The following is a 976,012-nucleotide window of genomic DNA, read 5'->3' as shown; positions in this document are numbered from 1 at the left end:
GGGGGTTTCACTTCTTTCTTTTTTTATAATCCATCTTCTTTACTCTTTAGTAAAGAAGTACTCTTTAGTAGCCTTTTGGTGATTATTTAAAAGTACCAAAGTAATTTTATTTTATTTTTATTTTTTGGTTATGCTGCTCTAAACAAGATATAAACCGTGATACCTAAATAAATAGGTACCCCCCAGATTTATAAACAATAATTTCAAATTTTGAAATTCATTGTTTTTTAGAAATAAATTTTTACTAACTCCATATAGTTGTAGTTATTTTTGGTTAATGTTTTTAACATTCTTTGTTGGAGTTCAATCAACTTATGAGATTATTCTAAGAGAAAAAAAGTTATCTTTCTTTTACTCTCTAATTTTGAGACATTACTTAAGAACCACAATTTTTTATTTTTTATTTCAAGTCTTCATACAATATACAATATAAACTAAAACAAATTATCTTAATAACTAAAAAAAATCAGAAGACACAACTGCTTGCAAGCGTCGCCGGAGTGGGGACCACTGCTACTTTCAAATAATTACAAATTAAATTTAATCTTTAAATCCCTTAAAGCAAACGAACCAACTTAAATAATAATAATTATACATAATAATAATATTGATACTGATTAATATGATAATTAATAATACCTAGTATCTCTAGTACCTTAGAGATAATATTAGAAACATCTTAATTTTTACCTAAAGTAGTACTCGTATGACAAAAATAAGTTACTAATTCCTTTGTATTTAACAAATCAATCTATTAATACAGGACATCCAAAATAAATCCAAACTCTCAAACATGATCGAATTCTGCCTGAACAACATTACTAAGCACTAGTAAAAAAAAAAGTAAAGTAAAGTAATCGCCTATTTTTTCAGGCGGGGCTTAACGTCCAACTACCAATTAGGTGTCGTGGACGGAGGCGTCTAGCAAACATACTTTACTATTTCTCATTTTTAAACATTAAATAAAATCCAAGGCCTATGACCGGGAATCGAACCCAGTACCACAATACATTTTAGCTTCGCAGGTCTGAATTCTGCCTGAACAACATTACTAAGCACTATATTTTATTAAACTAATAATTGTATTACGCATTTAACAACTTCGCTCGAAGTTCATAGGCCTCTTTACAATAATTTATCAAGCTGATCCAGTCAGCTCCATTAAGAAGATCTACCATTTCTTCAACTAATACATTGTTTTCCCTGAACCATTTACTTTTAATATCGCTATAACGCGGACATGCAACCAAGAAGTGATGTAGCGACTCTACTTCATTTAGATGACAAAGGGAGCATACATTATTTGTATTTAATTTAAAAGCCGTCTGGTTCAACCTTAGAGTGCCACTCCTAATCTTCATAATAAGCCTTACACTTTCTAAGGGGAGGCTACTATTTAAATAGCTCTTAGTACCCAAATCAAATTGCAGCGCTCCATAATGATCATAAAACTCTAAATTATTTAGATCCAAAACAAGTTTTTTCTTAAACTTATTTTTTAAAATTTTGCGTATTTCCACAAATACAGTTCCCCACTCATGTATATTCTCTATAGATAGCATCTTACCCATATTTAAGTTATTAATCATGATATTAATTTCATTAAACCACGATAGGTTATTTTCAATAATATTTATTGCCAGTTTTTTAGTAAGAACCACAATATATACATTTTATTTTAAATCTTACCATCAATCCAGAGTTCAGAATTTAAATTGTGGTAGTTTCCTCAATTCATTTAAACTTCTTCAAATAAATGTTCACAGGGTGCCTATTTTACTAATATTTTACACTTACCTCTGGTATAATTGTGACAAAAATTAAAAAAAAAAAAATGTTCTAGGGAGAGGCTTCATTTTTATCAATATTTTTGTGGGAATATGGTAGGTATAATGATTTGAAAGAATTAAATGATATGAGAATCAATCGTTCACTTTGTACTTTACGGATTTAATGGTGGCAACCCAAGCAAAATGGCCAAAATTGACGCCAAGCTAGAAAATATTTAAGGAAAATGCAAAGAATTATTCCTTTAAAAGTGTAAATCATACTTAAAATTTAGTAACCACAGTTTTTTTTAAGAGCGCAACTTTGCGTTTGTTCTTTTTTACCTTTAGGTAGTGCAAAAAAAAAAAGAAAAGAAAACATTAAAATCCCAATTCTTTTTGAACTGAAACACATTTTTCGACATCTTCAAGTCTACAATACGGTTTTAGTAGCTTAAAAATTAGAAGAGTGGTTTTTGTCCACTAAATAATTAGAAAAATGGGTAAAAGTAAGCTTGCTGCTGAGAGAAATAACTGAATATTTCCGTCCACCTGGGATCAACGCTCTTGTAGAAAAGAATTCTGCTCCATGAGGTTCAAGAAGAAGATGAAAATATTCGCAAAATGCTTACTACAAGCGAACTCAGAATTAATACAATAAATACGAATAAAATAAAAGATGGTAAACAAAGGATTTGTTAAAAATTATAATCAATAATACAATAAATCACACCATTTATTTAAAACTATGCATTAAAAAAAAGAAAAAAAAGAAAATGGATTACCATTCCTTATTTTTAAGATACAAATTACATACTATTCAACAGTACTGTTATTTATTTCATTTGCTTTAATTTTTTTAGTGTTTTTCATTCAAACTTTTAAAATATTAATTAATTGGATGAAACCATGCATCGCCCCAAAAAATTCAATATTTTTTTGCTGTTATAAGTTTGTTTTTTTTAAATATGTTTTAAGTTTAGCCTAGAATTCATTTCTTAATTTTTAGATAACCAAAAACGTATAAAAATTATCACAACCAGCGCTAGAAATAAAATTAACATTACAAAATATTTATTTAAAAAAAAAATCCATCTTCACATCAACAAATAAGCTTACATTGGAACTCAACAAAAATTTGTGATGCTATTGAGTATGATAATGAAAAAAATGTACAAGAGTGTTCTATTAACAAAGCTGTGCAGATTATTTAGAGATTTTTAAGACTGCAAAATGTAAGTTTTGGTTTCTGCGAATACTAAAATAGATATAATTTGATCCATTATTAAGTAATTACTTCTTTTTAAATGAGCATCATGACGAAGAAGAAAACTAAAGCTAACTATAGAAATATTTCTATTTTATTCTTCGCAATAGATTTTCTTAGTAATCTGAAACAAGGATAAAATAAACTAATAAACTTAACGTGCTAATAAAAAGAAAAAAGTTTCATTTTGTGAATGAAAATGATTTTCAATTTTGATATGTAGCAACAGAAACTAGTCCTCTAGATTCAGGTTTATGTAGAAAATTTGATTTTCACTTAACCACTTTTATTGTTTTATTATTTATTATTGTTTTATTTATTATTTTTTGGATTTAATTGAAACTAAAAGAGGTAGGACATGATTTTTCTTTGACGGTTTCTCCTCTTATTGTAACTAAATAGTTCATAACAGTGATGTAATTTTGCAAAACTGAAGTGTACTGTACATAATTCATATGAGGTAAAATAAAATTCTCCACTCAAACCTGATGAAACTATCTTCTAGAAAAGAAAGAATCCTGTATAAGTAAAAAAAGCAAACTAGCATGCCTTCTCTTTAGAAATCTTGATTAGAATGTAGTCTCGATTAAGTTAGTAAATTTGGCAACGGTTATGTTTTTAAGTAAAATGACTGAGGACGTTTAAAGTGCAAGAACATCCATTTTATTTCAACGGTTACTAAAATTGGTATTACAAGAGATAATGTCTCCTCGTTTCTGACAACTCATTAGAGCCCGTCCAATTAATTTCTCTTACCATTTTACAATAAGTCCTCAACAAATATACAGGAAAAACCGTTGGCTCTCATTGTCAACAAAAGTTTGTACAACAATCTCTACATTGTAACAAGCAATCTAAAGGGCGATGAAGGCTGAAAAAATACTGTTACTTGAAAAAAAAAAACAAACCTTTTTTACAGTAAAAATATGTATTCAGCACCTACTATTATTATTATTATCCAATCAGACATTTAGATGCCTTCCCAAGAATTTAAAAAAAAAAGTCTGCTTTCATGGTTTCTGCTTCTAGAACTATCAATTTTTATAATTTTCTTTTCTTTAGTATAAATGAGTTTTGATTTTTTAGTTGGCACCATATGCTTACAAATCTATAATGATTTTATTTATTAATCGTAACTTTAGTTTCTTTTAATTATTTTATAGAAATATTTTTCTGTACAAGCTCAATGTATTGTTCATCATATTGTCAACGTTAAAAAATTAAATCTAAGTGATTTACTAAGTTGCTTTTTCTTTTCTTTTTTTTAAATACACTTCTAATGGTTTGAATTTCTGTTCTTCCGTCAATGAATGAGAGATTGAAACATTCAACTTAAGTATTAAACAAGAAAATTATTAAATTACTAAATAAATACATTGGTCGATACTTAAAAAAAAAAAAATCGTAGCTTAAAATAGTCCCCAGAAAAATTGAAAAAAATATTGCTTGAAAGATAACATATCAAAAATATAAATTAATTATACTTAAAATGATAAATTAATTATTATTAACAAAAAGAAAATAATTGTATTAATTTATTCCAAATGATATGTAAGAAATAGGTCTTTTTTTATATTCTCTATAAACAGAATGTTCTAATTTTTACAATTAAACTGACTTTAATGAATTTGAAACAATGTCAATGGCTGAGTTTGAACCATTGTTTCATCGAAAATAATAATAATTTAGGAAATATTTTTTTTATTCCGATTTTGGGAAATTTCTTTAATAATAATTTTTCTATATTTTTTATTATATTCTTCAAAGATGGAAGCACACTATATCTTTCACATTGCTTAGAGAGAGAGAAATATCTTCCTCACTTTTTCGTACAGTAGTATTTATTTTATATATTATTAACAATATATAACATTTATTCCTAAAATGAATTACTAAAAACATGCTCATTTCTTTAAAACTAAGTTAAAGAAAATATTTTTCATTTTTTGATTTGGCACTTATTTATTCAAATAAAGAATTTGTTTTCTTAGTTTCTTTGTTTCATAAAATTGAATTTAAAAATTTTACTACCGTTATAAACAAATATTCCAATAATATTGACGATTTAAGAAATCAATTTTGAGGATTGCAATACTTAAAAATTGACTTACATTTTTTTATTTTTATAAATTATGTGTAAAAGGTGAATAAAAAACAAAAGAAAAACACAAAACCTCTGGATTAAGTAGGCCGATTCGAATTATTTTAGTTGACTTGGACATTTTTCTTTCTTAAAGCAAAAACGTTTGGTAGTAAAAAAACTCATGTTAGTGAGGAGTTCAAGAAATAGAAATCGTCTCTTAAGGACTTCATCTAACTCCATTCTTATCTTCGGAGGACCCTGTTAAGTTGACTATCCAAAATGCTAGGTTCTGTTAACCAATTCGTTCGGAAGTATAGGTAAGTGATAAAAAGATGAATGGGTCCTAATTGTGAGAATAATGGGAAGCAGGATTTTGTATCGTGTACATGGTGGACGAATTCAATAATAGAATGAGTTTACGGCAGGGGTCGGCAACCTATTTTAAGTAGAGAGCCATTTCTCCTTAAATAATTTTAATAAATCTTACCAAGAGCCGCAAGGATGATAGTGTAAAAACCTCTGAAGATCATTTGTATTCACAAATTATTATTTTATGATATTCAATAACATTTAAATGTTTTATATATAGGCATGCAGCCTGAAACCTCCTTTTAAATATATTTGTATAAAACAATTTAAATTGTAAATAAACATTTTCAAATTCAATTCAAATTCAATATATTTATTTTCACATATTGCAAAGTAAATAAACGAATAAATAATAACTAAACCTGTGTTTGAATGAAAATGGCGGCAGTCAGATATATTACGTACTGTATTTTAATATAATTCTATACAATTTCAAATCTATCACATTTAAAATTCTTTTTTAAAAAATATCTTTACTTTAATAAATGAAAGTTTCATTTGTTTCAATAAAATTGAAATATACAATTTATTTTAAACAGGCTGAAGAGTCACAAAATTTGGATAAAAGAGCCGCATGCGGCTCGCGAGCCGCGGGTTGCCGACCCCTGGTCTACGGTATCCAAAAAGTCTTCAGTCAGGAAAAGGAATATAGAACTCTTTAGCCACGGTAAAGGCAAACCTCTAGTAAAAGTGCACTCTTAAGTTAAAAAGTCACTGGTCGGATCTGGAATGATCTTCACCTTTGGCGACCATTTGACAAAACCTCACTTTATATAAAGCTAAAAGTTTCAAGACCCACAATTTAAGAGAAGAAAGTAGATTCAGAGAAAGAGAGAAGACTATTTTGGACTTTAGAATTAATGAAGTAACCGTAATAATAGTGATTTTTAGCTTTTATTATTCTTTTTGATAAAGGTGTAGAGAGAGTTCATGTACATTCTCAAAAAATTCTGAATTAGCATTTATACAATTCGGGTTACCACGTATTGAATTGAATTAGAATATTTTAAAAATGTTTTGCAATCTTTTACATGATCCACTATTTTTTTTTTAATTTTATGAAAAATCTATGGTTAGTGCACAATACAGTTCAGGACAATGTTCTCTCTTTACAGACAACACTGATCATCATCAGACCGTGAGATTATCCGCTATTAATGAACGATGTTAACTTTATTAAACAAAAATTTACGTTTTCACAAAATTTATTGTACTTTATAACCTTCCCTCCTCTGAGAATGGATAAGTCTTTGGCACTATATAACGCATGGGAGTAAAGTTTTTGTTCTCAAAAGGAGAAGTCAAGTAACAGACTGGAATCGAAGAATTGGTATGTTTTGATAGTGTTTAATTTTAATGTGCAAATAATTAGTCACTTTCCGTTCTAATCCCGCACATTTAAGCTGTTCCCAATTTAACATTTCAACTTTGATCTAAGTGAAAACGCCATTTAAAAAAGGCTTTTTTTTAATCAAAAGAGAAACAGAGTGAGGTTGTGAGAAACAAACTGCTGCAGAAAATCGACTTTGATTGGAACCTTTTTTGCTGGAAATACCCTGAAATGTCGAATTAAGATATGTGTTAGAACCAATCAAATCTTTTTTACAAAAAGATTCAAGATCCGACCAGTAATTGATTGGATATTATTTTCAAGGGATCTAAGTTTTGGTCAGTTTAGAAAGTACAACGCCTCCATTTCCTACAATAGTTAGGTTATCGTCAGGGCTAAAAAGAAAATCAAAAAATTGCTCTGAGAATTAGCAATATCGTCATTACTCGGAACATTGTTCACAATTCAACTAATACTTAAATAATATGAAAACTATTTCATAGCTTTGGGTGGCATCTGTAACTAACTAATAACTAATATTAATTCTAGCGGCATATATTGCTACAAATTATAATACGAATTCTAAACTTAAAACTATTGACAATAATATTCATTCCTAATTTTAATTGTGATTTAGAATCACAGTTTCTAAGATTTGGAATTATAATTTAGAATAGTGATTACTACTTTTGCAATAACTTTTACTGTCTTATTAAGCAATTAAATTTATGGCAAGTTTTAAGTAAATAATTTGTAAAACCCAGATCTCTTCCTTATTTTGTTTTGTAGCTTTGACGATAAACTAAATTATAGTTCGAAACGTTGGTTTAAAAAATGTTGTTCTTTTTTAACTCACCGAAACTCAAGATTCCTAAAAAAAAAAAAATAATCTCTCTATTTAGTAGAAGAAATCTCATACACAACTCGCAAGAGTTATGTTCATCGGTCATTATCAATTTGTCACTTATTACATTTGACCACATTAAATTTTAATTACAAATTTGAATGTGGTTTCCAAATGAGTCGATATTTTGAGTTGGAAACACTCTATATGGAATAGATATTTATCATTTTAACTGAGATCTAAAGTACTCTAGTTTTGCCTCAGGAAAAAAAAAAATATATTCACGTTTATCCTATTAAAATTTTTAAAAACGAAATTGAAGCAAAGATCCTTAATCTTTAGCACTAAGTCTCAAGAGACATTTTAAAAAAAACATTCAGCTACCAATGTTTTAAAATTATAATGCTTGATTTAAACTTACAAATTTTTCCTGTATCTGCTTCTTTATTTTTGTTTTTGGGTTTAAGTTATGATGGAATAAAGCTCAACATTAAAGAAACAAAATTTAAAGACGTATTCACGTCAAAATAATAATAGAAAAAAAAAACCTGTCATTATATCAGGCAATTTACAAGCACTTGGTAACAATGACAAAAAAAACTTGTTTCATTATTTTAATTTCAATGTTCTTTTTTTGTTATTAGGATTTTTTTTTTTTATAAAACTAAGTTAAAAATTAATAATGATTACCATCTAATAATATCGAAATATTAAAAAATACGGACCTGTTTTTGTAAAATAAAAATTATTGTACAAAAATCATATTACTAAATAGAACAAATCACAACCATACATAATTTCCACTTTTTCTTTAATAATAGATTTTTTTATAATAATTATTTTTTTATTTCTTTTACTTTAATATAAGAAAATGCATCAATTACACTTTATTTAACAATTTATATCTCAATAAATTTGCTTCTAGTTACAACTTTATTTGCATACAAAGGGTAAAGGAAATGTGCCCATAATTCTTCATCGAAAGAAATAATTGCTTATACTTTATTTTAAATGAAACTTTTTTAAATTACCTTCCAATTTTTAGCTCCAACTGGAGATACATCTCAGTTTTTCAGGATTTCAATTGTTCAATTATTTAAATGTGGAAAGTATGTTTAAAAGATTTTTAAAAAAATATAGCTCCTTAACATAAAAAAATTAATAATTAAAGGTTAAACCAATTAAATAAACGTAGAACTGATTTAAATGTTATAGCGCGCAGGAAGATGCAAATTCAGAATATTGGGCTGTTTCCATATATGCAAGCTTCTACTCCTTTAAACATCAACTGTAGGAGTCTTTCCCACAACCAGCATTATCTTCTGCAAGAATCTTGTAACGCTTACTGAAAACGTAAAACAGAACAAAAATATAAATATTTAAACAAATTCTAATAACAATGCAATTAGATGAATTCTTCAAAGTAAAAGTAAAACTGGCATTAATACAACTTAGTAAGATATGCATACAAAGTAAGAGGTTATCTAATTATTATCCGAAACAAGAAATTATAAAGTAGATCCCACTATTAAATATTTCAAAAATAATGAAAGAATGACTCACAATATGTGAGTAAAAAAACTGCAGTAAAATTTTGTTGGAATAAAAGGAAACGAAAGGGCAGACTACTTATCAACTGCCTGTGAAGGGCGAAACAATGGGAGTAAAGATGCCATTCACGAATGTAGTTATAATAAATATATGGTCCCTCCAGAACAAAGGAAAAAATAGAACACATACAAATCTTTCAGAATCTATGATTAAAAATTGCATGGGTTCAGGCTTGATCGAAGAATCACGTAAAAATGTAACCTACATTTAAAGATTGAACAGGACATGTCTAAAAGATCTTATTGGCGAAACGCATGAACACTTTTAGACTCTAGATTCACTAGGAGTTTAAGTTTGGAACAATATTTAAAAGAAACTATTCACTAAGTAAGAAGAATTAGAAGAAGACCACACAGCACTAACAGTCCGTCAGCTGTAAGAAGCTCGTAGGAAAAGAAAATATAAGGAAAGCTGGATTTGAACCCAGAATCTTCGCTTGTGAATCTAGGACACTAATACTGAGCTAATCCCTTCCTTACTTATGATTGTCAATTTTAAATAATTCATTTGTTAATAGCCGAAAACAATTATTACTGTCAGTTAAGTACTACTCAACTAAAACAAAACAAAAAGTCAAATAGCAAAAAAATAAATAAAACAAAAGAAAAACTACCTTATTACTTGGTCTTACACACATCATGCTTTTTTGCAGGGTTTGAGTTACACCCGCTTAAAAAAAGAAACAAAAAATACAAAAAATAAAATCAACATTAAATAAAGAGTTCAGAAACTAACAAAATTAAATAAATAATAATTGTTAAAAAAAAAATCAATAAAAAAGAAGCAAAAATTTAATAACATTCTAACTACACAAAAATTAAACATTATTTACTCACCAACACAATTCATGAAACATTTAGGCTTATTTTTCCAAGCAATAAAAACTCCGTACACTGGTATACTTGTCAATATCATCAGACATCCAATTCCTATAATAATAATAAATAACAATAAAAAAAAAGAAAGCATTGATAAACAATTAAAAGAGTTTAGGCGTTTAGAAGAAGGCTTAATCGAACACAGGTTGTTGCCAATTGACACATTAGCTAAAACCTGAGAAGTAAAATATTATAGGTTATAGTTTATACAATTGGCTTCTTTTGTTTCAGCAATGGCGCCAATTCGCGAAGAAATGGACATCATAGCTAGGCTCTTCCCTTATTAATGATTTTTAAATAAATAGCTTATTGTATAATAAAAAAGATTTCAAGCACGAGAAATTTATCACTTAGAACGAGGCAATTTTCTGTAATTTATAAAAGTTAAAAAAGAGAATTTAATTATAAAATGGTTGATAAAATGAAATTAGTTAATAATTAGTTTAATAGTTTAACCTTAACTCACCTGTATCAACTGGTTTTCCAATCATAGGAAATATAGTGACAAATACTGTAGCAATAATGTAAAGTATTGGAAATATTAAATTAACTTTAATAGGCCTCGGCAGCTGTGGCTGTAGCCATCTCAGACAAGGAAGGCACAATACCGCTACACCTATACTCAACTAGAATAGAAGTAAAAAATATTGATAAGTAAAACGATAGATAAAAGTATTAAAAATTATTCACTTAATTATTTTTATAAAAATATGAAAATCCTTACCCATGTAGCAAATCCTACGTAGTCTATAAGTGTATAGATATCAGATACAATCAGGTACAACATTGACAAAAGTGACTACAAAAAGTAAAAATATATTAATTTCAATATTGTATGTAATAATTATTGTATTGCTGCTTCAGAATCATAGAATACCAATAAGACGATAGGATGATAGTTAAGTGGCTTTATAGATTTAAGTATCTTTATTATGTTAGTGATTTTTCCTTTAAGTTGGGAAAAATGTGGTTCTAACTATTAAAATTGGTTGCAAGTTATGCAATAGCAACAGCTAGATAAATATTTATGCATGAATAAAGAGAAACAAATTATTTTAGCAGAAAACAACGTAATACTTTTTAAATGTAAAAGAGATTGTACGGAACGTTGAATTGAACCTGTATTAATTTTAAATTTAAATCAGAAATAAACAAATAAACTTTTACTTTGAAGTAGGAAATCTTATTCTATAAATAAATCATACGATCTGTATTAATTATTAAATATTAATTAAATAGTAGTCTATTCAACCAAACTTACAATGCACAATACTGCAGGAGTAGGTGTTAACCTATTGATTTGTATCATTGTTAAAATTTCTGGCATCTGTCCTTCACAAGCACCAGCATAGAATAAACTGTAAATAGAAAAATTGAATTTGAAAAGGACCAAATTTTAAATTAGTTCATTTAATAAAAAAAAAAATTTAAAGTATTTTACCGAGATGATGTTAATAGAATACCATTTACAGCGCCGAATGTTGACAAAGCTACAAAAACAGGAATTGTCCAAGCCATTGCTCCAAACAATCTGTTAGCATAAGTCTGTAAAATTGAAAATTTTGAACAGATTTAAGAGTATATGTCTTAACAATTTTTGAAGTAAAGAATATTTAGGAAAAATTCTTGATTTCCGATGATCTACAAATATGGTGCTACAGTTCTCTAATTTGTTTGTTCAAATAAGGTCCACAGGGGCCACATTTCTGTGAATAATTCTGACGATTCTTCTTGTTAGAATTATAAATAAAAACCGTGCTTTTTTTAAAGCTGTTTATTGTCACTTATAGAATATTTCTTTTCTAATTGAATCGTATTCCCACTGACATCTAATTTCATTCTATTCAAGAAAATGGGACTTATATAGATACTTCTTAATTTACTAAGATATCCTCTGATTAACCCATCGACCTTATCTGAGACTGACAATTATTGTGAGAGCATTTTACAACTATTATAATGTAACTATTGAAATTAATAACACAATTACTTACCACTGCCACAGCTTCTGATTCTAAAACTTCTTCAGGCGAAAGAACTGTATAAAAAGCAACATTTGTCATGGTATAAACAATGGTAACTAGTGTACAAGAAATAGCAATCGCCCTAGGAAGATTTCTGCCAAAATAAACAATAAGAAAATCAAATTAATTGTTTCTTTCGTATTTTTCTTTTCAATTTTTGTACTATAAAATTGAAGAATAGAAAAAAAAAAAACTAAATTACAACAAATTACCTTATGGGATCCTTCAGTTCTTCAATTATAAAATTTAAGTAGTTCCTAAAATTAAAATAAATTGATAAATAATTTAGGAAGAAGATATTTAATTATTTTGGAAATATGTTTAAAGCATTTCTTCTAACCAGCCGTTATAAGCAAATAGTCCAGAATAAAATGAAAGCGCTATAGAAGTAACTTCTGTTTTTGTATTATCGAATGTAAAGTATTTTGTTTTACCTGAAATTGAATAAAATAATATGTTTTAAAAATAAGAATTCAAAAGATTTTAATAAAATACATATATTCCTCGGTCAGCGAAAAATTTTATTGTTCCCACCAAAAAAACCGATTGTAACTTTTATACTATTATTAAAGAACAAAACCATCAAACATTTTCTTCAGTATGAATCCATATGCTGTAACTTATCAGAGAGCGGTCAATTATTTTTATGATACTTTGTGTGAAGTATATGAATGTTCTAATTATTATCATTTATAGAATAATTTATAAACGCACTTGACCTGCTGTACATTTTACGGGCATTTCTTGAAAAAATATTTATTATTATTTTCTACCTAAACAAATTTCGAAGCTTTTTTTTGAAAATGAATTCTGTGGTGCACCTTATAGACCCTTTTAAAATCCGTCTTTGCATAACAGAACGTAAATTTAGTAAGAACAAAAATTAGAACAGTGAAATTTAAATTTAAAACTTCTCTTTACATGATTGCAAAACATAATGCAAAATATCAAGATATTTAGGTATTTTTTTTTATTAGTGATTCAGGTATTCTTAAAAATCTCTATTTTTAGTTTTAGTCCTATTTGAAGTTTCTGAAACTTTCTCACTGAGACTTGCGAGTGGTGTCTTGTTTTTGTTTTGTTGTTATTAATATTGAGCCGATGTATTCTCAAATTTGTGTTCTTCCAGCGTTTACTTGATGTCAACAAATTACTTAATGGGCCCCTTGCTTTCATGATTCCCAAGCATTTTTATACAAAAGTTAGCTGACATTATTTATGTCACGAATATTGTCAGCAAGCATATTTAATTAGGTTTTTTTTTCTGGTTTACTTTTGTACTAGGCGATTTTGATAAAGTACCTATTTAATATTTCACATTTTCTTATATACCTACCAATAATTCTGGCAAATCGAATAACAAAGTTTATGGTTTTGTAATTTAATGTGATTGATTACGCAATATTGAAAGGTAATGTATTTGTTCAGTTTCACTCTGTGATCGGATTAATCCAAGCGTTGTTCACTAACTGCACAAGTGGATTTATTTATATACTGTGGAAATGACAAATAGCATAAGCGTTTCTTACTATTTTAGGAGGATCGAAACATGAGTCAAAGGGACTTTGACTTTAAATAGATTTATCTTAAATTAAATTTAAACTAACAACTTCTTTTTAGGCTTGAAGGTAATGGTTGGTGCAATTTTATGAAAAATGCACAAATTGATCTGATGATGCAAAGTCGAACTTTCAGTTTACAGTTTTTTCTCTCTGTCTCAGTTATAATTTTTAATATCAATAAAGTTTAGAATCGTGTTTGATAATGATCACCATTTTAAAGCAAAAAATGTAAAAGCCATGGAATAAGTAAGAGAAATGGAATTGAAAAGGAATAAAATGACACTTTTAAGAATTTATTAAATAAATATAAACAAAAACAAAATAAAGAAATCTAAAATAAATTTCTTTATAAGTATTATATACCTAATAAATTGCTATTAGCATTCTGAGAACAATTTGAAAATCCTATCAGAGAACCTGGAAATTGTGAACATTCCACTTTTTCAGAACCGAACGATGGTTGATCATAGGATGGTTGCTGATAGTTTGGTATTTGAAAAGATGGATAATGTTGAGCAAATTGTTGCGGTTGTTGCAATCCAGCAATGGGTTGGTAAGGATTTACTCTAGACTGATAAGGATCCGCTGGTCTAAACGCATCAGCAAACTGTTGATGGTGGAAGTAAGAAGGATATGGTTGGTAAACTTGATCAGCCGTTGGTCTTTGCGGTGCTTGTGGTTGTGATTGTTTTTCAGATTTGTCTTTAGGAAATTCTAATTTTATGTCAGCTTTTGCATCGGCCAAACTGATAACATAACCATTTTTAGTTTTTCTTACTTTGACATCATCACCAATAACTCTGACTGTAAACTGATGATCATTTCCTTCTACAGGTGATTGTATTTTAATTGTTACATGTCGTTCTTTTGGTTCAGTTTTAACTCGTTCTACTTGATTGGATTCAGTGAATGTTTCCTCTAGCGATTCTTTATAAGAAGCGTTTCTTTTATCCACAGTTAACAACTTGGTGGCCTGCAGTAAAGCTTTCAGATCAGGATCCGTGGAACCGTTACCTTCAACCTTAATCTTCACCGGAACTTTTACATCTTTCAACACTTCAGTTAAACTATTAACATCTGGTGCGTGTGGAGATTTATGGCTGACCGGTATTATATAGATCATTGGTTTGGGCGCTGGACGAACTCGTTGCTGTGGTATTACCGGATCTGGAGTTGGTGGAGGTACAGTGATTGACACTGGAGTGGTTGTTGTAGATGTGGTTGTACTTGAGGACGCTTGAAATCTTTTCTGGCCTTCTCTTGTTGCAGCATCCACTAAGCCTCTAAAAATGAATCCAAGTGTTCGTTTAGAACGATGATCATCCTGGCCGAACACACCAAAGCACAAAGATAACACCAACACCGTCACGTACACTACACACTTCATGACTGGTGCCGGCCGACCAAGTCTACTATATATTACACGGCAATTACATAAAGCATAAATGGTATATGTACGTATGTGAAAGAGTGTTGTTGTCGCATGGCCGACATTAAGAACTACTATTAGTGATGCAACCTTCTACCGGATATCCAGGATAATTCAAAATTGTTAGGCCCCTCCATTTTTTTTGTATTATTTTTATTTTTTTGCAACACCTCTTCACATAGTTATCCCTTCCGGAGATAACTGTTGCAAGTCTTTATAATAACAGTATAATTTATAATGGAATAAGCTGGTGTAGAATATTTGGTAGTGCAACGCTACCTAAAAATTTTGAAACAATTCCTTGAATCTCTCCGTTAAGTTAATTGTAAACAATTCTAAATTAACAAATCTTTAAATGTGGTAAAGTGTGGATTTTCAAAATAGTGGTCTGGATTGTATCGCTGATATTATCCAACTTAGCACTGAGTGAATAATGAAAATACCGTTGAAATCAGATTCTACACACCAAACTTCAAATGAATTCAAATCAAAATATATACTCTTTCGGATTGGATTCCCCATCTACTTCTTATGCACAGTATTTCAACTTTTACACCATATTCCCTATGTTTTACTTTTCGTGTACTTATGAATGATGTCTCAATATATGTAAAAACAAAATAAATCGTAAAACCAGATAAAATAAATACCCAAAATTATAAATGAAATCTGAAATACACAAAAACTAATTTAACCTGTTTACTAAGATATATTCTTTACCTAGATACAGTTGGTACATTCCCGTTGAAATGATGACAAATAGAGCCGCAAGTTTAGCGTAAGTAAATGCATCTTGAACTTTGGTTGCCCAGCTTACATCCCAACAGTTAACAAAGGTTAGTAACACTGAAAGTAAAAGAATGAAAATATTTTAGATTTTTCTTTTTTTAAAAGAACATTATTCCTTGTATCTCAATTATTATTAATTAAAAGTATTGTGATGATGCAATTAGTAATATCACATTGAATGCTTTATCAGCTCAAGCAACTCTATTTTGATTTTCTTTGTCATTATTTAGGTTTCCATATACGAGGGTCGTTTGAAAAGTCCGTGCAAAGTCAGAGAGATAGCACCACTGGCGCGTATCGAGGTTATGTTTAGTTAATAGCATCTCTTGGAAGAACACACACCAAGTTTCAGCCAGATCGGTCTATTTCTTTGTGTTTGGCATTCGTTTGAATCGAGGAAGTCGAGTGATTTTCAAAAAATGGACGAAAAAGAATTTCGTGTGTTGATTAAACACTACTTTATGAAAGGCAAAACGCCTGAGGAGACTAAAGAGAAGCTTGATAAACATTATGGTGACTCTGGACCTTCGATTAGAACAGTTTATAAGTGGTTTCAAAATTTTCGGAGTGGCCATATGGGCACAAGTGAGTACTCCAGAAATCATTGATAAAATCCATGATATGGTGATGGATGACAGAAGAGTGAAGGTGCGTGAGATTGCTAGTGCTGTGGGCAACTCGAATGAACGGGTACATAATATTTTGCATCAACATTTGGACATGACAAAGCTATCCGCAAGATAGATGGGTGCCGCGATTGCTCACGCTTGACCAAAAACGAAATCGTGTGAAGTGTTGCAAGGACGGTTTGCAGCTGTCCCAGAAGAATCCGCAGGACTTTAAGCGTCGTTTCGTCACTGTGGATGAAACATGGATACATCACTACACTCCTGAGACCAAAGAACAATCTAAACAATGGGTTACCAAGGGGGAATCTGCGCCAAAAAAGGCGAAGACCGTTCCTTCGGCCGGAAAGATTATGGCGACTGTCTTTTGGGATTCGCAAGGAATAATCCTCATCTACTATCTGGAAAAGGGTAAAACTATTACAGGTGCATATTATTCATCGTTATTGGACCGTTTGAAAACCGAGCTGCAAGAAAAACGCCCACGATTGGCCCTCAAAAAAGTCCTTTTCCATCACGACAACGCACCAGCTCACACCTCAGCAGTTGTGGTCGCAAAATTAATGGAAATAGGGTTCCAACTCGTTTCACATCCCCCCTATTCTCCAGACTTGGCTCCCTCGGACTACTATTTGTTCCCCAATATGAAGAAATGGCTGGCGGGAAAAAGATTTTATTCAAACCGGGAGGTGATTGCAGAAACGAATGGCTATTTTTCAGACTTGGACAAATCCTATTATTCGGAAGGGATCAACAAACTAGAGCAACGTTGGACGAAGTGTATAAGCCTAAAAGGAGACTATGTTGAAAAATAAAAAAGGTTTACCCCAAAAAATTAAGTAGTTTTTATTTTTGCACGGACTTTTCAAACGACCCTCGTATTTCACAGTTGTTGTTAATATGTGCAGTAATAAGGTTGGTCTGTCTCAAGGTATATGAGCAAATATAATAACACAGGATTAAAATTGTCTTTCATGGAGTATTTTTCGAAACCCGAAAACACAAATGATAATTGGATTTCAAACTCTTTCTAAAAAGAAAATTTAGGAAAAGCTACATCATTATCAATAAAAGATAAAGAAAATTTAATAGAATTATCATGTGAAATTAATTAAGAAGATTTGAGACAAATATAATAATCCTAAAGAGGAACTTTGTAAATTAATTTAAGAGAAAAATATGTAAGCAATTTTTAATTGTTTAAATAAGTGTTAAAACTAAGATCTTACAGTGAACATGAACTCCTTTGTAGCAGATACATTGTATCTTTATGTATAAAGATAATAATAATAAAATAAGACTCGAAATAACAAATTTCACGAAATACCATCATTTTTACGAAGCGGTACAATTTAGAATGATGTACTACCAAGTGGTACGCGAGCCAAAAAAAGGTTGGGAAACGCTGGATTAGATTATAGACCAATTATACTCTTTAGGAGCGAATTAATTGTTCGGTTTTTCTACGGAGATGCTTAATCTATTAAAATTGAACAAATAGTCACTTCATAACAGAATACAAAGAAAGACAAAAGAATAAACCGAGTACAGTGAGGATTTTTGAAGCTTTGATACCGCTAGGTTTCACATAGGCAATGGTGAAATGGAATTAGGAGAAGGCATACCTCAGCCGAAATTAGCATACTGGAACTAGTGCGAAGGAAGTGTAAATAAATATTTATGGTGAATATAGATTTTAAATTAGAAACATACGAGGATTATTGAAATCAAATCTAACCTTAGCTCTTGTCTCTTAATATTATTATAGTGAATTTGAACGGCTAAATTGTATAAACAAATTAAATAGACACTTTTTGTATGTAAGAGTTTTTAGAAATGATGAACAAAAGTTAGTTAACCAACATTTCTATTAATCAAGTCAAGTTTCACGAAGTACAATAATTATTTAAATGGTAATAGCTACTGGATTTAATCTTAACAATTAAACTAGAAATTTTGCAATGATGGTTGATTAAAATTGTATGAAAAAGAGCTTTTTCTTTTTTTACAGCTGGAAATAAATAAGCTGAGATTTGAGAAATAAATTAAGCTGTCAGTTACAAATGACAACTCAAGATGATTACCTTATTTATAAGAATGTCTCCTTGAGAATGTTCAAATTAATGAAAGCCAAATTTGTCTCCATTTGCTATTTCATTAGGGTAAAAGTTTACCATTTTATTTTAGGGAATATAATTAAAGTTCTAAGACCAACTGGGTCTTTACTAATTATTTTAAGTTAGAAAAGAAAATGGAAAACCAAATCTAGAACATTCAATTAGTTCACCCATTGGGGCCAATTATAAGAGCATTAAACGTTGTACTGAAAGACCATGATTGGAAGTGTGTGACCAAGTTATTACTTCTTGTTATGAAAGGATTCAATTATCAAAAAAAAGCTCTTGGGAGTACGAAAAATAAATTGAATCCGTTTTGACAAGGCTTGTTCTGGAATTGGACTTTCTTATTAACTGTACCTTCTTGAGGTTATTCAAGGTAATTTGACCGTACTGACGCGATTAATACCAGAAAGTAAGAATTCCATTTGAAGAATATTTTAACGTACACGTCTGAAAGGAAGTCTTGAACGTTTTTCACCAACTATCATTACTAAAACACGCAATTTTTTTCCCTGCTAAAATAGTCTTGAAATAAATATAGCACTTGGAAAGTGGGAATACAATTAACAGCAAAAAGATAGCAGAAAACTTTGGGAATAGAGAAGGCTTTGGCAATTGAACGGTGAACTGACAAGCAAGATGAAAATATTCCAATTATTTTGTTGCGACAAAGCCGTGAACGGAAGGAATTTAAATTCAGAGTTGGGAAATCCCTAAGAATGTATACAGCCCAAAAGCTTAATATAATCTATTACAGCCAAAAGCATCCACGCTGTAGAAGTCCGGTGTTTGAACCATCTCAGAGAAACAAGTTCACAAATATTAAGCTTAAAAAAGGTCATCAGGATCAACGAGATGCTGCAGATTATGCCAAAAAAAGACGTAGTCCAGAGAACGCTAGCATAAAATTTCTGTGTTAATTCCAACTATGAAACATGGAGCGAGAATTATGGTCGAAATAAATGCTTAAGCTGCAAACTATTCTTCAGGAAAATAAGAGGATATCTAAGACATAACTAGTTTTAGGAATCCCAGGAAATAATGTTGGCTGGTGTGAATACAGTACACGGTTCTGTAGGGATAGAGACCAATGAAGATCTGCCATCCCTAATGCAGAAAATTTAAAGGACTCGCCTCTTGAAAAATAAATAAAAAAATAAAATTAAAGAAAGGGAACCATTTTGCGTCATAGTATAAGAAGAACTCGGAACTTGACGTCATACGTCAAAAACAGCCATTTTATTATGACGCCACGCTATTAAGAAGTAAGTAATCAATAGAACAGAGATTCATCAGTAACACGTGGTTGCAATTGGCTGATGTCTGAGAGGCGTTATCAGTGAGATTTTTAAAATGGAAATTCAAATTAAGGCACTTTCTATTTTGTCTTAAGACTTATCTTGTGTCATTGCACAACTGAAGATAAAAATGATAGCAAAAAATTGTCCACTGTACTTGCATAATCACCTCTTCACTTAAAAAAAAAAAAGCAATATGAAATTTTATATAACTTTTAATGATTTTACTTTTTTGTTCAGTCTCGCACTCCTGCAATTAGTAATGCTATCATTATCAATGGGTGGGTGGCCCTTTCTTAAGTTTTAATCAATAAACACAATGAATATCAAATCAAATAAATCACATTTTTCAAAAATTAAAAAGCAGAAGGTGATCATTTTTAAGCCGGTATTAACTAACTTAAGGAATCACATAAATCCAGGTCCGTTTCTTGAAAAGCTTCATCAAGTTTTGAAAGAATGGTCTTACAAAGAATGTAGCTAAATACCCCCCCAAAAATAGCTAATGATAAATTTAAAGAAGCGTAGAGCTTAAATCACTTTAAGATTTAGTAACAAATCAAGAACGTTGGAATCCAACGATTCCAGACTAAAAAAGGAATATTATGAGATACAATTCTAGAAGAATGATTAAAAAAAGGCAATCCTAAAGATTGCAGATTTAGGAGAAGTTCTAGGCTAAAGCTGTAAGTGTACACAGATGACAATTTGTTATAAATTTGTCCTAATATTTAAGTTTTAACAAATTAATTGTATCAAGTGAGACTGGCACTTCAGACTAAGAGTTATTCAAAAAGAACTTGTAACCTTCAGCTTCGACAAAAAAAACTTCAAAATCAATTTTCCAGAAGAATGTTCAGTTTATAAAAGTTTAAAGATTACGAGGCTCGTTTGAAAAGTCCGTGCAAAGTCAGAGAGATAGCACCACTGGCGCGTATCGAGGTTATGTTTAGTTAGTAGCATCTCTTGGAAGAACACACACCAAGTTTCAGCCAGATCGGTCTATTTCTTTGTGTTTGGCATTCGTTTGAATCGAGGAAGTCGAGTGATTTTCAAAAAATGGACGAAAAACAATTTCGTGTGTTGATTAAACACTACTTTATGAAAGGCAAAACGCCTCAGGAGACTAAAGAGAAGCTTGATAAACATTATGGTGACTCTGGACCTTCGATTAGAACAGTTTATAAGTGGTTTCAAAATTTTCGGAGTGGCCATATAGGCACAAGTGACGCTGAACGTTCTGGACGCCCTATTGAGGTTACTACTCCAGAAATCATTGATAAAATCCATGATATGGTGATGGATGACAGAAGAGTGAAGGTGCGTGAGATTGATAGTGCTGTGGGCATCTCGAATGAACGGGCACATAATATTTTGCATCAACATTTGGACATGACAAAGCTATCCGCAAGATGGGTGCCGCGATTGCTCACGCTTGACCAAAAACGAAATCGTGTGAAGTGTTGCAAGGACGGTTTGCAGCTGTTCCAGAAGAATCCGCAGGACTTTAAGCGTCGTTTCGTCACTGTGGATGAAACATGGATACATCACTACACTCCTGAGACCAAAGAACAATCTAAACAAAGGGGAATCTGCGCCAAAAAAGGCGAAGACCGTTTCTTCGGCCGGAAAGATTATGGCGACTGTCTTTTGGGATTCGCAAGGAATAATCCTCATCTACTATCTGGAAAAGGGTAAAACTATTACAGGTGCATATTATTCATCGTTATTGGACCGTTTGAAAACCGAGCTGCAAGAAAAATGGCCCACAAAAAAGTCCTTTTCCATCACGACAACGCACCAGCTCACACCTCAGCAGTTGTGGTCGCAAAATTAATAGAAATAGGGTTCCAACTCGTTTCACATCCCCCCCCTATTCTCCAGACTTGGCTCCCTCGGACTACTATTTGTTCCCCAATATGAAGAAATGGCTGGCGGGAAAAAGATTTTATTCAAACGAGGAGGTGATTGCAGAAACGAATGGCTATTTTTCAGACTTGGACAAATCCTATTATTCGGAAGGGATCAACAAACTAGAGCAGAGTTGGACGAAGTGTATAAGCCTAAAAGGAGACTATGTTGAAAAATAAAAAAGGTTTACCCCAAAAAATTAAGTAGTTTTTATTTTTGCACGGACTTTTCAAACGACCCTCTTATGTATGTTAGGGTTAACATTATTGTTGTTCCCGAGTAGACCTTGAAATTAAGAATAAATTTCAGTTGCAGATAAAATATTTTCATTTGTTTTATGATTCATTTAGGAAAAGCTGCCTTTATGTACCAAACAGATTTTTAAATTAAGTGAAATAAATAAAATACAAAACAGTCTATAAATGAAATTGATTTAGTTGTAATAAAACTAAATGAATAAAAAAACAATTTTGAAAGACAATTCATTCGATGTAATATAATTTGTAATTTTATTTTGATCAGTCCTTTATTCTTGTTTATACGTTGTATTACCATCTTAGATACTACTACTAAGGATTGTCAAGATTTTATTAGTCGGCTGCTGAAACTGAACAAAGCTGAGGATATTGACTTTCTTTTTAAGTAATTTCATTTAACTAGATGTTCACAAAATCATATTGGATTTACACATGTTACAATAGATAGCCCAAGCGTACAAGGAAATCAACTGATACGTTCCTGATAAGTTCTGGTGAATTAATAGAATGAAATATACTATTTGTTTTCAATATTAAACCAATTCACTGTTTATATTCGCCTATTTGCTCAAGCAATTACATTTTAATAAGTTGAAATCTTTTAGAGGAATTATACAGATGCTGAATGGACCTCTTTTTTGCTATATTGGATGACCATAAGGTGAGGGAATTTTAGCCACAATACGAATGTATTTCTTAATTTTCAATATTAAAGTTATACACTTTTTTTTTCAGCTTTCTTAAATCGTTTAGAGAATGGCGTTTGGAAATTAATGATAATATTTAGAGATTTTGAGGATCTAGAAAACATTCTTGTTTGTCTGCAACGATTCCATTTCATGATAACCTTGCAATTATTGAAACTATATGTAATTGCCTAGTTTCTGATGTTTTTGTAAGGATAATGTTTTCTTAAATAAATTATTTGCATGAAATGATCAATGTAAACTCATTTACTGTAATATTACTCTTATTTAATCTTTATATTTTGTGGTTGTACAACAGTTTATTAAGTCTAATTGGCTTAGCCTTTGTATTAGTTAATGTAAATACATAAATAAAAATCCGTGACTGGAGAAAATTTGGCCCTTGTAAGTATTTCAGTGTGTAAATGTTCAACCCAAGTTAATATACTTATTAAAAGCACCAATAAATGGTAAAACCTATGCAGTTGTAGTTGAGAAAATTAATGATTTTTAGTTACTGATAGAGCCGTAATGAAATAAGTCTTCACAAAATTTATTAAAGCAGATTTTAACGTTAACTTCAATTGTTTTCATAGGAAAGGAAAAAACAAACTTTTATCAGTAATTGTCTCTCTCAGCGAATAAATCGCCCAATCTTGAAAAAGACTCCACTTTGTAAATTAATATTGTCTAATTAGCTAAAAAAAAAATCATTTGCTATGATAGGTACATACATTACATTCATTCTTTTAAGTGTGTAAATTTCAAAGAGGCATTTGCTCCAATTTTTAAAGTTATCTGGAATTTAGCCTTATGAAAGTTAATCGTCAGTTTCCTACGAATTGTCACACACATACTTGTGCAGTAGTGCATGCCAACTCATATTAGCCTAAATCATGATAATTGCTTAGAAATAGAACAAATGTGTTTGTACATACATGAGATTTTTCTACTATTTTTTTGACAGCATTTATTGTAGAGTTTTTAGTAAGATGAATCTTTAAAATAAAAACAATAAATTCATTCTAAACGTATGGTGGGTAAACCTACGAACAAAAAACAAAAACAAACAAACTACCAACTTGTTTTTACAAATGGGGACAATTCTCACTCACACTTTAAGTTCAGAAAGTGTCTCCTTTACCACACTTACTTTTCCTTGTCATTTTCATCGAACCGTGATAAGTTGGAGAGTGCTAACTTTTATATGAGGTTACCTCTACTCTATTATTTTATTATTTTGTTGAAACTGTACACTTCACTTTCAGACAAAAAATTATTACTATCAGTTTAAAGATTATCTTAAAAATTGATTTAGGTAGAGAATTGGGCTTTATTTATAATATTACTTATAGTCAATCATTTTTCAACTCGTACTTCAACGAATGCGCTTCAAAAAAAGGTCATGAGACATAACGTGGCACTCTATTTCTTGTATTCTCCAAGAGTTAAACGAAATTTTTAAGGATAACTTTATTATTTATTTAATCATCAAATATTCTGCTACCATTGATTCCTCTGGTGATAATGCAGGCTGAAGGAACAGCAAGATGATCAAGATTTTCGAGAATAGTAAAATCTAAACGTAGTAATGCTTACACCAAGATCTCCTCTTGCAAGAACGCGAGTTACTTCTGAGCTATTATAAAATTTAAATTTTGTCTAAGAATGTCAATATTGCAAAGGTTTGATTGAATTCGTATTAGGTTTGATTAACTTTGAAGGAAGGATTTCAATCAAAAATTAAGCAATTATATTGCTATCCTTGAACGAGTTAAGTCTTTTTAAAATTCTACTGGATATTTCTTACAACTAGATGTAAAGAAAGTACTAAAATTATTCTTTGGATGCACACTTAGTACCTGTTAGTAGAGTTGATATAGCAGATTTTGCAGGCCTTTTTGAAGGAAGATACAATTAGATAGTAACTGATTCATGTACGAACTTTACAGAATATTATGCATTTTGAGCAATCAAAGACATTTTTCCAACAGCATAGTGACAGAAATCGAGCCTTGGTTCAATAATAAAAAAAAATTAAAAAAAAAATTCAGAAAAAAAAGAAGTTTTACACACAAACGATCAACACCGTTTTAACCTGGCATAAATTTAATAGCACAAAAAGTAGATCAAATTTATTTACAGACTTTGCAGCCAATCTTTTGAAGATGAGCAGATGTTTTATTCTCATAATGAAACAGTCATCATACAGGAAGGTTTATTTTCAGGACTGTTCTTAGGATGCAGGGACCACGATATATGTAGCTTTTAAAATCAAACGATATAGGTTGTAGCCTATGTGAGATAGCTTATTAAGTTCTATAATACAAAAAAAATAGGTGAAGAATCGAGTACATCGTTCCTAAGGCAAGATGAGATAAAAAACAAAAATAGGATGTGATTGCTTTAAAATAATATTGAACCGTAATAATGATTTTTTTTTTTTAATATATGAGAGCTGTATCACTGTTTTTCAATGAATGCTGCGAAACGATATGATAGATGCTTCTAGTTTTATAGATTTCTAAGTCACATTAGAATAGGGTTACCAACTGCCCTTTTTTGGAAAGGACAGTCCTTTTTTAACACCTGGTTGTTCTTGCCCTTTCTTAAATTTAGGAAAGGACGCCTTTTGTTTTTTTTTCAGATATTATTCGCACAAATCTAATTTATTTTATCGTATTTTTGATTTAAGTTCTGACTTCCGAGACTTCTTCATTTGGCGTGTTGTTTTTCTGTTCTAACTGAACTGAATAGGTCAACAGGTTATTGATGTAACGATGAACAAAATGCAAAAAAATGGTACTGGATTTGGTGATTCTGATTAATTATGTTCTTATGGTAGGTGAATTCCTTTCATAGTGCCGACGCTGTTTTGAGGCCTACTTTTTTGCAATTAATCACAGATTTCTCCATCAATTTTTAAAATAACCCCTATGCATTGTATACCTTTCGAGAGGTGATTGTATCTAGATGTTTTTCATGAATAGTGCACGTTTTAAACTTATATAATATTTTTGAGAAAAATGAAGTCAAAGTTTTTGGAAAAAAATATAAACTTGCTATTTCTTATGTTTGGTCCACAAAGTGAAATACTTAATATTATTATTTTGAAATATAAATTAACTTACTTAGAAGGAAAATTTAACCTTCTTTCTAATGAGATTATTGAAATTGCTATAGCTTTAATAGTTTGAGAAATATAGACAAATGTTTGCTAAAAAGTAGTAATACCTTGAAAAAACATAAAATTAAAAATATCTATAAAACGGAGCCGAAACGAGCCATAGTTTATATGGAATTTTCTGTTGCAAATGATGCCCAGAATCGCCTCTCGAAGTAACGGTAGTCTTATGCTGAACACCCTGTATATTCCCTTGCCCCAAAATCCTATCGACGGCCCTGAATGTACCTAATATTTTTTGGGTGTCCTTTTTTTGGAACTTTATAGAGTTGGCAACCCTACATTAGAATTAATATTCGTCTACAGCGACAGACCATCTCCCAAGGCTATGTATCTACTCCAGAGTTATTTTAGCTAGGTCATATCAAGGACAGAGAAATCTGTTGAAAGAATTGCCAGAAAACCCTGGAAGAGTAATTTGAGAAATGAGAAAAGGGTGCATACTCAATAGACGGTACGAAGGATGTTGAAATGGGAAGTGGTAGAAGAAATACTGAACACGGGAAGCTACTTGGCTAAGGGCGTCTGAGGGGACATTATGATATCCTAGAACAACGCGCTAAGAAAAAAAACAAATCGTTTAACAAGGAAAATTAAATTACCAGCATGGAGTTGCTTTATTTTGAAAGCTAAAAGCTTGTTTTTAAAGTAAACTTAAAAAATAATAAAATAAAGATTAAATATAGTTCAAATAATAATAAAAAAATATACTTACATATACAAGTAACAGCTAACATCCTTTCCGCAGAATCTGGTGGGTCACAATCAGGATAGAAAGGTTTCAGCACGTAAACAGCAAATGTTAAAGCGACAATCGCTTGTGAACATGGTCGAACAATCATACATTCAACCCAGAGTCTAATAAAAGCTAAAAATGGCCCAAACGTTTCCATAATGTAAGCATAATCGGCACCTGATTTTGATATCATACATCCTAATTCTGCATAACAATAAGCACCAACCTGTAAAGAGGGTGGTAAAGAAATGACAAAAAAAATGAAAATAAAAGGTTTGGGATTTTAATGGTAGTCACATTAAGTTATTTATTATTTATTTAAATACTATTTATATGATGAACAATAAAAATATGATCGTATTTCAAGTTTATAAACTATTTGAATAAATACTCTGTAAAAATAATTCAGATTCTAATTGTTCATACTTGTTTCAATTTTAGGTGAAGCTTTTTTGGATAAACAATTAAGATGGTTTGAAGCCAAAGCAAGTACATCTTCATAACGTATGTTAGGAGGATAAGATACGTTCAATATTCTACATGAATTTAATAAATTTACCAAGTTTAGGGGCAATTATAGCAGCAATTTAGACATGGTCTCAAAAAAATGTATAAAATTCACACTGAAAAGTGATATTTCTCGGATGAATTAATTTTGTTTTCCCAAGTTATGGGTAGGTGCCATTTTTTTTTAAAGATATTTTTCTAAAAACCATTTTTTTTGAACTCAGATAAAAATAGATATTTTTAGTGAAATACATTAACTTCGTAAAATTGGACATAAGCTATGTTGTGTTTTGTACAGTATTATCAATTTTCCACCAGAGTGTAGCGAAAACAAATTAGATTAAAAATAACCGAAGCTTAACATAATGTTCACTAGTTATTCATTAAATAAAATTACACTTGACTCGATTTTATTAATAACATTAAATTCTATTACTTAGTTTATAATAGAATTAGTTGCTTATAAATAGATATGACTCAGTAAATCTATCCTTTTAGGAAAATCAATTATATAGATTGATTGCTTATTCATTTGACTGAAAAATAAATCAAGAAATCATAGAATTAATTAATATGAGAATAAAGAAATTATTAATGCTCCTACACGTACCGAATCATTAATTTAGTGTTAATATATTTTATCGAGGCAACGACAAAATAATTGATTTTAAATGTATTAATAAAAAATAAAAATGAATTTACGTAGAATATGTATTTTTACATTGATCAATGGAAAATTGTTTTATTACCTTCCGCATCACATTTTTTCCATTTATCCATTATTATTTTACGTGTAAATTAGAAATCTATGGCCCTAAATTTATGGATAGTGATTCTCATAAACGTTATTAGATCTACCAGCTTCATTTTAGAATTATCCTGTTTGAAGTCCTTAACTACCGAAATTGATGTATGCTTATATGGGAGGACTTACCATAGAAAAAACCCCTGAGGAGAGCCACACAATCAACGCTACATTCACTGAGCCAGTCTCCCTAAGGACACCAGTTGGTGATACGAAAATTCCAGAACCAATTATACTTCCAACAATAACCGTTATACCATTAACTAAGCTCATTTTCGCTTTTAATTTCACTTCACCACCACCATCGACCGCATCTTGGGCCAATGGCAGGCTGGCCTCGTCGCTTTTGTCTCGGCTGGATTTCCTTACTGACATTCTGGAACATAAGTAAAACAAAATACTATAGTAAGTAAAATATTAATTAGTTTCAATGTAGTAAAATAAATATTTCAGGTTTTACGCAAACCTTAAATGAAATAGAATAAGCTCTTTTAAATCTTAAAAAATTTCTTGTTCAGTTCTAACAACTGGCTTAAAGCCCACGTGAAAGACGCCAAAGTATTATTTTCAATTGAATACTTTCTCACTTTAGAATTATACGTTTTTACCCTAAACACGATCCAAAATTTCGGTATTTGGGGACGTTAAGTGAGTAGCTTGAACGCTCATCTTAAATTAACCAGCTGGGCCAATGACCGCTCAGCCTTCTTCAAGGGTTTTAAGCAGATGAAGCTTGATTGTGACAAGATCTGCTGCAATTGGATTGTGATGTAAGAACATTTTTTACTAGGAATTCATTTTGTATCAAGATTTAGTAAGTTCAAATAAACATGGAATTTTGAAATGTGTTCGAACACACAAAAGTGAGTTAAGATGATGAATTTTCAATTGTAGAATCTAAATTCTGTTTATGATGGATCGTTTAGCTGTAAGGCATTGTTAAAGTTTGTAGGTCAATGTCAATGAAAGAAGATTAAACCACGTTTATACTGTTCATACTATAATAAAATAGTTTAGAGCATTTTTTAAAGTAGTTTTTAACAAAGATTATGTTCCTCCAGTTGTGCTGTATGAATATTAGTAATCCATTAGTTCTCTTGCCTGACACTGTGCAAGAAAACGCGCTGAAACCGCCGAAGATTTATTACTATTTAATTCAAGTTAATTTGCCAAATTTGGGAAAAATGAAAGAGAGATTATTGCTGATTTCAGTAATAATTTTTTGTAAAGCTTTGAACCAAGAAACTAGGTCATCTTCAGGGTTTATTAGCAATTATAATATTTTTTTTACATTTTTAACAGCAAAGGTCTGTGTGCCTCTGTCCAAGGTCGAAGGCTTGGGCAAACAAATTATGACTGAAATCGGCAATAACCTTTCTTTTGTTTTAGGATTAATGAATCAGACACCAAAAACTATGAACAACAATGTAAGGGTAAAGATTTATTTGACAGTGTTAATCTTAAAGTTATAAACAAGGAGAATGTAAAGATGCAATTAAATGCAACGGACAAGCTCCAATAAGTGTGCGTAGAATGACTCCTCTGTCAGGGTAGCGACGAATGGAGCCATGTTCTTTTCAGTAGAAAAACGGCACATTTTTAAGTTATATTTCCCAAATACTCTTTGTAGTTAGTAACTACTAGTAGTAATCGCCTATCATTTCAGGCAGGGCTTAACGTCCAACTACCATTTACTAGGTGGCGTGGTCGGAGGCGACTAGCAAACGTACTTTACTAACATATTTCTCATTTAACCATTAAATAAAATCCAAGGCCAAGACCGGGAATCGAACTCAGTACCACAATGAATATTAGCTTTGCAGGTCTTTGTAGTTAGTAACTACAAGTACATTATAACTTTTTATAAGTTATATTATATTATACAAGTACATTATAACTTTTTATAAAAAACATTTTCACAGGAAAAATCTATTTTAAGGCAGTTCTATGAAGGCTTCCCTGGAAAAGGAAATATAAGTTTAATCCATGGATTTATCACTTATACAATATCAAAAAGATTGAAATGAACTGTTAAAATTTCGTGTTAGAATGAAAATGGGAGTAACGGAAAGTGCACATTTCTTGAAGGTTCTTTTTCACAATTTTGCTAAATTATCTCGAAAATAAATTTACTACTTATACTAACAGTTTTAATTGAAAATTTTCCGTAATAATGAAGTTTAGTAGGATTTGTGGGTAATAAAGTATTTGGGCTCCCAGCTAACGTGCTCTGTATTCTACGATTTTACTAGCTACTAATGTTATTAGAAATAATATATACGAGTATATTGCTAAAATTCTGATAAAATATGAAGAAAATTTGTCTCTTACAATTATGAGAAATATAGTACGAGAAAAGGGAAAATTTTGAATGCATCACACAAAATGTTTCTTCAACTTGACCCATCAAGAAAAAGAAATATTAAATAGATGTTATAAGATCAAAAAATAAATACTTGCAATATTTCTTTTTTGTTTACGACAGAAGTAGGATGTCCAAAATATTTGTAGCAAGTTTATAATTACATATTACCCTTCTTTATGATAGTAACGAAACTAGGCGAGTGTAATAATAGATCAACTTTAGATAATCACATCATTAAACCTGAATTTCTCCAATATTTTACACCTGAATTCATTTCTAATGTTTATATGAGTGATTCATGAGGTAAACTGATTTTAAAATTAATAATTGCATTTACAATCAGAGGCTGATGAAATTTTTCCAACATTTACATCAGTACTTACTGTATGCTTTTGTATTTCATTTAACCTTCAATTGAATGGGCAATAGTGTGCAAGCCATCAGTTAGAGTTAGGAGAGACATGATGTTTGTTTAAACATTAAAAATCTGGTGTGGTAAAATTCATGCAATAAAACAATATTAAGTGATGATGAAAAAGAAAATTGCCTGCAACAGAACTTAAAAAAAACAAAACGCAATCATCTTTTCCCCAAAACTGCTCTTAAAATATACAGTGTATTCATTTTAAGACGACTCAAATGCATTTCATGCTTAAACGTTTAATTTGAGCAAAAAATAGTAGAGGAAAAATTTGTTGCCCGTCACATCTAGTTTCAGAATATGCGACTTGATTTTAGATTGCTGCCCGCATACGCGGCTGACGCGCGACCAAAAGTGAGGGTTTGCGGTTGACCCCCCTTTTCATATACACGGTTTTAAAGAGTATAAAAAGTTATGAAAGAAACCGGAAACCGCAATTCGATATCTTTAAATTAAAGGTGCTAAGCCATTTCAAAATCTGGGTATTTTTAATCATATTTCAATTTTTTTAACTTGTTATCAAAGAGAAAGAAGAGCACGGATAGGTCATTTTTATGTATTTTTTCATCCCCTTTCTGCTAAAAATATTGCCAAGGCAGTAAAGCTAATATTTTTCTTTATATTGGGAAATAAGTCGTTTTCCGAGTGATTTTTCTAAGAAAAATCAAATGTTAAGAGCTTTAGATGTTCTCAAGCATACACAAAATGGCTAAAAATTAATTTTACATCTGTTACAAACAAGAAGGTTTAATAATTATTTGGTAATTTTGGGAGAGTTGCGTTTAATTACCAAAAAAATTGGAAACCTCCTGCCACATATTTAAGTGATCAATATCTTTCATGTAAAGGATCAAACTTATTCCTTAATTTATCAAATAATGAACTTTATGCAGCTTGTGCAGCATGTACGGTGCCTCCACTGGCTCGCAAGCCAGGTTAGCGAGGAGATTATCAACTGCTCTCTGTATCTGAGGAGGCACCTTTGAAGGCACAGTACTTGCTTCACAAGTTGAGTAAAGTGTATTATTTGATAAATACCAATAAATTATTTGAAACTAGAGGCGACGGGCAACAAATTTTTCCTCTACCATTTTTTTGCTCAGATTAACCGTTTAAGCATGAAATGCATTTGAGCCGTCTTAAAATCAACACCCTGTATATACATATATATTTTTTAAATTTAAAGTAGTAGAGTTTTTTGAAGCAATGAGTTGCCAATATCATTTGATCTAAGAAAATCTTTTGAGAATATTTCAGAAGCATCATGAAAAAGTGAGAAAATCCATTAAGTAAAAAGTGGTGTCTCCGTTCCGAGATATTCATTGCTAAGAAAATGTCATATCTCAAGAAGATGCGCCCAAAAACTACAAATTGTAAAGATACCACGTCGGCCAAGCGGATAGAGACCCTCAAAGATGTATTGTAGTACTGAAAATAAAGAGCCAGTCTGTACTTTTTTTGATAGATTAAGAAAAATATATTTTTTAATTCATTTCACAAATAATACGTAAATCTGATATCAAGAAATCATTACAAAAATTGACCACCAATCACTTGTAGTCAACAGTTTACGAACAAAGAAACAAAAAATTTGATCTTCCCAAATTATTTTCTATTATAACAATGTGAAAACTATATATATAAAAAAAAAAGAACAACTAACTTAAGTAATAATGGGACAAGCGTGTAATTATTGGCATTGGCAAAGGTACTGCATCTAGAGTTACTGAACCTCGGACATGTATTTCCTGTTGTCATTACGAAACTGAAATATTTCAACAGTTTTGCTGACTACAACAATATCTTATTAGTTACTAATTTTATTAGGTCATAAACAATAATAAAATAGAAATTATCTATTAAGACATAGAAAATATAATATATATACTTTTTTTTTTTTTAATTATTTTTAATCCATTTGACATAAATTGTAGTAACAAAAGTTATAATCATTTAAATTGCTCTCTTTTAACAGCAAACCTTTCAGCTTCTGAAATAATTTTTATGCTAAATTGAAATGACTAAAACAAGTTTACACAGTAAAGCAATAAAACAAAAACTTAAAAACCCTTGCGGTAAAGATACATTTTCTAGTTAATACAATTCTTTAAAACAATGACATTTCATTTGATTACAGTCATTAATATGCATTTTTCAACTGAATTACAAAGACTCATTTATTTTAATTATTTATTCTTATTTTTGTTTAGGCTTCTAGCCCGTACAAAAAGAGTTGGATATATAATTGAGTACAAAATACATTCATTCAAATAATAGTGAATATAGAAATAAAGAATAATGAAGCACATTTTATGTGTACAAAACAAAACAAAAGCAAGTATAAGAAGAACAGAACAAGACAGCACAGAATGTCAAAATTAAGAATAAGTGAAATTTAGAATTTTAAATTGTATTAATTTGCTAGGTTAACCTAACAAATCAGACAAATTCTCTCTACAAAATACATTCTTACAAGTCTTAATAAATACTTAGGATTAGAGTAATGTATATAAATAAAGAAAAAATCGAGAGCAATGGGGAATAATGTTCTAAATTAAATTAGCTTATCAGTTTCAGATGATGAGTCAATCGAGTTCTCTTCTCAAGTGCGGATACCATAAAGTAATAAAGGTTATACAATTTATTCGCATCATCGGCAGAGCTGTATGATAAGAGCGAGTCAAGATCCTCAGAACTACCGCGCAGATAAGACTGTAAATACTTTGCTCTAAGGTCCTTTGTAAAAAGGAAAAATGAACAATAAAATGTGACAAAATCATCCGAGATATTATCGAAACAAGTTGGGCGCAATAATTTTCCGAGTGCAATTTGTACTTTGCCCCTATTTATATAAAAAGTGGGGGAACTTGCCCACTGGAAAGCCTAAGTTGACAGTACAATCTGTAACAACTTTCATGTCCACACAATTGTTTAAATAATACTCACCTTCACCAAAGTTACCAATATTTCTATATAAAAAAAAAAAAATAAATAAAACGTGAGTTTAATCCACATCCAGACATCGCCAATGGTTATACTATATCTTGCATACCAGACTATTAAAGCTAGCGTTCAAAACATTCGCATCCTGCCTTTTCCAAACGTCTAGTGCACCTACAGTATGAAGACAAATTCTAACGTAGAGACACCCAGTTGAAAGATATATGTTTATACAAAAACTTTCATTAACTTTACAGCTTGCTGCTCGTAATTGGAGATGCAACTACTTCGGTTTAGCAAAGTATATGGTTCCTAAATCTACAACTGTAGATATTATATCTACACTATATCTACAACTCTAAACATTACCTTCTAATTAAAAGAGAAAAAAGAAAAAGGAAAACCTAGAATGGAATTAAAACTTTTACGTTAAGTTTACTGATTGTAAACTTTTACATTGGAAAAAGCCAACTGGATTAATGCAGTCTTCAATCCTAATGATTAATCTTTTGCATAAATTGCATTGGCGATGTAAGAAAACTCAATATTCACTGGACTGTGTCCAAATCGAAGTAGGTTATTGTGATTTAAGGAGTATACAATAAGTAAGTTAAGCATTAATTTTGTTATATTTGTTACTAGCTCTTACTGAAGTCAGAAAAAGTTTTGTTCTTGTGTGAAATTGTTGGTGAATTAGTTTTCACAAGAAAAGCCAAACGTTACCTTCCTTATTTTCCATTTTCACTAACTTTCTTTTCTTATTTCTTTCTCACAAAACGACTTCACTAACACTTTTTCTCTTTTCTGTAAGCGTTTTATGTGAGAGAAAATTAATGTTTGTTTTTACGAGTCAATAAGGTAATAAACAGTTTACATATTTTTACAAATAAGGCAGAAAAAAAAGACACTTACCAATTGAAGGCTAGCACTTATTACCCACATTCATATTGGTGTAATATCATCAGTGTGTATGGGGATATCTAAAACCATGAACTTTAAATTCATTATTCCCGAAAGCCTCTTTAAAATAGTCCTAAGAAGGCCAATACAGTGGCTACGTAATATTTTATCAATTCCAAGACTTCTTTTAGTGCCATCAGTGTGGACAAAGTAAACTTCATTTTAAAAAAAAACTTTCTTCTCTCTTCTTCAACAGAAAATCAATCTTTAACTTCATACTGTTATAAAGCCGGGTGTTCCAGAAGCTAGCTTGTAGATACCTAGCTAGTGGATCTCTGCTATGGACATCTGAATAGCACCAGCAACACCGTTAAGTCCAGCTTAGTTGGCGTTTAGTGTTAGAGCATTTTCCATTCAGAATTTTAAGGGAAAACTTAAAGTAATAGCTTCTTTTACAAGGCGAGGCTTAACGTACAATTACCTATTGATGTCCTACATGAGAGCGAAATTCAAACTTTACTACTTTTATTTGTTTTATTGCTTGTAAGAAATGATACATTTCTATAGCAAGAGTTTGGCCTCTGCTAGTAATAACAATTATAAAAGTATGTAAAAGTATGAAATACAAAATCAAAATCACCCCTCGTTACAATTATTTCTTGAAAAACAAAGAAAAATAATGAAAACTGATATATTTACAAAAAATAACAAATTTGATTCTGATAGGAGTTTAATTATTATTCGGCGGCGGAATCCCTTTACAGCTGTTAAATACAATTCTTACAAATCTATACCTCTCTTCTAAAGTACCAGAAATGAAATGGAACAAACTGTTTAATTTTTCTTTGCTGTCAATATCAAGTAGGTTAGTGTAAACCTCAGTGTTATTGGAGCTTATGTAACCTATTTAACAATCTTTTCCTTAGTGAATTATAGAAAGAACATTCCAGCATGAAGTGATTGATATTGTCTCTTTTTCTTTCAGCACAAGTAAAACTAACCCTTTCATGGTCAAATACATGGTTTATTCCTTTCTGAAAAATCCTAGGATACTTAGTACTGACTACCCTAATCTGAGCTATCAGTCTGATTTTTGAAATATTACACTTGAGATTAACATATGACTTGCCATTGACCATAGGACATATCAATCTATAATTAGTATTAAATGAAGAATTGAGTACATCTCTAACGTCTTTAGATAAACAGTTGTTATAAAATTTAGAGTTGAGATTTTTCAGGTTACAAAATAGAAATTCAACACTCTGTAGCTCCCAGACATTCTCTGTCCCTATAGAGTAAAGCATATCTTTAATGAAACTCACCCAATTTCAAACTTTACTATTAACGTTTTTTTTTTTTTTTCTGTAACAAATACAAAGTAGCTACAGTCTAGATTCGAACGGGGGATCTCCCACTCACGAAGCCACGCCCATAACCACTAGCTTAACATCCTCCCCTGAACACTGTTAAGACTAATGATCGTACTATACGCGAAGTAGCATGCAGAAAGAAACAAAGCAAGAATAAGTCAACTTATTATGTGCACCAAACTGATGAATCACATCTGAATATGGATGGAAATCAAGAACTGGTCCAAATTTAAGAAAGAAATAAAAGATTGCTACGTAGGATAAATCAGCAATTAATAGTTCTAGATTCTCATGAGAATCAGTATTCTCCTCAGAAACATTATCCTGCCTTCAAACACAGAATGTAGTCGCTCTTTTATCCTAAAACGCAACAAATTGTTTTGAATAAGAGATGTCCAAATAACCGCTTACTTGGTTCACAAAATGATATTACGAGGGTCGTTTGAAAAGTCCGTGCAAAGTCAGAGAGATAGCACCACTGGCGCGTATCAAGGTTATATTTAGTTAGTAGCATCTCTTGGAAGAACACACACCAAGTTTCAGCCAGATCGGTCTATTTCTTTGTGTTTGGCATTCGTTTGAATCGAGGAAGTCGAGTGATTTTCAAAAAAATGGACGAAAAAGAATTTCGTGTGTTGATTAAACACTACTTTATGAAAGGCAAAACGCCTCAGGAGACTAAAGAGAAGTTTGATAAACATTATGGTGACTCTGCACCTTCGATTAGAACAGTTTATAAGTGGTTTCAAAATTTTCGGAGTGGCCATATGGGCACAAGTGACGCTTGAACGTTCTGGACGCCCTGTTGAGGTTACTACTCCAGAAATCATTGATAAAATCCATGATATGGTGATGGATGACAGAAGAGTGAAGGTGCGTGAGATTGCTAGTGCTGTGGGCATCTCGAATGAACGGGTACATAATATTTTGCATCAGCATTTTTTCATGACAAAGCTATCCGCAAGATGGGTGCCGCGATTGCTCACGCTTGACCAAAAACGAAATCGTGTGAAGTGTTGCAAGGACGGTTTGCAGCTGTCCCAGAAGAATCCGCAGGACTTTAAGCGTCGTTTCGTCACTGTGGATGAAACATGGATACATCACTACACTCCTGAGACCAAAGAACAATCTAAACAATGGGTTACCAAAGGGGAATCTGCGCCAAAAAAGGCGAAGACCGTTCCTTCGGCCGGAAAGATTATGGCGACTGCCTTTTGGGATTCGCAAGGAATAATCCTCATCGACTATCTGGAAAAGGGTAAAACTATTACAGTGCATATTATTCATCGTTATTGGACTGTTTGAAAACCGAGCTGCAAGAAAAACGCCCACGATTGGCCCACAAAAAAAGTCCTTTTCCATCACGACAACGCACCAGCTCAATCCTCAGCAGTTGTGGTCGCAAAATTAATGGAAATAGGGTTCCAACTCGTTTCACCTCCCCCCTATTCTCCAGAACTTGGCTCTCTCGGACTACTATTTGTTCCCCAATATGAAGAAATGGCTGGCGGGAAAAAGATTTTATTCAAACGAGGAGGTGATTGCAGAAACGAATGGCTATTTTTCAGACTTGGACAAATCCTATTATTCGGAAGGGATCAACAAACTAGAGCAGCGTTGGACGAAGTGTATAAGCCTAAAACGAGACTATGTTGAAAAATAAAAAAGGTTTACCCCAAAAAATTAAGTAGTTTTTATTTTTGCACGGACTTTTCAAACGACCCTCGTACTTACCTTCATTACCGCTGATATATTGTTGTAAAAATATGTGAAGCTGAAATCACGATGAAATTCATTTCACGTCATGTTATCATTTATGGAAGTTTAGCTTGCTAAATATCATCACCGACTATCACTCATTAGAATTAGCAAAAACATAATCAATTTGACCGTTACTTTAACATTGACTCGTTATGATAAAATATCAGCGGTCGTAAAGTACAAGTATTTTATCACCTTTTTTTTGTAATAGCTTGTTGTGAATTTCATAATTGCAATAAAATAATCAAATGTGAGTTATATCTTAACTGTTGCTCCATAAAAGGTAGCTCTTCTCCTCCAAAGATTTTAGTTATTTATAACTAAAATGAAGATTTGCGATAAATTTTGTAATAGAGAATAATTAAAGTACTATTATTCGTAAATTGAATAATTTCTATATCTGAATTCTACTGAGTAGATAATTTGCTAGCGGAGTTTGAAGATATTAAAAGAATCAGCTTCTTTACCAGTTCAAGTAAAGAAGGGCGATAATGAGCCAGTTTATACAATTCTTTAAGCTAACTGGTGAAGTTAAAATATTTATTGTATAATTAATTATACAATTACTTGAAAAGACACGACATTCTATTACTGCTATTGTCAAAGTCAAAACATCTTTCTAAATACTTCTGTCTAATTGAGTAGAATGCTGAACAGATAAACAATATATCTATTAAATCTTCATACACTTTCAAATCATAAAATTAACAGAAAAGTTTTGGATTGATTATATACTTATTGTTACTGATATTTAATGAAATATTGTATTGACCTAACTGCAATCTCAATTATATAGATAATTTAAATATTTACATTATTGGAATATTTCTCTTACCCTGTGTAAGTAATATTTAACAATATTTAAGTATAAGCTATGTATACTTAAGAACACGCGTCTCTAATCTGATCAGCGGCTGTAGCATATAAGCGTCTAGATTACTAGGGTTATAGCCAAAGGGGAGGTTGTTGTCAAGGGAAGAAGATCAGACTGGTGTGGAATTTTCTATATTGATTTGCAACTAGATTGGGAACACTTAGTTCATTAAAGAGGGTGGAGACCTAGTTAGGAAGGATCCATAACTGACCAGGGATTTTAGATTATGTACAAAATAAAATAAGCGAGAGTTTAGAAGTTGTCTGCCTGAATTGTGCTTCTTTTTTTTACTTGCAATAAGTCCTGAGTAGGAATTAAGAAAACAAATATTCTAAAAAATATGTATAAATATTTTCTATGATATTAAGGTGTACAGTCATCTATGCAAAGATTAGTTTGAAGTACCGTTAGTGAAATGCAACGTTGTCAAAATATTTGAAGTTTAAGCCGTTTCCAACATGATAAAGTAATGTCCTAGCATGTTGTTTACTTTTATAACATTAATAAATTTGTCAGCTTTCCAAGGAAAACATAGTCCTTGATTTTATCATCTACTCGGTAAGCTGGCAAAACAATGAAACCGAAACTTTGGTAAAATCTTCAGTAATTGAGTCTTAGTTTCAGCAAAAAAGATAAAACAAACTAAGGGTAGTTTAATTATTCAATTTCAGAAAAAAAAAAAAACTTTTTTGTTGAATCTAAAAACTTCATACCAAGAAAGTAGTTTTAATAAATTTCATGAAGAGCACAATTTTTCCATTGACCTAAGGCGAAGTAACAAGTGGAAAAAACGAGACAGTTTGGGTCAATATTTATTCTACATTTATGGAGATGGTCTGGCATTCTTCATTGTAGCACGTGACTAAAACTTTTTTTTAACGCAAAAAAAGTGAAAAAGATAAAACAGCAATCACCCTTAGTTTCCTTAATGAATTTGCAATCAAAACGCGATAATAAGTGATCCCGGAAATCTCTGCATTATTTTCAACAAACTATAACTCTATTAACAATGTTAATGAGGCCCGATATAAGTTTTTTTATTTTAATATAGAAATTTAAAATTTGATAAAAATATATTTAAAATGAAAGAGAAATACAAACAATAAATTATGCGATTACAGAAATACCTTGCAGTTTTCTCCTACCTTTATTACAATTTTTTTAACCCATATTTACGTGTTTAATTGAAGAAGAAGGAACCCAATGCAATTAATGATACCAATGAAATTTTCTGACCCTGTCAATGCCCTTTATTACTCAACTACACTTTCTAATAGGGCAAAGAGTTACTAATATACCGTAATGAAGTCACATTTGATAAAAACTTTAAGAAAATAGAATTTAAAACTTTCTACTCAAAACTGTAGCACCAATTTCTTAAGATACAATCATCGCGTTAGCGCTATAAGTAACAGTGATAACCGAGTAACAAATGGTAAGGTAACGAGTGGAGAAGTTACCGCAGTGGTAACACTCCCAAATATTAGATGGTTAGTCATTCTCTTCACTGGAGAGGAGATCACGAGGCCACTGTCTTTTAAGACGTCCTGTCCGGGTTATCAGGAAGTGTACTAGAAGAAAGATTTTTGAGCTAGAGGATTTATACTGAGATTGCAGGCTGAAGTGGAGTTTTTTGTATCTTGTTTTCAGCAACTTGTGTGACAAAAGGAATGTTAAGGTCAGTGTGTATAGTCAGGTTGGAGACATAAAATGGAGCGTGTACAATAGTTCGAAGTATTTTAGATTGAAGAGATAGATTGAACCCCACAGCTCTATTCCATACGCCCAGATGGGTTTCAAAATAGAAGTATAAATCAGTCTTTTTGTTGTCTAGAGAGAGTTTTGATCTATCGTCTAAGAGTCTTTTAAGTAGTTGATAGTGTCTGTTTAGTTCTGTGTTCTTTTAAGTCTAGTGTGGGGGGTTCCAAAAAACTGTTCGGTCTAAGTAAAGCCGAGTGGAAAAGTTACCCCAGTGGCAACACTCCAAAACATTAGATGGTTAGTCACTCTCTTCACTTGAGAGGAGATCACGAGGCCACTGTCTCGTAAGGCGTCTTATACGGGTTATCAGGAAGAGTTCTAGAAGAAATATTTTGAGCTAGAAGATTTATATGAGATTGCAGGTTGAAATGGAGTTTTCTGTATCGTGTTTTCAGCAACTTGGATGACAAAAGGAATGTTAAGGTCAGTGTGTATAGTTCAGGTTGGGAGACATAAAATGGATCCTTTACAATAGTTCGAAGTATTTTAGATTGAAGAGATTGAATCCTTTGGAGATTAGAGAGTTTGTTTGAACCCCACAGCTCTATTCCATACACCCAGATGGGTTTCAAAATAGAAGAATAAATCAGTCTTTTTGTTGTCCAGAGAGAGTTTTGATCTATCGTCTAAGAGTCTTTTAAGTAGTGGATAGTGTCTGTTTAGTTCTGTGTTCTTTTAAGTCTAGTGTGGGGGGTTCCAAGAAAGTCTTCGGTCTAAGTAAAGCTCAAGGTAGCCGGCAACGTTCACTACTGGTAGAGGTGTTAGGTTATAGATGACGGGCGGAAGAGTAATGCGACGAAGAGTGGAGGTGATGTTTTGCGACTTAGTTTCATTAAGCTTACTAGCCCATCTCTTGAACTACTGTTCTAATGAAAGATACAATTAAAATCCGAAGATAGAAAGAATTTTTTAAGAACAAAAGATGCAGATAAAATCTTTGTTGATCCAGAATCATTAGGAACCTCAAAAGTGAATTTTGGTTAAAATTAGATATATAAATAAATAAATAATAACAAAAATTGTAGGTGAATCATCAGATCTTTATTTAATTAATCTTTTATTAAAGACTTCTTTCAATTAGTAGTTCTTCACAAAAATCTGTCACATTCTATCATACAAACTTTCTGTGTGTACGGATTAAAAAAATTTAATAGTCAATTCAGTTAATTTTGTTAATAAAATGATATTGACAGAACGTTTTAGATTTTGAAGTAAGACATTACCGTATTGTGTAAGATCAAAATAAAAGCTAAAAATTTAATAATTTTAATTAACTATAATTCTTTTGAATGTGTTGCAATTCGGACGCAGTACTTAAAGCTCCCTAAAATACTGATCAGAATTGAACGTAGACTTTCAATAAATAAACTAATTTCGAAACTAAAAACACGGCCAGAAATAGAAATTAAAAATGAATAGACACTCACCTTATAGTCTATGTGTAGGCTCCCTCAATATATAGAAAACGGACACTTCTCCGTCACATCATCTTATCTGCAAATAATAATAAAATATAAAATATTATCTGCTATCGTAACAATAATAAAAAAGAGCAAAAAAATGAAAAGATTGTAATTGTTAAAAACTATACAAAAAAAATAGGTGACGTATTTCATTACCAAAAAAAAAAAAACCTTTAAAAAATTGGTCAATTTTAGGAGAAAGAAAACTGAAAAAATGAAAAAACATTTTCTGGTAAACAGCAAAATTAAAAGAAAACTTTCACTTCTCCAAAAAAAAGCACTGCACTAAATCAAATCATTTAATAGAAATGGGTAATAATTACTTTTTAAGTCAAATAAAAATCACGCTATAACTGATAACAATAAAAAAAGAAGAAGGTGATTTTGAACTGATAATGAAAATTTCGACATATCGTATAATTTAGCGAAAACATTAGATAAAAAGTAACATCAGATCAGAACAATTAATGTATGGCATAATGTGGATTTCAATTTAAGTACCTTATTTTTTTTTGCTTATAAATACTACAGATTGTTGATCAATTTGATTAAACTGATTGCGAAAGGCAATCTGATTGAAGAAAAGAGGACTATATTTTTATTAATTTTTATTTTTATTTTATGCATTTTTACGGGAATGTAATAAGATTGACTTATCTTTTCAATTATTTCAAGGATTCTCTTAGCAATTATCATTAACTTCCTTCAAGTGGCCAATAATTTTTTTTATTAATATCCATATATTTGGACACTTCAAATCTATTTTCTTAGGATCATTAAAATTTGGTTTTATTGTAAACAGTAACGATGCTAATCCCTTCCCTGATCTGCTACAGTAAATCGAAACTAATTGACAATTTTTTAAAAAATATCAAAAGACTCTACGGCAGTGTTTCCCAACCTTTTTTGTGTCATGCCCCACCTTAACCTTTATAAAATTTTTATGCCCCCCCATGTAACATATATAATTTTTAACGTTAAAAAATTGATTCGTTCACTTAAGAAACATAAATGATAGGTTCTAGGAAGAAATCACTCTGAAATAGTTAACAAAACACAGTAAGTAAAATTTCAAAACATATAATGAAAAACTGAAATTCAAATTTCAAATATTTTAATACAGATTTTTCTATATTAATTTATTATTTTAATTTAGTGAGATCCTTGCGCTTGATGCTTGCTGCACAGAGATTTTATATAAGGTTCCAATTTGGTTAGCTGCAGTCTCAAGTCTCCACGTTGTGTTATATCCAGCCGATTTCTTTTTTTTACCAGTAAATCATTTACAGCACCAAATCCACATTCAGCTAAAAATGAAGATGGAAACGGTAGCAATAGTTTTCTTGCACATTTGGTTGAATTTAGGTATTTGATTTCTGTTTCCTCACAAAGCCATGCCATCGCTCCTTTTATATTAAATAAAGTTTTAACTGACTCATCATTTTGCAATTCTGCGAGTTCTTCTTGATACTGCATATTTGATATGCAGCGATGGGCCAATCAAGTGCCAACAACTGCGCTGTTTAGCGAGTTTTTAAAACGTCCGGAGTTCCCCGCGGCAGACTGCACGCTCCGCGGTGAACCCCGGACGAAGTTTACTTGACGACGCCAATCACCCAGTTGATATTTTGGTCTCGTCAAACGGAATTATACCTAATAATTATTTACCGCAATTATTTAAGAATTTGCTTTTTTTTGTTAAATTTGGCACCGATATCTAGCATTGCATTTAAATGGCCCGGAGCGAAAGGGTTAAAGTCGTGTCGAGTCCATTTTCGAATTGCCCCCCTTAACTATCAAATTGCCCCCCTGGGGGGCGTGGGCCCCACGTTGGGAAACACCGCTCTACGGAGTACATTCATAAAATACATACCAGTACATCTAAACCATATGCTGTAGTTTTAACCAACTACGAATTCTCTTTTCAAATAAAACCTTCTTTGTTTTTTGTTTACCAATAACGAATAATCCATTTTAAAACAATTACATTTTTTTTTCAATCTAACATTTTTGTATAAAATATGGGTGGGTTAACAGTGCATAATAATATTGTTGATTCGTTTAAAACATGGTAACAAGCATGTTTTTTATCAAATTATTTCTGAACGTATTCTAATTTACATCTATCAGAAGTTGATTCGTTTTGAGCTGAGATTTTGTCGTAATGTTTCTGTGATACACTGTAATCGAGGAGATTTATAAAGTCCTAATTAATAGAATAATCATTACGAACTGAGTGATGTAGGTTATACATTCTTAAATAAAAATAAATTTGGTGTTCCGATCGTAATCTATCTCCATGCAACCCTAGCGATCGGTAAAGTTAAGCCGCAACAACATCTTAAAGAAAGTGAAAACTTAAAATGGTGTACAATGGTCACTACAATCTCTCTTTACAAAACGAATAGTAAATATAAGTGAAAACTTATAAAGGGTCTTCTTTCTACAATCTCTCCTTAAATAATAAAAGGAAAAGTAAATATAAGAAATTCTCCTTAAACTTATGAACTGGTAAATAATATTTTAAAAAGGTTCAACAAAAATATTAATAGTTTTAGAGAGAGTTTAACTAAGTGAAGTATGAAGTAAATGCCCTCTGACAAAATCAATAAATTGCAAGCTGTATTGTCATTCCACAACCCTTTTGAATTTGTTAGCGAAAAAAGAAACCGGTTTGAGATGGGTTGGTTTGTTTCGCAACCACTTAAACAATCTAGGGTGACTATGAATGAGAATGATGCTAGCCGTTCATTTGCCAAAAGTAAGTAAACTAAATTTCGCAAACAATCAACAAAAGATTCTGTATTTTTTAAGCACTCTAAATATTTACATCATTTTAATGAAAATTTAACAAAATTTAATTAGTTTAACAACTAAAACTTATAACAAGTTTTAGAAAACTTGCTTTAAAAAAGCCTTTTACCACAAACTGCGCTTTCAAATTGTATCCAACGCAGTAACGAGGCTAAAGATATTTTTGCAGTCTTTTCAGGCTTTAATTCTACTAGAATACAGTGTCTCGATCATAATCCCTTCAGATAGAGGTATGTATTACATTGCTGACAAACCGTCGGTTCCACACCAGTGATAAGGCGTAAAACAATAGAGTTTTCCTCTAATACGAGCAATTAATAGAAGAATAACCCCTACATAGGAATGAACTACTATCTAAGTCAAGCTTTAGTCATCAGGAGAATCAAGTCTAACAATGTACATAGATAACTTTTTTTTCAGTAACTATCGTTTCGTGTCACTGTGGCCATCAGTTACTCAGTTACCATAAACATAGGATGGTAACTTCCTTCCAAACACTTTTTTGGAAACTCGATACAGTTCTGTGACTTGTGTATAGTTTAGTGCCAATGAATAGTACACTTTACTGGTACACTTTTTTTAAAAAATTCTTAAAAATTTTGATTTTCACAAACTAATTAATTTAAATTTTATTGTGGTGTATAAACTTTTTTTTTAGTTTAGTAGTTAATATGTGAATCGTCATACTTATGTTACTTTCTAACAAAATAGAATTTAGTTTATGTTTGAATAGTTTTAAGTTCCCATTCAAAATAAATTAAGGAACGTACTTAATTTGCCAGTTAATCACCTTCCAAATTTTTTTTATAAGTTTAAGAAAGACTAAAGCCTACTTCTTATTTCAAAAAATCTGAATAAAAGGTCATAACTTTTCTAAATTAGTGTATATCAGAATAACTAGTTGAACTTTAAAGTTTTGAAGAGACTCAATACACCAGCAAAATTGATTTAAGGTAGGATTTTAGTGACTGCGCTGTAATGCAGTCATTTGGAAATATTCAATACATTTTTATCATGTATTTCATAATTTATTGAATTTTGTTTATAATTATACAATTCTGATAGAAGACAACAACAAAAATCAGTGTTAGGAATGTTATTTCTTTCGTCTCCATAGCAATCAAAATGATAATAATTGAACAAACAAAAATTAATTCAATGTTTGCTAAAAGACTTAACAAGCATTTCCGTGTGAAGTAATAATTTTCTTCAATGAAGCAAGCAATGATGAAAATTATGATTGAATGAACAGAAAGTGCGACACTTAATTCACCATATAAAGAGTTTATGATTAAAGAATTAAAGCAAAGAAAGAGAATGTTTGAATAATAGTGACGAGAATACTGTATCAGACTTGTTACAAGATTATGCTTTATATTGTTACATTTACTGACGCTGTCAATAGATTTTATTAAATTTTAATTTTCTATTGGTTGTGAACCATGTCGATAGTGTTCTTTTTAGTTAATAAATATACAAATGGTTGTGAACCATGTCGATAGTGTTCTTTTTAGTTAATAAATATACAAATGGTTGTGAACCATGTCGATAGTGTTCTTTTTAGTTAATAAATATACAAATGGTTGTGAACTATGTCGATAGTGTTCTTTTTAGTTAATAAATATACAAATGGTTGTGAACCATATCGATAGTGTTCTTTTTAGTTAATAAATATACAAAAACTCTATGAACTTAATATTAAAGCGACATGTCACAAAAATGCTGACAGATTGTCTACAAACTACATTATTATTATTAATTTTTAAATAGAATAACAAATTCACAGCAGTTGGGACACAAACCAATTGACAGATTCTCTTGCCATAAAATATGGTTATTAGGTTTACAAGGCCAAGATTTTACCAGAATAATAAAATTAATAATAAGATTATTTAATTTACTTCCATAAGACGAAAGAAAATACATTTACAAGACATGGGCAGAAGTCCTTCTGCCAAAAGTTAGTGTACCTACCATACCAGGACAACGCGACTTCACACTTCTTATTAAACTTTTTACTGCTTCAAATAAAAGTGAATTGCATCCATCGTGCAGTTAATAATTTCTATTTTTGGAAAAATTCCAAAGAAATCATGAACTTATTCTATAAATTAGGATTTCTGATTAACTCATTATTCTCAAAGAAAATTTTAACATATTCTTATAGCATTTTTAAGATTCCGTAGATTGAAGATTAAGAGGTACTCTACAATATCAGTGCGAGCTGATGGTACCTTACAAATATCAAACAGTTTCCTGCAGTATTACAATTCGTTTAACCTTCATTTAAACAATCACCTCATTCAGAAAACTTAGCAATTCGGAAACCTCAAAATAACCTTAATCCAAATTCAATTTAAGCGGCCAAGGAAAAAGCAAAAATTTATCTTTTAACCAAAACACAGATAAAGTTTCAATTGTAAAACGTAAAACTAAACACAGAAATAATATGCTCTGCATATTAACTGCATCTTTATATTTTAATTTAGAGTAATTGAGTTAATATATTGTCTGAAGGTAATTGATTAGTATATTGTTCATTATAATTGTAAAAATTATTCTCTCTTAATCTCTAGGATTTCATTTTTATTTTCCTACTTAGTTATTTACTGAATAATTTGTTTTAACAGTGTGCATTTTTTTTTAAATGTATAAAATGGGCACTGACCGTAAATAAGTTGGTTAACCACAATTGTCCCAAAAGAATTCGTCAAAAAAACAAAGAAGTATTGACCAAACAAATAGAAGACACTTCTAGAGAAGTGAAGTTGAGAGATCTGTAATTATAGTCAATCTCTGCAGAATCACTAAGATGTTTACATTAATTATTTTCTAACAGCAAACTCTCTAAGAAAATGTTAAGTTCTTCAGTTTTCACAGTCAAACATTCTCCAAGATTTGAAAAAGTTGACGATTCTAGATCATGTTCCAAGGAACGGAGTTCCTGCCAAAAAAAGCTGAGCCTAGTTTGGGAAATCTTTCATTACCGATGGTTTGTGGAGCTTTTATTTGTATATATAAAAAAAAAAATGTGGACTCCCCAATTAGAGGGGAAAGAAAATTTCCTCCATGGAGGCAGAAAAGGCTACTCCAAAAGCCTTTTGTTAGTTCAAGAGATCACAAAAACCTTTATGCAATCTCAATATTCTTTGTAGTACCAAAAAATCACAGAAGCATTTTATTTAGACTAAATTGAATCAAATTACATCCAAATATTGTCGATACATATTACTCGAAAAATAGTTAAGAAGTAACTTTTTTTAAACTTTATTTATTTATTTAAAACAAAATCAATGTAAGGGCGATCTGAGGCTTACATTCAGTTTATCAGATTATTTTAAGCAAAAACATTTTTTTTTCTACTAATGATCCAAAAATATTTAAACTCTATGTGAGAATAAGAAATAGTGCACAGTTCTCAGGAAGTGAACAATCAGACCTGCATTGTATTTGCATCTCACTTTATGTTTTGAATACAACTCTAGGTCTCCGACCTTACTTCTATTTACTTTTCTTCTATTTATTTATTTATTTATTTTTAATTGAATAATTTGTTATCTAGAGAGCTGTTCATTGACGGTGCTTATATTAAATAAAATGTGTGATTGGAAACCAAAAATAAGTTAAAAGTTCTCTGACAAATTGTGTGACTTATTGCAACAGCAACGTTCCACTTTATTTTTTTTTAAGTTAAATTATTTCAAAAATTTACTGTTTAATTATTTTTTTTTACTAATTTTAGTGGAAAAAAAAACACTTAATCTGTTTCTACTTTATTCTATTTAAATACAAAATTTATTTTATTCTGGTGATGTTTCAAAATGTTGAAGATGAAGTAAACGTCTGTATATTTTTTTCCGGAATATATTTCTGTTTTCAATAGATCTAAAGTTAATTATACCCACACAAAATAGTTTAAATAGATATGATAAAATTGTTAGGCAACAGACGGAAAAATTACTTTTAGTTCATTTTTCACCACTCATTCACTTTGAATGTTTATCTTTAAACACGAAAATTTTATTCCATTATACTTCACTTGTATATTACGAGGGTCGTTTGAAAAGTCCGTGCAAAGTCAGAGAGATAGCACCACTGGCGCGTATCGAGGTTATGTTTAGTTAGTAGCATCTCTTGGAAGGACACCCACCAAGTTTCAGCCAGATCGGTCTATTTCTTTGTGTTTGGCATTCGTTTGAATCGAGGAAGTCGAGTGATTTTCAAAAAATGGACGAAAAAGAATTTCGTGTGTTGATTAAACACTACTTTATGAAAGGCAAAACGCCTCAGGAGACTAAAGAGAAGCTTGATAAACATTATGGTGACTCTGCACCTTCGATTAGAACAGTTTATAAGTGGTTTCAAAATTTTCGGAGTGGCCATATGGGCACAAGTGACGCTGAACGTTCTGGACGCCCTGTTGAGGTTACTACTCCAGAAATCATTGATAAAATCCATGATATGGTGATGGATGACAGAAGAGTGAAGGTGCGTGAGATTGCTAGTGCTGTGGGCATCTCGAATGAACGGGTACATAATATTTTGCATCAACATTTGGAAATGACAAAGCAATCCGCAAGATGGGTGCCGCGATTGCTCACGCTTGACCAAAAACGAAATCGTGTGAAGTGTTGCAAGGACGGTTTGCAGCTGTTCCAGAAGAATCCGCAGGACTTTAAGCGTCGTTTCGTCACTGTGGATGAAACATGGATATATTACTACACTCCTGAGACCAAAGAACAATCTAAACAATGGGTTACCAAGGGGGAATCTGCGCCAAAAAAGGCGAAGACCGTTCCTTCGGCCGGAAAGATTATGGCGACTGTCTTTTGGGATTCGTAAGGAATAATCCTCATCGACTATCTGGAAAAGGGTAAAACTATTACAGGTGCATATTATTCATCGTTATTGGACCGTTTGAAAACCGAGCTGCAAGAAAAACGCCCACGATTGGCCCACAAAAAAGTCCTTTTCCATCACGATAACGCACCAGCTCACACCTCAGCAGTTGTGGTCGCAAAATTAATGGAAATAGGGTTCCAACTCGTTTCACATCCCCCCTATTCTCCAGACTTGGCTCCCTCGGACTACTATTTGTTCCCCAATATGAAAAAATGGCTGGCGGGAAAAAGATTTTATTCAAACGAGGAGGTGATTGCAGAAACGAATGGCTATTTTTCAGACTTGGACAAATCCTATTATTCGGAAGGGATCAACAAACTAGAGCAGCGTTGGACGAAGTGTATAAGCCTAAAAGGAGACTATGTTGAAAAATAAAAAAGGTTTACCCCAAAAAATTAAGTAGTTTTTATTTTTGCACGGACTTTTCAAACGACCCTCGTATGTGTATAAATAAACCCTTCATATCAAAAAATTTGCAGTAATAATTCCTAAAATTTGCAGTAAGAGAAAGAGATGTGCTTATTTTTATTATATTTAATTTACTTGAAGCATACGTTTAATAAAAAAAAAAACTTATTTATATCCAAGAATTATGAGATCAAAGCGTCTGCTTCGCATGAACCATTTTTTTTATAATTTCCCCCCTTGAAGGAGCACACTTGAATAAGCATTATTTTAAAGCTTAAGCTTAGCTAGACTGGAAGGTTTTTTGGCTAAAGTAATCATTCATTTCGTGTATCCTTTGTACTTCAACATGGCTGATTATCAACCACGTGTTTTAGTACCTTATTGACAAATTAAAGCTGAAATATTTGAAATTAAAAAATTAATTGCATTTTATTTCATTTCATCTCTATTAAAGAATTGTAATGGATTTTCAGTAAAATTTAATGAATTTTTTTTTTATTGTTAAATTTTATTACAGAAATATTTTTCTTCATGTTAAATTTATTGAGAGATGACTAGCTTTCTCTGCCAGGAAGAAAAGCTAATTCTATGCAGGTTTTATTCTTTTTCATTAACCCTTAGCGCACATCCGTTTGGGCTATTTGTTTTGTCGTTTCAGAGGCAAATCAATCATCGGCAGTAATGTAAGCGTAGAATCACTCATTTTTTTAAAAAATAAAATGTGTGTAAGATTTTTTGACAACATCTTCGCTTTTTGGTATTTCTCGATGGGGTTTAAAAGTGTTTTAAAGTTGTTTTAAAAATGAACGGAATGAATAGTATGAATGAATAGTACGGAATGAAAAGAAAATAAATTTTGTCTAAGGAATGAAGAAGTTTATTTAAATTCAATTTGTATCAGTAACCGAATGGCTGCAATAAGTGAGTATTTACGCTGATTTGAATAAACTATTTTTTCTTTTATTATTATTTCCGAGATTTTTTAGAATACTTGTAAGTATTAACAATTTATTACTTGTCATGTTTGTGACCAGCGGTTCTCAACCTGTGGGTCGAACGACCAAAACACAGGGGGTCGCCTAAAGCCTACAAGTTATGAATGAAAACATGATTCTTATAAAAAATTTCAAAATGATAATATTCTAACGGTTTTTTGGATTGAATAAGAAGAAAAGTACTATTTTATTATAAATTTTACTCCTCATTAATATTACAGATCATGCTCGAAATGGCCTCCACCATTAGAGATGCATAGACATACTCTTTCCTGCCAATTGTCCCTTACTGCCGAAGAAATAGATTCGGCTTTAACCGAGTTACAGGCATCTATTATTCTCTGCTTTAGTTCATCTACAGATGCAATTCCGGCTTGATTCTGACACACCTAGATTTAGAAATGCTTTTAGGTAAGCAGAAATAAGGAAAGAAAGAAAAAAGTTATGAATAATCACCTTGTTTTTCAGGTATCTCCAAAGGAAATAGTCCTTAGGTGTCAAGTCCTGTGAGAGAGGTGGCCACTGAATCGTAACCCTGTGTCGATACATACCATCAGGCATGTAAAGAGATATCTCGATAGGCAATTTGATGGGCGTGTTGCATGTGATGGGACCTTGGGACACCTTGTATAATTAAATATTGTTTTTGCGATTAATCACTATGTTTAAATTATGTTTGATTTGTAGCAATGAGAATACATAATGCATATCAGGTATTTACATTCCGAATCATAACTTTAGCAAAATTACAGTTATGAAGTAGCTACCAAAATTATTTTTTGATTTGGAGTCACCGCAACATGAGGAACTGTATTGCGGGGTCACGGCATTTGAAAGGTTGAGAACCACTACTGTTTGAGACAAATTCTTTGATAGTATGTCACCGAATTAGAAAATTTGTGGGAGATAGTATAGCAAAGTACCTAGAACTTTTAAATTTTGGAGCAGAAGTTTCTGCAAAAAAAAGGGGCATAGGTGTCTCGCAAGTGATGTCAATGAGTAATGAAAGAAATTTTCTTATTTGAAATACATCAAAACAACCACCACTCTGCTAAGAATTTGGAAAAAAAACAGGCATCTCCTGGCCAGATCATGCAACCGAATCTCCCCAAATAAAAGTGCAATAAATTCTTTTGTGGTCCACCATACAACTTTAAAACTCTTCTTTAACTTATATTACAGAAACATGGAGCAGTCAACTGTCATCAGAAGGTGGATATGGTAGAAACCAAACAGCTACTCATCAAAAAAATATACCTTAACTGATCAGTGGATTGTTTTTTAATGCTTTTTTGTAGTCAAAGATTTGTACAGAAGTTTTTTTTTAATCCAAACGAAAAAATTCATAGTGAAGGAGGTTAAGAAGTATGTCAACATCTGTTTGTTTGTTTTTTTCTGAGTGCTGCCAAACTCCGGAGGGGATTCTCTATTCAGACTATTTTTACTGATAATAGTCAGTGTGCTGTAAGGGGATCTTAGGAAAGGAAATCTAAAGGTAGGCACGACTAAAACCTAGGATCTCCTGCACTGGAGTTCGCTGCTTCCTCAAGTATTTAATGAAATTAATTAGTGCAAAAAAACTAGCCAATTTAGATCTTTGTCATCTAATAATTAGAATTAGATTCTAATTCAGTATTAGGTCTTGAATTTACCGCCGTTTTTAGTTATGCCGTTTGAGATACAACTTCACTTAATTCTCTTAATCTACTATCGTAAGAAAAAGTATAATAATGTGCAGAATTTTGATTTTGAAAATTTGTGAGTTAGAACCTTGAGAATGAAGTAAAAGAAAGTCACCAGATTTTTTTGGGTTGTTTTTCCCCCTCGTGAATGATTTTACAAAAAAGGAAAATCGAATTACTAAACGTAAATAAGTTCCTACTTAATTAAAATCATTTTTTCTAGAAGTACATATTTAAATGCTTGAAACATCTTGGATACTTCTAGAACACTTTGTACAACCAGTAAATTGCGAAGATTGTCCTATTAGAAGAGACTAACTTAATATTAGAACTAAAAGCATCAATTTTCATCCATAACAATGTAATTAAAAAAATAGATAAAATGTCTACGCCTTAAGAAGATGGTTGCAAGAATAAAACCTGATTGGGAAAATTTATTTTTCAAATATATTTCCTCATCAAAAATCAAAGAATTGTAATATTTTAAATCAAAGAGTGTTTCTTAAAATGAAATTAAAATAAAAATAAACCATTTGTATAATAGCGTGGGTACTTAACTTTGATTTATAAAACATTCAGGTACACGCCCACGTACTACTTACAACAAATTAAAAAAAATGGTTGAATTTTCAAACAAACAAAAAAATCAGTGCTAAAGTAATTGTTTTTTAATCTGTTAAACAAAAAAAAAAAAACAATAAAATAAATAGTTTAACGTAATATATAAAATGGAATAGGGTGAGATTATTAATATGATGCTCACCGCTTGATGTTGTCCTAACGCTGGGTATTGTGCGAACTGGCCGCAGAACACAAGAGTTCAGGATTATTAAAGGGAGTGAAGGCTCTGAGATGGTTGCCATGGTGACCAGCATGGAGAAGGGAGCTAACTGATCCATATTTCCACACAGTGCCAGAGAATGCCAAAGGAGTACCTCTCTCCCATCTAGTCCTAGAATTGGACCAGGAAAATTTGTGGGCTTTTTTTTTTATTTTCCTTTAATTTTTCATTCATACAATGAGTTCATCTACTTCAAAACCACTTCAAAGAAAATGAAAAATAATGATAGCAATTGAATTTGAATAGTGGATGGTTTGGGCTAAATTGATTGGTGACCTCTAAATAAAAAACCAAACTATGACGGTTTTTGTAAGTAATTGGTTTGAAATAATAATTTCAATTTTTTTTTTTTTTAAATAATGAAATATGGCCCACACAGTTTCTTTGGATTCTAATTATTCTTAATGGAAGTTTTCTATATTTATAAATTGTTCATAATATGGTCCTTTAATGACCAGTGTTAATTTAATTTTATTTAAAACTCAATTGAAATCTAATAATTAGAACCTAATTAGATTTCCTAGAGGATATGGAATAGGTAAAGAGAACATGCAATATACATATCTCTCATTGTAATTAGTTTGACGTCTGTACTGCTCTAATTATTGGTCTTAACTACAAATATTGTGGTACACGCATGAATTTCTTGTAGCGCAATCATTGCAACATAATGATGGGGATTCAGATCAAAATTTCTGATTAAGATATATTGGTCTAGTATCTTCTAACTTCCTTTCCTTGAACATGAATCAAACTTATATAAATATGATAGATTTATCATACGGAATCAGTTCTGCACTTTAAGTGAAAAGCGATGAAATTATTTTCCACATTTTTTTAACGGAGAAAAACTGCATTGTGACCAAAATAGTACAATTAAGGCCCTTTCTGATGCCGAGTATGACCATGATTAGACTACTCACCCAGCTTCTCTACTGGAGGGGTGATGATCAAAGAAGAGTGGGGCGCAGGCAGACAGGGATAACCACTTCAAATTGCTAACAAACATAACCTCCCACAAGTGATGGAAACCACGGCTCTCTAGTACAAGTTCTAGGAAGAGAATAACCGGCAATTCCATCACACACACACATAATCACACCCATCCCCACAAACGCCGTTCTCGGATATTTCAAAGATGATACTCCAAATTTGGGAGACTTCTGGGGGAAAATGGCAAATATGTTGTTGTATATGTAGGTTTTTAGAAATAGTAAAGTATGTATTATTCGGCGCTCTGCAGCTACGCCAGAGAAATAGTAACATATTTGAGGCGGAAAACTAGGTAATATTGTTTTTTATTGTTAAATAAATCAGTTACATAACAATTGTCCTTCAAACCTTTTATTCTACAACATGGATGCTAAGTAAAAGTTCTTGTGATAGCGGTATACTGAACTATATTTTCTTATTTTCAATCAATCATTGTCCATGCACTGGTTGCCTTCCACATAGAACAGAAGGACAAACAAAATAAATTCTCACAAATATAACAAAACAAATGTGAGAATGTCATTAGAGCCTTATTAGGGATAATTTGTGGTACCAATTCATGAAAATAGGCAAAATTATTTTCAATTTAAAAGTATATGGTAGAACTACAAGAGGTATGTTTCAATATAGAAATAAAAAAATTAAAAATTATTACAATGAATCAAAGCGGAAATTCAGAAACGTTATACTACGAAAAGAGAATAGTAAACATAGGTAAAAGAGAATAAAAAAGATGGTGACCTACTAATTGTTTATTACTAACCGTTTTAATAATTCTATAGGAATTCCCTAAATGATAAAAAGTAAAAAAAAAGAATATCGCCGTTTTGACCTTGCGAAGAATCTAACTTGAATAACTAAAATAAAATAATGAATAAATATAATAAGATCGCTCACACAAATTTATTTTACTGTAATCCTCACGATTCTCTTCAATCTTTGCATTAATACTGTATGTTGTTAGATGACTTCGTAAAAAAAGTTCAGTATAATAAAAGGACTTTTGAATTTCAGGCTGACGATTCGAAAATGCTAAAAAGGAGTCGTTCAATAGATTCATACGTCTGGAATTTTAGCAACATAATCCATTCATTTATCCTACATAGTTCAGTGACACCGTACCATTCAATAAAGGTGGCCCACTCTCTCCAAATGTTTGCCTTAAAGAAAATTTCATGGAAAAATTTTCCAAAGTTATGGCTACAGTTATAGAAGGTTATAAGAGTAGTTAATATATGTAATTGTTACAATACAAAACAAAAATAACAACTGTAGTGCTTTTCAAGAAAACTAAGTATATGTTGAGCTGGAGAAGAATGCTAGAAGTGTTACGAGGATGGATTTGCTAGTCAGTAACAATTCGAGGGCAATCAGCTGAGATTGTAAAACTTTTCTTTTAAGCTCAAAAATCAATTTTTTTTTTTTTGTAGTTCTCTTTTCGTTCAATACAACTTACTGAACATTTTTCAAATGAGTGAATTTCATCTCTGAGGGACTATTTTGGAAGGAATAATTTTCAACAACGGCTGCTATAGTCTCAACATTTGGTGCAAAGATGACACTTCCCCTTAATTTCTTTAGTTTTGGGAATAATCTGAAGTCAGTGGCTAATCTAGTGAAGTTCTTACTTAAAATCCCTCAGCTTCCGTTTACCTAAACACCTATGTGGGCATATGAATTGGTCCACAAGTATTTTTTAAAATTTTACAACGATTTAGGTCGAAACATTTTTGAGGATTATTCTATAAAAAAAATTTTTAGAAATAAAATTATATTCTTCAAGGAATTTGCACATTACAAAATTTATAAATTACAATTTTTGTACGTAACATTTTTGTTACATAAATAATGTTTAATTAATTTTTTTAGGCACATAATACAGACTTAAAAATTCTCATATCACATTTCTTTATAATCGAATTTCATAAAATAATTACATTGATTGTGATTATTTCAATTACTACCAAAAGTAACTACATAAACATTATAATGGCTAACTAAAAATCTTATAAAACAAATAATAGGTTCAAAGAAATTAATTAATAATAAATATATTCACAAGCAACTAAATTACTTATGAAGTTTTATACAAAGGTAAAATTAACTAGTTCAAATGTGAATTAAAAAACTTTGAAAAAATTTCTTCAGCTTATCATAAAACTATGAAAAATCAAGAAAACTAAAAGAGAAAAATCCATTAAATAATTCTAATTTTTTAAACTATCAATTCATGTATTGTACAATCCTTACATAATGATTGAAATGTGCATTTATAATATATACACATCTATAAATGTATAGATATTTATAAATGTATCTTTACATAAATATATCTTATTATGTATTTGGACACGCACGAGGTCTGTTCAAAAAGTATCACGAATTTTGAATTTCCGCGGGTTACGAATATTCGATTTTCTATTTTTTATGGCGTTATGTTGCTACTCATGTCTCTCACTTATGCCGACAAGTTCGGCCATTTTTAATTTCAGTTAATTTTTGACAGCTGCTTTGCTTGCGCGTGTTTTGGCTCGTCTTCAATTTTTGCCTATTCCAAAAAATGGATCAAAGAATCTGTATCAAATTTTGTGTGAAAAACAAAATTAAGTGATATATGGTGAATCTACCTTGGACCGAAGCAACGTTTATCGGTAGTACAAAATGTTCTCGGAGGGACGCTCGAGCACGTCAACAACAGACGAAAACATTGATGAAGTGAAGTAAATAGTATTGGCCAATCGTCGAATCATCGTTAGAGAAGTTGCTGAGGACCTAAACATATCGATTGGCTTGTGCCATTCGATTTTTACCAATGATTTGGGCATGAGACGGGTCTACCCGCGAAATTCGTACCAAAATCGCTCAATTTCGAGGCGAATTTTTGGCCAAAACCAAACACACTAATGATGCCGCAGCCACCGTATTCCCCACATCTGGTCCCCCTGTGACTTTTTCTTGTTGCCGAAACTGAAGAGGCCCATGAAAGGACGACGCTACAGCTACGATTGAGGAGATAAAGACGGCATCGAAGGAGGAGCTGTACAAGATCACAAAAAATTATTTTTTGAAGTGCTTCGAGGATTGGAAAAAAGGTTGGCACAAGTGTATAATATCTGATGGGGATTACTTTGAAGGGGACAAAATAGATATTCATGAATAAATAAATAATTTTTGAAAAAAACACAAAATTCGCGATACTTTTTGAACAGACCTCGTACACATAAATAAAGGGGCAATTTTCATTTATTTTCAAATTCCTACATTTTCATTATCGAATGAATTTCATGAAGAAAACTGAGAAATACGTTGGAAATTATTGTTTGACAACGCAAAACATAATTTTCTTTTTAGTTCCTCCGCTGAGGACATTAGTGCCAAAATATAATTATTAGTACGTTTTGAAAAAAACAATATACACCATAGCTTTGAAAGTGGAAACCTATTCATCATGTGATTTCTGCTGTAAAATCTCTGAACAGTAAACATTCAGATTGTATCACAATAAAGTTGTAGAAAGTATTCTATCTCTAAATACATTTTTTGTTTATATATTTTCAACATCAATTTTGAAATAATTAATAATAAAACAATTTTAGTGTGGTTTAAGATCAAATATTTCTATAAGTAATGGTTCAACCTGACTTGGATTTACATCCAAATAGACTCTCACATATTCATCATTCAACTGTCTCAATTCTGACATTTTCCAAATTAAATGATCATAAAGTTCTTTTGCATCTCTATAACAGTAAATACTTTCCAAATATCTTTGGAGTAGCTCGTAGTATGTACCCTGGAATTAGATAAACCAAAAATTAATTTAATGAGATGAAGATTTTTAATTATTTTATAGGCTAAAAATGTAATTGTTATATTAACGATTAGGTGTCATGGATGGGTTAAATATAAATATACCTAAATCTTTAATTATTCTTACAAAAAGTAACCTGAAATTTCAGCTGATCAAAATTAATTTTATTTATATATAACTCTTTGGGGGAAAACCCTGCGACTTTTTCTGGATTTTTCTAGAACTAAATAATTCGTAAAATTATTAATAATTAAAATTAATTGTATTCAAGCATTAAAATGTAAACATTTGTAAACTAAGGATGATATTTATACGCCTGATGTTGAGTAATGATATTTAAGCAATAAAATGTAAACATTTGTTAACTAAGGATGATATTTATACGCCTGATGTTGAGTAATGATATTTAAGCAATTAAAATGTAAACAGTTGGAAACTAAGAATGATATTTACACGCCTGATGTTGAGTAATGATATTTAATCAATAAAAATGTAAAAAGTGTGGAAACTAAGGATGATATTTATACGCCTGTTGTTGAGTAATGATATTTAAGCAATTAAAATGTAAACAGTTGGAAACTAGGATGATATTTACACGCCTGATGTTGAGTAATGATATTTAAGCAATTAAAATGTAAAAAGTTTGGAAACTAAGGATGATATTTATACGCCTGATGTTGAGTAATGATATTTAAGCAATTAAAATGTAAAAAGTTTGAAAACTAAGGATGATATTAATACGCCTGATGTTGAGTAATGATATTTAAGCAATTAAAATGTAAACATTTGTAAACTAAGGATGATATTTATACGCCTGATGTTGAGTAATGATATTAAAGCAATTAAAATGTAAAAAGTTTGGAAACTAAGAATATACTTTACTCACCTGATGTTGAGCAATGATCACTTTATCTTCAAGATGATTTCTGGTAGGATCAAATAATGCTATAGCTATTAGTAAACAAATTACTGCAGTATCTCTGGATGCTCTAGTATCAAAACTTCTAAGAAATGCTTCATGCGTTTCATATATATTTCCTCTAGCTTCTTTTAAAACTTCAACTTTTATTTGAGACATTCTGTCTTCTGTATGGGGTATCTACAGCAGAAAATAATATCAGAACATTGATCACACTTACATTATACAGTTATTAAATAGAATAGTCTTATTTTCATATACTGCTCCCAACGAGATACACCAAATGTGTACTTTAAAGTCGAATTATAAATCAAAGAGCCTAAAAAGATGATAACTTAGAATTTTATTTTTCATTTTAATTTTTGACTAATTTTTTTTTTGCATTTTTTGGTGATTTAGTCCAATTTGTGTGATCGCAATAATCACAACAAAAAGCTGGGAAACAAAAAAGAACCAATCATAATTTATTTTAGAGTTTTAATTTCTTAATAAATTATTTTTAAAGCTGTGATCTTAAATTACCTTCTTTTTTATTATAATAAAAATATTGATACTACAAAACAAAAAAGTGTCCAATTCAATTTGTCAATAATAGCTATCAAATTCCCCCATATTACCTAATATTAAAAATAAAAATAAATTAATTACAGATAAAACAAGTAAAATAAACACAGGTGGCTAACTCCACTTAACTGGAATGTTATTTTTAATATTATTAATACTAAATACATTACTGATCATATTTTAATTTCTCTTTATTTTAGATTTGATATCTTTTTTTTTTATTATTATTAAAGCGAAATATCTTTTCAAAACGAGGTGAACAAAGAATTTAAAATAAAAAAATTAGATAATATCTAGAGTGAATCACTCAAATAACTTTCTCTTTCTGCCATTTAAATTTATAACATTTTTCAAATCTATTGTTTCAATATTTATGGTTATAAATCAATCATTTATCAGAAAAATGTTTAATTAATCATTAAAAAATGATTGATTCAATTAAAATCAACCTACCTTCCAAGAATTTCTATCCGCATCAAATGTTGCTACACTTCTTAAAATCATCATTTGTGTACATCCTTGTTTTAATAATGATAATTGATCCTCTTGGCACAATGTTCTGAAAGCATTAATTCTTTTGCACATTTTGATTAATCTTCTTATTGCTAATGCTGTTAAATTTATAACATCTAGCAAATTTTTTGAACCACAACTCTGCAACAAATCCGTTTATATAGAAATACATAGGGATTTACTTGGACAATTAATGATCTAAAATTAACTTTTTATTTCTTTCTTAAACTAACCTTAAATTCTTCTCCTAATAAATTGCTAATTTCTTGATCTACCGGTGCGTCTAAAGCTTTGTTAGCAATGACTAAATCTTCTAATAATGTTCTATGTGCCGAATTTAAAGGAATACAACCATCAATTTTGCCTAATAGCCTAAATAATAAGATTTAAAGAAAAAATTGAATTAAGAATTCAGTATAAGCCACAAAATATGTGATAAAAAATAAATATACTAGGGACTTACCATGGAGAAGTTGGACTATTTAAATTTAAACCAAAAGATGGCGAAACAGCTGGTGTTAAATAAACGTTTGGTTGTAAGAAACATGACATAATGCAAGCACAATCACTATTCTGTGATAAAGGTTCCGTTTGTATACCACAATCAACGGTATCCACAGTTGTTTGTGTACCTTCATTAACAGTAGTATTATTTCCAGTAGGAGAATTAACTTTTTTCGTAGTGCTATTAAAACAGCCTAGTTTAGCTTTATTCGCTTCAATTTTACGTCTTTTTCTTTCTTTATCCGCTTCAGTCATTATTAACTCACGTTTCATTCCCACAACGTAACATTTGGCTAGACGACATCGCTGACAGAAGCGTCTTGTAATACTGGTTATCTGACAGGATTCTTTAAATGGGCAACGCAATTCCTAAAATCATAAATGGTTTTTAGTTTTTTTCAAAATCAATAAAAACTGACTAAGAATACATCATTACTTACATACTATCGGTCTATTCTATACACAACACTGGAGCAATTTTTTGTAAAGAAGAAATTCCATAAAATATTCCCAATAAAAACACAAATTTTAATCTTTAAATTGGCGGATAGTAGCTATTCTTTCCAAGGCCAAATATTTCCTTTAATTTCCCTGACTTTAGCTGTCACGAAGTGGTTGCAGGTACCAATAAACATGTTTTATAGTTAGGACACTAGTCTAGGATGATCTGCTACCTTGATTTGGCCTATCTAAGAGCACTGTGATGGCCGAAGGCTTACACCCGCGATTTCTGACAAATCAGGTGACCTTACAAGTCAGGGGATCACTAATTTCAACCATTTTTTTTTTAAATCTTTTTTTGGTGAATGTACAGCGAAAAATATCAGAAACGAGTCCGAGCGTTCGCTCTAGGGATCCATCCAGCTGCCGGTTCTCAGATTTTCTCATTCTAGGAGCTTTTTTCAGGTCATTGTCCGGTGATGTCTACTGAGAGAACGGCAGGTTTACTGAAAAAAAGCTCTGGGCGCCAATGAAATCATATGTTTATGCGCCATATAAAAAAATAATAATAATAATTTAACATTTAATTATTATAACGTTCTGATAAATCGTATTAATTTTCTCTTTGACAATGGAATCAAAATTTACACGAACCGAGCAATAATTCTCTTAAATATCTGAGCACAAACAAGAGTATGTTTGTTCTAGCCGAGAGTTGGGATTGGTAATTAGATGCTCTTCGATCGAAGAGGATGTTTTGAAACAAAAAATCAAGAATAGAAGCGAGGGTCTAGAATAACACAACCATTTCATTTCATTAGTCCAATCTGGCGCAAAAGTTGAATTTATCTTTTCTGTTTGTTTAATTTTTATTACTTTTCCGAATATGGAATAATAGATACAGACTCCAATAGTTTTCCAAGTTAATGGAAGCTACCCACAATTTTAAAGCAACTGAATAAATTTTCGGGTTAAAAAAAAATGGATGATCAGTAGCGGCAGCGAATAGTGCAACCTATTTAAACTAACAAAATAATCACAAAAACCAGGTTTTTTAGTCGTTCATTAAAAGTTACCGGATATAAATTTGTTCATGACAAGACAGAATTTTTTTTTGAGTTCAGCATTAAAAATTAAAGCATTCGATTCAAGTATAGCTAATTTGCGATGGAGCCCGTACATTAAAAGTAGCCAAATTTAAAACTAGATTTCTTTTCCTAAGCCCAACTTGAGAGTAAGTTGGCTGGAGCTTGCAAAACGGAGGGGTTTCTTCTACAAGTTCTACAAGGGGTAAAAACTCTTTGGAAGGGTTCCTGGACACACTACTTATCGTGAGTCTAATCTAATTTTTACAGCTTCGATAAAGGTTTTCTAAATATTAAATTCCTTTTAATAGTTTGTACCATCTGAAAGATTTTAGTCGGCGGAAAGATGACTACCTCTTAAGAGCAAATTACTGCTGGAAAACAGGATTTTATTTGAAATCAAGGTTATAGTGCTCAACATACTAGCAGTGGTTTCAAATATTATTAAATATGTAAAACTCTTATATATAGGCAATTAGTTGTAATATAATATAAATAAGTTATATGTTACTGGGACAGAGAAAACATGCACTTTGGATGTGGGCTTCATTATGCCTAATCCAGATTTGTCTGTATATTTGACAAATTAACAATATTAAGCCTTAGAATGCATTGACGCTTGAATTTTACGAAATTAAAAAAGAGCGTGACTGGAAAAAGAAATTGTATATGGTAGTGAACAATTTCACTAAAACTATTATTTTAAATTTAAGAAAAAAGCTCATTCTGCTTACCTAAAGAAGCGACAGAACCTTTTTTTTTATTATTCTTAATAAATAATAAAATACCTTATCTTTTAGAGCGTTTCTTCGAAAAAATGCTTTACAAGATTCACAAGTTACTGCATTAAAGTTATACCCAAGAGCAACATCACCACAAACTGCGCAAGTTTTGTTATCACTGCATTTGAATATATCACTAGGAACTGCATCCATAACTGACTCAGTTAATCTAAGTTTACAATAACAATATAAAAAAGCAAGTAAATTATTAGGCAATAAATAAAGAAGATAAATACAAGTTAAGAGCGCTATCAGTTCTGCAGATTATCATGTATGATAACAATCTTAAAATAAAATCATTTCTGATAACTATCTTGAATTAAATAGTAATCATTAAATTTTCCAAATGTTGATACAAATTTAGTAATGAATTTGATTACTTTCATTCTATTTCAAGACGGGTGCCTTAAGACCTGGGCTCCTTCATTCGATTTGGTCAATACCGTAATGAAGCTAACTATACATAGAAACATAACTATCACGTATATGTAAATGAAACATTCATATACTTGAAAATAAAGTGTATACATACTGTATGCTGTGCACTACTACTGTAGTTACTGCTAGAACTTCTCCAATGTCGATTCATTCCCCAACTCAAGAAATGATTATAACAGAAATAAAAAGTGTAAACCACCTATCATTGGGCACTAAATTATTCACTTATTTAAAGATTTTGACAACAAATCGTGTGTTAAATTATAAATTAAAATATATCCCTCCTGTATTAAACATTTTCAACTCGGAGCAACAAGTTTTTTATCACACAAGGTCAAACTCAAATCATAATAAATACTAACATCAGCTGGTCTTGTGTCATATATAATTTTTTTTGGATTATCGATAATATCGAGAGTTGGAATAACAACTTTCGCATTTATTTTAACAGTTTTTATTTTGATAACTTCTGAATCCTAAATACTCCTCCTTTTCTAACTCTATCTTATCCTATCTCTCTATTATTAGCTTTTAATTACTATTATTTAGAAAACTTAAGAATCGAAATAAAAGTTTCGATATTTCACGCCTTGAGCAGTCCCATCTGGATATTGTTCTTTATGTATGTATGTACATACTTTAAAATAACTTTTTTTGCTTGACGTTAATGAAAAGAACATATATTACATCATGGTACTCTTTTAGGCTTTTCTTGGTTAACAATTAACGGAATCTCAAAACAAGTTTCGTTCTTATCCCAATCATTTTTAAATTATCTAAAGGATTATGAAATTATGAAAACCGTTTCTTCTTACCCAGATTTCCGCAGTCGTCCCGCAAAGCTACGATTTTATAATTTATTACATGTTTTTAAAGAGAAAATTGATTAAAGTATGTTAGCTATCCGTCTCCGTTGGATTACAGGATAGAACACGTTCACGTAAAAAGAATGTCCTAAATTTTGCCATAATTGAATCAATGAAAATATGGTTAGATCCGCATTGCAGGATAATGTAGTTGATTTTACCCATCGGAGATTGCTGGTTTATTGTGTCACTGACCGGTTTCAGACTTTCATCCATCATTAGAGGTTGATAGAGGATTCGACTTCACTTATGCTTCCGTCTTCACATTACACTTGTTGAGTCAACCTCTTGATGCATGAAAGTCCACAACGAGTAAGTGATACAAAAAAACAAGCTTCGACGGATAAAGTTGATATATGCTGTTCACCTGGTGCTTTCACATAAACGCTGTAATTTAAATATTACCCCTGAATTCTTAGTCATCAAGTAATTCAGCTACTGCCACTTCTTTAAGGAGTATAAGCAACCGAGAGAAATCAACTTGCAAAGTTACCAGCAAAAGTATTCGTAAGATATCTTCTTCAAAATTAAAATTACATAACTTCTTATCTAAATATTGTTCTAATATTATATGGAAAACAGCGCCCTGTTAATCGCATATAATATGTACATTTATTGATACTAACAAAAGTGTTTTAATAACAATATCTAAATAAAATTGGACATAATTTTTGTTTCTAGCAAGAGTTACTAAGTGTAAAGCTATAGATTTAATTTTAGATAGAAACATAAATATTTTCTAGTATATGTGAAAACGTTTTTTTGAATAATATGATCAGTATTTGAGATGTCCAGATACATTTTTCAAATTAAAGTTTGCAAACATATCGAAGGATAAGGAAAGTGACGATAAAATATTCTGTACAAAATAATATTTGTTTTTGCTAGAAACCTGATTAAAATTGGTATAACATAAAAGTGTAAAATGTTACAATAAAATTTTTACATTAACACTTTTTTGCTACTAGTTTCTTTACTGTGATAACATTAAATTAGGAAGAGATTCTAATTATGTTATTCTAAAGTCTTAGGAATAGCGTAGAAGGTAAAGCATAGATGCAAGTGCATTCAGCATTAATTAGGTGTAATGAAATAAACTATTCATATTGATTCATCCGGAGCAAGAAAAAATGATGGCAAATCTGGGTAAAAAAAAATAAATTTCTTTTCCCAACTGAAATAAATGTTCCAAGATCCGCTAATCTGTAAGAATTCTGAAGTGCAACAATACAGAATGCAACGAAAGAATAACCTTGATTTAATGTATTCCTTTTAAATAAGGTCATTTAGAAGAAGTAAAAAATTAATATTTAAGGAAATAAATAAAAGAAGAAAAAAAAGGTAAACTTGTTCCAAAAATTCTTACTAATAATGCAATAAATAACTAATGTAATAATTGCTATTATATAAATTAAAGTAATAGGCTGTTAACCTAATTGTTTTGCTGACCTATTTTATTTTGTTCAGAAATATGCTAAGGTAAGTAAATTTTCTAAAACACAATATAACAAGTTAGTTTTAAACTTCCTTTAGTAATGTCAGTTCTGTTTTTGATGTGCTATTGTGAAGTGAAATTATTCTAACCAATTGAAAGACTTCAATTCAAATAAGGTACTTTTTTTTAACAAATAATAATAAGGCATCAATTTTCATGAATATTTGATTTAAAAAACAATAGTTCTTTTTCAAACAAAAAGTGTTTTAGGTTCATCTTTGTACACACATAGGGAGGGCATCTATTATCTATGTATATCTAGGGGAATATATCTATTATCATTTAAAAAGTGAATTTTACCTTAATAATTATTTAGTTACTAATTATTCCTTTCTGTTTGTAACATTTGAGAGCAAAAACGTTTTACTACAGTTATTCTAGAACAAACAACAGCAGTTATTTTTAAAGCATCTGGCATTCAATACATTATCACAATATTTTCAACCTTTAGAATAAAAAAAAAAATAAATGTTTCTAACCGTATAAGAAAAAACAAACTCATCCGAAATCCTGCTTACGAAACTACAGACTCATTAACAGCAATTTGTTGTAGCAAAACGGGTTCGAATCCAGCTGCTGGCCGTTACATTTCCTCTTTCTGTGAGGTTCTTACAGCCTACTGTCCAGTAATGGATAATATTAACTGTAACGAGAGAACCCTCGTCGAAGAAGTGTATGAAGGAATCTGAGCCAATAACCTCATATGTTGATGTGTTTTAGATTAAAAAATAAAATAAAATAAATGAAGTTCCTAATCAAAAATATGATATATAGAAAAAGATGTTACCCATTGAAAAATTAATCCTTAAAAAAAAATGTTCCAGCTTAAATAAATATTAGAAAAAAATAACACAAAAAATTTTGAGTTGCTGAAAAGAAAATTTATGAGAAAAGCTGACGGTTTGATTGTACATATCTTTTGTTGTAAACATTGAATCACAATTATTTCAATCTCTTCAAACTCTTCTCCTAAATCTGAATATCTATTCATTAAGAAAAGTACAGCATTCTTGTATTTCGAAAATAATTACATCAAATATATTTTCTAGATGGACTGGAGGTGGTTACTGGTGATAAGTACAATTTACTTTCAACAAGTACACTCTATTCAGGAAATTACAACTCAAATTAATACAAAAAAAATAATTCATTATTTACCAGATAGATTTTTAAGTATGTCTTTAGATCCATTTACTATACTAGCGGCTGGACCCTTAACGTAAGTAATGAAATCATATAATGTACTTTACTAAATAATAACGGTTGGTGGTTGGCAGTAAAACAAAATGGAAATTGCAAAAAAATAAATATTTTTATTCGACTATATTTATGAGTAGCTAGGTTTTAATGTTTAGTGAAAACATTTAATTAAATACCTATATCTACTTTTTTAAATTTCTTTCGTTTAAAAAATTTGGGTGTATTTGATTCCCTGCTCTAGATTTTCAGTAATGTTCATATATTTTTTCTGATACTACTATCTTACAATCTGCTTTACAGATTTTCTAATTCATGTATTTATGCATATAAATAAATCATTTTAATTTTTATCCGTGGAAAATGCTTTTTGTAGGCAAAATTCTTTGAAAATGGCTCAAGGATTGTCACCATGTTTAGTAAGAATTGGTGGTAAAGGTACAAATATTTTACAATTTGGTAAAGAATTTATGAAGGACAACAATACTATATCTGGTAAAAATTTACTTACTTTTTATAAAACATTTAATACTTTTACTGAATCATTAGAGAAAAGAAAAAAATAATTGTCTCTATTTATAAACAATTATTTTTAGAATCACAATGGGACTCTGTTTACAAATTTATCAAAGACGCCGGAATGGATTTAATTTTGAGTTTAAATCCGACACATAAAGTGCAAGGAGTTTGGAATTCACAGAATTCTTTAGAATTGATTTCTTATTCAGCTGAGAAAGATTTTGATTTAGCTTGGCAACTTGGATACGGTAAACTTTAGATTTATTACCAAAATTAGACGTATCTTTTAATACTGAACTCTAGCATATTTGAGTGTATTCTTTGACATTATTTTATTTATTTTAATTAAGAAAAAATCATGCAAACAGTTTTTCTCTCAATAGATATTCAAAGTACAAACGCATCAGGAACAGAAGTAGGCCGTAATTTAGTCAGGTTGAGAAAAATTTTGGATGGATTTCCTAAATATGAAAGAAAAGTAATATTCGGACCGGATATTACATGGATTGATGGTGTTTATCAAATGCCGTTTCTTAAAGATATGTTAGAAGAAGCTGGTGCAATGATTTCTTCATTAATTATACAACCGTAAGTTGACAGCAAATTATAATTTTACTTGTGTGGACTAGCTGAATGGTTAGAGCAAAGATTCCCAAGCGATCCTTAGTTGTAGTCTATCTGCTTGCCTCTAGATTATCTCTTTTTAAAAAGATCTCAAATAAAAGAAGTAGATTTATTAAGTTGGCATTGTTATTTCTAAATAAACACGTTGGACTTTAATATTCATATATTCGCTATAACAGAATAAAAAAGCTTGACGCCACAACTGCTTCACTACTGTCCTATTATGATAATTGTTCCCTAAGAAATGAATTACAAAATAATCAGAATAACATATGTGTATTACGCACAAGATTAATGAAACCTCAAATTCACAACCTCTAGCCTAAGGCATTATTCATAAAGCATAATCATGGATGTGTTGTTGCATCCTCACGGGCAAAGTAACCCTTCTAAGTACTTGAATATTGGGCTTCCCTTGTGTAGAATACATTTTTCTATTTTTAATATTCCTTTAATGGTAGCGAATAACCTGTCTGGTGGTATGAGCAGCTTTATTTCACCTAAAAATGATTCCACATTCGCAGCCCTCGGTCACATGATCTTTTTAACTAGATGATAATTGTGGTTATGCTCAATATGAAACATTATGGTTAGTTACTAAGGCTAACAAAAAAAAATTAATCCTGTAAATGACAGATCCTCCAAAGCCTTCTGTCCAAGGGCTGAATGCGTATTAATTTAGACTTAGTTGCAATGAAATCAATTATTTTTCAGTGACTTTCGCGAAGAAAATGAAGATTCAGCTATAAAAATAAATGCCATCATGTCAGAAATGGATAACGTATGGAACAAAGATAATTCAAAGACAAGTATTGCTGGTGCTAAAAAACCAATATGGTTAGGTGAGTTTTGGTTAAGAATTCAGATTCCATTATCTAATTTTTACTAATATGTTAAAATTAAACTAGCAATCTTTAAGCTAGTATTAACTAGAAACAATGATTGAAATAGAATCAAATTTCTTTTAGCTGAACCTACGCCAAGTAAAGGAACATTCTCTGATGCAATGATACTGATGAAAAGATTAGGTTCTGCAGCAAAATCTGGTTGTCAAGTATTTTTTAGGCAACCAGGAGTTACTGCACTTAAAACTCCAACGCCTGTAAGCATAAAAAAAAATTTTTAAATACTTTATTTATTTGTATAAATAATTATACTTACTTATTATTGTAGGAATTCTGGGCTTCCATGTTGTACAAATCTTTAGTAGGACGTGGAGTATTAGAAACAAAAATAATTTCTAATGATGGAAATGATTTACACATATTTTCGCATTGCATTTCAAACATTTCTCAGCATAAGACTATCATAGATGAAGGTAATTATGTTTTGAATAGAGCTGAGATCTATTTCTATTTAGTAATAGCGAAACCCATATCTATTTTTCAGTAAAAGTAATTTGGCTCATAGATTTGTTGTTCAAGCGGCTTTAATATCAATTTTCTGGGCAAAAATTTATAATGAGAATAATCATTTTAGTTCTTTTATGGCATAGAAAATGAGAATCATAAATGAACCATCTTAAATTATTTCTGTATTTTTTTGTTTTATTTACTGCTATTCTCCCAAGTAGAATATAATAGGGGAATCATTGTTTAGATTAATATATTTTTATTCAAAAATACTTGCACTGCATAAGCAGGAACTATACTCTTCCTTGAACCCATAGTTTGGGATTGAGAACAAGACAAGAGCTTTTGCAGAGGAGGTTCACTTTAGTTTTAGTACCATAACAAACAGTTATTCAACTAAATTAAAACAATGCTTCATATTAAGCTGACTTTTTTACACGTACTCGGCAGAAAACTAATGATAACTTTAAAATTATCAATTTATTTGTGTTTTGATGCACTATTTTGCAGATATGGACTACGATAAAACTGCCGTAACGGTGTTTGGTATAAATGAATCACCAGATCATATTAAAATAAATTTAAAAGCCAGCAACAAAGATGAAGAGATACATTTGTACGCACTGACTTCTGGGAAACAGAAGAAAGTCCACGAATATCCTGAGTGAGTTTAATTTTTAGCAAAAGTAATTTTATAGTAGGTGTTTTATTGCCAATAATTAATTTTTTGTTTTCCAATAATTATTGAGCTCTGAAGTTCAGAATAAACTTCTTTTTTTTTCTCAATAACATCTGCATCATCTATTGATGAAATAATTGCCATAACGAAATCCTTTTAATGTGAGTTATATTAAAACTAATCAACAAAAATTAGTGGTAATATTTACCGAACTCTCAGGCACCAGTCTTACAAATAGTTAAATAATGTTTTGATAAAGTGCCTTCTCTTATTTCTCTCTTTGCAGTTTCAAATAATCCTATGGCTGCAAACTTTGTAACTTTCCTGTTAAAAATAATAGACCATTTTTCCACACGCATCATGACTTATGTACGTGTCGTTTCTAAGAGAAATATACTGTTATCCCTTTGATTCTGCGTGACCCTTAATTTTTTTTTCTGCAAATAGTACCCTGTTGTTATGCCCTTAACTAAACAATCCTTTAATAATAATTAAAGCAATTTTTTTTTAATGAACAAATGCATTTTTTTTCTTCCTAATAAATTATTTTGTTGCAGGCCAACAATGTTAAATGGCCAACAATTGAGAATGACTTCAACTGGAGATTTTCCTTCATTTTCTCCAATAATTCGAAAACCTGGCAAAGATACCATCATCTCAATTCCACCTTTATCTATATTCTTTTTAGTCATGCCAAATATTAAAGCTAGAACATGTACTTCCATACCTTTAATCACAATCGCTCCAGGAATGGAAAATTTGACTAATAATATAAAATTTATATCTAGTGACTCAGAAAGAACTATTTCATTAGAAAAATCTCTTGAAGAGTCTGTTGAAAAGAGTGGTAATGAAAAACGTTCAATAGTAAGTCTTCGAAAGAGGCAAATAAATGATCCACCTTTAAGTAGATTGGATGAAATAACAGAAAAATACCGATCCCTGACTAGATCTTTATTGGCTAGATTTCCCAGAAGGTCCAGGGAAAATCAAAGAAGAAGAGACGAATTGAACAAACAAGATGATCTGCCAGTAAAATATATAACCTTCAATGACAACAGTTGGTTAAATAAATTAAAGGAGACAATAAGTAGCATCAAATTATTAGAGAATAAAAAGGAAGATGCTAGTCAGACATCAGAAGAAAATAGAGCTAAAATAGAAAAATATGCTCCTCTTAAAAGTGCGATTACTGGCACTGGCCATATTCTAAAAGAAGACGATGATAGAATCAATCTAAGATCGAAAAGATCCTCGACTGTAAATCCAGAAATGTACACCACTGAAACCACCAAAGAACAAAAACCAACAACAGGCACAATAGAGATATCGAATTTACCAGACAATGTGATCAACACACTAAAGCAAGTGCAGGTCACTTTCACTAATATGAATGACCCAAAAATATTAGGGGAAATTAATGAAAATAGTGAACCAAAACGTATTAGTGTAAGGCACATTGTTGAAAATAAGCCATTTGAAAAATATTTAGATCAATCAAATACTAATGGTGAAGAAATGTCACAAGCAATTTCTAAAATTGAAATTAAAGAGGATGAAAATACCAAAAATATTGAAACGGTTTTAACAGCTCTAACAGAATCACAAACACCAAATGATGGAACAATTTTAGAACAAGATTCTAGTGCAGAAGAAAATAAAATGAATTCTAGAACATCTGGTGTCCACAACATGGAAGACAAAACAAAAACAATGGATCATATTCAAAAAGTAACACAAGAGATGACAAACGATGGCTCTATACCAGAAGTGATGATGGGGACACCAAAAGAGAAGGTTATAAATAATATTATGATGGATATAATCAAACAAGAAAATAATGAAGAAGTACCAATTATCACTGGCGTGGTAAACGATGAAAATATGAAAACACAAAAAACAAGAAGTTTACCAGTTAGTACTAACAGTAATATTGAAAAAGTTATCATACCGATTGAGGAACAAGGCATGATTGTGTTAGTCGAAGAAAACTTGTCTAACGCTTCTTTAATTGAACTTAAACAGCTTCTAAATTCTAAAGAACAAAGTGAAGGATTAACGCTGGATTCAACATCAAATCCTTATGAATTAGAAGAAGAAATTTCAGCAACAAGTAAAGATGAAATAAAAGCAAAGGTTCCCAGGCAAATAACAGAAGCTGATACAGTAATGTTTGATGACAGCTTAAAATCTGATAAAACAGTAGAAAGTCTTCCCGGATATACAACTGAAGAAGATGTTACCATTAGAAAAGTTGTACCTATTGTAAATTCTACTTTAACCACAGAAACACCTAAAGAAAATCAAAATAGTATAGGGCTAAAAATTCCACTTCTTTCAAAAGATATAAAAATTACAACAGATAACTTATTAGAAGCGGGGAAAGAAAGAATTGAAGCCATTAAGGAAAAGTTGAAAGAAACTCAACAAAAATTAATAAGTATACCGGATGCGGCAACGTTAAACGAAAATCTTAGAAATACAATAAAAAAACGGGAAGAAGAATTGCGTGAACTTTTTAAAAAATTTGATAAAAGAGAAACCAATTTTTCACCATATGAAGGTGCGAGAGGTATTCAGTTTGTAACTTCTGTGCCAGTAAATAGTGAAATGTTATCTGGACATCAATTAGATCCAATAAAGAATAGGCCAAGACGTCTTTCTCAACCAGCTAAAATACACAAACCTGAATATTATGAAGGAAATTTGAGATCTTATCAAAAACCATCAAATCAATATGTAAATCCGCAACATACACCACATAAGCACTACACAGAACCACAAAACATGGAATGTGATAGATGTTCATTAACAAAACCAGAGAATCAATATTTATTTCCACTAGATTCCAAAACTCAAGGCATTGTTTACAATAATAAGATATATCCTGCAAAACTGTTTGGTATGGTTGATGTTTCTGCCCAATCGGAGCCTGCCAACGATGTAAAATACAATGAAAATACAGGTAATTACAAAACAAGAACAGAAGTGCAATATGTTGAAAAGCTTCCAGTGGGGTCGGACACTGACAGATATTCTGCTGATTTCGTGGATGATTATGTTGACCCAGAAGCTGAATATCCTACTGAATATATCTCCGCCGACCAAACTAAGAAAATGACATCTAATTCTCCACAGAAGGAGGTTAATGAGCAGCAACAACCCTACATTCCGGTTGTAATATTAACTCAAAGAGATAAACAGTATCTTCCAAGGACGAAATCAGAGAGGCAAAGAAGATCCATTGAGCTAAACAAGTTTTTCTCCAATTTGCTAGGTATAAATAAGGACGGAGAAATGAACACTAATAAACGTCAACGAAGAAATGCAATGATCAATTCTATAAATGACTTAAAATACAGGTATAAAATGAAAAACAAATTCGATAAAGAATTAAATGAAGCCATGGAACAGAAAAACACTTCACAAGACCAACTAGCAGAAAAGTATTGGAAAAAGGATAAGGGAGAAAAATCAAACGATGATTTAAACATTGGGACATGTAAAGAGATCGGATCTTCAAGTGAAAGCATAATTTTAGAAGATAACAAAATGATTTCGCCACAGAGGGAAGCAAAATTTGAAAAACAAGTATCCGAGAGACATGTTCAAGAAGTGGAAACCACGCAACGTTCGCCAGAAGACAACCAAAAAGAATCAAAAGAAGATGGTACTAAAAGTCATGATATATTTGCTGTGATTAAAGATAAAATAAAAAATGTCATGGGCTATTTTCAACGAATTTTTGAATGGAATAGTGAATAATATTTAAATGTATTTATTAATTGCGTATTATATTTTTTTTAATATAAAGATCATTTCTGTTTTTGTAAACAAATATTTGTAAAAGTAACTTACAATGAAATAAATTTACTTTTTTATTTTCACTTTTTTATCCCTTAAAAAGTAGCTAAACTTTTTTTTCTGTTCCTGCACTATTTCCAGGAACATTGTTAACAACTGTGTGAATACTGTTAATTTTTTAAAATAGATTTAGAAATTTCAGTACATAGTAAATATAGTAATAAAACGTGAGTACAGCTATGAGATGGTACTTCACAAACAAGGGAAAATATAATGTCCAGCTGTTGCATAATTCTCTACAGGATTAAGTGCTATTAAATTTTATTTGTTAATTCTTAACTCTTTGAATTTAGCTGATTTGTGGTCGAAATTGAATAAGTATTACAAGGTACGTAGTTCCTGCTGCTAATGCCTGCGAAACAATGTATTGATCAGAAGTAGAAATTAACTTATACGATTGCAAAGTTTACCAATGTTAGTATTTACAGATGTTATGAGTTGTGTGCTTAGAGTAAATAGGCCGCAAGCTGAAAATCTCATACTACGATTGGACGTGTTTTGCAGAAACAAATTTAACTGAAAAAGAAAATTCATATCAAGTACCTAGTAAATATTTTCATAATTTTTAGTAATAATTTCACATTTTAATATAATTGGACATATTCAGGTAAAATAATCCCTCATTCTGTCAGAGGGGTTCTGTCTTGTAAACGATTTACGGGCAAGGAAATGTGAAATTCGATAGAAGGCAATATTATTGCTAGGGGAAAAGACTTCAGCGTAAAGCTGGTTTGGACCAATACTAACTTGATGAACAACAGTTTGACTGTAATTTTGCAATAGCAAGTGTTACAGACTCAACTAGAACCTTGCTTATTTTTCTATTTATCTGTATTATTTTGCAGATATCACATTTCTTTTGCCCTAAACTTCAGGGCTTTTCTTAGTTTTTAATTTTTTTCTAATGCGTTTTAAATTTGCCATATACATTAGAAAACCTTAATTGCGTTTGGAAACCTGCGTCCTAAGTCGAGTGCTTCAACTCTAAGCCAAGCCCAATATAATTTTTTTAATAAATATTAAATTTTAAAGAAATATTTTTAATAAAAGAAATTTATGACCCTATTCTTGATTAAACTCTTTCAGATAGAGTAAATTTTATTCTGAAACATTATCTTTATAGGAATATTTATATTCGTCGAACAAAATTTAAAAAACTCGCGATAATGTGTATGAAAATCGCTTGTACCTCTTCTTTGATGACATTATCAAAAGATCTTCTGTTTACTGAAGTCACAAGTGATCTCGTTTTAGTTGCCTGAAAAAAAAAAGTTAAGTTTCAATCACTATTTGTCAAAAACAATTGATAAAAAAGGAGATAATACTAGGAAACTTACTTCCTGGCTTGTTTTACAAGAGACAACCGTAGTAACAAGAAATCTGACCAAATAAAATGTTGTCCACATGATTGTATTAGCAGTTTGAACTCCAGAAGTTTTCTTTACATTAATAAAAGAAGCAAATAAGGCAAAATAAACGTTCAAAAGTATTTTAATAAAACAACCGGCAACAGAGCACAATAGTTGTAATTGATACATGTCATTTAAATCTTCTATAAGATCACATAACTTTTTATTACATTCATGAGCTAGTTCTATTTTTCGAATGGTTAAACGTTCTTTTACACTCCATTTTTTGTGGCTAAAAAAAAAATTTAGATGAGTGTTTATTATGGCTCTTTAATTTTTGTGTTTTGAAAAAATTTCATTTCCATTGAATTTACTTCATTTAAATTCGTAATCACGATAACCATATAATTCTGTTTACTATTATACAATTTTACAAACGCACACCCAAATTTCTAAAATCTATCAGGGGCTTTCACTATCAAATTGATAAAATCTTATAAAAAAAAAATTCAAACCATAACAGCGTAAACTTCTTTTCGTAGAAATAAAATATTTGTTACCTTATATGATTAAATGCATTAAACATTTCATTCTGTGTGGAATGCCTCTGAAGAAAATCATTGATAGCTTTGAATCTAATATGAAGACAGAGGGCCCAATTCAAAAACTGAATTTCAACCGAATAATTTGAAGCATCACAAAAAAGTAATAATGTACTCCAAACTTGTGGCCAAAATTTTCCTTGCGAATAAACTGTACAAAGATAAATAGTAAACACTGGAACGCTCAATATACTAAAATACATTGTAAGCGTTAATGATATAAATAGATTCAATTTTGGTCTCAATTTCATAAATGGAACTAATCCTCTATCAATGTCAGTTAAATGTGAAATAAATACTGGAAGTTTATCAGTTACATATATCAAGCCGACCCACAAAGAACCTAAGCACATAAATATATTTATCAAAGGATTTATAACTCTCATTGCAATTATCTGTGCAGAAGTTTGATTTCTAATAAAATTAACATAAGTGCTCACATTTGAAACAGCCTTTGGTACGACTACCGGATTAACAGCGGAGATTTTTGTTTCTACAACAACCCAAGGAGTAGCTACACCATGAACAATTACACACGCAAAAAGAAACCAAGAATACATCAGTTTATACTTTGAAAGTTTCAAATGTGTTACAGGTTTATAATAAAAATATAAAGGCATAGTTCCAAATATAACTGAAAGATAAAATAATGGCTTAAATGAATCATACAGACTATGTAAAAGCATATCTTAAAATGAAAGTACAAACGTTCCCAAATATTTCGGCTTTATTAAATGAAGCCCTCGTTATTTCCAACAATGATGTCTAATAGCGTTATTATTGCAACAAAAGACACCAATAAGTATAAAAAAAACAGCCAATTTTCATAGAATAAAGAGATGTATTTGTTTATTATTACAATAAAAAGCTCCTAAGAATAAATAATTTACACCGCTCCTTCATTAATTCTATCAAATACACAAATTTAAATAATTTCTTTGCACCGTTCTGAATTTAGACCGTTCTCGAATAATTATTAAGTAAAATAGTTTAAAAGTAAACCATTATTATTTAAGGCAAACTTAAGACATTGAGTTGTGGTCAGAAAAATCTAACCTGGGTTTCTAGGGAAAACTCAGATTTTTCACATCAGTAGAACTAAAATTGTCAGAGTCCTAATTCTTAAATTTTTTTCAACCCCCATATTTTTTGAACAAATTTTTATAATTATATTAATTCTAATATTATTCAGTTTGTAATGTTTATAGATTTTGGAGGAATGTTTCATAATGTTAAGAATATTAGATAAAATAAAGCAGTTTTCAAGAAAATAATAAGTGGTAAACATCAGATCAAATACGTGTTTGGTACCTGTTCGTTGAACTCAGCAACCAATTTAGAGATTTCTACAATAAAGATACGGCTATAGGCGCACCAAGGTTGGTTTTAAAGTTTCTAAATCTCCTTAGAATATATGTGCAAAAATTGACGTTTTCCAATATTAAAAATTAATGTAATTGTATGCTTACATTATTTAGCTCTAAAATAAAATTAATGGCTTAACTCTCCTACATTCTGCATAGAAATATGAATCCACCTATTTTATCTGCATTTTATTCAAAGTTCTCTAATCTAAAAATTAAACTAAGTTTAAATTACATTCCTTGTGGCTTAGACAGTCAGACTTTACCACTGCTACCTAGGAATTTTTCGTGGCGCCCTCAAGATGAGCAAATCTTCATCCCTATCTGTTTGATTAAATGAAAGAGTCTGAACAGTAACTGTTTGGTGTTGCTTGAAGACACTGAGTTTTTTTTTAGTCTGAAAACTCTTTTGTTATGCATGCACTTCACATTTAATGAAATCCGCAAAAAGGTTAGTTTCTTTTTCTTGCTATACGTATGATGCATTCGTTTACTCTGTCTGCCAGGGTCCTGTCGAGAGACTTATACTGCTCGTGATAGTAAACTCAACAGACGGACTATCATGAACTTCAGTTTTCACCCGCCATTGCTACAATTTTGTTGTGCTATTCCGTCGTTCAGTTGGTTGCACTATTGTTGCATTTTATTAGCTGTAAATGGCTCAGGTTCATGGCGAGGATGTTGGACATGATGATAGCCGTCACATCACGCTTTTGTCCCAAAATACCTTACCCAGAAATATGTACAAAATAAATAGAGGCTACTGCACATTCACTGCCTTCGTAGGTCTGTAAAGCTGCATATTCACCTAGAATTCTACTACTCTAGGTTTGTTTTCCTGCCCTTATCTACTAAGAATATACACCATGATTGCAGTACAATGAGTTCTATGTTTTCTTAGGCTTTCACCATACATTAGCGCCTTACCTCCATGCTGCCTCATCTGCAATCCTGAAGACGCCTAAGAACCTCCCAGAATCATGAGTTTAATGCATTTGTTTATGATTATTTTGAAGATAATAATAATCTTCGATATTATCGAATCTATATTGTAAACATATTCTCAAAAGCAATTGTCTTATTTGAAAGAACCATTTCGTACTCAGAATGCAACTTTTTAATAATCACTCCCTCCACAAAAAAAACTTTTGTTTGTTCATATTTACCTCCAAGTCAGAAAACGCCACAACTACCTCTAAATGGTACAACGTACCCCGGACGTTTTAGCACTGCTGTTAATTATTGTAAATACTAGAAAAGTATTCTTATTGGCAGCACACAAAACTCATCCTTGAGGTGCCAGATATATGTCCAGGTGTAACTTTTTCAAGGAGTTTTTTAAAACTCCACCGAAAAACAAAAAATCCACTTTCTGGCATTTTATTTTCCACCGTGTACGATCATAAGTGTATTCTTTCAAATTTCTACATTAGTTAACGCATTCTTTTAAATATTGGGCTCGTGCTAAATTTCCAACATTTGAGTTTTTGCAGGAAAAACATGTTTCCAAGATCCATTGGGTACGAACTTAGAATAATTAAAACTGTTTCTACAGTTTGTTCGAATAGCACCGCACGAAAGTTTTTGTTCGCGCTTACCATTTCCGGCTGTTACCAGTAACAGCTGCAGGAAACCGCTGAATAAAAATTATTAAATTAAAAGAAATAAAGTAGAATTAACTAAACATTGGTTAGCGTACTGGACTCCCACACGGAGGTCCTAGGTTCAAATCCAGCTGCTGACCCTTAGATTTTCTCTTCCTAGGAGCTTCTTACAGCTGACTGTCCGGTTATGGACAGTGTTGTCTTTAACGAGAGAACACTGTCCGGAGGCCGGCAGTGCACTGAAAAAAGCTCCGGGCGCCAATAACCTGAGATGTTGACGCGCCTTAAATCATTAAAAAAAAAAAAAAAAATTCTTTTGCCTTTCTGATATAAGAAGACGTTTAGCCCGAACAATTTTTAAAAATTTCTTGAACAAAAATTTATAGAACTTATTCAACAAAACTCTTTGCAGTTTTATTACCATCTGAACTGCATGATGCACAACAAAACTGCATTGCTTTATGAAGACCGAAACTCCCACTATGTGTACAAAATAAAGACGAAGAGGTTACTTACTAAATCCCACTAAGTCATTTTATATATATAAAAGGAATCCTAATTCTAGAAATGTTTATAAGATTTGAGGTAGCTTAAATTCACTTCTGGTTTGAAAACTCTTAATAAATTATTAACAAAAAGTTGTTCATTAAAAAAAAAAAAAAATAATACAAAAAAATTAAAAAGGAAAAAATACATGTATTAATTTAATGTGGATAATTGTGTAATTCGCTACAAATATTTTGTAGTTTTAAAAAACACTATTGTTTTAACTTTTTAGTAGACGATACAAATTACAAATATACAGATAAATTTACATTATAAGAAATACATAACATAATAAAAAAAAATGAAACAAAAAAAAAATACAATCTAAAAAAAGTATTCAGCAAACATATAAGTGGAGGAAACAAGAGTGTAACTGAAATAGTAATTTGTAAATTATAAAAGAAAAAAAATAATATTTATATAGGTACGACTTTTTTTTTCTTTTTTTTTTTTTTTAAATAAAAAAAAGGGAGTTTATAATGTGGTAGGCAAATGATTTGTTTTCCAAATGATAGTAATGTAGGTGACACCACCAATCAGGGATTGAGTCGTCGTTTACCATCACTTGTCAGTCTAAAATTAATTTAGCAATGATGGATTTTTTTTTTTTTTACTTCTGTGAACAGAAAAATTATATAAAAAATTTGTAAATTATTTTTTGGAAAAACTAAAATAATTTAAATCAATTTATGTGTGATGGTATACTCGCCTCATCTACCTTGGCTTTCTTCCCTTTGTTTTTGTTTGTGGTTGAATTAGCTTGTGCAAGCTTACGCTTCTTATCGTCAACCTAAAAGAAATTGATTTCATAATTTTTCTTTATTTATTTTATGTTTTCAATTTCTTTTTCTTTTTTTTTATTTAAATTTGAATTTACATAGTTCTATTAAATAATTTTAAGCCATTTTGTTTTTTAAGTATGCGCCTTACATTATTCCTTTCTGGACTCTCTTCTAAATCCTCCATTTCTTCTTCATCTAATTCATCTTCCAAATCTTCTTCGTCATCATCGTCACCTACTAATTCACCAGCTTTTTTTTTTTTTTTTAAAAAAAAAAAAAAAGAAAGAAAAAGTTATTAAAATTAAAATAAAACAATAAATATAGTATAGTTACCAATAGAGATTGGCATTTATACTGTTAAAACAAGTGCAAGCAGAAATACTAATCTAGACAGCCTACACTAAGGGCTTAACGACAACTTTAAAATTAGAAGTATTGTTTACTTTGAATAAATCTGCAAGTACGGATACACCACGCAACTTTCTTTACTTAAAAGATTGATTTTTACTAGTTGGAAGCAGCTGTTACATTTACACAAAGTCCATCGTAAAAAAATGATACTGTTGAAGAAACTCACTACAATAGTTCTGGATCAAAGATTCAACCGAAGTGAAGGTAAAACTTGTTATAACTTTGTCATAATTTGAATCAAGGAATTAGAACGAAATTTTAGTCTTGGATTCTTCTTACAGAGAAATTCGAGAGCTCCAATTACACATATTTATTAAAACTAATAAACAACTACATGTAATAAAATTATGTCTAAATTATTATAATTGGATGAATTCACTTTGAGCTATTGTACTTTTATAATCAAATAATAAGTAAAGAATTTTCTCTTAAAATTTGGTAAACCACAACACTTCACTAGCACGCAATTGAAAAAATTACAATTTTACCACCAGATCATTGGGCGATGGAAAAAGTGAAGAGAAAGGAGTATCTTCTTATGCTCCTAAGAAGCGACCAAAGATCGATCTTACAGGGTGCTTAGAGAATGATCATTCCCAATGTGCCAGCATTAAAAATATTGTATTTATTGATTGAATTATTGGTTATTGATATGATGCACAATTTTTACGAATAACGAAAACAAACAAAATTAAAATAAATGAAGGGACTGATAGTAAATTCAATTCTCAAGTTAATCGTCAACTAAAATAATATTTCTTATTATTCTTAAGACTTTGCTTCGCATTAGGCTATATTATTCATGGTTCCATGAAATATTAATCCATGGTTCTGAAAATTAAATAAAGAACCTATACAAGATTGCTTAAGTCTTTATATGTGCTTAAAGTAAAGAATAACAAGTATCTCTACAAGGACGAACTCAATTTTTTTTTATTGATTTAATGGATGATACATATAAAAAAATCTAATAATATTTATCCTTTACATTCTGATTTAGAGAAATCTGTAAATCAAAAGTGTTGCACTTAAAAATTGTTTTCTAAGCTAGCAATTTTTAACGTAATGTTTACGATTTATAACACGATGAAAAGTGTTTATAATACTAAAAACTATTCCAAGGCCTTCACAATTTTTAAATAACGATTAACGCCTTTCATTTACTTACATAATATATAATATCGTATCATGAACAATGATACGATATTTTACCGGTTCCTTAATCCCTATAATTATTTCCGAAATGAATTACTTTCAATCATATTAAGAATTGTAAAAATGGTTGTGATTCGATTTGTCAAGGAAGAATGTTTTTTCGTCACGCATTTTCAAAAACCATCACAGGTTGATTCGTTACTTTAGAGTATTTTCTGACTTCGTTGATACACTCAGTACCATAAACTTGCTGACTTATTAGTATGTGTCAGGATCACTGTGTAAGACAAATTCTCTACATCTTAAGACTAAGACAATACGTAAATATCAACAATGAAAAAATGCAGGTTATATCGAAGAAAATCCAACCAGCACTGTGGATCCAACCACCTTTTTAATACATATATTAAAAGAATTATATCTTTGTGTAGAGTAAACTAAAGTATTTACGCGTCTCTCCGCTTGGAATCAAAAGTTAACCCACATACCAATCGATCTATTTATCTGGGATCTGTAATTTACCTCCACGCCCCCTGCCGGTCTTTACGATCCCCTACTGCTCTGTATAGTCTGGCCCCCACTCTGCAAAAGGGTTAGTTCAGCAACTAAAGGAACAGAAGCAACGAAACCTGCTTTCTATCGAACTCGGAAACATTTAAATTTCGGTTTGTGTACATATACTATTTACTGTTTACGGAATAGTGTTTCTAGAACAATCTTGGTGAAGCACCCTCAAGAGTCTATAATTCACAAATCGTTCAGCATGTGAAATGAAATACTAATACTTGAATAATTAAACCAAAAGAAAATTCCTTTAAAAAAATACCTTTCAACAATGTTTTACTAAAAACTTACTGTTATGAGACGAAATGTAAACAATGCTAATTTTAATTATTTAAGAAAATAAAATTTTCCTGAGTTGGACATAAATTTTTGTCCAAATAGTAAAAAAAAAAAATTCTTTGAAACTTACTTCCAACTGTGTGATTTCCAAGCAGGTATACTGGTCCTGAACCTTTGGACAGGTGGAATGTGACGGGTGGATCTGGAAATAAGAGATCCAAAACTGCTTGGGATTGTGCCCCTCCGCCTTTCATAACTGCTATAGGAAATTTTACGTCAGATTTATAACCCATTGCTTCTACTTCCACGACATTTACTTCACCTTCTTTGGCTTCAGGACCGAGTACAATCTATTTTCGAAAAAAAAAAAAAGGAGATATTATTTCTCTAGGAATATTAATGGACTTATAAAACAAAATTAATACAATATAAATCAGATTTTATTATTAATAACGTCATTTTAATAATCAGCCGCAAATTACCCAAAATAAAATAAATCATCATTTAGGTGTTTAAAATTAACAATTATATGTGACAGAAATAAGGTTTTCTTCTAACCTGTTTCACAAGTAAAGTATGTTCACCTCGTAGACCCGGCGACTCAAACTTGTCGCTTGCTTTCATGTCTGGATCCCATACTTCTTTGTATTTGCTCTTGTCTAAAGTCAAACCTACAATTAAAAAAAAAGTACATATATATACATATATACACACGCTTGGAAACAGTTATAATGATTCACTAACAACAAAAAATACAATAGTATTAACCTAAAAAGTGTCTAAAGTAAATTAAGTAAAATTTTATACCAAGATTTTAAAATATAAATGCAGCAATCATGAAATATAAATGTTCATCTACTTGAACAATAACTGAATAAAATCTTTAACAAAACATAATATGAAACAACTTAATTTAGTTATACATAGTTATATAAATTCACCGATCGAATTATTGAGCTTGGGGCCACGGACGCATGGCGGCATACAAGCACTTGTTTTGTGTGTACAAGCCCACGCTAATAAAAACGTTCTCATAAACAAACAATTATTACGAATAAAACACGATATTAGCATGGAAACTGCAATTTTTCGTATAATTATGAGCAAAAAATAATAAATACATACACACTTCTAAGAACATTCATAAAAATGTCTCTTATTACATATAGGAGAATTCATTGCACAACTCAAGTTCATTACAGCTAATATTCAACTAATACTTATAAAAAGCTTCCTAAATAATGCAATTTAGGAAATTAAGTTAATAATCAGACATAAATATTTACCCCAAAAATAATCTTCGGTCATGATGGTTAAAAAATAAATGGATTATATCAGAAGAGCCGACCAACTCAGTACACCGGCACTAAAATGGCGTAGAAAGGCTTGAACAAGTTTGGTGGAAGAACAAAAAGGAATAGGGAGAGGGAAAAGTAGCTGTACAGTAATGTCCTTGAACGTACAGCGCAAACTCACCTAAATTTCCCTGATAAGTTCTTTTAATACATTAAAAATATTTAAAATATAAATTATTATTGAGTATTATGTGAGAATTTTATTTGGAATAAAAAGAATAATATTAGGATCAGTTGAAAATAACAGTAGCTAAACTAAATTAAGATAAATAAAATAGTGTTACCGAAGTTTGGAACAAAGAAATATTGCTTTTGAGCGTTTTAGTAGAGTATTTAATATTTCACCTCCATTGGATAGTTTAATAAAACCGTAAAACATAGTACCAATAGATAAAATTAATTTATCAATTGCTTAAAAAAAAGAAAAGATAAAAGCATTTCGTTTACTTCAGGAAGCACGCATGCGTTGTTATAATTTTCATAAATGCTTCCTTACAAAAATTCTGATGTGAACGCTGACAGCGTTCATAAATTATTACAATTAAAATTTCTTCAATTTTATTAAAAATGTGTTTAATATTGTACACAATGTGTAAAAATTCGTTACACTAATGTTTTGTGGGAATTGGAAGATCAATTTTCCGGATATTTATGAAATTATGATTTTTCTGGATGGGATGAATGTGTTTAGATCCACACACTGCATCTACAACATTGTCATAGCAAAGATCTATCACTCTCTTCCTCCGAACTTTTGAAAACAGTTCACTGTGCACTTGTGGTTTGCTCGTTAACTTCAAAATTTCTATTATACAATAGTTTTTGAAGTAATTTAAAATGATATCATTAATGAGCCGTACATTGTTCTGCGTGCCACTTCAGAAAGTTGTTGCGCTTTAGTTCCCAGAAATTCGAAGTTCCTCGGCAAATTTCTATAAGAAAACGTTTTGACATGTAGGTAGGAGAGTAAATTATATCAATTAAAGGAAACCTTTTAAATTTTCAACAGAAATGCAAAGTACAGAAAGTTCGTATAAATCAGCAGAGTTGCACTTGGGATTACGTCAAAAACCTTACCACAATTATTATCAACATCAAAACGAATACCCAAAATTTGAAGTTCCTGCTACTTTCGTTTTTTAATGGGACATTTTCACCTACAACGGCCTTTAGCTAAAACTTTATGTACACTGAACAATTATCCTTCTAGAGAATGGAATATATCCAATTAACATGCATTCTCCATGAGCCCGTTACAAAATGAAAAGGCAGTTTAAACTTTGGCATTTCTTACAGATTCTTTAGTAGCATCTTGAAACACATTATTCTGGATTTAAATATATATATAGATGTCAGCCATAGTACAATTTGTGTTTCATGCTCCACTATCTGACTGAAACGCGTCGCTATGTTTATCATTTCTCATATCTTCAGCGAATAGAAAAGTATTACAAAAACCCTGTAGAATCAGTAACAATTCAGTCTTTTTTGTGTATGTACTTGTTAATGACTCGATTATCTGTTACTATGGATTCAACTAAGTTTGTTGATATAAATAAATATACCTTCTTAAAAATTGGTTGGCCATTGACCGACTTGAGTGGGGTATAAACCCTACAAGTCTTCATGTTTTTTATTTATTTATTTAAGTTTTGACAAGCTTTGCCTGCCACCTTCAGGGACTATAAAATTAAAAGAACAAAAATTAAAACTGCTTATACAATTTCTTCAAAACCAGAGAATGGAATTTTGTTTACTATTGACATCCGATTAAATACTTGTTCACAATAATTATTTTTGTATGATTATTATTTGTTAAGGATTATTCTGATTTTGTTCGATACATTACTTTGTGTCAAGAAACTTTATTAAAACAAAAAATTAATTAATAATACACTGTACACGTCGAACATATATACATATCAACTAAATAAGAGAAATTAATAAAAATTTTGAACATGAATTGTTACTTTAAAATTATTCATTGTTCAGGCAGTTGATTCCAGTCAATAGGTTTCTTTCCATTTTGTTTCAGTAGTTCATTACATTTGGAAAAATGTTTACAACCAAACCACCCTCGTTGTGCTGATAGAGGTGATGGATGTACAGTTTTAAGCACATGATGTTTTTTCTAAAAACCATAAAAAAAACATTAAAAAATCAAGAAAATCTTTTTAGCAAAAATAAAAATAAAATAAATTAAATAAATAAATAATTCACACCTGATCAACAAAACTTGCCTTCTTTTGGGCATAACTTCCCCATAATAAAAAAACAATACCTCTATGATGGTCATTCAAATACTTAATAACAGCAGTTGTCAAATTTTCCCATCCTTGATCTTTATGGGAGTTAGGATTATTTTTTTTAACTGTCAAAACAGCATTCAAAAGCAGAACGCCTAAAATATAATATTCAAAATTTAATTAATTTAATGGATTTAACAATAATAATTCAGTGCATTTTCAGTGATTTACTTAGTAAATTTCCAAAATTGTATAATATACTACCTTGTCGAGCCCAACCGATCAGATGTCCATGCTTAGGAGCTTTAAAACCTTCAATATCAGTTTCTAGTTCTTTGTACATATTAATGAGACTGAAAATTAAAAGATATTTATTAATTTTTGTATCACACAATAGAAGATAAGGTTGAGAAAATTTATGTTTTCAGCGCATTATAGTCTCGCTTAGATTTGTAAAATATGAAGGATTGGCAATGGAGCAAAATCTTTCGTATCTTTCATTCTCGTTTTATAGTGTGTAAATCAGTATAAGAACGTATCCCAAAAATTTTTTTTTTTTGGTTGAGCCAAATTAAGATGAAGGTATGATAAACTCGCATCACTGGGCCATAATAATAGGTCCTGTGCATGGTAGATGGCGAATCTCAAAAGAATTTTTTTCTATTCAGTTTAAGACTTCATCCAAGGAATTCACACACCGATATCAAGTGCATAATTGCAAAAGCAGCACTACAAAAATGGCAGACAGATTACAGTAATGGTAATGAAGGGAGATTCTATAAAACTATGGCAGATCAGTTACCTAGACAACCATAGTTTAAAGGAACTGTCACTAATAAATGGTTTGTTACGACAATAAGCAGGCTGAGAGCGAACCACGCGGTGTGTGGATCGTATCTTCACAGGATCAACAAAAGGTCCTCTCCTCTTTGCGTACATTGCAATGAGGAGGAGGATTTCAAACATATAATAATGATATGTCCACGTTATGTACTAGAAATGAAACGAATGTTTGACGACTTATACAGTTATTTAGATGCACCATTTCGCTACGAAGACATAATATTCTCCAGCAACATTTATGTGCTTAAGTCTATAGCAGAGCTAGCAATGAAATATGAATGCATTTAAAAGTTATTGCCGATTAGAATGAATGCAAGGAAATGATTAGAGTAGGATTACGTGATTTTAATTTCGGTTAAGCTATAAGGATGGCAGGAATATAGAGTACTGATCCATCTATTAGCTGTAGTTCATGTAAATAGTTGTATATAGTAGAGGAATGAATGTATTATAAGTAAGAATGGAGAGTGAGTGTTATTCTAGGCATAAGCACCTAGACGATGCTGGCTGTATGGCGAAAGCCAATGCCAAAAAAAAAAAAAAAATAAAGGAATAGAATTTCAATTCCTTATAGTGATGATGAATTTATGATGAAAGTGGTAAGTTTGCAAACGCAAATATAAAAACAAAAGTATATGCAATTAAAGTTCTAGGCAAAAGAAAGCAACAATAGAGCGAATTCAGTCTAAGCTCCTCTACCATCAAAATATGCCAAGCAAAGATCCTAAACCTTACTTCCTAAAACCATTCAGAAGATGGATAGGCACTACCTCCCCCGTCTCACAAACTCAAACAGAATGAACCCTATTCTGTAGAGGTGTCTTATTAAATTACAATGTCTAGCAATGGAACTAAACTGGTATCCGAGAAAGATCCGTTAAAGACCCAACAGTTCTAATAGTCGATCCCGAAACGTCTTCGGACCAAGAATATGGACTGCCCATAACACATAGAGCTCATCCGAAAGCAAGAATGCTGTAAGGCAGACTAAGCCCGGAAACTCGATAGATATATCTTAAACTCTAATAGCTGGTTCCGAATTGATGAGGGAGAGTAAGGTACCCAGATTTTTACTAATCTGTTACTTCCTCGTTACCCTAAATCCTCAATAGCCACGTCACCCAGGCCAGTAAAAAAATCACCTACAATTTCGTAATTAGTAACATAATTATAAATTAAATTTTTGAAGAACAGAAACTGAAAATAAATAATTTTCGCCTTATTACAGCAGAATAGTGAGACAAAATTAATGACAAAGTTCTTTGATTTTATTCAGCACTGCTGACCTAAGCACGTTTTAAATAAAAATCCTCATTAATTCCTGGAAGATGTTATAATTCAAAATATAATAGAAATTATAGTTTCAGAACACATGTAAATTGTACACGAAGCCGCAATTTCACTTAGTGTTTTGGTTTTATTTCTGGGCACAGAACATTTAAAAGCATTAAGAAAGTGAAATTTCAGTTTTTCCTACCAACAAACATGTGTTTGCTTCCCGGCCTGCGCTCAATATCAAAATAAAACTGACTTTACTCACCTAGGTGGAGGCTGAACACCCAGCTGAACACTAAAACAAAGACCTGGAATGTTACGTACAAATGAGCAATTTTGTTTCCTTAAACAAGAATAAAGTTTCAACATGGGTTTCTAATAACATTGCTGTAATCAAGTAAGCTCCACTTTATTAAAAAAAAAAGAAAAAAGTAGATCTAATTATTCCAGAAGAACGTCCTAAGAAAAAGAAGACTTTACCATGTGCTTGTCTTGGATTATGATACGGATCTTGTCCTAGAATTACAACCTTTACTTTGTCCATAGAACATTCTCTGGTCCAACTCCACACTTGATTTGTTGGTGGATAAACCTCTCCTTTTTTCCTCTCTTCTTCCACAAAATGATTAAGCTATAAATGTGAATATCAATTTTCAAACACTGCAAATGAATTCAACTGAATAATGTGATCAATAAAATACATACCTTTTCAAAATAAGGTTTTTTGAATTCACTTTTCAGGGCTTTGTACCAACTTGGACCAATATTTGGATCTATTACACATAATTTTTTTGATAATAGTACAATTTCCTGTTTAATGTTATCTTCAAAGAAAGAACCATTACTCAAACTTGACTGAAGTGAATCAGCCTTCTTGTTGGAGGTATCTTCTGGAATAAATATTAGCAATTAATGAATGCTATCATTAAAATAATTTACTTAATCAGATTTCTGATAATGCACCTATTTTTTTATCTTTTTCTCCTTCAACTTTTTGTCTTTTAGAAGGAGAATCATTTTCATTAGCTTCTGACAATGGTCGTTTCGATTTTTTTGGAACTGTTTTAAAAAAAGATGACAACTTTTTTTGCCCACTCATCCTAATACAGTGTTTAAAGATATTAAATGTACTTCTAGTTGGTTTACAATTCAATTTCTGAAACACTGAGATAAAAGGATACAACCGGACCACAACCATTAACACATCATGAGGGACATTTTTGTTCATAAGTTTCTGATAATTCACATTCCCGCCAAGAAACTCCATCTGGCGGGTCAGTGTTGACACTTTCAATTACACTAAAGTTTGTAATACCTATATGAATAGTCGTATGACTCTATCATTCTGACTTTTTGATGTAGTCGTAAGTTTTAATTATCCTTGTATTATTTCAGAAGTAGAGGTATGAATCAACTGTTTCATTTAATGTAACAGAATTTTCTTACGTTAGAATCTAGCCCATAATTTTTAGAAAGCCTAAACTTCATTTCTCAATTCCCTTATGGATAAAGGTAACCGACGCAGAAAATGGATCAGGGGGTACACGGACGGTCATGAACATAGTACAGAGAACGAATTATCAGATTCATGTTTGAAGGGTCTACGAACATTAAAGTAGCAACTAAAGTAGGTTATTGGTCAGAGGATGCAAGCTTTTTAAGCAAAAGTGCATTCAGCGGCAACATAATGTCAAGGATACCTTTTCTCTGCGAATTGTGAATTGGTATCAAACTAACTCATACCCAGTAAAACTTTAAACTAGAAGGCTTTTGTGGCCAATCTCAAGTCGTCAACCTCGATGATTGCTTCTGCCAATTATTAAGTGCTAGTTTTATTGAGCAGCTAAGCGGATAAAGAATTTTATTCCAAAAGTATATTTTTATTATAAGAGAGAAAGAACTTTTAAAATAAAGCTTTCGTAGAATTCCAAGGAAGAACAAATGATTTTTAAAATACACACTAGAAGGAAGGCTAGTAGGGATTAATAATGACAAGCAAGAAGAGGAATTGGATATTTACTTTTTAGGTTTGGTATCCAAAGGCAAATACTTAGTATTACACAATGCGCACTTGAACACTACGTTTTAAAACGGCTACATTTCATGAAAGGCAATGACATTTTATAGGCACGAAAGAATCAGGCTTTGAAGCTGTCCTCTGTACACACCAAGAGTTCGAAGGATGCAAGCTTCTGATACTGCAAAAGCTAAAGCAAAAGAAAGAAAAAGAAATCTCTCCTTGCCTTTACATTAACACTTATAAATACAATAAGTGCAGGAACGTCTTCAAGCCTAATCTTATTAATTCACCAATACTCTAACAAAATCAAGCGTTTTACATTACTATTTGAAATTCTAAAAATGGAAGAGATTGTGAATTGAAAAAATAGAAGTTAGAAAATATTTGTTGCTTAAGGATCTATAAGTATTTTTTAGCCTAATTTAGCGCTCTTATCACACCCTATACGCTATAAACTGTGTATCAACTTATCGAATATTTATTTCACTAAGGATCCTATTTTTCTCTTTTCTGCCAGTTTTTATGTGTCAACAAGACCACAGCATAACGTAACCTCCTGCACTGCAACCCAGCAATAATAATACTACCACATCAATTCTGCGATAATCTAATCTTCCACACGACAACGACATCAGGTGGTATGTTTAAGAAACAATGTCAGATGACCAAGTAAACAGTGTGTGTCTACGTGTATTTAAACTCAATTTATTACATATTTACTTTGTATAATCTGTTCCAACTTTCGACAAATTTTGTTTTTCATTATAAAATTTACTAACGCACGATGGAAGTTACATAATTTTCTTTTTTAATTAGGAGAATGTCACTCCTATTTTTTAAAATTAAGTGCCTACTTAAAGTTACATATATCAACAGGAATACCCACACAAAAAAACAATCAATTCTTGAAGTTCCATATTCTTGGGATTTTAATTTACCTTAAGTATATTTTAAAAGAAAATATGCACATATAAGTTACAATGTATAGGATCGAATCGTACGTTACGTCCATAATATTAAGTTATGTTGACCGGTATATAAAAAATTTTAAAAGAGAAGATGCACAGGTATGTAAATTTAATTCCAATCGTTATTTTTATGAATCTTAAGGTTATATATTAAAAATAAACAGTATATAGTAACTATTCTCAAATGCAATTTTTAGGTATCTCTTTGGGAAGGAGATGGATCTCTTCACAATCTTGATCTGGATCTGGAAGTACTTGATCAAGAATTAAATCTTCCTTTTAGTTTTGTTTCTGGGCACATACACGAATTATTAATTCATGTGCCATGGACAAGGATAGCTTCAGAACCTGTAAAAATCACTATAAACACGATAGGTAAAACATTACACCATTATAAGTAAGAGTAAATTAGTTAAGTTTTACTAATGATTTTGACACTGAATAATGAGCAAACTATCTCTGTTGGTTAGTTCATTTATACATATTCGTTTGTGATTTCCAATTTTTCAATTTTTGGATTTTTTTTTTTATGTTTGAAAGTTTAAAAGGAATTTATTTTTTTTTTCGAAATGAAGGTACCTTTCTGAAACAAAAGTTAGTGATTAACCGTAGCTTGATAATGCTGGGCATTTTAACAACTTGTTGGAACTTAAGTTGAATTCACAGAAAGTCCTATGAAATGAATTCGTGGTCTTTAGAAAACGCATAACATTGATTTTTTTCTCAAATAGCTTTATTTTACCTTTCGAAAATGAGGAAAATGCTTTTGAAATTGCTATCCAAACAAGTTCCTTCTTTCTCAGAATTGCCGGTAAATAAATACAGTCATATGCCACACCTTTTCGTAGACAAGCACTTGACAGATACATTTGAAAAAGAAGTTACAGTAGAATTGTAAATTAAAAATGAGTTTTGCTACATTTCCTGTTTACTTTTTTTTTACAATTTTGAGATGTTGGCTTTCGAGACTGTTTTTATCAATGGTTTGACATAAGTTTCCAAGAAGCCTCTTTACCGTCACTTGATGGTTGCTCAGACTTAGTTCTGTAAAAGGGCTTCCTTCGCCTTCGGTTTTACATATATGTATCTCACTATTACACAGTTTCTCAAAAAAGTGAACTAAAATTCCAACTAAAACTTAGTAATGGTTTTCAAAAAAGACTCTCAATTAACTGCACGGGGTGCATCTAAAGAAACACTACAAAGTCTAAAGATTATTTTATTAGTTGTAGGAATGGATTTTAAAGTAGCCATTTAATTATAAATTTCCATTCATTCATCATTCCTCCGTTATTACAGAAGTTTTCACTGTTATAATATTATTTTACATTAATTTTAGAATGTATTATGAAACTAAAGCCACCTGGGAAAGAAAATGTAAGGAAAGAGAAAAAGAAGAGGTGCATTACTTTCACTAATTTATCTTCATTGATTACATCTATTTATTTATTAGATGATAAGTAGTGTTAATAATTTATATTTTTGAATCTGTTAAAGATCTCAGACTACGGGTGAAGAAAACGTGACTCCTCCTTCTTACATGTCTTCCCTTGTAAATAAAATAATATGCAATTTATCCGTTACTTGTAATAACTTAATATTGAAATACGTAGAAGAGGATATAGTTTTATCTATGAATATTAAGACGCTTAGTTTAAATACTGTTAACTCAAATTGGATACCAGAATTTTCAGGTAATATGACATAAAAAATAATTGTTTACTGTTATTAAGACTGAAAAGAGGGAAGTTGGAAATGTATTTCAAAGCCATTCAAACTGAATTGCTTGAATCACTAAATGGAAGAATTTAGCACGAAAAAAATTAAGGGATTAATTTCAGAAATGAAGTGGATAGTAAAAGGATTCCTAGGTAGTTTATTTCTTATCGTTGCTATTCCATTAGAAAAACTATCATATGATGTTCTCGTCGTATTTATTCGCAATTATTTTTTCTTAAATATTTTTGAGCACTTTTCAGTTTCTAGAACATTCCTTTATGCTCAAGTAAGACAGTATTCTTGTAAGTTTTTTTTTTAAATCGTCCATAGATTCATTTCCTTGTTTGTTCAATTCTTATTTGATATATTCCATTAAACAAGGCCGCAAGTACTTCTGTGATTTTTTGTGATTTGTGGATAACCATAAAGTATAATTTAGTTTAAAAAATGTGCCAACAACGTAACTGCTTCCATTCTATTGATAACATATCGTTTGGTAATTAGCTAATCCCGTCCAGTAGTTGTTTTTTTTTTTATTTTTGTCACTTATTGTATTCAATTATTTATTTTTTCTAGAAATAACGGCTGCTCATTTAATTTTAAGGAATATAATTTCGTTGACGGATGTAACTATATGCTTAGATAAGAGAAACGCTTCTGGCAGGATAGAATCTTACCTGGTTTGTATCTGTTCATTATTCATTATTAGTAAAACAGTCATAGATTTAATTTAAAAATCATTTGTTTTTACAGGAGCCATTGCTCTATAAATGTTCTTTGGTGGTGAGATTAAGTAGATCTTTTCAAAATATAAGTACAATGAGTGCAATTTCAACTAGAGTTGCTATTTATTGTGATAATGTTACTCTCAGTATTAGTGAACCGCAGGTACTGTACTTAGACATTATAGAATTATTATTATTTTTTGTGAATATATCAGAATGAATTAAATTAATTTGTAACCAGTCCAACGAATACAATTGTGCTTCATATATTGTGTTTTAATTGCATTTTAGGTTCCTATGTTGCTGCGGTTAGCTTTGTTAACAAAAATGGCAATGAACCAACCAAAATCTTCCATTAGTGGTTCATTACTCAGTTATGAAACATCTTCAGATAGTCAATCAGGTGATATTTCAATCGTTTTAACGTCAATAAGAAATTAAAACCATTCAGTCTTAAGAAAACTATCTGTAATTTAATTTTCAACCTCAAATTTATGATATTTTGCTTTTGGTTTGAAACCGATGGTGATGTCCCAAGAATAAAAAATAGGTTCATGTCCACTGTTGTTTCGACGGTTCTCCAAAAATATGTCATCTTCATTGTACTAGTTTCGTGAATCTTCTCCGAAACGATCTCAACTGTTCTGCTTTTTCTCTGGTCATAATGAAATACTCCTTCCTTTTTACGTGTGGCTCAGTTTGTTAATCTTAAGTTCTAAAAAAAAAAATGCAGGTGAAAATGATGAAAAATATGAATCTTGGACTTCATGGATGTGGGGTTTTGTACCATACATTCTCCCTACAGCCGCAGATGGTACACTGTTTGATGTTGAAGAAGAATTGAAAACTATGCATTTAGGAAGCTACATTAAGAATTTCACTTTGGATCTAAAAGTATATAATTTACACAACAAAATGTATCTTATAAGTAATTCAAAATAAATATTACATTTTTATTTTCTACAGCTTGTAGAAGATGGTCGTTCTTGGGAGAGTTTTATGAAAATAAAATTAGAGGGTTGTTTTATGGAAATGTCCAGTAATACTAATGACTGGATGAATATTCAGCTTGGTATCTCAATGGCTACTGTACAACCATTACCACAATATGATATTGTAAGTTCTGTAAGTAAAGTTAAAAACCAACAATTTAAATCAGGGGTGGCAAACCTGCGACCCATTTCCTAGAAATTTTTATAAAGGAGATATAAGTTGATAAAGTTCGGCGTTCATGTATCGAATTGCTGTACCTACTTTCCTATTGGTACAATCTCTAAAAACATATAGGCAAATGTGGTAATCCTTAATCTCTACAATTGTGCACAATTGCAGCTTTCTAGCTGCATTTATAAAGGAGATATAAGGTGATAAAATTTAAGAATTTTACATTTCCTTTATATTTCGATTTGCTGTACTCCAGTCCTAATAGTAAATTAAATTTTCTAAACATAAATTACGCTCGAACTTAATAAATGAAAAGCTGCAATATCAATTACATAGTGTAAATACGCGCATTGAGATCGACTTGCAAGAGCTGGATGAAAGTGTTGAGAAATAAATATCTCACTAAATAAATTAATTAAATATTTTTCGACCAGCTCATAATTGTCATTATTATATAATCTATGTTTTTATGTATGAATAATAAAACAATTGTAATTATTAATTCGGTTTTGAATTTTTTCTTTAAAAAGTTTTATATGTGTACATATTTTTTAAGCGGCCCGCAGGCTTATAAGGAATTTCCAAATTGGCCCTCAAGATTATTTGGGTTGGCTACTCCTGATTTAAAGTATATATTATATTATTATTTTTAATTCTCTTGGTTATCTTATAATTTAATATCTTTTTTTAAGGAAAACTATCTTACATGTGGACAATTGAGACCAAGTTTTATTAATGGTACTTTGTTTGATAACCCTGACAAAGGATTACCCCAAAGAAACTGGTCATCGCACATGTCGGCTTTAACAGGTAATTTTTAAACTATTTTCTTCGATTTTTTTTTCTTAGAAATTGAAATTACATAGCTGGAATTGTTGCGAGTAATAATTTATAGGCCTCTAAAATTTTTCCATTTACTAAATGTTTACCTTAATGTTTTAAATAACATTTTTAAATCAAAAAAGCATTTTAAATGAGAACCCTTAAACTAATTTGAAGCTAATTATTTGAATTTGAATGCTTTGAAATGATGAATTTTATAATTAGCTTAAAATTTAAACAAAGTTACTGTTACTAGCAATAAAATATTAGGAAACTAAGAATTAAATAATAATAATAATAATATAAGTCTTTATTTACATTTTTATTACACTGGTTTTTCAATATTAAAAATTTATTAAGTATATACTTAATTCAACAAGACATACTCATGGTCATTGACCGTCTGAGGGGTTGTTGTATTAAAAAACAAAAAACAAAAATAAAATAAAATAATTGTACTGAGATATGACAAAGAAATAGAAATAAAAAACCTAATGAATAACCAAAAGAAAGTAAAATAAACTAATCCAATAAAATATAATCAAAATAATCATCTTAATAATTAAATTCTGATACTAAAAAGAACCTGTACTTCCACGCATGAATACAATAATTTATTAGACCAGCCCAATCTTTTCCATCCAAAAATGAAATAAATTCGGCATGGTCTAATGTTGTCTTATTTAAAAATTTTATTCTAAATTCAGATAAAATTGGGCAGGAAGCTACAAAATGAAAGACATCTTCAACCTCATTTTTGTTACATAAAGAGCATAATGCTACCGGCTGATTAAACATTTACTTATTCAAATACAGCAGCTCACCCCGCACTTTTATTAGCCAACCAATATGGTTAGCCGGCAGATTGCCGTAAACAAATTTATTGCCTGGCTGTAGCTGCTTGAATAAGGTATATCTGCTGCTGTTTAATGCTTTTACCTTAAACTCTTCAGCTGTAATTGCTCTTAATTTTCCTATAATATCTGAGGTGGATACATCGCCATTCAGTAGATCTTCTATTACAACATTACATTTTGTACACAATACCTGGCACTCTTTGTACCAAAATATTTTCTTTTTTATAATTTCTCTAGTTAGCATATAAGGATACCTGGAATGTGGTAATTTGAGACACTTTTTTATGTAATTCAAATGCAATTTGAAAGTATGCAGAAATATTAAACTCAGATTTGTTTCCAAATAAATGTTAAAATCTGGAGTATGTCTAGGTAATCCGAAACACTTCTTTACAAAAATTTTTAGAAGAATCTCTACACTGTCATATACACCTGCGCGCTATAACACAGGATTGCACGCGAAATTGCCTTGAATACACTCAACTTAGACCCAAAAGGTTTTTTTTTATGCGTTATTAATTTGTTAAAAGTATTCAAAGCAAATTTCGCGCACTCCACTTTTTCTTTAAAATGCTGTTCTAAAGACAGTTTCGATGACAGCGTGACACCCAAGTATTTGTAGGTATTAAGAACCTCGATTGCTTCATTTTTATAGTGCCACTTTTCTCTTCTAGCTATCCTTCCCCCATTTCTGAAAACTAAAATTTTGGATTTTTTTAAATTAACAACCAAGTTCCACAAATCGCAGTAATCAGAAAGGCAGTTTATCATTTTCTGAAGAGAATACCTACTCGAGGCCAGTAACACCAAGTCATCTGCATATCCCAAAACTTTAATTGTGCTGCCCTGAATTTTAATTCCACCCTCAAGGTTGTCATAAATGTCGTTAATAAACAAGGAAAACAATAATGGACTCAACAAACATCCTTGTTTCAGACCCATCAATGTCTCAAAAGGTTCTGATAAGTTATTCTGGCACCATACCTGAGCCGAGCTACTCTCATGCATATTTTTTAAGACCCTTATCATCCTTGTGGACAGTCCTAAGTTAAACAACTTGAAATACAGAGCATATCGGTCAACACGATCAAATGCAGCAGCCAAGTCAATGAAAAAAGCAAAGACCTTCTGCTTTTTCACACTTAAATTGATTTTAATAATGCTCATCAGGTTATAAAGGTTGTCAACCGTTGAGTAGGATTTACGGAAACCCGCCTGAAATTCTCCCAAAAGACTTTGTTCATTAACCCATAATGTGATTCTGTCCAAAATGAGACCAGTAAACAATTTGCCTACAGTATTAGAAAAAGAAATCCCTCTATAATTTGACACCTCATCAGTTGGCCCTCTTTTATGAATTGGGAACAAAATAGAATTTTTAAAACATTCAGGTATTTTGCCCGTACGATATATTTCGTTAAAACATTCCAATAATTAATTCTAAGAATTAAATAAATGTAATTTGTTGTACATTTTCTATAATTTTTTTTTTTTACCTGGAATTTTTAAAAATTTTTTTTTTAATTCCAGAAAATGTTCTGCTTGAACGTTCGCCAGCAATAGCTGTTGATTTTTTGTCAACTATTGAAATTCCTGCAGATAGTTGGGCAGACAATTTTTTAAGGTTAGTCACTTTTTTTAAAAAAATTATTTTTCTTTAATTAGGGCATATGCAGCATATGTGGTAATTGGCGCCTTGAGCATTCTCAGCGATCAAATCGCTCTCAGAAAGTATTCTGTCTACTACACTCTACTATTTTAAGGGAACTCCGTTTGGGTATCCAGTAAAAACCCATCGAAAAAATGTATTCAGAAATCAAATATCTGATATTAAATTAGAACTTTTTGTCATTTTTTTCATTTTTCATTACGCAGAGCACTCCCTTCACTAATTCACTCATTTAAACCACTTCGTTAAACATTTTTTGTTTTGGGCTCCGGATACCTCAAAACGGATATAACTTGGTTAGCATTTCTTAATAATTTTCTTTTTTTAAAAGATTAATTTAAAGTTAACTTATATTTTGAAGTGAACCAAGGGAAAAAGTTCTACTAAGGTACATAGTTGGTCCTTTAGATATAAATGTCACTACTGGACTACTTCATCGAATAGAAGTAATAACTAAATCTACTGAATCATATGATTACCCACAGTACTCATCTTATACCAGTAAGTACAATTCACAAAATTCAATTTATATGATAAATTTCAGGATTTTAATCTTTCAGGAAGTAAATTTCATTTTACAGGTATTTTAAAAGAAGATTCAAGTAACAGTGGCAATGAGGGAAAATATTTTACAGAGACTTATATTCCTCAACATGTTACGCAATTTACTATCAGTGAAGCTAATGTTCGAATTTTTTCTGCATCTTCTCCATTGGGTATGTCTTCAAAAAAATCAAAGGTATGTTGTTTAAACATTTGTTTTCAAATGTTTCTAGTTTTTTGTTTTTAACTTCTTGCTGTTTTCATTGCATCAAATGATTATTTTTAATAATTCTTACCCCTTGCAAATTATTTATACTGTAGATATTTTCGTTTTTGAGTTTTTATCGTGAAAAGCTTTTTCGTTTAATTTGATATTTCTCCGAATCGTACAGTGTTACCTATTATCTAATATTTGTTGAATTTTTGTTACCACCGTCTTGAATCTCTTTCTTTGTTTAGTAGTAACATACCATTTATATGGATAAAAAGGTATAGGTTTTGTTTTGAAATTCTATTCATGAATATTGATTTTGATTGATTGGAGAGGTCCTAGGAAAACTCAAGTAATAAAAGTCTTTTTTTTTGAGTCTATATTAAAGCCAACTTTCATGTAATAAAAACTCTAAAGCTATGGTAGTTCCAATTTTCCACACATGCGCAGTTGTGCTTTATCATTTCGTGCTAATGAATTCATTTAAAAATTTCTTTAAGTAATTTTTTTTCTGATGTGATAACATTAAAATTTCATATTTTGATGCCTCGCTGCCTACTCCAGTTCTCAGTCCCTACTGGAGTCCCTCTGCCTGCCAGTATCCTCATTCGGTTTTACTTTTAATGAGACCCACCCTTAACTCGAACTCGTAAGTACTGGAACCCAATCACAGTTCAATTTTATGTTTTTCCATTGGCATCGTTGATCTCCATATTTTCAAAATAAGCACCAACCATTTTCTTTTTAGCAATATTTCTGTAAATTTAAAATTACATTGCATTCAAATCTATAATTCTACAGTTTTTAGTTAACTGCCTCTCACTTCTATGGAATACTTAAATAAAATAATGAAAGGTTTATCATTAATTTTTACTATTATTTATTTATTTTTTTATTTTATTTATTTATTTTTACAGAAAACTTTGCAAGCAGAGGTAATAAAAATTCTTAGCACAAAACAACAGCCTTATCTGTTATTAAGGTTGAAATGTCTTGATGGAACATATACTAAACCTTTATCACCTGAAAAAATGCTTGGGTTGACCTTGAGATCATCCGAAAATCGAGAATTGGTGTTGGATTCTATGACTAAACTGTCCGCTGCTGTAAGTCTAATTGCCTAAACTAGCGTACAAAATTCATCTGATATTTTTCAAAAAACATTAATTGTAATAATCCTGTTATGTTTCTTAAAATAACAAATAATATGATTTTTTTTCATTACTTCAGGCTCTGAAATTAAGTGCAGCAGTTCTAGTTGGAGAAACGGAAATGATAGATTTGATCGATCTACATAAGATTTCTCTTTCATTTTCTTACAACTGCCTATTTCATACAGAGCCGGATATGGTGTCTATGCACTGTGTATCACAAATAGGTACCATTTATTTTAATAAATATTTATTTTGTTTTTATTTTCAATTAATTGTGAAATTATATTATTTATTCTGTTTTTTAGGAGAACTTAACTTTAACAGCACATTTTCAAAACTGTTACTTGGCATAAATATTCTTACCTCTTTAAGTTCAAAACCTCAAACTGAAAATCCTCTTAGTAATTCAACTTTAGTTCAAGATTCAATGAATACTTTAGGTAACTTTGTTTTTTCGTGACAATTTATTTGAGTTAATAACCTTTTTCGTAAACACAACCCCATTGGTACTGTCCCTTCTCTATACCTTTTTTAAATGATTCATTTTTACTAACTTAACCTCCTTTTTTCTTGTAGTATTTTGTAACAAATTATTGTTATTTTAGGTGTACCATTTTTAAAAGTTACAATCAGTGGTGTACGCCTAATGTTTGTACAAAGCAAAGTCAATGAAAGCTTAAAAATTCGGATAGGGAATATTAATGGTAATACTTATTTTATGGGTGAAAAGTCGAAACCAAAAGTTTTAATATTCACTGCTGGTTCTACAGGTTCTATGAATGTGTTTGAAGGTAATAATTTACCCCATTTCTATCAAATTATGAAGGTAACTTAATTTTACTTTTTTTATCCTACCGTTTAAAAATAAATAAATATTTTACAGTTGTTTTGCAAAGGCCATTAACAAAAGAAAGTGTAACACCATTTTTAGTATATGTAAAGCTTCGTCAATTCCATGTAAATTTAGAACAATCACTGTTTGATTGGTTGACCTACAGACCGGGGCCGAACGTATCTCGTACAATTCATCGCTGGGATTCCACAGGGTAAGTTCTATACATTTTTTTACTTTTTTTTTATTTAATAAGAAAAGTTTATGTTAAATAACTATGAAAATGAATTAATTTTTAGTTCAGCTGTAAGTAGAAAAATATCTTCAAGCAGTTTAAGCAGTCTTAGTAAAAAACCTACTGAAACAATAGAGAAATGTATTGAAAATGATCCTATCAGTGCCCCAGAAGCAGCTGCTATACCTTTTAAGGATTTAGTAAGTTGTTTTGTACATTTTGTCTTATTGGAAAGTTTTAATTAGAACTATTATTGCCTAAGTATATAAAACATTTATTCCTTTTTAAGGAAACTAAAACTGAATGGTTAATGAAATGGTTAGCGATAGTTGTATGCGGTGATATTACTGATTTAAGTTTAAGTTTCACAAGTACTGGAACGGTTGGTTCAGTTTTATTTATAAAGGTACCTTCAATATCAATAGCATCATCACATGGGAAATTCAGTATAGATACTGACGAACTTCCCGTACCAATGGTATGGCGTAGAAGTAAGTAAAATTAACGTTAAATATATTTATATATTTTCAGCAATTATTTGAGAAAATCTTAAATGTATGTTTGTTTGTTTGTTTTTTTTAATTAGGCGCTGTATCTTTTCCATGGTCTGTTGACATTAATGGTATAAATGGTTACAGTCTCCGCCATGGTATGAACAAGGAAATGTTTTTAGATCCATTTTCAGTAAACTGTACTGTTGCTGTTACATCTAAAATAATACCATCATTATCTATAGCAATCACAGTACATACAGATACTTCAAACATCTCTTTAGCACTTTGTAGGGAACAGGTATGGAAAAGAAAATTTACATTCAGTAATCTTATTCGCGATTTAACGCGTCAGTTTCACATTTACTTCGATCCATACGGGCTAACACTTAGGCAAAAATCATGAAAGCGTTTGATTTTTAATTTTTCTGTTATATTATTTTCAAAATTTTAACTTTCCGTTTTCTTTCGGAGAAAGAAGTGGACTATTCATTAAAGAAATGCTCCTGGATAGCTAGCCTTGTCTAAATCATTTTGTTGATTAAAATAAATAATAATTGTTGATTGCAACTAATAAAAATTTTGGGCAATTTTTTAACGGTTTAACATACTAAAATCCAACAAAATAAAGAAATTATATTTAAGGTAACATTGATTTAAAGGAATGTTCATCTACCCTTTCAATATCCTGAAAGATTTCATACGGAATACAAATTTTGGCATAATTTTAAATAAACTTATTGTTAAATGAAATGAAAAGCAACTCAGCAGTTAATTCTTAAAAATACATCTATTTCAAATAGGCTTAAAAGTCTAAATTCGATTTTTTCAGAATTCCAGTCCACAAAAAATGTTGGTTATAATTTAAGATTGTTTATTACTCGATATTGAAATTGATTCTTGATGTGTTGAATCTTTCAGATTGGTTCTTTGGCAGAATTTTTGACGGCCGCTGTTCATGTTTTAAATGTAATGTCATCAACTTCGGTTCAAAAGAAAGTTGAACAACATCAATTAGATTTCAAATTTGAAAGTAGCGATGAATCGTATAGTGCTTCTCAATCGCAACCAACTTCACAAACTATAGGTTTGTTATTCTTTATTAAAGAATAATTTTCTTAATTAGGAATCTTACTGGTTGACTAATGCTTTAATTGTTATTTTATAGAATCATCAAATGATACTCTTAAAATTTCATTTTGGCTACAATGGACACTAGCGAAATTTTCCGCAAGTTTGTATACAACTCCTTTTAAAAATGAATTGGAAACTTTAAAGCTAACATTAGAGATTGAAGATATTATATTATCTACGGATATGGATATTAATGATAAAGTTTATCAGAAGGTGAAGGTAAAATTAGGAACTGCAAATATAAGACATTATATTAGGTAATTTAATTATTTGTACCGTAATTACTTAAGCTTTTAAAGAGAAAGCTACACAATATATTTAAACATTAAACCAGATTTTAGTACAGTTTCTGATTACGTTAACTTTATTCCGATTATGTCTAGCTCCTTGAATTATTTATTAAATTCATTAACTTACTCGTATCATGTAATATTTCTTTTAAAGACACTCAGCAGAACTTCCATGGAAATATGGTTCATTTGGTGGTATTATTATGATGGGCCATGACTCTACAGGCAATGATTCAGAATTCATGGCGCTCACTCTTACTAGAGCTTTAGCTGTAAATTATCATGCAAAAATTTCCACTACCAGTTTTAGAACTGGCAAGGTATGGTTTATTTATTTTTGTTTAATGCGTAAATTACAAAATATTTCTTTACATCATTTGATTTTGGTTTTTTCTTTTCTTTTCTCTGTAGGAGAATACCCGAAATAAAACTGCAGCTGCTGGTACTTACGTTGTAGAAATTGATCTAAAGTTAGAACCACTTGATTTTGTTTTACCACCATCAGTATTAGGCAAATTTATAGCGGTCTTAGAACCACTGATCTGGCGGAATGAACCAAGTAGTACATTGCTTACTTCACCAGCACAAGAAGCTCCATTAAATCAACTAACTACTGCTGATCTTCCATTGCTTTATCTGGATATTCAACAGATTAGAGGATTTGTACCTGCATTATTGGAACGGGATGAGAATTTAAATCATGATTGCATCGTTTTATATGTTAGTAGTTTTTTGATAATATAAATCAATAATGTTTATACTTATTAAATTTTCATTTTAGTTATTATTTTGTAGCTGGAACAAATTACTATGGGACATGATAACACCAATCCAGTAAATAGAAGAATTCTACGAACGGATCTTTATAATTCTGCTCAAAGAGCAAGGGTTACATCGTTACCTGGTTCTCATCTTGAAGATAGGCAGTATCAGTTGGAATTCTCATTTCAGATTAGTACTGGTAAGTTGTTTTATACTTTTATTATTAAAAACTTTAAAAACATATTTAATATTATATCTTCTTCATTTTTGTTTACCCCAAGGAAAATGGGAAGAACTTGCACCTCATGTAACCGGCGGAGAAAGTGAAGGTCTAGTAAATCCCGCAGTCTATTGGAATTCTGGCCATGCTCCTTCGCACCACAAAGGGGCGTGTTTGACACCCCTTTTATCAACGGTTAAAGTGTCTTTGAGTTTGGCTCCACCCATTGTTACTGCAGGATTCGTAGTTTGTGGTCTTAATTTTGAGGTAGTTTTTTTTCTTCTTCAAAAGCTTACATAGGAATGAATGAATTGAATCCCAAGCATATAATTATTTTATAAATAATTTACAGATAATTTTTTAAAAATAATATCTGTTTTCTATAAAGTAGTAGTAGTAAAGTACTCGCCTATTTTTTCAGGCGGGGCTTAACGTCTAATTACCAATTAGGTGTCGTGGACGGAGGCGACTAGCAAACATACTTTACTGTAAATTTCTTTTTATTAACCATTAAATAAAATCCAAGGCCTAATGCCGGGAATCGAACCCAGTACCTCAATACATATTAGCTTCGCAGGTCTCGCCTCTAACTGCTCGGCTACCGTGACGCCCATCTGTTTTCTATAGTATTTACTATTCGCTCTTTCTTTCCAGTCAGGCGGACCTTTACATCTAAATCATCCTTCTTCTCCAATCTCTCAGCATTAATTTGCATCAAGCTCTTTCACCCCTCTTTATGCTCACATAAGCTTTTCTTTGAACCTGAATGTGACTTCCATCCGGAAAATGTACATCTACTTCTTGTTTTATCTTAATGATTACGAAATCTCTTTTGTTTCCCACAGATCCTTTTGTCTTCAGTATTTTTCCTATCCTAGATGACAACTATACTCAACATCACATTCTACAAATGCCTCCCAACAGTTTTAAGTACACTGATTACTCTGACAGCTATTCCCAAAAGCATTTACTGCAAATATATTCCGTTTCGAGCTTAACTTGAATTCACTAATCATTTTTCTTTTGCTATTTATTGATATCCTCTTAAGTTTTTAAGCGTATCGATTAAAGAACATTTAACTGTAATTCTGAAACTCTAACGTTTCCGGCCTCTATTCGTAAAGATTAATAAAAATGTTTTATTAATTCCATAATAAATTTTATAAAACATTTTTTCAGGGCTATTTAACTACTGATGTTGACATTTCTTTGAATTTACAACAGTTGATACTATTCCGCTATTTGTGGAATGAATTATTGCTAATAATTCCTGAAACAAATGAAATTCCTGTTGAACCAATAGTTGACAGTGGAATTGAGTCTGTCGAAGGAACACTTACTATACCATTGCAAAGAGGTATTACTATAAAACTGGTCTCCTGTAAAATTTGTAAATTATTAAACAATTATTCAAATCTATTTATTCATTTCCTTTTAGTTCCAAAACAAATTATATTCCCTAAGAAGACAACAAGTATATCGTTAAATAGTGGTTCATCTTCGACGGCAATCAATGCTAAAGGGTAATCTCTATAACTTTCTTAGTTTCTGTTAAATTATTAACATAAACTTATAATAAACAAACATTTCAGATCACGCCATAGAATTCAAACTGTACCAACTGATCTGTTAGTTATAGCTAAAAGTATTACTGTTAAACTTTATTCACTTAATCAAGGAAAAACAAAACCATTGTTCTACATTTGTGTTGTACAGCCATTCGCATCTATGGAAAAACAAGGAGACACCAGCGTTTATAAGGTTAGATTTCATGAATTGATAGTAAAGTAAAGTAATCGCCTATTTTTTCAGGCGGGGCTTAACGTCCAACTACCAATTAGGTGTCGTGGACGGAGGCGACTAGCAAACATACTTTACTGTAAATTTCTTTTATTAACCATTAAATAAAATCCAAGGCCTAAGACCGGGAATCGGTCTTGGAACCTAGTACCACAATACATATTAGCTTTCCAGGTCTCACCTCTAACCGCTCGGCTACCGTGGCGCCTTAAGGTCTGCATCATTTGAAAACATTTTTTAATAACTATCGTCTATTTTAGAAGACGTACTCATATAGAAGCACATTAAGATGTAAGGGAACATAACGGACCCTCTTCATGAATTGATAGTAAAGTAATAATTGATGAATAATTATTAATTAATTCAGATAGTTGAAAGAAAAGAGATGCAGGTGGACGCTTGGAAAGATTTTATATACATTTCCTGAAATAATTCCCTCCCACAAAGTAATCATTCTTAAGATGCCATATTATTCTAAGAATATTTAGATACCTGGGAAGATTCCAATTGTTATGAGGTTGACGTGACTCTTTCTAGAACTAACCCAGATTCTGGGATTGGAAACGTTGTATTTTACAGAATGACTTTCCGATGTTCTAGCACAAGAAAGTAACCTTTTTGTAGTTACCGCTTTTGAATTATGCCGGTTTACTTTCACAGAACAAAGAAATTAATATCATTAAATTCGATTGGTGATAATCCCGGTGCCAGCCTATCTCTTCCTAGGAGCTCGTACATCTCACTCAGTAGTGTCAGTAGAATGTCTGGAAGAACATTGTCCTAATCTAATTTACCTTCATTTTTAGGCTTCACTTTATGATCTCTTAGTAAAACATGGAAATGATAATTTATTTACAAATGGTCGAGTGGAACCAGAAGATTTTTCTGATACTTTGATTGAAACAAGGGAAGGAGATCGCGATCCTTATAAAGGAATACCACCAGCATTGATCAATGTAAAATCTACAACTATCGGTACAAAATTACCAACAGTTAGTACACCTATTTTTTATATATATATATAAGACAGAGCACATTAACTTTAAATGTATAACTGAATATTATTTTATACTCTTGTTAAGGTTGACATTGAAGTAGGACGTCCAATTAAAATCATATTGAATCTACTAAATATAACTTTCTTAAAAAATGTGCAAGATATGGTTTTTAATTGTCTTGGCATTCAAAGTACGAACGAGAAAATGGATGATGATAGAAGGTAAAGAAATAAATGTATTTGTTTTGAACAATTGTTAAAAAAATTAGTCCATTCCTTGGATTGTTAATTCATTTCAAATTAATGAAAATTAATACAAAAAAAGTTAAAATTATCTCCCTTAAGGGAAAGGAAAAATCAGATTCGTTTTAATGGCAATGGATCGTTATGCAGAACAAAAATATAATCCATAAAATTAAAAAATATAAAAAGTCTAAATTAAAATTGATATGAATAAAAAAAAAACACTTTATTCACAAAATTAATTTGACTAAATGAATGTAAACCTAATCTAGCCCAAAAGATGCGATTTCATTGGAGGAGAAATTAATTCCCTAAAAGTAGTAGTTATTAAATATTTGAATGGTTGAATTATAACATTTCTATTTTTATTTTTTTATTATTTATACTTCTATTTTTCTAGTTGTTTCTATTCAAAAAAAAATTATCAGCATAATTTTCCATGTCTTCAGCTTAACTAAAGCAATGAATGTCGCTAGATTGTGATAAACGCTAAAAAAAATTAATATTTAGTTTGTTTCCAATTTTTTCATTATGAAAGACTATTAATGATTTTTAGACATTTATAATATATCCTCTAGTAATTAAAAAGTACTTAGTTCTAATAGTGAATTTTCTTCTGATTTCTTAATTAAGATAATTTTTTTTACAGGTCTAAGACTACCGATGCAAAGATCGGTAGTCGTTCCAGTCATGTTTCTACTCTGAATATTGGGACTAAACAAATTATGATTGATTTTCAGATCCCAGATATAAGTAAATTACGTTAATTAATTAGTGTAATTTGTTGTTCATTCAGTAAATACAAAACATAATTTCCTTGTATCATCTTTTTTTTCAGATTCTAGAAATGCATTGTTTAGTGTAGGAGAAGTTTCAGGGCAAATTAATTTTACAAGTTCCACACATATTAAATCAAATTTTCAAATTAAATCGGTAACTATTACGTTAACAGGAATTAGTAATCATCTGATAATGAATCCATGGACGTTTACAATAAATTCTTCGTTAATGTGGGAATCATGGGCTAAGAATACTCCTATTATTACTTGTCATTTATCTTCAGACGTACTGGCTTTGGAAATTTCAAATTACTGTTTAGAATCTTTTAAACTAGTTTTTGAAGAATTCCTACCGTTATTGAATAATAGTAAAACGATGAATGATAATAAATCAGGTAATGTATTATTTATTTATAATATAAGTTAGTTAGTTGTTAAGATAACCATGATATTTTTGCATTCTCTAACTTATTTAATAGCGATATTCTTTAAATAATTTGAGAAATTGCAAACTTAAAATAATATTCGCTTCTAAAACATGAAATTGTTATTTTTAAACTTAAGGCCTTTTTGTAGCAAAAACAAAAATAGTTCTAAAACACAACCAACTAGCTCTAGTTTTTAATAAAGCTTTCATACTACAATCTCTTCTGAAACTAAATGTGACCGAAATCCACTTACCAAGTGCGTCCTGATTTCATGAATTTTTTAGTTGCGATGTTTTTCGAAAATAACTCCAAAAGATATGAGTTTTGATGAAGTTCCTATAAGCCCGAAGAAAGTACTATTTTTAAAATAATAATAATAATAATAATAATAATAATAATAATAATAATAATTTTTATGAATCTTAGTGTACTGTGTGTAAAAAATTAAGTTATAGTCTTATAGATTATTTTATAGATTACAAATTTTTGGTTTTATTCCATAGAAAGTGATTTAACATCTACAAACAATGAAAATGCTAAATATGAAGACGAAGAACAGCTTTATAAAGATGATTTGCAAGCTGGAGCTTTTCAATTTCTTAGTAGTGATAATCAACCTGAACTTCCCTCAGCTTACCAGGTTGTATTTCCCAGCTCTATACAGATGGCCTGGGCGTATCCACAACCTAGATGTATAACAAGTTTAACTGTTCTACCAGTGCCTTTTAGAGTAATTTATAAATTTATTTTTTTTCATATAAAAATAATAAATAAAATAATAATAAAAAACAACTTTTCTTTATTTTTGTTATTTAACTAGAGCCCCAGGCCAGAAGGAATTATGATGGTCTTACAGTATCTAGATACAGCAGGCTGGAAAACTTGGACTGATTTCTGTTTAAGTGAGACTGTAGTTACAGAAGTATTACTGCCTAAAAAGTTTCAAGTGGCCAGTACGTGGAGAGTTGTTATGAAATCTTTGAATCCTCCTCTCAATGTGCAGGTAAGTAAAGTACTGACTGTTAAAAATATCTTAACTCCCTTAAATGAATTTATTTTTATTCTTGAATAAGGGACAACCTATTCCTAATAGTCGTAACCATTAGACAACAGCCGTGTTCGTGGCAGAAGTGTTCGATTCAAAATTTTCGACGAAAATTTAATTGCCGTATTGCAAATATAAATATCTCTTATCAGTGAATATAATTAAACCATTTTAGACATCGACGTAGAAGATTCTAGAGGGATTAAGGTTTTATGTTGCTCGTACAAGTGCTATTTAGGTTTCCCTCATCATAAATGTTGAGAAAAAATAAAACTGTATGTAAACAAAAATTAAGAAATGTTTTTAAATGAAAAGTAATTACCTTCCAGGCTTTGGCAGCTTCATTGAGAGTAGACTCAGTGTTCAATCCCAGGCTAATTCCTCGTATTACGTTCGATTTGGATATCGATTGCTCTCAGATTGCTTTATGGGCCGGTCCAACTGGTTCTATTAAATTGCCTCCATCATTGAGAAGGTTTTGTGCAACTGATGTTGCCTTCATTGATGAATATCCATTTGCTACGGCATATTTTGAAAAGACCAGCTTGAAATTGAAAACTTGGATAGATGGTAAGTAGGTCAAATAGTTTTCAGAAAATCAAAACAAACTTTTTACTTTTTAAACCTTCTTGATGTATTATTTATTTGTTTATTTAGAAAGAATGGAAGCTGAATTAGGATGCCGACCTAGACTTGATATACTCAACTGTCGTTCTTTGCAAGAACAGTGCTGCATTCAACCTTTTCAGTTCCGTTTCAGTTTCTCTTTGGATTATGCTGAATGTGAAGAGTCAACCAAAGTCTTAGAACGAAGGATTACAATTTTTTCAGGTCCTGTAATTCTATATCTAGCTCCGCCAATTGGACATACAATTACCGCCGCAGTTACCAATTCAGTATTACTTCCTTATGTGATATGCAATGATACTTGTTTCCCAGTAAGGTAATTTAAAATTGTTGAATTGGGATTATTCTTTTTGATTTCTCTAATTTTGTACCTAGAAATTCTTGAATAACGAAATTTTGAAAAGTAGTGTCTCTTGACTAAAAAAAAGACGTGTATAGTAAACATTCTGTTGTTAGACCAGTTAACATGTCGAGGAGCTTTTTTTTTTTTTTAGCGCATCAACAGCTCAGGTTATTAGCGCTCGGAGCTTTTTTCAGTGCACTGCCGGCCTCCGGACAGTGTTCTCTCGTTACAGACAACACTGTCCATCACCGGACAGTGAGCTGTAAGAAGCTCCTAGGAAGAGAAAATCTAAGGGTTAGCAGCTGGATTCGAACCCGGGACCTCCGCGTGGGAATCGAGTACGCTAACCACATAGCTAATCCCTCCCCTGTTATTATTATTGTTATTATTATTATTATATTTTAACTATTTAGTTATCACTTTCCTTTTTTACATTCAACATACTACATTAACTTTTGGGGCTTGCAATAATTTGAACAATGTTCCAGTACATGCTATAATGCACTAAAATTATAATACTTTAATAAATTTTAATATATCGACAACCCCGAAATAAAACACCTAATTAAATACACATTAAAATATATTAGCGTGTTTAATATTAATAAATAATAAGTATGTGGTAGAGGACTGAAGAAAAATATTTATAGGAAACTATTATGAAGTATACAAGTTCCTGCTTTTTAAACAAAGAAGTTGAAAACATTTTTGCAACTTAAAGATATTCTTTCTCTTTGGCCTTCTAATATATTTTTTGTTTTTCTTCTAAAGTTTTACATATATTATATTTATTTTTTAAATTGTTTAATTCTCAATCATCAAAATGGTACCAAAACCGACGAAACCCATCACTAGTATTACTTCCTACCGACCAATCTGCTTACTACCACTTCTTTCCAAAATCCTCGAAAAGCTACTTCTTAAAAGACTTTATCCTTTGGTGTCAGAACAAAATATGATTCCGGATCATCAATTCGGATTTCGGAGACATCACTCAACTTCTCACCAGGTGCTTCGCGTTGTAGTCACTATTGCTACCTCCCTCGAGCGAAAGCAGTATTGCCCGAGTGTTTTCCTTGACGTCGCTCAGGCGTGCGACAGGGTGTGGCACGAGGGACTACTGTTTAAGCTGAGGGAGATTCTTCCTCATACTTACTACTTCATCCTCAAATCTTACTTAAAAGATCGATATTTCAGAGTCAACTGTGGAGCAGCAGACTCTGATATCCGTCTAGCTCGAGCTGGTGTTCCTCAGGGCAGTGTCCGAGGTCCTATTCTTTACTCCTTGTATACAGCAGACATACCTCAACATCCTAATACTATCCTCTCCACCTTTGCTGACGATACTGCTATCTTATCTCCACATTCCGATCCTCTTATCGCTACACGAACTCTACAAACACACATCAACCACCTACAGGACTGGCTTTTCAAATGGAGAGTCAAAACCAACGTTACGAAGTCTAAGGTTATAGTATTTACTCTCAGACGGAAAATCCTACCTCCTGTCATCTTGGACCAAACTCCTATACCAAATGTGGACAAAGTACGCTACCTTGGACTGCACCTAGACAAACGGTATACATGGAATCCCCATACTAGACTGAAAAAACAAGAAACTAACCAGCGCTACAAAACTTCTCGCCAGACTACTTGACAAACGATCGAAACTTAACCTAGATAACAAAAGACTCTTATATCTAATGTTACTGCGTAACATTTGGTCATACGGCATCGAAGTATGGGGATCGATTAAGCGTTCCAACTCACTACGCCTCTAGGCATTACAGTCAAAAATACTTCGAAAACTTCTTAACGCTCCGTTCTATGTATCTAACCTCACTATCCATAATGACCTCAAAATTCCTTTCATTACAGATCTTGCTAACACTCGTTTCTTCAAATTTCATTCCTCTACAGCAGCTCATCCTAACCCTCTCATAGAACACCTATCTTCCTCCACATTACCAGGTAATCCTCTAAGGAGATTGAAGAGAAGATGGCCTCGTGATATTCTCTCATCATGAGAGCAGTGTAGCTGAGCACGTTACTGGAGTGGCACCACTGGATGCCTTCTCCACTCATGATTTCCCGTTATTTCTTTTCTCTTTCACCATATTTGCTTGTTGCAACAACTGTTGCAGTGGTAAATTGCAATAAAAGATTAAAAAAAAAAAAAAAAAAAAATTATTTAACCAAAAATATTGTAATTTTGTAATTAATTAATTTTTCTGACTTTAGGATTGGACAGGCGCATACAAATGAAGACATTACAATCCATTGTTTGCAGTGTCATTTCTATTCATGGCGTTCGTCTATACATAAAATGAATTTAAGATTTTCAGTTAATCTAACGGAGTAAGTTTGCTAATATGATTTATTTATATCCTACAGTTTTGGCCCCTCGCCCCTCCAAAGAAAGTAAGCTCAATATTATGTTTTAGTAATAAGCATTGGAGTGGACCCGTATCCATCTGTAATGCAGGTAATGTAAAGTTAGAATTAGCTGATGAAAATGGTCGTAAAATGGTTATTATAATTGTTATAAAAAAATTGTCTCATATTATGACCCAGGTAGGTGTGCAGTTCCATTTTTTTTTTTTTTTTGTTAATAACTCAACAATTTGTACGAGTTAATAATATACTTGCCTGTATTGCAGGTTTTGATTAGTGGCGAATTAATCGTGTACAACAATCTAGATCGTGGAGTTGATGTACGATTAGTAGCAACTACCATAGCAGAACGTCAGAGATACATCACTGTGAATGCTGGCGGCCGAGCACCGAGTATAGTTCTCTCCCCGGATGCAAAGTACAATTTAAGATTGGCATTAGAGGGGCATTGGTCAGGCTTAGTACCACTGTACGCTACTTCCAACAGTTGGCTCGTGAAAAGTAAATTATTTGTTATATAAAGTTTTTTAAAGTTATTTTAATTCTACAGATGTGATGATTCTTTTTACCTACCACTTGTTCAATGAATTTTTTATTTTTAAATGTTATATTTAATTTCTTGAGTTTTTATCAGTTTGAATTCACCTAGAATTAGGACGATTGCAGTAAGTGAAAATGTTGCGAGTTTTTTATTTTTATTTTTAATATTTCATTCTGTTTTTACAGTTCCACTTCAAGATAAAAAGGATTTCCTGAGCGTATGGTGTCAGATTTTTAAAGACAAGTCAGACGATGGAAGAATAATGGTCAATAAAAGAAAAATTTGTTTTCTTTGATTTATTTCGGAGCATTGCAAGATTATTAGTTAAATCTTTTATATATGAATACTTTTTTTTCAGGTTGTTGTAAGTCCAATGTACTTGATAAAATCATTATTACCTTGTGATGCAAATGTTCTCATCAAGACTGAGGAATTCCAAAGAGAAAATTCTTTAAAAGTGCCAGGTCGAGGAGCATTGTCGAATTTATACACTCCTGGTACAACTGCACATCATCATTCGCTCACTTTTCATATTGAGTTAGTTTATTTTGTATTATTGATTTATTTATTTTTCCTTCACGCACTTTATATGTAGTTAAAAGAAGTACCTACTCTTTTCAAGTAATGAAAACCCTGTAGGTGTTATTAATTTATTATTTATTTTAATCACCCTTTAGTGGGAATTTACCATCATCTTTGCCTCATGTACCTCTGAGTTATTCGGCAATGGATGGTTGTACACCACCACCGCCTCCAATTCCGGATGTGGACACATTAATAGAAAGAGCTGAACTAACAGCTGGCCACATTTGGCCATTTTTAGGACCACAATGGGAAGGAATTACTTGGCGACTAGCTAACCAGCCAGACACAATTACTCATGTAAAGGTATTCCTTTATTCTTTCATGAAACACACAGATTTTTAATATTTTTCGAAATAAGATCTTGGAAAGATTACAGATTAACATTATTAATATTTAATACTAAATATTTTCTAGGTTAGATTTTGTGGTGACAAATTGAGAGTTGCAAATTCCCTTCTTGTTGAATTGCATCCATGGGCTTTAGTCATCAATACATTGGGATTGAGTATAGCTCTCCAATCGACTGATAAATTTCTGTGCGCTCTACCTCACTTCAGCATTCTAGCTCCTCCACCGATTGAGGTAGTTTCGTACTTTTTGTTTTACTATATATTTTTTGTTTTTAATATAGATTTTATTATTTTATTTAACACCTATTTATTTTCAGGGTATATTTCATCTTTTAATAGAATTAAACGATGGTTATCATAAGTCAAACGGGCTCCAACTGTCAGATTCCCAAGCATTTTATAAGCCACATGTAACTGGACTGATTCCTTTAACATCTCATATTCAAGTGAGAGTACAAGCACCAAATTCGGTAAGTACAATATTTGGACGTACTTAAATTAAATTAAAACAAAAACCTTCCGAAATTAATTTTTTTTTTCAAAATATCTTCGTTCTTATTTAATTTGTTCGCCTCTTAGTGAATTGTACAATTAAAATATAAGGTAGCAAATTGAAATCTATTCAGGCTTAATCTATTAAGGAACGCAGAGGTTCTTGTTGAGAGATTGCTAATATGATGAAACTACTAAGGTTATTCCATCCTTTATACTTTTTATTTTATTTCATTATTTATTTATTTTTATTCTCTTTATGTGGATGTTTTATCTTAATCAGAACATTTTTACTGAACATTAAATAAAGCAAAAAATCTTATATTTTGGAAGTTCTACTTTAAGAAAAACTATTCTTATTTAAGTATAAATGTTTGTTTCAGATCATTTTTTCTACCTTACATTCCAAAATGATGAGCGGAGTAAGACTTCTTCATGTGTCAGCATCATATGTTGTGGCAAATTTAAGTTCTTATGATTTGAGTGTGGCACCTTTTTCTGTGCGTAAAGATTCACAGAAATTGAGAATACCAAGTGAAATATTTTCATACGCGGTATCACTTCCAAAACAAACCAAAGGAGAAATAAGGTAAGTTTTTATTTAGTAATTTATATTTTTTGACCTATTAAAAAAATAAATAAACGTTTCTACAATTTAGAATTTGTAACCTCAATAATGTTCTAGAGGAGAGCCTTTAGGCGAATGGCATGAATTAGGACACGGCCCAATATCAAATCGTCGAATATATTTGATTTTTGAACATGATGGCCTAGTGAGTTCACCTATAGTAGTACCACCTGATATAATAGCAGGAATTACTTCATCGGATACAGAAGCTGAACGAGATGAAACTACTTTACTATTACCTTTGCGTGAAGGGTCCACAATAAACGCTTGTCTTTCTGTGGTTTTCCAAATTTGTGATGGTACTACATACATTACTGTGGATGATAAACCGTCTGCACTAGTGACAATCCATAACAGAACTGCCCATCTAATTATACTTGCCAGAGCTCTTTCAGAACATGGTCAGCAAGATAGAATTTAATTTTCTCTTAAGTGATCCTAATTTTTTTTGAAAGATAAAAGAAAATTCTTACAATTACTGCTTGCTGCAGGTGGGGCAGCCATAGATGAATTTGAGGACTGGGAATGGAGATTTATGTTGCCAGGATACTCTTGTGGACATTATAAGGTACCTCCTGCGCCTCCTGGTACGCCATTACCTTCCGTTGTAGTTGCAAGAGCTGATTATAGTAATAGTTAGTATCAATAAATTTATTATTATTTTTTATATATTTTTTAAATCTAGATTATCATGTTTATTATCTAAAGTTATTGATATACTTCTAATTTGGAATTACTTATATTATTATTAAATACGAATTTTGTCCAGCGGTTTAATTTAAAAAATTAGGAAGTTTTTGTTAAAAATGTATATGCGTATATATTTTATACTAAATATGAAAAAAGCACTGTGACTTTGGTTTGATACCCCTTTTATAAATATATCAGTCAAGAGTTATTTTTTATTACTAGGTTGGTCGACTGCTATTTCACTTGTTCCTTCAAATGGATCTAGAATTGTTAATCTTCCTCATAGTCAGGATTTATCAGCAACTGTCGTAAAAATAGGTTATACTACTCATCTAATTTTATCCCATGCAAATCATTCTCTAATATCAGCAAGTGATGTCCGATCAAGACTTCTATTGAATTCAACTAGTAAGTATCCTGCCTGCAGTTTTTCTTTAACCAAGTTTTCTTTAAATTGTATTCTAAACGAAAAATGTTTTTCTACTTAGAAGACCTTGTGTTAACACAACCTAAAGAGCAAGCTGTTATTTCTAATGCATATGATGTATCGCAAAAGAATGATGAGGTAATTTCTTGCCAAGACTTGGATTTATTATACAATGAGCCAGGTAATTAAAAGTTTGTAATAGAAAAAATACAATATTGCTAAAATATTGATGACTTTGTTATATCTATGAATTTTCTTTTCAGCTTTATACAAATTTAGTTTTACGTGTTTCCTCAAAGGAATCACTATAATGCTATGTACTGATCCTCCGGGAACATTCCATTGGCAAGAAGTAGCTGCATTGACTTTAGATAATGTTGGAATTACTTTTTCTCCAATAAAAGATTTGGTTCGTTTTAAAACATGGTTATTAATGAAGGTTTACTACAATTTTCTGCTTAAAATAACTTTTAATTCCTGTTGTTCAATAGAAAACTGGTGCGAAGGAAATCACTTTAAGAACTACCATCTGGGACCTTCAAGTAGATAATCAGGAGTTTCAGCAAGGTAATTACGATTTTAGTGTTGTTGTGCTGAGACAAGGAGAACTTGATAGGAGTTGTTTTACTGGTGAAGATCCATATACATTGGTGGAGACGGCTAGAAATAATGATCCTGCTTTGGATGCAACTTTGACTCTTAATTGCAACGTAAAACCAGGTAATGCAACTTAATTTTTAGCAATACTTGCTGATAAAAAGCATGCTTTGTTTATTATGATTTGATTTTTCTATGCATTTTTGGTTTACTTCGCATTATTGTGCTCTAATTAATATTTCTACATGTTCTTTTTTTTTTTAAAGAGTTGCAAGATGTATCACTGAACCTGGCACCTTTACAACTATATATTGAAGATACTTATATCTTCAAATTAAAGGATGATTTTACCAAACTGCTTCCGTTTGGTTTAATCGAAGGTGGCTGTACGCCATCTGGTGAAGATCCTTCTCCAGCTCATGAAATGACGGTACCTACGCCAAAAAGTTCACCGAAGCAAAAAGAGGTTGTGTCTGATGTGAAACCAACTCGGTGTGACCAAAGCAAACCAGATGAAGGTAAAACGCAACTTATTTTAAAGTTGGGATTAAAATCTCTTACTTCTAGTATCGGTTGTTACTAATTTAAGATTTTTGTAACTAATCTTCTTTTATTAGCAGTACTGTAAGAATGTAAGATGACTTTTCTATATTGTTATGACTGGGTTTGTTCGTGGGACCCACCAGTTCGATAACCGTGTGTTTCTACTAACTTTTCACAAATAGTCAAATAAGTTTTTGCCCCTCCACTACACCTAATTTGGTAGTTAAAGGATTAGCCCTTTATGAAAAATTGACGGTTATTTTGCTGTGAGAATAAAAATATACGATTTAATTTACTCGTAAGAATGAAATTATCAATAGAATGTTATTGAATACTGCGAGATGAAAGTAAAGGAAATTATGTTATAAATATGTTACTTACGCATCGTCTATGACAGTATTAAAATCATTATAAATTTGTGGTACGATTTTACATTGTCTTTCGAATCATCCACATGATTGGCAAACATACCCGCAAACCACATTGATAGTAGAATTAAGCATTTTACTACAGATAATATCAAGGATGGTGCTTTCATAAATCTAATACCTGGAAATCAAAATGCATCCATTTTCAAAGTTATTTGGAAATCCTAATAGAAATATTGATTTTCAAAACCAGGCTATTATGGTGGATGTCAAATGGTGATCATTTATAAAGTTTGCATTATTCATCTAGTAATATCAACCTATGTATTTTTAAACGTTTTCTCGCCAATTAAATCAGAAAGTGGTTATACGTCACCATCAATAATAAGGATAGAAGCAAGATCAGGAGGATTGTGATTGAAAACAAATAAATACTAATGCTTAATTGTCATATCATCACTTGCTTCTGGAAAATATAAATTTACCGTGCAAATTAAATAATTAATAAGATTAGTTATCCGTTTGAATAGTTGACAAAAATATATTTAACAAATCTCTTAAATTATTATTACTATTAGAAATATATTTGATTGTCTTCAGAGAAGGACGATTTGTTCAACGTGTCAGATGAAAGCGAAGCTGAAGATCAACCGGAAAATGTAACCTTGCCTTGGCGTACAGGTGCAGAAGAAAAGAAAAAACGGCGAGAAAAACTGGAAGATTTGGAAAACGAAAGTGATCAGGTTAGATAGTTATTGATACTACTTATTTATCATGGAGAAAATTTTATATTTTTCATTCAACATAAAAAAAATAAATATTCTAATTCCAGATGTTATGGACAGAAACTCCTCTTCTAATGGATGATCGTTTAGGTTTGCCAATGTATAAAGTTGGCATTCCTCACCAAGTAATTACATCAACCTACAGTTTGTCGCGACCACTTAAAATGCGTTCCTTACATATAGCAGCTTTGGAGTTACTAGTTTCAGTTCATACTTCTACTAAATTTTACATAGCATTGGATCAATCGCCATTGACATTCTCTGCCTTTGATAGAACTGATGTAGTTACTACACCGTATCGTCTGGGACATGCTATAACGTTACATTACTTTTTAGGGGCTATTTATGGCACAGGTATGCCAAATAATTTCTACTACAATGAGTTTTTTTTTATATAAATTTTAATGTAGTCTAAAATGAACGAAATGAAATATTTTTTTTTTTTTAGGATGGGCGTTGGGTTCCCTTCAATTACTTGGCGCACCAGCTGGCCTGGCAAGAAGTGTCGGACATGGCTTAAAAAGTTTTATAACAATGCCATATAAAGGTATTATGGAAGGTCCGACTGGATTTTTACTGGGTGTGCTCCATGGTTCCGCCGCACTAATGAAGCATATAACTGCTGGTAAATATTATTTATATGGTTTACTTGATGATTAAATTGTTGGATACTTATTAATAAAGTAAAATTTTTAGGTACCCTGACCAGTGTCACTAAACTAGCGGGGAGTTGGTCAAGAACATTAGACAGATTAACACTGAGTACAGAAGATCTAAAATATGCTGAACAAATGAGAAGAATGAAACCGCAAGGATTGGCCCAAGGAATCAAACAAGGACTCACAGAATTTGGTAAGTTGTTTTAAGCGAATAATTTTATATTGGTAAGTCAATGTAGTGTAAATTTTACCATCAAATTGTAAACTGGAAAAATTCATTCAAGTTAAACGGATATTTCTTGTGAATACTGGTCTATGAAAACTATTTTATCTTCTAGTAGTTATTTTCCGGCGCATCGACTGCCTTGGTCACTAGCGCCCTCTTCTAGTAGTGTACGATTTTTACAAATTTGTCTTTCTGTGGGCGTGCGTCCAATGTAATTAAAAAACATAAAACAAATCTCTGAAAGGTTAAATAATTTTTAATGACTGTACGATTTTTGAAACAAACAGGAGTTAGTTTACTTGGTGGTGTGGGTGGATTAGCACAACAGCCGCTCGAATATGCAACAGGACGAGATAGCAGTCTTGTTGGATCTCTTGGTCGAGGAATTGTAGGTGTAATGGCCAGACCGATAAGTGGAGCAGCTGAACTTGTAGCATTAACAGCACATGGTATTCTATTAGGTGCAGGTTGGGCAGATAACCATATAGTAAGTAAAACCTACCTTTCCAAAATTCTATATTTTTCTCACGCTTTAACGTAACTAAAAATCTTTCATTATACAGCCCAAGCATCAAGCTATTTGTCAAGGTGTTGATGATGGTAGAGAATCAAGGCTAAAATATTCATTGAAGATAATCGTTAATCGTCAAGAGAAAGTGATAGCAATAACTGAGGGTACTACAGGCGATTATGAACCACTTGTTGTAATCATTACTACAGCTAATTTATACATTGTGACAGCAAGTTCAGCTGAAATTGATGGTCCTTCTATAAGAAGTGTTGCTCTCAGAGATGTTGTCGCTAAAGCTGACCGTTCAGATCCTACGCTTATAAATATCAGCGTCCTAACGCCTGATGATGTTGTAAGTTGAACGTAATTATTTAATTTCTACTTAAATTATCTGGTAATTAATGTTTTTCTGCACGATTTTGTTATTAAATAAAAATTAATTTCGAATATAGTTAATATTGAGGATTGTAGATTGATTCAAATTAAAGATGAGATATTCAACGCGTGAGTTTTATAGGTTACAAAACTTTTTATAGGAAAATTTATAAGGAGGTATCACGCTATCCGAGCAGTGAGATAGCTAACCGCAAAGCTAAGATGTATTGCGGTATTCGGTTCGATTTCCGGTCTTGGTCTAGGTTTGATTTGTGATATGAAAAGTTGAAGTAAAGTTTCTTAGCCATCCATGAGATCTGATTTGTTGGTTATGACGTAAATGCCACCTGAAAAAATAATCTTATTTCAGCATATAAGGTCTCCTGAATTCTAAAAAAAATGTTTTTATTGCTACAGGAAACTAAAACTACGTGTTATGTTTAATTACCAGATAGCTACCAATTTTTGTTTTCTTTACGCGATTTTAAGTCTGATTTTCATTAAAACAATCATTCAGTATACAAATTCTATCTACAAGTCGATTAGCCATGTACATGCTAAAATAATTCTTAACTCTTTATACATTTTATCTTAACCTTCTTAAAATTTTCAGGCTGAAAAACTGTCACAAAAAAGAATAGCAGAGTATGTACGTGAATCTCAGCTTGCACTCTCCAAAGCTGGTTCAGCTAACCGATCAGATTCCATACCACCAAGTCCTCCTTCTACAGATTCGGATCCTCTAAGAATATATGTTAGCCCACAAAGAAGAGATTATTTTCTTGCTATCCTTGATTTAGCTTATAGGCATGCATCAGACAGAGGTTTTCCAATTTTTGGCATATAGTTTTTTTTAAAATGATTGGTTTAATAGAAAAGTTTTTCCAATATTCATTTTTCTTTTAAAAATAAGTGATCAAACTAAAGAGAGATAAATCTTTAAACATTTTCTTATATACCAAGCAATATGTGGACTTTGTAAATAATATTGTTTTATCTGCAATGAAATCAACAACATCTGATTGTATTTGTTACTATGTTTACTTGTTGAGATGTTATCTTTGTATTTGTACTAATTTTAATGTTTCATAATTTATCAGTATTTATTAAAAAAGAAATTACAATTCAAGTTTATTTTGAGAAAAGTTTTCTTTTTAGGCTCTCATTATTTTAAATTAACTTTTATACCGTAAATTCTATAATAATATAATTATGAATTATTTTAAAATTTTAATCAGAAATATTTAAGAAAACATCCCTTGAAATGGTTTTCTAGATATAAAATATAACAAAATTTTAATCTTTTTATTTTATTTCGTGCAATTTGAAGTGGAGATATAAGCTCTTACTTTTTAAGCATTTTTTTTAAAAAAGAAGTGTTCATTGACAGATTTAACTTAATTTTTTTTTTTGTTTTTCTTTAAACGGGCATAATATTTGAGGAAGTAATGGCACACATTTGGATTTCAGCATTTTTTTCACCTCATATTTTTAATTGTTTAGTAAAGTACAAAATTGCATATTTTAAACAAACTAAAAATTTAGCATCAAATGTAATAAAACAATAGCATTATTTATTAAGATCAAAATGTTTCACTTTAAATGAAAATAAGACTTGGTAGGTTATAATCAAATTCATATTCTAAAATCCAGTTCCACATATCAATGATTTTTTTGTTTTGAAAATATCGTATAATTTTACTAATATTAAAATGTTTTTTCTTTACATTTTGTATAAAATCAAATGTTTTTTACAACCTTAATTTTTTATTCTTCTAAAGAAAGTTATCCAGGATAAGATTCTTGTCCCAGTCTCTTAAAAATAAAGCACATTAAATTTACTTGTCATGGTAGCAACAAAGAGCTTTTTGATAAAAAAAGAAAAGAAAAAAGTGGTACAAAGAAAAACATAACGAAATGAAATTATTTTCTAATTTCCCAAAATATGTTTTTATATTATGTACTCTCGTTTACTAATCGAAAATATCTGAAGAAATATTAATTTAACGAGGCTGTGAATCCACCTATCTTTTACAAAAATGTATTAGTTTGTATAATCTAGCATGAGTACCCTAGTCAGTATTATTGTTATTTAAAAAAGTCATTATCAACTGTGTGCAATGTAAATACAAATTTTGTACATTTAATAAATCTTTTTTTTTTTAATTCTCTCTCTTGGCATCTCGTACTTTCTACCTCCATTAAAATAAATAGTAGTTCTGTAATTATGATTACTTTTTTGTATGAAGAATCAGAAGTTCGGGAATTCTAAAAGCATTAAGTTTAGAGTTAAGCCAAATTGATAGTTCAAGTGATCAAGAGCCTTAATATGTATCGTATGGTAATTAAAGGCCCACATTATTGGTTCTTTTTATTTTCTCTTGACTCTCATAAGAGGAAGTATTGCAATCACTCGATTTCTAGTTTACATCCAAAATACACGTTTTAAAATCCCTTGTACACCTAAAAGTTGGATGTTAAGGCTGTATATCTCAAAAACGAAGTCACCAGATTTCTAATTCCATATTTGGTTGAGATAAACCCTAGTTTAACCCAACAATTAGCTTTTGAATACAACCGGAATTTCAAATTTAATAGTGATTTTTTATTGGATTTTCTTAAAAAAGGCTTCATTCCTTTTAAGATACTTATTTCCCCCAAAGCGGCGAGCGAAAGTTTCTGGCAACCACCAGAATCCTTCTGACAGTCAAATAAAAAGTGAACCCAAAAAATCAAACCCCACAAGAGAGGCTAAATACCAACAATTCTCTTTAGGCAGTTCATAAAGAAGCGGGCTGGAAACACAAACGACTTGATTAGGAAGAGATTCTCTGGTAATGCTTAGTAAATTCGCCGTAACAGAAAACGAAGTATTCGAAGATGAAGTAAATAATCTAAATAAATTAATACATGCATTAAGCATAAATGAAAATACAACTTTCTGAGATTAAATTTGTTTAAAACAATAATTTGTAGACGAAGTATGTTTTATACATATACTATAAGGCAGTTGGACGTGAAGCCTCTGATAAAATAGGCATCACCTTATATGTATAAAAATGTATATAAAAGGTTTTTATTCTATAAAATATAAACCATTTTTAGGCAGTATGAAATCTTTCAACTTTTTTAAAATCGATTGGTACATTGCAATTCAAGCATGAACTAATATTATCACTTTTAAAAGACACTAAACAATGACGGCATATTAAATCATTGCATGTTAATTTGAACAACAGTGACTGACAATTACACTTGCAACACTCATATTTAAACTTTTTAATAATTGGTTTTTCTAGGAATGATGGAAGCCCACTTAAACAATGTTCTAAAAAGTCATCAATGTTTTTAACATTTTTTTGGGAGGACCCGTCTTGTGGCTGATAATTGACAAAGGAACATGACGGTTCTGTTTGGTGTGCTCTGCCTACAGTCCTTGGCACAGATTTCAAACTAGGAATGTGACTATAATTAAGTAAAAATTTATCAAGTCTTGCTTTAAGAGCTGTAGCTACAACAGGAAAGCTAATATCAGTGTACCTACGACCAGTAAATGGATCACTAGGTGGTCGACCAAAATTCTCTTCCATCTTATTGAATCTTTCTATAGTAGAAGCATCGATAACTTTACCTGATGGCAATGTCATTGGTGTTATTAATATTTCACAAGATATTGGATCTATAAATTCTTCGGGAATATCTACTTCTTGAATTTGCGATTCTCTCTCTCGACAATATCTGAAAATTGTCTTTTCTGGTTGCTGTGACTTCGTTTCTTTTGGCACTTTGGTTGGGCAAGAGATAATCTTGTGCCAAATATCAGTAACTAACTTAAATGTTTCTTTACTAACATTCTTTGAAGGTTTGCCCCAAACTTCTATTTTTCCTATAGCTACCAAAGTTGATCCTTGTGTTTGGAGAATTCTGAAAGCAACTTCGTTTACACTACACATATATTTAGATAGACGAAAAGTTTCACTGTTCGGAATTTTCCTTTGACTTCCATGAAGTACAAAGTTAACTATACTTTCATGTTCATTTAATTGCTTTCTTGCCACTACCACCCTTCTGTTACACCCTTTCTGTTTAGTGGACACTTCTATACATGATGATTTCTGCGCCCCAACTTGACAGTTAACAGTGATTTTATTGATAGTAACATTGCAAATAAATTCTATATTTATCAATACTGGGGGTTTTACGAAACGTTCTACGAGGAATCCTTTGCCTCTTTTCACAGGATCGAGAGAAATGAGATTAGTTACATCGTTACTGTCGCAAGAAGGTTTATCACAAACAATTGTTTTGGTGAGGTCTTCATTAACAAAATTAATTAGCATTACAATCACTTAACGAAACATTAAATTAAAAAATAACCAGCTGGTACAACTTACAACCTCTCAAACAATAGAAAGTAGGTTATTCTGATGGGAAGAGGTGAACATCGATAGTGCTTTGACTACAAAAAATCGAATAAATTCTTAACGGATCTGCTGTGGGAGACAAACATTGATAAGAACAATGAATTAATAACTTATACATTTAAGCACAAAATAAGTTATTATAGCTTACTTTTACTAAAAATATTATCTGTAATACAAATCCGTTGTTTTATTACCAATTGAAGAACTATAAAGGCGAATTTTACTTTTATAATTTAGTTAATATTAAGAATCTTTACTTAAAAGATGTAATTGTTTTTAATGTTTTTGTTATGTATAAAAAGTGTATAATTGGTAGCAAAATAAAGAATAATCTAAACAAATTTAATGACGTCATAATATATTTTCTCATTTTCCCATTGACTCATTTAAAAAAAAAAAAATTGCAAATAAAGCACTGTACAGGTAAGTATCTAACTAAAACTTTCATTTAATATTGTGTAATTAAAAAGACCGATGAAATAATCTTTGGTAAAAAATTAGATCCAAAAATTGCCATCAGAGAGTGGTAAAATCAGAAAAAAAAATTAGTTTAAAAAAATGCCGTCAGGGAGCAGTAAAAACAGAAAAAATAAAATAAATTAGTTTTAAGAAATGCCGCCAGAGGGCGATAAAATCAGAAAAAATTAAATAAATTAGTTTTAAAAAATGCCGTCAGAGAGCGGTAAAAACAGGAAAAATGAAATAAATTAATTTTAAAAAATAGCCGTCAGAGAGCGGTAAAAACAGGAAAAAATAAAATTAGTTCTAAATATTTGCTACCAGGTAGCACTTAATCTCTATATATACAGCTGTAAACACAATTTTCCTTCAGTACGACTTGAGTGATGCATGGGAGTAGATCGCTCTGTCGCTCGTCACTCCAAATATAATCTACTTTAGTCACACATCTCAATCATCAAACATAAAAGAGTATCATGGAATATTATGGGAGTCTTGTCTAAAACCTCTATTATAAACACGAAAGATTCACAAAATAAAAACAAAAAAAAATTAAATTCAATAATAAAAAAAATTCAAAAAATATTCGTCTCACCCTCCCGCCCTGCAAAAATCACTTACCTATATAGTCTGGCAGTACTATTGCACACTCGACAAGCAAGACACATTTTATGCATTTTTCTCAGCATAGAACAATTTATTTTATCTTACATCCGGCATCATTAATTAACACATACCTAATACCATCTAAATATAATATTTCCTAATTAAAAAAGCTCAAGCTGAATAATAATTAATAAAATCAATAAAGTTAATAAAATAATTAACTTTAGTTCTTGCTGTCACTTCTAGGTAGCAGTACAATCACTACTTTAACTAAGAAAAATCAAAATTAGTTCATATTTTCTCCACCAGGTAGCTCTAATACTCTATATATACAGCAATTTACTTTCAGTACGATCATAGTTGATGCAGGGGAGTAGATCACTTTGTTGCTCGTCTCCTTAAACATATCTACTCTAGTCACACATCTCGCTATCATCAAATATGAAAATACATATGTCTGTCTATGAGGTTGATATGTGTATCCTTCGACAATTAAAACCATATTTGCTATTTTAGGTATTGCCTATAGAAGGAGTAATTCCGAAGGACACATTTTTTTAATTATAATAAATTAAATAAAAGAAAAATATTGGATAAAAAAGAAAGAGTAATTATTGTTTGGTTCTTAGTAATATGTAATTTGAGCTAAGAATAATTTATTTTGGTGGGAAGATAATTGATTTCTTTTAATTTTTACTGAATCACAGTAAGTACGTACTTGGTGTGTATTTCTTGAAAGATTAAGTAAATACTAAAAAATGTCAGTTGAACTGCTGTGTTAGATAAAAGTTTGTGTCAAGTATTACATTCAAAGCAGCCTACGATTCGAGCCTCGTCACCCTGCCGCTAGATGGCATGGGGATTCAGTTTTGAGTAGTGGCCAATAACTTTAAGAGATTATAACCGAGCAGCAGGTTACTTGCTATGCGTTCATGTTTTACAGTCTAGAAGTAAAGTCCTGCGTAAGTTTTATATTGTACTTTATTCTTGTGTAATTAAATGTGTTTAATAAATCTGTGTTACGTTAATGTTTCGTGTTTACTCTTCACACTGTGTATCTGCTCCTGGCCTACTTATCATTTATCAGTTTGAGCCCAAACTTCTTTATTGTAATACAACAATAAACATTTAACTAAGAAGTAACAAATTACATTTTTTTAACCCTAGTTCTCTACATTAAAATTGTTCAGAATGTTCTAGATAATGTAAACATTTGTATGATACATCCTTGAGAAGCAACATAGCTAATTTAGATTTATTTCCATTTCACGCTGAACTTCAAGATAAGCCATTCATGCAAAAGAAGCGAAATTGTATTTGTACTAGATTTTCTGGTTTTGTTTTAATTAATGGAAATCTAGTTTACTGGTTAGTGTTGCAAAATAAAATTATGTTTGAAAAGCATTAACTGAAATATTACAAGATTAGGTAATTAAAAAATAATGACGCATGCTTTTTTATTATTTTATTTTTATGAGCTAGATACCTTAATGTTATTTTACTCTTTAATCTCCTTTATCTTCAATCTTTCTCTGAAACATTCATATAAGTGCCGAAATATCAATCATTCAAAAACACGAGAAAAATGTGGAAACTTAAGCCTAGTATGTGAGATAACAAGCTTATTTCCGTTTTTTAAGTCTCAAAACAGGACCGGTATTAGACATTATTAACAGAGGCACCATTACTGGAAAGAAGAGATGCAAATAATAGCGAAAAAGAGGAAACTCAGGCCTAGTTATTGCGATAAAAGACTAAATTCAGACTAAATAATTTTCAAAAACCAGATTATTGTTAGATAGTACAAAGAGATGCACCCTTATTTTGAAGTAGGAATAGCCAATATAAGGCTTATTCGAAAAAACGTAACTTCAACGTTACGTCAACCACTAAGGTAGACCATTTTCAAATAAGGGAGCTTAAATTACACAGTTATTAATAACAAACAAATAACTACTTGAAATAATAATAATAATCATTTATTTCTAAATAATAATTTAATATGGTCTCTTTAAGTGAGTACTCGTAAAAAGAAGTTATAATCAAATAACTGGTAAAGTACTTACAATAATTGTCTTTTTAATATTAATGAAAATCTAATGCAGTAAAATTTTTTAATTGATATTATGGTTATAAAATTTGAATAATACACAAGCTTTTTCGAACGTCAGTAAATGGCTGAATTTAGTAGCTAAAGTATGAATGAAATGTTGGGTACTTGCTGATTTGTGTATCCTTAGTTTTTTGATCAACCGTTATACTAAACTTTTTAAACAGTAAGTTTTTGTTAGGGAGACTGAAGATAGAATTGCAAATACAAGATCAATAATTGGTAATTTGGGGCTAATTAGTGCGATAAAAGAGCAATTTCCGGCTCTAATGTCCCAAAAGATTACCAGAGATAGATAGTACAAACGGAGGCCCCCCTTATTTGAAGATAGAATTGAAAATAAACGATCTATTTTCGTTCATACCCAGACCAGTGTTAGTAGTTTTATGAAGTAATAATGTAATTTAACAGGCGCAATTCATTCGCCCACTGCACGGTTAACAAAAATAAACGCTGTATCTTGTACATAGTTAATCACTAACCAAATAACCATGTTTCTCACGAATAACGTAAGATAATTTGAATCGTTCTTGGAAAAGGATCAAATCATTGCATACAACTACAGAATTGAATATGCAAATAAAACGATAGAAAAAGAAATTTATCATTTTTGTTGCTTTAAAATTCGTGATACTTCGCCACCTCCAAAAGCAGTATTGGATCGTGGATAGAGCTGCCACTGTCTGGTTACAATGTCAGAGTTGTTTTCTTTATAAGATTGGGACGCCAAAACCCTTGAATAAAATGGATTATCCCACTTCACTCTACAGCGTGAAGTAGCACTAATAAATGAACATTACATTTATAAAATGTAACATCCATTCAAAACGTAAATTATATTTTAAATAAATATGTTGCTCAAGTTTATTTCTTTTTTGTTTCCAGTTTATTTTAAAAAAACTCTCTCATTTATTATTTTTTACAACCAGCTTAAGTCTCCTTCTTAATCCAATAATCCAAGCTGTTGGAAAAAAGACTGTTTAGTAGAATATCTCTTAAAGTTATTTAATACACCACAAAATTCTTTCCATAACAACCTTGGTTTAAAATAAACTACAGTGATTAAATTAACATAAAAATAACTTTATGTTTTTTTGTTTCCATATTCGATTTTATTTATATTTTAGGAAGTTGTTTTTTAATTTATAAATGAAGCTTTCACTCCGGGCTACGAAAATAATTCTTTCACTTTGGTTGTTTCACCTCAGTATCCCAATCCAGTTGAACAATTTATGGACAGTATAGAGGTTTTAGTAGAGTATTGTTTAGTGAGCGAGGAAATCACTTTTCTGGGTTGAGAGAAAGTAAGGACTTAGATGAATAGGTGTTTTAGTTGTAAACATAAACACTTATCAAACGATACCAGTCTATCGATTAAATACACCGAATTATCTTAATCGAATGATTGACTAAATTAAATGTGACTTGAGATTTATCCATATACCCAATGTTTGAGTTTGAAAGGGACGGTTCTTTTGAATATCTAAGGGCCCTTTTTTTTCCAGGTAAAATTGAAGTCTGTCTAGGCATAAAAGACAGGTTAAGGACAAGGCAATCTAGGCACTGAAGAAAACGTTTCGTTCCCGAGAACTATCAAGGGAAGAAAAGCTGGCAGTTTGTAAGACTATTGTGAGGCCCTTGGTTGCATACTACAGTATAAATGGTTGCTAAAGAAAGAGGATGAGAAAGCATTGAATGTTTGGGAAATGAAGTGAATCTTTAGCCAATAATGAAGGAAGAGGATAGATTTAATGTAAGGACATACTGTGAGGAATGAGATAAAACCAGAAGCAGAATTTGGTCAGATAACTTAAAGAGGTTAAGATAGTGCGCCTAATAAGGATTCTAGAATTTCTAAGAAAATCCTGAATTAGTGCCCCACAGAGTGATTTTGAGTATTGTCTTTCATCCAAGAGTGATCTTTATATTGCTCATTTAAAAAAAGTCTGAAAATTGGGTCTTCTCTAGCATTCAGCAGCATTCAATTTTACCAATGATCTCAGGCTAGTCTGATTAGTAAAACAACAGAACTAACTATCCTTGTTCAAAAACCCTGCTATCATTTTCCAGCACCAGTTTGCTTCTTCAGAAACCATTGCAACAACATCATTTTGTGCCACAACACTCCCACATCGATTCCATCAAATGTTTTCATCCGAACGGCTAACGCTAACTTTATAATGTCTCTCAAAACTTCTAGCACCAATAAAAAGCAAATTCTAATGTCTAATATTCTCATACCGAACTGTTACACAAAAAAAAGGTTACTGTTTTCTTTCTTAGTTTTTATTTACATGAAATAGTTTCAACACATCATTATAAAATGATAGATTGAGATTTAAAAAAATATAATTAAACACTTTTATTTTGCTTTTTCTTTGGAAAAGGCAGGTTTATTATTGTTACATTGAAAAACGATAAGTACTTACACTGTGCATAACTGTGACGATCATAAACGTGAAGAGAAGGAATGCTCGCTGATGTCATATTACTCGCTGTTTTTTTTTGGTTGAAGCACACAAAGAGTAGAAAAGAAGCTTGGACTATAATATCGTAAAAGTATATGATTCCCTGGAGCACTATAGGCCACCGGAATACCAAAGGTCTTAGGTTCGACTCCTCAAGCGGTGGCTCTGTTCACTTCGGTGCATTGAAGCTCATTGGAGGTGACGATCAAGAATGTCTATGATAGAAAGTAACTCATGAGTGATGACAGTAAGTAAATGAGAATGACTGGGCTAAATAACGTAGACTTGACGCTCCATCATTAAGAAAAAAACGAAAACATTAATTTGCTTGATAACATTAAATCATTTATGTCGAAAAACTTTAAACCTTATCTCGCTTGTGAGTTAAACCAGCTGGCATACCATTCAGTATAAAACATTCACTATGTGATAACACACTGTTCCTGTGTCTCCATTATAGTGTTGAGCAAAAAAAATATTAATTCAACAAAACATCTACTTTTCTTCATAATTCAAAGGTAAGTGGCTAGAGTAAATAGTAACGAATAAACAGATTATTCAAAAGTTTAACTGTAGCTCAGGAGAATTAATTTTTTTCTTTCACTAATCTTTGGATCTATGCGGTGTTTTTCATCGAATTTTGCAAATAAATGCCTGAATAATAATATCTTTCTGGACCAATCAATTTCTAACTTTTATTTTTAAAGTACCGATTAAGTGGATAGTTCTACCAACAGTATAATATTGAAGGTTTCAAGTTCTCTATTGAGTTAGAAAGTTTAAACAAAATCAAACAACAGAAAGCAAGTGCTTTTTTTATTACTTAACACTCAATAACTTTCTTTTTTCTTGAAATGCTAACAACTTCATTTTTTTCCGAAAAATTGATTTTATAGAATTCTAGTGAATCTTTTGTTAGACTTTTAAGTAGTCGTTATAAGTTGGCCGAGAGCTGTTAAAGAAAGATACTACCTGATATTGTCTTGTGAAATCCACTTTTAAGTTACCTTGGATCTAAAAATCATATTTCTAATCCATTAAAATTTTGTACCACCAAATTCCTTCTATGCTACTATCAAATTCGAAGATTTGTCTACTAAATTTTGATAAATTCAGATGGAGAGCTTTATGAATTTAATTCAAGGAATTAAGTAACATCTGTTAAATACTAACGTAATCCAATAATTTTTTAGCACCTAATAAGAAACTTGCTTTTACATTTTGATTAAAAAAAAAATTATTTATTTAATTTCAGGATAATAAATAACTATTAAAGTGTATGAATTTTATGAGAGATCTACAAAGATTTGTGTGTTTGGGAGAAATCCCGACAAACAATTACCAATAACGAACTGACGAGATTATTTGTTAAAAATCAATTTGGTTCCCACATCTACCATTGGTGTAGCAGCTTCTAAAGACTGAGCCGATAAACCAAAATTGTTGTAAAAAGAAAATGGTGACTGCATTTACTTTTTTTTAATCTAAATTTTAATTGCTTTTGTTAATAAGTAACTCATTTTGAATGATGCACTCTTGCAATAAACGAAGCCTAAACGTTCTTGAAGTCTATCTCAATGAATGGAATTTTTGTATCCTACAACTTGCTTAGTTCTTCTATCCTGTGAGATAACTAACTGCTTTTGTAGTTTTAAGGTTACAAAGACTAGCCCACATACTATCTCCTGAACCCCTCGGGACGAATAGGCGTCGAAAGAGATAATCACATTATTTTTTCAACTGAAAACATGAGAATCAGATTTACGAATAAGAATTAAAACTGTCCGGTAGGACAGTTTTATAAGGGTTGATCCTCAAAAACTGCACGAAAAAGCGTAACGTTGAAAAACACCCAACTCTGACAATTTTTTTCTCTTTTTCTATAAAAGATAAAATTCCCAAATTTTCTTTAAAATATAGCGCAAACCCTCCTTTATAACTGTAATTTTTTTGCAACTACCCAGATCTAATAGGTATCGAGAGAAAAGTTGCTGAAAATGATCAAAAACGGCGTTTTCAGAAAATGTTCTTGTTCTTGTTCTTCTTCTTCTTCTTGTTGTTCTTGTTGTTACCTTTTTTGTAAACAACGTAGCGCCTAAACGCGCGAACCGATTTTCATGAATGAGATGTCATTCGATTCAGAATTTTATGTAGATGTGCCTTTTGGGGGTCTCGACGCTGTACATCGAATGGATGAGGAGTTAGCCCCACGTATGTAAGGCCCCCTTCAAAATTATTATTACTAATAATAACTCTGGAAATCTTAGTCCGATTGTGATGAAATTTTGCAGGAAGAAAGGGTTAGGGGTTCCCTATGTAACATTAAAGCGACGTTTTGCTCTTACACCTAATAAGGGGAAGTGTTGCATTCATTTCAAATTATCGGCGCGTCTACAGATTTTCGTGAACGAAGCGTCATTTTATTCAAATTTTAGGAGATTTTCATTTTTGAGGTCTCAACGATTTACATCTTTAGGCGGGGAGTCGCCTCCATGCGAGTAAGACCCCCTGTAAAACAATTAATACTAATAATTCTATTAATCTTAAACCGATTTTAATAAAATTTAACTCGTATGGATGGATAAAGCTTCTCTATGTGACATTATCACATGCTCTTACTCCTACTAAGAAGAATTACTGCAATCGTTCGACGTGTGAACCGATTTACATGAATGAATTACCATTCAATTCGAAATTTTATGTAGATTTTTTGAATTAAATAATCTGAAAATGAAAAAAAAAATCGAAAAAATTGAAAGCTTTTTTTGAGGTCGTTTTTTGAGATTTTCAACAAAATGGCTCTACCAATTTTCTTTGACATTAGTACAATTGTTGCTAATCTAAGTATAACTTTTCTAATATTTAAGGCATTTCTTGGAGACAGGTGGTGTCAAGTTTCCCTCCAGAGTGTCCTCATTATCTCGGTAGTATTAAGAGGAATTCAATATGAAAGTAAAATTAAGCATTCAAAGAAAATAAATTGAGCGGAAGTGCCGCTTTAGTGAATAAATTGGGTTGTTTTTAACGATTTTTTTTACATAAATTTTAAGTTTCTAGGAAATTTTAATACGAAAATTGCAAACTAATATTAATTGCGTGTCACAATCAAAGTAGTGTGAGTGTTCCTTCATTTTTTTTAATGTATCATTTTTATTTGTCGCTGAATGGAAATAAGTAATAACCATTACAATTAATATTATAATTAGGTTCGGTTATAAACAAATTGATAAATACAAAAATAATAAAAAAAATCTGTGAAATAAGAAATGCAAAAATAAATGAATGAGGACCTACGTATTTTAATTAATGATAATAGAGTAATTTATACGAGTATATATGTATGTAAACTTACATAAATGTACATAATCCGTAACGTATTTCTATAAAATATAGTCAGACTTTACCCTTTCCAATACGTGCAAAACAAACATGCACGAGTATGTTTGTTTCTAAGTCAGCAAGTTGCATCAAGTTCGAACATATCACGGCATGACTTCCCCCCACCATCACTTTTTTGGGCTTTAGACAATTGAAATCTAATCTAATTCAAACGTCTTTTAGCTTTTGTTGAAAGAGGTGCTTGGCAATTTATGCTTTTTTTCTTACTAGAAAACTTTTCTGAAGACTTCATACATCTTATTGATTTGTAAGTAGATATTTTGCATTTAATTATTCAGATTAATCTAATTCAGAAACTACCCAAACCAGAGTGTTGTATATAGTTATGTTCCTATTAATTCTTTAACTGCCGAAAAATGAGCCTAGTTCTGATTGATAATTTATATTTAATTCTGGTGCTTATTTAGAAAAACTAAATTTAAATTCTAAGTTTGAAATAATTTCGAGCTAATTGCTATTTTAAGAATCAGATTCAATATTTTTTGTTTTGTTTTTTAAATGTTGTCAATTTTTTCATTGGTCCATTTTCTGAAAGCCACTTTTTTTAGACATATTCTTTTATATCAAATTTATATTGTATTATTGTATGATAGGAGAACATTATAATCGTGTGAATTTTCGATGCAGAGTAGTAGTAAAGGTACCAAAAACAGTAACCGGAAGTACCGTTTTAATAATTAATTTTAGTAAAGTGAAAGAAAGTCGTTAATCGGTAATCACGGAAAAAGGAACACTTCCGCTTAGATAAGACAGTGACCGGAAAGTTACTCATAATTCAATTGCAGTGGGTGGTGAAAAAATTTACAAAAAACAAAATTTTTTGCCATTTAAGGAGAGAAGAGGACAATTTGAACAATTCGATCTCTTACAAAACCTCTTGCTACAATTTACAGCCTAAAGTTGCTTCAAATTTAGAATTTGCTCGGTAAATCGCCAGAAACCACAAAAGTTTTACAATAGATTTCCGCTCATTTCTTCATGTCTGGAATAAAACTTAAATATTTATTCAATCTACAAAATATGCCGGCTAATTCCACGGATATATACATGAAGTCATGGCTAGACGACTACTATCCGAATCGACCCGACGATCTAGAAAATTTAAACTTATACGACTTCTGTCGTTATTACGATTATTCCCGCGATCAATTAGAAGCCGAAAACCGAATAAAATTAAAAAATAATGTTATTTTAAGAAAGCGTGGAAAACCTTACGTTATTCAACATCCGATGTACAAAACGTTAAATACAGAACAAGACCGAAATAAATATTATCATTCCTGTAGGCGCGCGAGTACGCCTACACCCAAATGCCCAAGTGGGCGCTGTACGTAATAATAGTAAACCAATAAGAATAGAAAAAATAAAAATAAAAGGAAGTAGAAGAAAAGGGGAAGGTACTTACCCTTTGCAAGGAGCGATGTGCGTGAGGTATGTTGATAAGCGGCCTGAGAAGCGATGAGAGGAATGGAAGCTGGGGTGCGGAAGCGTGTATGTATGTTTAGGTAAGTGGGTGAGTGTGTTGAGCTCTGAGGAACGTATCGGAAGTGGGAATGAGGTAAGCGGAAGAATGAAGGGGAAAAGTGCAATAAATGCGATAGATGCGGTGGAATATGCGGGCTGCTAGATGTCAGCGGTAGTGAAGCGTAGCGGGTTGAGAGGCGTTAAGTTGCTAAAAGCGTGAGCCGAGAGGCGTCTTGAGCAAGGACTAGCAGGGAACTGCACAGACTAGAAAGGTGACCACATGGTTCAAAGGAAGTAGTGGGGCAAAGGGTTTAGAATATAGAAAAACAAATAAAGGAAATAGAAGCGGAAACAACAAGTTAATATAGAAAGTTTGAGAGGATAAAAAAGGTGTAAAATAATAACATAATAATGAGCGATAAGAAATATGTAGAAAGAAGAAAATTAAGGCGGATGTGTACATTAGTACGCGCGCGGGCGCGAGACTGAGCCGCTGGAGTCGGAAGTTAGCCAAACTGGCCGAGTGGTCTCGGTCACGACCGAACATCCCGCCCGCCCTGAAGGCTTGGCTTCAGTGAATTTGACGTGAGCGGGGAGCGGAGTCTGGCCTAGATGCGGCGGGTGACCCCTGAAGCGGTTGGCGGTAGTACGTAGCTGTTTGAACCACTGCGGAAGCGGGGGAAGGTTCCCGAAGGCCTGCGGGATAAGGTTACGGAGATTCTCCTGGCGGATGCGATCGGGATGGACCGTAGAGGGGGCTCGTCCTTGAGATGCAGTTAGAGAAGGCAACCAGTGTGGTCCTGGAGTCTTGGGTTTAGAAGCGGCGGGATCCGAGGATGGAGCGCTTAGCGGTGGGGAGTTACGGATGGTCTCGACCCTGAACACCATGTTTAACAATCTCTCACATGAGAAGCGGAGATCACTGATAACGTGCGTGAGGTGTTGCTTCGTGGACTGAGATGGAGCCTCTTTCATGTCGCCCACACTGCAGACTTGCGAGGGATATACCCGCCCGCCATTCACTGTGGCAGGGGGAGTGCACCTCATGGTTAAAGTAAGTTGCGGATGATGGAGGTGATTTCCCAGCTCGCGCAGTGAGTTTTGTGCGTACACGAAATTAGTTTTGATATCGGAACATATCGTGAAGGGTAAGCTACGTGGGGCAACAAAGCGTTGAGAGGCAGCGGTGACAGGGGAGGTGAACAGCGCGGAGGCCTTCTTGCTCAGCGAAGCTGCGAAGGTGGTGAAGCTGTGAAAAGATCCTGGATGCCCCTTGGGTAATGTGTCACTGCGCAATTGCGCGATAGACCTGGCGAAGGGGCCGGTGAGGTTGACACCGGCCACCCTGCAGGCCATAACAGCAAGGATGTGCTTAGGCGAGAGGGCACCCATAGGGGGAGTGATGGAGTGAAGCGTGGCGGGGCAGCACTGGTTGCAGTTGTTAAAGCAGCGCCAGCTACCTCTGCGCCCATCCGGTATGGCGCAGTGGCAGTGGACGAAAGCATTGGGGGCTAAGGCACCAGTGGGAAGCAGACGGTGCAGCGTAGCATCAAGAATGAGCCGGGGGCGATACTGATTCCCGGGCATTCGCATAGAATAGAGAAACGCGCAGGGTATTGGTGCATCAGTAAGAGGTCCACGTACGCGCAGCGGATCCTTGGAGTTCGAGGAGCGGTTTAATTGCAGATCTAAGCAAGGCGGAGAGGAAGGAGTATGAACCTCTAGTAATTTCTTAGCAGGATACTCTTCATGTATGACCCGGATGATATGACTTAAGGCGTTTTGTAGCTCCAAGGATGATAGCTCACCAAGGCGAGGCGTGGTGGGGTTCCTGCAGTTGAACCCGAAGCGTAAACAATACGCAGTAATGCGTTGGCGGTGGAGCAATGAAGAGAACTGGGAAATAATATTGTCCTCAGGAGAAGTGGTCACTAGAGCCACCTTGACTGGTGGCTTAGCTTCCTGATACATACACATTGCGGTTGAATCAGGTGATGCGGGGCGTCTAGGCCCATTGTCTAGAGGCTCAGAAAGCCTAGCAGGTCTGCTCGACTCCTGGGTGCATTCCTGAAGATGAGGCGGGGTAAGACTGTGCAAGGCGCTATCAATTGGATCATCTGCGGTGGATGTACACACGGAACCTGAGACAGGTTCAGCGTTTACCGTGCGGCATGGCGGAGGGCATTCTGCCCGGATGACATGGAGTAGAGGAGGTGGGCGCACAGCCTCACAGTGTGGAGAGGCACACTCAGCTCCGCTGATGCGAGATGGAGGAGGTACGGGGCGTGACTCCTTAGAGGCCGTGAGTAAAGTTGATTGCGGAGGAAAGGCGTCCTCTGCCTGAGCGGTAAGAGGCGGAAGAGATGCAGGAGACGTAATAGGCGGCTCCTCCGAGGCGGGAAGTAAAGGTGATTGCGGGGGAGAAGCGCCCTCAGCCTCAGTGTGATGAGGCGGAGGAGATAAGCATTCAACTTCACTGTTGTACAGTGAAGGAGAAGTGCACTCAACTCCGCTACTATAAGACGGAGGAGATGCGGGGGGCAGCTCCTCAAATAAGGGGAGCGAAGGAGAGACATCCTCAGCCTCAGGAATATGAGGCATAGAAGAGCACTCAGCCCTACTGATAGGAGGCGAAGGAGAAGCGTTCTCAGTTCCAGTGATGTGAAGCGGAGGAGAAGCGCACTTAACTCTGGTAATATAAGGCGGAGGAGACGGGTACTCAACCTCACTAATGTGAGGTGAAGGAGATGAGGAGTGTGACTTCTCGGCAGCGGGGCGAACAGGTGAGCGCGGAGAACCGGGGCTAGCAGCAGGGATGCCTACGGCCTCATCAGAGACCTTGAGAAGACCTGAAGGCTGCAGGTGCGCTGGAAGCGCAGGAGGGAGTGATGCAGCAAGGCGTGGCGTGGGAGAGGCTGTTGAAGCAGGGGTTGCCGACGGTGGAGAGCTGGCAGGCGTGGATGGCCGCGTAGTGACCAAGGAAGCAGAATTAGCCTTCGCAAAGATATCGATAATTTCGAGGTGTAAATTTTGCACCTGCTGGAACCCGTCTATCAAATGCCATTCCGAGAGGCCCTCAGGAGGCCGGTTCGCATCCAGATACGGCTCAACTCGCTCTCGGAAGGTGGCGAAGTCGGTCTCGACTAATCTCGTCATCGAAGCTATGAGCGTTGAGGACAGAGGAGCGACTCTGAGTCGTTGGACAAAGTACTCGAGATGGCGATCCAGGGCCAATTTAGTTGCTCTGATTAAGCGAGTGAAGGCAACCAACGATAATGCACCTGCAGTGCCTTTCCCTTTTTTAGGCGCCATAGTGGGTTTTATTAAGCGATGCGGAAGAAGTGGACTGTATATGGGCCCCGTATCCGGCCCGGAGGACCAAAATGTAGGCGCGCGAGTACGCCTACACCCAAATGCCCAAGTGGGCGCTGTACGTAATAATAGTAAACCAATAAGAATAGAAAAAATAAAAATAAAAGGAAGTAGAAGAAAAGGGGAAGGTACTTACCCTTTGCAAGGAGCGATGTGCGTGAGGTATGTTGATAAGCGGCCTGAGAAGCGATGAGAGGAAAGGAAGCTGGGGTGCGGAAGCGTGTATGTATGTTTAGGTAAGTGGGTGAGTGTGTTGAGCTCTGAGGAACGTATCGGAAGTGGGAATGAGGTAAGCGGAAGAATGAAGGGGAAAAGTGCAATAAATGCGATAGATGCGGTGGAATATGCGGGCTGCTAGATGTCAGCGGTAGTGAAGCGTAGCGGGTTGAGAGGCGTTAAGTTGCTAAAAGCGTGAGCCGAGAGGCGTCTTGAGCAAGGACTAGCAGGGAACTGCACAGACTAGAAAGGTGACCACATGGTTCAAAGGAAGTAGTGGGGCAAAGGGTTTAGAATATAGAAAAACAAATAAAGGAAATAGAAGCGGAAACAACAAGTTAATATAGAAAGTTTGAGAGGATAAAAAAGGTGTAAAATAATAACATAATAATGAGCGATAAGAAATATGTAGAAAGAAGAAAATTAAGGCGGATGTGTACATTAGTACGCGCGCGGGCGCGAGACTGAGCCGCTGGAGTCGGAAGTTAGCCAAACTGGCCGAGTGGTCTCGGTCACGACCGAACAATTCCCTTTTACTTCTTTTTAAACCGTGGCGAAATGAATCGGATATTTTAAAAGGTTTTCGGACGTACCAAGAAGCGTTTGACCATTATTCCGCGGAATTAAAAGAGGCCATGACTTACTACGATAAATTAATTATGATTGAAGAAGGAATCAAAGAACTTCAGACTAAAATTGCGGAATTCAAAGAAGAGAATTTCATTAATTTAGAAGGGGATAATATTATCCGAGAAGTGCAGGATGCAGACGTGGCGATGTTGGAAGTTTGCGCGGCGATGTATACCAGTATTGACGATCGCGATAGTAAATTTAATTTAAACGAAGATCAGAGCCGGATTTTTAATAAAATAACTCAGACACTTATCGACCAAAGTAATAATAAATGCAATAGTCAAATAAAATTATTCGTTTCTGGTGTAGGCGTTACGGGTAAATCGTATCTCTTAAAAGCGTTAAAAGTTTGGATTAACAATACATTTCCGCCTAAGAAAGACACTGTTTCAGTGGCTATAACGGCTCCGACCGGCCTGGCTGCATATAATGTAAATGGCGTCACCATTTACCGGCTTTTATCGCTCCCGGTTGAGCTTTGTGTACCTTTTGGCGTTTAATCAACCCTTATACTTAACTTTTTAAACTGTAAGTTTTTGTTAAATTAAAATAAGGCTGAAAATGAAAATGAATAACAGCATAAAACAGACGACCATTGATTTGATACATGCTGTTCGCTCTAAAAGGCGTTTCTTTCACACATACATTCGTAATGAATTCGCAATTCATTGGTCAGTACTTTGGCGTTAGTAAAAAGATATTACCTTCTTTTTTATTCACATAATTTATTAGAATGGAAAATATATATTTTTCATATTCTATAAGAACGTTAACCTTATTAAATTTCAGGAAAAAGTAAGTAACTGAAGAAGCTCAACATTATTTTTTAAATTAATTTAACATCTTATTATATAACAGAGAAAAATTATACATAATAAAAATTACATAACTTTTATTAATGGAATATCACCATAAAAAACCTAATCTGTTTCTTTTCCAAAATGTTATTATTTTAACCAAAATGTTTTCATTATTTGTTGAACATTCTGAAGTTAATTTATATATTTATATGACTGGCTATACTTTATAAAAATTGCATAAAGAAATGTAACAAAAATCTTTTTTGAATTCAACACGACAATAAGCCACTTCTGTGATGATTGATTTACGCCCTCGATATTATGTTATAAAATAAAAATAATTATGATAAATCCTATATATTCTGCTGATATCAATATTTCTCACGTTACTTTAAAAACTTTATATTGTTAATTTAGATTTAAACAACTGAAGGCACTGCTGGCATGTTATCTCGTTGTTATTTGTTACAATAATTTATCTATTCCACCTTGCAGAAATATTTGCGCAGATAACCCCTTTATTTTTCACCTTTTTTCCACCTTGGATAGTAAATAACTGTTTATTCAAGTCTTTGATATTTTTGGTTGGATTTTCATTAATCTATAGCTTATACTAAAAATAACTTGAATGTTTCAAACGTATGAGGAAGTCCCATTTTTAATTTATAAAAACACTGAAAAAGAAATTATTCTGGTTTGTTTTAGATGTTCGTTCATTGTAAGTTGTAGTTTCGTTGGCTCACTTTTTCAATTATTTTCAATTTAAAGAGAATAGTTGTTTTACCTAAATTTACTGCATATATTTGATAAATAATATTTTTATAAATTAGAAAACTCAGACCTGGATTTGCAGTGTTCTTTCTAACAAACGGTGTTCAATTTAACAATTCATCTTAGGAACTCCAGGCAAAAGGAATTCAGCGTTTATCGGGTTTACCTAAAATACAATTCATTTTATTTAAAAACAAATGATTAATTCAATGCCAAAGTTGTTTTTATTTCTCTTAAATTTTTCATCTATTTTTACAGAAACAGCAATGGCATCATTTGGGGATTTGAATCAGTCGATGCCTCCTCCTTATTCAGCGCCTCCGCCTTATTCACCGCTACAATACCAAGCCCCAACAGTACCCGTCTATCCGCAGCCATACCAACAAGAACATCACCAACCTTCTCATCAACACGAACAGTATCCACATCATCAACACAACCATCATCACCATCATCACCACCATCCACATGCTAGCCCACCGACAGGACCGTGGGTAGTCTGTAGTTGTAATGTTGTCGCGCCTACAGCACCTCCACTGGCACCTCCATTTCCACCAAACTATCAAAGGCGTAGAGTCAGAAGGACCACCGGTGGTATTTTCACCGTTGTTACTTTATTCATTTTAATTGCAGCTGGATATTTTATTTTTAAGAATGCTGAACATAGATCTCATTAATTAGTAAAGAAAACCTGAATATAATTAAACGTCAACAAGAAATATAAAAAGCAAAGATTAAATTTAATGAAATAAAACAGAAGCAACTTTAAAATCTTCTTATTAACAATTCGACAAAAAACTAAAATTTTAAATTAATAGAAGATAAAACAAGAATACCTACAAATTTCTAAACTTTTGATTATTTCAAGTGACAAAGTCCTGTACACAGTTACGAAGCAAGATGAAGTTACAAAGAACAAAATTAAAGGTAGTTCTAAAAATTCAAAATTAATGAGAAACATTGTTTTTATAAGCTGTTTAAACAAACAGATCATCTGGATGGAGAGTTTCAATTTGTAAATTAACTCGACTGTGATATCCAGAGTTGCCCAATCCTACTTACACGAATGCCGATAAAAGTTTTTGGTAATAAAATGTAATAAAGCTGCTACCAAAATAATCTAGGATAAAGATTTACTCTCGTTAGGGAAATAGTTCAGTTGTTCAATTTTATGGTTGGATTCGCAATGCTATACGAATCAAATATTTATTATAGATCGTACATAGCACGTGCTTGTATTCTTTAATTCTTTGTCGGTTTCAGATTTCCAACCTTCTTGATTGGTGCATCGGTTTTGTCTTCTATCAAATAAGAATTTAAACTTAAACTTTCACTTCCACAAATATGGAATCAGCTAACCATCTTTATCTTGCCAACCAATTAAACCTAATTAAATTTAGCTATTATTAAACAAATTCTGAAGCTTTCCTCTCTCCAAGTAAAACAAAATTTGGCTAATCTTTAGAATAGCGCCCCAGAGGCGTGGCCTGTTTATTTTTAGGGGGTGGGAAGTACAGCGCACCTACCGGGGAAAATTAAAACTACCTCCCGCCAATGTGCGGATGGTGCGAATTTCGTAGCGCTTATGTTTAGCGCGCATGCGCAGTACACATACTGCATAGCAACTGCTTTCTGTTTAATGTATTAATAGTTCCCGCGAGTGTTCTGTATGTGACCGGAGGTGCCGTTTTTTTGTAACTTTATGAGTATGAGCGTTTTAAATTTGCGGGTTGTTTTAAATTAAAGCATGATTGTAGTGTGAGTAAGAATGGAGTTCGACAAGTATACCCTCCTCAGGAAAAGGACTCCACAGAATAAGGTAGTTTCTTTTTTGTTGTTCTGTGTAATTATTGTAATGAATGGTGTGACACAAATTAAAAAATTGAGGGTGATTAGGTAGGTTAGGAGGGGGGTATGGGGGGCGAAGCCCCCCAAAAAGAAAAAATCAGGGGGTGTGGGGGGCGAAGCCCCCAATAAGAAATAAATAAAGAATTCGAAGTTATTCTGATTCGCTGTTACCATATAACCCGCTAGATTTAAGTGTAAATATAAAATAAAGAAATAGTTTTATATTTATATTTGAATATGGCGGGTTCTATAGTAACAGCGAATCAGAATCACTTCGAATTAGGCCACACCTCTGGGGAGCTATTCTAAAGATTTACCCAAAATTTTTCCAAGAATGTTCAAATTGCAAAAATAACTGCCTTTATTTACTCTCTTATTTTTTTTTTAAATATTTCTTCTTTTTTTTTGGCGGGGTTAGTTACGGTGCTTGTATTTTTTGCTTTACTTCGTAAGCTTCTTAAATAAAGGTTATTTAATGTGATAAGATATTTTCATTTTTTATTTTAATAAATTTCATTTTTTTAAAATTATATTTTGGTTACCTCATTATGAAGTAATGTAAACAATATTTAATTTATTTATTAAATTTTGTGTGTAAATAATAACTTCAATTAGATTTCTATGTAGGCTTAGAAACCATAGATGTAAGGGTGATGCTTTATATTATGACTTTATATGTTCCTCAATCCTGTATTGCTAATTATGCTAAAAAAACATTATTCTCAGAATGAAAGAGATTCACTTCAAAAAACAAATTTTTCAGATTCAACTACCTCAAGTTTTTGGAGGAATATCACGAATTATAATTTTGAATTGTAAGTAAATTTAAGTTATGTAAATATCTGTAAAGTCGTTTATTTGTAAGAATAATATTCATTAAAAGTTAAACCAAAAATGGTGACGAGTTAAACAATATTTTGTTTTTGTATTAAATGGAAGAAATGCCTTTATTATGCGGGAAATTAATTATACCGCAAAGAGAAAGGTTTTGCTTTATTAGATTTGTTGCTATACATTCTAAAAGCTTCTGGTTCAGTGAATGCATATGTTATTATAGCATTTAATAATATTAATTGTATTTATCTCTCTTTGTTAATAGCACTTTTCAATTGCATTATCACTAATTACTATTATTCTATATTTCTATTATTAAAACAAATAGAATTTATCTTTCTACGTGAAAGTCTCTAGTGACATTCAATTTTATATTAATATTTTTGTTTACTAAGTAGTCTGTGAACTGTTTTAAGCGTGTTTTTCAAGGTAAAATGTCCTGGATATATAATCTCCTGATGCATAACAAGAATTCCCTTCTCTGGCTGATGTTATGAATGTAAAGAAAATAAGATTTATTCTGAATGAATAAAATAAATATAATATTTGTAAAATCTGCCAATATAAAGACTGAAAGATGCCAAATGTGAGGAATTAAAAAAAAATTCTGTGCTAGTGTATTTGTATAAAGATATAATGAATTTGTATTATGTAGTAAAATGTAAACTTATTTGTAAAAAAATTATAAAGTGGTTATTGTAAAATTCATACAATAAATATATCTACTCTTGCAACCAGCTTTATACAATGAATTCAAAGAATAATAATAAAATATTAATATTTTTTTTTTACATTATTAAGAATTGTAAGTACAGCTTTTCACAATTACTTCATGGGAAAATGAAATTTTACTTCTTAAATGGTAAAGTATTTTCTATTAAAAGTGTGTGAATAAACTAAAACCTACACTTAGAAAAGCTGGTCTTTAATTGGTAATCTCTCTTTCCTCTTGTATCCCATGAAATAGCCTTCTCCGATCGTAAGAGAAGAATATTGGAAGAACGCAATCCTCCCAGTCTAAAGTAGGATCATTTGCTCTGTTAGTGCACCATCCGAATTCCAGAGACTCTGGGTCTCCTTTTATTGGCTATTTCGTCCACATTGAACTATCCCAATACGATCCACATTGAATTTTATGTCTTTAAATTACTTCCGTAAGTTCAGATTTACTGGGATATGTTTTATTTGCTCGTTGTGTAAGTGTAAAACCATAAGTGTTTATTGGTTTTGAATTGTAACGAGTTAGTTCTTACTGTTCATCTGATAATCACCTTTATTTCAATTATTACAATGTTTTCGTTGGTTCTTCATGTTTTTTTTCATGCCTCCCAGGCGAGAAGATTGCCACTTAATGCCGTAAATGCCAGCTTATATTGAACTTAAATAAAAATTCGTAACAACAGCTTCGCTGAAAGACGTTCTAAATTTTATCTGTAGAAAAGAAGGTTATGTAACTCTCTTATGAAAATGTAGGTTACAAAAATTCTCACTTTTTCAGACCCATATCTTATTTTTTTATTTTAATAATGAGAGTAGAATAAAAAAATGTATCTTACATTGATCTTAGAAACGAGTTGTAACTTTAGATTCTATTCGTCTCCTTTTTATCTTCTCTCTATTTTTCTTTTTATACAAAAAGAGTGAATATATTATCAAGTACCAATATTTCATCCGATTTTCAATATCAAAAGAACGAAATTTCTTCTGTAACTTTTTTTTTTGTATGTAGATATATACATTTAATATTTCATTGATTGTGAAGTAAGAAGAGAAGAACACTGATTGATGACCTCAAATGATTGATGTCAAATTGATAATATTAGATCTTATTCAAAGTGTAGGCACTGCTCAAGTTATATTCTCGATCAGTTGTAAATGTACACATTTTTTTTTTACCATAGATTCTAAACTTTAACAAATACATCTAAATAAATCGTACAAAAGTTTTTTACAAAAATTATTGATATGAATATATTTTATTAAAAATAAAGTTAGTTTATTATTTTAACTGTTTTAAAAACTTGGCTGAAATAAACAAATGTATCTTTTATAAAACAATTACAGAATTTTTCACATTTAATTTACTGGTTTTACCGAGTGATTGTATTTATATACAATTAGTAGAAAAATTTGAGAGTTGACAATGTTTTAAAAAATTCAGTGAATCCCTAAATGGTTGTCAACGAGACTTAAATTAAAATACAATACATTCCCTTCAGACACCCTGATTCCTATTATTGTCTGGCCTTGCTTTCTGAAAAAAAAGACCAGTTGTAGTTCTTCCATTTTTCTTTTAAAGAAAATTGTTCTGTTTCTAAAGATCTGTGAAAGAATTAATCTTGAACTAAAAGCAGGCAAGGTTTATAAGATTTATTCACCACTGTTTTTGAATAGTAAACGGCTCATTATGTTTTGTCACTTTATTGTTTGTTTTACAATTGATTTTCTCTTATAAACTAAAAAGTTTAGACATATACAGGTATGAATACCGAAGAAAATGAGACTGGAATTTGGATGTACAGGCCAAGACTCATTACATACGGAATGGGTAAGTTAGCGCTAAGGTTACCAGACGTCCCCGTTTTCCCCGAATTCGTACTTCTATCCCCGATTGAAAAGTGTCCACGGAATGTTCCCGCTTTCGATATCAACGTCCTTAGTCCTAAAATCATTAACTAGCAGGTAACTAGTTAGGTAAATCGTCACCACCTAGTGGGAAAGATATCACTTAATAGTTCATATGTTTTGTCACTAGATGGCGGGTGAATAATGCTCAAGAATTTTCAATTTTCTGACGCTACATTGTTCCATTTCCATTTTAGCATTATTTGGACTGTAGCCGTTACAGTAAAGAGGTACAGAACACGCAGTTGATGTTGTTTCTGTATTGTGAGAAATGCCCGGCTAGTGTGTGTCTTAAATGATTCTTTGTTAAAAGAATTTGTTTTTCTGAGAAGAGGAATCGAACAACCATACTGCCTTCTGTTCTTTGTGCTAAACATCCTTCACCATTAGTAACGGTTGAAGGACGTCTGTTACAGAACACGTGGCTTCAAAAAGACACAAAAATTCCGTGGTTTCACAAAGTGGTTGTTCTAAATTAACAACATATTTTAAAAGTGATGTTCCTGAAAGCATTGATATGGTTATTGCATTACAAACAGTGCGTTCTATGTTAACTATCATCACTAACTTTCCTATGATTTGTCAAGAATTTGCTACAAAACTAAGTTCAAGAGATGTCATATTACAAAAAATACATTCAACACAAAAATACTTATGACTTTGTGTAAGAACAAGAATATTATGTTTTATCAAGTATTAATAATTATATATATAGTGTATAATAATAGTAGTATTGAATTTAATTTGAGAAACTCAACTCTAATCACTTGACGACAACAGTAACCTTACGATCATCTGTATACATGGAGCTGCTAGAAGGTGTCCCCGGATTTCAGGTAAAATAATCTGGTAACCTTAAGTTAGCCTGGCAAAAAAATATGCGAATGATTAAGCTACAGAAAATATCTCCAATCTATTTCGAAAGGAAATATAGAAATCTGAAATTTGTAAGTTTGTGTATAACATGTAGATGAAGAATTCTTGAGGCACTGTGCTACAGAGGGCAATCAAGAGTCCCTCCTATACTTCAACTTTTACAACTCAGACATACCCTTTTTTAACATTTGCTGCTTAAACAGACGAATACAATAATCTAGGCTTCACCTTAATAAAGCATTATTATGACAGAATGTCATAATAAGGTGCTTCTAAAGAGGAAAACGATGTCTTTCATATCTGAAGCAATGACTTTCTATCCTAGGTTTCCAAGATGAATAGCTCATTCAGGATGAAAAGGACCAAGGAATATTGCCTAGGCGAAAGTCTGATCATTACAAACTCATCAACACTAAACTACAGTTAAACTTGTACACTAAAGTTATAACCATCAATTAACAGAAACTTTAACAGTCCCAATATCGTTTCTGCTGCACAAAATACTTCTTGGATCCTTCCTGATTGCATATGCCCAAATTGGATTATAATTCAATTGACTGCAGTGACTAAAATCAAACAATTACAATAAAAAAAAAATTGACTCTCATAGAACTGAAAGTCAGCCTAAATATATTTATATTCCAAAGGATTGTTTAATGTGTTGTTTTTATTTTTTAATTTGATCAGAAAAATTTCGTTTTAGTATGAATTTATATATTTTATTTTAAATTTTCAAAAGTACAGTCTTTTATAACAACATATATTCAGATTCTGGTTTAATTAGTTAGAAATTGAGAGAACAAATAAAAGAAAAGAAAATAAACAAAAAAGTACGGAACAATTTCATCAAAACAAAATAAAGTTTGTTTTTTTTTTCTTTTAAGATTATAAATTACATTAGGATTCTTGTACGATATATAAATTTATTCATATTATAATTTATTTATAGATTTCTTTTTTTTAAAATGTATTTATATAAATTTTTATTAGGCTTACAGCGCACTCAAAAATATTTTCCTAAATTTTTTCTTTTTCATTTTTTTTTGAATATATTCCTACGCTTCAAAGCGTGGTTAAAAGTTGGTAATTGAACTGTGGAGCTTTTAGGAACTTCGTTCCGTTTTGTATTTTTACTTCTTTTTTTTTTTTAATTTTATTTTATTTTCATATTATAAATAATTGAATAATGATTATCATTCAGGGGAGAAAACTACTAGTTTATCACAAGAGTCATGAAGGTTAAACTTCATTTTTTTGGGGGGGGCTTAAAAACGAAAAAACTTAAGAGTAATTTAATATATGTACAAATACTATTTACAATTTACTAAATGTAAATATTTATATACCTATGTAAATATATATGTTCTACAGAAAATTAGGCTGTAAATGTTGAAATCTTTTAGAGGTATTTGTTTTATTTACAAAATAAATACGATAAATATGCACATTTGAAATAGAGTTAGGTATTTTCTTACTTTTGGAGTTGACAATCCAGTTTTTCTTCAGACATTGTCATTTGTTTTGGGTAAAGTTACTCTCAGTTATGTTTCTACCATTTTCTATATGAATTTTAACTGAATCAGTAAAAGAAGATGCAAATCTATCAGACCAAACTTCTTTCAGAAAACAGTTGGACTTGACACAAGGCTCCTATCCATTCTAAATCCTATTTGCGGCATTTTCATGTAGAGTTTCAGATAGGCTAACTACAAAGTTGTTTGAGAGAATGTTTATTTATGGTTAGCTCGTTCGTTTCTCTCATTATTAATGAAATAAATTACAAATAATTTAATTTGGAATAACCTTTCTTGGAGGAAGTGACTGCTATATCTTGGCTTTTGGTTTATTTTTATTTTTTGGTTTAAGTGCAATCAGACAGAGCGTTCGTCTTTAAGAGAAATATTCTGTGAAAGACATTTGATTTATTCCGAAAAATGATAAGTGGGTACACGTAAAAACACTGAAATGGCAACACAATTTAGGAAGTCTATTATCCTCTTATCTTGAAAAAGTAGATAGGTCGCGTGGAAGATCAAAAAAGAAAGGAACAGGTTATGTAAGACAGCTGAATTTCCAGATTGAACAGCAATCCCAGGATTTAGTAAAGTAGGTATCCTATTAGTTGATTTGTACCAAAAATTACTGTTAACCCAATAAAGTGTTCATCTCTCTCTAATTAATATTATAAACTACGGTAAATACAAATGTGGTTACATAATTAATAACAAGTTTCGATTTCCTCAAACTATTCAGCATCGGATTTTCTTTCTTCTCAAAGGTATGTAATGCTGGTGTACAATACATTAATTAGAGTTGAACCAAAACTTATTAAACCAAAGAATTGAAGTAATCTAGCAAACAGTGAAAATGGAGAATGTTTTGAAGGGACGATGTAAAATCTATTAACTCGTTCCACACACTTATCGTTGTTATACAATCATTTTTTATACCTAAACTTTTCAACACCAAATAGCAATAGAAATGCATAAAATTCTTTTAAAAATAAACTACTTTAAGTGGCGCTAATGACCGCAGCAATCGAAGCGCCCGATCAAAAAGTTAATCTGTAAAACCAAGTGAAAATAATTTAAACATTAACTGAATATTCCATTATTTTGTTAAAAACATAACTTTCAACGAAATAGCAACAACTGTAATAGCACATTAATTGCTTTGTGTAAAAGGAAGGCTGTTAAGTGAATGGTTGGAGAGAAGAAGTATGCTGCAACTTAAGTGTTGAAACGGTTTCTATTCTAAGGATATTCTTTTCTGTTTCCAAGGTTTTTATTCTAAGGTTATTCTTTTCAGTTCCTTAATAGTGTCCTGTTGTAATGAAGGGGTATTTATGTTGTCTTGGAGAAAAATGGTATAATATATTGTTTCGTGCAACATTTCGTTATTTGTTATTTTTTCTATTGTATCAGTAAACAACTGATACCAGAAGATCGGTGTGTTAAGCAGGGTTTAAAAGGTCATAAAGTTTGAATTGAAATATTTAAGCTGGAACAACGTTTAAGATAAATTAATACCACGTCATAAAAGTTGTCATTTTTTTTTTTTTTGTCCAGTTCAACAGACATCTTAAAAGAAGAAATCAGTAATTTAATTCTCGTCTTCAGTCTAGTTAAGAGGTTACAGAAGAGTTCAGGATATGTAGCGTGAAAAAAAAAAGAGTAGATTCTTATTTGATTTTAATTCTCCACTTCTTGCGTCAAGATGATTCAGCAAGTAATAAGTATGTAGTTACGATAAACTTTACTTAATAGGAAATTAGTAATTAGTTTCTGAAAGTGAGATTTATAATTATTGGGAGCAACATTTTGTTTGTATAAGAAGTTGATCAATAACAATAATTATAAAATTATTTTCAACATTTTCAGCCAATAATTCTGTAACTTTTATTAAACATTAAACATATTGCTTTTTTTTTCTCATTTGATTCTTCATTTAATTTCTTTTTTGATCAATTTTACTTTTAGCTAAAAAGTGCACCAAATATCAGAGCTATACACAAATATATATCTAAACATTTTACATATTTTTGTATTATTAATTTTATTTTTATCCATTCTTTACACAAAATTTACACATTTAAAACATTAATATCTTCTTTTCAATTAGTTTTATTTTAATTTTTTATGTTACATAAAATAAATATATAGGCTCTATGTTTTATACAGTTTCTTTTTGTCGTTTTGTTTATGAAGAATTTAATAACTTTTGAATAATTTTTGTACATGTATACAAAAAAATACAAGAAATTACTTTGTTTTATTTTGAATTTCAATTAAATTTAAGTAGATAATTTGTTTTAGTTTTATTTTTTCTTTTATTATTATTTTTTTAAATGTTCTATTTATATTTAAATATTTCCATATTTGAAATGTGTACTCAAGAAACAACAGTAGTTTCTATTGGTTTATTAATATTTCCAATATTTAATCTAGAAGAATTCCATTTTTTACTAAAAAATACTGTTCTGCTGACTAGACATTCAATTAAAAAAAATATTAATATATATTTGGTAGCATGTAGCATTATTAAATTTTTTTAAAAAATGGTCATTATTAAACAATTTATGAATTATGATACTGCTCTTCAATTGAAAATATTATAATAAGATTTACGAAAGGATTTATCTCAAAATGATGGCAAGTTGGATTTGAAAGCCGGTAGTCCCCCGGGATCAAACCCAGGCGTGGTTGCCCTGGATTTTCTCTTCCCAAGAAGCCTTTGTAGCTCCACTGTCTGTTGCTGGACATTGCTGTTTACAACATGAGAGAACATTATCTATCTAGAGGAAGCAATGCATTGAGAAGGCTTCGGGCGCTAAAAATCTTAGATTTTGACCCATATTAAATCATTACAAAAATAATAAGTTTAATTATTGTAAAAGAATTATTAAGGACCAAATAACCAATTTTTTTCCTTTATTATTTTGGTGGGGAAATTTTTGATTATTTTTTAATTGAAAAGATAAATCAAACAATCAATTAAATAATTGATTTTCTTTTTATTTAAATTTTACAATTTTTGGTAATGACTAGAATGATGATAATTGAGAACTTAATATATCAAACTGATAACTAAATATGTCTATTTACATACTTACATTAGAAAGAAAAAATATATCTTTTGAATAAACTTTGTAATTATTTATTTGAACTGGTTCTTTTAGATGTCCATAATGTTAAAATCATTAAATTTTACTTGAACAAAATAGACTAATATGGAAATGAGAATGAACCTTCAGTTGTGTGGAAGCTAGTTGTAGAAAAGGCTGGGATATGTCAATTTCTTTTCTTTTAGAAGCGGCACTCCCTCAAGTGTAGAACATTCCGAAGTCAGAATCACGTGAAATCTTCCAAGGGTAACCTATATTACGTATTGTAAGACTATTTTGAACTTTGAAGTTCATAAAGATTTCGAAAAGCTGGAAGCAAGGGTAGTTTATGCGCTGGCTACATTGTCTCTTTAGAAGTTTCATTGGTGGAAGTTAAATATGAGGTAAATGGCACCAATTGATAACAAGAGAGTGAACAAGGATTGGTACAATTATTCTTTACCAAAAGCAAAGAACTTTGAAGTAAAACCAACAGTAGGGAGGCCCAGCTTTTGGGGTAGAAAAGGCGTTATATTGCTTTCATTGTTACCCAAGTCATCATTCACTAATCTAAAACAAATATCATGTTATCATGTATATCAAATATCATACACTAATCAAATCAAATCACTTGGATTGCTACCTTAGGCTGTCTTTTCATGACAGAACAATGCAAAACCCTATGTTGTGTCAATAACCGACCAGTACTTTGAGTAACTTAATCATCTGTGAACTGATTTTCTTTGGACCACCTAATAGGTTTACAGTTCGTCCCGTTTTGTAAGTATCCAAAATTCTACTTTACTGTACAAATTCGAATGATAACCAACAAACGAAAGAAAAAACAAAATACCACAGAGTAGTTAAAGCTTGAAAATGATCAAACGTAAAGCCTTATACAGGGTATTCATTTTAAGACGGCTCAAATGCATTTCATGCTTAAACAGTTAATCTGAGCAAAAAATGGTAGAGGAATAATTTGTTGCCCGTCACCTCTAGTTTCAGAATATGTGACTTGATTTTAGATTCCTGCCCGCATACGCGGCTGACGCGCGACCAAAAGTAAGTGTTTACAGTTGACCCCCATTTTCATATACAGTTTTAAAGAGTATAAAAAGTTATGAAAGAAACTTCAAAATTAAAGGTGCTAGGCCATTTCAAAATCTGGTATTTATAACTCATATTTCAATTTTTTAACTAGTTATCAAAGAGAAAGAAAATCAAATGTTCTCAAGCCTACACAAAATGGCTATAAAATAATTTTACAGAATATGTAATCCTCTGGCTCGTAAGCCAGGTTAGCCAGAAGGTTATCAACTCCTCTCTGAATCTGAGGAGGCACCTTTGAAGGCACACTACATGCTTCACAAGTTGAGTATTTGTTAAATTATGGAATAAGTTTGATCCATTACATGAAAGAAATTGGCCACTTAAATATGTGGCAGGTGGTTTCCAATTTTTTTTTGGTAATTAAACGCAACTCTCCCAAAATTACCAAATAATTGTTAAACCTTCTTGTTTGTAAACAGATGTAAAATTATTTTTTAGCCATTTTGTGTATGCTTGAGAACATCTAAAGCTCTTAACATTTGATTATTGCTTAGAAAAATCACTCGGAAAACTACTTATTTCTCGATATTAAGAAAAATACTACCTTTACTGCCTTGGCAATATTTTCAGTAGAAAGGGGATGAAAAAATACATAAAAAAGACCTATCTCGTGCTCTTCTTTCTCTTTGATAACAAGTTAAAAAATTGAAATATTATTAATAAATACCAGATTTTGAAATAGCCTAGCACCTTTAATTTTGAAGATATCGAATTGCGGTTTCCGGTTTCTTTCATAACTTTTTATACTCTTTTAAACTGTGTGTATGAAAATGGGGTTCAACTACGAACCCTCACTTTTGGACGAGCGTCAGCCGCGTATGCGGGCAGGAATCTAAAATCAAGTCACATATTCTGAAACTAGAGGTGACGGGCAACAAATTTTTCCTCTACCATTTTTGGCTCAGATTAACCGTTTAAGCATGAAATGCATTTGAGTCGTCTTAAAATGAACACCCTATATAAGTACATTTATATTATCATTTCCAGTCCCAAAATAAATGGACCAGCGCTGTTGAGCTGGTTCTCTAAAGCTTTCTTTAAAAGAGACAGCTTTTCTCTACTTCTGATACTCTTGTTTGCTTAGAGAAAAAAAAAAGAGAAAGAGAAAAGCCTCCGCTGATATGTAAATGGAATCTAGTGAATAGAATATTCTGTCTTGTTTGAGAAAGGCAAACATTGGCAAACTGGGAAAGGCAACAACATTTTCTATTACGGATGGTACGAGGGGGATAATAGCAACCTGTGAACGGTGACAGATTTATTCCTTGGATATAAAAACCATAATCCCTATTATTAAGAAAACAGAGAGACATGTATTTTCTTCATGTTCTTCTAAACCGTATTCTCAGCTTAAAAAAATAAACTTGAGAAATTGACAATGTTTGCTGATTTTTTTTTCTTATTTTACAAAATTCTTCTTTAATTTGCTCAAGAAAAAAAAAAAATATATGAAAGACATTTATTGTGACACTTGAAATTATTCTGAAAAGAAATATAAAAGAAAAGGACAAATATCATTTCTTGTTTTAATGGTTGGCATTATTCTGAAAAAATAACATTTCTCATTTCGAGATTACCACATCTCATTAGTAGCACTGAGTAAATCTTTTCCTTTTGGCTAAAATAAAAACATAATGTTTTCCTTCAATTTATTTGTTTACATTTGTTTGTTTGAAAAGTTTTGCCTATGAGTATCTCTACTTTAGAAAGATTAATTTTAGCAATATCAATTGGTAATTTAAGAAATCCTAAACTAAGAATATTTGAATTCAATTGAAATATGCATTATGAATCATTTGCTTAGCCAAGAGGATATCAGGAATTTCAGTTTCTTCTTCTAATCAACCTAATGGAAATAATTATTTTCACAAGGTCAGTAAGGCGTATTGATTTGGTAATAAACCTCAGCAAATTTTTTGAAATGCCAACTTTGAAATTGGAAGGACATTTTTTTTTATCAGATCAGTTATAAATCCAAGATATGAATGCGATAAGATTTATCAAATAAATATCTGAATATATCTTAATGAATTATTTTCAGTAAAGGAGAATGCAGCAAACTGAAACAGTGTAGGTATGTAGCTAACTTTTAATTAACACTGCATTGCCAATCCGAAGTCAATTTGACTCCAAAAAAAAAATAGGAATGGTCTCTGTTTCCCCACATCACATAGCTAACCCGAAATGCTCTTAGATATGCTATCTCTACTCTCTCACCATTCGATAGTCACGAGCTGAAGACCATGGAATTCTTAATTTATTTTTGCAAATTAGTTTACTTCAATTATAGGAGTCATTTCGACCCCAGATTGGTAATATAAGTAGATTTTCTGTTATTATCTTGACTCCAGATTACCAATTTGGCCTGCCCATACAGGGAAATTTACTTCTACTTCAAACCCTCTGCTGCCTTCCTTGCGAAGAATTCTGAGATTTTCCTCTTGATATTTTTGAGTGCCATAAAATTTATATTTCCATACATTTATGAAAATCGAAAGCAAGATTCATTCATGTTTAATTCTTTTTTGAGCCAAATGTTACAGCGGTATCGAACAAAGGGAAGCTCAATAAACTGGGTTGCTACACTCATCTTTACATAATGATTCAGTGAATCGAAATTTGTGTGCTAATCGTAAAACTTGAAGGTAGTCATTGGGTTTCTTTTTTAATATGATCAACATTTATTGCCTAAATGCTTGTGTGATAAATTTACATAATTTTCATAGAAAGTATCAAGGCACACAAAAAAAAAAGCCTCTTTCTAGAATTGATTTTCTGTCCGAATTGCAGCAAAAACTTGCAGCGAATTGGGTAATTTGTGATCTGTGTCAACAGCGCACAGTAATTGAAAAAATAGTGAATGTAATTAAAAAAATTGAAAATGTCCCCTGAATAGAAGGCAGTCAAATCAGGGTTCTAGAAAATACTGAGATTACTGCGATCCTAAGTTGAAGTTAATTCCTTCTGCGTGTAATGTTAAAGCCGATTTGTGGGCAGCATAATTCCTGTTCTTTCTCATCCTTTAATGCAAATTTTATTATTAAAATTGAAATCAATGTAAAAATAAATTATGGAGTCAATATGACTCCACATTGGCAATAACTGACTAAGTTCGAGCATTGGCAATGCAGTGTTAATAAGCAAATAATTCTTACCAACAAGGAAACAGAGCAAGGCTAAAATTCTATGTACTTCAAAATTTTGCTGATGACCTGACGAGAGGTGCTTTGAAATAATTGTAAATGACCTCATTTGGCACTAGCAGGATGAAATAAGGGTTGCTAAGCGGAATATGTTTCCATAACAACCCCTTTACAAGATTTCTATGTACGAGTTGGCAATTTTAAAAAACGTGCCACAACTTTTTCCATTTATAAGTACCATTATTCACGATCGGGAGTGCCCTTCATACAAATAAAAAAAAAAATAAACAGATGATAGATAAGCTATGATTGGAATTTCAATTCGTGGTTATGGTAAAATTGTATCATCACGTAGACAAAATGAGAAATAGTCTGCTAAGTGTTGAGTTTAAAGGAAAGGATATTAATGACCAGCTAACCCACACTGGTTTTTGGAGAAGGAGCAATAGAAGCTAAATCACAGTAAAATTGGAAAAAAGATCCAGAAAAAGGTTTTGAAAAAATGATAACTTAGTTTTCTTTAAATATAAAAAAAAAAAAAAAACAGTAAGTGGTTCTATCTACTGGTTCTATCTGGTAGCGTTATAGGAACATTGTGAAACATTTTAAAATAGTTGTAACATAAGGTCAGCTAAAATCCAGTTCAAGTTAAAAAAAACAAACAATTTTTTGAATAATTACAATATTAATCTTAAACTGAAAACATACTTTGTTTTTTAAATAACAAATAACAAAAACAAGAAACTTACAACGCTGGAAAAATGAAAAAACATTTCCATTTCGATTTACAAGTTCATGTCCTTTCCCAAAATTTTCTTTTCACTATGCTTATTCACATAAATTATTGGCTTCATAAATTCAGTAATTCTGAAAAAGTTTTTTTGTTTTTAATTAGTGATTTTTTTTTTATTACTTTTATTTTATTAAAAAAGAATATATTTCTGTACCCTGTGCGATAGTTTATATATTCTAGTCAAACTGTGTAAAATATCTTACATGCTATTTATTATTATTATTTTTTGTCTATTAAACAATTTTGTCATAAAATAGAGAAATATGTCAACTTATTTTTAACATTGTATTGTATTTTTTAAAAATTTATTTCTTTTATTAGCAAAAATATGTCTAATTGGATGAGTTGCTAAAGTTTTAGATCTTTAAGGGTCTCACATGCTGCTAAAATTTGGTCTGAAAATAAGTGGTCTACTTACATCTTATTGTTTATAAAGTCAAACAGCGTTATTTTAAGAAAATTTTTGTAACAGTAATAAAATCACCTAAAATAAAGGAGGAATATTCTACCAGCCTCGGATTTCAGTTAGTGTCGGTGCTTGTCTTTTTATTTATATATCGTTAAATACAATTTTTCGAAAATGTCGTTGGGTGTTGAAACTTCTATTTAATTTTATGTTTTTTGACTAGTATGTACTGTATCACAGGAATGATTCATGTCCTGCCCCTTTTAAATCAGATACTGGCATTAGATCGCATGTCGGTTCATCTTCATTGAAATGAGTAGGGGCTGGATCACCATATTGCGATTGATAAAATTCTTCACGCATCATATGATTCAACGAACCACATCTAAAATATAAAATCTGTTGAAATGGCCGACGAAAATCACGATTCAATGTGGCATAGATTACTGGATTTAATAATGAATTAGCATAGCCCAACCATAGAAATAATGAACTCAATGACGCTGGTATTGCGTCTTGATCATGGAGAAAAGGTCTTACCAATGCTAGCACAAAAAATGGTAACCAACAGACGGTAAATGCTGACATTATAATGCCGAGCGTTGTGGAAGCTTTACGCTCTTTGGCTAACTGAAAGCGTAATTTACGACTTGGTGCGGATGATTGTAATTGTAGCCTTCGTCTAGTTCTTGTGCTGGCTGCTGCATTGACAGCCGCCGCTGCTACTGACAGCATGGGGCACTGCGACTCGTTGCTCACTCGTGCTACGCCCACTACGCTACCGCTGCACTGTAACAGACAGATAAACAAACCCATTACCTATCAATAGTAACATAATAAACCAAAGATTTAAGCAGTTTTAACACACAGAAGATATAACCCACAGAAAATGTAACCTTCTAATATCTGTAAATCTTAGCCCGAGTTTCATAAACTTAAGCAGGAAGAAGTTGGTTAGAGCTTCTCTACGTGACATCCTGCTCTTACAATGATTACTACAAATGTTATTTAGTTGTTATTAACTATGTTTAATTTGTGCTCTCGTATTCTTCTGTAGCCTAAAAAATTCCTAATTTCAATAAAATTAAGTTATACATACTTTCCTATATAAAAAGTAATAGAAAGTAGAAAAAATGTAAAGTACAGATATTCCATTTTATTACGGGCCAATAAGGTGTTACGTACACGGAAGGTAGACGTGGTTTAATAAACTATTCTCGCTTCTGATTGGCTCTTCGGTCAACCTACTTTTCACACTTCCATTCTTCACTGGGATTGGCCAATTCTTTATTGTTAATTATTTCTATGAAAAATAAAAGATTTTTTTTGCTTTATGTCTGGTTTTCTATACTAATAATGTTAGGGTAGCCAGAAAGTTGGGAATAATGGTTATTTTCTTTCGAAGTAGATAAGCCTACAGACTTTTTAAAAAAAGGCAAATTAAAAAATATATTTCTTGGTGGTAGATACGTCAATTACTGAGAACACCATTTTAAATAAAATCCACACCAAAAAAAAGTGAAGGTAATCTACAAAAGGAATGGAAATCTTAATAAGTTTATTGGACGAGAAAATAACAATTAACAACTTTATGATTCAAATAATTTATGAACTACAATAATTGTTATTTTTAGAAATTCATTTACTGGATTCAACAATAATGTCTCAGCTTCATGTTTTTTTGGTGAAAATTAAGTATAATTAAGTACCTGTGGGAAGGTAATTTAAAAGTGAATTAAATATTAATTTGTTATTAAAGGAGTATCCCAGGCGAGTGCTGCTTAATTTAAGTAACTCTGTCTAAAATAGGAGGTTTTTTTTCTTTTTTTAATAAATTTTTAATTTACCACGGTAGGTCCCTTTTTTTAGTCAGCGTCCTGGCGACAGAATACCTAATGGAACACTCGCCTACTGAGGATAAAATCAGAGATATAATTAATTCCTAATGGTCCACAGAATCACCGCTTTTTTTTTTTTTTTAAGTAAAAAGTTTAAATCAATACCTTCTTGTGAATATAGAATGTGGCTGTTTCATCACAGAACTGAAAAAAAATACTGCTATTCTCTAAAATAAACTCGATTTTTTGTAGAAAAATTCATTCTTTAACATTTTACCATAAAAGCAAAATCATTCAGGAAAGGCCGGAACCATAAAAGAAAACCTCTACGTTGTTGATTGATCGGCAGATATCCTTTGACGGTGGAAGTTTTCAAGAAAAGAGCGGCTCGTCTTTTGAACTTTCTTTTATAGTCTTTCTCTTTCAATTTACATTAAATTTAAATTTCAAAAGATCTTTCTCTCTCTTAAAATTTGAAGAGAATAAGAAAATATTTAGTTATAAACACTAATTAGTTGTACTTCTAGAATATTACTGGATAAAAAAAAATCCATGAACTCTTATAAAACCAAATTTTATTTCAATCTAATAAAAAGAAACCCAAGAAACGTGGATTCGCTTCAAGACCAATAAATCTTTAAATCATTACAACAATTCGCCTAAAATAAATTTTAATTAATGTGAAAAGCATGTAATCAAATTTAGATATTCGTTTCCAAATATTTCAAGAATAAAATACATTTTGTGAGAATTCCTAAACGATTTTCTGAAGCAAAGAAAGATGAAGAATTTCCGAAGAATGTATTAAGATAGAAATTTATAGATTTTTTTCTTTTTCCACTTTTCCTTTCCTGTTTGAAAAGAAAAGAGAAAAGTCTTTTGGAAAAATTTGTAGTTTTTTTTTTAAAAATTCATTGCTAGCCATAGTATCCTAAAAATATCTGGTGTGAAAACTCCAAAACTTGCTGATACTATTGTAAATAATACTTTTTCCACAAGCTTTAAGTATACTTAAATAAATCATGAGGAAGGTAGGAATAAAATTCGTTGATTTTTCCCTTTCATTTTACTATCAATTTTCCAAAAGAAGGCTACCGTTAATGTTTTATCTTACTCCCGGTCATAAAAGTAGGTTGCAGAGACAGAAAATGAAGAAATTGGGACGAACTGGATGCCAATTCTGTAGTTTTCTTTTGTATTTCACCTTTTAATTTCCAATTCAAGGCTACCCTTTATGTTTGTTTTAGCCCTGACCTTAAAAGTAGGTTGCAGAGACAGAAAATGAAGAAATTGGGACGAACTGGATGCCAATTCTGTAATTTTTCCCTTGTATTTCACCTTTTACTTTCCAAATCAAGGCTACCCTTTATGTTTGTTTTAGCCCTGGCCTTAAAAGTAGGTTGCAGAGACAGAAAATGAAGAAATTTGGACGAACTGGATGCCAATTCTGTAGTTTTCCTTTGTATTTCACCTTTTACTTTCCAAATCAAGGCTAACCTTTATGTTTGTTTTAGACCTGGCCTTAAAGGTAGGTTGCAGAGACAGAAAATGAAGAAATTTGGACGAACTGGATGCCAATTCTGTAGTTTTCCTTTGTATTTCACCTTTTACTTTCCAAATCAAGGCTAACCTTTATGTTTGTTTTAGACCTGGCCTTAAAAGTAGGTTGCAGAGACAGAAAATGAAGAAATTTGGACGAACTGGATGCCAATTCTGTAGTTTTCCTTTGTATTTCACCTTTTACTTTCCAAGTCAAGGCTAACCTTTATGTTTGTTTTAGCCCTGACCTTAAAAGTAGGTTGCAGAGACAGAAAATGAAGAAATTTGGACAAACTGGATGCCAATTCTGTAGTTTTCCTTTGTATTTCACCTTTTACTTTCCAAATCAAGGCTAACCTTTATGTTTGTTTTAGACCTGGCCTTAAAAGTAGGTTGCAGAGACAGAAAATGAAGAAATTTGGACGAACTGGATGCCAATTCTGTAGTTTTCCTTTGTATTTCACCTTTTAATTTCCAAATGAAGGCTACCATTTATGTTTGTTTTAGCCCTGACCTTAAAAGTAGGTTGCAGAGACAGAAAGTGAAGAAATTGGGACGAACTGGATGCCAATTCTGTAGTTTTCCCTTGTATTTCACCTTTTACTTTCCAAGTCAAGGCTACCCTTTATGTTTGTTTTAGCCCTGGCCTTAAAGGTAGGTTGCAGAGACAGAAAATGAAGAAATTTGGACGAACTGGATGCCAATTCTCTATTTTTCCCTTGTATTTCACCTTTTACTTTTCAAATCAAGGCTACCCTTTATGTTTGTTTTAGCCCTGGCCTTAAAAGTAGGTTGCAGAGACAGAAAATGAAGAAATTTGGACGAACTGGATGCCAATTCTGTAGTTTTCCTTTGTATTTCACCGTTTAATTTCCAAATGAAGGCTACCCTTTATGTTTGTTTTAGCCCTGACCTTAAAAGTAGGTTGCAGAGACAGAAAATGAAGAAATTTGGACAAACTGGATGCCAATTCTGTAGTTTTCCTTTGTATTTCACCTTTTACTTTCCAAATCAAGGCTAACCTTTATGTTTGTTTTAGACCTGGCCTTAAAAGTAGGTTGCAGAGACAGAAAATGAAGAAATTTGGACGAACTGGATGCCAATTCTGTAGTTTTCCTTTGTATTTCACCTTTTAATTTCCAAATGAAGGCTACCCTTTATGTTTGTTTTAGCCCTGACCTTAAAAGTAGGTTGCAGAGACAGAAAATGAAGAAATTTGGACGAACTGGATGCCAATTCTGTAGTTTTCCTTTGTATTTCACCGTTTAATTTCCAAATCAAGGCTACCCTTTATGTTTGTTTTAGCCCTGGCCTTAAAAGTAGGTTGCAGAGACAGAAAATGAAGAAATTTGGACGAACTGGATGCCAATTCTGTAGTTTTCCTTTGTATTTCACCGTTTAATTTCCAAATGAAGGCTACCCTTTATGTTTGTTTTAGCCCTGACCTTAAAAGTAGGTTGCAGAGACAGAAAGTGAAGAAATTTGGACAAACTGGATGCCAATTCTGTAGTTTTCCTTTGTATTTCACCTTTTACTTTCCAAATCAAGGCTACCCTTTATGTTTGTTTTAGCCCTGGCCTTAAAAGTAGGTTGCAGAGACAGAAAATGAAGAAATTTGGACAAACTGGATGCCAATTCTGTAGTTTTCCTTTGTATTTCACCTTTTACTTTCCAAATCAAGGCTACCCTTTATGTTTGTTTTAGCCCTGGCCTTAAAAGTAGGTTGCAGAGACAGAAAGTGAAGAAATTTGGACAAACTGGATGCCAATTCTGTAGTTTTCCTTTGTATTTCACCTTTTACTTTCCAAATCAAGGCTACCCTTTATGTTTGTTTTAGCCCTGGCCTTAAAAGTAGGTTGCAGAGACAGAAAATGAAGAAATTTGGACAAACTGGATGCCAATTCTGTAGTTTTCCCTTGTATTTCACCTTTTACTTTCCAAGTCAAGGCTACCCTTTATGTTTGTTTTAGCCCTGGCCTTAAAGGTAGGTTGCAGAGACAGAAAATGAAGAAATTGGGACGAACTGGATGCCAATTCTGTAGTTTTCCCTTGTATTTCACCTTTTACTTTCCAAGTCAAGGCTACCCTTTATGTTTGTTTTAGCCCTGGCCTTAAAGGTAGGTTGCAGAGACAGAAAATGAAGAAATTGGGACGAACTGGATGCCAATTCTGTAGTTTTCCCTTGTATTTCACCTTTTACTTTCCAAGTCAAGGCTACCCTTTATGTTTGTTTTAGCCCTGGCTTTAAAGGTAGGTTGCAGAGACAGAAAATGAAGAAATTGGGACGAACTGGATGCCAATTCTGTAGTTTTCCTTTGTATTTCACCTTTTACTTTCCAAATCAAGGCTAACCTTTATGTTTGTTTTAGACCTGGCCTTAAAAGTAGGTTGCAGAGACAGAAAATGAAGAAATTTGGACGAACTGGATGCCAATTCTGTAGTTTTCCTTTGTATTTCACCTTTTACTTTCCAAATCAAGGCTAACCTTTATGTTTGTTTTAGACCTGGCCTTAAAAGTAGGTTGCAGAGACAGAAAATGAAGAAATTTGGACGAACTGGATGCCAATTCTGTAGTTTTCCTTTGTATTTCACCTTTTAATTTCCAAATGAAGGCTACCCTTTATGTTTGTTTTAGCCCTGACCTTAAAAGTAGGTTGCAGAGACAGAAAATGAAGAAATTTGGACGAACTGGATGCCAATTCTGTAGTTTTCCTTTGTATTTCACCGTTTAATTTCCAAATCAAGGCTACCCTTTATGTTTGTTTTTGCCCTGGCCTTAAAAGTAGGTTGCAGAGACAGAAAATGAAGAAATTTGGACGAACTGGATGCCAATTCTGTAGTTTTCCTTTGTATTTCACCGTTTAATTTCCAAATGAAGGCTACCCTTTATGTTTGTTTTAGCCCTGACCTTAAAAGTAGGTTGCAGAGACAGAAAGTGAAGAAATTTGGACAAACTGGATGCCAATTCTGTAGTTTTCCTTTGTATTTCACCTTTTACTTTCCAAATCAAGGCTACCCTTTATGTTTGTTTTAGCCCTGGCCTTAAAAGTAGGTTGCAGAGACAGAAAATGAAGAAATTTGGACAAACTGGATGCCAATTCTGTAGTTTTCCTTTGTATTTCACCTTTTACTTTCCAAATCAAGGCTACCCTTTATGTTTGTTTTAGCCCTGGCCTTAAAAGTAGGTTGCAGAGACAGAAAGTGAAGAAATTTGGACAAACTGGATGCCAATTCTGTAGTTTTCCTTTGTATTTCACCTTTTACTTTCCAAATCAAGGCTACCCTTTATGTTTGTTTTAGCCCTGGCCTTAAAAGTAGGTTGCAGAGACAGAAAATGAAGAAATTTGGACAAACTGGATGCCAATTCTGTAGTTTTCCGTTGTATTTCACCTTTTACTTTCCAAGTCAAGGCTACCCTTTATGTTTGTTTTAGCCCTGGCCTTAAAGGTAGGTTGCAGAGACAGAAAATGAAGAAATTGGGACGAACTGGATGCCAATTCTGTAGTTTTCCCTTGTATTTCACCTTTTACTTTCCAAGTCAAGGCTACCCTTTATGTTTGTTTTAGCCCTGGCCTTAAAGGTAGGTTGCAGAGACAGAAAATGAAGAAATTGGGACGAACTGGATGCCAATTCTGTAGTTTTCCCTTGTATTTCACCTTTTACTTTCCAAGTCAAGGCTACCCTTTATGTTTGTTTTAGCCCTGGCTTTAAAGGTAGGTTGCAGAGACAGAAAATGAAGAAATTGGGACGAACTGGATGCCAATTCTGTAGTTTTCCCTTGTATTTCACCTTTTACTTTCCAAGTCAAGGCTACCCTTTATGTTTGTTTTAGCCCTGGCCTTAAAGGTAGGTTGCAGAGACAGAAAATGTAGAAATTGGGACGAACTGTCAGCCTTCCAATTTAGGTCTTCTTTTGTCTTCTCTTACCAGCTTTGATAAACCCACTGGACCACTCATTTTCTGAGCACACTGTCTGTAGGAAGATTCTGATCTTCTTTAACCGTTGATTCGTTACTATTCTAATGATGCTACTTAATTCTTTATGAATGTTTTTACTTAACAGTGGACATGCTAGGGATAGAGTTACTGCTATCCGAATACTAGCGCTTTATCTTGCTTGTCGGATCCGTTTTATAGACTTGTTATTAAAATTGTAATCATTGAATATAAAAGTAGCCTGAATGTTTCCCTTTTTTAGCCCCTAAGCGTAAAACTAATTAATAATTTGAAGTTCACCCGCTGCAGGACTTTCTGGTAGAACGTTTTGGATGATGTGAGTGGAAGAGGTAAAAGAATCTTCAACTTTGTGCTCAAGTAAATCAGCGTTTTCCTTTTCTAAGCTTTAGTTTCTGTTTTATCTTTCTTTCACTTTGAACTTCGACAGAGACTTTCAAAGTAGAAGTTTTCTAATACTCCTCAATAAAATCTAAAATAAAATTCTCTCTTTTGAAATATCAAACTTTTTAGTTTTTTAATTAAATATTTATGAACTTTTTTTCAATCTGTAGTATGAGGGAGTAATTTCATTTTTTCAAACTTGGTCTCTCTTCTAAAGGGCCTTAGTTGATTATGAGCTCCTTTTACAAACAAGGCGCTCAAGCACTGCTAGAATTTCAATTTTCAAGAACATAAGATAGAGATAATTAAAGGAGATTAGTTGCGAAAAGTGAGGAAACAAATTATTCCCAAACTATGAAGCAGAATAAATAAGTAATTCGAAAATGTAACCATTTACAAATTAAGGTAACTTAACATGGAATGTATTCGTATTAATGGAAAGAAATTTGTAGATTGAATGAAATGGCAGAGTAAAACAATCGCTTCACTTTCTCCTAAATTTCATAAATCTAATTCCCTCATATCTGCAATTTTTTAAAGTTTAAATCAACTCATAAAGTCAAAAATCGAATAAATATTATTACATAATGAAAAATCAATGTCAAATAATCTTGGTTAGGAAACAACCAAGTACGTCATTAAGCTATGTTTATACCATAGCTGTCTACAGTCGTGGGAGAGCCGGTTTGGACCAACAGACGTCCCCTAGAGCACTAGAAAAAATTAAAAATGAAAAACATAGGGGGAAAATGCATACAGAACGACCGACAAAAAATTTATACACAACTGGCACCAAAAACTAAAAACACTCTCTTTATATTGAAGGAAGTGCTGGGCTCAGGAATATGAGTTAATTCATAAAATTTAATACATGGAATTTAATACATTTAAATAGGGAACATTGATCTTTACAATTGTATGAAATATTATCCTTTTGAGTGTTATAGAAGAGAAGATATGGCGTTTTGAAATTTGGTGGGCTTTACAAGACGCACAAACTTCAGATAGCAATATCTCGCTTTCTACGGTTCAGAAATCCATGGAATTTCATAATATAATAGGAAACATTGATCTTTACCATTGTATGAAATATTATCGTTTTGAGTGTTATAGAAGAGAAGATATGGCGTTTTGAAATTTGGTGGGTTTACAAGACGCACAAACTTCAGATAGCAATATCTCGCTTTCTACGGTTCAGAAATCCATGGAATTTCATAATATAATAGGGAACATTGATCTATACCATTGTATGAAATATTATCGTTTTGAGTGTTATAGATAAGAAGATATGGCGTTTTGAAATTTGGTGGGTTTACAAGACGCACAAACTTTGGATAGCAATATCTCGCTTTCTACTGTTCAGAAATCTATGGAATTTCATACAATTATAGGGAACATTGATCTATACAATTGTATGAAATATTATCCTTTTGAGTGTTATAGGAGAGAAGATATGGCGTTTAGAAATTTGGTGGGTTTACAAGACGCACAAACTTTGGATAGCAATATCTCGCTTTCTACTGTTCAGAAATCTATGGAATTTCATACAATTATAGGGAACATTGATCTATACAATTGTATGAAATATTATCCTTTTGAGTGTTATAGGAGAGAAGATATGGCGATTTGAAATTTGGTGGGTTTACAAGACATGCCCAAACTTTGAATAGCAATATCTCGCTTTCTACTGTTCAGAAATCTGTGGAATTTTATACAATTATAGGGAACATTGATCTTTACCAGTGTATGAAATATTATCGTTTTGAGTGTTATAGATGAGAAGATATGGCGTTTTGAAATTTGGTGGGTTTACAAGACATGCACAAACTTTGAATAGCAATATCTCGCTTTCTACTGTTCAGAAATCCATGGAATTTCATAATATAATAGGGAACATTGATCTATACAATTGTATGAAATATTATCCTTTTGAGTGTTATAGAAGAGAATATATAGCGTTTTGAAATTTGGTGGGCTTTACAAGACGCACAAACTTCAGATAGCAATATCTTGCTTTCTACGGTTCAGAAATCCATGGAATTTCATAATATAATAGGGAACATTGATCTTTACCATTGTATGAAATATTATCGTTTTGAGAGTTATAGAAGAGAAGATATGGCGTTTAGAAATTTGGTGGGCTTTACAAGACGCACAAACTTCAGATAGCAATATCTCGCTTTCTACGGTTCAGAAATCCATGGAATTTCATAATATAATAGGGAACATTGATCTTTACCATTGTATGAAATATTATCGTTTTGAGTGTTATAGAAGAGAAGATATGGCGTTTTGAAATTTGGTGGGTTTACAAGACGCACAAACTTCAGATAGCAATATCTCGCTTTCTACGGTTCAGAAATCCATGGAATTTTATAATATAATAGGGAACATTGATCTTTACCATTGTATGAAATATTATCGTTTTGAGAGTTATAGAAGAGAAGATATGGCGATTTGAAATTTGGTGGGTTTACAAGACGCACAAACTTCAGATAGCAATATCTCGCTTTCTACGGTTCAGAAATCCATGGAATTTCATAATATAATAGGGAACATTGATCTATACCATTGTATGAAATATTATCGTTTTGAGTGTTATAGAAGAGAAGATATGGCGTTTTGAAATTTGGTGGGTTTACAAGACGCACAAACTTCAGATAGCAATATCTCGCTTTCTACGGTTCAGAAATCCATGGAATTTCATAATATAATAGGGAACATTGATCTTTACCATTGTATGAAATATTATCGTTTTGAGTGTTATAGAAGAGAAGATATGGCGTTTTGAAATTTGGTGGGTTTACAAGACGCACAAACTTCAGATAGCAATATCTCGCTTTCTACGGTTCAGAAATCCATGGAATTTCATAATATAATAGGGAACATTGATCTTTACCATTGTATGAAATATTATCGTTTTGAGAGTTATAGAAGAGAAGATATGGCGTTTTGAAATTTGGTGGGTTTACAAGACGCACAAACTTCAGATAGCAATATCTCGCTTTCTACGGTTCAGAAATCCATGGAATTTTATAATATAATAGGGAACATTGATCTTTACCATTGTATGAAATATTATCGTTTTGAGAGTTATAGAAGAGAAGATATGGCGTTTTGAAATTTGGTGGGTTTACAAGACGCACAAACTTCAGATAGCAATATCTCGCTTTCTACGGTTCAGAAATCCATGGAATTTTATAATATAATAGGGAACATTGATCTTTACCATTGTATGAAATATTATCGTTTTGAGAGTTATAGAAGAGAAGATATGGCGTTTTGAAATTTGGTGGGCTTTACAAGACGCACAAACTTCAGATAGCAATATCTCGCTTTCTACGGTTCAGAAATCCATGGAATTTTATAATATAATAGGGAACATTGATCTTTACCATTGTATGAAATATTATCGTTTTGAGAGTTATAGAAGAGAAGATATGGCGTTTTGAAATTTGGTGGGTTTACAAGACGCACAAACTTCAGATAGCAATATCTCGCTTTCTACGGTTCAGAAATCCATGGAATTTTATAATATAATAGGGAACATTGATCTTTACCATTGTATGAAATATTATCGTTTTGAGAGTTATAGAAGAGAAGATATGGCGTTTTGAAATTTGGTGGGTTTACAAGACGCACAAACTTCAGATAGCAATATCTCGCTTTCTACGGTTCAGAAATCCATGGAATTTTATAATATAATAGGGAACATTGATCTTTACCATTGTATGAAATATTATCGTTTTGAGAGTTATAGAAGAGAAGATATGGCGTTTTGAAATTTGGTGGGTTTACAAGACGCACAAACTTCAGATAGCAATATCTCGCTTTCTACGGTTCAGAAATCCATGGAATTTCATAATATAATAGGGAACATTGATCTATACCATTGTATGAAATATTATCGTTTTGAGTGTTATAGAAGAGAAGATATGGCGTTTTGAAATTTGGTGGGTTTACAAGACGCACAAACTTCAGATAGCAATATCTCGCTTTCTACGGTTCAGAAATCCATGGAATTTCATAATATAATAGGGAACATTGATCTTTACCATTGTATGAAATATTATCGTTTTGAGTGTTATAGAAGAGAAGATATGGCGTTTTGAAATTTGGTGGGTTTACAAGACGCACAAACTTCAGATAGCAATATCTCGCTTTCTACGGTTCAGAAATCCATGGAATTTCATAATATAATAGGGAACATTGATCTTTACCATTGTATGAAATATTATCGTTTTGAGAGTTATAGAAGAGAAGATATGGCGTTTTGAAATTTGGTGGGTTTACAAGACGCACAAACTTCAGATAGCAATATCTCGCTTTCTACGGTTCAGAAATCCATGGAATTTCATAATATAATAGGGAACATTGATCTTTACCATTGTATGAAATATTATCGTTTTGAGTGTTATAGAAGAGAAGATATGGCGTTTTGAAATTTGGTGGGTTTACAAGACGCACAAACTTCAGATAGCAATATCTCGCTTTCTACGGTTCAGAAATCCATGGAATTTTATAATATAATAGGGAACATTGATCTTTACCATTGTATGAAATATTATCGTTTTGAGTGTTATAGAAGAGAAGATATGGCGTTTTGAAATTTGGTGGGTTTACAAGACGCACAAACTTCAGATAGCAATATCTCGCTTTCTACGGTTCAGAAATCCATGGAATTTCATAATATAATAGGGAACATTGATCTTTACCATTGTATGAAATATTATCGTTTTGAGTGTTATAGAAGAGAAGATATAGCGTTTAGAAATTTGGTGGGCTTTACAAGACGCACAAACTTCAGATAGCAATATCTCGCTTTCTACGGTTCAGAAACCATGGAATTTCATAATATAATAGGGAACATTGATCTTTACAATTGTATGAAATATTATCCTTTTGAGTGTTATAGAAGAGAAGATATGGCGTTTAGAAATTTGGTGGGCTTTACAAGACGCACAAACTTCAGATAGCAATATCTCGCTTTCTACGGTTCAGAAATCCATGGAATTTCATAATATAATAGGGAACATTGATCTTTACCATTGTATGAAATATTATCGTTTTGAGTGTTATAGATGAGAAGATATGGCGTTTTGAAATTTGGTGGGTTTACAAGACGCACAAACTTTGGATAGCAATATCTCGCTTTCTACTGTTCAGAAATCCATTGAATTTCATAATATAATAGGAAACATTGATCTATACAATTGTATGAAATATTATCCTTTTGAGTGTTATAGAAGAGAATATATAGCGTTTTGAAATTTGGTGGGTTTACAAGACGCACAAACTTTGGATAGCAATATCTCGTTTTCTACTGTTCAGAAATCTATGGAATTTCATAATATAATAGGGAACATTGATCTTTACAATTGTATGAAGTATTATTGTTTTGTGTGTTATAGAAGAGAAGATATCGCATTTTGAAATTTGGTAGTTTAGCAGCAACAAAATCGCATTTAGAAATATGCTTATGTGGCAATCATTTTACCGTGACTATTAAAAATCAACAAAAGAGGAGGATCTTCTTTTTAGGAAAACTGTCTCTTGTTTATGAGTTGCCTAATAAGGACCTTTCGGTGAAATATCTGCCAACCAGTTTTGCAAAAAATATTTTTTATTATAAACGAACTAAAGACTGATCGGCCTAAAGAATTCATGTTGAGCGTGCATGTTACGCTTTACTACGTCACTTGCGATGCATACTTTTATTCACAAAGTATGCCGCATTTTATCCATCCATCACTCTTTTAGCAATATACAAACCAAGCAGGCTGTTGCAAGTTTGCATAATCGATTTCTTTTAACACTTCTCCAGTAAATAAATATACGCTGAAGTAAAAACCAGTCGATATATAATAGATTACTGTTTGTTTTGTATCTGTCATTTAAGATTGAAAAATATTAGAACTAATACTTTACGTAGAGGATTTTTCTTACATTTTTTTATTTAGTAAACTAGTTCCGACATATCTCGGCCCTTCAATTTTCTGTCAGTAATGTCAACAATCTTATCACGAAGAATGAGGAGATGAGTCGCACGTATCTGCCAAATACATACTACATTATCGAAATTGATTTTCTTGTTTTTTTTTTATTTTTTCGACCTACTTAAAGCATTATTTACATCATAAATTCTTTGAAATGTCAATGATAGGCCAAATTTGGTTCAATTAAATAAATTGAATAATTAAAAACATTTTTTAAGTTTTATGAAGTGTCTTCTTTTACAGGAAGAACTTCTCTACTTCTAGACCAAAAATATGGCTTACCAACATTTTTTGAAATATCAAAAACAAATAAGTTTTCCTTATGACTGTTATAGCGTGTGCCACAAGGACATAAGTTATCTTACGGTAAATTGCAATCTTAATTATTAAGTTGTACATTAAAGCTGCAATTCAAAGATATTCATTTCTTTTTCTTCCTTAATTTTCATTGAAATAGTTCGGTCATTCATCAATTCTACAGAAATGATTTATTTCAGCTTAGTGACAGAATTGAGTTTTCTAAATTAACATTAAGAAAATAAATTGCGTATAATGGTTGAAGGAACAAATTCGTGCTGAACAATTCACTTAATGAAGGTCAGTAGTACCTATTCTGTCCAGTTACGAGCACCACAATCTGCTGACGTAAAAGAAAGGTAATTGAACGGTTTTTCAAGCTAATATTACAGGTTATTTTTAATAGTAAAGCCTTTCTATTATCTAATAGAAGTTTAATATCGATATTGAACGAATATTTGTTTAATTGTACAGTTTGTAAAACAAAAATGTTTCTTAAAAAAAATTCTGGAGCTTGGAATTGAAAAAGGTTAAAAGAATATTGATTCTTTGATGTGAGAAAGCCTTGAAGACAGTGCAGGAATGTAGAGTCAGTAAGTGTACATAATTCACGTAGAATTTTTATATAGTCGCCAATTTTAATAAAAACATTTTACTTTTTTGACCTAATTACTATGTTCCGATACATTAGTTCTGTCTTAAAATATATTGATTTTCCTTTTACTTAATGTAACTACAATATTTTTTAAAATTTACTACAATCTGTTGATCTGCTAATTTCCATCCAATGTGCTTAGCTTGGAACGCTGAATACAGGGATCCGCAACAAGTAAACTTTGAGGGCAACGAAATGTGAATACATTAATACCAGAAGGGTTAAATTTAGAATTGTGTAAATGAAAGGTAATTGATTAAATATAATTTTGAATTGTGAATATTTGTTTAAACAAGACTAACAAAAATTTCTTTTAATTTTACACGTCCTATGTCAACAATATTCAAAATAAATGCTGCCTTAGTTTCAGGTCCTCCAATCGTACTATATACTACGTGTACACTTTCAACATTGTGCTTGCCCTCAAGCAAACGTATGAATTAATTAACCATCGTACTTTATTGTTTACTAACCAAAATTAACAAGAGAAAACATACATTGTTCTCGTACTTGTTGAATAACAGTTAATTTCACTCATATTTATCTCTTGCAAAAAAAATTAGAGATTTTTATTTCCAGTTTTATTCTTAGATTTTTTAAAAAAAATAAAGCGTAATTTGTGTGGCTATTAAATAACGAGACTACTGCTGTAAAACATTTTATTTTAAATTTATCCATATTTAGTTATTATCACCTTCAATATATACCCCTCCACTATCCCTATAACGCTCCATGCCAATTTACCATTGTCCCAAAACAGTGCTGGAAGTCTTATTTCTGTCAGCTCCTGCATGACGCGTGCCGCTTTTTCTTTCCCAGCTTCAACGGACTGAAATCGTGTACCGTTCAATGCAGATTTGACTTTGGAGAACCAGATAAAAGTCACATAGAGCCAGGTTCAGGCGAATAAGGCGGATGGCCTAAAACTGGGATGTTGTACTTGGCTAGAAACTGTTCTTGACAGACAATACAGTGTGAGCTGGCGCGTTGTCTTGATGGAGAACCCATGGACTTGTTCTTCCACAAATCGGGTCGTGTTTTCCTTACTCTTTCACGGAGTTAAGCAAGCACCTCACGGTAGTAATGTTGATTAATTATAATGAATATTTTCAACCGTTTTGGACGTGGAAGGGCGACCCGGGCGGTCATCATCTCCGAGGTCTTCTCGGCCATCTTAGAAACGCTTGAACCACACAAAAACTTGCGCACGTGATAAACATTCATCGCCATAAACTTCTTTTAATAAAAGATAAGTTTCAGTAGCGGTTTTACCCAGTTTCATTTGAAATTTCACGACAATTCGTTGCTCTACTACATGTGTAGTATCATGTTTTCGGTAAAACGAAACTAACACCTCTTACACAAACGACGGTTTCGGTCAGACAGATTTCTCTACAAACACGTGAGACGCTGCAATCGAAAGAGAAGTCTTTACGCTGCACAGCTGTCGGTCGTTAGGATTTGGCACATGCATAGTTCTTCTGTGGCAGCACCAGTCTCGTTATTTAATAGCCTCACCTCGTACACCAATGGTATTTCTTTGATGTCAATTAGAGATATGGTTGGCCATCTACTTTGACCATCTCTTCCACTGTTCTTCATATCTGTTTAATTTGACTCAGGAGTCTGGTGAGTGACTCCATAAAAACGTAAGAGACCATGGATTTCTCTTCTACGAAGAATCAAACCAAGAACCACACCAGTCTCACGAACTGACCATAGTAAGAGCTATGCCGTTTCCTCATCACCAAAGCCAAGGCTATTCTCGGCCTTGTTCTTGCGATGATCGTATTTCTTCAATCAGTAATGGCTCTTTAAGAGGCACAGAAAAAAAGTTGATCCTCATTCACGTTTGTAAACGTGAGGGCAAACACACATCTATGCCGAAAAGTATGGTAAATAAAGGAAGAAATGTTTCCAAGACCTACACCCTACAAATCAGAACTAAATGAAGAAAAACGTAACTTCTAAGACGCAGGTTAATCTGAGACAATTTAGAGAGCTCTGCTTTGCGTTAGAAGAGGACAGCGTATTATGGCCAGAATTTAGAAAGAGTGGCGGTGAATGTCGATTAACTTAGAGAGAATTGTTTTAAAAACAATATTCTATTTGGAGTTTTATAAATTCAATCGAAATGCTTATTGAGTTAGCATGTTTTTACGCACAAAGCGTTGAAGGACAAACTGAACTTAGTATTGTGTTTTGCCTGAGTTCTCTCTTGTTTCCCTGGTTTTTCTTTCTAATAATATCTTGAGAAAATCGAGGCCTAATTAACTTAAACAGGACTTCAGAGATTGAAAGAATGATTCATCTTTAAGGACTTTAAGAGTTAACACACGAAAAGGTAATTTAAGGAATCGATTTATCGGACTCAAAAGGCATTTCAGTAAAATCACAATATTGATGGTAAAGTATAGAATATAAGTCACAAACGCAGTACTTCTTCTTGTAAGTTGTAAAAGAACTTTATATAAATTGGAGTATATTAAAACTAACTTTTCACCCAAATCTTATAAGCGTAGCAAGAGATCTAAGAAATTTAAACGTTCTAATATTGAAATTGCACAAACGTAGAAGACTTCAACAAGCATTTTTCTCGTATAAATAGTAAATATAGTTATCTTTAATGTCCTACATAAAACTAAAACAAAGAAATATACATTTATATTAGCGATAGAACTGTAAAAAAAAAACTAAGATCTAAAAGGCTGTGTTGCCCATCTGCAAAGTTTGCATATATAGAAAGTTATGACGATATGCATGTATAAATATCCTAAGAAGGTACGCCTAGGCTGTGATAAGGAACGTGAGAATAGGATAAGGTAATACTCCATCAGGTAAATCCTTGGAGACTGTGTACACATATGTAGAGATCATAAAAGTTGGATGTATTATGATCCTTAAGAATTGTAACCTACGTGCAGGTATTCCTGCTGGCCTAGCATATGGAAGCAGCGAAGATTCTGCTGAACTAAGTCTTTTATTTCACTTCTTTATGAGTCTTGCATTATTTTTTTTTGTAAGCAATATGTTTCATATTTTCTTTTTCCTTTATTTAGCAGCAATTTGTACTAATATTCTGCATAATGCATCTCGCAAGGTTAGAATTGTTACTAGAGTAGGTTCCACAGCAGTTTTTTTTTTTAAATAACTGAAGAAATTGTTGATCTTATTTGATATCACATTTTTTTTAAATCAGCCTAAGAAGTGTAGTAAAAATTATAAGTTTCTCAACTTAGAAATGCAATAGGATACTCTTGACGGATTGCTATTCAGCATTCAACTGTAGATGACTAGCATTTTGTAAGTGGTGCGAACTGGATGGTATTGCAACAAGTTGTAAACATTGGCCCTACTTCGTTGATTTAATTGGGAGCATCTTTTTTGTAACAATGAATTGAGGTGTTAATTTTAGAAAGAGTCACAATAAAAATGAACAATAAGCAAAAGTGAGACAATGGTTTTAAAAATATGAACCATACCTACTCATCCTCGAAACTACTCTTCTCACCTATGCTGACGATACTGCCATCTTATCTACTAACAAAGATCCATTAATAGCTCATAGAAACCTTCAGTCTCGCCTCACCTCCTTAGAAAAATGGTTCAAAAAAATGGGCTATCAAACTGAACGAAACAAAATCTCAAAACATTACCTTCACTTCTCGAAACATCACTCTTCCTCCTGTCTTTTACAATTTAATTCCTTTACCAGCAGTCAACGTAGTTCGCTACCTTGGGCTTTACCTTGACAGAAGACTTACATGGAACCCTCTCATACTCGACTTAAGAGAACAGAACTCAACAGACGCTTCTGACAACTGAAAAGACTACTCGACAACAGATCAAAACTCACTCTGATCAACAAGATACTTATATATGTAAGTATATTAAAACCAGTCTGGGCTTATGGCATCGAACTGTGGAGGTTCAACCAAACGCTTAAATCTGCAAAGGATCCCAGGCCTTGCAGTCTAAAATTCTTCGCTCTATAGTAAACGCTCCTTTCTACGTCACCAATCAAACCATTCACACAGACTTGAACATTCCTTTCGTGCAACACAAGTTGCTGAAAACACGATACAGGAAATTCCATCTTAACATTCAAACACATCACAATCCACTTGTACAACATCTATCTTCAAGAACACTTCCAGACGTCTTAAAAGACAGTGGCCTCGCGATCTCCTTTCTGATGACAAGAGTCAGTAGAATTTAGAATGTTTTTTGGAGTGTTACCCTGGGTAACTTCTCCACTCTGATATGTGTGAATGTTATTTTTTGTTATCATTGATGCTTATAACGCAAAATGCTTTGATTGTAACTAAATAAATGATTAAAAAAAAAATCTGAATAGGATTAAATCACTCGAAAAAATGCCAGTATTATGTGAAAAGCTAAGTGATCATGTTTCAACAGACTAGAAATTCATGATAGAGAGATAAATGCGGCTAAAACAGTGGATACTGGACAAGGCACATGAAAAGAAACTGTTTATCGAGAACAAATATCTATGTAACCTTATTCGACCTGATCGATAAATGTGAAAGAAAAGCCTCAGGAGGTCTGACATTAAAAGCCTAACCAGATCAGTAATCACTTCAAAAGACTTCTTTTTAGAAGAAGGTTACCTTCCAATTATGTGGTTATATTTCACTTCGAAACAGTATTACCATTGGTAAAGCTAGGTTTACGCTTTTCTACTGGTGAGCCATTGATTGTTCTGTGACTGAGACGAGACTCTTAACCACAGGGTAAGAGAATCCTTCGTATTTCCTTAAACCATTCCTTAAGAATTCTGTTTATAAAGAATTACTGAATTTATGCTAATATTATTTTCCACAAGCCATTAATTTAATTAAATAGCTCAGCTCTCAATAAAAAGATATGACTTCACTACTTCTTGTTTCATGGCTTCAAGCTGAAAAAACAAAGAGATATATTAACTCATTTTCCTAGTTGCGTAGGCGAAACATTATTCTCAAAGTTTTCCAATACTGTAGAAGAAGTAGCTGTGAATGATTCCCTTGTTTTCTTTTATATTTTGTTTGTTCTCCAAGAGATTGTTTAATAAAGTTATGAGAATTGTTAAACTTTTACTCTTCTAAGGAGAAATTACTTATAAGAGATTAGCTACTTACTTGTTTACAGATATTAGTCTATTCTATATTAAAAAGATAATATTTATATTTTCCTTTTCACAGCTGTAGATGTATAAGTTAGTTGAATTCTTTGATTAAACTCAACTAAGTAGTATCATTCAAGTGTATAATTGCTAAAGCAGCACCACAAAAATGGCAGACAGATTACAGTAATGGTAATAAAGGGAGATTCTATATTACTATGTGTAGATCAGTTACCTAGACAACCATGGTTTATAAGGGAACTGTCACTAATAAATGGGTTGTTACGACAATAAGCAGGCTGAGAGCGAACCACGCTGTGTGCGTATCGTATCTTCACAGGATCAACAAAAGGTCCTCTCTCCTCTTTGCGTGGATTGCATATGATAATGATATGTCCACGTTATGTGTTAGAAAGGAAACGAATGTTTGACGACATATACAGGTATTTAGATGCACCATTTCGCTACGAAGACATAATATTCTCCACTAACATCTATGTGCTTAAGTCTATAGCAGAGCTAGCAATGAAATATGAATGTATTTAAAAGTTATAGCCGATTAGAATGAATGCAAGAAAATGATTAGAGAAGTGTGATTTGTTCTGCGGGTTAAATAATAATCTAAACTCGATTATTAACAAAGAGCACAATTTATTTGTCCTATTACACTACGTTACACATACGTACATATTAAAATATAACCTCCCCTCTTCAATCTCGCTCCTCCAGCCCGCGCCACAGTCGCTACCCCTGACAAGAAGGATTACGTGATTTTAATTTCGGTTAAGCTATAAGGATGGCAGGAATATAGAGTACTGATCCATCCATTAGCTGTAGTTTATGTAAATAGTTGTATATAGTAGAGGGATGAATGAGTGAAGCGAATGTATGTAAGTAAGAATGGAGAGTGATATTGTAGTGATAAGCACCTAGACGATGCTGGCTGTATGGCGAAAGCCAATGCCACAAAAAAAGGCAACAAAAAAGTAGTTTGTGTAATAAGACTGGCCCTTAAGTTTAAATTAGATAAATCTTTCATTCGTTTATACCTTCACATAATAATTAAACCTATTATTCGAGGGAAGGTTGTCCATTTGCATATTTTTTTAATTAATAAATGGTAAAAATATTACTTCATTTCCAATTATTAAGTGTGTAATGATTGATATTTAGGATATTTATTTATTTATTTTTTTTTTTTTTTATTTTTTTTTTTCGGCGCATCGACGACTGTGGTCATTAGCGCCCCTAGAGCTGCGTTCTTTTCTCGAACTAGGATGGCACATGTCTCTCCACCCGATTAGCGTCCAACCAATGTCTCATCCAGTGAGGCATGGCGGAGCCCCGGGTAATCCGACCTAGGTCCACACTTCCCTTCATAAGTTATCGGCCCAGCCGACAAGAGGTAGTTTTAGGATATTTATTATCTTTTTTAATTCTACAAGATGCTGTTTGTTTAGTGTTAGAGTTTTATGTACAACACAGTCACTCTCAAGACATTATAATGAAATAGATAAAAAAGATGTCATAACTAAATGATTAGACATCTGATCTTAGTTGGGACATTTTCGTTGAAAAATTTTTTGGTTAGTAAAGAGGTTTCTGAATAACTAAAACGGAAGTTACAGATCTCAACAGCCAATGTTAGTACAATAAAATTGCAACTTTACAGATATCATTGCAAAGAGGGATTATCAGAGGATTTATCTTATCTATAATGCCCAATACTGATTTAAATCGTTAGACTATAGCAGTAATTAATCTTTTACAGTCTACTGATGCAAGCTATTAATCTTGTCAAAAATACTCCTCCAAGCAGTTGAGGCTTTAAGGGATTACACTAAATTAATTGAAAAAAAATCAAAGATCCACTTAATTGGACTATTCATCTGTACAGGAGTGTTAGTTGAGGTTAGTGAAAAAGAAGATTACAAGGTTTGGAAATGATTTACAATTTTCGAAAACTTCAAATACAATAAGGTAGTAAACATTAAAAATTATGGTCTGTAATGCACTGTTTACTTATGTTTCCTTTGTAGCCCGCTGCCTTCAACTTAGAATTAAACTGAATAAATAAAGAATACTCTTTGACAACAAGACAAAATCTTGTAAATCACTAATGGCTTTTGATATTACAGTGGCCATTTAAGGAACTACATTTAGGTGAAATTAAATTTTAATCCAAATTGCCCATAGAACTCAAACGTTTAATATACAGTACTATCCTCAAACCTATGTGGACTTACGGGGCTAGAGCTATGGGGTACAGCAAAACCTATAAACATACGGACTGTACAAGACATTTCAGTCAAAACTACTGCCGACAGATAGCTGGCGCTCCTTTCTACGGTGACTAACCTCACTCTACACAACGACCTCAACATTCCCTAAAAATTCCATACTACTCTCTCTACTAGCTCTAATCCTCTTCTACTGTCTCTCGCCTCCTCTGACTTCCCTAATACTCCTCGCCGACTGAATCGCCAGTGGCCTCGCGACTTCCTCGCAGTCTGAAGGCCTAAAGATCATATCCTGCAGAGAGTGCTACCGCTGGGCAGTTTCTTTCCTCCTGCCTTTCACGCATCCATTTATCCTTCATTCTCCCTATTTACTTATTGTACTCGTATAGTATATTGTACAGATTGTCAATAACGAAATAAATTAAAAAAAAAAAATTAATCATACAGAGAATATGTTGTCAAAATATTCATTTCATTTCACTAGGTGAGTCTGCTTATGCAATTCAGGAAGAGATTTATTTAAATCACCTAAGTAATAAACCGAATAAAGGTTGATTAAATTGTAATACTTTGAGATTCTGTTTCTTCATGTCACCTCAATTTGGTAAAACGGAGCTCATCTGAGTGTACATGTGCACTCAGTAAATGTACCTAACTTTAATCAAACACATATATATAGAAAAATATTTTTAGATTTTTCCATAAAAGATGCTTATTAATTTATTTGTACTAGAAAGTAGAAAAGCTGTTAGCAGATTTTTCTTTTTAATAAAAGACCGTTTCTTTAAACAAGAAAGAGATCTTTAAAAGAATTAAGCTATTATTGTGAAAGTAATAAGCATTAGCTCAATGGTTTAGTTAGTATATTGGACAACCTCGCGGAAATTTTGGGTTCGAATCCAGCCTTTTCTTTCAGATATTCTTTTCCTAAATATATCTTAAAAATGACATCCAGTGATGGACAGTGTTGCCAGTAACTCAGATTTTGATTGCGCTTTTAATGAAACTAAAAATACAAATCTGCACATCAGTTTATATTTAAGACAGTCTATTGCAAAAAAAAACAAACAAAAAACACAACTGTTGTGTACAAGCGAAGGAGATAAGTTTTCTTCGTCGAATAAAGAAGAAAACTTCATGTAAATCACCATAGAAACCGTGAGAATGGAGCCACTAAATGGGCTGTTTAAAGAAGGCAGACCTTACGTGCGTGAAATACGTTATACAAAAAAATAAGAAACAAAAGGCAAAGCCAAGAGATATAATCGAGAAGTAAAGGAAGCCGTAATGAAGAAGAATCCAGACTCTTCCAACCCAGGGGGCCGGAATAGAAGGAAAACAGTAGAGCAGAGATGAATAAAAAATATATAACTAAAGCGGTATAAGAAGAAATATGGTACTTCATAACAGGGGGAGAGATCTTGCTCTCGGATTTTTGTTTTTGTTTTAGGGAGGAGCCAAGAATCCTCGGCGACCCTTAAGAGTTGGTCCCTCCCTTTCAACTCTATTTCAAGTGGACAACAGTTTGTTTTTTTAAGCAAGCTTTATGTCTAAAGAACCTTCTTTCTAGGATAATTAACATTGCAACAAAAAGGGAATTATTACAGAAATGATATCTCAATTATATCAGTGGAATATTTTGGTCTGGTAGTTATTACGGTCCCAACACAGGGAGGTTAGTCAGAAGAAGCAGAAAAGCAATTACATGATACTTTTATTACAAGATCTAACTCACTAAGAAAGAGCACGGGGAAATTGAAGGCAACGTAATGGGTGGATCTTGTCTTGGACTGTTTACTTTTCAAGAATCAAGGAATAAATGGCTGACTTTACCCAAGCAATAACTGTATTCTTTATTACAATCAAGTTCTTCTGCAGTGTCCAACCCTTATCTTAAAGTTGTAATAATATCTTGAGGGTGATTATACGACAATAATAATTTGTATTCTCTGTATGTTTTTGTAGTTTTAATTTAATATTAAATTTTTGAAGATAAGGAATTGAGAAAGAACAAAAAGAAACACCGACTTATTCTCAAAAAGTACGATAAATCCAAAGTATTTCCAACTGTATTTCGCCGTAGTTGGGTCTAGCCACTAATAGATATCGCTGTAGTAGTGGAAACTGTAGCACTGCAATCCACTACTTGCGTTAGAATAGCGTTTCCCAACCTGTGGTACGCGAAAAATAATCAATATTGGCGGACATAAAAAATAAAAAAATTAAAAATTAAATCATAAAATACATTTTTTTTTTTTGCGTTTATTGTGCTACAATCAGCGCGTTAGCGCTATAAGTAACAATGATACAATGGAGTAATAAATGATAAGTAACGAGTGGAGAAGTTACCCAGTGGTAATACTCCAAAACATTAGACTGTTAGTCACTCTCTTCACTTGGGAGGAGATCACGAGGCCACTGTCTTTTAAGGCGTCTTGTCGGGTTGTCAGGAAGAGTTCTAGAAGAAAGATTTTGAGCTAGAGGATTTATACGAGATTGCAGGCTGAAGTGGAGTTTTCTGTATCTTGTTTTAACAACTTGTGTGACAAAAGGAATGTTAAGGTCAGTGTGTATAGTCAGGTTGGAGTCATAAAAAAGAGCGTGTATAATAGTTCGAAGTATTTTAGATTGTAGAGATTGAATCCTTTGGAGATTGGAGCGTTTGGTTGAACCCTACAGCTCTATTCCATACGCCCAGATGGGTTTCAAATTAGAAGTATAAATCAGTCTTTTGTTGTCCAGAGAGAGTTTTGATCTATCGTCTAAGAGTCTTTTAAGTAGTCGATAGCGTCTGTTCAGTTCTGTTCTTTTAAGTCTAGTGTGGGGGTTCCAAGAAAGTCGTCGATCTAAGTAAAGCCCAAGGTAGCGGGCAACGTTTACTATTGGTAGAGGTGTTAGGTTATAGATGATTGGAGGAAGAGTAATGCGCCGAAGAGTGAAGGTAATGTTTTGCGACTTAGTTTCATTAAGCTTTATAGCCCATTTCTTAAACCATTGCTCTAAAGAGGAGAGATGAGATTGCAGATTTCTGTGTGCAAGAACAGGATCATGATTAGTGGACAGTAAGGCGGTGTCATCTGCGTATGTGAGAAGTGTAGTGTTAGGATCTGTTGGTATGTCTGAAGTGTAAATGGAGTAGAGAATAGGACCCAGAAGGCTGCCCTGTGGAACTCCAGCGTCGATATGTTTTAGTGGGGGAATACATAAAATATTTTAATTAATAATATTATACAGTAAAGTTGTTAATAAGTACAATAATAAGGTTAGTCTGTCTCAAGATATACAAGAAAATATAATAGCACATTTAACAGGATTAAAATTAGATTTCAAACCCCTTATATAAAGAAAATTTAGGAAAAGCTGCAACATTATCAATAAAAGATAAAGAAAATTTAATAGAATTATCACCTGATAGATCTTAAATGATAACTATGTAAAAATCTGCTTAATGAGAGTGATTGTAATGAGTAAGCTCTATCCAAGCAACATTATATTTAATTGGTACTTATAGGTAGTTGAATGCTTAAAAGAAATTAATTTGGAAGATTTGGGGACAAATATAATAATCCTAAAGAAGAACTTTGTAAATTAATTAATAATTTGGAAGAGAAAAATATGTACGCAATTTTTAATTATTTAAAAAAAGTTTTAAAACTAAGAGATCTTACACTTTACAAAGTTTATAAAGAGAACATGAACTTGAACGTCTTTGTAACAGATACATTGTATCTCTATACAAATAAAGATAATAATACACTCAGAATAGCAAATTTCACGAAATACAATCATTTTTACGAAGTGGTACAATTTAGCATGATGTACTACCAAGTGGTACGCGAGCCAAAAAAAGGTTGGGAAACGCTGCGTTAGAAGGTTACAGGCTCGAGGCGACCAGAGGGATCAACGCACAAAAAAAAACTACTGTTTGGGAAATCCTAGAACTACTAAACAAGCAAGGTTTATACTAGAGCTACAAGTTGTTAAAAACTAGAACTACAGGTTGTTAAAGTAAGCCATTATTCTTTAAAGACAGGGTTAATTCTGGAGCACCTGTGCAGATTGTGTTAAGTAGAAGAGGTAATGGCCTAATTGTTTGACGGTGAGTCATCTAAACTAACTTCTAAACTGATACAGCGCTGGGCTTCTTATATTTTAGTCTTATTTAGATACTGATATTGTCTACATTTGTCGAAGTTTTCTTAAAATTCTAATGCATGTAGAGGAAGATATTGAAAGTTAAATTTATGTCGGTTTTTAAAACTACTAAAAGTTTAGATTCAAATATCTCCTAAACTAATAAGCCGCTGGGCTTCATATTTTAGTGGTGAAATTTTACCTGTAAGATCCTCCATGGCCCATCATGGCATTGGGTTTATAAATTTAGAACTCCTACGCAGAGTGCTTTAGTAAATGGTGGACATCTCCAAAACGACTTCTGGGTAAAATTTTGATCCCCTAAGAAGAGGATCTTTTGGACCATTCAATGTGAAGGCACAAAAAACTAAACCTTTAGCTACTGGTCCTTGGAAACAACATCAACCCCATGTCTTTATAAATAAATAATATCATTGCAAAAGTCTCAGCAGAGTGAATAAAGAGTCACAAAACCTCGAGATAGTAAATAAATTTCCTTTGTTATGGATGGAAGGTTCTGGAGATAATGATATTGTTATCATTTAAGGAAAACAACGCCATTGAAACGTTATTTATTAACTTCTGTTATTTTTCAGTGTTACCCAGCAGTAATAACCCACATATCATAAATAAATAACATCACCTGTATAATTTGGTTAATTGATTAAACTTTATTAGAAACACATGGGAAATTACAACATAAATATTGGTGCAATTCAATTGAATGCAACTTTATAATGATGGTAAATTGAGACTTGTCCATTGGTCAGATTCGTGGGCGGTATATATGTTCCAATTACTGTCCAATTAATCTATTTACTAAATTAATTGTTACAGAACGTTAATGCCCTGTAATGTAACAGATAAATAAATAATTTCTCCCTTTTATCGATAACAGAAATTATCTACTGTATAGTAAATACCATTTATTTATTTTATTTATTCAATCTGATTTGCAACAATTTTACACGACTGTCTCTTTCTCTTCAGTAAATTGTCTTCATATGTTTAATTATATCAGGTACAATACGAGGGTCGTTTGAAAAGTCCGTGCAAAGTCAGAGAGATAGCACCACTGGCGCGTATCGAGGTTATGTTTAGTTAGTAGCATCTCTTGGAAGAACACACACCAAGTTTCAGCCAGATCCGTCTATTTCTTTGTGTTTGGCATTCGTTTGAATCGAGGAAGTCGAGTGATTTTCAAAAAATGGACGAAAAAGAATTTCGTGTGTTGATTAAACACTACTTTATGAAAGGCAAAACGCCTCAGGAGACTAAAGAGAAGCTTGATAAACATTATGGTGACTCTGCACCTTCGATTAGAACAGTTTATAAAAGACAAAATTTTCGGAGTGGCCATATGGGCACAAGTGACGCTGAACGTTCTGGACGCCCTGTTGAGGTTACTACTCCAGAAATCATTGATAAAATCCATGATATGGTGATGGATGACAGAAGAGTGAAGGTGCGTGAGATTGCTAGTGCTGTGGGCATCTCGAACGAACGGGTACATAATATTTTGCATCAACATTTGGACATGAAAAAGCTATCCGCAAGATGGGTGCCGCGATTGCTCACGCTTGACCAAAAACGAAATCGTGTGAAGTGTTGCAAGGACGGTTTGCAGCTGTTCCAGAAGAATCCGCAGGACTTTAAGCGTCGTTTCGTCACTGTGGATGAAACATGGATACATCACTACACTCCTCAGACCAAAGAACAATCTAAACAATGGGTTACCAAGGGGGAATCTGCGCCAAAAAAGGCGAAGACCGTTCCTTCGGCCGGAAAGATTACGGCGACTGTCTTTTGGGATTCGCAAGGAATAATCCTCATCGACTATCTGGAAAAGGGTAAAACTATTACAGGTGCATATTATTCATCGTTATTGGACCGTTTGAAAACTGAGCTGCAAGAAAAACGCCCACGATTGGCCCACAAAAAAGTCCTTTTCCATCACGACAACGCATCAGCTCACACCTCAGCAGTTGTGGTCGCAAAATTAATGGAAATAGGGTTCCAACTCGTTTCACATCCCCCCTATTACCCAGGCTTGGCTCCCTCGGACTACTATTTGTTCCACAATATGAAGAAATGGCTGGCGGGAAAAAGATTTTATTCAAACGAGGAGGTGATTGCAGAAACGAATGGCTATTTTTCAGTCTTGGACAAATCCTATTACTCGGAAGGGATTAACAAACTAGAGCAGCGTTGGACGAAGTGTATAAGCCTAAAAGGAGACTATGTTGAAAAATAAAAAAGGTTTACTCCAAAAAATTAAGTAGTTTTTATTTTTGCACGGACTTTTCAAACGACCCTCGTAAATATGAGGTTTTCGGAACTTATGGGACCCTCAAATCCAGCAGTATTATTATCTTTTTTGTGAAAACTCAAATTTCAAAAATTTGACTGGAATGTAAGATTCGAATTAAAAGAAGAACAAAACATAATTGATGATTCGTTGTCCAGTCGAATTAGATGAAATTGAAAGCGACAGATTAATGATATGTTGAGGATTTTTGACTTCGAAACATAAAAATATTTATTTTAGAAGTTTAAAATATTTAACTCAGCCAAAGCTTCCAATAACTACAAGAATCCAATCCTTCCAGTCAAAAACACTCAGTAGAATCCACTAATGCTCCTTACTATGTCCCCAACTCTACCTTGCACCGAGATTTCCTTGTTCCTTATGTTTCTGAAGCTGTAAGATCCCGTTACATTAAATTCCACTCATCAAACACCTCACATCCTAATCCACTTGTATCCCTAACTTACTACTCTACCAGGAAATCCAACCCAGGCGGTTGAAGCGCAGGTGGCCACGCGATCTTCTAAATGAAGTAAGTGCCAGTGCACTATAGTGAACTGTACCTCTTTGGGAGTTTCACCAATGGGTGAATTCTCCCCTCATACTATTCATGTATTTATTCTATGTATCATTTTGTATCAGCTTCACTTGTTGCAGAAATATACTGCAGTTGTGAAAATAAAGTAAAACAAAAATGATTTAAGTTTACGTTATTATTCAAAAAAAGTTTTTTTTACATTACCCAAATATTTTGAGATATTTATGAGAGATGAAATAAGATTTTTAAAAAAATGATATCACAGGCAACCAGCCTGTTTGAATAAGGCTTTAAGAATTGATTTATTCCCCTCTGTTATTGCAATATATATTAGTTATACAAATAACAAAAAACGACATTTTTTTCAATAAGCTGAATTGTTTGTTAAAGCATTTTTAATCAGCAAGAATCAACAAGATTAGCTAAAATCATTTATTTGTAGAATCTCTTTTTTGCGATTTTTGCGATATTAATTCGGATTTTTTCCTATCTAAAAAAACGGAATAATGGAATTTCGTGCCAAGTGGAGACATTTACAGCTTAGTCTAAAAAGTAAACCAGGCTAAAATCTAGCATTAAACTGTACTTTTTATTATAGCGATCTATTTTCTACAAAACAAGAAGTTATCTAAGGCTAATAATCAGAACCATAACCTTATACACTCAACAGCAAAAAAACCGGACACTCAGATTTGGTCTCATAATTTTGTTAAATACGCTAATCTTTTTAATTTATGGTAAGAATTGGTTTATTTATAAGTTATTTACACAAAATCTGCCACAGATGACTAATTTTTATTAATTATTAACACAAAAATATAAAATAAAGAAAAAATAAGAAATTAACCCATTTTTTTTAAACTTTATTCTTCATTTTTATCAGGTTTTCTGACAAGGGATGTTCTTCTAATAGCGGGTATTTCTCCCTCTTCTACGGCGAAGGGCCCTAATCCTGTCAGGCATAGAAATTAAATTTTGGACGTACTCCACCGGCAGAGCATCCCATTCTTCACGAAGAGCAATTTGGAGCTGATTTAAGTCACTAGGAGGAGGATGACGATGTCTAACACGCCTTCCTAAATTATCCCATAAATGTTCTATGGGATTCATATCGGGAGTTCGTGCAGGCCAGTCCAGAACTGTGATTCCCACTTGCTCCAAGTATTCGGTAACAATTCTGGCGGTATGTGGGCGAGCATTATCCTGCATCAAAATGAATTGGTCACCAATAAATGGAGCCAACGGGATCACAGCCTCTAGGAGCATTTCCTCAATGTACCTCCGAGCAGTCAGAGCCCCCATTAACAATGAAAATCAGTTCAGTACGGGCGTGGAAATTGATTCCACCCCAAACCATAACTGATCTCCTTTCGAAAGGTCGTGACTCGCGAAGAGTACATTGAGCAAATCGCTCCCTTGATCGTCTCCACACTCTGTCTCGATCGTCTGAGTGGTATAGACCAATGCGAGACTCATCTGTGAATAAAACTGTTCCCCATTGCTCTACAGTCCAATGAAAATGCTGGTCAGCATATAATCGCCTAAAAAAAAACGGAATAATGGAATTTCGTGCCAAGTGGAGACATTTACAGCTTAGTCTAAAAAGTAAACCAGGCTAAAATCTAGCATTAAACTGTACTTTTTATTATAGCGATCTATTTTCTACAAAACAAGAAGTTATCTAAGACTAATAATCAGAACTATAACCTTATACACTCAACAGCAAAAAAAACCGGACACTCAGATTTGGTCTCATAATTTTGTGAAATACGCTAATCTTTTTAATTTATGGTAAGAATTGGTTTATTTATAAGTTATTTACAAAAAATCTGCCACAAACGACTAATTTTTATTAATTATTAACACAAAATTATAAAATAAAGAAAAAATGAGAAATTAACACATTTTTTTTTTTTAAACTTTATTCTTCATTTTTATCAGGTTTTCTGACAAAGGATGTTCTTCTAATAGCGGGTATTTCTCCCTCGTCTACTAAAATGAATTGGTCACCAATAAATGGAGCCAACGGGATCACAGCCTCTAGGAGCATTTCCTCAATGTACCTCCGAGCAGTCAGAGCCCCCATTAACAATGAAAATCAGTTCAGTACGGGCGTGGAAATTGATTCCACCCCAAACCATAACTGATCTCCTTTCGAAAGGTCGTGACTCGCGAAGAGTACATTGAGCAAATCGCTCCCTTGATCGTCTCCACACTCTGTCTCGATCGTCTGAGTGGTATAGACCAATGCGAGACTCATCTGTGAATAAAACTGTTCCCCATTGCTCTACAGTCCAATGAAAATGCTGGTCAGCATATAATCGCCTTTCTCTACCATGCCTTTCCAGGAGTTGGGGCCCTGTCGCGGGGCGCCTTGCTTCCAGTCCACGCTCCCTCAGTCTCCGCCGTACTGTGTCCGAGCTAACACGCGTATTTCGCGCCACTAACAGCCTGTCCCGAACCTCAGGAGCAGTTAAATGGCGGTCTCTCAATACTGAGAGCGTGATAAATCGATCGTCAACTTCAGTTGTGGCCCTTGGTCGGCCACTGCCAGCCCTCCGTTCATAACTGCCAGTCTCCCGGAAACGCCGGAGTGCATCATTAATGGCGGACTTCGCTACTCCAAGGGTTTCTGCGATAGATCGGACGCTCTGGCCTTCTCTTGCCAAGGCATCAGCTCGGGCTACGTCTACATTCGAAAGAACCATTATTCTGGACCAAAATGAAAAAAATCACGTCTATTAATGACAGAAAGGCGCGGTTAATAAATTAAAGATCTTTAAAGGTGCGAAAACCTGCTTACAGTTTAGAAGAGTTCCGTCAGGTAAAGCAGCCTCAAGACAAATAAGCCACATCTGAGTCTTATCTCATGCCCCCCTACTGATCCTGAAGGGATTAGTTCAATGGACTTAGACCCTTCCTTCTCTGTAATAACCAGATTACCCACAAAAACAAACACATCACTGATAATCAACTTTTAATATAAAAAATATTAAGTGTCCGGTTTCTTTTGCTGTTGAGTGTATAACGATAACCCTAAAGGGAAGTAGCTTACGTCAGTTCTTCCACCGACAAAACTTTGCCAGACTGAAGTCCTGAAACAATTTCCACTTTAAATCCCGAAAAAACCACCATGGGATAGCTTATTTACCCTTGCGATGACCGAACATGAATGATGAAGGCTAAGTTCAGTTTAAAAGAACTTCAATAAGTAAGCATTCATTCTGCCACAACGCTCGTTTATGGAACTCCAATGTTAAGCAATTAATACTAATTGATGAAAGTGCTGCTAAATTTATGATGGAGAAAAAACACAATCAAAATTTACGTAAAACAACCAATTTAAAACTAGAATTTTGTTTCTGTTCGTAAAACCAAAATAGTCAATGATTGTAAGATCAATTACTAAGTGTACAAATAAAGATGCCCAACATTTTTTGGGATCATACAAACTTAAATTAATTTTACTTCTGGATGAATATAATTATTTTGTTTTAGTTTTAGTAAAGGTTAATTTTTTTGAACTTTCATCGAAGATTTGTAGGGATTTTTACCATCCCCGCAAAGTAACCATTCGAAACTACTTAGATCTAAATCAAAAATCAATCATCAGTATTGTTAGATAGTTGGTTTATCTAGACCAGTAAAGCTAATATGTATTGTGATACTAGGTTCCATTCACGGTCTTAGGCCTTGGATTTTATTTAATGGTTAATAAAAGAAATTTACAGTAAAGTATGTTTGCTAGTCGCCTGTAAGCTGTAATTGGTAGTTGGACGTTAAGCACCGCCTGAAAAAATTGGCGATTACTTTACTTTTTTTAGTCAGTTAATCATCAATAAGAATTGAAAGAGTCGCTAAATTTCCAAATTTGGTGAATTAAACCAGATTAATTCTGTGTGAGAAATAAAAAGTTAATTTACTGTTTTATTTTTCCATTATCTTTTCTTTTAGAAAGGGTATGATGAGAACGTCCTGCCAAACTTTTGTAGTTCTGAACGAATCTAAACATTGCCTCTGTTAAAAGCACATTCCAATTTCCTCTTTTAGTTGCTGGCATGGATTAACTGAAAGGCAATAAACGAGAGTAAAAGTGTCACATACAAGGTTTAATTTTACTTCTTTCTAAATTACTATTGGGAATTGCACCATTAACCAAAGTATATTTAGGGTTATTAGAAGCTTTAATTATTTACATTATCATCTGATAAGAACATTTAAGTTAGAATTTTGTGATAAGATTGTAATTGTGACAAAGAAATTTCAATCTAATCACGTTTAAGCTGTACTTCAGGATTGTTTCTGGTAAGCAGTGAAACTTGGCGTTAAAAGAATTACATTTTAGCTAATTATTCATACAGTAACAGTTGTACTCAAAGGTGTAAACAATTAACAGTTAGATTTAATTGCTACCTTGGGCTCTTCATAGACAAACGACTCACGTGAAACCCACAATTGCTAATAGAACTAGAAACGTTTAATATACGAGGCATGTCCAGAAAGTAAGTGTACTGAGGCTCTCACGCCCGGAGGGATTTTTTTTTTCGACATGTTGGCTACACTACGCGACAATAGGTTTCGTGAAAAATGTCAATCCAATCTCCCGCCAAGTGCAAAATACGCGGCGTCATCCGTTATCTCGTTTGGAAGGGAAAAACTCCGGTTGAGGTTTATAACGAGGTGAAAACTGCATATGGTGGATAAAGCTATGAATCGTACGAGTGTGTTCACTAGAACCACTAGTGTGGTTCACCACTAGGTGTCGCGAGTTTAAAAACGGTCGTACGTCTGTGCTTGATGATCAGAGGAGCGGAAGGACCTTCAATTGACTGACTGACGAAATTGTGGAAAAAATCGAAAATGCGCTCCGTGAAGATCGCTCAGATTGACTGTGGATGAACTTTCTGCGATGTTTCCGCAAATCTCCAGAGCTCTGCTACAAGAAACCATCACAGAAACTCTCGGATATCGGAAACTGTCCGCGAGGTGGGTCTCGAAACAACTGACCAAAGAATCGAGTGGAGGCCGGGCAAAAGTTTTTGAAACGCTACAAACTCCATGGAGATGAATTTCTCCGCTCAATTGTTACTGGAGATGAAACTTGGGTTGCACACTACACACCTGAAACCAAAAGGCACAGTCTCAACAGTGGCGTCACACCTCTTCACCCTCCGCCAAAAAAAGTTCAAAACCACAATTTCAGCCAAGAAAATCATGGCATCCGTGTTTTTGGGACTGTCAAGGCATAATTTTAATTGAATATATGCCTCAAGGGGAGACCATCAACTCTGCAAGATACTGTGAGACCCTAAAAAAAAAAATTGCGGAGGGCGATTCCAGAACAAGAGAAGAGGCATGCTGACAAAGGGAGTCTGCCTGGTGCACGACAATGCCAGACCACACACACTATCCCCAAACCTATGTGGACTTACGGACTAGAGCTATGGGGTTCAGCCAATCCTACAAACATACGGACAGTACAAAACATTTCAGTCAAAACTACTGCCGACAGATAGTTGACGCTCCTTTCTACGGTAACTAACCCCACTCTTCACAACGACCTCAACCTCTAATTCGTACAACAAATCGCCAAGACGAAATATCCCAAGTTACATACTGCTCTCAGTACTTGCTCAATACAGTCTCTCGTCTCTACGGTTATTCCTAACAATCCTCCTCGCCGGCTGAATCGCCGATGGCCCCGAGATTTCCTTGCAGTCTGAAGATCATAAACATCATTAATATCCGGAGATAGAGTGCTACCGCTGGGTAGTTTCTCTCCTCCTGCCTTTCACGCAGCCATTTATCTTTTATACTTCCTATTTATATATTATACAGATTGTAAATAACTATTACATATTATTATTAACATAAATTTACCAATAATTAAATTAATAACGCATTTTATAACAATAAATCACTATGAATGATAATTATAATGGATAGAATTAATGAGAGAAATGAAGTAATGAAAGAATGGTTCTGTTTATATTCAGAAATTTATTTTGTTCAGAGTTCATATTGTAAAGTTTTTCTTGTCCTTTTACTAAGAAAGAACTTTACTTACACAACTAATGCCTGCCACTAGTTATTAAATAATATGTGGGTTTGATAAATAATAAAACTCGCTAAAGTTGTAAGTAATAACCTGATTTATTAACACATTACCTTTACTCACATTAACATTTACTAGCAACTAACGCTATTCATTACAGTCACCATTTACAACAGTCACAACAGTTTACTGTTACTTATTCACTACGTAACGCCACAAAACTGTTCCCCGACTGACCACTGGTCCGCACTGCACCGAATTGCACTAGTCTCTGCTACACAAACAAAGCTCTACTCACTAACTGACTAACCGCCTGACTAGCTACCACTTTGAAGCACTCCGCAACACTGACTCTCTCAAAACTAACTCATAAACTTGACTGATAACTCTAAACTCTAATAACTCTTTAAAACTGATTAACAACTCATTAAGAACTCTAAAAAACTGACTTCTCCAGCTGTGTCTGCCTCCTTTTAACTGCGTGTCTCCCTCCAACTGGGACTGCCCTCCTCCAACTCTCTGAGCATAAGTTTCCACGCCCTCCTGACGTTCATTGGCTGGAGAAAACATACTGCCACCACCTCAGCTGGGGCCGCCCTCCTCCTACTCTCTGTCTCGCTCCTACCTGTCAATCACTGGCTTGGAAAACACATATGCCACCACCCCAACTGAGGCTGGCTTTTACACAGGTCACTAACTCCTTGAACAATCTAGCCCTTTCCTTTCTAGTTCAGTTAGAGACCGGCCCCTTTTGTCTACACAGTGGTGGCCTGATACCGACTTTGGTCGCTTAACCTCTAGAACAATCTAGGCCTTTCTTCTCTGCCACAGGTAGATACCGCCCTTTTGTTTATGCAGTGGCGGCCTGTTACTGACTTTGATCGCTCAACCCCTAGAACAATCTAGGCCTTTCTTCTCTGCCCAGGTCAACTTCGTTACAATATATTTTGTTTATTATTTTTCTTGCTACGAACCATACACTCTGTCTTATCCTTAACCTTTATATCCAACCTTAAATAAAAATCCTTCAGTTTCCTTCAGTGCTAGATCTTCTCCATCCTGGGCTTAGAAACTATCTTCATCGGCCGAAAAGAATTACGTACGTACAAAGCTCAGACAGAATTAAAGTCAGAAAAAATTTAAATTAAATATTTGTTTAGAATAAAAAGATTAAATGGATTTTATTTGATAAATATTGAAACGTTAAATGTCACATAATATTATCTCTTCGTGTCGAAAATTAGATATGGCGCTTAAATCGGAAATCTAATTGATAAAAAGGTCAGGCCTCTGATAAAAAAAAAAAATAATTATAAAAGATTTTTTATAAAGTGATCAATATTCGGCTTTTCAAATTTTTATAAATATTCAGACCTTGACGATTTTCTCACTATATAGAAAAACATTATCTGTTAATTTTCATTTTCAATCAAACAAATAACTGTTTCATAAAAAACATACTAAAAAATTCATCCTCAACAATTTCATTTCCTAAGTGAACTGAAACTTTTAAAGGCAAACAACGCAGTGCAAAAATAAATAAATCACCGCAACAGAGTCAATCCAAGCATCAAAACACATTCGATTGATTCTCTCACGAAAAATAACAATCACTAATAAGATTTTATTGTTCAAAATAAATGCGCGATGCAATAGGAGTACACTAGCCTTTCAAAGACTTTCAATGGTAGCCAATGATTAGATTTTGCTATCGCTTATTTGTTAAGCTATTAATTTTCATGTATATTGCAACGAAGTTGACCTGGGCAGAAAGGCCTAGATTGTTCTAGGGGTTGAGCGACCAAAGTCGGTAACAGGCCACCACTGTGTAGACAAAAGGGCCGGTCTCTACCTGAACTAGAAAGGAAAGAGCTAGATTGTTCAAGGAGTTTAGTGACCGTAGCCTGTAACGTACCACCGCTGTGTAAAAGCCAGCTAAGAGAAAGGCCTCAGTTGGGATGGTGGCATATCTGTTTTCCCAGCCAGTGATTGACAGGTGAGAGTGAGACAGACGGAGTTAGAGAGAGACAGAATTGGAGGAGGCGGCCCTAGTTGTGAATGTGGCAGTATGTGTTTTCCAGCCAATGAGCGGTAGGTGGGAGCAAGACAGGCGGAGTTGGAGTGTGACAGAAGGTTGGAGGAGGGCGGCCCCAGTTGGGGTGGTGGCAGTGTGTGTTTTCCTCAGCCAGCGTCCAGCCGGTGGGCGTGACACAGACGGAGTGGGTCAGACGCAGTTAAAAGGAGGCAGACACAGCTGGAGAAGTCAGTTCTTAACGAGTTGTTAATCAGTTTTAATCAGTTAGTTTTGAGTGAGTCTTGGAGAGACGTCAGTTTGGAGAGACACTTTGAAAGTGACAGTTTGAGAGAGTCAGTGTTGCGGAGTGCTTCAGAGATAGCTAGTCAGGCGGTTAGTCAGTTAGTGAGTAGAGCTTTGTTTGTGTAGCAGAGACTGGTGCAATTCGGTGCAGTGCGGACCAGTGGTCAGTCGGGGAACAGTTTTGTGGCGTTACGTAGTGAGTAAGTAACAGTAAACTGTTGTGACTGTTGTAAATGGTAACTGTAATGAATAGCGTTAGTTGCTAGTAAATGTTCATGTTAGTTAATGTTAATGAGTTAATAAATCAGGTTATTACTTACAAATTTAACGAGTTTTATTATTTATCAAACCCACACATATTTAAATTAACTAGTGGCAGGCATTAGTTGTGTAAGTAAAGTTCTTTCTTAGTAAAAGGACAAGAAAAACTTTACAATATAGACTACTGGTTACGTAAAAAAAGGCTGAATCAACCAACAAGCTTCAGTAAATGTCTTAAACATTGGACTTTGTTTATTCGTAGAATACTAATTTCAAATATGTACTATTATCCAATCTTTTGATATAATTTTTAGAAAGATAGTACACAAAAGCGATGTTTTCTTGTTTCGAAAAGTATTTTCAGGAAGGCTTAGTCTTGGAGCCTCACAGAATACAATGCTACTGAATAAAAATGAATTTTGTTTTATGATTTAAAAGGTATACAATTTAGAAATCATACAAAATTGATAAGAGAATGTATTGGAATGAATATTCCAAACCCAAGTGCAAAGGGTGAAACCTATTGAATCAATTACAAATTCAGAATTGCAGAATATTAAATAATGTCTGATTCCAACAAATTGGGCACATTTTCACTGACACCTTAACAGCACACTCGTACAATTGTACTTTAATATTGAATTTGGCGTATCGTTTGAATATTTAACATTAATTACAATAACCGTCAAACTAGATATAACAAGGTCCTCCATAGAGATACATTTTTAATAATACAGTTTTCTTCAATTATATTCTTAATCTAGGGGTTCTTCCCACAGTGTTATGTATATATAATATTACTTTAAAACAAGTAATCAACTAAAGGGCTACGTTAAATTAAAGCTTTAAAATGAATGAATTATAATTACAAGTATTAGTTATTTGTTATTAACTGTGTGTAATTTTTGCTCACGTACGGCGAATTCAAGACTGAAATTTCGTTTTAACTCCGAAATTCAAATTCCAACAGTAAAAGACCAACTCCAACATTCCCTATTTCTTCCTTAATATGCGAGTGAATGTGACGATTATTCAGAATAAAGATAAATCACAAGAATAATTTGGAATAGAGTTAAAATGAAGTGTCTTCTTTAATACTAACTATGATGATGAGATACATCTTTTTATTAATCTAACAGAAAAATATTTATGGGTGATAAAAGGCCAGCAAAAGGGTCTGTGACATCTAATATATTCTAAAAAATATGATAATAGAAGTATTCATGAAATGTTGGGTACTTGCTGATTTGTGGTACCTTTTGGCGTTTAACCGAACCTTTTACTTAACTTTTTAAACTGTAAGTTTTTGTTAAGGATATTTAAATACATTCTTTGCTGATTAACTTAGTTTTAAGCAAGATTTCAAGAGAGATCAAATTAGAATGAAAGTACTTCGCAAATAACTGCTGGTACACACATTCTGTGGTTGAAAATAAATCGTTCGTTATAGAAGATAGTCGACTGCAGTTGCATTTATGATATATTTTTCTTTACTTTTACTTCCACTAATAGTTAAGAAAATATTATAAAGTGCATTTATATTATTTTGATTAATTTCTACCAGACAATTAGAGAATTGATCGTAAATCTTCTGACTCTATAGCCTTATGGGACTTTCTTAGATAAATGTTTAAATTTCTTCCAACCAAGAGCGACTATAATCTTGATAAATAACACGCAGTTATCTTTATTGATCGCTGTAAAGGATCGCTTCCTGTAAAAAAGACAGTCAAAAATTACCCATAGTTCTCCATACTTTATCTAGAAAGATGGTAAACGACTAAAAAAAAAAAAAAGAACAAAGAATCATCCAATCAAATGCAGGATAATTTCAAGTAATCGGTTACTAGTTGATTTCAAGGCAGGAAACTAGAAGAGATGGTGTTGACAATTTCGTGTAACATCCTGCGTGCAAACAAAGACAAAGGTATTAAAAACTTAATGGAAAGGATTAAGTTTGAAAATTGTTTTTCCAACAGGAAAATGTGTGTTTACATTAATAACGAATTCAAAAGATATACTTCATTCTATGATGTAAATATGATTTTAAGGCCAGACCAGTTTTAATGTGTTTTAAGCATTATCAAAATGATTATTAACGAAGAACTTGTTAGAAATGACGATGAGTTTCATTTTGCATTAATTTTAAATGCACTTGATAATTAATTAGGTTTGTTAATAAAAATATTATTGTAAAAAATTGTATTTTGCATTAATAAACCCAGCAAAAAAGGTCAACAACTTTGAGCCTGTAATGCACAATATTTGACGTAAATGATGATATACGAGGTCTGTAAATTAAGTAATGAGACTGATTTTTTAACAAATTTTTATTCAAAAAGAATTAAAATTCTATATTGTCATCTTCAAAATAACTTCCTTCTGAAGCCACACAGCGCTGGAGACGTTTCTTCCACTTCTCATAGCAGTGCTCGAACTGCGATACTGGAATAGTCTTCAGCTGGTCGGTTACAGCCGTATACTTTTGACTGTCCCAAAATGAGTTCCCTTGAGGTGATTTTTCAACCCCCATTTTCTGGAACGTGTCATTCATTACTGGTGACGAATCTTGGGTGTTTGAGTACAACCCAGAAACCAAGCGCCAGAGCATGGAGTGGGCACACTTCAACCTCTCCAAGGCCCAAAAAAAGCAAGGATGGCGAAGTCGAAGATCAAATGCATGCTGATTTGTTTTTTCCGATATCCACGGAATCGTCCACAAAGAGTTTATACCTCAAGGTCAAACGGTCAATCAACACTTTTACCGAGAGATTCTTGAAAAACTTCGAAAAAGGGTCCATTCGTGTGAGACCAAACATCAAGAACAAGTGGGTGTTGCATCACGATAATGCTCCTTGTCACACAGCAATTTCAATAAACCAGAGTTTTTGGCCAGTAAAAACATTCCTGTGGCTCCTCAGCCTCTTTATTCGCCTGACTTTTGAGTCCTTGTGACTTTTTTTCTCTTCCCGAAGTTGAAAAATCACCTCAAGGGAACTCATTTTGGGACAGTCGGAAACATTCAAACGGCTGTAACCGACCAGCTGAAGGCTATTCCAGTATAGGAGTTCGAGCACTGCTATGAGAAGTGGAAGAAACGTCTCCAGCGCTGTGTGGCTTCAGAAGGAAGTTATTTTGAATTGTAATTCTTTTTGAATAAATTTTTTTTATAAAAAATCAGTCTCATTACTTAAAAAGACCTCGTAATTGTTTCGCATAAACGTGCAATCTTCTAAACGATTGTTTACTTGTTGGCTGTAGACGAACGCAATTGTAGTTAGCAGTCTCAATTATAGACTTAGGGTACAAACTATTTTTAGCCAAATTAAACAAAGGTATTTTTATAGGATGATCATAACTTTATTTCTTACAAAGGATTTAAGAGAAGAAAACAATTTACACGAAGCGTTTATATTCTGTCCTGTCTTAACCACGCCGCCTTCATTTGTTCTACCATCCCTTGTTCTGTTTCTATAAAGGAACTTATAATCTGTTCTACCCTTTGCTTCTCTTCTTAACAAATAATTGAATCCTAATTAGGGAGGTTCCCTGAACCTCTAAAACAGTAATTAGTAGTTATGTCAGCCAGGTTGGGTTGCTTTTGCCAGTTATAACGCTATAGAAACATGGGCGTGGCTTTTCCACAGAGTACACCCTGGATGTTCGGGGAACATATATGTGAGTTCACGTACAGCAACAACCTCAACACTCTCCATCTCTAACCACCACTCTTCTAACCTTCAGATAATGTGGAACAGGCGGTGTGCAATTAATATGCCGTTCTAATTAACTGGAGACCGCTACTTGTAATGTATGGTTAATGCTTTTGACAATTTAGGCAAGCATACTGCTAGTCCGCTAACTACCTCAGGTGGAAAATAAAGAGTGTTTTATTAAAAGGGAATACATATTTTGTGATCTTTTCAAAGACAATTTTAAATTTAAAAAATGAAATAAAAATATTACATGAGCCGTTTATTATGAAATTGGGGCAAGTCCATTTTTGAAAAAAATGAAGATAATGGTAATTATAGATAAAACTTAGTATGATCTTTTTATCTGTAAACAATTTAGAGTCAAAAAAAATTCAGAATCCTAATATTTGGGAGAGGGAAGTTTTAGCTCTTAACAATATTGTAAATATGTTTAATTTGAAAATGGTGCAAGTCCATCTTAGGTTGAAATTATTTAACCGTACAGCAAAATTTAACTCCGGTTGCTGTATAGTGAAGCAAATGTGATGGTTTAACATCATGTCTGAATAATGTAGGGTGTTTTTATCTATCTTTGATTATTGGTAATCGGTGATTGTACAATATCTCATATAATTTATTATTATTTAATAATAATAAGTACACCAACATCGAGAAATCTTAGTACTATTGGCTCTGAAAAACTGTAAATTGTATAACATTCGACTTATATTATCGGCTATCAAGTAAGTTGTGTTGTTTTGTGCTGGGTGTACGAAAAAAGTATCATTATTTGAAAATTAATAACGGATTGTGGTTATAAAAAAAAAAAATGGCTGAAACCGATTACAACGGTAATTATAACTCTGATGCATCTGAAAGTGAATTTGGTAGGTAACAAAAATAAAATAAAAATACTTTTCTGGGTAATAACGCCATTTCAATGAAATCCTCATTTGCAAGTAATTTTACTATGTTTGTAGAAATAAGACCCATGACAATCGGTAATAAAAGAAGAATCTTGGAATCAGAATCTGAATACGAAGGCAATTCGGACCAAAATGATTCAAAAAAAGAAGAATAGTTGAACTATTGATTAGTATTTTGTTTTTATTGTTAAAAAAAGACTGATACGACTGAAATATTATCCATTTAAATCAACGATTGCAATAATTCATTAATTTTGAAAGTGAGGCAAGTCCATTTAGTTATAATAAAACCATTATTTTTCTTAGCCAGCACTATAAACACTATTGGATTATAAACTTACATTATCTAACACCACAAAATACAAAAAATATGTCTATTAATATTTACCAATATTTTTAAATTTATTGAAACGCAAAACCTTAAATAGCTCGAAATAACAGAAAATGGACTCGCCCCACTTTCAAAATAAACGGCACATATCGCACACCATCAATGCGATAGTATTTTTTATTTTACTATACTTAATGGTAATGATTTTGTTTCTGGTAAAACTGAAATTCACGTTGAACATACATAATACAAACAAAACAAAACTGATTCAGGTTTTGTATTCTAGAATCACTTTCCTCAAGATTGAAGTTTGCTTTTAGCTGTCTTCCACGGCAGATACAGCGTACAGTTAATCTTTTTACACATACAGACGTAAAGTAACTACTCTAATGAATTTCAGAGCGAACAGACGCACGAGTAACCGCGTTATACGAAGAATTGATTTATTGGTAAATACATTTATGAGTTTTAGCGTGAGATGGTAAATAATGTGTCGCTCGATTGGTACAAAACAAGAAGAAAAAATGGAACATTAAAATCAAACCAGTCTAGACTATCGTTGATTTATTGGTAAATACATTTATGAGTTTTAGCGTGAGATGGTAAATAATGTGTCGCTCGATTGGTACAAAACAAGAAGAAAAAATGGAACATTAAAATCTAACCAGTCTAGACTATCGTTGATTTATTGGTAAATACATTTATGAGTTTTAGCGTGAGATGGTAAATAATGTGTCGCTCGATTGGTACAAAACAAGAAGAAAAAATGGAACATTAAAATCTAACCAGTCTAGACTATCGTTGATTTATTTTTTTATCCGTCTAGTGTGTTTTACTTATTTCGTAACTTTTGTCCATAATCAGCGGTTGAATTTAAAGTAGTGATTATGAATGATTAATATATCGATAAATCTATTTTAATAAGTGATAAATGGTAATTAGTCAGAAATCGACCAGAAATATACGTAGAAGAAAATACGTTTTATTACAAAATCAATTAAATTTACGTGACTAGTCTAGTTTGACACTTAGCAACATGGCGTTGAACTAATTAAGCCATTAACCAATTACTCGCCTTTTAATTAAAGAAATTGGGATGGAATATTCAATCAACCCACTCACTACGAGGTGTGGCTATTAAATAACGAGACTGATGCTGCTACAGTAGAACTATGCATGCACCAAATCATAACGACCGACAGTTGTGCAGCGTAAAGCCTTCTCTTTCTATTGCAGCGTCTCACGTGTTTGTAGAGAAATCTGTTTGACCGGAACCGTCGTTTGTGAAAGAGGTGTTAGTTTCGTTTTGCCGAAAACATGATACTAGACATTTAGTAGAGCAACGAATTGACGTGAAATTTCACATCAAAACTTGGTAATACCGATACAGAAACTTATCTTTTATTAAAATAAGTTTATGGCGATGAATGTTAATCACGTGAGCGAGTTTTTTTGAGTGATTCAAGCGTTTCCAAGATGGCCGAGAAGACGTCGGAGATGATGACCGCCCGGGTCGCCCTTCCACGTCTAAAACAGATGAAAATATCGATTATAATTAATCAACATTACTACCGGTGTGGTGCTTTCTCAACTCCGTGAAAGAGTAAGGAAAAAACAACCCGATTTGTGGAAGAACAAGTCACGGGTTCTCCCTCAAGACAACGCGCCAGCTCACACTGCTTTCTCTGTCAAGAACAGTTTCTAGCCAAGTACAACATTCCAGTTTTAGGCCATCCGCCTTATTCGCCTAACCTGGCCCCACGTGACTTTAATCTGGTTCCTCAAAGTCAAATCTGCATTAAAAGGGACACGATTTCAGTCTGTTGAAGCTGTGAAAGAAAAAGCGGCACGCGTCATGCAGGAGCTCCCAGAAAAAGACTTCCAGCACTGTTTCGAACAATGGTGAATTCGCATGGAGCGTTGTAGGGATAGGGGAGGGGTGTATATTGAAGGTGATAATAACTAAATATGTATAAATTTAAAATAAAATGTTTTATAGCAATAGTCTCGTTATTTAATAGCCACATCTCGTATATTGGTACCAATCATTGCGGACCAAATTTTTGATGCCGCATCCCGTTTACACGTATCTATCTCTTGAATATATTCTATCGATTTTTCTATCTCCTGCTAAAAATAAATTCATTTCAATGAGCTATTATTGCTACACGCCTTCTTTAAACTCTTTTGCTTCATTACCTTCGCAAACTTCTTCAAACTTGCGACTTCCTCCATGAAAAAAAATCTTCTTTAATCCCATTATACTTATCACCTATAATCCTTCCATTCCCTGTATACATGAAAGTCTTAAACATGCTCTCCATAACATCTTCACCGAGCTGCTGGAGATTTTTTGCCTTCTTTTTCTTAATATATTCTTCTTCTTCATCCTCTAAACTTTCCTAAACAGTGTAAAAAAGATATAACGCTTCAGGATATTGGTACTTCATGTTTTATGTAAGATATGAAACTATTTTTTTTTTTTTTAAAGTTGCAACAAATTTTGTTCATACCTTAGACAATTAAATTTCGAAAAACTTGTCGCATAATTCGATGCTGTTATATTAGTCTCGTCTCCCACTAAAAGAACTAAAACCGTGGATTAGCACGAGAAGCAAAGTCTTAGTAAGATTTTTTTTCCCCGCATTTTGTAGCCCAATTCATTTAATTTGCTTGATTAAAAGCGGGTTGTTTCCCAGATCTGCTACCTTTGTGCCAAGGCTATTTTAATTGGGATCTGTTACGTAGTAGTTTACAAATTAGTTTGGATACTGAAAATGTCTTAAACTTTCAATTGCTTTTGTAGACTAATCAAGCTTCCTTGCCAGGAAGAATATCTTAATCTAAAGCATAATATTGACTAACTAAGATTTTTGCTTAATTTAATTAGTTTAAGAGAAATACCCTAGATCAGGGGTCCCCAAACTTTTAACACAAGGGGGCCAGTTCATTGTCCCTCAGACCGTTGGAGGGCCGGACTATAAAACAAACTATTCTAAAGTAAAAAATACAAAACGGGAACAAGTAGAATATTTCAAGTAAAGAATAAGTAAATTTAAATCAACAAACTGCCCAGTATTTCTGTGGGAACTATGGACCTACTTTTGGCTAATGAGATGGTCCAATCTCCGGTTTAGTTATAGTGCTTTGCCTTTCTTCCTACTTCTGGCTGTTATTTTACACTGCTTTCGGAGCCATGACGCGTCCGTCCTTCGTCATCGGAAGTAGTACTGTACATAGCGACGCAGCGCTTTGCGGCACCGCCACATATAGTGCTCCTCTCACTGACCACCAATGAAAGAGATGCTCCTTCCGGAAGTGCGGCGGAGGACGGATAAATGTCCTCAGGGGGCCGCATGTGGCCCGCGGGCTGTAGTTTGGGGATCCCTGCCCTAGATAATGGATCAGCGGGAATAAAGTTCACTTTCTCCTGATGAACAGGACACTTCTTAAGTCATTCATGAACCTGATGATCTTTATCATTTTCTGTTTCAATATCCTGCTCTCCTTCCATTCAGTAGTAGATTTCTATTGAACTATTTAGTACTAAATTCTATTACGAGGTGTGGCTATTAAATAACGAGACTATTGCTGTAAAACATTTTATTTTAAATTTATACATATTTAGTTATTATCACCTTCAATATACACACCTCCCCTATCCCTACAACGCTCCATGCGAATTTACCATTGTTCGAAACCGTGCTGGAAGTCTTTTTCTGTGAGCACCTGCATGACGCGTGCCGCTTTTTCTTCCACAGCTTCAGTGGACTGAAATCGTGTTCCTTTTAATGCAGATTTGAATTTTGGGGAACCAGATAAAAATCACATGGGGCCAGGTCAGGCGAATAAGGCGGATGGCCTAAAACTGGGATGTTGTACTTGGCTAGAAACGTCTTGACAGAAAATGCAGTGTGAACCGGCGCGTTGTCTTGATGGAGAACCCCGTGACTTGTTCTTCCACAAATCGGGACGTTTTTTTCCTTACTCTTTCACGGAGTTGAGCAAGCACCTCACGGTAGTAATGTTGATTAATTATAATCGATATTTTCATCCGTTTTAGACGTAGTAGGGCGACCCGGGCGGTCATCATCTCCGATGTCTTCTCGGCCATCCTGGAAACGCTTGAACCACTCAATAACTTGTCATCGCCATAAACTTCTTTTAGTAAAAGATAAGTTTCAGTAGCGGATTCACCAAGTTTCATGTGAAATTTCACGACAATTCGTTGCTCTACTACATCTGTAGTAGTATCATGTTTTCGGCAAAACGAAACTAACACCTCTTACACAAACGACGGTTCCGGTCAGACAGATTCCTCTACAATCACGAGAGACGCTGCAATCGAAAGAGAAGGCTTTACGCTGCACAGCTGTCGGTAGTTAGGATTTGGCGCATGCATAGTTCTACTGTAGCAGTATCAATCTCGTTATTTAATTCCCACACCTCGTATAACAGATTCATTGGAGACATTTTTGGATTCCATAACAAAATATTAAAATTAACAGTATATTTCTATTTAGTAATAACAGTAAAAAATTGAGGAATCGAACAACATCATCAACTTAATCAAGTTAACTTCTTTTTGTTAGCCAAACGTACTTTATCAAGATACTTTCTCGCTAACAAATGTGCGTGTAAATTTTGAATTTATCGCCATTTTTATAAAATAGATCACCTTACGTAAACAATGAGTGGCTATTGTATAAATTGTTTAATAATGGCGTATCTTATTCATCTAAGATCATCATAAGAAAAGAAAATAAGTTACACTTTTATGTCAGCATTTTAAATAATTGGAAATAGTTAAAAAAGTTTAAGACTGATGGTTGTTCTATTCTTTTTGTAATCTATATGTTATTTCTGTAAAGTTATTTGGTCGGATTTTCTGATATATTAATTCTTTATTTATAAAAAAAATAATTTTACCATTTGAAGTGCTCAGAGATGTGTTTAAATTTGTTTACCTCATTTTGGTAACTTCTTTATTGCACCAGCTAAATGTGAGACACAAAGAAATGATCTAATCTATCTACTGGAATATTTAGGGTAAAAAGGACGCCCTTTAATGTTGTAATTAAGGAAATCGCAGAAAAAAGGTCTGCATAAGTGATTTTCACAAGTTCTATCGTTGTATTAAGCTGACGGAATATTTCACAATAATGGAAAACGTACTCAGAGGAGGTTCAACATGTTTGTTGCAAAATTCCTGTCCTAAATTTATTACTGTAACAGAGCGTTTTTTTATCTTTATAAGAAATTACATTAAGTAAGAGATCATGATTAAAATCAAAACTAGGCAATTATAAATGTGATAATACTAAATTAGATTATCAGGTAAGCTTTTCACATGTAATTTTCTTCAGTTTTCTTTACAATTTCGTCCACAAATTATTTGTTTTTACCCACAAAACATAGGACTACAAATTTCATTGGCGAAACTCTGCTATTAAAAATAATTTAAGTAAATAATTATACGGCACAGTTGCCCCTTTTCTTTGATACTCTGTTGGGTTCTAATTTCTACAACAATCCCTTTTTGTGGCGAACCTTTTTTTAGACCAAGTCAAAGTACAGCGCGCGTCAGCTCTTCAAACAAGAGTATTAAGAATCGTTCAATTTACACTCGCATTTGCCTTTGATCTTTACAGTACATCCCTTACTTTAATTTTCACTTGTTGTTTGATGCTTAAAGTCTGCTTTTGACAATGTTTTACAGTTTGACTAAAGGTTTTCAAACAAAGTTGTCGTCAATCAAGTGTAATTTTATCGTATAATTTTGGGATTTTTTTTTTTTTTAAATTAGATACTCTCAAAAGTCTGCATTTTGAAGGCAGCAAGATGAGTAACCTCGTGAATTATTGATAAAACAGAAGTTATTTTATATTTTTGCTAACTGCCCTAAACAATGTAGTCTACGAGTAAGGTTATTTATTGTTTTTATCTAAAGGATTTTTTTATGTAATTGTTTGACAAACACCCAACAACAAATGGAATATGTGTGCAAAAATATAGCCCAGATTTGGCACAACAATATTGAAGCCCAATTACACAGTCAGTAACGTGTTAACCAATCTGATATTCTCGCAATGTGATGTTAATTATAACATTTTAATATTAAGCTGGCTAAATAAGAAAATTTACGGCAGTAAGTGATATTGTGAGCGGGAGTGTACGGGGCGAAGCCGAAATATAACTTTTCGGTTAGCCTAGGAAAACTAGCTACAGTTTTTCAGGCTGAGCTAGCTGCAATTAGGTTCTGTGCTACCGAGATTGTTGGTCGAGGAATAACTAATTCTAAGGTCGTAATTTTTTCGGACAGCCAGGCTGCTCTTCGAGCTATTAGTTCCTACCAGGTTAATTCAAGGCTGCTTTGGGACTGTCTGGGTGCTCTGAAGGAAATTAGTGACCAAAATGAGGTCTTTCTGGTTTGGGTACCTGGCCATTCAGGACATAAGGGAAACGAAGTGGTAGATTTATTGACCCGGGAAGGCTCTGCGGGACATTTCGTTGGCCCGGAGTCCTGTTTTGGGGTTTCGAAGTGTGTTAAGTCTGCGGCCATTAACTTATGGGTGCAGATCAGGTCTCAGGAGTGGTGGCTCAACACCACTGGGCACAGACAGGCGAAGGAGAGTTCATTAGGGGCTATTCGCCTAGGCTGACTGCAGAATTAATCCGTCAAGGTTGTGGGGCTATAAGTATAATTGTAGGCCTATTAACTGGGCCACTGCCAGAAAACACATGCATCGCATGAGCCTGGCAGATGATAGCCTTTTTTGTAGGTCCTGTCAGGAAGAAGAGGAAACGGCACTGCACGTGTTGTGTGCAGTGTGAGGGGCTTGTCTGGCTAAGGATGTTACTTCTCAGGGAGGAAAAACAAAGGCCTGTGAGCTTTACCCAGGAGTCGCTCTCCAGAATTAAGAGTCTGATTAAACTGGAGGGCGAACTCTAAAGCTGGGGAGCCACAATAGATCCAAAGGGGTCGCAGTGGCATAGGCCTTGAGGCCGCCCTAATTTAATCTATTCTATTCTAAGTGATATTGTCTAAACACAAATTTTTTGTTTTGCTTTTAACTTAGTTTTCTCGTGAAGGTTGTGAGAAATTTAAGCTTTCTTAAAAACTTGCTATTCTGTTTAATTTACGAAACTATCACCTGGGCAATAATTTGTCCATAAATTGAAGGTTTTAATATTGTGAAATTGAAGAAATTCTTGAAGAGAATTGCAATTTTTTTTTAAAAAGATTTTATTTTCACTGTTACACGATCTATCTTACAGAAAGACAGACACTTTGTAACTTCAGATGGAGTCGCTCTACGCGGGTAAAAAAGAAAGAAAATCAAATATCACGACTTCCCGATAACTCCACTCAATAACTTCGAAGCTGTACTAAGCTTTAAGAGACCGTACTCCATTCTATAGTATTGTAAAGTTTTTCTAAAAAAAAACTTTCCTTACACAACTAATGCCTGCCACTAGTTATTTTAATATGTGGGTTTGATTAAATAATAAAACTCGCTAAAGTTTGTAAGTAAAAACCTGATTTATTCACACATTAACATTAACTAACATTAACATTTACTAGCAACTAACGCTATTCATTACAGTCACCATTTACAACAGTCACAACAGTTTACTGTTACTTACTCACTTCGTAACGCCACAAAACTGTTCCCCGACTGACTACTGGTCCGCACTGCACCGAATTGCACTAGTCTCAGCTGCACTAAAACAGCTCTACTCATCAACTGACTAATTTCCCAACTAGCTACCACTGAAGCACTCCACAACACTGACTCTCTCTAACTATGTCTTAACACTGACTCTCCAAGACTAACTCCAAAACTAACTGATTAACAACTCGTTAAGAACTCCTTAAAACTTGCTTGAAACTCGATTAAAACTGACTTCTCCAGCTGTGTCTGCCTCCTTTTAACTACGTGCCTCCCTCCAACTGGAACTGCCCTCCTCCAACTCTCTGAGCATAAGTTTCCACGCCCTCCTGATGTTCATTGGCTGGAGAAAACATACTGCCACCACCTCAGCTGTGAGACGCCTCCTCCCATTCTCCGTCTCTCTCCAACTCCGTCTGTCTCACTCTCACCTGTCAATCACTGGCTGGGAAACACTTATGCCACCACCCCAACTGAGGCCTTTCTCTTAGCTGGCTTTTACACAGGTCACTAACTCCTTGAACAATCTAGCCCTTTCCTTTCTAGTTCAAGTAAAGACCGGCCCTTTTGTCTACCCAGTGGTGGCCTGTTACCGGCTTTAGTCGCTTAACCCCTAGAACAATCTAGGCCTTTCTTTTCTGCCACAAGTAGATACCGCCCCTTTTGTTTATGCAGTGGCGGCCTGTTACTGACTTTGGTCGTTCAACCTCTAGAACAATCTAGGCCTTTCTTCTCCGCCCAGGTCAACTTCGTTACAGTATTATAGCTGCCTAACTGAGACCAAACACCAGACTTCTACAAGAAGACAACCAGCAAAACTTTGATATGAGACCTCAAAAGGCAAACAATGAGAATACCAGACTACCTCAAAATTTTGCAATAGAATTAACAAAAAAAAAAAAAAAAAAAACACACAGAAAAGAAAAGCTAGATAATAAATAATAGATAAGTGAGGAAACTAATAGAAGAGTTTAAACAATGATTAGTGCACGATGTAAGGGGTGTACTCCACAAGAGCAGCGTACAAGAATTGCGAGGTGGCAGCTGACCCAAGTTATTGATTATGAGCCACAGCTGCCGGTCGCCCAGCAGAAATATATAGCAACAGGTGTTGTCCAAAAGGTAGATCATACAGCCACCGTTCATATATAGCTATTAGTGCCACTTTTAGATCCGGTAGAGGGTAGACAAGTCAACACTATTTAGGAGTTCCGCAAAAAACCGAACTAACAGGTTTCCGATTTTTATTTTATTAGCAGGCAATCTTATTATTTATTTTTTTTACAATAAGAGCAGTGTTATTTTTAAATTGAAAAACTCGGCTTCTTTTTTTCTATCAGAAATAATAAAAACTTAGCAGCATCTATTATCATGAATTATTTAAGGGAATCAATGTGATCTGGAAAATACTGGTTCTTTATTATCAAGAAAGCAGTGCATGCCGTTTATTATAACCTATAATTTGATACGTCAACATTTAAGCGCAATGCAAGAAGAGGTAACTTAAGTGCAAATAGCTGGATTCGAACTCGTGGTCTCCAGCAGGCTACCCACTTTAAGATATCCTCCACCTTCTCGGTTGAAAGCATCGTTAAAAGCTATGACGAACTAACTTAAGTTGCGTGAGAAATTAAATGTTTCCAGTTTGTCCACATTGTAGCCTAGAAATAGAAATGGACATGAGACGCGCTACTAGATTCTTGCGCCTTTTTAAGAGTTTTGTTCAGAAGGTTAAGCCTAAGGACTCCCTCTTGGTTATTAAATGGAGTAGGAATGATGTAAAGAACGTAGTAATACACCTGTACCCACAGAACTACCCAGCCAACTTGAAGGTGATTCGTCAGGTACGCTGTCAACAGAGTATAAGGTTGAGAAGTATACGACACATGACTTCGAAGTAAGGCACGGTTTTGCTCTTCAAGCTGACGAATCTATTCGAAGAGACAACTTTATAAACTTGCCTTTGGCGAGTATAAAAGTAATGTAATGAAACTGGTAGGTTTATAAGCAATAATAATAATAATAATGCTTTATTACATATTAAAATAATAGATGCAAAAGTAATGTATTTTTCTTATGGTAAAGCCATCTGCCGGATATAAGTAACAATATAAAAGAAGAATGTGTAATAGAAGAGAACTAAGTTTTTTTAAACTATGGGCTTAATATGGCCTAGACTTAGACGATATATACAGGGTGTGTATTTTAAGTAATGAGAATAAGTCCACAAAAAATAATTTATTAGAGATATCGCTACAAAACTTTAGTAGTCTTCAAAATATGCTCCTTGAGCATGAACACACTTCTGCAGGCGACGTTTCCACGCTTCGTACGCTCCCTGGAAGTCACCAACCGAAACATCCTGCAGAGCATGCGTGCAAGCCCTTTTGACAACATCCAGGGTCCCGTGGTGGCGCCCTTTGAGGGCGGTTTTCACTTTGGGGAAGAGGAAAATAGTCTGCTGGGGCAAGGTCGGGGCTGTAGGGAGGCTGTGGAATTGTTACGATGCCATTTTTTGTCAAGTGATCGGTAACCACGAAGCAGGTGTGAGATGGCGCATTGTCGTGGTGGAGCTTCCAATTGGCGGAAATTTCTGGTCTCACTCGGTTGACCTGTCGCTTCAATCTTTTTAACACTTCCACGTAGAAGGCACCATTTACTGTCTGTCCTTCGGGCACAAATTCCGAGTGGACAACACCGTTCTTGTCAAAGAAGACAATCAACATTGCTTTCATTCTCGACTTGGACATGCGAGCTTTCTTCTGTCGAGGCGTTTGCGGAGTGTGCCATTCGTTGCTCTGACGTTTTGTCTCGTCGTACTGAAAGAACCAACTTTCATCCCCGGTAATGAGGTTGTCAAAAAAAATGAGGGTCTTCTTCAATGCGTTCCAAAAGATCTTTTGAAACGGCCTCACGGTTTTGCTTTTGAACGTCCGTTAAAACTTTCGGCACGAGTTTGGCGCAAATCTTTCTCGTCCCAAGATCCTCACTCATGATTTTGTGCACAACCATTTTATCCATTCCTAGCTGTTCTGTATGCTACAGGGAAACCCATTCGAAATCTATAAAGCCGAATTCATACAGGGTGTGTACTACCTGTATGCCAAAACAAACTTATTTGCAGTTCATTCTAGCTAACATTTCCAATTTTACCTTCGTTTTAGAAGTTCTATTTCCAAATTAGGGTGGCTTGATAAGTAAAAAAGTAAAAGTAAAGTAAAGTAATCGCCTATTTTTCAGGCGGGGCTTAACGTCCAACTACCAATTAGGTGACAGTGGACGGAGGCGAATAGCAAACATACTTTACTTATAAATACTTATATTCTAGATTTGCTAAGGTGTTAATAAGTGAGAGACAAAACAAAGTAATTTGCTGGATATTTTAGCTTATATTTCTTAAATTTACATCCGTTGTAAAGTTCTATTTCCAAATTAGGGCGATTTGATAAGTATATTCTAGCTTTGCTAAGGTTATAAGCAGTGAGAGACAAAACAACGTCATTTGCTGAATATTCTAGCTAATTTTGCCAATTTCACCTTCGTTTTAGAAGTTCTAATCTCCAATAGAATAGAAATAGAAAAGAAATCTATTATTCTGGGACAATTGTCCCCTACGAATAAATACAGGAACAAATAGAGGCCTTAACAGTTTGGCCTGTGATTAAACAGAAAATAAATAAATAAATAAGTATTTACAAAAAGTGAAAATAAAAATAACAGCAGAAATTCGGAGGAAGCTGAATAGAAAGGAGATAACTGAATAGACGGGATTTAAAGATAGATAGGGTAGGAGCATGGCGGACAGATGATGGCAAGGAGTTCCAGAGAGAGGTAGCGCGAATTAGGAAGGACTTGTCAAAGGATGAGGTACGGTGTGAGGGAATATAGAGATCAGTTGAGCGAGATCTGGTATTAAGGGAATGTACCAAGGATTTGAAAAATATAGGAAGGCCTTTGAGACTAGATGACTGGAAAAAGGAAAGAAGCCAAAAAATATTGGCGGCGATAGACAGGAAAAAGCCACTTTAACTTCAAATTAGGGTGGCTTGATTAGTATATTCTAGCTTTGCTAAGGTTATAAGCAGTGAGATACAAAATAACAATTTGCTCGTTATTCTAGTTTATATTTCCAATTTCACCTTCGTTTTAGAAGTTCTATTTCCAAATTAGGGCGACTTGACAAGTGTATTCTAGCTTTGCTAAGGTTATAAGCAGTGAGAGACAAAATAACCTAATTTGCTGGTTATTCTAACTTATATTTCTTAAATTTACATCCGTTTTAGAATTCTATTTTCAAATAATGGCGACTTGATAAGTATAATATAGCTTTTGCTAAGGTTATAAGCAGAGAAAACATAATTTGCTGGTTATTCTAGCTTATACTCGTATTTCTTAAATTTACTTCTGTTTTAGAATTCTATTTTCAAATAATGGCGACTTGATAAGTATAATATAGCTTTTGCTAAGGTTATAAGCAGAGAAAACATAATTTGCTGGTTATTCTAGCTTATACTCGTATTTCTTAAATTTACTTCTGTTTTAGAATTCTATTTTCAAATAATGGCGACTTGATAAGTATAATATAGCTTTTGCTAAGGTTATAAGCAGAGAAAATATAATTTGCTGGTTATTCTAGCTTATACTCGTATTTCTTAAATTTACATCTGTTTTAGGATTCTATTTTCAAATTATGGCGACTTGATAAGTATAATCTAGCTTTTGCTAAGGTTATAAGCAGAGAAAATATAATTTGCTGGTTATTCTAGCTTATACTCGTATTTCTTAAATTTACATCTGTTTTAGAATTCTATTTTCAAATTATGGCGACTTGATAAGTATAATCTAGCTTTTGCTAAGGTTATAAGCAGAGAAAATATAATTTGCTGGATATTCTAGCTTATACTCGTATTTCTTAAATTTACATCTGTTTTAGAATTCTATTTTCAAATAATGGCGACTTGATAAGTATAATCTAGCTTTTGCTAAGGTTATAAGCAGAGAAAATATAATTTGCTGGTTATTCTAGCTTATACTCGTATTTCTTAAATTTACATCTGTTTTAGAATTCTATTTTCAAATTATGGCGACTTGATAAGTATAATATAGCTTTTGCTAAGGTTATAAGCAGAGAAAATATAATTTGCTGGTTATTCTAGCTTATACTCGTATTTCTTAAATTTACATCTGTTTTAGAATTCTATTTTCAAATTATGGCGACTTGATAAGTATAATCTAGCTTTTGCTAAGGTTATAAGCAGAGAAAATATAATTTGCTGGTTATTCTAGCTTATACTCGTATTTCTTAAATTTACATCTGTTTTAGAATTCTATTTTCAAATAATGGCGACTTGATAAGTATAATATAGCTTTTGCTAAGGTTATAAGCAGAGAAAATATAATTTGCTGGTTATTCTAGCTTATATTTCTTAAATTTACATCTGTTTTAGAGTTCTTTTTCCAAATTAGGGCGATTTAATAAGTATATTATAGTTTTGCTATAAATATCTGTGGTGAGAGTCAAAATAAGCTGATTTGCTGTTCATTCTAGTTTACATTTCTTAATTTATGCTACTGACAAAAAATCTTTTTGGGTACTTCAACAGCTTTCGTATTATCGTGCTATCGTTGGCATCGCAGAAATCATCTCTTTGTTGGAATTCAGAGGGCAAATCATAAAGCAAATACTGCATTTTTAAGGAAATTTCCCAGGACTTCTGGTTTACTTGTTTTACTGGGCATTTTGATTGTGATTCCGAACTTACCATACTCCTGCTACACAGTGTCTGTTTTTGTTTGTTGTTTTTTTTTGTCATAGACTTAGCCAATAATATTGCTCCATTTTCAATTAAGAAGGTGTGAAGGACATCAAAGTTATTTTGCGATAGCAAAAGACTTTAATTCTCCCCATCAGTGCAAGACCATATCTGTCAATTGCAAACTATTGTCCTACTGGACGGTTGTAATTTAATTGTTCCTGTAACCATTAATCCCCCTCTCTGCGGTTCAGCCATGTTGTAAAGTTTGGGAAAAGTCTTTGTAACTCAAAGTTTAAATAATCTCAAAATAATTGTACCGAGAATATGATAGCCATTCACAGTATAGTGCTGACAGAGATTTTTTTATTTATTTATCAACAAAGTTATAATGATCTATCTTCTCTGATGAGTGATTTTAATTTTCATAATTAAAATTTAATGCCATTAAAAAATGAAAAAACTTTTATTGAAACATTTTACAACTGCAAACAACAACAACAGATCAAATCAATTAATTAAGTTCTAATTTTGAACTGTAATATGTATTCAATTAAATTGTAATACAAAATTTTAATTAATGAAATTTATACTGTGCCCTAATAACCCACGGGCAAGAAGCACTCAGTAGCGTACTGCGCAGCTCAATTGAGGAGGAATTCCAGTGCAAAACAGAAGGCGGGCTGCTCTAATTTTTCCATATAGGCAAAACGAATAATGGAATTAAGAAGTACTTGCCACTTACTTTCATATTTAAAGTATCATTTCATAGATAAATTTAAAATTAATCTAAGAGAAACTTAAATTGTGCAACTAAAGTGTAATTACGATATGCTGAAGACAATTCTAACAATTTGTTTAAACTAATAGACATATAACTTTAAGGGAATAACCTCAATAATTCCAATAGAATTTTTCGAAGAAAGTTAAATTTAGAATGGTTCTCGATGAGTGGCATTTGCTAAACTTTACTCTAACGTACCATTCGAAATTTGAGTACTAACTTACTATGTAGGTGTTAAATTGGAAGCAGAATATCTAGGCATTTTTCTTATTTTAATTTTTTGTTTTTTTCTGGGGACTACGTATTTTAAAAGTTTTCTTTTAGGAGGGTTAATGTTAGGCTTTCTTTTTCTTGAAGAAAACAGATTAGTTGAAGTTCTTAAGATATTATCTTCACTTATTTCGTGCATTTGTTTCGTTTTCAAATCACTCTAATATCCAACTATATTATAATTATTGTTATTATTTAGAAAATATTTACTTAGGACATGCGCAGATTACAACTCAAATGACCCTGTGACCCCTAAATTGGAATTACATTCTTGTAATAAGAAACTTGTTTTAAGTCTCCAGTACGCTAGAATAATCTAATTTGTACAATTTTATTTGTCAGAACAACGTCAGCGATTGTATATTATCTTGGAAAAGAGAAGAATTCACAGAAAACGGAAATTACTTGTTTTCCCATACATACATTAAATTAGAATTAAATTGTCTTTTCTTAGACAATATTTAGATCTCTTTGGCAGAAAAGCGAGAACATTTTACTTCAAAAATTAACGTTAAATTCTATTTAAATTAAAACAGTGGAGAGTTTTCTTATTTCCTCTCCTACCACAATACTTCTATACCAATTACTAACCAAGTACGATATCTCGGACTACATCTTGACAAACGACCAACTTGGAACCCTTACATGAGAATCAAACTGATTTCAATCTGAGGTACAAAATGTTGAAAAGACTACTCGACAAACGATCAAAACGTTTTAAAAATGGCGACATGTCGATTGATGACAAACCTCGTTCTGGACGTCCATCAACTGCCCGAATCGACGAAAATGTTGAAAAATTCGAGAGCTGGTGTTCACAGACCGTCGACAGACAATTGATCAACTGTCAGAGAGTAATGGGTTATCTTGGAGCTCGGTTCAGCGAATTTTAACGGAAGATTTGGGGATGAAAAGGGTTGCTGCCAAGTTTGTTCCTCGAGTTCTGACTGACAATCAAAAAGAACATCGAGTTGAAACATGTCGTGCTTTGAAACAACAGCTTGTTGATCCAGACTTTCTGTCAAAGGTCATTACTGGTGATGAGTCATGGTGCTATGGTTATGACCCAGAAACAAAGCAACAGTCGAGCCAATGGAAGACGTCATCTTCACCCCGACCAAAAAAATGTCGTCAAGTCAAGTCAAACATCAAAACAATGCTGATTTGTTTTTTTGATGCCAAAGGCGTAGTCCATTCAGAGTTTGTCCCCCCCCCCCCAGGTCAGACCGTCAATCAAACCTTGTATTTGGAAGTTTTGAAAAGATTGCGCAATAGTGTTCGCCAAAAAAGACCCGATTTGTGGCAAACAGGAGACTGGTTCTTCCACCACGACAATGCACCTGCACACACAGCCATCTCTGTTACACAGTTTTTGGCTAAAAATGGCATGGTTCCGCTGCCCCACGCACCTTACTCGCCTGACCTGGCTCCGTGCGACTTTTTCTTATTTCCACGCATGAAAAATGGCATGAAAGGTCACCGATTTGACAACATTGAAGAGGTCAAGAAAAAAACGAAGAAGGAGCTGTCAGCCATTTCTAAAGATGAGTACAAAAAATGTTTCGAGCAGTGGAAGCACCGGTGGGACAAATGTATTAGTTGTAATGGAGAGTATTTTGAAGGGGATAAGGTTGTTCTGTAAAAAATTTGTAAATAAATAGCTTTTAAAAAATAATTCCGGTTTTTTTGGGTACCCCCTCGTATGCGTGCATGTGTATTTGTGCTATCCTTATCATTCATCTCTTTTGCTTGTTGTACTGCATACAGTTGCAAAAAAAAAAAAAAATGTATAAGGAAATATTTGTACTACGAGTATATTGCTACATTCTGACTGCCTCAGATAATAGAGAATTTACAGATATTACGTCTTTATTCTACTTACAATTATTTTAAGAATAAGCTAGTTGCAACCTTCTGCTGTGTATTTATAGAAAGGTAAACTGGATAAACAATTATTTTTTACCATTTAATTTCATTAAATATAATTGATGTATTCCAGGTAACCTCTGGCTCATTTAAAATAACTTAAAAAGTAATTATGTAGTGCAACTACGAACTCTACCTCTCTAACCAATTTAAGTAAGCACTTTAAAAACAGAAACATGCTTCCTTCCTGTGTTTATTATTTTTCTTATAATTACTTGAAAGTGTTTTTTATTTATTTAAAAGGAAATACTAATTAGAATAAGGAAAACTCTAATATCGGCTGAAGCATCCTGCAAACGGGGTCACCCATTTCTTGTACAATTTCTTGCGGTAAATTAAGTCATCTGATGAATTCATATACAGTTGCAGGCATCAAATTTTAAAGTAATAGACTTTTAAAACAACTTTGGACTTGGTTTTCACTTTTTAATTGCCAGAACCAAGAACTGGTATAGCTAAAAATAGTTATTTATTTAACAAGTGTGGAAAGTAGTACTTTTCCTCACGCGAGGCAGGGTTTGCACAGTGCAAATTTCCGAGTGTGAGGAAAATACTTTACACTAGAGTTAAATATTATATTTTTTCTGCAACCATTTATTAACTAATAAAATTAAAAATTTCATTTTTACAGTCTACAAAAAGTAATTTATTTATTATAAACATTTATTGTTATATTACAATTATTTACATTACTTACGTATTTACATTACTTATTACATTTTCTGCATTTATTGATGGAGGAGTGTTTTCTAAACAGGAATCACTAGAATCCATTTTAAATTTCTATAAGGTAACACTAAAACCTTTTTAACTGTTATAATTAAAAATATCTAATTATTTATTAAAGTATTATTTTTATTTCTATATTCCTTTCAATTTTTATTTTATTTTTTAATATTCGTTTTTTAATTATTTAAATAAAATAAATTTAAATAAGCTTATTAGAGTTTTACAGAAAATATTTATGTTAATAACAAAACTTCTTATATCAAGGAAGCACAATAAAGTTTTTCCACTCACTTGTGCGGAAAGTAACACTAATGGGAATTTCCCCCCACTAGTGTGGGAAGTTGGGCATTACACAGCTGATTTTAATTGAGTAATGAGAACTTCCCTACATGGTTGCAGAAAAAGTTTATTTAAATATAATCTGCAATAAAGACAATGCAGTTGGAATCATTTTGATGGCCTTTTTATTTTCAAAGTTATGAATAATTAAAGAAGCTGTATTTAAAAAAAAAAAAAAATATTAAGAAAAATATACATTTTTGAAAGATTTCGATTAATTAACGTTAAAATCACTTAATTTTTTATGTGTTTCGTACAGAATTTAAAAAACAAATAATTTTGGTTACTGAAACGACTAAATTGGGGAATATTTTGCATTTATTGCTATAATTTGAAATTGATTGATAGTAAATTAATTAATTAAATTAATGGCCATTAAAATGATTCCAGAGCAAAGCTACCAAGAGAGAGAGTGACATGTTTGATTTCTTCGCTCTCATCGCGCTCAATTTTTAAAGGTTAAAATGGATATTGCTGCATTTATTGGTGTAGTTTTTTTTAAAGAAACCTCTGGGGGACCAAAAGGATCTTCTACATCACAACCGATTTGTGTTGGATAAGAAATGGGACAGGATTAATGTGGTTAACATTGAAATTCGTCCTTTTCTTGATTAAAATGCCTTCAATACTGATTAGAATGTTATTAAGTGTCGAAATAGTCATTTAAAAATACGATTGAAACTTGCCATGATGCTCCCGAAGTTGTTGGAACAAGTGATGGAATTCATCAAGTTCATGTCTAGTCCTGTTTATATCATGAACACTGCAGCTCCTGCTTCTAAGCTGCTGCAAATACCAAACTTTTCAAGGAAGAATTTTCATATAGAAATAATTCCTCCATCATGTCTCGTCGAAAGGAGAAACGCGACTAAACTCGTCACTATGTGCACGCGACTCTTTACTCGCTGCTCGTCGGTCTCTTTGATCTGAAGCAACTATCATCGCCGCTTTGCTCGCCGCTCCACTATGTTTCCAGCTTTACAGGCCATCAGGTTATACAAGGTCTACTCAAGGCTAGAGTGTAACTGTTTAAAAAATCCTGAAGAAGAATTTGATAGCCAAAATAAGATCTTTCTGGTCTTTGTTCTTCGTAATTCGGGAAAATGAGACGGCAGATTGCTTGATCAAAGGGAGGGTCCTGGAGTCTATAGTGGCTTAATGCCTTGTTAGGGCAGCCTAATGGGTGGGAATAGAGGGGAGGAACTTCTGGCTAGAGGAAGGCAAAAATTACCGCTATTCGCCCAAATAAATGGCGACATCAACAAGGCCGTGATACCATTCCGATGATTACAACCTCACAAAGAGCCATTGTTGCTAAAAAAAACACATGTATCGTGTAAGCTTGGCACATAGGACAACCATGTAGGTTTCGTCAAGAGTAAGATGATGCCTTGCGGTGCTTACTCAGTCTAAGCAAAGAAGATTTGCAGAAGGATAATCCACTCCTTCAAGCTTTGCCCAAGATACTCTCATCAGACTCTTAAGTCTAATTAAATAGACAACACTGGAAGAAATGATTAGACTGGTTGTTACCATAATAGACACAATCTTGTTGCGAACATCAACCACCTTCTAAAATACTACTAACTACAGATATTCTCTGGCTAAGACACCACGCGTAAATCATAATAACACACTTCATTAAATGCAAATTTCATTCTCATCATTAATTTCTGTTTATTTGTGTTTATAATATAATGTTACTTCAATAATCTCTTAGATTACGACTATGATGTAAATGATATAACAATTATCGCGACTGTCTAAATTAACATACAAATACCTTATTTCGCATCATGCCACTTCACATCATCAAACATCATACTTCTCAACCTTTATTCTAACATCGGGTGTTTATTTAGCCAAAGAAATGGGTACTTTGTCAAAAAAAAAAGGCAATCAAACAGAAAATGGTATTAAGAATTCCTGTGATTTCGATACATTTTGTACGAGGGTCGTTTGAAAAGTCCGTGCAAAGTCAGAGAGATAGCACCACTAGCGCGTATCGAGGTTATGTTTAGTTAGTAGCATCTCTTGGAAGATCACACACCAAGTTTCAGCCAGATCGGTCTATTTCTTTGTGTTTGGCATTCGTTTGAATCGAGGAAGTCGTGATTTTCAAAAAATGGACGAAAAAGAATTTCGTGTGTTGATTAAACACTACTTTATGAAAGGCAAAACGCCTCAGGAGACTAAAGAGAAGCTTGATAAACATTATGATGATTCTGCACCTTCGATTAGAACAGTTTATAAGTGGTTTCAAAATTTTCAGAGTGGCCATATGGGCACAAGTGACGCTGAACGTTCTGGACGCCCTGTTGAGGTTACTACTCCAGAAATCGTTGATAAAATCCATGATATGGTGATGGATGACAGAAGAGTGAAGGTGCGTGAGATTGCTAGTGCTGTGGGCATCTCGAATGAACGGGTACATAATATTTTGCATCAACATTTGGACATGACAAAGCTATCCGCAAGATGGGTGCCGCGATTGCTCACGCTTGACCAAAAAAGAAATCGTGTGAAGTGTTGCAAGGACGGTTTGCAGCTGTTCCAGAAAAATCCGCAGGACTTTAAGCGTCGTTTCGTCACTGTGGATGAAACATGGATACACAAATACACTCCTGAGACCAAAGAACAATCTAAACAATGGGTTACCAAGGGGGAATCTGCGCCAAAAAAGGCGAAGACCGTTCCTTCGGCCGGAAAGATTATGGCGACTGTCTTTTGGGATTCGCAAGGAATAATCCTCATCGACTATCTGGAAAAGGGTAAAACTATTACAGGTGCATATTATTCATCGTTATTGGACCGTTTGAAAACCGAGCTGCAAGAAAAACGCCCACGATTGGCCCACAAAAAAGTCCTTTTCCATCACGACAACGCACCAGCTCACACCTCAGCAGTTGTGGTCACAAAATTAATGGAAATAGGGTTCCAACTCGTTTCACATCCCCCCTATTCTCCAGACTTGGCTCCCTCGGACTACTATTTGTTCCCCAATATGAAGAAATGGCTGGCGGGAAAAAGATTTTATTCAAACGAGAAGGTGATTGCAGAAACGAATGGCTATTTTTCAGACTTGGACAAATCCTATTATTCGGAAGGGATCAACAAACTAGAGCAGCGTTGGACGAAGTGTATAAGCCTAAAAGGAGACTATGTTGAAAAATAAAAAAGGTTTACCCCAAAAAATTAAGTAGTTTTTATTTTTGCACGGACTTTTCAAACGACCCTCGTACTTAATAAAATTGAAAAGTAAATTTTTGCATTCAGAAGGTATTAAAACATGACATGAATAAAATTCAACTTACGTTTGACGACATCAAAAAGTGCAGATAGTGCTGCACTCACGCGATCCGTTAACACGAATAAGTTATTACAATGCAGCTCCTGAGAGTATCTAAATATCTAGAATATCTAATTAACCAAAGAAAGACTCTTCGTTTAAGTTTATTGCTGGCATTAAATCTAAAAAATTATCACGATCTATATGTAAATTGTTACAGTAATTTATTACAGTTTTTTTATTACTTCTAGAAATTTTATTGCAATCGCTGATTAAGGCAAGGCTTAGTTATCATTCTAGAGTTGGAACTCATCTAATCTTAAAAGAAGTAAAATGAAATAAAACTATCATTAAAACTGCTAGATTCAATTTCTGGATCTGATTTAATCTTTAATCCCTAGATTTGTAGACATAATCCAATTCCGAAAAGAGATAAACGCTTGATATCAATTACCAAACATTTGATTGGTTTAACAAAATATTAGAGCTCGTGAAAATTGATTTAAAAATGGCCGAATAATTTTTTTTTTTTTTTTCATTTTCAGTGAAACTAACCGAATCTTGATTTTCTCTTGTTTTTTTTCAGAAATTCAGCAAGTAATCTTTTCATTTTTTTTTGTAAAACCAATCAACTTCAGCGTTGCAAGATAATCTTTAAGCAGTTATTAACAGAAAGATAAAGTTAGAGCAAATGAAATGCTTACAAATGATGATCAGAACTTTTTGCTATTAATGCTCTGGGACTTAATTACATACAGTAATTTAGCTGAAAGCACCTGCATTAGGTTAGTTTGCCCCATTTTTTGCTTTCATTTATCGCAATAACAGTGACCATAATAAACTGTTTACACCATTTGCATTTTACCTGAGGCTGAAAACAAAAAAATAAAATGGAGATTAGGTATGAGAGCCTGCGCATTAGTTAATGAACTATCATAATTTCAATTAACAAAATTTTCTTAATAAAAGACATTAAAGTGCATGCCTTATAAATCTAGACCACTGGGGTTATCAAACTCAATTAAAACACGAGCCATTTGGTGCAACAGGAAAGATTCACGCGAGCCATACCATATTTCCAAAGTTGATTAGATAGGTATGATTTATAACATCACAACGAAGAATGTTTTAGAAATCTAGACAAATTGGAAGCCAATTCGGCGTTTTGTTCTTGTATTTTACCTTTCATTTTCCAAATGAAGGCTACCCTTCATATTTATTTTAGCCCTGCCCATAAAAGTAGGTGATAGAGACAGAAATAGTAGAAATCTAGACGAACTGGAACCCAATTCGGTGTTTTCCCCTTGTATTTTACCTTCCATTTTCCAAATGAAGGCTACCCATTGTATTTATTTTAACCCTGGCCACAAAAAGTAGGTGATAAAGACAGAAATAGTAGAAATCTAGACGAACTGGAAGCCAATTCGGTGATTTTCCCTTATATTTTACATTTCATTTTCCAAATCAAGGCGACCCTTTATGTTTATTTTAGCCCTGACCATCAAAGTTGGTGACTGAGGCAGAAAATGTAGAAATCTAGACGAACTGAAGCCAATTTGATGATTTTCCCTTGTATTTTACATTTCATTTTCCAAAAGAAGGCTACCCATTGTGTGTATTTTAAGCCTGGCCATAAAAGTAGGTGACAGAGACAGAAATAGTAGAAATCTAGACGAACTGGAAGCCAATTCGGTGATTTTCCCTTGTATTTTACTTTTAATTTTCCAAAAGAAGGCTACCCATTGTGTGTATTTTAAGCCTGGCCATAAAAGTAGGTGACAGAGACAGAAATAGTAGAAATCTAGACGAACTGAAGCCAATTTGATGATTTTCCCTTGTATTTTACATTTCATTTTCCAAAAGAAGGCTACCCATTGTGTGTATTTTAAGCCTGGCCATAAAAGTAGGTGACAGAGACAGAAATAGTAGACATCTAGACGAACTGGAAGCCAATTCGGTGTATTTCCCTTGTATTCTACCCTTCATTTTCCAAATTAAGGCTACCTTTACTTGTATTTTAGCCCTGGCCGTAAAAGTAGGTGACAGAGACAGAAAAAGTAGAAATCTAGACATGGGTTGTTAAACTCATTTAAAAGGCAAGCAATTAGGTGCAACAGACAAGATTTCACGCAAGCCTCATTAAATTTACAAATTTGATTTGATAGGTTTGATCCACAACATCTCAACCCAGAAAACTCTTCCTTAAGATTTCCGCTAGTGGGATCCGTTTACATCAGAGTTCTAAACAACGCTGGAAGTAGTCGGCGTGTTTAGACAGGAACGCAGGTCTTCAGGTGAGGCACTCGGCCACGTGTATACTGGTCTTCAGTAGCTAGAGGATTAACGAGGGAATTCTGTGTGTACGATATCGCCTGGATCTCCGCTAAGCGCTATTTTCTTCATAACAATTTTATATATTTTCACTTTATTTTAGTATATCGTGGGCCTTAAAAATATACCTCTCGGGCTTACAATTTGGCACCCCTGATCTAGACGGTGAGGATTCAAGTTATGGCTAATATTTAGGACAGATTTCCAACTATTGGTAGGCCCTGATCATGAAGACATTGCAGCTAAAGAAGCTTATCTTTCTGATTCCTAACCTAAAGCCCAGTTTACCTCAGTTTACGATGTTTAGGGTACTATTGTACTTAGGTAGTCGTTCTTACGACAAGAAATTAGCAATTTGAAAAGCCGGCCAAGAAGGAAGCCATTTCCTCTTCTTACAGACACTGTCTTCAAAGTGGCTCTGGATTTATTTAACCATCTCTTTGAAAAATAAAGGCTCATTGTGAAAACCACTTTTAAGTCTAGTCAAACCCTCGCCTTTTATTATGGGTTTTGCTTTACCAATTTTACTTTTTTTACTAATAACTCCTGGATGGATAAATGAAAAGAAAGAAGTCCATACTTTGCAGGAAGTAGGCGAATACACAGTAATTACTAACCTCAATGATATCCTGGAAGAATTTTTGCAACGCTAGCTGCAGGATGGGTATATGTTTACACTTGGAAAGTATCCAGATAAAGTAATCTGCCAGAGAACGCTCTACGATGGTAATTTATTAAAGAACAGTAATACAGAACACTAATTAGGCCAGTCAAAAGAGTGTAAAAGGATTCCAGCATCCTCGGTAAGAAAAAACGACTGCGGTATATGTGACCCAATAAACCGGATCTGACTGCAGAAACATTTGAACAATGAACTAAATAAAGATGTATATTTTATATAAATAATTAAACCGAATTATCAAAGTGGATTATTTAGTTAAAAAAGAATTAATTACGTCTGTTATCAGGTCTGATAAAGTTACCAACTTTTATTTCTTCTAACTAAAGGTGCACAATAGTTAGTTCTTTGTTAATCCATAAAGTTAGAAGATTTTTTTTTGTTCTAGGGAACATTTCCACTACACTAACTGGATTATCTCCAGAACAAAACGGAATTATTCAATTTCAGTTTTTTTTCTTTTCAATTTTCCGTTCTGGCAGCAATCAAATTAAATACCAATGCTACAGTAATTTCTTTTAACAAATTACTATTTTTAAAACTAGTTTTGAACAAAAGGGAGTTGCTTTTATTCAGTTTTCGCTAGCGATATTGCTAATTTTGGATTCGCAATAAATTATTTAAAAGCGGTGCTGCCATCTGAAGATATAAACGAGAACCAAAGATGTTATTGTTTAATTTGTCGATTTCAAAAAGTGTACTTTTGTTTTACGGCACAAATATTTAGGATTTCATTACTGTGATCAATTAAAATGCAGTCCAACCGTTTCTAACCATTTCTCCGACGCCCATAGCTGTTTCGTCCGTCTTCTGGCAGGAATGTCACACATTTTAAGTGTGAAGACTTCAGAAGTTACTTAATTGGAGGGGTTGAAAATGTACCCTTAAACGGAACGGTAACAGTTTACAGGATGCAGAAGTAATTATGTTATACTTAAATTAATAAATAAGTTTTGTCCCAAACTACTCTTTGCTCGAATACTCCTCGAAGACTGAAGTTCGCCTTGCATGATCGTGAAGGGCAGCCTTCGAATTCCGTTCATCGGTATCCTTAGTAAGTCGACCATCATGATGTTCTTCGTTGGATGGCCTTCATTCAAATCTTTCAATATACGAGGGTCGTTTGAAAAGTCCGTGCAAAAATAAAAACTACTTAATTTTTTGGGGTAAACCTTTTTTATTTTTCAACATAGTCTCCTTTTAGGCTTATACACTTCGTCCAACGCTGCTCTAGTTTGTTGATCCCTTCCGAATAATAGGATTTGTCCAAGTCTGAAAAATAGCCATTCGTTTCTGCAATCACCTCCTCGTTTGAATAAAATCTTTTTCCTACCAGCCATTTCTTCATATTGGGTACACAAATAGTAGTCCGAGGGAGCCAAGTCTGGAAAATAGCGGGGGATGTGAAACGAGTTGGAACCCTATTTCCATTAATTTTGTGACCACAACTGCTGAGGTGTGAGCTGGTGCGTTGTCGTGATGGAAAAGGACTTTTTTGTGGGCCAATAGTGGGCGTTTTTCTTGCAGCTCGGTTTTCAAACGGTCCAATAACGATGAATAAGATGCACCTGTAATAGTTTTACCCTTTTCCAGATAGTCGATGAGGATTATTCCTTGCGAATCCCAAAAGACAGTCGCCATAATCTTTCCGGCCGAAGGAACGGTCTTCGCCTTTTTTGGCGCAGATTCCCCCTTGGTAACCCATTGTTTAGATTGTTCTTTGGTCTCAGGAGTGTAGTGATGTATCCATGTTTCATCCACAGTGACGAAACGACGCTTAAAGTCCTGCGGATTCTTCTGGAACAGCTGCAAACCGTCCTTGCAACACTTCACACGATTTCGTTTTTGGTCAAGCGTGAGCAATCGCGGCACCCATCTTGCGGATAGCTTTGTCAAGTCCAAATGTTGATGCAAAATATTATGTACCCGTTCATTCGAGATGCCCACAGCACTAGCAATCTCACGCACCTTCACTCTTCTGTCATCCATCACCATATCATGGATTTTATCAATGATTTCTGGAGTAGTAACCTCAACAGGGCGTCCAGAACGTTTAGCGTCACTTGTGCCCATATGGCCACTCCGAAAATTTTGAAACCACTTATAAACTGTTCTAATCGAAGGTGCAGAGTCGTATTTTGTTTACATATTGTACGTCATTACATCTTGTTACCAATAGCCAGTTGTAAATTAAATAAATAGAGTAAAAAATAATATAAGTTTGCCTTTATATAAATTCTCTTTAGCTGAATTGTGTTACAAGATTTCAAAGGGTTGCCATTCCCCGTTATCATCAAGCAGCAGTCCGAACCTTTTCTTTAATCATCAGCCTAAGTTCTTAAGTTGCCTTTTTATCATCATACAGTCCTACTTAATTCGCCTTTTAAAATCATCACGTACCTTCAAACCAGCAAATGAAGTGGTAGAACAAGCTATTTTACCTTACCAAAGGAACAAATGGTTAAAACCACGCAAGGACAAGTAACCCTATTTTTTTTTGAAAAGGACCACAATTTCTTGTCATCAAATACTGGACACTGTCAAATAATACTTTTTACCTTGGTATCTCTCTGCTTTAAAGGTTTACCTCCTCAAACAAACTAAAGCTATTTCTGATATTTATGTAACTTGTAGATAATACTTGAGTTAAAATTATACTTTTTCATTTTATATACCATTTCCATGATATAACTTAAACTTTTATCAGCGTTTTGTCTGCGTCAAATTCGTTCTTGATGATACAAATTGTAATCTACTATTTCAGTGATAAGTTAATAGCTCATCGCTTACTAATAAGTGATAAGAAGTTATTAGGGTAACTAATATTAATTTAAACGTAGAAAAGTTATGTTGTAACACCTTAAAGAGACCATATCACAATATAATAATAATTATTATTTATTTGTAGCGAAACCCATCTACACCTAAATCCCCTTTGGGCCAATATAGGTATGTACCTAAAAAAATAAAACAACAGCAACCGACCTAGAATGAAAATACAGCATGTGATTGATTGATAAAGAACTATTTTTCAATTAAGCTGTAAGGGTCAATGTTTTTGTTCAAAAATCCATCACCTAAAGTTCAGCTTTAGTAATATTTACCAAACGAAATGAAAAATAATTTCGACAGGTTATCAATTATCTCAGAAAGAATTGGACCGTTTTGTTTTTTTATAGGACCGCTTCTATAAAACAAATCTCTTATTTATCTACTAGATCAGAGGTCTTCAACCTTTTTTTTACACTTTTAGGAACCCTTCGTGCTCATGGTCTTTCTTGAAGGAACCTCATATTTATGTACCAGACAACATAGTTTATCAAAGCTTTTTTTCTACTCAAATTCCTCTAAATTATTTTCGTACCTTTATTTAATCTTAATACAAACATCTTAATAAGACAATTGTATAGTGGAGGTAGCGAATTAGGGGTCTTCAACCTTTCTACACTTTTAGGAACCCTTCGTGCTCATGGTCTTTCTTGAAGGAACCTCATATTTAAGTACCAGACAACATAGTTTATCAAAGCTTTTTTTCTACTCAAATTCCTCTAAATTATTCTCGTACCTTTATTTAATCTTAATACAAACATCTTAATAAGACAATAGTATAGTGGAGGTAGCGAATCAGGTTTTATTTTATTTATTTTCTAGAATACATTTTATGAATAAATAACTTTTAAATTTTATAATAATTAACGTATCTTGATTGGTGCATTTGAAGAAGCACGTGACTTTTACGGAATTTAAAGATTTTATTTAATCCATAAAATATTTATTTATATTTACTCTTTACAATCAACTGCCTTTTTATATCCAATTTATATTAATATTGTAATTTTTACTTAAATATTATATTAATCTAATACTTTAATAAGACAGTCCACTACCCCTGGTTCCTACTTGAAAAATTCCTTGTATAGATGATTTCCATGTTACGTGCGTTTTGGCTGAGCAAATAGTGATCACTTAAGGGAACCCCTGTCAATGTTCCAGAGAACTCTAAGGTTGTAGACCCCCCCCCGATCTAGAATTTAGATTAAGATTTATAGAAATGCCACTGCCTTTGCAATAATTTGTTAATCTCAAGTTGAAAAATACCTCTTTTACACTCTCCAGTCCTCTGTCTCTCTCTCAAAACATTCATTTCTGAACATTGATTAGTGGTTATAAACCAATTTTGGATGAATTAATTAATCTTCCGTTTTCAATTCGTCAATTACTGCTAGAGGAAATAATTTCAAATTAGTTTATCCCGTAGATTTTACTACCACAAAATGGCTAAGAAGAAGCCCAATGTTTCCTTAATTTGATTTTGAGCTCAGAAAAGAGGGTAGGCAGAATTTATAATTTTTGTCAATACACCAATCTGTTCGGCTTCCAAAATTTTAAGATACTAAGTTAGTACTAAAGGCTGAGTGTAAGGAGGTAAATTTAGGCTTTCATATAAGTTTTTGAAACTGTGTTCTGTTCACGGAAAGACAAGAAACGAACGGCTCCCAATTTCTTACTATTCCTTTTTAAATTTAGAATGATGCAATTGTTTTTTTTTGTTGGTAACAAGATACGGTTTGCTGGGCCATCTCCAAGATGACGATATTGTTTAGGCGGTGGAGAATGAAGGCTAAAAAGGGCAGAGATGTTTAATAACTTTACAATGTTCTTTCAATCTCTAAGTAGATCTTCAACAAGACAGGGTAATCATATGTAGGCAGGGCCGGATTTAGATGAAAAGAGGCCCTAGGCTATTCCACTTATGAGGCCCTTTCGCCTCCCATTTTTAAGTTTGTAAATTACATGCGAGATAATAAAATACATCACTACTGTTATATAAATATATCAATATGTTAAATGAAACATGTTGCTATTCGTACTGTTTTTTTTTATTTTTAATGATTCAAGGCGCGTCAACGTCCAAGTTTATTGGCGCCCGGAGCTTTTTTCAGTACACTGCCGGTCTCCGGACATTGTTCTCTCGTTACAGACAACACTGTCCATCACCGGGACAGTGAGCTGTAAGAAGCTCCTAGGAAGAGAAAATCTAAGGATCAGCAGCTGGATTCGAACACGGGACCTCCGCGTGGGAGTCCAGTACGCTAACCGCATGGCTAATCCCTTCCATTTTGTTATTAATACTGTTTTTATGAATAGTGTAATTTTAATTTTGCTAACAATTTGAATGTAGGCCCCTCTTGATCTTGAGGCCCTAGGCTAAAGCCTAGTTAGCCTATAGGAAAATCCGGCCCTGTAAGTAGGAACTTCAAAAGTTAGTGAAAATCAAATTTCTTTCTAAACTGAAGAGAAATATGTACATTTAAGTACCATAGATAAATGATAAATTCAATTTTGCGAGACTTGCTAAATTTATAATGAAAATAACTGCTTATTTCAGATACTTGCTTGAGCAAACCATCTATTATGCACCACTCTGGTCTATTTCCTAGCCAGAGAATGGCTAAAATTTCTACCGCTGCTGGGGCCACAATAAAAGCTGAATTCATATTTAATTTCAAGTTGAGCATTTTGTTCTCTTTTTTATTTTTTTAATTTAATAAAAAATAATATTTGAAATTTTAATTATTCCATGTAACCAATGACTTCTCTTAAATAAAAAATAAAGGAGAAAAATTTAGGCCAACAATATTTCTGCTTTAGTTAATTAAAAAACTAATTGTGCAAAATTTACTTATTACTTTTAGGAGAGATTGGATTTTATTGTTGATGTTCAGGGGCGGCTTAACCTATAGTGTAGGGTGTGCAATGCACACGGGCGCCGCGGCGCTCCCTGAGACAGCTAAGAGCATCGTCTTGGACCATCATGATACAACAATGATATGACAGAAGCGGCCAGCCAGCGCGGTGGCGGCAGTTATCAAACGCGAGCGCCCTATGGGCGGCTTCTTTTTCGAACATTTTGTTTCAACTCGAAATAAACCTTATTTCACGTATTTAAAGTTTAGAAGCGGCCAGACAGCGCGGCGGTGTCAAACGCGAGCGGCTCATTTTTCGAACATTTTGTTCAACTTAAAATCAACCTTATTTCACGTAATTAAAGTTTATACTCGCGTAAGGCGGCATTGCTATCAAAAGCACGTGCCGACGCCCGCCGGCACGCGTTTGATCAACAAGCCGACAATCATTGCGAATTCGGCTTTATTACAATGCAATAATGTTAAAAATTTCAATAGCAATTGACACACGTGGCATATTTTCAAAATAATCTTTTGTAAGTCGGCTTTTCTTTTGGTCTAATTGATATAAAAGGATTAGGTGATTAGCTTCAGCTATCACAATAATTGCGACTTTCACCCAGTCAAGATCTCAGAAGAAAGGCCGTAACTAATACCATACTGTAAGCTATGTATACCTACTTAAAAAATAGCTTGTTGGAATATGAAAAAACTTTCTTGTTACGACGGCAAAGTTAATAGTTATAGCCGCGGGGGGGGGGTCAGGTCTAGGGGCGCCAGGGTTTCATTGCACACGGGCGCTACACGAGCTAGAGCCGCCTCTGTTGATGTTGTAAGTTCTGTCGTATTTTTTGGGGGTTTTTTAGTTGTTGTAAATTAGTTTTCTGTACAGTAAAAGCTCCTTATTCGCGCTTCCTTCATTCGCGTTTTCACTATTCGCGGATTAAAAAAATGCGACCCAATTCCTATATTCGCGGATATTCGCGGAAGTACACTATGATAATAAAAGGATTCCAATAGGTATCCAACCCAATATCCTTTGTAAATGCCGTCAAATGGACTAATAAAAAAAGTAAAATAGATCTTAGTATTACAACTTTGCCTAAAGTATGTTGTTAAATGATATCGCCGAGGACTTTGACATAAGCCGCCTTCGCCGCGATCGGTGTTTTGGAGAATGTAAACGCACAGAATGAAAGCAATTGTTCGTGATCCAGCAATAGAAAAAAAATGGAAGTGGCGTTGTCATTATGGATCGAAGACCGCATCCAAAAAAGGGTGCCCCTGAGTGGTCCAATGGTCCGGGAGAAGGCAAAGTATCTTTACGCTCATTTTAAAGAACCTGATGGTAGTTGTAGTGGCAAGTTCAAACTTTGACTGCAAACAAAAGCTTTTAAAAACTGCCAAACAAGAGAAAATTACAAAATTCTTCAAACCATTGCCTAAGCCTTAAGATAATTAATCAAAATGTTCAAAAACTTCAATTAAATTGATATTTTTATATATTAGTTTTTTTTTATTTTGTCAGCTAGGAACGTATCCCCTATAATCACATATAAATTACCATTCCGTATTCACGGTTTCTGTATTCGCGGCATATTTATGGAACATATACCCCGCGAATAAAGAGCTTTTACTGTATTTAGATGACGCTACTGTCCATTTTCTATAGGCTACCTAGGCAGGCAATTTGTTTGTTGATACGGAGATACGCAGTACTTTGTTTAAAAATAGTTTATCTATACAAAGGCAAGCGTAGGTCAATAAAGGTATTTGTTCGTGTATTTTTTAAGGGCAGTAAAGTCTGCAGCATTATTACATTAGTGATTGTAGTTAATTAGGTGGTACAGATGTCAGGAGTTTAGAAGCCTTGTGTCAAGGTTTAAAGCCATATTTTTTAAGTTTTATTGTTAATTTTCAAAGTTTTAGTTTGTTGAATATAATGAAGGGTAAAACCTTTTGGGCCAGATCTTCTGTGAAACCATTGAAACGAGTCTTCCAGCTTGTTTTGCTAGAAGTTTTGTGTGTTATCAATTGCTTTGGAGAGAAGGTGATATCTTGAAAACCGTCTCCTTTAATAGATTGTCATCTAATTATCTAATTAGTACTTAACTAACAGATAATTATCTTATTTTAACAGAAATTTCTGCATTCAAAATAAGTTACTAGTTGTGCTTGGGTTCTATTTATCAAATGTAAACATAACATGGCATTTGACCTTTCACAAATTATTAATTTTCAACAAATTACAAAAAAGAAAACCATTTCTACACTGAAGCGAAGTCCGCTCTGTTTTGTTAGGCCTATCATGAAATCAGCACTGATTTTACATCAGAACTGTATCAGTCCATGAACAGACAAGACAGAAGACACACCAAACCTTTAATGATGTAAAATATTACATTGTCAATTAGCCCTGAAGATGACCTAGTCCCTAGGTCGAAAGCTCGGCATAATAAAAATATATCATGACTGAAACTGGCAGTTATTTTTTCAACCTATTAAATTTCTGACTAAAGTTAAGTTTAGTATTTCTGTTTAATGTCGAAGATTTGTTCAATGATTGTTACCTATTTCAGATATCTTTTCTTGTATTAATATCTTTATAATATCTTGTGTTTGTTTAATTCAGTAAGAATTTAGCTTTTGTTTTCTTGATTTATCTATAGAGGAAGTGGTGGTAATGTGGAACCCATCTTTGTTTTTGACTTACAATGCTATGAATTCCAAAAAATTGTATTGCTTTCTCTGGTAATTATTAGCTTTATATATTAGTCTTGCACTATTGTCTTCAAATTTACTCTCCTCCAACCACCAGATGAGCAACCTTCAATTTTATGGAAAAAGTGATAGTGGTGCCTCTGATTTGAGGTGCTGGTAATATGGAACACTTTAGTGTTTGCTTCTAAAGTTTGCAATATGGAACCCCATGAAATTTTTCTACTGCGAGTGTACTGCGGGTGATTTTTCAACTTGGTCTCACACGAATGATCCTTTTACGAAGTTTTTCAAGAACCTCTCGGTAAAAGTGTTGATTGACCGTTTGACCTTGAGATAGAAACTCTTTGTGGACGAAACTTCGAAAAAAGGGTCATTCTCGTATGAGACTAAACATCAAGAACAAGTGGGTGTTGCATCACCGATAATGCTCTTTGTCACACAGCAATTTCAATAAACCAGAGTTTTTGGCCAGTAGAAACATTCCTGTGACTCCTCAGCCATCCTTATTCGCCTGACTTGAGAGTCCTTATGACTTTTTTCTCTTCCCGAAGTTGAAAAATCACCTCAAGGGAACTCATTTTGGGACAGTCGAAAACATTCAAACGGCTGTAACTGACCAGCTGAAGGCTATTCCAGTATCGGAGTTCGAGCACTGCTATGAGGAGTGGAAGAAACGTCTCCAGCGCCGTGTGGCTTCAGAAGGAAGTTATTTTGAAGGTGACAATATAGAATTGTAATTCTTTTTGAATAAAAATATTTTTAAAAAATCAGTCTCATTACTTAATTTACAGACCTCGTATATAATGTAGAACAGGGTTCCATATTACCAGCACCCATGGAGTTCCATATTGCAAGCATCGCTATCTTGGATTTGATATGTCACCAAAAAAAAATTGGGAGACATAAGAACAGATTCACAAATGAAAATCGCTGCAATATTTCCCTTTTGAACCACTATATAGTGCGGATAACTACCACTATTTTTATAACTAAACTAAAATAACAGTTTGAACTTGCCTTCTTAAAGTTTTCAAGAATCGATAGAAACAAAATTGAAAATTTCAAAATGAACATACAGCAGCAATTGAACCAACCACCTGCTTTGCACACTAGTGCTATCTAGCGACAGTTTGAGCCGGATACTAATTAACACAAGATCACTTACCGCCAAAATATTATAGGGTACCACTTCCTCTACTATTATGTTTTAACCAAAGTGTAACCAGGACAACTTTTTGTTTAAAGTACAGTGTACTTATAAAACATTAAATAAATAATATTTTTTATTTAAGTAAACACATTTTAAAAGCTTTCCATAAAGAAAAAAGAAGGTAAGTAGTTTTTATTACGTACAAAAAACATATTTAGTTCTGTTTAATTGAGTTTGTTTTTAACTTAAGAAATGTTAAATTGCTTAATAAATGAGGAATGTTATTTAATAGAAGATTTCACATCGGCTGACAGCAAATTTTCATTGGACCTTGTCAAGAATTAAGGTGATTGGAAAATTATATTTAATATAAATGAAATAGAAGCTGAGTGCTACCAGTAAAAGCGTCTAATAACCATCTAATACGCTTTTCCCTTTTTGGGCGAAAACTTTCAAGGGTCTTAACTATTGGAACACCCTTTTAACAAAATTTCCTGTTTAAATGGTGGTGGTTCAAAGGGATTGAATTTCATGCGCCACACCTCTTGGCATCTGATACATCTTATTACTTAAACTTTAAAGTCAATTTAACCAATCAATGGATTAGATGGTAACTTTGGGCAGAAATTAATTGAATTAAATATACATATTCAACTTGATGAGGCGATTTTTTTGGTCGTGTAACGATGTTCGTTGAAAGCACATAATAAGTGTAAACAAAAAGTTTCATGCTGAGTAATTTAATCATGTTAATCGCATAACATTAACTATGTTATCAATTTTCTTCAGACAGGAATTAAAGAGGTTACGAAAACCAAATACTTTGGAAAATGTATAATACATTCTACACATTTATCTTATATTTATGTATCTGACATATGGTGTATTTATCTTAGGAAATTACCAAAAAGGGAAGCCTTTATGTTGGCCAAGTTATTCTTAAAATTTATAACATTTTATCTTTATTATTATGTGATATTTTTGATAAGTTAGTTTTACCAGCCATTTTTAACCTTTTACTATAATTTTTTCTTAACAGTTTTACTGAGTTATCTTTACTACGCGGCGCAAGTCTTCAATCTTTTATTTGCAAAACTGCTAAAAGGTTTCGAAAGAGGCAAAAAAAAAAGGTTTTTAAGGCACTTCTTCTTTGTTGATAGCATTGTATAGACTTGCTAGCTTCTGAATCACAGTCAGGAGGTCGTTCTTTCTATATTATTATGAACCACAATCGACGTATAATGTTTTGGGTATTCTATTAAATTCTGACGCGTATATGTGCATATATCAACTTTAAAATGTGTGTTTTTTTTTTTTAAATCTTCTTTAAAATACCTCTTTAAATTTGCTATCATATAGAGGCAATCCAAAAAACCTAATGATAACAAAATCGGGGGGATACAGTTTGGCGTTATAGTTTCGAATCTATCGTCTACATCCAAAATTGAATTAAACTACTGGATAGCTAAAGGATCAAAGAATTCATTACGATAAGAGAGGACAGTGACGCATCGCGCGCGGTGGAGGGGGATCGTTTTGCTTCGACCTATTTGGTCATACGACCATCGAAGTATGGGGATCTACTAAGCGTTCTAACTCCACTACGCCTCCCAGACATTACAGTCCAAAAATACTTCGAAAACTTCTTAACGCTCCCATTCTATGTATCTAACCTCACTATCCGTAATGACCTCAAAATCTCCTTTCATTACAGATCTTGCTAACACTCGTTTCTTCAAATTTCATTCCTCTACAGCAGCTCATCCTAACCCTCTCATAGAACACATGTCTTCCTCCACATTACGCCAGGTAATCCTCTAAGGAGATTGAAGAGAAGATGGCCTCGTGATCTACTCTTATCGTGAGAGCAGTATAGCAAAGCACTTCTTTACTGGAGTGGCACCACTGGGTGCCTTCTCCACTCATGATTTTCTTCTATTTCTTTTTTCTTTTACCATATTTGCTTGTTGCAACAACTGTTGCAGTGGTAAATTACAATAAAAAATTTAAAAAAATAAAAAATAAAATAGTATTCTTGAAATAAAAAAGTAAATAATAGTTATTTATTTAACAAGTGTGGAAAGTAGTACTTTTCCTCACGCGAGGCAGGGTTTGCACGCACGAGCGAGCGAAACGATGCGAGTGCAAGTGCAAATTGTCGAGTGTGAGGAAAATACTTTACACTAGAGTTAAATAATATATTTTTTCTGCAACCATTAGATTTATTAACTAAAAAAATTAAAAATTTCATCTTTACAGTCTACAAAAAGTAATTTATTTATTATAAACATTTATTGTTATATTACAATTATTTACATTACTTACGTATTTACATTACTTATTACATTTTCTGCTGTTTCTTTTATTGATGGAGGAGTGTTTTCTAAACAGGAATCACTAGAATCCATTTTAAATTTCTATAAGGTAACACTATAACCTTTTTAACTGTTATAATTAAAAATATCTAATTATTTATTAAAGTATTATTTTTATTTCTATATTCCTTTCAACTTTTATTTTATTTTTTAATATTCGTTTTTTAATTATTTAGTTACGTTAAATAAGCTTATTAAAGTTTTACAGAAAATATTTATGTTAATAACAAAACTTCTTATATCAAGGAAGCACAATAAAGTTTTTCCACACACTAGTGCGGAAAGTGACACTAATGGGAATTTTTCCCCACTAGTGTGGGAAGTTGGGCATTACACAGCTGATTTTAATTGAGTAATGAGAACTTCCCAACATGGTTGCAGAAAAAAGTATTTTTATACTTCTATGTAATTGATACTTCATGTAAAACAATTACAACAAATAACTTAATTATTTTAAATCATATGATACGGCCAGGAAACCAAAAACTGTATATATACAAAACAATTAAAATGAAATCAATCTATTTCCACTTTCTTTGAAACATCTGCTAAAGGAACACAGAGAAATTGCCAAACTCGGGAATGGAAAGACTCAATTAATGCATTACGTGATTGTTCCCAATTTAGATGTCAGTAAGCAACATTTATTTATGTCCATTGCTTAATTGGTATGTTTTTCCATGTTTTTGTTTTGATTTGATTTCGGAAAATCATTATTTTTGCTGACATGGCAGTGGATTTCCTAAAAAGTCTTTTTTCTGAAAAGGTTTTTTAAAAAGAAATTTTAAAACCTGGTTCAAAAGACTTTTCTATCTCACTTATTCTTCTTACTCTTCTCTATAGATTAGTTTGCGATATGCGATCTCAGTTCATCAGAGACCAGAGAAGGTTAAAACCATGATGCTTATAAAAAGGTTAGGATTCTCGTCCAGAACTACAAACAGTTGGCAGAATAAATCCTTTTTTTGGATTTTCAAATTTCTATTAAATGGTATTTTCAAGCTCTTTGGAAACTCTAGGGTTCCATGGATCGTGGATAGGGGTTCCGCAAGTGATCACTATTTGCTCAGCCAAAATGCACATAAAATGGAAATCATATCTATTAAAACTGTCCGGCACGAAAAAGCGTAACGTTGAAAAACACCCAACTTTGACAATTTTTTTCTCTTTTTCTATAAAAGATAAAATTCCCAAATTTTCTTTAAATTATTGGGCAAACCCTCCTTTATGACTGTAATAGTTTTGCAACAACATAGATTAAATAGATTTCGAGAAAAAAGTTGCCGAAAATGAGCAAAAACGGCATTTTCAAAAATGTTCTTGTTCTTCTTGTTACCTTTTTTGTAAACAACGTAGCGCCTAAACGCGCGAACCGATTTTCATGAATGAGGTGTCATTCGATTCGGAATTTTATGTAGATGTGCCTTTTGGGGGTCTCGATTCTGTACATTGAATGGGAGAGGAGTTAGCCCCCTTTATATAAGGCCCCCTCCAAAATTATTATTACTAATTACTCTGTAAATCTTGGTCCGATTTTGATAAAATTTGGTAGAATGATAGGGTTAGGGCTTCCCTACGTAACAATAAAGCGACGATCTGCTCTTACACTTGTTAAGGGGAAGTATAGCAATCGTTTCAAATTATCGACACGTGAATGAAGTGTCATTCGAATCGAAATTTTGTACAGATGTGCACTTTAAAAGTCTCGACGCTGTGCCTCATAAGGAGGGGAGTTTGCCCCACCCAAGTAAGGCCCTTTCTAAAACTATTATTACCAATATTTCTATAACGCTTAGTCCGATTTTGATAAAATTCAGCTCGAATAAGTGGTTAAAGCTCCTCTACGTGGCTGTGAAGTGCTATCATGCTCTTGCACCTACTAAGTAGAAGTACTGCAATCGTTTAAATTATCAATGAGTGAACCGATTTACATTAAAATTGAATTGTCGTTCGATTCAAAATCTTTGCCTCTTTGCCTTTTAGGGAGAAGTACTGTAATCGCAGTTTATTTTTCTTACTTCTCTTAAAAGGAAGTACTGAAATCGCAGTTTAATTTTGCTTTTTACGTACTAATACCTTCCTATTTTATTCAAAACGCTTTCTCAAAAAAAAAATTATTGAGGATGGCAACTATAATCATTCTTTATAAAGATCTCTCCAATGGTAGTTATGGTTCCGACTTAACACCTTATCAGGTTATAATGATAGAATTGCTTATTCCAAATTGTAAAGCAGATATGTAACTTTGCAAAATAGACAAAAAGGAAATCTATCCAAAAGGTACAAAAATCTCTTTAACAAAAACTTACAGTTTAAAATGTTAAGTATAAAGGTTGGTTAAACGCCAAAAGGTACACAAATCAGCTAGTACCCAACATTTCATTCATGCTTAGTTGATATAATTTAAGTAATTTTGCTGCATTAACTTTTCCTTCACATTTTTTAGAATTTATTAGATGTCACAGACCCTTATGCTGGCCAGTTCATTCATAATATTATTTTGTTATGTATATTATATTATGTAAATGTATATTATATCTTCGTTTGTAAATAGGTACTTTATTTTAATTCTATTCCAAATTATTCTACGGATTTATCTTTAATGTGCCCTTTATTCTGAAGTTGTACATATACATGCATGTTAAAGTAGAAAAATACCAAGTTAGAGTCGGCTACTGTTTAAATTTGAATCACGGATTTAAAAGAATATTTCAGTCTTGAATTCATCTTACCGAAATATTCGTGAGCACAATTACACACAGTTAATAACAAGTACATTATTCAACAACAATTATTCATTTCTCAATTGTAATTTAATTTAGTCCCCCTAATTTTACTTATAGCAAAATACTGGAATAATTTAGCTGTCCTATAAATATGCATTATTTTATTTTATATTACATGTAAATGAAGAAAACTATATTATTTGCGATAAAGCCAGATAATTATTACCTATTATTATAAACGTTTGACTACTACATAAAATAACAATTACTTTAATCGAAGAATGAACTTAAACCGACGATTTTTATTTAAAATAAAAGAAACAATAAATAAAATAAACAAAATCATTGATGTATGTTGATATGAGCATTTTTTAAAAAAAGTTTTTGAATTTTTTAGCCTCATATTTTTTTTTTATTTTTTATAACGTTTTCTTTTTAACCTGTAATTAACAGTTTCATTATTATAAATAACTAGATATTACAGTCAATCTACAGTGCTACTTGAACAAATATTTTGTAGATGAAAATGGCCAGCATAAGGGTCTGCGACATCTAATAAATTCTAAAAAATGTGAAGGAAAAGTTAATGCAGCAAAATTACTTAAATTATATCAACTAAGCATGAATGAAATGTTGGGTACTTGCTGATTTGTGTACATTTTTGACGTTTAACCAACCCTTATACTTAACATTTTAAACTGTAAGTTTTTGTTAAGGAGTACAAGGTATTTTTCATGTAGAAACCAGAGGTAGTAGATTGTCTTATTAAAATATTGTATTAATATAATATTTAAGTGAAAATTACTGTATTCATATAAATTGGTTATAAAAAGCAGTTGATTGTAAAAAAAATATGGAACATATCGTATATCGTATATCCTTGGAACGGCTGCATAAAAAGACAAGCTAATTTGCAAAAGTCTTCCAACCAAGACAACTGCGGGAGAAAATGTTTAATCTGATAGATTCATATTACAAAAAGCAAGATATATCTTGGGGATTTATGTCATCAAGTATGTACTGAAGGCGCCAAGGCACTTCAGTAAATTGATTTCAACAATTATTCCTGATGTAAAAAATGCTTGGCGATAGAAAACAAGGCACACCCAAGACATTGAAGGAATTTTCTATTTATTAATTTGTTATAATTTAAAATATTGTTCCTTTTGTTAATTATTCATAAAATGTATTCTAGAAAATAAATAAACTAAAACCTGATTCGCTACCTCCACTATACAATTGTCTTATTAAGATGTTTGTATTAAGATTAAATAAAGATACAAGAATAATTTTGGGGAATTTGAGTAGAAAAAAAGCTTTGATAAACTATATTATCTGCTACTTAAACATGAGGTTCCTTCAAGAAAGACCATGAGCTCTTTAGGGTCAGTTATGACGTCACCCTGCCTTTCGCCGAAAATAAAAGAGAATGTACCTTTCTCTTGAAGATACGATATCTATTGCAAAGCTATCAATGTAAATATGTAACAATAAGTTAGATCTATGGGAATATGAATTATTTAAGATTATTGGTATCTATGCGATACTCAATGTAAACTGTAATTAATATATAAGGACATGCAATTATGAATATAGAGATTAGTAAAAGTTTAGTCAGAGAGCAGTCAAGATTAGTCGAAGATTATTAGAATAGTACGTTACTAGAAGTTAGCCTGTATATACGAGTTCGTAAATGTTCTCAGTTTGTGTGTAACATATCAATAAAAGTTTTATTTGTGATTCTGCTAGTCGCGATTCTTTAATTGTCCCTAAAAGTGTAAGACATTGAAGACCCCTGGGTGTACAGGACATTTTTTCCCTCACTTCTTTATTGGAAGCAGTCAAGTTACATCTTTAGAGTTCATTTTTTCTTCTCTGCACTGGCATCTAACTTACCAACTTGTACAATTCTTTAATTTAGCTAAAGATTGATTGTTTACCAGCAGTTTTGGCATGTTGAGATCAGAAGAGTTTAAGTCACCAAAAGGATAATGAGTGCAATCCTAGATATCGTTAAATTGAAAATGCTATATCTACTAGAATTTTCAAGAGGCCAGCACAATATGGCACTTTTTGCTCCAATACCTTCGAGATTAGAACGAACACACTCTTTGTCGTAATAACCAAAATAAACCTTCTTCATAACCTTCATTTTAGCCATTCCTGTATTTTAAAGTTACTTGAAGGGGAACCAGAGGAAATTGTGTAAAATATAAAACATTAATTTAAACAATAATAAAACATTTCATATTATATTTATTTATAAATCATATAGAATTTGGTACATAATAAATATATTACTACCTCTCTTTATAGATACTTAATAAAAGACAAACACCGACTATGAGCAAATGTATGCTTATAGAGGAATGAATTGTTCGAGAATAAATGAATTGAGCAGAATAAATACAACCATATACAAACTAAATGTTTGCATATATTTTAAATACAAAGCTTTTCCACGTCTACCAACTATCTCGATCTGCTTATTATATTTTATATAGATATAACAGATGAGATAAAGATGGTGGTAATGCGAGTTCTGTTTGGAGGTGGTTTGGTGAAAATAGGTTTTGGTATGTAGGGAGTAAATTCAAGGATATTTGTTGACGGTAATCTTGCCTTAGGGTACGAAAAGAGGTGATGAAATAGAAGTGGAGGAAGCGTTTTCAACAGGTTTTTGGTATACAAGACGTGTACCTGGTATGAAACAGGAAATTGGGATATTTTCTACTCATTCTATCTCTATTTCACTATCTCTCTCTTCTGCTTCCATAAATATATATTATATTGGCAGTGATTGTATATACGTCTGGAAATACATACTGTACAATTTCAACAATAAAATGAAAATTACAATCTACTGTATTGAATTATATTATTTTCTCTCTGCGCCATTATAATGGCGAACGGTATTAGTGGTTAGAAGGGTTGCTTTTAAGTCTAAAGAGAATTCGAGAGAAGAACCGATCTTCTTCCCTCTTTTCTGCTGTTATTGGAGGATACAGATCCAGATTAGACGCTAAAACGTTAGTAGCTTATTTTGCCACACCGTTGTTCACCTAGTTAACAAAAGCATGCTGAAATATTTCTGCCAGCTTCAATTAGAAGACTTCTTCCACTCAAACTGGTAATTTGATTGCACCATGTACTTTCATAAATCTACTGGAACAAACATTTTACAATAATAAATTATCATATCCACTGGGTAGCATTCTGGGTCCTATTCTTTACTCCATTTACACTTCAGACATACCAACAGATCCTAACATTACACTTCTCACATACGCAGATGACACCGCCTTGCTGTTGATCCTGAGCTAGCTCACAGAAATCTGCAGTCACATCTCTCCTTAATAGAACAGTGGTTCAAGAGAAGGGCTATTTAAACTTAATGAAACTAAGTCGCAAAACATCACCTTCCCTCTTCGTCGTATTACTGCTCCTCCAGTCTTCTATAACCTTACACCTCTACCAGTAGTGAACGTTGCTCGGCTACCTTGGGCTTTACTTAGACCGAAGACTTTCTTGGAACTCCCACACTAGGACTTAAAAGAACAGACGCTATCGACTACTTAAAAGACTCTTAGACGATAGATCAAAACTCTCTCTGGACAACAAAAGACTGATTTATACTTCTAATTTGAAACCTATCTGGGCGTGTGGAATAGAGCTGTGGGGTTCAACCAAACGCTCCAATCTCCAAAGAATTCAATCTCTACAATCTAAAATACTTCGAACTATTGTACACGCTCCTTTTTATGTCTCCAACCTGGACTATACACACTGAACTTAACATTATCCTTTTGTCATACAAGTCGCTAAAACAAGATACAGAAAACACCACTTTAACCTGCATCTCATATAAATTCTCTTGCTCAAAAATCTTTCACCAAGAACTCTTCCTGACAACCCGGACAAGACGCCTTAAAAGACAGTGTGGCCTCGTGATCTCCTCTCAAGTGAAGAGAGAGTGGACTAATAGTGGACTAATGTTTTGGAGTGTTACCACTCGGGTAACTTCTCCACTCGTTACTTATCATTTGTTACTCGGTTATCACTGTTACTTATAGCGCTAACGCGCTGATTGTAGCATAAATAATTAATAATTATAGCACAAGAGGCCGGCTGTGCACTAAAAAAAGACTTCTAAGAGCAAATAATCTTTGACAAACGTAAATTATTTTTTAGAAAATTTCGCATACTCCGCACAGAATGTTTGTATCTAAGAAAGATTCTTTAATTTCCTTAAAATGCTCTAAAATCTAGAATACAAAGATTATTTTTAGATCATTTTAATTTTAAATTCCGAACCAATTAGTGAAGAGAAACTGTAGATCCATTGTATATCATCCAATAGTTTTTCATTAAAAAGTTATGTTCAATCATTAACAAAGTTGATAATCCTTTATTAAATTTAATAAAATTTAATTTTACTTTTTTTTATAACCTTCCAGATTTTATTATTAACCTTCCGTTTATTTAATAAAGCTAAAGGAACGAGTATAAAGTTTTTCTTTTGAAAAACTGAATAGGAAAAGTTTATTAAAGAAAAACGAAAGGCGTAGAAGAATCCTTTATCTTGGTAGAATAAAATGGATTAGCAAAATTGAAAATTCCAAATTTGTATAGGACGGGCATTTATACCAAAAAATAAGTCCACGATTTTTAATGATTCAGTATCTCAGTATCTTAAGAGATAAAAACACAGCATAAAACCAAACCTAATCCTAAAACTAAGAATTTAACAAATATTTGTGAATTATAATTGAATTTATTACAAATTAGTCTAAAAACATGCAGATTATTTTGTTATCAGTATACCATCGACTTATATACTTCCGTATAGTGGTTCACACAATTTAAAACCCTCATTACAGAACTTATTGTTTTAAATGTTGCGAGGGTGTTAGACTTATTATTATTTTTATAACAATTTTCTGTCCAGTCACATTGTCCTTAGTAAGTTTTGTGATTAATAAAGAGAACAAAGGCTTTTCAAAAGGGCAACTTCCAGCCCTGAGAGCTATAGAATCTGCTGTCAAATGCAAAGATTACATAGCGTGTATTGAATTTCACATTAATTTAATATTCAATATGGCTACTGTTTATGACATATATCCCACTATGAAGTCTGTACAATGAAATAAGTATTTCTTAAAGAAAAATTATTAAAAAAAAAAAAATATATGCGCAAACAGGGGATTTTAATTTTTAAGTGCAATATTTTGGTTCTTTAAAATCGTCACTACTGACAAGGACAGTTATTGCCTTCATATTCTTGATCTGCTTTCCAGGTGCTTGCAGTTCTTCAAATATTTACTTCTAGTTGTGCTTACAATACTTCAATACTTGTTGTCAAAGTTCGCTACTTAGAACTCTATCTGGACAAAAGATTAATCTGGATTCCCAATTCTAAATTAGGGACAAGGACTGAATCAACGATTGAAACTACTATAAGAAAGACAATCCTGCCTTATGCTAGGCAGCAAAATACCTTTCTATTTCTTCATTTTTGCAGATGCAATGAATTATATAGAGTTTAATAATTAAAAAATTTGAGGACAGCTAAGGCAACATCTCTTACGTGTTTTAAGTGAAATGGTCATATACACGTCAAACCAAATCTCTGTTACGGTGCTTCAACGTGTACACTCGTTGTGAAAAATATAAAATTGCCATTAGCTATAAAAACTAGAAATTTTAATAAAATACAATAAGAATATTATTTGGTGGGATGTTTCCATTATCTTACCAATAGATCTGCCAAGTATTTTATACGGAGGGGTGTGGAGGGAGTCAGCCAAATGATAAGTGGTTGGTACATGTATGGTCTCCGCATTAGAGATTGGGGAATTACGCACACAAATAGAAACTCTCAACTCTTGTGCAATGCCGTTTTTACCTCTTAGATAGAGGTTCAGACCTCAGTACGAGAATGATTTCATTTTGCACAGAATTCCAAAGCTCTTTTCTTCCTTGTAAAAGCTTTTGCGTCCCTAGTTAACTAGGAGCAATGCATACGTGAAGTGGTGCAAGATTTTTGAAAGAGCACAGAATGCTCTGTAATCTGTAAGCCCTTAGAGATTGCAGAAAAAGTGACTATTACGACGTAAACTTTTGGTTGTTTTGCCCAGCGTTCGACATGTATACACGTCATTGTCTGATTTTAAGGTTAAGTTTAAACCTGATGTAAAACAAAAGATTGATCTTGGTGTATGTCTGTAAATCTTTAAAATATTACCTCCTACACCACTAACCCTTGGAGTTAAGTCCAACTTTAGTCACTACGGCCTTAACTTCGTGTTACATACGACAGCTTTTCCACTTCGATGACTTCTTATTTAAGGTTATCTTCTTTAAGAGCAGAGGAAAACTCGTTTACAATGTCCAGTAAATTAAATGAATTACTGTCTCTATTGGTTATCAGTGAAACCAATAAGTTGTGCAACATCCTGCGATCCGACGACACTTAATTGGGATAGAAAGATAAAAGAGAAAGATAAAGAAAAACCACGATTTAGTTCCTCTGGTTGGCCACCAAAAGATATTGTAACGAAGTTGACCTGGGCGGAGAAGAAAGGCCTAGATTGTTCTAGAGGTTGAACGACCAAAGTCAGTAACAGGCCGCCACTGCATAAACAAAAGGGGCGGTATCTACTTGTGGCAGAAAAGAAAGGCCTAGATTGTTCTAGGGGTTAAGCGGCTAAAGCCGGTAACAGGCCACCACTGTGTAGACAAAAGGGCCGGTCTTTCTCTTAGCTAGAAAGGAAAGGGCTAGATTGTTCAAGGAGTTAGTGACCTGTGTAAAAGCCAGCTAAGAGAAAGGCCTCAGTTGGGGTGGTAGCATATGTGTTTCCCAGCCAGTGATTGACAGGTGAGAGTGAGACAGACGGAGTTGGAGAGAGACGGAGAATGGGAGGAGGCGGCTCACAGCTGAGGTGGTGGCAGTATGTTTTCTCCAGCCAATGAACGTCAGGAGGGCGTGGAAACTTATGCTCAGAGAGTTGGAGGAGGGCAGTCCCAGTTGGAGGGAGGCACCCAGTTAAAAGGAGGCAGACACAGCTGGAGAAGTTTAGTTTTCAATCTAGTTTCAATTAAGTGTTAATCGAGTTTCAAGCAAGTTTTAAGGAGTTATTAGAGTTTATAGTTATTAGTCAAGTTTATGAGTTAGTCTTGGAGAGTCAGTGTTGCGGAGTGCTTCAGTGGTAGCTAGTTGGGCAATTAGTCAGTTGATGAGTAGAGCTGTGTTAGTGCAGCTGAGACTAGTGCAATTCGGTGCAGTGCGGACCAGTGGTCAGTCGGGGAACAGTTTTGTGGCGTTACGAAGTGAGTAAGTAACAGTAAACTGTTGTGACTGTTGTAAATGGTGACTGTAATGAATAGCGTTAGTTGCTTGTAAATGTTAATGTGAGTAATGTTAACGTGTTAATAAATCAGGTTATTACTTACAACTTTAGCGAGTTTTATTAGTTAAACAAACCCACACATATTAAAATAACTAGTGGCAGGCATTAGTTGTGTGAGTAAAGTTTTTATTTGGAGAAAAACTTTACAATATCTTATTAATTTATTGAACAGAGTTATATTGAACAATAACCTTGTCCCACCATTTTGCTACAAAAAGTAGAAAATTATTTTCATTATTATTTTAATTATTTAAGGCGCGTCAACATCTGTGGTTATTGGCTCCCAGAGCTTTTGTCAGTGCACTGCCCGGCCTTCGGATTCGTGTTCTATGGGTTACAGACAACACTGTTCATCACTGAACAGGTGAGCTGTAAGAAGCTCCTAGGAAGAGAAAAATCTAAGGGACCAGCAGCTGGATTCGAACCCGAGATCTCCGAGTGGGAACACAATACGCTAATCGCATAGCTAACCTCTTTCCTGTCGAGAATTATTATTTTTTTCAACTCTCTTTTCTTTCACTTACTGCACATTTTTGCCAAAGAAGCCGCAAATGTTTGCTTAAAATTGGTAGAAGCTTAAATATGATGGTCTAGATTTTTTAAAAAAGTCCAGCTGCATCGAATCAAAGAATTTTCTTTTTCTTTTTTATCTTTTATTGAATTTACAACTGCAACGATTGTTGCAACAAGTAAATGGGAGTACATGATTAAAAAAAAATAACACGTGAAAATATACGAGTGGAGAAGGCACCCAGTAAGTGTTACTCCAATATCTTGGACATATATGTATGCTCTTATGATGACAGTAGATCGCGAGACCATCTATTCTCTTCAATCTTCTTGGAGGTTCACCTGGTATTGCGGAAGAAGATAGTTGTTCCATTAGAGGGTTGGGATGTGCTGCTGTAAAGGAGTGAAATTTGTGAAAACTAGTGTTAGCAAGATCTGTAATGAAAGGGATTTTGATGTCATTACGGATAGTGAGGTTAGACACATAGAACGGAGCGTTAAGAAGTTTTCGTAGTATTTTTGATTGTAAAGTCTGGGATGCGTAAAGAATTGGAACGTTTAGTCGATCCCCACATACTTCAATGCCGTATGACCAAATAGGTCGCAGTAACAACAGGTTTAAAAGTCTTTTATTTTGTAAGTTGAGTTTAGATCGTTTGTGAAGTAGTCTGGCGAGAAGTTTTGTAGCGTTGGTTAGTTTCTTGTCTTTTCAGTCTAGTATACTTACGGTGACCATTATTTTTGTATCTAAAAACAGGACAAGGAGCAAAAAAAAAACCTATAAAAAATATTAATACGTTTATTAACTCGAGATCGGTTATTACAAAACAATGGCCATATAATAGTATAGGTTAGTTTAGTTAGTTTTTACAAGACGTTTAGCGATCGATGTTTACACTAGTCGACTAGTCCAGGGGTCGGCAACCCGCGGCTCGCGAGTCGCATGCGGCTCTTTTATCCAAATTTTGTGGCTCTTCAGCCTGTCCAAAATATATCTTAAATTTCAATTTTATTGAAACAAATGAAAATTTCATTTATTATAGTAAAGATATTTTTTCAAAAATAATTTTAAATGCGATAGGTTTCAAATTGAATAGAATTATATTAAAATACAGTACGTAATATATAGGACTGCCGCCATTTTCATTCAAATACAGTTTTAGTTATTATTTATTTGTTTATTTACTTTGCAATATGTGAAAATAAATACATAAAACATTTAAATGTTATTGCATATTATAAAATCATAATTTGTGAATACAAATGATCTACAGAGTTTGTTTACACTATCATCCTTGCGGCTCTTGGTAAGATTTATTAAAATTATTTAAGGAGAAATGGCTCTCGACTTGAAATAGGTTGCCGACCCCTGGACTAGTCTACTCTATCGGTAAAACAAGTTGTGTTTTACGCTAAAGGTTCGTCCAAAGATAGAAAAAAATTTTCTAAACGATTATTTGCGAACTTAATTATTATACATTTACACTAAATTTTTACATTCAAAAATTAAATTTGAGTATAATTTAAATTTCATTGAAAAACAGTACAAATAAATAAAAAACACGACATTTACGCTTAAAAAAAAAAAGGACAGCGTCTTAAAAAACAGTACTGTCCTGCCAAAAACAGTACGAATGGTCACCGTAAGTATGGGGGATTCCATGTCAACCGTTTGTCCTAGGTGCAGTCCAAGGTAGCGTACTTTGTTCACAGTTGGTACAGGAGTTTGGTTCAAGATGATGGGAGGTAGGATTTTCCGTCTTAGAGTAAATACTATAAATTTTGATTTCGTAACGTTGGTTTTGTTTCGCCATTTGATAAGCCAGTCCTGTAAGTGGTTGATGTACGTTTGAAGTGTTCGTGTAGCGATAAGAGGATCGGAATGAGGAATTTTTCATTATTAAATGTGTAAATAAAGTATTATTATTATTAGAAGTTTTCGATAAACACTCGATCTATACGCTATAGCAGAATTACAATCACAGTCTACAGTCTTCCGCCTTTTGTAACCTCTCTAGTTAATGTCATGCACCTAATTTTTCGCACAGTCCTATTCTATTTATATCTGAACTTAAAAAAAATTGGCCACAGATTTTAGATAGTATATCGCGAGACCATCTATTCTCTTCAATCTTGGAGGATCACCTGGTATTGCGGAAGAAGATAGTTTTTCAATTACGGATGTTAGAATGAGCTGCTGTAGAGGAAAGAAATTTGAGAAAACGAGTGTTTTAGCAAGATCTGTAATGAAAAGAGATTTTGAGGTCATTATGGATAGTGAGGTTAGATACATACGAGGGTCGTTTGAAAAGTCCGTGCAAAGTCAGAGAGATAGCACTACTGGCGCGTATCGAGGTTATGTTTAGTTAGTAGCATCTCTTGGAAGAACACACACCAAGTTTCAGCCAGATCGGTCTATTTCTTTGTGTTTGGCATTCGTTTGAATCGAGTGATTTTCAAAAAATGGACGAAAAAGAATTTCGTGTGTTGATTAAACACTACTTTATGAAAGGCAAAACGCCTCAGGAGACTAAAGAGAAGCTTGATAAACATTATGGTGACTCTGCACCTTCGATTAGAACAGTTTATAAGTGGTTTCAAAATTTTCGGAGTGGCCATATGGGCACAAGTGACGCTGAACGTTCTGGACGTCCTGTTGAGGTTACTACTCCAGAAATCATTGATAAAATCCATGATATGGTGATGGATGACAGAAGAGTGAAGGTGTGTGAGATTGCTAGTGCTGTGGGCATCTCGAATGAACGGGTACATAATATTTTGCATCAACATTTGGACATGACAAAGCTATCCGCAAGATGGGTGCCGCGATTGCTCACGCTTGACCAAAAACGAAATCGTGTGAAGTGTTGCAAGGACGGTTTGCAGCTGTTCCAGAAGAATCCGCAGGACTTTAAGCGTCGTTTTGTCATGGTGGATGAAACATGGATACATCACTACACTCCTGAGACCAAAGAACAATCTAAACAATGGGTTACCAAGGGGGAATCTGCGCCAAAAAAGGCGAAGACCGTTCCTTCGGCCGGGAAGATTATGGCGACTGTCTTTTGGGATTCGCAAGGAATAATCCTCATTGACTATCTGGAAAAGGGTAAAACTATTACAGGTGCATATTATTCATCGTTATTGGACCGTTTGAAAACCGAGCTGCAAGAAAAACGCCCACGATTGGCCCACAAAAAAGTCCTTTTCCATCACGACAACGCACCAGCTCTCACCTCAGCAGTTGTGGTCGCAAAATTAATGGAAATAGGGTTCCAACTCGTTTCACATCCCCCCTATTCTCCAGACTTGGCTCCCTCGGACTACTATTTGTTCCCCAATATGAAGAAATGGCTGGCGGGAAAAAGATTTTATTCAAACGAGGAGGTGATTGCAGAAACGAATGGCTATTTTTCAGACTTGGACAAATCCTATTATTCGGAAGGGATCAACAAACTAGAGCAGCGTTGGACGAAGTGTATAAGCCTAAAAGGAGACTATGTTGAAAAATATAAAAGGTTTACCCCAAAAAATTAAGTAGTTTTTATTTTTGCACGGACTTTTCAAACGACCCTCGTAAAATCTATCTTTTATCAGCAAATAGAGAATGATTTGAAATAAATTCTTAAATATATGAAAAATACTTGACCAATTGCAGAATTGAATCAGAAAAAAGAGAGGAAAAGAATTCTTGTAAGTAACAATAAAAGAGAGGCATCCATGATGGTCAGGGAACGCTTGATAAGGGATGACATAAGTATTATTAGGGTTATTGGGGTGCTTAGGGATGAGAATATTGATCACTTCGGGGATGCTTTTTTTTACCATTCACTTCTTTTCTCTTCTTGAAACGTTTCCCAATGATTGCACTATGGAAATCAGAAAAATGTTCTTTTAGAGATAAGAAATTATTAGAGTGAAGAAAATAGATAAATGATTCTATTTTTAATGAAGCCCACAATTTATTTATTTATTATTATTATTATTTAATTTTTTTTACTGAGAATTTCTTGAAGAGTTAGCGCTAAAGATCCATCTTTAAAAGAACTTACCCAAACCCTATTCACTAATTTTAATTCTCCTTGTCCACTTTTGCCCTACCTTTCATGCTGTTTAAATCATTCTAAGAACGTCTGCTTCTTCATTCTTGAGCTGCCATGCTCAGAAAGTCAAACAAATGCTGAGTGATTTTTGTAAATGTGTAAAATGTAACTGTTTAATAATTAATAGTGCAGGAGTCTTTTATTGTATCTTATCGTTTATTATCTTTGAGAAAAATCTCCTGATTGACTAAAAATTTGTAAATCTAAATCCAATTTGACAAGAAACAAGATCAACTCACATTTATTACAGTAATTAAAACTGTCCAGTAGGACAGTTGTATAAGGGTTGATCGTCAAAAAGTGCACGAAAAAGCGTGACTTTGAAAAACACCCAACTTTGACAATTTTTTTTCTCTTTTCCAATAAAAGATAAAATTCCCAAATTTTCTTTAAAATATAGAGCTATTTTTATAGAGCAAATCCTCCTTTATGACTGATTTTTTTTTTTTGCAACAACAAAGATTAAATAGATTTCGAGAAATAAGTGTCTGAAAATGGGCAAAAACGGCATTTTTATAAAATGGTCTTATGTAGATGTGCATTTTGGGGGGGTCACGACGCTGTAAATAGAATGGGAAAGGAGTTAGTCCCCATGAATGTACGAGGTGTGGCTATTAAATAACGAGATTGATGCTGCTACAGAAGAACTATGCATGCGCCAGATCTTAACGACCGATAGCTGCGCTGCGTAAAGCCTTCTCTTTCGATTGCTGCGTCTCACGTGTTTGTAGAGAAAATCTGTCTGACCGGAACCGACGTTTGTGTAAGAGGTGTTAGTTTCGTTTTGCCGAAAACATGATACTACACATGTAGTAGAGCAACGAATTGTCGTGAAATTTCACATCATCAAAACTTGGTAAAACCGCTACTGAAACTTATCTTTTATAAAAAGAAGTTTATGGTGATGAATGTTTTTTTCACGTGCGCGAGTTTTTGAGTGGTTCAAGCGTTTCCAAGATGGCCGAGAAGAAGTCGGAGATGATGACCGCCCGGGGCGTCCTTCCACTTCCAAAACGGATGAAACTATCGATTATAATTAATCATCATTACTACCGTGTGGTGCTTGCTCAACTCCGTGAAAGAGTAAGAAAAAAACCACCCGATTTGTGGAAGAACAAGTCACGGGTTTTCCATCAAGACAACGCGCCAGCTCACAATGCATTGTCTGTGAAGACGCTTCTAGCCAAGTACAACATCCCAGTTTTAGGCAATCCGCCTTAAAATCTGCATTAAAAGGAACACGATTTCAGTCCGTTGAAGCTGTTAAAGAAAAAGCGGCACGCGTCATGCATGTGCTCACAGAAAAAGACTTCCAGCACTGTTTCGAACAATGGTAAATTCGCATGGAGCGTTAAGGGATAGGGGAGTGGTGTATATTGAAGGTGATAATAACTAAATATGTATACATTTAAAATAAAATGTTTTACAGCAATAGTCTCGTTATTTAATAGCCACACCTCGTATGTCTTATTTATTCACAGTGCCCAGCAAGGAATCCAACCAAGAATCTGAGACGTACCCCCGTAAAAGACTCAGCCATCCCATTATCAATAATTAAATTGACTACCCACCAAAAAAACTTAGCAACATTAGCAGTTTAAATGATCGTAATATTGGCTTGTAATAGGAAGAAGAAATCAAGACATATTTTACAAAATTGGCCAACAAAACGTTTAGCGACAGGGAAATTTATGGCTGCAGGGAACATATGTTGAACAAACTGTCGGCTAGTCTCTATGTAAGTGTAATTTTGCTAATAGTCAAGAGTTCGTGCTTTGTTACTTTCTCAGTTAAACTGAATCTAGCCATCTTAATCCGCTTTTTTAAAAAATTAATGGTTTTCTAATTGAAAGTTCTGTAGAATTTAATAGTTCATTATTAAGAACTATTGTTATTCTATAAAAAAAAGAATAACAGAATAACTTAATTCCATTAATCTCTACTTTTGTTTATTCCCTTCTTTCGGGATAAAAGACTTTTTATTTATTTAGAACTTAAATTGGATTTCTTTTAATAGAAAAGCTTTATTGGTTTTTCACTCAAATGTTAATAGCTTTTGTAAAAAGGATTAACTTAACGAAGATATGGAAAGTGGAAAAGGGGGGTATCGAGAGGTTAAGTTTTCTAAGTAGGAAAAGTGGAATTAGGTTTGATCAGTTTGTGTTGTTTTAATAGTTTTTGTTAACGAGTTTTTTTTTAAGTTTGGCCCAGTTACTGGTTTTTTTGTTGGAGAATTGAAGAAGAGAGAGAGAACGATTGGAATGGAGAGGTTGTTTTCAAACAGTGATGGGGTTCTAAAATAAAAGGTAATTGGCTTTAAGTATTGGCGAGAATCGGCTCTTGGTTTGAAGTTTACCCAAACTAGAACAAAGAAAGGCAGTTTTCTCGATTAAAAAAGGTTTATCTTTTCATTTTTTTTTTACTTTTTCTGTAAAGGTAAACATAGTGTTTATTTAGAGATTTCTCTACTTGTTTCTTTTTGAACCAGTATCTTATTCCCAAACAAATACTCCCCAAACAAGTACTTTTACAAACTTAAGAGAATGTAACAAAGTTGACATAAATAAATTCTTAACGAAAAAGAACATAAATTCAAGCTTTTCTTATATCAGAAAGTGAATCAACATTCATTATAGCTTCTTGAATCCTGGCAGAAACCATCAATGCCGAATCTTATTGTAACCAAATTAACGTAATGCATCAAGAAATTGGCAATAATGAAGCCATCTTTAGTCAATCGAAAGGGGATTCCCATTCTGTTGCATGGCAACGCTCGGCCACATATCTCACGTTTGACTCACCCGAAAATTGTTGGAGCTTGGCTATGAGACTCTGCCACACCCGCCCTACTCACCGGATCTCTCGCCTACTGATTACCATTTTTTTTTTTAGACACCTGGACCGCTATTTACAAAATAAAACATTTATTGACCCAAAGAACATTAGAAAATGCGTTTTCTGAATTTATAAATTCTAAGGATTCCAAATTCTATACAGAGGGTATGGGGAAAAGTTACCCACACGTTGGTAGAAATGTATAGAAAGTAATGGAGACTATTTTGATTAATAAAAACAGTTATAAATCATTAAATTTTAATATTTTTCTCTTTTTTTTTTTTTAATATCCTTTTATTGAGATTTACACCTGTACCTACAGGGTACAATAAGTAAATGAGATAAGTGTATAAACAAATTATATTAGTCACCCAGTTGATCACGGGGCCAACGGCGCCTCAGCCGTCTTCGAGGATTGGAGGGTAGCGTAGTTGAAGACAAGTTTGCAGCTAAAGGGTTGGGATTAAATGAGAGTTTTTTGATGAAAATTTTTATATCGAATTTTGGCTAGTTCGGAGATGAGTGGAATTTGGAGATCTGTATGGATTGTGTGGTTACTAACATAGAATGGAGCGTCTACTATGCGGTGGAGTATTTTGGATTGCAGTGTTTGTAGTCTATTGATGTTGGATTTTTTAGCTGTTCCGTAAAGTTCGAGTCCGTAAAGTCCATATTGGTGGTGAGAAGAGCTGTATAGAGTCGTCGTTTGTTCTGTAGTGTGAGTTTTGAGCGTTTGTCGAGTAGTCTGGCTAGAAGTTTTGTATCGTTTTGCTTAGTTCGGTACGTTTAAGTCTCGTATGGGGGTTCCAGGTAAGTCTCTTGTCTAGGTACATTCCAAGGTAGCGCACATGGTCGGCTGGTGGGATAGGTGCATGATGTAAGAAGACAGGTGGTGGAGTTTGACGTTTGAGGGTGAAGACTATGTATTTAGACTTAGTTGGGTTAATTTTTATTCGCCAGTTTTCTAACCAAGGTTCTATTGAGTGAAGGTGGGACTGTAGTGAGCTTACTGCGAGGATAGGGTCAGAGTGTGTGGAGAGAATGGCAGTGTCGTCAGCGAAGGTGTAAATAGAGGTATTAAGGTTAGAAGGTAAGTCGGCAGAGTAGATTGTGTAAATAAGAGGAGCTAAGACACTTCCCTGTGCCAAGGACGGGATAGATGGAAGAGTGAGTAGTGCCTTGAAGAACTTGGAAGAATCTGTCAGAGAGATAAGAGCTGATATGAGGTAATAAGTTTTCTTTTAAAACCATAATCCTGCATTATTTTCTGGACAACCCAATACATGTTGGTGATAGAAAAGTAAGAATTCCAAGTCCTAAGAATAAAGAAAAAGTACTTAATTGAAAAAAAAAAATGCTGTAAATTTAAAGAATTTTAGATTAAAATATAATAGTTCTGGCAGTCTTACTTTTGACCACAACGTGCCTTTGATGGCTTTGTCACGCCTCGTTGACAAAACCACGAATAAAATTTGAAATTTTATACCCACACAAGTGAGAATGACCAATTTGTAAGCATTTTTACTTAACTAACTTCAAAACATTTGGTTAAAACCATAGAATTAATTGATTTGTAATTCAGGTAAATCAGATAAATAGTTAGCTATTTATTGATATTACACCGGACAGTATATCCTAGATATCATTTCCAATCATCACTGTGAGATACAATTAAACGTACTAGCTTCAGGAAATTGAATTCTCTAGGAATTAACTCGCCTTTCCGGCCAACAAGGTAGATAGCAATTTCCAGTTCTAATTCCGTCTGGGTAGGAAGTCATAAATTGTAGAATGAGGTCTTATTAAATCATGATACAATAAATAATATTATTTTAAAAGAGAGAATTGAAACTTTTGTTTTGGAATCTGAAAAAAAAAAAAATAAGCCATCTTGGTTTAAGTTTCAATTTATATTCTCTTTAAGTAGCAGAATTAATTTTCTCCCAACTAGGAATTATTATTTGAAAATATGAAAATCCACAAAGCGTTCCAATTCTCTACGCCTCCAGGCATTACAGTCAAAAATACTTCGAAAACTTCTTAACGCTCCGTTCTACGAGGGTCGTTTGAAAAGTCCGTGCAAAAATAAAAACTACTTAATTTTTTGGGGTAAACCTTTTTTATTTTTCAACATAGTCTCCTTTTAGGCTTATACACTTCGTCCAACGCTGCTCTAGTTTGTTGATCCCTTCCGAATAATAGGATTTGTCCAAGTCTGAAAAATAGCCATTCGTTTCTGCAATCACCTCCTCATTTGAATAAAATCTTTTTCCCGCCAGCAATTTCTTCATATTGGGGGACAAATAGTAGTCCGAGGGAGCCAAGTCTGGAGAATAGGGGGGATGTGAAACGAGTTGGAACCCTATTTCCATTAATTTTGCGACCACAACTGCTGAGGTGAGAGCTGGTGCGTTGTCGTGATGGAAAAGGACTTTTTTGTGGGCCAATCGTGGGCGTTTTTCTTGCAGCTCGGTTTTCAAACGGTCCAATAACGATGAATAATATGCACCTGTAATAGTTTTACCCTTTTCCAGATAGTCGATGAGGATTATTCCTTGCGAATCCCAAAAGACAGTCGCCATAATCTTCCCGGCCGAAGGAACGGTCTTCGCCTTTTTTGGCGCAGATTCCCCCTTGGTAACCCATTGTTTAGATTGTTCTTTGGTCTGAGGAGTGTAGTGATGTATCCATGTTTCATCCACAGTGACGAAACGACGCTTAAAGTCCTGCGGATTCTTCTGGAACAGCTGCAAACCGTCCTTGCAACACTTCACACGATTTCGTTTTTGGTCAAGCGTGAGCAATCGCGGCACCCATCTTGCGGATAGCTTTGTCATGTCCAAATGTTGATGCAAAATATTATGTACCCGTTCATTCGAGATGCCCACAGCACTAGCAATCTCACGCACCTTCACTTTTCTGTCATCCATCACCATATCATGGATTTTATCAATGATTTCTAGAGTAGTAACCTCAACAGGGCGTCCAGAACGTTCAGCGTCACTTGTGCCCATATGGCCACTCCGAAAATTTTGAAACCACTTATAAACTGTTCTAATCGAAGGTGCAGAGTCACCATAATGTTTATCAAGCTTCTCTTTAGTCTGCTGAGGCGTTTTGCCTTTCATAAAGTAGTGTTTAATCAACACACGAAATTCTTTTTCGTCCATTTTTTGAAAATCACTCGACTTCCTCGATTCAAACGAATGCCAAACACAAAGAAATAGACCGATCTGGCTGAAACTTGGTGTGTGTTCTTCCAAGAGATGCTGCTAACTAAACATAACCTCGATACGCGCCAGTGGTGCTATCTCTCTGACTTTGCACGGACTTTTCAAACGACCCTCCTACGTAACAATGTTTGTTTTTTTAAAAATAGTGCAGTAATAAATAAAATCAAATTCTTCCTCTTACTGCATTCTCGAAGATCTGAATTCAAGAACTTTCTTTACTTCTAACTTTCATTTTGCTGCTTTACTCCTCGGCTATTTCTCCTAGATACAGTAATCTCGAAAAGTGTACAGTTATGTTCTCGAATTACACTCTGTTCGAGGTTAATAAGTCATAAAATGGATGGATTCGTACTTAATTTAATTCAATTAAAGTTCATGAGAAAATAAATATGCTCAATTTGTGCCCAAAACAGTGGAGGTAATGTTGGAACCCTGCTGGTATTATGGAACCCAATAATATTTTGGCAGCAAGTGATCTTGTGTTAACCAGTATCTGGCTCAAACTGTCGCTAGGTAGCACTAGTGTGCAAAGTGTTTGGTTCAGTTGCTATTGTATTGTTCATCTTGAAAACTTTAAGAAGGCAAGTTCAAACTGTTATTTTTTGTTTTGCTATCAAAATAGTGGTAGTTATCCGCACTATATATTGCTTCAAAGGGATGTAGTGCAGTGATTTTCATTTGTGAATCAGTTCATATGACTCCCAAATTTTTTTGGTGACATATCAAATCCAAGATAGCGATGTTTGTTTTATGGAACCCTGTTCTACACTTGCAGTAGTAAAATTGCATGATGTTCCACATTACAAGCAAATCATTTATATTTCTGGGGAAAAACAGAAAAAGAATCTAAAATGGGGCTAAAAAAGCTGCAAACATATTCATTGTACCTAAAACCACTCAAAGGCGACTTGCAATAAAAATACTAAGATGTTCCATATTACCTGCACCTCAAGTCAGAGGCGCCACTTTCACTTTTTCCATAAAATTGAAAAGGTTGCTCATCTGGTGGTTGGAGGAGAGTAAATTTGAAGACAATAGTGCAAGACTAATGTATAAAGCCAATACCAGAGAAAGCAATACCAATTGTTTGAAAAGTCTAGCATTGGTAAGTCAAAAACAAAGATGGGTTCCATATTACCACCACTTCCTGTACAGACAACTTGGCTTGAGGTAAATATATTTAGTTTCTTTAATCACAAATAAATGTTTGGTTTATGTTAATACATAAACAAATTCTAGTTTTTAGTTTATATAATGCTAAAGAAAGCATTGCGATTGGCCTGATTTTAAATTTTAAAGTTTCATCACAGTCATCTTTTTTTGTCCCAGAGTTCGAACCGTTTTTTTGTAACCATCAACCAAATGTTGTTTTATTTATCATTAAATTGCTTTATTAATCAAACCGCTTTACTTATATTTTGCTGCTTTTCACCAGGAAAATGGTTTTAATGAATTTTATATCTTATAATAAAAACATGTAGGTCTCGCTTTTAATTAAAATCTTTTTTTTTTCGAAGAAAATTCATTTTAGGTGGGCTTAAAGAGAGGAGGAAGGTTGATTAAAGGTTTTTCCACTATGGTGGCTTTTCATTAGACCTAAGTTGTATTGTGGCTTCTAAAATATTCGTACACAGAATTTGGATGCCTGTAAAATGTGGTTGAGAGTATTAAAGTGTAGTTGAGGGGGCTACCTTCTATGAACCTATAACAACTGCTTATCGATATTAACAAAACTATCGTGTAGGGAAGGTTACAAGAAATTTAGAGAGTCCCGCCTTTACCGGTGAAGTGCGTTTCACGTTACCGTGGTCTTGACCAAATAAGTGGAATAACACATTGTAAACTATCATTATAACTATTATTATTGAACAATTATGTACTACCATTAAACTATTGTTAGCATATTCATTTTAAAACTGTCCGGTAGGACAGTTGTATAAGGGTTGACCATCAAAAACTGCACGAAAAAGTGTAAAGTTGAAAAACACCCAACTTTGACAATTTTTTTCTATTTTTCTATAAAAGATAAAATTCCCAAATTTTCTTTAAATCTTACTCCAAACCATCCTTTATAACTGTAATTTTTTTGCAACCACCCAGATCTAATAGATTTCGAGAAAAAAGTTGCTAAAAATGAGCAAAAACGACTTTTTCAAAAAATGTTCTTGTTCTTGTTCTTCTTGTTCTTCTTGTTCTTCTTGTTCTTCTTCTTCTTGTTACCTTTTTTGTAAACAACGTAGCGCCTAAACGCGTGAACCGATTTTCATGAATGAGGTGTCATTCGATTCGGAATTTTATGTAGATGTGCCTTTTGGGGGTCTCGGCCCTGTACATCGAATGGGAGAGGAGTTAGCCCCCTTTATGTAAGGCCCCCTCCAAAATTATTATTACTAATTACTCTGTAAATCTTGGCCCGATTTTGATAAAATTTGGTAGGATGATAGGGTTAGGGCTCCCCTACCTAACAATAAAGCGACGATCTGCTCTTACACTTGTTAAGGGGAAGTATAGCAATCGTTTCAAATTATCGACACGTGAACCGATTTTCATGAATGAAGTGTCATTCGAATCGAAATTTTGTACAGATTTGTACTTTAAAAGTCTCGACGCTATGCCTCATAAGGAGGAAAGTTTGCCCCACCCAAATAAGGCCCTTTCTAAAACTATTATTACCAATATTTCTACAAAGCTTAGTCCGATTTTGATAAAATTTAGCACGAAGAAGTGATTAAAGCTCCTCTACGTGGCTGTGAAGTGCCATCATGCTCTTACACCTACTAAGAGGAAGTACTGCAATCGTTAAAATTATCAATGAGTGAACCGATTTACATCAATGAATTGTCGTTCGATTCAAAATCTTTGCCTTTTAGGGAGAAGTACTGTAATCGCAGTTTATTTTTCTTGCTCCTCTTAAAAGGAAGTACTGAAATCGCAGTTTAATTTTGCTATTTACGTACAAATACCTTCCTATTTTATTCAAAACGCTTTCTCAAAAAAATGGTTATTGAGGATGGTTTGGGGACCGCAACTATAACCATTCTTTAAAAAGATCTCTCCAGTGGTAGTTACGGTTCCGATTTAACACCTTATCAGGTTATAATGATAGAATAGCTTATTCCAAATTTTAAAAAAATCTGTAAAGCAGACGTAACTTTGCTAATAGACAAAAAGGAAAATCTATCCAAAAGGTACAAAAATCTCCTTAACAAAAACTTACAGTTTAAAAAGTTAAGTATAAGGGTTGATTAAACGCCAAATGTACACAAATCAGCAAGTACCCAACATTTCATTAATACTTCATTGATATTATTTAAGTAATTTTACCGCATTAATTTTCATTAATATTTTTTAAGAATTTATTAGATGTCACAGACCCTTATGCTGGCCAGTTCATTCATAATAGTTATAATTGTGATAAAATGTATATTATATCTTCGTATAAATAGGTACTTTATTTTAACTCTATTCCAAATTATTCTTCTGATTTCTCTTTAATGTGCCCTTTATTCTGAAGTTGTCACATATACATGCATGTTAAATTAGAAAAAGACAAATTTAGAGTCGGCTACTGTTTAAATTTGAATCACGGAGGATTTAAAACAATATTTCAGTCTTGAATTCGTCTTACCGAAATATTCGTGAGGACAAATAACACACAGTTAATAACAAGTAGATTATTCAACATTATTTATTCATTTCTCAATTGTAATTTAATTTAGTTCCCCTAATTTTACTTATAGTAAAATACTGGAATAATTAGCTGTCCTAAAAATATGCATATCTTATTTATTTTATATTACATATACACAACATTGTGGGAAGAACATCTAGATGGAGAATGTAATTGAAGAAAACTATATTATTTACGATAAAGCCAGATTGACTACTACATAAAATAACAATTGCTTTAATCGAAGAATGAACTTAAACCGACGATTTTTATTTAAAAATAAAAATAAATAAACAAAATCATTGATGTATGTTGGTGTAAGCAATTTTTAAAAAAGTTTATGAATTTTTTAGCCTCATATTTTTTTATTTTTTATAACGTTTTCTTTTTCACCTGTAATTAATAGTTTGATTATTATAGATAAATAGATATTACAGTCAATCTAAGTTAAATGGTGTGCTACTTGAACAAATATTTTGTAGATGAAAATGGCCAGCATAAGGGTATGTGACATCTAATAAATTCTTAAAAAATATTAATGAAAATTAATGCGGTAAAATTACTTAAATAATATCAATGAAGTATTAATGAAATGTTGGGTACTTGCTGATTTGTGTACATTTGGCGTTTAATCAACCCTTATACTTAACTTTTTAAACTGTAAGTTTTTGTTAAGGTCATAGACTTAGTTTTATTTACACACCACCTCAACAATAGGATAGTTGATTGTTTGGCTGGGATAACCTTAGGGCCCTCAAGATCTTTAGGAAATGGCTACCCCACTTTTCGCTACAGATACAATCGCAAGTAACTAATGAATGTAACATCTCAATTCGATTTCCAATTCCTATTTTTTTAGTATTACAAGGTATATCGGACAGATTCACTTAGAAGCGAAATCTTACCAACAAGGAGCCATTTCTGAGTTTATCTAAAGTATCGAAACAGAAAAATTAATCAAATAAAAGTAAAATTTTAATCTAAAATCTGTAGACAACATAAATTTTTTTTTTTTACTTTATTTATTTTCACAACTGCAGTATAATTCTGCAACAAGTGAAGCTGATATAATATGATAACAGAATAAATACATGAATAGTATGAGGGGAGAATTCACCTCATTGGTGAAACTCTCAAAGTGGTACAGTTCACTATTGTACACTGGCACTTACTTCATTTAGAAGATCGCGTGGCCACCTGCGCTTCAACCGCCTGGGAGGATTTCCTGGTAGAGTAGTAAGTTGGGATACAAGTGGATTAGGATGTGAGGTGATTGATGTGTGGAATTTAATGTAACGGGATCTTGCAGCTTCTGAAACATTAGGGAACAAGGGAAATCTCGGTGCAAGGTAGAGTTAGGGACATAGTAAGGAGCATTTGCGATTCGACGGAGAGTTTTTAACTGGAAGGATTGGATTCTATAGATATTTGAAGCTTTGGCTGAGCCCAAAAGTTCCATTCCGTAAGCCCAGGCAGGTTTCAGTATCATAGAGTAGATAAGTCGTTTATTCTGTAGTGAGAGTTTTAGATCGTTTGTCGAGAAGTCTGGAGAGAAGTTTGAATCGTCTGTTCACAGTTCTTTCCGTTTGAGTCTAGAGTGTGGATTCCAGGTTAGGCGTTTGTCCATGAAGAGTCCTAGGTATTGAACCCAATCTGTTGTGGGAAGAGGAGTGAGGTTTAGGTAAACGGGTGGAAGGATAGTTCGCCTTAGGGAGAATGTAATGTAATTACATTTGCTTTCATTGATTTTAATTCTCTATTTCTTTAGCCAAGGCTCCAGAGAGTCTATATGGGATTGAAGGGAGCGATAGGCAAGGCCCGGAGTCTTCATGAGGAGAGAGGATTGCCGTATCATCGGCATAAGTAAAAATTTAAGGAAAAAAATGAGTGCCGAACAAGAACTATGATTAGTGACCAGTTACTACAAATAACAATATTTAGAACGTTAGAGTTAAGAAATATCGGAGAAGCAAATGAAACAAACAGACAGAACAAACAAATAAAATCCAATTTTTCTGGAATGTTACCTTTAGGAATAATTCAAAAAGAATACAAAGGTTATCTCGCACTATCTCCAACTTAAATAGGAACCTTCGCTAGTATATTATTCAATAGGTCTGAGACCGTGGAGATACTGGATTATTCTCAGCCATTGATATTCCCTGAGGAATTTTGTTTATTCATGACATTTTTTTGCGAAATAACGATTTAAAAAAAATACAGTTCTGATGCTTCAATTCAGCTCTTCAGGGATTTAAAAGAATAGATCTATTTTCTTGTTTAGAGAAATTAGATAATCCAAAAAAAAAGATAAAAAGAAAGGTGAAATTTATAGGGTAGTTATAAAAAGTATCATTATATTTAGCGTTCTGATATTATCTTCAGTTTGATTAGCATCTTGCGTTTTATAAACAATTTTTGTGCAGCTCCAAATCTGAACCTTCCTTGGTCATTCTAAGCATCTTTTCTCTAACCAATATCCCCGTAGTGATCTAGAATTCACTGAAACACCTGTTTTGGGCTTTGATAATCTCTTATAATGTACTTTTGAGGTTTTCTTGTGCTGAAAAACTGACCGAAATTGCGTCTAGGGACTCAACCAGTAGCACAAACTTTTCGACCAAACTCCTTAACAATTAAAATTACCTCAAAGGGAGCAACTTGGAAACCCCTAGGATCGTTTTGCTGAACTATCTGTACAAAAAAACCATTCGACAAGAAAAATAGGCTTAACTCTTCAGATAAGATTCAATCCAGGGCACTTTGTCAGTTCATTCACGATAAAACTCTTAAAGAAAGTAAAGAGAAAAGTAATACTGCAAAAGAGTTCGCATCAAATTAAGGGAATCTAAAAAAATGTATACAAAAGGCAATACATCCCAGAAGTGACTTACAGCATTTTACTGCTTTCAGAACAATTATTGTAAACTTGAAAAGTTATTACTTCTAAATACAGTAAACTAAGGATTCAACATTGGCGAGGAATCGGTCCAAATAAAAACAACAACTCGTCCTTTTGCCAACGTTTCGACAAATATATTGCCTTCTTCAGGGCCTGGATATTACAAATACACTCTAGAACACTTTATACTAGAATGCCCTAATTATAGCCCATTCAGGAAGCGTTATTTTTCTGAGTTTATTGCCGATAAAGCCGGTATTCATTTGCTCTTAAGTATTCAAAATAGGAACCATTTAGACAAAATGTATTTTTTCATTATAGCAGCTTTAAAGTTAAGGTCATTCTGTTTAAATGAATGAAAATAAAACATAAATAATAGGAGCAATTAATTTTATTAATTATGTAAAGAAATTTTTAAGTTCATTGAAAAACTGTGGTCGTTTATTTTTGTTTTAATTTTAATTTTTAAGTTTAAGTATTGAGTAAAATTGTAATATCCAGGCCCTGAAGAAGACAAATATATGTGTCGAAACGTTGGCGAAAAAGACGAGTTGTTGTTTTTATTTGGACCGATTCCTCGCCAATCTTGAATCCTTAGTTTAATAATTTACGGTCACGAAGCATATATTCTAAACACAGTTTTGAAATAGCAATTTCAGTCGTTTCATACTCTTCAAACGGCCGTTTCAACAAATAGTTTGAATTTTAGTTAATAATATGTAACAAATTTTAAATGCTGAATCGACCCGATTTATTGTTGAAGTCTGCCCACAGAAACCTCGCTGCAAAACAATTTACTTAGAATGAATATTTATTTGCACTTTGATTTTTATTTACGATTCCATCACAATAATATTAGTTTTGAGAAGATAGAAGGAATAATTCAGTTTTATATTTGATAAAGAAAACTTGCCATCAATTTTCTTGTTAGAATGAAATTGCAAACAAAATATGTGTTGTGTTCTAACCTAGAAAAATGTTGAACATTTACTTGAACTTACATGTAACCAATAAATAAGTTTAAATTCTAATGCCATATAAAGTAGATAGAGGTTATGTTAGCCAGCACACATTGGAATAAAAGGTCCCTTTATTGACTGTACGAGAACTCTACAGGATCATCTCGTTTGATCTCAAACCCACATACACCATATCACTTTTCTTTTGATCGATCTTATCCACTTCAGTGTGCACCATTACCTACATACATTTGGAATTGGCAATTTAGCATTAAATAGCTACAGGGAATCGTATATTTCCTATTTGATAACAATTTATACGTTTGAAAGATTCTTTTCCTCAATTTTTTTACATATTAGCTAGCTGATGTTTAGACTTTAGGTTATTTGATTATCTCAATGCAAAGCGAGCAAAGAGAAAACATTCTTAAATTAATAAAGAATCTGTTTTTCCACACTACTTGATTAGTTTCTTGATGTATGTAGGTTTACAGTGCAGGAGTTATATCTTAATTTTGAGAAATACTAACTTCTTCAACATCTCGCAAAAACCGAGAGCATACTTGTTTAGATAAAATGTTTAAATCGAAACACAGGATATTTATAAGGGCTTAATGGAAGTTAGGTTGCATACTAGTTTAGATAAAATGTTTAAATCGAAACACAAGGTATTTATAAGGACTTAAAGGAAGTTAGGCTGTAAACTTGTTTAGATAAAATGTTTAAATCGAAACACAAGATATTTATAAGGGCTTAATGGAAGTTAGGCTGCAAACTTGTTTCGTTGAACTGTTTAAACCGAGACACAAGATATTTATAAGGATTTACTGGAAGCTAGGCCGCAAACTTGTTTCGATAAAAAATTGAATTCGAAACCCGAGAACTCCGTAACTCCCAACCTCACTATCACTTATAAGATTATTGATTTCTTGATAATTTTCTTCTAAATTTAAAGCATCAAAGTTCATGGTCTTATTTAATTATGTTTTTGCCTGAATGAAAGCATAGGCTCTCGACATTTTAAAACAATTATTATAATTGTCAATTGAGTGCTTGCATAATATTATAAAAGTGATTTCTAAAAGATTGACATGTTGATTTGTGCGATTTAACTGTAGTTACAAGAAGAGGCAACAGAAGTATTGGAAGTGTTTGTACAAGGCTGTTGAGGTTAGGACACACTTCAGATTTAACCTCTAAATGTTGTCCTACTCGTACCTCTATAAACATAACAGGCCTGCCTGCCTACGTCATTGATACCACAGATTTTTTATTTTGTAAGTTTTATTTATTTCTCTATATTTTCTTGGTTGTAACCCATATTTAAACAAAAGAAAGTTGAAGGTTTTTAACAAAAAGTTCAGCAGATTTTATTAGTGCTACATACTTCCAAGACAGGGGAATAGATAAAATCATTTGTGGCCCAGCTTCTCCTGTACAATTCCATTAGAACATCTTCCGTAGCAAAAGATCTGTAAGAGAAACGACAGTATCTTTATTGTTATTTTGAGGCAAGTCTATATCTTAGGTCATTTGTCCCCGGAGATTTTTCCAGTGCACTGCCAGCCTCCGTAAGGTGTTCTCTCGTTTCACTGTCCATCACCAGTGAGATGTAAGTTGCTCCTAAGAAGAGAAAATCCTTTTACGACAGTTATATTATTGACCACAGAAACCATGAATGGATTTACAAAAGAATCAGTGGCTTCAAATGAGGTTGAATGGTAGAATTACCAGAAAAAGCCGCATATTAAAGGTCAAAGAGCCGCACAATAAAAGTCAAACGATTTGATGTGGTCGCGAACAATGTTTTTGACCATCTCTGATTTATAAATATTCGAAATCATTCTAATGGTTGTTGTTTTTGTATGTAGCGCTACAGCCCAGGGTGGGCCTTGGCTTCCTTAATAATGCCTTTCCATACATCCCTATCCATGGCCTTTTCTTTCCACCTGCGGACGGAAAGTGTTCTTAGGTCCTCCTCAACATCTTGAAGCCATCTTCTTCGTGGGCGCCCTTTTCTTCTCGTGCCATATACGTCCCCGTACAACATTTGCTTGGGCATTCTATCGTCCTGCATCCTCTCCACATGGCCCAGCCACTCAATACGTCGGATTTTGATAAATTGAACGACACTGACATCCTGGTATAGCTCGCACAGCTCACTATTTTTACGAATTCTCCAGTTGCCTGACTCACTGTCTAACACAGGTCCGTATATTCTTCTTAGCATTTTCCGTTCAAATAGCCTGAGGCTGTTTTCCATTCTAATGGTAAATTTGTATTTTAAAGGGTTTTTAATATTTTTAAAGGGTGAGGACTAATGCTAATCTTGCCTTTAAGGGCCGTATCAGTAAGATATACCAATTAGTACCTTAAAGTAGGCACAATAGATCTATTAGATATCAATTTATGGGCTGCGCTGCCACTTCCAAACTAATCTAAGAAAAAACATGACCATAATCTAAATGAGAACCATTTGTTGCTAAAATAATGAACTTTAAAATGGAACTGCTTCATGCAGAAATATTTTATTTGCGATATTTGCTCTGAAGTTACTTAGTATGATTTGATCTACTGCTTTTTTAAAAAATAATTATTGCATAATTATTACACGCCTTCAGCTGCCATTTGCAAGCCTTTTGCCTTAAAACAAAAAGCCTAAGGGCTGGAATGGCCTAGTTATCTTCTGTCTCTTTAGGTGTCACATAATCGTGTGAACTTCGATATCAGAAATTATTAGATTCATTCATTTTTTTTGTGTGTTCATCTTCTAAAAAATTCTTGTTAAAGCTTCGAGCAATTTTTCTGGGCTCAAAAAAAAGAGCTTCATGAAACGTTGAATTACCCAAGATTAAAAACTTGACACGAAAGAAATATCTCCATTTACAAGAACAATTATTAGAAATAGAGAACAATTTTGATGATATGGAAATTAATTAAATGAATACATAAACGTTGAGAATGACAATAAATTTTGTATACCTAGTGTAAACAATGTACGGTGTAATATTAATTAATCTAGCGAGGCTGCTTGTTATTCGAGAATGAAATAACAGATGAAATTTAGGATGAAAACAGATGTATATATATATATATATATATATATATACATATTTATGTATGTACAGGTAAGAGTATGATGTGGAAGGTAAATGATACCTACAAATCAACAACATCCAACCATTATATGTAATATTTACACAATACTAACATGTTCTGTCTCAAACAGATCTAACCACAATAACTTTATAACCAACAATGTTAACTATTAGGACGGAAATTGGTTAGATGATATTTTAAAAAAAGGTTTTTTATGCATAACTAAAATATATTATTATTATTCAGACTGGGCAAACCAACCATACCAGAATATAGTAACAATGGGCACAACGAAACTTACAAACTATCAAGTGGGCACAACGAAACATACAAACTATCAAGTGGGCACAACGAACCATACAAACTATCAACTGCTAACCTAAATATTGTGGTTATCATTACTGTAGTGTTTCAACATTCAGTAGCAGCGGAAATAATTGTGAAATGCAACTAAACAACGCTAGCCAATTGGTAGTCATCTATTAGTTAACATTCAAGTTAAATGTTGTATAGAAGTACAAAGTTTTTAGTTCGTTTTGTTTGTCTCCTTTCTAAATTTAACCACAATAATTCATTTTAGTTTTAAACGAACAGTTTGGTCTTGATTCTTGAATGCAGAATGCATGAAGAAACCAGGGTACAAATGAACACTTCAACGGGCAATTAATGGAACAAAATTATCTTCGGCGTCGAGTCCTGTATCTATCGATGGAATAATCTAAGAATGACGATGAGAAGGTTATTGTTTAGTGAGGAGGTTACTGTTTATTGAGGAGGTTACTGTTTATTGAGGAGGTTATTATTTATTGAGGAGGTTATTGTTTATTGTGTAGGTTATTGTTTATTGAGCAGGTTATTGTTTATTGAGGAGGTTATTGATTATTGAGAAGGTTATTATTTATTGAGGAGGTTATTGTTTATTGAGGAGGTTATTGTTTATTGAGGAGGTTATTGTTTATTGAGCAGGTTATTATTTATTAAGGAGGTTATTGTTTATTGAGAAGGTTTATTGTTCGAGATCCCAACGGCTTTAAAGTAAGTCTTCCAAGAAAAGAACGTGGATTTGATGGCTCTTCACTTAAGACGGTCCTTCTAACCTGAAAACAAGATATACTTTCAAGTAAGCGTGAGTAGAGATGATTCAAAAATGTTCATCTCGTACGAAATATGTCTTTTAGTATTGTTTTGAGAATGTATCGTTTAAATATCGTGAATTAGCGCATAATTGAACTTCTTTAATTGCAGTCGATTTTCCTCCATTGCAATTATTCACTAGCTAGGTTAATGTTAAGAAATTCTGAAAATTTCAAGCCTGTAACTTTTACTTCTCATGGATAGTGCAAATGTTATTGCACGTAGTTTACATCCTTTGCACATGTTACTTCTTGACAGTGAATAAATTAAAAAGGAAATGAGTTAAAAGCAGTGATGAAACTTGAATACTGAATAAGAAAGAGGAATGAAAAGGAGTAAAGGAGAACTATAACTTCCTTGCCGTTTCCCGAGTCAGAACCTTTCTTCCTGACGACAAAAAAAGACTCGGCTGAAGGCTCTGTTGTTCTCCCAGACATGACAAACAGTAAAATAGAACGCTCTTTTAGCAATATGTTACGACAAAACAGGGAAATGTGTTTGACAACTAAGATTTATTTTATATTTAAAAAAAATGCTTAAGCATTTTTTTCTATGAACCCTAGAACTCTTTATTTTAAATAATTATCATCATTTATTCAGCTAGAATAAAACGTTACTTCTTAATTCTTCCATGTAAACCGTATACAATTTTTTATTTGGAAGCTGGTGACGTCTCCTGTGGTTCCACGTCCATCTTGTCTCACATCCTGTGGTTTTTTAATCTGGTCAAAGTTAATCTTATCCCACTATTTCCTTTGATAATTCCATTTACGCGCACTGTAATTTAATTTTGTTCTTAATTAAGTTCCGTTGGGATGATAAATGTTTTATAAGCTGATTTTCTTTTGCATTTCTCTAAGCGCCACTTACTATTACTTTTAAATCTGTTTAATTAGAAATAAACAGTTCTAGTTTTTCCATCAAGATTGCCTGTAGGTAATACTAGCATTCAACTTGTTCTAGAATAAGTAATGTAAGTACTAGTAATGTAACTATTACGGCCTTGCAACTTGTCTACTACGAGGCGTGGCTATTAAATAACGAGACTATTGCTATAAAACATTTTATTTTAAATTTATACATATTTAGTTATTATCACCTTCAATATACACCCCTCCCCTATCCCTACAACGCTCCATGCGAATTTACCATTGTTCCATAACAGTGCTGGAAGTCTTTTTCTGTCAGCACCTGCATGACGCGTGCCGCTTTTTCTTTCACAGCTTCAACGGAGACTGAAATCCGTGTTCCTTTTAATGCAGATTTGACTTTGGGAAACCAGATAAAAGTCACATGGGGGTCAGGTCAGGCGAATAAGGCGGATAGCCTAAAACTGGGATGTTGTACTTGGCTAGAAACTGTTCTTGACAGACAGGGCAGTGGTGAGCCGACGCGTTGTCTTGATGGAGAACCCATGGACTTGTTCTTGCACAAATCGGGTCGTTTTTTTTCCTCACTCTTTCACGTAGTTGAGCAAACACCTCACGGTAGTGATGTTGATTAATTAAAATCGATATTTTCATCCGTTTTGGACGTGGAAGGGCGACCTGGGCGGTCATCACCTCCGACTTCTTCTCGGCCATCTTGGAAACGCTTGAACCACTCAAAAACTTGCGCACGTGATTCAACATTCATCGCCATAAACTTCTTTTAATAAAAGATAAGTTTCAGAAGCGGTTTCACCAAGTTTCATGTGAAATTTCACTGGCAATTCGTTGCTCTACTACATGTGTAGTATATCATGTTTTCGGCAAAACGAAACTAACACCTCTTACACAAACGACGGTTCCGGTCAGACAGATTTCTCTACAAACACGTGAGACGCTGCAAAATCGAAAGAGAAGGCTTTACGCTGCACAGCTGTCGGTCGTTAGGATTTGGCGCAGGTATAGTTCTTCTGTAGCAGTATCAGTCTCGTTATTTAATAGCCCTAGGATTTTGGCTGTAAGCTGAATGCTTTTGGCAGTTTACGATTGTTTGCTCCGTGGATTACTCTATCCATTATTATGTTAAAAAGAAAAACGCTCAGGATGTCCCTTTGATTTAGCCCTCATCTTATTTATTTATTTTTTATGAAGTAGAACCATTTATTCTGAAATCTGCTTCCGCATTTCTCATTATAAAGTCATTTCACTCAAAGCGGTTTTTTAATTTCTTTCTAAATAAAGAATCAAAAGATGAAATTGGATCAAGTAAGCTGTGTCGTCCTATGGCCTCTTTCTCCCTCTAAATTGTTATTTCAATTTGTTAGTAGAAAAAAACATTTGTGCTATTTATGTTACACAATTTAAGGGAAAATTGACTATCTTCGTCCTTGAATACAGTAAATGTAATTCATGTAAATTTCTAATAAATCAAGTTTTAGTTTAGTTACTTTAGTTGCGTTAGATTTAACTTTGTTTGGATTTAGTTTAGATTTGCTATAGTACCACAATTTAGTGCGATCTACAAGGTTGTGGCAATAAGGGCCAATATTCTGCTTAGTTACTTACTACGAGGGTCGTTTGAAAAGTCCGTGCAAAAATAAAAACTACTTAATTTTTTGGGGTAAACCTTTTTTATTTTTCAACATAGTCTCCTTTTAGGCTTATACACTTCGTCCAACGCTGCTCTAGTTTGTTGATCCCTTCCGAATAATAGGATTTGTCCAAGTCTGAAAAATAGCCATTCGTTTCTGCAATCACCTCCTCGTTTGAATAAAATCTTTTCCCCGCCAGCCATTTCTTCATATTGGGGAACAAATAGTAGTCCGAGGGAGCCAAGTCTGGAGAATAGGGGGGATGTGAAACGAGTTGGAACCCTATTTTCATTAATTTTGCGACCACAACTGCTGAGGTGTGAGCTGGTGCGTTGTCGTGAAGGAAAAGGACTTTTTTGTGGGCCAATCGTGGGCGTTTTTCTTGCAGCTCGGTTTTCAAACGGTCCAATAACGATGAATAATATGCACCTGTAATAGTTTTACCCTTTTCCAGATAGTCGATGAGGATTATTCCTTGCGAATCCCAAAAGACAGTCGCCATAATCTTTCCGGCCGAAGGAACGGTCTTCGCCTTTTTTGGCGCAGATTCCCCCTTGGTAACCCATTGTTTAGATTGTTCTTTGGTCTCAGGAGTGTAGTGATGTATCCATGTTTCATCCACAGTGACGAAACGACGCTTAAAGTCCTGCGGATTCTTCTGGAACAGCTGCAAACCGTCCTTGCAACACTTCACACGATTTCGTTTTTGGTCAAGCGTGAGCAATCGCGGCACCCATCTTGCGGATAGCTTTGTCATGTCCAAATGTTGATGCAAAATATTATGTACCCGTTCATTCGAGATGCCCACAGCACTAGCAATCTCACGCACCTTCACTCTTCTGTCATCCATCACCATATCATGGATTTTATCAATGATTTCTGGAGTAGTAACCTCAACAGGGCGTTCAGAACGTTCAGCGTCACTTGTGCCCATATGGCCACTCCGAAAATTTTGAAACCACTTATAAACTGTTCTAATCGAAGGTGCAGAGTCACCATAATGTTTATCAAGCTTCTCTTTAGTCTCCTGAGGCGTTTTGCCTTTCATAAAGTAGTGTTTAATCAACACATGAAATTCTTTTTCGTCCATTTTTTGAAAATCACTCGACTTCCTCGATTCAAACGAATGCCAAACACAAAGAAATAGACCGATCTGGCTGAAACTTGGTGTGTGTTCTTCCAAGAGATGCTACTAACTAAACATAACCTCGATACGCGCCAGTGGTGCTATCTCTCTGACTTTGCACGGACTTTTCAAACGACCCTCGTATTACGCCATTTTACTGTTATTTTAGGATCAATTATGTTAAACTACTATTATGTTAGTGTTTTTCATCATACTATAAAAGAAATAATTTATGAATAGTTTTACAGGTAATATAAATTATGGAACATAACAATAAAGTTCTGGCAGAAGTATTATTTTCGCCACATGAAGAAAAACAAACAATCAACAATATGATTGATGACCTAAAGATTCCTACATGTTTGGGTTCCCTAGGCCCTACCACGATTAATTTCCTGATATACGAGAACAAATAAAACAAGTTAGGCAACAACGCAAAAATAGCTCCTAATTTTTCTTATTTTTCCTTTAAAAAAAAGTTCATACAATCGAAAAATAAATTGAAATAAATATTATAGAAGAGAGATAAACAACATTAATCGATTTATCATTCTTATTATCTTACTTATCAACCTATTTTTATTCTTTATTGTTTATTTATTATATATTTATTTCAATTTCAAGGCTGGCCAACATTAAAGCTAATTGGCACCAGTGGCATTCTCAGCGCACTGCCAGCAATTATATTGTGTTCTCTCTTTAATATTAATTAGAACGTAAGAATTTACTAATTTTCATCGTACAAATTGAGGGAAATAAGTTCATGTGCAAAGAAGTATATTTCTAAAACTGTAAACATAAGGTCAACACTGTATCTACTCTCAATCTAAGGGCAAAAAGTTAATGGCTGACAGAAGCGATATTATCAAGATATAATACATATTAAGAAATAAAAGGTGAGACAAACTGATCCTATTGGACAAACAATTGACTTTAATTAAAAACCAATGTGCGTAACTTTTAAGTCTTTTAAGTTGGGCAACAAGTTAGCGAACTAAAGTTTCTAAATTAGGTAATATAATTTCTTCCCCTGTCAAAGGTAATCATGTAATAAAGTTTTTTGTATTAATGAACTCGTATTAATGAAATTATCAGATAATTACAAGTTATTTTTTTAACTTATTAAGAGCGAAAACTAGATTAACTATAAAAAAAGAAGCTTGATTATCTAAAGATCTAAATTAGAAATCAAAATCCGAAAACAACTAATTCAAAAGTCTTTACAGTTTTAACTTACTAACAATCTTATTGGGTAAGATTGTCTCAATTTCTTTGTTTATTCAGATAATTCATAATAATTGCAATCGTCCTGTAACTTTTTCCGTGCATTCTCAAGAAAACTATTTTATGTTTTTAATAGGTAAATTAACATTTTGCTTAGCCTTATTATGTTTCTTTTACACTAGTAATAGAATACAAACTTTTATTTATTATTATTATTTTTTTTTTTAGGTATAATCTAATTAATGTAATGACATTAAGTTGTAATAACATTATTTGTAAATAACTCTAAGATATGGAATGAGTCAACCTCTATTTATATGGCATCCCCAAAAACAAATAAAGAATAATATTATTGTTATTTTTTTTTTGCGCATTAACAGCTGAGGTTATTAGCACTCGGAGCTTTTTTCAGTGCACTGCCGGTCTCCGGACAGTGTTCTCTCGTTACAGACAACACTGTCCATCATCGGACAGTGAGCTGTAAGAAGCTTCTAGGAAGAGAAAATCTAAGGGTTAGCAGCTGGATTCGAACCCGGGACCTCCGCGTGGGAATCGAGTACGCTAACCACATAGCTAATCCCTCCCCTAATAAATAACTATTGCACTCAATATTAAGTTGTAAGATTTAATTTCGCTCATCTATATATATAAAAATGAATGTGTGTCTGTTTGTTTGTACTCGATAGATTCAAAAACCATACATCCAATCGCCGTGAAAATTTGGGAAATTATTAGGTATATCCCCGGGAAGGTTTTTGCAAATTTTTTTTTAAAATCAGAGTTGGGGCTCTAGGTGCTCCCGAACAAATATCCCAAAAATATCAAAATAACATTTAATTAGTAATATTTGTTGAAAGTGTAACCATGAAAACCATGAAAAACAGTTTTTTGCAATTATTAATACGAGAATAAATTATACCGAAGATGGTGGAAAATCCATTAAACTAAAAGTACTCAACAATACTATTGATGTTGATAATCGTTGGGTAGTACCATATTCTCCATTACTACTAAAAACGTAATAACGCACACAAAAATGTTGGGTACTGCAATTCAGTGAAAGCTATAAAATATATTTGCAAATATGTGAACAAAGGAAGCGATATGGCAGTGTTTGGAGTGGAAAATACAACTGCATCTAACGATGTAGTCACCCAATATCAACAGGGACGCTACATAAGTAGCAATGAGGCCGTATGGCGTATTTTATCATTTTCCATTCATGAGCGATATCCAACAGTTGTTCATTTAGCAGAAACTGGACATCGTGTGTACTTTACATCAGAAAATGTACGTGCAAGAGCAATGTCACCACCTCCAACAACATTAACTGAATTTTTCACATTATGTAGAAATGCTACCTTTGCAAGGACACTACTGTACTCTGAAGTAGGGATAATTTTATTGTTAATTTTCATTTCGATGTATTGTATACATTTGATCATTAATAAATTATGTTTGAGGTATCAAAACTGCCTTTTTGTTAAACACAGCAACGTGTGAACGGGTACAGCTAGTTATCGATAAAATAATTAACTTTCAGAAAGATAATCTTTTAGATAGGAAGAAACTTCTTGAAAATAGAAGAATAAGACAAAAAACAAAAAAATGCAACTTTTTGTAAAGTAAAACTTAAATTACTAGAAAAGTCCGACGGAAAGAGATGAAGTAAGTTTAATAAAGAGTGGCTAGCCCCACCAGACTCCTTGCAGGTAAGATCTGTATTCTGTGATTTGGCCAGCAACTGAAAGTTCCTATCTTAACAAGTTGCTTGCCACCACTGCCTCAAGGCAGTTTCCATCTCATTACCTTATCAACTTTATATCATAATAATGAGGAACAGGATGTTCCAAGTTCCTATTTTCAATAGCAAAACAGTTTAATTAGTGAAGATAAGAATATTAATTAAGGCTTCTAAAATTAATTTTTGAAACAATGGTGGATAATTTATTAAATTTCTTCTCATTAATTAAAATAATATTTTAAAAATATTATCTTTCTTAAGATGGTTTCACAACCAGCACAATTTGAGGTCTTTAAAATATTTATAGAGTCAGATAGATACACTTTGATACATTTTTTTTTCTGGCTCCCTGTCTTTAGAGATCTGCCAGAGATGTAATTAATGTTAATTTATAATGTATTATGAATACTACAGGAGTAGATTGGGTTGGCTTGAGATTTCTATAAAGACTGAGATTGTGGGGTGAAAAATTATGGTTAAAACGTAGTCTGATCATAGTTGTAGAGTACAGGAGTAGATTGGGTTGGCTTGAGATTTCTATAAAGACTGAGATTGTGGGGTGAAAAATGATGGTTAAAACGTAGTCTGATCATAGTTGTAGAGTACAGGAGTAGATTGGGTTGGCTTGAGATTTCTATAAAGACTGAGAGGGTGGGGTGAAAAATTATGGTTAAAACGTAGTCTGATCATAGTTGTAGAGTACAGGAGTAGATTGGGTTGGCTTGAGATTTCTATAAAGACTGAGATTGTGGGGTGAAAAATGATGGTTAAAACGTAGTCTGATCATAGTTGTAGAGTACAGGAGTAGATTGGGTTGGCTTGAGATTTCTATAAAGACTGAGATGGTGGGGTGAAAAATTATGGTTAAAACATAGTCTGATCATAGTTGTAGAGTACAGGAGTAGATTGGGTTGGCTTGAGATTTCTATAAAGACTGAGATGGTGGGGTGAAAAATTATGGTTAAAACGTAGTCTGATCATAGTTGTAGAGTACAGGAGTAGATTGGGTTGGCTTGAGATTTCTATAAAGACTGAGATTGTGGGGTGAAAAATGATGGTTAAAACGTAGTCTGATCATAGTTGTAGAGTACAGGAGTAGATTGGGTTGGCTTGAGATTTCTATAAAGACTGAGATGGTGGGGTGAAAAATTATGGTTAAAACATAGTCTGATCATAGTTGTAGAGTACAGGAGTAGATTGGGTTGGCTTGAGATTTCTATAAAGACTGAGATGGTGGGGTGAAAAATTATGGTTAAAACGTAGTCTGATCATAGTTGTAGAGTACAGGAGTAGATTGGGTTGGCTTGAGATTTCTATAAAGACTGAGATGGTGGGGTGAAAAATTATGGTTGAAACGTAGTCTGATCATAATTGTACAGAACATTAGTAGATTGGGTTGGCTTGAGATTTCTATAAAGACTGAGATTGTGGGGTGAAAAATTATGGTTAAAACGTAGTCTGATCATAGTTGTAGAGTACAGGAGTAGATTGGGTTGGCTTGAGATTTCTATAAAGACTGAGATGGTGGGGTGAAAAATTATGGTTAAAACATAGTCTGATCATAGTTGTAGAGTACAGGAGTAGATTGGGTTGGCTTGAGATTTCTATAAAGACTGAGATGGTGGGGTGAAAAATTATGGTTGAAACGTAGTCTGATCATAATTGTACAGAACATTAGTAGATTGGGTTGGCTTGAGATTTCTATAAAGACTGAGATTGTGGGGTGAAAAATGATGGTTAAAACGTAGTCTGATCATAGTTGTAGAGTACAGGAGTAGATTGGGTTGGCTTGAGATTTCTATAAAGACTGAGATGGTGGGGTGAAAAATTATGGTTAAAACATAGTCTGATCATAGTTGTAGAGTACAGGAGTAGATTGGGTTGGCTTGAGATTTCTATAAAGACTGAGATGGTGGGGTGAAAAATTATGGTTAAAACGTAGTCTGATCATAGTTGTAGAGTACAGGAGTAGATTGGGTTGGCTTGAGATTTCTATAAAGACTGAGATTGTGGGGTGAAAAATGATGGTTAAAACGTAGTCTGATCATAGTTGTAGAGTACAGGAGTAGATTGGGTTGGCTTGAGATTTCTATAAAGACTGAGATGGTGGGGTGAAAAATTATGGTTAAAACATAGTCTGATCATAGTTGTAGAGTACAGGAGTAGATTGGGTTGGCTTGAGATTTCTATAAAGACTGAGATGGTGGGGTGAAAAATTATGGTTAAAACGTAGTCTGATCATAGTTGTAGAGTACAGGAGTAGATTGGGTTGGCTTGAGATTTCTATAAAGACTGAGATTGTGGGGTGAAAAATGATGGTTAAAACGTAGTCTGATCATAGTTGTAGAGTACAGGAATAGATTGGGTTGGCTTGAGATTTCTATAAAGACTGAGATGGTGGGGTGAAAAATTATGGTTGAAACGTAGTCTGATCATAATTGTACAGAACATTAGTAGATTGGGTTGGCTTGAGATTTCTATAAAGACTGAGATGGTGGGGTGAAAAATTATGGTTAAAACGTAGTCTGATCATAGTTGTAAAGTACTTTCTACTTTCTGGTATTTCAGCGTACAATGGTCTTTCTCATGCAGGAGGACCAGAAGAGCTTACTGATCGTCTGAATATTGGAGGCTTTAGTATTGAAAAAGTGAACTCCTTTTCCTACTTAGGCACTATCGTTACTATAGATCACGATGTATTCGTAGAGATCAAGAAGAGAGTGGCCCAGGCAAACAAATGTTTTTACAGGATCGGCCAACACATAAAGAGCAAACTTGCATCTTGGAATACGAAAGTAACACCTCTACAAGACGCTCATTCGGCCTGCCCTCACATACAGCGAGGACGCCAAGAACATGCTGAACACCCGAATTGAATATACAGGACTGGCGGAAGCGGATCTAGGAGGCCAAGGTCCACTGATGGGCTGTACAGCCGAAACAGCAACAGCAGCATGATTTTTCTTTTGTATTCTCGGCTGGAGTAAGTTGTAAAATTTACTTTTGACGTATTTTGATTTCTCCTCCTATTTGGACCATTTGTGGTAATAAAGTAAGCAATACGTGTGGAGTAATTCTTTATATCTGAGAGTAGTAACTCCTTAAACAGTAAATTCTCTAGGTCTCTGGGCCACTATTTAGATATTTCCTATCATTTTCTCAAATATTTCAGAGAGATCAGAAGTAAATGTTTAAAGTGCAATTTGTAACCTTTGACTTCCTTATTTTAAGACAATCTACTTTAAAAATAGACTACTGGTCCATCTAAAAGAGTTTTCAATGAATTAAACAACTTGGACAAACTAACACTGTTGAGTGCTAGTGAACACGTTTTCTTGCTAAAACAAACGTAATTTCTCATACGAAGATAAAAGGAATCCTGGAAAATGATATACCGTTTGAAAGCCCATTAGACAAGGAAACTTTTATAAAAAAAGTGCCAGCACCTAGGTCTGGGTAATGATCACATAAGGGCCTAATGAGTTTTCTTTAAAAATTTCGAATACTTTTATTTTCCCAGTATCCAGGAGGAAGATTGAGGCTGTTTGGAGAATAACTTATGCTTCGAAATGGTGTCAATTTTTAGAAAATTTATCTGTCTTTCTAACCGTGTCATCAGAATCGAATTCGGACTAAAACTTTCTGAGTAATAACATTTTTATTGCAAAAAAAAGGTAATGATTTTAGAAAAAAAAATTAAAGTGGCGTCACTCAAGAACAGTGGAAAATATGAAGTTGGCCAATATGTCTTTGAACTCCACTTTAGTTGTACTACACACAGTAGGCCAATGGGCAGTACTTACTGGTTCACCCTGTATATATAAATCCAAACAATTATTGTGCAACAAAATCTGAGCTATAAATAAGGCGGAGGAAAATTTGCAATAATAAAATAAATTAAGAATTTAATTTTATAGAATGAATTAAGTTAAAGGCGAAGATGGAGATAAACCTTCAATTTATTTTAATAAGTAAGGAAGAAAGTTTTAAAAAGGGTTAGTAAAAAAAAGGAGCTTCCGTTTTGGAGAAAGGTAGAAGGATAGAGGATGTACTCTGACAGGGGTTGGCCAGCAAAGTTGGATTAGAAGTAATCTTTTTCTCCAGTATCTAATCAATATTCAAGTCACGACTAGAATTTGTTTTGTGGCATTTGGTTAGAACGAATGAGATGCTACGAGTACAAAAGTACTTCGCACAATTCTGTAGACTGTTCTTGAATGGCCAGCCAGCCAAACTTTGCAAACTATTCTTTCCCTTACTTTATTTATTTTAAATTCTTTATTGAATCACTTGTTTTTGCTAAATGCATTTTCACTTCAACATAAATGCTAGAAAGATTTAAAATTTAAGCGATAAATGGGATATATGTTACCCCAAAATGCAGCAGTAAAGTCCAAATATCATTTCCATGCGTTTTTTTTTAGTTTAAAAAGCTCTACTGTGGCGGCGCCATGGACACGGCCGTGTGTTGTACGTGAATACGTTTACGTAACGGGTTATATTTTTTATATAAAATATTTGTATTTATGTATTTAGGATGAAATCAAGGAAACAAATAATTACTGTGTTACAATATAACTTTATTAATTATAGGTCTGTTATACGAAAAGTACGACACAAATGGCTTACAAGATATATCGAGATTTCTGGTAAACGTTAAATCAATATAGGTATTACCTAACGTTGTTAGAGAAGTTTCAATATAAGACAAATAGAACTCGCTGAGCATGAAGTCGGACAATGAACGGTTTTGTGAGACATCAACATTAAAGTCTCTAACTATCATAATTGGTGTAGTAAGATCAGGCTCGTAATCGGGTATAATTTTAGCGATGTTTTTGGAATATTTTAATAACAATTGTAACATAAAGAGTTTGATTTCTGCTGACGCTGTGCCCGGATGGATATACACACACCCGAGTACGAATTTAAAGATGCCATTGGCCTTTACGTTTACTGGACAGGCATCACCAGTTTTAGCGTCCTTCATTTCCAAATAAATTTCCGAAACGTCAATGTTAACTCTTACAATCAGTGAAGCTATTGATATTGCGATATATGGCGACTCCACCGGCTTTGCGACTTTTACCATTCGATTGTTCTTGAGAAGCTCTTTCCAACCGTATACGATCCCTGTAATTGGTTTTGGCTTTTCGACGCGTATAGGCCGACATTATATATTTTTGATAATATTTTTTTATTCTAACACCTTATTATAGTCACTGTCACTATTTTACACTAATGTTTTATACACAATCAGCTTGAGGAGAGAAGCTGCCCACCGGCAACACTCTTGCTGGAGTTTCTCGTACTACTGAAGTTGGTCACGAGGCCAACAGCGTTTCAATCGTCGTGGAGGACGATCTGGAATCGTTTTAGAGGCGAGATTTCGAACAAGAGGATTTGTACAGAATAGAAGAGAGTTAAAGAATTTTCTATATTTAGATTTAGATTCGTCAGTTACGTATGAGATTTTGAGATCGTTGTGGAGGGTAGAGTTAGAGACATAAAATGGAGAATTCGTAATCTGACGGAGAATTTTTGATTGAAAGGCCTGTATTTTTTGTGAATTGGAAAGTTTGGTTGAACCCCACAGCTCAAGTTCGTGAAGTCCAGATCGGTTTGAGTAAGCTGCTGTATATTAGTTTTTTATGCTCCAGTGGTAGTTTGGATTGACTGCCAATTAATCGTAACAGTAAACTGTTTCGTTGGTTGAATATTTTCTTAAAAGTACACACTACAGCTACAGAATCCCATTCATTGTCAACAACTTAGCTTTATCTCCCAATCGTAAGAGATTTATTAAGAATGTTCAGCCAAAGAATTATTCGAAGATCATCTAATGGAGCCGCAAAGATATAAAAAGAACATCTTGCGCTGATTATTAGATATGCACCAGTGGCTCACCACTTACTTAAGATGAAAGAAATACAGCTGGCTCAATGTCGAACAGTGTGGAATTCAAGAGTGTACATAGTCAATGATGGCGTACACTACCTTAGAGAATGTCCGCCGCAGCTTTGTACTATAAGCAGATTGAAAGTATTTGGAGTAGAAGTAATACTGAGAGACAAGTTTATAAACAATCTGTCACTGACGATTTGAGTAGGATACTGTTGTAACCAGTCTGGTAGGTTACAGAAATATAAGCTAGCGTGTGGATTGAATGTGAGGGCTTTTTTTATATTTTATTGGCCAATTGTGGAGTTAGGTCCTATGCCTAGGGCGCCTGTCTCAAAATAATATCAATACTTAAGTCATTTCTTGTGTGTCAAGGACGTAAATCACTTTAAATTGACTACTTAAGAAATGTATAAAACGATTTAACCTGGACAAATGTATAAAATAGAAGTCGATTTTCCCAATAAATTGTCGAGAAAAAGGGAAATAATGAATTTCAGCTCAAATTATGGTTGAGTACACCAGAATAGCGGCAGCTCTTTATAGGCTGAGGTCACACGCCCTTTGGCACGCCTTTTTTCTCTAACAGAATGAAAAAGTGAATTAAATAAATACTCTTTCACTAATATAAATATCTAATTAATTAAATAAATAAAAGATGCCCACGCAGGGCGTATCCCTCTTCAACAACCTTACTCCATCCTCCTCTTTGAAAAAACCAGTGGTGCGGCAAATGTTGCAAACAAATAACATGTGCACCATACAAGGTTTGCCGCCTCTGGGTAGTCCGCCTCCAGAGATTTAAGATTTTCTAGCGCATGCGCTATAGAACTGGAATTTGTGGGTGGATGCTTATTAATTATTCAATAAATTAACAAGCTCGATCTATTTTTAATTAAGCTTTATTTAAAGAATTTTTAAAAAAAGCGTCTTCTTTTTTTAACTCTAAATTTCTTTCTTTTTTTACACGTCTTTGATGTTTTAATAGAAGAAATTGATGGAGAGAGAATTTACAATTTACTACAAATTTCTTTAATTAAATATTAAATAAAATCCAAGCCCTAGACTGGGAAGCGAACCCTGAACCAATTTGCATCCAAGCATTCCAGTCCGCGCCTTTAACTGCTTGGCCTAGTGTTAAATAACATTAAAATAACAGTCCTACAACAGAGATATTTTTTGTAAGCCCAATGGATGGTTCTTTAAATTAACCAGTGCCAGCGAGGGTATTTTTCGGGACCATATTCTTGCATGCTTCTAGTAGAGGAAGTGGTGGTAATGTGGAACCCTGCTGGTATTATGGAACCCAATAATATTTAGGCAGCAAGTGATCTTGTGTTAACAGTATCCGGGCTCAAACTGTAGCTAGATAGCACTAGTGTGCAAAGCAGGCGGTTGGTTCAGTTGCTATTGTATTGTTCATCTAGTTTGTTTTTATCGATTCTTGAAAAACTTTAAGAAGGCAAGTTCAAACTGTTATTTTTGTTTTGTTATCAAAATAGTGGTAGTTATCCGCACTATATATTGGTTCAAAAGGGAAATATTGCAGCGATTTTCAATTGTGAATCAGTTCTTCTGTTCCCCAATTTTTGTTGGCGACATATCAAATCCAAGATAGCGTTGTTTGCAATATGGAACCTCATGGGTGCTGGTAATATGGAACCCTGTTCTACACTCGCAGTAGAAAAATTTCATGGGGTTCCATATTGCAAGCATTACAAGCAAATCACTTATTTTTCTGGGGAAAAATTGGCGGTGCCTCTTCCTCCACCTCGCGCGATGCGTTCTCAGTCCTCGCTTATCGTAATGAATTCTTTGATCCTTTAGCTATCCAGTGGTCTAATTTAATTTTGGATGTAGACGATAGATTCGAAACTATAATGCCAAACTGTATCCCCCGATTTTGTTATCATTAGGTTTATTGGATTGCCTCCATATGATAGCAAATTTAAAGACGTACTCACGTCAAAAAAGGTCTTTTCTGGATTCAAGCTATCTCAAAACGAATATTACTGGTGAAAAATTCTACACGATTTCAATTTCTTGTACTATAGTGATGTAAGGAGAAGTAAAATTAAGATTAAGTGCAGTTCGTGCAGTTAAGAAATAGCAGGTAAGAAAGAACGCTCTGCGTTAGGTAAAGCTCTTCCTTATGGCCGTAGAAAAACTAGGATATCACCTTAAATCGAGGCAGGACACAAAGAAAACCTGAGACAATCCAACTCAGAACCATGAGCTAGCAAGGAACGAAGAAATATGTTCTTATTTCCAGGTTTGATAGCGTTGCACTCTTTTTACTAAGAGATTTTTGGTACTTTAAGATTACGCGAGTGGGACACTAGCGAGGAAGAAAAGAAAAATCGTCTTCCTTGCATGATAAATTGCAAAGATATGTTGAGCTAACACTCCTTTCATTGGAGCCTGTCCTGGGGATCACCAAGGACTCGGTTACGTGTGGCTCTCAGAGACTGAGATCTGGAGATAACATGAAAAGAACTAGGTGATCTGTCCTGGGGAACAAACACAGCAAGACTCTGATGCCTTGGCTGTGTAAACAAAGAACTGAAGAGACTCTGTGTTTGGGCAGAAATCAGATTACTCTGATCACAGGTCAAAAACAGAAGAAAAATCTAAAATGGGGCTAAAAAAAAAAAGCTGCAAAAATATTCATTGTACCCAAAACCCACTCTACGGCGACTTGCAACAAAAATACTAAGATGTTCCATATTACCAGCACCTCAAGGCAGAGGCACCACTTTCACTTTTTCCATAAAATTGAAGGTTGCTCATCTGGTGGTTGGAGGAGAGTACATTTGAAGACAATAGTGCAAGACTAATATATAAAGCTAAAAATTACCAGAGAAAGCAATACAATTTTTTGGAATGTCTAGCATAGGTAAATCAAAAACAAAGATGGGTTCCATATCACCACCACTTCCTGTATATTTTACCAGTAATAGTAAACTAACGGGCAAATTTCTTCCTCTTGTTGTCCAAGTTCGCTTCCTGGGGCTTTAATAAATTGATCTGTAACCCAGTTCTAGGGACAAGATCTAAGAAAGACATTCCTGCCTTACGCTAGATAACAAAATGCATTATCTTTGTAGCAGTGCGACAGAATTCTTACAACTGTAAGAAACTGTTTCGGCTGTAAGAGATAAATGAACAGATTACAAAGGGAAGAAGTAGAAAGCTCACTGATTCCAGGAGGCCGTCATCTCCTCCATCAAGAAAACAAACTTAAAATAAGAACTCAGAAACCAAGTTCATTAAAAAATAACCAAGCGAGACAGTTACTGCATACTCTAGTCTAGAACGTTTACGTTACTTCTATGTCTTGCTTTCAAATCTTTAATTAATATGACATCTAACATTTATAATCAGTACATAAATTAGGTTAGCTTACTAGTAGATGTATTTGTTTGCTAAAATATAGTCTTGTGCTGTAACCTTAAAATGTATTAATTATTTACCATATTGTATTCCAGAACCAAACACATCTCTCGAATATCATATCATCTCTCCCATACCCGTTCACCAAACTTCTACAATGCTACTTAAACCTTTGTGGACTTGTGGATAGAAGTGCTCTACCAAGCGTTCTATCACCCAATACAAACATTCCCGTTCCAAAAAGCTTCGCAGGAAACGCCAACCCCTCTCTTTCATGTTTCTAATTATAACATCCTCACTGTACCTGAATATTCCTTCTGTCTGCGATCATTATTACAGGTAACCTGTGGTACCAACTTTCATTATTCCCTTTACCTTCATTATAATGTATGTAGTCAAAGAACTTTCTGCCTCTTTCATTGCTGGAAATCCTAGCCAAATATTGAGCTGAGAAATCTAAAATGGAAATAGAAGCGTAAAATAATAATTAACTTCTCTTCTAAATACCGTTATACTTATTTCTCTCTCCATTGTATTTCTTCGTCATATCATATTCCACAAACTGCTTAACCGCCCACACTTATGGAGAAACTGATTTGTGAGGTAAAAAACATGGAAAGCAATGTTCCATTTTTTTTGTAAAATATTTTGGACAAGCTCAGCATTATTGCCAAACGGAAAGCTACACTACTGTATAAATTACCTTCAAAAATCAAAATATGAATTGAAAACTAAAATGAATACTAACTGTGGTGTTCGTAGAAGTTGTACTGGTCCGATGATGCGCTCTGGCAGCTGGTGAACTTGCACAGCTGACCGCTAAACGTGATTCCGGCCCGGAACCATTCTTGTTGATCTCCAAAAAACAATGGCTGGTCTCTAAATGTGTTTGAGCTCTTCTTTCTTCTAATACAATCTTTCTGGCAGCTCGAAATATTTTGTAATAGACGAACATCATTACGGCTAATGGTATATAAAAGGACAATAGCGTTGCATAGATTTGATAGCCAAAATCTTGACAGACAAGACACTGTGTACCCGGTTGACCAGTCTCTTCGCCGTGCGTATTGCCAAGGATCAACAGCGGTGGCAGACTTATACAAGCGGCGCCTAGCCATACCACAGAAACACATGCCATCATACGTTTTGGAGTTCGCTTTACACCATACTCCAATGGTTTCGTTATGGCGTAATACCTTAAACAAAAGAAAAAGAAAAATATAAAATCAATAATTGTTGCATTAGAAACAAGACATAAATAATAAGATATCATGAGAAAAAAGTACGAACTACTTTTTGCAAGAATTGCAGTCAGTTTTTTACTCTAACATTGCTGCAAGTGCATTATTAATAATAATATTTCATTAATTTTTACGTAAATAAACAAACCAAACTAGTAGTGGATGTTTCTAACTTTGTTCTATGAATATTTAAGCACCTACTCACCATCCATTAGGGTAGGACCTGTTTTATAATCTCAGCCACATTACTAAGTGAAACTTAATGGGAAAGCTTTTATCTACGTTATATGGGACTTGTACAATCTAGGTTTTTGTTTGAATTAGTAACTATTTTTAGAATCTATTAGAACTATTAGAGTATACGAGGTGTGGCTAATAAATAACGAGACTAATGCCAAATCCTAACGACCGACAGCTGTGCAGCGTCTCACGTGTTTGTAGAGAAATCTATCTGACCGGAACTGTCGTTTGTGTAAGAGGTGTTTGTTTCGTTTTGCCGAAAACATGGATATTACACATGTAGTAGAGCAACGAATTGTCGAGAAATTTCACATGAAACTTGGTAAAACCGCTACTGAAACTTATCTTTTATTAAAAGAAGTTTATGGCGATGAATTTTTATCACTTAGGCGAGTTTTTGAGTGGTTCAAGCGTTTCGAAGATGGTCGAGAAGACGTCGGAGATGATGACCGCCCGGGTCGCTCTTCCACGTCCAAAACGGATGAAAATATCGATTGTAATTAATCAACATTACTACCGTGAGGTGCTTGCTCAACTCCGTGAAACAGTAAGGAAAAAACGACCCGATTTGTGAAAGAACAAGTAAAGGGTTCTCCATCAAGACAACGCGCCGGCTCACACTGCATTTTCTGTCAAGTACAACATCCCAGTTTTAGGCCATCCGCCTTATTCGCCTGGCCTGGCCCCATGTGACTTTTATCTGGTTCCCCAAAGTCAAATCTGCATTAAAAGGAACACGGATTTCAGTCCGTTGAAGCTGTGAAAGAAAAAGCGGCACGCGTCATGCAGGAGCTGACAGAAAAAGACTTCCAGCACGGTTCTGAACAATGGTAAATTCGCGTGGAGCGTTGTAGGGATTGGGGAGGGGTGTATATTGAAGGTGTTAATAACTAAATATGTTTAAATTTAAAATAAAATGTTTAACAGCAATAGCTAATATCATTCTAGCTAATATTTCCTACTTTATCCTTTATTTTTGAAGTTATTGTTTTACATGACGGTTCAATGTCAAAGAATGCGATATAATTTCAGTGCAAGGAGAATTAAACTTAAGAAAAAGTTCGGAAATCAATATTGATAATCTATTTTCACAAATAAAATTCAATATAATAGGGACTATTTTAAGGGAAGGGATTAGCTATGTGGTTAGCATACTGGACTCCCACGCGGAGGTCCCGGGTTCGAATCCAGCAGCTGACCCTTAGATTTTCTCTTCCTAGGAGCTTCTTACAGCTCACTGTCCGGTGATGGACAGTGTTGTCTGTAACGAGAGAACACTGTCCAAAGGCCGGCAGTGCACTGGAAAAAGCTCCGGGCGCTAATAACCTCAGTTGATGATGCGCCAAAAAAAAAAAAAAAAAAATAGGGACTATTTATAGGAAATACGAGGTGTGGCTATTAAGTAACGAGACTATTGCGAATTTACCATCGTTCGAAACTGTGCTGGAAGTCTTTTTCTGTGACGCTTTTTCTTTTACAGCTTCAAAGGACTGAAATCGTGTTCCTTTTAATGCAGATTTGACTTTGGGGAACAGATAAAAGTCACATGGGGCCAGGTCAGGCGAATAAGACGGATGGTCTAAAACTGGGACGTTGTACTTGGCTAGAAACATCTTGACAGATAATGCAGTGTGAGCCGGCTCGTTGTCTTGATGGATGGAATTTAGCAAGCACCTCACGGTAATAATGTTGATTAATTATAATCGATATTTTCATCCGTTTTGGACGTGGAAGGGCGACCCGGGCGGTCATCATCTCCGACGTCATCTCGGCCATAAAAAAAAGATAAGTTTCAGTAGCGGTTTCACCAAGTTTCATGTGAAATTTCACGACAATTCCTTGCTGTACTACATGTGTAGTACCATGTTTTCGGCAAAACACCTCTTACACGAAACGACGGTTCCGGTCAGACAGATTTCTCTACAATAACACGTGAGACGCTGCAATCGAAAGAGAAGGCTTTACGCTGCACAGCTATCCGTCCGTTAGGATTTGGCGCATGTATAGTTCTTCTGTAGCAGCATCAATCTCGTTATTTAATAGCCACATCTCGTAGAATACTTTTAACTTTAAATCTTAATACAAATAATAACAGAAATAATGTTTTGTTCTAACTATTTACAGCTGTGACAATAATGATTTTCAGAGAACAATCTAGAGGCAGCAAGTAGATTAATGAAGAAGGCAGAATGCTTAGGAAAATTAATGGAACAGATCTTCACTTTGTTTTTGCACCTGAAGGAAAATGTGATATGAGCATTAAGGCCGTCATGGAGTCAAGTTGAATCTTGTTCAGAATTGGAGAATATTAATTACAATTTAAGTGACTAAACCAAGCTTTACTTTTTACTTACCATTTTTCATTTTTTTTCGCCTTCCCAAGTTATCTTTTCAAAAAAATGATAAATAGCGTTCAGTAATGATGTAACATGACCAAAGCTGACTGCCTTAGACGTCTGTTTTTCTAACAGAAACCATATTTATACTTTTTTCGTTTTGTCATTTTAAAGATATTTAAGGCTTTGCCAAAAATTACCTTCTCAGTCGTCACAATATTTTTTTTGTTGGTAATTCACCTTTAAATATTGTCTAATTTTATTTAAGTTTTGCGAAAAATTGTTTGGTCTTAGATGAACTGATTTGTTTTTGCAAAATTTTATATATTTGCAATCCGATCTCTTCCAGCTCAGAAATGAATCTTTTCAATTAAACTATTTAGTCAGCAGGCACAAAACTCTGGATGAGCGCTTCCACAATCAGTTGAACGCTACAATCTGACTGGTGCAATTATAACCTGAGCAAATGTGATGCTTGCCACAACCTGATTATATCCTCCAGTTGTGGGGGACTCAATATGGTTCACGGACGGCTCCAGAACAGAGGAAGGGGTGGGAGCGGGAGTGTACGGGGTGAAGCCGAAATTTAGGTTTTCGGTTAGCCTAGGAAAACTAGATTACGGTTTTTCAGGCTGAGCTAGCTGCAATTAGGTTCTGTGCTGCCGACATTGTTGGACGAGGAATAACTGATTCTAAGGTCGTGATTTTCTCGGACAGCCAGGCAATAAGTTCCCACCAGGTCAATTCAAGGTTGATATGGGACTGTCTGGGTGCCCTGAAGGAAATTAGTGACCACAATAAGGTCTTTCTGGTTTGAGTACCTGGTCATTCAGGTCATAAGAGAAACGAAGTGGCAGATTTATTGGCCCGGGAAGGCTCTGCGGGACACTTCGTTGGCCCGGAGCCCTATTTTGGGATCTCTAAGTGTCTTAAGACTGCGGCCATTAAACTATGGGTGCAGACTAGGGCTCAGGAGTAGTGGCTTGCCAACACAGGGCAGGGACAGGCGAAGGAGTTCATTAAGGGCTATTCACCGAGGCTGACCTGGAGAATTAATCCGTCAAGGCAGTGGGACTATAAGGATGTTAACATGCATTGCATGGGCCTGGCAGACGATAGCCTTTGTAGGTTCTGTCACGAAGAGGAGGAAACAGTACTGCACGTGTTGTGTCAGTGTGAGGGGTTTGTCTGGCTAAGGATGTTATTTCTCGGGTAAGAAAAACCAAGGCCTGTGAGCTTTACCCCAGGAGTCGCTCTCCAGAATTAAGAGTCTGATTAAACGGACGGGTCTGGAGGGCGAGCTCTAGAGAAGGGGAGCCACAATAGATCCAAAGGGGTCGCAGTGGCGTAGGCCTTAAAGGCCGCCCCATTTGAATCTTAGCCTGATTAAAGATAAATTCCGCAAGATGACGTGTTTCTAAATGGGGCTTTTTCTAGTTTAAAATGTATTAATAATTGTGTTTTTCACATTATTTCTGTATTAATATTGTATTAGTAACTTATATTGTGTTTTTTTCCCAAGGAATCTATCGATACCAATGTTAAGATCCTAAGATGTTTTACAACCGTGGCCAGAAGTAATTGAAAGTGTTCAGATTCTAAAAAAAGGTTTTCACGCGATAAAAATCACTTTTTACACAAAAATATTTCGTACACCTTTTTCTCATCCAATTATTTAATGCAATTTCAATATAAAAATAAATTATAATTTACCTGTCTACACTGATCATACAAAGATTTAGAATTGAAGCTGTACAAGAGAGTACATCGAATGATACCCAAATATCGCACATAATTGGTCCTAGATTCCATGTGCCCATCAGTTCGTATAACAAAGCCATTGGCATGACAAGTATGGCCACACAAAGATCGCTTACAGCCAAAGATACTAGAAGGTAATTGCAAGGTCGCCGCAGTTTTTTGACTAAGCAAACGGCGACGCAAACCAATATGTTACCTGCAACAAAAAAATAAATTCAAAGTAAATATTATTTGAAGCTTTTACTTACTTAAAATTATTAAATAATGTAGAAAATAGTGAATTCAGTAAAATGGAGATAATTGATCTAAACAGCATAAAATCGTCAGTTTAATAAGACAAAATGATGAGGTTTTTGACATTTTTATGTTAACTACATGCAAGTAAAGCAACTGGCTGGCAGATGAAATAAGATAAAGCAAGGAAGGCAGTGGCAGAAATAAAAACCTTAAGTTTTTGTTTCTAACTTCATATAAAAGGAAATTATCTTACAGGATGCTGAGAAATTGGAGAACCTGCTAAACAGCAGCCATGAAAGAGACTTTTATGTTTTGATAAATATTCCATATTCGACAAAAACGAGTTAGTTGTTTATAAAAAAGTAAAAAAAATCTTGTATTTTTTAAAAGATATGTTTTTTTAAAATTTATTTTGTTATTCACAATCTGTGTACAATATACAATAAGTAAATATGAAGACTATGATGAACTGGTGCGGGAGGAGAAAAGCTACCCAGCGGTAGCACTCTCTATATGAGAGAGGAGAATGTGAGGAGGAGAATATGAGGAGGAGAGAGGAGAGATAGGAGAATAATGGCGTTTAGGCCTTCAGCCTACCAGGAAGTCGCAGGGCCACTGGCGATTCAGTTGGCGAGGAGTATTAGGGATGTCAGAGGAAGCGAGAGACTGTACAAGAGGATTAGAGCAAGTCGAGAGAGCAGTATGGAATTTTTGGTATTTAGTCTTGGCGAGTTGGTCTATGAAGGGAATGTTGAGGTCTTAGTGAAGAGAGTGATTAGTCACCATAGAAAGGAGCGTCAACTATCTGTCGGAGGAGTTTTGACTGAAATGTCTTGCACTGTCCGTATGTTTTTAGGTTTGGCTGAACCCCTCAGTCCGTAAGTCCACATAGGTTTGAGGATAGTACTGTATATTAAGCGTTTGAGTTCTATGGGCAATTTGGAGCGTTGTCCAAGTGGTCTGTAAAGAAGTTTCGCACGTTTTGTCATTGCTTGTCTTTTAAGTCTAGTGTGTGGGTTCCACGTGAGTCGTTTGTCTATGTAGAGCCCAAGGTAGCGCACCAGATCTGTGTACAAGGAAGAGGATTGCTGTTGAAGAGGACAGGAGCCCCGCCGGAGAGTAAACGTGGCATGCTAGCATTTCTGTGGATTCATTTTAATCCGCCACTTCTTTGCCCAGGATTCTATTTTATGTAAGTGTGTCCTGTAACTTGTATGAAGCTGATGAAGGATGTGTACTTGTAGCTAGCATGGCTGTGTCGTCTGCATATGTACAGAGAGAGGGTTGTACAGGTATGTCTGATGTGTATACTGTGTAGAGAACGGGGCCACGTATACTCCCCTGCGGCACTCCCGTCCCCACTGTCGAGAAAGAAGAGATTGTTGAACCAGTACTTATTTGAAAGAACCTATCTGAGAGATAGGAGCGCAGAATGAGGTAGTATGTTGAGGGAAGATGCTTTTTCAGTTAGAACAGTAATCCAGGATGCCAAATTTTGAATTACTATTTTTAACTCCTTTTGTGAGTGTTGTTATGAGCTAGATTTAACCTATGGTTTTGCTAAACCACACTTGGTTTCACAATTATTGTTTCTGTTGCACAGAACCTATTGTGTATTGATTATTTGGGCTTTTCGGTGTAATTATTGCGTAGTCTAGCATATCCGCAGTAAAGACTAGAAATAAGTTTCCTACAACCTTGAGAACTGAATTGAACGCAAGTATACGGGTATATCTGGTCGTCCCTGCGGGGATCCCAGTCTAACAACCCCAACAATCAAAACAAGAATAATACTTACCTGCAGAAATGATTGTGCAACCATTTTGGTTTTAGCGAAAAACATAGAAAAACTTTTAAGTCTTTCCAGAAGAAGTGTCAAGTCCAGTTCTCCCTGTCAGTGTATTGACAGTGAACTATTTTTTTGTTCAAAATGGACAATAAGCAGCATAGTTCATAGTTAAATTTGAAAAAGTTCTTTGGTTTAAAAGATATTTTAGCAAAGACATGATAAAATATGAAAGCCATCATAATATGTTATGTTGCTGATTTTGTTGCAAACCTGCACTAAAATAAAGTATGCAAAACCGTGACATAAGGAGAGCCTCCATCAAAACAGGACATTAAAAATAGGTCAACCTATATAGGTTGGGAAAAAAACCGTAAGAACGGATTCAACACACGTAGATTTGAACTAAATCCAGCCATCAAGGCTGCAGAAAACATATTTCCTTCTAACACCAAAGGATCATAAGGACAGTTTGCCGGAATTCCTGTCTTAAGGAAAGGATTGAAGTTGGTCACGACCTTGCAATTAGGTTAAGTCCCACTTTATTCTGTGTGGAAGTAATACTAAGACTCCTTTATATATGCCAGCATTTTGACATCAACTCCTCAACTCACGTTTATGAAAAATTAAGAATACATGAAAGTATACATTTCATCTAAGTTGCTGACTAAGGAACATAGATCTTATTACATAGCCAGCCGACTTGTTATATACAGCTTACTGAAGGGGTAGTCGACAGTTTCGTAACAATCGATAATAATGTTACTATTCATTTCTAAGATGGTTATATAATCAAATATGTGACCCAAATTCTTCTTCCCTCTAATGGATTACCAATACCTGACAGTCATATTTCATAGCATAAGTAAACTTTTTCATTGATTCTCATTTTATTATTTCACAAGTAGCAGATATTAAATTGCTCACTTATGTGATAAGACTGTGATACAAAATATATTTGAAAAGTTATTTAATCTAAATATATGCTGAAATGTGTAAATTACTCTGTGTCGAATGCTCTAAGTCTTCGAGAATTTATCTAAAGTTTATAATGTTCTTAAACGGGCTTTTCGATTTAATACCTCCATTTAGAACTTAATTTGTTTCATGGTAGTAAATTGTTGTCATATGAAATACAATTCAAGTAAATAATTATATATTTATCGTAACTAATCTAAACTTAATAACGCATCAATTCATAAGTCATTCTTTTCATTACTTTATAAATTTTATAAATCTCTAAACTCATCTTTATTTTTTTATTTTTTATTTCTTACTTTCCTTATCATTTTATTTTGTAAGATTATTATTGTTATGTGAATCATGATCTTTTTTTGTTTTGTAAATTCTTTATTGTTTTCATAACTGTTATTAACTTTTAAGTTTTATGAAATAATACTGCATAAATTACAAACTTCTGATCGATTAATCAATTAACCTCTGATTGATTATTCTTAATTAATCTAAATCAATTACTTATCTCACAGACTATATTATGAAACCTTTTTGGTAAATAAAAATATTCTGCAAGAGTTTTTAAGATTACTTTTCTCAGACTCGGCACCTTCACTCTATCAACCAACTGAAACTACCTCACGGAAAACACAGATAAATGAGGAATAAATCACATCTTCTCTATCAGCATTGAGTAGCCAAGTCGGTTCAAAAAGATGAAAAAGAAGGTTACAATAAAGTAGTATTCGCCTACTTTATAAGTGGCGATGTCAATCCGAGGTTGGGTTCAATGACACATAAAGTGAGAATTACTTTAGTGAATGCATAAGAGTAATGTTGCCTTACGTGAGATCTTGCTAATCCAGGAACGTCCTATAAAACAAGGTTCTACCAGAGTGGAATAGCAAAGGTGAAAAAGAAGCAGCTCAAATTACTTACTTCACTAACATGGAGATGTTTAGTAGATAGATTGACAAAATAATAGAGTAATACATAAATAGGTTACGTGCAGTGTAGTAAAAAATAAGTTAAATATGAGTATAAGCTAGTCCTGTATAAGTCTAGTGAGTGACCAACATCTTTAAATACGAGTGAAAGATAGTTCTATATCAGTCTAGTGAGTGACCAACATCTTTAAATACGAATGAGTATAAGATAGCCCTATATAAGTCTTGTGAGTTCCCAACATAGTTAAATGTGAGTGTAGAATGGTCCTATATAAGTCTTGTGAGTCACCAAGATGGTTAAAGAACTATTTCATGAACTGAAATAGAAAAAACAAACTTTCCATGCAAATTCAGTTAATAAACCTTGAAAAATACTGAGGAGAATATCAAGAAATAGCCAAGCTATAGAAACTGCATTTGTGTTTACAGAAATGGCCACTAGAGTTCTCCACCGGATGGAGTATAAATTAAGCTTACCGCCTATTTAATGGCGGCTCACAAGCCTATTTCTCTTATACCAATTTCAAGATTAAACAATACAAATTCCCAACTTTTTTTTATTCTGTTAACGATAATTCTGTAAAATATGAAGAAATATTCCAAAAGAAACATTTTTAATCGTATTTTTAAGGTACTTTTTTTTTTCTTGTTTTAATCGAAAGTTTATCAAATACCTATGGGAGAAATGTTGGAAAAAAAATTTTAAATTAATTATTTCATTGAAATTATTAAGTTTGAAGTAATGGCCAATCACAGCACAGTAGGGCAGCAGACGGTGGGCGGGTCATGCCCACCTCTAGTGTAGACACGCCCCATCCAATAGAAACCAGTTATGGGCTGGTCAAAGTGTACTTAACAATGGTGCTTCAATACCTTTCACTTATTTTTCTAAATCTTTTATTATTTTCTCATATTTTATTAACTTTTACTAGTTATTTTGGAAATAATATTAATCTTACATAGATATTGAGTTAAAATGCTAACAAATTATTAGAAAAAAATAAAATTCTCAATTTTCAAGAAATGTTTTATTAAGTTAAGATCATTTACGAATAGTTTTCGCCAATATTCGACAGTTTCACTTTACTTTCTCATGAAAAGAATCTCCTATGAACACTCACATGACTTTTTCTTACCAAAACTTACGAATATAATTGAATTTTATTGTAACTTAGAATTATATAATAAAAAGAAAAAAAAGGGATCAAATTAATATTGTTGAAAAAATGCGACACATTCCCTCTGAACCAAACTATTAATTAAGAACAAATTACGACATTTAAGCTTAAGTACGCCGTTAGATCAACTACAAATGAATCCGTTTGCCTAGTTCATAGTAAATTAAGAGAAAGCCTTTCTTTAAAATTGCACTTCTGGTGTATTGATTTTCTTTCTTCTTTGAAGTTTGGTTTGAAATTTAATAATTAAATACTTAGAGGTAGCCAAATCTTAAAATATATCCTCTCGTAAAATGAGAGTCACTCTCATGGTCTTCTCATTGGTCACTCTAAATGGTCTTTATGTAGGTCTAGTGAGCCACTAACACGGTTAAATGTGAGTATAAGGATGGACCTAATTTGGTATAGTGAATCGTATGCTAGTGAAGTCCCAGTATGAAAAAGGTGGCCTCGCCAAAACGTGGTCCGAACTGTTGGTTAAAAAGTCATATAGTGAGTGATTAAATCGATTTAACGATTGAAATTAAATTAATTCGGTGATGAAATTTAAAGTTCAATTAAATTCTCAGATTAAATGATAATTTTTTAGTGTGATTAAATTAGTTTGATTAACGATTAAATTTGAAATTTAGCTCACTACGATTAATTTTGCCGATTAAATTCTGATTAAAATAAAACAAAATTGATCAATTAAATTTATGATTAAGTAGAATTTTTAATCAGTGCTCATCTCTGACCAAAGCTAGAAGCATGTTAATCACCTCTGAGGGTTTAATGTGGTCTTTCATAGTGGTTCCATGGACAGAGGAATATTGGATTTTACATATACGTGGCTTAAATAATGCCTTAAATTTTTTTTATGTAAATCCATAATCATGACCTAAATATAATTCATTAAAAAAGCAAACTGCCTATACAGATGGCCTGGACTAACGGAGCCGTTATTGCTTCATGGACCCTGGCATCTCACACACTCATAAATAATTAGGGTCAGCAAGTTTTCAGAGATAATTGATGAGGAGGATCTACTGTGGGTACAGCGAACCCACAGACTAATTCTAGCTCACCGTACACGAACATTTAGAATTATACGTATACTGCATCAGATGCATTCAATTTATGAATGCAGCAAAACCGTTTTAAGATGTCCAAGCATTTGACTTCTTTGAAGCCATCCTCTGCATAAATTACAAAAATTAGAAGATACTCTTCTCAAAGTAATGTGAGTTTATCCAAGGCATCGTAAAGATAGGCGTTTGCCCCAAAACAGAACTAAGAAAATCTCTCTTTTTTTTTTTAGATCAATGCATTTCCAAAATTCTTAAAAACAGTCCATCGTGCTTACGACTATAATTAAGGGATCATATTTTCGAATGTATTAATTGAATGACTAGTGACGCCTACCTATAACGGTGACTACGATGACTGTTAATAAAAGTATGCCAATAAGGACCGCTTGAGGCTGACTGTACGGTGATCTTGGACCAGGGAACCATGTGTCTGGGACAGCTGTAGTTGTGGTTGTGGTTGTAGTCGAACTAGTACTAGCTATAGAAGCAACAGCGACAGCGGCGGCAGTGGAGACGTCAGCGGCGGAGGCGGTTTGTGTCGGGGCTAGGCTTGTGTTGGCCAGCTCCATCTAACACCGCGCCCCTTGCTCCTAACCCTTCTCACTTGTAGCCATCCTCTCTAGCCGCTCTTCTTCGTCTTCCTCTTCCTTCTTCTCTATCTTCTTCTTTCTTGTCCCTATCGCTAACACCTGTGCCTCTCCGGCTTGTGTTACCGCATGAACGCCACTCTGTTCTAGAACACAACAGAATACATTGCCATTAATCCACCAAATAAAGATGCTTTAATTGTTTAAAGCTATTATCTAAAAATGTACTGAACGTAGAATTCAATATTAAGGAAACGATGTAGAAATTCTAATTTGAAATACAGAAGACATTATTGATTTTTTTAAAATTTTCTTTTCGCGTTGCAACCAGTTACATTCTGACTTGAGACGTCAACAAAGATATTGAATAAGATTCGAAACTGAGCAGACCTCCCAACTTAACCACTTGTTTGCAACCATGTAAGGTTATAAAGGTGAAACAAGGCGCCATGATAGCCGAGCGGTTAAAGGCGGGATCTTTAAAGCTAATATGCATTGTGGTACTGGGTACGAGTCCCCTGGTCTAGGCCTTGGATTTTATTTAATGGTTAATAAAAGAAATTTACAGTAAAGTATGTTTGCTAGTCGCCTCCGTCCACGACACCTAATTAGTAGTTGGACGTAAAGTTCGCCTGATAAAATAGGCAATTACTTTACTTTACTAGAGGTAAAACTGGAGTTTATAATGGCCTTCATTTAGGTATTTTTTATTTTTTTAAAAAATGATTTAAGGCGCTTCAACATCTGAGGTAAGGGCGCTACGGTGGCCGAGCGATTAGAGGCGAGACCTGAGAAGCTAATATGTATTGTGGTTCGATTCCCGGTCTTAGGACTTGATTTTATTTAATGGTTAATAAAAGAAAATTTACAGTAAAGTATGTTTGCGAGTCGCCTCCGTCCACGACACCTAATTGGTAGTTGGACGCAGGGCCGGATTTATCTATAGGCTAACCAGGCTTCAGCCTAGGGCCTCAAGATCAAGAGGGGCCTACATTCAAATTGTTAGCCAAATTAAAATTACACTATTCTAAAAACAGTGAACACTAAAATACTGAACCGAAAATAAGGAGAAATTCTACACATATGACTAATAAACAAACATAAAAAGTAATTTACAAACTTAAAAATGGGAGGTGAAAGGGCCTCATAAGTGGACTAGCCTAGGGCCTCTTTTCATCTAAATCCAGCCCTGGTTGGACGTTAAGCCCCGCCTGAAAAAATAGGCGATTACTTTATTTTACATTTGAGATAATTGGCCCCCGGAGCTTTTTTCCAGTTCACTACCAGCCTCCGGATAGTATTCTCTCGTTACAGGCAACACTGTCCATCACCGGACAATGAGAGCTGTAAGAAGCTCCTAGGGAAGAGAAAATCTAAGAGGCCAGCATCTGGGAACGAGGGATCTCCGTGTGGGAGTCCAATACGCTAACCGCATAGCTAATCCCTTTACATTTTAGGTATTGAGCTTAGGTTTTTCCTCTCCTTTTTTCCCTGCATTCCAATCCTCCTCACCTAACTTTTCTCTTTCTTCACTAGATGGGAAGGTGAAAATGTATAATACATTTACACTTCTTTTATGTAAATATTTATTGTAATAAATATTTATTCATTCATTCAGGTTATATAGTTACTCAGGCCTTTATTTTCAAATCATGAATCGAAACTGAGTGACGCATTTAATTCAGGAAGAAATCAGCTGCCTGCTTTCCTAACTATAGGATTCAATTCCTTGAAGGACGAAGCTATCCAATGATATAAAATAAAATGTTTGATAAAATTGCCAAGTAATAAAAAGCTCCCTTTAATTTAAATCAATATTTTTGTTAAAAAAAACGATCTTGATTGCGAATAACATTTTCATATTTATTTAGAAGGTAAAACAATCAACCTTTTTTTAACCAAAATCAAACAATAAAATATGATTTACAAATTTCATTCAATAATCAGGATATTTAAAAAATGGCAGCCAGACTTGTTAGCAGAATGAAAACATTTTCATGGCAATAATAATTAATTAACTCATTTCACGTACCACTTGATCTGTAATAATTGGCTTTAAGTATCTAGTTCATAAGTAAGTTTAGGTAAATTAATTTGTAAGTTGATAGTATGGTAACATATACGCAAGAATTACATTATTATTCAGATTGGTTAGGGTCGAAGTACGTTCCAGGTGATGTAACGATAAAGGGGATTTGGAATGCATGATTGTACTTCGATCCTTGTAATAATATAAATTACATACTCGGTTATGAATACGTGCGCTAAATAATTGATTAAACTCTGTAGTTTTGTTACTTTTTATTTGATGGCTAACTTTAATAATAAATGGGCATGTCAAATATTGCAACTATTCATTTGTTCACCTGTTTGTTGAATAGAAAACTTTAATATTAGGGATAACATCAGCAAAGTATAAAACTTTGTTTTCACATAGGTAACAAATTGTTGTTTGACTTCACAACTTGAAACTTATTTTCTCAGTAAACTTGTTCTCTGAGGAGATTTGCTAAGGTTGTTTTTTTCCCATTCCTGTCTTATTTCTTTGTTGGTTTCATATTATTTATTTGTTAAAAAGAGATACTGATAGTTATCTTCTTTTTTTCTTTTTACTTTTCTTCATCCTAAAGGTAGCGTTTAGATTGTTAAGTTTAAGAAAGACAATAAAGAATGGCAGGCGCTGTGGTAGCCGAACGGTTAGAGGCGAGGCCTGCAAATCTAATATGTATTTGTGGTAATGGGTTCGATTCCCGCGGTCCAGGGCCTTGGATTTTATTTAATGTTTAATATGAGAAGTTTGTAGTAAAGTATGTTATCTAGTCGCCACAGTCCAGTTTGGAAAATGAAATGTAAAATACAAGGGAAAATCACCGAATTGGCTTCAAGTTCATCTAGATTTCTACTATTTCTGTCTTTGTCACCTACTTTTGTGGCCAGGGTTGAAATAAACACAATGGGTAGCCTTCTTTTGGAAAATAGAAGGTAAAATACAAGGGAAAATCACCGAATTGGCTTCCAGTTCGTCTAGATTTCTACTATTTCTGTCTTTGTCACCTACTTTTGTGGCCAGGGTTGAAATAAACACAATGGGTAGCCTTCTTTTGGAAAATAGAAGGTAAAATACAAGGGAAAATCACCGAATTGGCTGCCAGTTCGTCTAGATTTCTACTATTTCTGTCTTTGTCACCTACTTTTGTGGCCAGGGTTGAAATAAACACAATGGGTAGCCTTCTTTTGGAAAATAGAAGGTAAAATACAAGGGAAAATCACCGAATTGGCTTCCAGTTCGTCTAGATTTCTACTATTTCTGTCTTTGTCACCTACTTTTGTGGCCAGGGTTGAAATAAACACAATGGGTAGCCTTCTTTTGGAAAATAGAAGGTAAAATACAAGGGAAAATCACCGAATTGGCTGCCAGTTCGTCTAGATTTCTACTATTTCTGTCTTTGTCACCTACTTTTGTGGCCAGGGTTGAAATAAACACAATGGGTAGCCTTCTTTTGGAAAATAGAAGGTAAAATACAAGGGAAAATCACCGAATTGGCTTCCAGTTCGTCTAGATTTCTACTATTTCTGTCTTTGTCACCTACTTTTGTGGCCAGGGTTGAAATAAACACAATGGGTAGCCTTCTTTTGGAAAATAGAAGGTAAAATACAAGGGAAAATCACCGAATTGGCTTCCAGTTCGTCTAGATTTCTACTATTTCTGTCTTTGTCACCTACTTTTGTGGCCAGGGTTGAAATAAACACAATGGGTAGCCTTCTTTTGGAAAATAGAAGGTAAAATACAAGGGAAAATCACCGAATTGGCTTCCAGTTCGTCTAGATTTCTACTATTTCTGTCTTTGTCACCTACTTTTGTGGCCAGGGTTGAAATAAACACAATGGGTAGCCTTCTTTTGGAAAATAGAAGGTAAAATACAAGGGAAAATCACCGAATTGGCTTCCAGTTCGTCTAGATTTCTACTATTTCTGTCTTTGACATCTCCTTTTGTGGCCAGGGTTAAAATAATCACAATGGGTAGCCTTCTTTTGGAAAATAGAAGGTAAAATACAAGGGAAAATCACCGAATTGGCTTCCAGTTCGTCTAGATTTCTACTATTTCTGTCTTTGACATCTACTTTTGTGGCCAGGGTTAAAATAATCACAATGGGTAGCCTTCTTTTGGAAAATAGAAGGTAAAATACAAGGGAAAATCACCGAATTGGCTTCCAGTTCGTCTAGATTTCTACTATTTCTGTCTTTGTCACCTACTTTTGTGGCCAGGGTTGAAATAAACACAATGGGTAGCCTTCTTTTGGAAAATAGAAGGTAAAATACAAGGGAAAATCACCGAATTGGCTGCCAGTTCGTCTAGATTTCTACTATTTCTGTCTTTGTCACCTACTTTTGTGGCCAGGGTTGAAATAAACACAATGGGTAGCCTTCTTTTGGAAAATAGAAGGTAAAATACAAGGGAAAATCACCGAATTGGCTTCCAGTTCGTCTAGATTTCTACTATTTCTGTCTTTGACATCTACTTTTGTGGCCAGGGTTAAAATAATCACAATGGGTAGCCTTCTTTTGGAAAATAGAAGGTAAAATACAAGGGAAAATCACCGAATTGGCTTCCAGTTCGTCTAGATTTCTACTATTTCTGTCTTTGACATCTACTTTTGTGGCCAGGGTTAAAATAATCACAATGGGTAGCCTTCTTTTGGAAAATTAAAGGTAAAATACAAGAGAAAATCACCGAATTGGTTTCCAGTTCGTCTAGATTTCTACTATTTCTGTCTTTGTCACCTACTTTTGTGGCCAGGGTTAAAATAAACACAATGGGTAGCCTTCTTTTGGAAAATGAAATGTAAAATGCAAGGGAAAAACACCGAATAGGAGGGCGCCATGGTAGCCGAGCGGTTAGAGGCGAGACTTGCAAATCTAAATATGTATTCGTGGTACTGGGTTCGATTCCCGAGGTCTAGGGCCTTGGATTTTATTTAATATTTAATATGAGAACTTTGTAGTAAAGTATGTTATCTAGTCGCCTCAGTCCATGATACCTAATTTGGTAACTGGACGAAAAGCCAGCCTGAAAAATATTTTTAATTATTTTAAACGATACGTTCTATCGATCTAAATGAAACAAAAAATTGTTATCCTACTATTTGCTTTCCCGGTAAGGTGCAAACAATTTTGTTAAGGACACTTTATCCTGCAGCAAATAAAATTCAACAGTACAAATCTCCAAAAAAAACCACATCTTCAACATTGCCTAGGATGCCAAACTTTTATTCTCCTCATGCATCATTAATCTACATGTTTGTTCAGGAAGGACTGCAAAGTTGTAGAGCACACATGTTTACCATCTTGGGGAACGCTTTGTTTAAATTCTGTCACAACCATACATGTTTCACGTAGTCCCAGAGGTTCTGGGGTATCTCATTATATAAAGTACCCATTGATGCATTTTCTTAGTTATCCACAAGACAATTCTAGAATTAGTAATGGATTTCTTTAGCTAATAACTTCTCAGCACCAAAAACATTATTGGTATTAACTTAACTTATCTTAACTGTACACCAATAAATCCTAAATGCTGCTAAACAACCACCTGTTGTGAACATGATATCAAAGTTAAAAATAAAACTTAATTCATTTCATACTCTTTAAAATTTACAAGTTAAAATTACTGGGCCTCAATTATAACACTAGCCCAAAAATTACGAAGTTAGTTTATTACTTAGGGAAGTCTGTCAGGCATAGAACTAAGCCTAAATTGGATCATTGCCTTCTCCCCTAACATCCCAATTATCCATCCCAAGTTACTGAAGCCCTCCTGCAGAAGCCGCGTTTCAGTCTGCCTTCAAAATGGTTAGATCGGTAATTATTGTATTATACGTTTCAAAATCTGTGAATGGTTGTTGCAGCATATCTTAAAAACCAGGTTTAGGTAAGAAATTTTGCTCTGGTTTATGAAGAATCGATAATACGATAATCGTAATTTTTTTGGCTAAATCGATGAACTGGAAGTACCACATTAGCTTATCGATTTTAATTTCTTTTTCCCGGAAGTATTTTCTCAAAAATTGGTACAAACAGTTTTCTTTATTTGAAACATCATATTTCAAAGAGATACGATCAAAGAGGCGGCGCCTAGACTTCATGTTAAGTGCATTTTTAGTAAAAGCGCATCAATATTATCACCTTAATTGATTAGTGAATATTTGCAAAACAAAAATTGCAAGATTGCAGAGTGTTGATTATTTCGGAAAAGTTTCTTTTAAGTTTGCCGCCATCTTTCCACTTTGCAACGGCCCGTTCAATTAGGATTTAAAAAGGTGTTTTTGTTTTGTTTTTTTTATCATTATTTATGTTTCCATTTCAATTAAGAAAAGTATTAAAGAGATGTTTCATCACTCATTTACAAACATCTTCAAGTAGTTAACACTAAAATTAATTTTAATTACAGGAACTAAACTTCACTCCTCTTCCCGCAAGAGATTGGGTTAAGTACCTAGGACTCTTCATGGACAAACGCCTAACCTGGAATCCACAGACTAGACTTAAACGGAAAGAACTGAACAGACGATTCAAACTTCTCTCTAGACTTCTCGACAAGCGATGTAAACTCTCACTACAGAATAAACAACTTATCTACACAATGATACTGAAACCTACCTGGACTTACGGACTGAAACTTTGGGGTTCAACCAAAGCTTCCAGTATCTACAAGAATCCAATCCTTCCAGTCAAAAACATTCCGTCAAATCGCAAATGCTCCTTACTTTGTAACTAAACTCTACCTAGCACCGAGATTTCCTTGTTCCCTAATGTTTCAAAAGCTGTAGGATCCCGTTACATTAAATTCCACACATCAATCACCCCAAAACCTAGCCTGGTAATACACCCAAGACGGCTGAAGCGCAGGTGGCCACGCGATCTTCTGAAATGAAGTACGAGGGTCGTTTGAAAAGTCCGTGCAAAGTCAGAGAGATAGCACTACTGGCGCGTATCGAGGTTATGTTTAGTTAGTAGCATCTCTTGGAAGAACACACACCAAGTTTCAGCCAGATCGGTCTATTTCTTTGTGTTTGGCATTCGTTTGAATCGAGGAAGTCGAGTGATTTTCAAAAAATGGACGAAAAAGAATTTCGTGTGTTGATTAAACACTACTTTATGAAAGGCAAAACGCCTCAGGAGACTAAAGAGAAGCTTGATAAACATTATGGTGACTCTGCACCTTCGATTAGAACAGTTTATAAGTGGTTTCAAAATTTTCGGAGTGGCCATATGGGCACAAGTGACGCTGAACGTTCTGGACGCCCTGTTGAGGTTACTACTCCAGAAATCATTGATAAAATCCATGATATGGTGATGGATGACAGAAGAGTGAAGGTGCGTGAGATTGCTAGTGCTTTGGGCATCTCGAATGAACGGGTACATAATATTTTGCATCAACATTTGGACATGACAAAGCTATCCGCAAGATGGGTGCCGCGATTGCTCACGCTTGACCAAAAACGAAATCGTGTGAAGTGTTGCAAGGACTTTAAGCGTCGTTTCGTCACTGTGGATGAAACATGGATACATCACTACACTCCTGAGACCAAAGAACAATCAAAACAATGGGTTACCAAGGGGGAATCTGCGCCAAAAAAGACGAAGACCGTTCCTTCGGCCGGAAAGATTATGGCGACTGTCTTTTGGGATTCGCAAGCAATAATCCTCATCGACTATCTGGAAAAGGGTAAAACTATTACAGGTGCATATTATTCATCGTTATTGGACCGTTTGAAAACCGAGCTGCAAGAAAAACGCCCACGATTGGCCCACAAAAAAGTCCTTTTACATCACGACAACGCACCAGCTCACACCTCAGCAGTTGTGGTCGCAAAATTAATGGAAATAGGGTTCCAACTCGTTTCACATTCCCCCTATTCTCCAGACTTGGCTCCCTCGGACTACCATTTGTTCCCCAATATGAAGAAATGGCTGGCGGGAAAAAGATTTTATTCAAACGAGGAGTTGATTGCAGAAACGAATAGCTATTTTTCAGACTTGGACAAATCCTATTATTCGGAAGGGATCAACAAACTAGAGCAGCGTTGGACGAAGTGTATAAGCCTAAAAGGAGACTATGTTGAAAAATAAAAAAGGTATACCCCAAAAAATTAAGTAGTTTTTATTTTTGCACGGACTTTTCAAACGACCCTCGTAAGTGCCAGTCGACAATAGTGAACTGTACCTCTTTGGGAGTTTCACCAATGGGTGAATTCTCCCCTCATGCTATTCATGTATTTATTCTATGTATCATTTTGTATCAGCTTCACTTATTGCAGAAATATACTGCAGTTGTGAAAATAAATAAAGTAAAAATAAAAGAGAATACCAGGAACATTATTCTTGTCTACCAATTTTTTTAAAACCCAAACTTGTTCATTAACTTAAACTTAAGCTTAACCTGGTTCATCCACTTTTAATAATTTTAACCTCCCCGCCAATGTATAACTATCACATATTTCCTTCTAAAATTCTATTCACAGTATTATTTCTGTTTCATTTTTACAAATAATATATGTTATTATTTATTTTTAAATGTCTTTTAATGAACTCAAAAACTCACGCGAACAGAAAATCAAGTCATGAACTTGAATAAAGTTTTTAACCGATCATGAAAGCGTAATGTTTTTTCTTCCACCATTTTTACTCAATATGGAGTGAAAAATTACATGAAAATATATTCACAAAATTTTTACACTTCCTTTAACCAATTTAATGCATAAAATAATATTTTACGCGTATATTTATTTACAGATTAGTAAGAGAATTGTGTTGAGAGGGCGTGAAGTTTTGATACATCGATAAACACTAGAGGTGTTGATTTTGTTTGTTAGTAAATTATCCATTGAATGAAATATTTGAAAAGATGAAAAGGAAGTAAATATATAATCTGTCCTTATTTACGTGTTCATCCACTACTGACACTTAAAAATTATCTTCAGAAAATTCATTTTAGGGCTCTACTGCCAAGTATGACGGTCCAACTAAAATATCGATTAAAGTGAGCTGTTGATACATGATATACTGATGCGTATGATCCAATAACCTATGTTGAACAGTTAATTTTTGGAAAATTAAAAGGAAAATTTAATTAAAATACTTAGACCAGTGGTTCTTAACCGGTGTTAATATGGTCCAAGTGTTCCGCGAAATTTCAATTTTAAATGTATTGAAATTTAGAAACTAGGAAAGATACGAAAACTAAAAATTGTTCCTTTTTTTTAATTTGAATTTAATTTTAAGTTCTTGCTAAATACCGAATTTCAAATTATTTAATGTTAGTGTTCCGCGAGAAAAATATATACATATAATTGGGTTTCGCGTCTATGAAAAGGTTAAGAACCACTGATATAAAGGGTTGAACATTTTTTGGGTCATGAAATTCTGTAAAATTATGGCCGTTCTAAATCTCCCACTGTGAACCACGTATTCGTTTGAAATTATGTTCTCATGTACACTTTGTTTTTGTCAATTATAAACTATAGTTATTTTGCGCACAGATCTATGAATGTAGAAGATATAAAAGGTTGAAAATTTTTTGGGTCATGAAATTCCGTAAAATTATGGGCGTTCTATATCTCCCACTGTGAACCACTTATTGATATGGAATTTTGTTCTCTTATACACTTTGTTTTTCTCAATTATAAACTATAGTTACTTTGTGCACAGATCTATGAATGTAGAAGATATAATGTAGAAGATATAAAGGGTTGAAAATTTTTTGGGTCATGAAATTCTGTAAAATTATGGCCGTTCTAAATCTCCCACTGTGAACCACGTATTGATATGGAATTTTTTCCTCTTATACACTTTGTTTTTCTCAATTATAAACTATAGTTATTTTGTGCACAGATCTATAAATGTAGAAGATATAAAGGGTTGAAAATTTTTTGGGTCATGAAATTCTGTAAAATTATGGGCGTTCTATATCTCCCACTGTGAACCACGTATTCGTATGAAATTTTGTACTCTTGTACACTTTATTTTTCTCAATTATAAACTATAGTTATTTTGTGCACAGATCTATAAATGTAGAAGATATAAAGGGTTGAAAATTTTTTGGGTCATGAAATTCTGTAAAATTATGGGCGTTCTATATCTCCCACTGTGAACCACGTATTCGTATGAAATTTTGTGCTCTTATATACATTGTTTTTCTCAATTATAAACTATAATTATTTTGTGCATAGATCTATAAATATAAAGGATATAAAGGGTTAAAAAAATTTTGGGTCATGAAATTCTGTAAAATTATGGCCGTTCTATATCTCCCTCTGTGAACCACGTATTCGTATGAAATTTTGTGCTCTTATATACATTGTTTTTCTCAATTATAAACTATAGTTATTTTGTGCACAGATCTATAAATGTAGAAGATATAAAAGGTTGAAAATTTTTTGGGTCATGAAATTCTGTAAAATTATGGTCGTTCTATATCTCCCCCAGTTAATCACTTATTCGTATGAAATTTTGTTCTCTTATACACTTTGTTTTTCTCAATTATAAACTATAGTTATTTTGTGCATAGATCTATAAATGTAGAAGATATAATGGGTTGAAAATTTTTTGGGTCATGAAATTCTGTAAAATTATGGCCTTTCTATATCTCCCACTGTGAACCACGTATTCGTATGAAATTTTGTTCTCTTATACACTTTGTTTTTGTCAATTATAAACTATAAATATTTTGTGCACAGATCTATAAATGTAGAAGATATAATAGGTTGAAAATTTTTTGGGTCATGAAATTCTGTAAAATTATGGGCGTTCTATATCTCCCACTGTGAACCACGTATTCGTATGAAATTTTGTACTCTTGTACACTTTATTTTTCTCAATTATAAACTATAGTTATTTTGTGCACAGATCTATAAATGTAGAAGATATAAAGGGTTGAAAATTTTTTGGGTCATGAAATTCTGTAAAATTATGGGCGTTCTATATCTCCCACTGTGAACCACGTATTCGTATGAAATTTTGTGCTCTTATATACATTGTTTTTCTCAATTATAAACTATAATTATTTTGTGCATAGATCTATAAATATAAAGGATATAAGGGGTTAAAAAAATTTTGGGTCATGAAATTCTGTAAAATTATGGCCGTTCTATATCTCCCTCTGTGAACCACGTATTCGTATGAAATTTTGTGCTCTTATATACATTGTTTTTCTCAATTATAAACTATAGTTATTTTGTGCACAGATCTATAAATGTAGAAGATATAAAAGGTTGAAAATTTTTTGGGTCATGAAATTCTGTAAAATTATGGTCGTTCTATATCTCCCCCAGTTAATCACTTATTCGTATGAAATTTTGTTCTCTTATACACTTTGTTTTTCTCAATTATAAACTATAGTTATTTTGTGCATAGATCTATAAATGTAGAAGATATAATGGGTTGAAAATTTTTTGGGTCATGAAATTCTGTAAAATTATGGCCGTTCTATATCTCCCACTGTGAACCACGTATTCGTATGAAATTTTGTTCTCTTATACACTTTGTTTTTGTCAATTATAAACTATAAATATTTTGTGCACAGATCTATAAATGTAGAAGATATAATAGGTTGAAAATTTTTTGGGTCATGAAATTCTGTAAAATTATGGGCGTTCTATATCTCCCACTGTGAACCACGTATTCGTATAAAATTTTGTACTCTTGTACACTTTATTTTTCTCAATTATAAACTATAGTTATTTTGTGCACAGATCTATAAATGTAGAAGATATAAAGGGTTGAAAATTTTTTGGGTCATGAAATTCTGTAAAATTATGGGCGTTCTATATCTCCCACTGTGAACCACGTATTCGTATGAAATTTTGTGCTCTTATATACATTGTTTTTCTCAATTATAAACTATAATTATTTTGTGCATAGATCTATAAATATAAAGGATATAAAGGGTTAAAAAAATTTTGGGTCATGAAATTCTGTAAAATTATGGCCGTTCTATATCTCCCTCTGTGAACCACGTATTCGTATGAAATTTTGTGCTCTTATATACATTGTTTTTCTCAATTATAAACTATAGTTATTTTGTGCACAGATCTATAAATGTAGAAGATATAAAGGGTTGAAAATTTTTTGGGTCATGAAATTCTGTAAAATTATGGGCGTTCTATATCTCCCACTGTGAACCACGTATTCGTATGAAATTTTGTGCTCATATATACATTGTTTTTCTCAATTATAAACTATAATTATTTTGTGCATAGATCTATAAATATAAAGGATATAAAGGGTTAAAAAAATTTTGGGTCATGAAATTCTGTAAAATTATGGCCGTTCTATATCTCCCTCTGTGAACCACGTATTCGTATGAAATTTTGTGCTCTTATATACATTGTTTTTCTCAATTATAAACTATAGTTATTTTGTGCACAGATCTATAAATGTAGAAGATATAAAAGGTTGAAAATTTTTTGGGTCATGAAATTCTGTAAAATTATGGTCGTTCTATATCTCCCCCAGTTAATCACTTATTCGTATGAAATTTTGTTCTCTTATACACTTTGTTTTTCTCAATTATAAACTATAGTTATTTTGTGCATAGATCTATAAATGTAGAAGATATAATGGGTTGAAAATTTTTTGGGTCATGAAATTCTGTAAAATTATGGCCGTTCTATATCTCCCACTGTGAACCACGTATTCGTATGAAATTTTGTTCTCTAATACACTTTGTTTTTGTCAATTATAAACTATAAATATTTTGTGCACAGATCTATAAATGTAGAAGATATAAAAGGTTGAAAATTTTTTGGGTCATGAAATTCTGTAAAATTATGGCCGTTCTATATCTCCCACTGTGAACCACGTATTCGTATGAAATTTTGTTCTCTTGTACACTTTGTTTTTGTCAATTATAAACTATAGTTGTTTTGTGCAAAGATCTATAAATGTAGAGGATATAAAGGGTTAAAAAAATTTTGGGTCATGAAATTCTGTAAAATTATGGCCGTTCTATATCTCCCACTGTGAACCACGGATTCGTATGAAATTTTGTACTCTTGTACACTTTGTTTTTCTCAATTATAAACTATAGTTATTTTGTGCACAGATCTATAAATGTAGAAGATATAAAGGGTTGAAAATTTTTTGGCTCATGAAATTCTGTAAAATTATGGCCGTTCTATATCTCCCACTGTGAACCACGTATTCGTATGAAATTTTGTGCTCTTATATACATTGTTTTTCTCAATTATAAACTATAGTTATTTTGTGCACAGATCTATAAATGTAGAAGATATAAAAGGTTGAAAATTTTTTGGGTCATGAAATTCGGTAAAATTATGGTCGTTCTATATCTCCCCCTGTTAATCACTTATTCGTATGAAATTTTGTTCTCTTATACACTTTGTTTTTCTCAATTATAAACTATAGTTATTTTGTGCATAGATCTATAAATGTAGAAGATATAATGGGTTGAAAATTTTTTGGGTCATGAAATTCTGTAAAATTATGGCCGTTCTATATCTCCCACTGTGAACCACGTATTCGTATGAAATTTTGTTCTCTTGTACACTTTGTTTTTGTCAATTATAAACTATAGTTGTTTTGTGCAAAGATCTATAAATGTAGAAGATATAAGGGGTTGAAAATTTTTTGGGTCATGAAATTCTGTAAAATTATGGCCGTTCTATATCTCCCACCGTGACCCACGTATTCGTATGAAATTTTGTGCTCTTATATACATTGTTTTTCTCAATTATAAACTATAATTATTTTGTGCATAGATCTATAAATGTAAAGGATATAAAGGGTTAAAAAAATTTTGGGTCATGAAATTCTGTAAAATTATGGCCGTTCTATATCTCCCTCTGTGAACCACGTATTCGTATGAAATTTTGTGCTCTTATATACATTGTTTTTCTCAATTATAAACTATAGTTATTTTGTGCACAGATCTATAAATGTAGAAGATATAAAAGGTTGAAAATTTTTTGGGTCATGAAATTCTGTAAAATTATGGTCGTTCTATATCTCCCCCAGTTAATCACTTATTCGTATGAAATTTTGTTCTCTTATACACTTTGTTTTTCTCAATTATAAACTATAGTTATTTTGTGCATAGATCTATAAATGTAGAAGATATAATGGGTTGAAAATTTTTTAGGTCATGAAATTCTGTAAAATTATGGCCGTTCTATATCTCCCACTGTGAACCACGTATTCGTATGAAATTTTGTTCTCTTATACACTTTGTTTTTGTCAATTATAAACTATAAATATTTTGTGCACAGATCTATAAATGTAGAAGATATAAAAGGATGAAAATTTTTTGGGTCATGAAATTCTGTAAAATTATGGGCGTTCTATATCTCCCACTGTGAACCACATATTCGTATGAAATTTTGTTCTCTTATACACTTTGTTTTTGTCAATTATAAACTATAAATATTTTGTGCACAGATCTATAAATGTAGAAGATATAAAAGGATGAAAATTTTTTGGGTCATGAAATTCTGTAAAATTATGGGCGTTCTATATCTCCCACTGTGAACCACGTATTCGTATGAAATTTTGTGCTCTTATATACATTGTTTTTCTCAATTATAAACTACAGTTATTTTGTGCACAGATCTATAAATGTAGAAGATATAAAAGGTTGAAAATTTTTTGGGTCATGAAATTCTGTAAAATTATGGCCGTTCTATACTTATTGGTATGGAATTTTGTGCTCTTATATACATTGTTTTTCTCAATTATAGACTATAGTTATTTTGTACACAGATCTATAAATATAGAAGATATAAAGGGTTAAAAAATTATTGGGTCATGAAATTCTGTAAAATTGTTGCCGTTCTATATCTCCCTCTGTGAACCACGTATTCGTATGAAATTTTGTGCTCTTATATACATTGTTTTGCTCAATTATAAACTTTAATTATTTTGTGCATAGATCTTTAAATGTAAAGGATATAAAGGGTTAAAAAAATTTTGGGTCATGAAATTCTGTAAAATTATGGCCGTTCTATATCTCCCTCTGTGAACCACGTATTCGTATGAAATTTTGTGCTCTTATATACATTGTTTTTCTCAATTATAAACTATAGTTATTTTGTGCACAGATCTATAAATGTAGAAGATATAAAAGGTTGAAAATTTTTTGGGTCATGAAATTCGGTAAAATTATGGTCGTTCTATATCTCCCCCTGTTAATCACTTATTCGTATGAAATTATGTTCTCTTATACACTTTGTTTTTCTCAATTATAAACTATAGTTATTTTGTGCATAGATCTATAAATGTAGAAGATATAATGGGTTGAAAATTTTTTGGGTCATGAAATTCTGTAAAATTATGGCCGTTCTATATCTCCCACTGTGAACCACGTATTCGTATGAAATTTTGTACTCTTGTACACTTTGTTTTTCTCAATTATAAACTATAGTTATTTTGTGCATAGATCTATAAATGTAGAAGATATAATGGGTTGAAAATTTTTTGGGTCATGAAATTCTGTAAAATTATGGCCGTTCTATATCTCCCACTGTGAACCACGTATTCGTATGAAATTTTGTTCTCTTGTACACTTTGTTTTTGTCAATTATAAACTATAGTTGTTTTGTGCAAAGATCTATAAATGTAGAGGATATAAAGGGTTAAAAAAATTTTGGGTCATGAAATTCTGTAAAATTATGGCCGTTCTATATCTCCCACTGTGAACCACGGATTCGTATGAAATTTTGTACTCTTGTACACTTTGTTTTTCTCAATTATAAACTATAGTTATTTTGTGCACAGATCTATAAATGTAGAAGATATAAAGGGTTGAAAATTTTTTGGCTCATGAAATTCTGTAAAATTATGGCCGTTCTCTATCTCCCACTGTGAACCACGTATTCGTATGAAATTTTGTGCTCTTATATACATTGTTTTTCTCAATTATAAACTATAGTTATTTTGTGCACAGATCTATAAATGTAGAAGATATAAAAGGTTGAAAATTTTTTGGGTCATGAAATTCGGTAAAATTATGGTCGTTCTATATCTCCCCCTGTTAATCACTTATTCGTATGAAATTTTGTTCTCTTATACACTTTGTTTTTCTCAATTATAAACTATAGTTATTTTGTGCATAGATCTATAAATGTAGAAGATATAATGGGTTGAAAATTTTTTGGGTCATGAAATTCTGTAAAATTATGGCCGTTCTATATCTCCCACTGTGAACCACGTATTCGTATGAAATTTTGTTCTCTTGTACACTTTGTTTTTGTCAATTATAAACTATAGTTGTTTTGTGCAAAGATCTATAAATGTAGAGGATATAAAGGGTTAAAAAAATTTTGGGTCATGAAATTCTGTAAAATTATAGCCGTTCTATATCTCCCTCTGTGAACCACGTATTCGTATGAAATTTTGTGCTCTTATATACATTGTTTTTCTCAATTATAAACTATAGTTATTTTGTGCACAGATCTATAAATGTAGAAGATATAAAAGGTTGAAAATTTTTTGGGTCATGAAATTCTGTAAAATTATGGCCGTTCTATATCTCCCACTGTGAACCACGTATTCGTATGAAATTTTGTTCTCTTGTACACTTTGTTTTTGTCAATTATAAACTATAGTTGTTTTGTGCAAAGATCTATAAACATAGAGGATATAAAGGGTTAAAAAAATTTTGGGTCATGAAATTCTGTAAAATTATAGCCGTTCTATATCTCCCTCTGTGAACCACGTATTCGTATGAAATTTTGTGCTCTTATATACATTGTTTTTCTCAATTATAAACTATAGTTATTTTGTGCACAGATCTATAAATGTAGAAGATATAAAAGGTTGAAAATTTTTTGGGTCATGAAATTCTGTAAAATTATGGCCGTTCTATATCTCCCACTGTGAACCACGTATTCGTATGAAATTTTGTACACTTGTACACTTTGTTTTTCTCAATTATAAACTATAGTTATTTTGTGCACAGATCTATAAATGTAGAAGATATAAAGGGTTGAAAATTTTTTGGCTCATGAAATTCTGTAAAATTATGGCCGTTCTATATCTCCCACTGTGAACCACTTCTTCGTATGAAATTTTGTGCTCTTATATACATTGTTTTTCTCAATTATAAACTATAGTTATTTTGTGCATAGATCTATAAATGTAGAAGATATAAAGGGTTAAAAAATTTTTGGGTCATGAAATTCTGTAAAATTATGGCCGTTCTTTATCTCCCTCTGTGAACCACGTATTCGTATGAAATTTTGTGCACTTATATACATTGTTTTTCTCAATTATAGACTATAGTTATTTTGTACACAGATCTATAAATATAGAAGATATAATGGGTTAAAAAATTTTTGGGTCATGAAATTCTGTAAAATTGTTGCCGTTCTATATCTTCCCCTGTGAACCACTTATTCGTATGAAATTTTGATCTCTTATACACATTGTTTTTCTCAATTATAAACTATAGTTGTTTTGTGCAAAGATCTATAAATGTAGAGCATATAAAGGGTTAAAAAAATTTTGGGTCATGAAATTCTGTAAAATTATAGCCGTTCTATATCTCCCTCTGTGAACCACGTATTCGTATGAAATTTTGTGCTCTAATATACATTGTTTTTCTCAATTATAAACTAAAGTTATTTTGTGCACAGATCAATAAATGTAGAAGATATAAAAGGTGGAAAATTTTTTGGGTCATGAAATTCTGTAAAATTATGGCCGTTCTATATCTCCCACTGTGAACCACGTATTCGTATGAAATTTTGTACTCTTGTACACTTTGTTTTTCTCAATTATAAACTATAATTATTTTGTGCACAGATCTATAAATGTAGAAGATATAAAGGGTTGAAAATTTTTTGGGTCATGAAATTCTGTAAAATTATGGCCGTTCTATACTTATTGGTATGGAATTTTGTTCTCTTGTACACTTGGTTTTTCTCAATTATAAACTATAGTTATTTTGTGCACAGATCTTTAAATGTAGAAGATATAAAGGGTGAAAAAATTATTGGGTCATGAAATTCTGTAAAATTGTTGCCGTTCTATATCTTCCCCTGTGAACCACTTATTCGTATGATATTTTGTTCTCTTATACACATTGTTTTTCTCAATTATAAACTATAGTTGTTTTGTGGAAAGATCTATAAATGTAGAGGATATAAAGGGTTAAAAAAATTTTGGGTCATGAAATTCTGTAAAATTATAGCCGTTCTATATCTCCCTCTGTGAACCACGTATTCGTATGAAATTTTGTGCTCTTATATACATTGTTTTGCTCAATTATAAACTATAATTATTTTGTGCATAGATCTATAAATGTAAAGGATATAAAGGGTTAAAAAAATTTTGGGTCATGAAATTCTGTAAAATTATGGCCGTTCTATATCTCCCTCTGTGAACCACGTATTCGTATGAAATTTTGTGCTCTTATATACATTGTTTTTCTCAATTATAAACTATAGTTATTTTGTGCACAGATCTATAAATGTAGAAGATATAAAAGGTTGAAAATTTTTTGGGTCATGAAATTCTGTAAAATTATGGTCGTTCTATATCTCCCCCTGTTAATCACTTATTCGTATGAAATTATGTTCTCTTATACACTTTGTTTTTCTCAATTATAAACTATAGTTATTTTGTGCATAGATCTATAAATGTAGAAGATATAATGGGTTGAAAATTTTTTGGGTCATGAAATTCTGTAAAATTATGGCCGTTCTATATCTCCCACTGTGAACCACGTATTCGTATGAAATTTTGTACTCTTGTACACTTTGTTTTTCTCAATTATAAACTATAGTTATTTTGTGCACAGATCTATAAATGTAGAAGATATAAAAGGTTGAAAATTTTTTGGGTCATGAAATTCTGTAAAATTATGGCCGTTCTATATCTTCCCCCTGTGAACCACTTATTCGTATGAAATTTTGTTCTCTTATACACATTGTTTTTCTCAATTATAAACTATAGTTGTTTTGTGCAAAGATCTATAAATGTAGATGATATAAAGGGTTTAAAATTTTTTGGGTCATGAAATTCTGTAAAATTATGGCCGTTCTATATCTCCCTCTGTAAACCACGTATTCGTATGAAATTTTGTGCTCTTATATACATTGTTTTGCTCAATTATAAACTATAATTATTTTGTGCATAGATCTATAAATGTAAAGGATATAAAGGGTTAAAAAAATTTTGGGTCATGAAATTCTGTAAAATTATGGCCGTTCTATATCTCCCACTGTGAACCACGTATTCGTATGAAATTTTGTGCTCTTATATACATTGTTTTTCTCAATTATAAACTATAGTTATTTTGTGCACAGATCTATAAATGTAGAAGATATAAAAGGTTGAAAATTTTTTGGGTCATGAAATTCTGTAAAATTATGGTCGTTCTATATCTCCCCCTGTTAATCACTTATTCGTATGAAATTTTGTTCTCTTATACACTTTGTTTTTCTCAATTATAAACTATAGTTATTTTGTGCATAGATCTATAAATGTAGAAGATATAATGGGTTGAAAATTTTTTGGGTCATGAAATTCTGTAAAATTATGGCCGTTCTATATCTCCCACTGTGAACCACGTATTCGTATGAAATTTTGTTCTCTTGTACACTTTGTTTTTGTCAATTATAAACTATAGTTGTTTTGTGCAAAGATCTATAAATGTAGAGGATATAAAGGGTTAAAAAAATTTTGGGTCATGAAATTCTGTAAAATTATAGCCGTTCTATATCTCCCTCTGTGAACCACGTATTCGTATGAAATTTTGTGCTCTTATATACATTGTTTTTCTCAATTATAAACTATAGTTATTTTGTGCACAGATCTATAAATGTAGAAGATATAAAAGGTTGAAAATTTTTTGGGTCATGAAATTCTGTAAAATTATGGGCGTTCTATATCTCCCACTGTGAACCACGTATTCGTATGAAATTTTGTGCTCATATATACATTGTTTTTCTCAATTATAAACTATAATTATTTTGTGCATAGATCTATAAATATAAAGGATATAAAGGGTTAAAAAAATTTTGGGTCATGAAATTCTGTAAAATTATGGCCGTTCTATATCTCCCTCTGTGAACCACGTATTCGTATGAAATTTTGTGCTCTTATATACATTGTTTTTCTCAATTATAAACTATAGTTATTTTGTGCACAGATCTATAAATGTAGAAGATATAAAAGGTTGAAAATTTTTTGGGTCATGAAATTCTGTAAAATTATGGTCGTTCTATATCTCCCCCAGTTAATCACTTATTCGTATGAAATTTTGTTCTCTTATACACTTTGTTTTTCTCAATTATAAACTATAGTTATTTTGTGCATAGATCTATAAATGTAGAAGATATAATGGGTTGAAAATTTTTTGGGTCATGAAATTCTGTAAAATTATGGCCGTTCTATATCTCCCACTGTGAACCACGTATTCGTATGAAATTTTGTTCTCTAATACACTTTGTTTTTGTCAATTATAAACTATAAATATTTTGTGCACAGATCTATAAATGTAGAAGATATAAAAGGATGAAAATTTTTTGGGTCATGAAATTCTGTAAAATTATGGCCGTTCTATATCTCCCACTGTGAACCACGTATTCGTATGAAATTTTGTACTCTTGTACACTTTATTTTTCTCAATTATAAACTATAGTTATTTTGTGCACAGATCTATAAATGTAGAAGATATAAGGGGTTGAAAATTTTTTGGGTCATGAAATTCTGTAAAATTATGGCCGTTCTATATCTCCCACTGTGAACCACGTATTCGTATGAAATTTTGTTCTCTTGTACACTTTGTTTTTGTCAATTATAAACTATAGTTGTTTTGTGCAAAGATCTATAAACATAGAGGATATAAAGGGTTAAAAAAATTTTGGGTCATGAAATTCTGTAAAATTATAGCCGTTCTATATCTCCCTCTGTGAACCACGTATTCGTATGAAATTTTGTGCTCTTATATACATTGTTTTTCTCAATTATAAACTATAGTTATTTTGTGCACAGATCTATAAATGTAGAAGATATAAAAGGTTGAAAATTTTTTGGGTCATGAAATTCTGTAAAATTATGGCCGTTCTATATCTCCCACTGTGAACCACGTATTCGTATGAAATTTTGTACACTTGTACACTTTGTTTTTCTCAATTATAAACTATAGTTATTTTGTGCACAGATCTATAAATGTAGAAGATATAAAGGGTTGAAAATTTTTTGGCTCATGAAATTCTGTAAAATTATGGCCGTTCTATATCTCCCACTGTGAACCACTTCTTCGTATGAAATTTTGTGCTCTTATATACATTGTTTTTCTCAATTATAAACTATAGTTATTTTGTGCATAGATCTATAAATGTAGAAGATATAAAGGGTTAAAAAATTTTTGGGTCATGAAATTCTGTAAAATTATGGCCGTTCTTTATCTCCCTCTGTGAACCACGTATTCGTATGAAATTTTGTGCACTTATATACATTGTTTTTCTCAATTATAGACTATAGTTATTTTGTACACAGATCTATAAATATAGAAGATATAATGGGTTAAAAAATTTTTGGGTCATGAAATTCTGTAAAATTGTTGCCGTTCTATATCTTCCCCTGTGAACCACTTATTCGTATGAAATTTTGATCTCTTATACACATTGTTTTTCTCAATTATAAACTATAGTTGTTTTGTGCAAAGATCTATAAATGTAGAGCATATAAAGGGTTAAAAAAATTTTGGGTCATGAAATTCTGTAAAATTATAGCCGTTCTATATCTCCCTCTGTGAACCACGTATTCGTATGAAATTTTGTGCTCTAATATACATTGTTTTTCTCAATTATAAACTAAAGTTATTTTGTGCACAGATCAATAAATGTAGAAGATATAAAAGGTGGAAAATTTTTTGGGTCATGAAATTCTGTAAAATTATGGCCGTTCTATATCTCCCACTGTGAACCACGTATTCGTATGAAATTTTGTACTCTTGTACACTTTGTTTTTCTCAATTATAAACTATAATTATTTTGTGCACAGATCTATAAATGTAGAAGATATAAAGGGTTGAAAATTTTTTGGGTCATGAAATTCTGTAAAATTATGGCCGTTCTATACTTATTGGTATGGAATTTTGTTCTCTTGTACACTTGGTTTTTCTCAATTATAAACTATAGTTATTTTGTGCACAGATCTTTAAATGTAGAAGATATAAAGGGTGAAAAAATTATTGGGTCATGAAATTCTGTAAAATTGTTGCCGTTCTATATCTTCCCCTGTGAACCACTTATTCGTATGATATTTTGTTCTCTTATACACATTGTTTTTCTCAATTATAAACTATAGTTGTTTTGTGGAAAGATCTATAAATGTAGAGGATATAAAGGGTTAAAAAAATTTTGGGTCATGAAATTCTGTAAAATTATAGCCGTTCTATATCTCCCTCTGTGAACCACGTATTCGTATGAAATTTTGTGCTCTTATATACATTGTTTTGCTCAATTATAAACTATAATTATTTTGTGCATAGATCTATAAATGTAAAGGATATAAAGGGTTAAAAAAATTTTGGGTCATGAAATTCTGTAAAATTATGGCCGTTCTATATCTCCCTCTGTGAACCACGTATTCGTATGAAATTTTGTGCTCTTATATACATTGTTTTTCTCAATTATAAACTATAGTTATTTTGTGCACAGATCTATAAATGTAGAAGATATAAAAGGTTGAAAATTTTTTGGGTCATGAAATTCTGTAAAATTATGGTCGTTCTATATCTCCCCCTGTTAATCACTTATTCGTATGAAATTATGTTCTCTTATACACTTTGTTTTTCTCAATTATAAACTATAGTTATTTTGTGCATAGATCTATAAATGTAGAAGATATAATGGGTTGAAAATTTTTTGGGTCATGAAATTCTGTAAAATTATGGCCGTTCTATATCTCCCACTGTGAACCACGTATTCGTATGAAATTTTGTACTCTTGTACACTTTGTTTTTCTCAATTATAAACTATAGTTATTTTGTGCACAGATCTATAAATGTAGAAGATATAAAAGGTTGAAAATTTTTTGGGTCATGAAATTCTGTAAAATTATGGCCGTTCTATATCTTCCCCCTGTGAACCACTTATTCGTATGAAATTTTGTTCTCTTATACACATTGTTTTTCTCAATTATAAACTATAGTTGTTTTGTGCAAAGATCTATAAATGTAGATGATATAAAGGGTTTAAAATTTTTTGGGTCATGAAATTCTGTAAAATTATGGCCGTTCTATATCTCCCTCTGTAAACCACGTATTCGTATGAAATTTTGTGCTCTTATATACATTGTTTTGCTCAATTATAAACTATAATTATTTTGTGCATAGATCTATAAATGTAAAGGATATAAAGGGTTAAAAAAATTTTGGGTCATGAAATTCTGTAAAATTATGGCCGTTCTATATCTCCCACTGTGAACCACGTATTCGTATGAAATTTTGTGCTCTTATATACATTGTTTTTCTCAATTATAAACTATAGTTATTTTGTGCACAGATCTATAAATGTAGAAGATATAAAAGGTTGAAAATTTTTTGGGTCATGAAATTCTGTAAAATTATGGTCGTTCTATATCTCCCCCTGTTAATCACTTATTCGTATGAAATTTTGTTCTCTTATACACTTTGTTTTTCTCAATTATAAACTATAGTTATTTTGTGCATAGATCTATAAATGTAGAAGATATAATGGGTTGAAAATTTTTTGGGTCATGAAATTCTGTAAAATTATGGCCGTTCTATATCTCCCACTGTGAACCACGTATTCGTATGAAATTTTGTTCTCTTGTACACTTTGTTTTTGTCAATTATAAACTATAGTTGTTTTGTGCAAAGATCTATAAATGTAGAGGATATAAAGGGTTAAAAAAATTTTGGGTCATGAAATTCTGTAAAATTATAGCCGTTCTATATCTCCCTCTGTGAACCACGTATTCGTATGAAATTTTGTGCTCTTATATACATTGTTTTTCTCAATTATAAACTATAGTTATTTTGTGCACAGATCTATAAATGTAGAAGATATAAAAGGTTGAAAATTTTTTGGGTCATGAAATTCTGTAAAATTATGGGCGTTCTATATCTCCCACTGTGAACCACGTATTCGTATGAAATTTTGTGCTCATATATACATTGTTTTTCTCAATTATAAACTATAATTATTTTGTGCATAGATCTATAAATATAAAGGATATAAAGGGTTAAAAAAATTTTGGGTCATGAAATTCTGTAAAATTATGGCCGTTCTATATCTCCCTCTGTGAACCACGTATTCGTATGAAATTTTGTGCTCTTATATACATTGTTTTTCTCAATTATAAACTATAGTTATTTTGTGCACAGATCTATAAATGTAGAAGATATAAAAGGTTGAAAATTTTTTGGGTCATGAAATTCTGTAAAATTATGGTCGTTCTATATCTCCCCCAGTTAATCACTTATTCGTATGAAATTTTGTTCTCTTATACACTTTGTTTTTCTCAATTATAAACTATAGTTATTTTGTGCATAGATCTATAAATGTAGAAGATATAATGGGTTGAAAATTTTTTGGGTCATGAAATTCTGTAAAATTATGGCCGTTCTATATCTCCCACTGTGAACCACGTATTCGTATGAAATTTTGTTCTCTAATACACTTTGTTTTTGTCAATTATAAACTATAAATATTTTGTGCACAGATCTATAAATGTAGAAGATATAAAAGGATGAAAATTTTTTGGGTCATGAAATTCTGTAAAATTATGGGCGTTCTATATCTCCCACTGTGAACCACGTATTCGTATGAAATTTTGTACTCTTGTACACTTTATTTTTCTCAATTATAAACTATAGTTATTTTGTGCACAGATCTATAAATGTAGAAGATATAAGGGGTTGAAAATTTTTTGGGTCATGAAATTCTGTAAAATTATGGCCGTTCTATATCTCCCACCGTGACCCACGTATTCGTATGAAATTTTGTGCTCTTATATACATTGTTTTTCTCAATTATAAACTATAATTATTTTGTGCATAGATCTATAAATGTAAAGGATATAAAGGGTTAAAAAAATTTTGGGTCATGAAATTCTGTAAAATTATGGCCGTTCTATATCTCCCTCTGTGAACCACGTATTCGTATGAAATTTTGTGCTCTTATATACATTGTTTTTCTCAATTATAAACTATAGTTATTTTGTGCACAGATCTATAAATGTAGAAGATATAAAAGGTTGAAAATTTTTTGGGTCATGAAATTCTGTAAAATTATGGTCGTTCTATATCTCCCCCAGTTAATCACTTATTCGTATGAAATTTTGTTCTCTTATACACTTTGTTTTTCTCAATTATAAACTATAAATATTTTGTGCACAGATCTATAAATGTAGAAGATATAAAAGGATGAAAATTTTTTGGGTCATGAAATTCTGTAAAATTATGGGCGTTCTATATCTCCCACTGTGAACCACATATTCGTATGAAATTTTGTTCACTTATACACTTTGTTTTTGTCAATTATAAACTATAAATATTTTGTGCACAGATCTATAAATGTAGAAGATATAAAAGGATGAAAATTTTTTGGGTCATGAAATTCTGTAAAATTATGGGCGTTCTATATCTCCCACTGTGAACCACGTATTCGTATGAAATTTTGTGCTCTTATATACATTGTTTTTCTCAATTATAAACTACAGTTATTTTGTGCACAGATCTATAAATGTAGAAGATATAAAAGGTTGAAAATTTTTTGGGTCATGAAATTCTGTAAAATTATGGCCGTTCTATACTTATTGGTATGGAATTTTGTGCTCTTATATACATTGTTTTTCTCAATTATAGACTATAGTTATTTTGTACACAGATCTATAAATATAGAAGATATAAAGGGTTAAAAAATTATTGGGTCATGAAATTCTGTAAAATTGTTGCCGTTCTATATCTCCCTCTGTGAACCACGTATTCGTATGAAATTTTGTGCTCTTATATACATTGTTTTGCTCAATTATAAACTATAATTATTTTGTGCATAGATCTATAAATGTAAAGGATATAAAGGGTTAAAAAAATTTTGGGTCATGAAATTCTGTAAAATTATGGCCGTTCTATATCTCCCTCTGTGAACCACGTATTCGTATGAAATTTTGTGCTCTTATATACATTGTTTTTCTCAATTATAAACTATAGTTATTTTGTGCACAGATCTATAAATGTAGAAGATATAAAAGGTTGAAAATTTTTTGGTTCATGAAATTCTGTAAAATTATGGTCGCTCTATATCTCCCCCTGTTAATCACTTATTCGTATGAAATTATGTTCTCTTATACACTTTGTTTTTCTCAATTATAAACTATAGTTATTTTGTGCATAGATCTATAAATGTAGAAGATATAATGGGTTGAAAATTTTTTGGGTCATGAAATTCTGTAAAATTATGGCCGTTCTATATCTCCCACTGTGAACCACGTATTCGTATGAAATTTTGTACTCTTGTACACTTTGTTTTTCTCAATTATAAACTATAGTTATTTTGTGCACAGATCTATAAATGTAGAAGATAAAAAAGGTTGAAAATTTTTTGGGTCATGAAATTCTGTAAAATTATGGCCGTTCTATATCTTCCCCTGTGAACCACTTATTCGTATGAAATTTTGTTCTCTTATACACATTGTTTTTCTCAATTATAAACTATAGTTGTTTTGTGCAAAGATCTATAAATGTAGAAGATATAAAGGGTTTAAAATTTTTTGGGTCATGAAATTCTGTAAAATTATGGCTGTTCTATATCTCCCTCTGTAAACCACGTATTCGTATGAAATTTTGTGCTCTTATATACATTGTTTTGCTCAATTATAAACTATAATTATTTTGTGCATAGATCTATAAATGTAAAGGATATAAAGGGTTAAAAAAATTTTGGGTCATGAAATTCTGTAAAATTATGGCCGTTCTATATCTCCCTCTGTGAACCACGTATTCGTATGAAATTTTGTGCTCTTATATACATTGTTTTTCTCAATTATAAACTATAGTTATTTTGTGCACAGATCTATAAATGTAGAAGATATAAAAGGTTGAAAATTTTTTGGGTCATGAAATTCTGTAAAATTATGGTCGTTCTATATCTCCCCCTGTTAATCACTTATTCGTATGAAATTTTGTTCTCTTATACACTTTGTTTTTCTCAATTATAAACTATAGTTATTTTGTGCATAGATCTATAAATGTAGAAGATATAATGGGTTGAAAATTTTTTGGGTCATGAAATTCTGTAAAATTATGGCCGTTCTATATCTCCCACTGTGAACCACGTATTCGTATGAAATTTTGTTCTCTTGTACACTTTGTTTTTGTCAATTATAAACTATAGTTGTTTTGTCTATAAATGTAGAGGATATAAAGGGTTAAAAAAATTTTGGGTCATGAAATTCTGTAAAATTATAGCCGTTCTATATCTCCCTCTGTGAACCACGTATTCGTATGAAATTTTGTGCTCTTATATACATTGTTTTTCTCAATTATAAACTATAGTTATTTTGTGCACAGATCTATAAATGTAGAAGATATAAAAGGTTGAAAATTTTTTGGGTCATGAAATTCTGTAAAATTATGGCCGTTCTATATCTCCCACTGTGAACCACGGATTCGTATGAAATTTTGTACTCTTGTACACTTTGTTTTTCTCAATTATAAACTATAGTTATTTTGTGCACAGATCTATAAATGTAGAAGATATAAAGGGTTGAAAATTTTTTGGCTCATGAAATTCTGTAAAATTATGGCCGTTCTATATCTCCCACTGTGAACCACGTATTCGTATGAAATTTTGTGCTCTTATATACATTGTTTTTCTCAATTATAAACTATAGTTATTTTGTGCACAGATCTATAAATGTAGAAGATATAAAAGGTTGAAAATTTTTTGGGTCATGAAATTCGGTAAAATTATGGTCGTTCTATATCTCCCCCTGTTAATCACTTATTCGTATGAAATTTTGTTCTCTTATACACTTTGTTTTTCTCAATTATAAACTATAGTTATTTTGTGCATAGATCTATAAATGTAGAAGATATAATGGGTTGAAAATTTTTTGGGTCATGAAATTCTGTAAAATTATGGCCGTTCTATATCTCCCACTGTGAACCACGTATTCGTATGAAATTTTGTTCTCTTGTACACTTTGTTTTTGTCAATTATAAACTATAGTTGTTTTGTGCAAAGATCTATAAATGTAGAGGATATAAAGGGTTAAAAAAATTTTGGGTCATGAAATTCTGTAAAATTATAGCCGTTCTATATCTCCCTCTGTGAACCACGTATTCGTATGAAATTTTGTGCTCTTATATACATTGTTTTTCTCAATTATAAACTATAGTTATTTTGTGCACAGATCTATAAATGTAGAAGATATAAAAGGTTGAAAATTTTTTGGGTCATGAAATTCTGTAAAATTATGGCCGTTCTATATCTCCCACTGTGAACCACGGATTCGTATGAAATTTTGTACTCTTGTACACTTTGTTTTTCTCAATTATAAACTATAGTTATTTTGTGCACAGATCTATAAATGTAGAAGATATAAAGGGTTAAAAATTTTTTGGCTCATGAAATTCTGTAAAATTATGGCCGTTCTATATCTCCCACTGTGAACCACGTATTCGTATGAAATTTTGTGCTCTTATATACATTGTTTTTCTCAACTATAAACTATAGTTATTTTGTGCACAGATCTATAAATGTAGAAGATTTAAAAGGTTGAAAATTTTTTGGGTCATGAAATTCGGTAAAATTATGGTCGTTCTATATCTCCCCCTGTTAATCACTTATTCGTATGAAATTTTGTTCTCTTATACACTTTGTTTTTCTCAATTATAAACTATAGTTATTTTGTGCATAGATCTATAAATGTAGAAGAGATAATGGGTTGAAAATTTTTTTGGTCATGAAATTCTGTAAAATTATGGCCGTTCTATATCTCCCACTGTGAACCACGTATTCGTATGAAATTTTGTTCTCTTGTACACTTTGTTTTTGTCAATTATAAACTATAGTTGTTTTGTGCAAAGATCTATAAACATAGAGGATATAAAGGGTTAAAAAAATTTTGGGTCATGAAATTCTGTAAAATTATAGCCGTTCTATATCTCCCTCTGTGAACCACGTATTCGTATGAAATTTTGTGCTCTTATATACATTGTTTTTCTCAATTATAAACTATAGTTATTTTGTGCACAGATCTATAAATGTAGAAGATATAAAAGGTTGAAAATTTTTTGGGTCATGAAATTCTGTAAAATTATGGCCGTTCTATATCTCCCACTGTGAACCACGTATTCGTATGAAATTTTGTACACTTGTACACTTTGTTTTTCTCAATTATAAACTATAGTTATTTTGTGCACAGATCTATAAATGTAGAAGATATAAAGGGTTGAAAATTTTTTGGCTCATGAAATTCTGTAAAATTATGGCCGTTCTATATCTCCCACTGTGAACCACTTCTTCGTATGAAATTTTGTGCTCTTATATACATTGTTTTTCTCAATTATAAACTATAGTTATTTTGTGCATAGATCTATAAATGTAGAAGATATAAAGGGTTAAAAAATTTTTGGGTCATGAAATTCTGTAAAATTATGGCCGTTCTTTATCTCCCTCTGTGAACCACGTATTCGTATGAAATTTTGTGCACTTATATACATTGTTTTTCTCAATTATAGACTATAGTTATTTTGTACACAGATCTATAAATATAGAAGATATAATGGGTTAAAAAATTTTTGGGTCATGAAATTCTGTAAAATTGTTGCCGTTCTATATCTTCCCCTGTGAACCACTTATTCGTATGAAATTTTGATCTCTTATACACATTGTTTTTCTCAATTATAAACTATAGTTGTTTTGTGCAAAGATCTATAAATGTAGAGCATATAAAGGGTTAAAAAAATTTTGGGTCATGAAATTCTGTAAAATTATAGCCGTTCTATATCTCCCTCTGTGAACCACGTATTCGTATGAAATTTTGTGCTCTAATATACATTGTTTTTCTCAATTATAAACTATAGTTATTTTGTGCACAGATCAATAAATGTAGAAGATATAAAAGGTGGAAAATTTTTTGGGTCATGAAATTCTGTAAAATTATGGCCGTTCTATATCTCCCACTGTGAACCACGTATTCGTATGAAATTTTGTACTCTTGTACACTTTGTTTTTCTCAATTATAAACTATAATTATTTTGTGCACAGATCTATAAATGTAGAAGATATAAAGGGTTGAAAATTTTTTGGGTCATGAAATTCTGTAAAATTATGGCCGTTCTATACTTATTGGTATGGAATTTTGTTCTCTTGTACACTTGGTTTTTCTCAATTATAAACTATAGTTATTTTGTGCACAGATCTTTAAATGTAGAAGATATAAAGGGTGATAAAATTATTGGGTCATGAAATTCTGTAAAATTGTTGCCGTTCTATATCTTCCCCTGTGAACCACTTATTCGTATGAAATTTTGTTCTCTTATACACATTGTTTTTCTCAATTATAAACTATAGTTGTTTTGTGGAAAGATCTATAAATGTAGAGGATATAAAGGGTTAAAAAAATTTTGGGTCATGAAATTCTGTAAAATTATAGCCGTTCTATATCTCCCTCTGTGAACCACGTATTCGTATGAAATTTTGTGCTCTTATATACATTGTTTTGCTCAATTATAAACTATAATTATTTTGTGCATAGATCTATAAATGTAAAGGATATAAAGGGTTAAAAAAATTTTGGGTCATGAAATTCTGTAAAATTATGGCCGTTCTATATCTCCCTCTGTGAACCACGTATTCGTATGAAATTTTGTGCTCTTATATACATTGTTTTTCTCAATTATAAACTATAGTTATTTTGTGCACAGATCTATAAATGTAGAAGATATAAAAGGTTGAAAATTTTTTGGGTCATGAAATTCTGTAAAATTATGGTCGTTCTATATCTCCCCCTGTTAATCACTTATTCGTATGAAATTATGTTCTCTTATACACTTTGTTTTTCTCAATTATAAACTATAGTTATTTTGTGCATAGATCTATAAATGTAGAAGATATAATGGGTTGAAAATTTTTTGGGTCATGAAATTCTGTAAAATTATGGCCGTTCTATATCTCCCACTGTGAACCACGTATTCGTATGAAATTTTGTACTCTTGTACACTTTGTTTTTCTCAATTATAAACTATAGTTATTTTGTGCACAGATCTATAAATGTAGAAGATATAAAAGGTTGAAAATTTTTTGGGTCATGAAATTCTGTAAAATTATGGCCGTTCTATATCTTCCCCCTGTGAACCACTTATTCGTATGAAATTTTGTTCTCTTATACACATTGTTTTTCTCAATTATAAACTATAGTTGTTTTGTGCAAAGATCTATAAATGTAGAAGATATAAAGGGTTTAAAATTTTTTGGGTCATGAAATTCTGTAAAATTATGGCCGTTCTATATCTCCCTCTGTAAACCACGTATTCGTATGAAATTTTGTGCTCTTATATACATTGTTTTGCTCAATTATAAACTATAATTATTTTGTGCATAGATCTATAAATGTAAAGGATATAAAGGGTTAAAAAAATTTTGGGTCATGAAATTCTGTAAAATTATGGCCGTTCTATATCTCCCTCTGTGAACCACGTATTCGTATGAAATTTTGTGCTCTTATATACATTGTTTTTCTCAATTATAAACTATAGTTATTTTGTGCACAGATCTATAAATGTAGAAGATATAAAAGGTTGAAAATTTTTTGGGTCATGAAATTCTGTAAAATTATGGCCGTTCTATATCTCCCACTGTGAACCACGTATTCGTATGAAATTTTGTACTCTTGTACACTTTGTTTTTCTCAATTATAAACTATAGTTATTTTGTGCACAGATCTATAAATGTAGAAGATATAAAGGGTTGAAAATTTTTTGGCTCATGAAATTCTGTAAAATTATGGCCGTTCTATATCTCCCACTGTGAACCACGTATTCGTATGAAATTTTGTGCTCTTATATACATTGTTTTTCTCAATTATAAACTATAGTTATTTTGTGCACAGATCTATAAATGTAGAAGATATAAAAGGTTGAAAATTTTTTGGGTCATGAAATTCTGTAAAATTATGGTCGTTCTATATCTCCCCCTGTTAATCACTTATTCGTATGAAATTTTGTTCTCTTGTACACTTTGTTTTTGTCAATTATAAACTATAGTTGTTTTGTGCAAAGATCTATAAACATAGAGGATATAAAGGGTTAAAAAAATTTTGGGTCATGAAATTCTGTAAAATTATAGCCGTTCTATATCTCCCTCTGTGAACCACGTATTCGTATGAAATTTTGTGCTCTTATATACATTGTTTTTCTCAATTATAAACTATAGTTATTTTGTGCACAGATCTATAAATGTAGAAGATATAAAAGGTTGAAAATTTTTTGGGTCATGAAATTCTGTAAAATTATGGCCGTTCTATATCTCCCACTGTGAACCACGTATTCGTATGAAATTTTGTACACTTGTACACTTTGTTTTTCTCAATTATAAACTATAGTTATTTTGTGCACAGATCTATAAATGTAGAAGATATAAAGGGTTGAAAATTTTTTGGCTCATGAAATTCTGTAAAATTATGGCCGTTCTATATCTCCCACTGTGAACCACTTCTTCGTATGAAATTTTGTGCTCTTATATACATTGTTTTTCTCAATTATAAACTATAGTTATTTTGTGCATAGATCTATAAATGTAGAAGATATAAAGGGTTAAAAAATTTTTGGGTCATGAAATTCTGTAAAATTATGGCCGTTCTTTATCTCCCTCTGTGAACCACGTATTCGTATGAAATTTTGTGCACTTATATACATTGTTTTTCTCAATTATAGACTATAGTTATTTTGTACACAGATCTATAAATATAGAAGATATAATGGGTTAAAAAATTTTTGGGTCATGAAATTCTGTAAAATTGTTGCCGTTCTATATCTTCCCCTGTGAACCACTTATTCGTATGAAATTTTGATCTCTTATACACATTGTTTTTCTCAATTATAAACTATAGTTGTTTTGTGCAAAGATCTATAAATGTAGAGCATATAAAGGGTTAAAAAAATTTTGGGTCATGAAATTCTGTAAAATTATAGCCGTTCTATATCTCCCTCTGTGAACCACGTATTCGTATGAAATTTTGTGCTCTTATATACATTGTTTTTCTCAATTATAAACTATAGTTATTTTGTGCACAGATCAATAAATGTAGAAGATATAAAAGGTGGAAAATTTTTTGGGTCATGAAATTCTGTAAAATTATGGCCGTTCTATATCTCCCACTGTGAACCACGTATTCGTATGAAATTTTGTACTCTTGTACACTTTGTTTTTCTCAATTATAAACTATAATTATTTTGTGCACAGATCTATAAATGTAGAAGATATAAAGGGTTGAAAATTTTTTGGGTCATGAAATTCTGTAAAATTATGGCCGTTCTATACTTATTGGTATGGAATTTTGTTCTCTTGTACACTTGGTTTTTCTCAATTATAAACTATAGTTATTTTGTGCACAGATCTTTAAATGTAGAAGATATAAAGGGTGAAAAAATTATTGGGTCATGAAATTCTGTAAAATTGTTGCCGTTCTATATCTTCCCCTGTGAACCACTTATTCGTATGAAATTTTGTTCTCTTATACACATTGTTTTTCTCAATTATAAACTATAGTTGTTTTGTGGAAAGATCTATAAATGTAGAGGATATAAAGGGTTAAAAAAATTTTGGTTCATGAAATTCTGTAAAATTATAGCCGTTCTATATCTCCCTCTGTGAACCACGTATTCGTATGAAATTTTGTGCTCTTATATACATTGTTTTGCTCAATTATAAACTATAATTATTTTGTGCATAGATCTATAAATGTAAAGGATATAAAGGGTTAAAAAAATTTTGGGTCATGAAATTCTGTAAAATTATGGCCGTTCTATATCTCCCTCTGTGAACCACGTATTCGTATGAAATTTTGTGCTCTTATATACATTGTTTTTCTCAATTATAAACTATAGTTATTTTGTGCACAGATCTATAAATGTAGAAGATATAAAAGGTTGAAAATTTTTTGGGTCATGAAATTCTGTAAAATTATGGTCGTTCTATATCTCCCCCTGTTAATCACTTATTCGTATGAAATTATGTTCTCTTATACACTTTGTTTTTCTCAATTATAAACTATAGTTATTTTGTGCATAGATCTATAAATGTAGAAGATATAATGGGTTGAAAATTTTTTGGGTCATGAAATTCTGTAAAATTATGGCCGTTCTATATCTCCCACTGTGAACCACGTATTCGTATGAAATTTTGTACTCTTGTACACTTTGTTTTTCTCAATTATAAACTATAGTTATTTTGTGCACAGATCTATAAATGTAGAAGATATAAAAGGTTGAAAATTTTTTGGGTCATGAAATTCTGTAAAATTATGGCCGTTCTATATCTTCCTCCTGTGAACCACTTATTCGTATGAAATTTTGTTCTCTTATACACATTGTTTTTCTCAATTATAAACTATAGTTGTTTTGTGCAAAGATCTATAAATGTAGAAGATATAAAGGGTTTAAAATTTTTTGGGTCATGAAATTCTGTAAAATTATGGCCGTTCTATATCTCCCTCTGTAAACCACGTATTCGTATGAAATTTTGTGCTCTTATATACATTGTTTTGCTCAATTATAAACTATAATTATTTTGTGCATAGATCTATAAATGTAAAGGATATAAAGGGTTAAAAAAATTTTGGGTCATGAAATTCTGTAAAATTATGGCCGTTCTATATCTCCCTCTGTGAACCACGTATTCGTATGAAATTTTGTGCTCTTATATACATTGTTTTTCTCAATTATAAACTATAGTTATTTTGTGCACAGATCTATAAATGTAGAAGATATAAAAGGTTGAAAATTTTTTGGGTCATGAAATTCTGTAAAATTATGGTCGTTCTATATCTCCCCCTGTTAATCACTTATTCGTATGAAATTTTGTTCTCTTATACACTTTGTTTTTCTCAATTATAAACTATAGTTATTTTGTGCATAGATCTATAAATGTAGAAGATATAATGGGTTGAAAATTTTTTGGGTCATGAAATTCTGTAAAATTATGGCCGTTCTATATCTCCCACTGTGAACCACGTATTCGTATGAAATTTTGTTCTCTTGTACACTTTGTTTTTGTCAATTATAAACTATAGTTGTTTTGTGCAAAGATCTATAAATGTAGAGGATATAAAGGGTTAAAAAAATTTTGGGTCATGAAATTCTGTAAAATTATAGCCGTTCTATATCTCCCTCTGTGAACCACGTATTCGTATGAAATTTTGTGCTCTTATATACATTGTTTTTCTCAATTATAAACTATAGTTATTTTGTGCACAGATCTATAAATGTAGAAGATATAAAAGGTTGAAAATTTTTTGGGTCATGAAATTCTGTAAAATTATGGCCGTTCTATATCTCCCACTGTGAACCACGTATTCTTATGAAATTTTGTACTCTTGTACACTTTGTTTTTCTCAATTATAAACTATAGTTATTTTGTGCACAGATCTATAAATGTAGAAGATATAAAGGGTTGAAAATTTTTTGGCTCATGAAATTCTGTAAAATTATGGCCGTTCTATATCTCCCACTGTGAACCACGTATTCGTATGAAATTTTGTGCTCTTATATACATTGTTTTTCTCAATTATAAACTATAGTTATTTTGTGCACAGATCTATAAATGTAGAAGATATAAAAGGTTGAAAATTTTTTGGGTCATGAAATTCTGTAAAATTATGGTCGTTCTATATCTCTCCCTGTTAATCACTTATTCGTATGAAATTTTGTTCTCTTATACACTTTGTTTTTCTCAATTATAAACTATAGTTATTTTGTGCATAGATCTATAAATGTAGAAGAGATAATGGGTTGAAAATTTTTTTGGTCATGAAATTCTGTAAAATTATGGCCGTTCTATATCTCCAACTGTGAACCACGTATTCGTATGAAATTTTTTTCTCTTGTACACTTTGTTTTTGTCAATTATAAACTATAGTTGTTTTGTGCAAAGATCTATAAATGTAGAAGATATAAAGGGTTTAAAATTTTTTGGGTCATGAAATTCTGTAAAATTATGGCCGTTCTATATCTCCCTCTGTAAACCACGTATTCGTATGAAATTTTGTGCTCTTATATACATTGTTTTTCTCAATTATAAACTATAGTTATTTTGTGCACAGATCTATAAATGTAGAAGATATAAAAGGTTGAAAATTTTTTGGGTCATGAAATTCTGTAAAATTATGGCCGTTCTATATCTCCCACTGTGAACCACGTATTCGTATGAAATTTTGTACTCTTGTACACTTTGTTTTTCTCAATTATAAACTATAGTTATTTTGTGCACAGATCTATAAATGTAGAAGATATAAAGGGTTGAAAATTTTTTGGCTCATGAAATTCTGTAAAATTATGGCCGTTCTATATCTCCCACTGTGAACCACTTCTTCGTATGAAATTTTGTGCTCTTATATACATTGTTTTTCTCAATTATAAACTATAGTTATTTTGTGCATAGATCTATAAATGTAGAAGATATAAAGGGTTAAAAAATTTTTGGGTCATGAAATTCTGTAAAATTATGGCCGTTCTTTATCTCCCTCTGTGAACCACGTATTCGTATGAAATTTTGTGCACTTATATACATTGTTTTTCTCAATTATAGACTATAGTTGTTTTGTACACAGATCTATAAATATAGAAGATATAATGGGTTAAAAAATTTTTGGGTCATGAAATTCTGTAAAATTGTTGCCGTTCTATATCTTCCCCTGTGAACCACTTATTCGTATGAAATTTTGTTCTCTTATACACATTGTTTTTCTCAATTATAAACTATAGTTGTTTTGTGCAAAGATCTATAAATGTAGAGCATATAAAGGGTTAAAAAAATTTTGGGTCATGAAATTCTGTAAAATTATAGCCGTTCTATATCTCCCTCTGTGAACCACGTATTCGTATGAAATTTTGTGCTCTTATATACATTGTTTTTCTCAATTATAAACTATAGTTATTTTGTGCACAGATCAATAAATGTAGAAGATATAGAAGGTTGAAAATTTTTTGGGTCATGAAATTCTGTAAAATTATGGCCGTTCTATATCTCCCACTGTGAACCACGTATTCGTATGAAATTTTGTACTCTTGTACACTTTGTTTTTCTCAATTATAAACTATAGTTATTTTGTGCACAGATCTATAAATGTAGATGATATAAAAGGTTGAAAATTTTTTGGGTCATGAAATTCTGTAAAATTATGGCCGTTCTATATCTTCCCCTGTGAACCACTTATTCGTATGAAATTTTGTTCTCTTATACACATTGTTTTTCTCAATTATAAACTATAGTTGTTTTGTGCAAAGATCTATAAATGTAGAAGATATAAAGGGTTGAAAATTTTTTGGGTCATGAAATTCTGTAAAATTATGGCCGTTCTATATCTCCCACTGTGAACCACGTATTCGTATGAAATTTTGTTCTCTTGTACACTTTGTTTTTGTCAATTATAAACTATAGTTGTTTTGTGCAAAGATCTATAAATGTAGTAGATATAAAGGGTTGAAAATTTTTTGGGTCATGAAATTCTGTAAAATTATGGCCTTTCTATACTTATTGGTATGGAATTTTGTTCTCTTGTACACTTTGTTTTTCTCAATTATAAACTATAGTTATTTTGTGCACAGATCTTTAAATGTAGAAGATATAAAGGGTTAAAAAATTTTTGGGTCATGAAATTCTGTAAAATTATGGCCGTTCTATATCTCCCACTGTGAACCACGTATTCGTATGAAATTTTGTTCTCTTGTACACTTTGTTTTTGTCAATTATAAACTATAGTTGTTTTGTGCAAAGATCTATAAATGTAGAGGATATAAAGGGTTAAAAAAATTTTGGGTCATGAAATTCTGTAAAATTATAGCCGTTCTATATCTCCCTCTGTGAACCACGTATTCGTATGAAATTTTGTGCTCTTATATACATTGTTTTTCTCAATTATAAACTATAGTTATTTTGTGCACAGATCTATAAATGTAGAAGATATAAAAGGTTGAAAATTTTTTGGGTCATGAAATTCTGTAAAATTATGGCCGTTCTATATCTCCCACTGTGAACCACGTATTCTTATGAAATTTTGTACTCTTGTACACTTTGTTTTTCTCAATTATAAACTATAGTTATTTTGTGCACAGATCTATAAATGTAGAAGATATAAAGGGTTGAAAATTTTTTGGCTCATGAAATTCTGTAAAATTATGGCCGTTCTATATCTCCCACTGTGAACCACGTATTCGTATGAAATTTTGTGCTCTTATATACATTGTTTTTCTCAATTATAAACTATAGTTATTTTGTGCACAGATCTATAAATGTAGAAGATATAAAAGGTTGAAAATTTTTTGGGTCATGAAATTCTGTAAAATTATGGTCGTTCTATATCTCTCCCTGTTAATCACTTATTCGTATGAAATTTTGTTCTCTTATACACTTTGTTTTTCTCAATTATAAACTATAGTTATTTTGTGCATAGATCTATAAATGTAGAAGAGATAATGGGTTGAAAATTTTTTTGGTCATGAAATTCTGTAAAATTATGGCCGTTCTATATCTCCAACTGTGAACCACGTATTCGTATGAAATTTTTTTCTCTTGTACACTTTGTTTTTGTCAATTATAAACTATAGTTGTTTTGTGCAAAGATCTATAAATGTAGAGGATATAAAGGGTTAAAAAAATTTTGGGTCATGAAATTCTGTAAAATTATAGCCGTTCTATATCTCCCTCTGTGAACCACGTATTCGTATGAAATTTTGTGCTCTTATATACATTGTTTTTCTCAATTATAAACTATAGTTATTTTGTGCACAGATCTATAAATGTAGAAGATATAAAAGGTTGAAAATTTTTTGGGTCATGAAATTCTGTAAAATTATGGCCGTTCTATATCTCCCACTGTGAACCACGTATTCGTATGAAATTTTGTACTCTTGTACACTTTGTTTTTCTCAATTATAAACTATAGTTATTTTGTGCACAGATCTATAAATGTAGAAGATATAAAGGGTTGAAAATTTTTTGGCTCATGAAATTCTGTAAAATTATGGCCGTTCTATATCTCCCACTGTGAACCACTTCTTCGTATGAAATTTTGTGCTCTTATATACATTGTTTTTCTCAATTATAAACTATAGTTATTTTGTGCATAGATCTATAAATGTAGAAGATATAAAGGGTTAAAAAATTTTTGGGTCATGAAATTCTGTAAAATTATGGCCGTTCTTTATCTCCCTCTGTGAACCACGTATTCGTATGAAATTTTGTGCACTTATATACATTGTTTTTCTCAATTATAGACTATAGTTGTTTTGTACACAGATCTATAAATATAGAAGATATAATGGGTTAAAAAATTTTTGGGTCATGAAATTCTGTAAAATTGTTGCCGTTCTATATCTTCCCCTGTGAACCACTTATTCGTATGAAATTTTGTTCTCTTATACACATTGTTTTTCTCAATTATAAACTATAGTTGTTTTGTGCAAAGATCTATAAATGTAGAGCATATAAAGGGTTAAAAAAATTTTGGGTCATGAAATTCTGTAAAATTATAGCCGTTCTATATCTCCCTCTGTGAACCACGTATTCGTATGAAATTTTGTGCTCTTATATACATTGTTTTTCTCAATTATAAACTATAGTTATTTTGTGCACAGATCAATAAATGTAGAAGATATAGAAGGTTGAAAATTTTTTGGGTCATGAAATTCTGTAAAATTATGGCCGTTCTATATCTCCCACTGTGAACCACGTATTCGTATGAAATTTTGTACTCTTGTACACTTTGTTTTTCTCAATTATAAACTATAGTTATTTTGTGCACAGATCTATAAATGTAGATGATATAAAAGGTTGAAAATTTTTTGGGTCATGAAATTCTGTAAAATTATGGCCGTTCTATATCTTCCCCTGTGAACCACTTATTCGTATGAAATTTTGTTCTCTTATACACATTGTTTTTCTCAATTATAAACTATAGTTGTTTTGTGCAAAGATCTATAAATGTAGAAGATATAAAGGGTTGAAAATTTTTTGGGTCATGAAATTCTGTAAAATTATGGCCGTTCTATATCTCCCACTGTGAACCACGTATTCGTATGAAATTTTGTTCTCTTGTACACTTTGTTTTTGTCAATTATAAACTATAGTTGTTTTGTGCAAAGATCTATAAATGTAGTAGATATAAAGGGTTGAAAATTTTTTGGGTCATGAAATTCTGTAAAATTATGGCCTTTCTATACTTATTGGTATGGAATTTTGTTCTCTTGTACACTTTGTTTTTCTCAATTATAAACTATAGTTATTTTGTGCACAGATCTTTAAATGTAGAAGATATAAAGGGTTAAAAAATTTTTGGGTCATGAAATTCTGTAAAATTATGGCCGTTCTTTATCTCCCTCTGTGAACCACATATTCGTATGAAATTTTGTGCTCTTATATACATTGTTTTTCTCAATTATAAACTATAGTTGTTTTGTGCAAAGATCTATAAATGTAGAAGATATAAAGGGTTGAAAATTTTTTGGGTCATGAAATTCTGTAAAATTATGGCCTTTCTATATCTCCCACTGTGAACCACGTATTCGTATGAAATTTTGTTCTCTTGTACACTTTGTTTTTGTCAATTATAAACTATAGTTATTTTGTGCACAGATCTATAAATGTAGAAGATATGAAAGGTTGAATCTTTTTTGAGTCATTAAATTCTGTAAAATTATGGCCGTTCTAAATCTCCCACTGTGAACCACGTATTGATAGGAATTTTTTTCTTATATACACTTTGTTTTTCTCAATTATAAACTATAGTTATTTTGTGCAAAGATGTATAAATGTAGTAGATATAAAGGTTTGAAAATTTTTTGGGTCATGAAATTCTGTAAAATTATGGCCGTTCTATACTTATTGGTATGGAATTTTGTTCTCTTGTACACTTTGTTTTTCTCAATTATAAACTATAGTTATTTTGTGCACAGATCTATAAATGTAGAAGATATAAAGCAGTGGTTATTAACCGGTGTTCCGCGAATATGGTCCAAGTGTTCCACGAAATTTCAATTTTAAATGTATTGAAATTTAGAAACTTAGGAATGATACGAAAACAAAAAATTGTTTTCCTTGTTCCCTAATGTTTCAAAAGCTGTAGGATCCCGTTACATTAAATTCCACACATCAATCACCCCACAACCTAGCCTGGTAATACTCCCAAGACGGCTGAAGCGCAGGTGGCCACGCGATCTTCTGAAATGAAGTAAGTGCCAGTCGACAATAGTGAACTGTACCTCTTTGGGAGTTTCTCCAATGGGTGAATTCTCCCCTCATGCTATTCATGTATTTATTCTATGTATCATTTTGTATCAGCTTCACTTATTGCAGAAATATACTGCAGTTGTGAAAATAAATAAAGTAAAAATAAAAGAGAATACCAGGAACATTATTCTTGTCTGCCAATTTTTTTAAAACCCAAACTTGTTCATTAACTTAAACTTAAGCTTAACCTGGTTCATCCACTTTTAATAATTTTAACCTCCCCGCCAATGTATAACTATCACATATTTTCTTCTAAAATTCTATTCACAATATTATTTCTGTTTCTTTTTTACTAATAATATATGTTATTATTTATTTTTAAATGTCTTTTAATGAACTCAAAAACTCACGAGAACAGAAAATCAAGTCATGAACTTGAATAATGTGTTTAACCGATCATGAAAGCGTAATGTTTTTTCTTCCACCATTTTTACACAATATGGAGTGAAAAATTACATGAAAATATATTCACAAAATTTTTACACTTCTTTTAACCAATTTAATGCATAAAATAATATTTTACGCGTATATTTATTTACAGATTAGTAAGAGAATTGTGTTGAGGGGGCGTGAAGTTTTGATACATCGATAAACACTGGAGGTGTTAATTTTGTTTGTTAGTAAATTATCCATTGAATGAAATATTTGAAAAGATGAAAAGGAAGTAAATATATAATCTGTCCTTATGTACGTGTTCATCCACTACTGACACTTAAAAATTATCTTCAGAAAATTCATTTTAGTGCTCTACTGCCTAGTATGACTGTCCCACTAAAATATCGATTAAAGTGAGCTGTTGATACATGATATACTGATGCGTATGATCCAATAACTTGTGTTGAACAGTTAATTTTTGGAAAATTAAAAGGAAAATTTAATTAGAATACTTAGATAAAAGAAAATCGTTCAATTAATTTAAAAAAGATGGAAACATTCCTACTGAGCTACAAATCTCTTGCAACTAACATACGAGGTGTGGCTATTAAATAACGAGACTGATGCTGCTACAGAAGCATGCACCAAATCCTAACTATCGACAGCTGTGCAGCGTAAAGCCTTCTCTTTCGATTGCAGCGTCTCACGTGTTTTGTATAGAAATCAGTCTGACTGGAACCGTCGTTTCGTGTAAGAGGTGTTAGTTTCGTTTTGCCGAAAACATGATACTACACATGTAGTAGAGCAACGAATTGTCGTGAAATTTCACATGAAACTTGGTAAAATCGCTACTGAAACTTATCTTTTATTAAAAGAAATTTATGGTGATGAATGTTAATCACGTGCGCGAGTTTTTGAGTGGTTCAAGCGTTTCCAAGATGGCCGAGAAGACGTCGGAGATGATGACTGACAGGGGTCGCCCTTACACGTCCAAAACAGATGAAAATATCGATTATAATTAATCAACATTACTACCGTGAGGTGCGTGCTTAGCTACCGTGAAAGAGTAAGGAAAAAACCGACCCGATTTGTGGAAGAACAAGTTCTCCACCAAGACAACGCGCCGGCTCACATTTCATTGTCTATCAAGACGTTTCTAGCCAAGTACAACATTCTAGTTTTTAGGCCATCCGCCTTATTCGCCTAATGTGCCTTTTATTTGTTCCCCAAAGTCAAATATGCATTAATTGGAACACGATTTCAGTCCGTTGAAGCTGTGAAAGAAAAAGCGGCACCGTCATGCAGGTGTTGACAGAAAAAGACTTCCAGCACTGTTTCGAACAATGGTAAATTCGCATGGAGCGTTGTTGGGATAGGGGTGGGGTGTATATTGAAGGTGATAATAACTAAATATATATAAATTTAAAATAAAATGTTTTATAGAAATAGTCTCCGTTATTTAATAGCTACACCTCGTACAATGCACATGAATATGTTTGACAATTTTGGCTCTAAGGTAATAAACTAGAGATTGAGGGTGACTATTGATGAAGTTTAGCTGGTAGGTGACATTGGCTGACATGTTGTCAGTTAGACATGTCTGAGAGGAACTCCCTAGTTCCCGGTCAATGAACAGCCTGTTATACATCCCTAAGATGATCAACTATGTTTGAGAACCAGCTATCAGTTCAAGTGCTGCCTCCATTGTCTATGGCCAGGTAACTGGCAAAGCTTATCCTCCTCAGTTACTAGCATCCTCCGACATAACATTACTAAACTACTCCAATATAAAGGACAATTTGATGCTTTAATAACAGGGTAATGGCGGAAAATTTGTAATTTGTATCTTATACAAAACATTGAATTCTTATATGTAACAAACTCATTTCTGTAATTCTCACAGTCTCAAGTGAAATTATAAAAAATTGTTAAAAAAACGCGCAGAATACGAATATTGAGATGCTAAAAAATACATAAATTTTAATCTATGTAAGTCTGAAAGAATATTCACTCCGCTCATTCTTTAGTTATTTATTTAATTTGGATAAATTAATAGTTTAAATAGTTTTATGTCAATTTAAATAAACTATAATTTAATAAAAGCAAGAACAATTAAAAATTAGTATTTAATAAAATTGAACAATTTGAATTAAAACAATAACAGCTAATAAAGATGGATTTTAGACACGGAAGTGATGAGCAGAGGAAGTTATTTGTGAAATATCCAATGTTGGTAGTTGAATTCGGTTTTGTAGTTGGCACATAGTTCTGCAAAACCACTTGCTGACCACAAATCAGACTTGCACATTACTCTGCATGTCAAACATTACTTCGCTATTTCCGCTCTCATAGCCTTTCAATCTCTTCAGAATATACAACTTCAAAATACATTACTTTTCAATCAATTCATCCAGTTTCATTTGAAGTGCTTTTAACTTTTTGTTTTTTATTTTTTATTAATTTAAGGCGCGGTTATTGACGTTTCGGAGTTTTTTTTAACCATGCTTTGAAGGAAAACGATGTCCATCATTGGATAGTGGAGCTATAGAAGCAGCTCCTCGTAGGCCAACATGCGTAAGAATCTAGTACGTTATCCAATCAGTTTATCCATTCCCAAAAAGTGCTTTAATTATATTTCTTTCAAATAGGAATCCCTTCCGTGGAGTAAGGAAGTTAAATACCTCGGGTTGGTGTTAAACTCCAAACCTACTTTCACCAAACACATGAATACAGTTTGTGATAAAACAATAGGTATTATGTGCAGTCTATTTCTTCTCTTAAATCGCAACTTTAACATAGATTTTCTTAATAAAAATCTAATTTATTACCTATCTCTAGATCTGTACTCTTATATGCAGCTTCTGTGTGGTCCAATACTTGTTGCACCAACTACGGGAAGTTACAGAGTCCAAAACAAATGTTTAAGACTAGTGGGTCATATCCTAGGTGGACACCCATAGACTACATGCGTGTAGCACTTGATGTTGCCAGCGTGACTACATTTATCTATAGCGTCACAAAAAAATTGGTAACTTCCTGTAAAGAGTATTGTAGACTATAACTTGAGTTCTCTTGGTTATACAAAATACAAGCACAAAAGGCTTAAGCATATCTTGCTTTAATTAACTCTACGTAGTTAAGGTTTTTTTTTATGTTTTTTTTGCCTCAGTACATAAGTTTGAACTAAATATTTATCAATTTGGACCAAATATTAAGGTTGTGGAGTGTACTATATAGGCACTACAGCCTGAAACCTCCTTTTTGTGTATCTATTTTAAATTGTAAATAAACTTTGTCAAATTCAAATTCAAATAAGAATGAGAAATGATTGCTAATTCAGTACGCTAAAGAAATGGAAGATATTTTAATCGTGTAGATTTTCGACTTGTCACCAAAATTATACGTTTTTAGATCCTGTCAGTCCAAAATAATCTGTAGATAGTTCAGTTTTGAAAGATATATTTGTTAGAATTCGCGGAGAATAGTAGGAGAAACTCAAGGGAGTGTTAACACCAGAATTTCAGACTTTTCAAATTTAAAGTTTAGAATAAACAACTTGAGAAGCTTTACAATTATTTCAGAATTAATGAAAAAGTAAACTGAAGCTATGAAACTTCACAATTGTCTTAAACTTTACGAATTAAAAAGATAATTCTGCGTTCAGGATTTAATACTTTAACTGATAAGATTTACTTTATAATGCAATGTTTATTATTTTAAACGATCATCTCTCTACTTGCAAATGAATGAGAGAAATTAAATTTTACTATCCAGAATTTATAATTCTGGTCCAAACTCTTGAGATTTGTTGTTATCTGGAGCAGTTCTAAGTGTAATAATTCAACTTAGCAATCTCTAAATGATACAAACACCCAAGATTTTGCTTTATTTTCCTTTTTTAAGAAAAGTTCATGAATATATTTACAAAACATTTAGGCGCCACGGTAGCCGAGCGGTTAGAGGCGAAATTTGTGAAGCTAATATTTATTTATGGTACGGGAGTTCGATTCCCGGTTGGGAATTTATCCCTTGGAGGATTGGTATCCTCCATGAGACAGTGCACATTCAGAGAGAGACCCTTAAGAAGTTGTCGGGAAGATCTAAAACACGATGGTACTTACACCATGATGGTACAGGATGATACAGAGATACTCTTCAGATACTCAGTTATGATTTATCATTTATCATTATTTATTCCTTGGATTTTATCTAATGGTTAATAAAAGAAATTTACTCTGGCAACATCAAGTGCTACATGTATGTAATCTATGGGTGTCCATCGGGGATGTGTCCCGACCAGCCTTAAGCATTTGTTTTGGACTCTTTTGTAACTTCCCGTAGTTGGTGCTACAAGTATTGGACCACACAGGGGATGCATATAAGAGTACTGGACGGATCTAGAGATAATAAATTAGATTTTTATTAAGAAAATCTATGTTAAAGTTGCAGTTCAAAAGAGGAAAGAGACTGCACATAATGCCTATTGCTTTATCACAAACTGTATTCATGTGTTTGGTGAAAGTTAATTTGGAGTCTAACACCAACTCCACATATTTAACTTCCTTACTCCATGGAAGGAATTCCTATTTGAAAGAAATATAATTAAGTATGTTTGCTAGTCGCCTCCGACCACGACACCTAATGGACTGAAAAATGCCTGCCTGAAAAATGGGCAATTACTTTACTTTACTACATTACAAAACATCTAAGTCAGTTAGTTATATTGGTACTAACAGAGAAATTTCTCAGATGCCTGGAAATGCGAAACAGATAGATACTGGCGTAAAATTCAGCACATAAAAAGGCTCCAAAGCTGATGGGTATCCACCATGAGACAGTGTCCATTCAGAGAGAGTTCCTTAAGAAGTGGTCGAGATACGATGGTATTGAGATACTCCTCAGATACTCAGTTATGGTTCATAATTGATCATGATGCCTTTTTTTTCAAGAAACATTCAGACATCTAACAAAGCTAGAGGAGGACGTCTCCTTAGAACCTTCCCAAATTCTGGATTTTATTCCTCATCGGTGACCATAAGTTTTCGTCTGGTACCAGAAAGATGGGCACAATAGATTTTTGGGGTCAAACTACGTAATTTTAGCCTTTAAAAAAAGCTATAAAGATGCAAGACAATATATATTTTTTTTTTTGTAAAGCAAAACCTTTTTGATTGCCACGAACTTTCAGTTTCTAAAAAACTAAGAGGCCTTTGAAAGAATATTTAACATGATGTTACACAGTGTAAAACCTAGTAAAAAGGTATGTTGTTTATGTTAAGAACTCGTGTAAAATTAATATGAATGGATCCCTAACAATGTAATTAATAACCAACTAAGTAAGAACACTGTTGAAAGACAAGGTTGAAGACCAAAATGATCCATTGATTAGATTTCTATACAGTAACTACCACAGGTAAGAAAGTTGGCCGGGCTAAGTAGTTTCTTGTACGGTACACTGTAAAGCTAATATTTACTTAACCTAAAACCACAGCAGTGTGGAAGTCAGAAACTTTGTACAACATAACCTTATAGCCAACCCGGGTTATAGCTTGGTTAAGGCCAGTTTGAGAGACAACTTAACAAATGCAACTACATCATTAAGTGTAAAGTAAGTTCTTAGACATCTTCTTGTACAAAGTAACACATCCGCAATTCATCAAACTCTTATAGCAAATTAAACTGATCTTTAATCACATTCTAAAGACGTATAATGTTATTCGCTAGTAAGTTAGTTTAACCTTTTAATTACTCTATAAACTATTTCGTCGTGTCAGCTGATCAGATAAAGGAAATCCGTACCAACTTAACTTCAAATGCTGAACACACTGATTTTAATAAACAAATGTTAATAAAATAATAGGAAATAAAAGTAATGCGATTATGCCAAATATTCGAAATCAGGTTTTCATCGAACGTCTCTGTTTTGAGGTACACTGAATCCAAAAATGTTTTAAGGAAGTTTGGGTGAGGGATAGACTGCCCTCTACTCTCACATTATTGCAATTAACGGATTTTATTAACTGCATAATGCAGGAAAGAGTTAAATACCAATTAAAAATTAAAGAATTTTGGTTTTTTAAATTTAGTAGTTAAGTTACACCAGCGCTAGATGCACTATTAGTAACAATGGCCATAACTGACCATTACAAACTCACTAATTGAGGGGAGAAGTTACCCAGTGATAACACTCCCTAAGTCGTCTTCAGTATTAGCTACTCTCTTCAGAAGAGAGAAAATCGCGAGGCCATTGGCCGTTTTAGTCGCTTAGGAGGATGATATCTGGATGGTGATAAGATGATAAATGTCGGACAAGAGGATTGTAATGAGAGTTCAAGTAAAGAAAAGTTGTAGTCGAGAACTTACGAGGTGTGGCTATTAAATAACGAGACCGATGCTGCTACAGAAGAACTATGCATGCGCCTAATCTAACGACCGACAGCTGTGCCTTCTTTTTCGATTGCAGCGTCTCACGTGTTTGTACAGAAATCTGTCTGACCGGAACCGTCGTTTCGTGTATGAGGTGTTAGTTTCCGTTTTGCTGAAAACATGATACTACACATGTAGTAGAGCAACGAATTGTCGTGAAATTTCATATGAAACTGGGTAAAACCGCTACTGAAACTTATCTTTTATTAAAAGAAGTTTATGGCGATGAATGTTTATTACGTGCGCAAGTTTTTGAGTGGTTCAAGCGTTTCCAAGATGGCCGAGAAGACGTCGGAGAAGATGACCGCCCGGGTCGCCCTTCCACGTCCAAAACGTATGAAAATATCGATTATAATTAATCAACATTACTACCGGTGAGGTGCTTGCTCAACTCCGTGAAAGAGTAAGGAAAAAACGACCCGATTTGTGGAGAAGAACAAGTCATGGGTTCTCCATCAAGATAACTCACACTGCATTGTCAGTCAAGACGTTTCTAGCCAAGTACAACATCCCAGTGTTAGGCTATCCGCCTTATTCGCCTGACCTGGCCCCATGTGACTTTTATCTGGTTCCCCAAAGTCAAATCTGCATTAAAAGGAACACGATTTCAGTCTCCGTTGAAGCTGTGAAAGAAAAAGCGGCACGCGTCATGCAGGAGCTGACAGAAAAAGACTTCCAGCACTGTTTCTAACAATGGTAAATTTGCAAGGAGCGTTGTAGGGATAGGGGAGGGGTGTATATTTAAGGAGATAATAACTAAATATGTATAAATTTAAAATAAAATGTTTTACAGCAATAGTCTCGTTATTTAATTTTTTTTTTTTTTTTTTTTTTTTTTTTTTTTTTTTTTCACCCCCCCGCTGCTAGGCCTAGCCTGGATTCACTGGCGACCAGCATTACTTCAGAGCTAGGCCTCTGTCTTTACTCATTGGAGTATTTCCCTCGGTGTTACCCTACTTGGCAGTCGTCCAGGTCCTGCTTCTTCTGCTGAAGAAGGTCCCTGGCGTACCTAGCTGCAGTCTGCCAGTTGGCCTCACTGGCCAGCATAGCTTCGACTATAGTGTCTGGAGTCTGTTGCCCAATCACTGCCTCGAAGTGACCTCTGAGCCGCTCCCACCGACCGCAGGAGAAAAACGTGTGGGAAGCATCGTCTTTACTGCCGGGGCAGTAAAGGCATTCCTCATCCTCTACCTTTCCCACCTTTTTCAGGTATGCCCTGAAATAGCCATGCCCACTCAGGAGTTGTGTGAGGTAATAGTCCACTTCCCCATGTGGCCTCTTCGTCCATGGCTTTACCTCCTTTATTAACCTAGCGGTCCATCGACCCCGCAGATCATCTTCCCAGGAAGCCTGCCACCTCCGGAAAGTCTCATCCCTCTCCTCCCTGGAGAGAGCCTCCTTACTCCCCTCTGCCCTCCTTTCGTGGAGGATCTTGCGTTCCCTAGCAAGGAGTGCAATCGGGATCACTCCGGCAATCACGAGAACCGCTGGCTCAGACACCGTGCGATATGCAGAGGCAATCCTCAGCGCACCAAGCCGCTGCACACGAGCCATTCTCTTCCTGTAGGCCTCCTTGTTAAGAGCATCTGCCCACACCTCAGCTCCGTAAAGGAGTATCGAGTGTGTCACACTCATCAACACTCGGCGTGTGCTGCCCCGGGGGCCACCAACGTTCGCCATCAGCCTACTGAGGGACGCGACACTCTTTGCGGCCTTATCCGCTGCGCTCTGAATTTGCTTACCGAAGCTCAGCTTGCCATCAATCATCAAACCCAGATACTTGGCAGTGCTCTTCGAGGTCACAACTTCTTCCCCAACACGCCATGATATGCTCGTGGGGATCCTCTTTTTGGTCAGGAGCACAATCTCTGTTTTGGACAGTGCTAACGATAGTCCATGCTCCGTCATCCATCGATTGACGATACGCATCACCCTACTCAATTTTAGTTGGGCTTTCTCGACATCACGTGCGGCAACAAGTGCTGCCACGTCGTCTGCGTATCCAACCAAAACTGTCTCTTCTGGCATTTCCTGTCTGAGCAGGCTATCATACGCCACATTCCAGAGATCCGGGCCCAGGATCGATCCCTGCGCTGCACCTGCCGTAACTGCGGATGCTCTTGGCCCTCTCGAGGTCTGGTAAATAACTGTTCGGTTCCGCAGGTAATCACTTATTACTCGCAGAAGGTACTTCGGGACTTGAAACGTTTCCTCCAGCGCTCTCAGCACATCTACCCAACTAATTGAGTTGAAGGCGTTTTTTACGTCAAGCGTGACCAGAAGGACCACCCGACGAGAATGATGATTGTGATCCTCCGCCCTGCGTACCGCCTCAATTACTTCTTGGATCGCGCCTACTGTGGAGCGCCCAGACCTGAAACCATATTGTCTCGGCGATAGGTCCCCTGCCGCTTGCACCGCCAACACTAGTCTTTCCCTGAGGAGCTTCTCGTATAATTTGCCCGCTGTATCCAACATACATAGAGGCCGGAAGGACGACGGAAGTTCCGGTTCCCCCTTTCCCTTGCTAATGAGGACCAGCCGCGCTATCTTCCAACGGGTACTAAAAACCCCAGCTTTCAGGCAGGCATTATACATTCTCAGTAACAGACCAGGACTCTGCATTGCGACCAACTTAAGCACCTCATTAGGGATGCCGTCAGGGCCGGGCGCTTTCTTGCTTTTGAGAGAGCATACGGCTTTCTCAAGGTCCCTGTTGGTGAAAAGATGAAAATCCCCTACATCACCAAAGTCCCTATCACTCCGAACTGGGTGGGAAGGAAAGAGCGCCTCCACGACTTTTTCCATGGTGGGCACATCCATAACTAATGGAGTTCTAAATGCCCCGAGTTTTTGGGATACTATCTTATACCCCAGTCCCCATGTATCTACATCCACATCCTCTTTCAATTTTTCCCAGCAGCGCATCTTGCTTCTGCAGATAGCTCGCCTTAGTTCCCTCTTCACTGTTTTATACTCAATCAAGCGAAGATTTGCGTCTGGCCGACGTCCTGCTCGTTGAGCTCTCCTTCGCAACTTAATGCACTCCTTACGCAGCCTGGCTATTTGAGGGGTCCACCAGTAAACGGGGCGTTTGTCATGACGCGGCTTTTTCCGCGGCATAGATTTTTCGCAGGCTTCGACAATAAGGCTCATAGTTGAAGCAACAACAGCCTCGGCGCCTGCTTTCCCCTCGAGCACAGCATCCTCAGCCTGATCCACACCTCTAGCGAGCACATCGAGGAATAGCTCCATATCTATTCTCTCGAGATTCCATCTTGGAGACATCTCCTGGTTTCCCAAACTATTGGTCCTAGTCCCATCACGAATTTCAAAAGTAATAAACTGATGGTCACTTCCCGTGTAATCTTCGATTACCGCCCAATTCTCAACACGTGATGCAAAACGCGGAGACGCTAAAGAGATGTCGGGTATCGTTTCCGTATACCCAGGGCGCCGAAAGGTTGACGTGGAGCCAACATTTAGGACTAAAAGTCCTGTTCTGGCGGCCATCTCCATGGTGAGCCTACCTCTAGTATCTGAGAACGGCATACCCCATTCAACTGCCTTCGCATTAAAGTCCCCTACCACTAGTAACCTTCCGGACATACTCAGGACTTCATCTTCCAACGAGTTCAACTTTTCCTTGAAATCGTGAATGCTTTCATTAGGGGTAAAGTAACAGCTAATGAAGGTGTCTCCTTTACTCTTCACCCAGACATAACCATTTCTGCGACCATAGCACTCTATGGGGACTCTTCCAAGATCTGGAATCCAAATTGCCGCCGTGCCAAGCAAGTCGTTAAACCAGCGTTATTTAATAGCCACACCTCATACTTCAGTATTAAAAATGAACTCAAAATTGAATCAGTTTATTAAGGATCTGTTTATCTCTAATAAAATATTTGTTTACGTGGGTATAAGTGAATATATGGGACTCTCAAGCTGATACGAAAAATTTCAAGTCAAGAATGTTGGCTATCACGATTAGGAATCCTAGTGGATCATAGTGGCATGTAAAGTTCTCTTTAAACTTTTAGGCATCACTTTAATTTTACATTTTTTAAGGCTAGAACTGGGAATTGTAATAAATTCTAGTGGGCGTGGACATATTTTGTTTCTGTTAATAACTTTAAAAAATGTTTAAAGAACCATTAATTTAATTTTAATGAAAATAAGAGTATTTTTATAAAACATTTTTGTTTCTTTATTTAAGAATGTACATAAAGTACAATATGTACGTTGAATTAGCTCACATACACTGGTTTAATTTCTTGAACAGCGGTCATCCAGAGATAACAGCCGTTTTGTTGGCCCTTAAGGAGTTAGGAAGTACTGACTCTCTGGATAGCCGACATCAATGGGCTTTCAGTTGGACACGCGGCCAACAGCGGTGTCTCAAACGTCCAGGAGGGTTTGTGGAAAGATTTTTGAGGTTCAGAGGGATTGGATAAGTGGATTTGAATGAGAGGAATAGTTTGGAATGAAATTTCAGGAGGCGGAAACGAAGGGAATTTCCAAGACGTTATGGATGGTGAGGTTTGAGATGTAAAAGGGAGCATTGATGTGGTAGGTTGGATTTTGGATTGCAAGGATTGAATGCGGTTCAGGTTTGTGCGTTTGGCAGTATCCCGTATAGTTCTAAGTCCATAAAATACTTAAAATACTAAGTCCATAAAAAGAAAATAAATAAATATAAAAAAAATAAAGTGGCGCGACAATTAATTGTGATCAATAAGAGGGCGACAATATAATTCGCAAGAAGTTTGGAAACCATTATGAAATTAAACACTAGAGGAGATAAACCATCAATCATGCGCTTGACTTACGAGTTACAGACTTGTTTCTTGAACAGGCGCCAACATACAGGAAGTGAAAATAGCACTTAGGCTACACAAAACCAATTGGCACATTGAGATCTTAGGCCTATATTGATAATGACAACATTGCAGAATTATAATTTTTATTGTAATAATTACAGCGTATAGCAGAGTAAAGTAAAATAATTTTAGGTTCAGTAAAGATAAAATATTCAAAGCTACGAGTTATTGCAAGTAAAATAACATAATGGATATCTGACAATTCTTTATATACAGGGTGTTCATTTTAAGACGTCTCAAATGCCTCAAAATTTCCTCAGATACAGAGAGCAGTTGATAACCTCCTGGCTAACCTGGCTTGCGAGGAGGTACCTTTGAAGGCACAGTACATGCTTCACAAGTTGAGTAAAGTGCATTATTTGACAATTTAAGGGATAAGATTGGTCCTTTACATGAAAGATATTGATCACTTAAATATGTGGCAGGAGGTTTCCAATTTTTTTTTGGTAATTAAACGCAACTCTCCCAAAATTACCAAATAATTATTAAACCTTCTTGTTTGGAACAGATGTAAAATTAATTTTTAGCCATCTTGTGTATGCTTGAGGACATCTAAAGCTCTTAACATTTGAATTTTCTTAGAAAAATCACTCGAAAAACGACTTATTTCCCGATATTAAGAAAAATACTAGCTTTACTGCCTTGGCAATATTTTTAGTAGAAAGGGGATGAAAAAATACATAAAAATGACCTATCGCGAGCTCTTCTTTCTCTTTGATAACAAGTTAAAAAAATTGAAATATGATTAATGAATACCAGATTTTGAAATGGCCTAGGACCTTTAATTTTGAAGATATCGAATTGCGGTTTCCGGTTTCTTTCATAACATTGTATACTCTTTAAAACTGTGTATATGAAAATGGGGGTCAACTGCAAGCTCTCAATTTTGGTCGCGCGTCAGCCGCGTATGCAAGCAGGAATCTAAAATCAAGTCACATATTCTGAAACTAGAGGTGACTGGCAACAAATTTTTCCTCTACCATTTTTCGCACAGATTAATCGTTTAAGCATGAAATGCATTTGAGCCGTCTTAAAATGAACACCCTGTATAAGGAGGCAAATCATTGAATGAAATTGGTAAAAGATGGCCCCTATGAAGGCTCTTAGCCTTTCCTTTTCCTTTGTAATTGTAGCCAAATGGATGTCAAAAAAAAAACAAAATGGCTTTCAAAGTTAAGTGATCATTCCATTGGGCTTCACAATATCTGTATTTCTAGCCAGTACTACTTTCAGAGGTAACTTTGGTCCTTACTTTAGAACAAGATCAGAAGGTATCGTCTATCTTTTTGAATATAAGCTTACTGTATATCTACATAAATCATCGTTAAAAGACAGTTTTTTGTTTCTTTGTTGTTAATGGTCAGAATTAACGAAGTCTCTGATTCCACTTTTGATTTTGATTTATTTATTTCTGACGATCTATTTGATGAAAAAGATGCATCGGTCATTAGCTGTTCCCACTTGGAGACGACTCTTTTCATTATTTCTCAATCAATTAAGATGTTTACAGCGGAAAGTCAAGAGTTAGCATCTTTGTCTAAGTATATTACAGTTAATTAATCTTTATTTATCATGAAATATTGGAAGCCAGAGAGATTTGAACCCAATAATAGAAATTGTACAAATCTCACGAAAATTGAACTAAATCCATAAAATATTTTAAATTAATAAAATTAATCATACAGCGGGTTGTTGTAATTGCAATTTGTAAACTTAAAATCGATTATTAAGTTATTATTATTATTATTTTTTTAACAATCGACTTGATATAAAAATGTATAGAATTTTATACGTATTGATTGAACTGCCAAAATTAGTACGACATTTTGTAAAATAACTTGGCATATGATAAAATGCCAAGCTTGCACATTCTATCGATAAAATGAACATACGAGGGTCGTTTGAAAAGTCCGTGCAAAGATAAAAACTACTTAATTTTTTGGGGTAAACCTTTTTTATTTTTCAACATAGTCTCCTTTTAGGCTTATACACTTCGTCCAACGCTGCTGTAGTTTGTTGATCCCTTCCGAATAATAGGATTTGTCCAGGTCTGAAAAATAGCCATTCGTTTCTGCAATCACCTCCTCGTTTGAATAAAATCTTTTTCCCGCCAGCCATTTCTTCATATTGGGGAACAAATAGTAGTCCGAGGGAGCCAAGTCTGGAGAATAGGGGGGGATGTGAAACGAGTTGGAACCCTATTTCCATTAATTTTGCGACCACAACTGCTGAGGTGTGAGCTGGTGCGTTGTCGTGATGGAAAAGGACTTTTTTGTGGGCCAATCGTGGGCGTTTTTCTTGCAGCTCGGTTTTCAAACGGTCCAATAATATGCACCTGTAATAGTTTTACCCTTTTCCAGATAGTCGATGAGGATTATTCCTTGCGAATCCCAAAAGACAGACGCCATAATCTTTCCGGCCGAAGGAACGGTCTTCGCCTTTTTTGGCGCAGATTCCCCTTTGGTAACCCATTGTTTAGATTGTTCTTTGGTCTTAGGAGTGCAGTGATGTATCCATGTTTCATCCACAGTGACGAAACGACGCTTAAAGTCCTGCGGATTCTTCTGGAACAGCTGCAAACCGTCCTTGCAACACTTCACACGATTTCGTTTTTGGTCAAGCGTGAGCAATCGCGGCACCCATCTTGCGGATAGCTTTGTCATGTCCAAATGTTGATGCAAAATATTATGTACCCGTTCATTCGAGATGCCCACAGCACTAGCAATCTCACGCACCTTCACTCTTCTGTCATCCATCACCATATCATGGATTTTATCAATGATTTCTGGAGTAGTAACCTCAACAGGGCGTCCAGAACGTTCAGCGTCACTTGTGCCCATATGGCCACTCCGAAAATTTTGAAACCACTTATAAACTGTTCTAATCGAAGGTGCAGAGTCACCATAATGTTTATCAAGCTTCTCTTTAGTCTCCTGAGGCGTTTTGCCTTTCATAAAGTAGTGTTTAAACAACACACGAAATTCTTTTTCGTTCAATTTTTGAAAATCACTCGACTTCCTCGATTCAAACGAATGCCAAACACAAAGAAATAGCCCGATCTGGCTGAAACTTGGTGTGTGTTCTTCCGAGAGATGCTACTAACTAAACATAACCTCGATACGCGCCAGTAGTGCTATCTCTCTGACTTTGCACGGACTTTACAAACGACGCTCGTATTCATGGTTTGTCCTGCATATTTTAGCATCCGAGAAAAGTACAAGGACAGGGGCTTCTTTCAGTTTACCTTTTGTGTTAACTCTGTGCAGTAGAGCTGTAATGAAAACTGCATTCTGTTATCTGTTTGAATGTTTCACTTAAGAGAGGAGTTATTAAGTTGAAAAATTAATTTATGTTTTTTACTTTATTTCTTTTATAATTATTTTGGTTTTATTTACCTTTTTACTTATTTTCAAGGACTTAAAAAATACCATGAAATACCACAAAGGAGCTACTCCTTAGACCTATTTCAATGACATAAATCAAAGTGTTTTTTTCAGTTTTTTTTGTGCTTATGTTTGTATATATTTGTATTAATTTATGCTGTACCCAACTGTATTTGAGACAGGACGTGAGTCCTGTAAATCAAATAAATAAAATATTTATATTTAAAAACGTATTTTTAAAGTAAAAAAAAATATCAATAAACTTCTTTACATTTTATAAATTAGCAAAGTCACTGGGCAAATCCTATAGCTGTGATGCCATTGTTACCAGTTAGATCCAAAATGAGAACGGAAAGAGGGTATTTACGCTTAAAATGGAACCCAAATGTAGCCTGAAACCGGTTGTATATTGTGCGGACATTCGAGTATAATCGTGACAAGATCCACTTTAAATTGAGGCACATCTATTTGTGGTTTACATCAAGATTTAAACACGTACACTTTTGGTTATTATAGTGGCACTGGCTGGATTCAAAACATTATCCTCTCTAATGCTCACTGAATATTTTATCTTGCAAAAAAAAAAAGGTAACCTATTGTGGAAACTTACCCTTATAAAGCCTTTTTACACGTCTTTTTTTTTGTCTATAAATAGAGGAAAAAAAGACAACCGACAAAATTTATAAAACGTAAAAATGATAAACATAGTAATTTAGTAAAGAAGTAAAATTACTGAATTGAAAAACTTATTAATTGAATTGAAGAAATTAATTTAAGGATTTCGTAAAAACCTGTTTTCCAGCACACCCAGGTCTACCAACCTCATAAATGAAGAAAACTCCTTTTATTCATTAAAATGTATAAGAAAAGTCTTTCTTTTTAAATTCTAGGCTAATTTATAAAATTAGAATTTATATTCAGTCCGAATGTCCATTTGTTTCTTCACAGTATTATTAAGATGTAAGGCTTAAGTTTAGGAACTAAGTTTCAGCAGTTAATTTAGCGCTCTGTGCCATAGTGGATTACTCAAATATAAAGTGACATAACTTTGGATTGTGGTTAAAAACTTATTACTAAACTTACTTCATAATTTTGACGTTTTAAATTTGATTGTCAGAAAATATTTTACAAAAACCGAGCGGAACTATTTTCTCCCACTTAAACTTTCTGTTATTTCAATTATGGCAACTGTAACTTACAAATTACTTTAAACTTAAAGTTATACAAATAATTGTAATAGTTTGGTACAAAAAGGAGTTATCTACAGTTTTTTAAAATTTTAAGTAGAGACAAAAAACTAAATATGCTTTAAGATGTATTCCTTATGTTGTGTCTGCTGTAAGGATTAGTTAATATATTGTGATGGGGGTCATTTGGGGCTCAATTTGAACTTTCTAGGGCATTTTCTAAGCTTGCTATAAGCAAAAGTTATTTTGCAGCTAACTCTTTTTTGCACTAAAATCATAATTTTCAGTAAAACTTGAGTACATATTAAGTACTTTAGTCAACAGATTTCTTGTTTTAGAGCTTTTAAGTGGCATTTTGTGTCTTGTCGAAGCGAATGTTAGATATATTATTATGCCTGTCAAAAAGAAAAATAATAATATCTACCTAATATAAACAAATTAACCTAATAAAATTTTTTTGTTTGATTGATGGCGTCATCTTTTCTGTTTTTGGAGCAAAAGAAAGTTATCTGCAGTAGAAAACTCATTTTTGCTCCAAATCTAACTTAGGTTAGAGAATAAGTAATATAAGTAATAATAAACGAGTCTGCATAAAGACTCGTTTAGGCACCAAAAGATGTAGAATTGAACATATAATAGGGGGCGCCACTAAACACATTTTCTGACAAAAAAGTAGATAACTCCTTTTTGCACCAAGCTCTTCAATTGTAATAGCTATTAATGAATTTATATGAAGATGATGCCTGCTAAATCCACGCAAATCGCAAGCTTTAAAAAATGACTGAAGATTTAAAGCTAGCCCGCGGGCCGCAGTTTGGGGACCCCTGAGGACATTTATTCGCCCCCGCCGCACTTCCGGAAGGGGCATCTCTTTCATTGGTGGTCAGTGAGAGGAGCCACTACATGTGTCGGTGCCGCAAAGCGCTGCGTCGCTCATGTACAGTACTACTTCCGATGACGCGGGATGCACGCGTCACGGATCGAAAACAGCGTAAAATATCAGCAGAAGAAGGAAGAAAGGCAAAGCACTATAACTAAACCGGGACATTGACCATCTCATTAGCCAAAAAGCAGGTCCATAATTGCCACAGAAATACTGGGCAGTTCGGTGATTTAAATTTACTTGTTCTTTATTTGAAATATTCTATTTGTTCCCGTTTTTTTTTTACTTTAAAATAGTTTGTTTTATAGTCCGGCCCTCCAACAGTCTGAGGGACAGTGAACTGGCCCTCTGTGTATAAAAAGTTATGGGGACCCCTGATTTAAAGCAAGGGTGTGGCCACATTCTCCTATAATTTCCAAAAATTATGTTGAGCAACCTCTAAGCCAGTTGAAGAGAAAAATGGCCCCCCCAATGGGTGTCCAGGTTGGTGATAAATGTGGTACATAACTTTCCAATTAGCGTTCGACCTAGAAATGGGCCGGATAAAGAGGATGCCGAATACGACATTGATAAGACAAAGTATTTGGCTACGGTAGCTCCTCGGGAAAGACCTTACTTTCAAGAGATATTGAAATGAAAACCATCCAACCAAGACACTTCTTGAAGTTAGCAGAAGAGTAATCGGAAAACGTCATTGACCATAAAGTATCTAAAGGGAAAACGTTCATCAGAATTCTGAATCCAAATCTGTGTAGCCATCAAAATGAATAATTGTGCATTAAAAACAAAACGTGTTCAACAATTAGTTGATTTATGGACGTTTAAGAGAAGTGGATTTCTGTCAGAAATGGAAACGTTCTATCAGCTTGTTAGGTATAGTTCAGGGTCACCAGCAGCCAATACGTCACGCAAATGTCATCACATATTTGGGGTAGGAAAGTTTACATGGCCAAAAAATCTGTAAAAAAGCAAAATATTCCGTGCGACTTCTTCACTCTGTTTTAAAAGAGATTTATTGTATTTATATTCTTGTATTTAATTAGTAAATATCGTTGCTCATCTCCTCTCAGCCATTGGCGATAATAAAAATTTAAATTTTCATTCTATATATAATTTTGTTCTTTGTTCCATTAAAGCTAGAGAGGCAGGCAGTACCAATAAACTTGAACAAGAATGTATACAGCTTTACGAGCGAATAGAAAGTTGTACTTTGTGAAAGGTAACCTCTGTGGTCTCTAAAATAATTCACGGCGATCATAAAAGCCACGGCCCTAGCTTTGTTTTATATTTTCATCGTTGCAAAAGAATTACCAAAGTATGCTGTTTGATAAATAACAATGCGAAGTTTACAGTATTGGTCTTCTTGTAACATCAAAAAGAGATAAAATACTTCCATTTTTTTTTCTTTTTTTTATGCTTTCTGAGTTTTGGGTTAAAATAAAATGTAACTTTTTTACGAACTGATATAAAAATGTAACATTTTTTATTTAATAAAATTTACTGTAAGAAAAATTCTTGGTGTTAGCATTTTAACTTCAATGAATTTGAAACCACCAACATACCAACTATTATAACTAATCATGCTTCAAAAATTTTAATGTATTTTTAGCCAATGCTCACTCGTACTAACAATGAGTTTTGACGTGAATACGTCTTTAAATTTGCTATCATATGGAGGCAATCCAAAAAAACCTAATGATAACAGAAATCGGGGGATACAGTTTGGCATTATAGTTTCGAATCTATCGTCTACAACCAAAATTAAATTAGACCACTGGATAGCTAAAGGATCAAAGAATTCATTACGATAAGCGAGGAATGTGGACGCATCGCGCGCGGTGGAGGGGGAAGCGCCGCCATTTTGAGATCATTTTGCTGCGTATCGAGATTTGCAAATGCTATAACTTTTGACTTGGAGAAGCTACGATGTTCGTTTAAGTTTTAATCGTCAGCTGTCGTCCCAATCTATCGATTGTATATAAAACATTACTGTAAAATAGTGACAGTGAATATAATAAGGTGTTAGAATAAAAAAATATATGATGTCGGCCTATACGCGTCGAAAAGCCAAAACCAAATACAGAGATCGTATACGGTTTTGAAAGGGCTTCTCAAGAACAATCGAATGGTAATAATAAAACACCATATGACCGATTCAAGCTGTGCCGGGAACGTAAAAGAATGAATGCGGCCGAGCGGATCAACTGACGGTGTCCAGTACATCTGCAGCTGGGGCGGTTGAAATTATGCAAGTGGATGATGAAATCGCTTCTACATCGACAACGGACTGTATAGGCATAGATTGTGTTCGATCGTCGATTATGAAGACACATTGGGCAGCACTACGTTTCACTACGACGTTTGTCAACAATCGATTAGGACATAAGTGTGATGTGTGAGATCGTCTATGGTTTCTGCTCTCATTAAAGCTAACAAAAGTAAAACACTTACCACTGCTTAATAATATATAATTATTATTATTATATTATAAAAAATATAACCCGTTACGTAAACGTATTCACGCCATGTCCATGATACAGCCACAGTTTTTTTAAGTAGCCAAATTATGCCAAAAATTGAAACTTAATGGCGTCTATCAAACAACTTACACTTATTACCCCAAAATTTATATCTTTGCTAAAAAATGCTCGTCTAAATTAGTGCTACAGATAACAATATTAATAGACAAACAGCTATATTTTAAATGGTGTTTCTTATCTCATAACCAGATGGTGGATAATATGGTTGATAAACTAAGTTTTATACTATGCTTAAAACCCTACAATTTTACTGTTACATACTCTAATCTATCCTAGAATCTAGGCGCCACGGTAACCGAGTGGTTAAAGGCGAGACCTGTAAAGCTAAATTACGGTATTGTGGTACTGGGGTTCGATTCCCCGGCCTTAGGCCTTGGATTTTATTTAATGATTAATAAAAAGAAATTTACAGTAAAGTATGTTTGCTAGTCGCCTCTGTCCACTGTCACCTACTTTGGTAGTTGGACGTAAAACACGCCTGAAAAAATAGGCAATTACTTTACTATCCTGTAATCTGGACCATTCTAGTTTACTCTTACGCCACAAAATAGTCCCTTTATCTCCTTGAAAACAACTTACAATTTTAGAAGTTAATTATAAGGGTTGATTAAACGCTAAAAGGTACGCAAATCAGCAAGTACCCAATATTTCATTCTTAGTTCAGCTAGTAATTTCAGCCAGGGAAGTCCGTTCAAAAAAAAGCTTCTTTTTAACTGGTTTCTTCCACCATTATTGGGGCTTTACATCATTCCTTTCTACCATAACCTGACTATCTTCTGCAGGAAGATGTATAATCTGGAGTTAGATGTGTGGGGCAGTTTTACTTGCTCGCAGAAGGTTATCTTATCAGATCTGGTTTTTTTTTTCGGTAACAGAAGTCATTCGTTTTCGCTCGTTTCACTCCTTAAGACTTGAGAAGTCATCCTCGGGATTCGCCAAAAACTTTTTATTTATAGCAATTGCTTCAACTTTATTCAGGAGAATACTTAGGACAGTGATGGCGAACCTATGACCCGTGCAAGCTTTTTCACTGACCCACACAATTGCTAGGCAACCAATTGTTTATTTACGCGGGTTGATTTAGATTTTCTAATTGTGGTGGATAATTTATATTCTATCTGTATTTTTTTCAATCTCGCATTGACACAAAAGCAATTTAAATGCTATCTATAACCTTTAGTTGGATCATTACAGTTCTAAAACGCAAATGACGACAAAAATGCTTTTGTAGTATTTGAAATAAAAATTTTACTCATATTTTGTTTGTAAAAAAAATCGACAACCCAAAGCAAATAACCATATTTAGATTTTTCTTCAGATAAAACACACATTTGTTTAGGTTTTGTTCAGGTTATGTTTGTAAAAAGAGACTTCCGTAGCACTTGTTTCGTCCCGTTTTACCCGTTAAACCAACCGAATTTTAAAGATGTTTAGTTTTGAAGATACTCAGTTTAAAATTTTTAAACTTAACTCTTGTGCAAATGGGCATTAGTGACCCAAGAGCTAGTACTAAAAAAAAAAAAAAATAACAAAATTTGACCCAAGTCTCAAAAAGGTTCGCCATCCCTGCTGTACATAACGATGAATAATATGCACCTGTAATAGTTTTACCCTTTTACAGATAGTCGATGAGGATTATTCCTTGCGAATCCCAAAAGACAGTCACCATAATCTTACCGGCCGAAGGAACGGTCTTCGCCTTTTTTGGCGCAGATTCCCCCTTGGTAACCCATTGTTTAGATTGTTCTTTGGTCTCAGGAGTGTAGTGATGTATCCATGTTTCATCCACAGTGACGAAACGACGCTTAAAGTACTGCGGATTCTTCTGGAACAGCTGCAAACCGTCCTTGCAACACTTCACACGATTTCGTTTTTGGTCAAGCGTGAGCAATCGCGGCACCCATCTTGCGGATAGCTTTGTCATGTCCAAATGTTGATGCAAAATATTATGTACCCGTTCATTCGAGATGCCCACAGCACTAGCAATCTCACGCACCTTCACTCTTCTGTCATCCATCACCATATCATGGATTTTATCAATGATTTCTAGAGTAGTAACCTCAACAGGGCGTCCAGGACGTTCAGCGTCACTTGTGCCCGTATGGCCACTCCGAAAATTTTGAAACCACTTATAAACTGTTCTAATCGAAGGTGCAGAGTCACCATAATGTTTATCAGGTTCTCTTTAGTCTCCTGAGGCGTTTTGCCTTTCATAAAGTAGTGTTTAATCAACACACGAAATTCTTTTTCGTCCATTTTTTGAAAATCACTCGACTTCCTCGATTCAAACGAATGCCAAACACAAAGAAATAGGCCGATCTGGCTGAAACTTGGTGTGTGTTCTTCCAAGAGATGCTACTAACTAAACATAACCTCGATACGCGCCAGTGGTGCTATCTCTCTGACTTTGCACGGACTTTTCAAACGACCCTCGTATTCCTTGACAAAGGGACATTCTTTAGTCCACAGTTTACGAGTTCAGCATCAGCAATGTTATTAGCAATGGCCTTCTTAGTTTCTTGAATCAATGCCATCATTATTGGAAGAAGTTGTGCTACAGATACAGGGAAAACATTTTGGAAAATTAAAAGAAGACTTTAAAAGTACCGCTTTCTTTTGGTGACTTCTGAACTGAATTAAATGCTACAACTAAATTTTGAAAAAGAAAAAAATGATATTCTATTTAAAATATAAATATAATAGATATAAAAGCAGATAATTTTATAAAGTTATGAAGAGTACACTAAAAACAGAACAAAACAAAAGATTTAACAAATAAAATATCAAATCTTTTTTATGAAAACAAAATTAGATATTCGGCTTTAATATTTAAGAAGACTGTAAAAGATTTTGAATTTGACTTAATTATTTTGAAACTTCCTTCGCACCACAGGATATCGTCATTTTAAAATCAAATAACGCGCAAGGAAGTTACTAACGTTTAGTAATTCCGCTTCAAACTAGTTTTATCAGCTGGCATGTTTTCAAATTAGAAAAATAAAAAAAATCAAAATAAAATTGTAAACACAAACTTTTTTAAAAACTTACCCCTGAATTTAAGTAACTGTTAGATAAAAACTGAACTATTAACTAAAAATTGAAAGCTTCATTCAAGCGATATACTTGATTTTAACAGATTTATTAAGTTTTAGATGGTAATTCAATATTACGGGCGTATCAAATACCAAGGCTGTACTAGTAACTAGACAATCTCTGCAGCTGGACCGGTTAGATTGGGTTGGCAATATTGAATTTTCATTGTACTAGCATCCCTTGTACATCTGGAGAAACAGTCCAAAACTAACTTGTTCAGCCATTAATATTGTAGCTACGCTATTTACATACGTATTTTGATATAAGTAAAGGATTTGTTGAATCGTTAAATTCCTTTTAACAGTTCAAATTAGTTAGTTCATGAATTTTATAAGTTCATAGTTTTTTAGAAATTGTCTTAGATGTAATGAATTCTTTTATTCTGGGACAAAGTAAGCATTAAGTATTTAAAAAAAAGAGTAAAATAATGGTTAAATCAGGATATCAACCAATTAGTCGAATAAATAATAATATGAATGAATAAAGTTGAAGAAAACTTAAGAGGAACTAGAAATGGCTAGCTAATGGGCGAAAGAGATGATGTCAGAAGCGAGTTTTTAAAAACACAGAGAAAAACGAAGTGAAAAATGGGTTTCAAAAAGAAGTCGTATAGATGAAGATGGATTTGTCATAGATTACTGTCCATTGGGAAGGAATAGGTTATGTTGGAAATGAGCAGAGGATTTTTGAATTAGAGAAATTGGTGGATAAAGGAATTGGGATTTAATAGAGTGGATTAGACAGGCACTAAGACTATACAGGGTGATCCATTTAAAGCGCACCAATCGCTAATAACTTTTTAGGAAAGCGGTATTTCGAAAAAAACCACGTAATCATAGATCAAGAAATCTTGCATACTGGGAGCATTAAAATGATGTGTTGGTTGCTTTTATTTGATGATCAAACAAATTTATTCTGACTCACCCATAACCATTACATTACACTACATTTTTTAAAATCTTCAATTATTATTACGAGGGTCGTTTGAAAAGTCCGTGCAAAAATAAAAACTACTTAATTTTTTTGGGTAAACCTTTTTTATTTTTCAACATAGTCTCCTTTTAGGCTTATACACTTCGTCCAACGCTGCTCTAGTTTGTTGATCCCTTCCGAATAATAGGATTTGTCCAAGTCTGAAAAATAGCCATTCGTTTCTGCAATCACCTCCTCGTTTGAATAAAATCTTTTTCCCGCCAGCAATTTCTTCATATTGGGGAACAAATAGTAGTCCGAGGGAGCCAAGTCTGAAGAATAGGGGGGATGTGAAACGAGTTGGAACCATATTTCCATTAATTTTGCGACCACAACTGCTGAGGTGTGAGCTGGTGCGTTGTCGTGATGGAAAAGGACTTTTTTGTGGGCCAATCGTGGGCGTTTTTCTTGCAGCTCGGTTTTCAAACGGTCCAATAACGATGAATAATATGCACCTGTAATAGTTTTACCCTTTTCCAGATAGTCGATGAGGATTATTCCTTGCGAATCCCAAAAGACAGTCGCCATAATCTTTCCGGCCGAAGGAACGGTCTTCGCCTTTTTTGGCGCAGATTCCCCCTTGGTAACCCATTGTTTAGATTGTTCTTTGGTCTCAGGAGTGTAGTGATGTATCCATGTTTCATCCACAGTGACGAAACGACGCTTAAAGTCCTGCGGATTCTTCTGGAACAGCTGCAAACCGTCCTTGCAACACTTCACACGATTTCGTTTTTGGTCAAGCGTAAGCAATCGCGGCACCCATCTTGCGGATAGCCTTGTCATGTCCAAATGTTGATGCAAAATATTATGTACCCGTTCATTCGAGATGCCCACAGCACTAGCAATCTCACGCACCTTCACTCTTCTGTCATCCATCACCATATCATGGATTTTATCAATGATTTCTGGAGTAGTAACCTAAACAGGGCGTCCAGAACGTTCAGCGTCACTTGTGCCCATATGGCCACTCCGAAAATTTTGAAACCACTTATAAACTGTTCTAATCGAAGGTGCAGAGTCACCATAATGTTTATCAAGCTTCTCTTTAGTCTCCTGAGGCGTTTTGCCTTTCATAAAGTAGTGTTTTAATCAACACACGAAATTCTTTTTCGTCCATTTTTTGAAAATCACTCGACTTCCTCGATTCAAACGAATGCCAAACACAAAGAAATAGACCGATCTGGCTGAAACTTGGTGTGTGTTCTTCCAAGAGATGCTACTAACGAAACATAACCTCGATACGCGCCAGTGGTGCTATCTCTCTGGCTTTGCACGGACTTTTCAAACGACCCTCGTATAAATAGTGGTAAACTTAGGACAGAAGAGTGTACTTCTGACTATTAAGGATGATGTTCATTGCATCATTTCTAGAAGTGAATAGAAGTAGCAATAACATGTAAAATAGAAGTACACTGCCATTTGTATCGCTCAAATATCTAATTCCTATAGTTTTTACTTTATTATACGTGACAAGATTCTCATTTCATATTTTCTTTCGTTTCAAGGTTTTTCCTCTTGTATTTCCTTTTATTCCTGCAAATATCAATTTTTGCTAGTCCTGTGTATTTTTATTGTTTCACGAATGTTGTAATTTCTAGAAAAAAAATACATTGAAACAATAAACGTGAAACTTTTACGATATTGCTATTGTCCAAAAAACTATGGAACCAGATGTTCAAGTCATCCCAGACTAACTGCATATCACTTGTGTTTCGCTATACAGTAGTTTGTACACACGAATCCAGGAGATTTGAGTTGATGATTTGATGTGATCATTTTTTAGATCTAGCACTAATTCTGCCTTTATCGTTGGAGAAACCAGTAAGGAAAAATTCATGTCAATTGACAGTAATTAATATTGAATTTTTTAAATAGTTTTGTACTTAAATCTGTTCAATATCTTCTCCTTGATTGGAACCATGTTGTTCAAATATCCATAAAGGTCCATCTTTACCATTAAAACCGGAAACCATCTTCTACTTCCCCTAAGTAACCATAATCTCTCTCTAATTTTCTCCAACTTTGATGATGGATGTCTGCTTTATGGAAGCCTTTCAGAGATTCTCGAAGATAAAACTTTTGACAGACTTTTTTTCTGCGATTTATCTTCGGGATCTCTAAAAGTTGTTACCCTAAATTCTGCCTCCAATATACAGGGTGATCCGTTTAAAACGCACCAATCGCTAATAACTTTTTAGGAAAGCGGAATTTCTCAAAAAACTCACGAAGTAAACTATATGTTTGTTTTTTTTTTGGTCTAGTTTAAAAATTTTCTACCCCTGATGCTGAATCTTCATTTTTGGCGAAGTTACAGCCAAAAACCTGATTGGGGTTTCATAAGGACCACTGCTTTTGACAATGATTATGAAAACTACATAAATAAATTGTGAGAAATGACGTTAACCATGTTTCGATATCCCTAATATTTGTCGAGATAAATTTAAGATCAAATTTACGATTTTATCTATTCGTGAACGGTTTTCAATATTAACATTCCACCAGAAATATACGTTTTGGGAGGTCCTCTGACTGCAAAAAATGTTATTTGAGACGCAAAGAACAAAAATACGAGGGTCGTTTGAAAAGTCCGTGCAAAGTCAGAGAGATAGCACCACTGGCGCGTATCGAGGTTATGTTTCGTTAGTAGCATCTCTTGGAAGAACACACACCAAGTTTCAGCCAGATCGGTCTATTTCTTTGTGTTTGGCATTCGTTTGAATCGAGGAAGTCGAGTGATTTTCAAAAAATGGACGAAAAAGAATTTCGTGTGTTGATTAAAACACTACTTTATGAAAGGCAAAACGCCTCAGGAGACTAAAGAGAAGCTTGATAAACATTATGGTGACTCTGCACCTTCGATTAGAACAGTTTATAAGTGGTTTCAAAATTTTCGGAGTGGCCATATGGGCACAAGTGACGCTGAACGTTCTGGACGCCCTGTTTAGGTTACTACTCCAGAAATCATTGATAAAATCCATGATATGGTGATGGATGACAGAAGAGTGAAGGTGCGTGAGATTGCTAGTGCTGTGGGCATCTCGAATGAACGGGTACATAATATTTTGCATCAACATTTGGACATGACAAAGCTATCCGCAAGATGGGTGCCGCGATTGCTTACGCTTGACCAAAAACGAAATCGTGTGAAGTGTTGCAAGGACGGTTTGCAGCTGTTCCAGAAGAATCCGCAGGACTTTAAGCGTCGTTTCGTCACTGTGGTGAAACATGGATACATCACTACACTCCTGAGACCAAAGAACAATCTAAACAATGGGTTACCAAGGGGGGAATCTGCGCCAAAAAAGGCGAAGACCGTTCCTTCGGCCGGAAAGATTATGGCGACTGTCTTTTGGGATTCGCAAGGAATAATCCTCATCGACTATCTGGAAAAGGGTAAAACTATTATAGGTGCATATTATTCATCGTTATTGGACCGTTTGAAAACCGAGCTGCAAGAAAAACGCCCACGATTGGCCCACAAAAAAGTCCTTTTCCATCACGACAACGCACCAGCTCACACCTCAGCAGTTGTGGTCGCAAAATTAATGGAAATAGGGTTCCAACTCGTTTCACATCCCCCCTATTCTCCGGACTTGGCTCCCTCGGACTACTATTTCTTCCCCAATATGAAGAAATGGCTGGCGGGAAAAAGATTTTATTCAAACGAGGAGGTGATTGCAGAAACGAATGGCTATTTTTCAGACTTGGACAAATCCTATTATTCGGAAGGGATCAACAAACTAGAGCAGCGTTGGACGAAGTGTATAAGCCTAAAAGGAGACTATGTTGAAAAATAAAAAAGGTTTACCCCAAAAAATTAAGTAGTTTTTATTTTTGCACGGACTTCTCAAACGACCCTCGTACTTCAAGTCCCATATACAGGTACTATTATACCTGCAATTCAAATAAAACAGCTCAACTTTACCGTCAAAAGTAAAGCGATAAAATAACTAGAATGATTTAATAATATGTAGAGATAAAAACGTCTAATTCCACACAAGTGTTCAACTAGAACCGTCAATTTCCTCTTCAGGGCGTCAGACCAGATTGAATTACTAGTTGAGGAATGACTTCACGAACCTTAGGTACTAGTTAGTGGTTTGTAACCATCTAAATTTATTTTTTTTTAAGAAGTATTTTTACGTACAAACTTAAGTTGTTTAGCTGAACGCCATGCCATAATTCGAATTATCTGATTAGGAATAAAAATTTAAAAAAACCTACGCAAAGAAGATAAAGATTTAGTGTGAAAAACCAGAACTAAAAATAAATTTTACAGAATAAACAATGAACCAATTATTTCGATGGAACAAACTTGTTTTATATTTATTACAAAACGATTTACTTTGAAAGCGAAAAGTTCAAGGAAGTGAACTAAGTTCTATGGTTGAAAACAAAGACAAATTAAAAACAGGCAGTACTTTCTGATATTATTCGAGAGATTTGAAAAAAATTTATTACTAGAACTGAATCTGTATGCTGCCTGCCATTTTGTTTAATTAAACATCATTATTTGACGTTTTAATACAGCGTTAAACTAGAGAGCAGATTCTTTTGAGAACTAAGCAGGCAAGATATACTATATCTTTTTTTTTTATTTGTTCATTTATTTTGCGACTGTAATTAATCACAATAAGCAAAAGAGATGGGGAGAAGGACAGCGCAAATACACATGCATCATGTGCGCCAAGAGGCGTGAGTGGAGTGAACGATGACCATCCAGTGATGGAAGCCGTTTGTCCGCCAGATTGGCAAGCTTACACTGCAACTATCCTAGGAGATCCAGTGTTATATGTTGAGATGATCGCACAGGCCACCGCCGCTTTAGTCTGCGCTGTGGATTTGAAGGAAGTGCTTGTAGTAGACATGTGGGATCAGAGGGTTTGTAATGACTGTGTAGATTTGAGTGGAGTTTTGTGTATCCGAAAGTGGGGCTATTTCAGAGACGAGAGGAATGTTTAGATTAGAGTATATAGTATGATTGGAGACGTAGAAGGGAGCGTTAACTATTGTTCTTAGAATTTTTGATTGTAAGGTCTGAAGTCGGTTGTTGTTCAATTTTTTGGCGCTTACGTAGAGTTGTATTCCGTACGTCTATATTGGGACAAGTAGAGCGGTATGTAGTTTTCTTTAGTTCGTCAGGGTCAGTTTTGAACGTTTGTCGAGTAGCCTTTTCAACATTTTATACCTGAGATTGAGGTCAATTCGTTTGAGTCTCGTGTGAGGGTTCCAAGTTAGTCGTTTGTCAAGATGTAGTCCGAGATATCGTACTTGGTTAGTGATTGATATAGAAGTATTGTGGAAGGAGAGAGGAGGGAGAGTTTTCCTGTTTAGAGTGAATACTATGTATTTAGATTTCAATTCATTCACTTTGATTCTCCACTTTTGCAGCCAAGGCTCGAGAAGATTTAGGTGTGATTGGAGTGCACGGCTTGCTATTACAGGATCCAGATGAGGAGATAGAATTGCAGTGTATCGCCGGCGAATGTGAAAGTAATTGTAGTCGGGTGAGTTGGTAGGTCAGCAGTATAGAGAATATAAAGTAAGGGGGGCTAGAATGCTTCCTTGAGGAACTCCAGCGAGTATTGGAAGGATAAGAGAAGAAGAAGAAGAACCTTGTTTGACTTGGAAGAAACGGTCAGAGAGATAAAACTTAAGAATGAGATAAAAGGTAGAGGACAGTAGGCGTTTGAGTTTAGATAAGATTCTAATATGGAGGCCCTTAAGGCCCCTTTGGATCTATTGTAGCTCCACGACTTTAGAGCTCGCCCTCCAGACCCGTCCGTTTAATCAGACTCTTAATGCTGGAGAGCGACTCTTGGGTAAAGCTCACAGGGCCTTGGTTTTTCCTCCCCGAGAAGTTACATCCTTAGCCAGGACAAGCCCCTCACACTGACACAACACGTGCAGTGCCGTTTCCTCCTCTTCCTGACAGAACCTACAAAGGATATCATGTTTTTTCTGAGCCTGCAGTGGCCCAGTTAATAGGCCTACAATTGAGTTTAGCCCCCACGGCCTTGACGGATTAATTCTGCAGTCAGCCTTGGCGAATAGCCCATTATGAACTCCTTCGCCTGTCTCTGCCCTGTGGTGGCAAGCCACTACTCCTGAGACCTAGTCTGCACCCATAGTTTAAGACTGGCCGCAGTCTTAAGACACTTGGAGACCCCAAAATAGCGTTTGAGTTTATAAAGGAGTCCTGCGTGCCATACCCGGACGAATGCCTGAGATATGCCAAGAAAGACACCCGGGCAATACTGCTTTAATTCAAGGGAAGTAGCGATTACATCCACAACTCAATGTGCCTGGAGAACAGTCGAGTGGCAATTCCGAAAACCGAACTGGTGGTCAGGAATTAATATACTATAATCTAGAATAATTACGTATTAGAATTAATTAATTTTATGACCACCACCTCCTCAGCCAGTTTAATGAGGGCAGAAAACTAATAAAAACCTATTAATCTCCTGAACCTTTGATATGTTGATGTCCAGTTTTTGACAGTATGTTATCAATAAACATTAATTAAATCTTCACATAATGAAGTTGATGTACAAGTTACAAGCAATATAAAGTATTAATTACATCATAAACAAATTTATTTAGCTTTTGAGTACATTTAGTTAAATTTTATTGAGTTGTACTTAAGCTTTTCAAAGTCTATAAAGCTTTAATTAGGATTCCTTCTCATATAGGATAATCAGTTAACAAAACATCTCATAGCTTTTTTATAATCCAGTATTTATTTTTCTAGCATTGATGTTATTTATGGAATGAGTGGATAGCGCATCAAAGTTATAGTCCAGGTATTTTTATTACTCTGCAGCAGGTTAATAATGTAAAGGGCTTGATGGGTCTGTATTGTCTGGGAAAGGAAGTACACTTCGCCTCTTCAATGTTGATGACCCTTCTTATCCTAACCAGAAGCATGATGGACCCTCAATATACAACTAACTGTTACCGAACAGATGATACAAAATAAAGCTCATGTTAAGAACACAGATCAATGAACGAAAGCGAAACATCCATAAACAGCTGTTATACATCCAAGATAAAATAAGTCACAGATTGTTTCACGGAACAAACTATAAATTAGTTGACAGTCTAAAAATTCATTAGAAGTTGGGAACGTTCAATTCAATCACATTTGTATTTCCGGCAAAATTGGAAAACAACAATTTTGGCAACATGATTTCTCTTAACAAAGTTCTTGCTATTAAAGAATCTCTTAACAAAGTTCTTGCTATTAAAGAATCTCTTAACAAAGTTCTTGCTATTAAAGAATCTCTTAACAAAGTTCTTGTTATTAAAGAATCTCTTAACAAAGTTCTTGTTATTAAAGAATCTCTTAACAAAGTTCTTGCTATTAAAGAATCTCTTAACAAAGTTCTTGTTATTAAAGAATATCTTAACAAAGTTCTTGCTATTAAAGAATCTCTTAACAAAGTTCTTGTTATTAAAGAATCTCCTAACAAAGTTCTTGCTATTAAAGAATCTCTTAACAAAGTTCTTGCTATTAAAGAATCTCTTAACAAAGTTCTTGTTATTAAAGAATATCTTAACAAAGTTCTTGCTATTAAAGAATCTCTTAACAAAGTTCTTGTTATTAAAGAATCTCCTAACAAAGTTCTTGCTATTAAAGAATCTCTTAACAAAGATCTTGTTATTAAAGAATCTCTTAACAAAGTTAACATAAAGAGAAATAAGGCTGTTATTTATTTATTCTTTTAATTGATTGATTTATATTAAACATAATAAAGAAACTTAAACATCTTTAGGAAACAGAATCTAATATAGTTAAAGCCTCCAATTTAAATTAAAAATGTAAATAAGAATGTTTACAATTAGTCAAGCTGCCTTAAATGTTAATAACAATCAAATATTTAAACACATTTAGGGGAATTAGAAACAAATTTTGCCACTAATAAATAGAATGCCTGATAATAATATTGTTCAATTACATACCTTTGATTTTGTTAAGAGAGTTGGAATCACTTATCAAACAATCTGTATCTTTGATTATTGAATTTTAATTTAGTTATTTTCCATTATTTACTAACGAGAATTAAAAGATCTAATTAAAAATAAATCACTCCCATGACTTCTTCTCACAACTATTTGACAAATTATTATCAACCCAATATTTTTTTTTACTTTTAACAGAACACAAGAGACCTTACCTTAACAGAAAAATGGTACTGTTAATCTATCAACTCCAAATTTTACGGAAAAAGGTTTATAATTTAAGTTGTAGGTAGATTTGTTTATGGATTTGTTTATGTTTGTGAGCACTGTATGAAGTTTGAATAAAACCCTAGGAGCCTTTTGAGAGTAAATCATAAAATATTAAAAATTCTTTATGTTAATTGGCACTTCCAGCGTTCTAAGTATGACATTTGGACCACCTACGATTTTGAGTTGTGCTTCAGGAGTCATACAAAAACATTTGGATGCATTTTTCAAGACTACTTTTCCGGTTTTCAGGGTGAAAAATTTATTTCTACGTGAAAATACAAAATATAAAACTTAGGAAATTGTATGGTAAAAGTTGCTTGAAATAGGTGAAAGAAAGAGAACTTTTTAAATTCAAGCAGAACTTTACAGATGTTGAAAAGTGGACAAACTTTGTTTGTTTCTGCTTTAAAAAGGAGTTTTCGCCAAACTTACCAAAGCTTTGTAAGTCTGAAAATGAATAAATTAACTTTGAAAAAGAAAAAAAACTATGAACAGACCAGAATTTCATTTTCTTTGCTGTTGAAAGATTTGATAAGTTCTAAAAATAGTTTAGCTTCTAAAAAAACTGGATGGCTGACAAACGGGGATCAGAAGCGAAGTAATAAAGGTCACCACTTCTTGCTTTTTTACTTTCATCTTTCACTTTTTCTCCTGGATGAGAAACTATGGAACAAGAAAGCTGGTTGAGGGGAAACGAGTTGAGGAACGCTTTTATTACAAGACAACGTTGTATTATATGGTTGAAACAGGGTGACTGTTTTATACTTGAAGAACAGACCAGAGGTAAAGTGGAAACGGGTTGGTTGCTGTGGGTGAGAGCCCGGCCATCCCCAGTGAGAAAACGCTTAGTGTTTAAGAAAATGAAGTGTCGAGGCAATTGCCATGTCTACTCTGACTGGGGCATGCTGACAAACCTCGCCCAGTGCTGCCACCATAACTTCTACTGGAACCATCATTCCCATTCTACCGTACTCTTAGTCATTTCCTTTGCGGGAAGTAAATCTCGCCATATTCTTCTATCTTTAAACACGGACAGACCTCTTACTTCTCAGCTGACAAAAGAGGTCTGTGATTTATTAAAGAAAGAGGATCGTCGTTACCTCCTTTCCTTAGTAGAATTTATAAAAAATTGAAGAGAAATCCGATGAATCGTAGGCTTAGTTCAACTGAATCATTATCATGATCTACTCCCGCGATTTAGGGAAGTACACTGACTGCTCCAATATAACGGAAGAAGTAGAAGCCAGGTGAACAATGTTAAACCAAAGTTCAATATTTTGGTTAACTAGATAGGCAAAATTTATTATTGTAGCCGAGGTCATAAGAATACTTAATACTTAATTTCATAGGCGCCACGGTAGCCGAGCAGTTAGAGGCGAGACCTGCGAAGCTAATATGTGTTGTGGTACTGGGTTCGATTCCCCGGTCTTAGGCCTTGGATTTTATTTAATGGTTAATAAAAGAAGTTAACAGTAAAGTATGTTTGCTAGCCGCCTCCGCCCACGACACCTAATTGGTAGTTGGACGTTAAGCCCCGCCTGAAAAAATAGGCGATTACTTTACTTTTTTTTACTTAATTTCATACTTAATTCCAAGGTCGTCACATTCTAGGACTGCCACTTGTCCTTGAAGTTATTTGAAGTCTATTCAAAGTAGGGTGTGTGGAACTATTCAGAAATCCTGACGAGATTTGGACATCCAATATAAGTAGTAAAGCAAGTAAGTAAAAGTAATTGCCTATTTTTTCAGGCGGGGCTTAACGTCCAACTACCAATTAGGTGTCGTGGACGGAGGCGACTAGCAAACATACTTTACTGTAAATTTCTTTTATTAACCATTAAATAAAATCCAAGGCCTCTAGACCGGGGAATCGAACCCAGTACCACAATGCGTATTAGCTTTGCAGGTCTCGTCTCTTAACCGCTCGGCTACCGTGGCGCCTTCGACATCCAATATAAAGTCTCGTTTGATTATCCGGGCATTCAGGTTTAAAGAAGCAATCACAGCTGTTACACTTAGCCGGGAATGGTTTCTGTGCAGCTTTCCCGATAACCTGAATCCCGGCATTGCGAAATGCATTGTCAGGGTGGCCAACAAAATACTGGGAATATTTTTTTGAATAGGTGCATTTATAAATCGCAGGAATGGCTGGAGAGGGCAACTAATGGCCTGAGGCAGGCGAAAAAGTCTGTTAACTCGCCTAAACTTACTGCGGCATTAGCAAGGCCCTTTCGGCCATTAGAATGATCGTAGCCTGACAGAATGATCGCATGGGCCTGGCAGAAAACAGCCTGAACAGGGTCTGACAGAATGAAGATGAAACAACACTTCACGCTCTATGTCAGTGTAAAAAGCCTTCTTCTTGCACGAAATACTCTGGTCCAGGCTCTTATCAATTTCCACCCTCTCTACTAATCCAGCCGGAAGCCAGAAGCGTCGTTGGCCGGCTTCGCAACTAACTGCGTATGTAACGTCGGTGATAGTATTTACTGAGACATACCCCTATTGCTGTAATTGTTCTTAAGTCTTCTACTATTGGATATCTGTCGTTCACACTAGTGATTTCATTTTGTGTTACAGTCAATCTGCACTTATGGGCTGAATGTCATCGATTTTATCTGCAGTTGTAAAAATCTTAACTAAAAGTAAAGTAGTAAGTAAAGTAATCGCCTACTTTTTCAGGCCGACTTTACGTCCAACTACCAATTAGTTATCGTGGACGGAGGCGACTAGCAAACATACTTTACTGTAAATTTCTTTTATTAACCATTAAATAAAATCCAAGGCCCAAGACCGGGAATCGAACCTAGTACCACAATACATATTAGCTTCGCAGGTCTCGCAAATCTTAATTAAGGCAGAACAAAAATACTGTTCAAAACTGAAATAAGGAAATTAAAATAAGTTTTACTACTCCGGTTTACTTATAGTTTGTTATAGTTTTACTGGTCAGAGCTAGAACTTGTACAATATACTGTAAGGGCAAGAACCTTGAATGAATTTAGTAACAAATTTAAGACAAAGCGTACATAAAAATATGAGATATTTTGTACAACCAAGACTGAATTAAGATGCTTTATATTGATTGACCTACTTAAACTAAATTACCTCTAAATATAAATTACCTCAGCACAACTTATATGCTCGTAACTATGCTGACCTGTTGCATATACAGCATGTTTTAACAAGATAATCAACATTACCATCATGTTTTGAGCAAAAAAACATCAATTGGTAGCGGTTAAATCATTACATTAAAACGACACGTGTCAAGTAATTTGTTGTAGAACTTGTTTAAAATTGTCACGCGCACAAATAAAATGCAGACATAACATAAATGCACTCGCGTAAAAAAAAAACAAAATGCACTATCAAAATATTATATAATAAAAACAAAGAGAAATATCTCACCGAATTGGATTTAAAAAAAACACTGTTACTATTCTGGTGTAAATAGTTATCTAAAGGTTACAGATATAAAAATTGATAAGTGGGGGAATAATATGATAAGAATTGCTTGCTGTAAAATACGATAAATGCAGAATATCTGTTAAGAGAGTTTACAAAAGACCTGGATTGTTAATTGTAGAAGTTTAATTGTGCAAGTTTTGATAGCTATCTTTAGGGACTAACTTCAAAGTTCGATTGAGGTAATAATAATTTTGTATTGTCAATGATAAAGACTAAGATTATTAATCGTTATTATTATTATTTTAAAATGATTTAAGGCGCGTCAACAGCTGAGGTTTTTTCCAGTGCACTGCCGGCCTCCGGACAGCGTTCTCTCCTTAAACTATCCACAGCTCACAGGTCAGTGAGCTGTAAGAAAGCTCCTAGGAAGTGAAAAATCTAAGGGTCCAGCAGATGGATTCGAACCTGGGACCTCCGCGTGGGAATCCAATACGTTAACCGCATAGCTAATACTGTAATGTTAATAATGTTACAAATTATTGTTCCAACATGAATCATTCCGTTTCCGTTACAGTCATATTTCAGGCCTGAACTGAACTTTTTTGCATACGAAATACCTTAGATATCCTATTGTAACCTTACTCGTCTTTTATTTATTTGTTTCTTTATTATACAAAGTAGCATTTTACAGAAAGAGTTAGCCTTTTACTGTACTATAAGAATTAAGCTACAAAAGTAATTAAAATAAAGAAACTTATACTGAAATTAAACGTAATAAAGCTGTAGGTGAACTTAAAAAGAACAAGGGAAATGTCACTCAATAACAACGTAACTGTTCTTTTCATTTGATCATATTCGAAAGGAAGCAAAATAAGAGCTAGCTCAGGGAGACATCAACATATAATAACAAATAGGAATCTAGGCAGTACAAAATCACAAATTATTCGTTCGTATTACCGACTGAAGTGACATTGTAGATCTAGTGAGCACAGATTAGACATTACTCTTGTACGAGGGTCGTTTGAAAAGTCCGTGCAAAGTCAGAGAGATAGCACTACTGGCGCGTATCGAGGTTATGTTTAGTTAGTAGCATCTCTTGGAAGAACACACACCAAGTTTCAGCCAGATCGGTCTATTTCTTTGTGTTTGGCATTCGTTTGAATCGAGGAAGTCGAGTGATTTTCAAAAATTGGACGAAAAAGAATTTCGTGTGTTGATTAAACACTACTTTATGAAAGGCAAAACGCCTCAGGAGACTAAAGAGAAGCTTGATAAACATTATGGTGACTCTGCACCTTCGATTAGAACAGTTTATAAGTGGTTTCAAAATTTTCGGAGTGGCCATATGGGCACAAGTGACACTGAACGTTCTGGACGCCCTGTTGAGGTTACTACTCCAGAAATCATTGATAAAATCCATGATATGGTGATGGATGACAGAAGAGTGAAGGTGCGTGAGATTGCTAGTGCTGTGGGCATCTCGAATGAACGGGTACATAATATTTTGCATCAACATTTGGACATGACAAAGCTATCCGCAAGATGGGTGCCGCGATTGCTCACGCTTGACCAAAAACGAAATCGTGTGAAGTGTTGCAAGGACGGTTTGCAGCTGTTCCAGAAGAATCCGCAGGACTTTAAGCGTCGTTTCGTCACTGTGGATGAAACATGGATACATCACTTCACTCCTGAGACCAAAGAACCATCTAAACAATGGGTTACCAAGGGGGAATCTGCGCCAAAAAAGGCGAAGACCGTTCCTTCGGCCGGAAAGATTATGGCGACTGTCTTTTGGGATTCGCAAGGAATAATCCTCATCGACTATCTGGAAAAGGGTAAAACTATTACAGGTGCATATTATTCATCGTTATTGGACCGTTTGAAAACCGAGCTGCAAGAAAAACGCCCACGATTGGCCCACAAAAAAGTCCTTTTCCATCACGTCAACGCACCAGCTCACACCTCAGCAGTTGTGGTCGCAAAATTAATGGAAATATGGTTCCAACTCGTTTCACATCCCCCCTATTCTCCAGACTTGGCTCCCTCGGACTACTATTTGTTCCCCAATATGAAGAAATTGCTGGCGGGAAAAAGATTTTATTCAAACGAGGAGGTGATTGCAGAAACGAATGGCTATTTTTCAGACTTGGACAAATCCTATTATTCGGAAGGGATCAACAAACTAGAGCAGCGTTGGACGAAGTGTATAAGCCTAAAAGGAGACTATGTTGAAAAATAAAAAAGGTTTACCCCAAAAAATTAAGTAGTTTTTATTTTTGCACGGACTTTTCAAACGACCCTCGTAGCAAAGCACTACGTAGTCTCATGCATCAGTTGTACACATTAAAAATACTTGAATTTTATTTTCACATACAAGTATGTTTATTAAAGAAGTATCTGAAGAACTATTAAGGTATTTATTTTCTGGTATAAACTGTAGAAGGGACATTTTAAAAATATGTATCCCAGAGATTCCTCGCTTGATCTGCATAATTTACAAGATTCAGATAATTCTATGCTATAGGTTATTTTTTTTTTTATTATAAATCGTACATTTTTTTTAGCAGCACTAATCCTGAGTTGACTGAACACCCTGACAGCTAGATTCTGAACTTAATTTCGCGAAGATTCGTGGTGCGGCTATTAAATAACGAGACTGATGCTGCTACAGAAGAACTATGCATGCGTCAAATCCTAACGACCGACAGCTGTGCAGCGTAAAGACTTCTCTTTCGATTGCAGCGTCTCACGTGTTTGTAGAGAAATCTGTCTGACCGGAACCGTCGTATCGTGTAAGAGGTGTTTGTTTCGTTTTGCCGAAAACATGGATACTACACATGTAGTAGAGCAACGAATTGTCGTGAAATTTCACATGAAACTTGGTAAATCCGCTACTGAAACTTATCTTTTATTAAAAGAAGTTTATGGCGATGAATTTTTATCACTTGCGCGAGTTTTTGAGTGGTTCAAGCGTTTCCAAGATGGCCGAGAAGACGTCGGAGATGATGACCGCCCGGGTCGCCCTTCCACGTCCAAAACGGATGAAAATATCGATTATAATTAATCAACATTACTATCGTGTGGCGCTTGCTCAACTCCGTGAAAGAGTAAGGAAGAACAAGTCATGGGTTCTCCATCAAGACAGCGCGCCTGCTCACACTGCATTGTCTTTCTAGACGTTTCTAGCCAAGTACAACATTCCAGTGTTTTAGGCTATCCGCCTTATTCGCCTGATCTGGCCCCATGTGACTTTTATCTGGTTCCCCTAAGTCAAATCTGCATTAAAAGGAACACGATTTCAGTCCGTTGAAGCAGAAAAATCGGCACGCGTCATACAGGAGCTCATAGAAAAATACTTCCAGCTTCGAACAATGGTAAATTCGCATGGAGCGTTGTAGGGATAGGGGAGTGGTGTATATTGAAGGTGATAATAACTATAAATATGTATAAATTTAAAATAAAATGTTTTACAGCAATAGTCTCGTTATTTAATAGCCACACCTCGTACATCAATGCTGTTTTTGAAAGCGTCTTGGTTGTAGATCATCCCAGTTTTTACCCTTTTGTTAATCAGATAACACAAGTCAGAAGGATGAGAAACAAATTATTTAATATAAATGCTAAAATAACTTTCAGAACAACACCTTTGGAAGCTTTAATTTTAAATAACAAATCTCTCGTAAGAGATGCTGTCTTATAAAAATAAAACAGTTGTGATTTATGACATTGTTTATAGAATCAGAACTAATTTCATTAGGACCAAGTAAGGAAGATGTATTGATTTTAGATTACCATGAATTATCTGGAGATTGACCCAATGTAATTTGGTTCGCACTTAAAGTCAAGGTTAGGTTTGTTTGTTTATTTTTTATTCATTTTATATTTACGATGAGCGGCATTTTTCTGTATTAGGATTATGTCTTCTTATTTTAAATGAAATCTTGACATTTCATTTCACTTTGGTTTCATTATCGAGTTTTACAATGATTCCTATAGTTCGTAAGAATTGAATAATCCTGTAGCTTCTCAAATTTGATTTAATCCAAAATTTGAGCACCTTGATTCCTGATTTTCAGTACCACGATTAATGTCCTAACCATAATTTCACATTTACTCTGTTGTCAATAGCAGCCACTTTTGACGTGCTTGTTGTAGATGACACTCCTTTTCATGAACAACATTTCTATTTTTTTTTTTCTGAGTGCCAATAGACGATCTTCTGGGTTAATTTTAATAAATATAAATATAAAAATTGATGGTTCTTATAATTTAAGTTAGATTAAAGTTTAAGGGGATGTGCTCTCCAAAAATATATCAAATTTAAGGATTTTAGAGGAATAATGCTACTAGATTAGTTTAAAACTTGTTGAGCTATGTCTAAGTAAATGAAATGTTACTCTTCGGACAGACAAAAAGCCAACATTGTGCTACATATTTATTAAAATATGTATCTCCTCTTATAATGGTTATAAAACTATTAGTTATTAAAAAAAATGATTATATATTTGCTCTCTGTGACCGTATACGAGTTGTGGCTATTAAATAACGAGACCGATGCTGCTACAGAAGAACTATGCATGCGCAAAATCCTAACGACCGACAGCTGTGCTGCGTGAAGCCTTCTCTTTCGATTGCAGCGTCTCTCACGTGTTTGTAGAGAAATCTGTCTGACTGGAACCGTCGTTTCGTGTAAGAGGTGTTAGTTTCCGTTTTGCTGAAAACATGATACTACACATGTAGTAGAGCAAAGAATTGTCGTGAAATTTCACATGAAACTGGGTAAAACCGCTACTGAAACTTATCTTTTATTAAAAGAAGTTTATGGCGATGAATGTTTAGCACGTGCGCAAGATTTTGAGTGGTTCAAGCATTTCCAAGATGGCTGAGAAGACGTCGGAGATGATGACCAATCCGGGTCGCACTTCCACGTCCAAAACGGATGAAAATATCGATTATAATCAATCAACGTACTGCTGTGAGGTGCTTGGCTTAACTCCATGAAAGAGTAAGGAAAAAACGACCCTTAAGAACAAGTCATGGGTTCACCATCAAGACAACGCGCCGGCTCACACTGCATTGTCTGTCGCAAGACGTTTCTAGCCAAGTACAACATCCCAGTGTTAGGCCATCCGCCTTATTCGCCTGGCCTGGCCCCGTGTGACTTTTATCTGGTTCCCCAAAGTCAAATCTGCATTAAACGGTACACGATTTCAGTCCGTTGAAGCAGAAAAATCGGCACGCGTCATACAGGAGCTCATAGAAAAATACTTCCAGCTTCGAACAATGGTAAATTCGCATGGAGCGTTGTAGGGATAGGGGAGTGGTGTATATTGAAGGTGATAATAACTATAAATATGTATAAATTTAAAATAAAATGTTTTACAGCAATAGTCTCGTTATTTAATGGCCACACCTCGTAAAACCTCTTTGGAGAAAGGTTATTTCTGATAAGTTAGTTATATTAACTATATTCCAATGAACGAATAGAATAAATAAGATCGAATTTCGAGATTTTTATTCCAATTACGAGAAAAATGTTTAGCAAAGAAAATTGAATTCTTAAGCCCGGATTGAATCAATAAATATGTAAAAAAGAGGAAAATAATCAGAAAGCCTAAGAAAAATATTGAAAATATATACATATTTTATCGGTTTTTCTAAAAGCCCACGTTGGGTTTCATTGACGCCCACGAGTTTTCTAAATTTAATTTTATTTAACTTTGTGACTTTGTGATCAAACCAATAAAAACTTAGTCAAGTGAATTTTAATTTTGTGCAAAAATAAAACGTTGTCTGCAAGGGAATTAATTACGTTAACTTTTTAATTGAAACTTAAGTTTAAATTCTCTTAGATAATTATTTTCTATAAATAGAACTTTTAATGCTATTAAGATGGACAATTTCTTTTTGTAATAGAACGTTAGTTCAATAATATATTGCCCATTTTTTGAATTTCAAGTATCATTAAAAGAGAATTTACTGTCATATTCTTAAAACAAAATTAACTGTGACTTAATGAACTAAACTCGATCAAAATGTTCCCAAAATAGCATTCTTAGGATTCAAACTCTGGATTCATGCATTGCTTTCTTGCTATCAGAACATAAAAAAAAACATGGACAAATTTTTAATATCAGCAAATTTGTTTTGTAACATATTACACGTTTTTGGACTTTTTCATTGGTTCTGATATTTTCTTAATAACTCCTCAAGAATGTGTATCTGTAGCATTAATTAACACCTTTGTTTGGTGATCTACAGGGTGAACCAGTTAGTAATGTCCATAGGCCTACTGTATGAAGTACATCTGAAGTGGACTTCAAAGACGTATTGGCCAACTTCATATTTTCCACTGTTCTTGAGTGACGTTTTTCTAAAATCATTACTTTTTTCCAATAAAAACGTTATTACTCAGAAAGTTTTAGTCCGAATTCGGATTCTGATGACACGGTTAGAAAGACAGAGAAATTTTCTAATAATTGACACCATTTCGAAGCATAAATTATTCTCCAAACAGCCTCAATCTTCCTCCTGGATACTGGAAAAATAAAAGTAATCGAAATTTGTAAGAAAAACTCATTAGGCCCTTATGTGATCATTATCAGACCTAGGTGCTGGCACTTTTTTTTGTAAAAGTTTCCTTGTCTAATGGGCTTTCAAACGGTATATCATTTTCCAGGATTCCTTTTATCTTCGTATGAGAAATTACGTTTGTTTTGCAAGAAAACGTGTTCAGGAGCACACAATAGTGTTAGTTATCAAGTTGTTTAATTCATTGAAAACTCTTTTAGATGGGCCAGTAGTCAATTTTTAAAATAAGGAAGTCAAAGGGAAATATGAAGTTGGCCAATAAGTCATTGAACTCCACTTTAGGTGTACTACACACAGTAAGGCCTATGGACATTACTCACTGGTTCACCCTATATAGTGAGTGCATTTACGATTTGAAGCTCGCAATTTCGAAACTACCCTTATAAATATTGATTAGAAGCTCATAAATCTGTACCCATGTTGAGTAATGATTTATTTTAATTACTGTTCATTATTTTTGGTGGCTCTTATATATCTGCTTTGAACCAAGTTAAGGCAATTCTAAGTGCAATGGAATTAAATTTTAATGACTATAACATTCATAATATTGCAAGATTAAGAGGAGGTGCCGAAAATGGCCCAATACTAGTGATGCTTAACTCAGTTCTTCTGAGAAATGATATTTTAAGGAATAAGTACAAGCTCTCTCTGACTGAAGAGTGGAAGGGAGTCAAAATAAAGGAAGATCTTCCCACTAATATTAGACAGATAAGGAAGGAGTTGTTCCCATTCTTCCAGCTGCACAAAACCAGAGGAGACAAAGTTATGATTAAGTATGATAAACTTGTGGTAAATGGAAACTTTTTCAATCTGGAGGAACTGAGGAATAAGCAATATTCGATAAATAAAAGACAGCGTAGTGAGGAGAGTTCTCCATCTAAATTGGGTAAGAATAGGAAAAGCAAAAATATTTCTAATAAAGTGTCTAATATAGATAAACGTTCTAGAAGCAATAGCCTAGATACATTTTTCAGAACGAAGAATGCACTCGAGAAAGGAAAGGAAGAAGAGAGGGAGCTTCCAAATGTTTCGTATCAATGCGTGGTCAGAGAATAGCAATTACTGGATCGATCGGAGGACAACGGCATACAAATCGGACATCTAAATGGCAATCGAAATACAGAAGAAAATGAAAAATTAAAAAGTATAAAACAGGAAAATAAGATAGTGAAGAGGCAGGAAAACAAGAATGTTCTTAGAATTTGTACACAAAATGTAAGGACACTGAGGGGAGAGGAGAGATTAAAAGAATTGGAAACTGCAAGAGAAAATCTCAAGTGGGATGGACATAGATGCTTGGAGAAGAAAATGGAAAGAGCTGGCAGCGGACTGCTTCCCAGTAGGATTGGTCCCCGTGGGAAGTCTGACCATTACTCCCGTAAGGGAAGGCCTATACAAAGGGGGGAAAAAAATAATAATAATAATAATAATAAATAACAAAATTAATAAATAAATAAAAATAAAATAGATAAATAATTTAATAAATAGGAAAATAAATTAATAAGCAAAATAATAAAAAATTTAAAAATTTAAATAAAAATATAAAAAATTAAATAAAAAATTAGGGGAAAATGTTAATTATGCCAATTAAGTAAAATATTTTAAGTTTAATACTTCTTATGTAATATATTATTGATCTGAACGATAATTATTTATTTTAATTTAATATTGTACATATTATATACATATATGTTTTTTTGTATATCCTTTGTATAAATAAAGGCTTTATTATTATTATTATTTTGGTGGCTGATTCATAGTTTCAATTGGATGAAAAAATAAATGCCATTTCAGTCGTGATACATTTATTCTTCCAAGCTTTCGACCTAGGAACTAGGTCATCTTCAGGGGTAATTGACAATGTAATATTTTACATCATTAAAGGAGTTGGTGTGTCTTCTGTCTTGTCTGCTCATGAATTTAGTGTGATGGTAAATTTTGTAAATTGCATTACATTATACAAATCCATTTTAATATCATTGTTACCACAATGTAAATATGTACCACAGCCCTGAAGATGACCTAGTCCCTAGGTCGAAAGCTCGGCACAATGAAAAAGAAGTCTAGGACCACTTCTATCAAAAATGTATTTATTTATTTTTATTTACGCGTAGCAGGGAGAAAAGTAAAATGTTGGAATACATCCTCTCCTAACGTTAGTCTTGCAAAACCTGATTCCATTTTCATATTTTCAATTTTTTCTTCGGATGATAATAATATCTGCAACATTTTCTCAATGTTAGCTCAGCATCTAACAGTATTTACTATCTAATGTGCGTGGAAGTATAGCACGTTTTTTTGTGATATTGCATCTGAGTAAATAATTAATGATTGTGCAATGCTTCAGGAAAGATATTGCTAACTAAGATCCTAAAAACAGTCCTTTGTGTCAACGATCATTTATAAAATGGCATACGATCACATAAACTTCTTAACGAGTTATCTTGAGTCCAAGATCTATGTACAGAAAGTTGGGCTATGTTGGTTACAGTTCTGTAAGTAACGTTAGTCTTCTGATCAACTGCCAAACAGTTTAGTCTTGGGACTGAACATTAAGGACTTAGTGTCATAATCTGTGGAGAAAGGCAGGAAGGATTCCTTTCGTAATCCTTTTGTATTCTTAAGAACTATAATCACAGGAACAGGAAGAGAAGAACAAATAAAACTTCAAAGCAGATATTTTTTTGAATCTGATGATAAAAAATCAAAAACCCCAACGCTATAGATTAACTAAATACGGGTTTAGTTAGCTATCAGATACTAAAACCGAGTTAAGTTAAAGGTCAAGGAAGAGGTAATGTTGTGGTTATTTAACACCTTGGTATAACCTGACACTAATCTCACTAACCCTAGCTAACTAACCGTTAAACCTAACCAGCCAATAAATATTCCGTTTTCATTGGGATCTTCTAAATAAGATTGTATGAATCAGGAAAGATTTTATTTTTTTGTAAACCAAACATAATAAATTACATGTAAATTAAATGTAATCAATTACATACTCGTATATACAGGGTGTTCATTTTAAGACGGTTCAAATGCATTTCATGCTTAACCGGTTGATCTGAGCAAAAAATGGTAGAGGAAAAATTTGTTGCCCGTCACCTCTAGTTTCAGAATATATGACTTGATTTTAGATTCCTGCCCGTGTACGCGGCTGACGCGCTACCAAAAGTGAGGGTTCGCAGTTGACCCCCATTTTCATATACACCTTTTTAAAGAGTATAAAATGTTATGAAAGAAACCGGAAACTGCAATTCAATATCTTTAAAATTAAAGGTGCTAGGCTATTTCAAAATCTGGTATTTATTAATCATATTTCAATTTTTTAACTTGTTATCAAAGAGAAAGAAGAGCACGCGATAGGTCATTTTTATGTATTTTTTCATCCCCTTTCTACTAAAAATATTGCCAAGGCAGTAAAGCTAGTATTTTTCTTAATATCGAGAAATAAGTAGTTTTCCGAGTGATTTTTCTAAGAAAAATCAAATGTTAAGAGCTTTAGATGTTCTCAAGCATACACAAAATGGCTAAAAATTAATTTTTACATCTGTTACAAACAAGAAGGTTTAATAATTATTTGGTAATTTTGGGAGAGTTGCGTTTAATTACTAAAAAAAATTGGAAACCTCCTGCCACATATTTAAGTGATCAATATCTTTCATGTAAAGGACCAATCTTATCCCTTAATTTATCAAATGATGCATTTTACTCAACTTGTGAAGCATGTACTGTGCCTTCAAAGGTACCTCCTCTGGCTCGCAAGCCAGGAGCCAGGATCTACTCTCTGTATCTGAGAGTTAAGAAGGTGCATGGAGATCTTAAAGAGAGAGTAGATCTGGACAGTTTATACAAAGGAGGTTGTAAATGAAGACGATTTCTGATCGCTGTTTCTGCAGGATAGTTTTAGAAGTCGGACATAACATGAACATAACCATCATTGAACATGAACCTTATTTGTAAATGTACAGACATTATATTCTTTTTTTTCTCAGCAAATCAGCCATCTAACACCACACTTTGCACTGCAATCAACTTTAGAAAGACTATGTTTAAATCCTTTAACTTGAGGAACTATGGATGCCTACCAGAACTGCAGAACATAAACAGTCCAATTGGATGAACCAAACATAACTAAGCCGGCTCCCACCAGTGTACAGAACTAAGTTTTCAACCATCTACTTACGGTCTTTGCAGTAAGCGTCCATTCACTTTGGCGACGCGTGTTTTTTTAAAATTTGAAGATGGGAAATTCCTAACTTAACCATAGTAATTGCATTCTGCTGATCAACAGACAAAATTAAATGCAAATAACAAAAAGCTCTGGAATTGCTATTCCACCATTTATTGGCAAGCAAATGATATCTAGCAAAACTACTGTACGATATTGCTCAATGTATGATCGAGTTTTAATAGTGCTTCGAACTAAACGCAAATAGTGAACTGGAATATTTTAGTTTGTTTAATGTACGTGGGTCGTTTGAAAAGTCCGTGCAAAAATAAAAACTACTTAATTTTTTGGGGTAAACCTTTTTTATTTTTCAACATAGTCTCCTTTTAGGCTTATATACTTCGTCCAACGCTGCTCTAGTTTGTTGATCCCTTCCGAATAATAGGATTTGTCCAAGTCTGAAAAATAGCCATTCGTTTCTGCAATCACCTCCTCGTTTGAATAAAATCTTTTTCCCGCCAGCCATTTCTTCATATTGGGGAACAAATAGTAGTCCGAGGGAGCCAAGTCTGGAGAATAGGGGGGATGTGAAACGAGTTGGAACCCTATTTCCATTAATTTTCCGACCACAACTGCTGAGGTGTGAGCTGGTGCGTTGTCGTGATGGAAAAGGACTTTTTTGTGGGCCAATCGTGGGCGTTTTTCTTGCAGCTCGGTTTTCAAACGGTCCAATAACGATGAATAATATGCACCTGTAATAGTTTTACCCTTTTCCAGATAGTCGCCTTGCGAATCCCAAAAGACAGTCGCCATAATCTTTCCGGCCGAAGGAACGGTCTTCGCCTTTTTTTTGGCGCAGATTCCCCCTTGGTAACCCATTGTTTAGATTGTTCTTTGGTCTCAGGAGTGTAGTGATGTATCCATGTTTCTTCCACAGTGACGAAACGACGCTTAAAGTCCTGCGGATTCTTCTGGAACAGCTGCAAACCGTCCTTGCAATACTTCACACGATTTCGTTTTTGGTCAAGCGTGAGCAATCGCAGCACCCACCTTGCGGATAGCTTTGTCATGTCCAAATGTTGATGCAAATCATTATGTACCCGTTCATTCGAGATGCCCACAGCACTAGCAATCTCACGCAACTTCACTCTTCTGTCATCCATCACCATATCATGGATTTCTGGAGTAGTAACCTCAACAGGGCGTCCAGAACGTTCAGCGTCACTTGTGCCCATATGGCCACTCCGAAAATTTTGAAACCACTTATAAACTGTTCTAATCGAAAGTGCAGAGTCACCATAATGTTTATCAAGCTTCTCTTTAGTCTCCTGAGGCGTTTTGCCTTTCATAAAGTAGTGTTTAATCAACACACGAAATTCTTTTTCGTCCATTTTTTGAAAATCACTCGACTTCCTCGATTTAAACGAATGCCAAACACAAAGAAATAGACCGATCTGGCTGAAACTTGGTGTGTGTTCTTCCAAGAGATGCTACTAACTAAACATAACCTCGATACGCGCCAGTAGTGCTATCTCTCTGACTTTGCACGGACTTTTCAAACGACCCTCGTAATTGATACAAACAGTCTAGGTTTCATTATAATTAGCATCAATATTTCCTTTTATATCGGGTACACTTTGCTTACATACTATATTTGATTGAACAAAGTGTAATTAATTACTTGAAAATTGACAGCCAAGTATTTACTGGAACTTTCAATGAAATCGATTCACAATTCATTAATGTAACTTCGATAAGATGTTCGATAGAATGAATGTCATTAAAGTAAAACTTTAAGAAATGGGGACTTAAGTCAGTACTGCGCTCGTAATTATATGAATAATTTACAGAAATTTTTGTTGAATTGCTCTTTTAAAGTTTATAGATGATCCAACTTTGAAAAAAAAATAAATAAATAAATACCTTCTCAATTAGTCAACCAAAAGAAGGTGTCATTGAAGAGTGTAATAAATTATGTAAAAGAAAAATAAAGAATATAGCAGGGAAAAAAAGGTAATATATGAAAAAATAAAACAAATTATAAAAGATGCGTCCCGTGTCCTTCAAAATTCTGTAAAAATATAAACAACTTTATTTCCTTCACAGAAAGGAAAACCAGTTTTCTAAAACTTTGTGAAGCTCACGAAGAAAAAAGTAAAAACTTAGAAGAAAAATACAGATGAAACAAAAGCAATTAATTATTGTAATAAATATTTAAAAATATACGTGAGAGAGCGCACTAAAATATATAATATAGTATTGCAACAAGTTGCATGGAAATTGGACTTGACTGCATGGAAAAATAACAAAATGTGTAAAATGTAGATAACAGTTATTGAAATATTTACTGAATTTTCAACGAGTAATGTGAATGGTACCAATCACTCTTGGGTACAGAGTAAGTCAAGTAGAAAATATAGAATTATAACGCTTTCGATTTTATTAATTAAGGGACATATAATAGTTAACACATACTGAGGGACATGACTAATCGATTGTAATGAATATGAATGGGTAAATGACTTGAATAAAATAGGAGAGAGTTTGAGGTAAGTTAGCAAAACGAAACATTCGTTCAGTTCTACCCAGAAAAAGATATGCAAGAGCAGCGTTTCCCAACCTGTGGGTACGCGAGTTGCTGGTTGGTGGAACGCGAAAAATAATCAATAATATAATAATAATAATAATAAGCTGTCTTTATTTATAAATATACATAAGGACAGATACCCTTGGTATAAAACCATCAGGGGAGAGGGGTAATTTTTCAGAAAACAGAAAAATATAAATACATTTTTTCTTTAAAATAACTTAAAATCATTTTCTGGTCTAATATAAACCTTATGCTACAATAACACAGAACTAAATAGAAACTTAAATAAAATTAAATTCAGCCACAAGTTGTTGCCTATACTTAAGAGCCATCCTACAATATTTCAATACTAAATCCCACTTCTTTCCGTTTAAGTATTCCTCTAATTGGGCCATTGACAAAAAATCCTCATTGAAATAAATTCTTCTGAATTCTTTCAATACAGGACACGTCGCCATAAAATGAAATACAGACTCTAATTCTTTTGTATTACACATTGAACATATTTGTGGACTTTCACTATTGTACCTTTTATAATTTAAATTTAATAACTCGGCTCTTATCTTTATAATTAGGCTTATATCATTTATATTAAAACTGTTATTAAAGTAAGCTGCTTCATCTTTTAAATTATAATTTAATAGCTTATAAGTCTCACTAAATAAAGAATTCCTTGCCTTGATACCAGCTGTTTCCACAATAGTTAACCTAATTCTGTCTCTAAGTTTTACAAAGAACTTTTTCCATTCATTATAACTATTGCTTTTGAAATCATATACTAACCCGTACTCATTATTTACATTTTGAAGCTCCCGATACCAATATACACCTCTCTTGATAACTTCAAGCGCCACAAGCTTCGGATATCTGTTTTCTGTTAGATTTAAAACTTTAATTATATACTCATGATGAAGCTTTAGTGTGTAGAGGTACATTGGCGGAATCTGGGTTTCTAATATTAAGGCATAATTCGGTGTATTGTGAGGTAGTCGCAATAATTTTTTCATAAAAAAAGCAAATAACCGGTCAACCTGGTGATATTTCTTCCCACCCCACACCTGTGCCCCGTTAACACATGATAGCTCTATTCACTGCATTAAACATTTGAATTTTGGCGGAGATTGGTACATTTGTATTCAAAATAAAACTTCTCCAAACTGAGTGAATACCGGTTTTGGCTTTAATTAATTTCTCATTTAAATGTTCCGTTAAGCTTAAAGAGGATGTTAATTTGATTCCTAAATATTTGTAAGAGTTTACAACTTCTATTCTTTCTCCCTCCAACCTCCATTTTTCATTTTTGGAAGGCTTTCCGCCATTTTTGAAAACAACAACCTTAGACTTTGATAAATTAATTTTCAAATTCCATTTATTGCAGTAAGCCACCAGTTCATTTATAGACCTTTGTAACTCTAGAGGACTTGAAGCAATCAATGCCAAGTCATCAGCAAACGCAAGAAGCTTTATTTTAACTCGGTTTATTATAACTCCACCACCTAAATAATCCTCAATGTCAAAATAATCAATAATGGCGGACATAAAAATTAAATCATAAAAATATCACAGTAACGTTTTTTTCTATAATTCTTGAAAATTACTTTAATTAATAATATTATACAGTAAAGTTGTTAATATGTACAGTAATAAGGTTGGTCTGTCTCTAAGATATACGAGAAAATATAATAGCACAATAGGATGAAAAAACAGTTGCCATTTCAGTCAAGTAAAATTTATTTTGCCGAACTTTCGACCTAGGGACTAGGTCATCTTCAGGGCTAGTTTATAAAGTAATATTTTTACATTATAAGGGTGGTGTGTCTTCTGTCTTGTCTGTACATGGATTGAGTGTTGAGACAGTCCCTAGGTCGAAAGCTCGGCAAAATAAATTTTACTCGACTGAAAAAGCAATTATTTTTTCATCCTATTGGAATTATGAATCAGTCACCAAAAAGAATGAACAACAATTATAATAGCACATTTAACAGGATTAAAATTCTTTCATGAAGTATTTTCCCAAAACCCGAAAAAACAAATGATAATTGGATTCCAAATCCCTTCTATAAAGAAAATTTAGGAAAAGCTACATAATTATCAAGAAAAGATAAGGAAAATTTAATAGAATTATCACGAGACAGAACTTAAATGATAACTACGTAAATATCTGCTTAAAGAGACTGATTTTAATGAGTAAGCTCTATCCAAGCAACATTTAATTGGTACTTACAGGTAGTTGAATGCCTAAAAGAGAATTTGGGCTCATTATAATGCTTATATCGCAAATCTAATATTTCTATAATAAAACAGGGAACATTTACACTTAACTGATTTAAATAAAGTAAATAACATTTTTCTGCAACCATGTAGGGAAGTTCTCATTACTCAATTAAAATCAGCTGTGTAATGCCCAACTTCCCACACTAGTGGGGAAAAATTCCCATTAGTGTCACTTTCCTCACTGGTGAGTGGAAAAACTTTATTGTGCTTCCTTGATATAAGAAGTTTTGTTATTAAATATTTTCTGTAAAACTTTAATAAGCTTATTTAACGTAACTAAATAATTAAAAAACGAATATTAAAAAAATAAAATAAAAATTGAAAGGTATATAGAAATAAAAATAATATTTTAATAAATAATTAGATATTTTTAATTATAACAATTAAAAAGGTTATAGTGTTACCTTATAGAAATTTAAAATGGATTCTAGTGATGCCTGTTTAGAAAACACTCCTCCATCAATAAAAGAAACAGCAGAAAATGTAATAAGTAATGTAAATACGTAAGTAATGTAAATAATTGTAATATAACAATAAATGTTTATAATAAATAAATTACTTTTTGTAGACTGTAAAAATGAAATTTTTAATTTTTTTAGTTAATAAATCTAATGGTTGCAGAAAAAATATAATATTTAACTCGAGTGTAAAGTATTTTCCTCACACTCGGCAATTTGCACTTGCACTCGCCTCGCTTCCCTCGCTCGTGCGTGCAAACCCTGCCTCGCGTGAGGAAAAGTACTACTTTCCACACTTGTTAAATAAATAACTATATGTTTAATATATTTTGGAATACACAAAATTTATTACAAAATGTTGTTCAACAATATTTAGATAAATTCATTTCTTTTCAAGTCATAAAATTTTTTTTCTGAAATAAGATTGGGTGGCCCTTATGTTATTAAATTTAAAATGAATAACGTAATTTATACAACCAAACCCAAAAGATCATTGTTTAATGTGTAATAAGAACGATCCGGAAACAAAGTTCGCCTGTTTATCAGCTGCTTATACTGAAAATTTTAGAATCCTAATCCATATAAACAAATATAGAAATCCTAAAGAAGAACTTTGTAAATTAATTAATAATTTTGAAGAGAAAAATATGTACGCAATTTTTAATTATTTAATATAAATTTTAAAACTAAGATCTTACACTTTACAAAGTTTATAAAGTGAACTTGAACTCCTTTGTAACAGATACATTGTATCTCTATACAAATAAAGATAATAATTATAAAATAACGAATTTTACAAAATAAAATAATTTTTAAGAAGTGGTAGAATTTAGCACGATGTGCTACCAAATGGTAGCCAAAAAAGCTCTATATTTAGTCTAAGGTTACACAATAATGCGAATCTCCTTAAAGTTTTAAAAGAGAAGATTAAACGAAATACGAGGCGGTTTAGTTATTAGGTTCTACTGCCAAAAGTCGGCCGCCTTTGTGCCAATCTCCTGATGCAGAATTCAAGAGAAAATAGGAAAAAAAGAAAATAAGGATACAATGAAAATCCAGACATCAATAATAGAAAGAATTATACAGAGCTGATTAAACAAAAGACATTTCAATTTTACAATTACAAAAAAAAAAAAAACTCAAGTATTCATTTATTTTCTTTTGCAGAGGTTCCTTTGTTTCTTAATGAAATATCCTGGACGGAGAAGAAGGACCTATGTAACCTAAATAACCTTCTTTCTTTTTTGCTATTATTTTTCTTTGTATGTCCCCCGTAGAGCAGCCACATAAAAGACAGTAGCTCTCTCTTTCTGTGGAATTAAAGAGACTATATTCTCATTAAGCCTCTCCAAGAATGTTCAATTAATTCTATCTGATTCCTTGGTTTTTTCCTAATTCTACTTTTTATTTTTATAAATAATTAGAAAGGATGAAGTGATGATCGTGGTAATATTTGATTTTGGATAAAAATATTTAATTTATTGTACAAATGAGAGAACCGAACTTTTCATACACGTGGGTTAAAAGAGGCTTTAAAAATCACTTTTCTCAAATTTACAATATTATTATTATTATTATTATTTTGGCGCATCAACATCTAAGGTTATTGGCGCCCGGAGCTTTTTTCAGTGCACTGCCGACCTCCGGACAGTGTTCTCTTGTTACAGACAACACTGTCCATCACCGGACAGTGAGCTGTAAGAAGCTCCTAGGAAGAGAAAATCTAAGAGTCAGCAGCTGGATTCGAACCTGGGACCTCTGCGTGGAAGTCCAGTATGCTAACCTCATAGCTAATCTCTTCCCTGTTATTTCTTATTATTATTATTATTATTATTATTTGACAATCATTTCAATAATTTAGAACAGGGGTGGGCAACGTGCGGCCCTTTAACATTTTCCTGCGGCCCGCGGCACAAAACGGCAAATAACAAAAATTTAAATCGTAAAATATTTCAAATTTTATGTTAATAAAGTTTGGTAATTTTCGCTAGTACAATTATTGTCTCAGCGACCAAATCTTATATTAGTAATCCGCGCTCTTTATTTGTATGATCACTCGACTTTTTAGTACGCCATTTTTACACCGACACAAAGCGTGTTGTCGCCGTCGAAGCTACGGATTATCGCTTCTTCTCTAGTTATTTATTTTATAGTGATATATAAATGTGAATACAATCGCATTATTTTTATCTCGTCTGGCTTTTAATAGAAAAAATGATGAAGGAAGATATGAAGCAATTTCATAGAAGTAACTAATGCCGTTTTTTGTTGATTTGTTAATAAATAATAATTAATGAATAATCTGTATTATAAATAGATAAAAACAATTAATAAATAAGAACCCGAAATAAATGTAAACAAAATATATGTAATGTATATACTGTGACCCTCGGTAATAAACCAATACCCTTATGTGGCCCTGTACAGAAAAAGGTTGCCCACCCCTGATTTAGAAGATACATTCGAGACTTAGAAGAAAAGGCTACCCACCCTCTGAAATTTACTTAGGTTTACTGAATTTAGAGTACTGGATTACGTAAAAATTGAAAAACGAATTAATATTGCTAAGATATCTTTTTTATTTAATACTGATTTTTATTATAATTAAATTAACCAGTTAAGCGTGTTTGACGTGCATACTCGTCAAACCAAATCTCTGCTACGGTGCGTTCGACGTGTATACTCGTTGTGAAAAATATAAAATTGCCATTAACTATAAAAAACTCGAAATTTTAATAAAATACAATAAGAATACTTTTTGGTGGGATGTTTCCTTTATCTTACCAATAGAACTGAGGTGGGAAACAGCCAAATGATAAGTGGTTGGTACATGTTTGGTCTCCGCATTAGAGATTGGGGAATTAAGCACACAAATAGAAGCTCTGAACCCTTGTGCGAAGCCCGTTTTTACCTTAGATTAGAGGTACAGGAACTCAGTACGAGCATGATTCCATTTTGCACAGAATTCCAAAGCTCTTTTCTACCTTGTAAAAGCTCTTGCGTCCCCTAGTTAACTAGGGACAATGCATAACGTGAAGCGGTGCAAGATTTTTTGAATGAGCACAGAATGCTCTGGTAATCTGTAAGCCCCCCCAGAGAGATTGCAGAAAAAGTCGCTTGCAGTGACTATTATGACTATTGTAAACTTTTGGTTGTTTTACCCCGCGTTCGGACGTGTATACCACGTCATTGTCTGATTTTAATTTTAATTCAAAGGTAGGCAATTAATGAAATCTTCGTTTTGTTAAATAGGGTATCTACTCTGAGCTTGCAGAACAGGAGTTTCGTAAAAGTTAATATAATTTTTAAAAGGTATACAGTAAAAGCTCTTTATTCGCGGGGTATATGTTCCATAAATATGCCGCGAATACAGAAACCGTGAATACGGAATGGTAATTTATATGGGATTATAGGGGATACGTTCCTAGCTGACACAAAAAAAAAAAAAAAAATATAAAAAAATCAATTTAATTGAAGTTTTTGAACATTTTGATTAATTATCTTAAGGCTGAGGCAATGGTTTGAAGAATTTTGTAATTTCCTCTTGCTTGGCAGTTTTTAAAAGCTTTTGTTTGCAGTCAAAGTTTGAACTTGTCACTACAACTACCATCAGGTTCTTTAAAATGAGCGTAAAGATACTTTGCCTTCACCCGGACCATTGGACCACTCAGGGGCACCCTTTTTTGGATGCGGTCTTCGATCCATAATGGCAACGCCACTTCCATTTATTCTATTGCCGGATCACGAACACTTGCTTTCATTCTGTGCGTTTACATTCTCAAAAACACCGATCGCGGCGAAGGCGGCTTATGTCAAAGTCCTCGGCGATATCATTTAACAACATACTTTAGGCAAAGTTGTAATAAGATCTATTTTACTTTTTTTTATTAGTCCATTTGACGGCATTTACAAAGGATATTGGGTTGGATACCTATTGGAATCCTTTTATTATCATAGTGTACTTCCGCGAATATCCGCAAATATCGGAATTGGGTCGCATTTTTTTAATCCGCGAATAGTGAAAACGCGAATGAAGGAAGCGCGAATAAGGAGCTTTTACTGTATTGTTAACTTTATAACGGCAAATTATCACAAAGAATCGCTCATCTGAAAACATTAGACAGGTTTAGGAGTTTAGAAAATAGGTTTTAGAAGGATATTGGTTGCAAAAAGTAATTCTTCGGTTTGTTTATGGATATTTGTTTGTTTTTTAAGGGAACATCATTCTCGATTGGCAAATAAAAGATATTGTAAAGTTTTCCCAAAAAAAAAAACTTTACTTTCACAACTAATGCCTGCCACTAGTTATTTTAATATGTGGGTTTGATTAATAATAAAACTCGCTAAAGTTGTAAGTAATAACCTGATTTATTAACACGTTAACATTACTCACATTAACATTTACAAGCAACTAACGCTATTCATTACAGTCACCATTTACAACAGTCACAACAGTTTACTGTTACTTACTCACTTCGTAACGCCACAAAACTGTTCCCCGACTGACCACTGGTCCGCACTGCACCGAATTGCACTAGTCTCAGCTACACTAACACAGCTCTACTCATCAACTGACTAATTGCCCAACTAGCTACCACTGAAGCACTCCGCAACACTGACTCTCCAAGACTAACTCATAAACTTGACTATAAACTCTAATAACTCCTTAAAACTTGCTTGAAACTCGATTAACACTGACTTCTCCAGCTGTGTCGGCCTCCTTTTAACTGCGTGCCTCCCTCCAACTGGAACTGCCCTCCTCCAACTCTCTGAGCATAAGTTTCCACGCCCTCCTGATGTTCATTGGCTGGAGAAAACATACTGCCACCACCTCAGCTGTGAGCCGCCTCCTCCCATTCTCCGTCTCTCTCCAACTCCGTCTGTCTCCCTCTCACCTGTCAATCACAGGCTGGGAAACACATATGCCACCACCCCAACTGAGGCCTTTCTCTTAGCTGGCTTTTACACAGGTCACTAACTCCTTGAACAATCTAGCCCTTTCCTTTCTAGTTCAATAAAGACCGGCCCTTTTGTCTACACAGTGGTGGCCTGTTACCGGCTTTAGTCGCTTAACCCCTAGAACAATCTAGGCCTTTCTTTTCTGCCACAAGTAGATACCGCCCCTTTTGTTTATGCAGTGGCGGCCTGTTACTGACTTTGGTCGTTCAACCTCTAGGACAATCTAGGCCTTTCTTCACCGCCCAGGTCAACTTCGTTACACTGCTCCCCTCTTAGAACTGTTCGTCCCGAACAGAAGTCTCCTTCGTGATGTAGGGCAGCAATCGGTCCAAGTGTACCACCTTCATCTTGGATCTGGGCGTGCGTTGAATCCGTTACACCAGGTCGTTGAGCCGTGAGACAGTGGTGTAAGATCCTACCCAGCAACTTAGGAGGTTTTCCTTTTTTGCGGACACGCTTGTACGACCAAACTTTCCCACCTCTCTGGAAAGTTCTTCCAATGACCCGCCTGTCACACGCTGTCCTCTTCTGGTCACCATTCTGCTCCATCCTGTCACGTACCTTTTTACGCGCAGCTCTCCACCTACGGCGAAGTTCCGCAGCACAGCTATCCACGTCCAATTCGTCCGTTCCTGGGCTGCCAAATGAAAGTTCACTGGGTAGTCGAAGCTCCCTACCGAACACAACGCTGGCGGGTGTTCGGCCAGTGGTCTCGTGAACGGTCGACCTGTGCGCCATCATTATGGGAGGTGTACGTTCATCCAGGTCCTCCTGTTGTTTATTCCCCAAAAGTCTCCGTTGGCCTTCTGGGGTCCTGTCGATTCGCTCCACTATGCCATCAGAGTGAGGGTGTAGCGGCGTCGTCCTTGTCCTCCTGACGGCGAGGTTCTGGTAGACCGTCGATGCTGCAGCTGCCGTTGACGCGTCCTGATCTGCTACGTCGTGGGCCTCTGCCCACTCACTGAAGTGGTCCATCGTAAACAGGTTACAGCGCATTCTTCGTCTGCAATCAGGAGAAGGTCCTGCCATATCGCTGGCTATCCTCTTGCACGGAACTCCAACCTTGTATTGCCTCAGGGCACCATGGGTTTCGCGGCTGGGTCCCTTCCTTGCTACCCACTCGGTGCACCGACTAGCCCAGTCTGCACCATCTTCCTGGTAGCCTACCCAAGAGAACCGCTGCTTCCGCTTGGCCCATGCCCTCTTTACTCCAAAGTGACTCCCGGCGATACCTCCGTGAATTTCCTCTTCCTTTCTCGATCCTGGCAGGATTACCCGTTTCCCCTCTTCTTTGCTGTCCACCCTTTTCCGGGCTGGTTCTTCCTGACATTTGAGCACAGACACAATGTTCTCACCCTGGAGTTGTTCCTCCCTGGTCGCTTCAGTGCTACATTCCACTCCTGGTTTAACAATAGTTCCCTTACCTTGGTCTTGCTCTTCCTGTCTGCTGCAGTTTTCTATTCTTTCTTCTTCCCACGCAGCTTTCTGAACTTCTACATGGCTACGTCCTCCTTTAAACTGGTCACCTTCTAAGTCTGACCTGCTATCTGCATCATCCTTGCTGCCTTCATGTTCCTCTTGTATGTTCTTTGCTTCTTGGCCCTTGTTTGGTCCGGCCTTCATTTTTTCAGGTATGTCGCTTACTTCTCTTTTTATTTCACCTTTTATTCCGTCATGGCATGTTTTCATCTCGTTCCGCCAGTTTCTCATATCTTCTATCATTTCGTCTTTCCACTTCCTATGATCTTCTTTTATCTCCTTCATCATTGCTATTAACTCTTCCATGCTGGGCTTCTTAGTACTCACGGGCATACAACACTCGTCGGTTTTCTAGAACTTCCAGCAATTTACCCGATCTAATAAAATCAACACTTACTCGTCTAGCAGTTTTACTATATCCCACTTCTGACACCAATGTAAAGTTTTCCCAAAAAAAAAAAACTTTACTTTCACAACTAATGCCTGCCACTAGTTATTTTAATATGTGGGTTTGATTAATAATAAAACTCGCTAAAGTTGTAAGTAATAACCTGATTTATTAACACGTTAACATTACTCACATTAACATTTACAAGCAACTAACGCTATTCATTACAGTCACCATTTACAACAGTCACAACAGTTTACTGTTACTTACTCACTTCGTAACGCCACAAAACTGTTCCCCGACTGACCACTGGTCCGCACTGCACCGAATTGCACTAGTCTCAGCTACACTAACACAGCTCTACTCATCAACTGACTAATTGCCCAACTAGCTACCACTGAAGCACTCCGCAACACTGACTCTCCAAGACTAACTCATAAACTTGACTATAAACTCTAATAACTCCTTAAAACTTGCTTGAAACTCGATTAACACTGACTTCTCCAGCTGTGTCGGCCTCCTTTTAACTGCGTGCCTCCCTCCAACTGGAACTGCCCTCCTCCAACTCTCTGAGCATAAGTTTCCACGCCCTCCTGATGTTCATTGGCTGGAGAAAACATACTGCCACCACCTCAGCTGTGAGCCGCCTCCTCCCATTCTCCGTCTCTCTCCAACTCCGTCTGTCTCCCTCTCACCTGTCAATCACAGGCTGGGAAACACATATGCCACCACCCCAACTGAGGCCTTTCTCTTAGCTGGCTTTTACACAGGTCACTAACTCCTTGAACAATCTAGCCCTTTCCTTTCTAGTTCAATAAAGACCGGCCCTTTTGTCTACACAGTGGTGGCCTGTTACCGGCTTTAGTCGCTTAACCCCTAGAACAATCTAGGCCTTTCTTTTCTGCCACAAGTAGATACCGCCCCTTTTGTTTATGCAGTGGCGGCCTGTTACTGACTTTGGTCGTTCAACCTCTAGGACAATCTAGGCCTTTCTTCACCGCCCAGGTCAACTTCGTTACAATATTTTGAAACTGGACTAGTTGTACGCCTACTAGCTCAGTAGAGGAGTTTTTTGTTTTTATAGTTTTTTGTTTTTAAAAACCAGTTTACAGGAAACCACGTACACCCAAATTAGTTTTTTAAACAAAATTTGTGCACAAGAGCACATCAGAACAGATTTTTCGGTTTAAAAGCAAAATCTAATCTGCTAATCTGACGTTTGATGCAGGGATAAAAAATAAATATTGACTTTTGAGGCGCCCATAAATTTACACACAAAACATTTAAGTGGTGAAAAAAGTGCTCTCCTAGACAGGCAGAATAAAAGCATTAAATCTAGCACAAAAATGTTTAATGAACGTAGTTTTTATTATTTTTTTTTTCTTTTTAATTTATTTGCTATTCACAATCTACAAAGAATAAAATGTAATAAGTGAATACGATAAACGAACACTTCATGGCAGGATCAGCTTGAGGAGAGAAGCTGCCCACCGGCAACACTCTCGCTGGAGTTTCTTGTACTATTGAAGCTGGTCACGAGGCCAACAGCGTTTCAATCGTCGTGGAGGACGATCTGGAATCGTTTTAGAGGCGAGATTTCGAACAAGAGGATTGGTACAAAGTGGAAGAGAGTGAAAGAATTTTCTGTATGTAGATTTAGATTCGTCAGTTACGTATGAGATTTTGAGATCGTTATGGAGGGTGGAGTTAGAGACATAAAATGGAGAATTCGTAATCTGAAGGAGTATTTTGGATTGGAAGGACTGAGGATCTTTTGTGAATTAGAAAGTTTGGCTGAACCCCACAGTTCGAGTCAGTAAGTCCAGAACGGTTTGAGTACGCAGTTGTATATTACGTCTTTTATGTTCCAGTAGCAGCATAGATTGTCTGCCAATTAGTGGCAGTAGTAATTTGTTTTGTCGGTTGAGTTCTAGTGTGCGGATTCCACGTTAGTCTTTTGTCGATGTACATCCCAAGGTAGCGAACTAAATTAGCAGAAGAGGAAGAGGAATTGAGTTGGAACTTATAGGGGGACAAGAATTACGACGCAGAGTAAAAGTTATCTGTTCGCACTTTTGAGTATTGAATTTGACCCTCCACTTTTTGGCCCAGGGTTCTAGTCTGTGTAGATGAGAGGAGGCTGTAGTGGCGTCAGAGTTTTTTAATAATTAAAAACAAAAATTAATTAAAAAAAATATTATATAGGTATATATGATGCCTTCAAAATCTCCAGATATTTATAATCCAACTACCAACTAATCAATGAAACTGAATATCTTCCCCAATTTCCAAAACATCATCAAGTTCCCCGTATGGTCGTCCATATTTTCCAAGCGTTATTAATTGACTTACCAGTACTTCTACAATTGACCCAATCATCAGCCAACTAATTCTATTTTACATCAATGTAAAAGAATTCATGCTGGTAATTTATCTCTTTTGAAAAAATAAAATTTCGTTAGAACCAATTTTTCATTAAAAATCTCAAAAAAAGAGCACTAATTAAGAAAAAGTTTGATTAATACTTTAATTAAACAATTTACCAAGAAGTGGAAAAGATTTTATTTTATTTAAACCTGAAACTTTTTTTTTTAGGAGCAATTATTGAGAATTACTCAAAATGCTTTTTTTAAAAATAAAAATCAATTGAGTGAAGGTGGGACTGAAGTGAGCGTACTGCGAGGATAGGGTCAGAGGGTGTGGAGAGAATGGCAGTGTCGTCAGCGAAGGTGTAAATAGAGGTATTAAGGTTAGAAGGTAAGTCGGCAGTGTAGATTGTGTAAAGAAGAGGAGCTAAGACACTTCCCTGTGGCACACCAGCAAGGACAGGATAGATGGAAGAGTGAGTAGTGCCTTGAAGAACTTGAAAGAATCTAATAGAGAGATAAGAGCTGAGTATGAGGTAATAAGTGCTAGGAAGAATGCGGTTGAGTTTCCATAGTAGACCTTCGTGCCAGACTCGGTCGAAGGCTTGCGATACATCCAGAGGAATACTCCAGTGCAGTATTGTTTTCGTTCGAGTGAAGAAGCGATGGTGTCTACAACATGATGGGCCTGCTGGATCGTCGAGTGGCAGCTTCTGAAACCAAACTGATGGTCCGGTATAATTTCGAGAGATTCTGTAATTTCGTGGAGGCGTGGTAACAGAAGTCTCTCGAATATTTTGCCCAAGAGAGGCAGTAGGCTTATCGGTCGATAAGAAGAAGGGTAGTTGGGTTGGTTTGTTGGGCTTAGGTATCATTCGAACTGTAGAAAATTTCCAGAGTATAGGGTATTAAGTAGTTCTGAGAATAGAGTTGTAAATGGTAGTGAGGAAGACTATTGCTCTTTTGGGTAGTTGGAGTAGGATGTTGGCAGTAATTAGATCGTAACCAGGGCTCTTTTTTTTATTGAGATTAATAATGACTTGCTTGACTTGGGAGGGTGTGAACGGTTTTGGAGGCATAGAAAGAGGTGGAGGTATGTCTAAGTCCCTAATAACGTCTTGAGTATGTTGTGAGTTGTGAACGTCAGGATGCGGAATGAAGACAGTGGAAAGGTGCGTTGCAAGTAGTTCAGCTTTTTCCGAGTCACATTTAGCCCAGGAACCGTCAGTAGTACGAAGAAGAGAGGAGGTAGGTTGAAATTTTAGAATACGTCTAGTAGCAGCCCAAAGGGAGTTGCCTTCAGTAGTCAGAGATTTGGTATATTCGGTGTATTGTTTGTTGTAGTATTTGTGGAGTTCTTTTTTAAGTTGGTTTGTCAGGTGATTAAGTTGCTGTTAATGAGATGGGTATTTTGTAAGTTGCCAGAGAGATCTCGTTCGTCGTTTGTTAGTTGGGTGGCACTTACTGTTCGGTCGCGATCGGAGACGTTCGGCCAGTTCGGCTGGCTATGACTTTGCGCTGGTCGGCCCATCGCCCGCGCGCGTACTGACGTTCGCCTCCGCTGGTTGGACTTTCAGCTTTGTATATATTTTAACTTATTTTCGATGTTATTCTATGCCATTCTCACGCTGCCCAACTACCCCCTCTACCTTCTCTTAGACCATAGGGTCACCTCCTTATCTATTGAGGGAGTCCGCTACTGACCAGCTTCCTGTACGGTGCTTGGTCTGCTGTATGGGCTTTTGAGCCTGCTGGTTTTACTGTGCTTCTTACCGCTTCTCTACGCTGCTACGCTTCGCTTCCGCCTTGGTGGTATACACGTACCATCACTCGATTGCCATCCAGGGACACCACCCCAATTATTCTACGCTTCACGGGCCACTCCGTGGACCCGCTTCCGGTGCAAGGTTCGTTCTTTCCTTACGCCTTTCCTGAGATTTCCCTCTTCCCCCCGCTACGCTTATCCCCCGGCACGCATATACGAGTACAGTTACCAATTCCGCTTTCCTCAGACAAGTATATAGTTACTATTTCCGCTTTCCTTTTAGACGTAGATACATGTACTATTTCCGCTTTCCTTAGAGACGCTTATACCTCTACCATATCCGCTGTCCTGGCATTCGCCCTTATACCTCTAGCACTGCGCTTCAGGAGCTTCACTTCCGGCCGCAAGGGTAAGTGTTACTCATTCCTACCTCTGCTCTACTCTATATATATTTGCATGTATTTAATTGTGAACTACATATTTCCGATTACTGGAACCTACTACGCCACTTCCGGTTTTATCGGCTGGCGCATAGCGCCCCGCCTTACGCTCCGCTTTGGGGTGTCAACGTTCACGCGCTGACACTTACGAACAGCCAATTTTCATCAAATTTGGAAATTAAGTGCCAAATTTGATTCTTAATATTATTATACCGATAACAAGGTAGTAGAATACCCAAAAATGACAATATAGAAGTGCCTTTAATCAAATAAACCAGGTAAAAATTGGAAATTATTTATAAAGAAAGGTCAAAGTTTAAAGATCAAAGATTAAATCAACATTTGACTAATCTAATATATTAATTAACAGTTCAGTTACTTACTTGTATTTCAATAGTACGCAGCTGAGTGAGGGAAGATGTTTCTGAAAGAAAGTAAAATATTCGTCAGGAATACATTTACAGAATCATTTACATATTATGGTAATTTTCTTAAATAAAAAGAATTTTTTTTTGAAACTCAAAAAACAAATTTTAATCGAATATTTTAAAATTATTTGAACTTAATTCACACTAAATTACATTAAACACAAAAAATAGTAAAACAAATAAATTATTAAACGCAAATATAAGAGCTAGGAAATGCTATGTAAGCTAATTTAGGCAAAATTACCCATAAATACCTTCGTAAAACGCATTTCTAATATAGCATATTACGTCTAAAATGGTTCTTTAGCAATGTTGGGGGTGTGGCTAATAAATAACGAGTCTGATGTTGTAAAACATTTTATTTTAAATTAATACATATTTAGTTATTATCACCTTCAATATAGAAATAGAAATAGAAATAGAAAAGAAATTTATTATTCTGGGACAATTGTCCCCTAAGAATAAATACAGGAACAAATAGAGGCCTTAACAGTTTGGCCTGTGATTATACAGAAATTAAATAAATAAATAAGTATTTACAAAAGTGAAAATATAATAAGTGAAAATGAAAGTAAAAATAAAATAATAAAACAGCAGAAATTAAGGAAATAAATTAAAACAATTAGAATTTTGGAGGAAGCTGAATAGAAAGTAACAGAATAGACGGGATTTAAAGATGGATAGGGTAGGAGCATGGCGGACAGATGAAGGCAAGGAGTTCCAGAGAGAGGTAGCACGTATTAGGAAGGACTTGTCAAAGGATGAGGTACGGTGAGAGGGAATATAGAGATCAGATGAGCGAGATCTAGTGTTACGGGAATGGATGGAGGATTTAAACTTAAGGAGTTGAAAAATATAGGAAGGCCTTTGAGACTGGATGACTTGAAAAAGGAAAGAAGCCAAAAAATATTGGCGGCGATAGACAGGAAAAAGCCACTTCAACTCATCGTAGCAGTGTGAAATGCTAGAGTCTCTGGAAATGCTGAAAATAAATCTTATGAAGCAGTTCATGAGGCGCTTAAGCTTAGCTTCAATATCACCAGAAAGACCGCGATACACTAAACAACCATAGTCGAAATGGGGGAATATAAGAGAGGAAACTAGGAGTTGCCGGGTCTTAATTGGGAAAAAGGTGACGGGAACTATTAAACTGCTTAAGGATATGGATGGAACGACGAGAGATTTGGGAAACATGGTTTTTCCAGGATAGGTTTTGATCGAAAGTGATACCGAGGTTTTTCACAGAGGAACAATATTTTATTGGGGTATTGTAAAGGAAAAGATTAGGAAGAGGAGCCCCTCCCTCATCCCTACAACGCTCCATGCGAATTTACCATTGTTCGAAACAGTGCTGGAAGTCTTTTTCTGTGAGCTCCTGCATGACGCGTGCCGCTTTTTCTTTCACAGCTTCAACGGACTGAAATCGGTGTTCCTTTTAATGTAGATTTGACTTTGGGGAACAAGATAAAAGTCACATGGGGCAGGTCAGGCGAATAGCCTAAAACTTGGTCGTTTTTTCCTTACTCTTTCACGGAGTTGAGCAAGTACATCACGGTAGTAATGTTGATTAATTGTAATCGATATTTTCATCCGTTTTGAACGTGGAAGGGCGACCCGGGCATAATAAACATTCATCGCTCTAAACTTCTTTTAATAAAAGATAAGTTTCAGTAGCGGTTTTACCCAGTTTCACGACAATTCGTTGCTCTACTGCATGTGTAGTATCATATTTTCGGCAAAACAAAACTAACACCTCTTACACGAAACGACGGTTCCGGTCAGACAGATTTCTCTACAAACACGTGAGACGCTGCAATCGAAAGAGAAGGCTTTACGCTGCACAGCTGTCGGCCGTTAGGATTTGGCGCATGCATAGTTCTTCTGTAGCAGCATCCATCTCGTTATTTAATAGCCACACCTCGTATGCTAATTTTCTTAACGTAACGATTTACAAGAAGTGTATCAATAATAACTGCGTTGATACTTTCAAAATGGGTGCAAAAAAAATTGGTGAAAATGGCGACACAAATTTCTATTAATACTACTGCCGAACTTATACATTATTTCAAACACTGAATATTAAACATAATCCATGTCGTAAGACTGTACATTATACAGAAATGGCACGTTTAATCTGTATCCATCCTTCATCAGAATGGACCAAGGAAACTTATTCCAATAAAATTGTAGATCAATAGATGTACAGGAAATAAGAAATACGAGGGTCGTTTGAAAAGTCCGTGCAAAGTCAGAGAGATAGCACCACTGGCGCGTATCGAGGTTATGTTTAGTTAGTAGCATCTCTTGGAAGAACACACACCAAGTTTCAGCCAGATCGGTCTATTTCTTTGTGTTTGGCATTCGTTTGAATCGAGGAAGTCGAGTGATTTTCAAAAAATGGACGAAAAAGAATTTCGTGTGTTGATTAAACACTACTTTATGAAACGCAAAACGCCTCAGGAGACTAAAGAGAAGCTTGATAAACATTATGGTGACTCTGCACCTTCGATTAGAACAGTTTATAAGTGGTTTCAAAATTTTCGGAGTGGCCATATGGGCACAAGTGACGCTGAACGTTCTGGACGCCCTGTTGAGGTTACTACTCCAGAAATCATTGATAAAATCCATGATATGGTGATGGATGACAGAAGAGTGAAGGTGCGTGAGATTGCTAGTGCTGTGGGCATCTCTGCCCTCTGGTACATAATATTTTGCATCAACATTTGGACATGACAAAGCTATCCGCAAGATGGGTGCCGCGATTGCTCACGCTTGACCAAAAACGAAATCGTGTGAATTGTTTCAAGGACGGTTTGCAGCTGTTCCAGAAGAATCCGCAGGACTTCTGTGGATGAAACATGGATACATCACTACACTCCTGAGACCAAAGAACAATCTAAACAATGGGTTACCAAGGGGGAATCTGCGCCAAAAAAGGCGAAGACCGTTCCTTCGGCCGGAAAGATTATGGCGACTGTCTTTTGGGATTCGCAAGGAATAATCCTCATCGACTATCTGGAAAAGGGTAAAACTATTACAGGTGCATATTATTCATCGTTATTGGACCGTTTGAAAACCGAGCTGCAAGAAAAACGCCCACGATTGGCCCACAAAAAAGTCCTTTTCCATCACGGCAACGCACCAGCTCACACCTCAGCAGTTGTGGTCGCAAAATTAATGGAAATAGGGTTCCAACTCGTTTCACATCCCCCCTATTCTCCAGACTTGGCTCCCTCGGACTACTATTTGTTCCCCAATATGAAGAAATGGCTGGCGGGAAAAAGATTTTATTCAAACGAGGAGGTGATTGCAGAAACGAATGGCTATTTTTCAGACTTGGACAAATCCTATTATTCGGAAGGGATCAACAAACTAGAGCAGCGTTGGACGAAGTGTATAAGTCTAAAAGGAGACTATGTTGAAAAATAAAAAAGGTTTACCCCAAAAAATTAAGTAGTTTTTATTTTTGCACGGACTTTTCAAACGACCCTCGTATAAAGAAAAGTGAAAAATCCGATAGTTGAATTTCCTTCACACTATAACAGTAACAAAATTTAACTTTCCTCAATACGGCAGAAATATTTTAAAATACTGAAAATGGATTTTGTAACGTGAGACACTTGAAGTTGTCACGTCTGCCTTTGTCAAACAGCTTGTTACAGGTTATGGTGAAATCGTATCATGTTTTAACTTAAAAAAAATTAAATTCTCATCAAAAACTTTTGTTTTTTGCTATTCACAATTTTTCACAAATGAAATGTAATTAGTGAATTTGATTAAGGAAGTGTTCATGACTTTGATCAGCTTAAGAAGAAAAGCTGCTCACTGACAACAACTCTCGTTGGAGTTTCTGTTGTTACGACTGTTGAAGGAGATGATACAGCATTTCAATCGATGTGGAGAAAGGAACGTCTGGAATCGTTGTAGAAGATAAGATTTTAAACCAGAGAATTTTGTGCAGAAAGGATGAGATTCAAAGAAGATTCTGAATTTAGACTTAGTTTCTACAGTTACATTTGAGATCTTGAGATCGTTATGAAGGGTAGCGTTAGAGACATAAAATGGAGAATCCATAATCTTGATGAAATATTTTTGGATTAAAAGCACTGGAACAGTAATTACGGTGATAATTCAGAATCGAATATCTGTACGATCCAAATTACAAATATATAGGTTTCGTGACCGTAAATTATTAAACTAAGGATTGAAGATTGGTGAGGAATCGGTCCAAATAAAAACAACATCTTGTCTTTTTGCCGTTTCTGTAACTCAACCAACCCGCATAGCCACGCCCTGAAGAAGACAATATATTTGTCGAAACGTTGGCAAAAAAGACGAGTTGTTTTTATTTTACCGATTCCTCGCCAATCTTCAATCCATAGATCCATATTACTTCTCTTACAAGTTGAATAAGAAAAAGTAAAATATTTAACGAAAAGAGTTTAAAAAAAATACTGGGGCTGTGTCAAGGACACGGCCGTGTGTTGTACGTTGAATACGTTTACGTAACGGGTTATATTTTTTATATAAAATATTTTTATTTATGTATTTAGGATGAAATCAAGGAAACAAATCGACGATCGAACACAATCTATGCCTATACAGTCCGTTGTCGAAGTAGAAGCGATTTCATCATCCACTTGCATAATTTCAACCGCCCCAGCTGCAGATGTACTGGACACCGTCGTTGATCCGCTCGGCCGCGTTCATTCTTTTACGTTCCTAGGCACAGCTTGACTCGGTTATATGGTGTTTTATTATTACCATTCGATTGTTCTTGAGAAGCCCTTTCCAACCGTATACGATCTCTGTATTTGGTTTTTGGCTTTTCGACGCGTATAGGCCGACATTATATATTTTTGATAATATTTTTTTATTCTAACACCTTATTGTATTCATTGTCACTATTTTACACTAATGTTTTATATACAATCGATAGATTGTGACGACAGCTGACGATTAAAACTTAAACGAACATCGTAGCTTCTCCGAGTCAAAAGTTATACTAATTGCAAATCTCGATACGCAGCAAAATGATCTCAAAATGGCAGCGTTTCCCCCTCCACACTCCTCACTTATCGTAATGAATTCTTTGATCCTTTAGCTATCCAGTGGTATAATTTAATTTTGGATGTAGACGATAGATTCAAAACTATAATGCCAAACTGTATCCCCCGATTTTGTTATCATTAGGTTTTTTGGATTGCCACCATATGATAGCAAATTTAAAGACGTAGGTATTCACGTCAAAATTATACGAGAAACTTATTCATAATAATTTTGGAAATATCAAAAAGATAATTGAAAGCTTTTGTTTATTTTTGTCTTTTGATGGTATCGATTAGCCTAACAATTAAAACACGAGTTTTCAGCATACAATTAATTTTAAATAAAACTGCAAAATTCAACTTTGATTGCTACAAAAGAAATAAAAAAAGATTTTTAACGGCATTAAACAGCTGTAAACTAGCTAATGTGATAGAAATCTATCGATACGGCCAACTTAACTGACAAAATTTCCCCAACATTGACAAATAAAATCCAAATCAAATTGGATTAAGTCATGCGCACCTGTGGCAAATTAAATCCATTCTGAAGTTGAACTAGAGTTCTACAAGTACAATTATCTCGTCTGTTAGTAAGTGATGAGGTTGTTGAAGGTGAATGATGTTGAACACGGGTATATACGAAGGGTGTTGTGAAGTGGTGTTGTAACCCAGGTAAAGGGGGTACTTTATAAAGGGCGGAAATTACCGTACAAGAAGAGAGTCACGTTAAATGTCATTAAAGTGGTGAATGAAAAGTGATGATAGTGGGATTTCTCATTGCATTGTCAGCGCGAATAGTATTGTTTTTAGTAGTCATTTTAGATGCATCCTCCCAAGCATTTAGTATAAAGGAAATGTTCCATCATTGTGATTCTTTTTAAAAAGTTTTATGGACTCATTGTGCAAACAAAATTTTTGTATTGATGAATCCCTTTCACGGAACACAATTAAATCATTACTCTAATTTTATTCTTTTTTTGGTGATTCTTCTTGAACTCAACATAATTTAAAACATTTATTTATTTTGTTTTTCAAGATAACTGATGAACAGTCGACGAAAATTTAGCACCATCTTTTGACTGATTTTACTTCATCAAAAATGTTAGTATCCAAAAGAATCCCACCCACCTGTAAACAATAGCATTTTTAAATGCATACCCATTGCCTGTAGCTAAAAAATTTTAATCACAAATCCCTAGCATTTAATGAGCTTATATTACATTTATTATAATAAATCGCCTACATTATAAATTATATGATAACAATCTTACACCCCTCAATCCTCAAAGTGGGCACGCCATTGAGAGTTAACGCGTGGAGAACTCCTTTCACCATTTGGTGAACTTGCACACCAAAATATCTACTTAAAATTTTTTTTATTGTGCCTTATTACCTTCTTCATCTATAAATATTAATCAATCTATATTATACACAATATATCAATCTGTATTATATATATCAATCTGTATTATACAATATATATCAATCTATATAATAATCTATCAATATCTATATTAATCTATCAATATCTATTTTAATCAATTATTATTATCTCTTGTGAATATTGAAGAGGTAATTAAAAAAACACTTGTATTTGTTTCAGCTTTGTAAAAACGAAGAACATCACAATAATCAAAACGTTTTAAAAAGTGTTATACAGGGTGTTCATTTTAAGACGGCTCAAATGCATTTCAAACTTAAACGGTTGTTCTGAGCAAAAAATGGTAGATGAAAAATTTGTTGTCCGTCACCTCTAGTTTCCGAATAAGTGACTTGATTTTAGATTCCTGCCCGCATACGCGGCTGACGCGCGACCAAAAGTGAGGGTTCGCGGTTGACCTCCATTTTCATATACACAGTTTTAAAGAGGATAAAAAGTTATGAAAGAAACCGGAAACCGCAATTCGATATCTTCAAAATTAAAGGTGCTAGGCCATTTTAAAATCTGGTATTTATTAATCATATTTCAATTTTTTAACTTGTTATCAAAGAGAAAGAAGTGCACGCGATAGGTCATTTTTATGTATTTTTTCATCCTCTTTTTACTGAAAATATTGCCAAGACAGTAAAGCTAGTATTTTTCTTAATATCGGGAAATAAGTAGTTTTCCGAGTGATTTTTCTAAGAAAAATCAAATGTTAAGAGCTTTAGATGTTCTCAAACATACACAAAATGGCTAAAAAATAATTTTATATCTTGTTACAAACAAGAAGGTTTAATAATTATTTGGTAATTTTGGGAGAGTTGTGTTTAATTACCAAAAAAATTGGAAACCTCCTGCCACATATTTAAGTGATCAATATCTTTCATGTAAAGGACCAATCTTATCCCTTAAATTGTCAAATAATGCACTTTACTCAACTTGTGAAGCATGTACTGTGCCTTCAAAGGTACCTCCTCTGGCTCGCAAGCCAGGTTAGCCAGGATCTACTCTCTGTATCTGAGAGTTAAGAAGGTGCATGGAGATCTTAAAGAGAGAGTAGATCTGGACAGTTTATACAAAGGAGGTTGTAAATGAAGACGATATCCGATTGCCGTATCTGCAGGATAGTTTTAGAAGTCGGACATAACATGAACATAACCATCATTGAACACGAACCTTATTTGTAAATGTACTAGACATTATATTCTTTTTTTCTCAGCAAATCAGCCATCCAACACCACACTTTGTACGGCAATCAACTTTACGTTTATTATGGAAAGACTATGTTTAAATCCTTTAACTTTGAGGAAATATGGATGCCTACCAGAACTGCAGAACATAAACAGTCCAATTGGATGAACCAAACATAACTAAGCCGGCTCCCACCAGTGTACAGAACTAAGTTTTCAACCATCTACTTACGGTCTTTGCAGTAAGCGTCCATTCACTTTGGCGACGCGTGTTTTTTTAAAATTTGAAGATGGGAAATTCCTAACTTAACCATAGTAATTGCATGCATTCTGCTGATCAACAGACAAAATTAAATGCAAATAACAAAAAGCTCTGGAATTGCTATTCCACCATTTATTGGCAAGCAAATGATATCTAGCAAAACTACTGTACGATATTGCTCAATGTATGATCGAGTTTTAATAGTGCTTCGAACTAAACGCAAATAGTGAACTGGAATATTTTAGTTTGTTTAATGTAATTGATACAAACAGTCTAGGTTTAGTCTAGTTTATCAACTGCTCTCTGTATCTGATTATTTTAAAGTTAAATCAGAAGAAGAAAACTTAATTGACCAGATACAATGATGAACTCAGTTCTCAAACTTTAATCTAACTTATTTAAAAAGTAGAAATTCAACAATTAACGCTTAAAATCAATTAAATTTAACAGGATGTGTACGTGAATAGATAGGAATTACTGGAAGAGCATTTGGTATCATGAAAATCAGAAGGAATAAGCGGAATTATGAACTAAATTTCACCTACGCGCTCATTCTAAGGTTAAGTGCCCAATTATCTCAACCAAAATGAAAGGCAATACTCTATTGAAATGAAAATTTATTTCATTTTAACTGGAAAAGCGTATGAGAAGCACCCTTCATGAAATAAGTACACCAATTGTTGTTGAAAATGCATTAAATGCATTACTCCACTAGAGAGGACTTAATCTTCGACGGTTTACATAGATATTTATGCTATCAGAAACCAAGTGTGCTTGAGAGAGAGCAAGGTGAACATTATAAAAAAAAACTCAAGGCACATTAAGTTGAAGAACTGGTTTAAAAAACTTGAAAAATCTCTTAACCTATAGCTTACGTTAAAAATAAACACTGTAAGGAATAGATTTTCTTTTAGATTAAAGTCTAGGTTTGGTATTGTTAAGTTTTCTATGCAACTGAGAGAAACAATTAAATGGTTAGAGAAAGGGAAACCAATCTTTTGTTGAATAGTACAAAACAGTAAAAGATTTCTACTTCAAGGATAAGTCGAATAGAAAAACAGAAATGCAAGCAATCATGGGGGGAGTGTTGGTCTAGTGGGCAAGAGCTTGGCTTTGTGTGTAGAAGATCACCGATTCGAATCCCCGCGTATGGCTACTTTTTATTTGTTAGAAAAAATTGTTTATTGTAAAGTGTAAGCTTCCGCCCTTCTGCCCACGCCTGAAAAAATAGGCGATTACGTTATACTTTATTTATTACGTACATTACTTTATAAACAATTGAACTGATACTAAAATTTTGGAATTGTTAATAATTTAATCTTAGCTAGAAGAATAATAGTGGACGCACAACCATTCTTCAGTTGCTCAGTGCAAGTAAAATGGCGCAGCTCTTGGTAAAGGCGAGGAAAAGCTGGGAAACTCCTTGAATGACGCCCACCGTAACTTTTCAAACTTGTTTTCCCACAAAGAAGTTATCTAGTCTTCTTTTTTTTTGCCTCTTTTCCCTTTTCTTGTACCTCTTTTGTTATCAAGCCATCCTTGAAATGATCTTCTTTTATTCTGTTCTTTTTCCTTGTTAAAATCACTATGTACTCTAAACATCCATTTTGATTACTAAAATGAAAGTAAAAGTTTTACCACAAAGAATAAACTCACCTGTTAGGTACTTTAAAAAAAACTAATAGTGATAAAACCCTAAACCTAGAAAAAAAAAACCTCACCAACTAAGCTGAGCTAAGAAAAGTTAAGCAAGAAATGGAAATGAAGGGGTCTTCCAAAAGAGAATACTTTTCTGATTTGAGTGATGTATTATGAAAAAAATGAATTTTAAAATGAAATTAGGATCCAGTTTGGAAGTGATCAAAGAAGATTGACAGATAAATCATTTTACATCTTTAAACTTCTGTAAAAAAACGAAAACTTTCTTACTGAAATTTTTAAGGAATAAAATTGGAAAATTATGGATTTTTAGGATATCAACTCTATTATTATTATTATTTGATATTTCACGCTGTAGGATAAAACTGCCATGAACTTCGGAACAATTCAGACTTAAAAATCATCCTGGCGTCCTAGACCAGCACAGTGAAGACATTAGAAGTAACCTCTTGGAATGGGTAAGATATCAGGAAACATAAAAAATTGCTTCCTTAAGCAATTTCCTTACAAACAAAAGTACAGAACTTAAAAACAGTTCTCCGTATTAAAACTGTCCGGTAGGACAGTTGTATAAGGGTTGACCATCAAAAACTGCACGAAAAAGTGTAACGTTGAAAAACACCCAACTTTGACAATTTTTTTCTATTTTTCTATAAAAGATAAAATTCCCAAATTTTCTTTATAATATAGGGCAAATCCTCCTTTATAACTGTAATTTTTTTGCAACCACCCAGATCTAATAGGTTTTGAGAAAAAAGTTGCCGAAAATGAGCAAAAACGGCTTTTTCAAAAAATGTTCTTGTTCTTGTTCTTCTTGTTGTTGTTGTTGTTGTTGTTGTTGTTGTTGTTCTTGTTCTTGTTACCTTTTTTGTAAACAACGTAGCGCCTAAACGCGTGAACCGATTTTCATGAATGAGGTGTCATTCGATTCGGAATTTTATGTAGATGTGCCTTTTGGGGGTCTCGGCCCTGTACATCGAATGGGAGAGGAGTTAGCCCCCTTTATGTAAGGCCCCCTCCAAAATTATTATTACTAATTACTCTGTAAATCTTGGCCCGATTTTGATAAAATTTGGTAGGATGATAGGGTTAGGGCTCCCCTACCTAACAATAAAGCGACGATCTGCTCTTACACTTGTTAAGGGGAAGTATAGCAATCGTTTCAAATTATCGACACGTGAACCAATTTTCATGAATGAAGTGTCATTCGAATCGAAATTTTGTACTGATTTGTACTTTAAAAGTCTCGACGCTATGCCTCATAAGGAGGGGAGTTCGCCCCACCCAAATAAGGCCCTTTCTAAAACTATTATTACCAATATTTCTACAAAGCTTAGTCCGATTTTGATAAAATTTAGCTCAAATAAGTGGTTAAAGCTCCTCTACGTGGCTGTGAAGTGCCATCATGCTCTTACACCTACTAAGAGGAAGTACTGCAATCGTTAAAATTATCAATGAGTGAACCGATTTACATCAATGAATTGTCGTTCGATTCAAAATCTTTGCCTTTTAGGGAGAAGTACTGTAATCGCAGTTTATTTTTCTTGCTCCTCTTAAAAGGAAGTACTGAAATCGCAGTTTAATTTTGCTATTTACGTACAAATACCTTCCTATTTTATTCAAAACGCTTTCTCATAAAAATGGTTATTGAGGATGGTTTGGGGACCGCAACTATAATCATTCTTTAAAAAGATCTCTCCAGTGGTAGTTACGGTTCCGATTTAACACCTTATCAGGTTATAATGATAGAATAGCTTATTCCAAATTTTAAAAAATCTGTAAAGCAGACGTAACTTTGCAAATAGACAAAAAGGAAAATCTATCCAAAAGGTACAAAAATCTCCTTAACAAAAACTTACAGTTTTAAAAGTTAAGTATAAGGGTTGATTAAACGCCAAAAGGTACACAAATCAGCAGTTCCCAACATTTCATTAATACTTCATTGATATAATTTAAGTAATTTTACTGCATTAACTTTTCCTTCACATTTTTTAGAATTTATTAGATGTCACAGACCCTTATGCTGGCCAGTTCATTCATAATATTTTTTTATTATAATTATGATAAAATGAGTGATGAATTATTCTGAGTAGTCACATATACATGCATGTTAAAGTAGAAAAAAACAAAGTTAGAGTCGGCCACTTTTTAAATTTCAATCACGGAGGATTCAAAACAATATTTCAGTCTTAAATTCGTCTTACCGAAATATTCGTGAGCACAAATAACATACATTTAATAACAAGTAGATTATTCAACAATATTTACTCATTTCTCAATTGTAATTTAATTTAGTCCCCCTAATTTTACTTATGGTAAAATACTGGAATAATTAGCTGTCCTAAAAATATGCATATCTTTATTTTCTTTATTTTATATTACATATATATAACATTGTGGGAAGAACACCTAGATTGAGAATGTAATTGAAGAAAACTATATTATTTGCGATAAAGCCAGATTATTTATTACTTATTATTACAAACGTTTGACTACAACATAAAATAACAATTACTTTAATCGAAGAATGAACTTAAACCAATGATTTTTATTTAAAAATAAAAATAAATGCATAAAATCATTGATGTAAAAAAAGTTTATGAATTTTTTAGCCTCTTATTTTTTTTATATTTTTTATAACGTTTTCTTTTTCACCTGTGATTAATAGTTTGATTATTATAGATAAATAGATATTACAGTCAATCTAAGTTAAATGGTGTGCTACTTGAGTAAATATTTTGTAGACGAAAATGGCCAGCATAAGGGTCTGTGACATCTAATAAATTCTAAAAAATGTGAAGGAAAAGTTAATGCAGTAAAATTACTTAAATTATATCAATGAAGTATTAATGAAATGTTGGGAACTGCTGATTTGTGTACCTTTTGGCGTTTAATCAACCCTTATACTTAACTTTTAAAACTGTAAGTTTTTGTTAAGGAGTTATTGTATGGTTGCAAAAATTCTTAGTATGTCTTTACACAGACTACCCATAATTCTCCTTAACTTACTCCAAAAATTTGACACCAAAGGCATCAGTCTTATTTATAATATGGTTCCTCAATTAAGATACGAGTTACAATCTATTTGCTACACAGACTTTATCAAGAGACCCTATTTATTTTAAAGATGAATTAAAAAATATAATCTCCAAATTAACTAATAGGTAACTAAGTATTGACATTAGATCAGTATTTGATTCTAAATATACACAGAACTCTAAGCACTCTAGGATTAGGAGAGAATTATCTAAACTGTTGCTTTAAAAAGATAAGAATAATAATTCAATTATGTTTGGCCAATTAAGCAAAATTTACTTTATATTTCAATAACAGTAAATTTGAATTTGTCATCATACATCAAATCAATTTAGAACCAATCTGCCAATAAGTAATGATGTTAAAATATCTTTGATTGCTATCAACAATTATTGACAATTAATTCAATCAAAAATATTGATCAAATATTTTAACTTTGTAAGTCAGGCAATTAGATGTAGAAGTTTTATCTTGAATGTTTGGTTGGTTAATTATTACTTTTAAATATTAAATTCTTTGTTGATTTATGCTGCATATATTTAAGTCTGAATTATATATTTATGTCTAAAGTTAAGTTTAATATTTTTGTTCATTTATTAACGAAGATTCATTCAATGATTGTTTGTTACCTCTGTTCTGATATCTTTTCTTGTATTATTATTTTTATAATTCATTGTGTTTGTTTAATTCAGCAAGAATTCTGCTTTTGTTTTCTTGTTTTATCTTTTGTTTATTTATTATGGAAGATTCATTCAATGATTGTTTGTTACCTCTGTTCTGATATATTTTCTTGTATTATTATTTTTATAATTCATTGTGTTTGTTTAATTCAGCAAGAATTCTGCTTTTGTTTTCTTGATTTATCTTTTGTTTATTTACTGTCGAAGATTCATTCAATGATTGTTTGTTACCTCTGTTCTGATATCTTTTCTTGTTATTATTATTTTTATAATTTCTTGTGTACGTTTAATTCAGTAAGAATTTTGGTTTTGTTTTCTTGATTTATCTATATTATTATGAATTGCCCAAAGTGTAATCAGCTCTACTCTTTGTTTATAAAGTACCGCGTGTACTATAAAACAATAAATAAATTTTCCTTTTTACGCCGAGAAGGTTATTTTCTTCTATTTATAAACATACTAACTAAGTATATGAATTTAACAATTTCTAATGATGAAATTTCCTAATTTAGATGGCAATAAAACCGCAAAAATCTTTACTAATAACGATCATAATAACATCGCCAGTGTTGAAACATAATGTAGCGCATGAATATGTACAGTTAATATATATATATAAAGCATAGATATTTCCACAGTTTCCTAAGCCAAAGCTATAACCACTAAGCAAGCTCGCTTCAGTTTCCCAGCTCACTTAGGCTGTACGAAACCCACAACCATTTCAGAAATTCAATTCTATTTACTCAGGGAGAGAGAGAGAGAGAGAGAGAGAGAGAAAATGCCTTCAAACTTCTAGTCACTACACTGAACATACTTGATACAGCAGTGCCTTAATAAATTTAACTCAGTCATCAAGTCATCTCTATTGGCTTTTAAGTCATTCCCACTTGCAGGTGGGTCTTTGCCGGTAATATTACTTCAATGGAGTTGCTTTTATCTTCTACACTTATATTTGACAATTTCCGCCTTTCTTCATTTATTTTATTTTCTAGTGATGAATGAGAAAATGTTGGTATAATCATATTCTTCTTCTTCTTTTTGACATTACAGCCCATAAAAGGGTCCTAGCTTACTCCAATTTTTCCGGGCAACAACACAAAATGAAATATCAACGCCCCAACTACAAATTAGGTGTCCCGGATCGAGGCGGAAGCTCATACTTTACTATAAACAATTATTTTCTTACAAATAAAAAGTAGCCGTACGCGGGATTCGAACCAACGATCTCCTTCACACAAAGCCACGCTCTTGACCACTAGACCAACACATGCTCCACCTTATAATCAATTATAATTTGAATAAATAAATTATAAAATGATTATAATTACACAATTTTGTTTAATAAAATGTCGGTCTTATATCCATCCAGTACACAAAGAGCTTTCCCTAGATTAATAAACTCATTTCAAGGATTGATGCTCCACTCAACAACAACACTCAGCAAAGATATTACCTCTTTGTCGTGTCATCACTTTACTCAGACATGAGAGCCTTATTTCATGGTACAACTTTGAAGAGCACCAGCCATTTTGTTTTAGGGTATGTTTTAATGTCTTTTCCAGAGATGGGCTTTAACTTAAACACGGTGGGGTGCAAATAAAATTTATTCAGCACTGCCAAATGTTAGAATACTTCAATTAAATTTTCTGGCAGATAAGTAATTTAAAATTTTTCACGTGTTTACAGTAGAACTTTGTAATGCTAAATTTTAACCTTACAATTAATTTGACGTTGTAAGTCAATCTCCTCACATGTTATTGTTGATCAATAACTACATCTACTTGTTGCCTGGAGAAATCGCACCGGCAGTTGTCAATTTCAATGATGTTGCTAAAAAAGAAACTCTTCAGTAAAAAGGGTCATTTCCGGTTTGCTGTTTAAAACAAAAGTCGCACTCCAAGTGTTCTTAAAAGGCGTGATTTCCGGCAAAAAACTAAAAATTATACTTAACTACAACATTATCGCTGATTTTTCACCAGATTGATAGAAATTAAAATATGAGAGGAACCAGTGGAAATATAAGTGAAATAATCAGATCATCAATATTTGCAGCAAAAATAAACGCAATGGAACAATAAATCATTTTTTTTTTAAATCAAACATATTACTTACCAAGTAAAGGGATTCTTATTAAGTGGAAGAAAAATTGAAAATTAGAACGGATATGAAAGAATTGAACGATTCAATAATTTTTTACTGCAAAAATATTGTTTTAAAGATCGGCCAGAGGTGTGGAAAACGGTATAAATCAACAATCAATATCACTATACTAACAAAAAATATAAAATACTGAGAAAACAGAAAAATAAAATTGTTACCTGAGGCGATATTTTTGTTTTATTTCCGGCTGGCAATACCAACAGAATTCCATCTGGCCATCTATCATCATTCATACCCAATAGCCGTCCAAATAATAAACTGTTGTATTATTTATTTTCTGCTGATGGTGTAGGTTTCAATTCTTATGTATGGTTGCCAGGCAACCCAATTTAAATGATTTAAGCATATTGTTGCACTAGGCAAGTACGAGTATATTTAAATTTAGCTAATTTTAATTTATACACATATGCATGTGCTAACCACTCAAAAGACACTCTCTTACCGCAGATTAGGTAATTAAATGTTCTCATCACTTACAATATGTACTAAAAAGTAGTTCACTTAAAAGTTTTCAGTAAAAAAAAAAAATAACTAAAAAACGTCCAAAATTTAATTCAAATAAGGAATTTTAGATAAATATTTATTTTTTTATATACAGCGATCTTTCATCTTTATATACTGCAATCTTTTGGATTGCATTATAAAAAATTAGTTCTATAACTGGTATAAATAGCAATATTTTAGTGATAATAGTGAATGAGATATGGAAGGTTAAATTGTAGAGGTTTTCAAGTACGTTCAAATTTCAAACCATTATATCTCTCTTCTGATTTATCAGAATCCAATGATTTCTTTACCAAATTGTAGAGAAAAGATAGCTCTATAACTGATAAGAATCGCAATGTTTTAGTGGTAATAGTTAATGAGATATGGAAAGTTAAATTTTAGTGGTTTACAAATACGTTCAAGTTTCAAAGCATTATATCTCACTTCTGATTTATCAGAATCCAATGATTTCTTTACCAAATTGTAGAGAAAAGATAGCTCTATAACTGATAAGAATCGCAATGTTTTAGTTGTAATAGTTAATGAGATATGGAAGGTTAAATTGTAGAGGTTTTCAAGTACGTTCAAATTTCAAACCATTTTATCTCTCTTCCGATTCATTAAAATCCAATGATTTCTTTACCAAATTGTAGAGAAAAGATAGCTCTATAACTGATAAGAATCGCAATATTTTAGTGGTAATAGTTAATGAGATATGGAAGGTTAAATTTTAGTGGTTTTTAAATACGTTCAAGTTTCAAACCATTATATCTCACATCTGATTTATCAGAATCCAATGATTTCTTTACTAAATTGTAGAGAAAAGATATCTCTATAACTGATAAGAATCGCAATGTTTTAGTGGTAATAGTTAATGAGATATGGAAGGTTAAATTGTAGAGGTTTTCAAGTACGTTCAAATTTCAAACCATTTTATCTCTCTTCCGATTCATTAAAATCCAATGATTTCTTTACCAAATTGTAGAGAAAAGATAGCTCTATAACTGATAAGAATCGCAATGTTTTAGTGGTAATAGTTAATGAGATATGGAAGGTTAAATTTTAGTGGTTTTTAAATACGTTCAAGTTTCAAACCATTATATCTCACATCTGATTTATCAGAATCCAATGATTTCTTTACTAAATTGTAGAGAAAAGATATCTCTATAACTGATAAGAATCGCAATGTTTTAGTGGTAATAGTTAATGAGATATGGAAGGTTAAATTGTAGAGGTTTTCAAGTACGTTCAAATTTCAAACCATTTTATCTCTCTTCCGATTCATTAAAATCCAATGATTTCTTTACCAAATTGTAGAGAAAAGATAGCTCTATAACTGATAAGAATCGCAATGTTTTAGTGGTAATAGTTAATGAGATATGGAAGGTTAAATTGTAGAGGTTTTCAAGTACGTTCAAATTTCAAACCATTTTATCTCTCTTCCGATTCATTAAAATCCAATGCTTTCTTTACCAAATTGTAGAGAAAAGATAGCTCTATAACTGATAAGAATCGCAATGTTTTAGTGGTAATAGTTAATGAGATATGGAAGGTTAAATTGTAGAGGTTTTCAAGTACGTTCAAATTTCAAACCATTTTATCTCTCTTCCGATTCATTAAAATCCAATGATTTCTTTACCAAATTGTAGAGAAAAGATAGCTCTATAACTGATAAGAATCGCAATATTTTAGTGGTAATAGTTAATGAGATATGGAAGGTTAAATTTTAGTGGTTTTTAAATACGTTCAAGTTTCAAACCATTATATCTCACATCTGATTTATCAGAATCCAATGATTTCTTTACTAAATTGTAGAGAAAAGATATCTCTATAACTGATAAGAATCGCAATGTTTTAGTGGTAATAGTTAATGAGATATGGAAGGTTAAATTGTAGAGGTATTCAAATACGTTCAAAACATTTATTTGCAGCTTCAGGCAAGTAAACATGGAAGTTTTAAAGTAAAACAGGTTAATGTCCTTAAGTATTTCTCTGTTTTTGTAACAGTAAGATAACCTCTACTGTAGATGTAAAGTTAACTTCCTACTTGGTAAGTGAACTCTGAAAGTTAACAAAATATGTATGTACTCGTAGTGTGGCGGAAGGGCTGGCTGGCTGGCTGTTGTGCCCATTAGGGAGGATTTAACCATTTGCAGGCCCTACACTACCAACATGGGTTGAGTGTTTAGAAGAGGAACATATAATACTCTTTTTTCTCTCAAGTAGCGTTATTATTTTTCTTTTTTTTGTACCAAAAGAGGTACTTGAAGACTGTTTTCTCTTTTTTGGGGTTTTTGTTTTTGGGTTTTGTTTGTTGCTAAGTGATTTTTTTTTTCTTTTTTTAAACGGCTTACAGGAAGAAATATTTCGATAGCGAAATTTTCAGTTTTAGGGGAATAAATACGTTATAACAAATATTTTTATTGATCTAATTATTTAGTTTTATGAACTATTGATATAAAAAAAAACTATAGAACTATAGATAATGTAATTTTTTTTTTTTAAATTTAAGGCTCTTCAATAGGCAGTTTCAGTTTTCTAAGCCTAAAAAAACTCTGTCCGCTTAACAGGCTATCCTACAAGAACTCCGCAAAGAAGTCGTAAAGAATTAAACCATTAACCTAATCTCTTCACCGAAATGTTTGATGTGCTGAAATATGATAACTAATATTAATGAACTATTTGATTTAATAATAGAACAATATTGAAGTTCCTACTTATTGATTGATACCACAGTATCAACTCTACCAAAATTCCAGTAGGAAAACTATTTACCATTAACTGTATTTACTTAACTAGAGACGCCTGCAGATATTTACCACCAAGTAGTTGTACCATCTACGGATATACAGATTGATTCAACTCATAATCTAGCCTTCATATTATTTTTATTGAATTATCGATGGCTAACATCGAACGAAAATATCAACTCTTTTTTTATCGGAATATTGTTCAAAGATGGAGGTTTCTTTGGCCGTAAATAGCTTATTATTATTACTTATCCAATAGCTATTTAAGTTCAAGTTTGTTACACTTCAGGGATGCTAAGTTCCTGAAAGTGGTGGCTAGTCCACCGCCTCTATTGGGCCTCAGGCTACCAATTTAACTGCGAACAATAGTTACAACTCGAAGCTACAACTTACTAAGGAATATTTAATGGAGTTCATATTTGTTTCAATTTCTTGAGACAATCAAATAATGTTCAATACATTATGACGTTATAAAAGCGGAAATACTAAGAGAATATTTAGTTCTATTCGGCGGGATTTTGGGGGGGCAAAAATGTTCGTTGTAATTCACATAGCTTCCGAGGTAATAAGATTGCCGACAAAACCTGTTTTGAAATAACTTGAAAATTAAAGGAAATCACAGCGTGCGAGAACGATCACAGTAATCCGGGTGAGTTACAAAAGAACGCGAGACGTCTTCCGAATTAATGGTACCAGAGTAAAGCATTCTTGATTGATTGTTTTCATTCCAAAATACTTCATTTTGTGATGGGCCGCAGGAGACTGCTGTTTGTGATTTTTTTAATCCTTAAACATCTTTTCTTTATTGAAGATTACTTTATTGATGGTTTAATGAAGCATCTTCAAGTTTTCAAGGCGTTGTTCCATTTTGTTTTTTATACAATAACTTACTGGGCAGAAGAAAAGCACTCTGACTGTGGTAGGGTTAGGAATTAGTTTTGTAGAGTTAGGTTTCCAGTTCTGGAAGCCAGCTGTCAACAAGTTGATTCGTGAAGGGCGGTCGTTTTGAATTCAACACTGTACGATTTCTTTTACTTGGGAGCAATCTAATAAACTTCAGGAGAAGGTGCTTTTGAGAAGACAAGGGACCAGTAACACCCGATTGGCCAAAACAGATGGCACATCTCCCAGCGGTCCCACTGTAAATGCTCGCTGGCATTAGACAGAGTAACAAAGCTTACGTCTTTTTATTAAACAGATTGGCTCAATTCCAAAGTGTACCCTGCACTTGGTGGATTCAGGCCCCTATGGTGGCCAATGGTAGAAAAGTAGGAATCGATCTTTTATCTCGTCCCTTAATGATCTGAGAAACCTCTGGCCACTTGAAGACAAGAAGATAATGGTTATAAAAGACCAATTTACAGCCAAATTATTGTCAATTGTAATATTTAGGCCCAAGGTTAGATACTGGCGAAAAATGGAGCTAACACTTCTTTCATTGGCCCGTAGCCTGTCCTGATTGGATCTGGAGGGAGCATGAAAATAATTGGGTGTTGTGTCCTAGAGTTAAACACAGCAAGACTATTTTACCTTGGCTGTATAAGCAAAGAGCCAAAGGGACTCAGGAATTTGGGTAGAAATCAGATTACTCTGAACGCAGGCCTATTTACTAGGCATGGTAGGTTCAGGATGCAGTTCTGTACAAGGTGGGGCTTATTAGCTCGGAACCGTAGTGTGCAGATTGGGTCAGTGAGAGGAGCCTCTCACTTGTTGTTCGATAGCGTTGCAATCGAGGGGTGGCGCTATGAAGCCCTTGGATCTTCGAGACCAGAGGAGATAGTAGCGCAAAAAGAACTAGTCCACAACCTTCTTAGTAGGGGAGATTTCGTATACTGGATCCAAAAATAAGAGTGCTGGCACAATAAGCCTCTTGTGGTTGCGGTGCCGTGGGGCGTAGGTCCAGTCCCGTTTCTAATTTTAATGCTTACTCTACCAGTGTTAGATACATAATTTAATTCAATAAAATAGCATATTGTTATTATTTTTTGTCAGAATTCTCTCGAAAACTCACTTTGATAATGCATTTATCGGACTATTGTTTGCATGTAGTGCATATGAGGCCAAAAATGTAAGATATTTTGCTTATCTGTGGAACAAAAAATGGGGACGAGCATTCTTCTCAAAAACTATGAGCAGAAATGTATAGACGGAAATTTTGAGGTTTATTCGAGTAGATCAAAGCAATAATCGTTTACAAACTGATAAATTTGCTTTGATTTCTAAATTTTGGAACAAATTCGTAGAGAACAGTCAAAACTGTTCTAACCAAGAGCATATATCTCTTCCAAGGACATTTGTTCCCAACAAAGTCAAGTTGCAGATTTACTCAGTACATGCCAAATAAACCGGACAAATTTGGTAACAAATCTTGGCTAGCGTTCAGTGCAATAAAAGGCTTTCCATTTTTGGGAAAACGTGAAAGCAGAGAACCTATAGTTCCGTTTGGGGAGTTGGTCGCTCTGAAATTAGCCGAAATGTATACAGCTCGTGGTAGAAATATAACCGTGGAAAATCTCGGAGATGGCCTCAACCAATAGTTTTCAATATCCTAGACTTAGCCCCGGGATAAATGCATGGATTTTGTATTAAAAAAAAATACCGGAAGTGAAATTTCAAGGCAAAACTTTGTATTACCATTGCAAAAGCATGACAAATATTAGTGCACGAACAAGTGGTCGGAAAATAGCCAAATAAGATACCGTAAAGGCAATAAGACTAAAAAAATGCTGTCTAAACTGTAAAAAATACGTATGCGGGAAATGTGCAATTGAGGAGCCTACAATTAAAAAAGATTATGCAATAAAGAGTAAAATCTACGAGATTTATTTTTAAACAAAAGAAACTACGCCTTTTTCATTGTTCAATAATTATTATTAAAACTGTCCGGTAGGACAGTTGTAAAAGGGTTGATCGTCAAAAACTGTACGAAAAAGCGTAACGTTGAAAAACACCCAACTTTGTCAATTTTTTTCTCTTTTTCTATAAAAGATAAAATTCCCAAATTTCCTTTAAAATAAAGGGCAAACCCTCCTTTATAACTGCAATTTTTTTGCACCAACCTAGATCTGATAGATTTTGAGAAAAAAGATGCTGAAAATGATCAAAAACGGCTTTTTCAAAAAATGTTCTTGTTCTTGTTCTTCTTCTTCTTCTTCTTCTTGTTGTTGTTCTTGTTACCTTTTTTGTAAACAACGTAGCGCCTAAACGCGCGAACCGATTTTCATGAATGAGGTGTCATTCGATTCGGAATTTTATGTAGATGTGCCTTTTGGGGGTCTCGACGCTGTACATCGAATGGGGGAGGAGTTAGCCCCCTTTATGTAAGGCCCTCTCCAAAATTATTATTACTAATTACTCTGTAAATCTTGGCCCGATTTTGATAAAATTTGGTAGGATGATAGGGTTAGGGCTCCCCTACGTAACATTAAAGCGGCGATCAGCTCTTACACTTGTTAAGGGGAAGTATAGCAATCGTTGCAAATTATCGACACGTGAACCGATTTTTATGAATGAAGTGTCATTCGAATCGAAATTTTGTACAGATTTGCACTTTAAAAGTCTCGACGCCGAGCCTCATAAGGAGGGGAGTTTGCCCCACCCGCCCTTTCTAAAATTATTATTACCAATATTTCTATAACGCTTAGTCCGATTTTGATAAAATTCAGCTCGAATAAGTGGTTAAAGCTCGTCTACGTTGCTATGCTCTTGCACCTACTAAGAGGAAGTACTGCAATCGTTTAAATTATCAATGAGTGAACCGATTGAAATCAATGAATTGTCGTTAGATTAAAAAATCTTTGCCTCTTTGCCTAGAAGTACTGCAATCGCAGTTTATTTTTCTTACTCCTCTTAAAAGGAAGTACTGAAATCGCAGTTTAATTTTGCTATTTACGTACAAATACCTATGTTATTCAAAATATGTTATTCAAAACGCTTTTTTAAAAAAAGTTGTTATTGAGAATGGTTTGGGGGACCGCAACTATAATCATTCTTTAAAAAGATCTCTCCAGTGGTAGTTACGGTTCCGACTTACCACCTAATCAGGTTATAATGATAGAATTGCTTATTCCAAATTTAAAAAAATCTGTAAAGCAGATATGTAACTTTGCAAAATAGACAAAAAGGAAAATCTATCCAAAAGGTACAAAAATCTCTTTAACAAAAACTTACAGTTTAAAATGTTAAGTATAAGGGTTGATTAAACGCCAAAAGGTACACAAATCAGCAAGCACCCAACATTTCATTAATTCTTCATTAATATTTAAGTAATTTTACTGCATTATTTTTCATTAATATTTTTTAGAATTTATTAGATGTCACAGACCCTTATGCTGGCCACTTCATTTATAATATTTTTTTGTTATAATTATGATAAATCACACATACGTACATGCATGTTAAAGTAGAAAAAGACAAAGTTAGAGTAGGCTACTGACTTGAATTCGTCTTACCGAAATATTCGTGAGCACAAATAACACACAGTTAATAACAAGTAGATTATTCAACAACAATTATTCATTTCTCAATTGTAATTTAATTTAGTCCCCCTAATTTTACTTATAGTAAAATACTGGAATAATTAGCTGTCCTAAAAATATACATATCTTATTTACTTTATATTACATATTACATTTTTTTTTATAAAAAAAAGTTTTGAATTTTTTAGCCTCATAATTTTTTTTTATTTTTTATAACGTTTTTCTTTTTAACCTGTAATTAATAGTTTGATTATTATAAATAACTAGATATTACAGTCAATCTACAGTGCTACTTGAACATATATTTTGTAGACGAAAATGGCCAGCATAAGGGTCTGTGACATCTAATAAATTCTAAAAAATATTAATGAAAAATAATGCAGTAAAATTACTTAAATATTAATGAAGAATTAATGAAATGTTGGGTACTTGCTGATTTGTGTACCTTTTGGCGTTTAATCAACCCTTATACTTAACATTTTAAACTGTAAGTTTTTGTTAAAGAGATCTTTATTCTAAAATAAGAAATTTAAGTGACTTTAAAGTCCGGTCATTTGACCGTTCATGGTAGGAATAGTTATGCATAAATGTCGGTAAGTTTAGTGTTAAAGTATAGCTTATTAACAGTTCACAACGTTAACTTAAGAAAAAGGTAAATTGTACGAGGGTCGTTTGAAAAGTCCGTGCAAAGTCAGAGAGATAGCACTACTGGCGCGTATCGAGGTTATGTTTAATTAGTAGCATCTCTTGGAAGAACACACACCAAGTTTCAGCCAGATCGGTCTATTTCTTTGTGTTTGGCATTCGTTTGAATCGAGGAAGTCGAGTGATTTTCAAAAAATGGACGAAAAAGAATTTCGTGTGTTGATTAAACACTACTTTATGAAAGGCAAAACGGCTCAGGAGACTAAAGAGGAGCTTGATAAACATTATGGTGACTCTGCACCTTCGATTAGAACAGTTTGTAAGTGGTTTCAAAATTTTCGGAGTGGCCATATGGGCACAAGTGACGCTAAACGTTCTGGACGCCCTGTTGAGGTTACTACTCCAGAAATCATTGATAAAATCCATGATATGGTGATGGATGACAGAAGAGTGAAGGTGCGTGAGATTGCTAGTGCTGTGGGCATCTCGAATGAACGGGTACATAATATTTTGCATCAACATTTGGACATGACAAAGCTATCCGCAAGATGGGTGCCGCGATTGCTCACGCTTGACCAAAAACGAAATCGTGTGAAGTGTTGCAAGGACGGTTTGCAGCTGTTCCAGAAGAATCCGCAGGACTTTAAGCGTCGTTTCGTCACTGTGGATGAAACATGGATACATCACTACACTCCTGAGACCAAAGAACAATCTAAACAATGGGTTACCAAGGGGGAATTTGCGCCAAAAAAGGCGAAGACCGTTCCTTCGGCCGGAAAGATTATGGCGACTGTCTTTTGGGATTCGCAAGGAATAATCCTCATCGACTATCTGGAAAAGGGTAAAACTATTACAGGTGCATATTGTTCATCGTTATTGGACCGTTTGAAAACCGAGCTGCAAGAAAAACGCCCACGATTGGCCCACAAAAAAGTCCTTTTCCATCACGACAACGCACCAGCTCACACGTCAGCAGTTGTGGTCGGAAAATTAATGGAAATAGGGTTCCAACTCGTTTCACATCCCTCCTATTCTCCAGACTTGGCTCCCTCGGACTACTATTTGTTCCCCAATATGAAGAAATGGCTGGCGGGAAAAAGATTTTATTCAAACGAGGAGGTGGTGATTGCAGAAACGAATGGCTATTTTTCAGACTTGGACAAATCCTATTATTCGGAAGGGATCAACAAACTAGAGCAGCGTTGGACGAAGTGTATAAGCCTAAAAGGAGACTATGTTGAAAAAATAAAAAAGGTTTACCCCAAAAAATTAAGTAGTTTTTATTTTTGCACGGACTTTTCAAACGACCCTCGTAAAGCTCATTTTTTAAAAAACTTTTCCAACAATGTCGCAGTTAGCTGGAAAACCTAACTTTTGATTGTTGCGAAAAGAAAAAAGAATTTTTATTCATCACTTAATTTTCACTTAAATTTTCTGAGATTTTATTTTGTTTAGAGACATTAAATTAAAAGATTTACGAATCAAAGATTTGGAATAAAGGTTCACAGTATTGCAAACTGGGATAATACTCTTTTCAAATAAAGTTTTTTTATATGAATGGATTTTTTTTTAATTTTTTTACATCTTAAGCAGTAATGAACTTCTTTGGATAATGTAAATAAGTTAGGTTTTAACTTGGATACAATGGAATGAATAAAGAAAAAACTGGTTGGAGTATTTAATAACAGCTTTTGTGGGTGATTTGGTGAAGGAAAACTATTTAAAGAAATAGAGACAAAAAAGGTTGTCATAAATTAACTGATATTCGCTTTATTAATATAGCAATTTAAATCTCACAGGTCAAGGGTCATGTCAGTTTGAGATTCAGAACAAATTTTTCCCTCAAATTAATTTAACTATGCAGAGAAAAAGGGGGGGGGAATTGGTAAAAAGGAAGTAGTTTTCTCACAAATATTGGACAAAAAAGAAAGGCCCCATTTACAGAGAAAGTTTTATTAGAATCTCTACCTTTAGAGATAAGGTATATTCGAATAATAAGTTAGATGTGTACAACTTAAAATACGAACATTTATTGAGCGAATTAAGTGTTAACACTTCCTTCGACTTGATAAAGGTACCGGAAAAGATGAGAACCGCGGCCTTCGAAGATTACATTTCTTCCCATTATCCGGGCTCATATCGTTTATTTACAGATGGGTCCAAAATCTATAATAAAGTCGGAAGCGCTGTGTATGATCCGGTTCGGAACTATTTTACGATAATTAAATTAGAAGATGAGGCGTCCATCTATACAGCGGAGCTAATTGCTATTTTAACGGCTTTAAAATATATTTATTCGTTGTCGGAGAAAAAAATATACCATTATTAGTGACAGCCAGAGTGCGTTGTGTAAATTATCACATATACACAACCAGTCTACAGGAATGAATCACATTATCGCAGAGATTGTAGAAACTATTGCCATTTTTAAAGAGAAGGGAGTCTGCATTCATTTTTTGTGGGTAAGGGGTCATTGTGGTATAAAAGAGAATGAAATTGTTGATACACTTGCAAAGGAAGCCACCAATAGTGGGGGAAATGGCTAATTATAAATTACCACACACCGATATCAAGGGTATAATTGCAAAAGCAGCACTACAAAAATGGCAGACAGATTACAAATAATAGTGATAAAGGTAGATTCTATAAAACTATGGCAGATCAGTTACCTAGACAACCATGGTTTAAGGGAACTGTCACTAATAAATGGGTTGTTATGACAATAAGCAGGCTGAGAGCGAACCACGCGGTGTGCGGATCGTATCTACACAGGATCAACAAAAGGTCCTCTCCTCTTTGCGTAGATTGCAATGAGGAGGAGGATTTCAAACATGTAATAAAGATATGTCCACGTTATGTGGTAGAAAGGAAACGAATGTTTGACGATATATACAGGTATTTAGATGCACCATTTCGCTACGAAGACATTATATTCTCCACCAACATTTATGTGCTTAAGTCGATAGCAGAGCTAGCAATGAAATATGAATGTATTTAAAAGCTATAGCCGAATTAGAATGAATGGAAGAAAATGCTTAGAGAAGGATTACGTGATTTTAATTTTGGTTAAGCTATAAGGATGGCAGGAGCACAGAGTGCTGCTCCATCCATTAGCAGTAGTTTATGTAAATAGCAGTATATAGTGTAATGATGAATGTGTGAAGCGAATGTATTTGTAGGTAAGAATGGAGAGTGAGTGATATTCTAGTGATAAGCACCTAGACGATGCTGGCTGTATGGCGGAAGCCAATGCCAAAAAAAAAAAAAAAAAAAAAAAATAGTTTTTGTGTGTTGTGAGGTTAACAGAGATAGAGGCAGTTAAACAATGGACGACTCTGGGCTGGATATACGAGTAAAGTCGATATCAAGTCGGTAATAAAGACATTCTAAAAGCACGACTTAATAGTAAACCTACACCACCATTCTGCTCATCAAACCATTTAGCCATTTTTTCCATCCGTCATAATTGATCAATTAGTTTTAATAGTTTAGTTTGTAATTATCTCTCGTATTTAAGTTATGATTAATGCCAGACATTAAACTATTTTATTAATTAATCTATAGTGATTTCTAGCAGCTCTTTTTTTAGACTCTACTCTTTAGAATACAAACACCAAGCTCTTTCTTCAATTAAGGAATCGATGAAGGAACAGTTAAGCTAAGGATACCCAACTTATGCTTCTAGATCATTGCGCAGGAATCAAATGAAACTATATTTTACGAGGTGTGGCTACTAAATAACGAGACTATTGCTGTAAAACATTTTATTTTAAATTTATATAATATTTAGTTATTATCACCTTCAATATACACCCCTCCTCTATCCCTACAACGCTCCACAGTGAATTTACCATTGTTCGAAAAAGTGCTGGAAGTCTTTTTCTGTGAGCTCCTGCATGACGCGTGCCGCTTTTTCTTTCACAGCTTCATCTGGACTGAAATCGCGTTCCTTTTAATGCAGATGTGAATAATGCGCGTTGTCTTCATGGAGAACCCCGTGACTTGTTCTTCCACAAATCGGGAAGTCGTTTTTTTCCTTACTCTTTCACGGAGTTATCAAGCACCTCACGATAGTATTGTTTGATTAATTATAATCGATATTTTCATCCGTTTTGGATGTGGAAGGGCGACCTGGGCGGTCATCATCTCCGACGTCTTCTCGGCCATCTTGGAAACGCTTGAATCACTCAAAAACTTGCGCACGTGATAAACATTCATCGCCATAAACTTCTTTTAATAAAAGATAAGTACCAGTAACGGTTTTACCCAATTTCATGTGAAATTTCACGACAATTCGTTGCTCTACTACATGTGTAGTATCATGTTTTCGGGCAAAACAAAACTAACACCTCTTACACGAAACGACGGTTCCGGTCAGACAGATTTCTTTACAAACACGTGAGACGCTGCAATCGAAAGAGAGAAGGCTTTACGCTGCACAGCTGTCGGTCGTTAGGATTTGGCGCATGCATAGTTCTTCTGTAGCAGCATCAGTCAAAGTTATTTAATAGCCACACCTCGTATAATCGCCAGAATTGCTGCAGGTAATAGCTTCTTTTATGCAACTTTGAAGGTTCAAGAATTGACCACAGAAAGCAAAAGTGCCTGTGAGGCACAGATCAGATCTACGGCGACGTGCGACAATAAGCCTTCGATGTAGACTAAGGAAAATGAGAAGGGTTTTCTAATTTGAGGAATAAGTTTAGAGGGGGAAAATGCCAACAGGCACCGTCCGCCGAGGCGGGTGTGTGGGGCTTCACCCACTAAAAACCCCCTCTTTTCCAGGTGAGTTTCCTCCACGGCACCACCATAAGGTATTTCTTCGGGGAGGCACCTCGTATATTATTCGTCACCTTTTACAAACAGATAGTTCTTATCTTTCGATCCTCTCCAGATCCTTCCTCTTTACCCTTAAAATCCTCCTAATATTCAAGGCGATGACATGCCAATTTTCTTTGCGTCCTAGGATTGCCATCATCAGCGTTTCCGGGACAATAACTCCTGTAACGTCCATAATGTTTTTCCTTTCTACCTTCCACCGCACGCAGTCAAAGAGTGTGTGCTCAGCGTCGTCTCTGGGTGAGTCACCGTATATACAAGCACCATCAGGGCGTTTTCCCATGCGGGCTAAGTATACCATGAAACAGCCATGTCCTGTAAGGATTTGGGTCATGTAAAAGTCGACCTGACCGAACTTCCTTGTGGCCCATAGTAATGGATCTGCAATCAATCTGGCCGTCCATCTTCCCCGGCTCTCGTTGGCCCATCGGGCAGTCCACTCCTGTTCTACATGAGCTTTGGCTAATTCATTAGCAGTCCCTGCATCCACGCCTTCTTCCTTTCTCAATAGATAAGCTTTCTTCCTTGCGGAGGCCATTAGATCTATTGGGGTCATACCTGCCAGAACTAAGGCAGCCGGCTCCGATACTGTCCGGAATAAAAGTACTAAGATAAACAAAATGAATATAATCACTGTTTTTAATAAAAACAAAGTTAAGTAATAAAACCAATTCAAGTTATTACAAAATTACACCTGAATGCCTGAATAATTATTTTTGAATTAAATTTATTATTTGATTTACTACTTTAAAGATCCTTAGAAAATATTCTATTAACGCCATTAAATTAAATAAATAAAGTAATGAGCAAAAAATATTCAATCATAATCATAATATATTTAGTATTCAGGAGAGTAATAATCACGATTTCTAACGTAGGTAGATTAGATTATATTAACTAATATGCGTTCCTTTGATGTTATAGGTAATATAATTTTATAATACACACTATAATGTGATGAGATTATAGTTATTTTAGTATGCATGGGATTTGCAACAGCACATTCATCTCTTATGAGATAAATGCAGACAATCTACTGGTGATCTGCAGTTGAAGGATATGGTGAAGTAAATCAGAGAATAAAAGAAATAATTAGTGCTAGATAATAACATAATAATCATGTCTAAAACAAACAACATAACAAAACAAAACTAACAAACAACAAAAATATTTACTAGCATTACGCTGTAAGTTGGTCTGAGCAAGATCTCTGTCACATACGAGGGTCGTTTGAAAAGTCCGTGCAAAGTCAGAGAGATAGCACTACTGGCGCGTATTGAGGTTATGTTTAGTTAGTAGCATCTCTTGGAAGAACACACACCAAGTTTCAGCCAGATCGGTCTATTTCTTTGTGTTTGGCATTCGTTTGAATCGAGGAAGTCGAGTGATTTTCAAAAAATGGACGAAAAAGAATTTCGTGTGTTGATTAAACACTACTTTATGAAAGGCAAAACCCCTCAGGAGACTAAAGAGAAGCTTGATAAACATTATGGTGACTCTGCACCTTCGATTAGAACAGTTTATAAGTGGTTTCAAAATTTTCGGAGTGGCCATATGGGCACAAGTGACGCTGAACGTTCTGGACGCCCTGTTGAGGTTACTACTCCAGAAATCATTGATAAAATCCATGATATGGTGATGGATGACAGAAGAGTGAAGGTGCGTGAGATTGCTAGTGCTGTGGGCATCTCGAATGAACGGGTACATAATATTTTGCATCAACATTTGGATATGACAAAGCTATCCGCAAGATGGGTGCCGCGATTGCTCACGCTTGACCAAAAACGAAATCGTGTCAAGTGTTGCAAGGACGGTTTGCAGCTGTTCCAGAAGAATCCGCAGGACTTTAAGCGTCGTTTCGTCACTGTGGATGAAACATGGATACATCACTACACTCCTGAGACCAAAGAACAATCTAAACAATGGGTTACCAAGGGGGAATCTGCGCCAAAAAAGGCGAAGACCGTTCCTTCGGCCGGAAAGATTATGGCGACTGTCTTTTGGGATTCGCAAGGAATAATCCTCATCGACTATCTGGAAAAGGGTAAAACTATTCCAGGTGCATATTATTCATCGTTATTGGACCGTTTGAAAACCGAGCTGCAAGAAAAACGCCCACGATTGGCCCAAAAGGACAAAAAAGTCCTTTTCCATCATGACAACGCACCAGCTCACACCTCAGCAGTTGTGGTCGCAAAATTAATGGAAATAGGGGTCCAACTCTTCTTCTTCTTTATTTTCTAGTTTTAAGAAGATATAAATCTTATTCACTTGATTCACTTTAAGCCTATTGATTAGAAAAGATTACAAAGATTTGGCCTAACATAAGCGAGTGAAATACATCAGCTGCATGGAGCCTAAAGCAAGGCTTTAGGGATTAAATGACACGAGCATTAAGTAAGACAGATTGACTTGTTACATTAGATTGTATCGTAAATCGTCAGCAGATTTACTGACAAGACTTGTCACTCCTATTATGTGCTTTATATCTGGATAGGCTTTCATTGAAAACCGACATGCACAAGTTTGTTGACCAATAAGAGATTACTTGGCAAATTGCATCTTTAATCCTAGTTGCAGTGGTTAAGTTATAAGATTTTACGTTGTATTATTGTCGGTCCTCTCCTTTCTATTTACCCTAATTTTGATTAGAGTATCACGTTTTTGGAAGCTTCTCTGGGGTTTCTAAAATAAACTAATGCTTCCCGATGAACTGTTTTCATAGATACAACTTTGAAATCTCAAGAGATGGTCCTAATTAAGAGTAGAACCAAAAGCATAATTTATTCAGATTTATTTTAAGGACTAAAAATATGTATTTAGACTCTCTTAGGTGCTCATTAATTTCATCGTTAACTTTCGCCTTTAAATAAAATACCCAAGAGATAAGAGGAATCCTTATGCTAAGGGATTAACTATATTAGACCTGACGGCCCTAATTATTATTTGCCTTAAATAGCAGTATTACTTCTGTAAATAATTTCCATTTTGTTAAATGGAACTTTAATGATGAAAAAACATTAAAAAGTAAAAATAACTTACTGAGGTGAAGCACTTTACTTTCCTTTACTTCAATTATTAAACTTTATCACTGACGATTTTTTATTTCTTTTAAATTAACCTTTTTTCCAAATTATAAGAAGGTATACCATATAAACGAAGGAATTATGTTAGGTTACTATAAGGTTATAGATTCAATTGGATATTAACAAATATCTAATCATATATCAATCAAATATCCAATCGATAATCATTTTCCACCGTTAGAATAGTAACGGTAGTTCACCAAACATTTACATTCTTTTAGAATCAATAAATTCATTTTGGTTGATTCTTTTTCAGAAAAAAAAACATTTCAAGTAAAACTACCTATAATAACATCCACAAAAATTTAAGTAGGATAGTTTATAGAGTTTTGTTTCTAGGTTATGTTTGATTCCTAAGTTTGGGTAACATCTCTGTGCGCCGCACCCTCAGTCCTCGGAAACCCTTTATCTTCCAGCCAATTTAATTAAATCTCATGCCATTTACTAAGGGCACGATATTTTTATAAAACATCTCCACAAGGTATCCAACAGTTTGATGTGTGCGGTTCATGTGTAGATTAATAAAGGAGGAGAAGAAATATTCTGTTCCGTGGACAATATTCAGAAAGGTAAGGGTCTCAAAGTCTTTTAAATACGCAAAGTAATATCATCAATCTTGCAGGAAACATTTAGTAAAGGAATGGTCCAGCAAAATTGGTTTTGGATTAAATGAAACCAAAAAATTATATAATTTTCAAAATTCAAGAGGAATATTTACTTTTAAAGTCTGTATTAAAGTGAAAATAAAGAAGCGAATTTAAGAAAATATTGATAAAAATCAAAAGAAAATCTTATTTAATATAAAACTTGTGTTTGTGCAACTGACAGAAGGTTTTCAGACACATCAATATCAGTGTGATTACAAAGAGTTAAATCTTTTAAAGTAACTTCTTTCTTCATGTTTTTGCTCTTTTTATAAGAAGCTTTATGATATTAAAAAAAAAAACTGAAAACTTTTGCGAGCCAAAAAGCAACAAAGAATCTTTGCTCTGACTAAAATATAAATCTTTTCATTGTGCTACAAATGCTGCCATCACTTGAGATCCCCCTTTTTTTAAAAATCTGTGAATTTTTGTAGATTTTGTACAAAAATTTAGTTTAAATCTTTTATTAACTTAAAGGAGTAATTTTCTTCTTTTTTTTTTTTTTTCTGAGTTAAGTTACAACTATCAGCATTCAGCATCCGCTACCTTTATACTCAGATAAATATTCTAGGGACAATCTTTGTCCCAGAATTGTAGAAAACAATGTGGACATACTTTAGACTAGACAAAACAGTGTTCCAATTATCTTATTAAAAAAATATTTAGTGCTTCTTTCTACAACTAATTTGCTCTAATAGAGATATGTTACCTCTCTAAGTTGGCTTGCCAGATTTTTTAGTCATACATAGCTCAATTCTACTTCTGCAAAGAAATTTAATTGAAGATAAAGCAATTATGTGTAACCTGTATCTAAAATTACGTTAAAAAATTAAAACATTTATTTATTGGACTGCACCTAGGACAAATGGTTGACTTGGAATCCCTCAGACTAAACTGAAAAGACAAGAAACTATCCAACGCTCCGAAAACTTCTCGCTAGACTACTTGTGACAAACGATCGAAACTCAACCTACAAAACAGAAGACTCTGTATATCTACTGTTACTGCGACCCTATTTGGTCATACGGCACAGAAGTATGGGGGATCGACTAAGCGTTCCAACTCCACTACGCCTCCAGACATTCAGTCTGGTCCAAAAATACTTCGAAAACTTCTTAAACGCTCCGTTCTATGTATCTAACCTCAACTATCCATAATTACCTCAAAATCCCTTTTTCATTACAGATCTTGCTAAAACACTCGTTTTCTCAAATTCAACATTCCATTCTACAGCAGCTCATCCTAACCCTCTCATAGAACACCTATCTTTCTCCACATTACCAGGTAATCCTCTAGGGAGATTAGACGAGAAGATGGCCTCGTGGTCTTCTCTTATCGTGAGAGTAAAGCACGTTACTGGAGTGACACCACTGGGTGCCTTCCCCACTCGTGATTTTCACGTATTTTTTTTTATCAGGTACCAATATTTGCTTGTTGCAACAATCGTTGCAGTTGTAAATTCCAATAAAAGATTAAAAAAAAAGTATACTTTTTTTAATATGTTAATCGTTAATAAAATATGTTCAAATCATGAATTTTTATAATTTATAAAATGTAAAATATACCACATTAATTTAACCAAAAAAGATTAAACTTATCATTAAAAAAAAACAAACAATCCGAATAAATAGGAACACTAGACCAAAGCTAATAATAGAAAAGATAATTTGAAGATTAGTCGTAGTTTTTAGATATTTCTTTGTTTTTGTATTTCTTTGTATTCCTAAATAAACATGTGGCCTTATTTAATTATTATTAGTAGATTACTTGTAATAGACAACAAATTTCTAGTTACTATTAAAATAATTCCTAAATAAACATGTGGCCTTATTTAATTATTATTAGTAGATTACTTGTAATAGACAACAAATTTCTGGTTACTATTAAAATAATTCCTAAATAAACATGTGGCCTTATTTAATTATTATTAGTAGATTACTTGTAATAGACAACAAATTTCTAGTTACTATTAAAATAATTCCTAAATAAACATGTGGCCTTATTTAATTATTATTAGTAGATTACTTGTAATAGACAACAAATTTCTAGTTATTATTAAATAAATTCATTATTACTTAGATATAAAAGTGTGCTTTAAAGTCAGGAACATCTCGCAAGTATTTTCACTCGTGCGAGTTATATTTTATAGGCGCGAATAGCTTAAGATTAATTGACCATGAGCTTAGCTCCAGAGTTATCTAGTTGCTAAATTAACAGTTTATTAGATTCCATAACTACATTAAAGATCTGCAGGATAAAGCGAACTGGGGTTGATCGGTAAGGTGGACGGATGTTCATTAAAAGGATTGGATTAAATTCCACTATTGGCTGGTATAGGTACGTTATGCTTCTATAGTTTCACTAATAATTAATGATTTATCAATTGCACTGCTTGTTATATTGCAAAATTTAATATATCTTATGGTTTTCTAACCTGGTTAAGGTTCCTGTTAAGGTTGCAAATATAATCCAGGTAAGCAGAAAATATTTTCTAAGAAGAAAAATGAAATTACTTTGGGAAAAGTTGAGGCCGCTTACGGTGATATTTTCTCACATTTAATTTAAAATTCTTGAAATACACTTCTAGACCAGAAAAAAGGTTCACAGAATTCAGTACTGTTTGCTTCATGTTAATGAAGGGCCACCTAACAAGTCACTATTTACTAGCAAACATTGTAAACAAAATAAGTCAGCTGGCTTAACAAATATTAACATAATTCAACCTTGAACTAAGTTTATTGCGATTGATTTTTAAATCTGCTCATAAAAACAAAAACTAATTAGCAGCAAAAACTAGTAATTAACGCTGAAATTTTAAAATAGCAGTTATTATAGATGATATTTTAGATTTTTTAGCACAAAATAAAGAGAGAAATGTTTATTCAGCGAGTTTAGGTCACAATACAGCACTAGACATGAAATCAATAGAACTGGTCTGAGACATATTTGTAACGGTTCTAATTCAAAGATGACGATATTCACACCGTACGATTTAAATAGCCATTGTAACCTCACAATATGTGTTGAACTGATGGTGAATTTTTTTGTTTTCCATCCAATTTTGATGATACTGCCATTTAAATTTGTATCGCCATTTTGTGAATGAGATACTCTGTTTGGTTTAAATTGTAGATATTAGCTACTTTTGTATTTGTCTACCAATAATGTCAGCAATTTGAAATTGGAATTATATTGAAGGAAATAATATTAAAAATACTAAAAAAAAGAGAATTATTTAACTGCATAACTTTAAATAATTGTAATTTTTTCTTTTAATGTATCACGAATTGCTTTAAGGAAGAGACATCAAGGTAAAATGTGGATAAAATCATTAAATAACAATCATTTTCGAAAAAAAATGGATGCCTTCTTTGGATAGATAGATATTTGGTTCGTCCACAGTTTTAATGAATAAGAATATATTTTTCTCTTCCTAAGAACCTCGTAAAGTTCAGTCCCCCGGTGATGTACAGTATTGTTTAGAGCGAGAGAACACTATTCGGAGGCAGGTAGTGCTCTGGAAAAATTTCGGGCACCATACAATAAAATAAATGAAATCAAATAGTAAAATTATTTTTTTAATATGTTTGTCAAATTTATCAGAAAACGTCCAACATCAATTTTTGTAAAATGTTAAAAAGTTTTTGAGTAAAAAAGAAAAAAAGAATTAAAAAATGAAAAAGATAAAAATATAAAAAAGAAACCGATATTAAGAAGCTCTAGAAATGGTGATGAATAGGCAGCGCCACCCTCGAGTCTGCTGTTGTCATCAGATGACCTTTCTGCTATTATTCTTCTTGTAACAACTGAACCGATCTGTTAGATGAGTAGCAGTTCTCCTACCAACTTCGGGATTCAAATGTTTCGATAATGAAAAATCAGGTATGAATCCTAGGTGGCGACACTCCAGTAACGTGAATAGATGCACTATACTCTTATCAGAAGAGTAGATCACGAGGGCCATCTTCTCTTCAATCTCCTTGGAGGATTACCTGGTAATGTGGAAGAAGATAGGTGTTCAATTAAAGGATTAGGATGAAATTTTAAGAAAAGAGTTTTAGTAAGGTCGTTAATGAAAGGGATTTTGAGATTATTATGGATGGTGAGGTTACAAATGTAGAATGGAGCGTTAAGTAGTTTTCGTAGTATTTTTGATTGTAAAGTCTGGATGCGTAAAGAATTGGAACGTTTATTCGATCCCCATACTTGGATGCCGTATGACCAAATAGGTCGCAGTAATACTAGATATAAAAGTCTTTTGTTATCTAGGTTGAGTTTAGATCGTTTATCAAGTAGTTTAGCGAGAAGTTTTGTAGCGTTGGTTAGTTTCTTGTCTTTTCAGTCTAGTCTGGGGGATTCCATGTCAACCGTTTGTTCTAGGTACAGTCCAAGGTAGCATACTTTGTCCACAGTTGGTATAGGAGTTGATGAAGATGGGAGACCAGAGTTTTCTTCTTAAAGTAAATACTGTAAATTTTGATTTCGCAGCGTCAGTTTTGATTCGCCATTTGTCAATCATCACTCGGGTAATACTACTTTCGCTCGAAGAAGGTAGCAATAGTGTATACAACGGTGAAAAGTTGAGTGATGTCTCCGAAATCCGAATTGATGATCCGGAATCATATTTTGTTCTGACGTTAAAGGATAAAATCTTTTAAGAAGTAGCTTTTCGAGGATTTTGGAAAAAACTGGTAGTAACTATTCCTCACACTGCTTTACAACTCTGTACTCAGAACGACGCACTTTCCCACTCTGTGGAAATTCTCAGTCATCAAAATGATACTATTTTTTGTTTTTAATTTAAAGCTATTTAAAACAACTTCGAAGAAACGATTTCCTAAACTTATTTCCAGAAATTCATAATATTAATGGTATCTTAATTCACAATAAACAAAAACTAGATCAAGGGAGTAAAATATCTGGAGTATTTAAAATTATAGCTCATGTCACCTTAAGTTATTGTTTATCTGATTCTTGAATATTAATTAAAACAAAATCGATACATTGCAAAACTAAATAATGCAGAAACTGGGTCGTGACAAAAAAAAAATATCAGCTGATTACCTCGAAAATGTAAGTAAATTAGTGGGGGGTGTGACGTCATATAATTGAAGTATGTAAACTGTATAAAATGATATCCTGCTAGTCTGGATAGTACATGATTACTGGAATGGTGCAGTGGGGAGATTGTAGTTAACTGTAGAGTATTGTCGCACCTAAACTGCTAGGAGAAAAGCCTTTAAGAAATCAGTAGAAATGAAGTGGAGATATTTAATAATTTTCTTGTTGATTGCGCTCGCTTGCACTGTATCTGGACGCATTGTTTCTGGAAGTGAAGACTGTATTCCACTACTGGAGAAAGTGAGTTGCTGGTTTTTTTTTTTTTTTTAAAATAATTATTTCTAAAATATTATAATTAATTATTAAAGTTTTTTCCCCATATTTTGGTTAGCGGTTTATTGCTGAACAATAAAATTTGGATTCCATTAATTGTGTTCCCCTTTCTTTGTACATTCACTCACTGCTAGTAGATGGAATGTATTGATTGAGATATTGAACATTTAAGATTTTGAGTTCCATTCGGTAATATCCGTTTTTAATAATCATTCTAGTCTGCAGAAGTGGTTTTTACAAATTTATCTGTGTGAGATCAGCAAATAGTAAAAGTTCAAATTTGAGATTTCACCTTCCACCATTTCGACCACTTGGTATTTTGCCTGATCAGGATGCATTCGGTTCAGTGCATGATTACAGCCATAACTGAAAAGCCCAACAAGTCGGAAATTTATCGCAGTTTCAAGATTTAACAGTAAAACTAAAAGATATGTATCAATCAGGTAGATGCAGTAAGGATATTCCTAAAATTGTCATTTCGGCAAATGATTTAATTGATGCTTGAGGACATCTGTTAAGGATGTTCACTCTTTGCATGCAGATTCTTAGCTGACTGAAAAAGTTTAGATGTATCTTGTCTTGGACACAGGAAGAATAGTAAAATAAGTTCCTCAATATAAGATTATTTTGATCCAAGGGTTGAAAATAATATCCCTGCGGCAGTTAAAAAAAAAAAAAAAAACAACTAAAAATCTAAATAACAATAATAAGGGAATTGTTACATGGGAACGGAGTAGCTGAGTGGTTAGCGTATACTGGATTCCAACACGAAGATCGCAGGTTCGAATCCAGCTGCTGGGCCCTTAGATTTTCACATTTTAACTAGGAGCTTCTTACAGTTCGGTAATAGATGTCCTGAGGCTGGAAGTGCACTGAAATAAGCTTCGGGCGCCAATGGCTTCAGATGTTAAAAAAAAAAAATAATAATAATAATAAAAAATAAATAAGCCATTAAATGCTAACTACCTTGGATGCGCTAACAAAAATTATCTAGTAATTGGATAATGATAAATATAATTCAAGTACAAGTTCAAGCCAACGTTAAAAATTATCTAGTCTAAAGGGAAATGTATATTAAATTGGTAAAAATAAATTAATAAATTGAAATATTGAGCATTAAAGAAAGTATGTTCCCTATCTAAAGTCAAGGTGAACTATTCAAGTTGCAATTTCAAGGAAAAAGCCGCCTAGTGCATTAACATTTTCTAAGAATTCAATTACAATGCAAATAATATGAAATCCCCATTATATATTATAGTTAAAAGTTTAATTTTTCAATATCGTTTCAATCAATAAATTATTACACACTAGAATGCCGAATAGCTTCATTAATATTCAATACTCAGCTACATCCAACTGTCTAATCTTTCGCACGATTTTCTCGTGAAATAATTATTATTAGATTCTAATTTGCTTCTAAACAATTCTGCTGAACTTGAATTCTGAACCTGTTTAGACAGGAATTATTTGAGGTTAATGTGAAAACCACCAATTAATGCCTTTATTATTAGAAATATATTTCTTTAAGGATGAGTTAATATGTTTACCATATTATGTGGTTCTGTTTAAATCATTTATTAGCAAGATTTTTTTTCTTCTGTTTTTTAAAATTAATTTAATTGAATTGAATCCTGGGCAAAGAAGTGGCGGATTAAAATGAACCCACAGAAATGCCAGCATGCCACGTTTACTATCCGGCGGGGCTCCTGTCCACCTGTCCTCTTCAACAGCAATCCCGTTCCTTGTACAGGTCTGGTGCGCTACCATGAGCTCTACATAGGCGAACGACTCACGTGGAACCCACATACAAGACTTTAAAGACAAGCAATGACTAAACGTGCGAAACTTCTTTACAGACTACTTGGACGACGCTCCAAATTACCCATTGAACTCAAACGCTTAATATACAAACACTATTCTCAAAAACCTATGTGGACCTACGGAGTAGAACTGTGGGGTTCAGCCAAACCTGCAAACATAGGGACTGTACAAACATTTCAGTCAAAACTACTGCCGACAGATAGTTTGACGCTTCTTTCTATGACACTAATCTAACTCTTCACAACGACCTCAACATCCCCTTCGTACACCAACTCGCCAAGACTAAATATAAAAAATTCCATACTGCTCTCTCCACTTGCTCGAATCCTCTAGTACAGGCTCTCGCCTCCTCTGACATCCCTGACAATCCTCCTCGCCGACTGAATCGCCAGTTCTATACTGCTCTTTCTCCTTGCTCTAATCCTCTCGTACTGTCTCTCGCCACTCTGACATCCCTAACAATCCTCCTCACCAACTGAATCGCCAGAACTATACTGCTCTCTCTACTTGCTCTAATCCTCTCGTACTGTCTCTCGCCTCCTCTGACATCCCTGACAATCCTCCTCACCGACTGAATCGCCAGAACTATACTGCTCTCTCTACTTGCTCTAATCCTCTCGTACTGTCTCTCGCCTCCTCTTACATCCCTGACAATCCTCCTCGTCGACTGAATCGCCAGTACTATACTGCTCTTTCTACTTGCTCTAATCCTCTCGTACTGTCTCTCGCCTCCTCTGACATCCCTGACAATCCTCCTCGCCGAGACTGAATCGCCAGTACTATACTGCTCTCTCCACTTGCTCGAATCTTCTAGTACAGGCTCTCGCCTCCTCTGACATCCCTAACAATCCTACTCGCCGACTGAATCGCCAGTGGCCCCGCTACATCCTCGCATTTTGAAGGCCTAAAAATCATATCCTGTAGAGAGTGCTACCGCTGGGCAGTTTCTTTCCCTTTCTCGTAGCCATTCACGCACCATTTATCCTTCATTCTCCCTATATATATGTATTATATTATACAGATCGTAAATAACGAAATAAATTCAAAAAGAACAAAAGAAAAGAAAAAGATTTTGAATAATTTTCTTCCAACATTTGACATAATAAATTGCATTAAAATTGAGGAATGGCTCTTCAATTAAAGAAATATTACCAAATTGTAATAATTGTAATGTGGGTAGCAATAATTCCAATTTGGGAAAAAATTGGGATGACCATTCTTTGAATTTATTATTATTCTAAGAAACTTTACATCAAAACTGTCTGTATAGAAGAAATCAAAGAACAAAATTAGCTACAATTTTGATTATTACAGAACAAAGAAAATCGTAATTGATCAAAGTAGATGTTATTTATTCGGCTGTGTGCTCATATGTTTTGTAGATTGGAGGAACAAAGTTTTCTATCTTTTTATTAGTTTTGTTTTATTTGTTACTACCCTCTATCGATTTCGCCCAGTTTTACTACATTACAGAGGTCACTGCTTTTATGAAGAACAAGATTCTGTATGCAATTTCTGGCTGGCTTTCTTTTTATAGAGGGTTTTTGTTGGCAAATTGTTGCATATTTTTTTGGATCAGAATTATGAAAAGGTTTTCGTTGTTCCAGAAAGCCTTTCTATTCTTAACTAGAAATTTACAATAGTGGATATTTAAACCAACAATTTCACTAGCAGACCTAAATCGAAAAGAACTCATTAAATAACATATTCAAGGTTAATGGCAGGAGGAGGAGACCTGTTTGAAGAGTTTTCGAAATATTTATCTCATAAATAACTAATAACCTCTTTATAATTTGACCTCATTACAATTCCCAGTTTAATGTTCATATAGTCAATACAATAATTCTGCTCCGCCTGGAGCCTGACGTCTAGTAGCAACATCAAGAAACTTCAGATAACGCAAAACAAATTTCTTAGACACGCAACAGACTCTCCACGATGCACCAGAATTGACTCACTCCACGAGACTGCATCCATTATCCCCCGGTACACTCCTTTATCCAAAATCGTCTGCTCAAACTCCTTTCCATCCTAGACTGCCATTCCAATCCACTCTGCCGCAACATAGCCTCCTACAGATCCTTCTACAACGTACAGACACAAAAGACTAAAACATATCCTACTCTAACTCTCTACACTAGCTGCAGGTTTTTTCGTCTCCTTTTTTTCCCTGCATTCCAATCCTCCTCACCTAACTTTTCTCTTTCTTCACTAGATAAGGCAGGTTAAAATGTATAATACATTTATACTTCTGTATTTATTTTATGTATATATTTGTAGTAGTAATAAATATTTATTCATTCATTCAATACAATAATTGATGAACAGCAATTACTGTAGCTGCAAAAAAGTTGAGATTACTTTTACCTGGACGCTATTCAAAAAAGACATGTTACCTGTTCACAGTGTTAATTCATACAATGCACACATATGTGCGTCTCTAATTCCCAATAGGAATCGCACGACTACTACCCAACTATGGAATGCTTGTCAGGCTACATTCATCGGGCAACACCTTCATTTTATTCCCTGCAAGTTATTTTAAGCATGCAACCATTAGCATGTATTGAAATTTGCCTGACTAGTGATCACTAGGTAGTCTATCAAAAATCAGGAAGTTAATAAATTTGTTGTTTTCCTTACATTTAAATAATATAATGACTTTACTATTTCAACATCAATAAACTCCTGAACGTGGAATATATTGTCTGGGTTAAGTACCTAATAAAAAATTGAAGGAACATTATCGATTGGATAGAAGGCCTAAAAATAGGATGTGTACAATGATAGTAAACTTTCGATAAAGAAAATAAGACAAATAAAAGTTACAATCGATAGAATATCAATACTTTGTATCAGCTCCATAAATATTTAAGTTAAATCCTTTCAATAATTTATTAAATTTTGAGAGTTGAGTTTAGAAATATTTCTGTTTATATTATTAATATTTTTATACATTTATGATAGTTACTTGTAACATCCAAATGAGGTTTCTTGGAATTAAACTGATTGGAACTGTAACATCCATCTGAGGTTTCTTGGAATTAAACTGATTGGAACTGTAACATCCATATGAGGTTTCTTGGAATTAAACTGATTGGAACTGTAACATCCATATAAGGATTCTTGGAATTAAACTGATTGGAACTGTAACTTCCATGAGGTTTCTTGGAATTAAACTGATTGGAACTGTAACATCCATCTGAGGTTCTTGGAATTAAACTGATTGGAACTACAATACTAGATTTAAACGCATTGATCTTAACATGAGGTATACAATCTCGGGCTATCCTTCATGACAAAGCTCCAAACTGACACGACTAAATAGACGACGGTATTCTAGATAAGCCCTTATTGCATTGATATGGGCTTACTGAGTCAAACATTACGATGCAGGCCTGAAATAATCGATTTAACATTAACGGATTACAATCGTTTCAGTTGGATACTCCTTCGTCCAATCGTGAACGTTCCTTTTTTTTACGATAGTTAATTAGATTAATATGGACCACAAGATCTCGTTATTTTGGAGCAAATTTATCCACGACACTTCCATCTTATCCTCGAAGACAGACAAAGGTACCGTTGTTAACTTAACGGTGGTCATGAATGTAACATTTTCAAGTTATTATACTTTCATTTACCTTATTTACTTATTTTCAAAGTTAGCGCAGAGATGAATAATCGATAAAAAGTTGTAATATACACACATTTTATGAACAGGACAAATTAGGTGAGAGGTGTGTGACAAATTTATGTAGAAAACGTTTTCTTCAAAGGCTTACAGATAAAAGTTATCTCTATTTGTGCAGATACATTTATTTATTGTTTGCCAGTTATAGTTGGGTGTGTAACAGGACTAACAATCAACTGTAAATTAGAATTGAGGACAAATTGAACATACTATTTACTTATTTCTTATCGATTTAGGTCGATTAAATAATGTCATATCTTCTTAGTAATAAGCTAATTATTTATTTATTTCTGTATTTATCATAAAATATGCAAATCTTAAATGTAATTTATCATTTTTATAGTGCGTCGGTGCCACAAAACCGTGTTGTCCACCTTCCCGATGTTTCTGGTATGCGAACAAATGCGTCAGATAAAATTTCTCAATATGGAGAGGTGATTCAACTAATATTCCATCCACTTTTTGGGTTGGGGTTAACCCATCCAATAAATATACTTTAATTTTGTTTTAAGCATATAATGAATAAAATTATAATTTTAATTATTCATTTTGTAATTGACTGTGAAAATTAAAATTTGTATTTTACGTATTTCCAAATACATGATCAAAAATATTCTTTTTTAGATTAAAAATGTACTAATTTAATCAAAGAAATGTTATTTCTTTGTTATTGTTGTTCTTTAAGTCTAATGTTTGTTTAAAATGTAATTTTAAAAGTGACTTACAACACATCATGTGATGGTTAAACTTAATTTATTGAATAAGTATAATTAAAATTAAAGAAATGGTGTATTTCATAATAAAGATAGAATGTTATTGTATAAGACTTCCTTCAGTTAAAAGGTTATAAATCTATAACATTTTTCATAATTAAAATAGAATGTTATTGTATAAGACTTCCTTCAGTTAGAAGGTTATAAATCTATAACATTTTTCATAATTAAAATAGAATGTTATTGTATAAGACTTCCTTCAGTTAGAAGGTTATAAATCTATAACATTTTTCATAATTAAAATAGAATGTTATTGTATAAGACTTCCTTCAGTTAGAAGGTTATAAATCTATAACATTTTTCATAATTAAAATAGAATGTTATTGTATAAGACTTCCTTCAGTTAGAAGGTTATAAATCTATAACATTTTTCATAATTAAAATAGAATGTTATTGTATAAGACTTCCTTCAGTTAGAAGGTTAAAAATCTATAACATTTTTCATCATTAAAATAGAATGTTATTGTATAAGACTTCCCTCAGTTAGAAGGTTAAAAATCCATAACATTTTTTTGACTTTTCTTTACAGATATAGCTTAGTAAGAACGTAGAATGGATTTTTTTTTAATGAAAAGGATTTGTGATTAAAATTCTCTTTTGTTTTTAATCTATTCATTAAAAGGCGAATTTTTTACCTGGCTTTAGTCTGGAATTTCTATTTTGCTATAATAATAATAATAATAATAATATAGGGAAGGGATTAGCTATGTGGTTAGCATACTGGACTCCCACGCGGAGGTCCCGGGTTCGAATCCAGCAGCTGACCCTTAGATTTTCTCTTCCTAGGAGCTTCTTACAGCTCACTGTCCGGTGATGGACAGTGTTGTCTGTAACGAGAGAACACTGTCCGGAGGCCGGCAGTGCACTGGAAAAAGCTCCGGGCGCTAATGACCTCAGCTGTTGATGCGCCAAAAAAAAAAAAAAAAAAAAAAATAATAATAATAATAAAGTGTTTTATTTTGAATTAATATGTACATAATCTTATAAACAGTAAACCATATTTACACAAAAGCCTGGACAGCAGTCAATCTGCTTTACCAAATTCTATTTAAAAATTTACAATATAAAATTGCAGCCAGAACTTATCGCATAATTTCCATTACATTCTAATATATACTAAGTATTATATTCCTGTATGTTCTATTTTGCTATAGAAAAGGTATTTTGCAATAAATATCACAATAAAGGGGTTCAAGTGTCTTGTAAAGACTCCGCAGGATCACTTTCTGTCCTAGTTGTGCCAGACGTTTGTCATTGTTAAAGTGTCGTGAATGTCCCGATGAATATTTGACGTGAAGTACCTTGATTTAGACACCAATTTTTTATCTATCATCAGAATCTTCATGAAGTTTAAAGATTAGCCTTAGAATGGATCTTTTAGGAGTTAAAAGACTGTAAGATGGTCGCCTGGCGGTCTCAAAAGATAAGAATCAGGCGACATTAATTATCACGCGTATTGTAAACTAGCTATAACTAAGAGAATATTATGATTAAACAAAGAAATAAATAAAAACAAATCTTTAGCAAAATTGAAATATTAAACTAATTTTTACATACCTTGGCTTCAGAGTTGAGTAGGAAAATTTTAAGTCACAATCTTCGTTTCTGGTCCCGCTCTGATACCTAAACAGCATATTATATCACGTAAGACCCAATCTGTCGCAACAATTAAGGATAAAATGGATAAAAAGTGGCTTAACAAAAATATTATTAAGTAAATAAGTAAGTACGAGGGTCGTTTGAAAAGTCCGTGCAAAAATAAAAACTACTTAATTTTTAGGGGTAAACCTTATTTATTTTTCAACATAGTCTCCTTTTAGGCTTATACACTTCGTCCAACGCTGCTCTAGTTTGTTGATCCCTTCCGAATAATAGGATTTGTCCAAGTCTGAAAAATAGCCATTCGTTTCTGCAATCACCTCCTCCTTTGAATAAAATCTTTTTCCCGCCAGCCATTTCTTCATATTGGGGAACAAATAGTAGTCCGAGGGAGCCAAGTCTGGAGAATAGGGGGATGTGAAACGAGTTGGAACCCTATTTCCATTAATTTTGCGACCACAACTGCTGAGGTGTGAGCTGGTGCGTTGTCGTGATGGAAAAGGACATTTTTGTGAGCCAATCGTGGGCGTTTTTCTTGCAGCTCGGTTTTCAAACGGTCTAATAACGATGAATAATATGCAGCTGTAATAGTTTTACCCTTTTCCAGATAGTCGATGAGGATTATTCCTTGCGAATCCCAAAAGACAGTCGCCATAATCTTTCCGGCCGAAGGAACGGTCTTCGCCTTTTTTGGCGCAGATTCCCCCTTGGTAACCCATTGTTTAGATTGTACTTTGGTCTCAGGAGTGTAGTGATGTATCCATGTTTCATCCACAGTGACGAAACGACGCTTAAAGTCCTGCGGATTCTTCTGAAACAGCTGCAAACCGTCCTTGCAACACTTCACACGATTTCGTTTTTGGTCAAGCGTGAGCAATCGCGGCACCCATCTTGCGGATAGCTTTGTCATGTCCAAATGTTGATGCAAAATATTATGTTCCCGTTCATTCGAGATGCCCACAGCACTAGCAATCTCACGCACCTTCACTCTTCTGTCATCCATCACCATATCATGGATTTTATCAATGATTTCTGGAGTAGTAACCTCAACAGGGCGTCCAGAACGTTCAGCGTCACTTGTGCCCATATGGCCACTCCGAAAATTTTGAAACCACTTATAAACTGTTCTAATCGAAGGTGCAGAGTCACCATAATGTTTATCAAGCTTCTCTTTAGTCTCCTGAGGCGTTTTGCCTTTCATAAAGTAGTGTTTAATCAACACACGAAATTCTTTTTCGTCCATTTTTTGAAAATCACTCGACTTCCTCGATTCAAACGAATGCCAAACACAAAGAAATAGACCGATCTGGTTGAAACTTGGTGTGTGTTCTTCCAAGAGATGCTACTAACTAAACATAACCTCGATACGCGCCAGTAGTGCTATCTCTCTGACTTTGCACGGACTTTTCAAAAGACCCTCGTACATAGTCTTCACACTCAAACGTCAAACTCCATCACCTGTCTTCTTACATCATACACCTATCCCATCAGCCGACCATGTGTGGTACCTAGGAATATACCTAGACAAGAGACTTACCTGGAACCCCATACGAGACTTAAACGCACCGAACTAAACAAAATATACAAACTTCTTGCCAGACTACTCGACAAGCGCTCAAAACTCTCACTACAGAACAAACGACGACTCTATACAACTCTTATCACATCAATATGGACTTTAAGGACTCGAACTTTACGGAACAGTTAAAAAAAAAAAAATACATCAATAGACTGCAAACACTCCAATCCAAAATACTCCGCCGCATAGTAGACGCCCCATTCTATGTTACCAACCACACAATCCATACAGATCTCCAAATTCCACTCGTCTCCGATCTTGCCAAAATCCGATATAAAAATTTTCATCAAAAAACTCTCATTTCATCCCAACCCTTTAGCTGCAAACTTATCTTCAACTACGCTACTCTCCAATCCTCGAAGACGGCTGAGGCGCCGTTGGCCCCGTGACCAACTGGGTGACATCACTGGGTGACCGTCATTCGAGTCTGCCACGCTATTTATTTATGCACTTACCGCATTTACCTGTAGGTACAGGTGTAAATTTCTTTAAAAAGATAAATAAAATAATAAAAAAAAGGAAATAATAGTATCAAAAATATTTAAAATAACATTTGCTAGGTTTCGAGATGCTTGTACTTACTACGTAAGAACATTTTGACTTTCTGACGTAATAAGAGGAGAACAAAAAATAATAAAATAAATCAATCCCTCTTACATTACAAAATTCACACTCAGTCGTTTGCAAAAGCAGTAATTAGACATTAACGTCGTATCTACCAATTCAATGGATTAGCGATTTCTCCAGAGTAAAGCGTAGGATGAAAGTAATCGGACTAAGGGATTTGTGCGGGTGCGCGTGTGTAAGACAGAAAGAGAGACAGTGCGAGCGAAAGGATTCACTGCCATTCACTTCTAGTTACTGCCTTTGCAACTTCCACTTACTTACAGGATTAAAAGATCTGCAATAGAGAGTGGACAAAAGTACAGTTGAAGGCCTCCTTCTGAAGTTATAGGCTAGTCTGGATACTGGAGTGCTTCCGTATTTCTTAATATTATAGGTCAGAGTGATGTAATTACTGGAGTGTTAATAATGATGTTCGGAATTATGGGTAATGTGTTGTAATTATTTTTATTTTACAAGGTAAGTTCTGACTTAGCCTGATGAGTTCGTCTTATAATCCTGTTGAAAGGAGTAGTACATCAACTCAATCATGAAACTTCAGTGCTTTAAATTGAGCTTTATTAAGTTTTTCAGAGTTAGAAATTAGAAAAAGTGAAACAAAAAGCAGTTGTTGTGAACCAGTATGAAAGATTTTAAAATCAAACAGAGAATTTCAAATTTATTTAATTTCTAGGTGACCTCTGTGACCTTTGTGTGACAGCCAAATCAAGCAAGTTCTATCTAGAGTTCAAAGCCAGTACAACAAAGCTATGTACATTCTAATTTCATTTGGTTGAACCAACTACTGTTGTTTATTGACTGAACAGAATCGAAATCTTTGTATTACAAAGTTGCCTTGAAAGTGAACAAAAAACAAACAAAAAAATTTTACAGAATACGAGGGTCGTTTGAAAAGTCCGTGCAAAGTCAGAGAGATAGCACTACTGGCGCGTATCGAGGTTATGTTTAGTTAGTAGCATCTCTTGGAAGAACACACACCAAGTTTCATCCAGATCGGTCTATTTCTTTCAAAATTTTCGGAGTGGCCATATGGGCACAAGTGTCGCTGAACGTTCTGGACGCCCTGTTGAGGTTACTACTCCAGAAATCATTGATAAAATCCATGATATGGTGATGGATGACAGAAGAGTGAAGGTGCGTGAGATTGCTAGTGCTGTGGGCATCTCGAATGAACGGGTACATAATATTTTGCATCAACATTTGGACATGACAAAGCTATCCGCAAGATGGGTGCCGCGATTGCTCACGCTTGACCAAATACGAAATCGTGTGAAGTGTTGCAAGGACGGTTTGCAGCTGTTCCAGAAGAATCCGCAGGACTTTAAGCGTCGTTTCGTCACTTTGGATGAAACATGGATACATCACTACACTCATGAGACCAAAGAACAATCTAAACAATGGGTTACCAAGGGGGGAATCTGCGCCAAAAAAGGCGAAGACCGTTCCTTCGGCCGGAAAGATTATGGCGACTGTCTTTTGGGATTCGCAAGGAATAATCCTCATCGACTATTTGGAAAAGGGTAAAACTATTACAGGTGCATATTATTCATCGTTATTGGACCGTTTGAAAACCGAGCTGCAAGAAAAACGCCCACGATTGGCCCACAAAAAAGTCCTTTTCCATCACGACAACGCACCAGCTCACACCTCAGCAGTTGTGGTCGGAAAATTAATGGAAATAGGGTTCCAACTCGTTTCACATCCCCCCTATTCTCCAGACTTGGCTCCCTCGGACTACTATTTGTTCCCCAATATGAAGAAATGGCTGGCGGGAAAAAGATTTTATTCAAACGAGGAGGTGATTGCAGAAACGAATGGCTATTTTTCAGACTTGGACAAATCCTATTATTCGGAAGGGATCAACAAACTAGAGCAGCGTTGGACGAAGTGTATAAGCCTAAAAGGAGACTATGTTGAAAAATAAAAAAGGTTTACCCCAAAAAATTAAGTAGTTTTTATTTTTGCACGGACTTTTCAAACGACCCTCGTATAGTGAAGTTTCTACGATCTACCAGAACAGAGAAAGATTTAAAATAAGCTCTATTCAACTGAAAGCTCTCTTATTTACTCAGCTTTAAGTTGCATAATGTTCTAGAGCTTTGATGTAAACAAAAAAGTACTTTAAAGTGCAACAAAAAAATAAAAGAGTTTTTATTTTCAAAGAAAAAAAGTATAACAAAAGATAACTTTCATTGAAGAACAAAGATGATTCAACGATGCGGATAATGAACTTGATTTATAATCTTTTGAACAATTTTAGCTAAGATGAAATGTTTTATACAACAAATTGTGTTCAAAAAAGCGTAAAAGATAAGTGAAATATATATATAGAGATGAGTACTTGTTCAAGTAACAAACACACATATCTCTTTGTATCAAATATAAGAGATCTCTGTTCTGTCTTTATTTCGAGTACTTCTGAAGAGACGAAGTCTTTTCACTTGCACTAACTTTTTGATTCAATAAAGAGTACAAAACTTGAAGAGGTGTAGAATAATTTTTTACTCTTGGAATCAAGTTTACTTGAATACTTATTTCATACGGTTCAAAAAAAATAGATTTGTTAAAGGAAAAAATAAAGTTCAAAGACTGTGTCTTTTAACCAGTTAAGCGCGTTCGTCGTGTACACTCGTTGTGAAAAATATAAAATAGCCATTAACTATAAAAACTCGAAATTTTAATAAAATACAATAAGAATATTATTTGGTGGGATGTTTCCTTTTATCTTACCAATAGATCTGCGGTGGGAGCCAGCCAAATGATAAGTAGTTGGTACATGTTTGGTCTCCGCATTAGAGATTGGGGAATTACGGACACAAATAAAAGCTCTCAAACCTTGTGTGATGCCGTTTTTACCCCTAGATAGAGATTCAGAGCTCAATACGAGCATGATTTCATTTTGTTCAAAAAATTCAAAGCTCTTTTCTTCCTTGTAAAAGCTCTTGCGTCTCTAGACGTAATGCATAGAGCAACTAGAGCAATGCATACGTGAAGCGGTGCAAGATTTTGAATGAGCACAGAATGCTCTGTAATCTCAAGCCCCCCCCCCCAGAGATTGCAGAAAAAGTCGCTTGCAGTGACTATTATGACGTTGTAAACTTTTGGTTGTTTTGCCCTGCGTTCGACGTATATACACGTCATTGTCTGATTTTAATTCCGCACACTGTGGGGGATTTTTAAAAGTAAAAGTTCTGCGCTTAACTGGTTAAGAGAAATAGTTATTAAATAGTAATATGTATTTAATTTATTTGAATGAATTTCGTTTCACATTAACAACAGAATACTTCAAGTGAAATTCAACTAGTTTTGTGAAAAATATTTGTATATAAACAGTAAATAATAGATTCTTTTCTGAATCTATAAAGGTATAAAGAAGATATAAAGGTTCAGCCATTGAACTTTTCTTTTTTGAATCCAGCTCTTTTGCCACAAAATTACACATTTTCAGGTTTATGGTAAAATTAAGAATACGTCGGGCGGAATCAATCCAAACAACCCAAAAGTCGTGGCAATTCACCAGAATAGGGTTGGAAATAACTGCGTATTACTACTTACGACTTTCCTAAGATAAATTTAATTCAGTAGTTAATAAAATTTTGATTTCTGGTATGGTTCTTGAGCCCCATTCATTATTTGACTTTTTACATGAACATATAAGAGTGAGTTAATATTTAAATTATATTCTGAGTCAAAATTAATTTCAAGTATTTATCTCTTAAGTCCAATTCAAGATGTTGGTTACCGTTTTCAACCATTTGATAACTCTGTTTGCCTATGCATTTAAAGTTATCTGAATCTTTTTCAGATAATTTGGTTTTAAACTTCTTGTGCTATGTCTAAGAAATCCCTCTCTTTCTTCTGCCCAATCTTTCATATCTCTAACTGATTCATGATCAAAATATTCTTTGAAAATGGTAGTAGTTATTCAAAGAAAGATCTGAGCAGTGAACTCCTATTTCTACTCATGAATGTAGAATAATAAAACAACAACAGTTAATATTTTGTATTAACAAGGTAACTGGAATTAAAAGTAGAGATATTTTTTTTTTATTTATTTACAATATAAATAAGGAAAACTTACATGTCTGGACGCAGTGGTGAGTTTTTAGCCTGCTAACAATTACCTTAAAATCAATTAAATCGTGCAAGATGAGGTAGCAATATGCTGAGAAAGCATTTGAAAACCTTTAGTCATGTAAAACAAAGAAATTGGCGAGATAATGAACTAAATTCAAAAGCGAGTCCTCTTGAAAGCTAACAGTAAAATGAACTATTAAATATAATAACAAAATAATCAAAGAGGTCAACTGGATTTGTTTTGATATAAAGTCTAAAGAACAAAAATTAATTGATTCTCTGCAATAAAATGATGTAGGAATCGAGATAGGGCCGAATTATTGATTAGAAATTACGAGAATAGCCAGTAGAGATACTGTTAAATGAACCTAACGCATCGCGTTGCTCGTAAACAAGTGGGAACTACTACTCCACATGACTCTGCGATGATTCGTTTAACATTAGTCTTCGTAAAGTTCCTTCTTATAGGACAGAAAGGGATAAAAGGTGTCCTGGAAACCATTAAAAAGTCTACGTGAGTAATGAGAATCCATAGTTAGCGTATTTTCTTTACTCAATTTTCAACCTTCTCAAAGGCTGATTTTTTTTTAAGTTTTAAGAATTCTCAGGAAATATCCAATTTTGAAGCCCCCTTTACACCAAAAAGAAGTAGTTTTTACAAATTCCTCTCAATGTGGGTTACGTGATTGAAGGCTACAAAACTCAAATAACGGGTAGTCCAGAAAGTTTTAATTTAACATTTCGAATTGAGGCACAGCTAATAAGGCTTTTGGGAATTATCTCGGAAATTGGCTTGTTTCAAACTATGAAAAATTTAACCGCAATTTTCTCTTAAACTAATAGTTTTAATTTTACCCTTTATATTGGGAATTGGAATCAGCCAATTGGAAAGGGCACTGTAATGAATCGATTTTTTTTAAACTTGTATGAACCAATTCTGTATGTTTCAATGAGATCGCTGGTTTGAATTCTTGAGTGTAATTTGAATGAGATAAAGGCTACTCAACAATTAATTAATTCCTTTGTTAATCTAAGTGGAATTTAATTATTTCCTCCATCCAATCATCCTTTCCTATTTAAATTGTATTTCTATAAAATATAACAAGCCTGAAAACAATTAACAATCATTTTTCATTAAATACAAAATAGGGAATGTGTAAATTGATTAAAAAATTAATAGCCTAACGGTTGAATCTCTCCCTACCACTTGAACCTCAACAAATTACTAAAGTTAAATGAGTTTCTATTTTGGTCCAAAACGATTTCTATTCAATTAAAAACAATAAGATCAATGAAACCTTATTTTCTTAAAAAGTGGCTGCCAATGTTCTAGAAAATTCAACTTTTTAAGCTGATGAAGATAAGTACTTCATTTAAAACTTCAATGCGCTTATCAAAGTTCATACTTAATCTTAGCAGAAATAATCACTTAGCAATCTTTAAAATAAAAACAAATCCTTTTTATAATCTCTCGATCTTCGCAAAATAGCGTACAGTAATCGAGCTAATTTTAATGTCGGTTTTAGGAAGATACTCTAATAATGGCCAAGATCTTTCACAATTCATTGAGTTAATGATTATTTAGTGAACTGTCAAACACATTAATCATCTTTTAAGTGATACAATTCTAATTTCCATCTTAATTGATAGCATCTGTTTTAAATAATAAAATAGAAAATCATCACAGAAATTATTAAGTTTTTTTTTTTCAGTTAATACTTTAAAAGTCCGTATGAAAACTATTGGAAAAGAACTATTGGTTATAAAACTTACGTTCGAGGTTAGTTTTTTGCTTTTTCAAGTTAGAAACCCTTTTAGCACATGGCACAATGGATGCAAAGTTATAAAACAAAATGTAATTCTATTTTATTCTTCTATAAACTTTAAAGATAATGATTTCAACAATGAAAGGTTTATTGCTAGAGTGTGAACTATTTTATTTTCAAAGTAGTTGGTGTGATACTTGGTTTCAGCCATCACTTTTTGTTACTCTACACCTTAGCTGAGTAATGATCTCCTTTGGGTTTGATTAAATGTATAATATAACTGTCCAGATAATGATTTTTCGACTTGAAATTTATTGGAGGAATTTACTTTCGACTGGCGATTCGACTAGTAATCTCTTTTGTTTCTTTCCTAGCACAGAAATATTATCCTAGCAACATCCCAGTTTTCTGCATTTACACCCGTCTGTTCGGGAAAACAAAACAAAACCATATGGTCTTAAAGCTCAATAAATGCACTATTTTTCTTTAATTGGGTGACTCCTTGATTCATTAATCATTGAAAAATTACAGTAGAAAATTTAATTCTAAGGATATCTTTACAGTAGAATACAAAACTCATCGAGAACGAATTTTGTTGACATTGAAGTAAAAATTTCATTGTTTATAAGCAACGTTTTGAGGCTCTGGGTTAAGCAGATTTATAGAAAATTTAATGCTCTTTCGTTTGGAATAAGCAGATTTGTTGTAGGATAAAGGATAGAAAAGTTACGGCAGTTTTTATGGTGAAAAACGCGAATATCGATGGAAAAGTTAAAAATGCAAATATCTTGGACACTATTGAGAATCGGGCCAAAGTGAAGAGAATATTTTTTGTTGCATTTGAACTACTGAATCAGTTCCCGAAGTTTCGACCTCCGTGTACACCCTATATTACAATTAGGACATTATTCTTGAATCAAATCAAGACGCAGTGATGCACGAGACTCGGCACAGAATGAAGGGAATTGTTTTGAAGCCCATCAAAGACTGTAATGCCAAATATATATTTGACTTATTACAAACTCTAAAGGAAAAACAAGACAACGAGAACCAAATAAGGTTGTCAGAGGAAAGTAGAATGTTTTAATTAATCTAATGGCATCCATAATAATCACTCAGACTAAATCAATAAAGTAAATCCTTTAATAATCTAAAACCTACAACATCAAGTACATTTATCAAATGAAATAAATATAATTATTTGATAGATCTTTTGATCATAAAAATGAGAAATGCTACAGAAAACTTCATCTTATAGAAATTTTTAGAGGTTTCTCATTCAGGTTAGAAATTGAATGGTCTTTTGAAAGATTACACTGATTTAAGGAAAAAAAGAGTACAATTTTTACACTACTACCAACTTGTATTCAAGATTTTAGATTAGCTTTTCAGTTTTAACAATTTTTTTTAAGAAAAAGAGTGTTCAAATACACTGTATTAACCAGTTTTATAGAACTATCTAACTTAATGAAAAAGTGCCATGTTTTCTATTTAAGCTGGATTTGGTGAAAATTCAAAGCTAACAAAATGTTTACAAAACTTAAAACCAAACATGACTGACAAACAAAGAAAATATGACAAAGTCAGCTCAAAAATACTTTTGAACATGTAATTAATTGATGGTTTTTTTTTGAACTGTAGAAGCACTTTTTACATTTTTGATTTGGTTCAAACAATACTGAACTTCTAGGATTCCATCTGTGGAATTTAAGAAAGGAAAGAATACATTATTTTACTGAAACACTAAACTAAAGTACAAAAGCTACGGAGTTTACAAAAAAAGGGAACAACAACACCAACAACAACAACAACAACAATAACAAGACCAATTTTTGAAACTACTTTTTTTGCCTATTTTTGGAACCGTTTTCCTCGAAAATTAATTAATCTATGCTATTAGAAAAAATTACACTTATAAATGAGGATATTTACTATAATACGAGGGTCGTTTGAAAAGTCCGTGCAAAGTCAGAGAGATAACACCACTGGCGCGTATCGAGGTTATGTTTAGTTAGTAGCATCTCTTGGAAGAACATACACCAAGTTACAGCCAGATCGGTCTATTTCTTTGTGTTTGGCATTCGTTTAAATCGAGGAAGTCGAGTGATTTACAAAAAATGGACGAAAAAGAATTTCGTGTGTTGATTAAACACTACTTTATGAAAGGCAAAACGCCTCAGGAGACTAAAGAGAAACTTGATAAAGATTATGGTGACTCTGCACCTTCGATTAGAACAGTTTATAAGTGGTTTCAAAATTTTCGGAGGGGCCATATGGGCACAAGTGACGCTGAACGTTCTGGACGCCCTGTTGAGGTTACTAATCCAGAAATCATTGATAAAATCCATGATATGGTGATGGATGACAGAAGAGTGAAGGTGCGTGAGATTGCTAGTGCTGTGGGCATCTCGAATGAACGGGTACATAATATTTTGCATCAACATTTGGACATGACAAAGCTATCCGCAAGATGGGTGCCGCGATTGCTCACGCTTGACCAAAAACGAAATCGTGTGAAGTGTTGCAAGGACGGTTTGCAGCTGTTCCAGAAGAATCCGCAGGACTTTAAGCGTCGTTTCGTCACTGTGGATGAAACATGGATACATCACTACACTCCTGAGACTAAAGAACAATCTAAACAATGGGTTACCAAGGGGGAATCTGCGCCAAAAAAGGCGAAGACCGTTCCTTCGGCCGGAAAAATTATGGCGACTGTCTTTTGGGATTCGCAAGGAATAATCCTCATCGACTATCTGGAAAAGGGTAAAACTATTACAGGTGCATATTATTCATCGTTATTGGACCGTTTGAAAACCGAGCTGCAAGAAAAACGCCCACGATTGGCCCACAAAAAAGTTCTTTTCCATCACGACTACGCACCAGCTCACACCTCAGCAGTTGTGGTCGCAAAATTAATGGAAATAGGGTTCCAACACGTTTCACATCCCCCCTATTCTCCAGACTTGGCTCCCTCGGACTACTATTTGTTCCCCAATATGAAGAAATGGCTGGCGGGAAAAAGATTTTATTCAAACGAGGAGGTGATTGCAGAAACGAATGGCTATTTTTCAGACTTGGACAAATCCTATTATTCGGAAGGGATCAACAAACTAGAGCAGCGTTGGACGAAGTGTATAAGCCTAAAAGGAGACTATGTTGAAAAATAAAAAAAGGTTTACCCCAAAAAATTAAGTAGTTTTTATTTTTGCACGGACTTTTCAAACGACCCTCGTATAGTTTAACTGAAACAGTACACTAAAATACAAAATACGAAGTTTATAGTTTACTATTGATTTAACAACCAATTGGAATTCAATGGTTAAAACAAATTAAATAAGTATGCCCAATTTTCACTTTGAATCCAGTATACAAATTGCAACTGTAAGCCGATTGTCCAAAAACCTCAAATCAGTTAGTAGGGAAAATAGAATTGTTGAACGAGACTGGAAAAGCGTTCAATTTACTTATTTATCTCTGAATAGAAAATCCAATTTACACTTTAGGAAAAACTACTTCTATTAAAAGTTTTTTAAACATTTTAGTGTTTGTTAATGATCAGCTAATAATTACTTGCTAATAATTAATTACTTTATTATGTACTTTAGAATTATGTATATAAGCTTGGGAAAACTAAAATTTGTATACAAAACCAGGTGACTGTTCTGTCCATCGTAGAGTTAAGTTTAAGCCCAACACAATTTCTTTTTTCGTTTTGTTAAAAATTATAGAAAACTTAGTGCTTTTATGAACAAAAATACAATAAAAAAAGTCGATGTGAAACACGTGCCAAATTTTATTTAGGACATTGAAGGTTTATTAAATATTAAATGTATTAGATGTAGTAAATACACAGTAACAAAAATCTGCATTATAGCATCCCCAAAAGAAATCTTCTTAAAAGATAACTCCTAAAATAAATAATAAAATGAAAGAGTAGATCTTTGCATCAAGTAATTAGGACACTAAGTTCATCAAGTGAAGAGCTGATACGTGCATATCGGATTTCTAAGCACCATTCATCCTTATAAATAAGCTCTGTAAGCTCTTTAAAAATTCTGAAAATATTGATTCGGATTTTGTCCAGAGATTTTTATCGGCTTTCTCACGGTTTTTATTCAAGTGTTTGGCTGGTTTTCTCTCGCTGGACATTTTTGTTAAGGAGTATAGCTCACAAAATAGATGCAACAACCATTCATTTAATGAAGAATTGTTTAGGAAGTTGAGAAATGGCTAGGTTTAAGATCTTTGTAAACAGAGGAGATTCTTGTTTTCCCCTTAAGGTGGTAGGTGTCAATCTTGAGTGGCTCATGGACTAGGCTCTTCATCCCAGATTATGTTGGATAGTTATGGGGCTCGATAGAGATGGCATAAGATTGACGAATAATAAGGATAACAAGGTCTCATTTAAGGCGCCACGGTAGCCGAGCGGGTTAAGAGGCGAGACCTGCAAAGCTAACATGCATTGTGGTGGTACTGGGTTCGATTCCCGGTCTTGGCATTGGATTTTATTAAATGGTTAAATGAGAAATACGTAGTAAAGTACGTTTGCTAATCGCCTCCGTCCACGACACCTAGTAAATGGTAGTTGGACGTTAAGCCTCGCCTGAAAAAATAGGCGATTACTTTACTTTACTTACAACCACTCATTTTCAAAACTTTTTCGGAAGACTGAAATAAACTTTAAGAAATTTTCACTTCGATAACTCGCATTTTGTTTGAACTTAAACGATACATTAACTGTAGCTATACATCTAAACTCTGTTTCCATGCATGTGTCCATGGAATGCCTTTTAAAAAGTCTGCCAATAGAAACAATTTTCAAAATAACTTAAAAAATCCTGAGTAGATTATGCAGCTGGGATTTCTACTTCTGTTGCCCAAGTATAGACTTATTGCTGTTTAATTTTGTCTGACTTCATTAGATATTACGAGAACCAATCTTTGTGAGTGTTACAAGTAAATCTAGATTGCATTTCAGAACAGTAACTTACGAGGGTCGTTTGAAAAGTCCGTGCAAAGTCAGAGAGATAGCACCACTGGCGCGTATCGAGGTTATGTTTAGTTAGTAGCATCTCTTGGAAGAACACAAACCAAGTTTCAGCCAGATCGATCTATTTCTTTGTGTTTGGCATTCGTTTGAATCGAGCAAGTCGAGTGATTTTCAAAAAATGGACGAAAAAGAATTTCGTGTGTTGATTAAACACTACTTTATGAAAGGCAAAACGCCTCAGGAGACTAAAGAGAAGCTTGATAAACATTATGGTGACTCTGCACCTTCGATTAGAACAGTTTATAAGTGGTTTCAAAATTTTCGGAGTGGCCATATGGGCACAAGTGACGCTGAACGTTCTGGACGCCCTGTTGAGGTTACTACTCCAGAAATCATTGATAAAATCCATGATATGGTGATGGATGACAGAAGAGTGAAGGTGCGTGAGATTGCTAGTGCTGTGGGCATCTCGAATGAACGGGTACATAATATTTTCCATCAACATTTGGACATGACAAAGCTATCCGCAAGATGGGTGCCGCGATTGCTCACGCTTGACCAAAAACGAAATCGTGTGAAGTGTTGCAAGGACGGTTTGCATCTGTTCCAGAAGAATCCGCAGGACTTTAAGCGTCGTTTCGTCACTGTGGATGAAACATGGATACATCACTATACTCCTGAGACCAAAGAACAATCTAAACAATGGGTTACCAAGGGGGAATCTGCGCCAAAAAAGACGAAGACCGTTCCTTCGGCCGGAAAGATTATGGCGACTGTCTTTTGGGATTCGCAAGCAATAATCCTCATCGACTATCTGGAAAAGGGTAAAACTATTACAGGTGCATATTATTCATCGTTATTGGACCGTTTGAAAACCGAGCTGCAAGAAAAACGCCCACGATTGGCCCACAAAAAAGTCCTTTTCCATCACGACAACGCACCAGCTCACACCTCAGCAATTGTGGTCGCAAAATTAATGGAAATAGGGTTCCAACTCGTTTCACATCCCCCCTATTCTCCAGACTTGGCTCCCTCGGACTACTATTTGTTCCCCAATATGAAGAAATGGCTGGCGGGAAAAAGATTTTATTCAAACGAGGAGGTGATTGCAGAAACGAATGGCTATTTTTCAGACTTGGACAAATCCTATTCTTCGGAAGGGATCAACAAACTAGAGCATCGTTGGACGAAGTGTATAAGCCTAAAAGGAGACTATGTTGAAAAATAAAAAAGGTTTACCCCAAAAAATTAAGTAGTTTTTATTTTTGCACGGACTTTTGAAACGACCCTCGTATAAGACCATTCTTCTTTTTAAAATGCACTTGGCCTCCTTGTTAGGCTATTCTTGGCATATTACTAGCTTTTTTAAAATCTTGTTACACAATTTCTTTCCATGTATATTAATTAGGGTGTTTCAATTCACTATCAATCAATCAATTTCAAATTATAGCAATAAATGCAAAATATTCCCTAATTTAGACGTTTCAGTAACCAAAATTATTTGTTTTTTAAATTCTGTACGAAACACATAAAAAAATGAAGTGATTTTAACGTTAATTAATCGAAATCTTTCAAAAATGTATATTTTTCTTAATATTTGTTTTTTTTTTTTTTTTTTTTTAAATAGTTTCTTTAATTATTCATAACTTTGAAAATAAAATGGCCATCAAAATGATTCCAACTGCGTTGTCTTTATAGCAAATTATATTTAAATAAACTTTGTACAATTACATGTTTTGCTACTAATTTGAAAAGATACAAAACATTTAATAAGGATTTTTTATTAAAAATAAGCAAAACAAAAATCTTTTGATCAACGGTATCGACCTCTAAATATTAATCGATTTCGCTCTAATACGGACGAAACTTTTTGTTTTTAAATGAACTTTGATTTTCCGCCCGGCGATCTTTAAAATTTAAAAGTCAACATTTTTTGAAACACCCTAATATATATTTTGGCTAAACTCTTGGTTTCTCGTTATCCATAGATATCAGGTAAACTTTCTTGGCATTCCAGATACGATTTCTTCCTCTCAAGAGGAGTTCTAGGTACTTAAGTCGTATAAACAATTTTATTGATATCCTGGAATGTCACTTCAGACCTCTATCTCTTGGACAACTTCTTCGTCCTTGACGGATGTGGTACGTCGACGTTTCGTCAAAGACGTTTGGAAGGCATTTGGAAGACTCAGTCTTCCCAAGTCTCCACTTCTCAGTCTCTCAATCTTTAAGTAAAGTAGCTGACTGATTTTTTGTGTGTGTTAAGTTCAGGTTTCCATTCAGCGTAACCAAGTGTCTTTGATAGGGCTTTGTAGAATCTTATTTCATTACGGCGGTTGATATAGGCGATTTTAGGATCTTGGTATGTGTAAATAAAACGTCTTGTTTATAACCAATTATTCCAATTAACAACTGGTTCTTAACCAATTATATTGAACGATCAAATTGTTAATTAAAAATTTTTCCTAAACACAAAATTAATTCTAAACTAAGTAGAATTTAACCTTTATAAAATGCTAAACCCTTCTCCGACATGGTGGGTGTCTTGGATATCCCACATCGCATTTTTCTTTTTTCAACTCCTTTTATTTTAAAAATTCTTTACCATGCTCAAATTCCATGTATTCTTTTTTCTTTTAGAATGTATTGCGTTTTCAGAGAATATTATTTAGAAAATATTCACCTCATTTTGCTTCTATATTTAGTAAAAAGAACGTTCTACAAGGTATGCGCCTCGTTTCAGGAATTTTACCAAGACAGAATCTTCATCTGTCTGAGAAAGAAAACAATATGAAACAAATATTTCATATACTGGACAGCCATCTTTTTTTATTCTGTTTCAATGTAAAATAATTAATAAATAACACAAGAATGACGTATATCTTTTTACAAGCCTCATTGTTAATTTATTTGTTAAAACAGTGAGCCGATGTGGACGAGGAAATGAGAAAGAGCACAGATTCAATATTGTCAATAAAAATTCAAATGTTGTCATGACAGATAAGTACTACAAGACAAAAGGTTCATTAAAATCTTAGATAGCGAAATTTTAACAGATAAGTCACGAAGGGTTTTTTTGGAGACATAAAACGGAGTATTGGTGATTTTTTAAAGGATTTAGGACTGTAAGGATTGGAATGCTTAGCCGAACTCCAGACTTCCGTGGCTGTGAAGTTTGGTACAAAGTAAGATGTTTTTAAAGTAAGTTTAGATCGTTTGTCTAGTAATCTTGATAACCATCGTCTGTTAGTCTCCAATCTTTTCTCGTTTAAGGATACCAAGATACTCTGTCAGACTACGCAATTAATTCTGAATTTATCTTCAGGACAAAGAAGTGGTTTCAATTCTTAACAGGAAAGGAAGGACAGAAATTAGAATGTTGAAAATGTGGTTAAGTCCACACTGCCATTATGGAGGTCAGAATAATATGTTTTATTTTATCGGAATTCCGACTCAGCAAGTATATTATACGACGGAAAAATAAGCGAAGACGGAATTTCTACACAAAACAGATTAATCTAAATCAGATAATCGATAAAATCCCAAATCCTTGAAGGTTACAATAAACATGCGTGCAACATACGGATGAAATGGAATAAATTAGAATATATTCTGGATATTCTTGGAGTGAATAGGTAGGTATTAAAAAAAAAAAATCCAGATTCTGGCTTGTACCTCAGTTTGAATTAATATTTGATGTGAAAGCCTGTCACCACATGTAATCCATTCAACGTCAGTTTCTATTAGAGAAATTTTAACCCATTTATAGGAGATTGGACGCCCGCAGTTGGTTTATAAGTGGGAATCACAATCAGGGCCGTTAGTACCACATCCCAGAACTATGCAGGTATATTAAAGATTTATTATAATATATTTAAGTGAGTGGAATGATTGATGCTTTCACTAAGACTTAATATAACAGTATGTTGAGTGTAAAATGGCGATCTTTTCGTAATGTTCTTTTTTGTAATAATAATGGAGTTATTTTACTGGAGTAAGATAAAATAATTTAGTACAAATACCAAACCTAAATTTAAAATTTTTCATTACAAAAATTCTTTTGAATATATCGCAACAGTTTTTGAAAAAAATTAGCTACTTAAAGAGATTTTACCAGCTTAAATGAATAATTTAAAAATAATGTAACTGTAGATTTATTAATAAAGAAGTTTAAATCTCAATAAACTAATCAACTAGGCCTAAAATCAATTAACTAAAAGGAAATCTATCAGCTGTAATCAAATTGATACCAACATTGCCTCTACATAACTTTGTAACAGTATCACTACAAGTAATTAGGAATGCAGCTTATTACAGTGGGAACTGCATTAATTTACTATCGATTGATTTTGGTTAGAGTAAAGTTTGAGTGGTATAGAGAACTTCAAAGTACAAAGTCTGTTTTACAAGATATTGTCAGTAGCACAGCTGTGACTACAAAATTCAAAGTAACTTAACACACAGTTTATAGTATGTGTCATAATTATAATTAGGTTTGTGAAATTACAGAATTTCAATTTAATTTCATAGATGATCAGAAACAATTAAATGATTAATAAAATATACTTTTTTCATGAAACGAGGCAAATCATTACTTTTGTTCCTTAAAAAATACCTAATATGTGCTTAAAAAATTTCTATTGAGTCACAATATTAGAAGCAATACGAGGTGTGGCTATTAAATAAAGAGACTGATGCTGCTACAGAAGAACTATGCATGCGCCAAATCCTAACGACCGACAGCTGTGCAGCGTAAAGCCTTCTCTTTCGATTGCAGCGTCTCACTTGTTTGTAGAGAAATCTGCCTAATCGGAACCGTCGTTTGTGTAAGAGGTGTTAGTTTTGTTTTGCCGAAAACATGTTACAACACATGTAGTAGAGCAACGAATTGTCGTGAAATTTCACATGAAACTGGGCAAAACCGCTACTGAAACTTATCTTTTATTAAAAGAAGTTTATGGCGATGAATGTTAATCACGTGCACGAGTTTTTGAGTGATTCAAGCGTTTCCAAGATGGCCGAGAAGACGTCGGAGATGATGACCGCCCGGGTCGCCCTTCCACGTCCAAAACGGATGAAAATATCGATTATAATTAATCAAACATTACTACCGTGAGGTGCTTGCTCAACTCTGTGAAGGAGTAAGGAAAAAACGGACCCTATTTGTGGAAGAACAAGTCACGGGGTTCTCCATCAAGACAACGCGCCATCTCACACTGCATTGTCTGTCAAGACGTTTCTAGCCAAGTGCAACATCCCAGTTTTAGGCCATCCGCCTTATTCGCCTGACCTGGCGGCCCCATGTGATTTTTATCTGTTCCCTTAAGTCAAATCTGCATTAAAAGGAACACGATTTCAGTCCGTTGAAGCTGTGAAAGAAAAAGCGGCACGCGTCATGCAGGAGCTCACAGAAAAAGACTTCCAGCACTGTTTCGAACAATGGTAAATTCGCATGGAGCGTTGTAGTGATAGGGGAGGGGTGTATATTGAAGGTGATAATAACTAAATATGTTTAAATTTAAAATAAAATGTTTTATAGCAATAGTCTCGTTATTTAATAGCCACACCTCGTAAATTATTTATTTTTTTGGGGGGTGTAGGTAAAAATTAGGTTATTAACATTCTGACTGTTGACGTATTTTATAAATAGGGTTAAGAAAAAATTACATTTTTCTGCAACCATGTAGGGAAGTTCTCATTACTCAATTAAAATCAGCTGTGTAATGCCCAACTTCCCATACTAGTGGGGAAAAATTCCCATTAGTGTCACTTTCCGCACAAGTGAGTGGAAAAACTTTATTGTGCTTCCTTGATATAAGAAGTTTTGTTATTAGCATAAATATTTTCTGTAAAACTTTAATAAGCTTATTTAACGTAACTAAATAATTAAAAAACGAATATTAAAAAATAAAATAAAAATTGAAAGGAATATAGAAATAAAAATAATACTTTAATAAATAATTAGATATTTTTAATTATAACAGTTAAAAAGATTATAGTGTTACCTTATAGAAATTTAAAATGGATTCTAGTGATGCCTGTTTAGAAAACACTCCTCCATCAATAATTGTAATATAACAATAAATGTTTATAATAAATAAATTACTTTTTGTAGACTGTAAAAATGAAATTTTTAATTTTATTAGTTAATAAATGGTTGCAGAAAAAATATAATATTTAACTCTAGTGTAAAGTATTTTCCTCATACTCGGCAATTTGCACTTGCACTCGCATCGCTTCGCTCGCTCGTGCGTGCAAACCCTGCCTCGCTTGAGGAAAAGTACTACTTTCCACACTTGTTAAATAAATAACTATTTTCTATCTGCCGCGATCAGGAACGCTTTCAAATCGTATCGCGATCTGAATAGTATTCTCGCTTCTGTAAAAGTTAGAGCCATAGTCATGATTACAATCTCATAAAACAGTATTTAGTCGATTTTTAATCGCAGGAAAGTTAATGTAAACTCCAGACTGTTAGCCACACATACATATCTGTAATTAGTACATCTATTAATGCAATTGATCCCAATAAATACATACAAACAGCTGGCTAATTACATATTCGCATACTAATAACAAAATTAAGCTGTAAAGCTATTAGATATACAAATGAACGTTTTAGTAAAAGCAGGATATCCCAGATAAATGGAAAGAAATAAATTGGGATGTAGAATTCAATATTCCAGGCGTCACTTTAATTAAAATCTATCTACACGCTTACTATACATCTTAATTTGCAAAACAGTCATTCCCATTCACACTAGATAGCACCACCTGCCCTGCGTTACTTCTACCAGTCCTAAAAATAAGTGGCTTTCCATCGCCTGAGCACCTTTAATATTGGCTTTAAATCCTTCAAAATAAAAACAAGTGTTATTCCTAATTTCGCTATTTATTTTTACGGTGACTGAATTAAGCCATGAAATTATTCAGTCCTTTTACTTTATAAAACAAATTACAAGATTTGAAATTAATATTGGTTAGTGATATTGTAAGAATTGAATAATTTAATGAGGATAAATAGGACAAACTTTTGGATATTTTTATGTATTTTATAGTTGACCACCTAAGCGGCCATATTTAATATACTGAATTGCAATTTATGAGCATGTTTTGAGATCAAATATTGTAACCGTGGTAAAAATCTTCTTCAATCAGGATGAAATGAACAAATTTTAAATTATATTAGTTTTACTAACTGCAATTTCTGAAGGCTGAGGAGAAAATAATGGAACAGTTATGGACAGCTTAGAATTCCCTGGCCGTTCCTTATGCAGAAACAAAAGACTCATTGTTTCACAGGATGTATAAAGGACTAACCAAGCAGACGAAGATTAAAGTTAGTTCACTGTAGCTAGAGCTCTACTGACCGAATGGAGATCAGGAAGTGACTGAAAAAGAGAGTAATGCTTTCTGAGTATAGTTTAATTGTTTATAAATCGGAGAGGATTCTTTTATTGTCATTTATAGACCCAGAGACCTACTCTTCAGCTTCGAAACTGTTTTTATAAAAGGAAATAATGCATTCTGTATTTATTAAAGTTAATAGGTCAAAAAATTATAATTTTAATTCTAAATGTTCATTTTGAATTATTACGAGGGGGTACCCAAAAAAAACCGGAATTATTTTTTAAAAGCTATTTATTTACAAATTTTTTACAGAACAACCTTATCCCCTTCAAAATACTCTCCATTACAACTAATACATTTGTCCCACCGGTGCTTCCACTGTTCGAAACATTTTTTGTAGTCATCTTTAGAAATGGCTGACAGCTCCTTCTTCGTTTTTTTCTTGACCTCTTCAATGTTGTCAAATCGGTGACCTTTCATGCCCTTTTTCATGCGTGGAAATAAGAAAAAGTCGCACGGAGCCAGATCAGGCGAGTAAGGTGCGTGGGGCAGCGGAACCATGCCATTTTTAGCCAAAAACTGTGTAACAGAGATGGCTGTGTGTGCAGGTGCATTGTCGTGGTGGAAGAACCAGTCTCCTGTTTGCCACAAATCGGGTCTTTTTTGGGCGAACACTATTGCGCAATCTTTTCAAAACTTCCAAATACAAGGTTTGATTGACGGTCTGACCTGGGGGGACAAACTCTGAATGGACTACGCCTTTGGCATCAAAAAAGCAAATCAGCATTGTTTTGATGTTTGACTTGACGACATTTTTTTGGTCGGGGTGAAGATGACGTCTTCCATTGGCTCGACTGTTGCTTTGTTTCTGGGTCATAACCATAGTACCATGACTCATCACCAGTAATGACCTTTGACAGAAAGTCTGGATCAGTTTCAAGCTGTTGTTTCAAAGTACGACATGTTTCAACTCGATGTTCTTTTTGATTGTCAGTCAGAACTCGAGGAACAAACTTGGCAGCAACCCTTTTCATCCCCAAATCTTCCGTTAAAATTCGCTGAACCGAGCTCCAAGATAACCCACTACTCTCTGACAGTTGATCAATTGTCTGTCGACGGTCTGTGAACACCAGCTCTCGAATTTTTTCAACATTTTCGTCGATTCGGGCAGTTGATGGACGTCCAGAACGAGGTTTGTCATCAATCGACATGTCGCCATTTTTAAACCGAGTAAACCACTCGTATACTTGAGTTTTTCCCGTAGCGTCATCTTTGTAAGCTGTTTTCAACATTAAAACACTTTCAGCAGCATTTTTGCCGAGTAGAAAACAAAATTTCAGAGCTGCACGTTGTTCACTTAAACTTGCCATCATAAAAAACGAAAAAAGAACAAAACAGCGCTGGTAAAAACAATCACTGCAGATGAACAGAACAAGCCAGGCAGGACTGAACTGGCAAGGAATTGCGCTATACACGTCTAGCGGCAGAAATGCGTACTACATAAGCTCCATGCGCGGCAACGCAATTCCAGTTATTTTTGGGTACCCCCTCGTATGTTTAAGCTATTTGTTCTAAAATAACCTTTTTTGTGCATGTGTTGTTTATTTCACCTTTCTGAAATTAAGATCAATCCCAGATGTCACAAAACCTCTTTGACAAAGTCTCTAGTAATTCATTTTTGTATTATCATAAACCAAAATTCACTAAAACATTTTCGTTGCAGTGTAATTTAGCAAAATTACAAACTGTTAACGGCGATTAGGCTATACAGGGTGAACCAGTAAGTAATGTCCATTTTCTATTGTACCCTATTTTTATTAGGCCTAATAGAATTTTTGACTATAACAGATGTAAATGTAATGAATAAATAATAAAAAAAAAATATTGTATCCTATTTGAAACTAAGCAAATTAACCTTCGATTATAAAAATAGCACTTGTTTAAAATATACCCTAACATTTTTTCAAATATTTCAGTAAGATCAGAAGAAATGGTTAAAGTGCAATTAGTAACCTTTGACTTCCTTATTTTAGGCCAATCTACCTTAGAAATTGACTACTCGTCCATCTAAAAGAGTTTTCAATGAATTAAACAACTTAAGTATAATTGCGTTTAAAATTTTATATTTGGCAAAAGTGGCTTTATCAAATCCCACGTTGAATTTTATAGCTAACCAGTGTCAGCTACTTGGATGACATCGTGGAACTACTGGAATGACAGGAGACTAATATGGAAAGCATAAACTTTAAGAAAATATTATCAGGATGAATGGGAATTTTACGATCTGTTAAGAGACTTAATGGATAATGAGGATTTTAAGCAAGCGTGTATACTTGATAAACTAACACTGTTGAGTGCTCGTGAACACGTTTTCTTGCAAAACAAACGTAATTTCGTAATTACGAAGATAAAAGGAATCCAGGAAAATGATATACCGTTTGAAAGCCGATTAAGCAAGGAAACTTTTATAAAAAGTGCCAGCACCTGGGTCTGATAATGATCACATAAGGGCCTAATGAGTTTTCTTAAAAATTTCGATTACTTTTATTTTTCCAGTATCCAGGAGGAAGATTTAGGCTGTTTGGAGAATAATTTATGCTTCAAAAGGTGACAATTTTTAGACAATTTATCTGTCTTTCTAACCGTGTCAACAGAATCCGAATTCGGACTAAAACTTTCTGAGTAATAACGTTTTTATTGCAAAAAAAAAGTAATGATTTTAGAAAAACAATTTAAAGTGACGTCACTCAAGAACAGTGGGAAATATGAAGTTACAACTAAATATGAAGTAAATAATACGTCTTTGAACTCCACTTTAGATGTACTTCACACAGTAGGCCTATGGACATTACTTACTGGTTCACCCTGTTATAGACGTTACATATTTCTGCAAAATTCAGTTGCAGTTCTTGGTAAGATATTGAGCAGGTTTCCATTTTTGTATGATTAAAAACTGTACACTGCTGGTAAAGAATAAAATAAATGTCAAATGGAGTTGAAGAATATTTTGTGAGTAAGAATCTTGAGTAAAGAGAGAATCGTTTGAATTGCTTCAGATCTAGATGTTTTAGATTGCAGTTTATTGATTTGCTGTCACTTCTTCTTCCTGTCTATTGTCTTCTGAATGGATTAGATTTATTAATTGAATAATAATGTTAATAAATGATTTTAGAATTAAATTTGGAAAAAAAACATGGCATCCATTAGAGGACAGTTTTTTCAATAAACTGGAACACCTCTGGTCACTGGAATATTGCGACCAACCCATGCTGGCTGGCCCAATCATCACCCGGTGAAATGAGGTGTCAGTTAAATGTAGAATGGTTATATTTGATAAGGTGCAATGTATACAAGCGCAGGAATATGATGTTACAGAATATTAGTTGATGGAGCACACAGGGGAATTCATTTGTTCGGAGGCCAATTCTCGCTCTCACTTTGGTCCATTGACAGCCCAAGTGGGCATTGGATTCGTTTTCCCATTCAACATGTAGTTTTACTTAAAATTAAAATTATACGAGAGAGCTCACCGCTGTCACGCACATTATGACATTTAAAGCACATGAACTATGCACATTTGCTCGCATATTATTTTTTTGTGATGTTAACTACTTTTGTAAAGTAATGATGGATTCATTTATGACGAAATTCCATAAAATCCAGAATTATAGACAGCAAAGCCCCAGTTCCAATTAGTATTTTTTAGTATAGCGTCATTTCCAAATTACTTTACCGAATTACATACGTTTTCTCTCATTAGAGACCATTACCGGACAGTGTTAGAAGCATCTAGGAAAAGAAAATAAATGGGTCGGCAGCAAATCCAAGATCAGAGATTCCTTAAAAGAGTATTGTTCTTATAATTGTTCTCATTAATAGGCAATCTTGCTGTTGGTTAGTTACTTCTATTGTTTTAAATAAGATGTCTATTTCTTTTCAGCCGTTGATTTAATTAAGAAGCTTGTTTTTCAGAAAGATATTCATTATTATCGCGTGAAATTATTCACAGCATGTTGATAGACCTGTAAGTGAAGCCCCTTAGGGTAATCTAAACAGGAGTGTCTAATATTTAATACAGTATGCCAAAGCTACTACTAATTTATAATTTTAAATTTAAATTTGTTAATAATTTAATTTTTTTTAAATTTATTTGTTAAGTTGCACCAGCGCTAGATACGCCATAAGTAACAATGACAATAACTGACCACTACAAACTCCTAATTGAGGGGAGAAGTTACCCAGTGATAACACTCCCTAAATCGTCTCCAGGATTAGCTACTCTCTTCAGAAGAGAGAAAATCGCGAGGCCACTGGCTGATTTTAATCGTCTAGGAGGATGATCTGGTAGGTGATACGATGATAAATGGCGGACAAGAGGATTGTGAAATGAGAGTGCAAGTTCTGATGAAAACTTTTGCAGCGAGTTCGTGCAACCTGACATACAAAGGGGAATTTCTAGGTCTTAGTGGATAGTTAGTTTGAAACGTAAAATGGAGCATTAACGATAGTGCGGAGAATTTTAGACTGAAGAGATTGAATTCGTTGAAGATTGGAGCGTTTCGTTGAACCCCACAGTTCAATACCGTACGTCCACGCTGGTTCCAATATAGAATTGTAAACCAGTCGTTTGTTATTAAGTAAAAGATTTGAACGTTGGCTACTAGTCTTTCAAGCAGTCGATAACGCCTGTTAACTTCAGTTCGTTTAAGTCGTGTGTGCGGGTTCCAAGTCAGTCTTTTGTCCAAATAAAGCCCAAGATAACGGGCAACGTTGGCAGGAGGCATTGGAATTGAGTCATAGAAGATCGGAGGAAGAGTGATGCGATCTTCTGTGACTAAATACATTTTTAATATTAAATTATTTTGTCCATTTATTAAAACTTTTAAAGAAATTCAGAACTGCTCACATGATAAGAGTAGATCGCGGGGCCATTTTCTCTTGAATTTCTTTGGAGAATAACCTGGTTAAGTGGTAGAAGATGGATGATCGATTAAAGGATTTGGACTAGACACTGAACGAGAATGAAATATTATGGCAAATAAATTTTCGTAAGATCACTGTGATAAAAGGAATTTTGTGGACAAATTGTTGCTTCTGCGGTTAGATACTTAAAATGGAGCGTTAAGAATTTTTGAGAAGTATTCTTGTCTGTAATGACTGGACTACGTAGAAAGTTGGGACGTCAATTCTGGTTCTTTTCGACGCCGTATGACCAAAAAAGTCGCAGTAACAGTAGATATAAGAGTGTTCTGTTTTGTAGGTTAAGTTTCGATCGTTTTTCAAGTAGTCTGACGAGAAGTTTTGTAGCCTTGGTTAGTTTTTTATCTTTTCAGTCTAGTCTGTGGGATAACATTTCAACTATTAGTCCAGGTTCAGTCCAAGGTATCGTACATTGTCCACAGTTGGGACAGGCGTTTGATTGATGAAGATGAGAGATAGCAGTTTTTTTCTTAGAGTAAATACTGTTCATTTTGATTTCACAGCGTCAGTTTTGATTCGCCTTTTTGTTAAGCCAGATCTGTAAATGATTAATGTGCATTTGAAGAGCCATTATAGTGTTAAGTGAATCGGAATGAGGAGATAGAATTGCAGTATCATCAGCAAAGATCGATTATTAGTTTGTTAAATGTAAAAAATCATAAGTTTAATTTAGGACACGTAGCAGTATTGCAAAACAATGACTGCAAATTTGTCAAACACTTTATTCAGTTAGTTGTGATGGAAATTTGTAATTCCTTAATTAAATTTTGTGCAATAATAGACCATAATTGAGCAAATAAATGTATATAAATGCGCCATTTTCTGAATATGTAAGAATTTTTTATTCAAAATCAGTAACAATAAATATTTGCTAATAAAATAAATAAATATGAGAAATAAAATATAACTAAAAGGAATGAAAGTAACGGCCTGTGGATATAGATCAATTACTTCCGCCACGCTAAACCAATGGAAAATTTTCTTTCAATTTTTCCAATTTCCGCTTTTGTGAATAGCGTACTAATCTGGAAATATGCTTTTTTTAAAAAATAACTGTGATATTTCTTTTCTTCTTTCAAATGACTAAAATCTTTTTCTTAAACATATAACGGTTTTAAAAAAGTTGATTTTATCAATTTGATTTTCAATTAACGAATTACAATATTTTGGCAGGGTAATACGAGGGTCGTTTGAAAAGTCCGTGCAAAAATAAAAACTACTTAATTTTTTGGGGTAAACCTTTTTTATTTTTCAACATAGTCTCCTTTTAGGCTTATACACTTCGTCCAACGCTGCTCTAGTTTGTTGATCCCTTCCGAATAATAGGATTTGTCCAAGTCTGAAAAATAGCCATTCGTTTCTGCAATCACCTCCTCGTTTGAATATAATCTTTTTCCCGTCAGCCATTTCTTCATATTGGGGAACAAATAGTAGTCCGAGGGAGCCAAGTCTGGAGAATAGGGGGGGATGTGAAACGAGTTGGAACCCTATTACCATTAATTTTGCGATCACAATTGCTGAGGTGTGAGCTGGTGCGTTGTCGTGATGGAAAAGGACTTTTTTGTGGGCCAATCGTGGGCGTTTTTCTTGCAGCTCGGTTTTCAAACGGTCCAATAACGATGAATAATATGCACCTGTAATAGTTTTACCCTTTTCCAGATAGTCGATGAGGATTATTCCTTGCGAATTCCAAAAGACAGTCGCCATAATCTTTCCGGCCGAAGGAACGGTCTTCGCCTTTTTTGGCGCACATTCCCCCTTGGTAACCTATTGTTTAGATTGTTCTTTGGTCTCAGGAGTGTAGTGATGTATCCATGTTTCATCCACAGTGACGAAACGACGCTTAAAGTCATGCGTCGTCTGGAACAGCTGCAAACCGTCCTTGCAACACTTCACACGATTTCGATTTTGGTCAAGCGTGAGCAATCGCGGCACCCATCTTGCGGATAGCTTTGTCATGTCCAAATGTTGATGCAAAATATTATGTACCCGTTCATTCGAGATGCCCACAGCACTAGCAATCTCACGCACCTTCACTCTTCTGTCATCCATCACCATATCATGGATTTTATCAATGATTTCTGGAGTAGTAACCTCAACAGGGCGTCCAGAACGTTCAGCGTCACTTGTGCCCATATGGCCACTCCGAAAATTTAGAAACCACTTATAAACTGTTCTAATCGAAGGTGCAGAGTCACCATAATGTTTATCAAGCTTCTCTTTAGTCTCCTGAGGCGTTTTGCCTTTCATAAAGTAGTGTTTAATCAACACACGAAATTCTTTTTCGTCCATTTTTTGAAAATCACTCGACTTCCTCGATTCAAACGAATGCCAAACACAAAGAAGTAGACCGATCTGGCTGAAACTTGGTGTGTGTTCTTCCAAGAGATGCTACTAACTAAACATAACCTCGATACGCGCCAGTGGTGCTATCTCTCTGACTTTGCACGGACTTTTCAAACGACCCTCGTATTAAGGAAAGAAGCATTCATCTTGATTGGGATGCACGGTGTATCGTACTTTCTTTAAATATGCGCCAGATTATCCGTCGACTTGCTCTTCTCGTTTGCATCGTTCAAATGATTTTTCTACTCGCATTCCATGTGTAACACGTAGACACTTCCGGACTACAGCAGTGTTTTGATATAACGCGAAGAACACAGTTAACGATGTAGCTGGTGGATTCAGGGCTATTTTGTTGCACATTGTAATCTATGAATATTCAATTTAATAATGCAATCGGTAACATTGAAATTGAATCGTAAAATATTTAGTATAGCGTGTGTTGCTTTTACGTCCAAGAGATGGAACTGTTACTTTTTATTAATGTTTTTAACTGGCACTAGTATGACATCTAGGTAATATACTCGTAAAAACACGCCCGTATTCGAATGCAAGACAAAATTTCAATGCAATCAGTGAAGAACTTTTGAAATATAAGATTTTGAACGAGCGAACATTCAAATTTGTATTTATATTCAAACATTAATTAGTTAATAAATAAGTTTTCTTAATAATTATAAAATTTTTTGTAAAACGTTAAAATGTACTGAATTAGTTACTAACGTTACTATACATACAGCTAAACGCATCCCACTCTTAGCGCTCAATCTCAAGAACGATTGATTGTATGCAAAATTGCGTAGAACCAAATTTGTAGAGAATTTCATGCTCTACAACTTTTGTAATAACTTTAAATGTCATTTAGTGCACCAGAAACAAGATATTTACAAAAAAACGATTTTAGCGACCATTGACCACTGATTTCCGGGTGACGCATATTCTACGTGACATTTGAGCCAACTTATACGAGGGTCGTTTGAAAAGTCCGTGCAAAAATAAAAACTACTTAATTTTTGGGGGTAAACCTTTTTTATTTTTCAACATAGTCTCCTTTTAGGCTTATACACTTCGTCCAACGCTGCTCTAGTTTGTTGATCCCTTCCGAATAATAGGATTTGTCCAAGTCTGAAAAATAGCCATTCGTTTCTGCAATCACCTCCTCGTTTGAATAAAATCTTTTTCCCGCCAGACATTTCTTCATATTGGGGAACAAATAGTAGTCCTAGGGAGCCAAGTCTGGAGAATAGGGGGGATGTGAAACGAGTTGGAACCCTATTTCCATTAATTTTGCGACCACAACTGCTGAGGTGTGAGCTGGTGCGTTGTCGTGATGGAAAAGGACTTTTTTGTGGGCCAATCGTGGGCGTTTCTCTTGCAGCTCGGTTTTCAAATGGTCCAATAACGATGAATAATATGCACCTGTAATAGTTTTACCCTTTTCCAGATAGTCGATGTAGATTATTCCTTGCGAATCCCAAAAGACAGTCGCCATAATCTTTCCGGCCGAAGGAACGGTCTTCGCCTTTTTTGGCGCACATTCCCCCTTGGTAACCTATTGTTTAGATTGTTCTTTGGTCTCAGGAGTGTAGTGATGTATCCATGTTTCATCCACAGTGACGAAACGACGCTTAAAGTCATGCGTCGTCTGGAACAGCTGCAAACCGTCCTTGCAACACTTCACACGATTTCGATTTTGGTCAAGCGTGAGCAATCGCGGCACCCATCTTGCGGATAGCTTTGTCATGTCCAAATGTTGATGCAAAATATTATGTACCCGTTCATTCGAGATGCCCACAGCACTAGCAATCTCACGCACCTTCACTTTTCTGTCATCCATCACCATATCATGGATTTTATCAATGATTTCTGGTGTAGTAACCTCAACAGGGAGTCCAGAACGTTCAGCGTCACTTGTGCCCATATTGCCACTCCGAAAATTTTGAAACCACTTATAAACTGTTCTAATCGAAGGTGCAGAGTCACCATAATGTTTATCAAGCTTCTCTTTGGTCTCCTGAGGCGTTTTGCCTTTCATAAAGTAGTGTTTAATCAACACACGAAATTCTTTTTCGTCCATTTTTTGAAAATCACTCGACTTGCTCGATTCAAACGAATGCCAAACACAAAGAAATAGACCGATCTGGCTGAAACTTGGTGTGTGTTCTTCCAAGAGATGCTACTAACTGAACATAACCTCGATACGCGCCAGTGGTGCTATCTCTCTGACTTTGCACGGACTTTTCAAACGACCCTCGTAAAATGCCAAAAACAAAGATTTATATAAGTTTGTAAGCTAATTATCTTTTATTCCGAGGTTAAATCCTAATTTGACTGGGCTAATTTGGAATTCTAAATAAATAATGCTTTGTCCTGTCAAATTAAAATTCCATTCTAGTAGGTGCTAAACATAAATATCTCGATAAATTTTTTGTTTAAAGAAATAGATAAATAAAAGTATATCGCTATTTAACCTTCAACATGAAAGTCTGTAAACAAAAATAAAGAATACAGAAAAATTTATGAACAACTGTTGTTATTTCAGAGGACAAATTTAAAAAGCGTTCTATGAAACATTTTTTTTTTAAAGAAGATCTTTCTTGTTGGCTTGAGTCTTTATTTTCATGATAATGTTTGTAATAAAAGTCAAATCTGTTTCAAACTACTTTTTTATATTTTAGAAAATGTTTCGAGATATCTCTTTACATGTCTGATGGTGTTATATCACCGGTGGTACACATGGCAACGTATTAAATAACTGTTTGTTTTTGTAGAACACCAAATATAAAACTTTTGTTGAAAAAATGAACTGTGCCTATGAAAGTATTGTATTTACCTTAAAGAGAAATGATGAACTTTGAATTACCTGTAACAGAAAATAAGATATTAACTCAATTTATAGTAAATATTGTTACAAAATTCTGCATAATATTGTTTTAATTGCAATAATATTAAATGAGGAGTATAAATCAATTTATTTGAGAATTCTATAATGTTTGGTATACCATGAAACTGCTGTAACCTCCATTGGAGCCAGTACACGGGGCGTACAATGACATTTTAGACAGTTGCTTTTATAAGTTAACCGCAATAACATTTACACGCAAATGGATGGTTACATCTCTAAACGCTACTGGAGAAATGAGTTTTTTTTTTTTTTGTTTTCTTTTTTTGGCATTGGCTTCCGCCATACAGCCAGCATCGTCTAGGTGCTTATCACTAGAATATCACTTACTCTCCGTTCTTACCTACAAATACATTCGCTTCACACATTCATCATTCTACTATATACCGCTATTTACATAAACTACTGCTAATGGATGGAGCAGCACTCTGTGCTCCTGCCATCCTTCTCGCTTAACCAAAATTAAAATCACGTAATCCTTCTCTAAGCATTTTGTTCCATTCATTCTAATTCGGCTATAGCTTCTAAATACATTCATATTTCATTGCTAGCTCTGCTATCGACTTAAGCACATAAATGTTGGTGGAGAATATAATGTCTTCGTAGCGAAATGGTGCATCTAAATACCTGTATATATCGTCAAACATTCGTTTCCTTTCTACCACATAACGTGGACATATCATTATTACATGTTTGAAATCTTCCTCCTCATTGCAATCTACGCAAAGAGGAGAGGACCTTTTGTTGATCCTGTGTAGATACGATCCGCACACCGCGTGGTTCGCTCTCAGCCTGCTTATTGTCGTAACAACCCATTTATTAGTGCCAGTTCCCTTAAACCATGGTTGTCTAGGTAACTGATCTGCCATAGTTTTATAGAATCTACCTTTATCACCATTATTGTAATCTGTCTGCCATTTTTGTAGTGCTGCTTTTGCAATTATATCCTTGATATCGGTGTGTGGTAATTTATAATTAGCCATTTCCCCACTATTAGTGGCTTCCTTTGCAAGTGTATCAACAATTTCATTCTCTTTTATACCACAATGACCTCTTACCCACAAAAAATTAATGCAGAGAGAAATGAGTTAGGGGTGGAATAACACATTGATATACAACCCACATACATAAATGAAATTCTAAAAAAAATATTTTTAAAAGTGCTCGTCAGGTAGAAAACTTAGCGTCATACATTTGCCAATTTGAAAGAGTCAAATTAAGAAAGAAATAAAGTGAAGCAGGAATCAACTCAATATGAATTTCAGTAGAAGTGGTACAAATTTCAAAACTGAATTACAAAAATTAATCCATATACCAGAACCACTAATATTTCGTGCTTTACTTAATCCATATAACTTAAACTACTTAAACTGAATCATTTTCCATCCTTTAAATTATGGAACTGTGCCCCTTAAAAACGTTCTGGTTAGCTTCAGAACTAAATCCTAAGACTTTATCTAGAAGAACTTCACTAACACATTGAAGTAGTTTTGTATTATAGTTACACAATTTACTTTAGCTAGTGAATGTAGAACAGTATATATCGTATGTAACTATGGAAACTACTTAGCTTAAATTAATATATAATGATGTACTGGAGACTTAAAAGTAATTAACTACATGTTCTGGGAAAGTAACATTATGGCGTACAATGTACATTACCATGGCAACATAATTATGGTTAAACATGAAACTTTCTTAATGTGCATTAATAATTTAGTAAAAAATAGTTTTCAGTCGTTTATTATGAAATTTACTAACGTTATGGTAAAATAACTTGTTCCAGGATTATGTAAAAACTTCTTATTTTTACAAATTAACGAAGAAAATGCAGTATTTATGAAATACTGGTATTCAAACAATTTCAGTTTTATTTATGAAGTCTTCTGTTTAGAAAGAAGTGGCTATCTTAGATGATCTGTTCGATAATGTTCCATCATATCTAAAAAGCGTGATAATTGCAGCAACTTCAGATTTGAAATTTCTTACTGGCAACAGAATTTCCAAAGCGCCTAAATTTATGATCAAATCCAGTTAACCAGAAGTGTGACTCTGAATTCAGAGGAATTTCAACTAGTACAGCAAAGTAATTGCCTATTTTTTTCAGGCGGGCTTTACGTCCAACTACCAATTAGGTGTCGTGGACGGAGCCGATTAGCAAACATACTTTACTGTAAATTTCTTTTATTAACCATTAAATAAAATGCAAGGCCTAAGACCGGGAATCGAACCCAGTACTACAATACATATTAGCTTTGCAGGTCTCGCCTCTTAACCGTTCGGCTACCGTGGTGCCTTTATTATTATTATCATTAATCCTATTTTATACTATTATCAATACACTAACCAGTCATTCCACAGAGATACACAGGATTCGGTGATTAATGTTCAGCCTTAAACTTCCAAGTGGGTAATTAGGCATGAGACCTTTGACTCTGATGAGAACCAGAGGAGTAAAGACGCAAAAAACGACTAGTTGGTAAACTTTGGGTCCAGAAAATAAGAATTGTTTGATCTACTAGACTTTTCAAGCTGAGCGATAAAATAAGCGTCTTCTAGCTGCAGTTAAGAAACGAACCTGTGCCTCGTGTTCCAGTAGGAATTAAATGCAATGGCAGACTCCAGCAGTGCAGTTAAGGACATCAAAATTAAGTTCAAAATACTTTTGGCTAACCTAAATTCATCATCAAACTTACATGATGAACCTTCTTTTAAATTATTGTTATAAAAATAAAAAATGTTTATCACAAATGTTTTACTAATTAGTTTATAATTAAAAATGAAACGATCAAATAGAATGATTTATGAATCAAAAGAAAGGACAACAGATAAGGGAAAAGAACCTTTTTATTTTATAACAGAACAGAACCTTCCACTATTTTTGTTTGGATCTAATTAAAGGAATCATCGATTAGTTTAAAAGAAAGTGCTATTGACGGTCACTTACTAAAAGGAATTATAAATTCCATCAACGGGAACAACAAGCAGTATAAGTTAGGGGGATAGACAGAACGTTGGGCCCGGAATAAGCTCATATTGTCTTTGTCGTCAAAGTCAGAGTGTGAGGGGGGATGCCACCCCTCACTTCGCCGACAGAATGAATGGATGGGAGTAAATGCTACAGGCAGCTCTTTGATGGAATTTTAAATTTCACTTTACTAAAAGGGGACAGCATTTTGGAACAAAAGACTAATCAGCTGACGAAGAAGAACAGTCGGCTGGCTATGGATGTAAAAGAAGAGGAAGAGAAGAAGGGGTAGGTTTACTAAATTTTCTTTTATCGAAAATACGCAAAGTTGGTCTTTAAATTTCAATGACAAAGTTATAACTTTAATTGTTATTTCAAAAACTTGAAAGGGAATTACTAGACAACAATAACTATTTATTTCCTCAAAAAGAAATTAACAATATCATTAAAACCGAGAGTTTTGAGATAGCTACACGTTCGATGGAAATATAATAGATCAAAGAACATGAAATGAACACTGTCACAACTTTATCAAGAATCTGTTTGAAGATCATTTAGTCGACAGAAGATAAGGGTCCAGGACTAAAATAAAAAAATGGTTACAGGATGTACAAATCGTTTTGGGAAGCCCTTGCTCTACAGCGACTTGGAGAACATCGACAAGGAATGGAGTTTGGTAGGAGAACTGAGGTGTCCAAAGGCTTTCGAGTCTTTCATGGACGGAGATAACCTTAGAACAAGTAAGGATAATTATGAGTTTTAGAATATTTAGAAATAAATATTGATAAATAAAAGTTCAACTTAAATTAATAGGTCATTACATAGGAAGATATGGAAAGGTTATTGGCAGTAGACAAAAACAAAGTAAAGTCTAAAACTATATTGATCTAAAGAATCTTCCAGATCGCAAGTTGGAGATAATAAATAAAAAATAAGATTATCTACTGTGGGGCCTTTCTCGACATGGCTCAGGCCTTTGATCGAGACTGGCACCCAGGACTATTGTGGAAGTTAAAGAGTGCTCTTCCATCAACTTATTACTTAATTCTACTAGCATTTCTCACCGACCGCTTCTTTAAGATAAGTTGTGGATCTGCCTCTTCCGACTACTCTCTGGCACGGGCTGGTGTACCTCAAGGTAGTATTCTCGGACCGCTTCTCTATACTGTGTACACATCTGACCTACCAACAGACTCTGCACACACTGTTCTGCACTTACGCTGACGATACTGCTATTCTCTCTTCTAACTCAGACGCCACTACAGCTTCCTCACATCTACAATCTCATCTACACAAACTACAGAACCCTGGGCGAAAAAGTGGAGAGTCAAATTCAATACTCAAAAGTGCGAACAGATAACTTTTACTCTGCGTCGTAATTCTCGTCCCTCTATAAGTTTTAACTCAATTCCTCTTCCTCTTCTGCTAATTTAGTTCGCTACCTTGGGATGTACATCGACAAAAGTCTAACGTGGAATCCGCACACTAGAACTCAACCGACGAAACAAATTACTACTGCGACTAATTGGCAGACAATCTATGCTGCTACTGGAACATAAAAGACGTAATATACAACTGCATACTCAAACCGATCTGGACTTACGGACTCGAACTGTGGGGTTCAGCCAAACTTTCTAATTCACAAAAGATCCCCAGTCCTTCCAATCCAAAATACTCCGTCAGATTACGAATTCTCCATTTTATGTCTCTAACTCCACCCTCCATAACGACCTCAAAATCTCATACGTAACTGACGAATCTAAATCTAAATATAGAAAATTCTTTTGACTCTCTTCCATTCTGTACCAATCCTCTTGTTCAAGAGCTCCAGACCGTCCTCCACGACGATTGAAACGCTGTTGGCCTCGTGACAATCTTCAATAGTACTAGAAACTCCAGCGAGAGTGTTGCCGGTGGGCAGCTTCTCTTGTCAAGCTGATCCTGTTCGTTTATCATATTCACTTATTACATTTTATTCTTTGTAAATTGTGAATAGCAAATAAATTAAAACAAAAAAGATTATCTATTACGTTTTTCAGAACAGTAATAAGAATAATTAAAATTGAAACCTTCACAACACAATAAATTACAAGTCTATAAATTAACCAAAAAAACAACATCTGTTGTTGACAAAAGTATTCAAATGCAACCAAATAAATGCTTATTTAGCATTCATCATAAAAGTGTCACCCAAACTATAACAGTCAACCATTGACTGTTCATCAAATATAATGATGATGAGTTAATTGTTTAAAGTTGTGAATGTGTGCGTGTGTTTTTATCCTTGAACATGTGTAAAATTATTGAAGGACAAACAATATCCTGAATGGGTAACAATTATAAATATTTACATTTATTAATGTAACTAACTGTTTCATAATTTTAACATAACTATGAACATAATTATTATTGTTGTCAATTAGTCAAATAACCTATTAAATATAAAAGGTACACGTACTTCTAATCTAATTCGATTTTATAAACAAATTTAAAACTTCTTAAAAGAAAATAACAGACTTAAAAGAAAATAAAAAGAGTGAATCTACGTTAACACTTTTTCGCAGGAGAACAGTAAATTTTTCAAGATGTTACAGGTATTCCTCATTAGAATACCTGCATATAAATGTAACGAGTATAACAAGATTATAGAAAGTAGTGAGTCATTTTTGGAAAAAAAGAACTTCAAAAATTGTTTAATGAACCAACCCAATTCCCTTCGTTAAGCCAATTTTCAAAATCCTTTCGATGCGAATTTAGAAATAACAGGTGTCTAGGGAGAAAGACTTGTATTTTAAAAATTAGTAAAAGAATTTATCCCACGCTTTATTTGTTAAACAATTAAACGGGTAACATTTAAATTGCCAAGGATAATAGTTATTTATTTAACAAGTGTGGAAAGTAGTACTTTTCCTCACGCGAGGCAGGGTTTGCACGCACGAGCGAGCGAAGCAAGGCGAGTGCAAGTGCAAATTGCCGAGTGTGAGGAAAATACTTTACACTCGAGTTAAATATTATATTTTTTCTGCAACCATTAGATTTATTAACTAATAAAATTAAAAATTTCATTTTTACAGTCTACAAAAAGTAATTTATTTATTATAAACATTTATTGTTATATTACAATTATTTACATTACTTACGTATTTACATTACTTATTACATTTTCTGCTGTTTCTTTTATTGATGGAGGAGTGTTTTCTAAACAGGAATCACTAGAATCCATTTTAAATTTCTATAAGGTAACACTATAACCTTTTTAACTGTTATAATTAAAAATATCTAATTATTTATTAAAGTATTATTTTTATTTCTATATTCCTTTCAATTTTTATTTTATTTTTTAATATTCGTTTTTTAATTATTTAGTTACGTTAAATAAGCTTATTAAAATTTTACAGAAAATATTTAATAACAAAACTTCTTATATCAAGGAAGCACAATAAAGTTTTTCCACTCACTAGTGAGGAAAGTGACACTAATGGGAATTTTTCCCCACTAGTGTGGGAAGTTGGGCATTACACAGCTGATTTTAATTGAGTAATGAGAACTTCCCTACATGGTTGCAGAAAAATACAATTAACAAAGATTAAATAACGAATAATAGATAAAATAAATGTAAATTAAATCTGTATCAAATAATTTCGGAAGTTAATATTACAGAAGTTCGACTAAAACTTCCTTCTAAATACAGCTTTTATGGATAAACATTCGTATTTGGCGGGTACATATGGGTACCCGCCAAATACGAATGTAGAAAATGACACTTGTATGAAGTAATTAATATCTGTTATGACCTGTTGATCTCGTAACATACTCACCACTTAAAATACAAGTGTTCGGTCATTTTAAATTAAGCTTAGGGTAAAATAGGGTGAGATGGCCACCATTTTATTTGGAGGGTGCCTGCAAATTTTTGGTAAGGGCTAGGCTTACTTTATTATTATTTTTGGAAACCTCATACGCTCACAAACATAAGATAGGGTAAAAATTTCAGAAAAAATGCTAAGGGAAACATTTTTTGATTCTTACAAAAAAAATATAGTAATTGGCCATCTATCCCCACTGGGTTGGGTGAGTTGGCCAGTGCAATTAGGGAGAGATGGCCACATATTGTAAATGAAATTGCACTAGTAAAACACAGAAAACCATAAATGGTTACTTAATATTTACTTTTTTTAATAATTTCAATAATATATATATATTTTTTTTCTATTTATTTTATTAATTTTTTTCGGTATTTCGGTAATGACTATAAAGAGATGGGACAGATACAACAGACTAATTATAATGTTAAACTTTGACAAAAGAGTAAATACAGTAGATACTGGGAAATTTCTTTTAATACAAAAACGTTAAACACAAAACATCGGAAAAACTACAAACCCTTACCAACCCTTACATAGATACAGAATAGGTAGTCAACATAATTGCCCAAAAAATGGAACACTATAAAACAATACACACAGATACCGCCACAAAAGTTCGGTTTTTCTGATGTTTTGTGTTTAACGTTTTTGTTAATTGTTAATTTTGGTAAGTGATTTTCTATATTACTCATTCTCTAAATTGTTTGTATTTTTGTATTTGTAATATCCAGGCCCTGAAGAAGGGAATATATTTGTCGAAACGTTGGCGAAAAAGACGAGTTCTTGTTTTTATTTGACCGATTCCTCGCCAATTCTAAATCCCTAATTTAGTAATTTACGGTCACGAAACCAATATATTCAAAAAAATAAAAAAGTAAAAATAATTGGCCATCTATCCCTACTGTTGGTGCGGCCATCTGTCCCGAATGCTAGAGAGAGATGGCCAACATGATAAACATAACTCAACGCGTAATTTTTGACAGTTTTAGAAGTTAGGATTCATTAATGTACGAGGGTCGTTTGAAAAGTCCGTGCAAAGTCAGAGAGATAGCACTACTGGCGCGTATCGAGGTTATTTTTAGTTAGTAGCATCTCTTGGAAGAACACACACCAAGTTTCAGCCAGATCGGTCTATTTCTTTGTGTTTGGCATTCGTTTGAATCGAGGAAGTCGAGTGATTTTCAAAAAATGGACGAAAAAGAATTTCGTGTGTTGATTAAACACTACTTTATGAAAGGCAAAACGCCTCAGGAGACTAAAGAGAAGCTTGATAAACATTATGGTGACTCTGCACCTTCGATTAGAACAGTTTATAAGTGGTTTCAAAATTTTCGGAGTGGCCATATGGGCACAAGTGACGCTGAACGTTCTGGACGCCCTGTTGAGGTTACTACTCCAGAAATCAATGATAAAATCCATAATATGGTGATGGATGACAGAAGAGTGAAGGTGCGTGAGATTGCTAGTGCTGTGGGCATCTCGAATGAACGGGTACATAATATTTTGCATCAACATTTGGACATGACAAAGCTATCCGCAAGATGGGTGCCGCGATTGCTCACGCTTGACCAAAATCGAAATCGTGAGAAGTGTTGCAAGGACGGTTTGCAGCTGTTCCAGAAGAATCCGCAGGACTTTAAGCGTCGTTTCGTCACTGTGGGTGAAACATGGATACATCACTACACTCCTGAGACCAAAGAACAATCTAAACAATGGGTTACCAAGGGGGAATCTGCGCCAAAAAAGGCGAAGACCGTTCCTTCGGCCGGAAAGATTATGGCGACTGTCTTTTGGGATTCGTAAGGAATAATCCTCATCGACTATCTGGAAAAGGGTAAAACTATTACAGGTGCACATTATTCATCGTTATTGGACCGTTTGAAAACCGAGCTGCAAGAAAAACGCCCACGATTGGCCCACAAAAAAGTCCTTTTCCATCACGACAACGCACCAGCTCACACCTCAGCAGTTGTGGACGCAAAATTAATGGAAATAGGGTTCCAACTCGTTTCACATCCCCCCTATTCTCCAGACTTGGCTCCCTCGGACTACTATTTGTTCCCCAATATGAAGAAATGGCTGGCGGGAAAAAGATTTTATTCAAACGAGGAGGAGATTGCAGAAATGAATGGCTATTTTTCAGACTTGGACAAATCCTATTATTCGGAAGGGATCAACAAACTAGAGCAGCGTTGGACGAAGTGTATAAGCCTAAAAGGAGACTATGTTGAAAAATAAAAAAGGTTTACCCCAAAAAATTAAGTAGTTTTTATTTTCGCACGGACTTTTCAAACGACCCTCGTATACTGTACTTTCATAATATGTAAAAAGCAACACTAAAATTTCGACAAATGCATTCGCTGCAGCACGCAGTATGTAACTATCATAAAAATTTTGTTAAGACGATAATGTTTTTTATACTCTGAGTTAATTAATAACGCTTTGATACAGACTCAAAATAAGCTCACTGTAGTCAGACATGAAGGTTCATCACTTGAGAGGTCATGCAGCGCCGTCGGACGACGTTTCGGTTAAATTTCGGCCGTTGGCCATCTCTCCCGACTTTACCCTAATTGTTTTAATAATTGTACTTAATACAAAATTACGCATTTTTAAAAATTATTCACTTAAGTCTAAAAGTTAACTGTTGAATTGTAATTGTTTTACCATTTATTTTTATTGAACCTCAACTGAATCTGTGTAGCTTTTTTATTTGTTTCGTATTTTTAAAACTGACTGCAAATATGTAAATTTTTAGCTGTATAAAATAAAGTGGGTTTACTAAAAAATAAAATAAAGATAATTGCATTTTGATACTGTATATCACATTTGCATCTTTTTGTCATCTGCTGTTATGTATCGACTATCAGCCAAAATCTCGTTTGGTGTAGCGTGAATATGTTTTAACTTTTAGTAAATAGTTTATTTTTATGCAATACTAAGTTATTTTTAGTAATTACGTACTTCCTTTCTCGTTGCTTCCTTTTTTTTAAAAATATTAACGATCAATTTTAAGGGCACGCTTTGTAATCTCAGTCCTATAGGAAATTATATGTTATTATTTATAAATTAAAAAAATTGAATAACAATATTCTAGTTCTGAAATTGTGAATTTTTGGATACAAAAATAAGAAAATTGTTTTTAAAATAACAAATATCCAAAATATTTCAATATTTATTCAGAAGGCATAGAAAAATAAATAAATAAAACAAAATTCATTTTAATAATTGAGTTACTAGAGACAAGCTTAAGTGAAATACAGCATTTTCCCAAACAGAATAACTTTCCGAATATATATTATGAATCAGACAAGAGTTAGTATAAGCAGCCGGAAAAGCTAGCTATGTTTTCCTACAGCGGGAAAACTGTTCTTTTATACAGAGAGCTCTACTGAACGAGACAGAAAATTGTTATTTCAGCATGCCTAGGGTAGCGCTAACCTCAAGGTAAGGGGAGGTACGACCTAAAGGAGTCGTATATTTTCATATATATATATATATATATATATTTTCATATATATATATATATATATATGTATATAAATCCAGTCTTATCGTTAAACAACGATCCCTAGTCGATAAATTGTCGAGACAATATGTCGACAGAGACAGTAAGGCAGCCGTATTGTTCTAGTGTCTCACAAGTTACCGCTTTATTTGTAAAATAGAATAACAAATAACCTTCCATTGTTACACTGACATATTGTTTATTGGGTAGCACAAGTTGGATAGCAAAGTTTAAGCAAGCCTAAAAAATTAGGAAGTTGATGAAATTGTCGTATTGTCGTCGGCGGCGCCTAAACATGGAAATTAAATTTTGGATTTCCGGCTGCTTTTTTGGATTATGAGTTAAGATGGACCACTTACTTCAAAGACATATAGTTCCGGTACAATTGGTGAACAAAAAATCTGGTAGAAATACTCTTAAGACATTTTTAGATATACTACTATGCAGGGTGAACCAGTAAGTATTGTCCATAGACCTACTGTGTGTAGTATATCTAAAGTGGAGTTCAATGACGTATTGGCCAACTTCATATTTTCCACTGTTCTTGAGTGACGTTTTTCTAAAAACATTACTTTTTTGCAATAAAAATGTTATTACTCAGAAAGTTTTAGTCCGAATTCGATTCTGATGACACGGTTAGAAAGATAGATAAATTTTCTAAAAATTGACACCAATTCGAAGCATAAGTCATTCTCCAAACAGCCTCAATCTTCCATCGAATGCTGGATAAATAAAAGTAATCGAAATTTTTAAGAAAACTCATTAGCCCCTTATGTGATCATTATCCAGACCTAGTTGCTGGCACTTTTTATAAAAGTTTCCTTATCTAATGGGCTTTCAAACGGTATATCATCTTCCAGGATTCCTTTTATCTTCGTATGAGAAATTACGTTTGTTTTTGCAATAAAACGTGTTCACTAGCACTCAACAGTGTTAGTTTGTCCAAGTTGTTTAATTCATTGAAAAACTCTTTTAGATGGACCAATAGTCAATTTTAAAGTAGGCTGTCTTAAAATAAGGAAGTCAAAGGTTACAAATTGCCTTTTAATCATTTACTACTGATCTCTCTGAAATATTTGAGAAAATGTTAGGAAATATTTCAAATCTAAGGTTAATTTACTTATTTTCAAATAGGGTACAATAGATATTTTGAAAATATTTCAGAGAGATCAGAAGTAAATTTTTAAAGTGCCATAAAACAAACATCACTAACTTGGATTTGATACGTAACCAAAAAAAATTGGGAGACATAAGTACTGAATCACAATTCACAAATGAATATCGCTGTAATGCATCCCTTTGAACCACTATATAGTGCGGATAACTACCACTATTTTGTTAATAAAACTAAAATAACAGTTTGAACCTGCCTTCTTAAAGTTTTCAAGAATCTATAAAAACAAAATTGAAAATTTCAAGTTGAACATACAGCAGCAATTGAACCAACCACCTGCTTTGCACACTAGTGCTTTCTAGAGACAGTTTAAGCCGGATACTGTTAACACAAGATCACTTGCTGCCTAAATATTATAAGGTTCCATAATACCAGCAGGGTTCCAACATTACCATTTCCTCTAAGTTATAACTCACGTTTATTATTTTCATTTTTTTAACCTTAGTCACATTTAATTCTTACCTCTTTACAAGGAATGTGCCCTACTTCTCTCGTAAAAGAATCCTTAACAGAATTTGCGTAGAAAAATCTTTATTAAAGATGAACATTTTTGTGATTATATTCATTGTATAAAGTTTAAATAAAATCGAAGAATCTTTTTTGAGAGAGAAATATCTTAAAATAAAGAAAAAGGGTTTTTTCGTTCGACCATATTTCTTCAAATTTGGAAATTCAATCTCGCAATTGATTATTAGTAATTCAGTTGGTCAAGACAGACCAACAAACGGTAATAGCATGTTAAAGGAATGCCTTACGCAGAAAAGTATCGAATTTTAGGAGAAATTTTTTTAAATAAAATTAACAAGAACTGCAATTGCATTTAGTGCAATTAATTTAAAGGAAATCGTTGAAACTATTTCAGAAAATTCTTAAAAAAAACTCAAAAAAATGGAATTTAGTAAAAAATTGTTGACTGATTCATCAGTTGACTGATTTTAACCACAAACCTTGTTACAATAACCGCCGTTAGCGCAGCTAAGGTAAATGTCAAACGGTGTATCTGTTTTGTTTTGATTTTGGTACAATGGATACAAACACAATCTACTCACCCAAAAGCACACAATGTTTGTGAGAGAGGCTAATTTTTAAGAGTTAATTCTTTAGGAGAATTCCGATGCAAAACTCGATATCGCTAATTAGACACGATGATGACGTAACCTAACGCAATTAGGAGAAAGTCAAAATAAAAAAAAGTAAAGTAGAAAAATAACTAAAAACATTTATTAACCATTAAAAAGGGCCAATTACTATTACTAAATACAAACAGTTGGCTATTAAAACGTTTGGTTATACTAAATTAAGAAATAACAAAAATGGACGACCATGAATGTAGTTTGATGGATAACAGTTTGCCACGGCTATTTATATATTACTTAGATACAAGATGCTGTGCAGTGTATATATTCCATTACCGTATTCACGTCACAAACTGAGAGGTTAACTTTATACTTCATTATAATAAAGAGCGAAATTTTAAACTTTTGGAAAACTCTTTTGTCAATTGTTATGTCTGTTAACTTTAACTTACATTATATATAATTTTGTAGTTGAAAGTTTAGGTTACAATTGACTTTATGCTAATTTCCGGCATACCCTGAACGGAAGTTCTTTTAAAACAATTGAACCATACTAGAATTTAAATAAGTTTAAATGTTTCATTTGTACTCTTTCTTTTTTGTCCTTATTTAAAACTTCTGTTCTTTTCAATTCAGCTTTTAAGAGCAAAAAAGGAACTATTGGAGGTCTTCCCAATTTTTCTCAAATTACTTTATAGTTATCTATTTTCTTTTTTCCAGAAATTCAAGAATCTCGAAAAATCCGTACAGAAAACCTTCGGAAATAAGTATGTGGAATAGTTGAATTGCGCAGCATGGATTTGTTTAAATCCCGATAAGTATCTCCTTAACAAAAACTTACAGTTTTAAAAGTTAAGTATAAGGGTTGATTAAAATTAACTATAAAAATGCAAATCTACATCACTTTTTGAACCAAATAACACATCATTGAAGAAAACAGGTTCACGAAACGATAATTTTAAATGATTGCAAAACTTCCCCTTAATAGATGTAAGAGCAGAACGTCGCTTTAATGGTACTTTAGGGGAGTCCTAACCCTTTCTTCCTGCCAAATTTCATCAAAATCGGGCCAAGATTTACAGAGTAATTAGTAATAATAATTTTGGAGGGGGCCTTACATAAATGGGGCTAACTCCTTTCCCATTCCATGTACAGCGTTGAGACCCCCAAAAGGCACATCTACATAAAATTCCGAATGGAATGACACCTCATTCATGGAAATCGGTTCGCGCGTTTAGGCGCTACGTTGTTCACAAAAAAGGTAACAAGAACACAACAACAACAACAACAACAACAACAACAACAACAACAACAAGAACATTTTTTGAAAAAGCCGTTTTTTCTCATTTTCGGCCACTTTTTACTCGAAATCTATTAGATCTGAGTTGTTGCAAAAAATTACATTTATAAAGGAGGATTTGCAGTATATTTTAAAGAAAATTTGGGAATTTTATCTTTTATAGAAAAAGAGAAAAAAATTGTCAAAGTTGGGTGTTTTTCAACGTGACGCTTTTTCGTGCAGTTTTTGATGATCAACCCTTATACAACTGTCCTACCGGACAGTTTTAATATTACCCCAAAGTCTCTTTTTGTTCAAGAATTTTCTAGGGATCGTTAGTGCGAGTAGCCAGCCTTCAAGTTTGGATTAATATTGCAGGCGATAAACTTTATGAATCTAAAAATATCGTTTAATTGCTTTAAACTCGATACTTGTAGCAAATCCACAAGAGGTTCGCTACAATTTTGGATATAATCCCGCAGAAATCTTTCTCTCAGGTTTGCCAACAAGGGACAACCTATAAAGAAGTGATTTAAGTCATCACTTTCACCTGAATTACATATCGGGCAACTTTTTGAGCTATCCAGCACATAACTAATCCCTTTGTGAAATAATCTTATTAATTTAATACAGGAAATTCGCAACTGACATATAATTCTTGTTTTGATGATAGAGCATTTAAAGTTGCTATAGGGCTCAACAAAGTCCAAAGAAGATATTTTCCTGTAAAAAGGGTTATAATTGGAATTCAATATCCGGACAACATCCTGTGAGAAAGAGTGGTTGGTTAACTTAGAAACCAAATCCGTTTTCAGTTTCTTGAATTCATAGTTATTTTGGTTTTCCCATATATTCTGTTCTCCTATCACTATAAAAAGCTGTTTTACCTGAGAGGCCCAATTAAGTTCTACGGAATTATGAGGAGAACAATCTAATTCCAGCAATTTTTCAAAGCAAATTTTGGGAAGACGATCTGGTGACATTTTCTGTATCTTGTCTAACCAATTAATTATTCTGGAAAATATTTTAATTTTTAACTCTCTTATACTCAACTCAGTTCGGAGTAGATAATTTGGGGTATTTCGAGGGAAAGCAATTAAACGATATTTATTATTTCGTGGATGGGGCATTTAAAGTGAGAAATTTAGTTTTAGATTAACAAGGAGCACATCTGTTAATATTCACACACATTTATTAATATATATATATAAAAGAAAAATAAATGCTCCCGATCATTAGTTTCTTTATTCCGAATTTAAAAGATTTTACAGAATTTTCTGCCGCTCCATTGACTAGCAGGGTGTAACGGAGTTGATCGTACGTGCCTCTTATTCCAGCAAATCGAGCAAAAATCTTGAAATGCCTGACTCACAATTCACTAATTGTGGGCCATTATCAGTAACTAAAACTTTCGGAGTACCAAACCTGGTAATAGTTCCACATATCTTTTGAATGGTCGCGTTTTGAATCGATACTGCCACCCATAAGAAACACTTCAAGCCATCTAGAAAAAGCTTCGGTTATTATAAAAAAAAACATCTTCCCATAGAAGGGCCCGCAGTAATCGACGTGAATTCTATCATAGGGCCGATCTGTCTTTGGCCCAAGGTTTCAAGATTGCTTTCGCTGGCTCCGGCCTTAACATCCGGCAAGCATGGCATGCGTTGACAAAGTTTTCTATCTCCTTTATCTCCTTGATGGCCACCAAACCTAAGAACGAGCTATAGATTTCTCATTTTGTTCATATTGTTAAGACAATTAATGGTTTTTCACATCTTTCTAATTATTATTTGTTTTCTAATAACACACAGATAACTGCAGTAGCGTAGGTGAACTTAAGAGTAGCATTTGTTGAAATCATTCTTAAATTGATTCCCTTCATTACACCAGTCGTTTGATATTCAACAGGTGCTTCCTTAATTGACTTGATTGTAACTACAGACACAAATAAACGGTTGAGGCAAAGAAATGGAAAAAAGAATAGAATTTAAAACCTACCTTGTTTGATGCAGGTAAAATCTGGAAATAAGTTCAGGAGTAATACGAGTTGCTGCTTCCGAGAGAAAGGATGAGATCCCAGGTATTGGAGTAAAAAAAAGAAGAAAATTATTATAGAATAAAAGAACCACAGGAAAAAATGAATGAAAAACCCAAGGGGACTTTCCAAGGGTGTAGTTGGGAAAAATTTCCACAGGGTAATAGCCACAAGCTAATTAAAAGTTGCGCTGGACAACGTCTAGAAGGGGGAAAGTGGAATAAGCTGCGTTGCCATGGTAATCTTCTTTAGTAAAAGCTAGAACTGAAGAGTTTGAAAAACATTGAATCGTTGATGTGCTACCGCTTAAATTGAAATAGAAAAAAAAAATGAAACCACAGGAATATTGATAAAACAAAATGGTTATAATGTACAATATCCTTTGAAAGGGAAACAAACAAACAAATTACAAACGTTCATTAAAACTATTCTTAGTTTCAAAAACAACAAACTGCAAGATAAGCACTTGGTGTTTGTTAAGAGATGGTGCGGAACTGAATGAAGAATAAGGTACGTTCTTTAGATAACCGCTGTCGAGGGAAGTATTGTTCCCTTCAAGTTCCTTTCAAAATAAAAGTTGAGGCTTAGATTCCTTGGGCTAGTGGCCGTTTTTTTCCCAGGAGATCGCCAGAACGCGAACCAGAAAGTTGTTGCTCCTTGAGCTAACCACAATCCAAATAGCGTCATACAGGGGTTAGATCGGTGTTTCCCAACGTGGGGCCCGCGCCCCCCAGGGGGGCAATTTGATAGTTAAGGGGGGCAATTCGAAAATGGACTCGACACGACTTTAACCCTTTCGCTCCGGGCCATTTAAATGCAATGCTAGATATCGGTGCCAAATTTAACAAAAAAAGCAAATTCTTAAATAATTGCGGTAAATAATTATTAGGTAAAATTCCGTTTGACGAGACCAAAATATCAACTGGGTGATTGGCGTCGTCAAGTAAACTTCGTCCGGGGTTCACCGCGGAGCGTGCAGTCTGCCGCGGGGAACCCCGGACGTTTTAAAAACTCGCTAAACAGCGCAGTTGTTGGCACTTAATTGGCCCATCGCTGTATATCAAATATGCAGTATCAAGAAGAACTCGCAGAATTGCAAAATGATGAGTCAGTTAAAACTTTATTTCATATAAAAGGAGCGATGGATGGCTTTGTGAGGAAACAGAAATCAAATACCTAAATTCAACCAAATGTGCAAGAAAACTATTGCTACCGTTTCCATCTTCAATTTTAGCTGAATGTGGATTTAGTGCTGTAAATGATTTACTGGTAAAAAAAAGAAATCGGCTGGATATAACACAACGTGGAGACTTGAGACTGCAGCTAACCAAATTGGAACCTAATATAAAATCTCTGTGCAGCAAGCATCAAGCGCAAGGATCTCACTAAATTAAAATAATAAATTGATATAGAAAAATCTGTATTAAAATTATTTGGAATTTGAATTTCAGTTCTCCGTTATATGTTTTGAAATTTTACTTACTATGTTTTGTTAACAATTTCATAGTGATTTCTTCCTAGAACCTATCATTTATGTTTCTTAAGTGAACGAATCAATTTTTTAATGTTATTAAAAATTATGTATGTTACATAGGGGGGCATACAAATTTTAGAAAGGTTTAAGGTGGGGCATGACACAAAAAAGGTTGGGAAACACTGGGTTAGATCCATCCAGCTGGATTATATCGTGATTTTAGAAATAGGAAAAGAAAATTAGCGTGTTATGATAATAAATAGAATCAACAACATGTTTTATACCTAAAATGGGAAAAATAATTCTTGCACTAAGATTAGCTGTGTAAAGAATTAAACCTACAGGTAAAAATAGAAATAAACCTTTACCGCCAGTAATAAACGGATCTCATTTAGTTTTGTGAGCTGTTTTAACAGACAGACAGTTTTCATTACAAAGGCATCACAACAACCTTTACAATTCATTTCATTTTATCAACTTTCAAAAAAAAGATTCAAACAAAGGGATCAAGAGAAAACTACGTAAAATGATTTTTGTGGAAGTGTGCAATAGAAGATTGATATTTTAAAGCAAAAATTGTACCTTTTTTCTATGTTTCAGACTTTAGGTGTGAAATATTTAAATGAATTTATTTTATTCTTATTTTTAAACGGTCTTTATAATTAAACTAAGGAATCAAGGAATAAAAACAACTCGTCTTTTTGCCGAACGTTTCGGCAAATATACTCGTATTTGTCTTCTTCAGGGCCTGGATATTACAAATACAAAAATACAAACAATTTTAGAGAATCAGTAACATAGAAAATCAGTAAAAAAAAATCAGTATACAAATAAAAATAAATACAATAAATGTTTTATAATCATTGAAACTAATTTGTGGCTATGCGGGTTTACTGATTTTCTATGTTTACTGATTCTCTGAATTGTTTGTATTTTTGTATTTGTAATATCCAGGCCCTGAAGAAGACAATATATTTGCCAGAAACGTTGGCAAAAGGACGAGTTGTTGTTTTTATTTGACCAGATTCCTCGCCAATCTTGAATCCTTAGTTCAATAATTTGCGGTCACGAAACCTAGATATTCATTCAGATCTTTATAATTAAAAATTAGAAATAGGAAAATACTTAAGTGTTATGATAATAAATTAATAGGATGAAAAAATAAATGCCGGTTTCAGTCGTGATACATTTATTCTGCCGAGCTTTCTGCCTAGGGACTAGGTCATCTTCAGGGCTGTGGAACATATTTGAAGATTGTTAATAATGTTATTAACAATAAGGTCGTTTGAAAAGTCCATGCAAAAATAAAAACTACTTAATTTTTGGGGGTAAACCTTTTTTATTTTTCAATATAGTCTCCTTTTAGGCTTATACACTTCATCCAACGCTGCTCTAGTTTGTTGATCCCTTCCGAATAATAGGATTTGTCCAAGTCTGAAAAATAGCCATTCGTTTCTGCAATCACCTCCTCGTTTGAATAAAATCTTTTTCCCGCCAGCCATTTCTTCATATTGGGGAACAAATAGTAGTCCGAGAGAGCCAAGTCTGGAGAATAGGGGGGAAGTGAAACGAGTTGGAACCCTATTTCCATTAATTTTGCGACCACAACTACTGAGGTGTGAGCTGGTGCGTTGTCGTGATGGAAAAGGACTTTTTTGTGGGCCAATCGTGGGCGTTTTTCTTGCAGCTCGGTTTTCAAACGGTCCAATAACGATGAATAATATGCACCTGTAATAGTTTTACCCTTTTCCAGATAGTCGATGAGGATTATTCCTTGCGAATCCCAAAAGACAGTCGCCATAATCTTTCCGGCCGAAGGAACGGTCTTCGCTTTTTTTGGCGCAGATTCCCCCTTGGTAACCCATTGTTTAGATTGTTCTTTGGTCTCAGGAGTGTAGTGATGTATCCATGTTTCATCCAAAGTGACGAAACGACGCTTAAAGTCCTGCGGATTCTTCTGGAACAGCTGCAAACCGTCCTTGCAACACTTCACGCGATTTCGTTTTTGGTCAAGCGTGAGCAATCGCGGCACCCATCTTGCGGATAGCTTTGTCATGTCCAAATGTTGATGCAAAATATTATGTACCCTTTCATTCGAGATGCCCACAGCACTAGCAGTCTCACGCACCTTCACTCTTCTGTCATCCATCACCATATCATGGATTTTATCAATGATTTCTTGATTAGTAACCTCAACAGGGCGTCCAGAACGTTCAGCGTCACTTGTGCCCATATGGCCACTCCGAAAATTTTGAAATCACTTATAAACTGTTCTAATCGAAGGTGCAGAGTCACCATAATGTTTATCAAGCTTCTCTTTAGTCTCCTGAGGCATTTTGCCTTTCATAAAGTAGTGTTTAATCAACACACGAAATTCTTTTTCGTCCATTTTTTGAAAATCACCAAATGTATTTCATTTATTTTGAGAAATGATTCAACAGAATTTGGAACGGGTGATGCTGGTATAATTGGAGCACTCAATTGAATTAAACATAAATATAATTAGTAAGATTTTTTATTTTTTTCTAATTTTAGAAAGCCTGAAGCAATTAAGTAAGTTTTTAATTTCTGCCTGGCAAATGAAGCTGTTCTTATTCTTTCGAGTTCTTTCCACTATATGATCAATATGTGAGATAATTCAGCGCAAAAATATTAATGAAATCTACATACAATAGAATAAAAAAGAACTGCAGTCTATAAAAAAATAAAATAACACATGCAAACTTTATTCTAAAAATATTAAAGAAAATAATATATAAATAGAAATCTACATTCAACCCCAACACAACTATCACAACTATACGATATATCTTTTTTTATTTTAAATACGAGTAGACGCCAAATTATTCCCACGATTCTATATTCTATCGATTTTTTTCCCCAAGTTACGGGATTTTTATAGCTAGAAACATGAGAAGCTTGATAAATCTTATCTTATGTAGGCGGCTTATTTATGAAGAGAGATAAAAATCTAGCAAATTATGGTTTTTCAAGTTACTAGTTGTAAAAATTACTGATCGAAATGTCGATTATTATCGGCCGTTAAGTTGTAAAAGAATGTCGATACTTTTCTAAATTGAAAATCTGGTCATTAAGAGAGCAACATACAATTTCTATTCGCTGATTTAAAAAACAAGTAATAAAATTAGAATTGATTGGCGTGAACAACCTTTCTACAACAGTACAACGGTTTGTTGGAGCAATGGACGGTTAAGTAGTTGCCTTTGATGGGTTATCTGAACTAAATCTGAAGAGAGAAGGTGTTGAAAAAAGAAGAGGTTTCAGAAGAGCGCCATCCTTCGCTATATTAAGCTAGTCAGTCTTAAATTAGGGTGAAAGTCCACCAAAGAAAACATTCCTTTGTCTTGGCGAGTATGGTACAACAGCATCAATACTTAGTGACTGATTTTAGACTAGGGGTAGGGAAGCTAGCCGAACGGTAAACAATCACTGCGAATCTCACGGATATACGAGGCTCGTTTGAAAAGTCCGTGCAAAGTCAGAGAGATAGCACCACTGGCGCGTATCGAGGTTATGTTTAGTTAGTAGCATCTCTTGGAAGAACACAGATCAAGTTTCAGCCAGATCGGTCTATTTCTTTGTGTTTGGCATTCGTTTGAATCGAGGAAGTCGAGTGATTTTCAAAAAATGGACGAAAAAGAATTTCGTGTGTTGATTAAACACTACTTTATGAAAGGCAAAATGCCTCAGGAGACTAAAGAGAAGCTTGATAAACATTATGGTGACTCTGCACCTTCGATTAGAACAGTTTATAAGTGGTTTCAAAATTTTCGGAGTGGCCATATGGGCACAAGTGACGCTGAACGTTCTGGACGCCCTGTTGAGGTTACTACTCCAGAAATCATTGATAAAATCCATGATATGGTGATGGATGACAGAAGAGTGAAGGTGCGTGAGATTGCTAGTGCTGTGTGCATCTCGAATGAACGGGTACATAATATTTTGCATCAACATTTGGACATGACAAAGCTATCCGCAAGATGGGTGCCGCGATTGCTCACGCTTGACCAAAAACGAAATCGTGTGAAGTGTTGCAAGGACGGTTTGCAGCTGTTCCAGAAGAATCCGCAAGATTTTAAGCGTCGTTTCGTCACTGTGGATGAAACATGGATACATCACTACACTCCTGAGACCAAAGAACAATCTAAACAATGGGTTACCAAGGGGGAATCTGCGCCAAAAAAGGCGAAGACCGTTCCTTCGGCCGGAAAGATTATGGCGACTGTCTTTTGGGATTCGCAAGGAATAATCCTCATCGACTATCTGGAAAAGGGTAAAACTATTACAGGTGCATATTATTCATCGTTATTGGACCGTTTGAAAACCGAGCTGCAAGAAAAACGCCCACGATTGGCCCACAAAAAAGTCCTTTTCCATCACGACAACGCACCAGCTCACACATCAGCAGTTGTGGTCGCAAAATTAATGGAAATAGGGTTCCAACTCGTTTCATATCCCCCCTATTCTCCAGACTTGGCTCCCTCGGACTACTATTTGTTCCCCAATATGAAGAAATGGCTGGCGGGAAAAAGATTTTATTCAAACGAGGAGGTGATTGCAGAAACGAATGGCTATTTTTCAGACTTGGACAAATCCTATTATTCGGAAGGGATCAACAAACTGGAGCAGCGTTGGACGAAGTGTATAAGCCTAAAAGGAGACTATGTTGAAAAATAAAAAAGGTTTACCCCAAAAAATTAAGTAGTTTTTATTTTTGCACGGACTTTTCAAACGACCCTCGTATTGTAAAACTATTCCCGGCTAACCAATGACTCAGAACTTTCTTGCAAGCAAGTCCCAAAGAACGCGCTATTGCTAATATCAGACGGCGAGGGAACAGTGTTTGTTTTCTCATTCAGAAAAAGACCTGCAATAACCATACCATCGGCAGGATCTTATGTCTTCTGAGAGTGTGAGAACTCAGTCAGAAAAACTACCACTATTTGTAAAGCCATCCTTCGCTAGATTAAGCTAATTAAATTAGGGTGAAAGTCCACCAAAGAAAACATTCCTTTGTCTTGGCGAGTATGGTACAACAGCATCAATACTTAGTGACTGATTTCTTTACAACCCTAAATGTAAAACAGTAGTCTTTGTTCCATAATATGCAAGTTGTAGACATATTATCATCTCAAAATGATTGATAGCTATTCAGCACTTCAGCACTTCAGCAGTAAAAACTTCATGTTGTATGCAAGGGGTGTCAAACTCAATTTAAACCACGAGCCACTTGGAGCGACAGGCAAGATTCACGCGGGTTCACAACATATTTACAAAATTTTTCCTTGTTTTCCAATTATCTGGATACAGAGACTGAGAACAGACAATCTTCATTAAGGCAGATATATGTTTATCCAGTTAATCTTTATCCTGTATGCCGTTTTATTTAATTTCATAGACGGAAATAGTTGCTCACACAAGAACGTACTTCAAAAATATCATAATTTGTACAGCAAACATTTTTGGATATTTCTTGCCTAAATAAGAATATATTTTGGGAATTCCTACTTCGTCTTTTAAAAAAGCCGAATCATTCTAGAATTTTTAATGAGAATAGAAGACAAGCTTTCCAAACGTCGCTGGAACTAAGTCAGCTCGTTTATACAAATCCACAGGCGCCCTGGAAAGAGGCCCTCGGCCACGTGTATACTGTCTTCAGTAGTTAACGGAAGCTGGGAATTGTGTAAACAATAATATTGCCTCGATCTCCCCTAAGCGCTATTTCCTTCATAAAAACCTTTTTCTATTTTCATTTTATTTCAGTACATCGTGGGGCAGCCACAAGAAATTACCTCGGGGGCCGCCCCAGTTTGACATCCCCTATTATAAGCTAACAAGGCGCCATTAAAAGGCCCAGGAATATGCCAGTGAAGAATTGCTTCTGAAGGTGGCGATGATTTAAATTAATGGATAAATAATAAATAAATTATGAATATACTTTCATTAAGTTCGCCATATCAAAGCGTGAGAGACAAATAAATTGGTTGGTATCAAATTCAACGATTCAATTCGAAAAGTGTTTATTAAATATGGTAATGGCCATGAATACTAAAATAGAACATGGTAAAATATGATATCCGTTACACTTTTATTGACTTGTTTGTTTTCAATTTATGCTCTGGTCCGCCTGGGAACCCAGTTGTAGAATGTATGATGATACGTGATGCACAGTTCGTACGTGATACTACAGATGTCAGTAACAGAGGATGTGTTCACAAGTACTGTAGTACCAAATATAATTTATAGGTGAAAAATATTCTACTAACCCTAAACATTTTATTTAAATAGTTAATAAATAAATGCTTAGTGAGGTTAGTTTCGAAATTTAGAGAAAATGCTCCAAACACAAAAAAGAAGTTTCAAAACAGTGAGTAAAGTCAAACTTTGTTTTTTGATAATCTATTGTTATCCCCATTATCTTCCTTAACACGTACGAGGGTCGTTTGAAAAGTCCGTGCAAAGTCAGAGAGATAGCACTACTGGCGCGTATCGAGGTTATGTTTAGTTAGTAGCATCTCTTGGAAGAACACAGATCAAGTTTCAGCCAGATCGGTCTATTTCTTTGTGTTTGGCATTCGTTTGAATCGAGGAAGTCGAGTGATTTTCAAAAAATGGACGAAAAAGAATTTCGTGTGTTGATTAAACACTACTTTATGAAAGGCAAAACGCCTCAGGAGACTAAAGAGAAGCTTGATAAACATTATGGTGACTCTGCACCTTCGATTAGAACAGTTTATAAGTGGTTTCAAAATTTTCGGAGTGGCCATATGGGCACAAGTGACGCTGAACGTTCTGGACGCCCTGTTGAGGTTACTACTCCAGAAATCATTGATAAAATCCATGATATGGTGATGGATGACAGAAGAGTGAAGGTTGCGTGAGATTGCTAGTGCTGTGGGCATCTCGAATGAACGGGTACATAATATTTTGCATCAACATTTTGACATGACAAAGCTATCCGCAAGATGGGTGCCGCGATTGCTCACGCTTGACTAAAAACGAAATCGTGTGAAGTGTTGCAAGGACGGTTTGCAGCTGTTCCAGAAGAATCCGCAGGACTTTAAGCGTCGTTTCGTCACTGTGGATGAAACATGGATACATTACTACACTCCTGAGACCAAAGAACAATCTAAACAATGGGTTACCAAGGGGGAATCTGCGCCAAAAAAGGCGAAGACCGCAAGAAAAACGCCCACGATTGGCCCACAAAAAAGTCCTTTTCCATCACGACAACGCACCAGCTCACACTTCAGCAGTTGTGGTCGCAAAATTAATGGAAATAGGGTTCCAACTCGTTTCATATCCCCCCTATTCTCCAGACTTGGCTCCCTCGGACTACTATTTGTTCCCCAATATGAAGAAATGGCTGGCGGGAAAAAGATTTTATTCAAACGAGGAGGTGATTGCAGAAACGATTGGCTATTTTTCAGACTTGGACAAATCCTATTATTCGGAAGGGATCAACAAACCAGAGCAGCGTTGGACGAAGTGTATAAGCCTAAAAGGAGACTATGTTGAATAATAAAAAAGGTTTACCCCAAAAAATTAAGTAGTTTTTATTTTTGCACGGACTTTTCAAACGACCCTCGTAATTGTTGCTCAAAATTCTCTAATTAGATTAATATTCATGTAAACACACGTGAATGGCTTAGAAGTTTCGATGAAAAAGCCTTACTTCGCCCGTCCAAAGAACCCACTTAAATAAGGTTTGGAAAAAAATGTATGCAATGATGGTAAAATAACCCTACATCGATTTTGAAGCTTTTATACAAAATATTCGACGAGTTCAAGGATTATGTTAAGTATAAGTTCAAGGTGAAACCACTAATGAATGTTCAAATAATTATTTTGCTTTTAAAAATGCATTTCACTTTTTAATACGATACAATCATTACTAATAATTCAGAAATTTAAATTAGGCGATTTATTAAAATCTTTTATAAATTTATTAAAAGCATTAGCTAACATTAACATTATAGTGGATGAAAAAGTAAAGAAACACACAAAATCAAAAATACGGACGACATAATTTCGACCTGAAGAACCAGATTTCAACAAAATTTGGTGGCAAAATTTTAAGATATCCTCCAGCCAATAGTTTGCATATAAATTTGATTTAATAAGATTGAAATTTTTGTAATTTTTTTTTTAGTGCTTTTATTCAGATAAAATCTATTCTTCACCAACGATATTCCATTTCACAAAACTACAAAAATGATTCCACAAATATTCTTTTGTGGGCGTTTACTAGGTTTGTGGTCTGAGAAAAGGATAGCAACTTCATCAGCATACATGGTGAAGATGGGTCTTGTGATCGATATGGATATCTACAGTGCATTTTGTGTAGAGCAAGAATGCAATAAATACTCCTTTGAAGGATACCAACTTCTGCTCAACCAAAAGGAGGATAAAAGGGTTCCAAACCATTTATGTGGAAGTAACGGTCAGAAAGGTATGATTTAAGGATGAAGTAATACGTAAAGGAAAGGAATACCATCCCACTTCTGTAGCAGCTTATATCCTATCGAAGAAAAAGTAAAAATATCGACTACAGGGAGGAATTGAACTCTTCACCGCAATACATCGAACTTTTGCGATCTTAGTCTTATCACTCACAACGCCTTTTTTGATTAACACTTCACGAACATTGAATTCCAATGTTATCCTGCCAAATTTTGTAGGGCACACTTCTTTTTATAATTGAAATCACCTTTGGTATTAAACATATTGATGCGTTCATGTATTAACAAGAAAATAAAATTAACAATATTATTTTGTAGGTTTTATTGTATTTGAATGATCCCAAATTGGTCTACAAATAAGTAAAAAAAACATGAAAACGCCTAAAACTAATGTTTCAATTGAGTGCGATTAGATAGATAGATTATTTTCTTTTCATTGGTTAGCAAAAAATTAGAAATTATCTGCTGTTGGTTTGAAAGAAGGTTATTTTCAGATAAGGACAATAACTGTAGTGGCCAACACTAAATGTTACATCTCTTTACACTCATTGTGAAAAAAAGATGGAAAAATTAGTTACTATCTGCTGATTAAGGTATTGATCAAAATCGATTAAACGTGCCTTTTTAATGAATCGATTTTCAGGTTTTTTGAAAATAGTGCCCACAATTTTCTTTAATTAAAACTGTGTCCGGAAGGATAGTTCTATAAGGGTTGATCATCAAAAAGTGCACGAAAAAGCGTAACGTTGAAAAACACCCAACTTTGACCAATTTTTTTTCTCTTTTTCTATAAAAGATAAAATTCTCAAATTTTCTTTAAATTATAGGGAAAATCCTCGATTTCAACTGTAATTTTTTTTTTTTTTTTTTGCAAAAACCCAGATCTTATGGATTTTGAGAAAAAAAGTTGCTGAAAATGGGCAAAAACGGCATTTTCAAAAATTGTTCTTGTTCTTGTTCTTGTTACCTTTTTTTGTAAACTGCGTAGCGCCTAAACGCGCCAACCGATTTTCATGAATGAGGTGTCATTCGATTTGGAATTTTATGTAGATGTGCCTTTTGGGGGTCTCGACGCTGTACATTGAATAGGAGAGGAGTTAGCCCAATGTATGTGAGGCCCCCTCCAAAAATTATTATTACTAATAACTCTGTAAATCTTAGTCAAAAAAAAAACTTAGTCAAACAAAAAATTTGGCAAGATGAAAGAGATGGGGCTCTCCTACGTAACATTAAAGCGACATGCAGTTCTTTCACCTATTAAGAGGGAGTATGGCAATCGTTTCAAATTATCGACGCGCGTACCAATTTGCATGAATGAAGTATCATTCGAATCGAAATTTTTGTACAGATTTGCATTGTAGTTGTGCCTATTAAAGAGGGGAGTTTGCCCCACGCCAGTAAGGCCCTCTCTAAAATAATTATTACTAATATTTTGTATAACGGTCAGTCCGATTTTAATAAAATTTAGCACGAAGAACTGGTTTAAGCTTCCATACTTGACTTTATATTGATTCAATGACTGCAAACAAGTAGATCTGTAGTACTTTTACAGGTAACATAATTTTCTTTGGGTAAACTAATTATAGCGCACTTCAGAAGAAAAGGGAGCTGGAATCAGACTCTTATATACAGATTAGCTAGTAAAAACTTTAGTTGCAGATAAAAGAGTTTGCAACATGTATTATGTCCTCTTCGCCAATGCAGCTTAACTATTGCTGCCTGTGAACTCTTAAGTTTTTCAATTTATCTCTGAAAATATTCAGAGAAACGTGACAGATTTCCCAGGCTTGAATCTCCAACTGCATACTGTTCTGTGATTATCAGTGATTGTAACGAGAAAGAAGCTGGCATTACGCTGAAAAAAAAAGCTCCAGTCGTTAATAATCTCAGATGTTCACGCACCACTCAATTAAAGTAGCATAACTTTAAGAAAATAGTAATTATTAGATTACAATAACTTAATTAAAAGTCTTCCTTTAATTCCCTACATTTTAATTATTCCACTAAGTACCAGAAAAGTTTTAAACAAAAGGGAAAAAGGACAAAAAAAAAATAGAAAAGTTTAATCCAGCGAACTCAGTTTCAAATATCCAACTTTGCATTTGCAAGTTTTGAAGAAGTTTTGTGAAAATAAAATATAAGTTCTTTGAAGGAAATCGAAGTTAAGACTTAACAAGAGAATTTTTTTTTCTTTCATTTTATCCGTCTTAGCTTAAACTCATGTTTTCCTTATTTTTGAGCAGTTTCTGACTTTTATACATATGTATATTACAACATTATTGGTTAATTTTGAAGTAAGTATTTGCCTAGTTTGAATTTTTTAAACACAAAGCTTTGTAAATATTTTTCATTATACAACACTCTTGGCCTAAGCAAATTTTCCTTAAATTACCTTTTATTGCACTCGAAACTTATTAAATTCATCAACATTTTAGAAAAATGATTTATATTTAATTAAGGTTAAAACTTATTCCTTTTTTTATGCAAAACTTCAAACTGTTATTTTGAACAGAAGAGTCAATTTATCTTTCTCCAGTGCCTCCTTTTTCATTAGTAAAGTTCATTTATAATATTGTTTTTCTTTCATTAGGAAATGAGTATCTCTAAGAACATCCTTTTATAAATATTTAAAATCGGCCTTAACTTCCTTTAAAGGATAAATATCTCTGCTCTTTCTGTAATATAAAGAAATTAATTAAAATATGCTACAACAAATAATAACCAAAATAATTCAATTTAATAATTACTAATACGTAATTTTTGTTTTGGCGTTTATTTGTCGGCACGTTGGCGCTATATAGGTAACAGTGATAACCGAGTAACAAATAATAAGTAACGAGTGGAGAAGTTACCCAGTGGTAACACTTCCAAATATTAGATGGTTAGTCACTCTCTTCACTAGAGAGGAGATCACAAGGCCACTGTCTTTTAAGGCGTCTTGTCCGGGTTATCAGGAAGAGTTCTAGAAGAAAGATTTTTGAGCTAGAGGATTTATATGAGATTGCAGGCTGAAGTGGAGTTTTCTGTATCTTGTTTTCAGCAACTTGGGTGACAAAAGGAATGTTAAGGTCAGTGTGTATAGTCCAGGTTGGAGACATAAAATGGAGCGTTTACTTAATAGTTCGAGGTATTTTAGATTAAAGAGACTGAATCCTTTGGAGATTTGTGCGTTTGGTTGAACCCCACAGCTTTATTCCATACGCCCAGATGGGTTTCAAAATAGAAGTATAAATCAATCTTTTGTTGTCCAGAGAGAGTTTTGATCTGTCGTCTAAGAGTTTTTTAAGTAGTCGATAACGTCTGTTTAGTTCTGTTCTTTTTAGTCTAGTGTAGGGGTTCCAAAAAAGTCTTCAGTCTAAGTAAAGCCCAAGAAGACGCAAATAAAATCCGGACGTGGAAGGGCTACCCAGGTGGTCATCATCTCCGACGTCTTCTCGGTTCTCGGCCATCTTGGAAACGCTTGAATCACTCAAAAAAACTCGCGCACGTGATTAACATTCATCGCCATAAACTTCTTTTAATAAAAGATAAGTTTCAGTAGCGGTTTTACCCAGTTTCATGTTAAATTTCACGACAATTCGTTGCTCTACTACATGATGTGTAGTATCATGTTTTCGGCCAATCGAAACTAACACCTCTTACACAAACGACGGTTCCCCGGTCAGACAGATTTCTCTATAAACACGAGAGAGACGCTGCAATCGAAAGAGAAGGCTTTACGCTGCATAGCTGTCGGTCGTTAGGATTTGGCGCATGCACAGTTCTTCTGTAGCAGCATCAGTCTCGTTATTTAATAGCCACGCCTCGTATAGCAGCAGTTACTCTTAATAAAAAATATAAAAATGTAAACTATAAAATTTAATTTTAATGAATAATTGTACAGGAACAATAGTAATCTGTTGATGCTGATTAAAATATTCAGGCATTGTTGCAAATTTACGACGAATAAACAAATGTATATACGGCAATGGTATATGAGAGGCAGCCATCTTGGCAATTTCAGCCGTTTACTGTCAAGAATAGGCTAACAACACCCTGTGCTGATAAATGGCAACATTAGCACACTGGTGATTTTTATTTTTTTTAGAGCTAATAAAGAGTGTAATGACTTGGAATGCATAAAGGCAGACCATAAATTGTGAAGTTCTAAACTTTGTTTGTTTTTTTAATAAAAGTAAAATGTTACATGAATAAATTGTTAGTTAGTTTGTAGTGTAACACAGTACGAAGTATTTCTTTGCATCATAATATCATCTTTTGCAACAAATCTTGCATGGCATTTCTTTCGAACCTAGAGCGAACATCTTCAAAACCATTACTTAGGGAAAAAATACTCTCTAGAGCAGTGCTTCCCTTTTTCTGGTCAAGGCACATTAGTCAGATACCAAACAGTAAACGGCACACTGGAACTGAAATGCTCTCATTTCATTTTAAAGTTTCGTTTTATGCTCAACTAGTGCTGTAATAACATTATTACAATCCTGCAAAAATACAAGTTTTCGTGGCAGCCTGTAACATTAATAACAAACCCAATCATTCACCCGTCTATACCGTTCTCTGTCAATACAATTAACTACATGTTATACAGTAGCAATGAATCTTAAGACAAAGAAATTCTTTATTTTAATGCCCATTATTGATGTCATGAAGTGCTGGTAATTCATGCAAAACTTGTAAATCCGTAACTACAAAGAAAGTGATTAAAAGCCCCTCTAAATGAGATTAAAGTTACCAAAAACTAAACAGCCAATAAAGAAGAACGAAAGCTGTGACATATTTTACTAATTCTCTATCTTGAATCCTCTTGAAGCAAGTTAACTCAAGTCTTCCCAGTGGTCAAGCTAGATAATGACAAAACTGCATTGCTTTAATTTTTAATATTTGACTAGCCTATTTTTTGAGTTAATATTTGTGTTACGTTGTTAATTTTATATATTTATCAGAGCAATTGGAAATTAGGGATAGCACTTAATGTGTGTTAAAGAAATATAGTTTTGTTATTAACTGGGAAAGCTAACTTTTAATGATATATTTTAATAAATTGTGTGACATTTGTACTAATTCATTGGGTAAGTAAAGAGACTGGAATCAGTGAAAGAGTTGTTGGAATCGATTCCAACCCTGGAACTGATTCAATCCTACGACTCCAAAGGTGGACTCGTTCTGCCCATCACTATTGAAATTGTTATGGAGGGCCACCGCCTAGCAGAACTGATGGAGTGAGGTTTTGTTAGTTTTGTGTAGAAACTAACGGTATTTCCGCGTCATTTTATGTTTTATTTCATTATAGGAATATGAGGTTATACTATATTAGCTTATAATTAATTTTAATGCAACGCCATTGTAATTTTTTGCCACGGCACACTGCTACCGTATAGGTTGGGAAGCACTGCCTTAGAGATTTCAAGAGGCAAAAATTCTTGAATGAAAATCAGTGAACGCCAAAATGACTCAGTGATTCCAATTCAATTGATAAATTTTGTTATTGAAATTTTCTAAAATTTAGTTCTTTTTGACAGTTTTTTTTTAAACATGCACAGGTACCTAAATCTCACAATTAGATTCCGCTCTCTCATTTATCACTAGCATGATGAGCTTCTTTAGTAAGCGCACACAGTATGACTCATTTTATTTGGGTCAATTTGATTCACCGCATCCGTAAACGTTATTTTAAAGTAATGGTTTTTATTTAAGTCATTTCACCAATTGTGTTGAGTAAAAACTGTTCTTTGCGCACAAATTTTTACGTTGGTTTGGTACCAATGTTGCAACAATGAAGAGCTTCAAGAGATAAACTAAATTCAGACTCAAGAAAATGAAATAATGTTTAAAATAGTCCATGTAGGGGCAAAAGAAAACTATTCAAAAAGCTGTAACTTCGTGATGTACAACAAGTCAGGGCGTTTGGGTACTTTAAAGGTTTTTTTCTTGTAGAGCATACAACTTCTACCAGAATATAATTATTTACCTAGGCTCTTATCTATTAAATAGACGGAACATTGCAAATGGATTTGTAAAAGAGAATTGCAAATGCTGCAATATCCAGATCAGCACTAAAAGTACCCAAAAATTGTATGTTTATAATACATCTTGGAGCAATTTAAAAAACAAAAAAATTAAATAAAAGAACAATTTTTGGAACCACAAATTGCGGGCTGTAATTCCTCTTATATTCCATGTTCCAAATTTTTGTAACCTTTTTCCACGCCATGTCTTTTCCCGTAAAGTGCTTCCGGCTATTTCGTTCTTGTTTCTTGTAATAATAAAGTTGACGCAAATGAAATTAGAAATGAATATAAAGAAGTCTAAGACAATGGTAATTGGTGGTGACAGCGGTAGGAGATTAGAAGTGAAAACCAAGGGAACTGTACTGGAGCAGGTGAAAAGCTTTAAATACCTAGGTGCCCATCTAAATGAGGAAGGAAGAATGGAGGAGGAAATAAGAGAAAGAATAGGTGCGGCAGGAAGGTTCTTTCACGCAACCAGAAACACCTTCATTGGGAAAAAGGAAGTCTCCACGCAAGCGAAGGTCTCTGTTTACAAAACTGTATTTCTCCCGATTCTAACGTATTCAAGTGAGTCCTGGACCCTTACAACAAGATTGAAGAGCCAAATCCAAGCGATGGAGATGCGCTATTTGAGAAAAGTTATAGGGAAGACTAGAAGAGATAGAGTTAGAAATGCAACAGTAAGAAGAGACTTGGGTGTACAACCGGCCATAGAGACAGTTACAGCAAACCAACTCCGCTGGTATGGCCACGTAACAAGAATGATGGAGGACCGAGTGGCGCAAAACTGTATATGAGGCCAGAGTGGAGGGAAGAAGACGTCGAGGCCGTCCTAGAAAAACATGGGAGGAGGAAGTGAGGGCCGGTCTGACATCTAGAGGAATTGACTGGAAAAGAAGGAAGGAACTAGCCAGAGATAGAGCCGAATGGAAGAAGCTATGCAAGGCCCCTACACTGCTGACGCGGTAGAAGGGGAATAGATTATGATAATGATGATGATGAAATTGCGGGCTACCACCTTAGGTATCTTCTAAACAACAAATTATTTTGAGAAATTTAGGTACCAGTTATAAATATTACACACAAAAAGTGGAATTCTTTTTTAAGCGGAAATAACCAAGTATCCTTGTTTTTATCTTGATTTTTATGTTTCTTTAAATCTAAAACTTTTCATAAAACCAATGACATTTACTTATTTCTTTTATCGATTAAAAAAACAAAAACATCTAAAATGCAAATCCATGAGCACAACATTTACTGAATAATCAAGGAAATAAAGATGACATTCTATCACGCAACAGAGTTACAAAATGTTGGAAAATATAAAAGATTGTAATCTCATGATTACTTAAAATAATGATTTGAGATAACAAATATCAAAATACAGAATATATTTTCATCTTTTTATTGAGTTACGAGGTGTTTTGGATTAATAGTCATTTTTGCGTATTAATAGATTTTGAAAATTTCCATTTACTTGAAATAGCAATAAGTTCTTTAAAAAAAAAAACATTCCTGTAAGTTTTAAAAAGGCTGCCAGGCGAGAAAGTCTAAATAATTTATTTAAATCCATTGGCTTAAATTTCTTGGCAAAGATTCAAAGCTTTTATAGATCCTAGATCCTGGAGTTTGCACCATTGCGAACGCCTTATTCTGGTGAGAAGCTTGTCGCATGTTTTTTTTTTTTAAACACATTTTTATTGAACAGGTCGTTCTGCTTTCCTCAGGGATGAAAATTTAGATACCTGATAACCCTGATAACCTAACAACTGGTTTATGGTAACTTAAAATTTGAATAGCTTATCAATACTTTGTAAAATTTATGTTTCTTCGATGATTTTAAACGTAATTGTTAATTTCTCTTACTTTTTTTTGTAGCAGAATGTACTTCGTTATTATAAAATTTTCGAACATGCTGTTTGTAGATTATGCTACCTCATAAATTTAGACTACTCAGTATTTAGGAAAGAAAGATAAGAAATACGAGGGTCGTTTGAGAAGTCCGTGCAAAGTTTAGAGAGATAGCACCACTGGCGCGTATCGAGGTTATGTTTAGTTAGTAGCATCTCTTGGAAGAACACACACCAAGTTTCAGCCAGATCGGTCTATTTCTATGTGTTTGGCATTCGTTTGAATCGAGGAAGTCGAGTGATTTTCAAAAAATGGACGAAAAAGAATTTCGTGTGTTGATTAAACACTACTTTATGAAAGGCAAAACGCCTCAGGAGACTAAAGAGAAGCTTGATAAACATTATGGTAACTCTGCACCTTCGATTAGAACAGTTTATAAGTGGTTTCAAAATTTTCGGAGTGGCCATATGGGCACAAGTGACGCTGAACGTTCTGGACGCCCTGTTGAGGTTACTACTCCAGAAATCATTGATAAAATCCATGATATGGTGATGGATGACAGAAGAGTGAAGGTGCGTGAGATTGCTAGTGCTGGGGGCATCTCGAATGAACGGGTACATAATATTTTGCATCAACATTTGGACATGACAAAGCTATCCGCAAGATGGGTGCCGCGATTGCTCACGCTTGACCAAAAACGAAATCGTGTAAGGACGGTTTGCAGCTGTTCCAGAAGAATCCGCAGGACTTTAAGCGTCGTTTCGTCACTGTGGATGAAACATGGATACATCACTACACTCCTGAGACCAAAGAACAATCTAAACAATGGGTTACCAAGGGGGAATCTGCGCCAAAAAAGGCGAAGACCGTTCCTTTGGCCGGAAAGATTACGGCGACTGTCTTTTGGGATTCGCAAGGAATAATCCTCATCGACTATCTGGAACGGTGCATATTATTCATCGTTATTGGACCGTTTGAAAACCGAGCTGCAAGAAAAACGCCCACGATTGGCCCACAAAAAAGTCCTTTTCCATCACGACAACGCACCAGCTCACACCTCAGCAGTTGTGGTCGCAAAATTAATGGAAATAGGGTTCCAACTCGTTTCACATCCCCCCTATTCTCCAGACTTGGCTCCCTCGGACTACTATTTGTTCCCCAATATGAAGAAATGGCTGGCGGGAAAAAGATTTTATTCAAACGAGGAGGTGATTGCAGAAACGAATGGCTATTTTTCAGACTTGGATAAATCCTATTATTCGGAAGGGATCAACAAACTAGAGCAGCGTTGGACAAAGTGTATAAGCCTAAAAGGAGACTATGTTGAAAAATAAAAAAGGTTTACCCCAAAAAATTAAGTAGTTTTTATTTTTGCACGGACTTTTCAAACGACCCTCGTAACAGTACCTAGAGTACATTTTTTTGTCAAAGATCATTTATTTTCTAACACATGAATGTGTTGCAGGTTCTAGTTGCATTCATTAGTTTATTGCAGGTTATTTAGTAGCGTAAAAGTGTTTTTTTTAGATTAGATTTAGGTTTGCAAACATGATGTAAATAGTTTGTATGCAAGTTGTGTGCTTAGGTCTGTACAAAAATAAGTAGAAATTAGGTTTAGGTAACTACAGTTACGACGAATATCTGAATAGTGTGCCTAATTTGAGGTAAGATTATGAATGTATTAGTATGAGATGTTTAGAAATAGTAGTGTCACTTGAGAGTAAATAAAGTCATGACAACTTGAAATTAAAGTAGAAGAATGATGTTCGCTGAATGTCTCATAAGACAATGTCAAAGAAAGGTGTACGTCTATACAGGGTGAACCAGTAAGTAATGTCCATAGGCCTACTGTGTGTAGTACATCTAAAGTGGAGTTCAATGACGTATTGGCCAACTTCATATTTTCCACTGTTCTTAAGTGAAGTCACTTTAATTTTTTTTTCTAAAATCATTACTTTTTTTTTCCAATAAAAATGTTATTACTCAGAAAGTTTTAGTCCGAATTCGGATTCTGATGACACGGTTAGAAAAAAAGATAAATTTCCTAAAAATAGACACCATTTCGAAGCATAAGTTATTCTCCAAACAGCCTCAATCTTCCTCCTGGATACTGGACAAATAAAAGTAATCGAAATTTTTAAGAAAAGTCAGTAGGCCCTTACGTGATCATTATCAGACCTAGGTGCTGGCACTTTTTATAAAAGTTTCCTTGTCTAATGGGCTTTCAAACGGTATATCATTTTCCAGGATTTCTTTTATCTTCGAATGAGAAATTGCGTTTGTTTTGCAAGAAAACGTGTTCACAAGCACTCAAGAGTGTTAATTATCAAGTTGTTTAATTCATTGAAAACTCTTTTAGATGGACCAGTAGTCAATTTTAAAGTAGGCTGTCTTTAAATAAGGAAGTCAAAGGTTACAAATTGCACTGAAAAAAAAAAAATCTAAACTCTGAAATATTTGAGAAAATGTTACGAAATATTTTAATATAGTCCAACGTATTTATCTAAAAAATGAAAAAATCTAAGGGAGGATGTAAGCTTGAAGAATGTTGAAGATTCAGGAAGTGGACATTCCAACCTGGTTCTATTATCCGGGAAGGATTACAAAGAGAGCTTGAGCTAGTTTTGAATGTCTGGAAAGGGATCTGCAGGAAGAATGTACTCGTACATAGGACGCCAAGGAATTAAACCTGAATACCTCATTCTTCCTACAGTTTTCCAGGAGAGCTTTGTTCCTGGATTTGGAGGTAGCTTGGCGTAGAACCAAAAATTTATCTGGTGTTTTTAAAGTGACTAAGAAAGGGCAACTGACGAAGATGGTTCTAAAAGTTGATGGAGGCTACAGAGACTTACACGAAGATGAAGGAATTTCCAATAATTAGACGATTACTATCCAAAGAGATGTAGATACCTGGGAAGAGGTAGCCGCTTTTGATTAGGATCTCATGTGTCTGAGATGTTTTGGTGTTTTTGGGATTCAAAAGCATCAATGAGGGCGCTTAGATTTTGAAAGATGCGGTACAACACTATGACCTGTTAAAAGAACAAAACAGAACTAGCTCTCTATTTTCGCAAAAGAAGGGGGAAAAACCGGATCTAATTAAAAGTTAGTCCACCTTAACTGAAAAGTGTTTTAAACTTGATGATAACTTAATTCCGCAAGTTTCCCTTTTACAATAATACCATTTCCTGTACAGTAGCGCCAAAAGGAAATGAAAAAAATCACCTTTAAGATTATACAAACAACAGCCAGCTATATCATTTGTCGAAAATGTTTTTTCTGGAGATAATTCATTAAAATAATTATTTCAAAATTATCAAATCTAACAAAAAACTAAAATGAATTATAGATTTATATATATTCTATATAAAAATAAATTATATGTTAAACATTTAAATGAGAAAATTCAAAATGTCATTACGTCAAATCAAATTAAATTTCATATTTATAGAAACGTGGCCTTCATGATCATTACTTAATAAAAAATATGGGTATAAACGTAATAATATGTTTATATACATGACTGAATATATATTATGTATTTCTAAATGCAGATCAAATATAATAACTAATAATAATAAAATAATAATGTGAACAAAATAATTTTAAAATAATCACATAAGTGCCGTGAAAAAAATATTTTTCATTTTTCTTTTTTGGTAAAATAATTTAAATATTTATCACTTCGAAATATCATAATTACGGATGCCAACAATACACCGGTTTTCTAAATGGGACCAGTTTTTCATTTTACTTTTACTTCTTTTTTTACCCAAACTTTTTTTTATTCAGAAGGATGAAATCATTGATATTTTATTTTACATTTTAGTTTTATATTTAGCGATGAACTAAATAATATCCCAATAAAAGGAAAATTACCATTTGCAGAACTTGGATTTCTCTTTTGATATTGTTGTCATATATACGAGGGTCGTTTGAAAAGTGCGTGCAAAAATAAAAACTACTTAATTTTTTGGGGTAAACCTTTTTTATTTTTCAACATAGTCTCCTTTTAGGCTTATACACTTCGTCCAACGCTGCTCTAGTTTGTTGATCCCTTCCGAATAATAGGATTTGTCCAAGTCTGAAAAATAGCCATTCGTTTCTGCAATCACCTCCTCGTTTGAATAAAATCTTTTTCCCGCCAGCCATTTCTTCATATTGGGTAATAAATAGTAGTCCGAGGGAGCCAAGTCTGGAGAATAGGGGGGATGTGAAACGAGTTGGAACCCTATTTCCATTAATTTTGCGACCACAACTGCTGAGGTGTGAGCTGGTGCGTTGTCGTGATGGAAAAGGACTTTTTTGTGGGCCAACCGTGGGCGTTTTTCTTGCAGCTCTGTTTTCAAACGGTCCAATAACGATGAATAATATGCACCTGTAATAGTTTTACCCTTTTCCAGATAGTCGATGAGGATTATTCCTTGCGAATCCCAAAAGACAGTCGCCATAATCTTTCCAGCCGAAGGAACGGTCTTCGCCTTTTTTTGGCACAGATTCCCCCTTGGTAACCCATTGTTTAGATTGTTCTTTGGTCTCAGGAGTGTAGTGATGTATCCATGTTTCATCCACAGTGACGAAACGACGCTTAAAGTCCTGCGGATTCTTCTGGAACAGCTGCAAACCGTCCTTACACGATTTCGTTTTTGGTCAAGCGTGAGCAATCGCGGAACCCATCTTGCGGATAGCTTTGTCATGTCCAAATGTTGATGCAAAATATTATGTACCCGTTCATTCGAGATGCCCACAGCACTAGCAATCTCACGCACCTTCACTTTTCTGTCATCCATCACCATATCATGGATTTTATCAATGATTTCTGGAGTAGTAACCTCAACAGGACGTCCAGAACGTTCAGCGTCACTTGTGCCCATATGGCCACTCCGAAAATTTTGAAACCACTTATAAACTGTTCTAATCGAAGGTGCAGAGTTACCATAATGTTTATCAAGCTTCTCTTTAGTCTCCTGAGGCGTTTTGCCTTTCATTAAGTAGTGTTTAATCAACACACGAAATTCTTTTTCGTCCATTTTTTTAAAATCACTCGACTTCCTCGATTCAAACGAATGCCAAACACAAAGAAATAGACCGATCTGGCTGAAACTTGGTGTGTGTTCTTCCAAGAGATGCTACTAACTAAACATAACCTCGATACGCGCCAGTAGTGCTATCTCTCTGACTTTGCACGGACTTTTCAAACGACCCTCGTAAGATGTTTGCGGTTAAAGTGTAGCAACGGAAAGCATCAATTTACAGAATTACTGCAAATCAAATCAATGAATTGAAATCACTTGTGAAGCCTCAAAAACTAAGAAGATCTTGTTTCTTGTTCAAGAAGAGATTTGGTAACCTGAAAGGCCTTCCTTGCTGGTCAAAAAAGTTAGGTACTCTGGTCTGCCGATGTTTTGACAAATCTTGATCATCCTAAAGAAATCTTTGGCCTATCTTGCCTAGAAATATCAAACATTGACATAAGCAATATATTTTTATACCGCAATTTGAGATTATTGATAAATAAATTGCTTTAAAAATAAATCTTAAAACTAGCAGAGGTGCCAACCTAAGTTTACAAAACAAAAATAAAATCAAAAAAGTTAATAGTATACAAATTACTAGCAATAAAGCTTTTATTATCAAAGTTTAGTTTGAACTTGATGGAAGCGAACAAATATTTTCCGGTCTCAGACGGCGCTATCTCTGATAGTTCCATAGATAAACTATTAGATTAAACTTAGCGTGCGAAACACTAATCAAGGTGTCACGAAATATTAACGAATAAAACACTTCAGATTTAACTTTTACTCCCATTTTCTTGAAATTCGTTTCTCATTTTCATTGAAATTACAAATAAAAATCTATAAACAGTTGTTTCCACTATAAAAAGAAAAGTGACCGTAGAAGTTGATTTAAAATTAATTACAGTTCCTCAGTGAAAGAAATCGAAGTATTAGGATGGTTTATCAAATTACGAAAATGGCATTTTGTACGCAAGATTGTGTCTTAATGAATCCTGATTACAAAAAAAATTGTGGATATGGATTAGCCACTTGTTCAGGAATCCAAACATCTTGACGGGTATTCCAGTCGTAACAACACGAACACTATACTCCCAAAAAATCCCACGCAAACCCATTAGGGAACATTTTGATGTATGCATCTTTTTGGGTATTGTAAACTCCAGGTAATCATTGTTTTTATCATTGTCTTCGCCCACAGATACATACTGTAGAACCCATGGGTAAATTTTACTGACGCCCACATTCTAAGCAACAAGATTCCAATTTAAGGAATCGTAATAGATACGTCGCCTTAGATTTGGATAATCTATCACTTGTATTACAATTTTTAACCACAAAAATTTTTCGAGATTTTTCCTAAACATTTTTTATTTATTTATTTTAAAGCGGTGAATTTTAGTGGGAACCTATCGTATAAAATAATCATATTTGGTGAATTTTAGTGGGAACCTATCGTATAAAATAATCATATTTGGTGAATTTTAGTGGGAACCTATCGTATAAAATAATCATATTTGGTGAATTTTAGTGGGAACCTATCGTATAAAATAATCATATTTGGTGAATTTTAGTGGGAACCTATCGTATAAAATAATCATATTTGGTGAATTTTATGATTAAAACAAACAAATGGTTAAAAAATTATTGAGTTTGTTTCTAATCTAGAAGCTCTCCTCTTTTCGTGTTCCTCAATTGTAACTTAAAAAAACTGTAAAGTTACAGAAAGTTAGAATTGGAGATTTAGCTCAATTTCTAACAGAAAATGTCACAATAAGGTTCTTGTCAAAATAAGTCAACCAGAAATGTGACTTAACTATTTAAATATAATTTTTCTATAACCTTTTTACTTCATCTAATCTGAATTACGTATGTAACTAGAAAACTTGTGAAAATTTGTGTTTAACAAATATGTAGGATCAATAATTTTTTTTAAAACTTCGCAATAGACATTATATAAAATGTATAGAATTAAACAAATTGCATTAACCGCTTAATTTGAAAAACATTTTAAAACGTAACTTGGCATTATCTAATTAACAATTAGATAAAATACCACGCGTGCACCTTTTTCCAGTAAAATAAGTTTAGATTTATGATGAATATTAAATATATACATATAATATATTTTCGATTAATCACTCTGTAATAGGTAATCGAAATAATCTTCATAATTTTATTCTGCACGAGTAGCCACTGTTTGTGCCAAACAGTTTATGTTCAAAAGTTTGTTTATGAAATTCGTTTTATTATTATTATTTACAAGCTGTACATATAAATCAAGAAAATGTGTTTTAAATTGAGCTAGGCACAGATTGTAAGCTGAGTCCTGTGGATCCAGCGCCATAATCGGGAAGGCGTGTTGAGAGGGGTCAGCCAATGCTGGTATTCTCTAGAAGTTTTAAGGAAGTTCTCGGGGTCCAACGACATTTTAGAGGTCGTGGAGGTCTGTCGGGATAGGCTGTTGTGGATAAGGCTTGTGATGTGGGATTAGGGTGTATGGTTTAGGCTATTATGGAAATTAAGGAAGCTGAGATTGTATTAGGTCATTGACAAAAGGGGATATTGAGGTCTGTGTGGAGGGTTAAATTGGATACATAATAAGGAGCGTTGACGATATGCCGAAGGACTTTAGATTGAAAGGATTGGATTCTTCGGATGTTGGATGGTTTCGCAGAGCCCCATAAGCTCAGCTCCATAGGTCCAGATGGGTCCTAGTAGTGTCTTGTATACAGTCAGTTTGTTCTGTACGTTCATGGCTGATCTCCGCCTTAGCAGTCTTCGTAGTTGTCCGTATCATCTATTTAGCGTACTTGTGTGGAGGTCGGTATTTCTCTGTTGTGTACGAGTAGTGGAGGGCAAGTTTGTCTACATAAGGTGAATGTAATCTGTTGACATTTGTCTTCGTTTAGTCTAATTTTCTTACGACATTATTAATGAATTATTGCAAGAAGTAATTAAAAGAACAATTAATTAATTTAATCAACAAGTGGTATGTAAAAAAATAGAAAACCTAAAACACTGAAACAAAATGACTGGGTTCAATACAAATATAAAAACTGCTTAAGAAAAGTAATAATCTAGTTGGAAAGAAAGCCAAGGTGAAAAATAAAGATAAATATAAAACAAGCACCAGAAAACATACTAGACTACTTAAAATGAAGATAGGTCAAGTATTACCTCACTTGTCCCTTAGAAAGAGGATAAATGACTCCTCTTTTGACGTCAAGTAGGTATGTTTTATTTTTGGGACGGATTATGGTACAGATTTAACGCATCTAATTATATAGAGCTCAATTTATCTTCTTCCTCTTTAGACCCACTTCTCGTTTTTCTACAGCGGCTTTTACAGGTGAGTTATGGTGCAGACTTATCTTTTTCCACCTTAAGGGCATCTCTTTTTTTGTAAAAGACCGTCTACTATGCTTCACACACTTCACAGTTGGGAATCATGTTTCTAGTTGGTCGAGAGTTGGGTTCTTCAGGACTGTGTAGATTATAGTTAAGATGTTCACTTAGCTTACTTGCTAAATATTAAATGAAAGAATTCTCCAAACTATTGAAGGCCTATTAAAGGCCTGATTAAAAACAAAATAAATAGACCAACGAATAAACTAACGAAACTATTAGTAATTTGTAATTAATAAAACGTAGATTAGATTAGATTATCAGGGTGGGACCTACGCCCCACGGGACCGCAGCCTAAAGAGGTTTGTTGTGGCCTTCCCCTTTTTGGATCTAGTAGACGAAAACCTCACCTACCTAAAGAGGTTGAGGACTTTCCCTACTAGTTCTTTTTGCGCTGCTATCTCCTTTGGTCTCAAAGATCCAAAGGTTTCATAGAGCAACCACTCGATTGCAATGCCAGTGAGAGGCCATTTCCTCCACATCCTGACACAATCTGCACCACAGTCCCAAGCTAATAAGGCCCCACCTTGTACACTTGACTATGGCGAACCTATGACCCGCTCAAGCTTTTTTACTGACCTACAATTGCTAGGCAACCATTTGTTTGTTTACGTGGGTTGATTTAGATTTTCTAATTGTTGTGGATAATTTATAATCTATCTGTATTTTTTTTTTCCAATCACGCATTGACACTAAAGCAATTTAAATGCTATCTTATAACCTTTAGTTTGATCATTACAGTTCTAAAACGCATATGACGACAAACGCTTTTGTAGTACTTGAAATAAAGCAAAAGTGTTTACAAAATATTAAATAAAATGTATAATTTTACTCATATTTTGTTTGTTAAAAAAAAAATCGATAACCCAAAGCAAATAACCATATTTAGATTTTTCTTCAGATAAAACACACTTTTGTAAGGTTTTGTTCAGTTATGTTTTGAAAAAAAGACTTCCATAGCACTTGTTTCGTCCCCGTTTTAGCCTTTAAGCCAACTGAACTTTTAAAGATGTTTAGTTTTGAAAATATTCAGTTTAAAATTTTTAAACTCTTGTGCAAATGGACATTAGTGACCCAAGAACTATGTACTAAAAAAAAAAAAATGAACAAAATTTGACCCACGTCTCAAAAAGGTTCGCTGCCCTATGTGAATTGTGTAAATGTATTGGGGTGTAACAGCGTAATGTTACTCATGTTCATGTTGTTAGGCTGGGATACCCGCAGGGACACCTAGTACCCTTGAAGAAGTGGCTAAACCACTTCCACCTACAGAGTAATAAAACGTAAGTAAATAAGTAATCAACAGATTAAGAAAACTTAAAACTGAAAACGTAGAATGCATGAAGGGTTATCCCCGCAAAACAACACCATTGCGTCCCCCCCCCCCCCCAAAATGGTATCGTTTAAAAAAATCTCTTTGTACAGCACCTTTTCATTTCTATCTCATTAATTAGAATTAGGATTCTGGTGATTGACGCATGCGTAAAGTGTAAAAGAGCCGAGATTAACTTCTCTGAAAGTCTTTCAAACCATTTCAACTAAAACAATGAGTGTATTTCCGTATCAAGATCTATAGGAAACTAAACATTTGTGATTGTTGGAGGTACCATTCAGTTTATCAGGAAGCCTGAATTCAACCAAATGGCCGCTTGGCTTGGTAAAGTAATTGCCTATTTTTTCAGATACCAACTATGATCACATTAGGCATCAAGAACAGGAGTCAAGAATTCATACTTTACTAATTCCTATACTTTATTAGTCTATTGTACTGTTATCCGGCAATTTTTAGCAGGATTTGCTGGTCTTGAAGCCCCGGTGTCTCTTATGAGATGAGTTGGGTTGGGCAAAGAACCATGGCCATTTTAGATTGCATGCGTTCCTTCCCCTTCTTGGTGGAACTGCTCTTTAATACAATACAATCAAATTACAAAAAATATACTAATTAAATAAAAAGTAGCTACAAGCTGAATTCCATCTGGGGATCTCCCACTTATTAGTCCAAATTTATGATCTTTACACCAAATCTAGAAAGCCTCGACTAGCCTGAAGACTTTTACTCATCACCCCTGCATTTTGATGGCTGCAATGCCAAAAAGGAAAAAGGGTTTCAGATTCTGAGTACGCCATATTCAGCTCCTCGTGGGCTAAACAACGATCTACGAGGGTCGTTTGAAAAGTCCGTGCAAAAATAAAAACTACTTAATTTTTTGGGGTAAACCTTTTTTATTTTTCAACATAGTCTCCTTTTAGGCTTATACACTTCGTCCAACGCTGCTCTAGTTTGTTGATCCCTTCCGAATAATAGGATTTGTCCAAGTCTGAAAAATAGCCATTCGTTTCTGCAATCACCTCCTCGTTTGAATAAAATCTTTTTCCCGCCAGCCATTTCTTCATATTGGGAAACAAATAGTAGTCCGAGGTAGCCAAGCCTGGAGAATAGGGGGGATGTGAAACGAGTTGGAACCATATTTCCATTAATTTTGCGACCACAACTGCTGAGGTGTGAGCTGGTGCGTTGTCGTAATGGAAAAGGACTTTTTTTGTGGGCCAATCGTGGGCGTTTTTCTTGCAGCTCGGTTTTCAAACGGTCCAATAACGATGAATAATATGCACCTGTAATAGTTTTACCCTTTTCCAGATAGTCGATGAGGATTATTCCTTGCGAATCCCAAAAGACAGTCGCCATAATCTTTCCGGCCGAAGGAACTGTCTTCGCCTTTTTTGGCGTAGATTCCCCCTTGGTCTCAGGAGTGTAGTGATGTATCCATGTTTCATCCACAGTGACGAAACGACGCTTAAAGTCCTGCGGATTCTTCTGGAACAGCTGCAAACCGTCCTTGCAACACTTCACACGATTTCGTTTTTGGTCAAGCGTGAGCAATCGCGGCACCATCTTGCGGATAGCTTTGTCATGTCCAAATGTTGATGCAAAATATTATGTACCCGTTCATTCGAGAAGCCCACAGCACTAGCAATCTCACGCACCTTCACTCTTCTGTCATCCATCACCATATCATGGATTTTATCAATGATTTCTGGAGTAGTAACCTCAACAGGGCGTCCAGAACGTTCAGCGTCACTTGTGCCCATATGGCCAATGCGAAAATTTTGAAACCACTTATAAACTGTTCTAATCGAAGGTGCAGAGTCACCATAATGTTTATCAAGCTTCTCTTTAGTCTCCTGAGGCGTTTTGCCTTTCATAAAGTAGTGTTTAATCAACACACGAAATTCTTTTTCGTCCATTTTTTGAAAATCACTCGACTTCCTCGATTCAAACGAATGCCAAGCACAAAGAAATAGACCGATCTGGCTGAAACTTGGTGTGTGTTCTTCCAAGAGATGCTACTAACTAAACATAACCTCGATACGCGCCAGTAGTGCTATCTCTCTGACTTTGCACGGACTTTTCAAACGACCCTCGTATTATCAATGTTTCTTCATGTTTTCTGCATATCTGAGGACCCAGACCAGAAAAACCAAATTTCGATGACTCAACATCACTAGTTCAGTTGTTTAAGCGTTGATCGTCAAAAAGTACAAGAAAAAGCGTGACGTTGAAAAACATCCAACTTTGACAATTTTTTCTCTCTTTTTCTATAAATAGATAAAATTCCCAAATTTTCTTTATAATTTAGGGCAAATCCTCAGTTGCTGAAAATGTGCAAAAACGACATTTTCAAAAATTGTTCTTGTTCTTCTTCTTGTTGTAACCTTCTCCATTAGTGCTGAACAGAATTTTGGAGGACTAGATAACTTGCATGGCCAATAAATAGACCTTAGATACTTCCATCAGTTAATTCTAAATTAAAAGTTTTATGCCGGTTAAAAAATAACACGTTTTATGGTCGCCTAGAACCAAAATAGAAATATTTCTCCTTCATTATTTATGCATTTCCAAAGAATGTTGAATAAAGCGCAGTTAAATACAAAATAAAAGAACCATGCTTTATAAAATATATGAAGAGCATTATTTTTTCCAACTCTTACAGACGATAAAAAAAATAATAATTTGCATTGGTTTTATTAATACTAGAAGTAGTTTATAATAAATAACCTTTCAAATGTGCAAAGCAGAACATTCAGATATATCTGGCCTTGGCAAAAAAAGAAATGGTATTAAATGTGAAAATGGACTTTAAATAGAAGCTTAAGTGCAGCGCTTCACTGACCATTACAAGCTTAAGATTATAGTTATTATTTTAAAATATCTTTCAACATTAACCTTGTAGTTGCAAGGCGTAATTACGAATTAATTCATTTTTATTCATAACAAATTGTGGCAAATAAATGCATTTCAACGAACATTGAGCTACCTCTGCGATGTCCTGTTTCCTAGATTCCTATATATTTTTTTAAGGATTTCTGGAATACCCATTTTTTCCTCCAAAATTGATGGACGTTCATCCGTTGCTGGGTAACGCCATATTCGGGCTAAAAGTATTTTTTGGACCGGAAATAATGAGTAATTCATGCGCATATTATTACAGGAATTCAAGTGTTTTAAGTGTAGGGCAAGCTTTTGATTTTAATTAAGCAATTTAATTGGTCTAATGAAGATATTTATTAGGGATGATATTTTAAGTTTGATAAGAATATAATTTCATTTTATAATAATATTAAGCCTGCTCTCTGTAGTATGTTCCACAAGGAAGCGTTTTATGATAAATAGATATGTAGATTCAGCTAGGGCGGCCTCAAGGCCTACGACCCCTTTGGATCTATTATGGCTCCCCCCACTCTAAAGCTCGCCCTCCAGACCCATCCCTTTGATCAGACTCTTAATTCTGGAGAACGACTCTTGGGTCATAGGCCTTGGTTTTTCTTCCCCGAGAAGTAACATCCTTAGCCAGACAAGCCCCTCACGTGCAGTGCTGATTCCTCCTCTTCCTGACAGAACCTACAAAGGCTATCATCTGCCAGGCCCATGCGATGCATGTGTTTCCTGAGCCTGCAGTGGCCCGGTTAATAGGCCTACAATTTATCCTTATATAGCCCCACGGCCTTGACGGATTAATTCTGCAGTCAGCCTCGGTGAATAGCCTCTAATGAACAACTTCGCCTGTCTCTGCCCAGTGGTGGCAAGCCAGCCACCACTCTTGAAACCTCCTCTATATCCATAGGTTAATGGCCGCAGACTTAACACACTTTGAAACCCCAAAACAGGGCTCCGGGCCAAAGAAGTGTCCCGCAGAGCCTTCCCGGGCCAGTAAATCTGGTGTACCAGAATTGTCCTGAATGACCAGGTACCCAAACTAGAAATACCTTATTTTGGTCACTAATTTCCTTCAGGGCACCCAGACAGTCCCAAATCAGCTTTGAGTTGACCTGGTAGGAAACTAATAGCTCGTAGAGCAGCCTGACTATCCGAGAAAATAACGACCTTAGAATTAATAATTCCTCGCCCGTTAATCTCGGCAGCACAGAACCTAATTGCAGCTAGCTCAGCCTGAAAGACCGTAGCTAGTTTTCCTAGGCTAACCGAAAAGATATATTTCGGCTTCACCCCGTACACTACCGCTCCCACACCCTCCTCTGTCTTGGAGCCATCCGTGTACCAGCGTTTTATGATACAAGACTATTGATCTAATAAATGCACAAAAAAAAAAAAGAAAAAGAAAATGCAGTCAATTAAGCAAGAGAAGGGACTGTTGTAATTTTTATTAAGGCAAGGGTCTCTATTTTCTATTTTGTTGATGCAAGGTTTAAACGAAAAACGCCAACATTTAGTAACCTTCGGGTAACCACTAAACCAACGTCTTCATACATAACATTTTCTTCATGGAACTCAGAAAGATGCAAACCCAGCGCTGCGGCAAATAAGTGCCACTTTTTGGAAGCTGAGTTTCTTCAAATTTTGGAAAATAAATTTTCAGAAATAGCACTTTAAACAGGTAGCCAAAAACTACTTTCTCACCTTTAATCAAATTCTGAAATCGAATGATCGATTTGGTTAAGTGATTTTGACCAAAGCTATATTGTGGCGTTTTTTAATGAACATCCAAGTGAAAGATCAAATTTTCGATTTTCGGTATAGACGTCGGAGATGATGACCGCCCGGGTCGCCCTTCCACGTCCAAAACGGATGAAAATATCGATTATAATTAATGAAAATTACTACAGTGAAGTGCTTGCTCAACTCCGTGAAAGAGTAAGGAAAAAACGACCTGATTTGTGGAAGAAGTCCATCAAGACAACGCGCCAGCTCACACTGCTTTGACTGTCAAGACGTTTCTAGCCAAGTACAACATCCCAGTTTTTTAGACCAACCGCCTTATTCGCCTGACCTGGCCCCGTGTGACTTTTATCTAGTTCCTAAAAGTCAAATCTGCATTAAAAGGAACACGATTTCAGTCCTTTGAAGCTGTGAAAGAAAAAGCGGCATGCGTCATGCAGGAGCTGACAGAAAAAGACTTCCAGCACGGTTTCGTACAATGGTAAATTCGCATGGAGCGTTGTAGTGATAGAGGAGGGGTGTATATTGAAGGTGATAATAACTAAATACGTATAAATTTAAAATAAAATGTTTTATAGCAATAGTCTCGTTATTTAATAGCCACACCTCGTACAGAAGCCCATTCTTTAATATCCACTTTTTCAGGGAACCTTGATATGGATATTTATGATAAAATCTCAAAATACAATATTTGCATTATTAAAATACTTTCTGTTTTTAGAGAACCAGAGAAAGAACAAAAAAAAAATTAAAGGAAAAGTAACAAATAAATATTCACTTACATATGTTCAAGTGGGCGATTCAATAATTTCAAAATGGGGGATATTGTTTATTTCCTTTCCAAGAGACCTTTTCGACAGTGAATGATAAAAAAAAAAAAACGGAATCATAAAAAAATTCCGTATGTAAGTGAAACGAAGCATATTTCGACAGCTGGCTGGATGCCGTGATTGGAACGAGAAATGGAACTGCGAACTCTTTTATTGGAGACAAAGAGAGTCAATTTATGCAAACAAGGGTTCTGTAACCTCTTTGTACGCAGTCTACCTGCCTGATGTATTTTTTTTTTTTTTTAGATTCATCTGCATAACACTTTCTCTTTTTTTTTTTGAAATAGGAGTCAGCTAACGATTTGAGCGCTGGCTACTTCGCTCAGTTTCATAATAACGTTAACTAGTTCCCCAATTTCCAGCGAGAATCTAATTCCTCTGTAGTAGTGCTAAGGCGTGAAGTTTCATCTTTCTTTGTGAACCTGACTCCAAAAAAAGTGCTCATTCAGCAGGAAGCTTTAGCTCGATCAGAATTTTCTGATTTAACAATAAAAATCATAAGAAAAAATAAATAAATATAATAATATTAATAATAAACATTCATTATTACCATCAGCTGAACTATAATGTCATTCGAAACACTATTAATTTCCAGTAGCTAGCCAGTGGACTTCACTTTTATTAAAAGAAAAAATTATAATACAAACTTTTTAATTACAAAATGATTAAAGGGAAAGTTCATCTTTTCAAAGTAAAATGAAAATATTTTTACGATAAAAATCTGTAATGAGTAAAAAATGTCTTTTTTATTATTAGAAAACTCTATATAATAGAAGCGTTGTTCTTCTTTTTCAAAAAAGAAGCCCTAATAATAATTAATATAATAAAGGCTTATAATAAGTAATGACTAAACCACAGCTGCATTTAATCCAAATAAGACGTTAATTAATAAATAAAATTAGAAAATTGATTAAAAGAAATGAAAATAATTACTGTAAAATTAAGAAAGTTATATTGAATAAACTTTCGATATAAATGTTTATATTTCAAAAACCCAAACATACTACCAAAATTGCCGGGTATGAAACCTTCAGGAATTTTACTAATAACGGTGTATTTAATAATTTTTTTTTAAAATTCTAGGTCCTTTTCTTTACTCATATACAGCAGACATACCTCAACATCCAAATACCATTCTTTCTACTTTTGCTGATGGCACTGCAATCTTATCTCCTCATTCCGATCCTCTTATCGCTAATCGGGCTCTTCAAACACACATCAACCACTTACAGGACTGGCTTCTTAAATAGTGAATCAAAACTAACGTTAAGAAATAAAAATATATCGTATTTACTCTTAGACGGAAAATCCTACCCCCCATCATCTTGAACCAAACTCCTATACCAGCTGTGGACAAAGTACGCTACCTTGGACTGCATCTAGACCTAAACGGTTGACATGGAATCCCCATACTAGACTGAAAAGACAAGAAACTAACCAAAGCTACAAAACTTCTCGCCAGACTACTTGAGACAAACGATCGAAACTCAACCTACATAACAAAAGACTTTTATATCTACTGTAACTGCGACCCTATTTGGTCATGCGGCACAGAAGTATGGAGGATCGACTAAGCGTTTCCAACTCACTACGCCTCCAGACATTATAGTCAAACATACTTCGAAAACTTTTTAAAGCACCGTTCTATGTATCTAACCTCAAAATCCCTTTCATTACAGATCTTGCCAACACTCATTTCTTCAAATTTCATTCCTCTACAGCAGCTCATCCTAACCCTTTCATAGAACACCTATCTTCCTCCACATTACCAGGAGTCTAAGGAGATTGAAGAGAAGATGGCCTCGTGGTCTTCTCTTATCGTGAGAGCAAAGCACGTTACTGGAGTGGCACCACTGGGTGCCTTCTCCACTCGTAATTTTCACGTATTATTTTCTTTTTATCAGGTACCACATATTTGCTTGTTGCAACAACCGTTGCAGTGGTAAATTCCGATAAAGATTTTTTTTAAAAAAAAAAGATTAACTATTTTGGGTAAAAAAATTTTACTGTGTTCAAAAATAATTATTCAGTTAAGTTGCACATCTGTTCAAATGACACTTTAATTTTGGAAATTTAATTCAATATTTAATTATTATTATTATTTCTCAGATTTTCTAAGCCACTCTGAAGCACTGTAGAGTGGAGCTTAACAAGGCTCCTGAAGCCTTAGGAGGCCCAGAATAGTGTTCTCTCTCTATTTTTCTCTGCCGATAATAATACAATGTTAGTCTTCGCCGGAACTATGAAGGATCCTAGATAGCATGTTGTTCTGGCCAACAAAAATGGCACTGCAAGCTGGATTGGAATCTGGTATCTCCGATTCCCATATCCACTAATGCACTGCTATAAATGGGCTAATTACAGACCAATTCAAAATCAAGAAAACAAAGCAAACTCTATCGTAGATTATTTCCAGTCTGCCAGATACTAGTCTTATCTGTAAATATTACAATTTATATTAAAAATAAATAAAACCTACTCTGAATAAGTAAATAATAATTAATTATAAATGAAAGAGGAAATGTATAAATTTATTTAGGGTTTCGATAAAACAATTTTAATTAATTTCAAATAATTTATTGATATTACGAAATTGAGGGTTAGGCAAATATAATTATCAAGGCAAACTGATAATTAATTTAACATTTCCTGTAAATACTAATTACACTGGGATGCATTGCAGATCTGGAAAAAACTTCAGTTATTTTTTTAGTAATAGGATGCCTCATCGTTTGATCAAAATGGGACAGGATTGGAGCATTCTAACATCATCAGGTTGTCTTGATAATTAGAATAATTAGAGCTCCTTCAAAAATAGGTTTTATTTATTTACTTTCTAATTTAAGGCGCGTCAAAATCTGAGGAAACTGGTGCCCGTAGCTTTTTTTACCCAGAGTGCACTGCCGTCCTGCAGACAGTGTTCTCTCCATCATCAGCAGTAGAAAGAGAAAATCGTAATTTCTCTTGGGAGTAATAGGTAAATTGCAACTTTTTTACAAGGTCCAGGATGTTCCCCTCTAGTTTTTTCAGTGTAATCTCGGCGATTGCACCAGGAGGTGCAAATCCATTTCCTCTTAATTCTACCAAAGCCTATTCAGAGGTTTCGATTTATATGAAACTCCATTCTGTGAAGATGTTTTCTGAACAAACAGCACCCTGCCTAAACATCAGATTGATCTAGTTCCTACTTAACTTCTGGATCTTCTCAGCACAGATCGGGCCATTAGCTTTTAACAGTGTGATTCCTCGAAAGATCTTTTAAAGCGTTTGTCATGCTCCCTCCAAAGGCATTGCCCAGTCACACGGTGCCCTTGGTTATGCAAAGGACATTTCTTGGCTAAGAATGAAGAAAGAAGTTGATACACAACATTTTGCCAACTTTGTAACCCCTGACGCCAGCATGACCCAGTATCTATTCTAATCTTTTATCTTCTAACAATGTAAACGCTGCCAAAGAGGACTAACTGCCTTTACACCAAAAAAAAAAAAAAACTGAAGCGATGAAGTTTGTTTTTTCCAAGATGCTAGCGCTTTTATCCTAGCTGGTGTGAAATTGAAACTCTTCATATATTTAAAGTTACTTCTAAAGTTTTTCCTCACCACAAGTCTTAAGTACAAAAAATGGAAAAAACAACTTGGAAAACTGCCAAAGAAAACTTTCAAAAAATGTTTTCCACCTTCATTCAAATTACCACGACCCACAAGATATGATGAAACCATCTCATATAAACAAGATAGATCATTTTAAGGTATGAACGATCCCAGTCTGTAACCCATTCGGTCCTTGGTTTCAAAGTCACTAGAAGAGGATGCTCTAAGCCAGAGGTAGCCAAAGTGGTGTATATAGACCCCCAGGGGTCTATTTAATAAAAGTAGGGGTCGATCTGAGCCAGAGGATCGATGGAAAAACAATTTCGAACCCAATATAGCGGAACCTTGCAAAGAAACACCAGGCACACCCATCTCATTAATTAAGAAGCAATACTGTAGTTACTTTTCTTATTTATAATTACTTATTATTTAATAAATATTATTTAAATTTCAACATTAAGATATTTTTCATAAAACTATTGTTACGCAATGTTAAATTACTTTAATAAATGTTTAAAATCATAAAATAAAAGTACAAACACAGTACCTAATACAGGGTGACCCAGTGAAAATTACCACATTTCTTTTTTGAATAACTGTGGTGGTAACACTGCTACAGGGACGAACGCGCGCTCTATGGTTAGTAGAGACCTGGGAGATTCCTGTTATCAACATTTTAGTAATCATGGAACGTTACACTGCAAAAGAACGAGCATTTTGTGAAGAAGCGTATTTTCGAGATAAATCGGTTGTGAAAGTTCATAGAGCGTTTCGTAAACAGTTCAAAGTTAAAAGTAATGAATCTGTTCCTACGCGAAAATCGATCCTCAGGTGGGTTGAAAACTTCCGTGAAAGTGGCAAGACGACTGATAAGATTCATCCAGGTGCCAAAAGAACAGTTCGTACACCGGAAAACATCGGAAAAGTTTGCCAAGCAATAAAAATTAGTCCAACTCGTTCCGCTCGCCGTCACGCAGCTTCTTTAAAGTTATCAAGGGAATCTGTGCGTCGAATTCTAACCTCAGACTTGAACCACCATCCATATAAGTTGATGATCACTCAAGAGTTGAAAGAAGCTGATTACCGACAGAGATTACTTTTCGCCGAAAACACGTTAAAGAAATTGGACGTTGGTGAGATTGATTTAAATAATCTTTTAATGAGCGATGAAGCTCATTTCGAACTCTCTGGATCGGTAAATAAACAAAACTTTCGGTACTGGGCAAGTGGTAATCCCCAATTCATTCCAGAAAAACCGTTACATAGCCAACGAGTTACAGTATGGGCCGGTGTAGCGTCGTGGGGAATTATCGGACCGTATTTTTTCGACGGAACCGTCAATGGAGAGAGGAACAGGGAGATGTTAAACTTGTTCCTCATCCCCCAACTCCGCCGCAAACGTCGTTTGAATCGAACCTGGTTCCAGCAAGACGGGGCAACTTGTCACACCGCCGCTCTTACACTTGCGTTGCTGAAAGAAATGTTTGGAATTCGTTTATTGTCACGTTCTTCAGATTTCGCTTGGCCGCCTCGCTCGCCAGATTTGACGGTTCCAGATTTTTTTCTGTGGGGCTATTTGAAAAGTTGTGTTTATGAAACTAAGCCCCGTGATCTAGAGGATTTAAAATCGAGGATTAGAGCCGAATTCGTAAAAATTTCGGCTTCCATGCTGAAGAAAGTATTCAAAAACTTCGTTAAACGATTGGAAGAATGTAAAGCCCAGAACGGTCATCATTTGAAGGATGTAATATTCCACAAATAATCTCCCATGTTTCTACTTTTCTAAGATTTTTTTGCTACTTTTATATCTGTAATACTTTTGTTGTTATTAAAGAAATAAATGTGGTCATTTTCACTGGGTCACCCTTTAGATAGTTTTATTTTAATTAACTGAAAATTACTTTTATGGGGGTCGATGGAGATTTCGAAAAATTATATAGGGGTCCATGATCAAAAAAGTTTGGCTTCCCCTGCTGTAAACAAAATTATATCTAGAAGGATTTAGTTCCTAGACATGCTCAATGCAAAGGATCAGTAAAAACTGTGGTAATATGTCAATGATATTGAGTGGCTTCCAAAGGAGCTGTTTTGAATTAAACATATAAATATATTTTTGGCAGTACATATCCTCAGGTTTGATTCTATCAACAATTTTTAAAAAAATATCAGATCTAATAGCACTATTTTTGGGGAATACCCCATTCGTTATAGTCTTTATCTAGGCCCGTCAAACTTTCATCATAATTTAACAATGAAATCACTAAAACCGCAATGTTTGGTTTTACTTATAATCCTTCTTCATCCAGGATATTCCTTCTTCGCGTGAAATTCCTCACAAAAAATATATAGTCACTTTAAACTAGCCCAGATTTGGATTTAGTCCAACGTTCAAGCGCATAAATTACAAAAGATGCCGCCTAGATAATGTTATTTTTATTCTTTTCTATTCTATATACTTAAATAAAGTCTAACAATTGAAGATAGAATTTCAGAGTAATAAACTAGTGTTAAAGATTTACCTAATCTGTGCTAAATAAATATGTTGCAATAGGACAATTGGAAGCTGACATTTGCCTAATAAAAATTCATTTAATGTATAAATAATGGAATAAGCATCAATGTAGTTTAATGGAATAGTAACTATAGCTACTAACAAATCATGCAGATTATTTTTATGGCTCCGAGAATATCCAAAACTTGTGTCTCAACTATAGTAAATCAGCATCAATTAAGATTAATAATGTAATCAATCTTTATATTAATATTTATTAACATCTCGCTTTAACTGCGATTTGACTGATCACACTGACCGCATCAGTAATAGTATAAAGGTTCCCCAAAAAATCAGAAAATCTATGGACAGCTAGCTTGAATTGAACTCAGGATTTCCGTGAGATATCCTAGTGCCTCAAGCATTTGGCTGATCCTTTTTCCTTTTTTTTTCTTCCTCCATATTATTATTATTGGGATGTGGAAGGAGGAAGGATGCAATAAATTCACTGGGGACCAAAAACAGCAATGGCGTAACTCCTTTACGATACCTTTTATTGGCCACATTTGTCAAAGTTAGCTCCACAGCTGCGTTCTAAAAAAATATCACGCCAATATGATGGCGATCAAGTGGAAAACTCGATGGGATCATAGATTTCCTAAGAGGGTCTTTAAAATTATTATTATTATTGTATTATTTTAATTTATTAAGTTTTTTTTTAGATAATAAATAGTACAAGGTTAAAAGGAAGATAGTATAATGAAGATTTCCGACAAAATGATTTACAGTTTTAAGCGCAACATTACTTGTGAAAAGTGGTTTAATTAAGAATTAAAGAGAAAGAGGCTTTTAAGGTAGCCACTGCCGAAGTCGTCATACTGCAATTGGTTAGGTTGTTAGTGTGGCATGTTTTGGTCTTCATATAAGACAACTGTTGTGAGTTTCGGTGAACTGTGTGCCGCCGACTCATGCAGGCAGGTAGCCGAGTCCTCCGATTGGCCTGTACTAAATTGCTCCTGTAAATTTGAATTTGTGTAAGTTTCTTAGTTATGATGGCTAGTAAAGAAGTCCTTTTTGACGTGAATACGTCTTTAAATTTACTATCATCTGGAGGCAATCCAAAAAAACCTAATGATAACAGAAATCGGGGGATACAGTTTGGCGTTATAGTTTCGAATCTATCGTCTACAACCAAAATTAAATTAGACCACTGGATAGCTAAAGGATCAAAGAATTCATTACGATAAGCGAGGACTGTGGTGGTGGAGGGGGAAGCGCCGCCATTTTGGGATCATTTTGCTGCGTATCTAGATTTGCAAAGTATAACTTTTGACTCGGAAAAGCTACGATGTTCGTTTAAGTTTTAATCGTCAGCTGTCGTCTCAATCTATCGATTGTGTATAAAACATTACTGTAAAATAGTGACAGTGAATGTAATAAGGTGTTAGAATAAAAAAAATATTATCAAAAATATATAATGGCGGCCTACTCGCGTCGAAAAGCCAAAACCAAATACAGAGATCGTATACGGTTGGAAAGAGCTACTCAAGAACAATCGAATGGTAATACTAAAATACCATATGTCTGAGTCAAGCAGTGCCGGGAACGTAGAAGAATGAATGCGGCCGAGCTGATCAACGACGGTGTCCAGTACATCTGCAGCTGGGGCGGTTGAAATTATGCAAGTGGATGATGAAATCGCTTCTACATCGACAACGGACTGTACAGGCATAGATTGTGTTCGATCGTCGATTTGTTTCCTTGATTTCATCCTAAATACATAAATAAAAATATTTTATATAAAAAATATAACCCGTTACCGTAAACGTATTCAACGTACAACACACGGCCATGTCCATGACACAGCCACATATTTCTTTCTAGAGGAGAACTATTCCCTCTGAAACCCGTTCAGATCCTAGGATTTCTCCGCCTGGGAGGAATTGCTGTTTGGAATTCGATGAGCAACAGAAAAAGGGGAAACAGAGTAGAAAGATCTTAAAAAAGGTTGCAGTGCACTCACTTATCTTTGGAGGGGAACATAGATTATGCCAAGTTTTTAAGGAAATCAGAAAAATTTTTAGCTACTTTTTTTTAAAAATGAAAATCAAAAAAGGAATAAACTACTCAGTGAGGTCACACTTGCTCCCAAACATCCTGAAGTTAAGCCAACGTTACAAAAAAAATAAAAAAATTGTCTCCTGAACTAAAAAATACGTACCAATTTAATTTTATTTCAGTGAGGAAAAATAAAAAAATGTAAAGAAAACAGAACGGCCCAGAGAGATATATTTAATATTATTTTAACTTTATACCAGTTTGCTATTTCTGCTTTAATTTTATTTTGCTTTTTTCTTTTTTTAAACCCTCCGCGTATACCATCTAAACGTTTCACTTCAAAAGAGGAAACTTCTCAATAAAAAAATAAAATAAAAAGGTTTGAAATATACATACTATTTTCAGCCATCCACGAAATAATCCTTCACATTTTATTTTTTGACAAATATAATTTTTATATTCTTTTAAATAGGTTTAGAACATTCCTTAGGTTTCTAATTACTGATTAATTTAATCAATATTCTCCAAAGAACAGCTCAGGTTTCTAGGTTTGAAGTAGCTAGATGATACATTATTTTTTTAGCTTCTCTTCATAAGGCTACAATATTATAAAATGATTTTTTTCTGCAACCATGTAGGGAAGTTCTCATTACTCAATTAAAATCAGCTGTGTAATGCCCAACTTCCCACACTAGTGGGGGGAAATTCCATTAGTGTCACTTTCCGCACAAGTGAGTGGAAAAACTTTATTGTGCTTCCTTGATATAAGAAGTTTTGTTATTAACATAAATATTTTCTGTAAAACTCTAATAAGCTTATTTAATTTTATTTTATTTAAATAATTAAAAAACGAATATTAAAAATAAAATAAAAATTGAAAGGAATATAGAAATAAAAATAATACTTTAATAAATAATTAGATATTTTTAATTATAACAATTAAAAAGGTTATAGTGTTACCTTATAGAAATTTAAAATGGATTCTAGTGATGCCTGTTTAGAAAACACTCCTCCATCAATAAAAGAAACAGCAGAAAATGTAATAAGTAATGTAAATACGTAAGTAATGTAAATAATTGTAATATAACAATAAATGTTTATAATAAATAAATTACTTTTTGTAGACTGTAAAAATGAAATTTTTAATTTTATTAGTTAATAAATGGTTGCAGAAAAAATATAATATTTAACTCTAGTGTAAAGTATTTTCCTCACACTCGGCAATTTGCGCTTGCACTCGCATCGCTTCGTTCGCTCGTGCGTGCAAACCCTGCCTCGCGTGAGGAAAAGTACTACTTTCCACACTTGTTAAATAAATAACTATTAGTTTCACCTACTATAGTAAGATGAATTTTAATTTAAATTTTCATTTTTTTCCAGTTTTTGTTACGAATAAATGGTCAAAGTAAGGAAAATATCGGGCTGGCAAATAAGTTCGTTCGGTTTTTATTTTGGTACAGATTCATTCCGATTTTCTGTTTTTGTTTTCGGCGCAAGCGCACAACTCGATTGTTCATTTGAAAGATTATGTTAAGCTTAACCTTTCTATGGATTTCGGTTTAACAAACATTACTATTGCTCTTGCTGCGTAGCTGTAAAGATGGAAGAAAATAAAGTGCATTTTCGTCATATTTTGCTCTTTTATTTTAAAAAGGGTAAACGAGCTGCAGAGGCTCATAAAAAGATATGTTGTGTTTATGGTGATGATGCGTTAACAGAACACGTGTGCCAAAAGTGGTTTGTCGATTTCTGTTCTGGAGATTTTGACATTAATGATGGGCCCCGCTCCGGCCACCCGACCGAGATTAATTCAGATGATGATAAGGGCGTAATCGATAAAGATCCATGCCAATCGGTGAGAGAGATAGCAACAGCACAGAACATATCCTATACGAGCTCCAAAAATCATTTGCACCGGCTGGGATACGTTTCTCGGCTCAATGTTTGGGTACTGCATGAATTAACCGAGGCCAACTTAGCCACTCGCATATCCATTTGCGATTCGTTGCGGAAACGTCAAAAAAATACCCATTCTTAAAGTGGATGGTTACGGGAGATGAAAAATGGATCGTCTACGATAATGTAGTGTGTAAAAGATCATGGAATCACTGCAGTGAGCCGCCGTAAAACAAGCTCGAAGGCGGAATTGCATCCGAAGAAGATTATGCTCTCCGTATGATGGGATTATAAAGGCATCATCTATTACGAGCCGTTACCGTCAGGCAAAACAATTTATTCAACTGCATAATGCTTGCAGTTAACCAAACTGGACCATACAATCCGCACAAAATATCCAGAATTGGCCAATCGCAAAGGCGTCGTCTCCCACCACGACAAGGCCAGACCGCATGCGTCATTGATCACTCGGAATAAACTGCTGGAATGTTTTGCCTCATCCTCCGCATTCACAGAGCCTGGCACCTTCTAATTATCATTTATTTTGACAGTTGCAGAACTCGATAAGTGAGAAGACTGTCAAAAAACATTTTGGTTGGTTTTTCGACGATAAGCCACAAACGTTCTACGAACGTGGTACAATGAATTTGATGGAAAGATGGCAAGAAGTCATCAATAAGAATGGTCAATATATAATTGATTAAAATTTATTCTGTGTATCAAAAAAATTGTTATTTATTCCACCCTCAAAAACCGAACGAACTTATTTGCCAACCCTATACTTTAAATTCAGTATAATATGTTAATCTATTTAATTATTTTTGGACAGGTTTTACATCACATGAAAACTTATCAGTTTAATTACGTTCAAATAAATAATATCTACACGAAATTCGTAGCAAATGATGTAAGTTAAAATAGCTGATGTAGAAATTGAGATTCCATTTTTGTTCGTGCTAGCAAGAGTAAAGAGCTTGAACGGTAAAACAAGCATTTTTTTAAAAGTTACCTTTCATACTTTTTAACTGCAAATAAAGGGTAAAACTGGAAAAACTTCTAACAATGATTGATTTCAACTTCAATTAACCTTTTAATTTGTAGAAAATATCTACAATTTTACTTCATTCATTCCTTTATTAATCTCATTCCCAGTTACTAAAATAAATTATTAGTCCCAAATCCGTACGAAAGAGTGCTCTTCCATCCAATAAGCTTTGTTCAATCAGATATCTCCTCTATTGAAACTTTAAATTTATTCTCTACAGTTTCATTATGGCTTTAATTTGGTGCATATATTTTCATAATATAAAGTTGATTCGTATAATCAAAGAAATTCTAAATTAAATTTTCTAACTAATCCATAATTTATCCGTTGCTTTGATCCAATGTTTGCCAGTTCAATTCATTCATTACATAATGATATTTCCTTGTTGATAACTCTGTGGATTTATACATATTATTAAACTTATACACACATTTATACTTAGTATTTATACTTACAAATCAATATGTATAATTAATTATAAGTATGTAAATTTTATTTATTTCAAAAACTCTTATTATAATTTAAAACCGATTCACTATTAAATAACTTATTTCTTATTGTAGTACGAGGTGTGGCTATTAAATAACGAGACTACTGCTGTAAAACATTTTATTTTAAATTTAGTTATTATCACCTTCAATATACACCCCTCCCCTATCCCTACAACGCTCCATGCGAATTTACCATTGTTCGAAACAGTGCTGGAAGTCTTTTTCTGTGAGCTCCTGCATGACGCGTGCCGCTTTTTCTTTCACAGCTTCAACTGAGACTGAAATCGTGTTCCTTTTAATGCAGACTTGACTTTGGGGAACAGATAAAAGTCACATGGGGCCAGGTCAGGCGAATAAGGTTGGTTGGCCTAAAACTGGGATGTTGTACTTGGCTAGAAACATCATCTTGACAGACAATGCAGTGTGAGTCGGCGCGTTGTCTTGTTGGAGAACCCTGAGGACTTGTTCTTTCACAAATCGGGGCGTTTTTTTCCTTACTCTTTCACGTTAGTTAAGCAAGCACCTCACCGGTAGTAATGTTGATTAATTATAATCGATATTTTCATCCGTTTTGGACGTGGAAGGGCGATCCGGGCGGTCATCATCTACGACGTCTTCTCGGCCATCTTGGAAACGCTTGAAACACTCAAAAACTCGCGCACGTGATTAACATTCATCGCCACAAACTTCTTTTTGTAAAAGATAAGTTTCAGTAGCGGTTTTATCAAGTTTTGATGTGAAATTTCACGTCAATTCGTTGCTCTACTACATGTGTAGTATCGTGTTTTCGGCAAAACGAAACTAACACCTCTTACACAAACGACGGTTCCGGTCAGACAGATTTCTCTACAAACACGTGAGATGCTGCAATCAAATGAGAAGGCTTTACGCTGCACAGCTATCCGGTCGTTAGGATTTGGCGCATTACTTAGTTCTTCTGTAGCAGCATCAGTCATTATTTAATAGCCACAACTCGTACAATTCATCCAATCGCGTTGAATCTCATACAATCGAGTCTTATCACATTTTGATTTTATTAATACATTTATTTATTTTACAAAACGGGAAACCCGTACGATATTTTATGGATTTTTAATTAAAACAAATAGATTTAAAATAAAAGTAAAACTTCCAACAATTACCTTTTTTTACATAAACAAATCTCAGATAAAACAAAAATAATTGAACTCATTATTTAGCCATTACTAATGCATCCATGGACATTAATTATAAAATAATTAAATCTGAATTTAGGTCGACCGTAAGGAGCGAAAAGTGTAAGAGGTAAAACTAAAGGATGGTATACTCAAGGCTGTGATTATTTACTAATTATGATAACTGACGTTGGGAGGAAGGGAACGATGAAACGTTCAATTTAAGCGTCAACACTTTACAAAAGCTTTACCTTTTCTCCTCTTTAAACACAGTTAAATCCAACCTTAACTAACTTTACCGTTGTCATACTGTTTTAATTAATTGTATAGTACAATAATTAGATAATTAACTAACTGCAATGGATTGCCATTTTTACTTTCAATTACTCTACTAGTAAGTTAAGTTATGGTGCCCGTATAGAACACTTTTCAAACATCACTTCTCTGTATCGTTACAATTAAATATTTCCTCAAAATCTACTTGATTAGTGTTGGTGCAAAAAAAAATACATTAATAAAGGAGGATTTGGGCTATATTTTAAAGAAAAGATGGGAATTTTATCTTTAGTAGAAAAAGAGAAAAAAATTGTTAACACTAAAGAAAACAACGCTATGATAAAGATTATTTGGTCCAGTAATTACTGAGTATTCTTTTGATATTATTGTAGTATAAGTATTAGTAAAACTTTAAAAAAATTACTCTTAAACCTTCCAAAAATTCTTTAAAAACCATCACATACGAGGTCAGTAAATTAAGTAATGAGACTGATTTTTTTATTCAAAAAGAATTACGATTCTATATTGTCACCTTCAAAATAACTTCCTTCTGAAGCCACACAGCGCTGGAGACGTTTACACTGGAATAGCCTTCAGCTGGTCAGGTTACAGCCGTTTGAATGTTTTCGACTGTCCCAAAATGAGTTTTCCCTTGAGGTGATTTTTGCAACTTCGGGAAGAGAAAAAAGTCACAAGGACTCAAGTCAGGCGAATAAGGAGGCTAAGGGGCCACAGAAATGTTTTTATTGGCCAAAAACTCGTTTATTGAAATTGCTGAGTGACATTGGAGCATTATCGTGATGCCAACACCCACTTGTTCTTGATGTTTGTCTCATACGAATGACCTTTTTTTTTTTGAAGTTTTTCAAGAACCTCTCGGTAAAAGTGTTGATTGTCCGTTTTGACCTTGAGGTAGCAACTCTGTATGGTTCTCGAAAAAGGGTCATTCGTGTGAGACAAAAACATCAAGAACAAGTGGGTGTTGCATCACGATAATGCTCCTTGTCACACAGCAATTTCAATAAATCAGAGTTTTTGGCCAGTAAAAACATTCCTGTGGCTCCTCAGCCCTTCTTATTCGCCTAACTTGAGTCCTTGTGACTTGTTTCTCTTCCCGAAGTTGAAAAATCACTTCTAGGGGACTCATATGAAGAAAAACTGGGTTCTTTTCCGCATTATTGATAGAAAATATTGCGCCACCATCTTTTGGAGTAGGGCACTTTTTTCCTCCAGTCCGTTTTTGGTGAAATAAATGTTGATTAATCTGGGTAATTCCTTCTAGCCTTTTAAAAAAAAACATTTTTCAGAGAAACTATGTTTTGTTAGGAAAAATGGACTAGCCACTTATGGCTACAATAAAATTTTCCCTAGAAAATGGCTTTCACCTTCCATCTTTGAAAATCAAGGATATTACTAACTTACTTTGTCACCACCTCATCTAGTTTGCAGTGTTACTTATCTTCCTTCCTCGCTATAACTCTTACGTTCCAAGTTCCATACTTTATCACTCTATTTCCTCGCCAAGTCGGTTCCATAAAAGTGAGACCGGATTTTTTCTTTTTCCGGTTTCTTCTAATCGGAGATGTGGGGGGGATTGGCCCACAATCTCCTAGTGTAATGGAGGGATTGCCTCATTTAGGCCTTTACACTTGCCCTGAGAGCACCTTCAAAGTTTTGTAAGCGGTTAAACTCCCTACTTCCTGAGACGGTCTGATACCCAGTCCCATTCAGGTTGGTGCATTGTTGACCGTTTAGATTACGCAAGGGGGGCACCACGAGCAGGCGATTAACTTTAACCCCCAAAGATATTATTGAATGAAAATTATATCATTGTAAAGTGGAAGTGACGCTCATAGATTCATTAAAAAAAGTGAGTGAAATTAAAATTCATTTATGTTTTACAATTTGTTCAATCCACCATGATTAAGATGTCAATAGAAAATAGACGAATAAATATTTGTTCAGGTGTTACTAAGCAATATGAATCATAGTAATTTGCATATAAAAATAAATGATAATACGATATTTATAATGATTCAATCATTAAATATTTTCATAATAAAAAAAATTGTTAAATAAGCCAATTAAATACCGAAGTCCTCACTCACAAATATTGGACAAAAAAGAAAGGCCCCATTTACACAGAAAGTTTTATTAGAATCTCTACCTTTAGAGATAAGGTATATTCGAATAATAAGTTAGATGTGTACAACTTAAAATACGAACATTTATTGAGCGAATTAAGTGTTAACACTTCCTTCGACTTGATAAAGGTACCGGAAAAGATGAGAACTGCGGCCTTCGAAGATTACATTTCTTCCCATTATCCGGGCTCATATCGTTTATTTACAGATGGGTCCAAAATCAATAATAAAGTCGGAAGTGCTGTGTATGATCCGGTTCGGAACTATTTTACGATAATTAAATTAGAAGATGAGGCGTCCATCTATACAGCGGAGCTAATTGCTATTTTAACGGCTTTAAAATATATTTATTCGTTGTCGGAGAAAAAATATACCATTATTAGTGACAGCCAGAGTGCGTTGTGTAAATTATCACATATACACAACCAGTCTACAGGAATGAATCACATTATCGCAGAGATTGTAGAAACTATTGCCATTTTTAAAGAGAAGGGAGTCTGCATTCATTTTTTGTGGGTAAGAGGTCATTGTGGTATAAAAGAGAATGAAATTGTTGATACACTTGCAAAGGAAGCCACCAATAGTGGGGAAATGGCTAATTATAAATTACCACACACCGATATCAAGGGTATAATTGCAAAAGCAGCACTACAAAAATGGCAGACAGATTACAATAATGGTGATAAAGGTAGATTCTATAAAACTATGGCAGGTCAGTTACCTAGACAACCATGGTTTAAGGGAACTGTCACTAATAAATGGGTTGTTACGACAATAAGCAGGCTGAGAGCGAACCACGCGGTGTGCGGATCGTATCTACACAGGATCAACAAAAGGTCCTCTCCTCTTTGCGTAGATTGCAATGAGGAGGAAGATTTCAAACATGTAATAATGATATGTCCACGTTATGTGGTAGAAAGGAAACGAATGTTTGACGACATATACAGGTATTTAGATGCACCATTTCGCTACGAAGACATTATATTCTCCACCAACAGTTATGTGCTTAAGTCGATAGCAGAGCTAGCAATGAAATATGAATGTATTTAGAAGCTATAGCCGAATTAGAATGAATGGAACAAAATGCTTAGAGAAGGATTACGTGATTTTAATTTTGGTTAAGCGAGAAGGATGGCAGGAGCACAGAGTGCTGCTCCATCCATTAGCAGTAGTTTATGTAAATAGCAGTATATAGTAGAATGATGAATGTGTGAAGCGAATGTATTTGTAGGTAAGAATGGAGAGTGAGTGATATTCTAGTGATAAGCACCTAGACGATGCTGGCTGTATGGCGGAAGCCAATGCCAAAAAAAGAAAACAAAACAAAAAAAAATATTTTACGTTAATAAAGTTCCATCCTCTAAGTTGAGGTAAAAATAAAATAAAACAGGTCAGCCATTAAAGACAAAACAGCGGATATACATATTTAATAAAGAATATTAAACGAATGTATTTTTTAATTAAATATTACATTTATTCGTTCAATTCTGCAATCTAACTTTAAGTTTCTGAACTTAATATAGTCTAGAAATGCTCCTCACACACTAAAAATAAAGAATTTAGGTCTTTTAATCCAATGCTAGAGGCAGAATAATGTCTACCATACTTTATGCGGGGGTTTTCTTTTATTATTAAGCCGCCTCCGAATAGAGTTGCTCACTCGTGACGGCCACAAACACTGGAGGCAGTGCTCATACTGTTTCGCGTTCAGACAATGCTGTTGTTCTTTTTAAGGACTTTTACTTCTGCTGCTATTTTTTTTTTGATATTTGCTTGCCTTTATTTTATTATTAAAATTGTTCTACAGGACTGTTGTGTAAGGCTATTGATAAAAAAAAATTTGAATGTACGTAAAAGAATGATTTTAAAAAAAGCGTAACCTTGACAATTTCCCTCTTTTCCTGTAAGTGATAAAATGTATTGAATGTAAGTTGAATTGAATACTTCTAATACAGGCTAGCGCTATTATCAGTCATGCCAGTGGAGCGACAAATAGGCTGAAGGATAAGACAAACTAGGCAGGAGAAAATAAATGAAAAAAGAAAATATAACGTGATTTACTGTGGACATATCCCAAGGCTTTGCGTCTATTTGATTAAATTTAGTAAAACTTTCTGCTTTAACCGGACGGAAATAAGAGATAAGTTTCTATTTATTAGGAAAAGAAGATGGTTTAAGAAGAGATATATTTATCCAAGCTAATTTTCTTAGGATTAACTTATCGGTTCTTCCTCATTTTGCAGTAAATTCTATCAGCAATAACTTCTTTAAAAGTTTTATACAGTTTAACTGAGCCAGAAAATTAATTAAAACGTTAGTCTTAATAACAGGCATTTTCTTACAATAAATAATTGCTCCCGTTTCAAAAATTCAAATCGGAATGGTAAATTTTCATCTTTATGATTCATAAACTTAAATTCGTAAAAGTAAAGTTTGTAAACAAGCGAATGCGATACTAGAATAAAATGGCATCAGTGACATTTGAAGAAGATACCCAATGGTAACAGATCACGAAGCCAGTGGCGCTTCACAGTCGTCTGAACGGGAGTATTGGGTAAGGTTAAGCTTGAAAGCTGTACAATAGGTTGGCGATGATAGAATATAAATTTGAGGAATCTTTTTTTTATAGCGGAATTTAGTCAGATCGGACACCAAGGGAATGAATAGAATCATTATGTAGGGTTTTATTGGAAATATAATTAGAAATACTGGTGATTTCTTTACTGGATTCAGTAAAGACTGGGTTGCTTAGCGAAACCTTATTAATACTAAAACAACCGAAAACCTTAGAAACAAACGACAGCAACTTTTAAGGTTAACACAGTTTTTAAAACGACTACCACGGAAAAAAAGATAATAAAGTGTTGTTTAAATTATGCAGTTTTTTATTTTATATTTATTTTTCAACTGTATGCAGTACAATAAAAGCAAAAGAGATGAGTGATAAGGGATGGCACAAATACACATGCACGCATATATATCCATACATATACGCGCACATGGATGTGCTCCAAGGGCGTGAGTGAACGACGACCATCCAGTGATGGAAGCCGTTAGTCCGCCAGAGATTAGCAAGCTTACACAGCAACCTTCCTAGGAGGTCGGCGTTATATATGTTGAGATGGTTGCGTGGCCACCGCAGCTTTAGTCTGCGTTGAGGATTTGAAGGAAGTGTTGTAGTAGACATGTTGTGGATCAGAGGGTTTGTAATGACTGTGTAGATTTGAGTGGAGTTTTGTGTAGCGAGATTGTGCTATTTCAGAAACGAGAAGAATATTTAGATCAGAGTGTATAGTATGATTGGACACGTAGAAGGGAGCGTTAACTATTGTTCTTAGAATTTTAGACTGTAAGGTTTGAAGTCGGTTGATGTTCGATTTTTTGGCGCTTCCGTAGAGCTGTATTCCGTACGTCCATATTTGGGCAAGTAGAGCGGTATATAGTGTTCGTTTGTTCGTCATTGTCAGTTTTGAACATTTGTCGAGTAGTCTTTTTAACATTTTATACCTCAGATTGTGGTCAATTCGTTTGAGTCTCGTGTGAAGGGTTCCAAGTTAGTCGTTTGTCAAGATGTAGTCCGAGATATCGTACTTGGTTAGTGATTGGCATAGAAGTATTGTGGAAGGAGAGAGGAGGGAGAGTTTTCTTGTTTAGAGTGAATACTATGTATTTAGATTGCAATTCATTCACTTAGATTCTCCACTTTTGCAGCCAAGGCTCTAGAAGTTTGAGGTGTGATTGGAGTGCACGGCATGCTATTACAAATTATGCAATTTGAACCAATTTATTGACCAAAATGTTTAATTTACAGGCCATCTTAAATCATATGTTATCTTTTTTAACAAATAAGTTTCGCAAGCCTTGCAGAAAAGCTAGTTCAAAAGATTGCCCAAAATAAATTAATAATACGACAGAAATGGGTAATATTTTCTCTTCCTATCTGGGATTAGTCACAAATTAAACGTGTTAGATCAAATTAAAGCTGCTGTAAGAACTATAAAATCTTAAATTTTATCAATTTATTAATTTAAATGAACTAGATTATAGGGTGACAAGAGATTTGAATGGCATAGGTAATAATATATTCTAACAAAATAAACCACATTTATTTGTACAAAGCTGACAGAAGTTTGGCCACAAAACCAATTCACCACAACCTACAAGAACCCTTATGTGGCCAATGTCTCTACAGATTGGTAAGCAAAGCAAAGTGTATGCGGTTAGTAGAACACAAAATCCCTAGGCAATTACTATTAAATTTCCTTTACATGATTCTCGTGTAATGTTTGGGTATTGAATGATATCAGAAAGTTGTTGTACTAATCTTGGAGTTAATCCTTTCACAACAAGAAGTACAAGAGTGTTTCTGCCAAAGAGAACGAAAGCGTATAATGGGTTGTTGACCTCCATTATTTTCTCGGTAGATGGCTATAGTGATCGATATCTCGTAAAGTATCGATCAAACAATTTCAAGTTTATGCTCGTTGTGAAGGTGACATTTCACACTAAAAAAATTCTTTTGCTGTTTTTTGTTTGTACCATTCAGTTGTGAGTTACAGGGTGTTAACAATGGAAGTAAACAATGAGAAAATTCGGTACATTTTACAGTTTTTCTTTGATAAAGGCGAAAATGCAAGCCAGGCCGCTGAAATTGTGAATGGTGTTTATGGTGCCGATACTGTTACAACACTAATTACGTGCAATTTTGATTCCGTTCAGGCATTTTTGAATGTTAAAGATAAACCTCGCACAGGCAGGCCCGACGTCGAAAATGTCGATAAAATCACAGAAATAATCGAAGTTGACCAGCATGTTAGTAGTCGTAGCATCGTCCAGGAGCTAAAGATCGACCATAAAACAGTTTTAAACCATTTGCGCAAAGCTGGATTCGAAAAGAAGCTGGATGTTTGGGTGCCACACCAATTAACACCAAAACAAAAAAAACATGATGGATCTAATTTCCATTTGCAAAGCTTTGGCCAAACGGAATGAAATCGACCCCATTTCTTAAACGGATGGTGACTGGAGATGAGAAATGGGTCATATACAACAATATTGTGCGAAAACGATCGGGGTCAAAGCGTGGTGAAGCAGCTCAAACGGTGGCCAAACCAGGACTAACGGCCAGGAAGGTTCTACTGTGTATTTGGTGGGACTTGAAAGGAATAATGGCTTCCGAATGGCCAAACACTAAATTCAGATCTCTACTGTCAACAACTGGACCGTTTGAAGCTAGAGATTGACCAGAAACGGCCAGAATTGGCCAACAGAAGAGGTGTTCCATCAGGACAACGCAAGGCCACACACGTCTATAGTGACTCGCTAGAAACTTCGGGAGCTTGGTTGGGAAGTTTTAATGCATCCACCATACAGTCCGGACCTGGCACCAAGCGATTACCACCTTTTTCTCGCATTGCAAAACTTCCTGAGTGATAAGAAATTGGGATCAAGAGAAGATTGTGAAAATCGATTACTAGAATTTTTCGCCAATTAGGACCAAGACTTCTGAGAGAGGCATTATGAAGCTACCTTTAAAATGGCAACAAATTATACAACAAAACGGTGCATATTTGACCCAAATCGGACAATCCCAAACATCTTAAATAAAGTTTTGAATTTCACGCAAAAATAATGGATTTTTTTTCCCCCAACCTGGGCTCCAGTTAAGAGAGATACGTCTAGTTTTAGTATCTATTGGTAATAACAGGTATCGAATCTGTCATTCAATTAATTTACTAGATCAAAGCAGATAATGATGTGATGCTGTAGACAGTAAATACGGATCGCAGAAGTTCCAGTTGCACCAAATAATGCAGCCCGTTCTTTAAGAGTTTTAAATTGATGCAGCTTTTGCCCCCAAAAAAAGAAGAAAATCAACCCACAATTCCTGGGTAGGTAATTTCTAGTTCATATTTACGAACCAGTTTCCCCTAGCACATGGACTTTACAGAGAACCAAGTTTATTCAAAGAGTAAACAACTAGCTAGCCTAACAATCCAAACAATGTTTAAACGACATTTCCCCCACAATTATCTATTGCCTGCAGATATAGTTGATGCGTGAAATTGCTTGTGTTTAGAGAATCTATAGACAAACTTTGGCTGATAATTAACAATCTCACTTACCTACATACGTGGTACAATTTCCAGTTGGCTATTCAATGAACAACTCTGACAATGGGACAGCTAGAAATATTTTGTTCGGTGCGGAAGTCTCGAGACTAAAATAATAAAATCCCTCCTAGTTCTAATACTCTTTCTGGGCTATTTTTTACGGAGGTAATCTTACAAGATGATACCAGGATTGGTAGAGGCTGTAGTCATGCACAGATAAATGGATAGTCTTCGTTTAGAGACCCGAACTTAAATTTGGTTGGATTCGGTGTAATGAAGTTTAGCATTGAAGTCAGCAAATGTATTTTGTTACCCCAAAACTTAGTTTTTAATTACAAAATTCTTGATTCCAAAGAATTTGCACCAAATAATCAACCTGTGATAATGGATAAAAAAAAAAGAAAACGCGTGCTAAGATGGAAAACTTCAAGAAAATCTACATTTTTGTGAGAAAAATACGATAAAAACTATAGAAATGGCTTCCGTAGATCTTATTGGGAAGTAGGGTTAAGTTTTTAATTTAACTTTTAGGACTTGAAAGAACAATGTGACTTTAAGCCCAAGTTTGGCAGAGTTCTAATCATTGTTTTTCTAAAAAACGCAGCAGCAACTAATTCTTCAGTCTATGGATGATTTCTTTTACTTTTTGCGTTTATTTGTGCTACAATCAGCGCGTTAGCACTACGAGTATAAGTAACAATGATAACAGAGTAACAAATGAAGCAAAGGAGTGGAGAAGTTACCCAGTGGTAGCACTCCAAGGCTATTAGTCGATCTCTTCACTAGAGAGATCACGAGGCCACTGTCTCTTAAAGCGTCTTGTCAGGTTGTCAGGAAGAGTTCTTGAAGAAAGATTTTGAGCTAGAGGATTTGCGTATTATTTCAGGTAGAAGTAAACGAGTGGAGAAGTTACCCAGTGGTAACACTCCAAAACATTAGACTGATAAGTCACACTCTCTTCACTAGAGAGGAGATCACGAGGCCACTGTCTCTTAAGGCGACTTGTCCGGGTTGGCAGGCAGAGTTCTAGAAGTAAGATTTTGAGCTAGAAGATTTATATGAGATTGCAGGTTAAAATGAAGTTTTCTGTATCGTTTTTTCAGCAACTTGGGTGATAAAAGGAATGTTAAGGTCAGTGTGTATAGTCAGGTTGGGAGACATAAAATGGAGCTTTTATAATAGTTCGAAGTATTTTAGATTGAAGAGATTGAATCCTTTGGAGATTTGTGCTTTTCGTTGAACCCCACAGCTCTATTCCATACACACCCTGATGGGTTTCAAAATAGTAGCATAAATCAATCTTTTGTTGTCCAAAGAGAGTTTTGATTTATCGTCTAAGAGTCTTTTAAGTAGTCGATAGCGTCTGTTTAGTTCTGTTCTTTTAAGACTAGTGTGGATGGATGATAAAAATAAGTTTTATGTAAGCAATTTAGAAAACGTTCAATCATCATTTTTGAAAATTATTTTCGCTGTTTCAGGAGAATAATGTTGATAAAGTTACTTACTTATTAGCCTACCTCGTTAGTAGATACTCGTATCTTCTATTCCACAGCTCTGACGTTATTCATCATTCGAGACAGATGAAGATGATTGCAGATTCATTAAGGAGCAAAGGAAAAACATCAAGTTCTAACAAAGAATGGAATCATTTCCCAAAAACCTTTCTAAAAAGTATTGCAAAGAAGTATTCTTGAATAATTTAGATGTGGATATAAAGAAATAATCCCAGCTTCTCATCTCGCCAAGATTACAGGATTCAACTACATTTGTAGTACTACGGATTACCTCTACAGACGAAATAAAATGTAATATTCATTTCCGGCGGATTATGTACCCTCCTATACATGGCAATTTATTTTACCACTTAAATTAGATATTTGTTTTCATTTTATTTTTAATAATTTATATTTTACCATTTTGGATAAAAATTGGTTTAATCCGGAAGCCATTGGAGAGCTTCATTAAATATGAATTTCTGTAACGATTTTTAAGGCTCAACAGTTCTTATTTTTCTGATAAATCCGCTTCATATGGAAGTAATAATAATAAAAAGATGACTGAAATGAAGACTATTTTTCAGACCATTTCCGCATGTTTAGCTAAAATAATGTTTACTCTCTGCAAAGTGACTTATTATTTTGTTAATATAAAACTTGAATGTTATTCGTTTTCGTAATAGTTAAGTTTTTATTTTGTCACAGCAGAATGTTTCTTTATGAAAAATATTATTTGCCAGATCCAGAGTTGGGCACTGATTAAAAAAAAAATTAAATTCTAAATTTAATTGATTAAATTTTTTAATTGATTAAATTTATTTTTAATTTTAATCAGAATTTAATCGTAATTTTAATCATATGACAATTATTTAATCAATAAATTTCAGATTTAATCGTTAATCAAACTAATTTAATCAAACTAAAAAAATTATGATTAAATCTGAGAATTAAATTGAACTTTAATTTTAAACACCGAATTAGTTCAATTTCAATCGTTAAACAAACTAATTTAATCATCCACATTTAAGGCTTTTCAACCAATGGTTAGAACCACGTTTTGGCGAAGCCATTTTCCTAAGCGTCTTCAATAAATACTTTTCGGTTAATTTTTATAGACTTGGACTTCTTCACGAGTCTCTAGACCAGTGGTTCTTAACCGGTGTTCCGCGAATATGGTCCAAGTGTTCCGCGAAATTTCAATTTTAAATGTATTGAAATTTAGAAACAGGAAAGATACGAAAACAAAAAATTGTTCCATTTTTTTAATTTGAAATTAATTTTAGGTTCTTGCTAAATACCGAATTTCAAATTATTTAATGTTAGTGTTCCGCGAAAAAAATATATACATATAATTGTGCTCCGCGTCTATGAAAAGGTTAAGAACCACTAATATAAAGGGTTGAAAATTTTTTGGGTCATGAAATTCTGTAAAATTATGGCCGTTCTATATCACCCACTGTGAACCACGTATTGATATGAAATTTTGTTCTCTTATACACTTTGTTTTTCTCAACTATAAACTATAGTTATTTTGTGCACAGATCTATAAATGTAGCAGATATAAAGGGTTGAAAATTTTTTGGGTCATGAAATTCTGTAAAATTATGGCCGTTCTGTATCTCGCACTGTGAACCACGTATTGATATGGAATTTTTTTCTCTTATAGACTTTGTTTTTCTCAATTAAAAACTATAGTTATTTTGGGCACAGATCTATAAATGTAGCAGATATAAAGGGTTGAAAATTTTTTGGGTCATGAAATTCTGTAAAATTATGGCCGTTCTATATCACCCACTGTGAACCACGTATTGATATGAAATTTTGTTCTCTTATACACTTTGTTTTTCTCAACTATAAACTATAGTTATTTTGTGCACAGATCTATAAATGTAGCAGATATAAAGGGTTGAAAATTTTTTGGGTCATGAAATTCTGTAAAATTATGACCGTTCTAAATCTCCCACCGTGAACCACGTATTGATATGGAAGTTTTTTCTCTTATTGACTTTGTTTTTCTCAATTAAAAACTATAGTTATTTTGTGCACAGATCTATAAACGTAGAAGATATAAAGGGTTGAAAATTTTTTGGGTCATGAAATTCTGTAAAATTATGACCGTTCTAAATCTCCCACCGTGAACCACGTAATGATATGGAATTTTTTTCTCTTATAGACTTTGTTTTTCTCAATTGTAAACTATAGTTATTTTGTGCACAGATCTATAAATGTAGCAGATATAAAGGGTTGAAAATTTTTTGGGTCATGAAATTCTGTAAAATTATGACCGTTCTAAATCTCCCACCGTGAACCAATTGAATTTTGTTCTCTTATACACTTTGTTTTTCTCAACTATAAACTATAGTTATTTTGTGCACAAATCTATAAATGTAGCAGATATAAAGGGTTGAAAATTTTTTGGGTCATGAAATTCTGTAAAATTATGACCGTTCTAAATCTCCCACCGTGAACCACGTATTGATATGGAATTTTTTTCTCTTATAGACTTTGTTTTTCTCAATTAAAAACTATAGTTATTTTGTGCACAGATCTATAAATGTAGCAGATATAAAGGGTTGAAAATTTTTTGGGTCATGAAATTCTGTATAATATTGGCCGATCTATATCTCCCACCGTGAACCACGTATTGCTAAGGAATTTTTTTCTCTTATATACTTTGTTTTTCTCAATTGTAAACTATAGTTATTTTGTGCACAGATCTATAAATGTAGCAGATATAAAGGGTTGAAAATTTTTTGGGTCATGAAATTCTGTAAAATTATGACCGTTCTAAATCTCCCACCGTGAACCAATTGAATTTTGTTTTCTTATACACTTTGTTTTTCTCAACTATAAACTATAGTTATTTTGTGCACAGATCTATAAATGTAGCAGATATAAAGGGTTGAAAATTTTTTGGGTCATGAAATTCTGTAAAATTATTGCCGTTCTATATCTCCCACCGTGAACCTCGTATTGATATGGAATTTTTTTTTCTTATAGACTTTGTTTTTCTCAATTAAAACTATAGTTATTTTGTGCACAGATCTATAAATGTAGCAGATATAAAGGGTTGAAAATTTTTTGGGTCATGAAATTCTGTAAAATTATGACCGTTCTAAATCTCCCACCGTGAACCACGTATTGATATGGAATTTTTTTCTCTTATAGACTTGGTTTTTCTCAATTAAGAACTATAGTTATTTTGTGCACAGATCTATAAATGTAGCAGATATAAAGGGTTGAAAATTTTTTGGGTCATGAAATTCTGTAAAATTATGACTGTTCTAAATCTCCCACCGTGAACCACGTATTGATATGGAATTTTTTTCTCTTATAGACTTTGTTTTTCTCAATTAAAAACTATAGTTATTTTGTGCACAGATCTATAAATGTAGCAGATATAAAGGGTTGAAAATTTTTTGGGTCATGAAATTCTGTAAAATTATGACCGTTCTAAATCTCCCACCGTGAACCAATTGAATTTTGTTCTCTTATACACTTTGTTTTTCTCAACTATAAACTATAGTTATTTTGTGCACAAATCTATAAATGTAGCAGATATAAAGGGTTGAAAATTTTTTGGGTCATGAAATTCTGTAAAATTATGACCGTTCTAAATCTCCCACCGTGAACCACGTATTGATATGGAATTTTTTTCTCTTATAGACTTTGTTTTTCTCAATTAAAAACTATAGTTATTTTGTGCACAGATCTATAAATGTAGCAGATATAAAGGGTTGAAAATTTTTTGGGTCATGAAATTCTGTATAATATTGGCCGATCTATATCTCCCACCGTGAACCACGTATTGCTAAGGAATTTTTTTCTCTTACGAGGGTCGTTTGAAAAGTCCGTGCAAAGTCAGAGAGATAGCACCACTGGCGCGTATCGAGGTTATGTTTAGTTAGTAGCATCTCTTGGAAGAACACACACCAAGTTTCAGCCAGATCGGTCTATTTCTTTGTGTTTGGCATTCGTTTGAATCGAGGAAGTCGAGTGATTTTCAAAAAATGGACGAAAAAGAATTTCGTGTGTTGATTAAACACTACTTTATGAAAGGCAAAACGCCTCAGGAGACTAAAGAGAAGCTTGATAAACATTATGGTGACTCTGCACCTTCGATTAGAACAGTTTATAAGTGGTTTCAAAATTTTCGGAGTGGCCATATGGGCACAAGTGACGCTGAACGTTCTGGACGCCCTGTTCAGGTTACTACTCCAGAAATCATTGATAAAATCCATGATATGGTGATGGATGACAGAAGAGTGAAGGTGCGTGAGATTGCTAGTGCTGTGGGCATCTCGAATGAACGGGTACATAATATTTTGCATCAACATTTGGACATGACAAAGCTATCCGCAAGATGGGTGCCGCGATTGCTCACGCTTGACCAAAAACGAAATCGTGTGAAGTGTTGCAAGGACGGTTTGCAGCTGTTCCAGAAGAATCCGCAGGACTTTAAGCGTCGTTTCGTCACTGTGGATGAAACATGGATACATCACTACACTCCTGAGACCAAAGAACAATCTAAACAATGGGTTACCAAGGGGGAATCTGCGCCAAAAAAGGCGAAGACCGTTCCTTCGGCCGGAAAGATTATGGCGACTGTCTTTTGGGGTTCGCAAGGAATAATCCTCATCGACTAACTGGAAAAGGGTAAAACTATTACAGGTGCATATTATTCATCGTTATTGGACCGTTTGAAAACCGAGCTGCAAGAAAAACGCCCACGATTAGCCCACAAAAAAGTCCTTTTCCATCACGACAACGCACCAGCTCACACCTCAGCAGTTGTGGTCGCAAAATTAATGGAAATAGGGTTCCAACTTGTTTCACATCCCCCCTATTCTCCAGACTTGGCTCCCTCGGACTACTATTTCTTCCCCAATATGAAGAAATGGCTGGCGGGAAAAAGATTTTATTCAAACGAGGAGGTGATTGCAGAAACGAATGGCTATTTTTCAGACTTGGACAAATCCTATTATTCGGAAGGGATCAACAAACTGGAGCAGCGTTGGACGAAGTGTATAAGCCTAAAAGGAGACTATGTTGAAAAATAAAAAAGGTTTACCCCAAAAAATTAAGTAGTTTTTATTTTTGCACGGACTTTTCAAACGACCCTCGTATATACTTTGTTTTTCTCAATTGTAAACTATAGTTATTTTGTGCACAGATCTATAAATGTAGCAGATATAAAGGGTTGAAAATTTTTTGGGTCATGAAATTCTGTAAAATTATGACCGTTCTAAATCTCCCACCGTGAACCAATTGAATTTTGTTTTTTATACACTTTGTTTTTCTCAACTATAAACTATAGTTATTTTGTGCACAGATCTATAAATGTAGCAGATATAAAGGGTTGAAAATTTTTTGGGTCATGAAATTCTGTAAAATTATTGCCGTTCTATATCTCCCACCGTGAACCTCGTATTGATATGGAATTTTTTTTTCTTATAGACTTTGTTTTTCTCAATTAAAACTATAGTTATTTTGTGCACAGATCTATAAATGTAGCAGATATAAAGGGTTGAAAATTTTTTGGGTCATGAAATTCTGTAAAATTATGACCGTTCTAAATCTCCCACCGTGAACCACGTATTGATATGGAATTTTTTTCTCTTATAGACTTGGTTTTTCTCAATTAAGAACTATAGTTATTTTGTGCACAGATCTATAAATGTAGCAGATATAAAGGGTTGAAAATTTTTTGGGTCATGAAATTCTGTAAAATTATGACTGTTCTAAATCTCCCACCGTGAACCACGTATTGATATGGAATTTTTTTCTCTTATAGACTTTGTTTTTCTCAATTAAAAACTATAGTTATATTGTGCACAGATCTATAAATGTAGCAGATATAAAGGGTTGAAAATTTTTTGGGTCATGAAATTCTGTAAAATTATGACCGTTCTAAATCTCCCACCATGAACCACGTATTGATATGGAATTTTTTTCTCCTATACATTTTGTTTTTCTCAATTATAAACTGTAGTTATTTTGTGCACACATCTATAAACGTAGAAGATATAAAGGGTTGAAACTTTTTTGGGTCATGAAATTCTGTATAATATTGGCCGATCTATATCTCCCACCGTGAACCACGTATTGCTATGAAATTTTTTTCTCTTTTATACTTCGTTTTTCTCAATTGTAAACTATAGTTATTTTGTGCACAGATCTATAAATGTAGCAGATATAAAGGGTTGAAAATTTTTTGGGTCATGAAATTCTGTAAAATTATGACCGTTCTAAATCTCCCACCGTGAACCACGTATTGATATGGAACTTTTTTCTCTTATAGACTTTGTTTTTCTCAATTAAAACTATAGTTATTTTGTGCACAGATCTATAAATGTAGCAGATATAAAGGGTTGAAAATTTTTTGGGTCATGAAATTCTGTAAAATTATGACCGTTCTAAATCTCCCACCGTGAACCACGTATTGATATGGAATTTTTTTCTCTTATAGACTTTGTTTTTCTCAATTAAAAACTATAGTTATTTTGTGCACAGATCTATAAATGTAGCAGATATAAAGGGTTGAAAATTTTTTGGGTCATGAAATTCTGTAAAATTATGACCGTTCTAAATCTCCCACCGTGAACCTCGTTTTGATATGGAATTTTTTTTCTCTTATAGACTTTGTTTTTCTCAATTAAAACTATAGTTATTTTGTGCACAGATCTATAAATGTAGCAGATATAAAGGGTTGAAAATTTTTTGGGTCATGAAATTCTGTAAAATTATGACCGTTCTAAATCTCCCACCGTGAACCTCGTATTGATATGGAATTTTTTTCTCTTATAGACTTTGTTTTTCTCAATTAAAACTATAGTTATTTTGTGCACAGATATATAAATGTAGCAGATATAAAGGGTTGAAAATTTTTTGGGTCATGAAATTCTGTAAAATTATGACCGTTCTAAATCTCCCACCGTGAACCACGTATTGATATGGAATTTTTTTCTCTTATAGACTTTGTTTTTCTCAATTAAAAACTATAGTTATTTTGTGCACAGATCTATAAATGTAGCAGATATAAAGGGTTGAAAATTTTTTGGGTCATGAAATTCTGTAAAATTATGACCGTTCTAAATCTTCCACCGTGAACCACGTATTGATATGGAACTTTTTTCTCTTATAGACTTTGTTTTTCTCAATTAAAACTATAGTTATTTTGTGCACAGATCTATAAATGTAGCAGATATAAAGGGTTGAAAATTTTTTGGGTCATGAAATTCTGTAAAATTATGACCGTTCTAAATCTCCCACCGTGAACCACGTATTGATATGGAATTTTTTTCTCTTATAGACTTTGTTTTTCTCAATTAAAAACTATAGTTATTTTGTGCACAGATCTATAAATGTAGCAGATATAAAGGGTTGAAAATTTTTTGGGTCATGAAATTCTGTAAAATTATGACCGTTCTAAATCTCCCACCGTGAACCAATTGAATTTTGTTTTCTTATACACTTTGTTTTTCTCAACTATAAACTATAGTTATTTTGTGCACAGATCTATAAATGTAGCAGATATAAAGGGTTGAAAATTTTTTGGGTCATGAAATTCTGTAAAATTATGACCGTTCTAAATCTCCCACCGTGAACAACGTATTGATATGGAATTTTTTTCTCTTATAGACTTTGTTTTTCTCAATTGTAAACTATAGTTATTTTGTGCACAGATCTATAAATGTAGCAGATATAAAGGGTTGAAAATTTTTTGGGTCATGAAATTCTGTAAAATTATGACCGTTCTAAATCTCCCACCGTGAACCACGTATTGATATGGAATTTTTTTCTCTTATAGACTTTGTTTTTCTCAATTAAAAACTATAGTTATTTTGTGCACAGATCTATAAATGTAGCAGATATAAAGGGTTGAAAATTTTTTGGGTCATGAAATTCTGTAAAATTATGACCGTTCTAAATCTCCCACCGTGAACCACGTATTGCTATGGAATTTTTTTCTCTTATATACTTTGTTTTTCTCAATTGTAAACTATAGTTATTTTGTGCACAGATCTATAAATGTAGCAGATATAAAGGGTTGAAAATTTTTTGGGTCATGAAATTCTGTAAAATTATGACCGTTCTAAATCTCCCACCGTGAACCAATTGAATTTTGTTTTCTTATACACTTTGTTTTTCTCAACTATAAACTATAGTTATTTTGTGCACAGATCTATAAATGTAGCAGATATAAAGGGTTGAAAATTTTTTGGGTCATGAAATTCTGTAAAATTATGACCGTTCTAAATCTCCCACCGTGAACCACGTATTGATATGGAATTTTATTCTCTTATAGACTTTGTTTTTCTCAATTAAAAACTATAGTTATTTTGTGCACAGATCTATAAATGTAGCAGATATAAAGGATTGAAAATTTTTTGAGTCATGAAATTCTGTAAAATTATGACCGTTTTAAATCTCCCACCGTGAACCACGTATTGATATGGAATTTTTTTCTCTTAAAGACTTTGTTTTTCTCAATTAAAACTATAGTTATTTTGTGCACAGATCTATAAATGTAGCAGATATAAAGGGTTGAAAATTTTTTGGGTCATGAAATTCTGTAAAATTATGACCGTTCTAAATCTCCCACTGTGAACCAATTGAATTTTGTTTTCTTATACACTTTGTTTTTCTCAAATATAAACTATAGTTATTTTGTGCACAGATCTATAAATGTAGCAGATATAAAGGGTTGAAAATTTTTTGGGTCATGAAATTCTGTAAAATTATGACCGTTCTAAATCTCCCACCATGAACCACGTATTGATATGGAATTTTTTTCTCCTATACATTTTGTTTTTCTCAATTATAAACTGTAGTTATTTTGTGCACAGATCTATAAACGTAGAAGATATAAAGGGTTGAAACTTTTTTGGGTCATGAAATTCTGTATAATATTGGCCGATCTATATCTCCCACCGTGAACCACGTATTGCTATGAAATTTTTTTCTCTTTTATACTTCGTTTTTCTCAATTGTAAACTATAGTTATTTTGTGCACAGATCTATAAATGTAGCAGATATAAAGGGTTGAAAATTTTTTGGGTCATGAAATTCTGTAAAATTATGACCGTTCTAAATCTCCCACCGTGAACCACGTATTGATATGGAACTTTTTTCTCTTATAGACTTTGTTTTTCTCAATTAAAACTATAGTTATTTTGTGCACAGATTTATAAATGTAGCAGATATAAAGGGTTGAAAATTTTTTGGGTCATGAAATTCTGTAAAATTATGACCGTTCTAAATCTCCCACCGTGAACCACGTATTGATATGGAATTTTTTTCTCTTATAGACTTTGTTTTTCTCAATTAAAAACTATAGTTATTTTGTGCACAGATCTATAAATGTAGCAGATATAAAGGGTTGAAAATTTTTTGGGTCATGAAATTCTGTAAAATTATGACCGTTCTAAATCTCCCACCGTGAACCTCGTTTTGATATGGAATTTTTTTTCTCTTATAGACTTTGTTTTTCTCAATTAAAACTATAGTTATTTTGTGCACAGATCTATAAATGTAGCAGATATAAAGGGTTGAAAATTTTTTGGGTCATGAAATTCTGTAAAATTATGACCGTTCTAAATCTCCCACCGTGAACCTCGTATTGATATGGAATTTTTTTCTCTTATAGACTTTGTTTTTCTCAATTAAAACTATAGTTATTTTGTGCACAGATATATAAATGTAGCAGATATAAAGGGTTGAAAATTTTTTGGGTCATGAAATTCTGTAAAATTATGACCGTTCTAAATCTCCCACCGTGAACCACGTATTGATATGGAATTTTTTTCTCTTATAGACTTTGTTTTTCTCAATTAAAAACTATAGTTATTTTGTGCACAGATCTATAAATGTAGCAGATATAAAGGGTTGAAAATTTTTTGGGTCATGAAATTCTGTAAAATTATGACCGTTCTAAATCTTCCACCGTGAACCACGTATTGATATGGAACTTTTTTCTCTTATAGACTTTGTTTTTCTCAATTAAAACTATAGTTATTTTGTGCACAGATCTATAAATGTAGCAGATATAAAGGGTTGAAAATTTTTTGGGTCATGAAATTCTGTAAAATTATGACCGTTCTAAATCTCCCACCGTGAACCACGTATTGATATGGAATTTTTTTCTCTTATAGACTTTGTTTTTCTCAATTAAAAACTATAGTTATTTTGTGCACAGATCTATAAATGTAGCAGATATAAAGGGTTGAAAATTTTTTGGGTCATGAAATTCTGTAAAATTATGACCGTTCTAAATCTCCCACCGTGAACCAATTGAATTTTGTTTTCTTATACACTTTGTTTTTCTCAACTATAAACTATAGTTATTTTGTGCACAGATCTATAAATGTAGCAGATATAAAGGGTTGAAAATTTTTTGGGTCATGAAATTCTGTAAAATTATGACCGTTCTAAATCTCCCACCGTGAACAACGTATTGATATGGAATTTTTTTCTCTTATAGACTTTGTTTTTCTCAATTGTAAACTATAGTTATTTTGTGCACAGATCTATAAATGTAGCAGATATAAAGGGTTGAAAATTTTTTGGGTCATGAAATTCTGTAAAATTATGACCGTTCTAAATCTCCCACCGTGAACCACGTATTGATATGGAATTTTTTTCTCTTATAGACTTTGTTTTTCTCAATTAAAAACTATAGTTATTTTGTGCACAGATCTATAAATGTAGCAGATATAAAGGGTTGAAAATTTTTTGGGTCATGAAATTCTGTAAAATTATGACCGTTCTAAATCTCCCACCGTGAACCACGTATTGCTATGGAATTTTTTTCTCTTATATACTTTGTTTTTCTCAATTGTAAACTATAGTTATTTTGTGCACAGATCTATAAATGTAGCAGATATAAAGGGTTGAAAATTTTTTGGGTCATGAAATTCTGTAAAATTATGACCGTTCTAAATCTCCCACCGTGAACCAATTGAATTTTGTTTTCTTATACACTTTGTTTTTCTCAACTATAAACTATAGTTATTTTGTGCTCAGATCTATAAATGTAGCAGATATAAAGGGTTGAAAATTTTTTGGGTCATGAAATTCTGTAAAATTATGACCGTTCTAAATCTCCCACCGTGAACCACGTATTGATATGGAATTTTATTCTCTTATAGACTTTGTTTTTCTCAATTAAAAACTATAGTTATTTTGTGCACAGATCTATAAATGTAGCAGATATAAAGGATTGAAAATTTTTTGAGTCATGAAATTCTGTAAAATTATGACCGTTTTAAATCTCCCACCGTGAACCACGTATTGATATGGAATTTTTTTCTCTTAAAGACTTTGTTTTTCTCAATTAAAACTATAGTTATTTTGTGCACAGATCTATAAATGTAGCAGATATAAAGGGTTGAAAATTTTTTGGGTCATGAAATTCTGTAAAATTATGACCGTTCTAAATCTCCCACTGTGAACCAATTGAATTTTGTTTTCTTATACACTTTGTTTTTCTCAAATATAAACTATAGTTATTTTGTGCACAGATCTATAAATGTAGCAGATATAAAGGGTTGAAAATTTTTTGGGTCATGAAATTCTGTATAATATTGGCCGATCTATATCTCCCACCGTGAACCACGTATTGATATGGAATTTTTTTCTCTTATATACTTTGTTTTTCTCATTTGTAAACTATAGTTATTTTGTGCACAGATCTATAAATGTAGCAGATATAAAGGTTTGAAAATTTTTTTGGTCATGAAATTCTGTATAATATTGGCCGATCTATATCTCCCACCGTGAACCACGTATTGATATGGAATTTTTTTCTCTTATATATTTTGTTTTTCTCAATTGTAAACTATAGTTATTTTGTGCACAGATCTATAAATGTAGCAGATATAAAGGGTTGAAAATTTTTTGGGTCATGAAATTCTGTAAAATTATGACCTTTCTAAATCTCCCACCGTGAACCACGTATTGATATGGAATTTTTTTCTCTTATAGACTTTGTTTTTCTCAATTAAAACTATAGTTATTTTGTGCACAGATCTATAAATGTAGCAGATATAAAGGGTTGAAAATTTATTGGGTCATGAAATTCTGTAAAATTATGACCGTTCTAAATCTCCCACCGTGAACCAATTGAATTTTGTTCTCTTATACACTTTGTTTTTCTCAACTATAAACTATAGTTATTTTGTGCACAGATCTATAAATGTAGCAGATATAAAGGGTTGAAAATTTTTTGGGTCATGAAATTCTGTAAAATTATGACCGTTTTAAATCTCCCACCGTGAACCACGTATTGATATGGAATTTTTTTCTCTTATAGACTTTGTTTTTCTCAATTAAAAACTATAGTTATTTTGTGCACAGATCTATAAATCGTCGCCTAAGAAGTGATACCTCGTAACTACAATTTCAACGAAAATGACATTTTTATATATAAATGTTGAAAAAAAATCGCTGCATCTGCTGGTGAGAACTTGTAACTGTAGATTGAATGAAAGTCGTCTAAAAGTGGCTTTAAGTGACACCTGGTATCTAGAAAGTAAATTACTTTGCTTGTGTGAACTTGTAAGTACAAGATTGAGCTGGCTGTGAGAACAAGTAATAGCTGGTGAAATGTTGTTTCTCTCAACTTTTGGTTTACGCGAATGGTCAGTTCATCACTGGGTCGAAGAAGCAACGAAAAAAATGGGATATGTACTGCACAAAAAGTAAAGAATGACGAGAAAAAAAAAAGAAGCTGCCGTGAGAACCAGAATGAAAAAAAGGCATTCCTAAATACTATGTTGGATGAGCTGCCAAAACTTCCATCTCATTATTGTAGATCATCATCATCAAAACATTATTTGGAACCAACTTTCGGCAATTCCATGAATGATCTCTATAAGGTGTACTGTACAAAGTGGAATAAATTTTCCAGTGAAAGAGGAGATAATCCTAACATGAAGCCTTTGAGTCGGTATTAATTTGATGAGGCAATCAGAGAAAAAAACATTGCTTTCCAAACCCCAAAAAAAGATATGTGTGACACTTGTTTAGGTTATGAGTCAAAAAATGTGAGTGAAGACCAATACAAAGCACACATAAAAAACAAAGAGGCAGCACGAGCTGAAAAACAACATGATAAAGATGAGGGTAACAAAGGAAACTGTATTGTGTTGACCCAAGACTTGCAGGCAGTTAAAGTTTGTCCCATGTTAAATGCCTCAGCTCTGTATTACAAAACAAAGTTATGTCTCCACAACTTCACTGTATTTAACATCAACAATAAGCACTGTAGATGTTATTGGTTTTCAGAGACAGAATCGAATTTGACAGCTAATACATTTGCAAGTTGTATCATTGACTATTTAATAACAACCAACTGCAATTCTGAACTCCCCATCATCATTTGGAGTGATGGTTGTGGGTATCAAAATAGGAATGCAGTGCTGTCAAATGCCCTTTTAAATTACAGTGTGGAAAGAAAAGCTGTTGTGTATCAAAAATTTCTACACAAGGGACACACTCAAATGGAAGTGGATTCTGTCCATGCCACCATAGAGAGAAAGCTAAAACACAATCCTATCTACCTACCCAGTGACTATTTGAGATACACAGCCTCTGCAAGAAACTCTCCATATGAGGTAAAACAGCTGAGCTTCAACTTCACAAAAGACTATTCTCAGCCTATTGTTTATAAGTCCATTCGCCCTGTAACTTCCTCTGATTATTGTGTAAATGATATTAAGGTGATTAAATACACTCCAGATGGGATGATTCAGGTAAAGGTGGACTTTGATGGAGCTTTCCTCGACTTGAAGAAAGGTAGAAAATCTTTAGAGGTAATACCAAAACTGAGTGACTTCTCACAAGCACATAAAGCTCCCCTGAAGATATCGTACCAGAAGTGGAAGCATTTGCAGGAACTTAAGACTGTGATACCAACCGATTGCCATATGTTTTATGACAATCTACCTCATGATGCACCAGTTGGAAAACAAGTGCCCAAAAGTTCAGGGGGAAAATTGGCAGCAAAAAAAAAATCATCAATTTATCTTCTAAAATTATTACTTTTAATTATGAGACTGAGAGAAGACAATGAGGCTGTGTTTATTGTATTATTTCATTTCTTAAACTTATAATAAATATTTTAGCATCTGGTTTGATGTTTTTTGCAATATCCTCCTCTAACAATTATTACTATTAACACGTCTTATTTAACTCAATTCCTTGAAGTGCTACCTTGTAACTAAATAAGATTTTGAAAACGGAAAAAGTGAGACCTCGTATATGTATTTTGTTATTAACAGAAACTTAATTTCTCTTCAATCATGCACTTTCAAGACGACAGTCACACTAATAGTTAATATTGAAAGAAGAATTACTGTATGCCTTAAAATGAATTTTATATCCTGTTTTTTCCTTCTCCTGTAAAGTTGATATTTTCTAGTTACGAGGTATCACTTCTTAGGCGACGAAATGTAGCAGATATAAAGGGTTGAAAATTTTTTGGGTCATGAAATCCTGTAAAATTATGGCCGTTCTATATCTCCCACTGTGAACCACGTATTGATATGAAATTTTGTTCTCTTATACACTTTGTTTTTCTTAATCATAAACTATAGTTATTTTGTGCACAGATCTATAAATGTAGCAGATATAAAGGGTTGAAAATTATTTGGGTCATGAAATTCTGTAAAATTATGACCGTTCTAAATCTCCCACCATGAACCACGTATTGATATGGAATTTTTTTCTCCTATACATTTTGTTTTTCTCAATTATAAACTGTAGTTATTTTGTCCACAGATCTATAAACGTAGAAGATATAAAGGGTTGAAACTTTTTTGGGTCATGAAATTCTGTAAAATTATGACCGTTCTAAATCTCCCACCGTGAACCACGTATTGATATGGAATTTTTTTCTCTTATAGACTTTGTTTTTCTCAATTAAAAACTATAGTTATTTTGTGCACAGATCTATAAATGTAGCAGATATAAAGGGTTGAAAATTTTTTGGGTCATGAAATTCTGTAAAATTATGACCGTTCTAAATCTCCCACCGTGAACCACGTATTGATAAGGAATTTTTTTCTCTTATAGACTTTGTTTTTCTCAATTAAAACTATAGTTATTTTGTGCACAGATCTATAAATGTAGCAGATATAAAGGGTTGAAAATTTTTTAGGTCATGAAATTCTGTAAAATTATGACCGTTATAAATCTCCCACCGTGAACCACGTATTGATATGGAATTTTTTTCTCTTATAGACTTTGTTTTTCTCAATTAAAAACTATAGTTATTTTGTGCACAGATCTATAAATGTAGCAGATATTAAGGGTTGAAAATTTTTTGGGTCATGAAATTCTGTAAAATTATGACCGTTCTAAATCTCCAACCGTGAACCACGTATTGATATGGAATTTTTTTCTCTTATAGACTTTGTTTTTCTCAATTAAAACTATAGTTATTTTGTGCACAGATCTATAAATGTAGCAGATATAAAGGGTTGAAAATTTTTTGGGTCATGAAATTCTGTAAAATTATGACCGTTCTAAATCTCCCACCGTGAACCACGTATTGATATGGAATTTTTTTCTCTTATAGACTTTGTTTTTCTCAATTGTAAACTATAGTTATTTTGTGCACAGATCTATAAATGTAGCAGATATAAAGGGTTGAAAATTTTTTGGGTCATGAAATCCTGTAAAATTACGGCCGTTCTATATCTCCCACTGTGAACCACGTATTGATATGAAATTTTGTTCTCTTATACACTTTGTTTTTCTTAATTATAAACTATAGTTATTTTGTGCACAGATCTATAAATGTAGCAGATATAAAGGGTTGAAAATTATTTGGGTCATGAAATTCTGTAAAATTATGACCGTTCTAAATCTCCCACCATGAACCACGTATTGATATGGAATTTTTTTCTCCTATACATTTTGTTTTTCTCAATTATAAACTGTAGTTATTTTGTGCACAGATCTATAAACGTAGAAGATATAAAGGGTTGAAACTTTTTTGGGTCATGAAATTCTGTATAATATTGGCCGATCTATATCTCCCACCGTGAACCACGTATTGCTATGGAATTTTTTTCTCTTATATACTTTGTTTTTCCCAATTGTAAACTATAGTTATTTTGTGCACAGATCTATAAATGTAGCAGATATAAAGGGTTAAAAATTCTTTGGGTCATGAAATTCTATAAAATTATGTCCGTTCTAAATCTCCCACCGTGAACCAATTGAATTTTGTTTTCTTATACACTTTGTTTTTCTCAACTATAAACTATAGTTATTTTGTGCACAGATCTATAAATGTAGCAGATATAAAGGGTTCAAAATTTTTTGGGTCATGAAATTCTGTAAAATTATGACCGTTCTAAATCTCCCACCGTGATCCACGTATTGATATGGAATTTTTTTCTCTTATAGACTTTGTTTTTCTCAATTAAAACTATAGTTATTTTGTGCACAGATCTATAAACGTAGCAGATATAAAGGGTTGAAAATTTTTTGGGTCATGAAATTCTGTAAAATTATGGCCGATCTATATCTCCCACCGTAAACCACGTATTGATAGGGAATTTTTTTCTCTTATATACTTTGTTTTTCTTAATTATAAACTATAGTTATTTTGTGCACAGATCTATAAACGTAGAAGATATAAAGGGTTGAAAATTTTTTGGGTCATGAAATTCTGTATAATATTGGCCGATCTATATCTCCCACCGTGAACCACGTATTGATATGGAATTTTTTTCTCCTATACATTTTGTTTTTCTCAATTATAAACTATAGTTATTTTGTCCACAGATCTATAAACGTAGAAGAAATAAAGGGTTGAAAATTTTTTGGGTCATGAAATTCTGTATAATATTGGCCGATCTATATCTCCCACCGTGAACCACGTATTGATATGGAATTTTTTTCTCTTATATACTTTGTTTTTCTTAATTATAAAATATAGTCATTTTGTGCACAGATCTATAAATGTAGCAGATATAAAGGGTTGAAAATTTTTTGGGTCATGAAATTCTGTAAAATTATGTCCGTTCTAAATCTCCCACCGTGAACCAATTGAATTTTGTTTTCTTATACACTTTGTTTTTCTCAACTATAAACTATAGTAATTTTGTGCACAGATCTATAAATGTAGCAGATATAAAGGGTTGAAAATTTTTTGGGTCATGAAATTCTGTAAAATTATGACCGTTCTAAATCTCCCACCGTGATCCACGTATTGATATGGAATTTTTTTCTCTTATTGACTTTGTTTTTCTCAATTAAAACTATAGTTATTTTGTGCACAGATCTATAAATGTAGCAGATATAAAGGGTTGAAAATTTTTTGGGTCATGAAATTCTGTAAAATTATGGCCGTTCTATATCTCCTACTGTGAACCACTTATTGATATGAAATTTTGTTCTCTTATACACTTTGTTTTTCTCAATTATAAACTATAGTTATTTTGTGCACAGATCTATAAACGTAGCAGATATAAAGGGTTGAAAATTTTTTGGGTCATGAAATTCTGTAAAATTATGGCCGATCTATATCTCCCACCGTAAACCACGTATTGATAGGGAATTTTTTTCTCTTATATACTTTGTTTTTCTTAATTATAAACTATAGTTATTTTGTGCACAGATCTATAAATGTAGCAGATATAAAGGGTTGAAAATTATTTGGGTCATGAAATTCTGTAAAATTATGGCCGTTCTATATCTCTCACTGTGAACCACGTATTGATATGGAATTTTTTTCTCCTATACATTTTGTTTTTCTCAATTATAAACTATAGTTATTTTGTGCACAGATCTATAAACATAGAAAATATAAAGGGTTGAAAATTTTTTGGGTCATGAAATTCTGTATAATATTGGCCGATCTATATCTCCCACCGTGAACCACGTATTGATATGGAATTTTTTTCTCTTATATACTTTGTTTTTCTTAATTATAAAATATAGTTATTTTGTGCACAGATCTATAAATGTAGCAGATATAAAGGGTTGAAAATTTTTTGGGTCATGAAATTCTGTAAAATTATGACCGTTCAATATCTCCCACTGTGAACAACGTATTGATTTGGAATTTTGTTCTCTTATACACTTTGATTTTCTCAATTATCAACTATAGTTATTTTGTGCACAGATCTATAAATGTAGCCGATATAAAGGGTTGAAAATTTTTTGGGTCATGAAAATTCTGTAAAATTGTGGCCTTTCTATATCTCCCACCGTAAACCACGTATTGATATGGAATTTTGTTCTCTTATATACTTTTTTTTCTCAATTATAAACTATAGTTCTTTTGTGCGCAGATCTATAAATGTAGCAGATATAAAAAGTTGTAAATTTTTTGGGTCATGAAATCCTGTAAAATTATGAATGTTCTAAATCTCCCACTCTGAACCACGTATTGATATGGAATTTTTTTCTCCTATACATTTTGTTTTTCTTAATTATAAACTGTAGTTATTTTGTGCACAGATCTATAAATGTAGAAGATATAAAGGGTTGAAAATTTTTTGGGTCATGAAAATTCTGTAAAATTATGGCCGTTCTATATCTCCCTCTGTGAACCACGTATTGATATGGAATTTTTTTCTCTTATATACTTTGTTTTTCTCAATTATAAACTGTAGTTATTTTGTGCGCAGATCTATAAATGTAGAAGATAAAAAAGGTTGAAAATTTTTTGGGTCATGAAATTCTGTAAAATTATGGCCGTTCTATATCTCTCACTGTGAACCACGTATTGATATGGAATTTTGTTCTCTTATACACTTTGTTTTTCTCAATTATAAACTATAGTTATTTTGTGCACAGATCTATATATGTAGCCGATATAAAGGGTTGAATATTTTTTGGGTCATGAAAATTCTGTAAAATTGTCGCCTTTCTATATCTCCCACCGTAAACCACGTATTGATATGGAATTTTGTTCTCTTATATACTTTTTTTTTCTAAATTATAAACTATAGTTATTTTATGCGCAGATCTATAAATGTAGAAGATAAAAAGGGTGGGAAATTTTTTGGGTCATGAAATTCTGTAAAATTATGGCTGTTCTATATCTCCCACTGTGAACCACGTATTGATATGGAATTTTTTTCTCTTATATACTTTGTTTTTCTCATTTATAAACTATAGTTATTTTGTGCGCAGATCTATAAATGTAGAAGATAAAAAAGGTTGAAAATTTTTTGGGTCATGAAAATTCTGTAAAATTGTGGCCTTTCTATATCTCCCACCGTAAACCACGTATTGATATGGAATTTTGTTCTCTTATATACTTTTTTTTTCTCAATTATAAACTATAGTTATTTTGTGCGCGGATCTATAAATGTGGAAGATATAAAGGGTGGAAAAATTTTTGGGTCATGAAATTCTGTAAAATTATGGCCGTTCTATATCTCCCACTGTGATCCGCGAATTAATATGGAATTTTTTTCTCTTATATACTTTGTTTTTCTCAATTATAAACTATAGTTATTTTGTGCGCAGATCTATAAATGTAGAAGATATAAAGGGTGGAAAATTTTTTGGGTCATGAAATTCTGTAAAATTATGGCCGTTCTATATCTCTCACTGTGAACCACGTATTGATATGGAATTTTGTTCTCTTATACACTTTGTTTTTCTCAATTATAAACTATAGTTATTTTGTGCACAGATCTATAAATGTAGCCGATATAAAGGGTTGAATATTTTTTGGGTCATGAAATTCTGTAAAATTATGGCCGTTCTATATCTCCCACCGTGAACCACGTATTGATATGGAATTTTGTTCTCTTATATACTTTGTTTTTCCCAATTGTAAACTATAGTTATTTTGTGCACAGATCTATAAATGTAGCAGATATAAAGGGTTAAAAATTCTTTGGGTCATGAAATTCTATAAAATTATGTCCGTTCTAAATCTCCCACCGTGAACCAATTGAATTTTGTTTTCTTATACACTTTGTTTTTCTCAACTATAAACTATAGTTATTTTGTGCACAGATCTATAAATGTAGCAGATATAAAGGGTTCAAAATTTTTTGGGTCATGAAATTCTGTAAAATTATGACCGTTCTAAATCTCCCACCGTGATCCACGTATTGATATGGAATTTTTTTCTCTTATAGACTTTGTTTTTCTCAATTAAAACTATAGTTATTTTGTGCACAGATCTATAAACGTAGCAGATATAAAGGGTTGAAAATTTTTTGGGTCATGAAATTCTGTAAAATTATGGCCGATCTATATCTCCCACCGTAAACCACGTATTGATAGGGAATTTTTTTCTCTTATATACTTTGTTTTTCTTAATTATAAACTATAGTTATTTTGTGCACAGATCTATAAACGTAGAAGATATAAAGGGTTGAAAATTTTTTGGGTCATGAAATTCTGTATAATATTGGCCGATCTATATCTCCCACCGTGAACCACGTATTGATATGGAATTTTTTTCTCCTATACATTTTGTTTTTCTCAATTATAAACTATAGTTATTTTGTCCACAGATCTATAAACGTAGAAGAAATAAAGGGTTGAAAATTTTTTGGGTCATGAAATTCTGTATAATATTGGCCGATCTATATCTCCCACCGTGAACCACGTATTGATATGGAATTTTTTTCTCTTATATACTTTGTTTTTCTTAATTATAAAATATAGTCATTTTGTGCACAGATCTATAAATGTAGCAGATATAAAGGGTTGAAAATTTTTTGGGTCATGAAATTCTGTAAAATTATGTCCGTTCTAAATCTCCCACCGTGAACCAATTGAATTTTGTTTTCTTATACACTTTGTTTTTCTCAACTATAAACTATAGTAATTTTGTGCACAGATCTATAAATGTAGCAGATATAAAGGGTTGAAAATTTTTTGGGTCATGAAATTCTGTAAAATTATGACCGTTCTAAATCTCCCACCGTGATCCACGTATTGATATGGAATTTTTTTCTCTTATTGACTTTGTTTTTCTCAATTAAAACTATAGTTATTTTGTGCACAGATCTATAAATGTAGCAGATATAAAGGGTTGAAAATTTTTTGGGTCATGAAATTCTGTAAAATTATGGCCGTTCTATATCTCCTACTGTGAACCACTTATTGATATGAAATTTTGTTCTCTTATACACTTTGTTTTTCTCAATTATAAACTATAGTTATTTTGTGCACAGATCTATAAACGTAGCAGATATAAAGGGTTGAAAATTTTTTGGGTCATGAAATTCTGTAAAATTATGGCCGATCTATATCTCCCACCGTAAACCACGTATTGATAGGGAATTTTTTTCTCTTATATACTTTGTTTTTCTTAATTATAAACTATAGTTATTTTGTGCACAGATCTATAAATGTAGCAGATATAAAGGGTTGAAAATTATTTGGGTCATGAAATTCTGTAAAATTATGGCCGTTCTATATCTCTCACTGTGAACCACGTATTGATATGGAATTTTTTTCTCCTATACATTTTGTTTTTCTCAATTATAAACTATAGTTATTTTGTGCACAGATCTATAAACATAGAAAATATAAAGGGTTGAAAATTTTTTGGGTCATGAAATTCTGTATAATATTGGCCGATCTATATCTCCCACCGTGAACCACGTATTGATATGGAATTTTTTTCTCTTATATACTTTGTTTTTCTTAATTATAAAATATAGTTATTTTGTGCACAGATCTATAAATGTAGCAGATATAAAGGGTTGAAAATTTTTTGGGTCATGAAATTCTGTAAAATTATGACCGTTCAATATCTCCCACTGTGAACAACGTATTGATTTGGAATTTTGTTCTCTTATACACTTTGATTTTCTCAATTATCAACTATAGTTATTTTGTGCACAGATCTATAAATGTAGCCGATATAAAGGGTTGAAAATTTTTTGGGTCATGAAAATTCTGTAAAATTGTGGCCTTTCTATATCTCCCACCGTAAACCACGTATTGATATGGAATTTTGTTCTCTTATATACTTTTTTTTCTCAATTATAAACTATAGTTCTTTTGTGCGCAGATCTATAAATGTAGCAGATATAAAAAGTTGTAAATTTTTTGGGTCATGAAATCCTGTAAAATTATGAATGTTCTAAATCTCCCACTCTGAACCACGTATTGATATGGAATTTTTTTCTCCTATACATTTTGTTTTTCTTAATTATAAACTGTAGTTATTTTGTGCACAGATCTATAAATGTAGAAGATATAAAGGGTTGAAAATTTTTTGGGTCATGAAAATTCTGTAAAATTATGGCCGTTCTATATCTCCCTCTGTGAACCACGTATTGATATGGAATTTTTTTCTCTTATATACTTTGTTTTTCTCAATTATAAACTGTAGTTATTTTGTGCGCAGATCTATAAATGTAGAAGATAAAAAAGGTTGAAAATTTTTTGGGTCATGAAATTCTGTAAAATTATGGCCGTTCTATATCTCTCACTGTGAACCACGTATTGATATGGAATTTTGTTCTCTTATACACTTTGTTTTTCTCAATTATAAACTATAGTTATTTTGTGCACAGATCTATATATGTAGCCGATATAAAGGGTTGAATATTTTTTGGGTCATGAAAATTCTGTAAAATTGTCGCCTTTCTATATCTCCCACCGTAAACCACGTATTGATATGGAATTTTGTTCTCTTATATACTTTTTTTTTCTAAATTATAAACTATAGTTATTTTATGCGCAGATCTATAAATGTAGAAGATAAAAAGGGTGGGAAATTTTTTGGGTCATGAAATTCTGTAAAATTATGGCTGTTCTATATCTCCCACTGTGAACCACGTATTGATATGGAATTTTTTTCTCTTATATACTTTGTTTTTCTCATTTATAAACTATAGTTATTTTGTGCGCAGATCTATAAATGTAGAAGATAAAAAAGGTTGAAAATTTTTTGGGTCATGAAAATTCTGTAAAATTGTGGCCTTTCTATATCTCCCACCGTAAACCACGTATTGATATGGAATTTTGTTCTCTTATATACTTTTTTTTTCTCAATTATAAACTATAGTTATTTTGTGCGCGGATCTATAAATGTGGAAGATATAAAGGGTGGAAAAATTTTTGGGTCATGAAATTCTGTAAAATTATGGCCGTTCTATATCTCCCACTGTGATCCGCGAATTAATATGGAATTTTTTTCTCTTATATACTTTGTTTTTCTCAATTATAAACTATAGTTATTTTGTGCGCAGATCTATAAATGTAGAAGATATAAAGGGTGGAAAATTTTTTGGGTCATGAAATTCTGTAAAATTATGGCCGTTCTATATCTCTCACTGTGAACCACGTATTGATATGGAATTTTGTTCTCTTATACACTTTGTTTTTCTCAATTATAAACTATAGTTATTTTGTGCACAGATCTATAAATGTAGCCGATATAAAGGGTTGAATATTTTTTGGGTCATGAAATTCTGTAAAATTATGGCCGTTCTATATCTCCCACCGTGAACCACGTATTGATATGGAATTTTGTTCTCTTATATACTTTGTTTTTCTCAATTGTAAACTATAGTTATTTTGTGCGCAGATCTATAAATGTAGCAGATATAAAAAGTTGAAAATTTTTTGGGTCATGAAATCCTGTAAAATTATGAATGTTCTAAATCTCCCACTCTGAACCACGTATTGATATAGAATTTTTTTCTCTTATACACTTTGTTTTTCTCAATTATAAACTTTAGTTATTTTGTGCGCAGATCTATAAATGTAGAAGATATAAAGGGTGGAAAATTTTTTGGGTCATGAAATTCTGTAAAATTATGGCCGTTCTATATCTCCCACTGTGAACCACGTATTGATATGGAATTTTTTTCTCTTATATACTTTGTTTTTCTCAATTATAAACTATAGTTATTTTGTGCACAGATCTATAATTGTAGCCGATATAAAGGGTTGAATATTTTTTGGGTCATGAAATTCTGTAAAATTATGGCCGTTCTATATCTCCCACCGTGAACCACGTATTGATATGGAATTTTGTTCTCTTATATACTTTGTTTTTCTCAATTGTAAACTATAGTTATTTTGTGCGCAGGTCTATAAATGTAGCAGATATAAAAAGTTGAAAATTTTTTGGGTCATGAAATCCTGTAAAATTATGAATGTTCTAAATCTCCCACTCTGAACCACGTATTGATATAGAATTTTTTTCTCTTATACACTTTGTTTTTCTCAATTATAAACTTTAGTTATTTTGTGCACAGATCTATAAATGTAGCCGATATAAAGGGTTGAATATTTTTTGGGTCATGAAATTCTGTAAAATTATGGCCGTTCTATATCTCCCACGGTGAACCACGAATTGATATGGAATTTTTTTCTCTTATATACTTTGTTTTTCTCAATTATAAACTATAGTTACTTTGTGCACAGATCTATAAATGTAGAAGATATGAAGGGTTGAAAATTTTTTGGGTCATGAAATTCTGTAAAATTGTGGCCGTTCTATATTTCCCACCGTAAACCACGTATTGATATGGAATTTTATTCTCTTATATACTTTGTTTTTCTCAATTGTAAACTATAGTTATTTTGTGCGCAGATCTTTAAATGTAGAAGATATAAAGGGTTGAAAATTTTTTGGGTCATGAAATTCTGTAAAATTATGGCCGTTCTATATCTCACACTGTGAACCACGTATTGATATGGAATTTTGTTCTCTTATACACTTTGTTTTTCTCAATTATAAACTATAGTTATTTTGTGCGCAGATCTATAAATGTAGCAGATATGAAAAGTTGAAAATTTTTTGAGTTATGAAATCCTGTAAAATTATGACCGTTCTATATCTCCCACTGGGAACCACGTATTGGTACGGAATTTTTTTTTTCTTATACATTTTGTTTTTCTCAATTAAAAACTATAGTTATTTTGTGCACAGATCTATAAATGTAGAAGATATAAAGGGTTGAAAGTTTTTTGGGTCATGAAATCCTGTAAAATTATGACCGTTCTAAATCTCCCATTCTGAACCACGTATTGATATGGAATTTTTTTCTCTTATATACTTTGTTTTTCTCAATTATAAACTATAGTTATTTTGTGCACAGATCTATAAATGTAGAAGATATAAAGGGTTGAAAGTTTTTTGGGTCATGAAATCCTGTAAAATTATGACCGTTCTATATCTCCCACTCTGAACCACGTATTGATATGGAATTTTTTTCTCTTATATACTTTGTTTTTCTCAATTATAAACTATAGTTATTTTGTGCGCAGTTCTATAAATGTAGAAGATAAAAAGGGTTGAAAATTTTTTGGGTCATGAAATTCTGTAAAATTATTGCCGTTCTATATCTCGTACTCTGAACCACGTATTGATATGGAATTTTTTTCTCTTATACATTTGGTTTTTCTCAATTAAAAACTATAGTTATTTTGTGCACAGATCTATAAATGTAGCAGATATAAAAGGTTTAAAATTTTTTGGGTCATGAAATTCTGTAAAATTATGGCCGTTCTATATCTCCCACGGTGAACCACGTATTGATATGGAATTTTTTTCTCTTATATACTTTGTTTTTCTCAATTATAAACTATAGTTATTTTGTGCACAGATCTATAAATGTAGAAGATATAAAGGGTTGAAAGTTTTTTGGGTCATGAAATCCTGTAAAATTATTACCGTTCTATATCTCCCACTGGGAACCACGTATTGGTACGGAATTTTTTTTTCTTATACATTTTGTTTTTCTCAATTAAAAACTATAGTTATTTTGTGCACAGATCTATAAATGTAGAAGATATAAAGGGTTGAAAGTTTTTTGGTTCATGAAATCCTGTAAAATTATGACCGTTCTAAATCTCCCATTCTGAACCACGTATTGATATGGAATTTTTTTCTCTTATATACTTTGTTTTTCTCAATTATAAACTATAGTTATTTTGTGCACAGATCTATAAATGTAGAAGATATAAAGGGTTGAAAGTTTTTTGGGTCATGAAATCCTGTAAAATTATGACCGTTCTATATCTCCCACTCTGAACCACGTATTGATATGGAATTTTTTTCTCTTATATACTTTGTTTTTCTCAATTATAAACTATAGTTATTTTGTGCGCAGTTCTATAAATGTAGAAGATAAAAAGGGTTGAAAATTTTTTGGGTCATGAAATTCTGTAAAATTATTGCCGTTCTATATCTCGTACTCTGAACCACGTATTGATATGGAATTTTTTTCTCTTATACATTTGGTTTTTCTCAATTAAAAACTATAGTTATTTTGTGCACAGATCTATAAATGTAGCAGATATAAAGGGTTTAAAATTTTTTGGGTCATGAAATTCTGTAAAATTATGGCCGTTCTATATCTCCCACGGTGAACCACGTATTGATATGGAATTTTTTTCTCTTATATACTTTGTTTTTCTCAATTATAAACTATAGTTATTTTGTGCACAGATCTATAAATGTAGAAGATATAAAGGGTTGAAAGTTTTTTGGGTCATGAAATCCTGTAAAATTATTACCGTTCTATATCTCCCACTGGGAACCACGTATTGGTACGGAATTTTTTTTTCTTATACATTTTGTTTTTCTCAATTAAAAACTATAGTTATTTTGTGCACAGATCTATAAATGTAGAAGATATAAAGGGTTGAAAGTTTTTTGGGTCATGAAATCCTGTAAAATTATGACCGTTCTAAATCTCCCATTCTGAACCACGTATTGATATGGAATTTTTTTCTCTTATATACTTTGTTTTTCTCAATTATAAACTATAGTTATTTTGTGCACAGATCTATAAATGTAGAAGATATAAAGGGTTGAAAGTTTTTTGGGTCATGAAATCCTGTAAAATTATGACCGTTCTATATCTCCCACTCTGAACCACGTATTGATATGGAATTTTTTTCTCTTATATACTTTGTTTTTCTCAATTATAAACTATAGTTATTTTGTGCACAGATCTATAAATGTAGAAGATATAAAGGGTTGAAAGTTTTTTGGGTCATGAAATCCTGTAAAATTATGACCGTTCTAAATCTCCCACTCTGAACCACGTATTGATATGGAATTTTTTTCTCTTATACATTTTGTTTTTCTCAATTAAAAACTATAGTTATTTTGTGCACAGATCTATAAATGTAGAAGATATAAGGGGTTGAACATTTTTTGGGTCATGAAATTCCGTAAATTTATGGCCTTCTATATCTCCCACTGTTTAGCACGTATTGAAATGGATTTTTTTTTCTCTTATACACTTTGTTTTTCTCAATTATAAACTATAGTTATTTTGTGCACAGATCTATAAATGTAGAAGATATAAGGGATTGAACATTTTTTGGGTCATGAAATTCCGTAAATTTATGGCCTTCTATATCTCCCACTGTTTAGCACGTATTGAAATGGATTTTTTTTTCTCTTATACACTTTGTTTTTCTCAATTATAAACTATAGTTATTTTGTGCACAGATCTATAAATGTAGAAGATATAAGGGGTTGAACATTTTTTGGGTCATGAAATTCCGTAAATTTATGGCCTTCTATATCTCCCACTGTTTAGCACGTATTGAAATGGATTTTTTTTTCTCTTATACACTTTGTTTTTCTCAATTATAAACTATAGTTATTTTGTGCACAGATCTATAAATGTAGAAGATATAAGGGGTTGAACATTTTTTGGGTCATGAAATTCCGTAAATTTATGGCCTTCTATATCTCCCACTGTTTAGCACGTATTGAAATGGATTTTTTTTTCTCTTATACACTTTGTTTTTCTCAATTATAAACTATAGTTATTTTGTGCACAGATCTATAAATGTAGAAGATATAAGGGGTTGAACATTTTTTGGGTCATGAAATTCCGTAAATTTATGGCCTTCTATATCTCCCACTGTTTAGCACGTATTGAAATGGATTTTTTTTTCTCTTATACACTTTGTTTTTCTCAATTATAAACTATAGTTATTTTGTGCACAGATCTATAAATGTAGAAGATATAAGGGGTTGAACATTTTTTGGGTCATGAAATTCCGTAAATTTATGGCCTTCTATATCTCCCACTGTTTAGCACGTATTGAAATGGATTTTTTTTTCTCTTATACACTTTGTTTTTCTCAATTATAAACTATAGTTATTTTGTGCACAGATCTATAAATGTAGGAGATATAAGGGGTTGAACATTTTTTGGGTCATGAAATTCCGTAAATTTATGGCCTTCTATATCTCCCACTGTTTAGCACGTATTGAAATGGATTTTTTTTTCTCTTATACACTTTGTTTTTCTCAATTATAAACTATAGTTATTTTGTGCACAGATCTATAAATGTAGAAGATATAAGGGGTTGAACATTTTTTGGGTCATGAAATTCCGTAAATTTATGGCCTTCTATATCTCCCACTGTTTAGCACGTATTGAAATGGATTTTTTTTTCTCTTATACACTTTGTTTTTCTCAATTATAAACTATAGTTATTTTGTGCACAGATCTATAAATGTAGAAGATATAAGGGGTTGAACATTTTTTGGGTCATGAAATTCCGTAAATTTATGGCCTTCTATATCTCCCACTGTTTAGCACGTATTGAAATGGATTTTTTTTTCTCTTATACACTTTGTTTTTCTCAATTATAAACTATAGTTATTTTGTGCACAGATCTATAAATGTAGAAGATATAAGGGGTTGAACATTTTTTGGGTCATGAAATTCCGTAAATTTATGGCCTTCTATATCTCCCACTGTTTAGCACGTATTGAAATGGATTTTTTTTTCTCTTATACACTTTGTTTTTCTCAATTATAAACTATAGTTATTTTGTGCACAGATCTATAAATGTAGAAGATATAAGGGGTTGAACATTTTTTGGGTCATGAAATTCCGTAAATTTATGGCCTTCTATATCTCCCACTGTTTAGCACGTATTGAAATGGATTTTTTTTTCTCTTATACACTTTGTTTTTCTCAATTATAAACTATAGTTATTTTGTGCACAGATCTATAAATGTAGAAGATATAAGGGGTTGAACATTTTTTGGGTCATGAAATTCCGTAAATTTATGGCCTTCTATATCTCCCACTGTTTAGCACGTATTGAAATGGATTTTTTTTTCTCTTATACACTTTGTTTTTCTCAATTATAAACTATAGTTATTTTGTGCACAGATCTATAAATGTAGAAGATATAAGGGGTTGAACATTTTTTGGGTCATGAAATTCCGTAAATTTATGGCCTTCTATATCTCCCACTGTTTAGCACGTATTGAAATGGATTTTTTTTTCTCTTATACACTTTGTTTTTCTCAATTAAAAACTATAGTTATTTTGTGCACAGATCTATAAATGTAGAAGATATAAAGGGTTGAAAGTTTTTTGGGTCATGAAATCCTGTAAAATTATGACCGTTCTAAATCTCCCATTCTGAACCACGTATTGATATGGAATTTTTTTCTCTTATATACTTTGTTTTTCTCAATTATAAACTATAGTTATTTTGTGCACAGATCTATAAATGTAGAAGATATAAAGGGTTGAATGTTTTTTGGGTCATGAAATCCTGTAAAATTATGACCGTTCTATATCTCCCACTCTGAACCACGTATTGATATGGAATTTTTTTCTCTTATATACTTTGTTTTTCTCAATTATAAACTATAGTTATTTTGTGCGCAGTTCTATAAATGTAGAAGATAAAAAGGGTTGAAAATTTTTTGGGTCATGAAATTCTGTAAAATTATTGCCGTTCTATATCTCGTACTCTGAACCACGTATTGATATGGAATTTTTTTCTCTTATACATTTGGTTTTTCTCAATTAAAAACTATAGTTATTTTGTGCACAGATCTATAAATGTAGCAGATATAAAGGGTTTAAAATTTTTTGGGTCATGAAATTCTGTAAAATTATGGCCGTTCTATATCTCCCACGGTGAACCACGTATTGATATGGAATTTTTTTCTCTTATATACTTTGTTTTTCTCAATTATAAACTATAGTTATTTTGTGCACAGATCTATAAATGTAGAAGATATAAAGGGTTGAAAGTTTTTTGGGTCATGAAATCCTGTAAAATTATTACCGTTCTATATCTCCCACTGGGAACCACGTATTGGTACGGAATTTTTTTTTCTTATACATTTTGTTTTTCTCAATTAAAAACTATAGTTATTTTGTGCACAGATCTATAAATGTAGAAGATATAAAGGGTTGAAAGTTTTTTGGGTCATGAAATCCTGTAAAATTATGACCGTTCTAAATCTCCCATTCTGAACCACGTATTGATATGGAATTTTTTTCTCTTATATACTTTGTTTTTCTCAATTATAAACTATAGTTATTTTGTGCACAGATCTATAAATGTAGAAGATATAAAGGGTTGAAAGTTTTTTGGGTCATGAAATCCTGTAAAATTATGACCGTTCTATATCTCCCACTCTGAACCACGTATTGATATGGAATTTTTTTCTCTTATATACTTTGTTTTTCTCAATTATAAACTATAGTTATTTTGTGCACAGATCTATAAATGTAGAAGATATAAAGGGTTGAAAGTTTTTTGGGTCATGAAATCCTGTAAAATTATGACCGTTCTAAATCTCCCACTCTGAACCACGTATTGATATGGAATTTTTTTCTCTTATACATTTTGTTTTTCTCAATTAAAAACTATAGTTATTTTGTGCACAGATCTATAAATGTAGAAGATATAAGGGGTTGAACATTTTTTGGGTCATGAAATTCCGTAAATTTATGGCCTTCTATATCTCCCACTGTTTAGCACGTATTGAAATGGATTTTTTTTTCTCTTATACACTTTGTTTTTCTCAATTATAAACTATAGTTATTTTGTGCACAGATCTATAAATGTAGAAGATATAAGGGGTTGAACATTTTTTGGGTCATGAAATTCCGTAAATTTATGGCCTTCTATATCTCCCACTGTTTAGCACGTATTGAAATGGATTTTTTTTTCTCTTATACACTTTGTTTTTCTCAATTATAAACTATAGTTATTTTGTGCACAGATCTATAAATGTAGAAGATATAAGGGGTTGAACATTTTTTGGGTCATGAAATTCCGTAAATTTATGGCCTTCTATATCTCCCACTGTTTAGCACGTATTGAAATGGATTTTTTTTTCTCTTATACACTTTGTTTTTCTCAATTATAAACTATAGTTATTTTGTGCACAGATCTATAAATGTAGAAGATATAAGGGGTTGAACATTTTTTGGGTCATGAAATTCCGTAAATTTATGGCCTTCTATATCTCCCACTGTTTAGCACGTATTGAAATGGATTTTTTTTTCTCTTATACACTTTGTTTTTCTCAATTATAAACTATAGTTATTTTGTGCACAGATCTATAAATGTAGAAGATATAAGGGGTTGAACATTTTTTGGGTCATGAAATTCCGTAAATTTATGGCCTTCTATATCTCCCACTGTTTAGCACGTATTGAAATGGATTTTTTTTTCTCTTATACACTTTGTTTTTCTCAATTATAAACTATAGTTATTTTGTGCACAGATCTATAAATGTAGAAGATATAAGGGGTTGAACATTTTTTGGGTCATGAAATTCCGTAAATTTATGGCCTTCTATATCTCCCACTGTTTAGCACGTATTGAAATGGATTTTTTTTTCTCTTATACACTTTGTTTTTCTCATTTGCTAACTACAGTTATTTTCTGCACAGATCTATAATTTTAGAAGATATAAAGTCTAGTGAGTGGTAAACATGGTGAAATGTGGGTGTAAGGTGGTCCTATCTAAGTCTAGTGAGTGGTAAACATAGTTAAATGTGAGTGTAAGGTGGTCTTATCTAAGTCTAGTGTGTGGTAAACATGGTGAAATGTGAATTTAAGGTGGTCCTATCTAAGTCTAGTGAGTGGTAAACTTGGTTAAATGTGAGTGTAAGGTGGTCCTATATAAGTCTTGAGAGTCACCAACATAGTACAGGTGAGACACCAGACTGGTAGAATGAAGGTGCCACGTTTGGGAAAGGTGATAATATTGATAGAGAGGCACCAGCTAGGCGGAATAAAGATGCATTGGTCCGATTCTGGTTTAACCATTGGCAATGTTTGGTTTTAAAAATTTAATCTCTCAAATTTTGATTAAATTAAAAAATTTAATCGTCCAAACTAAATTTGGAATTTAATTCAATCAATTAAAATTATGATTATTTAATTTTAATTTTAATCTTAATTTTTAGTTATGATTAAAAATTTTAATTGATTAAATTCCGATTAAATTAAAAGTGAATTTAATTTTAATCAACTAATTTTGGCCGATTAAATTTTTTAATTTTAATCATGATTAAAATTAAATTTCGGTTTAATTCAATTGTTTTTTAATTGATTAATTTTTTGCCCGACTCTGGCCAGATCTATGAAAGCATATTTATGTTTACCTTTTTATAGGGAAAGTACAAAATTTGATTAACCAAAATGTTTAGACTACAAATTCTTTCTAAGTTGGGTAGGATGTTTTATTACTTCATCAGACGTGAGTTTTAGATCCAACATCAAGTAAACTAAAAGTTCATATAACCTTGGACACAAGATGGCCTCACGTACATTTCAAAGCTTTATTAAGTGTTATAAAGTCTTCTAGTTCTTACGGAAGTTGTTACTGGTTATCTGAAGGAAAACTTCTGAACTGCCAATTTATTTTCAAAATATCTTTTGCCATAGTAATTACTTAGATTTTCGTTCACACCCATTTTGCTTTATAATGTATATTATTTTTTTCCCAGTAGTAATTTAAAATGAACATTTCAATCATCCGCTAAAGAATATCTTGAAGCCATTCATATATGCAGGAATTAACTATACAATGCCATTTATGTTTTGTATAAGCATGTATATTTATTAGTATAAATAGTATTTATTGCATTGCATGTATTGTGAGATTAAGATTATAATAGCAGGGCGGGATCCATGCCCCACGGCACCGCAGCCACAAGAGGCTTATTGTGCCTTCTCCCTTAAGTCTAGTACGGGGGACCCCAAACGTTTTACACACAGGAGGCCAGGTTCACCGTCCCTCAGACCATTGGAGGGCCGGACTATAAAACAAACTATTTTAAAGTAAAAAAAAACAAAACGGGAACAAATAGAATATTTCAAATAAAGAACAAGTAAATTTAAATCACCAAACTGTCCAGTATTTCTGTGGGAATTATGGACCTGCTTTTGGCTAATGAGATGGTCAATGTCCGGTTTAGTTATAGTGCTTTACCTTTCTTCCTACTTCTGGCTGTTATTTTACACTGTTTTCGGAGCCGTGACGGGTGCATCTCGCGTCATCGGAAGTAGTACTGTACATGAGCGACGCAGCGCTTTGCGGCACCGCCACATATAGTGCTCCTCTCACTGACCACCAATGAAAGAGATGCCCCCTCTGGAAGTGCGGCGGAGGCCGGATAAATGTCCTCAGGGAGCCGCATGTGGGGACCCCTGGACTAGTAGATGAAACCTCCCTTTCTAACAAGGTTGAGGCTTTCCCTACCAGTACCTTCAGCGCTACTATCTCCCTTGGCCTCAAAGTTCCAAAGATATCGTAGCGCAACCATTTGATTGCAACGCAATCGAATAGCAAGTGAGAGGCCGTTTCCTCCTCTTCCTGACACAATCTGCACAACAGTTCCGAGCTGATAAGCCCTATCTTGTACAGATGCTTCCTGAACCTACCGTTCCCCACTGTGAATAGGTCTGTACTCAGAGTAATCTGATTTCTACCCAAACACAGGGTCTCTTTGGTTCTTTGTTTACACAGCAAGGGCATGACATTCTTGCCGTGCTTTGATCCCAGGAAGCATCACCCAGTTCTTTTCATGTTCTCTCCAGATCCAATCTCTGAGAGCTTCACGAACTGCACACCCTTGGTGATCCCCAGGACAGGTTCCGGGCCAATGAAAGGAGTACTAGCTCCGTTCTTGGAGAGTTGATCAGCTATTTCATTCCCCTTAATCCCCACATAACCCGGCACCCATTCCAACCGGACTTTATTGTGCCGCGCCAGTAGTTCTAGGGCCTTTCTGCATTCCCAAACCAGGGAAGATGTAGTTCTGAAGGAACTTAGAGCATTCAGTGCAACTTGGCTGTCCGAAAAAATGCAAATCTCCCTATTTCTAAGATTCATTCACAGATTTTCCTCAGCGCAAGTATTGTATTGTAACACTACTTATGTATTGAATAAATTCTGAAACAGACAACTTTTTCCTTCAAAAAAATATCATTCTTAAAGTTTCTAAATTTAGGAAATTCAAATATAAAATGAAAATTATGCTCGATGCGGTCACAGTTAAGTACGTACAAAACATGTTTTCCGTATTTATTTAAAAGCATTATCTTGTTTATTACACAATTTAATTTGAATTGAATTCAACAAACAGCTACAGTGCCATATAAATAGTTTATTTTTATTAAAATCCAGTTTCCTGTACGAAACATGTTGCTATTTATACATTTCCATCTGTAATTACAAAACCTATAGTCTTTTATAACAGAAATATCTTTGATTTTGATCTACCTACATACTAAATAGCTTTTGCACCTTTTTGTTATTTGACTACATGCCTTTGCCGCTTTGAACCTCTTCTCGTGGTTTTGCTTCTTGCTTTTTGATTAAAGTAGCACTCTGGTGGTAAAATGATAAAATTGGAGGATTCCCCCTATTCTTTGCTGATAAACCACTGAAACTCCTCTTTATCTGCGTACACTTTGAAACCAACTGACTGTAAATTATTTAGTTCTACGTGTAACTCCATTACAAAATTAAAACCGAATCTCCAAAGAAAGAAAGAAATAAGTTTTATTGACTTTTTAGATGTTTTAATACTCTTTATTTTTTAACATAAATCAATGTTAAATGTGTTTTTACAAGCCATTACTGGAGATAAGTTGCAATTTAGGAAAGAGAAACATTAAATATATATTTAAAAATTAATCTATTTAAATAAATATTCCCTCGTTGTCAACGACTGAAATACATAAATTAAGATTTTACTGTGTTAAAAGATATTGTAATACAATTTATTTAGAAAAACAAAGGTGCATCTAAGAATATTAATCTGACTGGGCGGAAATAATAGCTACTACGAGGTGTGGCTATTAAATAACGAGACTATGGCTATAAAACGTTTTATTTTAAATTTATACATATTTAGTTATTATCAGCTTCAATATACACCCCTCCTCTATCACTACAACGCTCCATGCGAATTTACCATTGTTCGAAACAGTGCTGGAAGTCTTTTTCTGTGACAGCTCCTGCATGACGCGTGCCGCTTTTTCTTTCGCACAGCTTCAACGGACTGAAATCGTGTTCGTTTTAATGCAGACTTTGACTTTGGGGAACAGATCTAGAGTCACATGGGGCCAGTTTCAAGCGAATAAGGCAGATGGCCTAAAAAACTGGGATGTTGTACTTGGCTAGAAACTGTTCTTGACAGACAATGCAGTGTGAGCCGGCGCGTTTATCTTGATGGAGAACCCTGAGGACTTGTTCTTCCACAAATCAGGTCGTTTTTTTTCCTTACTCTTTCACGGAGTTGAGCAAGCACCTCACCGGTAGTAATATTTGATTAATTATAATCGATATTTTCATCCGTTTTCGAGGTGAAAGGGCGACCCCGGGCGATCATCTTCTCGGCCATCTTGGAAACGTTTGAACCACTCAAAAAACTCGCGCACGTGATTAACATTCATCGCCATAAACTTCTTTTAATAAAAGATAAGTTTCAGTAGCGGTTTTACCAAGTTTCATGTGAAATTTCACGACAATTCGTTGCTCTACCACATGTGTAGTATCATGTTTTCGGCAAAACGAAACTAACACTTCTTACACAAACGACGGTTCCGGACAGACAGATTTCTCTACAAACACGTGTGACTTTATGAAAAGGAAAATAATAAAAGACAGTTTATTTATTTAAAGAGTACTTTTAAAATGATTTCAAAGATGAAATAGCCAACCAACTATTAACTTCAAGAAATTCTAGTTAGAAAATGGGTGAATGTTTTACTTGAATATTCAAAAAGAAAAAAGGAAAACTATTTTTTTTAAAAAACTTATCAAAAGAAGAGAGAAAAAGGTAATAACAAATTAAAGTACATCAAGCTTGGCTCTAAAAGAATTCAAGCGTGGGTTTGAAATTTCACTACAAAGTGACTACAAACTGTAGAGTTATGTTCTCTGTAAGAGACTTGCCAACTACTGAAACAAATTCTCTTTTAAAGCTTGAAAGGTTTGCACATTACTTGACGAAATGATTATGACATGTCCCATACACATGAACACATGTGACATCATAGCAGATCAACAAAGTTGTTTGATAAAGGGTACTTCCTGACAATATACACGTATTTATATTTCAAGAACAGTTGGATATGAGAAATTCTACAGTAAAATAACCTTATCAGCAGTCTGAACAATTCTGGAAGCGTTTTCTTTTTTTCAAATTCACCCGTTTATTATATAGTATATTATATAATACAGAATATAATTGTTAAATTGTGCAATAGAAACACCATGCATTGTTACAAAATTCAAGTGTGTTTTTCAAAATAAAAAATTATCATTTGTATAAAAGCAGCAATTAAGCTTTAATCACATCCTTTATTTAAAACTGTATTCAAGCTTTTCTATTTATATTTATTTTGCAGAAAAAATTAACTTTAATTAAAAAAATATATTAGTGCGAAGACACTCGGTACAATAATCTAATCTGGACATTTTATTCTAACTTTAAATTTTGCCTTCATACGATTAATCCTTCTTTGCTGTGTTAGCGTATGTTCAAATTTATACAGGATGAACCAGTAAGTATTGTCCATAGGCCTACTGTGTGTAGTACATCTAAAGTGGAGTTCAATGACGTATTGGACAACTTCACATTTTCCACTGTTCTTGAGTGACGTCACTTTACATTTTTTTTTTCTAAAATCATTACTTTTTTTGCAATAAAAATGTTATTACTCAGAAAGTTTTAGTGCGAATTCGGATTCTGATGACACGGTTAGAACGATAGATAAATTTCCTATTAATTGACACCATTTCGAAGCATAAATTATTCTCCAAACAGCCTTAATCTTCCTCCGGATTCTGGAAAAATAAAAGTAATCGAAATTTTTAAAGAAAACTCATTAGGCCCTTATGTGATCATTATACAGACCAAGGTGCTGGCACTTTTTTTAAAAGTTTCCTTGTTTAATGGGCTTTCAAAACGGTATATCATTTTCCAGGATTCCTTTTATCTTCGTATGAGAAATTACGTTTGTTTTGCAAGAAAACGTGTTCATGAGCACTCAACAATGTTAGTTATCAAGTTGTTTAATTCATTGAAAACTCTTTTAGATGGACCAGTAGTCAATTTTAAAGTATGCTGTCTTAAAATAAGGAAGTCAAAGGTTAGAAATTGCACTTTAAACATTTACTTTTGATCTCCACTGAAATATTTGAGAAAATAGGAAATAATTTGAAACAAGTACTTAATCAAAAATTCATATAGTTTGTATTTATTTCCTTGCAAAACAAACGTAACTTCTCGTACGAAGATATAAGGAATCCTGGAAAATGATATACCGTTTGAAAGCCCATTAAACAAGGAAACTTTTATAAAAAGTGCCAGCACCTAGGTCTGATAATGATCACATAAGGGCCTAATGAGTTTTCTTAAAAATTTCGATAACTTTTATTTTTCCAGCATACGGAGGAAGATTGAGGCTGATTAGAGAATAACTTATGCTTCGAAATGGTATCAATTTTTAGAAAATTTATCTGTCTTCCTAACCGTGTCATCAGAGACGAATTCGGACTAAAACTTTTTGAGTAATAACATTTTTATTGGAAAAAAGTAATGATTTTAGAAAAAAACTTTAAAGTGACGTCACTCAAGAACAGAGGAAAATATGATGTTGGCCAATACGTCATTGAACTCCACTTTAGATGTACTACACACCGTAGGCCTATTGACAATACTTACTGGTTCATCCTGTATAAACATACAACGAAATTAGTTTATATGTATAACAGCTCAAATCGAGTTCAGTTTTTTAGTGCTAATCAAATCCATATCATTAGATGCATTTTCATTAAAAGGAGCTTTGAGTTAACCTTTAAAGTATGTTCACAACTTAATTCTGTTAGCAGGAGAAAAAAAAGAAGCAAATGCAAGCCCGTCTATATCATTAACGTTTACCTAAATTAGTTACAAATAAAAAATAATTAGTAATTTAGGACTGAGTTACAGTTTAGAGCTCTCCATTAGCTAAATTTCCAGAGCCACACATTCAAAAGTAGTTTCAGAACAAAATTAGCGTTCCTTATTATCGTACAAGTACAAAATATTTTAAAAGTTTGTTATGAATGTGTTTTTTTGTGGATAAAAACTAATATGAACCATCAGAGAAGTTTAGTTTAATAGTAAATAATTATTTAATTTAAGAAATACAACGAAATTAATAATATTTAGAATGATATAAACATCGTTTCATACCACTTCCAAACTCTTGAAACAGAAAATGATCACAAAGTGAATGTTCAATTCTTTACAAGTCTTTTAATTCTCACTTGTAACTGTTTTTGAGGTTAAGAATAAAACAACTTTATTCTGTTTATTTATACAAGTTACACGATTCAATAAACACTTTTTCTCTAGTTAAAGTTGGTAAATAAAAGAATTTAAGAAGTTTTGAAAAAGTGTAACAAGTAGAAACAAGTATTGCGAGAGTATAAAGTAGTCTCCGTTACAGATAGAATGAGAAAATTATTTCTTCATTGAATAAAAAGAAACTTAAAAGCCGCTACATGAAATTTATTTTAAGGTTGTTCACTTTTACTGTCACGGAATCACTTCTTCTTTTTTGAACAATTTTCGTTTTTGGCGATTATATTTGAAAAATTATATTACCTCAGAGCCCCCCAAAAATATTCTAGTTGAAAATGATTTTTTTTTTGTATTCCCAATAATCAATTTTAACACTTCTCTCCAAAATCGTAGTCTCGGTTATTTGTTTACATTCCAATATAGCCTCTTCAAACGAGGTGCATCTATTACCAAACCTGAATTGGGACTAGTTTAAACGATAAACAAACTCTTGTTTGTACAGCTATTGTCAACTCTTGTCTAGATGGAAATTGGAAGATGAATAATCTTGATTCATCGTAACTGTTGAAATAATTGACTCCATTGTTGATTCAATTTAAAGTAGCTGATAATTAGAATTAAAAAAGAAACATATAATTAAAACAGTAAAATAATCACCAAAAAAAAAACATAAAAACGTTACGTTTTCGGAGGCTAACAATCTAACAAGTCCGAAAATATTTTTTCCATATTTCGCATTGAGATTAAAAGAAATTTATGTTCATGCTGCAATTTTATGATGGAGAAGTGACCTGATAAAATGAACTAATCATAAAGTAGTTCCCACAGAAATGCCTAATTCAGAAAATGTAAATAATCTATTAACAGGCCAAAAAAATCATTTTGTAAAAACGTTTTCAAGGATTTCAATTCAATTTGTTTGATTAACAGATGTATTAAAAAATGCATCTTTTAAAAAAGACACTGTCGACTACTTAAAAGACTTTTAGACGACAGATCAAAACTCTCTCTGGGCAACAAAAGACTGATTTGTACTTCTATTTTGAAACCCATCTGGGCGTATGGAGTAGTGCTGTAGGGTTCAACCAAACGCTCCAATCTCCAAAGGATTCAATCGCTACAATGTAAAATACGAGGGTCGTTTGAAAAGTCCGTGCAAAAATAAAAACTACTTAATTTTTTGGGGTAAACCTTTTTTATTTTTCAACATAGTCTCCTTTTAGGCTTATACACTTCGTCCAACGCTGCTCTAGTTTGTTGATCCCTTCCGAATAATAGGATTTGTCCAAGTCTGAAAAATAGCCATTCGTTTCTGCAATCACCTCCTCGTTTGAATAAAATCTTTTTCCCGCCAGCCATTTCTTTATATTGGGGAACAAATAGTAGTCCGAGGGAGCCAAGTCTGGAGAATAGGGGGGATGTGAAACGAGTTGGAACCCTATTTTCATTAATTTTGCGACCACAACTGCTGAGGTGTGAGCTGGTGCGTTGTCGTGATGGAAAAGGACTTTTTTGTGGGCCAATCATGGGCGTTTTTCTTGCAGCTCGGTTTTCAAACGGCCCAATAACGATGAATAATATGCACCTGTAATAGTTTTACCCTTTTCCAGATAGTCGATGAGGATTATTCCTTGCGAATCCCAAAAGACAGTCGCCATAATCTTTCCGGCCGAAGGAACGGTCTTCTCCTTTTTTGGCGCAGATTCCCCCCTTGGTAACCCATTGTTTAGATTGTTCTTTGGTCTCAGGAGTGTAGTGATGTATCCATGTTTCATCCACAGTGACGAAACGACGCTTAAAGTCCTGCGGATTCTTCTGGAACAGCTGCAAACCGTCCTTGCAACACTTCACACGATTTCGTTTTTGGTCAAGCGTGAGCAATTGCGGCACCCATCTTGCGGATAGCTTTGTCATGGTCCAAATGTTGATGCAAAATATTATGTACCCGTTCATTCGAGATGCCCACAGCACTAGCAATCTCACGCACCTTCCACTCTACACTGTCATCCATCACCATATCATGGTTTTTATCAATGATTTCTGGAGTAGTAACCTCAACAGGGCGTCCAGAACGTTCAGCGTCACTTGTGCCCATATGGCCACTCCGAAAATTTTGGAACCACTTATAAACTGTTCTAATCGAAGGTGCAGAGTCACCATAATGTTTATCAAGCTTCTCTTTAGTTTCCTGAGGCGTTTTGCCTTTCATAAAGTAGTGTTTAATCAACACACGAAATTCTTTTCCGTCCATTTTTTGAAAATCACTCGACTTCCTCGATTCAAACGAATGCCAAACACAAAGAAATAGACCGATCTGGCTGAAACTTGGTGTGTGTTCTTCCAAGAGATGCTACTAACTAAACATAACCTCGATACGCGCCAGTGGTGCTATCTCTCTGACTTTGCACGGACTTTTCAAACGACCCTCGTACTTCAAACTATCGTAAACGCTCCATTTTATGTCTCCAATCTGACTATACACACTGACCTTAACATTCCTTTTGTCACACAAGTTGCTAAAACAAGATACAGAAAACTCCACTTCAGCCTGCAATCTCATATAAATCCTCTAGCTTCTAGAACTCTTCCTGATAACGCCTATTAAGACGTCTTAAAAGACAGTCGCCTCGTGATCTCCGCTCAAGTGAAGAGAGTGACTAACCATATAATGTTTTGGAGTATTACCACTGCGGTAACTTCTCCACTCGTTACCTTATCATTTACTACTCTATTGTATCATTGTTACTTATAGCGCTAACGCGCTGATTGGTTAACCTAGTTTCTTGACAGACGTTCACAAATCTCTGTAGCAAAACAATAAACTGCTTTTGAAGACAATCTGGACTAAAAACTGTAATTATGGTTTACTATCAAGTGTTCTGTCTGTGAACCCAGTCTTTTCAATCCAAAATGCATAAGAAAATAGTAAAACTTCCCGTGTACTTATCTAAACTTCTTCATCATTCCTCAAAATGACCATAAAAATTCCCTTCGTTAGCGTCTTAACGAAATCCCAGAGAAAGCCACCATGGTCTGTTAATCAAAGTACAATCCAGGATTATCCATCAAGGAGACCGGAAATTGCTTAAAAATCTTCAATATAAATAAACAAGTTAGTGGAGTACCACTACTGGATCACTTCTCTAATCTACAAAAGAAAAACTATTAATATTACTAATATACACCAGAATTTCAGTTCTAGACAAGCTAAGAAGCTGTATATAGCTAAGAGAAAAAGAAAATAAGCTAGCGAACATGGCTGTGACAATTAAGTTGGACCAACAATTAGCCAAAATGATTCAAATTATAAGCCACCCACATTACCAACCATTTCAGCTAAATAGAATCTAACCTTCCACCAGCTGAATGAACAACACTTTCAGACCCCATCGCCATGGCAGTCATTGTTATTTAGTGTTAGAACTGACAGCCTATTACATTCACCAACAATCTGGTAATGTTCAAAACAATTAACCTCAAGTTCAATTTCATGGAAACATTTTGCTTCTGCCCTCCAACCAAAGGAAAACAATCTGTAACCACCATCCTCCTTACTCGACCCTCTCTCATTGCTTATTATTACTATTTATTACCACGAGGTGTGGCTATTAAATAACGAAACTATTGCTATAAAACATTTTATTTTAAATTTAAACATATTTAGTTATTATCACCTTCAATATACACCCCTCCCCTATCCCAACAACGCACCATTCGAATTTACCATTGTTCGATACAGTGCTGGAAGTCTTTCTCTGTGAGATCTATGCATGACGCGTGCCGCTTTTTCTTTCACAGCTTCAACGGACTGAAATCGTGTTCCTTTTAATGCAGATTTGACTTTGGGGAACCAGATAAAAGTCACTTGGGGCCTGGTAAGGCGAATAAGGCGGTTGGCCTAAAACTGGGATGTTGTACTTGACAGACAATGTAGTGTGAGCCGGCGTGTTGTCTTGATGAAGAACACATGGACTTGTTCTTCCACAAATCGGGTCGTTTTTTTCCTTACTCTTTCACGGAGTTGAGCAAGCACCTCACCGGTAGTAATGTTGATTAATTATAATCGATATTTTCATCCGTTTTGGACGTGGAAGGGCGACCTGTGCAGTCATCTCCAACATCTTCTCGGCCATCTTCGAAACGCTTGAATCACTTAAAAACTTGCGCACGTGATAAACATTCATCGCCATAAACTTCTTTTAATAAAAGATAAGTTTCAGTAGCGGTTTTACCAAGTTTCATGTGAAATTTCACGACAATTCGTTGCTCTACTACATGTGTAGTATCGTGTTTTCGGCAAAACGAAACAAACACCTCTTACACAAACGACGGTTCCGGTCAGACAGATTTCTCTACAAACACGTGAGACGCTGCAATCGAAAGAGAAGGCTTTACGCTGCACAGCTGTCGGTCGTTAGGATTTAGCTCATGCATAGTTCTTTTGTAGCAGCATCAGTCTTTTTATTTAAATAGCCACACCTCGTACATACCTTGTACCTAAGTGGTTACAGCATTTATTTACAAAAAAAAAAAAAATTGGATAAGGACACTTCTAGGACATGTTTTGGGTGGTAGTAAGCATTGGCTTTCGCCGTAAAGCCATCCAAATGGATACGAAATCTCTTCGAAGTAATAACTTAAGATGGAAGTAAAGTAACCTATTCACGTATCTCTCTAAAATCATTTATTTATTTTCTCTATTCACAAAAAGTGCTTATATTTTACACACGATTCAATCTAATTCGTTCCTCTTGCATACAAATAAATACGATCATCATAAAACCTTCTTTCTTAAATACCAGCTTTCATTTTTGCGTATTATTCATACTTTCTGGGATATGAGAGTGGATGGGCGGGCTTTCCTTTAAAGAATTAACAATTATAATATAAGGTTTTTAAAACATTCTAAAAGAAAGATTACTAAAATTACAACGTAGATTCAAAATCTAAATCCATTCTACATTCAAAAATACTACTTATAGAACGGATTTTTTTTAAAGGCGCGTCAACATATTGGCCATTGGAGCCCGCAGCTCTTTTTCAGTGCACATCCCCAGCCTTTTGACATTGTTCTTCGGGTGCCTTAAATCATTAAAAATGAAAGAAAGAAAAACAAAGTTTCCAAATTATAAAATATTTCTGTTTCTTGTTCCAATCAAAAACAAAAGAACACTTACAAGTATTTGCTATCAGATTTTTTTACATCATGTTAGTTTTTATATTTTAGAGAATTTTTTTTTCAGTTTTAGTTTGTTTTTTAAGGCGCTTTGTGTAAAAAGGCTAACGTCCGTTTTCTGTGTGAATGCCATTTGAAAGCGACCAACCAGAATGTTCGCAAAGGATCAACTCAAAGAGGATAACAATTCTCCCTGAACATATAATATGAAATCAGCCTACGTTACATTCTACATTAAAAAAATATATATATTCTTTTTCTTATATTGATTCTCCTTTTGTTACAATATTTCTTCTTTTTTTATTCACGACAATTTTAAAATTAAACTGAAACCATGAATTTTGACTGTCCCTTACTGAAGAATTCTTCAGTCGAAAATTTAAAAAGAAATACTAAAAATTATTAAAAAAGAAGCAGATACCAAAAGGTTTGGCCTTTTTGCTCAAAATATTTTCTTATTATGTGGAATTTTGCTTACATATTGAATTCCAATTAATAACACACAGGCAATGAGACCTTTAATTAGTAACTAAATTACACTTCAAAACAAGAAGCATTATCCACCCCAAAGCAACCAAAACTGTCTAAGAAAATATTTTAAATAAAAGTCATGGTTTCTTGTTATTAAAAAAAAAAAAAAAATCAGTTCACAAATCAATACGAGGTGTGGCTATTAAATAACGAGACTGATGCTGCTACAGAAGAACTATGCATGCGCCAAATCCTAACGACCGACAGCTGTGCAGCGTAAAGCCTTCTCTTTCGATTGCAGCGTCTCTCGTGTTTGTAGAGAAATCTGTCTGACCGGAACCGTCGTTTGTGTAAGAGATGTTAGTTTCGTTTTGCCGAAAACATGGTACTACACGGGAAGTAGAGCAATGAATTGTCGTGAAATTTCACATAAAACTTGGTGAAACCGCTACTGAAACTTTTCTTTTATTAAAAGAAGTTTATGCCTATGAATGTTTATCATGTGCTCAAGTTTTTGAGTGGTTCAAGCGTTTCCAAGATGGCCGAGAAGACGTCGGAGATGATGACCGCCCGGGTCGCCCTTCCACACGTCCAAAACGGATGAAAATATCGATTATAATTAATCAACATTACTACCATGAGGTGCTTGCTCAACTCCGTGAAAGAGTAAGGGAAAAAACGACCCGATTTGTGGAAGAACAAGTCCTCAGGGTTCTCCATCAAGGCAACGCGCCGACTCACACTGCATTGTCTGTCAAGACGTTTCTAGCCAAGTACAACATCCCAGTTTTTTAGGCCATCTGCCTTATTCGCCTGACCTGGCCCCACGTGACTTTTATCTGGTTCCCCAAAAGTCAAATCTGCATTAAAAGGAACACGATTTCGGTCCGTTGAAGCTGTGAAAGAAAAAGCGGTACGCGCCATGCAGGAGCTCACAGAAAAAGACTTCCAGCACTGTTTCGAACAATGGTAAATTCACATGGAGCGTTGTAGGGATAGGGAAGGGGTGTATATTGAAGGTGATAATAACTAAATATGTATAAATTTAGAATAAAATGTTTTACAGCATCAGTCTCATTATTTAATAGCCACACCTTGCATAGAATAGTAATTACACTCCTACGTGTGCCAGTTAATTGGAAAATATTGAAGAAAACTCAAGAAAAAAACTACGCAATTTCCTCGGCGATGGAGGACATTAATTAAATATGAATTACTTTTTGTGGAGTCACCGAAAGGGTGATGAAGCCTTTCGACATTTCTGAGTTCAGCTGATTTACTTGTTGAAGGTCTTTATGGTTGCTGTAACAAATAATAAATAATAGAATAGTTTATTTTATGTCTTACGAACGAAAAATATCTTTGAATATTGTGAGGCAATTTGGGTGGCTCGTTAGTTATTAGTCTGAATTTTGCTTAACTTGACCCAGAAACCAAAATAAACGGAGCGGAGAGAGAGAATAAAAAGGTCAGCTTAATTAAAAGAGAAATGGCTACACTCTGGTTCGCCACATTTCTCGCTAGTTAAGAAATTTTATACTGTTATGTTTCTTTTCTATTTTACGCTGATGATACAAACTGTTTATTATCTTATTTCAAGTTTTATTATTAACTTTGCTTTAGTTTCATTTCTCTTCTTCTTTTTTCACATCCTAGCAATTCCATAAAAACCCCTAGGTTTAATTAAAAGTAACAATTAAAAAGAATATATGTTACTTAATGGCAGTTACTTTGAGGGTAATAAAACGATTTTATTTTATTTCTTACGCTAAATGGAGCACACTATTAACTTGATACGGTATTTAATGAAACTTGGTGACTAACGGGCAGAACTTTATGTTAAAAAATATATACATTTTTTTTTAATCATTTATTTAGTTACAATCAACGCATTTTGCGTTATAAGTAACAATAATAACAATAAATAACATTCACTCTTATCAGAGTGGAGAAGTTACCCAGCGGTAACACTCCAAAAACATTCTAAATTCTACTGACTCTCTTCATCAGAGAGGAGATCGCGAGGCCACCTGTCTTTTAAGACTGTCCTAGAAGTGTTGTCTGGAAATGTTTTGGAAGATAAGATGTTGTACAAGTGGATTGTGATGTGTTTAAATGTTAAGATGGAATTTTCTGTATCGTGTTTTCAGCAACTTGTGTTGCACGAAAGGAATGTTCAAGTCTGTGTGAATGGTTTGATTGGTGACGTAGAAAGGAGCGTTTACTATAGAGCGAAGAATTTTAGATTGCAAGGACTGGGATCCTTTGCAAATTTGAGCGTTTTGGTTGAAACCAACAGTTCGATGCCATAAGCCCAGGACTGGCTTTAATATACTTACATACAGGGTGACCAAAGTTATATGCTCCACCCACTTTTTTTTTAACGGCGGGAAATTTCGAAAAAATAAAAACACGTATTTAATCATTTTTAGTCTAGTTTATTTTCAGTGATTGACCCATTTTTTTAAACCCCTGTATCTCGAGATACAGCATCCAACTTTTGTTTTTCAAATGGAACGTTATATATTTTTTTTTTGCATATTTTTATAGTATTTTAGCTCCTAAAAAAAACAACAAAAATTTTTTGAAATCGGTTAGGTTTTTCAAAAGTTGTGAAAAACCAATTTCACTTTATTGTCAAAATTACGTGATTTTTTTTAAAATCTGCTCAAACTGGGCACAATCAACGGATAGGCAAGCCAACACTCTGGACTCCCATGCTTTGCTTGTAGCAGCACTTATGGTGGCGAAGTCAAGATCTAGGCAGGCTAGAGTTATTCGACGTTTCAGATCATCGACTGAAGCCAAGGGATTAAGGTTACTGTACAGTTTATTTTTTAGATATCCCCACAACAAATAGTCCATTGGAGTTAGGTCCAGACATCGAGGTGGCCATTGGATGGGACAATGAGTCCCTAAGCACTTTTCATGGAAATTTCTGTCCAGGTAACCTCGAACCACTCTTGCATTATGTGCCGGGCAACCATCTTGTTGAAAATACATGTCTAGCCGACGTTGTAGAGGAACATCTTCAAGTAGAATGGCAAAATGTCCCTTAAAAAAAGTTAGATACTTTGCACCAGTTAAGTTCTCTCTGTAGAAGTATGGGCCAATTAGTTGATTTCCTAAAACTTCACACCAAACGTTTGTAGAAAAAACAACCTGAACGTCAAATAACACTTGCCTGCCTAGATCTTGACTTCGCCACCATAATTGCTGCTATGAGCAAAGCGTGGGAGTCCAGAGTTTTGGCTTACCTATCCGTTGATTGTGCCCAGTTTGAACAGCTTCTTTTAAAAAAATAACGTAATTTTGACAATAAACTGAAATTTGTTTTTCATATTTTAAAATACCACAACTTTTGAAAAACCTAACCGATTTCAAAAAATTTTTTTTTGTTTTTTAGGAGCTAAAGTACTATAAAAATATGTAACGTTCCATTTGAAAAACAAAAGTTGGATGCTGTATCTCGAGATACAGGGGTTCAAAAAAATGTCTCAATCTCTGAAAATAAACTAGACTAATAATGATTAAATACGTGTTTTTTATTTTTTCGAAATTTCCCGTCGTTAAAAAAAAAGTGGGTGGAGCATATAACTCTGGTCACCCTGTATATAAGTCTTTTGTTGTCCAGAGTGAGTTTCGTTCTGTGGTCGAGTAGTCTTTTCAGTTGTCTGAAGCGTCTGTTGAGTTCTGTTCTCTTTAAGTCGTGTATGAGGATTCTATGTACGAGGGTCGTTTGAAAAGTCCGTGCAAAGTCAGAGAGATAGCACTACTGGCGCGTATCGAGGTTATGTTTAGTTAGTAGCATCTCTTGGAAGAACGCACACCAAGTTTCAGCCAGATCGGTCTAATTCTTTGTGTTTGGCATTCGTTTGAATCGAGGAAGTCAAGTGATTTTCAAAAAATGGACGAAAAAGAATTTCGTTTGTTGATTAAACACTACTTTATGAAAGGCAAAACGCCTCAGGAGACTAAAGAGAAGCTTGATAAACATTATGGTGACTCTGCACCTTCGATTAGAACAGTTTATAAGTGGTTTCAAAATTTTCGGAGTGGCCATATGGGCACAAGTGATGCTGAACGTTCTGGACGCCCTGTTGAGGTTACTACTCCAGAAATCATTGATAAAATCCATGATATGGTGATGGATGACAGAAGAGTGAAGGTGCGTGAGATTGCTAGAGCTGTGGGCATCTCGAATGAACGGGTACATAATATTTTGCATCAACATTTGGACATGACAAAGCTATCCACAAGATGGGTGCCGCGATTGCTCACGCTTGACCAAAAACGAAATCGTGTGAAGTGTTGCAAGGACGGTTTGCAGCTGTTCCAGAAGAATCCGCAGGACTTTAAGCGTCGTTTCGTCACTGTGGATGAAACATGGATACATCACTACACTCCTGAGACCAAAGAACAATCTAAACAATGGGTTACCATCTGCGCCAAAAAAGGCGAAGACCGTTCCTTTGGCCGGAAAGATTATGGCGACTGTCTTTTGGGATTCGCAAGGAATAATCCTCATCGACTATCTGGAAAAGGGTAAAACTATTACAGGTGCATATTATTCATCGTTATTGGACCGTTTGAAAACCGAGTTGTAAGAGAAACGCCCACGATTGGTCCACAAAAAAGTCCTTTTCTATCACGACAACGCACCACTCACACCTCAGCAGTTGTGGTCGCAAAATTAATGGAAATAGGGTTCCAACTCGTTTCACATCCTTCCTATTCTCCAGACTTGGTTCCCTCGGACTACTATTTGTTCCCCAATATGAAGAAATGGTACAATCAATTGGAAGAAGAATTATATCGATCTCCATCTGGTAGATGCACATCAATGGTAATAGGCGACTTTAATGCAGATAGGAATGGAAATAGGAATGAGCGTGGTGAATTTCTAGTCGATTTTGCAGCTAGCCAGGGATTTAAGCTATTGAATACCTTTTTTCAGTCAAGCAAGGAAGGTGAATGGACTTGGTGTTCTCCGAAGGGGAAGAAATTCCAGATTGACTATTTACTTATAAAAGATATAAGGAAAGCTGTAACTGCGAAAGTAGAGGCTGATTTTCCATTTAATTCGGATCATAGACTTATAAATTGTACAATCAAATTAGAGAGAAGACCATTTAGAATTACCAAAAAGCAAGTAAGTCTACTCCCAAGAATAGAGGAATCTCGAGAACGATATGAAGAATTATTGGAGGAGGAGCTGTCTAAATTATTACCAGGAAATGGCATGGATATTCAAAAGGAATATGACGCAATAATGAAGGCTATAGAAACAGCAACTTTAAGGACATGCAAAGAAAATCAGAGGCATAAAACTCTGAATAGGAGAACAAAAAAATTATCGGATGAAACTATCAAGTTGATTGAGAAAAGGGAAAAGTATAATAAAATAATTAACAAGACGTCATTTCAAAAAATCGAACACGCAGAAGTGAGGAAATTAGTAAGGAGGAAAATTAGAATGGATCTGAAAAAATATGAAGAAGAAGTGATTTTAAAAACGGTAGTGGAAGAAGGTTCGACAAAGAAGATGAAGAAAGAATTATCAGATATAAAGAAACATTGGATTCAAAAACTGGAAATGCCAGAAGGTATAATAACAGATAGGGAAAAAATATTAGAAAATATCTCAATATTTTATGAAAATATTTATAAACGGGACCGGAGTTTGGAGGATGAAAATAGAAGTAAGTTTTTAGAAAAGGAGAGGGAGGAGGAATTCTTAGCGATTCTGGAAGGAGAAGTTGAGAAAGCCATTGAGAGATTGAAATTAGGCAAAGCTACAGGGGATGACCAGATAGAGGCAGTTATGATTAAAGAAGGTAAAAATGCGCTAAGTAAAGTTTTAACCAGGCTCTTCTCTAATATTTTATTGCATGCTATTATTCCAAGTCAATGGGAATGTAATAAGATCCTCATTTTGCATAAAGGCGGTTCAAGAAATGTAATTAACAATTACCGTCCCATCAGCCTTACCTCAGTTATGTACAAATTATTTGCATACATTGTTCAAAATAGAATAAAAAATAAAATAAATGAATTCCAACCGGAAGAACAAGCAGGTTTCCGGCCTTCGTACTCAACAATTGATCACCTCCAGACAGTAAACCAGGTAGTGGAAAAATGTAGAGAGTATAGAATGGAAATATACCTAATATTTGTTGATCTCCAAAAGGCATTCGATATGTTAGAACATCAAGCTATTTGGTTAGCTCTACAGGAAATCGGAGTGGAGAAGGTGTACATCGACCTACTTAAGGCAATCTACTCTAACAATAAGGCCTACATTATGTTGGAGAGGAGAGGAAAAGACTTTAGTCTAGAGAGGGGAGTGAGACAGGGTTGCCCTTTATCTCCTATGCTATTCAACTGTGTATTGGAAAGTATCTTTAGAAGGCTGGATTGGGAGAAGAGAGGAATCTGTGTAGATGGTGCGTTCCTCAATCACCTTCGCTTCGCTGATGATGTTGTAATCTTCGCACCAAATCTGATACAGGCGGAAGAAATGCTAGCCGAATTGCTAAAAGAATGCAAGAAAGCGGGATTAATACCGAATTGGAAGAAGACCAAAATTCTCACCAATGGGAGAAGGGAAGGTTTTAGAATCGAAGGAGAGGAACTAGAATTTGTAGAAGATTTTAACTATTTAGGACAAACGATCTCTTTTAATTGCAGGAGAGAGGAAGAATTGTATAAAAGGATTAATAGGGGATGGAAGAAATTTTGGGCACTTAAAAGTATTTTTAAAGGAAATTTCTCGAATGAACTGAAAGGAAAAGTACTTACTCAGTGCGTTTATCCCTGCATTCTGTATGGATGCCAAACCTGGGCCCTCACCAAATACCTTTCCAATAGGCTCCGAATAACCCAAAATAAATTGTTGAGAAGTATGCTAGGAGTAAAGAGGCAAGAAAAGAAAAGTATTGTGGAAGTACGAAGGAAATTCGGAAAAATGCAGGATTTAGAATTGGAGGCCCATCGATTAAAATGGAAATGGGCAGGTCATGTGGCCAGAATGGAGGATAAAAGGTGGGCAAAGAGAAGTTCTGAGTGGACGCCAAGAAATCGGAAGAGAAGAAGAGGTCGTCAAGTAGTGAGGTGGAGAGATGAGATGGCAGATAGAGTGGGTTGCCGGTGGTGGACCACAGCAAGAGATAGAGGTGTATGGACTAAAGTTGTAAACAATTATTTTGAGATGTAACAGTTATAATTTATTAATGAAGAATTTAAATTTATTAATTTAGAAGAAAGTAATTTTTGTTATTTTTTGTTATAAATTTTGTAGCTTATTTTGTTTACAGTATATTACGTTCTAAATTTTGCATACTTAACTGTTCGTTTAATTATTTTTTAATTACTTGCTATTTTTTTCTTAGTATATTATACTACATTCTATAGAATTGTTAAATTGAATTGTACAAATCGAACTCTAAATCCTCCAATGGAGAGGCTTTTTCTCTGTAAAGGGTGTTAATAAAGCTTTATTATTATTATTATTATTATTATTATTATTATTATTATTATGAAGAAATGGCTGGCGGGAAAAAGATTTTGTTCAAACGAGGAGGTGATTGCAGAAACGAATGGCTATTTTTCAGACTTGGACAAATCCTATTATTCGGAAGGGATCAACAAACTAGAGCAGTGTTGGACGAAGTGTATAAGCCTAAAAGGAGACTATGTTGAAAAATAAAAAAGGTTTACCCCAAAAAATTAAGTAGTTTTTATTTTTGCACGGACTTTTCAAACGACCCTCGTAAGTCTACTGTCAAGGTAAAGCCCAAGGTAGCGGACTACGGTTAAAAAATATAAAATTAAAAAATGGCACTTTTCCCATCAGCTGAATAATTTAGCAATTTCAAAATTGAAGATGAATCATTTTATAATGAAATGATTCAGGTTACTCGAGTAAAATACCTGTCTAAAATGTAGTTTCTTTGACTTTCTTGTTTGCTCATAAAAGATACTTTTTGTTGAGTAATTGATTTTTGGAAAAGGCAAACGGTTTGGCGAGGAGTGGTTATTCAGAAGACAGTTTGTGTGGTTGAATAGCATCAATTTGACGCTAAGTTTAATAATCAATTAATCTAAAAAAACTGTCTTAATTCCAGCAGAAACTAAATATTGCAACAAACCCTTAACTTCAGTAAAAATAATCTAATAGAAATAAAGTGTAACACAGTCAGTTTAACAAAAGAGAGTGGATCTTTCATTTTTTATTTTTTCCAAACTATTTTCTAGTAAAACCGTCATTTACTTAAGTGCCAGCGTTAAGTGAAAGGTTGAAGTGTTGAATGATGTAGTACAACAACCATAAAGCCTCTTTTCGAAAAGCATGGTGTACATTTTTTATCGTATTAAGTGTTAAATACAATGCCTGAATAAATGTCGATCGAATACACTTAAAGTAAGACCTTTTAATTAAAAACTGTAAAAATAAAACTGATCGATATTGTTACATTTTTAATCTAGAAAAAATAATAATTTACTAATGGATATTTCGGGTTAGTAATAAAACTTGTGATATTGGTGTCAGTAAACTTTTATTAATTATATATTTGATATATATTACAGTATAAGAACGAACTGCGTTTAATGAACTTACTTTTCAACATTTAATATTGCATAAAAGGACTAAATCAGTAAATAACTGAAATTAGGCATTTAAAAAATGAACGCCTGCGCATTCTGCCGGTAACAACTTTTTATTCATTTTTTTTTCAAAGCTGTAGGTACTACAAAAATAATTTTAATATCATTCTAGCAAATGAAAGTCAGATTTCAGCATTTCTTTAAAATGAAAACGAATAAATGAATTTTGCTAATTAAATTGAAGAGAAACTGATTTTCTAGCTAGTTCTTGTTGCTTTTGGGAGAAATTATGAAAACTGAAGATGAATATGAGGTAGTCACTGGCTGATAAAAACTAGCTGGCGGTGTGGATTATCATGGCAGAAGAAGACAAAAGGAAAGTAAGAGGATTACAACAGAATGCGCGTTAATGTAGGATGTGGTAATATCAGATTTCTGATTCTAGCTACCACAAAATGTGAACAGGTAAGGTGTACAATGACTAGGGCTTAGCTAGAGTAGGTAAAGAAGATGCTTAACAATAGCAAGTGGGTAAAGTAATAGAGTTACAACTCAAGACTAGAAGCACTATCCATGTAACCACAAATGTAGGGGCTCAAAAATCCAAACTCCTGTCTGGATGGACAAACAAAAAAAAGAAATCAGCATGATGTTGAGGAAGACTATGGTTACCTAGAAACAAGAAAGCCTTATTAAAGCTTTTTAGAAGTTAAAAACATGTGTACATTCATTGTTTGAGCAGATTAAAAAATAAATTTAATATTTGTAATACTCCTAACTTATGCAGACGATACAGCTATACTTTCTCCTCACATTGATCCAGTAACTTCACACAGAAACCTTCAAACTCATCTCTTTTCTCTTGAGGAATGGTTTAAAAAATGGAAAATCAAGTTAAATGAAAACGAAATCCCAAAATATTACTTTTTTACTTTACTCTCCGCCGTATCACTCTTCCTCCGATCTTCTATGACTCAATTCCAATACCTCCTGCCAATGTAGTCCCCGTTATCTTGGGCTGTATTTAGACAAAAGTCTGATTTGGAACCCGCACACACGACTTAAACGAACTGAAGTTAACAGGCGTTATCGACTACTTAAAAGACTACTAGACCAACGTTCAAAACTTTCACTTAATAACAAACGACTGATTTACAATTCTATACTAAAACCCCACCTGGACGTACGGTATTGAACTGTGGGGTTCAACGAAACGCTCCAAATCTTCAACGAATTCAATCGCTTCAGTCTAAAATTCATCGCACTATCGTTAATGCTCCATTTTACGGCTCAAATAGAACTATCCACAAAGACCTGGAAATTACCCTTTGTAGGTCAGGTTGCTCGAACTCGTTATAAAAGTTTTCGTCAGAACTTGCCCTCTCATTCCACAATCCTCTTGTCCGCCATTTATCATTGTATCACCTTCCAGATCATCCTCCCAGACGATTAAAATCAGCCAGTGGCCTCGCGATTTTCTCTCTTCTGAAGAGAGTAGCTAATCCTGGGAGACGACTTAGGGAGTGTTATCACTGGGTAACTTCTCCCCTCAATTAGTTAGTTCGATGTCAGCTATTGTCATTGTTACTTATAGCGTGTCTAGCGCTGGTGTAACTTTACAAATAAATTAAAAAATAAAAATAAATATTTGTTTAATCGATACTAAGACTTGCATTCAAATGCCACAAAACCAACATATAAATAACATTTAAAGAAACATAACAGAACTTTTATCAATAAAACCATACGATTTAATACTTTCCTCAGCTCATAATATTTTCAAAAACTTCTGCCCTAAAAAGCAGTCGAACACCTGAGAGCTTTTTATTATTATTTAACGTAGCTAGATAGTTGTTAATATGAAGACTTCGCCCACATCTAATGTAATAGCAAAGTTCCAGAGAGTTGTATCCTTGTGCTTGAGGGACAGGTTATTTGCTTTCATACTTGATGCAAAACTACGACCAACGCCCTAGAAGTTAGTTGAGGTACAAACTTTACACTACAGGTTATCTGAGAGGAGGTTGCATGTAATATCTTTTACTTTGGCTGTACTTAATACTCTACAGAAAAATGTTGTTAAAAATAGTACAAAAAATCTGTATTTAACACTTTTCTTAGTATTATTCTCAAAATCCTAACTTACAAATTATTTCTAACTCAATTTAGATTTATAATTAATTCTTATCAATATTATAAAATTTATAAAATCGGATTTTACACTGAACTGTAAATTACAAAAAAGGAGCCTGCCTTAACCTATCTCTGAACTGCCTTCTAACACTTTTTATTAACAAAAATGGATATAAAAAAAGTTATAGAATGTGTTTGTAATGTATTTACGTGGTTTACTGAAAAGTGTAGGATTTGGCCAGCTTTTCCACCTCATCGTTACCAGAAATCCACAAATGACTTGATCAAACTAAAAAGAACATCGTTTATTGAAGCTCTTCAGTTTGCTAGAATATTCTAACAACCATTCTGAAGGTAAAAACCAAATATGCGAACGATGCGTACCTATTTTATCGGTCTACAGATAATAAATTATATTTATTAAATTTCAAATGAAAACAAAATAATAAAATTATAATAGGGTGAACATAAATTCAAAGTTTGCCCCTATTTATAAACTTTTTAGCGATAGTACAGGCATCTAGCGTGAGTGTTGGTAATTTTGACAAATGTAATTTTCAGATAATTGATACCATCAGTAGAGCCTAAGCTAGAGTTGACCTAATATTAAAATTCAACGGGACATGCAGTAGTCTTTATTGATTTTGTAGCCTACTAAAACTTGGAATGATAAAAATTCTGGTGTCTTGCAATTTTCTGTTTATTTTTATCTTTGAATGATGTACGTGTTTCCACAAGTTCTTCTATTTGTAGTGATTTAATGTTTTCTCAATATTTGGAAGATCGTTTCCATTTCAAATGTTCCACAGCTAGGACACATATTTCTTCGTCCTCTTTCGCGCTGTCACAAAATGACTAAGATTTGACGATGTGAGTTATAAGATAGAGTTCTTAACAGTTGTGCATCCTGTAACATCGTTTCTAGTTCTACAACTTCTATCTAGATAGGAAGTTGGATAAATCAATTTTTCTTTACAGGTTGTCCAACTGTTGTTATTGGGATTTCAGTGGTGACACCAAAATCAACCCAGCAGTGGCCATTTCACTACCACCTACAAGAACTGCATTGGGAGAAGCACGTATGCACTGTCTGTTTTTTGTTTTTTTTTTAATTGTTAAATATAGCAACACTATTTACAAGACGTTACTTCAACCCATCTGGACTTACGGATCAGAGCTGTGGGGCTCAACTAAGCCCTCCAATATCTCCCGCATACAATCCTTCCAATCGAAAGTCCTCCTCCGTATTGTTAATGCTTCCTATTATGTCACTAACTACATTCTTCACAATGACCTAAATATTCCCTTTTGTTACCGAATCTATCCATTCAAAGATTCCTCAATTTCCACAGCTCAAACTCTTTTTCCTCATTAACCCACAATTCTGATAATTCACCAAGACATCTAAAAGCGATGTTGGCCCTCGTGATCTTCTACCCTAGAGAATTCCATTCACTAAAATTACCGAGAGTGGTCCAGCTCTGGCTGATTTCTCTTTTCCTGTCTCCCTAAGGTTGAGTTATGCATCGGTTATGCCGGGCAGCTTTCGCATCATGTAATTATAGTTTACTTAATATTGTAACGAAGTTGACCTGAGGAGAGAAGAAAGGCCTAGATTGTTCTGGGAGTTGGGTGACCAAAGTCTATAACCGTCCACCACAGTGTAAACAAAAGGCCAGCCTTTACCTGAGCCGGAGAAGAAAGGGGCTAGATTGTTCAGGGAGTTTAGTGACCGAAGCCTATAACGGTCCTATAACTGTGTAAAAGCCAAAGGAGCGGCCCCAGTTGGGGTGGGGACAGTATGTGTTTTCCCCAGTCAGTGAGTGGCAGGTGGGAGTGAGACAGTAGGTGTTGGAGTGGGGCAGTCGCAGTTGGAGTTTGGAAGAGACAGAGTTAGAGGGAGTCAGTGTTGCGGAGTACTTCAGAGTTGGCCAGTTGGGCAGTTAGTCAGTTAGTGAGTACAGCTTTGTTAGTGCAGCTGAGACTAGTGCAATTCGGTGCAGTGCGGACCAGTGGTCAGTCGTGGAACAGTTTTGTGGCGTTACGTAGTGAGTAAGTAACAGTAAACTGTTGTGACTGTTGTAAATGGTGACTGTAATGAATAGTGTTAGTTGCTAGTAAATGTTAATGTTAATGTGTTAATAAATCAGACTACTTATATGTTAAGTTTAGCGAGTTTTATTATTTATCAAATCCACATATTTAATAACTAGTGGCAGTCACTAGTTGTAGTTAAAGTATTTTTTAGTAAAAGGACAAAAAAACTTTACAATATATTCACACTTTGTCTGATGTATATGTATTTTAATACAGGTAGCAATACGTAAACATGTACAATTATGAATTGGATCAGTATCGCCATATTAACTTCTTCAGCAATATTTGAAAGTAAATGAGCTAAATTTTTAATGAAAAACTAAAATAAAGCAGAAGTAAAACAAACAATTAATAACGAACGTCTTAAAGTGAAGTTTTATATTAATAAAAAGAGAATATCAAGTCGTTATTTCCACGTAAAACATTATGAAACAATTGTTGACAATTGGCCCCTTAAGGGTACACTCGACTGAAGGGGCCAGCCAGCTTTTGTCTACATAGCAGACACGGTCGTTTCTCTAAGCCTTGGACATAGAAAAACTTCATGTTGTATACACCATTCATGAGTAGAGGGAAATGACCTTTCCAATCCTCTCTATCACATTCTCTTGCTAAACTTTTTTTCAAATGGTTTTGGTGTTAGCAGGCTCTACTCTGTCTTGAAAGAAATACCCCTTCCTTTACCAGGACACCGTAGTTATAATAAACTCAACTCTATTCCAATTAACTCCACCTAGAATGGGACATACACCTGCTTTTATAATTGAGCAACACAAGAACTCTTAAGCAAGTAGAAGTTTCTGTCCTTAAAAGCAAGGCTCAACTAGGTTTAATCTAATTAAAGGATGCGGAAGGTGCTTGAAACCTTTCTTCCTAAACAGTTTCTCCCAAAAATTAATCCAATAAGGGCACTTTTCCTTTATGTTAATTACAGCATCCAAATTTATATGTTTACTTAAGAAGTTCTACTAAAACTTTAAAATCCTTTTTTTTCTTTTCTAATTTAATTACTACTTTCATTTTTTAATGAAACCCCTTTGTTTTCCATAAATAGCGTCTCGAACTTAATTTCCTCTTTTCTTAAAAAAGAGATTATTACAGATTACCATCAGAAAAGCAAAAACATATGCACTTTCTTCCTTACTACAATCAATAAAGTTTGTGTTCATTTATTCATAGATAAGGACAATTTTGCAATCTTGACAATTTTTAGTCTTTTGAGCTAGATATCTCTAGAAGAAACTTTATTCAACCGACAAAATGCTTGAATAGAAAGATATTCTTGTAGTTGCGCCTTATTACTAAGTTCATACTGTTAGAGTAACTTAAACGCAACGTTACACTTTAATCCTAGTTAAATTTGCTTGTTACAAATTTCCATCTGGCCATGTAATTGAAATGTTTAACACAAATAGTGTTGAGAAGTTTAATGGTGAGTTCCACACCATTGTTACATAAGCAAAAGTTCTTTTTTTTAGACGTGCTTTAGTAAAAATAAACCTCCTTGACTCGAAATTGAAAAAGCAACAAGAGCTTTTAAAGTTGATATGGATCCACTGGCAAACCTCTGCAAACATAGGAATTTTGGTTAGCAAACTGTTTTCATAGACAAGCAGATGTTTAACTAGCAACCTGTCTGATGATGTAATGGCATGACAAGAAGCTTTGTTCCAAGCTCACTGTTGATGTGATGGCAAGACAAGAAGCATTGTTCCAAGCTCTCTGTCGGTGTGATGGCATGACAAGAAGCGTTGTTCCAAGCTCTTTGTCGGTGTGATGGCATGACAAGAAGCATTGTCCCAAGCTCACTGTTGATGTGATGGCAAGACAAGAAGCATTGTTCCAAGCTCTCTGTCGGTGTGATGGCATGACAAGAAGCGTTGTTCCAAGCTCTTTGTCGGTGTGATGGCATGACAAGAAGCATTGTCCCAAGCTCTCTGTCGGTGTGATGGCATGACAAGAAGCATTGTTCCAAGTTCTCAGTCGGTGTGATGGTTTGACAAGAAGCATTGTTCCAAGCTCTCTGATGGTGTAATGGCATGACAAGAAGCATTGTTCCAAGCTCTCTGTCGGTGTGATAGCTTGACAAAAAGCATTGTTCCAAGCTTTCTGTCGGTGTGATAGCTTGACAAGAAGCATTGTTCCAAGCTCTCTGTCGGTGTGATAGCTTGACAAGAAGCATTGCTCCAAGCTCTCTGTCGGTGTGATAGCTTGACAAGAAGCATTGTTCCAAGCTCTCTGTCGGTGTGATAGCTTGACAAGAAGCATTGTTCCAAGCTCTTTGTCGGTGTGATAGCTTGACAAGAAGCATTGTTCCAAGCTCTCTGTCGGTGTGATAGCTTGACAAGAAGCATTGTTCCAAGCTCTCTGTCGGTGTGATAGCTTGATAAGAAGCATTGTTCCAAGCTCTCTGTCGGTGTGATAGCTTGACAAGAAGCATTGTTCCAAGCTCTCTGTCGGTGTGATAGCTTGACAAGAAGCATTGTTCCAAGCTCTCTGTCGGTGTGATAGCTTGACAAGAAGCATTGTTCCAAGCTCTCTGTCGGGGTGATAGCTTGACAAGAAGCATTGTTCCAAGCTCTCTGTCGGTGTAATGGCATGACAAGTAGCATTGTTCCAAGCTCACTGTCGGTGTAAAGGCTTAACAAGTATAACTTTCTCATGTTCGTAACAATTTTAAACACATTGAGTTATAATCAATTGTTGTCAACCATCCCCGAAGCTCTTTTAGCAGCCACACCAGTTGCACCTTATCCATTGCATTTCCGAGAATAGTTGCAGTAAAAATAAAACACCTTTTTCCATCTTTTATTTTTTGAATCCCTCTTATAGAATCACTTTTTCTAGCAATTCTCATATACATTTTTTCCGCACATTCAAATTGATAAGAGTTAATTATCTTTTATCCAGTCTTTTAATCTTACAGCTCAGTTCTTTTTTAAAAAAAACATTGGCAAATAATGAGGGCGGAGCTAGCCACAAACTAATATACGTTTAGTGCTTATCAGGGTTTTCCGCTGGTGCTTACGCAGCACACCGTCATGAGCTTTCAAAAAATATAAATAACAATAACGGCCAAGTTTCATGCTTTTTTAAAAGATAAAAATGTCTACCTCATACCCATTATTTTATAATCAATGAAAGTGGTGCTTTCAACAATTTATAAACCCAGCTTAAAATTTATATAGTATTTTTTTTCTTTGTTTTTTGCTGCCTAGAAAAGAATATTAAATTGACTTCTTTGGAGTTATTATTTTGTAAATGAATTACTTAGAAAATATCTAGATGCGCATTCTTTTAAAGTAAAAGGAGAACATCGCCCTCACATTCTAACAACTTTTACTTACAGTAACAAACCAGAATTAGTTAATTTGTGCAGCCGCTTTGGTAGTAAACACTCAAATTAACTTGAACATGACACTCGTCCAAATCCACAGTTTTGGAAGCTTCAACGGAATCAAAGCAACAGAATACTAAAAACTTTCCGAGTTCCTGAAGCTACTTCTGCTTCAGACATATTGCGCACACATACGCATAGTCCATTAGCTGGGAAATGTTTTCCTTTTTAAATAACCACAAGACAAGCATTTCCCAGCGGGGAAAGCAAAAGTTCGTAGTAATTTCCCTTACAAAAAGACTATGTAAGAAGATTACTGTTTAAACAAAATTCCCACTTCTAACAAAAAGACAAAGGTGTGCTGATTTTAAAACAGAAAACATTCACATAACCGTGGAAACTTCAACGTGACATTTTGTTTACCTACGGGGGAAGTTACGTGTCATCGGACAGCTTTAATTTTGTTGGATCCTCGCAAGGAGTTGCGGCCCCCCTTGACCAGAATTTTCTTTGAGCGACAATTGTCCGTTGGCAGCATTGGTTGTTTGGACGTAGTGGGGATGGTGGCCAGTGCAAGGCAGCAGTTTAGTTGCCCTTGGGCATCTCAAGAGAGTAGGGGTGCCAACGGATTATGTCTGTGTGTCCGCCATTGCCAGGATTTTAGCGTCGGTCTGGCTGGTACTGTTTTCGCCAAGAACTGGACAACCCATTAGCCGCCCGGTTGAACGATTTACTTTTGTTGTCTTATGATAAATCAATTTGTGAGTGTTATAATAAGTCTAATTAAGTCAGAAAACCTGTCGGTTTAATTAAGCCAGAAAACATGTCAGCCTAATTAAGTCAGAGAACTTGTCAGTCTAATTAAGTCAGAAAACTTGTCAGTCTAATTAACCTGTCGGTCTAATTAAGTCAGAAAACTTGTCAGTCTAATTAACCTGTCGGTTTAATTAAGCCAGAAAACATGTCAGCCTAATTAAGTCAGAGAACTTGTCAGTCTAATTAAGTCAGAAAACCTGTCAGTCTACTTAAGCCAGAAAACTTGTCAGTCTAATTAAGTCAGAAGACCTGTCGTCTAATTGTCAGAAAACCTGTAAGTCTAATTAATTCAGTTTTATTCATTTGGATCATGGTCCTTTTTTGTATATGAGTTTAAAATTGTAAATATACCAAATATATTTGTTATTGCATAAGTTGAAGGTATTCTGAGTGTTGGTGGCGTCCCCACCCTTCCCTTTCCTTTAGTTTTATTTCATAGTCAAAGACTTTTCATGGTGCCGAAACCCGGGAAGACTCTCAGAATACCTTTGATTGAATTTTGTTTAAAAAAAAAAAAATTCCATTGTATTTTAAATTGTATTGAATTGTCATTAGTGCCATGTCACTTTTTAAACTTGTTTTAAAATTTATATTTGAAACTATATTAAGTTTTCATTAGTCTATATAGACATGTCTTGTCTATGCATTGTCACTTTTGAATTTTGTTAAAAATTGGTTTTATATTTTAAACTATATTCAGTTGTCAGTATATATTGTATATATGTAAGTCTTGTCTATCCTTGTCACTTTTGAATTTTGTTAAAAATTGGTTTTATATTTTAAACTATATTTTATTGTCATTGGTCTTTATACATATATGCTTTGCCACTCTTTGATTTGGTTTTAAAGATAAGTTTACTTTTTAAATTATCTGTTAACTGTACTTAGTCTATATGTAGGTTGTCTGACAGTCTAGGCAATGTCTGTCTTTGTCCTTGTTTTTAGTTTTGCCTTAAAGGGTGTTCCTCTTTGGGTCTATACCTTTTGTAATTTTTGAACTCTATCGCACTATTGACCTTCAGTCTATAAGTCATACCCCTGCTGACCCCCTTTTTCTAGTTTGTCCATGGCCATTTCCCTAGTCAGTCTGTTAAATATCCTCAAGGCCATTCCCCTTGTCAGTCAGTCAGTCAAAACACTCATGGCCATTCCCTAAGTCAGTCAGTCAGTTAGTGTCCCACGTGTCCTCCCGAAGTCCCAGTCTCCCATAAACTTAGAACCTTGTCCCCATTCTTCTCCTGAAGTCCCACTATTCCATTAATCTAGTACTTTGCCCCTCTTCCTCCAGCCAATTGCCATTCCCTTAGTCAGTTAGTCAGTCAATCAGTCAAGTTTCCCTTTAGCCATTCCTTTAGTCAGTCAATTTTTCCTTATAGCTATTCCCTCAGTCAGTCAATTAAGTGTCCCATGGCCATCCCTTCGTCATTCAGTTCGTCAGTATTATCATGGCCTTTCCTTTAGTCAGTCAATCAGTCAAGTTTCTTCAAGACCATTTCCTTTGTCAGTCTATCAGTCAAGATTCCCGGTGGCCACTCCTTCAGTCAAATCTTCAGACCTTCAGTCTGTCAGTCAAATCTTTCTCATAGCCATTCCCTCAGACAGTTAAGTTTATCCATGGCCATCCCCTTAGTCACTCCGTCGAGTTTCTTATGGCCATTCCCTTAGTTAGTTAGTCAAGTTTATCCATGGCCATCCCCTTAGTCACTCCGTCGAGTTTCTTATGGCCATTCCCTTAGTTAGTCTCTTAGTCACTCCGTCGAGTTTCTCATGGTCATTCCCTTTGTCAGTCAAATAGTCAAATTTTACTCACGGCCATTCTCTCAGTTAGACAGTTAAGTTTTCCTCATGGCCATTCCCTCAGTTAGACAGTTAAGTTTACTCATGGCCATTCCTTTAGTCAGTTAGTCAAGTATCCCCAAGGCCATCCCCTTAGTCACTCCGTCGAGTTTCTTATGGCCATTCCCTGAGTTAGTTAGTCAAGTTTTCTCATGGCCATTCCCTAAGTTAGTCAATCAGTCAAGTTTATTTATGGCCACTCCTTTAGTCAGTTAATTAGTTAATTCTTATGGCCAGTCTTTTAGTCAGTCAGCCAAGATTCCCTGTGGCCATTCCTTCAGTCTGTCAGTCAAATCTTTCTCATGGCCAATCCCTCTGTCAATCATTCAAGATTCTCATGACCATTCCTTTAGTAAGTCAGTCAAAATTTCCTCATAGACACCCCTAAGTCAGATAGTCAAGTTTTCCTCATGGCCATTCCTTTAATCAATCAGTCAAGTTTCCACATGGCCATTCCCTTCGACAGTCAGTAGTTTACCCATGGACATTCCCTTAGCCAGACAGTTAAGCTTCCCCTGGCCATTAGTCAGTCAGTTATTCGAGATTCTCCAAGGTCATTTCCTAAGTCAGTAAGTCAGTCAAGATTCTCCATAGCCATTTCTTTAGTCAGTCAGTCAGTCAGTAACTTCCCTATCCCTGGATCTTCAGTGAATCAGTCAGTCAAATCCCTACGCCTAGTTTTTCGGTCGAGCAGTCAATCAGTCCTCTTAGTCAGCCAGTCAGTAGTTTCCCCAGGGAATTAGTCAATCAGTCTAAATTTGAAAGGTTTCAGTATCAAGTCAGCACCGTTTAACCCTCGTACGAGTCAACTACGGGAAGGAAGAGCGTTCCACCACCACTGGCATCGGACTCTGCTGGCCTTTCATCAATGTCAAGATTGCATCTCTACCTGATGTCAAGGAAGTCTATTAATCGCAATTAAGTGGCAAGAGTGGGAGAAGTCTGAACTATGTCAGGAGCGACCAGGGGGCCAGTCAGCAAGCTAGCTCTTCCTGCCCCGAAATCAGTGAGTGGAACTCTGGCGAGTCCACTGCGGGGGAGGATGTTGGATCCTCGCAAGGAGTTGCGGCCCCCCTTGACCAGAATTTTCTTTGAGCGACAATTGTCCGTTGGCAGCATTGGTTGTTTGGACGTAGTGGGGATGGTGGCCAGTGCAAGGCAGCAGTTTAGTTGCCCTTGGGCATCTCAAGAGAGTAGGGGTGCCAACGGATTATGTCTGTGTGTCCGCCATTGCCAGGATTTTAGCGTCGGTCTGGCTGGTACTGTTTTCGCCAAGAACTGGACAACCCATTAGCCGCCCGGTTGAACGATTTACTTTTGTTGTCTTATGATAAATCAATTTGTGAGTGTTATAATAAGTCTAATTAAGTCAGAAAACCTGTCGGTTTAATTAAGCCAGAAAACATGTCAGCCTAATTAAGTCAGAGAACTTGTCAGTCTAATTAAGTCAGAAAACTTGTCAGTCTAATTAACCTGTCGGTCTAATTAAGTCAGAAAACTTGTCAGTCTAATTAACCTGTCGGTTTAATTAAGCCAGAAAACATGTCAGCCTAATTAAGTCAGAGAACTTGTCAGTCTAATTAAGTCAGAAAACCTGTCAGTCTACTTAAGCCAGAAAACTTGTCAGTCTAATTAAGTCAGAAGACCTGTCGTCTAATTGTCAGAAAACCTGTAAGTCTAATTAATTCAGTTTTATTCATTTGGATCATGGTCCTTTTTTGTATATGAGTTTAAAATTGTAAATATACCAAATATATTTGTTATTGCATAAGTTGAAGGTATTCTGAGTGTTGGTGGCGTCCCCACCCTTCCCTTTCCTTTAGTTTTATTTCATAGTCAAAGACTTTTCATGGTGCCGAAACCCGGGAAGACTCTCAGAATACCTTTGATTGAATTTTGTTTAAAAAAAAAAAAATTCCATTGTATTTTAAATTGTATTGAATTGTCATTAGTGCCATGTCACTTTTTAAACTTGTTTTAAAATTTATATTTGAAACTATATTAAGTTTTCATTAGTCTATATAGACATGTCTTGTCTATGCATTGTCACTTTTGAATTTTGTTAAAAATTGGTTTTATATTTTAAACTATATTCAGTTGTCAGTATATATTGTATATATGTAAGTCTTGTCTATCCTTGTCACTTTTGAATTTTGTTAAAAATTGGTTTTATATTTTAAACTATATTTTATTGTCATTGGTCTTTATACATATATGCTTTGCCACTCTTTGATTTGGTTTTAAAGATAAGTTTACTTTTTAAATTATCTGTTAACTGTACTTAGTCTATATGTAGGTTGTCTGACAGTCTAGGCAATGTCTGTCTTTGTCCTTGTTTTTAGTTTTGCCTTAAAGGGTGTTCCTCTTTGGGTCTATACCTTTTGTAATTTTTGAACTCTATCGCACTATTGACCTTCAGTCTATAAGTCATACCCCTGCTGACCCCCTTTTTCTAGTTTGTCCATGGCCATTTCCCTAGTCAGTCTGTTAAATATCCTCAAGGCCATTCCCCTTGTCAGTCAGTCAGTCAAAACACTCATGGCCATTCCCTAAGTCAGTCAGTCAGTTAGTGTCCCACGTGTCCTCCCGAAGTCCCAGTCTCCCATAAACTTAGAACCTTGTCCCCATTCTTCTCCTGAAGTCCCACTATTCCATTAATCTAGTACTTTGCCCCTCTTCCTCCAGCCAATTGCCATTCCCTTAGTCAGTTAGTCAGTCAATCAGTCAAGTTTCCCTTTAGCCATTCCTTTAGTCAGTCAATTTTTCCTTATAGCTATTCCCTCAGTCAGTCAATTAAGTGTCCCATGGCCATCCCTTCGTCATTCAGTTCGTCAGTATTATCATGGCCTTTCCTTTAGTCAGTCAATCAGTCAAGTTTCTTCAAGACCATTTCCTTTGTCAGTCTATCAGTCAAGATTCCCGGTGGCCACTCCTTCAGTCAAATCTTCAGACCTTCAGTCTGTCAGTCAAATCTTTCTCATAGCCATTCCCTCAGACAGTTAAGTTTATCCATGGCCATCCCCTTAGTCACTCCGTCGAGTTTCTTATGGCCATTCCCTTAGTTAGTTAGTCAAGTTTATCCATGGCCATCCCCTTAGTCACTCCGTCGAGTTTCTTATGGCCATTCCCTTAGTTAGTCTCTTAGTCACTCCGTCGAGTTTCTCATGGTCATTCCCTTTGTCAGTCAAATAGTCAAATTTTACTCACGGCCATTCTCTCAGTTAGACAGTTAAGTTTTCCTCATGGCCATTCCCTCAGTTAGACAGTTAAGTTTACTCATGGCCATTCCTTTAGTCAGTTAGTCAAGTATCCCCAAGGCCATCCCCTTAGTCACTCCGTCGAGTTTCTTATGGCCATTCCCTGAGTTAGTTAGTCAAGTTTTCTCATGGCCATTCCCTAAGTTAGTCAATCAGTCAAGTTTATTTATGGCCACTCCTTTAGTCAGTTAATTAGTTAATTCTTATGGCCAGTCTTTTAGTCAGTCAGCCAAGATTCCCTGTGGCCATTCCTTCAGTCTGTCAGTCAAATCTTTCTCATGGCCAATCCCTCTGTCAATCATTCAAGATTCTCATGACCATTCCTTTAGTAAGTCAGTCAAAATTTCCTCATAGACACCCCTAAGTCAGATAGTCAAGTTTTCCTCATGGCCATTCCTTTAATCAATCAGTCAAGTTTCCACATGGCCATTCCCTTCGACAGTCAGTAGTTTACCCATGGACATTCCCTTAGCCAGACAGTTAAGCTTCCCCTGGCCATTAGTCAGTCAGTTATTCGAGATTCTCCAAGGTCATTTCCTAAGTCAGTAAGTCAGTCAAGATTCTCCATAGCCATTTCTTTAGTCAGTCAGTCAGTCAGTAACTTCCCTATCCCTGGATCTTCAGTGAATCAGTCAGTCAAATCCCTACGCCTAGTTTTTCGGTCGAGCAGTCAATCAGTCCTCTTAGTCAGCCAGTCAGTAGTTTCCCCAGGGAATTAGTCAATCAGTCTAAATTTGAAAGGTTTCAGTATCAAGTCAGCACCGTTTAACCCTCGTACGAGTCAACTACGGGAAGGAAGAGCGTTCCACCACCACTGGCATCGGACTCTGCTGGCCTTTCATCAATGTCAAGATTGCATCTCTACCTGATGTCAAGGAAGTCTATTAATCGCAATTAAGTGGCAAGAGTGGGAGAAGTCTGAACTATGTCAGGAGCGACCAGGGGGCCAGTCAGCAAGCTAGCTCTTCCTGCCCCGAAATCAGTGAGTGGAACTCTGGCGAGTCCACTGCGGGGGAGGATGTTGGATCCTCGCAAGGAGTTGCGGCCCCCCTTGACCAGAATTTTCTTTGAGCGACAATTGTCCGTTGGCAGCATTGGTTGTTTGGACGTAGTGGGGATGGTGGCCAGTGCAAGGCAGCAGTTTAGTTGCCCTTGGGCATCTCAAGAGAGTAGGGGTGCCAACGGATTATGTCTGTGTGTCCGCCATTGCCAGGATTTTAGCGTCGGTCTGGCTGGTACTGTTTTCGCCAAGAACTGGACAACCCATTAGCCGCCCGGTTGAACGATTTACTTTTGTTGTCTTATGATAAATCAATTTGTGAGTGTTATAATAAGTCTAATTAAGTCAGAAAACCTGTCGGTTTAATTAAGCCAGAAAACATGTCAGCCTAATTAAGTCAGAGAACTTGTCAGTCTAATTAAGTCAGAAAACTTGTCAGTCTAATTAACCTGTCGGTCTAATTAAGTCAGAAAACTTGTCAGTCTAATTAACCTGTCGGTTTAATTAAGCCAGAAAACATGTCAGCCTAATTAAGTCAGAGAACTTGTCAGTCTAATTAAGTCAGAAAACCTGTCAGTCTACTTAAGCCAGAAAACTTGTCAGTCTAATTAAGTCAGAAGACCTGTCGTCTAATTGTCAGAAAACCTGTAAGTCTAATTAATTCAGTTTTATTCATTTGGATCATGGTCCTTTTTTGTATATGAGTTTAAAATTGTAAATATACCAAATATATTTGTTATTGCATAAGTTGAAGGTATTCTGAGTGTTGGTGGCGTCCCCACCCTTCCCTTTCCTTTAGTTTTATTTCATAGTCAAAGACTTTTCAAATTTGGTAAAGTCAGCATATACTGTTTCAGCTTTTCACTGGTAACTTTTCAGCTACACTGGTTTTACCTCTTTACAAATATGAGGAAAACTTGTAACTGTTAATTTCATTTATTCTATTTATTTGGAATGGTTTTGTACTAGACTATTGTTCTTCTAAGGCGAGCTCAGTATTTAATAATGGTTTCATAAATTAGTTACGTTCTGTTTTAGAATTTGAAGACCTAAAACAGTTTAGCTCACACTCTATTGCTGTTGAATGAGTAAATATTCAATTTAAATTGTCCCAGTTGAATTCTAAAAGTATAATTTTATTAATGTTCTAAAATTGTGCCACAATTAGCTTGATGAAGGAGTCAATACAAACAATAACAGCGATGCAGTTTAAAGGGTGTAGAAGTTACCAAAAACTCGAACTACTGGTTACCTCAAGATCACTAGGTAAAATTATATAACACGGTTGCCAGAAAGAGTTCTAGAAGTAAGGTTTTGAACTAATGAATTCCTAGTTACCTAGATTTGTTTTAAAATAGGTGTATAAATTAGTCTTTTGTCGTCAAATGAGAGTTTATATTTATCTTCTAGGAGCATTTCAAGTTAACAAAAGCGTTTGTTTCTTGTAAGTGTAGTCCGAGGTAGTTGGTGACTTTGATTATTGGTAGAGGTAAGATTAAGAGATTAAGATTCTGAAAGGGCGGCCTTTAAGGCCTACGCCACTACAACTCCTTTGGACTCCTATTGTGGCTCGCCCACTCTAGAGCACGCCCTCCATATTGATAGAGGTATAAGGTTATAGAAAACTGGAGGAAGAATAATGCGATGAGTAATGAAGGTGACATTTTGAGTTTACACTCACTGCACTCACATTAATTGAACCGTATTGATTATGAAAGCGATATTAGTTTGTAGGTAATTTTTTTTTTTGTGAGTTGTTTCAGGAACATGAATTGTGGAAACGAAGGCAGGATCATCCTACGTATTAAAGCGGCAAGAAGGGTTACTCCTTTCAGCTCCTGACGGTGTCAGGAAATGGTTGCAGAGACTAGTATTTAGAGCAGATATATTTCTAATCAGAATGTTCGCTACCTAATTTTGCGTCTATCTGGATGATATCCATTGCGGTTTTTACATGAATTATGCACTCAGTACAAGGCGGCTATTTCGAGAGATTCATTTCATTTCACCTGCAGCCAATTGGAGTTAATTAGAACCAGCATGTAAAATACTAGTTCATCTCACTATCCTCTGCTAAACAGGTAAAACAGCATAAATCTAGAAGTTCCACTGGTGGCAGGAAACGATCTTGACATCTCCACAGGTGTTCCGCTTAGTTGGATTCACCTTTGGAGATTATGGCAGAAGGAGAATGAACTTCTTTAAAACATAAAGTCAGATTTTATCGCAATCACTCGTATGCGAAATGAGGCTTTCGATAATTAGAGACTAGAGAAGGCAACGCCCAAAAGCGACTAGAGAAAGAAACCCAAGTTAAAGCTAGAAGAGATCACCAACAAAACGAGGGTTAAACCGTGATCTACAGTAGAAAGAGGAGGCTAGATGTAATAGAACTTTTAAAAAGCGTTGGCGCCATAAGCCACTTTGGCTGCAGCATCTTCGGGACATAGGACCAACCCCATGTTCCCATAATAACAATGAGTAAGTCTAGGGGCTGAAAAAAGTAGAAAACAATTTCAGAAGCCACGCAACTTAAAAGATAAAATTTGTTTTCAGAAAAATAGATTTGCTACCGAATAAAATGATACTAAATATACACTTAATCTATACACATGTTCACATAGAGTGAAATAATAAAAAATAATAAAGTAAATCCAAGTAGACATTGACTGACAGAAAAGTACAACCAAGTACCACATGAGTATTAAAGTTAACCAGAGTGAAGCATGACGTAAAAAGAAGTATTCTTCTTTTCTACCAAAAGAAATCTTCTTCAAATGGTCTTTATATTGTATTTGGGATTTCTTATTTTTGTGTAAGAGCGTTGAGTTAGAAGTTGAAGTGGTACTTTTTCTTAAAAAAAAATAACAAAAGGGCAAAAACTTTCCTACGCTTTACAATCACTTCTAGAAGTAGCTAAGAATTTCACTTTATTTTGTTATATATCGTTACTAAAAGTACAAAAATGTTACAAAATAGCGATTAACTTAGAAAAGAGGAACAAATGAGTCTTTAGTACCTCAGGTGATTTTAGTTCCACATCAACAGTAACCTAAAAATTAGCCAGCTGGAATGTTACCTTTTCACTGTCAATGGGCGAGACCATTTGGACCTTAAAAAACGGATTTCTTTCTCAAAATAATTTTGATAATTTTTACTCCAAAACTAAAGTACATTATATCTTACTAATTAAAACAGTATGGCCTCATGAGATAAGTATCTATTCATATGGAAGGGAAGATTAAGTTGTTTACCCATGCAACAACCCTTGTAGGTAACCTACTACATTCATAAACATTTGACGTAACCGCACAGTCTTCATTAATATTAATTAACAGTTGGTTAATTATTTGAAAGTTATCCAGAAAATTGATTCAGTTTATTCATAAAACAAAAACCTCTGTTGTTTAGAAAACATTAAAACGTTCTTGCTATAAGTTTTCACGTTTTTTAGATAAGCAAGTAGATTCTAAAACGCTGCAAAAAACTTGTCTTTCCAGATGCTTAAAAAGGTTATATGTATAATTAGTTGCACGTCTATGGAGCACACAGGAGACGCAAAACTTTCATCTTCAACCCATATTAAATATCTGATTCCATTGTGCTTTTTGGGTACCTCACCAAGGAGTTAGGAAACTTTAATATAGTTGAAAAAATATAAAAAAGATTGTAACGAAGTTGACCTGGGCAGAGAAGAAAGGCCTAGATTGTTCTAGGGGTTGAGCGATCAAAGTCAGTAACAGGCCGCCACTGCATAAACAAAAGGGCGGTATCTACCTGTGGCAGAGAAGAAAGGCCTAGATTGTTCTAGGGGTTAAGCGACCAAAGTCGGTATCAGGCCACCACTGTGTAGACAAAAGTGGCCGGTCTCTACCTGAACTAGAAAGGAAAGGGCTAGATTGTTCAAGGAGTCAGTGACCTGTGTAAAAGCCAGCTAAGAGAAACGTCTCAGTTGGGGTGGTGGCATATATGTTTCCCAGCCAGTGATTGACAGGCGAGAGTGAGACAGACGGAATTGGAGAGAGACAGAGAATGGGAGGAGGCGGCTCACAGCTGAGGTGGTGGCAGTATGTTTTCTCTAGCCAATGAACGTCAGGAGGGCGTGGAAACTTATGCTCAGAGAGTTGGAGGAGGGCAGTCCCAGTTGGAGGGAGGCACGCAATTAAAAGGAGGCAGACACAGCTGGAGAAGTCAGTTTTTTTAGAGTTCTTAATGAGTTGTTAATCAGTTAGTTTTGAGTGAGTCTTGGAGAGACGTTAGTTTGGAGAGACACTTTGGAAGTGACAGTTTGAGAGAGTCAGTGTTGCGGAGTGCTTCAGAGATAGCTAGTCAGGCGGTTAGTCAGTTAGTGAGTAGAGCTTTGTTTGTGTAGCAGAGACTAGTGCAATTCGGTGCAGTGCGGACCAGTGGTCAATCGGGGAACAGTTTTGTGGCGTTACGTAGTGAGTAAGTAACAGTAAACTGTTGTGACTGTTGTAAATGGTGACTGTAATGAATAGCGTTAGTTGCTAGTAAATGTTAATGTGAGTAAAGGTAATGTGTTAATAAATCAGGTTATTACTTACAAATTTAGCGAGTTTTATTATTTAATCAAACCCACATATTTAAAGTAACTAGTGGCAGGCATTAGTTGTGTAAGTAAAGTTCTTTCTTAGTAAAAGGACAAGAAAAAACTTTACAATATGATTCTAAGTGTCATTTCTACAGGCTGATAGACTTGGTTTTCGAAAAAAAATATCAAGATACCCATTTATACTAATAATACTTAAAGCTGTAAATTAGCAAAAATAAGCTACTTTTACTTAACTTACAAATAATTGAGATGTCATTAATAACAGGCAACCAATACCTGCAAGTAACTGAAGAAGTCACCTACCTGAAACAGAAAAACAAAATACAAAATTATTGTGAATCAAATGGAGAGAGAGGTGGCCAATTGGTTAAGAAAAGACATCAAGAAATAACTTCTTGCTAATGACTCTCCGGAGACATGTAGGGCGCTGAAACAGGTTACCTGGCCAATGGCCAATTTCCTCAGATATGGTAGCGTCTTCATTATAAATATGGACGTTTTGAAAACCCAGAATATCCTTGTTACAAATTTATGGCAGTCAATGGGCTGTAAAGTATCAGCGAATGGGCATAACAAGAAATGGTCATGAGATGGCGACCAACTTTACTCTTGCATCCATTTGAAGAGCTTTATAAAGAATGTTCACCCAAAGAATTCTTCCAAGATCATCCAATTCGGCAGAAAAGATCTCAGAAACATTGTAGCGCTAATTACTGGACATACTCCAGAGGCTCGCCGGTTCTTGAACATGAAAGGTAATTCAACAGGCTCAGCATCAACGTGTGGAATTGAAGAATTAGTGGTGCAGACTGTTGTAGATAATTAAGCAATTATTTAAATTAATGAAGAGAAAATGGAATGGGATGACGTTTGGAGATAAAGAAATTCCAAATCTACAACTTAAAAGGGGTTAACATCGTTCTTTTAAAAAGGTTTCTGAGACAAAGTGTTACAAATTTCTAAATAAAGACAAATAAATTTTTTTTAATATATCAAAAATTTTAAGGTCATAAAATAACTTTAATCCCTAGGATTCTTGATTTTTATTGTAATTAAGTTGTTTTACAACCATGTTATGTTTCAAAGAATTTGAAAATAATTGACGCACAATGGGAACGTTAATTTTGGTAGAAAAAGACAGAAATATTTGAATTTTTACAAGAAATTGCAGCAAAACTTTTTTTAAAAATTTATTAGTTAAGTTACGCCAGCGCTAGATGCACTATTAGTAACAATGGCAATAATTGACACCACTACAAACTCTCACTAATCGAGGGGAGAAGTTACCCCAGAGGTAACACTCCCTAAGTCGTCTCCCAGAATTAGCTACTCTCTTCAGAAAAGAGAAAATCGCGAGGCCACTGGCTGATTTTAATAGTCTAGGAGGATGATCTGGATGGTGATGAGATGATAAGTGGCGGACAAGAGGATTGAAATGAGAATGCAAGTTCTGATGAAAACTTTTGCAGCGATTTCGTGCAATCTGGACCTACAAAGGGTAATTTCCAGGTCTTGGTGGATGGTTAGATTTGAAACGTAAAATGGAGCCGTTTAACGATAGTGCGGATAATTTTAGACTGAAGAGATTGAATTCGTTAAAGATTAGAGCGTTTCGTTGAACCTTACAGGCAGCAAAACTTAGTTTGCTAACAAGCTTAAATTATCTCTGTTATTTGTAACATCTTTATGATCAAAATTGGTTCAGAAGAAGTTTTTTTAGATTGACTAGGGCTGTTCTGTAATCAACTGAACTTATTGGGTATATGCAGTGTAATTTATTATCGTCCTGCATTAGCTAGATATGAATTGCAACATCAAGTTAGCAAAAGTTAATGATGGAATGTATTATATATATTTTTTTTAATTAGTGCAATAAAAGAAAACCAGATTTATTTACTTTTTTTAACAAAATTTAATTACTTTTTTGTTAATCAGCTCATCTTTTCATTCATCTGATGATTTATTAAAGATGATTCTGAAGAAGTAGGCAATAATCCTTATTGATATTATTACCAACCAGTTTACAAGTTCGTTATTAAAAGATGGTTGTGGTTAGAAAGATGGAATTTTACGAAAACCAATCGGTACGACCAGCCACGTTCCTTTTTGTGCAAGGCTATACAATGGTGGCTTCGGACAGAGAGAAGAGAGAGATATGGTAGAGAAGACATGGAGTGTTCGGTCGGGTAAGAAGATGAAAAATGAAGTGGTGGGGGGTACGAAGTGGAGGGAAGCGTGTTGAACGGAAAAGATAGACACACAATAGGAATGGTGAGTGGATGGTCTTGGTGGCGCGGGCCAAGAACGACTGAGACAGGTTTCTCTGACGGCTGTACAGGTTGGAGGGTGTAGAAATGCGCTCCACGGTACAGACCCAGAGAGAAGTAATGCGGCCAGATGTGTGTATATATATATATATATATATATATATATATATTGGTTTACAGGTCACTAGTTCCACTGGGAAACATATCTGGCAGATGTGTATGGGTTTGTGAGATACTCCTGTGGGTTCTAAAGGCTGTGCGCGTGAGTATATGGCAGTATATGGTAGTTTTATGAAAGAAATTGTGAAAGTAAAGGGGTTGTAGCACGTATATACTCTTGGGCATATCTTTGGTTTCCCTTCAAGAATTGGTCATAGCGATACGATCGCTTTCATATCTCTCATCTTTTGGTTCTCATAGCATTCGAGCCGATTTATATTTTTTGCTATGCACTTTTCATGGAAATTTCTGTCCAGGTAACCTCGAACAACTCTCGCATTATGTGCCGGGCAACCATCTTGTTGAAAATACATATCTAGCCGACGTTGTAGCGGAACATCTTCAAGCAGAAGTGGCAAAATCTCTCTTAAAAAAAGTTAGATACCTTGCACCAGTTAAATTCTCTCTGTATAAGTATGGGCCGATTAGTTGATTTCTTAAATCTCCACACCAACCGTTTGTAGAAAAAACAACCTGAACGTCGAATAACTCTAGCCTGCCTAGACCTTGACTTCGCCACCATAAGTGCTGCTACAAGCAAAGCTTGGGAGTCTAGAGTTTTGGCTTGCCTATCCGTTGATTGTGCCCAGTTTGAACAGATTCTTTAAAAAAAATTACGTAATTTTGACAATAAAGTGAACTTTGTTTTTCATATTTTTGTTGTCTTGCTATCCTCGCTTTGCCCTCTTTCTTTTCAATTTCGTGGATTCTTCTAGAGTTTGTCGCAGTTTCTACAGACGAGTTGTTATTTGCATCCTCAGGTTATTCACATACCACACGTGATAGTTACTCTAAACAAGAGAACTACTTATCGATTAATGATATAATGAAAGATTGTGTGATAATATATCAACCTTTGGTAAAAATATCAAATGGCCTGAACGATAAGTCAGGCAAAAATGGCTCAGCACGGAACGTGTTTTAAAAGAATCCGATATCCTGATGCTATAAACAATCCGTGTCATACGACGGAAGGGTGTTCCCTCGTTCTTCTAATAAACTCTACAGTTGGGATGAGGCTGTAGCGCACGAAGTGTAGAGGTGACTCCTTAAATCACAATGCCCTTCGATAATCACTGTTTTAGTAAAGATATTGACTTTGTATACAATTCTTTCTTTACTGTATTTTTCAGAAATATTTGTTCGTTTGGCCCAACAGAAAATTACCATATTATTGAATTCGAACATAGAAAAAATAAGATTAATCGCACGAATACGTCTAATGGCGTAAAAAACTTGGTAGGATCATGATTAAGAAAGAAGGATATGAATTAAACCCAACTAATGCTTGCTTGCTTTGCTCGCTAAAACATGGCTGATGATTTGTTACATTTACTTTTTTGAATGCCCCAAATTTTCCGTTCAAAGAGATAAATATTTAGTTCAATATGTTTTAGGGTTTAATGCCCTGAATGACTTGTTTCGAAAATTTGTTAAAAACTGATGATGTAGTTAAACTTAATATTTGTGTGGTCTCATATATCTGAAAGAAAGAAAATTATGTTTAAACTATTCGGCCTAATTATAAGATGAATGTATCATTTCAAATTTCTTGGATTTTAAATATTTTCGTAGTAGAAGTTTATTTAAGTAGTAAGTTTAATTTTTTACTTATTTATTTATGTCGTTATTTTCATTCCAAAATCTTTTCTTGGTTTCTATTTTTTGTGTTCTTAACTTGAAGATATTTATTTCTGTTTTATTTTGTCTAAATTTAGTAACCTCAACTCCTTGCCATAAAGATGTAATTCTTTTGTGCAAATAAAGAGATTGATTGATTGAATGAAATCACAATGTCCAGTTAAGGGAACCAATTAGAATGTCTGAGAAAGACTAGATTTTCCTAATGAATTTTCAAAGAATCTCCAAACGAGTCTATCAATCGTCAACATTCTACAAACATTTTACGATAATCAAAGCCTAAGATAAATTTAGAAAGAAGAAAGATTATTGCCAATTTCAATTTGTGGATATCTGTTTCAATTTAACTTGGTCCGCTACAATAACATTGTTTTCACAATTGCATGCTGATATTTCTTTCATGTATGCATATTATTTCCTTATCATTTTACATCTAGGCAACGCAGAAAGCCAATTCGCTTTCCGAAAAGATCTAGGCTAGCTAGACGGGAATATACATCCAACCTAGACTCCTCTTAGGAGAGCTTTCTGCAATATATCTAGAGAGAGCAATGTTGAGAATTGGTGAACTAGCTCCAGGGAGTAGTTATTCCTTATTGCCGGCACCAATTTCTACTCCTTTAAACTCTTCCTTAAGGGACCAGGGTCATCTATTTTATGGTTAGTGGTACTGCAGGGTCTTAACAGTCACAATAAGTTCGCAAATTGAACTTTAGCCACTTGGACTCCGATGAACTCTTGGCTGTTTCTGTGCTTAAAAAGGTTTTGCACGGTAGATTTTACAACTGGGTGATTATTATAACAAGTTATAACATGTGTACTGAAACAATAACATCAAATTTACTTGTTAGTACAACTTTTGCTGTACATGTAAATATTACGCATAAAGTAAAATCCAAAAGAGAAGTTTTGACAAATAAAGTTGATGCTTTATTATAAAAAATAAATAAATAAAATACTATAGAGCCAGAAACAATGACAGTAAAAATCACCGAGTTATGGCTTACTTTAAAAAAAGTAGCGAAAAGAAATGTTCTGTTGGAACAAAATTTTGATGGCGGTTGGAGATAAAAAAAGAAACAAATAAAATGAAATATTTAGCGGAGATTTTAGGGTTACCAGTAGAATATTTCATTGAGTTAAATCTTAGTATAACATATATATACTTACATTCAAAGCAGACCTTTACCTAAATATGGCTTTTACCCCGCAGCATAGCTGAAACAGGGATACTAAGAGAAACAACAAAAACATGATATGTGTAGCGGATGGTAGAAGAGGATAGCTGACTAGGAAGCCAAAGCCAGAGCGGTGGGCAAGGTAGATTGTAAGCTGGAATAAAGAGGGTTTATACCCGAACTGAAAACACTGGGTTCTTTTCGTTTTTATATGTTGCAAGTTTAGTTGAAGTTAAGACAATTTGGTCCTACCTTCAGGTATAATGTCATCGTTTATTGAAATCCTATTGCTCTTTAAAAATGTTTTTATCGTTGAAGTTTTAATGAAATCGACTTAAAACATAAGATTAAATTGAAGATAATTAGTAAATGTTACAAAATATTGCATAACAACAAGAAATTTGTAATTTAAAACTGCCTAGTTTCAATAAAAACAAATAGCGATATGCTGTAAATTATAAACACTTTGAAATGTTAAAATAAATGTAAAATTTACTAGGTTAAGCCTAAGTTAACTTGTTCTAGCTCTCTAGTACAGAGATAGGAGTCGCGCCACTGGTCCAAGAATGAGGAGGTGTAACTATTTGCCCTATAGAAACGCCCCTTATATAGGCTTACAACAGCGATAACTAGTTAATGCGAATGGACAGCCTAAGAAACTAAGAGGATTACCTGAAAAGTAATGCACAACATGCTTGCCGAGCGCGAACGAAGAGCTTCAAGAAGCGCGAGAGGTGGCATTTGGAAGTCACATTTCCCCTTATTACGTATTCGCAGTTTGAACTCGCTGCGTTCAGCCAGTGTATTTTTAGACGCCGAAGTATGGACCCGTGTACTGGTGCTATGTCATTGCGAGATAAACATCGTGCTGTTATCGACTTTCTTTTTGAATATTGTATCAGGGGACGAATCATGGGTCCATCAATATGATCCAGAAGAGAAAAGGCAGAGCACTGAATATCAACATGCGTTTTCTCCTCGGCCGTAAAAGTTCAAAACACAACCGTCTGCAAAAAAAAAAAAAGAAATTCTTCTGACTGTGTTTTTGGGATGCTCACCAAGTTTATGTGACGGATTTTCTGGAACCAGGGGCAACGGTAAATTCTTCTCGGTACGTACAGACTCTAAAAAACCTCCGACGTCGAGTTGGTCGTGTCAGTTGGCAGCTTGGCACCAATATAATCTTGCAACATGACAACGCTCCTTCTCACACCTCGCGCGAAACTGCAGAGGCTCTGGAAAAACTGAAGTTTGAACCAATTCCACACCCTCCTTATTCCCCGGATCTTGCCCCCAGCGATTTTTATTTGCTTCCTCTACTCAAGAGAGACCTCAGGGTAATTAGTACTCCTCAGACGATGAGGTGAAGGCAGCTGTCAAGTTCTGGATTCAAGAAAAGTCAAAAGAATCTTCTGTGACGGAATGGAGAAACTTGTTTCACGTTGGGAGAAATGTATTAGCGTTAATGGTGACTACATTGAAAAGTAATACATAATTGTGAAGCTTAAGAATTGCACTTTAATATACTTTCTGTCCGAACTTGATAACACTTTTCTTTCCTCCTAGCATGTGTGCAATACTTTTCAGCCAACCCTTGTATGTGATACCATGATGATGAAGCCAGCGAAGGGAAGAAAGGGTCCTTGAGCAAAGACACTGGATGAAGAGAAAAACATACTACATTTTAAAACACATAGCTTTTATATTGAAACCTTTTTATAGCAATTTTGATATTGAAACATGAGATGAAGTTGAGGTATAGCCTCTAAAACAGTCCACTATATGGGACCAAAGACTTCGAAATAAACAATTAACATTACAACAGAATAACCAATTTGGAAGATATATTTATCAGACGGAAATTGTCTTAGTCGCCTCGGTAGACGAGCGGTTAGAGGCGAGACCTGTGAAGCTAATACGAGTATGTATTGTGTTACTGGGTTCGATTCCCCGGTCTTAGGCCTTGGATTTTATTTAATGGTTAATAAAAGAAATTTACAGTAAAGTAAGTTTGCTATACTCGCCTCCGTCCACGACACCTAATTGGTAGTTGGACGTAAAGCCCGCCTGAAAAAAATAGGCAATTACTTTGCTTTAACTTTAGAAGTTGTCTTCGATATCGTTATGAGTGAATGGCAAGAATGAGGATGGATTTTTTTTTTTAAGCTGCTGTCCTGTGGAAAGAAATGCAGGTTAGGTTTTTCGGGATTGCACACAGGATTTGAATTGGAGAAATTGAAGGAGGTTGTAGGGGATTCAATAGAGTTAGATGGAAAAGCCGCAAGGAAGTATTAGCGACAGAATTTTGGTTCAGTCAGTTTAACACTTTGTATGACTAGTTGATGTTAGAATCTTTATGGATCCTGAAGCTAAATGGTTTAAAACAAGTTCATGAAACGAGATGCTACGATAAACCATACACCCATTATCAAATTTGATGGAAATTAAAAAATTAGAATTTTGGGAATTAAGCGTGTTGAATTGTTTCAAGATATTAAGGATATGGAGACAGTATTTGGATATTTGAGACACAAGGTATTTCTAATATACGATGTCAATCAAAGCTACAATTAGGATGTTACCAACCATGAATATGAAACCATCGGGTAGGCTTTGTTTTGGTTATATTTGATTAAGTCCAAACTTTGATGCCATTCTAGTAATCCTAAGATGTTAAACAGGCATTTTGCAATGTTTATGGATAGAAAAGTATAATCTCGTAAATCTAGGGATCATCAGAGTAGTGGGAATATTAAAAGTGTTAAATTGAAGGATAAAGGTCCTGCATATTAAGATTGGAAAGTGTAGAAGAATCTTGAGGGTCACTAGAAAGGTAGAGGAAGAGGAAAAAACGACTGCTCTTAAGGTGAACAACTGGGAGCTGATGTTAGAGAAACGATAGTAACGACAGGCAGGAGGACACGTTTAGAGAATGGTAAACTCTGAAGCTAGTTGAGGAATAGCGAGACAGCCATCAATATCTCACTACAGAGCCTACAAGTCCAAAACTAAGACTCTGTCAGGACCTACGCAGAACTGAAATGCATTTAAGATGTATACGTCACTCTTTGTAAAGCAACAAACTTATCCATAATTAATTCGTAATCAATAATAAAAGCAATGGCGCAATCAAAGTCGTGGAAGGTTAAAATGAAATGAAGGTTCACTTGAAAAGACATGGATTATTTTGAAGTTTAATGACAATTGTCTAAAGCCGAAACTATTTAACTAAAAAAAAAAAAATCTTAGATTATAAAAACGTTTTTAATAGTTTTGTTAATATCCAGCTCTTATTTAAAAAAAAGTATTTTAGGTATGCTGCTAAAAATCCACTAATTAAACCTCAAATTGAAATGAATCTACTTAGAAAAAAAAACACAGCCCACGTACAGTCTGATAAGCACATGCTATTGTCAGACAAAAATATAATGAAGCTGTGTTTTAAAATTTCAAAAAAACAATAACACAATTCTGTTATTGTTTAAATTCAAATAAAAGAAAACTTAAATGAACAAAACATTCCACTGCCTGGTAGATCCAATTATATGAAACTTCTCCCACAGGACCAATATAACTCTCTCAAATTACATACACCTTTTTGTCCCGACTAGATTAAATATGTCGCAGAGCAATGAATGTCCCTGAGCTACAGGAATTTGTAATGCTGAAGTTTTTTTTATCAACAATTGTTTGAACTAATTTTTGATCATCAGATTTCACTAAATACTAAGTTTGAAGATTAACGATAGCAGGTAGTAAGTACATGATTAGGTAGATAAAAATATTTCTTTCATTTTCTCTTATTCTTATTCTTCTTATATTCTTTAATATACTTCCAAAGAAGGTTTACAAAAAAAGTAATTTGTAAGTATTTTACAGGAAAGCAATAGATCACTCTTCCAGAACAGATACTACACATTAATCTTAGCCAAAAGTCTAATTCACGAAGTGTTATAAATTCAGAATAGTTCGACTGCTTAAATGATACTTGAGTTAATAGGCACTGGTTCACTTAAAGCTGGTAATTAGAGCTGACAGTATGGCATTGACTTGTGTTTGTAGATTCAAGACTGATGTTTTGAGATTGAAGAAGACGTCCGTCTAGGTTAAATTGGGAGTTTGAGGTGAAAGAAATCAGCTACAATCGAGTTCTCTACTCGATTGGATAGCGTAAGAAATGCTTCAATGGTTAACTAAAATTTCTATTTTACTGAATGTATTTCTCATATATTTTTTAGACTTTTCTAGAACACGAATTCTCGACTACTCATTATATTTAAGACAATCACTGGCAACGAGATATAAACTCATCGTTATAACATAATAAACTGCATTAGGAATCATTGAAAAACAATTTAGAACTACTAAATTGCATAATATGCAAATCTTGCAAAATAATTTAGTCGTTTGTAATGGATCAAATTGTATTCTAGCCAAAACATCCCTGGGTTTCTTCTAAAGGAAACAAATGCTGTTGTGAAGTACTTACATAAAAATCACCCTTACAAGAAAATATACACGAAAAATGTTGGACAACACTCGACCAATTCTAAAATGAAGTTAATAGAAAGTGGGAACAAGAAAAGAATCAGTTTTGGAATCAGAATCAGAACTGGTTAGTAACTCAAAGGACTGATTTGGTCTTAATAGATTTGGCAGACCCATAGACTTGACTTGTTGATTTTATCCGGATATCGCATTTTCACTTTGGGTGGAAAATAAGCATTGCGATTTTTAAGTCTCATCTCATCTAAGTAAAAACTAAAATTAAAATTCTAATTGAAACTAATCAGTAATTTAGGGTTAGAATGCAGTTTGGGAGTCACTGCTGCCTTGATCAAGTTTTCCTTGATCTTTCATTTTCATAAATAAGGGTGATTTCAATTTTAATTTAATAATTATGAAAAGTAACTACTTCTTTGAAGATACGAGGAGCATCATATCAGTAACCAAATGTTTGTAAGATCCCATCTTTTTTTTTTAGGAAACGGATGTGACCGACTGAAAAACTAAAAAAACTGTAACTTTAACATCCTTTTCTAGCACTGAAACTTTGTAGAACGTATGGAAAGTTTTTTGCTATAAGTTAGTATTGAGCCAATAGCGGGTCCGAACTTAGAAGCTAACTCCTGGAAACCGATAACTCTGTTACCTCTCTGTCCATCTACAATGAAATTTGCACCAATGTAATTTTTCCAGTAGTTTGTTCGTCGGCTAACTCCATACTTACCAATGTATCAATTTGAAACTTCTCCAAAACTGGATAAATAACTTTCTGAGTGCCCCTATTGAAATATTGTATTTTCCTTTATTCCGTTTTATTGATTTAGCTTTTTTACTTAAACAATATTATTGATAAAAAGCGATTAAATTAAATATCGATTATAAAATCGAATTGAATTTCGTGTAAATGGGCTGCTCTCATAAAATTTCTTTGTACATTCGTGACATGTTTCCTACATACCGAGTTTTTACACAAAAATGTATCGGTTTTGAGATATCCTAACTTAGAATAAATGGTTTTTAGAAAATAAGCAAGGTAAGCTGTACCTAAACAAAATAAGATCTGCATTCTCAAAACGGAAACGGAAAGCAATGCATATGCTTATTATTCAACCCACTGCAATTTGTAAGTGAACTCACACAAACTTGAAAAAAAAGATTCCACAACTTCTTAGGCGCATACATCATCAACATGTACGTATGTTACATCTACTTTCATACCTAAGAATCCTCTTCCTCTGAGGCCATTGGCCTATAGATCTTCTTATCTGAAGAAGAGTAGTTTTCTGTACAGGATGGCAGCACCATCTGCTTCTGCTGTTACTTTTCGGAGCCGTGACGCGTCCGTCCCGCGTCATCGGAAGTAGTACTGTACACGAGCGTTGCAGAGCTTTGCGGCACCGCCACATACGAGTGTAGTGCTCCTCTCACTGACCACCAATGAAAGAGATGCCTCTTCCGGAAGTGCGGCGAGAGCCGGATAAATGTCGTCAGAGGGCCGCATGTGGCCCCCGGGCCGTAGTTTGGGGACCCTTGATCTAAACTATCGACAAATCTAAGAAGTCTTATGTCACCAATTCTGTAATCAAAGCTGTGTTGGACGTAAGGATTAGAACTTTAGGACTCGGCCAAACAGATAAACAAGCAATAAAGTAATTGCCTATTTTTTCAGGCAGGCTTTATGTCCAACTACCTAATCAGGAATCATGGGAGGAGGCGACTAGCAAACGTACTTTACTTTAAAGTTCTCATATTAAACATTAAATAAAATACAAGGCCTCTAGACCGGGAATCGAACCCAGTATCACACAATACATATTAACTTCGCAGGTCTCGCCTTCAACCGCTCGGCTACCAGATACAGTCAAACATATACGAATAAGGGGGATGGCCTAAAACTGGGATGTTGTACTTGGCTAGAAACGTCTTTACAGACAATGCAGTGTAAGCCGGCGGAGTTGTCTTGATGGAGAACCCATGACTTGTTCTTTTACAAATCGGGTCGTTTTATTTCTTACTCTTTTTCGGAGTTGAGTAAGCACCTCACAGTAATAATGTTGATTAATTATAATCGATATTTTCATCCGTTTTGGGCGTGGAAGGGCGACCCAGACGGTCATCATCTCCGACGTCTTCTCGGCCATCTTGGAAACGCATGAACCACTCAAAAAACTCGCACGAGTGATTAATATTCATCGCCATAAACTTCTTTTAATAAAAGATAAGTTTCAGTAGCGGTTTCACCAAGTTTCATGTGAAATTTCACGACAATTCGTTGCTCTATTACGTGTGTAGTATCATGTTTTCGGCAAAACGAAACTAACACCTCTTACACAAACGACGGTTCCGGTCAGACAGATTTCTCTACAAACACGTGAGACGCTGCAATCGAAAGAGAAGGCTTTACGCTGCACATCAGTCTCGTTATTTTATAGCCACACCTCGTATTGCAAACTAAAATACTTACAACTAATTGTTGATGCCCCGTTCTACGTCACAAAATATCAGAAATATTATACTGTACTTTTTTATTGCCCTAATACTTCGTTCAGAGAATAAGAATATCAGAAATAAGAACAAATTTTTGGAGCTGCATTATCACTTTCTGAAAAAGGTAATTAACTTCGATAATTTGTAAAACTAATGAAAAACCTTCATTGCTGAATGTTATTGAACCAATCGCAAGAAACCAGGAATAAAAATTAGCTTTGAAAAAAGGGAAAGTTAAGTTAGTTTTTTTAATTATACGAAATTCTAAGTGGTTTATGTTGACAATACAAGATGCATTATTTATTTTTTCATTAAGTGTCTTTCTTAATTATTATTCACAGCTGTCTTTACACAAAATATAATTGCTACAAGGGAATTGTAATCATTTTCTTCTTAGGATGTAATTAATTGTGACAGAAACAAAACGTCATGAGAGAAAACAACTTAATTGTTTAAAAAATAAAACATTAACAAACGAATCTAACAAATGGGCTGCTTTTACTAGCTAAACACTTGCGTTGTTATGTCACTTCCTCAATTTGTGAAGATGTGCAAACAGATTGGGGGAACATAATAGTCACATCTCTGACCTTGATACCACAAGCCTACAAGACATCTAAGAATTCTACTTTAAATCTTGTTAATAATTTTTTTTGTTTCTTAATTTTTAATTTCACCACGCTTTGTTGGTTAATTTTAAGGCACGTCCAACATCTAAGATCATTTAGTGGCCGCAGAGAGCACTGTCTAGTTTCCGATAGTGTTCTCTCGTTAAAGAGCTCCTAGAAAGGCCGAATCTGGGAAATTTCTCCGCGGAGAAAAGTTTAGCACAGTTCTTCAGTTATAATTGACAAAGCAATATTTTACACAAAATAGTTTTAACAAATTTATTACATGAAATTTGTTGTTAATTACATGAAATTTGTTGTTAATTACATGAAATTTGTTGTTAATTACATGAAATTTGTTGTTAATTACATGAAATATGTTGTTAATTACATGAAATATGTTGTTAATTACATGAAATTTGTTGTTAATTACATGAAATTTGTTGTTAATTACATGAAATTTGTTGTTAATTACATGAAATTTGTTGTTAATTACATGAAATTTGTTGTTAATTACATGAAATTTGTTGTTAATTACATGAAATTTGTTGTTAATTACATGAAATTTGTTGTTAGAAAGAGAAGTTTTGATTTTTATTTTTTTGAGGGGGCAACATTTGTTTACTTATTTGTGCACAGTATTTACTGAAAATATCGATAGCCATTAAATTCGATTAGGGTTTATAAATCATTCTTTGCTGCAATTGAAACAAATGATTTATTTCCTTTTTGATACTTTATTGAAGGTCAAGTTTTGATCTAAAAGTCTAGTAACAGATTTACTCACATGAGCCGTGCTTTTGTGTTTTGTTGACAACCTAAAGATATAATTTATGATGAATAGTTCTAACAAAAGCATAAACTCCATGCCCATAAATATCAGAGACAACTCTTAAATCACAATCTCCCTTCTAGAATACAAAACAGATGCCTATTTTTGTGAAAAAGAACTCACAAAACCATCTTTATGGTCTTTGGCAGTTTCTCAAGAGTTTAAGGCCGGAATGTGGCTAATAGGTTCTAGTTCAACTGTGAGTTATGTGACGCCTAATTGTACTTTTCCATTATTTATCCTAGAACTTTTTCTCAAAATTACATCCAGCTTCTTCCTGAACTTCAACCTGATTTCAAGCAGTTAGTATAATATTACAAGAAGAAAGAAATAGTCTAGTGCAAGGGCCGGCAACCTATTTTAAGTAGAGAGCCATTTCTTCTTAAATAATTTTGATAAATCTTACCAAGAGCCGCATAGATGATGTGTAAAAAGATCATTTGTATTCACAAATTATTATTTAATGATATTCAATAACATTTAAATGTTTTATATATTTATTTTTACATAATGCGAAGTAAATAAACAAATAAATATTAACTAAACCTATGTTTGAATGAAAATGGCGGCAGTCCTATATATTACGTACTGTATTTTAATATAATTCTATTCAATTTCAAACCATCACATTTAAAATTCTTTTTGAAAAAACATCTTTACTTTAATAAATGAAATTTTCATTTGTTTCAATAAAATTGAAATATAAAATTTATTTTGGACAGGCTGAAGAGCCACGAAATTTGGATAAAAGAGCCGCATGCGGCTCGCGGGCCTCGGGTTGCCGACCCCTGGTCTAGTGGGAAAAATAGCATTTAAAAATCATTGGTCATTGATTGATTCGATTTAACTAGGATTTTTCCTAGATTTTGTAAAATTCTAGATTTTTAATACTTACAATAATTAATCAAAATGTAAATGTAAATAGTTAACATAAGTGCTGGCTGGAATTTGGGCTATCAAGTAAATCTGATGAGATTTACTAAAATACATTGAGATTCTCAAAGTATTTTCGCCGTCAAGCTGCGCTAAAGCCGCTGAAAAAAAGACTGTAAAGTAATCGCCTATTTTTCCAGGCGGGGCTTAAAGTCCAACTACCAATTATGTGTCGTATTTTACTATAAACAATTTCTCCTAACAAATAAAAAGTAGTCATACGCGGGTTTCAATATAAATACTTAGGAGTTCAGTAAACGCCTTCACTTTCCTTCGTTCCACATTTAAAAGAAAAATTGGGTGTAGCTAAATTTAGCTAGAACAGTACTTGGTCCTAGATTGCTGTCTAATCCCAAAGTTCCACTGGATTGTAAATACAAATTATTTTATGCAACTTCGCGATGTGTATTATGTTATGCGGCACAGGTGTGGGGTTTTAAAAAATACGAACATTCAGAAAGGCTTCAGAGATTTTTTGTCAACAAAGTTATTTTACCTCCATCCTAATACTGCTAATTATGTATTAAATTTAGAATTAAATCTTTGTAGTACATGTATGCTTACACTTTGCAATTACATTTTACATATAAAATAAAGATAATGAAATTACCAGAGAGAAGGTTGCCTAAAATGATAGCTGAGATAGTTATTACGAGAAATACGTTATGGTATGAAACACTGAAAAATTTATGTACTCGTTTTGACATATCTTTTATAGAACTTAATAATAATTCTGTGAATGCTTGGGAAGAAAAATTAAATGCAATGATAAGTAAATTACGGGTAGAGGAGATGATAACGGCAGAATCAAAAGCTAGAAATGGTATTCATCATAAAGTCTATCCCAAATTAACTTATAATCCAGATTATTTTTCAAACAGGCCAATCAGAGACATAGAATTTAATATTAAAAGCAAGAACTGAATCATTGTGTTTAAATTACCGACCTTTTAAACCTGATACCAGCCATTTTTGTACACTAGGCAATCTTAATCAAGTAGAGGATGTAGTACTCTGTATTTGTGTATGTCCTATTTTAACTCCATATAGTTTGACTTATTTTAATAAAAAAAAAAAAAATCTTACTGAAAATGATTTATATACAATATTAATTATTATGAATTAATGTATATAAACGAATCTCAACTCTGCGGACGTATTACGCTCCATGCAGTTGAGTGTTATTATTTTTTGCATTCTGTAATGTACTTTATGTAAATAGTTGGAATTAAATAAACACTTATTATTATTATTATTTATACTCTGGTTTCGAACTAGGGGATCTCCCACTTCCCAGCCACGCTCGTGACCACTAGATCAACATCCGCCCCAGAAATAAAGCTGTAAGAGAAATGTAGGAAGTCTCTGAGACGGATTGCTGTTGCAATACGTTAGGTGGCGTAAAAGTTTGATCTAACGATGTTCTTAAATAACTGTCAGATTTACGTAAGGTGGCAGAAAAACGGTTGGCCCAGTCAATAGAAGAAAAATTTGTAGTTTTAAAAATATTTTAAGAAACTAATTAATCAGCAAAAATTTGAAATAAAGATTTAATAATGAAACATCTACTTATAAATCACTACCTCATCCAAAAAGCTAGTAATAATGGCTTTTAAGCTTAAGCCAGTATTTTGTATCGATCCATTGAATAAATATTTAAAGTCCATTAGGCAGGAGAGTAAGTAGTAAAGAAAAACCGCTTGGAAAAATCGGAAATGCTTGAAGGATGTTGGATTTCCATAGTAGAATAGTATGTCAAGAAATCTTATTTGATCTTTTCTTGAACGCTGCGCACATAAATAATATGTCTGTCAATAGGAAATCCGTTCTATTATCGAAAGAATGACAACGGAAACTGTATAACCGTATTGAGTGAAGAACATCTCCTATCTTTATCCGGGTTTTATCTATGAAAGATAAACAAGAGATTTGCTACGTCAGTGGAGAATTTAATCTTAAATCTGTACAGATTTTTCAACTGAATAATTTTTTTTATTTTTTCGAAATTGTTTAAGTAACAGTTGATAACAAATTTACTAAAATATGCTGTGCATGCAATTTGCTTAATGAAAAGTAACATTAGGTTGGAGTAAAACCGCTTGGAAAATAGGATAAGATTGAAGGATGTTGGCTACCCATAGTGGAAAACGTCATTCGCCGTAAGGGTTCATATTTTACTCGAATTTAAAGACTTCTTTGTCCTGTACAAGGTAAGAATTTTATAAGGAACTGATGAATGTAGGGCGAGTTATTTAGTTTTGAATTCATGGCTTGTGTTGAACCATGAAAAATTTAGTTGTCAAACAGAAATTTCGTTTTAACTCCGTGATTCAAATTACGACGGTAGTCGACCGATTCTATCTTTCCATTTTACTATTTTTAATGTGAATCTTTGTGATGATTCATAGCAAAGATAAAAATAAAGACAATTGGAAAAAGAGTCTAAATAAAGTACTAAACAGTCTGTAATCCAATAAATTCTAGAAAAATTATTAATAGAAATTTAATGCATAAAAATTACTTAAATATCAATTGTCATAAAATTTCTAAAATAACAATGGATTTTTATTTGTTCTTAACATATTCTTTAAGGATTCATGAAAACGCTATTTAAAGACGAAATTAAAGCACTTAGAAAGTGCTCAATAGCAGTAAGGAGAAATCTAACCTGCCTAAAATTGAATCATTCATGAAACAAATTCACCTAGTCTATTTATAAAAGTACAGGGTGTGTTCTTTTTGCTGACTTTACGCTCTCTGAAATGGAAGCTTAAATTGCTACTAAAGCAGCGAAGGGTAATGACTAAGCTCAGACATCTTTATAAAACGTAACAATGCTCAATACCTTAATTTTTAAAAAGGTTTTTCAATCAAGGGAAAAGCCAGGGTTAAAATAACACCCTAAATCCAATGTAGTTCCAGACAATGATTCTGTAATGTCTAGTAATTATTTTAAATTTGAACAATATCCTTTATTTTTTCCCATTCGCTAGTGAAACAGATTACAAAATTTAATTACTACTAATTACAAGCTGACTTCTAAATTCTAACCTGGCCTGCGATACTGGCTAATTAACTAATACTGGTACCGTTCCACGAGATCAAAAGATAGTGCTTGACAAACTAATAAAGCAATTTGTATTATAGATTTCAATTTGTTACAGTGTTCATTAACTATTCATCATTTTATAATTTCAATTAAATATTTTAAACGAATTAAATGAGATTTTGCCAAAAAAGCTGAGTATAATAAAATCGAATAATGGATTATTTGAATACTGGAATGGATTATATTGAACTCTACACTTTACTGGATGGTATTTACCAAACTCTACACTTTACTGGATGGTATTTACTAAACTCTACACTTTACTGGATGGTATTTACCAAACTCTACACTTTACTGGATGGTATTTACCCCAAACTCTACACTTTACTGGATGGTATTTACCAAACTCTACACTTTACTGGATGGTATTTACCAAACTCTACACTTTACTGAATGGTATTTACTAAACTCTACACTTTACTGGATGGTATTTACCAAACTCTACACTTTACTGGATGGTATTTACCAAACTCTACACTTTACTGAATGGTATTTACTAAACTCTACACTTTACTTAATGGTATTTACTAAACTCTACACTTTACTGGATGGTATTTACCCCAAACTCTACAGTTTACTGGATGGTATTTACTAAACTCTACACTTTACTGGATGGTATTTACCAAACTCTACACTTTACTGGATGGTATTTACCAAACTCTACACTTTACTGAATGGTATTTACTAAACTCTACACTTTACTGGATGGTATTTACCAAACTCTACACTTTACTGGATGGTATTTACCAAACTCTACACTTTACTGGATGGTATTTACCAAACTCTACACTTTACTGGATGGTATTTACCAAACTCTACACTTTACTGGATGTTATTTACCAAACTCTACACTTTACTGGATGGTATTTACTAAACTGTACACTTTACTGGATGTTATTTACCAAACTCTACACTTTACTGGATGGTATTTACTAAACTCTACACTTTACTGGATGGTATTTACCAAACTCTACACTTTACTGGATGGTATTTACCAAACTCTACACTTTACTGATTGGTATTTACCAAACTCTACACTTTACTGGATGGTATTTACCAAACTCTACACTTTACTGAATGGTATTTACTAAACTCTACACTTTACTGGATGGTATTTACCAAACTCTACACTTTACTGGATGGTATTTACCAAACTCTACACTTTACTGGATGGTATTTACCAAACTCTACACTTTACTGGATGGTATTTACCAAACTCTACACTTTACTGAATGGTATTTACCATATACCGAATTACAAAATATAAAATATATTATAATAGTCCAATATCACTGTACTCAACAATCACTGAATCGCAAACATTGTCTCTATCAGACTATAGCAATAATCCAAAGATTGAGTAATAAAATGTTTCGAACTTTTTTACACTTTTATACCTTTTAGCGATAAATAAAAAAATGGTGGAATATAACTATGTTTTATGATTTTCAGGAAATAAATCTGCGAATGGAAACAGTATTGCATCAACTTTCGAGTAAATAGTAATAACAATTTTACAACCTAATGCTGGGGGGAAAAAATACCAAGCTGATATCTGGAGCCGGCAGTAAGAACTTCTTTAGGTAAAGAAGTAAACGGGAATTTGCAGGAAATCAAATACGCTATAACCTGAGGAGAGTAAGGTTATTTCTTTTATTTTGATAAGGTGAAAAATAAACCTATGATTACCTATGTGGTACGGTAATCTCAGCAGTCTGGGTTAAATTGGTTAGAGCCAAGAAAGGCGTATAGAAAGAGTAGCATTTGATTTGCCCCGATGTATGACCATGAGAATCTTCGCACAGCCGCGATTCAACAATTTTATAGCCATATTTTATAGTCGCTGAAGGTCGCTGAGAGAGGTGCCTTTAGAATGATCTGGGAAAGAAGTAAATTGAGAGAGAGCCTGGACAGCCGCAAGGGTAAGGTGCTAAACCCCTCTTTATGAAGTTTAAACCCCTTTTATTTGGTGGGCATTGGTTTTTTTTAGTGAGGAGTTGAAGAAGGAAGAAGAGAACTACAGACACCAATCTTTCTGGTCTGAGACAGGCGAAGATCTGTTTAGGGTATTGTGTATTGGCCAAGATCTGAATAAAGATAAATTCCGCAAAATGACGGAGTTTTCTGGCGTTCATTGTCGACTAAAGAAGTCAGAGGGCATCTTAAGAAGTTGGATCTAGTGTGTGATGGTACTTGCAGATTCTGTAAGGAAATAACTCCCAATAACTCCAAATCTATTCATTATTCAAGTAACATTCAGACACCTTTTAGTAATTAACAAGTGCTACAGAAAGACATCATCTTTTTAAAATCTTCTCAGATCCAGGAATCTATCCGTCATCAGGGACATCTGGGTGTGCAGTTGGTACTACTCGCCTGGCACCAGTACTGGGAGGCACAATAGATCTTTGAGGTCACAGTGCACAGCTGTACTCTTGATAAAAATAAAATAAAAAAGAGAAAAATTATAATATTGTGGAAAAAATCCACATATTATAAAACAAGATCTAACTTTAATATTCAACAATAACCACAAAAGCCAGCAGCTCCCCTATATTTTATGTTATGCGGTGAACCATTACATTCATTACATTTCTTGTTAATGTATTAATTTTTTTTATGTATCGTACAGATATTTTATTTTATGTAAAAACTATACTGTTGAGGAAAATATGTATTTCTTTATTTAGTGAAGAATTATTATTTTATTTATTTAAGGAGGGCCCCCGACTGCTTCAAAACTTAAAATGCAGTTAATAAAAGATGCGATTTCGCCTCCGACTGCTTCAAAACTTTCTATGCGCTTAATAAAAGATGCGATTTCGCCTCCGACTGCTTCAAAACTTTTTATGTGCTTAATAAAAGATGCGATTTCGCCTCCAACTGCTTTAAAACTTTCTAAGCAATTAATAAAAGATGCGATTTCGCCTCCGACTGCTTCAAAACTTTCTAAGCAGTTAATAAAAGATGCGATTTCGCCTTCGACTGCTTCAAAACTTTCTATGCGCTTAATAAAAGATCCTATTTCGCCCACGATTGCTTCAAAACTTTCTATGCGCTTAATAAAAGATACGATTTCGCCACTAACTGCTTCAAAACTTACTATGCAGTTAATAAAAGATGCGATTTCGCCCCCCAACTGCTTCATAACTTTCTAAGCAGTTAATAAAAGATGCGATTTCGCCTCCGACTGCTTCAAAACTTTCTAAGCAGTTAATAAAAGATGCGATTTCGCCCCAACTGCTTCTAAACTTTCCATGCGCTTAATAAAAGATGCGATTTCGCCCTCAACTGCTTCAAAACTTTCTATGCGATTAGGCAGGTTTTTCCGATAAATTTCACTTAAATATATATATATATATATACTTCTGTCGATCAATTTTCTCAAAAAAGAAAAGCTTTTAGCCAGAGTTTCCATGGTAGTACCCATCAGAAATTTGAGCTTTAATAATTGATATCCATGACAACTCTAAAGTAGAAAACTGGCCCAAAATTGAAGGAATAACAAAACGTTAAAAAATCTGGTGTGAAAAAACAAAAATGCTTCTACCATTCAGCAATTTAAATCTTAAAATCAGTTTTGAATCAATTCTTTGATGTGAAACAATAGCTAAATAATCGATTACCTATCGATTAACTTCAAATGTCAAATTTAAATTACATCCTGTGAAAAAGAAATTGCAAAATAAAAGTTTAGAGACCTAAATGTGTGAAATGTGGCCACACTTACTGCACAGACATACAAGAAGAGGGACTAAGAAAGACTAATTTATTTAAACCACTTATTTGGTTTCAAGGATACCTTTAAAACTAGATGTTAATTTTTTTGGCACAATTTCGATACTCTCTCTAACCTATTGCTGTAAGAAAAAGAGAAGCAAAATCTGAAAATACGAATAGCATAGTATAATTCGAAGAATATGAACAAAAAATAAAAAATATATAGTATAGTTAAAAAAAAAAAGAAGAATATGGGTAAAATATAAAAGCTTGAACCTTTGTTCATCAGATAAATTGACATTTTAATCATCATTTATATTCTATTGCATTATTTAGATAGAACGAACAATTTCTATATTTGAATCTAAATTATGAAATAAACTAGAAGCTAATATGATATTAGGCACTGATTTATAAACGTGACCTTTATCTTAACAACACACGGATGAATAAAACAGTAAGATAAATAAAAAAGAAGTAAAAGACGGAAAGAAGATACTTGACAGAATGCGATTATCATTATATAGAAGGCCTTGACGAACCAGGCTAGTGTGGGAAGGGGTTAAAACATGTGGAATGTTAAAATGTTAAACAATAGTAATAATAATAATAATCGACTCCTTACATCAACTAAATTAGTTAATTGATTGATAAGAGAATCACGCGAGCATAAACCCATATTAAAGCACATATAAAGTAATAAAGTAGCCTGCGATGTGACAAAGTGCAGAGTTAAAAAGGTCAAATTGGCGTATAATATAAAGGAAAGAGTATCAATAAATATTTATAGTGAGGAAAAAGTCCATAAAAAAGGCTATCCAATGTATAACATTTACCTCGTTAAAGCAGCTATTGGAACGTGAAGACAGACTGTCGAGCTAGAGTTCTATCGCTTTGAGAACCCCAACATCATCTACGAGAGTTACGACGTAATACTCAAAACTAGTTGCTATTTCTTTCTGAAATTCAGTGACTGAGGTCATGAGGAAGCAACGTCTTTTAATAAAAGATTTCTAGTCAACATTGTAAATCCTAGATAAATTAATGGAATTGGTCTTTACGTGGCTATATCGACGAAATAATTGATGTTCGTGAATTATTCGATATAAAGGTAAACGAGGGTTAAATATTATTGAAGTATAAAGATGTCGCCTCCTATCTTTAGAAAAAAATTTGGTAACTTTGTAATTTAATTGTTAGGCGTTAGAAAATCGTACATTTGTGTAAGTTTAGACGATTGATGTAAAGTTTTGTAAGCTCTTCGACCTTAAAATTAATTTGCTATCTCCAACAACTGTGTTTTATTGCTACTTTATTAAATAATAATTGTTAAAAACTAAAATGGTTACTTTTCTAATTGTTTCGTACATTGTGTAAGTTTAGACGATTGATGTAAAGTTTTGTAAGCTCTTCGACCTTAAAATTAACTTGCTATCTCCAACAACTGTGTTTTATTGCTACTTTATTAAATAATAATCGTTAAAAACTAAAATGGTTACTTTTCTAATTGTTTCGTACATTTGTGTAAGTTTAGACGATTGATGTAAAGTTTTGTAAGCTCTTCGACCTTAAAATTAACTTGCTATCTCCAACAACTGTGTTTTATTGCTACTTTATTAAATAATAATCGTTAAAAACTAAAATGGTTACTTTTCTAATTGTTTCGTACATTTGTGTAAGTTTAGACGATTGATGTAAAGTTTTGTAAGCTCTTCGACCTTAAAATTAACTTGCTATCTCCAACAACTGTGTTTTATTGCTACTTTATTAAATAATAATTGTTAAAAACTAAAATGGTTACTTTTCTAATTGTTTCGTACATTTGTATAAGTTTAGACGATTGATGTAAAGTTTTGTAAGCTCTTCGACCTTAAAATTAACTTGCTATCTCCAACAACTGTGTTTTATTGCTACTTTATTAAATAATAATTGTTAAAAACTAAAATGGTTACTTTTCTAATTGTTTCTTCTCCAAAAATTGACATTTGAGTAAATTAGTAGTGAAAAGTCGGTTTTCTGCATTTACACCCCCTCTGTTCGGGGGTAGGGTTTTATTAAAAACCAAAAAACATCCATATGGTCGTGAAGCTCAATAAATGCGCAACTTTTTCTGAAATTATGTGACTCCTTGATTCATTAATCATTGAAAAAAATGCAGTTGAAAATTTTAACAAAAATCATCGAGAACGAATTTTTTAGACATTAAAGTAAAAATTTCGTTGTTTATAAGAAAAGTTTTGAGGCTATGTACTGAGCAGTTTTATAGGAAATTTAATGCTCTTTCGTTTGGAATAAGCAGATTTGTTGTAGGATAAAGGATGGAAAAGTTACGACCATTTTTATGGTGAAAAACCCGATTATCGACGGAAAAGTTAAAAATGCAAAAATTCTTGGACACTATTGAGAATCAGGCCATAGTGAATAGAATATTTTTTGTTGCATTTGAGCTGATGAAATCACCTCCCGAAGTTTCGACCACTCCTCCTGTGTACACCCTGTAAAGTGGTAACAGAAAAAGCTGGTCTCAGGAATATCTTTGTGCAACTGATGTTATAAGTAAGGGAAATCAAAAGCAGAATTTAAGACTGCCAGGACTTCTGTAAGGTATGTTATTTAAGTCCGATTCAAGGCTAATGTAATTCTGTTTAACATCCTGACGAGAATTGGTAGTCAAAATAAGGAGTTTTTCTCATTTCAGCCAATTGTGGAACATAGGAGCAATTTGACCCGGACGTAGCTCTGCGTTTAATATTTGCCTGGCAGAGCATAGGCTGTGTTTATTTACTGACAAGGAACGCTTCACGTTTTGTGCCATAGCGAAAGGCTGATAATGGAACAGCTTTCGTCACTTCGGTGAAGATTCCTTCAGATCCCTGAAGGTGGAAAAGATCAGATTAGTCCAGGAAAGTTCTTAGTTATGGGTACCACAAACTAGAAACTAAAACTAACTCTTGTTTCTTGTCTAGTAAACGATTCCAACTTCTTGACATAGAAACGCAAAGTTTATTGCAGTGAAAGCAAAATTGTATTCACATAAGACAATAAATTTGTCTTAAGTTCTTCTGCTTTAATCTTCGTCTCTGAAATTTGTGGTGAGGCTAAAGAATATTGTGAAAAATAATGCCTTAATAAAGCCTTAACCGTTAATAAAGCCAATGTAGGGAATTGTAGATTGTTATGGCGATTAATGTATCACGACAATGTAAGTTCTGAGACGAACAAGTGATATGAACGTTCTGCTATTTGTTTGGCTGTACAATAGCAAGAAGCCTAGCCTCCTCTGTAAGGTCAAAATACCTTCCTCTACTGTCGTTACGTTTCACCAAAGTTCTTCAGTCATTAAAAGAACGAAACTCTCGTTTCCTTCCAATTTAGAAATACGTGCGTTAGTTTTGTAGCATGCAATGAGGTGCTTTAGCAGATTCGTATCATTTCAGTGCTCACTTGATTAATAACTAACCACTGCTTCACCAATGGTGGATATTAATATTTGACCCACAGCAGAGGTTAGGACCGTCATGCAAAAGCAGTTTTTATTAACTCAAATCGTGAGGGTGGAAAAAAATAACGCTGATTACGAAAACTTTTAAGTCGAAAAAAAACTATCCGAAAACTTCTATGATTAGCGAAATAAATATAGTGCCGCATTAAAATTTATTCTGTAATGAAAACGAGAGGTCATATCATATAAATAAGAGTTCTAACGACAAACACTGTCACGATATACACCCATCGTTCAACAAGAGGTTTTTGTAGGCTAACTTTCCTTCTTCTAATGACCTAATCAATCAAATATCTTTGTTGTTATTGGTGTTCAAAATGGCCATTGCAGATTTTTATAGCCTAGTCACACTGTAATTCTCTCTTTTCCAACAATTACATTAACTCCCTCTGACATAGTCTGCTTATTATCTTCCTACATTTAGTTCCTTGTTATTGCAGAAACATTCTTTACAACCCTAATTCCACTACTTTGTTCAGAATAGGGATGCTGTGACTTCTTACTTCCTTCAATGGAAGCAATAATTTATAATAAAATTCACATTATTACAATGAACACATAAAAGTCAAAATTTAAATTTAATCTTTTGAATTTAGCGATCTAAACTCTCACTACAGAATAAACGACTTATCTACACTATCATACTGAAACCTTCCTGGACTTACGGGAATGGAACTTTGGGGCTCAGCTAAAGCTTCCAATATCTACAAGAATCCAATCCTTCCAGTCAAAAACACTTCGTCGAATCCGCTAATGCTCCTTACTTTGTTTCTAATTCTACCTTGCACCGAGATTTTGCTTGTTCCCAATGTTTCAGAAGCTGCAAGATCCCGTTACATTAAATTCCACACATCAATCACCTCACATCCTAATCCTATAGTATCTCAACTTACTACTCTACCAGGAAATCCTCCCAGGCGGTTGAAGCGCAGGTGGCCAAGCGATCTTCTAAATGAAGTAAGTGCCAGGGTACAATAGTGAACTGTACCTCTTTGGGAGTTTCACCAATGGGTGAATTCTCCTCTCATGCTATTCATGTATTTATTCTATGCATCATATTGTATCATCTTCACTTGTTGCAGAATTATACTGCAATTGTGAAAATAAATAAAGCAAACAAAACAAAAATCTTTTGAACCTTTTTTTGAGTGTTGAGGGCAAAAATAGATGAGCTTTCTTCACAATTCAAAATAAATAAAAAGAAGCTATAGATCGTACCTTCACAAATAATTTCAAAATTTGTGTAACGAGGTGCTTAAAGTACCTAAAAATATAGTCCATATTTAGCTGAGACTGAGACAAAAAGACTACGATAAATATACCGGTATTAATTTCTTTTTCTCGATTTTTAAGACAAGTTAAAGCGTTCTAATAAAGGCAAGATATTTAAGAATACATGGTTTAGTCATACATCAACATAAGTAGACGCAACAAGAAAGGAAAGATCTAAAGCTAATGTTAATATGAAAATAAGTACTTAAGAATAAACGACCGAAGTTTTACAAGGTGTAATTTACAAGTAGTATTTGTCATAACAACTGGCATGTCTTGCCAAAAATTGGGTAAAATGGTGGGAACAACAGATTTAGACTAATTTTGTTCCAGCTGTCTCCATAATTATACTCTTAAGTATTAATTCTAGAATACACTACTCCAACATCTCAATCTAACAGCTGTTAACTTCCACCAGCTAAGGCGTTAGATCATTTATAAGAAAGGTTAAGCCAAATAAAATCCTTTTCAAGATCTTTTTCAATTCTTCTTGTGAATTTTTGTGTCTTTTCGACCTGTAATATAGCAAGTTCGAGTTCAATTAATGATAATTTGTTATAAATTATTTTAACGTTAAGGTTACAAGAAAATATTATTTCACCTATTTTGCTAAATATGTTTGCTTGTAGATCACTCTTCGCACAGTTCTTTCATCATGTTTCATGGTATGAAATAGTGCCTTAAAAATGAACTTATAGTATTTTAGTAATACTGATAATAAAGTTGCTATAAGTACGAATGATTTCAAGCATCTCAGAAGTTATTTGTAATGAATTCAAAAACTCTGTTCCACCCGTTCATCTAAAGCACAATTCTCTTTCTACAACAGATTATGTTAAGTGCCCTAGGGCTCTACTTGGGCAAACGGCTAACCTGGAACGCAAGTTACATAAGCAGAAAGAACTAATCAGAAGATTTTAAACTTATCGACAAACGATCTAAACTCTCACTAACGACTAATCTACACCAAACCTGTCTGGACATGCTGAATGGAACTTTGGGGCCCAGCTAAAGCTTCCAATATCTTCAGAATTCAGTTATTTCAATAAAAAAACGCTCCGTAGACTGAAAGAACTAATCAGATGATTTGAAACTTCTCTCCAGACTTTTCGACAAACGATCGAAACTTTCACTAAAGAACAAACGATTAATCTACACCATGTTACACAAACCTGTCTGGACATGCTGAATGGATTAGATTAGATTAGATTAAATTTGGGTGGCCTCAAGGCCTGCGCCACCGCGACCCCTATGGATCTATTGTGGCTCCCCGACTTTAGAGCTCACCCTCCAGACCCGTCCGTTTAATCAGACTCTTAATTCTGGAGAGTGGCTCCTGGGTAAAGCTCTCAGGCCTTGGTTTTTCCTCCCCGAGAAGTAACATACTTAGCCATACGAGCCCCTCACACTGACAAAACACGTGCAGTGCCGTTTCCTCCTCTTCCTGAAAGAACCTACAAAGGCTATCTTCTGCCAGGCCCATGCGATGCATGTGTTTTCTGAGCCTGCAGTGGCCCGTTAATAGGCCTACAATTATCCTTATAGCCTCACGGCCTTGACGGATTAATTCTGCGGTCAGCCTCGGCGAATAGCCTCTGATGAACTCCTTCGCCTGTCTCGGCCCAGTTGTGGCAAGCCACCACTCCTGAGCCCTACTCTGCACCCATACATTGATGGCCGCAGACTTAACACATTTCGAAACCACAAAGCAGGGCTCCGGGCCAACGAAGTGTCCCGCAGAGCCTTCCCGGGCCAATAAATCTGCCACTTCGTTCCCCTTGTGTCCTGAATGTCCAGGTACTCAAACTAGAAAGACCATATTCTGGTCACTAATTTCCTTCAGGGCACCCAGACAGTCCCAAACCAGCCTTGAATTGACCTGGTAGGAACTAATTGCCCGTAGAGCAGCCTGACTATCCGAGAAAATTACGACCTTAGAGTTAATAATTCTTCGCCCTTTAATCTCGGTAGCACAGAACCTAATTGCAGCTAGCTCAGCCTGACAAACTGTAGCTAGTTTTCCTAGGCTAACCGAAAAGCTACATTTCGGTTTCGCCCCGTACACTCCCGCTCCTACTCCCTCCTCCAACTTGGAGCCATCTGTGTACCACATTGAATCTCCCACAACTGGGGGTCCACTTTTCCAAGCCTCCCGGTCCCCAATACAGACTTTGAAAGGCTTGTAGAAGTTATATTTGGGAGTCATAAAGTCCGAGGGCAGGCCCAGAATTGGGTCGGCCTCCAGCTCCTCATATAACTCTTGATACGCTCCTACATGCCTAACGGTAATGGGGGCTTGTCCTGTCATAAGCCTAATGACAATGGCCTTTGCAACGCCTTGAATATATATGTGCAATGGGGGCAAATTGGAATGGAACTTTGGGGCCCAGCTAAATCTTCCAATATCTTCAGAATTCAATTGAATTAGCCAGAAGCATGCCGAACAACTTGTTAATTATATTAATAATTATTTTATTATAATAATTATTATATTAATAAGGCCTTGGTTAAAAATACTTACCCTTAGAAATGGCAGAGAGAGATTGGAATGGATATGATGAAAGAAATGGGGAAAATGTTAAAATAAAACATCGTTTTGACCTGGGTCCAGTACAGCTAGTGCCAAAGCGGAAAAATATTATATTAACTCAACTCCGAATCGGACATACCTAGCTGGCAAGCACATAGTAGAGGAAACGTCACTCAAAATGTCATATGTGCAATGCAACACGGACATTACCATTACGTTTGTAGATTTCAAAGCAGTTTCCAATGAGCATGAATCTGGCACAGGATTAGTAAATGGAACTCCAATTAGATTTTATTTTGTCTTAATAATGTTCTGCCATGCAAATTAAAAATAAACTTGGTAAACTTTCTCTGTTGGTTATAACCTAAATTCTATATCGAAGGAATTCTTGAAACAGCTTTAATTAGAATCTTTATAAATTTGCGACTTCAACGGTTGTTGCAACAAGCAAATGTGATGAAATTGTAATGTCTCGAATGAAGAATGGCGACACTCCATTAACGTGAACAGTTGCACTATTGTACTGTTATGAGGAGAGTAGATCGCTGTGGCCATCTTCTCTTCAATCTCCTTGGAGGATTACTTGGTAATCTGGAAGTAGATAAGTGTTCAATTAAAGGATTAGGATGAGCTGCTGTAAAGGAATGAAATTTTAAGAAACAAGTCTTAGTAACGTCGTTAATGAAAGGGATGTTGAGGTCATTATGAATGGTGAGGTTAGAAATATAGAATGAAGCATTAAGAAGTATTTTTGATTGTAAAGTCTGAATGCGTAAAGAATTGGAACGTTTAATCGATCCCCATACTTCAATGCTGTATGACCAAATAGGTCGCAGTAACAACAGGCATAAGAGTCTTTTGTTTTGTAAGTTGAGTTTAGAACGTTTGTCTCAAGTAGTCTGGCGAAAAGTTTTGTAGCGTTGGTTAGTTTCTTGTCTTTTCAGTCTAGTACGGGGGATTCCATGTCAACCGTTTGTCCTAGGTACAGTCCAAGGTAGCGTACTTAGTCCACAGTTGGTATAGGAGTTAGGTTCAAGATGATGGGAGGTAGGATTTTTCGTTTTAGAGTAAATACTATATATTTTGATTTCGTAACGTTGGTTTTGATTCGCCATTTGAAAAGCCAGTCCTATAAGTGGTTGATGTGTGTTTATAGAGTTCGTGTAGCGATAAGAGGATCGGAATGAGGAGATAAGTTAGCAGTATCATCAGCAAAGGTGGAGAGGATGGTATTTGGATGTTGTGGTATGTCTGCTGTATATAAGGAGTAAAGAAGAGGACCTAGAACACTACCCTGAGGAACACCAGCACGAGCTAGACGGATATCAGAGTCTAATATCGATCTTTTAGGTAGGATTTGAGGATAAGGTAGTATGTATGAAGAAGAATCTTCCTCAGCTTAAACAGTAGTCCCTCGTGCCACACCCTGTCGAACGCCTGAGCGACGTCAAGGAAAACACTCGGGCAATACTGCTTTCGCTTAATTAGAATCTAAGATTATTTTCATCACAAAAGTATTCCTAATAAAAAATAATACAATTTATATGCAATTAGGATGCAAAATTTAGAGAAAAGCTTTAGCTCGTATTTTTTTAATTCGCCATCAATGGTCATAAATAATTTTATTACTTAATCAATTTTAGATTTACAAGGTAGCAATAAAACATAAAAGTGGGCTATAATAATAACAAATATTAAAAAGAGATAGAAATTTGTGACTGGCCTGTATTTTAATGCAATGTCAAAGTTAGCCATTGTGATCGATACATTGATTGGTGCATACGAATATAATGGTAATGAAATTTTTAACAACCACTCAATTCTTGTAGTAACTTGTACATAAAACAGTGAACTGACTGATTCCAATGGTATTCAGGAGTTTTTCAGGACTTACATTCTTGTTTAATATTTAACTTTTTTCGAAAGCTTTTCAAAAATTACAAGTTTTAACGAACATACGAGGGTCGTTTGAAAAGTCCGTGCAAAAATAAAAACTACTTAATTTTTTGGGGTAAACCTTTTTTATTTTTCAACATAGTCTCCTTTTTGGCTTATACACTTCGTCCAACGCTGCTCTAGTTTGTTGATCCCTTCCGAATAATAGGATTTGTCCAAGTCTGAAAAATAGCCATTCGTTTCTGCAATCACCTCCTCGTTTGAATAAAATCTTTTTCCCGCCAGCCATTTCTTCATATTAGGGAACAAATAGTAGTCCGAGGGAGCCAAGTCTGGAGAATAGAGGGGATGTGAAACGAGTTGGAACCCTATTTCCATTAATTTTGCGACCACAACTGCTGAGGTGTGAGCTGGTGCGTTGTCGTGATGGAAAAGGACTTTCTTGTAGCTCGGTTTTCAAACGGTCCAATAACGATGAATAATATACACCTGTAATAGTTTTACCCTTTTCCAGATAGTCGATGAGGATTATTCCTTGCGAATCCCAAAAGACAGTCGCCATAATCTTTCCGGCCGAAGGAACGGTCTTCGCCTTTTTTGGCGCAGATTCCCCCTTGGTAACCCATTGTTTAGATTGTTCTTTGGTCTCAGGAGTGTATTCATGTTTCATCCACAGTGACGAAACGATGCTTAAAGTCCTGCGGATTCTTCTGGAACAGCTCACAAAAACGGCATTTTCAAAAATTGGTTCTTGTTTTGTTACCTTTTTTTTTTGTAAACAACGTAGCGCCTAAACGTGTGAATCGATTTTCATGAAGGAGATGTTATTCGAATCGGAATTTCATGTAGACTAGCCTTTTTAGGGGGCCTCAATGCTGTACATTTCATGGAAGAGGAGTTAGCCCCATGAATGTAAGGCTTGTATGAATAACATGAATTTATGAATTAGCTTTTAGTGACCGTAAAAATATTTTATTAGGGATTCAAATTAGCGAGGAATCTTTTATTTGGACCGGTTCCACGCAAATTTGAATCCTTAATACTTATTAATTCATATTGATATTAATGGTACTTTATTTCTTTTTAAATTTAAGGCGCATCGACGTGTAAGGTCTTTGACGCTCGGATGGCATGTTTTAAATATAGGCTAGTTCTCTTGGCCTATGTTTGGCCTAATAGCTTGTCACAAAGCTTAAATCTCTCGCTAGTCAAATACTGTTCTAAAATTAGGAATGAAACCAAAAAAAAATGGTGGCCAAAAATATAATTTTTTTTTTCTTGTGAACAGAAATCTTTTTTTAAACTTCATTCAATGCCATAAAACTAAATACTCCTATTATTATCTATTATTAACTGGCACTGTAACATTTTTAAATGGCAGCTAGTAATTTTTGACAATTGAATGTTGACAATGAATTCAATCAACGGTTAACCTTTGAGGTTAAAACGCAGTTAACAGGTAAATCATGTGTAAATTTGGAAAAATTCAAGGTTGTTGCTTAAGATACTCTTGAAGGTTGAATATGAATCACAACCAATTTGCAATGGTAATCAGTTAGCGTAAGCTCTTGAAGTTGATACAGTTCACTGATCAAAAACTTCGAAAAAAGGCTACAAAATTGGCTATGATTTTTGATTTAATTAAGTTGAACTCTATCTTCACACGAGACAAAGAAAAAATAACAGAACTAAACAAATCTTAAGATATCTCAACTTTTTGCAACAAAGACTAATTTATACTACTATTTTAAAACCCATATGGTCGTGGGGTTCAACTAAACGCACCAATTTCCAAAGAATTCCATCTCCACAATCTAAACGCTCCTTTTTACGTCATTAACTGGACTATACATACCAATCTTAACCTTCTTAATCTCGCAAAACGCCAAAAAAACACGATACAGAAAACTTCATTTTAACCTGCAATCTCATATAAATCCGCAGGCTCAAAATCTTTTTTCTAGAACTCTTCCTGATAACCCGAGAAGACGCCTTAAGAGATAGTAGACTCGTGATATCCTCTCTAGTGAAGAGAGTGACTAACAGTCTAATTACTGTTCATTATTTTTGGTGACTGAATCTTAGTTTCAATAGGATGAAAAATTATTGCCAGTTTCAGTCATTAAAAACTTTATTATGCCGAGCTTACACCAACCCTCTAATGATGTAAAACAGAATATTGTAAATTAGCCCTGAAGCTGACCTAGTACCTAGGTCGAAAGATCGGTGTAATAAAGTTTATAATGACTGAAACTGGCATTAATATTTCATCCTATTTTAACAGTCTAATGTTTTGGAGTGTTACGACTGGATAATTTCCTCCACTCGTTTACTTCTACCTGCAATCATACGCAAATCCTCTAGCTCATAATCTTTCTTCAAGAACTCTTCCTGACAACCCGGACAAGACGCCTTAAGAGACAGTGGCCTCGTCATCTCCTCACTAGTGAAGAGAGTGACTAATAGTCTAATGTTTAGGAGTGTTACCACTGCGGTAACTTCTCCACTCTTTTACTTCTACCTGCAATCATACACAAATCCTCTAGCTCATAATCTTTCTTCAAGAACTCTTCCTGACAACCCGGACAAGACGCCTTAAGAGACAGTGGCCTCGTCATCTCCTCACTAGTGAAGAGAGTGACTAATAGTCTAATGTTTAGGAGTGTTACCACTGCGGTAACTTCTCCACTCTTTTACTTCTACCTGCAATCATACACAAATCCTCTAGCTCATAATCTTTCTTCAAGAACTCTTCCTGACAACCCGGACAAGACGCCTTAAGAGACAGTGGCCTCGTCATCTCCTCACTAGTGAAGAGAGTGACTAATAGTCTAATGTTTTGGAGTGTTACCACTGGGTAACTTCTCCACTTGTTTACTTCTACCTGCAATCATACGCAGCAAATCCTCTAGCTGCGTATCTTTCTTCAAGAACTAACTTTTCCTAACAACCCGACAATACGCATTAAAAGACAGTGGCCTCGAGATCTCCTCTCTAATGAAGAGAATGACTAACAGTCTAATGTTTAGGAGTGTTACCACTGCGGTAACTTCTCCACTCTTTTACTTCTACCTGCAATCATACACAAATCCTCTAGCTCATAATCTTTCTTCAAGAACTCTTCCTGACAACCCGGACAAGACGCCTTAAGAGACAGTGGCCTCGTCATCTCCTCACTAGTGAAGAGAGTGACTAATAGTCTAATGTTTTGGAGTGTTACCACTGGGTAACTTCTCCACTTGTTTACTTCTACCTGCAATCATACGCAGCAAATCCTCTAGCTGCGTATCTTTCTTCAAGAACTAACTCTTCCTAACAACCCGACAATACGCATTAAAAGACAGTGGCCTCGAGATCTCCTCTCTAATGAAGAGAATGACTAACAGTCTAATGTTTAGGAGTGTTACCACTGCGGTAACTTCTCCACTCTTTTACTTCTACCTGCAATCATACACAAATCCTCTAGCTCATAATCTTTCTTCAAGAACTCTTCCTGACAACCCGACAATACGCATTAAAAGACAGTGGCCTCGAGATCTCCTCTCTAATGAAGAGAATGACTAACAGTCTAATGTTTAGGAGTGTTACCACTGCGGTAACTTCTCCACTCTTTTACTTCTACCTGCAATCATACACAAATCCTCTAGCTCATAATCTTTCTTCAAGAACTCTTCCTGACAACCCGGACAAGACGCCTTAAGAGACAGTGGCCTCGTCATCTCCTCACTAGTGAAGAGAGTGACTAATAGTCTAATGTTTTGGAGTGTTACCACTGGGTAACTTCTCCACTTGTTTACTTCTACCTGCAATCATACGCAGCAAATCCTCTAGCTGCGTATCTTTCTTCAAGAACTAACTCTTCCTAACAACCCGACAATACGCATTAAAAGACAGTGGCCTCGAGATCTCCTCTCTAATGAAGAGAATGACTAACAGTCTAATGTTTAGGAATGTTACCACTGCGGTAACTTCTCCACTCTTTTACTTCTACCTGCAATCATACACAAATCCTCTAGCTCATAATCTTTCTTCAAGAACTCTTCCTGACAACCCGGACAAGACGCCTTAAGAGACAGTGGCCTCGTCATCTCCTCACTAGTGAAGAGAGTGACTAATAGTCTAATGTTTAGGAGTGTTACCACTGCGGTAACTTCTCCACTCTTTTACTTCTACTTGCAATCATACACAAATCCTCTAGCTCATAATCTTTCTTCAAGAACTCTTCCTGACAACCCGGACAAGACGCCTTAAGAGACAGTGGCCTCGTCATCTCCTCACTAGTGAAGAGAATGACTAACAGTCTAATGTTTAGGAGTGTTACCACTGCGGTAACTTCTCCACTCTTTTACTTCTACCTGCAATCATACACAAATCCTCTAGCTCATAATCTTTCTTCAAGAACTCTTCCTGACAACCCGACAATACGCATTAAAAGACAGTGGCCTCGAGATCTCCTCACTAATGAAGAGAATGACTAACAGTCTAATGTTTAGGAGTGTTACCACTGCGGTAACTTCTCCACTCTTTTACTTCTACCTGCAATCATACACAAATCCTCTAGCTCATAATCTTTCTTCAAGAACTCTTCCTGACAACCCGGACAAGACGCCTTAAGAGACAGTGGCCTCGTCATCTCCTCACTAGTGAAGAGAGTGACTAATAGTCTAATGTTTTGGAGTGTTACCACTGGGTAACTTCTCCACTTGTTTACTTCTACCTGCAATCATACGCAGCAAATCCTCTAGCTCATAATCTTTCTTCAAGAACTCTTCCTGACAACCCGGACAAGACGCCTTAAGAGACAGTGGCCTCGTCATCTCCTCACTAGTGAAGAGAGTGACTAATAGTCTAATGTTTTGGAGTGTTACCACTGGAGTAACTTCTCCACTCGTTTGTATCAACCAAGCACTTCTATCATTGTTACTTGTAGCGTCAACGCGCTGATTTTTGTACAAATAAATGAGGAAAAAATTTCAACCCCTATGAAAGCGAGTGGTGTTTAAAACTAAGCGAGAGGGAATGAGAAAATGATCAAGAGGCCATATTAATGTTTAAAAATACTTCAAAAATAAGTTAAATCACGTTCTAGTTATAAAGAAAAACGGAATAACTTCGTAAAATTTGTTCTATAATGACTAAAATAGGCACATAAACTCTACAAGGATATCAGATAAAGTTATATCAAGTTACTCAGACAAAGGGTAAACTTTAAGAACAAAGAATTAATCTAAATATATTCGAAATTAAGAAGTTAAATATTAAAGGAAAAATATTTGGAATTATATTCTGAGTAAATATAAGTTACACAATATTACTTCAAACAAAATAATATATTAAAATGAAATGAAGTATAAAAGAAAATACTAAATATAATTTCTAAAAAGTATATTAAAATTGAAGCTGGAAAGCTTACATTAATATTCTTAAAAATATTGTTTTCAACATATTTTAAAACAAACTCCTAAAAAAGACGTAAACAAAAAAAAAGGCTTAAGCCTAAACAACACCGGGAAGAAGGCTATATTTATAAAGTTTAAAAAGGGAAAAGAAAAATGGGGAAGTTATGAAGATTTAGGAGTTCATGACAAAGGGATAAGTGTACTTAAATTCTCTCCTTTTGCAATCGATTTGTATCGATGAGTTCCGCAGTCAATAAAGAAACTTGCAAAAAAAATCAGTAGTGAATTAAGGATTCAGGTCTCCGCGTGTTGACTATGCGGGCTCAACCGAACACGCAGGCAATTTTCCCTTTTGTGGGATAATGTTTTATCCAAATAAATGTGAAACACAATGAATAAAATAATCATTTTTATGTGGTGGGCCGACGGTTTTGAATTAAAATAGCTCATAAAGTTTGGTAACAAGAAGATGTATTTTTCAATTTACGGTCAGTTGGAAATTAGTAATTAGGGTAGAGACAAGAGAATTTTCTTCTTTTTGTTTTCCCAAGGGGTGATATTTTAGCTTCAGTTAAGTGGGTCATTGAAAACCCTTTTAAAGATAATGTAATGAAATATGAGACGGTCAAACCTCCACTTCATTTCTAAAATCCTGTTGATTAATGGAGTCAATAAATATCTCTTTAGATTGGGGTGAGTTCTTGGTCCTTTATCGCTACATAGCCACTTGCTAGAAGTACGGGCTACAAGCTTAAGGCTCTAACCAAACAAAAAAATATATATATATCTAAGCTCCTAAAAAACTGAAGGATAAAAAGCTACGGGCCTCCATCACTCAGTTAAGCTCATGTTATTTAGCGTGATTCGCACTAAAAATAAAACGGTATTTTTAGAATTCGCAATAACTAATTTTTTGAACATAACCTTGTAATAGATCGATTGAAAGATAAAAGCAATTTTAACTTGTATTAAATAACTGCATATATAACTCGTAAATAAAAAAATGATAAAAAAGCAAACATCATCCACAGAGAACTAAATAAATTAAGGGAATAAATTCCAAAGAGAAACAGACTATAGCATATTGGAAAACATTGAAGTTTTATCAAAGGGTAGACTGATAGATTGTTCTTTAAAACACAATCTACTGGGCCGCGTTTATTCTTATTAATTTAATATTTATTCATTACACAAGTAATGTATTGTGAAATTTGAAGATAATTAAAAGTGATTGCAGTAGACAATAATTTAACTTGAAATGCGTATAATTATTCTATTTTGGAAGGGATTAATTATGTTGTTAGAGTATTGGATTCCCTTAGATTTTCTCTACATAGGGGATCTTCTTACAGCTCACTGCCCGGTGATGGACAGTGTTATCTGTAACGAGAGAACACTGCCCGGAGGACGGAAGTACAGTGAAAATAGTTTCTGGTGCCAATAACCTCAGGATGTTGACAAGCCTTAAATCTTTAAAACAAAAAATAAATAAAATAAAAAAAATTATTAGTTCCCGCAGGAGAAGTGGACTATTTTACTAGGATCTTCTAGGATATTGACGTTCCTGTGGTTGTATAAGTCTAACAAAACAAACAAAATTTAACACGAGTAGGAGCTGCCGTAAGCCTAGGCTTTGGAACGACAATTCTGCCAAGCAGTAATTTCAATTGGAAGGGACAACTGGCAGTGTATCAAGATGTAAACAGTATTATTATATTTTTATTAATATGTTTAAGGGGAAAACTCGAAATAACAAAATGCACACATTTCTAAAATAGTTCATTTCATAAGAAACAAGAGGAAATAACAAACAGAATGTTAAATATTTTTCTAAGAATAGTCTATGTGAAAACATGAGTTTATCAGGAGTACATAGAACATTATTATCAGGAGTACATAAGGACCATGTTACCAGGAGTAACATAGAACCTTATTAGAAAGTTTTGTTGCATAAAGTTTTTATCTTTAATATAGCATCAAAAAGGAAAATATAAGTGTAAAGAGATGAAAACTTCTTTGTATAGCTCTCTTCTGTCTGGAAATGTGTGCAAAACTTAATTAGCTAAAACTAGTCTCCTGGAATCAACACCATCATAGATTCATATGTCACTGGGTAAATGGCGTAAACAGGAAAATGGGGATGTACTGAATTGAAGTAAAGTTCAGTTTTCAAAAAGTCTGAAAACATAAAAGGGTAATAATTAAAGTAATTGAATGGCTAAATAATGAGTTTCAATTAACTTAAAATTTTATAATTCAATTTTCAATTAACCTAAAAGAATGAATGACTAGTGAAGTAGTTTCTAACTACACTCCAAGAATGCGCTTAATTTTTTTGTTAGAAAACTTTTAGTGCAGCTCTTTTTTTTCAAGCGTGATTACCTGCAGTAGTAATGCACCCTTTGCGATTGGGTGATATACGGATTCTCTGAAGGAAAATTCTGGTCAGCGATGTTTATGAAATAAATAATTATGAAGAGTTGGCGCTGTTTATGGAATAAATAATTATGAAGAGATGGCGCTGTTTATGAAATAAATAATTATGAAGAGATGGCGCTGTTTATGAAATAAATAATTATGAAGAGATGGTGCTGTTTATGAAATAAAAAATTATGAAGATTGCGCTGTTTATGAAATAAATAATTATGAAGAGATGGCGCTGTTTATGAAATAAATAATTATGAAGAGATGGCGCTGTTTACGAAATAAATATGAAGAGATTGCGATGTTTATGAAATAAATAATTATGAAGAGATGGCACTGTTTATGAAATAAATAATTATGAAGATTGCGCTGTTTATGAAATAAATAATTATGAAGAGATGGCGCTGTTTATGAAATAAATAATTATGAAGAGATGGCGCTGTTTATGAAATAAATAATTATGAAGAGATGGCGCTGTTTATGAAATAAATAATTATGAAGAGATGGCGCTGTTTATGAAATAAATAATTATGAAGATTGCGCTGTTTATAAAATAAATTATTATGAAGAGATGGCGCTGTTTATGAAATAAATAATTATGAAGAGATGGCGCTGTTTATGAAATAAATAATTATGAAGATTGCGCTGTTTATGAAATAAATAATTATGAAGAGATGGCGCTGTTTATGAAATAAATAATTATGAAGAGATGGCGCTGTTTATGAAATAAATAATTATGAAGATTGCGCTGTTTATGAAATAAATAATTATGAAGAGATGGCGCTGTTTATGAAATAAATAATTATGAAGAGATGGCGCTGTTTATAAAATAAATAATTATGAAGATTGCGCTGTTTATGAAATAAATAATTATGAAGAGATGGCGCTGTTTATGAAATAAATAATTATGAAGAGATGGCGCTGTTTATAAAATAAATAATTATGAAGATTGCGCTGTTTATGAAATAAATAATTATGAAGAGATGGCGCTGTTTATGAAATAAATATGAAGAGATTGCGATGTTTATGAAATAAATAATTATGAAGAGATGGCGCTGTTTATGAAATAAATAATTATGAAGAGATGGCGCTGTTTATAAAATAAATAATTATGAAGATTGCGCTGTTTATGAAATAAATAATTATGAAGAGATGGCGCTGTTTATGAAATAAATAATTATGAAGAGTTGGCGCTGTTTATGGAATAAATAATTATGAAGAGATGGCGCTGTTTATGAAATAAATAATTATGAAGAGATGGCGCTGTTTATGAAATAAATAATTATGAAGAGATGGTGCTGTTTATGAAATAAAAAATTATGAAGATTGCGCTGTTTATGAAATAAATAATTATGAAGAGATGGCGCTGTTTATGAAATAAATAATTATGAAGAGATGGCGCTGTTTACGAAATAAATATGAAGAGATTGCGATGTTTATGAAATAAATAATTATGAAGAGATGGCACTGTTTATGAAATAAATAATTATGAAGATTGCGCTGTTTATGAAATAAATAATTATGAAGAGATGGCGCTGTTTATGAAATAAATAATTATGAAGAGATGGCGCTGTTTATGAAATAAATAATTATGAAGAGATGGCGCTGTTTATGAAATAAATAATTATGAAGAGATGGCGCTGTTTATGAAATAAATAATTATGAAGATTGCGCTGTTTATAAAATAAATTATTATGAAGAGATGGCGCTGTTTATGAAATAAATAATTATGAAGAGATGGCGCTGTTTATGAAATAAATAATTATGAAGATTGCGCTGTTTATGAAATAAATAATTATGAAGAGATGGCGCTGTTTATGAAATAAATAATTATGAAGAGATGGCGCTGTTTATGAAATAAATAATTATGAAGATTGCGCTGTTTATGAAATAAATAATTATGAAGAGATGGCGCTGTTTATGAAATAAATAATTATGAAGAGATGGCGCTGTTTATAAAATAAATAATTATGAAGATTGCGCTGTTTATGAAATAAATAATTATGAAGAGATGGCGCTGTTTATGAAATAAATAATTATGAAGAGATGGCGCTGTTTATAAAATAAATAATTATGAAGATTGCGCTGTTTATGAAATAAATAATTATGAAGAGATGGCGCTGTTTATGAAATAAATAATTATGAAGATTGCGCTGTTTATGAAATAAATAATTATGAAGAGATGGCGCTGTTTATGAAATAAATAATTATGAAGAGATGGCGCTGTTTATAAAATAAATAATTATGAAGATTGCGCTGTTTATGAAATAAATAATTATGAAGAGATGGCGCTGTTTATGAAATAAATAATTATGAAGAGATGGCGCTGTTTATAAAATAAATAATTATGAAGATTGCGCTGTTTATGAAATAAATAATTATGAAGAGATGGCGCTGTTTATGAAATAAATATGAAGAGATTGCGATGTTTATAAAATTAAATAAACAAAAAAAAAACTTTCGTTTAATAGTCAAGAGTTAAGATAAAAGATTTTGAACTCATCCTTGTTTTTATTTTTAAGAGCTAGTGCCTTCATTCAGGTTACAAAAGAAAAGGGGTGACTGAGGCATAAAATATAGAGAAGATACTCTAGAAGGCAGATCCATCGTTGAGATAATGTCTTGGAAAGCTGTTTTATAACCTTCCGCCAAATACTATAGCGACTCCTTGCATTCCTGGACCATTTCTTATCGAGGAAGTATGTACCTTTCCTACCTCAACAATTCAGAGCAATCAAACCTTTATTTCTTTTTCGTCTTTTTATTTTATTTATTTTGTTTTCTTCTCTTTCCTTTAATATTATTATTATTATTTTTTTTTAATATTTTACATTATCACCTGGTGACATCTAACTTCCTACTTTTGCAGAAACCTGCCTACAACAATCAAAGAAATCTGCTGGGAACACAGCAAACTCTCTTTCTACAATTTTCAACTTTTAGAAGTTGAGGTTTTTAATTTTCTTGTTTAGACATGCACATTTCAGACTAAGGGACCTCTCTTAGAAAGAATATTTTAGAGAATGTTAAAAAAAAGAGTTAAAAAAATAGGAAAAAACTGAGCTCCTGTAGCAAAACAAATATTGATATTTCGACAATCAGTAAGGAGGCTTTTAGCCCGAACTGGTTTATAGCTTGTCGTTAGCTCACTCCAGTCGCTCACGTCAATATATTTTTATATAATAGAATACAGTATTATATTATGTATATTAAAACACATAATATTCACCATATATATTCAATCTTTACTTCTAAATTTAAAGTTCAAAATATCTAACTTAATTTTGGTTGAAAGAGTGTGGTTTTTAAATCTTTAGAGTGTCAATAATGTGATCTTCGACCTTGAATACAATAATCATTTGTGATTTAATTCAAGGTTTTGTCCTTCATTTGTGACATATTAAAAAACTTTTCATTTTTATTCAAGAAATTTTATTCAACAGGAACATTTTTTCATCAAATTAAGTGAGAATTTATCTCTAAAAGTAAATGTCCAATTGTTTGAACGGGTCAATACGTCGAACCCAAGATGGTGAAGTTGCTGAAGTTGTTTTAGTAAAAAACAGAGAACATAAACACTGAGATCTGCGAAGTTTTTTTGTCCTTTTTATTTTTATTTTTTAAATTCACCACTTTAAAAATATTCTGCGATAAGTTTCACGTTTAAATTTTCTCGCAAACTAATACACTAGTTTCTCAACTTTACCCCATTGCCAGGAAATCCTTCCAAGACGGTAGCCACATGATCTTTCTAATCAAATAAGTGCCAGTGCACAATAGTGAAATTTTTATCTTTGCGAGTATCAATCAACCAATGGGTGGATTTTGTTCCTATTTATACGATGTATCAGCTTCAATTCATGCATAAATCTTCTGAAGCTGCGAAAATAAATAAAATCAAAAACACATTCTGCGAAAAGTTATAAAAAGTATGGCATATTTAACCTTTAATTCGGCGTAGCGCGTCATAAAACTGAAAAAGATCGATCAGAAATTGCTTATTATTATATCTTTGAAAGAAGTACTTCGTAAAATAAATGTAAAATGTTCCTCGTGTTTAAACAAACAATAACAGAATGACACAGCAATCATGGAACCAATTAGTCAAGTTAGCACTTCTAATGACGTGATAAAGCAAAAAAAAAGAAAAAGCATTTGTCGTTTTACGTGTTTTTATTTAAACAGCTGTGAGATTTACAAATTTTAGCCCAAAATAAACCTCGATTAATTAAACATGTACAAACTGAGCATTGTAAAAATAAACTACACATTCATTATCTAATAAACACATACCGTAATACGTTTGTTTAGAAAAAAAGTAAACCTTCTGGCATGAAGCGGACTACCTGTTAGAGAAACATAACCTTGATATAGGACCGAGATACGCATTCAGAAGGTGAAACGAATAACCCATTTTTGGTGATACGCAACGAAAGAAACAAAAAATTATTCTGGTATAAACTATACTTTACTCATCTATAAGCTACAGTTCTTTTGTGGATAGATCCATAAATTTAAATGATATTGAGTATTGAAATTTTTGTAGTTCATGATTCGCTCCGAAATTGCGACCCAATATCCTCTTCGATAAACCACATTAGTAGTACTGTACGAAATTTTGTTCACTAATACACCATATTTTCCTCAGTTATCAGCTATAGTTTTTTTGTGGATAGATCCATAAATTGAAAAGATATTAAGTGTTGAAATTTGTTTGGGTCATGGTTTCCACTGATATTGTGCCCGCTATATCACCACTTTCTGCAATCAACAAATTAGTATGAAATTTTGCTGTTAAATACACTTCATTTTCCTCAGTTAGTAGCTATAGTTTTTTTGTGGATAGATCCATAAATTGAAAAGATATTAAGTGTTGAAATTTGTTTGGGTCATGGTTTCCACTGATATTGTGCCCGCTATATCACCACTTTCTGCAATCAACAAATTAGTATGAAATTTTGCTGTTAAATACACTTCATTTTCCTCAGTTAGTAGCTATAGTTTTTTTGTGGATAGATCCATAAATTGAAAAGATATTAAGTGTTGAAATTTGTTTGGGTCATGGTTTCCACTGATATTGTGCCCGCTATATCACCACTTTTTGCAATCAACAAATTAGTATGAAATTTTGCTGTTAAATACACTTCATTTTCCTCAGTTAGTAGCTATAGTTTTTTTTGTAGATAGATCCATAAATTGAAAAGATATTAAGTGTTGAAATTTGTTTGGGTCATGGTTTCCACTGATATTGTGCCCGCTATATCACCACTTTCTGCAATCAACATATTAGAATGAAATTTTGCTGTTTTATACACTTTATTTTCCTCAGTTATAAGCTATAGTTTTTTTGTGGATAGATCCATAAATTGAAAAGATATTAAGTGTTGAAATTTGTTTGGGTCATGGTTTCCACTGATATTGTGCCCGCTATATCACCACTTTCTGCAATCAACAAATTAGTATGAAATTTTGCTGTTAAATACACTTCATTTTCCTCAGTTAGTAGCTATAGTTTTTTTGTGGATAGATCCATAAATTGAAAAGATATTAAGTGTTGAAATTTTTTTGGGTCATGGTTTCCACTGTTATTGTGCCCGCTATATCACCACTTTCTGCCATCAACAAATTAGTATGAAATTTTGCTGTTAAATAAACTTCATTTTCCTAAGTTATAAGCTATAGTTTTTTGTGGATAGATCCATAAATTGAAAAAAATATTGAGTGTTGATATTTTTTACGGTCATGGTTTCCACTGATATTGTGCCCGCTATATCACCACTTTCTGCAATCAACATATTAGAATGAAATTTTGCTGTTTTATACACTTTATTTTCCTCAGTTATAAGCTATAGTTTTTTTGTGGATAGATCCATAAATTGAAAAGATATTAAGTGTTGAAATTTGTTTGGGTCATGGTTTCCACTGATATTGTGCCCGCTATATCACCACTTTCTGCAATCAACAAATTAGTATGAAATTTTGCTGTTAAATACACTTCATTTTCCTCAGTTAGTAGCTATAGTTTTTTTGTGGATAGATCCATAAATTGAAAAGATATTAAGTGTTGAAATTTGTTTGGGTCATGGTTTCCACTGATATTGTGCCCGCTATATCACCACTTTCTGCAATCAACAAATTAGTATGAAATTTTGCTGTTAAATACACTTCATTTTCCTCAGTTAGTAGCTATAGTTTTTTTGTAGATAGATCCATAAATTGAAAAGATATTAAGTGTTGAAATTTGTTTGGGTCATGGTTTCCACTGATATTGTGCCCGCTATATTACCACTTTCTGCAATCAACATATTAGAATGAAATTTTGCTGTTTTATACACTTTATTTTCCTCAGTTATAAGCTATAGTTTTTTTGTGGATAGATCCATAAATTGAAAAGATATTAAGTGTTGAAATTTGTTTGGGTCACGGTTTCCACTGATATTGTGCCCGCTATATCACCACTTTCTGCAATCAACAAATTAGTATGAAATTTTGCTGTTAAATACACTTCATTTTCCTCAGTTAGTAGCTATAGTTTTTTTGTGGATAGATCCATAAATTGAAAAGATATTAAGTGTTGAAATTTTTTTGGGTCATGGTTTCCACTGTTATTGTGCCCGCTATATCACCACTTTCTGCCATCAACAAATTAGTATGAAATTTTGCTGTTAAATAAACTTCATTTTCCTAAGTTATAAGCTATAGTTTTTTTGTGGATAGATCCATAAATTGAAAAAAATATTGAGTGTTGATATTTTTTACGGTCATGGTTTCCACTGATATTGTGCCCGCTATATCACCACTTTCTGCAATCAACATATTAGAATGAAATTTTGCTGTTTTATACACTTTATTTTCCTCAGTTATAAGCTATAGTTTTTTTGTGGATAGATCCATAAATTGAAAAGATATTAAGTGTTGAAATTTGTTTGGGTCATGGTTTCCACTGATATTGTGCCCGCTATATCACCACTTTCTGCAATCAACAAATTAGTATGAAATTTTGCTGTTAAATACACTTCATTTTCTTCAGTTAGTAGCTATAGTTTTTTTGTAGATAGATCCATAAATTGAAAAGATATTAAGTGTTGAAATTTGTTTGGGTCATGGTTTCCACTGATATTGTGCCCGCTATATCACCACTTTCTGCAATCAACAAATTAGTATGAAATTTTGCTGTAAAATACACTTCATTTTCCTCAGTTAGTAGCTATAGTTTTTTTGTGGATAGATCCATAAATTGAAAAGATATTAAGTGTTGAAATTTGTTTGGGTCATGGTTTCCACTGATATTGTGCCCGCTATATCACCACTTTCTGCAATCAACAAATTAGTATGAAATTTTGCTGTTAAATACACTTCATTTTCCTCAGTTAGTAGCTATAGTTTTTTTGTAGATAGATCCATAAATTGAAAAGATATTAAGTATTGAAATTTGTTTGGGTCATGGTTTCCACTGATATTGTGCCCGCTATATCACCACTTTCTGCAATCAACAAATTAGTATGAAATTTTGCTGTTAAATACACTTCATTTTCCTCAGTTATAAGCTATAGTTTTTTTGTGGATAGATCCATAAATTGAAAAGATATTAAGTGTTGAAATTTGTTTGGGTCATGGTTTCCACTGATATTGTGCCCGCTATATCACCACTTTCTGCAATCAACAAATTAGTATGAAATTTTGCTGTTAAATACACTTCATTTTCCTCAATTAGTAGCTATAGTTTTTTTGTAGATAGATCCATAAATTGAAAAGATATTAAGTGTTGAATTTTTTTTGGGTCATGGTTTCCACTATATTGTGCCCGCTATATCACCACTTTCTGCAATCAACAAATTAGTATGAAATTTTGCTGTTAAATAAACTTCATTTTCCTAAGTTATAAGCTATAGTTTTTTTGTGGATAGATCCATAAATTGAAAAAATATTGAGTGTTGATATTTTTTAGGGTCATGGTTTCCACTGATATTGTGCCCGCTATATCACCACTTTCTGCAATCAACAAATTAGTATGAAATTTTGCTGTTAAATAAACTTTATTTTCCTAAGTTATAAGCTATAGTTTTTTTGTGGATAGATCCATAAATTTAAAAGATATTGAGTGTTGAAATATTTTTGGGTCATGGTATCCTCTGAAATTGCGCCCGCTGTATCACCACTTTCTGCAATCAACATATTAGTATGAAATGTTGCTCTTTTATCACTTTATTTTCCTCTGTTATGAGCTATAGTTATTTTGTGGATAGATCCATAAATTGAAAAGATATTGACTGTTGAAATTTTTTGGGGTCATGTTTTCCTGTGAAATTGCGCCTGCTATATCACCACTTTCTGCAATCAACATATTAGTATGAAATTTTGCTGCTTTGTACACTTTATTTTCATCAGTTATAAGCTATAGTTTTTTTGTGGATAGATCCATAAATTTAAAAGATATTGAGTGTTGAAATATTTTTGGGTCATGGTATCCTCTGAAATTGCGCCCGCTGTATCACCACTTTCGGCAATCAACATATTAGTATGAAATGTTGCTCTTTTATACACTTTATTTTCCTCAGTTAAAAGCTATAGTTTTTTTGTGGATAGATCCATAAATTGAAAAAATATTGAGTGTTGATATTTTTTAGGGTCATGGTTTCCACTGATATTGTGCCCGCTATATCACCACTTTCTGCAATCAACAAATTAGTATGAAATTTTGCTGTTAAATAAACTTTATTTTCCTAAGTTATAAGCTATAGTTTTTTTGTGGATAGATCCATAAATTTAAAAGATATTGAGTGTTGAAATATTTTTGGGTCATGGTATCCTCTGAAATTGCGCCCGCTGTATCACCACTTTCTGCAATCAACATATTAGTATGAAATGTTGCTCTTTTATACACTTTATTTTCCTCAGTTATAAGCTATAGTTTTTTTGTGGATAGATCCATAAATTGAAAAGATATTAAGTGTTGATATTTTGTTGGGTCATGGTATTTTCTGAAATTGCGCTCGCTATATCACCACTTTCTGCAATCAACAAATTAGTATGAAATTTTGCTGTTAAATACACTTCATTTTCCTCAGTTAAAAGCTATAGTTTTTTTGTGGATAGATCCATAAATTGAAAAGATATTAAGTGTTGAAATTTGTTTGGGTCATGGTTTCCACTGATATTGTGCCCGCTATATCACCACTTTCTGCAATCAACAAATTAGTATGAAATTTTGCTGTTAAATACACTTCATTTTCCTCAGTTAATAGCTATAGTTTTTTTGTAGATAGATCCATAAATTGAAAAGATATTAAGTGTTGAATTTTTTTTGGGTCATGGTTTCCACTATATTGTGCCCGCTATATCACCACTTTCTGCAATCAACAAATTAGTATGAAATTTTGCTGTTAAATAAACTTCATTTTCCTAAGTTATAAGCTATAGTTTTTTTGTGGATAGATCCATAAATTGAAAAAATATTGAGTGTTGATATTTTTTAGGGTCATGGTTTCCACTGATATTGTGCCCGCTATATCACCACTTTCTGCAATCAACAAATTAGTATGAAATTTTGCTGTTAAATAAACTTTATTTTCCTAAGTTATAAGCTATAGTTTTTTTGTGGATAGATCCATAAATTTAAAAGATATTGAGTGTTGAAATATTTTTGGGTCATGGTATCCTCTGAAATTGCGCCCGCTGTATCACCACTTTCTGCAATCAACATATTAGTATGAAATGTTGCTCTTTTATACACTTTATTTTCCTCTGTTATGAGCTATAGTTATTTTGTGGATAGATCCATAAATTGAAAAGATATTGACTGTTGAAATTTTTTGGGGTCATGTTTTCCTGTGATATTGCGCCTGCTATATCACCACTTTCTGCAATCAACATATTAGTATGAAATTTTGCTGCTTTGTACACTTTATTTTCATCAGTTATAAGCTATAGTTTTTTTGTGGATAGATCCATAAATTTAAAAGATATTGAGTGTTGAAATATTTTTGGGTCGTGGTATCCTCTGAAATTGCGCCCGCTGTATCACCACTTTCTGCAATCAACATATTAGTATGAAATGTTGCTCTTTTATACACTTTATTTTCCTCTGTTATAAGCTATAGTTATTTTGTGGATAGATCCATAAATTGAAAAGATATTGACTGTTGAAATTTGTTTGGGTCATGTTTTCCTGTGAAATTGCGCCTGCTATATCACCACTTTCTGCAATCAACATATTAGTATGAAATTTTGCTGCTTTGTACACTTTATTTTCATCAGTTATAAGCTATAGTTTTTTTGTGGATAGATCCATAAATTGAAAAGATATTGACTGTTGAAATTTGTTTGGGTCATGTTTTCCTGTGAAATTGCGCCTGCTATATCACCACTTTCTGCAATCAACATATTAGTATGAAATTTTGCTGCTTTGTACACTTTATTTTCATCAGTTATAAGCTATAGTTTTTTTGTGGATAGATCCATAAATTGAAAAGATATTGACTGTTGAAATTTGTTTGGGTCATGTTTTCCTGTGAAATTGCGCCTGCTATATCACCACTTTCTGCAATCAACATATTAGTATGAAATTTTGCTGCTTTGTACACTTTATTTTCATCAGTTATAAGCTATAGTTTTTTTGTGAATTGATCTATAAATTGAAATGATATTGAGTGTTGATATTTTGTTGGGTCATGGTATTTTCTGAAATTGCGCTCGCTATATCACCACTTTCTGCAATCAACATATTAGAATGATTTTTTTCTTCTTTTATACACTTTATCCGTGATGGCTAACTTATGACACGCGAATTCACTTCGGGTGACCCGCATCGTCAGAGGTAAAAAGTTTTTATATAATTTGTGGAGTACTTGGAAGAAATTACAGTATTTATCGAGGATAAGTATGTGACAAATTTAATACATCTTTTTTACTATTGTTGCAAATATCAAAGATTTATGAATGTTTGTATTTGTGACTTGGTTCCAGAGTTATTGTAGGGTTTTCCTAAATAAATGTGCGAGTAAAATGTATTGTAACAGATTTTTTTTGGTAACGTTTGGAGTTTTTATATTTTTTAGAGAAACTTTCATGATAAAGAATGGGTAACATTTAATATTTTCTGGCATACTAATTTCGCGTTAATCAGAATTCAAACTAATTAGAAGTTATAGTAATAATCACGAGTTATTATTCGCTTATATTCTCTAATTGATTGCCTTTAACAAAAAACAATAGTCGTTCTAGATCAATAATATAAATTTTCAGGACGCTATTGAATTAAACGAGAAATCCCAGCTACTGTAGAAACCTTTTTTAAAAACAATAAATCTCTAAAAGAAGATTTAACGTATTCTTACTTTTTCATTTGGGAAATTAAACAGGTTACCGCTTTTTTACTCTGGATTCATCAGCGGCCATTATGTAATAAAAATAAAAACATGTAAAAACGTACAAGCAAACAAATCCTATCTAACTCGTAATAACTTGAACCAAATGCAGCTTAATGGAACAATTCCGTAATACGATATTCTTGTTCCAAAAATAGCAATAAAATTACAAGTATTTGTTGATATTATAACTGACATGGAAAATATTCATCAAATATACAACTGTCTAGTTCAGTAATGTGTTTGTTAATTTAAACTGTCAGTTGCAATAACATCACTTCTTAAGATTTTTTTAATATTTATTTTTTTTTATCCAATTTGTTATTTATTTTGTAATTATAGTAGGTAAAGATAATAATAACATCAGCCTGGTTACACCATAAAAGGTCCTTGGCACTACTCAGATTTTAACGTTTCTAAAAATTAAGTAAATTTTAATTAATATAGACAAAGCTGATCTGAATTAGCATCTGAACCATGTCTATAACTTCAAGATTTCGCCAAGATTATTGTAGATGGAATTCTTTATTAAAGGTATAAGCTGAATTTCTGCGGATAAACCGTGTTGAAATTCAATTGAGCATTCAAACAATTACTACTCATGTGTTAAAGAGACTATATTTTGCTTCTAGATCTATTCTAAATATAATAAAATGCAATACGCGGCATGGTATCCAATCTGCTGAAAAGATAACTGTACAAAGAAATGGAAAATTACTAAATACTTCTAAGAAATATCACGATGTCACTCTTAAATTATAAGTTGAGCCGTTTATTTTGAAAGTGGGGCAAGACCATTTTTTTAAAAAAAATGAAGATAATGGTAATTATAGATAAAACTTAGTAAGATCTTTTTGTCTGTAAACAATTTAGAGTTAAAAAGAAATTCAGAATCCTAATATTTGGGAGATGGAAGTTTTAGTTCTTAACAATATTGTAAATATGTTTAATTTGAAAATGGTGCAAGTCCATCTTAGGTTGAAATTATTTAACCGTACAGCAAAATTTAACTCCGGTTGCTGTATGGTGAAGCAAATGTGATGGTTTAAACATCATGTCTTATCTATCTATCTTTGGTATTGGTAATCGGTGATTATACAATATTTAATAATAATAAGTACATCTTAATTTTGTGTTTCGATAATAACACCAACATCGGGAAATTTTAGTACTATTGGCAACACTGAAAAACTGTAAATTGTATAACATTCGACTTATATTATCGGCTATCAAGTTGTGTTGTTTTGCGCTCGGTGTACGAAAAAAGTTTCATTACTTGAAAATTAATAACGGATTGTGGTTTATTTTATAAAAAGAAAAAAAAGCTGAAACCGATTACAACGGTAATTATAACTCTGATGCGTCTGAAAGTGAATTTGGTAGGTAACAAATATAAAATAAAAATACTTTTCTGGGTAATAACGCCATTTCAATAAAATCCTCATTTGCAAGTAATTTTATTATGTTTGTAGAAATAAGACCCATGACAATCGGTAGTAAAAGAAGAATCTTGGAATCAGAATCTGAATACGAAGGCAATTCGGACCAAAATGATTCCAAAAAAAGAAGAAGAATAGTTGAACTATTGATTAGTATTTTGTTTTTATTGTTAAAAAAAGACTGATACGACTGAAATATTATCCATTTAAATCAACGATTACAATAATTCATTAATTTTGAAAGTGAGGCAAGTCCATTTAGTTATAATCTTTATTTTTCTTAGCCAGCACTATAAACACTATTGGATTATAAACTTACATTATTATCTGACATCACAAAATACAAAAAATATGTCTATTAATATTTAACAATATTTTAAATTTATTGAAACGCAAAACCTTAAATATCTCGAAGTAACAAAAAATGGACTTGCCCCACTTCCAAAATAAACGGCACATATATTCCTTTTAATGATCTCCAATGCCAAAATTTGGAGTAAAACTGTGAGCCCCCCTGCACCGTAATTCATTAGATAAGATTGGAAATTCAAGTTTAAGTTTAACGAAACTTAGGTTTCTCCGAGAAGCCATCTCAGTAAGCAGCTTGGTGCTGAAAGATGCAATTAGCAAATTAGCATAAATACTGGGTGGTTTTACTGGTGCCACAGAAATCAAGGTACTTCTTGACAATTCCAGTTGAGTAAAAAGGGAAATCTTTGAAATTACCTGACTTAAATGAAAACTCTTTCATTTGAAAAAAAAATGAGTTTTCATTTAGGAGTTAGAGAAAAGTAAAGACAGAACTTTATCTTATTTTCTCATTTTTTTTTTTCTTTGATAAAGGAACTCAAGATAAAAAACCGAAATAATATTAACTTCAACAAGGCATGAATCCTAAAACAATACTTTGTTAAATTCGACATCAACAATGACTCCTTGGGGTGTGTCCGGATGCTGGGAATGAAAGAAAGGAAAAAAAAATCTTTAACTGAATATAAACCTTAGTGTGGGGTGTATTTCCACCATAGATCGTATTTCTGGGGCGGTTTGTTTATCTCCAGTGAAGAATGTCGTTTCATATTTTCCAGGACATAGATAAGGGGGCTTTTACTTCATTTTATTAAATAAATTTCCAAAAGTAAATTAAGCGCTTTCTATAATTTATTTTTTTCTTTATTTTTCTCAAGGCATTTTTTTATATCCTAGAATCTAGACCAATGTTTTGGCCAAATAAGTTTTAATTTTAGTTTCCAAATTCAAATCGAATTGTGTTTAGCTTATAATTAAATGAGCTCTTCGGCAATAAAGAAGCTGTAATTAAGACTAGTTTATTAATCTCCTTAACAAAAACTTACAGTTTTAAAAGTTAAGTATAAGGGTTATTAAACGCCAAAAGGTACACAAATCAGCAGTTCCCAACATTTCATTAATACTTCATTGATATAATTTAAGTAATTTTACTGCATTAACTTTTCCTTCACATTTTTTAGAATTTATTAGATGTCACAGACCCTTATGCTGGCCATTTTCGTCTACAAAATATTTACTCAAGTAGCACACCATTTAACTTAGATTGACTGTAATATCTATTTATCTATAATAATCAAACTATTAATCACAGGTGAAAAAGAAAACGTTATAAAAAATATAAAAAAAATAAGAGGCTAAAAAATTCATAAACTTTTTTTACATCAATGATTTTATGCATTTATTTTTATTTTTAAATAAAAATCATTGGTTTAAGTTCATTCTTCGATTAAAGTAATTGTTATTTTATGTTGTAGTCAAACGTTTGTAATAATAAGTAATAAATAATCTGGCTTTATCGCAAATAATATAGTTTTCTTCAATTACATTCTCCATCTAGGTGTTCTTCCCACAATGTTATATATATGTAATATAAAATAAAGAAAATAAAGATATGCATATTTTTAGGACAGCTAATTATTCCAGTATTTTACCATAAGTAAAATTAGGGGGACTAAATTAAATTACAATTGAGAAATGAGTAAATATTGTTGAATAATCTACTTGTTATTAAATGTATGTTATTTGTGCTCACGAATATTTCGGTAAGACGAATTTAAGACTGAAATATTGTTTTGAATCCTCCGTGATTGAAATTTAAAAAGTGGCCGACTCTAACTTTGTTTTTTTCTACTTTAACATGCATGTATATGTGACTACTCAGAATAATTCATCACTCATTTTATCATAATTATAATAAAAAAATATTATGAATGAACTGGCCAGCATAAGGGTCTGTGACATCTAATAAATTCTTAAAAAATATTAATGAAAATTAATGCGGTAAAATTACTTAAATAATATCAATGAAGTATTAATGAAATGTTGGGTACTTGCTGATTTGTGTACCTTTTGGCGTTTAATCAACCCTTATACTTAACTTTTTAAACTGTAAGTTTTTGTTAAGGAGATTTTTGTACCTTTTGGATAGATTTTCCTTTTTGTCTATTAGCAAAGTTACGTCTGCTTTACAGATTTTTTAAAATTTGGAATAAGCTATTCTATCATTATAACCTGATAAGGTGTTAAATCGGAACAGTAACTACCACTGGAGAGATCTTTTTAAAGAATGGTTATAGTTGCGGTCCCCAAACCATCCTCAATAACCATTTATTTGAGAAAGCGTTTTGAATAAAATAGGAAGGTATTTGTACGTAAATAGCAAAATTAAACTGCGATTTCAGTACTTCCTTTTAAGAGGAGCAAGAAAAATAAACTGCGATTACAGTACTTCTCCCTAAAAGGCAAAGATTTTGAATCGAACGACAATTCATTGATGTAAATCGGTTCACTCATTGATAATTTTAACGATTGCAGTACTTCCTCTTAGTAGGTGTAAGAGCATGATGGCACTTCACAGCCACGTAGAGGAGCTTTAACCACTTATTTGAGCTAAATTTTATCAAAATCGGACTAAGCTTTGTAGAAATATTGGTAATAATAGTTTTAGAAAGGGCTTTATTTGGGTGGGGCGAACTCCCCTCCTTATGAGGCATAGCGTCGAGACTTTTAAAGTACAAATCTGTACAAAATTTCGATTCGAATGACACTTCATTCATGAAAATCGGTTCACGTGTCGATAATTTGAAACGATTGCTATACTTCCCCTTAACAAGTGTAAGAGCAACATGATTGGTTTACGCCAGGGTTGTTAAACTGGCATGAGGCCCGCGTCGGCCTCATGTAGCTCCCCAGGGTAATTTTTTTTGTGACCCACGATGTTCTGAAATAAAATGAAAATAGTCAAAAACTATTTTGAAGAAAATAGCGCTTATTGGAGATCTAGGAAGCCAGTAAATGATACGTATATATGGCAGTGATTCTCAATCTTTCATTTTTTTTGTCGCGGCGGCACACTTTTAACAATTTCAAAATTTGGCGGTACACTAACAGTAACAGAAGTTTAAAAGTATTTTACTTATCCCATAATACACTGTGTATAATACAGTAGTTTATGTTTATTTTCAATATAAAATGAAATAATATGTACTACAAAAAACAACAGTATACAGTATGTTTATTAAGGGATTAATTACAAGTTAATAATAAGAATACCTACTTTTAATGAGAAATTTGAGCTTGATGTTTTTTGATAATTTCGTTCATATTTGTTCGTTGGTTATTGGGTGGCCAACAATTCGATCGCTAGGCCAGTTTTGGTCGATCGTCGATCGCTCGTAATGTCTAGGGTGGAATTCCGTGTACCATGGTCTTTGAAGCGATTGTAGAAGACAATGTAGCGAATATATCTATTCTTGTTTCGGATCTACATACCTATGCGAATCGGCATTTTCATACTTGAAGCTAACGAAGACTAAACAACTGAACTGATTCCCATACTCATTATTATTATCATTGTCCAGGATATACACCTAATTATGATTCCTTGGTTAGAGACATGCAAACTCAGTCTTCCCATTAATGTTAAGGCAACAAAGTAAATTCTAAATCTGTCTTTATCTGTAGCTACTTTGAATTAATAAATATTGTTAATAATTATCCACATTCTTTTAATTGCCCTGGATGTGAGTTTTTTGGCCCTTTAAATAATTATTGTTGTTGTTGTTGTTTACGCAGGTAGATGAGCCGTACACCTATATTTCAGTACGAGGTGTACTCAGCGAGCTATTGATAGATTAGCAAAAAGTAGGTCATATTATTCTTTCATGATAAATTTTCCTGACCCAAAAAAAACGCGAAAGTGAAATATTGAAATCAAATTATCAGCCATACTGTGCATTTTTATAACAACTTTTTCATATTTACGAACAAATAGTAGGTACAACAACTTATACATTGCAGTTGATAAAAAAATTAAATTGCATTTTAAGTTAGTAAAAATCTATCTTTAAAAAGTGTCGGAAAATCGAATTTTCAGAGGTACCGCATGCTGCGGAATGCTGCTGTCAAAAGTTGGGTCTGGAAATCTATTTTCTTCATGAGCCTATATCCCGAAAACTTAATAAGTGATTTAAAAAATAGTATATTTTACTTATCTACCCATAACTCGCTGGAATGCACCTTACGAGGGACGTTTGAAAAGTCCGTGCAAAAATAAAAACTACTTAATTTTTTGGGGTAAACCTTTTTTATTTTTCAACATAGTCTCCTTTTAGGCTTATACACTTCGTCCAACGCTGCTCTAGTTTGTTGATCCCTTCCGAATAATAGGATTTGTCCAAGTCTGAAAAATAGCCATTCGTTTCTGCAATCACCTCCTCGTTTGAATAAAATCTTTTTCCCGCCAGCCATTTCTTCATATTGGGGAACAAATAGTAGTCCGAGGGAGCCAAGTCTGGAGAATAGGGGGGGGATGTGAAACGAGTTGGAACCCTATTTCCATTAATTTTGCGACCACAACTGCTGAGGTGTGAGCTGGTGCGTTGTCGTGATGGAAAAGGACTTTTTTGTGGGCCAATCGTGGGCGTTTTTCTTGCAGCTCGGTTTTCAAACGGTCCAATAACGATGAATAATATGCACCTGTAATAGTTTTACCCTTTTCCAGATAGTCGATGAGGATTATTCCTTGCGAATCCCAAAAGACAGTCGCCATAATCTTTCCGGCCGAAGGAACGGTCTTCGCCTTTTTTGGCGCAGATTCCCCCTTGGTAACCCATTGTTTAGATTGTTCTTTGGTCTCAGGAGTGTAGTGATGTATCCATGTTTCATCCACAGTGACGAAACGATGCTTAAAGTCCTGCGGATTCTTCTGGAACAGCTGCAAACCGTCCTTGCAACACTTCACACGATTTCGTTTTTGGTCAAGCGTGAGCAATCGCGGCACCCATCTTGCGGATAGCTTTGTCATGTCCAAATGTTGATGCAAAATATTATGTACCCGTTCATTCGAGATGCCCACAGCACTAGCAATCTCACGCACCTTCACTCTTCTGTCATCCATCACCATATCATGGATTTTATCAATGAATTCTGGAGTAGTAACCTCAACAGGGCGTCCAGAACGTTCAGCGTCACTTGTGCCCATATGGCCACTCCGAAAATTTTGAAACCACTTATAAACTGTTCTAATCGAAGGTGCAGAGTCACCATAATGTTTATCAAGCTTCTCTTTAGTCTCCTGAGGCGTTTTGCCTTTCATAAAGAAGTGTTTAATCAACACACGAAATTCTTTTTCGTCCATTTTTTGAAAATCACTCGACTTCCTCGATTCAAACGAATGCCAAACACAAAGAAATAGACCGATCTGGCTGAAACTTGGTGTGTGTTCTTCCAAAAGATGCTACTAACTAAACATAACCTCGATACGCGCCAGTAGTGCTATCTCTCTGACTTTGCACGGACTTTTCAAACGACCCTCGTACACTGAAACACAGTGTATGAACATAGTATGCATTTCACACCTCTTCTTCGCCCCTTAGACTACGCCTATGACAACAAGTCGATCGCGACACACTTTTAAGATAAAAAGTAGATCTTATATACAGCAAAAGTTGGCCATCCCTGGTATAAATGATAATGCTACTCCTCATATCGTCTTCTACAATTTAATATATAATTTTTATTGTAAGCATTTCTAAAATTTGGTGACACACTTCAAAACTTTCGCGGCACAGTGGTTGAGAATCACTGAAATATGGGGTTAGTTCAAGTAAGTCGTAAATCCGAAAGGTGGGAATAGGTCTGAATGTTTCATACTAAAGTTGCAATACTGTTTTTACAAGGGAAAGATTTCCTAAATTAAATTACAAAATGTTTACGTGAATTCTTATTTCAACTTAAATGTTAATTTTGATATTATATTCTATTTTCATTTATATAATCATTCTCTAGCGATGTGTAACACAGATCCCGTTAAAATTCTCTGAGAGAGTGTTCAGTTGACTTGGCGATTGGATTAAATAAATATTATTATGGACCAGCTTACTTAAAAAACATTAATTTAAACGATGCGTCAGTTTTAGTTCAGCATGCAGCTCTTAACCAGTCTGATTGTCACTTCCACACACAATCTTCGTAATTGTCAGTACAATGTACGCCTATTATTATATATTATTATTATATAATAGCAATTATACAGACTGTTTTTGTTTTAATTTTCTGAAAAAGACATTAAATAATTTCTTTCCAACCTATAGATGCCAAATTAAATCTCTTAATTACTATTTTATACATAATTTATACATAATACACAATTATTTGTGAAGTCCTTTGAGAGATCTGATTCTTCAGTTTAATTTTGTCCGCTTTCAATTTTCATATTTTGTACGTCAATAATCATAAATTCCAATTTTTACTAAATGCAATAAACAATACTATAAGCGAATCATAGTCTAATATTCATAGTTCAATAGTTTAATGTTTGTTGCAACGGAAATAGTAAACTACAAACGGAAATCCGAAATCAATATCGTTATTGATATTTGTATACAAAGGTACTTATGCAAATGTAATTTGAATTAGAGCGTTCACATACATGTTTATATGTAAACAGATATGTTTCAAATAAACCTTAGGGACCAATCAAAATGGACCATCTATATTCAATAAAATACGTGAAATCACTCTCCCAGTAATTAAAGATAAACTTTTAAATCTAATACAATCTTTACATTATCAATCAGTGTTATTAATTCATGTTATTGGATATGAACATTGGTAACGCGAAAATTAAAGGCCAAAATTGATAAAAAAAAATAATATAATATATTCTTATCGGCCTTCATTAGAGGACATGGATAGGAAATAATACGTCACGATAAAACTAAATTGAATCAATTTCAGCACAAGCAAATAAGAGGGTCGTTTGAAAAGTCCGTGCAAAGTCAGAGAGATAGCACCACTGGCGCGTATCGAGGTTATGTTTAGTTAGTAGCATCTCTTGGAAGTACACACACCAAGTTTCAGCCAGATCGGTCTATTTCTTTGTGTTTGGCATTCGTTTGAATCGAGGAAGTCGAGTGGTTTTCAAAAAATGGACGAAAAAGAATTTCGTGTGTTGATTAAACACTACTTTATGAAAGGCAAAACGCCTCAAGAGACTAAAGAGAAACTTGATAAACATTATGGTGACTCTGCACCTTCGATTAGAACAGTTTATTAGTGGTTTCAAAATTTTCGGAGTGGCCATATGGGCACAAGTGACGCTGAACGTTCTGGACGCCCTGTTGAGGTTACTACTCCAGAAATCATTGATAAAATCCATGATATGGTGATGGATGACAGAAGAGTGAAGGTGCGTGAGATTGCTAGTGCTGTGGGCATCTCGAATGAACGGCTACATAATATTTTGCATCAACATTTGGACATGACAAAGCTATCCGCAAGATGGATGCCGCGATTTCTCACGCTTGACCAAAAACGAAATCGTGTAAAGTGTTGCAAGGACGGTTTGCAGCTGTTCCAGAAGAATCCGCAGGACTTTAAGCGTCGTTTCGTCACTGTGGATGAAACATGGATACATCACTACACTCCTGAGACCAAAGAACAATCTAAACAATGGGTTACCAAGAGGGAATCTGCGCCAAAAAAGGCGAAGACCGTTCCTTCGGTCGGAAAGATTATGGCGACTGTCTTTTGGGATTCGCAAGGAATAATCCTCATCGACTATCTGGAAAAGGGTAAAACTATTACAGGTGTATATTATTCATCGTTATTGGACCGTTTGAAAACCGAGCTGCAAGAAAAACGCCCACGATTGGCCCACAAAAAAGTCCTTTTCCATCACGACAAAGCACCAGCTCACACCTCAGCAGTTGTGGTCGCAAAATTAATGGAAATAGGGTTCCAACTCGTTTCTCATCCCCCCTATTCTCCAGACTCGGCTCCCTCGGACTACTATTTGTTCCCCAATATGAAGAAATGGCTGGCGGGAAAAAGATTTTATTCAAACGAGGAGGTGATTGCAGAAACGAATGGCTATTTTTTAGACTTGGACAAATCGTAGTACTGTTTTGATAACCTTCTCTCTTTGAAACACACGCTTTAAGAATACAGAGTATTCTAAAATTTGTAATTTCATAACTGCTTTTAATTATCATCTGGATTGATGCTTTGTTGGTGGATTAGAAGTTGGGAATAATTTGGGATGGAAATTCAAGTAGAGGAAGTAGAGGAAATTTCCGGTACGGCGTGGATTTTGAGTGTTAATATGTAAAAAAAGGAGAGTAACTTCTTTTCGTAGGTCATTTGGATCGATATGTTTGTTCGTTTAGCAGTCAGAACGTCCTATATGGGCGCTAGTGAAATGTAATGAGCAAATTGCCAGTGCAATATCAGTTTGCAGACAAGATACAAGAAAACTGTAACCTTCCCATCTATAAGAAGGCTCCACAAGCTGAAAAGAAGTTCAAATAAAGTAATTAATAAATAAATGCCCACCCATCAAGACTCAAGATCCAAATATAAGCCATCTGCAGGCTGAGATGGCCGAGAAACGCTTGCAGCAATTATGGTGAGGGACTATAACATAGTAGAAGATAAAATCTCTATACCAAACTCATTAATCAACCTATGATCATGGAAGAAGATACGAAATCAGTCAAGGATGAAACATTTTTATCTTTCTAGATGTTTAAACAAAAAATTCGGGCACAAAGTGTACACTAAACTGCAAATATATTTACCTTAGATTGAAGAGATATAACTTGAAATTACCTGAAACAAAAATAAAAGAAAAGATTATATACCTAAGTATACAATATACGATATAAATTCTAAAAAAAGGACAATGCACAATACTTTTGGATTTGTTTAAAATTATAAGTTCCTTGATATGATACTTCAAAATAGTGCAAAAATTTTATTGGATATATAAAAAATACAATAAAATTTTGTAGCCTCGATATCAATATTCTGTACATGACTCCGTCTACTCTACATTGCAGCCAACCATACACGTTGGTTAAACTGTATTCTGCAGAACGTCTAACTATATTACTGGAAAGACTTGAAAAATAACATATATTTATATATATTTAATGTTAAATATCAAGATGTCAATAAATAAAGAAAAAGGATATAAGTTCATTGGAAGATATAGAAGTTTTAAAAAGATGTAAAAATTTATGAGAACCTATAAATAAGTCATCGTGAGCTTCCTTTAGTTATATAATCAGTTCAACTTGGACTTTAACCAAATGACCTTGCGAATGAAATAGATTTTTTGATAATTTTTAGAAATCCTTGTAGCATATGGACTTTGTCCTCAAGCTAATGTATTACGATACTTAGGACTGTACATTGGACAAGAGAACCCACATACTCGACTGAAACGACAAGAACGTGAACAGACGCTACAAGCTACTTAACCAGACTACTTGACCGCAGATCTAAACTCGACTTGAATCAAAAACTGACTATTTACAAGACACTGATAAGACCGATATGGACATACGGAGCAGAAGTGTGAGGCTCAATCAAACCCTCGTAACTCCAAATGCCTGCAGGCAATGTAATCCAAAATCTTACGGAAAATACTGAATGCTCCATACTACATTTCTAACCTTACCATACACACTGACCTTCACATCCTCTTTGTCTGTGATCTAATAAAGACTCGCTACCGTAAATTTCACAGCCTCCTTGCTCTCCATCCTAATCCTCTTGTACAACAACTCTCCTCTTCTCACCTTCTAGACCAGTGGTGGGTAAACTTTTTTTAATGGGGGGGCCACAAAGTTTAAGAAATTCTAGAGGAGGGCCAGAATTATAGAAAAAATGCATTTTGTGTTAAAGCTTTTAATCATAATATTATAAAAACATTACAGCATTACACACTTGTGTAACTACGCGGCTAGTTTAGCTTCACCTATAGGTTATGCATCTATTATTCTACTAAGTAGAATCTACTTTATACTTCTCGACTGTCGAAACGTAATTATAGCGGGCCATATACTATCCATGTCGATGGACCCTCGGCGGGCCGGATTAAATACTTTCGCGGGCCGGAGTTGGCCCACTGTTCTAGACAATCGTCTAGAAGCGAAAGTGGCCTAGGGACCTACTGATGTGAGTGTAGTATCCATCGAGAAAGATTTAATGGGTGATCGCTCTTAACAGACCTTCACGTGAATTTAACCAGTATGATCAAATTTACTTGATGCAACATTTGTTGTAGTTGTAAATAAGGCTAATAAAGTGAAAAAATAACAAATTAAATCTAAATCAAAATAAAATCTTTTCTAAAGAAAAGATAATCTAAAGAATTATGAAACCGAACGAATAAAAAGATAATGATAGAAGTTAAAAAAAGCACAAGTGGACAAATTATTAGCCCGTATAATTTTACGAGTCGAAGTATAAAGGCAAATTCTGACGTATAAAAAACGACTGAGGCGAGAACATGGCCAGAAATGACTAATGACCTAAAATTGTCATTTGTTTTTATTGTTTTTCTTTTTTTTTCTAAAGAAGGGTTTACATCTGCAGCATCCAAAGTTGTATCTTTTATGGTGTTAATAAGAAAAAATCTGTTAAGGGCAATTCAGTCTTTTACTGAGAGTTCTATTTAAATCAGATCTAATCTTTTCCGTTTTATTAATTACCAGTAGCAATTCTTAATTAGTGTAGGTGTTCCATCGTTTTGTGCTACCGGAAAACAGATATTTTCCACGGCCATATGTAATCGCCTAATGATAGAACAATCCTCAAGAGTTCTAAATGTCATCACTGTAAGGAACGGATTTTTATGTATTTAAAAATGCCAAATATTTAATTAAAATATGCATTTATTTTCGTCAATTATGTGGAAAATATGTGATTTTCTTAAAATATTTTCTGGAATATTTAAGTAAAATGGACATTTTTTTTATGAAAATGGATTTTTTTTTGGGGGGGGGCAAGTTATAATTATTTATACAAGAAAAGAACATTTTTACAATTATAAATAAGTTTGTGGAAAGGGATATCTGCTCTAACCAAAGCCCGACACAGATCTGTACTCAGAGTAGACTTATTTGATGATGGAGATGTAAGGAAGGCTTGATAGGACGTCCTCTCTTTCTTTCTGTTTTTATTCTCTATGTGCGATCCGGTGGCAATATGTTGGGTGACTTGGAAACGTTGAGAGCAAGAAACGCGCTTGTCACAAGCTGTGCAGTACAAAATGTCTCCATCACTTCGAAAAAGTTCTGCTAGAAACTCTCGAAGATATTTAGCAACCATTTGTTTGTTTGAGGCCGATGTTCGTGGCATTTCACCCAAAAAAGAATACACTAAGTGACCGAACGAAATGAATTGGACACTTCAACGAACGAGCTGAAAGAACAGACAACGTCAGACAACTTCAAAGAACTAACAAGTGCCCGTCACTGTTTAGCAGCATTCTGTGTAAATTACAATAACCATTGTACCCACTGTGATTCACAGCCCTGCAGTCTGTGGTTCACATTTCCTGTCAACCACCTCCCAATTATGAAAATATGCCCAAAATGAAAAATATGAAAAAATATGTACATATTTTGATTAAATATGTAGAAATATTTATTTATTTTAATCAAATATGTATAAATATGCGATAACATCCAAATATGTGGAAATATGTGAAATAAAAGTAGACTCAAACGGCTTAAAAAGTGTCAGTATGAATACTTCTAGTTGAAAAACGTCTGTAAATTGCCTAGAAAAAAATAAGTAAATACATACGAATCCGTTCCCTAGTCATCAGTTTATTGTAAATTTTGAGTTTTTTGATTTCATCTTTAACTCTTTTGTTATGTTCATGCAATCAAGACTGTTGTTTGTAAAGTATAAATCGGTTTGTTGAACTCTTAAATTAACAAAGCAGTAAATGAATCGAAAAGGGAAGAATAATTGGCTCTGATCATCTTTAGAAGTCAAGCTTACTAGTTAGTTAGTAAGTTTTAATAAATCATTTTTTTTTTTAAAGTTACTTTGTAATTTACAATCTGTATCTTTGTAATAAGTAAGTATAGAGAGAGTGATGAACTGGTGCGGGAGGAGAGAAACTACCCAGCGGTAGCACTCACTATAGGAGAAGAATGACGTTTAGGTCTTCAGATTGCGAGGAAGTCGCGGGGCCATTGGCGATTCAGTCGGCGCAAAGGATTATTAGGAATGTCAGAGGAAGCGAGAGACAGTACTTCGAGGATTAGAGCTAGTCGAAAGAGTAGAATGGAATTTTTGATATTTAGTCTTGGCGAGTTGGTCTATGAGGGGAATGTTGAGGTCGGTGTGAAGGGTGAGGTTAGTCACCGTAGAAAGGAGCGTCAGCTTTCTGTCGGCAGTAGTTTTGACTGAAATGTTTTGTACTGTCCGTATATTTGTAGGTTTGGCTGAACCCCACAGCTCTAGTCCATAAGTCCACATAGGTTTGAGAATAGTATTGTGTATTAATCGTTTGAGTTCTATGGGTAATTTGGAGCGTCGTCCAAGAAGTCTGTAAAGCAGTTTTGGCACGTTTTGTCATTGCTTGTCTTTTAAGTCTAGTGTGTGGGTTCCACGTCAGTCTTTTTTGTCTATAAAGAGTCCAAGGTAGCGCACCAGATCTGTGCAAGGAAGAGGATTGCTGTTGAAGAGGACTGGTGGACAGGAGCTCCGCCGGAGAGTAAACGTGGCATGCTGGCATTTCTGTGGGTTCATTTTAATCCTCCACTTCTTGGTAAATCAAATTTAAATTTAAAAATGCACATTTTCATTCATCATAACTCTTTTTTTAGCAAGATAGCATAAAGAAACTAACGATATTATGTTCATTGTATTATATAAGTATTCCGTCTCCAGACTGTAATAACTCTAATCATCCAGACCGTTCTAGAAAGGTTCCCCTACTAGAAGATGCCACAAAAGAGACGTTGAAATATAGGCCAACCACTAAGGAATATAATCTAAATTTAGAATAGATAATTATATTCGGAATACAGATGGATTTACATTTCTAAACACATCCAGAAAATTAAGCCATTTAATCTTGTCCTTAAATCATGTCTATAAAATACACTTTTTAGAGCACTTTATTAGAAAACTTTTCCTGTTCATACATTTTGGTTAAGTTGGCAGCATTTTGTGCAGTCCCTTGGACTGTTCCAATTTCCTGTTGGAATCTTATATTTGACAGAAGGTATGTGACCTTTTAATCCAGTTACAACACAAATTGTAAAATATTTCCTAACACATAGAAGACATTAAGGTTACTATATAGTTGGTTGTAAATTAAGATGTTAAAATGTTTACTAAACACGAAGCAACACTTTATGAACTTTTGGAGCTCCCGCAGCTAGCTTACTAATGAAAGGTTGTAAATATTAAGTTAATGCCCTCTGACAAGCCCATCTAAACTTAACTAACTACAGTTTATCATAACTTGACCAGAGATAAACTAACCCAGTACTGCCAACTGCTAGTAACTTGATTTTCCTCTACCTCTACAGGTATGACAAAGTTGAATTTCTAATCAAATTTTACACAAGGTTAACATCCCTGTAAAATATTTACTTATTAATTTTTTTACTTCCGCTTATTTGTAGCAAGGATAGGTTTTTTTTGCTATCGTTTAGACTTTAAATTTTCAGTTATTTAATGAAAATATCCGTTTTGGCGTCCCTTTGTCAGAAAAAGTATTTTTTTCTGCAACCATGTAGGGAAGTTCTCATTACTCAATTAAAATCAGCTGTGTAATGCCCAACTTCCCACACTAGTGGGGAAAAATTCCCATTAGTGTCAATTTCAATTTCAATTTATATATTTATTGGCTTCAAATCAAATTATAAAATGTACATATTTACAGGAATAAAGAGGTTTCAGGCGATAGTGCCTATATACACTCAACAGAGCTTAAAATAACACAAAGTAAGAAAAATTAATATTAAATACTAAGGAAAAAAGAAGAAAAAAAACCTTAACTAGCCATTAGTGTCACTTTCCGCACTAGTGTGTGGAAAAACTTTATTGTGCTTCCTTGATATAAGAAGTTTTGTTATTACCATAAATATTTTCTGTAAAACTTTAATAAGCTTATTTAACGTAACTAAATAATTAAAAAACGAATATTAAAAAATAAAATAAAAATTGAAAGGAATATAGAAATAAAAATAATACTTTAATAAATAATTAGATATTTTTAATTATAACAGTTAAAAAGGTTATAGTGTTACCTTATAGAAATTTAAAATGGATTCTAGTGATTCCTGTTTAGAAAACACTCCTCCATCAATAAAAGAAACAGCAGAAAATGTAATAAGTAATGTGAATACGTAAGTAATGTAAATAATTGTAATATAACAATAAATGTTTATAATAAATAAATTACTTTTTGTAGACTGTAAAAATGGAATTTTTAATTTTTTTAGTTAATAAATCTAATGGTTGCAGAAAAAATATAATATTTAACTCGAGTGTCAAGTATTTTCCTCACACTCGGCAATTTGCACTTGCACTCACCTCGCTTCGCTCGCTCGAGCGTGCAAACCCTGCCTTGCGTGAGGAAAAGTACTACTTTCCACACTTGTTAAATAAATAACTATTTCTTTTAACAAATTGGTATGTAATGACAGTGTGGCAGCGTAACTTAAAAATGAGAACTTGCAAAATGTTGAAATATGTATTAAAACTGTGTCCGGTAGGACAGTTGTATAAGGGTTGATCGTCAAAAACTGCACGAAAAAGCGTAACGTTGAAAAACACCCAACTTTGACAATTTTTTTCCTTTCTTTCTATAAAAGATGAAATTACCCAAATTTTCTTTAAAATATAGAGGCAAACCCTCCTTTATGACTGTAATTTTTTTGCAACTATGCAAATTTAAACGATTCATAAAAAAAAAAAGTTGCTAAAAATGGGCAAAAACGGCATATTCAATTTTTTTTTCTTTTTCTTGTTCTTATTTTTGTTCTTCTTCTTCAAGTTACCTTTTTTTGAAAATCAACTTAGCGCCTATACGCGCGGACCGATTTTTATTTGTGTTATTTTTGGGGAAGATCACAAAGTACATGCAATAGAAAAATAGTTAGTTCCAAATCTAAAAGGCCCCTTATTAATTACCAATAACTCTGTAAATCTTAGCTCCTGATTCTGATCTAACTGTAACGAGAGAACACTGTCTGGAAATTGACATTGAACTAGGTTCATGGACCTCTGTTATTGTTGCCCGTTTGCAGGCTGTGTCAAGGACACGGCCGTGTGTTGTACGTGAATACGTTTACGTAACGGGTTATATGTTTTATATAAAATATTTTTATTTATGTATTTAGGATGAAATCAAGGTAACAAAAAGCAGCGGTAAGTGTTTTTATTTTGTTAGCTTCAATGAGCGCAGAAACCATAGACGATCACACTTATGTCCGAATGGATTGTTGACAAACGTCGTAGTGAAACGTGCACTAGCTGCTGCCCAATGTGTTTTCATAATCGACGATCGAACACAATCTATGCCTATACAGTCCGTTGTCGATGTAGAAGTGATTTCATCATCCACTTGCATAATTTCAACCGCCCCAGCTGCAGATGTACTGGACACCGTCGTTGATCCGCTCGGCCGCATTCATTCTTTTACGTTCCCGGCACAGCTTGACTCGGTCATATGGTGTTTTATTATTACCATTCGATTGTTCTTAAGAAGCCCTTTTCAACCGTATACGATCTCTGTATTTGGCTTTGGCTTTTCAACGCGTATAGGCCGACATTATATATTTTTGATAATATTTTTTTATTCTAACACCTCATTATATTCACTGTCATTATTTTACACTATTGTTTTATATACAATCGATAGATTGTGACGACAGCTGACGATTAAAACTTAAACGAACATCGTAGCTTCTCCGAGTCAAAAGTTATAATAATTGCAAATCTCGATACGCAGCAAAATGATCTCAAAATGGCGGCGCTTCCCCCTCCACCGCGCGCAATGCGTCACAATCCTCGCTTATCGTAATGAATTCTTTGATCCTTTAGCTATCCAGTGGTCTAATTTAATTTTGGATGTAGACGATAGATTCGAAACTATAATGCCAAACTTTATCCCCCCGATTTTGTTATCATTAGGTTTTTTTTTGGATTGCCTCCATAAGATAGGAAATTTAACCCGTTGCCGCACACTTTTATTTTGATGATCGTGCTCAGAAACACACTTTTTTTTTCTCAATTGTTTATGACTGCCAGATGGAATCAAGTGTAAGTTGTATGTTTGGAAGTAAAAATTATCACATTTGGCCACGGTTTTTCCAAAAAACCTCTCGACGGCTATAACCGTCATTTGCTCATCATGTCATTTTTTCTCTTTCCAGAGCAAATGACGTCTATGACCGTCGTGACGACTATACAGCATTTGCTTTACTAATTCAATAATTAACAAGTGTATGCGTTAGTACACTTCGTACTAACGCTGTACTTTTTTTTATTAATTAAAATGTGCACGACGGCTATAGACGTCGTTTGCCTACATATCAACAAAGATCGGACGGCTATAGTCGTCATTTGCGGCAACGGGTTTTAAAGACGTATTCACGTTAAAAAAAGATTGCAACTAAATAATAGCCTTGAATAGGACATTGTTGCTAAAAATCACAATATCAATTGTGTTGCACGTTTGCAGATGACGACTAAACCATCTTATATTAAAAAACTTTATCTGATTTATATCAAATAAAATGAGGATTTGCTACTTTCAACTTTTGGTACATGTTTGTCTTTAATATCCATTCTTCTTTCTTTTATTTTATTGATTGAGCTTAGGGTTTCTTTTGCCCTCAAGGATACACGATATTAACCAAACTTCGACGTCTTTATCCTACCATAATAGCCAGAAATTTAAAATACATCCATATTATAATAGGTACCTTAAATTTAAAATTTCTTGGATTCTTTTTAAAGAGAATTTTATCAGCTGTTTTGCTGGTATATTGAAAGTAAAATTTTCGTAATTGGTTTTAATCGTGCCCGCTAACTACCTCTTCCTTGAAGAATATTAATGGAAAAAGTTTATCAATTTAAACATTTTTTCAATCTTCTGTAAATAAATTAAAAGTTCAAACTAATGAGAACTTCATTATCAATTTTATTTCTTGGAATATTTTGTTGTAAACAAACTTTTACTTTTTTAATTTCTTTCAAATTGGTTGAAGTATCTTAGCAGCTTCTTTTTAGATTTAGAGCAGGGGCGCCTTCAAAGGAACGTTCTATTTTTTTAAAAAATTTCACTCTTAATGTAATGTAAAGTGTTTCAAGCGAAACATGAGAGACATCAAGTCCAATTATAATGATTCATATGCATTAACAGCATCTTTAGATATAAGTTTATTTTTGAATGATTCTAAAAAAACTAGACAATGGTAGGGACAATCAATTAACACCTCAACCATTATCAGCTCAAATTTCTATTCGGTAAACATTCAACTTCACAAAAACAATTGTAAGAACTTCACAAAACCCCTTATAAGGTTACATTATAAGGTTATTTTGTTTCTTAATAAATAAAATAGGGTTATTTCATTCTCGAACGATTTAGGCCTTCATTCAAAGCCATTTGTTTAACAGCTACGTCTACGTTTTATTCCAAAAATTTTAACTCATTCACACTAATTTAACGCAGGTTCATTTATATTATTTATAAAACAGAAAGCTTATTATATGATAATTCAATGATAATACGAGGGTCGTTTGAAAAGTCCGTGCAAAAATAAAAACTACTTAATTTTTGGGGGTAAACCTTTTTTTATTTTTCAACATAGTCTCCTTTTAGGATTATACACTTCGTCCAACGCTGCTCTAGTTTGTTGATCCCTTCCGAATAATAGGATTTGTCCAAGTCTGAAAAATAGCCATTCGTTTCTGCAATTACCTCCTCGTTTGAATAAAATATTTTTCCCGCCAGCCATTTCTTCATATTGGGGAACAAATAGTAGTCCGAGGGAGCCAAGTCTGGAGAATAGGGGGGATGTGAAACGAGTTGGAACCCTATTTCCATTAATTTTGCGACCACAACTGCTGAGGTGTGAGCTGGTGCGTTGTCGTTTTCAAACGGTCCAATAACGATGAATAATATGCACCTGTAATAGTTTTACCCTTTTCCAGATAGTCGATGAGGATTATTCCTTGCGAATCCGAAAAGACAGTCGCCATAATATTTCCGGCCGAAGGAACGGTCTTCGCCTTTTTTGGCGCAGATTCCCCCTTGGTAACCCATTGTTTAGATTGTTCTTTGGTCTCAGGAGTGTAGTGATGTATCCATGTTTCATCCACAGTGACGAAACGACGCTTAAAGTCCTGCGGATTCTTCTGGAACAGCTGCAAACCGTCCTTACACGATTTCGTTTTTGGTCAAGCGTGAGCAATCGCGGCACCCATCTTGCGGATAGCTTTGTCATGTCCAAATGTTGATGCAAAATATTATGCGCCCGTTCATTCGAGATGCCCACAGCACTAGCAATCTCACGCACCTTCACTCTTCTGTCATCCATCACCATATCATGGATTTTATCAATGATTTCTGGAGTAGTAACCTCAACAGGGCGTCCAGAACGTTCAGCGTCACTTGTGCCCATATGGCCACTCCGAAAATTTTGAAACCACTTATAAACTGTTCTAATCGAAGGTGCAGAGTCACCATAATGTTTATCAAGCTTCTCTTTAGTCTCCTCAGGCGTTTTGCCTTTCATAAAGTAGTGTTTAGTCAACACACGAAATTCTTTTTCGTCCATTTTTTGAAAATCACTCGACTTCCTCCATTCAAACGAATGCCAAACACAAAGAAACAGACCGATCTGGCTGAAACTTGGTGTGTGTTCTTCCAAGAGATGCTACTAACTAAACATAACCTCGATACGCGCCAGTGGTGCTATCTCTCTGACTTTGCACGGACTTTTCAAACGACCCTCGTACTTAATACAACTATTGGTATTCTTTCTTCCTGTAAATCCAAAAGTTGGCAATCTAAAATCTGTCTATACCGGAGCTTGGTAAAGAATTGTTTATTTTATTGTGCGCCAGTTTGGAGTTTAAGGCATCTAGATAATTAGAAAAAGTTCAAGTAGGCTTCTTTAAACGTTTATTATGTTTGCCTAAAGGTACTCCCAATCATTTAATACGCCATGAAACGGAACAACCTCATTTAAAATACGAAGTAATGGAAGCACGCATTAAGATGGTTGCATAAAATTCTTTGTGTAAATGATGATAATTATGTAGAGATCTGCTTAAAGAGACCGATCGTGATGAGTAAGCTCTATATAAGTAACATTAAATTTAATTTTGGTACTTACAGGAAGTTGAATGTTTAAAAGAATTTCATTTAGAAGATTTGGGCTCATTAGAATGCTTGCATCACATTCTCAAATTTTAAATTTAAGAGCTTATAGTCTACAAAGTTTATAAAGTAAACATGAACTTGGAACTCCTTTGTAACAGATACATTGTATCTCTATACAAATAAAGTTTGAATTTGAATTTACTTAATACAACTACAAAACAATTACACTAAATATTGCAGTTTAATCAAGACTTCCTCCCCCTACAATCTAAGACAATTTCATTTTTAAGGGCTGTCCCTTGTTCCAAAAAAATTCATCTGAATAATTGAGAAACACCTTTAGGTAATGGTATATTTAATATTTTAGGAAAATACCCGAACTAGGTTCTGCCATAAAGTTGAACATGAGTACAGCGCTGCCCATGAATAACGAATTGGTATTCTTATTGCAATAACGGCCATCTTGTATACGTGTACATATTGTAGGTTACAAAAAACTGATTCCGCCATTTTTCTTTTTTATTGTTATCTACTTTTATTCCAGCATATATGTATTTATTTATCTATTCTACTGGCAGCGTGCAGTAGAACTTCACTTTATATAGTTTTTTTTTGTGTGGTTTACTGGTTACTATGTACTCGTATACATAATCATGGATAGTTACCTGCAGCTGTGTCACTGAGCATCAACAAACATGTCTCAACCTGTCTAAAATCACAAATTCAGCTATACAAAAGCTCCATAGAGCAAATATTTAATTGTTACATGTTTACAAGCAACTCTGAAGCTGTGCAAGAGAGAATTATTGATGGAGAACCGCTCATGGGTGAGGGAGGCATTCTTTCTTTTAAAGCAAACAATAATAAATCGTAAGTTTGCCTTCGATGGTTGTCAGCATAGTACAGGAAAAAATCGAAATAAATCTAAGAAGCATTAAATTTATAAGCATAAAGAAATCTTGGATGGACAATAATCCAGTGAACTACGATTTAGAATTGCCACTAACCAAACATCACTAGAGCTAACTTGTTTACTAAAACAAGAAAATATCATGAATCACTTGGCTATAAAGGCAAAACGTCTACCAAAACCAAACTAACATTTTTTAAACTGTATTTTCCTCTAAACTTATACTTTATTGGTTTGCTAGAACAAACAATAATAATGTAACACTTCACCTTAGATCGTTAAAAGGAATCTAGCAATTTGTTCTGAAACATTAGGCCAATTATCTGGATTGTTATAAGAAAATGCAGATATTCATTGAATAGTTTATTTGATTATGCAGCGAAATAAAATTATTCGCAATGATATACGAGGTGTGGCTATTGAATAACGAGACTGATGCTGCGACAGAAGAACTATGCATATGCCAAATCCTAACGACCAACAGCTGTGCAGCGTAAAGCCTTCTCTTTCGATTGCAGCGTGTTTTTGTAGAGAAATCTGTCTGACCGGAACCGTCGTTTGTGTAAGAGGTGTTAGTTTCGTTTTGCCGAAAACATGATACTAGACATGTAGTAGAGCAACGAATTGTCGTGAAATTTCAAATGAAACTGGGTAAAACCGCTACTGAAACTTATCTTTTATTAAAAGAATTTTATGGCTATGAATGTTTATCACGTGCGCGAGTTTTTGGGTGGTTCAAGCGTTTCCAAGATGGCCGAGAAGACGTCGGAGATTATGACCGCTCGGGTCGCCCTTCCACGTCCAAAACGGGTGAAAATATCGATTATAATTAATCAACATTACTACCGTGAGGAGCTTGCTCAACTCCGTAAAAGTGTAAGGACAAGAACAAGTCATGGGTTCTCCATCAAGACAACGCGCCGGCTCATACTGCATTGTCTATAAAAACGTTTCTAGCCAAGTACAACATCCCAGTTTTAGGCCATCCGCCTTATTCACCTGACCTGGCCCCATTTGACTTTTATCTGGTTCCCCAAAGTCAAAACTGCATTAAAAGGAACACGATTTCAGTCTGTTGAAGTTGTGAAAGAAAAAGTTGCACGCGTCATTCAGCAGCTCACAGAAAAAGACTTCCAGCACTGTTTCGAACAATGGTAATTTCGCATGGAGCGGTGTAGAGATAGGGCAGGGGTGTATATTGAAGGTGATAATAACTAAATATGTATAAAAAAATAAAATGTTTTACAGCAATAGTCTCGTTATTTAATAGCCACACCTCGTAAAATAATTCGTCAACACAGAAAGTTATAACAATTTTTCACTTGTAAAATATAACAATTTAAACATAAAGGAAAACTATTCAAGTACAAAGATCTCAAAATAATCTAAGCCCAGCTAAAATTAAATGCAGTCTTACGAAACATAGGGACTAAACATTGGAAACTAAGGATGGAAGACTAGCCCCTGTTGCTAGGGTTTGCCTTGTTTGAATACCAACCTTTTTTTCTCACCGTACGACTAGGGCCAGCATCTCAAACAGCAATTGTTTGTTAAATTAGCCTGTCCCTTAGAGTTAGACCCTTTTTTGACGTCATGTTGCTTTAAACATATCTTCTGTATTTATAAAATCATATTATGCATATTTACGGAATAAAAATTGATACATTCTGCTAATTTGTTAATTAATTTATTAGATAATGAATTTACAAGGTTTACTGTTATTGCAAGATCAATGTTTGCAGACCGTTTTTTTGTTTGATGTCTTAGTTTAGATCAGACTGTATTAAAAGGGCGGTTCCACCAAAAAGAGGAAGGAACGCAGGCAATCCAAAATGCCCATAGTTTCCGCCCATCCCTCATCTCGTGAGAGATACCAGGGCTTCAAGACCAATAAATCCGTCTAAGAGTTTCCGGATAGCAGAACAATAAACCAATAAAGTAACGACAAGGCACTAGGGAGCAATCGTCCAGTGCACTGAATAAACCTAGAGAGTTCTGGTAAAGATTACCAGCTGCCACAATCACCGGTAGGGAAACATTTAACCTCCCGAAGACGAGAAATCTAGTTTTAGAATGATAGTGGCACACAAAGTGTCGCACATTTTCATTGGACTCACCACGCCGGCGCAAATTGGTGAATCATTCGGAAAACTACTTATTTCCCGATATTAAGAAAAATACTAGCTTTATAGCCTTGGCAATATTTTCAGTAGAAAGGGGATGAAAAAATACATAAAAATGACCTATCGCGTGCTCTTCTTTCTCTTTGATAACAAGTTCAAAAATTGAAATATGATTAATAAATACCAGATTTTGAAAAGGCCTAGCACCTTTAATTTTGAAGATATCGAATTGCGGTTTTCGGTTTCTTTCATTACTTTTTATACTCTTTAAAACTGTGTATATGAAAATGGGGTCGTCTTACTTTTAGACGCGCGTCTGCCGCGTAAGCGATCAGGAATCTAAAATCAAGTTATATATTCTGAAACTAGAGGTGATGGGCAACAAATTTTTCCTCTACCATTTTCTTGCTCAGATCAACCGTTTAACCATGAAATGTAATTGAGCCATCTTAAGGTGAACACCCTGAAATAAGTCGAATTAAACAGAAAGGTCTAAAAGAAGTGTTATTTCTAATAAAGCGAAACAGTGCCGAAAAAATTAGAATCGAAATGAACACAAAGACAATACCCATCATGCCACTCTAGTCCCCGCCAAGGCTGTTATCCTCTTGTCTTCTTTAATAACGATCCTCTGTCTTGCACGTGCGCTATCTTCAGCTGCTCTTCATAGAGACAAACTACTCAGTTGGAACCCACAAGTCTACCAAAAAGGCCACGGATCAACCTGCCAAACTTCTTTACCCTCCATTTCTTGGAGTACGACTAAAATTACCAAAGGAAATAATATGCAGAACAATAATCAAACCCATGTCTAGGACTTATGGACTGGAGCTGGTGGGGGTTCAGCCAATTCGACAATCGAACAAATTATTTAGAAATTCCTCCGTCAAATAGTTAAAGCTCCTTTCTACAGCACAAATCTTAACCTTTTCAATGACCTTTAGCCATCCTGCTCAAACCAAGAACAGAATATCTCGAATTCCATACTGTTCTCACTACTTGCTCTAATCCTTTTGTTCAGTCCTTCATCTTTCCTATCATTCCTTACAGTTCCTCTAGCCGGCTAATCCGCCAATACACTTTCTTTAGGATTGACCACTGTCACTGATTCGTACTGAGATTGCTACCATTGGGAATTTTTTTTTTTATTCTGTTTTTACCAAAAAGGTGTACAGAAGGAGTTGCATTCACAAATCCTTTTATAAACAAATAATATAAGATAAAAATTATACATAATTTAAATAAAGAAGATAATAAATTACATAATGTAAAATAATCATAACAAATGAAAATTAACCTTCTAAATTAAATTGTAACTTAAATGTTTTAGCATTACATTATAACTTACACCAGTGATTAAGCATGGATGAGCGCAACATTACTACATTTACGATATAATTGTAAATATTTAAACAGTCGGATTTCGATTGCAGCGACAGTAAATGAAATAATTGTTCCTTTCTGCTAATTGTGGTTGGTATAGATAGTTGTGGAAAATACTTTATTCTGATGCATTCATAAAGCGGACATTTAATAAACAGATGGAATAAATCTTCATTTTCATGGTGGTTACAAAGAGTGCTGAGCTGGTTAGGATTTATTAAGTAGGCTATTGCTTTGTGGAGGATTTTAATGGAGAAATTACTGCAAGTTCTAAGTTGGAACAAAAATAGAAGATAGTTTTGAACATCCAAGATATTTAAAGGAATATTTCTATAATAAATGCTATAATTTAAGGAGTATTCAATCTCAATACAAAGAAAGGATGGAAAAACCAAATAACCACCTTTGTTTTAAATTACCAGTATTTATTGACTCAAATTATAAAAGTATTGCAAACTTTTTTAGATATTCGAGGCCTGTCTAAAAAGTAACCGACCTTTATTTTTCCCTCGCAACATAAAGACGATAGCGCGGCGCCACTGTACTCAGTAAAGGAAGACACCTTCATGCGCATCTGTGAATTTTGTCACCGCCTTCCAGCGCGTCAATCGCTGCCTGTGGGTCGCTGAGTGTGGTGCTACACAACGTGTTCGTCGCATTACCGATTCACTCAAGATGATTGAACCATCAAACCTTTGTCAAAAGCTTGGTGATTCTCAAAGCGAAACAATTCGTAAGATTCAGCTGGTGTTTGGAGTCGAAGCGATGGATGAAACACAAATTAAGGAGTGGTTCAACCGCTTCAAAGTAGCCGCACATCTGCGGAGAGTGACCATCGTTCTGGCAGACCCCAAACTGCTCGGAGTGCAGCCGTTGTTGAGACTGTGCGAAATTTGGTGATGGCAGATCGTCGCTTGACCGTGCGGGAGATTGCCCAAGAGGTTGGAGTTAGTGCAACTTCAAAACGGAGGTCCTTTTTGTTCCGGGGACAACTTGAGTCACTCTCCGCTGATGTGCGGCAATTTTTGAAGCAGTTGAACCACTCCTTAAAATTAAGGAGTGATTCAACACAAATGTGTTTCACCCATCGCTTCGTCTCCAAACACCAGCTGAATCTTACGTATTGTTTCGCTTTGAGAATCACCAAGCTTTTGACTAAATTGATGCAGTGCCTTTGCTCAACACGTTCAGTCATCTTGAGAGAAACGGTAATGCGACGAACACGTTGTATGCACCTCACTCAGCGACCCACAGGCAGCGACTGTCGCGCTGGAAGGCGGTGCCTATTCACAGTACAATAATGCTAAGCGCCCTGGTGGCCAAACATTCTCAAAACTCCCCATTGAGGTTTAAAAGGAAAACATTCCAGGAATATTTTCTTTCTTAATCTCAGTCAAATATTTAAGGGCTAGTTATGGCATTAGAATGTGGAGGGATTTTTGCTTTCTTTACCTCAACAGATGCGTTTAGGTATAAACAACAAAATGGCTATTTCAACTCATTTTGTCCTTTTTAATCTCACCACTTCATAAGGATCCTGCATTTCCCAAAGATCGTTGTAACCAACATTTATAATTCTATCCTTACATTTAAAATAGCATTTCCATACAGATTTTTCAAGATTCTGATGAGCTATGGACTCACTCCCATCAAGAACAATTTAGACCAAAGAAGGTACCATTGGGAACTTATTACCATCGCTTTACTGTTAGATCTTATTTACGCAGGTATTGTTCCATTGATACGAATTCATTCCTTGAGTTTTTAAAACTGTTATTTCGGGTGAAAACGCCACATTTTAATGATTACAAAATTTCTTAAATTAATAAAAATTCATGAACTAGAACAATTTAGTTAAATGATCAAATTTTTTCTATTAATAAATCATCGAATCCATTTGAATAAATAAATTATTATGGAATCCAAAAAGCAGTACTCCAGTTCTTTCTTTATTTACAAAAAAGCAAAAAAGAAAAAGGAAATAAAAGATGTTTACTTAAGAACAAGAAAAAAATGTATATTTGCAAGAAGTAGGTCAATACTTGAACCGTTCACAAACCACTTTACCAAACTTCGAGCAACAATATTTGTTCGTGACGAGAAAAACGCCCTGACTATTAAGACCATATTCTAATTGGTTTTAGACAAATTGTTTGGCAAATAAACGCTTTGAATATTTTTGTCTTTTTACTCCTTTTTATTTGGCTATATTTTTTAACAATTTTGCTCCATAAAAATTCAATTTTCAACAAACAAAAATTTAAATTCCATTATGGTATTGATCGTTTGATTTTTTTTCTACATTTAAAAAGTCTCAATATTTTAGTCAGTTTATATTTCAAATTATCATTTTACAAAGTGATTCTTTAGCCTTGAATAATGGAAAAATATGACTGTGGGAATAGATTTTATTAAAATAATATTACGCCACTCAAATGTTTTGACCTCCTAGACCCTAATTTCTTAATTTCAAAATAAAAATTTGAATTGCTAATTATTGTTCAGAAGAAAATTCTTTTTTTGAATACTAATTACAACTCATAAAGGCAGTGGATGAGTCATCGGATTTTTTTTTTTAAACTCTCTTAAACAATCTAAGATGCTGGGATTTCATTAAATATCTAGAACTGGAGGAGGTGACGATGTAAGGGAGCACAATAGATATAAAAGTTCGTCGTCTATTGAATCAAGCAGACGAAACAGAGAGAAAAGCTGTCTTTTACGAGGGTCGTTTGAAAAGTCCGTGCAAAAATAAAAACTACTTAATTTTTTGGGGTAAACCTTTTTTATTTTTCAACATAGTCTCCTTTTAGGCTTATACACTTCGTCCAACGCTGCTCTAGTCTGTTGATCCCTTCCGAATAATAGGATTTGTCCAAGTCTGAAAAATAGCCATTCGTTTCTGCAATCACCTCCTCGTTTGTATAAAATCTTTTTCCCGCCAGCCATTTCTTCATATTGGGGAACAAATAGTAGTCCGAGGGAACCAAGTCTGGAGAATAGGGGGGGATGTGAAACGAGTTGGAACCCTATTTCCATTAATTTTGCGACCACAACTGCTGAGGTGTGAGCTGGTGCGTTGTCGTGATGGAAAAGGACATTTTTGTGGGCCAATCGTGGGCGTTTTTCTTGCAGCTCGGTTTTCAAACGGTCCAATAACGATGAATAATATGCACCTGTAATAGTTTTACCCTTTTCCAGATAGTCGATGAGGATTATTCCTTGCGAATCCCAAAAGACAGTCGCCATAATCTTTCCGGCCGAAGGAACGGTCTTCGCCTTTTTTGGCGCATATTCCCCCTTGGTAACCCATTGTTTAGATTATTCTTTGGTCTCAGGAGTGTAGTGATGTATCCATGTTTCATCCACAGTGACGAAACGACGCTTAAAGTCATGCGGATTCTTCTGGAACAGCTGCAAACCGTCCTTGCAACACTTTACACGATTTCGTTTTTGGTCAAGCGTGAGCAATCGCGGCACCCATCTTGCGGATAGCTTTGTCATGTCCAAATGTTGATGCAAAATTTTATGTACCCGTTCTTTCGAGATGCCCACAGCACTAGCAATCTCACGCACCTTCACTCTTCTGTCATCCATCACCATATCATGGATTTTATCAATGATTTCTGGAGTAGTAACCTCAACAGGGCGTCCAGAACGTTCAGCGTCACTTGTGCCCATATGGCCACTCCGAAAATTTTGAAACCACTTATAAACTGTTCTAATCGAAGGTGCAGAGTCACCATAATGTTTATCAAGCTTCTCTTTAGTCTCCTCAGGCGTTTTGCCTTTCATAAAGTAGTGTTTAATCAACATACGAAATTCTTTTTCGTCCATTTTTTGAAAATCACTCGACTTCCTCGATTCAAACGAATGCCAAACACAAAGAAATAGACCGATCTGGCTGAAACTTGGTGTGTGTTCTTCCAAGAGATGCTACTAACTAAACATAACCTCGATACGCGCCAGTAGTGCTATCTCTCTGACTTCGCACGGACTTTTCAAACGACCCTCTTATATTCTCTTAATTCTTTACTTTTGATAAAATTCACACACACCAAAAAAAATGGTTAAGTTGAAGGGAAAGATTCTCTCCAAATTTAAAAATCAATCTACTCAAAGTAGTTTTCAAAAATTCAAGATTGGAACCACCAATTTGGAAAAAGAAACAAACAAGTTCAGTGGATATTTCTTTAAGTGATTCTTAAGATCCAATTGTTTTCTTAAAAGCATTCTTAAAAGATCTGGAATTTATTAAAACTCTAGATCACCATAGCATAGTCTTTCACTAATAAACATCTCCAATTTTGTATCATAAAGTAAAATGGCGACCAAGGTTGCAAAACTTTTTATATTTAGTTTATGTATTATAATAAAAGAAGTATCAGTAGCAATTATGTAAATTTAAACATGTTTTCTACCAAGTTGTCTACTCATAAATAAATCTACAACTTATCGACATTTGTAGAGAAAAAAAAAGTTGCAAATTAAACTCTGAAACCATTCTTATTTATTTTTGTTTTGCTACTTTCATCAAGATGCCAACAACGTAGTTGGTATTTTGGTCGATTCTTTAGCAGCAAAAAAATACAGAGTGCTAAATCGGAGTTCTAAATTTGAGATAAATTCGCAAATGGTCTTTGGAAGAAGTCCTGAGTAACTATATACTTTGAGGCAAGCTTGCTCCAAAGCTAAACACAGGAGTAGTAAGCATTATTATTAGTATTATTTTGCTACTAGTCCTGTAGTACGTCCTGGACCATCTTTCGGCAGAAAGGTCTTTGGAAGAAGTCCTGAATAACTATGTACTTTCGCCACAATAGACCCAAAGGGGTCGCAGTGGCGTAGGCCCCGAGGCCGCCCTAGTCTAATCTAACTATGTACTTTGAGGCAAGCTTGCTCCAAAGCTAAACACAGGAGTAGAAAGCATTATTATTAGTATTATTTTGCTGCTAGTCCTGGTAGTACGTCCTGGACCATCTTTCGGCAGAAAGGTCTTTGGAAGAAGTCCTGAATAACTATGTACTTTCGCCACAATAGACCCAAAGGGGTCGCAGTGGCGTAGGCCCCGAGGCCGCCCTAGTCTAATCTAACTATGTACTTTGAGGCAAGCTTGCTCCAAAGCTAAACACAGGAGTAGAAAGCATTATTATTAGTATTATTTTGCTGCTAGTCCTGGTAGTACGTCCTGGACCATCTTTTGGCAGAAAGACTACCATGCTTCTCTATCTTCAGCTTTTTGCCGCCATCTTCTATGACCCCTGCTTCCGCAGATCGCTTTCTACGTCTTTCAACCTAGAGGAGGACCTCTAGGTCTAGGTTCTCCGTTAATAAATATGCCGTATCATAGATCTTATTCATCTCGCTACCATATATCAATAATCCAGGCCTTCTTAATGTTTTTATAAGTAATATTATTCAACTGTGCACATTTAAATATGTGTTTCCTGCAGTTGTTATTCAGCCCATTTACATCAGCGGTGATGTAAATATTTGCTGTCAATAAGGAGCCAAGCTATTTGAACTCACATGAAGCTGTAGCTGACAATTTGAACTAGCTTTTTCTCGTTGACTCTGAAGCCTTAAGGTGTGCTTAAACTTCAAAAGATTCTTATGAAACCTCAATTCCACTAATTACTGTTCAATATTTTTGGTGACTGAATCATAGTTTCAATAGGATGAAAAATTATTGCCAGTTTCAGTCATTATAAACTTTATTATGCCGAGCTTTCTACCTAGGGACTAGGGTCCATCTTCAGGGCTAATTTACAATATACTGTTTTACATCATTAGAGGGTTGGTGTGTCTTCTGTCTTGTCTGTTCATGGACTGAATGTGACACACAAGTCGAAAGCTCGGCATAATAAAGTTTATAATTACTGAAACTGGCATTAATTTGTCATCCTATTGACTCAACTTCCACTTTTAGATAACTTCATGAACAAATTTTTGGACTTTTACAGTCCCATGTTACGTTTTTACTGTAATGGGAAAAAGTACAATATAACTAAAATTAACATTTTCATTTTAAATATAGAAATTTCTAAGAAAATGGCCAAAACAATAAGTGAATTATTTAGCCACTAAGGAAATATTGACGGCGAAACAGGTTCTACCTATTTATTAACCAAGTTTATTGATTGATTTCAATTTTTTTTGTGAACGAGAAAACGTTGTATGCATTGTTTTAGCTACAATTTCCCATCAAACTGTTTCAATAATTAATTCAATACTCTGTGACGTTTGCTGAATACTATAGTGGTTCAACAGACCAATTGTTTATCAAGCCAGTCCATTGTGTTATGAATTAATACTAATAAAAATATATTCATTGTTTCCAACCATGTATTCTAATAAAAGTTTGTATTAAAAATTTAATATGATCACATCTGTGAATAATCAAGTAGGTTAAGTCGAATTTGGGCACCAGAATATCAAAATCTCTTATTGTTTTGTTTGGAAATAGTAGAAGATTAAATATTTTCAGTTTACCGCAGTAAAAACCTGTGTGGGTTTTTGGATTCGTTAAACATTGTCAAAATGAAAACGATGAGCTTGAGTAATAATAATATAATAATAATAATATACGCTTTATTCATATTACACTTTTTTTGTATACAATATTTACAGTTTGAATTAAAGCAAAATAAGGCATGGCTATTAGCCGTCTGCCAGGAGTTTGGTTTTACTCTACTTCTACAAATTTAGAAATATTTATAAATTATGCTTTCTTTATTAAGAGTGTTTAATAAGATTACTTATTATTAAAGATTAAGGATCATAATTAAATTGCTCAATTAGAAATGCTCGATAACGCCAAGCTTCAAGAGTGAATCTGTGGATACTCCGCCAACCGTACTGTCCATTCAGGTGGTTAATAACCTCCCTTCGACTGATGGAGACCTTTCCTAGCCATCTGACACGGAACTCTCTCAGAACTGGACAAGTTCCCACAAAATGGACCGTATCTTCTATATCTCCGGTATTGCAGAGCTCATAAATACACCCTCTTTCAGATCTACTGACACTATAGTTCAGCGATAGCAACTCCCCTCTCAGTTTCATTACAGTACTTATTAAATTTAGGGAGTTACTATCGCTGACACAATGACTTGCACCAAGATCTACTTTTAGATCTTTATACAATGCGTGAAATTTGGCGTTCAAAATTCTGGTGTCCAGCATTCTTTTAAAATCTACATAAATTGATGCAATTAAATTTTCAAAAGTACTATCCTCTATATTTATTACACAACTGAATGTATTCTTTATACCAGAACAATTTTCTTTGAATAATAATGGAAGCTAACATATTTGGAAGGCGAGATTGTGGCATAGATAACACTTTAGTGATATAATTATAGTGCAATCTAAATGTATATAAATATAGAGGATATAAATTAGTTTCATTATATAAAACATAGTGCGGCGTACATTGAGGAAGTCTAAACAACTTTTTCAGGAAAAACTGGTTGAGTTTCTCTACAGTTTGATGCTGCTGAAAACCCCTCACTTGTGCTGCATAACACATAATTGCCCTCATTACTGCATTAAAAACATTAAATTTAGGTTGTAAAGCAATATTCTGATTTTTAATTATATTGTTATTTGTTATTAAAATAGCTGCTTTGGACGTACCTAACCTTTCTTGAAAGTGACGAGTTAGTGACAGTTGCGGAGTTAAACCAACACCCAGATATTTGTAATAATTTACCGTTTCTATTGGCTCATTGTTTATTTTCCAGTATTCTTTTTTGGACAATTTACCTCCATTCCTGAACACCATAATTTTAGATTTGTTCAGGTTTATCGTCAAATTCCACATCTCACAATATTTAGCCAATCTGTGAATCATAACTTGAAGGACATGTGGGTCCGTAGATAGCAAAACAATGTCGTCTGCGTATGAGCTTGAGTAGTGCCTGAAGTTAATCAGTCAAATCAATCAAATTTGGGGAGTGGACAATCGATCTACTTTTTGGGATGATCCAGACAGGGATGAGGATAAAAAGTATTTGGAGGTTACCTAAAGTTGGGGGCGTTTAAAGACTGTTTTCTTTCCAGAACAAGTCTTGGTGATCCTAGTTCAGTGATGGCGAACCTATGACACGCGAGTTCATTTTTGGTGAAATGCATCTTCAAAGATAAAAAATTTCATAAATCAAATATTTGTCTCTCATAACAGCCAGAGTTGGTTATTAATAATAATATTATTACTTACGTCCATAATAATTAATAATTTAATTCTGAATTCAGTCGTGCATGCACAAGTATAATAATATTGCGTAACAAATTGAAACATTGTTTCAATATTGATATTAATATAAAAATGCCAAATTCTGAAAACATGTACTGCGGGTACGCATCGAATGTAAATCATTGGTTTCATAATTTTGGTTTTTGTATTTTAAAATTTAAATGACATTAAACAAATAATTAACTTGTAAAAATTATAAATATTTCTATTTTTTTTTTAGTCTTCACTTTTGCGATGTGTGACGCCACGAAAATTATGTTTCGATTTTTCAAAATTTCGAAGGTTCGCCATTACTGTCCTAGTTTGTAGTTCGCTGACAGTAATTAGAGTCCAACTGATAAGAATTTTATCAGTTTTAAAGGCTGCTTTATCAAAATCTGAGTGTTCAGCTGAAGAAAAAGAAGAGTAGAACAGATCCCTAACCAAGATACTTTGACAGCAAGGAAACCTAGGTAATGGAAATAGCTGGATTAATGTGCACTTCTCAAATGCAATTTAGACCCAGAGCTTACATATGTTTCTAGCAGTTATTTTGCTAACAGTATCAAAGAAGACTTGCTACTAACTTTATTCTTGGGCCCTGTCCAAGAGAATCATTAGCCCTGAATATGGACTAAGAACTCTGTCGAATGGAGTAGGCGTTGATTACCATTGTAATCCATCACTTGTTCCATACAAAGTTCGGTTCGGTTGGTACACTTAAAATCTGGGAACAATTCCACAAAACTTGAAGCACTAAGTGGATCTTTGTAATGGATTTGATTCTGTAGAACGGCTTTAATGAATTATGAAAAAATATTTGCGCGCACAAAAATTTTTTGATTAAAATGAAACAAAGAAACCGGTTGCAGGAACATATGGATATGCTGTTGAGAGTCCATGAACAGACAAGACAGAAGACACACTAACCCTGTAATGTAAAAATATTACTTTGTAAACTAGCCCTGAAGATGACCTAGTCCCTAGGGTCGAAAACTCGGCAGAATAAATGTATAAAGACTGAAACTGACATTTATTTTTTCATCCTATTGAAACTATGAATCAGTCACCAAAAATAATTAACAGCGAAAAAAGCAATATTTGAAGTTCTTGGGATTTCCGTTCGTGAGTTACACTGAGTTTATATGAATTAATTAAAACTTTTTTTATCTTAAAATAATGATTTAACTAACTTTTAAATGTTGGGAATATAAAATAATTTTTTTAATAATTTTATAAAATTAACTGGAAGACATTACTCTTTATAAAATTTTAGGCGTGCAGTAAAAAGTACAATTTTACTAAAAACTATAAAAAGTTATAGGGAAATGTATACATAAAACTATATTAAAATTTTAATTACCAAACTAAATTAATATAACCTCCTTTTTTTAATAAAGGTACAAATTATTACACTAAATAAAACTAGAGGTCAAAGTAAAATTTGGTTGTAGATACAATTTTTCTAAAGACATATTAATTAGATTTACAGATATTGATTCCGGCCAATAATCTTCTATAGCCCTGTTCGGCGGAAACGGCTGGTACAAGAGTTGGGATGAGAGTATATCTACCTTTCAAAATCATCTACTTAAATATGGCTGATCTACCCCATTTTCAACCCCTTGATATTATAGATTCTACTGAATATTATTACAGGATTCTGGTAAATTTTTGATCTTATTACTCCAATAATATTGGGAAATATTTGTTTTCTCACCCTTTTATAGCGTAATCTAAAATTTATTGAAAACTGAATGAATTCAAGCAGATTTTCATGTCCCTGACTTCTTATCTGGGATCTTTTTTAAATCATTATCATGAAGTAAAGATTGTAAAAGGAATAAATATTGTGATACTTTACGATCTTCAAGAATGAATATGGAAAAATAATGTTTTATATTTTCTTTTGCAACTATTAAGCTGAATAATGTTTAAATCCATTAAACTGGCCTCTAGAATAGATTAAATTAGGCCTACGCCACTGCGACCCCTTTGGATCTATTGTGGCTCCTCCCACTTTAGAGCTCACCCTCCAGACCCGACCGTTTAATCAGACTCTTAATTCTGGAGAGTGACTCCTGGGTAAAGCTCATAGGCCTTGGTTTTTCCTGACTAGCTCCTCGCACTGTCAAAACAAGTGAAGTGCCGTTTCCTTCTCTTCCTGAGAGAACCTACAGAGGCTATCATCTGCTAGGTCCATGCGATGCATGTGTTTCCTGAGCCTGCAGTGGCCCAGTTAATAGGCCTACAATCATCCTTATAGCCCCACACGGCCTTGACGGATTAATTCTGCAGTCAGCCTCGGCGAATAGCCTCTAAATGAACTCCTTCGCCTGTCTCTGCCTAGTGGTGGCAAGCCACCACTCCAGAGACCTACTCTGCACCCATAAGTTAATGCGTAACACATTTCGAAACCCCAAAACAGAGCTCCGAGCCAACGAAGTATCCCGCAGAGCCTTTTTTTCCTGGCCAATAAATCTGCCATTTCGTTTCCCTTGTGTCCTGAATGACCAGGTACCCAAACTAGAGAGACCTTATTCTGGTCACTAATTTCCTTCAGGGCACAACTGGCCTCTTAGTTCCAGAAGAGATGGATACAACTTCCAGCTCTACGAGTCCGTTGAGAAACATCAGCAACCATCTGATGTTCTACTCGAATTAAAAAGATAAATGTGTATTAAAACTGTCCGGTAGGACAGTTGTATAAGGGTTGATCGTCAAAAAACTGCACGAAAAAGCGTAAAACACCCAACTTTGACAATTTTTTTCTCTTTTTCTATAAAAGATAAAATTCCCAAATTTTCTTTAAATTATAGGGCAAATCCTCCTTTATAACTTTAAATAGATTTTGAGAAAAAAGTTGCTGAAAATGAGCTTTTTAATGTTAACTGAAATGTATTAGGTACATATTTCGTATATTGAACATTTATTTTAACATTTAACGGCAACCATTAATTTCTGAAAAAATAACTGCCAGTTTTAGTCATGATATATTTTTTATTATGCCGAGCTTTCGACCTGGGGACTAGGTCATCTTCTAGGTCAATCAGGGCTAATTGACAATGCAATATTTTACATCATTAAAGAGTTGGTGTGTCTTCTGTAATGTCTGCTCATGGTTCATGATTATATTATATTATATTTGATCTGTACTTAGTAATACAGATATTATTTAGTAATAATATATATTATATATTCAGTCATGTATAATAATACGTTTATACCTATATTTTTTATTAAGTAATGATCATGAAGGCCAAGTTTCTATAAATATGAAATTTAATTTGATTTGACGTAATGACATTTTGAATTTTCTCATTTAAATGTTTAACATATAATACTTTTGTATATACAGTGGTACCTCGGTTTTCGACCACCTAAAAGTGTAAATATAAAAACAACTCGGCTCATCTCGAGTGTTCGAGTTCCAAATGTTTGTTCGGATTTCAGGAGAATATTTTCTCGAATTTCTTGGTTGAATAATGATTTGTTCGCAAGTCAAGTCGTTCGAAAACCGAGGTACCACTGTACCTATAAATCTATAATTCGTTTTACTTTTTTGTCAGATTTGATAATTTTGAAATAATAATTTTATTGAATTATCTCTAGAAAAATATGACTGAAATTGGCAGTTATTTTTCCTTCCTATTGAAACAATAAATCAGTCACCAAAAATAATTAATAGTAAAAAGTTAAGTTAGTCTATTCTGCGCTGTATATGTAGTGTCTTGTTTCTGGTTAGCAATTTCAATGTATGCCTAATTTGTACGGTGTTGTTCAGTTAAAGCAGACCAAAATGGGCAAGAATCTGGTAGTTGGCAAGCCATAAATTTGGTTAATCAGAAAGACAAATTGGGTAAATTTTTTCTCTTAATGGAGACATAACAATAAGTAAAGAGAATGATCGACCAAAGATGAAAGAGACAAATAGCAAAGGAAAAACAAAAAATGTATTATTCCGGTTAGAAAAGTATAAGGAAATGTAATAGAATACTGGAGCCGAACACAATACTGCCAATATCCAATTGTGGACAAATAAAATGGATTATCCGTTCGATTCAAGTTGAAAGATGGAATAGATGGAAAGAAATTGACTTATTCGACTGGCTTGCCAGCACAGTATAACTAACTGTAGCAGTTTTGATAGGAAACTATAGATATATAGATGGTTGGATATAGATCTGGTTAGATCTAGTTAGAATCGTATCTGGCCAACCCTCAGCACACCCTGCTGCAATCTTATACTCCAGTAATTCATTTGTCATGAGTTATTAGTCGGTAAAATTAAATATGGCTAGTCAATAACAACTTTGACAACGAAAAGTAAACTTTTTCCCCACTAGATTCAGAAGTTATTTTGTAGATTATTATGGATTAAATGAGAACAGTAATTAACTCATATATATATTCTTACTATTAATTCAATATTCATGAACTTCAGCGTCAGGTGCTGGCTTAGTGATTAGTAAACTGATTGGATATGTAGGGTTTGGACTACTAATTCGTTATCGTTATGCGCGGATACTAGAGGGTTTGATTAGGGCCACAGGTCTTGGATTATTGGCTTATGTATATCAGTGACAAACAAGTTTGTTTTAATAAACACTAAAATCTCCTACTTTAGTATTTCTCATTCATGAAATGATTTCGAGGATAACTTTTTTGTTTCAAAAATTATGTTAATTCGTACACAAGAACCTAAAGAAAGGTCTGGGAACTAAACCAAGAATGGTAAATAGCTTTTTTTTATAGAATTTTTCACTTAATTTTTAGCAATGGCCGGAAAAGAAGGTAGCATCAAATACGTGTTAGTTTCTACTTTAATTGGGCCGTTCGCTGCACAAATCGATTAACTCCACTTTTTGGAATATCTAAAATTGAATTATCTGAAAGCACTTGGTTCAATTATAGCTTTATATATTTATACTAAATAACCCAAATAATAAAGATTAACACTTTGTAAACGGCAAAAAGTTTTTGGCCATTAAGTAATAAATAATTTATTTCAGAAGCCATTTTGATTAAATCCGTATTCTAATTGTAAATCGTTGCTATAATTCAACTAACAGTAATAATAATTTAAAAGTATTCATCATAATACATACACACCTCTTGGTCTTTCTTGGACCGTCAGAGTGTAATCCTGTTACTATAACTCAATAAATACTCTAATGAGAGCTGTTGCTTGTTGTTTACTGTTGTAAAGGAGCAAAATACAAAACTGAAATTAAAGAAAAACAAAACAAGCTCCGATTTAAACAAATAAAGAAAAAATAGAAGTCTTTGTTCAAAGGAGACCAATCTATAGACTTTATTTTAAATTCTACTAAGTCCTAAGTTGATAAGCATGCTTACAATATTTTATTAAACATCTTCAATCATTCCCATTAATGTACTCCAGTATCTCACTGGCGGCTAGGAAATAAATGATAACAGTAAATTTATTTGAATTTATATTATAATCAGGAATTTAAAAAACAATTTAGTGACAAGTCGAAAATAAAAACAAATTTGCACTATTTTTTTTTTGCGTTTATTTTTGCTACAATCAGCGCGTTAGCGCTACAAGTAACAGTGATAACAGGGTAACAACAAATAACAGAAGAATACGAGTGGAGAAGTTACCCAGTGGTAACACTCCAAAACAGGCTATTAGTCGCTCTCTTCACTTGAGAGGAGATCACGAGGCCACTGTCTCTTAAGGCGTCTTGTCGGGTTGTCAGGAAGAGTTCTAGAAGAAAGATTTTTAGCTAGAGGATTTATATGAGATTGCAGGCTGAAGTGGAGTTTTTGGTATCTTGTTTTAGCGACTTGTGTGACAAAAGGAATGTTAAGGTCAGTGTGTATAGTCAGGTTGGAGACATAAAAAGGAGCGTTTACAATAGTTCGAAGAATTTTAGATTGTAGAGATTGAATCCTTTAAAGATTAAAGCGTTTGGTTGAACCCCACAGCTCTATTCCATACGCCCAGATGGGTTTTAAAATAGCTGTATAATTAGTCTTTTGTTGTCCAGAGAGAGTTTTGATCTGTTGTCTAAGAGTCTTTTAAGTAGTCGATAGCGTCTGTTCAGTTCTGTTCTTTTAAGTCTAGTGTGGGGGTTCCAAGAAAGTCTTCGGTCTAAGTAAAGCCCAAGGTAGCGGGCAACGTTTACTACTGGTAGAGGTGTTAGGTTATAGATGACTGGAGGAAGAGTAATGCGACGAAGAGTAAAGGTGATATTTTGAGACTTGGTTTCATTAAGTTTAATAGCCCATCTCTTGAACCACTGTTCTAAGGAGGAGAGATGTGACTGCAGATTTCTGTGAGCAAGAACAGGATCATGATTAGTGGACAGTAAGGCGGTGTCATCTGCGTATGTGAGAAGTGTAGTGTTAGTATCTGTTGGTATGTCTGAAGTGTAAATGGAGTAGAGAATAGGACCCAGAATGCTGCCCTGTGGAACTCCATAAATTTGCACTAAAAAATAGAAATCGCTTTAATTTAAAATTTTCCTTTATTTAGCTTGAACAAGAAATAAATTAATGAATTTAATAGAAAACAATTCTTCTCAAATATTGTTAGAAAATTATTAAAATTCCAAAAGTACGTATTTAGAACTTTAGAATATAAAATTTATTCAAAAAGAGAAATCTCTGAACTAATACTAACCAACAAGAAGAATTAAAAGACAACAGAAAACCGAGATTGCGTGACCGAGCCTTTCCCTTATTGCTCGTTTGAGCGACGTACGATGTGGAAAAACGTCATGTATTACACTGAATTTATAGTTGTTCATATATTTTACAGATAGAAACTTCATTATTTCAACGGAAAAGCCAACCAGTATCATGTGGTAGGCAAAAAAAAGTTACACCTCCACCCTTTCTCAAACTGCAATACAATATGATTGCATTGCCTGTTTACATGCACATATCATGATTAGAATACTTAATGATGACATGTTTATTATGCTATATTTTTGCTAGGTCTGCTGACGTAGTTTTTTGCCTAACTAAATTGTTTTATCGTGGAAATATTTACGTCAAATTTATGGCTTTAAGGTTAGTTCGGACATTTCGTGTAAATATTTTCCAACACAAAGTAATATATTTAACCTTTTCAAAAATTACTCTGGTTGTTTATTACGATTTATAAAAACCAGGTGAGTCTAATTCCTACCTTTGTACGCTTTTACGACATGACACTTAGAATGGAATAGAATAGAATAGAAAACGGGACGGGACCTATGCCCCACGGCACCGCAACCAAAAGAGACTAATTGTGACTTCCCTTCTTTGAATCTAGTAGATGAAACCTCCCCTTCTAAAGAAACTGAGGACTTCCCCTACTAGTTCTTTTTGCAATACAATCTCCTTTGGTCTCAAAGATCCAAAAGTTTCATAGCGCAAACGCTCGATTGCAACGCAATCGAACAGCAGGTTTGAGATCGTTTCCTCCTCTTCCTGACACAATCTGCACAATGGTTCCGAGCTAATAAGCCCCCACCTTGTACAGATGCTTCCTGAACCTACCGTGCCCCGTGAATAGGCCTGTAATCAGAGTAATCTGATTCCTGCCCAAGCCCAGAGACTCTTTGGTTCTTTGTTTACACTGCAAAGGCATAATACGCTTGCCATGTTTAACCCCAGGTAGCGTCACCCAGTTCTTTTCATGTTCTCTTCAGATCTAGTCTTTGAGAGCCACACGAATTGCACCTTTGGTGATCCCTCAGGACAGTTTCCAGGTCAATGAAAGGAGTGTTAGCTCCGTTCCTGGCCACCAGATCGGCTGTTTCATTCCCCCTTACTCCCCACATGACCCAGCACCCATTCCAGCCGAACTTTATTGTGCCAAGCCAGTTGTTCTAGAGCAGGGGTCCCCAAACTAACGGCCCGCGGGCCAAATGCGGCCCCCGGAGGACATTTATCCGGCCCTCGCCGCACTTCCGGAAGGGGTATCTCTTTCATTGGTGGTCAGTGAGAGGAGCACTTATATGTGGCGGTGCCGCAAAGCGCTGCGTCGCTCATGTACAGTACTACTTCCGATGACGCGGGACGGAGCGTCACGGCTCCGAATACAGTGTAAAATAACAGCCAGAAGTAGGAAGAAAGACAAAGCACTATAACTAAACCGGACATTGGACCATCTCATTAGCGAAAAGCAGGTCCATAGTTCCCACAGAAATACTGGGCAGTTTGGTGATTTAAATTTACTTGTTCTTTATTTGAAATATTCTATTTGTTCCCGTTTTGTTTTTTTTACTTTAAAATAGTTTGTTTTATAGTCCGGCCCTCCAACGGTCTGAGGGACAGTGAACTGGCCCCCTGTGTGTAAAACGTTTGGGGACCCCTGTTCTAGAGCCTTTCTACATTCCCAAACCAGGAGAAGAGGTAGTTCTTGAAGGAAGTAAGGGCCTTCAGACATGGCACTTAAAAAAGAGTACACTTAAAGAAAGAAAACTTCAAATAAAACTATTTTGTCTTAGATTTTAAATGCAGCCCTATTTACAGACAACAGATTTGTGAAACCATAGTACACTGAGGTACCCAAAAGCAGAAATTTCTCTTCTACCATAACCAGACTCCCTCTTAAACCATTAATTTTCACCCCCGTCTCGAATAGGAATTTTGGTCAATTCAAAAACTGTTACCATCTGGTTATTTTAATTCTTTCAACCATTCATTGCGCAAAAAGAAAAAGAAGTTGTACCAGAAAATAGATAATTTTGAATTCTACACACTACATTCATTGATTGCAATTCAGGAAGGAGTCCAAAAAAGTCGACTGCCTAATTCTCTCTTTTAACAATATCTAGACTCCAAATTTCATGGCGATTGTTTTTCTTGAAGGCTTTCTTAGATATAAATTTTAAATTTTCTATGCTGGTTCTTTTTTTAATTACGTTAGTGAAGAAATAATGGAACCAATCAGGTCCAATTTTTATTCTCCTAAAAACGAATTTCGTAATTATTTAATTTTATTCATAATTATACCCCCAAAAAATACAGGAAAAAAATGAAACAGCAATTATGAGGCTGGTTAGTTAATTAGATATTCAAGAAACGTACAATGAAACGTGAGGACAGTATTAAACATTACTGGAATTGTAGTTCAATATAGTTTGGTGAACTTGTGATATCAAAATGTCCTTGACCGAAATGGACATCAATTTTTTGTGGAAATTGATGGCAATCAAACAAAACAATTTGGAAAAAAATAATAAAAGATTTATTTTTAATCAGTTGTGAGTGTCAAGTTATCTTCGCATTCAAGGATGTTTACTTATTTACTAAAACATTCGTTTCGAAATCAGATTAAATTGCTAAAAACTGTTGTGTTCAATCACAAAATATTCTTTTGCCGCAGTTTAGTTAATTGATTTGTCTTGAAACTTACAATGTATACTAAAAAATAGTTAATTGTGTATTGTAAATGTTAACTTCAAAAGTAATGTTTGCATAAATGTCGGCAAAAACTATAAAAAATCTCGAACAACCATTATCTAGAGCAGGGCTGGATATTACAGACTGGGTCGTCCTTAAATCACAACATTAGTTCAAGAAACAGTGGGAAAAGTCGGAATTCTGGCCTAGATTCACTGAAAAAAGTGAGTTTTAGTCTCGAATAACCATTATCTAGAGCAGGGCTGGATGTTACAGACTGGGTCGTCCTTACATCACAATATTAGTTCAAGAAACAGTGGGAAAAGTCGGAATTCTGGCCTAGATTCACTGAAAAAAGTGATTTTTAGTTTCAAATAAGCATTTACTAGAGCAGGGCTGGATGTTACAGACTGGGTCGTCCTTACATCACAATATAAGTTCAAGAAAGAGTGGTAAAAGTCGAAATTCTGGCCTAGGTTCACTGAAAAAAGTGATTTTTAGTCTCAAATAACCATTTACTAGAGCAGGGCTGGATGTTACAGACTGGGTCGTCCTTACATCACAATATAAGTTCAAGAAAGAGTGGTAAAAGTCGAAATTCTGGCCTAGGTTCACTGAAAAAAGTGATTTTTAGTCTCAAATAACCATTTACTAGAGCAGGGCTGGTTTTTACAAACCGGGTCGGGCTTACATCACAATATTGGTTCAAGAAACAGTGGAAAAAGTCGGAATTATGGACTAGATTCACTGAAAAAAGTGACTTTTAGTCTCAAATAACCATTTACTAGAGCAGGGCTGGATATTACAGACTGGGTCGTCCTTACATTACAATATTAGTTCAAGAAACAGTGGAAAAAGTCGGAATTCTGGCCTAGGTTCACTGAAAAAAGTGACTGAAATAACCGTGGAAACCCTTAGAAACCCTTAACCCTAAATTTTACCTTAAAACTCTCTAATAGTTTTATACTTGATATTTTTGCAACCCTAAACATTTTGGGAAAAAGAAAGTAAAAAAGGTGTAAACACATTATAATCTTGTTTACAAAACTTATCTACTTGTTACATAGTAAAAACTTCTCAGCATCTAAAAAGTATCTTATACCAACAATAATGGTAGCTCTAGGGTTAAAAATAAAAATACAAAAAACTATCAAAAAATAACATGCAGTCCTAACAAAACACTATCTAAACTAAACTATAAAAGCATTCTCCATTTTCCTGATCTTGCTATAATGGTCCAGCAAAAAATGATAATATGAAAAAATACTTTACATTTACATAAAGGTCATAATAAAGAATATTATTCTTAAATTTGCAGTCTTCATGTCTGCGTTATTCAGTAATCTCGCTTTTCCGTAAAATACTTAAACTTTTCTTCTAGAACAATAACTAACTGTAATTCACGTATTGTTAAAATAAAACTGATTTGTTAAAAATAAAATTGTAAGGCTTAAATATTTCAGTTTGTAATGCCATTATGAACTTGTTAAATATTACAATTGATTGAGGGAAGGTAGATCTGACAGAATCAGCGTATTTTGGGCAAACTTTCAAAATCAAAGATATGTTAAAAAAAAAAATTATTATTTAAACTCTGATAAAAGGAAATTATGTTCAATTTTTTCAAGCCAGAGTTCTAGTTTCTGTAAATCACGATATTATGTGAATAAATCAATCATAGAATAGAAATTTAACATCATCTGCCAGCCTGCCGATGAAACAGACTGATTACTAAAACTTACTTTACTAATTATTTAACCAACTTTACCAATTGCATTGAAACGCTTTGGAATGTTAACAAATTATACCTGTGTAACCTGACACTAAATTCTAAAAACTAATGAACCTTTAAATTGAATTTCACTGCCATTTAAATTCTTCAATTATAAGAAAAGAAGAAAAATCTGATTACTCTACATTTAATTAACGGAAGTTAAAACATGCTTAAAGCTGAAGTTTAAATTTAAGCGAAATTCGTAAACTAGTTTAATGGATTAAGTCAACTCATTAACCATGTGCGGTAACCTATAAATGGATCCTAGTGGTATAAACGCTATCTTAAAATACTAATAGATCCATTTAGACTATTTTACATTGAAACTATTTTGAGTGGATCGAATAAACTCTACTTTTACTTTCTGAATAGTTAAGGCCAATGGTATAAAACAATAAGTGGAACACTAAAAATATGTCCGTTTTATGTATACAAATCGATAATAACCACTTAATGAGAACTATCAACGATGGAAATAGTTAAAAATACAGTTTGTTTTTCTTTAATTCATTTCGATTTCACTTCTGTTTTTTTTCTCATAAATATTTCAAATTTTATTAAATTTTTTCTACACAATCATACAAAGAAGTATTACAATTGAGTAGATTTGAAGTTATGACCAAAATTACGTTCATGTTTTAAGGACGCCAAAACAGGAGAAAGTGGTTTTTACAAATTTCAGTGTTTGCATAAGTATGTATACATTTTCAGCATAACTTTAAAAGGTGGAAATCGCAATTATCTCAAAATTATTAGGAAAAAATAAATTAACATGTGGCTGTGTCATGGACACGGCCGTGTGTTGTACGTTGAATACGTTTACGTAACGGGTTATATTTTTTATATAAAATATTTTTATTTGTGTATTTAGGATGGAATCAAGGAAACAAATCGACGATCGAACACAATCTATGCCTGTACAGTCCGTTGTCGATGTAGAAGCGATTTCATCATCCACTTGCATAATTTCAACCGCCCCAACAGCTTGACTCGGTCATATGGTGTTTTATTATTACCATTCGATTGTTCTTGAGAAGCCCTTTCCAACCGTATACGATCTCTGTATTTGGTTTTGGCTTTTCGACGCGTATAGATCGACATTATATATTTTTGATATTTTTTTATTCTAACACCTTATTATATTCACTGTCACTATTTTACACTAATGTTTTATATGCAATCTATAGATTGTGACGACAGCTGACGATTAAAACTTAAACGAACATCGTAGCTTCACTGAGTCAAAAGTTATACTCATTGTAAATCTCGAAAAGCAGCAAAATTATCTCAAAATTGTGGCGCTTCCCCCTCCACCGTGCGCGATGCATCACAGTCCTCGCTTATCGTAATGAATTTTTTGATCCTTTGGCTATCCAGTGGTCTAATTTAATTTTGGATGTACACGATAGATTCGAAACTATAATCCCAAACTGTATCCCCCGATTTTGTTATCATTACGTTTTTTGGATTGCCACCATATGATACAAATTTAAAGACGTATTCACGTCAACAAGATCCAGTAGTCAAGTACTCGTATCTTACAATTGCCAGGAATCTTCTACCGGTAAGACATCTTCGAAGATCAGGAAATACCTTGAAAATGTTTGACAATAAATACAACTTTTGTCCAATCTCTTTAGCGACAGAGTAAACTGACGTAAAGCTACTGTTCAAGAATTTTTTTACTTTACTAAGCGGTAATTCTAGAAAATGAAGTTTCTGCCTAAATTAATGGCTAGATCGATGTTGTTGTCCGTTAGTTCCTCTTAAGATCGATTTATCTTGATTACCATCGCTCCACTTCAAGCTGTACAAAAGCCTGAAAAAGATTCGGTTGGTGACATCATTATACGAGGGTCGTTTGAAAAGTCCGTGCAAAGTCAGAGAGATAGTACCACTGGCGCGTATCGAGGTTATGTTTAGTTAGTAGCATCTCTTGGAAGAACACACACCAAGTTTCAGCCAGATCGGTCTATTTCTTTGTGTTTGGCATTCGTTTGAATCGAGGAAGTCGAGTGATTTTCAAAAAATGGACGAAAAAGAATTTTGTGTGTTGATTAAACACTACTTTATGAAAGGCAAAACGCCTCAGGAGACTAAAGAGAAGCTTGATAAACATTATAGTGACTCTGCACCTTCGATTAGAACAGTTTATAAGTGGTTTCAAAATTTTCGGAGCGGCCATATGGGCACAAGTGACGCTGAACGTTCTGGACTCCCCTGTTGAGGTTACTACTCCAGAAATCATTGATAAAATCCATGATAAGGTTATGGATGACAGAAGAGTGAAGATGCGTGAGATTGCTAGTGCTGTGGGCATCTCGAATGAACGGGTACATAATATTTTGCATCAACATTTGGACATGACAAAGCTATCCGCAAGATGGGTGCCGCGATTGCTCACGCTTGACCAAAAACGAAATCGTGTGAAGTGTTGCAAGGACGGTTTGCAGCTGTTCCAGAAGAATCCGCAGGACTTTAAGCGTCGTTTCGTCACTGTGCATGAAACATGGATACATCACTACACTCCTGAGACCAAAGAACAATCTACTCGTAAACAATGGGTTACCAAGGGGGAATCTGCGCCAAAAAAAGGCGAAGACCGTTCCTTCGGCCGGAAAGATTATGGCGACTGTCTTTTGGGATTCGCAAGGAATAATCCTCATCGACTATCTGGAAAAGGGTAAAACTATTACAGGTGCATATTATTCATCGTTATTGGACCGTTTGAAAACCGAGCTACAAGAAAAACGCCCACGATTGGCGCACAAAAAAGTCCTTTTCCATCACGACAACGCACCAGCTCACACCTCAGCAGTTGTGGTCGCAAAATTAATGGAAATAGGGTTCCAACTCGTTTCACATCCCCCCCTATTCTCCAGACTTGGCTCCCTCGGACTACTATTTGTTCCCCAATATGAAGAAATGGCTGGCGGGAAAAAGATTTTATTCAAACGAGGAGGTGATTGCAGAAACGAATGGCTATTTTTCAGACTTGGACAAATCCTATTATTCGGAAGGGATCAACAAACTAGAGCAGCGTTGGACGAAGTGTATAAGCCTAAAAGGAGACTATGTTGAAAAATAAAAAAGGTTTACCCCAAAAAATTAAGTAGTTTTTATTTTTGAACGGACTTTTGAAACGACCCTCGTACATAAGATCTGTACGTAAACCACAATTAGAAAATCTCCTCATTAACCATTTCATTAAAGAATTTCCATGGCTAATATGTGGCGGCAACCAAGTTAAAAAAAGTGACCACTATGACGTGAACATTGTTTACAGAGCATAGAAGAGTGATGAGCCCCCCACCCAAACTTTAAACCTCACTTATTGTTTTACAGATTTCCTCTGCCCCCATAATTTAACTTGGTTTTGTTAACAGACTGTATTAATAGCAGAAGGTTAAACTGGCTCCTCCTAAATAAATATTTCCATTCATGTAAATATTTTGAACAAAAGTTTTTTCAATTATATCTTTTAGTTTTGAATATTCAGCAAGGTTTATCTGATGTTTCTACATTAACTTCTTCTTTTTTGTTAAAAGTAATTACGTTGATTACAGCAAGAAAATGATTTGTATTAAACTGAAGTACGTCAGTCGATTCTCTTAAACGAAACAAAATTGATTTGACTTAAAGGATTGATTGAATGTTTTTTGTTTTTAACATTAGAAAGCCAATCTTCGGCGGTCTGTTATTCACGATTCTATGCAATTTGTCGATTCAAAAAAAAAAGAAAGATTAAATAAGAAGCACTACAGGCAGAAAATTAACTAATTTGAATATACAATATTTTCATAATCAAAACTACTTTTTTTCTGATGAAAATACGCATGAAATTGGCCGAATTACAATACTTTCGGTTTAGAAAGTCTTAAAAAGAAAGAATAAAATCCTAAATAGCGAACTGTTTCCTATATTCTTTATTATTAAGATATTATTTACAAAATAATGTAATATTTCAACGTAAAAGTGTGCTTCAATTCGTAAATATAAGGTTGTGGACAGGGGCATCTTTGAACAAGGGGCACATTTGAACAGGGGGCACATTTGAACAGTTTTAATTTCTCGTCAAATATTTGAAACATTTATGATTGTTAACATTCTCCATATGTTGTGGTAGACCTGTTGTATAATTGACAGAGTTTCCCTTCGTTTCCCTTCATTATTTGTAAAGTCAGAATTGAGGAATGTTATATTTTGTAAGGTGGAAGTAAAATTTTTGTTGCAGCTTTGGAAGTGTATTGAGAAGATTGTAGTGGACAAGGTGTAAGTATTGTTAGTCCATATTAACATTTGGAATTCGTATTTTCAAATCTAGTATTTAGAAAAGTCGCTTTGCTTGCAAAAAGTGTTGGATATTATATTTTCTTTTATGGAAGGAGAGGGAGCACACATTTCAACATCACAGTTAAAATGTGCTACTACCGACCTGCAAGTTTGTGACTTCGCTGAGAAGGGGAAAGTGGGTCCGAGCCTACATTAAGAAGCGCAACAAACCGAATATTTTGTTCAAACTTCCTAAACCCATCACACTTCGGGAGTACAACATCCCCAAACTTAGTCATTCTTGATTTTTGAACTAGATTTCTAGTGGTTTAAAAGAGAAAGTAATGTAGTAGTCGAGAGAAATAACTGATAGAAGGTAGATTCAGAGTAAAGTAATATCATTTCTTTCTATTTTATATTGTGTTCAAAGCTATCCCACCAGTGGGACAGATATTAACATTTGACACAACATTTTTAAATTAAAAAAATATAGACCTGTATGTAAAGTACCAACTGTTTATTGAAATAGATCTGTTCAGAAGACTTAAAAATTGTAGAAAACAAAATAAAAAGGTTCAATAATACGATTCTGGGCACTCTGTAACAGAAAATGTAAAATCTGTTCAAATGTGCCCCCTCTCCCCTACATAGAGACATTTTGAAGTAAAAGTAATGAAATTGCTGATGTAAAGGGGAAGGAAAAAAATTTTAAACTTTTAATTAATAACAAAATGTTGGGTGTAATGAGCCGCTGAAAAGACAAAGGACAGAGCATGTAACTTAGAAGGGAAAACGAAAGGTAAATACAGGCGCAACAATGGATTCCCTGTTTCTCTTTCAGCAAAATCAAATAAGGCAACTATGATTTAAGGATATAATGGGGGAAGAAGTAAAAATGTAAGGGCGTAACTCTTGCACAACTTCATTAATGATTTAGAATGGCTACAGGTAATGTTTTAACAACGCCATGTTTGCCAAAGTATAGCTTTTGTTGTTTTTTTAGAAAAAGTGGGCTAAAATGGAATAAAAAAACTTTATTTTTCTAAAACAATTTTGTTTTTTTACATTTTTGTTTGGTTTAATCAAATGTTCGCTTCCAGGGTACAAGTTCACATTAAAAACCAAGTATATCTTATTTCAAAACATACCGCGACACAAGTATGCAAAACTTTTCTGTGGGTATACATCATGAATCTCTTATTTTAAATAATAAGCTGATGTAATACTGATATACTATGTATGAAAGCAAGGGAAAGAAACAGACAACTAATTAATCATCAGTTTTTTACGTGATGATGGAAAATATTATTGTATGATGATGTGATGACTTTCTCTTCTCCTTTTTTGAAATTAATGCGAATATATTAATGTTGTGTTGGAAGCGGATGAGGAGAGACACCGAAAGAAGGCGTTTTAAGTGATTAGAATAGGCTGGTTGGAATAGGGAATGTGTTTTGCGAGTTTATAATGTAGAATTCGTCTAGTCTGAGCTCCGTTCGAAAGTTTTGCAGTAGAATTATCAAAAAATGCAGTTATCTGCACTGCTTAGAATTGCATTTAAATTTAGAATTTTCTTCAAAAGTTAAGTACCAAAAAAGTATTTACTTTTCTAAAAATATCTTTCGATTTCATTAAGATAATTTAGCCTCAACACTATGATGCATTTTTCTTAAAATAACTTTCTTTTTTTTTTTGGGACTAAATTCAAAGTGGCTTTAAATTCAAAGTTTTAATTTTTTTTGAGAAAATTGATTTTTAGGGGTATATTTTCGGAGGTGGCTTTGTCGTCACCATTCTATCAAAAACAATGCAAACCTAAACTGAGGAGACTATCACATACGAGGGTCGTTTGAAAAGTCCGTGCAAAAATAAAAACTACTTAATTTTTTGGGGTAAACCTTTTTTATTTTTCAACATAGTCTCCTTTTAGGCTTATACACTTCGTCCAACGCTGCTCTAGTTTGTTGATCCCTTCCGAATAATAGGATTTGTCCAAGTCTGAAAAATAGCCATTCGTTTCTGCAATCACCTCCTCGTTTGAATAAAATCTTTTTCCCGCCTGCCATTTCTTCATATTGGGGAACAAATAGTAGTCCGAGGGAGCCAAGTCTGGAGAATAGGGGGGATGTGAAACGAGTTGGAACCCTATTTCCATTAATTTTGCGACCACAATTGCTGAGGTGTGAGCTGGTGCGTTGTCGTGATGGAAAAGGACTTTTTTGTGGGCCAATCGTGGGCGTTTTTCTTGTAGCTCGGTTTTCAAACGGTCCAATAACGATGAATAATATGCACCTGTAATAGTTTTACCCTTTTCCAGATAGTCGATGAGGATTATTCCTTGCGAATCCCAAAAGACAGTCGCCATAATCTTTCCGGCCGAAGGAACGGTCTTCGCCTTTTTTTGGCGCAGATTCCCCCTTGGTAACCCATTGTTTACGAGTAGATTGTTCTTTGGTCTCAGGAGTGTAGTGATGTATCCATGTTTCATCCACAGTGACGAAACGACGCTTAAAGTCCTGCGGATTCTTCTGAAACAGCTGCAAACCGTCCTTGCAACACTTCACACGATTTCGTTTTTGGTCAAGCGTGAGCAATCGCGGCACCCATCTTGTGGATAGCTTTGCCTTGTCCAAATGTTGATGCAAAATATTTTGTACCCGTTCATTCGAGATGCCCACAGCACTAGCAATCTCACGCACCTTCACTCTTCTGTCATCCATCACCATAACATGGATTTTATCAATGATTTCTGGAGTAGTAACCTCAACAGGGCGTCCAGAACGTTAAGCGTCACTTGTGCCCATATGGCCACTCCGAAAATTTTGAAACCATTTATAAACTGTTCTAATCAAAGGTGCAGAGTCACCATAATGTTTATCAAGCTTCTCTTTAGTCTCCTGAGGCGTTTTGCCTTTCATAAAGTAGTGTTTAATCAACACACGAAATTCTTTTTCGTCCATTTTTTGAAAATCACTCGACTTCCTCGATTCAAACGAATGCCAAACACGAAGAAATAGACCGATCTGGCTGAAACTTGGTGTGTGTTCTTCCAAGAGATGCTACTAACTAAACATAACCTCGATACGCGCCAGTGGTGCTATCTCTCTGACTTTGCACGGACTTTTCAAATAACCCTCGTAGTTACACTATAGTTTGACAAAACTTTGCAAGTCAAAACCTCAAGTTTTGTAGTAAAAGACACTCTTAGAATTTTAATCTATTAGAACTGGATTGTTGCAAAAAAATTACAGTCATAAAGGAGGGTTTGCCCTTTATTTTAAAGAAAATTTGGGAATTTTATCTTTTACAGAAAAAGAGAAAAAAAAATTCAAAGTTGGGTGTTTTTCAACGTGCACTTTTTGACGATCAACCCTTATACAACTGTCATACCTGGACAGTTTTAATTAATTTTTTGTTTTACTGAAAATTTTCACAATGGCAAACTTAAATAAGTTTTTTTCACTATTAAAGAACTAACTTTATAAAGTAATAATTTTGTAATTGATCACGAAGTCCAAATTTGGACACTCATTAAACCAATTATACATTAAAAAGGAAGTAATCGATACAATGTAAACATTAACCAGTATTGATTAAAAGAACCTCTTATATTTTTCAGTTCGTCTAATAGATCTAAAAATAGTACGACACTAAAATAGTTTTGTTTTCCCACAACAAACCTAGTTTTCCTAAAAATAAAATAAAAAAAAGGGAAATGTAAGAACCAATAAGGCGTTAGATTTTCAGATAAAAGAGGTAAAGCAAGATCATTCAGCTACATGATTTGCCAATATTAGGAGTTAGAGGCAAAGGAAATAAGAGTCAAGCGACAGCCCTAATAAATATTTACAAAAATATCTACTAATATACTGGGAAATTAAGAAAAATAAAATATTTTCTTTACACCGCAATAATCTGGACAAATAATGATAATAACTAGTACCAATTATGCTTTTTTTGGTGACGTAGATTTATGCGAGAGGAAAGATGAATTGTGGGTAATTTCAGTCACTTATTTTGTATTTGTTTTAGGCCAAGCTTTTGACCTAGGGACTAGTTCATCTTCTTATACCGACTAATCATCATTTCAGATTGGACTTAATTATATATTTAAATTAAACCTTTTTTTTCTCGTACTCTCTCTTACTGAATATACTGTATAAAAAGATGTAATTCGTTTTTAAATAAAAGAAAATGAACGTACAAAACTGTCCGACATAAAATTTTTTAACTGGTCAACAGAAAATTATAAAAAAAATCTATAAAATGTAATAAAAAATAAATAAAAATAATTTTAAATGTAAAAATCAAAAAAATAACATGAAAAAGATAAATATTTCATTTTCTGTTAAGTAAATATTACAAACCAATATCGCTATAATTAATGGCTTCTCATTTTTTACAAACAAGAGATGTAAAAACATTTAGTTCGTTAAACATTTTGTAAATGTTTTTTTTAAATATTAAATCTATAAATAATTTTACTGATTGGATATTTTAAAAATTTAATGAGGAAAAAAAGGGATATACGCACAAAATTAATACGTTTTCTTGTCCAGTTCCAATGCAAGAACTATATAATAAATGACATTTAAGGTGTCCATCCAGAACCTTTCTTTTTGTTTTTTTTTTAACTCAACGTACGAGTAGACATAAAGAAAGTTAGGCGTTCATTAGACGAACGATTGCTGAAACCCTTTGGAGAACGAGAGAGATGATGCAGCGGAAAATGATGGTTACATGAACTAAAAGAAGAAAATGAATGAACTCTTGTGCATGAATTAATTTTACTCGCCATCATCGGTTCTCATCATAGTATTTTCTCAATTACATATATTTCAAATGCCCTTTGATTAGCAGTAGAGATATTTTTAAATTTGTAATTTTAGAAAATGGGCACGGGGTCTTAGCCCTCAGCTAGCCCATCTAGTTGATTAAAAATAATGAATTATTATTCTAGCAAAACACTTTGAAGTATTATTTTGACATTTTCCCTTCTCTAGGGTTCAATTAGGTTTTTTATTACCTTTGAATTTTATTATTAGTTTTATTTTTAATAAATCAACCTAAATAGAATTTTACTTCTCTAAAAGGAAGTACTATACTCGCAGTTTTATTTTGCTAATTACGTAGAAATACTTACCTATTTTATTCAAAACTTTTACTCAAGATAATTGCTTTTGAGGATTCCTTAGAGACCCTAACTATAAGCATTCAATAAAATGATCTCTACAGTTAACTCACGTCATACTTAACTTTTTAAACTGTATGTTTTTGTTAAGAAGTTAGTTAATGAGATATATAGAACGATTTCAAACCTTTATATCTCTCTTCGTACTGTTAAGAATTCAATGAATTCTTTGATGAATAGTAGAGAAAAGTTAGCTCTACGACTGGTTTTAATTGCAATTTTTTAGTGTTAATAGTTAATGAGATATGGAAGGTCAAATTTTGGAGGTTTGCACATACCTCCAAATTTCAAACCTTTACATCTATCTCCATATTGTTGAGAATACAATGAATTCTTTACCGAACTGTAAAGAAAAGTTAGCTCTATAATAATCTACTAGAGCAGAGCTGGATGTTACAAACTGGGTCGTCCTTACATCACAATATTAGTTCAAAAAACAGTGGAAAAAGTCGGGATTCTGGCCTAGGTTCTCTGAAAAAAGTGACTTTTAGTCTCAAATAACCATTTACTAGAACAGGGCTGGATGTTACAGACTGGGTCGTGCTTACATCACAATATTAGTTCAAGAAACAGTGAACCTAGGAATTCTGGCCTAGGTTCTCTGAAAAAAGTGACTTTTAGTCTCAAATAACCATTTACTAAAGCAGGGGTGGATGTTACAAACTGGGTCGTCCTTACATCACAATATTAGTTCAAAAAACAGTGGAAAAAGTCGGAATTCTGGCCTAGGTTCTCTGAAAAAAGTGACTTTTAGTCTCAAATAACCATTTACTAGAGCAGGGCTGGATGTTACAGACTGGGTCGTGCTTACATCACAATATTAGTTCAAGAAACAGTGAACCTAGGAATTCTGGCGTAGGTTCTCTGAAAAAAGTGACTTTTAGTCTCAAATAACCATTTACTAAAGCAGGGGTGGATGTTACAGACTAGTTCGTCCCTACATCACAATATTAGTTCAAAAAACAGTGGGAAAAGTCGGAATTCTGGCCTAGGTTCTCTGAAAAAAATGACTTTTAGTCTCAAATAACCATTTACTAGAACAGGGCTGGATGTTACAGACTGGGTCGTGCTTACATCACAATATTAGTTCAAGAAACAGTGAACCTAGGAATTCTGGCCTAGGTTCTCTGAAAAAAGTGACTTTTAGTCTCAAATAACCATTTACTAAAGCAGGGGTGGATGTTACAGACTGGGTCGTCCTTACATCACAATATTAGTTCAAAAAACAGTGGGAAAATTTGGGATTCCGGCCTAGGTTCACTGAAAAAAGTGACTTTTAGTCTCAAATAACCATTTACTAGAGGAGGGCTAGAAGTTACAGACTGGGTCGTCCTTACATCACAATATTAGTTCAAGAAACAGAGGAAAAAGTCGGAATTTTGGCCTAGGTTCACTGAAAAAAGTGACTTTTAGTCTCAAATAACCATTCACTGTAAAAACTCTGGCCTTGTTGGGTACAGAAAATCTAAACTTTTAAGATTGGTGGCAATTGTTAACAAGAGAAGTCTGCAGATTAATGAAAACAAATTTAATGCGGATGTTTAAATAACTTAGCCACATCTACTTAAGGTTAGCCTCTTTTTTATTAAAAATTGCTAATTTTTGATATTTAAAACTAGAATGTTAATGAGCATTATTACCATCAGACCTATCTAAGTCGATGTATATACGTACGTAATTTTTTATACATTAATTTAATTTAACAATTATGAAGTTTTTTGAATTAAATTATTTATTCGTTTTAATATTTCTTTTGTTAAATAAAAATAAAAGAATATTGGAGATTGTTTTCACAAAATTCTTTTATAGGTTATTTTTTGGATAAACATTTCAGCGACGTGTCTACCCATCACCTGGACGAATTTCATAGAAACTGAACAAATCAAAAAGAAAGAAAAAATTGACCACAGGTAGAACAGCCAGTTTTAATCTTTTGACCTTTCACTCGCAGATGCCACTACTGTTACGTTTACAAACGATGACAACATCAAGTTTTCAATATCTATATCTCATTCTCGCATTTATAAGTTCAAAATTGGAGTTTTGTTTATATGCCACCTACCAGACGGATGGTGATGATGTATTATTGCTCAGGAATTGATTAATTAGAAGTGCTATTTTCTCGAAAATCGATTTTCTATTACATTTGAACTATTGCTAGATAAGGAAATCGTTAAGGACCATTTTTTTCCTCAAATGAAATTCTTAAACCGGATTTTCCATTTTGATGAATGGTTTTTTCACTTTTTCTCGAAAATTGATCCAAAAATTCTCCTTATTTTCTTTTTTTTTAAAAATGCTTCTTAATTTTGTCTCTAAATTTGGTTTACACTAAAACAGGAACTTTTATTTGAATAATCAGGGGCTTTTCGAAGGACTTAGTTTTCCTCTAAAATATAAAGTAAAGGAACTTAAATTATTGCCTACTTTTTCAGGTGGACTTCACGTCCAACTACCAAATTAGGCGTCACGGACGGAGGTAACTAGCAAATGTTACTATAAAAGTTCTCATATTAAACATAAATAAAATCCAAGGCCTAGACCGGTGGAATCGGAACCGACTAAGCCAACAATACATCTCAGCTTGGCGGGTCCATCCCTAAATAACCTATGGTAGTGGTGCCATCCACTTCTAAGGTATAATTCTCGGTATACTCGTACAAGGTGTTCATTTTAAGACGGTTCAAATGCATTTCATGCTTAAACGGTTGATTTGAGCAAAAAGTGGTAGAGGAAAAATTTGTTGCCCGTCACCTCTAGTTTTAGAATATGTGACTTGATTTTAGATTCCTGCCCGCATACGCGGCTGACGCGCGACCAAAAGTGAGGGTTTGCAGTTGACCCCCATTTTCATATACACAGTTTTAAAAAGTATAAAAAGTTATGAAAGAAACCGGAAACCGCAATTCGATGTCTTTAAAATTAAAGGCGCTAGGCCATTTCAAAATCTGGTATTTACTAATCATATTTCATTTTTTTTAACTTGTTATCAAAGAGAAAGAAGAGCACGCGATAGGTCATTTTTATGTATTTTTTCATCTCCTTTCTACTAAAAATATTGCCAAGGCAGTAAAGCTAGTATTTTTCTTATTATCGAGATATAAGTCGTTTTCCGAGTGATTTTCTAAGAAAAATCAAATGTTAAGAGCTTTAGATGTTCTCAAGCATACCCAAAATGGCTAAAAAATAATTTTACATCTGTTACAAACACAGTTTAATAATTATTTGGTAATTTTGGGAGAGTTGCGTTTAATTACCAAAAAAAAAAAATTGGAAACCACCTGCCATATATTTAAGTGATCAAATATCTTTCATGTAAAGGATCAAACTTATTCTTTAATTTATCAAATAATGCACTTCACGCAGCTTGTGCAGCATGCCTTCAAAGGTGCCTCCTCAGATACAGAGAGCAGTTGATAACCTCCTGGCTTTCCTGGCTTGCGAGCCAGAGGAGGCACCTTTGAAGGCACAGTACATGCTGCACAAGCTGCGTTAAGTGCATTATTTGATAAATAACTCATCACACATTTAGGTATATTTATCATGCAACATACTTCTTTATTTTTATACATTGTGCCGGCGGAAACATTAATTTTAGAGAGACCTTGTTTTAGTTTTTTTCTATTTGTTTGTTGAGAAAAATTTAATTTTTTTCAAACACCAGCTGGCCCTTTTTTAAACTTTATCAAAATTAGTTTTAATTTTACAATTTTTTATAAATCTAAATACAAAATAACAATTCAATTAAAATAAACTTTTAAACAAGAAGATAGCTCCAATTGACTCAGCCTTTTGATTAAAATTGATACGATGATAAACGCAAAAGATTGACTGGTACAGTAACTATTCGCAGCATAGTCAGCAGTTTCCCTTTTATCTATAAATAGAAACTAACGACCCGGCTAAAAGTTTGGTCATTTTTCCCATAACCAATCTCGACTAAGTGGTGATATTGTACTCTGACAACATGGAATATATACGTGTATTTCCTTTTACATTATATCTAAGCCCGGACATGACGTCAGTAATGGATGCTGGAAAGAGAATTCCACAGTAAACAGATAAAATTACAGATTAGCTCAAATTTTTCTCTCTTTTCACTTTGTTAATAAATTTCGGTTAAACTATTTCCTTAAAACTTATAGTTTTTTTTATAGTTTTGTTCTGTTAGTAATACGTACACAGGTGATGTGACGTTTACATTACACTATGATGGTTGGTCCTCATCACCCTTAACACTGCATTGCCATTGCTGGAACTTAAGTCAGTTATTGCCAATGTGGAGTCATATTGACTCCATAATTTATTTTTATATTGATTTCAATTTTAATAATAGAATTTGCATTTAAGGATGAGAAAGGATAGGAATTAAGAACGAAAAAACAAATTTTGTCCACAAATCGGCTTTAACATTTCACGCAGAAGGAATTAACTTCAACTTAGGGATCGCAGTAATTTCAGTATTTTCTAGAACCCTGATTGGCTGCCTTCTGATATGGGACTTTTTCATTTTTTTAAATTACATTCACTATTTTTTCAATTACTGTGACGCTGTTGACACGGATCGGAAATTACCCAATTCGCTGCAAGTTTTTGCTGCAATTCGGACAGAAAATCAATTCTAGAAAGAGGCTTTTTTGTGCTTTGATACTTTCCATGAAAATTATGTAAATTTATCGAATAAGCCTTTAGGCAATAAGCTGGAGTCAAGATAATAACAGAAAATCTACTAATATTACCCATCAGGAGTCGTAATGACTCCGATGTATTTACGTGTAATGCCAATCTGGAGTCAAAATGACTCTTTATGATTCAAGTAAACTAATCTGCAAAAAGGAAACTAAGAATTCCACGGTCTTCAGCTCGTGACTATCAAATGGTGAGAGAGTGGGGATAGCATATCTAAGAGCATTTCGGGATAGCTATGAGATGTGGGGAAACAGAGACCATTCCTATTTCCTTGGAGTCAACTTGACTCCGCATTGGCAACGCAGTGTTAAAAAGTGAGTTTTTCGAAGAAACTGTTATAAATAGAAGTTATGGTTTTACAATTTTGCAATGAGTACCCCCAAGATAAAAAAATAAATTAAATGAAATAAAAATTAGGCGCCACGGTAGCCGAGCGGTTAGAGGCGAGACCTGCAAAGCTAATCTGTATTGTGGTACTGGGTTCGATTCCCCGGTCTTAGGCCTTGGATTTTATTTAATGGTTAATAAAAGAAATTTACTGTAAAGTATGTTTGCTAGTCGCCTGTAAGCTGTGATTGGTAGTTGGACGTTAAGCACCGCCTGAAAAAATAGGCGATTACTTTACTTAGAGAATAATAAAAATTATTTCACATTATTTAATTTTTTGAAGACTGTAGTAATTTTTTTTTAAATTGATTCTATTTAGTGAATAATAAGTTACACGATAATTATTCAATCTTCTGAGAAAAGGTAAAAGAATCTATCTTCGAGAGAAAAATCTTCGAACAAACTCCAATTTTATTGAGACAGAAGTTTCAAATAAAAGTGACCAACTTTTACAAACACCCAACAATCGTAAATAAAAAAGTCATAAAGACTTAATTAACAAGAAGAGTTATTAAGTTTGAAGAATAGGTGAAAAATTAGGAGTGGCTTAGGAGATACGGAGAGAAAATTATTTTCTGCAAAAGAAAAAATTTTGTGAACTACAAACAAATTAGTAAAAGTTTAGAAAGCATATTTGTAATCCAGTTCTTACGATTGAATTATTGGATAAGCTTAACTCTTTTACAAGACTTTTAAGCTCTTAAATAAAACCAAAAATACTGAATTAATATTTTTATTAGCTTCAGTTTGACTAATTTTGTTAAAAACTTTACAGTCGGAACTCCAAATGAAATCTGGAAGTAAATACAGTTAAGACAAAAATTATACACTTCTATAAAGGCCGACCAAAAAAGATAAAAAAAATTGTATTATTTGGGTGAGGAGGTGGAAGTTGTATCAGCTTTCGACTACTTGGGAATTAGATTCTCAAATTCTGGTTTGTTCCACCTCGCTTCCAAATTAGCCGCATCTAGGGCCTCATCTGCTGTTGGCTCAGTGTTAGAAGTATGCCGCAAGGGTAAATTTAGATCAAATGGAATGTAGAAGTAGGGTCAATGATGCTATTTCCATGAGTACTCTCTTTTACGGGGTTGAAATCTGGGGGTTGAGATATCTATCTGAAATAGAAAAAGCGCACCTGGAGTTCTACAAAAAGCTTTTTTCATTGAATAAAAGTACTCCTGCCTGGCTTATCCGAACTGAAATTGATCTGCTTAACTCCAGTTATAATGTGGTCAAATCAGCGCTGTTCTGGATCTGCAAGCTCCTTGAGATGCAAGACCATAGACTTCCTAAGTTGTGCTTTTTGAAGCTAAAACATATTCATTTTAGTCATAAACCCTCGATAAAGTACAACTGGTTTTCGCAGATGAATTATTTATTGAGTCTGATTGGCTCAAATGACATCCTTCTTGAAAGAGACCCCACAGCCTTTAAAAACTCTATCTCTGGAACATTAAATAGATATAAGGAATTCCAAAAGTCAAAAGACCTAGATCTAATGCACTCAGCAAAGTACAGCCCCATTTACAACGATATACTTGCCACAAGTTCGGTCTGCCAATATTCTAGCGAATTGAATTTGGCCATTTGGTATAGTGAAACTAGTCACACAATTGAGGCTTTCGGGCAATTACCAGATCAAATTGTCAGTGAAAAATGTCACACACCTAATAAAACCTAAGGAAATATGCACAATATGCGGGCGTAATGATGCGGAAAATTTGTACCACTTAATAGTAGTTTGTCCGGTTTACGAATCTCTTCGTAATCAGTACATACTGCAGGTTAAGAATGTATCAATGGAGCAGTTCCACAATGTGTTTGTTTTTAGGTGCGAAAATGTAATTAAACAATTATACCTCTTTACAATTAATTGCCTCAAAACACGATCATTTATACTAAATGAATAGTTTACAGTGTGAGAGATTGATTACATACTTATATCGCCACTTTTTGTCCGTTTATATTCTTGTATTCATAAATTATACATCTGTTACTTAAAATATGGATACAATGCAGTGTGCTGTATATTAACTGTTATTACTCTAGATTTTATAATTTACTGTTATATATTATATTATTTATATATTCTGGTCTCTTTTTTCTTACCATGTTGTTCACTATATTTGACCAGTCTTCATTTGTATGGGGTATGTCCCCAAGACAAATTATTATAAATAAAAATAAAGAAACTCCAAATGAAACCTAGATGAAACATAGAATTATCAGGGAAATTTGGTTTTGGAATTATGCCGACCAAACGCAGATTGTAAAAACCTACTTTTTCGAAATCAATAAAACCAAAATGGGCATTTAACTGTAAAAAAAACATAAAATCCAAATGCTGAACGAGGAAGTAAGAGAAAATATAATAAATAAAATAATGAAAACAAAAATAAATGTTTCTCGCTTTAAACTTCCAAGTGTTCACAAAATATTTAAAAAAAACAGAAACCGACCTAAAAACAAATTAAAATAATCCAGAAAAACGAGCAATGCTAGTTAATTAGAGTAAAAAAGTGGGTCATTCTAAACTCCTTGAATATTGGGTACTCAGCAAGAAAATAGGTGTAAAGAACCCTCCAAGACATAAAAGTTACCCATCACTGAACATCTCTTTTGTTCTACAGATTTTCGAAGAGTTTCTTTTGTTCTTCTAGAATTTCGAAATTTCTAACTTAATGGTAAATTACTCTCTTTCATAATTTAATGTTTTATTAAGGGTGTATCGAAACAATGATGGCTTTTTTTCTAGCATTTAGTTGATAGGCACGCTTCTCTAGATTTTATCTAGATTAAATAATTTGAACGTCCAGTTTTATTCGGATATAAAAATACAAATATATTTTGACTTTCTTCGTTTTTTTTTTAAATTTTTCAAATATTTTGTCGGTTTTCCAGCTCATAAAATTCATAATGTTATTAAGGCTGATTGCATAGCCAATTCGTACTGCATAATCCTGACTTTAACAAATCAGAGGAGGTGATATGAGCCTTGGAAATGAAGGCAAGATTCCTACTAGAACACAAGACGATATTTTTAAGTTTAAAGAGAAGGCTATCATCCTAGTACAAACACGTAGAAAACTAGCAGGCATTTTAGGAGTGCCTCAATCTTTCACAAAATGGGGTTTCTTTTTTTTGCGTTTATTTGTGCTACAATCAGTGCGTTGGCGCTATAAGTAACAGTGATAACCGAGTAACAAACAAGTAACCAGTAGAGAAGTTACCCAGTGGTAACACTCCCTAATATTAGACTGTTAGTACCACTTTCAAGTCATCCAGTCTCAAAGGCCTTCCTATATTTTTCAACTCCTTAAGTTTAAATCCTCCATCCATTCCCGTAACACTAGATCTCGCTCATCTGATCTCTATATTCCCTCTCACCGTACCTCATCCTTTGACAAGTCCTTCCTAATACGTGCTACCTCTCTCTGGAACTCCTTGCCTTCATCTGTCCGCCATGCTCCTACCCTATCTATCTTTAAATCCCGTCTATTCAGTTATCTACTTTCTATTCAGCTTCCTCCGAAATTCTAATTGTTTTAATTTATTTCCTTAATTTCTGCTGTTTTATTATTTTATTTTTACTTTCATTTTCACTTATTATATTTTCACTTTTGTAAATACTTATTTATTTATTTAATTTCTGTATAATCGCAGGCCAAACTGTTAAGGCCTCTATTTGTTCCTGTATTTATTCTTAGGGGACAATTGTCCCAGAATAATAAATCTCTTTTCTATTTCTATTTCTCTTCACTGGAGAGGAGATCACGAGGCCACTGTCTTTTAAGGCGTCTTGTCCCGGGTTATCAGGAACAGTTCTAGAAGAAAGATTTTTGAGCTAGAGGATTTATATGAGATTGCAGGCTGAAGTGGAGTTTTCTGTATCGTGTTTTCAGCAACTTCGGTGATAAAAAGAATGTTAAGGTCAGTGTGTATTAGTCAGGTTGGAGACATAAAATGGAGCGTTTACGATAGTTCGAAGTATTTTAGTTCTTTGGAGATTGGAGCGTTTAGTTGAACCCCACAGCTCCTATTCCATACGCCCAGATGGGTTTCAAAATCGAAGTATAAATCAGTCTTTTGTTGTCCACAGAGAGTTTTGATCTATCTTCTAAGAGTCTTTTAAGTAGTCGATATTCAAAATAGGTATTTGCATCTTTTAATTCTGATTTAAAGTAAAACAACCAGAAAACTGAAAGATATAACGAAGTTTTAAAAAATGCTTTTAAAACGCTAAAACATTCTAAACACTTTCCTTTATTTTTGTATCAACCCCCATTTATAAATAAACATTTGTCGCTAAAACTATGTTTATTGCATAACTCTTGCATTTCTTAAAACCATTAAAATTGATGCTGAATATCCATAGCAGTTGTAGTAGATTTTTAAGTTGCAATTTTCTCGCCTATTCTCTCATATTTCGCCACCTTTCATTCAGTAAAGTAAAATCAGCAGATATCAATTGGTTTTCAGCTATACAATGAGTTCAGGACGTAATAGTCCTTAATGTGATACCATAAAAAAAATTAATTAATTATAAAAAATGAATATTTTAACGAACAAAATATAATAAAATGTATTAAAGTAAATATTTTATAGAAAGAAAAACAAAATTGAATTTCATTCAAATATTCTGGCAGAATGTAGATTCCATTCGACCTCGTTATAAGCACAGTTCCCAGGTAAATTAGGTGAGTTCAAAAGGTCAATAGCGATTATATTTGAATAGCTGGTATTTAAAAGTGGAATTACTATAGAAATATTTCAAATTTTGTTTCAGATATTACTTTTTTTAAGCAATTTTTTTTGTATTATATTTTCATTTTAAAAATAGGAAATTAGATTACTTGAATGGATTTTATTGAATTTACCCTTTTGTATTCAATTGGGTGTGGGTCGCTTATTTTTTTGAATTTATAATAAAGTAATGTACTAACTGTGTCGCCGAGATTCAACCTGAATATTATTTTACGTGTTTCCATTAAAAGTTTAAAATCCAAAAGATTTGGAGCTAGGATTTTAAATAAATTACACGTTATTTCTTTAAAGAGTAATTCATTTTCTCAAATATCTGCAGAAACTTCAAATTAGATTTAAAAAAAAAATAATAATAATAGAGTAGAACAGATATAATAGATCAGCTTAAAATTATCAAAATTTAAAGATTCTACTTCTGATTTTCACTTGCTAAAAATTATTTTTCATATTTCAGGCCAAAATTTTGAGTAGAACATTTATAATAATATAGAGGACATCTTTTTTTTAAATTATTGCTTCAACTAATTTACCTACTGACGATATTTGGTTAATTCAGATACATCTTTTTATTTTATTACTAATTAATCAAAGCTGAAATAGCATTTTTAGCGCTTTTGATTCATTGATTGTGAAAGATTCCACAGTTTTTATGAAAATATTTTTAAAGAATATAGTCAGGATTATTGGCAAAATAATAACTATATTCATTCGGTTATATGAAATTAAAAACGTATCATTTTTGAAATAAGAAAATTTAGTATTTCGCAAATAAATGAAAATCAAAATGGCTACTAAATGCAGAAAAGCAAGAAGCGACGCTAAATTTATAATTAAATGGATCCTAAATTTCATAACCTGAGATGATAATAATATTTTTTCAACTAAGAATAAACGTTAAACTTGAAAAAAATAATATAAAAATTTAAAATACAAAATTTCAGGGATGTAAGAGCAGAAAAATTATCTGCAAGCGAACGACCTTTCCGGGTCGGAAATCATCACTACTTTTGCATCCAATTCTGTAACATTTTCAAGGTAACTTATATATTTTATTCTTATTCTTATTTTCTTTCAATAACAAATAAACATGTCGGTTAGTTAAGAAAACATTTAAACAAAAGCAAAATTAAATTATCGGCGAATAAATTTCTACCACCATCATTTGCTAGAAAACTCATGCGCGCGTCTAAAATACATCAATGTCGCCAATGTAAAATTTACACAAATCTTCTACGCCCTTTAAATTTTAGTCAAAAAATAAAAAGAAATTAATTTGTCATTTTTTTAAATTAAAATATGAGGCGTTAAATATCAATTTATCATTTGCGGGGAAAAGATACAATACTACGTAATTTTAAATTCAAATTTGTATTTCATTTTTAAAATTTTTGGACCGGAACAGCAGGAACTATTACGCTCGTAGTCTTGAAAATTTTACCATTTAATTAGAAGATAGAGGGAGAGAGAGAAACATTTTAATGCAAATATTTGCAAAACAAACAATTCAAAAAAAAATTGAAATGATTCTATGCAATTATTTATTGAACTTATTATATTATATATTTTTTTTAACTTTGTTACTTACGTTGAATTATTTTTTAAATATATTTGATGAGTTGAATAGAAAATGAGAACAATATTTGCAGGTATCACTTCATGAAGATGTTGGTACAGTAACTGATAATACATACTGTTATCTCACATAACACTGGTCACTCGCAGGAGTTTTGTTAATATTTTATTATTTTTAAATATTTATTTCTTTGAAATTCAACTAAAACAAATAATATCAAGTCCCGATTTTTTTTTTTGCTACAAAAACAATTTGTATTTATCCATTTTTAAATTTCAATGAAATTAAATAAACTGAAAAAATATTACGCGTTATTTTTCTTAAATATATAATATATTTGTGGTTAAAAATTTGGTGCACGCGTATTTATGAAAGAGAGGTCGCGAACGTCTATACTGAAGGTACGGTGTCGCGTCCGAGACTGCTAGAAGGCGGGCCTGTCTCAGCGCACCCTGCTGGAGTACACCAATAACACACAATATACTCGTCATTCGCTCGGACTAGAGTTCCCCCTGCCACTACTAACACTGGGTGGTTGGTTTTTAGCAAATTTTGACGTCAATTTTATTACTATTATTATAATTTATTATTTAACCCCACTTATAATAGGTATTGATAGATTGAAATAACAAGCTATTAAAAAAAATTACTTTAACTAAAAGATCGATAGATAAATTCACCGATATTCTCTCGCTGAAATTTACTCAGTTAAATTGAAGCATTCCCTTTAAACCAGTTTCTAGGTAAATATTTAATTTTAATTAAAATTCAAAATATTTATCAAAGGAGCAACACTATAATCAAACAAAATTTGGTTTTTAAGACTCGAAACTACTTCCAATTATAGCAACTACTACTAAAGTTCTACCCCTATACATTTTATTCAAATTTGGAATTTTTCATTCGTATAATGCAGTTTGTAAAACTATTCATTACTAAAAAATTAATACTTTTAGAAGTGGATCTATCCACATCCCTCATCAAAACCCTCCGAAAAGATTCTCCTAGAGAAATTACGCGAATAAAAGTTATTTATCAGTCTAGAGTTGTTTAAATAAATTAGTATATTTAAATTCTTAAATTTTAATAAATTCTGAGAAAATTCACTCAGATATTTTGGACCTTTCAGTTGAGAAATTTTCTCCGAATTGAGTATTTTACTTACATTATTTAATTATTTACCAGGTGATAAAACAATTTACCCAGAATCTGTAGGAAGAGAATTGGGAGCCGACGGTTAATTCTGGGCGACCTCCTGATATGTACCCAACCATTTGTGATATGGATTTTGACAATTAGAGACAGATATTACAATTTTCTGGTCAAACTATGACTCATTACCTAATTTTTTCTTTGTTTTTTTAAGTTCCATTCCAAAATCTGGGCGACCTGATATGTACCATCCATTAGTGATATGGATTTTGACAATTAGAGACAGATATTACAATTTTCTGGTCAAACTTTGAGTCTTACCTAATTTTTCCTTTGTTTTTTTTTTAATTTCATTCCAAAATCTGGGCGACCTGATATGTACCATCCATTAGTGATATGGATTTTGACAATTAGAGACAGATATTACAATTTTCTGGTCAAACTTTGAGTCATTACCCAATTTTTCCTTCGTTTTTTTAAATTTCATTCCAAAATCTGGGCGACCTGATATGTACTATCCATTAATGACATGGTTTTTGACAGTCAGAGATAAGTATTACAATTTTCTGGCCAAACTTTGAGTCATTACCAACTTTTTCAACTGTTTTTGATCTTTTATTTCAAAATCCAGGACACCTGATAAATACTATCTATTAGTAGCATAGATTTTGGTTGTAAGCAACGGATTTTTCAAACTAAGTGCATTTCTAATCTTTTCCATAGTTTTTGATCTTTTATTTCAAAATCCAGGACACCTGATAAATACTGTCCATTAGTAGCATAGATTTTGGTTGTAAGCAACGGATTTTTCAAACTAAGTGCATTTCTAATCTTTTCCATAGTTTTTGATCTTTTATTCCCAAATTAGGTGACGCTTTATATATTTTTACCACGTAAACACAAACATTTTAGAAAAAAAAAATCCTAAAATCGAGATAATAAAGTGATAATATAACTTTCTAAAATTCCATAGTTTCTTTTATGATGGATTCATATCTAATTTATTAAACTATTTTTTCTAACTTGTGAAACCTAAAAATGGATGCATCCTGAATGTTCTTAATTGATAAGATTACAAAGAGTAACAGAAAGCTTAAATGAAAATAATTATGTTCATTACAAAAAAAATATCCATCTAAAATTCTCTCTCAAAATGGTAAAAATCTCTCCTTAAAATGAAAAAGCTTTTGGAGAACTTAAATTACATTATTATGTAGGTAAATCACTAAGATGACCTTCTTTTTCTCACATTCTCTTGGTTATTTCTCATTATTATTCTCAAGTGATCTTCATTAAGTGAAAAGAAGGCAGTTTGTGCGCTGGAAGAAATAGAATTTAATAATGAGGTGATATTTACTCGTAGAAAGATGGTGTAGTCACTTTATAATTTAGTTTACGAAATTGTGAACCTTTTGTACTTTTAGCTGATGATGAGGTTAAATTGTAATAACTTTAAGTACACCCAAATGAACGGTTCTTTATCGTTTTCTTCACAAAAGAAATGACAAAATAAAAGAAGGAACCAGTTCAATATTTTTTGAGTAAGTAAGCAAAGTGTTTTGTCCTTAACTTTAATGTTTTAACCTTAATTTAAAACACTGGTAATCTTTGGAAGTTCAAATTGGATATATCGATTAGTAATATTAATTACAACTTTATTGAGAACGGTTTTCAGTTTTCAAAGATTGTCTTCAAAACTTTTTCATTCATTTTCTTTAAATTTCTTACTCAAATTTTATTTCGAAACAGGAATACTCTATTAAAAGGACACTTCTGGGAAAGAATTCCAATGATTTCCTCTGTTGTGCCCTTTTTGGATAATGTTCGTTCTCTTTATGTACGAGGGTCGTTTGAAAAGTCCGTACAAAGTCAGGGAGATAGCACTACTGGCGCGTATCGAGGTTATGTTTAGTTAGTAGCATCTCTTGGAAGAACACACACCAAGTTTCAGCCAGATCAGTCTATTTCTTTGTGTTTGGCATTCGTTTGAATCGAGGAAATCGAGTGATTTTCAAATGAGTGTGAAGTGTTGCAAGAACGGTTTGCAGCTGTTCCAGAAGAATCCGCAGGACTTTAAGCGTCGTTTCGTCACTGTGGATGAAACATGGATACATCACTACACTCCTGAGACCAAAGAACAATCTAAACAATGTGTTACCAAGGGGGAATCTGCGCCAAAAAAGGCGAAGACCGTTCCTTCGGCCGGAAAGATTATGGCGACTGTCTTTTAGGATTCGCAAGGAATAATCCTCATCGACTATCTGGAAAAGGGTAAAACTATTACAGGTGCATATTATTCATCGTTATTGGACCGTTTGAAAACCGAGCTGCAAGAAAAACGCCCACGATTGGCCCACAAAAAAGTCCTTTTCCATCACGACAACGCACCAGCTCACACCTCAGCAGTTGTGGTCGCAAAATTAATGGAAATAGGGTTCCAACTCGTTTCACATCCCCCTCTATTCACCAGACTTGGCTCCCTCGGACTACTATTTGTTCCCCAATATGAAGAAATGGCTGGCGGGAAAAAGATTTTATTCAAACGAGGAGGTGATTGCAGAAACGAATGGCTATTTTTCAGACTTGGACAAATCCTATTATTCGGAAGGGATCAACAAACTAGAGCAGCGTTGGACGAAGTGTATAAGCCTAAAAGGAGACTATGTTGAAAAATAAAAAAGGTTTACCCCAAAATATTAAGTAGTTTTTATTTTTGCACGGACTTTTCAAACGACCCTCGTATGTATTTTTAAAATAAGTAAAATATATGTTGCGGAGCAGCCAGTCAACGGAGCTGTATGTTACATCTTATTCTATTTTATTTGGGGGAGACAATTTTGTTGAATTGAAAGAGACACAAATCTGATCCACCAATCTTTACAGAAACATGGAAATCCAAAAACCGGTTAAAATGATTTAAAAAAAACAAACAAGTATACCCGGACAGATAACAATCTGTCCTAAGTGATCACTGAAATCTCACTGAAAAAGTGTAGTCTCACTTGAAAAACCAACATTTAATTGAAACGTCCCATAAAACTGACTTAAAACGCAATCAAGTGAATAAATTTCCTCATTTTATTGCAATATATCCAAACAGGTTTTTATGAATTTTTTTGAATCATCAATTTGTGATCAAATAATCGCTGAAATATTATTTTAAAATGTCTAGCCAAAACTTTATCGCTTTTTCTTAAAATTTGTCAACGGATATTGATATTGAACTCTGAATTATTCACCTTGAACTTGTAAATTTGTAAATCTAGTCCCAAACAACCTCATTGAATTTAAAATTGGTCAGTTTTCTTTGTTGGATGATGGACACTGACACACGCATACATACAAACAAACACACAAAACAAACTCATCATTTCCATCAGTTTGGACAGGATTGCCAACTGTGTTCAAGGTGATTGTTAAGTAAACTAAACGCGGTAGGCGCTCGTCATAAATACAAGTGTACATCTTCACTTGGCGTTTGGCCAATATTCATTCGTAACCAAAGAAGATTTATTCTGTTATTTATTTTTTTTTTTAAATTTAGTGTGAAACGATTTTAAAAATAAACCACTTAAATACATTATATCCTAAAGTTGTTTAGTTATTAGTCCTCTTAAATTACAATTTTTAAGCTTACTGATTTTTGGTTTTCCTTTTTTAACATCGCTAAAACAGAAATAATACTGCCGAAAAGGTAACCAGTGTACTTAAATAATAATTCTAAATTGTTATTAGGAAAGAAAAAGATTAAAGAAATTTTCTAATCAAATTTCCAAATACCAGAATAAGTGGAAAGTGTTTCGAATCAATAGTTTTTCATCATTGAAGGCCCAAACAATTCAATAACGCTCTTTTCAGCCCATTTCCACTTTTAACAATGTATCTGGAGCATTTATTAATGGTAGGGAAAATGAATTTATTTCTCTGTCCCTCAAGGGTTCTCCATTTTGTGAAATATAACTTGCGGGCTTAACAAACTTATTTTTTAATATTAAAATTAGGCTATTTTAAAAGTAATAAACGTCTTTTAATAAATACTTAATCTTTTTTTATGAAAGATGAACCGAAATAACTGTATGAAACAATAATCAATCTCTTTAAAAGAGAAATGGACTTAAGTTTATTGAAATGTAATTAAAAATGAGAGATCATCATTTTGTAGAAGTATGAATTCAAATAAATCAGAAAAGAATAACATTAAACCCGAACTTTGGTGAATTTATTCCTTTAATTTCTTTTTAAGAAACACAACAGGTCTTTCATGGGAGGAAAATGATAAGAAGATGTTGCTGATCTAGATTAGGGACGGGACTTATGCCCCACGGCACCGCAGCCACAAGAGACTTATTGTGTTCTCCCCTTTGGATCTAGTAGACGAAACCTCCCATACTAGTAGGTTGAGGACTTTTCCCACTAATTCTTTTTGAGCTACTATCTCCTTTGGTCTCAAAGAGCCAAAGATTTCATAGCGCAACCACTTGATTGCAACGTAAAAATAGAGAAAATCATTTCTGGGAGACACCCTAAGCAAGGAGCCTCCGTTTCTTAGGGTTACCGTTTCCGCTTCCTCCAGGTACGCTCTCCTGTGGTTTCACCGCATCCATCTTAAGATCTGGGTACAATACTACTCTTAAAGTTCAGAACCATCCAGTGTACCTTTCTCAGAAACTCGAAGAATACCACTAGCTGGTGATTTTGGATTTTTATTTTCAATTTTTTTAAATCATTTTGGTCCCACATGAGGTGGGGAATCAATGGTCACCTGTGGCAGATCCCTCCTAACACAGGAAGGCTACTTTTACAATGGGGTTTCGCCTAGTGTCCCAAGGTGAAGTCCCCATCTCAGCTTTGGTAGAGATCCAGGGGCTCAGGAAAGGGATAGACAGGATTAAAGAGGGGATAGAAGCAAGGATTAGCAGTGGGGATATACCACTCCTATACCCTATGTATACTGTATAAATGTATTGGGGTGTTACAGTATATGTTGCTCATGTTCATATTGTTAGGCTGGGATGCCCGCAGGGATGCCAAGTACCCTGAAGAAGTGGCTAATCCACTTCCTTCTACGGGATTGCTGATCTAAAAAAAAAGCTTCTTTTTCATAGGAACGAAAAATTTGATTACAAGCCGAAAAACATTCTGAGTCTTCCAATTCTTTCAGAATATTTGGTTTAGGTGTGACAAGATAATATTCTGTAAAAACTATACAGAAAATAGTTTTAAAACATCAGTTTCTTCAGTGGCAAGACGAATTTCAAAGGATTCAATTTGTCTTATCCGTTGACACAGTTATTTCAGCGACAAGCACAGACAAATCATCAACTTCACCAAAAAAAAATGTAATTAAAAAAATTATAATAGGACTAAAAAGTTGTGAATCAAGATGTGAACCCACAAAATGCTTCCACGGCACTCTGGTATTACTCTCCGGCGGGGCTCCTGTCTCCTTCAATTGCAACCTTCTAGCTTACATCTGGTGCACTACCTTGGGCTGTACATAGAGTAACCTTAAATGAGACCAAAACTAGAATTTAAAGACAAACAATGACTAAACATGCCAAGTATCATTTCCAACTTCACAGATTACAATACAAAATTGCGCTGTACATAGTAACAATTATCAAACCCTCGTAGAATCTAGATCTTGGTTGGGTTTCAGCCTAACCAACAAATATGCAGAACCATACAGTCATTTCCAGTCTAAGTTAGCGCTACAGAAAGATGCATCTGCCTACATCGGAAACCTTGCTTTTCACGTGGTCCTCTACTCTCTACATCCTCTATTACCTTCGTACAATCTCCTGCATCTCCTACCATTCCCAAAAATCCACCACGCCGACTTAACTGCCAGTAAGGACTCACCAGTTCCACTGGTTCACGAAGAGGATGCTTTCATTGGGTAATTTCTCTTCCCAAACCTTATTTATTCACACTTTAAATTTCTATCAAAGTACAAGACAAAGAAACAGTTTTAAGACCAATATAGTTACACGTAAGTACTTTAATTGATAATTTTAATTGATAAGATTGGCGGAAATCTTAAGGTTATTTATAGTTATCAGTTTCATGTTTGTATCATAGTTTATCGAGCTAAATTGTGATCACTGAACATGCTGAAACGGGATGATAATCATTAAGAATTATTGTTCAATCTGAAATTGTAACCGTTGATATTATGTAGTCTTCGAACTTATTGTTTACACTTTTTTTATTTAATTTTACATTTTTCTTTTCAATAAAAATGTAAAACAAGAGCCAAAAACAGAGGAACCAACAGTTTTTCATCAGTTTCATCATACTAGCCTTTGTAAAACATCATTATACGAAAGAAGATACTATCTTAGCTTCAACATCTTGTCGTTAAATTTGTTTTTTCATTTATAAAGATGTATTTATATCAAATATTTGATGCTGATTCCTCTAGATTGCATCATCTCTACCACAAAGTAACCGCCAATTTCTATGCAAATTGAAGCTAGCTAGTGGGCGGTAGAAACTTCTGCCAATCTATTTTTTCCTTATTTATGTCCACTGAAAGGCTACTTACAAAAGATTTTTTGTAACCACACACTTTATGTATGTAAATTACCAATGATTTATACCATCTTTGATAGCAAAGACAAATAAATTAAGAAGAAATTAAAGGTGGTTATTTTCAGAAACGATAGATTTGTAATTCACAATGATTTCTGCAATTAGTATTATGTAATTCTTTTATTCTTATGTACTAATGTAGAACTACGAGGTGTGGCTATTAAATAGCGAGACTATTGCTGTAAAACATTTTATTTTAAATTTATACATATTTAGTTATTATCACCTTCAATATACACCCCTCCTCTATCACTACAACGCTCCATGCGAATTTACCATTGTTCGAAACAGTGCTGGAAGTCTTTTTCTGTGAGCTCCTGCATGACGTGTGCCGCTTTTTCTTTTACAGCTTCAATGGACTGAAATTGTGTTCCTTTTATTGCAGATTTGACTTTGGGGAACCAGATAAAAGTCACATGGGGCCAGGTAAGGCGAATAAGGCGGATGGCCTAAAACTGGGATGTTGTACTTGGCTAGAAACTGTTCTTGATAGACAATGCAGTCTGAGCTGGCGCGTTGTCTTGATGGAGAACCCCGTGACTTGTTCTTCCACAAATCGGGTCGTTTTTTTCCTTACTCTTTTACGAAGTTGAGCAAGCACATCATGGTAGTAATGTTGATTAATTATAATCGATATTTTCATCCGTTTTGGACGTGGAAGGGCGACCCGGGCGGTCATCATCACCGACTGCTTCTCGGCCATCTTGGAAACGCTTGAACCACTCAAAAACTTGCGCACGTGATTCAACATTCATCGCCATAAACTTCTTTTAATAAAAGATAAGTTTCAGTAGCGGTTTTACCCAGTTTCATGTGAAATTTCACGCCAATTCGTTGCTCTACTACATGTCTAGTATCATGTTTTCGGGCAAAACGAAACTAACACCTCTTACACAAACGACGGTTCCGATCAGACAGATTTCTCTACAAGCACGCGAGACGCTGCAATCGAAAGAGAAGGTTTTACGCTGCACAGCTGTCGGTCGTTAGGATTTGGCGCGTGCATAGTTCTTCTGTAGCAGCATCAGTCTCGAAATTTAATAGCCACACCTCGTATACTGTAATACTGTAGAGCTGATCTAGTCAGGAATCCCACAACAAGTTAAATGGATAAGTAAAAAAAAACAAAAAAGTATTCTATTTGTGCTATTTCAGTCCTGTTGAATGACAGAACTTGGCCCGACGCTATTCAAAATTCTCTGTTATGATGTCAAGTCAAATCATTACGTTCCTAAATAGTAGATATAAAGAAAAGTTACCCAGCGGTAATACTCCAATAACATTCTAAATTCTACTGACTCTCTTCATCAGAGAGGAGATCGCGAGGCCACTGTCTTTTAAAACGTCTAGATGTGTTGTCTGGAAATATTCTTGAAGATAGATGTTGTACAAGTAAATTGTGATGTGTTTGAATGTTAAGATAGAATTTTCTTTAACGTGTTTTCAGCAACTTGTGTTGCACGAAAGGAATGTTCAAGTCTGTGTGGATGGTTTGATTGGTTGACGTAGAAAGGAGCGTCAAACTATAGAGCGAAGAATCGAAAAATTTGAGGTTAAAATATAGATTTTGGAATGTTTATGTACACACATTGTCTTTTTTCTTCTGTTTAATTGATATTGTAGTCTTTGTTATCGTCTTTGATTAAGCAAATGTGTGTCACAAATATGATGTAGCACAGGCCTTTTACATCGAAAAACAAAAAAAGTTAAGTATACAAAATTAATTGCAACAACCATTGCATTCAGTCACGTACACTGGACAAACTTCGTTACATTTAGAGAAAAGTATAATACTACAGGAAAGAGACATGAATAAACAAACAGAAAGGAAAATACTGTCTCAGCTACCCACATTACAACTCGCCTACCCTTAGGTTCAACAATCAAGCTAGCCTAAAATTAATAAACAAAGAGAATAACAAATACAATTATCTCTACTTCAATTAATAACCAAACAGTCACGATAATCAATGGTTAGACTATAAAAACAGCCGCCATTACCGGACCCGAAATTTTAAACCTAATTTAAATCTCCAAAAAATGGTCCCACATCCATACGTATCATATCAGATACTGTTGAGTGCAGAAATCCAAGCCAAAAGTTCAACATTTAAAGATAAATAAGGTTTTTAAGTTTTTTCACAAATTGTTACACAAATAAGTGATAAAATTATGCCTAAGGAGTTTGTAACCTACACATGAGAACAACCTATAATTAATAATAAATAATCATGTAGTCGATATTATCTATCAATCGAACTCATTAAATTCGTAAAAAAAAAAAAATTATTAATTAAACAGAATATTTCATTTATATAGTAAACAATTTACAAAACCTTGTAAAGTTAACACTGTGTAAACTTTAGTCTTTGTTTAGGTTTGATATTGATTTTATTTGAAAAATTAAATTGTTATCTGTGTATTATACCGCAAGTAATATAGTCTATTGTTTGGTAAAATTGTTATTGAGAGAGTATTGCCGCTAGAGGTCATTCATTTCAACTTTTCAACCAATTGAATCATTAATATTTTAATTAGCAAGGAGTAAAGTGGTTCTTAATGTTCAAATTGTTAAGAGGAGTAATGTTTGGCATTTAACAATGTACTAACGATCCAGTTTATCAATTAATTTAGTTTCAATTAATAAAATATTAAGTTGAAGTTATATTTTATTAAAAAAAAGTATAGCATGAACACATTCATGACTTTCTCTTGTTTTCTGACGTGAATACGTCTTTAAATTTGCTATCATATGGAGGCAATCCAAAAAACCTAATGATAACAAAATCGGGGGATACAGTTTGGCATTATAGTTTCGAATCTATATCGTCTACATCCAAAATTAAATTAGACCACTGGATAGCTAAAGGATCAAAGAATTCATTACGATAAGCGAGGACTGTGACGCATCGCGCGCGGTGGAGGGGGAAGCGCCGCCATTTTGAGATCAGTTTTGCTGCGTATCGAGATTTGCAATTAGTATACCTTTTGACTCGGAGAAGCTACGATGTTCGTTTAAGTTTTAATCGTCAGCTGTCGTCACAATCTATCGATTGTATATAAAACATTTGGGTAAAATAGTGACAGTGAATATAATAAGTTGTTAGAATAAAAAAATATTATCAAAAGTATATAATGTCGGCCTATACGCGTCGAAAAGCCAAAACCAAATACGGAGATCGTATACGGTTGGAAAGGGCTTCTCGAGAACAATCGAATGGTAATAATAAAACACCATATGACCGAGTCAAGCTGTGCCGGGAACGTAAAAGAATGAATGTGGCCGAGCGGATCAACTGACGGTGTCAGTATATCTGCAGCTGGGGCGGTTGAAATTATGCAAGTGGATGATGAAATCGCTTCTACATCGACAACGGACTGTATAGGCATAGATTGTGTTCGATCCTCGATTTTGAAGACACATTGTTTCATCCTAAATACATAAATAAAAATATTTTATATAAAAAATATAACCCGTTACGTAAACGTATTCACGTACAACACACGGCCGTGTCCATGACACTGCCACAGTTTTTTTGGGACTTAAATTACCTCACTGGATTGTTAGCTGTAGATGAGGTTGAAAATTTGTATGTCAGTTCACGACGAGGAAGTCGTGATTCTGAAAATACGATTTTTTTTAATAATCAGTTTATATCTATTTATTAAGAGAGTAATTGAAGGATACATTTTATTTATTCATTTGTGAAATGAGGATAAAAATAAACCTCAAGCTAGCTTATTCTAGGTAGATGCCCACAGACTTGCATTATGCATTTTTCATTATAAAGTCTGGGGACTTCTTATGCAACGAGTTTTGCCTAGTAATCAAGAGAAAGAGGTTTCCTTGATCTATTCAGTAAATTTCATGGCAGTAACTAAATATGGGTCTTTCTGCTTTAATTCTCACTAACTCGAGTTCATAGCAAAAAACTAGGGTAGCCTTCAAAGATCTGCCGGGTTACAGTTTTTTACAACTTCAAGTCGTAAAAACGTGCATCATTCTATTTTATCCAACAATCACATTCGTTTAGTTCTTACATTCGTCTTGTTTTTTAAATAAAACTTTAGCCACACTAAAATACAGTGAGAGTTTCAGTCCATAGTTATAAAAAAATACCCTTCGTACTAATTTTCAAGAATATTAAAAATATAAAAAAGGCCAAAGTGATTTTTCTTAAAACAAAACGTACTAAGCTTACTTCTCAAAGTATCGGCCATCATTTATTGTGATAAAGAATAAGCATTTTCGGACGATTTCCATAATTCCACTACCTTTTTTTTTAAAGAAGAAAACTATGCTTAATTTGGATTTGTGAATTGATAAAATACCAGGGAACATTGTATAGATTTTTCGTACATAACAGTATTGGATTTTGAGTATCCATCGCAGATATCCGTAATTTAAAGTCTCGTGAATCAGAAAATTACAGTTTTTAGTAATTGGTTTGTTAGTGGACCAAATTTCTGTAAAACGAAATATAAACTTATAAGCTTAAACTTTATAATTTGATTTGATTCTTTCAGCTGACCTGACTAAAACTTAGCGATTTAAAACCCTCAGAATTACCCACTGCATTGTCTAGATTAGGTTAAAGTGAATTCTGCCAGATTGTCTAAAAGTCTACCTTCCACTTTACTCACACGAAACTCGAAGATAAAATAAATGTACAGAACTAGCTTCTCTTCCACAAAGTGGTCTTGAGGCCGATGTTACTCTACCACCTGGAGGTTGACCTATAGTTTGTAACACCAAGAAATACCAGGACAATACAGAACAAATTTCTCTGAGACTTGCGACAGATTCTTCTCGACGCACTAGAATCCAAAAATCTATATCCAAAATCATCTGCTGGAACTCATTTCTAACTCTAGATTGTCATCCTAACTCCTCTCTGTCGCGACATAGTCCCTTGCAGATCCTGCTATTCCCTAAAGGACACAAAAGAATCAAACATATCCTACTCTAATCTTCTCCTCTAGCCGCAGGTTTTTTTGAAAATGATATTCTTGACCCATCCTAAAGCGGACCGCTAAACCCTAAACTCTAGTAATGTAAATAAATTGGTACTTCATTTTTTTGTGAATACATAATTATATACTATTTTGTAACAAAGTTTAAATCAATCTATGTATTGAATACATTTATCTAATATTTGATATTTTCTTTTGAATTTGTCTATAAAATGAACTTAGTCTAAAAGTTTTAATTGATATACTTTTCACAAGGAATTAAGGGCACTTTTTGGTCTAGATTTTATGTAGGTTCTCTCAAAAGTATAACTTTTATCTAAATGAATTGAAATCTAAATACAAAGTATTCACTCCAAATAAGAAAACTCTCCCTCCTCTCTCCTTCCACAATACTTTTATACCAATTTCTAACCAAGTACGATAGAGATATCCGAGAGGACTACATCTTGACAAACGACTAACATGGAACCCCCACACGAGACTCAAACGAACTGACCTCAATCTGTGGTATAAAATATTGAAAGGACTACTCGACAAACGTTCAAAACTGACCCTGACGAACAAACGAACACTATATACTTGCCACAATATGGACGTACGGAATACAACTCTACGGAAGCGCTAAAAAATCGAACATCAACCGACTTCAGACCTTACAATCAAAAATTCTAAGAACAATAGTTAACGCTCCCTTCTACGTCTCCAATCATACAATACACTCTGATCTAAATATTCCTCTCGACTCTGAAATAGCCCCAATCTCGGAACACAGAACTCCAGTCCAATCTACACAGTCATTACAAACCCTCTGATCCACAACATGTCTACTACAAACACTTCTTTCAAATCCACAGCGCAGACTAAAGCGGCGGTGGCCTGTGCGATCATCTCAACATATAACGCCGACCTCCTAGGATGGTTGCTGCGTAAGCTTGCCAATCTGGCGAACTAACGGCTTCCATCACTGGATGGTCGTCGTTCACTCCACTCACGCCTCTTGGAGTACATGCATGTGTATTTCCGCTGTCCTTATCTCCCATCTCTATTGCTTGTTGTATTGGATACAGTTGCAAAATTAATAAACAAATTTTTTAAAAAAATCTTAAAAACGGGTTTTGCTCGTAAATAAATCACTTTTTTACAAAAATCTTTCCACCAATAAAAAAATTTTACATATATTACATAAAATTATATAATTTGGCAAAATATGACTGAAGTTTATTGAGGTGATTGGGAGTAAATGGATTGGAAAATCTTTCTAAGCGCCATCGTTAATATACCAAACCTTCATCTCATTTCTCTGAGAGGAATGTATTAAGGACTTTTTTTCCAGGCCAAAATGGCGTATAATCAGTAACTCCTTCCTGTATTGGAAGCGAGAAATCACCCAGTCTACCTCCGTATAATGTCAGGGTATAACCAAATATTGGGGCAACCTTTAGAAAACCCCAACACCCACAAAGAGGAGATGGTGAAAAGAGACACATTCCTTGAATAATCTGTTTTTCGTCTTTTTCTTTTCCTAAAGCTTTTCATTTTAGTAAAATTTTGTTGAAGCAAGAAATAATGTTATACAATTCAAAATGTTTTATTTTTGGGAGACGCGTATTTTCTTTACCCAATAAAAGTTATAACCTAATTTATGATTGTAAATTTAAGATATTTTTTCATGATGTAACTATTTGATGAAAATATTGTCACGTGCCAAATGATGTTTAAAAAAAAAAATTTGCTATAAATCAATCAAGCTTTGTTGATTATTTATTAGAATTATGAAACAAGACATTTTGATTTATAACAGCCCATTACTACTAGACCTCAATGTCATTTAATCAGGAATTTTTATGTCTAATTATTAGAAAAAATTTCATGATAAACGAAGACAAGCTTCTGAATATTATTTTTATAATCTTAACGTACATAGCCGTATTAAAGGTTACATATCTCTATTTTAAGACGTCTGACACAGAGAGTTACTAGCATGAGGAGGTGGGCGAGTTATCTTTACAGGAACTAAACAAAAATCCATTTATTGCAAGGGCATTTCAGGTTTACGAATTTCCACTGCCTCATAGATATCTTAAAATGAAGACAGAATACTTAGTGCAGCTTTCTCGGATTTTTTTCCTTTATCTGAGGTATTCTACTCCGAGTGTGCTAAAACTAAATTAATCTATTTTCAGTGCTTTTTAAAACTAATAATTTTTGTATAAATTCCTTACTTAAAATTACAGCAAATATACGAGGGTCGTTTGAAAAGTCCGTTCAAAAATAAAAACTACTTAATTTTTTGGGGTAAACCTTTTTTATTTTTCAACATAGTCTCCTTTTAGGCTTATACACTTCGTCCAACGCTGCTCTAGTTTGTTGATCCCTTCCGAATAATAGGATTTGTCCAAGTCTGAAAAATAGCCATTCGTTTCTGCAATCACCTCCTCGTTTGAATAAAATCTTTTTCCCGCCAGCCATTTCTTCATATTGGGGAACAAATAGTAGTCCGAGGGAGCCAAGTCTGGTGAATAGGGGGGATGTGAAACGAGTTGGAACCCTATTTCCATTAATTTTGCGACCACAACTGCTGAGGTGTGAGCTGGTGCGTTGTCGTGATGGAAAAGGACTTTTTTGTGGGCCAATCGTGGGCGTTTTTCTTGCAGCTCGGTTTTCAAACGGTCCAATAACGATGAATAATATGCACCTGTAATAGTTTTACCCTTTTCCAGATAGTCGATGAGGATTATTGCTTGCGAATCCCAAAAGACAGTCGCCATAATCTTTCCGGCCGAAGGAACGGTCGTCGCCTTTTTTGGCGCAGATTCCCCCTTGGTAACCCATTGTTTAGATTGTTCTTTGGTCTCAGGAGTGTAGTGATGTATCCATGTTTCATCCACAGTGACGAAACGACGCTTAAAGTCCTGCGGATTCTTCTGGAACAGCTGCAAACCGTCCTTGCAACACTTCACACGATTTCGTTTTTGGTCAAGCGTGAGCAATCGCGGCACCCATCTTGCGGATAGCTTTGTCATGTCCAAATGTTGATGCAAAATATTATGTACCCGTTCATTCGAGATGCCCACAGCACTAGCAATCTCACGCACTTTCACTCTTCTGTCATCCATCACCATATCATGGATTTTATCAATGATTTCTGGAGTAGTAACCTCAACAGGGCGTCCAGAACGTTCAGCGTCACTTGTGCCCATATGGCCACTCCGAAAATTTTGAAACCACTTATAAACTGTTCTAATCGAAGGTGCAGAGTCACCATAATGCTTCTCTTTAGTCTCCTGAGGCGTTTTGCCTTTTATAAAGTAGTGTTTAATCAACACACGAAATTCTTTTTCGTCCATTTTTTGAAAATCACTCGACTTCCTCGATTCAAACGAATGCCAAACACAAAGAAATAGACCGATCTGACTGAAACTTGGTGTGTGTTCTTCCAAGAGATGCTACTAACTAAACATAACCTCGATACGCGCCAGTGGTGCTATCTCTCTGACTTTGCACGGACTTTTCAAACGACCCTTATGGATAAAGTTAGACTATATAATGATACAATGACGTGAGAGAAGATAGCTTTGTGGCGGAAGTACGTAAACAGAGACGTAAGGTTATTTTTGCGTATTCTATTGACGTCTGGCCAAGTAATATATCATTTTGTTTTTTATCTCGGCCACTTTCTCTTTCTCTGAAATCGAATATTCTAGCGCAGATATTCTCTTTGTGAACACACTAACCTGTTTTATATAAAAACGAAATTATTTACTACTCTATAGTTTATTTTCCTATCTGTTATGCGCTCGTATTTTATTTTTAGATATGGATTATTGGATCAGTGTTGAGTCCTGTAAATATCCAGGAATTTCTTCTATTTCCTCTTAAAATAATAGTATTCGTAACATTTTTAAATATTTACACCAAAAATTCAATTTCTATCAAACTTATTCATCAATTTGTCTTTATTTTCTCTCTAGAACTTTTAAGAATTAAAATCTAAACAGCTATAAATTACATGAATTCCGTCCACCATCTTGTAATTCAAATATATAATATTATACAGGGTGGAACCGGATAAGTGACGAAAAATTTTTTCCGTTAAACTACATTCAAAATGTAGTACAACGCCGCCTGAACGAGTGTCCTATCTCTATCTGTTAGAAAGTTATGATTTTTTCAGGTTTTTTCGACTAAACCCGACCTTACGTCATAAAAACACTATTTCTCAACTTGTGTCTCACTTATTTACATTTTTCAACTCATTTTCGGATTCAGCATTAAATTTCCTATAATAATAGATCATTTTCGTAGTTATTTAACTTTAATCAGATTCATTTATTATAATAAGAACGTTAATTTTTTTAGGAATTTAGAATTTTCATGAATTTTCAAAAATTAGCCTCTTCGACAAAATTGGTCTTAGAGGCCGTCAAATTTCCCAAAAACTGCTCCTTTTAATGCTCTTTCCAATGGTATAATAATCAGTTTCAATAATAGCTGTTTTCTTTGGTCTATTACTGAGAAAGTGCTGAAAAACACGGTGTTAGCGAAGGAAGCAAAGGGGACTGGATGAAGCGTACTCGCATATCAAAATTATTATTTATTAACAAAATCATTTCTTTAAATACATGTAAAATACATAATTACTTAGTAATTATTGATGTATCATTTTCTCAAAATGCCGACCTCGATTCTTGACGCATAACCGAGCGCGTTTTCGCATTGCCCCCACTGTTGTTGAATCTTTCTCACGTTAGCAGAAATTTAATTTATCAACAAGACGGAGATCCACCTCATTATTCGGTGAACGTTTTCAGCAACAGTGGGAGCAATGCAATCATAACTTTCTAACAGATAGAGATAGGACACTCGTTCAGGCGGCGTTGTACTACATTTTGAATGTAGTTTAACAGAAAAAAATTAAATCCGGTTCCACCCTGTACGAGTATATACAATGTTGTTAGTAAAATAATTATGTTCAAGACATAATTCGCAAAACCCAATTCTACCTTACTTTTACTTCCTAATTATCTAAACTAGATACTTCTGCGTTAATTAATGTAGGACTTGAAATACACTTACTTTATCCCTGTAGAAGCTGATGGGCTTCAGGGTTGTATTCTTGGACATTTTGTCCCCTCAGTTGGAATGTAACTTACATTACTTACTAATATAAACAGCCTTCACTCACGCCGAAGATAATAGCTATTATTTCTACTCATTCTGACGCAGTAATATCAATTTGTATTTTATAGTAGTGCCTAAAGTTTCTAGATCAAAGCTGTATAGTTTCCTTACACTTATTAGTTTAAAACAGCGGTTCCCAACCTGGGGTACGCAAAAAAAAAGTTATTATGGCTGAAGATATAAAAATTATACCAGATATATTATTAATGAGAAAAAAATTATATAATAATTGATTCCTACAATTTAATTACAAAATTATTATAATAAAACTGAATAACATACAAAATTGACAAGAATTAAGTACTCATTCGATTCTGCAGTATTTTTTTTTAAAGTAAATGTATTTGTATATCAAAAATTATTAAATGATTTCTTGAAAATGTAAAAATTCGAAAAAAAATGTTGCTTTAGTTTTGACTAATATTACACATGGCCCGCATATAATTTACTTCTCCTTTATTAACGCTTTGCTCTTTCAATTTACGACCCCCGCAATAGTTATTGGTTTGAAATGTTTACCTGTTCATAAATGATTTTTTTAATAGGAACATATCGTATGTACGAGTATATGTTCTTTACAAGACACATTATATTCAGATTGTTTTGCTGTTAATTTAAAGTTACAATACGTAAAATCGAGAATACGATTATTTATATATATATATATGTTAGGGGTACACACTAGGGAAACAAAAATGAGGCGCCATGGTAGGCTAGACCCGCAAAGCTAAGATGTATTGTTGGTTTAGTGGGTTCGTCTCCCTTAGTCCTGCTTGGTCTTGGATTTTATTTAATGGTTAATATAACAAATTATTTATAATAAGGTATGTTTGCTATTTGCTTGCCTAATTACCTAATTAGTAATCATTTTACTTTAATTGTTTTTAATAAAAATTAAAAGAGAATTCCGGAATAGAACTGTCATACTATTGTCTTCCTCTTTAGCTGAATCAAACTGCACTTTCTAACGCTGATGCAGTCGAAGTACCTGTGACTTTTCATTGATAAATAAATGACCTGGAATTTGCACCCAGGATTTGAACAAGAGTTAAAAAACTTAACTATTTGCTAGGGGATTATTTTTATTAAAGACGTTTCACATTTTAGAGATTTTTCTGTGAATTACTGGATACACTTTCAGTCATGATCGACAATAATTGTGACAATTGAAAATCACAATTAAATCCTCTATTTCAGTAGAATAAAACCCATCGTACGAAAACTTTATTCTTTTTTTGGTAGAGGTTAAACCATACTAGTCGCACCTTGAACATGCTCACCAGTAAAACGGGCCGACGGAAATTGAAAGAGTAAACTAGTTATGCAAAACTGAAGAGGAAAGAGCAGTATGTCGCGACAGTGTGGAGAAGAGCAACACGCCCAGATGTTCTGCGTGACAGCAGTCCTCCTATATAACAGAGCGGGTTGTCGGAGAGGCGGCCGCCATGGTTAAAGTGTGTTTTATTACCGAATGGTGGCAAGAAGTGGTTATGCTCCTAACTTAATTCCATCTACCGTACACCACAGTTCGCCACCATCGTTCGAAGTACACTACGCAAAGATGATAAAGAAGTTCAGCTTCTGTTTAACCTTTTACTTCTTATAAACAACCATTTGTCAGTATTCTATAAACGGAAACATACGGAGAAAAATTATTCTCTTCCAAATTTACCTATGTTTTTCTTAATAAAAGAAATAACAAATTATATTACAAATTAACCTGAAAATAATTATCATAGGATCCCACTGTAATTGGGTTTCAAAACTTCTTAATTGCAAACATTTTAATAACAGGAAATAGTTTCTATTACTAACCTCAGACATGTTATTTAGACTTACAATAGAAATAAAATTTCATTACATATTTGATCTTTAATAAAATAAATAGCAACAAAATGTTCACCAACAATAGTTATTTATTTAACAAGTGTGGAAAGTAGTACTTTTCCTCACGCAAGGCAGGGTTTGCACGCACGAGCGAGCGAAGCGAGGCGAGTGCAAGTGCAAATTGCCGAGTGTGAGGAAAATACTTGACACTCGAGTTAAATATATTTTTTCTGCAACCATTAGATTTATTAACTAAAAAAATTAAAAATTTCATTTTTACAGTCTACAAAAAGTCATTTATTTATTATAAACATTTATTGTTATATTACAATTATTTACATTACTTACGTATTTACATTACTTATTACATTTTCTGCTGTTTCTTTTATTGATGGAGGAGTGTTTTCTAAACAGGAATCACAAGAATCCATTTTAAATTTCTATAAGGTAACACTATAACCTTTTTAACTGTTATAATAAAAAATATCTAATTATTTATTAAAGTATTATTTTTATTTCTATATTCCTTTCAATTTTTATTTTATTTTTTAATATTCGTTTTTTAATTATTTAGTTACGTTAAATAAGCTTATTAAAGTTTTACAGAAAATATTTATGTTAATAACAAAACTTCTTATATCAAGGAAGCACTATAAAGTTTTTCCACTCACTAGTGAGGAAAGTGACACTAATGGGAATTTTTCCCCACTAGTGTGGGAAGTTGGGCATTACATAGCTGATTTTAATTGAGTAATGAGAACTTCCCTACATGGTTGCAGAAAAACGAATTTTTTATAAAAATGCATTAGATATGTAATTAAACTAACTTTTTTTTTATTATTACTTTTTTTTTTTAATGATATAGGCGCGTCAACATGTGAGGTTATTGGCGCCCAGCCTCCGGACAGTGGTTCTCTCGTTACAGACAACACTGCTGTGGGACTCTGTAGTGGGCTGTAAAAAGCTCATAGGAGAAGAGAAAATCTAAGGGGCCAGCAGCTGGATTCGAACCCGAGTACTTCGTGTGGGAATCCAATGCGGTAACCGCATAACTAATCCTTTCCCTTATTATTACGAGGGTCGTTTGAAAAGTCCGTGCAAAGTCAGAGAGATAGCACTACTGGCGCGTATCAAGGTTATGTTTAGTTAGTAGCATCTCTTGGAAGAACACACACCAAGTTTCAGCCAGATCGGTCTATTTCTTTGTGTTTGGCATTCGTTTGAATCGAGGAAGTCGAGTGATTTTCAAAAAATGGACGAAAAAGAATTTCGTGTGTTGATTAAATACTACTTTATGAAAGGCAAAACGCCTCAGGAGACTAAAGAGAAGCTTGATAAACATTATGGTGACTCTGCACCTTCGATTAGAAAAGTTTATAAGTGGTTTCAAAATTTTCTGGAGTGGCCATATGGGCACAAGTGACGCTGAACGTTCTGGACGCCCTGTTGAGGTTACTACTCCAGAAATCATTGATAAAATCCATGATATGTTGATGGATGACTGAAGAGTGAAGGTGCGTGAGATTGCTAGTGCTGTGGGCATCTCGAATGAACGGGTACATAATATTTTGCATCAACATTTGGACATGACAAAGCTATCCGCATGATGGGTGCCGCGATTGCTCACGCTTGACCAAAAACGAAATCGTGTGAAGTGTTGTGGGCTTTAAGCGTCGTTTCGTCACTGTGGATGAAACATGGATACATCACTACACTCCTGAGACCAAAGAACAATCTAAACAATGTGTTACCAAGGGGGAATCTGCGCCAAAAAAGGCGAAGACCGTTCCTTCGGCCGGAAAGATTATGGCGACTGTCTTTTGGGATTCGCAAGGAATAATCCTCATCGACTATCTGGAAAAGGGTAAAACTATTATAGGTGCATATTATTCATCGTTATTGGACCGTCTGAAAACCGAGCTGCAAGAAAAACGCCCACGATTGGCCCACAAAAAAGTCCTTTTCCATCTCGACAACGCACCAGCTCACACCTCAGCAGTTATGGTCGCAAAATTAATGGAAATAGGGTTCCAACTCGTTTCACATCCCCCCTATTCTCCAGACTTGGCTCCCTCGCACTACTATTTGTTCCCCAATATGAAGAAATGGCTGGCGGGAAAAAGATTTTATTCAAACGAGAAGGTGATTGCAGAAACGAATGGCTATTTTTCAGACTTGGACAAATCCTATTATTCGGAAGGGATCAACAAACTAGAGCAGCGTTGGACGAAGTGTATAAGCCTAAAAGGAGACTATGTTGAAAAATAAAAAACGTTTACCCCAAAAAATTAAGTAGTTTTTATTTTTGCACGGACTTTTCAAACGACCCTCGTATTATCATTTTCTATTTAGATTCTATATAGAGTGTGAAATTTTCACTTTTACAAAGGTTTTCCGATACTTTCAAATTTCTCGTTTATTTACTTTTTTCGACATCAATGTTTTATAGTTATTACACTAATTACGGAAGAAGAGTTCATTGGCATTCTGGATTTGAATTCAAGCTGATTGTCCACAGATTTCCTCTTCTACAGGAGTCTGTACAGCTCCACAGTGTGGTGATGGACAATGATGTCTTAAACAGACTTAAACAAACAAAAAGCAATAACAAATAAGCGCTTTAATTACCTTTAAAATAACTTGAACATTCTCCTTTTTTAACACAAGACTTAGTTCAAAAGTTTTTAATGTTTGATAAGATATGAAAGGAAAAAAAAAAGGTAGTAGTCATTTGGGTCATCTGAGCTAGCTTTTTGGAAGCTTTCTGGGACAACGTCAAAGACATAATGCGGGTTATCCCATTAAATGATAAGAAAAGTTCAGATTTCTTTTCTCTTTTTTTATTCTTGGTTAAAAATTATATTTTTACAAAAATTAATGCAATTTAGTTTGAACAAATTAAAAAAATTATATTAATGAGTGATCTCTCGTTTCAGACCACACTGCCCATCACCGAAAACTGCTATTACATATATTTTATGAAGAATTTAACACTTTTTATATTATTTTGGAGTATTATGGGTAAGGATTGCGTTAATATTAAAGTACTTATAATTTAAATTCACCTTGTCGACTCTCTCTTTAATTATCCATCTTCTTTCATCCAAAGGATACCTGTCATAATATGTCCCAGAACGAGAAAGATTAGTTCAGAGATGTTTGGAAGGTTCTTTTTTTTTATTATTTCAGGAAGCTGTGAAGTCAGGTATTCTCCAAAAATATAATTGTTTTTTAACGGTAAACTTGTATAATATCTTCGATACAGTCCCAAATATGGTTTTAAGGGAAGCCGTCGGTATAGATAAAACCATACTGGATAGGGTGGACGAAAGAAGGCTGTTGTGGTTTGGACATGTTCTTCGTATGAGCGATACGCGCCACCCAAAAAAGGCTCTCTGCTGGCAACTTGCTGGCAGACAAAGAAGTGGAAGGCCTATGAATAGCTGACTCGCGCAGGTAAAGGAACTAATGATAGCGCGAGGTCTATGCGAAAGCGACGCTCAGGATAGGGAAGGGTGGATGCTTGGCGCAAGGAACCCTGGATAGGGAAACTCCTTGAGAGAAGAAGACTTGTACAATATTGAAATTAACAACTTACCTATTTCAAATTTTAATTTAGGAGAAAATTTAATTTGGGATACACCAAAAAAAGCGCGAGTATTTTTTCATTGTTTAGTATTTTGAAAAACTGCTTCAATTTTCCTTCCTCTTGAATTCTTTTCCAGTTCCTTTAGAGGAAGTATCCTGTTAAGGACTCGTGGGTTCACCGAAAATAGAAGTATAAGCAATGATTCATTTCTACTTCGAAATATTCCAGAATATCTAATCTTAAATTTCTAGCTAAGGTTTATGGAATAATTCACCAACTAAATTACTCTACTAGGAAATCTTTATTTAAAATTTCAGCTATAACCACCACTTCATAACAGCTAGATTTGTTACTTAAGCATTCCACTATACATCTGCATTAAATGCTAATATCAACTTAAAGAGTTCAACTGGCAGACTACATCTTCACATTTCTTGTGGATATCTTGCAAGATTTATGTACTACATTAACAATTTAGCTAACATTATTTTCCCTTGAAAACCACTCTAATGAAGAGAACAGTAGAGGAAATATCTTCAACGGTAGCAATCTATCAAAATTAGCGCTCTTGGAAATCTTCATATTTACGCTGGTATATTTCAACTAGAAAATTAAGCTATTCAAAATTATTTGCATTAATTTAAATTAATGCCTTGGGTTCTTTTAAATGGAATACTAAATAAGTTTCCCCAAAAACTAACACGCTGTTATGTTAACAAATTTACCACAGTTTAATTTAATAGCTTCAATATTTCTGAGTTATAATGAAATTTTTGAATATATGGAAACTTAATATCATAGCTTCTCCAAAAATCGCCCTAGAATCACTGTTCTGTGAATAAATTTTAGTTTTTTTATAAAACTGCAAACTTAGTGTACTAAATTGAAAAGGTAACGATGTCTGGCCGACTCACCCAATTTAACTTGATTGGTTAGAAAGCATTTACTTGGACCGTACAACTTTAATGTCACTTTAACTAATTATAATCGACCACGCAGATTCCAAAAATGAGTTTGAACAATATCAATATAAATCCTTCTCTTCCGAGAGCTAAAAGAAAAAGAGCTATTTTAGGAATGTTTCAATTTCCCAGCAATGATTTGCAGGCAGAATTATTTTTTATAGGATGTTGATTTACGAGTATGTCATAAAACATGATGTTATTTCACAATAAACACTAATATTTTAGCGACTAAATTTTAGGAATCGAAGAGCCGAATTCTCTAAACGTTTGGTAAACTTTATCAGTCTAAAGGGAATCATAGTCAGAAAGTTGTCAGGTGTAATAAATAATTGCTTCACAAAACAGCTACGGGGGTGTATTTCATATGAATTTAATTTAACATCTGTTCTACATACTTTTTAAGGGTATTATATCGTACATTACAGGGAACACAGCTTGGAATTCACGCTAAAGGCGATTTAAAACAAAGCAAAATTAAATACTTCAAAAATTAAACTCCGTTTACATCAACAAAACTCTATTTAAATTCGAATTTAGGAGTAAAAAAGGATTTGAACGATTTAAATTTATTTGACGTCAAGATTCATGTGCTGGAACCAGTGGACCAGTGCTGGACAAAGTGGTTACTTTGTCTGCATAGGCTTAGCCGGATAGATTATTTAATTTAATAAACACTAAACATTCTCTTTACGAACTCCTCCGAAAATCAAACTTAACTTATTGTGTTCAAAAGCTACACGTCATAAGAACATCTTGAACAGTTGCTTAACAGCAAAAGAACTTCTAGTAAAATTGTTTTATAAAGAGAAATCTAAATAAGAATTTTCTATTTCTTGACAGAAATGCTAGAAATTTATTTTTACGTACGAAACTACGTTTGGAAACGATACGTAAATGTGCTATCAGGCCTCCCATGAACAGAATTTGAGAGTATGTCTTTTAGGAGTACTAATTATTTTAGTTGATTGCAGAAAGACAGATATTTCCATTAAGTTTTTGTTTTCAATTAAAGCCAAGATCTCTGACGTACACAAATAATACAATCATTGATAAAGTATAATTGTAGAGAAACGAAATACCGAACGAATTTACTGACTAAGCCATGAACAGTAACAGAGCATTTAAATTAAACAAAGTATAGTAATTAAAAGTGAAAGTGTGTTTAAAGCACATCATCTTGAAATCCTAACTTTGTCCTAGCATCTCCTCAAGGGAACAGTACATATTAGGGGCGATGAATAACCTTTTTAGGAACTGGCCAGTGATGTAGGCAATTCAGATAATGGACTCCGAAGGTCCGGCCTGCCCCTTTCTATAGATCTCACAATTTGGCTATACTTACCAGTATAACCAACCTCCTCCTTACAAATTCTGACATTGTTGGCGGCATTAAATAAGTCTGAAATTTTTTTTATGCAATTGCTACAGATAATTGCAATTAATGATGCCTTTAACTATGATAATATGGTATATTAACTATGCAGAAGAACGAGCAAGCTTTAAAATAGAATTTTGGCAACAAACTTTGAAGGCCACTTTTCTAGTTGGTTTTTTAAAATTTGAAACAATTTGGAGTACAATTCCTTCGCCTCTCACCTGCTTGTATAAACATAACAACTCTTGTGAAAGGTATCATAAACTTCAACTTCAATTTGAGAACAGACAAAATCTCAAATTTGGAAAAGACAAAAGTATTTAACTTATCGCCTAATTCAGGGGTCGGCAACCTATTTTAAGTAGAGAGCCATTTCTTCTTAAATAATTTTAATAAATCTTACTAAGAGCCGCAAGAATGATAGTTTAAAGAACTCTGTAGATCATTTGTATTCATAATTTATTATTTTATAATATTCAATAACAATTGAATGTTTTAAAACTGTCCGGTAGAACATTGGTAAAAGGGTTGATGGACAAAAACTGCATGAAAAAGCGGTAACGTTGAAAAAACCCCACTTTGACAATTTTATATATTTATTTTCACATATTGCAAAGTAAATAAAGAAATAAATAATAACTAAACCTGTGTTTGAATGAAAATGGCGGCAGTCCTATATATTACGTACTGTATTTTAATATAATTCTATTCAATTTCAAACCTATCACATTTAAAATTCTTTTTGAGAAAATATCCTTACTTTAATAAATGAAATTTTCATTTGTTTCAATAAAATTGAAGTATACAATTTATTTTGGACAGGCTGAAGAGCCACAAAATTTGGATAAAAGAGCCGCATGCGGCTCGCGAGCTGCGGGTTGCCGACCCCTGGCCTAATTCGAGGCCTTGCTTTGATACGATATAAGGGACAACCTAAGAGATACAAAAGTATGCTGCTCTAATCAAGCGCGGGGTTGTGTCCATGTTGACATGTAAATATGGGTTTTATGGAGGATGATGGCCTTCAAGTTGTTCTATGAAGTCGCACAAAGGGTATTTGAGTCATTTTTCCCCTTGTTAGTTTATTTATATTAGTTAATTTCGACAATCAATTCTTATTCAACTGTTATAACAAAATTTTTATTACAGCAAATTAAAAAGCAAATAACACTATAAAAATGTGTATTTATTTAGTTTTATCCTTAAAAAGTAGATAATAGCGACAAAAGAAGTAGAAATCTAGACGAACTGGAACCCAATTCGGTATTTTTCCGATGTATTTTACCTTGCATTTTCCAAAAGATGGCGACTCTTTATGTATATTTTAGCTTTGGCCTTAAAACTAGATAACAGTTACAAAACAAATAGAAAAACCTTAGTACAGGAAATGAAAACTACTCCAACATCTAGATAAACTAACACGTGAAACAAAATTAATCCTAAAATTGAAGATATAATGGATTCTAAAAATATATATATTGCCAATAAAAACAACGAAAACATGTACCAGGCCATTTTTAGAATTATAAACTGTTTGGAAGCCTACATCAATTAAATTAGAGTGCTATTTGTTGGTCCAAGTTCACGAACATTCTCAGAATAGAGTTTTCAAATGTGTTTAGTATTTATTCAATTAAAAGATTTGTTTATTTGATCAATTTTTTTGGTGTGCGTTTAAAATTGTTTTAATCTAAGGAAACTAAGGCGCCATGATAGCCGATCGGACAGAAGAGAGCATCGCAAAGCTATGCGTTATTGTATGAAGTTCGATTCCTGGTCTAGGACTTAGTTTCTATCTTTATTCTTTAAACCATGTTGTAAACTACTTAGTCTGGAGTCTTACCAGTGCTCTACCGGCTTCTGGATTCACTCAATAATGTTATCAACCAGCGGCCGGAGAAGGGGAAAGAAAACGTAAAGGTTATAGCAAGAGATTGGAGCGCTTTTTCACGAAGTTAACAGAAAAGAAACAGAAACTAATTAGATTTAAATCAGAAACACCAGGTAATGATTATTCCAACAGATGCATTATCAAAAATATAATAGGTGTTCGTTCATTCAATACAGACCGCATTATTGAAAAATATTTTCAACCAAACTTGGTAGGTTGGTCTAAAACTCGTTTTGCCCACCTTCAAATGAATCCTTCTGGTAAGTACCTAGAAATTACAGCCTTTTCATAAAGTCGCGCTTCGTGGTTCTGATATTCTTCTTGCTTGGAATGTAGGTTGCTCTTTTCACAATCAAATTGTAGAATATCTAAATTGCTCATCAGAGGAATGGCCGGCTGGCTGATTTTGTCCCAAAACTGGTCCAATAATAATTGAATATTGGTTGATTGGTAATGCTGACCAGAAACGGAGTGGTTTTTGAGACCACTTATCCAGGATTCATCCATGATAAGGGCCTTTCCGCTTCTAACTTTCACTATTTCTCTCTTTAACACACACATACTCAAAACAATTTGTAAAAACTGCTGTTTTCGAAGTGTGCGGTCCACCAAAACTGATATTTCCAATCTAAGCTCAAAATCGGGACTATGCTTGATCCCCTACATCTTTTCTTTCTAAAACCATAAGACAATAAATGGGGATGCCAATGAATAATTATATTGTGCTTATAAAAGCTTCTCTCTAAACAATAGAGCCAAAATGCAAAAAATTGTTCACCCACGAAAAAAAGAATTTTGTTAAGATATAAAAGGCGGTGAAGATTGTATCCTGGTGAACATAAAACAGATCACGTCCCACCAGCTGGGCCTTGAAAAACAGCTGTTTAGCCACTAGCTCAGTGGCAATGTTTTATGCATGTAACTTCCCATCTCCTGCCCCGGCCCATACACTGGGGCCGATCCCTTTAACTTTTCAACCCATCTCGAACTCATATCCTGTGTAACGAGCCATTTCAGAGCACAATACCCGCCTCCCACTAGTAACCTTCCCAACACCACTCTGATAGCCACTGACTTGACACACAATTATAGCAAGCTACTGGGGCGCGGTGATAGAGAATGAGGATAGTAAATGGCCAAAACCAGTTGAAAAGTGTTATATACAATCCTTTAGATGGGTATGAGGTATCTATCCTCGGACAAAATAGGTTTTTGACCACTTACCTCGTTTCATCCACGTTAATGGACGCCCCTTCCGCTTCTATATCCCACTCTGTCACACCCGTATACTTCTCCTTTTTTTTTTTAAAGGACAAACACAGTTGAGTAGAAATGCGACCTTTATTCTGTCCACTTTTCGAAATTAACTCTACATGTTCTTTTAACAGCAATTCTGTTACAAATTCTTTTTAGAAAATACTATCTTATATAAAGCAGGCTATTAAATAAGAAAAATATGGCGCTAACAAGTTTTAAGGTAACAATACATCGATCATAAACTTTCTTCTGAGTTAACTTTACAGAGATAAACAATTGAACAGGATTTTGATTGGTTAACAAAACTATTAGGGAAACTGCATCCCAAATCACAATGCAACACTGAGAAAAATTATCTAATAGGGCAATACCAGAACATGGTGAACTATCTGAATTATTCATCCCAATTATTGTCTAAGTAGAAGAGAAAAAGAATAAGATTGAAGTATAAAACGTTGCCTAGACTTTTTACTATGTTATTAGCCAAATGCAACTGCAAATAGTTTCTGGGCACTTTAATATGCCAGTAAAACCACTATAGTTACTAATAATAACAATCTAAATCCTAGGATTTACACAAATAAATTGCCAAATCGATTAATTCGCCTAAACTGAACTTCTTGACTTCATAATTAATTATGAATTTATGGTAAGCAATTTTTATAAACGATAACCCTCTAATGCAGATGACTTTGGCTAATACAATAATTTATGTGCCAGATACAATAGCTTCAGATATTATAATTATTATATTAATATAAAAAAATGTTAGGTAACCAAAAATAACTAAATATAACTCTATTTGTTTAAAATGAACAATGGTAATTGTAAAAAAGTTAAAATAATTCAATTTTGAATTTATGTGATTGAATTGGCGCCATAATATTGTACATTAAGGGATTGGGAGAAGTCTATATTCAACCATTACATCAGTCTAATTGTATAATAATAATTATCAATCTATGTAAATACGTAATTGGGGCCAATCATGCACTCCAGACTAATAATTACAGCCAAAGAGCTCTCAGAACTTGATAGTATAGAGAAAACTATAACCTAGACGAACTTTTCATTTCTTAGGAGCTTTTACAGCTCAGTGATGGGATGACTGTAACGAGAAAAACACTTTCTGGAAGTAGGATATTGCTCTGGAGAAGGCTCTGGACGTCGTTGATTTCATGATTTCAGTTGTAGAGCGCTGAAAGGAAGAAAAACTAAATAGGGTGAATAAGTAATTGCCTATTTTTTTCAGGCAGGCTTTTATGTCCAACTACCCAAATTAGGTCTCATTAATACAGTCGGCTAGTAAACGTAATTTACTGTAAATTGCTCATATTAACCAAAATAAAATGCAAGGCCTAGACCCGGTAATCGAACCCATTACCACAGTACATCGTAACGTGTCTCCCCGCTCGGCTGTCATGGCGCAAAAGATAAAATAATTTTTAGCAATAAGCCCCAAAAGAAGAGAGAGAAATGTGCTAACTTCTTGGCCAGCAGAATGGAGGAAAGCTTGGTACAGAAGGCATCATCAGACTGAAGACATCATTCCTTATGCAGTTCGATTTTACATCATTCTCTCAGTTACACTCAACTGACACCCTGCTTCATAATGTCAGTTTCTAGAAGCATCACATTTAGACAAACCACCAGCGCTTTTGTTCATAGTTAATAGATCTAGATCATTAGCTAGCCATTAATCATAGTATAACTGATTCTAATTACGATTTAAACTTAAATTAAATGATGTCACTCATTATAGAACACTTTTTGTAGAACGATTTATTTATAGAATTATATATTGTATAATTCACAAGCATCCGGAAGTGAAAAGAGCTACTCCATGAAGATAGATACAAAACAATACAAAAAAAGAAAAACTAAATATAGCATGCCACATGTCCTAATATTATACTTGCAGTTTAAATAAAAACATTTCTAATTTAAGTTTAAACTGAACTAAAAACGCCTGTATAACTGTTAACTAACTATTACTATTTAAATCTGAGAAAAGTCATTAATTTGTTTCACAAAAAATTAAAAAAATTTCTTTCAACTGAACAGGACGTAGGCTTTTTTAAATTGTATATCCGGTGCGTCAATAGTTAACTAATCTCATTTGAGTACAGACATTTGTCAATCAAGACTCAAATCCTGATATTAAAGAAGAATTTTACTAAAGGGAATCATTTGACTTCAGTATTAAAAACTATGGTTTAATAATCAATAAAGATCAAATAAAAAGGTTTTGACTTGATATTTGCTTAGTCATTATATAGTATCCCCGTATTTATGATCTTACGAAGTGCCATCACACTTGTTATTTTTATGGACAGTAAATAAAGTGCATTACAAAATGGAATAAACTGCAAAAGGTAGGGCAGATAGTTTACTGCCTTCTATACACACTGAATACCCGTCGTTTGGTTTCTATGATGTTCTACTAAATGTTCAAGAAACGTTTCTACTTATCTAAGTTAGAGTATCGATTGATCTATATTTTAATAATAATGGGCCATCAGCCCAGTTTCAAGAAGTCTTTGTGTCTATTTTAGCTTTGGCTTTAAAACTAGATAACAGAGATAAAACAAGTAGAAATCTTGATGAACTGGAACACAATTCGATATTCTTCCGTTGTATTTTACCTTATATTTTCCAAAAGATGGCGACCCTTTATGTATACGTATTTCAGCTTTGTCCTTAAAACTAGATACCAGTGACAAAACAAGTAGAAATATTGATGAACTGGAACACAATTCGATATTCTTCCGTTGTATTTTACCTTATATTTTCCAAAAGATGGCGACCCTTTACGTATATTTCAGCTTTGTCCTTAAAACTAGATACCAGTGACAAAACAAGTAGAAATATTGATGAACTGGAACACAATTCGATATTCTTCCGTTGTATTTTACCTTATATTTTCCAAAAGATGGCGACCCTTTACGTATATTTCAGCTTTGTCCTTAAAACTAGATACCAGTGACAAAACAAGTAGAAATATTGATGAACTGGAACACAATTCGATATTCTTCCGTTGTATTTTACCTTATATTTTCCAAAAGATGGCGACCCTTTACGTATATTTCAGCTTTGTCCTTAAAACTAGATACCAGTGACAAAACAAGTAGAAATATTGATGAACTGGAACACAATTCGATATTCTTCCGTTGTATTTTACCTTATATTTTCCAAAAGATGGCGACCCTTTACGTATATTTCAGCTTTGTCCTTAAAACTAGATACCAGTGACAAAACAAGTAGAAATATTGATGAACTGGAACACAATTCGATATTCTTCCGTTGTATTTTACCTTATATTTTCCAAAAGATGGCGACCCTTTACGTATATTTCAGCTTTGTCCTTAAAACTAGATACCAGTGACAAAACAAGTGGAAATTTTGATGAACTGGAACACAATTCGATATTCTTCCATTGTATTTTACCTTATATTTTCCAAAAGATGGCGACCCTTTATGTATATTTCAGCTTTGTCCTTAAAACTAGATAACAGAGATAAAACAAGTAGAAATCTTGATGAACTGGAACACAATTCGATATTCTTCCGTTTTATTTTACCTTATATTTTCCAAAAGATGGCGACCCTTTATGTATATTTCAGCTTTGTCCGTAAAACTAGATACCACTGACAAAACAAGTAGAAATCTTGATGAACTGGAACACAATTCGATATTCTTCCGTTGTATTTTACCTTATATTTTCCAAAAGATGGCGACCCTTTACGTATATTTCAGCTTTGTCCTTAAAACTAGATAACAGTGACAAAACAAGTAGAAATCTTGATGAACTGGAACATAATTCGGTATTTTTCCTGTGTATATTAACTTACAATTCCTTTCAGGTGGCCGTCCGTAACCAATCTATCACTGTCTCTATCCGTTCAACCAATCGGTAACTCTGAGACAATCTCCTGTTTACATCTTTCCATGACTGTCTGAGCCCATCTCTATTTCTACGCTCCTGAGGACTATGGTTCAACACTTTAACCGACCATCCTGTCCGAAGGCCTTCATTGTCGGTGGCCGTACAAGCTCAGCTTTTTCTCCCCCAAAAACGTCTTCTCTTTACGTTCAGGCTTTCATGGCTTTACAAGCGGAGCAAGAAGTCATTCTACAATCCTCTAATCAGCATTTTGATTTGAACCAAAGCTGGCAATTAAAAACAGAATCAATTACCACAATTTTTGGAGTCTCCCATAATCCTGAACAAGTAATATTTACTCTTGCAGGCATTCTGTTGAATCTTTCAAGTTTTATGATATATTATGAACCATTATTGGTCTTCAAGGGTTTTCAGATTGGACAGGACTTGTCAAAGAATATCTCTCTCTATTATCAAAAGTATTAGATCCCCCCAATCTAATTTAAAAGGGATATAAAAGTAATATATCGATATTGAGACAAACCATTTCCTGTAAAGCACTCTTGTTCCCAATTTCTTAATTGACTTTCCCCCAAACTACCACTTCTTGGCGTATTGATCAAACTGTCTAGGATTAACCCGCTATTCATGGGACATCGTTAGCATGCTGAAAGTTTGCTTGGTAATTATATATTCTATACTCGTAGTTAGAAAGTTTTGATGAAAGGCTATGATAGCCATTTGTCAATATAACTAGGAGATATAGGGTATTAACATAGGTCCAAAAGGATGTGGGTTTTGGGAGTAATTTTTCATCTATTTCGACATTCTCAGGAATTCAGATTTTTCCTTAATACTTCTTCTTCGTACCCCTCTTTTCTTTGGCGAAAATAGTGTAGATTTCGAATTTAAATTATTGTGTAAAGACTTTTTGACGCCCTTTAAGGACGAATAAGAGATTTTTACCTTTACTTTTATTCCTATCTCTAGCTTTGTGTATTTGTTTATATGTTTGAGTTTGATCAGATTGAATCAAATACAGAAAAATGCTGAAATTTCAAATTTGATGTGTGTTTTGTTTACCCAAATTGTGATCAGAAAAAATGCTTTTAGCGCTACAGTAGCCGGATCAGTTTAGAAGCGGCCCGTGTAAAGACAAAATTTACTGTGGTACTGAGTTAAATTTGAGGTTTTTTCTTGGTTTTTATTTAGTACGATAATAATGTGAGAAATTTAAATAGAGTAGGGGTGAGGGGGGCACAAAATTTACATTTTCTGTTGCAGAGTGCACAGAATCGTATTATTGAACCTTTTTATTTTGTTTTCTACAACTTCCAAGTCTTCTTAACAGATCTACATCAATAAACAGTTGGTACTTTACATGCATATCTACATTTTTTTAATTTAAAAATTTTGTGCCAAATGTTAATATCTGCCCCACTGGTGGGGGTAGCTTTGAACACAATATAAAATAGAAAGAAATAATATTACTTTACTCTGAATCTACCTTTTATCAGTTATTTCTCTCACTACTACATTACTTTCTCTTTTAAACCACTGAAATCTAGTTCGAAAATCAAGAATCTAGTTCGGGGATGTTGTACCCGAAGTGTGATGGGTTTAGGAAGTTTGAACAAAATATTCGGTTTGTTGCGCTTCTTAATGTAGATTCGGACCACTTTCCCCTTCTCTGCGATTAAACCAAAAAAAAAGTCACAAACTTGCAGGTCGGTAGGGCGGCACATTTTAACTGTGATGTTGAAATGTGCCCTCTCTCCTTCCATAAAAGAAAATATAATATCCTACACTTTTTGCAAGCAATTAGACTTTTGTAAATACTAGGTTTAAAAATATGAATTCCAAATACGTAATATGGACTAACAATACTATACACCTTGTCCACTACAATCTTCGCAATACATTTACAAAAAATTTTACTTCCACCTTACAAAATATAACAATCCTCAATTCTGGACTTCTACAAACAATGAAAACGAAGGGAAACTCTGTCAATTATACAACAGGTCTACCACCAAAATATGGAGAAAATTACCAATCATAAATGTTTTAAATATTTGGCGAGAAATTAAAACTGTTCAAAGGAGCCCCTTGTTCAAATGTGCCCCTCTTTCCACTACCTTACCTGTCCGCCATTTTAGGGCATTCTCGGAGAAGCGAGACAATGGTGAAGGTGCGTATTTTTTGGAGGAGAAGATATTGAAATTATCCTAAATGAAATTTCTATCTATGCTACGATTTTACTAAAATATAATCTTTCTAAATACTCTGATATTACAAAAATCTGAAAAATAATTTTCACTTTTTAAACTGAATTTGTAAAAGAGAAGGCATTTGCGTGTTTTTTGAGGAAATCAAAGTTTTAAATGAAAAACGTTTGCGTAAAATCAGGTGAGCCCCCATTAGAGAGATAAGATTTTGAAGGAAAATAAATGAAAAGCTAGAAAAATGTAACTCTAAGAAAAATAAAATAAGAAGAAAAACTGGAAATAAGAACTGGTTCTGTGCATGTAATTGGGTATAAGTCGTGCAACACGCTAAGCTTGACGCTAAATCCCCAGAAACTAAAGTTTTTATAAATAAAATCTTAGTCCACTAATATTGAGAGAGAACATTGCTCTACCCTGGGACAGAGCTAACAATTCTGAACTGTTACACTTCGCTCCGTCTTGAAAGCTTTGCTTGGGAGATGACGACGCTGTATTTTTCTTCTTCATACACCTCAGACTCTTTCCTTTTGCCTTACAGGGATTTATTAAGATAGAAATCCCCAGGATGAGATTCTGGGGCCAGCCATTTTTTTTCTTGCATTGTACATAAGTTGCTGAAAATGAAATTTAATTTTTGCCAAAATGGCTGAAAGGTCAATGATATTTTCTGTTATTTCTTTGTCTTTTACTATCTCTTACTTTAATAGAAAGATGTATTGCAATCATACTGATTTCTGGCTTCTAATTTTTGTCCGTGGAGTACCTTAAGGTGCTTGATCCTCCGCTGTTCTCTATTTATGTTCCAAGCAGGGCCGGATTTAGATGAAAAGAGGCCCTAGGCTATACCACTTATGAGGCTCTTTCACCTCCCATTTTTAAGTTTGTAATATACATGAGAGATAATAAAATACATCACTACTGTGAGATATATCATTTATGTTAAATGAAACATGTTGTTATTGGTACTGTATTTAGAATAGTGTAATTTTAATTTTGCTAACAATTTGAATGTAGGCCCCTCTTGATCTTGAGGCCCTAGGCAAGCCTAGTTAGCCTATAGGAAAATCCGGCCCTGGTTCCAAGTGATTAGCAACTATAATCATCTGATCTATTCAGATGATTTGCTGATTTACTATCATTCTGCTTCAGTTTTATTGACTGAAAGAATTCATAAAGTACAGAAGAAGGGTTATTTACAGTATCATTGCTTGGAACTAGAGGATGTTGTAACATATTGTTTGTTGAATAGAACCAAGAAGGATTTGGCCCATTACTTTGTCATAATATTTCTTCATTAGTTTTACTGTTCATTATTTTTGGTGACTGAATCATAGTTTCAATAGGATGAAAAATTATTGCCAGTTTCAGTCATTATAAACTTTATTCTGCCGAGCTTTCAACCTAGGGACTAGGTCCATCTTCAGGGCCAATTTACAATATACTGTTTTACATCATAAGAGGGTTGGTGTATCTTCTGTCTTGTCTGTTCATGGACTGAATGTGATCGTTCTGTGTGTGATTGTGTTTGGTTGTAAGGAAGTCAGTGTTGCCTATTGGCATTATTTTTTCATCCTATTCATTTGTTTTGTTAAAACATACTTTTACATCTTCTTGGGCTGAAAATAATCAACTCAGCTCTTAGCTCGATCCATGTTAATTCTTAGATAGAATTATTTTACCCTACCAGAAGTGACGAAATTGTTGATTGACTTAAAAGACCTGAATGGAAATGTAACAAATTGAAGATGAGATAGTGGCATGATTCACAACAATCTTGCTATCGAATTCTGTATTACAACTGGGTCTTTCGTTCATTTTACTTCCTAAAGATAAAGGATGAAGAAGTGACACTACAGTAATAAAAGTGTAATAAATCAATAAGAAAAACAATAAACTTACAGAGACAATAATCGCGATGTGTTCTCCAGTTCGGGCCAAGTTTATGTTGTCAACAGTAAACAGGGTTCCTCCTACACATATAGTGTTAGATCAATAGGACAAAAAGAAGAATGTGGACCATTACATTGTCATTATATTTTCTTCGCTAGTTTTTGTCAACAAGTTCCATGAACAGAATGTTTGGACGAGAAGGACGATCGGGCAGTACTATTTTGATAAATGAACCAATGGCTCAAAGAGTGACAACAATTGATAATTGACCAAAAAAAATATTACGAATATTTAAGTTAAACATTAGGTTTTAAATAAACTGTAGTCAAGAATAATAAAAAATAAAAATATTTTTGGTTCCCCAAGATAGCGTCACTTCCGATAAGAAAACTCAAAATCTTTCTTCAAGAACTCTTCCCGACAACCCGGACAAGACGCCTTAAGAGACAGTGCCTCGTGATCTCCTCTCTAGTGAAGAGAGTGGACTAACAGTCTAATGTTTTGGAGTGTTACCACTCGTTTACTTCTACCTGCAATCATACGCAAATCCTCTAGCTCAAAATCTTTCTTCTAGGACTCTTCCTGACCACCCAACAAGACGCCTTAAAAGACAGTGGCCTCGTGATCTCCTCTCTAGTGAAGAGAGTGACTAACAGTCTAATGTTTTGGAGTGTTACCACTGGGTAACTTCTCCTGGACAAGACGCCTTAAAAGACAGTGGCTTCATGATCTCCTCTCTATTGAAGAGAGTGACTAACAGTCTAATATTTTGGAATGTTACCACTGCGGTAACTTCTCCACTCGTTTACTTCTACCTGCAATCATACGCAAATCCTCTAGCTCAAAATCTTTCTTCTAGGACTCTTCCTCACCACCCAACAAGACGCCTTAAAAGACAGTGGCTTCATGATCTCCTCTCTATTGAAGAGAGTGACTGACTAACAGTCTAATATTTTGGAATGTTACCACTGCGGTAATTTCTCCACTCGTTTACTTCTACCTGCAATCATACGCAAATCCTCTAGCTCAAAATCTTTATTCTAGAACTCTTCTTGGCAATCCAACAAGACGCTTTAAAAGACAGTGGCCTCGTGATCTCCTCTCTAGTGAAGAGAATGACTAATAGTCTAATGTTTTGGAATGGGTAACATCTCCATTCGTTTGCTTCATTTGTTACTCGGTTATCACTGTTACTTATAGCACCAACGCGCTGATTGTAGCACAAATGAACGCACAAAAAAAATTCGCTTTCATCAGTTCCATCCTAGAAAGCATTTGGCTAGGAAGAATACTAGTGACACGGCGTGTTCTGACTCTCTAATTAATGGAATCTGAGTGACTTTTGGGAAGAAAAGAAGTACAATTCAATCAGGAAACTGAAATTACAATTTTTTTTGTTTCAATTTCATAGTTTTTCCCATACCATTGACCCTGCCTGTACCCCCGCTCATGATTTTCTAGGAACTTTTTTAATTACAGTTAATATTGCTTCACTTAAAGCCTGGAATGGCTTTAATTTCCCAGCCGTAATTTTGCTCATAATGAGTATATTATTAAAGTGAATGGGAAAGCTTTAAAGGAAAATCCCTCCCTTCCTTTCGCTTTATGTTCCATGAAAACTTTACCCAAAGCAGAAACTAATTTTACAACACCTTTTAGCCTGAATGAAATTTTAATAAGATAAAGTGTTCATTTTGAAATTTACTGTAAAACATATTTTAACTTCGATAGAAATGCTTATTACTTTTGTGGCGATTTTATTTACTGAATATTTACACTTTCATTACGTTGCACGTGTTTTTTATTGTTTAATTCCTAATATTAGGTAAGGGAAGTGTTGTTTTATCCTGTCGGCTGATTAACAAAAGAAGGATCTGACAGAATCTGAAGATAATTGCCAAATTTCTGGAAACACCATCCTTACAAGAAGAAGCTGAACAGAATAATAACCTGGAGATGCCAAGTTGATCCATGAATAGACCTAGTAAACAGGCAGAACCCAAATTAGTATTTATTTATTGTTTTTCGAAAGGAAGTTTTAGAAATATCTAATTGTAAATCGTCAGAATTTTGGATAACATAATCAAGGACCATTATCTGACCCTAATAATTATAGAGGCATCGCACTCGTCAGCTGCATTCTGAAGCTATTTACTAATATTCTTGCAAACCGATTGAATGAATGGGCTGATTCCCTGCAGACTGTGCCTGAGTTTCAGAACGGATTTAGAAGGGGTCGTTCTTGTGAAGATAATGTTTTTGCGCTTAACGCTATCCTTCAGTGCTATGTGAGCAGGAATAAGCCAGTCTACGTAATTTTTGTTGACTTCCAGCGGGCATTCGATTCCGTTAATCATTCGCTTCTGTGGGCTAAGTTGCTTGGGATGGGTGTGAGTGGAAGGATAGTTCGCCTGCTTTCCCAGATTTATAATGCCGCCGTGATGCAAGTGAGAGTAAAGGGAAAAGTCTCCAAGGATATTCCTGTAACAGAGGGTGTCTTGCAGGGCGAATCACTCAGCCCGACTCTCTTCTCGTTCTTCTTGTCCGATATAGAGGAGTATTTTCGGAGTGGAGGGGTGAGTGGCTTGAGAGTGGATTCTAGGAACGACGTCCTGATGCTCGCTTATGCGGACGATCTTGCAATTTTCGCGGACTCTCCCTCAGATGTGAGAAATAAATTACGGGCGCTGGAAGAGTACTGTGGATTAAATTGTTTAAAAGTAAATGTTAAAAAAACAAAAATCTTAAAAGTCTGCAAACATACTGGTCGGCGTTCGAAAGTGAAATTTTGGTATAATCAGCGGGAGGTGGAATGCGTACCTCAATTCACATATCTAGGTATACCATTCGCGAGCTCTTCCTTGTTTGCGCAGGCATCTTCGCATATGATTGACAGAACCAATATGGCCATCGGGTCCACTATGGCGCTTTTGGGGCAGTGTAGGATCAGTGCTTGGGACAGCCAGCTGCAATTGTACAAGTCTTTAGTTAAGAGTATCCTAGTATTCTGTGTAGCGACCTGGGGCTTGCGTTATATCGCGAAGTTAGACCAAATCCAGATTTCTTTCTTCAAGAGGCTACTTGGCCTGGTCCGATCGACCCCCTCTGTGGCGGTTCGGCTCGAGACCGGGGTTTCACCGATGGCTTGTGAGGTCTTGAGGAGTGTTCTGGGATGGCGTTTGGGCCGTATGGACGACAAAAGAATACCAAAATTTTGTTTTAATAAGTTGCTGGAGACACACAGTCGTGGGGGGGTGGACTCCAAGTACAACTGGGTAACACAAGTTGACGAACTGCTTAAGATAACGGGCTGCTCAGAACTGATTAAACTGAACCAGATAGATGCAATATCAAAGCGGTGTATAAATCAGGCAGTATTAATGGCCAAGAAACATCTTCGGGAGAAAGACTTGACACTCCTCAGCGAGTCCAATTTTAGTACTTTTTACAAAAGCTTCACATTAGTTGATGGGCCGCAGCCGTACCTCTTATTGCACAATATTCCATTCAGGATGATCCGAATGATAGCCGAACTAAGATTAGCGGGAAGGCACTTTGTAAAATTCATTTTAAAAAATAATGTGTGCATGGTTAAGAGTGATCTGGTTTGCGAATGTTGTGGAGTGCCTGATGATATGGTGCATATACTCTTGCATTGCCCTAAATATCACGACCCAAACCAACAGCCTACATTTCCCGACTTAAATTGTTTAAATAGGTGTGAAGTGATAAATTCTTGTACTTTATTAGAAAAAATATTAACTCTTAGAGGTTACAAATAATTTCGGCTTACCTGTTTTAAATTTTCAGTAAAAATCTTAAATTTATATATTTCTATTTACTTTGCAATTGGATTGTATAATTACAAAAAAAAAAAAACTACTCTTGTAACCAGCTGAAGCTGTATACAATAAAAATAAAATAAAAAGGATAACATAATCAGAGAAGGCAAGTCATAATCGCTTTTATGATATATGTTGTAAAAAAAAAATGCATTTGTGAAGGTCAGCTCAATTATGTAGACTAGCGCAATTAAAGGTGGTTGTTATTAGTGTAGGAATGTAAATAGTGAGAATGAAATTGATGGTCTGCCAGACAGAACTGTAGTAAGGTAAATCAACCGGTCGCCACAGAAGTAAACATGTAGTCAGTAATGGATTGGGCGCAGGTTGGACAAATTAATCAAGATTGATTAGTTTTTATTTGTTTTTGTTTTTTTTATTTTTCTCATGTTGGGAGCCCTGTAATGGTGGTTTTTACATTCAAAATTAAGATTTCAGCAGTTTGTAACTGCTAGAGTTTTTAATTCGAAATTTGTATTATTTGAATTGCTCTCACGAATCATATTGGATTTTGTTGGAGAGGAAAGCGAGATTTTGTTTTTCGCGAAAACAGCTCCACTGACTCAAGTTAGTATAAGACGGAAACCAACTTAAAGTAGAATTCTATTCTTTAACACTGCATTGGCAATGCTCGAACTTAGTCAGTTATTGCCAATGTGGGAGTCATATTGACTCCATAATTTATTTTTATATTGATTTCAATTTTAATAATAAAATTTGCATTAAAGGATGAGAAAGAATAGGAATTAAGGACGAAAAACCAAATTTTGGCCACAAATCGGCTTTAACATTTCACGCAGAAGGAGTTCAACTTCAACTTAGGATCGCATGAATTTCAGTATTTTCTAGAACCCTGATTGGCTGCCTTCTGATCAGGGACTTTTCATTTTTTTTTCAATTACTGTGCGCTGTTGACACGGATCGGAAATGACCCAATTCACTGCAAGTTTTTGCTGCAATTCGGACAGAAAATCAATTCTAGAGAGAGGCTTTTTTTTGTGCCTTGATACTTTCTATGAAAATTTTGTGAATTTATCAAATAAGCATTTAGGCAATAATCTGGAGTCAAGATAATAGCAGAAAATCTACTTACATTACCAATCTGGAGTCAAAATGACTCTTATGATTCAAGTAAACTAATCTGCGAAAAGAAACTTCAGCTCGTGACTATCAAATAGTGAGAGAGTGGGGATAGTATATCTAAGAGCATTTTTGGGGTAGCTATGAGATGTGGGGAAACAAAGGCCATTCCTGCTTTTTTTGGAGTCAAATTGACTCCGGATTGGCAATGCAGTGTTAAACTGATTAATCAACCTGGTTAAAAGTTCGAAGCCTGTCAGGAATAGAATCTGAGCTCTTAAGCAATAATCATAATTGGAGTGGATAACTACGCAAGTACAAGAGGCTGTGGAAAACGCCAACATTTGTAATAATACGTGAACAATCAGGTTTCGTTCTAATTCAAAATAGTAATAATTATTATTATTATTTCTAGTATGAATATATTGGTTTCGTGACCGTAAATTGTTAAACTTAGGATGGAAGATTTGCGAGGAATCGGTTGGCAAAGAGACGAGTTATTTTAATTGACCGATTCCTCGCAAATCTTCTATCCTAAAATTATTTCTAGTTTCTATTTTATGTCTTGTAGCCTAATTTTTCTACGCAACTGCAGAAAGTAACTTAGTTTAGTTTGAAATTGTTTTAATGCAAATTGATTTTAAAAAGAGGTTCCAGCTTTACCGCCAAAAAAAGTCCCTTTATGTGTGAATCCTAAATAAAGGCACAAAGAATTTAGTAAAAGTTAAATTGCAAGAAAGCTATGGAGAACCAGAACTTTTATCTTCATTTTTTTTGACTATAAAGAGTGCGCTGTGATTTGTCAAATTACGAAACTACCAGTAACTAGAAGGCTTACAAAAAGTTAGAAAGACCTAATAAACTCAAATTTTCAAGTAAATATTATATAAATATTGAAAAATTGTCGAGTAAATTTACTACTAACTACAGGTTGAACCCTTTTAACAAGATAATTAACACAGGATACCCACATCTGGTCTGTTAATCCTGCAGGATTATGCAAGTAGTGCTCTCTAAACCTAAAACCACTTCTACTTAACTATATAATTGAAACTTCCTTAACTGGAAACAGGAAAGATGTTGGCACTCCTGCTAGATTGTAAACTAATAAAGATCCTGTACAACTTATTAAGCAACCTAGCAAAAACCTTCCTGGTGGGTTTTTATAGTGTAAATGATTTAATGAATATTTAACGCATGCGCTCCTTTCATCTTGCTGTTAATAATAAAATAAGTTTTTGTGCATTCTATTTTTTATGTAAATCTTTAAAAAAATCCCTGAGAAAATAACTAAGTTTAACTTTAGCGCCTAGACTTACATAATAAGATGCCAAAATTGTTTCATCTTTTCCTTTTACGAATCCTTTAAGGCATTCCAATCTTCGGCTGATTATTCTCAACCAAGATCCTCTAAATTTTCTAGATTTCGAAATCTTTTCCTTTACCTCGAGTTTGGCCTCTTTTCAGTTCAATACTTTTCCAGGACATCCTTCTAATTCGTCTAGTTCTTCCACTTCCTTATTTTCTTCTGGTCTTGCTTCTAATACTTTTTCGCTTTACGATTAAATGGCATCCTCCCCTGTTTCACATTCTGTCCTGAAAATGTCTTTAAAGTGGCTACTAAAAATCCTGAAAATGGAATCGCATAGATACCCTTTAATCTGTTTCCATAAACTGTTTGAGTTGGACAGTAAACCAAACAATATTTTGAAATATAACTGGTGGTCCCAGCTCAAGCAGTTGATGCAATATGGCAGTTTTGATGCAAATCGTGGTAATTTAAATTTCGGAACATTAAAGAAAGAATTTTCGTCAATTTTGGCCAAGTACGAGACATTTTTATTGGATAATGACATACAACGTGTACAACAAAGTACCTTCTGTTATATTTACAAACTACTAAATATTGAATATCAATATAGTAACCCGCAATTATATTTAACACTTCCACTACCCCATAATGTCACAACAGTAATAGCTCAATTGAGAACTTGTAATGCATTAAATTTAAAATTATATTTTAAACATACGAGTAATATATACGCGATTAATCCGTCAGAAATTTGTCAAATTTGTAATATGATGGAAACTGAAGATCTTTATCACCTACTGGTAATTTGTCCTCTGTACACGCCACTAAGAGAAATACTGTTTACAAATTTAGGTATTAAAAATAAATTAAATGCAAGCAACTACTTTGAAGTATTAAACATCGACACAAAAAACAAAGCCGTATGGATTTATAATTATTTTTATAACATATGTAGATTACGTTCTTTTTGTTTGGGTCAATGACCCATTTACTATTTGCTATTGTACCCTGAATATACAAGAAAAGTATGCTCTTGTTTTAACGTGTTGATGTAACTTGGATAAGTTTAAAATTAGTGTTGACAAATTATAAAATGTACTTGTGTTTGTGTGTGTAAATGAGAAATAGTATTCAGTCTGTTAATGTACAAAGGCTAAATGTATGTTTTTCACTTGAAGGAAATTGTTATTATTTTTATTCTTCTTTTTTTTGTTTACTAGTTATTAACTATTAAGTTTGTTCATAATTGTGTAAGTTTGTTTGTTAATTATGTACTGTGAGCTCTGTCCAACAAGATTTTGTATCTTTAGATGGATAAATAAATAAATAAAATAAATAAAAATAAATGGCATCCTCGTACGCGCTATAAACCACCTCTAGGAATATGTTAAACTAGAATAATGCTCGAAAATCATTGCCCAGTCGGTGGCCTTAATTTAGATCAAACTCTTCAGATATAGTATTTCTTAAAGCTTTCCCTTAATCTTGTGATTTCCGGTAATGTTATAATCACGGTTCAGACCTGATTAAATCTACTTTGAATCCGGTCTAAAAATTTGATCACTTTATCAGTAACTTACCGACGGTTAAATTAACACTTTTGTCAGTGGATATGTTGCAAAAAAAAAAAATAAATTTGGGAGATAAATACTTGGAGCATTTAACGAATAGTTAGGCAAATAATCTGCGGCCATTAAAAAGACCTTTTCTGGCTCCCTTGGGTTAGTGTTTCCGAACAGTATAGAATGAGTGTACGTGATTAAAACTGTCCGGTAGGACAGTTGTATAAGGGTTGATCGTCAAAAACTGCACGAAAAAGCGTAACGTTGAAAAACACCCAACTTCCCTACGTAACATTAAAGCGACGATCTGCTCTTACACTTGTTAAGAGTTAAGAGTATAAGAGTATACTAAGAGTATTACTAAGAGTATATATGAATGAACTGGCCAGCATAAGGGTCTGTGATATCTAATAAATTCTAAAAATGTGAAGGAAAAGTTAATGCAGTAAAATTACTTAAATAATATCAATGAAGTATTAATGAAATGTTGGGTACTTGCTGATTTGTGTACCTTTTGGAGTTTAATCAACCCTTATACTTAACATTTTAAACTGTAAGTTTTTGTTAAGGATAATGAACTAGAGTTCGCCTCATGTAAATAACTGCAACGTTATCTAATACTACTACAGACCCTAAAAAGTTTTAGATGATGTTAGTAAGTGTTATTAGATTTGGTAAAGATTCTAACACTCCTGTAGAAGATGAACTCCAATTCCTTCTTAATAAATCGAATAATGAATGTAGATGAATTCATACAAGTCAATGAGTCGAGACGTTAAAAAGAGATTAAGTTATTGGAGAAATATTTTAGGTTAAAAGTGAGAAAATTATTTGTAAGAAACTTTGCAAACCGTTAAACCCATGAGAGGCCGAAAAAAGTATTGCTCCAGGCGAGAATTGAATGGACATTAACGGTAAAAGGAGTCGAATCCTTTGGGAGGACGATGACGAATAGAAAAGGTCGAAAAAATCTGCAGGAAGGCGACTGAAAGGATAAAAAGAAATTAGCTTTTTTGGATTTCTTAATTTCTGCAACATAAATTCTTAGAAAAAAATTTACTTTATATTCTATTTTTTTACTTTAACCAGCGAAAGTGAATGTTATGAAATTTCTGACTTAATAACTTTTTAATCAAAGACTCGCTTGAAAACCTTAGAGGTTGATTAGAACGGCTGCCTAGATCTAGCTTTGGTATAATCACTGAAGCATAAAATAAATTGGCGAAGAGAAATATCCCCTTACACTTGGCCCACCTATATCTTACCTTATGCTGCGAGCAAGGTGTATGAAGTTTTAATTATGTTTCACCAACTAACCCTCTACTCATGTCGAAATACCAGCCAGCTGTACTAAACTAACCCAGCAAACTGTTCATTATTTCGTCCATTTAATTCAAAACATCAGCCTAACACATTTAATTAACAAATAAACGATTTAGTAAATAAATAAACAGTTAATGAATGTTTATATATAATATAGTAAATATATAATATAGTAAATATATAATATAGTAAATATATAATATAGTAAATATATAATTATAGTAAATATATAATATAGTATATATATATATATATATATATGTAGATTATTTCTTGTAATGACGTATCTATGTGTAGAGACAAAAGAAGTTTGTTATAAAACGTCAATTTCGGCGTTAAAATGGTTCCTAAATATTTATAATAACAAACTATTTCATCTATGGTTAGTATTTCCTATATTTACCCAATCACCAATTTAGTAACAAAAATCATTTAAGAATAAATTGTTTACATGATTGGAATAGAGTGAAACGATGGCAATTTAGTTTCAGATCTAAATATTAGTACCAAATCTAGGTGCCAAATCTTTACTTGTCCATAATAATGCTTCTGAAAAGATAGCGCTTACAACTAAGAGACTTGTGCCACAAGAAAGATGCTATGATTATTTTGCGCTCCGAATACAATATTTACAATACTTTTCTCTCTTAAATTTAATATAAGCCAATTTGCAAAACACAATATTATTAGCGTGTTTTTTTAGATAGATCACAAACTAGTTTGAAACTTTAATAGAAATAAAAATGGATCAAAGGGACAAAATAAAAAATAGGTGCAAACAATAAAGTAGACAAAACAAATCAGTTTTCTTAACCCATTATTGCTGACAAAAATAGTGTAACAAATGTAGTAAGAAATGCTTAAAGATTTATTTTTGAAGCCAAAAAATACTGTATAGAAGACTACGAAATGTAAACAATAGATAAGTGCAGCTTATTTTCACTTGCGAGGTAGTAGACAGTGTTATCGGCTAAACAAACTCCTTTTTCACTTTTTGCTTAAAAATAAGATCAAAGCTAGCTGCCGTAGTAGATTCGATTGGATCTAGCTTTGCAACTAATTACACTATAGATCTAATTAAAAACACGTATGATCTAATAATAAACCTACCAGCTTGGAGTGTCGTATCATTAAGTCCAATTCTCAAGATTTCTTTACAGTAAATTTGTTGAAACCAGCTAAGTTACCTTCACCAGCTTCTGAAATCGAGTTTACGTATACCGAGATCCGCTGAACACCGTACATTTTTAGGGAATGATTTTTAGATCAGAGGTCTTCAACCTTTCTACACTTTTAACAACCCTTGGAGCTCATGGTCTTTCTTGAAGGAACCTCATGTTTAAGTAGCAGATAATATAGTTTATCAAAGCTTTTTTTCTACTCAAATTCCCCAAAATTATTCTTGTATCTTTATTTAATCTTAATACAAACATCTTAATAAGACAATTGTATAGTGAGGTAGCGAATCAGGTTTTAGTTTATTTATTTTCTAGAATACATTTTATGAATAATTAACTTTTAAATTTTATATTTAATGTACGAGTATATATTGGTGTACGTATTTAAAGCACGTATCTTTTACCGAATTTCAAGATTTCATTTTATATTTATTCTTTACAATCAACCGCCTTTTTGTATCCAATTTATATTAATATTGTAATTTTTACTTGAATATTATATTAACCTAATATTTTAATAAGACAGTCCACTACCTCGTTTCTACATGAAAAGTTCCTTGTATAGACGATTTCCATTTTACGTACGTATTGGCTGTGCAAATAGTGATCACTTGCGGAACCCCTTTTAACGTTCCAGCAAACCCAAGGGTTCCGCAAGAACCCAGGTTTAAGACCCCTGGATTTAGATGCTTTTTTTTTGTTTGTTTAAAACACAAAATCTCTGACCATTCAAACTTGGTAAACCGTTTCAGTATCCTTACTGTTCCAGATACTACGTCTTGGATTCAAATTCAAATGATTTTATTACAAAATTGGGTAACATTTACCCCATTTGTATGCCCTTAATCTTTATTTTGAAACTTTTCTACAGAAAAAAAACTATTGTTTATGTACCCCATAAAAGATCCATTAGCCTCAATTTCCCTCATTTTTCCAATTCAAACTCAATTTTGTTTTTATCCCAAGAAATTGCCTAAATAATACACTAATCTATATATAAAAACTACTTTTTCTGACACACAAAAACTGTACTTTAAAAAGTTGTTTAAGATCGCCATACTTCCCATTGTCAATAGCAAGAGAAGGTAAAAAAAAAAGAAAGCTCTCAACTTTCTATTTTATAAAAAAGGAGGCAACCAAAAGAGAAATACTTTGTTGAATGTCATTGAATGTGAAGAGTTCTAGCTATCCATTACGAGCCTACCACTTCCTACATCGGCCCCATAATCCTGGCCGGGGTGCAACTACATTTAACAGCAGTTGCACTTCTAACTTACATTCAACAAAGTGCTGTAAAATACTGAAAGCTAGGATAAAAAAAGTTCTTCCACTTCTAGGTGACTTTGGATCTTGCTTATTCCCATACCCTCATCCTCTTCTTTATTCATAAAACTCTTCAACAAAAAAAGGGCTCTTAGTTACTTCTATATTTTACTAATTAACCTTCATGGAGATTATGTATTTATATATACATAAATCTAGTTATAATTCTTAAAATAAAGCCAACATTTTGAGCTTTTCTTTTATTCAAACTTTATGTTCTAGTCTTAGAAAACTTTTCTTAAAGACTTCTTTAGAAATCAGAATTCTGAAAGAGGTAATTGTCGACAAATTTTAACTAAATCATTGAGCGATAAAAGATGAAAAAAAAAAGAAAAGTTGTATAACTCTTAAGTAATGTTACTCAGTAATTTACTTAATTTATTCAAATTGGTTTAAGTGATTATAAATAAAGATGAGGCTACAGAATTAGAAGTAGGTAAAAGAATACATTAATTTTTTATTTCTTAAAAAAATAAAAGTCTCCCTTTGCTTTGATATATATTTTTGAAATTATGGAAATATTTTTTAGCAGTAAGTGGCGTCATTTCGAAACAAGGTCAATTTATAAAAAAATACAAAAGCAAAATGAGCCAACTAAAGTTTTTTCATTTTTTTTTAATCTTTTATTGAAATTTGCGACTGCAACGGTTGTTGCAACAAGCAAATGCGATGTAATATAGTGTCTTGATTGAAGATTGGAGAAGACACCCAGTGGCGACACTCCATTAACGTGAACAGATCACTATACTGTTAAGAGGAGAGTAGGTCGCGGGGCCATCTTCTCTTCAGTCTCCTTGGAGGATTACCTGGTAATGTGGAAGAAGATATAAGGGTTCAATTAAAGGATTAGGATGAGCTGCTGTAAAGGAATGAAATTTTAAGAAACGAGTTTTAGAAAGGCCCGTTAACGAAAGGGATTTTGAGATCATTATGAATGGTGAGGTTAGAAATGTAGAATGGCGCGTTAAGTAGTTTTTCGTAGTATTTTTGATTGTAATGTCTGGAGGCGTAGTGGAGTTGGACCGCTTAATCGATCCCCATACTTCGATGCCGTATGACCAAATAGGTCGCAGTAACAGTAGATATAAGAGTCTTTTGTTATGTAGGTTAAGTTTCGAACATTTGTCAAGTAGTCTGGCGAGAAGTTTTGTAGCACTGGGTTAGTTTCTTGTCTTTTCAGTCTAGTATGGGGATTCCATGTCAACCGTTTGTCTAGGTACAGTCCAAGGTAGCGTACTTTGTCCACAGTTGGTATAGGAGTTTGGTTCAAGATGATGGGAGGTAGGATTTTTCGTCTTAGAGTAAATACTATATATTTTGATTTCGTAACAGTTTTGATTCGCCATTCAAATCTTAGATATTTTTTTGTCTAAATTTGTGAATTTCCTATATCGAGAAAAACGCTATATTTAATATCACTTCTGAAAAAGCTTCTGTAAACATTACTTTACATTACAATGTGCAGATAGATACTTTTGAGAGAAACCTATCGCCACTTGTCCTCAAAAAGTCCTAAAAAATGTTACATAGAAAAAGTATTGCAATAAAATGTAATGTCCTACATGTTTAAATACTCCTAAGATTAAAAGAAACAATAAAATATAAAAATCCCAGTAAAATAATTAGTTTTGGAATTCATTCAAATTCTGAACTTTTTCTTCCTTCATAATATAAAACACCTTACATTATATGAAATCAATAACAGTTGTAGACCACTTTAAATATTCAAAAAAAGTGACTAAAATACTTTCAAGAAAGTGACTAGTCTGAGTCAGGAAACTTGAACGTAAAATTGCAGTCGGTTCACCTGATGAGATGCAATTGAAATACAAAGTTTCACCTTCTAATGATCTTCCATTTTGAGATATATGTGCATGAAGCACAGTAAACCATTTGTTTGTATCCCTAAATAAAAAGTAGACACTTCTCGTTGATTCATAAACACAGCTTTGACGAAAAATCTTGATAAGCAAAGTTTAATAAGTTGGTAGATAAGTCATCATCTTCTTTGCCCATATCTTGAAAATGATACTTGGAGAAAACTAAAGGAAAATGCTGATTCAAAATATAAAAGATGGCTACAAAATACTATCAAATTTCTCTTTAAAAAAATTCGTAATATCATAATTATGAAGACAAAATATTCTGGTAAAAATTACGTTTTATAAACTGTATAGACAAGCTACTAGAAAGGATTCGTAAATGTTAATGACATAGAAGATGAACACCAAACTCCATTTATGTCACAGTGAATACGATACTTATTAAACATATGACAAGTGTCGGGCGAACATAGAGGTTGTCTAAAACACCACACAGAACTTATCTTCAAATCAATAATTTATGTGTTTAGAATCTTGGATAAACAATATTTTGAGATGGCTAATATTTTGTTATTTAAAATTATTTAAGAAACATACGAGGTATGTTCAAAAAATAAGGTGAATTTTCAAATTTCGCGGGCTACGTACATTCGAATTTCGATTGTCTTTTTTTTTATGTTGGTACACTTGTCTCGAACATATTTTCAAAGTTGTAGCTATATAGCATGTTTAGTCTGTATGTTAGAGGCATAAATAAGACAAGTGTTTTGCGAGTTCGGCGATTTTCTTCTGTCGAAAAAAATGGATCAACGAAGTTGCATCAAATTTTGTGTAAAAAATGGAATTAAGTGCTCAAAAACCCTTGAAATGTTGAGAGTGGCGTACGGTGAGAGTACTCTGTGTCAAAAAAATGTTTACAAGTGGTACAAGCTTTTCACAGAAGGTCGAGAAGATGTGAATGACGACGCTCGCCCTGGACGCCCCAGCACATCAACAACCGATGAAAATGTTGAGAAGAATCGTCGAATCACAATTAGAGAAGTGGCTGAGGTTGTCGGCATATCGGTTGGCACATGTCCAGCAATTTTTTTCGAAAATTTTGGGCATGAAGCGTGTAGTAGCGAAGTTCGTTCCAAAATTGCTGAATTTTGATCAAAAAAACCGTCGCATGAGCATCGCTCAGGAATTGTTGAATGACATTATCATGTCTCAGCCACCGTATTCACCAGATTTGGCGCCCTGCGACTTTTTCCTGTTCCCATGATTGAAGAGACCCATGAAAGGACGGAGATTTGCGACGATTGAGGAGATAAAAACCGAATCGCTGAGAGAGCTCAAGGACATACCAAAAAGTGCATATCAGAACTGTTCCGAGGATTGGAAAAAACGCTGGCACATATGTATTATATCTGAGGGGGACTACTTTGAAGGAGACAAAATAAAAATCGATGAATAAATAAATATTTTTTAAGAAAAATGAAAATTCACCTTATTTTTTGAAAACACCTCGTATATTGCTTTTTATTTACACCAAATAATAATAATAATAATAATGTTTTAATTTTCAAGATTTGGTAAGTGTAGAATAATTTTTATTAGAATTTAGTTTTGGTTATAAATAGTATTTAGTACAATATGTTAAATAATAGTGAACCCATTGTAATTGTTGTAAATGATGATGCCATCATTCAATATAATTAATAAATCAAGATTAACTAATAATTTTTGTGGGAAAGATTAAAAATAAATAAGTCACTGATGCTTAAATGCTTTTTAGTCAACAGATGAATTTTCTGACTTAAAAATATTTGATAAACAAAAACTAAAAATGATTTTTAAACTGTACATTTATTATTAGAAAGAGAGTTTAAGTGTTTATGGTTTATGTAGAATGGAAGTTTAGAATTCATTTTCTGATTAGTCCCTCAATTCTTTACTATATATACAGAAATAATTATGGTTGGACATCTTCTTTTAGATATTTCGCGCTTTCAATAATAGATACTAGATAGTAAGTAAGTAAGTAGAGTAATTGCCTATTTTTTCAGGCGGGCTTTACGTCCAACTACCCAATTAGGTGTCATGGACGGAGGCAACTAGCAAACATACTTCACTGAAAATTTCTTTTATTAACCATTAAATAAAATCCAATGCCTAAGACCGGGAATCGAACCCAGTACCACAATACATATTAGCTTTACAGGTCTCGTCTCTAACCTCTCGGCTACCGTGAGCTGTATAAGTAAGTAATTGCCTATTTTTTCAGGCGGGCTTTACGTCCAACTACCCAATTAGGTGTCATGGACGGAGGCGACTAGCAAACATACTTCTCTGTAAATTTCTTTTATTAACCATTAAATAAAATCCAAGGCCTAAGACCGGGAATCGAACCTATTACCACAACACATATTAGCTTCGAAGGTCTCGCCTCTAACCGCTCGGCACCATGGCGTATAGATAATAATAGATAATAGAATTGGTAAAGTTATTTGAAGATATGTATTCAAAATTTGGTTTTAAAAAATTGATTTCATCTGTGGAGTTTATCACTTACTAATTGTTTTGTGTTTTGCAGGTTCATAATAAACAAGAAGAGTACAGTAGTTATCAAATGTAAATAAATTTCAAGGCCCCAATTGGAAAGTATGATGTCGAGTTATCTTAAATAACATCTGCCTATGTTTTTCACACGAAGATGCACTGAATGAAAACTTTTGGTACAAAAATTCTTAACGCTAATTGATTATTACGCAAGCAATTCTGTATAATTTTAATTCTTATAATGTGATGAACAGAAATATTTTTTATTTTCAAAGATTTAACTATTACAAAGATATTCATTATGTTTCAGATAAGATACCACGCAGTTTGTTCTACGCAGGAAGATTTTCCTTCTCCTGGCAAGATTGTGATAAATTGAAAAATGATATATTTATAAAAATTGATTTTGAGAGTGGAACTATGAAGATAAGGTACGCGGTAATAATCTAAAAGTTTGACTCCCTATTTATTTTTTTCTAATTAAAAAAAAAAATGAATTCTTTTATCTCTCGTATTACTTCATACAATGCTTCTGCATTTTAAAGTGCAATTAAAATATGCAATGAGAGATGCACTACTAAAAAGACCTGTACATCCCATTTAAACTGTCTTAAAAAGTATGTTTATTTTATTCTCAGAGATACATCTTTCTTGAAGGGCTTTTAACAATGAAAGTATCCTTAGCTAATGTTTCCTAGCTTTTAAAAGATTTTATCAAGAGCTTGGAAGAGAATTAAATATGTATCATTTATTGGAGATTCAAAAGTTGAAAATGTTCAATTTGAAAAAATAGCGGACACGTGTTATGTTTTCAATTTGTATAATTAAGCTATTGAATAGTGAACTTTTTTTCATAAAAATACCTTAAAGCCAACAATACTTTAATAGAATTTACCGAATGAAATACTTAAAAATCCATTTTCTGATTTAAAATTAATGAAACGTTTACATTAAATCACTTCGTTAAAATTAAAATTTAATTCTGCATCTACAGATCATTTTCTTACTTAAAATATACAATATCCAGCATTTTAAACTATCTTCAATCTTAAAGAATGATTTAAGTATATCTTTCCATTTTTTTGGCTTTACTTTTGCAAAGTTATAATTTAGATATCTTTAATAGTTACTTTATTGAAGATAATTTCACAAGATATTAAAAACTTTAATGTGTAATACAATTGGTTTAAATAAATCATATAACTTTGCTATTGATATATATATTAATAATTTTCCCAATATGTGGTGCTTTTGCTTTGAAATGTTCCACTTTTTCTTCATTAAAATGTACAAACATCCCCAAATTTCAGAGGATTTTTTTGAAAGAATGAAAGGATTTTTTTTTTGTTTATAATAAAGTGAAATTGTTACAAATTATAGAGGCAGAGGCTGTTCGGTTAGAGTAGGTGTTGGTACTCCTCCCACGGACAAATAATAGAAATAAAAATAATAATCTTCACAAAGAGATTCAATACATTTCAGTTCTTTGTTAAACTTAAGGTGAGATATCAGCGAAAAACATGATTACTTGTGCTTGCAGGCAACAAAGAATCTCAATCTCTGAGAGCTCTTTATTTAAATTATATTTACATTAGGTTATAATAGATGTTACTCAGAGGAAAAAGATTATCTCAATTTATTTATTGTGAATCAACTTACTACTTTATAAAAGATTAATATAACTGCAAAACTGAGAAAATTTGAATGAAAATGTAGGTAACAATCCACCGTGGTTACACAATGCACTTGAATTTACAAACAACATTGCTTGCAATCAAACTGATTTTCCCCCGCATTGCTATCATTCAATCAACAACCTTTGGAACCATCCACTCCTTATTTCACAATCACCCTTAGGCAAGCGTTTCTAATTACCCGTATCTACTGCAGTTGACTTAGCTATTGATCAAATTCTTGTTCCCACTCAACGTAATATTGATTCTATTCAAACTTGAACAAAACGTACGCCCACACGTCCTTTAGTAAATTGTCGTTCTTGTGATAAAGCCGCATATTGCCAAGCTTTCAAATAAGTTTCATGTTTAATTTAGTTAATAAATACAAATAAATAAAATAAAAGGTTACTGAGTTGCTTGCATTGTTATAACTACAATGCACATGAAAATTATTAAACATTAGTTTTCATTTCAGTTAATTTCAGCCTCTGACAGCAAAGAAACATCACATATTTTAACAACAGCTAAGATTTAAATAAACTATAGTATTAATGATTACATCTGTTAGGAATATTTTTAAAGATTTCTGCAACTAGATGTAATTAAAACAAAATGGTATCAATTAATAAAATAAAGATATGTATATATCTTTAAAGAAAGTTTATTGAGTGAAAAATGAAACGAAACAAAAACTAATTGAAACTGTGAGAACAGTCACACCCGATTTCTCCCATAAATTATTGAAGGATTAAAAAGAGAGTGAAATAGCTTGGAAAGAATTCTATCATTGCAAGATAATTAAAGAAAATAATCTAATTTTCTATTAAAGAAAAAGTGCAGAGAAAAAGGAGAACTCCTTTTAATTGTCTCTCCTTTAAAACGAATCCTTAAGAAAAAAAAGAGCTTCCAGAAAAATAATTTAATAATTAATTCGAAAAAGAAAGATGTTCGATGGATTTAAATGAAACAGAGATGTAGAAATGTTAATTCATATTTTTGTTTTAAGAAAGCAAAATATAAGTTAAATAAACGTTATTAAATGTAAAAAAATAAATTACTTTCTAAAAAACAAATTGGTGAAGTTTTGTTGTTACTGTTACTTTTTGGGATGTTTGTACTGAAGAAGGTAATGACGGTAAAAAAAAAGAAATTTATCTACAACATTTTTGAACGCTTCTCAAAATTCTCAAGAAAAATCTATCAACAATGGTCGATAACTAAACCATCATTCTAAGTAACTTTTTAATATTGTTAGTTGTAGTTTTATTATTTGGTATTTATGATGAGAAATAATTTTCTAATTAAAGAACCCCCAAATAGGTGCGCCAAATTATTGTTTGGCTCCTGACGACAATTTTTATTTAACAAGGTCCTGTAGTGTCAGAAAGTGCAGTTAGCTTTATTTACATGGGTAAACTTAACCTAACTTTGTTAGAAACTTCAAACAAAACAAATAAATAAAATAATAATGTATACAATAAAACTGAAGTAAACAGTAAAATAATTGTTTAGTTGAGTTTCACAATACAGCACTTTGAATTAACGACGTGAAATTTTATAAATGATATTTCCAAAAAGATATTTATACCCTTTTGTTCTTTTTTAATAAATATGAGCAGACAATTTGTATTTGAACATTATTATTGGTAGCCTTGTTCTCTTTATTTGAAGAAGAACACAGCGCTGGCTAAAATGTATGGCTGTTTCAAGACAAGCGAAAAGGCTTTATGTTCTCGCCTGTTTGGTATCCCCTTAAAGGAGCATATATCAATGTAGAACTGGAAGAAGTGTGGCCTTGAATCTGGGAGAAGACATGAACTGGGGCAAAAGCGATGCCTTTTACTCTAACGCGCTATAACGTTTGTGCCTCTCTTATGGATCTCTCTCCCTTTTTAACCCCAGACCTTCCCATTCATCTTCCTTAATGAATGTTGTCGTCTCTTACCCTACTTACTGAAGGAACTTGAAAAACAGATGAACAGGTTTCTTTTGCTAAACTTGAAAATTAGTCTTTGTACTAAATTCTATTTTTTAGGTTAATTTTTTTTTAATTATTAACAAATTTTACTTCATAATTTTTTTTTCTACCATTATTTATAAATTTATATCATGAACATATATAAACATACGTACGTATCCATCTCATTCTAGATCATGCTCTTAGGTTGGAGTAAAGAAATTAGTCCGTTCTTCAGATATCTTGGTGCTCCTTTAAATATCAAACCTAAAGAAATAGGTGATGTATACAAATATGTGGTTTAGGTTTAGTTTTAGAAAACACTCACATTTGAACTTTTTTCAATCTAGAATCCAATTCAAGAAATTCGAGAATTAGAAATCAAAACTCCTACATTCAAAGGAGCCACAACGATATTTTAGGTGATTGATTTGGTTTTTTAGCCACCTATAATAGATAATACATTCCTTAACTCCAAAAAGATTCTATACGTCGCACTTGAGATTGTACATAATTGGGTTCATTTTTTCTATTATTTATTTTTCAGTAAACAGAAAGTTTCCCTTTAAATAAATATAAATACGAAAATTACAAATAGAATCCTTAACTGGAAATAAAACTAAAAAAACATTTGTAAATGTTTGTAGTAAAAGCAATAAATGTCCTAAACATTTACAAAATATTATAGTGTTAGGGGAAAATTTCATTTACAAAATGATGTAATCGCGCAATTAATGGCTTTTTGTAGGATGTTTTTTGTGTTGATGATCTTAAGTTTTATTGTTTGGATGATCTATTAATTTCTGTGATTATTTGAATTAGTAAGAAAAAAAAATCTCTGAATAAGTAAACCAAACCAACGAGGACTTTTACACGTTTAATACAAATCTCAAAATATTATTTCACAAATGTTTTTCAAACTTTATTATTTCAATATTATTATTCTAAAGCTGATGGATTCAATTTAATTTTGATTCACTGCTAAAAAGCATGCTTTTAAGAGCAGGTTCACTGCCCTAGATCCCCAAAAATGAAAGCTCCACAAATAAACCAAAAAAATAATAATAAATAAAGCTCTCCAAAAAACATGCAAAGAATAGTCGTTGTTTAACCACTTCACGCCCTCATCATGGCTTGCAAGCAGACTTTTAGTAAATCTTTTCACAAGTTGTCTTAACGATTTAATTAGAAAATTACAACAGCTAATATCATCAAATCTTCTTAAACGAGAAAACAGGAAAATTCTAGTCTATTTCAATTGCTATTAAATTAAAACTGACGATGACACTCATGTTAATTAATTACTCCAGAAATTTCATTAAAAACAATTTTAGTTTAATTCCAAGTTTAGAGTAATTTTAATTAATAACTGATTTATGAACTATATAACCTTTGTTGATGTAAATTCTTTGGAATTTAAATTTTCAAATAAATCTTCCAAATATGGAAACTAGATTGAAATAATCGTGTTAATTTAATTTTTTACAACATTTTAAAATAATTATAAACTAAGAACATTGTTGATTACACCTGAAAATGCAAAACGAACAACAAGCATCTGAACAACAGGCAGAAGGTTCAAGTAATTGTTATTACATGAAAAGCCAATATTGATCTGTGAATCCTACTAACTGAAATCCAACAATATCTCAGAATTAAGATCAATTAATAATTAAGGTTAATCGAAGATGCAATAATATTATCTTTACTTCACATTATTGAACAATATGTACACATGCACATTTGCAGTTTCTCAATGAACGCAAGACATGCCACGCATACTCTGGCTGTTTTCATTTCATTAATTTTTAGATCTCCGTTTAAAAGTTTAAAACTGATCATAAAATGTAGATACGCTACTGCATATTTGAGAGCAACGTGAGTCAAATGGCCAGGATCCATTCCAACGATAAAAGCAATACGTGACGGAAAATAAATGTGTGCATGTAATTTTAAATTGCGATCAGCAATCTTCGACGTACTACAATAGTTGTTCTGAAGATAGCAGCACTATGCAGCTGGCTGATCCTTGTAAAATTAGTCTTTATGCAAACTAAATATAATGGATCTTGAAGTTATTTTATTTATAAAGTGAAGCACATATCTTCTAATTCGAGGCTAAACTCTGTTCTAAGTTCCATTTTTTCTTCGACATGGTTGAGCGAATGGGAATTGTAATTAAAACTATAAGCATTCTATTAGTGGTTGCTTGTTTTGTAGTTCAGAACGCCCGGACTATACTTTCTTTTTTAGTTAATGAAATAAAACGAAGTCGTCAAAATTTGTTATTCATTAAACTATATTTAAAACTATACAAGAACTACGACATTAAGAAAAACCTTATAATCCGAATTGCGTACCTTGGGTTAAAATTCAGTTTCTGTTTCTGTGGGAAAAAATGATAGCAACATTTACTTCTGGCTTAAAATTTGTAATTTCAGCATTAACAGAATACCCCAGCCAACTGAAAAGCTTAAGTGGGAAGAAAATTCATTCGCAAACCAAATTCTAATTAAAAAATTGTGGAGAATATTTTTAAAATTTCATTTACAAAATTTGATGTAAAAAAAGAAAGTGAATTAACAACTTACATTAACTACATATCTACCAATAGTATTCAACATATCAAGAGGATTGCAAGCCAAGAATATGTCATTAACAATATTCCAATTTCATTATTCAATGACAAAAGCAGATAGTAGTTGGCAACATTCTCTAAGTTGGCCACTGTGGTGGCAAAGAAAGTAGGCGGCATTGGACCAGCTAAGTATTGTGTTCTGTATAAACAGATCTGCAGGATTTGGAAAGCAACCAAATAAATTACAAAGTAATACTTTTGACATTCTATACATAAGAAGGATCTCCTAAAGGCTATTTTTACTCGTGAATATTCTGAATTGTTTATAGGACAAGGAAGATCTCATTTCAAATAAGAAATATTTTTAAGTAAAACTGGATTTCTGGTTATATGTTATAACGGATAACTTCTTATTTATACCTCTTACCTGAAATGTAAAGTACATCTCATATTAATTGATAAGGATTAATCGTATACTCCCTAGAGATGACTTTGTGCAAAATTTAGTCGAGTAAATTCTGCATCTACTTGGATGCACCTATGCTTGTATCAAATGCATATTATTTTTAGTGCTGATAAAGTTTTAGAAAAATGCTTTTTTTTTTTAATTATAACTCTTAATTACAATTCAATCTAGAGGCAGTTGTAATTTATTGGAGAAATATAGAGTGGGTGATATTTTGTAAACAATATGCTAACTGGGTACAACGTATAATATAACAGGATGATTGTTCAAAGTTTCCTTGTTTTGTTGAATAACATGGGAACATAATCTCATTGGACCACATACTATCGCCTACACATAAATGTATACCATGAATGTGTATTTAAATGTTTGAACAAAATAAAAATATACATTTAAATTATGTATGTATACCTGGCAAATAGAAAATACATACATATATCCCAAAATATTTAAATATAAATCCCAAATAAATTGTTTTACGAATAAAACCTGAAACGCAGATTTTGGTTGATTTCGAGTGATGGCTTTAATGATCTGTTTTATGGTCTGCTCAGGAATGTAACACATCTACTTACATAGATACCCCTACAACCGAGCCGATTTTTATCTGGAGCTAGAGTGGACTCCATGCATTACTATGCCAGTATCTCCATTTTTTTGCTTGCGCTGATAACAGAAACGAACAGAAATGCTGAATAGCTTTTCGAAGCCAGACTTGTAAGGAAGATAATTTTATATAACTTCTTAAACACCAATTCAACCTCTTGCTGCTCAGATATTTAATAGTGAAAACCAATATGGAAATATTATCAAGAAGATGATCCATCAATTAACACTAACAAGCAAGATGGCCCATCTAATCAGTATGGATATTAATAAAATTTAAAACATTAAGTATAATACTTATATCAGGTTCATCAGTGTTTTTAACTGCGAACCATCTTACCTTAATTTAAATATCCTCTTTGAATATTTAAAGACCATATGTCAGGTACGCTTAATGAACAAGTTATTCCCAAGAATAATAATAAATAATAAAAAATATGAATTTAAACCTGGAAAATAATTATCCCCTGTGTGGTATGGATAACGCATTGGATACTAATTTTTCATCTTTTATTGGATTGTGCCTATTTTACTATTTACAGAATTGAAATATTTACATCAGTTTAATTTTATTGTACAAGGAAACATACAGACTTAGACAAATTAGACATTCTACTAAATTGTAGCAGTATAAATAAAATTAAGCCTATTTATATTTATTTGAAAATATATTTAAACTTGAAAAAGAAAATTGAGCCGTGGTTAGCAAATGGTCATTAAGTTTGTCTCACAGATATTAATGATAATAATTAATAAATAAAAATGAATAAGTAAATTTGTAGAAATGCTGTTATTTGTCTGTTTGTTGTTATAAAAGAACTTTGTATTCATATTTATAATTAAATCAACAGTTTGTAACTTTCTCTAAAATCTACTAACTTTGTTTATTTTGTTATATTTTCTCTCAAGCGAATTTAAGCAGATGAATATGTGAAATAGCTGAACTCTTGCTATAAAAAAAAATAGTAACTTTTGAAGCAAATAAATAATTTGATTTGATTTGACTAACAAGCAAGATATGATGGATACCTCGTTACAATTAAAGGTATAGAAATGTGCAAGCAAATCGTGTAACTAAACAGCGTTCTTTAAAAAATAAAATAAAAAATGCTCAAAAATATTGTGAACATCAAGATTCTTACAAATTGAAGAACTTACTTTAATGAAAAGAGTTAGAAATTTTGGTTGGAAAAGAGAACATTCTCTGTTTAAAAAAAAAAAAATGAAAAAATTAAGCTTACTTTTAAATTCTGTTTTAGTAAATAGATTCGGACGGAGTGTAAGCATTACTAATTGCAGTGGTAACAAATGTGCAAAACCTAGGTTTGTTCTTTTTTTTTTTGCCCATCGGCTGGATTAGCCAAGTTGTTCAGGAATCCAGACGATCCTGGCAAGAACACCAATAAAATCAAATTGCAAATTTCACTGACACCCTACAGATAAGAACCTTAGAGATGTAAGATTGAAGTGTGGTACTAAAATTGGATTTGACAAATCATCTGGCAAATTCCAACTCCTACAATACAATCACAATACTGGTCCTAGCTTTTCGAAATTTAGAATATTGTATTCAATGATGCTTCACAATACACGTGAAGATTGTAAATAATCTATTGTTTATCTGCCAACAATTGGAAGCAGTCGACAACAACAAATACGAGATCTTCAGAGTTCTCAGCTGCACTTTTTCTGCTAATTTGTTAAAAATAATTACATTTACTTAGAATCTCTATTCAAATCAATATATTAACTAGTAATTTCAAGGTTTAATATAGTTTGTTTTGTTGGGATAGTTATTTAAATAGAATGCAAATACCGATGTGTTGCTTTAAAATAATAATTTCAAAACCAGTAGAATAGCCTTTCTACCTATTATTATCTGTTGAATACACCAAATTATTGATTATTCAGAGTATTTATTTATGAAATAAAATATTCAAATTTTATTTGTTTAGAGTAGATCCAAAGTATAAAATTGAAAGATAGATCAATTTTCGTGCTGAATAATGGAAGGTATCGTAAGCAGATTGGGAAAAGCTATACAGCGTTGGTATTAGTGATAAAAGGTTTGTTTTCTTGCTAAAAGCGTTGAGTTATTCTATGGAAAGGGTATGGGGTTTTCCTCTAGGGAATATATACATATATATACACTCGAAATAATTTTCCATATGATCCTTTTTATTTATCCTTTCTTCAACTATAAGTTGTAAAAGAGTCATTAACTATAAAAATAGGATAGGAGTCTTATATTTGGGGGATGGGTGTTGGTCTAGTGGTCAAGAGCTTGGCTTTGTGAGTGAAAGGTTCCCAGATCGAATCCCGCGTATGGCTACTTTTTATTTGTTAGGGAAAACTGTTCATAGTAATTTTAATCTTGTATTTATACTCAAAACCTGTTCTATGTACAATCTCCACATCCAGTAAAAGCGTTCCATTATACCACACTTCTGATGGGTTTCTAAATAAATAAATGGGAATTCAGGTGGACAAAGAAAACTGCTTCTAAACCGCTTCCCTGCTTCGTCCACCTTCAGAACTCTTTGCTATTCAAAATTTCGGTACCATGGGTAAGTAAATATAGTTGGAGACAGTACTAGGAAGTGTATTTAATATTATATTCGATATTTGTACTTGGATGGTTATGAAAAGTTTGGGTATGAAGAGTTGGAACACGACGAGTTTGAAGTGACAGGCGTACAGCACTAAGCACGGCGACAGTAGTGATGTTTAAAGCGCAATATGGAGATAGTCTCTCATAAATATTTAAAGGCAGCTTTGAACTAGGCTATATCCACCCATTTCCTTATATTCACGACGGGGCTAATTAAATAAAAGGTGTGAGGTATCACTTTAAAGTGTGACATCACGCTTCTCACCCTAGCTACATTATTAATAACGAGGATTGTATATTGTAAAAACATAATCTAAATGAACTTATGTTTATTAATTGGGGAAACATTATTATAAAAGTAAAAGTAAAACCCGCGTATTTTTTCAGGCGAGGCTTAACGCTCAACTACCAATTAGGTGTCGTGAACAGGGGGTGGGGCAAAAGCTCATACTTTACTATAAACAATTTATTCTGACAAATTAAAAGTAGCCATGCGCGGGATTCGAACTGGCGATCTCCGTCTCACAAAGCCACGTTCTTGACCACTAGACCAACACCCGCTCCAAATATTATTGTATAGATACCTAGTTCTAATTCTAATTCTAAAATTCTAGTTATTAATTGATTGAGATGGTAAACCCTCTTACTTAGGCCCAACAATGTTGGCTTTAAAATTACTGTTATAAAACAGTATAAGTAAGATAAATACTTCCCAACGTCTCAACGAAATCAATTTTTGGTATTTATTATTTACTTTTATTTAAGCGTTTTTAATATAATAACAATGAAATACGTAAATACGAGTATAAACAAAACGCGCATGTTTTGATCTAAACCGCCGGGCTAGCTTCACACAATAACTGAATAGAAATAATACAACTTGCAAGCACAAAATGTATACTATACAGTATGTATGTTATATACAGTATGTATGTTATATACAGTATGTATGTTATATACAGTATGTATGTTATATACAGTATGTATGTTATATACAGTATGTATGTTATATACAGTATGTATGTTATATACAGTATGTATGTATATTATACAGGAGATAAGTTCGTTCACTATGAGGATGGTAAACTTACACGCTTTTTATATAAATATTCTCTGGAATCTTTTCTATTTTTGAAAATATTACTTAATTAAAAGTTATATATATTCTTGTGTTCAATAAGAATGTAGAGTTAAAAAAAAATTCTGATTCATTACAGGGGTGATTTAGAATGGAATGTTCTTTGTGGGAAACCAAAAAAAAAAAGTATTTTTGGTGAAATCTCAAAATAATGGCAATGTGTGATTGCACAGTTCCTCCCACTTTAAGGGTAAGAGAAAGTAAAGAATAGCTTGTTTAATTAAGTTAGAAAAAGTAGGTTTTATAACTTTTTTCTTTTTTTCTTTCAAATTGTATTTATAAGTCCAAAAGCTCAATAAAACTGTGCAGACTTGGGCGTCGAGAAGCTGGCGCAACCCATATTGAAAATATAGCCAACAATGTTGATGGATTGGAAAAACACTGACTTATGCCAGCCTTAAAAGCATTCTCTTAAAGCTTCTGTGCTTTTCTTTGCCATTATGAAGAGAGCTTTCAAACTACCATCAATTGAGGTCATTACTCAGAGTACTTTTCCACTTGAAGTACTTTTTCTCCAATATTTTATTTATTCGTTCTTGAATATTATCTTTTTAATCTTTTCACGTTTAACCGCTAAATTATAACATACACCTTACTTAAAAAACATTAATGGAAGAGAAGTCTCAATAAATTTATTATTTTAAATTTAGAAGCAGTTTTCTTTGTCCACCTGAATTCCCATTTATTTATTTAGAAACCCATCAGAAGTGTGGTATAATGGAACGCTTTTACTGGATGTGGAGATTATACATAGAACGGGTTTTGAGTACAAAAACAAGATTAAAATTACTATGAACATTTTTCCCTAACAAATAAAAAGTAGCCATACGCGGGATTCGATCTGGGGACCTTTCACTCACAAAGCCAAGCTCTTGACCACTAGACCAACACCCAAAGATTTCACTGTTTCAAACGAAACAGAAATTTAAATCTAAATATCTCGTTTCTTACTCGACAGATTTTTACGAAAATTAATACAATTATAGACAATGGATATCTCCATATACAGGTAAAATATAAACAAAATCTATCGAGTAGTTTTCGAGATATTTGAAGTTAAAGATTTCAATGTTTCAATCGAAACCAAAATTTACCTCTAAATATCTCGTTTCTTACTCGACAGATTTTTACGAAAATTAATACAATTATAGACAATGGATATCTCCATATACAGGTAAAATGTAAACAAAATCTATCGAGTAGTTTCCGAGATATTTGAAGATAAAGATATCACTGTTTCAAACGAAACAGAAATTTAACTCTAAATATCTCGTTTCTTACTCTACAGATTTTTACGAAAATTTATATTATTATAGACAATAGATATCTCCATATACAGGTAGGTAAAATATAAACAAAATCTATTGAGTAGTTTTCGAGATATTTGAAGATTAAAATTTCACTGTTTCAAACGAAACCAAAATTTAACTCTAAATATCTCGTTTCTTACTCGACAGATTTTTACGAAAATTAATACAATTATAGACAATGGATATCTCCATATACAGGTAAAATGTAAACAAAATCTATCGAATAGTTTCCGTGATATTTGAAGATAAAGATATCACTGTTTCAAACGAAACAGAAATTTAACTCTAAATATCTCGTTTCTTACTCTACAGATTTTTACGAAAATTTATATTATTATAGGCAATAGAATCTATCGCGTAGTTTTCGAGATATTTGAAGTTAAAGATTTCACTGCTTCAATCGAAACCAAAATTTAACGAGATATTGTTTCTTACTCTACAGATTTTTTTTATACAATTATAGACAAAAAATTTCTCTTATGTGATCTCATCCGCTTTTTAATTGTGTATGTTTGCAATTATTTATTTTACATTACGAATGTAAAAACCGAAAAATAAGAACTTATTATTCTAAACAAAACATTGTTTAACCAAAACAAAACAAATCTAATCTAAACAAAACATCTAACGAAATCTAAACAATCTAATATTTATATATTTAATCATTTTGACAAGACCACAAATACAATAAATAAATAAATCATTTTGAGTTCTTCAACTTCAGAGCAGTAAATAGACAATGGCAAGATTTATTTATTACCTATAATAAACTCAATTATGTACCTGTGATACCTGAAGAAAGTCCTATACCGGTTTGGTATACAATGAACATGCGTCCTATGAAAGATAAAATCATCTATATTACCAAGAAAGAACTTTTGCTAAAATAATATATTCATTTTTAGTGGTGTTTGGTTTTATCATATCTTATTTTTGTTATAAACATAAAGCACTTATCCAGTTGTTGTTTTACTTATGTAATTTTTGGAACCTTTCATAAGCTATAATTTTTATGCGTCTGCGACTAATTTTTTATTCGCAAATTTAGTCATGACTAAATATTTTGCCCAACTCTGCAGCCAGTCCTCTTGCTTTGGCCAAAGTGGTATTGCCTAGCTACAACATTCTAAGCACTTAAAAACCGAATTACAATGGCCCTTAATTAAATAATATTATTGTATGTATAATACTATGCAGCATTATTCTATATACTGCATAATAATAATGAGTTATAATTGGTATTGTTAAATTATTTCCATGAATAATTATCACTATTGATTTTGTTTAGTATTTAAAGATTGTGTCTTGCCAAAGTAAATATTAAAATCCGAGCTGAATAAAATAGAATCTATCAGTACGCTCTGCCTCTAGATCCACACCTGTTTTGTGATTTTTAGCATAATTTTGGTGAATATTAAGCTGTGCTGATAAATTAATTGAGGATTGTTTTTTATTTTGTTATAGTAAAAGTATTTTAAAAATAACTAAGTTTAAGAGGGAAGGGATTAGCTATGAGGTTAGCATACTGGACTCCCACGCGGAGGTCCCGGGTTCGAATCCAGCAGCTGACCCTTAGATTTTCTCTTCCTAGGAGCTTCTTACAGCTCACTGTCCGGTGATGGACAGTGTTGTCTGTAACGAGAGAACACTGTCCGGAGGCCGGCAGTGCACTGGAAAAAGCTCCGGGCGCTAATGACCTCAGCTGTTGATGCGCCCAAAAAAAAAAAAAAAAAAAAAAAAAAAAAAAAAAAAAAAAAAAAAAAAAAAAAAAAAAACAACTAAGTTTAAGCAAAATTTGGAATCTGATTTGATTTTTTTTTTAAGCCTTCGATTGAGTTTAAAATCTGGATGCGCCTTCACTTCTGCAAACAATCCTCCCATCAGCAAATTATCTAATTCTTTGCAGATAACCACAGACAGGTACTTCCGTTCTTGTGAAGGAATTGCACTCTCTCCTCGCTTGAGTTACATAAGAAAGTGTATTTGGCTTCCCTTTATCATGAATAAACATCTGATAATCCAATTGATAATTATATACGCTCACTATTAGTCATTGTTTGCTCATGATCAATAAATACTGGAAAAGATGACTAACGTTTGAATCCGAAATTTCATTAGTTTAATTGCATTAAATTTGATCTACATCCAATAGCTTTCATAATAACTTTATTGAATTCACACTAAATAAATTTACTGTAAAAATAAAGATAATCAATAATAAATAAACGAATTCAAATAGTAAACATTTATATAAATTTATAAAGAACTGTACTTACAAAGCATAAACTAGAAAAGGACAAACACAAATAAACTGACCATAGCCGACCAAAACTGGTGTCCAATTCTAACCATTGCGCCAGGACTTGTATCTTTTCCCCGTGGACTGAAAAGAGACTTCATGCCCAAGAGAGAGGATGTATGTTTGGTTCTCCAATACAACAGCCATCCTCTCTACTATAAGAGTATACGAATTCTCTGGAGAAATACTAGTGAACTAGTTCTGATAAATTTACCTTACTCTTTTTTGGTACCAGGCTCTTTTCTCCTATTTCTGTTATTCTATTTACTGCAACATTTACTCTGGTTACATTGCTGGCTTACTCGTATATCACTTAAACAGAAATTTTTGTTTTCTCTCAATTTTTTTTATATAAAGCTTCATTTCATCTTGAAAGTAGAAAATTGAGTTCCTATTTTACTTCCAATCCCAGCTGAATAATGTAGGAATGTTCTCATTACTCAATTAAAATCAGCTGTGTAATGCCCAACTTCCCTCACTAATAAGTGGAAAAACTTTATTGTGCTTCCTTGATATAAGAAGTTTTGTTATTAACATAAATATTTTCTGTAAAACTTTAATAAGCTTATTTAACGTAACTAAATAATTAAAAAACGAATATTAAAAAATAAAATAAAAATTGAAAGGAATATAGAAATAGAAATAATATTTTAATAAATAATTAGATATTTTTAATTATAACAGTTAAAAAGGTTATAGTGTTACCTTATAGAAATTTAAAATGGATTCTAGTGATGCCTGTTTAGAAAACACTCCTCCATCAATAAAAGAAACAGCAGAAAATGTAATAAGTAATGTAAATACGTAAGTAATGTAAATAATTGTAATATAACAATAAATGTTTATAATAAATAAATTACTTTTTGTAGACTGTAAAAATGAAATTTTTAATTTTTTTAGTTAATAAATCTAATGGTTGCAGAAAAAATATAATATTTAACTCGAGTGTAAAGTATTTTCCTCACACTCGGCAATTTGCACTTGCACTCGCCTCGCTTCGCTCGCTCGAGCGTGCAAACCCTGCCTCGCGTGAGGAAAAGTACTACTTTCCACACTTGTTAAATAAATAACTATTTCTTCTTTCATTTTTTTGGCAAGCCTATTTTGCATTATATTTTCCCCCCTCTAAAATCGATTGAGTAAATTGGTACTTTTGGCTAACGAATTTTGAAAAAAACATTTTTTTTTTTTTGTAACGAGCCCAAAGCTGGCTATTAATCGAAATAATAAAGTATCTGCCAATATTTGTTTCTGAGATTTTGAGGTTGTATGTACTGAGTAGTTTATTTCCTAAAATTAAAATTTTAAAATTTGCAATTTAATAGAATTCGATGAGAATTTTGAGGTGTTAGAAACAAAACTTATTTTATACGCATAAAAAAAAAAAAAACATTAATTTCATTCACTTTTACTTAAAACTAACTTAAATAAATTTTATTTCTAATACATAAAATCGTTTGTGAACACCCACATGTCATTTTTTTTTTACTGCAATTCAGGTAATTAAATTTGAATCGTCGTGTCTAAACGATAGTTAAATTATTTTGCAACAAAATGACAATTTATAGGTTGTCCAACTACCACCATTTACCAAATGTAAATAGAATTTATGAAACTTTAGTTGGACCATATTCGTCTTTTTGTAATAATACCAATGAGTAAATTGATATTTAATAAAACTCGAGAAATTAATTAATTAGAAAATTATTTAGCGTTTTGATAGATTTTCAATACAATTGATTGTTTAAAACTGTAAACCTTCCCTAGTTAATAATTAGTTACTATGCTACATTTCATAACTAAGAATACTGGCATAAAATCCCAGACCCAGAACTATCCTACCTATCCGTTCAATCTTTATGAATTAATATTAGATTAGTCTTGGGGCTTGAAGGATAACCAATTCGCAGAATCATGCTTAGCTCTATTGGTTAGATGAGTGGGTTTTGGATAAGGTTTCCACCTCCTAGAAAACCGCATGCTTGTTGTTCATCGTAATATAGGATTCTGCGGTCAGTTTCAACTACAAACACAATTTACTACAATATTACAGTTTATAGTGTACCAAATTTCAGATAAATTTATTAATTATATCAGGTATAATATTGTGGGGAAGGTTTTTTTTTTATTGCTTACGCTTCATGTATTTGTGCTTTCGGCTAAGACGAAATAAAACGCTCTTGTTAAATTGAGTTTTTGTTGGTAAAATTATGTGTTTTAAATATACTCAGAGAAAAGTTTTTAAGTAGAAGGTTTCAATGTTTCTTTTTTCTCTAATGTGTACAAGATCAGGTTAATTGAATAAATACAAAACAGATCGTTCAAACTTGTATTCATTTAAAAATAAACTGGTCATGACTATTTCAAACTAAATCTCTTATCCTGAAGTTTGGCATTACCCAATAACTTTGACTTTTCTTTTAATTTGCACCTACAAAATAATTTCCTTTACATTAAATACTCACTTCTTCTTTTAACATTGCTAAAAAGTTCTGCGACAACTTGATGCGCGTTACAATATATCCAGCTAATAAGTTCATTAGAAAATTAGCTAAAATATTAATTGTAAGAAAAATTTCGATACACAAGTAGATGAGGTAGTAATTTAAGACATAACTTATGTTTCAGAAGTAGAAATGATAGCAAAAACGGAAAGGTTTTATGACACTTGGCGACAGGGTATGATAGTAGCTGCGTGCAAAGCGACTACATGACATACTCCACGTAAAATCTGTAAACCAACAAGAGGACATTACTGTTAGGAAAATCTTCTAAGAAGGTCAGTTTGCTTTTGTTATTAAGCTGGGATAACCACAGAGGCGCTATGATCTGTGAAGCCTATTTTCGACCAAAATCTAAGTAGTTTTACAATTTGGTGATTTTTTGTTTTCTTTTAAAAAAGAATTTAATAATTTTTAAAGGACCTAGTTTGGCTTTGCATGAAGGATTATCTAGATGACTCAGTCTTTGAGTTAATATTAATTAACTATCAAGCAAAAACAGATATGAGTTAACCTGGACGATCTATACTCGGAACTTAGTACATTTCACATTCATAGTTGGCTTACTAATCCGGACAATATCCTCCATGGCAACACTGTAAACTCTCCACAGATAATTAACTCCACTAAAAGCAATCTCTTCACATGATATAGGGGGGCCCCCTATGGCCCTTAAAGGCTATAAACAAAAGGGTACGACTGAAACCCTTGGGATAATCTCCTGAAGCTTACCTTTAGAATTATTATTATTTTTTTTTCTTTTAAAGCCATCGTAGTATGAGGAAGAAGATAAAGATGAGAAGATAGGGAGATCAAAGATGTGTTGGATAATATTTTGCGAAGAATTAAAGAGGAAAGGTTGGGCTGGTTTGGAGTTGTTAGCAGGATGGGTCCGGAGAGAGAAACGAACTAAAGAAAACGAAACGATGGGAAGGAGAAAACTAAAGAAGACTTAGAAGCACCCTTCAAGAGGAGTGCTTGCATTTGACAGAAATTTTTGGTGAGCCTCTTTAAAATAGATTCTCGTTTGAGTATAGAAATACCTTTTTCAAAAAAAAGCACTGTTTTATTCAACAGCTTTAATCCTAAATTAATAGCAATACAGTCACATTGAAAAAGCACGCATTTCACACTTGAACACCTCAACACTGCTTTTAAATATCATTCGTGAGTTTATAGCTATACTGAAAAAAAGTTAGGTCAATTTTAAACACTCATAGTGTGTTTGTTATTATGGCCACATTTAATTTAGATTCAACCGTGTTTTAGTGGAGAATGGTTTGTCCAAATTGAATGTGTACATACGTATATAGTGTACCTATCCTGCTTATATAACACTTTCAACTTAAATATTGTAACGAAGTTGACCTGGGCGGAGAAGAAAGGCCTAGATTGTTCTAGAGGTTGAACGACCAAAGTCAGTAACAGGCCGCCACTGCAGAAACAAAAGGGGCGGTATCTACTTGTGGCAGAAAAGAAAGGCCTAGATTGTTCTAGGGGTTAAGCGACTAAAGCCGGTAACAGGCCACCACTGTGTAGACAAAAGGGCCGGTCTATATCTGAACTAGAAAGGAAAGGGCTAGATTGTTCAAGGAGTTAGTGACCTGTGTAAAAGCCAGCTAAGAGAAAGGCCGCAGTTGGGGTGGTGGCATATGTGTTTCCCAGCCAGTGATTGACAGGTGAGAGTGAGACAGACGGAGTTGGAGAGAGACGGAGAATGGGAGGAGGCGGCTCACAGCTGAGGTGGTGGCAGTATGTTTTCTCCAGCCAATGAACGTCAGGAGGGCGTGGAAACTTATGCTCAGAGAGTTGGAGGAGGGCAGTCCCAGTTGGAGGGAGGCACGCAGTTAAAAGGAGGCCGACACAGCTGGAGAAGTCAGTTTTAACAGTTTCAATCATAGTGTTAATCGAGTTTCAAGCAAGTTTTAAGGAGTTATTAGAGTTTATAGTCAAGTTTATGAGTTAGTCTTGGAGAGTCAGAGTTGCGGAGTGCTTCAGTGGTAGCTAGTTGGGCAATTAGTCAGTTGATGAGTAGAGCTGTGTTAGTGTAGCTGAGACTAGTGCAATTCGGTGCAGTGCGGACCAGTGGTCAGTCGGGGAACAGTTTTGTGGCGTTACGAAGTGAGTAAGTAACAGTAAACTGTTGTGACTGTTGTAAATGGTGACTGTAATGAATAGCGTTAGTTGCTTGTAAATGTTAATGTGAGTAATGTTAACGTGTTAATAAATCAGGTTATTACTTACAACTTTAGCGAGTTTTATTATTAATCAAACCCACATATTAAAATAACTAGTGGCAGGCACTAGTTGTGTAAGTAAAGTTATTTTTTTTTTGGGAAAAACTTTACAATATAGTCCGTCCAAACATGAAGTACAATTAATTTTTTTTATTCATTTGCTTTACTTTTTAAACTATCAGAAGTTGGCAAAGTTGTTGGTTACAGTTTAGGGAATGAAAAAAAATAAAATGTATTTTCATTTTCTTAAGAGATTCTGAAACTATAGGTTATTTTTTAAGGATTTCTTTTTGAAGGATTTTTTATTTATCTATCAGATTTTCCGAACTGAAATAACACTAACTATATCATTTCTAAAGCTCTCTGAGTACTAACAGTGGTCAAAAAAAGTATTCATACACTAAGTTTTCTTACTTTATGTACTGAACTTTTGTTTCTAGGATGACTATTTGTTCAGCACTGAAATCGAAGATAGTAACAATGAATTTAATGCTCTCATTTTCTTTTATAAACATAAAGAATTGATTAAAAAGCAGAAAAATAATTTATTGTAAACAAAATAAGTATTCAAACACTCAGTATGAATGTTATAATTAACGCAAACCTAAAGACCTAATATTTTGTAAGCAATCCCTTTGCATTTGTTATTGCCTGAAGCCTCCTTGGCATAGATTCCACCAGGTTTAGTGTCTCTTGAGATGTGATTTCTGCTCATGATTTCTTTAAATTGGTTATGAGCTCTTTTCTGGAAGAACATTTCAATTTTCGAATTTTTCGCTCCAAACAAGACCATGAATTTTCAATAGGGTTTTATTTTTTTGCTTTTTAATCAATTCTTTATGTTTATAAAAGTAAATGAGAGCATTAAATTCATTGTTAGTATCTTCGATTTCAGTGCTGAACAAGTAGTCATCATAGAAACAAAAGTTCAATAAATAAAGTAAGATAACTTAGTGTATGAATACTTTTTTTGACCACTGTAAATGAAAACTGATGTGAACTCAAATGCCTTAGTTATTTATGTATTTCCTTAAACAAACACAAACACTTCATCACACCTTAAGAATAACACTCTGAAAAAAAGAGCTCTCTGAGAAAGAAATGAGTAAAACGTTTTAAAGGATAGGTTATGTAATGACAGGTTCTTTTGTTTTTGTTTCCATTCAGTCTTTCCACACTGCTGAATGGAAACACATCAATCTCTGACTTGTCCAATTTAGTTTCCACTGTTTATCCTTCTTCTCACATTCAGAACTACCTAAATGGTATTTGCCAGGCAATTTTTTTTAAATATTGATCAATCTATACGCAACGAGTATACGTTAAGTCTAAAGGTAATCATTTGTTCGAGAAAATTTCAAAACAAGAAAGTAGATTGAATGAATTGCATTCCAATACACCGGTCATTGAGGTTTACCACAATCATGTAAATTTAAATTCGATCTTCTCTGAGAGCATGCCCACTATTTTTGTAAATAAAAACTAATTTTTGCTTAGTCTCATGAAAATAAAATTAAAATAAAAAAATTGAGTCATAAACAGATAAGGTTGTAACCAAATTCAGAGTAGCTACTATATAAGAAGCTTGTATGTAGGTCCTTTACTGTTCTGCTAAAGGTTGTGTAGATAATAGTGATGGGCTATTAGAGCGGACTCGTTCCACTGGAACGAGTCCGATGGTGGAACGAGTTGATTCAAATCCCTATTTTAAAAAAAAGTGATTCCGCCCCGCCCCAAAAAATTGAGGCAAATTAAAATGAAAATAATTAATACTGTAGTCGTTTACACTAAAATAAAACTCACTTAAGGCTACTATGTAGAAGTTCACTGACACATTCCAACTTGTAAGAGGAATCCACACCAAAATACAAAATCTGGCGAGCTTAAATACTGATGCTTGAAGAATAAAATAAGTTCCAAGGTTTTTTTAGAATATCGATTCTAAAATAATATTCATTTTATTATTTTGTTAATTTCTAAACAAAAGTAGGGGTCGATCTAAGACAGGGAGTCGAAGGAAAAATAATTTCGTACCCAATATAGCGAACCTTGCAAAGAAACACCAGGCACACCCATCTCATTAATTAAAAAGCAATGCTGTAGTTACTTTACTTATTATTTAATATTTTATTTTACATATAGAAAATGCTGTGTGCTTAATCTTTAACTTAGCGGCTGGACGCTCTTTCTCTTATCTTCATTGGCGAAAGTTAAATCGTGTACATGTTATTACGACGATCAAAGTAATACTGAGCTAAAAAATAGTATTACCTAACTGGTTTACTTACTGCTGTATCCCTCCCACTCTATCACCTACTTCACAAACATTCGTCGATTGGAAATGGGTTATAGTTTAATATTCGTTTCATTTGAAAACAAAAAACATTATAACGCTTTCTCAAGATGTTTTTAATTTTTAAAAATTTGTTTTTGTCCATTACTCTTATAATATACGAAGAATTTCGAATAAAATATAATATACAAACACAGAATGATCTAGAGTGCAGGTGGAGTCAGTCGGCGTTGTCATGGTGATGGAACCGTTTAACGACTCCGGCCCAACACCAGCAATTTCATTGGTTAAATCCACTGGAATTGGTGGAGTCAAATCCGGAGTGATTTAAATCCTTTTGAAACCGGACTCGTTCCATTTTTTCGTTCACTGAATCTAGCCAATAGAAAATGCTGGAGCTGGAACCGGAGTCGTTAAACGGTTCCATCACCATGACAACGCCGACTGACTCCACCTGCATTCTAGATCATTTGTGTTTGTATATTATATTTTATTTAAAATTCTTCGTATTTTACAAGAGTAATGGACAAAAACAAATTTTTAAAACTTAAAAACATCTTGAGAAAGCGTTATAATGTTTTTTGTTTTCAAATGAAACAAATATTTAACTAAAACCTACTTCCAATCGACGAATGTTTGTGAAATAGGTGATAGAGTGGGAGGGATACAGCAGTAAGTAAAGCAGTTAGGTAATACTATTTTTTAGCTCAGTATTACTTTGATTGTCGTTATGACATGTACACGATTTAACTTTCGCCAATGAAGATAAGAGAAAGAGCGTCCAGCCGCTAAGTTAAAGATTTGGCACACAGCTTTTTCTTTTTGTAAAATAATAAGATATTTTAAAAGCTTGATATTAATTCATAGTAAATAAATATTTCTTTCTTTATGAGTAATTATCATTTTGTTTGAAGGGTTATAATTTTTTTTTATGGGAATAATTTCCTACCCATTTGCGTTTTTCTTCTTGAATCAAGTTAACTCCGGTGGTCAAGCTAGATAACGACAAAACTGCAGTTGCTTTAATTTTTATATTTGACTAGCCTATTTTTGTTAATATTTGGTTACGTTGTTAATTTTATATTTATCAGATCAATTGGGAATTAGGGAACTACTTAATGTGTGTTAAAGAAATATAGTTTTGTTATTAACTGGAAAAGCTAACTTTTAATTATTTATTTAATTACAATGCGTGACATTTGTACTAATGCATAGGGTAAGTACAGACTGGAATCAGTGAACGAGTTGTTGGAATCGATTCCAACCCTGGAACTGATTCAAATCCAACGACTCCAAACGCGGACTCGTTCTGCCCATCACTAGTAGATAAGGTAGTAGAAGTAGAGTAACAGATCCTGGTCACTAACGTTCTCTCTCTCTACATAAGGTCAAACTGTCACAACCAATAGGTTTCTACCTATTGTACCAGCTCGTTAACACACAACCTTAGCTACTGTTATCTTGTTTGTTCTTCAGTTGGTGGTCCCAAAACTAAACATTCTGACTTATCCTTTGAACGTTCCATTCTCTCTGTCAGCTAAATATACAGCACTTATAAGATACAAAGAGCACTTTTATTCCATGTTATAGACATTTTTCTTTCTCCCTTGTACTTACGACTCATAAGAGGGACTCGTAAGAGTGTCCTGAATCAAATGTACATATATATAAAAATGAAGAGGTTATAGCCACAGAATTTTGAAAGTAAAGGACAAAACATTAAGGTTATTGTTATTTTTTTTTTTTTTTTTTTTGGCGCATCAACATCTGAGGTTATTAGCGCCCGGAGCTTTTTCCAGTGCACTGCCGGCCTCCGAACAGTGTTCTCTCGTTACAGACAACACTGTCCATCACCGGACAGTGAGCTGTAAGAAGCTCCTAGGAAGAGAAAATCTAAGGGCTAGCTGCTGGATTCGAACCCGGGACCTCCGCGTGGGAGTCCAGTATGCTAACCTCATAGCTAATCCCTTCCCTTATTGTTGTTATTATTGTTATTATAGTTATTGATCCTCTAATATCACATTCCTTTTCTAAATTTAATGGATACGAGTTCTGCATTGGAATTGAGCGTTTTGTAATGCTTAAACTGAAGGCAATATTCTAACATTGAGGAGCACTAGGGAGATTTACAAGTATTTAAAGGAAAAAAAATATTATTAAAGTATGCGAGCATCACCCATTTGTAACATGACCATCCACCAATTGATCAGTCTGACAAATACCTGAAAATCCAGGTGAACCCTGCCGGTTTCAAATCTAACCAAAGCGTCTGGGAGTTGTTCTGGACAGCTGCAATAAGGATTTAAAGAAGTTATGTCAGAAGTATTGCGTTATGACAGATTGTGTAAATCGGTTAACCTGCTCTTTAATTGGTGTAGTTCTCTTTTGAGTTCACTTGAAAAAAATTGGAGCAACGGATTTATGGAAGTCTAAGAACTAACAGTTAGTACTAACCTTCAAAAGACAGCTGTTAAAATTTCATTATATTCTATTCATTAGTTTGTGAGTTATTGTGCTAAGAGTGACGCTACTTTTGTTATTTACAAAACAATGGATCAAAAACAATTTCGTGTTTTAATTTTACACTGCTTCTTGATGGGTAAAAATACCGTTCAAGCGAAGCAATGGCTTGAAAAGTGTTATGGGGACTCTGCTCCATCAGAAACAACAATAAAACGGTGGTTTGCTGACTTCAAACGTGGTCGTAGAGACACCGATGATGCAGAACGCAGTGGACGTCCAAATGAGGCAATAACACCAGAAAACATTTAAAAAAAAACACAAAATCGTTTTGAATGATCGAAAAGTGAAGTTGCGTGAGTTAGCTGACATCGTAAAGATATCAAAAGAACGTGTTGGTTTTATATTGCACGAGTATTTGACTATGAGAAAGCTCTGTTGAAAGTGGGTGCCGCGTTTGCTCACTGTTGACCAAAAACAAGAACGTGTTGATGATTCTGAGCAGTGTTTGGCCATGTTTAAACCTAACAAACCGGAATTTTTGCGTCGATATGTGACAATGGATGAAACATGGATCCATCACTTCACTCCGGAATCAAAACGATCGTCATCTGAGTGGACAGCAACTGGTGAACCTCGTCCAAAGCGGCCGAAAGCACAACAATCGGCTGGAAAGGTTATGGCCTCGGTATTTTGGGATGTGCGTGGTGTAATATTCATCGACTATCTTGAGAAGGGAAATACCATCAACAGTGAATATTATATAGCGTTATTGGAGCGTTTGAAGGCCGAAATTGCAAAGAAACGACCGCATATGGCAAAGCAAAAAATTTTGTTTCATCAAGACAACGCACCGTGTCACAAGTCAATCAAAATAATAGCAAAACTACATGAATTGAACTTTGAATTGTTCCCACATCCACCGTATTCGCCAGATTTGGCTCCCAGCGACTACTTTGGCTGTTCGCAGACCTAAAAAAAAATGCTCGCCGGTAAGAGATTTCGCTCGAATGAAGAGGTTATCGCTGAAACTGAGGCCTAATTTGAGGCAAAAGATAAATCGTTCTACAAAAGTGGTATTGAAATGTTAGAACGGCGCTGGAATGATTGCGTTGTTCTTGATGGAAATTACGTTGATGAATAGGGCTAATTTTGAACAAAAAAAAAACTGTGTTTTCTTTGTTAGGCCCGGGACTTTTCAGCCCATGGGTTATAATGTAAAACAGTATATTGTAAATTAGCCCTGAAGATGGACCTAGTCCCTAGGTCGAAACTCGGTGTAATAAAGTTTATAATGACTGAAACTGGCATTAATTGTTCATCCTATTGAAACTATAATTCAGTCACCAAATATAATGAACAGACTTTTCAGCCCATGTGTTATAATCAGGTGAAAAAGAGTAAAAAGAATTTAATTAATGCTTATAAGTTGCACTTGATTAGTATAGATATTAATAAAATCTATAATTGTAGATACAATAGCTACATTAGATTCATCAGTAATTTCCATGATGATGAATCTTATTTAAGGTTTAATGCAGAGTTTGAATTTGCTAAGAATTCTTTCACAAATCAGAGTAGCCAATGAAAAAATGTCCGCGGATTATTTAAAAAAAAATAAAATTTACAAATTCAATCCTGAAATTAACTGCAAGCATTGCTCAGAAAATTTGCGAGACAGTCGCTCATTTTCTGATTGAATGTAAATTCTTTAGTAGTTTCAGAACAAAGTACATTGGTCCAGTATATTTTGCCTTATAATTTATTGTTTTTTAGACCGGTTAGATCTCTTAAATTTTGAAAGTAAACAAAACAATTAAAATCTGTTGCTTTGATCATTAAAAAAAAGTATAATATTAAAAGTAGAAATCCAACGTTGGCTATAATTAAGGTCGACATTAACTACTGTATCGATATAGTGCGATATATCGATAATTAATAATTAATTTAAAGAATGCTTTTGTTTTTTGTTTTGTATATTAGAATTAATTTGTTTATTTGAGGTTTCTTTGTATTTTGTATGATTATTGAATATTAATCTTAGGCTAGACTCCTGCTTTTATAAAAATCGTATTTTTTAAAAAAGCAAATAAATTTATTATTATTATATCATTAAAGTATTTGGAGGTACCTTACATCTTAAGAGTTACAGGGGAAATGATCAGATTCCATTTTATCAAACCTCTCAGGAAAAATATATTTAAAAAAACACCCCCTTTAGGGGTAAAACCCATTAACGTTAGCATCTTTATTGAAAACATTCTGTATAATTAACTGAAAAAAGCTAACGTAAAAAGAAATTAATTCTTTTGAAGGTCCATCTAATAAAATATTACCAAATTTTATTGAATTATTAAATTAAATTTATGTTATTAAATTCTCAATTTTTCTCTCCTTGAAATTTTTTTTAAAGTTAGCTTAGTAAGTTATGAAATAATGTAGAATATTTTTAGTAGTCTTTGGTGACTGATTTATTCTAAAAGGAAGAAAGTTTATAATCAATTTCAGTCATTTCTTTTGACTATATTAATAAATTTTTACTAGAATTAAAAACTAGAATAAATTATTTACTTTCCCTTTATAAATAATTATTTCCGACTAAAATATTTTGTATAGTGTTATATTTCTTATCTAACAGAGTTCCATTCTGTAAGAGGTTGTAATTAAAATTCTTTTGTTTTACAAAGTTGTACTTTACTAAACAAACAAGAGCTGTTTGAAAAGAAAAACTGGGAAGGGAAACTTTTTAATAACATTATCTCAAACATAGAAGCGGGCCTGCATTCTGTTCCTTATATTCATGTAACATTGAGCTACTTAGTAAGTAAACCATTCACATGATGTTTGTAACATAATATTTTAGTTTAAGCGTGGCAAACTTACTTTTATTTATGTTTTGGTGACAGGGATTAACGCCTAAAATTTTGGTTTTTCAATTTTCTATCATTTCTTATAGAATATCACCTAAAATGACAATGTGTAGTTTTTCTTTATTTAATTTAGCACAGTTTCAATGTAATTCATACTTGTTGTTGGGATAAATTAAAGTTAAGATGTGTTTATTTGAGTGAGACAGAATATAAATTCCAAAAGATCAAAACATCATTCCTCCAAATAGCAATGGATAAATGTGATAAAAACTAGATTTAAAGTGGGAATTAACTTTTTTGCAGTAACTCTAGATTTGAAAGAAAAAGTGTATAGACAGGATTGTATTATATCAGTTCTAAGAAACTTTACACCAATAAGAAAAGAGCTTTCTGTCAAATAATTGGCACACAATGATTGGTTCTAGAAATAGAGTTAAGAAGTTTTTTCTTCTTCTTAAATACTTTTAATTTATTGATTTTTTCTTTTTTCTTCTTTTTTAATTCTTATTCAACACGAAATACTTGAAAACAAATCGAAGTAATAATCAAAATAATACAAAAGTTAACCCGATTAGGTTTTATTTTTTAAAAGTTATCCATTTTTTGAAAGAACAAAACATAGTTTAATAAACATAAAGATAAATTGTGGTGGCAGAAAACCATCAAAAATGGGTCTAAAACCTTTGTTAAAATTCATTGGCACTAGCGGAATAATATCGTTTTGTATTAATAGCACCCTAGCTAATTGAATCGTTAAAACGTTATTAACAAATCTTGCTGTCTGATTGGTTTGTGGTAAATTGATTAACCTACGTTCAAACAGTTTTATTGAAGGATGATAAAAGAACTCCTTGGATTTAAACATTAAGAAATGCACAGCAAATTATCTTCACTAAGAAGCCGTATGGCCTCTTAAACACCCATGAAATCCTCTTCTAAATAAAGATGCAGTTAAAGTCGATAAAGAGAAAGAAAGACTTTGGAGTACTCATGGACCAGGATTTCAATCCAAAGAGCACATTGATGAAGAGTTCTTGAAGGAAGCTAAAATTATGGGGTTTATGTTTGAACGTTGCAGTGTTATCAAAGATTCCAAAGCAGTGATATCCATATATTACTGCCAGAATCAGGTTTAAACACCACTATTATTTGTAAACTGTATTCAGCAGACTTTATATTTGTTGTGGGACATTATATTATGTTTTATACTATACTGCACTATATTAGTAAAAAATATTAATTGTGTAAAGTTTCAAGTTTTCATCTTCTACTAATAATGCTAACTAACCTGCAAAGCTAATATACATTGTGGTACAGGGTTCGATTCCCGGTCTTGGCCTTGGATTTTATTTAATGGTTAATAAAAGAAATTTACAGTAAAGTATGTTTGCTAGTCGCCTCCGTCCACGACACCTAGTAAATGGTAGTTAGACGTTAAGCCCCGCCTGAAAAAAAAATAGGCGATTACTTTACTAATAATGCTAACTATATTAGAACATTTTTCCAACACCAAACGTCGCTAAAGATCAATTATACGGTGTAATTAACAATAAATGCGTTCCTGTCCAAAACAGAAGGGTCATCTAGAAAATGGCTTTCATTTATTGTGCCATAAAATGTTGGAATGTGACAATCATATGTTTCGCTGTCAATGCGTAGGTACAAAGTTACTGTTTCCAGATCTAAACAGTTAACACATATTCAGAAAAACTTCTTGAATAAATTGAAGATTTTACTGCAATGATGTTTCAGAGCTTTCAACAATTTCATTAAGATGAGGGCATCTATAGTAACTCCCATTAATATTGGGACACCTATTACAAAATGATTTAAAAGGAAAATGAAAACAACATACAAAAGTTTGGAATTTTTTTTTTTTTTAAATTACATTAGCAACATCTGTGGAAATTATATATAAGTATAAATCGATGAAATTCCAAACTGTTAGGTAGTACTTTTTGAAAAAGTGTGAAATAAGGCTCTCAAAAATATTGGGACACCAGAAGTGCTAGAGTTTAAATGTTCTATATTTAAAATCTCCTACTATTTAATAATTGGTTGGTAATAATTTAATAATTGCTTTTTGACTTACAATAGCCCTCAAACGATCAGGCATAGGTGAAACAAGTTTTTGGTTAATTCAGGTGGTGTTTTTTTCCCATTCTTCCAGGAAACTTAGTTTTAATTCATTTTTGTTAGATATTACTCGTTTACTTAAAGCACTAGCTAAATATTGCCATAAATCTTCAATGGGATTAGGATCTGGTGACTGCGGAGAGGTTTGGAATACTTTTGGGCAATTATATAACAGTCACTGGCGTATCACCCAAGCCGTAGGTTTGGGGTCGTTCTCTTGGTAGAATTTAAAAGACCCTAAAATACCCAATTTTTTGGCATTTTTTTTCAAATTATTTTTTAATATATTACTATAAACCATTTTGTCCATCACTCCATCAACAAACATTAATTCTCCAAATCCTGATGCGGACATCTAGCCCCAAACCATAACTGACCCACCTCCACCCGGAGGTGCAGCTTTAAAACCCTTTAAAGTTGGCTGTAAATTCTTCTTTTCGAGTTCAGCATTCGCTTTCCTCCAGACCATATCCCTTCCATCTGGCTAAAAAATATTAAATTTTGATTCATCGCTAGAGTATATCATTCCAAAATTCACTATTTTCATTGAAATATTTTTCGGCAAATTTCACTCTCTTAGCACGATTTATCTTACTGACAAAAGGATTCTTCCAGGCTACTCTACCATGATAGTCGAGTTTTCTTAGCACTCTCCGAACTGTTTCTGCTCCTTTTTTGCTCTCTGAACATGTCAAAAATTTCACACTGAAGTTTTGGAGCACTAAGTCGGTGATCTTTTTTAATTCTTTTAATATATAACGCTGCTCTCTCTCAGAGAGCAGTCGAGGACGGCCTTTTTGTGGGGTTGAAACAATTCTTTTTTCTTTTTGGTAACGCTGAATGATGTTCCACGCAGTAGATGTTTCAGGTCCGATCAGTTTTTCCGTCTCTCTAACACTTTTTATTGTCTTTGTGCAAAGAAATTACAATTTTTCTTTGTTCAATCGTTGTATTTGTATTTTTGCGCGACATGTTATACGTGGCTTGATTTATATAAACTAATTTAATTATTAATTTCATATTGAATATATGCTTAAGGTATATAATTACAAATTGTATAAATATTCGGGCAAAACCTTGGACAAACTATAAATTATAATAGTGTCCCAATATTTATGAGAGGTAGAATTTGCACTTATTATTATATATATTTTTTTTAATCTACCAAAACATTTTTATGTACTTATTTAAATAGTTTTTATTTAATTAATAGTAATTATAAAATGAAATGAATTTATAAAAATTTGAATAAATGGGTGCCACTTTTAATTTTCGTCAATTTTTAACTTCTGTAGGTACTGTCCCAATATTAATGGGAGTCACTGTAAACAAAAAAACAGTCGCCCATTATTGTCAGCACCCTACAATATTATATGATTGTAATGAATCTTTCTGCTTATAGATGTTCATTTATGCAAACAAAAAGTAGTTTAAGTGAAATTGTAAGGTCTTTACTACAAAATTTAATTTATTCCATAACTCCAAATTTTACATACGATTTCCCCAGCTTGAATTTCGGTTGTAAATGTTATTTTGGTTAGACAGTAATAATTCAGAACTAAAGCCATGGGCTTTACAGTTTTCGAACAAATTACTTAATTACAAATTTCCATAGTATCCTTTCTTTTATTTAATTTTTTGTTTTTATAGTTAAACTTAGTTGAAAGTTTGAAATTTTTTTTATCAGTTTGCTATTAACTGCACTTGTGTCCTCTTACAAAGTTCATTTTATTAAGTTTTTATACAACTACTTTTATTACTATTTTTTTTATTAACAACGTAGCTATTAGCTATCCAATTAGCTGATTTAAAACTTCCATTATTACCAGCAAGTGTGCTTCATTAAAAAAAAGTGCTGCATTTGCGAGATTCATAAAGTTGAAATTAACTCAGGTTTCTGAGCATTAAATTGCTCAATTATTGTAACAGATTTTTTGTAAAGAAAGAAGTGACGTCAAAATTAAAAATTTTTTCTTCCATTTTTGTATCGAATTCTACTCAAGTTCGTCTCTTTCGCTTTGTTGGCCTGTTATTAAAGCCTTACTTTTTCCCCCTCTGTGCTTTGTTATTTTGTAGTGCAGTCATAACTTGTTTCCTTGGTTCCACAAGGTCTCTTTCTTCCTGACTTGTGATTTTATCTCGACTGTTCTCCAAAACTGTCTCTTTACTTTACACTCCCACTTTACAATTTCTGTAAATTTCTACCGTAGCAAAGATTAAAACGCTAATCAACATTTTTCAATATTATACTGTTCCATTCATACAGGTGATATTTTAGTTTGATAAGCTGCTCGTTTTTGATTTCAGTTTCTGGATTCTCTTACTTTATTTGCTTTTATTCGTCCTGTCTTTTATTATCTTGGCTTTTTTAGTATTCTGACGCTTTAATTGAGATTCATATTTAATTGGTAAAGATAACTGTCTATATCACATTAAATCATTGACTTGTTTCATTATTTGTTGGTTTAAGATGTAGTCAATAATTGATTACTTTTGTCGGACTGGTTTTTCCTTAGCTACTGCTCTGTTGTCGTTTGAGAAATCTTCTTCACATACACCCAGTGCTCTCTGCCAGTTATTATCATCATTTCCGACTCATCCGTTCAGATTATCAATAAATGTAATGTAACATTTAGTATCATTAGTTTCTTTATTTTGTAAGAATTCAAAAAATTAAAGTATATTTTTTCTACGAGAGAGTATTGATTGCCTTTGGGCCATACCCAATGAAAAGTGAGCAGCTTTGCTGAAATGATTTACTAAAATGTCATTTAAAGATCAGTGTAGATTCATGGAAGTGAAACAGTACTCAAAACAAATTCACTGCAATCTGGACAAATTAATAAATAAAAACAATTGAGACTTTGTAATAACTTTGTCACCTAAATTATGCAGACTTTGCAGCAAAAACAGTTGGAAACCATATGAGAGAAATGTGGAAAAACAGAAAACAAAACAACCTTACGAATTATAACCAGAACACACCATCATAGCTTCAACACCAACAATTATAGGATAATGGACAAAGATGAAAACGATTAAAATATACTTGAGTTCATAAACATAGTTAGACTTTAAAATTTACGTTGATAAATCATAAAGATAGCAAGTAATTAATTATGGATAGCAACTCTTACTCGCCACTCGAGTTGTGACAATTCATTGAACGGCGAGTGAGATGATTCACCTAAGGAGTTCATAAAGTTACAGATTAGTCCAAACACTAGGATCGAAGTGAAATAGAAATGAATTATTTTAATAAATTCTCTGAGAAAGATCTTTATTTTTATTTTTATATTTTGGAAATTGAAAAGACATTGTTTGTCTTACCAAAGCTAATAGAATGTTCCAAACAGTACGATTCTAAAAGGAATTATATAAAAAAATTGCCTTGACCTACAAGATGGTGATAAAAAATTCATACGTTGACATATTTTCGATTCCCCAGTATAATATGAAAAAAAGAAATATATATGTACATATAGGATATATGAATGAGTGTGGTAATGAATAATTCAGTATATTATGTTCTCTTTTTACTTTTTATTTGCTCGCATATTTGATTAAAAAATCAGACTGAGTTGGCATGTTTTTTCGGCTATGGTTTTCAGTAACTACATACCAAAAAAGAACAAAATATGCTGCCTCTCAAAATACAAAAATACGAGGCTGAAATATTCATATCTAAAATACGAGGTGTGTTCAAAAAGTAACGGGAATTTTTAAATTTCGCGGGTTTGGAGAGTCTGATTGTAAAAATTTTTTTTTTATTATGTTGGTACACATGCCCCTGAAGTACGATAAAATTTTCAGTAATATTCATTGTTTACTTCTTAAGTGGCAGCCGTTAAGGTTAGACGTGTTTTTCGAGCTTGGCGATTTTTGTTTGTTAAAAAAAATGGATCAAAGAATTTGTATTAAATTTTGCGTAAAAAATGAAATAAAGTGTGTGAAATGTTAATAAAGGCATATGGTGAGTCTGCTATGAGTAAAACAAGGATTTACGAGTGGTATAAGCGTTTCCAAGATGGCCGCGAAAACGTTGAAGATGACGAACGACCTGGACGTCCAAGCACATCAACAACCGATGAAAACGTGAAAAAAGTGAAAGAAATGGTTATGAACGATCGCCGAATCACAATCAGAGAAGTCGCTGATGATGTTGCCATATCAATTGGCTCATGCCATGAAATTTTTTCGGATGTTTTAGGTATGAAACGTGTGGCAGCAAAATTTGTTCCAAAATTGTTGAATTTCGAACAAAAACAGCGGAGAATGGAAGTTGCTCAAGAGTCACTCAATGAAGTCGACAACAATGCGGATCTACTGAAACGTGTTATAACAGGTGACGAAACATGGGTTTACGGATATGATGTCGAAACTAAGGCTCAATCGTCCCAGTGGAGGCATTCTGGATCGCCAAGACCGAAAAAGGCTCGACAAGTGCGGTCGAATGTGAAGGTTATGCTCACTGTGTTCTTCGATTTTAATGGCATAGTGCATCATGAATTCTTGCCACAAGGTCAAACAATCAATAAGGAGTACTATCTACAAGTTCAACGCCGTTTGCGTGAAGCAATCCGAAAAAAACGCCCGGATTTGTGGCAAAACAATTCATGGAATTTGCACCACGATAATGCACCTGCTCACACTTCATTGCTTGTTCGTGAATTTTTGGCCAAAAACAAAACTTTAACGATGCCCCAGCCTCCATATTCGCCAGACATGGCTCCATGTGACTTTTTTCTATTTCCAAACATAAAGAGAACATTAAAAGGCCGTCGTTTTACAAGCATAGATGACATTAAAAGCGAATCGCTGAAAGAGCTGAAAGCTATCACAAAGATCGAGTTTCAGAAGTGTTTCGAGGATTGGAAAAAGCGCTGGCACAAGTGTATTGTATGCGAAGGGGACTACTTTGAAGGCGACAATATTAATGTAGATGAATAAATAAATATTTTTTTCAAAAAACGAAAATTCCCGTTACTTTTTGAACACACCTCGTATAAGTAAAGTATTACCTACTTTTTCAGACGGACTTCACTTCAAACTAACAAATTAGAGCCGAGGACGCAGATCCAGTAATCATGTTGCTAATTAGTTGTTTAAATTAATAGCATTTTAAAGTCAAAGGCAACTTCAAAAAGAAGACTTCTGCGAAAAGTTTTATTTGCACATTTCAAGTTATAGATTTCACAAATGGTAAGACTAAAGTCCAATTTACCATCCAATGCTTTCCAAAATAAATTTTCGATTCTCCTTTCAACATCTATTTTTTTAGGAATGCTGTGAAATAAAGCATTGACTTTATAGCGCTAAGTCAATTCTCACAATTATCATGCACTAATTTCAAAGAATCCGCACAATCTCTATGAATTGAAAATAATTCATAAGATACGGTGGGACACCTTCTTCAGATAAATTTTTTAAGTTGTTTGCACCAAGAATACAGAATTTTCAAGTATGACCAAAAATAAATAAAAATTTCGTCGAAAATTAATAAAATTTATTTCTAAAATGAAGCATGCATAATTCATAGTGAATAGCCATGAGAACAGTTTGATGTTAAGTGGATGGATGTGCTATTGTCTGTCAATTACAAATTAATTTGTATGACGTTGGCTTGTAGTTAATTAATTTGAAATGAATATGTATTTATCTAAAGTAATTTACATTTATATCAACTTGTTTTTATTGAGTTAGAATTTTAGATTACTTCATACGCGAAATGGATATGACATTGGAAATAGAGTGATTAGCAAGTGTTTTTTTAGGTTTTGTGATATTTTAATCAAGGGAATTTTATTAATGAGAAGTTATAAGAATTAAAATAAGCCGCAAATTAATTTTGCCGTGAAGCAAGGGAATTCCCAAAACTGAAACTCTCATTTTGTATTTTTTTTTTTTTTTAAAGTATTATGAAGGAGCCCAATTTCTATATCAGGGGGTCTTAGCGAATGAATTTCGTCCCCAGGACAAGTATTGAGATGAACATTAATTGGCAGCTCAGCGAAACTATCTTTAACAATCATTTTTATAATATTAATGACATCTTTAAATAATGAAATTTGCCAAATAAGATAATTTGAGAACGGTTTTCGTTTCTAACTTTTAAGTTTATAGCTTACGGCTCGCTAGGTAAAAGCCTAAGCTCAAATCAATCTACCAAACCGCCCACAGTCGATAACAATATAGTCCAATGACCAAAAAAGGATATGTAAGTATATCTGTTACTGCAATGGAAATCTCGCTGGTCTTACTCTCAAAAGGGGAGGACCACCTACAGGTTTTTGCCGGACGCGACAATGGGTAGAAGAATAGTCCCCACAGATTTTTCTTACGCGGTCTCCAGGCTAGTGACAGGCCATGGGCAAATTAAGGGAAAGTGATATCAGATGGGTTTGGTAAGTGATGGTTGCTGTCGTTGCGGTGAATTAGAGACCGCCGAACATATTATTTTTGAGTGCATCTGTTATGAGGATTATGGAGTGCAATAGGCTATCATGTTTGCATTGATAATGATACACTAACCCTGTTGCTGGAAAATATTAGTGCATATGATGCCATTAAACAGTTTGCAGAAGAGGCTCTAAAACGCGGTACACTGTGGGGTGATGTTCGAGGGTAGGCGGAGTGAAAGTGGGAATATTAGTAGTAATTTATTGGATAACTGTGGATTGAATGACATAGATTGGGTAGTTGTCGAGTTTTTAGTGGGCCTCTCAGGAATATCGAGTACTGAGAGGTCAATTAGGATAGGAATTTTGTCTGCATGCGTGAAGTATGAATGTATTTATGGTTTGAATGAGTATGAATGCGATGCAGTTTGTTAGGTTGTTGGCTTGTTCTGTAAAGGTAGCATAAATTCTTTATAATTTAGGAAGGGTACTTTGTTGTGCCCTTCCCTCATATATTCTTGCTTGGGAATTATTCTTGTTTCGGGATCATTGGGGATGAAGTGTAATCATTGGGCTGTTATGAGCGAGAGCTCGGGAACGGCCCATCCGGTGTGTGAAAAAAAAAAAAAAAAAAAAAAAAAAAAATGTAAGTATATTTTTTTTAAGTTTTATGTTTTTCAATTTTTTAAAACTTGAGTTGTTATTTAATTCCATACCAAATCCTTAAAAGTATTTTTCCTTTATTATTTAATTTATTTCCTCTGCCATTAGCTGTTAAGGATTTAATAAATCAAATCAGAAATTGAACAGATCTGAATTGTGCTGAAAATAAGTAGTCCGAAAGTTTACGGCGATACTTGGTTTAGTAATTTCATTTAGTATAATCCCACGATAAATCATGTGCATGTAAGTTTGCCCTGATATTTTGAATTTAAGTTTGCTTATTAAGACATTTTTTTGCAAACAATAAATAAAATGAAGTAAAACATTGAAATGTCTTCTTTTTTATTTAATTGAGAAAATCCATTTGGACAATTTAATTCGATCATCAGCAGAAGTGAAACAAAAGAGAAAAGTTGAAAATTAGTGTTCCACTAATTTATAATTTTTAGTGACTAAAATATTTCTATTTTTTAGAGATTTTTCTGATGATTTTACGGTATTACAATAAATTAATATTAAATGAAATACTAACGAAATAAATAGCTAATTACGTTTTACTAATTCCCTTTGAAGTGCTAAAGCATCTTGGACTGCTTTAACAATGAATGGTAGAGGCAAAAGGAAAGGCAAGTATTCTGCACCATATTATCTGTCCCTTTGCTCAGCATTTCACTTTGCTATCAAGATTAGAGTGTGCTTATTACACGAGGGTTACATTTACTAAAATCAACTTTGAATGACTTTATACTTCGTGATGCTTTTATTTAAAAATTCACAAAGATTATGACATTTTATGTATTTCCTTTTGAGTACATTTATGATTATTAAGGGAACATGAATAAAAGGTGAATTTAATTATTATTATTGTTTTTTTTTTTGTTTTCTTTTTTTGGCATTGGCTTCCGCCATACAGCCAGCATCGTCTAGGTGCTTATCACTAGAATATCACTCACTCTCCATTCTTACTTATAGATACATTCGCTTCACACATTCATCATTCTACTATATACCGCTATTTACATAAACTACTGCTAATGGATGGAGCAGCACTCTGTGCTCCTGCCATCCTTCTCGCTTAACCAAAATTAAAATCACGTAATCCTTCTCTAAGCATTTTGTTCCATTCATTCTAATTCGGCTATAGCTTCTAAATACATTCATATTTCATTGCTAGCTCTGCTATCGACTTAAGCACATAACTGTTGGTGGAGAATATAATGTCTTCGTAGCGAAATGGTGCATCTAAATACCTGTATATATCGTCAAACATTCGTTTCCTTTCTACCACATAACGTGGACATATCATTATTACATGTTTGAAATCTTCCTCCTCATTGCAATCTACGCAAAGAGGAGAGGACCTTTTGTTGATCCTGTGTAGATACGATCCGCACACCGCGTGGTTCGCTCTCAGCCTGCTTATTGTCGTAACAACCCATTTATTCGTGCCAGTTCCCTTAAACCATGGTTGTCTAGGTAACTGATCTGCCATAGTTTTATAGAATCTACCTTTATCACCATTATTGTAATCTGTCTGCCATTTTTGTAGTGCTGCTTTTGCAATTATACGCTTGATATCGGTGTGTGGTAATTTATAATTAGCCATTTCCCCACTATTGGTGGCTTCCTTTGCAAGTGTATCAACAATTTCATTCTCTTTTATACCACAATGACCTCTTACCCACAAAAAATTAATGCAGACTCCCTTCTCTTTAAAAATGACAATAGTTTCTACAATCTCTGCGATAATGTGATTCATTCCTGTAGACTGGTTGTGTATATGTGATAATTTACACAACGCACTCTGGCTGTCACTAATAATGGTATATTTTTTCTCCGACAACGAATAAATATATTTTAAAGCCGATAAAATAGCAATTAGCTCCGCTGTATAGATGGACGCCTCATCTTCTAATTTAATTATCGTAAAATAGTTCCGAACCGGATCATACACAGCACTTCCGACTTTATTATTGATTTTGGACCCATCTGTAAATAAACGATATGAGCCCGGATAATGGGAAGAAATGTAATCTTCGAAGGCCGCAGTTCTCATCTTTTCCGGTACCTTTATCAAGTCGAATATTATTATTGTTACTTTATGCATTTTAAAATGGTTTTGGGTGAATTAAATTGTTCTTTTTTGAACACAAAATTTGGTACATTGGGAATATGTTGCAGAAACAAATATTTCAAATATAAAGGGAAACTAATCCAGCATTAATTTCAGATAAGTCCCTCGTTTTCTTTCTAGTTTTTTTTATTAATTTCGTTTAAAAAGTCAGTCAAGAATTTTCAGTCATTTGACGTCTTGCTGCTCTAAAATTTGGATCGTCTTCGTTCTCCATCCAGATAGTAAGTAATGCGCATTCTTGGGTCCTCCAAAGTGGAAGACGTGTCAAGATGTTTCCCGTTCACGTCGCGAGCTCTCTTCTAATTCGATTGAACAGAAATGGGCTTAGAGATGTTGGCCTTTATCAGACCACTATGTCACTCCTGGGTTGATTGCGAGGAATCCTTCTTATTGATACTTATTGAGGCGCTATAATCTCTTTATACAAAATTCGATTCAGTTTTTCTCACTTTCCGAGAAGGGAGAAATTTTTGGGCAAATCATAGTTTGAGCCTTTAGTGGAAGATTCATATTTATGGGTGGTTTAAATTCCAGCGAATTTTAAATGCCACTCTTGAAGCCTGAGCTCTCCTCTCTGACTGTTAAAATAATTAAATAAAAAATTTATTGACTTCGTTGACAAAAGCCAAAAACCTTTACAGCTTTTGTAAAGCAATTTCTACAACTTGGTTTATCCCCAACGTTTTTGTCGACGACGTATAGCCAAATTAAAAAAAAAAAAGAAAAAGAAACAAAAAAAACACCCTAAAAATGCAGTAATATAATCTTGTTTCAAAAATAGACATCCAGATTTGAGTACATCCTAACCTAATTGATCACTAGTAAACTTAGCCAATTTTTGGATTTTCCAAATTAGGTATTATGAACACTTGCCCCGTAAAAGAATTGTCTCATTACAATCTATCTGAGTGGGTTCGACCCCGTGAAACCACACCTTACCTGCTAAATCAAGCGAGCAGCCTAACAATGATTGATAAAGGACCAACAAACAATGAAGTGAATTGCAAATGTTTTATTTTGCTCTTCTTTAAAATTCATGACACATCATCAGATATCATTTGAATTAAATAATTGCATTTAATAAATATTATGCATTTATTTCCATTCATAGAAATCTCTATTTATGCTCCACCATCATTAGCATAGTTCTTTTTCAACATTTTTTGATTTTGCTCTCTTTTCTCGATAAATATAGTTTATATAATAATATATATATATATATATCTGAATTATATAATCTTTAATATATATTTCATTAAAATATTTCTTTATTTAATTTTAAAATCTAGTACAATGTGAATGTAATCATTTTATTTTTTTTTTTTATTCCAACATACATACTTCATGCATTGTTCTGTTTTATATATATATTTTTTTTATAACATCAATTTTTACAAAAAATATAACTTTCACTTTTAATTTGTTTAAAATTGGAATAATTATTGTTATTGCAATAACAAAAATGAAAAATAATGAAATGGATTATTCTTGGGATTAATTACTACAATAAACAAAATTGGTTTCTATGCCAATTATTTATTAAATTGTGTCGAAATTTGAAAATAGTAACATGCAATAAATAATTTCAATTAGCGTTAACTTTTTTTAAAAACATTTTTACAAATTATATTAAACATAAATAAATAGAGCAATAATACATTATGACAAATTTAAATTTATCTATCTGCTGATAATTTTTTTTTTTTTTTTTTTGAAATATTTAATTATTTTTGATAATCTAATCTAATTAAACAGCAAGGCCTTATTCGATAATTATCCATAAAATTATGTAGTCAATTTAGATTAACATCTCTCTTTCATTCATTTTCTTTTCTCTTTTATTTAAAAAATAAGAAAGTCGATTAAGTGCCTCTAATATTATTCTTTCTGTAACTTAAAAATTATTTTGGCACATTTCTTAATTATAATTTTATATTTGCAAAACAATTCTATTTTAAGAAGCTTTGAAAATTAATACACATTTTTTTTGGATTAAGTGGTGCAATTGATAGTAGATCAAAGATTATTCATTTTTTAACTAAAATAGATTTTCGCACAAAAAGTGTCACATTGTTTTTATCTTTATTTTGTCTCTTTTTTTTAAAATTTTATTACTATTTATTTTTTTCTACTTTTAGGAAGAAGTCTTAAATTTTCTATAAACAATATACTTTTCAGTTTTTAAAGTTGAATATTTTTATAACATTAAAAAGATTTTGATATTTTTCATATAAGGGAGAAGATTTATTGAGCCAGATCTATTTCGATCTAGAAGATCTATCTTTGTCCCTAAGAGTTAGTGTTTCTTCATAGAAGGAAGGCGTTCGTTGATAGGGCGAGAGTTTGGATATCCGGGCTAGGATGATACCAAGAAGTTTCAATGATTTTTAAAAAATATTCAGAAAGGGATGTTAAGGAGTTATTCCTACATAATGTTGTTTTTTAAAATTCATTTTGTTGAATCTATGAATCAAAGATCATTTTCAGAACCAGATTAATTCGGGATAGATTAGGTTCGAAACAGTGCGTGTTTGAAAGTGCCTACCAAGAATGTTTTTTTTTTAAGGTATTCTAGTCCTAGGGATCCTTCGTTCGTATTGTTTTTTGGGATGGCAATAATATCAAAAGATCTACCCGACCAAAAGCTAAATAATGATAATGGTCTACAATACAATCATTTACTTATTAGAGAATATGTTATTTTGGCTATTACAAGAAGTAGCCATTCTAAGAAAGGTGGTTTAGGTAAATTAACAATGAAGAAAAACAACAATAAAACATAACAGTTCAAATTATCCGTATCATTAAACGAAAGTCTTAGTGGTGTTTAGTAAATATAAACATTTTTTTGGGGGGGCCATATTCTAAGAATAAATTCAGCTTGAAGACTAAAAATTTTCAGATCTATGACAATTTTAAATTTTAAACAATCTTTATAACTTCATTATATCCAACTCTTATTAATGAAGAAAAGCTATCCTACAGAAAATTTAATACACTTTCCTAAACTTTCTAAAACTAGTTACTTCTTTTCCAATATTTATTAAAAGATAAAAATATCTTTGGGTACAATTTCGTCAGTATTGTTGGTTTAAAAGCAAGAGCTAATACAAATATGTGTTAAACTTCAATTCTTTTGAAAGATACCATAGTTCGTATGGCTACAATGATAGCATAAACAGAGGAGATTTAAGCAAAGTCAGTTACAATTATGACAAAATTTATTACTTTAAACTTCCACAAAAATTATACTAATAAGTGTCAAAAAAATGACCCAATCTTGTAGAGCAAAGAGAACTAATTCCAAGGGACAAAAACATTTTAGTGTTAAACCCCTTGCCAAATAAGAGAACTTGAGAATGTCTTGAATCATTATCACGTAACTTCAAACTTAAAACAATTCCCTGCACTCAAAATATTCAGGACATCTTTCTACAGTAGAATAACAATCTTAGAATATTAAATGAGACTGTGGGGTTTACAGGTATTAATATTGTCAAGTATTCATTCATTGTGACCTAACCTAAGGGGCTTAGAGATGAATACAGGTCTCCTGCCAATATAGAACTAATGTTCTAAGCCCAACATGCTGCCTTCTACGATCTGCACATTCTTTTCTTTTTTTACTCCACATAACATAGCTTTCTGTGTACCTAGAAATTTTGCAATATCTATTATAAGTCGCTAAGAGTTCTATGTAAGAAACTTGGGGACACCTCAAGGCTTCTTTCAATACACCAGAACCCCAGAATTATTTCCATGATCCTTGCCTTCTGGATCGATGGCATCTGATCAGAGGCTTTGGTAGGAGATCTTTTGCACAGTTCTTTACCTTCTATATCTTTAATCTTATTTTTTTCCCCACCAAGACCCATATATTAATAGTAAGATACCTCAGATCTCAGCTGTTTTTGTAGCTAGTGCAAATGATTTTACGCTTGGGTCATTCTCATTTGAAACAAAAGAAATAACACTTACTCCCAGAAAAACTAAGCTCTACAACAAACCTCTCCTTAATCTACCAACCTTCTGACATTATCAAACCCAAAGTTAATTTTATCCAGTAACTGTATTAAATTATGAAAATTAAATAAAACCAAATAATACATCATTTCACAAGATATTTTTAATATAAATTTAAAATAAATTTCATCTTAAAAACTTTTTGCGGGGCTTTCAAAAGCTGAATCGAGCTAATTCCAAGTTTTGATAATTTTCTATACAATTTTAAACTTCCCGTTTCAAGAGCCCATTAGTATTTTCTAATCAATAAAAGCTCCCACAACTTTTCAATTTAACTCTTCAATTGAATTTTTATTTTTGACAATAAACAAGTGGTTCTTGAATAATACAAATCGTTATTCTTTCGTAGCCCCATAAAACACTTCCAAACAATAACTCAGGTACAAAAGGACTCTGATTAACAACCGGCCTAATCCTGGAAAATTTATTTATTTTTTTAATTAAACTGAAGAGGAAAGTTATGAATTTTTAAAATTATCTTTTATGAAATTTTCGTAATATTTATATAAAATTCATTTTTGCAGTAAGTTTAATAGGTTTTTACCTTTAATTATGATTTTTTTAATCGAAGATAACTAAATAAGTGGCAAACCATTTTGTAATATTAAAATAAAATAAGATATAGTAAAATAGTTTTCTTTACTTTCTCCTTTATTTGTAAAATTCTCCAAAATTAAACACCTCATTTCAGTCTTTGATTTCTCCTGTGAATTTAATTTTTATCATTATTTTTTCTTATAAATTTTTTTGTTCTTTAATTTTTTTTTTTTTTAATTTTGAAACGTAAACAAGCTTGGATTTTTTTTTATTGGAGTTTTTGTTTGTATTTTATTTTTAGCGTTTCACTTAAATAAAATTAAAAATTGCAAGAGCAGGGGAAAGTGCAAAGTATTTTTTATTTTAGTTTACTTTCAGGAGTGTGTTCGGAGAGAGGATTATTCTGTTTTTTTTTCAAAATAATATGTATAAACATTTATTATTGTGGCTGTAAAGGAAATGAACTTGGTTAGAGAAGATGTGAAACAGTTTTGAAGAGGGCTGAATGAAAACTATGTTTTCCCCATTTTCATTAATAATTATTCACTTTCTGGATCAGAACGTGGACTAGCCACCTCTTCAGGGATTTTACGACTCAGCGGATATTCCAGCATGAATACTTGCTGATATTCTCAAGACTTAAATAATTCACTTTGGATTGGCTGAAGCAGTTTGCGAAGCCTAAGTAAATCTTTAACTACTGCTCTCTACTTTCATTCAGATTTGGAATCTTTTAACTTTATAAATACTACCTTTTATACCTAATCTCAGAAACACATGGGAAACACAAAATCTTTTAGATTGAAATATATTTTTCTTCAACGTTTTCTCTTAACTTCATTGTAAACCTAAAAATTCTCTTTCTTGCCTTTATCACTCGAAAGATTAATTTAAGCCTAGAAGAGTTGGTGATACATGTATGAAACAGCCTTATCATTCTCAGATGTATATTTTTAGAAGCTGAAAGACAGGATGCGGCCAAAGGTTAAAAATCTTGATCAGCATAAAAAGTTAAATAGGTATAAAATTTATACTCTGAAAATCTTGCAACAGTGTTTGAAGAACAGCTGAAGAAAATGATTAAATAGAGATGCTTTAGGATCTCATCAGAGCATGAGAAAGAAACATAAGTCGCAGAGTCTTGTACCCACAACAAACCATGTGTTTTTTTCCCTTCTATGCAATACCATAACAAAAAAAAAACTAGATTTAACATGAGGATTAATGCGATTTTGTAATCTGACCTAATCAAGAGAAGGCAGTATCTTCTAAACAGCTTAATGATTCAGTTCTTATCAACCTAAACCAAACTCATTACCTTTACTTCTTCTTTATATATTGAATAATTTTATTGTATTGTTAAAAAGAAATCTGTCAACCACTTTAATTTGTACATTTTTTTCTCCTAAATTATCTTTAATCAATAAAATTCCACCATTTAATACACTACTTTCAGAAATCTTAATTTAGCCGAGATGTTAACCAGCATAATTTTTACCCCATTTAATTATATTATTCATTCAAATTTAAAATAAAATTACCTTAAAATCAAAAACATTTTTTTCGTGGTTTCTTAAATTTCCAAAATTACATTTTTGTTTTATAATTAATTTAAGAAAATTCTTATTTTAAATGTTTATAATTTCTTGTTATGTATGCCTTAAGTATTAATTATGTTCATTTATACTTTTGCTTCTTTAGAAAATTAAACATCCAATTTTTTGTTTTTGTATAATATTTTTAAATTTTTATATAATTTTTATTTCGTTTTATAATTTTACCACACATATTATAATTAAACATTCAATTAAGTTTAATAAACTTTTAATTTTTTCTACATAATGGCCAAAAATAAATATTTAAAAATTATTTGAATTGCATTATCGAAAAATATTGTTTTACAATATTTTATCTAATATTTTAAAATCTTTTTAAAAACCGAAAATATTTATGACAATTAATCTGACTGTGATGAAACTATTATACCAACTGTTTGGAAACAATTTAATTAAAAAAATCTAACTATTTATATTAGAAGAAAATTTAGATCAGTTCGGGAATAGTTAGAGAATCAGATTTTGGGCAACCTTTTTTTACTTAACTTTTGCTGTCTAGTACTTATGTCCATCAAAATTGCTAGAGATTACACATTGAAGAAGTCACATTTTCCTATTTTATTTTCAAAATATTTATGATTTTTTTATTTTTTTTATGAGTTTATTATTTAGGCCCTCATCACCGCAAGTAATTTTTTTCAGTTGGTAATGTTTAGATTTTTTGAGCCTCTGCATCTAGAAACAGGATGTTATTTTTTTTATATCCACATTTAAGCGACAGATATTGTTCAGTAGAATATTTTGCAACTAAAATTTTAGGTGTTTCAGTCGATAGTTACATTTTACAGAAACTACTATGTTCAACCTCCTGCTTATTGCCAACTTCCTTCGCGAATGAGGTTTCCTCATTTTATGTATTCTTAATTTATTTGAAGTACAATCATCAATACTAAATTATTTATGTTTTAATATAACTAGTAAAAATCATGTCTTCGTTTTATTAATAGATAACCAGGTAATAAATGTTTTATTTCTTTTTTATTATAAGCCTCTTTGGGACAGTTTTGATTTGATACTTCTCCCCTAGGCGTGGACTTGCATCTCTTCAAATAAACATAAGTCAACTTTGCAGATTACAAATCAAAAGATTAAATCACTCCAGGTAATAGTTATACCAGTCATTGTTATACTTTTTAATAACAGTGAAGTTCCTGATCAAGGACACCATCTGTAGCTGTAAAGTACAGCAATAATTTATGATTAAAAAAAACTTGTCGTGGTCATGGCTGAAGAAATAATTTAATGCCGACTGATGGTAGATTATTCTATTCTTAGGAAATATGCACTAATCTCGAAATGGCAGCACATTATATCGGACAGGCTTTAAGTTTATTGAAACATTAAATTATTAAAAAAAACAAAAAAAAAAAAACAAAGTAAATAAAATAAAAACTGACTTCTACTATTATTATTATAGTGGACCAGGTCTACGTAGTCGGAATCAGTCTCCACTAGTCCTAGTTAAATAAAGAGAGATAAAATAAAGCTAAACTTCTTTTAAAATTCAAGCCCAACATTCATTATCTGTTCTCATTCAGCCTTAGTAGTTTAGTATTAGTTTAAACAAAAGCTGTTATGTTTATACTTTTAGCTTTTAACGGAACCATTATTTATGAATTTTAAATTTTGTTGAATTGAAAAAACTCCTGACATGCAAAGTAAAGGGCTTTTGCAACTACGCACAATTTTGTTTGCAACAACAGTTTTTTCAGGTTATATATTTTCCAATATGAAAAATCAATACCCAAATAAACATATTTAAGTTCTCAGAAAAATCACAATCAAATAAGTTGTCATAATATAGTAAACATTAAGGTAACTTTTACCATTGTTAAGTAAATAAGCTTTAAATAAAATACATTACATAAATAAATCATTAAAATTACAAATAATATGCACATTTATTTTCTAATGACTACATTCTGACTAGATATCGCAGCTTTTATGACTAATTGTTTTGTCTTATTACTCCTTATAAATTTAAAGTGCTTAAATAATATTAAAAAAAAAACTTAGATAAACTACCTTTAGGTTTTGGTTTAAAGAAGTGTTTTTTGAATAAATAATTACTTGAAAACAAAAAAATAATAAAATGCAAAATCTTAGTGCGTGACATTTATAATTTATGAAAGCTAGCATTAAAATTAAAAGTTTTTCGTTTTTTGTCTGAATTTCTACGAAAAATTTTTGAATTATTTAAAAAAAAAATTATTAAAGAGGCTTTTATTTGTTTATTAACAATTTAAAAATTAAAATATAATTAATAAATTAGGCCCAAGATTTTTCTTTTGTTCGTATGTATGACTTAAGTTCAAAAAAACTAATTTGAGTTGTGTTGGTGCATTCTTTTTTTAAATATTTACTTAAATAAAGGTTTAGATTATGTATATTTTTCAATATGTTTTTTATTAGGGAACATTTAAAATCTACTTGGAACAGTATCAAGAAATTACACATAAAAACTGTTTAATTGGCGCTAAGGCAATTCTGGAAGGTCTTCAAGAATAGTTTCAAGATCTACCTTAGAACAATCTGACGGCATCAAGGATATTTAGTACTATAAAACTGTGATAGGAAAACGCTTGTTAAAAGCCTTTCTTTAAATTTTGTTTTTTTCAGAAATCGTATATTTTTTATTAATATGGTGGCTGGAGGTAGCTTAATTCCGTATCGATCATAAACGCCACAAATTTCAGGAGAATCAGATCATGACATGATAGTTACAATCAACAAAAACTAACAAAAGAATGAAAAATTTGTACTAATACGATTCTGTCCATCTTCATTAAAAGAATATTATTTTAAAATAACCGAAGAAATGAAGAGTTCAACGTTAGCAAACCTAAAACCAAATATGTATTTAGATTTTCTCGAAGATGGGAAACTCGGGACACTCATGCGATTACTCCCGCCCAACTTTACAAACAACACTTATACTGACATCTCCAGCTTTTACTTCATTTCCATGCCCTTTCAAGCCAGTTATTATCAGCAATTATTTGGATGTAGCTGCCACACAGGAAAATTTTCAGATTATCGGCTAGGCAAGCTCTAGCTTACTCAAAAACATTGACATTCTTGAATATCCACATGGGCCATAGAGATCTTGGATAAACGAGAAGGTTAGAACCTACCTCATAGACGAGAAATAATGGTTTTCTTTAACTTTGTCAGATGCCAGATCTATTCGGAGAAAATAGTTTTATTATGCAATATTAAATAATTCTGTTATGAAGAATTCAAATTTTATATTATTAGCTAAAATCACAAGATTTCATATTTTATAATTCTACCGTTAAAACTTGCCAAATAATAATTTATTTCAAATTAAGTAATAAATATCAGCTAACTGTTCACACTTTACACAGTAATTTCTTGTAACTGTTAGAAGAAGCTTATTTACTTTATTTTAAGTAAATTAATACAGTCAATTATTTACTTAAAAGTAAAAATTAATCTGTAATCAATTCAAATTCCATTGTTTAATAGAAAAGATATTTTACTTTAATGTTTAATGCTGTCATAAAACAAGAAGGGCCTTTCGGTTCGTGTATTTAAATAGTTCAGTGAATTAACAAACAGAAATTCAAAATCGCATATGTACATTTAGAAAAACCTCAGAGGTAATGACAAAAATACCTTCTTTTTTTTATATCACCTTGTTAATTACAAATTAGATCGTAAAGCTCTCACAAATTGACTCGAAGATTTAATTATTTTCTTAACAAGACGTCTAAAAATAATTTTTGTTTTGTTTTCCTGTTTTAAAATTCAATAATAAATAATAATAAAAACCTGAATTTAATATTTATTGTTAATAAAATTTTGAAGATTGTCAGGAATATTTTAAGTGATTTTGTGAATATTTATTTCTTTGACATGGAGTTTGCTATAACAGAAAATTAATTTATAAACCAAAAGTAAAAAGTATGTGGGTTTTAAAAACTAAAAAATACAATAAATTAAAAATTTACTGAAAATAAAATTTTTGGACGGCATTGCCTGATGTATCTTGTATGCATAAACAAACAACGTTGTCCCATACTTTATATCCAGGTATTTTGTACAAATTTTGTCTGCCCCATAATCTCACAATCTTTCACCTCAGAGAAATATCTAAATGCACTGATGCGCTTATTATTTTTTTATGTTTATTATAAAATATTATTATTTAAGAATACAAAAATATAAATTGTATACAGTCTTTGTTTGTTCATTCATTTTAGAGAAAAAACATTAATAAATTCTTGTTTTAAAATTTTATTTTTAAGAATAAATGCAGATATAATTTTTTTGTTTTGTTTAAATTAAGTTGAATTTTTAGAAGTAGCATTTATTTTAAAAAGCTTTTTAAATTCATGAAAAAATTAAATTAAAGATTTTATTGTGCCGACAGCTTCTGATTTATTAATGTTAAGATAAATGGCGAGTATTTATCTTTTGAATAACTTTAATTTTTGTTTTGTTTAGACAATTAATTTAAAAAAAAAAATTCTTTAAGATCTAAAAAGCCCCTTCTAATGAAAAATTTTTGTAATTTTTTTTATAATTACAATTTTCTTTTCTTTCAGGAGAAACAATAAAAATAAACACTAACACAAAAAATAAAAATATATCTCTTACATTTGTGTAATTTGTCACAGAAATCTGGGAAAAAATGTATAAATCCTAATCTTTTGCTGATAAAATCTTGAGATAGATAAAGGTGTCACAACAATTAAGTTTTCACAACTATTTATTATAAAATCAGTAATAATAATAATATTAATCCGCAGAAATATTGCAGTTAGATGGGAATAGAATACTTATAATAATTTTCTTTTCCAGTAAAGAGGGAAGGGAGGGCTTGTAAGAGGGCCACTCTACAACCAAGATACTGCACAGAATTCTAGGTCAAAGTTGTTAGCTTCTTCATTGATGAATTTATTTTATTAGGGCTTCTCCATTATTTGGTTTGTTTTTCTTCTTTATAAATTCATTGTTGGGGTAATACTTTCAGTAATGCTTGTACTTCATCAGCAACGGCAGATAGTACAAATTGGAATTGTTGTTTTGTTGCCACAGCGCCAGCTCTTTGATCTCGGACATGTTCTAAAGTAGCGGCTATATCTATCTCTTTCGCTCCTTTTGCCATTCGATTTAACACCATATCTAATAGACAATACGCACCACTTCTACCTACACCGTCACTGAAAACATAGAAATAAACATTATCAAAATTTTCATTTCTATATTGTCGTTGGATTGTTGCGTGAATTCGGACCATTCTTTTATATACTATAATATATTTATTAGCTAACACTAACGGTGAAGTCGAACAGATGCATTTGAAAACTAATCGTCTGTACCATTATCTTTCAAAATCAGATTAAGATATTAAAGAATGATTAAAAATAAAAGTGCCACTTAGTCTTGAAGTTCAATCTATATTGAACCTGCATGATTAACAAAGGATCCTCTTGTTTCGAGAAAACGACAATTTTCAACATCAACGACTCTCTAAGATCAGGTTTCTTCAAAATTCAATTGAATTTTTAAACTTTAATTAGATTGTAAACAATAACAAATGAAAAATAATTAGAACCAGGTCTTCTTACCTGCAATGGACCACTATCGGGCAGGATCTTCCTCTAAACGATTTATTCACTTTTCTGAAAATAAATGATTTCAAATTATATATATTATATATTTTTTAAATTAAGAAATAAACTATGCTTATTTTGGTGATAAAGCTCATATCGTTTATTTACAGATGGGTCCAAAATCAATAATAAAGTCGGAAGTGCTGTGTATGATCCGGTTCGGAACTATTTTACGATAATTAAATTAGAAGATGAGGCGTCCATCTATACAGCGGAGCTAATTGCTATTTTAACGGCTTTAAAATATATTTATTCGTTGTCGGAGAAAAAATATACCATTATTAGTGACAGCCAGAGTGCGTTGTGTAAATTATCACATATACACAACCAGTCTACAGGAATGAATCACATTATCGCAGAGATTGTAGAAACTATTGCCATTTTTAAAGAGAAGGGAGTCTGCATTAATTTTTTGTGGGTAAAATTGTTGATACACTTGCAAAGGAAGCCACCAATAGTGGGGAAATGGCTAATTATAAATTACCACACACCGATATCAAGGGTATAATTGCAAAAGCAGCACTACAAAAATGGCAGACAGATTACAATAATGGTGATAAAGGTAGATTCTATAAAACTATGGCAGATCAGTTACCTAGACAACCATGGTTTAAGGGAACTGTCACTAATAAATGGGTTGTTACGACAATAAGCAGGCTGAGAGCGAACCACGCGGTGTGCGGATCGTATCTACACAGGATCAACAAAAGGTCCTCTCCTCTTTGCGTAGATTGCAATGAGGATGAGGATTTCAAACATGTAATAATGATATGTCCACGTTATGTGGTAGAAAGGAAACGAATGTTTGACGATATATACAGGTATTTAGATGCACCATTTCGCTACGAAGACATTATATTCTCCACCAACATTTATGTGCTTAAGTCGATAGCAGAGCTAGCAATGAAATATGAATGTATTTAAAAGCTATAGCCGAATTAGAATGAATGGAAGAAAATGCTTAGAGAAGGATTACGTGATTTTAATTTTGGTTAAGCTATAAGGATGGCAGGAGCACAGAGTGCTGCTCCATCCATTAGCAGTAGTTTATGTAAATAGTTGTATATAGTAGAGGGATGAATGTGTGAAGCGAATGTATTTGTAGGTAAGAATGGAGAGTGAGTGATATTCTAGTGATAAGCACCTAGACGATGCTGGCTGTTATTCTTGTTACATGCTTCTATTTGTATCCAGTATTATCTCTAATGTCTTTCTTCTTAACGATTTTTAAAATAATTCTGTTTCAAAACGTCTCTTGATTGAAGTTACACTTCAAAAAAATAAAATGCCTGTCATAGAATGTAAAAAGTACAGCTGGCAATTCGTAAACGATATTAAATACTGAACTTCTCGAAATTTTCAATTATTTGAACCAAAAAACGTATTCATTCATTCAAAATATAAAATATTTTACGATGACTATGATGCACTGCAAATTAACTTACACACTTGAAAAAGAATTCTGCAATCGGAATAAACAGTACTGAATAATAATAAACAACTAAACAAATAAGTTGTTAAAAAATTGTCTTTTCTTGGCCAAGTATGCCTTCAATTCTTCGAATCCATGTTTAGTAACTTTTAAGTATATACTTACCTCCTGAATTCTAGAAGCGGCTTAGTTGAAGCCGGAACACCACCTTCTGGCCAAGACAAGAAATGGAATTGTGTGACGGTCCTTGTTTCGCCGGTTTTCAAATTCTTCAAATAGAAACTTCTTACTAAATAATCATCGCACCAGATGTGTTCACTAACTAAATGAACCTTAAAAAAAAAGAATCAATTTATATATTTAAATATGAATATCTGAAACTCACATTTATTTATTATCTACACAACAAAACTTATTGATTTAAACAGGACACTCCTGAAGATTCAAAACTGCACACTGTTATTAATATTAACACTCATAATCCAACTAACATTGAACCTTTAATTTAATAAATAAATCGTTTTAAAAAATGGATTGGGTTTCTTTAGAAAAGAACGTACTATGCTAATTAGTGGCGTTTTTTCAACTATTACAGAATGTAGATCTAAAAGTCTTCTCCGAATAACACGATAATTTATTTTTGGAAATTATTATTTTTATAGTTGATGGCTCCTAGAGAATTCCCAAAAGAAATTCCTGGTTAGAATGAAAACTTAACAGTTAAAAGAACATTGGTTATATAGTCAAAGGAGAATTCCATTAGTTATGTAATTCTCTTGAAAGCTTCAAAGTATTTTTATTTTTAAATGAAGCAAGATGTAGCTTCAGTCTCAAGAAAATCAGGCAAAGGTTGTGGAGCTTACCTGAACAAAATAGAAAAAGCAATTCTAATTTTAAGACCATAAATGTGAGAATTTGGAGCAAATATAATGGTATATTAGGCGTACAGAATTTAATGAGAAAAACTGTTCAGCTCCCACCGTGAAAAAATGATGAAGTCATTCCATTCAGTTACATAAGTGTCCCCAGGAAGTTAGCTTATTATCTGTGTCATTAATAACGCACAAATAGAACTGAGAATATTGGTGCAAGAATAGGCTAATACTATTGATTTTACGAGAGAAAAAAAAATCAATTTCAGCATGAATTCTTATATCAACAGAAGGTTGCCATAAATATTTAGAGAAATAAAGTAACTATTTTACCTCGTAGATGTGATACAATTCAGAACCTTCTTCCGGCCAATACCTATGACACAAAGAAGCATCTGCATCGCCTAACCGAGTCAACATCACCATAACAACACATCCTTGTTCCCAAACCATCTGCCATAAATCTGGCGCTGTGTGTGGTAATGGTCCTTGTGTAACTATGTATGCAGCATTGCGTGGGTCATGGTCGGTCTATTCAACATTTATATTTTTTAATTTTATTTAAAAATATATATTTTTTTTAAAAAAGTGACAACTAATAGGAGAAAAATTCTTTTATTTGTACTAACAATTGTTGATGCGTTTATGTAGTCAGATCCTGTTATGTTAGATAGTTCATTCAGTACAACACGAGCATGATCGTAAGGAAGTGCATGAGGATAGCGATTCTTTTGCAAGTTTTCTGGCTGCAATTAAAAAAAAAAACCATTTCAATGGCAGTTTATTCAAAGTAAGAGAAGTAAACATGGAAATTTAACATTCTTTCTCTATTCGAAATACTATTCATTTTCTACTTAAAATGGAATGTTATTTATATTAAAATAAAAAGCTTTAAGAAGAAATACGAGGTGTGTTCAAAAAGTAACGGGAATTTTTAAATTTCGCGGGTTTGGAGAGTCTGATTGTAAAAAATTTTTTTTTTATTATGTTGGTACACATGCCCCTGAAGTACGATAAAATTTTCAGTAATATTCATTGTTTACTTCTTAAGTGGCAGCCGTTAAGGTTAGACGTGTTTTTCGAGCTTGGCGATTTTTGTTTGTTAAAAAAAATGGATCAAAGAATTTGTATTAAATTTTGCGTAAAAAATGAAATAAAGTGTGTGAAATGTTAATAAAGGCATGTGGTGAGTCTGCTATGAGTAAAACAAGGATTTACGAGTGGTATAAGCGTTTCCAAGATGGCCGCGAAAACGTTGAAGATGACGAACGACCTGGACGTCCAAGCACATCAACAACCGATGAAAACGTGAAAAAAGTGAAAGAAATGGTTATGAACGATCGCCGAATCACAATCAGAGAAGTCGCTGATGATGTTGCCATATCAATTGGCTCATGCCATGAAATTTTTTCGGATGTTTTGGGTATGAAACGTGTGGCAGCAAAATTTGTTCCAAAACTGTTGAATTTCGAACAAAAACAGCGGAGAATGGAAGTTGCTCAAGAGTCACTCAATGCAGTCGACAACGATGCGGATCTACTGAAACGTGTTATAACAGGTGACGAAACATGGGTTTACGGATATGATGTCGAAACTAAGGCTCAATCGTCCCAGTGGAGGCATTCTGGATCGCCAAGACCGAAAAAGGCTCGACAAGTGCGGTCGAATGTGAAGGTTATGCTCACTGTGTTCTTCGATTTTAATGGCATAGTGCATCATGAATTCTTGCCACAAGGTCAAACAATCAATAAGGAGTACTACCTACAAGTTCAACGCCGTTTGCGTGAAGCAATCCGAAAAAAACGCCCGGATTTGTGGCAAAACAATTCATGGATTTTGCACCACGATAATGCACCTGCTCACACTTCATTGCTTGTTCGTGAATTTTTGGCCAAAAACAAAACTTTAACGATGCCCCAGCCTCCATATTCGCCAGACATGGCTCCATGTGACTTTTTTCTATTTCCAAACATAAAGAGAACATTAAAAGGCCGTCGTTTTACAAGCATAGATGACATTAAAAGCGAATCGCTGAAAGAGCTGAAAGCTATCACAAAGATCGAGTTTCAGAAGTGTTTCGAGGATTGGAAAAAGCGCTGGCACAAGTGTATTGTATGCGAAGGGGACTACTTTGAAGGCGACAATATTAATGTAGATGAATAAATAAATATTTTTTTCAAAAAACGAAAATTCCCGTTACTTTTTGAACACACCTCGTATATATAAATAAACAACAGCTTTGGATGGGTACTCAGAATTCATGCATTTCTACATTTTGTTTTCATACAAAATAAAAAAGAATCTTAAAGTGTCTTTTATTTGGCATATTTCCAGGCACTATGCCAACATAAAATTAGGCTTGGTTTTAGTAAAACTAATAAAGTTTATGGCCTAGAGACTTAAGTTGCACTTCTCATTATTCGTCAAGGTATAACTTTACATACATAGAACAAGGGCGTTTTATTCTGGATTCTAATTTTTAGAAGCAAATTGTTTCAAACCTTATCATTATCTTCTAAAAATCAAACCTACCTATATTCATTTAAACAATACACTGCATTAACTTTCTCCTAAATACTCACTCTTTGTGCAATAGTGGTTGCACTTGGATCTGCTTCATATGCACACAGTGCAGCCCATTCTGAGTCCAACCTATCTTTATTCTTCAAATGTTCCTCCATGTAAGACTGTGAGAATTTTATAAAAATTAACAAACAGAATTTATAAAATATTAATTCTTAATAGAATCCATGAAGTTGTGAGCTCACCAGAACCATCTGGCCAGTGGCTACATCCATGTTGGTTAGTGCTGGTTCTTCAGTCCTGTGGAAAAATAATAATGTGTTAATTAAATTTCTAAAAATTGTTTTTAGCAGCTTCATAAAAGTTATTAGAAATTATTGTAAAGTATTGTTTAATGCTTTTTTTTTTTTTTATAAAAAAAAAAAACTAATTTATGTTGTTGCCATTCTACAAAGCGTATTTCTCTTTTTAAAAAACAAATTCTTGCAGATATCTGTCATCAAAAATCTAAGAAAGCCTTTACTAGCATTTAAAGCACATGTTGTTTGTAAAAAAATATTGAAATATAATTATTTAATATAATAAACTTGGGTTCCCAAATTAAGTACTGACAGAAAATTTTGAAGCTGAAAAAAAAATAATACCTATCGTAAAGCCTTAGCTGCATTGTACAATTCCATTACACATTTTATTTTTATTTATTTTTAAAAATATGTTTTGAATTAAATTTGGCATTTATTTAAGCAAGCAGCATTAAACTAACCATGATGAAGTGCTTGACCTGGAAGATCCACTATCTTTGTCACTTTCCTTTGAAAGACTGGCAATTCTTTGCGCTGGTGCTGTACTTCCACTATCTTGTCCTTGGTTTGGACTGGTCTTGCCCGACATTCTTGCTCTGCATAATTCCTGTAATAAAACATACACTTTAATAGTCCCTCCCCCCCCCAAAAATAACAATTCAAGTATTAATTGAAACCAACAAAAAGGTTATCTTTTGCATACCTGATAATGTTTGCTCGGCTCTTCAGTTGAAGAAGTCATATTTCTTATTTTATGTCCATGTCTACGGGTAAGATATAAAACCCCTGCGGATAATGCCAGAGCTACCAAGACACCGCATACTACCACTGTTACTACGTAAACTTCATGTTCAGGCCGGCCGTCCAAGCGTACCATTGCTGGCAGTTTAGTCTAAAAACAAGACAGTTCACATTCTAATTTTAATTCATCGTAAAAGTTAGTTTACATTCAATCCAGTAAATCTTGAGCGACAAACGACTATATGATTTGTAGTAAGTAAAAAAACGTTCAAATTTTGTTTGGAACCATTACTCACCTTGAGCCTCTTTTAGGGAATTGTGTCAATATAAATATTTATACATTTAAACACAAAATTACTCGGTTAAATTTGAGAATCGTTTCTGACAAGGTTTACGAGTTCCATAGAAAGCTTTTTTTATTTTTATTAAGAGCGAAGATTAGACTAAAAATTGTACTTTGTACGACTACATTCCATGTTAAACGCAACATCTTTTGGAGCCTCAACAAACCATTTAGGTTTTATGTATTTATAGCACAAACTTCTGGATATTTCTACCCAGAAATTTTATTTGGATCAAACATTGTATTGTATTTTAGAATTTTCTAATTATCAATCAAAGCAACCTACAAAGAAAATTCAACATTAATATGATTTGAAAAGTTACCTTATTACCAATACCTGCGGAAACCACTACAACTCCATGTCTACGCCGTAAATCTTCTTTGATGCTGTCTGAAATATAAAAATACTTTCTTTAAAACACTACACAGATATACTTAAAATAGACAGTTGTATTCATGAAACTAGTTTGTAGAATAACGACAGAGAATTTCCGCGTGAGAACAGATCTCTTCAGGATTAGGTCAAGATGGCACTTGCAGATTCTTTGGAAAGATGAAGGAAATTCTGAAACCTCTCCTAACTGACTGTGAAACCATCATACAAAGAAGATTTAGCCAACTGGGTGATTACCATGTGCTGGTGGAGGACATACCTCCTTTCTTAGAAACCTTTCAGATTCTGGAATTTACTGTAGAATGTGCTGTAGGATTTGCTAGCCACCAACAAGAGCTGCACTAAGATCTTTGACGTCGCAGTAAACAATTACACCTCCACTCAAACGACAGTAAAGTTATTGACGGACTGTAATATCTAGGTTCTGATTAGGAAAGCAACATTTGTGTTTCAATTTCATAAGCTTATGAATAAAATTCTGTAATCAGTTTATCAACATTTAACCAAATTTACGTGTTTAGATAAAGGATAATTAATTCCATCGTTCATCTTTTTTTTGGTTAGTATTATTTTATGTTTCCAATCATTGGAGCGATATTTGTAATTTAAAAAACCATCCAAACATCTTAAGCTAAATTTAACATCACAAATAATAATAATAATAATAATTAACATCATCATATCATCATAATCATAATATAAAAGAATTCTTAAAAACTTACCTATTCTTCTGGCAACTTCTGAAGCGTTCAAACCAAGTGCGTTTGGTTCATTAACTTTGAATATTATTTCATCCCTATCAGGCCTAAAAGATTTTTAAAACAATCATTTCTGTAACTATAAATAAATTTGAAAACTATGAAATACTGTATTAAAAGGATACCTTTCTTGTGTGAATATTTTCCTTGGTACATTCAAAAGTTCAGCAACAGAACTGACAATATGTGAAGCTGTTCTCCAATTGTTAATGCTGAAAAATAATGCAAAAAGTACCAAATGAATACTAAACTCCGCTAAGCAGTATGAGACGTGCTAAATAGATTCATCACAAAATAGTCATATAGAAAAACTTGTTAACTTCAAGTGTTAATAAAATCTTTTGAATAAAATTTCAACTAATGGCATCTTATTTTGCTTTTAAACAATAAATTAACATAAAGAAAGGTCATTACTTTTTATTTTGGTATTCTCTTGACTTAGAGACTTATTTGGTTCTAGGAAAAGAACAATAGCCTTAATTGGACTCTTTTACCAATCATCCAACGACCATGAGAAAGATGTTTACGACTTAATAGAATTTGAGCATGATCAGAGCTCTGGAATTAAGAAGCAGATTCTAATTATAGATGTGCCAAAAAATCTCAGGACCAAAATTATAAGATAAACAAAAAATTGTCGATTAATGTTCAAAAATTGTTGAACAGTTGATCGCTTACTTTTATAAGTTTTTTTCTGTGCCCTACATCGTTACATTTTGTTTCAAAAAATTAAACAATGAAATTGAACCCTATAGCAAAACATGAGGCCATCATAGTTCATTTTCACCGTACCTAATCAAATATCAAGAAAAGGATGTTGTAACGCCAAATAATTTTTAAAATGGTCATTATACTAAAAAGTACTCACTCGTGCTTAAATTTGATGTAAGCATAAGTTGTATCTACAACATCATATTCATCGCTGTCCTCTGTTTCATCTACAACTTTCTTCTGCGGCTTTTTTGATTTCGGCCAAGGCATGCTCTGAAATGAAAAATACATTGTTCAATAACTTTTATTGAATATTGGTTTTTAATAATTTATTTAAATAATATTTATTATCAATTAATTGACAATTATTATACTAACCTTTGCAGGCCTAAGGTGTACTTCATTTTCAGTTTCCAACTGTTCATCTAAAATTAAATCGAAGAAAAAAAAATTATTTGTTTGCAAATGTTATAGAAAGATATTTCTTTTTGAAAATTTCAAAAATAATACAAATCCCATAAGATATAAAGAAATCTAATGGTTTTATGTAAAAGGAATCGGTGTAATTCTTATTAACCTCGATAGTTTTTCTGTAAAATTGTGTTAACGGTAAGAGAATTAGCTGAAAAATGCTAGAAAAAGCCATCAATAAGCTAAAGTAAACAAGATAATAGCTTTCTTTTAAATTTAAATAATTTGTAAAGAATCATTACCTGATTTATCTTTATCAGATGTTACAGATTCTGGCTGTCCCGTTGAAGAAGTAGTCTGTGTTGAAAATAAGACACGTCAGTTACTTTATTAAAACAATGATTTAAAAATACAAAATAATAACAACAATAATAATAATAAATTACTGCAGGGAAGGAATTAGCTATGAGGTTAGCATACTGGACTCCCACGCGGAGGTCCCGGGTTCGAATCCAGCAGCTGACCCTTAGATTTTCTCTTCCTAGGAGCTTCTTACAGCTCACTGTCCGGTGATGGACAGTGTTGTCTGTAACGAGAGAACACTGTCCGGAGGCCGGCAGTGCACTGGAAAAAGCTCCGGGCGCTAATAACCTCAGCTGTTGATGCGCCCCCCCCAAAAAAAATAAGTTACTGCAATAAACTCTTAAAAAGTTGGAATTATTTTTTCTTACAACTGAAGAATAAAAATTATAATAAAATTTTAGATACAAACCTGAAACGCTGGATCGTAAGGAGGTCCCGGCTTTTTGACATCTAGTCTTTCTCTTCTTTTGAAACCAAGACTTTCTAAAAGATCCTCCTTACTCATTCTTCCTAAATCAGTTTTTCCTAAAAATGGTGAAACAAAGAAACAAAAAACAAAAATAAAGTGAAATTTAAAGAGAGTTAAATCTGGCGCGTGTCGAGGTTATGTTTAGTTAGTAGCATCTCTTGGAAGAACACACACCAAGTTTCAGCCAGATCGGTCTATTTCTTTGTGTTTGGCATTCATTTGAATCGAGGAAGTCGAGTGATTTTCAAAAAATGGACGAAAAAGAATTTCGTGTGTTGATTAAACACTACTTTATGAAAGGCAAAACGCCTCAGGAGGCTAAAGAGAAGCTTGATAAACATTATGGTGACTCTGCACCTTCGATTAGAACAGTTTATAAGTGGTTTCAAAATTTTCGGAGTGGCCATATGGGCACAAGTGACGCTGAACGTTCTGGACGCCCTGTTGAGGTTACTACACCAGAAATCATTGATAAAATCCATGATATGGTGATGGATGACAGAAGAGTGAAGGTGCGCGAGATTGCAAGTGCTGTGGGCATCTCGAATGAACGGGTACATAATATTTTGCATCAACATTTGGACATGACAAAGCTATCCGCAAGATGGGTGCCGCGATTGCTCACGCTTGACCAAAAACGAAATCGTGTGAAGTGTTGCAAGGACGGTTTGCAGCTGTTCCAAAAGAATCCGCAGGACTTTAAGCGTCGTTTCGTCACTGTGGATGAAACATGGATACATCGCTACACTCCTGAGACCTAAGAACAATCTAAACAATGGGTTACCAAGGGGGAATCTGCGCCAAAAAAGGCGAAGACCGTTCCTTCGGCCGGAAAGATTATGGCGACTGTCTTTTGGGATTCGCAAGGAATAATCCTCATCGACTATCTGGAAAAGGGTAAAACTATTACAGGTGCATATTATTCATCGTTATTGGACCGTTTGAAAACCGAGCTGCAAGAAAAACGCCCACGATTGGCCCACAAAAAAGTCCTTTTCCATCACGACAACGCACCAGCTCACACCTCAGCAGTTGTGGTCGCAAAATTAATGGAAATAGGGTTCCAACTCGTTTCACATCCCCCCTATTCTCCAGACTTGGCTCCCTCGGACTACTATTTGTTCCCCAATATGAAGAAATGGCTGGCGGGAAAAAGATTTTATTCAAACGAGGAGGTGATTGCAGAAACGAATGGCTATTTTTCAGACTTGGACAAATCCTATTATTCGGAAGGGATCAACAAACTAGAGCAGCGTTGGACGAAGTGTATAAGCCTAAAAGGAGACTATGTTGAAAAATAAAAAAGGTTTACCCCAAAAAATTAAGTAGTTTTTATTTTTGCATGGACTTTTCAAACGACCCTCGTAAATGAGTAGAAGTAGTGAATGGTTAAGAATGAGTAGAAGTTTATGTGAGATGAGTGATGAGTATATAACCTAACGATGCAAAACAGAGGAGAAAGAAGATACCAAGTCAAGTCAAGTTGTAGACGAAAACAGTCACTCCGGAATTGGAAATATTACATAAACAAACTTTTTTTCCTTTAAGAAAATACATAGTTCATAGAAGTAACTTCTGTAACTCTTATACATAAAATATAGATTAAACAAAAAAAAAAAAAGAAAAGTTGCTTAAAATAGGCGCCTTAAAAAACAATGTTTAATAGATTGGAAAAACTAAAAAACGTTTACGAGAGTAACAAACAGATCGAGAAGTAGAACTTTATAAAATTATCATATTTCGATTATTTTTACTTTAAAAAAGAAAATTACCAAACATTTTTTGTGGCCACTCAAGTATTTATTGATTTGAGCTTTATAAAGTTACATTCGCAAACCTATCAGTAAAGACATTTTACCCTCTTAAATAATTTTATTATTAAAAATTTCTCACCTTGCGGGAAGTAAACCACACCACCTTCTGAGTACCCGGTTACTGAGGGATCTACGTCTTCTTTGAATGCACCATCTTTTGGAATATACAGGAAATCTGGAAAGCATTGATTTTATTTTAAATACAATACAAATAAACGCAATCTTCGCCTTAAAATATTTCAGTCATATTTTCCTTGAAACTAACATCCTAGTCTATTCAGAGTTTCCCAAACCAAAAAGTGAGAAGATTACACCTGAGTGTACACGATAATTATTAAACAGAAGGTAAACCTATATTTGGGGAGGACGGCATTTTGCCATTTGAAATAGTAAAAAGAATTTTAGTAGCTAAAACTGAAAATAAAACAATAAACTCAATGGGACTTGATTAAATTATCTAAAAGGGTATTGCTTTGGAGGCTCGCAAAATAAAATAAAAAAAAAGAATAAAAACAATCTAGCTAAATCATTAACGCTAGGGTAAACTGCTGAAGGTATTTCGAATCTTTGTCCAGTTGGCAAAGAGTTAAATAAATATTATTCAACCCTTAGCATAAATTAGTTTTATTTGTCAAGTCTATTGACAATGGAATTGTGATTTAACTAAAACATCTGGTTGGATTACCTTGATCATCATCAACTGAGTTCTGTTCTTCTGTTGCATCCTCATCATTTTCATCATAATCATCTTGCCCAGGAAATGATACTGATCCAGGAACTGGGAAATATGGCATTCCTTCAGTTTTTTCAGAAGGTAATTCGTCTGTAATTATAAATTAATTAATCTACATAACATACGTAAGTAAATCTATTCCATTTCTTTTTATGTAATATATTTATGTCCCAGAATTTTACACATTTTTTTTTTATAAATTAACTAATGCAAATGTTAATCTTTTGGCGATAAAGAGCTGAGGTTATTAAAATTTATTTTAGTCCTACATTTTACTCAAAAAATTGGTAAGCTAATGTTTATTTATTTTTCGAAAAATATCTACCACTTAATCAAATAATCAAATGCTAGACAAAAAATAATTCGCGTGACTTTGTTTTCAAAGAGTGGTTTACAATAGTTCTTTATTAACATTATTCCGATCTAAATTGGTTATAATAGCTCTCAGTTTATAAAAGGTCAAAAGCAGCCCTTCAGTAACATGAATAACCTTCCCTAAACTATTTTTACCTTATCGCCTCCACGAGTGGATGATTTATTTTTTCAGGTTTTCCAGTTTGTATTCTTTTACGTTTATGTTACTCATCCACAGTTATTTATCTCATTCTAATTGCTTTTTTAGTTTAATTTTAAGATTTCTTTCTTCCTATTTTTAAATATCTTCACTGATGCAATAAAATCGTATTGTAATAAAAGGTGTTTTTGCGTATTGAATAACATTATTTACAGAGCAAGGACCATGCTTGCTTCCAAAAAATTATTTAATTTTTCCTGACTAGCACATCCTATAGCTCTCGCCAGAGATTCTAATTAGACACCTCTAAATACATGTTGCCGTTTTCAAATTTTGCTCCTCTTCGGAGATCAGAGATCGAATTGAGCAAGTTATAGGTAGATAGCCGGCAGAATCCTAAACCAATGAGCAATCTAGCAGTAAAACAGTTTTAACTTACAGTACGAAATACCATACTAACTTATGGACACTAGGAATATTTATAGACATTTTAATAATGTGAGTTTAGGATTTCCATTTGTTTCGCCTTTAGATTCATGTTCTAGCTGGTAATGAATAAGCTTAATAAATATTTTTAAATAAAATCAGAACGGCGTGGCAGCGAATTCGTGATTAATTTTTGTATTGATTTTGTATGCTGAAGTTTATTATTTTATTTATAAACACTAACATTTTTCCACTTAGTAGAAAATTTCCATTATGATAATGTAATCAGTGAACGTTTCCATACTTAATATTTGCCTGGAAAAGAGTTTTATTTGAAAACTCCACATATATGTACTTTGTTTACTTAAAATATCCAGTGTATAAACCAATTACAAACTTCCATTCTGGCGAAACAAAAATCAATAGTTGTAAACATCTATTTATATTTCATTAGATTTAGGTTAGCAAATTATGTCACCCATGTTCACCACATACATAATGACTTTTTAAGTATTTAAAATTACAGTTTATGGCATTAAAATCAATTTTTAGTGATGGTAAATCAAATTATAAATATCTTGATTTTATTAGTTAGTCTGTCTATTAATTGCTGTATGCAATTATTACTACAACAATATTTTTTCTTTTAAATGTTTTATTATTTTTAGCTTCAGTTAGTAATGAAGTTCTTCGTCAGGAGATGTTTTCTATCTACTCACTTATTATTACGAGCAGAACATCAATACAGCAATTTTGAGAATTTTGACAGCTTTGCAGCGATGAAAGGAATCCAGAATGGTAAATTGAAATAAGCATTTCTGAAAGTCTAGTAATTCTAAAAGCAATAGATAAACCCAGTTTGAACTCTATGTTGGTAAGAGAATGCAGATGTCTGGATTGACTAGCCCATGAAAGGATGATTAGACTCCCTAGACATCCAGCGATTGAGGATAACGATAGAACTGATGAACTTTCGTGGCAAGGTTTTAGCACGTTACTCTGAAAAACCCGAAATATTTGAATGGGTTGGTTGGAGGAAAGTACAAATCTTAGTAGTGAGGAAAATGCTTCTTAATCAATTTGCCTTGAAACACTCAATAGCCAGTAAAGTTTTTAAAAAAAATTATTAATTTTCTTTTTTTCAACCGGACCTCCATTTGGAAAAGCTGATCTTATAATTCATGAAAATTCAGTGGTGAGTAGTGAAACTCCAATACATTCCAGACTACTAAGTTAGAAGTTTGAGTACTTAATGAATTGTACTTAGAACCTTTTCCAGATCCTACAATTATATGGGCAACAGTGTTGATTGGGGAACTATTCCATCAGAGTTCATGCTTGTATCACGAGGAAAACTTCAATAGACGGTTTTTCTCACAGTTCTTCTGCATCTAAAAAATAAAAATAACAAAAAACTAAATAAACTAAAATACTTACAAGTCATTGGCAGATCTTTTAGTTCAAAACCAGAACGAAAATGCTCTGGTGTGTTGTACAGGGTTGAAAAATGATCCCATTTGTGATCTGGTAAAGATCGTCGCACTACAGCGTAAGGCTCGTTTTCTTCTTCGTCTTCTTCATCGGCTTCATCGTAGTCTATAATAAATGATCATAAAATTAATTGAAATCCACGTGAAGAAAGTGACGAAAAACATCATAGTGATAAGGTGGCCCGATTTTCTCTATCTGCCACAATTACACTTCTAAATTACACTTTTTCTTTAAACCTAAATCGATTACTTCTTGTAAATAATATTATATTACTAGGTGGGAATGCAGTTATGCAGTTGGTAAATTCTGCGGCAGGTTCTCAGCAGAACGTAGTCCTGCCTACATCCTTTCTTGAAATTCTACCATCATTTACCCCCCATGCCAAATGAAACAGAACTCTTGGATTCTTTACAACATCCCCAAATAATTTTTACTGAACGTTATTTCCCACGTTCTATGGAATTATAACTTTGCGTTTAAAATTAAAAGTTTAGACAAAAAAATCAGTTTCCAGTAAGCTGTTCTGTAAGATATTCATAGACAAATGCCTATGAATTTGAAAACAATTCCAGAAGCCTAAAAGTCAGCTACAGTGTACCTGGATGACTCTTTAAATTGCTCTTAGAACTCAAAACGATTGAAGTACATAAATGCACTCCGATAGTTTCTTTTTAACGTGAAAAACATGTTTCTTTCATCACTATAACTTCAACATCTCCTTCTTACAACAACTGGTGAGTTGTTTTCTTCTTGGCGAACGGATAAAGACTGTCTATCAAATTAAATTCTTTCCGTCACTAAAATGAGAGACATTGAGAAAACTAAGCAACTCTATGGAAACAAACACAGTTGCCGAGCGGCTGTCGACGGATAAAGGCGTATCTGCACCGCATAAAGATTATCACAACCCTTCTTGTGGAGCATATAATCTTTGGGCGCAGTAAATTTTAATGCCTCCGATTATGGATGATCCGAAAGATCTGAGTGCACAGAACTGGCCATTAATATAGTATAAACATTTTTTTTTGTGACTTTAAAATTCGCCTTGATCCTACAGATTAGTTGATATCTACTCTATCTCAACTCCCAAGATCTTTCGTTGGAAACCTTTTTCCAGTTTCGGAGAGCCTCAAAAATGAATTCCAAGTGCAAATTTTTTACTCAAACTACTCGTTATCTTTGGAGATGATCTAACAGAAAGTAATAATAATATACTTTGACACCTACATACTTGTAATTATAGGTAGAATCCCACTGCTTGAAGTTTACTAATTTCGGTTGAAATAAAGTTTGTAATTAACGAATGATTTTAAACTTTAGCACTTCATTAAAAGTTGTTCAATATTAGTATTGCATATAGTTGTAATAAGTAATGCGAATTTCAAAGAACTTTAACTTTGGAAATTAATTATGAAGTTTTGTTAATCATCATTCTAAGTTAAATTAAAAAATAAATAATTATTTACACTATTATTTCATTAAGATATAAAATAAATGTATTGTAATTAGACTGGATGTATAAATAGCATTTTGGAAGACTTGTTAATTTATCTTTTGTTCAGGTAATCTGAATCTAGTTGTACGTTAAATGTGCCATCGATTTTGCTAGCAGTAAACAAATTTACCACAAGAAATCTACGGTGTCGAGCTTTTATTTCTTAGAAAATAGTCCTTGGAAATCTTTCAGCTATTTATGAATGAAATTGTCATCATAATCCGTAAATTTGTGAAGAGAGAAGTGGAATAAAGTACATTCTTTAGCTTTACAGGTAGAATTAAAACACAAGCCTTGCCAAATATTTATATGGGTAAAAATTATACCTTGAGGTCCATTAGTTACAAACAAACATTATTAACAAACTATCTAAGAGAAAAGTGCGAAGATTACAGAAAAATGAGGCTACATAATTAACTTTAAAAAAAACCTTGATTAATTCATAATGGAGACTGTATGCTAACAAATTATTCTGTCAATTAAACATTTCCAGTTATATCAATTATATTTTCAAGCAGTAAATTGTTGAGAATCAGTTGAGGGTTTTCATTCCAGACTTTCCATTGTACATTTAAGCTGCAATGTTTTTAAAATGGAAGAAGAGTTCATTAATCTTTTCTTTTTTATATTATTATTATTATATAATAATAAATAAATTATACGCTCGTAAATCCATTATAAAGTGTTGGGCTATAGTTTATCCTATTATTGCATCATTGGATATTCCGCAATGGGCCGTCTCCTCTAGTTTTCCAAAATCCAAGCTGTGTAGTTTGGTTAAGTGAAAAAGATTTCTTTGGACCACTTTACCTAAAAGGATCAAATCCTTTAACCAGAAGAAATAGCTATGGACTTTTTTTTTAAGGTAAGGTTTCGTGAAATAATAACCCAAAACTCTTGGTAAGGTTAAACAACAGAACGTTTAACCTACACCCGTAGGTTAAAATGAAATAAATCGATTGGGTAGCAATTTTTATCATAATTAAATTGTAAACAAAGTATTTTAACAGTTTCCCAATTTATCAGCGTTCTCCTTTTTAAAAAAGTATTGCCACCATCCTCCAAAGCAGTAAATGAATTATCTATTACATAATTACGAGTCCAGAATCTAAGCAAAGGCAATGAACCGAAAGTGGATGCTAGACTCAATTAACTAACTCAGTTCAAGTAATGGCAAGCAATTTGCCTGTTAACTTGGATTTTAAAGGTAACTAGAGGGCCAAAAGGGGCAGAACGACGGGGGATTTAATTAATGTGTTTTTTGTTGGAAGTTGAAGATCTTTTTTTTAAAAATATTCTTAACAGTTAAAACATTTAGTACTTATTAACAAATATAATGTACATGAAATTATGTACGAATTAGATTAAATTGAATATTAGAGGAGGCAACTACAATTTTAGTGAAAATAATAATTTTCAAGAAATCTTAAATTACTTTTCTTTTCTTTTTACTTTATTTATTTTCACAACTGCAGCATAATTCTGCAACAAGTGAAGCTGATACAACATGGTAATGGAATAAATACATGAGGGGAGAATTCACCCATTGGTGAAACTCCCAAAGTGGTACTGTTTTAAATTACTTAAGTAAGAAGGTTATTCAAGTGGTTTAAACCATTTTTTTATTATTTACACAGACAATTTAATCATGAGCTGACTAATTTAAACATTTATCTTTTATAGTACTCGTACTTTTGTAATTACGGTTGTAGGATTACTAAAAAAATAATATTAAATCCATCCAACAGCAGACGACTTTCATCTCGTGATGAAAGGTTAAAAATAAAATTTCAACAGATTATAATCCTGGATATACTTAGAAAGTAAGTGTTAATATAGATTTATTTAAAGAAGACCATATTTCAAATCTAATCTTTGGTCATTTATTTAATCTAAATTTCTTTCACTTAAACTTAATTTACATTCTAGTAGCGTGGCAGCTCGCCCCTACATTACCACAAATGTTGGTTCTCCAGATAGTATTCATTAGTATTCCGCAGAAAATGTTCAAAATAAAATTATATTATGAATACACTCAATTGTATTCATTTTATTACTAAAATCGAATGAAGGAAATGAAAATTTCAATTTTGTTTTTTTACTTTAAATAGAATTTTCAATGCAAATTACTAAACTATTATTTAAAAAAAAAAAAATAAATAAATAAAATTTGGTAGGAATGAACAAGTGGTTGCCACACAATTTTTAATTATATCCAGCAAAAATTTCGATTCATTTAATCAATTAACTTGCAAACACCTTGAACAGATGTCCAATATAAGTCTACAATTTACCGGAATGCAAATGAATAATTCAATAGAACATGTCTAAACTTGCATTTGGATAATTACATCACTTCAATAATGGAACTAGTGAATGATTTATTTACCTAAATGCACTTCAAGAGTAATGACCAACGTCATTCACTGTTACTTAGGTCAGGAAATGGAATGAGCTTCAAATTATATGGTTACAAATTTTCTATGTATACAATACTAGAATCACAATTATTTCAGTTTATTTACATTACAATTATTTTATAATGATATTTAACTAATTATAACAAAAATTAACCTTAATAGGTAATGGAAAGCTTAATTGAAGGTATAATTAAATAAAACTGAAAAACGAGTCACCAGAAAATGGAGTATTAACAAAGTATGAGTATACTGGATAACTTGGCTGGCTCCAGCACCCTTCAACAACTAGCTCTAGAACTCAGTTGAATCAGTGATGGGTGAAAAGTGATTGATGACCTCCACCGAAGGATTATCTCAAAACGGTAGGGATGTAAGTGGACCAGAAGGTAAATAAAGAAAATAAAGTAATCGTTTACTACTTCTGATGGAGTTCAGTTACCTAAATGTGCCATCATAATCGTGGAAATTACTTTTCTAAATTCTACTTGCCAGTTTTCTAGAAGTTTTCAGGGCTAAAACAATTTGTGGATTCAGTTTTATTGTGCTTACTTTATCCTGCGATGAAGTTTTTAAAGTATTAAAGTTCTCTTTATTATGGCAAATTCAAAACTCTTACAAACTTAGATCAGTCATAATACAATACTTTGCTCACATTCACCAATCATCTTGTTCTCTCTTTTGTCCTAATAACAACAGTTGTTAAACTGATAACATTTTGCTTCTGTGACTAACCGGAATTTTACTTGAATCAATTAAGTTTTTAAAGCTTCAGTATAAACAAAATAAATAGTGCACATTTATTTCGTTTGCGACGTGAAATCTAAGTGAGAATTTCAAAGAAGAGAAAATATAAGAAACAAAGCTAAATCAGGATGGTCCCAAGTACAGCAAGAATAACTCCTGTCATGAATAAAAGATTATATAATGATCCTAAGCTAGGTTTGCACACATATGGTATTCAAATGACATTAAATCTAAACTAAGAGAATTCAAACCTTAAAACAGAGCTGCTTTTTGCTGGTGCTAAGCATAAATTTAATTTGTATAACCTCTTTTTAGATCAAACTAAAAAGTGTCCAAAGATGTAATGAACTGTGTGAGAAAGATAAGTAAACAAAATTCACTCACATCTGGCCGACTGACTGTCAGGTGGATAGTAAACTTCATCAGCGAAATCAGTTCTTGGATTATCAGCACTCGGTTGGTAGTTTATGTAGGCAATGTTCCGCTGTTCATCCTGGAAATTATAGAAGATAAGACATGTTAAACATTTGTTTCCGATACACATCATTAAAGAAAAACTACGTAATTTAGCAAGTTTATAAGAATTTACATAAACTTTCTCTAAAAATATACAAAAATGAAATTGTTTGAAATTTGTTAATTACAGATACAAAGAAAGTCTACTCAGAGTCTACTAATCATCTAAGAACATTAAATATAAGTAAGTATTTTTCGTTTGTCCAGTAACTGCGGTTGAGTCTTTGTTAACTGAAAGTATTGCTATGCCATCTGCGTAATGGCCAGCTATGTATCAGTTTTGATCGAAATGTCCACTGTATTGATAGAAATAAGGTATCGGTGCCAAGTATCAGCAGCTTCATTATTGTAAACTATTGCCTTGGAGAAGAATGTATTTTATAAGTAACTTTGTAGAAATAATCAATCGAGTAGATATTTCGCTTTTAAATAAACATATACTTTTTTGCTTTTTAATCTAATGCAGAACAATTTCTTACATTCAATGGCGTATTTACTAATTATCTTGAGAAAATCAATTGACGTTGAATTATCAAATTGACGTTTACGTAACATGCAGATTTTTCTTGAATAACTCGTTAACAGTAAAATTATGTTCAAAAGACCCTCCTTGCAATGTTTGGTAAAGAGAATTGTTAAATTTATTGAATAGTTTTGCTTTTGGAAGTCTTGGCCTCCACTTTTTAGTTTTTCTGTCGTTACTTTCATAAAGTTTTTACAACAAATAGTTCTTAAAAACATTTGTTCATTAAAGGTTATCTACTTTGATTTCAAGTCAGTAATCGTATTTGTTTGGAGGATGAAAGCTTTAACTGACAAAAGTAATTAGGAACTAACTTCTAATATGTACCAGTTTTAGTTAATTAAATAAGTTACTCGGTTAATTCAATGAGTAAATCCCACATTGATGGAGGTTTTATTGAAATTAAAGAAACAGAAGACTGATACCTCTTGAAGGTTCTTGGTAGATTAAAATATATGAAGTGAATCAATCACGCAACTACATTAGAGGTGATGAAGTTCGTGCTCAGGTTTAGGGTGCTCTAGGAGGTGGCTGGATACAACTCAACTAGAATAACACTAATATCAAACCTATGAAATGTTGTTTGTTTAATTTTAGAGCTTCATCCTCTGGGGTAAGTGATTAGGTGATAAGTAATTATTAAATCGGAGAAAATCATTGAATCCGTTCTTAAGGAAATCACGAAGCAATTGAACAATGGAGTCTTCCGATTTATTTTAAATATTAATGCATGAATACTTAGATTTGGGAGTGCGTTTCCATCCACTTAGCGACATCTTCCTGCCTCTACAGAAATAGACTATTCGAGCTCTTGCAGAGGTAGTTCATGTTGGTGAATCGTTTTTTTTTTTTTTGTAAAAGTACAGTGGATGGAAGATACCACTTTTTAGCTTGCACAGTTAGATGCTTGGTGTTAAAGTCTCCACCTGCCAAGAATCTTGGTCCCAGTTTGCCAAAGTAAGCACTGAATTCTTTAGATGAAATACTTTGTTAGGAATGACAACGTGCACAGTGAAATTAATAGAAGAATACTGCTGGCTAACAGGACATACTTTGGTTTGCAACATCATTTTAGAAGTCAGTTACTCTCCAGGTCGTCTAAGATAAGGCTTTATAAGACCCTTATCCGACCCGTCTTAACGTACGCCTCAGAGTGCTGGGTCACCACCAAAAATGACGAGCTTGTCCTTCTTAGGTTCGAAAGAAAAATTCTTCGAAAGATCTATGGAGCCATTTTGGATGGCGAAACATGGAGACGGAGAAGTAATGCAGAACTAAGGAGTTTGTACAGGGACGTCGACGTGGTGCGTGTGGTGAAGCTTGGATGGCTTCGTTGGGCAGGACACGTAGCCAGAATGAATCCCGAGAAAATACCACACAAGATAATAAAAGAAAATATATATATGGCACGCGACGAGTGGGCAGACCGAGGTCGATATGGACTGATGGTGTTTCGAAGGATTCAAGAACTCTCCTTGGTGTCCGAAACTGAATGGTGGCAGCATTGGACCGGGACAGCATTGGACTGGCAAACTTTGATAGAGGAGGCCAAGATTCGCGCAAGCGAGTTGTAGCGCCTGTTAAGAAGAAGAAGGAATGACACCGCTGCCATATTTAAAGTATGTGACTGGCAAGACCCACTAACTGGAGAAGCAAGATTAACTGTAACGACTGCAAACCCCTGTACATTGGACAGAATTCGCAACATTTGGAGAACAGAAGGAAATAACTCGTCAGTAGTATAAATGAATAGCAGATAAGAAAATAATGCCAAACTTTTTCACACCACAACATAAAACCGTAATATCAATACCAAAAACCCTGTCCTTGTGAACAACAATTTGACAAAAGCCAAAAACATGTATTAAAGATAGTTAAATATATTGTAACGAAGTTGACCTGTGGCAGAGAAGAAAGGCCTAGATTGTTCTAGGGGTTAAGCGACCAAAGTCGGTATCAGGCCACCACTGTGTAGACAAAAGGGCCGGTCTATACCTGAACTAGAAAGGAAAGGGCTAGATTGTTCAAGGAGTTAGTGACCTGTGTAAAAGCCAGCCAAGAAAAAGGCCTCAGTTGGGGTGGTGGCATATGTATTTCCCAGCCAGTGATTGACAGGTGAGAGTGAGACAGACGGAGTTGGAGAGAGACAGAGAATGGGAGGAGGCGGCCCCAGCTGAGGTGGTGGCAGTATGTTTTCTCCAGCCAATGAACGTCAGGAGGGCGTGGAAACTTATGCTCAGAGAGTTGGAGGAGGGCAGTCCCAGTTGGAGGGAGGCACGCAGTTAAAAGGAGGCAGACACAGCTGGAGAAGTCAGTTTTTAAGCAAGTTTTAAGGAGTTATTAGAGTTTATAGTTTTAATCAGTTAGTTTTGAGTGAGTCTTTGAGAGACAGTTTTGGGAGACACTTTGGAAGTGATAGTTTTGAGAGAGTCAGTGTTACGGAGTGCTTCAGTGTTAGCCAGTTGGGCAGGTAGTCAGTTCGTGAGTAGAGCTTTGCTAGTGCGGTTGAGTCTAGCGCAATTCGGTGCAGTGTGGACCAGGGGTCAGTCGTGGAACAGTTTTGTGGCGTTACGTAGTGAATAAGTAACAGTAAACTGTTGTGACTGTTGTAAATGGTGACTGTAATGAATAGCGTTAGTTGCTAGTAAATGTTAATGTTAGTTAAAGTTAATGTGTGAATAAATCAGGTTATTACTTACAACTTTAGCGAGTTTTATTATTTAATCAAACCCACATATTTAATAACTAGTGGCAGGCATTAGTTGTGTAAGTAAAGTTTTTGGAAAAACTTTACAATATTCACAGTATGCCGTCTCAATAAACTACACATACTTACATAAATTAAACTAAATATACAATCACTCAATAAGGCAGCGATATCATTCCTACCATTCCTATCACCTGGTTGTAACCTCTACTGGGGTATAATCATCACACATGAATTGTACACCTTACGTTGCAGTTCACCTCTACGGAGAAGGAACTATTCCGAAACGTCTGCTAGAGAGGAAAATGCGAATTCTAATCTACCCCCAAAACAAAAACCCCACAATAACAGACCAAACACAAAAATAATACATTTTTCTTTTTATTTTTCACAATGTTTTTGAGTGTGCGTGCGTTTTTTTGTTTCACTGTCCATGAATTAAAAGATTAATGAGGTAGCTTCATCGAATTATTTGTTTTCAAATTCAGGGAAACTAGTTAATAAGAACTCAAAATTTTGAAACACTGGCCCGATTGCTATGTTTCCTCATTACTTCTTGCAAAAGATAAAAGTACTGGAAAAATTCACATCCAGGATGGTTTAATATTTTCTGTCCAGTGCAAGTTTACTTACGGTGGAAGGGAGGGGAAAAAAAGGTCAAGTCTGAATAAAACATATGGTAAAGCTATGCGCCCAGATGTTGTCACAATAGATTTTTGTAGGGCACCAAATCAAGTTGCCCAACACAAAGTACGTCACAACTCTCTCTAATGGAAACCCTCCATAAACTTTGTTATATTTTGTTCAATAAAGGGGGAAAAAAACTGGTTTCAGAACTCGGTGGGATTTTTAGTTTGTTTGCAAACTGTAATAATGTGACCATTATTAAATCAGTAGCAGAAAGTAAAGCTATGTTTTAAATCACAGGCGAGTACAAGTTCATTATAATTTAAAGTTTCAATTTGGCTAATAACAAGAACATTTGTTCTATCCGTTAATTTATTGAATTATTCTCTTTCTGTGAATTGTTTGACACAATACTAAGCAAATTAGGACAAAGTCTACCAAGCTGTTGAACTTAATTCTCTTCAGAGTGTACTTTATATTTATTCATTTGTTTATTTTTTATTTTGCAGTTAGGAGTTTAATTTAATATTTTCGCGGAATTTATAAGAGAAAAGTGGCTATAAGATAGTTTTTTGAACAAATAAAAAAAAAAACTCTATTAAGGTAAGGCAAGAAAAATAATGAAGAAGGTAATTTCTGCAGAAGAGAAAAACCAGTTGGGAGAGGACTCTAAGAATGAAAATATAATGGATAATAAGGATGTTAAAGAGAATAGATAACTGCAAAGGATTTGAGCGTGAAGAGATGATCCAAGAATGAGTTGGAATAGGTCGACAGATCGTAGAAGAACCTGAGACAGCATTAAAGGGAATGGCATTAAAGAGAAATAGCTGATGTCAACTGGCAGAACTCCAGCTACCAAAAAGCAAGCTACCAGAAATAAATTCTGTTTATATCAAATTTACTTGAATTAGCACCATTTTTTTTCAATTAATTAAGTACATTATTCTTCACAAGAAGAAGTTACAAAAACTTGACTGTTCAGCCCTAACCAAAGACTTAACACTGAAGGATTTGATGTGCTAGCGTATAAAATGTACTGGTTAATTTTTAGTGTTAATACTGGATGATAAAATAGAATCTGCTTTTATAATCTACTCTTTGTAATTACCTGGACCTTCCATCCTCATTATTTCGCTATAACCACAACATTAAATATAAAGTTTTAATAACCTTAATGATATCATTAACTCCTCCTAAATTAGGGTGCTGTAAAAGTAAGTAAAACTAAATTCTTAAGAATATACTGCTTTTATAACGACTGTAATTTAAAAATTAATCGTACTTGGTAGTAATTGCAGCTAATGGCCGCCAAACTACTTTGGTACTTCCCTTGTTTTTTTGTTTATTTTAAATAATATTTTGAAGTAAATTTCAGTCCTAATTATATTACAAAGATAATATTTGTTTATATCATTGAAGAGAATAAAATATAATACAATTTAAAGGTAATTAGCCCCCCCCCCAAAAAAAAAGGTAAATGTAAAATTAGAAGCTAAATGTATGTGGGAATAGGGATTCACTTGTAAGCGCTCTAAACGCCTACACAATCTCTCCCGAAGTCAGCTAGGTCAAAGCGTAGGCGTTTATACTCGAAGTATATATATACTATATACTAATAAGCAACGATCGAACAAAGTTTTTGCATCCCTTGATTTATAAGGACCCTTCCGTTTCAAACTGCACAACTCAACGAAAAATTTTCTTTTTTCTCGCTTTGTTTGTTTGTTTTTTTTAAATAAAAATATACGTCACTTGTGCAAGGCACCATTGTGTCAAAATAAATTTAGTGGTATTTTATCTTGAAGAATGTTAGCAGTAAATTTTAGAAATTTTTCTTTGTAATAAAGGGTATTTAAGTGTACTTGAACTTAAGAAATGGTGTGTTTTATTTTCATTAATCGATTCTTGGATTTGTTTTATACCTTTAAATCAATTTCAAGGATTCGTATACGAGGGTCGTTTGAAAAGTCCGTGCAAAAATAAAAACTACTTAATTTTTCGGGGTAAACCTTTTTTATTTTTCAACGTAGTCTCCTTTTAGGCTTATACACTTCGTCCAACGCTGCTCTAGTTTGTTGATCCCTTCCGAATAATAGGATTTGTCCAAGTCTGAAAAATAGCCATTCGTTTCTGCAATCACCTCCTCGTTTGAATAAAATCTTTTTCCCGCCAGCCATTTCTTCATATTGGGGAACAAATAGTAGAACGAGGGAGCCAAGTCTGGAGAATAGGGGGGATGTGAAACGAGTTGGAACCCTATTTCCATTAATTTTGCGACCACAACTGCTGAGGTGTGAGCTGGTGCGTTGTCGTGATAGAAAAGGACTTTTTTGTGGGCCAATCGTGAGCGTTTTTCTTGCAGCTCGGTTTTCAAACGGTATAATAACGATGAATAATATGCACCAGTAATAGTTTTACGCTTTTCCAGACAGTCGATGAGGATTATTACTTGCGAATCCCAAAAGACAGTCGCCATAATCTTTCCGGCCGAAGGAACGGTCTTCGCCTTTTTTGGCGCAGATTCCCCCTTGGTAACCCATTGTTTAGATTGTTCTTTGGTCTCAGGAGTGTAGTGATGTATCCATGTTTCATCCACAGTGACGAAACGACGCTTAAAGTCCTGCGGATTCTTCTGGAACAGCTGCAAACCGTCCTTGCAACACTTCACACGATTTCGTTTTTGGTCAAGCGTGAGCAATCGCGGCACCCATCTTGCGGATAGCTTTGTCATGTCCAAATGTTGATGCAAAATATTATGTACCCGTTCATTCGAGATGCCCACAGCACTAGCAATCTCACGCACCTTCACTCTTCTGTCATCCATCACCATATCATGGATTTTATCAATGATTTCTGGAGTAGTAACCTTAACAGGGCGTCCAGAACGTTCAGCGTCACTTGGCCACTCCGAAAATTTTGAAACCACTTATAAACTGTTCTAATCGAAGGTGCAGAGTGACCATAATGTTTATCAAGCTTCTCTTTAGTCTCCTGAGGCGTTTTGCCATTCATAAATTAGTGTTTAATCAACACACGAAATTCTTTTTCGTCCATTTTTTGAAAATCACTCGACTTCCTCGATTCAAACGAATGCCAAACACAAAGAAATAGACCGATTTGGCTGAAACTTGGTGTGTGTTCTTCCAAGAGATGCTACTAACTAAACATAACCTCGATACGCGCCAGTGGTGCTATCTCTCTGATTTTGCACGGACTTTTCAAACGACCCTCGTACATATAGTCCACCCAATTAGACCATGCATGAAAAACATGTTTGTCATATTTCAGGGATTGCATAGCTTGTATTTACTGTGTAAACGCTGTAAAATGTTCAGTACTTGCGCCGAAGGAGTACCTTTTCAGGCACAATAATGTGGCTAAAATTATCCATAAAGCACTTAGCTCAAAGTTTGAGCTGCTGAAGACAGAAGTGCCATATTATAAATATAACCCGCCGACGCTGCTGCAGAATGCGCACACAAAAGTAAAATTGGGACACTCAGATATTAACGGATAGGAGGTTGTTGCTAACAACAAGCCGGACATACTAGTTATGGATAGGAAGGATAGAGTGGCACATATCGTCGATATCGACATATCCAATGATGATAACATGCAGAAAAGCAGGGGTGAAAAGATCCGGAAGTACCAGGATCTTAGTTTCCAACTAAGAGAAATGTACAACCTGGACAAAACGACGATTGCGCCTATAATACTTTCCACGAGTGGCCTCGTGCCCAGAACAACGGTGACTGCTGACAATGAGTTGGGCCTATCCACTGATCTGGTTGTAGAGGCGCAGAAGGCAGTCCTCCTAGATACGGTCCGAAAGTTCCTGAGTGCTGCCCATTAAGCAGATCAATACAGCCAATCGCCGCGTGCAGCCCGTTATTATTTGAATTTAGTTTTTAATTCCGAGAGACAGATTATGTAATTTAGATAAGGGGTTGTGGCAAAGTCCACCCCCCTAAGTGATTTCCCTAATAAAGAGTCAGAAATGAAATAATAATAATAATAATAATAATAGTAATAATAATAATAGACAATATTGGGAAGGGATTAGCTATGAGGTTAGCATACTGGACTCCCACGCGGAAGTCCCGGGTTCGAATCCAGCTGCTGACCCTTAGATTTTCTCTTCCTAGGAGCTTCTTACAGCTCACTGTCCGGTGAAGGACAGTGTTGTCTGTAACGAGAGAACACTGTCCGGAGGCCGGCAGTGCACTGGAAAAAGCTCCGGGCGCTAATGACCTCAGCTGTTGATGCGCAAAAAAAAAAAAAAAAAAAATAGACAATATTACCAAATAAAAATTGTACAGAAGTATTTAATTTTAGATGTGATTTATAAATATAATATATAAAATATTATATAATATATATGTATAATAAAAATATTATATATACATAATTATATAATAAGAGAAAATTAAAGTCCAGTATTCTACAAAGTAACCTTGTACAAAACAAAAGAATTAGCCTGTAAATAAACTTGAAATACGAAAAATAAAATAACTTTTTAACTGATATTTTTAAACACCAAAATAGAAGATTAAAATTAAAAATAATTAATGAGAATAAAAACAAAATAACTATTGGTAATTAGGCCGACAATATTAATAAAAATTAACTAATTTTGCAAAAATTCTGTTGTAAAGGGATTACATATTAAATTCTTTATGAAATGAGGTTCTTAATGATATGCCACAATAAATTCCCTTCCAAGTGGTAAGTGAAAGACAACTAAATATTTTACACAAGATCTTTTTGTTTACTTTTTACTTGTATTAGTGATTTGTGAAATCAATTGTTTTTAAGAAGAAAGAAAAAAAATTATAATAATGAAATGTACACCTGCCCGCAAGCTAACGCAACTGAAAATAAGAAATGGTAGAACACTCTGGAGAGAAGTCGTCTATCAAAAGCGATCGACATTTCCCATCCTCTTCGTCGCCCATCTTTTAACCAAGACGCTATTCACAATTCAATACGAACACACATCACTAGAAATATCTCCCAAGATACTAACCCATCCTTGTTCTTGTATAGGCAAATGGAGGACGTTCACTATTCGTACATACGCGAATGGATACATGGGCAGGATATAGCATGTATTTGTCAAATGGTAAAAAAGGAAGTGTAATGTAAATACAGATATATCTTCTTACTTCTCCACCCGATCTATTCCATTACACCTCGAACATTTCAATTTTCTATATATCCCCTACCGCCCAAGGAAATACAGGATCTCACTCCACTATTCTTTTTACTGCAATTACTTGTATTACGAGTCCGATTGAAAAATTCCCTTTAATAATGATATTTTGAAGGTATTTTAAGATTTGGTACAGGTGCATGATTTCGTCCTAAAGGTAGAAGAAAACAGATGTGGCGAAAGATCTTTGACACAATTTTGTGCGGTCAATTAATTTTTCTACGTTTCCAGCATCAAAAGATATAAAGCAAGGATGCTGATTAGTTGCAACTTTTATTTAAGGTCTACATGCAAAAACCTACAATCAACCTTCAGCAAATCGTTAGCCCGGATTACCTCGAATTCCGAACTTTTCTTTTTTGAAAAACAAGACAAACAATCCGATATATTAATTAATAAGTTGAACTTACCGCATCTTCGAGAGAGTTAGGGCGCAATGCACTTTCTAGATCTTTGTCTTTCAATCGGTCGCAGATAATTTTCTCAAAATCGTTTCTGCAAAAACATACAGTATTTAATTAAGTAAAGATATAAATTTTTATGAAATAACATTAAGTAACTAGTTATGAGTGAATTTTTTTAGATAATGCATAATAGTAGATGTTATTTTATTTTCCTTCACTGTTATAGACCAGGGGTCGGCAACCTATTTTAAGTAGAGAGCCATTTCTTCTTAAATAATTTTAATAAATCTTACCAAGAGCCGCAAGGATAATGGTGTAAAAGACTCTGTAGATCATTTGTATTCGCAAATTATTATTTTATGATATTCAATAACATTTAAATGTTTTATATATTTATTTTCACATATTGCAAAGTAAATAGACAAATAAATAATAACTAAACCTGTGTTTGAATGAAAATGGCGGCAGTCCTATATATTACGTACTGTATTTTAATATAATTCTATTCTATTTCAAACCAATCACATTCAAAATTCTTTTTGAAAAATATCTTTACTTTAATAAATGAAATTTTCCTTTTTTTCAATAAAATTTAAATATACAATTTATTTTGGACAGGCTAAAGAGCCACAAAATTTGGATAGAAGAGCCGCATGCGGCTCGCGAGCCACGGGTTGCCGACCCCTGTTATAGACTATCAGAAAGTCAAATAAATAACACTGTTTGTCACAAGTTAGTTTCAGATATTTCGTAAATTGCGAAATGAAATAAAGATTTCTTAAGTGGCAAAGAGGGATCGGATCGGATCGGATCTGATCTGATCTAATCTTCTCTTCTTAAGGAGAGAAGACTTCATCACTTCAGCAGTATGTGGCTGATGACATGTTTGGGGAGCGTCATCGTAATTTTGTTGGTTGGCTGATTACTTTAATTGTAAGATATACTCTATACGCAGCAGGCGAGAGGTTTAAAGAAAGCCACTCTTTGGTCTTAAGAGTTTGAAGGCACAAGGCAAAGTTGGCACTGGCACTTGGATGATGTTTCGGAGAAGATATATGCTTTCGTAATTATCATTACAGCAGTAAGAAATGGAAGGCAGTGGTCCCTGAGGATAGTTTGGAAAGAAAATGTTGACGATCATTTAAGTGAATAGCGTACCAAGTTCTCGTTTCACAGATTACAAGGCTATAATGGATTAATTAAGTCTTAGCACGAAAAAGATGATGCTGAAAAGTCATACAAAAGGAAAATGTACCTATATCCTGTCCGATTCAATTTATAAAGAATTGTAAGCTTGTAACAGTGGAATAAGAGAATCATATAGATAATGCACTTTTTCTGTGATTTCACTATCATGATGAAATAGAAAAACTTACTTCTACGACCCTTGAGTAAATAATGTTCCAGTTTCCTATAAAGTTCTGATCACCAGCAGAACCTAATAAATGTCCATCTACTGTAAGATAATGGTCGTATCGGGTATTTAGATGTAACAAATATCTAGTTACTATCGCCGCTCAAGAATGGAACGCAACAATTGAAATAGGAATAGGATTGAACCGGCGCGGACATTCTATGTGCAGCCAATAAGGTTTTACTCAAAAGATACCATCTTAAGATCCACGATTAAAAGCTGTAGAAGGGTATTGTAGATCAGCTTGTACTTTTACGTTATTGTTAAGGCCTGAAATCTTTGAAAGTACTTTGCAAATATACATTGGAAGCCTCTAGGCCGAAAGTGAACCAGCCACTTCTTCAGGAATCATGATTTCCTTGAAGGGTATCCAAGGTTAACAAAATTTCTTTGACAACTCAGTCAACCTTGTTTTCCTGTACTGCTTCTTTCAAAGTTTCCCTTTATCTCAAGGGATTTTGAAAGTACAGCCGTGCAGAGAGGTTTAATAGCATTCCGGCCCAAATCAGTTGATGGAAACTTCAGTCGTGAGGTTTTGTCGACTTAATCTAAAACTTTGTAATGTGTAGTACATCAAATCAGACATCGACCATTTTTTGACAGATCTTCTAGAGAGAGTAAGAATGAAATACAATTTTGGAATTCTAGCGATTTTTCTTCAATATAATTCGGGAATATTACAAAAATATTCACAAATATACAAACAAAAAGAAAAAGTAAAGCATTTCTTTTAGAAAAAATCACTTTCTCCAGCTCAACGACAGAGAACTGCTTTTTTTCTTTTATTAAAATGAAAAAAATAAATAATAACAGAGAACGCTATGGCATTTTGATTGTGTTAGTGTTCTTGATTTCATCACTCCTTCATTGTCAGTAACCTGTTGAAAATTCTATTGTAATGCGAAACCGTTTTTCCTTTAAATTGAAAATACGTGCACTAAATTCTTATCTAACTTAATTGCTTTAGAAACTGTTACAAATAACCAAGTTTATATTGACTTGGCGCTAAAGTCTATCTCTTTATTAAAGCGCAAGGGAAATTTCCATAGCGGTTTACTTGAAACTCAATTAGATTATTAAGTTTGAGTGTGCTTATTTACTGCAACTTTCATAAATTTATTTATTTATTTATTTGTCACATACCTTTATGGAAACTGAAAACAAATTAAACAAAATAATAAATCGCCATAATTCCTTCTGTGTTCTTAATATTTATTTTCATTTAGCAGATATTTCTAAAATTAAAATTATCTGCCGAGTAAAAAGAAAAATATGAAGGCTTAGAAATAAATGTTTTCTGCAAACTAAATAGAATAATGAGCACTAAATAATCCAGAATAAATACCCAGTTTGAAATGAGAAGAGCAATGCTTGAAGTACACATTGTGTATGCCTGTGGCTCCATCTATACCCAGATTCCATTAACTTCTCTAGTTCTAGTTCCAATTTAGCCAGTTCTTCTTTATCCAATGAATGCCTGCATTAAAAAAAAGAAGAAGTTTTATGCTATTAAGTATTATTCTCTGTTCAATTCGTGCGACTTAATATTATTATTAGTAACCTAAACGTTTTTTACAATACTGAGCAATGAATTATAATATGGTAGAATAAACAAACTCTTGCATAACCAGAGAGTCGGTTAATTACATTGCTTCGAACAGTGCATGCGCATTTTAGGTTTGAATTTAAAGTACAACAGGAAATTACTGGACTTAAAAAATGCTAGAATGATTATGAACGAATCTTAATACTTTAAAGAAAAGAATGATTCAGAAATCATATTTACCTGTACAGGTCATCGGATGGAGTGTTGTCAAAAGATTCAAGACATCGTCCAAATGCACCGTCTGAAAATTTAAAAATAAAAAGAAGTAAATACTTGTGCAATCACAATCAAATATGAATATTCAGAGAATTCATTATAAATCAAGTTGAAAATATTGGAATAACTTTTCTTTTTTTATTATTCTATTGCAATCGATCTCAGTTTTAGCGCAAAGTTGAGGACTATGGTTTTTTATATTGGGTTGGTGCAAAAATAATGCAGGTTTTTGAACTTTCATCTTTTGTTTACTTCTGCTTGCCAAGTAAACAAAGATAATCCTCCAGTCTAGGTAATGGATTATAAACAATGTTTATTAATGTTGTTTTTCCTCAAATATCAGTTTAGTTTGTGTTCCATTTTGTATGAGTTAAGACCTCCGATATTCACCATGTCAAAACAAGATTTTCGTCAAATTTATTTTTACGAGTTCAAACTTGGTCGAAGTGCGGCTCAAACTGCGCGTAACATCAATGTTGTTTGGGGTGAAGGAAGCAACAGTGAATGTACAGTGCAGCGATGGTTCCAAAAATTTCGTGTTGGAGATTTTGATCTCGAAGACAAGGAAGGTCGCGGTAGGCCCTCTGTTGTTGATCACGACCATCTTAGGGCATTGGTGGAAGATAACCCTCGCAAAACCACTCGGGACTTTGCGAGAGAAGTTAGTGTTGACCACTCAACAGTCGTTCGCCATCTCGAACAAATTGGTAAAGTTAAAAAGCTCGACACGTGGGTACCTCACGAATTGACCCAGAGCCAAAAACATCGGCGTTTTGAAATTTGCAATTCTCTTCTGTTGCGCTACCAAAATGAACCATTTCTTAATTGAATCGTGACGTGATGAAAAATGGATCCAATACGACAACACAGGGAAGGGATTAGCTATGAGGTTAGCATACTGGACTCCCCGCGGAGGTCCCGGGTTCGAATCCAGCTGCTGACCCTTAGATTTTTTCTTCCTAGGAGCTTCTTACAGCTCACTGTCCGGTGATGGACAGTGTTGTTTGTAACGAGAGAACACTGTCCGGAGGCCGGCATGCACTGAAAAAAGCTCAGGGCGCCAATAACCTTAGATGTTGACGCGCCTTAAATCACAAAAAAAAAAAAAAAAAAAAAAAAAAAAATACGACAACAGGAGACGGTCAGGCCAGTGGCTGGACAAGGATGAAGCACCAAAACATTTCGCGAAACCAAGCCTGCACCCGAAAAAAGTAATGGTGACAGTGTGGTGGTCTACTGCAGGTGTTATTCATTACAGCTTCCTAAATACTGGCGAAACAATCACGGCTGAAACATATTGTCAAGAAATTGACAAAATGCATAGGAAATTGCAAAATCTTTGTCCAGCATTGGTGAATCGGAAAGGACCAATTCTTCTTCACGATAACGCCAGGCCACATATCGCAATGCCAACTCTCAGGAAACTTCAGGAATTGAAATATGAAACACTTCCGCACCCTCCATACTCCCCCGATCTCTCGCCGACGGACTTCCACTTATTTAGACATTTGGACAACTTCTTAAGAGGAAAAAATTTTAGGGACCGAAGTGAAACCGAAAATGCCTTCCGCGAGTTTATTGAGAGTTTAAATAAAGATTTTTTAGAAACGGGAATAAGAATGCTTCTGACACGTTGGCAACTATGTGTTGATAATGATGGAACATATTTTGAATAAATAATCTTAGTTTTATACAAATTATAATAATTTTTTTTTTTGGCATATAAAAACCTGCATTATTTTTGCACCAACCCAATAGATTGGAAATTGTATTACGAAAGCGAGTAATAGTGTTTTTAGTTAATAGTAACAGTGTGAAAGCTGTTGTTATATTCTTTGGGGAAGCTACATGTGCCCACAGAGGTTTTGGGTAGTGTGGTTGGTTAGTTTCTCCCGAGAACTAACGAACAATAATGAGTTACATTGAGTCTGTTTGGTCATTTAGTCTTGTCCAGGTGTGGCGTCCAACAAAACGGACCTGTATGTCCAAGCTAGGCCCTAAGTAAATCTCCAGCTCGAATTGAATTTGGCCGAGTGAACTTCCAGAACAGATAGAAGTCTTTGTCACCAGTTGCTGGAGTGGAGTGTCCTATGAATGTTGAAGAAGACATTAATGGACACTTGGGTAACAGGCATTCCAGACTAGAACCTAACTTTAAAATGATCTGCTATCTCTTTGGAAGTGAAAGGAGTTCACTAACGCCGTCTAGGAGAAATTTCTTCCCATTTTTCACCTAAAAGGTGAATACAAAAATATATTTAGCTGAAAACGTTAATTATAAAACTTTTAAAGAAAACTAAGATGGAAATTTTCAGCATTGATTTATATGAGGATACCGAACATTTAATAATAACAAAATCTGTAGCTTTGGAGAGTATTTCTTCTAAAAAACTTTTGGGAGTCCGCCAATCATAAAATATGATGCAGCCATTTCTGACAGAATAACCGCTATTTTCTTTTCGCTCTTCTAAACCTAATAGCATGTAACAGTTTTATTAACTCACTAACTCTGGACATCAGCCAAATTTTGGATTTGATAACAATATCGTTGCCCTGTTGTTTTTCATTCTTTTTCGATTTCTTGCGTTTTAATTCAGGATAGTTTTACATGTACTAATAAGATGTTATAATCGCTCCAGGTTTTGAAAGGGAAGCAATTACTCAGTTTAATCAATGCCTTGTAAAAAATTCACGACGATATTTCCATATTTACACTTCAGCAGTAATTGTATCGGGAATGTTTAATATTCAGAGAAAATTTGGAGTCAATTATTTGTCGTCATTTTAGATTAGAGAGTATAAAATAGAATGGAGAAATCCAACGGTGTATTGTGTTGAATTAGTATCATCCAATTGTAAAGCTGGAATTAGTTGATCTAGTTAGGCTTCTCTAAGATGCTGAATTCGATTGGAATTCTGCTAAAATAACAGCAGTTTATTTATTTTGAATTAGAAATGGATAAATAGTATATTATCTAAAATATAATTATCGCGATAAAAAGTTTGGAGACCAACTGGCATGATTTGGCCATCTCTCGCGTGAATATTCATAAAAAAATATCAAATTCTCCCGACATCTGAAGATATTTAGCCTTCATACTTCTGTTTACTCTTGGCAAAATTGGAGAAATCCATAACACTCTCATTAACTTGTTGCCATGGTAACTTTTACGATGTAGGTAGTGGTTATAAGGTTTCATCTAGTTGTCGATTTTCTTCGACTTCTCGAGTATAAAACTTTAGAAAGAAGTTTTCGAAATTATTCTCAGCATTCTGGACATTATTACGAATCTGGTGTTATTTTGTTGCACTAGTTATATCCGGAATTATTGCGCAAGAACCCATTTGTCATTTGTGTTAATTTTAATTAATGTAAGCAATGAGTAGGAACTTGTCTTTCCTTGAAATAAAATTTTTTCCCGTTAGTAACATTAAATATAATTAAATAGATTAAACTCAAGAGCTTTTAGGAACATTTTAAACAGAGAGGGATAAATCCCAGGGGACCAAAAATTCCATTTCAAATGTCCAGAATAGAAAATTTTTGAGTGTTCTTTAACTGACGACTTTTTTTTTTATTTTTTACGGCCTTTTAAGCTGACAATGTCCACTTAGAACTACTTCAATTTCACTGTATTAATCCCATAACCCTGCATACAATGTTTACTAACTAATCTACATTATATAGCAGCAATAACATCATCTGCAATAAGTGTTCATAAAAATGGGCCTTTAATTAATACTTCCAACAAAATTCCAAAATTCTTTAAAAGATATCTCGTTACACTTAAACAGAAAAACGAACCTAGTACTGAAAAAAGGGCCGAATCTTGGTTAAAGATTTCACTGTTTCAAACAAAACCAAACATTAACTCTAAATATCTCGCTTCTTACTCGATAGATTTTTATGAAATTTTATGCAATTATAGACAAAAGTTGTCTCCATATACAGATAAAATATAAACAAAATCTATTGAGCAGTTTTCAAGATATTTGAAGTTAAATATTTCACTGTTTCAAACAAAACCAAACATTAACTCTAAATATCTCGCTTCTTACTCGATAGATTTTTATGAAATTTTATGCAATTATAGACATAAGTTGTCTCCATATACAGATAAAATATAAACAAAATCTATTGAGCAGTTTTCAAGATATTTGAAGTTAAATATTTCACTGTTTCAAACAAAACCAAACATTAACTCTAAATATCTCGCTTCATACTCGATAGATTTTTATGAAATTTTATGCAATTATAGACAAAAGTTGTCTCCATATACAGATAAAATATAAACAAAATCTATTGAGCAGTTTTCAAGATATTTGAAGTTAAATATTTCACTGTTTCAAACAAAACCAAACATTAACTCTAAATATCTCGCTTCTTACTCGATAGATTTTTATGAAATTTTATGCAATTATAGACAAAAGTTGTCTCCATATACAGATAAAATATAAACAAAATCTATTGAGCAGTTTTCAAGATATTTGAAGTTAAATATTTCACTGTTTCAAACAAAACCAAACATTAACTCTAAATATCTCGCTTTTTACTCGATAGATTTTTATGAAATTTTATGCAATTATAGACAAAAGTTGTCTCCATATACAGATAAAATATAAACAAAATCTATTGAGCAGTTTTCAAGATATTTGAAGTTAAATATTTCACTGTTTTAAACGAAACCAAAATTTAACTCTAAATATCTCGCTTCTTACTCGATAGATTTTTATGAAATTTTATGCAATTATAGACAAAAGTTGTCTCCATATACAGATAAAATATAAACAAAATCTATTGAGCAGTTTTCAAGATATTTGAAGTTAAATATTTCACTGTTTTAAACGAAACCAAAATTTAACTCTAAATATCTCGCTTTTTACTCGATAGATTTTTATGAAATTTTATGCAATTATAGACATAAGTTGTCTCCATATACAGATAAAATATAAACAAAATCTATTGAGCAGTTTTCAAGATATTTGAAGTTAAATATTTCACTGTTTTAAACGAAACCAAAATTTAACTCTAAATATCTCGCTTTTTACTCGATAGATTTTTATGAAATTTTATGCAATTATAGACAAAAGTTGTCTCCATATACAGATAAAATATAAACAAAATCTATTGAGCAGTTTTCAAGATATTTGAAGTTAAATATTTCACTGTTTTAAACGAAACCAAAATTTAACTCTAAATATCTCGCTTTTTACTCGATAGATTTTTATGAAATTTTATGCAATTATAGACATAAGTTGTCTCCATATACAGATAAAATATAAACAAAATCTATTGAGCAGTTTTCAAGATATTTGAAGTTAAATATTTCACTGTTTTAAACGAAACCAAAATTTAACTCTAAATATCTCGCTTTTTACTCGATAGATTTTTATGAAATTTTATGCAATTATAGACAAAAGTTGTCTCCATATACAGATAAAATATAAACAAAATCTATTGAGCAGTTTTCAAGATATTTGAAGTTAAATATTTCACTGTTTTAAACGAAACCAAAATTTAACTCTAAATATCTCGCTTTTTACTCGATAGATTTTTATGAAATTTTATGCAATTATAGACATAAGTTGTCTCCATATACAGATAAAATATAAACAAAATCTATTGAGCAGTTTTCAAGATATTTGAAGTTAAATATTTCACTGTTTTAAACGAAACCAAAATTTAACTCTAAATATCTCGCTTTTTACTCGATAGATTTTTATGAAATTTTATGCAATTATAGACAAAAGTTGTCTCCATATACAGATAAAATATAAACAAAATCTATTGAGCAGTTTTCAAGATATTTGAAGTTAAATATTTCACTGTTTTAAACGAAACCAAAATTTAACTCTAAATATCTCGCTTCTTACTCGATAGATTTTTATGAAATTTTATGCAATTATAGACAAAAGTTGTCTCCATATACAGATAAAATATAAACAAAATCTATTGAGCAGTTTTCAAGATATTTGAAGTTAAATATTTCACTGTTTTAAACGAAACCAAAATTTAACTCTAAATATCTCGCTTCTTACTCGATAGATTTTTATGAAATTTTATGCAATTATAGACAAAAGTTGTCTCCATATACAGATAAAATATAAACAAAATCTATTGAGCAGTTTTCAAGATATTTGAAGTTAAATATTTCACTGTTTTAAACGAAACCAAAATTTAACTCTAAATATCTCGCTTTTTACTCGATAGATTTTTATGAAATTTTATGCAATTATAGACAAAAGTTGTCTCCATATACAGATAAAATATAAACAAAATCTTTTGAGCAGTTTTCAAGATATTTGAAGTTAAATATTTCACTGTTTTAAACGAAACCAAAATTTAACTCTAAATATCTCGCTTCTTACTCGATAGATTTTTATGAAATTTTATGCAATTATAGACAAAAGTTGTCTCCATATACAGATAAAATATAAACAAAATCTATTGAGCAGTTTTCAAGATATTTGAAGTTAAATATTTCACTGTTTTAAACGAAACCAAAATTTAACTCTAAATATCTCGCTTCTTACTCGATAGATTTTTATGAAATTTTATGCAATTATAGACAAAAGTTGTCTCCATATACAGATAAAATATAAACAAAATCTATTGAGCAGTTTTCAAGATATTTGAAGTTAAATATTTCACTGTTTTAAACGAAACCAAAATTTAACTCTAAATATCTCGCTTCTTACTCGATAGATTTTTATGAAATTTTATGCAATTATAGACAAAAGTTATCTCCATATGCAGATAAAATATAAACAAAATCTATTGAGCAGTTTTCAAGATATTTGAAGTTAAATATTTCACTGTTTCAAACGAAACAAAATTTAACTCTAAATATCTCGCTTCTTACTCGATAGATTTTTATGAAATTTTATGCAATTATAGACAAAAGCTATCTCCATATGCAGATAAAATATAAACAAAATCTATTGAGCAGTTTTCAAGATATTTGAAGTTAAATATTTCACTGTTTCAAACGAAACCAAAATTTAACTCTAAATATCTCGCTTCTTACTCGACAGATTTTTACGAAATTGTGTACAATTATAGACAAAAGTTGTCTCCAAATAGAGGTAAAATATAATTAAAATCTATCAAGTATTTTTCGAGATATTTGAAGTTAAAGATTTCACTGTTTTAAACGAAACGAAAACTTAACTTCAGTGAATCTTGGTGACATAATCAGAAGCAATGACAATGCAAAACAGGACTTAGTCGGAAAGGTAAGGATTCTGTTATGATGGTTTAATTCTGTTATTTAATATATTAACTTTAAATTTAGTCTGAACATTTAACAACGTTTCAGATACGTCAAATTGTTTTTACATTCTAACGAATGAATATGGCTGTATTATAGATCATCAGATGCATACAGACTGCAGAAAAGAAAGCCGAAAATTATTCCATAATAATGTATTATTTCCATAAAAATTTACAGGCAAAATTTTTTTGTTTTAATTTATTAGTTAAGTTACACCAGCGCTAGATAACAATGACAATAACTGGCACTACTACAAACTCACTAATTGAGGGGAGAAGTTACCCAGTGATAATATTCCCTAAGTCGTCTCCGAGGATTAGCTACTCTCTTCAGAAGAGAGAAAATCGCGAGGCCACTGACTGATTTTAATCGTCTGGGAGGATGATCTGGATGGTGATGAGATGATAAATGGCAGACAAGAAGATTGGAATGAGAGTGCAAGTTCTGATGAAAACTTTTGTTGCGAGTTCGTGCAACCTGGACCTACAAGGGGTAATTTCCAGGTCTGTGTGGATAGTTAGATTTGAAACGTAAAATGGAGCGTTAATGATAGTGCGGAGAATTTTAGACTGAAGAGATTGAATTCTGTGAAGATTGGAGCGTTTCGTTGAACCCCTACAGTTCAATACCAGTACATCCAGGCGGGTTTTAGTATGGAATTGTAAATCAGTCGTTTGTTATTAAGAGAAAGATTAGATCGTTGGTCTAGTAGTCTTTTAAGTAGTCGATAACGCCTGTTAACTTCAGTTCATTTAAGTCGTGTGTGCGGGTTCCAAGACAGTCTTTTGTCTAAATAAAGCCCAAGATAACGGGCACAACATTGGCAGGAGAAATTGGAATAGAGTCATAGAAGATCGGAGGAAGAGTGATGCGGCGGAGAGTAAAAGTAATGTTTTGGGATTTTGTTTCATTTAACTTTTGATTCTCCATTTTTTAAACCATTCCTCAAGAGAAAAGAGATGAGTTTGAAGGTTTCTGTGTGAAGCTACCGGATCAATGTGAGGAGAAAGTTTAGCGGTATCATCTGCATAAACGGACAAAATTAGAATTAAAATTCTTATGTTTAATTATTTAGTAATTTAATTTAACATAAACCATTAATGAGCCAATCAAATAAGGGATTAATTAAGTTTTAGAATAGTCAACACTTCCTTATTAACATTCAGGTCAAAAGGTTCTAAAAGCTGATGACTTTGCAATTAGCTTTCTAATTAAGTTTACTTCGTTTCCTTCGCTTTAACACTCATGTAAGCACTGTAAAGCAACTGCTTATTAGCAGGAAGCATTTTATGGAAAATTAAATATTTATCGATCCTGTTAGGAAATAGTTTCCATCTTTTTTAATTGCAAATGTCCTCTTTAGGAAAAATTTATATACTTATTACAATTTTTCACATTATTTTTCACGTAGCCAAATTTTTGATTTTCGGAAATTTTTAGCGGCCACTACCAATTTAATTGTAATTGTTTTTCTTTGTGATTTCATTACCGACCACCAGCAAAACACCGCAGTAATGCTAGCTAATCTACCCCATTCAATATTCGCTTAGCGAGCTGTCAGCTTGAAGGTCGTGTATAATTAGAAATTGAAACATAAATTACTGCTCTCATGCGTGAAACATGATGTAATAATGATTATCATCCAAAAGGCCTGCTAAAAAAATGATTTTGGATTATCCTTATCACAGAAAAATATGATTAATTAAATTGAAATTATTACTGTGACATTAAATTAACAAATTAATATATTAATTTTAAAAACCTTATAATTGTTTTTCCCTTTCAATAAAAGAACTTACACACACAAATCCTTTCGTATAATGCTTCATAATTAAAAATGAAGTCCTGTCAAGTTATAATTTATTTAACTCAATAATATAATGTTATTTTTCTCCATATTATCACATAATAAAAGTGTAACCAGTTATTGTATGGAACAATACTTCATTTTACATAACACATACAATATGTAACTTCATATTTTATTAATATATTTGATTGATATTAACTATAATGTCCACCTGTAAGTGTTTCTGGCAGCTGCAAATTACAATGAAGCGTAGATTAAAAAAACGGTGTCATAGAGCTAAAAACACCTGAAAAAAAATCGATTTACTCACTGGGAAAGGTGACTACTTCCACATTTCTTCATTGAAGCTAACTAGATTTATAAAAACTGACCATTCAACCAAATACTAAAAAACATGATTGCAAATTGGGTCTATAAATATACAGGGAAACCAAAGAATCCTCGGTTCTTGGGAGACGTCCTTTAAAAAAAAAAAACAACTTTTGGCTTCATTTACAGGATGCAATATGGCGCAACAGAAGAAGTAAAAACTAACGAAAAATGTTTACAGTGAAAGATATTTATTTACTCATAAGAAGAAGAGGCTACCAGAGTTACGTCATGTGAAAGAAATAAATGAGGCTCCCCAGACTGTGATTGCCATACGGATTTACAAAAAAATCCGTACCGTGAAAACGGGAACAGACGATGGAAAGCCAAAAAACCTTCGAGATGAGCGGTGGAAAATGTTCTTTTCTGGAGTAAACCTCTTATTAATGAAACTCATATCAATTTCTTGATTGATTGGATTAAAAGATAAACTCATAGCCCAATACAAAACTCAAACATTTCAAAGTTAAACAAATCAATTGAATAGATACCTGGTTAAATAACCGTGTTAGAAATAGAAAATGTATGGGGAACTATATTGAAAATGCAAAGGCTCCTTATATTTCCACAAAATCAAAACACACAAAAATACATACGTCCATAATTCACACATACAACAAAGCATCTATACCTTTTCTTAGGCTGGAAACATAGTGGAGCGGCGAGCAAAGCGGCACAAGTAAACATATGGGATCGCGCATAGTGGCGAGCAAAGCGAAGATAGAGCAACGCTATCTCTAGAGAGTAGAGCGAAGCGTTATGGCATGTTTGATTTCTTCGCTCTCATCGCGCTCAATTTGTAAAGGTTATTTTTCAAAGGTTTATGGATATTGATACATTATTGGTTTAGTTTGTTTAAAGAAACCTCTGTGAGGCCATAGTATTTGTGAAGCTACAATAGTTTTTAATAATTAATAGTTTAAATTAATTAACAATTAGTAGTTAATGGAGAATTCAGGTAATTTTTGCTACATTTAATTTGGTTCTCAATCCCTTAATGCTAACTTTCATCTAAATACTAGGCAAAATTAAATTACATTTTCACGTCCTACTACTTCTGATCAGGACGAATTCTCCAATCCTTCTTCTGTAGCGTCGTACTACTCCAGTTTTTCAGATGAACAACATTAATTTACGACAAATCATGGTGTAGTGATTTAATAAAATTATTGTTTTTTTAATTGACTAATTTCTTTTTATCTGCATATATTTCTATTTTATTTTTATTTATTTTGATTTTCATATCTTAAAGTAACTGCTAGGATTAATGGGGTTACACAGATTTGTATTTAGTAAATAACCTACATAGTTAATTTTTCTATATTGTGCCTAACTCATGTTATGAGCTGTATTACTCAAAAACAAGAAAATTTGATTTTGATTAATGGGGTTACACTGGGCTAGTATGTAATCAAATGTTGATATAGACATTCGAAAATACGCATGAAACTTGCCAGGATGCTCCCGAAGTTGTTGGTACAAGTGATGAAATTCACCAAGTTCATTTCTAGACTTATTTATGTCATGTACACTGCAGCTCCTACTACTAAGCTGCTGCAAATACCAAAGTTTCAACGAAGAATTTTCATATAAAAATAGTTCCTCCATCTTGTTTCGTCGAAAGGAGAAACGCGTCTAAACTCGTCACTATGTGCATGCGAATCTTTGCTCGCTGCTCGTCGCTCTCTTTGATCTGAAGTAGCTATCATCGCCGCTTTGCCCGCCGCTCCACTATGTTTCCAGCCTTACTCACCACCGCGCAATAATCTCTTCTACACAGTGTTGCTCTCTTAAACAAGAAAATTCCCTCACCATTCCTAACAAACCGTCTATTCCACCAAGTTTTAAGATTTTTCATCTCCATAAGGAATAGAAGAGTCCTTAATACAAGGTCACAGTAAAAAAAAATCACTCGAGGAATCCAAAACGTGAACGAACTTTATCTCCAGCATAGCGTATTTATCCAGCCTAATGTTGGTATACTTGTATTACTGGGAAAACAACTAACAAATAAATAAACAAAAACCAAGCGGAAGGGAAAAAATAGTGCACAAAATAAAAGAAAATACAAAAAAAAAAAACTAATTCCGCATTAGAAATGTTTCTAGAGTTGATAAATTGTTTTATAAAGCTTTCGAGAGACCTTTGTCTTTCTTGTATCCTTCAAATAAATTTATCTCCCTTCAGCGTATCCTTTACAAAAAAACACAGACGGCAAAGAAATAACCTTTTCAAAGAAAGAATTTTCATCAGTCCATGAAACTTTGTTATTTTAACTAAACTGTGGAAAATTTAATTTTCTTTAGTTACAGGAAATACTTCGCTCTACAGGAGGGGAAAAACCATACCTTTTAATTATTTCTTCTTGGGTTATTTCAGTCTCATTTACTGAAGCCGACAGTGATGTCAACCTTGTGACTGAGTAACTATTCTTAGTCTGAATTTAGTTTAAGAAATATGCAGTTAAGTAGGAATTTTTACTTTCTTGGCTGATGCATGACTGATGAAAAACTTCAATATTAACACGTTCGCGGAAAGTAACGATTTTATTTTGCTGCAAATAGAGACAACCAATAATTTGTTGATCTAATTACGCAAATCAAATTTTCATTAGACACTTTTTCTTCCAAATGCACAAAACGTTCCATTTTGCAAGTTGTGTAGAACTATGAATGCTGTAGCATTCAACAATGAATAGATTCACAATAAAAAAAACTGTATTTATGTTTACTTAAATACATATTATATACCCATTGGTTTGTTATTTTGTCTGAAAGTTTCTAAGCCAATGCTATTTATTGTTTACTATTCAAGTTAAAATGCAATAAATGTTGAAAACTTGCGTCCAGACATAAATGCACAAAACTTGGATGGCAATAAAGTGGAATTCTTGACCAGTTTAATCGAATCTAAGGAGTTATTATTTGTGATAGCCACAAATTACGCAGCTGTGGGACGTCAAGGATGCTGAGGGTTACTAAAGTTTGAAATTTGGTTGACTATTAAGGCAATCTGCTGCACGACATTGAAACAAAGAGCCTCCATAAGGTTTGGACAACCCATGAGAATGAAGAAAAATAGATTGCCTAAACGAAAAATGGATTACCTGCTGGAATAACGATAAAGAAGTGGGCGTCCAAGAAATGCGTGGACGATAAAGAAGTGGTCGTATAGAAAGAAATGGCCGCGAGTGGATTGGTGGAAGAGAGTAGTTTTGGTATATGAACGTTATCCATCAAAAGCCGAAGAAGAAGAAGAGAACAAACACAGAGCTAGAAGAAAAGTTCTTCAAGGTTAGTTCATTTGAACGAACTAAGCATGTCCAGACTTGATCTTTAACCAGTTTGAACTTAAAAGTTAGTTGGGGGCTTAGTTGGCTACTAACAATTAGAAATCTGTTTGCAAACGACTATCGTCTCACCACGCAGTTCCCTAAAATCAAAAAACTAGCCATAGGTACTGTTGGAACAAACACAATATCGAACACTTTAGAATTCAAAAAAATGAAAATAAAATAAAAACTTAAAAAAGGTAAAAGCACAATGAAAACACTGAACAAACCATCCGCCATTATAAATATTTAAGCACAATAATGTATAACAAAATATTGACGTTACGTAGCACTGAATGTCGATTAAAATGCAGCTTTCAGATTTAAATGTTATAGGCATTCATGGCTTTACAATGCAAATCAGTGTTATAACATTCACGTTCTAGAACGTGTTCAAAAAAAAATGCAACTATACAACATCAAGGCATCACTTGATTCTACTTTTTATTTTCGCTTTATATACGTACTTGTTTAACTTTATTCACGAACCTAAGGCTAAATAAATTCCGATTTATTGAAGTCTACTTCACATGCCATACCGTACATTCGTGTAAAGCGCAATTCATTTGCATAATAGTTAGCCAACGTTAGAGCAATACCACGACTAAGTACGTGAGGCAAGTGAACTAGCCTTCAATAATCGGAATTTATTGGGTCGAACGACGTTTCGATTATCGAACGATTGGTTAGTTCGAAGTATAGTGTGATTCTGTGTGTGTTTTTAAAATGTTTGCCATTTTTAAGAACTGTATAAGTAGTACTATTTTTTTGTTTCATGCCTAAATTTACTGAATAATTCATACTAATAAGACATTAGAAATATTTCAACAATACGATATATTTTTAGCATACCTCTCAACAAAACAACACTACAGATAGTGCACTGCTTGCTTGCAACGGTTTGGTATGTGCAATTATTAAGAACTCAGATCCATATTGTTCAAATTAAACTCGACACTACTTGATAAAGTTATAAAACTCTATCTAAAGCAAACTATTTCTACCTAATGCACACTAAAGATAGGCTGTATAATTACCTAATTATACCATCTAATTAATTCTAACGAACTAAAGGTATGTAATAAAATTTAATATCAAATAACTAATAAATATCAAGAGACACTTAAAAAAAGGTGATATCATTGATTGTATCATGGATACACAGTATCCTAGCAACACGGCATCCCCGCATCCTATAAGTACTTGAAGTTGTGTTTTTCATTATTTTCAATTTAGGAAGGCGAGTATTAATCTTGGAGAAAATAGAAAAGTTGTTATGCGACCGATATTCTATATATAAATTCAATTTACCAAACTTAGTTACACGTTATTATTCTAAGATTAGTAAAATAAAAATGTTAATTATTCAAACTTTGTAAATATTTATTTTATTTTTTTTGTCGTAAGTCTAACACCCTAAGTGTCTTTGACCTTTCGGGTGTATTGAAAGCGAACCTAAGAGTTCCAAGTTTTGGGCAATATGCATGCAAATAAGGGCTTACTCAGTAAATTGAAAAGGGAAGTTTTAAATCAGTTATATTTACAAACATGAGCCAATAAATAAGAAAGCATCTGTAATTGAGGAAGACTCGGTTGATAGGACTGTATTTCTTTTCCTTTAAAAGTACACCTTAACCTTTGGAAGTGTGTACATCTTGAGTCTGTCCTAATCAAGGATATAATATCCTCAAAGAGAGTAGATAGGCTCTACTCCCTTGTAGAGCTGTAGAGAAATCTAATATGTGCGAGAGGGTAAAGAGGTAGAAATTAGATTATAATATCTTCAGTCAGATATTTGGTAAAAGAAGGCCTACTACTAAACACAAACCATAGCGCATCTTGCCAGAGAAGTTATTTAAATCTTAACGAGCTAGTAAGTAAAAAGTGAGTCGCAGATTTGCATTACATTCTGGAATTTTTAGCTTCAGGTGAAGATAGATTGAAAGGAACGGTAAGTTCAAGTTCGCATTTGGAACCATTGTAAACCTTTATAGATCTTCAAATGTCGATTTTAGGATTCAGAAGAAAAGCGAATGGCTCTAGTAGAGACTTGAATTTAAACTGAGTAAGTATAGTAAGTGAACTGAGTAAAGCGTCTAATTTGTAAAAAAAATAAATAAACATTCCAACAAGATCCAAGAAAGGATAAATGCCTTTCAGATAGATAACACTGAATACAGAGATGGTTGATCATAATATCAATATTTTTGTTTGCAATAAAAGAATTGTTTAAGTTAGGAAATATATTTTGTAACGTAGAAGAAGAAAGAGAATATACTAAAACCAATGAGTTATCTAGGCATCCAGAAGTAATGGCCATCTGCGGTCTAGGAGGCTGTACGAACACATAATATTGAAGGACCATTGATAAAGAAAAACTTTTCATTAAAAAGTAAAACACTTTGAAGAAAAACCCTAAGACGGTAAAGTTTTAATTGGAACTCTCAAATTTGGCTAGATCTTATAACTGAATTTTTCATTAATTTTTCCAATCGGTAAGACTTGGTAATATTCACTGCTGTAATCAATATTACTAAATATGAGCCTCTTTTTTAACCTAAATGAAAATGAAAATTTAGAATTTCTATTTTGGTATGAAACTATTATTTCTATAACATAAACCATTAAAGCTGATACATATTTTTGGGTGTTATAGTTAAAACCCAAATTTGTATCAATAATTGCATCTTGAGGCACTTAGATGATCAACCATGATGGGAATTAGCCTTCTCTGTAAATCAGGGTAAATAGGGCAAACTATAACTTCTACAAGTGGATATACGAGGGTCGTTTGAAAAGTCCGTGCAAAAATAAAAACTACTTAATTTTTTGGGGTAAACCTTTTTTATTTTTCAACATAGTCTCCTTCTAGGCTTATACACTTCGTCCAACGCTGCTCTAGTTTGTTGATCCCTTCCGAATAATAGGATTTGTCCAAGTCTGAAAAATAGCCATTCGTTTCTGCAATCACCTCCTCGTTTGAATAAAATCTTTTTCCCGCCAGCCATTTCTTCATATTGGGGAACAAATAGTAGTCCGAGGGAGCCAAGTCTGGAGAATAGGGGGGGGATGTGAAACGAGTTGGAACCCTATTTCCATTAATTTTGCGACCACAACTGCTGAGGTGTGAGCTGGTGCGTTGTCGTGATGGAAAAGGACTTTTTTGTGGGCCAATCGTGGGCGTTTTTCTTGCAGCTCGGTTTTCAAACGGTCCAATAACGATGAATAATATGCACCTGTAATAGTTTTACCCTTTTCCAGATAGTCGATGAGGATTATTCCTTGCGAATCCCAAAAGACAGTCGCCATAATCTTTCCGGCCGAAGGAACGGTTTTCGCCTTTTTTGGCGCAGATTCCCCCCTTGGTAACCCATTGTTTAGATTGTTCTTTGGTCTCAGGAGTGTAGTGATGTATCCATGTTTCATCCACAGTGACGAAACGACGCTTAAAGTCCTGCGGATTCTTCTGGAATAGCTGCAAACCGTCCTTGCAACACTTCACACGATTTCGTTTTTGGTCAAGCGTGAGCAATCGCGGCACCCATCTTGCGGATAGCTTTGTCATGTCCAAATGTTGATGCAAAATAATATGTACCCGTTTATTCGAGATGCCCACAGCACTAGCAATCTCACGCACCTTCACTCTTCTGTCATCCATCTCCGTATCATGTATTTTATCAATGATTTCTGGAGTAGTAACCTCAACAGGGCGTCCAGAACGTTCAGCGTCACTTGTGCCCATATGGCCACTCCGAAAATTTTGAAACCACTTATAAACCGTTATAATCGAAGGTGCAGAGTCACCATAATGTTTATCAAGCTTCTCTTTAGTCTCCTGAGGCGTTTTGCCTTTCATAAAGTAGTGTTTAATCAACACACGAAATTCTTTTTCGTCCATTTTTTGAAAATCACTCGACTTCCTCGATTCAAACGAATGCCAAACACAAAGAAATAGACCGATTTGGCTGAAACTTGGTGTGTGTTCTTCCAAGAGATGCTACTAACTAAACATAACCTCGATACGCGCCAGTAGTGCTATCTCTCTGACTTTGCACGGACTTTTCAAACGACCCTCGTATGTATGTAGTAGAAAAACTTGATCAGTTGAAAATTAACACAGTCAGTTATAAAAGAAGAATCAATACTTGTAAATAATAATTTTGATATTTCTCTTGATTGTTTAAGAAATTTGGGGTAGGACCACAGTTAGTAAAAACGCCAGTGATTGGGTGGTAAGTTTTTTAAAATATATGAAACAAGAAAGAATACTTTTTGTACTCAAATAACAGCAGATATTATTGGCCTTGAAGAAAACATTTCCAACAATTCATCTTATAAGAAGTCTTCCACAAAAACTCAAACTCAAGATTCCCTTAGAAACAATAATTTATCAACGACTGGTCTAAAACTGCCACAGTCTTATGAATCATGCCATGATTTTGAGAGCATGAATTCATGCTACATGTGTGAATTTATTTTAATTTTACTCCTTATTTTACAAACACTATTAACGTTAAAATTATTCTATAGTCAAATAACTTTCTTTGAAGGCAAACTAAAAAAGAAATCCATTACATCCATTAATAAGGAACAATAATTAATTACAGGCATTATATGTGTTGTTGCACGATCAGAGTATGATATGAATTGTGGCGTGCCATCGACCGCCCATTTTAATGGCACAGTTGGCGAGGTCAACAATGCCATACACAAAGATATTCCAATTAAGGTGTATTATATTTGGTAAAATAATACCAGTGTTCTTCATTTAATGTAGGTATTTATTAATTATGAACTGTTTATATTTTGCGAGAAAACTTTCGTCTTTTGTGGAACAATTAGGTATTTAAAAATACCTTGGTTATCAAGCTGATAGTGCTTAATTTACTTAATAAAAACAATTTTAATATTACAATTTTATTTTGGTAAATACAAAACATATGATTAACCAAATGTATCGTTTTGTTTTAATTAAATATTTGGTTGAATAAAGAACAACCAGAAGGGCTATCGTTGAAATAATTTTTCAATTACAATTTGCCTAAGCTCATCATCAATCTCTCATTCATCTTAAGATTCTGAGTAGTACGAAAAAGTTCAGGCAATAGAGAAAGAGAAAAAGGCTAGGCCCTTTAGAAAGCAAGATCCCGTCAGTCAAAGCCTGATCTTCTCATTACTCAAATAATCTGTCAACATGAATCCGTTTGATTCGCAAAATGTACAATCTAAGATAACTCTTATAATGTAAAGAATTTCTCTTGAAGAAACCAAACAAGTGATTGTTATTCCGAAAAGGTCATTAATCTCATCATCAGTTTTATTCAGACTCCTAATCATCAGTTTAGATTGTTACCAACCAACAGAGCTCAAATTTAGTGATGATTTGAAGCGGAGATAGACGTGGTATGGGGTTAGGTAAGAGCTAAACCAAGAATCTTCTTTAGAAGCAGCACTCCTAATCAATATGGGACATTCTACTGTAATGAAGGTTATGGTTGAAGAATACGCACCTTCAGTGCAGCCTGAATACCTGGGCAAATACAATCAACTTCTGTTTTCCTGAAACAATACATGTTCCTCAATTCTAAGAGCTAAAATAGATGTCAGCCCAAGTAATAGCCTCTTTCTGGGATCATCCGCATAACATTTTTAGAGAATCATAACAGACAAACTTGCCCATCACATTTATACCAAGTCCTTCCGATACAACAACTGGAATGCAACTGGGTGACCTCACAGTTACCTAAGATAAATCCTAGAATGAAAATATCGATTTGCTAGCCAAAAAAGCAGCCCATTTTTATTTTGGATTAAACTGAATTCATAGCAAAGACAATATGTTACTTCTACAAAATTGATGCAAGTCCCCAAGGTCCTTCATAAATTAGACCAAATTAATTGTTCAGGTAATTTCTTTACAACAAAAACATTTTTGGTTCCACCAAAAAGTAAAAAATGTTTTCAGCTATTTTCAAATTTTTTTTGGTTAAGGAACGTAAACATTGGTTTTCAGGTCATTGGCGCCTACAGCCTTTTTTTAACGGCACTGCGCGTACGTTGGAATAAGTTATTTTTTTAATGACATCATCTTCTATGACGGATTAGAAAGTAATCTGACGTCACCCCAGTAAAAGGCTGATGTTTTAGCAATTTTTCTTCTTGTCTCTTGGAGGTGTTTGTTTTTGTGGATCAATTTTCGTGCTCTCACGTTGGTTCAATTTTTATTTTCAAATTTAATTTAAAAAGTAAATATGTCACAAAATATATCTGTGATCTCGCTCCACTTTTTTCTCCTTTAAATAATATTTATAATTGCTTTTTCTGTTTACAAAAATAATTTAAGTAAAAATTGAATTTATAAGGTTAACTTCACGATGAAAGTTCACATTACAAATTGAAGGAACCGTTCAAGAGATGCAGTAAGTGGTGAAGAAGGAGTGAAGCGAGGGTATGAAATAACCTCAAATCGTTTTTAAACAGCCAAAAACTAATCAAGGATTCAGATTACAATGAATTAATTAATTGGCCCGACGCTCTGAATAGATTACAAGATTAACCAATGCTTTGAAGATGTAATTCAACATTTATTAGCCTTGAAAAGGAAAAACAAGTGTTTAAGGGAAAACTGGGCGCGATGAGAAATAATTAATTTTAAACAACCTCTGAGGTAATCAGAGCCTCAAGCAGATTATCTGGTTTGGAATTAACTTGAAACTGGTACACTGTTTGGGAGAATGGCTAAATTGATTTATAATTGTATAAACAGGTAGCGCGCCACCAATTTCCTGCCACATGCTTAAAACGATCTCTGTTAGAATAATGCTTCAAATTGAAGTATAAGATCAACCAGTGTATGAAATGGAAACGCAATCATCAATTTTTAAAGATAAGTATTAAAGTGGTACACTAGAAATTCGGCAATTAACAACTACTTATCACTTTTCAGCTGATCTTATCACTCTTACAATCAAACAACTCTAATCCCCATTAACTCAAAAGGTTCTTCAACAACTATATCTACAAGATTTATTTTCAGCATTTCCAGAGACTCTCGCATTTCGCACTGCTACGATGAGTTGAAGTGGCTTTTTCCTGTCTATCGCCGCCAATATTTTTTGGCTTCTTTCCTTTTTCAAGTCATCCAGTCTCAAAGGCCTTCCTATATTTTTCAACTCCTTAAGTTTAAATCCTCCATCCATTCCCGTAACACTAGATCTCGCTCATCTGATCTCTATATTCCCTCTCACCGTACCTCATCCTTTGACAAGTCCTTCCTAATACGTGCTACCTCTCTCTGGAACGCCTTGCCTTCATCTGTCCGCCATGCTCCTACCCTATCCATCTTTAAATCCCGTCTATTCAGTTATCTACTTTCTATTCAGCTTCCTCCGAAATTCTAATTGTTTTAATTTATTTCCTTAATTTCTGCTGTTTTATTATTTTATTTTTCCTTTCATTTTCACTTATTATATTTTCACTTTTGTAAATACTTATTTATTTATTTAATTTCTGTATAATCACAGGCCAAACTGTTAAGGCCTCTATTTGTTCCTGTATTTATTCTTAGGGGACAATTGTCCCAGAATAATAAATTTCTTTTCTATTCTATTCTATTCTATTCTACAAGGTTTACTACAATTGCAAATTTTTCTCACACACCATAGCCTAGAAAATGTCAATTAAATGAGTCGATTCTGGAGACCAATCAGGAAAAAGATGCCTAATTAAGCCTAACCACAAAAATCTTTATGTGTATAAATTGTTATATACTTAAAGGTATATGATGAAGGAATTTTTTTTAAAAAAGTGACAAATTTTTTCAGTAAGAACTATCTTTGAGGAATTTTTAATCGTCAAGTTTTACGTTCGAATCCCCTGGTGGTGTCAAAAAGTAACTTGTAGTTTCTCTTTAGTGTGGTTTTCTTAGTCTTCGAGACTTTTTTTAAAAAACTACTTGTACGAACAAAAACACTTTTGGGACCATTCAGTGGGCCGCCTCAAAGCAATTGTTTCTGGTAAAAGTAAAGTCAATTACATGTGGTAATAATAATATATTGATATTGAATATCAGAGTACAAATAAATATCAGGAAATTTGTCACAAGGTTCTTAGAATTTAACCCTCTTCAAATGGACATAAGCCACAATATTCAGCATTTGCTAAAACCCTTATCAGACATCAGTTTCTAATGAGTTCTTAGTACTCATCCAAAACTAGCAAATTAAATTACCGTCAAAACACCATTGCGATTCAGACTTGCAAAGTTCCTCGCTAAACAGGCAACCTGTAACAGAAGAGAAAAATAAATAAATATTAGCAAAAAGTAAAAAGTATGTAAAGCGGTTATTTTATAACCTGAACTATTGAAGCAGCTGAGCCAATGATACCTAATGATTCTAATTAGAAATGAAGAAGACTCTAATGCGGAGCCACTTGAAATACAAGGGTCAGCATTGGTAATCAAGAGTTGATTGCCACATTAAACCGCACTCCAATATTATTACTAAAGCCTCGAAAGATCTTTTAATGCTGCACAATAAAATTATTCATGACAAAATCATTTACATATCTGCTTACAAATGAATGACTGATGTGATTTCTGTTTTTATAGTACTGTAAAAAGTTATGTATAAAACACCCGTAAGTGCTTTTATAAAAGTTCAAAAATACGGCAACAAACACTCACCCAATGTTTCATATTTTCTCTTAATTCTTTTTCTCACAGTAATACTAATTTACAAATTCTCTTACAACTAAAAGTGTTTGACACCTACATAAATATATTTGGTGGGAATTACACCTGAAAGTTTTAGACTAAGATTTATGGCTGTGAAGTAGCGAGTACTTCTGTTCTCTTCCTTTTTCGAACTATTCTCTCTTACCGAACCGAAGAGGCCACAGTTCTGAATTATCCAAGACAATAATAATAATAATAATAATACTTCCAGAGTAGTTTTTATTAGACCAATCAGCGCCAATATGAAAAGAGAAGCGTCTTTAGCTAGATCTTAAATACACAGAAATGTGCAAAAAAGATTTTCAATAATCTGAAATTCTTGCTTTGCTTTAAATGTCTCTAGATATTTTATGGATAACTAACAATCGATTCTTAAGAGAATTAAGCTTTCGAGATAAGTTTTGTCAATGTAGTTTATAGATTGAAATGACGTGATGAGCATGTACGTGAACTATTGTCCAAAAGTTTTAAATAAAGTAGTTGTTGCCATTTTAATATATACAAACGTTCATAAATATAATGAATTAGGTGATAATAATAATCAAATTAAAAAAAAACAAAAATAAATCAAAAATTTATCTCTGAACTATCAAAGCTTGCAAAGAGATTAGAAAAAATTTATCATCATAATGTGAAGGTTAAAAAAGATTTTACAAAATTCTGTCGCCTTAGCGCGTTCACAATATATCATTGTGATATCTCTCTGGAGGAGATTCTAGCAAAGAAGGAAACTGGTTGAACTAAAGGGTCTAAGAGATCAGCGTAAATATTAGACCTTTGGGAAATTGTACTCAAATGACTTGAAATATTCTTGAAATATTATCCATATTTTTTCTTTTTTTCTCTTCATTTGTAACTTTTTTTTTAGTTGAAGTGAAAATCTTTCAAATTATAACCCAATTTCAAATTGGCAATGAATTTTCAAGATTTTTGAAACCATTATTTCTCATTAAATTTTATGCTTCTTGAAACTTCATTCATGAAAGAGCCAATGCTAGGAATCTTCAGAGATCTTTTCCGCAGCATTCTGTTATTCATCGATGGATGGTCACTGGACCACTGTTAAAGACTGGCCGTTCATCACCAAAAAGTGTGATAAAAGAAGTGAAGATCTAAGGGCATTTAGAACTTAACTGGATATTTCGATGGGGAGGTTCATGGAATCGCTTTTATTATTATTATTGCAGCATTTCTATTATCGATATCATTATATTGCTTAGTTTTTATTTCAAATTTCGATTAAGAAAAGATCAGTGTTAATAAATTGCATAAGAAGAAAGTCGATTAATGCTTAATACGAAGACTTTACTTCGTAAAAACGAGTGAACTTGAAAGTGTTTCATAAATTTTAAAAATAATTCACATCTACTTTAAATATTTATTTATTTATTTTTTTCTTTCTTTAAAACCAAACTGATGAGATTATATTTACTTAGAATAAAATCGATAAAGCTGCCTGCACTTTCCATCAGTTACATTCTATATACTTTTTATGTCTACAAGAGCTTTTTGTTAAAAAACTCTTTAATAAAACTTCAATAACCTTATTGCTTATAATAATGGAAAGTGAAGATTGATTGTCCTATATTGACAGCATCCATCAACGTCTTCAGAAATAATGCTTCTTTCGCCTAACTTTTATTGTTGGCAAGACATCCAAAATATCTTCATATTTTTCAAGAAATTGTCTCATGTTTTTAATGTGCAGCACATTGAAAACGAAAAATCGATTTTTATTGTAACAATACGTAATTAAATTATCTTTTCTACAATTCCTTTTACTTGTTATAAAGAAGTATTTTTAAGTTTTCAGAGGGTTTACAAAATGAATGAATGACTAGGGTAGGTCTCAGATGAATGTTGTAGAATATCGTAAGATGGAGCGGTACTACACGCTAAGAAAAAGTCCACGTCTGGGGTGGTTTAAAAGCAGGCGTTGACGGAAATGGAAGGTGTTATTGGCTTGGTAAAAACCAAGATTTCAATTGGCCTCAATAATTGTCAGGGGCAGGGTATGATTCACCAATTTGGAAGGTAAAGATAAGGTTAAGAAATTGTTAATGTAAACAAAGTGATGAAGATTTCTTCAGTTTAGATTGTAATGCCTTCAATTGAGAGTGGAACAGCAGACAGATCCAAACTTCACTATCACACATATACGAGTAATTCAATTTATGGCTTTGTAAGTTTCATGTTTTAGAGGGCGTCTTTTCTTTCAAGTTACCTCCTTAGCAGACATAACCTGCTCTTTATGGCCTGACATTTAAGTCTGGTGTGAAGCTGAACGTTAAGGGAATATCTACAAAAATTCAGAGAGAAAAGAAATTTGATTTGTCCTGAAATAAGTATTGCCTGAAACTAGATTGTGATTTTGTAAATAATGGCCATAGACTTGCTCTCCAAACTAGCAGATGGAGCAGACAAACTTGATGTTGGAATACTGCCAGAGTAAATCCAGATTTTATTTATTCTTCTCCTAAAAACGCCAGCCCTTAGAAAACTAAAAGAAAAAGAAAAAAAAGTAAATTATTTCATTCAAATGTTACATCCAAATAAAAAACAAGAAGATACCGCATTGGCAACGCCATAAAAAGTGAAAATAGTTAAGGTAGCACTGCTACAACTTTGTTTTAGATGAAAAAGCCGGTTCTGCACAATAAAAAAATTGTAAATATCTGCTCGATCTAAAATAATAGAAATTTTATGGAGACTGCAACAAATAAAGTAAATGTCTGCCACAGTTATCTTTTTTTAGATTTTGTTCTTAATAATAAGAACTTATTACTTAATATTTCTGATTAAAATGCACAGGTTATACACGGATAAGATGGCAGCGTTTTAAATCCAAATAAAGCAGGTCGATGCTGTATATCTCGATTTCGCCAAAGCTTTTGATCGTGTCAATCATTCCAAACTAATTCAGAAACTATCCCACTGTGGAATTCATGGATCACTACATGACTGGTTTTACTCCTACCTCACCGCAAGACATCAATCTGTTAAATACAAATCACTAATGTCAGAAGAATTTCTTGTATCATCTGGTGTACCTCAAGGTTCTATTCTTGGCCCTTTTTTATTCAAAATTTTTATCAATGATATATCTACATGTCTCAATTCAGTAAACTTTCTGCTTTTTGCTGACGATTTAAAGATTTATACTGCCATTAACTCTGCGGATGACTTTCTCCTCCTCCAAAACTCTCTTCATAGACTGAGTGTTTGGTGCGATGAAAATGATATGAGCCTAAACATCTCTAAATGTAAGGTAGTATCCTATCATCGTAGTCGGACGTGTACAAACTTCGATTATTCTCTTCATGCTTCAACTCTAAGTAGATCTAATGTAGTGAAGGACCTTGGTGTTACGTTCTGTGCTAACCTTTCATTCAACCTCCACATGAACTCCATAGTCACAAAGGCAAATAAAATGCTTGGCTTTATATCTAGATCTACTCGAAACTTTAAAGATGTCAGAACCATAATTATCCTTTACAAAGTAATGGTGCGACCTATTCTTGAGTACTGCTCTGCTTTATGGTCTCCTTATCATAAAACTTACGTCAACAAACTTGAATCACTTCAAAGAAGATTCCTAAGATTGCTCTGGTATCGAGAGACAAAAGCCATGACGGAGGTACCGTACGATGACGTAATGGAATTTACTGGTTTGAGTACTTTACAGTTTCGTAGACAAACCACAGACTTAAATTTTATTTTCAAAATTCTAAATAATAATATTAACTGCCCTGAACTGCTATCACTGTTAAATTTTCACGTGCCAACAAACGGTACTAGACAAAAACAAGTGTTTTCTAAAGTGTGCCATGGTACTAATTATCGTAAGTTCAGTTATTTTCCAAGAGTTGCGGATCAAGTTAATCATCTACCCGCTGATTTTGATATATTCAACACCAACATGATCGAGTTGAAACATTTGTTAAATAGCTGATTTTGCGGTGATTGGTACTAGGGAAAACTTACCGGTCATTTGTGATATTAAGATTTATTAATTGAGTAAAGTTTCTATTTTTAAAGTATATTTTATAGTACATATTTTAAGGTATTTTTCATCTATTAAGTAAATTATGTGTATATATTATTTCTATTTTATCTTTATTTCTATTCTACGATATATGTATGTATAAATGTATGATATATGTATATTCTATAATTATTATATATTGAGTTATTATTAAATGTTATTTTAAATTATATTTCTTTGTAACTGGGTGATTGCCCGTCTTGTAAATAAATAAATAAATAAATAAATAATGAATTTTTTCTACATTACAGTGTACAATGTCAGCAAAGGCAACCGTCTTAAGTCACTGTTGATTGCCAGCACTTCTCATACTAAAGAGGGTAATTCGAGAACCGTTTCGAAGGAAATCAAAGAAAGAGAAAGTTTTAGGAATGCTTCTGTTTTGGAAGTTTCGAAGTGATTTCTTTATTTGAGGCCATATTTCATTTTTAACTGAAAGCAGATTTGTAAATTACACATCAGAAAAACGGCCAATTACTGCTGATGACAGCAATGTATGCCATATTTAATCTTGTAGTGTGTTATAGAAAAATATATGTTATTTACTTATTTTTTGACATTTCTCTCAAAATATTAAAGTAAAGTAAAGTAATTGCCTATTTTTTTTTTCAGGCGGGTTTTACATCCAATCTCAAAATATTATACAGGTCTTATTTGTAATCACTTGCAAAATGGCTGCAATTTATTTTATACCCAAAAAAAATTCTACAAAAAAGGGAGTACGTTGGTAAAAAAATATTTTTAAGATCCCCAGCCTAATCTGTACTAACCATTAAAGTCTGCTAAACTTAAAACCATCTGTTCCGTGGCTGATATTATTAAAGGATTAGGCTTCTATTTTTTTGTATGGACCCAGTTTAGATATTTTTTACCAAATGAGAAGCTAGAAGGAAGCAGTTACTTTTTAAGCCAAAAGCTTTGAGACGATATTTCCAAAACATATCGGACGTCTAGCTTTTCAACGTCCGTTAAACCTGCCAACAAAGGTAAATAGTAGTGAATTCTAAGCGGTACAATAGATGTAGATTTGTCCCAAAGTTGATTTTCTTGGTAAATCGCAGACAAGGAAGATCCAGGTTCAGAAATGGGCACAGGTCGGGCAGATTTTCAGATAAGGCCCCCATCTACTCAGACTTCCAATCCAAAATGATAAGAACTGCTTAGAAATCTACTGAGAATTAGAATCCCTAAATATGATTCATTATCTGGGATTCATAGGCAATTATTGCTTTGCTCTAAAGTTCCGCTTAGAATACCGAATCGGTATCTTTTAAATAACTGCTAGTAATGGTTTATTAAGGATTTGGACTTTTTACTGTTTTTCTTCTTTTTTAAGAAGCACTTTCAAAGCATGGTGGTCCATGACCATCACATCCAGATGATGATTATTTTTGGAAAAAGATGAAAATATTACTTAAAGTATTCTGCAAGTTTTTCACCTCAGAGAAACATGGAATACAATTTCCCAAAATCATGAATTTATTTATTTACTTTTGTGGTTAAGAGTTTGGGTTTTTAAGGATGCCATGATGAAATCATTTAACCAATAGCATTTCTCAAAAACAAAATCAGTTTTAGGATCAGTTCATACAATTTCTCGCTTCTCGCATATCCTGTTGACATCTAGGAGAAAATTAGCTTGACAGAGCCTCTCACCACGTAGCATACTCTGTTACACTAATGGCCTTAACTAATGACTTAATAACAGAGTAAAGTAATCCTGATTAAAGAACATTCTTCAGTAAATAGCATTTCAATTAAGCACAACACATATCTACTTTTCTTGGGCCTTTTGATAGCCAAAAGATGTGTTCCTTATTTAATCATTTAAATAAATAAATAACATAAAATGATAAAATATAAATAATATATAAAGTTCTCTTGAATACAACAAATCTAATATTAACCTTATTTCAATTTTACCCTTCAGCAATACATAAATGTGAATATATATAATGTATATAAAGTTTGGGTGATGTTTATCTGCAGGCAAATTTATCTGGAACCGACGTGTCCATTAAAGTAAATTTCATTTAAACTCTCTCTGCCGTAAAACCGTTTTCGCGCTTGATCCCGGAAATTTGTTCTGTTTTGCCGAGATTGGTTAGGTAACCAGTTGGGGGGATTTGATTTCAATTTCTACAGGATTCTGGATTATTAAGCTTACATAAAGTGTAGATTTGTTTATGAATTTATTTCGGATTTTTTTCGTAATGTTTATAATTCTTTTTCAAATTAACATTTATTTTTTATTGTGAATTCATAAGTTTATTCAACAAATAATACAAAAAACCATTACATAAACCGCTCTGTACTTGGTAAAAACTTCATACTATTCACACTATTTCTAATTTACCCAATTTCTTAAGTAACTAAAACAAGTAATGAGTCCTTACTAAGGGTGCGTTCCACTAAGCGACCACAATGACCACGCTCACGACCGCGATTTTGCCCGTTCCACTTGCTTGCGAGCGTTGCGATCGAAAACCCAAGTGGAATGGACTGTGGGCGTTTTAACCGTTCATGTAAACATTACATATGGCGGCCTCGAAAATAAGTTAGAAGCTTGAAGAGATTATTTTTTAATTTTAACCCCGTTTATAAGCAGTTATAATAAACTTTATCTCCTTAACAAAAACTTACAGTTTAAAAAGTTAAGTATAAGGGTTGATTAAACGCCAAAAGGTACACAAATCAGCAAGTACCCAACATTTCATTCAAGCTTAGTTGATATAATTTAAGTAATTTTGCTGCATTAACTTTTCCTTCACATTTTTTAGAATTTATTAGATGTCACAGACCCTTATGCTGGCCTGTTCGTTCATAATATTATTTGGTTATACTTATGATAAAATGTATATTATATCTTCGTTTTTAAATAGGTACTTTATTTTAACTCTATTCCAAATAATTATTATTCTTCTGATTTATCTTTAATATGCCCTTTATTCTGAAGTTGTCACATCTTATACATGCATGTTAAAGTAGAAAAAGACAAAGTTAGAGTCGGCTACTGTTTAAATTTGAATCACGGAGGATTTAAAACAATATTTCAGACTTGAATTCGTCTAACCGAAATATTCGTGAGCACAAATAACACACAGTTAATAACAAGTAGATTATTCAACAATTATTCATTTCTCAATTGTAATTTAATTTTACTTACAGTAAAATACTGGAATAATTAGCTGTCCTAAAAGTATGCAATACTTATTTATTTTATATTACATAACATATATATAACATTGTGAGAAGAACAGCTACATTGAGAGTGTGATTGAAGAAAACTATATTATTTGCGATAAAGCCAGATAATTATTACCTATTATTATAAACGTTTGACTACTACATAAAGTAACAATTACTTTAATCGAAGAATGAACTTAAACAGACGATTTTTATTAAAAATAAAATAATCGAAATCATTGATGTATGTTGGTGTAAGCATTTTTTTAAAAAAGTTTTTAAATTTTGTAGCCTCGTAATTTTTTTTATTTTTTATAACGTTTTCTTTTTAACCTGTAATTAATAGTTTGATTATTATAGATTAATAGATATTACAGTCAATCTACAGTGCTACTTGAACAAATTTTTTGTAGATGAAAATGGCCAGCATAAGGTTCTGTGACATCTAATAAATTCTAAAAAATGTGAAGGAAAAGTTAATGCAGCAAAATTACTTAAATTATATCAACTAAGCTTGAATGAAATGTTGGGTACTTGCTGATTTGTGTACCTTTTGGCGTTTAATCAACCCTTATACTTAACTTTTTAAACTGTAAGTTTTTGTTAAGGAGATTTTTGTACCTTTTGGATAGATTTTCATTTTTGTCTATTTTGCTAAGTTACATATCTGCTTTACTGTTTTTTTTAAATTTGGAATAAGCAATTCTAACATTATAACCTGATAAGGTGTTAAGTAGGAACCGTAACTACCACTGGAGAGATCTTTTTAAAGAATGATTATAGTTGCGGTCCCCAAACCATCCTCAATAACAATTTTTTTGGGAAAGCCTTTTTATATAAAATAGGAAGGTATTTGTACGTAAAAAGCAAATTTAAACTGCGATTTCAGACCTTCCTTTTAAGAGTAGTAAGAAAAATAAACGGGCGATTACAGTACTACTCCCTAAAAGGCAAAGAGGCAAAGATTTTGAATCGAACGACAATTCATTAATGTAAATAGGTTCACCCATTGATAATTTTAACGATTTCAGTACTTCCTCTTAGTAGGTGTAAGAGCATGATGGCACTTCACAGCCATGTAGAGGAGCTTTAATCACTTCTTCGTGCTAAATTTTATCAAAATCGGACAAAGCGTTATAGAAATATTGGTAATAATAGTTTTAGAAACGGCCTTACTTGGGTGGGGCAAACTCCCCTCCATATGAGGCGTAGCGACGAGACTTTTAAAGTGCAAATCTGTACAAAATTTCGATTCGAATGACACTTCATTCATGAAAATCAGTTAACTTGTCGATAATTTGAAACGATTGCTATACTTCCCCTTAACTAGTGTAAGAGCAGATCGCCGCTTTAATGTTACGTAGGGGAGCCCTAACTCTATCATCCTACCAAATTTTATCAAAATCGGGCTAAGATTTACAGAGTAATTAGTAATAATAATTTTGAAGGGGGCCTTACATAAAGGGGGCTAACTCCTCTCTAATTCGGTGTACAGCGTCGAGACCCCCAAAAGGCACATCTACATAAAATTCCGAATCGAATGTCACCTCATTCATGAAAATCGGTTCTCGCGTTTAGGCGCTACGTAGTTTACAAAAAAGGTAACAACAACAACAACAAGAAGAAGAAGAAGAAGAAGAAGAACAACAACAACAACAATTTCTGAAAATGCCGTTTTTGCTCATTTTCGGCAACTTTTTTCTCGAAATCTATTAGGTCTGGGGGGTTGCAAAAAAATTTCAGTTATAAAGGAGGGTTTGCCCTATATTTTAAAGAAAATTTGGGAATTTTATCTTTTATAGAAAAAGAGAAAAAAATTGTCAAAGTTGGGTGTTTTTTAACGTTACGCTTTTTCGTGCACTTTTTGACGATCAATCCTTATACAACTGTCCTACCGGACAGTTTTAATTAATTATTGGTAAAGTTGACTTATATTAAAAGAATATATATAATTCAATTTTTTATATTACATTTTAGTGGAGTATTTATAAAATTTACGTTTAAATAAAATTAAAATGTCTTTTGTGGCAACAGTTGGATATTTATTAATAATGCTTTAGAAAGTTCTTTATCTAGTTCCGATTAGAGTGGAATGCAATTTTACAAAATCGCAATGATAAAAAGCGAAAACTTAGGCCACGTATTATTAGCTATCAGAGTAATTGATCTTTATTCAGATGAAGAATTTAAAAGTTATTTCAGGTGAATGATTTTGTGTAATTCAGTGATTTAGTATGTAAAGGGATAAGTAATTATTTATTTATTTATTTTTAGTAGACTTTCGAGAAACACATTCTATTATTTACATGAGATAATACTTTCATTTACATGAGATAATTTTTTCGGTCGCCATATTTTGTTTTAAAAATTGCGCCATATTTCTGAACGCCCACTTCGACCCAGCTCTATAGATGGGGCGTTGTGGGCTTCGCGTGAGCGAAAATAGTGACGTCATTAGTGACGTTTTCGCCACGACCACAACGACCGCGGTCGTCAAGTGGAACGCCTGAAGGTATGTTTTGATCGTTGTGGTCGCTTAGTGGAACGCACCCTAAGAATATGGATGAATCTACCTCCATTTCTTTGACAAGGTCTTTATGTATTTACTCACTTTGACGCTGGGTCCCATATTGTGGTTGAAAACTTTCTAGGACTTCATAGCCTAACAAGAAACGAAGATCCCCACTGCTAGCCAGCCAATCAGAAATAGAAAAGTGTAAACGTTAAATTTAGAAGCAAGGTATTTAATGTACTGTAAAAAAAAAAGTATCTTGATTTACCACTTTGCATTCTCTTTAACAGTATCTTTAATTAGAGAGTTCTAATTATTGATTCTTATTTCCCAACAAATTCAAGGCTGTTCTAGCGAAAGATTTTGATTTTGGATAGAGAATGGTAAAATATTAATGGAGGTAAGTTAAACCATGTGGAGGTTCGCAGATAATGTGACTGAAATATTTACTAAAATATTATTGATGTTAATATTAAGTATTTAATACTTACGAGTAATTACAAGAAGCGCCACGGTAGCAGAGAGGTAAAAGGCGAGGCTTACCAAACTGTGGAATATTGTGGTGTACTGGGTTCAATTCCCGGCATAGGCCTTAGTTTTAATTTAATGGTTAATATGAGAACTTTGTAGTAAATTATGTTTGCTAGTTGCCTCCTCCCAAGACACCTAATTGGTAGTTGAACGTAAAGCCCGCGTATAAAAAACGGTATTACTTTACTTACTTTTTACTATTTGTGTGAGTAAAGTTAGTACTTAAGGATGTAATTATCTCGAGAGCAAGTTCAAAGGGAAACACAAACGTCTATTTAGGTACTGAAGAATTAGAATCTCAATGTTTCCAGTCATCTAAAGGGAACGATCCCAATTCGTCTGTACTGAGCTTTTTTATCTTCGAAACATTTCGTTCACATACCACTCTAACTGAACACGTTAACTTAGTCAAGAATTCCTCTAATCAAGTAAATTCTGTTTAAATTTACATTACGGCAAACACAAAGAAGTATATACGAGGTGTGGCTATTAATGAGACTGATGATGCTACAGAAGAACTATGCATGCGCCAAATCCTAACGACCGCCAGCTGTGCAGCGTAAAGCCTTCTCTTTCGATTGCAGCGTCTCACGTGTTTGTAGAGAATTCTGTCTGACCGGAATCGTCGTTTGTGTAAGAGGTGTTAGTTTCGTTTTGCCGAAAACGTGATACTACACATGTAGTAGAGCAACGAATTGTCGTGAAATTTCACATGAAACTGGGTAAAACCGCCACTGAAACTTATCTTTTATTAAAAGAAGTTTATGGCGATGAATGTTTATCACGTGCGCGAGTTATTGAGTGATTCAAGCGTTCCCAAGATGGCCGAGAAGACGCCGGAGATGATGACCGCCCGGGTCGCCCTTTCACGTCCAAAAACGGATGAAAATATCGATTATAATTAATCAACATTACTACCGTGAGGTGCTTGCTCAACTCCGTGAAAGAATAAGGAAAAAACGACCCGATTTGTGGAAGAACAAGTCACGGGGTTCTCCATCAAGACAACGCGCCGGCTCACACTGCATTGTCTGTCAAGACGTTTCTAGCCAAGTACAAACATCCCAGTTTTAGGCCATCCGCCTTATTCGCCTGACCTGGCCCCATGTGACTTTAGATCTGTTCCCCAAAATCAAATTTGCATTAAAAGGGACACGATTTCAGTCGTTGAAGCTGTGAAAGAAAAAGCGGCACGCGTCATGCAGGCGCTGACAGAAAAAGACTTCCAGCACGGTTTCGAACGATGGTAAATTTGCATGGAGCGTTGTAGGGATAGGGGAGAGGTGTATATTGAAGGTGATAATAACTAAATATGTATAAATTTTAATGAAAATGTTTTACAGCAATAGTCTCGTTATTTAATAGCCACACCTCGTATTATTATACATATTTAATACGTTCCATATTTTATTGTTCCATAGAATCTAAAAATTAAAAGCAATTTCTCAAACTGACAATCGTAGTTAAGAACCCATGCAACATATTTCCAACTGGTTGGATTTTATTACAGTTTTTCCCCTCATTTTCCAGCGAATAGACCAGGTTTCCCGCAGGCTGGGAAGACCAAGGGAGCCCCATAACACTGGCCATTCTATCCCCGGGTGGTGTTGCTACATTTTAACTGAACGCTAAGGTCAAATCCAACTTGAACTTTTAACCTTTAGCTTTAACACCACTTAAACAGAAAGGTAATTTTTTCCTTTTATAATTTTTTTTAATTTTACTGTAAATATAATTACATCTATCCCTAAATTTATACTCTTTTTTTACACGTTTTTGCTTTTTAATTAAAACGATTTATGATTTTATAATAATGACTTTTTTAACATTGAAACCAACTTATTTGAGCACGATATTTTTAATAGAGTAGTGGTGCCCACCAAACAATGTGATATTATCACCGGTCGTTATTCACCCAGTGCGGGAAAAGTTCTGAGGAGATACTAACTGAGGCAGATAATATAGAACTGTGAAGAATGAAAGGCTAAAAGATTTTTAAGTGGTTAATTACTTTAATTATTAGAACAATGATCCTTACAAGTATGTGCGAGAAGATTTCATCAACTGTCATCTTAAACTGCTTAAGTAACCATCAAAAAAGAAAACTAAAGCGAGAATTGAATTCAAATGTAGCTGAACCCTTAAAGTTAAACAGCTTTCTAGAACCAGCTTAATATTAATCAATGTTCAGTTCAATGCTAGGAGATCTTTTACTACCTAACTAAAAACCCAAAACTGGCTACACATGAATTACCAAGTTTGTCCTATCTGAAACTGTCACTAATAATTTTTAAACTATCAAAAAAGGGATGAAACTTCAATTTTCAATAGCTAGCGTTAAAAGAAGAAGAAGAAAAAAAATTATACATAGGTAAATAGATTTTTTATAGACTATATTATTTTTAAAAAATATTAAAAAAAAAAAATTATTATTATATATGTATTAAAGTAGATTTAAAAAAAATCCTTATCGAAAAAGTAACAAAAAACGAGAAAAAGCAAATTTCGTATCAGGGAAACATAATGCTGTAGGAGCTCAGTACAGAATCGTAGTGCAGAGGCGTGGCAGAAGTCAAGAAAGTGTACCAGCCAATCAGAAAGCAGTAGATCATCTTCATTTTACTCAGCTAATTACTTAATTCTGTTTGGCTGAACCTAAAGCCAATCAAATGGAGACGACTAGTAAACTGAATTCTGATTGGCTGATGTTTACCCCTCCTCTTCCATATCTATCACCCATAGATTCTACTATGAGCTCCTATACCTATATGATTTACTGATACAAAAACAGCATTTTACCTTACTTTTATACGGATATTTTAGACATTTATTATTTTCTAGATATTTTGTTGTTTTTAATTATTAATTAAGGCATACTTAAGATGTAAGTAAGAGAAGATATAAGTATTTTTCTTTTTCAAGTTATTTTTATAATAAATTTTGATCTATTTAAACTTACTACTCAATAGAATTGTTCAATTGAGTGAACACAACCTAAGCAGAATAATAATATATTTATTTTAAGCGTGAGTTCTAATATTAAATTGCTAAATTGGATGTCACAACTTTAAAGCAGTGTACCTCAGTTTTCAGATCTCATGAAATTATAAATGGATTTGAAAGGTTCAAGGAAAAATAATAGTACTTTTCAATATTCCCTCAATTTAAATATGGGTTAAATATTTTAATTAAAAACAAGTAGTTTAGCATTATAATTAAAGTAGTCTAACATACTTATGTTAAAATAGTCATTTTATAATGGTATAAATTAAAGGCGCTTGATAATCTCTGAAGTTAAACCAAGTAAATATACGACCGTACTAATATAATTTCTGTTTTATTTTTATAAGCTATAATTATATTTTATAAACTTTTGGGGCGCGATATGACTTCAAAGGAATGTGGTGGATCACACTGCAAAAAAAATAAATTAAATTAAATTAAATAAACACTCCTCTAACCTACGTCTATTAAATCAATAATATTTTTATTGATTTAAGTTTTATTTTTATAAGCTATAATTATATTTTATAAACTTTTGGGGCGCGATATGACTTCAAAGGAATGTGGTGGATCACACGGCAAAAAAATTAAATTAAATTAAATTAAATAAACACTCCTCTAACCTACGTCTATTAAATCAATAATATTTTTATTGATTTAAGTTTTATTTTTATAAGCTATTGCTGGGCAATATCAATAGCGTAATATAATAATTTATATCACTAGAATTTTAAATGTCAAACGGTTAAAGTACTTTTTTGCTTTAATAGCTATTTCAATAGATGCTTTAAGAATTGGATTTTTTTCCCCCAAAAAATCAAAATATTAAGTCGATTTATTCTGATTTGATTAAAATAGGGTTATTTTATTTCGATTTGTCTTTGTATAAGTTTGAGTCACAATGTTTTTTTAGGGTTCTGTTTTACTGGAAAAGTTTATGAAGCTATTGATATTAGTAGTAATTCTTATTTGATTGGAATCAAATTTGGATTATGATTGCAGTATGTCAAAACACAGGTTGAGTGCGTATGTGGGATTAGAATACGTACATTTATCCATATTCTCACAGAGATTTCAGACTTGGCATCCAACTTAAAACTATTAGCACTTCTACTATTTTAATTTTGGCCTAAATAGTCTAACTTTATTGAAGCGATCGAAATTACCCAAAGTTATTCTTTAAATTTCCTAATCTATTTACCCATCTAAACACAATTTTATCTGAAAATTTATATATGACGTAGATAAATAAATGTACCTATAACGTAAATTTACCATTTAAAAAAAGTAATTGCTGGATTAACCCTCAAACAACAAGATGCGGGTCGGATCCGACCCTAGGCGAAAACATATTTCCATTGTTCCCCCTATAATTAACTCTTAGCGATTAGATTCGGTATACCCTTTCTGTGAGTCCTTAGGAAGAGGCCACACTGTTTCCGCCGATTCGGTAAGAATCTCTCCGCTCTCTAGGTTTGTATTTCTTTCAGTAAGTCAGATTCTGGGTCGGATCCGACCCGACCTTGGTATTAACGTTATACGTTTTGTCCTGCACAAGTGGAACAGAAATGAAGAAAGTTACTCTGGAGATGCACGTTCGACGATTCTCAAGAATCTTGCGTTTGCCTTGACGCTTCCTCTAGAAGAAAAAAGACTGAAAAACGAGCGTTTTCCAAAGGAATTACTCCTTCCGATTGGAAAATATGTCCTACTTGTTCCCACTGATAATGGCGAACAATCAAATGATTTTTTTCCTTAACAATGTGATAATTTTGTTACCACACAACTATTTTACTTTAATTTTCATTCAACCTTTTTGTAAACTGTTTTGTTTTTATTGAAACAAAGCTCCTTTTTCAAGTTCATTTCTTCACTTATTAGTCCATTCTAAATAGACTAATGCCATAAAATCATACAATTTATTAAAAAAATTATACATTTTATATTGAAATAAATGTGTTATTTTGAGTTATATTTGAGTTTTTCACTGTAAGCAAGAAAATATAGTATCGGGTCGGATCCGACCCTACCTTGGTTTTCGTGTCGGGAAAATTCATCTTGTGGTTTGAGGGTTAAAAGTGGTGACAGTGTTTACATCAGATTTGTAGAACATTTTTTCAGCAAAAGAGAAATGTAGGTTACTACAATACATAGATAAAGTTGTATTTTTTATCTTTAACGATAAAAAAGATTGATTGAGAGAAAATAGTTGTTGATTTTGATAAAAAATACTAATAAAATTTTCCGCCAAAAATCATTTAGGAATGAAAGCTAATAATTCATAATGTTATACGACAGGTTGCGCCCAATGCAATAATACAAAGTAATAATGTATTAGTACATATGATGCAATTAATATGTATTACTGGTATTTAAGGATTCTCATCATTTAATTAATCCTACAAAAGAGTAAGTCTATCCAATAATTTTAACGAAAATAAGAAGAAGATTATAGTTCTCTATTTGTGACTCCGACCTTGACAGTATTCATATTGCTTTATCGATTGTACAGATATACCCATCGACAGACCACAGAACGCCTTTCTCAACGAAATTATATTCAAAGATGTCTGGCATTTTTAAAGATGAGTAACAGTAAAAGTTTCCTGCTGCTATTTTCTCTTTGAATTGATTAGTTTATCTTATTTTCTTTTTCAACTATCTATTTGAAGAGTTTGTACAACTTAATACAATTCGTGCTTGAATGGAACTTTTTTGTTTTTTTAAATTTTATAAGGTCAAAATAAACTTAATTTACTTTAAAATTATTTCTGACGGTAGAAAATCATGATCTACAGCCAGATCTTATTTTAAGATAACACCAAAACTTTTTCCTTTAAATTTTAAATCCACTTGAAGAATCTTGAACCTTGAAGAATTTTATTAACTTTAATATTTACTTTACTTTGAATAAATTTAATTTCTATCAAGTTTTTCCTGTAGAACATTTTCAGAAGAAAATTTAGTCCAAAGTCATTCTTTTCTAGGAAAAAATAAAGAAAATCTGTGGAAAGTTAGAGTTCGGGAAAAGAATTCGAATCATAGAAATTAGGAAATTTAATAACAACCGAAATACCCTATAATTGCGAAGGAATAATTATAAGGTATGTGTATAGTATAAGTGCTTATTTTTCGTGAAATTCATCAAAAAATACTACACTGTTCCTAAATAAATCAGTTTAACCCAAACCAAATTACAATAAACTAATTCATAACAATACTATAAAAAGTATCTAGAACTTTTACTTTTTGATGGTAAATAAAAGAAATGGATATTTTGTCAGAGATCCTAGAAGCGTAGGTTGCCTTGACGTCATGAATTGTAAATATTGTCATAGCAACTGGGACAATAATAGGTATTACTGTTGTGAAATGGGACAGTAGTTTGTTTGGGATGTTCTTTATTTGAATAATTCAAATATTAAATATTTTCGGTTATATTAAATCGGAATGTTTACTTTTGGCTTCAAGTTTCTTACTACTCGAAGCGGAAGAATTGCGAAGGAACAAAATTTCAGAATTGAATCTAAGATGGAATATATGTTTCTCCGATTAGAAAACGAATCTTTCCCAAAGCTCGATTCTCTTAGCTAGACTTATTTTACACACACTTAAAACCTATACTGTACAAAACAATACTCACATCTAAATAAATAATCTCGGAAAAAATGAAGGAAATCTATGGCAAGTTAGAGTTGAAGAAAAGAATTCGAATCATAGAAATTAGGAGAAAAAACCCTAGAATGGCGAAGGAACAATTATTAGTAAGTATAATTATATGTACGAGGGGGTACCCAAAAAAAACCGGAATTATTTTTTAAAAGCTATTTATTTACAAATTTTTTACAGAACAACCTTATCCCCTTCAAAATACTCTCCATTACAACTAATACATTTGTCCCACCGGTGCTTCCACTGATCGAAACATTTTTTGTAGTCATCTTTAGAAATGGCTGACAGCTCCTTCTTCGTTTTTTTCTTGACCTCTTCAATGTTGTCAAATCGGTGACCTTTCATGCCCTTTTTCATGCGTGGAAATAAGAAAAAGTCGCACGGAGCCAGGTCAGGCGAGTAAGGTGCGTGGGGCAGCGGAACCATGCCATTTTTAGCCAAAAACTGTGTAACAGAGATGGCTGTGTGTGCAGGTGCATTGTCGTGGTGGAAGAACCAGTCTCCTGTTTGCCACAAATCGGGTCTTTTTTGGCGAACACTATTGCGCAATCTTTTCAAAACTTCCAAATACAAGGTTTGATTGACGGTCTGACCTGGGGGGACAAACTCTGAATGGACTACGCCTTTGGCATCAAAAAAGCAAATCAGCATTGTTTTGATGTTTGACTTGACTTGACGACATTTTTTTGGTCGGGGTGAAGATGACGTCTTCCATTGGCTCGACTGTTGCTTTGTTTCTGGGTCATAACCATAGCACCATGACTCATCACCAGTAATGACCTTTGACAGAAAGTCTGGATCAGTTTCAAGCTGTTGTTTCAAAGCACGACATGTTTCAACTCGATGTTCTTTTTGATTGTCAGTCAGAACTCGAGGAACAAACTTGGCAGCAACCCTTTTCATCCCCAAATCTTCCGTTAAAATTCGCTGAACCGAGCTCCAAGATAACCCACTACTCTCTGACAGTTGATCGATTGTCTGTCGACGGTCTGTGAACACCAGCTCTCGAATTTTTTCAACATTTTCGTCGATTCGGGCAGTTGATGGACTTCCAGAACGAGGTTTGTCATCAATCGACATGTCGCCATTTTTAAACCGAGTAAACCACTCGTATACTTGAGTTTTTCCCATAGCGTCATCTTTGTAAGCTATTTTCAACATTAAAACACTTTCAGCAGCATTTTTGCCGAGTAGAAAACAAAATTTCAGAGCTGCACGTTGTTCACTTAAACTTGCCATCATAAAAAACGAAAAAAGAACAAAACAGTGCTGGTTAAAACAATCACTGCAGATGAACAGAACAACCCAGGCAGACAACACAGGCAGGACTGAACTGGCAAGGAATTGCGCTATACACGTCTAGCGGCAGAAATGCGTACTACATAAGCTCCATGCGCGGCAACGCAATTCCGGTTATTTTTGGGTACCCCCTCGTATATGCTTATTTTTTTGTGAAATTCATCAAAAAATACTAAACTGTTCCTAAATAATACATCAATCAACTTTACATTTAAATATTCTCTCCCATCTTGACTACCGGAATGAAACTGCTGTATCAGAAACTAAAACTTTCAATCTTAAAGCCCTCTACCACAGGATCGCCGCTCCGTCAATTCCCCAGCCATTTAATATGAAGACCGTCCTTGCAGATAACCTATTCGCGATTTTACTCCTCCTAAGAAATCCTATCGTATAGAAACCTCACCTTAATCCTCGCTTCCTAACTTTTCTAAAGAAAGTCTACTGTATCCAAGTTTTCATAGTAAATGAAAGAGTAAATCTAAGGGTTAGCAGCTGGATTCGAGCCCAGCATCTCCTCGTTGTACGTAATCCAACCCCCAAAACCACTGAGCAAATACCAAACGCTCGTAACTTCTCTACTTCCATTTTTTATTGGAAGAGGGGGGGGCTTAAGGATTCAATTAAAACTTCCATTTATCTAAGGAAAATCAGTTTTAGGTACTCCGGAGCAATCAGAATACCATCTTTCTGAATAAACCAAAATAGAAAAGCAATGCTTTTTCTCACAAAGTAAAATGGAGGTAAGAAGATATTAAAAAGAAGTAAACACTGTAATGTTTAAAGCATTAGTAAATGCTTTCAAGTTAATGAAAAACGAAGATTACATTTCAGTCAAGAAGGCTGTATTTTAAGTTAATGAAGTATTATTTTACGTACTTTTCCTACATCTTCCTAGTTCAGTGGAGAATTAATTTGTTTTCAAAGATATTATTTTCTAAAATTTTCCTTAATAATTTACCAAATACTTTTAAAAAGAAAATTTTGTAAATACATTATTACAATAATAATATTTACCAAGTTTTCTGAAAATTTGTTTTCTTTGAAGATGAGGTACAGAGAGATTACCGCTACGGTTCGCTAAAGAGTCTCTCTCTACAGATCAAAAGATTAACTCTATTCCTTTGACTTGATGGGATAATTGTATTCAACGCTAAACGGAAAAGTGATTTTATTTCACAGCAAAATAGAAGCGGATATATTGGTTACATTTCACAATTTTGTTTACTAATTCTACAGTTAACAATTTATTACTCAGGAACTTAGTTAGTCAGGAAATATGCATTAGTTATTTATAATGCATTATTATATTAATTATAATATTTCTCAATAGGCACGTTCACTAAGTTCTTCTTCAGTGCCTGAACGAGAGAGCGTAATATTTGACAATCATCAAATAAATAAATGGCTCTTGAAAAGGTGGTTGGATTCGCAGTGCTGGTCAATATATTTGATTTTGTCCATCGTAGAACGCAGAACAAATTAACTGATAACCGAAAAGAGTTTGATGTGTTTATTTTTGTTTCGCTGGTGATTCGAAGCAGGAAGAAATTGGTCTTTCTAGAGGATCTACGAGGGGGTACCCAAAAAAAACCGGAATTATTTTTTAAATGCTATTTATTTACAAATTTTTTACAGAACATCCTTATCCCCTTCAAAATACTCTCCATTACAACTAATACATTTGTCCCACCGGTGCTTCCACTGTTCGAAACATTTTTTGTAGTCATCTTTAGAAATGGCTGACAGCTCCTTCTTCGTTTTTTTCTTGACCTCTTCAATGTTGTCAAATCGGTGACCTTTCATGCCCTTTTTCATGCGTGGAAATAAGAAAAAGTCGCACGGAGCCAGGTCAGGCGAGTAAGGTGCGTGGGGCAGCGGAACCATGCCATTTTTAGCCAAAAACTGTGTAACAGAGATGGCTGTGTGTGCAGGTGCATTGTCGTGGTGGAAGAACCAGTCTCCTGTTTGCCACAAATCGGGTCTTTTTTGGCGAACACTATTGCGCAATCTTTTCAAAACTTCCAAATACAAGGTTTGATTGACGGTCTGACCTGGGGGGACAAACTCTGAATGGACTACGCCTTTGGCATCAAAAAAGCAAATCAGCATTGTTTTGATGTTTGACTTGACTTGACGACATTTTTTTGGTCGGGGTGAAGATGACGTCTTCCATTAGCTCGACTGTTGCTTTGTTTCTGGGTCATAACCATAGCACCATGACTCATCACCAGTAATGACCTTTGACAGAAAGTCTGGATCAGTTTCAAGCTGTTGTTTCAAAGCACGACATGTTTCAACTCGATGTTCTTTTTGATTGTCAGTCAGAACTCGAGGAACAAACTTGGCAGCAACCCTTTTCATCCCCAAATCTTCCGTTAAAATTCGCTGAACCGAGCTCCAAGATAACCCACTACTCTCTGACAGTTGATCATTTGACTGTCGACGGTCTGTGAACACCAGCTCTCGAATTTTTTCAACATTTTCGTCGATTCGGGCAGTTGATGGACGTCCAGAACGAGGTTTGTCATCAATCGACATGTCGCCATTTTTAAACCGAGTAAACCACTCGTATACTTGAGTTTTTCCCATAGCGTCATCTTTGTAAGGTGTTTTCAACATTAAAACACTTTCAGCAGCATTTTTGCCGAGTAGAAAACAAAATTTCAGAGCTGCACGTTGTTCACTTAAACTTGCCATCATAAAAAACGAAAAAAGAACAAAACAGCGCTGGTAAAAACAATCACTGCAGATGAACAGAACAAGCCAGGCAGACAACACAGGCAGGACTGAACTGGCAAGGAATTGCGCTATACACGTCTAGCGGCAGAAATGCGTACTACATAAGCTCCATGCGCGGCAACGCAATTCCGGTTATTTTTGGGTACCCCCTCGTATACACGTACTGAAAGGAGGGAGATGTGAGTAGAAAGTATAACCAAGGTTTTCCAGGCTGCTGCATTTTTTTTAGCACATAAAGAAAAGGAGTATGTGATCAGAACATTCAGCTATGCCCAAAGGGAGGCCCAATTTATTGGGAAATTGTTGCAGAAGACCTAATGCACAGAGAAATAAACTGACCATGGTTTACTGTAGCCAATAAGGAGACGAACCAAGAACTAAGATGTAGGACTTACCAATCTTTCTGTGTGACTAAGCAAAACAGATCACAATTTTCGGTCAAACGCATGATGTGTTGTAGGAGTTAAGGGAAACGATGTAACCATTGGTCAATTTCGTCAATACAAGGTTTAATGTATTAGGAAAGGAGGCATTCCCTCAAACTAGGATATTTGGAGCATCAATATCTCTCGATGTTACTGATAGACTGGAGTACTGTTCCTAAAGGAAGAACAACCTAGAAATATCTCTTTTTTTTTAATAAGAAGGTGTTTTAAGAATCACATCAGCCTCAGACCCCTATCGTATTACTTCCTTATAATTTCAAACGCTGGCTTTTTATTGAAAAAACATGCAACATGTTACAGAAGCTGTAAATTGTTTACTACAATAATTCAATACTAAATAAACAAAAAACATTCATTATTAATTACTGTTACTAACTGCAATGAATCTAGATCAGTTTACAACTCATAAATATTTATTTAATACCGCACACCGTTGGTAATATAAACTTACACGAGTTACCATCATTATTTATCAGGTCGTAATGATCTCGTTGACAATCCAGGTTATGTGACCCTTACAATAACGAGATAATTGATTTAAACTACGAGGTATAAAATCTTTATGGGTAAATATTAATAACGTTGAAATATTATTTTAAATATTTTGGATAAGATGTGAATTTATTAATACGGAATGAATATTTAATGGAAGAACTTAACTCTTTATTTGATGAATTACAAATGAAATTGGCAAGATTCTCGATAGATTTTCTGGAATACAATCCAATAAATGAGCCTTAAATTCAAAATTCCGAGCCCCAAAGAAATTCAAGTTTAATTTAAATCATTCAAACTTCAGTAGAAACATCTGGCCAGCTACAATCTCATTCAAACATTTATACTAATTGATTTTCCACAGTTGTGTGTAAAGTGTGGTAAAGCTGACAGCTGTCATTTGCAGACCCTTTTAAAAAAAGTTTCTATCAACAGATGTCCTACACACATACACTAAAAAGATGAGAGTGAAATGATGAAGATAATGTTTACAAACTGTTTGAAATGGCTTTTCTGATTACATTGTTAGCTAAAAGAAATATTTAATGAGCTCAAAGATGGTCGGATTATAAAATAGTATAAATAATTTAATATTAATTAAATTAAGTTGAGTTTAGAAAATTAGTAACGTGAATAGGTATGTACATTAATTATCTGAGTTGTTATATTTATTTTTTTGATTAGGGACATAACATTAAGGAAACTTTTTATAATATTACAATAAGTGTCTCCAACCAATAATTTTAATGTAAATAGATCTACGAGGGTCGTTTGAAAAGTCCGTGCAAAAATAAAAACTACTTAATTTTTTGGGGTAAACCTTTTTTATTTTTCAACATAGTCTCCTTTTAGGCTTATACACTTCGTCCAACGCTGCTCTAGTTTGTTGATCCCTTCCGAATAATAGGATTTGTCCAAGTCTGAAAAATAGCCATTCGTTTCTGCAATCACCTCCTCGTTTGAATAAAATCTTTTTCCCGCCAGCCATTTCTTCATATTGGGGAACAAATAGTAGTCCGAGGGAGCGAAGTCTGGAGAATAGGGGGGATGTGAAACGAGTTGGAACCCTATTTCCATTAATTTTGCGACCACAACTGCTGAGGTGTGAGCTGGTGCGTTGTCGTGATGGAAAAGGACTTTTTTGTGGGCCAATCGTGGGCGTTTTTCTTGCAGCTCGGTTTTCAAACGGTCCAATAACGATGAATAATATGCACCTGTAATAGTTTTACCCTTTTCCAGATAGTCGATGAGGATTATTCCTTGCGAATCCCAAAAGATAGTCGCCATAATCTTTCCGGCCGAAGGAACGGTTTTCGCCTTTTTCGGCGCAGATTCCCCCTTGGTAACCCATTGTTTAGATTGTTCTTTGGTCTCAGGAGTGTAGTGATGTATCCATGTTTCATCCACAGTGACGAAACGACGCTTAAAGTCCTGCGGATTCTTCTGGAACAGCTGCAAACCGTCCTTGCAACACTTCACACGATTTCGTTTTTGGTCAAGCGTGAGCAATCGCGGCACCCATCTTGCGGATAGCTTTGTCATGTCCAAATGTTGATGCAAAATATTATGTACCCGTTCATTCGAGATGCCCACAGCACTAGCAATCTCACGCACCTTCACTCTTCTGTCATCCATCACCATATCATGGATTTTATCAATGATTTCTGGAGTAGTAACCTCAACAGGGCGTCCAGAACGTTCAGCGTCACTTGTGCCCATATGGCCACTCCGAAAATTTTGAAACCACTTATAAACTGTTCTAATCGAAGGTGCAGAGTCACCATAATGTTTATCAAGCTTCTCTTTAGTCTCCTGAGGCGTTTTGCCTTTCATAAAGTAGAGTTTAATCAACACACGAAATTCTTTTTCGTCCATTTTTTGAAAATCACTCGACTTCCTCGATTCAAACGAATGCCAAACACAAAGAAATAGACCGATCTGGCTGAAACTTGGTGTGTGTTCTTCCAAGAGATGCTACTAACTAAACATAACCTTGATACGCGCCAGTAGTGCTATCTCTCTGACTTTGCACGGACTTTTCAAACGACCCTCGTATAATCGAAGGCAAACTTCATAATTTGTTGAAGAAATTATACGAGTTAAATCGAGACCTGTAAAGCTAATTTATATTGTGGTACTGGGTTCGATTCCCGGTCTTAGGCCTTGGATTTTATTTAATGGTTAATACAAGAAATTTACAGTAAAATATGTTTGCTAGTCGCCTCCGTCCACGACACCTAATTGGTAACTACCAATTGTCCAACTGGACGTTAAGCCTGCCTGAAAAAATAGGCAATTACTTATATGAGTTAAAATAAGTTTATCAAAATCATTTAATATTGTGGAAAAGCGATGAATTAACTTCATCTTTGTAGTGTATGGTTTCCATTTACTTCACACACCATCGCTTCAGAAAACTGGAAACCAAAACGCACAGAAGGTGGAAATAAAACTCTAGAACTAAAACCTCTGATAATGGGAATGAACTGAACATGTCAGACTAACGGTTAGAGAAATAAGTGCTGTTGTGGATAAAATCAACAATCAACAGTCAGCAGGACTGCGGATCCGACCTTTCAACTATCTGTACATGATCAAGAATAATTTAGTTTCTTTTCAAAACAAAAATAATAATAAGAAGAAGAAGAAGTCAGCCTCTAGTAAAATTAAAATATCTTCGTCGAATATTGTTGGACAGTAAAACATGAATAAGCACAAACTGAAGTTTTAAGTCCTTCTTGATTGAATGATTCAATGACAACACATCGTGGTTATTAATGTCACAAATCGGGTTTATTTTATGCAGAACTTGAAATTGCTAAAAAGTTTATATCTCTAATACCAAGATGGGGGTGTATTATTGATCGGGCTGAATGGAACAAAGGCTTTGGGGTCGCAAGACTACAAGGTGTGACAAGGTCATCAGGTGTTTGTATAACTTATAGTTGTACAAAACATTTCATTTTTTGCCAATTATAAAAAAACAAAATTTTCATTTAATCAAAGAACTGCATGCGAGATATTCTCTCAAATTTCTGATTTTCATTTTGTTTTATTACTTTAGACAGCGAAAACTTTTATTAGTCTTGTTGCAAATTGAGCCGGCTGGTTGATGGTGATTTTTTTAAAAAGCAATTTGGGGTTTCAGAGTATCATAAACAAGAATGACACAAACAAGGTAATATTTTCACTAACACGATTATGAAAAATAACGTTAGGGTAAACAAATTTCAAACTAAACAGTTCATGTAAACAGTTATTTAAAAAAATTGGATACCTTAGGAACGAAGAACATATACGTTCTATGTTCTAAGATGTAAGAGACCATTAAATGATATCGTACAGCCTTCCAAAGATTGGATTTGGATACTACATGATGGAAGAATATAACTCTAAAATCAAATCAAGGTTGAGCAATACTGTTTAGTCGTAGTGAAGACTATCTGCCAAAGAAGGCCAAAATCTCTGTTCATAAAAATCTCTTTGGTTACTAACTCTTCAATGGAATCAAAAGAATTAGGTCAACCAAATGACAATTACAGTTCATTTCGTCCAAGTACATCACTAACTGTCTCAATATTATGCAATCAATAATGCTGTATTATTTTAGGTCAGATTATTTGAGCGATCAGAAATCTGTCTGACCAATTCACGAATCATGTTGTCCTCCTTTACTGATGTCTACATTATTTTTTAGTTTCAATCAGTGATACTTTACTGATAAAATAGAACTTCTAGATCCCAGCGGATTCGGATTCCTAATAGTGCTGCACGAGACCGAGACGAGGCGAGACTTTATGCAGTCTCGATCTCGGTCTCTCAAATCTCGGTCTCGGTCTCAGTTTTTTTGAATTTTTGTTTAAGTATTAAAAGAGGTTTGCTATTAATAATCTTTTCAAAAAATGTTATTATTTTCTAATAATTATTTTAATTTATATATTGGTAATGAAAATGTGTGTAAAAGAAGACAACTACTTACACTTCAATGCATCATATATTACTATTACTGTTATATATCTTTATATAATTTCAAAAAGATGTTAAAAACGCGCCAAATGAAAGACCCAAATAACATATTTGTCTACTATAACAAGTTGATTCGTGAAAGAAATTTCTACTTCCCGCTCTATTAGTTATGGCTGTTGGTGAAGATAAAGAATCTGATGATTCACCTTTTGACGACGACGACGACGACTGCATCAATAGTTTTGCACCATTTGCTCAAAAATCAGCAAATATCACCGAAGCATGGAAGACAGAAATAATTAATTATACCAAATTAGACCAAGCACCAGTAGACGTTGACATTTTAGAATGGTGGAAAACACTTGAGAATTCCTTCAAAAATTTGTCTAGAATGGCAAAAGATATTTTTAGTATCTGTGCAACTTCAGTGCCATCGGAAAAATTATTTTCGCAAGCTGCGATTATAATGACCAATAGAAGATCTTCTTTAACTTCTGATTCAGTAAAAGCTCTTTTATGTATCAATGCTCAGGCAAAGAGTATCTTAAAAACGAAAATAGTGCGAGACCTGTGAAGCTAATGAGTATTGTGGTACTGGGTTCGATTCCCGGTCTTAGGCCTTGGATTTTATTTAATGATTAGTAGAAGAAATTTACAGTAAAGTATGTTTGCTAGTCGCCTCCGTCCGCGACACCTAATTGGTAGTTGGACGTAAAGCCCCGCCTGAAAAATAGGCGATTACTTTACTTTGCTTACTTTACTTATGTAATTCGAAGTCAAATAGATGTAGTAATATTGAACATATATAATAAAATCGTAACTTTTAATAATTAATTCAATACCCGTAATGATTATTTATTAATAAAGAACACAATTTTATAATTTTGTAGCTAAAAATTAATATTTGAAAAACCGAGACGAGACCGAGATTTCTCGACGAGATATATATCATGTCTCGATCTCGGTCTCGGTCTTGGTTGCTCAAGTCTCGTCTCGGTCTCGGTACCGAGACCGAGACCGAGATTTGTCTCGTTTCTCGTGCAGCACTAATTCCTAAACACTTAAACAACATTGAAAAGAGAATATACAGGGTGAACCAGTAAGTATTGTCCATAGGCCTACTGTGTGTAGTACATCTAAAGTGGAGTTCAATGACAAAATATGAAGTTGGCCAATACGTCATTGAACTCCACTTTAGATGTTCTACACTCAGTAGAATACTACCCAATACTTACTGGTTCACCCTGTATATATTTAAATGTTGTACCTTTGCTTGGGAGAGATCGTTAGCCGAGTAATCTGAGGAGAAGCTAGATTTAAGTTGATGTAAAAACTTCTTGTACACATTACACTCACTGGTCACTTAATCACTTTCACTATCAAGCCGAAATCTCTTCTTTCACTGAAGAGGATCTTCTGGTAAGAGGCATGCCCATTTCCCTCATGCCACACTGTTCATGGTTATCTACTCAGAAGATTAAATAATCTCGCGGTTTACTTTCTTCAGATGATGAAAGCAGTTAAGAGTAATAAAGGTGTAACCGCTGGATAGCTTACGTTCTCGCAATGTGCATGTCAATGAGTGCAATGAAGGAGAAACAGAAAAATTAATAACGAGTTTCCTAGTACTTAGAGACCTTTTAAAAACAAATAATTCAAAAGATTATCAAATAAAGCAGATTTGACAAACCTGAATTTGTAATTAAAAGATTTTAATAACGCTTGCTAGACTCATTTAACTTCATTCTTTCTGTCTTTTGTAAAAGCTTAATTATTTTTATTACGATTTAAACTTTGATCTCACAAAAACAGATATTAATCTGCAAGTGCCCTTGAAACTTCGGCATTATCCGACTTTAACTAATAAAGAATCAAATACTGATGTTCGCACTCTAATAAAAAAGTTAAAGAGTAGAAAAATTCACAGCCGAGAAGACGGCATTTTCTTTTATATTTTGACAGTTTTTTAATATTGCGTAACTCAAGAATTATTAAGAAGTTTTTATTAGGTCACAAAATAAAATGAATTTGACTCATTTTATTAAACGAATATAGGAAAAAACAAAACTGATTTTTAAGTTTCAGCAGCTGTATTCGAAAGAACAGTTTCTAGGTGTTACTCTACCTATCTGTTAGATCACTTGATTGTTTTCGCGTAAAACGGAAATTAGAAGCTCTTCCTATACAAAGTGATGTTCTCAGAACTAGAAGTGTACGTTATAATAACCAATAAAAAGGTATATTATAACATTATTATGCAGTATTAAATGCATTCTCACAAGAAGACAGATTATTGCCAAGTTCAGACACAATTGGGACTTCAGGCCTTCCAATAATTAACAATAGTAATTCGTCTAGCAAATAATTTCGCTTACGTACACTTTTAAATATTAAATGGAAGAGCATTATATTTAACTGCAATATTCAGCCGTGTGTTGACGCATGGATGCCAAACTTGGTCGACCACAAAAGTAATAGAGAAGAGAATAGAAATTTGGCAAAGAAGCGTTGAGAGGAGCATGCTGAGCATACAGAGAAGTCAGAAGCCAAATTAAAAAAGGGAAAGAACTTCAGTGAGAGACGCCGATCGGGGCTGTAAGAAGTTGAAGTGTAAGTGGGCTGGAGATTTGGCCAGAACAGATACCGATAGATGGACAAGGATGGTTACCTTTAGAAGGAAAAAGGAAAAAAGGTAGGCAGCGCAAAAGATGGTCAGACGAGATGAAAAAAGAAGATGGAGTCAGCTGGATGAAGAAAGCAGAAGACAGAGCCTACTGTTTCAAGAAGTGCGAACAAACAGTGGGAACTCTGATTGCTGGACACCGTCAAAGGACCAAAACTTCCTAATGGAAAGGCCTACATATTTTACAACAAAATGGAACAATAAACAATGATTTTTTTAAAGGAATTTTGTGAATTAGGGAAGTTTTTTTTTTTTTTTTAACTTCTGTCTTGTTTAAACTATGGATTGAATGATTGCGTTTTTTCTTTTCTCTCTAAAATATGTAAATAAAGGCTAATAATAATAATAATAATAATAATAATAATAATAATAATAATAATAATAATAGCATACTGGACTCCCACGCGGAGGTCCCGGGTTCGAATCCAGCAGCTGACCCTTGGATTTTCTCTTCCTAGAAGCTTCTTACAGCTCATTGTCCGGTGATGGACAGTGTTGTCTGTAACGAGAGAACACTGTCCGGAGGCCGGCAGTGCACTGGAAAAAGCTCCGGGCGCTAATAACCTCAGCTGTTGATGCGAAAAAAAAAATTAAATAATAATAATAATAGTAATAATAATAATCAGGGACGCTAATATCCTCGCAGTTGATGCGCCGAAAAAAAAATAATAATAATAATAATCAGGGAAGGGATTAGCTATCGGTTAGCGTATTGGATTCCCACGCGGAGGTCCCGGGTTCGAATCCAGCTGCTGACTCTTAGATTTTCTCTTCCTAGGAGCTTCTTACAGCTCACTGTCCGGTGATGGACAGTGTTGTCTGTAACGAGAGAACACTGTCCGGAAGCCGGCAGTGCACTGAAAAAAGCTCCAGGCGCCAATAACCTTAGATGTTGAAGCGACTTAAATCATAAATAATAATAATAATAATAATAATAATAATATAATAATAATAATAGAAAGGGGAGAGATTAGCTATGTGGTTAGCGTACTCGATTCCCACGCGGAGGTCCCGGGTTCGAATCCAGCTGCTAACCCTTAGATTTTCTCTTCCTAGGAGCTTCTTACAGCTCACTGTCCGGTGATGGACAGTGTTGTCTGTAACGAGAGAACACCATAAGTCTCTGTATACCATAAGTTTGATTAGATTTAGGACTCTGGGGGAGTCACCTGAATAAAGCTAGAAGGCAGGAGCTTTTCTTCTCTGCAGAACTCACATCATTCTCACAGCCACAATACAAAATCCTTTTTCTTTTCTGACGGAAGAGGTGGAAGGTTAATATTAGGGCCCTTTTATTGTCTGGTCCCCAGGCTACACACAAATGTTTCCTTAGACCGCAAGGTCACATAAGGGTGGTTTCTAAAAAGGTTCTACAAATATCTGAACAGCCATTCAGCCTAGTTAAACCAATTATACAGCTAAACATTGTAGAATAGCTAACTAACTTGTCCGCCTGCCTTTGTTTTCTATCCACCATTCCTCTGATTCTAGTTTTACCTATGCTTTTGATGACGGTACTTTTTTGAGTAATATCTCAAAAAGTGTTCTAGGATCCGTTACAGTTATATGAAAACGTTGACATCGTTTACAATGGGGAAATATACAGATTAATTATGTATCCACTTCTATGGGGGCAAAAAACAGCTCAAATTTAGTCATCACTCCTTTAAAGTCTCCTTCATATAAAAAATAAATGATTAAAATTCATGAAACAACATTGTCTCATTAAGCGGTATTGTGAGATTTAGAGATACAAAGAAGGAAGCTGTATTATTCCAAACTTTGGATGGATACTTGCTTTTATAAAGGCATCATTCTAAACCAATTATAAAAGAAGGCTATGGTGAAAACTGAAGTGAAATAAATGGAATAAAATATACATGAAAATAAAGTTGCCCTCTACCTTGAGGACCATGAATCAAAGGGTGACTCAGGAGGCAGCCACTTTGAAGATGGGAAACATCCGGGAGGTATACGAAAAAGAAAAAAAAAATGAAAGCTGTAAAATACAAAAATATATTTTTTGCAATCACTCCGAACCCAACCACCTAAAATTAAGAGCAAAACCACCATTTGTATATTTATTTTAAGATTCCACCTTGTCGTCTAGTATATAATATAGTAAATGATAATAATGGTAATATTTACAGTACCTCGAAGGTATACAACACTGTCTATTTTTTTCAAAATTTCTTTTTTTAATCTTTCTAATTCAAAATTATTATTATGTATTATACAACCCATCTGTTAACGTGCATCTATGTTACTTATTATCCACCAAAGAATTAAGCAAAATAACTTCTGGGGCCTTATAAGTAAGTAAAAACCACGAAAAAACCTTTCATTTGCTCTCCTGTAAAATATTAAAAATGTGCCTTAATGTTCAGAATACCTTCGTGGTACTGATTTAGTAAATGATAAATAAGTAGTCTGCTGCAAGAAAGAACGCTTTCAGTGGGTGGAAATGAGACTAAAAACAAGTTATCAACTACGACATACGAGTATATGGGAAACATGATAACGCAGATTGTCTGCGCTTTGGCTATTTATTTTGAAGATGAAACCTCCATTTCATAAATAACCATACGAGATATATTGCACAATGGTTGTAATTTGTTGAATTTTAGTCTACTATCTATTTATAGTAGTTATTAATACAGAGATCATGTTCATTTTAGTACGACAGGGAATTTATTAATAAAAGTTTTGTATTAATTTATGGCCAGTGCAATATTTAAATAAAATAATTAACAAACGTTTAATTAAAACGTTTTTTTTTTTTCAATTTTATGTTCAACGCAAAAATGTGTTTTAAAAACGCCTGAACGCGTTGGTAATTTTTGTCATTTAAGTTTTGTCATCTTGTCTATCATCGTATCTATTGTATTTCTGTTGTCAGTTGTCAAAGCAGGGCATTGAAGTGGACATCCAAAGCGTCTGTATGTAGGGCGAATAGGGTTGTCAGGAGCTCTTATCCTGTACAAGAACTTTTGTAAGTGGCCCTCTTGTCCGGTATCAGCACTAAAAGATGCCTCTTTTTTTTATCTTTGCGTGAGGTAGGGAGTTTGTGAAGTACCATTTTCCACAGAATTACTCTCAATCACACTTCTATGCAGTTCACTGAGTTTTCTTTGAAGACGAATTATTTAATAAATTCTTCCTTGCAGAATTCACAAAAGGATAAGCGGCAAGATTGGTTTCTGCTTCAACAATTCGCGTCAGTTTTAGCCACTTAATTGTTCCCGAAGAGGTTGCAATAATTGAGAGCTCTCGCCAAAGGACCATGGAAAAACTTTTAAAACATGGGATTCTGGGTAATTTGCATCAGCTTTACTTACTTAGGGGGTCTATGAATTTCGAACTCTGGTCTGCAGTCCCAGGGTCAAACATAACAGCTCCTAGACAATTTCTGTTTTCTATAAACAGATTTGAATGATAAGGGATACTGCCATGATTTTTCTGTCAAAGTTGGTCCTCTTAGATACTCGTAAGTATTAGAAAAAGAAAAAGTTCAATTATGGTCAGATACATTGGCTGCCTCGGTACAATCTTCTATGTAAATAAGTAGCCATTTCGTTCTAAAGTTTGCACGCTTATTTGAAATATCTCGCAGGCCGTCTAGTTGGCGCTAAATGAGTAACTGCAAAAAATAAAAATAAAAGTAACACCAAAAAATAAATGTATTTTTAATTATTCTCACAACTATGTAATAAATATTACCATTATTACGTAAGATTATGGAAATGAACTTGATTCCCGTCATCTGAAGAAATTTTGGGGGTATTAGACAGATTTTCTTTAAGGAACCCAAAAAGAAGGTCAGACAACTAACTACTTATCCGCCAGAAAGTTAGGCCATCCAGACGCAGCAAAGATGAGCTACTGATAATAGGGCTTTGCCCTTTAGTAAGCATATGTACAATATGGGATTAGCTAAGGAAGTATTTCACATAAAACAGGGCCACAGCCCGGCGAAACTCTTTCATCTGCAAGAGTAAATTTGTTACCTCAGATTTGATGCCGAACTTGAGGTCAAAATTCACTCAAACTCTTTCTTGGCCCCCTTAAAATGTTTTAGGGCTAATGAGTAGTAGATAAGTTTTTGAACCGTACGATAGATAGATAGATTAAACTAGGGCGGCCTCAAGGCCTACGCCACTGCGACCCCCTTTGGATCTATTGTGGCTCTCCCTCACTCTAAAGCTCACCCTCCAGACCTGTCCTTTTAATCAGACTCTTAATGCTGAAGAGCGATTCTTGGGTAAAGCTCACAGGCCTTGGGTTTTTTTCCCTCATACTTAGCCACACGAGCCCCTCGCACTGACACAACACGTGCAGTGCCGTTTTCTTCTCTTCCTGACAGAACCTACAGAGGCTATCATCTGCCAGGCCCATGCGATGCATATGTTTTCTGCGCCTGCAGTGGCCCAGTTAATAGGCCTACAATCATCCTTATAGCCTCACACGGCCTTGACGGATTAATTCAGCAGTCAGCCTCGGCGAATAGCCTTTAATGAACTCCTTCGCCTGTCTCTCTGTCCAGTGGTGGCAAGCCACCACTCCTGAGACCTACTCTACACCCATAAGTTAATGGTCGCAGACTTAACACACTTCGAAACCCCCAAAACAGGGCTCCGGGCCAACGAAGTGTCCCGCAGAGCCTTTCCGGGCCAATAAATCTACCGCTTCGTTTCCCTTTTGTCCTGAATGACCAGGTACCCACACCAGAAAGGCCTTATTTTGGTCGCTAATTTCCTTCAGGGCACCCAGACAGCCCCAAACCGTACGATACGCCTATCTGTAGCCTAAATGCAGATTTATCTCTAAGGAGACTGTAGAGTTAAAAGATTAGAATTTAAATTGCAACTATGCTGAACAGGTTCAAATTTTATAGAATCTCAAAAATTACAATCATTTTTGAAATTTACCATATAAACTTTCCATGCCAATTTAACACTTTCTACTTTCAAGAACACAAATAAAATAATCACATTTGATGCCTAGAAGAAGTTATATTATGCTCTACAATAAGAAGTAACTTTCAACAAACGCCAAAATGTGGGATCCGGTTTAATACAATTCATTTCCGATGAAATAAAACCGCAAACAATAATTAAATTAGGAAATAATTCTTTTTATTGGGAACAATATTAAAGAAGTGGAAAAGAAAAAAAAATGTAATTTTGATTCTAGCTTCAATATCACGAGAAAATTCTACCATCCAATATGCCAGCCATAATGCAATTTATAGCAGGACTATTAAGGCCATAATTCTGACAGAGTATGAGGCGAATTTCCTTTTAATATTGGACTGGTCATAAAGTTTCTCATTAATCTTTCCCAAGTAATATTCATGTTTAATCCAATTTAATTTTAAATTTATGTTCTAGATTCTAGAATACTAATTTTGGGGGGAAAAAAAGGTTAACGATTATTATGGTTTGTAAATCTTCTTTGCCAATTAAAAATGTTAATCCTTTAAGGGCAATCCACCAAAAAAAAAATTAAATTACTGTTCACTCAAGGAATGTGTTATGTATGAGGGAGAAAAAGCAATCCTGTTTCTATAGTTGTCTAGGAGAAAACTTCCATCAGGATACTACTACCAGGGACTGATAAAAACAGGGTTTAATTAACATGGAAAACTGTTTAAGCAAGAAGAGGAGTCTAACACTTGGAACTGCAATATTGAGCACAGTTGGAAATGAGTTTCAATCTAGGAAAGTGCAGTTAAATGTATTTATTTACGAACTAATCTAGAGATTTATTTTATTTTATTATTATTTTTTAATTAAGCTGGATTGAAAATTTGAGGTAGAAGAATTAAATGTATTAAATATTAATAAACATTTTTTTAAAAAAAGAAATTATTTTGGTACAAAGAGTGGCAGGTATTGTGTACTAAATGTACTCGTAATGTTGTAATAGAAGATCTACTGAATGGCGATGTATCCACCTCAGATATTATAGGAAAATTAAGAGCAATTACAACTGAAGAGTTTAAGGTAAAAGCATTGAACAGCAGTAGATATACGAGGGTCGTTTGAAAAGTCCGTGCAAAAATAAAAACTACTTAATTTTTTGGGGTAAACCTTTTTTATTTTTCAACATAGTCTCCTTTTAGGCTTATACACTTCGTCCAACGCTGCTCTAGTTTGTTGATCCCTTCCGTATAATAGGATTTGTCCAAGTCTGAAAAATAGCCATTCGTTTCTGCAATCACCTCCTCGTTTGAATAAAATCTTTTTCCCGCCAGCCATTTCTTCATATTGGGGAACAAATAGTAGTCCGAGGGAGCGAAGTCTGGAGAATAGGGGCGATGTGAAACGAGTTGGAACCCTATTTCCATTAATTTTGCGACCACAACTGCTGAGGTGTGAGCTGGTGCGTTGTCGTGATGGAAAAGGACTTTTTTGTGGGCCAATCGTGGGCGTTTTTCTTGCAGCTCGGTTTTCAAACGGTCCAATAACGATGAATAATATGCACCTGTAATAGTTTTACCCTTTTCCAGATAGTCGATGAGGATTATTCCTTGCGAATCCCAAAAGGCAGTGGCCATAATCTTTCCGGCCGAAGGAACGGTCTTCGCCTTTTTTGGCGCAGATTCCCCCTTGGTAACCCATTGTTTAGATTGTTCTTTGGTCTCAGGAGTGTAGTGATGTATCCATGTTTCATCCACAGTGACAAAACGACGCTTAAAGTCATGCGGATTCTTCTGGAACAGCTGCAAACCGTCCTTGCAACACTTCACACGATTTCGTTTTTGGTCAAGCGTGAGCAATCGCGGCACCCATCTTGCGGATAGCTTTGTCATGTCCAAATGTTGATGCAAAATATTATGTACCCGTTCATTCGAGATGCCCACAGCACTAGCAATCTCACGCACCTTCACTCTTCTGTCATCCATCACTATATCATGGATTTTATCAATGATTTCTGGAGTAGTAACCTCAACAGGGCGTCCAGAACGTTCAGCGTCACTTGTGCCCATATGGCCACTCCGAAAATTTTGATACCACTTATAAACTGTTCTAATCGAAGGTGCAGAGTCACCATAATGTTTATCAAGCTTCTCTTTAGTCTCCTGAGGCGTTTTGCCTTTCATAAAGTAGTGTTTAATCAACACACGAAATTCTTTTTCGTCCATTTTTTGAAAATCACTCGACTTCCTCGATTCAAACGAATGCCAAACACAAAGAAATAGACCGATCTGGCTGAAACTTGGTGTGTGTTCTTCCAAGAGATGCTACTAACTAAACATAACCTCGATACGCGTCAGTAGTGCTATCTCTCTGACTTTGCACGGACTTTTCAAACGACCCTCGTACTTTATTCAAACAGTTACATTCTCAGCTTCAAAATACATGCATTGGTTTTGCAAAAAATTGTATTGTTTTTGCTTATTAAGCTTAACAATGCAAAAAAAAAGCCGTTTTTTGACCTAAAAAATTTAAAAAAAAAAATCCGCAACGTAAACCGATTTGGTTTTCAGTGGATTTTGGTTAGTTTTGACCCAAATAATAAGGAGAAAGAAAAATTTTTCATGTTGGTGAACTTTTCAATTAAAATCGTTCTAGGCGAACCGTGATATATTTGATGGGAATAAGTTATTAAATTGGATCTGAAACATATTTCTTAATCAACTTTAGTTTAAACCACTACAGTTAAGCTACTTTAGACTGAACTGGAAATAGTCTGCAAACTAGTGATAAGTTCTGTCCCAATGTTACGAACAACCTTTACATTAAGAATTATACAACCATCTTCAAAATAATACTACCAATAGTAATAGAACATAGAAAACGATAATCAAGTGAAATTCATCTCTCTCTAAATCTCTTTTTTTTTCATCCTTTTCTAATGAAGCAAACATTAATTGTGAAGACACTTTACAATTTCAATCAAGCATCAAATGCATTTCATATCAGGTCTCATCAATCTCTAAAAGTTTCATATGTAAATTCTTTTTTACCACTAAACGTCTGCATTTCTTAAGTTATTAAACAAGAGTTCTGTCTATTAATTACGAGATCAACATTTTGTTATTTATTCCTATTTATGTCTCGTAAGTTGGAACAACGGATTTTGAAGTTTGATTTTTAATCTTAAGTAAGTCAACCAAAAATTTAGATACTGAAAAATGGGACGTTTTATTCAACTTTATCCCCTCAATTTTTTTAACTATTAAATTTCCTTTTCTCGCGTTGTTAGAAATCCCTAATTAGATTCCAATAATCCCAAGAAACGCGTCGATTAAAAATGAGTCAATTATTTTATTCATACCAGAATACTTGATTTGAACAATACTCTAGCTAAGAAAACTACTTAATCATAAATAAAATACTCAATAATTTGAATATTTTTTAACACTAAACTTTAATTATGTGTGTCACGATCGCCGAACACCCTCTTACCGGCAATAATACAAATATGTAATAATGGTAGTAATAAAATTCAAGTATTAAAGGGAATCAAGAAATATTTGAAGAGATCCTCCCTTAAATAGTTAAGAAGGGTGCTTGATTAATCCACATCTCAGACTGGAGGAATCAAAGGCATGTCAAAGATATTAGATAGGGTCACCCATTCTTATCACTATTCGACATTCTTTAAGATTAGGTGCTCTTCCTTATATCTTTGGTACGTCGATAGAGAATAGAATTAATATCACAATCTGTTGAAGAGAATTTATTAAATACTTTATTCAGTTTTCCTAGTATAAAAGAAAAACCAATAAATACTTACCAACATTGCTGGCTGTAGATTCTCCATTCTGTACGAGTGTCAAACAGGCCAGAAGCGCCACACTGAGATGTAAAATCATGGCTGGAACACAAGTCGGATTTAGTTAATATTTTAACAAACGATTGCATACAAATTTAAGTGCTAGGGATTATAACTATTAATTCCAAATTGCACAGACAGTATTAAGCAGAATTAACACTTAAGATTTGAACCAATTTATAATTAATCAGATTAATTTTCAACGTTCATAAATTTTTTCATTTGATATTGCAATTGGATGCAATTGCAGGATTAAAAGAACAGGAAATGTTTAAACGTAATACTTCTCGTTTCAAATATTAGTATAACTAATTTAAGCTATTGGTAATGGCTAATAAAAAGCCAAAATTGGTTTTCAAATAAATCTGAGGATTAGATATTGATTACCCTCAATAAACAGGGAGGTTCAGAAAGAAACGTGTTTAAGAGAAATGAGGTAGTTACTATTACGGAAAAAGGGGTCACTGGACTGTGGAATTACAAAGGACAAAGCTCCAATAATAAAAAAAAAGGAAGAAGAAGAAAAGGCTGTAAGGGTGAGGATAACTCACTTGGATAGAGGGTTTATCCTTAAATTGTACCAATACCGATGCTAGATCCTATTCCTTAAATTGTACCAATACAGATGCTGGGTTTACGCCTTAAATTGTACCAACACGTTTACCAACATTTGTGACATGATTATCTATTTTTTATTATTTTTTTTTTTTTTTGTACTAAATTAATTTTGTAAATTTTACATGGAATTCGAATGTCTGAAATGAATTCTGATATTTCTTAAAACAATGATTTTTGGTGAATATCGAGGTGCGGTCTTTAATAAAAACAACTTTTTTGCTTTATACCAACGTTTCGGTAATTTTTACTACCTTCTTCAGGGTCTGTACAAAAGGAATATTACACTAATATAGATAAAATTAAAAACTATAAAAATAAATGAAATAAAAATTATTTCTAAAACATAAAATTAAATAGATAGATAAATATAATAAATATAATTTGGAAAGACTTACATTATAAAACAAGTTTGTGAAGTTCAATGTAGAGCTACGAGTATATCATCATAACTGTTAAGGATCGACGGAAAAGTGGGTTTATATAGAGGTAAGGGAGGGGTGAAAACAATGGGGCTGGAAAAACCTAAGGTATGTGATGAGTAATTTGTTAAGTTACTCTTTGAAGAATGTTATTGTAGAAATTTGAAAGATTGTTCGTGTCTGTCCTAAAGTTGATGGATTTTTGTTGTTTTTTAATGTGTATCATTTCTAATATGTTCCGTTTGTTTCTGTTGGTGTTAGTTGCAATTATGGAAGTGTTGTCAAAGTCAAATTCGTGTTGTAAGTCTAGATGGTGTTTGGTGAGAGCAGATAAGGTATCATTAGGTTTTTTAGTTTTGCAGTCGTGTTGGTGTTGGTCTATACAAGAGACTATTCTCTTGTTCAGATATTGTGATGTGATGTAAATTACCGATACGTTGGTATAAAGCAATAAAGTTGTTTTTATTTAAGCCCGCACCTCGATATTCACCAAAAATCGTCTATCAACAACGGTCGAAAAAACCATAACCATCTTAAAACAATATTTATCTAATCCCTAAAGCCAATTACTTATAATTAAGATTCACTCTGGATAATCATTATATGTTCAGATTATGGTAAATTCGGGCAGAATATGAAATAACCATTACTGCTCAACAGTGAAGACTTCGCAGACTAAATTCTTTTGACCTAAATACGGCTTCAAGGTCGAGAATATTTCTCTGCTCACCTTGAATGATAAGCGTGAAAAAAGGTGAGCTATTTTGGCTAGAATTTGTCAACTAATTCCATCAATCAGGTTAAAAAATCAAAATATTCGACGAGAAATGATTGGTAATTAATAGAAGAGTCGTTAGGACAGTGTATATATCGTAATTTTGTTGGCCGATTGATGAAATTAGGCTATAAAATGACTTTATGAACTTGGAAAAGAAAGTCCTCTTACAGAAAAGCTAGATAAAAAGAAAAGGTGATTGGAAGATCGAATGTATGTACTAGAATAGACAGATCTTATAGTAAACAGGAAGAGAAATTGCGGAGCAACCAGAAGAAAATTATGTTTGGCAATCCTAAATTGGCGGCTTAAAACAAATCTATTTTAAATAATTGACAAACTAAAACTCAATCAAGCAGTGTTCAAATTTTTTCAAGCACATTAACTTTGAATTATTTCGGCAGAGAATGAATACTTCTATTCTAAGCGAACTGACCAGAGTGCTTTAACTTCTGGAGCGCGTAAATCCTTTAAAGGAAACTCAGAGAAGCGTGATAATTATGGCGCTCTAAGAAAATCGCTAAATCATTCTTTGAATCCATTATCGGCTGAAAAAAAAACCCTAAAATACAAACTGACACCAAAATATTTAAATATATAAAGTTTCGTGAAGTCAAGTGAGAATAATGTTATAGGATCGTTGACCAACACAAAGCGAACTCTGAATTTAGTTTTTGTTAGAAAAAGATGGGTAGTCTCTGACTCCTAATATGGATGAATGCTCAAAGGAAGTCGATCACCACAAAATGAAGAAAAAATCTTATGAAAACAAATCTCTTAAATACATAAAACATAGCCGGAAAAACCGTGGAAGATAAATAGAGAAGAAAATTGAATCATAGCCGTTTTGATTGATGATTTGTTGAATGAACGTGCTTTCTAGGAAATGAAACTTAATGGAGAAATAACAAAATGTTTCAGTTAGATCTGAGACCCTTAATTTAATAAACTCTGTATTTTTTGCTGTTTCACTTTAATCAATAATTAATTCTATCACATCTATAGTTTGTTTAATATTAATTAAGACTTTAAAGGACGGTAGAAGAATCAATTAAAAACTTGTGATAAGATTAGCGTTGAAAGGAAAGTTGTCAGATTCATTCTACTAACTTGAAACTATTCAACTTCTACCTAGTAATTGTTCACATTACAGTTTCAAAAACACTATTACAATCTTAACAGGCACCATAAACTCTAATATATTTCAAGTAGAAATTATTTATGAATTTTAGAAAGAAGTATTTAATCTTGCACAAATAATTTACGAGGGTCATTCAATAAGTAACGGGACAAATTACTACTGCTCAAAAACAGCTAAATTGATCCGTATGAAACTTTCAGGACATAAAGTTGGCAACCTTGCGATGACATCTGATCAGCTGTTCAATTATATTTTGTAAACATAACCTCAAATTTACTCAGTTAACGATGGCGAGTCCGCTCGAGAATTGCACCGTGGAAGAACAACGTGCCGTGATCAGATTTTTAGTCGCGGAAGGTGAGAAAGGTAGTAAAATCCACAAAAGAATGTTAAAAGTGTACGGAGACAATTGTTTGAATCGTTCGAACGTTTACAAATGGGTAGAACAGTTTCAAAGTGGCCGTACAAAAGTTTCTGACGAGCAACGCAGTGGACGACCGATCGAAGTTGGGACTTCCTCTCTCGAATCTCGGATTGACGCGTTAATTCGGGACAATAGGCGTATCACCGTTGAACTGATAAGTGAAAAAGTAAACGCGAGTGTTGGAACTGTCCATAACATTATTCACAACAAGCTGCAGTACAAGAAAACCTGTGCGAGATGCGTGCTCAGACAACTCACGGACGCTCACAAAGAAATCCGGCTTCAAATCAGTCAACAGTAGAAAAATCGATATTCGACTGAAGGAGAAGGTTTTTTCAAAAGAATTGTAACGTGTGATGAAACATGGATCCACCACTATGAGCCAGAGTCAAAACGACAGAGCCTTGAGTGGATGCATACGACTTCTCCCATTCGGAAAAAATTCAGGACCCAGCCATCTGCCGGTAAAGTCATGCTTACAGTATTCTGGGATTTTCAGGGGCCAATTTATTGTGATTTTCTTGAAAGCCAAAGAACAATCAACAGCCAGTACTACAGTGACATGCTGGAAAACAAGATAAGACCTGCAATTCGAACGAAACGCCGTCGGCTCTTGACTGAAGGCGTGATTTTGCTTTATGACAACGCTCGTCCACATACGGCACAGCTGACGAAAGAAAAACTTCAGAAACTGGGATGGGAGATCCTTCCACATCCCCCCTACAGCCCCGACCTCGCCCCATCAGACTTCCATCTGTTTGGACCCCTTAAAGATGGTCTACGAGGGATACATTTTCGATCCAATGAAGAGGTAAAAAATCAGGTGCAAAAGTGGCTTCGAGATCAACCCAAAGAATTTTATGCCAAAGGCATTTACAAATTAGCAGAAAGTTGGGACAAGGTATAAGTGTTGCTGGGGACTATGTTGAAAAGTAACCAAAGTTTTGTACTGATTCAATAAACCGTTTTTGAGCAATAATAATTTGTCTCGTTACTTATTGAATGACCCTCGTAATTAGAAGACTTGGTTGGCAGCATTATATCTAGGCTAGCGGTTTAAATGCAACTGAATATTTGAGGACAGTACATGCTCATTGCATAATGCATTTTAGAGCATGGTTTTAAAATAGTGTTTGCGATAAGGAGAGGCTTTTCTACTAGTGATAACAATAGTTTAAAAATAATATGTAATGGTGGATTTTTTGCACAACATAGTGAACATAAAGTTAAGGAATAAATAGACAAGAAAAAAGAATTGAATTTCTTGTAACAGATATTTAGAAACACTAGAATAACTATTATCGGATTGTACATAAAGTGAGATTCAGCTGTTTTCGATGACATGAAGTAGAAGAGTAGACAGAACGTCAATTGGTACAATTAGGGCGACTTTGAAACGAATCTTCACCTAATAACCTTAGTTATTTCAAACTGCTTACCACTGCTTTTATTAAAAATAAATTGACTCTTTTGAACAGAAATTCCTTTTCAGTAGGTACAGTGGGACCTCGCATAACGAGCACCTCGCTTAACGAGTAATTCGCATAACGAGTAAAACAAATTGATTCTTATAGCGAGCGATGTTTCGCATAACGATAGTTTTCTAATGACATTTCGCTGACTGCGCAGTTTTCGCTGACTCATCGAAAACTGCGCATTCTTCGATTAGTCATTCCTGTTTACGCATATGCGTTTCATATTCTCCACGTATCTAATGCACTGATACAGTCGAAACCGAACTTCACCGAATGAGTGGTGTATAGGAGAAGTCCATATAGTGACATTTGTGTTTAAATATTGTAACGAAGTTGACCTGGGCAGAGAAGAAAGGCTTAGATTGTTCTAGGGGTTGAACGATCATAGTCAAGAGCTATCCACAGAGGAACTTGTTGAGTTGCAACACATTTCACAACAAGAATTGGTGGAAGAGAATTTATTAGACAAAGAGGAGAAAATATCAGAGGAACAACAATCTTCCAGCGCAATAAGAGAAATGTTGAAAGCATGGGAAACTGTTGCAACACACGTAGAAAACTATCACCCGAATAAGGCTGTGGCTATGCGATCTATAAATTTATTTAATGATAATGCTGTGTCACATTTTGAAGACATTTTGAAGCGACGGCAGAAACAAGGAACATTGGACAAATTTATAATTAAAAAGGATTAATTATGAATGTACATATTTATCTCAATTAATATATGTAATTTATATTATATTACATCATATGTACATATGTATATAATTTTTTCGAAATAAATGTTATAAAAAAAAAATTTATCAATATTTTTTTTTGCATGGAACCAATTATCCCCTTTTATTTTAATTTAAATGAAAAAAATTGTTTCGCTTAACGAGTATTTCGCTTAACGAGTAAGGTTCTGGAACGAATTATGCTCGTTAAGCGAGGTTCGACTGTATTTGTTTTTTAATTTATTTTCACAACTGCAGTACATTTCTGCAGTGAAGCTGAGACAACATGATATAAGTACATGAGTAACATGATGGTAGAATTCACCGAATGGTGAAACCTCCACAGAAAAGTATTATACTACTATACACTGGCACTTACTTCATTAAGAGGAACACATAGCCACTGGTGCTTCAACCGTCTTGCGAGGATTTCCTGGTAATGGAGTTAGTTGCGGGGGAAACAAGAGGGTTAGGATTTAATTAAATTTGTTGATGCGTGGAACTTAGGGTACCAGGATCTTGCAATTCCAGAAACGAAGGGAACAAGAAGATATCGATGCAAGGTAGAGTTAGAGACGTAGTAAGGAACATTAGCGAGTAGGAGAAGCGTTTTTTATTAAAAGATTGGATTCTATAGATATTGGAAGCTTTGGCTGAGCCCCAAAGTTCCGTTCAGCATGTCCAGAAAGGTTTCAGTATCATGGTGTAGATAAGTTGTTTTCTGTTTAATAGAAGTTACGATCGCTTGTCGAGAAGTCTAGAGAGAACCTTGATTCGTCTGTTTCAGTCTAGTAAATGGATTGCATGAAGAGTCATAACTCATAAGTATTAAACACAATCAGTTGTGAGAAAAGGATTGTGGATTAGATTTTAAATCCATTAAATGATCAAGCCCCCACTTTAATGAATTAAAAGGATGATCCGAACAAAACAAGAGATGCGCGCAAATGTTGTATCATCGGTGACAAGTATTTATGCCGGCATTCCGAGATTAATGGGCCAAGAGTGTTGAAAATAAGAATTCATGGTGCTGTAATTCAGATGGAAATTAAGCTTACAGCATATCTCTGCAGACCTAGAGAATCATTGAAGTTTGCCGTTCAGTAGCTCACAAGAGAATCAAAAGAGCATAGCCATATTATATTCGTAGGGTTTCCGGGTCACTTCATAAGCTTATCCAAGCTACACCACCAAGATATTATGAAATTTTTCTGAAAACTGCAGCTGATTCGTAAAGCGGCATTTTGGTCATATATATTTTGTGTGTTTGAACGATAGGGACAAATGACTAGGGTTGCCAAAGAGTGATAGAGTGTGTTCTGTGCAGAGGTAGGAGTTGGCTGCCAGTAGAAACGTAAAAAGGTTGTAAGAGACTATCTTAGAAAGTAATAAATTATTGTAGATATTCTAAACAGTACATATCCTACAAAATTGTTATTCTTCCCAAAGAAACTTTATAACAATAAATCAATTCATTAAACCATTCACCGAAGTGGGACGAAAGCAAAATCGTTTAAAACTGAAGACTAAAAACTCGCGATGACTCTACCTAGATCAGGGGTCGGCAACCCGCGGCTCGCGAGCCGCATGCAGCTCTTTTAACCCAATTGTGTGGCTCTTCTGCCTGCCAAAAATATATTGTATATTTTAATTTTATTGAAACGAATGAAAATTCCATTTATTAATAGTTATTTATTTAACAAGTGTGGAAAGTAGTACTTTTCCTCACGCGAGGCAGGGTTTGCACTTGCACTCGCATCGCTTCGCTCGCTCGTGCGTGCAAACCCTGCCTCGCGTGAGGAAAATACTTTACACTAGAGTTAAATATTATATTTTTTCTGCAACCATTTATAAACTAAAAAAATTAAAAATTTCATTTTTACAGTCTACAAAAAAGTAATTTATTTATTATAAACATTTATTGTTATATTACAATTATTTACATTACTTACGTATTTACATTACTTATTACATTTTCTGCTGTTTCTTTTATTGATGGAGGAGTGTTTTCTAAACAGGAATTACTAGAATCCATTTTAAATTTCTATAAGGTAACACTATAACCTTTTTAACTGTTATAATTAAAAATATCTAATTATTTATTAAAGTATTATTTTTATTTCTATATTCCTTTCAATTTTTATTTTATTTTTTAATATTCGTTTTTTAATTATTTAGTTACGTTAAATAAGCTTATTAAAGTTTTACAGAAAATATTTATGTTAATAACAAAACTTCTTATATCAAGGAAGCACAATAAAGTTTTTCCACACACTAGTGCGGAAAGTGACACTAATGGGAATTTCCCCCCACAAGTGTGGGAAGTTGGGCATTACACAGCTGATTTTAATTGAGTAATGAGAACTTCCCTACATGGTTGCAGAAAAAATTATTTTTTCTAAAATAATTTTAAATGTGATAGGTTCGAAATTGAATAGAATTATACAATATCAAAATAAAGTACTTGATTTATATTGTAAGACTGCCGCCTTTTCATTCCTTAAGTTATTATTTATTTGTTTATTTACTTTGCAATATGTGAAAATAAATATATAAAACATTTAAATGTTATTGAATATCATAAAATAATAATTTGCGAATACAAATGATCTACAGAATTTTTTACATTATCATCCTTGCGGCTCTTGGTAAGATTTATTAAAATTATTTAAGGAAATATGCCTCTCTATTTAAAATAGGTTGCCGACCCCTGGTCTAGATGATTCTGCCAGTCCTAGAGCAAAGATGGAATGTTTACTAATTTTCTTAACAACCTTCAGGGCATAGAACCGAAAAATTACCTGAAAGTTTTCTTATGAGAAAACTAATAAACCATTTTGAGATTTTATTTTTTCTTCTTTTAAAATTTAATATCCGTCCTCTCCGATTCCTCCAACTTTAAATACAAAAATTACTATCTCTTCCTTAATATACTTCGCCAAACTAAGGTCTTCTCATTTTAAAGTTTTCCAAATGAGCATGATCTTCAAGATTGTTTAATATAATTAGGGAAATACAAGATTACATGAAAAGATGTGAGAGATGGCGAAATAATTTTTCCCGTTTATTTTCAACGTTAATTTAAATTACCTAATTATTTTTCAGTGATGTAATAAGCTTTTCATTTTTTTCTTTCTAAGCTTTAGATGAATTACATAATTCCATTTCAAAGACCTAATTAATTCGCCTAGGTTTTTATTAAGTGAAACAATCTAGTGGAGGTCCTATTAGCAATTTTTTGTTTTCCAAATCTGCTTCTCTTAAGTAAACTTACCGTTCAAGTGGAGATTCTAGAAGAATGTGAACGAAATCAAGTTCTGATGTTTAGTATCAAATCTCTCGAGTTACGATCATCTCAGGAAGAGAAGGATCTACGTACCTATGAGTCCTTAATATCTTTAAGAGTCCCTGCAGTCTGGGGGTCACCAATATGAGAATCACTCAGAGATTCTTCGATTCCTTAATCTCCAATCACAGAACAGTATCACCCCTACTTCACAACTTGACCGCTCGATCATTGCTTTCCCGGCATTCTCAGTAAAGCTTCGTTCTAGTTCTTCTACATATTTGAAGCTTCAGAATGACTTGCTTAAAAGCCTTGAGCGTAATCTTAATGTCCGAAAATATTCTTACTTTACAATAACCTTCCAGCTGTTACTCCAACAGGCAACAGCATTTAATTATTATTTCTATCGTAATGTTTCTGTTCTACATGCTGGGAAATTATTTCTTTTCACTCCAAGTATTAATTTTTCTGTGTTTCTTTTAATTGAAATATTTTGCACACACCACCACTTTAGAAATCATTGGTTTTCTCATTCTTCTACTTCTTCTTACTTTGGTGAACAAAAAAATGTGATGTAAACTGAACTAAGTGAAAATAATACTTTCTTAGATAGAATTCTACAAGACATTATTACTAGTCAAAGAGTGAAGCTCCATTTAATGATACCTCGATCATTAAAACTACAACCCTTTGTCTCTTTGATCATCCAGGTCCTTTTATAATTAAAGTTTATTAGAAAGCCTTATTTTAAAGTAATATTTGTCAATTAAAAGCAGATGAAAAAGGCGTAAGAGGAACTCCTTGAACTTTCTCACCAGACACGTTTTCTAGTTTATTCCTGACTAATTTAATTTTAAATTTAATTGCTAGCAAAACATAAATAAATCTAATGAGAACATTCATTATTAATTTCCAAAAATTGCACGACAGCAAGTGTTGCTATTATTTGAAGTAACGAGAAATTACAGTTCAAAGTTATTTCAAAACAACCATAACATAAATATATCTTAAAAACAATATAATAATCATAAAAATGAATCTAGCTAAGATTATCTATCTCTTGAATGCTTCGTTATTGATCGCCATATATGTGGTAACCATATGTGCTGTTGACACATTTGGCATAGAAACAAGACCACATGATTTAACATTTCATTGCTAACTATATCTAACAATCCTATTTTGCAGTTAAGTCCAGGATTTAGTGTAGAAATTCAAGTAGCATACTACGAGGGTCGTTTGAAAAGTCCGTGCAAAGTCAGAGAGATAGCACTACTGGCGCGTAACGAGGTTATGTTTAGTTAGTAGCATCTCTTGGAAGAACACACACCAAGTTTCTTTGTGTTTGGCATTCGTTTGAATCGAGGAAGTCGAGTGATTTTCAAAAAATGGACGAAAAAGAATTTCGTGTGTTGATTAAACGCTATTTTATGAAAGGCAAAACGCCTCAGGAGACTAAAGAGAAGCTTGATAAACATTATGGTGACTCTGCACCTTCGATTAGAACAGTTTATAAGTGGTTTCAAAATTTTCGGAGTGGCCATATGGGCACAAGTGACGCTGAACGTTCTGGACGCCCTGTTGAGGTTACTACTCTAGAAATCATTGATAAAATCCATGATATGGTGATGGATGACAGAAGAGTGAAGGTGCGTGAGATTGCTAGTGCTGTGGGCATCTCCAATGAACGGGTACATAATATTTTGCATCAACATTTGGACATGACAAAGCTATCCGCAAGATGGGTGCCGCGATTGCTCACGCTTGAACCAAAAACGAAATCGTGTGAAGTGTTGCAAGGACGGTTTGCAGCAGTTCCAGAAGAATCCGCAGAACTTTAAGCGTCGTTTCGTCACTGTGGATGAAACATGGATACATCACTACACTCCTGAGACCAAAGAACAATCTAAACAATGGGTTACCAAGGGGGAATCTGCGCCAAAAAAAAAAGCGAAAACCGTTTCTTCGGCCGGAAAGATTATGGCGACTGTCTTTTGGGATTCGCAAGGAATAATCCTCATCAACTATCTGGAAAAGGGTAAAACTATTACAGGTGCATATTATTCATCGTTATTGGACCATTTCAAAACCGAGCTGCAAGAAAAACGCCCACGATTAGCCCACCAAAAAAGTCCTTTTCCATCACGACAACGCACCAGCTCACACCTCAGCAGTTGTGGTCGCAAAATTAATGGAAATAGGGATCCAACTCGTTTCACATCCCCCCTATTCTCCAGACTTGGCTCCCTCGGACTACTTTTTGTTCCCCAATATGAAGAAATGGCTGGCGGGAAAAAGATTTTATTCAAACGAGGAGGTGATTGCAGAAACGAATGGCTATTTTTCAGACTTGTACAAATCCTATTATTCGGAAGGGATCAACAAACTAGAGCAGCGTTGGACGAAGTTTATAAGCCTAAAAGGAGACTATGTTGAAAAATAAAAAAGGTTTACCCCAAAAAATTAAGTAGTTTTTATTTTTGCACGGACTTTTCAAACGATCCTCGTACTTAGAATACGGATGACAGGACTTATTTAACATTCTGGATCGTAGGGTAGACCCAAGAAATAAACTTCACAGAGGAAAGACGAAATAGATTTCTGCACGCAAATAGATTTATTATCTACTTGATGAATATTATTGATTATTTTTTTAATCTCTGAAGTTTGGGTGCACTTTTGTGGAATAATTAATGGGCGTTATAAATTTTGAGCTAGTTCCTGTTGGAATTCAAATTTAAGTTAGCTATAAACACGAATATTACTTTGATTTTGCCCTTTGATAAGTATATTATAAAAAAATAACACTTCTTCAACAAGAAGAACTCAAGGACGTACATGGCACGCAAACGTCCTTTGTAATCGAAGATTAGAATTCTGCACTTCTTGCTCATATAAAACACAGCTCAGACCTGGCACACTCCAGTCACCGACTATCCCACTTATTGCAATAATAATAAATTAAAAAAAAATCATAATAAATATGGTGGAAGTGAAAAACGTCAATGTTCTTGGATACCTTGCAATTGGCATCAATTGAACCCATTGGCCAATGGATTGCTTCAATTTTTTGTAGAAATAATTAGATAAAGATAAATAAATAACTGTATTTTATGTAAAATTACACATTACAGGGAGATTCTGATTTGTAAATTAAATTTCATAAACAATCTTAATGATTAATGGTCAGAAAAATAAATAAAATTATACCTTTAGTTATACAAATAAATGGCAATAATAATCAGGGCCGAATTTAGATGAAAAGAGAGATTATTACATAGAGAGATAATAAAATACATCACTAAAATAGAGTTTTCACTGTTTTTAGAATAGTTTAATTTTAATTTTACTAACAATTTGAATGTAGGCCACTCTTGATCTTGAGGCCCTAGGCTGAAGCCTTAGTTAGCCTATAGGAAAATCTGGCCCTGATAATAATAGATAATATATATTGAGAAAAATAGTTAAATAATACTATAAAGTAATAAAGGAGTTGAGTTCACCGTCTCTCTTACATACCATAATTATACTACAAACAATTCTTAATGCTTCTTGAAAGAAAGCGAAATAGCTAAAATAATAACATAGTATACAGGGTGAAGCAGTAAGTATTGTCCATAGGCCTGCTGAGTGTAGTACATCTAAAGTGGAGTTCAATGACGTATTGGCCAAGTTCATATTTTCCTCTGTTCTTGAGTGACGTCACTTTAAAGTTTTTTTCTAAAATCATTACTTTTTTCCAATAAAAATGTTATTACTCAGAAAGTTTTAGTCCGAATTCGATTCTGATGACATGGTTAGAAAGACAGATAAATTTCCTAAAAATTGACACCATTTTGAAGCATAAATTATTCTCCAAACTGCCTTAATCTTCCACCGGAACCTAGGAAAATAAAAGTAAGCGAAATTTTTAAGAAAACTCATTAGGCTCTTATGTGATCATTTTCAGACCTAGGTGCTGGCACTTTTTACAAAAGTTTCCTTGTCTAATGTGGGCTTTCAAACGGTATATCATTTTCCAGGATTCCTTTTATCTTCGTATGAGAAATTGCGTTTGTTTTGCAAGAAAACGTGTTCATGAGCATACAGCAGTGATATTGTATTGTGTTGTTTAATTCATTAAACTCTTGGGGATGGAGCTGTAGTCAATTTTTAAAGTAGATTGTCTTAAAATAAGGTAGTCTAAGGTTACTTATTGCACAAAAAAAATAAAATAAAATAAAATAAAAAAAATCTAAACTGAAATATTTGACAAAATGTTAGATTTTGAAACTAAGCAAATTAGCCTTCGATTATAAAAATAGCACTTGTTTAAAATATTTTCTAACATTTTGTCAAATATTTCAGTTTAGATTTTTTTTATTTTATTTTATATAATTTTTTTTGTGCAATAAGTAACCTTAGACTACCTTATTTTAAGACAATCTACTTTAAAAATTGACTACAGCTCCATCCCCAAGAGTTTAATGAATTAAACAACACAATACAATATCACTGCTGTATGCTCATGAACACGTTTTCTTGCAAAACAAACGCAATTTCTCATACGAAGATAAAAGGAATCCTGGAAAATGATATACCGTTTGAAAGCCCACATTAGACAAGGAAACTTTTGTAAAAAGTGCCAGCACCTAGGTCTGAAAATGATCACATAAGAGCCTAATGAGTTTTCTTAAAAATTTCGCTTACTTTTATTTTCCTAGGTTCCGGTGGAAGATTAAGGCAGTTTGGAGAATAATTTATGCTTCAAAATGGTGTCAATTTTTAGGAAATTTATCTGTCTTTCTAACCATGTCATCAGAATCGAATTCGGACTAAAACTTTCTGAGTAATAACATTTTTATTGGAAAAAAGTAATGATTCTAGAAAAAAACTTTAAAGTGACGTAACTCAAGAACAGAGGAAAATATGAAGTTGGCCAATATGTCATTGAACTCCACTTTAGATGTACTACACACTGTAGGTCTATTGACAATACTTACTGGTTCACCCTGTATATAACTGAATATACGGTCTTCAGGATAAAAAAGGTTAAATCCTCAACAAACTTAAGCTATTACTATCATATTCTGTCTTAATAAATGAATACTCTCTTTAGGCAGTATGTAAGAAACAAAAATTATATCTATTCTGGTATTCTTCTGCCTAAAATAATAATAATATCCTACTCTTTACTTTCATTTTAATTTAGTTTATTATAATAAATTTTATTATAATTATAATAATTATTATTATTTATTAGTAGTTAATGAGGTTGTCTGACTATTTTATAAAACTTTCGACAAGAAAGGTTATGAGAACTTCAGACTACGAGTATACTGAAATTGCAATTAGGATGAGCAACATCACCTCTCGGTTCATTCAAGACCTCATTTCTAATTAAAAAGGAAAGACACGAGGTTTGCCAAGATTAATCTCATTTAACCTTAAGGGAAGTGGATAAGGTAAGCTAGCTATAAACACCTGTCGTTTTTACGGTAAAGATTAAGTAATAAAGGAAAAAACGAAGTAATAACAGGTGAACTTGATATCCAACTACCGATCAGGTAAACAGGGTGATCCATTTAAAACGCACTGATCGATAATAACTTTTTGAGGAAGCGGAATTTCGAGAAAAAAAAAACACGAAGTAAACTATATTTTTTTTTTTTGTTTAGTTTTCAAATTTTCCACTCCCGATGCTGTATCTTCATTTTTGGAAAGTTACGGCCAAAAACCCGATTAGGGTTCCATAAGGACCACTGTTTTTGACAATGATTATGAAAACTAAATAGAAAACTGAGAAAAATGACGTTAACCCCGTTTCGATATCCCTAATATTAGTTGAGATATTTAAGATCAAAGTTACAATTTTATCAATTCGTGATCGGTTTTCAATATTAATTTTCCACCAGAGATACACGTTTTGGGAGGTGTTCTCTGACTGCATGCAATGTTATTGGTGTCGCAAAATAAAAAAATAATAATAATGGAAGATTTTGAAACATGTAGAGTAATGTAATGGTTGTGGGTGAATCAGGATAAATTTGTTTTATCATCAAATAAAAGCAATCATCACATCATTTTAATGCAACCAGTATGCAAGACTTCTTGACTTATGATTACGGTAAGAATGTCTTAGTACAGTGTTGGTCTAGTTGTCAAGAGCATGGTCCTTATGAAACCCCAATCGGGTTTTTTACCGTAACTCCGCCAAAAATGAAGATACAGCATAAGGAAAACAAGAGAAAATTGCTGTATTTCTAGGAAATCGGAGATTAAGATTGGATACTAGTACTGCCAAATCGTAGCTTTAGAAGACATGTTACGGAAGAGTTGCGTCAGCAGTGAAAAAGTGTTCCACTAATGAAGGGTTATATAGGGTGTGAGGAGGTTAGATTTAGGATCTTTGGAAGGAATAGGTTGACAGTAGAAGAGCTAAGATTGCCAACTAAGGAGAAAACCAAAAAAGAAAAAGTTACTCAAGAATCTCTGTGTCAATTGTGACAATGGTGAAGCCCCAAGAAGAAAACAACAAAGAGAAAGAAAAATTGAAGCCATAAAATATCTTAAACTTTTCAGGCAAGAGAAAAATCATTATGTAATATGTAATCAATGTAACCAGATATTTAGTTCTTCTGGGAAAACAAAGAGGTCATGGTCTGCGTCTTTTGCTTGAGTTGAGATAAAGGTGAGAATCACAAGGAGACCTTGGAAAATTCAATTAATACACTCCTCCACAGACAGGAGTTTACGTTTATGAATTAATGTAAAATAAATCAAACCTTCGAATCTATCTTCCCTCCTATTGGGCGTTACTTTCCAGGATAATTCAATTCCTTTACGTACCTGGAGTATTCGTAAATGACAATAGCCAGCAATGAGGATTCGAGAAAACGAAAAGGACACGAATCCATTCAGAGTAGGACTTTGCTTGTGGCTATTAATTGATAAACTGACTTCTTCTTCTGACTATTTTACTAGAAATTTTACAGAACCTACAAAAATTTACCTGGAAGGCTCAGATAAGATTCATCGTAGGATATCCAATATCTTTGGTAGAACGAAAAGTGAGCAAAGGTAGAGATCAATGCCCAGGTCAAAAAAATATATATAACTGACTTCTAACACCTCAATTACAAATTATAGCTTTAGTTTTAATCCTAACAAACACAAAATGTTTCTCAGAAATTATTTCTATTTTTTGCTCGCATTCCTACTCCATTCAGGAAGTGGAAGATTTATCTAATTCAAGGTGTTGGACCGACCATAAAGTGAAACACTCTAACTTGTCAGGAACATCTTCATTAACGAAATTATAAATTCAAAAAAACAAAAAGACAAAAACATATAAAAATTTATCAGCAGTTTTAGGGATCGTCACCCACGAGTCAATTCCAAATGTCAATAAAATAACTAACCAGCTACTAAACGTTTTTATCATTAACTATTTTATTTTCCTTATTTCACTTTAGAGGAATTGGTATTCGATGAAGGTTACCATTACTGATTTATTATATTCAAGAAGTACTTTGTTATACCTTTATACGTATATTAGCTAACCATTCAGACCTTAAAAATAAATAAATAAAATGTCAAAATAAGAACGCTCCTTCTTTTTTATTTTTGGAAGGTTTCAAAAAGTATAAAATAAAAACTTAAGCTGATAAATTTGTGTAGGAAACCAAGCGTCAACATTGTTCAACACTTTAAATAGATAGCAGAACCAGATAAGTGGATGAGTTTTAAGAAGGCGGTAAGACAATGGAGAGGATCTGCGACCCCGAAAGCTGCTGTTTCTATAAGGTGTTATATACATATTTGCTCGATTCTTAAGTTTACATTGTTTTTAGGCCGTGTAAGAAACAATGTTCTTTTTTTGAAAAGGCTCATATAATATTGAGAATAGGCTGTTAAACCTTTTACAAAGTATTTGATACGAGTCCTTTACGTGTTTTGTTAGTCATTAAAAATAAATAAATAAATATGCTTTTTAAATAATTTCTGCTGCATTAATTATACTAATTCATAGAAAGAATCCTGACTTTTCTAATTAAAAAATTATTCTATTCATTAAATTCTGCAAAATGATTTTCATAAAGAAATTGTACAAGGGAAAGAAAATGCACAAAGAAAAATGAAAATTATTCTCGAATAATCGGAGAAATTAAAAATTCAGAGGAGAAAGTATTTCTGCAGTAGGGTCATTCCATGTCAAATCAACACAAAAAAAGACCATTTTTGACCACACCATCTCGGATTTTCTTAAAATTTGCCACATGTGTACTATTGGTATAGACTTGGAAAAATATGAAATTATACTGTGATATGTCAACTGGTTTATGAGTTACAGGGCTGTAAAGTTGCCAAAAATGGGCTGAAAAACAGGGAACCCCGTGTTTTTGAATTACTGTAGAAGCTTTCCTAATTGAGCTACAGACTTGAGATTGGTGTCATTTTATAGCATATATAATGCCCTTTCCTGTGATATGCGACACCATATGGGTTAGGATAAATAAAGTTTGTTAAATTTAAATTTTAAATTTTTTAAAAAGTACATATTTTAAAATTAATTCCATGAATAGCTAGTAGTGTTATGAATCACTGGGCAAAATATTAATTTGGGACGACAATGGCTGGAATGTGACTCTGACTGGAAGAACTTACATATGTCCTACTAGAAAGTGATGCTGTCAAACAAATGAAGCCTTTTCAAGCTTAAAATAATAAAGAGATCCTATTACTTAACAGTATGTTTTACTTTGGACTTATTAGTGGAATTATTATTAGCATTATTGTATTAACATGAATTCAGGGTTGAATTAATCGGATTGGAGCTTTAGTCTTAATTTTTTTAAACACTGAAGCCATTGTCGTCCCAAATTAATATTTTGCCCAGTGATTCATAACACTACTAGCTATTCATGGAATTAATTTTAAAATTTTAAAATATATACTTTTTAAAAAATTTAAAATTTAAATTTAACAAACTTTATTTATCCTAACCCATATGGTGTCGCATATCACAGGAAAGGGCATTATATATGCTATAAAATGACACCAATCCCAAGTCTGTGGCTCAATTAGGAAAGCTTCCACAGTAATTCAAAAACACGGGGTTCCCTGTTTTTCAGCCCATTTTTGGCAACTTTACAGCCCTGTGACTCATAAACCAGTTGACATATCACAGTAAAATTTCATATTTTTCCAAGTCTATACCAATAGTACACATGTGCCAAATTTCAAGAAAATCCGAGATGGTGAGGTTCAGACCCCGTGTTGATTTGACATGGAATGACTCAGTAAACAAATAATACTCTAACGAATATTTATTACAATTCAGTAAGGCAAAATATTTAATTTAAACATGTCGATTACAAAGTTGTTTGCTGTATTGTGAAAAGTTTAAAATTACTTTCAAAATTTGTATAAGCTCTCATCATCAGCACTCAACTGTTTACTGGTTAACGGCAGAAAGAATTCGCCTACCCCAGCTCAAACATCTATTTAAAGAGTTCTTATTTTATTCAAGGAGTTCAAGACCCCAGAGTTCTACATAAGAGAAAATTGATGGCAGAAAAAAAAACAGTCCCTCTGTGGACCCGAACATTAGTTACAAGACCGAATATCACTAACATTGGATCTGAAATATTGTTCCCAAACTTTTTATACAAAAGCATTCATGCAATTGTCCAATTTACTCGGCAGTTTGTTCATGTGATTACTAATAAATTGCAAAAATATTTGAACCATATGTTACCTTACTACCTAAAGAAAGCGCAATAAAATGTTTCCTTTTTTTTAATTAAGACAATAGCATGAGCGCCAGAGTCTTTGTCAGAGAGCCTTCGAGAAGTGTTCTCTAGATACAGAGAACATACTAGCAACTAGCAACTAGCATTTAATAAAACACAATACTTAATGAGAAATAGACGGAACTTCAGTAGACGGCAGCAAGATAGAGGATAGAATGTGAGCAGAGAAGATTGGAGCCAATCCAAATATGACATCTTGGAGAGCATGAGATCGTTTGGACTAAAATGAGGTCCTATCGCCCCTTTCCAGAACCACGTACCTTTCTGCGACATTGCCAAATGACCGTAGAAGCGGCCATTAAATAATATAGGTTTGCAGCCATAGTAGTCAGCCGTGTTGGTTGGAAACTTCAGACCTGTGGCTGGCGAACAAGTGTATTCGTCTAAATTTACCCCAATATTTCGCTGACCAGGCCGGATGACCATTCAAATGGTCTAGAATATTAAGGGCTACGGAAGATTGACGACACGTGCATCGTATGGATCTATCAATTGGATAATCTGTGTGTTTTATCAGAAAGAAGAACAATCTGCACTGCAGGTGTTTTTGAGACTTGAAAGTTCATCTTTATGGAGAAGAAAAACGGTGCCTTCATACTTTACCCAAAAGGACACAGAACTAGGAGGAGAAGCTCTATTTAGTGCTTACCACGTTGACCATCTGAAACGCAGAGTGGTAAGCATTATGGTCAACTTTATGGAATCTGTTCTAGAAATCGATTTACTTCCTGAAGTAACGAGAAATTTTCACCAATGACTTCCTGCTAAATGTGGAATCCAAAGAAATATTACTTTGTGCCGCCTTCGCTGTCCCCACAGTCCAAATGTTTACAACATTTTCCGGGCACAGAAGTTAAAAAGATATATCTGATAGAAATGAAAACTTCATATAGTTGACTCCACCGAAGTACTTTTGACAGCGAAACAGCAAGTAATATATAAATAAATAAAACGCGAAAGAAAGAGTAACTAAAAGAGCACAATGGAAATTCAATAATGTTTACAAATTCATCCAACGAAATTGCAGCCACCATGTGGATTATTAAAAGATGCATTAAAAAAGAAACTAATTGACAAATGGTGCGAAGCAAAAGATAAGGCGTAAAAAAAAACGTTCAATAAATGAAGAAAACATGAAATTGGTGGACACCTGGTGGGCTGACGTCACTCTAAGTGTATTTACTGGTTTGAACATGAATGGACTTAGTATGCTACAAGTGTGGCAATTTACTGATTGGCATGATCATGGTCAAATTCTGCTTTAAATTTTTCTACTGAAAATTAAGTTTATCTTTTAGGGGCCAATAAATGTTTTATTAAAGATTACACTTATTTTAAAAGTAACATTTACAAAAAAGAAATAAGATAGCGATTTAAAAAAATAAAAACAAAGCTTAACTGACCTTGCAAGCAACCATATGTTTGGTAAGTAACCAATGGTATCTAAGGCTTACGCTTACCTTATTTGTTGTTAATTCCGGCCGTAAGTTTTGGGGCTTGAAGCCCCTTCTTGATGTTGGTTCACTGCACTCTGGTTAGTGAACTAGAAAAAAATTTTCAAATGTGAGATGATTCTAATAGAATGATGGGGAAAAAAGATATTGTCTCCTTAAAAAGGAAATTTACTATTAGCTCTAGTGAGTGTCCAGTTTCCTCGTCCTTAACTAAGAAATACATATGATAAGATACTTTTCTTAAACACTTCCTTAGCTAAAAACCAAAAAAATGTTCCTACCCTTGCAAAACAACGAATCGCTCTAAGGCGAATGTCCGGGCAGCCCCGGGAGTGGCTTCAATTAATATGTAATCAACACTCTCCAGTGGCTGTAGCTGTAACTAAAATTAGGGAAACTTCTGAAAAGCGCTGCTGTACAGCAGTGTAGGGCGAAATGAGAACGGAATACATCACCCCTCGCTCTATGTCCACTTTAGGATTTACTTTATTGATCCGTCGAACTACTTGTTGATGTCTCCGCCTCCAATGACACCCACACACGTTCCAAATCCGAACACAAAAGGCTACTACAGTGTAGGCTTCTTGTAACTAGAGGGCGCAATTTGGAGAGGGGATTTTATTCCAATACTTAACAATTTCCCCTCCAAAGGAAAGGGAACAACATTCATTGACAAAACAAGCCGTCCCCTAAATTCTTTTCATAATATCAATATTATTAATAAAAACACGACCGGCTAAACATAAAATTTTGTGGACGATTCTTTCTGTTTATATGCCTTTAATTCATTTTAGAATACATATATATCTCTACTCAGTAGTAAACTTCTCCCATGACCTATTCCAATCTAACTCTTATTTCCTTTTAAATATTCTAGAGTGGAGAGGAAAGCCGCTTATCCGTGATCAATTATCTGAGGATCCAATTCACCAAAGTGATTGAATCCTGCCGTTCAAAGGTAATTCTATACAGCCCTTTACAAACGAACTTAAATACTTCAATTATTAAAAATAACATATAAGCGGTAGATTGGAGACAGCATTTGTTACCAAAGTAATTTAATTTCAGAGTTCATTCTTTTTTGTAGGAAGTCTAGTGATCGCCTCAACTTATTGTAAACTGCCGATCAACCTTCCTTTAAAGAAAGACTGCCTAATCAGGCGTATATCTTAAAACAACAATACAAAGCAAAGAAATAATATTTGTTCATAATTAACGTTGTAGAAGGTCGAATGCAAGTTTTTGAATTTCATATGCCTTGCTTTATGGCAACAACTCAGTCATTCAAAATATCTTCTAGTAATTGAGCTGTTTTGGTGAATTATTTAAGTCCGATTTTTCTTCTAGAGAAGAATCAAGATTAATAGTAAGTAAATCAGAATGTGCCCACGTGAATAGTACAAAGTGTACTTCTAGAATCAGTAAGGCAGTAAGTTATGGATTGAAAAAAAACAATTTGAAATTACTCTGGAATGATTTGAAGATTGGGTTGGCAGTAAGGGGTTGGTAGGAGAAATAGTGAATAGGAAAGAATTACTGGGGAGTGGACGGGTTGCAGAAAGTTAGTTAGGTTGCTAAAAATTCAGTACGTTGCTTGGATTTTATAATACCAAAGCTGTCCGCCAGACAAGTTTAACAAATTGTTCCAAAGATCGAATTAGGCCTCAATTCTAGAGAAAGTAATACTCTTTAATTGAGCAAAATTCTAATGATTTCTGATCATTACAGTTCGAGATATTCAATGTCAAAGTTTTGTTGTTATGCAAATGCTTCAAATTTCAACACTCCGTATCTCCTTTACTATAGCGTTCCAAAGATTGGATTTGGGCTCAATTGTAGAGAAAGTAATACTCTTTAATTGAGCAAAATTCTAAAGATTCCTGATCATTACAGTTCGAGATATTCAATGTAAAAGTTTTGGTTCAAATTTCAGTACTCCATAACTCCTTTAATATTGCAATCTAAAGATTGAATTTGGGTTCAATTGTAGAAAAGTGATATTATTTTGATATTACTATTATTGCTACCTATTTACTTTAATGTTAATAAGATTTATCATAAGGTAGTATGTCTACTATTTTACGTCTAATGTTGATATTTTCCTCTACTTACGTGTTAAATTTGATCTTGAATCGGACATGATGTGATAGAGTTACATACAAAACATACACAGATTGTACGTTTCCAAATTTTACATCTGTTTGAATGGGTTATGTTTGACTTTTTCCATCTTTCAAGTTTCTCCAACAATAGTATTTCTCTGAAATGCAGAGTTCGGATCAGTATACAACTATTCAAATCTAAATAGAGTTATGAACTGAATGTTGGAAGATATTAGCAGCCTAATTTGGGTTTGTGGTAAAATCAGTAAATCTATCTTCTTCTTTTTTTAAATATGTCATTCAATAATACCTATTTCTTTTTTGCTTTTAATATTTCTACGTCCTTAAGCTGTATTTCCTTTCTATTCCTTTTAATTATTTCTTCCAAATACTGAGCGTTTTGTCAATATTGCAATACATACGAGGGTCGTTTGTAAAGTCCGTGCAAAAATAAAAACTACTTAATTTTTAGAGGTAAACCTTTTTTATTTTTCAACATAGTCTCCTTTTAGGCTTATACACTTCGTCCAACGCTGCTCTAGTTTGTTGATCCCTTCCGAATAATAGGATTTGTCCAAGTCTGAAAAATAGCCATTCGTTTCTGCAATCACCTCCTCGTTTGAATAAAATCTTTTTCCCGCCAGCCATTTCTTCATATTGGGGAACAAATAGTAGTCCGAGGGAGCCAAGTCTGGAGAATAGGGGGGATGTGAAACGAGTTGGAACCCTATTTCCATTAATTTTGCGACCACAACTGCTGAGGTGTGAGCTGGTGAGGTTGTCGTGATGGAAAAGGGCTTTTTTGTGGGCCAATCGTGGGCGTTTTTCTTGCAACTCGGTTTTCAAACGGTCCAATAACGATGAATAATATACACCTGTAATAGTTTTACCCTTTTCCAGATAGTCGATGAGGATTATTCCTTGCGAATCCCAAAAGACAGTCGCCATAATCTTTCCGGCGGAAGGAACGTTCTTCGCCTTTTTTGGCGCAGATTCCCCCTTGGTAACCCATTGTTTAGATTGTTCTTTGGTCTCAGGAGTGTAGTGATGTATCCATGTTTCATCCACAGTGACGAAACGACGCTTAAAGTCCTGCGGATTCTTCTGGAACAGCTGCAAACCGTCCTTGCAACACTTGACACGATTTCGTTTTTTGTCAAGCGTGAGCAATCGCGGCACCCATCTTGCGGATAGCTTTGTCATGTCCAAATGTTGATGCAAAATATTATGTACCCGTTCATTCGAGATGCTCACAGCACTAGCAATCTCACGCACCTTCACTCTTCTGTCATCCATCATCATATCATGGATTTTATCAATGGTTTCTGGAGTAGTAACCTCAACAGGGCGTCCAGAACGTTCAGCGTCACTTGTGCCCATATGGCCACTCCGAAAATTTTGAAACCACTTATAAACTGTTCTAATCGAAGGTGCAGATTCACCATAATGTTTATCAAGCTTCTCTTTAGTCTCCTGAGGCGTTTTGCCTTTCATAAAGTAGTGTTTAATCAACACACGAAATTCTTTTTCGTCCATTTTTTGAAAATCACTCGACTTCCTCGATTCAAACGAATGCCAAACACAAAGAAATAGACCGATCTGGCTGAAACTTGGTGAGTGTTCTTCCAAGAGATGCTACTAACTAAACATAACCTCGATACGCGCCAGTACTGCTATCTCTCTGACTTTGCACGGACTTTTCAAACGACCCTCGTAACTGGGCAACGAGGTCAGTGATCTCTTTGGTTTTTGCGGTACTTTTTTTCAGGATGTTGTTCGCCACAAATGTAATGTTGTATCAAGCCCTAGATCATATATAAATCTTTCGCAACTTTTTATTCTTTTTCTAAGTAGATGTGAATCTTCATATGTTCAGCCAGGCATAGTTCTGGTATGCTAAAATATATCTAATCAGCAAGAACAAGGCTCCTTTGAATGTTTCCAATTGTGGAACACATTTTCTTTTGAGAAAACATGATCATAAAATAGAGCCTTTTCTAAGGAAATGCAGTAGTGTGAGCCAATGTCCATTTCACCTTTTTAGTTATCGTATTTTATCTACCACTTAAATAAAAAAAAGAAAGAAAAAGCGCATTAACCATCAAGTGCACTAGATGATTTGAAATGCACTTTTTTGTTTTCATTAGAGTGTGTTAAGTAGAATTGTTTTAGTACAATAATTTGAATGTACTTTTATCAACAATTTTGTTGCACTTATAAATATAAAATTAACAGAAAATTCTTCCTAAGTTATAACTAAACTCTTTTATTTGTTGGTCATTTTAAGATTTCTTTTAATATTTTAAGATTTTTATTAATAGTGAAAACTTCACAAAGCTACCACTAAAGTTATGAACTTACAGCGCTAAGTGTCAATGTGCCCTTGTTAGTTCCAAGAGAATCCACGCGATAGCACTTGGTATATTAACAGTTAATATTCTAGTCTGACAAATGTCCTTCCAGATCCACTTAATCTAAAGTGAGTTCTACATTGTAAATAACCTTTGAAGATTTGTAGCTAGAGTTGACTGCAATTGGCATGCTAGACTACTGTCATCAGTTTTAATAAATGACTAATCAGGAATTCAGTCAGCTTGGGCGCAATTAGCAAGCCCAACATCTACCTGAAAATTTCATTGTTCTAGCCAAAATTCTCCGGAATAATTAATTCTATGCAGTAGTAAGAGCAACAAACATTTGAACTTGGCTGTTATACGTTTAAAAGAAAAAAATCATATATTTCGGGACAGTAATTAATTGAAAAAAATGACATGTCCGAGAATATGTTGACAACAGATGTTTGCCCTCTCTTCAAAAAGCGATAATAGGGGAGGATATCTAGGAAAGCAAAATTTCTTATACCACAAACCATTGTTCCACCCGTGGAAATGGTATCGAAGAACCAACCTCCAGAAGGTTGTTAAATATTTCGGTAAGAAAATACTTATGAGCATCGATGGACTATATGTATAATAATAGAAACAAGATAAGAAGCAAAAGAAACCCGATGAATCTGTATAATAAGCCTACAATAAAACAAAACTAAGGTGTGTGAGGCATTTAGAAAAGGCTACCTTTAAAGCGACTTCCTAAAAGATAACATCGCAATATACCAGGTGGGCAACGGTAAAAAGTAAAAACATTTATTGCCTTGGTTAGATCGAAATTCTCCATGATAACATCAGAAAGTTGAAAGAAGGTAGAGGCAAAGAACCGAGGACAAAAATGAATGGCAGCGAGTGATTGAGAAGGCCAAGGTCCTTACAGGACGGTGGAGCCATGGATTAAATGGAATTTATGCCTGTTTACTCAGATGTCGTTGAGTAAAATGATGAGTAATTGATTTTGCGTGAACTGAATTAGGTGTATATTGATTTGACTTCAAAATAAACTCTGTGGTATGGTAGTAAGTGTTGTGCAGTAAGGAATACTTGTAAACGGTAAGATATTTTTATGTACAAAAGCTCATGCCGAATCCCAACATAAGATAATATCGTAGACCTATACTAAGTAATTTGTGTATAGAAGTGTTTACAGATTAACCTCGGGACTAAGAGGCCTGTAATTAGGTTGTCCATACATTTTAAGTACAATGTTTTTAAGGGTTACTTCATGAGATTATCTATGCATGCCGGAGCTTACTATTTCCGACTGAATTTAGAGTGCATCTTATTTTGTTTGTCGGATTTCTATTGTCTGTTTTATGTTTAAAATATTTTTTTTAAACACATAAGAAGAATAGTTCAACAATAAGCAAAGCTCAAGTCACTCAATATCATTGTTTAACATAAGTAAACTGAAAAAAATTTACTGCTTATGGCTGATGCAATTTTTCTTAGTACGCACTCTATAAAATTGGCAAATATGACTTCTGATATCAACGAGAGATACATTCACATTATTTAACTTTTAAAAAAGCACTAATCTATGCATCCACTGACATCAAGAATTCCATTGTTAAATTTACCATCCATTTTTAATTGAAAACTCTCTTAAAATATGAGATGAAGCTTGTAAAATATGAGCGTAAGAAATATAAAAGCATTCTCACTATAATCACAGCATCCATTTCCAGACTTAAAGAACCACACGATATCTCCATTAGCTGATTAAAATCTAAACAGTTGTTAATAACAGTAAAGTAAACTAAAGATAATAAGTGTATAACCTAAAACAAACCTAAAAGACACCTGGGCTGATGTAATAAAAATGATTAAACCCAATAACAAAGTAATCACCCAAATTGTTATCAGCTTTTATAAAAGTTTTAATGCTATTCATTTACTTCCGCTAAATATTTTTACTATTTCTTTAATCTGGGAAGGGGCAAAATTAGGCGATTAAAGACTTGATCATGTGTTTTATGTGAATTGTAAGGAAACAATTATAGGAAATCCAAGCTATGTTAGGGATAAATGGGGTACGTCCTTAATAAGCAGTGAAAATGCATCATAAATAGTCATACAACATTTTTCGTGCAAAACCATTTTATTAATAACAAGTAAAATAGATTTAAAAATACATATAACACCTTATGTACATACAAAGTTATATTTAAATTTTATTATTGTTTGTGTTTTTAATCTTCATCAGTCTCGTCATCACTTTCCACATCCTCTAACCCTTCCTTGGGTCTGCAAGCTCTTGTAATAAATGGATGGCATTCACTTGGCAGAAACTTCAGAACTGATAACAAATCATTAAACTTATGCACAGAAATTGGTTTATTTGTTTCTCGCAATACTTCAAATGGTTTTGCAAAGAAAAGTTGGTCATTGCTTCGAGCTTTCCTTATGAAATTGGCTTCATGAAATTCATTTTCATCAAAAGCTTTTTTAAAATATAACTTAGGCTTTGGGCACACAGAAAGCGTTGCTTTCTTTTCCTTTCAATTAGTGCGTGGATATTACCAGCCTCCATAAGAGTGGTTAATTTTTTTTAATTTGTGGATATTTATGATAGAATGAAGAAAAAACACGTAAAGGGCACATAGTGTTGAAAAAATGAATCATCTATAGGCACAAAATACCATCTGCACATAGTGTTCTTTACTTCGGTGTGGTTGGTGACATGGTGTTATGTTCAAAGTTTATATCTCCGTAATTATTAAGAAGAGGACATAGTGATGTGTATGTACCATTGGAAAGATCACAAAAAGTGTTATTAGAAACATTAAAACAAGAAATTTTGAAAAAAATGGAATGAAATTATTTCATAAAAATACAGCGGGTGACTTAAGCAAAGTGTGGTCCTATATTTGATTGATTCTAGATGAGATTTCAAGTATAGGTTATTTAAAATGTGCTTAGGGCCCCAATGCTAAAATAGATAAATTATTAAATACGTTTGGCGCTTATTTCCTTTAATTCTAACCGGTTTCGGAATTGCATACATCTTCAGAATCTCCCTAAAAAAAAAAATAATGAATAAATAACAATACCTCTAAAAATAAATCTTAGAAAGTTTAGAAATATAGATGAAGTCCTTGGAAATAGACAGAGACGTGGATCTGAAAAGGATCAAGAGACGTAGGAATGAAAAGAGGTAGATCAAGACATGCATGGAAGGATAGAGTTGAGGACATTGATGACGATATTTAGGCCTACGTCAGAAGAGGCCAGGGGAGTGTGAACTTGAAGACAGCCATTTTCAAAATAATAAAAAAAGAGGATGGTAAGTGGCCATCCAAATCGCAAAACATGCGTAAGTTGCAGACCAAAGAAAATTGGTCAGTACTCAGAAAAAACTCAATTCCCCAAAAACTTATCTCTATCCTCTTTCAAGGTAAGATGAAACAAAAATTTTCAATTTTGAAATTTCATAGCTTTCTCATTGAAAGAAAATAGATCTACAATAAATTTTGAATAAAATAAATTTAAAGCAAGTAATAAAAACGGACTATAAATGAGCCACTCTTAGCCGACTTATCTATGTGCGTGGATAGAAGTTATTAGGTCATGGTGACATTGCCAAGTAGTCCAGTTGTCCAAGTAGCGATTGAGGGTAGAGTGTTCCTCTGCAACCTCCCTCGTACCGCCCGATCACTTAAGATTGTTTTCTGTATAATTTTATTTTCGTTTTCAACATTATGCAAATCGTTATATTATATTATTGTTCTTCTTCCAATGTTTTCTTTCACAGATTTATATTCTTATTTTTTTGTATTGTTTTAATGGCTTTGATGTTTCGAAAAAAAATTCCTACATTGCATATTATTATGTTTAAACAACCTAAAATTATGGAAATTTATTCATATTATGGAAAAGTCTGACGACAGTAAACAGATAACAAAAAGTGAACGTATTTTTCAGTACCTTATTTTTTTTTGTTGGATTAAAAATTCTATTTTATTGTTAGCTCTGCATTGCTAATAAGAATGATTATTGGATCTGCATCAAATTCTGATGATTGAACGTTTATCAGAGCTTAAGGTTTCGAGGTATCCCTATGACATTCAATGATGAACTCTTGGTTTATTGTAACTTTTGTCTTGCCTGTGTAGTTTCATTTCTCGAGAGAGATTCTTGAGTGAAGCTCAGACATCGCTTTTTCTTCTCCAAGTATTACAAATCCTTCCCACTGACTGAATTTTCTATTATATTTCAACTGTCACGAACCTCTTCACTTCTTACTTTAAAAAAGAGAATAGAATCTTTCATTTTTAGCAGAAATATGGAGGCGTATTTGAAGATAAAACCATGACTGGAAATCTACAAGTTTTTTCATGAAATATACCTACTAAACTTCACTTCACTTCTAAACAAATACAATATGATTGTGTAATTTAATACTCATTACAAATTTATCTGCTCTGTATCTTGTAGTAACTCTGTAAAGCATAACCAAGCTATTTGTTTTCACGTTGTAAACCACACTTTAACCTTCAGATATTAACATTTCTTCAATGGATACCTTATTAAAGGAAATTAATTCGTAAAGAAATATTATTTTATTAAATTTGGTTTAATTTGGCAACTTAATATTAAATTTAAGAGATTTATCATCTGAAATCTTCAATGAAGTCTGGCTTTGAATATCAAACGATTTTTCTTCCTAAATAATCAACATTAAATTTAGCTATTATATTAAAATATTAATTAACAATGATATGTGTGGATCTATAGAACTTCACAAGCGACATTTCACAAAGTGAAAGTATTATTATTGTGTAGTTTTCACAATAGAGTCTTCTCAAAATTAAGGGCAACAAATTGTCTCTAATGAAAAATACCTCAACCAAATATATCAAGTTTATTTTTGTAGCTTTCAAAATAGACCTTAGTTACTGCTCAGAAATGTATTGGGTATTGTGCTATTGGTCCAAACACTTGACACTAACTGTGAAAGTATATTGACTTGTACAGAGATAACACTTTTACAATTAGTTAATTATTTATATTGTTACGTTTGACAATTTGATCAACTAATATTATGTTCTATATTTGAAATAATTTTTACTTTGTCCTACTTTATTAACTAAAGGAGAAAACCTACTGTAGGTGGTGTCTCAGAATTCACCTTCAGGACTCTGCTCGACGTAAAAAGATGACTAAAAAGGGTATGTGTACCCGGACATATTGATTTTACAGATATATAAGCTCTAAAGCAGATACAGTCCAAAACTCAGGGACACCGTCCCAGTAAAAGTAAGTTTTCTAGGGCTATTCAACCCTAACCTTAAATTTAAAATGCTTACAAAATGAAATCGAAATTACTTTACGTCTTTACCATCATCAGAATTTTACAATTGAATATTGGAACTCACTATCTCTTTTTAGACCTAGTTACTTAAATTTCTCATCAATGGAGCGTGTTAATATAAGTTGGACTTGGTCACAATCCTGGAAGTACACTGAAATGGATGGGACATATTGGAAAGCAAGGACCACAATGTCTGATACAGTTGTCACTCAACATACGTATGTCCAGGAAGCATTTTATTACCAAGAGAAGAACGCGATGACTATTACTTGATTTAAAGCCAATGTGCTTTGCTTCTTCAACAAGATAAGTTTTTCATTTTTTCAGCGACCTCGAGTACACGAAAATGCTGACTTTGGAAGATAAAAACTGTCTTGATAAGGCAGCGGACGATTGTTTAAGGGCCCACATTCAAATAATTCTTGGCGATTACAGTGCCGAAATAGTAAGGAAAGAATAACCTTTCCTACTGTTGGGTCACATAGAACTTCAATCAAATTGATCATGTTTTAACAAGCCTGATCCATTGATCTTCTTGATTTCAGAATTATAATCGAGCGAATTTCGATTCTTTCTAATACCTATCCAAATGAGCCGTAGAATTTCGAATTTTATAGAATCAAACCAACAGTTGAGGTTTCCAAATTAAAAATAAAGGAAACTTCTCATCAGAACGTCATCTTGAGATTCCCAGAACTGGGAGATCCCCAGTTTGAATCCCGCACATGACTACACTTTATTAAAAAAAGTATTGATTTTTTAAGTAATAAGAATGACTGCTTACGCGGGATTCGAACTGGGGATCGATCTCCCACTTACAAAGCCATGCTCTTGACCACTAGACCTTCACCCGCTGATCCCTGGCAAGTTATTCTTACCGTAATTATAGGTCAACTGAGTCCACTAGGTGGATTCAAATGATGTGATGATTGCTTTTATTTGATGATAAAACAAATTCATCCTGATTAACCCACAACCATTACATTACACTACATGTTTTAAAATCTTCAATTATTATTACTTTTTTTACTTTGCGCCACAAATAACATTTTTTTGCAGTCAGTGAACCTCCCAAAACGTGTATTACTGGTGGAAAATTAATATTGAAAACCGATCACGAATAGGTAAAATTGTAACTTTGATCTTAAATATCTGGACAAATATTACGGATATCGTAACGGGGTCAACGTCATTTTTCACAGTTTTTTATGTAGTTTTCATTTAATCATTGTCAAAACCAGTGGGCTTTATGAAACCCCAATCAGGTTTTTGACCGTAACTCTGCCAAAAATAAGATACAGCATCGGGGGTGGAAAATTTGAAAACTAGTCCCAAAAAAACATATAGTTTACTTCGTGGGTTTTTTCGAAATTCCGCTTTCCTAAAAAGTTATTAGCGATTGGTGCGTTTTAAATGGATCACACTGTATATACCTTTGGTTTTACAGAGAATGTCAGAAAGCTACTGAATAAATAAAAATTATAAAGCGAATAAACTGATGTTACTTCGGAAAATAACCAGACCTTAAACTAAGCTTTTCTCGGAAACAAAGTAAGAAAGAAAAAATACTCAGAAAAAATAAAAGACAGTAGGAAAACAAAGATGATGTAGAAGTAAATCGCAATCAAAATGCAATCAAGAGATCTTTATGGGAAAGTAAATAGAAGATGTAAACCTTTCGAGCCACAGTTGATTACGTTCAGGCAGGAGAAGGCTGCCTTTTATCAAAAACCATAGGAAATACTCGATAGGAGGAAGATATACTTCAGATGACTTATTGAATAAGAATGCTTCTTAGAAAATAAGTGACGTAAGTGCTGACTTTGAGGAAGGTGAATCAAACCCCCAGATGAGAAAATGGTAAGACTATAAAGGCTGAAAAATAACATTTAATGAACTTTTACCAAAGAGAAATAATAAAGTTTTGCCTTGCATGAAACCCATTGGAAAATGAATTTTGTGCCTATAAAGTTTTAAACTTGAAAAAGAGTAACTCACTGCAAAAGGAAGGCAGAAGGAATATAGTGCAAACTATTTCAATAGAAACAAAATATTCCTTTGATGTTTAGTTAGTTAAATAATTCTTAGAACGGTGTTACGAGTAACGCAGCTTAAGTGTTAGAAAATCGACATTGCTAAGTGATGTAGCAGTACATAACTAATAACTAAGTCAAAATCTAATAAACTTGACATTGTAGGCACCAGGAAGCAGTAAGTTTTACAAGAATTTTGCTGTAGAGTTCAATAATTTTGTTGAAAACAATTTCTGTACCATAATAATGGTGAAACTGCGATCAATGAGTAGACTTTAAACAGAATCTAGGTAAAGTAAAATACTATTGTGATTATCTTTAATTTTGTAAGTTAACCGAATACTCTTTTGTTAATTAAAATGTTGCATTATTGTAAGTATTGCTATAAGAAGCGCTGCTAAGGTGCAGCAAAATAAAGTGAGATAATAATATCATTTTCCTTCCATTTCATAACTATTTAGAACTCCAAAATACAGCCAATCTTGGTCCAAAAATCAATTTAACCAGGACAACCTAATAAAAGTGATTGGCTATGTATATATAGTCAAAGAAATAAAACTTGATTAGAATAAGGAATCGATTGTAAATGTTTTACATTCTCATGCCAGAAAACATCCTCTAGGAATATCCCACGACAAGAAAATAAGGACTCTTTTTTATGCGCTTCATAACGGTCTACTGCCCATGTTGGCTTATAACTTTGGAATTTATTGTAGTGTGGTATTTATTATTATAGTGGTTATATTCTGTTTTATTTTTGTATTGTTATAGGGTCTTAAAAAATTAGTATTATTCTTTGAGTTTAAAATATTATCAAAAAAATAGTAATAATAATAACAGGGGAGGGAATAGGGAAGGGATTAGCTATGAGGTTAGCATACTGGACTCCCACGCGGAGGTCCCGGGTTCGAATCCAGCAGCTGACCCTTAGATTTTTCTCTTCCTAGGAGCTTCTTACAGCTCACTGTCCGGTGATGGACAGTGTTGTCTGTAACGAGAGAACACTGTCCGGAGGCCGGCAGTGCACTGGAAAAAGCTCCGGGCGCTAATGACCTCAGCTGTTGATGCGCAAAAAAAAAAAATAAAAAAAAAAAAAAAAAAAAAAAAAAAAAATAATGAATTTCTTTTGAAGTGCTTTAGATATTATTAAATATAGATAATAAATCTTTATTATAAATATGTACAATAAATACGGACATGAAGTACCAATGTATTGTACAACACATTATAACCTTCATAACAATAATATGTGGAAAGCTTAAGAATTCAAGGATAAGAATGGAGGGAAAAAGGAAGGAAAAACCAGCAGCTAGTGTAGAAAGTTAGAGAAGGATGTGTTTTAGTCTTTTGCGCCTGTAGGATATAGAGGGATTGTAGTAGCGGCAGAGTGGATTAGGTTGAAGTGCTTGGAATTAAGGTAACATGAATACATTTCATTGAAACTGAACATTGTTCTTTCACTTACATTTTTGACTGGTTGGCACTCAAAACTATGATGTGTTGCTGTATTGGGTTCGGTTCCCGATCTTGGCCTTGGTTTTCAATTAATGAATAATTTGAGAAATTTAGAGTAAAGTAAGTTGAATAATCGGTCTCCTAATGTTGAGTAGTGGACGCACAGCTCTTCTAAAATACTATTCAACGCTATACTTTGTCCTACCATGAAATATTATTTGACCAAAGTGAGTGAATCACTGGTGCCAGGAAAGACCAATCGCCCAGACCCAGATGATGGCCACAGACTCTTAGGTTCTCTAAGAAAGTTCCAGGAAGAACGAAGAAGCTGACAGTCAGGAGTATCCAGTTCCTTGAGCCATTATTTCGACTCTTATCTTCAATGCTCATCCTACATATTCTGAAGAAAACTCCCTTGGAAAAGGTTACAGAAAAGGCATACAAATAACCTCTCTAACTGCAGTCAACTATCCTTAATAGCCAGGATAGTTCCCTTAATAGCCTTAGGGAAGCATAAGTAAAGGACGGTAATGAGGAATAACCAATCTCTGTTAACTAATCCCATCCTAACATTTCAAAGATTGCTCCCAACATTAAGTGGTTGGGATTGGGAAGATCTAGATGCACGGAATCGATTATTCTTGGTAAGTCCGCCGTTGTACATATTTGATTCCATTGGTTGATACAAGTATATATTTCTGTTCAAGTATATCAAGTCTGACTTGGAATACGCGCACGATTTATTCTCAAAGAAGCTGTTAAACAATTTTTATTCCTAAATTCACCTAAACTAAAAACATAAACTATCAAAGCATAGATAGAAATTAAAGGAGAAATTGGTTAATTTGCAAAATTAATAACTAGATATTCTTTAGTTTTATCTTTCTTTCTTTTTTTTTTAATCCTAAATTGTATTATATGAACCCACACATTCGACAGATGCCATTCCTAACGCTATTTTACATTCAATAAAAGTAATGCCATAACATGGCGGTCTAGACGATTATGTGCAATATAAGGACGCCCAAGGAAGGTTTTATGAGTATTTTGTATGTAGAGAGCATTATTTATGGCACCAATTTTTTATGTAGAATGTAATAATTTATGTCATTGCGTGGAGTGAAGAGTATTACTACATTCACTGTAGTCAACTTGTTGGACCCAGCTTCTTTTAAAAACTATAGATGGTGTTTGGGATATTTGATTCTCTCAGTAGTTCTAATAGTTAAGATTATATTGCTAGGTTGTAGTTAACATTCAAGATATGCGTTTGTGTGTAATAAATTTAGTGCAACAGATTATTGTGGAGTACTAAGCTATCAAAATATTAAAGTATTGCAAACAAAACAAATACTTCTTTTGTAGTATTCAAAGTAAGTGAAGTTTCAATGGTTCTTCTTAGGTAGTCAGTGAAAGTGATTAATAATTTTGTGATAACATACGCTGTAAATCTTTAAATACTGTCAGAGCTGTTATGTATTAATGCACATATTGAAGCTCTACACATATATGTATTGATTGCTGTCTATCTATTACACTTCAAAACTTGTCTCTGCAAATGTCATAGTCTCTATTGTTCATATAATTTTTTTTTTTTTTTTAAATTCTCCATGTTTTTATGAATATTTTTTGTTTTTGTTTTAAACCGTATTTGGCATATTCCTTTTAATCAGACTTTTTTTCTTCCTTCTCAAAGCATCTTTAACAAAATTTATCAAAAAAAATGTTTTCAAAAAGTGGCAGAACACTTCATACACAAATAATAGTATGTGGAATAATTATTTGGAATTTTTCCATCAGTTAATAAACATAATCTAATTATTTTAAGAAAGGTTTTTCTCAAAAATTAAAAAAAAAATGAAAACTAGCATTTACTTTAAGCTTGATCCCACGTCCCTCGCATTTTCTTGCAGTTTAGTTTCATTCGTGATTTTCCACGTCAAACGGTTCAAACTAGGTTTTGTTTATTTTCACCAGGAACTAGAATCGTTTTGACTTTTCATTTTTTTTCTTTGAATCTGTGGCGATTCTTTTTATTTATCATTCGTCAAACGTACGCTAACCGATGTCCCAGAAAACGTACAGCTACCTAGAGAAATAATAAATATGAGATTAGTGCTGATTAGTTAATAAAATTTTTGGTACTTTTCCGTTAGCCGGGCGCAAATGTCGCCAATTGTGAACCAAACGCGAGCCAAGTCAACGGAAAAAAGTCGAAAACGTTCAACTATAAACAAATATTAATGAATTGTAAAGAAAACAGGAAAAAAGTCGAAAACGTTCAACTATAAACAAATATTAATTAATAGTAAGCAAAACCCGGCTAACGGAAAAGTACCCTGTTTTCTTTACAATTCATTAATATTTGTTTATAGTTGAACTTGTTTTGCTTACTATTAATTAATATTTGTTTATAGTTGAACGTTTTCGACTTTTTTCCGTTGACTTGGCTCGCGTTTGGTTCACAATTGGCGACATTTGCGCCCGGCTAACGGAAAAGTACCAAATTTTTCGAATGAGTGGTCAGCCATTTACTAATTTTATTCTAAATGAACGCGATGAAGTTCATTAAAAAAAAAAACCATACTCACTTCCAGTGCATTCACTGAACAACAGAAACAGCTGTTACACAAATAAAATAACAGCAATAAGGGTTAAAGATAAAGTGCCAGCTGATAAGTGGAAGGTTTATCGTTTAAAATATTAAAAGGTAAGCAAACATGCAGCTGTACTTTTGAAAGAATATCGCTCCAAAATGATGGATGGTGTTTTTTGGAGAAAGGTTAAAAAATGCGGGTTCAAATCTTTTATCATTAGTGGCAGGTGAGTCCTAGCTCAGAGGGAACATGAGGTGCTTCTATATTCATATTTTGTACTACAGAAGACCTTCGACCTCAAAACAACTTACATAAGTAATTACTTTCTCTTACTGTTCGCAATTGGAAGTTTTAAGTAATAATTTTAAGTAATGTACAAAACTAACTCTTCAGAGAATATTTTTTTTACAATAAAAGTAAAAACTTGAAGGAATCTCATACGTTTTATTGCGAACGACTTCAAGATCGCTTTCATTACTTCAATTTTTCACAAACGAAATTGTGATCTTATTTTATTTATATATTTTGTTCAGCTACTCAAAAAAAAGGCTGCAACCATCAGAAATGAAGACACAAAACAGAACAAAGACGATTTTCTTTTATTGCGAATTGAAATATTTATTCAAAAAACAAAAAATGAAAAATCCAATCAGTGAAATGAGATATTTCCGTTTAAGGAAACTTCTTTGAAGAAAATCGTTCGTAGAACCCAATTTTGAAAAACAAATCTCGAATTAAATGAAAAATTCTTGCAATTTTTGTTGGTTTTTTTTTGAGCTAGTGCAATAACTCGAAACTATTTCTCTTTCATACCAACACCCGCAAACCACCATAATACAATACTCTCACTCAAAAATGACCTCAAAAATTCTGATGAAAATTCAAACTTGGAAATCTACAATGTTTTCTGCTACAAAGGATGAGAGAAAAATTAAAAAAAAAGAAGATATTTTAAACTACTTTTAACGTCATATGGGACTTTTCTAAATGTTTATGTCCAAAATATAGACCACAAAATGTTTTTAAAGATAAAAACAAGTGCATATTTTGTTTACTTAATTTATAAATATTATAATGGGCAACATATGTTGCATGTTTAGAATATACTGACGTCCTAAATAATAATAAATGCTTTCCTAGATTTACGATTACGTATCCCCAGTTTTGTGGAATTTGGAATAACATTAAAAATTAGGCGTACTGAGCTGGTCCCCACTAATACAAAAAGACTTGGTGAAAACTTTAGTGCCATATATGTATTAATTAGATGTTTTGATCCGGATTTCGTTGCTAAAGTTGTTTAGCAGGAAATCGTATTTACCGAGAAATCAATCAATACATAAACTATTCCACACCAGAATAAAGCAAAAAGTTTGTTGATATTAAACATTTTACACCAAACACCATAAAAGCAGATAACTGCGCGAAGTTTAAAAACATTAAGGCACCTACGAATATATAATATAATCTAGTTGCCATGACTTGGTGACAATGAAGAAAATGGCGTTACATCAAACAAAATTAATAATTTTCAATAATTTTTATTTTTTCAAAATATTAAGTTACTTTATTTAGTTGTATAATTAAAAGGCCCACAAATTCACTCTTGCAAGCTGAACAATATTTTTTTTCAACCCCCAACTTGTTGCTACGTGTAACGCTACCCAAGTAAATTTTTTCGGTAACCATAGTTTATAACTATTCTCAATGAAATGGCAAACCTAAGCAATATACTTAAAGTGAAAAAAGTGAGGTTAGTATAGCATTTTACTCGATCTATACCTAGATTTTTGGTTGACTTGTGAACAACACTTCCCTCGTTGGGAAACACTGTTATAAACCATGTTTTTCTAAATAATTATTTTACAAATCTCTGCTGTTGCAGACTTTTTATGTTTTGTGCTGTTTCTGTTTTCTAGTTACAGTTGCTGTTAAACTTACAACTGTTAACATACGTTTTAAAATTAATTTTTAAAAAAACCTTATTCAACTTGAACTTACAGCGACCCTTTCCACGATCCTCTTCAGTTTTCTCGTCCAAAATGTTTCTTGATAATCTACTCTTTACTGCTTTCATTGTCCTGTAGATCCTGAAAAATATATTTCTAAATTAATGAGCAGCTCTTAATCATTATTTAAAGTGGAATTACGATTGCTGGAATAGAAACCTCTCATTGTAAAGCTAGATTCTAATTGGAAAACTAATTGCTCTGGAAATAGGCATCTATAACTAAAATATCGTATACTCTAGATATTAAAGATCAGTTTAAGCATCTTTGTAGAACAGAACATCGTGTCAACACATCTGGTGTCTGGAGCCTTCTCAGTACACCTCCAGCTTCAAGTGTTCTTCTTTCCTTACACTGTCCACGAGCGGACTTTTAACTAGAAAGAGCATCAAATTTTTTTGGGAAACACGTTAGAACTCGAACCAGGTGTCTCCGGTTTGGTTGTTCACAAGTGTCATCACTTTAGTATTAACCGCTTTTTGCCTTTTAAGGTTGCAAATTCCACAAAAATAGAAATCCATTTTCACCGAAACCAAATTCCAATAAAAGTGATAAAGTTAAATATAGTACGGGATAAATACGTACTGTGTTAAGCGAACTTAACGATTCACCAAGTGCTATCTATTTTTGTCTTGTTAAGCTCAGGAGTCCATTAACAACAAAACCAGACAGACTTGCTGGATTAAAACTGAAAAATAGAAAAAAATAAAAGGGAAATATAAGGTCCAATAAAAACACCCAACAAACCTCAACTACCTCAAATCACACTACTATTCATTCAGATTTTATCTGCTGACAAAAAAACAGTATGTTAAGCCACGTGACCAAACAGTAGTGGCACTTTTACTCCTCCACACCCTTGCTTCTCGCTGAACGCTTCTTGGATCTCTATATATATAATGGAGATCTCATTACCCACAGCCTAAACTTAATTCACGGACATTTAATCTTGATCCTAGTTGTTGTATATGTGTCTGTAGAGACTGGCAGTCTCTCTCTAATTATTTTATTGAACTTCTAAAAGGAAAAAGAACTACACGTGTATACACAAGCCTACCCACATGACTTATTATTAAAGGTGGTTTTACATAAAATTACATATATTGTGAAATATATTGTGGACTTTCTTTTATTAAGGTCATTGTCTTAATTATTTACACAATTTCCCCGAATATTACTATTATAGAAAACACGCGTTAATTTAATTGGCAAGGCATGCGAATTATTTTTACTGGCACTAATTACAAGAAGTTAAATCACATCATCGATTAATATAAATTGAAAAAAATAGGAATATATTGAAGCCGCCGGAGAAGAGGGTTCTGCATTTCATCTCAGACTCAGAATGGTTCTCAGACTTTAAAAGAGCCAAGTACATTTGCTTGGCCAAAGATAATTCATAGCCTTTCAAAGGCTTACATTCTACATAAACACACATTGCCTACGTTTTAGGCTATCTCTCTCTGAAGATATTTATAGATCTATATCTAGCAATGGACTATAAAAAGGTTCTCAGTTGAGGACCTCAGTTGTTGACGAGTATTAATTTAAATTACTACATTAAAGCGGCTTTGGTACATAAAAAGCAAGCTTATCTTCCGCAGTACGAAAATTCAAATGTACAAGACATTGATCCGGCCTGTGCTTATATACGGCTCCGAAGCATGGACCATGTCAAAAGTAGATGAGCGGTCCTTGGCGGTATTCGAGCGGAAGGTTCTCCGTAGAATTTATGGACCTGTACGTGATGGGCAGAGTTGGAGAATCAGGAAAAACCGGGAAGTACATATATGCTTTGTTCAAGGAACCGGATATCGCCAAAATTATAAAACTCGTTTTTGAAAAACTCGGAACACTGCGATGGACAGGGCACGTGGCAAGGATGGAGGATGTAGAAATAACCAAAAAAAATTTGGAGCGCAGCGGACAAGGTCCCAGGAGGGTAGGATGCTTTGGCAATGCTAGGATTCCGTAACTGGAGGGCGGCTGCGCAGGAAAGAGACGCCTGGCGGGCACGTCTTGAGGAGGCCAAGACTCTTCATGAGTTGTAGCGCCATTTAAGAAGAAGAAGAAGACATTGAAGTGGCAATAATAAATCAAAAATTGAAGAGAAAAGAAATGAATTTTAATTTATCCACATAGAAATAATGGAGTTCATCAACTTGCTATTCCGTATCGTTGGAAGTAAACACTATCATCAAATGAGAGGCACATCTATATGAAATTCTGAATCGAATGGTACCTCATTCATGAAAATCGGTTCGCGCGTTTAGGTTCACGATTAAAATATAACAACATGATAGAGAACATTTTCTGAAAATGCTGTTTTCCCCCAATTTTCGGCCAGTTATTCTCAAAATCTATTTGATCTGAGATGTTACAAAAAAAAATTACTCTTATAAAGGAGGATTTGCCCTATAATCTAAAGAAAATTTGGGAATTTTATCTTTTATAGAAAAAGAGAAAAATATTGTCAAAGTTGGGTGTTTTTCAACGTTACGCTTTTTCGTGCACTTTTTGATGTTCAACCCTTATACAACTGCCCTACCGGACAGTTTTAATAAATCAATTATTATATAAAGAAAATTACCATCATTTGCCTATTTTAATAACGTGCTCCTAAATAGTTGAAATAGTTTTTAATAATAACAGATTGAATGAACCAGTTTAACGCTCTTTTAAAGTCGCACAGAGGATATCATCCCGTCTCTCTTCCTTATTATATTTTAGCCAACTGTAGTCAGTTAAAAAATAAATAAATAAATAATCTGCATTTGTTCTTAGATGGATATGTAGCTAATTAAAAAATAATTTGTCCATTCTTTAAGCCAAGCCTCACATCTGTCAACCAAAAATACATTTAGTACAGTTTTTCTTTTGTAATATAAACCTCTAAAAATTATCTTCACATTAAACCCACATCCAGTTATTGTTTTTTACCCCAGAAATGACGTTACTATTTTTTTTTTTTGCGTTCGTCAGTATTTGAACTAAATTCAATTCAAAGTCTGGGTCAGCTCGCAGTGATGGCTAGATATTGTTCAATTTATCTGTCAAAATGTGCATGTTGTTTCTATTTCTAACTGGTTTTAGATCTTCATTTATCTTCTGAGATTCATTCATCAGTTTGATATTCAATATTTGACATCCCTTTTAAAATTTATCTGTCATACGGTTTACTTGACTCAGATTTTAAAAATACTATATGATGGAGGAGGAACAAGTTTTCATGGAAACGGGAAAAAAGTAAATCAATTCCTTTTCATGAAGTAAAGTAATCGCCTATTTTTTCAGGCGGGGCTTAACGTCCAACTACCATTTACTAGGTGTCGTGGACGGAGGCGAATAGCAAACGTACTTTACTATTTCTCATTTAACCATTAAATAAAATCCAAGGCCAAGACCGGGAATCGAACCCAGTACCACAATGCATATCAGCTTTGCAGATCTCGCCTTTTCATGAAAATGTTCCTCTAATGAATCCAGAAAACTAAATAGCTCAGAGATTGGAAAGAAGCTCTGGATGTTAAAGATCTCAGAGGTTTATGCACCCTACACTTTTAACAAAATAAATAAATAAAAACTTCAGTCTAAAAAGACACTCAAAGTCATAGGATTTTTGGACTAAGCAGTCGGTGACTGTTGCAACTCAGTGATCGTGTCAGAATTTTCCTGAAAATGGTATCCACTTTCTTTGCATATTTCCTGAAAAATGAACTAAGTAAACTTGATTATTTTTAGTTAAAAAATTTATTAAAAAACAAATATCACGGATAAACAATCATTACTGAAGTTTTGAGTTTACCTCTCTATAAATATTGAGCTAAAATTAAAGAAAATAATTCAACACATATTAGAAAAAGGTCTTATTATTCTATAAATTTGTGCTTCACAATTTTCTACGAGAGAAAAATATTGGTAATATAATGGTACATTGCGCTGAAGTATTACATTTAAGTTCAACAATGCTACTGATATTCAATAATTGGTAATAAATACTTATCTGAAAGAGAATGGTTATTCCTTTGATGTGGTGTTAACTTGAGATGTACGGAGAAACAGTTTTCAGCTACCAGCAGACAATGATGCGATTTTACACCCTCTTCTACAGAAACCATTACAGGAGAAGAACACTTGCAAGTTGCTGCTAACACCGATCTAGGTTAGCTTCCACCTTCACAGGGATCACCAGCAAAACGTCTTATTGACTCAAGCATACCTCGCCTCCATTGTCTCTGTATAACATACTCTGTATGTTAAATATGTTTTATATAAATGTGAGGTCTTTATTTTTACAACCTACTTTTACAAATAGTGTAACAGTTCGTTTTTTATACATGAGTTTAACATTCATGTTACAAAAGTATATTTGTAATTCATGAGCACGCTGATAAAGTAACCAAGAAAGTTTTGTTTTTATTATCTCTAATTTTTGTTTACTTGCCTTTTTTTTTTAAAGGATTGTCACCTTTAATCATATCTTGATTTGTGCATGGATTGCAATTCAATGAATGAGCAAAACTTGATTGTTGATATGCAGTCCTAATCTAATTATTCCTTCTAAAATATACCTGAAACTTGAGATTATTCATAAATTAGATTCAATCAAATTTTAGTAGTTGAACACAACAATTTCCTTTCAATTTCCATCTTAATATTTAATTTCAATTCCAATGCCATAAATGAAAGTTGTAGGTCTACAATTGTGTACTATTTCTGGATTCATTTTCATGAAAAACCTTAAAAAATATAATTTTCTTTTATGTGAATGAAAATTACCGGCGCAGAGATTTTCATTTCAAGATTATTGACTCAGATACAAGGAAGTAAACGAAAGTAATATAAAGTTTGAACTTCCTAAGAAGCTTAAGTTTTGCAAATACATACGTAAAATCTCTACATAATTATAAAAATTATCATTGTAATTTTTATAAAAAAAGTACATCACCTTCTGTGATTATTTTTGCTTCTCGACATTCCTGACCAAAGTGCTAGCTCTCGGACGATATAAATTCGCAACAGACAACTCTATCACTCGTGATGGTTCTTTCATGTCTGCTAAGCGCATCCGTACAGTAAACAGAAACACCAACTAGTATGACTGCCCTCTTTGCAACGATGTAAGATGTATGAAGGTGAAACAGCTACTGAAAATCGCCGGCAACTGTTGCAGCAATATACTCTTTACTGGAACGTATAGCGATGCAAATCTTTATTTCATCAGCGTACGCATTGGATAAATAGAAAAGGAAAATTAAATGAAAGAACTAAACATTTAAAATGATTGAAAGAAAATTAAGTAAAAATTGTAATAAATAAATTAAATATCTACCCACTTCATATTCACATAAAACATCAAGCACGATGACACAGTTATAAAAATTATTTATTATTTTTGAGCCAGATTTTTTTTAAAGTACATTAAAGTACATTTTTAAAGAGAGTACATTAAAAATATCGGTAGAAGAGCAAAAACGTGGCCTACTGACAAGAGGTTGCAGAGAACATATCCACCCTACACCTGTAGATCTGTTTCTGTTATAGTGGTAGATAAACATGAGATAGTAATAATTATCAAACTTTCTACCAGAGATATTTTATCAAAGATTCTGAAGTAACATTCTGAAATAACATCGCAAAAACTGCGAGAAATGATGACATAATAAAAATAATTGCTGGCCTCGCAATAAAATTAATTAAAACTGTCCGGTAGGACAGTTGTATAAGGGTTGACCATCAAAAACTGCACGAAAAAGTGTAACGTTGAAAAACACCCAACTTTGACAATTTTTTTCTATTTTTCTATAAAAAATAAAATTCCCAAATTTTCTTTAAATCTTACTCCAAATTCTCCTTTAAAACTATAATTTTTTTGCAACCACCCAGATCTAATAGGTTTCGAGAAAAAAGTTGCCGAAAATGAGCAAAAACGGCTTTTTCAAAAAATGTTCTTGTTCTTGTTCTTCTTCTTGTTGTTGTTCTTGTTGTTACCTTTTTTGTAAACAACGTAGCGCCTAAACGCGTGAACCGATTTTCATGAATGAGGTGTCATTCGATTCGGAACTTTATGTAGATGTGCCTTTTGGGGGTCTCGGCCCTGTACATCGAATGGGAGAGGAGTTAGCCTCCTTTATGTAAGGCCCCCTCCAAAATTATTATTACTAATTACTCTGTAAATCTTGGCCCTATTTTGATAAAATTTGGTAGGATGATAGGGTTAGGGCTCCCCTACCTAACAATAAAGCGACGATCTGCTCTTACACTTGTTAAGGGGAAGTATAGCAATCGTTTCAAATTATCGACATGTGAACCGATTTTCATGAATGGAGTGTCAATCGAATCGAAATTTTGTACAGATTTGTACTTTAAAAGTCTCGACGCTATGCCTCATAAGGAGGGGAGTTTGCCCCACCCAAATAAGGCCCTTTCTAAAACTATTATTACCAATATTTCTACAAAGCTTAACCCGATTTTGATAAAATTTAGCACGAAGAAGTGATTAAAGCTCCTCTACGTGGCTGTGAAGTGCCATCATGCTCTTACACCTACTAAGAGGAAGTACTGCAATCGTTAAAATTATCAATGAGTGAACCGATTTACATCAATGAATTGTCGTTCGATTCAAAATCTTTGCCTTTTAGAAAGAAGTACTGTAATCGCAGTTTATTTTTCTTGCTCCTCTTAAAAGGAAGTACTGAAATCGCAGTTTAATTTTGCTATTTACGTACAAATACCTTCCTATTTTATATAAAA

General features: G+C 33.6%; 12 protein-coding genes and 10 long non-coding RNA genes across 49 annotated transcripts; 10 read left to right on the top strand and 12 right to left on the bottom strand.

Annotated features, from left to right (window-relative positions):
• Positions 1–2,484: 2,484 nt before the first annotated feature.
• On the bottom strand, positions 2,485–53,603 carry LOC141447057 (large neutral amino acids transporter small subunit 2). Of its 3 annotated transcripts, XM_074114233.1 has the most exons (15): positions 53,505–53,601; positions 41,905–41,971; positions 28,212–28,458; positions 26,750–26,996; positions 15,884–16,009; positions 12,513–12,606; positions 12,385–12,429; positions 12,143–12,266; positions 11,590–11,693; positions 11,410–11,506; positions 10,873–10,947; positions 10,615–10,774; positions 10,107–10,199; positions 9,884–9,939; positions 2,485–9,004 (listed from the first exon to the last, which is right to left on the bottom strand). In XM_074114233.1, the coding sequence occupies exons 3-15, from the start codon at positions 28,455–28,457 to the stop codon at positions 9,002–9,004; spliced, it is 1,470 nt and encodes a 489-aa protein (XP_073970334.1). In that variant the 5' UTR covers position 28,458; positions 41,905–41,971; positions 53,505–53,601; the 3' UTR covers positions 2,485–9,001. The 3 variants fall into 3 exon arrangements, with proteins under 3 accessions (XP_073970334.1, XP_073970332.1, XP_073970333.1); XM_074114231.1 differs by lacking the exon at positions 9,884–9,939 and having other exon boundaries at positions 53,505–53,603; XM_074114232.1 differs by lacking the exons at positions 9,884–9,939; positions 53,505–53,601 and adding an exon at positions 42,112–42,131.
• Positions 53,604–56,989: 3,386 nt separating this feature from the next.
• Hr96 (Nuclear hormone receptor HR96) lies at positions 56,990–63,992 on the bottom strand. 2 transcript variants are annotated; one of them, XM_074114235.1, is made up of 8 exons: positions 63,727–63,992; positions 63,575–63,651; positions 63,201–63,363; positions 60,846–61,255; positions 60,616–60,754; positions 60,323–60,523; positions 59,273–59,485; positions 56,990–58,368 (listed from the first exon to the last, which is right to left on the bottom strand). In XM_074114235.1, exons 3-8 carry the CDS (start codon positions 63,345–63,347, stop codon positions 58,168–58,170), a joined length of 1,311 nt encoding a protein of 436 aa, XP_073970336.1. In that variant the 5' UTR covers positions 63,348–63,363; positions 63,575–63,651; positions 63,727–63,992; the 3' UTR covers positions 56,990–58,167. The 2 variants fall into 2 exon arrangements, with proteins under 2 accessions (XP_073970336.1, XP_073970335.1); XM_074114234.1 differs by lacking the exon at positions 63,575–63,651 and having other exon boundaries at positions 63,727–63,991.
• A 1,988-nt stretch (positions 63,993–65,980) lies between these two features.
• LOC141447040 (uncharacterized) lies at positions 65,981–74,270 on the top strand. Its single transcript, XM_074114183.1, has 10 exons — positions 65,981–66,109; positions 67,043–67,212; positions 67,567–67,685; positions 67,787–67,957; positions 68,093–68,297; positions 69,048–69,175; positions 69,302–69,435; positions 69,507–69,651; positions 70,196–70,349; positions 70,922–74,270. Exons 2-10 carry the CDS (start codon positions 67,043–67,045, stop codon positions 74,127–74,129), a joined length of 4,434 nt encoding a protein of 1,477 aa, XP_073970284.1. The 5' UTR covers positions 65,981–66,109; the 3' UTR covers positions 74,130–74,270.
• Positions 74,154–79,690, bottom strand: LOC141447046 (gustatory receptor for sugar taste 43a-like). 2 transcript variants are annotated; one of them, XM_074114200.1, is made up of 5 exons: positions 77,491–79,690; positions 75,566–75,667; positions 75,418–75,486; positions 74,655–74,744; positions 74,154–74,580 (listed from the first exon to the last, which is right to left on the bottom strand). In XM_074114200.1, the coding sequence occupies exons 2-5, from the start codon at positions 75,632–75,634 to the stop codon at positions 74,518–74,520; spliced, it is 291 nt and encodes a 96-aa protein (XP_073970301.1). In that variant the 5' UTR covers positions 75,635–75,667; positions 77,491–79,690; the 3' UTR covers positions 74,154–74,517. The 2 variants fall into 2 exon arrangements, with proteins under 2 accessions (XP_073970301.1, XP_073970300.1); XM_074114199.1 differs by having other exon boundaries at positions 74,156–74,580; positions 75,566–79,690.
• Positions 79,691–79,823: 133 nt separating this feature from the next.
• On the bottom strand, positions 79,824–84,328 carry LOC141447045 (nucleoplasmin-like protein). Its single transcript, XM_074114198.1, has 6 exons — positions 84,171–84,328; positions 83,443–83,555; positions 83,015–83,234; positions 80,624–80,724; positions 80,403–80,483; positions 79,824–80,309 (listed from the first exon to the last, which is right to left on the bottom strand). Exons 1-6 carry the CDS (start codon positions 84,190–84,192, stop codon positions 80,304–80,306), a joined length of 543 nt encoding a protein of 180 aa, XP_073970299.1. The 5' UTR covers positions 84,193–84,328; the 3' UTR covers positions 79,824–80,303.
• A 1,756-nt stretch (positions 84,329–86,084) lies between these two features.
• Positions 86,085–91,198, bottom strand: LOC141447044 (uracil-DNA glycosylase-like). Of its 2 annotated transcripts, none has more exons than XM_074114196.1 (7): positions 89,567–91,198; positions 89,309–89,493; positions 89,084–89,234; positions 88,869–88,911; positions 86,750–86,838; positions 86,462–86,640; positions 86,085–86,370 (listed from the first exon to the last, which is right to left on the bottom strand). In XM_074114196.1, the coding sequence occupies exons 1-7, from the start codon at positions 89,868–89,870 to the stop codon at positions 86,221–86,223; spliced, it is 1,101 nt and encodes a 366-aa protein (XP_073970297.1). In that variant the 5' UTR covers positions 89,871–91,198; the 3' UTR covers positions 86,085–86,220. The 2 variants fall into 2 exon arrangements, with proteins under 2 accessions (XP_073970297.1, XP_073970298.1); XM_074114197.1 differs by having other exon boundaries at positions 89,309–89,490.
• An 81-nt stretch (positions 91,199–91,279) lies between these two features.
• Positions 91,280–123,023, top strand: Vps13B (vacuolar protein sorting 13B). Of its 2 annotated transcripts, none has more exons than XM_074114182.1 (61): positions 91,280–91,690; positions 91,789–91,966; positions 92,931–92,991; positions 93,089–93,285; positions 93,887–93,990; positions 94,064–94,198; positions 94,327–94,438; positions 94,769–94,929; positions 95,002–95,151; positions 95,892–96,009; positions 98,409–98,502; positions 98,909–99,048; positions 99,129–99,286; positions 100,219–100,407; positions 100,532–100,679; positions 100,761–100,895; positions 101,061–101,246; positions 101,339–101,501; positions 101,587–101,722; positions 101,812–102,013; positions 102,109–102,314; positions 102,935–103,100; positions 103,182–103,404; positions 103,592–103,757; positions 103,849–104,157; positions 104,233–104,398; positions 104,481–104,686; positions 105,599–105,776; positions 105,858–105,942; positions 106,012–106,180; positions 107,026–107,211; positions 107,302–107,438; positions 108,109–108,212; positions 108,298–108,633; positions 109,170–109,396; positions 109,487–109,669; positions 110,041–110,281; positions 110,369–110,654; positions 112,923–113,039; positions 113,126–113,255; positions 113,342–113,576; positions 113,802–113,881; positions 113,975–114,153; positions 114,294–114,504; positions 114,616–114,783; positions 114,869–115,021; positions 115,427–115,632; positions 115,729–116,072; positions 116,163–116,306; positions 116,584–116,769; positions 116,850–116,969; positions 117,052–117,197; positions 117,280–117,508; positions 117,652–117,903; positions 118,897–119,039; positions 119,129–119,435; positions 119,530–119,706; positions 119,778–119,933; positions 120,254–120,453; positions 120,530–120,829; positions 121,466–123,023. In XM_074114182.1, the coding sequence occupies exons 1-61, from the start codon at positions 91,604–91,606 to the stop codon at positions 121,697–121,699; spliced, it is 10,845 nt and encodes a 3,614-aa protein (XP_073970283.1). In that variant the 5' UTR covers positions 91,280–91,603; the 3' UTR covers positions 121,700–123,023. The 2 variants fall into 2 exon arrangements, with proteins under 2 accessions (XP_073970283.1, XP_073970282.1); XM_074114181.1 differs by having other exon boundaries at positions 95,002–95,160.
• Positions 121,055–131,151, bottom strand: LOC141447052 (uncharacterized). Its single transcript, XR_012454103.1, has 2 exons — positions 130,881–131,151; positions 121,055–121,199 (listed from the first exon to the last, which is right to left on the bottom strand). It is a non-coding gene; the product is annotated as an uncharacterized lncRNA (long non-coding RNA).
• Positions 123,898–125,255, bottom strand: LOC141447043 (RING finger protein 37). Its single transcript, XM_074114195.1, has one exon. It carries the CDS (start codon positions 125,190–125,192, stop codon positions 123,954–123,956), a length of 1,239 nt encoding a protein of 412 aa, XP_073970296.1. The 5' UTR covers positions 125,193–125,255; the 3' UTR covers positions 123,898–123,953.
• Positions 131,152–131,289: 138 nt separating the features above from the next.
• LOC141447047 (uncharacterized) lies at positions 131,290–146,629 on the top strand. Of its 4 annotated transcripts, XM_074114205.1 has the most exons (4): positions 131,311–131,437; positions 132,175–132,378; positions 134,481–134,565; positions 141,833–146,628. In XM_074114205.1, exon 4 carries the CDS (start codon positions 141,841–141,843, stop codon positions 142,249–142,251), a length of 411 nt encoding a protein of 136 aa, XP_073970306.1. In that variant the 5' UTR covers positions 131,311–131,437; positions 132,175–132,378; positions 134,481–134,565; positions 141,833–141,840; the 3' UTR covers positions 142,252–146,628. The 4 variants fall into 4 exon arrangements, 3 of the variants coding, with proteins under 3 accessions (XP_073970302.1, XP_073970306.1, XP_073970303.1); XR_012454098.1 differs by lacking the exons at positions 132,175–132,378; positions 134,481–134,565 and having other exon boundaries at positions 131,290–131,437; positions 141,833–144,237; positions 144,686–146,629; XM_074114202.1 differs by lacking the exon at positions 134,481–134,565.
• A 436-nt stretch (positions 146,630–147,065) lies between these two features.
• On the bottom strand, positions 147,066–737,393 carry LOC141447041 (5-hydroxytryptamine receptor 1-like). Of its 11 annotated transcripts, none has more exons than XM_074114185.1 (8): positions 737,260–737,393; positions 682,000–682,030; positions 447,356–447,421; positions 401,686–401,726; positions 296,682–297,080; positions 290,128–290,371; positions 285,346–285,793; positions 147,066–158,601 (listed from the first exon to the last, which is right to left on the bottom strand). In XM_074114185.1, exons 5-8 carry the CDS (start codon positions 296,914–296,916, stop codon positions 158,047–158,049), a joined length of 1,482 nt encoding a protein of 493 aa, XP_073970286.1. In that variant the 5' UTR covers positions 296,917–297,080; positions 401,686–401,726; positions 447,356–447,421; positions 682,000–682,030; positions 737,260–737,393; the 3' UTR covers positions 147,066–158,046. The 11 variants fall into 11 exon arrangements, 10 of the variants coding, with proteins under 10 accessions (XP_073970286.1, XP_073970293.1, XP_073970294.1 ...); XM_074114192.1 differs by lacking the exons at positions 682,000–682,030; positions 737,260–737,393 and adding an exon at positions 453,682–454,183 and having other exon boundaries at positions 147,066–158,197; positions 158,353–158,601; XM_074114193.1 differs by lacking the exons at positions 682,000–682,030; positions 737,260–737,393 and adding an exon at positions 453,682–454,182 and having other exon boundaries at positions 147,066–157,480; positions 158,353–158,601.
• On the top strand, positions 373,944–382,212 carry LOC141447049 (uncharacterized). Its single transcript, XR_012454099.1, has 5 exons — positions 373,944–374,060; positions 374,139–374,335; positions 377,558–377,667; positions 380,903–381,298; positions 381,387–382,212. It is a non-coding gene; the product is annotated as an uncharacterized lncRNA (long non-coding RNA).
• Positions 439,250–446,409, top strand: LOC141447048 (toxin Iob1-like). The gene is made up of 2 exons (XM_074114206.1): positions 439,250–439,477; positions 445,369–446,409. The coding sequence occupies exons 1-2, from the start codon at positions 439,373–439,375 to the stop codon at positions 445,438–445,440; spliced, it is 177 nt and encodes a 58-aa protein (XP_073970307.1). The 5' UTR covers positions 439,250–439,372; the 3' UTR covers positions 445,441–446,409.
• Positions 455,308–481,237, top strand: LOC141447050 (uncharacterized). 2 transcript variants are annotated; one of them, XR_012454100.1, is made up of 5 exons: positions 455,308–455,457; positions 463,356–463,634; positions 463,759–464,068; positions 464,203–464,280; positions 480,370–481,237. It is a non-coding gene; the product is annotated as an uncharacterized lncRNA (long non-coding RNA). The 2 variants fall into 2 exon arrangements; XR_012454101.1 differs by having other exon boundaries at positions 455,310–455,457; positions 463,356–463,618.
• On the top strand, positions 501,506–790,973 carry LOC141447053 (uncharacterized). Its single transcript, XR_012454104.1, has 3 exons — positions 501,506–501,776; positions 790,072–790,213; positions 790,348–790,973. It is a non-coding gene; the product is annotated as an uncharacterized lncRNA (long non-coding RNA).
• On the bottom strand, positions 610,789–611,136 carry LOC141447038 (uncharacterized). The gene is made up of 2 exons (XR_012454096.1): positions 611,015–611,136; positions 610,789–610,971 (listed from the first exon to the last, which is right to left on the bottom strand). It is a non-coding gene; the product is annotated as an uncharacterized lncRNA (long non-coding RNA).
• Positions 614,022–614,369, bottom strand: LOC141447036 (uncharacterized). The gene is made up of 2 exons (XR_012454094.1): positions 614,248–614,369; positions 614,022–614,204 (listed from the first exon to the last, which is right to left on the bottom strand). It is a non-coding gene; the product is annotated as an uncharacterized lncRNA (long non-coding RNA).
• LOC141447037 (uncharacterized) lies at positions 617,255–617,602 on the bottom strand. Its single transcript, XR_012454095.1, has 2 exons — positions 617,481–617,602; positions 617,255–617,437 (listed from the first exon to the last, which is right to left on the bottom strand). It is a non-coding gene; the product is annotated as an uncharacterized lncRNA (long non-coding RNA).
• On the top strand, positions 727,607–737,424 carry LOC141447051 (uncharacterized). Its single transcript, XR_012454102.1, has 4 exons — positions 727,607–727,741; positions 735,516–735,607; positions 736,616–736,709; positions 737,321–737,424. It is a non-coding gene; the product is annotated as an uncharacterized lncRNA (long non-coding RNA).
• A 16,326-nt stretch (positions 790,974–807,299) lies between the features above and the next one.
• On the top strand, positions 807,300–808,226 carry LOC141446546 (uncharacterized). The gene is made up of 2 exons (XR_012453781.1): positions 807,300–807,457; positions 807,947–808,226. It is a non-coding gene; the product is annotated as an uncharacterized lncRNA (long non-coding RNA).
• A 21,838-nt stretch (positions 808,227–830,064) lies between these two features.
• Positions 830,065–972,797, bottom strand: IA-2 (tyrosine phosphatase IA-2). Of its 4 annotated transcripts, XM_074114177.1 has the most exons (31): positions 971,850–972,797; positions 969,845–969,947; positions 969,252–969,340; positions 966,529–966,742; positions 953,475–953,622; positions 951,369–951,451; positions 931,219–931,299; positions 893,387–893,440; positions 872,337–872,397; positions 871,896–872,027; positions 869,143–869,227; positions 859,529–859,637; positions 854,432–854,590; positions 852,007–852,144; positions 851,401–851,496; positions 849,448–849,563; positions 848,978–849,032; positions 848,643–848,689; positions 848,422–848,537; positions 847,679–847,765; positions 847,518–847,600; positions 846,725–846,792; positions 846,021–846,209; positions 845,779–845,924; positions 845,261–845,315; positions 845,075–845,179; positions 843,122–843,238; positions 842,826–843,023; positions 841,786–841,952; positions 840,144–840,197; positions 830,065–839,735 (listed from the first exon to the last, which is right to left on the bottom strand). In XM_074114177.1, exons 7-31 carry the CDS (start codon positions 931,295–931,297, stop codon positions 839,522–839,524), a joined length of 2,730 nt encoding a protein of 909 aa, XP_073970278.1. In that variant the 5' UTR covers positions 931,298–931,299; positions 951,369–951,451; positions 953,475–953,622; positions 966,529–966,742; positions 969,252–969,340; positions 969,845–969,947; positions 971,850–972,797; the 3' UTR covers positions 830,065–839,521. The 4 variants fall into 4 exon arrangements, with proteins under 4 accessions (XP_073970278.1, XP_073970279.1, XP_073970277.1 ...); XM_074114178.1 differs by lacking the exon at positions 953,475–953,622; XM_074114176.1 differs by lacking the exons at positions 953,475–953,622; positions 966,529–966,742; positions 969,252–969,340; positions 969,845–969,947; positions 971,850–972,797 and adding an exon at positions 951,535–951,838.
• On the top strand, positions 857,724–865,496 carry LOC141447034 (uncharacterized). 5 transcript variants are annotated; one of them, XR_012454091.1, is made up of 5 exons: positions 857,724–857,803; positions 858,563–858,770; positions 859,460–859,713; positions 859,791–859,844; positions 864,027–865,496. It is a non-coding gene; the product is annotated as an uncharacterized lncRNA (long non-coding RNA). The 5 variants fall into 5 exon arrangements; XR_012454092.1 differs by lacking the exon at positions 864,027–865,496 and adding an exon at positions 858,249–858,449 and having other exon boundaries at positions 857,729–857,803; positions 859,791–861,034; XR_012454090.1 differs by lacking the exon at positions 864,027–865,496 and having other exon boundaries at positions 858,563–858,762; positions 859,791–861,034.
• Positions 972,798–976,012: the final 3,215 nt, after the last annotated feature.

Source organism: Rhodnius prolixus, unplaced genomic scaffold (genome assembly GCF_049639745.1).
Source record: "Rhodnius prolixus isolate KJV_2025 unplaced genomic scaffold, Rpr scaffold_7, whole genome shotgun sequence".
Taxonomy (NCBI): domain Eukaryota; kingdom Metazoa; phylum Arthropoda; class Insecta; order Hemiptera; family Reduviidae; genus Rhodnius; species Rhodnius prolixus.
This window is presented reverse-complemented; position numbering and strand designations above follow the sequence as displayed.

Excerpts from the sequence above, each read along its gene's own strand:
- LOC141447057 (XM_074114231.1), bottom strand. The coding sequence starts at position 28,457 with ATGTCAGTAAGGAAATCCAGCCGAGACAAAAGCGACGAGGCCAGCCTG. Across the intron at positions 26,997-28,211 it reads CCTCAGGGGTTTTTTCTATG|GTTGGTGCTTATTGTTATGC; the intron begins GTAAGTCCTCCC and ends CCCTCTTTACAG. Across the intron at positions 10,200-10,614 it reads TGGAAAACCAGTTGATACAG|GAATTGGATGTCTGATGATA; the intron begins GTGAGTTAAGGT and ends TTATTATTATAG.
- Hr96 (XM_074114235.1), bottom strand. The coding sequence starts at position 63,347 with ATGGATGCAGTTCCTAGTGATATATTCAAATGCAGTGATAACAAAACT. Across the intron at positions 61,256-63,200 it reads GAAACGCTCTAAAAGATAAG|GAATTGCGTTGCCCATTTAA; the intron begins GTATTTTATTAT and ends TTATGATTTTAG. Across the intron at positions 59,486-60,322 it reads CGGATAGAAATTCTTGGAAG|ATACCCCATACAGAAGACAG; the intron begins GTAGGTTGATTT and ends TTTCTGCTGTAG.
- LOC141447040 (XM_074114183.1), top strand. The coding sequence starts at position 67,043 with ATGGACTGGAGGTGGTTACTGGTGATAAGTACAATTTACTTTCAACAA. Across the intron at positions 67,958-68,092 it reads AGCTTGGCAACTTGGATACG|ATATTCAAAGTACAAACGCA; the intron begins GTAAACTTTAGA and ends TTCTCTCAATAG. Across the intron at positions 70,350-70,921 it reads AAAGTCCACGAATATCCTGA|GCCAACAATGTTAAATGGCC; the intron begins GTGAGTTTAATT and ends ATTTTGTTGCAG.
- LOC141447046 (XM_074114199.1), bottom strand. The coding sequence starts at position 75,766 with ATGTATCAATTACAACTATTGTGCTCTGTTGCCGGTTGTTTTATTAAA. Across the intron at positions 75,487-75,565 it reads CTTGTAAAACAAGCCAGGAA|GCAACTAAAACGAGATCACT; the intron begins GTAAGTTTCCTA and ends TTTTTTTTTCAG. Across the intron at positions 74,745-75,417 it reads ATAATGTCATCAAAGAAGAG|TTAAATTTGTTTCTGCAAAA; the intron begins GTACAAGCGATT and ends TTTCTTTTTCAG.
- LOC141447045 (XM_074114198.1), bottom strand. The coding sequence starts at position 84,192 with ATGACCGAAGATTATTTTTGGG. Across the intron at positions 83,556-84,170 it reads GACCGAAGATTATTTTTGGG|GTTTGACTTTAGACAAGAGC; the intron begins GTAAATATTTAT and ends TTTTAATTGTAG. Across the intron at positions 80,484-80,623 it reads AGAGTCCAGAAAGGAATAAT|GTTGACGATAAGAAGCGTAA; the intron begins GTAAGGCGCATA and ends AATTTCTTTTAG.
- LOC141447044 (XM_074114196.1), bottom strand. The coding sequence starts at position 89,870 with ATGGAGTTTCTTGGCGGGAATGTGAATTATCAGAAACTTATGAACAAA. Across the intron at positions 88,912-89,083 it reads TAATCCAAGACAAGCACATG|GTCTTTGTTTTAGTGTTCAG; the intron begins GTAAAGTCTTCT and ends GTAACATTCCAG. Across the intron at positions 86,371-86,461 it reads AGGCAAGTTTTGTTGATCAG|AAAAAACATCATGTGCTTAA; the intron begins GTGTGAATTATT and ends TATGGTTTTTAG.
- Vps13B (XM_074114181.1), top strand. The coding sequence starts at position 91,604 with ATGTATAGGATCGAATCGTACGTTACGTCCATAATATTAAGTTATGTT. Across the intron at positions 115,022-115,426 it reads GAGTACAAGCACCAAATTCG|ATCATTTTTTCTACCTTACA; the intron begins GTAAGTACAATA and ends TGTTTGTTTCAG. Across the intron at positions 119,040-119,128 it reads TGGAAAACGAAAGTGATCAG|ATGTTATGGACAGAAACTCC; the intron begins GTTAGATAGTTA and ends TTCTAATTCCAG.
- LOC141447043 (XM_074114195.1), bottom strand. The coding sequence starts at position 125,192 with ATGCTAATTAATTTTGTTAATGAAGACCTCACCAAAACAATTGTTTGT.
- LOC141447047 (XM_074114201.1), top strand. The coding sequence starts at position 141,841 with ATGGCATCATTTGGGGATTTGAATCAGTCGATGCCTCCTCCTTATTCA.
- LOC141447041 (XM_074114185.1), bottom strand. The coding sequence starts at position 296,916 with ATGGAGCTGGCCAACACAAGCCTAGCCCCGACACAAACCGCCTCCGCC. Across the intron at positions 290,372-296,681 it reads CATCGTAGTCACCGTTATAG|GTAACATATTGGTTTGCGTC; the intron begins GTAGGCGTCACT and ends TTTTTGTTGCAG. Across the intron at positions 285,794-290,127 it reads TGTATGATCAGTGTAGACAG|GTATTACGCCATAACGAAAC; the intron begins GTAAATTATAAT and ends CTTTTGTTTAAG.
- LOC141447048 (XM_074114206.1), top strand. The coding sequence starts at position 439,373 with ATGAAGTGGAGATATTTAATAATTTTCTTGTTGATTGCGCTCGCTTGC. Across the intron at positions 439,478-445,368 it reads GTATTCCACTACTGGAGAAA|TGCGTCGGTGCCACAAAACC; the intron begins GTGAGTTGCTGG and ends TCATTTTTATAG.
- IA-2 (XM_074114177.1), bottom strand. The coding sequence starts at position 931,297 with ATGATTTTACATCTCAGTGTGGCGCTTCTGGCCTGTTTGACACTCGTA. Across the intron at positions 854,591-859,528 it reads TGACAGTCAGTCGGCCAGAT|ACTACGATGAAGCCGATGAA; the intron begins GTGAGTGAATTT and ends CATTTATTATAG. Across the intron at positions 839,736-840,143 it reads CCGATAGTGGTCCATTGCAG|TGACGGTGTAGGTAGAAGTG; the intron begins GTAAGAAGACCT and ends CTATGTTTTCAG.